The following is a 1,153,433-nucleotide window of genomic DNA, read 5'->3' as shown; positions in this document are numbered from 1 at the left end:
GTGTGAAATAAAGCTAAAGTTGCAGTTTTCATCTGCAGCAGGTCTGCCCTGATATGTTCTTTAAACTCTGAATGAATTTTGAGAAGAAAATGTACTCTACTAGGTATCAGTTCCTTACATTTCAGCTGAATTAAAATAAAAAGGCACCCCAATATTTATCAGTTCCTAAATTTCTTTTCAATTATTGATACTTGCACTTAAAGGTGATCTTTGATCTCAGATGAACAAAGAACTTTAGAAATGCGGCAGAGTTCATCTCTGGAATACCTTTGCAAAACAAAAAGAAAAGGTGTTTTGCCACCTAAATAAACGAAACCAACCCACCCAAACCAACCCAAAAAAATTAAAAAAAACCCTCCAAATATAAATCACAAAAACCCCCCAAACAAACAAAAAACCCAACCAAGCAACAAAAAACCCAACCAAAACCATTCACCAAAAAAAAAATACAAAACTCAAACAACCAAACCAAAAGTAGAAAATACAATGGAAGAATCCCCAAGATTTTGCATAGACGACACATACCACAGATTGGGATCAGAACATAATGAGTTTCTTCCCTTGTTAATTATAGACCAAATGTGTGAACTAATTTTAAATTCTGCTCCATACAGAAATTTTCCAGTACTTTTTCAAAATTTGTCTGCTGTTATTTTAGCCATGGGCTTTGGTCAGATGAAATACCCTCCCTGGTCTCTTGACCCTCACTGTGATCATAGGCCTTTCTGTCCCTGGGTATAGCGACCATGAGATGGTGGAGTTCAGAATCCTCACAGGAATAAGAAGGGCAAAAAGCAAAATCTCAGCCTTAGATTTCAGAGGAACTGCCTTTGTTCCCTTCAGAGATTTGCTTGAAAAAGCTTTGTGTCATAAAGCTCTAGACAGAAAAGGAATACAAGGAAACTGTTTGACATTCAAGGATCCCCTCGTCCAGCTAATGAACGATCCATCCCAACAACCAAGAAGTTAGACAAAAACCACAGAAGACTAACAAAGAAAAAAAAGTATCTTTTGGCAAGACTTAGATTAGAAGGTGGATGAAGGTAAAGGTAACTTGGAATATAGAAACTATCTGAGAATGCAGAGACATGCTTAGGGAAGTCATAACCTACACAGAGTTGAATGTCACAGAGGATGTTCAAGGAAGAAAATTCTTCTGTAAGGATCTAAGTAACAAACTTAGACTAGGGAAAATTTGGTCCACTGCTGAATGAGGCACCCAGTTTAAAATGACAGAAAATACTGAGGTGTCTTTTGCAGTTCATTTTTGTAAGACCCGCTTTCAGAATTCTGAGAACCCAGAGACCAGGGGAAAAATCTGGAGCATGGAAGATATACCCCTGGTGCAAAAGGGTCACTCAAGGTACATGCATAAACCCAGAAGCCATGATGCAATGCACCTGTGAGTGCTGAGGGGTCTGACAGGTGTGTCATGTAAAAATTGTGCATAACCACTATATAAAATAGTGCATAACTACTATTAACAAACTTTCATTGACCAGTGTGACTGGGACAAGTGCCTGAAGACTGGAGGAAAGCAAACGTCACTCCTAAACCTCTGTGATAAATTTTGAATAAATTACTAGCCTACTAGACAAGCAGGATGCAGTGATATTACCTACCCAGTCTTCAGGAAGGGAGATGGTGTCTCCTATAAGAGCATCAGAAGCAAGTATTTGCTGTGTGGGCTGGATGAGAAGAGAGTGAGGTGAACTGGAAGCTGTCTGAATGGCCGGTCCTGGAGAGCGGTGGTCAGAAGTATAAAGTCTGGTTGGAGGTCGGTAACTGCACTTGTACCCCAGGGCCAGTACTAGCTTTAGTCCCATTTAACACCTTCATTAATGATTTGTATGATGATGTGCCTTCAGCAAATTTTCAGGTTGCATGAAGGAGGAGTTACTGATACACCAGAAATTCATGCTATCATCCATAAAGACCTCAGCAGGATCACAGAATCACAGAATGGTTTGGGATGAAAGGGACTTTTAAAAGTCATCTATTTCAACACTGTTGCAATGATCACCGAGAACCTTGACTAGATCAAGTCGCTCAAAATCCTGCCCAACCTGACCTTTCCAGGGATGGGTCATCTACAGCCTCACTGAACAACTGTTACCAGGGTCTCACACCTTCCTTGAACTTTTTTTTCTTATGTCTAGTCTAAATCAACAGTCCTTTATCCCTTTTCCAAACTCTACTTGTCCCTGCTAAATAGTCTGTCTCTACCTTTCTTATAAGCCCCCTTTAAATATTGAAAAACCTCAACAAGGTCTTCCCGGAACCTTCTCTTCTCCAGGCAGAGTAATCCCAGTTCTGTCAGCCTTTTCTCATAGGAGAGGTTCCATTCCTCTGATCATTTTGATGTCTCCTCTGGACCTATACCAAAGGGTCTGTGTCCCCTCTGTACTGGGGACTACAGAGCTGGAGACATCTCTCCTATGAGGAAAGAGCTAAGGGAAAGGACTAAGAGAGCCTGGAGAAGAGAAGGCTCATCTTACCAACATCTATAAATATCTTATGGGAGGCTGCAAAGGAGAGGTGTAAGAGTCTCTGTCCTTGGAGACCTTCAAAAGTTATTTGGACCTAGTCCTGGACAACCAGCTCTAGGTGGTCTTGCTTGAGCATGGGTGTTGAGGACAAGATGACCTCCAAAGTCCTCTTCTAACCTCAACCCTTCTGTGATTCTTTGATTCCTGTGATTCTTTGAAGTGGCAGTAACACTTCTTCTACTGAACCTCTTGATAAAGCAGGGCTGGAAGTCTATGATAAGGTACAAGAATCTATGAAGAGTTTCTGGAACTGCATGATACATACTTGTCATAATTCTTCTCAATGCACTGAAATGCTCTTAATTGCAAAAAATAAAAGGAACCTCACCAGGCAGCTACAGAGAAAAAATATGTAAAAAAATCTCCCGGATACATGCCCCTGCCAAGGAAATTTTGCAGTTGCTGCTGTAGGGGCACTGAGGGCACTACCAGAACTTAGTGGCCCTGGCCCTTGAGTCCCTTGCTCATGGGATCAGGGCCCCCATTTCAGTGTAGGCCTTGGCAGACCTGTCTTGAGCCTTGCTCTAGTTCTCCTCAGCTTTGGTCCTGTCTACTGCTGCACTTAGTGGGCTTCCTGGGTCCATCCTGGCTCCAGTTCCCTTTGATAGATAATTACAGGACAACCAGCATAATGTATTGCTACACAAGCCTTCCTTTGCTGCTGTGCAACTGTGCCCCATCAGTGGGGCCACTGCCCATGCCAGGGTCACTAACAGCTGTTCCTGGCTCTCCCTCACTCATGGGGAACTTCTGCTTCCCGGTTCCCAGATTGCTGGAGAGCCTGTATGACTTCCCTGCTTTCCCTCTTACTGCTGACACTCTCACTCTCTCAAGACAGATTTTTTTCCCTAAACCTTTCTGAATTTTTTGATTTTTAATTAGTTTCCCCTACAGGGAGTAGCTAATTTCAAAATTATTGCCATGTGTGATTGACACCCCAGCCAAGTCCTCATGAAATTTAGAGTACTGTCTTGCCTTCAGAGTAAATTCTCTCTTAGGTGATACTCTTTAAAGAGCTTTTGATCTCCTACTGCAGAGTTCTAAAACCTTGCTGTTGACTTCTCCTTTCACCCAGAATTAAAAATAAAACTGAAATGTTAAATATTTTTTTCCATTAGAAATGAGCAGAAAAGTAAAAAGGATAAAGATGTTGAGAATATATGACATAAAAAAGAAATTATAGATGATGCGTGTGTATAACCCATGCTTGTAATTACATTTTGACATGAAAAAAATCTAAGGGTAAAGCAAGCACTGTTAAAAAAGCCTAGATTCTGAGTCTACAAAGAGGGAGCAGTGTGAGGCATGTGAAGCCTGCCTAGCTTTTTCACATTTAGTATTCATTGAGAATAATAGTAACAAAATAAAACCAAATATATTCACTGTTTGCCATGGAATTTTTCCTCTGTCTTTTTTTTTTTTAGCTTCTCCCTTTTCAAAGTATGTATTCTAAGCCCAAGACTCACTTTCAGAATTAGGGAGTGTGAAATATGAAATTCTGAAAAGCCAAAATTTCAAGAAGATTTTATCCCTAATTATTTCTAGACAATACCAATGTTTTGAACTATACCTAAACTAGATATATTTTAGAAGATAGTGGGAACATGAGCCATCCATGAATCTGATCTCTTCATGCAGAAATCTACAAATAAGGAGCCATTGTGACATAAATAATCATGGCCAGTAATACTTATTATTCCCCTTTGAGCAATTAATTTTCTCTTTCCCATGTCAGAACACTAAACCTATTCTATCTTAGCTTGATGTTTTGAACACATGTCATAGGACCACTGGATTCCCCACAAGCTTCATAGAGACCATTTGCTTTCTTCCTAATTTTTACCTATTTAATCTGGAATACTATTTTCATACTTACATGAAAAGACAGTAAAAAAAATCCTAGAAATTGTCAATAATAAAAGAGACACTTAGATGATTAGAGGAAAATTGGACCTTGTCAAATATATAGCAACAGGTTGTTTAATCTTTTAATGGTAGAAACTGTTGGTTTGCCAGTTATTGATGATGTTTATGCTGCTCAGAAGAACAATTGCATTACCTTGTTCTTTAACTGGTCAATAGGTGGCTTATAACAAAATCCTAAACTTTCCATTAACAATTCCTCATAAAGTGCTTCTGACCATACAGGATACTACCTATGAGAGTAACCATGTTACCATGTCTTTCATATGTTAACAAATTATTTTATCAGTGAAAAGCAGCAGTTTGTTATTACTCATGGCCAATTGCTACAGTGTTGCTTCTTTGCTACAGTTGTTAGCAGAACGAGGGCACTGGAGCAGAATTCAATTCCCCAGTATCATATAGAAAAGCAACTCCTGTGCTTCTAGATTCTAATCCAATAATTACCTCTGCAAGGAACTACATCCATCAATTACATCCATTATACTGCACATGCCTTGGCAGTGCTGGGGGCTTATAACCACTGTAATTCACTTGCAAACTCAGCCCCCAGTGAACTCAGACTGTGCACCCTTATATTCACCTTGGAACTCTAAGGCTATCCTTGGTCATCCAATAACATCTGTGTATTACACCTGCTTTTTTACACACATCTCAAGGCACAGGTTAAGCCTGTCCTGACAGATTGTGTGAACAAGTCTGTAGAACTGAATAATTACAAAATTACTCCTTACCAGAGGCCAGAGTTGTTTTTAACTTCTTAAAAGAAATCTTTACTTAAACTGAAATGTAAAAACAAAAATAGTAGGATAACAACCATAAAATTTTGAAAATCATACTCTTCATGGTTAATGCAAAACTATTTTTTTTAATAAACAGTGAAATTTCTTGTTATTTTCTATCTCTTTTATCTCTTGTAATATGGTAAGAAAGTTTAAATGAATAGAGATGTGAATAAATAGATGATTGTAGTGTGATTATGAGCCATCTTAGAGCAGGACAGTAAATTAAAGGATTTAACATCTGGTAGTATGTCTTTTCATTAAGGATCTTTGTTACCTGGGAATAGAGATATAAGACTGTATTGCTACATATACTGATTGCTATATTGAACTGATTATTAAAGCTGATGTACTGTTATTGCTGTTTTCTTAAATAATTGGTGAATGGTTCAACATAATATTTTTTTCATGCTCTGGAGACTAGTGAAACTAATTTTAGTTGCTAATACAACTGGATTACTATTATCATGTCAATGCAACTCCCTAAATCTGAGTTTCAAGATTATCTTGAAGAGTAGGTACATAATTTGGCTAAATAGCTTTTTCTTTATTGTTAAGATATTTAATGGTTTGAACATCATGCGACAGCAGTTTTCATACTGTAGAACTATTGGTTTAATGTCTGCAACAAAACCAAATTGCTGTGCCTCTTCTGTCAAGATGGCACTGAGAACCTTTCCCAGAAATTGTGCTTTAATAGGGGTGAAGATGCATACTCTGAGTGCTGCTCAGCATCTCATCAGCTCCTTTAAAATTCCAGTGTCAGAAACTCAACAAATGCAGATCAATCTAATTCCCTATCGTCAGCAGAAGATTGAACTTGCAATGTGCTTTCACAAGAACTGCACTGAGTGCTTCAGAACAATTTAATGTTATCTATTAATGAGCCTTTGTTTTCTTTGTTTGCTTGGGATATTTTTGGATGTTGGTTTGTTGGAGTTTTTTTGGTAATTGAATTTCATTACTCTGTTTTTAACATGCACTTTTCCTATTAAGTTATTATTTTCCTCTGTTTGGTCTTAGATTTGCTTGCACTTTTGAGATTAAATGACATGTGCTATTATGGAACACAGGTGACACAAGCATAGAACAAGAACACAAACGTATAAACACAGTGAACAGAAAATCTTTTAATGGATGCTTTAATTTGCACCACATAAATTAGGTACAGAGATCTAAAAGTTAATTAAAAATGTTGATTGGTGAAATTAAGAGTTATAATTAAACTGTCTTTCCTGGGTGGCCTAGTTAAGAAATTTTACTGAAATAGTTTCCACTACTTTTTGTATAAAGAGGTATTGTAGCATGCAAATCACTTGAAACTAAATTTTAGTGGATTGCAAAAATAAGGATTATGTAATTTTAAAGTTACAAAATCCTAATTTTGTAACTTTAAGATTTATAAGCACTCTAGAAAAGCGTGGTAGTTTATGTATATAATCCACTAATATACAGTTATAAAATATTATAAAAAATGTTGTTATGATGGTCTCAACATTTTAAGCAAGAGAATATCTGTGTTCCATAGAACAAAGAGGCCAAATTCTAGAATCTCCTATATCCTATCAAATAGTGATGAAATAAGCCCATGAATTAAAAATATGGCATCTTTCTTCGAAGCCTCTACTCTGCATTGAATAGTCCAGAGCATAAATTGCTCATATTTATAGAAGCTGTTGCCACAAGGTATATAAATATTTCTACTATTTTTTTTTTTAATTTGGGGTCATCCTTAATGCTGTATTTCTCATTCCCGCTTTCAATTGTAACTGTCAGCTTACTAACAGCTATTATGAATAACTTGAAAAATGTGAGAAAGGCATGTGTGAAGACTGATTTTCTCAAAGATGATTTTCGTTCCCCCTTTTACTTCAATTCTTTTCAGAATGATGTGTATTATGGCCAAATTTTTGGATCTGATCCATAAAGTGTTAAATAACCTGGGCATTAGCATGCAACTCCTCTAAAAAAAAATTTTTATAAAAAATTAATAATAAACCCAATCAACAAAATCATAGAAATCTTAAGCCAGCTGAATAATTGCACAATTAAAAAGAGGTATCTAATATAAAAAGTTGTATTCTGTTTCATTGAAATTTCGGGGGTTGCAAAGTTTACTACACATCTTATTTAATGGACCTTCAACCAAACCCCCTAGTCCAGATATCTTTGGAATTTGGAAAAATGCAGATTTCAGATTCTGGTTGGATCCTAGTGATCCAGCTGTGCAGCTTAAAAGTTTTGCATCATTTATCTGAGCATTTCTCCTTTTAAGGGTGCAAAAAGTGCAGTTTCTGCTCGGACAGAGTTAATTCTTTTAGTTTCCTCGGTGGAGGCAGAACCTGAAGCCGCCTGGGTGTGTTTTGGTTGTTATTTTATACCAGGCACATTATCCCTGGGGGGGTATGGCTTCGGGGGAATTATAAAGGAATGTGCAGCAGAACAATGGCTGGTTTTCCTCCTTTTTGCTGGGGAGAAAAGCAGTAAGAAGCGTGGTGGGGTGGGGTGGCACGGATGGTCCAGCTTGGGAGGGTTTGTCTGTCATTGTTTTTCATTGGCTCAGGCTCAGGGAAAAAATGCCAACTCTGGCAGTGCCTGCCATTTTCTCCTTTGTCTTGGGAAGCTGCATGTTACTGGCCATGGTAACACTAGGTCAGTTGGACCTCTGTAAGCATTTTTTTTTATGCCATCACCCTCTTTCATAAACTGCTATCATTAGTATAGTTGCTGTTACTGTTTGTTTTCCTTATTTTATTGCTGTTTTTTTCCAGTGAATTGTTACCTTAAGCCATAATCTCTGCCTTTTTGTCTCTTTTTCACTGGAGAGGGAGAGAGGAAGGTAAGTGGCTGCTTGGAGCTTAATTTCCAGCTGGTTTTAAACAACAACAGAAATTTATTCCTTCTTTAGCTACCTTCTACTTATATGTGCGATGCTTCTCAAAAACTTGTCTCACCATCTTGCCCTGGAGTAAGAGAACATTGTCAAATGTAGTTATTAAAGCATTTACTATGATGACAAATTATCCATGACCACTCTTGTGGAAAATATAAAGTTCTCCAAGTAAATCAGATTTACAGATTTATATGCTCACCCTGCTAATCCTATATTGGCCCAGCAGAATTACTTCACATAATCTACATCTGATATAATTGTCCAAGCTTGAATGAAATGCAGGTTTGGAAGAGTCTGAAGAAAAATGTAGCTCTGAACTTATGTATCTTTGCCTCAGAAAATGACAATGCTTTACTGTTAGGATGAGGATTATAATTTTCCTTTTCTTTACACTTTCTTCCTCCCTCAAGATCTTAGCAAAATAACTCTTATATCACAATCTGCCCAAGAAGATCATTTGTTTTGGAGTAATTTATAGGGGGAGAAAAACATTGATAGGTTGTTATTTCTCCATGGCATGGGAGTTAATTTGTTATTAGTAATATGCAGTGACAGATCCTGTTTAACTGGAGTATAAATGCAGGAATTTAGAGAACTAAAGCATCACTAAGTGCCATCCTTATTCAAAGACATTAATTTGCTTGGGTAATTGTTACAGTATATAAGCAATCATTCATTGAATGAAATGTTTTGGCCTAAGAACAGTGTGATTTACAAATGTGCTTATAATACAGTATTTAAATGGGAAAAGAAAAATTAAACCAATAGGAGGCTAATTAAATCAAGTCTATTAAGAAGAGGTTTCAGAATATGCTCACTAAGTATCTGAAAGAGACCATGAGGAGATTATATTAAAGGGTATTTTTGTCCTTCTGCACAATCATCAAGTATCAGATTGCTAACTGATAGGACAACCCAGCCACTCTATTTTATGACTTTGTACAGATCAGTTATTTAAATTATAGAATCATAAGAACATAGCATGGCTTGGCTTGGAGGGGATATCAAAGATCCTCTAGTTCCAACCCCCCTGCTGTGGGCAGGGACACCTTTCACTAGACCAAGCTGCTCAGAGCCCCATCCAACCTGTCCTTGAACATGTCCTGGGATTTGGTACCACAGCTTCTCTGGGCAACCTCTGCTCAGTGTCTCACCATCCTCCCAGTAAAAAATTTATTTGCTGGCCAAATCAGAGAAAATGTGCCAGCAGACTTTGGTCCCCAAATTTTGCTCAAGAGCATCTGAAAGTAACACACTGCGAACAACCCAATTGTTCTCTCTTACTCTGCTGTTTAACTTTTAACTTTTTAATATTCACAAAGAAACACCAAAATGATAGTCCACGAATCACAGAAAAGTTTTGTGAAAGTGAAAATAGAGAGTGCTGGTTTGCGATTTTCTGCTACATTTTTATCTTTTTTTTCCCCTTGAAATAATTAATTAAAAACTTTCATAGAAACTTTCATAGAAAAACTCATTCAGTGTTTTGAGGCTTGCATAAACATATCAGCTGTGAGGACTGACTGTGAGTGTTCCAGATGTATTTTTCTCTCTGGTTTAGGCAATATTAAAAATTTTGAAGTTGTATATACATGATAAAAGTGGCAAAGTGGATGAATGTTCTGCATTCTTTTAATGGTCAAGCACTAGACCTACCCCTTGTACTAGTGATTTTAGATGACAGCCATTGAGAATATAGTCTTATGGAATTTAGTGAATAGTAAGAAACTATTTATCAAATTATTGCATGTTTTTTTTAAAAAATCTCGTTCTAAATGTCATCTAATCTAAAATACTGGCAACTACAAGGGAAAAAAACCCCTTATTTTTGTCCAAGGTTCACACTGGAACCATATTTCAGTATGGTTTCTTTCCTGTTAAGGGAAAAATAAAAAAGAGCAAAGAAGCCTGGAACTTAGAGTTCTCAAGTAGCTAAGAGTAAATAACACAGAATCAACAACCTCTTATACAAAGAATACATAAATAAATAAGCCACCGAGTCTTCTTTACAAAATATATAGAATCAGTAAATAGCTCAAGCAAAGGAATTTTTCTGCTTTGAAGTTCACATTTAAAGTACCCACTTTTCCAAACTTGTGTATCCCTATTGTATTTAACTATTTGATCTTAAAGAAAAAAATTCTATTCATCACATAGATACTAATCATGCCACAGAAAGTTTCACTAGACTTTGGATGGGTACTACATTGAGTAGTGCACTATCACAAGCTAAATAGACAGAATTTAATTTTGATCTCCATTAACTATCAACAAGAGTTCTGTTTTCTCCAGACTATTCATTGCATAGTGACTTCAATCAAAAGATATTTATCTACAGTTAAAGTCAGTACATGGCTTTGGGACTAACTGCTTGCTGTTTTTTGTTGTCTACAGTGCAATATCTTGTAGTAGATAGTTCAGAATATATGCTAAGACTTCATGTCATAGAGCAACAGAGGTTGCAGATAACCAAGTTGCAGGTTTGGAAAAGGTAAATTAGACAAGACATTGGGTCAGGCTAACTTTGCTCATTTCCATACTAGTTGACCCAGAGCTCTTATGAGCCTCTGTACATGTACAAAGTACCTAGGTAAACCTAACTGTTAGAGTTTATGTTGGCATTAATTATGCATTTGGAACTCTAAAGTTCATTCTGCTCTGGTAGTTTATACCATTGTGTCAAATTTTAGCTAGTCGTGAACAACAATTTATTGTCATTTCTGAAATATTAATTTTGTTCTTTACTTGAATTAATAGTTCTATTTTTCTGTTTTACAGAATTTAAAGCTGATACAATATTAAAGACTTCTCTTTTAAAGTTTGGAAGCTATAGTGAACTTTCACTTCTAAAAGATGAATTTTCTGATCATATATTTCTTCCTCATGTTTATGCATGCAAACAGGTTTTAGTGTATTTGTAACTGAGGAGCACACACTGTTAAGTGCATACCAATGCACATTGCCATTTGGCAAAGTGTTCTGCCTATAAACTGAGGAAAGTTCTAGAAAATGAAAATCTGTGACAATAGTGTGTAAATATATATGAAAGTATGATGGACAGTTTGATTTATCTAGAATGTGTAAGATGGTCTTAGATGGAATAGTTAATAAATGGTGCACTATATAGTAGAGATCCAGCACAATCAATTTTTAATCAAAACTGTGGCCTATATGCTTGTAATCAAAACCCTATTCATTGCTGAATAATTTTAATACAGCTAAAACAAATGTAGTCATTAGGGAACATTTCAAATTTTCTGAAAAATTGCTTCACTCAGAGGTAGTTAATTGAACTAATTAATAGAGTTATTTTCAGATTTAGTCTTTGCTTTTAATCTGCCACTGTGAAAATTTTGTTAGTTTTGTTTTTCTTCATGTCCGTTATCAGCCCTCTCTAACACATATAACCTTGTAAAGCCTTTGAAGACATTGTTACAATCTTCTATACCAAACTGGATTATTGTGACTATATAACACTGTTAAATCCTATTATTTTTAATATTAAAAATTTGGTTTCTGTTTGGCTTTGGTTGTTTTTTTGTTTTGCTGTCATTTTTACAAAAAGATGGAATTTTTTTTTTGACACAAATTTTTTTGTTTGGAAAAGCATCAGATATTACATTGGTCTCTCTGGTGCAACTGGACTTGATGCTCTCACCCACGAACTCAGCCTCAGTTAAGAGGCCGAGAATTCAAATTGTCTCAAGGAAGCCACACATTTCCCCAGGAAAACATAGAGCAAAATTTAGCCATCTGGGCAGGGCTGTATTGGGAATTTTATACTTTCAATTTTCCTTCTGCCCTTCATTGGTAAGCAAAGAGAGAAGTCTAGTTCCCAGCCAAATGACACCTTTATATAACAAAAATATATTTTTTGTGAATACTGCTAGCTAATATTTTAAATACATTTGTCCAATGTAAGCAGTAATGTTTTAGAAACCAATTAATTAATTAAGAAATAAAAGGACATTAAATGCTCAGCTTCAGTTAACAGTAGATCATAACTTATTTGTAAACACTGTAAAGCTAGCAGTTTTTACGGACTCCTCTTTGCTATGAAGTAGTCACAAAGCATTTTCATGTATCTATTTTATGGCTCTCATGCAATAAAGTGAAAAAACAGTTTATTAATACTGTGTTGACATTGGATTCATCATAAAACCTTGAAATGTAGTAACTGGTTTAGTAAAAGTGAAATATGTAACTGCTTAGATGAATCTTAATAAATCATTTTATGTATTATACATTGAGATGAGCTAAATGATTTCATGTTTTGTGACCCATTAAATAAACTGGGTTTTTTTTTGTCATGATAACGATGTTTATAGCATTTTCTTTTACAAGGAAGTGTCATCTTCAAATTTTCCTGTTCATGAAGTTTACTTTGAAGATATTTCCTCATAAAATAATGTCAGACCCAGTCTAAAGATATTTTCTCATTTACTTCCAAAACATTTCAATAGACTGCATTATTGCTTTACATTTTACACATTTTTCACTAGAAAGTTTTCTTAAAAGAAGGATTTAAGAACTTTTTTGATCATGTTATTGCACTTTTTGCTGGTGAATTAAACTGAAGTTAAGGACTTCAGTGTAGGCATAAATTTGTGTCATTGAAGTAGAGAACAATCAATGTACTTATAAAAAAATATATATATGTACAAAGTCCCAACTCTCTGACTAGTATTAAAAATCTATTGTTTACTGAGTTCAGCAGAATACTTGCTCAATACAAATATAAGCAAATATTGTAGCAGTTGGTACAAAAAATAAAATGTGAAAGTGAAGTCTCTGACTCATTATGGAAAGATGGCTATGGGTAAAATTAGAGGAATCTGGGAAGTTATATTCACATCCTTGTCGTGATCGGCGGAAGAATTGCCTCACACAATATGCGTGAACAGCAAATCTCAAAGTTTATTGATAGCTCACACATATTTATATTGGTGTTAATGAAGCTTATACATATTGCAAAAGCTGAGCTCATTATTGGTTAAAGCACACTTAGATCAACCACACCTACTTCTATGCTCTAATGATTATTTTGTTTCTATGTTTGCATTCTTCTAGCTACTCTACCTAGGCTATCTTCATTTTCTGGCAAGCGATTTTCTCCCCCATCTTCCCGTTTCAGCGAAGGTCACTGTGACCTTTGTCAGTGATTGGACACTGGTTGCTTAATCCCCAGCTTGTTTCTCCTATCCTTATCCAACGGTATCACATCGAAGTGGCCTTTCTCAGCTAGCCAATTATCCACAAAGCTCTCCACACATCCTAACAGAAGGTACAACAGTATGGAAATTATAGGGTAAAGTGCAGCTGCTACTCCCTGGTTGGATATGGCTGACATACTCAAAACCTGTTCCACGATGATTCCCTACATCCACAACCTACAACCACAGGGCCTGTTGAGGGGGCTGGAATGGAGGGTGGAGCAGAGTGCAGACGCCACAGCCAGGCTCTGTTGGAATCCCTGCATGGAAGGGAACTTGATGGTACTTTGCAGTTGATAAACTGCATGGCTGCAATCAACCAAGAGAGACAGGGGAAGACTTCCTCTTGCTGAACCAGAATTGTGGAAAAATTGCTCTCCTCAGATTGACTTGGTTCATTATAGCCTAATTGTAATATTAATGCACACCTCCATCCCAAAGGTATCCCCACACTGGAAATGTGCTCTATATTTTCTTTGACTGTATCTGTATAATGAGGTAAGAGAATTTACCATCTGTCAGCAACAAAGGTATCCATGACAAGAATCACTCAAGTTCCACCTAAACATAAAGAAATACTATGAAAGTAAGTTGAGAATGGGGAAAATTTAGTAAAGACTCCACCACAACTGCTGAGGTGAGTTAAAGGGCTGAACTTATGGGTTTTCTCCCCATAGGGACACCTCTTGGGTAAGAACCATTCTATGCATGCTGAAAACTTTTACTAGGGTTTAGAGCTTATCTGTGTATCGGTCTGAATGTAGTTTTATTTTTTGAATTCATTTTATAAAAAGAAGAGCACCGATGAGTCAGGCTGGAGGTCTAGGGTGTGCTGTTACCCCTGTTGCTTTCTGTCAGAGGTCCCAGATGATATGTCACTCACTTCTCTCTTCCAGGCTAGTTTGGATTGTCTATTTAAGTCATTTGACTCTTAAGGACAGGTAAAGGGTGAAAACTAATTGCATAACACAAACCAAGCCATCTGAAATCAGACAGATTGCTGATAGACACATTGTCATTTTTAAAGTTATGTGAATTATTGCAGGTTAAGCCTGAAAAGCCTGTGGGCTTCACAAGTGGATCTTATTGGTCTGGGCATCCTATTTCCCCATGTGGGATAGATGCCTTCACTGTCCTAATGTTGACACATGGATTTACCTATCTCAACTCACACCTTAAAGCACTCTTTTGTGCCAACAAACAGTAGTTAAAGTTGGTAAAGCACCATACAACTGGATAGATGAATGTATAATATTATGAGGACATATTAACTAAAGATATGAACATCCTTTATGTTCTAGCGGTGAATAAATGCAGCTGAATTAGGTTAGGTGAAGAAAGAATGGGATTAAGGGACACAATGGATGGTATGTGAAAATGTCTGAAGGAATAGTTATATCACATAGGCTCAATAAAGATGATATTTTTCATCCCCTCTCTTGTGTATACTTGATTTTCAGTTTTAGATGAAATGAAAGTCCATGTTCACTCATTGTTCCTTCATATAATTTATATATTTATGGCTTCCTTATTTGATACAATATTTATATTCAATTATATAGCATAAGAAATTGTCTTTGTTTGATGTCTTTTAACAGAGAAGTTTTTAATGTTTATGTTCAACTTTTTTTTCCAGTAAGAAACTATTTGTGTGTTAGGCAGCAAGACAGAATAAAATGGATATATTTTTCACATGCAAGAAGACCTGTAAGTTTACTTCTTTGAATTTATGACCTGCCAGGCACTGAAATCACAGATCTGTGACCTGTTTCAGAGACTTGTTTTAAACATGGACATTATATTTCCTTACAAACACCTTTCATTTCTCATTACTGCTAATATCCTGTTAACATAAAAACGTTTCTTCTTCCTACTGTTATTTATTGAAGTCTTCCACAATGCCTCCATAGATAACTTATAAAATTTAATATTATGTTATCAGAGTTTGGGAAGAAGTAATTGACACACATATGATATTATGAAGTTTCAACTTATTGATCTCAACATAGTCTGGCCACAAGTATCTGCAAAACAATTATCAAATACAGAGCTTGCAACTCAGACATCTGTAACCAAGGCTAAAATTCTGTCTACACTACATCTATCAGTCATCTATCTAGAGGAAATAAAAAAAATTAAGGCAATCCACCTATTTACTTTCTCTGCTTTTTCAGGTTTACATATTTTTCACTTTTACTCTTCTTACTAGGAGTTCAAGCTCCATAAATGAGTTGGCCCTAAAATTAGTAAACTATTTGAAATAACTAGCCAAATGCCCATGACATTGAATAGAAGCTCAGAAATGAATGCAGTGCAGGAGAACTTTCTTTCTGAAAATGAGGGTCATTCAAAACAGGTATTTGAATGAACAGGGAACAGGATGAGGCTTGCAATTCTTATTGCATTCCCATCAGTGATTGTAACTTTCATATGTATAAAAAACATTCATATCATTCAGTATTTGTCATAATAAGGATAACATAGCACATGAAACTTGTAGTGACTCTAAAACTTCTTCATGATAAACCAGATCATCAGAATATAACCCAATAAATTGCCAAAAAGCACTGGCAACATCCAAGTGAGACATTCTGAAAAGTCACCAACAGAAGCTGCTAACCAGTACTTGGAAAACTTTTTACTCGCTCTGCCTCAGATTTGTTGCACAGCATTTTTGTCCTAAAAAAACCCCTCTTTTTGAAAAGTCATCTAATTATGACATGTACACATAGAAAGCTGAAAGCAAAATCACTTAGAACCCATGAATAAGGACTGAATGAGAACTATTTTCTGTATGGCTATGGCCAAGTGCACTGGACATTACGCCTACAACCCTATGGAGAATGGCCTTGTGTAATAGGCTATGTCACAAAATGGTGGCTGTACATGTGGATCAGACAACCAGAGAGCTGCAGCACTCAAGATGGTTTGTGCCAGAGCAAATATTCACTCATTCCTCTTTTGGAAGCCTGATCACTTCAGAGAGTCAGAAAATGCCTTTTTCTCCCTTATTTGTCACCTTCCTTAATGCAGGCATTTCTCTGTGTCAATGGGTGTATGTGCAATTACCAAAGTTAAAAGGAATTTATAATGGTAAATAATTATGCTACAAAAATCAAAACAATTAAGACAGCCGCCACTTTCAATAACTTTCATCACTAGTGGCAGTGGAAGTAGCACTGAATAGCCAGCCTCCACATAATATTTATATTGCTAAAAATCGGTCATACACTGCTAGCAATCCTAAACAGAGGGATGAATGTTGTTAAGATGATGATTATTATATTAATGCATGGGAGTGTGGCAACCTGAACATTTCTGGAAATCAAGAATGTTGTATAATGTTTCTTAAAGCCCAAGTCTTATGAGAAGCAGCTGAGGGAGCTGAGGTTGTTTAGCCTGAAGTAAAGGAGGCTGAGGGGAGACATTATTGCTCTTTATGACTGCCTAAAAGAAGGCTGTAGCAAGGTGGGGGTTGATGTTTTCTGTCAGGTAACAAACAATAGAATAAAAGGAATTGATCTCAAGTTGTGCCGGGGAGGTTTAATTGGATATTAGGAAAAATTTATTCACTGACATATGGTCAAGCATATGAACAGACTGCCCAGGGAAGTGTTGGAATTACTGTCCCTGCAACTGTTCAAAAGGAGTGTAGATGTGGTGCTTAGGGACACGGCTTACTGGTGGACCTGGCAGTGCCGGGTTAACAGTTATACTCAATAATCTTGAAGGTACTTTCCAAAGTTAATGATTCTAGTATTCCATGTCCATTCATTTGGTAAATGCCAAATCCATTAAACACGTTCTGCTACATACATTGATTATCTGTCAAGACTATCTAGCTATCAAAATCCAAATTGCAGTTGGCTGAGCACTTGTCAATAAGTAGCCTTAAGATAAATGTGGGAATGCTACTTTGTGAATGGCATATTACACATGATTAGGCAAATGCAGAAGCCTTCTCAGCATGCTGTTTCTGACTGCATTCAACTGTAGCGAGGCTGGTTTCGTATTGTCTGAAATCTTTTGTCTCTGTGGTAAATAAAATTCCCTTTTCCTTAGCACTGTTGGAATCTTCCTCTCACCTCCTGCACCATTAGGCATGAGATGAGGAAGCAGCTGCCTAAACCAGGTTGCCTCTCTTTACCCTCCTGAATGTTTCAGTGTCTCAAGACTGTTTCCCTACCCAACATTTTCTTTGTCTACATTGAACATCTGGCCCCTCCATATGAAAATCAATACTTATATTGGGCAAGTAAAAAATTTAAAAAAAAATACAGAAACATTCACTTTACTTTAGTTTTTCTTCTTAGGGCACAATGTAAATGTATGGGCAGATTTCAGTAAAAAAACCATTTCAGACAAATAGTAGCTGATACGTTTATAAGCTTGTTGCATGCTAGCTCTATTTAACTGCACCTAGAAATACAAGATAAAAATGTTGTGCTGTGCATGCTAATTAGGATCAATTTACATTTGCATAAAGTATAGCATTATCACCTCTTCCTGAATAGTGAGGCAGATGACAGGGAAAAAAAAGGAATTCTGGTGGGCAAGTGTGAACATGAGCAGTCAAGAAAAAACAAATAAACAAACACACAAACACCAAAGGGATTTATCAGGTTTTTTTGTTGTTGTTGTTGTTGTTTTTCTTTTTTTTTTTTTTTAATAGCTGCCCTTGTTAGCACCTGCAAAGTGATACTGTAGAAAGCAAATTATTGCTCATCCCTGGAGCTGAACTCTGAACAGAAGCTTCTTGTTTTAGATATGAGGTGACAATTTTCTTATCCCTTCTGGAGCTGCAAAAGACATAAATGAAATTTTTGGTGAAAGAAAAATGCTCCAAACTACTACACATGACTTCTCTAAAGATTAGGCTCCTGTAACCTAATGCTGACAGGTTAATGATAAAATTCAGATTCTTTGGAGCATTATATATCTTTTATCTATCCCATTGATGTGAATGTCTGGATTTGTGAGCAAAGAGTTAAAAGTTTGTCTTTGGCAGAAAAATAGTATTTTTTAATGTCTCTACACATCTGTTATTCCTCTGGCAAAGACGAACATAAATAACTGAATTCATTTCAATCTCAGCATTAAATTTAATAGGTGTTCGTAGTTATGAGAGGAAACAGGCTTTTGGTAAACCTTATTGTGTGTATTTCTCAGGCAAAAAGAATATAAAGAGCATTTTTATGTATTAATTATTAAGAAAAAAAAATCTTATTTTAACTTTTGAAATTTACCAATAAACATTACAGGAATTCACTCCATTTCAGATTGCACTTTGTGGAGATATTAGCCATTTGAGTGGTGCTTTGAAAGCTCTAAAATTTGTTACACTGCCATGATAATAAAAAAGCTGGAAAAGGTTTTTTAGTATGATGAAATCTTCAGTGAAACACATATCTTTCTTCCTCATCCTCTCCAAACACTCATTTGCTTTTTTCCGTGTTTATTTTCTTAACTTTGATTCGACACTGAGTTGTCTGACTGTGCCTTTTACTGTATACTAGCAAAAGACAAGTATGCAGTTTTTGTTTCCACTTAAAAATGTATTTTTAAAAATTAATTTATGGACTTTTTGGCTTACCAGATAAAAAGTTGATTGAATAAAACAATACTAAATGAAAGTAGTGACCTAAAAATAAGTGTTCTCCTGTGCCCACCTGAGAAGTAGTCACACGGACTCTACAGGAGCAGGACAGTGGAAAAATCAGATGACTAGTGTACTTTTCTTAGCTTTGTCTACATTATGTTTATAAAAGCACAATAAAAAATTACATTGGAAAGAAAATTCAGTTTATTATGTGGTGTGATTCTATTTTCTCTTTCCACTGGATTGATTAGATGTTCATATTTTCTCTAGTTGTCCATCCTTCATCATTTAATGAGGACTTGTTGATGATGTGAGAAAGAACAAGCCTGAAGAGCAATTAGTGAGTTCCAAACCAAAAACCGTACCCACTTCTGAACTTTCTTGCTGTATCTGTCTGTACTAAAAGAGAAAATGGCTTTGGTTCCTGACACAAAATTAGGAAATTTGTTTATATACAAGCTATGAATTCCATGGGTTTGGACCAACCCAGCTTGCGTTAGGGGTTCAGTTCAAAATTAAGTCATCCTGTTTTAAAAGTCTATTTGGAGTTCATACAAGTGAGCTGGTTTTCTAAGCTCCCAGAGTGGTCATTGATGATTAGCCATTACTGGTAATTTGTAAATGAGATTACCGGGCTCTAAGTGTACAAATCATAATTGCCTAACATTGTCCAAAGCATGCAGACACATAGGGAAAAGTATCTGTGATCTTGGAGATTAACTTGGAGATCTGAATCCCAAAAGAAAGCAGTTGGAGGCTGCTGGTTATCCCCCATAGCTTGATATTTGCAATATGGAATATTAAGCACTTTCTCAGTCTTTAATTTAAAATGAACTGGAGCACTCTAAAGGTTCCACTGGTAGTACAGACCAGAAATTAAATTTGTTTCTTTATGCTAACGTTTATTGTCATTTAAGGCAGAATTGTTTGACTTACAACTACAATTTTAGAAGGGCACTGGTCTTCCCTAGGATCTGTGCTGAATCTTGTTGCTCCATGAGGAAGTCTTGGATATTTAGAGCTTTTTTTTTACTGTATTTTAATACCAGCTGCATCCTTTTTACACCAGGAAGCAAAGGAAAGCCATCTATAGAACTACATTAGTAAAAATATTTGAGAAAGGCTATTAACTGCAGAATAAATCTGGAAAGAAGGCTTGGAGAACACTTGTGGGGTATTTGTTGCTGAACAGGGAAGGATAGGTATCATCTGATTTTTTTATTTTTAAATTTTATTGTAGAGAACTAGTGCAAGTGAGTGAAAGAGTGTTCCCAATAAGGAGAGCAAAGCACTTTCTTGTATTGCTACTACAAAACTTAGAATCACAGGCATCTGTAGGAAGGACCAGGGTAAGAGGAGAAATGCACTTTTTGCATCATAGAGGCCTGTGCAACCATAGTTGAGGAAATGAAAAGATTAAAATACATAACTGAGAGAGACAGAAACTTGAGCCACAGAAACTGCTTGTAGGAGAAATTACAGTCTTAGAAGCTTTAAGTTTCAGTCCTTGCAACACCCTGTGTGCACTGAGACAGGGAAAATGTCTATCTTGAGTTATAAAACATTAGATTTTGTATAGATCTATAAGTCTCATTAGCTGATTTGAAAACCAGAAAAAGGTACCTAAAACTCATTGACAGCCTTCTCTATTTATTCATTTTTCACCCTCACAAGGTGTATCCACAACACAGGATGCAGTTAAACGATGGAGGGGTGAGACAGGCATCAGTACCTATTCTGTGGGATGAGGCCACCTGGTTCACATTATCGTATTTCTGTGGCAAAATAGCAAAAGCATATGTGCTGTGAATATGCCAGAGAAACTCCCAGACCAAAGGAATCACAGGAACACCTGTGCAGAGTAGTAAGAGGCAAATACAGCAGCCAACAGAGTGTCCAGATGAGTGAGCAGCAGGGTGGTCTAACAGGACTGTACTAAAACTGCAGTAGTTCTGAAAGGTCTCTTTCAGTGTCTGCATGGATAATTGCTTAACTCATTCCTCCCCTTATCACAGTATAATTTTCTTTGCTATGTGAATCTTTCATCTTTCTTAACAGATAAAATCCATCTGATCTGAAATGAGCTTTTTCTGAGGAAATAAGTTTGGATTTCCTTGGTTAAATTTCAGTGTGGAGTCTACCAAGAACATACTATTTTTATGAACAGTATATATAATCTGTTATCTTGAAGAGTGTGCTATAGTTTTTTTATATGAATATTACAATTTTAATTGCTCTGGAGTCTGACTTGCTTATACAGAAACAGGTAATAATTGTAATTCTGCTACTGAATCTTAATGGACTATATAGCAAAAACCCTGTTGGAAGACTGATACTGACATATCTGCTGAAAAAAATGGATAGAGGTGATCAGTTTAGGGTTTGTGGGAGTCTAGGGTGCCTCTGAAGCTGGTGAAATGACAATCTGTGAAATTCACCAGGGAATTTTCAGTGATCATTACAATGAGACAAATTCAAACATAGCTTGCTTTTCCATCCTATTTCCTTGAAAAATAGAATTCCAGATTTACTGTTTTTTAATAAATTTGCACATACACCTTGAAGCCCAAGAGAAATAATATTATGTATATTGACTATTTGTGTTTTTTTCCCTCTTCCTCTCTGTGAGGTTTTTTGTGGGCTTTTTTTTTTTGGTTGGGTTTTTTTTGGGGGGGGAGATTTTTATTTTTGTTATTGTTGTTGTTATTGTTTTTTGGGGGTTTTTTGTGATCTAGTTGGTTGGTGTTTGGGGTTTTTTTTAGGGACTCATTTGAATAAATTATTCTCTTTCACAGGCTTTTTGCAGACTCCTGAAAAGGCTGCTCCAAGTGATGACAAACTGGGTTCATGCTAGAGCAGAGACAGAGCTGATAAGCTGGTACCTTACAAGTGGGCTGAGAATACAGGACATGAAAGCAAATTGAAGAGCTTCACTTAAGAGGACTCTGGGGACAAAAACTGTCATTTAGAGAGGGTTCCCATAGCATCTCATTGCTATCCCAATGAATGATGCAGGTTAATGAAAGGCAGAGACCAAAGAGCAATCTGAGATCCAATAGCAGATGCTTACAAAAGATGCGTGATGCTGGTGCTTTGAAATGAAGGCATGACAGGTTAGAAGTCACATGAGCAAAAAACCCCACTCCCATTATGAAAAGGTGGGTGGCTGTTGAAGCTGTGAGGCCTGGAACACACTGACACAGCAATACTGGGATGCTTAATCCACCTATCTTTGTGTTCCCTTACTGGAGAGGTAGATAACGTGCCCTACACTCATCCCAAACCCACTGACTCAGACACAGGGTGAACCTGCTTCAGGGTCAGACTAGAGGGTTTGGTTTTGCATCCTGCTCCAGCTGGAACAGGTCTCATGGTTGCCCCCCCCTACACCATCTTCACAGTATTTCCACTCCTAAGGGTCCATTTTCCCTTCTTGACCTTTCTTTCAAACATTCTTCTATCTACCTTCCACCTTCTGTTTTCCCTCAGGTAAACACCTGAACCCATATTTTTTTTTCTTAGTTAGTACAAGTTGTGATAACAAATACATCATTTCTCATCCCACTTGCTCAGCAAACTTGGCATTATATGGTATTGCTGACAGTTACCTGAGAGCTGTTTGCCTTACAATTCTGTACTCCCACAAATGTTCCCAATACTCCCCTCCAATTATCTGCAAAGTTTGGCATTTTTTCACATCCTCCCACTTAACCACCTGTGAGATTCAGGCACCTGTCACAACTCTAACTTTTGCTTGCTTCCTACACAGGTACTTGTTATGTTCAGCAGCTTCTAGTGTCTTGTCCAGCAGATTTTCACTTCCTGCTCCATCACTTATTCTGAGCCAGGTGCCTCTCATCATCCTGAGAGTTCACTTACAGTCTTGACAACATGTCCACAGTGACTGATGTGGGCTGTCCTGGTCCAGTCCATCTCCCATCAGCGAAAGAAGGCACATAGTTATGATGAGCTGGAACGGTGTCTTTCTGAAATCCTCAGAACATTTCTTCCATTTCAGCCCCCAGGTTAAACATATATCCTTTCAAAAGGATTGCTGGTGGGAAAGCCATGTCATCACCTCCTTAGTTTAGGGAAGCAATTGTAAGACAACTTTTAATATCAATGATCTTAGTACTTGACTTTGCAGATTGGTTGTGATGGGTTTGTAACCCTCATCTCTGGAAGGCTGGACTCCCTCATCTTCCACTTATCTGCCTGTGATTGAGGCTCTGAATTTCTGCTATTCCCTGCAGTCATACACGACGTAGAGACAGAAAAGCCACAAAAAATATCTTCCACATATTTATGATGAGACTTTGTATCACTGAAAACCATACTCTCAGGCTGCATTGTGAATGAAAGAGAAGGTGAGTAAAATACAGTAAGTTTAGTTCTATCCCTATTTTATAGCAATAAGTAAAAAGGCAGAAAGTATCTATTTATGACTGATATCAGTGCAGTTTCCAAAACAGGACAGATTTTTCTGAATTTAAGAATCCCCAGACACTGCCCACTCATTGCTTCTGCTTGCACAGGCCTCCTGTGAAATATAAGTAAACAACACATCACTCAGGCCAATATTCTCAGGTGAATACTTTTCAATACCCTGCATGCTCTTGAAACAAACTTTTCCTTAATACTGTAGAAAATTGAGATTGCTGAGTGAACTGTATGTACTCATTAACAATTAGACATGGGCTATATAGTGAAATTAAAATGAGGTGATAAAAGCTATATTTAATGGTGAAAGAGATCCTTCCATGGTACTGTCTTGTACTGGAGCAGTGCTGGTGAGAAGCTGTAGGGCAGGTCTATGACATGCTAAATCATACTGATTTACCTTTACTAACTCAGCTGTCTGATATATTGACATAGTTTGTTGTTTTGTAATTTTGTTTTCTTTTTTATTTTGTCTCAGCAGTTTAATTTTTAAGGAATGATGGCTAAATGAACATTGCTGTGGAATGATGGCTAAATAAACACTGCTGCATCACTTATTCTGTCTTGTTTCTTTCTAGCTTCTTTTAGTGCACTCTTCTGTGCTTTAGAGAAATATTCCAGCATCTCTTGTATCCTTGATGGATAAAACGTAAGCACTCAGTAAAGAGATCTCTGAATCTCCAGAGCATTCAAACATCTGGCACCAGGATGACTCATTCAAGGAGAGCTGTATCCCTAAATCAAATCACACAATCTGTCATTTTTGACATTAAGCAATTAGAGAGTGTCCAAAGGAGGGCCATGAGGATACTGAAGGGTCTGGAGGGAAAGCTGTATAAGGAATGACTGAGGTCACTTGGTGTGTTCAGCCTGGAGAAAAGGAGACTGAGGAGAGACCTCATTGCGGTCTTCAATGTCCTTAAGAGGTGAAGCAGAAGGGCAGGTAAAGATCTCTTCACTCAGATCAGTGACAGGACTCAAAGAAACAGCATGAAGTTGAGTCAGGGGGGGTTCAGGTTGGATGTCAGGAAAAGATTCTTCACCCAGAGGGTGGTTGGGCACTGGAACAGGGTCCCCAGGGAAGTGGCCACAGCACCAAGCCTGACAGAGTTCAAGAAGCATTTGGACAATGCTCTCAGGCACATGGTGTGACTCTTGGGGTGTCCTGTGCAGGGTCAGGAACTGAGTTCATGATCCTGATGGGTGCCTTACAACTCAGCATATTCTGTGATTGCATGATTCAATTAAAATGGCTCGTGATAATTGTGTGAGGAAAACACCAAAATTGCCTAACCCACAGATTTTCACAGAAAATATAAAGTCATCTACCTGTCTCATCTGCCTTACAGTCAACTCCACAAAGAACACGAGACATGAAACCTCCCCTTCACCACTGACAGAGCACTCCACACCCAGCCTTCCTGGAAGGCTTGCTGGCCCTATGGCTTGACTTAATCCTACATTTTCCTCTTCCCAGCTTATTGTTATGTATTGACACACAGTTCCTTGAGAGCAGTCAGACAAATTTACTGCTTAAAACTCTGCATCCTTCTTAGCCTATAAATACATCAGAAGAAGTGGCATAACAGAAATAAATAAATTGCTCCCTGTGCTCACTGAAGATAGGGCAAAAAACCAATGGGCTTATAATGCCGCAAAAGATACTTAGGACTCCGACAGGCTTGTGGCAGAAGATTAAAATCAGACATCTAGTTTTCATTTAGCTTAATATACAGGACTGAATGCTGTGATAAGTCAGCAAGTGATGACTTGTGGTATCAGGCATCCCTGCATTAAAGGGACAGCAGAAGAGACAAACACTTTAGTGCCATAACAGCTTCATCTGCCTGATTTTGTCTGCTAAGACAAATCCACCACAGCCCTTAGTTTAACCATTAAAGTAAGACGTAACATCAAGTACAGCCAAACTTTGGAATAATTTCTAAAAGATATTTGCAGAAAATATGTATTAAACCTCCGTAAGAAACAGCTTAGCCACTTAAAAGACTGATCCTTCATGTGATACTGGCAGAGGAGGACAGGGTTTTACTCAGTGAACTCATAGACACCCTTTCATACTTCTCCCAGTGATTTTGGGAGCAAATAATATAATTCTGGGAAATTATCGTATATCATCTGAGCCATGAAAGATCTGTAGCCCTTTTTGCACTTTGACTTCTTATTTTGAGACATTCAGTTTGAACCACACTGAAAACTGAAATGAAGCATTCAAAATTATTGGATGATATTAAAAAATCTCTGTTTTTTGATGTTTCATTGAAATACTCCAACTTGTTCATACCGATTTTTTTTTGAAAAAGTGGTGTTAGAGATCATCAATCTCTTAAGTCAAGGTATCTTTTTAAATTTTGAAACATTTAAAGAACTAAATTTCAAATTCTTACTGGAATTTTTGGACATCTTTGTGAGAAAACAGCATTTTGTTTTGAATTTTACAAAGTTTTGAGGAATTAATGTTAAGAAGTTAAAGAAATGATACAAAAGTAATTGAAATTTTTCTTTGTATTTAAAATTTGAAGACTTTTTTCTTTATTCCAATTCCATATGTAGTTATTTTCTTATCAGCTTGGAAGGGCAAAATTTATCCAAATTTTGTTCCAGTTTCAGTTGTGAAGAACTACACCTTCCATTTTTTCTTCTCCTTCCAAGATTCTTTATATTAAAGTATGAAAATACTAACTCAAAAATTTTTTACCAAAATTATTGTAAGAGAGTATGAGTTTATATTTTTATTGAACTCCAAAAAGACAAGATGTTGTTTCTAGCGCATCTAACCTTTTCTAATAAAATTTGCAACATCCAGAACTTTGAAGTAAAAGCATTCAAAATTAATTTTTAGTTAAACTTTTTCTAGGATTGTATTTTCTTTCCTGTATAAATAATTACATTAATTTTTCCATTAAAAATTTTGAATCAGAGAGAAAAAAAAGACAGAAATTTTTTTTTCTGATTTTTCTGTCTAGAATTAATATATACATATGTCTTATTGATAAAATAATTATATTTTGTTCAGTGTTATTTGAAGGGCCATATAAATAATGTCATTATTTCAGTGGTTCCAAACAGCTAATCTAGAAGTAAAACAATTGGTGACCAGTGAGACACCATAACAAGTGAAGAATGAAATCTCAAATTGAACAATCAATAACTACAGGGGTGAAAATTGCCACTTCAGACTGTCATTGTAGAACTGCTGTGTGTGAAATACATTTTCCATAAACTGAGGTTGGTTCACTATGCAGTGATATGAAGAATCAGGCCAGATTTGTAAATGGCTTTGCTATTACCAGTTTAACTATCTATATATCTAATGATATAATAATCTTTGTAATGACCTCACATCTAGCAGTAAACAGTAATTTTTAAAAAGAAATATATTATATGGTTGTTGGCTTTTTTTGGTCATTTCATTTGGGCTTTTTTGTTTGATGTTTGTCACACATATGTGTGTGTGTGTGCGTGCATATACATATATATATATATATACACACTGTACATATAAATATATGTATATATGCATATATATACATACATACTGCGCATAGTATGTTTAGTTTTGATTGTAGTCTTGTTTTGGAAAGTGCCAAATTTTATTTTCATAGCTGTTTAAATGAATACCATAGGCAGAAGATAAAGGGCTTGCCAAGCTGATACACTTCAAACCAGTGTATTTATTGCCAACGCTATTAATGCAAATAGTGGAGTACAAGCTAAAAGCAAAACATTAAAAGCAATCTTCATAGACATACCCAAATTCTGTAAAAATATCACATAATTATTAATTATCTAAATGTACAATTTGGTTTGTGACTTATGCAAAGTAGTTCTTCCTGACATTTCAGTTTATTACTTCAGCCTGAATTTCCTTGCTCAAATTTGTGGTTGTATATTTCTATGGTAACCCTAGAGGAGGGAAGGGAAGGGTGCCAGGGAAAAGAAAGCAAGGATGCTACAAGAAGGAAAACAACATGAAACTGAGAAAAACAGCCAAAGGAAAAAAAAAAAGATTAATTGCAACAGCTTTTAGAGGAATTTAGACCTACACAAAAAACCCCCACAAAAACACCAAAAAAACCAAAAAAAGCACCCCGCAACAAAATCCCAAAACCACAACAAAAATCAAACCAAAACAAAAGACATTTAATGGCTAAGTATGAAAAAAGAAAAAAACCCCATATTTAGAATGGAAGCACTGAACGCCCTTATTCTGTGTAAGCTGTGTTTTTTATTATCAATATGCAGTTAATCTGGGGACAGTGGAAGAAGAGGTAGTGAAAGAATCTGGGCATAACAGGTAATTTTAAATAATGTAACTCAATATCTATGCTCCTTGTGTTGTTTGCAGCGAATTGAAAGTTTTATCTGAATTTATATATCAGACTAAACACACCTAGATTTTGAGTATTGTCCTATATGGCTAAGGGAGATACAGTCAGCTCCAAAAGGTGATTTCATCCTATCAGATGTGTCCATCTCACAGTGCTGATTGTTAGCGGTGACTGAGTCTTAATTCAGGTAGGTGGGTCAGGAATTAAAATATTGCCACTTTTTTTTTTTTTTTGTGCTAGTGGGAAAATAGTATTACTGTTGTATCATCTGAGTGAATCAATTTGTCAACTTGCTAGTAACATCTATCTACCACTTTTAAAAAATTTAAGCATCCAAACTTTTTGAATACATGTTGATGTAATTTAGGGTGGGCACAGTGAAGAAAAGAGAAGAATAATCTTTGGAGTGACCTACAGAGTTTTTGATTTAGAACAAGCTGTCCATTCTGAGCCCCTGAGTACTTAGGATAAATGTAGATTCTCGACATGGTACCACATTTTTAAAACTCACTAACTACTAAGAAAGGAATGAGTATCTTCACAAGAGCATGTTTTCTGTTTTCAATCCCCTTGCTACATAGTTAATGTCAGATAGGGGATGAGTTTGACCCATTGTGACACATGGAGTAAAATGGAGTAAAATGAAATTGTGCACTTTCTTATGTATGCCATCACAGCTTATCACCTCCATGTTATTTTACTCCTAAATGTTCATGAGGACTGAGGATAAGAGAAGTCAAGTACTTGTCAATATCTTAAAAGAAAGAGTAAAATTTTTTTAATTATTTATCTTGTATATTATCTACTCTAGTTAATTTTACCCTTTTCTTCCCATGACTATCATGGCAATTTGGGTATTTACATTTTTTTTAGACATAGGAGATCATCAGGGAATGTCATATGTGGTTCCCAGGGAGTGTTAAATAGAAAGACTCCAAACAAGAATTCTAACATTAATGTCACTCATAATTATCAGACAACCCTTTCTTGTCCTCTACCTTTCAGATTTTTCTCCATGAATGATTTAAATGAAGCTGTTTTTGCAATGCTAATTAAGTTGACTAGTGAGGTTTTGCTTTTCAGAAAGAGTGGACTTTGTATTTTGAAAGCAGTTAAGACTCTACCAGAGTCCACATTCTCCTGATACCGAAGTCATTGCTTATGTGAATAAATGCTCTGTTAAAATGTGTGAGAAGTTGGAACCAGGTCTTAAGTCACTGTCTTTCATCAAAATCACTGCCTGACTACTTGTTTTTTTACTATCTTGTGTACAAAATCTCAATAACATAGAAGGTAGGGTGGTAGAGAGGAAGAGTGCATTCAACAGTTCTCTGTATTACCTATCTCATGACAAAGAAAACAGTGGAAAACAGAGACAAATGAGTTCCAAAACTATTTAGGACAGATAATAAATATATATAAAAATAAATAAATAGAATCCTGAAAGTATACATACTTTAAATGCTCATCTTAATTACCTTTTGCTTCTTTATCAGACACAAAAGGGCAGATTCATGTTTTCTGGTTGAATGACTTATTTTGTACTTCTATGAAAAAAATAAAACAAGCCTTTCAAGACAAAAATAAAGTTTGCATATCTCCTTTAAAGAGATTTAAAAAGTGTCTATTGTATATTAATAGAATTCATATCACCCACTACCCCACAAAATCAATATGGGTCATTGTGAAAAGAAGCATTCAGGTATGTTAAGAACACATGGTCACTAGAAATAGAGAATGTACAAAACTATAGATACCATCCTTTCTAATCAAATTCTTAAGTAAAAAAGTAATGTAGCTGCTTCTTTTCATAAGCTTCTACAAGACAAAAACATATACAGAAAAGCTGGTTGCTTATCTATTATCAGCTGGAAAGGAACAGAAAAGTCAAAACCCAAAGCAGACAAAATGAAAACTTAAGGTATCAAATTTTTGAAGTCTTGTTTTATTAAAAAAATGCATCATAATGGTGTCAGGAGTACAACCTGGCTGTTGGTCACATCCCCACCTCTGTGGGGGTGAAGTCCCATGTGCTTTCACGTCCTCTTGCTCCCTTTCCTATTTACACTGGACCTGCTGCAGCCCATGAGTTCCCCAGTAATCAACACTGCCTGCAAGAGGTAAGCAGGAGCATGAGCTGCAGTTTCCCAGCTGATGATCCCTCAGCCACTAAGGGTTTGGTAGGTCAGGCAATTGGACTTTTGCATGATTCAACCTGAGCCTCAAAGGGAGGTCACTGAATGCTACATTCTTCCTACTGCTACCCTGTGTCAGCAGCTCTGCACTTAATTTCTGGTGCTTGATGCATCACAGATGACAGATGACTTCATTAGTGTCTACGAGGCATCAAGAGAATGAAGTGTAGGATGCACTGATAGAGATGGCAGCAGCTTAGGAGTCTGTAGGCTTTTGATTCTCTATTGCTTTGTGGCTTACTAAGATATTGATATGAGGGCTCAGAAAGGAATCTCTGTATGCAGCTTAAAACCCCTTAAACTTTAAAATTAGTATTGTTTTTCATTGTTGTGGTTTTTTGTTTGTATTTTGAGGGGTTTTTTTGGTTGGTTGGTTTTGACACAGTTATGTGTCCATCATAAAAGATGAAAAAAAGTCTATGAAGATCAGAATCAGCTCTTTATTTAAAATTAAAACACTGTTTCATATTCACTTTGTAGATTTTCTTTTCATACAAATATTCTGAGTCATATCATGTGCAAAACTTTCTGTTTTCTGTTGCAAAGAATTGCAACAAAATACAAAGCATTAAGCACTGTTTTTTTTCTAAAAGGCGTATTTTTGAATTCCCAATATCTATAAAGATGAAAGGCCTAATAAGTCTCTGTAGATTTTGTATCTACTCAGCCATTTGTGTCATAAATACTTTCATATGAGTTACCAGAACAGTTTTTAATTAAAGTTCAGTGACAAATCCACCATACATACTTCTCTTATACCTTTCTGCAGTCTGTATACTTATGCTTTTTGAAGTATACCAAATTTAAATGTTATGTTCCTGTCCCTCTAAAAAAATTAGCTAATTTTAGATGCTTTCAGGTTTCAGAACTTCTTGTCTTCATTGATCAAAAACTTACATTTCTGGTGTGAAACACAGGCAACTGTTCAATAAAGCATAACCTATGCTCCATCCTGCACCATTCTACACATTACTCACCAGGGCACAACAACAGTGCACAGAAAATATAAGGCAGAAAGTGAAGGATGCAGTTCTGTTGATAACATTTTGATGGAATACCAGCACTCAAAATAAAATACATACTCAGCTCAACAGTGACTCATACATTTGAAAGTGAATAGGAAATTTGTGTAGGCAGAAAGTAATGATCAATGTGAGAATTTTACAAGAGGAAGGAACTTTACTGTTAAGCCCTGCTTAAAGTCTGAAAAGGCTTTGAAAAGTTGTGTGAATTATGAAGTAAATGATATTCTCCCACTTTTTTTGTTAATAGACAGGAAGGGTAGTTAGCCTCCCGTTGCTTTTATACAGTTGCAGAAATTCACAATTTCATCAGTCAGCAAGATAGATAATCCTAGCAGGAGAAAAAGAAAATAAAAGATTTATTCCCAGACTGCAGTCAGTTCGTGCAATGCTGATAGTCTGTGAAACTACACAAACAGATCACAGAGCACCCAGAATTCCATGATTAAAGAAGGACTTGCAGGTGGCCCATCTGTGTACAGACTGTGATTCATAACAGCCTATAACCAACATTATTAAGGCCAGAGCATATCAGAGGCCACACCCCTGTGCTTTCACTTGGGTCTCGATTTCCCACTTAAGTTCACAGCATGCATTCCTCTTTTCCTCAAAACACAGGAGAGTGATCTGGTCTTCACCATCTTAAGTATAAATTTCTGATACGTATCTACACCACCCCTGTATCCTGGATGAAATTTTGGCAAGGCTGGGTGGGGCTTTGAGCAACCTGGCCTATGGAAAGGTGTCCCTGCCCATTGCAGGGTGGTTGGAACTGGATGATCCCCAGTGTCCCTTCCAGCCCAACCCATTCTATGATTCAAAAAAACACCCTCATGCAAATCCAAAACCAAGCAAACAGGAAACAATAAACAACCAAATCAAAAACCCACAGAACAATGTAATAACCATTTCATAACACTAAAGACTCTGGATTTAGGATTCATATTTCAAGATTTCATAAGAAAATGGATGTCTTGTGAAAAGAGAATATATGGAAGTACACTGCAAATGCAAATGGATATACAAGAAAAAAATTATTGATGTTTGATTCTACTTTTGGATGTCACTTTTTCTGATTTCAATGCACTGAACCATTTTCTAGCCTAATGATAAATTAAGAGAAAAGGGGTAAAAAAATTTTTACTATTTATATGCACTTAGAGAAGTGGAGTCCTTAGCATTTTTTCCCCACGAGATAAAATCCACTTTAAAGAATAAAATTTCCATGTGTATTTTTCATTTTCACTTTCACAGTTTTTCACTGGCAGAAAAAAAATTCAGAGGTTAGAGAAAGAACATGGGGAAGATTTATTCAATGCAGCTGGGTTTAGATTCTGTCAAGCATGAAGGTGTTGTAATAAGATTAGAGGACCCCTTGAAAAATAATGTTTGAATTGGGAAAAGAGACAATGAGACTGCATCTCTCTTCATTCTTTTATCCTGCCATGAAAATACAAATGAGAAAATAAAATAAAACTGTTTCTAGAGCAAATGTCTTCCATAATGTTTCCTGCTCATTTTAGTGGATAATTGCCAGAGAATTGTAACTGGTGGTAGAATATCCACAAAGACAGATCAACCTAGCAAGGAAAGGCTAGAAAGGTTTCTTTGGTTCTTTATGTCTCATTGTGCAAAATGGTAAAAATACAAAGCAAATTTTATCATGAGTTCAATGGTTTAAGTCCCTGCAATAGCAAAAAATTGTGTGTTTTAAAATTTAGCATTTTCTTTGAAACAGAACATCTAAGACAAGACAAAAGCCTATAATGGAGCCTGACAATGTAACTCCTAGGAATCAACCTCCTACTCAGAGCATGGACAGTGTCCAATCTAGATTTTGTTTCAAATTTAAATCACAGTGAAGTATAGAATATCTCTGACGTGTCATCCCAATTTGCTGCAGTCTTTGATTACTCACATTATCAATTTTTTTCCTAAAATCTATTAATAATTTGCCTTGTTGTAGATCACTTACATAGCTGTAATATCTTTATGGCGCACGTCTGAGAAGAATCTGGCTCTACCTTTTCTGCACTTTGCTTCTGAAAATTTGAAACCAGCTTCCTTTCATTTTCTCTTTTCCATATTGATAAAACCAAATCCCTTAGTCTTTCCTTCCTTTTCCTTGAATATCTCATGTTCCAGACCCTTAAACAGCTCAGTGGCCCTTCACTAACTCCTTTATTCCAATATTCCTGGACTACTGGGGAGACCAAAATAGGAATAACACTTTGGATGCTGCATTCTAAGCGCCAAGTGAAGACAAATAACTCTGGCCTATTGGCTACACTCTTTCTCATTAAGCTTATATTCTTCATGTCTGCAAGGACACACTCCTGAATAAGGTTTCACTTGGCCACTGGGACATCTCAAACCCCAAACCCTTTTTGTTCAACAGGTTTCTAGCCAGTGTGACCCCAGCATTTGCAGGATGCTGCATTTAGCTTTGTTAAACTTCATAAACTCTCTGCCAGTTTCTCTCAGTTTGATACCATCTGAATATGGTATTGCACTTCATCCCATTTTACAGGCCAGCAACGAAGGCATTAAACAACATCAGTCTCAATATCAGCCCTTAAAAATTACTAAGATTAATTTATTTTTCCCAACCTGAATGTTACCATACCATACATCAGGACATACTGTGGTTGTGGTGCCTCTTCAAGATGAAAATAAAGACACAGACTGTAAACATATTTTTTCATAAGACATCATTGAATACATGCAGAGGAGTCATTCATTTTGGTCTCTAATTTGTCCCTGCTATGTCAAATAAAGATTTTTTCAGTACTGTTCAACATCCTTCCACCAATAAGGAATTACAAACAACTTTTTAATCACTTGTTTCAGAAGTTTGATGTTTCAGTGTTCCATATGGCTTTTATTGACAGGGTTCAAGGACCTTGGTTAGTTGATATACGCAACCAAATGGAAGAATTATCCTTTCATGAGAATGCTTACTGCATGGGATATGGGAAGACAGTTACTCGTATTGTATTCATATCCTAAGCATAAATAAGCATCCTGAACCTTTAAATGGTGATGAGGAAAAGGCAGCACAATGATAAGTCTGAGCTAATAAATATCAACAAATGGTGTCACAGGGATTTGGGGTATCTCAGTTTGAGGGCAGAGTACTTTTTAAAATTATATATATATATATATATATATATATGATTTATACAGTCAATACTGGTTAAACCACAGTGTTCAACCATGGATGATTTCCATCTTCATGTATTATGTTCTAGACAAGCCAACACTTCAGGCACAGAAGTTCTAATTAGAATTAGGAACACTTCCTCATATGGGAAATTACTGTAGTGTGTGAGAGAACACTCATGGCAAACTTATGTTGCTTTTGGTAAAACAAAATGACTCCTCAGATGCAGAATAAGCTATGAATATGAAAATACACTTTGCGAATATGAATGAAATTTCTGTAGAAAATTCTGTTGTGCAGTGTAGACTTGACCTTAGGATACATTTTAGCTTTACGTATCCTGCTGTTTTTTTGTGTGTGTGAATTTGTATGTATACACACATATACCTGCATGTGCATGCTTTATTCGGAGCAATATTGTATTGTTTAGTACTTGCAAAGTACTAAAAGATTTTGAAAACTACATCGTCAAATTAGAAAGTGCCTTCAGCATGATGTAGCATAGTGATAACAGTTGCAAGTCCAGGTGAAGCGTTCAAAATTCCCATGACTCCAGTATCTAAAATGTTTTTAAAGTGAAGAAATTTTTAAAATTAATTTTAAACGATGCTCAGGTAAGAAACTGTACTATACTTACAAAAGTATTTAGCCTTTTTTTCCCTCTTTCTGTTCAGAAAACTCCACTTTGTTACATTTTGTGGCCTATTTCATTGCTGTGTCTGGTTAATTCAGTCATGTTTCATTACTCTATTGACATGGCAGAACATAATATTACTGGTACAACTGAATGCGTCAGATAAAAATATGGTACAACAGGCTGGGAAATGAAACAATTTCTTTTTTTTTCATGTTAAAAAAAAAGGCAGAGATTTAATAAAGCTCTGAAAACATTTAGTTAAAATTATATTTAAAACTTTAAATTTGTAATCTGTTATGGTTCATGTGCAAAACATTACATCTCCAGGCAAACACAGAGTAAAAGTGCAGTTTCTGCTTTGTTGTTAATAATGAAAGTACTCACACAGACGCCTGGCAGGCTTCCCATGCTTGGGAATATGTGACTTAAATCTGATCCATTCAGTAGGTCCCTACTCAACATCTACCAAGTCATGCAGCTCCATGTGATTGCAAAGGGATGAGGACTGCCACTTCACACAAAAATCTGCTTTATCTGCTCTCACTTTGAGGCAGATGTGCAGAACCAGCTGCAATATTTAAGAATGAGCAATATTTAAGAAAAATAAAGAAATTATGTCGCTGTAGGGATACAATGATTTAAAGATCATGCCCAAAGGTGGTACATCTTTACTGTTACCTATGCTGTGGAAGGTTCTTTGTCCTTTATCTTCAGGAAAAGTTGAAAGGGTGCAGACACATGAGAGATGGTGAATTATGTTCTTGAAGGCAGCATAACAAAGAATAAAACAAAAAATGTTTTATTCAGTACACAGTATTTTGGTTCCATGGAAATTGGCTTTTGGGAACTTTCTGCTTTTTCTTTCTTTCTGGCTATTGTTAGATTTCTGACAGACAAGTAAAAATTATGCTCATGGCAGAAACACTTAATACAATCAATGTATATCCAAGAGGAATAATGTACCAAATGCGGCAGAGTCACAGTTACAACAATGTTGCATTTTCTTGTGTGACTCTAAAGGGATCTTATATATGGAGGACTCTAAGTGGACAGCAATGCTGAAAACCTGCTGTTTCTATTCTTGTTCTGGATAAATCTCTAAACCAAGACACTTTTGTCTCCAAAAATGTGCTTCAGCAATGTTTTTACTGTATTTACTGAGACTATCCTAAAATCAGATCTTCTTAGCTAGCACTTTGGAAGCTAGTTAAACAGTAGAAGTTCAGTCATTCTGAACTTCTTTTTTCATTTCAATTCTACTTATTGTACTGAGTTGATGTTTTGCTCTTTTTCATCAAGACACTCTCTCAATCTTTTCTTTTGGAAGCAAGTAAACAACAATCCTTGAATACTTTACCAAACAGTGAATAAATTCATTTTTCTAGTGAATACTCTTCAACAAGACTTGGCTTTCTTTTACTTCACTATATTGCAACCAGTGTTGGAGTTACAACCAACACTGGGGTTTTGCTGAAAGGGCAGACTCCTCACAAACAAATCTTCCCTAGTTATTAATTTGCATTTGCCAGCAGTCCTACTGATCTAAAGACAACCTCTTGCTTGGGATTCATCCTGTGGAGTTTGTATTGTCAAAATTATGTTTTAATATGGATGCCATAAAAATTAAAACTTTGAAGAATATGATTCTTTCATAAATGCCAAGGTAACTTTGGTTGAAAGCTATTGTATGTAAGACGTAACACCACTCTTGAAGATTTTTGTCTCAATAAGTTAGTAGCATGAGATAAATGCTGTGAAGATAATGGAACAATATATTCCAAAAAACCAGTAAAAATATACCGCAAAGTATGTTGTATAATATTTTCAATAAAACTGTGAAACATGATCCAAGGTTCATACTCATTTATTTGTGTCTCATGGACAGAGATACTAAGTTCACTTTCCAAAAAGTGTGCTTATTGAGAATACAGCAGCCAAAAATATATAGTCACACTATATAAATGCTCTGTGTATCAAGTATAATAAGGAGTTCTACTATAAAAATCACAAGGTTAATTGCATTTTAAGACTGTTATTTTAAAGTGATTTCTTTGTGTCAGGTTGTCTATAATCCAACTGTGTTGTGGAGAAGGTAAAAAAAAAGTAACTAAATTATAAAAAAGGTTCTATATTAGCCAAGAAGTCAAATCTGAACTGTTATTTGGCAACAATCTTCATGCTATTTAAAATGTATTATGAAGATACTGCTCAATAGGAAGATTATATTGCTGACTACCTGTATGTGTCACTGCTTATTTTAAAAGTGGGGATATAATAACCTTTAAAAATCCCAAGTAAACATACCATCCTAGAAAGTCACATAAGGACTGTGGAGCTTTAAGCTGGTTTATGGTAAGCATACAGATGCAAAAAGCCTTTCATGAACTGACAATGACCTTCTGGTGACCAATGAATAATAGAGGAACAAGAAAGAAAACGTATCTACATCTTCCCCAACACATCTAGAACTAGAATATTAAGAAGCAATGGATGGTATCTGTGAAACTAGCTGAGCAAAGTGATACAGGGATTCATATCCAGAAGACAAATTAAGGGTAGGTAGCCTTGTGAAGCAGATCTAGATCCCAAAAGCAATAACACCCTCTGTCTGTCTCTAGGCTCTGCTGCTCTTTTCCATAGAACTTCAAGAACTGAACCACAAAACTGATTTTGAAGTGAAATTTAAAATTTTAGTAGCTGAAGATGAGATTTGGAAAGATTAGATCTAAATTAATTGAGTAACAAAATATTCTTTGGTTTTAAATCTGATAGAAGCCTTTAAAAAATTCACCTTTTGCACTCTTTTGATCTAAAGGATGACTGTGTTTACAGAGTCCAGCTCAATCCACAGTGAATTCATTTCTTATCTCAGTACCCTCCTTCCCCTCTACCTAATATAAAAGGCCACATCAAATACATACAGTGTAAATGCTAGATTAGAACACCCTTTTATTCCCCGTGATTTATAAGAAAGGACAATATTCTGATGTTATGACCTGCTTTTGAAGGTGAGGGTAACTGAGGTTCTTGTTAATAGATCTCTTGGGGTGGAATAGAGTGAAACAGCACTGAATGAATGGTGTTGATTTATATATGGCAGGTTTATTTCAGAACAATTTGGTTGCAATGGAAAGGAGGTATGTAGCCATTTTGGTTATTATCTAAAGAGATATAGCAATCTAAAAATACAAAAATATTGCTTAAGAAAATACATACAGAAAAGAAAGAGAAAAGAGCACATAGTGGAAAGATATTACCATCCATGGATCCAGGGACAAGACACGATTGGCTGTTGGTCACTGATGTGATGACCACAATCTTGACCCATCAGGTTTGGGGGAAGACAACAAAACAAAGTTCAATGGCTTATACATGCTCAGGTTCAGGGGGGAATGCCCAGCAAGAAAATGATACAGGGTAAGGATAAACCATGCAATTACAGGAATGCTGTCCAAATCTTAGTAACTACAAAATGTTATTCTTAAACCATTCACCAAAGGACTCTGCCTCTCTGCCATCTTTTAGATTAATTTTTATACAGCTAATTGGCAGTTATTGCTTTATTATTTGAATTAATTTGTTTCATTATTCTTCAGTTAATTATGTGTTAATTTAAAATCAATTTGGCTGGAAACAAAATACTTTAGTGTACAAAAAATTGGATAATTTTTTATGCTGCTTTAAAAAGTTATAAAAGTTGACCCTTCCCATTACAGGCCAATAAAAGATTTGATGGGTTGGGTTGGATACAAGCTGTTCACACTCTTTCAAAGTTAGTTACAAATTTGGTCAAGACAGCATTTTAAACAGCTGAGAACAACCTTTGAGGATTGTCCACTTTTTTCTACTTTGCTCATCAGAAAATCTTCTTTCTATACTCCTTTCCTCCCTATCAAAAAGGTTTTGAGAATTGACTGGTGACTGGAAAGAATATATAAGTAAAGTTCCTCACTATTCTTCTCCTTATATTTCAGGCTTTCATAATGGTAAAGTCAAATTAGGGAGGTGGGAGCAGAATTCCTGTCTCCTGCTCCCTCACAGGGGTGCTGGAATGAGTAACAGCAGATGTCCAACCTCTTCAGAGCTTCATAGCACCTCCCCCCTGTAAATGTCTCAATCAATTTTGAATAGGTGGTAGGAAGCTCTGAATAAACAAAACTTGACTTTTTCATCCACATATTGGCTATGGCAAAGTATTTGTCAGACATGCCATGCGAAGGATTTTAGGGCTGTGTATTGATTGCACTGTGCTTTTGCTGATCAGTTCTGATAAATTATGATTACCTGTGTGATCTGCTTTTGTCTTTTGACTCTTCTGACATAAATGGTGTTTTTTTATGCTATTAAATACAAAAATTAGTAATACTAAAATTCTAGTCTTCAGAGAAATCTGCAGTAACAATCAATATGTTTAGGAAGAAAAAAGTCCAAAGTGCTGAAATATTTGGAATTACACATCCTGACATTACTCCAAGATATTGTAGATTACAACTCAGATCTTTTACTGGTAGTAGGTAGATCTTATTTGCATAAGTAAGGAATTAATTTTATTTTGTGAAAAAATAAATTATGATATTAATTATTTTTATACCATTACATGTATTTCACCTAGTGTTATTTCCTAACAAAAAATAATTGGATGTTGGAGAATGGCCAGCAATGGGGTGAGAAAAATAGATGTTGTACTGTCAAGGACCTAAAATGAGAAAGTCCAAGTTCCCCTTTCTGAAGCACTAACCCTTTACCTGAGAGCAGATTTTGGGTTCTTAATATTGGAAGAGAAGGAAGTTTAAACTTGTGGTAGTAAAAAAATTACACAACTTTAAAGCTGTCACAGATAGGGTTTGATATTATTTCAGAGATTGAACACCTGCCAATTCAAAATTGTAGTACTAATCTACCTGTCAAAAGTGTATAAAACTATTGAGATCTTCAAAAAAGAAATTTTTTTTCTTGTGTTAAATGCACTGTGAAATTTATGAGGTGTGCAAAATTTTGCATTACAAGCATTATAATCCAACAAAGGCATTTCATGCACAGCTCTATCTGAAGTAGATAATAGCATCTGCCATGATATACACTGCTGAAGAGAAGCATATTCTTTTAAATATCAGGAAGAAAATTAATTTTCCTGTCTACAAGAGCTTTGGGGAAACATAAATGACATTTCATCATGTTGGGTTGTATTTTTAAATGCAATTCAAACATTTTAGCGACTAAAAATCAGGTCTAGTGGTTTTTTATGTACATTTTCTAAGATAATTTTATTCCCATTAGAGATACCTGGCATTCACAAAAGAGTGTTTTCTGTTCAAAATCCTTGTGAAAACATGCATTTAAATTTAAAAATAAAATCAAGATTCTCATGTGATTTCTTTCTAAATATTACAGTATATGATAAGTTTATTATGATAATTGAAAGTTTCAGAAGCCCAAAGGCAAATAGAGATCTCCAAAATTATTATTTTAATATCTATTTTACATGCCTTGCATTTCAGTTTACATTCTTTAGATTTCTGTAGCCTAAAATTTATGCCCTCTTTATGTCATGGGTGTCTGCACAATAGACATCTAAACACAACATGATCTGCTGTTCATATAATCCAAAATAAATTTTAGATATTAACTGGAGTATTTCTTCATACTTGAATCTATTAAGCTCATGTATGGAATAAAGTGAGGGATAATCTCTTTTCTGTTTAGGGACCAATTGATTTTTGATACCTAAATTTTTCCCCTCAGAAAAAGGTATGGAGTTAAATTGAATTAGGAATATCCTGATGAAGACAAGGCCATTTCTAGTTTTAATATGAGTAACAAATCTTATAAAAGCACCTGGAGATTGTCAAACATTATATACTCTTGTGTTAGATGTAGTAACCATTTTAAATAGTGAAACATACAGTCTGGGTAAAATCATCTAATGCCTTAAAAAGAGATTCCATGTCATTAACTTATTCCTTTTTTCCTTGGATACTTTGACCTGACATCCTCTTGTGCTCTGTTTGAGAAGACCAAGTTTGCAAATTTTATTATTTTAAAAAGTCCTTTCACTTTCTTAGTGGTAAAGAGAGGAAAGAGACTGCAATAAAGAGAAAGTTGCAGTCCCTGTGTTTCAGTCTGGCAATTGCAAAACAAAACTAAAAGTGATATTTCAAATGAGTGGTTCTTCTAGCATCTGTAAAGGTACTGATTAACTTCTTTCCATTAACTTGTGATCTCAACATTAAGCATAAATAATACAGGGACAACTGTTGGCAGTGGTTCATTTTTCTTCCTTACCTTCCATTCTCCAAGTTAACGCTTTCATAAAAGATCTGTAATGGATATACACAGCATAGTCTATATGCAAGTTTGCCTGGAGTATGAAGGACGGGGTGTGTTTGTGTGCTTAAAAATAGCAGAAGAAGTGTTGCAGCAGGGTTTACACAAGTGGTGAACGTGCAATTTGTCAAGAGACTGAAAGTGGCCACCAATGGATAACAGCAAGGATCGGCCGAGTATTGAAGATAAGCTGCATAAGAGCTAAATCCACAGCAGAGCTGTGGGGTAATCTCAGAGTGATAAAGCTCAGCATGGCCCTGTGCCTTTGTCAAAAGCCTTAAAGGCTGCAGAGAGCAATGCCACTCAAGATGAACCTAGAAGATATCAAGAAGAATCACAGTGAATAATTTTCTGTCTTCCATTCCATCCTGTGTAATAATGATCAAAATATTAGAACATACCTGTCTCATATTTTTGCATGTGAATATGAAACTGTGAGTGCCAATTTGGTATTTTCTATGATAAAAAGAATCTAATTCCTCTGCACCACCTTTTTTTTTTAATTTTGCACATTATTTAAACATACACACAGCATCAGATTGATAAACATGAGGAATTATGATATAAAAGGGATTTTTTTGCTGTGTTTGTTGAGTTCTGTGTCACATCCTCAGAGGAATTTACTTATACATTGACTGCACCTGCAAAATTAAATCGTTCATTCCTTGCTTCTCTGGACTGTCAAGAGTGGAGAACAATTCCATGACAGGAAGAGGACAATGTTTAAAATGCAGATTCCTACACCAAGTAAAAAGAGTTGTTAGAGTGGATCTTTTTCGCTTGTACTTCCAATTCAACACAGAACTCTCATGCCCATGCACACTGACTAAATAAACTTTTTATAATTACTCTTAAATTCTTGAGTAATTCATTTTTCTATCATTAAAATATATGGCTAAATATTAAATGTTTAAAACTTTGTGAACTGAATTGATTAGGAATGAAAATGAATCAAACTGAAAAGCTGTTCAGCACTTAAAGGCCAAGGGACTTTTCTTTATAACATAACATTGCACAGCTGCTCCAAGCTGCTCCAACAAGCTGCTCCACAGAGAGATTTAAGTGATCTTTTTAAACATCATACGTAGATTATTGTCAAATCAAAAAATACATTATCTGTCAGATCAAAAAATACATTATTAGAAATTATTAGAAAGATCAGCAATCTGCCAGATAAAATGATTTTTATCAGTTCTTCCCGTCTCAATATTTGGCGCTAATTTTCCTCCTAGCAACAGCAGGATCAGTGTTTCTCCCTTTAGTAAAGTTTACCTGTTTCTCACTCAGCAATGATGCACCTTTCTGCCTATGGAATTAATTCTTTAAAATTGCAAACCTACTAAACAATTGTTAAATAAATCCATTAAATGATAGAGGACCCACAGGGAAAAATAAAATACCAAGGAACAATAAAACTCTGATGATATAAAGATGATCAGAAGCAGAAACATACATACTTATGAATGTTCTTATCACTTCAATAGAAACTCATGGTGTGCTATGAATTACAGGATAAGAAAGCAAAGAAATCTCAGTTTACTGCCACAGATAATGCATTAGTAACAAATTCTTATGAAGAAAGTACATAGTTTTTTGTTTTGTTTTTTTACATTTGCCAAATTACCAGTGAAATTCTTACTCCTAAAAGAACATTTTTGACAAGAAAAAATGGCCTGGTCTACTTTAATAACACAGCAGTGAAGCCATTGAATCTGCACCATGTAATAGAGGAAAGAATTTTGTCCAAATGTGTACTTAATTCTTTGCACTTCTAAAAGTTTTAGAGTCTTTTCTTACAAATGTTTGATAATGGTTAGTATATTTATTTCTTTATATTTATGGCAGTCATTTAAAAATGGGCAAGAATATTGTTTCAAGCATTACTGAAATGAATCTTTCACTCAGTCATGCACCTGATATATAACTTTATAAATCTCTCAATACACTCAAGGAAATAAAAGTTCTTCAGAGACCTTTTCTTACACATACTAGGAGATGTTTGATGTGACTCAATAATATTTATATGACAGCTTCCAACAGGAAGTGCAAGAAAACAGTTTCTGTGAATGATGAAGGGGAAAGAGCTTAAGATTTTGTCAGAGCAGCAAGAGAAAAATCCTTTTCCACAAAATTGCATAAGATCAAACTTTGCACTGTCAAAGTGGATCAGAGCCTCTAGTGTATGACACATCTTGATTCAAAGGAATTATTCCAAGTTGGCAGTTTCATGAAATGATGCAGGTATGAATAATGCAGACAGCAAATGAGTAATTAATATGCATTTTATGTTTATTAATCTCTCCTCTGACACATCATTAAGGGCATTCTCAAGATTTTGCCTTTTGATTTTGCAAAGGCTTGCCAGAAAGTATGTTCCTTAGGAAGTTCTCTCTCATCTAGAGAATCTGCTTTGGAACACCTACACAACCCACAGTACAAAATCAGCATCTCCTCCTCAGCCAGCTTTACTTTGTATATTCTTCATAATTGGTGCTTTGGACCTTCTCATATCATGTACCCCAAATCTCCCATTCAAGATTCCACTTTCTGCAGACTGATGCTTCCTCTTAATCCTCTTATTCCCTGCCATTTTCTACCTTAGTCTACCTTCACTCCTACCTTTTAGCTTCAGTCTCTCATCACAGCATTTTTTTTTTACAAGCTTTTTTTGCCTAGCTTCTCATCTGCTTTCTCTTCTGAATTGCTCTCTGCTCACCAGCACACCCACAAAGGCAGTGGACCGCCTTTGATCTGCCTGCTATGTAAAAGCTAATTTCAATATTAAGTGTATTTGTATTTTAAACCACAAACTGAGAGCTTATGAAGTAACTGTATTGATTACAACAGTATTTCTACTAGCGTTTTTTAAGATGCTAGATGCTTCACAATGTTTAAAGTTCTCACAAAAAATCCTGCTGGAGTTATTTAGTTTTGACCTCATTTGACTGTTCTTAAAGAAATTAGAAGGAAGTACTAATCCTGGGGAAAAATATTAAGTATGTATCACATTCTGCAGAATGCATTTATCATTGCACTTCTTTCTGTAAAAATATAAGTATACTGTTAGTTCTTCTGAAGGTCATTAGCATCAGTAATACAAATGTTTCACACTTTTTATACATCTCTAAATTGCCAAGGTGCTTCTGCAATACACAGAAAAATTATTGACCCTCAAAAGGCAAACATTTTGGCAATCAATTTCCAGACATAACCTGTAAATATTGCCAGATAGGTATCTCTTATAATTATGGGAGCTTTAAGACTTAAAAAATTATGCCCAAAGAATAGAGCCAATGCAATAAATCAGTTTGTGCCAGAACTCTGATGGAGGACAGACAAATACAAACCTATCTCAAGAATTACACAAATATTCATACTATCCATCATATTCTTTAACAGGCCAATTCTGACATAACACTTTCAGTTCTTCTGGCCAAGGCACAGGGGTAGGAAGAGTAAAGCAAAAAAAGGTAATGACTGGATAGAAAACTTTGTGGATGCTAGAGGATGCACCACAAGATCCATAAAGAGAAACCAATTGCAAGAAACAGTCCCTCAGCCATAATACTGCACTGGATTGTGTGGTGTGTTCTGTGTCCGTGTCCTGCTCTCTATCGCAGCCCATAATCATCTTAATAAGATCTTTGTTGTGTTCAACACTAGGAGGAGCCTCTCTGATCTGGTAGACTCCTTTTTTTTTCAAGGAGAGCACAATGTGACTCAAGGTGGCTTCAGCAACCTTCTATTTCCCTTCACAAGCATTAACTCCACACACCTCATAAAAAATGAGTTGGTATTTGATATCCACTGTCACTGGAGCTACCTCTTTCTACAATAATATCAGGTTTTGTTGCCTGTCTTCTCTTTCAGTTTTGATTCCAGTATCATTTTCCACCCCTTACATATCTTCACGGCATCTTTAGGAATTATTAGCAACCTGGTCTAGTGAAAGGTACCTTACCCATGGTAGTGGGGTTTGAAAGAGATCATATTTAAGGTCCTTTCCAACCCAAGATTTCTATGGTTCTATGATCTTAATTTTGACAATTCCTCAGAAATCTGGTTTGTTATTTTCAGAAACAAAAAGCTCAGATTTAGTGAAACACCTAACTTTTGTTCAGATTGTTCAGATCATTACTCAAGAGTTCCATCAGAGACCACTGTGTACTTGTACAGATTTCCTGCACTTTATATACTAGCCTTTTATGATCTGGGCTTCTGAGATTGTCATTAAAATAATAATGCTTTATTGATTCCATGATTCCTTTATTAATCTTGCTGTTTCCTGTTTCTAATTACAACAATTGAGAAACTGTCTGAAGTGTTTCATTTTTCAGACTATATTACACCAACCAGCTGTTTGGAATTAAAACATTCAGAAGAGAGGTGAACTAGACTGCAATTACATAAAAGGTGTAGCCTAGTTTTTTCCCACTAAATATTTCCAGTTGATAAAGATTTTATATTGAAAATTACTATTAAAAAACCCCAACAAAACAAACAAAAATCCAAACCAAAACAAAGAAATACAAAAAAAATCCAAAAAACCAAAACAAGAACAAAAACGAAGCTAAAAAACAACTGAAAACCCCAACTAGAACTCTAAATCATGTTAATGGAAGGATAAGTGTAATATAATTTAAGAGGAATCATTTTGGATTGAACCCTATTTGCCAGTGCATAAGATACTTACAAGTGCTACTTATGTAGTCACCTTCTATGTGGCCTCTTGACACTGCAGTTTCTCTTGTTACAGACTCATTTCATGCCCATGCTTCTGCCACTTCTGCATTATAGGTGTTGGTGAGTAAAGCAACAATGCCACTTGAGAGACTGAGAAAAGATGACAAAAGTAAATGAAACAGAGATTTCAGCAGGCACTGGATTACCCTAATTTTTTTTTCAGGCAAGACTTTTTTTGACAGTGGTCGATTATACACAAGAAATTATGGTAAATCTGTCATCTCTTTTCCTTCCATTTCCGCCTTATTCACAATGACAGAAAGCAAGAATCTGCTTGAAACCTCAAGAGGATGCAGCTGGCAGATAGCTGAGCAAGATGTTTCTGAAGAGTTGTTTATTTTCTGAACAATAGTCTCAGGTCAACTGAAATTACTTAAATTAATCTAAAAAAGGAGACTCTTAAAAAATACTAAAATGAATTTGAATAATGAGCAATTTTTACAGTATTGTGTTCTGATAGTTCCCTTTTGAAATGTTCCTGAATTACTTTTGTAAGGGTGGTGAGGGAAGGAAAAAAATCTTGATCTGCATTAAATTTATTTATTTAAACTGCAAGAACATGTCATTCTATTTGTTGGGTACTCTTTGAACAAATAACTGAATGATATTTATCTAGATCCAGGTAGGCAGGCACCAAGAAACAGCTCTGAGCTGTGCTGGTGATCATGAAAATATTCCTTCTGTTTGTTCAGCCTGCTCCAGAACTTCACAGCTCTTTTATGCATTCACCTCATTTAATTGTGATTTCCTCAAAATTACTAAGATGTACCTAATTCCTACTGAAATAGATGCTCAAAAAGGGCTCTTCTCAAACCAGGTTCTTTTCTGAACCTTTTATCTATTAAATATAAAAGGATTGAAGTTTGACAGTCATTTGGGGCAGGGATGAGAAAGCAGTATGCAAATAGCATATAACAAAACTAGGGTTTTTTTTACATATGTAATTATCTGAAATAGTTCAAATATAAGAAAACCTTTCAATTAAACTATGGCGGATCTCTTCAACGTGATTGCATGTTGTTAGTCACAGCATGAATCAGCACTAAAAACTTGAAATTTTTGTGCCTTTATTTCAGCCATTATTACTTTTTTGTGAAAGGTAAACTCTCTCTAGACTCAACCCATTAAAGAGAATTATGCATGGATTTTCTCCATCCCTTTCAATCAACTAAGTATGTTCACATCAGTTTTGAAAGAGAAAATTAGTTTTTTAGCACAAGGGTAATGATATGATAATTGTTTCTTATGAGTATATAACCTTGAAAGATATAATAATAGGGGAATATCTGTGTTATAAAACTAATTTTGTGTCAACTTTTTCTTGGCAAACATTACTGTTATCCAATTTAGCACAATACTTCTTTTGTTTAAACATGTTTTCATATACCATTAGACATAATTTCCTTATTTCCCATGAAGATTTCTGGTATTATGCAAGCTTTAAATTTACAATTCCCTCCAAATATTCAACAAGTTTTTCCTGGAATTATATAAGCAAGCTTTATGCAAAATATTTTTGTGTCCTTTATTTAATTTATCCTTACACATTAAAAAAGACACTGAATGGAAGTTATTTAACAGCAAAGCTGAAAGTTTGAACAACTCATTTATTTACATATATCCTTTTTTCCCCTGACAGGTTGGATTCATGTATTTTTGATCAAATGTTTAATAATCTACACATCTACACATTCATTCTGAATCTTAGACGATATATCTGGGATTTCCAGAAGAAGGTATATAAAACATCCAGCCCTCTTCCACAGAACATCAAGAGAAGAGATTTCATTTTTAGAAGGAGGTGTGAAAAAAGCCTGAGAAATAGCACATGAAATTAATGTGGGTTTTTTAAAATTATATTTTAAAAAATTATATTTTTCACAGTGTACAAAATTAAAATATTCACAATGTTTGGTAGAATTGCTATTCCTGCCTGTGAACAGGAGTGTAGTTCATAAGAGGTAAGGTTTTTTCATATAGGTAAGTTCTATTTGAGTCAGTCAGAATGAACCAACATGAACGTGTTGCAATTTGCATCTGTTTACTTTAGAACTTAATAATCATAAAGATAAAAGCCAACATTGTAGTTCAGAAATTGCAGTTGTCTGGTCTTCAAATCTTCACAGAGTCCTAGTTAATTAAATAACTGTGTCCTCTTATCTTTAGTAGGCTTGTAATTTAACACAATAATTTAGCAGAAAGTTAAGCAAAAGTACAAATATTTGGTGGAATTTAAATATCTCTTTAACCTAAAATTGGCTGTTACAGGTAATCATATTAGATGTTTTTCCTAGTCATATTCCTGCTGTGCTGAGGTACAAAAAGACTAGAGAACTTCTTTGTGAAATGGGGCTTATGAATTTTAACAATGTAGTATGTTGCAGAGAGACATGGTAGATTATTGGCATGAGAAAGATTAGGTTTATTCATATAGTCTCCTTTTTTAAATAGATCAGCCAAAGCTGAATGAAATGCAGCTTACTGTCAACCTCTGCTGTAATCACTGAAGGTATTGAAATGAGCTGAGTCCACAGTCAGTTTCTTTCAGAGCAAGAATAAGCTAATCCATTCTGTCAAAAATAGGGATATTAATTACTTTGACCTCTCAGTATGAAGCAGGTAATGAAAGGAATGGAGGAGTAAAGGAGGATAAAAAAATGATACAGGAACAAAATGTAGAATTGTCGCTGAATTTTGATTTAGGACCCAGGAAGCTCTGAGCTTCGCAATTAGTGTATCTGCAGAACATAAATTGGTTCCCAGAACCATGCCCACTCTTTCCTGGGGCACTTAACATATATGCACGTGTGCAGCTTCATGTGGCATCAGGACAAAGGCCTGAACTTGATGCAGCTCCCAAGCAAAGGTGGTCCATGGTCCACACCCTGACATAAATTACATAAATTATTTGCCATTAAATCTTGATTTTCGTTGTATAAGAAGGCCCTGTATTTTAAGTTTCCAAAAGTAATGTCATTCTGGAATTTTTCTAGCAGAACCTATTGCCTAGACTTATCCTGAAGTACAAGATGTTCCTGAGGAAAAGTTCCATAACTCTCTTTGTATTGTGCTACAAACATTTCTGTTCCTTTGAAAATAACAAGTAGCTGTTTATTTATTCAAATCACAATGGAACACCTAACTTTTTAACTTGTTTTCTATTTCATGTGCAACCAATCTAAGGATGTTAAAAAATACGTCACTAAAATGGAGTTCAGAAGAGCAAAGCTACAATAACGTCTTAGGGCCTTCAAGCCAGATCTCACAATTAACCTATACTTTCTGGGGTTATATACTATCATAACTTGCAACAGCTTCCTGCTGGACTACAGAATGAAAGGAAGCCAAATGGTTCTTGTATTTTATATGCAGCCAGAAAGACACTCATATTAGATTTGGAAGCACTGATAAAATTAAAGTAATATTTGCCTAACTCCCTCATTGTTCAGATTATAAAGAACAAACTTAGTCTTCAAGGTGTAGGTCCAAAGGCAACATTGCCAGCTGGGGATGAAAGAGAAGAAAATTTAATGTTAAAATATATTTTCCAAGAAAGATTTTCAGTCTTACTACAAATATGAGTTGCATAAATATGAGCCCAGAAAGACATTTAGCCTGTGAAAACGGAATTTCTTGCTTCTTCCTGTTGAGAAATATTTTTATCCATAAAGTATACTAACATAAATTAAATACACAATAACTCTACCAAATAAAGATTATTATCAAATATAAACACAGACCATCTATTAAAATACAAAATATTGATACAAGTGGGTTTTTTTCTTTCACTTTTTCTTTTCTCAGTTTTTCTTGAAAAGGTTATTCACATTTCTGCAATTTAATTAGCAGCACCTCAACAGAAGAGTATGTGTCAGTACAATTTAGAAATAAAAGTCAATGAAATACTGAATACCTGGATACTCTGGATCTGTAACAGAAGGTGATTAGAGTGAGCTTGAAGAGAAGCCAGGATGTAAATGACATTGTGAACAAATTTTTAATAACCTTATATTTCAACAGGATAACATATGGTTTCACATGGATTTCAGAAAAAAAAAAGTGGCCTATGTCATTATTGCATGGCAAGATGTCTTTTTGTAATCATTTATCTGGTAAATGTGTGATGCAGGATTCATATCAGTTATTCACCAACATGGAGAATGTAAGCATACAAGTAGTTATTGCTTTAAAGGGTTTATGTGTACTTCATGAATGAATGGCCTGGAATGGCCTGAATCCAGTGAATTTGTCCTGCTTTTTCAGCTTAGAGATGGTAGCTGACACATCACTAGAAGAGATAGATAAGAAATAGATAAGCAAGAGTACTGTTACTAATCTCAATGATTGTGCTAGCAGTTGGGATATTACTCACCAGTGAAAGCCCACGTGTTCTTTTACACATATTTAACAAAACAGCTTCAACTTTAAGACAAAATTGTTTTTCACATGTGTGTTCTTTCCTCATGGAGCACTGTCTCATCAACTGTGATCATATTTTAAAATAACCTTTTATTATTGAAGGTCTTATTAATGTGGGAAATGTTCACTGCATGTTGAGACCACAGCTTGAAATGTTCTAGCTCCAAAATGAAGAGGTGTGTAACTGCAAGTGTTAAACATAGACATGTAGGCAGATGATTTATTAGTTTAATCAGTCTCAAACCAAGAGGTATCAGTTGCTTTATGTCAAATAAGTTAATATATAATGGCATTGTTTTACTCACTGGTTAGTGTCGCTAGTACTATTAGAATAGCATGGTAGTATCTATGTCTCCAGATAAAGAATTCCCAGAAAAAAAAGATGAGTTCTTTCTCAAACACAAAATAAAATGAGATGCTAATGGCACAGTCAACAAGAGTAGCTGATGCACATAGTCCTTATTGCCAGCCACTGCCATTGTATATGGAATAATTTACCAGAAAAACTTGGAGGTTTTTAAGAGCAAAGAGAAAAATGGAACCATTTCAAGTATGCTGTTCTTGATGTGATTTTGTAGTCAAGACCTTGGGCATAGTTTGCAAGAATAGCAGAGTGCTGAACTTTACATTTGAGCTTTAAAAAATCCAGAAGGTGATTTGCTATGAACAGTGAAATATCTAACAGCAAAAAACCCCAACTAAAACCAAACCAAACCAAATCAAACCCCCACAACCCAAAAACTACCCTGCAGTAGCCTTCTCAGATTAAAATTTCCATGAGAGAAAACTAGGAATTAGTTCAGAAATCAGTGAAGACTCATGAGAAAGGGAGACATCTCTGCAGAATAATTAGCTACTTCAAAGTAGTAATTATTTTTTAAAAGTCTTTCTTTACAATTAATTGGAGTTTTAAACAACTTGTTTTTCTTTTGTCCTGTTTGACAGAACTTGAATTCCATTTTTTTTGTGTTATGCTTCTTCATTTAATAGAAAAATATTTTTTGCTGGTAAGTGTTCAACTGAGAAAAAAATACTCAAATGTCTGTTTTTTTAGATGCTTTTTTCATTTGCAGCAAAGCACACATCATATTAAATATTTCTTACAAAAAGTATATGACTGTTTAGTGCACTACAGGAATCTTGATGAAAATTGAAACACATTTACAGAAAAAATATGAAAAAAATATTGAAAACTAACAATGTCATCTGCAAGTATTGATATACCTTACATAACAATACCATTTTGCACTGCAACAGTGCAAACACCAGTTTAAACAACCAGAAGGATTCATATATGCCAGAGAAGCTGACCATCCTGTTTGCCTTTCTGATAGGTAAGGAACATAAATCTGTATCCTAAACAGGGAGTAGGCCCATGATTTTAAAGCCATGAAAGAAAATACTGTGCATCATATACTTTTCTTTTTCTTTAACATTTAATTTAATCACTACAGAGTCCACATAAGCACATAAATGCACATGAAAATATGTGTTACTTTTCTCATTAAAATGAGTGCAAAAGATAAAAAAAAACCCACCTTGCTAAGCTTACAGTGTGTTTGATGAGTACATAAAACTTGAATACAATTTTAGGAAAAATATATCTGAAAGTTACCTAGCCAAATTTGCTGTAAAACAATTTTTAATATCTGCCCTCTTCCCTCAAAAAATTTTTAACTAAAACAAGGTATTAAAATTAAAATACAGAGCACTGGTCTGTATGTCTGGTGTCAGTGTCATGTAAAGTCTTAAATCTGATGTAGAAAAGTTATCAAATATGCTCTATGCCTTCCCTAGAACGTTAGTACAGAATTTTTCAGCAGCTTATTATGTGTGCTAAGATCACAATAATCAGAAAAGGGTAATGAGGAATTCTTTGGCAATATTATTTAAGGCTTAATCTTTTATCTCTAATAAGGAGAAAAGGCTAAAAAACCCAAATATCCACATCCTCTACAGGCTTAGAGGTACTGGATGAGGTAGAAAACTCCAATTATTACTTTCCCGATAGGCATTTGTACTCTGATTGGTGGGAATTTTCATTCATCATTGGGGAGTAATTGATTTTAAATTTAGAGACTCCATTGTCCATCTTCCAACATAAAAGAAAAAAATATTGCTGCAATAAATCACAGTAACAATAACCCTCTGAAAAAAAGTCATTACTGTAGTTAATATTACATTGTTAAATTATAGTTCTTCCTTTACTTAAAATGTGAGTTTTAAAAAAATCAAATAATTAGTAATCAATTTATTTTATTTAGAATGTTATAGGTTAATTTTCTTAAATATACTGAAAGTAATAAAACACTGTATATATATTAATCATATAGAATACTCTAAGAAAATCTGTGGTTTCTGCTGATGGTATCTTGCTGCACCTCTTTATCCTTCAGTTTAATTAGTGATGCACAGATGCAAAGAAAATAAATCCATGTCATTAAAAACTTGTATGCATCCGGATTATTTGCAGCACTATAAATCATTAACCAATAATATGATATAATTTAAAAAACATTTAGGCCAGACTTTCAAAGGAATTTAGGTATTTGAGGTAGGTAGGATTCTACCACAATTTTCAGGAATTTGAGCATCAATTCCACAGAAGAGTCAGTGACACCTGGGATTCTGCATGGTTTTGAAATACCAGTAGGTATTATTTTACATATTCTTCTGCCTAAATGGTTTTTAAAAATCTGATGGTTTATCAATCCCTCTTGAAGTAGAGAAGAGTAGTTTGATTTTATGACCATAGGCCCACAGAAAAATTATTGTAAAATAATTAAGTTGGGCATATATGGTGTTGTAGCTATATCCTGGAAAATACCAATGTGTGACTTTTTGCTCACAGTCAATAATGAGCTGGCCTGCTACAGAGGTACATATGAACCTCTCCACACTCTACAGACACATGAGCATTGGGTAGTAATTTGTGTTAATGATTTTTATTACAATACTGAGTAATGGGAGCATTGATTACAGAGTATGTTAACAAACAGCAGTCAGCTCCACAAACATGAAAAACAGATTCAGGCATTAAATGTAACATAAATGAATAACAAACCTGTCTCATAAATTGCTTCAAGAAATCAAAAATATTAATTTTTAATCTTTTTACACAGATAAACAGAAAATCAAAGTACATACCCTCCCCAAGTGTTCAATTTCTTCCTGTTAAACTTACTTTACCCATTTATCCTTTTTTTTTCTGCCCTGTCTTATCATAAATTTTGGCTGCACAGCATTCAAACAGAATTCCATGCAGACAGGCAAATGAGGTTTTAAATGTAGCCTCAGTATCCTGCTCCTTGCCCATAAGAAAAGTCTATCATTAAACTGGCTGTTTGTTTCACTGCATTACAGACATCTTTTAAAACTTGATGCAATTGCCCTTCTTCCCTGAAGGGATAGATACTATGTGGAGAATCAGATTGGAAAAGAGAACTGATATCTTAAAATTCCTGTTTTCTGACTAGATATCTTAAAATTCTTCTTTTCCAGTAAGCTCAAAGTAATTTTTCTGCAGCAAAATACTCTTGAAGCTGCAGTGAAAATATTCTGTATTCTAGTGGCATTTTGAAGGGGTGATAGTGATGATAGGATGGAAATCAAAGCATAAACTTCAAGGAGAAATAACTGTACAGTTTATTTCCAGGATAATGCTTGTACTAGGATGCTCTAGGAAAAAAACCAAAACATTAATAAGTAGCTCTATTTTCATAAACAATATTCTTATAATATAGTCCATTTGTTTTTGTAAACACACTATGATGCTTTGGATGACAGGTAATTCACAGGTTCAATATCCTTCACTAATTGATTCTGGATGAAATAGGGAGAACACTAATCTGAACTGATTTCAAGTGCTGTTTACTTGAGGGAGGGAAAATGGTATCTTCTCCCAAGAGGAAATGTTGATATTGCATTAAAAAGACAAGCCCTGTGATATCCTGTGTCTCTCAGGAGAAACAGGACTCTAATAAACTGCAAAGTATTTCACAGTTGAGGTGGAACACCAGGAATAAAGAGAAAATTTTAAGGAAACCACTTGACTGAAGATGAGCAGAATAATGGCTCTCTTCCCACAGCACTCAGTTCCATTCTCCCAGCCTTATTTCTGTTCCCACCACAGAGAGGTTGATTGCCCATCTTTACTCAGTTTGATAAAGGCTTGATAAAGGCAGTTTGATAAAGTTAGGTGCTTTGGATCCAAGTCTGTGAAAACTAGTCTCCAACTTTTATTTCAGAGATAATTTTTGAGATCAGATCTTTATTGTCAGATCATCCACTTTATTTGTTAGAAAGCTGTGTCAGAGTCTCTAGGAAAACTTTATCAATACATAAGTATATAAATCATAGATATTTCTATGATGACTGGAAAGGTATATTTATCAAGGAAAATAGTGTATTTGAAAGAGCAGACAGTGATAGTCCAAAGAGAGACCTAAGTGAAGACAGTAGCAAATCTTTGGAGGCAGATGTAATACAGTGACAATAAAGGTGAAGAACAAATCAGAGACCAGTCAAACTGAGGAGGCAGCTTTGGAGCTTTCATTCACATGGCAGAGATGCATTCCACCCCCAAAGAGAGAGAAAACCCTTACAAAAAAAACCCAAGAAATGTAGAGTAGCAATTGTAAAACACACCATTTTTTCACAAATGATGATTAAGATAGAGATGGAATGTGAAGCCCTGAAATTTGTGCAGGAAGTAAAACCAAAAATAATGAACTAACATTATTTAAAAAAATCTTTCTTAAGAGTTTCCTAGCTAAAATGAAGTCATCTCTTTCAGATAATTAGGAACAATCAACATAAAGCAGCAGATAATAAAACAAAATTGCAGTGGATACTTTAGAAATTGAAATTGAACTGGTATTCCATTCAAGATTAAGATACTTAGATTTATTGCTCATTTGAAAGTATTTAAGTGGGACTAAGATACATAAACTTCAAGGGCAGATGCACAGGTGAGAATTTATTTTGTTTTCCTAAGGTATCCAGGACATCTATATGGGGCTAGTATGTAAATGCAGAATAGGATACTGGGCCTATGGAAGACGTGTACATTCTGGAATGTAAAATGGAGATCAGCTACAGAGCTCTTCCTTTATGCCACACTGCAATAGTGTTTGGAGAGACAACTCAACAAATGGTCACATTTTCCATTTTATTCATCTATGTAACAACAAATTCTTTTAAATGGAAAAAAAAAGCAGCATGAAATTCTTTGAGTCAAACTGAAAACTCTTTCAGTGGCCAAAAACAGGTGATCTATAACCTTATAAAACAGTTCCAAGAAAATTAAAAATTATTAAAATTTATTTCTAATTTACCCCTACCTGCACTAGTTGAATTGACATAATCAAAACACCCTGTTCTGTTCTGTACATATTTCTTACACCCCATTAATCATTTATTTGTAAAGACTGGGTTTGCTGTATCCTGAATGTGTCACAGAATTGCTCAGTCCAATATCCTTTTTTCAGAAATCTGACAAACAGTTTAAGAAGAGGTCTTGCATTTCACTCTTCTCTCAACATTGCTACCAATAGTGACTCATTTTCTTTTATTTATTGTTATAAATAGATATTGTTAAGGTCAATAAGTACTAGTTATAATTTCATGATTCTTGGATACTTTAAACTAAACAAGGAACAGATTGTCCTAGGCTAGGTCATTTTTCACGTCACTGACCAGAGGGACAAAATCTCAAAACTGACATTTTAAAAAAAATAAATTTGAGGAAATGTCTTTGCTGAAAATGAACCTGAGAAAAGATGCCAACTTCCTTAGACAGACAGATTACCTAAAACTTTCAAGACCCATTTCAATGAGGTTTCTTTCATTTATTTGTGGTTTCTTTCATATTATTATTTCAATCTCAAATCTTCTAATGGTCGTGATATGCAACAATATTTTTTTGTACAGCAAGGAAGAATCTGTTACTTTAGGATGATTTTAAGATAATTCCTAAACTTCATAGATGATTTTTTTTAAAGTATTAACAAGAAATGACCACAAATGCTACATTACTGTTTTGTATTTAATACTCAGAGATAAATAAGAAATCTGTCATGACGTAGATACCTGAAGCAAAAGGTACACTATTCTACTTTTTCTTTTTTTTTGAGCTGGCTAAAGTACCTGCTGTGTAATAAGTGAAATGAAAGTTTTTCTTTTGTTGCATAACTTTTAATTTTGTTCATTAAAGAGGTAGTTTTGTTCTTGACACGGAATTCATAACATGAAAACAACTCTCTAATTGTTCTCTAATCTCTCAACTGAATGGTCAGTCATTAGAAGGCCTTGGATTATTTTAAAATAAAGTGACTTTCTGAGAAAAAAAAAATCATCTTCATTCTTCAGAAAACTTATTTACCATAAGTCTTTTCTGTTTGGAAACTGATTTTTTTTTAGTTTAGTTAGTTTTAATAGTTTTTCCATTTTGCTAGGTTCTGAAGAGGTTTACAGTTTGAAAATTGCATAAATCTGGGAAGTCTCTGCAGAATATAAACCAAAATAATTTGTGATGCACTAATGTCCTTTTAATTCACATGTGTAGTTTAAAAGGTTCTGATCTACATGCTAGCTATTTGCAGGGAAAGTGCAGTATTTATGCAATTCTTATCAACAGCAGCACTAAAACTATACAAATTCCCTAAACCACACTAAAATCCTTCTGTAGACATTTGGAAATGTACTTCTTGCAGAAAGATAGAGAGGAAGTTAGATAAATGCTGACTAAATAATGGCTGTTCTTCCACATGTAGAGTAAGTAGTGATGTGTGATGACTCATAATAGTTTCAGTTTCCCTTTCTAAAACTTATTTGGATTATAAGGTCTAGAAATCTGCTGTCTGGTGAAATGGGGTAGTAAAGTGAGGGTCCTGCTTAAGCAAGCTCTTGTAAGCAATTCTTTTTCTCACCAATGGGGAGAATATCAGTGTCTGAGCTATGTCTTTGACCCCTAGCTTGTCCTTATAGCCTAGCTATATGTGTGTGTAAAATAATAACTGCATATAGAAATGAAAATTTCCAGTTTGTTATAATCTATCTCTTTGCTGCACCACGCCCTGGTTCTGTCAGCTACAGCTTTCCTTCTATTCATTAAGTCCACTTCATAGATAATCTTCCTAGACTATCACTTTGTGTCATCCTCTACTGGTTCTCATGTCTCTAATGTATATGCAAGTTGCTTGCTGCATTGGTTGAGCATCACCAGCTGCATGTGGTTTGTAGGCTCCCAGGACAGAGACTGACCGTGTTCCATTTCTGTGAAGTTCCTAACATGACATGCTAAAATCATTATTACTTTTTTTATAATTTTAAGAGCGAATTTTTGAATGAAACTTAATAGAAGCTGTGTGCCTAGCACATTCAGGGAAGAGTTAATGATCTCAAAAGCATCGGGAGTGAGCCATCTATCCTCAGGATTGTTGGTTACCTGTTGAAATCATCTCACTGAAAAAATTGCTTCTCATCCTGTTCTATTGCATTCTTGTGTGCTTCTTCCCCTGATGTGAATAGCACATCTAACTAAAGACCATCCCTTCATTTCACTTTCCAGGTTTATCTCAACTTTTATAAATCTGATCTCATCAACAAGGAAGGAAATATAAATAATTTTAAAGCAGCATAAGAAAAAGTAAGAGTTAGTCTTATTTAGAGTAATTTCATGCTACTTCTCAGCTGGTATTCAGTATATTATATGATATTTTTGACTTTTTGTTGGGCTCATTGATATTAAAACCCTACCACACACCCTGGCTACCTAGAGCTTGCTTCATAAAACTGACATGCAGTCACACTTCCCTCTTCAGTTTACTATTCCATCAACTTAAATAGAGGAGGATTTTCAAATATGACATATTTTCTTACTAGCATGAATAAACAGATCAAATCAATAATTCTTGTCAACCACAGAAATAAACCTGTTTGGAAGAGTAAAGGCCAAGTTTCTGCCTCAATTAGAGCTGTTACTCTGTCCCATGAATTCTATTCCTGGATATCTATTCTTAGCTTTCTATTTCTGTATGAACTTGAACAAGTCACTTGTCTTCTCTCTGCTTAGTACTTGACAGAAGTTCTTCTGAGGTTAAAATCATTATTTAGTACATGCTATGATCACTATGTGGAAGGTCACTGCGCAGGAATTGCAATAATTATATTTCACTATGAATTTAAATATGTTTGCATTTTGAAATGAAATAGAATTCATTAATAGTAAATAATACAATGCATAGAAATAGTACGTTATGCATGATTAAGAGAAAATTATCTTAGTATGCTTGGCTGGTGGAGTAAAATTTGATGAAGCATTCCAATTAAATATATGGATACACACATTCACCTGGCACCTGATTCACTGTTTAAAGGAGAAGCTGCTGCCTGAGCATCCATTCAAGAAGTCACACACACACACACCACTTGAAACTTTAGCTGCTGAGACCAGAGTCCCTGTGCAGCAGGAGGCTCCAGTGAGCCAACTCCTTGCTCACACACACACTCACTCATGGACGTGGCTCCTCCTTTGGGTTTGACCTTAGGCTTCCCACAGCAGAGTCTCAGGCATTGGATTTATAAAAATAAATAATAAAGCACTACAGCAGCAGGTCAGCTCAAGCTGGGTGCCTCCAGAGAGTGACACAGCACAAAAACATCCCCAGGCAATTTTACCCTTATGAATTCTGCACCCACCTCTCACTGACTCTTCCCATGCCTTGCGTGCTTTTCTTGTTCTAATGGTGATTTTGGGGTCTTTTAACAACTTGTTGGATTCTTTCAATTTGTCTGTGCAGGCAGGTTGTCCACTGTTCTCATCTTGTGGAGTTACATCTTTTGCTGGCAGTTTTAGTGTTTGCACCACTGCTGCACCTGCTGTTTGGTAGAACACGGGAAATTAAAAAAGCTCTGGATCTGGGCTAAACACTACTTGTCAGCAACCAAACCATCAGTGGGTTTCCAATGTTTTCTCATACTAAAGACAAAGTAAATCACTGTACTGGTACTAGGAAAGTTACTATGAAAATCTATTCCTATTATCTATTCCAGCCAAAAGCATATCTAGGTGTAAGTTCACAGCTTGCAGCCTAAGCTTCACCAAACCAAGTTACTCATGCTCAGGCAAACACCATACTAAACAAACTGTATTTTGATTGTGTAATTCATTCTATATAAAATTTACTTAAGCTAAACAACTAATATTTCTCAATGTTCAACTCAACTCTCAATATTCTCAACTGATCATTGCACCTTCTTCTCAATCACTTCTCAATTAGTACATTGCAGAAAATGAATAAATATCAACTGGCTTCAACAGAAAAGGCTTTTTGCTGTTTTTCTAGCTCATGTTTGTGGTACACAGACCTACAGCATGTCATGGAATCTGCAGAGCAAGAAGGCTAGAACTCTCTGTCTACCTTCTCAGGTACAAAGGAAAGATGGGATATATCTTTGGTTATACCTTATAGTTGTTACAAAATTTGCTTTTTCTCAAAATTAAACCAATGACAAATCAAAACCAGCAATCCAAAACAACAGAGAAACAAAACAAAGCAAAATACATGGATTGTGCTTTATTCAAAGTAGACAATAATATTGTCTACTTTGAATAACAAATTTTCTGAACAGACTTTAATTGTGCTGGTAAGAATTGCAAGAAAGCAGCTTTTTGCACAAACACACTGAAGCAATTCTTATGAAGCACTTTGCATTTCAAAAGAGGAGTCAGGACCAAAGACCCATAAGACAGCTCCCATTTTCTGAGGTAATGTTGCAAATATTGTTTGAAAAAAGAGTATTTCATGTTTACTGCTTTTCATGGACCTGAGGGGTTTTGGTTTATATTTGTCATTAATCCACTTTTACTCAGGCTTTGCTTCTGAGTGATATCCTTCCTATATCCCTGACTTTCCAATTTTATGCTTACCAACATTATCATTTTCCTATTGATAAGAGAGCTCTTGCAAACTTAGTCACTGTGTTCAATGGACGTCTTGTCTGAATGTCACTGACCTCAGTGATTACATCAGAGGCTGAAACAGTTGCTTAGTTTTCTCACGCCTTTGAAAGTACAAAGATCTCCTATAAAATGTTGGATTTTGTTAGCAGAATGAAGAGATACACACTAAAGCCACATCACTTGCAGTATTATACAGTTGATCATCTGGTTGCTGCTCTGCTCCAAATTTAGATTTAGACTGGTGATATTAGAGTTTGAAAAAATACGTTATCAGAAAATGTATCCCCAAAGAGAGATATTTATATACAGGAGATTCCTAATATAAATTCTTTCTTGAGCTTGTATTGATTGCTGTTGGAAGCAAAAAAAATTGGCTGGATTTACCTTCTTACTGTATCATCTGATGGGAAACTGTATGTTTACTTGCACAGATGCTAAAAGGAATGAACAGACAGATGACAGACAGGAAGGCAGTGATTGCACTCAAAATGCAGATAGAAGACAAACTCTATGCATGAAAATACTGTAACACAGTTGTTTACAAAAAGGAGAAAATGAGAGCATGATTAAAAAAGGTCAATTCAAATGTGTGAGGACAACTTACAATTACTCAGAAAAGAATTTGATCAGGCATCATTAGAATTCATCAGCTTTTGCAAAAACTCCTTTGTTAATTAAACATTTGTTTTGGAAAGTATTTTCCTTATTTTTTTTATTACAAAGACAGTGGTAACTTTGGAGAAAACCGACCAAAAGGAATCTTAACTTCACTTAGTATCTGTTCCTCTTCTGGGCCAGAATTTCAGCTGTTGTGTCCTTTACTTGGAGGTCTTCCATTAATGAACTAACCTGTTATTCCACTGGTGAGATCCAGTGTAAGTTGTGCCTGTCCACTTCATTAAAGAAAAATACCTAATTGTTTAATACTACCAGAAAAATTGTGCAAGTCATCTTTTCTTTATCTATGGTATTCATGTGTCAATAAAATATTTTACTAATTTGAAATAAAAACAGGCCTTTTGTGTACCCTGGACTGACAGCCTAAAAACCAAAGTAATATATCATCATCCAAACTTTCTTACTGAATTAATAATGCATTGAAAAATAATTTTATATTAATTCAATCAAAAAAAATCACCTTCAATATTTAATTTGTAGCAATCAGTCTTTTCTACTAATCCATAATGGTGCGGAGGCTCTAAGGCAATATTGTTATGTGCAAATCTCAGTACCCTGAAACCAGAACAGAAGCAGCCTGTTCAATGTTAAGAAGACAGTAACCCTGAGGAAAAACTAATGAAGGTGACATTTGTTTCCATGTCTAATGAAGGTGATATTTATTTTCAGGTACTGGGAGTAGGTATTGAACAGAAACAATGACTCCAGGAAATAAATATGTAAAACTTTCAGTCAGCCAATCACTTAAATGGCTCTACCTTCCAATACAGCAACAGGATGACAGGTGCATGTATTTGGGCTTCCTTCCTGAAACAGTTCTCAGCCAAAATCTTTCTTTTCTTAATGTTAGTCTATACTTTTTTTCTATTCTTAAACAGGATAATTTTGGGAAGGGTTGCTGTTGCATTTCTTGTAATTATCTGTGTCATATATATATTTATTAGAAAAAGATAAATAGAAAATATTACAGTAATCTGGAGTCTGCAGTAGTTTATGAAGTAATTTGTGCTTACAATGTGTGATGTAAAACAGTTGGGTTTTTTTAACATCTCCTGTAAGCGTGTTTTTGAATTTTTGCAAGTGGATTATTCTAACTACCTGACAAAATAGGCATGTAAATACTTATGACCTGAGCTGAACTAATCTACTGTGATTCAATACCAGAACTCAACTGCAACTAATAAAGACTGAAGGCAAAATGAAAGTTTCTTATCCATCTAATGAGCTTATTGATGCATTTAGAACTATTAATGTGGCAAATCTTTTAACATTTATGTTGGGATATATCTATTTGCAAACAGCAAGTCTGATATTTACATTAGCAATTAAAAATGTTTTAGATATACAGGTTCTGTTCTGAAACCTGAGTTGTTTGAAACTTTCCAATAGTTTTTCATGATAATTTTATTTTCTTTTTGCCTGAAATGTTTGGTTTACTTAAAAAGGAGATGATAATGGTAAAACATATATTTAAAGACATAATTATTGAAAAAAAATAATCTGTTCCACTAACATTATGTGAACCATTTTAGTCGGTATTAATTACAGAGAAATTGAGAATGCACACTTTTCATGTTTAGCTAAAGAAAAGGAGTTTCATGCCTGTTGTTTTCCTATGCCTAAGTGTGATTGGAACTGAATTTCCTCAATTTCAGCAGAAATACTCCTGCATATTCTGAACTGCCAGATGTGGTAAAAATCTTTATCAAAGTGATATGTGATAAAATGTCATGTATCTGGCAAAATCTGCATTCTTTTTTTCTGAGCTGCTAATCACACAAAGATTTGGAGTAAAAAATTTTTTAGCAAACCATTAGTTCCAGAAGGACAGATAGAGGAGGAGGAACTACTTATGTAAATGATTGAAGATGGTATGACTGAGGAGAAAGAAGTTGCATGGGGCGGCAGACATTTCAGATGGCAGAGGTTAACACAAAACAGTACAATAGGGATCAAAGCTTTGATTCTTGAAGCAGTAGCTGCCAACGTGCACATGTGCAATCTCCTGTTAAAATCAACAGAGGTAAGACAAGAAGTAGACCTTAATTCAGCTTACCACATGTACAGATTGAATTTCTGTTTTTAAAGGTAGGAAGCAGGCAGTATTCCAGACTTCCATCTGCACAGGGGTGGATGCTGTGACTTAGGAAACTGGGAACACCTGGCTCAAGCCTTTCAGGATGGAAGCTGAAGGCTGGGCATGTAAGGAAGCCTGAGCAACTAAGCTGGTCTGTATTTGTCTAACCCAAACCAATTTTTTCATCCTGTTTGTAAAGTTCACATTCCTTGTATACATTAAAGGCATGATGAATGTTTAAAAGTTTTTTCTTTTATGAAAAGTCTGTGAAGTGGGTGACCTTACATAAGTGTACTGCCCTGTGGGTTGGAGCTGGCCAGATGCCAGGTGCCCACTAAAGCTTCTCCATCATTTCCCTCCCCAGCTGGGCAAAGGAGAAAAAAATAACAAAAAACAAGTCTTTTTCATTGCAGATTCAACAACAGTATATGCAAAGCTGACTATATACTGTAGTTCTCAAAGCTGACAAAATTTGGAATATTACATTTATTTTTGCTTTGTTTTTTTTTTATTTCTGAGGAAATTGGTCAGTGTTTCTTCTGCTTCATTCATGAATCACAGCACGTTTTAGTATATAGAGTTGCATATTTCGATCTTATGTGCACAGACATGATACAGATGTGTAAGTAACTTGTGTGTATTGACGCATTACCTCTGTTGGTTAGTGCGCAGTGCCAATCACACCAGGATTGTGGGTTTGATCCCCATGTAGGCTATTCATTGAAGCATTGGGCTTGAGATATGTGAGTCCCTTCTAACTCATAATATTACGTGATTCTGTGAAATTCCAAAGCCTCGCTCTCATCTCTTTCCTATATTTCTCCTGAGAATCAAACCTTAGAGGTTTCTCTACCCCTGTATCCCACTGCTTTAAGTAATCTCTTCAGCATTTTACCTTGTGCAATGAGAATGAAGAGCCGTGAGCCTGCAGCAATCAGAAGTCTGATTACAGCAGTGGTAAGCTAGATCAAAACTAGCTCAGGCACTAAGTAGAGATTGCATTGGTAACCTAATTGCATTAGGGGTTATGCAGCCTGTAGGGACAGTGTGGCTCTTGCAGGTGACCACAGCTGCTGTGTAGACTGACCAAATGTGGCTTGAGAACTTGTACAAACATACAAAGATACCAGAGCTCACCTGACCAAAAACTCTACATGCCCCCTAGTTTCTTCTCTAATGCAGTGATGTGGAAACAGAGCAACAGGTCCTACATCAAAGACACTGATGCTGCTATTTCTTTCTACTGTTTTTGCTGAAAAATGTACTTTTAAGAAAATATACTGTAATGTATGTGGTGTAGCTTGTCTGTTTTCCTCATTCACTCTCCTTTGTATTAATAGATATTTGCATATAAATTGCTTGGAAGAATGTATTAGCAACCAAGGATGGTTGAAAAATAAGTTTGAATGAATTGTGAATTCACCAGAGGTTTTTTCCCAGACTTAGAAATTTATATATAAAATTAAATGTCTTCACAAAATGCAGTACTTTTAAGTTGACAGTACTCCTGCATTTGAAAATTTTATCACTGTTGTAGAAATAATACATCACTGAAAGAAGCATAATTAATAAAATGGGGAAAAGTTCTTCTCCTCATTCTGACTTGTTTGTTCAGTTTTTATAAACATAGTGGTTATTGAAGGGTAAAGCAGATTGCTGCCATATTGATTCAGTTAAAAAAAGCTTGAGTGGAAAAGCAGCATGCAACACCAAAATGTTGAGAAAAAAATGAAACTGGGTTCAGAGAGAATCTGAGGAGGAATCTAAACTAAGGTAACACAGTTGGACCAAAAAACCCCTGTTGAGGCAAATAATAGAGGCAAAAGCAGAGTTGTGTATGAGCATATATAATGACACACTGTTTTTCAAACAGCTATTTCCAAACTTTTCAGTTTTTTATGTATACCAGTGCAAATCAGATTTTTTAAAAGAGATGTTAGAAGATTTAATTAGAGTGAGACAGAGATAAACAATTCCAGATAATTTCCATAGTCAGATAATCAGTGAAGAAAATAAGAGATACACAGATTAGCAGCATCTAAGAAAAATGTCATGATTTACAAAAAAAAGAGGTTAAAGAGAGGAGGACATGTTTTACAAGGTCTTAATTTCTGTTTCATGTACTACATGAAAGGATTGATAATTTTTTTCAATGATCAGTCTTAAAAATATATATAATATACATAAAATATATTGATAATAAATATTATAATATATGTCTATTAAAAATAAAAAAAAAATACTTCCTAGCTTTCTTTACTGCTTGTTTTCCTTTTTGAGATTTTGGGATGAACTTGAAAATACATAGTTCAGTACTAGTCCATTGAAACACCTGAACCCTTCTCTTTAAATGAAATCCAAGCATCTCCACTAATTATACACGTGTATGTGCTTAAATTTCAAATAGAAAAATAACACTTTTTATTGTAAAACTCTGAATGAAAAGTGGGACTACTGAGTGTGTTGTAGTTAATTAGAAGGAAATAAAGTTGTGTTACCTGGATATTTGCAGTTTTGTTAGTCCGCATTAATCTGAGGTCAATGGCTGACTTGGACTTGACTACTAAAGAAATAAAGTAAAGTAAAATAAAAAAAAACAACTAAAAACAAACCCCAAAAATATATAAAATGGAATGGGACAAGCTAGATTTATCTACTGCTTTCCTCTGCCTGTTTTTTGAAAGATACTGAAGATCATCTGGAAACAGTGTGTAGAGACTTTTGTGGGAACAAGAGGATATTTAGTTTGGGACCACAAAATGTTTTGGTTATATTGTGCATATTTAGACTTGTACTTATACACCAAAATTCATTTTGTAATCTGAAATCCTTAAGCAATAAGATCTTTAATCTGCTGTTTCAGGGCCAGGTTGTGCTTGCCTGACCATTTTTATAAATAACCTGGGAAAATCCCAGTACATGTATCAATACAAAGAAACTTGCCTTACTAAGGAATGCTCCTATATATCTAATGGATAGGAAGAAAACACATGCCTCACTCTCTTGCTTCTCTTCAAGAAGGCTGAAGAGGGACTTTTTATGAGGTCTGTGTCAAGACAATAAGAAATGGCTTTAAACTGAAAGTGGATACTTTTCTATTATATATTCTGAAGACATTTTTTACTGTGATGGTGTTGAGACACTGGCACAGGTTGCCCAGGGAAGCTGTGACTGCCCCATACCTGGAAATGTTCAAGGCCAGGTTGGATGGAGAACTGAGCAACCTGGTCTAGTGGAAGGTGTTGCTGCCTGTGGCAGGGGTGCTTGGAAACAGATGACCTTCAAGGTCCCTTCCAACCCAAACCAATCTATTATTTTGTGATTCACCCCTTGGTCAGTACTTTGGTGCCATCAAGGAAAGTAGGCACAAATTATTTTTGACTAGGGACTTCTCTTGTGTGAATATAATTTTTGGTAATCTGGCTATCACAGGTAGTGGCAGACCATACTATCAAAAATGTGATCCTATTTTACTACCACATTAAACAGACATGTTTATGTTTAATATGATTCATATTTCTGGTTGAGATGGCAAGCATACATGTGCATTTATGAAAGTTTGGAAAATTACAAAGTGTACATGCGTTAGGTAGATCAGACAAAGAAAGTGATCAGAAGGCAGTATTGAGCATGTTGAGATGGCTGTGAAGACCAATAAAATCAAAATATATCAAAATTCTCCCTAGAGGGTGAGGATTTCTGTCATACTTTCTATCATTTTATCAGGTAAGAATATGATAGTTCTGCTACTCAGATTTACCTTTCCTATTTGGCAAGACAGTCAAAGGCAAATTCAAAGAGAAAATGAGGGGCAAAAGGAAATACAGAAGACATAGAAGGATATATGTGTTTATGTTTATATTTTCAGACTATCAAGGCATTGACAACAGATTTTGCCTTTATACTTTGGTTCCTCCTCCATTTTCCTCAATCTGAGATACTCTCTTTGGGCTTGTTTCTTCTTATAGTGAGACAGAATCCACCTACTCCTGTGCTGCTGGTTAAACAGTCAGATTTTTTTTCCTAGTGAAGAAGCAGAAGAATAGAAAGGAATTCGCAAGTGCAGCAAGGGCAAAGTAGATCCCATAGGACTCTCAGCAGGGCTTCAATTAATTCAGCACTACTATGTGCTGCCCATTTTTAGTCCTGTTAGAGCATCAAACTGGTGGTCATGGAGGTCTTTACATCATAAAGATAGAATCTGCAGAGAAATGTAGAAGTTTAATAATCTTCCTCTTCTCAGAAATACTTCCTCAAAATTTTCTCCATTCTCTGGCCATATCTAAGTGCCCTTTTTTCAACCTGTTTAAGAGGTGATGGATGAGACATGAGCCCCAAACTTCTACCGTAGTCGTAGGTCCTTTGTGCCAGTTAATGTAGTCAGTTACCTTTCTTTTGCATCTTCTCTATATCATTGCATTGTCGCATTGTTGTCACAATGAATATTTTATCTGACAAAATTCATAAGCTTTTGTTTACTTTCGTCCTTTGTCCATGTCAAGCTAGTTTTTGGCACAGACTTTTAGGCTCCATTAATAAAAGGCATTTCTGTATTCTGTGCAAGAATAACTCTCTGGGCCTGAGACTTACTCTTCATGTACCTTGCCACCAGGAAGGAAGAGACTTTGTGTGCTGACATGCTGCATGATCTCCTACATAATGAAAATGCAGCAAATGTGCTCAAATTGAAAGGAAATTATTGTGTTGTGTCTGTATAAGTTGGACTGTTCTGTTCCCCCTGTCATGTAATGGTTCTGCCCTGGTTCTCCCTTCCCTACCTTGTGCTGCCAGTTATCCCAATTCCTCCCCAGTTGCCTTGGAGATCAATGTATCCTTTCTCAAATCCCTCCCAGGTGCCCTGTCCGTCACTCGGCGCTCCCACCCTTCTCTCTAGAACTCTCTAGAAACTTCCAGCTAGAGCGTCGAGTGATTGGCTCAGGGGCCAGGGCCCCATACTCAAGTTATCCCCATTGGTGTTCTCCCTAAGTCAATCTTTTGTATCCCACTCCTTTCTGGAACTCTATTTGTCCAAGGAATGACTCCTCCCTTGTGTCCCTCCCTCCTTATAAGCTGTTGCAACCCCTCCCCCGTCCTCTTTAGTTTTCGGCTTCCCCTGGGACCCAATAAACCTGGATTCACCACAGCTGGAGAGCGCTCTCTTATTTCTGCTGACTGTAGCCATAAGCCAAGCACGTCCTACCACAAGGTAGCTCTGCTGTCATAGCACAGAGTGTTTGCCTTAGGTGCTGTCCCGAACCACGGAGATCGGGATAGAGCCCCCGTACTGCTAGCGGTGCTGGATAGCCAGCCGGGACGTCTGAGAAGGACAATCATTCTGGACTGCTTCAGGAAATGAAGAATGACAATAGGGGTCCTGTTATGTAAAATCCTCTTAGCTTTTGAAATGCCACTTTCAGTTGTCATGATGAAACACTGAATAAAGGAGGCAAACAAAAGACCTCTAACAAGGGCATACAGAAAGTATCACACATTGGGAGTGGGTTTCTGTTGTCTTGATGCCAAAGTGCAGTATTAGGAGGGCAGTTGCACTACTGAGAGATGCTATCCTCCAGACAAGATATTAAAATATCTTGTCTGGAGGATATCCCATCTGCTTATTTTTAACATTGCTTTGAGATGATAAAGATCTCATGATACTGGCTCGAGGGACATGATGGTAGTGGTGTTAGGGAGGATGGGGAATAGGGAATAACTTTGCTTCCAGCTGGAAAAATCATCCTTTGTTAAATATTATCATTACAAATTAATTGGCAGTGTAACAAACATTCATGACTATACAGCATGCAAGATGTTATAGAGGACAGACTGGTGACCATTCTGGTCCATGTAATAGAATGCACTAAAGCTGTTTAATTGTGAGGTTACCCATGAAAGTGAAAAAAAACTCAGTGTGCTGATATACTTGCAGAAGCACCTTTGTTTGAGTACACTTCTGCTTGCTTTAACAACAAATTCTTTGTTAAATCAGGTAGAGTTTAGGAAGAACAAAGAAAAGTTTTGAAGATAAGGTGTGTATTTAAATGCCCAATGATGAACTTACTTATATTGCCAGACTATTGGAATTAAATACCAATATAGCCGGATGGAATGTGCCTGGGCTCGTCTGGCCCTTGCTGCTTGACCAAAGGTGGCAGCTGTGGTGGTTTCACCTCAGAGACACCTTTGGCCGGCTGGATGTTGCAGCTGGGCACTTGGGACAAGTCCAGGCATGCAGGAGCTCAGGTTTACCTCTGGCAGAGAGGCTTCAAGGTGAGGTGAAGGAGAAAGAGTCAGGTTCTGCTGGAGGGTTTCAATCCAAAGCTTTATTCCTGGCACACAGGCCTCTGAATCCAGTAACAGCTCTAACAGAACACCAAACCCCATGGCTGCTGGGTCTTTTAACCCTGGAGAGAGGGCGAGGGCAGGGGTAGGGATCCCACCAACCAGGTAAGGGGTGGGGAGTCTCAGGGGACAAATGACACCTGGATGGCCCAATGTCCCCCAAGGTTGAAGGCATCTTTTGAACTTCGCCAATCACACGACGCCCTTTCTGGAATGCCAAGATGACGGACGGCACTCAGCAGGCAGCAAGGGAGAGGAAAGGAGAGGTTATTGGCACACCTGGGGAAAGAACCGGGATAGCTGAGACAGGCTATTACATCACACCGCAACACCAGACAGATGTTTCAGTCATCTGCTTTCTTAATACATTTCAGTAAAAAGATACCAATTCAACATTTGAGCTGTATCTTACAAGTATAACCTATAATAACTGCAACAGAAATATAATTAATCACAGTCCCAAAAGACTATTTCCATGGTCTACCCAGGACTTAATTATGTAGTATGCAAAGCTTCTGAAACTATACCTGCCGCCTGCAGACACAGTCCAATGGGTAGGTGGTAGACAGTGTGTTAGAACTCTGATACTTTGGCACAGGCTCTGAAATACCAAGGGTACACAAATGTTTTCATTATTCTGCCTGGAGAGGCAAGTGATGCCCTTCAACTCCCCAGTTAACAAAGTCCCATTCTCTGTCTCAAAGTTCAGGGCAGAGGATAAGAGAAGGGAGAACATGCAGTAAATATCATGAAAGGGTGCACCAGAATCAGATGATGTGGAAATACAGAGGAGGCCTCTAATATGCAAAGGGAGACAGAAGGTAAGAACCAGTCATCATCATACACTGGAAACAGGAAAGCATACAGAAGTAGCAGCAGGGTACTTTCCACAAAAATATTTTTTAATTCATTATTGTCTTCTGTTGGAATGCAAGAAAGAGTTGCAATTTAGTAGTAATACCCTTTCTAATAAAATTATCTGTGGCATTCACATTCTCTGAAAAATTTCTTCGCCCAGGATTTTTCTCCTGGGAAGCCTCAGAGAAAAAGGAAAACAACTATTGTGTCATTTGCTTCTCCTGAGTTTTGCTCATCTGGAATGTGTTTGGAAATTGTTTATCCAACAGGTGATTGTTTCATTGGATTCAGGTGAGTTGTTTTCACTCATTGGCCAATCAGTGCCAAGCTGTGTTGGGACTCAGGAGACAGTCACGAGTTTTCATTATTATCTTTTTAGCATTCAGTAAGTATTCTTTCCGTATTCTTTAGTATAGTACAGTTTAGTATTCTTTAATATAATATTGTATCATAAAATAATAAATTAGCCCTCTGAGAACATGGAGTCATATTCATTATTCCTTCCTTCATCAGGGCACCCCTCAAATACAATGGTTAACATCTCCACTTTTAGCGTAGTGCTTCTAAGAAAACAGAAAATTAAAGAAAAGGTGCATTGGGCATGTCCAGAGAAGAGAGAGTTGGTTGTTCAATTGTAATTTTTTATACATGTTGATGGTTAAAGCTAGGTTTTTAATCTTTGGTTTTGCATATTTGAGGTGAATCTTAGCAATGCTGCTATTATATATATATGTGTGCTACCTAGATACAATATGACTATACACTTATAGTGAAAACAGTGAAAACTTAATTGCACAATGGTCTAAATATTTATGAAAAAAATCTATGTTTTAAACTGTTGCCTATTATAATTTCAAGTTATTAACTGTACTTACTAAATTTTGAAGAATGTTCACAGTTAATTATATATGAATCATGATCCATAAGTGTATTATTTTTGAACTGTATTAGTTTTAAAGGATAATCCTTGGAAATCAAGTACACAATAAAAAAATCACATTAAATGAATCCTTAAATGCAAAAAATGGGCTTTTTACTTCCATGGATTTGTATGTTGATTAAACTACACCATTACAAAAACTTTCTTTAATACTCTATTATCTTCATGTTGGGAAAGATACATGGGTAAGTTATTGATCTGCAACATGCAAGGTTTTTGAAAGGAGGAATTTAATTGCAGACTGTAAATGTAAATATTGGTTTGTAGGTCCATGAAACAGAATATTTATGAGGCATTTTTTAAACAAGAAAAGCCTCAAAAATATTAATCAAACACAGAACAAAGTCCCAAATTCACTACCTTATATAAATGTTAAGTACCAGTGAAGACTTCAGCTTTAATCTCAGAAACATATAAGATTAAAGATATGATTCTAGAAAATAAGGGACATTTTTAGTTAAGGTAGGCATTTGAAGCAGAAGTTGATCTCCCACTAAACCCCAGCAGAATTGAATCAACATTTGCAAAAATGTATCAAATGAATGAAAGGGTTGATTCTGTCTTTAAATAGAAATACTGAAATACTCAGAGTGATAATTACCAGCATATACATAAAATAATGATCAAAAACCTGAAGAAGTACAATTCTGTACATGCACTAGCAGAGTCTCTATTCAAAATGTCACTGTGGGCCATGAAATATAAATAGCAGCTGAAATGTCAATCTATCCAAATACATGATCATGAAAGATTAGATTAATGGGATCATGGAAAATCCTGAGCTGGAAAGGACACAAGAGTTATAAAGTCCAATTCAAAGCTCCACACAGGGAAATCTAAAAGTCAAACCATGTGTCTGAGAGTGTTGTCCAAAAACATCTTGAGCAGTGAGAGGCTAGGGGTCATGACTACTTACCTGGGGATCTTTTTCTCATTGTTGTTCATACTTTCAGTGAAGAACTTTTTCCTTTGTCCTATTTGAACTCTTCCGGACACAGTTTTCAGCCTTCCCCTTGCGGTCTATCACCCAACACCAGAAAGAGCAGCACCTCCCACTCCACTCATCATCTTGTGATAGTCAGCAAAGAGGCGACCCCTCAGTCTCCTCTCTGGGCTGAACAAACCTGTATCCTAAGCCACCCCTCATATGTCATGCACTTTAGTCCTTTTATCATCACTGTTGCTTTTTTTGGGAGAGAACAATCATATAAAGATTAAGTTTGTGAATTGAGAATTCAGGGTTTATGTGTATTTTTTCTTCATGAATATTTATTTTCTTACACAGTCTTTCTCAGAACCCATCTCACACAATTTAAGCTACTTACTTAGATGAGTACCATATCAGGTCCTGAATCATTCACCTATATTTTTTTTCCTGATCAGTGGATAGGAGAAGGCACTTTGAGGCAAAATTAATCTCACAAAATTAACCTGAGCTTCTGGTCCATGATTTTTTTTTTTTTTTATTAGAAATACTTTTTTCTCTCTTCACTGATTAAAGAGTATTCCGTGTCTAGAAAAGGTATGAATGTCGGTCCTATAGACATATATAGGAAGGTAAGTACCATCCCAACATTATGCTCCAAGCCTATAATTTAATCTCCATAAGATTGTAAATGCCAGTACCAAGGCTACTAAATAAGAGTCCAAATCAATAGTGAATCTACTAGCCCAGCAACATTGGGAAAATGAAGAGCATCACTAATAGGACAGGGAAGGACTTTATTCCCTTGCTATCCAGAAATATTTTAATTCTGTTAATTACTCAACCAGACTATTTTTGCAATTGATTGACTTCATAGCATCATGAGTTCAATGTCTAGCATGAACTTGTTCAGTAAATCAAAACTTAATTTAGTTAAATTAAGTTGTAGGAATCACAGAATTTCATACAGCAACTCCTGCAACAGGCCCATGATTTATATGAACCCTTACCCTCTTGGATATCCCATCCATATCACTTGCAAAATAGAAGCATTTTCTTTTTACCAAATCACATTTAATTTTCAATTATGGTAGTGTTAAATATGTAGCTAAATTCTCTTTTTAGTATGTAGAGGAAAAAAAAAAATATTATGGAGCCAGACTCCACTCAATGCTACACAATCTATAGATGAGAAGGAATGGCTATAAGCCATGGAAATTTTCAGTTGGATATAAGAAAAAATTGCAGAGTAAATGGGTAGGGGCTGGAAGAGGATGCTTAACAAGCCTGAGAAACCTTCACCCTCAGGGGCATTCAAATTTGATTGTTCAAGGCCTTGCTCAAACTGATCTTAATTTAAAGTTAGTACCGCTCTGAGCAGGAAAGCAGTCTAGATAACCTCTAGAGGTCCCTTCCAATCTCAATGATTACATGAATCTATGATTTTAAGAGGTGATTCTTGTTTGTCTTCTGAATTATCTATTTTTCAGTCATAAGCTTTTTAATGCGTTCAAGCTCTGTTTCCTATCAGAATCGATTTTTCCCACATATGAACTCGTAGACAACTCTTATCTTGGTTATATTTTGCTAGTTTCCCAAATCTTGACCTTCCCTTGTAATTTTTCTCTAAATTATTTTAATATATCAATATCCTTTTTAAAAGTGATCACCAAAAAAATGCATGTAGGCATGGTATAAAAAGTCTCTCAAGTATTGTACACAAATACAACCTCCTCACTTCTATTTAGTATTTTTCCAGTAATGCATTTAAAAACATGCTCACCTGCTTAGCTTGAGTGTTACTCAGGGAGATCATGTTCACTTATATATTATTTCCTCTAAGTCCGACAGTTTTCTGAACACCAGGATGCCATTTCTCATCCTGAAAGTGTGAGCTACACACTTTGTTCCTTGCTGCATGCCCTTTCATTTTGCTTTGTTAAATATGTGCTGTCCAAAGAAAAGTAATTTCCTTCAGCAATATAATTTAGTTGAGTTGGTCTTTGCCCATTATTTCTTGCTCACTAATTATCCATGATCAGCAAATTCAATCAGGTAATTGATGAAGAGGTTGAAAAGCAAGAACTAACTTTTCAGAGTCATCTGATTATGCGTCCTGTTGACACTGATACTTCATTTGTAATTACTTTCTAAAACATCTTTCATAGCTGATATTTAAGCTTCATTGATTTTGCCTAGCAGTATCTTCACCAGAAGGAAGAAAGACAAGGAAAACTGCTTTATAGAAGTATAACTGCATTATGTCAATGCAGTTATCTGCTGCCATTATCAACCAAACTTATTTTGCAATAAGAACCCACATTTATTTGACAAGGTACATATTCCATGAGGCCATTTTGATCACTATTTTAATCTTGAAAGACAAAATCCCTTGTCAAAGTGCCACCACTGTAAAAAACCCCATCTTAATCATATTATTTACCCTCCCTGAATATTGTTAGACCAGGTAACAAACTTAAAAAAGAATCCCCACCTCAGTGTCTCACAGAGACAGTTATCAAAGTAAATACTGAAACATTATTGTCATAAACATGGCTTTTCTTGCACTATTTTAATACTATGGATATTTTTAAATGATGAATGAAATGAACATTTTTTGTACCTCCTAAAATGTAGTGGCTTCATGAACATGTAACTATAATGGTGATTTTTTTTTGTGTGGTTGATGTTTTTGTCTCTTTTCCATTCATTCATCTTTTCATTCATTGGGTGTGATACGCAACATATGAAGAAGAAAACATTTTCTATTTTTTGAAAACATGCAGCCACATTGCTTTTATTAAGTAAAATGCAATTAATAGTGATGATTTAAGGGCCTAAAATATTTGCATAGTAAACTCATAAATGTTTATTTGAGATCATAATTCATTTCTAGATTACTAAGACTGAAATGAATGACCTCTTGATTCATGGGGACAAAAGGGACAGCCTATCCTTCCATTGACTTATTAGTAAAACATTTCCATACCTGCTGACGTAAAAATAAAAAATAATATTGCTTCTGTGGCGTAGCGTCCAGTATTTCTGTCTGGGATTTTTTGGGTCTGAGTGAAAATCACATTAGTATAGTGGTACGTGTAGGAATCCACTGCAGAGACTATGACTAGGTCACACCCTTCTCTTGGTCATGAAGTGTAAAATGGATTTGCATGAGTTCAGCAGCCACTTGAATATGGTGAAAAGAAGCTTAGATAAGAATGAAAATTCCAGAAAAAAAAAGACAGACTCACAATAAAAATGACAGACATGAAATTTTCCGTTGTTAGGATTTACAAGATTTTGAAGTTCTTTTTTGTTTTATGTACAACTTTTTTTAAATTTATTTAATATCTGGAGTCACAGACTGATTTTTACAGATATTTTACAGGACCTGTCTAAACTCCCTTTATTCTATGTTTTGCAAGGACCTTTGTTAATTAATATTTCTATATTTAAATAGAATGGCTATGAAAGATATGTATAATATAAATGTACCAGTCAGCCTAATAATCAAAGTATGAGTAAATAAAAAAATAAAAATTTGTTATATTATAATGAATGCTTTTATTAGGTTTCCGGCATTTTTAGACAGGCTTTTAAAAGGTTGTGATGTCAAAAATAAATTAGGAACATAAAACAAAGTATTCTAATTAACTATATGTAAATATGAATGTTAATTTACATCTAATTATTTTATCCCTTTAAGTTCTGTGTAGCTTTTGAGAAAAAAAATTTGCTAAATTAACAGTGTACAATTTCATCCATGCCCTTTTTCCTTAAAAGGATAATTTGAATGAATTGCTGAGCTGGTGTATTAGGACACAACTGAGCTAGAAAGCAGCCAGCTGACATTCTGCGAAGTTCATGTAATAGTATACATTAGGCTAAAACAGCTACCAGATATATTATCCCAAAGCCTCTTGAAGCTCTTAACTCTAGGTCTGCTGGGAATATGCAGCAGACAATCAGACTAGGCCTTTTCAGGAATATACCTGGAATTTCAATTGAAATCTTCCTGAAATTCCCCTGATTTTTTTTTTTTAATTATTGCTTGACCACTCCAGTAAATCAGTCTAATTGTACTGAAAATATCATAGTTAAACTTTCTGGCCAACATAGTAAATAATCATCAAAAGGCAGTTGTTTACTAGTTAAACAGGTAAACCTGATGGCCAAGGAACAAAACAGAACACATTAATTATTTGTTTTATGTGTATTCAGTGCTGTATAAAACATGGTTTTACTCCAGAGATACTCATAATCTTAACAAACTAACAGGGGAATCAAATCTAATGCTCTGTTTCAAATTCGAGAATTTATTGGAGTGACTTCTGTGAATATTACTTGTTTTAAACCAACCACTAACTTACGATCAGTGTCACGGTTTAATTCCACTAGTCAGCTGTCTAGATTTTGGCTGGATGGGCTAGATTTTTTTTTTTCCTGGTAGCTGGTACTGAGCTGTGTTTTGGATTGAGTATGGGAATAATGACGATAACACACTGATGTGTTGGTTGTTGCTGAGTGGTGATTACCATATATCAAGGACTTTTCAGAAATCTGCCAGTGAGATGAGGCACAGGAAGCTGGGAAGGAGCCTGGGAAGGACAGCTGACCCAAACAGGCCAAACTCATATTGCACACTACAGAATGTCATGCTCACCTTATAAACTGGGGACAGTGGGCCAGAAGGCACTGATCACTGCTGGACATGGACAAGGCATCAGTTGGCAGGTGGTGAACTGTGTTGTGCATCATTCAATCTTCTTGTGCTTTACTTCCCCCCCCCCCCCCTCCTTTTCCCTTGCAAATATTATTATTAGTAGTATTAGCATTATACTATTTCACTTTGTTTTAATTATTAAACTGTTGGTATCCCAACCCATGGCTTTTTCTTTCCCCTGATTCTGCTGTACCTGTCACCAGGGGAGGGAAGAAGTGAGTGAGCAGCTGTCTGGTACTTAGTTCCTAGCTGGGGTTAAAACATGGCAGCAATTATTCCCTGCACAACCACTTGCTTGCTCCCCTACAGCAAGATGGGGTAGATTTGGAAGGGTAAAAATGAGAAAATTTGTGGGTCAAAATCATAAAGACAGTTAATAATTAAAATGAATAAATAAATAAAAAAGAGGGGAAGGGAAGGAAACTACAAGGAAAATGGGTGATGCAAAAGAAAATAATTGCTCTGCACCAATCAACAGATGCCCAGCTAGTTCCAGAGCAATACCAGCCTGACAGCCTCCTCTCCCCATAATGTCATACATTATGGGACATTCCTTGGGTCAGTTGGAGTTGTCTGTCCCAGCTGAGTCCCTCCCAATCCCTTGTGCACCCTCAGCCTCTGTGCTGGTGAGGTAGGGTGAGCAGCAGAAAAGGCTTTGACTCTGTGTAAGCCCTGCTCAGCAGTAATGAAAACATCTCTGTGTTATCAACACTGTATTCAGCACAAATCATAGCCCCATGAATATATTTAACTCTGTCCCAGTCAAAAGCAGTACAGTCACTAAGTCCTTTATGAGTAAAATATTATTTAAGTATTCATATTAGGAAGAGACATCACACTGACAGTTTCCAGGAAAGGATCCCACTGACAACAAGATAAGAAAGCTGTACTAAAGTAGGGGGTTTTTTGCTGAGAAAAAACCAAGCCTGTCTTGCCCAAGCAAGAGCAATTTTACCTTTCAATTCCTAATGTGCACACCAGGTATGTGCTGCTCTAGTATTAAAATCCACTCACCAATGCCAGTTTGCAGGAACTGCAGATTTGTAATTAAAAGGAGATTAAGGTAATTTACTACTCTCTTGTCTGCTGCCCACTAATTTTCTTTCAAAAGGAATAGCAGCACACTTCAGGGATCCAAGCACACTAACCACTTGGATGAAATAAGGGCCCAGTGAATAGTATAAGTGGATGTTATCACATCTTTTCATACTAATCGAGTATTTGGATTGATCTGTTTCTTTCTAAAAGTGACCAGGAAGCTAAAGCTTTCTAAGATTAGAGTTTCTCTGGATTACCTTTTCAATCAAGAAGGGGATCTAGATTATCAATGCCTTAATATTTTCAACCGGCACTTTTCATTTATTCATAAGAAAGCCTGGGATTCATCTGACCATGTGTAAATCTGCATCTGAGCTGAGCACTAAACTCCTCATACAGCAAAGAGCAATAAGCATTTTAGCAGGCAGTTCACTGCTCACAGCACAGTAATACAAATCTTGCCTTAATATTTTTTTGTCTTCTTTCTTCCATGAACAGTAAAATAGGATGACTAGGTCAAGGGCAGATATCTATACTGTGGTCGTCTAGATCAACATTCATAAACTGATAGTTCTGTAATGGCATGTAAGGTGCCCTAGTGCACCTAAGGCATTTACACGAGGGTCAAAAGCATGATTCAAGGTCTGTGGGAGATTCATGTTATTCTCTAGTGATGGATGAAGGCTGTAGTGGAAGTACCCTTGACTTTGTATAAAATCCCCAACTGCCTAAGTTAGGTAGTCAAGTTCCACCTTTAGACATAGTGAATCCCATTCAAGTGAGTATATGTGTCATATTTTGAGCAATTATTTTCTCTCTTCAGTATTTCATAGCTTCTGTTACTTGTTAAACCACAAAACTGAAAACCACTGATTCAATAACAGCAGTATGTAAATACTATGGATTGTATGGTGTAGCATACTAACAAGATTATTGTTTCAATTTTCAAAAAATCTAATTTTCCTATTGGAATAAACTGTTGAGCTTTGAAGTTTATCCACTGTGCATTTGCTCAAAACAGTATGACATTGCTACTATTTCTTCATTATGAATGGCATTTGTGATTTTGTGTGACACGGACAGAAATTGTGGGATAAATATTTTACTTTTCCATGGGGATTTATCAGCTACTTAACAACTGAAAAAACAGGAGGTAATGTAGCTTCCACAGTCCATGCTTATTGTTCAGCCTATTGGATAAATGAATGCATCTCTTGAAACCTGTTAAAAATTAATCACTTTTAGGGTGCACAAGACAATACTAGCTCCAGTAATGCATGCATTCCTTTGGCAGAGATTACTGTATAATATTTAAAGACAGCTGTTTCTCCAAAAGCCAGAGATGGTAGGACAGATGGATGAGCAGAGGGGTGGCAAATTCCTCAGAGGGCTTTATCAACTGCTTGCCATATTCAAAAGGTAGAAGACAATAATTTACAGTGTAGCAGAGCTTACATTATATAGTCAGTGTAAATAGTTTGATGTGTTAAGCTGATCAAGTTTTCTAATACTTGCATTAATACACTTGCTGACCTCTTCTGCTGAGGGAACTCATTTCAACATATATGCTTTAACATCTGAAAAATGCTATTTAAAGGGCAGCGATCTCCACCTCTACAATAGAAACCAATCAAATAATCATTAAAAAAGTCCCCATGACAGTACAAGACCCTTTTAATAGCACAAGTACATGTTATATCCTTTCATATAATTTCTCTTTCTGCCCAGGTGGCAAATCTTTTGCAATTTATCAGTTGCTATTTGTGTCATTATAGGAAGTAGAAGAATGAATGATGGGCCAGGCTTTTTTTTGCCAAGAGTTCTCTCACCAAAGACTGGGGTTTCAATATAAAATAATAGTTTATAAGCAAGAAAGCAAGCAAATGTGATACTCTGCAAAACTGCAGAGTATTTATTTGTAACATAAATTTATTATTGTGCAGTACAAAATAGGTACTTTATTCAGTATCTCCTTATTAAAGCAGCTCAGTGTGTTCTCCCTCATACTTAAACTATGATTCATGAAGTCACCCTAGTTACTGCATAGAGGTAAATAAAGCTGTGCACAGAGGATATAAGATACTAAGCACACACAAGAATCCAAACAATAGAGTAAATGCACATTACCACACTAACACAGCGTCCCAGCACTCCATGCACTCGCAAGTGTTTAAAGTGACTGTGGCTTGCTTTAAAAAGCAAGCTATTTAAGACTAAATATAGAGCATACATGGTGTGACACCAATTCAATCTCAAAAAATTGAAATAATTCAGTTTTATTCCAGCTGTCCCTCAAAATTTACACCTGAGAACAGATTTGTATTCCTTAAAACATGGATAATAAACATATATAATACTTTTTTAAATTATTCAGTTGCATTATTTCTTTAGAAATTGTGAAAGTTAAGAAATTTTCCCTTGTCATTTATTGATTCAGTGTTCCAGTCTTCCAGCCCATGTTCATACTGGGCATATTTGTGGCAAAATTTCCACTATATCTTTTCAAACAAAGGATCTGGAAATATGTTTTAAAATAAAAGCTAAGAATTCTCTTGCATTAGATTATTTCAGTGAATAAGGACTAAAAAAAATCCTAACTCTGACAAAAATTCCTTCTTTTTCAAGAGCTGTCAATACTGAGATAGGAAAATCTGTCCTTGGGGTAGAAAAAAGAAACCTACATACATTTTGCAATAGAGGTGAAAGAACAAAGTATAGATGAAGATACCCACCACAAGACTAAAAATAATTTATATTTTGAAGCAATTTCATGCTTTTTGGAGGATGTGAAAAGGAACTCAGTGTTCTCCAGCACTGGCACTTGACAGTAGCAGAGTGTAGCTGAAAGTTCCTAAATACCCTTTGAGACACAGAGCAGTTAATGTAGCCTGGAATGAGGACACAGGGAAAAAGAAACACTGAGAAAGAGGAAAGAAGAACAACAGATGGCATAGCTGAAGTATAGTCAGCAGCATAAACTGCAAGGGAAACAAACAAATCCCAAAGGCTGCGAGTAATAAATTTGCACAGTGGGGAACACACAGTTCTGGAGAAACTTCAGTCAGAAAATAAACTGTGCATCAATCCAAAGCTTTCTGTTTAGTTGTCCTAGTAGATTTTCAACAAGCTTTAGAAATTTTTCCCCCTACAAATCTGTTTTGAGAATTCAAGGACCTACAAGAGGAAAAGACTTTTCCTGAAGCCTGAGGTACCCTTGCAGAACCATGTCAATGCCCTGCAGACTGAAGACCCATCTCCAGGGACTTAAAATGCACTGTTGCCTTTCTCAAACACTGTTGAGGCCACTTTGCCATGAGAAAAGCATAGACTGGAGTGACAGGATGGTGCTAACTCTGGGCTGGGCAGAGGCAATATCTGGCTGGCACATCCTGGGTAATGCATACAGACAAAAATTCCCACTGTGACAAACACTGTGAAGCAATGGCTCATACACATATCAGAGTCAAACAAAGACCAGCCCAAGTTATGAGACAGATCGCATCTGCAGCCACTGCAGTAACCTCAAATATGCTTCCATGGAACTTGGACTGTTCCAAGTCACTGTGACAGGAGCTTGAGATAAGATAAAGGTGGCACTATTGTCCAAATGTTAATAAAGCTGGGGGAGCAAAGGATGCGTTACTGATAATGGACAAAAAGAATGCAGAATTTATGGACCACAAGGAAAGCCAATTCAGAAACTGTGTTGAAATCAACTCCCTCTCAATAAAAGGTAATTCTGGCAGGGGCAGAGTGCAACCATCAACCACAACCCATGGACTGAAGAAATCTGCTGACTCAAAACAAGAGGAAAACTCAGCATGGGACTAATTAGCATTAGAAGTGATGGAATCTTTAACCAACAGAATAAGAGAAATATGTAGGATTAATTTCTTTGTTTGTTAAAATCTATAAATATTGACAAGCCTTGACCAACCTTGGGACCCTCTCCAACAAGAATCACAGAAGCACAGAACAAGCTGAGATGGAAGACACCCACAAGGACCATGAATTCCAGCTACTGGCCCTGCACAGCACCATCCCCAAAGATCACACCATGCCTGAGAGTATTCTCCAAATGCTTCTTGAGCTCTGTGAGGTTAGTGCTGTGACCACTTACCCAGGGAGCCTGTTGCAGTGCCCAACCACCCTTTGGGTGAAGACCCTTTACCTAATATCCAACATAAACCTCCTCTGACACATCTTCAGGTCAATTTCCTTGCATCCTGTCACTGGTCATCACAGAGAAGGGATCCATGTCTGCCCTTCCTCTTCCCCTCCTGAGTCCCACGGTGAAGAAGAACCAGTGACCTTCCACTGTATCCATGGGTATAGTCTGCGTTATCCATCTGCCTCTCCCTCTTTCTCCCCCCACTGTCTTTTCTATTTCTTTCTTTCTTTAAGCCTGGAGAAGCAAAGAAACTTACAGCATGGTCCAGCATCTAACAAGGGACTTTTTACAAGGGCGTGGACAAGGGCTGATGGCTTTAAACTGAAGGAGACTAGACTTAGATTATGTATTTGTAAGAAATTCCTTGCTGTGAGGGTAGTGAGAAACTGACACAGGTTTCCCAGGAAGTTGTGGAAGCCCTATTCCCAGACATGTTCAAGGCTAGGCTGCATGGGGCTCTGAGCAATCTGGCCTAGTGGAAGATACCCCTATCCATGTTGGAAGGGATAGAACTTGATGATTTTTAAGATCACTTCTGACCTAAATAATTCTATGATTCCATGATTTTCAAGAAATATAGTATGATGGAGACAATGTGTTGGTTCAGGCTCAGCTGAGGATAGCTGTGCCTGGCAGCAAATGTCTGTCTTCTGATAAATTCTGAGGCAATGGCCTGGTACCACATAGGGCACAAATGATCAGCCATTTTTTTAAAAGGAATTACAAAGTTTAATCTAATTTAATGATGAGGGGATTCTCATGTGAAATCTGGTTTTCAACAGTGTGAGAAAAGACTCAGAGCAGGAATCTTACTGTACTGGCATATTTTTTTTCATTGTGGTAAGGTCATGTCTCCCATTTGTAGTTTATATTTCAGTGTTAAGTAAAACACAATAATGATGTAAAACTGCAGGTGACAGGGACATACCCACAGACAAAATTTAGGCTGTGATTGTGGAGCTATTTAATGAGATGACTACATCTCAGTCACCTCATGCTCAAAGCACGATTAGGAAATGTGTCCCAGAAATAAAAGATCATTGTTGCTGTGGCTAGCATTATCTCAAGTTTGGGAGCTCACTTCTGAAGGTAACTAAGAGTAAGCCTGGAGCAGGAAATATAGCTCAGCTCAAAAGTAAACTAAGAGCACTCAAAAATCCTGCCTTAATCTGACTGCACTGAGCAGATTAATATAAACAAAGACAAAAGCATATTAAAAGGAAGTAAAAAAAAATAAATGGCCAGACTATTAGGTGACAGAGCATAAAATTATAATCACAATTAATTTTGAGTGCACAAATTAGAGTGGGATTTGTATGTTTTCTTCCAGGAAAAGAATTCACAGAAGAATAGCTTCACTACATTGTCTTCCAGTGATGACAGAGTGCATTTGCTAGACTACCCAGTACACCTGCACAAGAGTGGCAGTTGGGGCACAGGACCTGAAAGATACCAGATATTTCCAGATCAGCTTGCAGTGGTCAAACAAGATTCCCCAACGACTCTCAACTTGCAGTAGATGAATCTGCTGAATCAATTGATTCAAGCCCTAATATCTACTTCAAGATGAGCTGAACATCTACCTCCAACATTTGTCGTGTTAGATAAATTTGACCCCAGTTGATGGCTGCAGTTTAGACTACTTCACGTGGGCACATCTGCATGTAGACACGTAAATATCTCAGCATGGAGCTGGATCCAGCCCTGTAGGAGAGATCTGAGAGAGATGAGAGTAGGAGTATAATTCAGTTATCTAAAATATCCATCTAGGGATCTACAGAGTAGTTGAGCCATTTGTAAGGTGCTGACATATGACAAAGTAAAAGAGATTTTCACCATTCTGGACTGGCAGCTGGAGACCAGGTGAATACCTTGGGACATCCCAGTTGATTCTAAATACCTATTTAGAAAATTGAATTGAGTGTGAGGGTCTATGACATTGATACTTACAACTCACCTAATCTCATGGATTGCTCTAGTGAACAGAGCCTGACACTTCTTAAGTGAAATTTATTCTTCTGAAGCAATGTCTAAATTGCTCACTGGTCTAAATTGGTCACTGCTCTGAGCTATGAATGGTTATACCTTCCTACTGGCTGTAAAGCAAATTAAGATGATTTAAGGTAAAAGTAGATATTGAAAAAGAGTAGCTGAATTGCAATTTTTTAGCCCAGGCTACAAGGGCAGCACTATTAAAGCTTTAGACAAAGTGAGGTACTTAGGGTACAGCTTCTGCACTGTGGAAAACAGTAAGGTTTTGGAGACTTAATTTAATAGGAACAAAATTGGAATCTTATTTTAAATCAACATGAAAACCTTCACCAAAAATGGCAAATAGTAAAACTGTTTTATAAATCCAAGTAAACATATATATATTAAGAAGATTATAACAAATTATTATAACAAATATTATATATTATAAAAAATGTGTAGTAAACAACTTTCAGTGTTCAAGAGCATTTGCAGAAAATCTACACAGTAAAACACAAAAAACCAAGGTCATGTAGTGTCAGGACAAGAAGTGATGGCCTTAAACTGGAAGAGGGTAGTCTTAGATTAGATATTTGGAAGAAATTCTTTACCTTGTGGGTGGTGAGGCTGGAACTGGAACAGATTTCCCAGAGAAGTTCTGGAAGTCCCATGCCTGGACATGTTTAAGACCAGGCTGGATGGGGCTTGGAGAAGTCTGATCTAGTGGAAGGTGTACCAGCTCATGGAGTAGGAGTTGGAACTAGATGACCTTTAAGTCATACTTAATATTATAGGATTCCATGGGTTTACAGTAAATTAGTTTAAATTCAAGACCAACTAATCAAAATTTTAAAATTTATATAAAACAGTGTTTTAGCATAGATTTCATGTGCCATTTAGAGCTAGTCCACAGTTCTCCATCATTTTTTTTTTACTGAAATTAGAGTTTTGACTAAACCAAAATAATTTCTCAAAATTCTTTTTTTCTTGAAAAACTTAGGAAAATAAAGTTTCCAAAAATGTAAGGTGGGAAAGTGGGGTTCACCTCACTTAGCTTTAGAAGTTTAAAGCATATATGTGTTCACCTACACTAATTGCTTTTATCTTCCCTTTTAACAAATTTTAGACATTACTGTAGAAGGAGATGAACTGCATCTCAGAAAACCTGTTTTTCTCTATTATTCAATTAAAGGCAGCATATGTCAGGCTCAGATGCAGAATTACACTACTTATATATGCATCTGATAAAATTAATCCTATTCCAGGCTTCTAAAAGCACCTCAAAAACAACAATGAAAAGATAACTCTGAAACATTTTGTAACTCAGGTGCATGTTCTCCCACACCTGACACTGCCTTACTCATCTTCCTGCTCATCTGTGTCTATGCAATCTCCAGATGCGCTGCTTCACCTTTCCAAAAGGGAAAACAGGACTTGCAATTGGCAGTACAAAGTGACTCTCTAATATCTCCACATTTTTTGCTTGGAAACATATTTTATGTCTCAGTTAGGAGATATGTATAGGACCATATTTTTTGTCTCAGTTTAAGTGACCATCTTTCTGTTCTGAATAGTTCATTTCCCATTTTCATAGCATGATTTTGTATTTCTGTATAATTCCAGTGCTCATTATGAGGAGTGAAAATAAAAAAGAAAAACAACCCCAAATTTTGTTCCTTGCATTCCAAAAATCAGAGGTATACCTATTAGAAATGTCAGTTCTTGGAAATATTAATGCTGCTGCTGAGTTGCTTTTGAACCCGTAGAATAATTTGGTGAGAGAAAATGAGATCTTGAATGACGAGCTGAAGGTAGAGACTTTCTCTTAGTTATGAGAAGCAGAGGAGTCTCTAAGAGACATATATTTAAACTTTTATGGAAGTGTCAGAAATTACTTTTTCTTCAGTCACTGTCATGGAGTGAAAAGAGGAAGTCTGCATAAGACTTAAGCAGAGAGCCAAACATATAAAGCAAACATACCTAACATTTACACTTCTGTTTTGAAGTCAAAATCTGGAGAAGCCTGCACAGCTCATTTCCAAACAAATAGCATCACTGGTAGCTGCTTTCTTACCATTAAATGGAAAGTCTCACAGGAGAGACAAGGTATTTGCAGGAATAAAATTTATGATCAGAAGTTACTTCATGATCATGGTTCTACCATGAGACTTCCATGTACAAGCAGAGGAAAATAACTCTCTAGCTTATCAAAAACACCAGTGCAGTCATGGTAAAAATAAAAGGTTTTTTAGATATGTACTGAAGAAATTTTGATACTTTTTCAAGTGCACTTTTAATTTTTTTTTTTTCTTTTACAAATACATGTTTGAATGTGTTTCAAAGTTTGGAAAGATACTATCACTGAGCATCTATCACAGGTGTTGTTTTTAGTGTCAATCATTTAATGACCTGAAATCTCAAACTGTTCATATGAAACTGTTGCTGACATTACAGAATTGTGCCAAATAAATGATCACACATTTTATTTGTCCATAGAACCTTGCATCTCCCACAATATTCTTGCCGATCCACCTTTGGTAGTTGTGGCTTGATGGTAAAAAGCAGGGACACCAGTATAGCTTAAGAATAATGATTTTGAGGTGCTATATAATTGAGGAGTTATAGCAGTCTATAAAATTTTGCCAATGGTTCAAAATGGCTCAAGAAAGATAAAGTAATGGTCTTGCAACCTATATGCTCTTAAAACACCTGCTAGTAGACTTAGAATAATACCATTTGAGTCTTGTCTTTGTCAGTTTTGCATGTGGTTAAGCTGAATTAATTTCTGTCATTAAAGAAAAAAGCCAGCACCCTCCCTCGCCACCCCCCATCAATCAGTTATTGGATTTCATAGGAAGGAAAACAATGAATAGAAGACGACATAGTTTGTTTTTACACGTCAGACTGAAGTAGTGATATCTTACCACACTGTAGATTCAGACCTTACAAAAACATACAACTAAGTTTGGATTAAGATTTCCTCTTCTTTTAAATTAAACCTTCTTTCAGGAATAGTCCCACAGCAAAGAACTATTCGATAAATCAACATATCTTAGCATTGACTACTATGAGCAAGCTAACATGACTGTAATATGTGCATGATTTTCCACAAAACAATAACATTTTAAATATTGAAAGCTGAAATATACTACCATATTTAAAATGCAGCTTCACAGAAAAGAAATATATTCTTAAGTTAGCAAGAAAAAGAAAAAAAACTCTGTAAATAACCTTTAACACTGAAACTCCTGCTCAGAAACTCTGCTAACCTAGACCCAGGTTCTCTTAAAAGAACATACATGAAGATTGTAGTCACTTTATGCTTCCTCTGCTGCTATATTAAAGAATTTATAACTTATTCATTCAACTATTGGTAAGTAGCTTATACCTTCCAGCAAGATCTTTCTCTTACCATAATATCACCTTACAGGACTATATTTCTAATTTAGCCACCTTGTTTAAATTTTCTTGGGATAAAATCAGTGGTCAAGCAAGAGATTCTGCAGTGGATACTTTGTGCTATGCAGCTCTAAGTTCGCTTTTCAAATAGGGCGAAAAAGAAGTGGTTCTGAGTGTGGCTAAAATCAATGCCTGGACAGAAAGGCTTGGCTTTTTACTCCCAACATGCCCTCTTTAAAATTCTTAGAGCTAAAGGGATCACTCATGGAAACTGATTGTTATTCTTTGCCGCCCCAAAGGTAATAGGAAAGATGAAAGCATGAAGAATGACTCAGGATGACTTTCTCAATCTTACATCTTTCCCATGGAGAAACTGGAAAGTTAGGATGCACTTAAGTGCCATAAATTTGAAAAAAAAAAAGAGTGGACATTTCAAATTCTGTGATATGTTGATGCTCCTTTGAGGCAGAGTGGTGAGTACAGCAGTTCAAGAAGGATGAGGAACTCTGCTTCCCTACGAAAAATAGCTGTGTGCTTATGAACTTATAACTTTGGTTATAATAATACTTCAGTATTATTTTGATATAATGAAGATTAAAATGTTCCTCCACATTTTCCTAGCTGTTGTGTGCAGACTAAAAAAAGGAAGAAAAAGGCTAAATGTTGCCACAATTTGTATGAGTATCTGCAAGTCTTTATATACCTGTAAATATACTGTGTATTTCCAGAAAGAGTTTCTATGATAAAGTAGATAGTAACCCATGTTAATAGGTGACAGAGTGAGACTAATGCAAAAGGAATGTCGGACAAATCGAGTCAATTGCATCCCAAAGGTGGTAGCCACAGTAAGGAATGAGTCCTGAAAGAATTTGGTCATCTGCGTGTCAGTAGTTAAAAGCAAAGCACAGCCTCTAGGCTTAGATGTCTTAGAAACAGCATTTAAAATTATGAAAGATGCTTCGATTTCTTCTGCCACCTTGGATTTGATTTGTAAGAGCAGGAAGCTCAATTAACATTTTAGTCCTTGGTTTACTATTCTGTGATTCTGCATCTTCTCTTTGTATTGAGATTGTACCACACATGCCAATGCAATTAATTTTCTGAAAAAAATTCTTCATATATTTGGCTACTTACCAATAGACTTGGCCTGTGAAGGTAATGAAGGCAAGAGAGCTTTCACAGCTATTTGCAAAAGTATGTCAAGAAGAGCATAATTATTTGAATTTGTTAGATTATAGCTCACCTTCCTTTTCCCCTAGATTCAAGTTAATCTTGTAAAGAATAATTAATTTTCAGCTTCAAGATTTAATAATATGTTCGGGTCAAATTATCATTGGATAATTACATTTCATATTTTGGAAACATGTAAAGTAAATTCCATTATTTGTTGTTTCTGTTTCTTGAAGCACCAATACTCTGAGCCTATTCTTTACTTCCTGCTTGATGGTTGGCTATGGTTTTAAAAGTGCGCTGCATGTTGATTCTGATGGAAGATCCATCTGGATAAAACAAGATTTTTTTTTTTTTTGTCCTCTCAAAGGTTTTACAAACTTTTCATTATGCAGTAATAAGAAAATGAGTTTCTGTCTTGAGGGAAGCTTGGGAAATCTTCAGTTATTACCAATATATTGGTATTACCTGACTGCCTGTAGCTATTACCAATGTTACTGGAACATGACCTGATATTACTGTATTATTTTGGTTAAAGACATCTGAAGTCAAAATACATTTTCCCACTTGAGACACATCCCTACATGGACCCGATTCTGGGCAGAGTCACATTAACATTGACATTTCTCTGAGAGCAGTATTAAAATTCTGAGATATCTGATCATATCTGATTATATCCAAATCTTGATTTGTGGAAATACACCAGCTCCTCAGCGGCTGTAGACACTTCAGCAGTGCCACTGTGCTTCCAGAACAGTCTTCCCATGGTGGAATCACAATGCCCTTAAGTAGCTAGGATGAGTAGCAAGGTAAAGCAAATGTAAAGCTAAAGAAAATGTAGCTCTATGTTTTGAATTAAGAAACCAGCCTTCATGCTATTGCAAGACAAATTCAGAGTGGCCTCAGCAGGAGTACTGAGTAGAAAAAGTAAACACTGCAGACAAAGAATGCTGAAATGCTAGTAAATTCCTGACAGAAAGAAAAACAGCAAAACTGAGAAGTGGATTTACTGTTGCTCATAATCTCAGTGTCTCATCAGATTTTGTGTCTCATCAAGTCCATTGTTCAGAGAAGGTGAAGACTTTTTAAGTGGTGTTTCTGGACAGGAACACATACTGCAGAGGTACACTGGGTAAAGCAGCTAAGCACATGAGTCTGGAAAATACTGACCTTTATCTTTTATTAAATTTAATGCTATGCTGGTTTAAAATTTTCCTCTTAAAAGTTTAATTGGAGATTAAATGTTCACAGTTGGAAATGTTCCCTTATCCAGCAGAACTTCAGTCATTATTTATTTATGATTTATCTGACTCAGGCTGCAAAATCTTGCCTTGAGTTTGGGGAGAATCAGTTATAGACTTGCAAAGCAATTGTTGCTTCATCAGGTTCTCTGGTCTGAAGGATTTTCTTTTCAGGTCTTTTAACTTAGCTATGTTGAAATATCTGACAGTCTTCCATTAGTGTGTGCTGTACTCCTGACAACTTAGACATCATGAAAGTTGTCTTTTATGTTTATCATTGAAAATAGGTTGATATTGCAAACATATTAGGTATTGTTTTTAACCTATTCCACATGACACCACATGAGCAAAAAGACACAGACCTAAAAAACCATGAAACATCGCTTACATGTTAAATAGCACTATCCTGTATTTATTCAAAATTCTCTGGTGTATTGACATTATTAAGCTACTATATGGAGCCTTTAGTGCAGTAGGCCTGAAGCCATGACAAATTCTTAACAAGACTGTAATTTAAACACATATATAAAAAAAAACCCTTAAGAGCTGAAGAAAAAAAGCAAAAATATGTTAACAATGCTCAACTTGATACCACTGAATTTAGATACTTATTTTAAGTATAGATCCTTGCTGTGATTTATAGATGAAAAGCAAAGAGTGAGGCTACTTGCTCAGGACAATTCAAGCTTTTAGTGAATGAGGAGCTTTCTGCACATCACTTTTTCTCTCCACTGTCAGTGAAATGAGCTGCAAGGACCAGATTCTGCTGGATGCTAAAGGTTAAGTGTGGTGAATGGGGTTTAATGTCTCTGTCATTTGGGAGGGGAAAGGGATAAGATGATATGACAACTGAAGAAGTCCTCTGGAGCTTATGTTTTCTTTTTTGTTTCAGCTGATTGCATAGAGCAATCCCATAAATGGATTGTACTTCATCTTAACAATAGCTAATATTCTGTATGCCTACTTATCTTAGCTGCCAGAAAGCTATTCTGGACCTTATTGCTGGCTGGAAAATTTGTCCTCATTTGGAGTCTAAACTCATTCAAGGATGTTTAAACAAGCTTGTTCTTGTGCCAACACTGTCCTTTAGCTTAAACTGTTCTGATTTTTTCCCTTCTTTGGCATTTATCTCCCTCGTATATTTATGGCAAACAATCTTGATTTCTCTTGACCTCTGTTTGGTAGAACAAATAAACCAAATTCTTTTGGGGCCTATCCACATCACAAACTGCAACGCAGTGCAGATCCCTATGCTTCTATCAAACCAAGTAGCTCTGGGCCAAAAGACACAGAGTATAGAATAATACTCAAGGCAATCATTCTGCTTCTTCCAGATCTGACTCAAAAGAATAAAATGCCACTGGAAACCACACAGGTTGTGTCATTTAGAAATGTCAGCTCATGCTATTACAGCACTGAAGCACAGTGCTTCAGATAGATTCACTTTATTTTTGTCATAAAATAGGGTCCCACTTGTCTTACTCATCTTTGCAGACCATGTCATGCTTGCTCTGCTGTGAATAGATCTGCATTGAACAAATATAATTAAAAGTTTTATATGTGGTTTGGGCATGATTAAAAGTTTGATGTCATGTGCATGTGTACTATTGATCTGGAATTATAATATAACCTAATGTTAAAAATATTTTTCTCATGGGAAGAATAAGGAATGCAAAAAAAAAATTTGAAGGGCAATACCAGTTTTTGACTTTCTATTAAGAATTTTAATATCTGTAGTAATAAAAGTCTTCCAGCATCCCTGATTCTTGTTATTTATGTAGTACCAGAAATGTGATAAATTTATGGGTTTTTTTCCTGCCTCAGTTGGTCAAAAAGGTTTAGACCAATTTATCTAGAATTTGAAAATGTCAAGAAAATTGCTCCAACTTTACTACCTTTAGAAAAAGATATGTTCTTTTATATGTATATTCTTGCTAGTTATTGTAGTATATCTTCTCTACTCCATCGTATGGAAGCAACTGCTTATATGTGATACCAACACACATATGCATGCATACACATACTCCAGCCAAACCAGTGATTTTCCCCAAGATATAAAAATGCACCCCAAAACACATCAGTAAAAAGACCATGGGAATATAGCCTTTTAAAGCAACAAAGACTTAGAGGTAGGAAAATGACACATTCTTAGCAGGAAGCACTGGTGACAATCTCAATCATAATGATTAAAATGTTTGATGTGAAGGAAATGACCTCTTCCACTAGTCTCCAGAGGAAGATGATTCTCTCTAGTTAAATGAATTAAGCAAATTTGAATTTGAAAAAGAGTGCATAGTGCTCTGTGGCATTAAAAGATAAATGATTTTCAAACTACAGCAACAGTACATGATCTCTAAGCAGAAGAAGCAAAATTATAAGATCCATAGCTGAGTTACTAAAAAAAAAGAAAGCCACACCAGTCACACGGTATTTTCCACTCTGTTAAAAAGGATAGGTGGCTATTGAACTGCTTTTTGAAAGCATGGTTCCAGGGTTTTGTTTTGTCCACATACTTATTGATCTTAGCAACACAAGATCTTGTTGCACTGTTGGTGCCAGAACTGCAGCTCCCAAGCATGTTGTGTCCAGAAATGCAAAGATGTCACTCAACCTGTCCCCAGCCTTTTAACATTTCTCAAGTAGGACACTACAGCCTGAATTTGAAAATGTTAGCTCAGATTCTTAGGGATATGTTTTTAAATACTTTTGCAGCAAAATTGAGACTGAGTTTGAAAAGGTGATACCAGGTGTCCCACTGTGTGCATAAAATGTGTGCAAAGGGACACCTTCAGCATTTTTCAAGTATGTGTGTAGGAGCAGAACCAAAACAGAGGAAGTGCCAAGAATGCAGCTGGTTTTGTCCCTCCTACTCTCGGACTTTTGCACCACAGTCTTACAGCTTTGTTGTCACAGAATTCAGCCAGGTATACAGTTTTTTTTCTCTCTTGGCACAAATGGACACAATGTGACCTTCACATACAGTAGACATAGGAAGATGCTTATGCCCTCAGAAAGAAATAGGCCTGTAAATTTTTCTACTATATATGACCTCTAACTCAAACAAAGTTGAATTATAACCCTAGACTTGAGAACTTTATTGGCAGCCTAAAAATCTTATAGTTAACAGATATGTGAGGAGCACTAAAATACTGGTAAAGAGAAAAGTTGGAAGGGCAAAATTTAAAACCAAGTATATAATCCAAATGGTTTCAACTAGATACTGGGAATAATCCCCAGAAATTTAAAGAGAAGAAAGGGTCTTCTTGAACAAAAAGCCCTCCACTTGTGAGGTAACAATTCCGTACTGGAGAGCACAAGTTCAGACCTGAGAAGCAGTGATATCTGATATGCTGATACCTGAGCATGGCTACCAGGAGCTGTGCGTGCAGCTTTTTGGCACGAGCAAGAGGCCATCAGACAAGCTATTTCCAAACACTGCAGTGCTTCCTGGAGATAAAAAATTCGGCTCTTTAAATTTCAGACTTCTTGATCCCTCCCTTCTTATTTCCTCCCTATTTAATAAAATTAATGTTTAAACACTATATAAGTGTTTTCGTATTTTCCAGTTTTTTACCCCAAAAACTTTAAACTTAAATATCAAGCAAGGAACTGTTTGAGAATGTGGCACTACTAATTGTTACTATTACATCTTGTTCTTGTATTTGCCTTGTCTAAAGTACTTGCAAAAGTAATAGGTGTGCATTCAGCCACTTAAATTCAATAATATAATTTCTTCTTGAACAACAATTTGATTTTTAAAGAGAACATCTTGTTAATAGCCTTCACCAATACCATTTTGTGAGTGTCATTAAGTTTATTTGGCTAGTGACAATGTGTATTTTTGGCAATCAGGAGCATCTTTAAAACTATATTATCATTACAACTCATCTATGTTTCCTACTTTAATTTCATTCTGCCATAAGAGCAAATTGACAATGCATTAATTTAAGTACCCAATTTAAACCAGCTGAAAATGAATGGATTCGAACTAGTAAAAACAAAGACAACAGCAGGCTAAAAGATTATGGAAATTGAAATACTATAAAGCAGTCTGAACCATTTTGGTGGTACTGCAGCTCTTTCTAAATATTCTGATTGCAACAGTTGATTTATATTTTTAAAGTAAATATTTCCTGTTTTGCTGATCAGTAAAAAGCCGTGTAAACTTTTAAGGACTCAGTTTAGAAGTGCATGTTTTCATCTTTTCACTTTTGAATAAATAGTGTATGTGATTCCAATATCAATGGAATACAATATTAAAAATAAAGATGTAAAAGAATTTGAAAATGTCAAGTTTTAATCCTAATTATGTATATATTTTTCCTGAAAATAATTACCTTATAAAAATGTTTCACTTAAATTTTAGGAACACTCAAGGCAGAACCACTAGAAAGTGCTTTTCACCAAAATGCTTTCTTTATATTAAAAAAAAAAAAACTTTTTTATTTTTCTTTCCTTCTTTTTTAACTGCTTGACTTGAGAGAAAAGTAATGTAAATATTTCATTATATTTTTGTTGCTCTAATTAGGAAATAGGTTTCTGAGAATTAAAACCAAAATTTAAAAAAACCCCAAACAAACAAACAAAGAAAAAAATCACAATCAAAAAACCAATGACAAGTTCTAGAAAAGTTCTCCTGATATCTTCAGCTTTTCAAATAAAGGAAGAAACCAGAACTTCTTTAAAACAAAATAATAACTCTTGTTCAATTTTAACTTAGTTTTTTAGGTAGTAAGTCTAGCATCAATTTTTATCAAAAAGAATCATAGAATTGTTAAGTTAAAAGAAGACTTTTAAGATCACCAAGTCCAACCATCAACACTACACCACCACCATGTTCACCATTTAACCAAGTCCTCAATGCCATATCCACATGTTTTTGAACACTTCCAGGGACCTTGGCTCCACCTTTTGCCTGGGGAGCCTGTTTCAGTGCTTGCAAACTCTTTCAGTGAAGATTTTTTTTCCTAATATTCAATGTAACCTCCAATTTAAACCTCCCCATGTGCAACTTGAGGCCATTTGCTCTTGTTCTGTCACCATTCCTGCAGGCATTTGGGTAACTGTTGGCCTGAAATATTTTTAGGGTCTTTTCTAACCAAAATTGTTTTCTGCTTCTATGTGCAGAGCAAGGTATTGACCTGGCTTTGCCTCCTTTCTTAAGACCTTCTGGAGCAAAGATTGCACAACCTTTTCTCACTTACTAATAGCAGCCTCTCTGCTACCCAGCCATTTATCTATCACTACTTGCTAGTGATAGACAAAAGTCATCTACAAAAACCCTCCCAACCACCCAACCCCTGGCTCAAAGTGGAACAAGGTGCAGTTCCATAAGGGGCTTATGGGCCAAAACCTTTGGTTGTCAACTAGTGTTTGTTTTCATGTGGGTTCATCTTGATAAAAGCAAGTATAAGTAGTAATGTTAAAAAAAATCTGCCCTAACATTTGCTTTCAATGTAATGATAAAAAATGGAACAATGAGCATGTTCATAACCAGTACCATGTTCCTCAGGTTTCAGTCCAAGAGCTTGAGTTAGGCCATGCTCTAATATTTGCTTTTTGTGATATTCTTCTAATTTCTCCAACAGGTTTTTCCTGAAACACACTGTGGTTCATTACTTCATCATCCATGTTCACTTTTTTTTTCTTGCTAGAAGGCTGAAACAGGTGAAGGGAGGAACTAGAAGTGAATTGTTCTGCATGTAGGTGTCATCCTAACACGTGGCCAAGATGGGCAACCACAATTTGGAGTTAGGTAGCACTCCAGGGCCACATGTTTTCCATGTAGCCAGAGAAAATCTAAAAGAAAGTGATGTTCAAGAGATAGCAAAGTTAGACTTTCTGTTAAAATATAAAATCTTTTCATTTGCATTCCACAATCACTTCTCTAATTCTTCTCTCTGAATTCTGACTTCTTAGTTCTGAAGACAAAGTTATAAAAAGATGCTTAGAGAAGAAGAAAGAACTGATATCTTATCTCCTACAGAGGGACAACCTACGAGCAATAATATCATAACAAGAAGGAATCTCTGCTTATTTATCTTGGAAGCATGTGTTGATTTCATAGGTTTATGTGGTTTCAGTCAGAGTATTAATAAAGTTATTATTCAGTCTATAAAATTATTAAAGAAGGGCCAGGAGGATAATTTTTCACAAAGATGGAAATTCAAATAAAACAAGTGCACAGATAGAGAGATAGAGTGGAAGATCAGACGAGGAAATAGCTGTGGTCACCTGGAGACCTGATGAATATGGATGAATTCAGGAACTTTGATAAGCACTGTATGGTGCTTCAAGTGACAACCCTCACAGAAAATTCAGAAAATGCCAAAAATGCAGGGAGAGGGTGGGAGTCAGGAAGTGGATGAGAAATACCTAGAGTTCTCTGCTGGCACAAAAAATGTAAGCAGATGTGCAGAACAGCATATAGTCAAGGGCAGGAAAACAGACACAAGCCTGCTGCCTAGTTTATTTATGCCAGAGTCCTGAAAACTTGGGGTTTCAGAGACTACTGCTAATGAGGCAAGAGCTGGGTCTCTGCACCTGTCATTATGGCAGGCAAGGGAGAGAGGCACGATGAAATTCCAGTACTGTTATTTTAGCTTATTATCCTAGTTAACCTCTCTCATGACTGGGACAAAAATATGCTTTCCCCCTACATTTCTTAGGACATTTAGAGACACCTCTGATAGTCTTACCCTCAAAACATGGTGAAAAACTGATGCTTACCCTACATTAGTACATTTATGATAGCAACATTTTTGGGGGAGGGGGATGGGGAATCCCAAACAAAACTAACAATTAATTCTAATTTCTAATTTCTATTAAAATGCAACTAAAAAGCATTTGCATAAATTTTTGAATATCGGCCCCTTTCTTTTGTACTCATCCTTCTTTTCTGTTTTTATGGAAGATTGTCAAAACACTCCACTGGGAGTAGTATGAATTGAAGATAAAAGGTTCTTTGAGTGCTATTGGTGATTTTTTAAATTTCAAAATGATCTGTTGTTGATGGTTCTTTCCCTAGTGTTCCACACAGTCACAGGAACATTGCAATAGCTCGCATAAGTTTTTAGAGTAAAACTTTGCAATCACAAAACAACCCCTAAAATAATACGAAAAATTCACATATTGATCATGTCACTGGTAAAAAGTTTGCTATTTCAGAGTAGATAGACTAGAATTAACTCCAGACCATACAAGTTCAGACAGGAATCACAGTTTCTGAGATGTGTACTGTTAAATTAATACAAAAACTCTGGCTTCCTGCTAAAATGATAACCACATGGTTTGTGAGTTTAAAGGCTACAGAGGATTAATTTATTTAACATTGTTTAGCAGCAAAATAGTATTTAGCAACATGCAATTCATGAGAATAAAGAAAATAGCTTGCTAAACCAACTCAGAATTGACTAAATTTTGAGTAACCACACAGATAAATCTATAAAATCAGATTTGTAACCATTAAAGATTTTTTAATTATGATAATATTTTTTCAGAGTGGGATGAATGCTGAGAGTAGATAAAAATGTTATTTATGAAGCTCCCACATTGTAAATAGATGTTAACAGCAGAAAGAGTCACAATGAACAGAGTTGAAAGACTAATACCAGGAGGGAGTTATAGAAATTACTTTTTGTGGGATTTTACGTATCTACTACTTCTAATTCACATTATGTATTCAACTTGATCATACAAGGGCTTGGGACAAAAACTGGAAAAACCCTACAGTTGCACTAAGTTGAGTAATTTTTCCATTTTCTTCAATTGGTATAATTGTTCACTCACACTCATATGAACCAAGGATATATTAAAAGGAATAAATAGAAAAGATTTGAAGAAATGGGAAATTTAAATAGTGAAAAAACATAGCCTGCTTAGTATGAAGTACATTATTTGAAAGATATGACTAGTTAGAGATAGTAAGAGTGATCTGTGAGAGTTTTATGTGTGATTACCAGGAATGAAACTGTTATTAAAGAGAGAAAAAATACTATATCTGAGAAAAACTACTTTCCAGTGATATATTTAAATTTATTTAACAAATTTGCAAGGGAAATATTCAAACTCTGTCACTTGAGACATTTATAATGAGAAGAGGAAGCACAAGATATAGTGTAGGCAACAATCCTGTGTTAGTCTCAAGGGTGCGAAGTATTTGAACTGATATATCTTCTCCATTTCTTATTCTTTTAATCTATGGTCAGGGGAGAAGTAAAAGGTGAATGAAACTCAGAAGACTGATATATCTGATTTGGCTGAAAAATAAAGCCCTGGTTACAAAACACTTTTATATGGGTACAAATACACATATACATATTCATGTTAAATCACACACATATATACTACCACATGCAATTATTTAATTATAAATTATACAATTTATTTCTTTTTTTGGAATATTAAGTATGTCTTCAAAAAATTCATAAACAGGAAACTGTATTGTAGCCAATAAAAAGTCAGTACATATAGAGAGATTTAAAAATGAGTCAAAAGAAATTAAAAGTTTTCAGTCATCCCAGAGAAATTGCTAAATGCTTTTATCCTCTGTTGTTGCTCAGAGGAAAGTATAACATAGAAGTTACTAGATGAGCCAAGTCAGAAGCTCCAAGCTTAGTGTATGCATGAAAGATACAATATTAAGCACAATAGCCTAGTTGGTTCATGTCCTAACCCTAACCCTATCCTAAATTCACTTTTAAATGGACTAAGATCCACCCAGCACTAATGAAGTGATTATTTCCCTACATCTCAAATCCTGTGTTCAGTTTTGTGTCTCTCTCTTGAAGAAAGATGTTGAGGTGCTGGAGTGCATCCAGAGAAGGGCAATGGAGCTGGGGAGGGGTCTGGAGCACAAGTCTGGTGAGGAGCAACTGAGAGAGCTAAGGTTGTTTAGTCTGGAGAAAAGAAGACTTGGGGGAACTTTGTTGCTCTCTACATCTGACTGAAAGGAGGTGGTAGCCAGGTGGGTATCTGTCTTTTCTCCAAGGCCATAAGTGACGAGATAAGTGGAAATGGCCTCAAGTTGTGCTGGAGGAGATTTAGCCTGGATATTAGAAATAATTTCTTCACTGAAAGGGTTGTCAAGCACCAGAACAGGCTGCCCAGGGAGTTGATGGAGTCACCATCTCTGAAGGTGTTAAGGAAACTACTTGATATGGCACCTATTGCTGTGGTTTAGTTGATATAGTGGTGTTCATTCAAAAGTTTGTCTTGATGATCTTGGAGGTCTTTTCCAATCTTAATGATTTTATGATGAGACTACTTCAGGATTTTATCTCTGTAGGTGACCATACCCTAGAGCTGTTACTCAATGGTCCAAAAGTAAGTGTTCACAGTGCTCAGGCTGGACATACCCTGCAGACATTCATGTCAGGGGTGGATCCACACAGAAATACTGCCTACAACCTCAGGAGACCAGTTTGCTCTATTGGCCTACTCTGTAGCAGCCTTTAACACCCTTTTGCAGACCAATGTGTACCAAAGTCAACGTCTAGCATCACAGCTCACCATCTCTGGAATGTATTAATTATGCATTTCCTTAATAATTAATATTTTTATTCTGACCTGGTGTTCTTATATTAGGACAAATTGTGTTGCCCAACAGAGACACTTGAAATGAAGAGAGGATGTGTGTGAGGGGAAGCACGCACTTGAACACCTTACTGTCTTTCACTGGACATGGGGGAGACAGTAAGATTGAGAAACTAGGAAAGAAATGGCTCATTGTAAGGTTTGTTTTTCTCACATTAGCTCCTGATTTGTTTCATAAATTTTGTATGTATATTGGGCCTCTTGAGTGCACAGATGAATTTTTTTAAAAAAATAAATTCTGGTTTCTGGAAAGAGACTAAAGAATATTTTTTCATGCAACCTGTGGAACCTGAAAATTCACATATGGTTGTTGTAAACGAGAATGAAAGACAGAGTGAACACATATAAGTCTGAATATAAGTATCCAATATAATTGCAACTTATAACAAGATTACAGCAAAGAGATTGCATCTTGATCTGGCAGTAAGATATTCTTTAGATATTAGAGAACATGAATAGCCTTAGTGCCCAGGTAAAACCCCTGTCTATCAGATGGGAGGTCCTAATGTCTCTGCTGAGTAATGGAGGAAATTGAATTTTGGACATATTGAGTTTGTGGCCCATAAGTTTCACTAGGAAATTTGGAAGCCCTTTTACTGTGAAACATTGGTTCTATTAGGTTTTATCACTTTGGAATGAGTGAATACTTAAAAGAATTTCAGTTCTTGCTTTGGTTTAATTATCCTCATAATATTTGATGTGACCAAGGAACTTGGTTGGCACTCAGAGGATTACATGATTGGAGAGATTAATGAAAAGGAAAATCTTCTTGATGAATACTTGATGATTCTTAATTCAACTTGTTAATTAGGTCAGTAGTATTGGATTTCAGGGTACAAATTAACCCATTCCAGTTTTAGTTTCCTGTGTTTCTGAAATGCACTTCTCATTCCAAAACACATCCTGCTTTTAAAAGTAGGCATTAAAAGAATCCCTTTCAATGTCTTCATGGTAGAGTGAGCATGAAGAAATTAGAGGGCATGGTAAACAAGCTTGTATTATTTTCTTAGTGTATATATTTTTAGATCTATTCATTGAGAGAAAGAGTACATAAAAATCAACAATTGCAATGCTCTTACTTCCCTTTCAATTATTTAAGATTAGAAACCAGGAGAAAAATACAATCCACTAGTCTGTCTATCAAATAGTAGCACATTTTCTTGCCCTCATACCTCCAATCTCCTGTGCTTGATCAAAGATCACATTATTACAAACGTCATTAAAATGTTGTCTAATATATATATATACATATATATATATATATACACACACATATATATTTATATATGTATATGGGATTTAAGAGAGCTTTGTTGACTTATGATGCACAAATTTTCCACTATTAGGTCAATCTTCTTCCTCTTCTAAAACCAAAGATTTGTAAATAAAAATCACAAATACAAATGCAGGTTACTGCCTGAAACAAAATTATTGTGGCTTTATGTAATGGCTGCTTATGTTGTCAGATCACCTCACCGATACAGCAGATGGTTCCCTGTAATACATTTTCAGTAACAGAGTGTTCACCACTTCTCCTAAGAAGTTTTTTCATGGTTTAATATTAGGGGAAATCAGGCTGGACCAAACAGTCTGAGAGAGGTTGAGTATCTCAGCTCCATGCTCTCAGTTCCAAAAAGTCGTGAAGCTGAGCATGGACATCCATCTAGAGTAGCAAGGCTCAGGCAGCCCAGAGCAGAGCTGGCTTTAGGGGTGCCTAACTGCACCCCAGTGCCAATGGGGATGTCACTGAGGAGGCAGTGGACTCTACACAGCTGTGCAGGGAGCCAGAGAGGCAACAGGCACAAGTTGAAAAAAGAGAGGTTCAGCCTGGATAGAAGGCTGTGTTTTCTTGCCCCATAAGGACAGTAGGGCAGTGGTGGAATTGGCCCTGACACTTTGGGCAGTCTCCCTATTTGGAGGTTTCAAAGTTCTCACCAAATGAAACCCTGAGCAATCTGCTATGGTCACTTATGTGACCCTGCTGTGAGCAGGAGATTGGACTTGTCTCAAGTTCCCTGAGATCTCTTCCAAGAGACAATATCCTATGATCTTAAAATTTTCTTTTTATTCAGGGCCTTGATTATTTTCTCTGTTTCATTGTCTTTCTCGTGTCCATGCCCCATGCAATTAATTTGTTTTAATTATAATACGAAGTAAAAATAGACTAGGTATTTCTACTTTAAAAAACAGGAATCTCTTAAAGTTCCAGAAATCTTAGCTGACTCCACTGAAGAAGCTCGTAATATACAGTATTCTTTGTCCTGCCATAAACTGAAGGACACAGGGCTTTCTGCATTTATCTGTGGTTGGTAAGACTAATCTATTTAACCTATACCATATATTGTCAGTAAAAGTGGAAATCCAGTCGAATGAGGATTTGTATGCACTTTCTGAAGCCTACTATCACCCTAATATCTGAAAGTTCCCCTGATTTCATTTTTTTGTTTATGTCTGACTAACAATCTTGACCCTAGTACTGAAGGGTCAAAATTCTGATTCAAGTTTCTAATAAGTAACATCTTTGGGGTAGTTCACAAGATAGCAGTTACTTAAGGATGAGTGTGCTATCAAACAAAATGTCTAAGGACACAGTGCTATCTCAATTTATGAAAATATTTGCATAATATGGGATTACTTTGTTAGAGCAAGAGAAGCAGAATCAAGCTCCATTCCAACACTGGACAAATGTGTTCCCAGTTGACACAGATGTGCCAGTGGAAGTGATTACTTCCAGTTCTTCATGATTTCCAGGGCAACAGCAAGTCTCTTTCATTTGCTTCAGGCAAAAATCAGACAGGCTTCCCTAAACAGTGAATTTTGGTGGTTCCAGCTTGTCTGACTGTTCTTGCCTGAAGCACATTACAGGGAATACTTATGAACTAAGCTCCTGACAGATCAGTGGTGGCAATAATTTCCAGTGGGCACTGGGGGACAGCACTAGAATTGTGATTAATTATCATTGCTTAGTCTAGAAGAAACCATCCTTGGACTGGTTAAATTTTAAGTTAATGGGCTAACAATTCCCTTTTCTGTAAATACTAAAAGTTGCTTTGTGGGGATTTTTTTCTCCATAATCTTCTCCAAGTTATAAGGTAGAATTTGCTTGTTCTTCCGTAGTTTGCTCTACTATTTCAAATGCTATAGGAAAAGATTATCAAATTCATTTTTATTTTTAAACTTCTTCTGGAATTGTTCCACACTGTAAAAAGTGAAAGAAAAACAACCTCCAAAAAGCAACAGAAAACCCTCTTACATCTGCCTGGTTCACCTCACTTGACTCCTAAACCTCAAGTGTGTTACTATCAAGAAAAGTATTTTTTAAAGTTGGAAATTGTCTTCTGATGTTATCACTTGTCTAAATTCCCACACTGATATAACTGTATGAAAATCAATTCATCTGTGTCATCTTGGAATCCATTGTAATTTACTTTCTAAGATTAGATATTGCTTCCAAAATGTCTAATCCTGAGATTGTTTTAATGATTCTTTGCTTATCTATTTGTAACATGGGCGAACTTCATCAAATGTTTTCTATCTCTCAGATGAAGAAAATATGGGTCTTCTTTTTCCCCTTTTAGAAAAGACAAATAGCAAAAGTTCCTGACAGATGTACTCCAAACAGCCTCAGAGAAGGAATTCAGCAGTCTCTAGTTTAGGCTGTTGCTTTGTCAAATACTAAATACAGGTTTATGTCCAAAGGAGCTCTAGCCATTCTTCAAGACAAAGTACTATGAAAGGATATGAGATCCTGGGGGGTAATATAAAACACCCAAAAGATTGGTTCAGTAAAGAGAGAAATCTGCACTGAGGCGGCGGGGGGAGGGATGGTAAATGATCAACTGAGCATGGTGCTCATGTCATCCTGTGACTGCTGAGCGTGCTTGGATGGGTAAAACACAAGACTATTTTCAGTGCAGGTTAAATCACACTAGTCTGAAATGGTGGAACAATATTCTTGGCTGCACAGCAGTGTTAAGTATCATTACTAGGGGAGTTGCATGCACAGTCAGATCTTCAGGCAAAACTGTCATATAGATTAAAACTAACTGTGGATCTGGTTTTAGCTGTTTCAGTGAAAAATGTGACTGCTTGAAAATTCCTGCTGCATGTTGCAAGGGCTAAGTAAAAAAAAAAACCCAAAACCGAAATGGGTGAGAAGCTGAAGAAGTAAAATGCTTCTTTTCAACACAGTGATTATTTCCCCCCCAATTAAAAATAAAAAATTCTATACCTCTGCTGCAACTGTTCAATTGAAAAAATTTGTTGCACTAGAAAGGTCTCTTTTTTTTGCCATCATAATAAGAAAAGCATTCAATTTTGCTTGTTACAAATATTTCCTTTTCACTAGTATTGTTAGTTAAGGAATTGGCAAAATCAGTAGCTACACAGTTTATCCTGGTTTACTTCAACTCTTGGAATTTTGTCTGCTTCACATAATAAAGCACAGGATAGAGCATGCAGTAAAGATGCACACAGCCTTGTGTGTTTCCATCTCCCAGCTATTGGGGACTGAGTTCATCATGAGATGAAAACTTGAAAATAACTATGTCTGGGAAAGGTGACCCAGAGAAAAGTAAACTCAAATCAGGCACCTAATTATTATCCAAAATGGAAATGTAAGCTGTTTCTAAAATGCCTTGTCAGTTGAGATAAAACATATAGCTGTGATTCAAAAGATAAGAGGGAGCTACAGGGCCATGGAATGATATGATCTGAGCACTGACAAAGGAAAATTATTTTAGCGACAGTTGCCAGATGAAGGTGAGGGCTGCAATAACAGAAACAAAAGGTTATAAAGTAAGTTTTTGTAGCAAAGTAAGTCAAGGTAACAAAATTTGACATGCCCAATAATTTACCTATCATACTGAAGCATTGTATTTACCCATAGAAGAGGAAAAAAATAAAAGAAAAAGAGGAAAGAAAGAAAAAGCTGTGTGGTGGAGAAGAAAATAATGACCCAATCATTCATGGTAACCTTCAATGTGTCTATTTAATTAGTGATAAAAGCTTTAGAGCTGGTATGAACCTGGTCAGTCCTATAAAAAGCTTTTTATTCAGTGCTTGGTGAACTATTTCTAAAAGTCTGAATGCTATGAGAATGAATGATTCTTGAAAGAACTGGTTTGGCTCATGCAATAGACAGAAAATCTATTCTGACTAGGCACTTGCATCCAAGTAATCTTCTGTCACAGCTATTAGAGGATTGCCTCAAATTCTCTCCCGTAAATACTCCTGTTATTCCTCAGCACTCTCCAGGCAGCTAATCAGAAGGATAGCCAGAATACCTTTCATAATTAGTCCTCTTAATACCTTTTCTTAAGAATAAAGAACAATTCCCCTTCCTCCATAAGAAAACTGTAAACCAAATGTGGAATTAATTCACTTGGATGACACAGTTAATACACTTTCCATAACAGCAAACCTGCAGTGAATGTCTTTCTGATTAGCAGGATTTGATAACTGTGGTGTACAACTTTTAAATGCTCACGGAAGACTGAGGTTTGGACTAAGGCTATGGGTATCTTTTGAAAATGAGGGACAAGGCAAGCCTAGAAAATGCTTGATCCACTGTGAGATAGTTTTATCTTTTCTTTTCCTGAGCTCATTGATTGCCTAAAGACCCCTCCCCAAGGCTGAGATTACAGGACCCTCCAATAAATTTCTACAGAATAATTTCAGAGTGATTTTAGCTAAGAAAAAACAAAAAAAAGGAAAAATGTTGGCTGTTATTGCTTTTATAATCATTGTTTCTATGACATTGAAAAGACACAGGCTGACATTAGAGCCTAAAAAGAGTTTTTAAAGGCTTTTACTTTTAAGAAGCTTAATTTAAGAAAATTACTTTTCCTTGAATATGCATCAACAGTTCCTACTGATATTTCATATTTCAGTATTCTGCTACCTCAGTTTACAAAAAGCCTTTCCCCATTTTTTAGGTTTTTTCAGTGCTGTAGTTTCTTTCTACACTCACCACATATAGGTCCAATTCTCAATGAAATTCTCAACATTCTCCTGTACATAACCACTGTGATTGTTCCAAAAGGGGATTCTTGTTCTTAATACATTGCTTGCTAATGCAGATATATTCTGTATTGCCATATTCCCTGCAGCATGACTAAGGTGTAATTGAAAAAGAAATTTGTGGCTTATTACTATTTCAACTTATTTATTACCCTTTTGCTGTAAAGACATATGCGGAATTATCAGTTTTATTTGGGTCATTATTCCTTTTAGTTTTCATTTTTATTTTGTAACTTTGATGAGACTAGACGAAATTGGGATTATAAATGAGATAGTAAATCCCTCTGAACTGGAATTATTCATACCAGTACATAGATTTTTGTCTTGCCAACCCACTATCCCCATATTCTCAGAGTAGATGTTTTGGCCTGCTACTTTTATATGTTTTTCTTCCTTTCTTTCTTTTCCATGATTTTTTTTTGATAGTTCCATAATTATTAAAGCTATTACTTCTTATGCCATTGTAATAAAATTATGATTTCTTTAGAATTATGAAAATAAACTCAAAAGAAATTTTGTGTTAAGTATGGATATATTACATGCCTGGGTAGTGCAATTGTAACCACCAAATTCAATATTCAACAGAAAAAATTGTCATCACAAATTTAATTAAAATATGTTTAGTGAATGCAATAATTGACATCATCAGGAACCTAGAGAAAATGTTTACCAACAAACAAATAGAATAAGAAAAAATATGCTGCATTTAAATTGATAATTTTATTTTGTAAAATTGCATGGGTTAGAATTCTCCTTGAAAATAAAGAAAATTATCTGCACTGCATTCATAAAGTTCCTGCAATTTTACCACTACTTTTTTGAAATACCCCATGAACTGAGAGTACTTTTGACTTAAACATACACAAGTCATTAATATGTACTATACAACGCAGAGATATGCCAGTATCAAGAAAACCAGTCTTAATGAACATGTCCAGCAAAGCAATTAAAAACTGCTTTAACACAAAAGGAACAGTCATTAGAAACTTTTACTCATCCAATTGGACATATGAAGTTCTGAAGCAGAGACCAGAAATCTCTGCATGTTCTGCACTGAAAATGAAACAAGACAAAACAGAAATCCTGCAGTCCTGTTCACAGATGAGGAACATTTGAAGTGTATCATTCTCCACATCCAAAGGAGAACACAGATTGTCCAGATACGGCACAGATCTTTAAGACTGTGAAAAACTATTCTTGGTGTGCAGTGGGCATTACCTTAAAAAATCTTTAAACAACTATAATAGGTTTCAGATAGTAAGAATACTCTCTCTATGAATAGATATGTGATTTCTAGATCTGAAGCTTTTTATTTGAATTTGCTCAGGAAATCAGTTTCTTGTGATTACATGAACAGTGATAGTTATTCTTGAGTGATAATGCATTCAGACATAATTTCCATGTTGACATTCACTATTTCAAGCCAGGTGAAATGTAATTTAGATGGGGAAATAACAGGCTATTTAAAGAAATCTAGTAGCTCAAAAAAAAAAAAAAATCATCAATATATGCATTACCCAAAAGCAGAGCTAGAAGTAATGATCTTAATTTGGAATTATAGGAGAATTTTATAACTTTTCCTCAAAATTTAACACTAATTTATTACTACTCATCAAGAACTTGTGAAATACCCCAAAGTCAGCTTGCAATGGTGATCTAATTTCCTGAGGTGCTGGGCCAAGTCCATTATGTACTGTCATCAGTGTAGGTATGACATCTGGTATCTACCCTGTAAGTGCCTCTGCAACTATCACTGCTGTAAAATGTATGTGTGTGGAGAGAAGGGACAAAGACAACAGGCCAAATGACTCATGATTTTTCATTTGTATGGTAAATCACTTGAAGTTAATTTGATATTGTAAATGAAAATCTACTTAGGAATTCTATTCAACCCATTGCTGAACATCCACTGATAGTTAATGTAGAACATTTGGGGTCCAAAATGACTTTTTGGAAAAGCTGCAAAGATCATTCTTGTATTCATGCAGAAGTAATAAGAGATGAATAAAGTCCAAACAACTCTTTTATAAACACCTGCATTTTGATTTTTTGCTCACTCACCTGGTTCATGTTTAGCTTGAATAATACTAGGCTTAAGAACCTATCATTTTAGCCAAGATGACAACTTCTGATATCGGGTTCTGTGAGACCTTATAAGTTAAAGACTCCTCAGTAGTGAACAGACTAGATGGCATAAATGAAGCCTGGAAGTTTTGGAGAAAGACATTGAGAGATTGAGGGCTGTAGAGCAGCTGGCTCTTAAGAATATGCATGTGAAGAGGAAGAAAATAAAATATACCAGATGGCAGTGGAGGCTCCACAGCAAGAGAGACAGAAAATGAATTTTGATGAGACTAGGGTTTATCATTACTCAGTTCTCTCTGTGACTGAAATAGAAACAATGTTTGTTTTCAGACAAATTCAAGATTCATAACTCAGCTTTTATGCAATCCGTAACTCTATAGGAAACATTAGTTACTGCAGACCCATATTATTTCCACAGTTACATATTAAGTACAAGCTCTGCAGAGTACGACCTATCACTCTAAAAGGAACATGCAGGTATATTTCATCTTTACCTTGATGATAGCCCTCAAAAACAGTATCAAGGATATGAACTCAGTTTCCTTAAGTCTCATTTTTTCAGAGTGTGGTGCAGTGCTGTGTTGGGTCACAAAGCACACTGCAGTCCTCTACAAGACACACTTCTAATGAAGAAGATACATGAGGAAGGAAGCAGATTTACGTTTCAAGTTCAGCAAAAAACCTAAAAAAAAAAAAAAAAAGAAAAGAAGAAGTAGAGGAGAAGCAGAGGATAAAAATCCTTAAGATTGTACCTATTTACACAGAATCACAGAATCACTAGGTTGGAATAGACCTTCAAGATCATGGAGTGCAGCCCATGCCCTAGCACCTCAACTAAACCACGGCACTGAGTGGCACATCCAGTCTTTTCTTAAACACATCTAGAGATGGTGACTCCACCACCTCCCCAGGCAAACAATTCCAGCATTTTATCACTCTTTCCATAAAAAACTTTTCCTGATATCCAACCTATATTTCCCTTGGTGCAGCTTCTGTGTCCTTTCATTCTGTCATTTGCTGCCTGGAGAAAGAGACCAACCCCACCTGGCTACAGCCAGCTTTCAGGCAGTTGTAGGGAGTATAAGGTCACCCCTGAGCCTCCTTTTCTCCAGGCTAAACACCCCCAGCTCCCTCAGTCGTTCCTCACAGGGTTTGTGTTCCCAGCCCCTCCCCAGCCTCGTTGCCTCCTCTGGATGTGCTCGAGTGTCTCAAGGTCCTTCCCAAACTGAGGGGCCAGAACTGGACACAGCACTCAAGGTGCTGGGTACAGGGGAAGGGTGCCCTCCCTGCTCCTGCTGGCCACACTGTTCCTGATACAGGCCAGGATGCCCTTGGCCTTCTTGGCCACCAGGGCACTCTGCTGGCTCATGTTCAGCCGGCTGTCACCAGTGCCCCCAGGTCCCTTTCTGCCTGGGCACTGTCCAGCCACACTGTCCCCAGCCTGTAACGCTGGAGGGGGTTATTGTGGCCAAAATGCAGGACTCAGCACTTGGACTTATTAAACTTTATTCTATTGGATTCTGCCCATCCATTCAGCCATTTCAAGTCTCCCTGCAGAGCCCTCCTACCTTCCAACAGATTGACACATGCTCCCATCTTAGTTTGTCTGAAAATTTACTAATGAAATACTCAATCTCCTCATCCTCATCCATGTTATCAGTAAAGATATTGAACAGAACTGGCCCCAGCACAGACCCCTGAGGGACACCCCTGGTGACTGCCCCCAGGTGGATGCAGCACTGCTCACCACCACTCTCTGGGCCTGGCCATCCAGCCAATTCCTAACCCAGCACAGAGTGCTCCTGTCCAAGCCATGGGCTGCCAGCTTTTCCAGGAGTGTGCAGCGAGAGACAGTGTCAAAGGCCTTGCTGAAATTTGAATAAACAACATCTACAGCCTTTCCTGCATCCACCAGGTGAGTGTCCTGGACATAAAAGGAGACCAGGCTGGTCAAACATGACCTACCCCTCCTAAACCCCTGCTGGCTGGGTCTGATACCCTGGCCACCCTGTAAGTGCTGTGTGAGGACACTCAATATAAACTATTCCATTACCTTACCATTTATTAAATAGGTAAGGAGATGAAGCAATTTTGCTACTTATGTTTTAGGCTATATGTTGTGAAAAAGCAATCTTCAGGTGGTGAATTTCTATGAAGACATCACAGAAGTACTCAGGGTTCTTGTCTAAATAATTTTGGTGGTAGTTGGAAACATAAGGATGACATTTTGCCTTACTCTTACCACTAGCAAAGACTCTGTTTAATTTAGAAGAAACTGCATTTCATCTTCAATGCAAGATACTCCCTTAATTATCCATAATTTTACTTGGTAATTCAGCCCCATGTTTTTAAATCAATCTAACATTTTTCAATGAGTACCTTTTCAGTTACATAAAAACACTGTCAGTTGAATAATCAGCAGTTTAGTTCTCTGCTTTTGCAATGAAAGCAGACCTTCTAAAAGTGTTATATTTTTGTCAGTAACAGACACAGACTTCATTTTATTGACAGTAACTGAAAAATGACACTAACAGATGTATTCAAAAACTTTTCTTTTTCTTAATTTCCTAGAAGGTGTGCACTTATCACAGAAATGTCAAAAATGTACTTGCAAAATGTAACCAGAACTCTAAAGCAATGGGAGCAATTCAATGCTTTTCTCATTTATAATACATCAGATAAAACCATGTTAAATGCTTTTGGGTCAAAACATTTAAAAACTGACAACATTCCTTGTTGTTATTATTGTTCTAATTCTTTTTTAAAGAGAGCTGGCTCAGTACAAGATATTGTAAAAAAGCCAGATCCATATGGTTATGTTTTTTGAAGGCAGTTTATAAAAAATTATATTCGTCCCCTGCAAGCTGCTTTATGTATTTAGAAATGTTTTAATTTTAAGAAATGTTGTATAACTCAGGGATAGTTTCCAAATGTGGCACGTAAGAAAAGAAATTAATGTTTGGATCTGCATATTTTATGTATTTATTCCAAATTTCAAAATATCAAATGTCAGTACTAATCTTATTAACCCTTTCAGAATGCAAAATACACAGACTTTGAAATTTTTGCTTTTGATTCTTCTCTCTTTAGTAGAGTATAAACCTATCTAAATCTTCTAATAATAAAAAAAAAGAACCAAATTAAGCTTTTAGAGATCTCCAAACATCAATGAGAAAGGCTTCATTTGGTTTATGAGACATTCACAGGCCATCACTGGAGGCAGGGTGCCCTTGTTAAAGATACACCACTGTTGAAAATACACCACTGCGTCCGGACTTCACTCATACGGCGGCAGAACTCACATTGAGAGAAGGGGTCATGGGATCCTAATTGCAGGTCAGCTTCTACCTGTGTGAGGCAGAATCCACCTCTCTATTCTTGCCAATGGCAGATCCAATTTCATTAGGAGGGTTTTGTAAGAATACCAGGTGGCAGGGGAAGAGCTACCTGCAGTTCTCCGAAAGAGTGACAAAAAAGATCATGGAATCATAGAGCAGATCATGTTGCAAGGGAGAAATATCTTGAAATAACTTCTATTCCAACCTTTTATGAAAAAGGAAGTCTAGATGAGATTATCTATCACTGGCCAGCAGGTTCTTGAAAATCCCAGATAATGGGGACTGTACCACCTTCCTGTAAAGGCTGTTCCAGTAAATGATTGTTCTTACTGTAAAATAAACTCTTTATTATACCAAGATGAGCAAAGGGTAGTGGGGAATATGTCAGGAAGGGATGACAAAATCAACAAAAGATGTTTAAATGAGGTCACCTCCAGCACTTAACATGGCAGCAAGGAAGTGTCTACAAGGATCCACTAGGGAGAAATTTGCCAAACTGTCTCAGAAGCTCCTAATACTAGGGTGCATCTCTAAAGAGCCAGTACATCAATGCACAGGGAAATAAACAGAAGTTATTAACTTGTTAACACAAGTTAAACATGGATTAAGACATACCATGTATTTACAGTGTAACAACCTTGGGGTCATGAAGACGAGGTGGGATGGTTCCCATGACTCAAATCATGCAATGATATGATAAAGACTCACTAGAAAAGACAAAAAAGGAAGTTGAGGAGGGACTGTTGCCTTTTATGTGACAGACCAGCTGGAGTGCATGACAAATGTATACACTTAAACCCAGAGGTGCTGATGGGATCATAGAATGGTTTCTGTTGGAAGAGACATTTTAAAGAACATCTAGTTCAGTCCACTTCCATTGGCAGGAATATTTTCCGCTATATCAGGTTGCTCAAAGACCAAACCAAGCTGACCTTGAATACCTCCAAATATGTGGCATTCCAAGCTTCTATGGGCAGCAAGATCTCCATCTTATATTTTGATTCTCTTTTGGGAAGGCTGCAGCAAGGTCTCCCCAAAGCCTTTTTTCCAGGCTAAACAGCCCCAACAACCTCAGCCATTTTTTCTGGGTGGCCCAGATGTGAAAGGGGGGACAGCAATGTTAGTGCCCTACCATGAGCCCAGAGGCATTCCTTTTGCAGTCCCAGTGTCCCAGAATCTCAATTTCTCTTAGAAGGAACTTCATTCCTGTAGTCCCTTGCCTTGTGGTTAAGAGATGAAGGAGAGTACTTGCCAGTGGTAACTGAGAGAGAACTGAGCCCTTACTACGTTGGCTGTCAGTAGATATCCAGTCCTATTTTTGAGGGGGAGTGCAGTCTCAAGTGCTGAAGGAGCTAGCTGATGTCATTGGGAGGTCGTTCTTAGTAACTTTTGATTGCTTATGGACACTGGGAGAAGTGACTCAAGACCACAGGAAAGTAGCTGTAATTCCTGTAATTACACTCCAGGGAGTGTAATACCCAAGGACCCAAGGAAGTACAAGCTTGTATAATCCTGGAAAGAATTTCTAAGCCCAGTAAGGACAATAAAATAAACAGAAATAGCTCAAATAGATTAAACAAGATGAAGTCATGCTTGACCAGCTTAACAAACGGCTTGGTAGATGAGGGAAGAGCAACGGATATTGTGTGCCTGGAATTCGGGAAGGCCTTTGGCACTGCCTCCTATGAGATCACCACAGTTAAGCTGCTATATATGGCTTGCATGAGCAGACTCTGAGGTAGATGGAAAACTGATTGCATGGTCAGACCCAGAGAGTGGTGACCAGCAGTGCAAAATGTAGTTGGAAGCCACTAATTAGTGGTGTAGCCCAGGGGTCTCTACTGAGCCTAGTCCTGTTCAAGATCTTTAATCATCTAGGTAATGGGGAAGTGTGTATTCTCAGCAAGACTTCATAATGCACCAAACTGAGACGAGTGACTTCTATGCCAGAGGGTCATGCTGGCATCCAGAGGGATCAATTTTCTATTAATTTGAAGGTAGAATGCTATTTCATTTCAGTTTGTAGTTGTAGAAAAGTCTTTCCCTTTAGTACCTTATCTTAAAAATCCATGGTTTGTGACTCTACACCAGATTAGACTAGCTGAGTATCCTCAGAATGGAAACCATCAGTTGAACAGATCTGTGCTCACCAGACTTTTTCCTACTAAATCTCAAAGATTCCTTAATGATTATCAAAGTTTCTTCCCAGATTTAGGCCCTGTCATAGTTAGCAATCTATGAAGTTGTCTGCTGGCACAGGGAAGTGTATAGATTCCAGACATTAGAAGGAACATCTGTTGTTTCAAGACTAAAAATCTGTCTTGAAACAATATAATTTCTCTGAATCATATTTCACAGAATTTCCCCTCATGTTTCTGCTTTTATTTTTCTACATTTTAATCCATATTGGCAATTCAAAAAGGAAACATTTTTTTTCAGGAGTGGACATTCTTGTTTCAATGTTCTGAGCTTATCTGTGAATACAACTGAAAAAACACCAAAAAAACAGAAAATAAATTATTTGAAAGACATTCTATGAGAAGAAATCACTATAATTCAGATTCGCTAAAGAACTTAAACATGTTCTTACAATGGAAGTCTTGGACTTGAATTATTTTTAAGGTTAAATCCTTCTGGGAGCAACACTAAGCCATACCAAGCCAGAAATAATCTATCTTTGTATACTTTAGGATGTTTTTCTAAAGCATAAAGTTTATATGATCACACTACCTGTATCTGTCAATCCTCCTCTACCAGCACTGAAATCATCAACCAGCTTTCAAGTGCATTGAAAATAACAGATGAGTTCTCACAGAGACAAAATTTTTCCAGGTTTCATGAATACCATTAATAATAAATTGTCATTTCTTCCATCAGCACTGTCTGACAAAAGGAGAAAAGCAGTTATAACTGCTCACCTCACCTGCTCCAAGAGTGAGCAGCCACCTGGCCAATCTAAGAGAGTCCTTGTTGTGAGCCTTTAAACCAGCCAGGGCATGTGCTCTCTCTGACCCAGGAAAATGAACAGTGGATTGCAGAAAGCAACAGGTACTTTGAGAATGGAGACATAGAAGGAGGCTGAGAATGGGCAGATGGGGATGAGCACAGGAAGGAACTGGACTAGTCCCAGGTTGCTAGCAACAATTCTGTAGACAAGTGGAGGTCATTGATTCTAATTACTTCAGGATCTTCTTGATTGTGTGGAGGTTTTTAACTGTGTCTGTAATTCTTAATGACCATTCTTAATGGTCATTAAATAATTGTGCACTATTCCATTGTTTTTCTTTGTGCTTATTTTAATGCACTTTATGATTTAATGGCAAGTCGGCTAGTTGCAAAGAATTTCTTGTAAATATAAGTATAGATAAAGACATAAATATAGATACCTATAGATAGATATAAGTACATAAGGTTTGGCTAGAGCAAAAGCAGCAGTTCAAAAGTCTGTTTCTATGCTCTTGGGCAAGAGATGAAAAGAAGGGAAAAGGAAAAAAAAAGAAAAAGCCTGATGTTTTTAAACTATGCTTACCAGATGTATCTCTAAATCACTTAATCTTATTAAGTGCCTTGTTATCCTCATTTTTACCCAAATAAAAATCAGTGTCATGGCACCCCTGGTGCAAACCAGCTCCAAATCAAAGACTAACTGCTGATCTGTGAATGCATGAACAAAGCAGGGTTCTGTTTTCTTTCCTTCTAAAGGGAAAAGGGATGAATAACATTCATTTTAACTTCCTTTTACTATTGGTTACCTCTGAGTTTATACGTGGCACACACAAGCTAAGTCTTCTAAAAGAAACCTAATAGACCTCAGTTGTCTGGTAGAAAACATTCATATTTAATCTTGCAACATCTGAGGGGAGAAAACCTCAATTAGTGTAAATGTGAGGGATCAACTTGGGAAAATAAATCTGCATTTATTACACAGGAGGAAATTTATGGCTGGAAGTCTCTGCCTACAGAGGATTAACATTGCCTACAAAAAATGTTATGATTTCCTTCATCAAGAGGAAAGTTAAACCAATGTTAAGTCCACCAATTTTATATATTTCTCCATTTGGCTTTTAAGATCTCCTATAATAGCCAACATTCACAGAACATCTCTGTGGCTGCTCTTCCTGGGCAACAACTTTGTGTTGTTTATCAGTGTGCTGTATGAGGTCTTTACTGTGGTAATAGCAAAGTCATTAATAGGTGACAAGGTAAAGGCAGTGCATCAAATATTGCAGTGGCCAGTACAGTTTTATATCTATTCTGTGCATCAGTGTGATTTATGCACATCAAGCAAACTGGGTTGGTGCATCCACCACACAGAGGATTACTTTTGAATCTGAATAGAAGAGTGGATTGTTATGTCAAGATAATAATTTCTGATTAGTGGGAAAAGGAAATAATGGGGGAATATGTGTTGTAATTAATCTGTTTGCCATTCCGAGCTACAAAGAACTAAAAGATCTAGAAGTGTTCTCCTGCTCCTTTTCTTGAGCTGGAGAAACAAAAGGAGAAACTATGAAATGAGAATTTATCTAGTGGGCAAGTAATCTACCCCCATTTTTATCAAAATCTTGATGTGAACATATACAACTTCATTTTATTTCAAAATGCTTTTTGTCCAGCAACAACAAAATGTAGGCCTTCATTAGTTACTTTGCTGCTGTTGACAGGCCAGTCTCTTTCTCAATGGTTTTAATGGAAGGAAGAATCAGTAGCACTTTTTTCAACTCTACTTGTGTGTCAGGTATTACTGTCTGTTTCTTACAAAGAGAGACGGGGCAATTTCCACCTCAAAATTTCCTATTATTACATTTAATAAGGATAAAACTTCAACGGTTTTCTTCCTTGTGATATAAAGAATATCTGAGATTTTGTAGCATAACATTGAGATGTGGTCCCAGCTCTGATTCTTTCTTAGTTGTATTTCCAGTAAATATGAAGTGTATAGCAATGAGACTCCTTCAGCCCATCACCTGCTGTGTTTCTTTAATATTTTCAGTACATTTCTTGTCCAAAAATACAGCAAGATAAAAAAAAATATAATTCAGTGCTCCCATAAGGCTTTTTTCAAATAAATGTTAACACGTATCCTTAAACACTTTTGGAGGTTGTGTCCTTACATCTCTTAAATGTTCTGTACAATCTTTTAAATTCTTCTGATTGTTGATAACAGATTGCAACCCAGTTATTAGGAATATAGCAAATAATAATAGCAACAATAAAAATAGCTATTTTTTCTTTATTTTCTTATTACTATTGCAATTATTAAAATATCTCAAACTGTAAAGATGCTTTCTTTTGGACTGTACTTATGATCTATTCCAGCAACATTGTCATTTCACTCACCAGTATTATATCAACATAAGTAGAAGGAAGAATAAAATTCAGTAGTACATACTGAGTATGGCATATATCAGAAATTCACAGGATCAACTTGTAGGCTGGATCAACTACTAAGTGTCACAGGTTATTAATATCTTAACACCTTTAGAGGCCTTTGATCTTAGCTGTCAGATCCTTGTGAACTCATATGCATGAGTGGTTTCAGTCCTCTGGGTCCTAGGCACGTGTTTGAAAACCTTGGCTTCAAAGAACTTTGGCTTGGAATCCACTGTGAGAAGAGCTGCCCTGTCTGGCCATATGCCACAGACAGTAGCACATATTGCTGCCAGCTTTGGTGTTCTTATGGCTGTACTACTACTCTAGGCACAAGCAGTTCTCACTGTGACCTGTGGTTTGCTTGAAATTCAAGCATCTTGGGGTTTGGTTTGATTTAGGTCAAACTTCTCAAGGAGCAAAGTACATAACTACATTGCTGAATGCATCTATGACACCCAGTGGTCTTTGGCCCTCAGTGAACACAAGCAGTTGCACACCCAAACACTCCATAGACCCAGATACCTTTGTGGCAGATGAGCCTCAGCGATACAGCACTTGGCCCCAGATCTGTGTCACATGCAGTGCCCCCACTATTTTAGCCTGAGTGTGTCTCTTGATATAATGAGAAATCTCTGTTTAGTCCCAAGAGGAGAGGCCTTTACAGAATGAAAGTCAGGATGTCTATTGCTTGCTCCAAGGCAAGGAACTTGAAGTTGTGCTAATTGTGAAAGATCAGTGCTCACCAGGTAATGTTGGAGAATGTTACAAAGCAGAAAAGAATTAATTGACTTCAACCTTCATCCACTCACTTAATTGAAACCATTTCTGTAGAAAACTCACTCCTTAAGAACAGATGGATTTTGCGTCATGGGGAACTGATTGATAGTACTCCAAAACAGAGTTCAGTAACAAATTAACATTTATGCAGTGTTAAAGACCAAGGGATCAGGGCTTGCGTTTTAACTCAGAAGCTAGATTATTTGATGAGCCTGACAGATCTCCATTTTCCCACAATCTAGAAGACTGATTTTCAGCCAGGTTTATTTGTCAGACCAATATGTGCTCTTGCCTGGATTTTGGATATTCACTCCAAAATACACTAAATTCATAAAAGGGGAGATTGAAAAGTATTCTACTTTGGCCATTGCAAGTATTCTGTTTGCTCATGGAACATCTCTAGGAGAGATTTTAAGCTTCCTAGGTTTTTTTTCCACACTTTTCTTTCTTTAAAAATATCTCTATTTTCTCCGGATAAGAAGTATTGCATGTCTGTTAGATATTATAATAACTCTTCAGATGAAAGATGTCTGTAGAATTTATCTTTTCAGAAAAATATGCTTTTGATGGGTTTTGGTTTTTGGTTTATTTTTTAATGGTTTTGTTTCTTTGTTTTTTGTTGTTTGTTTTACTTTAATTAAGACATGAAGTTACATAGGGCAGAATAGTGGAGGGATGTGAGGGCAAGATAATGTGAATATATTTACTGGACAAGTACCTTTCAGCAAATCTTTGATCAGTTTAACAATGTTATCAATTAGTGAAGAACATTGACTAGGGAAATCAATACAATTCTTGTTTAACAATCCAAATTTTTTCTCTAGTTACCCCTAGGTGCTACTGTTTTTAACAGGCTACTGATATTTGGTTTTCTTAGAGAATTTGAGCTTTCTAAATTAAATCAAGGGAAACCATGTCTTAGCATTTCTAGTGACTTACATTTTGACTTACACTCATATTTTTTGTTTATGACTCATTCAGATATAGAAAAAAATTATTCTCAGTCTTTCTCTTAACCACCTTTTGCATAATTTGCTTAATTATACAGATTAATATATTTATTAGATCCTTCAAGAATGTTGTCAGGTTTCTAGAGTGTACACTTTATTTCTGTTCTGTTGGAGTTTAAGAATGCAAATAAAAGCAATTTTTACATCACAAACAATGGTAGGTGTTCATCTATATGTATGTGGAAATTATTTGATAACCACTAAATAAATAATGTCATTATCAGTTTATATTGTACAGTTTATATTTATGACTTTTCTGCAAGGTCTTCTCTTTTTCTTTTCCTTCCCCTCCTCCCCCACCAAATAGAGGATTTGATTTTTGAGGATTTTTTTTCAGTCACACACTAATGAGAAAATACATTTTCAAACCAAAGCTAATTTGATTTTCAGTTTTCAGTATTTTATGTTCTGTTTTTATTGTTTGCAACAGGGATTTTTAATGTATTTTCTATCCTCAGCTTATTTGAAGCTTAAATATCAGATGGGACTTTCATCAATGTACCATTTTATTACACATTCTTGACTGCCAGAGAGAGTAAGTTTTGTATTTCACTTCAGAGAGGCCAAAGCTCCATGTAAATTTATTAATGAAAATGTTAAAATAAGCCTCATCAAAGAAGGACCATTCCTCATCAAAACTTGAAATATTGTTATTCATCATTGCTATGTTTTACAGCCTGCAGTTAGATCCTGTCAATATGAAAGAGTAATTTTCCATTTGATTTTAATTAATGTTGAGAGTAAGATCATTTTCTAGCTTTGTAATAACATCAAAAAGCAATCAGACTTGTCTGGCAAGATTTAGTGTTTAAAAAACCTATAGAGAAGGACCTTGAATGTCCTCAGTCCTCCAGGTGACAGGGACAGGCATGTTGCCCTTATTCACAGTAAACAAACACAACTGTTTCACTGGTATGTTATGTGACTTTTCTGAAGGAGTAAAAGGCTTTCTGTGCTGTGTGAGCTCAGGAGGGAAGTAGTGAACACAAGTCTTCAAAGGGCTTTCAGCAGAGTAGCACGGCTTTTCTTTCTGCCTCAAAAGAGGAACAAATTAGATGGTAATGAAGCATGTTGAACCTAAACCACAAACTGCATCTCCACACAGAATCACATCACCCTACCATGAGATAGACTGGAAATCTCAGGGAGCATTGAAAATTGTTAACAAGGTTAAAAAAACAATAATTAATACAGGCTTTTAAAAAAGACATGAAGCAGATATTCTTAACAGGTGTTTTGAAAAAAAAATAGAAACAAGACATTTCTATAAGAAACTTCATTGATTTAGTTAAAGGCAAGTTTATTGCAAGTGTTCCTGGATTAATTTTTATTTCCTACATTCAAGCAGAATATTCTAGCCAAGATATAGACACAAGTCTTTTTTTTTTCAACTGTGCATCCAAAGCAACTAATTCCCATTATTTCAGTCAGAGTTAAAAATCCAAAAGCCTTTGAGGATCTGTACTATAATACATTTAAAAGATTTATCACCTAAGCCAAACACAGTCGTGAACAAAACTCAGTGCGAAGACAGAAAACCAAAGCCAACAAAGCTGATGAAGACCACGAATTATTGGTAAATGTTTAAAAATTATTTATTAGGCTTATTTTAACTATTATCAATTTTTCAGTCACCTAAAAGGCTTCTATTAAAAAATCTGGGTCAAGAGAGACAGTGAAAGTAGCAGTCTTCCTCTCACACTTGCAGTGGAAATTAATTACTTATTTTAAACAAGTATTTGATAAAAAGTTATAAAGCACAGGCAATATAAAAGTATAGAAAATGTATTAATGAAAAACCTCTAGTTAACAGGGAACAGGAAAATGGGACACAATTGTATGACAATATGAAGGACAATTAAAAAAAATTACAGGCTCTATAAAATTGTAAACATTTTTTTTTTCATCATGCAGACAAGAAAAGTAGTATCTTTTTTTATCAGAAGACTTGAATAACTGTGCTCCCCAATATACCAACATACAGTTAGAATAAATAGAAATACTGCATTTATCTACACACACACCTACTTGAAGATGATGCAAAACTGGGAGGAGTAGTCGTACATTGATAGTGACGATGCCATTCAGAGAGAGCTCAAAAGACTGGAGAAATGGGCTGACAGGAGCCTCATGAAGTTCAGCCATCGAAAATACAAAGTCACTCAATTGGGAAGGAACAAAACTTTGTTGGGGACCACTCAGGTGGAAAGCAGCTTGGCAGAAAAGGTTGGAGTGGACACAAAGTTAAACATGACCCAACAACATGTTTTTGCCAAAAAAACCCTAATGGGTTGCACTAACAAACTATTACCTAAAGTTTGATAGAGGTGATCCATCCCCTTAGCCCTGGTGAAGACACAAGTAGAGTTTTGTGTCCAGTTCTGAGCAACTTGGTTCAAGAAAGACATGGATATTAAATATTTTTATGTAGAATATATTCTATTATTGGAGCTAATTTCAATGCTAGGGAAAAAAAAAAAAACACACTCTATATGGAAAAGTGAAATACAGGTCCAGGAAATGCAGGAAATTTCACTTAGATGGAAGAGAAACATTTTTATGGTGAGGTTGGCCAAAGTCTGGATGAGGTTGTACACAAAGGTTGTGGAGTCTTCATCATTGGAGTTATACAGAACTTAACAGTAAATGGTTGTATTTGAACAGGCTCTAACTGATGCTAGATCTCCAAATTCCTTCCACCACCAGCTGTTCTTTTATTATGTGTTTTTGTGACATATTTGCATGGTGACATCCATAGATTATAAAAGAAAATTGTGTACTTCTTGAAAAAATAGAGCTAAAACAGGAATCTTAACTTTCATGTGGAAATTATGGTTTAGTTTCATCCTTGTATTGTGTAAATAAGGCAAATGTTCATCCACCTCTGGGCTGGGTCATTGTCTAAGCAATGGCATTAAATACTATTACAGACTGGGAAGAAATCATTAATGCCATTTGACTAATAATTTCTCCTTTGAAATCTTAAAATAGTAGTTAGTGAGACTCCTAAACATTGAGGATGGGATTATTATGAACAAAGGAGCAAGTCTGCACTTGGTCACCCTGAATTTACTTTACAGTTAACAGAAAAAAACCCAAAAAAACAGTATGAGTCCCAAGATGAATTTTACAAGTTTACTTTAGGACAGGATTAATTGCCTCTTATAAGTGCCTTGAGAGACTCCAGGATGTAAACAATTTACATTTCAAAATCATCTTATTATCAACAGTACCAAGAGCCTCACTTCTCCCTCCACAAATCTGACATTTGGACAGAACAAAAGATTCAGATGCTGATCTCCCAAAGTGTTTAACTTTCATTATCTAATGAATACACAGAGCCAAATACCCAAATCACTAACAAAAATGTAATCAAGATTTTAGAAAACAGAACTAAATCAAATTCTTAGAATTATTGGAAGAAAATTTTAAGAACACCTTGTTCTATTTTATATATATATATATATATATATATATATATATATATATATATATATATATATCCAATCTGGCAATTGTTTATTAGTGTGCAAATTTACATAAAATGTTCCAATGGTAATAATTAACTGCCCATTTTTGTAGACAGAGATCACATCCAGCATTTTCTCTTTTTGACCTTCCAGTGTACCCTTTCCCTTTTGCCTACAGCTAACAAGAGTTGTATAAAAGGAAACAGTTCTCAGAGCTTGGATTTCTGGGTTTTTTTCTCTTTATGGATGACCTTTTTTTTTTTAATTTACTTATTCTTTTTCATTACATTCCTTCAGTAAAAGTCATGGTATCTCTCACTATTACAGTGATTTCTGACTTCCAGTCTTGGCTTTGTATTAGACCACCTCTCCTGAATGTTTTCTGCTACCAGAAGAGTTACACTTTCTGCTGCCAGAAGGAATCCACTGAAGGATTTGTGTATTGCAATGCCTTACTCAGGATCCTGAACTCCTGGGATGGAATTCTCAATTAGGTGACTGGGGGCTCTTAGGGGAAAAAAATAATTATGAGAACCAGTGCAATGAGTGGAGGGCTTAGATCAACAAAGTAATAAAGAATGCTGATGACAAAAATGTGTATTAGATCCTAGGTTTCCCTGAGTCTCAAAATCAAACCTCAGGCTATGGAAAGACATTTGATATCTTTGACTGGAATTTGCATGTCCATAAAAAATGTAATTAGATACTTGAATCTTTCCTTCAGAAATGGAAACATGGATCATCCTTCTCTTTTAAAACACTGGCATGGCTAGAGAAGAAAAACAGCCCTATGTTTTTAACTTAACAGTATTTCCCTCATTGTAAATGTGAGAGACCTCAGTTCATCTCTCTGTGAGGGCTTTACCTCACCTTTCTTTCCTTTTACCAAATAGCCAACTGCAATTCAAAGCTGTATGTGCATGAAGTAGCCACTTCAGAATTAAAGAGAGAATGCATTTCTCTTGCTCCAACTGTAATATTTTGTAGGACATGTTAAAATGTCAAAAATAAAAAGAACAAGCTTGACTTGTTAAGTGTATGTCAAAAAGAAGCAAGAAGGGAAGAAGGTAGCAGAAATATAGAACTGGATACCAACATCTTCTTCCAAAACTGTTTATTTAATCTAATATATTAGTGAAACATTTAATCAATTCCTACAGGATTGTAAATGGACTATGAGGGTGTAGCTATGGTTAAATCTAACCATAAGGATAAATATGACCATGGGTATCAGTAAAGATTATGTTGGTCCTGGAATCAATAGTAGAGAAAAATGAAAAAAAAAAACAAAAACCCCAAACAAAACCTCATGTTACAAAATACTTCCACTCATTTTCAAAATAATAAATCTCTTTTCATAAAATTCAAGAAGCAGAATTTGAGAGGTGTCTCTTCTTGAACATGACTAAAAACCTGCAAACTTTTGTGGAAAGTGAGGTCTCTGAAAGCTTTCACTCTACATGATTGCATCCTCACAATTCTGTCACCAAACTGATCATCCACTCGTGGAGTGACTGGTCTCTTTCTGTGCCAGGGCTGCACATGCTGTCTCTCTTGAGATTTCTCTTTCCCTTTTCAAGCTCCATGATATTTTACAACCGCCAAAATCATCCTCAACAAGAGCAAGAGGCTTCTCTCTCCTGAGCTTTTGGCACTACCTCAGCCTGATACCTAGAGTGCAAGAAAACAGCAATGAACAACTAGGAGTCAGGCAGGAAAGACAGCTTAAACCATTGGCAAAAATAGGATGGAAAGAAGGCAAACTGCTCTAGGCAAAAATCTTCACAAAGTCATTATGTGAAAGAAAAGGAATTCCTAGTGTGCTACTTCTGTTGTCAGCTGATGGTGTTAATGAATAGCACAGTCATAAACACAAAAGACTGATGGCCAAGAGGAGGTCACCTGCTGTGGACTCAGATCAATATAATGCAACCCAAATACAAGATGTATGTTGAAGAGATATACATCTAAGTCAAATAGAATTCAACCTGTGACCTCTGAAGATTTCAACATAATTTTCAACTGGAGAACTGGCACCAACTCCCTGAAAAATTTACGTAGATACCTTGGAAGAATTTGGTCTTATATGAATAGAATCCACATTTGTAAGGAATCCTGCTTGAAGGAAAGACTTTATCTCCATTACGAATGAATGTAGTGTTTTATGCCTTGTGACAATTGGAAAATCACATCCACTGCATACAGGCCACTTATTTAAATCAAAGATGTTAAAGTTAGCACTGCATCATTTAATGAAAAGTGTTAAACAAAAAGGTTAACTAATCCTGAGTAGGTCACAGAGTTAATAACCTAAGAATACTCATTGAATTAGCTTTCCAAATTTATCATGTCATCCCTTGAGTAAAATTTCAAAGTAAAGATAATGAGGCTGTGGGGTAGAATAACAGATGTAGAGTATTAGAAGCTAGTAAATTGCATTTCATGCACACATAGAGTTAAAGTAAAAAGGGAATATGCAATCAAATTTACTGACTTGCACATAGCTCCTTATTACAGCAACAGCCTGAAATGCTGTTCAGATTAACAATCTTGAAATGGTTTTTAAAAAAATCTTGTTTTCTGCCTTACAGAATGCATGCGCTCTTGTAGCAACTTAGATTATTAAAAAGCTTACAAAGTGGCCAACATCAAGTAGAGACCTAATTTTCATTTTTCTCTCTTTAGAAATTGAGTCTTTCTCATAAAAAGTTGGTTAAAAATTCTGTGGGCCTATTTGCAAAGTTTTGAATTTCTGAGCTAATACCTATATCTGACAAAACTATGTACAAAAAACTTGTCTCTGAATTATATCCTACTCTGTATGTCTTCTGCATATGTTCCCACAGATACTTATGGCTGAAAAGCATCTGGCACTCAAATCTTGCAACCAAGGGAAGCTCTTCTATCGTTTTGTAAAATGGCAAATCTTTCATGGCAATAAATGAAACTAGAAGATGTAAAGGAATGTAGAACAGAATTAAAAATGCTAGCATTTATCATACCATGATTGTAAGATTCTATCAGATTTTAAAGATTAAAAACTTTAGGGAAAGATCTGGAAGAAGAAAATGTGTGATTAACATGAAATGTCAAGAGTGCAACCCCAAACATGAGAATATTTTGGATGTCATTGTGGGTTGCCATATAATTCTGAACTCAGCATTAGAGATGTGGTCACAATTGCTGAGCTCATTTTATTCTTTTAATTTTAATGCCACCAAAATGAGGGCAAAATATTCGTCCATTTTGGTCACAGTGATATTTTTGGAATGTGAGACAAACACACTTCCCCATGAAGCATTAACAGAATTTTAAGAGCCATCAGTGAAAACATGGTAACACTGCATCCATTTTTAACCTACAGGAGATATAAGGTCACTCACCACAGATCAACAGTTTCTGCTGTGAGCCTAGCTGAGCGAATTACCTGATATTTGCAAAAGATAGGAGCATACAAAAAGAGAATCATGGCAGCTCTTCAGCCAAGCAGTAAATTGACTGATTTACCGTAACTTGCCTGTCTTCTTTAAATTAGCGTGTGCTTTGAATACAGACAGATATTTTATGGCACTGAATTGGGAGGTAGGAAGGTATGGAGACAAGAGTAAGAAAAGCATATGCCAAGTATCACAGGGCACAAAGAAATATAGCAAGTATATGCAGGTTCAAGAAGGCATAGACAAATACTGCAGTTTAGACTTGATGTGAAAAGCAGATGTCAGGGACAGAACAAGAAGAGCTGGTAAAAACACATCCCCAGTGAAAAAGGGGGACGATGGTTACAAGTAGGCTGATACATAAAAAAAAAAAAAAGTATTGTTTGTCTCTTTTGTTATCTTTGTATCATATGTTGTTTTGTTTTAATCTCTATTTGATATCAACTTTTAACGTTTTTGTTTTCTTTTTTTTTTTTTTTTGGTAAAAGAAGGCATCTGAAACAAACCCATCCTCAGCAGAAACATATTCCCTGAACTGCCGTGTCAAAAGTATAATTTCTATGAGAAAACATTCCAAGAATAAAACTGCAGCATGAAAAATAAACAAATAATACCTTTATCTTGTTTACAGATTTGTTTGCTATTAGCAAATATCTTGCAGTTCTAGCAGTACTTGCATTAAGCTCATTTTCCTTATGCTTCTATTTGTCAAGAAAATTAATTTTTTACATTGATTTCTTTAAAATTTAAGATTATTTGAATACACTTCAAGTCTTATTTAATATGAGTAGAACATATCCTGTAACTTTAAAAGCTTTAATTGAAGTTCCTAACTGCTACCATCTACATTCTGCCTCTGCTGTTTCAACATGTATCTGATTTCTGCTTTTTTTTACTGCATACTAAAACCTGAGCTCTCTGTACAGCCCGTTTCATTCAGAATGTTAAGAGGTGATTATCTCAGGCAGAATTATGCTTAGCAGTAAAAATGTGGAATCTCAGGTAAATTTGTGAACTATATTCTTTAGTAGTTTTTTCCTGTTCCAACTAGAAGATGGACATAAATTTCTATCTGTTTATTCCAAATTTTGAGCTACTAGGCTAAAAATGTTGATGCTGAAGATATTAAGAGAAGCCTGTCATAACTTCTAATTTACTCCAAAAATATCTGAGCTGGATTTTGCTCTAACTTTTCAGTCATTTTATAGTTTCTAAGACTACCCTTGACACAGATTCTCAAAAATTAAAGGTGGTGATAACCTGTGAACAACAAATGGAATGGAAACAGTCATAAGCATAGGAATTAAAGTCAAATCAGTCCACAGGAGAGTGTCTCTGCCCCCAGTATCTAGGCCATTCCCCTAAAATATTTTCCTATCCTGTTCTGAAGCCTTAAATTCTTAAGGTTACAATCACTGTTCTGGTTGTCCCCTGTTACAACGATTCAAAATTTTTCCCTGGAGTCCAGTATTAATTTTTTTAAATATATGATTTCACATTGTATTCACACCAAAAATAATAGAATGAATTATAACCCCCTTCGTTTTTTCCGTGGATTTGAAGACTGCAACTGTAACTTTCATTGCTCTCTTCTGCCTGGAATAAATGCCCTTTATTTTTCAACATTACCATATCTTTTAAACCTCTTTACATTCTTGCAAAACCCTTGATTTTTTCTAACTTGTCCATATCTTTCTTGGCATCCTAAAGAAATAACTCACTTAATGGGTAATTTTCATGTCATTTTACCAACATCAGGGAAAATACCTTGCTATTCTTTCATTGAAACCATTGTAGTAGAAGTTACCATGCATTCTAGGAGAAAGATCAAATGCTGTGTAGTCAAATTTACAAACTGGAATCCATACTATCAATAAGGAAATAGTTATTGGAAAGCTATAAAGCACACAAGAAAACTGACACAGACAACAAAAATCTGTATCACAACACAACATAAAATCATGTATCAGTGGCATGAAGTCCAGATGAAGACTGGTCACTAGTAGTGTACCCCAGAGGTTAATGCTGCAGCCAATACTGTTTAACATCTTCCTTGATGACCTGTAAAATGGGATGGAGAGCACCCTAGGCATGTTTGTGGAGAAAAGCCAAGAGCCCTTACCTCTAGACTAGGTGAGTGGAGCTGGAAAAGTGATCAGAGAGTTATCTCATGAAGTTTAGTGAAGGTAAAGGCCAGTTCCAGCCTGTGGGGGAAAAAAACCCCATAGACTGGTTTAAAGGGACCTTTAAAGGACCTTTTTAGTGAGATTTCCAAGAAACTGAACAGGCTGGGCTTTAGCAGCTGGAAGGGAGGCTGACAGAGAGGAATGAGGCAGACAGCAACCAGAGCAGCTGCCAGCAATGTGTTTTGTGACAAAGAATGCCAAGCAGCCCAGATCTCTGGGCTTCTTGTGCAGAATTGTCATCAATTCAAGTGAGGGGATGCTCCCTCTTTGCTGAGTCCTGGTGAGTCACGTCTGAAGAGCTGTGTCCAGTGATGGACTGTCCAGCATAAGTCAGACATGGACCTATTGGAGCAAGTCTAGCACATGATTACTAAGGTCTTGGAACACTTTCATGTGACAACAGATAAGAGACATAAGAGAGTTGGGAGTGTTCAGCTTTGAGAAGAAGTGGCTTAAGAGATGGCTCATCCATGTGTTGAAGAATCTGATGGGGACAGTGTAGAAGACAGACTCAGCAGCATTTACTCACAGGAGAATAGGCAGTGGGAACACAGTAAAAAAAAAGAAATCCCATCTGAACACTTACTTTTTCATATGAGGGTGATTGAAACACTGACACAGGTTGCCCAGGGAGACTATGAAGTATTTAATAATGAAATATTTAAAACTTGAATAGTCCTGGTTAACCCAATGTGGGTGACCCTGGTATAAAAAATTCTCAAAAGGTCCCTTGTAACAGAATGATTCTGTGATTCTGTGAAATAGGATTCAAAAGAATGAATTTATTCTCTTCAGAGATAGCTGATAAAGGGAAAGGAGTCTGGTGAAGGACACAAGAGAAGCATTAAAAAAGTAGCAATGGAGAAGGGTGGAAAGGGTAAATTAGCCAGAGAGCAAGACTGTTGCCCAGAAGAAGCTCCTTGGAGATTTAGATTTGGCTTGAGAAAATTTATTTTTAGATCATCTACTCCTACAATCTGAAATGCCCCAAAGTAGCAACTATCACCAATGACAATATTGCAAATAACAGTAACATGGAAGATAGATAAAAACTTGATAATTTTTTGCTGTTTACAGCACTTTGTCCTTTTCACCTCCATGATTATATCAGTAAGATAAGATTAAATGCCTCTAAATATTTTTTCAGGTCTCTTCAATGTTTTTAAACCAGAATTATTTCTTTCTATTCAAGATTCAAAGTGAGGCTGGTAAGATACACATATATTCATATTTTTTAAAGGAAAAAAGAAAAAAATTAGTGCAAGTTAAATGCATAATAAAACCTGTAGTTTGAGAAAGAAGACACAATTGCAGAAGTAAATCATACCAAGGCCCCCACTGTCCTCACTTTATTCTCTACAGCAAATGTAGTGTGAGTGGAGAAGAACAAATCTTTGTACAGCCACAACTGCATCAAAAACTGATGAGTTTCTATGAAGTGAATGTTCCACAGCATATTAGAAATGGAAATGGATAATATGCACCTCAAATCTACATGGTGAAAGAAAAAATAAAGAAAGAAAGGAGAAAGGAAAAAATACTGAAGAGAGCATTCTCACTCATGAAATCTCTTTGAAAATGAAAAAAATGTTTAAGTGAACTGCTTGCATTTCTGATGAAAAAATGCAGGCATACTAACCCTTTTCTGACAGTGATGAAAACCACAGCTCGAGTAGCCTAAAATACAATGAACGCTATTTTCACTTTACTTTGTTCACTCTCTATACTGTCCAGTTTTTTGCTTTTAACTAAAACCCTGCAGTATCTTCTTTGAAATGCTGAAGTTGAAGAATGCTCCTCTGTCAGACACAGATTTACTTAAAAAATAAAAACTAAAGAATTAGTATGGTTGTTGGATTTATTCTTCATAACCTGGCATAATTCACCCTACACCCCATTTCCCCCCTCCCCTTGCCCCTGTCCTCTAGTTTCTAAATTAAAGTCCTTAAATTGCCACTTTTATTATGCACATTGTTTACCCTCTTGGAACCTAGAAAGTCAAAACAATGAAATCCAATGTGCAGCTCCAAATAATAAATGTGAACTGCTGCAAAAACCATGCACACTGATAGATATATTTGAGTAAATCTTGGCAAATGTTGCTTTCCTTAGGGGTCCTCCTTTTACCTCTATCAAATACAGACACTGTCCTGAAGTGGAGCCACAACAGGAGAAATGTGAGTGCTCTAATTAGTGGTTAAATGTATTGCCTTCTGCTATCACTAATAAAAGGAGGTTTCTTTGCCTGCTGAAAATTTCCTAGAACAAATCTGTTAGACTGTTAGCCATTTAACAAAACTCATCTATCATATCCACAGAGAATTCCAGAGTTTCATCCTTGTACCTACATCACTGAACACAAGGTTACCAAATCAGGATCTGTTTTGCTTTAGAGTCTGTCAGAGACAAGCAAAAAAGCTCTTGACTACTCAAGAATCATCTGCAGTGAATGTTGGACACTTGAGACTACAAACAGTTATCTTTTGTCTCTCTATTAAACATTGTGAGTGAAAGTCTAAGAAACAAAACATCTTACAGAAATCCATGAAGAAAATAACTGTAAACAAATATTTAATTTTATATTTGGAAACAAAATAATCTATTGAACTCCTTGTAGTGGAGGTATACATATGTCTTGATAACAAAAGCTGCTTTCATGTTAGTATACAAAGGAATCTCTGCAGTTACCTTGTCATTCCTCTAGCCATTCTGTCCAGAGATTTCAGAAACAAACATAATGTGGTATGGTACATGGAGAACAAATGCTTGCAGTCTGCACATAGGCACTGGTTTGTTTGTTTTTTTTTCTTTTTTTTAGTTAGTGAGGATATTTGTATTATTTATTCAGGATAGTTTTTTGTTTTGTTTTTTTTTTTTTTTTTTAAGAAATAACTAGATCAATTGAAACTCTTAGAGGGGAAGTATACTGCAGTTGACATTGTGAACACCAGAGGACATTGGAAAGGGCATTTCCTAGAGTCTACAGGACATTACAGACACAGATGAAAAGAATTGCTAAGAACACAGGTAAGAGCCTGAACTTCATGGAGGGAGACCTAGAGATGACCTGAAAATGAGAGAGCAAGAGCCAGACCACTAGGGAGCAGACAGCACTCCCTGATAACCAAAGATAACTGAGAAGCTATTTCTGATACCAGGTAATCTGGGTCAATTGTAAGAAAAGGCCACAAGCAAGAGTTTGCCTGCAGTGATATAGTGAGCAAAAAGCAAATTTCCAGTTACTTATTTTCAAGTATTATTGGTTTATACTCAAATAAAATCTGGTTCAGTATTGTTTTGAGGTGGGTGTATTTAAAACACTTTCTGGCTGGTGAATGAAAGGAAGGTTTAGAAACTCCTGCCTCAAAAGTACCCTGCTGACTCTGACTCAGAGTCCTATGAAAACAGATCAGGGTTTTTTCCTCTACTCATAACAATCTGGAACATATTAATGATGGCATACGGTCCATTGTTCAGCACCATGACAGATTTTTTTCCAGATTATGACTTTGCATCAAAGCATGACTTACATGCTGAGTATAGTACTTGTTATTAATTCATTAATTTGTATGGGTCTGAAAGTATCTAGTGCTTTTTGTAGCTGTTTAGAAAATCCAGAAATATACTGGCCTTGCATGAAACCATTTATTTCCTTTATTCTGATTTCCAAAAGCACAAGGTAACAATTTCAATATCTGACTCAAAAGAATAAAATCAAATTTGAGAAAAATATTATCCTTCATATCCTTTTTTCTTTTTTCCCCCCTGATTAGGTCTTGCATGAAAGATTTCATGACACACCTCAGAATAACTCTGTTAAAAATTTGAATTAATTGTCATTTCTGCAACACTCACCTCCACATGAAGAGAGACTAGATTTGTGTCTCTGTCACTTTCATTTTTTCCACAAAATGTCTTACTCCAGCAATTTTGGAATTTTTGGAAAAAGAAAACCCAGATCGATTGACAGGTGAAAACATTTGAAGAATTATCATTAAAAATATATTTACAATGAATGAAAGAAGTTTAAGAGAAATTTTATGTCAGTGTTTCTATAATTTTGAAAATAGTCATGTGGAGTAGTAGATGTTTTTACTTAGAGAGGATGCCAATAAGTTTTCTAGGATTGGCAAAACATGATTAATTCAGTTTACAGATAAAAACAAAATTGGTTTTCTCTCCCTTTTTTGTCTAATATCTGACAATTTCCCTCTAGAAAGCCACGAGTGTCACACATTTATGTCAGGGTTTCTTCTAGAAGACAGCTATCCTAATTCCATCTGCTTTGCTGAAAAGTTGGAGACCAAATACAAAAGCCACCAAACTTCAACATATGATTGTATATGATAATTTTTATAGTTAAAATGTTGACAAGTGTTTTTATTTTCATTTAGGCATTCCAGAATGATTGAAATTAATGATGTGAACATTAAAGTCTTTGAAACAAATGTGTCTGGAAACAGATGTATTACTGATGAATACAAATAAAACTATTTTTCTTAGTACTTCCCATCTGGAGAAGACAATTATTATATGTCCTATATTATAACAACATCTACCATAGGCAGAATTTGCAACAAGATAGAGAAACTATTAGCTCTCAAGATTTCTTTGAGTTTGAGTGCATTATGATTTAAGAACCAGTTATGTCCCAATCCAGAAAATTGCTGCACTTACATTACAGCTGCAGAGAGTTACATTGAAATCTATGAGCACCATAAAAATCACTCTCAAAACTGAATCTTTAATTTCTGCCTCTGGACTTGTGAAATTCAAATATCAATTCAGAATATAAAGAAGCTGCATTTTCTAAACACCTTCGTATTTTATCTTGTTCATGTCACTGAATAACAATAGACTCAGTAAAAGCATTCTACTCTAACAGGCAGAGCAGACCAAACTGAGGTACTGCAGAGGATTGAACACAGAAGGCTTACTTTCCCTTAGTTTCATGACCACTGGAAAGCAGACCAGTTATAGACTCATGTATTGCCAGGATTGGTAAATTGCTTTTCATAATAAAATAACCTTTGGCTGGTTTGAATTTTTTATTGATTTTTTCCTTTAAATTTTCTGCAAAGACAGAGAAGAAGGTTTTCTTATTAGCTGAGCTAACTTCTTACAGAGATATTGTCACACTGGTATCAAATTATTGGAGATGGACTGTTATTCATTGCTGAATTATATCTTCTAACTCAGATCAGTGGACTGGATACTCAGGTGATTTTAATTCATGTAGTTTTAGTAAAGATGATGGCTGTTAGAAACAGTTAAAAATGCTTCCTGAATTTTGTATCTTCCTTCCATTGAAACTCACCTTCCCCTCAGTCACCTCAGGATTTGGATCCATGTGTTTCCAGGATCTAAGGGACAGTTCTGATATAACCTCATGGCTTTGCCTCAGTTGCTGACCATGTCCAACCCATGAGACTAAGTCATGTGATAAATAATAAAGTCTGTAGAAAGATATATAATGTAATGACAGAGAGACAAAGACATGCTGAGACAAGTATTGTTAGTAGCTCTGGATTCAAGGTGGTAAACATCAACATGAAAAAGTTTAAAATCCTAAGAGAAAAAAAAAGATTCTAATGAGGATTAGTACAACCATCAGATTGGGTTGATGTTTCAGTGTTGATGAGGGATGAGAAGATGGCTGAGAAATAAGTATAGACAGCTATGGAAGTTAACTGTTCTTTCCACAACAAAAGCCAGCCAAAGTTTTTGGTGTTGTGACCACATGGAGCTCGTTAAATCTCAGCTACCATATCTTTGTTTTAGGCAATATGGAACTGCTATGTGCATTTAAATGGAATATGTCCTGCTGGCAGGTTCTCCTTACACAAAGCTAGAGATTTAAAAAAAATTCTCTTAAAAGAATAACAGCAAAAGATTTTAACATCTTTAACAAACTATTCAATTCTGGGTAATTTTGGAAACAAGCTTCTTTCTTTTCCTCCCTCCCTCCTTCCCTCCCTTCCTTCCTCTTTACTATTTCCTTCCTTCTCCTTCCTTCTCTTTCTTCTCTTCCTTTCTTTGTCTCTTTTTTGGAACACCACATTATCAATATGGTGTTAATTCTGATGTTATTTCAGTGGTATTACATAGTAGTTATTGCATTATAAGGTACTTGTTTTGTGATTTTCCCACATTTTATACATCCGTGATATCTTTTACTTCGTCATCCCAAGCAAAGGTTCTGCATCATTTACTTCATTGTTTGCTGTTTGCATTAATACTGTGTGATGTCTCAGTCAATAGAAAATTATTTTTTAAGTTCCTTACCAATTAAGTGCTTTGAATGTGAAGTACATTTAGACATCTCACCTTCAAATTCAGAATGCAGTCAGAGGCCAAGGTCACTCTGATTATTATAAAGGACGTTACTGCATTAATGGATTAACTCTCTTCTTTTGCTGCTTCCAATACTCCAAAACTGAGGTGGAATAAATCTTTATTTCTAGGGGAAATAAAGAACTAAACAAAAAATGCCTTATCAAGAAATAGCAGGGCTGCCTTAGAAAATGTCTTCTGGCCAATGTTACAACAATGAACATATTGAAATGTACACTGAAGGATACAGGGTGAAAGAATGGTGGGCTTACTACTTTCTCTTAATATTTCCCAGTTAGTAGTTAAACTCTGCATTTAATGAACCTGAAGAGTCACCATAAAGATTCAAATGAGAGATGAGGGACAAATGTTACATAATTAGAAAACCTATCCTCTATTTTATTCACAGATGGGAAATGCAGATTTTAAAAAATTATATATCCTTTTAAAACATAAAGAAGTAATAGAACCCACTATCTGTTCCACTGCCAGCAAAAAGCTACTCAATTAAAAAGGTGAGAAGGTCATGAGAGGAGAAACACAATAACTAACAAATGAGACTAATAAACTAATAATCTAATGAAACTGACTGTTTCTGCACATTAGCAATTTTCCCTTTTTTAATTATTATTTACTTTCTTTCATTTTATCCTATTTTATTTCATTTATTTTCTGAAGTCACAGCCTTTTCTGTCATGAAAGGAGTGGAAAACATGCAGCTGTAGAAAAACTATTTCATTTGGCCTTGGTTTCCTTTGTAGGCTGTAACCTCCTAGGCTAGTGTCTGAGTTAAGACTTAAGTCAGAGAAAATACATCAGAAAATTTTACATATAGCTTCAGGACAGCTTCTATACCAACCACTTCTTCTTGAGATCTGTTCCATTTGGAAGGTACTTATTTTTTGGAAACTAAACTGTGCTTGGATAATGATCTAACTGGTAAACTTGGAAATGAGAGGCATTTAAACCTGCTCTAAATTTTCTGGGGTGGTTCCACAATTTATTCAGATGTGTTCCTTTTACTTTTTCTGAAGTTTGTTCCTCTTCTCTGTCATTCCTTTGTCCTCTTCTCCAAGACATGTAGTGCCCTTCTGATAAAGCATATATGCCTCCACTTTTCCCCATCAAGTAGGAATTTTCACTAATACTTTCCAGAACTCATCTACTTTCCTATTTTTTCAACCACTCCCAAAATTTTCATTCCATCTCTTTTCTCTCCCACTGTAGATACTTCAGTAATGTATTACTATTCCTAAACTCTGAGTCTTTGCTGCCCCTTAGCTTAATCAAATAATGTCTTTCCTTCTTTCATCCTGCACAGGTTTGTGCCCAAGGTTCTCCTTAAACCATATTTTGAGTATCTAATGGAGAAATTATATTAACTCACCCACTGCTTGTGATTACACTTACCTGGTACTTGCATCAGATGATCATGTTTATCCATAAAGGGCAAAGTATGCATGGGAGAAAGTCAATTTGACAAATTGCCTCTATTCACTTCCACTTTGTCTCCTACACCCCCGTTGTATATTGATTCTCTGCTCACAGGTCAATTTCTTCACATGCTTCTTACACTCTAGTAGTTTTATGCCACATCTCCTACCCAGAGGTCTCACTGCCTCACAGTCAGTCTTTCAAATACTAACACCTTTAAAAAAAAATGGAGACATTAAACAATAGATAAACAAGGCACAGCAAGATCTGTTAGAACAGGCTATCATAAGCAGGTAGTGAACTTTTAAATGCCATCCTTGCTCATGACTTAGTTTATTTGTTTTGGCTCATATACTAAATACTCCCAGTACTAATACTCCCATCAAAGTATAGACAATAACAGCAAACACTTCTGACTTGAAATTGGTAGGCTGGATATTCTTCTGGATATCCAGAAGAATATTATCAGCTTTTGAAAGAGATCATGAGCATGTAGACAGCCAAAAGACTGTACTTGGATTTTTCCAAAGTTTTAACAAGATATTCGCCAACACCTTCACCAGAGGCTCCTAAAAAAACCATGAATGACTGAAGGAAGGTATTTTTTAGGTCAGTGAGTAGCTAAAAGCATCATAAATAAAGAATAGATGTTTATGTCCAATTTTCACAGCAGGTGAAGCCTTCTGGTAGGATGCCCAAGGTTCTGGAACTCGGAGCATTTAACAGATATTATAAAATTCTCAGAAAATTATATGGAAAAGGAGGCAAATAATAATCTGATACATTTTACAGATAATATAAATTTGGGTATTTTTTACTAACCATAGGGGGAATTTTTAAGAAACATTTTCCACTGTCATAAGTTGTTTTAATTTAGGCAAACTGCAAAGACGCTTACTGAAAAGGTGAACTTGATAAGAACAGTCAGTTCTTTGGATAAACATAAACCAACCTTAACTTCTAAATCTGTGGGTTTGAAGAACAAATTATGGCTGACACTGGTACAGTAAACTTCAAGATTAAGGAAAAATATGTTCTTCCCAAACTCCTTGTAAAAAAGAGCACTTGAAAATGTACTGGAATTGAGTTTAGAAAAGTGTCAAAAATGGTACAATACCATGAAATGCCCTCTCTCCCATCCACCTTTGGTTTCAACTTTCTTTAATACTCTTGCCATATTCTTTCTTTAAAAAAATTAAATTACTATGATTTCTTGCTATTAATAAGTGCTAAAATGTATCACAAAACTCATAGCTAGGTTTACTTTGTTAAAATATGTCAAAGGCAGCTTTCTGCAGAGCTGCACTATTGCCTAAGTAGCTCTCCTTAGAGTTTCAATTGTTATTCTCTGAATGCCTACACGTTAACATTGTTACTGTGATTTAAGGAACTACAGAGCAGTGTTGCCATGTCTCAGGTAGCTGTCAATTTCAGCTAGCTCAAAAGCAAATCAAGAATTTCTTACACAACACTGTGCTAAACAAAAATGTTTGCAGTCAAACTGAAGAACTAAATAGAAAATGACTGAAAACTAAATAACTGAGATACTTGTGATTAGGTGGCAGTGAAAGCTTATTGTCCATATCATCTCTGGTTTTTGGTGGTTTTTGGTTGAATTAAGTGATACTAATGGAAACGAGGACTTCAATGGTACAAGGACTTGGTGCTGTCCCTCTGCCTGGGAGTGACATGAATGCAGAAAATGCCAAGTGGAGTGGCCCCCACCCTCTCCACTGGAGAGAAAGCTTTGTGAGGCTGACACTGGGCATGGGAGCAGATGGCAGGTTGCAAGCAGAAGATTACAGGTCCTAGAAATGAATGACAGGTTTTTTTCCCAGTACCGCTGTAGTTACAGAGAGTTTTCAAAGTTCAATCAGCACAAGTCACATAACTTGTGACCTAATCTTGCCAATTAGAAAAGCAAACCTATAAGGGTAGTAAGTTTGGCCACAAAAATACAGATTTCCAGGGCTAATGAGGATCATATTGTATAAATTGACAGCATTGCCTTCTTTTACTTCAAAAAGAATAAATATATGGTATGTTTTGTTCCCATTTTTTGTTATGAGACATTTCAGCAACATAACATACAAGCTTACAGTAATGGACAAAGGAAAAAAGCAAAGTTCTTCATTGAGCAGATAGTCTGTCAATGATCTATAGCTGAAAAGTCACGCACAAAACCAATATTCATGTCACACAAAACATCCTTTCAATCAGTTACAAAAAAAAAAAAAAATCAGAAGTGGCTACATTATTTCTCTGAAAGACAAGGAAAATCAGGTCTATGCTGTTTTACTGACAGATCAGTAGCATATTAAAGGCATGGAAGGGTTTCTTCATATGCAGAAATCTATATACTTAGTGAAAAAAAATAATCAGAGTAACAATTAAAGTTTATATAATGTCAACTGTTCATTTTACAGATTTATAATGTATATTCAAAAAAAGATATCCATTAAATATGAATGAATCTTTAACAAACACTGAATTTCATGTATGATTACATGAGGAATTATATGTTGTCTTCAGAATTTGTACCATTAACTTTGAAGAAAAGATCTGTAGTGTAAGGCAAGACATAATCAAGGTAACCTGAACCCCCAACTATGATTCATAAATAAGTTGTTACCTTCCTCCAAGTTCTGTGTAATTTTCAGAATTTTCTCAGTAGCATTTCAGTGTTTATCTTAAGTATAGTTATCAATGAATAATAACATTGTATTCAGTCCTCTGTCTTCACTTTTAGTGATCCATAACACTTCCAATTTATTGATTTAGAAATAAAGCTATACTCCAAATTGCAAGAAATTGGATTTGGTGGTGAAATCAAAGTTAAGAAGATAAAGAATTATGTATGAAAATTTATTAAATTGACTTAATAAATGTACAGTTACATAACTTAAAAATATAAGCACTACATTTGAAGACAACAAAAGAAACTCTAGTAATCTCTAGGACAAAAGAAAAGGAAAATCATAAGCAGGTAAGATGAGATATCAAATAAGAACTATCTTAGGAGGAAAACTGACAACTGATTATACTTTTTAAGTATGAGATTATTATGCAATAATCATAGGAATAAATTTATTATACTGAAGGTGTCAAAAAAAAAAGGAAAAGAGAAGGGGAGGATATGGCAGCAAAATGGTTTGGAGGCTAAGATTTTTCATACTTCACTTGAATGTAATGAAAAATTACTAAAACAAATTACTTGAATAGTTCAGGGTGTCCTAAGATGGAAAACCCAGGCAGCAGCACAGATACAGAAAACTGAGCACCAAATTGGCACTGCAGAGGAATCAGTAAAATGCTGACAAGCCTTCCTTGGAATTTTACAGAAGAAAATGAGAAATGGCAAAGCAGTTTGATGGGTTCATCTTAACACCACTAGAGAGGTCTAATGTACAACTCAAATTCCAGAGAGCAGAGCATGAAAAAGAGGAAGTACATAAAATTGAGAAGCTCCTACTTTTGTCTAAATTTAGTGAATACAAGAATGATGGACCTATTATCCAGGACAAATAATAGCTAGTTGCACAAGTAAAGCAACAATACCTGGAGCAGGTGATTCACCTTTGTTGAAGCCTGCACAAAATTCTTAAGATGCATTAAATATATGAATATGCGGATTCTTTGCTAATGCTAAATGGGTAAAAAAATAAAGCAATTCACCCTGTACAACATCTGCCTCATGAAGTGCTGCAATTATTACTCCCATGCATGTTTAAACCCTTAGCTACTCTCACAGTTTTATTCCACCTGTTCTGTCAAGATTATTATTTCTCTTGTTAAATCTCACACTGAGATTGTTTTATGGTTTCCTTATTATCCTTCTTTGGTTTTTCCTTCTTTTTTCTTCAAAAGACAAATAATTAGTGTACCCTTTTCACTATTATCATGTGTTCTGCCTTCTGATATTGTTGACATATCACAGTGTTTATTTTATTTAAATGTTTGTAGACTTCTCACAATTCCTTATTAGATTTTTTTTTCTTTTTTCTCGTCCTATTATCTGTCACAGTATTTTATTTTCAGAAGTATTTATCTATCTATCTTACTTTCAGTAATAAGATCCCAGAGCTCACATCTATATGAAAAATAACAGGTATAATGACCTGAAATGTAGACTTAAAACACATCCTTCTCACTGAGGAATTCCTGCAGAAGTAAAGCCAGTACTTCTATGTACTGTCAGCTTGGTTTTGTATTAGACAGAAGTAAATGTTTTATCTTTTGAATAATAATTTCCTAACTCATTCAAATAAGAAGAAATCTATCTTTCTCTCTATTTTTTACTATTGTCTCAATTTCTACTAGATGCAATTGTTCACCATCATGATTTTTTTTTCTTTAAACATGCCAAGTTGCTGTCTAAGAGCCATCTAATACATGGCTACTGCCAATCCCCTTCATGCCAGCTATTTGTCTCTCCATCCAAATCTTCAGTTCCTTCTTGAAGTTGGTGAGAGATTGCTCCCAGGTATTCAAACTGAGTATAGAAATACATTCAAACCTGTTAGATGACCAAATCTAATTTTCCTATTTCTTGTTTTATCATTATGAATTTTCTGCACATTTCCAGTTACTAACTCAATTTCTCTGACCATCTTTGTAGCTCTCTGTTTAGTTATTTCAGTAATAAGTCAATCAAGGTGTTTCTCCCTCAGTTATATAACTAATTTCTGTAGATGACTAATTTTTTACTTTAATCCTATATTGACATCATAAACAGCAGAAATTTTACTATATTCATATTAGACTTTGTGAATACAAATAAAACATTGCATCAGCACAAAGATTTAAAAAGGTACTTATAGTGTAGAGATATTATACTGTAATGAACATTCTTGTATCCTGTATCATGTAGGACATGCAAGCTATTTCCTAAAATCTGTAAAAATTTAAAGGTATAAATGAAGCTCATTCCATAATAAGTGCACTATATTACCGATCTTTTTAACTAAAAAATATGATTTTCTCTCATTATAATCTCATCATAAATGGCAATATTTATGTATTAAATAATATATTTTATAGGCTGGAATAACATAGGAGGTACCACACTGTCCTTTATATTTTATTTTCCAAATGGGATATGTGATTTTTGCATTTTGTTGTGTTGTTTTAATTCTTGATAAGAAGCAATTTTGTACAGTGTCTAAGTGAATTGTGAATTCTTTACTAATTCACCACTACAACCTTTCATGCTTTATTGCTTTGAGTTTGCTTCCTGAATCTTTTCAAAATTTGCATCTCCAGACATTTTATGTGGCTGAAAATTGCAAACTTGAACTAGGGTGCTTCTTGTCCATTTAATATCATACAATTATGGAAAGAAAGGGAGTGGGAATGTGTGGAAAATAGAAGTCTTTAGAGAAGAGTAGCACATACTGAACTAAAGGCTACCTGATGACTGGGAGAGAGACAGGAATGTGGTGTGAAGAAAAAGGGGAAACACAAAAACGAGCTCAGTCTTCACAGCTCCAGGGACTGGAGATGCAAGGATAGAGAGCAGAGTGGGGAGACCAGGATTGCTACATGGTTTCACAAACCAATTGCAACTTCAGCAAATAGTTTAATAGCAAACCAGCCTTGATTTCTTGTTTATCCAGCACAGTGTTACCATGGAGTTTCAAAATTACTATTTACAATTACTTTTTTTCTTTTTATTCATTATCACTTTTTTTTTTTTATCCTGTCATAAAACTCACAGAATAACAATTACACCACTTGGATACAGGTTTTCTGACAAGTCAAACAGGAAAATTTCTTTTCACCACAGAATGATTAAAGGTTGTTATTCTTAACTTTTAAATGTTTAAGTCATTCCATATTTTTGGTCAATTACCAAAAATGTGACTATTTAATCATATGACCATTTTTCCAAAATTTATTTGCTAGTTTTAAAAATTATGTCCTTTTTGTATTTTTATTACAGAATCATCAGCTATAAGAGGACACTTGGTCACTCTTCTTCATATTCTCTGAACTATGAGATCCAGAAGTCTGCTAGCTTAACTTCCAAAGGCATGAGAGCTCACAGTTCATCTCATGTGCTGAAATCATTACTCTCACATACTGTCCCTGCATCATCGACTAAAAAAATAATAACAAGAAAGCAAATGAGAAGTGAAATCATTGATTGTCAATTCATTGAAGTCTTTGATTGAATAAAAGGGTAGATTGCAGTTGAAATGCATTAAAATCTTCTCCAGTTCTTGGTGCCAATTGTCCTCGTGCTGTATAAGAAAAAAAACCTACTAACTAACAAATTGTCAAATAAAGAGAAATTAACTGACATAGTAAGAGAGAAAGTGTATTTCATGCCAGAATTGTAACTTGGCCCATGCTATGGGAAAAGATAACACATCCCCACATCTGGCCCACCAGCAGGTAGGTGTAGTTTAAAAATGCTAGTAGGGAATAAAGCTGCAGCAGAAAAAGCAGTGGCAGAGCATACTAACAGACTCTCAGGTTTCAGTGTCAGTCTGGTGTATGGATGCAGGCACAGCATTGTCAGTGCTTTAGGAGATCATGAACACAACTTATTTCTCTGCTAAAACAGAGCCAGAAGACAAAGAAGAGATCCTGTGAGTCTATGGCTGATACAGGATCCGACAGGGTGTGCTGGCAGGTCAGCCATAAGTTGCAGGCTGACTCTTAGAATCTAAAGCTGTGCATACCATGCTCATATCTATATGTTCTAAATAATAAAAAGCCTTATGAAACTTCTGTTCATTTCTGCTGGTGCACTGCCACTGTGTGAAAAGCCTTGGAGACAGATAGAAATTACCTTAGCTGTTTCAACATGCTATCTACATCACCTGTCACCTTCAAATAGTTGGTAAGGAACAGATAAAGATTCATACAAAATAGTTCCCACTAAAGAAGACTTATGCATCTTCCTCAGAAAGGATAACAATAACTTTAGTCATGGTAATTGTTGCTATTAGAAAAAAATATGCCCATACAGAAAATAAGTGTTTGCCATAGTGCTCACATTTATATAGTTTTATCAGCATGCCTAAATTCACAGAGCTGCTTTTGAGGATAGTGCTTTTAGAAATATATTTTATACAACTCCAAAATGCCTTCATTGAATTTGTACTGCTACTGTTTTGATGTGTATACCAAGAAAGGGTTGGAGATAAACATACTTGTCTAAACATAGCATAAAAAATGGCAACTGCACAAAAAGAGAACTTCAACCCAATAGTGGCATGGAGCAAAAGACCCTCAGTCAACTCAGTTATGTTCAATTTTCAAAGCAAGGACCACAAAGGGCCTGAAAATAAATGAAGTAAAAAAAGTTTTCAGCTACTTGTATTCATCATCTTGTCAGTACTTCCAGACAGAAGAAGCTGTACATGACTCTCAAGAACACAGTAATAGCAACTGGAACTTTAAAAGAACCAAAAATAGTGTCAACAAAATAAAAAACTTTCTAAAAACCATTTTGAGGTACTTTGTTTTAGCCAGAAAGCCAGACCTAAAGCCAGAGCTGAATGAATGAAGTGGTTTAACCCTGGTGGGCAGCTCAGGCCCACACAGGTACTTACTCATTCCCCCACAGCTGGATGGAGGGAGAATTGGCAGAGTAAAAGTAAAAAGACTCATGGGCTGGGATAAAGAAAATTTAATAGGTAAAGTAAAATTTGTGCTCACAAGCAAAGCAAAACAAGGAATTCACTCACCACTTCCCACAGGCAGGCACATGTTCAGCTATCAACAGGAAAACTTCATTAACAGTGAAAATAAAGCTCATAATTTCAAATGTCCCAACTTCCTCCTTCTTCCCCCTGCTTTTAATGCTGAGCATTATGTCATATGGTACATGGTATATGGCATATGGTACATGGTATATGGTAGATGGTAGATGGTAGATGGTAGATGGTATGGGACATTCCTAGAGTCAGCTGGGCTCAGATGTTCTGGCTGTGCTCCCCCAACTCCTTGTACATCCCCAGCCTCCTCACTGAGGAGGTAAGAGGCACAAAAGGTCCTTACTGTGCAAGCCCTGCTTTGCAGTAATTAAAACTTCCCTTTGTTATCAACACTCTTTCCAGCACAAATCTGAAATACCAGCTACTATGAAGACAATTAACTCTATCCCAGAAAAAAACAGGTCAATAGGTGGGGATAAAAATAAAGACTGGTAAGCCAATGTCACGTGAAAGACAAAATGCAGACCACACAGCAAAAGATAATGAAGATACTCAGAGTCATTTACAGAGGTTGAAACAAAGATTTTTTTAGAAAGTTTTATTTATATGAAATACAGTTCATATATATTCATATCAGTACAATCACTACAGAAGGAGGATTCTGTGTTCCATCAAATATGCTGCTGTTTGCTGGGATAATTACATCACTGATCCTTACTTTATCTTTAAGGGTCTACATGTGTTTCATCCTGGAGACAGGAGAGCAATTTCATTGCTCTTGTTTTATTACATCCTTCATCCTTCAAAATCAGGATTTTAACAACCTTATTTAAGCTGGAACCCTTAACATCCCATTAGAACTTACACTGTTTCTCTTTTTTCACTAAACATTAATTTTCAGAGCACTTTCAAAGAGCCAAAAGAAATTAGTACAAAAATACAATTGCCATGTTTTTATTAGAAAATATAGTGAGAGCACAAAAATATTGTGATATGCTTTGATTGGGTGATAAAACAAGTTGATAAAAGCAATTACACTCTTCAAATAAATCAAAGTTTTTGACATGATGCTATATAATGCTATATTCTGAGAAGGCATGCAGTGTATATAATCAGTTGGTCATATAGTTGATATTTAGAGGTAGAAAATGCAGATAAGGGTGAAAAAAATCAATGCTAGGGTCCATGAGATTTAAGAGTGCTGAGAATTCTTCCGGATCTGATGCTACTCAATGTTTTAATCAGTAATGATAATGTGTGTATCTGGATGACCAAGTAATATCTTTGATAGAATGTTGTACAGCTCAATGGAAGCATTAAACAATGAGAAGTGGGCACTTTTACATGGTGTTCCAGGTCCCAGGTACAAGGTCATAACTGAGCAAAATAAATTTCAGTGCAGTGTTGAAACTGTTAGTTGTTACATGTGGGAAGCATAGCAGGCTTCAGAAGCAGAATGTGAGATTATTTCCTGGAAAGCAGCAACTTGAGAAAAAATGTTTACAGAGAGAACCGGGTCAGTGTGGAAGCTCAGTATAAAGTTCAGTGAATGTTGGGACTGAATTTCTAAAAGATTATCAGGAAGGGAGCTAGATAACATCTGTATGCAGAATTTGTATGAATTGGAAAATTTCTTCATCCAGTTTGAAGTCTGCTTTTCATGGAAGTTATGAATTTAAGGAAAAGAATACAGAGGACTAAAAAAATGACTCAGTTGTACTTAAACTAATCCCTGAAGAGGGATGCTTATGGAATCCTATCTACTAGTTTATTAAAGAGAAAAAGAAGTTACTATCTACTAGTTTATTAAAGAGAAAAAGAAGTTACTATTGTGCTACATATAGACTTAACCATAGAAATGATATTTGGTAGGAAAAGGTGTCCAAATCTTGCAGAAGAAGGCATAAGAAGATGCACTGCATGGGAACTAAACTTAGACTTATTCAGCCTTGAAATAAGATGCAGTAAAATGCATTGGTGAAGCTAATTAACTATTTGAACAACTTAGCAGAAGCAGCCCATGGACTTACTACTGTTTGGAGTCTTTAAAAACTGATTAGACAGTTCTCTGAGAAACATATTTTAATCCAGTTTCTGGAAGAAATTCTGCAGCTTATAGAGGCAGAGCATAGGGCCAGATGGTCCCTTCAAAAGGGAATGCTGGTCCCTTCTGTTCTCAGTGTCCTTGAGCGAGAAAAATGTATCTTTTATTGCTGTCTTTTTCAGAGAAGCACTCCGAGTAAGCATTTCTAGGATTAGTGAGCTGGAGGATACTCCCATGGCAGAGCTGCATTTCCAGCCTCATGCAGTGTGTAAACAGCAGGCAATAAAGTTGTCTGGTTGCTCCCAGAAGACCATGCTTCGCCTACAGAACCTACATTTTGGGGGATGATTCAAAAAAAAAGAGAAAGAAAGATATGATTTTGTTGCTAAGTCAAGATCTATGCTGGGAGAAAAACAAACAGCTTCTACTTAAAAAAAATAAACCGCAACCTTTTAGATTGGCAGATATTTTATTTAGAACACATCAAGTCTTTGCATTGTGGAAGTCTAACAAAACCATTTTTCCAAGTATAGACATATTTTGATGGGTTGTGTCTATATGTGTTTCAATTTCCAGATAGCTTCATTTGTAATTTATAGTATACCAAAGAAAGCTCAGCAAATATAGAAGTTACAAAACTCAACTAAGCAATGCTCCAACAGTCTATAGACTATTCTTTCAATTATTAATTAATATTAATTGAGATATTTGATTTTCTGCTAAATATTACATTCAAATTCCTTTTTTCCTTTTTTTTTAAATTATTGAATTGCCATGAGCTAAAAGGAACTCCTGCAGTGCTTCTTCCATGATTATGTGTGCTTTTTATCAGACTTTGTTCATCAGCACTGGCAGCATGTTAATTAACTCAGCTGTGAATGACCCCCTGCTATTTTACCGGGTTTTCTATTGTAAAATAAAAGAAGGACCATAAGAACAGAGAAAACACTGCTTTTGAAGCCATCAGGGAATGGGAAAGTTCTTCTTTTCAGTTATGACCTCTCTGTGGATAGTCCCCATACTGTAATTTTTTTTTATGTTAAGCAGTGGCATCAGTTGGAGGAGGATAATATAAAGTAATATCATTTCACATAGACATAAAATATCCTAAATTTTGGAAAGCAACCCATTGGTCTGTAATTACTTTCTTTTCTCTCCTCCTCAAACAAAAATTCCCCTCTGAAGAAGCCTGAAGAACAACTGTTAGTGGAAGTGTGGTAGAAACTCACTAATCTCACCTTTCAATTATTATCATACTACTGAATTTGCCTATATTGCTACACTGACCCATTGTGCAAAATGGAATCAAAACCTTGTCATTGTGGACTAAGGAGACACACAGAATGACCACTGCCATGGTAGTGTTTAGGAAAAAAAATCCAAGGAAGATTTTAGAAAATTTTAAAAAACACCTTCCACTCTGCAATGCATATCATCCCATGTAGTGAATTCTTTCACATGTGAGAGAATTCTAGTCACTATCATCATAATGTGTTGCATTCTATGATGCTACATTTTTCTCATTATTCTACTGAAAACTCCCCTAAACTCTTCTAAGTGATCTTGGTGGGGGTTTTGTTTGTTTCATTTCATCTGTACATGCTAGAAACATGAACTTTTTTTGAGATGCTCTTGGAACTCCCAATTGAAAACTTAGTGAATCCACATGTTTTTCATACTATTAAAAGCTAAAATATCTGCGAATCAAAGATACCAATATAAGTTGATGTAGAAAGGAACTAGAAAAACTTTGTATCAAAAGAAGCTGTATTTATGTTTTTTAATTTTAGTGTGAATTGATACTCTTGAAAGACCTCACAGTCCGCAGGAAAAATTCCAGCACCTTAAAGTTAATAACCATCCTCCTCTCTTGGTTTGAATTGCTTTGGGAAGAATTTCACCAGTAAACCCAATTCATCTCGCATTTACTCTACTTTTAAACTGATACAGAAATGTTCTTGGCAATGCTAGTAATTAATCCTAAAGGGACTTGATGTAATTTCTTTTGGCTTCCTCCCCCCACCCCCTCCCAGTCTTGGGGAGAACAAAAGCGGTTCAGCTCACTTATTTTTCCATTTACAAGTCCTTCACACACCAAAAAATAGCAAAAAGAAGCTGAATGTGAAAAGTAGCAACTAATTCTCACATTGTTGTTCTGAGAACTTGCTAATTGCCTCACAAAACTCAGTTGTCTCACTTTAATTTCAGTGAAGACTTGACAAATGATCACAGGTTTAAGTAAAATAATTGTATTATATTAATTGGGATACTAGGACTAATTAAACTCTGATTTTACATTGTTTTCAACAGTAAAAGGCAAAGAAATTCAGTATCACAGTTTTACATGGTGAGCAAAGACAGTGGACTATGTTTTTAGTGTAATTATTTAGAATCCGTAGTATAATGGGAAGCTGTAAAGATTTAAAGAGGACAAATTCCTTAAACACTATCAAACAAGGATCTTCCCATAAAATAAGCCACCACAACAGAAACTTGACATAAGCACTGTAAGGCAAACAGAAGGTGTCAATTCCAGGCCTAACAGAGGTGAAGGTTTGGAATTAGCATACCAGACAAAAATTCCACTGTGCAAACAATGGGAAAGGAAACAACTGCTTACACACATGCCAGCCCAAGTTGTGGGAATATCTGGGACCACCCTGTGGATACTCAAAACTTAGGCTGTATAAGAATGGTACCTGCAAAAGAATGATTCCAGATCTCTCACCACTGAGAAGACATGAAGAAGGACCAGCAGGATGCCACAGGATCCACTGGGTGGTGATATCTTTCTACTTAATCTGTCTGTCTGTCTGTCTTTCTCTCTCTCTCTCTCTCTCTCTCTTTCTGTCCCCCTCTTTCCTGTTTCTTGCCATCTCTTTATCTCACATTTACTGTTAAATAAAATCCGTACTATTGACTTTGGTGTATAGCCTTTTTTGCATCTTAATTTGGGCATCTTAATATTAAGAGTTACTTAATTTAAGTATCTCTTAATAATCAGAATATAACAAAAGCCTAAGGAGAATATAGTCCTCTGAAGCCATTGCACAAGTATGATAGTAAATGGTCATATCAAATATAGCTTCAGTGTCTTGTAGGTAGTACTGTATGATGTCTCACATGAGGAGTGGCCTTCTAACCCTAACAATGTGATTTTGAGCTTGTTATACAGCAATAGGAGAGAGAGTGCATTTGTTTGAAAAGTATATGGGAATAAGGCATATCTCCTAATTGATCAACTATAACTTGGTTATTCACAATCATTGTAGCCATTAGGCAGAGGGCTTTTAATATATTTAAGATTTTCGTATAAACAATTTACATTAAATAAGTTGTATTTTTTCTCAATGTCTCCCAGACATGGAGAAAGCAGATAGCTATCAAACTAGTGGGAAATTATTTAATGAATTAGGGACTGAAATTATTTTTTCCTGAATTTCTATATTTTCAGCAATCAGAAAAAATGAAAAAGATGTTCCCTCCCTCCCCTCCCCCCACCATGGTTTTGATTTAACTTAGATTTTGACTTGGCACTAAGAGTAGGACATGATGAAGTTATTTTCTTCTCTGTAGTCTCACTTGCTGAGCCTGATGCAGTCCGTGTGCATTCAGACTACCTCAGCCTATACAGAACAAGAATGGGATGTGATCAGTTCATTCACAAAGTATGGAGGGAGAAAAGACTCATCATCTCCTTGAGACTGTTAGAATTTCTGTGTAACAGAGGCTCATTTCTCATTTGCCTGAGACTATTTGAACTTCTTTCTAGTGAACAAACTTAAATTGCTGCTCTTTATGGCATTCTGACATGGACTGATGAGATACTTCTTGGTTTCTCCTGAAGTAGCCAATCAATTTCACATAAAAAGTTTTGAATACTTATTTCTGAGAGACCTGGAAAAGCCATCACTTAAGGCCTTCTGTTTCAAGGAATCAGAGAATAAATGTGCCTTTCATCACCAGTTTAGAAGAATGTAACACTATCAAACACAAAACAGAATTTCTTCATGTTGAAGAGAGACTGAATACTATCATGAGCTGTGACTATCATGATAGTTAGGTTTCTGGCTTCAAATAAATAAGTTGTAGTGTGCACAAATAAAGGAGAAATTTGAAGAAAATTTTATCAGACATTGAGTAAAATAATTTTTTATTAATAATTTTTTATTTTATTTTACCCATTTTAAAACATTTTTTTTCTTTTAATCTCACAGAAGAAATATTGTTTTTTGTAAATGTCAGAATACTGAAGTTTATGTTTTGCCATTTATCTTACAGAGAGGCTGAAGCCTAGATCCAGCCTCTTAAGAAACTATTTTGCAATTATCTTAGCAAAACTAAGTTTCCTGTGAGCCTCAGTTTCTAATTTGTAACTGCGAGAAATCACATTCCTTTTCCAAATTAAACTTTTGTCTTGTTCTAAACAGGAATATTGAACAGAGGTAATGTCACAACTTTTAGAGTAAGTGGCCTATTGTGCATATATGAAACAATAACACTTCTGCTGATGGTTTCTTAAAAATGTGGAAAAACTAGGAGTTTTAGGGCAGCTGACATTAATTTTGCTAACTTTGCTTTAAGTCAAAGGTAGCTATTACTGGTGAAGCCTAAGTATGTATTACTGAGAAGAGTCTTGTCTGAGCTGACAGCCAAAGGACAAATTTCACATACTGCAGAAAGAATTCCTGAGCTGAATCATATCCATATTTTAATGAACCGTAACATTTTCAGAAGAATATGTTTGGAAAAGGAACCTGATGTGCAAAATATCAGTGAGATTATAAGAAGTATATAAATAGAGGGACAGGCAGGAATCACAGATATATATATATATATATATATATATATATATATATATATATATCTTTATTTCCATTTTATTCCTCATTGGCATGAAATAAGTAGTTTAAAAAAATATTGGTTCGTTGGTTTTTTTGCCATGGGAAAAAGGAAAGATCAAAGGATAGGCAATCTGTGATTCCCACTATTTTACAGTATTGAGAAACAGGATATGCTGAGAATATTACATATATCTAACACCACTGTTGGTATTTCTAGTTGGTATTTCTTTCAGAATCCATGGATGTATTTCATCCAATCCATATGCATCACGGTCCTTGTGTTTATTTGTTCACTTGCATCATATAGATGTCTTCCACAACCTGCAGTAGAAATATTATAAAAGTTATGAGAACAAAGGAGAAGAAGGACTATTTTTAGAATGGCAATAATTTTACAGTGGAACTGTGTGTCAGACACCAAACTGGGTGCAGTTAATAACTGAAATTTATGTGGTACAGGGCTGTCACTAATTAGGTTAGTTGTCATGAAGTACAAGGGGTTTTAAAATGATTTTTTTATATGTGTTTGCTTATTATCTATAAATTTTAGCATGGGCTCTTTGTTACTATGAAGGTTTTGTTTCTAGGAAGATAATCTGAATAAAACTAGGCTTTAACAAAGGGAATGCGATGAAACACATAACTGGGAATCAATGATAAATAGTCTGTAATAAAGTCCTGAAGAGAACAACTTCTTGATGCCTTCTGGGTTAATATTTTAATCTTCAACTCAAAAGACATTAAATAGGCACTGATGAAGTTTTTAGAGGGCATCAAAACAGAAGCAAAAATAAGTAATACAAAAGTTAGGTCTTCAAAAGTTCATAGCATGCAGGTTTTGTTAGAGAGGTAAATAGATACACACACCTGAGAATGTAGGGCAAAGACAGAAGACTTTGAGAAACAGATGTCTAGGGAATGGAGGAGGCACAGGGAGGCTTCTGAAGTACCACAGTTGGTAAATTACTGAACATGATATTCCAAGTGGATATTTTGAACAACTAGATTATTATGCCATTGAAATATGCAAAGAGATAAACACTGAGTATCTTTAAACATGACATTTTTTTCTTTATTTGGTCATTCCATTACACTCCAGAAATCCATAGCCAGTTCTGACATACATTTTGAAAGATTACTGAAAAATTGAAAACTTAGAGGAGAACCAAAATACATGAATAAAGGATTATAAAATACATTCCACTGAAACACTCACGTAGATCAGTCAATTATATTATCAGAGAAATGGTTATGATTGTTATGGTCTATGAATGCTTATGCTTGTTAGTAGAGAAAAAATAGGCACTTGCTAATAAAAAACCCTTAAGTTTAGAACCTAATACATTAGAGTCATATGGCAAGAAATTGCAGCTAACTTCAAAATGAAATAAGTTGCTCATTTTTTTTAAAAGTTAACATACTTGACTACTTAAATACCTTATCAAGAGTTGTGATACTCTCTCTTTTCAAATCAGGAAAGGATTTTTTTAAAAGTAAATTAAGCATAGATTTTGAACTGGTAGGATTTAACTCAGGGAATACAGTATATTGGAAAACAGACTAGCATCAAAATCCATCCTTCATTGCATTTCCCCAACTGAAAAGTTAAGCTTTAACAATCAATGAATAGCTCTTCAGTTTTCTTATTCTAGAAACAATTTCAGCCTCACAATCTCCAGATGTCATGAAATAGCCAGTACATTGTCATAGCTGATTCACAGAAATGTGGATTTCTAATAGGTTAAAGCATTTCAAGTTTGCTTAAGTCTAATATTTCACCCTGGTTTCAGAGTGTTTTGTTTGTAAGTAAACTACACCACTCAGCAAGGATTTGTGTATATTATGTATTATATTGTAGAATAAATGTAAATAAGTTTTAAGAACTCTACAACCATTAAATAGTACTACTTCCCAGAAGATTCCTATCTTAGCCAGGATAATTCAGCATGTGATGTCAGAATTAAATAAAAATTCTGAACCTCAAGGGATAAAATCCATCATTCTCCCTACTGGGCACTATTTTATCTCCAAAGTTTACAATCTAGAGACATCCTTGATTGAAAGTTTGCCCTTTTTAACATGCACTGATTCTGAAAAAATAGGGCTTTATATGTAAATATTTTATGTGCATCAGACAATAAATTCTCTTCATGTTTAGCATAGGTTTTTACAGTGTAGCCACTCTCATCACAGTTGAGGATTTTTCTTTTGGTACTCATTCTCATGTATTGGAAAAATTTTGTTTTGACGTTTTTAGTTTCCTAAATACAAGCAAGAAACTGTGATTAGAGGTATCTCTAAAGCTATTAGTGAAGATATATTTATGGGGAAATATAATACACTTTACTCAAGTATGCAGTCAAACTTTAGAAGGACTGAAACATTTTAATCTAGCATGTTTCAAAGAGATCCATTCAACACACAATCACATTCCAATTTACCTGATTGTCTGTGATTTGGTTTCATTTTGTATCTATACAAAGAATCACATTGGTTTTATACAAAATCATTCACCCATCTCAAAATTTCCCTTGGAGATATGTAAATGAGAAAAAGAACATTGTTATTTCAAGACAGCTGAAAAAAACATACTTGATATCCTTCAATATTATTTATTTCACAAATTCTTTTCCTTTTCTACATTTTCAATGTATCTGTCTTCTGTTTTAATATAATATCTAAAAAAAATCCCCCCCAAACTGGACAATTCAATTTGGGAACATCTGTTGTAGGTGTTATTTTTATTATAGCACCACACTTCGCCCATTTTCTAACTTTTTCTAAATTTTCTTTCATGAAATTCAAACATATCCACTCATACTAAGTATCTGCATTCTTTCACCAGCCATCTGTTAATTCACCATCAAACACCAAAAAACCCATCTCATTTGTTTTTTAAATTTACACATTTTCATACTGCTTTGACTTTTTCAGAGAGCTGACAATCTTGAAAATAGCCTTGTATACTGGTGAAATTATCAGCGCAAGTTGTGTTTCCTAAAATATTTCAAGTTTGTCAAAACTTTATAAGGACATAAAAGGTAGTTTTTTGTAACAACTTCAAAGAATGATGGAGTTATACAATGTTAGATTCACAGAAACATATTTAAAGGTCATCTAGTCCAACCACCATGGACAACAATATCTTTCAGTGCAACAGGCAGCTCAGTCTTATCCAGCCTCACCTTGAACACTTCCAATGATGGGACATCCACAAATTGTCTGTGAAACCTGTTCCTGTGACATCATTAAAAAAAATTATTAATTGTATCCAACCTAAATCTACTTTCTTTCAGTTTAAAACTATGACCCTTTGTCCCATCATTCCAAGTCCTGGTAAAAAGGTTTACTTCTTATTTCTTAAAAGTCCTCTTTAAGTATCAAATGGTCTCAATGTCACTCCAACAGTGTTTTGTTAAGGAATGAGAGATCCCTAAAGGCAGGATTTTGTCCTAACAGTAGAAAAGTAGAAGTCTCTTTAGTTTTCTGTAATCCAGGCTGAACAGAGCCAGGTGTCTCTCAATCTAACTTCACAGGAGAAGTATTGATCATTCCTGTGGCCATCCAACAACCCATCGGATGTACTCCAATGAGTTCATGTCTTTCATGTGTTGGAACCTCAGAACTGGATAGAGCACTTCAAGGTCTCCAAGAATGGACTAGAGAGGGAGCATCACATCCCTCATCATGCTGAACACACTTCTCTCATGCAACCCAGGATACAGATACAAGTGCACATTTGCAGCTCATGTACAGCTTTTTACCCACCAGTACCCTTAAGGCTCTTTACAGGGCTGCTTCTCATTTCATCCCTGTCTGTACCAATACAGGAGACTGCCCTGACCCATGTGCAGAACCTTGCACTTGGCTTTGTTGAACTTAATGAGGTTCACACGAGTTCACTCTCCAAGCCTCTCAAGGTTGCTCGGAATGACTCCCCGCCCATCTAGCAAATCAGCTGCATTACTCATCTTGGTGTCAACTGCAAACTTGCTTGTTAGGATCTCTTGCTGGTCAGTGACCCCGAGAAAAGTTAGAAAGTCTCTTTTCCCAGCCTGGAGCTTGAAGAAGGAGTCAGGGCTCTTCATTTCTTGGTCTCAACGTTATTTATTGTATCTTATCTATAAAATTCTTTCTCCTGTCCTGCCAAGGTCCGCTTAGCAAGACAGTCAGAGGCATTCTACCTGCTCCCAGGCGGTGTTATCTTTTTATACTAAAAACTAGGTATACAACGTTTACAATTACTTTCCAATACCTATCACCTATGTTAGACAGTGAGCTTCTACTCTAAACCAATCTAAAAGTGTCAGCATCACAGCAGAAGATGGAGGCCAAGAAGGAGAAAGGCAGGACACACCCAGATCCCTCCATCTTGCCCCCTGAACCTCCCTTCTAGAAACCCCAAAATCTACTTTTTCACCCTGTGATAAATTCACTATCATTCTACTTAATTTGTCATGGCTTGCAGATCTTTATCTAAGGTTGGTAACTTGCTCCACAGGTCATAATCAATACCACAGGCATTTCTGGGCTCTGTGCCAGGGTCTCTGAGACCCCTGGCAGGGGTCTTGGCTGCTCAGGACAGCCAAGTGTCAGGACCCACAGTCCTGGGTCCTGACACTTGCTCAGGGTGCACTTAATCCCACTGTCAGTGCCACTGATGAAGATATTAAATAGTGTTGGCTCCTGTACAGACCCTGGGAGGACAGCATCCATTACTAATTTCCACCTATATATGAGGTTGTTGTCTGCAGCCCTTTGGATGTAGCAATGCAGACAATTCCTAGCCCAGATAACAGTTCATACACATTGTGGTTTAGCCAGAGCCAGTAATTAAGCCCCACGCAGCCACTCACTACCTCCTCCATTACTGGGATGGGGGAGACAGCTGGAATGGTAAAAGTGAGAAAACTCCTAGACTGAGGTAAGGACAGTTCAGTAGGTAAAGCAAAAGCCATGCGCACCAGGAAAGCAAAACAAGAAATTCATTCACCACTTTCCATGGGCAGACAGGTGTTCAGTCATGCCCAATACATCTAGGCTTCATCACACACAATGCTGACTTGGGAAGACAAACACCCCCACTCTGGACATCACCCCTTTCCTCCTCCTTCTCCCTAGCTTTATGTACTGAGCATGATGTCACATGGTTTGAAATACCCCTGTGGTCATTTGGGGTCACCTCTCTCTGCTGTCTCCCCTCCCAACATATTGACCATCCCAGCCTCCTTGCTGCTGAGGCACTACAAGTGCTGCTCAGCACTAATAAAATTATTTCTATATTATCAACAGTGTTTTCAGCCCAAATCCAAAACATTGACCTATACTAGCTACTATGAAGGATAATCAACCAGCACATCCCATCAAAACCTTAAATCTCTAATTTTAAGATAGGTATGTTGTGATAGACTGCATCAAAGTTCTTAGAGAAATCTAGCTAGATGACATCCATAGCTGTTCCCCTCTCAAGGGAAGCAGTGACTCCATCGTAGACCACTAGATTAGTCAGGCACAATTTGCCCTTGGTGGAGTCATTATGGCAGCCTCTAATCACCTCCTGGTCTTCCATATGTTTTGACATCTCTCAGGAGGGATCTGTTCTATGATCTTCCCAGTCAGAGAGGTAAGGCTGACTGGTCACTAATTTTATGGATCTCTCTTTTTATCCTTTTTAAGAATGGGGGCAATAGTGTGCCTTTTCCAGTCACTAGGGTCTTTACTTGAATGCCACAGCTTTTGAAATATTATGGAAAATGATTCAGCACCTACATCATCCCAGTCCCTCAGCATCCTGGGGTGTATCTCATCTGGTCCCATGGACTTATGTACATTCAGATTCCTTAGGTGATCTCAAACCCGACTTTCATTCATGATGGGAAGACTATTTCTAATGGCACATTAGACTAAATCAGGCTGGGCATATAAAAATATTTGGTAATAATATTGAATATTTTATTGTTCTCAGCAGAAAAACATATTACTAATTATGTAAAATAATTTTAGTAACTATTTTTATTTTCATTCCAATTGTTTAAGTGGTTTCATAAACAGAAGGAATAAAAGTAGCCATTTCTGGTAAACTCAATGTTTAATACTTAGTTAATCTAAAAATTTTAAATATTTTAATATATATGATTAAGAGTTCTGACTTGGTTTCATATTGCTTTAAATTAAAAAAAAAAAAGAAAAAGAAAAGAAAGATAAAACAAATGCTTTGGCTATAAATAAATTCTGAATACTAAACCACAAATGCAACTTAATACCAGAGAACATGACCAAGTTATCCTAAGTAAGAGTGCACATTGACTAATCTGCAATAAATATCCATAATACATAAATAATAAATAAAAATTTGTGCTCCTAGTTCATGGCAAATACAGGATAATTGAATTCAGAGTATTCTTTTCCTATTAGTGGCTATGTTAGCTTGAATTACATCATATGGCTTTGGGCTGAGTTGCATCCACCTAATAAGTTACCACAGATCAGAAGATGGATGTCAGGTTTCTACTCACCAATGTGTCATTAATATTCAATGCCCCTCATGTGTTACTAGTTCTAGCAATTGAACAGCTTTTAATTGAAACTGCAATTGTCACTGAAAACCAGTATCCTCAACATATTCATGCTTTTAGTAACTATTTTTGTGCTTTGTCAATATTTAATTTTATCTCTTTTCTTTTTTATCTTTCTACTACATACTGATTTATGTTTCAAAATTCCATCATGCTAATTTACTAATTATTTTCTGGGTGGTCCTCCACTACATCAATTGCCTGCTATGCTAATCAGACTACGGGGAATATCTTTCTTTCTACTCATTGCCAATGTCAAAATATTCTAGAGGGGAGATGATTAGTGATGCAGCTTCATTGGATTTGAAATGTACTGAGGTCTGATCTCCCATTCAGGCACTAAACCTTTGAAATTTTGCTTCATGTCAGAACAGTGCACCTGCTCCTGCTCAGGGGCATTGATTGAATGAAGGATTTACAAACCCCCAGAGAAGATAGTCTACTCTATCAAGCAATCCTGACAGTTTTTCTGCAGAGTCCAACTTCTAGTTATACAATTCCTATGTTTCATCCCTCTGGTTCACCAGTGGGTAAACTAATTTCCCACCTAATGGAAGGATTTGTGACAGCTTAAATTTGACATGAGGCTAATGAATTGGACTAGGCTGATTTCAAAACTCATTCCAACAAGAAAGACTTTATGACCTACGAATTGTTTTCACAGCTACAATTCATTTTTAAAAGCGTATTTAGCTTAGCCCAGAAAAAGTCTTTGAAGTGCCATATCCAAGCTTGAAGTGACTATTTTTATTTTTTTATTCTCTCCCCATCCCTCCATCCTCACTCCCACTGATATCTGGACTGCCTTTCCCTGGTTTCCTTTCACACTTTGCAAATATTGTCTTCTGGTATGCTCCAGCTGGCAGGAATTCAGCAGCTCTCAGTGTTCACATTTGGAATCCTGAGATGATGAGGGATTGAAGGCAAAGAAAGAATTGGACTATTTTCCCTACATGCTTCTGCAGCTGATCCCACACTTCTCAAACTAATTCAGTTACTGATTTCTGAAATTGTCATTGCTAGTGTTATGAGTACAGACATGCAAGGACAGACCATGTGAGCATGTTTCACAATTCCAAGAGATGTCATGGGGGAAGTGTTTGTATGGAGAAAAATAGCTATTAGGAGGAACTTCATATTTGCTCTTACCAAGGTGAGAGTTACTTTGCTGAGCTTAAGCACAGTGCAATAAAAACTGACTGTGAAATCATAATTAGCTAATAAAAATAAAGAACTGTATTAAATATTTCTTGCCAGCTGCTCAGCTAAAGTCATGTTAGCTTATGCTTTTTCTGTAAAATCACTTTCTGTTGAGAACAGACTAAAATAAAATATAATCACTGTTCCTGATAGAAGTTAAACCAAGGATAGGATGAGAAATTGTCTAGATGCATGCAGCCAGATAGTTGCTGTTGATGGCTCTATGTTGCAGTGGAGGCCAGTGATCAGTGGTGTCCCTTGTGGCTCCGACTTGGACTCAGAGCTCTTTAACATCCCTTGATATATCCTTGATTAATATCAATGTCATAGACAACTGGATCAAGTACACAGTGATAGTGAGTGCAGCCTCAGCAAGTTTTTAGATGACACCAAGCTGAGCAGTGCAGTTGACACAGCAGAAGGATGGGATGCCATTCAGAAGAATCTGCACAAACTTGAGAAATGGGCCTGTGGGAACCTCATGAAGCTCAACAAAGCCAAGTGCAAGGTCCTGAACCTGGAAAAATCCCAGAGATGAGCATAGACAGGGAGATGAACTCTCTGAGAGCAGCTCTGAGGAGAAGGATTTGAGGGTTTGGGTCAATGAAAGTCTGGACATGAGCCAGCAGTGTGTGCTCATAGTGCAGGAAGACAGCTCTATTGTGGGCTACATCAAAATAGGAGTGGCCAGCAGGGTGAAGGAAGTGATTCTCCTCTATTCTGCCCACCTGAGAGCCCACCTGGAATACAGTATCCAAGTTTGGGGTCCTCAGCACAAGAATGGGAGTTGGAGTGGGTTCAGAGAAGGGCCAAAAAGATAATCATAGGGCTGAAGCATCTCATGTGGAGACAGAGAGCTGAGGTTGTTCAGCCTGGAGAAGATAATGTTCTGGGCACACCTCATTTCAGCCTTTCAGTACTTAAATGGGCCTTACAAAAAAGGTGAAAAGGAACTTTTTACACAGACAGATAGAGATAGGACAAGCAGGGATGGTTTTAAATTAAAGAGGAGATATTTAGTTTGAATATTAGGAAGAAATTCTTTACTGTGATTGTGGTGAGGCACTGGAACAAGCTGTGCAGGGAAGCTGTTGGATGCCCCACCCCTGGAAGTGTTCAGTGCTAAATTGGGTGGGGCTCTGAGAAACTTGAGCTAGAGGGTTTTATCCCTGGCCATGGAAGGGGGGTTGGAGCTATATGGTCTTTAATGTCCCTTCCAACCCAAACCATTCCATGACTATGACAAGAAGTCTCAAGCTGTAGCAATTTGACCCCATCAGCAGCCAAGCACCCACACAGGCTCTTGTTTGGTTTTGCCTTCTGAAGGACAGTGAGAAAATGGAACAAAGGCAGGAAAACTCATGGACTGAGATAAAGACAATTTAATAGGTGAATAAAAGTTGTGTTCACAGTAAAGCAAAAAAAAAAAAAGTAATAAATTTACTATTCACATCAACGGGCACATAGAAAGTGGGATCTTGGCACAAATAACAATGGTTGGGAAGGCAAACCCCACAATCATAAATGTCTCCCATACCTCTTCCTCTCCCAAATCAATTATTGCTGAGCTCAATGTCACACCACATGGGATATTCCTTTGGTCAGCTCAGGTCAGCTGTTTTGGCCATGCCTCCTTGCAATTTTCTGCTCACTCCCAGCCAATTCATCAGGGAGAAGCAGGAGGAAGGGTGGAGGGAGGAATTAAAAAAGCCTTGATGCTGTGCAAGCACGACAACATTAGCCAAAACACTGTTGAGTTCTCTACACTGTTTTAGGCACAAATCAAAAGCATGGAACTATTGAGGCTGCTATGCAGAAAGTTGACTTCATCCCAGTCAGACCCTGTACTCAAAATACATTTGTTAAGTACAAGATTAAAAAAAACCTGCACTCTCCTGCTCTACTTAAATTCCCCTTGTGATATTAGCAAACTAATCCATTTATTACATACGTTTCTGACAGGTGTAACTATATAAAATTCTGTCACACATTACAAGCTCAGTTCTACTCTTTCGGCTGTAATCTGAAAAAAAGTACATACTTTACAGAAGATTAGCACATTCCCTCTGAGGTGAAATTCTGGCATGGTTCCCACTCAATTTAGTATCTATGTCTGGATTATTTCTGTGTCAGGACTTGAGCACTGTTTACCAACCCTGTGAGTGCATCTTGGACAACACCTAAACTATTAAAACCAAAGGCTACCTCAGATCTCGTGCATTCACATTCTATGCACTTTGACATGGAAGATACCCCATTCCTCACACTGTGAATGTACAACACCACAGGGATGGGATTCAGGCCTAGGTTCAGAAATGTGAAGTAAAATATATTTGAATGCAATGTATCTTAATTCCCAGTATATGCAGTAGAGATCCAGGGATTAGTTAACTTTCCTAGTGTCATATGAGAGAACTACATGTATCTTAAAGGCCCTAGTGGGACCCAGAACATATGAGACCTGCATCCTTTATGAGTAGCAGATAGAGATCAGCATGAAGCACCCAGAATGCTCCTAGGTGCTATATTTAAGCCACTGAATCAATCCCTACCATCTATGAAGACAGAACAGCTATGGTCTGGGAAGTGAGTTATTTTATAAACTCTCATGATCAAAATGCCATTTTTGGTACTCTGGGGTATCTGAAATATCTGAAGTAGGCTGATACTTTTGACCTACAGATTGACAGATGCAGCAGTTGGAATCAAATCTATGAGAAACATAGGTACTTCTTCAAGCACCAAAGACCAGATAAAACACATAATCTCAGGCCATGGCCAGATTGATGTGCCTACACAAGAACTAAATCTAAACTCTACTATTTGTTCATTACATTCAAAATCTTGTAATGTGAGAAAAGAAACACACATGATGATTAATTCAGGACACTGTCAGGGAATACCTGCAGGTGCCCAGGGTGATGGTCAAGGGCTTGGTGGCTCAGATGTTTTTAACTTGTGCTTGTGAGGGTAAAATGCTGGAGATGGAGTAGATGGATTGTGATGGTCAGCATTAGTAGTGAAACAGGTATCAAACCCAAAGATTTGGTTCTTGCAGTCACTGGACCTCCTTTGAGGACTGAGGGTTGTTATGTAACATAAGATTCTCTTGATCAGGAGGGACAAAATCTTCCTTGCAAGTAGGGAGGATTCCTGTGGACAAGAGAAAAGTTGTAATCGATGAAACAAGACCCATCTCAAGCACATGCACAAATATAGAAATGCCAAAAAGCATGGTGGTGCTTTATCCTTTTTGTTCCTGGAAATGTAAATGACTGAGTATCTCTCTGAAATGTGTGTGCTAACACACAGAGTGTGAAGATAGTCAGGAGGAACTAGATGTTTGTGTACATGGAATGCATGGAATTGTGCTAGGGATGAATGCAGAGTCAGAACAGATTTTATAGGTTAAGATTAGCATAATATGGCAACACTAAGGCTGGTTTCCACTACAGTTCACATAATCAGGAAGAAGAATCAAACGACATTTTCTTCAGATAAATGAAAGAAATCTTATGTTCACAGGGACTGGGTTAAATGATCTCCAGAAGTCCTTTCTAATGTCTACATTTCTGTGATTCTGTCATTCTATGGAGGCAAGAATTTATTACTAATGTTGAAAAAGTCTTTACAACTAATCAAAATGTAAAAATCACTTACTGTTGTTCTAAATATTTAGATTCATACTAACAGTTATACTAACAGTCCTACTCAAGACTATTTAATTTAGGAATCAGAATAGGGACTGGTATTATGAAGAGTCAACAACACCCCCAGTCTTTTGCTACCATGTGTATTGTCACCCTACCCTGACAATACACATGGTAGGATGTCGTTTCTTCTCAGTTTACTTGGGGATATTGCTGTCATGCCATGAACAAATAAGAATTATGTGGGAACCTCAGGCAATACTAGAATTCCTGCAATGTTATACATGCATGGAGTCTAAGACTATTATGTGTACTACTGAGAGAAAAAGATAAAATAAGGCACATTTAAGTGTATATGAGAGAAAATGCATCTGTCTTGACTGCTTAGAAGTGTTACTCACAGTGCCAAAATAATGGGGATGTCATTGCTACACAAGACAGAACAATAGCTAAAAAGTATCTTTCCTTGTCCTATCTAGAAGCATAGATAGAAAAATTTAATCTCTCTCATTGTAGAAAAGTTTGTCTTTGAATGGTTTATTTCACTGGACAGACAGTTGTGTCTTCATTATGTCTCTCTCTGCTCCAAACCTTTAACTCCCTGAGGAATCCTGCACATTGTAGGGAGCTATACTTCACCTATATCTCTGTATTCAAACAGATCAGTCCCATTTCTTCCTTAGACTGAGCCTGCCCTAAGAAACTGTCATTCCATGGTGGAAGATTCATTAAAAGTAGCACAGAGTAGCATAAATGTTTTGATTTTTCTGCTTCTCTTGATATAGACAGAAATTCCATTGATTGAAAAAGGAGGAGGGAAAGAAGAATCACTAAGCACTTTTTCATTTACCAATGGTAGGTATAAAAAGGCTATGTAGCCATTTCTAAGCTTGGGTGGACCAATCGAAATAGAGACATTAACCAGAAAATGAGGTACAGGTCTACCATTGAAGCCATTTCCTTGCTTTTGAGCTACTAGCATTTAGGAGGGTTTTATCTACATGAAAGAATTACAATTTTTCCCAAGATATAAAAACATTCCCAATCATTTTTATTTTAGAATATTTCACCTCCCACATATAGCTACTCCTATCTCATTAGTTAAAAGTTTGCAACATGTTCTTCTCCTCACTGTGTGGCAAAGTACTTCTACACCTAAATGTGCAAGCTCTTTAGCTTCCTTCAACATTAACTTGTAAATTTTTCTGTGAGTTACCTTACAAAGAAGCTGTCATCAAGATGTATTTAATGCTGGCCTTAGTTCAATCCCCCAAGAGTCCTGCGACCCTATAAATTCCACTAAAACTTAGGATATAATTTCTGACAACACTTTTACTGAAAGCTAGCCCTTTATTTCCTCCACAAAATATGTAACTATACTTCATGTTAGTCAAATACCTCATAGCTCTTGCTTTGGTTTTTAAGATTGTGGGGGTTTGTGTTTTTTCTTGATTTGGTTTGGGTTTTACCCATTAGATTCTACTTTGCTCCTATTCTGGCACAAGTTAAAAATACAAGAGTTGTGGTAACTGACTTTTATACGAGGAAGACCATTTCTTGCTCCATCAATATTTCAATGTCTTTTTTTTTTCTGTTTTGGCAGAGTTGACATATTCTTCTTCAGAGGGGAAGTTGGGCCTTTGGATTCTTGTGATGAAACTCTGGGTAATTGTTAAGACATGTCACAGTGCAGATTAAACCTTCTGTTTGATAAAAGTCAATCTAAATGTCTTGCCTGCTCAGTTCACTTTGCTCATGAAGTTTTCTTTCATTTTATACTGCCAGGAGGGATGCATTATTCTTCCTCAACTAAGGTCTTGATCAAGGGACCACTAATAGGGTTCATGCAATCTTATAAATTATATCTTATAAATTCTTTGTGGTCCTCTTTATTTACCTGATTTCCTTTAAGAATGAAAGATTTTAAATAAAATTATGAATGAGGAAGGAAAATTCTGAGTATATTTTAAAATCTTTATTCTTACATCAATTGTCAGAAAAGCCAGCTGAAATTATGAAAATGCAAACATAAATTCAGACACATAGGATTTCTTTAAAAAAAACCTAATCCAACTGAAGCCCATTTGCCTTTGACTTTTCCAGTCTAGTTTCTGAAATATTTTGTGTTCTTATAAAATGAAATATATGCTAATTTGTTTATTTTATAAACTTTTGTTACTGTTGGTTGAACAAAACATAGCACTTACACAGATTTTGAACAACCATACATGGAACATGTGGAACAAACAAGAATTGGATGAACAAACACTAGTTTGTACAGGAGTTTAATTCTCTCCAGGATCTACAAGAATGTCCCATTTTTGCCCAACTACCATGAAAGTCAATAATTTTATAAAATAACAATAAAAACTGCAGCTAATGAATAGCCACCATAACGATACATTATTCACAATCATTCACAGTAATTATTCTCACTACTGTAGCTAAACTAAGAGCAGTGTGGGAAAACATTTTCAGAAGGCTTTAGGAAAATGAAATCCACAGAAGTGAATGGGAAGATAAACGCCACTGAGTAAAAAGATAGAACATCAGGGAGGGAAATTCTTTTAGAAGTCTTGTTAAATTTCTTTGTCAAGCATCAATAAGCTAGTTAGTGATCCTACACAACATTAATGTTTTAGAAAAAATTGTTTACTATCCAAACTTCAGTATGCTGTGGGATACAGTGAAGCCATAGAGACACCTGAAGAATCTATCTTGTCATCTCTTTATGACCCGTCCCACAAAAATTATAAAAAATTTGTCCAGTGCAGAAATCTGTCCATCTCTTGAGATTGCCTGGGTGAAACAGATCACACTGCATTGAAGACAGCATTTGCAATGTTTTCATCCTTTCATTATTAGATAAGTATAAAATTTTGCTAATTCAGAGGAAGCTTAAAGCTTCTTTTCAAGGGGTTTCTCCAATCTCCCATTTTGAGCTCATTTCTTATTCAGTTACTGCAGCTAATTACCACAAATTCCTTTGGTATTCATTATAATAACACTAATTATAACAGAATTGTTTGGTATTCATTTTAATAGCACTGATCATAAAGAATTCATTTGACGTTTGGACATCACATGTATTCTCTCAGCATACAATCATAATTTAGCATCTGTAAAGTTAAACTTCAGCTACACTTTGGAAGAATTACAAATGTACCAACTACAACTGAAGAGATGGAGGACTCAATCCAGTTGTTTGAGATGGAATTTTTTCATTATCAACCATATTAAGAAACCAATTTTGATGGGTGTCTTGGTATCTGGTATAAGTTTTTAGCACAAAACTCACACAGATTTTCATTATTCCTTGGTGATCAACACTCTCTGTACTTGCACATAAAGCTATATCTTTAGATGTATAAGTTTCACATATGAATTTTAATGAAGAGTCAGCTTTATGCTACTCACTAAGAATTCAGGTTCAGGCAATGAAATAAGCCTTTCTAAATCTTTGCAGCTGAAGGTTAATTGTGTATACAAAGATAAAACATTCACAGCTTTTATTTAACTAATATATAGTAGTTTCAGTGTAGTTCTAATGATTTCATCAGGCTGAAAATCTCATCATTGAAACTACAAAAAAAAATCTCATCACTATACCAGGGTGGTTGATTGGTGTACAGCAGCTTAGTTATATTACTATATATGGTAAAATAGCAGAACAAGAAAAACATGTAGTAATCAATATCATGATATGGTATGATATGATGTGATATGATATAGTAACAGTGGAAATTGCACTTAAATATAAGAAAAACTTATGACTGTGAGAGGATTTAAACACTGGAACAAGTTTCCTAGAAATACAATGATGTTCCTATTCTTAGTGGTGCTCAAAATCTCACTGGACTTGGCCCTGAGCAGATAGCTTCACTTGAAACAATTTTGGACAGGCGGGTTGAACTTAAGATTCCTGGGATCCCAAGCAACACCAATGATTTTCTCTTTTTTTAATATGTAAGGAATTGGCACCTCCTCTTTCACAAAATAAATTTATTTTTACATGAAAATAAAAAAAAAACAGGCCCATCTTCCAAACCAATTAGTTAAATGAATTACCTGGAACATGCCACATGTTAAGTAATCAGTCACTATTTTCCCTTTTATGAAAGTTCCTGTTGCAAATTTAGAATCAAGCTGCTCAACCCCCCCAGTTTATTTACAGAAAGCAATATTTTGAAGAGTACACTTACAAACACGTGGTAAGGCATATTTTGGAGTGCTTAATTGATCTTGGAGTGTTTTAGAGGTACTCTTCTAAGACTGAAGAGGGAAAGAGAATAACATATTAGCAAAGTGCTCACGTGAACACCCTCTAATTATTTCTTTATTGGATATCATAACTAAATGTATTACCAGTAATCAGTAGCTCTTAAAAGACCTCAATGCAATATTTTTTACATGTATAAACAAGGAAATTACTCAATACTGATGATGTTTATGATGTTGATAATACAGAAAACTCATACAACAATAATATTTTATTGAAAAACCGATTAGAAGATATTGACCTACTGGATGAACTGAATGTTAATCTAAATTTGTTTTGAAAATGAGGGGACATTAATGAGTACAATCACCTCTCTGTTCAAAGAAAAAAGGAAAAAAAGAATATTAAAGGAATCACTTTTTCTATGTTATTTATCTGATGGTCTACCCCAACAAGAAAGGATGGAATCTATGCTGTATCCCTATTAACATCCCAAGAGACCTGTTACACTAAATATAAAATGAGACTCCAAAATAAGTTCTTCACTTTTTCTATATGCCTCTTTACCTTCCCCTAGGGTATAGAAGCATATGGATTTTCAAAATCACCTGCATCAAATATGACTCATTTAAAGCACTCAACTAGTCAATAGTGTCAGTGATGGGACTGTTATTAAAGAGTTGTTCTCTCTTAATAGTCAGCATATGACTACACACAGTGTGATATCCATGTTTTTTATAAAACTATAAACAAGGATTTTCAATTCTGTCTTTTCAACAATCAGCTGCCTTACTGCTGTCATAGGTGAATCATCAGGCTAAGCACAACTCCTGTTTATGAATTTTGAATGTCATAAACTCAAGTGTAACTCACAATTCTAGGAAAAAATGTCATTGTCACACATATACTTGAACATTAGTTATAATTATTCTTTTTGCATGCACAAAGATCCTTGTATTTCTAGAACATATGAAATCTATTATGCACTTAAAGATCAGGTTTGAATATGTAGAGGTTTTCAGAAAACACTAGATCATTCTTACATTTTCAGAAATATTTTTAGGTGTGTCTCAATATTAACTTTAATACTAAAGATGCATATGATGTGGCTTATAGTTTCAATAGTTTGACTACTGCAATGGTCACAAGACCGTAAGGGAGTCACAGTATGTACAAATGTCAGTTCTTTTTAACTGACTGCATCTTCTTATACATACTCTGTTCTTTTCATACTTGTGGGTTGACTTGGCTGGACACTGGCATCCACCAAGCCACTCTCACTCCTCTTCTCAGCAGAACTGGAAAGGGAGAAAATAGGATGAAAAAAGACCCTCACGGAGCAAGATAAAGGCGCTGTAATAAAGCAAAGAAAAAGGTCGCATGTAAAAGCAAAGGAAAACAAAACATTTTATTTGCTACTTCCAAACAGTAGGCAATGTTTGGCCCCTTCCCAGGAAGCAGAGCTTTAGGACATGTAGAAGTTGCCCTAAAAGAGAAACAGTGTAATAACAAATACCCTGTCTTGCTCCTTTTTTGTAGATTTTATTGCTGAGCAGACATCATATGGTATGGAATGTCTCTTTGGTCAGTTTGGGTCCACTATCTTGCCTTTGTCCCTGCTCAACATTTTACCCACCCTCAGCCCCCAATACCTTGGCGCAGCAAGAGCCAAATCAGTGGGGTGTTATCAGCTGTTTCAATGCAAAACACAGCCCTGTGGGGGCAGCTGTGGGGAAAATGAACTCCATCTCAGCCAGACCCAATACAATGCTCTCCGTTATTGATTTCCCCTAGTGTTAGGGAGAAAGTGAAATAATCAAAATATAGGAAAGCGTTGTAGTCAGCTATATAATGCTAAAAACAGCACAGGGAAAACAAGGTGTAATTATAACACAGAATTCCCCTTGCACTGGCAAGTGATTAAGAGCTGTGTTGTGGAAAGAACAAAGATAAAGGTATTCCTAAAACAGAGAACAAAAGATGGTTCTACTTATTACACTAGAGAATTTTTTATCCTTAAGTAAAGACTATCCAGCTAGTAATGCCATGCTGACAGTGTTGCCCGGTTTTTTTTAGGCAGTCCCTAGAAGTGGATATTAGATCTGTGAAAATAAAAAAATATTTATACACCTGCCCAAATTTTTGTACTAAAATGTCAAGGCAGTATTATTTCCTTTTGGAAGGCTTCTGGTTGGCTAGTCAGAAATCAGCACCCTTCATTGAAAAGATATAGTTTTTCATTTGGTATGTAATAATTGGGATCTGCTTTTAGTGCCTGAAATTCAAGTTTGACATTTCAATAAAGAAATCTAAAGTTAGATATCCAAATACACTCAAATATTCTGATCTAATAAATGGTGAGCTGGTATAGAGTTCCCTCTTGGACTTTGTTAAGGTAAAATTCTAGCTTCAAGTTTCCCTTGATCCATTACTATGCAATGGAGTCTGACTGAAAATACTGCTGAGGTGATTAAGGCTTCTAATTACACCTGCCCAACTCTGCTCTGAAATAGAATGTTATCCACCTTCTATGTTTATGATCTTCACTAAATAAAAACCTAAAATTTATACCAATTAGTGAAATTATTCTATTTTTTGCTACTAACTCAACATAAATTCCCCCATGATGTAGATCATAAAAAAATAAATCGCCACAGGAAAATTCAGGGACCAACAGTCTTAACATATCAACTAATTCCTTTGTTGAAGTACAAAGATAAAACCAAACAAATACTTCTATTGGACCACAGAGTATTTAACATTAAACCCAGCACCTGAATTTGCAGGAAAAAAAAATGGAAGCCACCATGTAACACAATCATGGGTGAAATCTACACTTCATCCTTAAATTCCACTAAGCCAGCACAAAGATAGCTACTGTGCATTGGCTACATAATGTGATGTGTTAATTGATGCTGCCTATATTTCAGGAGCACACTCTGAAGTTTCCAAAGGAGGGGATTGCTTTCATAAAATCCACACTTTAAAGAAAGGTCACTTAGATTAGGTCACTTTGTTTCATTTGATGCGAGTTTTGAGGACCTCAGCCTTATATCTCATAGTTTTTCATTCCTGTTGAAGGGTTTGGCATACTTTCTAAAACAGCAAGCTTCCTAAACATGGAGTTGCAAACTAAAAAGTAAATATTATAAAGTAAATAAATATTATAAAGTAAATAAAAATATTTTTAAAAGGATAATATAAAAGAAACAAAATATTAAGAAAGGGCAATAACTCTGTTCAAAATATTATAAGCCTGTTATCTCTAAAAGAATAAATGCCATTTTTCCTCACTGCCTTTCCCTCCATCCAAAGCTTTTTCTCCAGTTAAAGTTTGATTACCCTCAGTTTTACTCCAGGGAAATGAAAACACTTCATCACAAATCAGGTGCACTTGTATGATACAATTTTAGGGTTTTCCAATGACCTTCAATGATTAAAAACAGGTACTATCATCCTTTCAAGATTTTATTTTTAAATGGATTCACACATGGAAGCACTTGACAAAAACCTAACACCTTTGCCTTGAGTGCTCCCAGTAGGCAATCAGAAAACCATACAGTATTGCCACCAGGTCACTTCTCAGCATAAGAACAAGGTTAATTGCACGTGGGTTTATGTGTTTAAACCACAAAAACCCCTAAAGTATAAAAATCTCTGTAATTTCAGTTTGGATTAACCTTGTAAAACCTGTCTTTGCAATCCTCTTCCATTAAAAGGAAAAGGCTTCCAATACAGGCTAATTTCAGATTTCTAGGATGTCTAACACTGAAACTGGATGAAAAAACAGATGTTTGTATCATATTGTATCACAATGTTTGTGTCACATTGCTAATTTTTTTCAAAAAGCTAAACACATCTAACCTTTCCTTCAACTTATTCGTAGGAGCCTTAGTTGATTTAAGATATCAATAGTTTAAACAAATTACATTTGTTTTTTCACAGTTTGTGTTGTGACTTTGTCAGGATCTTCATTTTTACACATGATCACGGAACAGCCTGAACTGGTACACCCATGTCTTGAGATTTCAGAAAATTGTTCTTCCTTTGTAATCCTCATTTGGGAGTAGAGATAAAATAGTGATCATTTTCAAGTTTTGAGGAAAAAAAAAATTCCTTGGCTTGTTCATTGTCTACAGATATAATGTGGAGAAAATCTAACATCCAGAGTCCCCTGTTATGTTAAATAATTTCTCATTTTGATTCAATTGCCTAAACCTGAGCAGTTTATTGCCCTTTACATGTACTTGGACTTACATCTTTATTTTTTGTGATCAGTTCAGAAGGTTGTAGGTCTCCAGAAGATCTTCTGTCGTATTTTCTGTGCCCTTACAGATATTTCTGCTTGATCATATATTTCAAAAGGCAGTATGTGTTTGTATTTAAGTAACTGAACATTACCCCAGGAGTCAGCTCTGAATTCAAACTGAGTTTGCAGATCTAATTCAAATTCTGTAACCCATTTATGTTTTGTTTTGAGAACCTTCTAAATAAACGTGAAGTATAGAAAAATCCTTTTTTCAATCTTAGAGGATATATGAAAATGTAAAACTACACTACTGGTTGTAAACTTCAGTGGTTAAAACACTGTAAACACCTAGGAGGGATTCTTTTCATGTCAGACACCAAAAATAAATCATTGTCTTCACTCAAATTTACATTAGGATTTTGCCCTCATATAAGTGTTTTCAAAAATGGTATTGAAAGCACAAATGCACTATTTATAACAGAATATAGCAAAGGTAAAACAGAGAAAATCAGGTTTCATTTAGTACTGCAAGAAAATAAGGCTCATCAATAGTATTTAGAATTTTCAGTGGCTTTCTGCAATACTTAATGTCTAAGATGGTTAGGTATTGTATCTGTGAGCTTTTGTGCCCATGCTTAACATCAGTGGAATATGCAGAGGGACATCAGGAGACAAATTAAACTCATTCATTCCTGAAAGAAGAAACATATGATTAATAGCACTTGCTAATATTAAAATTACTGGGAAGGGCACTGAGGGAAATTAGGAAGGTAGATGATAATCATGTTAACTATTGAAGGAAAAAGTGCAATTTGTGTGGCAAGGAAATACGAGAACCATTCTCAAAGAAAAGTGGCAGAGTTCCAGGTTTAGTGATACCTTCAGCTTCTGTCTGTGTCTTTTTGAGTATCTTTCCAAGCAACATGTCTGGCACCTGTGTGTCTTGGAATGGTATCATATGTTCCATTCCATTTGCAGAAAGAGTTTTATATTTGTAAAATGTCTCTAAAAATTAGTTTCTTCATCTGTTTGGGTTTGAGTCTCCTGAAAACTGCAAAGACCATGAAAAGCAACACTCATGTTGGTTTTAATTTTTTTTTCTCCACAATGTATTTATTTCACTACTGAAATAAAATAATATCTACAAAATTGATATGAATCATGTACAAATATTATTTGAGCATTATATTTTATATTTCTTTAAAAGAAACAAATAAATAAAGTATGTACTTTCTGGGTATGATCTATTTTATTTCAGTATCTGTAGTTAGATGAACAGAATCTCACATACTCAAAAGTTTGTACTGCCATAAGGTCCCTGATGAGAGCTCCAGACTGCTGGGAAAAGAGCTACACTCCACCACTCCACTTTTTGCAGTTAGTAGCTTACATTACCCTTGTCAATCTTTTGTTTTACCTCTTTGTATCAGCTATTCTGTCTTTTCAGAAAAAAAAAAAACCAAACAAACAAAAAAACCCCCAGAAATAATAAAAAAAAGCCAAAAAACATCCACTAGATAAAGCCCTAAAATTACCTAACTCTTTGATTCAAAGCACCTAACAGATTGCACATGCCAAATAAAGAAATGTACACAGTAGAAACAATTATATCAGGACTATATGGCCATTAAAATAAAGCTTGAAAGTTTTTTTATAATTGACCTCACAAATATTCTTAATGAAGTCAGAGTCTTACAGGGAGCAGAATTAATAAAATGAATGTTCAAGAATGAACAATAAAGTTCCTATAGTCATGCTGGTTTTTTAAACAAAGATCCACCCCCACATGTAGATTTTGAAAGGAATTATTTAAGACTTCTGGATGTTAAATATTTCTGACAACAAGGTTATTTTTTTAGGATGCTATTTAGGAATTACCTTTTGTACTGGTTCCATTTTTAAACAGTTCCTCAAGCAGTAATATTTGCTGTCATTGTCATAGTATTTATAAATGACTGCTTTTTTCAACTTTGTGTCAGATGCATTCCTCATAGGCAACAGCAACATCATCAAAATCTCTGGTGTTCTCCATTTCTCTGCTCAAATAATGGTACAAATGTGTGGAAGTATCTGTGTGAAGAATCTGTGGAAGTACAAATGTGAAGAATGTATCTGCTTTCTGCTCATATCATTGTTAAGATTTCCTTAAGGAGGTGAGAATTCACAAATATATTTTTCATCTAGACGTATACAAAGTTGTTTTGTTTGGTTTTTTTTTGGGGGGGTTATTTTCGAATGCTTTCCATTAAAATGAAAAATGTCAAAATATTACTTATGTTTTAAAAGTTAGATTTAGGCAGATATAGAACAACTCCATAAAGTAGCACACTTAGTTTTAGGACTTCTTGTTGTATATTTAATGCTTTTTCTGAAAGGAAGAGTCACAGTAATCCAATCACAAGTTCCTTGTCCTCAAAACTTCAAACTTTCAGGTTTTCCCTGTCATAAATGCTCCTAAATGGAGCCTGGAACTTCACAGAAATCAGAAGGAATTTAAGCATTTCTGACAGTCCTTTCCTTAGAGATGTTGTTGTCCTACTGCAATTTCCTATGCATTGAAACTAGTACATACACAGAAAATACAGAAAAGATTTAGCAAATATCTGTTTTCCAACTCAGCATATTCTGTGATTCAGTGATTCTGTGATCCAGAGTTTATGCTAGATGTTTTTCAATGTCATGGCCAATGGCTCTGACCTTATAATGAAATCATGAAAGCCTTACTAAGGAAAAAAATGTCAATTTAAAAATCTTAATCTGAATCTTTAAAATATTTCCAAGACGTCTTCTTGGATTCTGAGATTTTCTTAAACACATTTTAGCAGAAAAAATATTGTCACTTATACCACTTTGGATTAAAACTAAGATTCAGTCAACATAAATACTGACTTAGAAAAAAGTTCAAGTGTTTCGGGCCCCATTGTAGAATTTATTTTTTCTTATGCCTGAATAAACACAAAAATGATGCTTAATAATCTGAAATAACATTACACTATCTACACAGACAATGTTTATGCAATATAAAGAAGGGGTGGAAAAGCAAATCCTCTATACTAGCATTCATATCTATATAGTACAAACCAAATTTTGAACTTACTTTTAATTTAACAAAGGAAAAGCCATTAAATTTGACCTGATTATGCCAAATTTATACAAATAAAGCATTTACTGTGTGAAAGCATTGTCTCTTGCTCTATGTAATATAGAAAATAAGTGTCATTTTGAAACAGACAACAAGATATTATTTTGAATTTCCTTCATCTATAGCACAAATCCATTATACACTATGGAAGCAAACTAACTAGACAGCAATGGAGATAAACAAAAATGTCAGTTTTTCTACAATTAGCATCCAAGTTTGAATCATTCACCACTCCAGATTATTCAGTAGGATGTTTTGAAGAGTGGTGAACTTGAATTCAGTAAGAATATTTAATGTACCCTTTCAACACAAGTTCTTAGTTTATATACTGTGCACACAGCCTCACCTTTTCCACAAATTGATGTTATTAACCATTTTAAAATGGCAATAAAATGTACTATGAACATTTGACAAAGCAAAACAAAACAAACCCTTTCTCTTTTTTCTGTATAATTCATGAATGGAGTCATTTTCTAGACTAATTGTGTTTCCAAACCTGGTCCCTTTTTTCTTCTCTTCCTTTTTATTTTCACTTTGGAGTAACTCTTTTTGAATAAGAGCCCTGGGAAGTTGTGCATAATAAGTGATGCTTGGCTCTGAATTTCTTCAATAAAGATAACTGAAACATTTACATCAAATATTTTCCGAGGAATTCTGGGATAAATGAGCAATGTTACACAAAAGTAGCTACAGTGTGAAATCTTCCTTACCTCTCCCATTGATAAGGGCACCTTGCTATGGCATTGTTATTTACAAAACATATTTCTAAGCAAATTCAATTCCAACTTTTTTTCTGTTTCTTGTAAACCAAGGTGTAAAATTTATTACAGGACTATTTATCCAAAGTTCTGAGTGAAAAACTATGTGTGAGTGGATGTGTTTGAAGTTTCAGAAGGCATTGCAATTTCTGTTTTATGGATGGAAACACCACTCAGGGAAACAAAACTGCAGTGCAAAACAGACTAAAAAATATGGATTCTTTAAGTTCAGGAGTGTCTGGGAAAAAAAAAGGAGGCATGAAGATTTCTTTAAAAATATATAATTTATTTTTAAATAAATTAAGATTTTTTAAAAATATATTCCCCAAGTATGAGAATTTACTTTAAAATAAACTGTACAGAATTGCTCTAAAATACACAAATTCAACCTTAATAAAAAGAAGATTTGGACAACTAATTTAAGTTGTCTGCCTTGAGGATGAAATCTCAACCTTTTTAATGATGAATTTTACCACTTTTTTTCCTTTTGGGACTGGAAAAATGTCTTCCAACCCTAAGTCTAGGCTATAATACCAGTAAATCTGACTAAAATAATACACTGTAAATTTAAATACAACATACTGTAGATATGTCTAACATGATTAAATATTAATCATTAAAATAATTAAAAAGTAACCATAATTTTTTCATGGTCTTTTCAAGGTCAAAGGAATATTCTGAATAATTATGTCCTTAATGCAAGCAACAGAAATATTGGATAGAATATTATGATGTATCAGGTACATAGCAAATGAGTTTTGTATTCTTAAAATAATTGTACATCTGAATGTGATTTGTAGGTTTTTTTGGATTTGCTTTGGGTTTTTCTTCTATTTTAAGTAAACCACAGTAATCATCTTCATGTTCATGGTTGAGTGCAAGAAGCATGTCTCACTCTTGGATCTAAAATTTCAGATAGACAACCTCCAGCAACAGTCAGAGCATTTATTCTCTGAATGTTTTTCCATTCAGACTCAGTTAGGTTTTAAATATCTGGAAATGTGTAGGCTATACATGAATCAAAGCTCCCAAGTTCAGATTTAGATCAAGTCCTAAATCTGTACTCATATTTGTAAAGGGTTTTTTGAGATCATTTGATGGAGAAAGCAATAGGATTTTAGTAGAAGTGTAGAATTCTACACAACCTAGGAAGGTGGGTTTCACCCCTTTGCATAAGATGAAAATACAAAGATGTGATATTAATGTAAGAATTTGGCATGTCTCTTTCCTATCTGAAGCAAAAAGAGGTACAGAAAAAATGGTGAATTCCCCATTTTTGGAGAATTTGGAGTATGGAGCCTGCATATTTAACTCTAGCAATATACCTACTAATATACCTTTAGAGCAGGAATGCAAAAAAAGGTCACCTCAGACACAAAGCTGATGCACATGAAGGTTGGTACCATGCAAATTGTAGTTTCCTATGGCTGTTTGCAATTGCCTTATACATCATGAGGATATTTTCGGTTCCCTTCTGAAGACAGATGGTATACAAAATCTTTTCAGTTGGCATCTAATGGAGCTGTTGCTCTAACTTTTTATAATTGCTGAAGGCCACCTAGTTTTAGAAGAGGTGGCAGTGTTTAACCATCCTATGTCTGTGGATCCTGACAACTACATGTTTGTACGTCTGCCCTCAGAAGCTATTTTTATGCAAAAATATAGACCACCTGGCAGATATAAAATCTTAATAAACCACTTTGTACTAAATATTTTCAAGTTTCTACTTCAGCAGAATTTATGCTTGAATAAGAAAAAAAAAAGAAATTAACCCCAAAATAAATTTTTAAAAAATAAATAAAAAAAATAACCAAACAAAATCCCCCCCCCTCCAAAAGACCAACTACAAAATAACTCACAGCAGCCACTAAACAATAACTAGGGGAAACAGTGAATTAAGGAAGAATTTTTGGTGGATTTCTGTTCTTTGTCTATCTGCTATGATATATATCAAGAAGAATATTGCTTTCCCTAAAGTTATTTGCTTTCCAGCTTCCATTTCCTATAAAGGCCATTAAAGAAAGATAAATAATTTGTCTAAATAAAGACTCCCAGTTCTATACTCTACAGGAATAGGAAGCCATAAGCCATTTCAGGAATTACAAGAAAAGGTCAGAGCATTTTCTTGGAAACTCAGTCACAAAGAAGTAGTCCTAATAAGAGTCACACATAAATTACTGCAGAATTATGCCAATGCTAAAATGTATTTGTAAAAGTGCATGCAATAAGTACTGCATATCTAATGAAATAAATGTTATTGCATGCAAGCTCTCTGCTTCTGACAATATATTTATTACTCTGCTGTAGAAAGCTAAGTGTTCTGGGCATTGATCACTGCAGAACTTCATTGTCTTGAACAGCTTTCCTTTAAAAATACTTCTGGGTTTTTTTTAAGTAAGCATTAATGACAAATGCTAAATGCATATATAGTCAATAACTGAGTAAGACAGCATTGCAGACTCCAGAGACAAATATTGGTGCAGCTTCTGACTTAGCACTGCAAACTATTAAGAAATATCCTTTCAAGACTGTTGCTGAAGAATCTTGTGAAAAAAGTTTCTCTGGCAAAACTAAGCTCACCTGGGAAAAACATGATCTCACTTGGGAAAAAATAATGGTATTGAACATAACATTGGGTTTAACACAATTCTGTCAGACTGTGCATCTTCATAAAGAATGGTTTGGGTTGGAAGGGACTTTAATGTTTCTCAAGTTCCATATTGCAGGAACTACTAATAGTCTTAGTATTAGTGTAAAATGATTAGAACTTGGCAAAACTTCTATTAGGAATTTTATTTCTATTAATTATAAACAATAAGAAAAGCCATTTAATCTGTTGCATGCATATGTTGTTACATCATAAAGCTCACAAATATTCCTTTCTGCTTAAATTGTTTTATTAAAATCAGTGTTTTACACCTATATCAGTGAATTTGAACAATTCCCACAACAACAGGCATGACCAAGTTTCAGACAAAGAGAGTAAAATATAGGTCTATAGCCAAAAGGATTTAGTCAATATAGTCACTGGTGCCTTCTTGGCTATTCAACTGCCCATGTACCAGAAGCAAAATGTAATTTCATGTTGAGTAAGTTGAGTAGTGACATGGTATCTGGATGGTCTCCTCATGGCTAGTAAATGCAGTGCAGGAATTATACCTTATATATTAGGAAACTATGGTTAAGTTACTAAATTCTCTCCTAGAAAAAATCTTGATTCAGCTAGCTAAAAACAACCTTTAGAGACATTTTAATTTCTGTGTGGAATCCTATGTGGTCTTCAGCTTGTAGTCTGGAATTGCACAGGACCTTTCAAATTTCTTGTGTGGTATTTAAAATTAAAAATACCTTTGTAAATTCTCTGTAGAAGCACTGGACATGTATGTTAACAAGTCGATATATTCCTAATAATGTGCTTTACCATGAGTTAAATAGTTTCCTATCTCAATTCTAGCTCCAGATGAGAATTAGCTTCATCTCCGCTGCCTACACTATGGGAACTTACACTCCTATTTAGATATGTTGACACTAATATACATATGTTTCTTAGTCTAGAAATAAGTCCCACTTGAACAATAGAATATAATTTAAACCTCATCTCCTATTTTTCCCCTTAGCAATATATATTCTCCTATTTTTCCCCTTAGCAATATATATTCTGATAATTTATAGTATGATAGATATGCTAAGTTCTTTACAATGCATACTCAAAATTCAATTAACTCCTATAACAGTCCATAAATAAGACTGGCATAAATTTTCAACTCATTATATTTTTATTTTTGTTTTTTTAATAGTCTACATGAAATACACAGAACCATAAAGAAATTCATCCTGTCCAAAGGAATAACTATATTTGGAACTTCAGGATGGCAACACATGATTGCAAATGTTAAAAAGATTGCACAAAATCACTCTCTCTCCTTTTGTTACCGGTTTATTTCACACTCAGGATTAGTAGAGTTCCCTCAGTTCATATAAAGTCCTTTCCATTTGTTGTGGTTTGAGAGGAACTGAGATTTTTGGGAAGTTGTGGTCAAACCAATAGGTGCTCAGATTTGAATATTGGCACCTGGTGTGGCCACTGGGGACATGGATACGCCTCTTAGAACACGGGGAGTTAAAAGCAGAGAGCTCCCTGGAAAATCTTCTCTTGGTCCCGGTCAGTGAAAGGTTCAAAAGGTTCAGACCTGCCCTGCCCAGCTGCTGCAGGCTGGGCGGGGGAGAGGAAGCCATGCGGCCGGGTGCGGTATGCCTTGGACAGAGAGGGGAGGTGAAGGCCCCTGCAGGATGGAAGGGTGGAGGAACATTGCAGAGTCATCGGGCAGCCACCCCCCAGAGAGAGAGAGAGAGAGAGAGAGAGAGCCGGTGTCTGTGCCTGTGCCTGTGCCACCTTGAAATTTGATAGCACGGCCGGCCGAGAAGGAGAAGGGGGGGGTGCGGTGAGAAGGTGCCCAGCAAGGCAGCCATGGGAGTTCTGGACAGGCAGAGCCTGAGATTTTTAACCCTTTTCTCGGATGATGGAAGCCTTACAAATGCTGATCCTCCTGGAGTTGAATGAGAAGAGAGACAGAGATGAGATAAGAGGAAATGGGCCATGAGAGAAATTGAGAAGAATCGTGGGTGGGCATAGGTGATGGGGTGGCCTTTGGCTGGACTTTTCTTGTATAGCCATGGACAGAACCATTTTTCCTGTGACACAGAGACTGCATCCAGGGGGAGGCAATGGCTCAGAGCCAAGACAGTTCAGTGTTGGTATGTGAAGGAGTGTGGGGAACAGAGATGACAGGTGAGGAGGGTGGTTGGTACCCTCAATCTTCAATGGAGGAAAAGATCTCTGTTCTTGAAATCCCTCAGCCCCAGGGGGTGAAATTTGGGGAGGACAGGTGTCCTGAAAGTGAGAGACTGTGCTCTTTTTGGAACTGGACAAAGCACCCTTAAAAGGGGAACCCTAGAAGCAGCTCTGGTCCATGTGCAGTGGTGAGAGCACTGGGCATGGAAGGAAGAGGTCACGATGGCAAATGATCTCTGGGCAGTGCCACGAGTGACATGGAAACACACAAGGTCTCAACTGTGTTTGCAGGGGAAGCCCATGGCACAAGAAGGACTCCTCTCCTCTTGATGAACTGAGAATTGATTATCTAAAGTGTGGTGATGCACTGAGAGTTTATGATCTGAGGGGTGGATGCATTGGAAATTTGGTGGGGGGAGGAGGAACATTTTTGGAAGGTTTTCATTCTTTCTGTGTGTTTCTTTTTAAAAATAGTTGTAGCTTAATAAAGTTTTCTCTTCTTTTTTCCTAAGCTGGAGTCTGCTTTGCTCTATTCCTGGTCACATCTCACAGCAGACACCAGGGAGAACGTATTTTCATGGGGGCACTGGCATTGCGCCAGCGTCAAACTGTGATACCATGAAAGAAAATCTATGAACTTCAGTAATTTGTGCAAGCAGAAATAGTCCTCCTTTAAGTCCAAAATGAGTAACAACTACTTTCACCTAATTTCTGCAGTATGTTATGCTAGATTGAAAATATTCTTCACAAAGTTTTCTGGAAGAAGTACAACTTATCAGAAAGATTTAAAGTCACTTCAGATGAAGAATGGTCTTAAACATTGGTTTTTGTTTTCACATTACAGTGAGAATATAAAATTTGTTCGAAGTGCTGCTCTTACATATAATCAACTCTGTTCTTTAAAACGGTGTGAGTAAGCTCTTTAATCAGAATCAATCACAAAGTTCCATGCTTAGAAGTAGACATAAACATCCTGATTTTCACGTGTTGGAATTCCTGAGATCAGTGGATGTTATGAGTGTGTGACACCTCTATGAATCAGGCCTTGAAACACATATTTAAGTACCTAACAAAAGGTGACCTTACTCTCATAGGAAGCTGAGCACCCATATTGAAGCTAATGAAGCAGCAGTACTTATTACATCTTAAAATCAGATTAAATTTAGCTGCATAACTTTAAACTTAAAAGCAAGCCAATTTCTGATTAACAAGGAGAGAATCTTCATCTTCTTTTCTGTCATTACTCTCCTGTCATCCATCTGCTTTTTTCTTTCCTGGGTGTGGATCACAAGAGAGGGTGTGTGTGTCTGTGTGTATGTGTGGATTTTGCTTGTTTGGGGTTTTTTTGGTCTTTTAAACTTTTCCAGCCTTCACAATTTTGGGAGAGCTTGACTTTTAACAATATTTTTTGTTGAGTAATTTAGAAAGACAAGCATATTCCTGGATCACTCAAATGACCTGGCAGCAGATTTAAAATGAAAGTCAGAAAAAGATGGCACATATTCCCTCTGGTGAATGTCTAGTCAAACTCTGCTCAAAGCAGAATCATTAAGAGTAGGTTACTTGAACCCTAGGTTTTGAGTGCCTGCAAGGATGAAAGACCCTCAACCATTCTAGGCAAACTCTTACATTGTTCAATCCTTGTCAAAGTATTTTTTTTTTTTCTGCTTAAGTTTAAATGGAATTTCCTGTGTTTCCATTTGTGCCAACTACCTCTTATTGTGTCACTAGATATTTAATGTAAGTGTGCTTAAAGATCTGTAAATCAAGGGTTCCATGGAATGTGTTACACAATGGGTCAAGCAATAAAAGCAAGTAAAGAAACTCCTGGAAATATTTCTTAAACAAATGTTTCCAGACAGCCCATACAATGGAAAAAAGGTACATTTATTTTGGGCTGCTGCTGTGCCTGAATACATGAAGTCTCACACTGTGTGGCAGCATGCAAGTTTAAAAAAAATTCTTTGATCCTTACCTATTAACAGATACTTCTTTTCCCTTTGATCCTTTCCTATCTGATGATCTGAAGAAACTGTATTTAAAACTCCACAGTTGTCAAAAAACAGTGTCTTACCTAAATCTGTAGCTAGATCTCCTTCATGTACTATAGATTGCTCAATACTCTCTGGATGGAGCTTTCCACAAACATCTAACAGACTTCTGCAGACTTTTTCAGTTCTGTTATATTCACAGTTTGTATTTTTAGTGTACTGGGACACTGTCAAGCACCTAGTGTGTTGGCATCTACTGACTCTTTTCACATGAGATAAAAGATAGCTCTGAGTTCATGCTGATATTCATTCTTAAAAAAATCCATTTTGGGGGAAAAACATTTTTCTTTCCCTGTAACTGCAAAGTTCCCACTTGAAGCTGAAAGGAAGCGCAAAGATTTCATATTTATTGTTCCATGTTCCCCTCTTGAACATCAAAAAGACTATCAAATTCTACTTCACATTTTACAATTAAGAGTGTAATGTAAAATAGTGCCTTACTAGCAAAATTATGCAGAAAATCTCAGTCTATTTATACAGAACCTGATAATGAAACTCAGTGTTACAACTGATGCCATGATTTAAATGGAAATACACTATAAAATGATGTCATACAGTGAAGTCTTACTATATAATAACTATGGAGAAACTAAATTATTTCTATGGTGATCCTGTGCAATTTTGATTTTGGATGGCACCTATCACAGGATTTTGGTCTAAGAACCTCTCTAGACAATCTCTAGGAATGATTTGTGTAAGAATATACAAGTTGATTATGCAAATTACTGACATTAGGATTTTTTTTTCCTCTTCTATAATGCAGAAGAAATAAATGTCTGCTCTGTTCTAAAGTCTTTGAGACAGAGCTCCTAAGGCACTGTTAGAGAGTCAGAATAAAAGCAAACAATCAACAAAAAGAAGCAAAAATAAAAACAAACAAAACCAAAAATAAACAAAAAATCCAATCCCAAAACAAAAAACACCAGGGCAACAAAGCCCCCCAAAATAAATAAACCCCAAACAATTTGTCTTCAAATTCTTTAACACACTCCACTGCTGCAGCCCTCAGACTACCAAAATCTTGCCATGTTACCCAATACATTCCATTTCTCATCTCTATGAATCATATATTTAAGAATTATCATTACAATCCACATTTATTACACTATCATCACAATTTTCACAAACTTCACTTGCAGAAAAAAAAGACAAACAAAATAACTTCCACCCCAAAATCAAAACAGCATTATCACAACACTGATTGAAAGTGGAAAATTTGTGCTCAATCCACTCCTGTCTTCACCATAATTACAACAGCCAAAATTCCCCATCATCATTCCACTGCTCACTCACTGTCTCCCATCTGTGTTTTACCCATTGGCTCTCCCAATTACTATGCTTATCTCAAGCTCCTCATGCCCTGTGTTGTGCCCTGTGAAAAGCTGTGGTGTGATGACCTTGGCTAGACACCAGGTGCCCACCAAGCTGCTCTATCACTTCACCTCCTCAGCAGAAGAGAGGAACAGAATATAAGGGGAAAAGAACCTGGTGGGTCAAGGTAAAGGCAGCTTAATAATGCAAAGCAAAGGCTGTGCACATTCTGGATGTTGACTGTAAAAGTAAAAAACGTTGTGTTGCAATCCTTTTCTATGGAATACAGGAATTATTGTTTTAATTTAAATGTGGATACAACCTCTAACAATGTTAAGTGTTTTGTTTCCCTAGGCCAAAGGGACTATACATGTTAAAAAGTATGAAAGCATCTGAACCAAATATGTTTCTTTGGTCTATTTTATATCCAAAGAAAATATTAATCTCTTGACCTTGCACATGCAGGCCTGAGAAAGTTCCCTGCAAACATATTTCTCTAAATGTATAATTATCTATTTTCAACTGCAGGGAATAATGTGTCCCATTTTAAATTATGCAAGTCTAAATTGCAAGGGACACTGAAAGGTCATATCCTGTCCCTCAAGATAAGATAATTAACAATGTTCTGTACTTGTGGTACAGTCTAAGAAGTATGTTATGCTTCTGTATTGTGATTCCATTTTACGCATTTGCAAGGCAGTTTCCATATTGACCCATATGGTATCTCCCAGCATTGAATACGTTGAAAACAAGTGTGATTTATATGATATCACAGCAGTTCAAGTTCACTGAGCATATCTGGATCATATCTGGTAGTTTTTTTTCTGATGCAGAAGTCTGGCATCACTCACAAGTAGCAGTATTTTCACCCTTTGCTGTTTTTGCCATCCTTGGTAACAGCACTGGAACAGGTTTCCCTGAGATGTTGTGGAGTCTGAATATTCAAAAGTTGTCTGGACACAGTCCTGGACAGCCTACTGTAGGTTCTGTTACTCAGTTGGTGGGGTTGGACTAAAGGAGCTCCACAGGTCCATTCCAACATCAAACATTCAGTGATACTGTGGCTCTCCTCTACTTTTGCATTCCACTTCTATTTGCTCATTCAGTCAAGAATATTGAGAATATGGAGGGCATATCCATTTGCTTGATTCTCAGGTCTTCCATGGACTGAAATGTGAATATTTGCTCAGACATGTTCTTCCATGGGCTTGAAAGCCAACCTCACCACCACAGATTTTCCCCAGAGGCTACAGAAGAATTGCTGCTCTTGCACCTCGAGCATTTCCTCTTTTCCTTCTTCAAAGACCTTGAGATCTGCAGGGCTGTTTTACATATCTTTTCTTACTCCTTTCTCAGTTCCTGCACAGCCTTTTTAATAATTTCTTAAATATGTTGTCACAGAGGAACCACCAGCATCACTGATGGTGTCAGTTTTGGCAAGGTTTTGGTCTGGTTTGGAGCTATCTCAAAGGTGGGGGACAGGGAACACTTCACTCAAAGAAGTGATCCCTGCAGCCTCCTGGCTCCCAAAACCTTGCTGCACAAACCACATAAGAAGGAATTGTTTTAAACCTACATACACTCTTCACTGTACAATCAGTGAGTTTATTTACCTGGATGTCACAAACAGTATCATGGTTTCTGGCATGCTTCTGGATATATTTAAGAACGTATAATGATTTTTTTTTTTTTCCATCTGATTTCAGCTCATGCTATCAGAAAATGCATGTAGAGTCTCTTTGCCTTAGGTCAGATAGATTTTACTCTTTTTGCTATTTAACCTCTAGTTTATGTGCTAAGTAAAAACTATTTTCTACTGGATGGCATCTGACCTTCAGTTGTCTCTTTTCTTTGTTGTGGAGCCTGGGGTAGTAGGATATTCATGCTTTTGTGCAAAGTCTATCTGTTTCTACAGTTTTGCTTTCACTGTGATGTCACCTAATTATTCTTTACCTTCAAATCCTGTGTGGTTTTGTTTTTTTCCTAAACAATTAGGCTCAATGGAGGTTTGCTTCTTTTTTGATTGATGTGAGTATTGTTTTAAGTTAATACCTTGAAAGAATTTTTTGCTCAATGCAAATATTTGGAAAGCGTACAACACAAAAATGTAGATATTTTTTTTTCATATAGAAAGGTTTTACCATATTTCAAATACAGCCATTAAAAAAAAATCTATATATAAAGATCTATATACCCTTACATTATAAAGGTGATAGAGTAAGTGGTTTTGGAAGTAATTTCCAAACACACTAAGGTCAAGAAGGTAGTTGGCCTGGATTTATAAAAGAGAAATTCAAACAAACTGACAGTCTTATTCTAAAATAAAATTATCAGCTCAGTGGAAATCAATGCCTTTACTTCCATAACATTTTCACAGCCAAAATTATGAATTACAGACAAGATAAATGGAGAGTAAAGACCTGGCAGTATGTTGGGCATCTAAAGGTAGAAAACAGTTCACTCTAAGGGTTGTGATCAAACACAAGGTCCAGCTGGAGGCCAGTTACTAATGCTTTGTCCCAAGGGTTAATATTGTAGCCAGCAGTGTTTAACACCTTCACTGATCACCTGGATGCTGGGACAGGCTGCACCCTCAGCATGTTTGTGGATGTTACAGAAGCATGAGGAGTGTCTGATCTATCAGAGCAGTGTGTTGACATTCACTGGAACTCCCAGAGGTTACACACAGGAATCTCATTAAATTCAACAAAGGGAAATACATCAGAGAAGAACAATTCCAAACACCAGGACAGGCTGGGGTCAATCAGCTGAAAAGCAGCTTGGCAGGGGAGGACCTGGAAGTCAGGGCTGCCAGCAAACTGGCCATGAGCCAGCAATGTGCCCTTGGAGCAAAAAAGGCTGACAGCCTCCAGAGCTGCATCAGGCAGAGTGTTGCCAGCCCGTTGAGGGAGATGAACGTCCCCTGCCCTGTTGCTTTATTCAGCCTGGGTGAGAATCACCTGCAGTGAGAAACGTCTATACTTCTGCATCCACTGCTGGATGTGATCTGTGATTCAGCAAGGCACAGAATTCTGTGATTCTGTGTTGCTTACTGAAGCAAGTCTAGCACAACACCAAAAAGATGACTTAGATCTTGAAACCCCTAACACACAAGAGGCTGAGAGAGCTGGGAGTGATCAGCCAGGAGAAGAGAAGGCTCAGGGGGATCTTAACATTGCATACAAATAATTGATGGCAGTGAAGAGTAAAGAAGATAGAATCAGGCATGTTTCATGATGCATAGTGACAAGACCAGAGCCAATGAACATAAACTAAAACACAGGAAATTGCATGAGGAAAAGCTTTTTATTTTTTTCATGAAAGTCTGATTGAGTACTGGGGCAGGTTTCCCGGGCTCTTTGGTGTCTCCGTCCTTGGAGACAATGAAAACCTGACTGGACATGGCCCCAAACAACCTGCTGTAGGTAACCCTGATAGGCCAAGGTGGTTGAACTAGATGGTCTCCAGATGGTCTACCTGACAACCTCAACCACCCTGTGATCCTATACACAAATACTTCTAGTTGCCTAATACTTAGCGTATTGAAAACACTGTGACTGAGGCATTTCCTGTTCCCTTTAAAAAGTTGTAGTTTCCAATGTCTTTGATACAGTAGGACTGTTTTCTTTATGCTATACTTTATACTATAGTTTGTACTATTGCAAAACAAGCTTGCCTTAAGGACCACTGTCTTCCAATTGGAAGACCAAAGATTTGGAAACTCACTTATGTACTGCTATTATGCTATAACTTTGATTTTTTTGTTAGCAAAAATGCCCAAAAAGCATTATCTTTTCACTTAAGTCCCATGTAAGACTACATACTCTAGAGGCAGTTTCTGCAATAGAAGAATCACTCGTAAGCAAATTAGGTGGAAGATAAAAAGAAAAATAATAATAATCAGACCCAAGGACAAACTTAGCTAGGAGAAAAATCGTCTTTGAAACTCTGATTTAGGTTGATTCTCTTCTGAAGCTCTCCACTCAGCATACTAAGCAACAGGTCACAGTTGATGTCACTATTTTTTCTACAAAGATCCAATATTTTTATTGTTATTCTTCTCAGTTCCTTGTTAATAATAATTTCATCCAACTTCTTCAGGCCTAATATCTTCACCCTAATGCTGCAGATGTTGTTGATTCTCAGTCATCTTTCAAGTTTAGCTACTTGTACAACTCATTTGCACAGAAGCAGCAAATTAGTAATGCTCCACTACAGTAGTTTATTGGAGTTTAATGTACTAGTTCCTCTACATTGGCTTACTGAAACTCTTTCAGATAATATTTTGCAAGACCTCTACTTTTGCAAGTATCAGTCACTTTGCATCTGTTGTACTGTTCTGTGTGGTGCTTCAATAGATGTTGTTTACTGAAGTTTCATAATGTTCCACTTAAAATCAACTGAAATGACACTAATTTTCTTTTTTTTTTTTAACTGTGAGAATCAAAGTGCTAAAGTTGAGAGCAGCAGCATTTGTGTTTTTTCTTACAGACTGATATAATTTCTGCTGATTAATCCTGTACTAGAGCTCACAAGGAATGTTGTGATGTCTAATGGCTAGAGAAGGACTGTGAATCAAAATTAAATATATGGATTTAAATTGCTGAATATTCATATAGCATTTTGTCTTGTCCTGCCTTTTGTATCAAAATAATTCAAATAATGGGACACAACTTTATCTCAACTTACTTAGGCTGACATTAAACCATGACATCTTGATTACAATCATGAACTGATCAGCATTATTCCTTCAAATTCCGATTTCCATGTCCATTTCTTTGAAAACATGATAAGCTTTTGCAGTCATGCATGCTGTCAGTGTTGCTTGTTAGGAAATGTATCAAGGTCTGGATTAATGACACGTAACATTAGAATCTATCACAGAAACCTCTTTATCTATGGTTTTCCCCTCTAGGCTCTCTTTATAATCAATTGGAAAAGAGCAGATTTTTTCCGAGTATGACTCATTTGACCTATTTTAGCTGTCTATTTTAGGTCAAGATGAATCATGATCTAGAAGTTCTTATCTCTCATCACTGACCAAATTAAAAATGGAGATATGGATGGTATTGGAATAAAATCCCAAATTACTGGATGGAATGTGCCTGGGCTTGTCTGGCCTTGCTGCTGGACCAAGGGCGGCAGCTGTGGTGGTCTCACCCCAGAGACACCCCTGGCTAGCTGGGTATTGCAGCTGGCACTTGGGACAAGTCCAGGCAAGCAGGAACTCAGGTTTACCTCTGGTGGAAAGGCTTTAGGCGATGGTGAAGGAAAAAGGAGACGGGTCCTGCTGGAGGGTTTGATCCAGAGCTTTATTCCTAAATCACAGACCTCTGAATATTGCAACAGCTCCAACAGAACGAAGAACCGCGTGGTCACCATGTCTTTTAAGCCCAGGGAGAGGGGGAGGGAAGGGGTAGGTGTGCCACCAACCAGGTGGGAGGGGGGAAGTCTCAGGGGACAAGTGACACCTGGATAGCCCAATGTTGCCAGGGCTGAGAGGCATCTTTTGAACTTTGCTAATCAGACAATGCCCTTGCTGGAATGTTAAGGCTGAGGGACAGCACTTAGCAAGGGGGCAAGGGGGAGGGGAAGGGAGAGATTGCTGGCACACCTGAGGGAGGAACTGGGAGAGCTGAAACAGGATATTACATCACACTGCAACAGGATGGGACCAAATTTATCCTTGCAATATGTTTGATGTAAATTTACCTGAGATTACTCCACTTCAAAAAGGCAGGACAGTACAGATTAAAACATTTTTAGTTAAATGGGAAAAATAGTTCACACTGATCATACAACTCCATGCACAAAATCTATATAGAAACCTGAAATTCCTGTTGAATGTTCAAGATATACCAAAGTTCCACATTTCACCATTTTATTGTGTTAAACAAATACATCTTGCATTTTAGGATGGTGGTTTGTTATAGATTTAGGGAAAGTTATGAGTTTGATTTTCTAACCATGAATACTGGACTAAAAACGTGAAATCTTTCTACTATATGAGGAAGATGCTATAAGCAGTGGATATTGCCAGATTCAGAACTAGTTAGCAGGAAGGAGCACATGCAGTTTTATTCAAGATGAGAAACAGACTGAGAATAACATCAGAGAAATGCTGTGAAGAAATATTATATCTTTAAAAAATATCTTCATTAATTAAAGTACTTTCAAGTATTCAATTTTTTTCACACTTTTTTTCTGCTCTATATCTTTGAAAAACATACAATCTGCTTTTCATTTGTGCAAACTCTTTCCCCTCATAATGTGTTTTTTCATGTTAATGATGTGTTTGGGTACAAGAGAACACACACTTGCCGTTCTACAAGATGCAAAGAATTTAAAAACCACTCTCCTATCTTTTTATGTATAATTGAACTAGAATTCATTTTGCTTTCTTTTTCTGTACTTCTATTTGACAGTTCTACTGGCTGCCTGAAATAGTCTAACTACCTCCAAACTAGTAATCCAGTGTTTTACAATTCAAATATCTTTGAGTTCCTGGTATTTACAGAAATAGGTGTCCCTGCTTATCTGCCATATTTGTCCACATGCACGCACACAGACACACATACCCAAACAGGAATTACCCCAAACAGGAAGTCTAGAAGTAATATTTTGTTTATTTGTTTTTCTGTGGAACCTAAACTCTGCACAAATAATGCAATTAAAAGCAGTTGTCAGTCAAAAAAATCTACTTTGAAATAAAATAGAAAAGTGTGAGATGTGTTAAGAAATAGAAGAAATTCTTTCTATTGAGGGGATTTTATCAGAATTAAGAGGCATATTCAGTCTCTTTCCAGAAGAAACAGCATTTTTAAGAAGTGTCTTGACTGTTGCAGTACAGATATAATGACAAAGGTGATCCTTTTCCTTTGCTATAGACACTGATCCACCTTAGCCTCAAAAATCTGCTTGAGTAATGAAATATTGATGAATGTATTGGAATATTGTCAAAAGGAATATGACTGCATAAAATCTTAAAGAATGGGAATGCAACATAGCTTAAAAAATTATTCCTAATGTCTGTGATGTAGGTAGGAGACCACTCTTGTAAAGGGGAAAAAGAAGACAAGATAATCACAACTAATAAAACTAAAGATTAACCCAATTCTAGAGGTTAGAGCGGTCATCTGGGAGATAAAATGTTTATGATCCATTATCCTACATATGGACATTTTCCCAATGAATTTAGGAAAAATAGGGTGCTTGGATAAGCATGTCAGAAGATGGCTTTTGAAATCAGAATGTGTGTTCCTTTCCTCACTAAACTTTCTGTTTCAAGTCTTGATCTTCAGGGCAGTAACTCATGTAAGTGCAACCTTTCATTTAAGGTAAAAGTAAAAATTATCACAAGGACTTGGATAAGTTAGATAATGAAATTTTACTTTTTTTTCTGAGGGATAATGTCCCTTCTCAATCTACACTGTACAGTAGAAAATCTTTCTAAACTACATTAAACATTTTCTCTGTAAGTAAATCTTACTCCTAATCCACCTGTTATTACTAATACATTGCAACTTTTCCTAATTGTTTTATGTAAGATCTTTATCCTGTATTCATTGTTTTTTGAGAGCTTTTTGGGTTTTTATAGGTTTTTCACACTCCTTTCATTTTTCCTGAGGAACAGATTGTTTCAGCTTTACTGTATTCAAAAATTCATTTGTCTTTTACATTAAGTTCAATTATTTGGTCACTTTTAGTTCACTCTACACAGCTTTATCATACTAAACAATAAGATTGTATCCCAAGTTGTTTGAAATTTGGATTATTTCATTTTAGTAGTTCCTATTATCAGTAGTCTTGTGTATTTTGAATTAGGTATTACATTACATAGGTAGGATTAAAAAACCTCTTAGTACAGGTCATAATTTCTTTACCATGCTCTAAATAAGTTTCAACATTGAGGAAAACAGAGAGAACTTGGATCTTTAGGAGAAATATTCAGGTAATGTTTTCTCAGTGCCACAGGCGGAGTCATGCACTTTGCTCCTAAGAGAGAAGAAACAATATATTTTATTATTATAACAAATATATTTTATTATTATAACAAAACTCAATAGTAAATGCAATGGTGGTATAATGAGATTTGATGGCAAGTTACACAAGTATCTACTGCACAGTAGATAAGACAAAACTGTGAGAGATCCACCTGTTGAGTCATGAAGTTCAGAAAGGAGCCCCTTGAATTCTAAACTCCTTCTCAGAGTGCAGCTGGATTCACTTCAAGTTCAAACTTGCAATGTTTTTTTGTGTAAACAACGATATATGTACAATCTGTCCTTTACGCTATTTTTCAAAGATTACAAAATTTTATTTTACTTATTCCCAATTCACTTATTGAGTATCTGACCCTATAAGGAATTTTTCACACTGGAGGAATAACCTTGAGAGGTGTTCCTGCTCCAGGGGAGATCCTGACATGCAGCCCACAGCCATGTAGGAAAGTTAAACAGGCACTGGGCCCTTATTATTTATTGAGTAAGATGATTGCCTAATATTTGCATACAAGCCATATTTTATTTGGCACATGCTCAAATTAGCCCTTGGCTGTTGTATTTCCCATCTCCCCTGAATCCACTTCAAGAGGGATGCAGCCATCACAACGAGTCACATCCATTAGGACTGCCACAGGTACTTATCACTTGAGCAGGGTTATGGGAATTAAAGGTCTGGCTGGGGGACAGGGAGTACACCATCACTCTCAACAGGTGCAGGCTGTGTAGCACAAAGTCTTCCCAGATTCTGAAACTATGCACCAAAGGTGAGACCAGGACATGCAAAGTAAGAATTATTGAAGCCTATTTAATAGTTACTGTAATCCTTTGATTTACAGAATCTACTGTCACAGCACAACTTCTGAAGAAAAAAAGCAAAATTCATTTCACAAGGCATTTCAAAGAAAGAAGAAAGCATTATATTTCATCCTAAGTTTCTGCACTTTTAAATGAAAAATAATATTTGTATTACAAGGAAAGAAAAAATCTGTTTCTTCAGATCTAAAAGGCAAGTAGTAAAGTATGGAAAACAATAGTATTTTTTTTCTACTAAAATAAATATAAAGCAGATCTTCAGTTAAATATGAAAACATTTTTTTTCTGTTATACTGAACCCCACTAATTTTCTCATGCACCTGTTGTTTTTCATGCAATTCATATGTGTTTTGTTATATGATTGATGTCTTCATAAAATTCTCAATAGGAATTAAAAAAAAAAAACCCTAACCAACCAAAGGAAAAAAACCAAACAAACCAAACCTAAACAAAACCCCAAACCCCAGGGCAGTAAGAAACAATTTTCCTAAAAGCTTGCATCTTTCTCATGGGATAAGGGCTAAAGAGAAATGTAGAAAAGGGAGAGAGACATTTATTGGTTCCTCCTCAGCCTTGAGCCTGGAGACAGAGAGCATCAGATCATGATGATTCTAGTTTTGAACTACCATGATTTTTGTCTTGATTTGTCTTGAAATTCTCAGTCAGTTTTGGAATAAGGGTTATAGAAAGGTTTGCTTTGTCTTCTCAATGTCTGGAGCTAGACAGGCTGTGTCCATCTTCACCCAAAGACTCTATACATTACCTTCTATGTAAATTCAAGCATTTCTTAAAATTACGTGACATTTTTCTTGGTTTTCCATTTTCATTCCTAGTATTTTGCCCTCCGAACACATCAAAATAACTCACAGGAGCACAAAAGGGTTGCACAGAGACCAATAGATTTGTCTAAAATACCATTTTTCATTGCCCATAAGTTTCAGTTTTGGAACCAAGACCAATGGATAAATAATCTTTATTTTAACATATTGCTAGATTCTAACTGGAAATTATTCTCCTGTGCTTCTTGAAATGAAGCTTTCAGTGTTCACGCTGAAGGGAGTTTAAAAACAGCAAGCCTATTTCTTTTCAGAACTCTGAAACCATACATCAAGCAACACAGGAATGTAAATGAAAGGGAAATTAAAGACTAATTTCCTGATTTTTAAATTTAACTAGGAAACTGCTTCAGCAAGAAGGAACTAGAGCTACATTAATAAAATATGAAGGAGGACAGCAAGGCGGAAGTGTTAAAACTTTTTTCCTTATATGTGCTTGAAAAATAAGTGATTTTAATGATCTTACACATTTACAGTCATTCTAGCTGCATATTGCTACAGAAGAATATACAGCAAAATTTAGATATAAACTCCAATTTTGAGTGCATTGAGTAGCCTGAAATGTATGATATATCTCAGTTCATTGCCATTGTTTCAGGGCTCCACTGGCAAAACTTACATGGACTGATGACTCTGCTGCTAATGCAGGTAGATGTCTATTGCTGTTTGAGAATGGGGGTTCTACACAGGTGCATACTATCCTCATAAAACAGAAAATATGAAAAGCAGTGAGAAAGAAAGAAGGGAGATTTGGCTAAATCTGACTAATTGACCAAACCATTCCTAATTGTGGTATATTTCTGGACTGGTTAACCTATACACAATGTTCCAGGAGGAAAAAAAAAAAAAAAAAAGAGAGTGGTTAGTATGACATCTATGCATTTACTGATCTACTGATCTCAGGATAAGACACAGAAGGTTTTTCAAGATTACTGGAAACAACATTCTTCTAAGGCAATTAAGAATATAAGAATAAAGATCTTATTGCTAGTTCAGATAGTCCATAGTAGCATATTACCTGGTGTTTTGGGAGGAAAGAAGAAGGGAGCACCTCTGTTTGCTTATCATCTTCAAATTTTTCTCCAGGACATGTGTTAAGCGTTACTGGAAACTATTGGGCCAAGTGGATCTTTAATCTGACCTTTTACAGCCATTCTTAAGTCCCTATGTCTTCAGAAGCCTATAAGAAGGAGAAGATAACAGAAGACAGGAGGGTGCTAATTAATATTTGTAATTAAAGAGCTTGAGAAAAGGGACAGTAAGAAGTGCTACTAACCTCAAAAATATCATGGTACAGTCCTGGATGATGATGTAATATTCCATTGCAAAGAAAAACATCTAGTAGGAAGCAAAGGAGGGTGTTCTGTATAGAAAAAATTAGAGCCTTTACTCAATCTCTTATGCAACACCAGAAAAGGGGAAAGGAGAAAAAACATCCATTAGAAAATAAAAGATAAAGGGGGAAAAAAAGGAAAAACAGTATTAATTTTAAGTTAGGACTGAAATACCTTCAAAGAGAATACAAATGAATGTGATTTGGGGCCTAATCTTAACAAGGTATTTAATTGTTTTCTCTCTTTTTTAACTTCATTCCAGTGCTGAATAATTGTTTTGGTACTCACTGAATTTGCTGTAAAATGAAAATATATTTATATATAATGTAACAGTAAAACTGGTTCCTTGAATGATGATCTAGAGATTCAGCAGTTACCTTATATGGCTGTGACCAGTAAAATCAAACATACTGAGATGCTCTAGTGGGGACATGTCCTGACTAATTGGGCTAATTTCTACTTATGGTTCTGAATCAGAGTCATGAGATCCTGAAAAGGAAAATTAAAAAAAAAAAGTTTTATTTGTACAAATGATAACTACATAACTTCCATAGAATTAACAAAAAAATTTTGAAGGACAAATCTGAGTACAGTATTCATGATGAAAAATGCTTCAGAGGGGGTGAAATGGGAAAAAGAAACAAAGGGATGCTGATGGCCAAGAATATCACAACTATGTTGCTTGCTTTTTCCTTTTCTCACTTACTTCACTTCTGCAAGTTAAACTTCAAAATTTAGTTTAAGGGCTTATTTATTTCTTTTTAGCATTGATTACTCTGACTTCATTGCTCCTAATTTTTTCTGTGGTTCATAAATGGAAGTTTAATAAAGTTCTGTGCTTGTTAAGCACTTGTTGACCATATTGCTATTCACTTAATTGTAAGGAAATGTGAAAAGACAGGTGTACCAGAAGCTTTTATTAAGGTATCAAAAACCAGCAAGCTATCTACACAAGCCAATTAAATGGCACTGCATGTCCCCAAAGTAGAAAGCACACAGTGTTACACGTAAGTTGATATTTTATTCAGCAAATAAATCAACCCTTACCCAACACACTCCATAAAACTAATCAAGCACAATATACTCCATATGGATTAGCAGTCTATTCACCCCAGGTATATTAAAAAACATGTGGAAAGCTGCTTTAGCTCTCTATAAGCTAACACTGAAAGATGTTCCTTGGTATTTCACAATCCAATAAACCGTGTGTATGCTAGTAATCCATCACTCCTTGAAACTACAATATGTATAATGTATTCAAGCACTTCCTACTTTCCAGGCCTTCCTTGACCATGGATTCATGTCAAGGATTTCACAGAACACTTTCTGTCTGCATGAATTGGTAGAGAAGTCCATGAATGTGTAAGAAACTCTGGCGAATGAAATGCTTCAACTCTGTAGAGCACTGAAGAACACACACATATTCCATTTACATATAGAGCTGACAAAAAATACAGTTTCTGTTACACAGTGTATAATTTTTAATTCAGTTTTTGCCCTAGAGGTATTATTTTATATCCAGAATCTTGCTTGTGAATGTAAACTAAAGCCAAATGGCTTTAGGGCGCCCAGATGCATAGGCTCCAAAGAGTCATCAGAACTTGAGGCTGAGTCCTGCCCCCTTGTGGGCTTGGGAAAGCTCTTGAAACACGAGGTGCTTTGAACCATATATAATAGGTATAAAAAGCTAGCATTCTCTTTATTGAACTGTTGCATTCAAGTATTTTGCCCTGTCTTATTATAAGGAAAGTAATTTTGGATGCTAGTCCAATTTCAGCTGTCTAAATAAGCACTCCACCATCACTCTGCAGCTGGAGAGAGGAGAAAACAGTTCTCACTGGGGCCCTTTATATATTTATATTCTATATTAGACAAAGAGAGGAAAGATTCTTCCATATAAAGAGGAAAAGCAATGGTTACAGTACAATTTTGAAAAGGAAAAAGGACCAAGCAGAATAAGCACACTAACTCTCAGAGCATTGTGATGATGTGATCGGTATTGTCAGCAGCTTTCACATTATCATAAAAAAAAATAGGTCTACTGCCCCTTCAAACAAAGGAAGATGCATAAATAAACTATTTCTTCAGATCTGTATTGTCAGCAGTTTTCACATTATCATAAAAAAAATAATGGGTCTACTGCCCCTTCAAACAATGGAAGATGTATAAATAAACTATTTCTTCAGAGGTAGGGTGGTGCAGACAGATAATAGTTAACGCAATGACTCTAGCCCATCTTGGAAATCTCACTCCCTGCAGGACAAAACTGTCAGGACTCTAAGAGCACCAAGGATCCTGACTGTCCTACCCTGCCCTCCTACCACCCTGCCCACTTCAGCCCTGTCCGTGCCACAGCTGCAGTGTGGAATGTCGGTCCCCAGCTCCTCCCAGCCCTGCCCTGCCTGGCTGGCCATGGGCCCCACTGAGCCCATCATCATCACCAGGGAGATGGCCAATGACCAGGGCTGTGGCTGCTTCTGGCACCCTCCCGGCTGCCCTGCTCTTGGCTGGGGAAATGAAGCAAATCCTGGCTGCTAGGCCCTGCCATTATGGGGAGACCCTGGCCCTTCCAGGGAACCCCCAGCAAACAAGGGGCCAGTCTCTCTCTTCTCCCTGTCAAAAATGCTATTCCTCACATATGCTCACAATGACAGGTAAAAATATTCTCAGCAGATCATGACAGTCCTCCAGTACTGCCAGCTAGGGTTGATTTTTCAATGTCAGAATTATTATCACATGTTTGTGACAACAAGAGATGGCCAGTTTCCATGGAAGGAGTGTAGCTTCTTCAGTTGGGAGTGCTGGCATCCCACTCACATTGAAGGCATGAGGGTCAAGGAAACCTAGACTGCATGGAAGTGTCAGCTGATACAGAAGTTCTGGAGCACTGCTTTTCATTGCAAATTTGGGAAATAATATGATTGCATATTAATTATTCTTTTCCATAATCCCTGGAGGTTTTGTCATTTGTTTGATATACATCATTCCAATCAGTATCCTTTGATATTGCAATGACCAGAGGGCCTTCTTCCCCAAAGGTCCACAGACCTCTTCCTGTTCCCTTAGCAGCAATCCTGTAGTTCAATGTATCTGACTACTTTCACAACACAAAATGAACCACAACATGGGCTAGACAAACCTCCTGCACTGGCAGGAGCTGAATATTGAATCTGAGACTCTTCGCTAAATGTCCTTTGTTTCATGTGACATTCAGGAGGCCAATTTGCCTCCCTATATCCTAGCATTAGGGCTTGAATGCCAATAAGGTCTGTGCAGGCACAGGTCAGCCGCACTTGGAAGGTCTAACAGGTAATTTTCGTACTGTGATTTGATGGGCCGAAATCCAGAGCTTAAAGCTCCTTAATGGTACAGAAAATTACTGCCTTCACCAACATTTCTCCAGCCAGATTGCTGCCTTTTACAGAATACCCTACTGCAATGCCAAGTACTTGCCAAATGCCCCAGCAGTGAAAACAAATCAGGTTTAGGATACAATTTCAGGTACTGCCTATGTATTTTTCTAAGACATAGATCTTCCATGGTTTTTTGCACAGAAAACTATCTGAGACACTACAGAATCTTCCCAGAGCCAGAAGCAGGTAAAGTCAATGTAACAGTCAATGGAAGACTTCTGCTCTTGCATTTTTTTATTAGCTTCCCCTATGGTTCCTCCTATTTTTTTAAGTAATACACTTGTAACCTCATCTGACTGACGCAGGTGATCCATTAATTGTTGTATTCATTTATTTAAATGCAATGCCAAGAGGATACAGAGCACAGGAGGCAGCAGAAGATCACTAGGCTGGCAGCTTTCACAAATCATTCTGTGTGGAGTAATAATGGGCTTTGTTTCTTCCAGCTTTTAAAGATTGCAGCTTTTGAGTTCACACAGAAAAAAAGCTGGTCCTTCAGTTTGTGAATAACTACCATCCTTCTACAGAGAGCAGCCAGAACTTACTGGAACATGGAGTTTTACAGCAGAACTTACTTCTGCACTTTGGCAATCTCCGGAACACTAGAAAAGAGCTGCTGGGATTAAAGCTATGAATACAGAAGTAGCAGATGTGAAGAAAATAGCATGTAAATGTATGATGGGTCAAGATGTAAGAACATGCTGCCAGCAATGAAAAGATGCTGTAGGAGAAGAGAAATAGTTTACCCTCTGCATATATTACACACACCATGGTGAATTAATCATTCCGTGAGAGAAATGATGCTTAAGGAAACTTGCTTGGCTCTGAAATCTGGATTCCATTTTGGCACAGAAGTTTGATATGAATATTTGCAAGTTAATTTATATGGACAAGATTGAGTGACTTTTACTTAAAAAAAAAAAAAAGCAAAAAAACCCCAACACCTGCTATATACAGGTTTTACTGTCTGAAAACATGAACAGGAATCAAAAGAATACAAAACTGCATGTTTTTCAGGTTGTAGCTAGATTGGGTATCTCATATGTAACTTGATAAACAAGCAATGGTCATGCTACTTTAGTCACTGAAGGATAATTAACTTTGCTGAAGTGTGTGTTCTTCTGGGTTAATGATGTATTCAACATCATAGCTAAAGACAGCTCTTGCCCAGCTGCTTGGTGTTCAAAACACTTGAATGGCTGAACATGCTCAGTGTAATCTATTTCTAGTAGTTTGCAGTCTGAGCTGAGCACTACAAATGCTGAGCTTTCTTAAACTGCTCAACCTCCTGGATGAATAATTCCTGTCCTCTTGATTCTCTGTGCCATCTCTTCCCCATCATTAAAAAAGGGACAGCTGTCCTGTAGCTAGAAATAAAAGGGTCTGTTCTATTTTATTATTAACAGAAATTAGCAGCAGCCATCAAAAAGAGAAGTTAAATGCTTCTTGAAGCTACAGGGTCTATATTTTATTTTTCTATGTCTTGTCAGTATGCTCTTTCTTATACTGCTATACAAAATGCTGCTTTAAAAGTTGTGAATTTAAGTGTTACTTTACCTTACCCAATCCAATACCCTTTTCAGGGTGAAACAATAATGCCATTAATGAATGGTTTGCAGCTCAGTGCTAATGCTTAACATCTATCTAGTTTTTATTAACTCTCTGAAGACTCTATGAAAGAAAGAGTTGGTTTTACCAGTAAAAATGAAAAAAAAATCATAGATATTCCTCTTAGCTCTATATTTATATGTTTGATTTTCTCAAGTTGGAAGCCTGTCAGTACATATTTTTTTCCTAGAGCATAAAACAAAGTGGTAAAAAAATGTAGAAGAATTAGGTACAAATAGCATATAATTTATTTATGCCTGAATTTTTGAGTACGAAGACCAGCCAAATGGCAACACAGACCTAAGAAAGATTCCAAAAAGTATGGCTTTGTAGAAATGAAAATTTAGATGGGGAAACAAGGAATGTAATTGCAACTAAGAAGCAGACGAGTAGTAGCCATTTACTGCGCTGATCTACCACTTACCTTTTCCCATGACCTGGAGGTTGCACTTACTAAATTCACTGAGAAAACCATCCTCACCTGAGCTTAATGTCTGACATTTGCACTGTTGCAGAGTATTTGAAAGCCAATTATCAATGTAAGTTCTCCTGTTTGGTCTTGATGAATAAAGCATGAATAAATCTCTAAACAGCATCTTGTGCAAAGTGATATCTGCTTGGTTAAAAACTGAAGTAGTTAAATACCTTTTCTACCACACAGACCTTGATCTTAAGTACTGTGTGTGCTGTTTCTTCTGCCGTCAACTGTTTTGCTACAATATCACCATCAATTTAATTAGAGATTTCCAAATTTCCATCAGTGTGAGTGTGCAATAGTGTGAAATTCAATTAGAAGTGAGCTGGAAGTTCATCACTAAATTAATGATATTTATTGAAAATTCATTAATTACCCTTGAGTTGATGTGCTTCAAAGACCTGTTTTTTTCTAATCACTTCCAAATCTGCAGCTTTTACTCAATTGCCACCTGCACAGTTATGGAACACCAAGGAGAGCTTCAGTAGTACTGATGGATTGAATGGATTGCAGCATGATTTTCACATGTCCATCAGCCATGACGAGAATACAAGAAAAGGGCTTGTAGAATCCAGACGAATAATCCCGGGGAAGTTATTGAGAAAACAATTAAAATATCAGTGTATGATGGATCATACTGAGAAACCTGTTGTTTTCAAGAAAACAAGGCAAAATAAGGTTCTCTTGGGGGAAAAAAAAAAAAACCTATAAACCAAACAAAACCAAAAACAACAACAGCAAGGAAGACCCACTGCTATTATTTTTTAAGATTACATAGATACATGGTTAGCTTAATTATGGGAGAGAGAGCAAGATCAAAGCTTTGTTTAAAATACACTGGGTGAGATGAGTTGTAATACAGCAAAAGCTTGGAATTTGAAAGCAAAAACAACTAAGAAAGGAAAAAGCTCTCATACAATTTTTTAAAATAATCTTTTAGTAGCTGCACTATGTTATGCAATCATCAAAAGTCCATGTTTTTGAGTAGGCTTTTAAAGAGGAGTTAAGCAGAAAGTCCTACTAAGTTATCTGTCCAGAACTATTACGTCTGACTTCCTTATTGCAGAAGAGCATCGTGATTGAACCAGCTTTAGGGGTTACACTGAAAATACTGTAGCTTACAGGAATCTATGTTTTAGAAGTTTATGAGTGTAATACTCCAGATAAAGAGAAACATTCTTTAACATACTTGTTTGTATTAAGCTCATACATAAAATTAGTTGCATTCAGATTAAGAGTTTTTACTGGCATTACCATTTTTTGTAACAATAAGCTAATTTATATTACCTTTATATGAATCAATTTTCTATTTTATTTATACTATGAAATTAATTTATTTGTATTTGTTATAAATTTATTTCTTTTTTATATATTATAGCTAAATATATTATATATGAATTTCATATATATATATATTTATTTATATATTTATTTATTTAAAACCTGTTAATTTGTTTATTTTACATTTATAATTGTGGAATAAGGAATGTGTTTTCCAGTCCAGATTAGGGTTTTTTCAATTCAGACAGCATACAAATCCATATACCTATATGTTAACACTAGGAGTTACTCCATACTTCCAAGTCTGGTAGTGTTCATACCTTCTCAAGAGCCTTGTTGTTTGCTGTAGTTGCTTATTTGTAGAAAAGATTTTATTGATTTTTTTTTTCATTGTCAAACATAGTTTTGGTTAAATACAGAACCTAAAAGAAAGACGGAACAATTAATATCACTTTCTACAACCCCTTCTCTTTTCAAGTCATGTTAAATAAATTATGATATACTCCAAGATTTAAAGCCCAGCAAGAATCCAAAGCCTTATATGGTCCTTGTAATGTTGCAGTTTAAAGGCAAACAGTTCTGTCTCCATAGGCAACACTTTTGAAGCTTCTCATCTCAAAGAGAATTTAGCCTTTTAATTGAAAAGGCAAGTTTTATTAAAATATTTTTGATCAAACTGAAGTAAAAGCAGATTTTTACAAATGGGCCTCTTGTAAGTGGACACATGTCTATGTGTATGGTTATGTTTGAATAACTGGAAATAAAAAAGAAGCAGTTTTACAAAAAGCAACTATTGTATTTGAAGCATATAAATACAAATCCTATGACATTGTGATGCTGTCCTGCAGGTTTTCTCTCAGTGGGTAGATCTCTGACTGCTGCATACACCATCTGAGTGTATCCACATGTAACTATTCAAAAAAATGTGTGGATGTTGGCACTTGGGGACATGTTGGCACTTGGGGACACTTACTTAGTGCTGGTAACATGGCAGTGCTGGGGTAACAGTTGGAATTGATCTGGAAAGCCCTTAATGATTCTATGATTCTAACTCTGGATCTGTCATTTAAAGGGAAGTTTTCTCTGTTGCAGTTTGTAATATATAGTTATGATTCAGAACTGCCACTGCTTTCAGAGAACAGCTTCTCAGGCAACAAAGATCTAAATATGTGTTAGGTATTTTAAATGAATCCTATTCTGAATGAAAGCTAAACAAGTCACTTTTGCACCAAGGAATACTGCCTTAACCACAGACTTTTCTTGGCTGGGATCAACATTAGAGATTATTGTGTTTTCCAGGGGAAATTTTCAACTTTTGGCAGAAAGAAGTAAACAGGAATTGATTTGATTGCAGTATTTCAGTCTTGTTCAGTTTGTTACACAGTTGTAGAACAGCTGAGCTTGGCAGGCACTACTGGAGATCAAACAGTCTAACCACCTTGTTCAAGCAGAGTCACCCACAGAAGTTTGTCCAGAGTTGTATCTGACCAGATTTTCAATTTCTCCACATTTGGAGACTCTACAACCTCTCTGTGAAACCTCTCATAAAACTAAAAAATGTTCTTCTTATATTTAATGGAATTCCCTGTTTTTCAGTTTGTGCCCTCTACCTCTTGTTTCGTAATCAGGCACCACTGAGAGGAGTCTGCCTCCATCTTTTTCCCTTCTTTCATAAAGAATTTAAAAGCATTTATAAGATAGCTCTGAGTTGCTCTTCTCCACCTGAATAGTCCCAGCCCTCTCAGCCTCTCCACATATGACAGATGCTCCAAGCTCTTAACCATCTTCATGGCCCTTGAGTGGACTATTTCTTGTATTTCCATGTTTCTTTTATACTGAGGAGCCCAGATCTGGACACAGCATTTTAAATGTTTCTCACTGAGGCTGAGCAGAGGGTGAGGATAATCTCCCAGTGATCCATAAAGTTGCCATCTAGGGTTTTTAAGAATCTTCTCAGCCAGGTTGTACCAGCTGTATGATGCTCCCATGATCTTTAATGTCTCTTCCAGCCAAAACCATTCTATAACTCCTTTATAAAGTACAGTAAATGCAACTGTACTTAAAGTATAGAACTATTGCTTGTCCAATTTCTAAGCCCATGCCATCAGGCATTTATATAAATCTATGTGATTTAGGTGGGTTACCTTTTATTATTCTATTTTAAATCACAAAACATCTTGGAAGTACTCATGGAAAGAAATAAGTTGAAGAACAAATAGAAACTAAATTAAAGGTAGAATCATAGATGATTGAAAGTCTAAAAATGTAAGGGAGATTAAACGTTGAAAAGACCATGAATAGAGAGTAATATGAATACAAGCAGAATCAGAGTTCAGTACATCATCCTTACTATATACCTAAGTGGATTTCAGATTTTTATCTGAATTTTATATGCAAGAGAGAACATAGGGAATTATTGCAGAAATCACCCACTTCCAGAGCAGCTGCAGATTCCTTCTTGCATTATTTATTAATCCCCAAAAATGTGTTTTTATGTTTTTTTATTTCAGTGATTCTTTTCTCCACATGCTTCAGAAGTCAATAAAATAAATTCAATCTCTTCTTCTCCATGGGAGTGACATCACTAGCTGAGTAAGATTTCCTGAGACTAGAAAAATTCTAAAGAAGGTTTGTCTCAATAATCTCTTTTTAACTCAGGTATAACAGAGTTGAGATAGATCCAAGAGAGCCATAAGCATTTTTATTATCATATGAAATGGAGAACCAAAATTGTCAGTGGGGAAAATGAGAGCAATATTATGCACGGGGAGTCAGTTTTTAAAAAGAAACAATTACTTCTAAAGTCACTAATTCGATCTTTGAGTCTTCTTTCAATCCCAATTTAGGCAACCCTTTGACTCTAATGCATATTGGATGAAAATGCCCTTTCCGCAATCCAACAACTCTGAGAATAATTATTTTGCACATACTCTTCTTTATAATTTTAGATATGTCTCTTTTTTCATGTCATTTGTACAAGGATTTATGGGAGGTTATAGAAGAAGTATTTCTCCCTTCTCTGCATATTTTTCTCTGTTGAAGAGTTTGTACCTGAGGAGCTCAAGACTAATTCTTCTTTCTTAGAGTAAAATATATATTCAGAGAGACAGATCTTTTGTGTTTATGACCAGTGAAAAACATTATATGGGTTATGTGTGGGAACAAAGGAATGGAGTTTATAATTTCCAATTGTTCACCCAAGTCTGATGTCCTAATATGACCACTGCATCATTACTGGCACACATTTCCTAATTTAGAACTTCTCTAGTGAATCTTTTAATGACAGAATGAACTTTCTAAATTTCTCTGGGTGTAGTGTCTCAAGGCCCAATCAGTCTTATTTTGATACAGCTAAAAAAAAAGGAGCATCCCACATTCCAATCTTTTAATGGCATACACCTATCTCCATTTTGGTCCTTGTTTCAGTTTACGTGACAGCAGAGATTTACCATGAAATGCTGCAAAAATAACTCACAAACTTCCCAAAGATTCTAAGCACGTAAAAACTCAGACTAACAATATTTTGTATGTACCTGTCCCCCTGGCAAGCTCCATTCAGCTCATTTGCATTCTGTTTTGCCCACTTGCCTCTGGTGCTTTGCAACTTAATCCACTGCATTCTTACTGACACTTGGAGCAATATCAGATCCTTAACATCCTCTTTTATTCCAAACCTGAGTTTTCAGAGCAACGAATTATGCCATAGAAGAGGGAGTGTTACAGTCTTGCCTCTCCCATGTCGATGGTCCAGTCTCTTTGGAGAGCCTTGCGTCTGACAGTTGGTCACATTCCCCTTTAAAAAGTTCACCCTGATTCAATTTTGAAAATCCATCATTTTAACATAAAGCAAATTTGAATTTTTATAAAAAAAAGAAAATTGGGCAGGGGGAAGCAGACAAGAGTCATCTTCAGAAATTATGTTTCAGCTTGGGGTACTAATGTTATGAAGAGTTAGCACAGATTTCTCTGTGAATGCGTCAGGTTTATGATATGTGAAATTCAATGCTTAACTACTAAACTGATGAATATTAACTTACTGATACTGATTACCTAATAGATATTAGAATGATTTATTTTCTAACTGTAGTACAGTATTTTTAATGTGTGTCTCTACAGGTCCCAGTACAGTGAATAACAACTGTGATTGAAATCACAATTTTAATACTACTAATAATGATGCAGATACATTTAATGGACTGTCAAATGGGGATGAGCCTCTTATTTCTGTGGGATGTTATTATCACATTAATGCCTACACCTGAAAAGTTTTAATGGTATGTTAATCCTGAAGATCTGTTTCACTAATATACACAGATCTAAAAATCCTAACTATAGTTCTAAATAATGGGCTTCATAAAATATAACTTCACTTTTATAAACTGAGATCATTCTGGGTTCACTAACGATAGACAACTAACAGACAATACAAAGAGTGTTGGAGTACTCCACTCCAGCACCTCACAAAATAAATCCTTTGCAATTTAATCTCAGGAAAGAGAGGAGGTTGTTGATAAGTTCAAAGGGGATGATTTTGACCTTACAAGAAATAGACCCATAATTTATTAAATAGATGGAAATTCTTTACTGCAAAATGTAGTTTGAATGAATGACTAGATCTAACCCATTTGCAGTCTTGCACCTCTGTGCCTCTATGGAATACAATTCTGGCACCACAAATGGCTGTGAAAGTGGAGTAGCCACAACTCAAATAGTGCTTTATCACTACATTTGCAATAATGTCAAGCAGGTTTTTACTAGGAAATAAGAAAATATGTGGATTATTAAGAATCATATGTTAACTTAAGCAGGCTTTTAAGTATTTAATTTCAAAATTATTTTTTACTTTTTGGACATTCCCTTTGTTTTCCAAAATGTTTTTCAGGTTTTTCAGCTTTGCGGGTTTGTTTTTGTTTTTTAATTTGTATTAAAAAGTAGCTCCTTTGTAAAAAAACTCTCCAAGATTTTCTGAAAAACAATGATTCAAATTGTCAATATACATCCTTATACTTGTGATGAGAATTTTAACCTTTTTTAAAAGTTTTCCATTGAAAAAGAAAAGAAAATACACAGAAATTATAAAAACATCTGAAAGTGGAAATAGAAAATGTACAATAATCTTTTGATTACAATGGACAAAATACTCAATATAGACGTTTCCAAAAAAAAATCCATTTAAAATAATTCCATAGCTAAAATGACTCACTGTGTTCTAATTCTCAGATACTTCTTGGAATTCTTGGGAAAGCTTGCCTTTGTGAGCTCTTGTCTTCTGCAAAAATGTGAACCACTCAGTCCTCATCAGGGACACCCTTGCTCCTGAGACAGAAATATATAAAGCAGGACAGTGTGATGTGCTGTCATATATAATGACTTTCAGGTATAAGTTTATCATACCATAATTTGTGGCATAAATTTTTAGAAGCAGTAGATAAGCATTTCTAATTTAACTGCATATGACTTGTGTGAATTATATTTTTATTTTGTGACAACGTAAAATTAAAGAATTTAAAGTTCATTTGGGGGTTTGTTGGCTTTATTCTGACTCTGTTAACAAATCTGTCACTACTTCAAAAGATGAAATATACAATCCTAAAATCATTTTGGTTGGAAAAGACCTCTGAGACCATTGAACCAAACAACCTAACACTGCCAAGACCATCACTGAACCACTTCTCAAAGTACAACATATATTTTAATATATTTATTTCCAGGGATGCTAACTTCACCATTTCCCTGGGCAGCCTGTTCTAATGTTTGAAAACCCTTTTATAGAAGAATTTTTTTCTAATATGAAATCCAAAGTTCCCCTGGCGCAACTTGAAACCATTTCCTCTTGTCCTGTTGCTGGATATGTGGGAGAAGAGACTAACTCACACCTGACTGCTATCTCCTTTCAAGTAGTTGTAGAGAGAAATAAGGTTCTGTCTAAGCAAGCCTCCTTTTCTCCAGGATGAACAACCTCAGGTCCCTCAGCTGATCCTCATAAGACATGTGCTCCAGACCCTCCTCCAGCTTCATTGTTCCTCTCTGGACAGGCTGTTATGATCCCACTTCTAAAATAATGTTAGGGTCTGATTATTAAAAGATGCCTCTGTCTGAATTAGGTGCAAAGGAGACCATATGCCAAAGTCAAAAGTAAGGATTTTATTTAAGTAAGGAGAGAGTGAGAGAGCAAGAGAGAGAGAGAAATAGGAAGAGATGAGGAGAAGAAAGAGAAAGATAGAAAAAGAGAGACAGATTATAGTCATTATCACATGGATTTCTGCATCACATCCACATCTGGCCCTTCTTCTGGTCTGCTCAGTCATGGGAGTTCCCAGAGTGTTCTTCTGGAGGTATCACTTTTTTACAGTCCAAGTCCTGGGTATCCAGAGGCATAAATGCTGTTTCCACAACTTGTGATGGTATGTGTACAAAGACTTAATCCCTTTCTTACAGTTAGCCATGGTGGGAATTTTTTTCTGAATGGGTTACCCAGTTCTGCCTCACCAGGCCTGTCATCTTCCTGTTGTTACCATCTGTGCTTTTCCCACTCTGCACAGTGTTATGATGTCCAGTGTGCTAATTCCAAACCTTTTACCTTGTTTAGGCCTGAAATAAGCATCTTCCTTTTTTCCATCTGTGCCTGTTGCATTGGCTTATTTTGCATGACCTTCCCTCTTCAAGACATTTTATTGCATTCTTTAGGTCTTGACACAGGCTCCAGTCCCTCAATATCTCTCTTGTAGTGAGAGGCCCAGAACTGAACACAGGATATGAGAGTGTGGCCTCACCTTGTGCTGAGGCACAGGGGGACAGTCACTGCCCTGGTCCTGATGGTCGCACTACTGCTTGTACAAGCCAGGATGTCATTGGCCTTTCATTCTGAATCATATGCAGGCCCTGTCAAACAGCAGCTCCAGGTACCTTTTCCACTGGGCAGCTTTCCAGACCCTCTTTCTCCAGGCCCACAGCATTGCATGGGTTTGTGACTGAAGAGGTGAACCCAACACTCAACTTTATTACACATCACACAGGTGGCCTCAGACCACTGATCCAGCCTGTTCAGATCCCTCTGCAGAACCTTCCTGCCCTCCAGCAGATCAACTCTCCTGCACAGTTTGGTGCTGTCTGCAAACTGTCTGAAGGAACACTCAGTCCCCTTGTGCAAATCATAGATAAAGATATTAGACAGGACTAACCCAATACTGATCCTGGGGAACACCACTATGTATTCTATAACAAGGAAAGATGCACCCTACCTAGCTTTATAGGTGCATCACTTACCTTGCTTTTTCTGTCTGAGGAAGTAAAAAGGTTCCTCTCCTTTCCTTTCAGCAGCTACCACCCAGCAATATGGGACCAGAGAGCTCAAACTGGAGGTCAGCTTATTTCAGGTTTTCCTACTTTTACATGCATATTTACTCAAGTAAATACTCAAGTCCAGATCTGTTCCTTCTTTTCCAAAGTACACTAGCAGAACTGACAGAAGAGCATCCCTTAAAAACCTGCAGCATGTAAGTCTGAGGGGGCTTTGGTTTGGTTTGGATTGGTTTTGCTTTTTTGGTTTTGTTTGTAAAGCATGAATCTTTGTGTGGCGTAGAGGTATTGTGCCAATACCTACCTCTACCTCTGTCAACATACCCATATTGTAATACACAGGGGTGAATATGTAAGTCTGCCATCTCATTTAATTCTCAACAAACCATCAAGTAGGAAGAGCATAAACTGGTTCAACTGTAGCAAAGGAAGTGTTGAAAACTATTAGCACAGATTTCTTTGTTTACCAAGTGAAAAGCACAGTGGAATGATTTTAAATGCCATTTTTATGTCTGAAAGGATAAAAATAAATTTAAGTTGTTTGGCTTTTTTGATCCTTATATTAATTAATTTTTTGACCATTGGGTTATTGCAGTGATTTGTTGCTTTTATATTGCACTGTGTTTTCATTCTAGGACTGCTGAGAAAATATCTCCTGTACACTTATAATGAACAGGCTCAAATTGCCCTGTAATGTGACACATCATTCTTTCCCCCTTTACCAACTGAAGGTGGGAACATTAATTCATTTAAGGTAGGCTGAGGAGAACTACTGGCAACTCAAATGCCTTTAGATCAAACCCTTCCCTGGCACTTCCCGACATCAAATATTACTGCAGCTGAGTAAAATAAAGAACTATTCTTGCACTTATTACATGGCTATCTAGAGGTATTGAGTTCAAGGCCCACTGTGCTACCCCTGTGAGATTTACTGACTAGGAAAGAAACACGTCTCCAGAAACAGTGACTGAAGCTAGATCAATTCAAGCTGGAAATGAGACATTTATTTTTAATCAAAAGCTATCAGAGAAGACAGACTCCGTGTCTTATAGTCTTCCAAGAAAGCTCGGACCTTTTTTTGTCAGAGGTTACTATTTATTGATATGACATTTATTGACATTGATTCAAATGTCGATTATTAGGCTAAAATCAAGATTAATTAATGAATTTTTTTGCATACAAAATTATCAGATATGCTGAACTGTTTGAGCCTCTGGACTTAAAATTTCTGAATGGGAATTTCACTGTGTAGATAGTGGGTGACAGGGTGAGATTATCATTCCTATTTTACAGACAGGGAAAATAAACTAAGCAGGCAATGCATTACACATTTATATTTTAGTCCAAGAAACGAATTTTTTTCTTTTTTATAACATTATTTCAGTTTACCTTTTTAAAATACATCTATGGAGAGAGTACTTGGGTGTACAGAAGTCTCCTGCCGGCACCCTTGTACTTTTTTATCTCTCTGGTATTTGAGCATGACACCTTACATGTAATGTATGAGAAAGGATGTTGAATGACCACATCTGTGATTTAACCCTTGTTCTTTTTCTTCACAGATATTTTGAGATGGGTGCTTACTGTCACATCATTACTGTCTGACTTCTCCTTCCCATAGTGATAGAATCTCTTTTGTTTATGGATTCCACCTGCACTGTAGTCAACAGACTCTGTGTGCTCATTCCTTTTTTAGACGAATTAGTGTCAACATTCCTCCTGAAAAAGAAGCCTAATATTCATGTATAATTGTTCCTGCTGTGTTGAAGATATGTATGCAACATTTTTTGGAAGGTTCAGCTTAGGAGTTTAACAACCACATGTGTGAATTCTGGCCTAATCCCCACAGTCCCTGCCAATACAGCAACTACAAGTCAGCATTTGCAGGCGTACAGCTGTCCAGCAGATAAGATAACACCCTCTGGGTAGCTATTGCCACTAGGGATATTGCAAGTTAAATCAGCATTCCCTCATAGGCCAGGAGGCTGAAGTCAGACTCATGCATTCATTTTTCTTCCCCTGTATATTTTAAATCCATACAAAGACCCAAGGCAGTCCTATTGTTCTTGTTACCACACTCTCTGCTGCTTCTCTGAATCATTTAGTATTTGGCCACCCCTGCTCCCTGCAGGTGTAAAACTGATCTACATTGACCCTAATTGGATTAGAAATTCTGCCAGGATCACAATATAATATCACCTACCTATTTGCTTACTCCATGTTATTATACTAGATTGTAGCACAGAGAGAAAAACTAATCAAGTGTAAGAATTTTCTTTTCAGGTAACGTAAAAAAGAAGCAAAAAAAAAAAAAAAAAGAGTAGCAATGCTAAATCTAATTTAAGAAAAAGTCCCAGATGGATCCTGATTGACCCAATTAACTGAGGACCTAATTTGGGAGCCTGATTGCTGCAGGCACTGGCTGTTGTCAGAGGACAAAGACAAGCCTCTATGATGGGTTGAGATGGTCTTAAATCTGAATTGTTTTCTCCACCTCTGTGGAGGTGCCTTTCTCTCTCCTTAGATGTTGAGTGTGCTTGCATTTCCAATGAAAGAGCCTCTGTTAGGCACAGAAACGTAGGTGAGATTAATCAGGGCTTAAACATAGGTGAAAAATTGAGTAGAAGTAATTGTGTAAAGAGCATGAACAGCAGTAGGACTGGATTCTGTTTCGTGTGTAGCTGATCCTGAAGTTTTTGTTGATGCCTATTGGAGACAAGGATTCCATTAACATCTTCATGGATGTAACTATCCATGCAACTGACCTTCAGGTATTTCAGCGAAACTGAGCCTTCAGTTAGACAGAGATTTTTGAACAATTTGGCTTCTCTTTTTTTTTATTGTCAGAAAATATGAGAGAATGAGATGTTAAATGTTAATGACTCAAGTAATCAGCCATTTGCAAAAACAGCAGGGTAATTTGCTGAGGTCAGATTTGCACCTCCTGTGACTGAAAGGGATAAGGAGAATTTTTGGTTGTGTGGCGATGAAACCACTGATCTGCATAAGAACAGCCCAGGTGCAGAAGGGGTGCTCTCTTATCACTGTAAAATGACCATGATAAATTGACCTTTACTCTGCAATAAGCTGGGTTTTGCGCCAGACAAGGGAAAAGGACTATAATAAGTACACCCTGTAAGGTGAGGTAATGCTTTTCATTATGCTGATACCCTCCCAAAAAGAATCAGGTGCAAAATTCCTCCCTGAAGGAAGCATTGGGAAGAACACCTGAAGGTGTTTATCCCTTCTTATGGGGCATAACTGGTTCCACTACACTGGCATAAGAGGCAGCTCTCATGTCTTAACTCATAAACTACCAAAGACCCCCCCAAGTGTCCCCAGATTCACTTCTGGGGCCTTCCACCGGAGGACTGTGGATGATCCACAGTGCTACATCAGTGTAAAACTCCACAGCTATGGTAGGTACCTGGGCATTCCCACCTGAACCTGAGCCTGTGTCACCCATCCAATTTTGTATTTTGTGGTCTTCCTCCATCCCCAATAGCATCACCTACACCAACAGACATTGAAATTGCAACAATCAAGCCTTGTCACTCTATCCACAGATGGTGATATCTTTCCACTATGTGCTCTTATCCTTTCTTTTTTCTTCTTTCTTTTCCTTATATTCTTAATATTTTATACTTTTATATTGTTATATTTCTATAGATAATAATTAAAATGGCTAAATAGCTCCTTTCAGTTGCAACTAAATTGTTCTAAAATAAACCTGCCATACTTATATAGATAATATAGATATAGATATTAAAACACCAGTCATTCAGTGTAGTTTCACTTTAATCTGCTTTAGATCCACTTTAATGGATCTATTAAAAAGAACCTGAGTTACCCCATTTCAGGGGCAGGTCATAACAGAGAATGTGCATCCGTGTACATCCATTAGAACTGAAAATGCTGGGCTAAAGGTTTTTTTTTGTTATGTGGGTCAGTTCTCTGGTTACCCTCACTGGGAGAACACAGACAGGATTAGGTCTCAAATTTTCTCTCTTAAGTAGGTTTTCAGGCCTCAGAATTTGTGTATGAGACAGATACTTCTGCATAAATGTTTGCTTTGGTGTAGCAAATCAGACAGGATTTGAATCAGAGGCCGCATCACACACCAGAAACTCAGGTGGTAACAGTGGCTAACCCATGCAGAGGCAATCTTCCACAGAGTATTAATCAAGGCACAGATTGATAAAGAGGGTTGTACTTCACTTTACACCCCCACAACCCCCCCCCCCCCCCAGTTTGGGGTCAAATAGGAATCCTTTTAAATAGACAAGACATCAGATCAAAAAAAAGAGAGTAAAGTTTCTAGGTGAGTGGGAAGACTGAAGTTACTTGAAGGGCAGATATCTGTCACATAATATTGATTTTCCACAGGTTGCTCTACTAACCTGGCTTCCATATGCTGTGCTCTCACCTTATATTCATAAATGGAGTAATTTTGTTAAGGTGGCTTATGATCCAAAGATGTGCCGCTTATGCTCCTGCCTGTAAAAACTGCCTTCACTTAATTACAGACTTATGTTACTTAAGCACTGTAATTTTAAGGTTGTTTGAACACTTTGAGGACTGTTTTTACTTAACTGAAAATTACTTTGCATCTCTAAAAGTTGAAATGGGATAAATGACATCTTAAAATAGCTGGAAATTGTTTCATTGGAAAGAGTATTTTCCTGATCCATCAATTACCTAGTCAGAAGTTGGAGAAGTGACTTATTGTCACTTCTACCATGCTGACAGCTGTTTTATGGGCTAACGACATACTGGGGGGAAAAAGCCTTATTTTTAACTCAGTGCTGGGAGAAGATCCAAGATACCTTTATCTCACATTCCCTGCATGTGGAAGAAAACCCAGAACCATGGGGTAGATCAGAAGAAGTAGGATACCTTTGAAAGCCTCCACATAGGTATTCCCTCAGGTTATTCTGGGAGCCTTTCGTAACTTTAGGGAGAAGCTCATCACTGTGCTAGGTGTAAGATGATTCTGGCTCTCTGCTCACTGAATGGCAGCTGCTTAGAAGCAGCCACATCAATACATGTGATATCAGGAATGTGTCTGCATAGGTGCTGTAATCACTCAAATCTTCATAGTAGATTCCTCTGACCTCTCACACTGCAGTTTTCTTTTTTGAGATTTGTATTTTTTGGTAAAGGGAGGAATTTTTTTTTTGAGAGAGCATCTTGGCTGCCATTACCTATAGACATCATTTGCTTTCATTCCATTGCAAGGAAACAAATCTTTTTCTACAGTTTGCAGGTGGTTTGTCAAGTTTATTTATCTATCAGCTAAGAGCAGCTTCAAGAACACATTTAAGAGAAGAAGAATATTATGAGATTATGTGATCAGATACAGCCCAATGATATTCATTTAGCAAATGAGGTAAAAAAAAAAAGAACCCAAACAACTGCAACCAAACCAAACTCATAAAAAGCCAAAACATCTCTAACCTACAGCATTTCAGCACTCCATGGTTTCCAGAGTTGAAATATTTGACTTCATAACTTGAAAGTTCTTTTACTGTTTACTGCGTGTGTGGTAGGAGGAATGCTACATAAATATAGATTATTCTATAAACACACTGAATACAGTAAAACAAATGCAAGATTATGCAAAACTATCTTTAACAGAATGCTTTTGCAGTTCACGCAAAACATAAAACCCTATATTTGGACACAAAGCATCTTCTGCTGCAAGTTACACTGTAATTTAGGAAGAACATAATTTTGTGATTTAGAATTCGGAAATCTATTATAGCCTCAAGTACTGAATCTCAAAAATAAATATTCAGCAATGAAATGCAAGTGATTTAACACCATTGATCATGTGGTACAAAATGCAATCAGTTGGCTTTTAATAGGCAAAAATATAATTAAAGGAAATTATATACAATCTTTCTGTTTAGTATATTTATACATGCACACACACAATAGGCAGACTGATAACTCCTAAACTTACAGCTATCTCTAGAAAATTATAGCACAAATAACTTCTTATTTGTCACACAATGAGAAAACTTTGTGCTTATAAAGTGATTTCATCCAAAACATTTCTAAACTATGCCAGGCAGTGCCTCTATTTTGGATCCTTTAGATGTCAAGGATTTTATAAGGCACAGAAAGGCTCGAGGTAAGAAGCAAGCAAATGAACACCCCAAAGTAATGTCAGAAGCTGTGACAGAGCCAAAGAGAAACAAATCAGTGAAGACATCATCAAGGCACAGGGAGCATCAAACATCTGTCTAGTCACATCCATCCACTGAAATTCAGAAAACCTATCCCAACACACAAGAGTCTAACTCACTTTTAATGCCTCTAAAGACAAAGACTCAACAAACTCCCTAGAAATTCTTCCTTGTGCTATCAATTAATTAATTATGCAACCTATTAATTATTCTAGCACAAGTAGTAGTATAATTCTGGTAGTCATATTCTAATTGGTTTTACATTGTTGTTAATTATATTGGTTAATTTTACTGGAAAATTCTCCCAATCTGATGTTCTACATCAGGCAGTAGCAGAGTTCAGCTTTTCAAACTGTTTTGCACCCTCCATGTGACAATTTCCGCTGGGCTGTGTTTCTCTGGAATTTGTGTATGACAGTGCCAAATGGGACTGTGTGAAAATGCTTACTAATGTCAAGATATATCAAATCTTTAGTTTCTCCCTTGTCCACTAGGCAATTACCCTGCCACAAGAAGAACTTGGATTGATTTGAAATGACTTCTCTTTTTTTTCCTTGACAAATGCATGTCAGCTATTCCCTATCACCTTGTCCACAGGGTGCATCCAAACTAATTAACAAGTTGTTCCAGAATATTTCTGGTATCGAGGCTAAGCTGATGCACCTAGGTTCTACCACCTACCTGATTTTTAAAAATAGGTACGATGTCTGTCCTTCCTCATTCCTTAGGGCATTCACCTCTTTTTCATGTGTTTTTTAATCACTAATGTCTCCTAGATTTTGTCTGCTTCTTTGAGTATATAATATGAATTAATCTAACTTATTTTAATATTAACTGGTTTAAGTCTATGCCTATAATTAGCATTTCTAAACCTTGTAAATTTTGGTATAACTTTAACAGACAGAGGACATAGTATCTTTCATAAACTATTGAATACTCTGAACATTGTATTTAAATGGCATTCAGTTTTATAATTGTTAAAGGAAGTTGAATTTGGAGGACTCCTTTCTTGTCTGTTTGCTCCTGCTCCCACTGTGTGTGTGTGCCAGCACAAGGCTAAGTACATATTGTACAGATGCAGACACACAGTGCACAAGTACACATGCATCCAGCCACACCAATTAACAGAGAGAGCAGTGCCTTTACTGGAAGCCACATATGCACCAGCAGCCATCTCATCACTGTGGACAGTGCTCAGGGCTGACCTTGAAGCTCCTCTTCAGGTGATATGGGTTGGAGCTTGCTAGCAAACCGTCACTTTCACAACTCATGGACATATCTGAAGGTCCCTAGCTCTGTGGGCATGTCCAGGAAAAATGTCTAGACACACATGCATGCCCAAAGGCATCTGTGACGCTCTGGAAAGTCCATGCTGGAGCAGATTTTCTGGCAGGATTTGTGACGCCACTGGGGACAAATGCTGGAGCTGTTTGTCAAGAACTGCAGCCCCTGGGAAGGTCTCACTCACACTGGAGAGTTTCATAGAGGACTGTCTTTTGTGGGAGTGATCAGAAATAAATAAAAAAACCTATATTTGGAAGATATGATAAAAGATAACCTGTTTTTTTATTAAATCTACATATCTACTTAATTTTCTTTATTTACAATTTCTTCTGAAGTTGTCAGAGCTCATTGGTTAGCTACTGCCTTTAAGAGTTTCAAAACACCTTGGTGAACTTGATGTAGGCTACCATTTTATTTCTTTTCTATTTATTTTACACTGAGTCATATTGCTTCAAGAGATATCAGATCTCCATTTTGAATAACTTTGCCAATAGAAATGCAAAATTTTCGAGCACATTAAATGAATAGAATAAATAGAGAAAGCAGCATGTCAGAGCCTATCTGTGAGAAATATGATTCATCATCAGGATATGGTTTATCAGACTAAAGGCACACTAATGATCAGCTCTTAAAAGTGTAACTTTAGCAATCGCAGTCAACTAAACAGACTTGATGCATTTCTTCAGCATCCTGTCCCTTGAGATATGTCAAAATTAATTCCATTATATTAGTTCTATTTGCAGCATATCTTTTTGGTAGTAAAGGCACTTTATGAAGAAATTTTAGGGCATGTGAAGCCCTGCATAGAAGGGACGATCAGTATAAGAGAGTTTAGCACAGCTTTCCACTTACAGACAGACTGAGTCCGCAGTGGAGATGCAGCCCACACTGAACAGAGTTAATGAGGTGCCAGAGAAAGCTATAATCCCTTCCTAGGCTATAATCTTCTTTATCATCTCAATAGATATCTTTGACTCACCATCTCTGGAATTATCTAGGGAAATGGATTCGTTTGGACTTGGCAGAGTTAGGTTAATGGTTGGACTCCATGTACTTAAGGATCTTTGCAAACAAATTTTTTCTGTGATTCTATTCTTCAACTCAGTAAATCCTTTTGAAGCATAGTAGTTTTCTTTTAGATGAAAAATATTTTTCTTCTGTCAAAAACCTATAGTCAATGAGGGTTCACTACAAAGAAAGCATTAAGAGATTTGTGATTTCTGGTGTCTAAACTGCTTTGATTCACTATATACTAAACTCATGAGTGGGCCTGAAATAAAAGACTTATAAATACAGGAATATTAGGAAGTTCTCATGTGTCGCAGACATCTTTTCAGTAAAATCCTTTCATTAGGATTTTTCCTGCTGAGAAGCTACAGCAACAAAATGTAAACAATGGTTATCTGCTGCTGTAGAATGCATCAGGTGGATTTTTGATTGGCCCATCTTGGATGTTTATAATTAATGGCCAATCAAGGCTGAGCTATCTCGGACAGAGTCTGAGACAGCTCCTTTTGTTATCATTCATTCCATTCTATTCTTAGCTAGCCTTCTGAGAGGAAAGCTTTCCTTCTATTCTTTAGTATAGTCATAATGTAACATATATAATAAAATAATAAATCAAGACTTCTGAACATGGAGTCAACATTCTCATCTCTTCCCTCACCTGAAGACCCCTGTGGCCACTGTCACACTCATGTCATGTATAGTTATTCTTTATAAAATTACATTGATTATTTTTAGATATCCATAGTGAGTTACTCACCTTTTCTATCCAACAGAAGTCTGTGTTTAGAGTCAGTACGAAACCTCTGCAGTCCTCTATGGTTGAAAATCCCTTGGGGATCTTAGGGCAGGATACAGCTTACCCAACATTAAACATTCAGACATCAGGAATCACACCTAAGAGATTTGTGCAGGCTTTCTCAATTGCCAAGTATGTCCTAAGGACATCTCATCCTGGGTATCTCAGACAGAATCTTAGCAGTTGATAAATTACTTTCTAGAGGTGTCTCTCAGACCATGCAGGCATGGGCTACAGATGGAGTCTTGTCAACTAGCCCAGAAAAGTAGCTTAACTTTCATAAGGTTACATTTAAGGAAAATCAATCCAGTCTTTGTTACTGGCAGTCCAGTATTTTTTTATTTGCTGAATTACTTAATTAATTTTTTTATGTACTGGATTGCTTAATTCATAAATTTTTTATTTACTGGATTACTTCATTGTGAAGTTTTAGGGAGCAGTGAGGTTAATTTTAAAAAAAGAGAAAAAACTAGTCAAGCAAATTATTTTATTTAACCTTTTAATGGGAATGGTATCCATTTCAGATTTTGGGGATCTAATAACTACTTTTCAAATCTGACAAAATATAAATCCTTAAGATATGGAATCTCTTTTACTCCAGTTTATGCTGTTTTCCAAGTTTGGGTGCATCATGTTATTAATATTAGTGGTGCTTCTGAGAGTGTAAATGAGAGCATAACTAATCATAATTTTATCAGTATCAGAGGCATCCAAAATAATTTTTCTCTTTTATCCTTATGCTGTCAGCTTTGACACCTATTTCCTTATCCTCACTCCTTCCTGCTCTTCAGGTGTCATTCTCATTTGAAGAACTTATAATTTTTCTATCACATCATAAAAAGGAGAAACAAGGAAGGTCGTTGAAGGAAAAGAAGTTCACTGCATTCTATTAAGATTTAATTGGTTGTAATAACTGTGATCTCATACTCTTCCCTATTACCTTCCTGATGCCAAATTTGCTTCAACCTGGCACTCTACTTATATCACATCATCAGCATTGGCATTTATTGAAGAAGCACCTATCAGTCAAAAGTTGCATTCCTCTGTCTGTGTGGGCTTGTTTAAAGTGAGAAAGGCCTCGCCAATATTAATTTAATTTTCATCTCTTTCTCAGCAATCATGAGTTGATTTGAACACATAGAAATTGAAACGATAATTAATAGATTGAAACACTTATTAAAAAGCTTTGTTGTTTCACATCCTTGTATATATTTGGTATAAGCATAATTTCCATGTGTCTATTACCTAGAAAAAAAATGCAGAATGAATTTCACAAGAATTGTATGAATTCACCTGATTAAAAAAAAATAAAATATCACTAGATTATAAATCCATCTAATTTGATAACTCACTGTGGGCTTAAGTTTGGAAATGCCTCCCAACTATCATTTTTATACTTTGAAGAGTATGTTCTCTGTTACCATAGTCATTTTTCCACACAACTTTCCATTCTGCATCACCTGACTTTGCAAATAATGAACCAAATAATCTTAGACTGTAAATGAGAGCAGCTCCACTGAAGTAGAAACCTCATTTATAATCTTTAATAAGCATTTAAAGAGAGTTTATGGACTTACAAGGCTGAAGTGTAGTCTTAGAGTTGACAAGGTGACTTTAAAAATCTGCTAGTTTTCTGTTTCAAGATGGTGCAATGCATGATTTTGATGTCATTAAATGATGGTGAAAGGGGATATTATGTATGGACGGTGGACACATCCAGCCATTGATGGGTACTGGGACATGACTCAGAACTAAACATTACAAATTGTTGAATATTTATTACCAAATGGTCCTTTGGAAATCCTCGTGGGGCTGTCTCACAGCAGTGGTCGCTCTCATCAAAATGAATTATTAATTATTCACCTGCTAGAAAACCTGCATGACTGATAGCCTTGTGAAGCTTTTCTTTGGGAAAAAAACCAGCCACAAATTACAGCCACAAGAAAAAATACAGGAGATCCTAATCAAGGGGAAAAAAACCCAAAAACTGTATTGATTGAGTATCTTGCATAATAGTGTACAATAAAGTGTTGAACTAGATGTTTATTTGTTACTGCAGATGCTCAGAGGATGTTTACTCCTAAAAACCAGCTCCTCACCTCACCTGAATCATGGTAAACCTGAGAAGTTACAGGTCTAATTCATGTTTTTGTCATGTTCCAGTTCATAAGCTAGATTTCTGCCTATGTCACCAGCAGGGCTGGTTTGTATTTGCTTTCTCAGAGAATACTCAGTGTAATTTGATTCCAGAAAAAACAAACCTAGGAACATCCTATCCCTTACTTGGTCAACTTTTATTTAGAGACACATGGAAAACATGTGTGCTATGTGAGTTAGCTGTTCTGATGCTGGAATACATGCATCCTGTGGATGTGTGTTCCTTAATGGCCACACAGAGGTAAAGTCTAGGGAAAGGAAGTGCTTTTTGTTTTTTTGGGTTTTTTTTTTTTTGTTTTTTCCTTAAGCTCCAATCATTCCACTTTACATGGGATCGATGCACATTCATTTGGCACAGAAGACAGAATGAGTGTGATTATAAAATTTGATGGATTCATCTGGGAGGCAAAAATGACCAGGTGCTCCATTTTGTGAATACTTTAATATTCAGTATTGATTAGATTAATGAAGGGCCTCCAGGTCTCTGTTTTCCTTCCCATAGGCTTTAAATGCAAGGCTGTAGAGTGAGGTTCAAGCTTCCAGTTTATAAGTGAAAAAAAAGAAAGCACATTAACCCACATGGAATGAGATGACATCTGCTTCATCCTTCTAAAATCGAAAGTCTCATGATTGACACATGCTGGTCTTCCAACTACTTCCAGCTAATTATTCATATACTGAATGAAATTAAGAACTTTTATGTTGTTTACCTACTCTAAGGAATAAATATTATTTAAGTACATGAGAGAGCCCATAAATAAGTGTGAATCCCAACTGAAAACAAAGTCCTGCTTCCAGATGAAGATGTAGCACTTGTATTTGTATGTGAGATTAGGGACATGCTGCTGTTCTCATTGTGAACCAGTTGACTGATGATGAACCAGTTGGCTTCCCCAGTATTCAGATGATTAATTCACATTATGAGCTCTCTCTGAGCTACAGAGGTAACAAAAACACCTCAAGCTATGCTGTCTCTAGACACTTAGTTTTAAAATTAAGGACAGCAATAATCAGAACTGGCCTTTTGTTGATCCACTCCAATTTGAATTTTGTGAAAAGGGGAAAGGGAACAGTATTCTATATTTTATTACAAGATATTTTTTTTATCTTCTTTTTAAATATTACAGAATTTAATTTATAGAAAATCCCCTGAAGGCTGCTTTCTTATCATCCATATGTTTATAAGGTGCTTTGAGCCGAGGCCTCAAGGAAAAGAGTGACAAAGAAAATCTACCTGACATGAATGGTATGGAAAGCTCTAAGCATATTGTAACCCAGAGCTGTTCTTTCCTGGACAAGACAGAAAAATTTATTCCACTAAAATAAATTTTTCAAATATAAATTTCATCTTTAAAAGCTAGCAAATAGAAAACTGAATGGAAAAGGATAACATCCTTAAAAGTTTTGTTTATACACAAGGAAACAATAACATTCAGCTTGAGCCCTGAAATAATTCACTGCAGCGGTACAAAACAACCACAAGGTGGAGAGAGACAGAGAAGAATTACAAAGATGAGTCCTGATATAAAAGCAAATTTAAAATAATACAGCATTCCCACTGGATTTTTCTTCTGAAGGAGAAGGTATTGGCTTAGTCAACAATTGTTACATGATGGTTATTGATTTGAATGGATGATTTTGTCTTAAGGCCAACCTCTGTCAAAAACAAATGCATGGTCTGCTTAAAGAAACTGCTCCGAGCCTGCAATGGCAGCTAGAAATATGCTAACAGGCAGATTTAGCTAAAGCAATGATTAATGGAGACTGCAAAGACCTTGTAAGAAAATAACTTTTAGTTTTAGAAATACAACAGTTCTTCAAAGAACACACCAAGAGCCTGTCCTTTACCCTTCACTGTATTTATTTTCTCTTTCTCATATTTTTCAGCACAGAAAATATGTCATAGGTCTTTTATTATTAGAGAGAGACCAAAAGGTACAAGTTGTATAGCTGACTCAGGACAATCTAGATCTTCCTTCATTCTGGGAGTCTCAAATTCTGTACGAAAAATAATCATCACTAAAATGCCAAGATGTTTAATGCAAGTACACCAAAGGTTTTTCTGTATTCAGTTCTAACGAAGAAATAAAAGTGCCTAGGGAGTTGTTTCAAATCCTCCAAAGAGTATGCTTACTTGTCATATACTTGTATATAATTTTCCAGATTTCTGTTATGACAATTAATTTGGGATGTTGGATATGTAAAGTTATGTGCATTTATTGCTTTGCAGCATACTGTGTATTCAGATGGTTACCAAAATGAATGTATTATTTAGGCCATGAACAAGCATAAATGGTCCAAGAAAAAGAAGAATCATATAACCTCTATTTTAACAAAATTAGTTAGTAAATTCATGATCTACACGCATTTTAATTTCTAACACATATAGGCTTTCATCTTCCAGAGACAATTGCTATCTCTTTAAAAAAAAAAAAAGTATTTTCTGATTTTGGTTCCTGTGAGAATAAAGATCAGGTATGATCATGCTGTTTCAGTATGTACTGGTGTTAAGTCTTTAGGTTCTCAGCAATTCTCAAACTCATTGTCAATTTCAGATACATCAATATTCAAATGTGTTGGTACCTACAAATCGCATGAAAATGGGTATCTAAATATACAAGTTTTCATGGAAAAAAATGTCTGGCATGAGCACTTGCCATGCAAGACATTGGAGAATCAATATGGTACAGCTCTATTACAAATGACCTATCTTTTGAGAAAAATTCAGGTTGACCTCACACTTTATTAAAAGAGACAATCTATTCCTCAGTCCAGGTTCTACTGTCATGTGCAATCTTTACAGTCAAAAAAAAAAAAAAAAGAAAAAAAAGAAAAAAAGAAAACGACTCCCACCTCTCAGAACTCCTGAAATTTTTTAAAGCCATTGCTTCCCTCCATGCCCCACCATTTCCTGATGCCTAAGAACATGTGGATTACAGTGGAATCCTTAATTTTAGTCATTTATAAATTGAGTCAGACAGAAGATAGAGTTTCATAGGATGCAAGGCTTCCTTAGTTGATGACAGAACCTTTTTTTTAGTGCATGAGTTTGGTTTTCAGTGCATATCACTTTGTCAGGCTATTTCAGCTACCACATTGGAAGAATGGTAAACTATGGTAAAACTGTCATAGATTTTGCTAAAAGCAGTAAAAGCAGATAGAATCAGCAAAATGCAACAAGCCACAAGCAAAATGCAACAAGCAAAATGCAACAAGCAACTCACAGATCAGAAGGGAGGATATTTCAAAGAATATTTTAATATTGAAAAAAAGGAATATACAGAACATCCTAAATATCATCAAAACTTATCTTCACATGATCTGTAGAAAGACAGCCATGCCTGTATCCTGCACTGACTTTGTTATCGTTCCTATTAAGAAGCTCTATTTTCAGCCATTGTTGCAATAATAATTTCTTCCAATGTTTTTCATGCACCTAAAACTCAGAAGAATGGTCTTTCAGTTAGATCCTTGGAAGGACTTAGATCTTAGATTATGTTTTTCCTAATAAGAAATTAACTTTCAATTACTTGCCTACTTAAAAAATAAGATCTTAAATGTTATTTTTATCTGGCAGCAATCTTAATTTTTTTTAAAAAAATTATTAATGAATGCAGTTATTCTGAGACTAGGACTGAGACTAGGATATTTTTTGCATTTTTCTGGACAGTATAAATTATTTGGGGGGTGCTTTCTATGTTTCATTGAATCGTGTCTTTTAGAAATACAAAAAGGTTCTATCACCTTTTCAGCTGACCCTATGACAAGTGAATTGTCAGTGAATATTTCTCACTCCCATTCAGATTACTTTATACATCTCAAGTTTACAAGTTAGTCTTTGATACCTAATACAGTGTTCATTATTTCTGATTTCCGGTCCATTTAATGTTCTTGGAATGTCTTCTGTCTAATCAGATGGTTCTTGGTATCTGTTTCTACCCAAAAGATTTATACAATCATTCCTTTAAAAACACAGTAATATTTGAGCAAGGGGGGAATACGAAAAGTTCTAGGACAGATATTCTCATATGTTTCAGTCCCTCTATCCTTTCTTTTCTCTGCTGATTTCCAGGACCTTCTCATCACTACTCTGACCTCTTTCCTCCCCTCTCCCACGTGTGCAAAGAACTGTCAGGAAAATTGCCTGTGACCTAAACTTTTAAGAGCTTACCTTGTCCCAGAAAGTGAGCCTGGTCTCCTTCAGGGAGAGAAAATGCTGTTGTTACAGATGTTTCCCTACATCCATCTGAATTAGCTCTATACACCTTTTTACAGGGTAGAACTCAAGGGAGAAGACAAGAAGCAAATTCCTCCCAAACATGAGGGCAAGCACAAACCAGATGGATAAACAGACTTTCAAGTTGTCAAAAAATATTCTGCTCTTCACATTATTGTCAGAGAAAAAAGACAAAAGGAAGTAGACAGGCAAGAAAGAGAGAGAAAGAAAAAGATAAAGGACTGATAATATTTTTCTTTTCTTCCTTTTCTGTTACAAAGTATCTGTACTGGGCCCAACACCAAACTAAGTACTGATAGAACAAAATTTGCTAAGAAAAAGAGAGAGCTAGCAACTAGGGAAAAATCCCAGTACTCTTGGCCTATCCAAGTCCAGGCTTAGCTTTTTTGTTGTAGGGATTGACTCTTAAAAGTGTTATGGACTTGCCAAATATTTCCCTATAGGCCAGATTCCTGTTTTTCATATAAACAAGATTCCTTTTTACTAAACAAATGCAAATAAACTTTAATGTCTACAGCTTTCATTCACTCCCCTTCCCAAGTCAAGTTTCAAATAAACATTCCTTTTTCCAAGTGTTAAAAAGTAAGGAGTTACTGCTTAAGTTCAATGTGGTGTTTTTCCTAGGTATATTTATGTTTAACCATTCTCATTTGGAGGTGTTTATTGTACCTTTTATTTGGGCATTATATGTGTCCATCTCATTATACCCTTGGTGTCTGATCTACAGAAACTATAAATTGTGTTCTGCTCTAGAAACAGAGCAAGAGGTTTTGCACCACAGAGGAGATACAGTGCAGAAAAACAATTGCATATAATTACTTGCAGGTATATAACTGCATTGCTGTAGCATTTTAATATATTCAGCACATTTTGAAACTGGCTAGCTTGTGCCCTGGCAGCAAGGAGCTGCTGCAGCAAAGCAGATCAAAGCAGGTTTCTAATGATTTCAAGAGGTAGCACAGATTATTTCACTCTAAGCTTTCAGTTAGAGGCTGCATCTCACTATCTAGTCCTATGATTCTGTAAATCTTCTTGGTGAATTCATTGTTCTTTACCCTATTTTAGATCACATATGTTCGGGATTTAATGGGTGAGCCTGCCTAAAATGAAGCTATGAAAATTACAACAAAAATGAAGCGGATTAGATTTTAATATTTTAATTTTAGTGGTTTGAGAATGAAAACAATCACGTGGACTGTGTGTTTGCATATCTTTTTACCATCATGAAAAAGCCAAATTGCAACAGCATTCAAGGTAGGCTGTTGTAAATTCTCTCTTTTAAAAATTATTTTTAAATGTAAAAGTAAACAACAATTGAACTGACATTTCAGGAAGATGTTTTTAAGGCATTTATTAATCTGTATAGCAGGAAAATTCAATTTCCAATACCCTTTCTCTTGTGTAGCCTTTACAGACATTGAAGACCATAAAGAAGAAATTATAGAGCAAATTGGGAATTCAGCAGCAATAGACCAGCAAAACTGGATGATATTTACCAAAGAGATCAGAAGAAATGCAGTGAAACTGGCACTAACGCAACATAACCTTATAAATCAGAAGTACTCCTAGCTGTTGAAAGGTCTTTCTAGGCTGTCTCTTTTCTAGCAAAGACAGTCCATTGAGGATGGAGAAGCAGAACCTGGGCATTTTAGTGTTGTATTTTCTAGTTTTCTTGTCACTGTAGCTACTATGGGTTGAGTTGTAGCTTGAATTTGAAAGACCCATGTTCCAGCAGCTGTTTCAATCCATGTTCTTTAATATTTTCTCTAAATCTAGAACAAAATCCAAACTAGTTAATCAGACAGAACTAGACATTGAAGTGAAAAAGACAACACGGTAGTTCTCTTCCTGGATCATGAGTCCTCAGTGTTATAAAATTTGATTATTGGACATGGAAGTGGAGGTCTGTGCATAGGATGTGTTTACTCTTTGGCTCTGAACAGACCTATGAAAAATGTGTAACTGAGGTCCCAACAGTATTTTGCAAAAAGTGGACAAATTTAAGAGTAAGTGCATGGCCACAGTAGCAGAAACACACAGAAAGGCTATTCCACATTCCTGATTTGTGTTTTATGGAGGTTTCTCTGATTTGTCTGAAAGTACCTCTGGAAACCCTGGAGTACCCTGGAGTGGAGCAGGCCTGCCTGAGGCAGGTACATTATATCTGCCCCATGAAAAAGTTAGGATATTCAGTATCACCAGGGAAAATACTGAATTTGGGATTTGCATTTTTATTGCATATATCTTCATGTAATTTTAGTGGCAAATAGTTGATAATATTGAGTGAATGACGTTCTTCAAGATGTACTAAATTTTGAAGGCTTTAAAGACACTCGCCTACAGTTTGTGAAGCAGTTCTAATTAGCATCACTGTTGGCACAACTCATCAGTGGGGAAGCCAGAGACAGAGAGCTGGTTCATACGGGAGGCTGCTGTAACAGATCATTTACATATATGCTTAATTTTAACCACCATAATTTTAACCATATATATAAGTTAACACCTATACAAGAAGAAGTTGCCTGGATCAGAAAAGATTAATAGTAGCCTGAAGAACCTGAAAACTCACAGATTTCAGAGGCTTCTCTCTCAAAAATTAACTATATTTACGCCCTGATGAGCCACATACACCTGCAGAACAGCTTAAACATCATGTCTATAATTCTTTTTCTTTTAATTATTATTAGCAATTAGGATAGATACAGACCTTAATATCTCTGCTTTCTTGACTGTAATGGTATCTTGCTTATTTTCTTAAAATTGGTACTCACATTCCAAAAAGCATCTGGTTCATACTGCCACAAGTTTATGAAACTTGTAGAGTAAAGGGAATTTTTTTTCTCTGCCTCCTTGCCATTTAGACCACACAGTGAGGTAATGGTGCATTACACTTTATGGTTGCTGCTGATCTACTTAGACATTCCTGTGTCTGCCATTGCTGTGTAAACTAAGGGCAGAACTGAAGTTTCTGGTTGTTTATTTATAATCTTGTTTTCCCTGTCAAAGGTAAGACTTAAAAATGTAATTTTTTTTTGTTCTATTCAGCAAGTTCCTGTGTAAGAATGTGTAAGTGCAGGCATTTTTGAATATTACAATACTACAAACTTTCAAAAAAAGTTTGATATTGAGAAGTCTAATATTAAAGGTAGTCTATGACCTCCAAGCCCATCTAAATCCTATATTGTCTAGGAAGAAATATGTCTACAATTACAGCCACAATTTTAACCATATTAAATCTGAACTGAAGATCTCATGCCAGGTAATTCTAATTCTTAACACTAAATTCTAGTTTAAATCTAATTCAGACTTTCCTGATTCATCCATTTTATCATAACCTCTAGAAAGTAAAGAAACAATAACCATTAGAGGATTAATATTGAAAGCCTATTAAGAGAGCAGGCTCACACTTAAAAAACAATTTAGTGTTTCATAACTGGAATTGGATTTAGTAATATTTGCCATTGGGAATGAGCATTTGCTTCTACAAATCTAGTTACAGCATACAAAATATGCATCTCTTTTTATCTCAAATGCAAATAAATTGCACAATTTGAGGTCTGAATTTAATGAAAAAATGTTTTGAAGTCTTAATCATAATTACATTCCAGAACTCCAAATAGAGCTTTATGTGTGCAGCTTTGTGCAGAACTTGACTCAGAGACTGATTCAGATTTTTTTCTGGTCATCAACTGTTTTTTCATGGGGGAAGACTTTTTGTTTGTTTGTTTGTTTGTTTGTTTTTGCAGTGTGCCGCTCAATCAAGATTTGATATTTGATGTCCTCTGGCTCTGTACAAATCAGTCTTTCACTTTATGAGCTTGCCCTTCATCCAGATACAACAATTTTGGAAACAAAAGGTAGTTAGTGCTACAAATGCCTAGCTAGATACAGGGATTAGTAACCAGTTCACCACTTTTCTAAAACATTTTTGCTACTGTAATCCCGTGGTCTCACTCATGCAATTCATTCCATAATGCTTTTTAGTAGAGTTGGTATCAGTAAGGTTAAAGCTTTTTTCAGGCACCAAAGAGAGCCCTAGATATCCTGTAGGAAAGCAACCAGGTAACAACTTTTTCTGGTAATTCTGTCCAGAACTTTGTCTAAAAACAAATTCCTGGAGAGAATGTAATGGTTTTTTGTGGAGTTTTTTTGTTGATTTTATTTTGTGGTTCTGTCTATTTTTATTCTTCTCGGGTTCTATTTAATTTGAACCTAACTCTGCAGAAGCATGTACAGGCACTACTCATTTCTACCTGCAAACATTGGCGATTAGGACTTTAGCGAGAGTTTCACTCATTCTTTATCGTTTCTTTCCTACATGCTATGTACTATATTGTGTTCAAGACAAAGGAAAATTAGCCCTTGTATGATTTATGCTTGTGCAGGGACAGATTGTCCTCTGGTGTAGCTCTATGGTTACTGACAGACAGAGAGATGCCAATTTAGCCTGCTGGGGATGTGACTTCCTGCAGTCAGCATGGAGGCAACTGTAAGCAAGATGACTTTCAGGAAGAATTGTAAGCATTCATCATTTAAGAATGTCTTTGTGAGATTAAAACAGGAAGAATGTATCATTTTAATGTTTATGTTTTCTTCAGTCTCTAATATCTGTACTTCTCAAGATTGTCTCTCTGCATATAAACACATATCCATGCATACATATCCAAATACACTTATAAACAAATATCGTATCTGCAGTGATCTAAAAATACTGACATGAGTGACAACCCCAGAGGGAAAATAACAAAGAGACTGAAGAAGTCTGTATCCTGAATCGCTATATAATCTCATTATAGCAAAATAGAAAACACTGAAGGAGAATTCTCTCTGGAGAATAACAGCAGAGTAGGCAATAGGCAGGTTATACAATAAGTTTTTCACTTCTTTAATGTGCTACACTGTCTTTGTATCTACACACTATTTTTCTTGTGTGTTTTCTCAAGCAAGTGATTACTTAAAGAATCTATTTAAAAATAGCAACAAATACTGCAGATGATTATGAACAGTAACACATATAGCAACTCATAATTTTATGTTTTCTTTTACATATGTAAGAAAAGAAGATGACCTTAGAAACCTCTTTTGTAATTGTGATTTCAGTTTTTCTTTTTTTTTTTAATGCAAGTAATATACATGATAGGTAGAGAGAAGCCAAAGCAATTAATCAGAGAACTATCTGATGGCAAAAGATAGATCAATCACTAGAGAAAAAAGGTAAAAGAAGAAAGAGAGTTTGATGAAGAGAGGCCAATTCTTTATCCTTTTCTTTTTATTCTCAATATGAAACAGAAAATAATTTTTCTTTAAAGTTTAAAGGAAGCACTTAGCAACCAAAGGGTATAATGATAGAAAGACTCAAAGTAAATTACATTCATTATAAAGTGTTAAACAGTCACTCTCTTGCCTGGTAAGAAAAAAAAAATACAAAAACCCTGAAAAACCAATTAAAAAAAAAAAAGAAAGTTGTAGCTCTTCAAGGTATATATACAAAATCCCATGCTCAGATTAAAAAACAGGACTGTGCAAAAAACATTTAATAATTTTAAGCAAGTTTAGTAGGCACATGTCCCTTTCACAAAAGACACACAATAGCTGGTATCCCTCAGTGATTCCTGCTCTGCTAAGAACGAGAACAGATTGAATGCAGATGAAGATCAAACCAGCCTCATATCTCTAGAAGTGGTGGGTGAAGGTTAGAAAATGTAGACAGAGCAGTTCAGGAGAGCAACAAAGCTGTTGTACGTGCTGCCAGGCACAGGTTTTGTAAGCTCAGCGTGAGACTTATTGGTATTTATTTCACAAGCGGAGTTGCGAATTGCAAAACAAAGCATGCCCCAGAGATGCTCTAGAGGAAAACTTTCAAACTTGAGTATGCCTGGAAAAGAAAAAGAAGGATGATTCAATAGGGAAAGCACTAAGTTTGATGTATCTGATCACAGTTCTGTGCTCAGCCACAGGCTTTCTGCTTCATCAGGTCAAATATAAGGATTAGATTCTCAAAACAGACATGTTTAGGATGGAGTCTGCATATAAAAGTTGCACTATCCACATTTCTCTTACTGGATGTGCATAATGCTGCCTAAATCCTTAGAACAGGTTCTACATATCTTTGTAGCAGCAACTTTTTCGAAACTTTTGCCCAGCTGGCCTTCATATGTATAAACACTAACAATTATCACAGCCACACTTCTTGTCTTCTTCCTCTTCTACCTCCACCCACTCCAAAACACCACCATAGGACATGTCACTTTCCTTGCCTCCTTGGAGGTCAAAAGTCCAATTACACCCTTCTTCTCTTCATGAAGGGATGTTCTTCTGACTCTCAGCTGAGTGCCTTACCTAACAGCATTCTTATTACACCAGTGACAAGCCAACTCTTATTATGCAGATGATTCTAGAAGTCATAATACTTGTTTTCAAAAGGAGATGGAGGGAAGATATGCAATTCTGGATGTGAGACAGATAGACTTGGGGCCAGTCTTTCCCTTTGCCTGTTGACTCCTTTCCACATTTCACACACCTCCTAAGAACCAGATAAAAACTTAAAATATATTAAATTCATACATTCAGCCTAATCACCTCTGGAAGTATCACTTAGACCCCATCATGCTTGTGATTCAGTTCTATCACATTTTCACTCAGAGCCTTCAAACCTTATGTCTTCTATATATTTTTCCTCTGCTGTACCCAGTAAGAGTGTTGGTGTACAATCAAATGAAAAAGAATAACAGGCTTTTCCACCAATTTTTCTGGGGTTTTTGTTTGGTGTTTTGCTTTTTTTTTTTTTTTTTTCTTTCCAGTAGGTCTACTGCTGAGATCCATGAGAAAATACTTATTGTTATTTACTATATGAATTACTGGAATAAAGTCCTTTTCTGTTTCATTCACTTCCTGAATTTTCTGTGTATCCATCACCAAGTTTTTGTGATTTTAATTGTCTTGGTGATTTTCTGGAATTTTCAAAGCAAGAACATCTTAAAATGACTGTGATAAAGGAGCACTTCAATCTGGTTTTTACACACTATTTCCCTGATAATTGCTTTCCTGGAAATGTCACAGGCAGTGACTTACTGTAACAACTGTATATGAAGAGTTGTTGAAGTAAAGTTCAAATTTAGGGGTACCTAATTGTGGAACTATAATCCAGACTAATACATGTGCACATGTCCTAACTCCAACATCAAAAAATTTGCATGTTAAACTGATACTGTCTACAACTTTCTCACAGGAGAAAGCTGAGGGGCAGGTACTGATCTCTTTTCTCTGGTGACCAGTGACAGGACCCATGGGAATAGCCTGAAGCTGTGTCAGGGGAGGTTTAGGTTGGATATCAGGGAAAGGTTCTTCACCCAGAGGGTGGTTGGGCACTGGAACAGGCTCCCCAGGGAAGTGGTCACAGCCCCAAGCCTGACAGAGTTCAAGAAGCATTTGGACAATGCTCTCAGGCACATGGTGTGACTCTTCAGGCTGTGCTGTGCAGGGCCAGGATTTGGGCTTTGATGATCCTGGTGGTGCCTTTCCAGCTCAGGATATTCTATGATTCTATGTAACAGTGACACTGGAAATCTTTTCCTAAAGCAAATACCTGAACTCTGTGCATATATATAATATTTTAAACCTTGTGTTTCAAAAAATGCCAATATTATGCATTAAATCTACTTCCCTCTGAATGGCTTTTTATTTTTCACAATATGAGGAAGTTTTGGTGTTCTATTGTTGTATTTCTGTTTAATTTTATGCCTTCTTTCCAATCTCAGGATTTTGTTCAGTGTGTCAATCTGTCAGTTCACACATAAAGATGTATTTTGTGAACCTGTAAAATTGCAAACTAAACCTCTAAAGTTTTTCAAATAATTACAGGCACTGTCTCTTTTTTCTGCTTTCTATTAGATCTGTTTTGTTTTTTATTTGACACTTTTTACTTCAGTACTAGGACCCATAATGTTCCAACATACATTCCAGATTTTACTCAGTAATGATGCAGTAATTCTATGCATCAGTTTCTGTATCACAAGAGCTTCAAGCATCCAAAGACTTGCAGTAATTTTCCAAAGAAAGTATGTTTTACTAGAGGTTTTTATTTAATGTGTAACTCTTTGAAATCTAGAGTGCAGGATTTTATATTTCCAAAAAAGGGTTTCCAAATTTGTTTGTTAGAAAAAGTACCACTTTTGGAAAGCACTGACATCCAGGTTCAGTCTAGGAAATTCTCGATTAAGTCTTCATTTTTAGCACATTTCAGAATTTATATGTGCCGAGAAATGATTCAGTGATAACTCTCAGAATATTCTAGCATGACAGGATGGTCTAGCCAGGGCAATATAGCCATATAAGCAACGAGGCAGGCTGATTGCAGATAAGCATTTGCTCTTGACCTGAAGCAGATTAAAACAATTATGGGATATGTTTATCTCAGTTGAGAATTTAATTCTGACTGTTTAAAAAAATGTTTGTTGTAATTGCTTCCATAGCTTTCACCTCCCGTTCAGTGTCTGGATATACTTCGCATTGTTTGATTCAAGAATTTCGACTTGTTGCATTTGGTCTGTGTCACAAAAACAAAGAGTGGTGCTTCTCAACTGGGAGAAACCTTCCCAGAAAAAAATACACCAAGAACTACTTGTTCTGGTATAGTTACCTGGGAGGGAACACCATAATGATCTTATTGTGGCTGGAATCCAAATTCTCAAATGAAGACTCCTTGCAAAGAAAGGCAGAAAAAATTCTGTGAAGGAAAGACAGAGCACAGCCAGCAGCAAGCTGGGTCTGCTGTGGTGCTTTTATGGCAGCATCCAACATGAGATGGATAGGACCCACCTAGAAGCATGGGATGAGGCCATCAGTGCACAGTAACAGCTTGTGAAGTATTGCACAAATAAAAAATTTTACAATAGCTATTTCATGTTAAGGTTCATACACAAAACTTATTTAAAATTGAGATAAGCTGGACAAAAAAATCCTGAGAGCCTTTTCAGTTCTGATATTTAATAAGAGAATGTTGTTTATTTCATTGGGTAAATCTCTACTTCTCTTGTCTCTCACAGGAAAATGGTTGATTTTCTCAGTCTTGGACCAGCTCTTGAATTTTTAAAATTTTCTTGCTTTATGGTGCTCAAATAATTAAACTCAGAATCATATTATCTACAGCCATCTGGGATTCTGGGAGGCAATTAATGAAAAATTGAGCAGTTTTGTGAGTGTCTTCAGTGAGCTTGGTCTCCAAAACAATTGGTCTCTTGTCCATAGGTTTTGAGGATAATATAAATTTTCTTATGCTAAAAGAAGAGATATTTTTACAAGGTTGGCAGTTCCAAAAATTTGATCCACTTGAGCTATCACAAAGGGGTGTTGTTCAGTAATAACATTTGCAGTAAATAATAAAAATGTTATTTCCACTCTTTTTTTTTATTCTTTTTTCTTTCAATATTTGAGACACGAGAATTTAGGACTAGGACATTAAATAATAACATATAATTAGGGTGTTATTGCTTCATCTCCTATCAAAATTATCATGTTGGAAATTCTCAAGGGGTTCCCCCTCTTAAAAACAGATTTCATTGAAAAATACCAAAATTGAAATAGGCTGACCAATTTTAAAAGGCATTGGCCTTTACTTGTACACAAATTCCAGCAGTGGAGGCCAAGAGGTATGAAGAATATTAGAAAGCAGAAAAAAATGGAAAAAAAAAAAGTAGCTGCTGTCACAGAATCAGGATGCATTGTAGTTTGTGAATTCTGAGAGTATGGTTTTAACAGCACTACAGAAATAAAATAAATTATAATTATTTGGGGTAATCCGTGGAGATAGAAATAAAGAAAATTAGAATATATTAATATTGTCCTAGAAACATTGTAAAAATTCCAGAGGAGTGATCTATCTCTAACACCTATTTAATCAAAACCAAATCTACTGTATTTCTGAACAGAAATAGCAATATCTCTAGTTGAAAATAATTAATTGGGAAAAATCTCTGCCAAAGTCCCTGTTTTGGAGCAATTATGTCTAGCAGATCACTCAGCAATACAGGTGTAAACTTGCAATGGTAGGGCATATTTCAGAGTTTTCTTTTTTGTTAGTGGAGCAAAAGCCATCACGCATATTCTAAAGATTTTCATGATCTAAGAGGAAAAATCCTTGTGATGCGAGGCTATCTAAATTAGATGTAATTATCCTCTTTAGTGATTAATTAAGAAAATAGTGTCAAAATACAAATTCCACTAAGAGAAATGTGTTGTTCTTTTTTTAACAGAAACAAGCCAGTAAGACCTTATAATATTTAGTCTCCTTGGAAGCTGTAACAGGGTGTAGTACAGCAAGTTCAGGAGTTGTAAGATTCACCAGCTAAACTGAAAGTAAAGCGTGTTTGCTGGGCTCTAAAAATAGTGTGCTAATGACCAACTTGGGTTTTAAGATACTGATTTTTTTGATGCCAAAGGTTTTAAAAGACAAAACAAAACACAGCATTTGTGAAAACATTTTTTTAGAATGTTACCTCCCTGTAAAGCACAAGAAACAAGCTACTTTGTAGGCATACAATTATATTTATGACCACCAGTTAATAGACAAGCATTGTTTTAAGTTTTCAGGTGTTTTTGCTGCACATGTTGGTAAGTGTTTCACAATATTTTTTGTGATTATCCTGCATCTATTGTACCTAGTGGGACCGCTGTACCTCGTACTCCTAAGCAGCTGTCATGATAAGATCAGTTCAAACACTTCCCAGCTGCTTTGTACTCTGCCTACTCTGCCTGCCTGGACAGGGAGTGCAGCAGAACTGAAATGAATGTCTGCATCAGCATTGTACTAGTCTGACGTGGCTACACCACAAACCATGGATCTCTTTATTATTTTTGTTATGGGCAAAGGTAAAAAGTATTGATTTTAGGTGCCCTGTTGTTACCAAAAAACCTTAAAAAACATAGAAAAGTGTTGATTCTAAAATGCTGCTTTCAAGATAAATTTGTTGGCCATTTGGATTATATTGATTTTTGGGGTTTCTTTTCCTAAGACAAGTCCAGTTTAGGCAAGTATTGAAAAGCACAGACAGAAGTTGTTGTCCCAAGACCCCAAATTTTGAAGCTGCTCAACAACAAATACACAGTTTTCTTAATGTCTTATTTCAAAAAGGGGGAATTTACACTGTGGACTATTTAATGATTAAAAAAATAGATTAACTATCCTGATATACATATTGTTTGTCAAATTATTGCCACTGCCACTTCTTTTCCCTGCTGCAGAAATTACCCATTGCAGAATATAAATAATGGCCTCACAGAGGTATTCTGACCATGGTAGCAATCTCCATACTGAATGTCAAATCAAGAGCAAATAATTAAATTAATGTTAGTGTAAAAATGATGCAACGTGAAATTAACTCAGTCCAATTGTTTACATTTTACACATTCATGAGGGTAAAAAAACCCTTCTCTTCTCTTACTATATCGGCCAAGTCTATCTCTTAGTGTGCTAAAAAGAAGAAAAAGAGAAGACAACCCAAACTTTTTGCAATTTATTTTTATACCACAGGTTGAAAATCAGCCTTTCTGAAAAATAACAACAAAAATTACAAAATGTTGAGAATCTCAAGTTCTTTTGATGAACTTAAATTTTGTTTGCATCATTCCCTTTGATTTGTTTTGTGGGATAGCTTAGACTAAGCATGAAATCAAACAATGAGGACTACGTAACTTCAGCAAACACTAGATGATTAAAACAATATATTTCCTTCATGCATTGTTACAGGTAAAATGATATTTTGTGAGACAATAACTGCCCTCAAGTCATGATAAATTCCAGTATACACCTAATTGCAATGCAAGAATCAAATGGAAATCAAAATTCAGTCTCAGTGTAAATATTTATATTATTTTAACTGAAGAAGACAAAATTCCCTTTCTTTAGGGTTCTATTTCATGAATGTTAAAGCCTGGCAACAAATACCTATTCCTTTTGAAACTTACAATTAATTTTCAAACACATGGATCTTGATATGACAGAAAAGGTCAGGAAATAGGTTGGAAAATTTTCAAGATATGACAAGAACTTTAAATCGCTGATTCTGCTGAAAATAAATATTATCTTAGGTTCTCTGGAGAACACTGGCCATAACTGCATTCCCATGTCTCCACTTTTTAATGTAGAAGAGAGTGGCTTTCTTCCAAGTGGCTTAGTGGCTTATGTTAATTTTTTTTTTAACCAACAACAACAAAAAAAAAAGGACAAAAACCAAAAACAAAACAACAAAAACAAAACCAGATTTTTTTTTTAAAGAAACTTTGGCTATAAGTTTGAGACATTCCAATTAAAGATTTTGAGGGCACAGCACCAATACATTCAGTGTTGTGTACCCAGTATGAGAAAAACATTGATAAACTGGAGGGAGTTCAGGGGACACCATAGAGACTGTGAGGGCTGGAGCACTTTTCGAATGAGGAGAGGGTAGAGGAGCTGGGCTTTGTCAGGCAGGAGCAGAATGAATTTAGACAACATAGCAACAGCCCTCAGTAACTTATTGTGAGTAACCAAGACATCAGATTCATGCTCTTCATAAAAGACAACAGATACAAGTGTACATGTGAGTTGTTCAGAGTGGCTATGCTGAGTAGATTGCTCCCCATGAGAAGTGCCAAGCCATGGCACACATTGCCAAGGGAGGTAGTACAGTATCTCAATAGTTCAAGATTTTCAGGATACAACTGAATTCCAGCTGGTCCAAGCCCATAGCAGACCCTGCTATGAGCAGGACTTTAGACCAGAGACTTCCTGAGAACCCTTCCAGCCTCAGCTATACAGTGAGCCTACTGAGCAAACAGGCATCTTTACAAAGTATAAAGTACCCAGAAGTGCAGGAAAAATACTAAAAATTAAATCAGTCAGGGCAATTCTTGCAAAAAAATGCAAATAAGTTATGTAGAGATTTGCTGTCTTTCTTAATCAAGTCCACATCCTCTGAAAGTCTTTTGTCTTAACAGATTTCAAAGCAAGGCGAGTCTCTGTCTCCAGTAAGAGAGAAGAGGTGGCTCCTTTCAAAGGAGTATGCAATAGCCCTGGACATGAACCTTACTCTATTCACATTAATAGCTCTCTGGAGCTATTCCTTTGCACAAGCATTTCCTGATCTCATTAGCCATTATGTCTGTGGAACTAATTGAACAAGACTTATGGCCTTGCTTAAAGCTGAATTTATTTTTTTTTCCTCATAAAATGGTATGGTATCAATATCAAGAGTAATGTAATGCCAGTTGATTGATCTTTTCTGCAGAAGAAGGAATTATGTGGGAATCTAAGGAAAAAAAACCCTCTCTCCAGTTCTTATTCAATAAAGCTTGAAATGGAGCCTGAGGAAGAGCAGATGAAGTTATGCTGCTGCTGCTATCTGAAAGCAATGACTTCTATAAAGCTTGCCATGAATAAAAGGTGTTACTTGAAAGAGTAAACAGGAGGTGAAGTTTGATACAAGAATTCTAATTACTCTCAACAGTGTTCAAATATAAACATTTTTAGTCTCCCTCTTCATCATGACTATAAAGGATTTGATAAATGTCTTAAACATGTTACTCAGATAAGTTTTCTATTTAGACTCTAATCTCTCCACATTTTTTTTCCATTCATCTTTCCATTTAGTTCAGAAAACCTTTCATTATGTCATTGAATATGCTGGGACCAACCAAGAACATTGGGTTGATGCTCTCTGATTCCACTTAGGACAACCTAAAAGTTAAGCTACATATCTAAGAACATTGTCTAAATTCTTCTCAAACACTGACAGGTATGGACAGGGCCAAGAACCACTACCCTGGGGAATTTCTTCCTGTGCTAGTCCACCTTCTCATGGAAGATATTTTCCAAATATCCAATCTGGACTACCCCTTACACAGACTTAAGACATCCCTCACCTACTATCATGGGACAGCAGGGAAGCTCTCTTCTCTCCCTGTTATTAGCAAATTGTAGGCAGCAAAGACATGATCCCTCAGTTTCCTCTAAGCTGAACAAACTTTTATCCTCAACCTCTACTCGTAAATTACATCTTCTAGTCCTTTCTCCATCTTCCTTGACATCTTTTGAGCACAATATTTTTATATCCTTATATCATGGAGCCCAAAAGAGCACACTCCCACTAGAGGTGAGGCTGCACCAGTGTTGTGTATAGTGGGGCAGTCACACCTTTCCACCAGGGAGCTGTGCTGTGCCAAATGCACCCCAGGATTCTGGTAGCTCGTTTGGCTGCCAGGGCACATTGTTGACTCATTTTGAGCTCACCATCAACCTCATCCCCCAGATTTCTTCCCACAGGGCTGCACTCCAGCCACTCGTCCCCCAGTCTACATATCACATCCAGGGTTACACTTTCCCAGGTGCAGAGTCTGATATTTGTCCCTAATTCATGAAGGCGTAGATATATTCACATATAACCTCAAACACCTGTGTAAACAGTTTGTAGTGCCATGTACCAAAGAACTTTATATCTCTTCCATCAAAACCTTTTTTTTTAGAAAACAGATCTAACCCATCATCTTTTCCAACAGCTCACCCCATTAATTTTTCCCCATTTTACAGATCTAGCTTTCCCCCATTTTACAGATCTAGCTTTTGGTAGCAGCTGAAAGACAAACAAAACACTATAAAAATAAAGGAATAAGGTTAGGAAATTATACCAAAATTATTCCATTTTTTATACAAATGAATGATAGACGAGGATTACCATTTTCTGTTATACCATTCTACTTCAAACAGGAACGTGCGAAAAGCATTAGAGCTTCTGCAGGGAGGAGTCTTGGACTATTTCCTTAAAGGAAGGCAAAAAATGCAGGAGGATATGATGTATGCATGAAAAAACTACAGGTAGGCTAGCAAAAGTGATATAAATATTTCTAATTACTCTTTCAGATGATGAAAAATAAACATTGCACTTAGTGCAGCCCTCTGGGTTTTCCTCCTTGTCTTAATCTAGCCTATAATTAACAGGAAGAATATTTTCTGCCATCCAGAGATCTTTGTAGCAACAAAAATAAAATGTTAATGTTTATAAATTATTTAAAAAACACTGTTTCTACCAGATACTGGTAACTGACAAGAATCAGGAAAAAAATTTAAATTTTCCAAATATGATAACATCAGATACCATTCTAGATAAAATCTGTGGTTTTATGTTTTCCATTAGTTTCCTGTGCCACTAAGCAATTTCAGAAAATCCCTATTATAGACAATTAGAGGCTAATCATCACCTGGAAGAGTCTCCTTTCTAACTCCTGCTCCATTTTAACTCCTGAAGGATCATAATTCAAAAGCATTGAAATCCTTTCAAAAGCATTAATTCCTGATAGAATTCTTCTTCTAATTCACATACATTCCCCACCTTTGTTTGATTTCCATCTATCTCTTATCCTGTTTGTATCTTGTGGTAATGAGCTCCACAGACATTTCTTAGTTTGTTGAAAATACTTTGTTCTTTTTGGATTTTTTTTTTCTATTTTATTGTCTGCCTCCTTATTTCTGATCTGTCGTGTAGGGCACCTTTTATTTCTTTAACAGGATATAGCTGCTCATATCTGCCTCACTTATTTGTGCTCAATTGACTAGCTTCAGAAAGCTAGCTATGAAAAGTCTTTAAATTTCAAATTTCAATCCTTATATTTCAACAGCTTTCATACTTGTGTACAACTTTACATTTTTCTAAACAATGGGAAGGCAGTTTTTATGGGGTCAAATATGTTTGATTAGAACAGTATCTCAGCTTTTGGCTAAAAATAACTACAGTATTATTCTAAAACAAGTTAACATTGTTTTATATGTATGTGTATGCATATATGTGTATAAATTTATCAGTCTTGCATAGTTTCATTCTTTGGATGATTATCTCTCATTTTCAAATGCAACTTCATCAGAAACTTATCAGTACCTATTCAAGTTTCAGCACAATGGGCCTATGTACTATTTAAAGTTCCCAAACACTGAAAATATTAATTACCTGTTGCTGTTATTGGTTCCAAAATTTCACATAGTAAAACTAAAAATCTTAGAATGTAATAAGATAATATAATCTATCACAAATTTGATATATTGTAACAGAAGACATGAAGAATTCTATTGTTTAAAAAGTGTGGCGTTTTCTTGTAAAATCTTCAAGAAACAGTAATTAAAAAAAACAAGCAAGGGAAGTGTATGGGAAAAATGTAGTTGATATTGATATTGCTTATTTCTGCACACAGAATTGTAAAAAAATGTTGAAGAACTGTTCCTCTTTGAAAAAAATATGACCTCCTGTAATACTGCCACAGTCAGATAGACCTTTAGTGAACTTCTGAGCAAATAATCATCATGTGAGTTGAAAGTGCCTAAGGTCAGTTTTAACTGAAGCACCAAATTTCTGTAGAATTTCAAGTGAGGTTAGAAGAATAAACTCAGAATACAAATACTGTAACTGACACCTCTCAGCTAGTTCTTCTCTTTTTCTCCTTCCCCCCTCCTGCCCTTCTATCTTTCTCTTTATTCTTTTCCCTATTTCAGATATACATATTTAGGTTGCACAGTGGCAGGTTTCCAGGCAAAGAAGAAACTCAAGGGGGAAAATTTATTCATCAATTAATTGCAGTAGGAATACCATATAGTATCTGTTCTTAAATTCAAAGTCAAGAAAGTCTTTATCTGTGAGGAGAAAAAGTAAAAATATGCTGAGCATGCCTCTCCATGTTAATTATCTTGGTTATGTCTACAAGCTTGCATATTTGTATGCTCACCTTGTCATTCTGTAGCATCTGAACCCCTGATATTGAACAGCAGGTGAAGGGGGAAAGTATAAAAGAAAGTTAAATCAAAGATAGGATTGAGGGTCTTGTAGTGATGGCACTAGCAAAACAGGAGATCTAAAGTCAGCTCTTGATTTCACTGTATATGCACTGAAGAGCAAGTCTCATTTCCTTCTGCTAGTCTTTCTCCTTACCCATAAAACAATGATGATATTTTATTCAAACTTTTTTTTTCTTTTTTCAATATTTTTTTTTTCTTTTAGTCAGTTTTTCATTTAGTCTATGAACTTTTGGGGAGGAGAGATGTGTCTTACTGGAGGCTTATATGGAACTGAGCACAAAGGGACTTGTCAGCTGAGAATTCTCAGCTCTAGCAGAATACTGAAAAGCAATAACAGGCAAAGCACAATAAAGATGTTCTCACTTCAAGTATCAAGTACAGACAGGTATCATATCACTGAATTTAAATGGGCAACTGAAGGCAGATAGCAATCAACACAACAGTAACCATTTATCTTTCAGAGAGCTTTAAAACAGAGAAAATGATAGAAAGATCTTACAGCTATTACATATTTCTGGTTTTATTTCCTAAGCCTGAATGTCAGTGGTTAATGAATTGCATTTTGATTGTAGTTATGTGATGAACTTCATATTTCCAAGTTTCTGTTTTTCCCTTTCCTATATGTATTGCTGTGTGTGTATATATGCATACATAAAAATCCATATAATATATACATAGTGTATCTGCATTCATGTGTAACACTGAAGTATGTTTCTGTCTAGAACAAGAGGCATTTCCTCTTAATTTCTTAATGAGGACACATTAGATGTGATGGGATTAAAGTGGTCGATCTGATTAGTCTGCCTGCAGTTGCTGAATGTGTTGAAAGGTCAGCAAATTCATAACTGCATTTGAGCTTTACTTTTGAGGTCTATCAAATAATTTCAGTGGGACAAAGCTTTAGACTGACTCATTGTGAAAGAAAGACATGGTGCATTAGGAGTAGCCTGAAAAATGCCAAATGCTGGTTTCTTTTATAGCTGATAAAAGTTAAAAGACAGAAACAAATTATCCAGGCCTTCTAGAAAAAGGAGAAAATATGCCAGCACAGTACTGCTGCATGACAAATTGTTATTCAATAGGCATCTTGATGAGGACAGCTTCATAGGCAGCATAGGGTTAATAAAGTTCAAGTGTTATATGGCTACAGCTGCTCTTAAATTTTGTAAGGCACCCACAAGGTAATTTCAGCATAAAAACAAATAGGTCTTATAAAAATTATCTGTTAAAAATTTAATTGTGTTAAACTTAATGAATCAGGAATATGAAACTTTCATATGAAAAGTGCTTTTAAACTTTGATTTTTCTGTAATTCAGCATTTGGTAGTAAAGGAATGACCCTATTAATAAAATTAATTCTGCTTTGGCGGATTTTTCTAGTTTTATGAACCTAGGAGTATAGACCCAAAACTGAACACAAAGAACTATTTCTAATAAGAAGTCAGCTCTAGTATTGAGACTGAGTTTGCAGTTTCCAGTTGTGAATTTTGTTTAATTTTGGTTTGTCCCTTCAACAAATGCAGCTGATTATATGCTCATGCTGTGAACAGTGGCCTACATGCTTAACATGGTACATGAAAATTCCCTTTCATATCAAGTTCAGCCCGTTCAGATCTGTGTGAATAAACACATGACTAGCACTTACAGGAGAAAAAAATACAAATCATAAAGCACTGAAAAGTTAATTAATTTTCACATCATTTTGTCTAAAGAAAAAATATTATTATAGTATTCATTCTGCTAAAGCCTCTATTGGGGTTTAAACAGGGTTCACAGTTTTTGTGCTGTACCTTGTTATCCTGAACAAGATATCCTGAATGTCTGAATTGCTGACAGAAAATGAACTGCATGACCCCAAAGGTCACCTGCCAATTGCTGTGCTGTTTTTTAAAAAATCCTTCTCAGTTTGGTCTCCATTTTTTGAGCAGATCTTGGGAAATGTCAGTTCAGACCTGCTTTATGTACAATCCCCAGTACTGGGTTGGGAATAATTCCCAATGCTCTGCACAGGCAGGCCTGTAAAAACATGTCTTGAGCAAGTAAATCATCCAGGTTAATCCAAAACAAAATATTCCATTTTTCCAAATACTTTTTGCTTTTTTTTTAAATTGAAGGACAACGTGAATCAGTCTCCTTGATATTTTTGCAATTTCTTTTATTTTTTCAAGTTTTTGGTGGTTTCTTCCCCCTAATTTAATCAGTCCAGTAAATAGACATATTTGTAATGCTGTTGTTGTTTACAAATAATTGATTTTCACTAGAGCTTTTCTTCATCTCCAAAACTCTTCTTTTTTTTTATTTATTTTTTATTTTATTTTACCAGAATGCAAATTTTTTCCTTAACCAACTTGAAATATTCCTTCTGCTTCTCCTTTCACTTGCCTAGAGTGTTTTTATACTAAAACTTTATTAAATTTACTTTGTGATTAACATTTTAATGGAAATATAAATATATTTACCCCCATAGTACTTTGATTTGAAAGCTATTTCCAAAAGCATCCATTTTACTGTTTAAAAGCTGAAACCTAGGTTCCCAGTTGAAGTAGATTTTGCACCCTGATGAAACAAAAGTTACAGTACTCACCCCAGATCAGCTGGTATTCTAGACTCTCCCATTGCAGTCCCAGGTCCCCATTAACACTTTCTTCTTTGCTTCTTTTCTCCTGAATTATGGGATTATGCTCCTGGAGAGTCTGTAAGTTCCTGGAAAGAACATTAGCCTACTTCAACAGAGCAAGAGAGAGACATAGAAGAATTGCAGCAAAGAACTGATTTATGAAAAAACTTGTGTAACAAACTTAGAGAAACAACACACTTGGTGGTGCCGAAGTTTTAATAAACTTCTCCTCCTGCAAACTGGGTAGCACCAGGCAGAAAAGTGGAGAAGTACTTGATGTGGGTCTATTCAGATGTTACCCAGACATCTCCAGGATTGCAGAATCTGGCATTGTCAATGAGACTTTTAAATTGTGGGCTTTGGCAAGGTTACAATATGAGATCCTGCTGTTACACAAACAAGATTGCATTGAGCTCTAGAAAGCTTTTTCTTTTTCCAAAAATGTTGATCAGCTCTTCCTGTCTCACACAAAGAGCATTGGGTTGAAAAAGGATGATAGAAAGCCTAAAGAAGGATGACAGTTTAACAGAAGCCTTGGAAAGAAGTCACTGGATAATTTAATAGGTGTTTCCTTTAATGGGTTTTGTAGAAAATATCTGTTATTTTATTTATATTTTAAACACTGAATAAGCTTTTTTTTCCATCTTGAAAAGCTGTGTCTGAGAACTTCCAAGGTTGAAATATTTTAAGGAGAAAAAGAATGCAGTTTATAATAAACCTCAAAACTCCAGTAGGTATCAAGGATACTCAGTCTGGAAGATAAGACTAAAGTCCAAATATTATAATCTGTTGAACAGTTAAATCTATCAATCCTAAAAGATTTTTCCCTTCATCTGAAATCACTATAGACAGAAGATATGTGGCCATTGTGCAGTGGGCAGGGCAGGGGGAGGATAGAGAATTGCAGGGAGGTGAGGAGGGGAAAAGGAGGACGACACTGTCCAATGACCCAAGAATCACCTGTAACATGGGAGACACATGTGGGCAAGTTCAGAATAGAGGACTGAAGCAAGAAGTATCCATATCCTAACTTCATGGTTCAAGCTCTCAAATGCCTGCAACTGTAAGGCCAGCTTGTCTTTTCCAAATGACCTCCCGTCTCTATACATTCCAAGACTCCGAGTCTGGAAATACTGTAAAACAATGGTTATTGGGTTTTAGTGTGGGGGTGAGTTTGTTTGCTTTTTTAATTTGATTTTTCAAAAATAGAGCAAAGCCACTTCTCTGCTAATAATGTGAATAAGGAAACTCCAGAAATCTCCAAGTACCCACTGTAAAAATGGAAGTCATAAACCAGGAAAAAATTAAGCCTAACTGCTTAGGGTAATTACAATGGGTAGAAATCATAGATACAGACAAGTTGTCTCAGCTACAGACACACTTTATGTAGTACTGCTTTGCTTAGGCACAACTGGTTTGTGCTGGGTTGAAAATGGAGCTTTTGTCCCAGCTGTGGCAGTGCTGCAGAAGGGAGGGAGCAGCAGAGAGATGCAAGAAGCAGGAGCAGGCTGAAGAGTGGAATGGAACAGAGCCAGAGCTGAGTGTGAGGTAGCAAATGTTAAACAAAACCCAAAAATCTTAATAAAGTTTCACTCCAGCAATCAATTCAGGGCACTGTCAGGAAATTGAAGGGACAGGGGATAGAGTGGGAGGGAGGAAGGAAGGATCAAAGGAAGGAAAAAATAAAATCTTCCTCTGTCTTTTCTGGGACCTTAGTGGAGTCCTTTCAGGGACATGTCATTTACATACCAGACCAAGGATCAGTCCAACATCCTATACTAGAAAAGAACCAATTCTAAATGCTTTGTAGAAAGTCAATAGCAGAATAGATTGTATCTCCAAAGGTCTCATTTACTCTCCACACATCTCTGTGGCAAAGCTATTTTCACCACTTGAAGCCAACATCTTCCCGAAAAATAAAGAAGTTAGAAACAAAGATGGCAAAATAAATTGGATTTTAATACTGAGATTACAAAATGCTTTTGAATCATTAGAAGCTTTTTTAAAAGAAAGGTGATAATTTTAAGAAATCATGCAATTATATGAGCAGTGTCAAGAAAAAGAAATCATTACAAAGTTTATAATATGACTGGTGACAGGACCTAATTTACAGAATAGATCTATCATTCTAAAAAAGGGGCATGTATTTCTTTGCAACACCCAGTCCTCAGAGCAAGTGAAGTGGTCAACAATGTCCATGTCAGATCAAGCTTTTCAAACTCACTTTAATTTTTCGCCATCCCGTGGAGAGTTTACAGTGATGTCTTGGATGCTGGCTAAGGCCTAGGACACTGCTGCTTTACACAAGCAGCATGTGAAGAATCTCTCTAAAGCTCCACTGTTGTTTCTCATTATATATTTTCCTCTGGATGTAGTCTTATGTCTTTTAGAGTAGAAAACATGGGCATTTTCAGGTCCTGAAAAACCTGATTTTAGAAAGCCAAAATCAGAGACATAGTCCAAAAACCTGTTAATAAAAGCCCCTGTCCAATCTACAAGGATACAAAACCTGCTGGGCATTTTGACAACTAGAGGAATCCTGCTAAAATCCTGTTTAGGATTTTAACTAATACGTTTTCCAAGGAAAGGATGCTCAGAGAAGCTCATTGACATTAATGCAATGCCTGATGCCTTTAAAACAAAGGTGCTATGTATAAAGCATTTTTTTCAGCATAAAGTGTCACTATTAATGTTTAATATTCTTTAGCTTCAGTGATGGAAGGGGACAGAACAAAGGGTCCTTTGTACAGTTATCCCCTGGGAGATATTAATCACAGATGTCCTTCAGATTTACACCATGTATCCATGAGCACACACTCCTTAAGACCTCACAGAGCACATTTTACTCATAGGTACAAGTGACATCATGGCCTTGAAAACAACTCATAGGGAAAGGATATTTCCTTCTGATAAAAATGTTCCCCTGCTGAAAAAAATACCATGATTGTCTCGGTCCCTCTGGGAGCCTCTCAGGAGCCCTGGGCCAGTCCCGAGTCGGCAGACACCGGGGGGCAGCCCCGACACGGCCGACGGCGGGGAGACACTGTCTGTGTGTGCCCCGAGGGTACTGAGGGCACCTGGGCTGGCAGGGAGACACTGTCTGTGTGTGCCCCGAGGGTGCTGAGGCACCTGGGCTGGCAGCAGGGAGACACTGTCTGTGTGTGCCCCGAGGGTGCTGAGGGCACCTGGGCTGGCAGGGAGACACTCTCTGTGTGTGCCCCGAGGGTACTGAGGGCACCTGGGCTGGGGGGAGACACTGTGTGTGTGTGCCCCGAGGGTGCTGAGGGCACCTGGGCTGACAGGGAGACACTGTCTGTGTGTGCCCCGAGGGTACTGAGGGCACCTGGGCTGACAGCAGGGAGACACTGTGTGTGTGTGCCCCGAGGGTGCTGAGGGCACCTGGGCTGGCAGGGAGACACTGTCTGTGTGTGCCCCGAGGGTACTGAGGGCACCTGGGCTGGGCGCCTTTGCAGCACAAGAGACACCAGAGACATCGGTAGAAGAGAAAGGGCCGACTCTTAGCAGGGGTTAATCCAAGGTTTTATTAGGATCCCAAAGGAGCTCCTGCACCTCAGGGGCCTCCTGCCCAGAGCCCCAGGAGCTGTGGCAAGGGTACATTTAAAGGGAGGTGAAAACCCAAAGTAGATAACATTTTACCAACCAATGAGTGACCCTAAGGGATGGGTACTGGGGGATAGACATTTAGGACAGCGTATGGGGCAAGGCTTGGGGGGCTGACCCCTGGCCTCTGGCTCATCACTCCATGACCTGGACCGAAACTTCTGGATGGAGGGGATGGGATGCTGAGTGATTGACAGAGAGCCAGGGTGGGGGTTTGGGGATGATCTCATCCCGGGAAAGGGATAACACAGGTAAAGGGAGGGGGGTACAGTCTGGGATAAACCATTTGGGAAAAACATGGGGATACAAAACAAAACTACTTCAAAGTATTACAAAATATAAAAACGGACTAAAACACATGATAAAAAGCTGCAGGCCTATTTCCCAATTGTCTCCTAAGGCTGGCTTCCACATAAATATGGGAAAGAGAGTAAAATTTCAGATTCTGAATATTTTAAATAGCTGCTTTTTGACTTTTCTGTTCAGCTTTATCTGAGAACTTCTTTATGGGTATTATCAGTCTGGAAAAGAAACATGGGGAGAAAGGAAGGATATCTTAAACATTTTTCCCAGAAATTTCATACTTTAAATATATTGTTTCATAAGAAAATGTGAGGGTTTTTTCTAATTTTTTTCTTTTTCGTGATACGATGCCATTTTCTCATGAAAATTAAAATGCTGTGTCTGCCTGCAATATCCTAGATTCGCTGTTTTGGACCATTGCATCAAGTTTGTAGTACCAAATTTCTAGTTTCAAGTATTCTACAAGTCATAATGCATCTGGTTCTGCCCTATATATTTGTATTTCTCCCTTTTTTACTGTATGTTAGAACCTTAAATTCTGCACTAACTGGGGACTGGAACAGAAAAAATATTGTTTAATACCTGATTTTTAACTCAGCTTGATAAATAAATCAAATATTACAGATTATATTTGACTGGTTGAAAAACATGTAAGTTCACTGATAATAGTCCAAGACTATAGTTTTTACAACCATGAAGGTTTGGAAACATTTTTTACCTGACCTTCCTTCAAATGAGAAGACCCACAGGCTCCTGGTTTGGCCCTCGGACTGATCCACCTATCTGCAATCTCTTTTTTATTGATACACTTTTTGAGATATTTTGTGTGCATGCAATGTTGCCTTTTTAACAAAATAAATCAAAGCCTATCATAATTAATGTCTCTGTCCTTACTCACTTGGCACATAGAGATGATAAAATGTCACATGTTCTGTTAATGCTGAGGGTGCTAAAGAACCTCTGAGACTATGCTATTGAGTTAAGCAGGAGTGGGTAAAGGTTTTCCCTCCACTGGAAAATACTGAAATGTCAAAGCCTTAAATAGTATGAAGTGGAATGACCCACATTTTTCACAAAGTTTTCATGAAAAATAAAAACTCAGAATAAATCTGTAAGCCCAGTATTTGGCTTAAATAGTATGAAGTGGAATGACCCACATTTTTCACAAAGTTTTCATGAAAAATAAAAACTCAGAATAAATCTGTAAGCCCAGAATTTGGCTTATTTATATGTGCACAAGCATATATTCCGGTGTGGATTCTACAGAACTGCTGAGATGAAAGAGAAGAATCCTTAAATAATTGTTTCTTTCCAATCCAATTTTGTTTGGTTTTGTTTGGTTTTTTTTTGTGTTGAAAACTGTCAGATTGAGACTAGCCAAAAAATACTAAACAAATTTAAAAAACCAAGATTAAACCCAAAACCAAATTTGGGCAAAAAGGGCTGCATTGTAAAACAAGCAGGTTTTCTTTGTTTGTTTCTTTGTTTCTTTGAGACACAAAATGTACTTTTAATGCTTTAAGCTCTAATAAAAGAAGCCATGCTGTAAGACACTTGATTTAGAGCATAAATCTCTCTGAAAAAGGCTTATATTGCAGGTGAAACAATGTTCTACTGATTCATATTTTAAGGGCAAACTGTAGGTGACCTCTGGAGTCTTAGTCAGCACCAGAACTCTCAACACAGCAAGAACAAACCAGCACCTGCAGTCCTCTCAGTCAGCTGCTCCCTTTGGACACTTCCAAACCGACCTGCAGCTGTAGGCTGGAGACTTCTTTACCAAAGCATAGGGGTACAAGATTTGATAAACACCTATCTGACCTATACGCCTGAATCTTCCTTTCTATGAAAATCACAATATGGGAGGAAGGGAGGACAACTACTGACAGGGCACTCCTGGAGCCCTGGTTTATTATGTACTGTTCCTGTACTCCTGGAAAGAACTGTTTACATCTGGTGCCATAAATGCAGGCAGTGAGTGCACACGCACATAAACGCAGAGAACAAAAAGGATTTTTCTCCTAAATCAAATCTCATACCTTTGGTCTGAGGGTCAATACTAAATTAGTGTATTAAGTCTTTAATTTAGCAGGAATCATACAAGGAAAAAAAATCCAAACAAACAAAACAAAAGAGCAAACAGATCCTATTTTACCGTGAGGGTAGTCGTACAATAGGACAGGTGTCCAGAGATGTTGTGTGAAGCCTTCATCCCTGGACTTTTTCAAAGCCTATCTGGATATAGCCCTGGGCAGCCTGCAGTAGAAGACCCTGCTTTGCACAAAGGTATGCATTCATTACCTGGAGCAGAAGCTTCATGTACTCATTGTCTTTTAGGATGGGTCCTTCTGATCTTTATTTTACAGTTGTGTTTCTTAATATAAATTCAGAAGATGCATAGACTTATTTTCTTCCTCTACTTTCTTTGCTGATCACAGTAACTTCTTAGAAAGAAGCCCTTCTGGCAAACCTGAGGGAAAATATATATGTTGCATACAAGAAACTACTATCAGTAAATTAAACATATTTTTTGGTGGAAATCAGGATAATTTCAGAACCAATAATGGTTTCCCTTGGTCAAGAAGGGGGAAAAAAGCCAAATGTTCTGACAGATGACTGACTAAAGGATTCTGGTTTTAAGCCATCTTTGGAACCCATGATAGTCTTTCATAGAAGCAGGAGTCGAATAAGAGAATGCAGTTAAATGAGAGACTGACCCAAAGTGCATAATAAGGGGACCATTTACAACTAACTCCACCTACCTGATTAGGATTAATTTAGTAGACTTTGTGCTTGATTTTTTTCTTGGGTTTTTTGGTTTTGTTTTTTTTTTTCTGCTCTGTTTTTCTCTTACTCATTAGGATAGTGAACAGTCCTCCTCCCAGAGATCCCTCCTGAATCATGTTGCTGATTTTTCACCAAATATTTAATAAAACCAAACCAGAGAAAACAGAATGCACCAAATGTACATATTTTCTGTTGTTTATTCCAGAGGAAGAGTGGTACTGACATATGAGCATCAAACTCCTTTCTGTAATGTACATTCCAAGTTTTCCCATGAGAACATGCAACTCTTGGAAAGACATTGGGCACATATACAAGTACCTACAGATGCATTCTCTCTGCAGTGTTTTCCTCATGTCATTCTTAAGAACCATTTGCTTTCACTACATTTCAGATAATTCCTCACAAGCTTAGTCTCTTCCACAGCTCTCTCTCTAATTTGGAACAGTGAAAGACTTGTTATTCTTTCAGTTTTCCATATAATTCCTTAAAAACTGCATGAAGTACCTTAATCTGAGAAGATGGAAAATGATCCCAGTAATAATTACATGTTTTGTCTCCATATTAGGTACAATGGACAAACCAGTGACCTTCAACATTTTTCATATCTTTGATCATCAAGCAAGCAGTAAGGTCTGTCTCTTTTTACATCTATAATGCTAGACACCTTACTGCTACACGAATGAAACCTGAAGTAATATTGAGTCCTGTAGAAAGCTAGAGATTTTTTGGAAGTGCTGTAGAAATTATTTGCAATCGAAGTCTAGGGAAAAATAAGAAAAACTAATCAAATATAGGTTTCCCAGATCTTTTTACTAGCTATGAGTGGGACCTTGGCAACAGCCTCTGGTGCTAAAATCAGCAGTCTTTCAGTCAAACCATGCAGAGTTCTGCAATGGTTTAAAGACTTCAGATTAGTAGCAGGATCTATTCCAGCTAAAACACAGACTTTTAGAATGTCCATAGACTTAGTTTAAAGTACTTGGATGTGTTGAGCCTGGAAAACAGTTTTTCTCAGAGGGGACAATTCTGCTCTGAAGGATTTTGTCTTATTGGTTGGAAACAGAGAGAGAAAGAACAAGACTCATTCCAGAAGTTTTCACTTGCTATACTGACCTTTTAACTGAAAATAAAAGATGAATAGCTGAATTATTCCTGACTTTTTCAACCAAGTAACAGATATTTTCAGTGTTTCAGAAGAGATGAGAACACCCAAGAGGGACCATTTCACAGGTTTAGTAAGTTTGATATTATGCATGCTTCACAGTGGTGACAGATCTATTCTTGCTTTATTGTGCATATCAACTTTGTAAGAAGATCCTTTTACCTCAGAAAACAGTGGTGGATGATGTTCATAATCTCTCTGTACAATTACTGCAGAAAGAAGGAGGTGTCCAGGGCATGTTGCCATATGGTGGAATTTCTCATTACCTATCTAATATGTAGAGACCTTAAGAAGATATGAAATTTAATTAAACTCACAAATTTGGAGAACTGATTGAAATAGATTCCTCTCCACACATTTATTATATATACTTTGTGAGTAATCAAAGACCAGCTAAAATATGTACACTAGTAAAGCTCTAAGGTGTGGAGTTACAGAATCACACATTCATAGAATAAGCTGAGATGGATCATCCTCAAGGATCATCAAGCCCAATTCCTTGCCCTGCACAGCACCATCCCCAAGTGGTGCCTGAGAGTGTTGTCCAAATGCCTCTTGAACTCTGTCTGGCTTCCCTGGGGAGCCTGTTCCAGTGCCCAACCATCCTCTGGGTGAAGAACCTTTTCCTGACATCCAGCCTAAACGTTCCCTGACACAGATTCAGGCCATTCCCTTGAGTCCTGTCACTAGGCACCATGGGGAAGAGATCAATGCCTGCCCCTCCTCTTCCCCTCAGGAGGAATTTGTAACTGCAATGAGGTCTCCCCTCACTCTCCTCTTCTCCAAGCTGAACAGACCAAATGACCTCAGCCACTCCTCATATAGCTTCCCCTCAAGGCCCTTCATCATCTTCATTGCCCTCGTTTGGACACACTTTAATAGCTTTATATCTTTCTTATATTATTGAGGCACCCAGAACTGCCCCCAGCACTGGAGGTGAGGCCGCCCCAGAGCAGAGCAGAGCAGGACAATCCCCTCCCTTGCCCAGCTGGCCATGCTGTGCTTGATGCCCCCCAGCTCAGGGTTGGCCCTCCTGGCTGCCAGGGCACTGCTGGCTCATGTTCAGCTTGCCACAGACCAGGACCCCCAGGTCCCTTTCCATGGTGCTTCTTTCCAGCATCACATTCCTCAGGTTGTATACCCATGCTTGTCCCATCCCAGATGCAGAATTAGGCACCCTTTTCACCTTGTCACCCTGTTTCCACTGGGCATATTCCTTCTTTTTTCACCTATTTCCTAGAGAAGATTCCTGTTCAGCCAAAATAGCCTTCTACCTCACCATCTTGACTTCCAACATTTGGGAATTGCCTGCTCCTGTGCCCTTAGGAGGTGATTAAGATGTGACCAGCACTAATGGATCCTGGTACCTGCAAAATCGTTTTCCAAAGAGACCTTACTCCATTATTTTCCAAGCAGAGTGAAGTCTGTTCTCCTCATGTCCAGAGCTGAGATTTTCCTGGCACTTTAGTCAGCAGAGATTTTAAACTCAATTGCTCCACCATGTCTGTGGCCAAGACGGCCACCAATCTCCACTTTGCCTATGTGGTCCTCTGTGCTGACAAGCACCAGATCAAAGTGGACCTCTTCCTGAAGTCAACTCCCTTAAAATCTGTACCATAAAGTTGTAATCCAGGTTTTTTAGGAATTTTCTGTCGCAGGCTGTGCCATCTGAGTGATGTCCTAGGTAATTTCTGACAAGTTGAAGTCCCCCATAAGGACAAGGGCAGGTACCATGGAAGTGTCCCTTAGTACCTCAAAACATAGTTTGTCAGGGTCATTGTCCTTGCTAGGCAGTCTATAGAAGATTCTCATGGTGATCATCCACACTATTTGTTTACCCCCTGATTCTGATCCAGAGACTCTCAACTGTGTCATTGCCACACGTGAGCCCCATACATTCTAACCTTCTATTCCACACAGTGCCTCCCCTCCACCTTTTCTGCCCATCCTATCTCTCCTGAAGAGTGTGTAACTGCCCCACAGGGCACTCCACTCACAGGACTCATTCCACCAGGTTCACATATGCCAATGATGTCAAATCTCTGGAACTGGGCCACAGCTTCGGGCACCCTCTTGTTTGTTCCTCATGCTGCAGGCATTAGTGTAGAAATATTGCAGGTGTTCTATATCATAGCCAACACCTCCTGAGCCATATTGAGGAAGTGCTGGTTTCCTCAAGTTTTGATACACTGTCCCCTTGCTCATCACTGGCCAGCCTGATTTTGTCCCTTTCCCCCTTCCAAGCTAGTTTAAAGCTCTATCAACAGGTCCCACTAGCACTCCTGTTCTAGAACTCTTTTTCCCCTCTTCAATAGGTGCAACCTATCAGGTGCCAGTAGACCACATGTTGAATAGATCATCCCATGGTCAACAAATCCAAAATTTTTTTGCTGATAGCAACCTCAGAGCCATGCATTGACCTGGTTAGTGGATCTCCCTATTCCAATAAATATCATTTCTTGCTACAGGAAGAATCAAGGAAATTGCTTCCTGTGCCCTTGATCCCTCTACCAATTGTTCCAGAGCCCTAAAGTCTCTTTTGATTGCCTTTGGACTTCTCTTTGTTATTTTAACAACAAATAGTAATCAGTTTCCTGTGGGAAAGAAAAAAAATCTTTAGGAAAGGCAGGCCATTTCCAGCAGCAAAACAATATCACAGACACACCACCATACTTCTCCTATAAGAGAATGAGGAGCCAGGATGCCATGAGTAATAATGGGAAAAGCTATCCATATGATAGCTACCCAGTAAACTGGGTATTTTCAAGTGTTCTGTCATTCTGAAATTGCAATCTTACCAAATATACAGAAATAAAAATACAAATTAAAAGCATTCACAGTCATTTCAAAGGAATAAGTAAATCACTGTGAGAGCTTTATTTGAAAATTGATACCTTGCACGGTTTGGCAGAAACCTGTCAGTACATGTTGCCTCACGTCCATATATATCTGATTTTTAGAAGAGTTAATCATTACATCCCCCACCAAAGTCATAATCCTTCATTTGTGATTGTACGATTATTTAACATCGTAACAAATCATATTATTACAGTGTATTACAAATCTAAGTGAGAAATAAGTGGCAAGAGATGGGATTTCTTAAAGGAAGAAAACAGTCTTTAAAGACCAGTGGCAAGGAGGAAGAGGTATGAAAGACGGCTGAGAAAGTGTAGTTAGAATTGTCACCTTTTTTCCTCCAAGTGTCACTGATTCATTTTCCTTGTACATTTCTCTGGAATTTACCTGTTTGTCTTGTTTCTAATCCCACAAAAGGCTGAGAGTCCTACTGATTTTCCAGTTTTACCTTTTTTTCCAATGATCTGCAAGTGAGGGCAGCTAGTTTGACAGAAAAAAAAGGCTCCTGCAGAACTGTTTGTTCGATGTTGTTTGCATACATTTCTTTATTTTGTGAATATTTTACTTCTGAGAGTACTAATAAGCAGGCATCAAACACAGTTCCCACTAAGTAACTGGTAAAACTCACACTGACTTCAGTGAAGTCATACCTTCCTAACTGTGGATTACAGTCTTTCATCCATGCAGAAAGAATAGTCTGAGAACACCATGTGAGCATCAAACCTTTTCTTTCCCTGTCAGGATCCAACCTATTGATGTGAACAGAGGGCTGAACAATGCCCTCTCAGACCTTTTTTTGGTTGGATGACTTAAAGAGCCAGAGGCTGTCCATCCACAAATAGCAATACTGCTGTGTGCAAATCTGAAGAATTTCTGTCCATTTCATATAGGCCAGCACAGAGCTTTAGAATCATAATATCGTATGCAGAGTCCCTTGTATACATATTTATTTGATTACTCAGGTGGTCCCACATAACATTCTGACACCATTACTGCCTCATTAATATAAATCTAGAGGGCAAAACAGATCCTCAACTTATTTAACACATGACAGATTTTTTTACCAGTTGGAATAAAGTCTAAGAGTTGAAAATTTTAGAAATTAACTGTAGAGATCAACGTACCAAAGAGAATGGTCCTGTGTTAGGTACTTTCCTGCATCTGGCCCTTTCCATGTGTGTCTCTTCAATTGTGTTGTGACTCTCATGCTCATTGTGAGTTCTTTGTTGAGGAAATTGCATTCTGCAGGTCCATTATTCTCAGGGTTTTGTTTTGGTTTAGTTTTAATTTTATGAGAGTAGGACATTACCAAAAAGAATGTTTTTGAAAACCGCTAAGTGTGAGTTGTTTTGTGTACTGAATCAAAAAACAATGTTAAAAAATCAAACCAAAACAAAACAAAAGAAACTCCAACCAAAACAGAAGGACAGAAATCTGTTTAAAAAGATGACAAGTCAAATCTAGAAGGGAGAAAATGGGGAATCAACTCAGCGCAACATCTGCTTCAGGATAAACCAGTAAAATTTAATTCATTTTCATACTGCATCTTTCAAACAAACCTCTCAAAACATTTTATACTGAAAGATAAAATGACAAGATAACTTCTTACAGAAGAGGTTATTGCAACTGTCTCACAGACAGTAAATGAAGGAAACTGGGTGCAGCAACAGGCTGGTCCATGGAAAAAAGAATGCAGATTTAAAGAGGGGAAAAGTATTATCCTTGTACAATATAACAGAAAAAAAAGATGAATAATAATAACATGAAGGAAGATGATGTTCAGTTCAATGATGGGGATGGGGATGAGGATGAGGATAAGAAATTTTCTCCTGGTGTAAAAACTTGCATCTGTTATATATATGTAGCAACTAAATTTCCTGGCCTTGAAGAACAAGTAAATTCATTTTGCAAATGAAAAAACCTAGACTAAAAAAATACTCTAATAGGACTGCTCTAGGAACAGAGGCAGCCTCCTACTCCCAGCAGCTGGAGGATGAGATATGAGACTGCCAGTACATGCCAGGCCAAGAATAAAAAACCTTCTCTGTTACTTTTGGCATATCCAGTACTTTCCCATTTTTTAGTGTAATAGTGTATGGTACTTTTCAGCAGGTCCATGAGCTAGAATTTCAGTTTGAGTGCTTGAATTATTTATTAGAAGTACAATTTTTGCCTTAGTCTGTCATCTCTGAAGATCACAAAACAAGTCAGCATCAGGGACATGGATGTGACTCAGGAGCTGTCCCCAGTGCTGAGCTCCAGGTGCCTGGCAGATGACATCAGTTCAGAGAAGAAAGGGACAAGAAGAGGGCCTGGGAAAGCCAATCCCCATTCCAATTTTGATCACACAATAGCATACAAGGACTATTTAATGATTTGACAGTAGAAGATAGAAGTACTCATGTTCTCTGGGAATGAAAGCAAAGGAAAGGAATGCTAGTTTTAGAAGACTGTATTTTCATAGGGAAGGGAAACAATGGAGAATTAAGCTATGGAAAAGAAGATGAATGCAAAATGTTAGAGTAAAGCATGATTTTTTTTAAATTGTTTATGTGCTAAATTATATTTGACAGACAATTGGACACCCAATATCTGTGCAAGCAGACAAGACATTAGCACTGTGCCTATGTATTGTCTGCCTTTGGAGGACTAGGAGAGTACAAATTCTTCATTTTTAATCAGTGTATTTTCTCTAGAATTCAGCTTCCATGGTTTTACTCTATTTCCTCACGCATTCATCTTGCTTTGTACCATAAATAATGCATTCATGGCTTGCCATCTAGCAATTTGTTGGCATCAGAGACATTCTTGCAGAGGTGTGAACTTCCACACATAGTTGTACATTTTGAAGAATATGGATATTTTCTTGTGATTGAGAAATATGGCAGTGCTGACAGGATATTCCCAGAACAGCATATACATGGCAGGGTGCTTGGATCACACCTGCCAAGGAAGCAGGCTCAGTGCCAGCACACTATATGCACTCCCAACTTACTGAACTAATATAAACCAGCATCCCCATGCTGCAGTTGGCAGCCCTGGGACAGTCTGATGCATCCAGTTACAACTCAGCTGCTTGCCCATATGCCACCTGTTATGTGACAGACCTATGGTGGCAGGAATGAGACTGAAGAGAAGAGAGTTGCATTGATATCCAAATATTGTCCTCAAATATATTAATCTAGGAACACAAAAACATTGATTATAAAGATTTCTTACTTACTTTATTATAGATGTTCTCACTCTTTATTAAATATGTTCTTACTTTGTAGTATATATGCTTATTAGTAAACATAGATTATATAAAAATTAAATTTATTATTTGATTTGTTTTATAGCTGTATTTAGTGTTCTTTTTATATTTAAAAAACTCCAACAGTAGATACTGTAAAATTTCACATTTTTTTACACCATAATATTTTTGGATACCAGAACAGATTGCAGCTATGTAGAATTCAAGGTAACATATTTTAGACTTTGTCATATAAAGCTACTACATTGCTTGTTAGAATTGTATCATTAATTTACATAATTATGGATTAAAGTGGTAAAAATATTTTGGGATTCTACTTTATTTTTTATGTAGTTTCCACTTGTAAGAATTCCATTACTCAATTTTAGAAGCTGTATTCTTTCTTCAGAAGGTGTGTTTTAGACAGGCAGTAATTATTTTGATCCCTTCTCTCTATAAAACAGTGATAGATTAGTGAGGTTGTTTTATTAATCTGCTATGTTTGTTTTATTTTTCAATTAACTCCAAGGTGACTTTAAATACCCTGTTTAAACTTCCTTGTAGGCTACAAATTAGGGTCCATAATGCCTTATGATTTCATAGAATTTGTATATTCAGTAGTAATTTAATTGAAATGTCCTCTAGAAATGCCCACTACACCATGTGGTTTGTGTTACTAATCTGTGAGAACAGTAATAAAATAAACTGTAGGTCAATGTGAATGAGAGTGACAGTAAGTATCTCTCAATAGGGCCTAAAGGCACTAATAGCAGGTATCACACAGGTTCTATTCCAGCACTATTCCAGATCTTGGAATTATAGGCAATATCATGGCTAACCCCCTCATTCCTCACAAAAAGACTGGGGAAAGGAAGCCTTGGGCAAAATACATTCAGATTCCCCAAAAGAAGGAACATTTAATCTCCCAGACCCAGTAAGAATGTTTACTGGGCCTCATGATGCTCTGTGCAATATAATCTTTGTTGGTTGTCTGTACAGGACAATTTCTGCTATATTTTCTCATGTTCTCAGACACTCTGTGAGAAGCCTTGCACCTCAGTTGAAACTGAACATTTCTGCTCAAATTCTTAGGTTAATTTTCCTTTCCTGGATGTAGAAGTGAGGATTTTTGAATATTTGTGGTTGCTTAGTCTGGAGAAAAGGAGGCTCAGGGGAGACTTTATCATTCTCTACAACTGCCTGAAAGGAAGTTGTAGACAGGTGGTGGCCAGTCTCTTCTCTCAAATAACAAGAGACAGAGCAAGAGAAAACAACTTCTGTTTGCACCAGGGGACGTTCAGACTTTATATTACGAGAAATTTCTTTCCTTAAAGAGTTGTTAAAAACTGGAACAATTTGCCCAGAGAAGTGGTGGAGTCACCATCCCTGGAGGAATTTAAAAGATGTATAGATGTAGCACTTGGGGACATGGTTTAGTGGCAGACTTTGCAGAGCTGGGTTAATGGTTGAACTCAATGATCTTAAAAATCTTTTCCAAACTAAATGATTCTATGATTCTAAGCACTGGCCTCTAGGAAGGATATTAGCTCTTAAAAGGAAGCATGTGCCTAAGCCATTCTTCCCCAGCTAAGAGGTTTTTGAAATGACTGACTGGATGTCCGCGGCATCCATTGCCAGTAAGTCATGAAGATGGCGTGTGAAGAGGTGAAAAAGGGAAATAACCTAAAGTCTGTACATTGCATATAAAACTTAGAGATAATTACCATCTGGCTTTATATTTCTTGAAGTTTAAACTCTTATTTCAGTTCACTTCATATTCTCTGTGTATCACGTTTTCTTTCATTCCCTGCATGTTTTGTTGTGGGCCTGGAATCTTATGAGAGCTGAATGCCCTTGCAGAACATTTTGATAACATATATACAGAGCAGAATCCTCTGCAAGCCCCAGTACTGCCAGATGCTTCTCCAACCACCATCAAGGTGTGCAACATTTAGCTGTCCTAAGTGCATGCTTGTCAAGTTTCACCTTTTAAAATTAAATGTAAAGACTTGTCAGCATCTTTCAATGTCCTTCCAGAAGTGCAACAGTCAGGCATATAAAGTCATATTGATAATATATAAATACCAGTAATTCAATATTAATTCTACTTTTCTCTTTGTGTTAGCACAAACCCTGCCTAACGTTGACTTCCATCAGTCAACTTGCTCTATCAGTACAAGGTGACCATTCGTGTAATGTAATGTCATGTTTAGCTTCCCTAATCACACACACCTAATTTTCCTGACATTGATTTTTACTACAGTTTTATCCATAGAAGGATTTATACAGCAAATATCTCTTACATCTTTCTGCCCACAGAGATGATAACAAATACAGTTCAACTTAATTGAAATAATAGCACACTATTTACATTAATAAAAAGAAGTATCTAAATTTCAAGGCGTCTTTTGGATTTGAGGTCTGAATGCAGGAATTGGCAGTCAGGGTTTCTAAATTGTAAATTCTCTCACATGGAGTGTAATGCTTCTGGGGAAACCTTTTAGTTCTTCTGTCATGGCATTTCCCTCCATAAATTTATTTACTGTATCTGTCTCACAGAAGTATAAGGAGAATCAATCCCTGTAAAACTGCAGTTGGGATATTACTAAAAGATAAAGATTTGGAATTCCAAGGGTTTTGGTGTGATTGCACTGTACTCTGGGTGGATAGGATGGTGGGTTATACAATCTCCCAATGTACACCACAGAGTACCTTAGAAGCACTTACAGCCATTGAAGCCCTAGTTCCTTCCCCAGTACAGAAGGGGCAGAGCAGGACTATAAAACTAAATTTATTTATTGTTGGCTTTACTTGATTTTCTGAAAAGCAAAAAGTGTTTTTCCCCACTTGTCTATTCTTGCCATCATTTCTAGCACCCAGACAAGACATTAAAATGGTAAATTGCATACAATAACTCAAATAGTGTCTGTGAAGGCAACAAAAAACAATCAGATCTTCCTCAGACCTCCCCACACACACCCCCTCTCCTTTGCTGTATCTGATGGACAATTTAATTTGTCCTAAAATAAGAATGCTAGGTGGGCATTACAGGTGGAGCTGTCTGGATACTCACATAACGAATGCATCCCAAAGAAGGGGAAGCTGTGATGATTGCGATTGACTTTGGTACAAATGGGCCTTGAAAAGGGTCTTAAATGCTGCTGAGGACTGGGCCAACAGGGTAAACTGCTCTCCCAAGGTTGTAGGCAGTTCCCAGGTGGATCCATTGGCAGGGATGCCTGCAGAATATATCTAGACTGAAGACAGGGAACGCTCACTTCGGCATGGGTGAGTAAATCGCTAAGATCGCTAAAATTGCTAATTTAGGAGCAAAATCCTAAATTAGCACTACACAGGTTCTGTTGCTTTGTCACCTAGTATCCTGCAAGGTCAAAAACTGTAAACTTGGACATTTCTGCACTGACCTACTTATATTATAAAAGTTTAGACCTGCTCATATTATGTACTAAACTGGCAATATTTAGATATTGTAATAGCAGTAAATCTTACATGATAATTCACAACACCAAAATTTAATTTCTGAGAAAATAGCTGTGAACCTTTAGACGAACATATATATTTACACAGCTGACACTTAATAAGAAAACAAGTGTTTCAAAAGCACCTGAAAAGCAACACACTTCCACATACATTAATTAGTTTCTGTGATGCAAAATAGAGTCAGGTCCTGACAGCCATATGAAAATGCCCAGTTCTATTGACAGTCATACACAATTAAAAAGAAAATAAAAAAGTGTCATTCCTATAAAGTCCCCAGTCATTAAATCTGTTTAGTGTTTCTAAAGTGGTGCTATATTGATTTAATGATGCTATTAGTGATATCTACGGAGAATATATGAATATAAGCAATTACTCTTAGGGATATTCCTTTCTGGCAGCGAAAACACCTAATTTCACTAATTGTCTCTATTTCTGTTTCTGTTAACTGTACGCTGTATACATGTTAATAATGTTATTATCAGTAGAAGCGAATTTTAATTAACATTCATGTGTAGAAATTTAATTAAAACTAAACATATTCCAATAAGTTTTTTTTTTATTAAATCAATTGCATAGTTATTTCCAGAGTTAAAGCATTATTCCTAGGTATCAATTAACAAAGAGATCTGCAGCTTACTGTGAAAGAAAGTTAAAAAACCTGTACATGAAACGGACATCTAGAGACTCTATCTCTAACTAATACCCCAAATCAGACTGTTACATGAAACCCTACTATGAATACATAATAGGAATTATTACTACATAGTCTTCCAGCTCAGAAAATATACTGTGTATTTTTATAAATTCAGGAAAAGGAAGTTTGAAGAACTGAAAAACCAAATCACACCCACCCAAGGGGTTTACAACAAGAAATTTAATCCAGATCTCACGAAAACTGGCTCAGTGCTTTAACTACAAGATGTTAGAGATACAACAGATCAGTCATTGAGATTTTATAGACCTGAAATGAGAAACAATTTCAGAGTGCAATTTCAGCTTCTTCCCTGCATAAAACCACAAAAATTGGAAGAGATGTTTTATGGAATTTGGGAAATTCAGGTTATTCTGAAAATCCGCAGTTTGTCTTACTTGTTTTAATGCTCTCACCACCATGCGGATATGAATAACACTGATATAAGGATAAAAATATAAAATTAACTATTCCTTTTACCATGTCGCAACTATAAATGTTTGACAATATACCTAAATTTTACTAATTGACTTATAGAAAGATTATAGGGGATTTTTTTTCAAAAGCTAGTAAAAATGAATATGAGTGTTGACTCTGAAGAAATTCTGATAAGGTCCTTGATAGGTGGATCAACTATGGCTGCGTACTTGGCTAATTTACACAATTCCTTACATGATTTCAGAAGTTTTTCAGAACTATAAACACTCTTCTTTGCAGGTTCTGGAGGAAATCATCCCTGGAAGTTCTAGGTAATTTTCAAAACCCAATGCAAAAGGCTAAAATGAATCCTCTTCTGATTTGAATCACTAGTGATATTATACAAATTTAAGACTATGTTTCTTGTGATTCATTTCACAATATAATCAAACTAGATTCAGCACCACTATTTAAAAAAGGACTACAAGTCTCAGGTATGACTAATTTCTCACTGTCTGGCACAGGTTTGCTTTTATTGGCACCTTAGTAATCCTGATCAATGCCATTTAACTCCTGGCATGCATACAGCAAACACAATGAACAATCCCATACAATCCACTGCTCCTGCTACACATGTGCAGACACGTGTGCACATGTGGAACTTCAGCTACAGTGACACAGAAAGTTGTCATGAACAGACATATGGAGAAAATATGACTCTTCTTAAGGTACAGGAGATGACAGAAAACGGCATGCTGCTATTAAACACACTTAACAGCCAAGACACACGCCTTTCAGTCACTGTCAGTGCTCCAAGTGGGCAATGGCAGCTCTCACACATCATCAAGGAAATTGTCAGCAATCCCTGGAGACCATCTCTGTCAAAATTGGCACCGGTAGGGGGGAAGGATGTCAGGGAGAAAGATATTAACACACCATCCTGAGATGGCAATAGTGGCAGTTAGCACTCCTTCAGACTTTCAAAACTCCTGTGAAGTCATAGCATAAATATGAAGCACCAAGATGACATTTTTTACAGCTGCTTCTCATAGTATCATGACATTTAAAGTGCATGCTAAAATCTATCAAGTACATTTAAAGCACAATTATGCCATAACATGCATTGTATACCTAATATGAGCAGGATTAGTCTGTCAGTGTTTTGAATTTGTAATCCAGACAATAGAATAAAATGCTTTCAAAATGCTATTCTTAAGTTTATTATTCAATTAACATGTATACTCTCCCTAAGAAAATAAAACATTTTGAGGGGCATAAAACATTTTTACTGTATATGTGGAATATGCAAATTAATCCTTAACAAATTGCTTCTGCCTTTAAATTATGTTATTAGTATGCTAAAAAAATTCTTACATGTTGTCATCACTCTTTAAATCTCACTACAAGGTACTGGGCTATACATCTGCCAAATGGTTTTGCTTTCAGTCTGTTCAATTAAAATCAGAAATATATTTGTCCAGACCTTAATCCTATGCTAAATATTCTATAGAGAAGATTTGAGTTAATTTTATAATACTATTTCCAATTTTTCTAATGTAAAAGGTTCTTTACACTAATTGGTTGTTGTTTCAGAACAATAACTGGAATCTTATTAAATACTTAACACATCCTTTACCTAATTGTTCTAATGAAGTTTGTTATTGGGAAAGAGTATTCTTTTAAAATAAATTCTTTAAGATAGAACATAAAAATAAAGTTCTGAGGGGGATTTTTTTCCTCCGTTCCTTACATGCACTCTAAAGCTCAAAAGTTTTTGGGTTTTTTTAATGGAAATGGAAACTAGAAAGCAGACTTTTTAAAGTAATGGAAATTGAAAACAAGATTTAAAAAAAGCAACAAAAATCTCCCCATTTCCTTTAATGTCCTTAGGGAATGCTGATTTTCAATGACAAATCCCAGGCTGGCTATAAAAACTGGTTTCTCTGTGCCTGAGCCCCTTTGTGACTTGCTCTCTACCACTGCAGTTTATATGCTAGCTGTCTCTCTCTGTCCCTCTTTCTACTTTTGCTTTAGTGAGACAATTGAAACTTTTCACAATCCTCCCTTCTCTGCCATTTCAACAGCCCCTAGAGACTGGAAGTTCCCCCCTCCAGATGATCCCATCTAACTGAGCCTCTGGGGACCAGCGGCAAGGCAGCCATCCATCTGGCTGGGTGGCAATTCCTGGGTAAAGGAATGTGTGCATGAAAAAATTAAATAGTTACCCAGCCTGTCACATCTTTTACAAATAAGACTAAAATAAGACAGATATTTTTAAAGCCCTTATATTACATCCTTTATGTTAACACTTTGAAAGGAAAACAGACAGATGCTTAATACTCCCTTTCACGGGTAATAACATAGCTGATAATTTAATACAAAAAAAGATTTTATTATAGATGGAGTTCATAGTGTCTTTGGAGTTGTTCTTCCTTGATATTTCTTATTGGACGTTTCCAAGTGAAGCTCTTTTTAACTTTGCCAAAACTGTATATTTGGATTGAAATTTTCTCCACTGGGTGTATGTCAGGTAGAAGATTTATTTAATTTTTACAAACATTTCTGCAAAAAAATATTCAGGCATTTCTATATAAAGCTAACAGAAAAATGCTCTTTTATTGATGTTAAACTATAAAAAATTCAGTAGTTACTTTATGAACATTTTAAAGGAAAATCTTGACCTTTTAGCAGAATTTGGTTTTAAGACAGCAGTGTTTCTGATGTCACCCCAATGATAAAACTGCTTTTTCTCCATTCTGGAAACCACTGAAAAATATCCTTTCACAGCAGCTTGGAAAGTTCTAAAGATTTGACAGACACATTCCTTGCAGATTCTAACTCAGAACTTTGACTTTTCTGAACAAGTTCCAACCTGGAAAGTTACTATGGTCCAGAACACAGTTACAGAGATCAAGGAAGACTATTCCTGAATTTCAATGCCAGTTAATGCGGTCCATAGGATGTGAACCTGTAAACTAATTAATAACTTATTTTCCTAGAGATATAGGTTACTTCTTCATTGCTGCTCAAGTGACATGGAAGCACAGGAAATATGGAAAAAAAAGCATCACAACATCTGAGTCAAGGACAAAAAACAGATGGCAAGAGACAACTGTTGAGGGGAGGAGCAGATTGGGACAAGGAACCTGAGGGAGTACGAGAAGGTTGAAGATGGGGAAGAGAGTGTAATTAATAAACAAGGAAATGGACTCTGGGAAGAGGAACATAAAGAACACAGAGCTGTGAAAGCTACACAAGTCATAAATTGTGAGCAAAAGACAAGAAAAGTATGAAAGAACAAAATGAGGAAACAAGGCAGGGAGATAATAATGGTAAAGTAGAATTTGTACTGAAAATTTGAAGGAATGATAGAGACAGAGAGTTCTCAAATGTGTAAGGATGTAACTTAAACATTGCAGCGACAGATTGTAATACTAGTAAAACTACTGGCTGTCAATATTCAAAGAAGCAAATAGAATGGATTAAGTTCACATACCAAACCAAGGCCTGAAGGAGAACCAGATGCTGAAATCAACTGCTGTACATGTTAAACGGAATAACACCTTTCAGGGGTACGATTTTATGCCTGCTGTCACCTATTAATTGCTTGTATTAGAATAGTTTGTGAAGCAGATTTAAAAATCTAGTAAATTTTCTTTAATGTCTGTATGATTCTCTATATGATGGGATTTCTGGGAGGTTTGGGGTTTTTGGATTTTTTTTGTTGTTGTTTTGTTTTTCTTTTTTGTTTCGTGCATATGGGTTTCCTTTTTTCTTTTTAAAGCTGGAAGTGTAACTTCGAAATATGGGTTAAAATTACAGAATTTTTATGTCAAAACATTGAGAAATGATAGCAGAAAAGTTTCCTATATTAATTCAGTCCGCCCATTTTTGCTCCAAAGTTGAATTTTGCTTGTTTGGACACAAGAGAAATTAATGTTTGAGGACATAAGAATTGGGAAGAAGCCACTTAGAACTTCTGGTTTTGACTTTCTAGCCACCACAATTGTGTTTAGGAAATTGTCGTGCAGTTCGGCTCATAACCCTTGAAATTCCCTTGAAACAGATCAATTCGCTTTAGTAGCATGTGTAAGCATATTGTGATAGCTGTGATCACAATACTAGTAAGACATCATCTGCTTTAAAACCCAATAGTTTTGAATGTTGCAGATGGTATCAAGACATTAACAAAGTAGGCTATGTTCCTTGGTATTGGTTATTGGTGCAGCTGTTAAGTTAATAAAGTCAGTATATATTCAGTTTTAATTGTAGACACATTTTATTTGAGCTTTCACAGAACAGCTGTGAAATAAGTGCTATAATTAATGTTCTGTAGGTTACACTAAAACCTGTATATATGCATGTTATTAATTATATTTTATAACCTTAGTTCAATTTATTTAGTATTTTGTTCCTAAGATAAAAGATCACTGGGTAATTGCACTTTCTTCAGAAAACATTTAAAGGTTTCAAAGTCATCTTCATTTGTGCTTTCACCTGCCAAGTCACCACCAATAAAATTTGTTATTAGATGAGATCAATTTATTTTATTAAGTTAATGCCATCTTCACATACCTAGATTTATCAGGTACTCAGCATATTAATAAAGGAGTCAAGCAGGCTATTCCAGACATACTTGAAGGAATAACTTGAAGAAATAATTCAAGCTTTCTTTTGTATTATTTTCATAGGGTGCTCCAGATACACTATTCCCAGTAAACTGTCATATGAAAGATAAAACATCAAAATCAAAGTCAAATGATTAATCTAATCTTCTTGTGGTGGGGGTGGGGAGGGTAAAGGGCATTGCAGGTAGGGTAACTAGGCAAACTGGGGAATGTTTATTTGTGCTATTTTAATCACAGCTACCAGAAACTCTCAATTTCAGATATTCCTGGTCAAATCCTTTCTTCTATGAGAAACACAGCAAAGTAGAATTGTCAGCCCTTCTGGGACACTGACACTAACACTATAATCTGAGATTTTCTCAGACTCAAGGACATGATTTCTAAAGTTTTACTTCTCTCCTGCCCTTTTTCTGTTTTTGTTTGTAAAACGGCTTGTTTGGTATGTTGGGTTTTTATTTTCAGATGAGTTCACAAATTCAGTTTTACATGCTTCACCAAATAAAGACTTGATAATAGTGTCACTCAGGTTTCTTGGGGATAGGGTTATTCAGCTTTACTTATGCATTACATTATTTATTGTATGGTCTTGTACATTGTGTAACAATCCACATTTCCCCTTTTCCCTTGTGTCACTCTGAAATGCTCGAGTGACTGTCCAGGAAGCACTGAAGGTCTGAAAACGACAGGAACTTTTATTCTTCCTGGTACTTCTTTCACAGAGTTGCAAATCTTCTGAAACAGAAGATAATGTCATATACTTTTGGATACATAAGTTGCCTATGTCACAAATTCTAGATTTCCATTACATCTGGAAACAAGAAAATAACTGAGGACTGAAGGTTCATTTAAAAAGAATGAAAAGCTTAATTCACTACTAGTGTATTTATAACTGCACTATACTCCAAAGAAGGTTTGCAATGACAAGGATGTTTCCCACATTAAGTCTTTCTTCTAGTGTATTTCCATTGAACTTAATGTGGGAGGGAGAGAAAAAAAACCAAATATTTGCTACTGCACACTTCGGGCCATGGGAATTCTGCTCTTCATTTCCTTCATTAGTAGGAAAACACAGAATAAATATTTTCTTTTGCAGCTCTATCCATCTTTGGAAGGCACAATGGCATCCAATTATTTTACAAAGTAGGCTGCAAACCTCTGGTCTGTAAGGGCAGAATTCTGCGTCCTATTGTTAGATATTTAAACAAAAAATTCTTTTCTTTCTCTAAGTAGCAACATAAATCAGAGGAATCTGGAACTGTTCAACATCCTTGAAAAAAAAATCAGGCCATTTGTATTTAGGTATTGAAATAGAAGTTAGGAACCTAAATTTAGTATCTAGTCCTGTTCTGCATTCAGCATTCATGTACTCTGACCATTCGGTAATTCAGTAGAGGGCAGTTTTTTCATCCTTTGTGCTCATGGCTCTTTGGAGATATGGGTTAGAGAGATAGGAGGTTTTATCTTTGTTGCTATTGAGTTTTCATTGCTGCTGGAATATTCAGCTTTAATTATGGGTTGTTATTTTTTAAAACTTTCTGTGGTGCTCAGAGAACATCTCATTTCCCTTGTCTTTTTTCCTCTGCTTTGAGTATTATGGATCAGCACACCACCCAGCTAGTTCCCTATCACAACAGCTCATGTTACCATGGGATAGCTATAGTTGTAAACAGATCTGTTCTTTCTCCACTCTTTACTCTTTTGTGCATTCTGCTCCCATGTGCAGTAAGAACTTTGCTCCATCTTTGTAGAAGGTAAAATCAGTCTCCAGGGGACACTGGATCCTTCCTGTGCATATGTTGAAGATCAAGCTGGAAGGAATGAGGAAAATTATGGTTTTGCTTTTCTCAGCATATTAACTAGTAGGTGTATCACCACATCAAAAGCAATGCATTGTATTCCATAACAGCTTACCTAGGCATGTCCCTCATAAGGTTAGGAAAACCAGGAGAAAAAAAGAATCTGAAAATCCCTTCTCATCTGTATTCTGACTCTGGAAATACAAAACTGTACTGCACTTGCACAAAGCATGCACAGAAAAGAGGAATCCCCTCTGATGATCAGTTCATCCTTGCTTCTGGCAGTAGCCAGGAGACTGATTTTTAAGAACCTGCTCCTCTGCTTTCATTTTGAATCAGTTCCTCACAAAACCAGTAACACTCAGTGGAACATCAGTGTATGAACAAGTTTGATATAGGGTTAAGACACACACCTGTCACTTCCCTATGTCTCTTCCAGAGTTTGTGGCTTCTGCAGAAACAAGGGAGCACTCAGTATGTCCCCTCCTGTCAATAATTGAATACCACAGCATTGCTATTTGGCTCTTTGATGGTCATTATTTCAGTAGCAACACACTGCCCATACCTGGATGTATCAAAATGTATTGGACCCAGATCATTTTCTCTTCAACCAGGCAGCAGGGGAAATTTATAATGGTGTTGCTCACCAAGTAACAGAATGGCCTCATCATCCTTAAGGGGTTGGACCAACTGCAGTGCAGTTCTGTCATCCTCTCAGGCCATTGCTCAATGAAACAATACATTCAGTTTACAAGTTTCTCTTACAAAATCAAAACTACCATTGTGGCATGCTATAAAGCTGTGGTACAAAACATGTTTCATTCTGCTGCTTCAAAACTTTTTCAAAGAGGTTAACTTTATCCCAGTATTTATGTTGGACCAGATGTCATCTGTTTGCACTTCTGAAAATTTAAGAGGCTTAAGTCCCTAGAGCTTGGGGTTTTATTTTTAATTTTATGCAGCAACTTCTTTCCATTGCTAACGTCTCCAGTTTGTTAATTATCTGCTATAACTGAAAGCTTTCATGATAGGCTCTGAATCTTCTGCCGTTTGCCGAAGGCCTGAAGAATTATGCGTCAAATTTACACACAATTCTGCTTATCCCCCTAGAAAATTTTCTTATAACTCTAATTATAAAGCCATGAGTCTATCCAGATGTTCTAGGGGAGGACAAAATATAGTGGTTGCCACTAAAATTATACAGCTGCATACTAAAAGAGGGCCAACATACACCTTTCAAAAACTACTATTTCCAAATACTGTCCTCCAGGTGTCTGAAAGATCTTCTCATAAATGGAAGGGGAAGAGCAAGAGTAGCCTTCATTAAATATACACCTCCAGTGCTGTTGCAGACCCAGATGCAGGGGAGAAATTTGTGCAGCTAATTCTCTTCTTCAAAATTCACTCCCTATCTTATATTCTGCAACTGGTCAAGAAAGTACAGTGAAATATCCCAATAGTAATGGTACTGCTCAGATAGTGGAGCAGTTCCCATGTGGGAAAGAAAAAGAAAACATGTTCTGCTTAAAAGAAGAGATTGAATGAAAAGTACAAAACAAATAAGAAAAGAGCTCATAAATTACTCAGACTGCATATGTGCTGCATCCACTGTTTGCTTGTCCACTGCAGACACTAAGATAGAGAGATTAAGGTGTTAATTGACAGATAGTCAGACAACTAGACCAGATATGCAAAATGCAGCTAGGTTGACTTAAAGTGTATTGCAATAACAATACTGTAACAAAGTACTATTTATGCTGATCATAACTCACTGTTCATGCACTAAGCACTGAGCATACTTGGCATAAAACATCTCGCAATCTTGTGAGTAGATTGTGGTGGACTAGAGCAGGAACTGACCTTGCAAATGATAAACACAATCAAATGAAACTTTAACCTGTTTAAAATCTGTGTGCAACTTTCCTTTTAAAGAAAGATGAAACTGGTGCTCATACAAATCCATTTAATTCCTGATTACATTAAAGGAAAAGATACAAATACCTCCTTGTAGAAATATTGCTGATGTGAAGCTAAAACAAAAAGAAGCAAACATTAAAATTTGCCATTCATAAGAAAGATGTACTTTGACAAGAACTTTGAGTTAAAGTAGTGTGTAGCCCAATGTGTATGGAATGGGTGCCGTAAAGTTGTTTTTCAAAATAACCCTATAAACTTCATAAAGGATGATAAAGACCATAAATCAAGTCTTTATGACTTAAAAAAAAACAACAAAAAATGAAAAAACAACTGCATTGATTTTAATTTCATCTCTACCTGTAAAAAAGTAACCAATGAAAATCACCTCTTCACAAGTAATTCCTCACTATCGTCATAAATAGGTACAGTATGCACCAAAAAAAAAAAGGCAAAAATGCTTCTGGCTTCAATGTTCGCTTTGAAAATATTGAGAAATGGAGCCTCATAAGTTATTCATAAGATCAGAATTAATGCAGTCACTATTCCTGGCTTCTGATTAAATGCTGTCTTGTAACCTAGTAACACTGGAAATAATGACCAGATGATAATTTTCTGTGAATTGAGTCAATGAAGGGAAGCTTTGATATGTCAAGTCGCAACATTACTTGCCCAACAGAAATATGTCTGGAGACCCAGTTGTGGAGACAATTGTCTTCTGTGTTTGTATGGAATAGTGTTTCCAGACCAAGTCATCCAGACAAGTCCATTTCTAATGATGGATTCATTCTCTCTCTTCCACTATGACAGTTAATACAGTGGGAGATGGTGATGAAGGACCAGAAATTTTCAATCTTAGAATAATAAAAAAAAGAATTGAAAGTGGGGGGTTTTTTTCAACTCATCTTCACTGACAGTAGTGCACAGAATTCACTGAACATGATGTTGAGCTGTAAATCCTCTGATAGACTTCCATATATTATACAGGACCACAAAAGTGTATAAAACTGTCCTACTCATCACTAGTATCTTATCTAGCTAGACGCTTCAATATAAGAGACAAGCAAAAGACACAGAGAAAAAACTTATTTTAGTATTGCCAATTTAAGACCCGAGTTGTGTAAGAACCCCCATCAAATTCCAAAATGAATCCAAAATCTTTGTTCTCCTGAATCTAAAGCACAAAAAGGTCAGGTTTTAAAAATTAGCCAGAAACTACCTGGGATATAAAAAAAATAAATATAAAGAAAAGTTAGTAAAGAAAAATGCAAACACACACATGCACTCACACACATATTTGTAGACCACAGAGGTTCAGAAAGCATAAACCATTGAAATGGAATCACTGAAGCAGAGAAAATTCTCAGAGAATAGGAATTATACAATAATTACTCAGATAGCGTGTAAGTTAAAAGAGTCTTAAATACTTGTGGAAGGCAAAGAGGGAAAAAAGGCAATGAAAGAAAAGAACAGAAGGCCAGAAAAGTATCACATTTTATAGCACAAGTTGCCATTGCCACAGGGGGAAAAACACAAAAAAAAAAAAAAAAAAAACCAAAAAAAAAAAAAAAAGAAAGGAAGGATTAGAATCAGCCTCGATCCTGAGGACAGCCATTAGGGAGAGGCAGAAGAGTGGGAACCCACTGGATGTGTGGATGGCTGCGAGGCGGCCGGGGAGGACCCGCCAGGGGCTGATGTGGCGGCGCGGCGCCGCCAGCCTTGCCCGGGGCTGCGCGGGGCGGGGGCGGCGGGCGGGGAGGGCGCGGGGCGCTCGGCGGGGCCGGGGCGAGGCGGGCGCTGCCGGCTGCGGGGCGGGGATGCAGCTACGCGCGGGCGGATGATGGGGAAGGGAGCAGCGAGAGAAGCGGCTGCCGGAGCAGCGGCGCTCTGGGTGCTGGCCGAGCGCTGGCCGCCCCGGGTGTGCCTCCAGACGGAGCAGCCGCGGTGTAAAGGAGGAGAGGGTGCGCTGCGCTGCGCTGCGATGCGCTGCGGTGCGCGGCGGGCAGCAGCCGCGGCTCTCGGGCTCCCGGCTCCAGCTGCAGAGCGCGGGGGGAGGGAGGGTCATAACCGCAGGAGAGAAATAAAACGCGTTAAAAAAAAAAATAAAAGAAAGAAAAAAAAAATAATAAAAATCAATCCACCTGGAAGGAGAATGGGGAAGGGGATGAGAAGGAGGGAGGAGAGGATGGGGTCAGAAAGTGGTGGATGGAAGAGGCTGGTATCTTGGGTTAGAGGAGCAGGAGATCAGAGGACAGCGCTCGCCAACTTGCCCTCTTGCCTTCACGCTCCGGGGCAGAGGAGTGAAGAGGAGAATCGGGGAGGAAGGTGGAGAGGAGCAGGAGGAGGAGGAGAGCGGGAGGAGGGGGGTCCTTGCGCGCTTAGGGGTAGGGGCGAGCGGCGGGCGGCGGTGCGAGATGGCACTCACATAAACGCACATCCACATCATCTATACATCCGCACGCGTCCAGGCAGGGGCGGGCAGAGCCTCCGCCGCCCCCCGGGAGCAGCCGGGGGAGGCGCCTCGGTCTCCCCGCCGGGAGGGGGCACGGCGGGGCCGGGAGGGGCTCGCGGGAGCTGCCGGCGCGGATGCCTTCACCTGGGGCTTTCCATCACTGAGCGAGCCGAGGAGGAGAAGCGGTCGGGTCTGGAGAACTACCTCTGGATGGTTAAAAAAAAAGAGAGAAAAAAAAGGGAAAAAACCCAACTCTGCAATCCTCTGCTCCCCCAGGCTCAGCAACATAAGGGACTGCTATATTTGAGGCTGTCAGGAGGATGGGAGAGAGAGACTGAGAGTCAGGGCGAGAGAGACGGTGCCACAGCAGCGGTAAGTGTCTTTGCCGTTCCTCCAGCCAGGCACTGATTTCTCTGGTTAGACTTTGGAGTCTGTGCAGATTATCTGTTGTAATATCTATCGCAGCATCTCTGTGAGCAGTCTACTGTGAAGCCGGCAATGGTGAGAGATCCCGTTTTTGGGCTGCAGGTTTATGTGTTTTGCTTTTTTGTTTTGAATCTTATGTTGAAATTGTCATAATTGAGCAGAAAAGTTGAAGTAGAAATACTATGATCTGCTATATGCTTCCTGTCATTTAACTGGGGAGCAAACTACTGCAGTGAATGAGTTGTGAAGAGAGATGTGAGGCTTTTAGTACAAATACATACTCCAGAGAAGGAATGCCTATTCAAATGTGCTAATTTTTTATATTTGGGAGAGCTACCATGCTAATGCTTGAGGTTGAATCAGGAAGTAACCCAGCATATCGAGTTTATAGCGATGCACTGAAAGTTGTGTTGTTTTGGAGTTTTGAATGATACTTGACTTTGGGATAAACAGTTATCTCTGGAATTAGAAAAGTGCAGCACTCCTTTCCTTTGCGGACAGGCAGAGGAGATGGAATTACATAAAGATGCACTGATTTTTTGTCTCTGATGTGAGGACAGTTAATAAGACTATGTGAAATGTCTCTGAACTGGCTAGAAGATGAACTGAGAGTTATTGTGACATAGAGCATGAAACTGTCTTTTTAAGATTTTTAAATTAGAAAAAAAAAAATTCCATGACTGTATATGTACTTCAGATGTTCAGTTGCACATCTATTAAGCTCAGAAACTTCATGAAACAGAAGTTAGACAAGATAGTGTAATGTGAGTACTTAGGACTTAATTTTTCTGTGTTGCAATATTTCAGAAATGCAGCTTAAAGTTTTTTCAAAGTTTTGGGGTTTTTTTGTTTAAAAAGTAATGCTTCCTTGGAATGACACAATTTTAGTTTCTTTTGGTTTTTTAAATGAAGGAACTGGTGCCAGATTTTTTTTTGAGGTGTTCCAGCGTTCCCCTAGACTTCAGTGAGCTGTTGACGAGACCCTGAAGTTTGAAACTATAAATAAATTATACACTAACTATTAGCTAAAAGCTATGGGGGGATTCCTGATAATTAAAATTTGAATGAAATTTTCCAATTAATAAAACTACCTTTAATTCTTGCTGAGTTATAGTACCACTCCTTCAGAAGTACTTTATGACAATCAATAGCACAAGATCGGTTCATTCTGATTAATATTATTACAGGAGTTATTGAAAGAATTAGCAATAACTGGACCATTACTTAAAAAAGCTATCAAATGTTCTAGTAGAATTTCTAAAAATATATTTTATAAATTGACTTCAGTTACTATAACACTTACCTACAAAGTTTCAAGTAAAACAAAAAGGAAACAAGAAAAACCCCAAAACCTAACCTTCTCCCTGAAACCCCTTGTTTACCTTGTTGTGAGGGAAAACACAAACACTTGTTTACTAGTTTGAGGTATGCTGAAAGGAAGACAGAAAACTGAGATGTGAACTATTGTAACTGAGGAGTGTTATATGTACAGTGGCCTTCAGCAGAGATTTACTGTTGATACGCTATGGGAATATTTAAAAGATGTGGTTAAGAAGACAAAGTTTCAGAAGCCAACAAATATATTAAGGAGGGTGAAGTGTTAAGCACTCTTGAAGGGGATAACAGCTAAGTAGTTTTATAAGTGGACTATTGAACATGCAGCACTTCTGTTTCATACACTTACAAAGCAAATGCCCATGCAAAAGAAGTCAGAACTTGCAGAGCATAACATGAAAGTGGGAAGATAGCTAGGGAGATAAAAAGTGTAGGTTTTAGTTTTTTGGTCCATATGAAGCTGAAGGTCATATTTTGAATTCTAGGTAAAAATATCAGGAGAAGGGGTCTTGATTTCATTTTATAACGAGGGCAGATGTACTAAGAATGAAAAGAGAAAATAAAAATATCTCACTGCCTGAGTTCTACTTGAGAATTTGAAAGAAAGCAACTTTGAAAAGAGGTCTTGAGGAAAAATATCATAGCAGTTAAGATAAAGGTGTGATTAAGAGCTCTGCTGTTAGAAAATAATAAAAGGTAACTTTAAGAAATGCATATCTTGAAGGACTACTAGCACAGATTCAATACAGGAAGGTCATGACTGGCAAATTTGCTTGAGTCCCCTAAATAAGTTGCTGACATGGTGAACTATTGGGGAACCAGTGATATGATTTATGGGAGTTTCAGAAAATGTCCAGTTCTGTGCTCCACATAATATTGATTTGGAGAGTAAATTTTTGAAGGAGTGCTGGAATGAATTCAAACCTGACTTAGGCATAGGGACCAGAGGGTGTCAGTAAAGGTAAAGAGCTCTGTATGGAAAGAGGAGGTTAAAAGCATGATGCTTTAAGTGACAGTCTGAGATCCAGGTTTCTTTCCTGCTTCTTGCAAATCTGGTATGTTCAAAAGGCTTAATCTGATTTGTTAAAAATATAGAAAAATTTGTTCCACTGAACAGATTCAAAACACTGGAAATTATCTGATTAAGTTAATGATAGAAATATTTATTTTAAATAATTAATGCAAGTCTTTACAAAAGACATCATAGAAATCTGTATATTAAGAATATGCATACCAAGGTATTGAGCCATCTGAGGTGATTGGTTCAGTGGCATTGAGAAAACAACAGTTCTTCTGACTGATTTTGTCTTTCTGCTTGTAGCCTGCAACACAGATTTTAGTTCCTACAAATGTACTGCAAAATTTGCCACTGTGGGTCTGCTCCCTCCTTATGCTCCTGCTAAAGCTTCTGCATTGCACTTTCTCTCATTTTCAGAACAACATCAATCATTTGAACAATTTGTTGTGCTCTAAAATGCTAAATAAAATCCACCACAGTTTATACTGCATCCTTAATTCCCTGAGAATCAATGTGAAATAGACATTTGGTTACTAATACTATTTTGGTAGGTCCTTCACAGTATATTTTCTTCCTTCTGTGATGCTTTTTTCAGGGTCTGTTACACCCTGGATTACCAACTTTTTAGCTCTTTACAAGGGAAAAGTACTCTTTCTGGAAGTGATGGGGTCCCTACAGATTCTTATCTCCTGAGTGATTTTGATCAATAACACTCTATTAGGAGATGGGTTTGCAAATTATGAAATTGTTAAAACTTTATAAGATAAATACATTCTTATTTTGCTTAAAGATTTGAAAGCCTCATAATGTGTGTGTATGTATGTATAGATGTGTTTATACACACACACATATATTGAAGAGCAATGATTCTGTGTCTTTGCAAGCTGGAATAGCAGCAAGAGTAACATTTTCTAGATAGTGGAAGGAAATGTAATCTGTTTGTTTTTATAATTAATTTCTTGGCTGATTTATGAAAATATCCCTAAGTGTGTGAGCCATAAGAAAATTTGATCTTTGCTCATGTGCTGGTTTCAAAAAGGAAGTTCAAGATGATTTCTCACTGTATTTCGTAAAGGCAACAAATCAATTTGAAGATGTTGCAAGTGGATATGTAATAAGGAAAAGCTATGTCAGATTCTGTATGTTGTGAATGTAATAAAACATTAGAATTTCTATCCGTGCTACAGCTGATGTTCCTGATCACAACATGTTCATACTTATTCTGTGTAGTCATCCACTCAGACTAACTCTCAAGCTTACAGAGCCATGAGGTTACATCAGAATGATGCATGCTGTCATGTACTAGTTACACCACCATAGCTCACCTCTTTACATCTCCTTCAGGACCGAACTCACACATCAGTCTTGGGAAAAATTGATGACTCTTCTCCATTCCCATACCTAGAAATAGAAAATACATCAAACTCTTTCCATCCATCAGAAAGCTCTTTTGGGAATTTCCTTTTTCAGCATGCTCTTAAAGATTTTCTTGTAAATGGTGTTAAAACATGATGCTGTCTTTGGAGAACCTTCAGCTTCTGAAACTAAAAGCAGACAAACTTTGCAGGTAGTTCACTGCAGTTCCAGAGAGGGGTAAAGAATGACAACTTTTCACTCAACATATAGAGACTTTGTCTTCAGCCTCCTTCTGAGTGAAAATTGTTCCATTTTTAATAGTTAAAGAGTTACTATATTTTTGGGACTCCTAGCCTTCAAATCATTTTGATCAAGGCTAAATATACTGCTTTGTAATTGATGTAGGCATAGTATTAGACCAGTCTTTTGGGCGTCTTCCCTTAGCAAATAGCATCACTTTGCAAGAATTCACAAATCCCATTTTAGTTTTGTTGGGTTTATAGTCTTGATTGAGTACATGATGGCCGTGATGGGCGTTGCCCTGTGGCTGTGACATTCCTGCTATAGGTAGTAACCGCCCTGCTATGCATTCAACCAGGAGTAGTGGCTGCACAGATGAGCAGGTAAATGAAGAAGATTGTTCGGTCATAGTAACAGAAGAAGCTGATCTAAAAGCATAACGTCCTTATAGTAATATTTTGGGAAGATATTCAGGCACTGAACTTGAAAAGTTGTAATTCTTGCTCAGCCATGACGAGACATATTCAGAAGATGTTTGCTGCAACATTCTCCCCACAAATGTGCCCTCAAAACTAAATGGTAAATGGGAAGGATATTAACAGAAATTTACTTTTGGGAAAGGTGATTAATTATTAACTGTTTAAGAACACATATGTATCATATGTTGTGAAAGATGACCCACTGTTCCCTTTAGCTTACTCCATAGACTTTCATATGCCATTTACTCTTGGTTATTCACAGGTTTCTGCATAGACTTGAAGTGTAATGAGCAAAACCACACCAAAATGAGTCAACAAAGTCACAGTGTATGCTTTACCTCTTCTTCTGAGGTGGTTCTCACAGAGTACATTTTCCAAAAGCTAAGTCTTATAGACACTCCAAGAAATTGCTCTGGACAGGCTGGAACACTTGGTGATATTCAGCACTGTTGGTCTGATGAAGTCATTCAACTTCATGATGCTCATGTTGATGTGATGTAATTATGACTATTATTTATCTTTACATTTATACTTGTGATGGCTTGGATGGGGGACAAGCTATACAGAATGGAGGAAACAGAAAATACTGACAACTTCGGGAACTGTCTTGTTCCTATATAGGAATTTCAGTATGGCTAGAACAAAAATGCCTTTGAAGTTCTGGACATAGAAATCAATTAAAATTCCATTACTTTTGTTTTCCCTATGCTTGCTAATTTCTTTCCTATAAGCATCCATTGCTTGGTATATTGTACTACAACCCTCTTTCTGGACCAAATTAATGATATTAAACTTTGTATATATAGTGGCACTTTAAAAACCCACCCCCCTCCCCCCCAGGTGTCTTTCTTTACCTACTGTATAGGTTACTTTGATGTGTAGTTCAACAATTGTATATATAAATTTTAGATTTTTCTTTTTTACTTTAATTTGTAGGTGCATCTTTTCACATATATTTAAAAAAAATGTAGATGTCACTTTAAAATGTAGTTGCCTCAACCATCTAATTCACATCACAAGTCTATACTAAATATTATTTAGATTAGAACTCTGATTGCCCTAGATGATTTTTTATTATCAAGGTCCTTTATTCCATTCCATAAACCTTATCATCATTGTGACAAGTAGGCATGATAATCATAAATCAAGATTGTGTTGCACTGAGGGCTGTAAACAAAAAATGGACCCTGAATCAAAGAACGTATGGCTTAACTCAAAGACTTCCTTTTTTTTTTTTGCTGCTCTGTATGACCTTTGAAGAGCTTATAGCTAAGGAAAGACTTCTGTGTTTCACAGCCATGCTACCATGATCACATACAGACCTCTCCAAGATCACCTCCCACCCGAGAAGAAAAGCCAAAGATACTATCTGCAACACTGTGACATGTGTAATGATCACATATAAATGCTATAAAATGTAGCATTGAATATTTGTCTGAAAACTGTAGCAGCAGTCCACAATTGCCTCTGAAATGTGTACTTCTTAGACCCCTTTTCTAAATTAATTTATTCTTGAGGTTACCAAAACCTCATGCAGATCAAAACTTATTAAAAACAAGCATATGGACTTTCACATGATATTATTTTAATAGATAAGTTCTCTCAATTAAAAATTTTTATTTTCTTTGTCATTCCAAAAAATAAAAAATAATTAAATAAAATAAATTATTTTTTCGCTCTTGTATTATGACCTTATTCTTTGTTTGGCTTTTGACTTTTGCACAACTGAGGTGATACAAGGTCCTGATTTCTCAGTCTCATGCTGTGCAAGATGCTCAAAATGTTCTTATTCATTCCCCTTTAACATATGCAGTGTCATGTATTGTTGCTGCTTACATAAAACTCAGGGAATCTGGGAATAAAGCCATGACTTCTCTGATGTCATAAAGTCTCTCTAATGTGTGTGTGTACAGATTTTCAACTCAAAACCAGCTGTGTAGTATCTCCTCTGTTTGGACTTTGGAAGATATTTCTTGGACATTGAAACAGCTTCAGACTGAGGAAGACTGTCACATGTTTGTGAAGAGGCATAATTGAAAACGTATTGCAGATCAGATAACCAGGGAGAACAATTTATTAAGAGGGACATTGGAATATAAAGATAATTTAGAAAACATATATATATATATATATATATATATGTTTGAAATACAGCCAAAATGTCTGCAGTTTTGTTTTCCCTCTTGCATATCACAACTGACTGATTGCTAAGATGTAAGCATTTATTTGTCTTATCAATCACTTTGTGGCTGAGTCATTTACTGATGGGCATAATCCTCTGTTTGTGACTTCAGAAGGCATCTCTGGAGGAAATTTGAATGTCATCAGCAACGAATTGAGACATTACTGAAGGCATCAGGTAGGAGGAAGACGTTTGCACAAGGGGCATATTAATCAACAACTGGAGAAAATAAGCAGCATCAAAGCAGAGCAATTCAGTTGAATTTGGATTAAATTCTTGCATATTTTCTACAAAGTAGAAGCAAGACAGACTGATTGATTCAAATCATGCAAAACCCACAGTTCTTCCCTAGAAAATAAATACAGGTTGAGAAAATTGGGAAGCATTAAGTGTATAGAAGCACTAAAGAATCTACACTTGAAAGGTCATTACTTAATGTCTGTTATCTCTGTAAGTTTTCATTAAGTATCCATAAATTACTATCAAGATTCTTTCTCTGTCAATCTTTGCAAAATAGTTCCTTTGAAGCAGCATGACTTTAATTGTAAAGGAATGTAAAAGAATTTGTCAAGGATTTTTTCAAAGCTTACAAAAATATGTTGAAATTATAAACAATATGTGCATGATTATATAGGATTATAGGATTTGTGAATGAGAATAATGTGTGAGAGAAAGAAAAATTTATCATAGGTTTCTGTTATGTTGCTTCAACAGAAAATGATTAGTAGTTTCATATGTCACATTCGGCATCAAAGAAAAGCTGGCATATGAGAAAATACAACCAGTTGAACACTTGCAATGTTTATTGAAGATAATGTCTATAGAAAAAATGGCATGCTAGTTTCATGTATTATTTAAGATTTCAAAAAAAAATAGCAGGCTTTTTTTCTGAGGATTGCTTTAAAGTCAAAGCAGTGTGGGTTATGAGAAACTTCTCTAAAATCTATAATGGACATGCTTGTTCTTTGAAACCTACAGTAGAGTAACTGAGAAGCTTAGGGGATCCCAAGAGTTTATCTAAAAACTACCTGTAGGTGGTATAATAAGATCTGGAATATTTTGCAGTGGAAAAAAACAGACTGTAAATAGCCATATGCAATACAGTGATTTTGGACTTTTTGTTATTATTTCTGGGTTTATTATAGAATTGTAATGATGTAACAGCAAAGCAAATACAAAGGTTTGCCTTCTATTGAGGCTTTCTTTGAATTATCTGAGAAAAACTTCATGTGTTAACTTGAAAATAAAACTTAAACAGAACAGAATCAGCTTCCAGCATCAAGCACACTAAACACAGAGTTGTTTTACTCTATATTATAGGCCAGATTTTAAGAAAACTAAGAGATATAGGAATTATTTTCATTCTTTAAGACAGACACTTTGTCAGATTATTAACAGTAGGTCCTATTGCAGGAGATTTTTATTACTCTCTACTAATTTTTCCTTTATTAATTACTGTGTATAAAGATATTATTGGATTTGCATCTTGAGTTATAATTATTACTTCTTAGGGTAGTCTGTTTTATTGCCATTTTCCTTTGATTTCCTCATCACCTGAGGTTTTCCCACATGTTGGCTGGCATGAAATTAGTTTTTTAATTTTTATTCTTGGTTTGCCTTTTCTGTAATTTGTATTTTATTGCTAATGTCAGACAAAGAAGGAGATGAGGGAAGTATTGAGAACACAATCCTTCATCAGTTCCCATTGCCACTTATAAAGGCAGCAAATAAATGTATTCTGTTATTGCAGTAAAGTCAGAGTCCTTGTGCCTTGAGATACATGAAAGAGACTCTCTAGCACTCCAAGAACTGCCAAATTAGATGATGCCAAAGGAAAAGAAAGAAAAAAGGAATAAGAAAAAACCACTTCCACGTAAAATTCACACTGCATTTAACAAGCATAAGAGAAAAACACTTATCCAAAGCTGAAAGTACAGGTCACTACAGTTGAGTTGAAGAGCAAAGCTTTCCACTGAGTGGCTGCAAACACAGGCTGGGGAGTGCAGAAATTGTGAGAACCACGCAGTGTTGGATCCCCTTTTCTCTGCTTGGTGCTAAGTGAGGGGAAGAAGGAAGAAGTCCACATAAATTATTCACCTTTTGTGTTACAGACCTGCACCTGCAAATGGATAATCCCTCTATCAGTTTTGTGGAGGTTCACACAGCGCACACACAAAGCGCTGTTCTAGGTTACTGAGGTTTTTTGATATACTGGGTAAAAGCTCTTACCTGAGCACCATTGGGAATCATGTATTGTGCCTATCAGCCTGTCAAGTCATATTTCTCCTAAAAATACTTTAGTTACTCATGTGAAATGTTTGGGGCATGGAGTAGTTTTTTAAATAAGTATATTTCTTCTCGCTCAAAGCATGCATTTAAAGTGTCTATTTGAATATAATGAAAGCAAGCAGTTAAAATCTACTGGCCACTAGCAGCTTCTTACTGTTTTCATTAACAATTTGTGCATCTCTTTAATACCTCTTCTAGATCTCTTTCCTCATTGCCTCAATAGGGTCAGATCCTCACATTTTGCCTTGTAATTGTCATCAGGCTTTTGTGGCTAGCCTTTACTCAGAAGGAATCAAAACCATCAAGAGAGAAATTCTCTGCTAGCATAAGCAACTGCAGCAATGCTAAATTTGGTGGAATGCTGACTGCTCATTTTAGGACCACTTCCCCACCCTGAATTTTCCTGCAACCCTCAACCAGTGCTACTCTATGAAGCATACTTTGCCACTGGCATTGACTGAGGAATTCTAGGTTGGATTTTAAATCTGTTACCGAATGTATTCTGGCTATGCTAGTGACAAGCAGAGCTGCACAAAAATTACCCATTTTTGTTCTGTAAGTGTCCATCTGCAGAAATGATGATTTTATGCCTAAATATTCTATTCTTCTGTGAATGTGCAAAAATATTATTTTTTCCGCTCCTGCTGGTTCTGCTGACAAGCAGAACTTTTTCATACAGCTCTATAATTAGGCTCCAGAGTCCTGTGGAGACACACAGCAGAGTGGTAGGCTTTATATTCTGCAGCACTCAAAGTTTCAGTTCACAGACCTGTGTGCTTATATCTATCCCACCTCTTTACAAGGTATAACTAGACTCTTCCATTTTCTTTGGATCTCCCCCTGTGTCTAACAAAAATGAGAATTTTGAGTGTTTCTAGTCCTAAACTGCAAATGAACACTCAACCACTGTGTGAAACTTTTGACAGAATGGAATGGAGTTTCAGGTCATCATGGTAAATACCAGCTGAGAGGTCTTGCATTACTTCAAGTACTGCAATGAAATTATAAAACTTATATAAAAACATATAATGTTAATTGAATTTTCACACAATTCTTTTCAGCATGAAAAGAATTTTTGTTGTGGCTTCCATCCCATTACAGTGTTCCTGATCACAAAAACCAATGATGATTTTCCTATAGCAAAAATATAGCTGTAGAGAAATAGATCACTGGTATAAGTTGCATGTAGAATATTATATATTGCTATTGTATGGCCCTTCAGTAAACCTTCCATTTTCCTTTAAGAAAACCTTCAAGCTCTTTAGTGTTTAAACATGCTACTTTAGAGAACATGAATCTTTGCTACTTCAGGCCAAAGATAGCCACAAACACCAGTAAACTAGTAACATTACTTTTACTTCCTAAAAATAGTTAACATCTGAGATTTCCCATTTACTAATCTTCTCTCCAAACCATTCAGAAATATGAACTGATATGATTTTTTTAGCTTCATATTGGTGCAGTTTGGAGGAAAGGTTTTCATGTTACAGCTAATGTGAGCTGCTGCCTAATCTTAGCACTGCTAACAGCAAGAACATTTCCTGTCCTTAGCTCATTTTAACAGGTTTAATTAATAATGTAGACAGTTGAGTCTGCCTGCTTGAACTAAAATAATTAGCAGAGAGCAAACAAACACTTTAGGTTTCACTTTATCAATGATGTGGTGTCACTTTAAATATTTAGCATTTTGATCTGAGTGATCATTTATTGAAAAGTGCCTGGTTACCCTGACAATTCAAGCAAGAACGCTGAGCTGTGAGAAAAAAGTAGGATCCTGTAACTGCTTCTGACCAGTAAGGGCTACAAGAAATAATGTGTTAAAATGAATGTTAAAAATGAGGGTATGAAAAGGTAGGACCTGTCAGAAAAGGAATGGTAAAAAAAATCAGAGAGGAGGGCAAGAGGATAGAAAGGTGTGTAATGCAGCTCAAAGACTAACTGATTAGTTAGATCTCCATTTGAGGTCTTACAGGAGAAAAGTGTCTCATGTACATTTAAATCTCAGGTAGTGATTTTACCTTTGTTTATTGAGGGCAAGAAAAGAAAAAAAGTCTCTCTTAGTCAAACTTATTGGCTTTTTCTTCTAAGTATTGTTATTCTGGGGAAGAGGAGACCCAGACCCTGCCAGGAAAGCAGTCAGAGATTGTATGTGGAGCATGCTGAAACCAGTAGTGATTGCAGCTTTGAGCCAGGGAAACATTACACATGTTCTGAGAAACTTCATACACAGTCTTAAGCTAAGCCTACACTTAACAAACCTTGACTGAATTTCAGTAAAGCAATCTTAGATGCAGCCCTGAACAAGTACCTTGAAAAAAGGAATGCTAATTTCACCTTATCTTTACTTCATGGTGTGGAATAGTACTTTTGGATTATAGTTATAGACATTTTGTACTTCTAGCAGAAAAATTCAAAACCACATTCCTTAATCTTAAAAATGTCCTTATTTTTGTAGATTATGTCTTGTATACCCCAATATCTCTTTTCTATCAGGTTTTATATTTCCTACTATAAAAATCACAAAAACATTGAATATCTGATATACTCATCATAAATTTTTTAAAGAATCTCTTTGATTCAGTCAAATGTAGTTCCCTTTCAATGGCATAAAATATTCAGAAAAACAGGTCTCCATTTTGTTTTATTCAGGAGAATAGATAAAGGTGCAACCAGTGCCATGTGAGGCTAGTGAATAATATTATTTTCTGGCTGGTGCAAACTTAAAAAAATATCTTCAAAATTGTTACTGCCCACTTTGATAAATTAGTTCTATTACTGCAGCCCATGATGAGGCTTCTGAGCTGTAACTCACAAGAGTTTTCCCTCCAACTCTTTCAGTTAATCATGATCATACTTAGACCCTTAACTGCTTTTTGTAGTTCACACTGTATTTGCAGGATTGACAGAAAAACCACAAAAATATTTGCTTACCTGTAGTGTTTGGTACAAAACCCACTGCACAACGTTTAATATGACTCCCTTGTGTGCCATTTGTGTAAGGTTACTTTCTAGAGAAAGATCAAGCTTTGGTTATCTTTTTCAGTGGGGCATGCTGCCTTCAACAATTTAAAGACAGTGCTGCAGGTTCCTTTCCATTTCAGTGGTAGAAGTTTCCTGAAAGTGTGCTCTGACATGGCAGGAGGTTTTGATTGGGTTTAGCTACAGCCTCTGTGGGAAACTGGCTCCATCTCACCCTTGTGCTGGGTGGGAGATTTTCATCTCTCAGTGACACCAATACAACAGCGCTGAAGCATTAGCTGTCTGAATCACTGTCACTAATTTTCCCCCTTTGGAAACAAGCAACAAATAATCACAGTCATTTAAGAAAAAGGGAGACTTAAGGAAGCTTCCAAATGAAGTGATTCTATTTTTTATTTATTCATTTGTAGTAATCTTTGATGACCACATTTGGGTGCTTATTTGTTAATGAAAGTCCAAGTATGGATGTGAAAAAATAAACACTTAATTTTGTTAAAATATTTTCTGTTTTTTTCTTTATGCTGTTTTCCTTTTCCAGATTAAAAAAGTTCTTTTGATATATTAAAAATAAAATTCCATTCCTGACTGAGATTTTGCTGGTGATTGTCATAAAACTGAAAAAAACCTTATTTTTAATCCAGTTCATCTATTAACTACAATTGGTTCTAAGCAACCAAGGACCTCATTTTCACACTGTATCTATTCTTCCATCTGTAGAAACTGATAATGCAAGCATAAGGGAAGGAGTCAGTTAACTGTTCCTCCTCTCCTCATGGCTTTTTCTGTGACACAGAAAACTCTAAAACTGACAGCAAGAAGCAGTTAGAACAGATCACTTTGTTGCCAAGGTAATAAAATCCATGAGCTTTCAGAATAAGCAGATTTATTGCATGATATTTAATGTTCATGGCTGACTAAGGAAAAAATGGTAACAGCTTTTCATGGGAGATAAGGTGTACATCTTTTGGAATAGCAGTTTAAAATTTTTTGGGTAGTTTGTAGAGCCTATACTAGATGGGGTGTGCACCTAGGAGAGGGGAAAGGGATCATTAATTATCCAAGACTGCTAAGCCAAACGTCTCTGCATCCCAAGCTGTTATTTTAAATGCATGCATGCATGAGTGCACAGGAAAAGGCAATGTTGGATTTTTTTTCAGAATTGCAAGTAAAATTCAAAAGATTTTGAGTTGTGATTGTCACCTGTGATTTCTGAGACATGACTGTCCTCAGTAAGGGAGAGTGACCAGGAAACAATCACTTTTTCAAGCATTCAGGCTCAACTGGGACTTTGTTTGTCTTATTTGTAACCTCTGCTACCAATATGACTTGAAATTTTGATTAATATGTTTTTTACTGCACCATTAAGCTTGTCTAGTTTACTAGCAGCATGGGGAAATTCACAAATACAACATTTTTTTCTACTCTCCAAATACAAATAAACAAGCTTGTGCAGGCATCCTCAAGGACTTGCGTCCTGAAATACATTTATAGAAGTTAATGTTCAGAGGATATTTATGGAAAAATTGAAGCAAATCATGTCAAGACTCATATTACCAAGGTGCTGAATTGGGGGAAAGAATTTATTTTAGTGGAGATAAAATACCCCTCCAGCTAGAGAAAGAAGATACTCCAGAGCACTGGACAGAACACAGGTGCCCTGTCATTGAAACCTCCATGGTTTTCAGCCTGTCCACTGTGGCTCTGTGAGCGAGTGCTCCCCTTGGAACTGAGGTTTTAGGAGAGGAATTCAGAGCTCAGAAAATACTGATGATCTTTCTCAACTCCCATCTACCTCATTTGTCAATATGATGAATCTGTGTATGCTCAAGGTTTTATTTAAAAGATAATGTGGCTTGCTATTGGCTCTAATGGGGACTTTTTATTTTTTTAACATAGCATGGAATGTTGCGGTTCAGAGTAATTTTATTCCAATATGCTCATTTTTCGTGTAAACAGTGGTCTGCTGCCATTTGGTCACATACACGCCGTTTTACTACAGAAGCTGTTCATCAAAGTGTTGACATTTCATTTTAGTGCACATTTAGAAAACAGATATCATTGACGGTGGCAATGTTGCTTTGCTTTGACTTGGGAAATGCCATATAGTGTATGTGAAAGCTCTGTGCACTTCAAGGAGTTTGTTCCCAGACAAAAATTCCCAAACATTTCAGAAGGAAAATTAGCCGCTTCAGCCGCACCTTCTCTCACAGCAAAGTGCATCCTGCAATAATGCAGGCAGAGTTAAAACAAATTAAAGGAAGCACTTCCTCACACAACATGAAGTCACCCTGAGGAGTACAGTCACATAGTTCATGGATTTGATTTTTGAAAGGGCTGGATAATTTTATGACCAATAATAATATTTTAGTTATGCATGCTAAGTGAGGTATAATTGGATTTCCTGCTTCATAGCATCAGATACAGGATCACTACATCACTACAGGGGCCAGGAAGGGATTTATATATTTACATTCACACCCATGCACACTTCTGCATGCAACAATAAATTTCAGTGATGCATATCAAGGAATTCTCTGAATCATTGTGCATAAGCCAGTAGCTCTGAACAGCTCAGGCAAGCATCTACATGTCAACAGGAGCCATGCAGGGGAACTGTAGTTATTGCAGTACATGTGGAGCATGTGAAAACTGTGGGCACTTTGTCCATTTTTGAATGGACAATGGCAAGTCTGGACCTCATCACAGGAGGAAAAGAATTTGTGTAAAGTCCAGCTTTTAATGTTTAAAAGGCTTCTGGCAATATGAAAGCCTCAGTCGATACCAGAGTGGCAGCTGCTGGTTGTAGACACAGTCACTAAAATGTGATTGTGAGTTTCATTAACACATCCTTAATTCTCCTATCATGGTAATTTCAGAAATCACCAGAAATGAAAAAATATGGGAGCATATTATGGATGCAACTTTTAAAGACTACTTCTTTAGTAATTCTCTCAGTGAAAATTAAAAATTTATTTGAAAATTTGGAGGATAGTTGCTGAAGAGAAAGTCCAGGCTATAAGTATGACAAAGCAGCATATGAAGCCTCTTTTTTTTTTCCTAACATGTTATCTACACTAGCACATGAACCTATGAAAGAATAGGCTAATTAGTAAGATTATTAAAGGTATCATATATCATGATCAGCTCTTTTGGCTATCAGAATAAGATCTTGAAACCTCTTCTATCACTGAGACTCTCTGTAGAATAGAAGGGACACCAGAAAGAAACCAATGAAGATCTGTATGTTCAGCATGCAGATACCTAGAGCATGCCAGAGGCAAAAAGCGATGACTGGGACAAGCGCTATGTCCTGCTGAGGCCACCACAGTTTGACCCAGCCATTAATAGTTCATTTCACTGAATCTCTTCTTTTGAGAGTTATGTCTTTAAAATAAAAGCACAACACTCATTCTGTTGAAATGCAAGAGGATAAATTTCATTACTGGACTATCTGTAGTTTGAGCCATCCCCCAACCAAGTGTGGGTCATGGGTTCAGTTTCCTGAGGAGCCAGGGAATGGGCAAATGCACAGGTACCTTGCCATAGCATGGTTAGTGGTCCCTGATTATGCAGGAAGGAATTAGCTAGTTGCTGCTGAATGGAGACAGAGGAAGCTTCCAGCTGAATGCTGGAGGAAGCTTCATTGCTCCTAAGAATTGAATCATTGGGAGGTAGTCCTCAGTTCTGCTGCCAGAAATGTATCTGCTAAATAGAAAATAATGAAACAGTCAGCAGTACATCCCAGCCCTCCATGAACCTTAAGTTTCCATGGTCTCAGAAGGTTTTATTTATTTTATCTCCAATTGCTGTTTCATTCACTTTGGAACTAATAAGGAAAGATGTGAACTGTAGTTTATACCTCCAACAAATCAGCCTCTTGCAGATTGCCCCCTCCCTAGCCAGCCTGCCTACTCTGTATTGTAAAGTGTGATTGTAGGTAGCACACTCAGAACTGGAAAACTACAGCTAGAAGCATCCTCTTTTACTTCCAGTCTATCCCACTGACACAATGGACAATCTGTTCAGACTTTTACAATAAACTCTAACTATACCAGGAAGCTCAAACTAATAAAGTGTATGTGATCTCACATATCATAGAATGGTATAGTTGTAAGGGACCACAGTTGATAATCTGGTACAGCCTCAAGCAAATGTAAATTATGAACTGGATGATGCAGGTGATATTTAAATTTTCTGAAGAGTGGTAGACAAGAAAAAAGCAGAAGAAGGATAATTACAGAAGAGCCAAAGAGAATTTTATTGCCTTAATAATAGCCTTGATATGAAGAATTATTTGACTATGATGAAACTATCAAAAGTATGTTAAACAGAAAGATGTCGGCCAGCATATTATTATAGCAAGGTGAGTCCAGAGGGCAGAGAAAAAAATAAAAGGATAAAAAATATCTGTTTAATTTTATCTGGGAAAATTTCTGATTAGTCACCTAGAGAGTATTGGAAAGTCAAGGGAAAAGCCCTCCCTGTTCTGTGAAAGGATTGGGCAAAATTGGTCATTATGTAGATACTTTTTCTCAAAGACAACAATTCATGTCAAAGAGCATCAAAAAGCAGTATATTTGTAGGCTAATACATAAGAAATACATCAGTAATTGGTAGAAAATTTAATTTATACAGAGATAATAATTTTGTTTGTTTTGTTGAATCCTTTTGTAGGATTCTGCATCAGGAAGAATGTTGAGGAAAGCCGTCACCATAGTCAAAACCCAAACAGATTGGAATACATGTCAGGAGAACCACTACAAGAAGACAAAAGGATTAGATGGCATTTTTTTATGACAGAAAAACAAGGGAATTGTGTATGATACTTCAGGCTACATGGTCTGAATTCCATTGAATTCTATTTTGTGTAATCCAGGACTCTCTATTCTTCTTAAAAAATTGGGCCTCCAAATTAATTTCTATGTTTTGCCTAATTGTTACTGAAGGCCAAAGATAAAGTAGAGCATCTGGAATGGTATTATGCAGCTTCAAACAAGCCCATGAGCTGTCATTCTAATTCCTGGAAAGGCATCATTTTAAAAGGAAGGATGAGAGTGAAAAAGGCAACAACATGAAAAAGCAACAGAGTAACATAATTACTTTATGTTCCTTCAATTATAAATATATACTAGTTTATGCCATACAACATTTTCATTTAAGAGAACTATCAACAGGGAAATGGGTTTTATGTGTGTTTGTACTCACTGTCACTGTAGCAGTGTCATTTTGTGTGTGATGGTGGTCTAGAAGACCATGGCAAATGTGTTTTGGAAAGGTTCTGCAACTCATCCCAAATAAAAGAGGAACTGTACTTCCTTTGCAGACTTTCCTGAATGCTTTTACCCTTCCTTCCTTGTTTTATTGTTATAGAACTCCAAACCAAAAGTAATTTCCAGTAAAAAATATAAATTTGTCCTTTGTGCATGGAAAGCATAATTAAATTACTGGTGCTTTAAAAGATGGAGTTTAGATCCTGTTAAGCAGATTTCTATTTGTATTGATGAATTCATTTGACATCTGCTTACTACATAAAATATTGCTGCTATCATCTAATGACCAGACATTCTGGCTCCATTCACTGGAAGTGTCATTCAATAGCTGCTCTTTAGCACTAAATGTTGCATTACACAGAACGATGGAGTATTACAAATTTAATATATTTTAATTATTTTTTTTCCTAATGTCACGATTGAGCATTATGAAGCAGCCGTTCTGTAAGAGTCAAACTCGGTGCATTATCTACAAAGCAATTTTATTAAAATTGTTAGAAATGTTTGTGTCTGAAGTGTCTGAAAGCTTTAAAATTCATGTAAGCATATTATTCTCTGCCCAGTCATTTCCCTGGAATACAAATGCATGCAAATTTTCATTTCCTTACATACAAGAATTTTTCAAGAGAAGATGAGTGTTCCTTACATTTTTCCATTTAATTTTCAAACTCTCTACTTTAGTATTCTCTCTGCCATTTCTGAATGCTAAAAAAAAAAAAAAAATTCCTATAAATCAATGGAAACACTGCCAGGAGTTGGACTGGCACAAAACGCCACATCTTTCTGGACTCTACATTATTTTTATGAGGTGCTGTATGCATTCACTATGCCTTGATTCCACAGCAAATTAATTGGACTGCAAATAAACTTGCAGTTTTGGATTAAGAAGATGCTCAACAGGAGTAACACCAATAAATTACTCCTTTAATATGTGGTACACTAACTGAGTTACTCAATAAGTAACACTATTTGATTTGGGAGATTTAGTCATTTTTTGCAGTAGTGTGAGAACATTCCTCTTGGACTTGCTCCGAAAAGACTGACCTTATGTTTCAGGGAAGAAGGAGAGAAAGTTACAACAGCCCTGCCCTTGAATCAAGATTAAAGGCCTTCTTCTCTAGTGTGCACAAGCAGAGTGAATAGTTGGGTGGGAGGGAAGGAGGAGCTTGGACTGGGCAAGAAAGTGGGTGGTGATTCTCTAATAATGATGCTGTCAGAGAGCTGTGGGAAAAGAAAAGAGGCCTAAGGAGGGACTTGAAGGCTTGTTTGCATATGCTTTTGTGTTAGGTAGGTGGTTTCAAAGATTTAGCTTCAGCATTGACGTCACAAAATCTCTAGGCAGACCATGGGACATAGCACCACATTTTGAACAATTATTGTGATGAGGAAAGGACAGCAAACAAACTAACAATATCCATTTGTTATAAATAATATAGTAACATTAAGGTAAATTATATAAATTATTGCAGGAAATGAGGAGCATGTTTATTTTTTATTGAATTTACCTGGGATTATATTATCAAAAAAAAAAAAGAAAAAGAAAAAAGAAAAAAAAAAGAGAATTCTGAAAAGTTTAAGGGTATTTGCTGAGAACACAGAGGTGTCCAAAACCCAAATGCATAAATTGAATACAAGTGGCTTTTACAAAGGCTAAGCTGCCAGTGGCTCTCTTTGTCTCCCTTCAGTGTCAGATGATGTCTCTTTGCTTTCTGTTTTAAATTGGTTTAGCTGACACAGCATAAAATAATATACTTCTGAAAATCTAACTTAATTTATTACATCTTTACTACAGTATTTTATTTGACCTACAGCATGAGAGGGGATGTTATGTCCCAGCATGTGTCCTTTCTCTAAATTTTATTTATAAAAGTACAGGCAGGAAAGATACTGAAGGAAAGTTAATGGTCAATTATGCTGGGGAAGATCAGGGAAATATTTACTTACCCCAATGTAGGCAATTACTATGTGGGTTTTGATATTTCAGCACATCACCTATAGTAACTTTCAAAGGAATGCAGTCCATTCTAGATGTATCGTTTTCATCTCTTTTCTGTTGGTGTTTCCCTTTAAAACTTCAAACACGCCTAGAAACTCCCAGCATCTGTATGTACTTCACTGCTGTCTCCATCTTATTTGATCCTACCTTCAGAAAGATCTCATTCTTTATGCTAATTATTAATTAATTAGGGGTAGAATTTATACTTGCATAACAGATCATTTCCCAGCAGCCCTGGCTAACTGGAAAGGTCCCAGGTGAGTGGAGGCTAGCTAGTCTGACGCCCATCTATAAGAGTGGCAGGAGGAGGATTTGGGGAACCATAGCCCTGCCAGTCTGCCTTTGGTTCTGGGGAACGACATGGAGCAGACATCTTGAATGCAATCATGTAGAACATGTGGGACAACCAGGGGATCAGGCCCAGCCAGCATGGGTTTATGGAAGGCATGTCCTGCTTAACCAACCTGATCTCCTTCCATGACAAAGTGACCTACTTGGTAGATGAAGGGAACGCTTTGCTTGTTTTCTGCATGGACTTTATAAAGCCTTTGACACCATTTCCCACAGTGTTCTCCTGAAGAAACTGGCTGTGCATGGCTTGGACAGGAGTACCCTTTGGTGGGTAAAAAACTGTCTGGAGAGCCAGGCTCAGAGTGACTGGAGTTACATCCAGCTGGGGGCCAGTAACAGCTGGTGTTTTCCAGGGTTCAGTACTGGAGCCCACCCTGTTTAATGTCTTTATCAACAACTTGAATGAGGAGATGGAGTGCACCCTTAGTTTGTGAATGACACCAAGTTCAGTGGAAATATTGATCTTCTGGAGGGCAGGGAGCTTCTACCGAGGGATGTGGACAGGCTGGATTGATGGCCCAAAGCCAATGAGATGACATTCAGCAAGGTCAAGTGCTGCATCCTGCACTTGGGTCACAACACCTCCAGTGCTATGGGCTGGATGCAGGGACTGGGAAGCTACCCAGTGGAAGGGGACCTGGGGATGCTGGTCAACAGCAGCTGAACATGATCCAGGGTGTGCCCAGGTGGCCAAGAAGGCCGATGCAATCCTGGCCTGGATCAGCCAGGGTGTGGCCAGCAGGATCAGGGCTGTGATGTCCCTTTATACACAGCACTGGTGAGGCCACACCTCAAATCCTGTGCTCAGTTCTGGGTCCCTCACTGCAAGAGAGACATTGAGGGGCTGGAGCATGTCCAGAGGGGAAGGGTCTGGAGCACAAGTCCTATGAGGAGTAGCTGAGGGAGCTGGGGATGTTTAGCATGGAGAAAAGGAGGCTCAGGGGCCCCCTATCTCTACAACAGCCTGAAGGAGGGTGTAGTCAGGTGGGGTTGGTCTCTTCTCCCAGGTATCAAAAGGCAGAACAAGGAAAAAAGGCCTCAGGTGGAACTAGGGCATATTTAGATTGGATATTACAAAAAAATTTCTTCCCTAAAAGGATTATCAAACATTGAACCAGGCTGTCCAGGGAAATGGTGGAATGATCATCCCTGGAGGTATTTAAAAGACTTGTGGACATGGTTCTTAGGAACATGATTTAGTGATGGACTTGGCAGTGCTGGGATAATGGTTGGACTTAAGGACCTTAGGGTCTTTTCCAGCCTAATCAATTGTATGAGTCTATGATCTGTGGAAAGAAATTGGACAGGTCTTTTTCACTATTTGTCCTTGTCTCCAAGGAGGTTTTGCTAACAAAAGAAAATACATGAAATGCTTTGCTCTTAATGGCAGGATAAATACTTTCTAAGAATTCTGTGGACATTCCTTGTGCTCTCAAACAGAGATTTTTTTGGTTTTAATTTTCCAAGGTTATAGTAGAAGTTCTGTAGCATAGGAAGATGGAATACTCTACACTGACCAAGGAGAGATAAAGTGTAGGAGGCAGTTGCAGTGGGAATTGTAAAGCCTCTGAGCCTTAGCCTCACTGTCTGTGAAACAGATATGATAGTTATCTATCTTTAAAATCTCCAGTGACTACATATAGAGGAATATTTGTATTAGTGAGGCTGAGCTGGTGATGTTTAAATGCAGGTAGAGTCACATCACCTGCTTTCTCTGACAAACCTAGTGAGATGCACACTAAGATGGACACCACAGCTTCACTGAACTCAGTAGAAACACTCCCAATGTGTTAATTAGCTATCATTTAAAATATTAGCATGTGCTACATTTTTAAAATTGGCAGTAACACTGCTTTCTATTAATGAATTCATGTCAAGTGTTGCTTTGTTTGTCAAGGCAGTGCAGTGTTTTATTTACAGATCAATTTTCTCAAAAGCAGTAAAAAGTGTTTGACAAAATAAGAGAATGTTCTGGTTAAAGGTGGTAAACCTTTTCCAATATGTTGTTCATTGTATTTCTTTTGAAATTTTATTACATGAATTTCTGTGTTGACTACAAAGTGTTGAAATCACTATTTGAAATGAAAACATGACTGATTTTTTTTTCTCTCCTGTTATATTTGATTTTGTATTTTACATTTTTGAGTGATTACTTCGACAGTTTAAATCTTCCTAACAGAAAGATGTTCTGAGATATTTGCAGAGAAAGTACCCCTGCAAGCAAACAAAAGACAAATGAAAGATTTCATGTCTTACTAAATGAAGTGAAAGCTTTTTTTTACCTTAAAAATATTTTTAGTTTCCATTAGTAATCACCCAGTGATTTATTGCTTAAAAGTAAATTAAAATGTTTAGGAAAATGAAATAATCACTTTAAAACACTCAAATAGCAGATCTCAATTCCCAACTTACTTGTCATATCGAGCTAATGAAATCAGCATTGAATTTAAAATTTCAGATTTAGATTTTTAAAAGGTGTATTTAGGAAGAAATTCTGTCACATTTGAATTGTGTGTCTATACATGCATATACACATGGTGATTTAGTTTACATACACATGTAAAAACCTATTCCTTATTTTTGCTTACAGTGACAGGCTCATGAATGACATAGGAATGAACTGCCCTATCTATAATTCAGTAGCATAATAAAATCATCCATGTAAAGTAATTTCCAGAATAACCCTTTTCAAGTCTTTCATTTTGCCCAAAGCATTTTACAGTCAATGCACAGCTACAGCTTGTACTTCCTAAGATGTCATCATACTGTTTATACTGGTTCAGAGATTGAATGGAATATGACCTAAACTACAAGAGGGACCAGATGCTACATTGTGTTCTACATATATCATTTCTATTGCAGTCATATGTATTCAGATCTATTATCTAGATCTGGATTTCAGAATCATGACTGTGGCTCTGATATTTAGATAAAATCTTAATTCAGCGTCTGAGACATCAGCTGGAGTAAGTCTCCAATTAATGTTGAATCTTGCATAGTGTTGACAATCAGACATTATTTTTTGCAACTTTATAACATCTCTTATTTCTTCAAATACCTCAATAAATCACAATTCCAATTACATTTTCTCAGATTTTGAACTGAGAAATGGGATATTGCATCTTGAAAATAATTTGCATTAAAGAAAAAATTTTGAGTTTTAATATTTTCCTTTGTTGACTAAAGAAGTAAACAACATATTTCTCAAACAGCAATACTAAATCTTTGAAGTCTTTTAGTAGATCAACTTCTTTAATGAGAGAACATAAAGTTGCTCATGCTTAGAAACATCTTTTCCTTTGTTAAATAATAATCAGCTATTTTCAATACTTCCATAATGTACCAGTGCTTTTAGTTACTGAGAGTTCTCTGCAGTACAATTTGTCTTTCAGACTGTTCCATTTACATAGCACATTTGTTATTTGCATTTAAGAAGAGGAGGAGAGATGATCACATAACTTACACCAAAAGTATCAAAATAATCATGCTTAACATATATAGCAAAACTTACCGTAATAGATAAATATTTCTAAGGGTTCAACAGTACAGAATTCTAAAAGAGAGAAATAAAATACACTCCAGAATTAATTAATCACTTTTTCCTTGTAAAACTCTGTGAATTCTGTAGCTTAATTTAGAGTAACAATCGAGAGAAGCAATTAAAGAAATCTGTACGAAAAAACATGTATAGTATGGAAAAAACCTTCTAACTATATTAAACCCTTCCATCATGAGCTGTGCAACAAAACCACACTGACTTCAACTAAGGACTCAAATACTATTAGGGTGAACAGCACCAACTTTGAGAAACACTGACAGTTTTGTAATTCAGAAGTCTTCGCCTGTGTGCGGTGTTTTCCACTTGTGTTTCTCTTTCAGCATTGCAGCTGTATCCATACAGATGGACCAAATGAATGCTACCAATCTTTCAACACTAGTAGTTTCCCTTTAAAAGCTCTAATATCTTTTCCTATAATCTAGCTGTAGTATTTATGCTTATTTTATCATGGCAAATGTTGATAAAAACGAAGAACAAAGCAAGTAAAATTTGAAGAACATCTCTTTTTTGCCTATATTTAGGTTTTGTTGTTTAAAGTACTCTATGCATTGTAGGCTATGCATAGCCATCTTCAACTGAGAATCTTTTTCTATTTCAATGTTTAGCCCAGTGTTTCTAAACAGTCTCCACTGTCTCTCTCCCCTTAAATCAGAGAAAACACTGCAAGCCTGAAAAAACACCAGGTAGATGATGGTTCCCTTCCTAGAAGGATTTTCTTTCTCCGGTAGGTTGTTTGTATTGCCTGTTCTGCTTACAACCAATGTGGTAATACTCCAAAGAGCAAAAAGCAGATCTTAACTTTTCTGAAGAATAAAGATACTCAATTTTTTGATACTTTAAAGATATTCAAATTTTTCTTGTACTAAGAAGTAGCATTGATTAAATGTATGTTAAAGGATATTTATTGACTGCTATGTTACAGAGCAAGCAATATAATTCAGTCTTATTTTCCCTTAAATGCTGAAGGCAGTGCTGAATAAATGGTGTAAATTAAACCAGTAGGGAATGAAATCTACATTAAAGAAAAAATTATATTTTTGGTGCTTAAAGCTCTTGTCCTCAGTTTCTCCCACTTTGTCTTTTTCCTAATCAATTTCAGAAGGCAAACACATTCTTTAAAGTCTTTTAAATGGCATGGTGATGAGTCTTTGCAGAAAGTGGCTTAGGTAATCTAAATGTTACCTTATATCTTGACAGATATATGCTTATTGTAATTGCTTACTTTGTGTCCTGTACATGGAAAGACTGTGAATCTCAGAAATAAAGTACTAGGTAATGAATTAGCTCCAGTGATAACTACCCTTTTTATTGTACGGCAGAGTAAACAGCTATTAATTTAAAACACGTAAATTGGAAATCTGAGAACCATATCACTCGCTGTAGTGGGATGTATTTCTACAGAACGTGATTACTTCCATAATTCTTGAATATATATAAGAATTGCTGTGAAGCAGAACAGTCAGACATTCCCATTAAGAGGCCTCAACTGCTACCTCATTAAAGGACGAAAGACTCCGTGGCCATGAGAAGAATCTACAAGTCATTCCATTTCTAAATTAAAACTTGAAATAGTTTGAGGATAATGAGAATAAAGATAAAGGTTTGAAATCTTATTATTTCCTATGAAGAAATAGCATATTCAGCATAGGTTTGCAAGAGTTGAAATAATATGACAAACCCCTGTATAGCTTAAAAACTGTTGCAAGTGGCCTCTGAAAAGTGGGCATGCTTTCAATTGAGAGTACTTTTCCGGAAAGGAAAGAAAACACCAAAGAAACTGAAACCTGATTCAGTATGTCATAGAAGGATATATGCATTAAAAGTTATTATACATTCAAAGAGATATTATTTTTTCAGTTCTTTAGGGTTATTCCAGAGCTTATGGTTTGGTTAACAGTAGCTACTAGGGTGTTTATGGCATTAGATGCTACTTGGCTGAACACAGGGGAATTCCAGGGAGTACAACTCTAAAAATCTCCTTTCTTTAACTGTCTTCAGAACAGCTGTCCACTATTGGGGTTCTGAATTACCCTCAGGAGATCTCTGGGATGCTTCTTCACTCAGCTGCTTTATGAATGAGTTTTAGGATCGTGATTTAGGAAGTCAGAATTCTGAAATTGGAAAGAAACATGTCTCTTTCATGTACCAGGGTGTCTAACTTAGGCAGTTTGTGTATGATCCTGAAAATCTTAATGTATAGAGTTCATTTTTTAGAAAGGAAGAACAATTGCAAAGATTAATTAAGATTTTTTTCCTTTGCAAAACTACACCTTCACAAAACTCTTTTCCATATTACTAGTTAATATTTTTTTTTCCTTTAAATTTACAGATCACCACATAGCGTATACTAGTAAGACAAAATAAAGCAAAAGAAGTTATATAGCCCGTGTATAGTGAAGAGAAAGTCACCTTTGTCAAATTTTACTGTAGAGTTTTAAATATCCTGAAAAAATGATAATGCCATTTGATGAGACATAATACACATTAGGCAAGCTCTTCGAGCAGTCAGTTTTGTGGATGTAACTGGATAGCTTGGATTTACACTGAAGGAGGCAGCTTAAGCCTTGGACTACCTTTGATGCCTCTCCTGGATTTTCTTTTACTCTACTCTTTTAGTATGCAGTTCCGTGCATTAATTTAAATTCAGTATTTGGTGATGGCCAGAGCATAACAGAGGTTCAGTGAAGCTCATTCTCAGAGACTTCAGGATCCACATAGTCCCCTGCTAACCCCTTACTTTTCCAGTCCCAGGTCCTGACTAAGGGTTGTCCTGAAGATCTCTGCATCCCAGCTCATTGTTAAGGCCTGTGCAATTCCTGCCCTAAAGCTCTCTTCTTTCAAATTTGCTGCAAGGGTCTGAATGTTTTTTGTCCTCAGGCTCGATTCTTTCAGACGGATCATCAGAGTTTGAATGAATGTTGCCTCTGGGTTGTCTCTTTTCAGTTGCAATTTCTGACTGGATCTCTCCCTGCACTCAGATTTTCACCTTTCAGCTTCAGTATTTGGGTTTAAAGACCTACTGGCTATAAAAGACTTTCTATTTTAATATTTTACTGTGTCATGCTTCAGTTAGATGTTGTTGAATTGCTCTTATTGATAATGTACTTTTAACATTTCTCAATATTCACTGAGTTGCTTTGCACAGGGTTATCTCTATTATTATCTCCACTTCTACTTTTACTCTGTGCTGCAATATAGTGAGAATCTCAACTGATTATTTATTTAAGAATTTTTTTAAATCACTTGCAAATTTTGCTTGTATTTGAACATGAAAACTGTCATCAATTTATCTCAGTGATAAGCTAGTGTAAAAGTGAATATGGACACATGCAGCCTTTCCAGGATAAATATTTTTGTCTGTTTCTTTTTCCCCCAGAAGTAATTTACATGAATACTTGAAGCTCTAATTGCAAAGATATTTGTCTTTGCTCCCCTTAACAAAGATTCTTGAAATCAGATATTTAACATCAGACGCTATTTAGCTCAGACCCTGACACCTCTTACAAGAAGCTCACTGAAAATGTTGAATGAATTTCAGTGGGACAGGAGCTTCTGAAGGGACAGATTTATCTAGTCAGTGAAAATGTTAATAGGATTCTAAATTGATTTATAGAAATATTCACTTATGATGTGCATAACTTTGTTTATTCAAGCAAGGTTCATTAGCTGTAAGGACTGTGCGAATCAGCATGGTTCAGAGCATGAGCTTTGATTATTATTATTCAAGATAGTGTCTTGGTTTAAGAATTGGAAGGAAACTTCTGAATGGTTTAAGAATTTGGGAGGAAACTTCTGAATGGGATTTCTCTAGAAAAGCAAATTGAAGTGGTGCCTCCCTGCACTAGTCTGGGAAAAGATTTCTTTGGAGAAAAGTGGAAAAAAAGTGTTTATTTAACAAGCAAAGTATTCAAAGAATAAAAAATGAATAACGTTAAATAATAGAACTTCTCATTGTTCTGAAGAGATGGCAAATTCACAAAGTTCTTGTTGTGAGGTGCAGCTCAGTCTCTTATCAGTCCTGCTGGCACTGGAATGCAGTGTCCCAGGCCCCAGTGGGCCACAGGCATGTGGTTTTTTGGGTTTTCAGTCCAGAGCATGTTTGAACAGTTCCAAAAAAAAGAAAAACCAGAGTCTGGGAAACTTCTCTGCCTCAGCTAGGTAAAAACTAACTAAAAGCAAAAGAAGAGTTCTCTCCTGCTGTCTGTTGGTGCTGCAGAGAACACAGTCCAGGAGCCAGAACACGGAGGGGTGAGTGCAGTTTCTGAAAACAAACTGCACACTTCTTTTCCTCTCCCTTTCTCTCTCATAACTAATCATAATGGTGCAGAACTTAATATCCAGCATAAACAGAACAGACAATTGGGGATACAAGCATCATAGAGTCACCCTAGGACAGATGGGAAATCCATACTGTGTGTGCCAAACACAAAAGCTCTTTTGGACTGTTTCTTTTTCAGTGGGTTGCTGTTTGTTTGTTGTTTTTTTTTTTTTTAATCTAGTGATAATTTCCTACAGGAGGCAACCTCTGGGGTGTGCTTAGCCATGTCCAGAACGTTTCATTCTGTTTCCCTCTACGTGTTTGACATAGTGAAAAACCAAACTCTTTAAATCTAGAACTACATTCACATCTACCTTACAATACCAGAAGTGTTGTTTCTTATGGGTTTAAGACCACTTGCAATAGCCCCTTGGGGTATTAATGATTGATTGGAGTCTGTTGCTTTTATTTCCCTTTATTGCAATCACTGTCATATTTCATTAAAGTAAGGAAGAGATAGGATTTTAACTTCTTGACCTGTTTTAAAAAATAAACAATAAACCTAGACTTGCTAAATTTATTATTTATATTTGTCAAATTTTACTGCAGGTAGTTTAAAAGGGTCATGGATTGTGGGCATTTAAGAACCTAAGAGTTTTGACAAATAAGTAGCTCCCAGACAGTAAGTAGTTATTATACATGATGTATTTCACAGCAGGTTTCCATGGAAATATAATTTGTATTGCCCATTAAAAGTTCAATGTCATTGCTCTTTTTTCAAGGTAAGTTACATTACCTCACATATTGTATGGGATGCTGTAGGAGAGGAAAGACTTGGGAAATAAATTAGGTAGCTGAAATGCAGTTATTTATCACCTTACAATAATCTGCAAAAGTATCTTTTAATTCTTAAAAATGGAATTTAGACTCCAAGTCATATATGTGTAGAAGGAAGTCCCAATGTCTTGTTTAACCCCATTTTCAACAGAAGTGAATGATACAAGTCTATGGGGGAAAAACACCCAACAAATCTGAAGTATTCCTAAAATAAATAAATAAAGTAGGGGTTTTGCTGATATATATTAAGCATGTGATGTGATTTTCCTGATTGAGTACTCAGCAAAATGTGAAGTTATTTTTTCCAAAAATATGTTCTGTGAGACATCTTGTGCAATGAGGTTGTATGAATCACTTCCTAATTAAAGTAAGACTTCGCTTTTACACAATTATTAATTCCATTTAGAAGAACAAGTAGTGTGAGTTCAGCAGCATGGTCTAACATTATTATTAAATTATAAATGTGGAGGTTTTTTCTATTTATTTTGTAGGTAAGCTAATTTTACAAAAAATGTTTCGAAAAGGAGTGTGTCTGAAATGCTAATAGGGCTTTGAAAATTCTATTTGGTCTTATTCAGGATTTGCAATTTGATAATTCAGAGTGTCTAACCTTTATTTCTTTTTTCCCACACCAGAGTGTTTGTTAGGTTTATGTATGTTGGACTAAGCTGTGTCTTTATAGACCGCTCTTTTTTATATTCTTTGAAAATCCCTAAATAACTGATACCTCCAGGCTTTGACCTCTCATTAAAACCTCAGACCATTGTGCTTGTTTGTCATATTTTCTGTTTTACAGACAATTTTTTTCCTAATGACCTCTATTCTGTCTTTTTATCCAACCTTTTGAATTCAAACACCTTCTTTTATTTATGTTCAGTCATTGCTAATAAAAAAATGCTATTTCAAAATGTTCTCTTGGCCTCATTGTAATTTTGAGCATCTGATATAGATTATCATTATAGATTATTATTATTATTTGTCTATTTGTCATAATTTAAGAATGATGTTGTCCAATTTAGTACAACCACTAAGAAAGCCATGTGCCACTTTGTCTTCCTGCCCCCTCCAACTGCAGCCAAAAAAGGCAAAGATTACAGTTTTGGATAAGAAAAAAAGTACTGGAAACAGCAATAAGGTAAGCAAACAAAGAATAGCAGCAACAATATTAATAATAAAATATGTCAGAAAAAAGAAACTATTTACACAGAAAGCCCCTGAAATAAACTAATACTGGACCACTCCATCTGCCAGGTTTTATCAATTGGAAGGAACCCCATCTCCTCAGAAGAGAGTCCAGCCCGTTCCTACCCATCCTGGCAATGACATGAGGTGGTACAGAACAACAGCCAGGCACTGGACATGGCCCCTCCTGGCCACTGCAGAAAAATTAACCCTGCCCTGCCTGGAACCAGGACACTGTCACAGAACAGATACAATGGACCAAGCTACTCTGACATAATATACATTCATTTACAAACAAGATCTGACTTTATTTTACCTGTCCCTATTATACTAAGGAAATATAATGTTAGGATATACCAGGATATTATTTGAAGTTACTTTCTCAAGATAAGTACTTTGTGTTATGGTGCAACTGTCTCATTTTGTGGGCAGGTCTTTCTGGATGAAAACCAACAAAATTCTACTGAAGACAGCTAAAATAAATTTTGCTAAGAATTAGACAAAATTTTCTACATCTGCCTTTCTTTAATGAATAAGAAGGAGCAGCTAGACAAAAGAACTAATGAAGAAATCCATCATAGAAAACACACAAAATCTGAGTAACCAAATAAAAAATTTTAAACTTGCTCTTGGTAGTGTCCCTTACTACTGCTAAATCTACTGCTAAAATTTGTGCATATGACTGCATAGAACTCACATTACTCTGTATGGAAGCAATATATTCAGTTTTTGACACACCCAATTATAATTAAGGCATGCAATTATGTTTTTTTTTTTAATAGTCATAGCTACAACAGTAATTTAATCTTTAATATTTTATTGCTATTTAGATACAGTGTATTTAAGGGTATCCTCTTAGGAAGTCATATGAGATTCAATGTGTGGAGAAAAAAGGTGATAATATAACTTTATTTATTTTCTAATATACATTAATACATTAATATATATGCTCCTATAAGAATTCATCAAATAGTTGTTTTCTTGGTGCATAAACTTACAAAGATGACAATCAAAGCCAGTCAATAGCAACAATGTGCTCTCTTGTAATCTATTATTTACTGTTACTTTACACTTCTGAAAAATGATCTTTTTGATGCTTTTTGTCAGTTAGTTTCGTTCTTACAATAAAGTAGAACAACTTTGAAAATGCTGCCTTTGTAGATTTCTTTGAATCACATGGGCCTGTTCATCCATTGTGATGAATTACAAAGTCTCAAACAGAAATATGGCTATACAAACCAATAAAGATATGGGTAGATATTTTATATGTACTTCAGAAAGATGATTTTTCTTTTTTAATTTTAAATTTTCTTATTAGGAATGCCAGATGATTTCACCCTACTTCATTCTTCTCAAATAGATGAGATTTTACACGTCTAAATTTAGTTTAAACTATAACAGAACACTACCTTTTGTAGTCAGAATCAGGATAGTATGTTTACTTGTTTACTTCTGCACCATCTCTAGGCATAAACATCAATTTTATTCTCCACATAATTGACCTTTCTTAAGGAACAGGCACTGGAACAAAACATAGACTCTTCTATAGTAAAGGGAGCTGGAGTAAAAAATATTAGATTTTGGTTACACCTGGCATAATGAATGAGACATGGGAGTGACCTTCTGCATTTTAAGTAAGTGACATAATAAATGCATTCTTTTCTCAATACCTTCTAAGGAAGCAGCAGTTTTTCAAAGGTTTAGTACAACACTTCTGTCTCTTTAAAAGGTGTCTAAAACTTTTTCCACTGCCATGACATCATCAACTGCAAGACAGAGGTTTTTTTGTCATTTGCCTCCTTCTACCATAGCAGTTTATGTTGTAGTGCCTTGGGAGAAAAGCTTTGCCTCCCTAATCTTACCACACTGTAATTTATCCTTTGAGGTGGTGGTCTCTATAAAATTAAAACCTATATTGAATTAGATTTAAAAAATTATTGTCCTCTGAAAATATTGAGGACTAAAGAAACTACTTGAGTGCAAACCTGAAATGATTAATCATATCAAAATACATGAAAAAAAAAATAGTTACTTTAAATAATCATAATTTCAACACATTCCTTTTTTCATTCAAATTTAATGAAAATATTATAGCCTAATCTTTTAGAATGTGTTTTACTAAACATGGGGTTTAAAACAAGAACAATTTCTGAACCAAGAAAACAAAATATTATCAGTAAAATTATAAAACATGTTCTGTTGGGACAGTTAGTTTTTTTAAATTAATTTTCCAAGGCATTTTATTAATGCCTCGTGACAAAGGTAGGATTTCTTTTTTTCATTTTATAACTGTTCTTCAGAAAACAAATAATTAAATTAAATTTTAAATGGAAAAAGTAATTAAATAGTTGATCATAGCAGGATTACCTAGGATATCACTGGATATTGATATTAAATTGATATTATTATTGATTGACCTTTTGCTATATCATCTTGTCTATCTTGCTATGAAGTCTCACCCCAAGATTTCCTTTCTATGACTGTCTTCATGAACTTTTATCTATGAAAGTGACAGAAACACCACTTTTTCCCTCTTATTCCAGTTAAACCTTTTCTTCAGGAGAAACACTTCCAGATTCTCCTACACCAAATATAGTACCATAGACAATTTACAATTCAAAACTATGATTCTTGGTAATGTCATTCTGAAGTGTGCACACCCCAAAACTATCTGCTTTGAGAAGATGTCCCTTCAGGTATTTGTAGCTGTCCTCTGACCACTCTGGGTTATAAATAATTCAAATTCTTATCAGCATCTCTGGTAATATATCTATAAACTGAAGAGATTTGTTTTAATTTCTCTTAATTTTTTTCTAAAATCCTTCTTTCTTTGTAGCAATTAAGCCATCTCTACAATATGTATATTTATATAGTTACATTTTTTAATTGCATTTATGCATATATATTGATAATAAAGTGAAGAAAATTATGGTTGACTTTACCAGATGGTGAAGACTTTGCAAAGATATTTGTACAACATTCTTAAAATTATGTGTATATTTTAAAATGCTAATATGCACTCTCTACAGACCAGGAAAAAAATCTACATTTAACTACCCATCTCCTCTGAAACAAGTTTTCAGTGAATGATCTGCAAGTTTTCAATACCTGTTGATACAATTGGAAAGAAATACACTAAATTTTCATATGGACTGTTGAAGTTTTAATGAGTCAGGCAGCATGAAAACACCAAAACATTAAGATCTGTCATGAGGAAAAAAATGCTACCATTTATTTTTTACTTAACACAACCAAGCTTTTTAATATTTTATATACTTGCTGTAAATAAGCTTAAAGTTTTTCTTTATTTCACATCTATCTGGTTTAGACAGCAGAAGCAACTGAGCAAATGCTCTCATCCCAGTGTGCTGTGACAGATACACCTCATGGCTATTCCTAAAATCCTAGAATTGTTGGAATTCAGCCAGTTCACTGCTCCATCAATTGCTGATAGATATTCTGTCATTGTCATGCCTTATCTCACCATGCTCAATGATGCTGAGCTCTCAGAAACATATTTCAGCAGTAAATGATTCAGCAAGCAGAGAGAAATATAGAAAGCTTTTTATAGGCCTGGAACTGGGCATTAGATATGCAGGAAAGCTGATATGGTTTTTTCTCTGGTAGCATTTGAACTTAACTCCCCATTGGTACGCAGTCCTCTCTCTGTGTATGTGCTGAGAGACAAAAGACCTGACCATACCCTTAACTTTGTTGTAAATCGCTGCTGAGCTTTGTCTGGATTGTACCTGTCCCAGAAGTAGAGGATGTGTTTACAGCAGCATTTTAATTCAAAAAAAGAGTCCATGTTTTAACTGAATCTCCTCGTCATTCCCCTTCACTCTGCTTCAAGTAACACCCCAGAGCAGGCTTGGAGAATATGAAGGGGCTCCTGTTGGAGGAACTACACTTGTATTTCAGTAGCACACTTAAGGTAGCGTAGCAGTTGGTAGGCATTCATGAATACAAACTTTCTTACATAGGTAGAAACATAATTTGTTAGAAGCTCTTAACATTTTTCTCAAGCTGTGATTTGTCATGTAGAGGGCAGTGCAAGAGCTGCACCAATACTAGTAAGTGACGCTGCTGCTGCCTGGTAGCCCAGCTCTGTTTTCTTTCCTGATATATTTGTTTCCACTAAAAGCCAAAAAAAAGCTCCAAGAATTTCAAGTCTTTTCCAGTCTCAACAATTCAATTATTGTATTTCTGAAGATAAGCATCTTCACCAGTTATTTTAAAAACATTGGTATTGTGTTTTCTTTGGGTCCTAATCCTTGACTGTTTGTAATCTCACTTATTAGTATCTTAAGATCATGTCAGTTAATTCAAGAATAGCACAATGTTTTATTTTGTCAAATCCTTTGCATTATTTTACACTTAATCACAAAAACCATGCTGTGAACTCAGTCACATAATGAATTTCATGAAAGCTCTACCAAGACTGGTGGCATTTGGAATTTTTATTTAATGGAAGAATGTGATGTTTTCATACAAGATGAAGTTCTTAGCAGATTTCTCTGCAATTTTTTTCCACTATGAGACTTTTGAATTTTTTTTCTTTTCACTTCAATAAAGTCAATTATTCTGGTTTGGTATCAGACTACATTATAGTAGTAATCTGTAATCTATATAATATTGTATATATATAGTTGCAAAAAAAGGTCAAATATTGCTGTAAAGGCTGAAATGCAACTAAGTAATAAAAATTAGATGTGAATAATGAGATGCTTCTGCTGGAATTAAAGTGCAAATGAGATGATATGCCGAAGTCAATAATACAGATTTTATTTAGCAATGAATCTTATGGAGAGAGAGAGAAAGAAATACAAAAGATAGAGGAGAGAAAAAGAAAGATAAAGCAGAAGATACCCATAGTCTATGGATACAGCAGTGTCCTTTTTGTCTTTCTTCACCCTGGGCTTCTCGATGATGGGGGTCCTGAGGTCATTCAAAATTTTTCCCTATTTATACATTTCAGCAAACAAAGCTGATTTCAACACAGTTGCTGAGTTAACTGTCCTCATGACTCTTAAATTCTGCATTCTTTGTGTCCATGATCAGCAATACATTCTTCTCCCCCAGGTTTGTTCCCCTCCCTCTAGGTCTGAGGTAACATCCAGACAATAGTGCCAGGATTATCTTATCTCTAGTGTGGGGGCTTACCCACAGAGGCATACTGCAGGGGCAAAGTAGTTTGGTGATGGGCTGGTGGCCACAGGTGCCCTCTGTGATATGTGTATGTGATATGTGTATGACTTTGACTGTGATATGTGTATGGGCAGTTTCCTCCTTACATAGTTTGCCAGTGGAAATTTTTGTCTGGATCATTACCAGGATGTGCCAGACCTCACGTCTACTGGGCCTGGAATTAACACCATCCTGTTCCTTCATTGTGTGCTTATCTCATGGCAAAGTCCATCTGTGGCCTATACAATGTTTGAGACAGGCTGCTGTGCTCTCTAAGTCATTACAGTACTTTAATAACAAAACAGAAAAGCTTAAATGATTCTTCTTAACTTTCCTCAGATTAAAATTTTATCTAGTCAAAATTAGTCAGTTTCATTTTTAACAGATTTGACTTTGATACAAAGCTGATTCACCAAAGATTTTTCAACCAACTGTATTTGAGAGCAAAGCTAACAACATTGAGAAAGTTTTTTCTAATTGATGACATAGAATTGAATTAATTAATTTACCTGTAAACAATTCCTACATTTTTAACATAACCATGGAAATTCTGTAAGATACGTTACCTTGACTATTTCTTGATTCTAGAGTACATCAGGAATAACTTTATACATTATTATGTAATCTCAAGGTATTGGGAAGCTCACAAATGACACAAAGGAGGAGTGTTTCTTCATCCTCATTTTTAAGAACTAATTTAGTTGTAATATCTTAATTACAGCTATCTGATAGTAATACAGATATCTTGTAAACTAAAACAAAGATCTGTTCTACATGCACAGTTGCAGTGCAACCAACTGTGCATTTTAGAAGCTCAAGAAGATTTTATCCTCTAATAGAGTTCCCTACCTGTATAAACATTTATCTTTTGTGTTATTTTCTAGTAGTATTTTCTCTGTATTTTTAAAAGAGAGCTATTTTTTTCACTCTATTTCACAGATTCAGGTTTTTTTAAATTTTTTACAAATGTTACAACTAAGAATTGAGTGATAACTCAGCAGTTACAAAGCTACTTACTTACTTACTTTTCTTTCTTACAAACTTGCTTTTTTGTTTCATACTCAGGAGACCTGAACATGAATGTCAGTAGTTTTTATTGTATGAAACTGGATTTTACTCTGTTTAGAGCAGCTGTTGGGTACCTAAAGGTATTTGTTAACATTTGTAGAGAGACAAAGATGGAGACTTTACCGCAGTTTTCACTTTTGTAAATCATGTATTTGAACTTAACAAAGAGTATGGAATTATAATAAATGTTTCATGACATGATGCACTGTGGACATGATCCATATACCACTGAAGCTAGAAGGAGATTTGTAATTGATTTAATTGGAAACTGGAACTGTTCTTATCAGTCATCTGTTAGTAGGAGAATAGTACAAGCTTTTAGATAACAATGCTGATACATTTGATGCTGAAGTGTTCTGCATGTTAATAAAAATTTGCTGATGGTGCCCTGTCTGTAAATAGTTTTTTAGTATCTTTTCATTAATATAGAGGACTATGTTTCTGAAACTTCCAAACCTTCCCTTTGTGCTGCCAGCCTGAAGAAATAAGGTCCAGTAGTTTTATATAAATTCCTGCATTCATTGGGATGTACACAGTAACCTGTTCTGAAGATCTCAACTCCTACAAGTAGAAGTGCATTTTGATTGGATAGACAACCTCCTTTTTTTTTTTGGTTGAAAGGAGAGAATCAATTTCTGATAACACCTTGGCTCTGGTATCACATGGCACCAGTGCTGATAGATTCAGGAGCAGTCCAACCTGCCCTTTGTTAGACTAGTTGTATGTGTGTAAATGCAAAGAAAACACATTGGATTTTCCAGGTTCCAGGAAAATCAGAATCACTACTAAACAGAGTTTTAGCTGTACAGTATACAGACAGAAAACAGCACCAAATTCTTATGCCATTAACAATAAATACCAATGTCTGAATCACAAAAAAGAAAAGTATGATGCCACCTACTTTTTTAGTGCTTTGATAATATTAGTGAATGGACTTGAAACTTCTGTATTCTTATTGAATGGAAGAACAAAAAAGCTATCCTGTCAAGAAAATTAGAGAAAATAAATCCCTCTGCAGAACACAATTTTATCAATCTCTTTCATGTTTTGTATGAAGTATAACACTTCATAATTAACTGGGAAGCAATAAACACACCATTAGTGTAGTGTAAACTAATGGGAATCCTAGTTCAACAAAAGGTACTGCTATAGTAAAGAGAATTTCTTCTTTCATGGCACAGATCTCAGAACATGTTGCTCTTCTCCTTAATAAATGAGAGAAAAATGTCATCAAGGAAAGTGATGTATTTTGAAGGAGTTTTATTGGTGATATTTTGAGATAGAAGGTACAGTCCCATAAGATACTGGGCATTTCTAGAAATAAGTAAAAAAGCATCCAGTGGAAGCAAATGTTTGCAATGTGACACAGTATCTCTGCATGTTCTTATATTAAAAAAAAAAAATTAAGTTCATAGGAAGGTGGGAAAGGGCCTCAGGAGACCATGTATTTCAACTTTCATTTAGATATATATGTATGTTTCAAGACCATAACTGTCACTTACACGTTATTATCAGTTTCTGTATAAGTAATAAATAAATAAATAAATAAAGTAATAAATAAGTCTGTTGACTCCATATGATAAGAAGAATCTTCCCTAAGATCTGTTATAGCCAGGATCACTTGAATATATTAGGGGCTTGGAGTACACGATCACTTGTGGGTTTTTATGCTGCACTGAGAAGAAAAACATTTGAATATTTGGTTCAGATTTGGAATCAGAGAAAAATCAGAACATGACTGTAAATTGAAATAATCTGACCATATTTTCTTCTAGGTTGTCAAAATAAAACCAACCTAAAAAATGTATTTAGGAAAAGCCAAACAGTTTGGTGCAACTTGAATTCTCTATTAGAAAACTCTCCTCAAAAGAGAAGGGGAATCAGGAAATATAGAAGAGGTAAAAATTCCAGATATACTCTAAAAGAATAATAGAATCATAAAATAGTTTGATTTGGAAGAGATCTTGAAGATCATCTAGCTTCAACCCCACTGCCATGGGCAGTGAACATTCCACTAGGCCAGATTACCCGAAACCCCATCCTGCCTGGCCTTGAACACTTCCAGGGATGGGGACATGGAACTGTTTACAGATTACCAGTGATTATTACACTTCTCCTGGATCAGGGGTGTCTATTTCAAAGGCAAGGAGATGTTTGTAACCAAATGTAAGTAATTTGAAAATCCTTGCCCTTTAGTAAAAATATTTCCAGTTAAACATTGTTAGCTTTCTCAATTTTCTCTCATTCCCCAGTTAACACAATTCCCTTCACTATTCAAAATTATGTAGCTGTCATGGGTCATGTCAATGTTAACCTTCATTATACATTTTCAGTTATGGGTTTTCATGAATGGAACTGAAAACAAAAGAGGGAGAAAATCTCTGAGCAAGTGTAATAAAAGCCTTGTTATTAAATTGTTCCTTCTCATTCTGGTGAAGTCACAGTTTATTGTATTTTTCTCTTTCCGTATTACACTCTGTATCTGTGCTCTTTAATAGCATTTTACAGAAGACAGGTTTTCACTTCTAAAATTTTAGCTTGCACTGAGGGAATTTTAAATGAGGCTTTCTATTTTTTTCTTCCTTTTTTTTCCTCAGGAGTATGTCTTCATGGTCATGATCTGGAATATTAAAGCTGTGTGACTGTAGGCTGTAGCACTACTGACATTTATTATGAATTTTCAACAAGGAAATGCAGGTGAAACAATGCCACTTTTTACGTGCCAGTCCTTTTGACACGTGTCTTATAACCACAGATGTAAATTATTCAGACAAAACTACCTGCATTTGGCACACCTATGAGTACAGATCTTACAACCCTACATTTTCATGGGTAAAAAAAGCTTTTAGTAATTCTGATGGATTAGAAATCTTGGGCTTTTGTAAATTTTGTTAGAGATAACTAATCTGTCTCTGATGGATGTTGACAATATCCTCACATCTGATTAACTGATATATTTCTTGACTCACAGTTGTTTAATAAAATAGTTTTATTTAAAGAGAAATGCAGCTATTTCTGAAAGGAGACAAAGTTCTATCTATGAGCTTTAGCAGTAAAAATCATGGTAAAAGGAAATCAATATGTGTTACATTTCAGTTTTATTTCTCAGGTTAATTAAACTTGGAAAAAGTTGATCATAAATTAGTTGCTTTTCTGTTGTCCTGAAAATATAAGGTGGCTTTTTTGTGATTATGTTAAAGAACTGGAATTAAAATAAAATATCACAGTGGTTCCCTGAATTCAATGAACTTTTAACTCCAGAAAATCTGCTCTCAATTTCTGCCTTTTTCCATATCCGAAAATAATTCCAAAATTCACTCTTGATCTCCAGTACATGAGGAAAGGCCATCCTGTAATATCAGTGAATTAATTTTGCAGTTAATGACAGCATCTGTCTAAATTAAAAATATTTTTAAAGTAGGAATGGCAGCAAGAAATGCACTGAAGATTTTAATTCCCTTTTAAATAAATCTGGGTATGCTAAATGTCACAAAATGGTGCTAGAAGAGAAAGACTTGCTACCCACCAAAAATAACCCTCAACAAACAAAACCCAAAAAACTAACAGAAACTAATGGCTGGAAACTGAAACTTAACTGATAAAAGTAAAATAAAACACTTTTCTTTTTCTTCTGTGTCCTGTGTTATCTCAGAATCTGCCTCACATAAGTAGTTCAAGACTGTCTTCAGAAGCAAGCAGCATATTTCTGTAGTAGCAGCTATTGCTGCTGGTGAAAAACTGACTGTGATAACTAACTGGCGTCCTCACTACAGCTGTTCTGGAGAATTTTACTTTGTAACAAATGCCGGGCAGGCCTGAACAGGGCAGGCATGGGTACCTGCCATTCTAAGCCTCCTTATCTGTAGCAAAAGCATCTGCTTGATGCAAATGTCTGTGGACAAGATAAGGTATTCAGCCTGTATAAAGCAAGAGGTCAGGTGGTGGCAAAATTGCTTTTTGGCTCTGAAAACTGGAAATCTCACTCACATTAACAGCTCATGTGCATAAAAATCAGACTACTCAGGGTAAGCTACTGTCATGCTGAAGTGTTTGCAGAATCAAGACATAGATAATAATTGACAAGGATAATGTCTTCACTGTAGCCAAAGATGTTTAAAATACTGTTCATCATCATTGTAATTATAATATCTATAAAGGGAAATGTCAGAAAAACATGGAAAGTTATATTTGAGTCATCACTTGGTGAATTGGTTAAGAAAAGCAGACTAATGTGAAAATAATTTAAATATCTGCAGATATTAAGTGATTGTATAATCTCTTCCACCTTGAGATATCCCTGTAAGATAAATCTCACTTTAATATCTCTACTAATTTTCAGTTTAGTTCTGTTTTCATATATAAAGTAGGTCTGTAATGCGCTTCAGGAATGTAATTGCATTGACAGCCTACCATATAACATATGAATTTAAAATCCAGACATATAAATTTAAAATCCAGAGATGCAAGAGAACAATACAAGGACAGCTTGGAAAGACAGTTATGACCAGCAGATAACTGATTAGAAATATGAATATATTTTTATTTTCACAGTTTGAAGAAGGTAGCTAAAAGGTGTGAATAGAATTAGAATTAGAATTAAGATCAATTAGAATTAGAATCAGAATTAGAATAGAGTACATAAGGAGCCTACAGCAGTCTACTACTTCAACTGTTTACAGGAAAAAATAAGAAAATTATAAATTATAAGGAGTAAGGACAGGTATTTTTGAGGGTAGAAACATCAAAGTCATAGGAAGATTGCAATACTTGAATGCCAAATATACATCTTATTGAATGCAAAATATACATCTATAAAATTTAAAACACAGAGAGGAAATCAAACAATGGCAGTTCCTTAGTTTAGCAATAGTGATGCTAGTAATAATCTTACGAAGGTGTGCAAAGGAGTAGAGATTGATTTTATATTACCTTCCTCATCTTCAGCTAAATACAACAGACCAAATAGGCATATATTAAAAATGTCACTGGAAAAAATAAAGCAAAATTTTATACCAGCTGTGACAAATATAGCTACAAAAGAGGTGCTGCAGAGAACAAAATGTGAGACTGGTTGGAGCAGAAATGTAAAAATCTGAAGACTAAGAAACATTGTCAGAGTAGATATGGGATTTCAGCAGGAAAGGAAAACAGTAGGATCCTCTTGTGACATTTTGCAAAGCAAAATAGGGGAACACATTAAAAACAATTGAGGAGGAGGTCAGAGAGAGGAAAGAAGAACGGATGATCATATTAAAGCTGAGGAAAGACAAATATTTCAGCAATGTAAAAACAAGCACTGAGATTAAAAAGATATGTTAACAATGAATTATCTTTGTGTGGTCAAACGTCAATCTGTATGTCAATCAAAAAACCTGAGTAAATGAGCTGAATGAGTAGTGTATAAGCACTCCTTTTATTTATCTAAATCCTCCAGGCATTAAATAAAGTTGTTTTCCTTTTTTCTAAATTTTCCTCATCTCTTGCCCAGAAAGCTCTTTATATAATTTTGGCTGGTTTAAAGCTATTGCTTGTAGAAGCCACATATATTCAGTGTTCCAGCTTTGCATCTGAATCTGTGCAATATGGAAAGTGGGTGAGCTTCTTGCAGGCTTTGTTAGGAGAGTGAGAGCAGAGAATCAAGCCAAAATTAGAGGTTTGGAGCACTTGCCCTGTGAGGAGAGGCTTGGAGGAAGCAGAATTTTTCAGTCTGGAGCAGTGATGCCTCAAGATAGACATAATAGCTCCTAAACAAACATCACTGATCATTGAGGAGATGAAGCTGGACTCTTCTCAGCTGTGCAGACCAGGAGGATAAAGGACAATGGACATAAACAGACGTGTGAGAGGCACTCTGAGCCTATAAGGAGAACCTTTTCCCCACGAGGGAAGCTTAGCAGTCACACATGTTGGCCAGTCAAGCAGTGGTGTCTTCGTTCTTGCAGGTGTTTCAAAACAAAGCCCAGAGAAATCTCATCAGATCTCATGGGACACCCTGTACTGAGCAAGAAGTCAGACTCCATCCAGGCTGGAGACCTTCAGAAGACCCTTTGGATCTGAATTCTCTTGTACCATTAGTCTGTGATTTAGAAAACAACATGCTCAGACTACTGCCAGCAGTAACCAAGTAGCTGCTTGGAAAATTGCTGCCTCTCCCTCAGTGTGAGCTGAATGATGCTTATTACCTGCTTATTTTAATGGCCAATTTCAACAATTCTACAATTAAAAGGGAAAAATACGAAATAATCTTTCATTGTTTTGGGTTTTTTGGGATTTTTTTGTTATTAAATAGGATAGTTCTTTCCCATTCCACTCTTCAGTGTATGTTTTTAAGCACTATAAATATGGCTATTACAACTAGTAAATATGGGTTCATTTAAATGACTTAAGGTCTTCTGAAAATAAGGTAACTCTAAGACAGATAAAACTTCATCTGACTTTTTTAACTTAAGGATTTTGCTAAAAGGAACTCAGTAAATTTAACTTTCAGTGGTTTTGATGTGAAATTATTTATTTCTACACATGATATCTAGTTTAGTTGAATATATTAGACTGAAAAATTTATAACATGATAAAAAGAATCCTGATATAAATTGGAGTGCATTGGTTTTGAAAAATAATTGGGACTGGATAAAAGCTATTGGAATTACCAAAAATATGCTGCTTTAAATAAAAAATCTGTTAATTTCCTTGCAAATATGTTGTTTACAATACAAATGGTCTGATTTCAGTAGCAGGGATATGTGTTTATTGAAAGTATGTGAAGTGTCTATTTCAGGCAAAAAATGATCCCCAAATATTTCGATTTTTAGTAAAAAGTTAACTAAAATGTTTAAAACTTAAAAAATTTACTACTTCAGTTAATTGAAGTTGAATAGTGTTCTGTTTTAAAATAGAGTTTATGAGAAATAAAAATGCTTTGTGCAAATGTATCACTTTAACAGAAAGTTCAAAAATTAAAAAAAAATAATTTCACTCATTGCAACATTCTTGTTCATTTCCATTTTTTGCTCATTTGTATGCAATTTTTCCTGAAAAAAAAAAGTATTCTGGATGCATAGTTTGGTAGTTACAAAATATTTACATAATAGCAATTAGATAAATAAACTAAATAGAAATAATGAAGTCAAAATAGAAGTTTTAGTTCCTTAAAGCAGTTGATTGTTTTCACATATATTCTGAATTCTTGTCATATTAAATGAGGATTAAATTCTCTAAAGACTATATTTGAACAGGTATAAACTATTAGAGTATCAAAAAAGATGGATTGATATCATTCCCAAAACAGATGATTCATAGGCCAACTGGCAAACCCCAGATCCTATAAACCAGATGTCTTTATTTTCCTTCTCATTTTCTAGTAACACAAAGAAGTTCTCTGGGGATATGTGATGTACAGCTTCAGATTGGAAAAGACAAAAGCTACTATACCTCCTGTGGAGGAATTCTCAAAGAATCATGGGTATGGCAATAAGCAAAAACTCATTTTTAATTATGGGGACATGGTTACTATTTAATGTACTCAGATTACTTTAACATATTCCAAAATAAGACTTTTCCACAGGTGAAAGAAAAGGTGAATTTGTTCCTTCTTATTAGATGTCCCTCATGGAATCTGAATGAACATCAGTGGTTGAGGCCATGATACTTAAGATGTACAGATAATTCCAATAATTATAACTGGTTTTAAGGCACATAATGAAAGAAGATTCAGAGCACTGTTTGCAAAGAACTACTAGTTCTATAAAAAAGAAGCATTTATAACAAAAATTAGAAACAGCATGTTTATTGCTCCAACCTCGCAGTATTATAATGACAGAAAGGCTCATAGTTCTTAAACATAAAATGGGAGCTGGATATAATATAGTTATTGGTGTGGTGATGTGTCCTGAAACATCAGAAAATGAGATTGGAATGCTTAGCTCTGTGGATGAAGTCATGTGATAATTGCTGGAAGAAAAGTGGGTAGTGCAGTATGGAAACACCAAGTCCAGATTTTCCAGGAATGTTGACACTGCTGCAGTCAGTCAAATCCAGCTTGTAGGATACACTTCCTTCAAATTGTTCTAGATATTGATCTGTGACTGCAGTTCAAAAATTTCAAAGATACTGGTGTCATAGAATCATTGATTAGAATCAATAGAACAAGTAGAACACTTCATGTTGGAAGAGTGTTTTTCAAAATATCTGATCCAAATCCAGATCAAAGTTCAGACATCTCCCTACTGTGCTGTGAAAAAAACTTGTTCCTCCTTTTCTTTTGTCAGCACTTTGTATCTACTCTGTCAATGCACAGCTGCACAACGGGGAAAGAGCTTTTCCTTTTGTCACCAAAGTTTCAAGCTTCTGGCTTTCTGCTTCCTGGCATCCTGTATCCTCTACTTGCTCAGGACCAGCTTCTACCTGTTGCTCCTCACACACAATATGGGGTTCAGGTTCTGCCAAAGGACTCCTCAGTTCCCTGTCCATCCCTTCTTGATGGTGGACAGTTTGCTCACCACCTCCTACACCCCCTTCAGCTGGTGACTTGGTGTCTCTCCCACAGGCAAGGTGGCTCATGTCCCAGCTTATGTCAGGGAGTTGCACCAGGCATTGGAGACTGGGAGGATGTGTCAGGAGCTCTCATTCAAACTGGCCCTGCAAATTTGTTCCTGCAGTGTCCAACACTAGCGTGGTATTTTCTGAGACTTCCATTGAAAGGAGGAATGATGAATATGACTCCATGTTCTTAGAAGGCTAATTTATTATTTTATGATGTATATTATATTCAAGAATGCTATACTAAACTGTGCAAAAGAATACAGAAAGGATACAGACAGAAGGCTAAAAGACACTAATGAAAAACTCGTGACTCTCTCCAGAGCCTCAACACAGCTGCGCTGTAATTAGCCAATAAGTAAAAACAATCCAAAAAAAAATGAACAATCACCTGTTGGTAAACAATGTCCAAACCACATTCCAAAGCAGCAAAACACAGGAGAAGCAAGTGAGATAATATTGTTTTCTTTTTCTCTGAGTCTTCTCAGCTTCCCAGGAGAAGAATCCTGGGCAAGGGGATTTTTCCAGGAAATATGACGGTGATACACTAGTGTCTCACTAGCTGTGGCAGTGCCACACACAATCTCTGGGCATCAGACCTTCTCTTCTGGTCCCACCTTGCCATCTCTGTTCACTGTGTTCTCTGGTTGTTGGTACTCCAGATAATAAGGTGAAGGGTCAAAGGTGAAAATACTGAAATGCAGTCAGAAAATACTGCTGGTCACAAAAAGAGTGTGTGTCCAGGGAGCCACAGAGATGCAGGAGACCAGTTCTGCAAAAATAGGAGCTGCTACTATTGATGCTTCAGACAGCAGTAAATCTATATCAGCCACCTAGGATGCTGGCACCTAAACAATTTTAAATTAAAAGGTTTGAAAAGCTGACAAATTGCTAGAGATGGTAATTAAGTCTGTGAGGAGGTGTTCTACGTAAACCCAAGCTAGTGCCAGAAATACCAAATTCGCATTTTCATTCATATATATCTATGGATAAGTATATATATATATGTCTATATTTAGAACAGTAGACTGAACCAGAGATCAAATTATTTGACTAGCACACACACTTTCTTGAAATAATTTAACTACCAAAATCTCATATTGTCTATCTTACCCTTTCTTGTAAAAGGTTTAAGCCTATCAGCATTTCTGAATATGGAAACATGTTTGATTTTAAATTACTGCATACAATAAATAGGAACTCTGTGTAACACTTTTAAAAACCTCATAAAAACAAACAAACAAACAAAAACAAGATTAAGAAGAGAGAGAGGACTTTCCTGTTTTGGTAGGTCCTGCAAACTGTGAATATAGTATTCAAAAATAATTAAACTTGTGTGTTAAGATCAGCATTTTTATCCTTTCTTTGATGTTGGGGTTCTTTTTTTTTTTTTCTGCTTCTGCTTAAAAAAAATCTAGCATAAGGCATTAGTTTGTGTTTGATATGTAACTCATTTTGGAATTTCAATCTCTCCTTAGGGTAATGTTTCTGCTTACTAAATTTAATGCTTATTCTCCTTGATAGAAATGGAATTTCTACCTTTTTTAACTCTCATTCTCAACATTAAACTACAACATACAGAAGTTGACTTTTTAATATATTTTTTTTAGTATTTGTGTCACCCTTTGCACAGAAACCAAATAACTATTTTATTAATTATCTTCTCAGCACTAAGAATATACCCACCTACATTTTTCTTTTCTCAGATCTTACTGGTGCATATTTTTCTATTGGACTTTCCCAGAAAGTATTTGCAATGTTGTGTACTGTGCTCTGTTCATACCTGCCAAAGCTGGTGTTCCAGTTTTTCTGGATCTAAGTGAGAGTAGAAGGAAAAGAAATGATAAGGTTTTTTTATTCTTTGCTAATTTCTATAAAGAAAGTTATGCACTAACCTCAAAGTTTAAAATGCTATTCTAATGACATGCTAATGACATTGTTAATTGGAGCATAGAATGGTCTATAGGAACTTTTTCATGTGAATTTAACAGTGGATTTCATCTACTTCTCAAAGGAGATCCTAGCTGATGTCTCTCTTTACCACAATTTTCAGAAAGACACAGCAATTTTGACTAAAGGAAGAGAAAAGGTCTGGAAGTAGCACCCTCAGATCCAGAGCTACTATCTCTTCTAAATGCCTGAATCTGAAGAAATGGTCTGCAGTACAAGATAGGACTAGAAACCCTAGGGGCAAGGCTCTTCTCTTAAAATGCCACACAGAAGATAAAAGAACTCCTGAACCCTTGTGGTGATGGGGGAAAATGTAAAAGAGGAAATGCCCTCTTTAATTTAAATTAAAAGAATGCCATACATCAGTTCAAATATTTTTGAAAACAAGCTTAAAACAGAGTAATGACTGCAAATATCTGAACAGAATTTCAGTTAGATATGGGTAGAACAAACAGTGTGTTTTATTACCAGACCAGGTAAAATGAAACTCCAAGTAATACATTCATTGTGTTCCTCTAAAGACCTTTAAATTTACTACTCCTTCTCAATCTATGTATCACAGTTTATTAATCAAGTAATAGTAAGATCTTGCTTTTCCATGATTTCTTTTCTTTACTAAAATTTTATTTGGGTTTACATTTTCCTGGCTTCAGAAGTCCCCACAGTATAAGAACTGAGGATGGGGAGAAAAAACTACATTTCTGGAAGTTCTTTGTGAAGAGGTTTTTTTCTTCTTTTTTCACAGGGCAATGTGTAAGCCACAGTGGAAGCTCTGAAACTCATATTTCCTCTCCCAGCCTCTATCAGTTTAGTTTCTGATTTTTCTCCAGTACCTTTTCCTCAAAGGTGGATTGCTGTTTCTCTTTGACTGAATGAACCAGGGTGAGCTGCTGGCTTTGATTAAAACCTTTTAGGAAGACCACATAACACTGAACAACTCCTTTGAAACTCTGAGTTATAAGCACAGAAACACAGCAATCTGTTAAATGGTCAATAGAAATAAAACTTATTGAACATTGAGCTTTACCCAGTTCTTGGCAGAAAGCAGAAGAGCATCACTTCAGTGAACTCAGTATTGGTACACGCTTACTGTGGCTTTCTGGGCTCGTTTCTCAGTGACTGATCATTATGAAGAGCCCAAACAGTAAACCAGTCATGTTTTTAATAGGTCAGCTCAAATGAATTCTTCTACCAGAAAGAAAATTACCTTGCTAATACACCAAATCTGCTGCTTGTTTGTTTTTTGTTATTTTTTCCATGAAGAACCCTCCCCAAAAAAATTGCCAACAATTAAGTTAGAACCAGAATAAACACAATGATAATTGTTATATTAGAACTTGAAAATCTTGTAAATCCCAAAACAGATGCTGCTATTCTCAAATAAAACTTGAGCAAAGCTAATCTAAACTCATTTAAACACTGTCAGTGCTGCAGTCACTTTTTAGAAAGCCTAGATTTAGCTTGGGAATTGCCTGGTATTGTCTCATTACTTCTGAACCTTTATCATGGTACTGTACCTTTCTAAAAGATCATGAAAAGGAAGGGAAAGGTAAATGCTGTCCTTTCTGATTCAATTCTTTTCTACAGCTCTAACACAGATAGAGTTTTGGCCAAGTTCACCTTTTAATGCTTTCTCTGTAAAGTATCCCTACAGTGAACAGAAATAATCCTTTCAGTCTAAATTTTAGGGCAAAAATGACCTTATCTGTGCTGATGGCTATCAGCTGATTCTCATGGTCATCCTGTGTAAGAAAAATGTGATGCAATTCCTAAACTGTAGCATAAGCATAATAGCATTCATATTTTTATGTTGAAATAAAAATCTTTAACACATTACTGCAATCACACTTCGGTCAAATGACATACTGGGCATGATGCAGGTTCATCCATCCCATTTCTGTGCTTGACTGCTAATTTGAAATTTCTAATTACATTCTTATGATCTGGCTTCCTGTCAGACTGACAGCTACATAACATGTAGGAGGAAAGTTAGATGAGAAGGCTAATTATGAACTAAGGCAGTCAGGAGGGTTAGAGAGAGAGGAGGATTATTTTATTTTTTAATCAATATTATATTTTCTCTTGCACCACCCCCAGTAGATTGTGTCTTAATGAGATTCAGTCCTAATCAATGCACATCTAGCCAAATTAAAGGTCAGATACTGCCTGTGTAGGGCATGTAAATCACATGAAAGTCTTTGAGATGCCTTCCCTTCCTTTATTCCTTTTCTAAAGAGTAGCAAAAGGCAGAAAAAGCATAAGTTCCTTTATTAGAAGAGAGGAGGGTGTGTCTTTTTTTCCTATTTCCTGCAATGCATGTAACTCAAAGCAGCAGAAAGAAGGCCAGCTGTGTTCCCTGTTCTGTTTTTACTAAGGTTTGCTGACTACTGCTTTTTTGTTTTCTAAGGAATTATTCCATATGTTTCTGCTCTTAGACATGCTCGATGCATTGATCTTCCAACACACTTAAATGCTACTCACACTGCACACATATTTTCATATATTTTTGCATAACCTCCTATCTTGTTCTAGGGTACAAAATACATATTTAGCATCATGCTATAGAAGAAATATTCTTGTGGGTCACAATACATCTTTTGCTGTTTCTCAGACACTTTGAAAACATACACATGCAAAAAAACCCTGATGTTTACATCAACAAGGCTCCAGAAAAACCATATGTGAGAGCAGAGTTTACCCAGGTCAGATTCTATGCTACGTAGATAGACCATCTGTTCTATAAATACAATCCTTAAGAAAATAATACACACATTTTCCATGGAAACTGGATTGATCTTAGAAAGGGCCTAATGATACCTTACTTTAAGTTCTGTATCAACCACTACATAGTAATAGTTCATGAGGGCTTTTTTTCCAATTTAAAATTTCAGGAATTCTGAGTTTACAAGCATAAAATATTTCAATTGTTAGTATATAATATATTTCTGGAATTGAAATCTCTTGGGTTTTTTTTTGTTGCTTTTCTTTGTTTTTTTGTTTTTATTTTTAGGGGTTTTTTGTTTGTTTGTTTGGTTTTGGTTTTTTGTTTGTTTGTTTTGTTGTTGTTGTTGTTGTTGATGTTGTTGATCTGGTTTCTTCTCCTGATTTAAAATTGTACACCACAACCTGTTTATATCAGGTTCATCATGCTAGAAACCTGTATGACTAGTCCTGATGGTTATAAGGCTAAAAGCAGAGCTGGAGACAGGGATTCACAGTCATGGGACAGAGAAGTTCAAGAGTTTTCCCAGGCTAAGAATCTGTGTAGAAATGTGATCAGAAGCTAGAGAGATTTATAGCAGAAATCAAATTATAACAGGAACAAGAAATCAGAAGCAGGTGCCTGCAGTCACAGCTAAGCATGCAAGAGAGAAAACCAAGGAGAAAGCCACAGCGGCACACAAAGTAGCCAGTAATGATCTGTGCAAGGAGCTGTCACACTCTGCTAAGGGACACTGCCCATTCCTCCTGATCAACAGAGCACCATCTCTGTTGGCTCTAGCAGCACTGCAGGACTTTGAGTAAGAGCAGGTGGTCCACTGCAGAGCCCCATTACTGAACCTGCACCTGAAAAAGAAGAATTTTTTCATTACTTACAAGAATTTTATAAATTCAATGATCGTTCATGCTGCATTTTTAAATCAGTAGTGGCTGATATCAATAAGGGTAAGTTCAGATCCCAAAACATCAAGGTAAATCTATAACAATATAAACCAGTTTTCTTATTTGGGTCACTCAGAAAGTGGCAGCATTTTTATATCAGAAAAGACTTAATCAAAATGAGCTAGAGTCAAACTTTTCCCTTCACAATATCAAATAGTGGGTAGAAAATTGAAAATAATTCTACTGTCAGTTTAAATTAAGAACAGTGTGAATGTGGGTTTTCTTGAACTTTTACTAATGAAACAGCTAATGACTACTGCTAGAAAGTGTGCTGAGCTTGCTTACTGTAATTTTGCCTAAAGATCAAGTTCAGGTCTTGCTCAGGAAGAAGCACGTTAGCTGTGTATAGCGTGTGTAGTTCCAAGCACCGACTTCTATTTTTGTCTCCTGAGTTTAACTCATCCATTTGTTCACACTCGACTTATCTTCATTGCCACCTTCTCATCTCCTAAGAACATTCAGCATCACAGTTTTGGTGAGACTACAGGGATCAAACAAGGCATTGTTTGAGCAAAAGAAAAGGATACTACTCCCTAGCCTGCTATGCTTGATTCTCAGTGGCCTCTGTTTTCACCTGCCAGATAGCCATCTGCCTGGACAGGAGAAAATGTACTGGGATCTAAAGTAGAAAGCAATCATCATTATTTCAGATTTCTATTTAGGAACTACAACAGTAATGATAAGGGAGTGTTACTCCAAATTGGGCAGTGTTACAGATCTCTTCTGAGCAGATGGGCTGCAAAACAGCAAACTTTGCACGGACCAGCTGCAGGCTTTCATAACAAATACAAGCTGCTGATAGCAGTCTAGACAGGCACAACAGCTAGAAAACACATTTCCACTATATAATAGCCTGTTGAAGAAATGAAGACTGCTCCTTGGCATTCCTACTTACATTTATGTGCTTATTAATAGATCTAGATTGTTATATACTCACATACACTCCTCCACCAGCCTGTGCTAGTTAACACAAAATGGATGTAAAATGCTACCAAGGTAACTAGCTAGGAATTGAATATCACAAACAGATTTTTATTTTCTTTCTGCTTGTTTGTTTACCCAAAGGAAGCTGTAGTTTTTTCAAATTCAGATTGTTAATGATGAAGAAAGTCCAAGAATGATCAAAATGTCATCTGCTGCTCAGTTAAGCCTAAGAACATTTCATTTTTTAACTCATGTAAAGTGTTCAATTTTGGAACATCAAAAATTTTAAGATGGAATTTTCTTATCAGTACTCTGCCTTATAAAAAACTGTGAATCACTTGTAGTTTTGGGGTGTTTTCAAATATTTCTATGTTGTTTTGTTTTATTCCATATGGCCAGCAGAAATTCTGTATCTCTCAAGAGCATGTTGTAGAGCTCCTGCTGACAGAAATACAACTTCAATACCATTTCATGAGAAATAAAACTCTGTATGTATTAGAAAAGATGAAAAGTAGGATATCAGAAACATCAGAAGAGATATTTTTTTTTAGCAGTGTGATACTCAAAATATAGCTTAATATTAAACCTGATCTTAAATGAAACTTAGCAGGACAATTCCTTCATTTTGATTCAGAGGACTGTGAAATGCTTAAAAGTATCTTATCAAAATTTCTTCTGAAGAAAATTTATTTAGAATTACAATTTCAGGAAAAAACCCAAAGTGTTAGAATTTTACAGAGCTGGGATGAAAACTAACCTTAAGATCTGGAGTCTCATTTTCTCAGATGAAAACTAACTCACATCTGGAAGTTTACAATCTTGCTACATTAGTCTGATTTAGCAGGTGTTTTTACCCTCTGCAAACCTCTTATCACATATAACCTATAGCTAAAGGGACAACACTCAAGGATTTTGTAGCTCTCTTACAAGGGATTTTTAATTCAGAGGAAAAGTCAACAGAGCTAACTCCTGTCCTGAACACTCTTCAGATCTTCCAGTGCAGAAAAGATATGCCATAGCTGAAAGAAATAATTCCATGGGTTAATTGCTATGTAAGGAACATGGTTTCTATTTTCTCCAATGAGTTTGTGATATTTGGCGATATTTCAGTTGACTGAGTTAATTATTGAAGTAATGCTGAATAAGTGAATCATAAATTCCACAGACTCTGTGTTTCTTGCATGTGGAAGCTTCTCCCACAGCTGCTTATACTTTTAACTGTGTGCAGTGTGGTGGTTGTGTCTTGTGTGCCCAAGTGCTGCCAACGCTTTGCTGTGAGTGCCGTGAGGCCAGGCATTTTGGCTGGCCCTCCACTACATCTCACACCCTGTGCTCTGTGTCCTGCCATCCCTCAGAAGGCTACCACAATGGTCTAGACCAAAATGCCAGTGTATTGTCTAGACTTTCTTCATGCTAACGTGCTATCTGTGTGTAGTAGGCATGGTATTTTTTTAATGCAGCTGACCTTTAGTCCAAACACTATGAAATAAATAAAAAATGCAAGCCTTTATACCAAGCCCTTAATCCCTGTTTTTAAACTTCAGAGAATTAGCTATTGAGAGTTGAAAAGGCTTGTATATATATATATATACATATATATATTTTTTTTTTTTATGATAATATGTTCTTGCAATAATGAAATAGTTAGCTTTTTGGCAAAGTTTTCAGTCAGGTTTCAGTGAGTTTTAGCATATTCAGTATTGAAGAACACATGATATATTTTTGTGGATTAAATTGAGAAAGGGAAATGATAAGCAAACGACTTCACTAGAGTCTAGATTTTCTGCAGGTCTTATAACGCTGGGACTTAGGATATTTATTAAGTGGATTATACAAATATATTCAAACTTTTGCTCCAGATGTCTCCTCAAACTAGAAGAGAGGAAAGACTGCTGAGAAAAATACAGTGTGAAACACAGCTTTAATAATGACAGATGAGAATAATCACATTCAGCAATCAAAATTACTTTGGATTTTTGTAAAAAGAGAATAAAGAAAAGTGACCAAAACCTTAAACTACATTTAAAACCAACAGGAAAAAAAATAATCACGAAAAAACTCATAAATATATCAGTCCTTCATTCTCCTTTGTTCAGTACATGATAGTTCTAAACAATTCTGCTTTTAAGATTTTCTTTTTGATTGTCTTTATTTATATTGTTTTGCATATAATATTGGACATCTGTGTTGGAGATCTGTGACCAATTCTGTGACTAACAGAGAGGAATGAAAAAAAGTACCTTATTTAATAAAAACAAGAAGGAAAAAGTTGTACTCTTTTAATGTCTTTGAAAAAAATATTGCTACAAAATCACACAAACAGTTTTACATATAAAGAACACAGCAGTGTCCTAGGAAGGTATAATGAGCTTTCCCTGCTTTTCTGTTTTGTTTTATTTGAAGATATTCTTCCATTCAGACTAATGATTGAGACTAAAAATTATTTGCTGTATGAGTTCCACAATATTTTTATTGGGTTTTCCTGTGACACAGCAAGTGTAGTCTTCTGGCACTTTCTAGTTACATAACCAGGGATGAAGAGTTAATTAGGATCTAAGTACATACAATCATTCAGATTTGTATAAGCAAATCTAATAACTCAGTGTTATTAAATATGCTTCTGCAGTGTTCTTGAGCATCAATCACAGAGAAATAAAAGGGGAGAATATTACTTATTTAAATTTTTCAGATTAGTATGAATAATGTAGTAAGAAGAGTGCAGATGGAAAGCATCACATGTTCCCTGCCTCTTCCCTCTCTCTCCTGTGTTGTTTTTTAATTCCTCCATAGAGGAAACTGCCACAGAGAGGAAGTTTCTTACTTGTTTGGAAGATTGCTGAAGCCAAAGGGGAGACTCCACTGTGCCTCAGGGAGTCAGTAACTTACATGCTATGAGACTGATTTCAAACTTGCAGGAGTTGGCATCCATGTACCTGTGAGAAAGGAAAAAAAATATTGTAAAAGAAAGGAGAATGAAAATCTGAGCAGTGAATTTCCTACCACCAACGTGGGAGTTTCAAAGCATGAGTTGAACTTTATAATTCTCTCAGTTAGATGTACTGTGATACTGCAGTTCTTTTCCTGTTTTAGATGAAAGAACTCTTAGCAAAAAAAAAAAGGCAGCAGGATTCAGGGGAAATATGACTTTTTCCTATTCTGATCTCAGCTTCTGTGATAAAAACTCAGGAATAACCACAGCTGGCTCTCCAGGAAGGACTTAAATGCCTTTGTTTCAAGGCATTCTCTATTTAAGTGCCCCATAGATGCCTTGCTATTATCAAAGCATGGATAAATGCCTGGGAGTTACACAACAAACACAGTTAACCTGCCTGAAGTGAATGATTCCTAAAACTCAGCATAAAACCAAATGCTTTTTCAGTTGCTTTGTTTTCTAACAGACGTTGTTGTTTGAATTGCGTGCTTGACTCTACTCATGTTAATTAGGCATAACTCTGCATCTGAGTCCCCCAGGTCAGTGTTTTATATCCAACATTTTTTCTGTCATATTGTTGGTTTTCAGCCACTGTTGTACCACAGTCAGTTTATTCACATGCAAGGCTTATTTGCCATAAGCAAGCAATTCAGTTTCATTAACAGACCTTGCCCCTGACAGACTAACAGCTGTGGCACTCCCAGTCCTCAGAGCACCTGTGACTGGGTTTCTACATGCCTGGAAATCACTGTACATGTTTTTCCCATTTGGCACTATAAATACAGATCTGGCTGGCTATGAGAGTAGCAGCACTGACACATGCATGAATTCACTTGTTTGTAGCACAAATGCACCATTCTAGGAATGTTTTTCCTGGAAATACAGTAAAGTGACTGTGCATAACTTTATATCTTCCTACTCTGAAACATTGCCTGAACACTTACAACTGAACATTAATTTATCAGCTTTGGTACCTAACAAGCAAAAAGACCCCTTTAATTTGCACAGTTTCCTGATTAATTATGTGTGAGATCATTACATTACAGAAATCATAGTATCATAGAATGGTTTGGGTTGGAAGGGACCTTAAAAATCATCTGGTTCCAACCCCTTTGCCATGGGCAGGGGCACCTTTCAGTAGACCAGGTTTATCATCCAGCCTGGTCTTGAGCACTTCCAGAAATGGGTAAGCTTTTCTGGGAAACCTGTGCAAGTGCCTCACTGCTGTCACAGTAAAGATTTTTTTTCCTACCATCTAATCTCAACTTGCCATCTTTCAGTTTAAAGCCATTCCCCCTTCTCTTATCACTGCATACTCTTGTCAGAAGTCCTTCTCCAGTCCTCTTGTAGCTCCCTTTAGGTACTGGAAAGTGCCATAAGGTCTCTCTTGAGCCTTCTCTTCCCCAGGCTGGACAAATAGGGTCTCACAAGAATAGTCACCTTCTTTGATCTGCTGGTCACGCTGATTTTGATGCAGCTTCTTTCAACACAAATATTTGTGACAGAGTGATAGCAGAGTAAATCAGAGGATATGAGTCAAGGTGTTATGAGAATAGGAAGAGGTATCTCAGGACCTTGGTCTTTTGGGGGTAGGCTCAAGACTAAGTATCTTCTTGACAAAGCTGGTGAGAAGAATAGTGTGGGAAAAGGGAAGGACATATCTGTGATACAAGGAATGAAAATTATTAGCACTGGAAAGACTCTTGTCTCAGAAAATATGAAAGAGAATAAAAGTAAGAGAAAAGTTTCTGGAAGTTACCTAAGAAAAAAAGAGATTTTGTGGCTTTTGTCTGATTTTCATTTAACTGATAAATTCAGATTTTAGATGAGTCAATACTGGGTATTTAAAATGCAACTTTTGTGGTAGCATATGACATTAATGGGTTTACTATAATTAAAAAAAAAAAACACAAAAAAACCCAGAAAACCCAGTATTGCACTCAGAAAGGATGTGAAGATCTCAGTGACAATTGAACTGAAGCTATTCTGAGATCTGTGGATACTAGTTTGTGATCTATCATAGTTAATAACTTTGTAGTTTCTGATGCTTGTCTGATGCTTGTTCTGGAAAGAAAAGTCAATATCTTTCACCAGCAATTGTGTGAGTCATACTCTTTATTGGAGGAGTCAGTTCTGTGTGGGAGTAGGACCTAAATAAATGTTTATATGTGGAAAAACAATTTTGTTGTTCAAACCTGAAATATATGTTCTTTCAGAAGCCAGTTAGTGATGGCATTTTAAAGCATTTTTCTTTTCTATACAAATCCTCTATGAAACAACAGTTATGTGTCAGAGATCATAAAATGGTACCATTTCATTGCAAAGTTGTTTTTTTTTCCCTTAACCTTAAAATCAAAGATCTTTTAGATCAAAGCTTTTAAGAGACTCTATGACAGATAGAGAGTAATCTTTCTCTCTAATGTTCTATGTTTAAAGATACTCACTGTATAATTTCTTAGAAAGTGGAGATTTTTTGAGAAAACTAATTAACTTTATATTGATTCTATCAGTTTCTAAAATTATAAAGTTGAAGCTGTAAAGCTTACGTAATTTATGTAAACCAAGTGAAGTATGCTGACAAAGTGGTGACCCTGTTCACTACCTTTCACTATCCAAATCCTACATATCAAGCTGCCTTGATCATCCAAGCACAGTTAGGATAACTACTTTTGTGAACCATAAATTAAGGATAACTTCATGTGATTTAAAGCCTTGTTAATTTTACCCTTCTTTTACTAGTCACACGCTGGGCTTCTGTACAATAGTTTTAAAAAGTAAAAGAAAACTTCTGAAATATTTATCTATGTAGTGGAAAGGTTGTAATTACTAGTTTGAAGCAAGAGAGTGCTTTATTGATTGAAAAGCTAGATCTTCAAGCAGATATACTTCTATACAAAGAATGGATGACTGAAATGAGACTCTTGAATAAAGATCTCTACTAGAGTCATTCTGTCTATGGAATGAATTGTAAATGGTGCATATTTGACACTCAAGAGTTTGTAACACTGAGAAAAGTACTCAAACCTTGAGGCTGGTGCTTCTCTGAGTGGAAGGGTTGGATCAGGAGATGACCAGAGATCCCTTTCATATATGAATCTAAATTATCAGATCTGAGGTATTAGAGACAACTTTCACCAGACATATTGCTAGTCTTCTCACTGCTAGAGAGGATTCACTGTTACATGATCTGATTCAGCCAACAAGCCACACTTGATTCCTCACTTTTGCAACACACTGTGCAGATTTCCAGACTCATAGCAACCAGGACAACCTCTGCTTAGGTCAGCCTTTTCCATCCAAGGAATCTGAGTGTGAAGCAGGAACTGGGGAAGCTGCTATTGCAATCAGATGACCACTTCCAGGCACGTTTACAAGCATCTTTGGCCATGACTCCTGACATCAGCCCTGGAGTGTTCTGCTGTTTCATCTCTTGGGTGGCATGAGCTGAGGGGCTGGGCAGCCACTGGGCAGGAGGCAGACAGCAAGTGCCACAGTCATTTACTGCACCAGCACCAGTCTGTGACTCCACCTCACTCTTAAAAAACAGTGATTGTCCTGATTCCAGAAATCACTGTAGATTATGTGTCCCTTTTTTCTATTTTGGGTGTTGAATTGTTCAAGAAAAACAGAAAAGCTTGGTATCACACACACACAGAGGCATTATCTCTCTCTCTCTCTCTCTCTCTCTCTCTCTATATATATATATATAATATGCAATTTTTAGGCAGAAACCATTATCTGACTTCCAGTGAGACCACTTTTATAAAAATGTAAAGGCATCCTGAAAGGCTTCACATCAAGCTGAGGTTTGGCTTTAGACAAAGGAATTTGTGTTGCAGTATAGCTATAGCTGTATCCATCCATCTTTCTTTGGAATTCTGTTACTGCACTAGTTAAATAATGGACAAGGAGAAGAACTCTGTCTTGGCATTTTAGAGTTCACCATAGAGTTAGTCTTAATTGTTCATGAGATTTACTATTCCTTGCAAATCTAACCTTCCATGGCCCCTTGCAGGCTTAGTACAGAGAAAAGTGCCTATTTTGACATCCTCCGGAGGAGCTTCTCCTTCTACTGATTACAGTAAAAACTTGAGGAGATTATCCAACCTTGGTTAAACACAGCCTTGACAAACACCTTCATTTATATTCACAAATTAAATTATTCACAGCCATACCTCTAAAGAACAAAAAAGCCAATATGCTTTAAAATCTCTTGTGACACAGAATTACACAGAATCTGCTAAGCATAAGGAGTTGGCCCATACATGTTTAGCACAGAATTTGCTTATGAATGAAATTGAGAATCTTGGCAAATGCTGGACATGGTCTGGACTGGATTAAAGAAATGTTTGTTTAGAAGATGTCCAGCAAGTGGCGTCAAGTCCTTGACTGAGTCTGTGAAGGTCAAATTCAATTCTCTGTCCCAGGCTTCCTGTGAAGGAATGGTATGACACAGAATATGAAGCTAATTATATATGATTCTGCTCTTACAATACTGAACTACTTCAGCTCCTAAGACTTGCTTTCTTTGATGGCTCAGATACTTAGAAGTTTATGTCTCGTTAAATCATTTTTAATACAGTTTAAAGTGCTCTATAAAGTTTCAGGGCTATCAAAACAGTAAAATTATCTGAAAAAATCCTGAGAAGATTATGCTTGCCCACTTAGTCATAGTATGAGGAAATTCATATTTCTGTGATTAATGATGACTTACACTGTTAAGGATGGCAGTCTGAATTAGAACAACTATATTAAGAACAGAGAAAACTCATGAATTTATCAGGAAGGAATATTTGGCTGTTCAGTTCTGTACACAAACATCACAGTCTTGAAAAGTGCTTATGGTTCCTATGGGGAATGCTGTTTGCAGAATTAGGTTTGTCCCTGGTATTCTGAGGTGGAACTGACCCTAGCTGTGAAGTTAATATAGTGCAATTAATAAAGCAAGAGAGAAAACTAATACAAAGAAACATAGGGAGGATCAGACTCAATAAACAAGACAAGCAAGTTATAGAGTAGAAAGCAAAAGGAGAGTTGGGGAGGAAGAAATGACTGGTTTTGGAAGTGAAAAATCCTTCTCCATTTCCTAGGTCATTGCACTTGCCTATAAAAACATTCAATTAACAGTGTAAATCTAAAATTTTCTTTAATTTGTAATTAACTATTTTATCCTGAGAGAATGCAGGGAGAAATTAAAATACTACATAATCAAATCAAATAAAAGTAACCACCTCCCAGTGATATTTCTCCTTCCTATTAAAACTGCTGTACACATGTAACTGTTGGCAATGAAATGTCAAGAATGAGAGAGAAACCTGAAAGATCCTTGCTACAGTAGGAAAAAAGTTGATTAAAAAAAAAGACAGTGCTCTGCACTGTTATAGGTCCTAATTATGAACAAACCAGACTTTGACTGAAAGCTGAGACTTTCATCTCCTGTTTTCAGAAACCATGAGACTACATTTGTTTTGAGAGATAATGAGTTTGACACAGAAAGCTCAGCCTGGCTACCTTTGAGCTCAGCAGCATATGGTCTAAAACTCCACTAATGATGTGAAAGCTTGAATTTCCCATGTTGTGAAAGTATATGTTCCACTCTTGCAAGAGGCTTGCTTGTCCAGCTGTCCACAAACACCACTCAATACTTTTGCATGTTTCATGTCATTAACAGAGAGTGGTAGAATAAATAAATTGAATTTTGAATAAAAGACAACTGCCCGTATATTGCCTGTGTAGGAGAGATGTGCACATTCAGGTATAAAGGTTTTTGGCCTCACAAATCAGTTTTGGTTTGCTGTCTTCCTTACATATAACTTAAATATCTGTCCTTTATGTGTCTACTTAAAAATCACTGACAAATGTGATGCTTAATGGACTCAACCCCAAAACTGGCGTATTCTGAATCTTAATCATACCAATGGATAAAATATGTTGTAATCAAGTATAATGTTTGTGGGTATAAAATAACTTTTTTTGTTTTGTCATTTCAAGATAGCACTTCATTAATTACTCAACATTACAACAGCACGTCATGAGGAGAGTCATGGGCTTTTTCTATGCCATAGTTAGGATAATAAATTATCTTCAAGAGTAACATTATTGATTTAAATTGAAGCATAACAACAACAACTACAAAATAATTAAAACTTGGCATAATTTGTTTTATAGTTCCTTTCAGTCCTTTGGAGTCTGCACAGGGACATTCTGTGATCTATACTGTAGTCTCATAGATTTCCAACATATGGTAGCAATGTGACTACTTTAGTGAAATCAAAAAAATTAAGATTACCTCATTATCCAATAAAAAGGATTTACTAGTGATTGATTTCTGTCATAGTGGGATAATTAAGCTTACCACTTACAATATGTAGTTATTCATTAAGAGCATCTCACACCTCTCACACCAATTGCCAGAAATTATTAAGCTAAACCTCATGATACTTGCAAAGAAAGAATAATTATGCCCACTTTGCAGGTGGAAAAGCTGATTACATACAGATGCTCACAAATACCTTACACCCATGACATACAGACACCATTATACAAAAAGAGATAAGGATATATTTTCCTAATTGATTATCTAATATTTGATATTATATACATGCTGAAATGTATAGCTTAATTTTCTGAGGTGCTGAAAATCTTTTATCTCACAGTCCAATAAATATGGAGATGAAGCTTAAACACTTCCTTAAATCAGGAAGAAACTACTTCTGAGCAGCTTCAGAAATTCAGGTTTGCTTTTAAAAGCATGGGAACGTGTAAAAAAACACACAAGAAAGTTCAATAGAACTCTGAATCAAATATTAGTCTTCTTTATTTGAATATTTTTGTTGTGAGTATTAGTTTCTATGTGTCAGAGATATAGTTAAGGGACTTTGATTATGCACAGATTGCAATGAGAGTACACTGCTTAACTTTGAATTCTGTCAACTTTATCTTGATTTTTATTAATTTTTGTTGATTAAAATATGACATATTTTACTTCATTAAAGAAAACTCTCTGCTAGCTAATTTTACATCTGTTAATTTGTACAGGGACAGGGTGATGCTTTACATTACCATTATAAAGCAGAAGTCATAGCTGTGTTGCCCACTAGCAGCACTCTGTGTTCTCCAGATCCTGACTGGGAGAGGAGAAAAACTATTACCAACACAGAAAATACATATTTAGCTTAATAATAATGAACAGTTCTCTTTCAGTTTGCTAAACCTTTGTAAAGCCCTTGTGTTTGAAAAACATAATCAATCTTAAATAAGCTAAGCATGACAGAGTTGCCTCACAGGGAGTGCTACTCTTCTGGTTTATATAGATTTAGACAGGGGAAAGGCAGTGAATCTAACTTAACCCCGTCTTCATTGGCTCTACATTTTAATCAGAATTTAATCCCCCAGTATTTGCAGGGATGCTTTGGTAAACTAAAGTAACAGACAAAGAAAAAATAACCAAGGAAAAGTGAGTGAGTTAGGACAAGCATGCATATGAGGTTTCTTTCTAGCAAAAAATAGGTTTCAATTAACTTTTCAATACTTTTCAATAATTTCCTTTTCAGCATTTTTTTTCTTCCATTACATTTATTTATTGTCTCATCCAATTATTTGATTTAGAAAGGTACAGTATACAAAGTATGGCTAAAAATGCTTCAATCATTAGGTGGGCTTAAGAGCTGAAGACAAGGAACTTGTGAAGAAAATATGTCTTGAGAAAATGCCCATTAGACAACAGTCTACCTGATTTAATGATGTGTCAAATGGGATAAAAACCTTATTGAGTCCCAGGGCTTAAGTATTTTTTCAAGTTTTGTTTGAGATAGTGAGGTATAGTGTGAAAGCAAAATGCTGTGAAGGTGATAGACCATAAAACTGGTGATGTGATGGAATGAAAATGGTCGAACACAGCCATCCTTGCTTTTGCAGAGTAAATAGGAGCTTACTTGTCCTGCTGGGATTATTTGCAGAGCACAGTTTGCCAGTAAATAGGTGTGAAAATCAGCTGTACTGTGAGTGAAAAATGTCCTGAATGTGTCTGTGGAAACCAAATTGTATTTTTCTTGTCCAATCATTCCCTAAAACCTGCAAAGTTAGGATCTTTTATTTTATTTGGGGGCATCTTTGTAAAATATCTGATGAACAACAGGAACATCAGAATCATTGATTTGCTTCTCCATAAGGTAATTAACAAAGCCATTACTAATCCAGCTGTCTGCCGTACCTTAAAGGTACAGAAAGTCAGAGGTGAGACTGTATAGTCCCACCACAGTTAATTGGTATCACACTTCCTTGTAAGACCTTGCTTCTTTTTTTGCTTCTCTCCTACCCCAGCAGAGATATGGCTAGGAGCAAGTGAGTACATGAACCTCTTCTTCTCTCACTGCTGGTCTGAGTGCACTGAGTGCTGCAGCCAGGGCTAGCCTTGGTTAGCCTTGGACTCAGTGTCAGGATCAGGAGCAGGACTGCAGCTCACCCAAGCCTGCAAGCAGGATGATTTCCCATATGGACTCAGGCTTGACTCAGTCCTTATTTTATCAATACCTGTTTGTTCCCATCCTGAAACATTAGCTCTTTCTCTGTGACTGCAATAAAGTCAGTGTTACCCTAGTGATTTCAGAGAGAAAGAGCAAAGCCATCAGAGGAGAGAAATGGTTTTGTTAATTGAGTCTGCTACCTCCTAGTTCTTGTGTCAATAGGAATTCAGTGGTTTGCCAAATTTTTCTAAGGAGATTAATGATTTTGGCTGCCTAATTTAGGAAACCTTTAAAGCTTCTTGGGCTTTAGGAAGTGAAAGTGATGTTCCACTGAAGTGCTTCAGGCTGGCTCTGTAAAAGCCACATCTCTGAAGATGCACCCACCCAAATATATGCATATATATTTGTACATGTTCTTTGCTACAGTTGTGCATTTGGCAGAACATGAGCTTGCTGCTTCCTCTCTTTGCTTTGCTAAAATTGACAGTCTGAATTGCTAGAAAAATGTATATCCACTCACAGCTCTAGCTTTTTTGATAGAAATTAACTAACTTCATATTTTCCCTGTGATAGAAAGATCCAAGAAGCACTGCTCATGGTGAAACAAATGAATCAAAAATAATCTACCTCTGTGATTTGATTTGGGAAACAAAAATGTACTGCAGTTCATACTGGCCCACATAATTTCACAGCTCTGGAAATTCATACAATTTTTAGAATTTTCCTTCCATGACAGGTTTCTATGCTGAGAAGAATTCAGCTTTGAGATTTTTACTTGCTCTGAAAGCTTCAGCCTATTAAAAAAGTTTATCACCATTTTTATTAGTTTCTTTTCCCCCAAATATTTATAAAAATTAAGGTGTTTTAATTAAAATCTCATATGAGAAAATATGTTTCATAATTACTTCCCAAAGCACTAAATACATTTCCTCCTAGATGTTAGTGTGTGTATATGTATACTTATGTATTACATAAGACTATGTATACTTATAAGACCGTGTATACTAATAAGACTGAAAAATAAGTTCTGCTCAATAATTAATATTTATAACTAGAATTTTTATTAGTACCATGCTATTTGCAAACACATGAGTAAGTCTTCAAAGTCATTCAAAATTGCAGTTTAAATTCTATTGAGTTGTTTGTAGATCACAAAAAATCGACCATTTTTTGGGTCAAGTATTTTTAATTAAAATAATCTTACTTTAGATATTCTGCCTGCTTTTTCTCATAAATTATTGTCAAAGGAAAATTATTGCATTTTGATTCTGTAAACACTTCACATTTAATTCTAAGTTTATGTTAAGTCCAATTTATTGTGACAGAACTATTTATGTGCTGCTATCTAAGCAGTGAAATAAATGGTTGCAAATCAGTTAGATAAATATATTAATTAGTTAGAAGACAGTCCATAAGAGAGAAAAATCAATAGTGTGTGGAAGGTAACAAAGTATCAGCTTTCAGCCATATGACTGACTGTGCAAGCTGAAATTTTTCACATCCAGAATTCGAACTTTGGACAGGAGCACCATCTTTCTGTTAATGTCTGTCCATAAAAAAAGGTAAACGTCTGAATAGCAGTAGAACACAAATTCTAAATGGTATAAACCCTGTAAAATCAAAATACATTTTAAAATATACTTGTATCATTTCCATATAGACTCTCAGTTCTAATTATTACTGTCTGAGCTTGCCATGATGATAATATCCCACTCACTGGGTTCAACAGACTGACATGACCAGAAGTATACCTATGTCTGTAAGTCAGTATTTGGACTTAGTCCTATGCAGAATTGGAATTCTGGGATAGATTAATGCACATTTATTCTAATACTATGATTCTTCTAATCTGGTATGCAAGTGTTTGCCTGAATATTACTTTGTACTTTTTGAGGGATAACTTTTGAGACAGTGAGTCCTTCTGGTTTTTAAACTCTTTCTTGATGAATTATTTTTAATCCATTTTGTTTCTCCTTCTCAATCTTATTTACTTCTTAATTGGCAACCACTTTAATTTCATGACTTGCATTAATGTTACAATTTCTTCTTTCAAACACTGGTTATGCAATTTGTCTAACATTTCATCTAGCACGTGGTTTTAATGTTGGAGTGGAAGTCAGAGTCAGGTCTCACCCATCAAGTTGCACAGTTTTTGACCTCTTATATAGAATGGCCTCAAAAGAATAAGAACATGATGATGGGAGATTAACAAATCTTCTGGGAGTTCAGAGATACAAGCTTTATCAGCAGAGGGGCTGAGAGGATGATTGTTTGAGTGTCCTACTCTAGCCAGAAAAATTACCTTTTTCTTGTGAAGATAAGCTTATTCAGAAAATCTCCAAACTTTCTACTCATCCCACCTGCATCTGAGGCAAAAAATTATAAATATTGGAGGAGGGATCAAAAGAAAACCAAACCCCACTTTTTCTGAAAACAAATGCTTTTTTCTTTGAAAGAAATAAAGAAATCATGGATAAAAGTAGTGAGAACATATACTTTACCTGGTATTTCCACCTCTGTATCCACCTTCAGCCTCCCAAACCTCTTTTTTTTTTTTTTCTTAATTCTGTAACAAAATGGCTAAAGACAAAGTAAATTGGGGTCTTGCTCTTTTTTAAACCTTATTATCTAGGAAACTGTCCAAGATCCTTCCATTCATATGTAGCTTGATTAATTTCTGTAAAATGGTGTCTCCATTGAAAGTAGGAATGACTGTTCTCTGCCTCTGTTAAAGAAGGATTTAGCTTTCATCTTTCAGTGGCTTAGACATATCTTGGCTTCTGGTACTTATATTTTATTATGGAGACAGGATGGTGGGATGGCCCATATGGATGGGTGCTTGGGCAATGTTTATGTTATATTGTGTTAATGTGATAAAACAGATATGTATACAAATATATAAACTTATGTATATAGGTATGTGTGTGTATAAAGGATTGACAGACTTGATGAGTTCTGTGAAGAAAGGATTAAATTTAGTATCAATATACAGACATCTATTTGCAGATGTCTAAATTGCAAAGATATCTTAGAGTACCATGATGAACAAATAATTTTAACTAAATACTTTCCTCAGTAATATCACACTGATTTTAAGGGGTTTTGCCCTAAATGTCTTGAAAATCAAGCAAATAGTTGTACAAGAATTATCGATAAATTTATAATTATTTTCCATGTTTTCAGTCAGGACTTTGTAGTCTTATATGGGTTTATGTATTATATGAATTCTTATATGGGTTATTTCAGCATTCGCGTAATTTTGCGTATGAGCAGAAATCCAGTGGACAGAAAAACAGTGGATTGCTCTGCTGAAGATGGCTAGGTTTAAAACTTAAGTATGTGCCTTAGTACTTCATGAATGAATTCTGTTATCTTAGGAGATGCAAACCTCTCAAGAATTTGATCAAAAGTCAATTAAACTCTGCTGAAAACTCAAACCTGTGTAAGTAACTGGAGATCTGGACATCAGAAATTGAATAAGACCTACCCAATCTGTTTTCCTCTGACATAATTCAGCATAGATTTGCTGTCAAAACTGAATTCAGCTCTTGCTTAGAGTTAAATAGTTAAAAACTATTTTTAACAATACTGTAAGTACCCTCTACACAAAAGGTGAAAATAGAATTCAGAATATCCATTAACTGGGTGGCACTCACAGCATTGGACTTTGCTCATAACATGAACTTGCTTTTCAACAGAGTGGATGTGATTACTTGCTACTTTTGTCCCATGTGCAAAATGTGGCTGAAAACATGATAGTGCAGAAGAAAGGGAAAATTTTAAATAGTTTGCAACTCAACTGGAGAGAAATGTATCAGCCAAGAGAACCACTTTCTGTAGCTTAAGGGCCAGCTTTCAGTATTCAGTTATTAAGCAAGTTGGAACTGAAGAAAAAGATTGCACAGAGTTCTTGTAGCTACAAAATTTGCTTCTCATCTTTCTCTGCAATGATTGTAGCCCTAGCCTCTATTCCCACAGCAATTAACACATTAGCTCATTTTGACTATTTTTATTTGATTGTTTTTTAAAGTCGTTGAAGGAATCTCAGCAGACAAAGCACAATTGACAGGTGGTTACACCTTTAGGGGAATGGTACAATTTGGCTTTCTGTCTCGGCAGGTTTTAACTCCTTAGTCATTCTTAGCTCTGTGCACATTTGGCTTCTTCTGTCTTCCATGTTTCATGCTCTGCTGAGCTGCTGGCTCTGTGCAGATCATCCTTTGATCACATGCCTCACAGAGCCAATACACATATATTTCCACTGCTGATTCGCTCTGCGCATGTCTGATTTCATGCATTTTATGGTTACTTTATTCAGAAGACTGCAGTGATTATTTTCATATTAATGTTCTCATGCAGATAGTAATACAGCAGGTGACTACTGGTAATTAATCATCAACCCCTTTATTCTTTTTATAACAGAGAAGCTCTTTAATGTTGTGCAAGTCATAACCTGCACATCCATATGTGTTGTGAGAATCTGTCAGAAATAGCCAAGCTCTTCTAGAAAATGATGTCAAATGTTGAAAGTCTTACCTTAAGAATTTATGGGTTCTGAGTGTCCTATCACACTCAGTTTTATAGATGTCATTCCCATTAAAAACATAGAAAATTTTATGTCAAAGCCCCCAGTCTAACCATGGTATATGTTACTTTTGATAACTGCTATTCTCCCTTGCAGATAAATTGCAGTCTTTCAGCTCCATAGATACATATTTGCTGTTGAAAAAATGGTGTAAAAACAGCCATTTTTTTAGAATTTGAGTCTTTTTGAAGGCCATTAATGCCTATTCAGCCAACCTCTCATAGCACTTAATAAGAGTATTAATGACACACAGCTGACAGTAATGTCAGTCAATGTTTGGACATTACTAATATTTCCCATTACGCACTGTATGGTAAATTTACTATGACTGCAGCTAGGAGAATGAGCAGAGCAATGTCACATTTACAATTTAATTTTAAACTTTATGTAGTACAAAACAATTTTAAAATGGCATTGTGTTGTGAGAAATGATGATGGCTGCATATTAGAATCAATAGAGACATCTGGAGTAGCCCTTCCTGTGCCTTCCAATCAGCATGCTGGTTGATTAATATTGGTAAAGGAGTCTCAAAGTCTACAGCATCTAAGGAGCTTCCAGAGGACCCAGCATCAGGAAAAGTGCAGGGTAGTCACTTGACTCCTCTATCTGCTTTTTTGCCAGATGTACTAAGGAAATGAGGCATCTTTCAGTCATACTATGGATATTTTCCTGGCAAGACTACAAGAAATTTCAGTCTTTAAAAACAAAACAAAGAAGCACTCCCCCCCACAACCCACAAAGGTATTTTAATTGCTTTCAAAACATGTTTAGGACTGATTATACAACATGCATATGCTGCTATTCAAACAAGTATTGATATGGGCTTGCAAGGCAATATTTTTATCATCTGAAACATATTTTTTGGAATAAAAAACATATTTATTATGCAACTAAAATAGATATTGTTTTGTTTGTTTGCACTTCTGGGCTATATCAGCAAATGCAAATATGTTATCACCTGAAATACATAATATTGCCTTTGTCCCACTTCTTACAGATTTTGGAGGACTGTTGGTTAGCTTTAGGATTGGAAAACTGTAGGAACAAAAAAGAAAATTTATCATGGAGCACATTTCTCAGTTTGTTTTAGAGAGGATTGCAATCAGAAAGAAATTCAAAGCTTTTGGATTTTTGGATAACCCTTTGATCCTAAAAGACTATGAACATCTTGTGATATGGCTAGGAATGGAAGCACAGCTCTTCAGACTCTTACATTTTTTTGTGTGTGTGGTAGGATTTTTCCTTTACTTTGGTTTTAAGGATAAGGAACTTCATTTGACCTTTCTGGGAGGATATTTGCATGGGAAATTTCTATGAGAAACTTGGTAGAAATATTTAAGTACCAAAGCTTGTAGATAGACAGACGGTGAGGTTTTCAAAAGTGCCAGGGCACTTAAATACATTGGAAAGTCATGCTATGGTCCCTGACTACATTGTAAACCACTTTTATACTATAAAAGCTAATCTTTAACCTCCATGTCTGAGATTAATCTCACCTAACTTGAAACATCCTTCCTTAATATGGATGTATTTGTCTGAGCTAGACAGCAGGGTGAATTTTATAGTCAGGGAAGAGAAACAGACACTTGTGGGGCACAATTCATCTAAACATGACTTAGAAATCTAAACCAGTTCAGATGAATTGAACTCTCAAAATGCCTATTTGTCACCACTCTCTGTAGCAGAATTCTAGGGTGACAGCCTGTGATATCCTTGGTTATATTACTCACCTATGAAGTCAGACAGCTAAATGTCTTAACTACCTTGTTTTGGATCAAATTCTAATAGCCAAATAGCTTAAGCAAGCTGTGTCCAAGCTTTTTTTTTATTTTTTTGTAAAAAAAAAAGGTCCAAGGTTTTTTTTTTTGTAAAAAAAGAAAAACCAAGATGGCATTAGTAGCTAATTGATAGATGATAATTTTCAAAGTTTTGTGCAATATAGAATCGTTGATTTGTTTGGAAAAAATAAAATGTGGGTGAAAGTTTTGTTTGTTTGTTTGTTTTTTAAATAGGGTGATAATTTTTCTATCTTTTTATTGAGTGTTGTGAAACCATTTGCAGAAATTGTTGCCAAAAATCCTAGTGGTGACTTGGTCAGTCCCACAAGACAGCCTGATCTTGGGCCATTTAATTTTAATGCAGTTGTCAGGACAAACCTGATCCAAAATGCTTCTCTGGCTAAAGCAGAAAAAAAATAGAGATGTTTACCAAAAGAATGACTTGGGAGCAGGGGGCTGAGGGAGCAGATGAGGACACTGTATATCCAACCACATAGAAAAATAAGTGAGGTCTTAGAGATGCAAAAATCTGCTCTGTACCAAAGCCTTACAATATCACCTTAAGGCAAATTCCAGGCCATAGGCATTTCACTCTGCTTATTATCTTCCCTGAATGTAGGCTGTGTGTTCTGTGTTTAAAAGCATTAAAGCAAGGTTTTGTGAAAAAGTGGCCCTGCAATTTAAGGTTGATTAATGGCATATAGGAAAAACAAACAACTCAACTTTTATTTTTCAGTCTCTCATCCTTTCTGAACTCTTGTAATGTTTTTTACATACATTTGCAAAGGCTTTTACTTCCAGCTCACTCCTTGCCTACAGGCCATGCCACAGTGCAAACAACTGCTGCTTGTGTTACTGTCCTTGAAGAAACCATATCCAACTTCCTTCATAATATTAGGTCTGTAAAAAACACAGATTTTTTTGGCTACCTATCTTCCAGTAGATCTGTCTGATGGACAGTGTGGTGTCAGGTGGTATAGTCAGCAACAGCAATTCCTACTCTTTGCTAGGATGTCTTCTGAGATGCAACAATCAGTTTAGGATATTAAAACAGCTGGAAGATCCCAGCCTATAATAATGCCTGAACAAGCTACAGTACTGTCTTTCTCCTACATTATTTCAAATATACCTTCCCAGCTGTTTCCTCTATTTAGAAGGATCTTGCTCAAATTGTCAAAGACCTGTAAATTCTGGCCAAATTTCTAATCATCTGGCTTATTTTTACTTCCCAGTCTTTCTGGGCCCATAAGTACTTTTACCTCAATGCTCTGCTCTTCCCTGACTTTCATTAGGTTGCCCTCCCTGGTTTGTCTTTTTTTCTTTGGGCGAGGACATTTTTATATCTCCTAGGTTATTGATCTTTTCCTCTAAATACTTTGTTATCTCTATTTTCCACATACAGTATTTCCATTCCCTTGTTGCTATGTTCTCAATTTTACTTTTTTCATTTGTTTCTTTCTTATCTCCTGTTATCCAAACTGTGGTAATATTCTGATATTTTTTTCCTCTCAATATCTTTCTATTCAGAACTATTTCACTTTTCTCAGCTCAAATCAGGTCAAGATTTTATTTCTGCAATCGGAGTCTTGCAAAGTCTAAAATTTGATGACAAGTCTTGTACCATTTAATCTTTTACTTAAAGCTTCAGTTCCCGAAGGCAACTGAGAACAAGAAACTCTAAGCTTTTATCAAAATTACTAAAACTTAGCCTTCAGGATTACTCAAAAAACCTGAACACACAAAAGAGCATATTAAGGACTCATACAAAAAGGCAAATAAAAACCCAGGCTATCTCTCTGTTAACATTTTACCACTTTTTCTATTAAAATGCCAACCAGCCTCACTTTTGAGAAAATAGGAGAAATACTTTCTCAGTAATATTTCAAAATGAAAATTTAAGGTATATTTTCTAATAAAAAAAACCCCAAACCAAAAAATAATAAAAGCTCACACTGATACGAGAAACCCTTTGCAAACACTGCCACTACAAACACAGACTACAACAATAAAATGAAGCTCTTTTCATATGGATCAGAGACCATTGTGAGTATGCAGTTTAATTCAAATTCAAATTAAGATCATTTTTTATTGAAGATGAGCATCTTTATCACATGGAGCAATTTTAGAGAAGTGTGTGAAGCTGCTCAGGAAGTCACCTCTAACTCTATACAACAACCTGGGCTGTTGTCAGGCACCATGAAGTTAACAGTATTTCTGCAGATTTTTAAGAGCTTTGTAAATTGGAATCAATTTGAGTATTTACCTTTATTGATCCTACAAGCTTTTGAACGCTGCTACATATTTTGTTCTGCCAGTAGATGGTGATGTTTATATTAACTATTTAAGTAAATGGGAAAATATATACAATTATTTATTTCAGTATAGATTCCTTATATACCAGATATGTTTGAACTACACAAGCTAATTTCAAGAACTTTGGGTGTTTTTAGTAAGTGCAATGCATTGTGAAAACATAATTACATGGCTGGCTTTGACATCATTGTGCCCACTTTGGGCTTTAATGCCCAAACTTTTATCATATTTTGAGCCAGCAGCATTTAACTAGTTTATATCTTTGGATTGGCTGAATATTTCTTAGAGCTGTGTGTGAAACTGAAAGGAGAAAGCAGGATTTTGAGAGGCCATTTTCTGTACCACAGTCAATTGCAAGTGGAAGCTAACTCCTCACATATTCAGTAGAATTAATCAGGTTTTCCCCCTTGCTACTGCACCTGCCTGTTTGCTGATAATGAAATTCTAAAAGCATTCTTGAAAGTGTTGCAGTTAGAGTTCAAGGATAATTTAAAGTATATTAATGTATGCTTAAATTAAATTGCCCTTGGTCAGCTCTAGCACTTCCCAAAGACAAACTATACATAATTCACTTCAATACTTGCAAGCTTATCACAGAATATTTCAAAACTTAGGATGTCAATTTTTTTTCTCAATTAATTACATCAGGATGGTTGCAAGTTGCTAAAGGTGGTACAGTATAAACATTTTTAATACACTAAAAATGCCTTACGTATATATAAGCCTTCATTTAACAAGATACTTTAGTACATATCTAAATTGTAGCATTTATGTCTCACTGACTTGAGGGGAAATGTCCAGATGATAGCAGTTTAGCATAGTGTTGTGTCTCTTGATTGGCTATGATTTGGGACAAACATTAAATTCAGTCGCTCTTATTTTTAAGGTTTTGTTCCTTGCTGGCTAGATGATAGTGGTAGACATAATATACTCACAACTAAAATTGCAGTAATTTGAGTCTCCCAAGATGAATCTGTATTGAAGGAACTGAACCCTCCACAGTTTTGACTAAAATTTAAGCCTGGAACTTGTTTTTGGAAGCAAAAATAACAAAATTCAGAACGTGAGAAATAATTATCTTGGGTATCTCTTCCCTAAAAATATGATAGGACTGAAAGCAGCAACAAAAACCCCCTACTTCCATTTCTGTCTCAGCAAGCTGTATTTCACTTAAATATAAAAAAGGAAATAAGGGTTCTTTTTCCTTGAACTTCTCTTTATTGTTGATGTGCATTTTGTTGAAATACACAGTGTTAATGAAAAAATGCAATTAATAAAGCTTAGTTTATTAAAGTATAGTTACTTAAAGTATAAATAAAAATACTGTTACAGCATTCAATTCCATGAAAACTTAGTTGTTCCAAGTAAGTGAGAAGCAAAAACTATTGATTCAATTCAGCATCAGATTTGAGTTTTTAAAAATGTTTATAACAGAATTAAATAAGTCTTTAACGCTTTGGCTTTGGATTTTTTCTGAAATTATCTTTTTTTTTAAGAGCAATCCTTACACTGTCTTTAATCAAGCTTATGGAGTTGGGACTGCATGGAAGAGAAAAGAGATGTGTCTCTGTAGGAAAAAACAAAAAGGATCTTTTATGCGGATTTGCAGAATAAGGAGCCACAAATTATTAACTTAAATATATAAATTCTGAAGGATTAAAAGATTTTGCGCTAATTTGTCTTCCATCTAGCAAGCACCTCTGTTTTGCTTGTGGAATCACCAACCAAGTTGGAAATATAAAATATCATGTTAGTACTAAAACATATGATAAAACTGTAGACAGAAGTATCAAATTATTTCCATAGGTATTTAGCTTTCCACATGGGCTTCATTAAAAATGTTACTCATCTAAAATGTATGCATCAAATGTACAGCCATCATCTGGTTGTAGAGAGAGAGAGGGGCTCCTGTTCTTTGACAATTATTTTAGGAGAGGAGCTCTTTACCTTCCCTTTGGATACAAGTGCTGAACTCACTCCCATTATCTCGGGGTAAGCTCAGGACAGCACTTGTAGAAGTGTCCTTATGGAGCAGAGGTCAGGATCTGCCCAGCAGACAGTACCTGCACAGCAACTATACTTTGGAGTATGTAAAAAAGGTTATTACGGTACAGCACATGGTTTATTGTTGCCAAAACCATTATTTTTTGACTGATTTCACCTTGATGCCCTAAGATACCAATGTTCCATAATTCCTACCAGCTTTCTATTGATTTGGGTTGTTACTTAGCATTGTTCAGTAACTCTAAAAAGGGAGACTAAAGCTATCTGACTTGGAACCATAGGAAAACCAGTAAGATAAGCCATCAAATAACAGGCCTTAGAAAGCAAATGTGTTGCTTCGTCAAGCTTATCGTTTTAGAGGAATGAGGAAATTGTGGAAAAGATCAGTAAAAAAAATACCAATGTGTCCAATTTGCCAAGAAGGGAACATTTATTTTGATATTGAAAAGAAGGTAGGATGGTTATGGGAAGAGTATTAGAAAAAAAACTGGGCCTTTTTCTTTTCACTTTTGGGCAGCAAAATTTGCTCAGTATTCCTCTCAGTGTTGTAATTTCTTTCTTAAAGAGCAGTAGGAAGAAATTTTAAGATCTGTGAACAACCAGAAATTTTAGGTAACATTTAGAAGTCAAAACTGTCTTAGATGTTCCCTCCAGATACAGAAAGAAACCTAAACTTGGAGAAGGATATAAACAGGCACCAGTCAAGCAGACCTAAGAAAGAAGTGTACTTCAGGATAACCCAGACTGGATTAGCAAAGCTGTAGAGACAGGGGGGATCTCAAGACCCTGGGAAGTAGAAGCAGCTCTTTCTGTTGCTTTAAATCATAATTTTAAAAGCAGAAATAAAAGTTCTGAGCATAAATGAATGAGTTGATGGTCAGCTGAAGAAGGTTTGTTATACTCAATAAATCATCCTATGAATTTAAACCCTAAAAACACACTAACCTAGTTTGGAAGAAAACAGGGCAAAATAAAACAATACTAACTCAGCAGGTTAGGGAGTTTGGGAAACAAGGCAAAAGATATAGCTGAAATACAATAAGGGAAGATTCTACATCCTTAAACTTATAGTATGTTATTAAATTGCTCTAAATTATTCAATATTTTTAAGTTTGAGAAAAAAAGTAAAGATATTTTGTAATTTTTTTAATAAACAAAGAGTTATAACAATATGGAAGTATCCAACTGTACTTGAATCTTGTCTCTGTGAAACAGCTCTGAATTCCTCACAGTGGTTGCTGGCTCTTATTGATCAGTGTTATTTGGCTAAACATAAAAAAATGGGCGGAGTAATGTAGATCTACTGATGTAGATTTGAGTGTGTGGCATATTATCTACACTTAACAATTGTAATTACACATATTCAGAGATGAGATAGTGATTTTACATTAAAGGATAAATGAAGAAAGCAAATGGTGTAAAACAGATTCAATCCCAATTACTGAGGTGATAATCTGTTCGGAGACCAATGGTGATAGAGGAGGGAAACTTTAGGTGACTGACTGAAACTTGATTTTCTTATGTAGGCTCAGCAAAGGACTGCAGTTTTGGTTTACCAACTTATTGGCTGGGACAAGAATGATGTTCTTAGATGTTACAAAGCTTTAAAGGCAGATGAAGACAAAGACTTTCAAAATGAAAAGGATTTATTTCTTTGTATTTTAAAGGAAGCTTAGTGTATGTTTTATGATATTACTGATACAATATTACTGATATTACTATTACTTGCATCATAAGAGTACTTATGATGCAAGTAATAGTAATATCAGTAATATTGTATCAGTAATATCTATTAAAATGCCATAAAGAACTTTGTGAGGATAATTGGAGAAATTTGAAGTTGTTTAAAAGAAGTGTAATCATCAGAAAACACTTTGAAAAACTTTTCTTAATATACATAAATAGACACAAAGTATTCACATGATGTCTCTGTTTTTTGCGGAGGTTACATATGCTACAATGTAGTATACATATATACTACAGTGTTACATATACTGATATAGCACTAAGGTATACTAAGGGAGGTCAGGATCCTCCTCTGTCACAATGAATCAAAAATATTCCCTGCCCCTGGAGAACCTGAATTCCAATTAGTTAAGATAAATACTAATGAGAATACAAGATAATAAAGTAACTCTTTAAAGTACTATGTAATTTTGCTCATGAGGCACTGAATTTCTTTGGAGAGGATCCAGTTCTCTTCCCTTCCACTTAGATTTCTTGCTTACTGTACAGTCATATAACTATACAAAAAGAGGAAGTGAAAACATTGATTTTTGCTGAGAGGTCTATTAAAAAGGGAGAGTATTACAATTTTAGTTTATATTTCCATACAAAAAAAAAAAAAGTGCCACTGGGGAAGACTCTGAATGCCAAGTCTATTAAATAATAAAACTACTAGACAAGTTAATATTCCTCAGAGAGGTTCACTACACAAAACAGTTCCAGAAGTTGGATTTGCAAATTTCTTTCATCAGTGAGGCTCTTCAGTTTCAGAAGTGAAAGCATATTTTCTCAGCTTTGTATATATTAGTGGAAAAAGCAAATAATATGAATGTACCTGATTTCGGGTCTGAAGTTAAGCTAAAGCATGTCACCTGCTCTGTGTGAACAATGTTATCCACACATAAAAATATTCTGCATTTGCGGCTTAATCAGAAAAAACTAGCTTAAGGCTGCCCTAATTTATAGACAACCAGTTTTTTCAGCTGGTTCTATTTACAATTATAATACCATAATGCAGAACCTTTCCCCAACATTTTAAAAGCAGTACCTGGCAGTCACTGTTTAAAAACTAACCTGAGTGAGGTGGATGATGTATCAGTTACATCCATCTTTAAATGCCTTCATCTATCTTGTAAGTCTCTGCTTTATTTTTTCTTAAGTTAGAAATCCCTCTGTGGGAAGGTGCAAGAATGTCTTCCTGGCTCAACCTTTCCCCATTCCTAATGAGGATTTCAGACCACTGGCATTAGAATTAGTCATATTTATTTTCATTCAAGATGTAGTCTGCATAAGATTTTGCATTATAGACATAGAGAACGTGTATCTTAAACAGTAAGGTAATCTTAATTTTATCTGTGTAATTTAAGCAAAATGCATGAAATATTGTAAAATAATATTACAGGCACAACTACCCAACTATTAATGTCAATATAAACAAAATTCTGATCTTAATATTGTTAAAAATAATTTACAGAAATTTTCTTTCTGAGTATGAAAATGTTGAAATACTTTATATAAAAACCCATATTATTTGGTAATCATACATAAAATAAATAGTGGACAAAATATAGACTGAACAAAATAAATAGCAAACAAAATAGTTTGAATTATTTGTAATTTTATGTTTTACTTTCATATAATATGACACACTGAGCAGGCCTGACTTGCAATAATTTTTGAGATATTAGTCCATGTTAGTCTTGCTTTTTGTGGGATGCTGCTACCATAAATGTCAAATGGTAGTTTGCATAGATAAATTAGCTTGGACAAAGAAAAGCAGGAAGGGGATATAACTATCCCATTTCACAGAAAAACGAGGCAAACAAATCTCAAATTAGAATTAATCTCTTATTACTTTATAGTTATAAAGTAGACATCTATACCATGGTTAATACTATATATAATTTTAATTCTTGATAGAAAAAAACTGACTGTAGAAAAGTGAAAGGCATGATTCAACCCCATGTATTTAACATGCTATACTAGAATGAGATTAACTTATTACTATAAGTGTCTATTCACATTTATTAACTGTAGTACCAGGCTAAAGGAAGTCTTTCTACATCTGGTATAATGAAATGTATTATGAGAAAACTGGTAGATGTGGCATATGTGAAAAAAAAAAAACACCCTGGTCTTTTAATTTCTAGTCCAATATTTCTGCTGCTGGGACCTGCTTTTCCAAAAAAGATATTACGAAGTTCTGCTCCTCATGAATCAGAACCCTTGTGATGCACAATAAAAACTGAGCTAAACCACTGAGTATACAAATCTAAGATTTTGAGAGCACAGAGAGGTCCCATTGACTTAGGCTGCATTTCATATCTCCTGGTCCTGCGGAAGCTAACAGGTCCTGGAAGATCCCCTTGCATCCTGTGGTAAGGAATGTCTTGAAGAGAGATAAAATAAGGTGAATGATTTACATACAGAGTGTGTGAATCATCATGTCTAAGTACCCAGGTAGAAGAGTCTCATAAATGATTGCTTCAAAACACTGAACACATTCTAATTTTCCTTATTTTATCCATAGATTTCTCTGCCATGGCAATCATTATGTTGATTTTGAGCACTACTATGTATTAATTGGTAGCTTTATCATCATAAGCTTGTTTTAGTGCACATTTATATTACAAAGATTAAAAAAATATATATTTTTTTTAAACATATTGAAACATCTTACAAAAACCCAGGCATTATTCATTTTATCATAATTGAACTTTTCATCACACAATGTAAATACACTCTGGCTTTCCTGCTCTCTTTCTCTGGCTCAGTGTTTCTCTTTTTGAAAATAAATGTGTGGGTACACATGCCATATGTATAAATGTATTGATATCATTTTACATGTGTAACAATTAAAATACAGTACTAATATGCACATATAGAAATATCTATTTCTGTATATAGGAGGACTGTAAAAAACAGCATTGGAGATGACCACAAGAGTATCAATATATTAACATTTTTGATATTAAGAAACTTTTATGACAGTAGTACAAATTTTTTGAATGCTTATCAATTTCTTTTTTTTCCCAATTTCATATCTGAAAGGTCACATAAAGTAAAAGTACTATTCTGCCAGTATTTCTTGAAAAAGCAGCAGAAAGAATTAGAAGTATTTGATAAAACCTTACCTACTTTCATTTTGTACTGATTTTTTAAACAAAGATGTACATGTGAAATATGAGTAAATTCTTTAAACTGTTTACCATATTTATACATCTGAATGTTCAGAATTTACACTAATATATTCATCAGATAATCACAGGAATTAGTACCTCAGATTCATTCAGAAAATATATTGGTGTTACCTGTAGTATACTTCCAAGTAGGGATATTCTGTAGTGATAGATGTATTTACTTAACATGTCTTAAAAAAGGTATTATTTTATTCTTTACCATCTATATTTCAGGACTTCATGAAAGGCATGACCATGTTATAAGGCACACACTAGTACATTTTTTGCCCTTTTGATATGCCAAAATTGCTTATCAAATTATTAAAATAGTTAAAGGAGGATGCAAAAACGAACCCCTGAATCTACATGTCCTTCAAATCTGACTTAGGCTGTAGTGCTAAAACTACTAAATTAGTTAAATTAATTTCCTGTGCAATTTTTCTTCACATCCCCATTAAAAGTAAAGTGGTTTCATTACATAATGATGGAAAATGTCAGGAAATGTGAATAGAATTCTGACAGATGTGGCAAATGTGAGAAGCATAGAAATGTGATGGAGTAGCACAAGATAAATATATTTTCAGACTAAAACTGAACTAAAAAAATGTTTTCATAATAATAATGATTATTAAGATGGAATAAGCATCAGTATAGACACTGGATTCTACCACACTTCCCTCTTTGCATTTAATAAATTCTTTACTTAGTATGTTACACTCCATAAGTGTATAGTTTAGAGCACTCATGATGTAGCCTGCAGAGCATGAGGCACTGAGCAGGAGTACCATTACTCTTCCCTCTCCACAGCACTTGAAAGGAAAGGTATGGGAGTACTCACAATATCATTTCAGGGATGGGAGAAGAGAAACTGGGAGATAGCAAGATGTACTGTGAAATATTCTAAAGGCAACACCTGTAGCATGCGCTTCTAAGAACTTTGATACCCTTAATTCATGAAAATATCACAAGGATTTCAAGAGTGTTACCAAATAAAAACTGTCAGTCCTTGAAGGTGAAGTGTTTCATAGGCCCAAGTACCCTTTGGACTCTGGAGGACAATGCTAAATAATCACTAGAAGTCACTATGAGCACACAGAATTTTCCACATCCTACCATTTATTCTGGAGATAGCTGTGGTACCTTCACATGTCAGGCATGGATGCACTACTCCTGCAGTACAGACTTCCTGTAAAAATTTCACTGCTGTGAATGAGATGGAACCTTAAAAACATTTTATTCAGGTCTTATGAGGAAACTAGAATCCAACAGAACTTTTAAGGGGTTTCCTGCTTACTGTTTCATTATATACTTTCTCTCTTCATCCTCAGCAATTTTTTCAAACTCATTATTTCCTGATGCAGTTCTTTCTTTTTTTAGTAATATGTCTGTCTTTTTTTTTGTCCTAGGGCAAACAGAGAGCTCTCCTGATCACATTTCATCTTCTTCCTTACTTTTTTAACTCAAGCTTCATAACAATTTAATATTCTTAATGGCAATTCACATAAATATTTGTTATTATGTATTTATTTGTTAATTTCAAGTCCTGGGATAATCATTCTTATTTTGCAAACTCCTTCAGTTGTTCATTCTTAAAGACTTAAGATGAATAAAGTCTAGGACTAGAAATAATTTCTAGAGAGTCATAGGAGTTTAGGGTGGGGGATATTGGTGGATAAGTTTTGGGGGAGGTTTGAGATTTTCTTCCGGTAGGAAGCTCTCTTCCAGCAGAAAATTGTACAGGGATAGCAATTATGAGCTATAGATTCCAATTCCAGGGTGACCATCAATGAACTCTACTACATCTGGTAGGCTTTTAACCTTTCTGATCTCCACTCTTTCCACCTTTAAGATGTGAATTTCAATCACTTCCTTGTAGAAATACTACTGAAATTTTCAAAGAAAAATATTGAAAACATTATAGTAGTTTTTAAAGATTCACTTAGCTAAGCTATTTTCAATTAATCTTGCATACGGATTTTAATTTTTAGTTAAATAGGTGAAAGTAAAGATCAAGAGAGATTATTAAGCATCACAGTTTACACACACCCAGCCCTATTTGTATGTGGAGTTTTTAAACATGATGTTATATTTTTGGTGTATTTAGTCTTTCACCAAAGGGAAAGTTACCATAATAATTCCACTGATACTGGCTTCCAGATGTCAGTGGAATTATTTTTCTATCCCAATATCATTATTCATGATAGTGGTACCATTTAAATTATTTATACTGATTTGGAGTTTGTGTGAATATTCCTAATACAAAAATAAGGAGAAAGTATAGTGAAAATGAAAGAACCCACATGGTGTTATTAATTTCCAGGGAGGTAAAAATAGCAAGTATTCCTCCCAATATTCAAAGTATTTTCTGCTGCTTCACAATTGAAAGCAAGAGTGAGAATCTATGGAATGTGTAGAAGAAAACATAAAAATTCATACAACACACCAATAAAAAGGTAGATGTCAACACTGTGTTTCAATTATTTTGACTGCAAGTAATAATACAAAAGTGACAGAACAACCTGGATGCTGGGATTTTAAACAACCTTCTTCCTTCATACTGGAACACATTTCCAAGTAGTTCTGCACTGTAGTTATGTTTTGAAAATTAAAAGGAACTTACTGGAAAAATGAGCTCTAACATGACAGGATGTCAGGACTAGAGTAAGACAGTCTGGTCTTGTAGAAGAAATCAGCTTGTGGGTGAGTGAGAGGCTATCCTGAAGAGGAACCAAAGTGCCTGAAAAACCTGCACACTGTGCTGGTGGCAACACTGATGCACATCCTCAGCATCACTAGTATTCAAGGTGTACTGTTTATTTATTTAAAAGCTGAAGCAAACGCAGTCATGATTTCATAGAACTATGAAAAGAGGTATGTAAAAATAAGTAAAAGTACCCCAATTGTGTCTATTATTTCCTGTGATATAACTGCAAAGGAAACAATAGAATGTTTATTCACTTGACATATTTTAACCATTCAGGGAAAATAAGCAGCTATAAGCACTGTCAACTTGAATATAATAGAAGCAGGGCTGAAAAGTTATTCTCCATATAAATAAGGGCAGGATTAAGCCAGTTTTTCTGATTAAGCCACAGATACAGAATCTTGTAATGTACAGGTAACACTGTCCACACAGAACGTGTGACATGGTTTAGCTTGAGACAGAAAATCAGGTACACTAGTATTGTTTGCTTTTTCCACTAATATATACAAAGCAGAGACATTATGCTTGCACTTCTGAAACAGAAGAGCCTTACTGATGAAAGAATTGTAAAATCCAACTTCTGTTTTTTGTAGTGAAACTCTCTGAGGGATGTTAACTTGTCTAGTAGTTTTATTATTTAATAGCCTTGGCATATTTAGTCTCCCCAAGACGCACTTTTTTTTGTATGGAAATATAAACTAAAATTGTAATACTCTCCCTTTTTAATGGACCTCTCAGTAAAAATCAATATTTTCACTGCCTCTGTTCATTCCTGACAACCAGGAGGGTATTAAAATTTCTATGTTGACTTTTTTTTGTAGTCTGAAATACTCAGCATTTAGCTTTTGTCTCATTTTGGTATCCTCTTCAATGGATTAATCTCTGTAGATTACCTTGGAAACAACCAGGGATTTGGTTAGCAAACTAAGAACTGGAAAATCTACATAGTCACTCAAAGTTAGACTAATAAAATGCAATTTTTAATAATTATTTTGCATTCAAAAAGCTCTACTGTTGTCTAATTCTTTAGCTTTCCAAGACTGGAACTTCTGTGTTTGTGTTTCCTCTATTGGTGAGGTTCCCAAATTTTTCTGTTTTGGCTGACACCCCCACCCCCCAAAAAAATCTCCATAAAACTGGTAGCTTCTCTGTTTTAAATACTAGGCTTTCCCTATTCCTGGTAGGACCTCACTTTGAAACTGAGTTTCTGAAGGAAAGTGGAGTTAGCTGTATCTTCCTCATTCCTTTAACCATATGATTACATTCTCACTGGAGTTAAATGAAATTTAAATCCCAACCCTTGTTTGAATTCAAAGATGCCCAGTTGGAATCCAGTCTCCCATGACAGTTCCTCAGCCACTGTCAAATATTCTGACTTCTTCAAGGCTGCAGAATTTAGTTGGTTTCATTGAATATATCAAGGCAATGGTAACATTGTCTTCTCAGAAACTGGATTTCAATGTATAATCAGTAAATGTCATTCCTTCATTAGCTACTCATGCTGACTAACATAATGGCTTTTGTGAATTTCTTTTTCAGCTCTTAATTTTTACAAAATCCTCTAGAAGAATGTTTGGCATGTAAGACTCAAGTATGACTTCTTCCAAATGAGCAAGACATGCATTTACCTTTACTTCATCTCTACACTGTCTTCGCTCTACAACAGAATTAATGCTATTCCCTAAGAGATATATTCAAGATGATGAGGTTCTCAGACACTTCAATGGTGAAGCTATATAAGTTTTTTTTAATTAGATAATATGTTCTTTCACCAATTTGAAATATATATGAATGAAGCAACTTAAAATTAAGGCTGAATTGCAGCCACAGCTGTTAAACACCACACTGGTTGTACCATTTAGTTCTTGTTTTCATAGAATATTTATCATGGACCTAAATTTAAGTCTTAATGAATTAGATTAAATCTCTTTGGTGCTTAGGCACATTCTTGACTTCTTTGCTGAGCAGAGACTTGAAACTGAACAACAAACAAGTTAAATACACCCAGCAGAATCATTGGGCTGTTGTTCCATAAGACTGGAAAGCTGACTTTGGCATGAAGACCTGTTTACTTAATTAAATCTCTTAATAAGTAGACCTCCTTTATGACTTTTACATAACTAACAAGCTTAAGTACTACAGATGATTTTTTCCTCAATATTATTGAGTAATTAACATTTAATTCTAATTAAATCCCATCATTTCCTGTTATGGTTAGCACAGAGACCCAGTTCCAGAATGCTCAGTACAAGCTGCCTTGCTTCACTAAACAGGTACTGCAGAGAAGTAATGCTGCCCCAGAAGACTTCTCAGTGTATTCAATTAGAACAAAAAGTTGCTGACTAATTTACACAAGTAGATGTGTTTCATATGGAATAAATGGGTTTGTTTTGGATTAGCACCTATTTCAACACTTGTATTAAAATACAGAAGGACTAAATCAAGCCAGAAATGTATTGCTCTTCCCCCCTTACTTCACTGGCAGTTTAAAGTGAATCCAAAATGCAGTATTTAAACATAGCAAAACCTAAATCTGGCATAGAATATTACATACACAAAAATAAACAGAATGTCTATTTCGTTCTATGTACAGTCTTTCATGTCAAAAATGCAGATAATTTTTTGTAACCTATATTTCTATAGCTATTGCTGTGTAAAATATAACATAAACAGATCAGTTCAGTGATTAGCTGAACCCTCAGTAACCTGAAATTAATGGATGCTTTAAAGAATATTTATCCTAACTCAACGGGCATTGGACAAGATCTTCTTTTTCTTACATTTTCAATTTCTGTGCAAAATAGATGTTACTTTGATGTTTCTGATATGCTGACAAGTTTTTGTGATCTTGGATAGATGTAAACAAGTGTTCAATTAGAAGTTGGCAGGATTTGTTAGAAAGACTTGGGTTCAGCATGCCTGTATGCTCTGTGCCTGTAGAATCAGAGAAAATCTTCCCAGTGAAAGTGCTACCAGAATATTTAAATCCTCAGCCTGGTCCTTCTTACAAGTGTGCCTAAAATATGGAAATGTGTCTGCAGTGGTAATTTCCCAGGGCTGCTGTGCAGCAGCTCCAGAGCAACCAACTCTAGAGCATATTTTACTTCTTGCCATGAAGAGATAAACTTTGATGCCATCATTAATAGAGGTTCAAAATACATCCAAGTTCTTATTTCCACAGCAGGAAATCCAGGTGCTTTAAAGAAGCTGCAATCTTGGAGCTTCCAGATTCATACAGGCAATTTCTGGCAGGAGCCATAGGGATTTGTGTTTAGAGTCAGTTATCAGTGCAGGGCTGCTGGAAATCTTTGCCCCAGTGATTTTGAAGCTGCAATTAATGGTTGAAGAATTGAAACCAGTGGCAATGGCACAGCACAGCTGTGCTGTCTAGAGGCTGCATTTCATTTCAGAATAGTCTCCTCTGTTATTTCATGACTGGGCATAGGGAAAAGGTATGAGATACCTGCAGGTGTCCATCCACCCTGCTAGCCACAGGAGCTGCTCATCACAGAGCACCACAGTGAAGCACAGCTCCCAGGTCAGACATGATTGCTTCTGCCTCAGCAAAGCTTTACACAATACTACTGGTGATACTCTACCACAACTCATTAGCAAATATTTATTTGCCTATCTGTCTTATATTTTCTCTTTTTCTATTTTTTTCTTTGTCTTTAAGTTTACTCCATCTATTTTCTGAACAGTTGTTTTGCACATCTCTTTTAAATCCATTGCAAATTCTTTGAGGCATGCATTAGTCACTCAGCGTGTTTTGCAAAGTGATGTGTACACTCACAGTCCTCCCTAAGCAAAAAAACAAAAAACATCTTGAAAGATTTATTGAATAGGGCAATTTTTTCAAATAGGATAAAATAGTTAGCAGCAAAATTCTCATTTAATCTTACTAGATCAGGAGATAATTCCCATAACTGTGAGATTACTGACACCACTGTGAATATTGCTGTTTTAATTGTTTGCTAATTAGCAGTTCATGGGGAAGACCAAATTGCTGCTTGGCATGCTGCATTGTGGCACAGTTTTGGCCCCCCTGTCTCCTACACCCCATCTGTTCTTCCCATCTCCACTTCCACTAACTGTGAGCAGGGGACTATGCTTGCTCATGGACTCAGATGAGAAAGCAAATTTTGCCAAGAAGAAGTCTGATTTGGCTATTCTGGACATTTAAAGCATAGCTGAAGAAGGCTTTCCTCTCCTTCCTTCCCTAAAATAACATTGCACTAATATAATAAAACCCCTCTAGTGCCAGCTTTCAAGGCTTCAGTCCAGAGATTCAAGGAAAGAAGCAACATCACAGGGGAAATAAAAACAATGAAAAAAAGAAAAAGAATAAAATATCTGAATAACAGGTTTCAAACTAACAGAGCAGTTTTCTTTGCTGTTTCTATAGTCACAAAGTGCTATGCACATGAGAAAACTAAAAATGGCAAAATGCAAGCAGCAACAACTTCTTTGAATAAACATGAAATATCACTGACATGAAGCAGGTCCCTATTCCCATTTCATGTCATTTATGTCATTGTTTGAAATGCAAGAATTTTGATTTGAGCTCACAGATCCAATTGTTATTCTCCAAAATCATAAAAAACCTGGCCTAAATATGTGTACATATTTAGCGTGACCTTTAACCAGTATTTCTTTAAAAGCTGTAAATAGCATGGTCTGTCTGAGGTGAATCTGTATAATGAATGAATAATAATGAAACATGCAAAAATAAAAAAATTAACTCCATCCCATTTAAAACCAGGACAGTCTCTAATTCAAATCAGTGGCCTTCACATTAGTCTGACAAGAATGTCCTGTTTTGTGAAGGATCATAGAGGAAAAGCTGTATAGAGACACTTTTCAGAGGCATTGCTTTTATGAGCCATGGAAATTTCAGATGAAGCTCCAGACAAGGCAAGAAAATGTCTCAGGAAGAAAACAAACATAATTCTGAGTGTCTCTCTGATGAGCTCTTAAGTTCATTAGATGTAGAATATGACTATTGAATGATTATAGTGAAATATTACCAAAAAAATTCAAAGATGCTTGATAGTTGCACCCCTGTCCTCCATTTTCTCATTATTATTATTTTGTCATGAGATGTAACACTGGGTTACAGATGGTTACAGATATGAAGCAGTGGAGATGACACATGTCAAAAAGAGGAGTTTAGCATTTATTTCTGGTGTTGCCTGACACCAGTCATGAATTCCCAGTTGGGGAATTAATGCTTTGCATAAAATAGAATACTCTTTAGACAGTCAAGTGACTGGGACACCATCACTAATAAATTCAGACTGCTGGGTGACAAATGCATAATTTAGGAAGATTTGCTCTTTTTGTTAGGGGGCAGTGGGTTGTTTTAGTTTGGATTACAATTTTTTTGAGAATGCCTTTACTTGGTCAGGAAACTGTAAACAAATAAGCAGAAAAGATATTTTAGTACACTCTGAACAGCAGCACAGACATTCTGCACTTACTGGAACTGATGCTTAAGTATTCTGTCTTTCATTCACTGGTCATGCCTAAGTGTCTTGATAATAGTTTCTACCTATCTCCTTCAGCATTTGCCTTATGCCATTTCAGACATTGAGAAATTTTAATACAGAGAGAGAGACATTCTTCCTCAGAGATTATCTCTTCCTAGCCAAAGACAGAGCAAAGGCATTCATACTGGTCCTGCTGTATCTATTCACTTTGTGTAACACTGTCTTCCATGGGGCACTGCAATATTATATCCACTATTCAGAAGGAATTGAAAGAACGGATCACTCAGGATTATATTCCTTTCTTTTAGATAAATCCCAGGTGTGACAATACTCAACAAGCAGAAGTCTTTTTATCTTCTACAGGTTCAAAAAGGTAGAGTTTTTTCTCCTCCCTGTCCAACATATGTGCTAAACCAGCCAGTGGTATTATAAAATGCTACAGGCTTAAATGCCTGACATATGCTGGTGATGCACAGCTGTACCTATTGTTTTATCAGGAAACAGAAAACACTGCCATCCAGATTCTTGTTGCCTGTAGAAACAAAGCATCAACCAAATATTAGTGACATAAACATAAAGAGGAGCTAGATAAAGATAAAATGAATAGGAAGTTTCTGCAGTATCCATAGATGTAATATCCCTCAAAGTCATGAATATTTTGCATGGGGTAACAATTGAAAACAAAAAAAAAGCATCAGCAGTTGGGTGAAAGATGACATGTGAGCACTTCTACCTCACAGGAAACACTAAGTGACACAGGTGTGATATATAAAGAAATACCTAGCACTTCTTCTCCACCTCTTTGATCACTTAACTCTTTTGCTGAGGTGAGGGGGAGAATGGGAAAGCCAGACAGATGCAAAATGCCATTATGATCAGAATTTTAATAATCTCCTCTCTAGTTTGACCACTAACAGGGTGGAATGACAATCAAACACCTCCTTCTGGGGTTTAATTTCCACCAGAGTGCTGATGCTTGGTGTTGCAAGTGGTAGCAAAATCAGTAGACTTGGGCTGTTCCAAGTAAAAATGAGCCACAAAGCTTCAAAAACTGAATAAATTTTTTGTTTTTTGTGTTTTATATAAAAGGTATTCAGATTCTATACAGGATATGGCTTAGTATGGGTTGGCAGAATTATACATGCAATTTTCACTAAAGCCACGTTTACAGTGCTGAGAACCGGGTATGGATTTAGTCAAACAGAAATCCAACAAAGGTTCTGCAGTTTCCCTGAGAGTATACAGATCTTTTATTCACATTAACCTTTTTATGTGAGAAGACAAACATGCTTCATGGAACTCAAATAAGACCTTTACATCGATCAGAGAATTTAATTCTAACCATTTACCACAGATTAAGAATCGGATTAAGAATGTATTACTGACAATATCCATCTGGAAGGATCTACATGCAAAACTGGGTCATATCAACAGCTTTGGCCAGCGATTATGTAGATAAATGTGATAATCTAAATTGAATACCAGAGTATGGATCTTTCCCTAAAAGCCATATTTGGAATTATTTTAATATTGCTGCCTATTTAATCAACTGTTGTAGCTGCCCTACTAACCATCTGTCTTAAACACATGGTGGATATCTGGTGCTTGGATTACAGAATCTTTGAAGGTTCCAGATTTTACTAGTCTGGAAATAATTTGGGTAGATGAAGGCTTTATTAGCAACCAAAAGCTAGAAACTTGAGTTTTCCTTAGTTTTTGAAGTTTGTGAGATTCAGGTATGTAGCTCAAAACAAAATGGTAATTCAGTATAGATTTGGCTATGTTGTTGCTCACAGTAAAAAATAGTCCTGTCAAAAGCAACTGGTTTTGTTCCAAATAATCTACTATGTAACCAATGTGGTTTAAATTCATTTGGAATTGGTCATTTTTCTCAGTAATATTTTTCCTTTTTAATAACAGGTTTCTGATTGAAGACCAGCTTTGTCTGAATACTAAGAGATATAGAATAGATGTTAATCCTGCCTCAAAACAAAGTTGGTGGCTGAGTAGCTATCCAGAATACAAAAATATAGAGCAGTTTTTTCTGCCTGAGTTCTGAGTACAATGTAGTCAGGAGAGGCAAAATAATATCTTGATTTCATAAACGAAGTTCAAGTGTTGAATGTGGAAAGAAAAAGTCACATGGTCAAATGAAAATCACCAAGCAATATGTCAACATCTATAATACTGTAATAATGACCGTTTATCTGAAAGGGTTTAAAAAATTCTAATAATAGTCATGGTTTTCATAGAATCAGCCAAACATAGTAGAAGGAAGACAAGATTGGTGATACCATAGGAAATTAAATATTGTTTAACAGTGAAAAATTTCTTCTTACAAATCAATTTTAAGACATTTACTGTAGGTGCTAATAATTCAGTCTTTCAGAGAACCATTTAAACTAGTCTTTTCCATGTTTGTCTTACAGAATTCATTGCTAAACAGAATCTAAAGAGTTTACTGACTTCACAATGGAAGATAATGTCTAAAAAATCAATTATTGGATTCCAGTTGCAGTCAGTTGCGAAGATCATTTAAGAAATAAAAAATAAAAAGAAATATCATAATGACTTATTCAAGGATTTTAAATACTTCATCAAGAGTTCTAGTTTTATTACCATAAATCAGAAGATAAATTCCAATGCAAATGAAGAAAAATCACGCATTTTCTGAAAGTGGAAAAGTAGAGTGGCAGAACAAAGGATGTCTTTAGCAATGATTAAATAGTCAGTGAATCCATTTTCATCATTTTGCTCATCTCTGCAGACTTTTCTTTAAATTTTCCTGAGTCTTTCCTAGTTCTAGTCAGGACAGCTTCTTCACTTTTTACAAAGTGACTGTCTAAGTGTTTGTGTTTTAGATGTCTTCACTCTTTCTTTCATAAAAATTCTTAACTGCCTGGCTCCATTTTCAGTGCCATATGGAGCAGACACACAGAGGTTTGCAGCCCTCAGCTTTGCTTCCTGGATGTGGGAACATAGAACTCTTTCTGAGCTGGCCCTGCTACCATTAAAAGAGGGTAAAACAGTTTCAGATGGACCAGGGAGTGTTCCCAATGACCAAATTTTTTTCTCTTTCTTTCTTTTCTTTCTTTCTTTCTTTCTTTCTTTCTTTCTTTCTTTCTTTCTTTCTTTCTTTCTTTCTTTCTTTCTTTCTTTCTTTCTTTCTTTCTTTCCTTCTCTTTCTTTCTTTCTTTCTTTCTTTCTTTCTTTCTTTCTTTCTTTCTTTCTTTCTTTCTTTCTTTCTTCTTTCTTTCTTTCTCTCTTTCTTTCTTTCTCTCTTTCTTTCTCTCTTTCTTTTTCTTTCTTTCTTTTTCTTTCTTTCTTTCTTTCTCTTTCTTCTTCTCTTCTCTTCTCTTCTCTTCTCTTCTCTTCTCTTCTCTTCTCTTCTCTTCTCTTCTCTTCTCTTCTCTTCTCTTCTCTCTTCTTTCTTGTAGACCTTGGACAAACAAGGTCTTATCACAAAGGCATCTGAATTTAGTCAGTGGAATGTTGGAGGCATAAAATCAGTTGGGTTTAGTAGCAAGTGTCCAGGCTGAGTTCAGACTGCCCAGAAGACCAAACGTTCACCTTGTTCACAACATGACCAACTTGTAGACTCAGGGCATCCTGAAAAAGGACCATATTCAGTGCAATGATATTAATAGTGTGGACATAATTTGGACATCTCTCTTGGATTGTTGAGGAATACGTTTGGTATACACAGCTCAGTGGGGAAACTTAGATGAGCTATGTGAGGTGAGAGCCTGAGCCAAGAGGCCAGAACTGCCAACCCATTGCACAGCCAAGGGCTGGGGGACCCGTGGCCCGGCCAGGTGACCGGACACTCCGAGACACGGCAGGAGCCAATGACCCCAGACCTTCCTGCATTTACACTGGCAGGGTATAAGAGCCCAGGGCTTCCTTCGTTTGGGGTCCCTCCTCAGAGGCACCAGCTTGAGCTGCTATTTTGTTATTTAGTTACTGCACTAAGATTAAGTTGTTTTAAGGATCCAGTCATCTGAGACCCTGCTGTGGGAAATCCAGGGTCAAGATGGTAACACAACTCAAACTAAGCATGACTTGTTGATGTGGCTCCTGGAAGGTCAGACAGGGAACTTTCCTAGACATGGAAATGTGCATGAATTGGATCAAAATCAAATCAGTTTTAGCTCTACTAAAAAGAAAATGAGAAAGCCAGGAAGATTGTATAGTAAATCTGTAATTACCTGTCTATGAGGCTCCTGATAGTTTCCTGTCTTTGGAAATGAGCAACAGAATCTTAATCACTCTGATGTTATTGTCTTGTCTCTTTTTAAGGGGGACTAAATTAATCTGAAATTCATCCACCCTATATAATTACTTGAATTTTCTATCTGAGGATCTGGACAGAGTAGGATTATCTCATTCTCTTAGCAGACACAAACATATACATCTGATTTCTTCACTGAATGTTTAACATCTATACCTGGTATAAAAATTGATTGTCCTCTTATAAGAAATAAGTATTTGTAAATCCCAACTAATTTCACAGAATCACAGAATATTCTGAGTTGTAAGGGGCCCACAAGGATCATGTATTCTAACTCTTAAGTGAATGGTGCTAGATGTGGGGATCTCAATCTAGAATAAGATAAATTATATCCAAAAGGGATAGTTTCCCTTGCTTGACTATAAGAGGAACCCAGCTGAGTAACTGCTGTACACAACGAACCTGTATATACAGGGGTGTATATCTAGGATAGGCTAATATAAATTTATCCCACTACCATCAAAATAGGCTCAATATCTAATGCTAGTAGAAACTCCAACACCTTTCACAGTTATATTGTGGTGATTAAATTGTGGTGATTTCCATTTCCTTAAATCATCCTCTGGTGAGGGAGCAGTAGCTGAACAGGGTGAAAAATGTGGGGATTTTGAAATATCTGGGGGTTAGTATTGACTGCTCTGAATAAATCAGGAGAAAAAGTGATAGGGGAAATTAGTTAGAGGTCATGATGCAGAAGTGGCAGCATTGTAGCCCAGACAACTGAGTAGTCATCTATAGCAATCATTCATCATTTCTGTTTAATCACAGAACCTGAAGCATAAAAGTAAATATCAAAGCAAATTTCAAAACTGAGTTAAATGCAGATGACTGTGTGACCTGCCCCATCACACAGCCTGTGAGGCCAATTAGCACAGATGTAAGTTTAATAGATACATTTACTTAAATATCTCTATTTAACATAATTCACTGAAAATAAAAAAGGAAACACTAAAATTACATATTTTTTTATTTTACCTATCAAAGTCCTTGATATCACTGATTTCTGTGCAGTATTAACATGAGATACATTCAAGTAAACAGAAGAAATATATTCTATAAAAGATAGGACAGAAGCCTTTCTGTATGCCACTGTTTACTTTTGATGGATAAGGCATTCAAGACAGTAGCCTTCATTTCCCTAATTTTCTGTTCAAGTGTTGAAATTCATAGGTGGGCACTTAGTCAAACAGTTCTGTTGTTCATCACCATTACATTCATTATATTTAAAGTAACTGCAAGTGCAAAGATGGAAATGGGAAGCAGAAGGGATAATTAAGCTCCTCATATGGAAGCAGCTATGCAGGGGATTAGCACAGGGAAAGTGGAAAACTTGTCTATATGATACAGGGCAGTCTGCCAGCATTTTAGGTTATCTGATAATCAACTCCAGACATTTAAAACTCACAAATTTATATTCAAAACAAAATAGGGCTTGGCAATGATATTTTGTTCATTGAAATGTTGTGCCATACTGGAATCAGCTTGTGAAATAACTTGTTAACCACTATCCTGAAGCAATAAACATGAAATTAAAAAATGTTCAATAGTCTACATCAATCATAGGCTAACATTTCCAAAAGAGCTGTCCTGTAAATGAGTTTAATAACCATAGTCTAGAATACAGATAGGAAGTGCAAACATGAGCAAAAAGTAACCTTTAAGAGACAAAACATGAAGGAATGAGACAAGAAAACTTCAGACTATACTTATAACACATGATATCAAGTGAAAATCAATGGCTTACGTATTCAGGTCTGTTAAACTTATTAAAAAGAGAAAAAATATACAATGCCCTTCCAAAGGACTGAATTGCAAAATATATCTATTTTATATATTGAGACAGCAAAGTAAGATATTTAAAGCAAGTCAAATTAGAAAAGCTGAATGTGATTACCTACTCCATTATTCTTGGTGGGAAAGCTTCAGCATGCCTGTGCACTCACCATGCGTATGCTGACTCACCTTCTCACAAGTCATCTCAATGCAGTTACACCTCCAGCTAGAGAGGTTCTATATGTACTAATCTTGAATGACTCTAGGGTTTATAAGTCCTTTCCCCTCCAGCTCCCAAGAAAAGGTGGACAAGAGAGAGGCAATGAGTGCTAGGACTTCCTTTAGCTGTTTCCACTTGTAGTGGGTGACCCTGGCTGGATGCCTAGAACCTACCAAAACCTCTTTATCACTCTTCTCCCCTGCTAGGCAGGGGATAGAAAATATAATGAAGGGTTTATGAGTTGAGATAAGAACAGAGAGAGATCATTCATCAAATACCATCACAGTCAAAAACTAGACTCAAATTAGACATATTAAATAAATTTACTGGTAACGAAATCAAAGCAGGGTAATAAAAAGTTAAGACAGACCTTAAAAACACCTTCCCCCTCCACCTTCCCTCCTTCTCAGATATTGCTCCTTCCTCCCCAGCAGTGCAGGAAGGTGAAGAAGGAAGGCTACAGTCAGCTCATAAGTCGCGTAATTTCTCCTGCTGTTCAGGGAGATGAGTCCTTCCCCTGCTCCAGTGTGGAGTCCCACCCACAGGAGACAATTCTCTATGAACTTCTCCAGCTTGAGTCCATCCCAGAGCAACAGTTTTCTATGAACTGCTGCAATGGATCACTCTTGCACAGGGAGCAGTCATTTAGGCACAGCCTGTTTCTCTGTGGGTCCCCCACAGGGTCACAAGTCCTACCAGCTCCAGTGAGGGCTCCTCTTTCCTTGAGTCTGCAGATCCCTACCAGGACCCTGCCCCAGCAGGGGCCTCCCATGGGCTCACAGCCTCCTTTCAGGCATGTGCCTCCTCCATTGTGGGTTCCAGCTCCTCCAGGGGCGACAGGTGGATCTTTGCTCCCCCATGGACCTCCATGTGCTGCAGGGGCACAGCTGCCTCACCATGGGCTGCACCATGGGCTGCAGGGGCATACCAGCTCCAGTGCCTGGAGCACCTCCTTCTCTCCTTTTCTGCTGACCTTGGTGTCTGTAGGGCTGTTTCACATATTCTCACTTCACTCTTCCCTGGTCACCCTTACATCTGTGCAATAACCTTTTATTTTTCTTCTTCTTCTTAAATCTGTTATCACAGAGTGTTACCATAATTTCTGATTTGCCCAGCCTTGGCCAGGAGTGCATCCATCTTGCACCTGGCTGGCATTGACTCTACTGGACACAGAGAAGTCTTTCAGCATCTTCTCACAGAAGCCACCCCTGTAGCCCCCTCCACTACCAAAACCTGGCCATAGAAACCCAATATACTAATGCACAAAAATTCATAATATAATTACACATGCTGAGATTACTGAGCTGGTTCTAATTGCAATTTTTGGTTTGCAATTTGGTTTTTGTTGTAAACAGATTCTTCACCCGAAGTCTCACCTTTTTAATGGTGACATGAGTAAACTAGTATGTGGTTATCAGAAATGTGCTAGATCAGAGGTCAAAGGTAGTCATCTCCCTGCTACTGGGCATGATCTCATCTCTGCTGGAAAAAATCACACTTCAGGTGAAGGAATTCTATCACATGATCAAAAATGTAGTAACTCTTGTGGTTATGGACCACAATTTATTTTGATTTTCATTCCAAAACCACTTATGATCATAATAGTAATTCTGTCTGCAGTTCTTTGATTGCCCCAAGTGAGCACGTCCCCTTTAATATCACTTCAGCTAAAACACTCTGTATCTTACCCAACACAGAATAGGAGGAATACAGTGTAGTCTTATATATGTCAAATAAACCTTTACTTTTTTTTTTATCTTGTAAGTTCACTAACAAGTCTTAAACTATAATATCAGTTGAAGTTTCTTGTATCATTGACATTAAGACTTTTACCATTAAACTTGCTCATTAATAAATTATAGAGGTCCTTGGTGACATTCAAACTGTTCATAAAATAGTTGTAATATTAATAATTCACGGCAGAAATTAATGGTTTTTTTATCTTTAATAATTCTGCAATCTATCACAAAGAATTTATTTTTAAATTAGTGAAAAAATAAGACCAAAAGCAGAATTAATTAATTTATTCCAAATACTGGGATCTCACAGCATAGGTGAAATAATACCTAAATCCAGCATATTATTACTTTTCCTTTTATAACTGAATCAATTTTTTTAAGGAAATAAATTACTTTTAATTCTAAGATAACAACGTTGAATGACATTTCTTTTTCAAAAGGGCAATCCAACCTAAAGCTGATCTTCTGCCACCTGGGAGATAACCTCTAAGGAGCTGCTATGTCTATAAGAAGAATATTTTTTAATACAGTCGTGTCTTTTTAGCTTATCTCACAGCGGATATTAAAAGGAAGAAAGAAAAAGGCTTTCTCATAACTATATAACAAAAAAAAACAAACAAAGACCCCCAGACAGTAAGTTCTCTTTCTTTGCTTGATTCCCAAGGATTTATTAAGGTTTTATCCCCATCATTTCCAATATTAGTGCACATGCTTAACTGTAGACAAGTTTTCCCTGTGGTAGGGTAACCAGGACAATATGAAAAGAGCCCTCAGTAGATTTCTTATTGTTAAGAAAATGTTCTTAGTAAACATCTTTCTTTTTCAAAGTGCTTTGCATTTAAACAATTTTTTGGATATGTCAAAAAGTGATAGTTGGTTCTCCTCACAGATAAAAAGCAAACAAAAGAAAACAAAACTATATTGCTTTCCTTTTAGCTAGGTACTTTCATCTGCCCCAGAATAACTATGACATTTAGAATATGTGGAGACTCTAAAGAAGAATTTTCATTATTTATTTTTTGAGAATAAAGGCTATAATAAATTTCACATGGCAATTTTTTTTTCAGCATGCCTTTTTTGGATGATCATAGCTTTGCCTTCTGGCCTCAAAATATATGATCATCTGAGTTTTCTCTTCATCCTCTGTCTCCTGGGGCTAGAGAGAGAACAGATAGCTTATAATGATATTGTGCTCTTTCAACTTTATTTCAATGCAGCCAAACACATCCTTCAAAGCTTAAGGAAAGAGCTTTCTGATTGTTTATTTACTTTTTTTTTAATGGATGCAAATTTACTGTCTTCTATTCCTTATCTACTCTTTCTTCAAATATCAGAAGACCCTCTCTCCTATAGTTTAAGGATATAACAAAAGATGAATGAAAATTTGATAGTCAGAGAAAAGCATGCCTCTTGGATGCTTGTTTGCCAGAATATAGATATATATTGTCTACTCAGTTTAGGTTAAAATTTGCCTAGGTTAAAAATCATCTGGGTTTATACAATCTAATCACCTCACTGCTTAAAACTTCTAAGTTGCTTTCATTTCTTTAGACTTCATAAAGATGCATCAGTGTGAACCATAGTGGCTGTGTAAACACTGGGTAAACTTGAGATCTCAGCTTTCTGCTCTTAAAATCTTGGACAGCCTTATCAGTTGCTCATTTTGGAGGATAAGGAGCAAAATGGATGCAGTTTCAAATGGGAAAGATCTTCTAGAAGACATTATTAAAGCAAATGAGTTAATGATACCTCAAAATAAAGACTCTAATATAAAGGTCTTGCAGAATAATTAGCTTTGCGAAGGAAGTCCAGGAGTACTTGTTGCTTCTTATTTATTTATTATATTTTTTAATAAATATTCAAATATACTGTGTTTAACATATACTTTTTTGTGCTCAGAACTATCAGTTTATTTAGGCACCAGTAAGTTTATGAGTATTGGAATGGATTAGAGAAGTCAATGAGTGAACTTTATGGGATTCAACATGTAGGATTGGTGCAGATTCGGAGGCCAGACCAGGCCTCTCAAAATCTGGCATCCCATATATTGGCTCTGAAAGAGTGTATGGTATATATACCTCCAGATCTAACTATGGTCAGCCATGCATCCATTAAACAGGAACATTTGTTCTTCACAGCACATATTCTCTATTTTAGCCTAAGAAAAGATGGTTGCATTATCCTTGCTAAAAGCATACTCTGTGTATGCTTTGCAATTGAGATTTCCTGAGCTTCCCAGAATGGAAGCCATGGATTTATCATTCATGAAGATTGGAAAAAAAAATTGCATTTTTAATAAAAGTAAAAAAACCCAATCTATTTTAAGTCTTTTTTTTTTTTTTAATAGCATCGAGTGCTCTTGTACTAGAATGAGTTTCTGCCAGAATTTGAAAATACTATTGGTGACTATTAAACCTCAGAAAGAATGTTGTCCCTGGTTATCATAGAGTTTTGAAAGGTGAATCATACTTATGTATAGTCAACATTTGTATGGCAGGGCTGAAATATTTGTGTAAAAGCATTTTGAGGTCGTTTCACAATAGCCTGAGAAAACATATGGTCTAAATATTTCCTGGCTTTGTTTCTTCTGCCTGCTTCTGTCTGGCTGGCTGTAGGTTAGGGAATAAAGGAACCACTGGATATGTAACACTTTTTCTTCCTTTAAGTAGCTGAATAGTATTTTGTTGAGGTTTTGGGGTTATTTTGGTTATTTTTAGTGAATTGAAAGTAAATTAAAAAAGAGATTACTAAAATGCAGGTATATACATGTAAACAGTCAGCTTTGTAGAATACAATTTTACTTTTAAAAGTTGTTGAAGAAAACATCTGCTTTTAAAATTTGCATTAGCACATATGGTATTAATATTTGTATTTTGTACTTTGTATCAGGAAAGTTACTTATATGATCAATGTTTGTCACAGCATTGTGCCTTACAATATGCATTTTAAAAAATTACACTGTGGAAAGAAAATCCCTTTGATGCTATGAAATATGAAAAGGGGCAGTTTTGCTTATTGGCTCTTCCATCTACAGGCACACAGTACAGAATTTAGTTAAAGGCAGTATTACAGTGCATCTGTTTTAAGCAGATGTATGGTTTTTGTCATCAGCACAAAAAAGCAAACACCAACACAAATGACCAAATCCACATGCTACTGATGCATGTCTTTGTCAGTTGTGTAGCACAAATTATACTGAGTGAAGTTAGCATATTTTAAAAATAAATGGGTTTTGTTCATATTTTTTCCTCAGTGTTATTTTTTGTTTCATCTTCTACTAATGGGAGTTCATTGCTCTCAAGTGGCAACAGAATTGGAAAAGCATAGTAAGCTTTTAAAAATGGTGCAGTCTTGCAGAAAGTTACATTTCTGTGTCCCTTTTAGGAGGCTTGGTTTGCAGGGTAGCCTATACCAGCCAATTACACACACAGCCTGGCCAGTCTGCCAACTCACTATGAGTCCTGTCTGTTGTAATGAGCTTGATCAGACTCTAAATTAGGTTTCTACATTTTTATGCTGATTAAATTATTCCCTTGTATGTGATTTATGATATAGCGAAATAAGGATTGAGGAAAATATGCCAATAATTTTTGCTATCAAACATTTCTAAAGTACCAATTGCATAAAAAATAACATCAGAAGTTGCTGATAGCAACATTTCCTCCATTCCATGTCTCTGTTTTACCTCACTTGGCTTCAGATACTGTCATAGAGGCTGTTTCTGTAGGCATTGATACATACTCTGGTTTAAAAGCATGAACTTAAGACTGGCTTGCATAAGGAGCTTGCAGGATTCAGATTGCTGGAGGACTTTAGGAAGAGTTTAGATAAACTATTGATTGAAAGCACACAACTGAAGTTAGTTCTTCTGTCAGGAAAAAAATCAGTTACCTTCCAGTGCTAGTTTTCTCTGGTCCTGTGATTCTATGTTTTCTAGGTTGTTAGTAGAAACAAAGTTGTGGACATCCAACAAATTCACGCAGACCTCATGAACTTCAACATCCAGGCCCTAACTCTTCCTCCCTTTGCTTAAGCACAAAATGAGTTTCCATAGCTTCCTTGGGTCACTGTTTTCAGCATTTAACTATCTACATAATTATACCTATTTTCCTTTTATCAAACATATTTTTCTCTTTTAAGCTCATTTGTTCTTGTCCTGTCCCGAGTGAACATGGAAAATAATTGTTCACCAATGAAAGATTCCTTATATTGGCATAAGATGAAATAATAAAATACAATGACTAACAGAGTCCACCTGATGCCCTCAGAGTTCTTTCCAGTGGAACTTGCCTTGCAGAAGATTTCATATATCTGGACAAATACTGCTATTATTATCAGAGGCTGAAATTACTGTAGCGATTACTTTGAGTGGAATTAGTCATCTTTCCTTGGGTGGAATGAGTCATCTTCTAGGGTTTTGAGGTTGTTTTGCAATTTGCTTTTGCGCCCATAGAAGTCATGCTAATAAGATGTAGGTATGTATCTTATATAGAGATTTATAAAAAATATATGTAATAATTCCCAGCTTGCTAAAATTTATTAGTTTATTTTTATCACATCTTTATGTATATGGGTTCTCTTGCTAAAACAGGGAAAGAATGTATTATTCAACATATATATTCCCATCTTAAAAAATCTCAGAATTTATGATATATGTACATATATCTCTTACATATCATATTTATGATATATGCAAGAGTCTTATTAAAGCACTCAAGTCAATGTAGAATTTTCTCACATACATCCATTGTTAATCTTTGCTTTTCTTACATAATGCGCTCACTGCAGGTAAAATGGAAAATTCTTATTATTATCCTTTCCTTGGCAGTGTTTCGTAAGTTGGAATACTGTCTTTGTATTGATGCCTTTTTGGGGGCTACCTATAAACAGAGGCCAGACAAAATTAAGAGAATAAAAAATAGGTATATCTATTGAAGGACCTTCAGGTACATTTATAGCAGACAAATCCCACACAGGGGCTACACCCAAAAACGGGTCACAGGTTTTTACCCTTTTATAAATTTGGCTCATTTGTATATTGGGGCTTAATCTTCCAATTACAACTTCAGGTAATGAAATAATTTTACCCCAAGTTTTCTCCCCCCAGATCACTTTTGTCTCCATCTCTCAGGGCCTGAGACAGTAAGGTGTCCTTTATTCCTACGCCTAGAGAGGAATTGCTTTGTCTCACCAAAAGTAGCTAACACTCTATATGGAGTTTAGAGTTATATACTAAAGATGTGCAGGATTGCAAATATATGAAAAGTATGAAAGCTAAAATCCTAAGGCATTAATATCTTCTTGAACATCCCCTTTAAAAAAATCAGTTTCTTCAAGGTTTTCTAGTAGACATATTCCCTAAGCCTTCATTTAACCTGTTTGTTTTTCTCTGCCCTTCTCTCCATTTTTTGCATCTTATTTAAGTGCAGCTTCCCCAGAATCTAAAAAAGTCCTAAATTTAAAACCTCAGAAGAATCAATTAAAATTTAAATTATCTCCTTGTCTTATTCTATAAGTAATTTCTTTTAGGACCAACTGGATTGAGTTGCTTTTTTTTCTGCAACTGTGGGGCTTACTGACTCATTCAATTAATGATCCATCACAACTGCCTCATCCTTTTGCATCATATAACTGCTTCACTTTTTATCTGTGCATTTTTTTCTTCTTTCTTTGCATGTTTCCTTATTGAACTTTTTATTTTTGTTTTTGAGATTTTTCTTCAATTTATCAAAATTATGTTTAAATCTTATACTGTTCTACAGAGTGTTTATAAACTATTATAGCTCACATAATCTAAAAATGCTTTTAGTGTACTTCAGTCCTTGTGGTCAATATTGTTTTTATCAGGTGTCTAGAGCAGACAGATAACGGTTTCTCTATATAACCTGGATAATAATTCTTTGAAAAAACCCAGCCTTTGAAGACAAATAATCTTTATGAGCCCCAAAATGGGATGGGCATTAAATAATAGAATATCTGGTGTTATCAAAGTTGTCTGCACAGACTTGTGAAGAATTTATACTGTCATAGTTCCAGATTTCACCTGATTTCTAGTTACACCAGCTCACAACAAGAGCTGTAGTGTTACACTATTGCCTTTCAAAGTCAAGAGTTTTTTCACTTTCTAAAGCATTTACTCCTCTGTGCTGCTGAAGGAGTCATTATACTTGATGACACTTCTAGCTGATCTAGTACTACAAAATCTAATAGTGCTGCAGGATTATAGAGATCTAGCCATGTGCAAATCCTGCTTGATATCAAGTAAGTTTTTAGGGAGTTCTGAGCTTTTTTTTTGCATTTGTTTGTTGGTTTTTGGGGTTTTTTTGTTTGTTTGTTGGGTTAATTTTTATTTTTATTTTATTTTCAGAGAGGGGTTATTTTGCTTCTAAATGGAGCAGAGCTGATTTGTACATCATCAAGGGACAAGGGTGAACTACTGAGATGCATTTTCCTGGAGTTACTTTTCACAGAAAAAATGGTCTTCAAAGCTTTTAGACATTTTGCTATTGCAGAATATAGATAGTTTTGGAAGGCAAAAGAATAAAGCATACTGAAAGTACAATAGCTAATGCACATGTGTGCTGAAATTGTGTCAAGAGAAGTCATGTTGTGGAGGGAGACAAAATCCCAAAACTACAGGCAATGCAACCACTCAATGAATTCCTGCAGGACATTCATGTAACTTGGAATTCAAGAAGCAGTTCTTTCTCTTCTCAAGTAAATTTTCAATTTTTCAACTGCTAGTTTGCTCCTTTTTGCCTCATTTAAGCTGTTGCAGGTAAAAGCTGCCCTCACATCCCTGGCCACATGAAAGTAGAAAGAGGAATCTGTTTTCAAGCTGTAGAAATGGTCTGAGAAACTAATGAGCAAATTGCTTCTACCACTGAGATTCATTTGGTTTTTTATGTGGTAAAAAGATGAGGGAAAGGTGGAAACTAATTCCTTTTCAGCCCATTGCCCATTCTAAAGAAGCCCTATTGCAAAAATTGGAGCAGGTGTCCTCAATCCAATTATACTAGAGATGGCAGAAGCATTTGGACTAGGAAGCAGAGACCATGACTCCACTGCAGAGAAAACATTGCAGAAAATATATTTTTTAGCTTTTACTTTAGTTTTTGTTAAGACCACACCAAGTTTGCTTGTCAAGCTGCTGCACTATTTTCCCTAGACTTAGGAACGACAAATTACTATCAGTACAGTAATTTAAGTAAAAATGTAGATGTAATTTACCCAGTATTTCAAACTAACAAAATGTTATATGATGTTTCTAGTTAAGTTCCCAGATTGTCACATGTTGTTAATTACTGAGATGTGTCAGGGTGTATTTTCTGGCACCCCGTGATTTTCTGTATGGAGCTGACTCACGACCAGCATAAGACACAAGCAGAGCGATGGTACCTTAGTACAGATGTAGTGTAATTACTGTGATTCCAGGTTGAGCACTGAAGCAAGTTTCCTTTGTTAAACTCTTCTGGTCACTATAGCCATTAGTAGTTGCAACTCACCCAAGTGAAGTATTCGACACTACTTTTTTTGGTTGGTTTTTTTTTTTCCCCCCCCAACAAAATGAGGACTAGTGACCTGGCAGTAATTCCAATCTTGGCAAAATTAACCTGTAAAAGTTATATATAAATAGATAGACACAAGCAGTCTGCATAAAGTGATCTTTGGAAAAGTGACAAAACCAGTATAATAGAAAATATCGGTACATACACTTCACAGTCACACATAGCAGTAACTGCCTGCACTGTATATGCTGTCTAGCAAATTTGTCCAGAATGTGTAGACATTAGAAGACTAAGACTAAAGATGGAATAGGAAAAAACTGGTTTGAACACTTTTTCTTTCTTACCAAGTAACATATATTTAAAAATATTTGTCATGAACAAATTTTAGATCAGAGTAGGGTTCAAAACCTGTAAAAAATTATTTCTTTTTTTCCCAAGAATTCCAATATTTTCTTCACCTGCTGTGCTTGTATATCTATGATTCTGTTCCCCTCAGGCTTGAAATATATAGTTAAATGATCAGTAGTTTTTAATTTAAAAGAAATTGCCTAAAATGCTTTAAATTTTCAGAAGTGTTTGAGGTTTTGCATGTAGGAAATTATATTGAAATTCTTATAAATGGTTTTCATATTCTTTACAGTCTCCTATGGGCCATTCTTTCATGCTTATCTTTCTTATTCCACTCACTGTAGTGAATTCATGCACAGATTTGGACAATCTGTACCTGGCATTCTGATGGGAAGCATACTTAGACCTCCATCAAAACAGTTAAGAATAGGCCACCCTGTGTAAATAAAAACTTGTTACGAGGCATGCTTGTAGTTCAGATTGTTCTGAAAATCCTTTTAGAAATAGACAAAGGTGCTCACTTCTGACCAGGTAATTTTTTTGTCAATACCAAAATATTCTAGTGCAACACATTTATTTTTTTGCAATTCCAAAGAAGTCAAGTGACTGAAGTGAACATGACAAGACACAATAGCAGTTGACTCATGTATTATGAAATATTTGCCCAATATGAATCAATATAAGCTTGCTTGTGTATTGTGGTAAAGATAATTCATTCTCATTCTCAAAGAATCAGCTGTATATTAATTTCTTTCATGGACTTGAAGCAAAGTAACACTTTAAACTTTTAGAGTGTGATAAACATAAGAATACTTTGTTCACTTTGGAAAGATGTATATTTTCTCCCATAGTGAAGGTGTACTTATTATTATTGGAGTCAGGTCAATAAACAGCTAGAAACTCTAAAATTGATGTTGCCAAGAGGAGTAAACTTCAGTTTGCCTTTTTAGTCCTTTATTTTTCTTCTCTAAAATTCTGTGCAGGCAAGCATATGTCACTAGGATGATGCATTTCTGAATCTCATTGAAATAAGTGCCTGCCACTGTAGAATGCCTTAAAACTGAAAATGTATGAACAAACAAGAACAAAATCTTATAAAGAGGAAGACATGGAAGAAGACCTCATGATCAGAACAAAAAACAATTTTCAGAAACTTGATCAATTCTACTCTGTTTTTATCATCAGTCATCTATTATTCTGTTTTGGACCATAAGCACATGAGCTCCTCAAAAGAGTTAGGGTCATTTGCTTCACACCTGACACCAAAGCTTTTACTGAATTTGGAGAGCTGTATTTTATGTTAGAAGGACTCAATTCTTGGTAAAGCTGTTGTCAAAACAACATCAAAGACATTGTATACAAAAAAAGAGCAAGGTGGAGAATAATGGACAAATGGATTTGAAAATGAGGAAGGTCAGACTGTATCACAATACCATTCGGCCTTAGAAGTCAAGAGTGGACATAAGGTTAGTGTATTATTGACTGAAAAAGAAAGATGAGAAGTTTTTTTTTCCTTTCTCATCACATAGGAACATGGTGATATTTTTTAATTAAATGACAGTATTTGTTCATTGAAGGTCTCTTGGTTAATTCGTGGCCTTTGAGTAATTTGTGAATCATGTAAGTCTCAGAAACACACTGCTATGGAGTATCATTGAGAACAAAAATGAAAGATGATTCAAAAGAGAAGTGAGGAATTTTATAAATATAAAAATATCTAGCAGAATAATCATAATTATCTTAACCTGGGAAGGTATTTTTAATTTTTCATTTCAAAGTTTAAGGCAAGCTCTTACAGAGGAAGATAATTTCCCACTAAGGAACATTTTCTATCATACTCTGATAGTTTTTGCATATGGTCCTTCCTTCAGCTAATGTTGCATCCTAGATAATGGAATTTGCCAAATTGTGAATCTGGATATTTGTTTCCCTGTGAAACTAAAAATAATATTTTCATTTCTCTTTTTATCATCTGAGAATCTCCCAAATCTTTGGAATATGCAGCATTCCTGAGTGTTCCTGAAAGTTCTAAAGGTACATTTATATCCACATATATCTATTAATAAAAGCTATATTAATATCTGTTGAGACTTCAATTTTTCATGAACAAAGAGAATATTACAAACAAAATATTGCTTATGCTGAAGAAAAGTTTCTAAATTAGAGTAATGAATCAATTCATTTTCTAGATGTATCCTAGATATTACCATATCTGGATATGGTGTGTTCTATAGATTTATGCTTGTGCATCTGGAACAAAAGTGTTTGAATTTGTTTTATTTTGCTCCAGAACACAAAGTCTGTTTCAATTTGCCATGTAACATATAGGGTATTTGATGAATGGTCAGCTTTTTTCTTTTCTAAAGAGTGCATTCATTTATTTTAAACTGAGTTTGAAAATTACTGATCCAACATTCAATTACATTTGCAGCTAGGTAGATGACTGACATACCACAGTGTATTTAAATGTTTAGCATATTTTACGATGGATTTATTTGAATGGAATAATCACATAGTTTTCATTATCACTTTGCTTTTAAATTGTGCATCAAATTTTGCTAAGTTCAGCATGCCTTGAGCGTTAGAAATTCAGTTTTCAATCATAGCTTAAAGGCATTAAGAACCCTCCTTTTTCTTTTGAAGCACTTCAAGGGCAATTGCAGCAAAGCAATGTCACTCAGGCATGAAAATGTTTTTATGATTACTAAAGCTTCACCTTAACGTCTTGTGAGAGAGAGCTCATGGCTGACCAGGCAACCCTGTATTGTTTTTATCATGTAAGAGATCAGAATTTGAATTTGGTAGTCATTTTATTCAGTGGATATTGAGAGGAAACTATTTTGATACCCTAGGGTCAAAGTTGCTTTTTAGGAGCTTCTTAAGCCATTGCTTGACATGCTAGTCATGTGAAATTCACGGAGGAATATCAAGGTGTTTGAATATTTCCAAAGGTGCAGGTGGTGCATTGCTATGATACTCAAATGAATGAGCCCTGAGGTGAAAGGCAAGCAGAAACCAGGGATTTGCCTCCCTTCATCTTAGACATGTGCAGTGTAGATATCAATGTCTGAGCCAAGCAGACCTTGCTGATCAGATTGCCTTTATAGTCAAGGGAGAGAAACAGCTGCTTTTATAGCTGGATGCATTTGATGGAATTTGGATGTCTTGTTTAGGATGATATAATTCCCACCTAAGTGTCTTTTTCTTTTCATTGATGACAAAGGAATACAAAAATGACTAGCTTAGATGCAGACATGTAGATAGCTGTGTTTGGTTAAATAAATGCCACTATGGAACACCATTAATAGTGGCAAGAGCAAATTGCTTTGCAGAACCATTTATGACTTTTTTTTATAACAGTCCAGTGTTATTGAAAATGCACAATAAGAATGTTAAAGTGCATCTGTAAATTCTATTAAAAACTAAAATTGGGAGAGATTATTTCTCTAAAGTAATGTTTTGCTTTTAAAGAAGAAAATTTCAAAAACTAAATCACTAGTTGTCTGCTATGTAGTCTTTTACTGCCTGTTTGAAAAAATGCTCATGGATCAAAGAGGCTTCTTACATTCATCAACACAACAATGTTCTGATGTATAAAAGTAAGGAATAGCTCAGATGAGCCATAAGGAACAAACAAGCAGCATTATCAAAAGCTTGTCAGCAGTAGGTAAATCTGAAGGAGATAGTTTGCATTCTGAAAAGAAAGCAGCACAAATCTTTCAAAGAGGTCAGACAAGAAGCTGTGAAATTCCATCCATGCTTATATATGTATAAACATGAAGTGACTTACACAAATTCCATTCAATGTTAATAACAGTAATATGCACAGCTGTGTAATTCAAACAATGCAGTAATATATAGATGCTATATTTTTAATTGCAATGTGAGTTTAATTGCAATAACCCTATGTGATCACAGTTCTTATTATATTGATCCTTCTTCTCCTTCTGAAAGCATTTTATGTCTTTAGCTAGCCTCATTCTCACTCCCCTGTGTTCCTCTCCTACTTCTTTAGGAGAGTCTTACTGCTACTTCTGCTAACATAACCAAATGAGTCCACAGCACTGGTTCCTACAGAGGCATTAACATTTGCTCTGGATTGCTCATCATGGTGTGGCTCTTGGTGATGGTTCTGTGCAGGACCAAGAGCTGCAATTGATAATTCTTTCCTATCACTTCCAACTCAGCATATTCTGTGATTTTGTGATTCTGTGATCATCTTGTTTATTTCCAAACATCTGATTTATTTCCAAACATCTTATTTCAGTGTTTTTATTACCACTATTCATAATTTGCAAAGAGATCTTAACTGCCTTTTTAAAATTGATGCTGAGGTTAATTTCTTCAGTTAAGCATTTAGTCTGAAACATATAGTTTACCCCTTTGTTAATTTTGTGGAGATGTGAAATTGTTACCAGTTCTCTCAAAAGCTAAGTAATGCTGTCTCACTGCAAAAATTTCCATCTTAGCTCTCGTTTAAGAGAATATAAAAACAATCACTTAATGTACTCTTTCTCAGACTTTAAGATGGGTAATTTTATAGCAGGAAAAAATGATTTTTCAATAGTAAACTTTGAGATTTAACTCATAGACAGTTATGACACCACCTTATCTCTCAAGCTTAATTAGATAATTACAACTTTCTCAGAAGGATCTTCACAAAGACCACCTGAAAATATTTCTTCTCCGTTCTTTGTTTTCCCCTTACACACAAAGAAATGTAGCATTGAAATAAAACACTGTAAGAGTGAAGAAAATATGTCAAATTCAAGGTTTACTTCATAGCCACTACAAATCATCCCTGCTTTGGAGTTTCCAGCTTTGGAAACTGAATTAATGTTGATTGTTTTTAAATCTAATTCATAGTTAGTTTTCTTACAACTGAATCCAAGTAGGTATCAACTGTTACAAGAAACTCTGACAGTAGATATAAAAATGTGGTGAAATAAGTAGACTTTATTTACCAAAGTGTCATTTTTTTTCTTTTCAATTTTAGTTTAAAAAATATTATTAGAGCGTTCAGATTTGTGGAGATAGGCTGCTTCAGGATTTTTGTCCAAATGTTTTGAATTTTTTTTTCCACAATACATGTTGTTTAAACACTTCCTAAATCTGTACATATAAAACCAGAATTGTGTTTGAACTTATATACAATAGAATATTTTAGAACTTTCTTTCAGGAAGACTTTTTGAAATAATGAAGAGTCTTCCTAATTGAAATATAGCAAGGCTTTGAAAGAATGAAATTCTTCTCAAAGTAGGACCACTATATTTTGCAGTACTTGAAAGGCTTTGAAAGAATGAAATTCTTCTCAAAGTAGGACCACTATATTTTGCAGTACTTGAAAGCAATATAAATTTCATACTTAGCTGATTGACTTGAAAATAACCTAAAATCTGTTTACTTGGAGAGATGAACAGGGAGATTTTACTGGTGATGCCATATGGAACAATTACAGTGACAAACCTCAAAAGGGTAAAGCACTAGGATCTGTTTTGTACAGTCAGAGCAGTAAATTAATACCCCAAGGATTAACTCACCAAAGTCTGAAGTAATCAGCAGTGCAATAATTGTATCATAGACACTGATTTTGATTCAGCTAAGCTGTGACAGTCCTTCTGCCACAGCGGATTGCAAATGGAAATGCTGTCTGCTCAGGAGGAGCTGGGACAGGTCTAACATTTGATTGTGTTCCAAGCGACCACAGTGACACAGGTATCTGCTCATGATATCAGGACAGTGTTTTGTATGTTTATTCATTGCTTTGTATCAGTCCTTTCGTGGACCTATTGATGAAAGGCCACACAAGTCTGTGAATGCTTGGTAACAGGTAATTATAAAATGAGCTTGTTTGTTGTGTAATAGTTGACATATAAACACTAGCATTTTTAACTATACATTCAGTATTTCATGGCAATTTCAGGCAAAGTTCCCAGTGAGTCTGAGGAAAGTAAGACAACTTTGATAACCCTATATATTCTATATATACTTTGCAACACAGCATTGTAAATCCTCACTTTCTCAGGAAATGAAATGTGTTGAAACATATTTAAACAAGGACAGTGTCATGCTCTGCTAAATTCAAGACTAAAAATGAATTTGTTTTAGTGAGTGTGGCTAGTTATTTTTTAAAATCTATTTTTAAAACTTGAAATGGTCTTTTAAAAGTCAGAATAATTTTAATTAAAGCTTAAAAATGTTTTTAGTTATTTAAGGAGATAGCTTTTTGAAATTTACTATGCTGTATAAAAATATATGTTTTATCAGGATATTTGATTTCAATTTTTAAAAGACTGAGCATTAGAGACCATTTTAATATGAAAGTGAACTTGTTATATGTACACAGAAATCTTGGACATGCACAAATAAATAGCAGACCTGAAGAGCCGGTACACTTCAAATGATGCAGATGATTCACTTTATGTATTAAATATACATTCTCATGCTGTGTATTGAAATGATTGCAATAACCACTCTATTTACTTTTGCACCAACTAAGCTGTAGTGCTTTCAAAGATATTTTGGTTTTAGAGGCCTTAACTTTGATAGATTATTAAATACAGTGAAACGAATACAGGCATTCTGTCTGCTCTGTGATAAAACTAAATTAATACTCAAAGGATTAACCTTCAGTGTGCAGTGTACTGACTACTATTTTAGAAACTACAATTACTTGCTTTTTAAAATATGGTTCCACCAAAGGCATTGCTCGTGATGGGGGCAGGGGAAGGAGGGGCAGGGGTTGCAGGAGAGGAGAAAAGCAGTTCTAGTCCAACATAAGTCAAATATTCAAACTCGCATCTTTTTGCCGCTGTTATAATAATTTCATTTAAGAGCTGGGGTCTTTTTGATTGTTGATTTGTTGTTTTTATCCTCATTTTCTGAAAGGATTTAGTAGCTATTCCGTAACATTTATATTCTTCATCAGTGCTATGATAATGAAAGCAAAACTCAAACTCTGGTGCCAACTGTATACACACAAATTAGCCTTCTGTAAAACATTTCATGTACCATAAAAATCTACAGTGTTTCAAAATAACCTTTAGTTAATTTAAGTTTTTTCTTCCTTGTGAATTTTCATAGGAGGTGCTTTGTTATGAGTATGAGCCTCTTGAATTCAAGGACATGACACTGACACTTGCTACATTTAAACAAAAAACGACTATTGGCTTCAAATAGTTACCATTGTAAACATATGGCATGCACTCTGAAGATAAGACCTCATTATACATAAAAGGTCTTCAGCAAATCACAGAGCAACCTCATGAACTCTGTTGCAGCTCTAGAAAGTATTTTTTGATCCAGCACTGAGAAAGTTGCCTAAAATATACACAAACAATGGTTTTAGTGACAAAAGATTAACTGAAATTAAAAAACAAATTCTAAAACAGTCCAATCACCTCTAGACTTGCAGAGAAAAATATCATAATCATATGCCTTCAAACGTACTGCTTAACATGTGCAGCAAAAATAATTAAATTTATTATTCTCATTACTTAAAAAGAGGAATATTGCTAGATTTTTCATGCATCAGTGAAAAAGGCAAAGATGGCTATTTCCACCAAGGAATATTATTTTTATTGCGGGCCTGTACGCCAATTTGAAACACCTGTTTGAAGCCCTGTTATATACAATCTGACTCAAAACAAGCACTTGGCTTCCAAGTGGATACATAATAAACTCAGGAAATAATTAAAATACATTTCCACACAGAAGATGAGAGGTTGAAAATACTTGGTCATCTACACTGCATCAGACTTCAGAAGACTAAGAAATGCCATCTGTTAGTTACAGATCTTGCTCATATTGCAAAGACTTAAGACCTTAGGCTTGTGGTCTCAAATAAATCTGATGTCATTTCACCCTCCTATTTTGGCCTAATCTTTTTCCCATCATAAAAAGATCTACCTGTATTTTAAAGCAACTATCATACTTTGATAATGACAACCTAAATTTAACATAGCCTATAGGTTGGTCTGTATTTTATTTAAGTATTTGTACATCTTTTTATGGAATAATTTTTCTTGTCTTCAATACTCAAATCCATCATAATTTTTTTAGCTGTAGCTCCTGTTCTTTGAAAAATTTTGAACTTTAGAAAAAACTTATTTCTACTTCTTGATCAAGTTCTTCTATAAGGAAAAGGTACTTTTGAAATTCAGGTTTGCTGTCTACATATAGTTCAGTATTTTAGATTATATTATGAGCATTTTCCTCTATTTACAGGACATATTAGTTGTACAAAGATATATTGTGGAATCATTGTGGGGAGAGGTGTTTGGTTCTAATGTTGTAAAGCATCATAAAAATTCTGACACTATATATATATGCATATAAATGAATTTTTTTTTTCTTAATTTAGTAAATCATGCTGACTTTGATACTTCTGGCAGACAAACCAGTGCCTGGCCCCTCTGGGCACAGCCAGCCTGTGCCAGCCATGGAGCTGCTGGTGGCACTGATCTTTGCTCTCTTTTGCCTGCACAAAGTAACTATGCACACACTGACTAGATAACTTTGCCCTGACCCTCCCTAGAACTAATTTAAGAATGTATCTCAAAGGCAGAATATGCAGAAGATTTTGCACGTGTGCAAAGCCAAGCATGTGATTGCATTCTTTACTGGCTCGGCTCCAGAGCGCCTTTGAAATGCAGGCAAGTTATGGGAATTAAAAATAGAGAGAAAATCACTTAATAAAGCTCACAAAGCTGTGTAAGTATGTAATGGTGTGAGTGTTTTCCCAAAGTACAGAATCAAAGTAGGAATTATCTTTCATTTTACCCCTTTCCCCTGAGAACTTTTTAAAAGGGGACAAAATCTACATATTGTAGTAGAAGATTTGCAGAATAATTTTTAATCTCAAGGGTAGGATAAGTATCATGTAGCAGTACCTAAATAGTGGAGAAAATCTTTGTGCAGTGAATTTTCTGTACAACATACGTAAATTGTTTGCAAATTGAACTTGGTACCTGGAGACTAAAGTAATTTATATAATATGTACCCATTTTTCTCACATACACTTTTTGCAAGTATTGCTGAGTCTTTTCAAAACATGAATTCATACTAAGTTTATAGTGAAATGCCTTCTACTTAATTTTTCAAGTTGCATTTTTCTATGTAGATGAAAATTGTCAAAATGCAAATAGAGACACTTGAATGACAATAAATCAGGAAACCTTTCAAAAATGAATTTACCTTAGTCCATTCCATCACATTCACACAGAGATTCTCTAGAATAGTCCAGATTTCTTGCTAATCACTGTTGTGACTATGTAGAGGATTTCACAGAAAAATAGAACCTACAAACACAGATTTGCCAGAGTAGTGATGGAGAGACAGACAGGGAACTAATGTGCCATCACTTCTGTGAGTATAATTTGGTTTTTTACATGTTTTTCAAACTTGACTCACCTGATGCATACTTGCATATGCATCAATTAATTTTTGATTAACTGGCATGCATCAAAACTTTGTGAAAAAAGAGTAACCTTCATTAAAAACAAAATGAGAATGCTAAGAAATGCTATCACAGAGGGTAGCCACTTTTAAAACAAAATAAAAAGAAAGATAGGAATGAAAATATAGCAGAAGGTTCAAACCAATAAGGTGATTATCTTCTATAAGTTTTATAGCTTCACTGGACACAAAAAATCACTAAAAATCAATAATATTCCAAAAGAAACTAGGCAATAATTGCACATTATATTGGATCATTCTACTGAATCATACACGTTTATTTCTGTGTATTACCTTGAAATTTTATGAAGGCTGAAAATTGCAGTGCTCAGGTATGAGGAAGTTGAACACAAAAGATTTTATAGGGAAACAAATATCATATAATTAATTACTACCATAATATTTAGCAGAAAGGGATCCCATAAACCTCTTTGATAAAAGTAACATTCAAGAAATATTCTTCATATGTTTCTTCTCTCTGTAATTAATACTCTGAATCTCTTTATATGTACACAGCCCTACTGCTGGATGGCTGTTACGGAGTGCCCCAAAAGCCCCAGAACTTTACAGTTTAAATGAAAGAGGATTTTGTAACTTATTAAAAAAAAAAAAAAAGAGACAGCTAAAATATTTATGCTAGGTTTGGTCCTTAGGCATGAAAAAACTGAGTATTTGGAATGGTTTGTGAAGAAATTGCATATTGATAAAGGTTTGAACAAGAGAAGTCACAGGTTGGAACTGTGTCAATGAAAAAAAACCCAGAATTTCTTGCTTGAAAGGTTTAACATCACATTACTTATGAAGTTTAAATGAAATCATGCCATACTGAAATAATTTGTGGGACCTATTGAGGACCTACATAATTTTACAAAGTGTAAATGAATTAGAGCCTGTACATTTGGCTTTCACATGTAAGCTGATGAGAGCTTTCAAAGCTATTCTAAAAGTTTTCTGGAAGAGCTGTGTTATTTGAAGTAAGTAATTAGGGCACTTAACAACTATGGATGAGATAATGTTTTTTTTTCCTGCCACTTATGAGCGAAGCATAAAAATTTGGTGCAATGGATAAAAATAAAAGTGCTTCAGCACTGCAGTCACAGAAATGGCATCAGTATACTATAGATGCACTCCAACTTGCTCTGACATGACCTATTTCAGGTGTTACAGCCAACCTCCAAGGCCAGGACTGCAGCTTAAGCTCTAAAATCCACAGGTAAATTTGCCCACCAACAGCTCTGTCACTTCGGGACTTCCTTAGCCCAATGCAGTGCAAAAGCAGAGGTTGCTGTTGAACTTCCATTCTCTTGGGAGTCTCACAGGCATCAACATGCTGCTCTTGGTGCTCATTCTTCTCTTGGACCTGACATCCAGCCAGCGCTGTGTTACTGAGCTCTTTTCTTTAGGACACACACACACTTTCCCAAGAGCTGGAGCAAAGGAATTTTTAATGTTCTGTAGGTGCTTCCGTGCAAGTGTTCCCAAATTATCAAGCAGGTATTTCTGTAGGCATTTGGTTTTCAAAATTTTAGCTAAATGCCTGGTTAAGAACCTTCAGGATCTCTAATTTTGTTTTCATGTATTAGAATGTGAAAGTGATATTCTATGATTTCTAAGTTTTCTATTAAACTTTATTTCAATAAAACGACAGTGATGCTGGGTGGGGCTTTTTATGTAACATAATAAAAAGATTTTAGCAATTCTCAGTAAATATCTAGTTTGTCTAAGAGAAAATTCAAAGCTTCTCAAATGAAAAATGTATGTGGATGACCTAAAGAGACTGAAAAACCACTCTTTATCATCAAAATAAGTCTCACAAGTATGGTGTATAGTGTCTATCTTCAGAGAAAATGGCCCAGGTGTAAGTAATTACTGCTCTTGCTATTTTTCTATGTGAGCTTGAATGGGGAAATATTTCAATACTTCCTTATCTTCTTGTTAATGTCTTTGTGTTGCACACCCCGTATCAGTATCTGAGTAGTTGATCTATTATATTACCTACAAAAAAAAAGAAAAATTTTAAATATCTATGCCCAGTAAGCAAAAGCAAACAGGATAAGTTGACCAAAATCTCTTTTGATTTTCTGGATAAAGAAATTCCCCACTGCAGCAGAATGCCTTGCAATCCAAATTTTCCAGGATATCTGTATTTTGAAGCTACTCTATCAGAATACTCTACAGTTCATTTGTAATATCTTGTATGTAATATCTCATGTACCCTGTGTAGCGTTGCCAACCTTTACAGCAGACTGTACATGTCTCTAACAGCTAATGTCAGGGGGTATGCTTTAGAATGTCTATCATCTTTTTTTTTTTTTTTGTCACTAAGAGCTTTTAATCTCAATGAAAAAAATTTTTTTGAAAATTAACAGTACCCCATTTTTCTCTCCATGGTGCAGCTGCAATTATTGCCACAATTTTTCCTGATTTGCACAAATATTAACTTATGAAATAATTAAAACCTGTAGTAAATTATCTCAGTTGGTCAGAGCATGATGCTAATAACACCAAGATTGTGGATTCAATTCCTATACAGGCCATTTACTTAAGAGCTGGACTTGATGATACTTGTGGGTCCCTTCCAACTCAGAGTATTCTGTGAATCTGTGAAATAAAAGGAAGGTGAAGGACAGTTCAGCTCCCTGGAAGAGCACATTGAGGTTTAAAGTACAAAGGTGTCAAAGAACCACTGGAAGGACAGCAGCATTTTTTACCTGGCAAATGAATGTATAATCTCCATTAAATATTAAGCTGAAACTAATTTGGATATGGCAGACGCTGAAAGCTGCAAACAAAATTTACTACCTAGCACTAGTCATTGTAGAGGCTGTACTAAAACTTTATAACCTTCTTTTAAAGCTGAATAAAGACATTTTACATTCTGCTTATTTATTAGATATTTGCATCAGCACAAGGTGAGTAGTTCAGTAGTTTGAAGGGGGATATGCAGGTGATTCAATAATTCATGGCTCTGAATGATAGAACTAATATAGCAACCTTCTGAAATGTCAGTATGCAGTGTGAAGCCTATTAGTCAAAGGTCCTCTTTTTCACAGAGAGGCAAAATAATTATTACTCAGAACAGAGTTCAAATCTAAACATTTAGAGACAGTCAAGAATTCTTGAAGACTTTTCTCTTGGTACATTTTAGATAAATTTATATTTGCAGTGTAGCAACTCTTTATCTTTACTCCAGAATGAGGGGGTGAAATGTGAATCACGATGTCTCTTGTTTGTGATGCCATATGGAAACCAAAGAGAGTTGCTGACCATGGATTCTCCATTTCCACTTGGATTATTAACTAGGACTTGGCAGACTTGGTTATTATCTCATATTTTCCAATTATCCATGGCCAGGCATGACAAAGCAAAGTCAATTCTAATGCCCATATGCTAGATACAGTTTTAAAGAACACATTTAGTTTTGAAAGGACCATAAACCAGCATATTCACATACATAATGTATACATTTTTGTTATAGAGAGACAAGCTAAACATCATCATTTAGATTTTTTGCAGGTGAAAGATGAAAGTAAGCAAGTGGTTGACTACAACACCCTTTAGAAAGCAATAATGGCCACATGTAGAGTAATTATAATAGACTTGCAAAATGAATAAGAGCAATTGTGAAGAAGTGGAAGAAATGCCAGAAAGGCATCTAGTTCCAGTCTCTTGCTTCATAGTCTCTCTGGAGTGCTTCAGTTGTGAAATGGAGAAAAAATTCTTTATTGGAAAAAAAATCATCTACATAAAAAAAAAAAAATCCCAGTAAATGTTTAAAATTTTTTATAAATCAGTCTAAATAGCAAGGAGACTGTAACTGGCAACAGCTTCATACTCAAAAAGGTCAGATTCCCTAGAATGTTCAGGTTAAGGAATCCATATGTGAAGTTTATGGCTGCTTTGAGTCATCTAAGTAGCACTTTAGCCATAAAAACACCTCAGTACCCCTTCCTTGATGCATGGGAAGTGCTGCTTATTCCATTATTTTATTACTTGCATCTAATCAGAAGCATTTTTTCCCACATAGCTCATGCATCCATTTGGATCACAGCTGCTTTTAGCATACAGAATACCTTCAGATATGCAATTATTTCAGTCTGTTTGACTGAATAATGTTATTCCTAAGCTTCCTGAGAAAATTTAGGGTTTTTTTTTATCCTGATATTCATGCCTTTTTAATTTAAAATCTGTTGTCTTGGGTTTGATTTTTTCCCTAAATAAATGACACTACACTACCTTTATATAATGGCCTTACCTCATATCTTAAATTCTATGGTAACCAATATAAAACATCTGGATTTGAAGCAACGGGGTGTAATTCTGCAGATACACAACACAAGACTGTGTCAGAAGCACTTCCTAATAGCTGCTTAAGTTGTAGGAATACAGAAATTATGTAGGCAGAATAAGATACTTGGTACTTGAAGCACAGCAATAATTCCTTAAATTGCTATCCATTAACTCCCTGCAAAGTCTAAATCATAATTTAATTGATGTCTCATAAAGCATTAAAAAAAATCACTGTATGAACAAAATGGCAACTTCTTGAGTTGGAAAAATGAAAGTAAATGAAAAAGAAGCATCAATAAAAAAAAGGTTACATAATTTTAAATGCATGTATTTTGTTAAACTTTAAGAATAATTTTATAATTTTATGTTCTTCTCATGTAGTTCTCTGCAAATCCTGGGTATATTTGGAGAATATGGATAGCTGGATGTTCCTACTCAAAAGACACTGTAGAATAATGTATAAATGTATAAAATAGAAGTTATATATTTTCCATTGTTAATATTTTCTAAGTAATTGTCAGTGTTACTGGAGTATTTTCCTACCTCAAATTGGTTATTTCAGCCTTATTTTATAATTTCAGGTTTCACACTACTTAAAATTGACATTTTGCTTGTGCTCCCAAAGAGTTCTGGGTTATTCCTAGCCTAATAAATCTAGTGGCCAAGACACATTGCCACTAACACCTGTGATTTAAATCTCCACCCCCCAGTACAGGTTAGCCTGTTGAGAATGGACCTTGGAACTGGGTTTTATGGCATAGAATACTAACTGTCACAGGCCAAAGTTGTCTCAGGAGGATGCTCAGAAACAGTACCTGCAAGTGTGTAGCCCCAAACTTATGCTTCAGTAGTACACACATATATTCCATGTGGCTATAAATACAACTTGTGTCTAGAAAATGGATATATAAGTCAACTTCACCAGCCATAGGAGTGTGCTTGATATGGGTGAGAGTTATGACAAGGGAATCCATCCCTTCTGGCTCACTCACTTTGATACTGTGTGCTTGGCTAAAGATCTCAAAGACTACTCAGGAAAATTAAGTAGAGTAAGGAAGAAAAAATTCCACCGAATGTGTAAAATTACATACTTTCCAGAATTTTTCCTGATCTCCATCCTGAAGATCAACAAAAGTGTACTGGAAAGTAAATTCATCCTCTCAAAGGCTTCTTAAAGATACATGGGCTTTCTGAACTGTCTGTAAAGACTCAGACTCACATCCAGGAAGCCATGAAAAGCATATAAGTGAGTTTTCCAACTTGATTTTGAAAGTGATGATGCTGTCAGTACATTAACATTTTGAAGACTTGAATATATTTTTAAATAGGATTACATAACATATAATATTCTGTCATCCAGACATCTCTAAACTGGCAAGATCTCCTCAAATGCTTTTTTTTTTTGAGAATTTAAGAAAATGATTGAGAGTAGCACTTCCAGGAGGCAACTCACCTGGCTCATTTTAGACTTTGAAATAATGATTAAATGTATCACTAGAGGTGTAAAAAGAAAAGAAATATAAAACTCAGTTAAGATCTCAAGAACCTTAATTGTTCATTATACTTTGACTATCATTCTCTGCTGATTATAAATAATCATTCTCTGCTGATTATAAATATTCTTTCTCTGATAGAAGGGAAAAGGAGAGAGAGGGAAGGGAAGGGAAGGGAAGGGAAGGGAAGGGAAGGGAAGGGAAGGGAAGGGAAGGGAAGGGAAGGGAAGGGAAGGGAAGGGAAGGGAAGGGAAGGGAAGGGACAAACATAATTATGGAGGAGATTTTGAATTATTTTTTTTAGTATTGAACTACTTTTTTATTCAGTCAAAAAGTTTTGACTGACTTGACCCATATTACTTTCACAGTAATAACTGTGAAATCAATTTTCACTGAAAATCTCCATAAAGTAGAAAGTTCTATATTTTTCCAAATGTTCCTTTTATGTGCTTAGAATTTTGATACAATAAAAATTATTCTTGTTTCTATCAGAAAATTTCAATATTGCACTTGGGTTACTTTGACATAAAATAAGGCCAAGAGTATAGTTCAATCATGTAGTTATACTCTGTGATATTATGGATTTGTAGTCTTGCTTTTGATCAAGCTTGATTAAATGGTTTGTATATGAAGAAGAATGAACCAAACCCCAATCTAGCACTATGTAGTGAAGCAGTTAAACAGTTGATAAGAGTTCCTCAATTGCAGTGAATTATGAATTCTTCTGATTTCTAAACAAAGTTTCTTCTAAATCATAAACAGAAACTATAATTAACATTAGTATTTCCATGGGAAAAAAAAACCCCTCAACAATACACGAATGATCTTGTAACATTGGCCTAATACATATATGAATTTTGTTTTTCTGGACTTACAAAATGAAAATTTCACTGCAAGAAAACTTACATTTTCATTTATTCATTGCATTGGATTTTCCAAAAATGCTGTGATGCACAATATTTTGTGGCATACAGAATTTAAGAATGAATGGTTTTCAGCAAAGAAGTTCCTTAAACAAAGCTATTCTGTGATTCACAAATAGGTATATAGGGTGCTAATACTTTAGTCTATCTGGTACTATTCAGTCTACAGTATGGGGCCAAAAAAATACTTTGCTTACAATGCAAATTTAACAATGATTTTAAGTAAGAGAGAGCAATATCTGTTATGTGTTATTAACCACCAGAGCCACAAATCATTATTAATGACATACTTCCGACAGGAAACCTGAGAAAATTTAAATAGTTGCAACTGCAAAGCTTCTGGGTTTCATGGTTGGCAGTTTTGTGGCTTTTTTGTTTCTTTGTTTTTCTTTACTGCTATCTGTTTATTTAAAGCTTATATTACAGGAGAACAAATTTTGCTTATCAGTTTATCATGGAGTAAAACATTAGGGTTACAATTTCATAAACTAAAAACAGGCAGTGTCCTGTGTAAGAGCAACTATACTTCAGACAAAACTAATCAAAATACAAGACAGGACTAATTTGGCAGTAATTTTTTAAGACCTTAGAAAGTTTTTGCCAAGACAAGAGCATTAAAACAACTGCATATATTTTTAAAGCAATTTTTATCTGCCTAGTAGCTACATAAAAGAAACTAGTGTCATGGCCCTATATTTTTTTTTACAAAAGTAAAATCTACTTATTTCACAGTATTACAGAAAAGATACGATGTCACCTGAAAAACACTTTCTTTTTGCCTTTTAGTCTGTTTTTTGCTGTAAAGTCTTTATGAAAGTGAGACTTTAAATTTTAAACTTGACTCCATGAGGTAAGATATCTGAATTCATCTCAAAGGTTGACTTGATATGGTTTAACATCTTCTGCCCAACTTATACTGGAAAAAAGCCACCCCATGGCTTCCTGCAGTGAAATCTGCCAGCTTTAATGATCAAGGTTAAGTATAAAAGATATGTTGCAGTTGAGATAACAGGTCTATACTTAAAGCTTACTTCAGAAAGTTAACAATTTGTGACAAAAATGGTAAATGCCTGTAATGCCGGATGGCTATTTGTTGTTTTAATCCACACCACTCAGATCTGGGAACTGTTCCTGAGTGGAATCACACAGAACAGCTGTTGCTTTTGTTTTTATAATTGTAGTTAGAGTATGAACCCTGTTTCAACCAGAATGAAGTGACACTGATCTAAGCTAGTAGCAGTCTTTTGAAGTAATGAAATTAATTGAATTAATTTAAAAAATCTCTGATTTCAAATCAGATCCCTGCTTGAATTTAATGATGTGGGGTTTTTTTTTCAGAGGTAGCAGCAGTAATTTGATAGATGGAAACAAAAAATAAATAGGCTGCAGTGTGTGATAGAGTTTGAGAAAGGAAGGGAATCGCCTTTGCTCAGGCATTGTTTACTTTCCACCCAGGTGAACACAGTGAAAAGCACTCAGTTTTGACATTGTCAGGTTCAGCTGTTTCTGTCCAAATATTAGTGATGAAAGAACAAGAAACTTCTAAATTATAGAAAAGGTTAGATAATTGGTGACTTAGCTGATATACCAGTGTATAATGATCTTGCCTATTCTCAAAAATGTAACATATAATTTTGTTATCTAGACAATAAATCTCATTTTAGTAACTATGGTTGTTGTAACATTATTACAATTTTTATTTTTATAAAATTATTATAAATGTTTAAGCCAGTGCCTTTTCCAGTGCTTATTTTAGACATTCCAAAAGTTGGATGGGAGGGGCCTGTGTAAATCCCAATTGTACAACTGCCAAATCTGGGGGTACATAATATGTGTCAAAGCCTAGTTTGTGACTTTAATGCAGTGCTGAGTATTCCATGAGCAAAATTATCTTTGAACTCACCACAAGACAGTCTTGTAGAATACTATATTCATATTTAGTATGAAAGCAAACAGAGACCTGTTCTAAACTCCATCCATCACTGGTGTCCCCAGGCTACTGCAAAGGCTGGCAAGGACTCAGGCTTTAGTAGGAAATCCTTGTGACATTATCCACCTAGTTTCAGAAGTGCCACCACCATTAGCAGCAAGGAATGTGTGTAGTGTCATGGAGCTTATGGCCTGATGTATGACATCAGAGAGTGACACAGAAGTTATGTTGCTTATATTTCATACAGGCACTATACAGTAGTCAGGTGTGGCAAAAGAACTGGTTTGTATAAAGCACTGGAGCATCTCTTTTGCATTTAATTGCATCAGAAGGTCACTTTCTCTTTCCTAAACTACGTATTTCAGTGCCATTGAGAAAATTTCAAGCAGAAATACCAGGTTACTCTAAGGCTCTCCTTTCATTTAAAGATGTTGGTACTTTGTCTAATAGACACAGTCTGACTTGTGGTTTTTCCTATCAGTCACAAAGTCATACAAAAATGAAGAAATAAAGCCAGGACTTTCCTTTAAATTTTATTCTTGCCTCTTATAGGCAATAGATGTTAATTGATTTTTTTCTGGACTACTAGGAAAACTCACAGTCTATAATGATTAAAAAGCTATTGCAAATAACCCAGAAACATTGTTTGCAATTTTTTCCAAACTCAAAATTTTACTACACAACAAATACCAGTGTTGCAAAATTATCGAAATGAATAAAATTTGTTAAAGGTGCATTCAACAGAAATCCTTTCTGCAGAAAATTTAATTATCTTATATCTTGGTTATTTTGGACCTCAGAAGACATGAATGGAATTCTTTGTGGATAGAGAACTAAGAAAAAACCCCATTTTTTTCAATAGTACAGCTTGTGTGGCTTTTTGCATTTTTATTCCCAAAAATATATTATCCCATATATATATATGTGTGTGTGTGTGTGTGGCTTCATAATTGTCACTGATGACTGTACCTAGAATTCCGTGACTTTTAAAGGAATATTTGATTTACATAATATCAAGGAAAAATTGACTATTTCCAAAAATGTAAGTGGCTGACAGACACTATTTGCAGAGGTTACACATGATGCTCCTTCTTCACATCACCATAACAGAGGAATAACTGTTCCTGGAACTGACTGAGTTTCATAAAGTTAAGAATGTGAAGGAGACAGAGAGAAGCCAGCCATACTTAGACAAAGAACTTTGTCGCATGCTGAATGAATAAATCTTTTAATATGCTTGTTTGGTGATCCACAGAAATTATTTTAGCTGATGTTTTCTTCGAGTGCTGCTATAAACTGTTTATTCCCTGTTTCCTAGAAGAACTGGAAGATATCTATATGTGCCAAGTGAAAACTGCACATTTGTAACACTAAAAAAAATCATGGTGCTTGTTTGACTACTGATTTACTTTAAAAATTCAGAAAAGAAATTTCAAATAATATCTGTAGTCAATAAAAATAACAAAGAATGCAATTTCAGAGAAAAAGTCTCTTTTAATATAAATAAAAAAGCATATTGAGTGAAGACTTTTGTACTAACTGGTATATTCCTGATACATTCAAAGGAAGATAAGTAGACCACTGTGCAGAATTTATCACATTAGGATTAAATATTGAATTGTTTGGCTAATAGAGCCAAAAATATTTTCCTTTATGTTAAAAATTATTGATACTGTAAAACTGGGAAAAGCAGTTTGGCATATATACTTGCTGATAAATTAGCCAGTGGTCACTTTACCTAAGAGAGTTCTAATATAATGGTTATTTCATCTTTAGATGATCAGAAGGAGTCAAAAGGTATACAAAACATGAACTTTTCCATTTTTATTACCTTCTTATTTTGTACATGTTGAAGCTGAAACAGCAAGGAAACCAAACTGAAACTGATGCAGCACTTTGTGTTGGGCTGTCTGTCCCTGGTTGGATGCCAGGTGCCCACCAAAGCTGCTCTATCCCCCACTCCTCAGCTTGGCAGAGACATTATGTAGTGGAAAGCTCATGGGTTGAGATTAGGAGAGGGAGACATCACTCACCAATTATCTTCATTGGCAAAACACACTCGCCTTGGGGAAATTAGTTTAATTTATTACCAATGAAATCAAAGGAGAGGAATGAGAAATAAAAACAAATCTTAAAAACACTTTTCCTCACTTCTTCCTTCTTCCCAGGCTCAACCACACTATTGTATTTGCAGGGCACCCCCAACAAAGGAACGATGCCTCTGACTCCATATTCTCAGAAGGCCAATTTATTACTTTATAATGCTCTATTATATTAAAGAATACTATACTATACTATACTATACTATACTATACTATACTATACTATACTAAAGAATACAGAAAGGATACTTACTGAAAGCTAAAAAGATAATAATAAAAACTCGTGACTCTTTTCAAAGTCCCAACACATCTTGGCCCCAATTGGCCAATGAGTCAAAACAACTCACACCAGAATCCGAAGAAACAATCACCTGTGGGCAGACAATCTCCAAACACATTCCAGATGAGCACAACACAGGAGAAGCAAATGAGATAAGAATTATTTTCCTTTTCTCTGAGGCCTCTCAGCTTCCTAGGAGAAAAACCCTGGGTGAATGTTTCTTTTCAGAGAATGTGAATGCCACACCACACTTCTGATTTCTCTACATCCTCCCCCACAGTGGCACAGGGGGACAGGAAATGGAGGCTGCAGTCAGTTCATCACATGCTGTCTCTGCTGCTCCTTCCTCCTCACAGGCAGGACAGGACTCCTCACATCCTTTCCCTGTTCTAGTGAGTCCCTCCCATGGGAGACAGGCCTCTGAACTTTTCCATCACGAGTCCTTTCCAGAGGCTGCTGTTCTTCACAAACTGCTCTAGTTTGGGTCCCTTCCATAGGGCACAGTCCTTCAGGAACAGGCTGCCCCAGTGTGGGTCCCCCATGGGGTCTTACCAGCAAACCTTCTCCAGCATGGACTCCTCTCTCCAGGGGACCTCAGATCCTGTCAGGTGCCTGTTCTGGTGCAGATTCCCATGGGATCACAGCCTCATTCATGAGCAACATTCATGCACCTGTTCTGGTGTGGGGGCTTCCACAGGCTGCAGGTGGACCTCTGCTCCACCATGGAGATCCATGGGCTCCAGGGGCACAGCTGCCTCACCATTGTCTGCACCATGGGCTGCAAGGGGATCTCAGCTCTGGTGCCTGGAACACCTCCTCTCCCTTCTTCACTAATGTCATTGTCTTCAGAGTTGATCCTGTCAAATATTCCTACTTCTCTCTCTGGCATCTTTTGTTCTGAAGAAGATTTTTCCCCTCTCCTTAAATCTTTTATCCCAGACATGCCAACACTGTCTCTGATGGGTTTGGTCTTCTCCAGCAGTGGGTCTGCCTTGGAGCCAGTTGGCATTGGCCCTATTGGACATGGAGGAAGCTTCTTGCATTTTCTCGCAGAAGCCACCCTTATAGCCCTGCCACACCAAAATCCAGACATGCCAATCCAAAACACCCTTGAGCAATCCTTTGTTGTAACCATGCTGGTTTTAGCAGATTCTTAGATAAATATTTGTAGAATGAAGTAATATTTTTGCTACATAGAATTATAGAACAGTAGAATGGTTTGATTTGGAAAAGACCTTGACAATCACCTAGTTCTATCCCCCTGCCATGGGGTGGGATACCTTCCACTAGACAGCTGGCTCAAAGCGTCACCAAACATGGCCTTGAAGACTTATCCCTAACCTTCCTTTTATCACTGACATACGTACAGAAGCTTTTCTTGTTGCCCTTGATGTGTTTGGACAGATGTAATTCTATCAGGGCTTTAGCTTTCTTAAACTGATCCAAGAAAAGCATTTGGAGATGCACTTGAGACAGCTATCAAAATTTATTTATGAAATTAAGAGTGAAGGGCCATTATAGACTGAGGTTATAGCTTTGTAGGTTAAATAGCTCTATGAATGTTATGTAGGAGGTCATCTTGCCACAGATGGCAATTGGACTGTGAAACGATGGAACATTTAAAAAAAAAACATTGAAGTGTGCTGAGTGGTATTAATGGAAATTTAACTACCCAAGCAAAGAGTAGAAAATAAAAATGAGAGGAAATAAGACTGAGGGTATGTTTGCGGATGTGGCACACAATTGATTTTTAACTGAATATGTGCATCAGCTTAAAGGGAAGGAAATAATAATGGCTCTGGCATTAAGTAATTCTGTCAAAGACATACAGTTAAATAAGCTTGCACTGCAAATGAATAAAGGCACAGAAACCCAAAGAGAATATTTATTCCTAAATTTTGTAACTTGAAGGGTAAAAAAATCATCACACTTTTATCAAAAAATGGCAAAAATTCATTATTTGTATGAGTAAATATCAAGTGTTGGCAAGAGAGACTCTAGAGGCAAAGGGAAGGGAGGAACCATAGTGATACTTATCCCAAAATGCATTTTTACAAAAATGTCTGCAGAGTAGAAAACTTTTTTAAAGCCCACATCCTCTAGTGTGCTTGGGAATTATGGATTTGTGGGGACTAAGATCCCCTTTTTGAGATTAACAACTCAGCCTTTTCAAGTCTCCATGGTTGTCACTCTCTTGTCTCCAAGTTTGTTACTGTCTTCCTAAGGTAACAAAAAGGAGAGTTCCCTTACTGCCAGCAGCTTATTTGCCCGTTGTGTGGGAATTAACAGTGACCAGGGAAGGCCAATCACTGTAGAAATTTATATTGAGTGATTTGTTTAATCACTGTCTTGTATGTGTTAGTGTGCTTTATTTTGTTCTATTAAGAAAGGGGTGTCTGTGGAGAGGAAGGCAGCCTGCTACCAGGATCAAATGAAACCCAACTTCTTCCTGAAAACATTTGGAAATTCATAAGTTGCTTCAGGGACTTCTCGAGTGCAAGGTGAATTGTGCAGGAAGAAGAAAAGAGTACAGTGAAAATTCAGAGAGAGCAGAGACATGGCCTGGGCAGGCACATGTAACCCTAGAGAGGACCAGAGGGCAGATGCATACTAAGGTCTTAGTGAGGAAGAAATAAAAAAGAATTCTAGGAATCTGGATGAGTCCAGTGGGAATATTTGTTTATCCCCTTTTTTTTTTATTATTGTGTCGCTCTGTTGATCTCATTTTTTCTCTTCAGGAACTTTGCACTCCAGTTGTGTCACCATTACTCAGTGGTAATGTGCAGACAAACCTCAACATTTTTTCAACTGAAATTCCTGTTGTAGAGCTCCTTGTGGCATTACAGAATGAGATTCTAAAGAGTATGGCATATGAACTGAGCTACTGATGTTGCATCAGAGGATTTTACTTGTGTCCACATCTTCAAAGGCTACATAATATTATTTGTCTAAAATGTATGAAACAAAAGTCTATGGAGAGAACCTGACCTGAGTCAATCAGAAGCTGAAAGTCCCTTCTTGGTCTGCCTGTAATTTCTGATTCTATAAAGGCAACATAAAATTTTTGCTTCTGTTCCAAAACTCTGCTCTAGATGACCATGGCAGATTGTATTATTGTGGAAAATGAACTCCCAGATATAGCAGACTACCCAAAAGTTGACCAGTACTCTTTTCTGACTTTTGACCTTAAAAATAGGCTGGATTCATACCTTTACATTAGTTATTAATGCCTCTGAGAAGAGTGCAGAACTGTCTTGATAAAGGATCCAAAATTTTTTTTCCTTTTTTTTGCTTCTACAGAAAGATTATATTCATTCTCTCTCATCTAGCTGGAAAAAATGCACCAACTATTTTATCTATTAAGTCCTGGATAATCAAATTAGGTGTACCTTAGTCCAAATTGATTCACAAAACCTTGAGGACCAATGCGAGTTTAGATGGCCTGTGACATCTATGACACAGATATACATTTCCCTTTAATGCCTGATAACCACAGTAGTGGTGAAAGTGGTCCAAACACATTCATGTAGCTATAAATTTATTCCTGGCATATACTTTCCTAACCAAAGCTAATCAGATTTCACAAGTACTAAGTTTTTCATAAAAACATATAGAATAAGGCTGAGACTTACAGGAAAAAAAATGGAAGCAAAATGTGATATTTAATTATTTAAGATTTTTTTTTCAAATGTAGTGAAAGACATGAAATTCACAGAAGGTTTGTATAAGTATCTGAGATTCTATAGCTCACCTACTTCTGCTATAACATTCACTTGCTCACTTAAAGTTCTGCTGCTGTTCTGCTGTTTGATAATTTTTATATGCTTATCTTCTACTGGACTAATTAAGTTCACTATCTGATACAGTATCACCATAATTTTTATTTTAAAGTACCAGAAAAGAAGGAGGCATGGACTGTTCACTAAACTCCAAAGACAAAATCTTTAAACTACAAAGTAAGAGACTTGACACTTCAGGGTTGTTTTAGCCTGAAAGGCTAAATAAAGAAAGAAAATAACTTCTGGAAGTTTAGTACTCCTAGGACTAAGCATCTGCTTCATCTTTTCTTCAGTCTGAACCTCTGTGTGAGAGGCAACAGAAGAGCCTGGAGGACAAAAGGAGGACAAACAGCTGGAAACTTGACTCGCTAGCTAAGTGGCTAACAGAGCCAGCTAGCGGACAGCAGACCAAAACATTGGTCACATCATCAGCTTTTTTTTACCCAGTAATTTAATATAAAAAGAGTCCAGGGAAATGAGGCCAGACCTCAGGTTGGCGTCTATCAGATGCAAACTCTATTTAATAGAGTCAGGAACTATAGGCAGACAGACAGCTCATATGGGTTTTGGTGTTTCATTTTCATGTGCTTCCTTGTCTGTTTAGAGAGACACACAAGCAATAGAGAAAACCAAAGTCAGAAGATAACACTGACAAAAACTGCATACCAACATGAGTTTCTGCAGTCTGTGGCAAAACAGCAAAACTGAATAGTGAATTTTCCGCTTTCCAATCTTGTACAGTATTAGTCAAATAAGCTTCTTGCATCAATAGAAGACTAAAAAAACACACAGAACAGACAATTCTAAATTGAAAGTGTTCTATGAAGTTCACTGAATGCAAACTAGCATCACTATATGATACTTATCTGTGCCAGTTCTTACTATCCTTACCAAAGTTTCACAGAAAATGTGGAACTAATCATTTGCTTTGAACAATTACTAAGCTTGGGTTTTCTGCTTACTCATACTTACTGCCTAGGTAGTCCTTAATATGTCCTGCTTAGAGATAGGACTCAAATGACTGAAGCCTAAGGTCAAGGCTCAACCGTATCAGTTTACAAAGGCCTACTGTCCAGAATAAGGCAAGAGAATTTTGGCCTTTGTATTGTAGCCATGTTAACTGTATGAAAGCAACACAGGGAGATGTTTATTGGTGGGGTCTTGACAGGGGACCTGCATGAATTGACAAAATGTTTATTTTTAATACTTATTTCTTCCATTTGGAGGAGCCCTGTTTACAAGTCTTGTAAGTTGTGGCATTTAGGATTTTAAAATTATTGATAGATGTTTTTTCTCCATGGTGGATACTTATAAGTAAGAAAAATAGCCTGTGTTATAATAGGTATGTTCTGAATTATATAGGCAAAGAAAACCTGAGATAGTGTCACTGGCTAAATGGAAGCTTCAGACGAGGTTAATCAGGGAGATGCGTCTGTTGAGTCACAAAGTTCAGAAAGGATACCCTTATTTTCTAATGTGCTTCTCAGAGGGGATTCAGGAGCAGCTGCATCCAATCCAAGTACCAGGCTTGGTCAGCAGCTCATGTCTAAAGGATTACATAGGTGTAGTGAGCCACTATATGTCTTTGTCCTGCAAAATTAGGGAGAGGAATCCAAATATATTCATATGAATCAAACACAGTATTTCTTTATATTGATGATGCCAATGATAATAGACTAAAATATTTTAATTGGAATTACTTACTACACAGTAAAGGTAGTTCTAACTACTAGTACAATGGAATATTTATTAAATCAATAATTTCAAAACTAGCTTAGTAACTATTAAGTAGAGATTGATGTTACTCACCCATAGCAACAACTGTGGGCAAGTCTCTTTCTCTAAGCCTTGAGGATTAACCTTGAATAGCATCTCCCACTCATGGGAGGACTCCCCCTAACACACTTCTGGAAGGATTGTGTTAGAAGTCCCCTGCATTAAAAAGTGGGACTTGGTTTTTATAGTACAAAGTGACTGAGTGCAATCTCTGTCAGCTCAGCAGCCCTTAGATCCTTTAGCAGTATTATTGCTTCTTAGTTCCTATATCAGAAATGTTGTTTGCTTTGTACTCCCCAGTGCCAGATTCTTTCAGGAAACATTGTTCTTCACATCCTCAGAATGTTTAACTTCAGGATTAATGAGTCAACCTGGTCTCAGCATTCTTCAACACCAAATGCAGCATGACCCATCTTCCCCAACCATCAAATAGTGTCAAATTTGAGATAGTTTACCCCCACTTAGGCAGACTATCTTGCTCCAAATAGCTCTATAAATGGAAAAAAGTTTATTATGGTATTTAAGAAGATATTCAATCAGGTGACCATATCAGTGTTATCAAGCATCAGCCAAACAAAAACCCAAATTGGACCCATGCAAACCCATGCTCTCTATATTAGATTGGCTTTGGAAATAGGCATGCCTGGTCTTCTGTCCTCACTTATTATGAGGATCAACCTTCAAAGGTTGATGCTGGCTGTCCTCTTCATCCATGGTACAGCCAAACTGTAATACAGACAAAGTAGTTGTGGACAACCTGGAGTCAAATATTTTTGAGGGCACGATGAGGCATACAACTCCATTAAGTCCTTCTTCCTATAACTCACATTCTAGTGTTCTTTATTCTTTCATCTTCTCATTCTAGTGTTCGCTATTTTTTCATCCTACCCCCCCAGTTTTCATTTCACATCCCTTATTTTCACATTACATTTCCTTTATTTCTTTATGTCCTTGCCTCTACATTCCAGAATCCATACTGCCACATGCCCTATGACACCATGTCCCCTCCTTTTTCTTGCTTTCTTTTTCTTCTTCCTTGGGAGCAATTTTAACAGGGTAGGAATTCTGACAGATCTCTTCTACTTCTAACCTGCAAGTTTTGCTGTTCTGCCTCCGGGACGTAGGTTAGCTCATTCCCTGGGCCAGATCTAGGCTGCTGCTTGGCCAGATACACTCTGTAGTCAGGTTGCATGAGTAGAGCTTGGCTGAATGAGCAGAACAAAATTATTAGGTTTGACGCCCCAGGAATTGTAATTTCTACTTCTGCCTTTTACTGCAGCACTAAAGATTCAGCCTAACTGCTGTGATATTCAAGCTAACATAAATTGCAGCTATTATGGAATTCAAGCTAGCATTTTGGGGTGTGTTTGGGAGCCAGATTAAGGGCCCTCTTGAGCAAAACTTTTAGTTGAAACTGCAGAAACAAGAATTTGAAAAAGAACAAATAGATGGTAGAAAACAAAAGAAGTTACAAGTAAACAAGGAGGACTATTCACAGTTAACCACACCTTATTCATACAAAGATGCTGGTATATTTATTGGACTGTATATAATCTCCATGCCTTTAAAGGGAATTCTGTGTCATCATAAAATTGAATATTCCATTTCATAATTATATTTCAAATATCTTGGCTGAGACTTTTAAATCCAGTGTCCATAAGAGATATTGAAAAAAATGAAGACTGTTTACAGAATTCAGATACTTATTCTTGTCCTTTATCCTATGGCACGTAGGAATGTTGAGAGCTAATTAAATAAGAAGCAGAGCAGTGCCTGACAGTCTTAAACAGAAACTGAATTGTGTTCAAGGTCATTAGTTGTAATGAGATCATCAACCCACTGCCCTCTGCAGACCCCGTTTTCTGTTTAGCAATTGTGTTTTACATGTAGTCTGTGATGGTCACCAGTGTACAAATAATAAGAAATTTATTTTTTTCATTAAATATGCTTTTCATGATGGCATCAATAGGGTCAAACAAGCCCTTTTCAAGTGATATTTTTATCTCTAAGTTGGGTGGGTAAAATAGTTCTGCCATTCTCTTGATGTTTTGCACTACAATGCCCAGACACAAGGTTTCATTTTTTCAAAATGTGCTGCTTAATGTTTTGTTGTGCTGTTCTCAGGGCCAAGTGGTGGTGATGGAACTTGAAATTAGTTGGATTACTAATATTGACTTAAGTTAATTCTGGCTAGAAAGTCTTTAATTTTTCTCCTTCTGGAGGGTGTGTGGAGAGGAAACAATATGGAAGTAGTAGAGCAGAAGTAACAGATGATATAAATTGCACAGAAACGATTCTCTTCCTCAGGAAACAGCTGTCTCAGGTTGTTGACAAAGTTCTTACTACATTTGTATCTATTATTTTAATCCTAACCTGTGAAATAGTGTTCAACACTAAACTGCCTGATGGGAATATTTGTGGCTTTTTTCTGTCCTTGATTGTTCCTACACAATGTAAAGCACATTCTCAACAGAAATTCCACTGAGGCATGGAGTATTGTACATATAATTGCTAAATATTGCAATTACCCTCTAGCCATTGGTACCTTATCTAAATATTCACTACTATTCAGTCAAATATATTCACCTCATAGACAGGTTTGTCTATGGGGAAAGAATTATAATCAAATGAAATAAAGAAGAGCATAGGTGAAATGTCTGTGTAAGCAGCAGTAATGTACTGGCACAAAAAGTAATTATTCAGTCAAATCAAACAAACTTTACTATTTTTAATTCACTAACTTTTATTTTCACAGGGACTGAGTTACTGGAGTTTTTCTTCCAGCCAAAAGGCCATAGATTCAATTTTGGTTGATAATATTAAAAATTTTGGCTCATGTCAAAGAATGCATTTACAGGACATTCATGTCACAATTTGAAATGTAGGTACAATAACTCTTTTCTCCTTGTGGCATATGATTAAGCCTGTATAATCGTACTCTACAATGTATTTCCAACAGGGTTTATTGTAGAAATTCCTTTCTTAAAGGACCAGAGAGTTTAAAGAAAAACAAAACAAAACAAACAAAACCAAAAAACCAACAACCAAACAAAAAAAATACAACAAAACCCCACAACAACAAAACCCAACAAACAAACAAAAAACAAAACAAAACAAAAAAAAACCCAAAAACCAACCAACCAGACAAACAGGTCTGTCAGTAGATTTATTTTGGACTATCCTATGTCTTGAGAGTTGACAGGTAAAAAATGACACTTTCAATAGAAGTTGTACAGGCAAATTCTGGATGTGGAAATCTGTACAATTTATAAGCAAATGCCAAATAAAATCAGGAAATTATCTAATTATGAGCTCTGAACACACAACCCTAATTCACTGTTTTCTAACTGCATTAACCCAATTTGAACTATCCCCCACAGTTTGGTTATAGCTTCAATTAAATTTTCATTTTAAAGACTATAATGCAGTTTGAACCCTTTGGCCCTTGAGAGTCAAACCAACATCTGCAGCCCTGCAATTTAGCATAGAAACCTGACTGCAGATCTTGCAGATATCTCTATGAATATAGAGATATCTGCAAGATATCTCTATAGATAAGATAATCAGTTGTTACTCAATTCAAAATGAAAAATAGCATTTCATAAATATTTAAGCTGGCCTTTTTAAAGTTAGGGAACTAGCACTGAGTGTTAAGCTTGTGCATTAAAACCCATATTGTTTTCCCATGGCTCAAGGCATCCATTACCACTAATGCAAATACCCAGAAATTGTGAATATAGGCTGCTTTCACTAAGACATTACACTTTGAACATTGATAGTAGAAATGTTTCAGCCAGAAGTAAAATAAAAAAATAAAATCAGAGCAGTTTGCTAAATCATCAGATGTTATCATAGTAACTTGCCCGGGGCATATACGTAATCAACCGATTAAAAGCGCATCATCGTGCAAACTAGCAAGCTATCAAACTCAGTGCTAATGATGGGGAAAATCATATGTTCTATGTTATCTGAGAAAAAGGGGAGACCATGTGAAATTTTTGCTTGAACAGAGAGCAATGGGGTGAGAAGATTACACTGTAGCTGTTGGGGAGAAGAAATTACAGGGTTTGGGGTTTTTGTTGTTAGATTGTTATTTTAATTTGAATATGCTATGCTTCAATGGTCTTTTCCTAACTGAAGATCTGTAGATAACCTTGCTAGCCCCAGCAATTATACTCCACAAACTGGTTAATAAAGGCGGTATCTAGAAAAATGCAGTAACAGATTCTTTTGTGGTATTAGTTAGGACAGAAAATTCTACTGCTTATCAGGAAGCACTGAAAAATACACCAAGTTTTTAGAAACAGAAAACTGAAACCCCCCACAATCTTCAAAAAATAGCCTCAAAAATGTCATAAATGTCTCACTAGCTGAATTTCATGTAACACTTAAAACCTTTTTTTCCCCATGTCTAAAAGACTCAATCCATCAACTGTGATGGAGCATCACTCTGTGGTCTTACTTAACCTCTAATCTAAAGGAACTTCAGCTGATTCTATAGCCTCCAATCTCAGAAAAGGAACTGATGTTTTCTTCAACCTTATTAAACATGCTAATTGTTCTAGAAGCTTTGTAGACATCTGTCAAAGTTATTCAATTATGACAAAATGATTGATAAACTGGGGAACAGAACTCAGAAGACACAAATGAGAGGTGACCCACTCTAGACACTGCCACCATCGAGTGACAATAGGCTTCTTCTAAATAAGGTTGTTTCTTCACTTCTATGTCTATACTTGAAAAATGCCTGCAAGTGGCAAGACTGTGCACCAGTCTCTAGGGGGCTGTGTTGGACAGAAACACACATACACAGAGAGTTTGTGCAAAGGCCTGATAGTACTAATCTGCTTGACAAGTAATACAACCTTCACAGTTCCCTAGTTCTCTGAGTTCTCTCCCATGCAGTCCTTGATAATTGTGATGTCATTCTTGCCCTGATAACACCTCTATGGCTAGCTCTGCCTGACATGTCTGACAATCTATTTAAATGTGAGTTATTGAAATGGAAGTAGCAGTCAAATAAAAGCCTGAAATCTTGATCCCCCAACCACTATAATAAACTATGACTGCTCTAGAATAAATGTAAGGTCTTGCTAATTAAGTGCAATGTCACAGAGCATTTATTAGTCAAACAGGTCCTTTTCTTTGTGCTAGAACTCCTGTTAATAAGCAGATGAATAAAGAAAAAACCAAAATTGTTCTTACCTGTACTGGCTCTGACAAGGGCCCTTGGCCTTCAAAAATAGCTGCGACTTGTGGATCTGATTTTGTTGCTTGCTTATTTCCTCCTTTTCAAAGAAAGTGTCAGAGAGAAAAACTACTCAGAACACCAGAACCCAGAACTGTCCATATAACTGTTATGTGTTGCATAACAGAGTGGCAGGGAAGAAACTGTCCTTCAACACATGAGCCTAAGGACCAGGAGCTGGATATTGAAAGTGTATTGCTGGGGAGTGAAGAAGCAAAACACAAGGATTCTCTTACCAATTTTGCATAACAGGAAACCAAGGTTTCTTTTTTAATGACTGACATCTTGATGACATCACTTAGGAAAAAGGAGAATGTTTATGTAACTGTTATGCAAAAATATAAGACTTCCAAAATATTTTATTTTTCAACATAAGTAAAAATTTCTATAGGAAGGAAGAAATTTTAAGATGTTTAAGGAATTAAGAAATATTTAAGGAATGAAGAAATGTTGGAACATGGGTTGTTAATAATGAGAAAATAGGTACAGATCTGAAATGTTTTTTTCTGAGATAGCACTCAAATACAATTCTTATCTTTCAGCAAAACTATGAAAAACATATTTTGCAAGATGGTCAAAGGAGTAAGTGTTTTAAATAGAACTAAAAGATTTACTTGTTTGTTCAGTTTTTAATTTGTAAAGAGATACCTATATGTTTAAAACGATTTCCTTCAAAAAGAAAAAAGAAGTCAAAAAATGTAGAAAAACAGCTTCTTCAGTAACTTTTAGATCCTTTGTTGACATTTAGTTGAAGTTGAGTTGGTTTTATGCAACATTTTCAGTTTGAATAATTCAGGATTTCAGTTAAAAGATATTCTCTCCTGTAGCATGATCTGTATGATACCTGCTTTCCAACTCCTCTTTTTAGCCCATTATGTATGAAATAGTGTAGAACACAGAGAGACACAGAACACTGAGGGTGCTGCTGGCATGGACATTTTGATGCGTTTGTGCACTCCTGGGAAAAGGAACAAGGTACTAAAAAGCAGTTCAGTTCTGCATAAATCCTAAAATGCCTTGTTTTCCCAAACAGCTCATGATCTATGTACAGCAAATTATTAATAATATCAGAAAATCTTTCAAAAGGTGCCATAGAAACTGCTTCCTAGCTATCAGCACTAAAGGCGCTGTAGACAGAAGTGTCTCATCCTGGCTGTTATGCACTGCTTGGCAAAGCAACTGGCAAGTTATTAATTCAAAAGTAGGCATTCAGAGTTGGACTAGACTTTGACTAAATCTTCTCAGGTCATGGCAGGTCATTCTTGCTGAAAATATATTACAGATTAGTTTATATAATGACTTCTTCTGGGTCAAAACCCATGCTATGGCTATTATGATAAGTAACAAAGTATTTAACTCTCTGTAAGAAAGTCAATAGCTCAATAGGATCTATGCAGGACTTAATAAACATTTTGTGGATCACGGCCCCTCATAACACTGTGTTTTAGCAGCAGTTTTAACTTGCCCACCAATTGGAAGAAGTAGGCAACATGAGCTCTATTCTTATGTCATATGCAGACAGCTGTAGAAAGACAAGAAGAGACTTATTATTTACAAATTTCATTAAAACCTGTATCAAAACTTCTGATAGAGAACATTTATTTTTCAGAGCCTTAGAAAAAATTCAGTGGTGCATGCAAATTTAAAACTGATTTTGACAGAGAATTTCATAAGTTTAACATTACCATACAGTATGAATACTGGATGCAGTCCCATAGTTGTTACATTGCTCTAACATTTTGAACAGAGCTGAGGTAAGCATGAGGCTTATGTTTTGCAAGCTTTGGGGGTTTATTTAGTTATTTAGCTATCTATTTTATTTAAATTCTGCCTTTACATTGTTCCAGAAGTTTTTTGTTGTTTTGAGAATAGAAGGATTATACCTTGTCCATAAATACCACCATAATTTTAACAATTACCCACAGCTGCTGCAATCACTTAAAAATATTCAGTAAATGTCATTTGTCTGTTGGAAATTCCAATACTTCAGAATCTGTAGATGCTGTGTAACAGAATAAAAAGCAAAATCTTCAACTCAACTATGAAACAAACAAAAAATCATGTTCATCAAATTTTTCATTCAGTTTGTATAATTTGCCTATATTAAATACTTTCTTGTATATAGTAAGATAATATAAAATATTAAATGTAATAGACACATATATATGGTTGTTTTTATGCAAACTATAAGTTAACTATTAATTAATAATTTTGAAAAAAAAAAGCTGTTTATAAGCAGAAAACACGGTTTTGTTAGAAAACGCTGTGCTAGTTAATGCTGAGGACTGTAATTGCCATCACACTGTAAAGAACTTTTTTTAAGAAAAGTCTCCTTAAAACAAAAAGGATCTCTTTTTTTTTGTGCTAATTTGTCCACCACATTAAGAATAATCCACCAATCTTTGAAAACTTTTTGTCTAAAGAGAAAGCTTGCCATCACACGTTGGGGACACAAGTTGGAGACCCTCACTGACATAGGAACTTCTGTAGGTGAAACATATGTGGACTAAACCAATGGGCAATTAAAAAGAATATTTAACCAGAGGAACCTTATGATCACTTATTATGCTATTTAATTTGCACAAAAATTGCATATTTTAGAGCAAGGGTGATGAAAATGATTTTTACTAAATCATTTCTTTTAGTAGCTGTTTTGCAGGCAGGTATATAGATTTACCAATGTTTTAGCCACTAGCAACAAGATGATAATATTGGAAGTTAATTTGGGACTCTGGATCTATTATTTGCTACTCTAATTACTTGCTTTAGTGAGCAAAGCAGCCTGAGGAAAATAAGCTGGAATAGTATCACATCAGAGGACTGAAATGATAGAACCTCCAGGCTAAGTGATCTGAGGTGTCGCCACTTGCAGAAAGACTTTGTATTTTAGGTCTTTTGCTTAAAGTGTATTTTCTCTCTGAAGATATTTTATACCAAAGCCTGTTTGATTTCATGACATCATTTCCAATAATTTCCTAGGAAGTAAGCTTTTTTTCCATCTTTTTGGCCTCCCTTCTCACCCAGTGATTCAGATTTGAAGAGGTAATAAGAAAAAAGGAAAACTCCCTTTGAAAATATCATTTGAAATGCTTTAATAACTTCTTTGCCCCAGAGTGAATATTGAGTTGTGCTGCTGATAGGCAGGGGGAAGGGTTGTACCAATTAAATGGAGCCTGTTGTTATTCTGCAGTGTCTCATTTTTGTGTAGTGATCTTCTAAAGAAATAAGCAAAGAGAGACTGTTTAGTACTAATGATGCTTTCTGAGGAAATAGGAGGATGCCCTTGTACATACTTATATTCACTGTAATAAATAAAGGATCATGCACAGCATTCAGTTTTCTGCTAATTCAGAATAAAAGTATGTGCTGTAATAGATGAGGCCACTGTCTGTGGCTTCATTTTGATATGTAGCACGATATAAAGTGTTAATATATCCGAAGTTTAATTTATGATTTGTTCCTAAAACCATGCTTCCAATATACTCAGTAAATTCAAAGTAGCCTTTGTGTTCTCCTTGTCTTCCAGTGCCTTGCTTAAACTATAGAATGGAATTTAATTAAAGCCCCTACTTACCTCAATAAGAGAAGCCTTGTCAGTTTAATTGATTTTTGGTCAAAGTAATATTGATTGGATAAAAGCAAATCCATTTCTCTTCCAACAATTAAAACATTTAAATAGGCTCTGTCTCCCTTTTGATGAAAGGACGTGAAACCACTGACATCTGTTCCTGTGGCTGATGTTGATCATTAGCAAATGAGTTAATGTACATTTATATTACTACTCGTCTTGTTTTATTATAATATTCTACTACATTAAGGTTTCTAATATCCATCTATTAAAACCTAGAGAGTCCTATAAAAAGTCCTTACTATATTCTGCTGTAAAAACTGTTTCAAATAAGTGTTTTTATTCCTGGATTTGAGTCTGTACTGAGTGCTTTTAGTTCTCATAGTGAATATGAAACCGTGAAGGATGTTGAGCACTTCAGAGTTACTGATTACTTAAATATCTTTTAAATTATCTAAACACCATCTTCCAGAAATCAAATCTAATTTACTTGCAGAGGAATATTTTAGCAGTTCTAAAGTCCAAAAATCTTCTCTCCAGACCTACCCCACAGTGTATCCCAATGAAACTTGAATGGAAATTTCTACCTTTAACTTATCATTTCTGTTTGAAGCCTACTATGCTTTCCTAAAACTTCTGAAGACACTAAGACTTCTAAGATTTCTGAGATCTCACTTTCCTTAGCAGAATAAGATAAAAGTGAACACAGTTTTACACCTAAGGTCCATGTAGGTCTCTATTCTGTCTCCAGCACTAGCCAATGTTCAAAAGAGCAATGCAAGAAATAGCACTTGTAGAGTGATACTTCCCACTGTGATGCTTTCTCACTGGTCTCTGATGTGGTCCTCCATGGCCTTGTAGGGGCACAAACTGCTTCCCCTTGGTCTTCTCCACAGGCTGCAGGGGAATCTCTGCTCTGCTGCCTGGACCGCCTCCTTCCCACTCTTCCCTGCTGACTGCTCATATTTTCCCCCTCATGTTTCACAGCTGCTGCACAGTATTTTTTACCCTTTCTTAAGTGAGTTGTCACAGAGGCAGCACTGGGGTCACTTGTGGAATCGGCTCTGACCAGGGCTGGATCCACTGGAACCAGCTGTGTCTGACAGGGGCAACTCCTGGTGTCTTCTCATGGAGAGCATCCCTGCAACTTCTCCACTACCAAAACATTGCCATGTAAACCTAAGTCAGAAAAATAAATAACACCTATAGTTTTGTAAAATCCACATATATTTGCAAAAACCTTTCAAGGTAATGGCACTGAAAGGGAGATGCACTTCTGAAAATGCGTTTGGTCCTTGGGCTTAATAATTCTGGGCATGAAAACAAAAAGAACATATAATGAAGAACAAATCTGGGAGAAACAATATGAGAAGCTTTGTAAAGTTTGAGCCTTGTCAGAAGCTTCAGACCTGAGACTGGAAGCTCTGCCAGACTGGAGTGCTCTTTTTGCTATCAGCTATGTATCTTGCAATTTGCTTCTACATCTGTCTGCAATGAAGTCAGTTTTTAAAACCATTCCAGGCAGATAGTGCAGTAAGAAAATATTCTAATAAGATATAAAAAAGTATTTCAATAAATTTTCTGTCATAGCTGAGAACTTGTGACATATTTGTTCCCTGCTGAAGTACACTGCAGTAAGTGTATTCTGGACTGCTGGGGAAAATGCACTTTTTTTTAAGCACATTCTGTAACAGGAAAGAACCTCCAAACTGAACATCTGTTTTCGTGGCATTGTTTGCTTTGATCTATGTTTATCCTCCTTTAATCATGTGCAATCCCAAGAAAGTGACTGGTAATGGGCATAGCTGTGTAGTTACATTTCTAGATGTGAGTATTACATTGGCAATACTGTAGAAACTAATTCTAACTTTTGGTGCTGTTGTTCGCTTGTCATTTTGTTTTGTGAATTTTTTTTTCCATTTAGTATTATCTTAGGATGCTAAAGAAGCTAGTCTTATTTCTGGTCATCTACCTCATTGTTATTATATAATATCACAGTCATAGTGTTTGTGCAAAATAATGCTACAAGCTATGTGGGAAATCATGGGCTTATACTTTTAAATTTACTGTGTATGGTCTTGCTACAATTCGCAGGGGTAGAAAATATGTATTATGCTTTGATAAAAGGGATCAGACATTATTTTCAATGTTAACACTGCTATGTTAAATGTCCAGGCTTTTAAAAATTGCAACATTTTCAGCTAGTAAATTATTTGCTCTCTACAAGTAGCTGTCTCATCCTGTTTGCCTGATTGGTAGTATTGACCTTATAGCTCCATTTAGAATTCTAGAAAAGAAAAAGGCTTTTTTTTTTTTTTCTGTTTCTGATCTGTCCACTACTCAAGATGATTATGGAAAGCAAAAAATAAAATTTCTTAGTTCAAATTTTGTTTATGACATAAAAGTTCTTCCTTTTCATCTGTGTTGGTAAGAACTACACCTTTTCAAATATTCCACAAATCCTGACTGCAATCAGTCAGTTGGGATCTTTCTCAGCAAAAATGATGACATTTTCAGAAGCCTGGATAAGATGGACTTTTGTTTTCCATTGCCCTCCTGAGTTAGAGCAGACAAGTCACAAGAAGGCAGTTATGTAAAACTATTTTTTCTTAGAATAATTCTATGAATCCCTCCTACATACCCTTAATTTTTTATATTTTGCCTTTAAACCCCATTCTACCCCATAAAATCATTCTTCACCATCCAAGGATTCTTGCTGAAATCAACAGAATGGAGTAACCTCGAGAGAGCTCCTTCAAACATAACAAACCTTTACCAGCCTTTAACCATATGAAGAGTTGTTTTGGGTTTTTTTGGGTTTTTTTTGGAGGGGGGAATTCTCTTTAGTATCTGATAACTTTATCCTTCCAGAACTTCTACTTCTGCTTTGTACCAAATGGCCTACAGAAACAATAATTTTGCCAATGAAAAGTAACTTCTCCTCCAGATCTTCTCTTCCCACCCCTAGCTCAACAGTGATATCTCCACAGCAGAAACATGTTTATCTCTGTTGGCACCATGAAGACAAGACAATTTTTCTGAGGAGATGCAGGCGAGACCATGATGGCAATATTGTCACTGGAGTAGCAGAACTCTACCACTGACCTGAATAGAATCTTTTGGACACAATGAAATACCTGATCCAAATACCTGATCATTAACAACACTGATAGTACCAAAGGATATTTAAAGCCTGGGAGAGCAACATTATTTTATTTCTGTGTCACTGCTCCCCTGAGAGTTTATTTCTTATTTCCCATGCACTGTGAGGGGACTGGTGTGTATGGCTGTCTCCTGGGAGCATCTGTGCACCCATCTAAAGGTGTTTGTGACTGAGACTGCTTTCTGAGAACTCCAGGCACACAGCAGCCCATGCTGATGTGAGAGGAGGTGGCAGGCTGCATTTCCTCCGTTTTTTGTTAGTGTCAGATTAAAGACAAGGATAAAAGGTTACAGCATGTTCTTTCTTTTCCTACCATTTAAAACTGTATTAACCTTCTTATGGAGGAAATAAAAGCTGAGCTGTACCATTACAGTCTGACCTGCCCTTTTAAAATTAGACCTGCTGACACTTCCTGAAAAATATCTAGAAGTGCTCTATCTACTCACTTTGCACTGTATAGCATGTATTCGATTGCAGACACGTTCCTTAAAGGAAGTACTTGTTTGTGACGGTGTTCACAGGGATCTTATGTTGAGGGAAGAGATGAGGATCTGACTCCATGTTACAGAAGGCTTGATTTATTATTTTACGATATATATTACATTAAAACTATACTAAAAGAATAGAAGAAAAAAATTCATCAGAAGGCTAGCTAAGCTAAGAATAGAAAAGAATGATAACAAAGGCTTGTGGCTCGGACATAGAGCCTGAGCCAGCTGGGCTGTGATTGGCCATTAATTACAAATACCTCTATGAGCCCAATCCCAGATGCACCTGATGCATTCCACAGCAGCAGATAACCATTGTTTACATTTTGTTCCTGAGGCCTCTCAGCTTCTCAGGAGGAAAAATCCTAAGGAAAGGATTTTTCATTAAAAGATGTCTGCGACACTAGTTGAAGATTTAAGCTATCCCTTGTCTTTATTCCTTATTTTCTCTTTCTGTTAGCATCAGTTGGACTTCAACTTTACTTGACTTCAGATGTGACTAGAATCAAAATGGGGGTTTGGTCAATGATCAAGAAACTTAAACTGCTACCTTCAACTCTATTTCATGCTTGCCTTGTGTTACAAACCATGCAAATCTAGAGCATGACTGCCCACACAGATGTGTTTACTGTCATTTGACACACTCAGGCTGGATATCCCAGATATCCAGTGCAGACATCTGTAGGGCTGTCAGATCTGATGTAGAAGCTGCACTCAAATGCCTGCTGGGAGAGGTGTCTGGAAGCCTGGTGGGATTCTCTGGAGAGTCTCAGATAAAACTAGGTGCCCTAGGGTGAGCAGCAAAAACATGCTCCAGGCAACAAAGCCAGTGCTTAGATGATACTCAGGCACTTGGCTGGCAAGTGCAGGCACCTGTTTGCAGGGGAGCTAAACCACTTTCATTTTCATGCTGGCTGGTATTAGGGACACAGACATCTACTGAGCATGCAGATAAACACCTAAAGCTAGACCTGAACTGAATTGCCAGAGATGTAGAAAGCAGTATGTGTCAGCACAGTGGAGATGTTTTAGGCATGGTAGGAAATCTCAAATAGCTGTAGATACTTTTGAGTACTGAACTGATGCTGAAAATATATAAGGTAAGAACACTGCATGTGGGTGCTGTTTTATAGTGAGATTCACCAAGGTAGGAGAAGCACAGTGAAAAGGCTCCCCTCTCTCTCTGTAGACCCACAAAAAAGTCCAACACTGCAACACAAATGAATGGAAAAAGTGTGTGTCTTCATGTGATAGTGTAGTGGGAATCAGCTGAGGGAGATTTCTGATAGATGTGTGTGACAGTATATTAGAAGACTCTCAATCAGGCATGAGAGGTATGACACTGATAATATGTATGATTACAATTAGATTTATTGCTAATACAGTATCAAAATATGACCAATGCATCACAGGTCCCCCATGTCTGGAATACTTTAATTACATGAGCATTCAGACAGTTCTTCCTGCAATATCCACCCAGCATTCTTATCTTAGGACAAATTGCACAGCTTATCAGAGGTATGGAGGTGTGGAGGGATGACTGACTGGACCAGACAATCCTTGTCGAAGTCACAATGTGTCCTCACTCCCACAGATGCTCATGGTCCATAGAACAACCAAGGTTCAGTTTTTGTCTTCAGCTCCTCAGTGCTGTGGTTTAACTCCAGCCAGGCCCACACTGCCTGCTCATCCCTGCAGTGGAAGTCCAAAATCCAAAAGATTGCCTTATACTAGATACTATGAAGAAATTATTAACTCTATCCTGGCCAAAACCACCACAATCGGCAAAATTCTGTGATGCCTACCTTGGTCTAAAAGGAATGTTCAGTGTTTTACTGAGTGATTTATGGGTGGTTGTTCATAACAGAGAAATCAAACAGGATTTTTGACCTTAAATTGAAGTGTAAATTCAAGTAGAAATAGTTGAACTGTCAAAACAAATTCAAGTGTAAGTAGACTTGTCTTTATATTAGAGATAAGACCTCAGAAATGATGCAGTCATTGGTGGTGCATCCTGCTGCAGACCTAATAATTTAGTGAAGGATCATTTTCTAAATTCTTCTGTCACAGTGGTTCCTATAATCTGGACCTGTTTCAGACAGAAATATTTTTTGAAAATTCTCAGTGACTTTCAGTCTTTTTTTGCTGTTGTAAATCTGACAGTTTTTCCTAAACACCCTTTTCAATATAGCCTGATTAGCCCTGTTTACATTTTCTCATGTTTCTGGCACCCTGTCTCACAATAATTAGGGTGGTTGCAGCTGGCAGTAGACATTTCTCCCATGAGCATCCCTAATTCCTGCCATCACCTAACATCTGCTCACTGATATCCTGCTCTTCAGTGTCTTAATCTCGAGCTCCATTTATCCTAGGGGTAAACATCTTCAAGAAGGTTTTTTTGTCTGTTCTGTTCATATCAGAAAAGTGAATGCTCTTATTAACTATGATTTGATCTGACACATGCAACCAAATCCAACTGTTGTTCTGTGTAGCAGGCAGCACATTTCTTATTCAAGTGTGTTAATTCACTGTGGTGGTCTGTATTATTCCTTACTGAAGACATTTTGATAATGTCATTATAAATTGTGTGTGTCTAATGAGTTTCAAGGCAATAACTATATTTAAATAATACATTTTAAACTATAATACTTGCTCCCTATATGCAAATTTTAAAGGAAAAACAGAGCACTGATGCTTCAGTTGGACTCTGCTGTGTTTTCTAATTCAGTGATTATCATTGAGATTTTGCATCTGATATGAAATTATGCAAGTCCAGTGAAGCAACTAAAGTTACACCAGTTCATTTTGAGCATACACCCCTGACTTTTAATTGCAGTGTGTCACTGGGCGTTGCAGTAAAATTTAAAAGAAATGCATTTGACCATAAAAACTAAGGAATAGAGTAGAAAACAAAAGAGAAAACAAAAACCTCTAGTAGATTTGTGTTTCTTTGGCTTTCAGAAGATTGAATGAAAGTTGTCACTGAAGTTTGTTAGTGTAAGAAGTGCAGTTTATTAAAACGAAACCCCAGTAATTTCATATCTATACCCTAATGATAATGATTGAAATGGCTGAAAGCACTTTTGGCTTTGGGGACCCTTGGCCAGATGATTACAGTTTGAAAACTTAAACAGACTGAAATAAAAAACTGATCTGTAAAAAAAATTTCAAAGTCCCAAACAAAGAAAATTTGAAGAGCAGCTTTTGTAACCTAAACCAAATCCTTACAGAAACCATTAAGATTAATCCAATCCTGAATCCTACAATTGAACAAATGAAAATTGTAGGGAAAAAATTGACCTGTGCATCTGGAATAGAATACTTCAAAAGGGGAATTTATTTTATTCTCACATAGGTTTCAATTAATGACAACAATCTTCTTGAAATTGTGCAAAGGCATTATCTTGTGAAATTTGGATATGAAGGACTGGGAATGCAAGCTTGACTCCTGGATGATGCTCAATATTAAAACATAAAATTATATACATATACATACACAGTTTATAGTTGTTTTTTTTATTCAAAACCTGACACCTACATAAATTTGAATGATGAGTTTTTCATTCCAAAGTCCAGTTCAGCTGTGAAAATTAGTTTGGTCTAAGGAAGGGATGAGACAGTCACATGGTCACTGGTGTCCTTGCTTGCCGTGTAAAAGTTACTCACTTTCCTTCAAAAAATTAGCAGCTCCAAAACAGCATATGTTTGGGCAGCCAAATAACTTTCTTAGCAAGTGCCTCCTCAGAGATACAGGCCAAATGATATATGCTGATCCTTTTAGTGCTAATGGATTTGCAAGAGCAGCATAACATCAGGACTATGGAATGATGGAGATGTAGCAGAAGTGATAGTTTGCCTTTACAAATCAATATGATCAGTGAGGGACAGACTGAAACCATATATTTCCTCTCATAACCTCTCTCTGAAATCTGCTTCACTGCCAAACTGTGTATCATAGAGATATAATCCAGAAGTATTTTATTCTTGTGGGGTCTGAGATTTTTTCTTTTTTCTCCCCCATTTTTCTGGTAGGTTATACTGTAGACAGCTGACTTTGGCAAGCTGCCAGACCCCCACCCAGCCACTCCAACTTCTCGTCCTTAATGGGATTGGAGGAAGAAAATAAGATAAAACATCTTGTAAAGTGAGACTAAGACAGGGAAATCCCTTATCAAACACTATCAGGGGAAAAACAGTCTAGACTTAGAGAAAATTTAATTTACTGTCTGTTAAAATAGATTTGGATTGTGAGAATCAAAGACAAATTAATATAAAATTGTCTTCCTTTCCTTTCCCAGAGTTGAACCACTCCTGCATCTCAGACTCTATCTACCCGCTCTGTGCAATGCAGGCTGGTGGTGTAATACAGTCAGTCCATAAGAGTTCCTTCTCCTTACACTATTCCCCTGCTCCTCCATGGGCTACAGTTCATTCAGTGACTATGCCCTTGCTCTGGTGTGGAGTTCTCCACAGGCTGCAGTGAGGGTATCTGCTCCACAAGTGAATCTCTGTTCTGGTGCTTCGAGCACCTCCTCTTCCTCTCTTCCTTCCCTCACCCTGATCTCTCCAGAAGTTTCTGTTACTTCTTTTCTCATTTTCCCCTCATACTGATCTGTGGTGGTTTTGCCCTCTCTTAATCTAATTTTCCCAGAAGAACTGCCAGCTTGACTAAGGGGCTCAGTTGTGTCTCCTCAGTGATGGGTTCATTGGAACCAGCACCTCACAGAGAAGGTCGTTCCATTAGAACCTCTCCTTAAAGAGGCTGCCCCTGCATTATCCCCAACGCCAGCACCTTGGCAGGGGCATGCTTAAATCCAGTGGAAAAAGATAAAATTCAGATTAGTCTAGAAAGGAGAAAGACTGAAGCAAGGCAGAATAGGAGCTTTCAAATACAGGTCAGACAAACATTTCTCTGTAAGGGTTCACATCGGGTAATTTTGGCCCCAGGTGGAAGAATTGTGAGTGCAGCACTGTGTTGATTTTGAACCATAGCCATCATGGACATGCTGAAATTGTGTATTAATGTAATTTCTATGAAGATTTGTGATTTTTGTGTCTTTTTAGGTGAGTCATAAAATACATATTTGATATCAAGAAGTATACACTTCAAGTCAGAACAGATCTGTTTTTGTAACTTAGGATTTTTTATATATGTATTATAGCTATGATTATGTGAAGTTGGTGAGGCATGGGAACAGATTGCCCAAAGAGGTTGTGGATTCCCCATCCCTGGAGTTGTTCTGAACCACGGAGCTCTGGATAAGCTGGTCAGCTGGTCTAATGGAACCATGCTCCTCATGGCAGCGGGGATGGAACTCTTTTTTTTCCAGAGCAAGATCTCAAAGAACAAACTTCATGTTGTTTATTCAGGAGTCTTACTTTGACAGGATTTGCTGTCAAAATACTGTCTCATGAGGCTTGTTGTAGAACTGAATGACATTATATCCTCCCTTTTCTGTCTCTATCATTTATCCTTTTCCAAGAATGCTGCCAGTTTCAATAGGAAACAGCTCATATACCATTTGATATAGAAAATTAAGACTATATCAATTTAAAACAGTTATGGAAAACAGCGTTCAGTTATGATGTAAAAGACACCTTTTCCTTATCATTCAAAATATGATCAGCCCTTTCAGTCTAGTATCTGAAAGTATTTCCATCTGCCTTACTTTCTACCTATCTTTCCATCACTATCTGCTTATTTATGACATGTCATTGAATTGTCAGTTTTGCTTTTCCCTACTATAGCAAATCATATGGCAAACTCTACCCAAAGTCAGCATCCTATTAGTTATACTATCATGTGCATCCATAGCAATAGTGATGACTTGTTTGAATACTGGCTAAGTAGGCCAAATAAAAAAGAGAAAAAAGGCACTCTTTTTTTTTTTTTTTAATTTTCATCTTTGTAATAAACAGTACTACTTAAAAATGTAGATATTTACCCAAGCTGTCACTCTTCTCTAAAACAAAGCCATAAATTGTAAATTATAAAACACTATTCTAAGTTATGAACATTCAGTAGCTGGCTCATCCACAATCTAAAGTTCTCTTTATTTGCATCTCTTCACTAGATACCTGGTCAGGTTTAAAAAGACATGAGCAACCTTAAAATTCAGTTGTAATCTAAATTTTCTGTAGTCTTCTGGGGTATTTCCTGTAAGTAATCTACGACCTATTTACTTTAGTTTGCTGGGTGAGTTATTTTAATTTTTAATTTCTCAACAGATTTTGACCAATGAGAAAGACATTAGGTCTGCACATGATACTTAAATTCTATATTTAAAAAGTTGCAATGAATTAAACTACTTGTAAATATACCCAAAACCCTGAGAGATGTGTCAGAGATGTCCTTATCATGGTATTAGAAGTTTTATTTCTTGAATGAGACTATTTTTTATGGATATTAAAATTAGAGATTCATATTTTTTATTATTTTGCTCCTGTCCATGTGGCTGTTACTTGTCAAAGTGGAAAAAGATCACAATAATAAAATCAAACCTTTCACTGGGAGTGGTTTAGGAATGGTGGTTCAGCCTCACCACTGAGACTCTCCAAACCATAGGCCACTCCCTTGATCCCCTGCTTTTCCCCTCCCTTTTTCCCATGCGGGGGGGATGGAGAGAAGAACTGGAGGCACAAAAGGAAAAGATCACAGGTTGAGATAAGAAGAATTTACTGGAGATGGCAAAGAGATAACAAAACAAACAGTAACAGCAACAGTTCTAATGACAGAAGCTACAAGGAAAGGGATCAATTCATGTGGAAAACCCCCAACAATAGACAATGTCCCTTGCCAGATTTGCTGGACTAGAAGGAACCCCTTCTCCCTGGGAATCCCTTAACCCTACCCCAGTAATAATGTAGGGTGATATTAATTAACTTCTGTCTCCTGGCCATGACCTCTCCTGGCTACTGCAAAAGATTAACCCCATCCTGGCTGGAACCAGGACACACTGTAGTATGCCAATACACTAAAATGTTTGAAACCCCACACATCTGCATTTTGGTCTCTACTTAATGTACCACTTGATTTTTCTGCTTTTTCTCCCCCCACTCTGTGAGGGGAAGGGAAGGTGCATTTTCTTGTAGTTATTTCCATAAATATCATGCAGTTGTTGGTGTCACAGCAGAGCAGCTATTCTAAACCAGAAATGAATACTTACACAGCATAATTCCCAGACTTATAAGCAAACCTTCAAGTGTGCAACAGAGATAATAGTCACCTATTGTGATGTATTTTTTCTTTGAACTTTTCTTAGGCTCTTCAGAAATAAATAATAACAGTGAGACACACATGGACTTTCAATCCCTTCTTTCATACAGAAATATTTTTGGTACATTTTTTCCCCCCTTTTGTTTGCAGTTACAGCCACCAGATCTGTCTTGCCCTGAACACCTTCCCTCTTCTCCTTCCTCAAAGTCCCAGAGACACACACAAAGCAATTCGAGTCACTGTGTTAATCATATATAAATGATTAATTCTTGAATAGTCAATACTTTGCACAATGTCTACTTCAGCTCCTACTCTAATAGCCTCAGGGTTTTGGGTGGGATTTTTTTTTGGTACAAATTGTATAGTAATTCATTGATTCAGTATATCAGTCACCTCTCTAATCCTCTCTCCCTTCTAATGGTGTATCTAAACTCTGCTTACCATCTACATTTCCAATGCCTGAAAATGTTACATTTTTCAATAAATCTTCAGAAATCTGATGTTCTTCAGCTTGACACAGGAGCTGCTTCTTTGGCTGCTTCTCTTTTGAGAAATCACACAGAGTCCATCACTCTTTTGTTTCTATTGTTTCCACGTGTTGTCTCCTCTAGATCTCTACCTGGTATCTCAGCAGTTCGGCCAGAGATTTGGCTAACTCTCCTCCTAACTGTTTCAATAGCCTGTCTTCTTTCTCTTATGTGTCTATTGGTCTTGAAAAAAGGAATAATCTGAATTCAAAACTGCAAAAAAATGCCAGGTAACATATTTAAAGCAAATAAATTTCTGCTAACAATCCAAAGAGTTGTATCTTGCATACTCTTTGATTCTTTGGCACTAATAAGTCAAGTGCTCACAGCATGGCCTGTCTGGAGACCAAGCTCTGTCAGTTTCAACATTTGAATTTGTAGTAAGGAGCCTTGGGTTTTTTTCTCCTTTTTTCCCCTGCCCTTCCCAAGTTGACAAGTTCTTTAGATATTCTGTGGGTAAATAACATAGACTTACAATGTTCTGTGTTTAAAAAGGAAAGTTTTAAAAAGAGAATTCTTTGCCTGTGAAGGTCAACTTTACAGGGTTCACTAATTTGTTAATTAAAGTCTGCATGCTTAGAATAGCTGATCTCTAAAACAGAATATCTGTTTTAGAGATATAATACAGGCAGATAGCTAGACAAAGATCATTATAGTTCATACTAGACAAGAAAATGTGTTTTTGACTAAAAATAATGAAAATTTCTCTCCCTGCCTGTGATTCTTTCAGGATGAGGTTACCAAGATATTGCCAATCCTGATTGACTAGATTCAAGAGTCTAAAACGACGTACTTTTGGTTTACATCCTGTTTCACGGACCAGCTAGAAAACCTTTTAAATCATGCATAGGCTTTTAAATTAGCTGGGAGTGAGGGGAAAAATGCAATGCCCAAAATAATTTTAGAGATTCTCAGGTTAGCATTTTATTTGATTCTCATCTGAAGATGAGAAGACGTTCAGCTGCTATTTACAGATGGAGCTGATTGAAAATCTGCAAAAAAAAAAAAAGAAGGTAAAAAGATTTATGTATTATTTTTCCATATGTCTATGTTGCAGGATCTTAATATATTAATATCTTCCTTCACAGAGAGAAAAGAGAGGCATAGCCATACCCATAACTACTAACACCCACTTGAAGTCTGCAATACATAAGCCATAGAAAAAGGACACTGTAAAGGCTGGGGATATTTTCTCCTACTTCTAAAAAAATCTGATAAAATAATCTAAATACATATCTTGGGTCCACAGAACTATTTTATCCAATCTTCATTCTTTCCTCTGCATTCTTTATTCCCTGTACTCCACAGGAACAAAATGTTCTGAGAAGCTTCTATAGGAGTAAACAATTCTTGATAGCTCAGTTTTAATGATATTTTCACACAGCAAGGAGTCAAACTAACTATGTGGCACAGGCTAGTGCAAGCTGTAGGGTATATAGCTCTGGTAACTACCTCATTGAGGAAGAGTTTCTGGTGGTTAAAATTAGTTAAATATTTTCCTGGGCAAGAAATCAATAAGCAGAATCCTTCAACTTGAAGGGTTCAAGTGGATTTTATACCGAACCCTAAATAACATGCTGGACAAGCTCTCTTTATGAGCAGGATCTAAGTGCAGGTCAAGAAGGAAGAAGTTGATCACTGTTTGAGAGGAGCATTCATTACCATACTTAGGGGGTCTAATAATAGGCAGTGTGCCTGAATTACTAGCTGCTATAATATTCCAAATTCTTTTTATTGAAATAGGCACTTAGAAGCAGTGAGTAATAGTCTGTAGCATCTCTTGTGAAGAGAGGTTTTCCTTTGTTCAAAGAATCTGTTTATGCACTCCTCCTCCGGTCTTGTCCTCAGAAGTAAGAGACTGCAAAGATAGGCCTTGAACCCCTGCAAGAATTGCTCTTTCAAAATTTCATTTGTGTCCTTTTCTTCTTTTTCATGTTTGTATTATTCACTATTCCTAATGTTTCCTTTTCATTTTAACAAGAGTATATTTCTTTTTCTTGGTAAAAGCAAATGAATGTTCAGTGAATGCACAAGAGTCATTATAGGAAAAAAGTGGATTAAAAAAACTCCATCAAACCCTTTTACTTGATTTTAGAGACACTTAAAATAACAGTATACACTCTGCAGTCATTTTCTAGGCATTCTGCCTTGGGTTATAATTTTCTTAAAATACTGAATTGAAACTGATCACATCCTGATATCTTTGTTACATTTGTTGCTTTTGTTTCCTTTTTTTCTTTACCATAGGCATATTTCAAATATAGTATACAGCACACCATCATCATTAACTTTTTTCTGAAGGAATATATTTGGCATGGAATACAATAGAGCACAGGGGTTTTTTTTATTTTATTAATAATATTTTTGTTGCTTCTTTAGTCATTTACTTGTTAACATTTGACATTAACTTCTTTTTGAGGAATATAAATTATTCAGGTTTCTTCTAAAGTCAGAAGACCAAAGTAAGAATTTCCATGGGGTTATTCAGAGATGATCCAAAGAGGGTAATCTTATTGTAGATTGCTTACATGTTGATCATGGTATGGGTAAGTTTCTAAGTTGTATCACATATATAACATTCTTTCATAAATATTCTATTAAGATATAAAAAAAAAAAAAATCAAGTGTAATTTAAAATCCCTTAATAAAAGCATGATTGGTGGAAATTTTACCTTTATATTTGAAATCCCACACTAGACATGACTTTTTTATTTAAAGATTTAATGCAAAATGATGCAAATATTTGAACTGTGCTTTGCTGAAAAGCTGAAGTGTATTTCTGCGGACACAGTGTGAAAGCATGGAATCTGGTAAATTTTTGCTTTCCTGCTTTAATTTCAACATTTCAAAAGCTGGGAAATAAAACAGAACGGAAGCTATTACAAATAAAGGAATGTAGTGAACAAATTGTATGGGCCTGTTCAGTGTTCAGTCTTATGTCTCTGAATCCTTCACAAATATTTTTATTTGAAAACCAATACTGCCATGATACAGCTCATTTTAGACAAAGAAGAGTCTTTTAAAGACTTTAGTCTGCAGAAAATTAGGCTCCATACCTATTCTTAAAGTCATGGTAACTATCAGTTTTCCACCACAAGAAATTAAAGAAGGTATAAAGGAAGACTACAATAGTGTCAAACAATTCAAAGGAAATGTTCAGCATGGCATTATCAGCATGGAAACATTTTAAATACAAGTTGTCAAGGTGTTCCTCAAAATTATACTCAGTGATAGAGTAGAATTAGAAAATCTGTTTTACTCTTCCACATTCTTATGCTTCAGGTTTTCCAGTGAAGTGAAAATCCATATGACTGATTGCTTTTATCTCCACTTTAGTTCTCATTTTCCTTTCTTTCTAGGTGATATTATACCCTTCTTGCATGTGTTTTGAATATATTAATATCTGTGCTGTTGTTGTCTTTTATTAGTGTGTACTAACATAAGAGAAAGCAAAGTTGGTGCTCTTCTTACATGCTAATAAGTTAAAAAAGCAAATTTGAAAAATTATACCTCTTTTGTAAAAGACATGTTGAAGTAAGTAGGGACTAGGAACAATAAGGAAATGCAATATTTTTAGTGGACAAAAGACTAAAGAGCATATATAGAACGCTGTATTTTAACAACTATGTTTAGCTGAACTGACCTGGGCAGTGCTGAGATGGGGTGCTCTCCTTCCCAAGATCCATCATGATTAATGTCTATGTACCTTCCCTAAACACATAGCAAGCTTATTTAAAAACAAAATCCCACTACTTTCCATTAAGTAACTAAAACACTGGCTCTTCCTGATATCCCCTCCCCATCTAGCAGATAAAAATTTAACCTCAAATTAATAAAGTAACTCTGCACATAGAGTTCAGTAATGTGCAAGGGCTACAGAATGTAATAATTGTAAAATATCTATGTTTGAATACCTACTTATCAATTCACAAATGGAGTGAATTTCTGAACCTTTAATTCTGGATATATGAAAGTATGTGTTCATGCTTGAAAGTCCTGTGGTCATACTTGTGATAACAGAATCGAGCACTTCTTTCATTTTTACATTTTTATGCTAAGATTAAAGCTTTGAAGATATGATTTTGTGAATGTAAGTGTTCCTCCCAACTAAAATTCCAGATGAAATTTAATAAATTCCCAGTTGTTTGTGATAACTGAAATCTTAAGGAACTGTGCTAAAACAAAGAAATTGAACAAAGTATTTCAAGTACATGTGACATGTCCAAACCCCTTGGGCAAGACTTCAGATGGGTTAATCAGGAAAAAATAAAATTCTTAAACTCATTGGTGCTCTGCTAAATAATGACCCTTTACTACAAAACCTTTTATGTTTGTTCATTCACTTGAACTTGCCAAAAAATGTGCAAAAGTAATAGTCATATAGATTGCCTCTGGTCTATTTTGAAGCAGATCTGACTTCTCAGTCATTATCAATCACAATATGTCATTCTATTCCTGGTTAGAAGTCAAATGTTCAGTTTCATGAAAAATGATGAGCTTTTGTCTTTTTTTTTTTCTGCATGGAACAAACCTTGTCATTTTGTTGGTGCTTTGGTTTGTTTTCCTCCAAACTGAATTTAGGAACATTTGCTTATTGCTGCCTGGACTTTCAGCCAATGCCATAAATGATGGCAGTTGACATTCACCATATTAGTCTCAGTATCCTAATCTCACATCTATTGACCCTTCTGAAGTACGAATCTTTATCTTTCATGAAAATACAATGACATGACACTGTAAAGCACACACACACACGGCTAGTTAAACTCTCAGTTAATATCAAAAATTACCCTTTAATGAAACAATTTAATATATACCGCTTGCTTTTATCAGGAATCGTTATTTTAAAGAAATCATGTCAGGACATCTGTTTTATTATTTCTTGTTACCTAGGATGGGCTTTTTGTCTGTGCCTGCCTAAGAGTTTTAAACACTTATCAAGTCAACAAACAAAGTAAAATAGAAAGGGACTTGACAGATATAAAAGGTTTCAAAATTGTGTTCCCTCCTACTTCAATTCACTTTAATTGAACCAAATTGAAATTAAATCCACTTATGCATGAATATGCTATTCATTTCAGTGTAATTTTCATATTTTTAATACAAAGTTTTAAATATAAAGTTTTCTTGTATTCCCACAAAATTGAAGAAAATCCCTTTTGTAGCTGTTAATGGGTGAAAGTGCCCCTAAACACTATATATCCCTATCTGGAAAATTATTATGGCATGTTTTATATGGTGAAATATTGTAGTTCATATTAATCATTGTTCTTAGTGAAAAAATGTTCTTATGAAGGACTAAGTAATATAATAAATCACGTAATAAAAATAATTACAAACTAATATCAAATAGCACTCATAAATTAAATTAAAACATAGAATAACATTTTGTATATATTAAATCCATGTTTTAACAAAAATACTTTGCATTATGTGGTAAACTCAGATCAAAAACCATGAGAAGTCTACATTTTTATCACTGCTGCACTGCTGTTCTGAGTGATAAAATCTCTGCCCCTCTTTCAAAAGGACTTAAACAAGCTCATGAAAAGTCTTTTCAGAGATATTAATAGAGCATTGTTTAACAGTTAACTTCTGCTGATATTTTAGCAAGAAGAATAATTTTCAAAAATTATATGCCTTAGATATAAAACTTCCACTGATAAATTAAGTCTTCCGAAGAAACACACAAGCTTATTTTGCACTTGCCGTGTTTTTGCATTGGATAATACACTGTCAATATTACTTTCATTTATTTAAGTCTTGGAGATGTGGGTTGACCGAAAAAAAAAAAAAATTGGCATAGTAAATATGACAATGAATAACAGGAAACAGCTTGGCCGGAAGCTCAGAGCAGGCATAAGTTAGATAGAAGGACTTGAGAGAAGCATAAACAAATTGCAAAGCAAAAGCTGTAATGGAATAAAACCCTATCAGAAAAGGAAAATCTGTGATAAGTGACTTTTCATTTTCTTTTTCTGCAGTTATATGTACTTTAAAAAACTACATTTTTAATGAAATGGGGTCCAAAGATACACCTTAATAGATGCAGAAAAAGTTTAAAAAATTATAAAAAAAATGTTCAGAGTCTTTGATTTGAATAAACAGGAAAAAAATTATTGAAACCTTTCTTTCTCATCTATAGAAGTTTAAGCCATCAAAGAAAAGGTAACCTATACAGGAAGAGACTGAAATAAAGGAGAACACCTTTGACAGTGTTTCTGAAATGCATTTCCATTAGAACAGGACATTTATAAATTTCATTAATGTGTAAGCTAATCTTCCAGTGTTCTGATCTATTTCTTTTTGAAAGTATGATGTCAGATACTTTTATTGGCAGTGGGTTCTTTCATGATATCTAGGTAACACACAGACTCTAAATGTCCTGCTGATAGGGTACTGACTGAAAAAAGAAAAGCCTCTTTTATCCTAGATTTCAAATACAAAGGAGAACATGAAACATACAGCACTGTTTGAAAGGTTTTTCCTATTAGTTCTTCTCTCTGTGTTGTTGCACAAATCTATCCCTAAGAACATAGCAGACATTTGATGGTACAAACAGAAATCTCAGGGGTTTTTTTCAGAAGCCGGTAAAGGTAATTCTCTAAAAGGATTCATGACAATAGCCCTCCCCAAAAAGCCCAAACCAACCAACCAACCAACCAACCAACCAACCAAAAAAAAAAAAAAAAAACTAAAAAACTCCAAACAAAAAAACAAGCAAACAAACAAACAAACAAAAACCAATAAGAAAAACCACCAAAAAAAAAACCCCAAAACCCAAATAGTAACCCCCCTGCAAACTACCAAAATTTCATTACTGTTTTTCTTCTTCCATATTTGTATTCTTTTTATATCCAGACTATTGTAAGCAGAAGATTTGAAGCTTCCTTTTAGATTTCTCCTACCAATATGAAAGTTACTTTGTCCTTTATCAGTCAGGGCTGTTCTTTCCTCAAAAACATAATTCGTTTGGTTTTTTTTTTAATATTGATATTATATGAAAAGTTTTCTCTGAACCTATTTATCAAACCACATATTTCATCATGTGTGAAATTCTCCCTCTGCCTTCCCCTCTTATTAGTGAACTTTCTACATCAGACAGACTATAGCAAATAGAGAAATCTACTGAAACTTATTTTTTCCATCTCCTACATAGCTATCATGTCTTTTAAATAAGTTCCTTGAATAACTGTTTTGAATTGTATCTGTCATGTCCTCATCTTTGGATTCAAAAGCTGAAAAAGCTCCACAGTTTTACATACAGAAGAAGCAAGCAATTTGAAAAGATTGAGCTCATTGTAATGCTTTCGAATACATTTTTGTTTATGTAATAGAATGAAAAAAAAGATTTATGCAATGTATTCACATATATGGAAAAGGAGTATTAAAATAACTATTCAAAATAGGAAAATTAAACAGCTTGCAATATGTAACATATATAATCATATTGTACACATAACTAAAATGTAAAAGTGAAAGGCAGGAAATGGGAAGATAGGAATGGGTACAGAAAGAAATCATGACAGGATATGGCTCAGAATAATAGGCAATCTTTATATTCCACTTTCATTTTGTCTTCTGGATTGTACTTCAGTATCTACATCAGTGAACAGCATGTTCCAATTCAAAAGTAATGATTAAATAAAAATAAAGTCAGTTGCTTTTGTTGTATGGCTCTTGGACTGCTTGAAAAGCACAAGTATTGATTGGTTGAAAATGCCAATAAAAGACTTACAGTGAGACAAATGATAAAAAACTCATTCTTATCAAAATTTGTAAAGCACAATAACAATAGCCTAAAGTAAAAATATGTATGTACTTCTGTCTCAGGTATTTTTTGCCAAATCATTTCCTGGATCAGGGAGTGAACTGTCAAGAGGTGTTTCTGTGACCTTGGTAGTAATTTTATGGCTAGCTGGATGAAAGTACTTGAATCCTTTGGCTTTCTTCCTTCAATCAGCTGAACAAATCACTTCTGTTATTCACAGTCAGCTTGGGGTCTCTTAATCAAAATCTACCATCAATATTTCCTCATTATGTGTAGGACACAGAACTGTGTGGTTGCTGATTTGGGCTAATTCTAAAATGTCTGGTTTGTAAACATGAAACCATTCCAGAGAGTGTTGTTTGGTTATGAATAATTCAGTACACCATGGTTTAGCCTGTACATTATCTAGAAATTTTCATAAAGAGAACTTAATCAATCCTAGTAGTCAGTAGTCATTTGTAGAGAGAAGCAGCATTTTTGTCTGAAAAACCTTATCTGGGATCAAAATCGCAAGCTCTTTAAATAAGATGATCAGTTTCAATATGTGTAGAGTCAGGTTAAAAACCATCCACAACAAAAAGAAGCATTTAAGCAAACTCTAATGAAAGCATATTTATTCATCTGAATTCCACAATCAATAATTCTTTACTCTGCTGTACAACAATGTAGTATGGCACATTTTTCTCCATCAGTATATTTTTCTCCAAGGTGAGTATGAGAGTTTAATCCAAAGTCTTGTAAGTGCAGGAGGTATGAGATATAGCCCTTATGTCACTTATATCTATGTCAGAGTCAATCAGGAACCAGAAGCTGCATCTTTGCAATACAAATGTGGACTAAAATGATGTGTTCTACAGCGCAACTGTTTGTAAGAGAACTAGGGGTGAGAGTACCAAAAGGAGATTTCTTGTGCAACAGCTGTAGCCTCCAGAACCTTCTCATTTCTATCTCAGTTTTTGCTGCCTTGAAAAGAAAAAAAAAAAAAAAAGAAAAAAGAAAAAAAGAAAAAGCAAAAAAAGGCCACTTTTGTTCTAAAATGTAGTGGCTAAAGTATAAAGCAGTTCAACTTGCAAACTTTATCCTATCATAATAAGTGCTGTCTCCACATAACCAATCCCTAAGAATTTGAATTCAGACCAGAAGCGAAAAGAAATTCCAAAGAAAAAGTAGCAATCCTTTTAGCAGCAGAAGTCTATTTTCTCACAGATTTGACTTCTGTACAAACTTAAACATGTCTGTAAATGTATTAACTGAGACAGATAACACTTCTCAGTGCTGAAACATTTGTAACACTTTTGCACATATTGCAATATATGAAGTCCAGTCCAGAAAAATCTGTGTGACGTTTCCCCCATGTTTTCTCTTATTAGATTCACTGACAAAGCCATTCTCTTCACCTAAGGAATATCAATTTTGACAAAATTTTTGAGTTCTTAGTAACACTGAGATTTTCACTTATTTGTTTTATTTGAGAGATATTGACCATGGGATGGGCAGAAGAGGAAACAGGCATACAAATATGAACTAAAGAGCCACTCACAGAAACACACACTCTTGAAAAATGATCATATCTCTGCAACTTTTATTAAGAGAACCATACTCAGAGTTTCCTCCCTATGATGCTCACAGTTACAGTTAGGTTGTAACTTGCTATAACACATCAGAAAATTAGTCTGCGGCCAGCTGAAGCTTCCAATGAACAGCTTCTCCAGTTCTTCTCCTCTGTGTGAATCTGATTATTTGAACTAAAATTCAGAATATTTTGCACTCAAATTGTTTCAACTGCAGTATTTAGTTTGTGTGGCCAGGTTTTGGAAGAGGGGGCTACAGGGGTGGTTTCCATGAGAACCTTCTGGAACACATCCAGCAGAGCCAATGCCAGACAGCTCTGGGATGGACATGCCACTGTCCAAGGCTCAGTCTATCCAAAATGATAGTAACTTGTCTGTGATAACATGTTCAAGAAGGAAGGAAATTTATTGCATGAATTAATTGCAGCCAGAGAGGACCAGGGCAAGAATATGTGAGAGAAGCAGCTCTGCAGACACCAAAGGCAGTGGAATAGGAAGGGCAGGAGGTGCTCCAGCCACTAGAGCTGAGATTTATTCCCCTGCACCCAATGGTGCAGATAATGGTTAGGCAGCTATGCTCCAAGACCATGCAGATCCATGGGGAGGCAGAGATCCATCTGCAGCACCTGGAAGAGACTCACAGTGGAGCAAGCACATGCCTTACAGGAGGCTGTGACCCCAAGGGAGGCCCCTGCTGGAGCAGGGTTCTGGCAGGGATCTGCAGACCTGTGGAGAGAGGAGTCCATACTGGAGCAGGTTTCCTGGTAGGACTTGTGATCCAATGGGGAATCCACATTGGCATAGGCTGTGCCTGAATGACTGCTCCCTGTGGAAGAGGGACCCACATTGCAGCAGTTCTCAGATCTGTTGCCCATAGACTCATGTTGTAGAAGTTCATGGAGAACTGTCTTTCATGGGAGAGACCCTGCACTGGAGCATGGGAACTCCTTTCCCTGAGCAGTGGGAGAAACCATGGGTAATGAAGTGACCATAACCCCCATTCCCTGTCTTCCTGCACCACTGCAGGAGGAGGTGGATCTGAGAAAGGAGGGAGGAGGGGAGGGAAGGTGTTTCTAGGATTTCGGGTTACTTCCCATTATACTTCTCTTGTTTTGTTAGTTAGATTAAATTCTGTTACTGTCCCCAAGCTGAGTTTGTTTTGACTGTGAAGATATTTGGCAAGTTGTCTGTGCCACTCTTTATCTCAACTCATGAACTTTCTGCCATATTTTCTCTCCCATGTCCACTTGTGGAGAGGAGAGATGCAGTGGTTGTGGTGGGTGCCTGGCATTTAACTAGGGTCAGCCCACTAGAATCACTAATTTAATAAATTTCTAAGTATGGATATAGACTTATAACTCATGTTCTGATGATGACAAAAATTATGATTATAAAACATATATTGATTTTGATGCATACTCATTATACTGTTTTAACTTCACTTAGAGATTCTGAAACCAAATTTTCTTTTATTATTTTTAACCTGATTCCAATTTCTGTTTTGCAAATCCTCATTTTTTTTGTGCGTAGAATTCCATCCCAAAATCTTCTATGCAGGTAAAGGGGAATATTTGAATGGTTAGAAGAAGTGAATTTATATTTTCTCTTTTGTTATTTTGCTTAAAATATAAGTGCTGTTATATATGTAAATGAGCCAAGTATATATGGGAAATTAAGTGGTCAAGTATCTGCAAGTAATTGTTCAGTACTCATAAGCAATTTTTCAAGATTATACTAGCATTTAACCACATTTATAGTATATTAAATGTCTTAGTGCAATTTAGCCAAGCACATTCTTCAACATTTCCCGTAGTCATGCTTTTATGGAGAAAAAATAATGAATATTAAAAGACATTAATTTATCTAAGAAAAGTGTAATGAGAGACAATATCTGGAATGTAAATTCAGAGTAATTCTAAATTTGACATAACGCTTTAATAATTGATCAGTTATTTGGAGTGATAGATTCTTCACTTCTTGAAAGTAAGTCTTGCCTCATAACAACACAGGCCATTGCATTTACTGCAAGAGTAACTGGGTTAAATTAGAGTGCCTGTGTTATAGATGTGGTCACAATTTATAATTTAATGGTCCTTAGTGGATTTAAGATGGAAAGTTTTCTAGCATGCAGCTATTTTAAAATGCTTTGAAATACAAAGTAATACAGTGGCATAATGTCTGTAGATATAATAAATGCCAAATACTCATTTAGTGTATTAATAAAATATTTGTGTACACTGTTTTGCTTAGATATTTTCCTCATCAGTGTTTGCTCTGCACAGGTAATACTTATCTCATTCATATGCTTTTACCTCCCACAAGTGCATCAATGTCATTTCAGTTAGCAGGATAATAACACTGGCTCTGTGGAAGCACAGCTCCTCAGTCAGTGATTAATGCAACATGCTCATTAGGATTCTTCCCTTTTTTTAAATTTGGGCTCTAGGACTGTCAAATCTCTCGCTTTGATCTTCACTAAATTCACTTCAAAAGCTTTCTAAAAGTTCTATTAAAACATTTTTAACTTATAAGAAGGATTTTTTTTCAGTAATGTCATTAATCTTAATCAGAATTTATTTACACTATTTAAAATTTCAGGAATGTGTTACTTGAAGAAAATTAAATAACTCACATAATCTAGGTTGTGAGATATCTGAATGGTTAACCCTTAATGGGTGCACTGAGGTTTCATAGAATATATTAATTAGCAAATCACAAAGCTCAAATGTTTGACCTCTGGGCAAATTCACAATATATCAGATCTAAAAAGATCCTGAAAACAAGCTATAAGAATTTTTTATTCCTTTAACTTTATAGCAAGTTTAGATAAGGATTCATGCCCAAGCCTTTTTACTCATGAGCTATTCTTATGGTGCCTTCTCACAAGTTGTTTGTTAGTATTATAAAAAAGTGCATGTTGTCAGTATAAAACAAGGTCTGTACTGCTTCACTAACATGCCATGATTTCTGGATGATATTCAGCTGGTGACTTGAATGGGGTGTAGGAGAACTTAAATGTAAACAGAAATTTGATTCTAAATAAAAAATACATTTTTCAAGCTAGAGTCTTAATATAATCTGAGAAAAACAGCAATCATAAAAAAGAATGCAGAGTTTGGAAATGAAATCTTACACTTCAGGTATATTACAGATAAAGCAAAGACTAGTATTCCAGCCTTTACTTTTGTATCTTCAAATTATTAAGTTTTTATATCTACATTTTTATACTGAATGGATGGTTACAGTGTGAGTGCTAGTAAGAAAATTCAGTGAAAAAATTATTATTACTTAGATCAATGATGAAGATACACCATTCATATTATATGTAGAAAGAAAGGATTGCAGAAAATACCTTAGTTCATTCTTTGCTTTGTTGTGCTAATGGGACATAGCACAACATTGTTTTAACAATCGCAAGTTTGTCAGCCTGAGCTGCAGCTGAACATGTCCATAAGCAATCATACATGAGTAAGATCTTTGACTAATAATCTCACTGCATTTCAATAATGTTTCCTCTTCAAGATCTGGCTGCTTTACAATGCATCCTGTTTTCTGACCATAGGACACGTTATTCTAGTTGTGTTATTTGTGTGTGTATAGCCTTCAAAAAAGTGAACATAATCAGCATAAGCCATCTGTAATTAACTAAAGATTGCAATGAAAGGATCTAGTTCTATGGATTGAATGAATAGTTTTCTTTTTGGTAAATTGTTTTAATAATATGATCAGGGATTCTAATAGAAAACGTTCCCAGAATGTGCTCCTTTTCTTTAGCAAAGAGATGTGGTTTGAGTGTGGTGGGCTAACACTGAGAGTAAGAGTGACTTTTATTGGTAAGGTTTTGCCATCTGTTCTAATGATTTATTCATACTAAGAAAGAAGCAGGTGAAACTACAGAATGGAGATAAATAGCAGTGGATATGCACTGAATTGGGCTGTGATTGTGCAAATGAGTTCAGTGTTAACACTAATGTTCAGCCAATTGCTATCATTCAAGTGACATCTTCATATGCTATTATGTGGTCTTGAGATGCAAAATATTAAAGATAAAATTCAGAAGGCCTATTTCTAGGCAACTAATTATTTCTATCCTGTATTCAGATATCCTTCCCTTTCACAGGTAGCAAAAAATTTAAGGAAATGTTTTGATGAAAAATCTCTGCATCAAAGATTTCTGGAAGATGTAAAGATTTTGCAAGATGTTTGCCCTGTTTCTAAGTCTGTTTTATTGAGTAATTTTCCTCCAGCTTATGCCTCAACCCATATAATGTTTCCTTTATGGAGCTAAATATCCAAAACCCAAGAGTGTGGAATTTTTACATAAAAATTAGTGTAATCAACTTCATGAATTTTATTTTATTATGTAGAGGCTTGGGCTGGAATAGAGCTCATATGGGGCTGTGTTTTGGATTTGTGCTGGAAACAGTGTTGGTAACACGGGGATGTTTTAGTCTCCCTGACCATGGGAAAGGGTCACTGAATTTGTTGTTTTCATGGATAGGAGTGTCACCACATATATGTAACAAAGGTTTTAACAAAAAAGTAAAAAAAAAAAAAGAAACACACATGCAAAACAAGTAATCCCTCAGTAAACATTCAGAAAATGTAATAATCATATACGTTGAGACTTAAAAAAACCTTCCATATTGATTTGAGACTTGAAAACTTTCCATACTGATTCTCTGTCTCCAATTATAACATGTAAAAAGTTATGCTTATTTCTGTGGTAAGGAGATTAAACTAGAGATTGACATGTTAACTATACTTTTTCATAGCTGTCATGCTATTAAAATAATCAGCTTTCTTGATAAGTTCTAGGAATCAGACTCCATTTAAAAATAATGGTTTTTGTAAGTTCATGCCTTTTGCTTAGCACCTGTGGGAGCTAGAAATATGTACTGACACTGGTTCTTTAAAATTTTGATAGACTTTGGTGGTCCCATGAGCTGATTCAGAATTCTGTATATTGGTTTGACATGATGTAGAAATCAAATTTATCTCTTCACAGGAAAGGTTACATTTTAGCAAGTATATTGCAATCAAAACTGCTGTACAGCTGGGAAGGGAACACTCCTTATGAACGAACACTCCTTGTTCATGTATTTAAAATTGTAATGGTTAATCATAATACAGAAATTATTTTCATTATTATTATTTATTCATTTGAAGTGATGAACACTTGTATTTAGTAGTATAATTAAGAAAAATGCATAGAAACTTCCTAGTACCTATTCCCATTCTCTGGTATAATGTTCAACCTTCCTATTTTCCTCTGCATTTTGACAGGTTCGGATTTCCTTCAAAAGAAACTTATAACAGCTCATCAGCATTTTGAATTTCCGAGTAAAAGACTCTGATACTCTGATAAGAATATCTTCTTACACTATGTTGAGTCCACCTAGATATCTTGCTTTTTGCTTTTTTTTCTTCTTTTGTTGATTATCTATTTTCTTTCTTTTTAAATGTTCTTAAAACAAATTGCTTGGCTTGATCTCCATCTATTTCAATCTTAAGTATGGCTGTCTTCAGCCATTACCTACTGAAGTTACACAATAGGCTTCCCCAGCACTGATTAACAACAATGCAATTATATTTACCTGGACTAATGTTCATTATTCATTCACAACATGGATTTGTTTTAGCTTTACAGCATGTAATCTTCACAATTAAATAAATTGGACAATAATAACCTGACTACTTGAAAGTTTTTGCCATAGCTAATACAAAGTAAAATGAACTTAGCCAAAACCAAAATAGAAAGCTCCAGACTGCCAAGTCACTACAAAATATGTAGACTTCTATTGGTTGCAATGAAATGGTATTTGATGGGATACAGATGACTTTGCTAAATAAATAATCAATATTTTGAAGACTAATTATTACCCACTACAAAAGTAATGGTGATTAAATCTGGTTTAACTTTCCCAGGAATTTTCTTAAGTTGAGCTTCACCTATTAACATTAAGCAGTATTTCAGAATGTGTTTATTACTGTATATTAGCTGATAAATTTGTAAGATATCCTCTATTTTTCTTTCTGGTGTTTGGAGCATTCAGAATGTCATGTTTAAGGTCACAAGAATAAGTATTAATTTTTAGAGTTTTTGACTGACTAAACCATAACTGTATCAAAATTTTCTACAGTTTTGCAGCTTTGCATCTCTTCCCAGGCAAATGTAAATCCTTCAAAGAAGCAGAATCTTTACCTTTTCAGTAGATGCTGATAATTTAATAATGGAAAATATTTAATTCTTGGAAAAATGTCTTCTCTAATATTTAAGGTGAATTTTTCTTTTCCTAATTTCATCTCTTCGTCCTAGTTTTATCTTCTCCCATAACATATCTAATTAATTACTTCTGAACATATATCATCCTTGAGTATTATTAATTGTAATTTAGCCACAGTATTTAAGTCACATGACTTCTTATTAATCTGTCCATGCTGCTAGTAATGAATGAGATACAATGGGTTGTGAAAGGAAAATCAAGATTCAAATGTTTGCTCTGTAGTTATAGCCTTATTTTTTTCTTCACTTTAACAGCCACATTGTATCTTCTTACTTGATGCTGAAGTGAGTTATTAATTTCTCAAGGAAAATCCATATTTTACTTGTCCTTCTTTTTCATAATGAGCAGAACGATGTAACAGGCAGAGAGGCAAATCTTTTGGCTAAAGTGAGAGCTAAGCAATTAAAAAAAAGTGAGAGCTAATAGAAAAAGTCACAGGCGCCTGACTTACAAAGGGAGGTATCCTCTGGAACATAGACAATTGGCTAACAAAGAAATGGACAGCAGTGTCAAAGCAACAAATCTTTGCCACTTACCTTGAAATATGTGCAGGATGACTAGAACTAAAAAGAGGAAAGCTAACTTTGGGTTTAAATTGCAGAGAGAAATAAGTTCTATCAAACAAAACCCGAACACAATCTGCATGTTCCTAATCATGTTGTTTCACGCACAAGAGAGGAAATAGATGCTCGGGGTAGAATTTTCTTCCCTGTTTCCTTTGCCTTATCTTCAAATTTGTAGAGTCAGTAGAAGTGGCAGAAGATCATTCCATACTTGATGGAATGGCTACAGGTTTTTTGAGCTAGGGCTGGTCTTTAGTTTGCCCAGTACATGCACTGGCAATGTCCAAGTGATCAAAATTGAGCCCTGGGTGAGCTTCTAAGGGGTGTGGCAGAGGAGGAACAGGGGAATGCAGAGCTGTTTATGTCAGCAGTTCTATTAAATAAATTGTTAATCAAGCAGCATCCTTAATGGATTGAATAATGCTCAATATAAGAAGGTTTGATGGCTGTTTCGCCCTCCAGGTGCACCAGGCAAGATTAATACGTCTTAAAGGAGTAATATACATAGAACACAGAGAGAGGGGTAAGTGAAGACCTTGAATTGACAGCCTCATGTAGGAAAGCAAGAAGTAAATTCCACTAGAAGATAATTGATTCTTCAGGGACCTTTACCTGTCAGATTCAATAGTAGGCTGGAAAATGCTGCTGCTTTTTTTAAGGTGCAACTGAAAGAAACAGAGTGAATGACAGATACCTACATTTGTCCTTTCATTATGCAGTAGATTTTCTTTTCAGTAAGATTAAGCTGTGCTGAACCAGATGTCCCAGTGGTATTCCAATACTCTGTGGCTAAACTAAAACCCAAATAGCTGCTTATAACATATAGAACTCTGAGTTCCTTATGAATACAGCTTAATAAACAAAACAAGTGCTAGAATAATCTAAACAGTCAAAAGCCATACAACTGTATTCTTGTATCTTTTCAGCATACTAAAACAATGGCATAATAAAAAATAGACGAGCCAAAACTAGCTCCAGCATGAAGTTGAAAGTGTAAAGAGGCTGCTTCTAAACTATTAACAGTATGAGCACTTTGAGAGTAAGAGTTCCCTGTGGGTGTCTCCTGATGCCTTAAGTTTTAGCTTTCATATTTTCCAGATTCTGTACTGCATCAGTAGATAACTCTTCATATAAAGTGTTAACAAGTTCTCCTCACAGTTTAGTCAGACAAAACAATCCTTTTCCAGCCTGAGAACCAAGGACACCATTGCAGCTTTAGGCTTGAGAAGTATAAACAACAGCGAATTGAGGAAAGAAATCTGAAAGGATGGGACTTCATAACCTAAAGATGTAATTGGGCAATTAACCCCAATATGTAAATAGACCAAAACTTATTAAAGTGTGAAAACTCATGACCTGGGGTCCATCTTTGGTGAAGTCATGGCCAGGCTCTTGTACTGCCCAAAATGAATCCTTTGATGGCCTTTTTAATAAATACCTACTTTATTTCTTTAGCTCTGACTACCCTCTGTTCTGGGTAGCCTCTCCAGGCATCACTCCCAGCATTGGTCCTAGTCCACACTTGTGATTAGAGTGTTGAAGAACTTGGAAGAACTTTCTTCTACTGATTTCAGTCTGCATGTTAGGGACTGACAGGACTATACAACATGTATTCCTCTGCCCCTCTGGGCCTTAATTCTGATGCTCTCAATGTTTCACCTCTGCAGGAGATGAGGGGAAATGCATCTCTCTTCTGCTCCTGTCATTATCTCTTTTTTGGTGCAGAATTTTTCATGTGTTATAGCAGGTCTCCATAAAATATTACTTTCATTGGATTATAACAAAATTTATGCTTTATTTTCAATTATTAAAATTGCAGTAATAAAGTATTACTTATATTAATCACTTTAAAATATTAGCAAAGTACTTACAAACCTTTAAAAAGTATGATTTATCATAGTATGAAGGAAATTAGGCTGGAAGAAAATTGCTTGCTGATTTTAAGTAATTCCTCTTAAACTAGTGTAATAAAACTAGTGTAATAGTTTTAAAATAAAATACCTAAAAAATAAATTCCAAATGAAAATAGATCTTAAGAGACATTTCTGTTTTCTGTGAGGTTCTCTCTGACCCATGGGCAAATTTTTTTTCCAAACTCTTTTTGAAGTACGAAAAGTAAAAGAAGAGCTCAGGTCTTTCTTTTGTCATTTACCAAAGGTTCAAAAATAGTAGTTTAAATTTCCTGGTGAGTAGTAGTAAATGACAGGGGTTTATTTGTTTAACACCACAACTTTGGAATGGTATCTGACTTTTTCAATTTGAGGAGAAGACATTACAAGATTGCTGAGATAAATAAGGGCATTTTCAAAATATATCTCCATTTAACTAATTACATTTCTTTGAGGATAAATATGTGGAAGGGAACTACCTTCACAACAAAAACACCTTAAGGTAGTCCTAAGAAGAACTAGAGGGCTTTGTCCAGGCTGAAAAAATGAGGTTTGCTTCCTTAATGAAATGTAAAAATCCTTTCCTGGAATCAGTTTCAGCCATTTACATTCTTTCAAACATGAATTCAATTTAGTATTCCTGAAAATTCTTCCATGTGACCACCACAAGTACCAGAGGATTCCACCTTGGAATCTCTGTATCAAGTCTTCCTACAGTGTCTAAGTTAATTGTGTTTTTGTGTTATTCTACTACCTCTACTGAAATCAATGAGAGAAGATTCTGTGTGTTGGCCAACAGCCGTAATGTCATTATTAATTTCTCTGCAGTACCCTATTTGAATCGATAAGGGGCCAAGAGGTCTTGACAAGACATATTTTTTCTAATATTGATCTTGATGACCAAGCTAGTGCCCTCAAGTCTAACCATTGATTCTAAGAGACAGAACTCTCAAGCTGGAGACCAACTTTGTGCTATTAAACACATCAGAATTTGCAATTAAAGAAAATGTCACACTGTCATATTTTTCATCACAAGCAAAAGGAATCTTTCCACACACATTAAGAATAGCATGAGATGCAGCGATACACTAGAGATATGTACTCTGAACTTAATTACTTGTTTTATAGACTACATTCAAATTTGAATCAGATTCACTAACATTCCACTACATGGAATGTTATATATATCCTTCTATTTTTCCTCAATTAAAAAGCTTAAGAAAGCATTTTATTGGCTTGTTTTCACTTTCATTCCCTGACCATATTTTCAATTAAATTTTTGGGAGTCTCAATCTGAATACATTTTTGAACAAACACACCCATTTCATCTGGCCTTTCTTTTATTGGTCAATGACCAGGTATTGTTTATATTTCTCTATTCACTTCATTTTAAACTAACATGAATCAAAACATGCAAAAGATATTCAGAGCTGTTGACTAAATGTGAATAACTGAGAAATCAAACAGTCAAGAAAAAATGTTTCTTACATATCTTGGAACACAACAGCATTTGATCCCTAAACATGCAATATGAATGTCTGGGTGCAAAGATATCTGCTGGCTTATAGGAAGATCATAGCTACATGCAGCTTAAGGTATATGTAATATAGCTAGCATAATTTTTAGAAAAAAAAAAATTATGACAAAAGGCTGATTTATAGTTAAATTCCAAAGACATAAACAGATTTCTGGTCATTTGATAACGTGATAGTAATGAAGATTCCTGCTTCTGTGATAGTGTATGTTAGGGATTAGGTTATAAATTATGGCTGATGTATTATATGCTCTAAAAAACCCAGCAAAAGAGAGCTGTTGTCTCAGAAAACTTGTTGCTCAAATTAAGGGAGAACACAGAATCAGGGAAAAGATCCGCAGGGATTTTTAGGAAAGGCTTATATTAAAAATTAAGATTAAAGAGAGGTCATTTCTGCGCATCCCCTGCTTAAATAAGGACTAACCAGCTTCTCAATACTATACAGTGCCAACTTAAAAATTAATGGAAATCACCAAATTTTGATACAATAGGTCTTGAAGTCTGAAGATACTTATATGCCAGTGCCACACATGAGTACTGCACTTTGTAATTCACTAGTCCAGCTGGAGATGACAGGCTCATAGATGTCAGCCCTGTCTTGATTTGCCTGAGGTCACACAGGTTCTCCTTTACAAAACCAGAAATTTAAGAAGTAATTCTTACCCCAAAGGCTTTACTTTCCAAAACTCATTATCTGCATTTCAAATTTCAGCTTTACTTGGTTTAGGTTTCATAGGAATTATACTGAAGTACTTTTGTTTCATAATTTAGTAGAATGCTTTATTTAAAATATTTTTAAGTATTATTTTCATCACATTGTTTTACCAACTATTATTCAGTTTATGAGAATATCCTCAAGATTTTCCTCAGCAGAATTTCTGTCTGAAAACACATATTATAGTAGAATTCTAGGTTCTTTCTGGAAATATTAAAAGGAATTAATTCATTAGCTAACTCTGCAAAAATTTTACAGTAAATTAATTTTATTATATAATGAATACTTGAGTCTATATGACAAAGAAAAAGAGGAGAAAATAATAGGTATATGAATAGATAGAAGCCTATATAAAAATGTGCAAGGAGTATACCTGGTTTGCCACAAGGATTTACCATTGCTATAGAAATGCACTGGGACTGTATTTAGGCTTTCAAAGTTTCCAGTTTTAAACACTGTTACTTTCTGCTTTTACTTGCATTTTCTTTGTCTTTGCAAAACTTTGCCTATGGCAGCTAATGTGACAGTTTTTAGGTCAAAAGAATTTGCAAAGTTTCAAGAAAATTGAAGGAAAAAAAGCATTATAAGCTATTAGGATTTTACCTAACTGAAAAACTAAGCTTAGTTAAAGTTTCTATAATTTCTTGAAACTCAGAAGTGATTTTTTAATTTAAATTTTATGTTTTCCATTGACTTAAACCTCAATACTTACATTCCAGATAACTGACAGCATATATACATTGGATCTTCTCTAATTAATTGTATATCCCTTTAGACACTAAAAATTATCATACAATCAGTTTTTTGGGGTGATAATCTGTCAGGGCTGTCACCATTTCTAAGTGTAAATTAATTTCTAAAAGCTCTCAAAAAAATAATCGAGTCTGTTTCTTTTGGATAAATGGAAAATGAATTTTTGAAGACTTACCTCTTTTTTCCTGAAATGTTTTGAGACTGCAGTGAAAAAGTACATTGCACATATTACAAACCATGATGCAATATGGCTTAGCTAATGACAGAAAAGAGGAATTCAGTGTTAACCATGATTGACTGTGACCGACGGATCAAAATTTAGATTTTAGTTTATTGTTTTCTAGCCTTGACTTTAAAAAGAAAAAATAGATAAAAGGTAGGAAACTGAATGCAATGTTAAAAATGTCTGTCTAAATATACAAGAGGTTTTATTCAAAATGTACAGCCATGTAAAATTGCATCTCATATTCTTAAATTTCTGCCATTAATTATGAAAACTACTTCCACCTAACAATCAAATAATCTGAAGGCATTCTGAAAGAGAAAAAAACCACAAGATTGGATATAAGGTACCTATTTCAAATCTGAAACAAGTAGTTTTATGCTGCTATAGGTATTTAACATCTCTTTGCACAGTGAATCTAAGGAAGGAGAAGATGAATTCAGAGAATCTCAAGTGGCAATTGACAGAGTGAAAGATGGTGGATATATGTGACAAGACAAAACAAGCCTGCTTTCAGACTGGAAACAGCTTCATCAAGACAAGGCCCATACTTCAAAACTTGTTTTTTTGATTCAATTCACAGTTACATATCCAATGCTGAAAATAAATTATATCCTAATTAGTTAGTCCTATTTATACAGATACATATGATGCTAACTCTACAGTAAGTAGAGAAAAAAAATTCTTCAAACATTAAAAAGGTCACAGTAATCTTATTATAGATTTATGGAGGTAATTTTTAGAAAGTCATATTTTCATCTGTTTGGGTTATGTTCCACCCAAAGACAGTCCTTACACAGCTTCAACTCCAGTCTAATTAAAAGATCCTAATTCAGGCAGGATTGATAGAAGAGAGCAGTACAAAATTTAGATTGCTTTTAAAGGAATAATATAATCACTTCTCTGTTTAGGATGCATTTGAAATTCTTAACTGCTTCCATTTAACTTCATATGTGCATACTAAATTTCTGTTATTTTCTAAAATCCTTAAATGTTTTCTCAAGACAAGAAAAAGGTCACCCCTTTGTGAGCACAGGATCATTCACTGAGTCAGCTCCCAACTGATGTTAGCTACCTGGGAACCTGTGTGGTATTGTGGTTTATGTACCACTTGTTGCAATACTGAGAATTCATATAATACCATGGGGGGATTTTGTGATGATAAATAGCATAGTTATTTAAACAATAGTGATTTTAGAGTAATGCTCATTAATACAAAGAGTCATGGCTACATTTGCTTAGATGAAAATTGTTCACAAAATAAAGTTCATTTTTTCTGGTGATTAATGGAATTTATAGAGAGACCTGCAGAGAAAATCCTTTATTATGATTTTTTCTTTTTTTTTTTAATTATTAATTTTCACTTGAAGGCCAGATATATATTTTTTTTATAGTTTTGTACCAGCATGAGCATACACCTAAACAAACTTCTATATCTGCTGCCTTTGTAACTGATATGTTGTATACTTAAATCCAAAATATTTTAATTTTGTTGACAAATTGCTTTCTCATTTATAGAGGAGAAACAGAGATACGTGCTCATTACATGAAACAATGAGAGATTAATATTTTTTTAAAATTAAGAACAAGCATGTATACATGGAACAATAATTTGCAAAGGCCGCTTCCGACAACTTTGTCTAAGGATAGATGCATTACAGTTTTTCATGCTGAAATTAAGATATGGCAAATTTTTATATTACTTCTACAAATGTTTTAATTGTTGCATCTTTTAGAGTATTTCCATAAAATTGTCTTGTCTTTTTGCAGTATTTTCTTTAATGTTCTTGTGCCAAACTTTAGTAGAAAGTTCCCCAAGAATAATCAAATATATGGAAAATCATTTTCCCCACCCTCAAATATATTCAAAACAATATCTGATTTATTTCTCCATTTGTCTTCTTTATCAAAGTAAAAATTTTGACTTTTTTGTACTTGCCTATCTAGAGTAAGAGGATGACATTTTTAAAAGCCAGTCAACCTGTCATTCAAAAAGAAGAAACTGGTTAAAGACGCCAGTCCTTTTAAGAGGGATATAACATGAATTTTGAGCAGATGACCTGCTATTGCTGCTGCTTTAATTCTTTTAAGGAATACACACACTCTTCACACCTGTCTGATAATGTGACTCAACTCATTGTACAAGAAATGTTATAAACATTGATAATTGTTAAACATTATACAATGTTCCATGGCAGCACCTCAACTACTCAGGAGATAATTCTCTTTTTTGTGAAATGTCAAGCAATTATGAGACATTTCCTGTTCAGGAGAGGAAAAGGGAAGGGAAAAGTGGGAGGGGAAAGGAAGGAAGGAAGGAAGGAAGGAAGGAAGGAAGGAAGGAAGGAAGGAAGGAAGGAAGGAAGGAAGGAAGGAAGGAAGGAAGGAAGGAAGGAAGGAAGGAAGGAAGGAAGGAAGGAAGGCATTTTGATTCAAAGGATAGTGCAGTTTTGATGTTAGTACCTTGACCTTCCTTCTTCTCTGTGTTTATACTAGATCTAGTGTGGTTTTGGTATATACTAAACATAGTTCAAGGACAGTGCAACACAGGCTCTCCAGCTCCTGAAACTGATTTTAAACTGAAGGAAGGCAGGTTTAGATTAGATGTTAGGAAGAAACTCTTAACTCAGAAGGTGTAAAGCCCTGGAACAGGTTGTCCAAAGAGGTGATGGATGCAATAAATAGGGCCAGGAGACCAGCTCCTTCAAAAGGCCTTTATTAAAGACAGCTCTAGGTGGGGGAACCCGTGGGGTCACGCACACTGCCACTGCTCCCACCAGACAACGCTGTCTCTTGGCAGAGCTGGGGCTTCTGACCACTGAAAGTCCTTAGGAAAGCAATGTTTGCTCATAGCCTAGGGGTATCCTCCAAGCTGGGTACTATCTAAGTTATGGTGACAGGACGGAATCCGGCTCTGGTCAAGAGTGGGTGATTTAGTGTGGTTCTGGTGGGTTAAAGTCAAAGTTTATGTGCTGGTTTGTTGTTTTGAGAGGGTTCATATAGTTCCCACAGCCTCTCATTTGAATTTGATCTGGGTGCAAGGCCTGCTGGGAGCAGGGGAGCAGGGGAAGTGGTTCCTCACGGGAATGGATACAAATCCGGGGTGAGACGGAAAGGGGTACAAATACAGAGTGTGACGGGGAGAGATACAAATACAAGGTAAAATAATAGCATCTAACAGCGGCAACTAAAGGCAAGTCTTAGAATTCTAACATTCAATGTTTAACAACAGACTGACACGGGGTACAAATACGGAGTATGATGAGGAGAGATACAAATATAGAGTAAAATAGTAACATTTAACAACGGCAACTAAAGGCAAGTCCTAGAACTCTAACATTCAATGTTTAACAACAGACCAACACTTCAAATTAAGACCTTATCAACTCATTAACATCAACTACCAATTACTACTCTGAAAAAGAGCTCTCATCTCCAGGACTTCATTCTTCACAATGGATGCCTGATTCTTGGAATTGTTCAAGGTCAGGCTTGACAGAGCTCTGGGCAACCTGATCTAGTGAGTTGCATCCCTGCCTATGGCAGATGGGTTGGAATTAAGTGGTCTTTAAGGTCCCTTACAACTCAAACCATTCTGTGATTCTATGAATGCTCAGTACAGACTACCCCATGGGCCATATGTATCTTGTAGGGAACTGATCTAACACTTAGATATACTGATCTTATCATACTGTGCTGAATGATTTCCTGCTGTAAATTTCTCCTCACTCCTTTTCTAATCCTAGGGAAGACTGAAAAAAACATTCTGGGCTAACTGTACTGTTTTTTTGTCAGGATATAATTAATTTCTTCACTGTAGCCAGCGTTGGGCTGTGTTTTGAACCTGTGGTGAAAACAGTGTTGATAACACAGGTTTTAGTTATTGCTGAGCAGAGCTAAGGATTCTTCTATTTCTTGTACTGCTTTGGTTCAAGGATTCTTCTATTTCTTGTACTGCTTTGGCAGTGAGGCAGTGAGGGCACTGGGCATGCACGAAGTCTCGGGAGGGGACACATCCAGGAGAGCTGACAACAACTGACACAAAGGATATTCCGTGTCATATGGCACCATGCTCAGCATGTAGAGCTGGGGGAAGAAGGAGGGAGGGGAGGGCACTGAGAGTGATGGATTTTTTCTTCCTGAGTCACTGTTAAGCACAGTGGAACCCTGGTTGTCCTGGAGGTGTCTGCCCACCTGTTCATGAGATGTGGTGAATGAGTTCCTTTTTTTGCTTTTCTTGCATGCACAATTTTTTTTTTTAAACCTATTAAACTGTTTTTATCTCAACACATTATTTTTCTCATTTTTACCCTTTGGACTGATTATTTAGGATTTAAGAAAAAAAGCCTGAATACAGCCTGAATAAAGGATGGTAATAATAAAAACAATAATAATAATAATTATTTGTTTTGAATTGCATTTTTGTATACCACACATTTGTTCCATGCATGAAAGTGCAAACCCAGTATAATTTTATATTTAATTTGCTAATGCAGCAATGTAAACTAATTTAAAAACAGACATGACACATAATTGACAAGGAGTGCTATTACAGCTCATTTATCAAACAGGTTAAGCTTATGAACACAGTTTTAAATTGAAAATTCATAGTTTTTACCTCTGCTGGATTTTTAATCCCTCATGTGTAAGGTGATTTCAGGATGATATCACAATCAGTGTTTTCTTTTCTCCAAAATAATCTCAGGGCAAAATGATATCTGGTTTATGGCCAGTTCTGGCCTGAAATCCTTTTTTAGGCATAAATGGGCCAAAAAATATGCCTATGTGCTTTGTCCTGTAACTCAGGTAAATTGCTGGTGCATACCTCAGTATACTGGCACGAACAGGATCATGCAATTTGCTTTATTTCACTCACTTCTTGAGTAGGATAGATGCTACTACAATCTCTTCTTCATAATGTTTCTAACTTATCAGATAATTTTTAAAGATATTTATTTCTCCAGGCCTTTTCAAGGAATACTAGGAGCGACAGTGCAAAAATTCTGTGCAAAATCCAAAAAGAAGTCACAAGTTGAATCTTTTACTGCCTTGATTGTTGTCTGCTCTCCTGGACATGTCCCCTCCCAAGACTTCATGCATGCCCAGTGCCCTCGCTGCCAAGGAAGTACAATTTGAAAGTAATATTTTTCTGGTGCATGGTAGTTTTCTTTGTTTAAAAGAAAAATACTACTCCTTCAGAATAAAGAAATATCCACTTATTTCTGAAAATAATCTTATATGCATTTTCATGAAGAGAAGAGGAGTTTGAGAGGAGATTTCACCACAGTCTGCACCTTCCTCGAGAGGGGAAGTGGAGAGGCAGGCACTGATCTGTTCTCTGGTGTTCAGTGATAGGATCTAAGGGAACAGCATGAAATTGTGTCTCTGGGGAGGTTGTTTGGATATTAGAAAAAGATTCTTCCTCACCCAGAGGGTGGTTGGGCACTAGAGATGGTTCCCAAGGAATGAGGTCACATCATCAAGACTGACAGAGATCAAAAAGTGTTTGGACAATACTCTCAGGCACATGCTGTGATTCTTAGGGTGTCCAGTGCAGGGTGCAGAATTGGATTTTGATGATCCTTATGGGTTCCTTCCAACTCAGGATATTCTATGACCCTGTGGTGTAACAGCCACTCTTCCTGTGTCACTTGCAAACTTGATGAGAATATTTTCATACAATCATGAATTAAAGTATTAAAATAGACTGGACACAGTATTGACCCCTGGAGTACACCACCAGTCTCTGGCCTCCAATTAAATATTGCACCAGAGATCACCACCACAATGGTCTGGCCATTCTGTCAGTTTTTATTTCATCCCAAAGTCTTTTCATCCAGCCCATACATAAGCAGCTTATCTATGAGGCTGTGAATGTGTTACTGAAGTACAGGCAGAAAATTGCCATTGCTCTCCTCACTTCTGCAAGGTCAGTCATTTCATCGTACAAGTTTATCAAGCTGGTCGAGCATGACCTCCCTTTCGGGAAGCTATGCTGACTGTTCCTGATGATTTTCTTGTCTTCGTGTGTCTGGAAATAGTATCCAGCATTAGCTAATCCATAACCTTCCCAGGGACTAAGGTAAGGCTGAATGGTCTGTAGTTCCCTGAGTAGGCTGTATGTTGTTAGAAGATTAATATTAGAAATATGGCTAGGACTTGTGTAACAAGATGAGCTGGAGAGATCTTTACTTGATAATATTTCTCCATGCACCAATAACCTGATGGCTTTTTCAATAACACATCAAAGCAACTCTGAATATTTAAGAATTCCAACACTAAGAGGAAGAGCAATATTTATTTGGAAACCATTGGGAGAATGAAAAAGAAAATGAGTAAAGCACGAGAAACACATTAAGCTGTTGGTATGTGATTCACTAAGTCAGGCACCTTCCTCTGAATCTATAATTTTTCCAGATGTAGCCATGTCCTGCTCCCTCCATTTTATTTAACCTCTAACATAGATGAATTTCTAAGGTTGATGGAGAGAAGCAAGGGGAAGGGGAAATGGAGGAAGAGAAGGAAGGCAAAAAAGAAGGTGTTCAGAGCCCCTGGGAATGAGGATAAACAAAGATCTAGTGGGTTCACTGGGACAGAGTGTTGCACTAGCTGAAAACTAACTGTGATTTGAGACACAGGGCAATGTGGGAAAGAGAGCAAGAGGACAGTTGTGGGCATTTAATAGTCTTGGGTTGATGGAGAGACCTTCAGTCTTTAGCCCAGCCAGGACTCACATTATGGGAGCAATGAAAGCAATGTTGGCAGGAGGACACTTATGCATGTTGGAATAATGTTTTCAGTGAAAATTAATGCCTTTAGTATTCATCCCGTGTAGTTCTAAATCTGGCATCTGTTCCAAATCACACTTTTTCTATCACAGTTTCAACTTGGGTTTAACTGAATTGATATATTTAGAAAGGAATTTTCCTATGTTTAAAATATTCAAAGTATGTATCTGCCCCCTGGTCATACACTTAGTAAACAAAGAAATATACCCTTCATTAAATTCTTGTATGACTAGCCCTAAAATGCATCTCTGATTTTTATCTCATTTGCTCCACCTATACTTAATTTGCACAGAATTGTGGCATCTATGTGTCATTTCCCAGTGTAATTTACTTTCACCCTGGCTTGGGTAGAAAATGCCCTGCATGACATGGCAAAGCCACTGAGGCCAGTGTTCAGCCACTGAGCCCTCCTCACTCTCCATTTATCATGGTGCTGCCTCTCAGTACCTTTGTCTGCATGAGAGAATAGTTCAGTCATCTTTTGTCCTTAGTGTTTTTTAGTTACAGGTACTGTGTATTGTCCGATCTTTACTCCTGCATTACCTGTTCTCTTGTATTGACTTATTAAGTAATGCCATTTTCCTTGCTGCTTTAATAGACCACTCTTTTTTAATTAAAGGAGAATGAGAGAAAGAGAAGCAGCATGTTTCCAGAGTAAAGTGACAGGCAGGAGACCTAATTTCTTTTACTGTTTAGACAGAGGCTCAGTGTTTGACTTTGAGAAAATCACTTAGAAGGTCCAAATTTGCAAGCAGCTGCACAAAGTTTGGGTGTCTTCCTTTTGTTACCTACCATGGAGTTTTGTTCTGATTGGTGTTTGACAGAGAGAACAGCAGTTAAAGGTGATGAGACATGCAGGTACTTGACAGATACAACAATTAGGATAGTATTAGAGCATTTCAAAGTCAATATCTTAAAACCCTAGAAGATTTCAAGCTTTTTCTTTTTTCTTTTTTAATGCTGACTTGAAAAATACTGTTCCTTGATTTCCTATCTGCAAATAGGAAATAATAGCCTTCACAAGGTCTGTTGATTGAAAATGTTTATAAAACTTTTAGGATTGCTTGTCTTTTAAAATAAGAGATTTATGTTAGTATTATTATGTTATACATACCGGAAGCATTACAAACAAGACCAGAGGGAAACTGACTCACTTTGCTAGACTATGGCTATTCACCAGGTCTTCTGAAAAACAAGACTTGAGTCAGTCTTCACTGCACACTGATCCACATTATTGTGTGCATTATGAGTCAAAAAGAAGAGGAACACAATTAGTCATAATTCTGTCTTTCCTCTTAGAAAGTGATAAATATCCAAGAAAAATCATCTGTAGCTACAAAGTTGAAAGAAAACATCCTGTTGGTTAGATTTGAAAATAAGTATCTTTCCACAACTAAAAAGAATCTGAGCAAACAGATGCATCAGAAGTTGAGTTCAGAGGAGTTCACCATGAGTTGAGTACTTGCACTGACAACCAGTGAGCTTGTTTCTAAAGGGTATTATTTTACTAACAATGATGCAGCAGCAGTGCCAGCAGAAACATTATGCCTGGTAGAAAGGTGGCCCTATATATAAACATGAAGATCCTGTTGGAGTGGAGTTGGAAAACAGGTTTGGGCAAGGAACTCTCTCACAGTTTCCTTCTCCCATCAATATACTTGTGTTTTACTGTGTTGGAAGAAGCTTAGTTGCATGACAGATCCCTTGGAGGAGACTGCACTATGACAAGACAATATGCATGAAAAAAAGGTGTGATTAAACTCAATAGCAGTGCCAGGGTTACACAGCTTGTGCATGCACAGAAATTGCCAAAGGGGTTTGTAGGATTCTGTAATAAACAAGAAGATGGAAGCTTTTAATTCCTTAAAATTTCTCTACATTATTACAGAGTATCAAAAATACTACAAAAATCAACACCAGCAAGAATCCCACCACAGATATCATCACTAGCAAATGTAAAAAGGATCAATAAAGTGAAGCAATTAAAAATCACTATCAGCTATCAATAATAAATTAACAAGCAATACTATAGCAACACTCAATAGCATCAGCAATCAATCATATAGCAAAAATTTCCAATGATTAATATAGGTTACTGTGAGTTTTTCATTAGTGAAGCAACTTCTCACCAATATAAGATGACAAACTTAAAATATATTACTTATATGGATGTAAATTACCAGTTTTGAGTGAATTAGGTTTCAGAAATGGGCCAAATCATGTTGAAGTGTAGGACAAACCAGTCACCAAGAGAGATCCAGCCATCCCAGAGCTGTTAAGGACAAAATGAAATCACTCCAAAAGTGGGCCCAAACTAGCAACCAACAACTTATACGAGTCTGACTTCAAAAATGATTGACATCATGGGCTCTGGAGTTAGCCAGGTGTCCTCAATGAGAGTCTAAGATCTTGCAGAAAGTTTGTGTAGATTTCAACTTGTTCAGAAAATTAAAAACACGTGCAGCATGGGAAGTTCTCAGGGAGATAGAAGCTCTATTTTGGATAAAAATTAAGTTCTTTGTCTATTGTAGAGATATAAAAGGGCATAGAACACACCATTTTGAGCAGCCAGTAGATGCTGTTGATGTCTATTTTTCATCCAGACCACCGAAAAAGTTGTGATGTTTCTGTTCGTTCAGCCCAATTTTGTTTTCCAGGACTGCTTCCACTTTTTCAGAGACGAAGTTGCAGTTTCTTGAGGTTCGCACTCACTGATGGTATCACAGGAGGTCACCACTTTCCAGGCTCCTCGCCTGTCCTTTTAAAGAGATCAGCTGCACTTTTTCAGTATGTTTCTTGTTCCAGGACCCAGTTCCCAGGCTCATGGCATCCATACCAGCAGGAATTTTCTATGTTAGTACTTTTCCTCTTTCTAAACTTTTTGGCTGCTTGCATCACAAAGTCATATTAGTATTAGTTGTGACTCAGAGTAAAATCCCTATGTAAATCATGCAGCACTGTGTTGCAAACCTTCTACATCTCCTGATGTTAGAGAAACAGGAAACAGAAGTCAAATATTACACCACTTACAATATTTGTAAATGATCTTTAGGAGCTGAGTGTGTGTCCTCGAAGTTTCATCTACACAGCTAAGAATTATCTTCTGCCATATAATTTTGTTCTTTCAAAATCTGCATCTAAGCAATTGAGTTCTTCCAATACTGAGCTCTATAGTTTAACGGAAATGACCATTAAAAACCTCATATTTATTGGCATCAGCTCTTGGCGACCTTTAACTTAATAATTCATGTCTCCATGGTTTTCCTTCTGAAAAATGGACTTTAACTTCTATTGTGAAAAAAATCATGGTACACTGCAGACAGCACCAGTTGTGGGTGTTACAGATATTACAGACACCATTATTATTGTTATTATAATGCAAGTGAGGGAAGAAGGACTATTCTGGGATACCATCTTACTGTTCATGAAGTTTGTAGATGGAAGTAGTCAGTACAAAATTACTTGTGGATATCAATATATCATTTAAATGTAAAGATTGACATGTTGCTACATATTTAAGAACTTCAATAATGATCTCTACTTCTGTCTACCAGATTTAAAATGTATTATGAAATTATTGTTTTGAAATTACTGAGATATGTGCATGTATTTAAAATAAATTCCTAGATTCACAGGCTTTCTGAAAATTTTCCTACTGGAGAAGTCCATGAAAGACAGGGATGAGGACTGTATGGTTCCTATCATTCCCTTGTGCGAGTAAATAATTTCTCATCACTTCAGGATTTGACGTTTGTTTTCTAAGTGGAATATTTTTATTCTAAATTTAAGTTCAGAATTAGACACAGCTTCCCTTGGGCTGACCCGACTGCTGCCCATCACACAAGGACAGAAATGCTTTCACACTTCCAACTAAACCAGCAAAAACCCTATCCTGTGTTACATTTGATTTCTCTATGGGTTGATTCAAAGCAGGCATTCAAGGATAATGTGAGATAAGAGAAATAGCTAACTCGTGGAGTAGTTTTATGTGCTTAAACTCTATTTTAAAATGTATTTTAAAAAGGCTTGGGCTGAAATATGACCAGCAATGGACAGTATATTTAATAAGGAATCTGAGGAAGAATTTCTTGCCATTAAGATATATCTGGTATATCTACACCATCTATAATCTTCACCTGTCAAGACTGTACAGTACCATAAATAGATTGAGGAAAATAGCAGAAGAAAAAGACTCTAAATGGGAAACATTGCACTAAGATTCCAAAAGCAGGATTGAAACTCAAATACATAGTAGAAATACTACGGGGGGGAGGTTTATAGCAAGCTTATTCTTCAGTGTAACCTACAGTACAAGGCCTCCCAGAGGACATTTAGGAACGCAGTAGTCTTTGATCTTATCAAAACTGTGTTTGCTGAGGATGGTGCCGTCTGCCTTGCAGTCACCAGGTAGTCTGGTTGCACAGCAAGAACCTCTTTCCTGTAATACAGACACAGATAGTGAAAGCTGCTTCATCTGTCTGAGGGAGCCTGGAGTTTCCCCTAATTCAATGTGGGAGGTATTGCATTTCTTAGAAAAGCTTCTTTTTTCCATGCAGCCGATGATGCCGTGACACGTTTCCAAAGTAGCTAGGGGCTGTGGGCCCATTTGACAGTAGGAAAAAGGCTAAACTAAGTGGGAGAAAGATCTGATTTGGCCACTTCAAGAAAAAAGGTAGAATTATTGAATAGACATGTGAGAAGAAAGTAACTATTTTTCTGAACTGTGCTACATCAGAAATAGTAGATTTTTTAAATAAATTCTGAAGGGCAAGTCAATTGAAAGGATATTTTAATGAAAAATAAAGGATTTACCCTTCAATGTAGAATGAAATTTTAAAAGGGCATAACTTTCCTGTGTGAGGTCAAAAGCAGGAGAAAGATCTATACAACTCTCAAGCTATTTTTTTTCCAACTACAGCAGGTCTCAACGAAATTTCTTGCTGAATCTATTGCCTCTCTATTTGCCTCTCCTACCTTGCCCTTCCACAATATTTAATAGCTTTATAACTGCTTTTCCTTTCTAACATATAAAAATCCACTGATTCTTAAACGGTCATTAATGAGAATGTAATCTGTCTTGTCTGAGGATCACTGGGAGACAGCATAGCCCTACAGTGAGCTATTCTTCACATCCCTCCTGCACAGCCTTTCTAAGGATACTGATTTTACACCTCTCTCCACTCTAATTTCCTGTTCATTCTACAGTATAACATCTATTAGTCACAGAAAGTTGGAAAGTTAAAGACTCTGCAGCTGGAGTACTCTGAGGCTTGCAAATAGAAAGGTTTTAGACCTTTGTGTGTAATGGGCTGTAAAAGTAAAAGCTGTGATTTATTGTTTCTTTCAGTTGCTGAAACCTAATGGGTAGCCCACCTTCTGTGGAATTCAGTGATCTGCAGATATTTATATCTAATAAAATGTTTGAATAAATTGTGATTATTTTCCTTTTAATGCATCATTCATCCATGTAACTGTGGAACATTTCTTTCAAAATTATATTTTTAACATTCAGTTCACAGCTGAAAGTAATACAGATTTATATTTATTTTCATAACAAAAGAAATTTTTTAAAATGAAATCTGTGACCATTAGTAGTTTAAAAATCATTATTCCTATTAATTCATGTTAAATCAGTCTAAATATAAAAAAAAAAAAAGATTGGCATATGGATATGGATGGACACAAAATGCTAGCTTATATTATAGACACACACTCAAACCAGGTCATGGATATATACCTCTATAGCTTATAATAGAGAAAGTAATACAAGGAAACAAAAAAGTTAATTTTGAACTGTACAAAGAGGAGGGATTTGTCATTATTATTGTCAAAAAACAGTTTGTATATTTGCTTTTAATTTCCATTACAAAATAAAAAATATAAAATGATCAGAATGGAATTAAATGAGTCTTAAGGACAATGTCTTTCTTTCCCAGGTGTAGCCATAAGCTTTGCAGGCAAATGACTGATCAGCTTAATAGTATCTAGGAATTAGTTTCAAAATGTGCTGTGAAAAAGCATAATTTTTATGGCCAAAAAAGAAACACATCTTTTATGTAGATTCAATAGTTTATTGTTAGTGTAATTTAAATCCTGTCTCTTGAAGATTCCTTTTTAGTTCAGTACCTATTTTTGCAGATAAATTGAAAAAAAAAAGAAAGAAATTGAAAATAACAAAAATTATAACATCACAGATGAAGTTGAAATTTCCTTATACACATTCTTGATAACATTTTTATCCTATTAAGTTTGATTTCCCAACACATGGAACTAAATGTCTTCAGCATGGGAAGAGGCTGCAGCTGTTTAATGTTACTTTGTGGGTGTTTTCTTCCTCATCTTAGACTCACATAAGGAGTTTTTCTATGTTTGCCAACTTTTTCATAACTTGCTATTTGTCACTATTTTTCATCTGTGATTTTATTCTTCTGTAATTATTAATTATGGCGTACTTTCACTCACTATGTGAGTATATTTTCACTACATATGTTAGTTATGTGCTTTTTTTCTCTTTGCTGCATTTAAAAGTGATTTCTCCAGGTCTGTACTACCTTAGCTGGTCATTAGTAGGGTGCTTATAGCCATTGGGTCTGGAACATCAGCTCGTATCCTATTTCTTATGACTCTCTCTGCATTGCATCCTGTGTCCCACCATTCAAGGTCTGTTTCTCTGTACCACAACCATATTCCTCTATGCTATGTTGCTATGTTACAGTCATAAACATCAGATTCTATACAGAAAATCTACCTGCTACTACCCCATATATGAAAATTTTACCATAGGAAGATAAGCAAAAGCAAAATTAAATAGACCTAGTTTCTTTTCAATTTCAAAAATTGCTGTTACAGCTCTAGCATAGAGCTCATAACAAACTTTAGCTAGGTAAGAGAAGTTCAGACAAAGTAAACATGGCTGTCTTATAGCCTTGAAAATTTGTACAAAGATCATGGCATGCTGGTAGCTGTAGCAACATCTTATTCACTGGGCTACAGGATCCATTCCACTCAGAGAAGTATCTAGGGCTTTTTCTAACTTTTAGGTAAATGCTTCAGGGCTGAGGTCGTCAATATCCAGGTGCTGATTGGAGAAGCTCACGGTGTAGTCAAATGAAATAAATCGTGGTTGTGCAGAAGTGCTTCTGTCAGAGATGGCAATTGATGGGAATAAATCTTTGTCTTCATAATCTTTATAAAATTATGAAGTTTTCTGCAAGGTGAACCAACTCTAAAAGAAGGATGAGCAGATTGCCTTCCTTTGCTTCATAGATCTAAATGTTTTCTGGACTGAAGATGCAGCTTTGAATCATTCAAGCCAGTACAAGGCAGAGCTGTAATATCACCTAAGTAAATTCTTATCCTCTAGGCTGGGCTTCAAAAATAATAATAGGAACAGCAGCAGATTTTCTCCCTTATACTGTTTGTTTGTTTGTTTGTTTGTTTCAAAATATGCAATATAAGTCAAATCTATTCTCCAGCCCCTGAATTCAGTGCCTTTCCAAAGGCAAGGTCTAGGTAAAATTTTTAATTCAAACTCCAAAGCTAATAGAATAAGGGAAGATTGTTCATAATTCTTAAGTGAATTAGCTATGAAACTGGTAGTCAGGTCTACCACGGTGTTTTGGTAGAAGAAACTTGGACATCTAGTACATTTCCTGCCAGTCACATAAAGAGGTATAACTAGGACCCTTAGTTGGCTATTTATTTGGTTGCTTTGGTTTGAGGAGGGCAAAAACTATTTAATAGATGTACTTGCCGCTGCTGCTGGTTTCCCAGGACAACCAGTGAAGTAGACAGTTAAACGGAACATAAAGACATTCCCTATGATTCCTTCAGACAGGATGAAATCATGAAAAAGTCAAGGGAAGAAGCATTAAAAAACTTAAATCAGATTAAATACAAGAAAATGAAAAAAGGAAAAGCTTTAACATGATACAACTGTGTTAATTGTTAGTTAATAAACAGTTTTTCACAGAAAATAATGAGTTTTAGCCGTTATGTGAAAATTAATCTAAATGCCCATCAACACCACAACAGTGGTTTTTTTGTTTGAGTTTTAGGGGTTTTTTTGTTTTGGTTTTTGGGGAAGTTTTTTTTTTGGGGTTTTGCAGGTTTTTTGCTTAGTTGGTTTTTGAGGGGGCGAGGTAAGGTTTTTTTTGCTTTTTTAATGGAGGTTGCTTACAATTGTTCAAATTTATTAAAAGTGTTGTGATTTCTCTATTGTCAATTTAACTTAATGATTGAATAGTTCAAACAATAATTATTTTAAGAAAGTCATGCTCTATTTTTTTAGGATAATAAGCTAAATGGAGACACATGCCTCTAGCGTAATTTCAAATGAGTACCTTGAAAATGAAATAATCAACAAAGTCATAATTGCATGCTATCTGGAAAAGGTCACTCTAAAAAAATTCCTGTGAGAAAACATCTTTACCAGAATGCTCATAAGCTGGTTTAAATTCAAACAACAGAAATTATTTTATATTCCTTCCATTATAGATGAGTCTACCTGAATATAGGAGGCTAATAACATGAACCTGTACATTTTCCATACTTCCCAGCACTATCTTTTCTTAAAGGGCAGCAAATAAAGAAGAACTCTTTAATTTCTCTTAATTCTCTTATTTTTTTTTTGTTCTTGTTGCAAGAAATAGGGGTTTTTTTTTTCCCACCAAACAGCATAAAACAAACACTTTTACATTCTGTATCCACTCTGAAGCAAGACAGCTCAGATTAAACTCATACAGCCAACCAGCACTGTCATGTCATGCAATATGCAAGTAATGAAACATAAAGAGCCAAATGAACATATGTCCACATAGAAGAAGGTTTGAGACATCTAACACTTCAACAACAGCTCTACACACATGTAACTTTTTTTTCCCCCCCACAGATTATGAAAAGGGAGTCCTAATACTATTGGATCCAGCACAGCTCCTGAGCATTGTCGGCTTTCACTCATACAGGACCTAACCTCTGTGGAGATCAGTTCTGTTTTGAAGAACAACTTCTGGACAGCCAATTGGAAAGTTGAGGTACTGGATATTTAGACAAAACTGCTTTTGGGATATGTTTATTGTCCTTAATTTTTGCCTTTATTAGTTTATAAAGTTCAATTCAAATACAGATGCTCTCACGAGCAATTTAAACTGAATAAGGTCACAAATGGAACAGGGATTAAAAAAAACAATCTATATTTATGGATGATATTGTTATATTTTTCACCTGGGTTTGCAAAAGGTTCTGTTTTAAAAGTGTTTAGCATTTCTTGAAAGTGTTTAAAATAGTCACTGCAGTATACTCTTGACCTGAATGCACTGAATAAGTTTTGAAATCTAATTTTTCTGTCATGTTTAATTCCATATAATTGTTTCTAGAAATCTCTGTAGATGAGTCACAAAGTCTATACTGCATGTCTAATCTCTCAAGTATTTCAGTGGGGCTTGATCTAGGTCTAGAATAGGTGTGTTTGCTGCAAGACTCTGATATGACAAGTGAGTTCCACAAAGGTAAACCTCTTGGAGGTCAAGAATAATGCCCCTTTTAGGAGTTACGGTTTTTCCAGCTCATATTAAGTGGTTTGTATAATAGCGTACTTGCTAGAGTACTGAATAAACACAAATTTGTATTAATGAAGCAGGTGAATATGGAAAGTGCTTTGCTCAAGAGCCTGTGGTGATGCAAACCATTGTGATGCAGCACTGCAGATTTGAGTAATTTGAATCTGATATTCACTACACAGATGAACGATGGTTATTCATTTTCAATTTATCATGAGTATAGCCACAGATTGAAATAAGATGGAGTAAATGTCTGTGGTTATCTGTTAACTGGTGTGCTTTATCATTTCATGGCTGAATGACTCGTGAACATGTAGTTCAGAACACCTCTAATTAATTTTTGAGTTGAGTCTTTATTCTTAACCTCAAACTATGGTTTATTAATGGGTTAAGGTAAAGAGCTTGCTAAAGTGTAATGTGTGGCTGTGCAAACATATTTGGAAACTCATAGTTCACTGTTGGATGTCAGATGTTTTACCTGCCTACCCACCTAATTGAGAATCATATCAAAGAACCAGAAAGCCATTGTAATGAATGAGAGAGACAGTGACCTCCAAAAGACATAACTGAATTAGAACTGGTGAACTTGATATGAGTAGATTCACAGTGTCATTTTAAAAATAACACAGTTTAATTCTTTTTCCTGCCCTTGGAAATGTATTGCACTAAAAGCATAGGAAAGATTGGCAAGTGAATTTTAACTTGTTGATTTTCAAAATTTTTTTTTCTACAAGTGTTACAAGATTAGATTTATTGAAGGATATTTGTTATATAAAAATATTTTGGTTCTGAATGCACGCAAAGCAGGCTTTCTGGAATCTAAGAGGTGTTTTTAATAGTGTTGAGGAACAGAAAGTGATAGGGGAAGAGAAAGGGGAAGAAGGTTTTTTTCCCAAGAGGTAAATGAAAAATCATTCTCTTATCTTTCTTGTTAAAGAACAGAAAAGATAAGTTGAAGACATAATTGTTTATGATATATGAAAGACATAATTTCCCACAGATTTTTGTTTCTCAAAATAATTTCTTATAGCCTAAATAATTGTGTATATTATTCCAGAATTCTGTTAGTCTTTAGACTGGACGTTTATGGTAGTCACGTTTTGACAAATATTTCAGGATCATTTATGTAGATATTCTTTCTACGTTAATCTATAATATCAAGTGACAGAACCAACTTCTGGCCTGTCAGCCTTTGTGTGAGATGTTAATTTCATCCTCTGTTACAACAGAATAGAACTGAGTCTTGTGTCTGTTTCTTAAATCCATGTCATAATCATTTGTCATAAATGATAAAGTGTTCAAATATAGAAATTCCTTCTGAAAAAATAAGATAAATTTCCAGTGAATTTGTTACGTTTCTATAAAGAGGAAAGATTTGGTATAATTTTATGCCTAAGCAGGAGCTGCTTATTTACTGGTGAAGAATATGCAGTCAAAATCATATATTTGGCAGTCCATGTCCTCAGCCTCTCTGTAAGTATATAGTGTGAAACAAAGCAGATTTAGGGAAAACCCTGAGCTTCCCTGCCTACAGTCCCTTGAATTTTTTTCTCACCTTTGAGGTCAGGGCATATGTTCATCTCCCCTTTTCCAAAATGCAAAAGATTTCTTTTATTTTGCCTAAGATTCTGATGATTCCCTGTTTATTTTCTTTCATTGATGTGGATATAACTTTAGTTGGATTTCCCAGGAATAAGTTTTGCATATAAAACTGTAAAATCAGAAGAGCTGATGCACATCAAAGTTGCATTCTTGGTTTAAAGTTAACCACTCAAATAAATGGAAAACAGCAACAAAGTTTATATAAACAATAGAAACATCTCTGATACATATTTTTGAATCAGCTGTCATTCTTTTAATAGTATTTATCTTGACCATTTGGATCTTGGCATAGTGATTAGATTTAATAGAGCTGTTAAGAACTGCTCTTTCTTTCAAGTTTTGCTGGAAAAAATTACACTGGTTAAAAAAACCAGTTGCTAAAATGGGCTGTATAGGGGGGTTGTACATTGTTATTTTGCATGATCTTAAATTCTGACACTTGTAACAGTGATGGTCAGGAACAAAAGTAGCAGTGATTTTTAAAACACAAATCTGCAATGTCTTCCAAATGTGAAGATTTCAATAGACTAACACACCAAGAGAGCAGAAGGACCTGACAGAAAATAGTCATTTTCTGAATGTGTAGAATTTAACAGTCCCTAAATGGTTCAGGCTGGATGAAAGAGAAACTGAAAAATGACCTTTATCTTTGTCACCACTGCAAATCTTGCTGTTCCACTGTTCCAGTGATGCATAGAGGTGGAAATAAAGGAGATGAGTACAATAGACTTTTCCATAGACTGAGTTTTCCAGGTCATTTAATTCTCTCTAGTGTGTTCAGAATCTTTCCAACAGAGCTAATGATAACAGATTGCCACATTATCCTACTCATGGTGACCTGTTTGGGTACCTGCCAGAAATTCTACTTGCTCAAAACTGTGGGTGAAAAAGAGTGTTTACTGAATTCACTTCTAATGGTTATTATAATTTATTCAGGGAAAAAAAAATTGTATTATTGAGTACTCCATGTGTTAAATAATGACTCAATTATTTTGAAAATTGATACTTTAGGTTGCTGCTCTGCTGCAACTGATTTTGAATTTTCCTTACTGACTCTGGCCTTCTGCCAGTTCATGTTCCATGGGGACAGTTCTCCCTATCAAACAAGGCTGTTTTCTTGACATATAGCCAGGTAAAGCTACAGGAACTCTCTCCTTACCAAAAAACAAATGGCTGTGGCTCTAAAAGGGACAAATGTAGCATTTTTAGTGAGATTTTTTTCTTTTTGTGATTACTTTTGGGCTGCACAAGCTTCCAGAGTGCTAAGGAAAAATCTTACTACCAGTGAATATCATGGTGTTCAGACTCTTGATCATTTATTAATTTAATTAATAAATATGATTTCTTTGAGCATAAAATTGATGATTCTAAATTGTATCCTGATTGTTTGAATTTCTATCTTTCACGTAATTTTTTGAGAACAAATAAACTTTAAATTACATACACTATGTGAATTTTACCATGAAAAAAGGAGTTTGTGTTTAAATATTATAAAAGAAATTTTGACTCCTTGAACATGTATTGTTTCACCAATCAAATTGGAGAAAAATTATTTTTAAAAGAGATTCTGTCTGGGAATCCTGCTTTTGAGATAACTTGCTCTTGCATGTTACCTACTTATCTTTGAGGAACTAAAGGGATCTATTTATTCCCACCAATTCCTAATCTAGTGTGTTCAAAAAGGATTTTTGAGATTACATCTAATACTTTGGGTTGGGGTTTTTAAAGTACATTTAAGTTCCTGTAGAAATCATACTTTTTCCATATAAATGCAAAGATCATGTTAGGAGTAATACTAAAGTTTACTTACTATATTCCAGTGGCTTAGTTAGGCTTTCCATGTAGAGCTATTGGTTCTCTAACTTAGGGCCATTCAAGCCTGCATTGGGCATATAAATTGCCCGAATAGCTTTCCCTTGATTATAGAATTAAAAACACTAGAGGTAGAAAATGCCATCAAATCTATTTCAGACATAATTATTCTCATCAGAAAAGGTTTCCTTTGGTTTCATACATTAAGGGCTCGAATTTCAATCTTACAGAAAATGTTTTGCCTGCTGGATGCAAAGTATAGCAGTTTAGCACCTGCTTTGCTAGCAGCTGAATCATCTCACATGAGTAACAACTTTCTTTTCAAGGTGGATAGAGCAATACAGACAGGAGAACCATAGGTAGCAGTGTTGATAGGAACGCACTAATTTAAAAATAGGATTTAAGAGGTTTATATGACTGATATCTTGTTGGAAACAAGCATGCCCGTGTTCTGAGGAAATTAATGTTTTTATGGCCTGAAATGAGTAGTGATTCTTCCCTTTCCTACTTAGAAATAGAAAGAACTAAAATAGAAATAACTAGAATATTCAAGGCTTTTGATCTTGAACCCATTTGCTTTGTCTTCAATTTTATGTTCTGACAGTTTGCTTTATTTTAATTTTGTAATGAAAGATTATATTTTGCCTTTCTGTAAATTTACAAAGGTTAAAGCACTTCAAAATTAAGACTTTATGTTAATATATTTTTTTAAAAAGTCTTTCGAGTAATGTCTGAAGTCCTATTAGACTATAGTTCTGAATTATTCAGCTATTAGTACAGTTTTCATTAATACTGAGCACATAATTTGATGGATTAAATTGTGATATATATGTTTACAGCTTACTCCAGGCTAATGAGAATCTAAAATGCAACATATAATAGTGGTTCACTGACTTCTGTTGACACACAATAGGGAAAATAGAAATACTAGTCTAGCAAATTGCATGTATGCAGGTTTCAGATCTCCTATAAATCTGTCTCCATACAAGAAACCTTTTATGCATCCCAATGTGATCCAAAGAAGAAAAACATTTATCCTAAGATAGTTAGGCTCAGTCTGGCATTACAGTGAAGCCTTACCAATGACAAATCACTGCAAAAGATGTGGTTGAGTTCTCTCCTTGTGACCCTGTGGCTTATCTACAGATCATATATTTAATGCTTAATTGGTTGATGCAGTAGAAAACATTCTGGTTTTGGTTTGTTTAATTCCATTCTGGTTTAGGGCTAAACTGATATACTAGATTTAAGGGAAATTTCAAGGCAGTAAGACTTCTACTTTCCAAGGGGTCTTGCTATCAGACTGGCTTTGCAATCAGAGTAAGCTACAAAGCATGCCTAAATTTTTCAAGCAGGTGAATTCTTGTGCTGATACAGCATCAGAAATCCTGGTGAGAACAGGAGTGAACTACACACAGAGCCACTCCACTGAGGGTGCCACCTCCCACTGCTGAAGGATGAACTAATACAAAAATACAAAATACAAAATTAAGTGTGCTAGGGCCTCAGCCCCACTTTTGGTCGGATCTGGGGAGGCACCATATTTTTCATGAAAGCAGTAATGAGTCAAGCCTGTCGAGCCATTAAAGTCCAAGTAGCCTTCAATGTTTGTTAAAAACAGCTCTAAAATTTCCATCAAGACCAAAATATGTATACTTTCCACATAGTGAATATGTGAGTCCAGTCTCAAACCTGGCTGAGACTGTGCCCATTGCTCTGCTGTCTCCTACCAGCCAGGCTGAAATTAGCTACAAGGTAGCCACTCATTCGCATTGGGAATGGATACAGATTCTACACAGACACACACCCTTTCCTAAGAAATGAGGAGGAGAAAGCCTTGTATTTTTAGCCACACACACTTTGTGAGTAGTGAATGCTCAAAATGTTCAAAGTCAGAAGCACTGAAGCACTTTGAAGAGAGCTCATTGACCATGCCTTTCCAGATATGACATAATTATCACCATTTCAGGTGGAATTAATGTAATTGGATGGTAGATGTAGCAATCCCTGAGCTAGTGGTAATTTTTGGAAGATTTCCATATTTTTCCTTAATTTTTTTCAGTACAGAAAACTCAGAAAACTGATGATTCGAAATTGATAATGAAAAACCATTGAGAGAGCTAAGGTCTTGTGTCAAATTTTCATTATGCAGTTTATACAGACACAATGTTTCAGAGCAACTTCATATGCCATTCATGTTTCTCATTTTGTATTACACTCATTTAAATTTCAAGTTTTCACAAGTATTTGCAAAGCATATGTTTATTAATGTTGTTTTATCTTCTTAGACTTGCAAAGACCCCAAATAAAGTGCCATAAAAATGCTTATACCATGCTGCCTTACAAGGAGAGAGGGAGAAAGGGGCTGTCAACAGATCTTGATCTTGTCTCAGTGTTGAAACCTGAATTCAAATTCATAGCTCAAGTGTTGCAGAGACATGTAGAGAACAGCTCTTAGCAAATGAGATATATTTCCATCATTTGGAATGCTTTTAAAAGTAGTAGAAAATCCACAGCCTCACACAAAAATTGAAGCTGTACATTCTATAACAGAGACTCTGATAATAAGCATTAAACATCCCTAATATGCAGCACAACTCCTTTAGTAGCAGTTTTGTGAGGAAAAATAATTACTTCTGCTTTGACAGGATGAGAAAAACCAAATATCGGTACTATATATTGTCATTATACTAATTATTGTTATTTGTTTATTAGAGCAGGAGTACTTTTCCTGTTTAAAGTCCTCAGAATTAAAGCTATTTTTATCCTTTTTTTCACATATGCAGTGGGGTTTCTAAACAGGATTTCTAATTAATTCTTTCAAATTCATATGAACATTATTATTGTCTTAATCTAATATTTGATACTGATAGAAATGAGCTGCAAACTATTTAATGACATTCTGCAGGTACTGTCTTATCAAGTTTTTCATTGCCACCTGACACAAACAATTTTAGAAGTCAACAGTCTCATTAGTTAATATTAATGAATTTGGCAGACTCACATAATTGGCTTTTACCTTGGTTTTCATGTCTTTTAATGGGATTCCACAGGGAGAGTATAGACTTTGTATTTATTGGTTGTGCAACTTTAAAATAACTTCTTGTAACTGATGTCTGCCTGGATTTTCTCACATGAAATAAACTAGGTAACTCCCAAATCTGGTAAACTGAAATAGCTCCGTATAAAATGCAATTCATACAATTGTATTGTTTAGGTAGAAAAAGGGCCTTGGACAGTCTCCAGTCTAATCTTCTGCTCATGGCCAGTCAGCTCTAAGGAAGTCAGGCCAGACTGCTGAGTTCTTCATCCAGCTGGGTCAGACCAAGATGCTTAGGTCTTCATTCAGTCGGGTCTTGAAATCATCCAAGGATGGGAAGTGAACAACCTCTCTCAGCTTGTGCGACTGCATCTCTGTCCTTATGGTGAAAAACTTCTCCTTATATTCAGATGAACCTCTCTTATTTAAATTTATACTTCTTGTTTCTCATCTTTCCAGCTTGCATTGTTTTGCAGAGTCTGGCCATGTTTTCTCAATGACTTCCCCATAGCACTGGGGTCTGCTGGTAGTTCCCTCCAAGGCCAATTCTGTTCCAAAGTAAACAAGCCCAGCTCCTTCAGATTCTTGTCAAAGAGCAATTTCTTCAGCCCCACCATCTCTGTGACCTCCTTGTATTCTCTTCAGTTGGTCACTGTCTTTCTTTTACAGAGTGGCCCGGAACTGGATGCAGTATTCTAGATATGAAGGTTCTTGGAAAAGCGGGAAATTAAGCAGCCTTTATCTTCATAAGACAATATTTAGAAACATGATTGCATTGGTATTATTTTTTTTGAGCTGAGACCAACTTTAATTTACAGGAGCATGAATCAGACTCTTGCTGATGTACCAAAAGCAGAATTTGATCTTCAGACATTTGCATCCAAAGGGATGATTTTTTTTTCTTGAAAGAGGATATTATGTAATATCCTCTTAAAATTCCTGAAATCAGAAACATGAGAGCAAGATAAAAGTTAAGGTAAGAACAACATTGGTATAATTTATTTCCGTAGGAGAATTCTCTGGTTGCATTTTTTGGTGATGTTTCCATAGCTACAGTTTTGTGTAAATATTGCATTCTCTATCAGAATGAAAGAGAAAAAAGAAGAAGCTTTTAACTGATGCAAAAGAAATTCCTGTTTACTTGCTTTAAAATTAGTCTTAACTGTCCCAGTTTGTGCTCCAAAATGAAATAGCTCAATGAGACTGTTCCATTACGCTGGTTGACACCAGGTTCTCATGCACGCCTTTGCTTTCCCAGGAAACCAAACTGAGAATGTGATGACCATCAAAGCAGCAGCTTTCAAGGCAGGGAACATACTGAAGAACTCCTTAAGAAATTGATACAAATTACAAAGCTTCTATCAGCGATTTGGCAAAAGGAAGACATAGCTTTACATATCATTCCCAAGCTTATTATCCTTTATTTTCCTTTTACACCTTCTGGTTTCGTCCCTTGTCTCTTATGAGACACAGTTCTTAGTAAATAATCATTTTTTGTTGTTGTTGTTTTTGCACAACTTTCCCCATTAGTTCATGGCTTTATCTCTTGCTTGCTCATTGCATGTGGTTGGAGTGTTTTCTCGTGGTTTGAGATTCCAAAATGGATAGACGTGGGCTGCTAACTGTGTTCCTTCTAGAGGCAAGAATGAAAAGGTGGTATGTTCAGAAGAAAAATGTGTATCATCCTAATGCAAATATCTCAGAAGGGAAAATATTTATAGGGTGATTCTCTCAGTTTTATTTCTAGCCAGAAAGGGAGAAGAGTGGTTCTATATGAGACACAAGAGTTACAGTCAATAGATCTTGTGAATAAGTGACTGCACTATTTTTATTGGCTTTTTTAAAGGAACTTTAAAAGCTTAAACTGTCTCTTTTATGTTAAAAGCATAGTATGTAGTCTTTGTGATTTAAAGTTGAAAGTCATATTACAATATTTTAAATGAAAGTTGTAGTTCGTCACTTATTGTAGAACAAAAGAGGGAAAATGTAGCTTCTTTAGTGCTTCTTTTCTTTTACTTCAAGCTCCTTTCAATTAAATCAAAAATGAAAGAGGGCCACAGCTTTCTTAAAATATCATTAGGTATTCTGGGGCTTAGGTTCTTGATACACAAAAATTAAAATTAAATTTTAATCCTATTACCTCAAGCGTATTGTAATTGAATATCCATTTAAATATCATCCCAGTTCAGATGCTACATTTAGAGATTTGTTTATCTGTAAATGGCAAGTAAAATTTTAAGCCTACATTTATTTAAGAAAAAACAAGTAAATTAGCTATTACTAAAAATAGTCTGCCATAACTATGTAATAAAGAAGTCACATCTATGTGGATGAAAAAAAAAACTCTTTGACCAGAAAATCTCAACATTACTGGTGAAAGAAATAACTAATTTATTTACAAAACAATAAAATATGGAAGGAAACATGTCTATTAATGAATAGCCTGGATGGAAATGTTACCTGATAGGCTGAATATGTGTGGATTTCAGGGAAAAGCTTCTGTGATTGCATGCAATAAAGGAAGTGGTGCTCCTGAATATTGTAAAACAAGGCTTTTGATATTCTGTTCCCATTTTTGCCAGACTTTGAAAGCCTCTCCTTCAAGAAAAGTCTTCCCTGAATGGAAAATGAAAATAAACATCAGCATAACTTTTTCATACAGTAAGCAAATAAAAGTGATATGTTAACTTATTTAAAGTGCAAGGAATTTTTTACAGAATTTATAATTGAATTGTTTATGAAGACTAGGCAGTATAAAAACAAATTTAGGCAAATGACTATTTCTACCAAGTAAAACGTAACACCTAAATTTTGTAACAGTAATCCTAGTTAGTGTTTCAGATGTTTTATGCAGCAAAATTCCACTTCCAAAATTTGATATTGAAAATACTTCAATCCAAATTAGTTTAAACTGAAATCCTTGGTTTTCAGAAACACTAAGAAGTCAAGACATCCTAAGAACAGGTAGAAGGGAAGCAGAAAGGCACTGGCAAGTGGCAGCCATTCCCTAGCAAAACTCACTTCAAACAGAGAAATCTTTGTTTATCTTTCCATAGTAAATGTGAGGTAAATACTTGTTTTATTTTTTCAAACAGAAAGAATTTTTTTTAATTTTAAAATTTAGGAAAAGGCAACGGAATATCACAGTTTCTGTAGGCAGACTGGATGCATCTTCAGTTACATGATTGGCTGGACTCTGAAGCATAGGAAAATACATTATTTTCATCCAAATTCCCTTGCCTACTTCCCTATAGAGATAATAGCCTATACTGGAGGATTTGCTAGGGATATAAATGTGGTGGATAAAGCTCTTTCTTCTTTAGGTAGATCTTCAGTTTTTGCTGGTAGTTATTCTGGAGTTTCAGCAAAGGTGACATTGGCTATGCAAACTTCTGCAAACGGTCTGTGAGCTCACATTCAGGGCTACTCTCTGAGCATTTCTATTGTATCTGCAGTACTTTGATGTATCCATACTGGTCATCGAGAATTCATATGTATTTCTATACAAGTTCATTTAAAAAATCAATTACTGCTCTCCTTTTCTTTTAATATGTCACTTTTTTTGTAATTAATGTGTACTTAAAGAGATGTGTTCAGTTTCCAAGATATACTGATCCGTAGATCTTTTTTAACTACTTTTATTATGCAAATCTTCAAGCAGAGCTTTCTCCTATGGAGAGATAGGAGATATCCATAGATTAGTAAAAATATAATTGCCTCATTGCCTTCCTGAGTTCAAAATTGGAAAGTAAGTGGATATGTGGGGTAGAGAAACAGTGCTATTTATTTGGTTCAGTTTGCCCCTCACTGAACATTGCCATTTTTACAGGAATTATTTATTTCACAAATGTGATGAAAACTAATTAATAGTATTTATTAAGGTAAATGCAACAAGTCATAAAAAAATGAAATGGATTTTGGCTCATTAAAAATATCCTTTACTCTGTAAATCATGCACTAATGAAAATTAGATAACTTTGAAAGGAGATGGGAAAGGAACTCCATTTGATGAGGACAAGAATCCCTGTACAGAAACTATGGAAGTACAAAAGCTATTATCTTAATTTAGGGACTCAGGAACATTTCCTGCTGGGTTCAAGTCCCAGCCAGCATATACAGTTGCGTGAAAATCTGTTTGCTATGTCCCATGAGCAATACTGCTTGCAGGAAACATATAGCTACTGCTGAGAAGGAACTCAAGAGACTGCAAGTAATATAGTAAAGTAGCAGTATGTTTTTCCCATTATAGTGTAGCTATAAACCATAGGCTTCAAATTTCTCTGTTTCTCTTTCAGTTGGTAAATCAACTGATCTAACTCTTCCATTTCAATGACCCATCTAATAAAAATACTTATGAAGAATCTTAAACATTTACAGGCTAATTATATCATTATTTGTAGAAACAGAATCTTTGATCCAAATTGTTATAATAGGAGGAAAGGTGGAACAGGCAATTTAGCTGAAAATCTGAATTGCTAGTTTGCTTGCTATAAAAGACCTTGAAAGTAGAAAGTCAATAAAACCACCAACTTAAAACCTAGTTCAAATTCCACTGTAGTTAATAGCAAAGCTTTCAGTAGTGCCAAGGGTTGCCTATGTCCATGACATTTCTACAAAGTTGAAGAGCAGCATACAGTCTGTCTGAGAAGTAGAGTCTTATAAAAATTCTAGATGTGTATTCTTTTCAAAGACAAAATGTCTATTGCTACTACAGGGAATTTGGACTGAGCACATTAGCTTTCAGTAAAAAAGTAAAAATTACTTCAAAGTTAATTTGAACTGAGTAGCAATATGGATTAAAGAAAAGCTAGAAAATGTGAGATTGCATGGAAATAGAAGGTACAGAATATTCCTTCTTGTGTTTCTGTAGAAAATATATTACCAAAAAAACCCCAACCAAACCCAAACCTCACCAACCAACCAAACAATCCAAAAAACCAAGCACAACAAATGAGCAAGATAAACTTTTTAAAACTCTAGAGTGACTAATGAGTTTGCTAGTTCTTGGGGAATTTTCATGGCATGCCTTGAAGCAAATTAAACACATTTGTGCTCAAATATATATATTAAAAAAGTAATAAACAATTCGATGTGCTGAGTCCTACTGTAATATGCAACTCTACATGGAGTCTGCAGAGAGGCATCACAAACAGAATCCTTATATACCTTTGCACCAGCAGCAGTCCCAAGAACAGTGGTATGGGGCACTCCAGGCCACCCTTGGGTCCATCCTCCAGTCCACATTTGCTGTGAAACATGGCTCCTAAGTGCCCTCATCCCAGGATGGCTACAGGATAATGCTGAGGCTGTTCCTTATCTCAGCACTCAGAAATGCTTCACTCCCTTGCAAAGCAGGCTTCTGTCTCAGGCATCCCTGTTTTCAAACAGCTTAACTCCTTCTTGTAGTTGAGCCTTCTTGCCCTCCATGAGAGCTCATTCATCAGTCAGAAATTACCACTGTAATTGGAATTTTCCCTTCATAGCTAAAATCCATTTTAGGATCTGAGAGTGGAGTAAGAAAGGAAGGGTGGCAGAAAACCCTCAGACAAGGATCTAATTAAAGCAATATCAGTCGATAAATGAACATTCATTATCTGTAGACAAATGCAAGAAAGCTCACAGAATGACTGGGAACATCATGTTAATTGAAAAGCAAGTGACTCACTATAAATTGTGAAAATAAACTGTAAAACTATACACAGTGGTGCTAGTCAAATAATCTACCGAAGTAATGAACAAATAGAAGTCATAGCCACATATTGCAAACTTTTAACTCACTAGAATGATCAGGGAGCCAGAGCACAAAAGATAAATAGGAATAGGACAAACAAATAGGGTAATTTCTTAAAATTTCATATATATATATTAGAAGGGGATTGTGCGAGAATTATATTTTATTGTCAGGAACTAAAACTTGAACTGCCACTTCTGCCTTTATTTTTCCTATCAAATATATATTTAAACAATAGAAGAGTAAGAGATTTTTGAATATTTTTTATTGCTTATTTTTATTTTTTTATTTTGTAAAAGAAAAATGAGCATATACCATTATCCTACTGAGTTTATACCAAGTCATCAGCATTATTAAAACTCCCATATGTAGATCATAATTTGTACAAGAAGCTTGTTTTTCAACACAGCAAAAGAGTAATAATTCAGCTGAGGATGAAGAATTGCTTCATTTTAAACCCAAATGTTTGTCTTTAATATTTTTGTTCTTGTATGAAATCTACCAGCATACATTCTTTTTTGTCTGTATAGATTTTCCTGATAAACACAAATTAAATTATTATAATTCTTAAGACTTCTGTATAAGTAACTATAAAATTACCCTATTTTAAAACATGGTAATTGTCATACATAAGTAATCAGTCATGCTGCTAAATTTAAAATTAATTTGGTTTATATAGAAGAAATGTGTGTTTTTCTTGCATAGTGCATTCATTATCCATAACAAATTAGTGCCCACATAAATTCAGTCTTCCAGACAAATGAATGTTCAGCTACAAGAAAATCTGGAATTTGCACATTAAAATAAATGCAACTGTACCTATCTTACAAATGAAATTACCAGATCCATATGCAGTAGTGTCTATTTAGCTGATAACATATACATTTTACATGGTATAAAAATACACTTTTCACAAAAAATGAGTTTGCATATTTCAAATCCAGTGGTTGAAGGTTAGAAATGCATGCATGAATTAGAGAGCATGATTTATTTATTGTTAACTTTCCTTATAAAAACTTGCCATTTTTGAAACAGCCAGTCCAAGATACTAATTTTTTAAAAGAAAGTCTTGAAAAAGAAGTCGTTCTTCTTCCATACACTTCACTGCATGCCTAAGGCATTTGGCTTTGAGCCTCATCACTGAGTCTCTGTTTATAATGAATAAAAAGAAATAGCAGAAGTTAATTCAGTTCAACCAACATCTAAATCATCCTCAGGGTATCTGTCAATAAAAGGAACCTGGAATTCCTAGTTGGGATGAGTTGGCCAAATATTGCACATTAAACTTCATTTGGCAACACTACAGCATCATGTTGTAGAAGTCATCTTGCTAAGGTTTTGCAAAATGGGGTACTGCAGAGAATGTATAACAGCATTCCATGTTGTAACTCTGTCAAACTTAATAAATATAACTTGGGGTTTGTGTGAAATAATATTATTTAGAGTATGTGCTCTTTGTATTATGCATTTAACCCTTATCGTGTAAATATTTTAATGTGATGTACTGAAGAAATTGCATCCTTATACCTAACAAAGCAGAGCTTCACTTTTCTCATTATAACAACATTTTCTCATCACTTGGATTTTCTTCAAAGAGCTGTTATTCCAACCTGACGTAACTCAATAATAAACTGCTGAAATTTGAGTCCTGTTTAACTGTTAAAGCCTTCACCTACTATACCTGTATCGTCAAGGCTGTAGTCAGCTTCTGACCCTGCCATACTATATATCTACCAATACACTTATATTTGTCACTTCTATTGCATTATTCTGATTTTAACAACCTTTAGCCTCTTTCAATTGTCACTATTGAAAACTTCTGTTTAACGTTGGGTTATAGAATGTTCTCCCTTTTCCAACTCCTGAACATTCCTTCTCTGCTATATGTTTAGAACTTGTTCAAAGACACATTTTTTGAGCATGAAGTCAATAACAATGTTGGACATAAAAACTGCTCAGCTCATGGTGGTTTATATCAAATCTGATTCCAAGTTGTTTATTGAATTATTAATGACTTCTAATTAACCAACAATCAATGGACCATATATTCAAAATCAATATCCACAATACAGAAGATAAACCACAATGCTGGATATGCATAAAAGTGTAAGAAACCTTTTCAAATTCTTGAACAACTTTTTTATAACTAATTCCTGGAAGTGGGAATTTAACACACTGAGACAGCTGCCTGCGTTCTTTGGCTTTGCCCACACCCATATCAGCCCATCCACTGGTGAGGCAGCTTCCATGGGTGCACACACGAGGTGTGGGTCCTGTGTTGCAGTCTGTATCACCACTGCCCTGACTGCATCCCTGTGGCCACAATGTTGAGGACACTCAGCCAGCCCTAGACAGAGATTGCAATGGTGGCAGGGCAGTTCTGGAATTCTAAAACTGCCATGGTCTTTCAGTCCTTCCTTTCAAGCTCACCTCCTTGGTAAGTCCCTTTTTACAATTTAATCTAGCAGTTGCTGGCATCTTCCCCTCTAAGTCTGTCAACGTTTGGACAAACAGGCTCTTGGACTGTGCTGTTCAGTCCCATTGCCACTTTCCCAGCCACTGTTTACTCTGGTAGGTGGAACACACGAGCACCCGAACACAGAGCAATCCCACTTGCCTGGTATTCTCTTCTGCTGCTTCTGTACTATTTTAATTGGTAAAAATTAACCTTCTATCAGTGATTTGGCAAAAGGAAGACATAGCTTTACGCATCACTCCCAAGCTTATTATCCTTTATTTTCCTTTTACACCTTCTGGTTTTGTCCCTTTTGTCTCCTATGAGACAGAGTTCTTAGTACATAATCATTTTTTGTTAGGGTCTAAAATTGGTAGGGAGAGAAGAGCCTAAAAAGGCAGTGAGCTGAAGGGTGTAGGCAGTTTTTCTGGAAGGCTCTGAATCTGCTGGAATTGGGGTAATCACAACATTGTAGACGAGAAAGAAGAAGCTGTGCATATTGATTTGGGTGGTACAGTCATTAGGGTCTAGCAGGAGGAGTTTAAAAGTCTGGTTTGTAAATATTTTGACTTAAAGTCTGTCTTAAGCATCTATGTGACTAGGTTCACTGGTTTAAGATCAAAGTAAAGTGATGGGGATAAAGTTGCTTACATAGGATAGAGAATTCATTAGAGTCTATTTACCTTGTGATAACCAATTTGCATTTGTTTATCTTTCCTCTAATTTCTGTGTTCTTTATGCAATTCAGCTAGAGTGATTACCAATATGTGAATAAATGGAAGATTTACTGCGTTTTGCAAAACAAATCATTACTTTAAGTCATTGTGTTAATCAAATATATTTACTCTGGAATGGAACTGTTATTTAATGTCATTTGAGATGTGAGAAAGCATTTATTTATTTTTTGTTTCTTTGTCAGCAATTTTTTTTTCCTGTCAAATACTGAAACATGCCATACATTGTAAATGTAATTGGATTTATCTCAAGAATAGAGTAATAAATATTTACCCAGTGATTATTATTATTATTATTATTGTTATTAGTCCTGAGTTCAGTTTAGTGCATTTTTTCTTTAATAAATGTGAATAGTTTGTTTGAAAAGAAATGTATAGATTTGAATCCAACAAGAAATTAAATAGAGCTACTGACATACATTTTAAAATTTAAATCCTTATGTTTTCAAAGGAAGATTTCAATTTATTTTTAAAAAAACCTAACAGAAAGCAACAAAACAACAGACAACAGTCAATCCAAACCAAATGACTGCACTTAATTTAAACCCAATGTTTGTACACATCTATACATTTTTCAGTTTCTGAAATTTATTGTTTTTTAAAAATTCTTTAGCAATTACAGACTTACAGCACCTTTAAAACACTGCAGACTATTTTAAAATTACTGTACATAACTAATATCAACATCCTTATGTCTAAAAGTTCCTTTTAAAAATGAATAAAATATTAATTAAGTTAATCTAATTCTGTTTTGAACTGCAAATTAAAATTGTAATACTTTAATGTCACTAAGAGCAAGTAGTGTGTCCAGATTTTTCTATATTAGTAGAGTTATGTAAGAGCTTTTAATTTGACAGCTTTTGAAAAAGCAAATGCTTACACACTTTACTTAGTTTTAACAGTCTTTTCCCTTTAGGAAATTTAGAGTATACTTGGACTCGTGGAAAGTATCTTCATTTCATCCCTAGTGATACGTTTCTCATCCACCAGCACCCTCAAGTCCTTCATAGGGTTGCTCTCTCATCAATTCTCCTTTCCACTTCCACTCAATCATAGAGCTAATTTAACTTGTTTTATTTAGCTAATGTTTCTTTTTTTTTGTCTAGCATTCTAATTTTAGACAAACACACCACTGTTGCTTCACTCTTCTACACCTCAAAATCCACTCAGAATTTGGAAGTTGCCCAATAGGGAAGACAAATTTAGATCAGTAACAAATTTATGGTTGGATGTAATGCAGTTGTGCCTCCTTTAGAACCCTAACATTAGGGGCAAAATTTGAGATTTTGACAGGCTATATGAATGCCTTATCTATTAAAAAAGGAACTAACTCTCTTTACCATGGTTGCATTAGTTTAAGTAACCCTTAAAGAGTCTTGCTTCTGGCCAGAAATTGCTAAAGATGTGGCTGTTTTCTTCTCATGTAACACGCAAAAGTTCCTAGCTTCAGAGCTTTAGCACTATGAAAAGTTTGATAAGTGTCATGCATTTAAGTTACACTCATTGCTGTTTTAGTGCAAAAACTAAAATATATGCCTGAGTTCATGAAAGCTTATTCTTGGGAATGATTCCTGAAGACTCTTTCTGTTGTACCTTTCTCTTCCTAAAGTAGTCCATACCCTTATTTCACTCCTAGAATAACATGTTCCTTGATTTATAATTCACCTTAGAAGAGTTTAAAAGATAGAACTTACCAGGTGTCAGTTTATAGAGGTGGAAAAGGGAATTCACTGTCTTACATTAGTTCTGGTTGACAGGTTTCCTTTTCCTGTATTACTGTCTGTGCTGAACAGCTTTGTAACCCCACAACAAGAGTTTGTCTACCCTGGAATTCATGACCACTATTGATTATCCTAGGTGAGAAATAAAATTACTCTTTATGTCTTGGCATTTGTCACCACAGCTGAGTTAGAGACACAATAGGTATTTCTTCTGGAAACATTATTTTTAACAAAACTAATTAAAAAATCATGATACTTTCATTTAAGTTCTAGTACCTAGTGCCTTTGGGGCATTTGTTAGAAGTTTAAATTGAAAGAAGCCTATTTGATATAGCTTTCCAATTGGTTAGCATTGGGAAAATAGTTGTTCTTGGAATAGCTTAAGATTTTAATAATGTAATAACTGTGGGTTTTTTAAATGAAACGTCTTGTAACTCAGTTGAATTGCTTGTTTTCAAAGATTAGAAAAATCAATGCAAAGCATTTACACTCATAAACCAGAATCATTGTCGTGAGATAATAAAACTGTATTTTTACTCTGAAGTTATTTTCACTGCTGTTTCCACCATTCATGGTTACTGAATGTTGTTTGTTCATAACTGTTGTCAGCACAGGTTTTTCTTTTATATATTCATCAGATATATGTCATATGGGTAGACTGATCAGTGTTTGCGAAATATTTTTTCTAGTACTAGGAGCCTCCCTGGACTGATTTAGCTCTCTGATTTTTACCAAGTTCTGGTCATCCAGGTCAGCAGTGAGAAGATTGAGAAGTCCTAGGGCAATCAAAATAATTTCATGGCGCTGGGATGAGTGGTAGAAGAGACAGGAGAGCAGGTGATGTTTTCTTCAATCACTACAATAGGAAGGAAGAATATGAAGGAGGAGAACCCATGGGATCAACACTTAAGACAGGTCCATCAGTGGAATTTTGACTTTTTGAATCATGGGGATGTTTACATGGCAGCAGGCCTGCTGGTGATATAGGACTCTCCTATTTAAAAGGAAAAAAAGGACTGTAGCCCATGAGTTTGCAGGGATGATTGAGAGGGCTTTAAACTACATTTGAAGGGGAAAGGAGACAAGATCAGGCTGTCTAGAGATGAGCCACGAGCAACAGGTCAGTGTTGGGAGTGAAATCACCAGCTGAGCAGAAGTTCATCTACACACAGTGGGTAATAGTAAAGAGAAGGAGCTGGAAGCCACTGTAGGAAAGTGTCTGACACAGTCACCATCACACAAACATGGGGGAATGACTCCTGTGCCTGGAGTGCTGCTATGGATGGCTACAAGCTCTTCAGACTGGACAGATGAGCAAGGAGAGGCAGCGGGGTGGCTCTGTGCACCAGGCTGTGGATGTTGTCTACCTGGGCTTCAGTAAAGCCTTTGATATTGTTTCCCACAGCATTCTCCTGGAAAAACTGGCAGACCATGGCTTGGACAAGTCCACTCTTCACTGGGTTCAAAACTGGCTGGATGGCTGGCTGCAGAGAATGATGGTGAAGGGTTCTACACCCAGTTAGTGGCAGGTCAGCAGTGGGGCTCTCCACTGTACTGCTGCCAGTTGTGTTTAATCTTTATCAATGACCTGGATAAGAGGATTGAGTTCCTCTCAAACAGTTCCCAGCTGACAATAAACTGAGTGGTAATGTTGATCTGCTCAACCACTCTATAGGTGACTGTTCAGCAAGGACACACACCTACAATGCAGAACGTCAACTCTTTCTTTGCCTAAGGAAAGGTCTGTGGAAGGAATGTAATAAAACTGCAGAATACTAATTTAAAAACACACAAACAAAACACAACCCCTGTATTACATGAAGTTGTCCCCAATATACAAGTTGGCTGTAGCGTCCAAGCTGTTGTTCCATAGCACATAAGTGCCATGTATGTTATGTTCTATTAAATAGTGAGTCTGATATTCATCTGGTAAGTGAGGTTTATATGATAAGTCAGATATTTCAGAGTATTTATGTATATATATGCATTATTAAAAAACCCCAAGTATTTTTGTACAATAAAACGGCCCTTGTTCAGTGCTATTTCCAAAAACATTATCATTCATGTAACAGATTCAATATATTTTGTGCATTTTAGTTTGATTTTCTTGTTGGTCCAGTAATATTTAGAAAGAGTTTGGAATCACAGGGATTAAAAATGAGATTCTTCAATAGACGTTTGATTTTTTCCCACTTGTTTTTTCCTTTCAGGGTTATGCCTTCATAGCCTTTGGAACAAGTTTTCCCAAGGAAAGGGACCCATAAGGATCATTGAGCCTAAGCTCAAGTCCTTCAGGGATTCTCTTACTGCCATACATAGAATTTTCATCAAAATTATATATTAATTGTTGTGATGTACAGGAAATTTCACTGTTCAGTGAAAAAAAAAAAACAAACAAAACGACAAAAAAACCCACAAAGCTCTACAATCTATTAGAAATCATTCTTAACCTTAGGTTTTGATGCAATTGAGAAAAAAAAAAAAACAACTAAAAACCAAACAAATGTAAACTAGAATCAAGATAGAAACTTTAATATTACTACCTTGATGAAAAGCTCCTTTCAGCCCTTTTTATTAAATTCCATTTAAAAAATGACTGATGCTTTTGATTTTTGAAAGCAAAGTATTTTGTACACATGTGCATACTCTGGAATAAAGTGTTTGTATCTCATGCCCTCCTTGAGAAAAGTCTCTAACATTAAAGATGACCATCTCCTGGGGAGTTTCCAATTGGACACAAGAAGAACATTTTTTTAAAAATAAGAACTGTAAGAGGTTCCTAGGGAACTGATGGATTCCCTAACACTGGAGAATTTTGAGATACAGCTGGACAGAGTGCCAGGGCAGTATGATTTTTCCAAGAAAGGTTGAACCAGATGATCCTTGAGGTTGGTTCCAACAGGTATTCCATGACTCTAGGATTCTATGAAAATATTATAAACCATAGGTCATTTAAACATGCTCCATATTTGTGCTGAGTTCATTCATAAGTTGAAGATTGGACAATAACTTCGTAGCTGGATTTCTTAATTACCAGGTCTTGAAATTGCCAAGAATGCTTAGTGGACAATTATGTCAAGAGTGAGAAAATTCTTGTTGCTGTAGTTATCTTGACAGCTGTAAATAATTCCTAATAAGATGTAAAATAAATCTCTAGCTTTGACTCATACAAGTATTTTCTATTACTTTCAGAAAATTAATAAGAGACTTTATGTTAAGTAAAACTAATCAGGGGGATTTATTTATCTCTTTTTCTGATTTATGCTAATATGGCTTCATCATTAGTCTGAATTAGACTCTCTAATGCTGTTTTGGCCAGGATTAGAATTTCTCTGAGGCTTTACATTCTCACATGGTTGCCACTTCCATTCTGGTATTTCCCCACTGGTAGTTTTAGCCTGGATGTTAACACTAATTGGAGAACACTAAATAGTTCATTTTAATCTTTAATAAGTTTACATCTATTCAAATTAATTCTTGGACTGTGAAATCTCTGTTGTCATTGCAGTTTAATGTCTTGGCATCTCAGAATAGGAATATGCAATGAAGCTTTCTCCATTGTTTTAGATGATTCAGCAGCTATTAATATCAGAAAGTATAATGCAGTTTCCTTGACTTTAAACACAATTAACGTTCATAATTTTAAATTCCCTTTATCAGTGTATATCAGTGCTGACACTGACTGATTTTGGCAAAGACTGAGAGGAGACAAAGTCCAATGTAGTTTTGCAAATGTCAGTGTATGACATCACCACAGGGAGTTGGTGCCTTTCCGTAATGACAGAACGAAGGCTGTAATTAGAAATGAATGACAAGGTGCTTTTCATCTTTGACGAGAAAAGATTTTTGTGTCAAAATATCTCAGTGCATGAACAATTTTTCTACAAGCATTTCTTGTTCTGCACATATTTTGCATAATAATGAAGGGGGGAGCAAAGAGGGGAAAAATTGTTTAGTGTTGTTGCTAAGTGCCAAAATAGCAGATGTTCTGCATTTGCGGATAACAAATGTTTGAATGCTATCATATTGTGATATTGACAGATACCATTCCTTAGGAGGCAATATATTCAATACTTGAAAGAAAATTTAAAATAAATCAAAGGTATTGAGGTTTTTAAGGCCTTATGCAGAAAGCATTTTAAAATTTACTTGACACAAGTAAAACATCAAGTTCAAAAATGTGTTTTAAGGATTTAATCCCATGATACGTAACAATTTAGGAAGATAAGTGACTTATGTGTTCCTGTTCTTTTAAATAGCCTGACCTTCCTGGTCAGTCAGTGGAAGTGGTATCAGATGTGATCAGAATTTATAATGTTTGATAATTCACCCTGTAAATGGATTTATAGTGCTTAAATTAAAATTAGTATCTAAAGAAACGGCTTTTTTTTTTTTGCATTATTCTGAGTTAAATATGATCTTTGAAGCAGTATAGAAACGCTGCAGAATGGTGTATGATGCTTTCTGAGAAGTTTATAAGTTCCAGTGTGGTATGATCTGAAATTATGACATGTAGGAAAGTAAGCTTAACTTTGCTAGATTATGAATTCCTTAAATGTATATTAAGTCCTGCAGATTTGCAAGACAACTTGATTGGTTTCCCAAAGCTTAGAAAACTCTTTCAATCTTCTTAGCAAATATATCTGTTGAAAATTATATAACATACAGGTTAAAACTTGAGCTTTCAGGGTTGTAGCTTATTTCTCCTGATATTTACTTAAAATTTGCAATTAGATGAATGCACAGACAATATATACCTTTACTAATCTTGTCCTCTCTACTTCAATTCTTCACAAAACCTAAAAATATTAAAAAAAAATTCCAGTTCAAGGTATAATCTCTGTGCAATTAAATTTTTTCTTTGTATTGAGAAGTATCCAAATTTAGGACTCAAATTGACTCTTAAAATAACAAAAAAAAAAAAAAAACCCAACCCTATGGGCAAATTAAGTGCTTCTTACAAATATTTAGGTCTTTTTAGAGAGAAAGACTGAGTTGAATATGTGTGCAAATAAATATATAATTTACTACAAGCAAGAAAAAATAATTGGTTCCTCCATATGTCTTGAAGCTTTAGTGTGCTGCCACTGTGAATTTTGACATTGTCTTGAATGAAAACATATGAATTTGCCATGTGAAAACATTTTCCAGATGATCGTCACCTAACTTCTCTTTTTGTATCGACTGCACTGTTTTTGCTTTTTCTCTGAAATGGTTAAAATTTCAGAAAAATGCATGGAAGATAATGGAACTGCATTGACATATAGGTGATGCAAGTGCAGTTTGAAATTAGGGTATCACCTTTCTGAACAGATAAAATGTAGTTTTAATTTATTTGATAATTCTTTCACTGTTGGAATTTAAATAGACAGTCTTCAATTTGTGTTTATAAAGAATAAGTAGGTTAATGCAATGAGTTTAGAATTCTAAGACACATTTCAAAATTTTATATTACCTTGGTACAAAGATGGAGTTCATAGTTATGATCTATTGTGTAAAATCCAAATTATCATTTAAGAATCCCACAAATAACTTTAAATTCTGTGCTAAGCTGAAAAGAATAAATGAAATTTATTGCCATTGTTTGAAAAATATTTGAACTGGTTTTGGCTGCGTAAACAATATCTGCCTGGAAGCTGCAGGGAGGTTGTAGATCAGCTGTTATCACCATTCTGCCCACTTTAACAGATGGTGGGAATGACCAAGTTACAGATAGAGAATGGTGAGAAAAGAAGAGAGAGAAAATCAAGGGGAGGTCACTCCATAGCATTGAGTCTTTCTGTCCCTGTTGCCAGATGGAGAAGGATACCTGCTCTGTACATTCACCTTTCTTCTCCATTATAATGCTTGCCAAAACCTTTACAGAGCTCATTGTCACTAACTCATCCTCCCTCCCTCTACTGCATTTGTAGGTGTTTTTGGAAGTGCTAAAAGTCACAGGCTGTTTGAGGATCATGAAATTATTTATTCTTTCCTTCTGGGACCAAACTGTCAGAGGACCGGAGGAATTTTTTGCCATTTTTTCCTCTATCTTAGACCATCAAATAGTCAAAATTAATTTGAGAAGAAGTCGAACAATGGATGTTAATGTTCAGGAGTGTAAGGAAATTTTTAGGTCATTTAAAGTTAGTGTTGCCCTTTCTATGAATAGACAAAGATAAATAAGCGTATCTTATAGCTTATAGAACAAACATCCTGCAGCCCTTGCGTTAGATGTGCCAGGAAAAAATTGATAAGTTGTGGATTACCTTTTCAAATCAGTCTGATGTCTGTTCTATTGCCTATTCTAAACAAAACTGGAGATTTCTCTTTGTACGTATTTGCATAGATCTGCTTTGCAAAAAATGGCACTGAAACAAGGTCTTTAACACCTCTAGAATTCTTGCTGGCTTTGTTGTAAAATTGGATGATTTATTTTGTATTAAGAGCACATATAAATTGAAAACAATTTTCATTTCCCCAGAAACAAAACACAGACATTTGAATTTCATATTAGTATCAATGAATGACTGTGCTTGCGCAAGATTAGAAATAGAAGGATTGTACTTTAATGCTTTTATCTTCATGTCTGAGCTACTAATTGGTACTGACAGGAAAATTTGGTACATTGATTTTCTAATTTCCAAGTTAAAACTTACAGATGTAGTCCCAAAGGCAAAAAGCGATGTCTATTGTAGATAGTGCCACACTGGTAAACAACACTCCAGAAGACTGACTCAACTCAGACTACAAGGATGATAACTCAGGAGATCAGCATGGCAGAGAAAGAACCTCTGGGTCCAATTGAAATACAAGATGGAAAAGTTTATGATGTGGAAGCAGGGATGTGCATGCTGGGAGGAACATAACAAAACTGCCTGAAAGTGTAGGGTTGGATCAGGAAAGCTGTGGCAGAGTTGGAAATAAATTGAGAGAAGTGAGGAATTAGAAGAAGACAATCTGAAGTTGCATCAGTCAGAAAAGAAAAAGAAAATAAATTGTACTGCCTCAACAAATAAAACAGGATATCTGGTGAAAAGTGATATGGAGAAGATTGAGGTACTCCACTTTTTTTTCTTTAGCAATCTCTTGTTCTTCCCCACTCTTCTGAGTTCCTGAATCTAAAGGCAGGGAATGGAGAATCTCCCCTCTTGACCTGCTTGTCACACTTCATTTGAATGAATGGGCTTTCTGGGCTGCAAGCATACATTGTTGTCTCATGTCCAATTTTGTATCCACCAGTATCCCCAAGTTCATCTCCAGAGTCCTGCCATCAATTAATTCATCACCCAATTCATATTGATCCTGCGGACTGCCCCAGTCAAGATGCAGGACCTTGCATACAGCCTTGTTGGACTCCATGGAGTTCATGTGCATCCACTTCTGAAGCCTGCCAAGGTCTCTCTGGATGCCACCCCTTCCCTGAAGCTTGTCAACTGCACCACCCAGCTTCATGTCACTTGAAAACCTGCTGAGGGTGCACTCAGTCCCAAGGCCCATGTCATTAATACAGATATGGAACAACACCACTGCCAGTATGGGAAGTGGAAGGTGTGTCTGTCCACAGCAGGGGCATTGGACTAGATGACCTTTAAAAGTCCCTTCAGCGCAAACAATCCTACAATTCTATGTTTCTGTTAATTTTTTATCAAGTTCTTGAACAGTCAATATTACATCTATGGAGAAAAATTCCTACTGTGAGGGACATATGCTTAGCACTAAATGCATGGTAACTATGTATCATAAATAGAAAACAACAAATTAAATTGCTTCTATCTCTAGGCAGAATGGTTGGCTGCAGTCATTTCTACATGATGCTGAAAGAGATCCATTACACATTTTTTGTGGCTTTTCTGTTTGTTTGTTTTTAATTATTATTATTTATTTTCAATATTTGTGGGGTCTTATTTGACCTACCTGTTCCATACCTGTCCTATCTAATCCTGTCAGTTCTAGCAGTTCCTAGCAAGCAAATCTTTAGCAAAAAAAAAAAAAAAAATCATAAGAGTTTGACTCTGGAGTCTTCATTCAGAGTATTTTTCCTCTTCCAGGCTGTCAGCAAATCCTTACAATGATTTTCTGAGATGATGCTGTAGTATCCTTACTTTACTACAGAACTTGGTCACCAGTGTTAGGCAGCGTGTACAAAAGTGCTGACCAGTTTTTATGTGCTATGTAAGAAGCTAAGAATACAACTATTTTTTTCCAGTTTTCTTAACACTTTCCCAGAAGTTTAACTTAAAGCAAAGTTTCCAATAATTTCAATTTTGACTATCAACACTTTGGAGCACTGCAAATTGAACTTTAACCATTTGGAACACATAATTCTGTATTTTTCCAGTACACAGTACCTAAATGAGATAGAGATCTTGCGGGGAAAACTACGTGATCATGTAAATAAGAACTGTCTCTGAAAAGCTATATATGCCAGGGTAATTTTAGGTTACATATTTTCTGGTACATTGTACCTTTTCTTTCATTTTTTTACACCCTACCATACTCATGATGCATTTTTGTTTGATTAGATGTAGGCAGGGTCTGACATAGGGTAGAGGGTGCTGTCATTATTTGGAGATTTTATTTGATTTTTTTGACAGTAATTTACTGTTATCGATTAATTTTTTGGCCATGTTCTGAGTAAGATTTTCAAAAATACTTAAGCAAGAAATGACTGTAAGTGATAGACACTGGAAAGCAGTCATTTGTTTGCTGCTTCCTCCTAGGAAAGCTTTGTATTCACTCTGTTTTCCAGGAAATTATGACAGACTGAAAGACACCTTTTATTTTTCTTCTTTCTGTTGTTCATATTTCCCACTTTGCTTTATCTTCTGGAGTAAAAGGTTTTTTCTGTCTTTTTATTTTTCTTTCTATATTTCAGAAAATTGTTTCTTCTTTCTTTCTTATTGACTATAGGCAAATACAGAAGTCTTCCTTATTTGTTTCATGCAAAGTTCCTTGATGGTACTTTACCTTGAAAGGAGCATTTGGAGAAAAAATGTTTTGGTTTCTCCACAAAGACAATATTCAATAAGAATAGTGGATATAGGCTGTGCAAAGTGAAACATGCTGAATCCCCAGAGTATTTGCCTGATGGTACCTAAGACATCTGAATATATGTGAACTTAAAATGCAGAGTTTTATAAAAGGCAGTTTGTAGATGTTTTCAGAAGAATGAGCAAAAAGTACGTATAGTATCTGGTTATCACATTTGGCAAAAATGAAGTCTAAGGTATATGAGATAGATGTACTAATACTTCTTGTTTTTATGACTGCAACAGTTTGAGCTTCAGCACAAGCAGAGCAATCCTTTCTTTAATTTCAACAACAATGTCTTAAAGTTTACTTGAGGTAAACTTTAAAATACCCCAAAAACATAACAACATCACAAATATAAAATTGTAAAGTGAATGGTCACTATGAGCAACTGCAACAAAGGAGTGTTTATTCAAAATAATCAAACATTTTAGTATGAAGTGGCACATGAGATATCTATACAGTAATTTCAATTCTCATAAGAGGAAATATTTTCTTTTGAATAGAATTTTATTCTTTAGAAAAAGAAAGGTTGGTTTTTTCCATACAAAAAAAATATTTTGGAATTTAGTAGAATTTGCTTTTTGTTTTTCAATGACTCAGTCAATAGTGATGTCAAATTTAATTTATCTCATCATTCATGTGCCACTTGGGGTTAGCAGAATTAAATCAACAAAAGTGGAAGAGTTGGTGAAGGTTATTCTATCATATCAAATAAACAAAAAAAAACAGTTATACTCCAGAAACATGTGTGAAATCATTGCTTTTTTTTTTTCTGTAGATGAAACTATAAAGACAGAGAGAGGGTCTGCACAGTTACTTAATTAGGATTTGTCTGAAATAGTCTAGAAATTGATCATAACCTCAGTCATAAAAGATTGCTCTGGAAGAGATATTCTGTGCATTTTGGAAGATTAAATCATTGAGGTTTATGTCCTGCAGAGTCAAAGAGCCCTGTATTGATTGCCTTGGACTACCACTGCTGCTACAAGAAGTCAAATCTTTTGTATAAACCAAATTAGCATTGATATTGAACTTCATTTAAATTTTTAATGTGTTACAGAATAAGCAAGATTGGTGTTTAGATGATGCTGGCTTGACCATTTGGAAATTACATAGTTTTGAAGAGACCTGGATACATTGCCGAGGAAATATTGGGAAGAAAAGGAGTATTTTCTCTATTCTCTGATCATTAATAGAAGAACTGAGTGTATTTCAGTAAATACTGATTCACCCGTGCTTTTGTGAATTCAAAATCTGTTCTTTTCTTCTGATTCAAAAAATACTGTGCAAAGCATTTGCAGTTTGGCTCAATTAAGAGCCAGGAGAAATCATTAGATTCTCTACATTTCATATAGGTTTCATTTTGATACTCTTACATGGAAGCTAGCATCTAATTAGGGCAAAATATTTTTTCCATATGTGTGTTCCGGAGATAGAACAAAACAAGGCTGCATTACCCAACCATCATGCTACTCCTTAGTACTTGGTAACATTTAATTTAAAGGAAAAAATTGAGTTTGAAATTAATATGCAAATTTTTTGCAAGTGAAATAATACAAAAATAACACTTTTTTCTGATTTTTTTGTCCAGAATAACTCTGCTTTTAGGAGGAAAAAAAAAAGCCAGAATTATTTTTTGGGAATTAGAGCTTCCCGATTTAGTCCAAAAAATATACATATAGAAAGCATTCAGATTTTAAACGGATTTGTAGTTAATTGTAATTAGATTGAGTATAATAAATACTAAAAGGCATATCATTCATCATTTCCATGTACCTCAGAATTTTCCAGTGTGATAAAGAGTATTTATATCTGTAGTTCCAGAGCACTATTACTGGCCTCAAATTCATCTCATCTTATCTGATATGCGGCCTTGAAAAACTATATTCCACCACATTTCATTACCATGTTGTTTCTTTTTTTCCCCCACCGAATTATGTGCACTCGTGTTCCTGACCAATAATCTCAGTGAACTAAGTAAAAATGTGCTATAAATATGGTTAGTTTACATTATTTTACATTAATTACTTTATCAAATTATGAATAATTTTACCTATTTTGTGAAGATGAAAATACAGATTTTCAGAGATAATACTGCACTGCAGGTAAGAAGGGATAGAAAGAAATTTGATGATCATAGCTCAGGGGATATCAGCAAGACATGCTCACCCTCAAAGGATTATGAAAGTAGAAATCAGGTCAAGATGTTGCAGCTTGCTGTGAAGGTTCGTGTACCTTTCTCTTAAGACATATTCAAAAATGATCTTGAACTGTTCCATGCAATAATTTCTTAGTGTAACTGGCAATTTAATGTTTCCTTTAAGAAACTGGGGCAATTCATACACTCCAAATAGGAGCCTGCAGGGTTTTATTTCTGTGTTAGTGATTTTGGAGATGACAAACATATATCATGGGTCAGATCCTAAAATATATGTCTGGTTGAAGTAACTGTCTTCCTGGAGCAGCAGAACTGCAGAGAAAGTTTAGTGTTGCCTGTACATTGAATGACTGGGATATATTGGCCATAAACAATGTGTTCCTGAACATAATAATTTCTTGGATCTTTATATTTTCTCAATAATATTGTTCTCAAGCATCCATAATATTAAACAAATACAGATTACATTCTAACATGTGTGTAGCCCACAGTTTTTTTTAATTTGGATATTTTTTAAAAGGGAAAAAATGGTGCAGGGCTCTTAAGTGATTGCAATTTCTTAAACTTGCACTTCTTCCTGATGCCTATGGATTAGCAGCTGTAAAAACACCTAAAGGCAGTTGGCTGGGGAGTTTCCATAGCAGAATTTAATACTGTTAATCAGAATAGATAAGTCTTTTTCTTTGTCTCAGTGCAATGAGTGATAAGAACAGATGAAATTTTGATGAGAACGTAAACTGAAAACAGAATTAATGTTACCTGCAGATAAACTGTTCTGTTTAGCCCCCAAAATATTAGTATTCCATATTGTAGAATATAATCAGGGACACTTGTGACTTTTATGTGCACCTTTCCCCCTTTCAGAGAAATTATCAATAAGAATGGCATTTAAATAATACAGTGATCTAGTATTCTTAAGTAACACCAAAGAAACTATTGTGATTACTTGGCTTGATCTCTCTAAATTGAGCAATGGATGTTATAAAATCTCTGTAAATACAGCAAATATTAAATGACAAAGAAATCATATATTAAAACATGTTTGTCAACATAGATACTGCAAAAGACTGTCATAAAGTTGATCCTGTGCTTAATCTCTTGGTGTATAAAATGTGTAATTATGTCAGCCTAAAAATCTATTAATTATGATTTTGTGACTTCATGCCCTTAATATATGAGATGCTCCATTGGCTAGTCTGTATTCTATATGTAGTTTACTCATGTCCAGGACAACTTTGATGCTCCCATTAGTATAAGGACTTGAATTTTTCACTGGAAGGTGTAATTTCCACAGTTTTAAATCAATAAGAAAGTTTCTCTGAACTGCCTCCAGCTCCTTGACAACCTCTATGAACTATAAAGAGTATACAATATATACAGTATTTGAGTAGGAGTTTTGTAAAAGAACTGATATGTACACACAATATTCATTATTTTAACCATCAGAGATTTTTATTACTATTGTTATTTGTGACATTGGCTTGTAGTGATTTGATTTTGAAGTTGTTCAGATCATTTAATTCAAAAATAGGGTCCATGGTTTTGGTACTTAGCAACACTCTTTTGACTTTAGTGACATTGAAAAACAAACTGTGGGTGTGAGGTGGTGTTGCAGTTTCTTCTGACTCCTCAGGTAATCCAGGATTAGTGGTTTGATTATTGTGTCATTTAAATATCTAATTTCCTACGACTAGAATTTTTTTAAGGTCACTTTTAGATAATGTGAAATAGGCATTTGGCATGACTAAGTCCCTGGGATCCCAAAAGATAACCATCAGAGTAATATACAATCCTTATTCTTAATCACATTATCAATTAACCACTCTTTCATTGATTTCAGTGTTCACAATGCATTTTGAAAAAGAAATGAAAGCTATTTAATTTTAATAGTGTTGCCTTTTTAAAACTTAAGTATACTGTATCAGCATTATTGTTTTCATCAACCAATCTCATGACTGCATTAAAAAAATCCTTTTAAGATATCTAAGTTAAGATCTACTTTCCCTAATTCCATGCTGATTTGGATTAATTTCCTTCCTTTAATTATTAAGTACATTATCAGCACTTTTGTATAATTCATGCCAGTTAACATGGCCTCATCTTTTTTTAGTACTTGAGTCCTGCTTGCTATTTTTCAAAAGATTGACATGTGGTTGATGGATCGGTAATTACTTGGCTGAAACTTTTACTTTTCATTGACACAGCATCAACTTTGTTCCATGGCCTTCAAATTTCTAGTACTTCAAGGCTTGAAGCAGTGCATCAACAGACTGGACTGCCATGGATAATTTTTTTAAAACTGCTGATTTAAATTTGTCATCATGATTACTTTTATCAGTCTCCTTAGTTTATATCCTCCATGGCAAATATTTATTTATAATCTAGAAATGTGAAATTCTCATCTAGTTTCTGGGAACTAAATTAAATTAATTTTAATCCTTCAAGTTTCTGAAATCACAATTATTTTAAAGAAACTTGTATTCCTAATCAATTTGTACAGAATCTCTCCATAGATAACTTTTGCTGTCTGTAATGCCTTCCATGATTCCCTTCTAGGATTTTCTTTTAATATTATGCCAGCTGTAACTGGAAATGTACTTCCATTTTTTTCTGTAGACACTATTCTCTAATATCTTGGTAACCAGCATGATATTTAAACTTGATCAAGATACAGATGTTGGAAAACTTACTTCAAAATGTACAGGGAAAAACTCCCTATTTATTAGGTGGAAATATTTTATTTCCTGATTCCTGTCTGTTGGTTTTTTATGGGTTTTCTTTTGCCAGCCTGGGTTTGTCTACATATTGCACTTACAGCTTAATGTTATTCATACAAATAGTACCCTGTACTCAGGTTCTCAATTCAGAAATAATAATCCACTTATAAGATTATGAAAGCACAGAAGTCAGCATAGTGTCATTGTACATGACTTCATAGGTATAGAGGACTGTGAAGAGTCACAGGAGAGTCTTCAGAAATCAAATTAAAAATCTGCAAAGTAATGACAATGTTCCTACTCTGCTTGCTGCTGAGCACTATGTAAGACAATACAAAGATCCTGCTCAAAAAATTGTAACATACTTATGTCATCATCCTCTGAAATAGAATCTGAAAAATAAAAAGCTTACGTGCAGCTTTCTGAGTGGGTGTATCCTTATTCTGTCATCACTGGTGTGACACTTAATGGAATTTTTTTCAAAGGAAACCTTCCTTTAAAAAGATTTCAGCCTCTGCTGCCAAAGGGGGTAAGTTTTATTATCTGAATCTGCTCTTGAACAAGACTGTCAGGCAGTTTGGAAAGTGATCTGATCCTCCCTCTATTCTTCCATAGCTTTCTCTCAAATAGAAACATCTTCAGCAGCATCTTTTGACAGGTCATTTTCAGAGCATCAAGAGACTAATCAATGGAGCATTTTCCAGAAGGGAAGCTGTTCCTATGGAAGCCTACTTAAATTACTGTGCTCACGAATTACCAATTCAGTCCAATAAGTTAAAAATGCACTGACCATTTCTCTGGTTTTTTTAAAATTTTTATTTTAGGTATTTCTTAAACATTAATGGAATTGTTAGGCTACAAAATCAATAAAAAATGTTCATTCTTGAAACTATGATGTTTCTTAGCAGTATAAATTAATTGGATCATGTAGTCCATTTCTAAACCTGGAGGAATTGCACCACAAGAAATGTCTTAGCTAGTGCTGTTTGTCATGGTTAATATGTTTAAGAAGTAACCCTTCCATCCTGTTATTTTCATGTCAGTCAATCCATCCTGGACTGGAATTGGTAATGCTCCTCCATTCACTGCTAATGCCAAAGTGACTGTCCATGCACCAATGGCAATGAAAAAATGATAGTACACTTACCCTTGCCAGGAAATCACTGCATGTAAGCCTTTCTTAAAGGAAAAAAGAGTCTTTAAGAGCACTGTGTTTAATGTTGTATGCTTGTGAAACAGTATTTTCTTCAAACATTATTTTAATTATCTTTACTTGCTCAAATATTTAAGTCAGGTTGTTTTAAAACACTAATTTTATTCAGGCAAGGTTTTTCAAAGAATTTATTGTCTTCAAGGCTGCATCTCCAGGGGTGGTAAGTCTGGAGACATTGGAGACCAGCCTCAGTAACACAGTTCCCAAGTGCTGGCACTGACCCTTTATCATATATGTTAATTCCTTACATTAAAAAGTGAGATACTTAGATTAATTCCTCAGGGAACAAGTTTAAAAGAATGAGGACGAACATGGCTTTTTTCTACCAAATTAATAGGCTATTGCTGGATCAAGGTTCCAGTCTTTCAGTTCCCTTGGCTGAGAAAAAGATTAGATATATAGATTAAACTGAGACAATCTGTCCTTCCCACTCCTTCTTGGAACATTTTAGTATTTTCTTCTTTATTTTAACATTGTTAGGCAAAATTAGGGTGGAGATAATTCATGCTGAGGCTGAAACCATTCACAGTATAGTGTTGTAACCTACATGGTTTAGTTCTGGCTAAGTTTAGCATCAGGATGTAGAGAAACATGTTCTGCCACCAATAGCAACTGCAGTTTGAAGCATTTCAAGGGAGACTAGCCAAGGGTTATCGATCTGATTGTCATTTATCTTTCTGAAGAGGCAAGTATTTTTTGTGTGTTTCCCTATTTTGGAACTGTTGAAAATCAAAAAAGGAGTTTTACTGAGTGGGAGTAAGGAAGACTTCATTACTAGAGAATGCCACTTCAAATCATTCCATTGTTGATATCACCTTGACCTAGACATTCACAGAAATTGCAGAAAATGGAAGCTGCGTTTAGCTCCTTGAACATAGCCAGGACTTCAATCAAACATCAAAGGATCCCTGAAGTTAGGGGCTGGCTATTTAGGGATAAATCTGAAAAGGTATTTAAGTACTCATTTATGCAGAGATGAAAGTCTTATGAAGAATTTGAATGTCATAACCTTGAATTTAAGTGGTAAAAGAGAAAAAGTAACCAGTGATAGTATTTTTAGTGTTTTTTTGTTTTTTTGTTTTTTTTTTTTTGGTGGGTTTTTTTTGTTTGGTTGGTTGGTTTTTGGGTTTTTTGTTTTGTTTTGGTTTTTGTGGCTTTTCACAATTATGGTTTTGGGTTTTTTTGGTTTATTTCCTGCAGAATATTGGTTTGTTCTATCATTTAAACATAAATTAAATGACACTAGGTGATGAGGTGATGATGATTGTAAGTAAGTCATGGTAATAGATGTTTGTCCACTGTCAGTGTTTGTAGAATAGCTGGTGGAAACAAAAGGCTATTTTGCTGACTTTATACCTTCAAACCTGTGATAAGTTTGGTACAGGAAAGCTGAAATTCCATAACTGAATGCTATTATTTTCATTTTATTTCATCATATTAACATTCTCTTTACACTTCAGGATTATCTATCATTGCTCCTTATATTTGTGCTGATGGGTTTAGGGCAGCCAGTACCAGTTCACCTCTAAGTATGAGGATAGTATTTCTTTTTAAATCAGGAATACTTAAATCACACAAATGTGAGACTGGAAAGAATAACACAAGATCACCGCAAAGTCCAGCCAACAGACTGAAAGCTTAGTTCAGAGATCTACCAAAAAATGAATGATTAATTCTTTCCTAAATAATAATGGACTAAATATAAAATTGTATAAAGAATAGGGAGATAAAGACCTTTTTTATTTGTGCTTACAGAAAATTTGTTAGATAAAGTCATATATTGCATCTCCGTGGAAGTGATGAAAGTGGTCTGAAAAAATCCAACATATAATGCTCACAGAAATATTTCACTTTAATTTTTGAGTTTCTTGCCTGAGCAGTGGAGCCAACATCATCAGGAATTTCCCAGCCATACACTGGTCACAATATGTAAGGAAGGATGCTGAGAAAAGCCATATTTTGAGATCTTGCCAGTCATAAACTGAAACTAGTGGGTTTTATCCTTGCCAGACTTTCCTAATTTGAAATGTATGGCTATATAAATTGCTTGCTGCCTTTTGTGACAATATTGCTCAATGAAAACAAAAAATTTCTACACATCCATGACTCTCCTTTTTCCTTTTGTAAGAAGCAACCATAACTTTCTGTGGAACACTTGAAAATATCTACAGAAAAAAAAGATCTCTGTGTCAGTGATATGAAGACATACCATAATCACTTGCTTGAAAAAAAGAGCAATATGGTCTCAAATCACTTGTAATTCATTATGTATTTATGGACAAAAAATCAGCTAAAAGAGATTCTCAAAACAAAAAAAAAAAAATTGTTTCAATATTTTGTTAAGTATTTTAGCATTTTTGGCTAACTCTAATGCTGATATAGATTAAATAATATTTCTAAAGAATTGCACATCCTCATATAATTTTCATTAGTCATATACCAGTACATAATAATCCTTTAAGAACCTAGGTAAGTTTGGTTGACCTACCCAGGAATTTCCCCAACTTTCACTGCTTATTTTCTGCCTACAATTATAAAAACTTATTGAATTATCTATCCAATTTATTAACAACTTTGCCTAGTCCCTCAAATTCTTCAGAGGGATAAATTTAGTAAAAATAATTATTAAACAGGTCCATCCTTCTCTAATTGAAATTGAATTAATATTCTCCTGGAAAGATCTGAAAAGTCACAAATAGAACATATTTAAAAGAAGCTTACAGAAATGGAATGTTCTTCAATGATGTTAAAATGCAAGAAAATATAAATCACAAACTGCATTTTGCCCCTAGGAATTTCAAAAGATTATGATTAGAAACTGCAATGACTTTTCCCACTCAGGGTTCCATTTGGCAATTCTTTCATGATTGCTTAATTAATAAAATCACATTTATAAGAATAGTGCAACTCCTTAATCCAGTCCAAAAGTCTGATTACTTTTGAAATCAAATTGCAGTTTAATTTCAGAAATAGTTGGTATAATGCTGCTTAACCCCTACTGAGTCAAGTTCAATTGATTATTTTTAATTTCAAAAGGCCTCTGAGCAAAGCTCCCTCTCAATAATTTAGCAGGTAAGAAAAAGCCTGCAGCCAGTAATGCCAAGGATACATGAAAATCATGAGAAAAAGAAAGTAGCAAGTTTGACACATTCTGACAATTATTTTTACAAAATAAGAATCTTTATAATTATAAATTTTCATTATACTTGCAAAAGCTTGAACCCGCTCTCAAGTCTTGACCTGAGGCTAACACCCATTAATAGAAATTTCAGTACAATGCTTTATTTAACTTTTGTTGGGATACATTTTGAACACTACATAAATCTCAAAAAAAGGTGGCTTTTTTTAGGTTCATGATTGCATTTGGCTAAGTGTTGAATAGTCCACCAAACTGCTAAAAGCTGTAGAATTTCCCAGCAAATCTTTTGAAACTAGTACATTATGAGAGTTGGGTTTTTTCCCAGTACCAGAGAGCTCACATGAAGAGGTGGTGATACATTGATTATTCACAGGAACTCAAAATTCTTTGAATTTGCAGGAAGAAAATTTTAAAAAATCCACAGAATTCTCAAAAAGCTAAGCTAGTTATTCTCCTGCAGGTCTTGTTGAGTTGTAAATCGTTCTTTACAGTGTGTAATAAAGACAGAAGATTTGTACCTAGTAAAAATGGCTGAATTTTTTTTTCTCAACTATGGTCAATGGGTGTAAACTCTCAATGCACTATAAAATAAAGAAAGGGGTAAAGCCATTTTGTGACCAGTGTTTCTGAGTTGTGTTATCTTTCAATAAGGTAGCCAGAAATTACTTTCTGTCACACACCTTTTACCACATATCTGAAATCTATCACTGGTGTGTTTGTTTTTCTTTCATTTTTGTTAGTCTACTGCAAAATCTTTTCCTAAAGATGTTTCTTAAGCTGGGAATGTCACATATCAAATTAACAACTAGATAACTGAGAGATTCTATAGGTTTAACTTTTGAACACATTCTGATGACAATTAGATGGTATAAACAGTCATTTGCATCACTTCTATGTGAGCAGGCTTCTATCCTGAAAGACAGGACAACTGAAAGAGTACATTTTAGATGAATAATTTCAATTGAGAAGTTATTTTTGTATCACAGGGTCTAAATGGAACATTCAGGATTATTTTTACATTATTAGAAAGACTGGTGTCAATTAAAGGCTACCAAAAAGAGCTGAAAATATTTAAAATTATCTAAAATGACATTTTTAATGTCTTTTGCAGTAAATTATTTGATTTTCCAATTTATAACATCTCCCTGATTTTTATAATATTTTATTAATTTCAATTCCTTGTTTTTGTGCTGGAAACACTAAGTAGATAGACAATAAATAGTACCTTGGGGTGACTTTGGTTTGGTTGTGAATTTGTATTTTATTTAATTTGGATTCCTTTAATTGGACATACTTAACTGACCCTGGAAACAGAGAGATTTTATTTCTTTGTTCCTTTGTTTTCTTCATAAATTCTTACAAAAATATTTTTATGAGAGTTAAGTTTTTAGGCATCTAATTTCCCAGATGAGCATTTCCCACCTATGAACACACAAAGACATAGAATATGCAAAGAAATATAAAGAATAATAGAAAGTTGAACAAAAAAAATTGTAATAAAATGAGAATCTGATTATACTATAATTGATGTTACTTTCGTTAAACTCTTTAACTGAATTTGCAATTAAGTGCCATGGGACACATAAAAACCTCCAAACAACTTTCAGGATGTGCATCTTGAAGATTAGAGCACCTTTGAATAGATTTTATTTTCAGAATTATATTTTGTAAGAGCATCAGCTGGGCTTCTTTGTCTATTGTTCTTCCAATTTTTCCTCTTGATTTTGACCACCTTTCCTCTCTTCCACCTCTACAATTTGCTGCAAAATCTTAATTTTAATCTTCTCTTTATTTTTATTTATTCAGTTTAAGAAGACAGGCAATTTTTCCCTTATTTCACTTAGGGATGACATCTCCTGTAAAATTCAAAACCATGAAAGTGTGGACTGGTGATGCCTTGTAGTCAAACAGTTCAGACATCATATTTGTTTAGCCATTTTAATTTCTGAAATATTCAAAGATGATAATGGACAGCAACCTGCCCCAAGCTCTCAGTGCCTTTGGGCTAGAATATTGCAACAAGCTCTGTCTCTTTAGCAGTGTCCTTGAAAACCCTCAAAGATTTTGTCTGGTGGGGAGTGATAAGGCATAACTCCTCGAGGGTACATCACTAAAAGAACTGGAAACATCCATAATCCTCAGGCTTTGGTTGTCTTTCAGAATGACTAAACTTTAATGTAAGTAAGAGAAGTAAGGAGTTTGTCTCCCAGAACATGGAATCAAGTATTCTGATTCTGGTTCAGCTTTGATTTTTATTATTTTTTTAATTATACTATGAACTTTTTTAATGATGGTGAAAGATTTTCTTTACAGAGATGATCAGAATTCTGTGCTGTGTTGAAAACTCAGGCTGTTATTTATTTTCTTTATACTGGTGTGAGGGATACATTTTTTGCATTCTGATAGAAAATGTTGTAAAATCACTAATTTCTGAATCTCTATCTATTGTGCACTACAAACAATAATAACAAAACAGGGCCCTGTGAAAATCTTGACATTATTCAAAGATGTTATATATGGTTAAAAAGAAAAGGAAAGTGACATTTTCATATTTGTTAAAGTCTATTATTTGTTTTGTAGAGACCTGGTGGAGCTTAAATCCTTCTATACCAGAGACAGTAAGAGAGGGGGGAGCCTTAATATAGGAAATTGAAATGATGAAATTAAGTAGAGCAGCTGATGAGTAGAGCAGTATCAGCAAGGCCAAAGGCCAAGGTTGCAGAGAGAAGTTCAACCATCCTCTGTAGCCATGTTCTTTAGTACTGGGGTTTTGCTTTGGTTTAGTTTGATTTCTCTTGGTGAGGCAGTAGCAGCAGCAGGTCATGGTCCAGGACTCCACTATACCAGGTACTTCACAAGTGAACAAAAAGATGGGTTTTGTAATTGTTCTTTATAATTAATAAGTCATTGTAATAATAAATGGTTGAAAACAATGAAAGATTGTTCCTGTTCTTTGCTGTAATGAGAAATATCAGTAAGAAAATATTTTAATCGCCAAGAAGAGTCTAAAAGAGAGTGTTACAGGTCTGCCATGTTTAAATCTTTAGGGTGATTTTTAAGGGTAGCTCTTTGTAAGTTTAAAAATAATCCAGATACTAAGATTACAGTCCTGCACAATGAGACTGTTTTTGTTTTGAGACTGATAAATGGCAATTGTCATAAACCCTTAATTAAGATGCTTCTATGTTTGGAAAAAAAGGTATTTTAAGGATATATGGATGGTAAAAAGATATGTGGACACCTGAAATGTAAGGACATCTGAGTTGTGATGATATCTGGTTATTGGCAATTCAACTTTAAAAACAGTGATATGAATCAGGAGAAGAGTTAAACATCTAGATACAAAAACCTAAGTGATGAGGAAGTTACAGAAACACTACCATAGATGAAGAGCTCACAGAACACTGAAAGGATCAGTGGAGCATGGCCTTGGAGAGATTTACCCAGAGCTTCATAATCAAAAGAATGGAGGAAACACAATCAGCATGGGTCTCAAGGGTAAGAGCAAATTTATGAGGGGATATTTAAGAGGCTTTTCAGATGCATAAGTCTTGTTATGGGATGTTATAAGGAGATTGTAAAGAGAAGGATGAACAAGTTTGGCAAACTACAGAGGAGTGGGGCAAAATTGGCCAGTCTAATGTAAGCTTACTGCTGGACCTTACTCTGACCATGCCAGAAAAAAATCCTTTCTGTTTGAAGTTCTCCACGTATTCTCTGGAGATGTTTCACTTAACAGGGTTCTCTCTTTTCTCTCTCATCCTAATGCACTCTTGTTTATGATAAACAGTTGTAGTGCAGATAGATGGTGTTTGTTTTCTTCTCTTTTCTCGCCAAGAAGAAGAGTAACAGTCTCATATTTCTCTTCCAAAATGTAATTGAAGGGTGGAGACCGCAAATAAACTTCATTATAGGGTGGAAATTTATGACAGTAATATAAAATACATAGGATAATATGTATAAAGACAAAATTATTGTTGAGTTTTCACAGAATTATTTGGAGAATTTCAGCAAGACATAAGGTTTATGCAATTAAGTTATTTGTCTGTAAGGAAATTCTTTCTTTTCCACACTAGTAATAGCAGAACTCATTAGACAGCTCCAGAGAACATTGAAGGAATACTCAGTGTTGCTGCTCAACACAATTTAGTGAAAAATCTAAGCAGACAAAAAAAATATCTCCAAATGGAGATGGGATAAATTTAGGTAGAACGTGGATGTTCTACATTCTGTTCAGTACATCTGGTGAGCAAACTACGATGTAGAGTGATAAATTGAGCACAGACTACGCTTTCTCTTAACCCACACCAATATGGTTGGAATGCTGCAAGAACTGGATGGTACAATATCTATGGACACATAATTTTGAAGACAAAGAACTGTAGATAAATAGGCTTTATTCAATTTCCTTCATAGAGAACAAAATTATTTTTGGAGATTGTTTTCCTGGTTGTCTTTTTTTTATTTTTTATTTTTTAACAGAATATATTAATGTGTTGTTTATAAATACTCTTTTGGGTAATGTTACCTAATTGATTTTATAATTGAATTCAATCTAGGACATGTATTTTTTATTTTTCTGTGTTGTTATGACTACAACTGAAACTCTTTAAACTATTTGTTATACAAGAAATGGGCATCAAAAAAGTATTTTTGAGTTTGCACACAATTCTGCAGCTACACTACTCTATTTTTAATCCTGCCTGATAGAATATTTAATTTATTCACCACATCAAATAAGCAGATATTTGGACAGAGTGGACATGATGTTTATTCTCAATGCAGTTTCCATGCATGTGGATTCAAATATGATGTGGATATTTTGTTAATTTTTACAAGGTTGTTTCATCACTGTACTGTAGATCATCCACTTTCCCCAAGAAATTTCTGTCCACAGAAATCACATAATGATTAAGGAGAACTTTTACTTCAAGATTTTGAATTGCACACAGATGGAACAGAATTTTAGGTGTGGCAGTTTTGTACTTATTGTTGATTTCTACTATCTTCTCCATGGAGAAATTCAAATTAATATATGTGAGTAAAACCTTTGTGATAGGAGATGACATCCAGACATTTGTCTTAGGGGTATTAAATATATTTTCTCCATCTTATTGTAAAATATGAGAACTATCATGCCCTGATGCTGCTTTTTCTGAGGCTGCATGTCCCTCAGTGTGGGTCACCCTGTGCTCCAGGCTTGCTGAGTTTTCTAATATAATAACCTATCTGCCTCTGCTGCTGACATCTAGCATTACCCTGTATCCATACTTTTGGTGACTGCTGTTGCTACACTAAGGTTATGTGGCAGGAAGTAGTTTTGGGAACACTGCATATTTATCACTTCTTGTTGCCAGAGACAAGATCCCACAGAAAGCACATTTGGGTGTTATAAGGGGGAGAAATCCTGGGCAATATTAGCATGCATGAGACTCATCAGTTCATTAGTCATCCAGGTCTCTGTAGCTGCCTCACCCTTGAGTTCATCTTCAGCAGGGCTGAAAAAAGAAAAAGTAAAATCCATTATGTCCTACTTGTGTCCTCGCCTCTGCAGAAGTGCAGCACTGAAGCCTGGGGCTCCCCTGCAGCCTCGACTCAGCTTCAAGCTACCTGTGATCCCTCCTCCCTGTGTGCTTGTGTGCAGTCCTGCCACAACCCTTTCAAATCCTCAGCCCTTACCCCAAGGAATTGTAGATCATTAACCAGGCAGACACTGTACAGTATCAGGTGTCTTTTCTCCAAGGTTAGCACAAGAAATGAAATTACAAGAATCACATCAATACCAGAATTAATGCAACTGGAGAGGGCTCAAACTCTGTTAAGTCATTCTGTCTGCATAATGTGGGCAGGAATAAGCTTTTTTTTTTCCTTAATCAGCACAAAAATTGGAGGTTACATAATTTTTTTAAACAGCGTTCAGGAAAATATTCGCTTTGTAAATTGGATCAAAGAGTAGGTGTTTAGAGACAGGTAGAGGACCATACAGATGAAGATGAGGCAGGAGAGGAGCTTGGCAGGTCATGGTCAGGGGGGCTGCAGGCTGCAGACTGCTCTGCAGTTAAAGTCAGGCTTCACTACCATTCTTAGCTGGCTTCAGAGCAAATGAAAACAGATTAGTTTAATGATGATTGCTATAAACCAGTGAGTTATATCTGGTAGTCAAATTCTGACTCCCTCCTTCCATTTAGCACTCACTGCCTGTATTAGCCTCTTCAGATTTAAGCTGAGACTGAACATGAAGATTAATCTCCTTCTACAGATGGTCTGCCTAGCAAGGAAATAGTTTGTTTCTAAGAAGCATGTTTCTTGTACTGTGCTCCTCAATAATTTTATAAAGGTTATCAGTTTCTAATGTCGGAAATAAAGCTCAAAAAATAAATGGGTGTTGCTCTTTTGCTTTTTCAAAAAGAACTGCTTGAAATCTCCTCCCTGGGTAACAATCAGGACATTTCTTAATACTGGGAACTTTAAAATGCCTGTTGATCTACAAAACAGAGCATGAGTGATGTAGGCATTACTTATATAATTGGTTTTTTGTATACTTACAATCACATACTGGTTTTAAGATATATTCCCTTGGTGTGTTCATTATATCCATCTCTCACCCACTTCTGCAATAGATATTTGCAGCCATTCATTATTGTTTATTATTAGAAAAGCAATAAAGAGGGAACAGCATCATGACTCAAATTATAGTCCCAAAAGAACATACATATAAAGTGTGGTATAAAGTCCACATTTGCCCCATAATAATATTGACTTCTACAAACTCTATACATCTGAGGTAGAATGTTTTCCTTTTGTTTGTTTGTTTCTTTCAATTTCTCTCATCTTGCTTAGTAAGGGTCAGAAACAAAAACTCTTAAGGGCTCAAAATGTTAGTTTGGGCTTTGCCTACTGCTAAGGTGATTTATAACTAATTTTTGCTTGTTCTCATTTTAAACTACTTATAAGCTTTGATGAGTTCCAAATGTATGTCTTTTAAAGTAGACTACATTTTTTAGAGGTCTTTAAAGGAATATTTAAATGTATAGACCTTTAAAGATTCAGATAAATCTCTTGTAAGACATATTCAATGAGAGTGGCAACTCTGTAATTTAAAGCTGTATATCACAGTATGCCATAAAATTTTCTCATCAGCAGTTCCTGGCAATATAAAACTGACAAGTTTGGCGCCACTAGGTCATGTACTCTTTCCCGGAAGTCACCTTATTCTGATTTACCCTTTAACTAGTCTCTGCATGGAGGGTGCTCTGTTCAGGACTTATTAATAAACATTGGTGAATCAAAAGCTGTTCATCCATAAGCATAACTAGTTGAGGATGACCATTACTAATTTAGTTGCTCAGGTTACCCAAGACACCTTGATTACTGTTTGGCAGCAACAAATGGAATATTCAGCTTTTGAATTGATGCAGCAACAGGTGTCTCCAGAGGCCTGGGCACAATTTGTCTGTTTGCTCCAAATTGATAACTTCTTACTGCACTATTCCTTAAAGACATAATCTGCTACTGCAGCTATTTCTATCACTTTTCTGATTGTACACTAGCTTGCCTCAGTGTTCTAGGATCAATAAGGAAAGAGGAGCTCCTCAGAGGCAAACTGCAAGAGGTTAATAGGGATTTGAATAAAAAGGCTATGTGTCATAATATCCTCCTAGGATATTATCCTGGAGGGATGTTTGGACTGGTGTTTGATATTCCCAATCCCATTGTCATGTCAGAAAGGCTAATTTCACTCATGTCTGTCTCTTTATGAAGAAGCAGTTACAAACCATATATCCCATTTAGTTATTTGTTTTCCCTATATTCACCATTGTGGACATGCAAGATTCCATGAATCCTAGGTATGTTCCCTGTCACTTAGATATGATGTCAGGAAAGCAGAGGGAAGAAGCAACTGTACTGCCACCATCAGTAATGGGCCTGAGCTCTACTGTAATTTGTGTAACACAAAAAGCCACCCTGAGTCGCTCAACCAGAAAGAGACAGTGGAGTTTATACCTACACTGAGTCAAAGAATGGGTAATTTGCCTGTCAGGTATTAGAACTGATCTGGTCCAAGAAAAAAATATGAGTTTCTAAGGAAGTGAAAGAAAGCTTATTTGGATTCAGCTGGATGGTCAGACTATCACTCGAATGAAAGAGAAGTAAACTGATTTGGAGAAAAACAAATGAAATCTCTCTAGATACACTGGAAAGCTCCAGAAAAGAAATTAATTTTAACCCCAAGTCTGTCTTACCACGGCAAGACTTTCTTCCAGGGGTAACCCCTAGGGTATAAAGCAGGAGGAAAAATAAAATCTACAGATGCCAAAGTTCACAATTGCTAAAGATAAAGGGATTTTTTCATTTAATCATAGGGTAAGCAGATTAAATTCTGATCACCACTACCTTTTTTTTTTTGGTAAAGCTATTTTGGATGTTTTGAATATTTTCTTTTCATTTTTCTTTAAGCTAGCCTGAAAAAAGGATGATTTAAAGATAATTCACCAAGAACAAGTTACTAACTGAAGACTAAGGCAAATCCGGAAACCTTGCCACTTGACCTCTTTAAGCAGATAATTCCTCCATGTTCCCTGAATATCCAAAAAGTCATTGGAGAAGTTTTGGGTACAAATACTGCATGGCCCTGACAAGGAGTTTGCATCACATGGATCAAGACCAAATAAAAAAGTGTCTCTCAGGAGCCTATCTGATATCAAGTTAAGATAGGGAAACAGGCTTCAATTACTAGGATGACCAGTATATCACAATGTCTGGAACCAGTTTGTCCATAGATAAATCAGAAATTGACAATAATTTAAAAATGTATGGGCTAACGGTTATGTAACAACCAGCAAAATTTAATTACAGCAATTATGAACCTAAAGATGATTTGAATAACATTTGTCCATACAGAAGTTACCCAGGAAGCAAGGTAGTTTTGTGTTTTCTCTTATCCCTATCTGTTGCACACAAACTTTTAATAAAGCACTCTACAATACATTTCTGCTATTCTCTTCACAGAGAAAGAAAAGTTATTTTATGTGTGAACTGACATTGATGACTGAGAATTTTGAGATAGGAACCACCACACAGCTCTAAGTAGTGGTAAAGAAAAAAAGTGAAGCCTAACCAGGACTTGTATGTTTAGTCATCTGTGCAAAAAGGCTTTAGGAAGTGAACTCTGACTGCACTTTCAACTTTTTGTAACATACAAAGAACCAAAAAAAAAGAAGAACATGTGTTGCAAGAGCAAAGCCAGTTTAACTGAGCAGCTATCGTTTTGCAGGCTGGAAACTCAGCTGTGTCTTTTACTTCAAAAAGTGAAAAAGAATTTTGCAATAGGCAGGGCAAATGCTTGTCCCCTTCTGTTCTCACGGGTTTTTTTATAACTCTGTACTCCCTCTTTCTCTCCCTTCTTTTCTCATATTTTGGTGAACTACAAAAAGATGACAGAGATGATGGTGAAAAGTTGAAAATGCTGAAAAAATATTTGATGCTTTCAGACTACAAGTTAAGAGTGAGTGTTGTGTGATACACTTTCAAAATAACAATAATACATATATAATAATTATTGACTTTAGTGTCTCAAAAGAAGAGTATAGAAAGAGGGGTAAATTTAAGACTTCATACCCTATTTCTATGAAGGAGTGTAAGATTACAATAAAAAATTCCTTATTTCTAAATTAAATATGCCATGTATGTACCTAATTAGCACAATATTGTGTGACCTTACTGCCAAGAATTATGACAATCTATTAGCATTAGAACAGCAACTTTTATATATTCTGCTGGCATTAAAATGCAAGATTTACAATTGTAGCCTATGCAGAAAAATAACCTTTAATAAGATGTAACAACAGTTTTTTTGGTTGATTTTCTGTTAAAATGCCTTATAATTCAGCAGTGAGAGAGTAAAATGCTTTCTGATTCAGCCTTCTGTGCTTTTTACCTTTCAGGAGGCAAGCATTGGTAAGGGAAATGGCTCTTTTAATCCTTTTAAATTTAATGAATTTTGATATCAAAAATAATTACCAGTCTTATAATTCTACCTAAGGAAGGCAGTATTTTAGCATGTGTAATGATTACAGTGATTAGAACCCTTACCCAAAATTTCTAGACAAAGCTTATTACTTACAATATACCTTATAAATCTGAGGACTTATGAGTCCTCAAGAGTCTGAGAGCAGGTATCTTGCCAACCTCTCTTAAAAATAGGATGTTGTAAATATTGATATATAAATCTTTCATGATAACTTACAGATTTTTCCATTTTTTCTCTCCTAGTATTAAACATTTTCCCATTGAGCATTGAAGATAAATAAGGTGATTAAATTTATTTTCTTACTGGGCCTTCCTGTTTTTCTTTTCTATACATATATAAAATATATATTGCCCCTATACTGCTGCCCCTACAGCAGGATCTTAGCAAGATTGGGTTGAAGTATCCATGCTTTTGGCTCTGTCTGGAGTTATATAATGTATATCTATTTGGAGCTTCAATTCCCTTTCCTGATTTTATGTCATTTACTTCTGAGCAGATGGTTGCATGCTGACAGTTGTCACTTATATATTAAAGTAACTTACAATTGACTGTTGCTCTTGCCTTAAAGTGAATGTTGGATGAAATGGGAAAAGTAGTTGTCTTGCAAACAAATCAAGTTTTTATCATAAATTTGACATGCATCACAAATTAATGGAGGCAGTTTCTATAGTAATAATGTAATCCCTGGAAGAACTGCAGCTGTCTATTCAGGTGCATTCAATCTCTCCTTGATGGGAATAATTACCTTCCATCCTTGCTGGATAATTGCCTTTTGATTGAGGTCATCAGAGCAATCAAGATTGTGAGAGGCAGAAATCATTGCTAGGGTGAAGAAAGAAGGGGGAGGAAGATAGAGACCAGAAAAGATATTTTAGAAGGGTGAATTGATAGAGAATTTACATGTATTTTACTGCTTCTTTCTTGGAAATGATATTTCAAATGATGTGATTATAGGAAATCAGATGGCTGTTAAATATGCTAAAGCCCATGTCTACTTGCTATATTTTACTCCAAAAGAGGGTTGTTATTGTGTCAGTCCTTGAACACAGAATTTTCTAATTCCAAGCTTTGAAAACATTTTCCCTTTGTGTATGTTTGCAACTTTATTTATTTATTTATTTATTTATTTATTTATTTATTTATTTATTCATTTATGTTACCTCATATCTGATAATTGTTAAACCAAATAATATGGTAACTTGAATTTTTTGCCTGAGTCTTCCAATCCTAGTGTTGGTTGGTATTGGGAATTGCTTTCACCTGGTTAATGATTGGATGGCAAAACAGCTGAGAATGCCTTTTATGCTCTATTACACAACTTTCTAGTTGTTCTATCAATCTGATATGGTCTGCAATGAGGGAAACAATTGTCTAGCCTGTTAGCAGGCAGTTTTAGCATTATATCCCTTAGGTGTACTGAAAAGGGATGTTTTGCTTTATTTTTACTAATTATGAGGAAAGATCATAAGGTACTTATAAGCAAAATTTTTTTCTTCCTTTTATAACAATATTATAGCAGATAGGGATGCACTCTGTTGCTTTAAAATATTTTTTCTTTTCATTATTAATAAAAAGACTAATTATTTCCATACAAAAAAAAGAGTTGCTTCTGTTTTTCTTTCTTTTTTTTTTTAATCCAGGTGTACATGAATAAGTTTAGCAAAAGAGAAAAATCAGCAGGGTTATCCATATTAGTTGATTATGGAGAGGACACTGCTGCATTATGTGGTATATGAAATGTATGTATTTTAAATTATAACCTTTCCTTTAATTTTTAAGTAAATCATGAAACAGAAAAATAGAATACTTTATCCTGACGGCATATTTAAAATGCCATCTACTCCAATTCCCCTGCAATAAACAAGGATATGCTCAACTAGAGCAGGTAGCTTAGAGCCCCATCCAACCTGGACTTGAAGTGTTCAGGGATGTGACATCTAACAGATCTCTGGACATCTTGTTCCAGTGTTTTACCACTCTCATTGTTATAGATTTATTCCTTATATTTAGTCCTAAAGACATTGATTTATGCTGAGGTGGTAAGAAAACTGATCTTCTCCTACAGTGGGAAGGACTTTGCTTCCCCAGTTCCTGCCTTGCCGTCCATCCACTCAAGAGGTGCAGGAAGGGTGATTGCCATGGGAGACTGAGGAAAAAACTATTGAGTACCTCAGCCTTCTCCTTGTCCATAGCTACCTGTTTGCCAGCCTCATTTATCATGGGACCTACACTTTCTTTGACTTTCTTCTGTAGGAAGTCTTCTTATTCTTTGCATCCTTTAACAAGTTCAACTCCAGCTGTGCCATGGCTCACCTGAACCCATCCCTACACAACTAGGTGATGTCCCTAGACTCTTACCAGGACCTCTGTCTCTGATTCCTTTATCTGTGCGTTTCATTCTTGCCCTTTAGTTTGGCCAGTAGGTCTTGACTCATCCATGTTGTTGTCTTGCCTTCTCAGCCTGATATTTTGTACCTGATGATTAAAAGCTCTTGCACTGTGTGGAAAGTAATCGTAAAGATTTGCCAGCTCTGTTCTACTCCCTTTTCCCTGAGGGCAGCTTCCCAGGGGGTCTTATTGACTAACTCCTTAAATGACTGGAGCTCTGGTTTCCTAAAATTCAAGGTCCCGACTTTAGTCTTCACAAACACAAATGAGAGATTTACATCTTGTGTAACTGATGCCTTTATTTCTTACAGCTCTAAAGAGAAACAAAAATTCTGACTGTGTTGTTATTTCCCTTATACATTTAACATGAATTTGTCCCACAAACTGTAAATGACATCCATTCCTTGGAAAGTAAGTCTCTGGATATCTCAATTGCCATGTAGAACCAACTCAGATAATTCATGCTCAGGCTGGTAAATTTGCTGTTCAGTGAAAGTTCAGGAATTTAGGGTTTTTTTGTACCTAAGTGTACTACATCACATTTTACATTGCAAATAAAACTAAGAAATATGTAATGGAGACGAACTTGTAGTAAATATGGAAAAAGTTTATGAAAGTCTTTCTTACATTGTTTCAGTATAAGACTGAAGTATTTACACGATAAATTTTCATGAGCCGGTCTAGTGGTTAAAACCTAGTCAGAAACCAAGCCCCATGCAGCTGCCTGCTCACTCTCCCACAGTAGGTCTGGGGAGAAAATAAAAAAGGTAGAAAAGATAGAAAACACTTGGATTGAGATAAAAAAAATTTAATGGGGAAAGCAAGAGCCACAGACACAAGCAAAACAAAACAAGGAATCAATTCACTGCCTCCCACGGGCAGGCAGATGTTCAGCCATCTCCAGGACAGCAGAGCTCCACAACTCGTAACAATAACTTGGGAAGAAAAACACCATTACTTCAAAAGTTCCCCCTTCCTTCTCCTTCCTCCCACTTTATGTACTGACCATGATGCCATATGGTCTGGATATGTCCCTTTAGTTGGTTTGGGTCACCTGTCCCATCCATGTCTCCTCTCAACCTCACATGGAACCCCAGCTTCCTCACCAGCCTGGCAGCATAAAAGTGGAAGAAGCTTTGGCTTTGTGTAATCCCTGCTCAGCAACAAAAAAACACCTCTATATTATAATTTTGTGTTCATGACAAATCCAAAAGACATACTATCCAAAGTGAAAAAAAAATAGCTCTAGCCCAACCAAAACCAGCACAGCCTGTTTCAGAGACATACCATGAAGCTTCTGATGACAGTGTCCCTGAACCAGCACTGAATTAATTGTGAGCAGATGATTTAACATTTTCAGGCACTTATCAAAAATTTTTAACTATCAAAACCCATTTTTTGGAGTGTCATAAAGAAAAACTTGTGCAGTAGCATTTCCTTTTATTTTTAAACATGTTTATATAAAATGGGTGCCTTAAAACTGAAAGGATACAGTATTGGAAATAGTGTTGTGAGTGGCTATGTATTTTCCTCATTAAATTGCTCTGTTATTTGTAGTGACTACAATACAACCTTTTCCTTCTCTAATTGGAAAATTTATGACTCAGAAATTTCTATTAGTCTTACTAAAGAGATAATCTAAAATTGAGTCTAAACCTGCAATCTAACATGTAGAACCTGTTCGAAATATGCTTTTTTTCACAGAAGAGATTAGCAAAAGCTGTGTTACTTTTCATCAGAAAATAGAGCTAAAAGGAACATCACAAAAATGTACTGGTTTGCTGATAATCCTGCTCTGTGAAACTAGAATACATATTTTCATTTGCTAATCCTATTTACAGAAGATAAAGTCCCATGCTTCAGAGCACTGCCAACCATGAACTGCTTGGTGTTTAGCACATAATATTGCTGCCTGGGCAAGTGAAACATTGTGTCTTGCTCCTGTAAGTAACCCAGTTAAATTGCCTCTACTTACCCCACCTGGGATTATGGGACACTTCATACTTTTTGGATAACATAGAATAATGATGAGAAGCAATTTTCAAGGTATTTCCCCAACTACTCAGAAAAACAGATGTAAATGAGAGAAAAGCTGTTTAGAGGAAACAAGGTCTGGATTTGCTTTGAGATAGAGTAAGACTGCTGGAGAAGCTATTGGATTTGACAGAAAAACACAGAAGTGATCATGGTGAGTGACAGTGGGAAGAAAAAAATGTTTGGAAGTTAATGGTGTGGAAATAAGGTAGGTTCACCAAAGCTCTGCATGTAACTGAAAGGAAATTGTTGCTGCTAAACACTAACTGTGGCTGAGTGTGCAGGATGCACAGCTGGCTTTTATAAGAGGTTTCTTGCTGCTCCTTCTAGGCAGCTAGTGTTAGTCTGTTCTCATTCAAGTGGATGAGCAACTATTATAAGACCATCACAGTGTGTACATGGCTCTGTCATTTACAAGTGGGAAAAATAAAGGTTTTAGAAAGGAAACGTGTATTGATAGCTGCTTCCACAGGAAAAAAATAAATTTTGTTTATTAGCTTCCTAAGGAAGTTATTACTCCATGTCTCACTCTTACTTTTTGCCTTGTCTTCAAGAGTTGTCTGAGCTTAATTTATTGGTCTCCATCAGTCTTTTTGCCATTCAATTTCCTTGCTTGCAATTAAAATCTTTGGAACAGGAATGTGTGAGTCTGAACAATGCCTAGTACAATTGGTGTGAGGTTTATCTCTAAATTCTGCTGGAATATTTTTCAGAGGCTGTACAGTTTTTGAGAAAACTTGGACACAAGGGCCTTAGATTATTGCTAAAATTACTGTAAACTCTATTCCATTTTTCTTTTTGATTAGTAAAGGATTAGAGTCAAAATTATATGTGTGAAGAGGCATTCATCTTAACTTGTAGAAAAGCAGTTTTGATCATGAGATGAAAATAGGTATGTGAAAACTGTGTTGTCAGCTCTTAATCACCAAAAGAGATTGAAAATTTAAGACATGAAACTCCTTGCCTCATAGTCCCTCACAGGCCAAGGTGAATTACTCAAAAGTCAGAGTGGCAGAAAATGTTGTTATTACTTTCTCTTGAGTTCAGATAGAATGTGATTAGGTAAAAAGGTTAACACTGGGCATCTTACTCTTCATTCTGACTGCTTTCTAACAAGATGGTTAGTGACTGACAGGAATGAAATCTCAGAAATATAAAACAAATGTAAATAAAAGAGAATTCCTATTTTTAAGGTACTGAGATTTATGATCCTATATATTTAATATATAACATATATATTTAAATATATGTAAATATACAATAATTTATATTTGCTATTTAATAAGCATAAATCAAATAAAAACTGTTTTTAAACTCCATTTTTTAAAGAGTTTAAAGGGTCAGTCAGCTAAAAGAAAAAAATTAGAATGGTAGATGAAAATTGCTATGAGTTTAAGGTTGAAAATTTTGCATGCAGGATACTGTCCAAAGTACTTTCTTGTTGATCTGTATTTCCTGGTCTTGTTAGAAACACTGCATATTTGTGACACTTACCATTATCTCAATAGAATTATTGAACTTTTAAATACTTTCCACCTTCTTTTGTGTCACTAAAAGACTGAAATAGATTTTTTTTTTCCTTATTTGGAATATGTGGTAAAATTGGATATGAGCAGCAGAGAACATAGGCATGCTGAAAATAACTCTGTTAATGAGAAATGTAAAAGGATTCCTTATATGTTTGCATCAAACAGGATATGTAACAGAGTGCGTAATGGAAAAACTTTTTTTTTCCTTAATTTAACATAAAAATAATGAGGGAATTGTATTTTTAAAGGCCATTCTAGTTCTATTAAGCAGAAGAAATTATCTCATTGATGTTTTCTGATAAGAACTACATAAGGGAAGAACTATATCTCATCCATAACTTTTCTTATCTCAAGGATAGGACATTCAGAGAAGCCCAGGTTTTGTGTAATTCCCTCTGAGACTGGGAGGATGGAGATAGGATGAGAAGAGTACTTGAAGCAAATGCTGCTCTGAAAGGGGTTCTGTTTCTACCTCAGAGTCTAGCATGGCCAGAGGTGTTCTTCTGTGCATTTTGTATGCTCTTGAACTGAGTCACTCATTAACTACCTCCTTAGGGAGAGTATAGTGCAGCTCATTCAGATAAATTCTGCAATATAGGCCAAAATATGGGGACTCCACTGTTCTTTCTACATAGTGGTTTTTGGAAGTTTAATACATATCACCATCCAATTAAACAGTTCAGGATTTTTTCCCACTGGAAAGAGTTGTGAGAATAATAAAAAATACCAAGTAGAACTTCCATTCTTTGTTAGAGTACTTTTCTATCTCTTACCAGACATGTAACAATAGAACCAGAGAGGTACAACTGGGGTGGTAAAAGTGTAAAACAAAGAAACCTACTATGCTTCCTAAAATGATATTTGGGAAAACACACTTGAGCTAGCTCTCATGAATCACAGTTGGATATCTAAACCTTTGAACTCCGGAGGTGTCAATTTTTAGTTCTGTAAAAGAGGTTATTTAATCTAGCTTGATTTGGGAGGTATTTTTAGAAACTATGCACTCTTCAGGACTTTAAATCAGCTTCCTGTTGAGATACAGATCTCAAAGTGGGTGATGTCTGTTAACCTCACACATAGCTGACACACAGCTGGCCAGACTCTACTTGGAGGAAGTGCCATCTGAATTTGTATGAAACTGGATATTGAGATGAAGTTCAGCATCCAGAGAAAGTTTTTGAGGATTACAAAATTATCAAGAGTCTGTTTCATTTTAATGCCTCCTGCAGAAATGTAATTTCTGGATACTCCTCACTAAACCAGAGTATTCCTCTGTGAGGATTTTCATCCAGGATGATAGACTTTAATCCAGAGGTCTGCATCAGTTGAAAAATGCTCCTTTCCATGGTACAGTCTGAAAGGCCAGTAACAGTATTTGATTTACTTAGGACCTCCAGTAGTGAACCATTTTGCTAAGAAGCTAAAAAAATCCCTTAATTGAGACAGCTCTTGCAGATTTATCCAAAACCTCAGACAATTCCCTCTGCCAATCCCTATTACCTCCCACTTTGTCTAGCTTCCACACATGCCAACTGCCTTTCAGTCTGAAGCCTTGCTAGACATTTAGAAATCAGGGAAAAAATACTGTATCACTGTGCTGAAAAGCATATGTACAGTAAAAAAAAATATAAACTTCTTATTTGTTTGTTTGTTACTTCAGAAGGCTCTTTCCTCCAGCAGTATGTCAAGAACACAGGGTATACTGAAATTTAGAATTTCCATGGTGCAACAGTCTCATGATTTCTTAATAACACTGATCTTTAATCATGGAGAGATTTTCAATTGTTGTGACAGTAATATGGGACATTATGTTAATATGAGTAGTACCAAAGTCTACAGAGGAAAAAAAGCTCATTGCTATAACTTCAAGTTATTTGGTTGATTTTAGTTTTTTTCCAGATTTTCATTTGCATGCAATAGAAGTCTTTTTCTCCTTTGGGTCAATAACTGTAGAGTTCTTATTCAGTAAGTTAAAAAAAATCCTAAATCCAGTGTTTGACAAAATCTAATAATTCACTAAATGACTTTACATTTCAAAAACACATGTCCTTATCTTCACTTCTAGCAGTGGTTTGCAATTTTATTGGAGTGAGAAAAGACCAAGCATGCTGGTTCATGAAATATTCCTCTATACATTGCCCCCAACACTGACCAAAGGCCATGCCTAGAGAAGGACTGGGACATTTTCCCAAAGCTCTTTCAACCAGCAATCACTTTTGGCACAGAAGTAACATTTATCTCTGGATCTTTTTTTCTAATTTAGCAACCCTTTGCTCTCAATTCTCTGTACTACTGCCCCATATAAACTCAGATTCACAAAATCCTGTGGAAAGCATATGTATGCTGCCTGGATAAAACATTTTCCTTTATTTTCTTTTTTACCTTGCTCCTGCTGATTATATTTCATAACTTCTGGCAATTTTTTTACATGTGCCTTTTTGTGGCCTTAATAATTTTACATAATCTTCTCTCAGTCTTCCCTTTCTCAGACTAAATAGTCTTAGTTACTTAGCCATTGCTCACACAAAAGAGATTTCATAACATCTTTGCTGATTTCCTTTGGACCATTATCCAAATACAGCATTTTTGAGTAAAGAATTCATTCACAGAATGAATCTTAGGCATGGGAAAACCATGGGCTTCTATGGTAGCTTTGTGATGTTCTTGGTTCTGTTCTTCACACAGTTTCTATTACCCAATGTTTCTTTTCCCTTTTGACTTCTGAGTATGGAGCAAATATCTTCAGTGATTGTCTTGGCCCCAAGATTGCTTCTGAGTCACAATGAGACCATAATTTTATGTTTTATAAATAAATCTTAGGATTTATTTTGTGGCTGGGGATTTTTTTTTTTAATTATGTAAGGAAAAATTCTATCCTAAAAATATGGAAAATTTTTGCTGATTCAGATCCTGTCTCTATTGATGGCAATAGAAAGTAGTGTCTGAGAAAAGCACAGGAGCCTGTCCATTTTGCGAAGTACTTTGTATTCCTATGTAGTAGGTAATTTCTGTAATCCTTTTTTTTCTGCCTCAGCATCTATAGTCAGTGCTTTACAGGTATTAAACATGTCTAAACATACATTTTTGGTATCTATTGCTGGAGATACTGTCCTTTTTCTTTTATTGCTATTTGAACCTGCTAGGCATTTTCAGCCCTTGGGAATGCCACTGCTGACTCTTTTCCCCACTGAGAATTGAACATTAATCTTTACTTTCATACCTTTTAATGAGATTTCAGTATGAAAAAAAAATAACCTTCTGCCTAATTCTGTCACAATTTAGATTCTTGAAAGCCTCAATTTTCAAATGGCCCAACAGACTGAGGATTAAGTAATACTTTATTTGTCAATATATTTAAAGTAAAGAATCCCCTAGACTTATTTTACCCAGGCTGTAAAATCTCTGGGATAAAGGCAACATTGTATGAAGAATGAAATTAGAAAAAGTGAATCTTCATGACAAGAAAATATGCTGGAATAAATACATTATTTTAAGCCCCTGTCAGGTAAGGAGGCCATGAATGGCTGCCAGTGGGATCAGTAAGAATAAGCTTTGTCATACAAATCTAACAGTGGACTTTATACTCTTTGTACAGCATGGTTAAGTGTTAAGTGTTATATGTTAAGTGTAATAGAGAGGGAGTATTTAGTACTGCTTTTGATTTTTCTGCTTTGGTCTGGACTTTCTAAAGGAATCTAAAAAAGATCCAGATTGGACTAGGTGGCAAATGTAAAAATAGCTAGAAAAGTACATTCTAAGAATACCTGGTGGCAGTTATTAATTAGGTAGGAAGAGAGCACTGACCCTGTATTGTTAAACTCTAAAATGTTTATTCTAGGCCTATTTCTAGTTGCTACTTTCAGTAAGAATCTAATGATGTGTAGTGGGTTGTCCCTGCTGGATGTCAGGCACCCACCAAAGCTGTTCTCTCACTCTCCTCAGCAGTTGGACTGGGGAGAGAAAACATGGAGAGGGTTCATGAGTTGAGGACTGGGAGAGACCACTCATCAAATACCATCGTGGACAAAACAAGCTCAAATTAGAGATATTGACTGAATTTATTACTATAATATCACAGCAGGATAATAAGTAAAATAACACCTTTAAAAACACCTAAAAAACCCTCTCCCTCCTTTCCAGCTCTATCTTCCCTCCCAGTGGTGCAAAGAGATGGGGAATGGGGGTTATGGTCAGTTCATCACCTGAGGTTTTCTCCTGCTGCTCCCGGAGAGCACTCCTTCTCCTGCCCCAGCATGGACTCCTCCCATGGGAGACAGTTCTCTGTGAACTTCAACGTGAGTCCATCCCCAAACTGCTGAAGTGTGGATCACTCTTCCACAGGGTGCAGTCCTTCAAGGAAAGGCTGCTCCAGCATGGGCTTCTCTCTCTGTCTCAGTTCTGGTGCCTGGATCGCCTCTTCCCTCTCCTTCACTGACCTTGGTGTCTGCAGAGTTATTCCTCTCACATATTCTCACACCAATCTTCTCTGGCCACAATTACATCTGTGCAATAACTTTTCTTATCCTTCTGAAATCTGTTATCACAGAGCCTTTACTAATGTTTCTAATTGGGCCAGCCTCAATCAGCTGTACATCCAGTGATTGGCTCTGCTGGACCTGGAGGAAGCTTCTGGCAGCTTCTCACAGAAACCCTTCACTGGAGCCCCCCACTACCAAAGCCTGGCCATGCAAACCCAATGCATGATGGAATAGGGAGCTTCACATTAAATTGCAGATCACAGCTACCTCACTGTGAATATTGGAAGGTTCAGATTTTGAAATTATCATGACAAACTGGAGCAGTCATGTAGAGGAGAAAAATATGTAAACCAACATGTATAACCTGAAAATACTATCTTACATAAGAACAAACTGCACTGGTAAGAGATGCCAAGAAAGAGCTCATGAGATCACAAGGTGAAAATGAAATGTAAAAGCCATGTTGCTGCTGGTTGCTCATCCAAGGGAATATCCTTGGATGAACAACCTTGCCCCGTTTTGGACAGGGCAAACATACAGAAAACAAAATATTTTTTAAGTAAGCTGCACAATAGTAGTTCTCAGTTGGAAAAAATACCTAACACTTCATGTGTGACTTGTTTAGAAATATGTGCAGCTACTGGCAAGTCCAGAGAGAAACAATGAGAACAATCACTGGCAGCGAATTTATTTGTGAAAACAGATTGACCAACTTAAGACTGTCTGCCTTGAAGAATATAGAATTCATATGAAATATAGAAACCTCCTAAACCATAAAAAGCTATAGCAGACATGTAACCACCATTTTTCCAATATAGAAACCTTCTAAAGTAAAAGAAGCAGGGAAGTTACCATCATTTTTTCAGTATGCAAAGTGGATGAGATAAGATTTGCAGCTCAGGTTCCAGAGATAAAGATACAGATATTCTGATGCTGATAGGGAATAATATCTAATTGCAGATTGAGTAAAATTCATAAAGCAATTGCACAGTTTCTATTACCGATGACAGTGATAACAAAAGATTGGCCAAATTCTAGTCAAAAATGAGGTCAGTAAAATTGATGCCATATAGGGACAGGGTAATCTGCTCTAGAGAGTCACTCAAATTTTTTGATATTTTGATCAGAATCTTTAGCTCTTAACGCAAGGTAAATTGATATTATTAGTAAGTAGATAATAATAAACAGATTAGAGAATTGAAAAAGAAATACTAGATAGGTTTCCTGAGGAAAATGAGATATTTAAATTTAGACTAAGTGAGAAATTTTGCAATTTTCTTTCTCTTAGTTCAAGTTTAGACAGCTTAAAACCAATTGCTCTCTAAGATAGAATGCAAAGGAATAGAAATATGTATGTAATATTCCTGATAATCTTGCTGCCTCACTGCAACAGCTACAAATCAGCTTAAATGTTGGGTAATTACTTCTTATGATTATTTATCTTATTAAACAGCAATTCAGATTGAGGTTGAAACAGTACTTAATGTACCAGGAATGAAAATGAACCTACTTAAGGATGAGAAATGATCTATGACAATCGATACCAAATGGTTGCAACGGGAATGGTCGTGGAGCAGCACAAAAAAAGCAGACTGCCCTAGGAGTCATGCCAGGTCTAAGGTGTTTGCTCTGTACAGAGACTTTTTGCAATTTGGAACTGAATTGTCTAAAGAGTGCCTCAGTTGAATTAAAATGCAGTCTCCTTTTTAAGTATCCTTGAATTTTCTGATGATCTGGAGAGCTCTGACAGACAATACAATCTTTTCTCCTTCAGGATGATGAGAAATTATGGGTGCAGCAGAAAAATACATATTTTCTAAAAAATTAGTATTGTTTATTAACCTGCTCATCTTTGGTCACGGTCTCTGTTTGGTTTCAATAATGAAACACCATAGCTTTCAAGTTAGTATACTTTCTACAGATGTAAGAGTTAGTAGAGTATTATTTTATATAAAAACATGTATTTCTGCATTTAAATAATTGAGGTTGGTTTGTTTGGCTTTTTAGGGATTAATACCCTATTTCAGTAAGGTAAATCTTGCATGCAATCACTATTCAATTCATACACTACTGACCTTGGAGGTTTTTTTCTGCCTGTTCATAATTTTTAATCTTTAACCTGAATTTATGACTATCAGTGTACTTTATACAGATTTCAACAGGCCTCCTGAAATAATTTAATTTGCATTCTTTTTGTTAAAAATGGAATTTTTATGTATAAAGCAAATTATTCTAAATGTTTGGAGAATTTTTGCTTTTTGGAGACTTTTATAATTTTAGTCTATATTCTTTTTAAAAAACCAGATCATTTGATATAAAACTGACAGGTTCCTGCAAGCATTCCTGAATGTTAAAATGTTAATGTTTTAGAAGCATTTTGTTTGATGACTCTTTTTACTTTAAAGCTACATAAAGTAAACAAAAGGGGTGGAAAAGTTCAAAAAATAAGTATTTAATCTGGTTTAAAACAAATTTCTCAATTACTACTCAGAACTCTTATGTTTGTAGCTGCTAACAATGAAGTGTGCTATCAGGGTTTTGATGTGAATCACCTTTTTGCTCATTTTTGCTTTTATCTTTGTTTTAGTCATTGCAGCATTTTGAGTCAAATAACTAGTGAAAAATAATATTGCTATGATTTAAACTAAGGAATACTTTTACAACCTTTTAAGAAACTATACTGGTCTTGCTTTCTGCTGTCTTATCCCATTTTTGGGAAAGTTTAACTTGCAGCATATGAGGAGGTGTGCCAATTGGCATCCATATGTCAGTCTTATTTTAAAGTTAGAAGTGAGCATTCTGTACTTATCTGTTTTCAGCAAATCAAAAAAATTGCTGAAAATCTCCTGAACCAGCCAATTCCTTGAGCACAGAAAATCTAGAGTACAAAACATAGTAAATCTATTACTTAATGAGGGCTTGTACTTATATTTTCATATCCCGAAGATTCCGTAAAGAATGCATTTCAATAATAAGATTCATTTCTCTAACGTCTTGCTGAAGAGGTGATAATGGAATTGTTAACTTTTGTCGTGTTCTGGTTATTTTAAAGTATTTCATAGCAATATTCTCGATTTTTGTTAATATCTGTTTTGAAGCTCTACTCCTCTGAAGCAAGTAGTTGGCAATTTGGGTTACTTCATGCAAAATCTGAATATTGGATATTCACAGACTGAGATGACTCAGAGATGATTCATGGTTGTATTATTGGTGGATATTTTCAGTTGTTTTTTATTATTTGCTTTTTTTTGATGTCCACAAAGTACAAAACTTGCACTTGTTTACATGCTCTAATGGTTGAAATAGGATCTCTGCTGGTTTAAAACTTACAGACTGCTTTAAATTGAACTGAAAAAGAGTCTTTATATCATGGGCTAGTAAAATCAGAAGGATCTGAAATATATTTTAAGACAATGAATGTTCTTATTAACTGTTTAGCATTTTTGAATGGTGGTCAAAAGTCCAGTTGTGCTTTGAACTTAAGGGAAAGTTTTGTTTGAGTAAATCACTATGACTTTCAAGTTCCTTATACTGTTTTATTTCAAAAAAGAGAAAACGCTGAAGGAAAATACTAAAAATAAGAGAATCCTAAAAAAGCTTGTGTTGGAAGGGACCTCAAAGTTCATCTAGTTCCAACCCTGCCATGGGCAAGACACCTTCCACTGGGCTATTTTGCTCCAAGCCCATCCAGCCTGGCCCTGAACGCTTCCAGGAATGGGGCAGCCACAACTTTTCTGGGCAACCTGTGGCAATGTCTCACCACCCTCACAGTAAAGAATTACTTTGTAAAATCTAATATAAACCTACTCTCAGTTTAAAACCACTTACCCTTGTCCTGTCACTACATGCCCTTGTAAACAGTGTTCTTAGAGCTCCCTTCAGGTGCTGGAAGGCAGCAAATAGGTCACATCGAAACCATCTCTTTTCCAGATTGAAAAAAGCCAACTCTCTCATCCTTCCCTAATAGGAGAGGTGCTCCATCCCTCTAATCATCCTGGTGGCTCCTCTTTGAACTCACTCCAACAACTGTCCTTCCTGTGCTCATCTAAATTCAGATCTCAGCTCTTGGGAACTAAGGAGGAAATTATCTGTGCCCACTGACTGGCTGTGACTTGCATGATTTTATGTATTAAGCAAAAAATTTTCAGTAGTAATGATGAAATGATGAAACGTGAATGCCATATTGTCAGATACTGTCAAAACCTTTTGTGTAACTCTGTGTATGAATGCATATTTCTGTTCAGTAAAGGAAGCACTTACAAAGTGCACTTACAGAGAAAGAAATATTTAATAAGGTCTCAAATTAAAAAAAAAAAATATATATAGAGTAAAGCAACAAATGAAATGCAATTGTCCTTAAATGTTAAGGAATGGCAAGTCTTTCCAATAAGAAAAGTGTGAACAAAAGATGGTCTTTGAGAATTGGGCCTGTAAAGTTCAGGAAAATGATACCTACATATGCTTCCCGATAATATTGGGGTTTTCAAATAGAATTCCTTTTCACTCTCACACATCACGATTTCTACACAGAAGATATAATTCATTCACTGAAATGGAAATTAAATTGAAATTGCTTTCTTAAGAGCTATTTAAAGAACAGATGGGTAATAAAGCAGTTCGAATAAAAAGAAAAATCTTTTAAAAAAAAGGTACCTGCTAAAGTCTTTAATTAATCTGATGCAGACAAAATGAATTCAGAAAGCATGAATACCCCTAAACATATGAGTTTATGACATTTGAAGTGCTGCATTTAGTGCAGCAGATATATGTTTACAATATTAAATGTTTGTATTGAATCTTAACAATCAATATTAAAAATTCATTTTACTTGCAACAATTGTCTTTTAGGGGTTAAAAGAGAAAAGAAGATTATTTTATCAACTGATTACTTATTTACAGAATTTTTGCAATGTATACTATGAAACCTTTTCTGTAATCATTCTAAGCATGGGTTTCAAAGGTCTTAGAATGACACATTTCATTCAACATTGTGACAAAGATCCTCTCTCAGAAATGCAGCCAGTTGCTATCCTTAAAACTGACCAATTTTAATCTGCTGTTTAATGAATTTCCATTTATGAATACAGAGAAAATTGGAGAACCAAGAACTATCATATAAATATTCTGTTGTAAGAAGTTTGTAGTTCCATAAGATATACTTATTTTCATATTAGCTCTTCTCTACAGTCAGGGTTTGATAAGGATGGCTAATTTTGGTCTGAACAGAGACAGCTGAGGTTACTGAAGCAATCCATCAGGATGGTTGTGCATGGTGTGCCCTCAATCAACTCTCATGGTCAAAAATGTGACAATGCAATGTTTTATTTTCTGTTTCTTTATTCCCTTGAGTACTCTAATAGTGATATTATTTGCTATTCTTGATAGTGAAATGTAATTTTTTGCTAAATTTTCCTAAATGTCACTTTTTTTTGGAAATTACTTTCCTAGAGCTTCTGTGTCTTGACTTGAAAAAAGGTTTAGTCTAGCCATTGAAGGAGTAAAAAGAATACTCACGTGAGAATGCTTGTGCTGGCACAGACCTCTGAAAGCATGAGAGATGAAGCATCAGGCAGGATTTCAGTTCTAGTGCTAAATACATTTATTGACACAAAAGAAAATTTTTTCAATTTAATTATTCCCCTGACAATATCTTTTCTCCATTTATATTCAGTCAACCTTTTCTGGGTTAAAATGATTCTAAAAGTTGTTTAATTTCAGTCACTTGACCTTAAAAAATCAACCACTTTTAAAGATTTTTGAAACATATGCATGGCTTTCATAAAACTTATGAAATGCATTTAAAAATCACATGGTACTCCAAAGTTAAAATTAAAGTCTGTATTAGACCAAAAGGTATGTTTATCTCCAGGGGTTTTGGAGAAAAACCACCATAACAGCCACTCAATGAAAATTTTATTAGTTAATGCTACTGAAAAGCTGTTACTTTTTTTTCCCAAGAGTTTCTAATGTCTGAAATTATGCATTTTTCTTAGTGCACTGGATTAATTACTTCTGTTTTGAATCTTTGTTTATTCTTCATGTCATCTCTGTGTGTATTGAACCATGTACTTTAATCATTCTAGTGTATTTCTATACATTGTTTATACCAGAATCTTTCACAATAATGACAATAATATTCTCTCAGTCTTCTGTAAAAAAGTAGTTTCAAGTAAATATCATATAGTTATGATGTTCTAGTATTATCAATAAATATTCTTCTATTCATTTTGCAATTTTGACAAAATGTGCTAGTCCTTTTTCTTGTTAAAGTGCAAAACATTCTGAAAAAGCATACTGTTTGAAGAGAGATATTTATAAGGTATTTGATTTTCTGAGAATCAGATGACAAATATATATATGCCAAAAGTCAAGGACCACATTTAGTTTATGTATTTCACTTCAATACAGCCAGGATTTATTCTGAAGCTTCTTTTGGAAGATTTCTTTGGCAAAACTGTTCAGTCTACATATTTCTCTACAAGGATGATAAAAGAAGAAATTAATTATGTTCATTTTTTATGAGGAAAATAAGTAGTCTAGGAATTATAACTGGCTTTCAGCAGGACTAACTTAATAGAAGAGAAACAAGTGTTTATTAAATACACAGAATTTTTTATAGTTCAGTAGCCTCAGAATTACATCAATATTAGGGAAAATTACATGATTAATGCCTACATTAACAAATTATTTAAATGTTTTCCAACATTAAATTATTGAAAACTTAGTAGATAAATATATATATATATGCAGGGATGTGAAGTACACTTCAGGAGTGGTGCCAGAGTACACACCACCTACATGGACAAAATGTTTTCTATGGGAAATGCCTTCCATGAAAGTGAAATGTGATAATTTCTCAGACTCCAAAGTGTCTTTTGGTTTGGGCTTTTTTTCAAATGTACTAGCACATTGGTCTTTATCTTCGTCATCCAGAAAACAGTGTACATTTTTTGCCATCTTTGCTAAGTAGATTAAAAATTTATTTCCTTTCTTTCTCCTTATCAGTGCTGGCCACCCTTGTAAAACCAAATGCTTTGGGTTTTGATGCACATCCTCTAGTGAATCTTGCTAGGCTGATGTGACACATCTATCTCCAGCTCTCCCAGCCCTTTTTGAAGCAAAGTTTACTGCCCCCGTGGAGGAGGTGATGAAAAGGAAATATGCTCTAGCATTTTTAGTTTGTGTTCTGAAGCAATAATTTAAAATCCTAATGAAAAGATGAGGTTTATGTGGTTTGGTTAGACCAGAATATGCTGTTCTTTCTTAAAAAACTGAAAGCTTCTGGCATTAGGCAGTACATCCTCTTTGGTGCAGTAATTTGCTGAAACACCCCTACAAGAGGACATTGATCAGAGCCCTTTGATTTTACCCTGCATCATTTCTTATGCATTAGCATAGATTCTGCAACTTGGCTAAGCTTGACAGAGTGTGATAGTACTTCTTCCATGGAAATAGAACTTCATTATTCAAGCAATATGTCAGGCATAATCCTCAGTCCTTCTAAGCCATGTTCCCCTCCTACCAAGCTATTTTAAGGTTTAGCCTATTTACTTAGTTTTTCAATTTCAGAAGTGCCAAAATTGGTATCATAATGAAAAAACCATTGCATGAAATCAGGAGAAATTAAACCTTTTTGTGCCCACTTCCAAGTATGTGGAATCTGAACACTTATTTTATTGGATTCCACAGTTCATTTGAAGTGATGATGCATGTCATTGATAGACCCCTAATTTCCCACAAGCCTCTAAAATATGCCATCTCAGCAGCAGTTTTGCTTAGAATATGCCTTTCCAATTCCAGCTATAAGGCTAAAGTATTCTGAGCAGCAGATGCCATTTATATTTATTGTGCAGAAATTATTTTGCTACAGGTGCTGGTCATTTGCAGGTTTTTATAACTCTGTGGAAGCAGGATGATACCATCTTCATGTTGATCAAAGTGCTGAGACTAGGAAGTCCTAACATTTCTAAGTGCTGTATCATCATATATTTAACTATAAGAGAAAGGTTTCTGTTGGCAGATGTAACAGCTTTTTGCTATGTCATCAGTGTGAGGATAGATAGTAATTCAATTTTTCTTCTATAGTCTAGGTTGATTCAATGTAAAATATATTCAAAATTAAAGGAAAAAGAAATACTATTAGCATAATATTTGGGAGTCATCCTCATTGTTGGGGAACTCAACATGCTAGAAAGATAAATAGGTCATATCCAAATAAGACCTTTACTTTTTGTTGGCAATAAAATTTGATTAATCGATCAACCTATTTTAAAAGTTTTAAATAAAGCCATCTGTGAAATATTATGCTCCCAGTGCATGGATTTGGTTTGTGTAAAAAGTGTAAGCTTAGAACAGCTGAATGCATGCTATTGCCTGCTTGTCTTGACTTTTAGCTGATACTTCTACATTTAACCATGATAAAGAAGGATTATCTCTTTTTCTCTCTCACACGCACACTTGTCCATGTCCAAACACACACACATACACACACAAATGCATATATTTATACACACTCAAATGCATATATTTATAGTCTCTGGTTCATACACTGTGTTTGACAAAGAGCTGTTGTGTCTCTCCTTCATTCATTTAGCTGTGGTATTGGCTAAAAATGTTAAGAATACAAATGAAATCCAGAAAAGTAGGCTTCTAATTATAACAAGACTATAAAGTATTCAAATCTTATCTTAATATCTAATCTTACATGTCAAGAGTGAAGAAAGACATTTTAATTTATTTGAAAGAATTTAAGAACAGATTTTATTATCAAATCATACTTTTAATTATATATGAGCTTGTCTGCTACAATTTTAGCATAAAAAAATAATAATATTAAAAATGTGCTCTTTATTGTGAGAGTTCACTTGCTGTTTACAACTAAGATTACTGTACAAGAGTAAAGAGATTTCAGCTGCATTCTTAGTTCCAATAGACATCTAATTCTTTGGTATTGGCATTCTCCTCTGGAAATTTATGTAATGTGACAGGTCATATTTTTTTAGCAGAAAATTTCAACCATGAATATTCTTGTATATGGTCACAGGAGAAGGTTGATTTTGCTTGTTTGTTTGTTTGTTTGATTGTTTGTTTTTAAAATGAAATGCTGATTTTTCAAACATATTTCAAAAGTTGATTCGATACTATTAAAATTTTTGTTGATCTTCCAATACCATAAGGTTCACCCTTGTAAAATTGCTACATGGAAATGGCATCCAAATTAGAAAAATGCATGTCATAAAATATCACTATCAGTTATGGTTAGTAAATCATAACCATGGGCAGAACAGATGACTTGACAGTTCATTAGGAAAGACAGGAGTCAGGAAGCAAGACATTTTAATATCCAAAATGTCTGATGTTCTAGACAACTAGACTTAATATACCAAGGAGGAGAGAGGAAAATCAGAGTTTGCTGAAATTAATTTCTGTCCAATCCTCTTGTAAAAGTTCCTACACTAGGAAGTTAATTTGGTACAAAGATAGCTATTGGAAAACTTGAATTTATCAGATTTTTTTCCTGTTTATATTCATATTGCTAGCATTTAGGAGTACTAAAGATACTAAGTGTAAGAAGTCAGAATAATAAGATCATTTTATTCTGAGATAGAAAGTTGTGAATAAGACAAGACACATTGGAGGAATGGATGAAAGGGATTAGTCCTTTCAGCCCCACAAAAACCTAACTGTTGCCATGTTTTCAGTAACTGATTATTTAAGAAGCTTGAGAAGCATTTTGGAAGAAAAAGGTACGGGGTAGTTGTCCATCTGCCAAGCCTTTGTCCAAAAAATGAGAAACAACTTGAGATAAGGATACAAGCATTTAGGAAGCAGATTCAAGTATCTGCTTCCTAAAATTGTGAGCCACAGATTTGTTCTTGTACTCCAGTTTTGGGCCCATCTTTACAACTAAAACACTGAGGGGCTGGAGCGTGTCCAGGGAAGGGCAACGGAGCTGGGGAAGGCTCTGGAGCACAAGTGCTGTGAGGAGCAGCTGAGGGAGCTGGGGGTGTTCAGCCTGGAGAAAAGGAGGCTCAGGGGGACCTCATCACTCTCTGCAGCTGCCCGACAGGAGGGTGCAGCCAGGTGGGATTTGTCCCTTCTCCCATGTAACAAGTGACAGGAGGAAACAGCCTCAAGCTGTGCCAGGGAAGGTTTAGTATGGATATTAGGGAAAAATTCTTCACTCTAAGGGTGATCAGGCACTGGAACAGGATTCCCAGGGAGGTAGTGAAGTCAGCATCCCTGAAACTGTTCCAAAAATGTATGGATGTGGCGCTTGGGGATGCAGTTTAATAGTGAATAGTGTCGTCCTTAATTCAGAGTTCAATGTTATGATCTTAGACAGCTTTTCCAACTTAAAATACACAATGATTCTATGATTGTACTATTCATCAGGAATGGATGTTTTCATTATTGAAACATATTGCATGGAATAAGAGTCACTTGATTCTTGTACTAAAGAGAAAGACACAGAAATCAATAAAATTGCAACTTTGAGCTTGAAAAGGAAAAAAAAATGCAGTAACATTACCTAACCCTTAAGAAAAACCAACAAAAAACCAAAAACAAACAAAGAGGTAGTCTAGGGATAGCAATACTTAGTCTTTTTCAGAAAATAAACTTCAGATCTTTTTTGAGACACTTGCTATACACAAAGCAATTTTTCTTGATTTTGACAAATTATCTTCAGGTCTGTTTCTTTAATTTTTTTTTAGGAACTGGCATTCCATATGAGTAAGTGAAGTTGTACTTCTAAAGTAGGCATTATCTTGCAATTGTAATCAGTATATCTCATCTGCTTTCTTCAGCTGAAAATTAGATCATGAAAATAGGTTTTGTCTAAAATTTAGTTTTAAATCAACACACATACAGCAGGTGACATAGATATAGATAGTTATAGGTTAGATATATAGATTATATAGATATAGATGATATAGATATAGATAAATATAAATATTCTGCTTATCATTAAGCTGTCTACTAGTCTACTAGTATCACTGAACAATGAAAAACAAACTGATAACTTGTGATCTTTTTGCAGAACTTCAAGACGAAAATTGCAAAGCACGTTGTTATTTGCTGTGGGTTCTCAGTACATTTCACCAAGTCTTTCTCATTTTTGTACTGGAGACTATAAAGCTTTAATCTAGGCTGTAAAAATCCAAATCAGATTTGAAAGGTGAGCTTGAAGGAAATCATGGTATTTAGTGCAATTTCAGGTTTATTTTTTAATAAAGAATCCCTTCCAATTTGAATAGATATTCTTTTGTTGACAATGTGGATTTAACTGAAAATAAGTAATTTTGCATTCAGTGAGTACTGCAAGCTTTATGTTAGTTTACATATTCATTAAAATGTAGGGATTAAAGAAAAAATATCACTGGATTCTAAAATTATGCTATTTTAGTTGCAAGAGTCTTCCTTTCATGTAAACTGAAGCCTCCATCATTCTTTGAAAGGAAAGGACTAGCCCATGCTGTGTGGTGTCCTTAGACTGACCACAGGGCATATCTTCACTTTAGTGGAAAATTTCCCATTTTATTAATACTTGTAGTTGTTTTATAATTGTATCAAAGACAAGATGTCTGATTTTTAAAGAAGTTTAATGAGATGTCTTCTTTCAAGAATATATGTAGATGACACCTTAATATCTTTTACTAGCCTTCTCTCAGCAAGAGAGAATCTCTCAGCAAGATTTTTTTTTTCTCTACCCAAATTTGGTAGGTGTCTATCTTACTAATATTTCCCACAGAAGAAGAAATACCCTGAAGCCTCATCTTTGTGGCTTCACTTTGATGGAGGGTCTCCCTGTCTGTCTGTCCTGACAGCCTGAGTCAAATACATTAAACACCAAGAGTAATCTAGCAGTCATTTTCTTCAGTGTTTCAGGATTAGCATTCCTCGTGTCAGACTAGTCTGAGTAAAATTTAATGGGAGAGTAAACCCTTCTTTATTCTAACAAGATAAAAAGTGGAAACTCATTACTAATACTGAGAAGAGATGCAAGGAATTGAAATTATTCAGGAAGTGTTTGTTTCAGCATTACTAGCAGTGTTTATTACCAACAGAGTTGATAACAAGCATTGTCTCCTGGGCAGTCTCCTCCCCTCATTGACAGTCACTGTTATTCCCATGGACTGCTACTGCTCACCAGGGGGGTTCCTAAAATTTTTAGCCTTCATAATTAATCAAATCAAATTATCATCTTGGAAGAACTTGCTAATGAAATACTGTCAGTGACAATACTGACTTTGGATAGTAGTAGATTATAAACCCTCTCACAAGGCATCCACAAACAGTTTTGGCAACTTGTTGATAAGTAAACAGGTGACAATGAATGCCTGTGTAAGTGGAAGATATGTTTTCCATTAAATATATCTGCAATGCATCTAAGAAAACAAACATTTTTTTTGTAATAAGGAATACAGTATGTTAATTAGCACTTGAAAAATATTAAGAGAATTATTTATAGCCTAGATATGTCTGGATATCAGTTGACTGTCAGTACAACAAAGCAAAGCTGAATAAGCCCCCTTACATATAGGACAATAAATGGTCTTTTAGGACAATAGAAGATACCCTGAGACAAGGATTAGAGAAAGAGAAGGGGGAAAGACTGTAGGGTAGAGGAAAAATTTTAGAATTGAAGGAGAACTGGATAAAGGAAAATTAGGCAAAGACTGGAAAAAGCAAAATGTTAGTGCATGGGAGAGATTTCCCTGAACTGCAGTGACAGACTTTCTCATATCATTATGGGTTATGACACCATGTAGTTGTCCAGCATCTGCTCTCCTAAAACTCAGCTTAGTCTATTATTTCACCAGGATTTTCACACACTTCCAGATGGAGATAATTTGATGAAGCTCTTGACTGGATTTGGCCCCCTGTGCAGAGAGCTCCTTGGCTGTTGCTGCATCCTCCACTGTACAAATTTATTCTTGTCTAGAGGGATTAGCTTTACCATGAAAATGTATGATTTGTAAAGCAGTGTTCCAGAATGGCAGACAGGGAAGACACACAGTTTTTGAGCAGTGATGGCTGAGGGAGAGATTTTCAGGCAAAAGTGGTTTATCACCTTGTAAGCTAGCAAAAGTACAGTAAAGCTCTGAGGACAGAAAGAAGCATGTTACCAACTAAAGAATCCAACAGCAGAAGTAATAATCTCTTTTACACACTAGGCTCACTTTCTCTTCTGCTGATCTCTAAGTGTGGGTCATGCAACTTTCTGTCTCTACAAAGAGAGATTATAATGATCCAATTCATGAAAGTCAGGGCAAAAAGGAAAACTAAGATCGGGGGTCACAGGATAGAACCTTTGAGAATGACTGAGACTTGCATGAGCCCGAAACAGATAGGAAAAACAAGATTTAAGCCAGAAATTAAAGCAGTAAATGAGATTGGGCAGCAAGCCAGTGCCAATTCTTTTAAAATTTTAAAAAGAATTTCTGCTTTTATTGGAAAATTAATGAGCTAAAAATGTTATTACCTTTAAAACATGGTCTATAAGTAATGTAATATCTTTTTTATCTCCAAGCCTTTTATTGTAATTTATAGTGTAGGGTAAAAGTAATTGCATTTCTTCACAAAAACAAGGAAAAACAAAGGGGGAGAAAACCTCACAAAACAAAAGAAAAAACTGCCACCCAATTCTCTCTATCCAAAGATATTCCAATATCCATTTATTCATTGTACAAAAACTTTGGCAGTTTGGCTAAATTTCTGTACAAAAGGACATGATTTAGTTTTTACTAAAGGTAATAGAGGCAATAAAATTCACGGAATTTTCCCAAAGAGAAGTAAAATAGGCTTTCACAAAGCCTATTTTACAAAAAAGAAGTGCTAAAAAGTGCAGCACTGAAACAGGTTTCATTTTTTGGTAGTACAATGTGAAATACATGTTCTACCACATCAAATGGTTGATAGAATGCATATAACAAAACTAGTTTCTTGTAAGGAATGCTAGGAAAAAGAACTTAATTTGCACCATTGCTTTTTGTGAAAAGGTAAATATATTAAAAAGAAATTAAAGAAATATCTGGATTGGTATTGGAAAATCATGAAAATGAGTTCATACTTAGGAAGCTTTATTTTAGCTATATAATCTGAGAGAAGAGAGAAAAAGCAGACTGATCTGTATTTTGAGAACAGACTGCCTGCTCTAGTTCCTATGTGAGGCTTGCAGGATATGAACAAAAATTTAGGTGCTTATATTCAAGAGCAGGTCAGAAAGCTTATAAGAAATGAAGAGGCATCACATACTGGACTTTGATGTTCCTTTAGCCTTTATCTTTCCATTTCTATAGAAAATTATTTAAGAAAGGATTTCTGTGTTCTAAAACATCATCAAAGACCTGGTTGCTATGTATGCACCAAATATTCCAAAGCTCAAGGCCACAATCCTTTTCAAAACAGCCTTCAAGACCATAGTAACATCTTTTAAATGTATGGATGTTTTTGTTTGTTTTTATGCTGCAATTTTCCTCCTTTCTCCTCAGACCAACGTCATTCATGGCAACTCAGGATTGGTTATTGCTCTGTTAGCATCTTGGTATACTCCCATTCTGACAATAAATGCAGAGCTGAACAGAATAGCTTTTGTTATACCTTTTGGCAGTGAGAAGACTTAATTCCCCATTGCTTCACTGCAGATTACTACAAGGTTTTTGTACTAAACATCCATTGAGTTCAACCCTGAAGCAATTCACAGAAAAGAAATAGACTGGAATGAAGGTCTGCCAATCATGGAAGACACTGATTCCTCCTATCAATTTTCTTTCTGCCCAGTCTGATAATTTTGTGTTTGAAAACTGACTTCAACATGAGGAATGGAATCATGTAGGCTATTTTGTGTGTCAACACTTTAGGAACTGGAAACTGGGAAACATAGCCCTGAGTTTTTGTAACTGGATTGAGATAGGAAAGAATAAAAATTTTTTTTCTGCTGGTGTTTTAGCAAGAAATGTAAACTCCAGACACTTTCACACCTCAGTGTTCCTAAACAGAGACAGGCTTTACAAGGTGCCACTTTGGATTCTTTCATTGGGAAAATAGTCAGTATCCTAAATTTGCACAGGCAGGCATAATCTTGAGTGTTATGAATAAATATCAAAGAAAATGAGAATTCAAAGGTACCTCTCTGTTTGCTATACCCTTTTGGTTAGCTGTGGGTGACTGTGTTTTGAACAATCCTGAGACTGTTTCTCCTGCAGGACACTAACTTTCTATGAAACCCTGATACACAGGAGTGCCCTATCTCAACAGGATATCCAATGAAGGCATTTTGAATAGCAGCTGCTATTTGCTGCATGATAGCTAATACAGAGAGTCAACAGAATAATTCCATTCCTTAAATATAAATTTATATATTGATAGTCATGAAAAAATTATGTGCCTTCTTCAAATTGGACTGAAATATTTCTTTGCTGGTTGGTTGCTCTTTAAATATGTTTAAGAGCAACCTCTCAGCCTTCCTTAGTACCTTCCTAAAAGAATGACTTGATTCAGGGCTCCTAAAGTATAAGATAAAACTCATTTTTACTCACATCTTTCCTAAATTGGTTTGCTTAAGATAGCAATGAATATAAACACAAGAAGATAAAGTGAGTTATACCTAAATGCAGAAAGTTGTAATTTCCAAATGTCTTTTAAAAAGCAGTAGAGTCAGATGACATTTTGAAATCCTATTTTAATGATATTTGTCTTTTGCATATTATACAACAACAATAATAAACAGTTTCTTAAATCAAGGCTTTTATTTAGAACTTTTAAATTATTTATTAATTACTGTATTCTTATTTAGTTGCCATTTACCTGTTCCATCTTTATCTGTTTCCTTTCCTTTTGCCTCATTTCTTTCCAGAGGTTGATACTGCCTCGGAGGAGAATGATAATCAGGCTATATCACTTTGTTGCTCTCTGAAGTTGGGCTGCATGGAAATCATAAATGATGCAGTGACTGCAGCACTACAGTAGGAAACAATAAGAATACCAACAAACTCATGGTCAGAGACTGAGTTTGGCAATATTATGGAAGTGACAGTAGGCAAACTGTCCAAAAAAGATAAACATAGAAATAAAAATTAACTGCATTCAGAATTCTTGTTTTAGAAGAAAATAAATGTGGATGAGGAAAACAAATGGTAAGAGGAGAAAGAACGAATTCATGCCACATTTGTTTTTTTTTTTTCCTGAAGGAATATAAATTTATCATGTCACAGTTAAAATAACTAATTTCCACCATGGAAACAGAGCCATACTTTCTGAAGAAAAGAGAGGCAATTTCTAGTGATACATTTAGATATTGATACAGGCACTAGGAGTGGGCGAACTGTTCATTGACAGATGTAGTGTAAATGAATTGGAAGATCCATTTAAAAGATGAGATGTATAAAGCTTTCAACAGGTTCATTTCAAGGATAATTTTCCTTCTGTTTAAGGGCAGATGGAGAGATGTCATTATTCTGTTGATAGTTATGCAGTTCCAGTGCCTTCAGTTTGGAAATTAAGATTGCAAATGAACATGGGACAGAAGCTGACCATATTGTTAAGCCTGGAGAAAACTCTTGTAACATGTGATGAAGTTGTGTAGATTTTGAGCCTCTGAGATATGAGTGAGAGCTCTGAAGAAAGAGTAAGAAAGATGGTAAAACAAACTGCTGAATGTGAATGCATCTTGACTTTTTAATAGCAAATCAGAATAGAACTGAATTAAAAAATCCCCTTAAATATGATTTCCAAATTGACTGCACAATCCGTTTAGGACATGCACACCTGTGTGCAAACAATATATTGATTAATCGCTACACATTATATAAATGTAAAAACACTCAAGAGAAATCAGATCTTCTGCCTGAAAATCAAGTCCCTGGTAAATTAGTGCTGGACAGGCTAAAAATTTTGCAGGCAGTAAGCAGACCAAGTTGATAGTAGGAGAAGTTCATACCCATATATTTCTTTGGCTCTTGGGACTGATTTATTGTAGTGAAGTAAATACTCATTATTTTCACAGGGGTAAATTTGTGACCTCAAAGCACATCACTTGAAGTGGGGAACTGCAGGGTGTAGGGTGTAGGGTGACATATAACAAGTTTATTTTCTCCTCCGTGTAGCCAGTGCACTGTAACACTTCTGAAGCCTCATACACGCATTGCTACTTTAAAGTACATGCCTCCTACATGTAAAGGCTATTTCAAGTATATTAACCAAGAGTTTGCAAGCTAAATCCGACTGTGAAAAGTGCGCTAAAATTCTGTATCATTTTTGGGAGGGATTAGACTGAAAATATGAGTTGAGCTGAGCTGTCTCTAGATGCCTATTTGTATCATAGACCTGAGATGTGGGGGATTTCAGTGATGTCAATTTGGGGTTTTTTTTGATAGAATTAATTTTAGTCTGCAAGGCCAAGCCAGAAATTCTGGTGATTCCTTTATTTCTGTCATGTTACTTTGATACCTCAGGAGAAAAGCATACATTTATTTTATTCTAGACAGTTAGACTTTTAGACTTCATGTACATTAAAGCAAGTGGATTTTTGGGTACTGAAACCTCATATATATTTTAAAAACAAAATATGGGAGTTTCCATTGATACTAGGGATGTCCACACCACAGAATGAGTACCTAGAAAGGTACATCTAGAAAAGGTCAATTAATGGTATATGTGTAAGCTTCTACAAGCACTTCAGAAATCAGTGGAGATTAATTTTTTTTTAACTTTAAAATATTCTCCTACTTCTGATACATTGTGTCATCAATTTTGGTTTTCACCTGTGCCATGTTCAAATTAAATATATTTTAGAGATTCTCCTTAGTCAACTAGTCTAGTGCTTGGAAACATTAGCACTGTTTGTTGTTTGCAGAAAACCAACATTACCTTGATTGCTCATCCCAGGTTAAAGACCAGTCATTCCTGGTCTTATGTCCTGTTCATATGCCCTCCTTAAGTTTCCATTGTTGATTACTCTTTGAGAAAAGAAATAAGAAAACTTTTGGGTGATACAGTAGTACCTAACTTTTAGGGTTTTTATGCCATGAATTTCTGCCCTGGTTTTGTCAAGTCTCAGTTAATATATGCTTGGATTTATTTTTTACTTACTTAATTTGCAGCCTCACCATGGACTGCATCATGGGCTGCAGGGAAATCTCTGCTCTGGTGTCTGTAGCACCTCCTTCTGCAATGACCTGGGGGTCTGCAAACTCTTGCTCTCACCTATTCTCACTCCAGTCTCCCAAATGCTGTTGCACAACTTTATATCTCCATTCTCAAATACGATATTGCAGAGGTGCCAGCTTTGGGCAGTGGTGGGTCATTCTTGGAGCTGTCTGGAACTTTCTCTGTTCAATGTGCAGACAACATCAGGATCTTCTCTCAGAAGCCATGCTTGCAGCTCCTCTACTCCTCGAAAAAAAACCCCTTTCCATGTAAATCCTATACAGCTGGCATTCTGAAATGTCAGTACCCATCACTGCATATTGCTGCCCACCCCATGTGGCTGCTGTTTCAAGAACTGCAGTGCATTGCTTGAGCATTTCTTTAAGCAGCAATGCACCAGTTTAATATGAGCTAAATTCAAAAGCTTTTAGACACAGTCCATAGCAGAAGACTTTCTCTAGTTTCACTAATGCAAAATCACCACACCCATGGAAGCAGATAAGCCACAGTGGTTCCAACATGAACGTGTTGAAAATAGATCAGAATATCCCCCTTTTGTCACAGCCTTTAGTAAATCCTTGGTAGGATAAACATGTTTCCAAAAGTTATAGATTAATAGTTACTTTCAGATTATGTGCTGTAACAATTTAATATTTATTTGCTTTCCTTGATTTTTTTTTCCATAAATGAAGCAGCAAGACTTGCATATCCATGTACAGTTAGATCTGAGTTCTAGAGCACTTCGTGTAGTACAATTCGGGAATTGAAAAAACTTAAATTACAGTTAAAAAAACCAAAAAGCAACTAAGGCCTTGGTAAGTAAAATACAAACAGGAATAGGAAGAACAATACTGCAGATGTAATTTGTTTTATTGATTCTGTTTTGGTATTGATTTTGTCTTTTTCTTTCTCTTCCAAAGCTCTGTCTCTGCAAATAAACTTCTTTGTTTATATTGATAGCATAATGTGGTATGCAGTATAAAAGATAGGTTTGTGAGGCAAGTGGCAAGCTTTAACATCTGGATATGGAGACACTTATGTGACACTTCCTGTCTGAGAAGTGATTTTAGGATCAGTTCATGTTGTATAGTATGCTTCTCAGACACCCTAGATTACAGTTTTCCTGTTTATATTTTGCTATTTAGTGACTCAAGAGCTAAGATTACAATTTCCATAACTATTTTTCCTTGTTGTGATGTTTTTCATAAACATATTGCACAGTTTTATACATCTTGCCAACATCTGTAGTGAGAAAAAAATTTTAGAAATGAAAACTTTAAAAATAGACCAATACAATAAAATAAATATAAAGCCAATAGAATAACCTGCAGAGCCTTGAGCTCATTCATAGATTTCCAACATAGTAATTTAGGCTCCACAGAGCCTATCAACACTGTTTTTACATGGCTAGCTATGCTACCAGTAAAACAGAAATACCTACTCAGATATCAGATGTGTAGTTGACACCTGTAATCACACTTGTAATATATCTGTGAGTACATTTAGATAAACACAAACTCATGAATTGACCTTAACCTAGAAGCCATAACTTCATGCTGGTTTTCTGCTTGGTATAGATTAAATTCCTGTCTATCATCACCTGTCTGTGTAGTCATATTTCATGTAGAAGAAGTGATGCTGTGTTTCTAGATAGATCTCAAGCCAAGACACATTCCTTTAGCTTATCCTTCTACCACATATTTCAAGGGAATTATTGGACAATGGAGACTTTTAGTTTAGCACAGTAATAATGTCTTAGGCTTAATAATAATAATAATAATCTAATTTTTAGCCACATTGAGAAAAAACTGATTTCACTACAAAGTATGTCTTTATTAACAAGCCAATATTATTTTCTTTTGTTTTAATAATATTTGTATTTGTATTTATTTAAAAGGAAGGTGATTTTTTCCCCTTTCTTTTAGTGATTCAAAATCTGAGAAATGCCTTAGAATTAGGTCCTATTTAAAAATGACCATTTACCAAGCGTTAGTTGCCAAGTGCTTTTTATCCTGCAATAAAAGAAAGACACATCTTGAACTTTTAGATATAACTGTATTTTAAAACATTTATTACAAGATTCTGTCCTGATTTTGACTGGGGTAGAATTAATTTTTCTTCCTAGTAGCTAGATCAATAGTCTGTTTTTTTTTTTTTTCATTTAGTATGTGAATAATGTTATTTCACTGATGTTTTAATTATTGCTGAGCAGTGCTTATCCTGAGTCAAGGAGTTTTCAGTGTCTCATGTTCTTCCAGTGAGGAGGGGCACAAGAAGCTGTGAAAGAGTATAGCAGGGACAGGTGACCCAAAGTGACCAAAGGGATATTCCATACCTCAGAAGGTCACGCCCTGTACAGAAACTGGGTCAAGTTGGCAGGTAGGAGCCCATCACTGCTGGGGGACCAGCTGGGCATCGGTCAGCAGATGGTAAGCAATTGCATTGTACATCACTTGTGGGTTTTAGTTTTTTCCCCATCTCTCTTTTTTTATCTCCTATTTAATTGTATTATTAATAATAATAATAATATTTTCTGTTCTTATCTAAGCCTGTGGAGTTTGCCTTTTTTCCCATTCCCTTCTCCATCCCATCTTGGTGAATGGGGAAGTGAGCAAGCAGGTGCATGGTACTTTGCTTCTGTTTGGGGTTAAACCATGATAGTTCTCATATTTTATCCTTTAATATATATCTTTTTGAGATTTTCACTGTCTAACAGACAGAAATTACTCACCTTAAATATTGCTTCTTTTGTAATTCATAACAATGCCTTGTTTTATTCTTGTTAGGAGAATGTCTGCTAGATAATTTGAAGGTTTTATTCATATGCAGAGTGTAAAATTTCTGTGTTGCATAAACCAAACTTTATCTTACTATGTTCTTCAACACTGAAAATTCTATAATAATAGAACCAAAATTCTTAGTTAACAGTTTAGTGATCCTTTGTTTTAACATTAGTTTTCAGGTATGTAATTGAAAAGGTTATGTTCATTTGGTTGTAAAAGAATGCACACACTTCCTCATGTTCCTCTTATAGCACTGATCTAAGTTTGTGGCTCAAAGAAATCCTGAACCTTTTTCATAGAGAATGTATACCTTAGTTTCTAGAGTTGTCATCTATATTTAAGAAAAGATTTATTCTCTGAAGCACTGTTCTGCAAGAGTAAGGAGAGAAAATTAATTTTAAGTACTTAAATAACAAGCTGTCATGTAGGTGGGCAGATCTTTTTGGCAGGTACTTGATTCCAAAAGCTGTCAAGGTTGATGTCATTTTTGTAGTCCTAACAGTAATTTTCCTTTCGCACAATGCAAGTATGCAGATTCTAAAACACTGCATATAAAATGAACTTTGTATTATACTTTATTTCTTTCATTTATGAAACAAATACAACATAATTCCTTTCAGGTTACTGAAAATGTTAATATTGATTTTCTTTCAGGTGCTTATTATAAAAATTGCTGTGAGTGATTGTTCTTTATTAGTAATCAAATGTTTTGGTGAGGTTGTCTATCAGCCTATATTTTATGAAAGGAAATCAGTTCAATTTTCAGAAAGATGCTTTGGAAAAAAAAAAACATGACAAAACCAGTAAGTTTTTTTTCATTTCCCTGTTGAATTGTGTTCGTTCATCATGAGAAAACACATTATGTTCCTTTGAAAAATAAGTTTTGACTAGTAGGAAGATTTTCAAACCACTGTCAACTTCTTAGAAAACCTAAAGATATTTAAGGACCAAAGTCACACTTAGAAGAGCAGTAATATGCATACATTAGTGTACTTGTAAATTTAGCACTGTCAACTTTCATTTCAGCTTGTAAAAATAAAACTGAAGTCTGCAGGAGACAGATGTGTAAGAGTAGCAGTTCTTTTATCTTTAGAGATGAAAGAATTAGCAGTGTAGTATTAAATTTTCTGAGGTTTGGTTAATTACTTTTGTTCTTGAAAATGTTTCAGTGATTTACTCTTTAGCTTTAGTATTACAAGGACTTAATATATATAACATTAACCCATTTTCCAAGGCTTTTAATTTCAGTAGGTCAGTACCTACAACTGACTTAGCAAGAGGCAGTAAACTTTTAGATTAACTAAGCAAGTGAAATAATTTCCTTCCCTTTTTGCATTTCAGTTGTCGAGATTGTAAAGTGCAACTGAAGAGTAAGCATTTGTAGCTCCTAAATCATATAGGTTTGCATTAATAATCTAATAGTGATGGAATATATTCTGAATTGTTTACCCTTTTGCTTAATTGAAAGAAATTGCTTCAATATAAATAAACCTCTGAATTCTAGGTTCTAATACTGCAAAGTCACTTAAAGAAACATTAGGTTGAGAAGAGACTGGTAGTTTAGTACTTGAAAAATAAGTTTTTGGATGTACAGAAATTGCAGTGAGCTGTATTGCTGAAAAATGTTGCTGCTTTTGCTTGATGATGCCTAAAATCATCTTGAAAAAAGGCTTCTTCATGCTAAATTCAAGGATTTGGAGAACTGCAAGTGATAAAAAATTTAGGTAGTCAAGACTAAAATGCTGAGACTTTAACCTTTTATTAGTTTCTGATGTGGAAGTCTAATATTTAAAATGACTCCTCAGGTAATTTTACTGTTATCACTATACAGTAGCTTTTTAAAAGGATAATCTCATTATTCTACCCACAGTTTTGCCTCTAACAGACAGTCACCTAAGTACATGACAGAGCAATCTCAAGTGTTAGCCATTCATCCCTAGGAAGTGCTGATGCTGGACATATACATGACTCCTTAAGGCCATAGGCAAAAATTCCCACCTAACATGGATAAAAAAATGTCAAGCCAAGTCAAGCAAAGATCAATGGAAAATGGCTCAGTAAAACTACTTTAGTAACTATATAAACATCAAATTAAAAGGTGAAAAGTTTGGAGGATTTATGATCTCTAGCTTAAAGGCATGAACTAGCTCAGTTTAGTGTGTGTGTGCCTCTATGTGTGTCTGTAAAAATGACATTCTTGGTTTTGACTGTACAATGTTTGGTTTAGTGATTTCCTGTGACAGCAAGTTTCACTTCATGCTTGATAGATTGTTCAATATTGGCTTAGGAAGAAATAGCAAGCATCATAAATGATTATGCTCTCAATTCATCTTAAGACATAAGAAAGGGTAGTGTTAAAATTGGCAATGTAGTTTAATTATATAAGAATTCTTTTTTTCTATGTACAAGATAAAACCAGAATGCAAGATAGAAACAGGATGGAATGAAAATGAGCTTCTGTATCTCTTTCACTAATTTTTATCCCAGTACCCCTCTCTCTCCCAAAATCGTAAACTGCAAGAAAGGTTTTACATATTGAACCCATCACAAGCATGAAGTTATTTTCTGGAAGTGATAAGTGAGAAGGAATACTGTTTTCCATGGCCTTCCATGTAGAAGAAAGACATTTGTGCTCCCACTTTGTAAGAACACTTGCTAACCATGTGCAACTTTGAAAAACCTCTTGAATGCAGCAGTGCCAGTTTAATTTAGGCATAGTTCTTATCAATGCTTTTGCAGCTGCTGAAGGCAACAAGCCATGTAAGTCACTTACAGAACTTTCCAAATTACTTTCCATGTCTCAGTGATGAGAGTGAAGCCATTGTTCACGGTCATGGCCCCTCCAAAGCCCTTTGCTAAGTACAAATAGTTTTTAAAGCAGGCCTACAATACTAATATTTATAAACCTCCCAAAAAATGATGGAGGACTCAAAGTAATTTGCTTCCCACTGCAGTCTGATGGGTGTGTAATAAAGACCAGATCTTTATTGCAAGACCAAGATACAGAAATTTTGCCTCTGTTCCAATGCACAGATTCAGGAAAAAGCAATGTTTGAAACTGGATCACTCCCTGCGTTGCAGGTTGGATTTTGCTGTCTAAGACCCTGAAGAAAAGAAGCATGACTGAATGCTACTTTCTAGTCACTGGGCTTTTCTTGAGTTAGCTATTGCCACACCATTTTGCTGCAACTGCTTTCAGTGTCACTGCCACCAGCGTTCCTTTACAAGAGGAGGGTGTTTCTGCACAACCTCACATTAGCTTCACCTCCACTCTATTGGCCCAGCTCACCTCCAGCCTTCCCTGAGCTCCTGAAGAAAGGCAATTGAGATTGATAACCCTAAATTGTAGAGAGATCCAAAAACTACAGGAAGAAATATCCCACATCCATTTTTTGACTGCTGTCTGGTCTAAGCAGTTTGATTTGGAGGTCTCACTTTGGACAGCAAATTACAAGTAAAGAATACAATTTCATCCAGTTTGAGGAAAGTTAGTACAATACTGGACCTCATTTAAGAACTGGATCAATTGTATCTCTGAAATTTTCACAGTCTAGACAGAAGAGGAGTATTTTTAACACAACATAAAGGTCTTCATACTTCTCTGGTACTTGTAGAAAAATGGAAAGGTAGAAAAATGGAAGGTAGAAAAAAGGAATCCTTGCAGCAAAAAAAATGACTAGTGCAACCTTCAAAGAAGCTCATTGTTTGAAGTGCTACAAATTATTATAGAATCTTAAAGGTATGTTTACAGCTAGACACTTAAACAAACCATGAAATAGTAGCAAGGCAAAAAGGAGTTACCAGCACCACCACAGAATTCAGACTGGATGGCTGCTTTGACCTAGGGGCATTTATTCAAGATCAAACCTAGTTATCAAGTTCTTGCTGTAATATTATACAGCTATCAGGGTTTGCTTGTCTTTATCACTAGATCACAACTGCAAATGCAAAATTATGAGGAGGCTATACAATCATCCATGAGAAGCAATTAAAAGCTTAAAATATCAAGACAGAAGTAGTAATTTCTGTAATTTTTTGAAAGTAATAAATTTCTTCTTTAATTTCTCATAATGTTTTCCTACATTCTTTAAAAAAACACATAGAAATATTTCTTTATAGAAAGATTAGGTTTTAACATGAAAGTACAATTGGTTTAGGTTTTTACAATTGCATTAGACAAAAGACCTGCAAATCGGACTCTATAATATTTAGGTCATTTATATTCTGACTTTTGACTTGTCAGCTTCTTTGTTGTTTCATCATACCATTGCCTGAATTTTCAGCATGTATAGGAAATATCAAGAACACCTGCTTTTCCTGGATTCTTTATAATTTGGTATCTTCTCTTTTTTGAAACCTGAAATGCAAAATTTATATATACCTAGTAAGGTATTAGTTCATGGTGTTCACTCCCTTAAAGTAGAACATGTAGTTTTAGAAATGAGCACATACCTTATTCTCCTTAAAATGAATACACATTTTTCTTTTTTCCAAAGAGTTTAACAGAGGAGAGGACCTGATGACAGTACATGGAAAGACAAGACCTACCTAATTTTCAAGTTCATCCATTTTGAGTTTCAGAAAATAGATTGAGAATTGAAGAAGAATCAGCTAGGGATTTTTTTTTTAGATAATATTACTGACCATATATTAAACTGAGAACACATGAAATTATACTGGAACTCTGAAACCAACTATAAGGAAAAAAAAAGAAAGAAAAAATGCTATTTATTTGCAACCTGTCTGATTTGTCATAAGAATTAGGTGTCAAGGTGCCTCATCAAATTAATTCAGTATTCTAAAAGCATTGCTATAATTTCAGTGAAATCTTTCATTTTCTACCTTTATTCCTCTTAGAGTCAAAACATATTATAGCTTAATCTGAATGCCTGCCCAAGGGATAGTACAAAATAAAAGTACTGAAAAGCAGTAGTACTTTTTATTTTCTTGGCAGAGCTGTTTTTACTGCTATTCACAGTCACTCTGTATATGTCTTCTGAAAAATACAAATATGTATGTATCAGAATGCACCTTCCACTTGAAAACCCAATTCATCATTCTTGGCAAGAAAAGAGAAAATGAAAGGGTGAAGACTTTAATTATATTTTACTTCAGTCTTTTCCTAATGTATAAAAAATGTTTCAGAGGATTTTATAGTCTGCATGGAGCAGAACACAGGTAAAATATTAGCCAGTGTCACACAGCATCCCAAATATATGTTTAAAAAAAAACCACCTGACAATTCTGGTGACAATTCCATGGAGGGACGAGCATGTAGTTAAACCACAGCTGGGACTACAGCCTTGACTGCCCAGCACTAGCATTCAGAAAAACAACTTCTCAGCATCTGGCTGCCTCTAATTCACCCAGAGCCTTTCCAATTCCACTTCTTTCAAAGTCTGACTTCACCTAGATTTAGAGGTTGGCTCCACAGTTCCTGGTATTCAAAGTGATAAAACACAGCAGCAAATTAAACTGTCTACTCAGGTGATGGGTGACACACAGTGGGATCTCACCTTGAAGCAGGTGGAGTCCATGGGCACAAATTATGATTTGTGTTTATGCTCTTTGTGTCCTTTAATACTTATACATCCTATGTTCCTTAGAAAGTGGCATATCTTATCATGCATTGCAAATTAGATAATCATGTTATTCCTTTGCTAAGCACACAGGCAAGCCCTAATCACGGGCTGCAATCCACTTAGTGCACATTATGCACCTTGATAGGCCATGTCTGAAAATGTCTACACCCCAGGGATATAATACAGGCCTTGCTGAGCCACTGGTCAGTCTCCTGCTGTACACCAGGCATCCCGCTCCTTGCTGTAACATAAAGTGCTTGTCAGTTGCAGCCTACAGCTTCCTGTGGTTCCAAGTGCTTCATGGCTTCAGTACTTAAATTTGATGTTCCCTCATCTGTGAAACATCATAATTGCCTATTTCTGAAATAATCTCAAATGGCATTAAACTTATGATTCAGACAATTCATTTTATTGCTTGAAATGCCTTTGATATCAGTCTACCTGAAATTTTAAATTCACTCCTTTCTCAGGGAACAATATGACTTTTTTGCCACATAAAAGCAGTGTGAAGGAACATAAATTACATCTTTGTAAAATTATTTTATATTTTAAAAAAATTGAAATAATTTAGTAACCATTAAAAAAAACAATCAAAATTGGTTTAGAATGCAGTAATAAAATATTTAATTTTACTCTAAACAGGTCTTTTTTTGTTTTAGTTATTATTATTAATTTTCAAATAAATTTAAAATATTAATTTTAATTTTCTGTTCAACTGATCTTTTTAGCTGACAGTCATTCCAAAACTAAGTTCTCCACCGTCAAACTCTCTTTTGACAATTCACAATCTTAACATTTGCTGCTGATAATTGTTGGCAATGAATATTTTTATTAGTAATATGCAAGAAGTATTTCTTTTCCATAACATTTTACTCTCAGCAACAACAAAACAGCTACTTAGCACTCTCTCTGGGGATTTCCACATTTCAAGTAATACTGAAAAGCACATAGACCTGTTGGAGTGAGTCCACAAGAGGATTACAATGATCTGGATTACAGATAAAGAAGCTGCAGCACCTCTTCTATGAAGACAGGCTGGGAGAGCTGGTCTTGCTGATCCTGGGGAAGGCTCTGGGAGACCTTAAAACAGCTTTCAATACCTAAAGGGCTAAAACTGGAGAGGGACTTTCTACAAGGGCACCTAGTGATAGAACATGAGGTAAGGGTTTTAAACTGAAAGGGGCTGGTTTTAGACAGGATGCCAGGAAGAAATTCATTCCTGTGAGACTGGAGAAGCACTGGGACAGGTTGCCCAGACAGGATGCCCCATCCCTGGAAGTGCTCAAGGCGAGGTTGGATGGGCTCTGACAACCTGGCATAGTGGAAGGTGTCCATGCTCACTGCAGGAGGGTTGGAATGAGATGAGCTTAACAGTCCTTTCCCAGCTCAAGCTATGCTGCCATTTATGATTAACTGGGAGAAGATATGTAAAGCCCCAAACTTTTTAAATTGCAACATCCTTATTACAATAACCTTCAACAATGACATTCTGCAGGGTTTTAATTGTCTGAAGTTTCGATTTTATTTCAAACTGTCGGTAACTGTGAACTAATTTTCTTTAAGGAAAAGTAATATGAAAACATCATTGATCTAAATGTAAATATAAATAAAAATTATTGTAAATGAAAATAAAAATAAGTCCTTCTCTTGGTGACTGTTTACTGTAGCAGGCTATTTTATATACCTTATTTTTATCTCCAGTGGGTTTTTGCTATTTGTATGGAGAAGATCTCATAAAAACTTTTCAGCTTGCAGATTTTTTGGGATTTTTAGTTGGAGATTTTTCATTTTGATCTACAAACCTTTAGTACCATTTTGCTGTTTTGTCAGTTGTCAGTAATATATCCATGCCAGCTGTATTCATAAAGAAAGTTGCTTCACAAATATCTTTATAAATCTCTCATACTCTATTGTAAAAACGCATGGCTGGCAGTACATTTTCTGAGATTGGACAGAACTCCAGTGCTCTGAGGATTGTATCAATTCTTCTTCCAGCATCACAATCTGGGTGTTTCCTATGGCTGATAGAAATTTTATTGGTATATTTCTTACTGGCTCAAAAACAAATACAAGAAAAATTTTATTTAAACTGTCATTCATTTAAACTCTTTATCTCTTAGAAATGAAAATAGTGCCCTCCAAGGCAATCTAGAATTATGGTTTAGAAGCTCTATAATTCACATATTCTAGAATTCACTTTTTTTTTTTTTACATAATAGTCATATTTAAAAAATATATTGATATTTTAAAATGAAAATATTCTTTCTGCATCCTGAATAGCAATTTATCTTGTTCTCTGATAATGTAATCTAGCCCTTTGGAAAAGTGTTGATTAGAACATATTCTATCTTCACCTTCTTTTGTTTTAGTGATGCATGGATAGTCCTGTGTGAAGTCTTGTCCTGTACATTCATTTTTCCCACAGCTTTAATATTTTCGTTTGTTTGTTTAAAAATAATTTTAACTCTTTTTGCACATTTTACTTTGAAAAACTGGAGTATCTTAATTTAAGACAGCAGAAGATTCATGTCTGTGAGTTCTGCTGTAGAAATCTGTTTACAATGATGACAATGTTAAGTGAACAAGGCTTCCTTGATTAATAAAGAATGTTCATGAAAATGCACTATGAACTTTTTACACCTTTTTTTTTACCCCCTGAATTGCACTTCGTGCCTTTACGTCAGTCTCTGTACACGTATTCATATTGATTATGAAAAAGAAAATATTCTCTCCTATAAAGTGCTGATACATTTTTAACACCTAGGACAGGAGAAAACAAAAGTTGTCTCAGTCTTCTAGCATCTACCTGCAGAAAAATGCTGGTACATGAAAAGTTAATCCACCTATTCCTACTTCTTTGAAGAGCAACTAATTTCTGTAATGTATAAGGATGGCTGTTCAGTTCTCTCTCCTCATAATCAGACTGAAAGCAATTAAATTCCTCCAGAATGCTCTAATAACAGCTTATTTTTCTCAGACCGAGCTGTTGACTGGTCTGGCTTCCCAAATTCTCTATTGTTCATTCATAGATCAAATAGAAACCAACTGCAGGGACCTGTAACAAATTGAAGGCAGTAATTTGTCATATATCTTATTTATTTAAGATGTCTTTTGAATAGATCTATAGGATCTATATATATACATATATTTATCTATTTGATCTTGTATTTAAAAAATATCCCAACACATATTAGTGTCACATGCATTAACACAGTAATTTTTGAAAAAAAATCAAACTGCTTAGCTTTTTTAGTTTATAAAGTTCTCCATTTAAGACAGCTTTGCAAGTGATGTTTTCCAGTATGTTATCTGCACCAAGTTATGATTACAGTAAATATCTAGTCCTGGTTACAGCTGGCTTCTTTACTTGCAGCAGACATTTTGGCATTTGGAAATTACCCTCATCTGGCAATCTGCATTCAGAGCAAAATTTAATTTCTTTGGATGAATACATCAATTAAGGATTAAGTAGTTTGTGTAGGCTCTGGATCTGTGCTTTGTATCTCCTATCACAAAGATGCAATTTTCTCTAGATTTTCTATTGTTCCCTCTCCAAGGCTGCTGAGCAATATTTTTTGTTTCATGTTTTTCAGTAGATTTTAATTTCCCCTTAAACTGATATTGAACTGTAGCTTCTCAATCTTGCTATCAGAGAAATATATGTATAGCTCAATGAAAATTCATACAGCTATTTTTGATCCTTCAAAGAGAAAAGAATGTGACAAATGAGTGACAATGAGTTTTCAATGTGTTAGAGATGTCCAGTTAAAGTATAACCCTGTAAGATGTTCCTGAGTGCACTTCTGAAATGCTAATTGTGCTAGTCTGGTCCATTTAGGGAGATGTTTGCTCAGTGATTGTTCCCAGAAATGGTTTGTAAAATAATAATAAATAAATCATAATAAATAAATAAATAAATAATCAGAATATTGATGCTGTCATGCAGCAAATAAATTGTTTTTCTTGTCCCTCTAATATATAATATGTCCTTTGAGGTAAAGCCCCACACATAGAGGATTTGCTCAAGTTAAACATCAGCCCTCCCCTGGGGTTGTGTGAACCAAAGACAAATTATCAGCAGTTCTGGTAAGAAGCAGTTAATGCAGCGGGATCAGAAGGTTTCCCAGAGTGGGTGTACAGCTCATGCTGGCTGCTGTTGTGGCTGTTTGAAGTCGTGCACTGGAAGGTGTGTAGAGGTGTCCATTCACAGATGGTGCTGTGTGTGCAGAGTTATGTCAACCCTTGCTGTCTGTGACTAAACAGTGGCAGCCAAAATAGCTCTAGATTCATCATGTTAGGGCTTGTTTCCTCCCAGAGGCTATGTTTGCAGCTGGTATCCTTATGATTTTTAGTGAAAAAAGCCCATATATAACTGCAGTCCAAAATAACATTGAAAGGTGTGTTATTTTCTCTTAATACAGGGTTTTCAGTTCAGATTTTCATGCTTTTATCATCCATCTATGTGATTTTCATTGTCATAATTTATTGCTAAAGGATTAGTAGAGGGAAAAAATCCAGAACAGCAGTTACAAAATCTGTCTTAAAAACTGCATGACTACACTCAATTATTAAAAAAAAATAATGTGCTAATAAGAACAGAAGATAGGACATTATGATTTCATTTTGATGGTTCATCTTATTTGTTTCTCTTTAGCTGATCATGGTGATGCACATGGCTTATGAAATGTTTTTCAAAGTAAGAGTTTGCATATCAGTATCAATTTTCAAATAGTCAGAAAGAGTTCATTATGGATAAAAAAGGGGAGGTGCCCAAATTAGACCTGTTTCTGGTTAAGTATGAGAAGATGTAGCCAGAAAAACAGTAATGCTTTTTGATTCTCTATAATAATCCCTACTGAGAGCAAAAATAAAGCTTGAATATTTGATAAAATTGAGACAATCTTAGAATTTGTAGGAAGGAAGTGAGAAACTTAGCAATCTGCCTAAGGAAAAATGCATCCTAGAAAACAAAAATAATAATTTTTTTGAAAGTCTGGGCCATCTTTAAGCAAGAAGTTTTTTTGACCAATACAAAGAAAGTGCCCGATATTCTTAATACAAAAGACTTTCAGACATGGTGATGTGAGTGAGTGGGTAAGGTTGTTTAAAAAATTAGTCCCTGTATCTCACTCTCACATACTTTTAAACATGTTTTAATGGCAGTGTGTCATCACAGGGTGTTAGTGAAGATAATCAATGCAATATGTTCTTCAAGATTATTATGACAGCTAATTCATGGCTAAATAGATTATCTGATGTGTAAGAAGGAAAGAGCAGTTTTGGAGCTGGCACCCAACAAAATATTTCATCCATGCTGTCATCTGTTTTTTTTTTTATTTTTTTTCCTCTTCTTTTTCTCTACTAAAGAAGAATCTTTGTGTGATTTTTACATAAAGCTGGATTGATTGATGAAGTTACTTAGGTCATAATTAATTTTATTTAGAACAACTTTTTTTAACCTTTGTTTATAACATCTCCAGTAGTTTTATAGTCACTTTTAAGGAGGAATCAATAGAACCTAAAACATAACAAAGAAATAAATAATTGGAAGTACACTAAGTAGTTACAGTCTCTTCATGTTTTATGATAGGAAGAGCAAACACAGTTCAGCTTCTGGAAAGGCTAAACACCTTGAATTTTAAATGTTAATTGTGTGAGTTTGAATAAGAACATTCAAAATTCTGATGATCATCTCACTGATCAGGAAACGTGACCATGATGTGGACAAATGCCCACATAGTCACCAATTAAATTTAGACTGTATATATCCTTGATTTCCCTAATTATTAGAGCTGCATTATACATTTTACTGGGTAAATTAAGTTGATTTTTTAACAAGGCAGTTTAAACTACTTTATATTGCTTTGAGGAGGCTTTTAAATTGTCAGCTTTACTTGAATTATGTTGGATTCATTTCACAGCAAGTGAACAAGCAAAACCAATATTTTATTTTAAAAGAAAGAAATTTATATGTGCACACACAAGTTTGTATTAGCTGAATAATGATCTTTCTAAAGAAAAAAGAAGATAAGACTTTTTGTGAGACTTTTGAGCAAGCTTAATTTCTCTATCTGCAGATCACTTAATTTATTATTAAACAGATCTTTTTATAGCCTGCCCATAATCCCAGGAACTCCAACATAAAAACACTTGCTCAAAGAAAATCTGAGCTGGAAAGGCTGTCTTTATTCTCAAAGTGGAAATATAAGACCAGTAATATTGGTGGATTTCATAGAAATGTCTTTACATTGCAATGAGGGTGGAAAATAAAAATGTTGTTTGAATGTCAGTGATAACAGGTTTACAGCTGTCATAGGATATACCCACAGATTAATAAGTATGTCCAGGGACGTTTTATGGACAGTCTTCTGTAGCCAAAATTGTTCCTCAAAAAGCAAGATGAATGATATAATCTCTTTAACTCATTCTGTGTCATTAATTTTCATAAAGGCCAAGCAGGTAGACAGAATTTACTTAGCAGAAAGTCGTGACTACCCAGTGGAACCTCTATCAAAGACATGACAGTCAAAATCAAGTAATTGCATTTTCTTTTATATCCACATATTTCTTGTTTTCTTGCTTCTTATGGTTGTGTTCCCATACTCTCTGCTGTTTACTTGTAATTCCATATGCCAAAGCACTGATTTAAAGCTAAATGCTCAAATATATCATTCCCTTCAAAGCTTGTCTCAATCTCTCAAATAATTGAAGTTCACATATCCATGTGATAAGTTTGTTTGTTTGTGTAAAAAAGTAAAATGTTTGAGTAACTGAACATAGGGGAAAACAAATATTTTTATTTGTACATCTGTTCTTTAATAAACAAACAATTTTTGCTGTTCTGGGTTGTAGGTTGAATGCTTTGCCTTAAATATTAGCAGTTCTTTTTTACTACAGTAATTTCCAGAACATCTTTTTGTTATAGAATTTGGAGAAATTAAATGTAATTTTTTTAACTTTAAAGTGAGATTTAAGTCTCAAAATTATTCTTGATTTACCATGTAAAAAAACTTTATCAGCAAGATTATTATCCATAAAAACCTTAAAAATTTGGGAAAAAAACCCAAAAAACAACAAAGAAGAACAAAACTGAATGAATTTTGCAATCTTAATTGTTTAGGTAAAGCTAAAAAAAGACAAACAAAAAACCCCCTTTTTTTAAACACTATTAAAAACCCCCTAAATTTTGTATAGACTATATTAGATGGATGTACATCTGGGCATTAATTGAAATGTTTAGGTTTAATAAAAGTCTTACCAATTTAACTTTGTCAGTGTGTAAGACAAAGTAAGGTTTAAATTAATGTGTGTATATATATATATATATATATATATATATATATACACACCTACATTCATGTACATCTGCATGTACATGTCTTCATTCTTCTAACTTGCTCAGACCAAGCCAGCTGGGAGCTGGGACTGTTGTGACCCTACATAATGATTTATGTCTCGGAATCAAAACTTGACCTAAATGCTCTTGAATTAGGAAAACCAAATAGCTAAGTAATGGTGGAGGGTGAAAGAGCCATGGATTTTATCTTCATGAGAAGGGGCGGGCAGAGGAATGGGATGAGCATTGCCTGTAGGAGAGAGAGCCTGGTGCCAAAAATCCCTTGTGATCTGTGGATTTTCTTAATTCATTCTCAATTATTTTAAACTACTCTATACATACCAAGGTGTAAAAAATGGCACATAAGGCACATTTGTTGTGACGTTGCATTATAAATCTGGTTGATTTCTCCAAATATTATGCTTTCTTTGTGGAAGAGATCTAGTAAACAGTGAGGCAACAAATAATGCATAACTTTCTAGTGTATTGCATGCAAATAATCAAGGGCAAAGATTGGCCTACAGAGGCCAACAAACAAGGACAAGGGGTAAGACAGGCTACAAAAGTGTACATAGGAATAGGAGATGCAGCAGATTTATTTTTGGATGTGTAGCTGTCTTGTAAAATTTAATCTGCTTGTTCTATGAAAACAGAAAATACTTGGGGGCAGAATGTTATGATCTGACTGTAATCATTCATCTCAGTCACTGATGGTCACATAAAATTTACATTGTAAGAGAACAGCTGAGGAGATTGGTAAATTAAAATAAAAAAGAATGAAATTGAGCCAGCTAGTTCAAACCTGAGGCTTATGAGTAAGGAATGGTACATTGCCTCTTCTCTTGTCCTTAGATTGCTATTCCTTCATTACTCCCTCCCTTCACCAAACTGAGATCACAGATTTGTTTTGTTTTCCTTATGCCCCACTTCCTCTGCAACTCTGAAAATTATCTTCTTTAAAACTGTGGCACTTCTGATATGTTCAGCGAATACTACAATCACTGAGAGAAGGGTGAAATTCTTTCCCTCTGTCCCCTGTATGTCATAATAATCAAAGTAAATTTTAGACATATAGCAGATGGATGTGAAGGAACATCCATCTTCTGCCTTCTCAAGGAGAAATCAGTCTCTAAGTTTCTCATCAGCTGCTACCATCTCTTGATTATCCAAGGCCCCCCTTCACCCCAGTTTGTTTGGGAAAAGGAATTTAGTGAGGAAATAAGTAATTATATTAAATTGATTAATTGTATAATAATTTATTTACTCACAATATCAGTACATCCTTTTCTGAAGGTGGTGAGTTTTCTATGGTTCTGAAAATATTTCCCAGCCTATATCTTTTGAAAATAAGATCAAAACAGATGATAATATCCACTTGCAGCCATAATATTTGTACTAACTAATTTTCTCTTTTTATCTCTCCATAAACATTGTAAGCACTTCGAATGACTTTGTTTGATTTCTTAATGTCTTTCTCCTTAGTGAATAAATTGTCAGAAGATGTCCACTCATAATCATGAAGTTGAAACTGAAATTGTTTTTAGTTGTTCTTCTGGAAGTTTATTTTTCTGAACTACTTCCAAGGTGTAAATGTAGGTGTGGTAAAACTAGTGGCAAAATTTTCAAATTAGAGGTTTTACTGCTGGATGTGTTATGAGTCTTCTTTACTGGAAATTTAAAATAGTGATATAAGTAAAATATTTCCCACACCTGTGGTTAGTGTTCAATCATGTGGTTTTAGTTTTGGATTTTCCTTAGGTGGGAGGTTATAATTCATTATATACTTTCAATGCTGAAGGGTCTACAATTAGAGACTTTGTCTTTTAATTTACCCGAATTAGGCCAAGCTAACACATGACTTCTTTCCTGTATAATTATCTATGAAGGATTATCAGATTTCTAAAGTCCCTTTGTCCTTGATTAAATCTGGTTAAATTTTTTTAATTAGTTAGACTTAAAATCTGATTAGTTAATTTATTCATTATATTTAGTGAATTAATTTATTGATTGTTTAATTAATATAAATTTTCATCCTATCATAGATTGCTGGATGGGGCCAACGAGTCATATAAATATAAATACAAAGACTACGAATAATACACTTAAAAAGCAATCTTCAAAATACACTTACACTTAAAAAATATTCAAAACAGACAATACCTCCCTCTCCATTTTCAGTAGTAATCTACATAATCATACTTAATTACATCCTTATCCTTTTATTTTGAATAATTTTAAAATATTCTGACATAATATGGATAGCATAAAGAAAAGAAGTGAACATGTTGGGGGTTATTTTCTCTTTCCAATTGCTCAGACACCTATTTTTAAGAACTTGTCACAGTACTAAGTTGCATAGATAAATCATGTTAATTTTATGGATAAACTATTATAATTAGAGTCTAAGAGAACACTCAAGATAAGAAGAATAGAAAATATAACATCACATTTAACAAAAGGTATTATCAGACTAATTTTGAGAGCTTATTTTACTAAGCTCTCAAAAAGATACATTTTTGTTATCTTCCTTCTTTGCTGCTGTGCATGAAATCTGTAGGGAAGAGCAGGGGGGTGACAAGGCATCCTTAGACAGCATTCATTTTCATATATAAGTGGCACTCTATCTATTAGCCATCCTGCTATTCCTCTTTGGCAGCACAGGTTAGAAATTGAATTGTAAAACACTTATGATTCCAACTAATTATCAGGGAGGGAAGAGAAGCACACATACAATTCCAATCTCAATTCCACCTTGGTTCCCTTATAACCAATAATCAGGACTGTGCCAAGGGGGTCTTGTCTCTTGGAAGAGGATGGCTGAACTTTTAATAAAGGCAGGCATCATTCCACATATCTTCCCGAAGCAAAAAAACCAAAAAATCATCTTAAGTAGGTGCAGTGATGGGCCTGACACTTCACTTCCTGTCAAACAAGTCAGTGAAAACTCTGTCCCAACAGAGCCTTCTCTGGGTAATTACTAGGATTTGTCAGCACTTGTCCAGCATGCACCAGTAGCCCCAGGCTTGTATTTTTGCATGATGCACTGGCAGAATTTCAGCACTCCAACAGCACAAGGTACATAGTTTCTTCACTATATTTCACTGTATTTTGCTGAATTGGTGTTTTTAGATTGTGTTTCATAGACAGTATGAATTTACCAAAGTAAAGCATCTTCTACAGCGAGGAAAGTGCCACACTGTAAACTTTAATCTGGACATAGTTTGTGTTCTTGCTTGTAAATTCTAAATTCTCTTCCTTCATAAATGGGAATAAAGAAAAAATTTAAAAAATAAATTTTCATCTCAGTGAACACAACCTACAACCTACAATTGCTGTTCCAGCAATTGGAACTAACTGGATTTTAAAAAAGGACAAGATTTTTGCAAGAAATGTTCTGATAGAATGAAAAAAAACTGCAAGATGAATTCAAATGAGTGTTGTCAACACAATCAATGACAATACTCTCTGTAACCAGTAAGAGACTCATGTCTTCTTTTAATCAAGGAGGGTATTCTCTCCCAAGAAAAAAGCCTTAAATTAATCATTTCAGAAATAAAACCTAAAAAATGGAAAAAACCTCAGGGCACATACTTCCACATCTCTTGACAGAACTCTGACCACTTATTGAAATAATTAGGGAATATTGGCTCTCTGTAGGGAGTGCTAAAGCAGTTCATCTTCATGACAGTAAATTCCACTTTAGCATATCAACAATACAAAATTGTAATAAAACCCCTCATCCAATTGACAGAGAATGTAGAAATGGTAGAAATGGTAGGGAAAAAAGTGGGAAATAACTGGATCATTGCTGACTTTCATGTCGATCAGATAGTGCCAGTTTATGCAAAATTTACATTATGCTGAGTGTATTTTGTGGGCAGGACAATTAACCAGAAATATGCTCCTATTTGGGTGAGTTATATTTGTGTACAAATATTGAATCACACAGAGATCTGATATTTGCTACATAGTACTCTGTGGCTGGAGCCTCTGGGCCTGATTCTGAACTGGTAATTTCACAGCTGAATTCATGGCTGTTGCAATATGAAAGCTTAGAGGGAAAAGAAACTATCCACGAGGTTTTGGTTTGGTTTGTTTTTTTGTTTTTGGTTTTTTTTGGTTGTTTTTTTTTTTTTTTTTTGAACTTTTGGGATAAGTTTGTTTTTGTTGCATTTGTTTATTTCTTGGTTGGGGGAGGGGGAGTAATATGTCATGGTAACTTCCAAGGTGATGCTTAACCCAGAAATCCTGGCTAAATTCCATTCGCATGTGCACCAAACCAGGCTTCGAACTTTCAGATTGTGACATTCTTAATTTTTTCACCTAAAACTTCCTGTTCTGTCAAGGAAAGAAAAATTCCGGCTGCTTCTTGAAAATATTGCATTTCAATACTCTAAATTGTATTAAAGAAAGGCCAACTTACACAGAAATCTTTGCAAGAAATTAAACTTCACCAATAAAGGGCTTGTAACTACTATTAGCACATTTTCTTGCAATGTTAAATTAAATTATCTTCTAAAGAATAAACAAATGAGGAAATGTTGGCACCACCACCTACTAAGAGCTTTGCTAAGGTGTCCTCTAATTGTTTCTAAACTCAAAAATGACAAGGTGTCTGAACAGTATGCATGGGTAGATTTTATATTAGATCACGTATTTGAATCTCTGAAGAAACCTGAAATGCTCTAGTTGTGAGCTGCTGTGATTCTAAATATTTACCGTGATTTTCCTTTCAATATCAGGAAAATAATCTCCATGGAAAATAATGAAGACAATAGTCACATGGAGAGGACTATTTAAAAAGCCCAGGCGGGAGGTATGCCCTCATGCTTTATCACTAATACTGCAGAAGGTTTTACATTATGGTATCCTGGGCTTCAAATTAAATGTCAAATTCAATTTGCCACTCAAAACATGAAGTGTGTGACTGCCCTTAGAGGGGTAACCTGACAGCACAATTTCATAATTGGTGTATGCCCTAATGCTGAGTTAAAATACAAGAAGAAATGTTATTTGACTGCAGTCATCTCTTACTATTTAAAAATAAACAATCCATCTCTAGATAGGCTGAAATATATTTGGTTTAAATTTGAGTCCTTAGTAAATTTTGCTGGCTTTGCTTAAAATCTGTGGAAAAAGAATGTTGAATACCATATGATAGCAGATAGAAACCTCCCTGATGGGATCATGCCAGCAGTTATGTCTTTATGTCTCTGACATTTAGCTTGCAATAAAATTAGATTTGTGAAAGAAAATGAAGAGGTACTTATTCCACTTAGAGTACTTTATTTTTTTTCTTTCTATTCAGACAAGCTTGTGTTCTAATAATGAGATTTCTAATCCACTTTAATATCCTATCATTATATCTTAGCGAACTATCTGCCATATAAGTAATAATAATGAAGGATGTTTAAATATAAAAATGCATCCTTAAGCATCTAGACACTTTTAGTACTAGTTGTAATTAGAAACATAAGAATCATGTGCAATTAAATATGCTTGTAAAAAAACCAGATACACCTCTGTAGTACCAATCTATTTGTTGCATCATTAATATTCTTCAGTATGCCAATTTAAAAATGCATTTTACTGTTCCAAATAGAAAATAGCTAAGAACAAAATGATTAACATTTAAACAACCACAATCAATACAGAAAAACAACTGAGTGTTTTAGGTGTTTTCTCCTAATTAATTTTGTTTTTACAGATGCATCTTCAAATTCTGCATCTTTATTTGCTCCTCTAACATCTACGTTCCAAAGATAATGTCATTTTATTGTATATTCTACTCTTTGCTGTCATGTGATGTGGCAACTATTAATTGTAATGAGATCGTTTATTTCAACAATTTAAGTCAAAAATAGTATTTTTTTATTTTTATCTGTCTGAATAGATTGAATTTAATTAGATGTATTGTTTAAAAAACATGCTCAGTTTTTTTTAAAATGCACTGAGTGTTAAGACTTCCAAAAGTGTCTAAAGTGACTTCTGTCTCTTAAGTTTAGGAAATATCTAGCCGGCCTTGAATTGAAGATGTAGTGGCAGTTTTATGGTTGGATTCAATGAACTTGAAGGCCTTTCCATGGAATCATAGAGTCATAGAAAAGTTTGGGTTGGAAGGGATGCTAAAGATTTCCAACCTTCCTGCCATGAACCTTTCACTTGACCAGGTTGGTCACAGTCCCACCCAACCTGGCCTTGAACATTTCCAGGGATGGAGCATCCACAACTTCTCTGGGAACCAAAATGATTTCCAGCTTAAATGATTCTGTGATTCTGTGATTAGATGGAACTTTCAGCTATTTCATTATAGATCACGATAAGATAGAATATTTGACTAAAAATGGTCTTTTTACTAAACCTGGGGGCTGAACTAGTGTGAAATCTGCAACAGTGACTACACAGGTAATAACTCAGAAGTAACAAATACCATGTCAAGTTCTTTTTTTAATACAACTGTTATTTTTCTAATTTATGGACTGGCATTGAGGCAGACTTGTACCACACTGACAGTTTGCTCACGCACACTCGTTTTGCACACAAACCTCTCTGGGTCTCCCATTCTCTCTACACATGAAACAGCCTCTTGCACTCAGCACATGTAGCCTACATCCTTCTCAGACAAGTGTCCTTCTGACAGCCTGACAGCATCACATAAAGCCCGGGGGCAGGAGCCAAGCAGAGTATTGAAGGATCTTACTTTTCCTTAACATGTTTTTGGGACCCTGCCTAGCACCTTCCTCATACAGTGCATAGGATCTCACATCTTCAGCACAGAAAGTGTACTTATCCTTTACATGCATAGTATTAAGCACCCTGGTGCACAATATGCTGTTATGGCACAGCTGATTTGGTGATTTGATGTCTGGAAGAGAGCACAGAGATGAGTTGAATTTACAGGTCCATGGAGAGATTGTGGCCACTACTTCAGAGCAGTACACACAATGTCCAGGGCTTTATCCTTGTAGAGAAATGAGTGAGGATCCTGTTATGTGTTATTAAAATGCATAATATCATTAGTCTGGCAGCCGCATTAAGTGGAAGGCTTATGCTGGGCCCATTTATGCTGGTTGATGTGCTAGATGCAGTAGTAGTTAAGAATATTTGTTTAACTGCAGGCATCTTCCCTCTTGGTAGTAGTTGGCTGCTGCAGAAAAAAGGTCAAGATAAGCTGCTCTTTATATGTTAGAGGTGGTTCTACCAAGTGCAGCAGAGAGACAAAATAACAGCAGTGTCCTGCTGGTCCGCTCATTGTCCTTAATCCCTTGCTTGGCAGAGAAAGAACATTTCCAGATGTGATTACACTGGCACATATTATGATCTCCCAGAGGAATTTGGAAATAAACAAGTGGGCCTGAAAAACATAGCATAAGAATATGCCTTTTTCCTTGCAATTTTTCATTGCAAATAAATCAAGTCTAATACAAAGAGTGCAGATTAAGAGCAGGTTACTAACACGACCTACAATTCTATAGTTTTTCCCTGAACTTCTCAATTTCTCGGAGGCATCTGTTACTCTTAATATTAAGAGCTTACATAGCTTTCCTTATAATTAAAGTAAAATACCAAGAAAGGATTATCATAGATGAAGAGTGATTTTATTGTAATTCAACTGAGATTGGGAGTTAAATGACCAGTTGAGTTTTTCACATGGAGATGAAACTTCCATACACAGTGGAAAAAAGACAAGTTAAGACTGCTATCACTCAGCTTTAGCCATCTGAAAGTTAATTGAATAATTTAAGATAGCTGTCTAGATTTCTGCTGCAATCAGGTTTCCATCAGAGTTAGCAAAAAGAATGAGGTTGTTCATCTCACTTCAAAATAACTGTCAAAAGACTTTGAATTAATTTCTCTTCTGGTTTTCTATTCCTCTTCATTTACTAACAAGAGAGCTTATAGACTTCATTTCCAAAGTGTCAAATTATACACAATCTTCTTCTTTATTCTTTTTTTCCTATTAGATATGAATAATATTGGCAGAACTAAGAAAAAAAAAAAAATTGAAGAGTGTGTAATGACAGCTTGAGAGACTTTGAGAAATGACTGGTCATAAAGTTCGTACAAGAAACCAAACAGCTTAACTGTGGTGTTTGTGACAAAAGTTTTGTTATTTCCAGCCCGGTCTTTAAGAAATTTCAAAATCATGCTGCTGAGTGAATCCATGTTGCTTTCAAAATCCTAAGAGAGAGCAAGGCTTTTTAAACTGCTTTATCCCCACCAGCTGCTTGTTCTCTGAAATGTGAGCTGAATTTTAGAAGCTGTCAGTCTGATTGGCAAATAGAGGGAAAAATCCACAACAGATCTAATTCCACTCCTTCACTTCTCAGGAGGCCTCTTCCAACAGGTATTTTATTCACCACAAGAGCATGTCTTGTGGTGGGAGCAGCTTCTTGAAGCTGCCTCAACGCCTGAAAGTAGACAGGAGTTCATGGTTTTAACTCTACTCAGCACCCTGTACTTCAAGGTATATCCTGAGTCATTTGACTGCCTGAGCAGTATTCCAGCTTTTTCAAGCTTTACTCAAATGAATGTTGCCAAATAGAGCACCTCAGTACTGCTCGTTTAGAGAAGCTGAGGACTCTTTCTGCCATCTTTGCTTCAGCAAAGGCATTTTATGTCTGATTTGCAGTAAGAATGTCAAAGAGGATCTAGTTTCTATAAAAATAGCACTGAACAATCCCTCATAATTCTGCATAAACCAGTTCTTGGTCAAGTGATGTTAAAAATCTCCTCTAGACATATTAATGGTTGATTTGGTAAAAAAAAAATTAGACCCAATGCAAATGCAGTCAACCAGTTGAAATGTTGGAAAGGGACACATTCTGCATCTTACATACAAACATTCTATTTTAAATATGTATGTGCAAATTTATTCAAATACTATAAAATAATCAACATTTAATACAATATTAGTACAATGTTAACTTTTATTGTATAGGTGTTGTGCACAGCATTCCAAACAGGTTGATTCATCTGAATAATTTAGATGGACTAATAGGTATTTTGAGATACTTATTCAGGGCTAACAATCAAATATTTTGGTTTGTTTTTTTAGAGCAGTAGTTCAGATATTCATTCACCAATATAGAAATTGTGATTGATCGTTATTTCAGAAAAAGTTATTTGATTCTTTTGTAGAATAGCATTATCTGCTTCTTCCTAGACCTGGACTGGTGTCTTTGAAAACTTATTAGTGTCATGAATAAAACAACAACAACAACAAAACACCAAAAAAAAAAAGAAAAAACCCACTAAAAAAGAAAAACTTATAAAAAATTAATTTTGATGTTGAAAGTCTTGGTTGCTTGCCAAAAGGAACCTGACAAGGAAAGTTTCTACTATAGAATAAACTTTTAATATTCTTAGCAGTAGAGTGTTCATAAACAACTCTGAAATTTTTTTATTTAACTGCTAAATCTTGATCTCTATTAAATTTTCTTTACAATAGTTTGAACAATTACTAAAGCTTGCAAATAAATGATCTTCCATTGGGGTAATAATCAATCTTACAAGATGCCTTGCTGTTTACATTAGCTTAGAATCATTTCTTTTTCATTTGTCCTCTAACAAATTTCAGTGATGTTTCATTGTATAAGTGTCTATAGTATGCCTTTTATCAAATATTAACTTAATATGGTTTTAGTAAACTTAAACCAATATAAAAATAGTATTGTCAAAAAGACTTTGGACTGAACAAATAAAAATTTTATTGAAAGCAAGCAGGGCCATGAACTCAGTTGAGGTTATTTATATTCTGTATAACCACTGTCTGTAATAATTGTGGCCTGACTTTATATCTAATTATTCATTAGGGAGATCTTTACAGACCAGCTCTTTTTAAAAATTTCCAGCCAAGCTACTTCCTCTGTTCATTATGAGCTTTTTAATATTGGAGCCTTTGGTCTTCTAAGGCCTCTAATTCTCCGTGGACTCAGCATTAGAGGTCTGATACTCATGGGAACGAGGAAGATAGGCTGAATTGTTGTCTGCAACAATTCCATTCATATCTTGCAAGCCCTGATTGGAAGGGCTTGGAAGAAGGGGTTGTGCTGGGAAGCAGAGTTTGGTGCAGCTCAGAAGGCTTTAAAGTCTAGAAGTATTTTAACCTCTATCTTCAGCTAGACCTCTGTCTTCTTCCAAGCCTTTTAACAGAAAGCCTAGTCACTGGTACTTAGCTTATTGCATTTGTTGATTTCATAGCTTTGCCACCCTAAGTAAGGAATATTATTAGCAGTTTCATTGCACCTTATGCCAACATCCTCCACTTACTAAATGTGATGAAAGGATTTCCTAATAATACTACCTAAAGCAATGCAAGTATATTTGTTCTGCACAGCATATGCTCTTCTTTTTCTATTTGGATGTATGGGTGGGAATGGCTCAATTTCTAATTCTTTTTAGTTCCTGCTTTTGCAACTCTATCTAGAATACCAGAATTGCATATCACTGGTGTTATTTCTTCATTACCTGTGAGTATGTTCCTTTTTTGAAAGGAAAGGGAAAATGAAATAATTTGAACTTTCTTCTAATATATATTGATATAGGAAAAAATATTACAGAGAAAACTTTTATTTTTTTTTTTTGAGACAAGTCACAGCATTTCCTCTGAGAAGTATAGTCACTGTAGACACAAAGATTTGCTCCACTGCTTTGAGAGCAGATGTGGATTTAAGCAATCATCTCTTTCATGTTGCTACAAATAAATGGATAGATATGCATATGATGGAAAAGGGAAATTAGGTAGTGATAATGAAAGAAAGCATTTTGATATCAGTATCACATTATCTATACTAAAGGCTTTGTTTTAAAAGTATTTTAATTTAAAGAAAGAGCAGATGCTTGAAGTTGCATTTAAATTTATCCTACGTGTCAGAAAACAAACATTAATGATAGTAGATGCTATTATTACCTTTAGAAAAAGCACGATTTCACTGGATCTGGTTCAAGCCTCTTGCACATTAGGGTTGACAACAGTGAATTAGTACTCTGTATTCACAAAGTCTGCTAGGAGTCAGAACCACAAAAAAATATCCACCCTGTCACTACCAGCCAAAGCAATTCATTAAAACATACTGAATGATGAGGGCTTTAATAAGTTTTCTACAATTATTACACAGAATTAAAATAAATTGCAAAAGTAATTTGGCAGAAATCCTGGGGGAAACAAAGGACTGGGGTAGTACCATGTGGAAATTGAAAACGGTTTCTAATTTTTGTGCTGGAAAAGAAGTTAGATGAATTACTTGTTGCACATTATATACATCTGTATTTTAGATCACCTTTTTATACAAATTTCCTTCAGGGAAAATTCATGTCCATGGTATTAAGAAAAAAATAATTTACTGAAACTCTATTGCAAAGAAACGAGAATAAGAACAGGACAGAATTTTAAAAATCAAGAAATGGTAGAGAGTTCATCTTTAAATAAAAAATCTGACTGTAGTGCTTTGTCAATTCATGCTATTATGCCAAAGACATCTGTAAAAATAGTATATTCCAGACAACTTAATTTTCTTTTCTTGAAGAATGAAGCCAAGAAACCATTCTAAACAAGTGAGTTGGATTTTTGTTAGGTCCTAATTTGTAACTGAGGAAAAAAACAGATACTGTTCAGCTGAAATTGTTTTAAAGTCCTTTTAAGCAGCACCTTCAGAGCTGTGTTCTTTTGCATAAATTACTGTATATTCTGGTTTACAGTCATAAGATTAAAATGAGAATGCTTTTTTTTTTTTTGCTTTAAAGTTTTCCTCATTTTGGGATAGTCAGGGTTGGGAAAGAAACAAAACAAAACAGGAAATTAACAAAATTTTCAAACCAAGAACAACTGAATACTGCTGGTATATGTGCTCTTAAACTACTTTTAGAATAAGGCAATTTTAAGTGGAAGATTCTTCTTATAACAGAATATTCATTTGGTTTTTTTCGGCAATAAGACCCTTTTTTTTTCCTTCTTTTTCTTTAGTAAGAAAGAAGATGCTCCTCTTAATGGATTTAGTTCAGCTTTGATCTTTTTCTATAAGCATAAAGGAATTCTTCAATCACATGTGTCTAAGGGTTAGAGCTCAGTTTTTGGAAAGATAGGTGGCAACCACTGACAGTAAAGCCAGGAGTCCATGCCTTCATTAAATCTAGAACAGAAATTTGACTATCTGTACATCTTTATTAAATACAGCATTTTCTTCCTCCTGCCCATGTCATTTCCTACAAAGCACCTTTGTCATTATCCCACATGCCCCACAGCAGCCATACACATGCAGTATCAATGTCTTTGTCTGCATGATCAGTACTTCCCAATCCTAGATGGTCAACAACCCTACTATGTTGGTATGCATTTCATTCATCCATATGCCAAGTACATTTTTAGCCAATTATACTTCAAGCAATAAGAAATACAGAAAAATAGTTAAAGATGCAAAATCCTTTCCTTATGAAAATAATCAGGATTTCTATGTAGATTTTTTAAAAACTATGCAGTGGCATATTTTGCTTTTGCTTGTTTGCTGGCAATTCTTCTACAGAGATCAGCCAATGTATTTATACAACAAATATCCAAATAGGAAGGCCAGTGTCCAACATCCATGACTTAAATTAGATTATCTCTCTGTCATAGTGCTCTGGTTTTACATTTTTGTACTCCTGTGTAAAAGGTCTGAAGTATGTATTACATTGATAGGTACAGGTTACATAAGGTTGTCACATAAAAGTTATTATAGCTATTCAGCTATAGGCTCCTTATCCCACTCAGCTTGTGATAACTCTGATTTCTTCAATGACACATTCATTAAAAAAACTTATTTTTCACAGAAAGTTTAAAATCATTCTGTTTCAAAATTTCTGAGGGAATTGAAAATCATTGTCTTTCAAGAATGCAAAGAAAAATGTGTATAAATCTGTCTTTTATTTTGAAATTCCCACTGTTTTGCTCCAGTTATTCTTCATCCTGTTTCTGTTCTACCAATCACAACCTTTATTATTATTATTTTAACAGTATAATCCAATAGGTACGGTAATACCTAGTAATAAAACCAGCAACAGTCTCACACTGTAATGTTTGAAAATTTGGTATATGTTTCTCTGTTGATGCTAGAGACAAATCACCAACTTAAAATAATTTCTGTGTTTCACTGTTATAAAAGTAGCTGAAAAGATTTTAGGAAAATAGGAAGAAGAAAAAGTAATAAAGTTGGGGGCAGGGGGAGAAATCTCTGCTTTACTCTTTTTAACGGATATGGCCATGAGGGAAAAATTTAAATTTTAATGAAAATACTTATTTCCCAAAGGCCTGGCCAACAAAGAATGCTGAATGAGATAATTCACTAACCAAAGGAACACAATGACTGAAAAGCAGATTATCACTGAAGTGAAAAACAAAGGCAGAAGACATTAATAATTAATTGAGGAGGTTTCCTGTGGAGGTTTACATGAGTTACAAGCTCTATGTGGAAAGTCTTGTCTACCAGATTGTTGTGCTCTCTTTCAGGGTTGCTTATACCTATATGTATGTCCAATATTAAGTTTCCCTGGTCTGAGTTACCTGAAAGGAAGTACAAATCCAAAATGGGATTTTTTTATCTGTGTCGAAAAGCATATCTGCTGTGCTGTTTAAATGAAAGCTGACAAGCTACACCTTTATATTGTTGCAGGAATAACTGCCAGCAACATAAAGAGATGTCATCTTGTGCTCACACAGTGTGTCTCTCTATATATGATGGAAAGACTGTCAAAACTTGTTACAACTAGAGATGCTCAGAGAACAGTTGAAATGGAATAATCCAGCGGGAAACTATTTTTACATTATGATTTATATTTTTATTTTTAGCAAGTGTGCAGAGCTTTGCCTGTGTTCTCTTACTGTCAGGGTTCTAACAGAGAATAGGACACACAAAGCAGCAAATATGGCATCTAACTCAGCTGCTTATAATCTGAAGGAGTCCTATTATGCCCAAAAGGGGTTGGATAGGGGAACAAATGAAATTCTCCCTTGTCTCATAATTATGTCACATGTCATTGCTCTTTTAGTCATAAATCACAGCCTCTACTGATTGAAGATTCCTTGGGCTCCAATAAGAGGATCTCAGAATCCTCCTGAATAGATGTGACTAATTAAATATAGGAAATTAACTTTATGTTTGCAACTTGATGCTCTTCAAGTCAAAGACCAGAAGTACACATATTTCGATACAAAAACAGCTGAACTTTCTCATATTTTGGACTGACTTTTCAGATATTTGAATGCAAAATTTCTTGAGTTCCAATGTGCTAAAATTGCCGACATTGTTAAAGTGATAGCTAAGAAGACAGTGATCAAAGACGAAGTCAAAATTTATGTTCATGTCATGGGACAGATAGGAATCACAAATATGGGGAAGAGTAGGAGTTGAGTATGAACAACATATTTGGTAAAAGTGCTGATTTTTTCAAAGGTATTCGTAGATTACGAATACCTTTGAAAAAATACACAAAAAAAATATACACTAAGTTGAATCTGGAATCTATTTCTATCTAGTTTGCAACTAGTAAAAACACCTGGATTTTCCTAAAACATTTTAAAAATTGTTTATACTAAATATACCAACATATTACTTTCAGGAAAAAAAATCACATAATGGTTTGAGTTGAAAGGGAAGTATGCAGGTACCTACTTCAAAGCTTCTTCCAAAGCAGATTCACCTGCACAGGATTGTGTCCAGGAGGGTCTTGAATATCTCCAGAGAAGGAGACTCTATGACCTCTCAGAGCAGCCTGTTCCAGTGCTCTGCCACCACTCTCAGTCTTCCCTCACAAGAGAGATGCTTCAATCCCCTCATCACCTTCATTGCCTTCAGATGAACCCTCTTCAGTACTTGCTTGTCTTTCCTGTACTGAGGAGCCCAGACTTGGACACTACTCCAGATGTGCCTCACCAGGGCTGAGTAGAGGGACAGTATCACCCCCCTCTACCTGCTGGTTCTTTCTAATGCACCCCAGGATCCCTCTGGTCTTCTTGACCACAAGGACACACTCCCGATTCATGGACTGCTTGTTGTCCACCAGGGCCCCCAGGTCCTTCTCTGCAGAGCTGCTTTCCAGCAGGTCAGATCCCAGCCTGTGCTGGGGTTATTCCTCCACAGGTGCAACACCCTGTATTTGCCCTTGTTAACCTTCAGACAGTTCCACTCTGCTCATCTCTCCAACATGTTGAGGCCCTTCTGGAGGGCTGTACAGACCTTTGGGGTATCAGCCACTCCTCCCAGTTCTGTATCATCAGCAAACTTCCTGAGGGTTGCCTTCAGCCAGGGTCACTGATTAATAAGCTGAAGACAACTGGACCCAGTACCGATCACTGGGGAGCACTGTGAGCCACAGGCTCTAACGAGACCCTGCACCACTGCTCACAACACTCTGATCTCTGCCCTCCAGCCGAGTCTCAATCCACCTCACTGCCCACCCATCTAACCCACACTTCGACATAAGCTCTTTGAAACACTATATCAGAAATCAACATACTTCCAGGAAAATAAGAACACGTCAGGCCATGTGCTTTGAATATATTTGCTGTGAAAGATATGTGTACTATCTTCTAATCTTGGCTTTTTGGAAATTCAAAGCTTCAAAGCACATGTAGTTTTAACGTGATATCCATGTAGCATATATACACATATGCAGAGCACTGCCACAGACAGTCGAGCTATTAACACTGTTAACTACCAGAGTAAGATCCCTCTGAGTCTGAGAGTCAGAGGGATAGAGAGTCCTTTAGAACTAGATTTTTAATTGCATTAGAAGAAGCTTTGTCTCTTTAATTGTTTGTCATATTATTGAGAGATATTTTTAATTTTCCTAACAGAGATCTGTCTTTCTCCCAATAGGCTAAGCTTTAATTAAGAAACGTCAACGTTGCAAACAACTGCACAAAGAGGGACGGAAAGACCTTTGTGACCAAGGATGTGGTTGTCATGGAAACTCTTGCTGTTTCTGTCATTCACTGGCTGTCTTTCAGGTAAATCAAAACAAAAAACAAGAAAATTTTGCTTATCGTTTTAAGGCTCTTAACTGCAAACAGAAATAGGAAGATGTAAAAGCATGCTGGAGAAGATCAACATCATTATGAAAACTATTTGCCTGAGCGTGATGATCCACCCTTAAGGGAAGGAAGCCCATAAGATCCATTAATGCTCATTGGTCGAAAAAAATTACAGAAGTGAGAGAGTCTGCAAAGAAGCATAGAGTATTATTGGTAAATTATGCAACTGGCATGAAAATTGGTATGTTAGCCCCTGACCTGCTGTGTAGGCACATGGCAGTGGGGTTCAGACAAAAGGGTAGGGTAAAGGGAAAAGAGTGATTAAGCACAATGCAATGGGTCTTGGATCAAGGGACAGAATGGGATGGAAAACAGAAATTAAAGAGGTTCATTAAAAAGGGGGAAATTAATTAAAGAAAGGAAAAGAGAAAAAGGGAGGACAAGAAAGAGGAAAAAGAAAAGTAAAAATGTGTACACCAACCCTCACTTCAGCATCACTCCAGATGATGGGGATGCCCATCCCAGTCTCAGTGCCAACCCAGTTGAGGGGATGCCCATCCTGTTTTCAGTGTCAAGCCAGGTGATGAGCAGCAATCCAGCTGCATCAGTGTGGCTGATGAGATGTCCAGGGTCTGAGGGTAACTACCTGGACTTGGAGCTGGGTACTTTTTTGTGAAAAATCTTGTTTAGGTCCCAGTCTCACCTTATAGTATATTTCCTCTTTCTGCCATTCATTCCTGCACTGAGATTGTGGTTCTTTCTCACAGAAAAGTGCTGCCCTGTCTCCACCTGGCCCCTCTTCTTCAGTCAAAACTTGTTCTTTCTCAGAGGTTGCTAGTCCAAATAGTCCTTGGTTATTACCAAAATTTCGTGTCAGTTATTACTAAAAGTTCTTGCTTGGCTTCACAGCCATATTGGTGTTTGAGGCACATTAGCCAAGTATTTTCTGGAAATTGAGAGCTCAAAAAAACTTCACTCTGGACCGCTGTTTATAAGGTCAATAGACAGTGGTCTTTAGTACTCATCAGCTCCTCATAACTAAGAGCTCCAAAGGGTCTCACTTAAGATCACTTTTTATAAGATTGCAGGACAGTGGATTTTAGTCATAGTAGTATTCTATCCTGGATGCAATTCAAGTTGGTAACTTTCTTTGAAGGTTCAGCAACAGAAATATTATTTCATTTGGGTTTTTCAGGCAAGAAAAATAGGTTTTAAAGGCTGCTTTTTAAAAAAAAATCTGGTGATCTTCTACTTCCTGTGAATAGACAGTGTTTCTGACAAGCTGGAGAGGGGCTTAGTCCAGGTGCAGTTCTTCAAGGCCAAAGCCTAAGGAGCATTTCTCAAACCAAAGTGGGACCTAAGGGTGGGTGGGAATGTAACTAAAGTCACCTTCTCTGGCCTCTACACTGAGTGGTGAAACTGTAAAGATTTAGATTAAGATATTGACAAATGCTGTCCTTGTATTAAGATGTGATTATTGAATCTCAGCAGTTACTAAGCTACTCTTTTCCCAAATTGTTCCAAAATTTATTGGGTTTGTGTCATCACAAGATGAAATTTAAAAGTCAGTGAAATAAAACATCTGATTAGTAACAACAAAGTTATATTTGACACAGGAATTTGATAATGGAAAGTGCCTATGGATGTCAACATACATGCTTTGCATGCATACATGGGAGTCTAATTTACTCTGGTTTCTTTCTTGTAGCTTCATTTTGTTATCTAAGTCTGTTGATTTTGGACAGGGAATTTCTGTTTTCTTTGTGCTGGACTATCAGCCACATTGTTAATATTAGTTTGTATTGTAAATGTTTGTATTTTGGTGATTCTAATAGTAGTAGTACCTTACAACCACCACCTATTAATGTAATTTATTTTTTTTAATTGATATTTATATTTTTATTGCTACAAATTGCAAGGAATTTGATGCAAAATTCAGAAGGATGTCAGAAATTTAAATATAGGATTTCTTTCTAAGACTTATTTATTTTATCTTGAAATCTTTGATTTAAATGTTAACATCTGGCAGAAGGTATTTATCTGTGAAACTAATGTACCTGAGCCTGTAGTTGGTTTCACATAGATAATATCTCCTTACTCTCAACTGCTGTTAGAGAAAATACCTGTCGAGTTTGCTCCAGATAGATTTGCCTAACTCTGTATAACACAACAATATGTTTCAAAATTTGTGAGACACATGTCATATGCTGACAATTCTGTATCCTAAAATTGGATACACAGAACAAGCTTCAGATGTTTGCCACAGGCATTGCTTAGGCACGTACATTCAAGCAACACCTTGCAAAGACTTAAAAGCATTAGCAGTGACTAATTCTAATATAGCATGAGGGTGTGTAACTACTTGGGAATTTAAACTGAAAGTCAATATTTACAGAAGAATTTTATTTTAATAACATTATACCCTGAAAACTCTTGCCAGTCATTCAGCATCATATTTAAAATTGACTGTTCCTCTTATCTGTTAATTTGTTACTTATATCTGATGGTTTCTAAAACATTCGTTTTTTTAAATTTCATTCTGATTTGTGATTCTTTAGGGTTTTTAAATCTTTATTCCATATTAATCCAGGAGATTTAACTTCTGTAAGAAATATTTTTTAACTGCAGTGCTTGTTTTCACATATTGTTGAATACAATGTGATAACATACATTTTTCACATGCACAAGATGACATTTTAATCAATTCATGTGCAGTAATAATTAATTATTCATTGTTTAATTTATTGTTATAAGAGCTGAAATTAACAAAATTTTTAAAAAATTAGATTTGAAGTTATTTTAATAAGATTATCTGTACAACTAGCAATTTACTGTCTCCATAACTATAATATTTGATTACATCATCCTGCATTTGGAGATGTTTTTATATTGCGGCGCTCATTAAAACGTGTTTACAACTGCAAATAGTTCATTCCTACAGCTGATGAAATTCAAGGCAGCCTAGTAAGTTTGATGCCTGAATGCACTGTTAACAACAGAGCAACAGATATTGATGGTGCTCCATGAAGATGGTTCATTCAATTTCTGTTCTTCTAGACTGTTAAAATTCAGCACTTATCCATTTAACCATCATATCATGGGATCACTCCTAGCATCAGGCAGTGTTTGGAAGAGAGTTCTGCACTGTTGTATTGATTTTGCAGTGGTGAGGGAAAGAATCCAAGAGAAGGGATGACCTCTCTAGTTTGTGTTGATTCCATTTTTATATCATTTTTATCTTAAAACTGACTCTGTTATTTTGGGTTTTTTTAAGCATGAATGTATAGAAGTGTGCTTAGGCTATATGGAAAATAATACTTGAATAGAGAAAAACGTATTTTTCTGAATATAAGAATGAGGACTAAATTATGTCTCTTACTCTGGTTTAAAGCAAAGGTAATCAGGGAGTAGAGCTCACAGTTATACATTTAAATTGTCAAAAATTTAACTTTTATGAAATATTGATAATTAACAGATAAAAAGAAGATCTCAAGATTGATATGTTCTTTCTTATCTGTAATACTGCCCTTCAAGCCAAAATGGAATTGAAGAAGAATTAAGCTGTTGTTTTTGACCTAGGGACTGCCTCACAACTGAATTGACAGTTGGAATAAAAATTTTGACTTTTGGAGGGTTTTGGGGAGATTTTTTTTCTTTTCTGTTTCTTCCTCTTATAAAGATTTCTTTTAGAGAAAGACAGCATGCTACAAAAGAATAGTTTACTATGGGGGAAACTGTAAATATGAAATTCGGAGTAACTTAAAAATTTGATTTGGTTACAGGAATAAATAAAGTACAGGGATGCTCAGTTTAAATTTAATCTAAATTCATCAGAATTAGTCTCTGTGTGTACTCCCAGGGTCCTCGTGTCCTGGTTCCCCATGATCACCTTAGAGTCGGCCTTTATGTTTGTAGTAAAGGCTATTTATTTTTTGTTCACACTAGGAACAGAGTGTGTGAGAAAGCAGAGAACCTGTTTTTTGTGTAGACTTGTTAAAGTTTTCTTGAACGGAATTCTCAGAGAAGTTGGAAATGTATATTACTGAAAGATTTCTCTTTTAAACAGAACCCCTGACCATTTAATGAGACAAGTAGATATGTCTCTTCATGTTTCAGAAAGGGAAGTATTTTTATAACAGAAAAAAATGACGTCAGATTATCATCTCATGATTTATAGAAAAATTAAGATAGTGGGTTTTATTTGCAGATGTAAGACACTTGAAAAAGCTAGCTTGAGAATAGGACTCCTGTCATTCCTTTCAATAATTATTGCTGCCTGTTACAAGATGTTTCAAATTTAAATATATGCTAAAAGTTGCATAATAGAGTGAAAAGTATTTATAGAGTTCTAATTCTATTTTAATCTAACACATATTCTGTATGCCTTTTTGTTCCCCTGCCCATTTATCTACTTCTGTAATATTACCTTCTGCATGTTAATTGGGTCAAAGTGAGACTCATTTTCTCTGTAAGACTGCATAATTCATGGCATCAATAATATTATGGGTATAATGAAAGTAGCAAGACTTCACAAGATAGAGGCAGTACCTCTGAGACCCTGCGGTCACTGTTCATAGCATTGAGTGGGTAAACATCGTCCTTAAAACTCATCTCTATGTACCATTCATTCCTTTCCACATAAAACATTCTTACTACTAAGCAATGTAGGGGTTTTTTTCCTGTATCCCTTGTTATGGTGTTCAAAGTTAGAATCAGCATAACTTTTTCTGAGCTGTTGTTTGCTAGAATATAATATGAACGGAGACTTACAAAAAATGCTCTTAAGTAAAAGAGCACAAACAAACACAAATGTCCTGTAATAGTTTTGACCTGCAGCTGGCATAGATCTGAGGTGCTTCCTGTCTTTTATCGTGCCCATCCCTCTCCATCTGGCTACTTGGGGGCTTTTAGGAATTGTCTCTATCATTTGCACTTATCAGCTTCCAAAACGCATCACAAACCTGCTCAATATGTAACTTTCAGAACTACAGCAGCCACAACCAGGATTAAAATTCATAGCCTAAGGTTCACAAATTCATTAACCAAAGCATATAAATATGCATACCGCTCTGAGTTCCAGGACTATTTCTCATTTTTATTCTTCCATTTTTTAGACAATGTCCTTCCCAATTCAGTGGACAGCATGTGAAAAGCTGCTACTGTGTCACATGAATGATGAACACATGAATGACCAGTGTTTATCACTGATAAATTTATACAGTTACCCACGGTTCCCTGCTCCCAGCTCCTGGCCCTGCACTGATGGCAGTATAGGAAATACCACGCAACTTTGGCACCTTCAATAGCTGAGGATAAAATCCTGGAGACAGAGCTCTAGATAAGTATTAGTGCCTGGGGACTTTCCTGTTCACAGGCTTCTGAGTAAAAATGGAGAAGATAACACACTTAAACCTTCTACTGATCATCCTGAAGTACTGCATTTGCAAAGGGTGCAAGGCAAGAAAACAGCCACAGTGCTGAAAACTAAGGCAGATTGCTGTCCACATCCTCTCTCCTGGATCCAGTGCTTATTTGGATCAGGGAGCAAAGCACTTATCTGCTAAATATTGCAATTTCCTTAAGTTGAATTAAAAAGAAGAATGCAAAGGTAAAAAAATATTTACTGCCTCCAGAATCCTGATGTTGTTTAATGTTAAATAATCAGGAGTGTTAAGGACAGGAAAAATTGCAGGCATGAAAAAAGATACTGAGTATGGATTTAAGAAAATATTTTTAGGATAAATTCTTCTGCTTGTATGCATGTCTGGGTTGTTCTGTATTTTTTACAATTTTCTATGTTCAATTTATAAAGCCAGTTTCCTACTGCTGGCCAACAAGGTGTTGAAAATGTTCTTGAAGATGTTGTTTTTACGACTTTTCCCAGATATTCCATGTCATACTTTTCCAAATACTGCAGTGTTTGACCCTTCACCAGAAGTCCTTATCCCCAGGAATCTCTTATACTTTCACTCATACTACAGGGAATTCAGCTGTTATTATTATCACTACACATTGCAACAGTGATATAATTTTTGTAGGAATATTTGTAATTGGTTTGCTGGCAAAAGTAATTCATTCTATGAAGTGTTTATCATTTTCTTCAAGTGTGCTTCTAGATGACCACTTCTCATGATCCGAAGTAATGAAAAGAGCAATACTTGGTCTTAACAAGCAACTAAGTCTGTTTTCTCTTACTTCCAGTGCCAGACATGTACAAGGAGTAGTTAGATCATAATAGATAATAATTTAGAGTTTTCAAGCAGCAGTAACAATATCACAAATACATAATAAGTTATTAACTTCATTTCAAAAAGTCATTAGCAGTTAGCACAACGTTTTTTAAGCATTGACCTGGCCTTTTCTATTAGGAGTGCCATAAAAAGGCAGTGAAACCTTGAAAATTATGACAAATTCAGCTTTGAAATGAGATACTAGTTTTTCAGTAATGAGGTTAAACCAATATTGCAAGAGGTCTGCTAGGAGGCTGGCAGATGTGACAATGCTTTAAGTTGGAAAGCAAAATTAAATAACTTTAAAAATTAAGTGTTTTCTTAAGATTCTAATAGAAATTCTGTGGTGGATGCAAGTGAATATGTGAGTTTGTGTGTGTGTATGCATGTGCCTGCGCTGTAAGAGAGTAAGGCTGGGTTGCCTTCAAAATAATTTTGAGCTGCACTAATCCCTGTTTCCCCTTCATACATGTTCTACATCCCCCTGGGTGTTCATTCAGAGCACAGCAAGCTCTCTATTGCTTACTTTCATAGAGCTGCTCACAAGTTTCTCAATATGCTATCAAATTATCAGGTTAGGTGTGTTCAGGAATTTTTGTTACATTACTGCCCTACAACCACATGAGCAAGATTGAATGCAAACCAAATTGTTGGTTCATGTCCAGCCTTATTCCAAGAAATAGCACCTGGTGCTTTTAACCAGCTTGGTAAGGAATACCAAGCTCAAACCTTCTGACAAAATCTAGTTTAAAGGTTGCCTCCTACCTATAAAGAACAATCTTAAGAAAGAAGGAAATATTTAAGAAAAATCTTAAAGTGCTGATAATTTTTGCAGTAAATAACTGAGAAAAATACCATACTCTGCTAGGGAAGATGTTAGGGGAAAAAAACCACAACAATAACCAAAAACACCTGCAAGGGTGTTTTCTGTATTTATTTCTCACTGCTCAATTCCAGCACTAGGTAGCAAACATATTATTGCAAAAGTTCTCTGTGTCCTTGAGACTTCCAGAGTTTACTTTTCTTTCGTTAAAAGTTTCAGTCAGGACTCTTCAAGTGATATGTTGCCAAGTGTGTATGGTGGTCTCTTCTGGTTTTACCTAGCATGGTAAATTATACTTAATGACAACACAAGTCTGAACTGACAAACGACAGACCACACTTTTGGGGTAAATGCTCTTTCAAATGCAAAAGATTTTTATTGCAAATAACATCAGAGAAAGTAATTGCTACCATGGGGTGAATAAATTTAGAGCATAAAAGATGGAATGTGTATAAAACACCATCAGAAAAGATCCAGGAAGGTAAACTCGTTGCTGTGTTTGAATAAAAAGTCAACTTTTTAAGGCTATAAACTTTCAGCAATGATATGATTTTCTTCCCACAGCTAATGTCCATAGCTATTCTATATATGATAACTATCTGTGTTAGAAGGCAAAACATAAGATAATCTGCCTCCTTGCAAGTATTCTCCTTTGCTCCCTAGGTGGTGGTGCTCCCTTTTTCTCTCAGGTTTTCCCCTTGGAGTAATGGCAGTAGGTTAAACTCAGAGCAATTTTACCCAATATGAAGTTATTACTTGTTGCCTGTATCATACCTGAAGTCTTCATATTTAAAAAATCCACTTATGTGGTTTTGTTTCTATTTTTTTTTTAATCAGTTGATTATGTAAAAAGTTTTCTTACCACTTGAAAACACTTTTTGGAGTCACCCTAAAATAGTAATCATCAACATGTGTTGAAAACCTTATTGTTATTTGGAAAAATTACTAGATAAGGTAAGAGTAAAATCTGCCAGTTTCTCTACATGGGAGACAAGCTGGCTGATGTGGAGAGGTCACATCACTAATGGTGAATAAACACTTCATAGCTGTGTGAGCTGATGAATGTAGGTAGCTATGGGGAAACTTCTCGCTGCTCCAGACTTGATGCACTAGTCAACTCTATAGTGCCTTTGTTTAAATTGGTGCTAGCAGTTCAGTGACAGCAATTTCTTAACTGTACTGTAACTAAATCTCTTCCCCAAACTGAATGAAAATAGTGTGAAAAATAAATCTCACTCCTGTCAGAAAATGGAATATATGCATATACTGCTCCATGATAGGACTGTGGGAGGCAGTTTATCAAGCTCCATGCAGCACTGAGACTGGTAACTGCTTTGCTCAGTGGACTGCTTTGATAGGGAGGCTTTTCCCTATTAAGTGCAGTAGTGTGAGAATGTTATAATAGTGAAGAACATATCCTGCAATTTTGGCTTTTATTCAACATGCCTAGATGTGCTATGTACTGAGACCACTTCAGCAGTGGGTTTAGTTTACTTCTTTGAATTTATCTACCTTAATGTTGGGTATTCAAGTAGAAAGGCTTTTCCTAGAATTCTGTTAAACACTCCATCAGAGCTGGTTCTGATTGAAATTTTTCTGTGGTTGTGTGTTGGGGGAGTGAGGAGGTTGTGTAGTTTTTTATGTTTTAATCTTAGCATCCCTACAGCTGATACAGTGAGCTCAGTGGTTAAACTGTTCCTGTACCATTGATGTCCACTGGGGTGTGACCCTGTCTTGAGAGCACCATGGCCTGTGTTTGCCCTTAGTATGGTGTGCAACTGTGAAAAGGGAGTGTTGCAGTCATGGCATTACACGAAGTGTCAATTTAGCTCAGCATAAAGCTGTAGGTGGTTTGCTATGGCTCACCACACAGCCATTAAGAGTATCATCTCTGCTCAGCATAGAATTGCAAGTGATAGTATTTAAACCCCCTATAACACTGTGAATGATAGTGCTCTCATTTTGTCCAGGAAGAAAGGTGAAGACAGGCATTCTGACTAAGCCTGTGATTTAAGTGAGTTAGGTAAAAAAAGAATGTAATTTTATCATCTGCAAGGGGATGTGGCATCATTGAAATTTACTATTGATTTTAAAGTGATTAAAAAAAGAACAATGGATGACAGACTCAGCCATTTTAGAAGAAAAAGATGAGCATGTTCATAAATATTTCCTGACAGTGTAACTTAGCAATTCTGAAAGTTCTCTCTAAAGATGCTGCAGTTCTCTCTAAAGATGCTGTTTTTCTCTAAGCCCTGTGGAAACTACTCTTAAATGAGTTGCTTGGTCTAGATTATTCTCCAACTGTTTTTTACTTGTCATTGAAGCCCTACCCTGTTCAAAAAGTAAAAAATGAGAAGCCTCTCAAAAATTATTTTAGAATGCAAGACACACAAAAAAAACATAGAATGAAAATATGCTGAGATGGTAGGATACAGAAATGAATGCCTTTTGTCTCATAGCTAATTTTTTGCTAGGATATTGTAAAGTCATGTTTGTGATGATTTGTTCTAAAAGTACATATGTCCAAGATGGGCAGAAAGTGAGGAGTGAAATGATTACATCTGCAGGAAAATAAATGCACTCTGATTTGGTGACCTTACCCACCAGGAGTAACATGAAACATTACAATTCTGTAGAGTTTACACTTGTACCTATCATTTATTTGTAACTCAAAGTAGCATATTTTTCTGTTTGTAATATATTTTTTCTTTGCTTAACTCATATTGTTTGATGACCATTTCAGATAGAATTTTTAAAAGAGTAGAATTTGTATTTTCTATTCACTGGGCAGTTCTTAAAATTTTGTAGCAGTGTTTGATGTGTCACTTTAATGAGTTTAACATTCATATCTCTGGAAAATAATCATAAATAATGTACAAATTGGGCAACTCAAACAGGAATGGACATAGTGAAATAAAAAGAAACCATTGAAGATCTCTTGTTACATTAATTTCACCATTGATTTGACTTATTGGGTGAAATGGGGCCTAGTGATGGACTTAGTCACTTTAACACAATTTAGTTTGTATAACTCCTTATATAGATTGTTTACAATTGGATTACCTTGTTTAATAGGAAAGAGTGCAAGGCAAACAAAAATCTAAAAGTTGACCAGTATGTACTTCTAGACTTCTACTGTGCTCTATAGTTTGATGTTTGCATCATAATTGTTTAATATTTAAGAACTTTTGAACTGCATCTTTAAGGATGTCAAAGCAAATATCAGAGAAAGGGTTTAGCAAGATATGCAATGTGTCCTCCTTTGCATTTCAGAATTTCCCATTAGATTAGATTTAGCAATGAAAAAAATAAGTTTGTTAAAAACTGAAAGAAAAGAAATTCCTCTAAAACTGTCTCAGTCTTCTCTGTTGTGTTAGTATGCTCTTAAACAATGTCTATAATTTATACTCTATTCTATATAGTTAATGCTGTAAGTTTGCATGTCTCCCAACTTGCACAGAACAGCAAGTCCTGTAGTGCAGAGAGAGAGAGTATAGTAGACATGGCAAACTACTATAAGAGTATAGTAGAGAGTATAGTAGACATGGCAAACTACTATAAGAAAAATGAAGTAGATCTAAAGCAAAAAATTAACCTGTTGATTGTGTGATATGGGAAAAAAAAAATAAAAAGGTGATTCAATTAAATACCATTTCCAAGGAAAATACCACCAGGTATTTTTCACTTTTTTGTTTCTTTTGGTCAGTTGCCCTTACATTTGTTGGCAAGGTTTTAAAATACCTCTGATAAGAATTTTATGACAAGCAAAATTCTTTTAAAATTATGTTTGTTTTTTTTTTTTTATGTAAGACTTGAGAAAATTATGGCTTAAAACATTTCTAATTCTTAGCAACACTTAAAAAGGAGAAATTACTGAGTTTCCACTTTGATAAGGTATATTTTATCATAAATTAGAGAGTTCTGTAATGAACTTTTCTTAATTAACCTCATTTTTACATTACTCATTTCAGTGAAAAAGTTCATTTTAAAATACTAATTAATCTTCCAAATAGAGTGAAAACACATGCCTTTCTAGAAAGGCTTCCAGTTTACAACCTGAGTCTTCCTGGAACATTTTTTCATATCTGTTCTCATGAACACTTAAATTTCTTCTTTCCCTCTTATACTCACACATTTCCATCAGTTTTCTTTCTACAAAAGCTGATATAGGGAAGTCTTATATTATTTCATTCCACTGTGTAAACAGTGCTGAATAATAATTATTTACCTGTATAAACAATATAAAGATTTCAGTGATTTATGAGACTGGTTCATGGGAGAAGATTCTTACTGAAGATAGATTTAATTACAGTGGTTTTGGTATTTTCTTGATGCTTAAGAAATGAGAAATTGTAAAATAAAAAACCTAGCTCAAGTCACAGCATGCTTTAATGAAGATTTTTTTGGCATGAAATAAAAGTAAAGGATTAAAAATAGATCTATGTCCTGGTTCTAAATCCACAAAGAATATTAATGTATCTGCAGAGAAATTCATCAAAACTGGTTTCCAAGGCTCTGATCACAATATTCTTATAATTAATTTCAGAGTAAATTTGTCTAGCATTTGCTTAATTTGTCTAGGAGTAACCAGTACAAATAAATTAGCAATTGGTGAGTTCCTTTCAGGTTGGGAGCCTTGAAACTTGCCTTTGCTCTGGTTTCAAAGGCATATTTGCAGCACGTTATGTTGTCTGCCCAAGTTACTGCAACACTGTAGAAGGATTGGCAGGTCTTTAAGAGTATGTGTTCTGGGAAATTCTTGGATATAATTTTAGAAGTTCTTTTAGTTGAACCCAGAGAATGTGTTTTATTCCTTGCAGAAATATTTTTGTTAGTGTGAAAGTTGTTTTGTTCTTGTGTTCAGTGAAACATTATCATAGCTGGCAGTGATACCAGTAGTTTTCCGCTTTCTTAAATTTAAATTGCAAATAGATAAATACTTAAATTTGCTTTTAAGCTTTTATTATGAATTCCAAGGACTACACACTCAGAGACGATTAATCCTAAAGGCCGCATATTACCTAAGTAAATAACCCCCTATGTTCTTGATGTAATAATACAGCAAAATCATAAACCTGATTTTGCATTACATCATATTTTTTTACCATAAGGAAAAGATTGCTATTAATTAGCTCACAATTATTCCCTCTTATTTGCAATCTCAGAGTATTAAATATTGATGGAATTAATAGATTACCAGTTTCATCTTAATAATGTCAAACAGGCCAAAATTCAAATAGGGACTGGTTTAATGGGATTTATTGATTTATGTATATATGCATTTTAATAATTTCTGTGCTTGACCTATACAATTCCTTTATATTTTAGTTCATAGAGAAAATTCAGGGACCACCTGGGCATATTAGTTGCTTGATAAAAATGTCTCTAGCGTGCAATTTTTATGATTTGCAAATAGAGTTATTTCTGTATGTCCCACACATACTGCATCACATTCTTCTAACAGCAAGTCAATATTCTGTTAATTCTTGCTTCCAACTGAAAAAGGAAATTTCAGGGACTGTGTTGAAGTATTAAGTACCAAGACTCAGAAAATGAGGCATTGTGCTGCTTAGACTACTTAGAGATGTTTGTATAACCTTTTTCAAGATATCTCCATGTATTTCTTAGGAAACATTGAAATGTCACAGATAATAAATGTCAGAAAGGGTTTTATTTGGACTTCTAAAAAACAAGTTAGATAATTTTGACCAGTGGCTCTTTCAACTGACATGCTAATCAAATAATCCGAGATAAGGCAATAACTACCCTGGTCTCTGTATTCCCTCAACCAGGCCCAAAAAGCATTTCTGTAATTGAGAAGTAGATCTACCCAGGGATATTTTCCTCTGAGATGATGTAGAGACAAGAGCATTCTTGTAGCAGCATGTATGGCACCATGGCTTTGATCTTCAATTTGCAGGAATATGAATTTCAGGTAATCCTCTTGCCTTTAAAAAAGAAAGAAAAGGGGAAAAAAAGGAAAAAGCAAAAGAAAAACAATTGTTAAATGGATGCTGGTCCTTTAGTAGAGTCTTCATTGTACCTTAGATGAGTTGATTAACTTCATAAAAATGACTCACTGTCATTCTATTGGTGATAAAGTGAGTTTAGTCTCATCTGGTGTGTGTAATTTAGTGTTCTTTTTTTTGGCAAGATTAAATCAAATCCATCAGTCTTATACAAATGCACTAGTGTGGATTTCTATTAGATAGATTTGTGCCAAATCACAGCTCAAATCTAATTTCTACTGCCTTTTCCTGAGGCTTTTAAAACTCTGACTAAATTTACTCTCCTGCTGCCGTACCCTGCCACCCCTTCTGCTGCCCCAATTGGTGAGGGAGATTCACCAAGTAAACCTTACAACCCCAAGGATGAGAAATTTTTTCTTGTTAATTTTGTTGGATCACACATTCCAAATGGTTAAAATAAAATTTAAATTTACAATACCCAGCTGTCTAACAGTAAACTAGCTTTCCTTAATGAAACTAAATCCATACAGTATGACTGGAGAGTAAATCCTTTGGTACTTGCCTGAATTCATAATGGATAGAAGTGTAAAAACCTAAATGAATCATGTGCAAATGTAGATTTTTCAGACTGATAAGGAAAGATTTAGAATAGTATGTTCTCATTTAATCAGCCAACTACAGAATTCTAATTATCTCATCTGTGGATATAAAGATGAGATATACACATAGACATAGAGATTTCATTTCTAAAATAAGTTCTGGAGATACATTGCAAAACTGTACCTCTGCTATGTTTAACTGTAGACAACCAAACAAATCATTCAATCTTCCAAACAGAAGCCCTATGCAGAAATCATTTTGCCATCCATAGGATAGGTTTGTGCTTGTTTTTAAATTAAGATGAAGAGCTGCTAAAATATGTGTTGCTTTGTAAATCTGGTATATATATACTTGCCTTACATATCATCCTTCTATTAAAGACTTTTGGAATTAAGTGGACATAATTTTGCTTCCTATGTATGTAATTTGCTTCCTAGGTATGTAATTCAGGCACATTAAATTAGGAGTCTGTCCTCCAGGTATCATCAGCAAAGACAAGAATAACACTCCTGAGAGATTATTTTAGGATACAGGCTGAAAGCCTTATTAATCATTCTCATTAGTATCATTACAATGCAGTGTAGTTATCACATTGTATGCTTTTTTACTTATTTCTCTTTTTTCTACATAAAATCAAACATATAGAAACAATTACGCAAAATCAGCCAATTTTTAGTTATGAAATTCAAAATTTCTCATGTAATGAAAGTATTAAATCTCTGAGAGAAGTTTTCTAAGTTTTCCAACCTATTTCAATATGAGAGTGACATATTACTTAAATTAGTACAAATTTGGATATCTGGAAGTACGTAACAATGAATTATTAGTGAACAATTAGTTCAGTAATACTTTTATTTTACTTCACTGTCATGGTTAGATAAATATTGTTCTCCTTGGCTGTCACGTCTTTTCTAGATGAAAAAATGGAAGTATTTCTTGTGCTTAATTTGAAATTATTAAGAAAAAAAGGCATCAGAAGATAATTAGTTCAACATGTTTCTGTCACAAAGAATTTAGATAATGTTTAAAAAAACTAAAATTACTATTAACATGTTGAAAAGACATACACTAAAGAATATTTGTCTATATTTCCACTTGGTACTTTTTTATCAGATATTGTATTCACCTTCCCTTATTCAAGAATAATGATGGTATTTACAGTGTTTTATGAGATAAGGCAATAACACCATCTCAGAGTTCTGTGGCTGGTTTCACAAGAGAAGGTCAGTTTGGGTAGATCAAGGATGGAAGTGACTATTCTTTGATAAAGCAGCAAATCAAATTATCTATCCAGTGTGTTACAACAGACACTGCCACTCCCACTGTTATTTCACAGTTATTGGGAGTATTTAGGGAAAACAGAGTACAGGATTTTGGTAGATGTATAGTTTCCAACTGATGTTTCACCTTGTTTCCTAGGTTTATTGCTTCTTGTCATTTAGCTAATTTTTGCATTCCTTTTTCACATCATCTCTGTAAGTGTGAATTCTCAAAGTGAGCAGCCCAACTATGTGACAACAGAATAAACAAAATATGTTAAATTGTTATATTTATAGGAATTAACTGAAGAGTTTAAAAGCAAAAGGGTATTCTTCCTTCATCAACACATTATAATAAAATCATAAAATCATAGAACCATAGAATCATAGAATGGTTTGGGTTGAATGGACCTTAAAGGTCATTTCATACCAACTCTCCTGACATGGACAGAGGCACTTCCCACGAGACCAGGTTGCTTAGGGTCCCATCCAGCCTGCCCTTGAACACTTCCAAGGATTGGGCATCCACAGCTTCTCTACCAGCCCTGGTGAGGTGACACTTGGAGTGCTCTGTCCAGTGGACTCCACACCACAAGAGAGACATGGACACACTGAAGGCAGTCCAGTGAAGGGCCATGAAGTGAATTATGTCTCCAATGCAAAAGGCGAAGAGACCTGGGCTTCTTCAGTGTGGAGAAGGCTCGGGCCAATGTGATCAATAGCACAAGAACCTGAAAGGAGGGTGCAAAGAAGATAGAGCCAGGCTCTTTTATTTACTGGTGCCCACTGGCAGAAGAGCCAATTAGTACAAACTGAAACATCAAGAAACAGTTTTTTACTTTGAGGGTGACTGAGCACAGGTTGTGCAGAGAGGTTGTGGAGTCTCTCCTTTTATCTATGCAACAACTTCTTGCACATGATCCTGTGCAACCAGTTCTATCTGTCTTTTCTGTAGTATGAGGGTTGAGCTAGATGATGTCTGGAAGTCCCCTCCAACCTTAGTTGATCTGTGAATTAGTTAATCAGTACTGAAACAGGTTGAGACAGTCAAGGCTTAAAAAAATCAATGTAGGTACTACATTGGGAGTTTGCTAAGAAGCAGGATTTTTTTTGGTCAGAATTGTTTTCCTTAACAGTAGTGTGCATGCCATAGACTTGTCCTACAGTTTATTGTTCCTTGTGCATCAGGTCCTCTGCTCCAAGAGAAGTCAGCACACCTTGGCATTAAGTTTGCTAGTTAGAGAGGCACCAAGCAAAAAGCAAAAGCATTTCTTCATTTTGTGGGTTGACCTTTACATATGTGGTAGATTAAGTTAGCAACATTTTACCATTTCCTTCTCTCTCTCACACTTCTTTTCTGTCTTCTTCTGCATTCATTTTCTTATCATCTCATTACTACACAAAACATGCTCTGAAAACTGCTGTATTAACATTACATCAGTCTACCCATTTGACTTGTTGGCTTTAATACGTGTAAAATACCTTGTACTGACAGTCAAGTAGAATAGTAAAAAGCATAGTAATTCTACAGACTAGGGCTTTGTAGTTATGAATTTTCTAATATATGCAGTGGTTATTTTTCCCTGGCTTGCTTTGGGGTCTCTAGGTGCTTAGCTTGAGAAAGCAGAAAGGAACCATGTATGAATTTAGAAGTACTATTATGCAGAGCACATTAACTGAGGTTTGCAGCAGTTTGGTGTTTTGAAAAAAAAATTTCTTTGGAGATTTGTTGGCACTAAACACAACAGCAGAAATATCACTAGCAACATGTTCTTTACATTCCCAGTGGAACTCTGAGGAACTCTCGTTGCTTTCCTTCCTCATTTACATTTATTTTCTACTTGTTCAGCAGAGCTCAAAAAGAAGACAAAAATTCAACTTACACATGGATCTACATTGTTCCTAGCTATTCCTGTAAAGAAGTCATGATGGTTTGAACCTTTCTTTTAAGCAAAAGGAAAAAGAGGGGAAATAAATTATGTATACATAGATAGAAAACATTAATCACTGAATACAAATGTTTAAAATTCAGCCTTTTTTCTGCAATCTTTTTCACAAGAAAAAAATGCAATATCACTCAGTAATTATTTTTGGCTAGAATTTGAATGTGTTTCTGTATGTGTATTTGTGTCATATGATTTAGCTTTGTTTTTTTAAGGGTATTGTGGTATATATTTTCTGCATGTTTTCTAATTTTGGTAAGGTTCAAATCAAATGCATATTTTTTTCCTCCATGTTTTACAGAGAGGTAAGAATTTCAAGTAGTACATTAAAATAAGAATTGAGCTGTCTCAATTGTTGTGGAGCAATTGTACCCTCAGCATGACAAGTTACTGCAAAACAAATAGTGTCGTGAATTTATCATGAGTTACATAGATTTATGTGGATGATTTCCGGTGATGTTGTGTTTCACATCCTTTGTAATGACACGATCACGCATCAAAAAGAGATGAAAGTATGAGTATGGTGACATTACAATGTCACTATTCTGGTAGGTGTTATACACTGTCATAATCCATGACACAGTAATTTCTTGTTGACAAAGAAATACAGATGGTTTGGCCTCTAATTAATCCATTATTCCTAGTCAAAAGGACAGCTTGAATTTTTAATTCAATCTCTCTCTACTTAATAATTCCTGGTTGTCCTTTAAAAACCCCACAACAGGAGGTTTAAAAGCTTTCTTTGACAGTGCTTGAACCAAAAAAAAACACCATAGTCTGTACTGTCCTCAGTAGTTTATAAGGTATTTCTAAAATTAAGGTTCATCAAAGTGCAAATATTTTCTTGGGGACCTAGATAAATAAGCAATAAGTTTGCTTTGAGTTCCACTTCTGATACATTTCTTTTCCTCTTAGAGTACATGAAAAAACATAAATTAATATAACTGTTATATTACTGCTGTACTGATTCATAATACATATTCAAAATTTTCCCATGTTTTAGCACAGTAGCAGAAGACCATGTGAAGTTTCATCTTACAGTCCTTAGCATTTTCTAGCTCTACTGCCAAAGAAATTTTACCAGGTTAAGCAGACACATTTGTTTAAATCTCTGTATAAATCCTCTGAATATAATCAGCTAAGGCACAGAAGCTTTTATTACCAAATGCTGTTCGATTTTAAATGGCAATGATTGAAAAACCTCTTTATTATCTCCTTGACCTTGTACAGTTTCTTAGAAGAAGAGAAAGAGAGGGATTTGGGGTCAAAATTCAGATCTGTTGTAACCATGTTTTTTCCTCTGTATTTCTTCCTTTCCAAAGAACAGTTTTACAGAAGCAAGTTCCCCTCACTAGGTAATTGCCACGGGTCACTGCTGAACATGTTCCATGGAGCTGTGACTTCTTAGAGAACTGACAGCATAAAGAAGGGTGGTTTTCAAAGTATGAACCTTATGTGCTGTGCATTTTTCTGTGGCTTGATTATTTGAGTATTGGCATTGTTAGACCAAGAGTGCCACTACCAAGAGTGCCAAAGATGTTTAGTTATTTTGCCATTATGGTTTTTTTTTTTCTTATTATAGCATATGTTCTTTTCTGGTTGGTTGGTTTCTTTTAAATTTTTTTAAAAGCTTGACAGTGAAAATGAAGACAGAAGAAAATAGTAGAATCATGGAAAAATTGAGATTGGAAGGGACATCTGGAGATCAATTAATCCAGCCATCAGCTCAGAGCAGGGGTAATTATATCACAATACCCAGTCCAGATTATGTCCAATAGAGTCCTGAAGAATTCCAATAATAGACATCCCCCAGTCTCCCTGGGAAACCTATTGCTATATTCAACCACTCTTATGTTTGTTTTTTTCCTTGGTATCCAACAAAAATTTCTTATGTTTAAGCTTGTTTATTACCTCTACTCCTATCAAGTTATAAGGTCAATGTAAAGTTTGTTAATTATTGGCTTTATTTATAATTTACATAAAGATGCTTGTGGGTGTAAAGAGTTGTAACATGAGTGTAATGGTTAATGAAAAATTGAAAAAATTGAAAACAAACATTGGCTGGAATGGGTGGAGTCATAAGATTATTTTGAGGTTTCACTTTGATATAGGTGAACCTAGTAGATCTGATTCTACTCTGTTTATTTTAATTTTTGGAATGAATCAAAATCTTATTTTGCATTTACAATGGAGGGTAAATGACATTTTGAAAATCTGTTACTGATCTTCCCTAATACATTTTACCTTATTTTTTAATGGCATGATTTTCATTGATTTGGGGGTTTTTATTCCCTTAAAATATTGATTACCCTCAAAAAAATAAGTGGAGTCTGGGGAACAGTATTGGCATTTTATATGAAGGACTTGATTCTTTCTTTTGCTTTTGCAGTTGGGAGAAAGACTTATTTGACTAAGCTGGGGCAACACAGGTCTTGAACTATGAAAAATAGAGGTGGTTTTAATGAAAATCATCATAGTGGTTTGGGAATCTAAATCACTCTTTCTCAGGAGTTGAAGTTCAGTGGAACAAAAATATTTCTGTGTGGGCCTGCTGTCTTTAAAATTTAATCAAATAAAGGGTAAATGTTCATTATTTGTTAGAGAGTAGCTTATAGAATACCTAATGATCATTTGTAATTTTATCTTTTATGGCTTAATTGGTCAATTTAAGAGGTTCTTTCCATATACATGACCTATTGCTGTGCTTTTTTTTTTAGATTATTACACTGTTGGTTTTTCTAGTTGAATTTATTGCTTGAACTATTAAGATGTATAAGTCCCCATGATACAGAGCCAAATTAGATGATGATGATGTAAAGTTCTTTTTTTTTTGGTGCTTTCTGTTACTTAATATTTAATATTTAATGCTGTTGCATTGGACCTGGCACTTGAGTCATTTCCTGTGTTACTCTACATTTCCTTTTCTGCAGGAGTACCCTTGAGATCTTGTAATTTGCAGGCAATGGGGAGTTTCTATCAAGATTTTGACCAGTCTTTAATTATTTACCATGTCAAAGATTCTCTAATGTTTTTATTGGACCCTCATGAGCCATTTACTATAAAGCAATTTGCTTCTTTGGAGATAAATTAGCTTTATTTTTGCTTGTTGTAATACACAGCAAAAGAGCTGTAAATGGGCTTTTTTTTTCTAGGTCAGCAGAGATCCTATTAAATTCTACTGCCCTCATTTTTCTCATTCTCAAAAGATCTATTTTTGGCCTTGTTAATAACAGCAACCATCCTGACATTTTAATACTGCAGTTGCCTTTTCCTAAAGACAATAGATTAAAGAGGAAGTGAGCTATTGTAATTTGTTGTTTTGTTTATTAGTCCTACAGAGAGCCAGGTGGCAGCTGGACAGTGCTGACTGCTGGCTGCACATGGCCAACGTGTTCTTTATGTCCCTGGCTTGGTCCTATCACATGGGACACGTGTTGTGCCACAAAGGAGAAGGGCTTTTGTCTCGGCTAAATCCACAGGTGTGGGAGGGAAACAGCTGGGAAAGCCTTGGACCCATGGGTCTTGTCTTGACCTGCCCAATGCAGTTCCTTGCTAAAATGAGGTGGTGAGCTGTCTCATCACACAACTGGCCATCTAATGGGGTATAACTCCCAATTTTCATCTCTCCCTGAAATCTGTAATACGAATCCTGTGACCACTATGAAGATTTTCATATGAAGGATCAGGTTTGGTTGTCATGGACTAAGACTTATTAAGTAAAGCTGCTCTCTAGAGTGTTCTTTTCTTTCCCATGAATTTATGTAGTTAGCACATTTCTAAAGTCCCATCAAGTAGCTGAAATAAGGCAAGGTGGATCTGGAGGACAGGAACAGACTTGAGAGCAAAAGCAAGCTGGTTCCAGAAAGTTTGTTTAAATAGTTTTCTCTGCATTCACAAATCAAAAACATAGTGTTTCTGTCAGTTTGGCTTCCCTTTATAGCCACCAGAATTAGCTGCTTGAAAATCAGCTGGAGATTTACAAAACAAGGCTAGCCTATTCTATAGGATTGTGCCTCTTCACCTCATTTTAAATCAATAAGGCATTTCATGTGTAAATGAATGGGGCTGGCAGATAGTTTACTTCTTCAGTCATTTCCAATATGCATCTGTTTCTGTGTCACTGTTTGAGGTATGTGCAAATATGTGTCCCTATTTATGCATACAAACCAAATCTTCCTTGGAATGACACGTATTATGTAAAACAAACTACTTGTATGCAAGGAGCTTTTTCTGTGATACACAGCTATTAATTTCTAACTCTACTATGCATGTCACTCTGCAGTTTATGGAATAACTTGCATACTGTCTAGATATTAGTGTAAATTTACATTTATAGGGGGCATTTCATGTTGGAGCACTCTGAGTGTGCACAGAGACTCATGCATGTATGAAAAGTACTTAGAGGAAACAATTCACTGCTGGAATTTAGCAGCTCTTCATGTATATTTGGAATTTCAGTATCTAAGTAATTCTAATGGTCCTATCTTTGGATTATGACATCCTCCACAAACATTACAAAACTATATAATAAGAAGGGTGGAATTCTACCTCCTTCTTCTAGTTTTATCTCATTGAAGAAGATAGTTAAACTTTAATGTTTCAAAATCTGTTTTCTGACCAAAAGAAAAATGTTGTAAAAAAAGAAGAGTTTGGAATCAAACCCTGCCTGATAAATTTTCTCTTGTAATCCAGTCATCAGTTCCCATGGACATTAATTGACAGCCACCTCAATATTGAAATGTTGGCCAAAATGTTGTGGTATACTTGTAAAAACCAATATGGGCAAATAGCAATTGCAACAGCAAAGCATTGGCTATCACTGCTCTGAAGTATTTTGGAGAGATTTAGGCAGAAACTAAATAGACACAGGATGTTTTGTTTTAGGAAACTAATTAAATTTTTGATATTTGTATGAAATGTGACAATTCTCTCCTTAGACCCAGTCCTGAATGTGATGTGGAATTACATTTAATTTAAACTATTGATAACATAAATTTATATATGCAATAAAATACTTAAAAGAAAGTCTCTATGTGTATCTTTGTCTCTTTAAGAACTAAGAACTTTCAGGAGTTTCACCAATTTTCATGGTGATATATGTAAAACTTTGCAAAATATAATTCTGCAACTAGTCCCAGCCACTCTACATGCCCAATTTCCCCTTTAAAATCTATTTATAAAATCAGCATTCTAATTCTCATCCATGTCATAATTATTGTGGCTTTTCATCTCAAAAATCAAGAATTATTGTCTAATACAAAGACACCAGAGGAATATATGATTTTCAACTGAATTTTTCACCATAATTTTTTGTCAGATTTTTGTTGGGTTTTTTTTTCCACCTAATTGCAACAGATGTACATCCTTCTGTATTAGTTATACGTCTAGATCTGTAGATCCTTTTTTTTTAGCTGTAAAACCCTCATTTCTCTTGCATTCATTTCCAAACACTAAGCTGTTATTAAAATGCTGTTTGGAAGACATTGGCAGATGATTAGAATGCCTAGAAAAAACAGGGGAAAATAGGCAAATATCATCTAGACAATAATGGGAAGCAGTTGGAGCTGCCATGCTTCAGCTGTGTATTGCAATGGTAGAAGTGGGTATTCAAGGGAGAGGTGATTTTACAGATGTACCTTACAGTCCAGGACTGGCACACTACAGAAAGAAAAGACTGAGAAGAAAACTCTTAGGTATCCTAAGCTCCACAGTCTGATTCCACTGTGATAGGTATAACAAAAATATGTATTTTCTGGATTTTTTCCCTGTGATTTTGGATATTCACAGAAGCACAGAATATTCTGAGTTGGAAGGGATCCGCAAGGATCATCAGACTCCAGCTCCTGGCCCTGCACAGGACAGTCCAAAGAATCATACCATTAGCTTAAAAATTTCTGGGAGAGATTTGTACCTATGGAAAGTGCAGGTTCACACTGAGGTTCTGAGTAGTGAGAAACAGAAAAAAAAAAGATCCCAGACTTTGCAGATCTTAAAATTGGTGTAAGGAAGTAGACAATAAGGTACTAATTCTTAGGAAAATATGCATTTTCCCCTCAGTTGGGATTTTGAATGCATAACAGCTATAATAAGGGCATGATTATGCCTGATGGTGTTTTTTAGAGGGTGTTTATAATTAGAGATTCTTCTAGTGTTTTGTCCCATCCAATTTGTTCATTTTGATGGAAGAATCAATACTGCTAACCAAAATAATTGGGAAAATTAGTTACAACTAATGTAACACAATATGCATGTCCTCCTTGTTAAAATTGGCATTTAGGCATGGCCTTGGCAGAGTGGCAGCACATATGCAGAGGCTGGAGAATCTGCAAACTGACAGCTGGTTAGATTTTGATCATTCTTTAATTTCAAACACATTCTTTGTAGCAGTGAAAACAGATGAGGAGGCAGGGAAGCTTTACAAAAGAGAGTGTCCCTGATAAGGACAAATATCTCATTACTAATTGAAGGAATATGTGCATTATTTCTGCAAATGCCAGTTTTGTTGTTCCTCCCTAGCTGTTACTTGCAGGCTAGAAGATTTCGCTTAACTGCAAAATTGTACTGAGGGTTTAGAAGCATAAAACCTACAGATAAAAACATATCTCAAATGAAAGCCAGAAACCCAAAAACAATCTCTTTGTGAGTGTGTGTATTTTGTTTTATTTTTGAGAAGAAAGTTTTATTTTACTAAAGAATATGTAAAGGGAGAAATATCCTTAAAAATACAAATAATTTAAATTAAAAATTATTTTTTCTTCTTTCTACTTGCTTCTAATTTCAGAAAATGAATAAATGTTGTGTTGATAGTGAAACAGGGAGGCATTTGTCTAAGTCGGGAATCTAGACATGAGAGAACACAAACACAAAAACATACCTAATCCATTAATCATCCAACTGCACAAAATGAGAGGAAGATCTGTGAAGATTTTGCCATGTTATTCTTGTAATATGAATTAGTTTTTTTGAAGTCATGTATTTCAGTACCTCTTAATTCATGTGACCGTGCTTTGTTCCTAGCCTATCTAACCAGTGAAGGATTTTGTCTTTTCCAGTGGCCAGTGTAAAAGGACTGAATGGCTTATCTTAAGTACAACTTTTACTATGTTTCCAAAAGTTTGTTTTGGTTTGGGGTTTTTTGTTTTGCTTTTTTTTTGTTTTGTTTTGTTTTGTTGGTTGGTTGTTTTTTTGTTATAAAACTGTATCAAAGAACAGACAATTTATCGTTTCACGATCAGAGTTATCCTGGCATTTGGAGAGATGGTATGAGAAAGCAAACAAGAGAGAGGGGACACAAAGATTAAAGATATATTCTTGTAATTCTTAGCCTGTTCCCTCAAAGAAAAGAAGAAAAGAATACACCAACACAATAAATGGAATTAGATGGCATATTTTCATAGTGTATTTCTCTAAAAAATCATGTCTGATATCTCTACAAAGGCTATAAATCAACAGCATGAATTAGAAAAGCCCTTGAAGCTGCAATCTAGTTTGGTTAGAAAAGTCCTTAGAATTGAAAGCAAATTCTTGGTAGGTAACCTCACTCTAAGCTACATTTCTAGACATTAACTGGGAATTAAATGGTGTATGGAATCCTTCTAGAATGGATTGGTTGAACTCCATCATAAAAATAATAACAGGTACATAGAATCATAAAATTATAAAATGGTTTGGGTTCACATATCATCTAGTTCCAGCATCCTTGCCTTAGGCAGGGACAATTTCCACCAGGCCAGGTTGCTCAAAGCCCCATCCAATCTGGCCTTGAACATTTCCAGGGATGGGACATCCACAGTTTCTCTGGGCAAGTTGTTCCAGTGCCTGTCTGCGCTCACACTAAAGGATTTCTTCTAGTATATTCTCTAAATCTATGGTCTTTCAGTTTAAAGCCACTTCAGTTTAAAGCCTTTGTTCTATTTCTGCATGCTCTTGTAAAAAGTCTTACTCCAGATTTCCTGTTGCCTCCTTTAGGTACTGGAAGGTGTTATATATTCTCCCTAGAACCTTTTCTATTCCAGACTGAGCAAGTCCAGTTCTCTCAGTCTGTCTTCATAGAAGAGGTGCTCCAGCCCTCTGATCATATTTGTGACCCTCCCTTGGACGTGCTCCATCAGTGCCATGTAGTTCTTATATCTTATTTTGTGGCTCCAGAGCTGAATGGAACACCCCAGGTGGTGTCTCAGAAGGGCAGAGCAGAGGGGCAGAATCCCTTCCCCTGCTCTGCTGCCTTACACTGCTTTGGGTGAAGCCCAGGACACAGCTGTCTTTCGGGGCTGCAAGTGCACATAGCCGGGTTGTGTTGAGCTTCTTGTCCACCAACATCCCCAAGTCCTTCTTGGCAGGGCTGCTCTTGATCCAGTCTCCATCCAGCCTGCATTTTTGATTGTGATTTTCCCATCCCATATGCCAGACCATGTGCCTGACCTTGTTGAGCTTCATGAGATTTGCATGGGCCCACCTCTCAAGCCTGTTGAGATCTCTTCCCTCCAGCACATCAATGAATCTTGTGATGTGGTTCTGCTGAGGAGAAGATTTTGGAAAGGAAATATATTGTATTTTTGTAAGGTTTATATGAATAAATATAAATATTTCTTGATGTAATAGAGAGCACTTAATGACACCTAGTTAATGGTATTATCTATTTATCTTCAATTTTTAATGTTAAAACTAGTACTGTTATTTTTATCCTCAATTGTCATTACTGCTATAACCATTTTGGTGATGTATTCTGCTGTTTTTACAAAGGATAAAATTCTCCCATCCATAGTGAATGAAGGAAGGAAAAAGGTGTCCTTGAAAGTAAAGGGAATTTTAAATCCCTTCTATCCCACAACACAATTTAGACTTAAAAATAATGTGAATAAAAATTACATCTACACTTGTGGCCAGCCAGGCTGGCATATGTGTAAAAATTTTGAAGGAAAAGAAGTCAGCTGAGGTGTCAGTCAGAAGCTGTTTAAAAGCTGAAATGATAAAGAGGATGAAAGAGTCTGTTCTAATTTTAATTAATGCTAAAGGGATAGAAAGCAAAATTTACATTAACATTCTGAGTAATCTTGAACATTCTTTGTTTTTTGGCAGTCTTAGTCAGAAGTCTATTTGAATCAGTCAGTCTTAGAAAATTGCATTATTATATATTGGTTTGATCACTTTCCTAAATCTGTTTGGCATGTAGCCATCAATTTAGTAAATTGCAGAACAAAAGCATCAAAATTACTTCATAGGGGAAAAAAAAAAAGAAAGTGAGAGCGAGAGAAGGAGAAGAAAAAGTAGATAAAATGTACTAAGAATTTAAATTTCATATTTATATTCTAGGAATATGGAGCCATTAGTGAGTGATCAAATGTGATATTGTTAACATTCGAAAAAAGTCCTAAAAGCACCTTATATTCTTTAATCTATCTTTGAACGAAAGCATCTTTCATGATAACAATCAGAATGCACTTGGAAAACTTTATGAAATTCATCTTGAAAATTGTGCTATCAAATTGAGTTGAAATATCTAAATAAGCAAAACACGACTGCATTTCCTCCTTTATGTAGCGGTGATCTGATATCTTAAAGGGTTAAAAACAGCAGAACAAAAGTTTGCAGAGCAAGTCCAAGTCACTTGCTGAGTGAATTTGTTTTTGCTGAGTCCATTTCTCAGTATTGATTTTTAATCTGTGCAAGACATTGCAAGGAACTGGATTTTTTTGATCTAAAAGCAGTTGCTTTACTTAGTTTATTCCAGCGTGCACAGTGCATACCTCCTTACAATTATAATTTGTGGTTTATTTTCAAAAAGAGGAAGGAGTGTGAAGTACTTCAGGGCTTATTTCATAGTAGTTTGTGGGTACCCAGTACAAAAAAAAACAAAGCTCACAATCCCAGGTCAGTCTTTACTCAGACTTAGACTCTGGGTGAATGTAAGTTCTGTATTACTTTCATGCCTGAGTTTGAGGCAGTAGATATAAACACAGCTACCCCATTGTGAAACAGAGCAGTGAAATTATTCACTGACATCACAGCCTCTTAAAGATGCCCCAGTGAGGCATTTCCTGTCTGCAGAGCCTGATTTGGAAGAATTCAAACTTGCCTCAGGCAGATACATAAACCAGGAAAATAAATATAACTAAAATCGTTATAAGATAGAACTGAACTGAATTTTTTCATGCACTCCTCCCTCTCTACAGGGACTCCTCTGTGACAGTGGAACTCCTCTCCACTGACTAAACAATTCATTCACTATTCTTCCTGCCATAGGGGAATATCACATGGCAGCTGAAGCATCTTTAACCGCACAAATTGAGATAGCTTCTTTCAGAATGTTTCTGCTACTCTGTTTAGGGGACCTCTGTCAGAGGTGATAGATAGAAGTCCTTGTGCTCCCAAAGTAAAAAAAAAAAGAAGTTTAAATCTTTCCCAATGAATAAAAGGTTGGAATCTATTTCTTGCTTATTGTCTCATTTCAGAGCAGGGAGCTGATTCAGCACTGCTCAGGAGATGACAATTTATGGCTCCATCCTTAGCCAGAGTCAGAAACCTATATCCTGATATCTGTATTGAGGTGCACCAGTGAATCTCTCACACTGAAATAAGGGCCCATTTCTCTGTCTGGACTTTCTTACTTATGTTAAAAGCCTCTCAGCAGGCTTTTATAGTTCTTGTTTTATACAAGTATGCTTCCACTCTGTTTATTAAAAGTTCAGTTAAAAGGTAGTTTCCTTGCAGTCAGTAAAAAAATTTATAGAAAACCTTTAGTCCCATTTCATCTAAATAAATTATTAAAATTACATTTTATTATTCTATTCTGCTTCACAGAATGGAAGTCTCAAATTTCAAAGAAATTAAAACTTCCTTCAAAGCAACCCCCTTTTTGGGACAAGAAACTAAAAATTTCAGGTAGCATACAATAACAAAGTTATGCAATTAAAAGTATGGATCAGAATAAAAAATAATTTTAAATGCAAAATCCAGACAATAATAAAATATTAGATAAAACACTGTTAAAACATTGAAATGATCTGTGGGAGAAAAAATTAATATGCTTGATATCAAGTTTCACAAAATTTGTAAAGTAATCTATGCAATATTATTAATTCTGGAATATGTCCCTCTCATGCCATGGTGTAATCAGATTTATCCTTTGGCAGGATAAACTGTCAGATATTGACAATATTTATCTTATAATCTAACAGGTGTGATGCTTCCCTGAAGATGAGGTACTTGTGTTCATAATCTTCCTCTAAATAAATTAGATCAGAAATCTGAAAGCAGATAAACCTTGTCTACATATCATGTGTGTAGCAAAGGCCATGACTGTCTGATCTTAAAGTAAAACCAAACAGAAACAGCTTTAAGCTGAAAGAGTGTAGATTTAGATTAGATATTATGAAGAAATTATTTACTCTGAGGTTGTTGAGACACTGAAACAGGCTGCCCAGAGAAGTTGTGGATGTCCTACCCCTGAAAATGTTCACAGTCAGATTGTACAGGGCTATGTGGGCTAGTGGAAGGTTCCCTGCCCACAGCCAGGGGTTGGAACTAGATGATCTTTAAGGTCCCTTCCAACCCAAACCTTTATCTAATTCTATTTAACCATAACGTTTGTTAGTTTTCAGGTAGGCAAACAATATCCTGCAATATTTTCAAAAGCCATGCTGAAATTGTAGACCATTGTATAAACTGTCCAGCACTGATTCAAACAGCACCTACTGCTGATATTTAACATTATCCAGTTAAAAGAAGTATCACGATAAAGAGGAATACAGTAAAATTTGCCCACTTCTTAAACTTACTGCCTTATTTCTTTGGAGCACTTTTTCATACAAATGCTGCACTGAAAAAATCAGATTTGGGGATAAAAAACCGAAAAAAACTTAAATTGTATAGAATTAACTGTTTGGCTATACAGAAGGGTAAACTGGAGTTGTCAGGAGCTGATGACAATTATAAAGCAATTTGTGGGAGAAAGGATGTAGTATATTGCTTTCCTTTTAAAAAGTTATCCACATAAAGAGCTGGCTAGTTCAGCCTTATCAAAATGCCATTCTTTAGGATGCCAGTAACATATCATCTATCAGTACAAAATGTGCAAAAAACTATGCTACCACTTTTTGACTGAGACATTCCCTAATACAGGTGAGCACTATGTTATATCTATATCTTAAGTTGTCTGGGGATCCTTGCTCAGGCAGAATTTAATACTGTTTGTGTGCAGACAAGGAAAAGAAGTTTATGCTGAAGATGGAGATGGATTACCATACTTCATATTGTTTCTCTCTTGCTTTCTCTCACCAGGATGAGATGCATGAATGAATATTTAGTAGAAACAAAAAGCAAAATTATAGGAACACACATATTTTGCATATGTTCACAGTATTTCTCTCTGTAGTAGTCCCTTTGTTATGTGCAGTGAGTTGAGACCATTTCTCCTGTGGTTATGTAAGTAAAACAGCTAGAATCACTATTCTACTTCTAAAAATATAAACTCTGTTCATAAATTAGATTGCATAGTTCATTATTTTTTCTTCTAGTCTCAAGAATAGAGAAATTTTGATGTTTATATCTGATAAGCTATTTACTAGAATAAGGTGAAAGATTTTGACATCTTTATCATTCTAAGAGCCATGCTATTGGAAGGAAAAAATCAACCTTTTAATGTAATGTATAGTTATGACACAGTGGGATTTCTTGCTGGTAATGATCTAGCAAGATTGTGTGAATGAAGCACAAAATATGCTTTACTTTGGTTACCACTGACTGATTTGAGTACTGTATTCTTCCGCTGCACAAATGGCCACTAATTATTATTATATAAATATAAAGCACATTTACACCTTAGAGATAACTTGTTGCAATACATGAATCTCTGCAGTGAATGTTCTCTACAAGCCAAAATTAATTTCCACAGCCTATTTCTTTGTTACTGGTAGAGTGAGTGTATATAATAAGTGCTCCCTTTTTATATAGCTTCACTTGAGAGGAGAGGTCCTGAATATTTGGTTTATGACTGCAGGTAAATGTTGTATAAACTACAGAGAAGACTGCTCTGCTGGCCCCTTGCAGTATCTAGATCTTCTGTGCACAACACTCTATAAATGTCAGTAAAAAACCAAACTGTTTTCAGTACATAAGAACTGCTTCATGCTGCTAAGAGAAGTTTGGCTTGTTTTGGGTTTTGCCATACTAACATAGTTTAGATGAAATTGTACTGTCCTGTCTTTTTTAAATGAACTCTAAAGAGTGATTAATATTTAATGCACGTTTCAAGATATGTTTCTTTATTATAGTTGGAACTTCCAGAAAGAAGGTAAGAGAAGTTTCTAGATGTCATGGTGTCCTTTGTCAGGATACAATTTTGGAAGTACATGGAACATTTTCCAAATTATTAAGTCCCTAGATATAAACTCCTTATCTCACAGCCAGACTCTTTAGGATGTCCTGATCTTTGACAACCAATAGTAGTGAAATCAAGAACACCAGGAGTTCTGGTTACAAGTCTCTAATGCACAGCAGATATGGGTGAGACCAAGTCCAAGCTGTTACTAAAAGTTTACTTTGGCTTTTTGTACACCCTGGCCAATACTCCATGATTCTCGTGTACAGAGGTGCTATAGATGTATTTAGAGTTGGATCCTCAAGGCACAGATAGCATTATTGTCACTTTTACTTGCTGAAGGTCAAGGCTTTAGAAGAAACAGGGATATCCTGAAGACTAAGGCATAGCTGTGATGGTGGTTTTTCCAAAGTGGCCTTCTACACTACAGGGTGAAGTTCCACAAGCTTTCTGAGTTATAGTAACTAATGAAGAATAGAACCAAACATAAAATTCCATACTGACTTGCTAACTGAGAACTTAAAATTTGATCATAGGATCAAAGGTGAGAGGATTACTCATATCACAAAGAGAGAGAAAACAAAGTGCATAGTAAATCAAGTTGATAAACATCTTATATAAATATTTATTAATGCAAGAAATATAAAAAAGCAGCATCTTATGATTATGATAATGATTAAATATACAACTTAGTTATCATAACAGAAATTGCTGAAGTCACTGTTCCAATTCTGGTTGGAACAGAGTCATAAATTGTATATCTTGCCTAGGATGTGCTGCCTAGTGAAAAAGGAGACATGACATAGCCTATGAGCAATATAAGCCCTTTCTTTGAGTTATCAGAGAAATTGTATTTGCTGAAAGTCTGCATGATAACAAAACAGGAGATGAACATGGGTACTGTGACTGAGGTTGCAGCTCAGTGAGAGCATTCACATGAATGAGGATTCTGCACACATGATTAGTGCAGTTTCCCAAAGCACAGGTCTTAGATATAGTAAAAGGTTGAAACCACCTGTCTGCCACTTGGAACCAAGCACAGTAAAATCCAGATTGACAAGCAAGTTTGGGGGTATGTTAAACATATAGTTTTTCCAAAAACAGTTAAAAGGAGGACAAAATGGCATCCATAACCTCATGGTTTTCTCTAAATTGAATGAAAAAGGGAAATTATCATGCTATTTAGGTAAACATTAGTAAAGAAAATTCATGAAGCTTAAAAAAGGGGATAAAGATATGAGAAGAATGGAAACATGAACGAGGCGTACATGTACCTTCATACATCTACTTTAAAAATCTGACCCATAAAATAAACTTGTTATAACTGTCTTAGTGCCTTTGTTAATGCCACAGGAGCAGACAGCCTACTGTAATTCCACTAAACAAGGTTGTTTCTCAGAGAGTTAATGTGCCCTTCCTTCAAATAATGAAGAAAGGTGACATTGGTTGCTCAAAAAAAAAAAAAAAATTAAAAAATCAGCCTATTTGTAAATGACCAGCTGAGAGGCAGCATGAAGTAAGTTTCAGTCACAGCCTGTAAAACAGAACTTATAGCCAAATATTTTATTTAAATTACAAGATTTCTTAGCAAAAATAGTGAATATTGCAAGTATTTTGAGAAAGAAAATTATACTTTCTATGCAACTGTGGACAATTTCATAGAAATCTGAGAAAGCATTTCCAAAACATTTAGTATGTGTCATTTTTAAGTAATGGTGCAAAAATCTATCACCATTTTTTAAAAAAAAGAAATGGAAAAAAATCCTGGCATCCTAAAAGCTTTCCAACTGCAGGGCACTGGAAAAGGCCAAACCAGAAACCCAGAACTCACATCTGTTTTTGCCAAACTTGTGAGAATAGGTATTGTTCATATTATAAAACAGATTACTTTAATGGTGTGTTTAGCTGCAGCACAGCCTGCAGAATGAGACTAATTATCTCACATAACTTTAAGAAACTCATTTCCCAAAGGAATGGTGACAATAAAACTTTGTCCTTACAGCACTTTGCACCTGTGAGTCTTGAAAAGATTTATAAAATTTACCAATTAAGTCTCACAAACCTCAAGAGAACAAGGAAAGCAATAATTTACTAATTTTTATGGATGCTGCACATCCAACTAATGTGACTTGTGAAAGGTCACACAAAGTCAGAGTTAGAAAGAGATCAAAAGATATTCTTCTTTCATGAAGGCCAGTGGCAGAGTAGTGCCCAGCAAAAGGCACTGTTCTATTGCAGTTCAGAATGCTGTATGCCTGTGTCCATTAAAGCGTCATTGACAAGACTCTTGCTATAGTTTTCACCCTCTTTTTGTTCTACTTTTTTTACAGTAAAACATAAATAGTAAATTTCTGTATATTAGGTATAATAAATTAGCCTTTTTGTAGGGAAGTTAGAACAAGTGTGAAATTCTTCAAATAGTTGTCCAATATGTTTTCATAGTGTTGTGAGAGAATTTGTAGCTTATTAGTCATGAGAATGAAATAAAGGAAGACTCTGTAAAGGGGAAATTATGAACTTAAAATGTGTGCTATAATAAGACAGACTCTTTTAAATAATAAGCATGTATGATACTCTAGTAAATGTTTACATCCCATGTCTACAGTCAGGGAAATTTATATTTTTGTATAGCTGCTGTAAAAATTTGGGGCACCTGTCTGTGTATCACTGAAGAATGCTCATTAACTCCTAAAATTGCCTTGTTACTGAATGCCTCAAGGGGTATTAAGTCCATCACAAAGTGACAAATTCTCGAACAGAAATCATCTTCTTGTCTGATTGAAGCTGCAAACAAACAGTATCAGCCATTAATCTGGCAGACTGGCTTGTGGCCAAAAAAAATTTATTAAGCTAAGAAGGCCACATGAATTGGGAGAAACTTTCTAGGTTAAAAGAGAGAGAGAGAGATATCTGGAATGGAATATCCTTCAGAAAAAGCATGGTTTTCAAGTTTCTGGTTTCCATTTATACCTATAATAAATACAGATGGAGGAAAAAAATTAAGGGTTCTGTTTGCTAAAGAGAGGCTCATCTCAAGAGGAGAGGAGACAGGAGGGGAGGGGAGGGGAGAGGAGAGGGGAGAGGAGAGGAGATGCACTGTGCATTTTTCAACAACTGCTTTTAAGAATGGGCCAAATTCCTCAGCTTTTTCTCACAACTTAGTTAAAAATGCATTAAATCATAAGACCATCTTTCCTGAAGTCAAGAGTTACTCATCTCAAGGACTATAGAAACAGGATTCTAAACTAGATATTGACCTTTTAGCCTGATATTGAGAAGACACGTTATTTAGTGATAGCGGGAAAATGAAAGCAATTTCCCAGTCTCAATCCCTCATTCCCCTCTGTAGTGAATACATTGTCATACAGAGAAAGGCAAACCAAAATGCTGTAAAGTGACTGCAAAGTAATTAATCCTAGAGTGAAAGGATGAAAACATGAAGTACTATCAGTAATTTACTTTGCTGTAAGTAGGTTAGACACTTCCAAATCTGAAATGCTAACTCAAAGGAAGAGAAGGCGGGTAGTCAGCCACTGTCTGTCAACATCAGACTCTGGCTTTGCTGTCTGCCACTGCATTTCTCTGCTCCGGCCAAATTAACTTGACATTTGTCCATAGACCAGTCATAAATTATGAATATCAGAGATTATTTATAAATTTTAGGGTAAAGATTTTTTGTTTGTAGTTAGACTTAAATCTTTGATAAGATATTAACTATAAGCTCTGTTGTGTTTTATTCAGCAAGCCTCTTGATTTCTAGAGACAAACGGTTTTATAATAATTTATCTAGCCTACTCTTCTAAGGCCTTGACTTGCCTTCTAAATCACAGGTGCACATTGCCATTATCTTGTAACATCAGCTTGTTTTTCACATGTGTTAGTGATTTGCATGTCCTCTAGATGATAGAACAGATACACCTGCATGCTGAAAGGGCTGAGTTAAAGCATTAGTCAAGGCTTATGTCAGGCTGCTTTGGGCCTCAATGCAGTATTTGATTGTAAGCACCTTGTTCTTCTGTTGCGTGAGTTATTCTGCCTCTTTCAGCAGAGCACCTTCCCTGGGGGAAGCAGACATGTGCAGTTTGCTAGGTCACCATCGAGTCAGACAGGAGTCATAAAGACCTCTAGAGAAATGAGTATTTGTTCAATAACAGAGGCTTCTTCAGGAAATTAACTTGTCTTGAGGATTTAAGTTCATTTACAATCTGGTGTTCTCCTACATATCATGATTCTTCACTGGTGTGGGATAATAATATGTATTTAGTATACAGTGAATAGGTATTATAATAGGTAACATATATTACATATTAATATATTATAAATTTATATTATATATATTCAAATAATAACACATATTGATACTATTATTTATATATAAACATTACTCATAAACATTATTTGATATAATATATATTTTATATACACATATACATATGCTGGTTTTAGTAAACTGCATTCTGGTGAATCTTTGTAGTTAATACATCTGCATTCCAAAAGAAAGGTTCAGAAGAAATACTGCACATAGGTAGGATGTGTCATGGTTTAACACTGGCACAATGCCAGTGCCCCCATGAAGATACCTTCTCCCTGGTTTCTGCTGTGAGATGTGACCAGGAACAAGCAAAGCAGGCTCCTACTTAGGAAAAAAAGAAAACAAAACTTTATTAACTACACTACAACTACAAAGAAAAAAGGAACACACATACACAGGGAAAATGAAAACTTCACAAATGCATTTCCTCCTCCCCCCACCAAATTTCCAACACAATACATTTGTTTCTCAAATCACCAACTCTCGGTCCAGCAGCACCCTTCAAACAATCAATCCTCAGTTCATCAAGAGGAGAGGAGTCCTTCTTGTGCCATGGGCTTCCCCTGGAAACACAATCGAAGCCTCGTGTGTTTCTGTGTCACTCGTGGCACTGCCCGGAGAACATCTGCCGTCGTGACTTCTTCCTTTTCATGTCCAGTGCTCTCACCACTGAACACGGACCAGAACTGCTTCTAGGGTTGTCTTTTAAGGATGCTCTGTCCCGATCCAAAAAGGCACAGTCTCTCCTTTGGGACACCTGTCCCCACAATCTCTCCTTTGGGACACCTGTCCCCCCCATATTTTTTCACCCCCTGGGGCCGAGGGGCATCAACACTGAACCCTCTTGGCTCTGAGGCCATTGCCTCCCCCTAGAATGCAGTCTCTGTATCACAAGGAACATGGTTCTGTCCATGGCTATACAAAAAGAGTCCAGCAAAAGCTACTCCATCATCTCTTCCCACTAGGATTCTTCTCTACTCTTCTACTATCTCTCACTCGCCCAGACCTCTCTCACACTGGCCCATTTTCTTCCTCATCTTCCACTCTATCTTCTAGGAAAGGTCAATGATCTGTAAAGTTCTCATTCTCCAAAAAAGGGTTAAAAGCTCCTACAAGCAGCCGGCTGAACCCCCCCTTCTTCTCCGTCCCAGCCGTGCTGCCGGCACAGGCCCATGTTTATCAAGCTTCAAGGTTACAGTCTCAGGCAGTGGCTCTTTCTCTCTCTCTCTCTGTATCTCAGGGGGGGCTGCCCGATGGCTCCCGGTGTCTCTCTCTCTCTTTCTCTCTCCCACCCTTCCACCCCGGGGCTCAGGCCTACCTCTCCCGGCCTCATGGCTTTCCCCTCCCCCTGCCCAGCCAGCAGCTGGGCCGGGGGAGAGACCCGAACTCTTTCCCGCCGGAAACCCAAGAGGGCCCTCATAGGGGAGAGCTCTGCTTTTAACCCCGTGTTCTCAGAGGCGTGTCCATGTCCTAATGGCCAGGTTAAATGCCAATATTAAAGCCTGAATATCCATTGGCCAAAAACACAGCATCCCAAAAAACACATTTCCTGTCAAACCACCACAGGATGCCAATAAAAGTATGTCTACCTCTGTCTGTTGTTTACAAAGGAAACTAAGAGTATGAGAGAAGAAATATTAAATGCAGAATTATGTCTGTGATAATATTATGATTAGCACCTGGGAATTCAACCAGATATTTTGAGTTTAAGTCAACTGCTGATCCATAAAATCATCCTTAATAGCTCTGCTATACTAATATCATTCTTTGTAGAAAAGAAAGTGTTTCTGTGTATGCCTAAATTTCATATTAGGAAAACATTAATCCACTATAACCTTTGTTACTCATGCTGATCATCCATGTGGAAAAGAAGAGTAATTTATTATAAAACAACTTAGTTCAACATTTTTTTAATTAAAAAAAAAAAAGTTGATGAACTGGCAGGAAAAGAGTAGTCTCTCACTCCATTTATTTTTGGGGGCGTTTTTTGTCATTGTGTTTTATTGTTTATTTGTTTGGTTTGGGTTTTTTTTAATCTGTTCCAGAAACTGGGTTTTCTGTGATGTAAAAATATTCTCTTCACCTGAATTAGTTTCTGTTTCAAGATCTGGATTCTAAAAATGCACAAGGTCATTCCTATGGGTTCAGCAGTGACTCCACACTAGTTGTGCTAGTAATCCTTCCATATCCAGAGCACATGTCTCAAGCTGAGGTTACATACTGACCTATACACTAACATTAAAACCAGGAGAAACGAAATTTTAAAGCTGGAGTGAACTTTTTAACACTGACTCAATTAGGGGGTGGTAATTCTGGACTGATGATTACTCAAATGGACACAGCAGTACTGATGAATACAGTAAAATGCATTGTGTGGAAAAACAGTGATCCAGCCAAGTGGGACATAACTCTAGAAATTCCTATTTAGAAGAAAGTTACAACATATTTAAAGAGAAATTCTCTGCAGAAGATGTTCAAAACCAATCAATCTTTTTGTTGTTAGTTCATCCAGGATATAATTTTTGAGGTGTAAACGTGAATAACTTGATTTATGTTTATTGCTTATGCATAAAACATACTGAACTTATTTGAAAAATTACCCTATTATGTTTTCAAATCCAATAGAATTAAGTAAAAAAAACCAGAATTAGAGGTTTCTCTAATATGTTCTTAGTCACCACAAAGAGGTTGATTAGACAGCATAATTACTGAGGTTTTATGCAACATGCATGTGTGTGTGAGAGTGCATATATGTACATATACAAACACAGAGAAAGCTAGATAAATTGATCAAAAGGAAAGTCTTGGTCAACAAATGATAAAGAACTGTTGTGAACTAAGTGTAATGATTTCTATAGGATTTCTGATCTTTGTTTGAGACTAGCAGGTATGAAATGTCCTTGTGTCTCTTCTTGTGATTTCTAGAGAAATACATCTAGTATTGAATGGTTAGTTTATGGTCCATTGTGGGGGAGGAACTACTGACCAGAAAAGCTTTGTGCAGGCTAACAGGAAGAAAGCTAAACTTTGCTTATCCAAAAGGATACCTTTTGGAGCAGGCTGTAAAAGTATATTATTTATCCTAGGACAAAATATAACAGGGAAGTAAATCTGAGACTCCTTACTGTCGCATGCTTGTTCAATCAATCCCAGTTTATTGCGAGAATGAATAATGTGAAGGAAATCTCTGTTTGATGGTGGGCAGGCTGTCTGCTCTGTCACCTGTAGCAATTGTCCCCTCCAGGCTGAAGAATCTCAGATGTTAAGAGAAGTTTAAATATTTCAGTCCTGCACCAGCAGTTTTGAAAGAAAGGGACACAAATGAACATTTTCTGGCTATTTTGATATAAATCATAGCTACCAAAATCCTTAAGTAACTTAGATTGTTTCTGACATCACAAGATTTTATATACACATAAATAAGATGATTCAAGAACCATACCTAAGGCAAGCATTCCAGATCACAAACAGTGTATGGCTACATTGTTACATGGAATTTCAAGGAGTATTTCTGACTGGCCACATAGAGAACAGAGAAGCACTGAAAAATATGAAAACTTGAGGACTTTATACTTGACTCTATCTTGGAATGTATTTCAAACAGCTCAATGAATGGATGAAAAGACTAAAAGATTAAAGAAGATTGGTTTTTTTACTGACAGAATTCACTGTTATTGTGGAAAATATTGCTTTTTTCTCTCTGCTCTGTAAGGAGAGAGAGAAATGTCTTACCTCCTCAGCAGGTCAGTATGTAACTACAGAAATCTTGCTTAGCTGTAATAGAGCTTCAACTTCAGGTAGTGGTTTTTTGCTTTGAGTAATATCTAAAACTGATGCAACTTTTTTTCTTTTTTAATTTATATCTGTGCTTTCAAATATAGCACAAGTTATAATGCCGTAAGTAGTCATCCAATGCTCACCATACATTTTGCTCAGGAAGTGATGATCTTTCTTGGGGAACTCTATTCCTTTTGACTTATTTTGATGTCTGTAGGACTAATAATCTGGATCTTGTAGCTGGGTTAGTATTTAATAGTTTAAAATCAGATCACAGCAAGCTGATTTGTTTGTCATACTAACACTCACTCTATATGTAGGATTTCCATGAATTACCCAAGTACATAATACAACTGCTTACTCTGCACTCCAAGGATTCAAGCATTGCTTTCAAGTGTGGGCAGGATTCGGAAAACATTTTACACATCAAATTTTCCCTGAAAAGCACTTAGTCATCTCCGTTTCACAGCTTTATCTGTATAGATGTGAAGCGAATGACACAAATATCATTTCATTTGCTCATGTGAGCCCTCAATAAGACCTCAGAGGTACAGTTCATTTTTATTAAGTGTTGTTCCAAATAATATGGAAGGGAAATATCTCTTATTATGATCAGAATATATATTAATAGTCCCGATTGTCAAACATGAGCAGCTTCTTAGCATTTGATGTATATCCTCTGGATTCTTGTCTTCTTGCCTTACCTCAAGGAATGCTGTGGGGCCAAGTTTTATATCTTTGCTTCTGCTTAAATCCTGGTTACTTGTGAAACATATGCTTATGATAGGACTCAGACATGATGCTTTTACTGAACCTGTAGCCCTTTTAAATGCCAAGTCTGTAGGAGAATAAAAAATGGTTTTCTAATATTTTTGCGTTATGACCATCATAAAAGAGCACATAGTTTGGTGGTAATTTATGACACTACATCTGCTGAGCTACAGGAGCTTGGAAAAACTATCCTGCTAATGGTGTCCTAAACTAAAATTGTTATGCATTCATCAAGATGCAATAAATAGAAGAAGAGCTAATGCATTAAAGTTAATAGGGCTGCTGGAGATATTTATAGTGAATAACAGTACGGATAGCACTCAGATAGCTATTAATCTCACTGGGAAATCCATTTTAGTGGAAAGTTTGTAAAAAGGGAGGAGTGAGAAAGCAATACTTTGATGCTTATGGCAGGTTAATATAAAAATATGTCACTTGACAATGAAGTCATTTCAGGGTACATTCACTACATCTTAAAGATATTTCTAGATATATAATTATAATATATAATTGTGGCATATATTTCTCTTATTCCTTAGACTTTGCTATTTTCATCACATTTGAAAAATCAAGCTAAATCCAGTATGCCTACTACCAAAAAGAATGTTCTGGTGACCTCAAAAAAATGGACTTGAAATTAAAGTAGTTATGATTGTCTGTAATTTTGTAACAAAACTGTACAGTGCAATTGTAGTAAGTAATTAACTTACTGGTTAATTACTTACTAAAATGGTAACAAGAAGCCCAAATAATATTAAATGTTTTCTAAATTCTCTTTTGTATGTGATATTGAATGAGCCTTTAACACTTAAATATCCCATCAGTCTAAACTAGAATTTATTGACAGCACTAAGTTTTCAGTTGTTATACAGAAAGGGTTCACTAGGGACATCTAGTCCCTTAATTAATGTTTGCACATATATCTTATTGGCCTGGCCAGACCACTGCATTAAGAAATAGCTGCTTGTATGTATATCTCAGTTTTGGCTCTGTTAATTATTCTCTCTTGCTCTCTAAATATTATTAATATGGCCCTTATGTTTTCGGTACAAAGCAATGCTCAATAAATAAAGAATGCACCTTTCCCCCATTCTTAAGTCCCTTTGATTTACAGTGCTAGGTTTGCCTAAACTCAACATTTGGGATTTAAGGCAAGAATTCTCTTTTAATTTTCAAGGTTGAAGTAGGATATATAATGCATGTAATTGCTAATGCAGTGGTCCAAAGTACTGATCTAGCAGATAGCAATAGTGATTGTAGGGAGAAAATTGATATGCAAGGGGAATAAAACTGAAAAGAACAATTATCTTTGCCAACATGGAAAGTTGGATTGAATGCACTCTCACTAGTTTGATGATGACTCCAAGCTCTGTGGTTCAATTGATGTGCTGGAGGGAAGGAATGGCATCCAGAGGGACCTGGATAGGTTTGAGAATGTGGGGTGTATGTGAATCTCATGGAGCTCAACAGGGTCAAGATCTAGGTCCTGGACATGGGTAGGGAAATCCCAAACACAAATACGGATTGGGTGGAGAACGGATTGAGGGAAGGCCTGGGGAGAAGTACTTGAGCTTAATGGTGGACATGGAGCTTGGCATAACCTAACAATGTGTACTCACAGCCCAAAAAGCCAACTGTATCTGGGGCTGCATCAAAAGACATGTGACCAGCAATTCAAGGGAGGTGTCTTTGCCCCTCTACTCCACTCTTGTGAGACTTCATCTGGAGTGCTGCATCCAGCTCTGGGGCTCCCAAGATGAGAAAGATATATGTCTGTTGGAGTGAGTCCAAAGGAAGGCTGTGAAGATGATCAGAGGGCTGGAGCACCTCTCCTACGAAGACAGGCTGAGAGAGTGGGGTTGTTCACCCTGGAGAAGAGAAAGCTCATGGCACATCACCCAGCAGTCTTCCTTTACCCAAAGGGGACCACAAGATGGAGAAGGTCATTTACAACAGCATGCAGTGATCGGACAAGGGATAATGGCTTTAAACTGAAAGATTGTTGTAGTGCGTTTTTATATTTTGTAATACTTTGAAGTAGTTTTGTTTTGTATTCCCATATTTTTCCCAAATGGTTTATCCCAGACTGTCGCCCCCTCCCTTTACCTGTGTAATTCCTCTCCCGGGATGAGATCATCCCCAAACCCCCACCCTGGCTCTCTGTCAATCACTCAGCATCCCATCCCTCCATCCAGAAGTTTCAGTCCAGGTCGTCGAGTGATGAGCCAGAGGCCAGGAGTCAGCCCCCCAAGCCTTGCCCCATACGCTGTCCTAAATGTCTATCCCCCAGCATCCATCCCTTATGGTCACTCATTGGTTGGTAAAATGTTATCTACTTTGGGTTTCCACCTCCCTTTAAATGTGACCTTGGCACATCTCCCGGGGCTCTCGGCAGGAGGCCCCTGAGATGCAGGAGCTCCTTTGGGATCCTAATAAACCCTTGGATTAACCCCTGCTAAGAGTCGGCCCTTTCTCTTCTACCGATGTCTCTGGTGTCTCTTGTGCTGCAAAGGCGCCCAGCCCAGGTGCCCTCAGCACCCTCGGGGCACACACAGACAGTGTCTCCCTGCCAGCCCAGGTGCCCTCAGCACCCTCGGGGCACACACAGAGAGTGTCTCCCTGCCAGCCCAGGTGCCCTCAGCACCCTCGGGGCACACACAGACAGTGTCTCCCCCCAGCCCAGGTGCCCTCAGCACCCTCAGGGCACACACAGACAGTGTCTCCCTGCCAGCCCAGGTGCCCTCAGTACCCTCGGGGCACACACAGACAGTGTCTCCCCCCAGCCCAGGTGCCCTCAGCACCCTCGGGGCACACACAGACAGTGTCTCCCTGCCAGCCCAGGTGCCCTCAGCACCCTCGGGGCACACACAGACAGTGTCTCCCCCCAGCCCAGGTGCCCTCAGCACCCTCAGGGCACACACAGACAGTGTCTCCCCCCAGCCCAGGTGCCCTCAGTACCCTCGGGGCACACACAGACAGTGTCTCCCCACTGTCGGCCGTGTTGGGGCTGCTCCCCCCGGTGTCTGCCGACTCGGGACTGGCCCAGGGTTCCTGAGAGGCTCGCAGAGAAACAGAGACATTTTGGTGACCAACGTCGGGCTCTGAGACCATCCCCGGACCTCACAGACGGCGCTCGGACATTCTTTCAGACTGTTCGCAAAGCCTTTGGCCGGCAAGCTACCTCAGAAGAACACACTCTGTTTTAATGAGTTGCTCTTCCTTGCACTAAACTAGCAACTTTTTAAGTGCTCTCAAGAGTCAGTTTCAGGGAGAAGTCACCATCCCAGGACCTCCTGTTTTCCTGTCCCACAGCTGGATTCGTAAGTTTACCTTTTTCCCGTTTCTCCCCTCTTCGGGAGGGGGGGGTGTTTCCCTGCCTTTATCTTCAGGCTCGCTGCGGACAGCCGAAGTTTTTTTTCTCTATTTTTGGCAGGCTGCCAGCTTCAGGATTTTCTTCTCCCCCCCCCCAACCTGGGTTGGTGAAATTTGAGATACAAAATTTAAGATCACAGGTACAATGGGTGCAAAGCTTTCTGTATCTCACAAAGGTGTCTATTACCATTTTTTGAACTGTCTTAAGAGTGAAGAAATCCAATTTTCAAAAACAGATGTTAAACAATTTGTTAGATGGTTGTTCCTTCATTTCCCCGATGTATCAACTGAAAATATCCATGATTTGGCTTTCTGGGACAAAATTGGCAATGAGTTATTGAGAGCAGGGAAGTCAGGCGACAAATCTTTGTCAAAGTTTGCTTTTCTAGCTATGCCGATAAGAAATGTTGTAAAACCCAAATTAAAAAGGCAGGAATAGCCATCCAGGAACAGTTTCAACACCTCTGTTTCCCAGAAACCCGATTTATCCCCGTCTAAGTTATGTTTTCCCTCTCCTAGCCCTCTTTCCTCATCCTCAGCCCCAACACAGGACATTCTGAAGAAAGCTACACTCCCTAGCTTCCCTCAGAAGCTCCCTGTCTCCAACCCAGACAGTTCTGGTCAAATTCCCCGGGACCCTACCCTTTCCCCTATTTCCCCAAGCTGTGATACCCTGTCCCGGAATTCTCGTGCCCGCTTTTGTACCCCCGATCCGCTTCAGGTAACTTCCCCAGACCATGATGGTAGATACCACATGGCCATGCCTGCTCCTTCTTCTTTCCACAATCCTTTACGCTCTCCCAACAACCCATTCTGGTCGGAAAACCCCACCCCTGAAACTCTTCCTCCCAGCACCCTCCCGCTGCTCCCCTCCACCCCAAGATAAATGTAGATCATACATATAGGCATGGAACCTTCCCCTAGACTAAATTGCTCAGGGCCCCATCCAGCCTGGCCTTGAACACATCCAGTGATGAGACATCCACAGTTTATCAGGGCAAACTGTTCCAGTGCCTTGCACACTCATCATAAGAAAATTCTTCCTTATACATATTCTGAATCTAAACTCCTTCCATTTAAAACCATTGTACCTGACCTTGGCAGTGTCAAATTGCTGATGATTTGTTGCCCTGGAATTTCAGGCACTTATACCAGTTTTGTTTGACCAAATTTCTTTTTCTTTTTTCCTCTTTAAGTCAGATGTCTTATTGTGACGTTTACCTGTGTGTTTTTTCATTACACCACCTACATTTATATCAGACATTTTTGCAGTTCAAGAATTTCCAACAAGCCGACAAAATACACATGTTCACTCAAACTTCAAATGAAAAAACAGTTGTATTACAGACCATAGTAGTATGCAGTTCATGAAGCTCAAAACATCAACAGAAGTTATTTCAGTTACTTATAAACCTTAATTATAATTAGATCACCTTGCTTTGATTAATATCTAATCAAGGTCCATGAACACTTTTCCAAAACTCATTTATTTAGTGAATAATTAAAATTATTTTCTGGTTAAACATTGTTCTTTCCCTTTTTTTTTTCTCCTTACCAAAGAAACCAAAACCTTTATAGAGTGAAAATTATCCTTAAGAAACAGACATATTTAATTAAAGTGCATCATCGTTAAACCATTTCAACACTTCGCTGTCAAGCAGCCCAGGCAAATAATTATCTCCCAAATGATCTCATTTATAATAGGTAGGATACCTCTCAATTGTGCATTAGTCTTCTTTTAAACTGAGTTCATGTAATCTGTTTTAAAAATACTGTAAAGTAGAAAATATTAAAATCTAGATCAATCCCTTTAACACTTTAGTTCTCTATAAAGCTGCTATCTGAGGAAGTGGAAGAATCTATAGAAATCCCCGAATCTGTCCCCTAAATCTTTCCTTATTTGTTTCTCCTCTATGACACCTCAAAATCCACAATTTGTGGAGTCCCAAAAATGTCCTGCTCTTGGGGAAAAGTCAATTGTCATTTTTTTTCTTTGATCCCAGCCAGGTCCATCAATTTCTTTGTGAGGCTGAACTGACATTTGCTGAATGGAAAGGAGCTCATGATTCCCTGCACTGCATGTCTGTGGGAGCTTCCTTAGGCACTCCCAGGGACATGCAGTGCAGGAAATGAGCAAAGTCTCTCTGTCCTTCCTGCCACATGACAGTCCATTGTGTCATTAACCCTTGATTTAGATGATTGACACCCAGCAGAAATGAGCTTACTGCAGCACTTTGTCCCTCTCCCTTTAGCAGAAGTCTGCATCAGGGGGTGCTGCTTTGCTGCTGTGCTGGAGACAGCTGATCAAGGTGAGGGCTGCAGGACTGCGCACACCTAGGACATGAGTTCTTCATGGTTTTTTTCTCTAAGTTCCGCTGCTAATAATATATAAATAAACCTATAAATCTATGTATAAATATATAAATATATGCATTTTCAGAAAATGGTTCTGACAGAATACAGTGACAAGTTCTTCAATCACTGAAATTATAACCTCTATCAGCAACCAGCAGGAAATCAAATTCCAGTGATGTGACCTGTATACTTTTATTTCTGTTTCTAGTTTAATTTAGCTTCCTTATAAAAGTTGTATTAGCCAAGGACCAAGTGTTTTATGTGCAGTAACTTTGACTTTTGCCTTCTGCAGGTTTGTTTCACAAAGCTAACTGAGGCACAAGTTAAAATTATTTAATTTCTAAGTCTTGTACGTTCAAGTTGCATGCAGAACATCCTCGTTAATTTATTTCTCTTCCTGTTTTTCATCCACATCTTCACTGATTCTATTAAGAGTTTTTTATTAAGCTTTAAATTTTCACTAGTATGTAAGACCACATTTTCTTTTCAGCCTTATTATTTTGTGCTATAAGAAGCACCTGAAGAAAGTACTATATATTCATTGAACCCTCAGGATCAAAGCATATTTCAAATTATGACACCTGCAGTGTCATAATTTTCTATAGCTTCTTGCTTTAATTCAAATATTTCCCCCTCTTTTAACCAGAAAGCTCAAAACTTCCCATAATTTTTAAGGAAATTTCAGCCACTGCACACACAGGGTTTGGAAGAAGCTGTGTGCATGTGTGCAAGTGTATGTGCATCTGTTGTAAATGCAGAGAATAAACCAGAAACTGATAGTCTTAATATAGTAATGTAACAAGCTTAATTGTGACTTGATTGGCAAAACAGAGACTTGTGATAATTCTCATGCCAGTATTATTGACACAGATTTATTGTTTTCTGTAGAGACACGTAGAGAAAATGGAGATAAAGTGTTGCCCTACATGTCAAAACTGCATGCTGATGTTCTCAGGTCTATAAAGTGTTCAGGGAAACATATATGCTGAATGATCTATCAAAATTAAAATAGGTATAAGCAAGCATTTAATTTAAATGGACCTTTATTAGCGAGATCTACCAGGAAGCTTAATGAGGGTTTTTTTATGACTAGATGTAGTGCTGTTAGAATCAAGAGACAATGATTATTATGGAAAAAAAGAGGAAGAGCAACAAAGTAATGACACTGAACATCACTGTGGCATCCTTCAATAAATCCAGAGTCCAGATTTAAGAGAAGAAAGTCTGAAGGACTTAGGCAATGAACCAAAACCACAAAGATGAAATTATCCTTATGCAGGCAACTCATAGGACGTGCAGTAAAAGCAGCTTGCTGGCCCATGAGCTTTTCTTCATTGATCTCAAACACAAAGACTTCAGAATGTGGAAATAGGCATACTACTTTAGAATAAGTATAAAACTGTATACATCAGGAGAATTAATAAGAATATCCCTTTATTAAGAAAATAATTAAAAACTAGCAAGGAATAGCAAGTGCAAAAAGTAATTCCATATGTATATAAGCATTAAGAGAAGAAGCAAAGAAAATGGAACATTTCAGTTCAGCAGACAGGAAAAGCAATAACAAATTGGTATGTAAAATCTTAAATATTTAATGTATTTATTCATTCAAATGAAAGAGATTTCTGGGTACAGCAACTGAAAATCTGAAAATAATGAGGTTGGGAGTGAAAATAATCTGAAAGGGAAGCAGCATGCATGTTTGTCTCAATTTTATTCATCCCTACATTTTGGAACATTCATCCATATCCATTTAGGGCCAGAATTGAATTGCCCTGTCCCAGTGCAGCCATTCCTCTAGTAAAGTAGATGGGTGTGGAGGTGCAGCAGTCCTCCAGAAATTCTTTCAGAATGACCAAAATCCAGTCATAATAGTGTGAGTCACTGTGGCAGACTGTCTCTAAACTACCATGTATGAGTACTAACACTGTTTTCTAGGTGGGAACTAAACCTTTGTTTCCAGAATAATGGTTCAGCCTGGGAAAATTACTGTGAAACATTGTGGAATATGTGTTAGTTCCAAATGCTCCCAAGAGCTCTCAGGAATGGTTAGGAGAAGATGAACTGGCTGCAGGGGTGGAGGGCTAGCCTAGATAGATGATAAAGGTTCCCTATAGCTCTTATTTCTGGTTTTCTAAACGTCTTCTTTTGATGTACACACATATGTTGTTGGCAATCTAAAAGGAGGCTTCACATTGTATATAATTCTCTTACAAGAGAAATGCAAGCAGCAAACTTCTCAGATTGAATGAAGGTATGATCCATTGAACTATTGAATGAAGGTATGACTAATAATGAACTATTATTGCTTTTATACATTCCATCACTCATGGTATTCTAGCCCTGACCAGCTGTCCATCAGTTCTTTACACAGTTGTCTAAATAACACTTGGAGTGTTATAACTGTGTCAAGGTTTCAGTGTACTTACTGCTAAAAAAAATGCAAGTCACAGGGTTGTTCTGAATAATCTTTAAGACTGGTTCCACTCCACATGCAGTGTATTTTAATAATATTTGGTATTAATTTATTGTTTTACTAGAGAATGTACATGAACACAAAAGGTTCATTAAGGAATGCTTAGCAGCATCATTTTTCTGCTATTAACAATGCAGTTAGAGTTCTAGCTTTTATGTCTTCTTTTATTTTTAAGCATACTGAAGAATCAAATGGTCAAGCAAAAATTTTCTCCATATAAGTCAAAATGAACCCATTCTAGGAATAAAAGAGTCCAAAGTTAATAAAGAGCAAGTCTTTCTTATTCCATACCTATTATATTAAAAGTATGTTTTAATTAATCTCATCATATAATTAAATATTTGGGTCCATTAATTAAATTCTAATTACATGTAAGATAAAGCATAACTTACATATAATTGCTTTATAAACTCTGTGTGCCTTGTTCAGAATTATTGTCAAGGTACCATAAAGAACATAAGAATATCAAATAAATATATCTCAAAGCATTTAAAAGATTATTCTTTCAAGGCATATTAAACATCAAATTTCACCTCTATTTAAAACAATTATATTATTTTCAGTATACTTTCTCTAAAATTTAAAATGTCTGTGTTCATATATATGTTCTTGTGATGATGCACTTTTGTATATTATGTAGTTGTAAGGATTTTTTTTCTGTCATTAAATTTTTCTCTTATCCTAGAGAGACTAGAACTTGTACTTTAATACAACTTTAAAATGGGTGGGAGAAAAGGTTTGATTTATATATAAAAGAAAAATCAACCAGACATTTTTGTTTGCTACTATTTCATCATTATTTGATGCAAAATTTTTATGGTAGCAGTATCAAAAGCCATAATTGGGAAGTCCCCCTTATCATGCTTCTAGGAATGTTACTTAATGGGCAACATCAACTTCATTATTCAAATCACAAAGTGGTTGTATTTGCATGGGCTTATTTTTACTTTGTAAACTGGTTTTATGTTCAGATAGTTTCAAAGATAGCAGTTTTGTCATAGGCATCCCTGAGAGCAAAAGATTTAGATTTGATATACATGGAAAAAATACAAATAAGCAAAAGACTCACGGGAGTGTTGTCATACATGAGAATATTTCTGAATTTCCTTTTTGAAAATTTATGCAGACATCTGCATACATTTTATCTGCATGGAAAGAAGAAATATAATTTTTAAAAAGCATTATTAGGGAGGAAAATATTTAATTATTTATTTCTAAGGAGTTTATCTCTTATTATTGCAGTCGCCTGGCATCATTTATCACATACTAAGTACTGGAGGTACTAAGTACCAGGGTACTATTGAGGAGTTTCTAATGTTTCTTTAGATCAGTGTCTGTGATAATGGAAAATAAAATTCCTAACTAGGCTATCCAGAATACATAATTTGTTTAATTAATTTTGTGTTTCTTTATAAGTAAATTATTTTCTAACATAGCATCCATCGTTCTACTGCAGCAAATAACTTGAAAACACAGACACAATACAAATTCAATTTCCCTCAAGATATAAAACACTGGGTGTTTTCTGCTGCAGCAGGGCCAACTGGATCTGCTTGCCTGGGACCATATACTGGAGGCTTTGAATATTCCACATCTGGGAGACTCTACCATGTCCCTGGTTTACCTGTGCAAGTGTTCAGCCACTCTCACAGTAAAAAAAGTGTTTCCTGATGCTCAAAAGGAAACTTCTCTATTGCAATTTGTATGCATCGCCTCTGTCACTAGGCACCAGTAGAGTGACTCTCTTTAAAGGCTTCATCCTCTTTGCACCCCCTTTTAATTTATTAATACAGGTCTCTCAGCCTTTTATTAATGGGACAGATGCCCCAGAAAATTCCTTATTTTTCATAGTCCCTTGCAGAATTATCTCCAGTCTGTCCATGTCTCTCTTGAGAAACCCAGAGCTGTGCACAGTCCTTCAGCCGTGGCATGCCTAGTGCTGAGCAGAGGGGAAGGATCACTTTCCTCTACATGCTGGCTCAGCTTTGCCTAGTGCAGCCCAGGATATCACTGTCCCTCTTCATGGCAAGGGCTGCTGCTGGCTCATGTTCAACCAGGTGTCCACCTGCATGCCCAGGTCCTTTTCTTCCAAGCTGCTTTTCAGCTGGCTACCCACCAGCATATGGAGTATGGTATCATAATTGAAAGTCTATAGTTCCCAGACCTTTTGCAAATTCACTAAGAACATGCAGATAGATATTAAAATTTAATCATGCACATGTATACAGAATACTTTGCTTTCAAAGATCAAAAGCATCAGTGTTTTGTGTAATGGGATTTAATATAGGGCTGAAAGGAGTATTGCACTTAGTATTAATATTAAAGTGTCGCAGACATCTTTTTGTGAAAATCTTTTCTTAGGATTTTCTCTCTTCTGAGAAGCTGAGGCCTCAGAAACAAAATGTAAACAATGGTTATCTGCTGCTGTGGAATGCATCAGGTGTGTCTGTGATTGGGCCATTTTGAATGTTTACAATTAATGGCCAACCACAGACCAGATAGCTTGGACTCTCTGTCTGAGCCAGCTGCCTTTGTTATCATTCTTTGCTATTCTATTCTTAGCTAGCCTTCTGAGAGACAAAACTTTTCCTTCTATTTCTTTTTAGTGTAGTTATAATGTATCATAAAATAATAAATCAAGCCTTCTGAACATGGAGTCAACATTCTTGTCTCTTGCCTCATCCAAGAACCCCTGTGAACACTGTCACATTAACGTTTCTACCCTAATTCTACTGCACATATCTACTTTTTTTCTAATTTTCATCAAAACCCACAGACAATATATATTTCTAATATATTCTAGAGCACTTTTATTCTCCCTGAACAGTGCAAATTCCTGTATATCACAAAAGCTAATAAACACTTCTGCTGAAAAATCCATGGCAGTAAGAGAATCCCTGAAGGATGTTGTACTTGATAATTCTTATGGGTCCCTTCCACCCTGAGAGATTCTATTATTCTATGGTGTAGTATATTGTGACTACTAAAACCTTACCAAAACTCTTATAGTCTAATCCTATTTGACTGGGATGTCCTTCTACATTATGTGTTAGTGTAGAATCCTTTCTGGGTGTTCCAGATTTTTGGTTTTTATTCCTAGTGGCTATTCATCAACTGAAAATCAAGCAGGGCTGATATTGAATCATTCTCCTTAATCATTTCCCCAGCATTATCTGTGGCTATTGCTTCTCTTGTTTTGCTTATATCAGCTTCCTTAGTGAACTTTAGAGAGGAGAAAGCATCCTGGAGAGTTTCAGTAGACATAGCTCAAGCAAGGCAAGACCAATACAGTGGCACTGGAACCAGTGCTATAGCACTGAATGTCAGACTGTGACAGGGAGAGGATTGCTAAATCTGCAGCCAGTGTGATATGGTTGATGAGCCAGAGTAAAAGTGAATTCAGTGTTCATTTAGTCTGCATTATACTGCTCTAGTGTTTCCCTGGGACATGTACATACACACATACAAGTCTTTCATTCCAGAAAATCCTCTAGTAGCAAAGTTATTGACTGATCTTCACTGTACTAAAAGCTGAGCATTTTTACATTTAAGATATACTAGTAAGTGCAAAGTGTTCCTATTAATAATTTAAGCTAAACCATACTTGTCAAAATAAATGAATGAAGTACAATTCACACTGCCTTACTCTGGTATTATTGTGTGTGTTTAATTCATTTCTGTTTTAGAAGCATGACTAATCTCTCTGTGGTTTAAGGGAATGAGCAAAAATGTCTGTTACATGATTCCAGAAGTTACTAGTTTTGCAGCCAGCAACTTATGTATCAATTCTAAAAATAAAAAAATCATGAAGAGAAAATCTACAGTTTTGCATATATTATTGTAAGTGTTTGGTACAGGACTTTGGTCATCTAAAATAATTACCGGATGTAAGAAAGGTTTTTCCTGAAGGCATTCTCATCATTTGGTACTCATATGGGTTTAAAAGTAAAACAATAGGTCTCAATATCCATCAGTATCTCTGTTGGCTAATAATGTGTTCACAGACATGAAAAATGAGGCAAGGAGTGAGTGGGCAAATTATCCAAATAATTAACAGCCTGTAGAAAAAAAAGAATTGAGTCCAGGTTGCACTGATTTCTGCAGGTACCTCCCTTACTGCTTCTCCGTTAAAAACTGGTGTTCAGCAATGCAGGAAGTTGGAAGATATGTTTATTATGGAACTGTATTAAATGGCACTGTCTTAAAACTACTTAAAGTTTTCATCACAATGTCATTCTGAAGTTATGTAATCCTTCAAACTGGTATCTGATGTGTTGGTGATCTTGATGCAATTTTAGACTCAACTATAAACTAAAAAGAAAATTACCATTCACAAACAGTCCACTCTTGAATGAGTATTGCCATGTTTAATAGTAAAATAGTAAATTTCATACCATCAATTTAAAATGATGATGATAGCAGACATTTAAAATCTCATTCCATATGTATGTGTTTTGTTCTGTTTCAACCACATGGGATATTTTTTGCTCCTGGAGTTATTTTTTTCTACTTAAAAAGTATCCTAATATTTTACTTTGATGATCTGTTCATTGTGCTCACTGACTTAAACAGTCTCCATTCTGACGCTCTTGTCATAGTAGAGTCTGTGATTTATCTGTTTTCATATCCCTAAAGATACAGCCTTAACTGAGTGGTCTCTTGCATAATCAGACTGGCTTGGAGTTCACTAAACGTAATCTTACACTGTGTATCTCAATTAATCTTGCAGACTGTGGCTAATCACATCCCCACCGGGCAGGCTCACATATCTCACCAAGCTGGATTATTAAAATCCATATTTCACGTTAACAGCCATGTGTGTGAGATTAGTTTCTAAGTAGTAATGCACCTGCCATAAATACCTCATATCTGGTATCTTCTGAAATACTGCTGCTGTCATCGATGAAAAAGCATGATGTGCATTCAAAACTAGTTTATGTTTCTTTTTTATGGCAAGTGATTTTTTTCTTGATTCCTTTGCTTTGTTCTGATATAACTAAAAATCTATACAACACAGACTGTAATGAAGACAGAACCTGGGAAAAGATATATTCTGGAAGGTCAGATAGAAGAATATTATTATATTACCTTTATTCATTTTTTGTCTTTTCAAGTAAAAGCTTAACTGAGAAAACCTGAATTAATTTAGGTTCATACCATTAGACATACATTAAGAGCTAAATTCCATTTTACAGCAGAACTTTTTAAATCTGGAGTAACTCCAGTAAGCTCAGTTGGCCTAGAAATTGCCTTAGCATTGTCATTTTGCTAATTACATCCTGGGATAAAACACTTTCCATCCGATCAGTAGACTGTTAGCAGATGATCCAGACACTGAATCTTGGAGTTTCAAGTCTCTTGGGTCTGTAAAGGCAACTGATGCTCTACTTCAAGCTCAATACTTTTAAAGGAAGAATTTCTGTTTAACTCCCTGTATTCCTCAGTACAATTACTGCACTAATGCCTGGGATTTGCAGAAAAGACCAAGCAGACTTTTCTTTTCTCCAAACATTGCTTAAAATATATCTTTGGTTTAAGGGGACATAAGAAGAGTTAAAGCTACAAGTAAATAGGCTTTGCACAGAATTGCTGAATGTGATGATGCTTTACTTAAAGGAAATAAAATAAATTAGCATGTTTATTATTTTCCTAATGTATTGCTCCTTAATTTAACTTCTCATTCCTATGGGAGTGTGTCAAGGTCTCTCTGCATTCAGGCAAGTAGTGTTTGTCTCACAGCTGTCTGGCAGAGACATCTCTGGCTGACTCTTGGGATTGATGGGCACCATCCCTGCCCTTTCACAACTTTCCAGGCTTCCTGTCAGGTGAATGCTTGAAAAGCCTCTGCTTGAAGCTCACAGATTCTTGACAGACAAAACTGCTGTTCTGGTGATTTACAGCCTGATAGCTCCATTTTTTCTAATGAGCAAAAGCTGGTTTAGAGCAGCTACATTTCACTGGCGTGTTCATTGATCAGTGTTGATGTATAGTCCTTGGAATTTTAATGCCTGGAGGAGGTAGGGAGGAAGTGGAGAAGGAGAGGAGCTAGATACTCCAATCATAATCTGGGGTCTTCCTCAGGACCATATAATAAAATTGTAAGTTAACCAAAATATGGCAGGCTGTATCAGTAGACTCTTCAAACCAAATTTATGCAGTATTTTCCTGTAAGAATCTCTCATTCAAATGTAGATGTAAACTGACAAAAAACATAGTCTAAAGGTTTCTGTTTACAGGGCTTTCAAATGTCCTTCACGTCTATCTGTTACTAAATAACCATGCTAAAATAATTTTATGTTAAAATTTTAAAATTACAATGAGAATGAGATTATTGTAAGACAGCGGAAAAATAAATGATTGTTTAAAAATTCAGTACCAGTTGATGATCATGCATAAATTCAGCAGCATAATTTCAAAGGTATAGTTCAAATATGGTGGACATAAGAAAAATGGTGGATGTAAAGGAAAAGTGATTGGAAAATGACAGTCTCTTATGAATTATACATGCACAAGTCGGAAAAAGCAGCTGATTGTGCCATATATTACATATGTCACAGTTACAATTTTGAAGTTTCATTTCATAGTGTGTGTTCCCTGTTTTACTGAATTTTGTGTAAGAGTCGTGGTCCATTTTTAAACTTTGCTAAACACTGTTTTATTTTTAAATTACAAGTCCATAACAAGCTGAAAGAATTATTTGGATTTATTGTTGCTTATCTTTTGAAAACCTTCATATGAAGTCATATCAGTCACAAATTGCTGCTAATGTTTTGAAGCACATGACAGAAAGTGGCAAAATGCTCCAAGACAAATCAGACACCATGCTTCTGGGTGACTGCTGAACACCCTCCAGAGATGCACAAATAAGAATAAGAAATATGCTTCAAGGTTAAATGCTTTACCTAAGAAGTGCATTAATCCCCTGGAGAAGTGCTGCTTTGAGAGTTTAATTTCTTGTAGGCAATAGAAGTAAGTAAGTAAGAAGAAGTAAGGAAAACTAAAACCAGTAAAAGCAATACAATCTTATGCATCCACTGACGTAAAATACCAGAAGGGTATAATATTGTCAATAATACAGCAGTTCCTAGGAGCCTGTTGTGCTGGGCATTTTACAAATTCAGAGCAAGTAACTCCTGCAAAGAATTTATCACCGCAAAGTCTGTAGTCAGCAGGAGAGCAGACCAACTGCCTAATGCAACTGAGAATGATAACAGCATAGGGTTTTCAGATCTGGACATAAGTAACCACATATTTATAATTTTTACACAAATTATTCTGAAATACAGATTTTATGTGCCTCCTATCCAGCTACTCAGGTTTTTCCATTTCTTTATAATATATCTGTCAAGTTACTATTTGATTACTTTTCGGTATTTAAAACCTGAAATACACAGTGGTGGTGTTACTAGCTGTTAGGTCTCTGATCAATGCTGGATTTCAGATGGAATAGGTCACAGCAAAGCTACTGACCACCCCAACAAAACGGGTGCATGTGGTGACATTTGCATAAAGAGCTGGACTGGTATTGGGACTAAACATGTTTTTAATCTTAACTGTCATCAATGACTATATTCAATTGCACATAAAGGTGATCTTGTTTCTTTCTCTACAGTTTTTGGCTGTTTGGTTGCAGAGAGCTGACCATGAAATTCTTTCTCTGGGTTTGACACCTTTCTACCTGCAGAGCATGAAAATTATGTTATTAGTGTAAAATCAGTGTTAACCACTGTTTGAAGCAGGGAAAAATAGCACTTTAAAGTTTCAAATTTTGAAACATTTTAATTATTAAAAGTCTTTTTCATACATTGACTGCTTTAATTTGCATTAAATATGTGAAGACTTCTAGCATTTTCTTCAATGTACTGCATACATTTGCTTCAAATTACATATAAGGCAGCTTAACAGAACTAAACAATCTGCAGAACAGTGTATATTTCTAAATATATACTATTTAATTGTTAAGAAAGTAGTGTTCGGCATAAGAGGAGATACTAGTGCCTGAGGAAGAAAGAGGTAAATTCGAAGACTGTTTCTTTACCAGCAAAATATTTTTACCCACAATACCTTCTGAATGCCTTATAAGCCACTTTCAAGTAAGTTTCTCCTTGCACTTTCAAAATATAGATTGTCTAGCTTTAGCTGGAGATAGAGGAAAGAGGATTAGATGTGCTAAAGGTTTGTAGCAAGGGAGCAGAAAGAAATGTTAGGGTAAACCCCAAAACCACCTACAGCATTCTCAAAAACTGCCACTCAAATCTGTACAGAATAATAGACTTCCCATCATCAGGGAGCTTGGAGAGAGAATACAGGAGTGCTACATTTTGCTCTTAACTGTTAATTTCTGTGAAGAAAATTAAGTGAATGTGAGAAAACACAAATAAATTCAGTTTCTTGAATAAGTGAATAAGCTGGTTTTGAAAAGAATCTAGACTTCTGCAATTCCACATTAATGCCATTACCAAGAAGTTTTCTTATTTTCTCTCCTCTGCCTGAAGAATTCTCAATTAATTAGCTAAAGAAGATTTGATCAGAAAACTTGAGGGAGCCAGTACTGAGAACAATGTGTGCTTCATGTATAGGTGGTCTGGCCAAACAGGAGGATCAATATCCGTACTTGAATATGAATCAGAAATTTGAAACTATTCATCTTATTCACAGGTAGCTTTGTCTTCTCTTCAAATCCAGAATACTGCCTGCCTAAAATTTTTTATCAAAGCATGCCAGCAGCTCTATCTTTTTCTTTACATCACCACTTCATAAAAGATAATGCAGAATTTTCTGGAAACAGGCTATCTGTTGTTTCTTTTCTATGTCAGCCTGCTAACCACTAGTACTGTTCAAAAAGCTGAGTCCACAGAACACACACCTGCATGATTTCTGATCTTGATTTGCTGTGCCAGTTGTTCTCTTGTCTTGGGATTAAAATATCCAATAGTATGTTATTTTAATAAAAGCTGAGGTGACAAAGTGAGCACCTGTGTTTTTGTTCACTCCACCAGCTTGCTCTGGGACTCTGCTGTCTTATCTCACTGCAGCAGCAAAACCCATGTGGCCACCATTAGTGAAAGTACTGTCTACTCCATACAGGTTTAAATGTTATTCTTTACTTGAGAAGAAAAAATATTCAAAAACATTGAATCCAGACATCTGCTTTTACAAATTATTTTTGTATTCTAAACAATTTTGTACTTGATCTTCCTGTGTCAGGTCAAGAAAGGATAACCTACTGACGTAAATGAGGATAAATCCTGGTAATACCAGAAGAAATATCCGAGTATCTTTAAGAAAAAAAAAAATTACCCCCTCCCAGTCTCCTTATAGAAAATAGAATAATTATTTTCTCCAGCACCCTTAAGAACTTGATTATTTGAAATAAAGGTTAGAACAACCGCTTAAGAAATGTCCATGTGTAATTTTGTCAATGGCTGTAAATGAATGTGAGCAGAAAGCAGCTTTAGTTAAAAGCATGACTGGTGCTGAAAACAGTAGAGTTAAATATCATAAAAGAATCACAGGATCATGCCATTATCAAGACATCCTGAGGGAGAACTCAGGAAGTGTCCATTCCAACCACCTGCTCAGAGCAGTGTCAGCTTGAGGGACAAACCAAATTACATTTTATCTAGTCAGGTCTTCACAACCTTCAGTGACCGTGACTCCACAGGATTTTTGTTCAAACTGTCTCACTGCTGGACCTTCCTTACTGGGTAGAAATTGCTCCCTGTATCCAGTCTGAACTTCTATCTTATCCATCTCTGCCCACTTTATTTCACCCTCCCACCCAACCCTCTATGAAAAGTGCAGGCTCCATCTCCCTAGAACCTCCCACAGCCACTTGAGTTCCTGTTGGGTCATCCCAAAGCCGTCTTTGCTCCAGGCTGTACAAGCCCAGCTATCCCAGTTTTAGCTGGTTAATGTCTTTCTTATAGATGAGGCTACAAAACCAGACACAATTTCTAGATGGATTGCTACAAATGCCAAGTAGAGGGGGAAAATCACTTTCCTGGGTCTTCTGGCTCTGCCCCTTATATTACAGCCCATTCTCCTTCAGTCATTTTTGCTGCCAAGGCTCTGTGAGGGCTCGTGGTTACCTGAAAGCTGCTCCCCAGCCTGCAGCTCTTTTGTAACCAAGATACATCAGTAAAAAGAAAAATCCAAAAGCTGACTATTTTTGTCTTCACTTTGAATAAGTAAAGACAAGCAAGTTCAAAAAGTAGATTTCTAGGATAGCTTTAATTTAAAAAGGCAAAAAACACAATGGATTTTTGTAAGAATTGCAATAAAAAATATATTGTCTTGCTATTTGTGGTGCAGTTGTAATCCCTGACTCTTCTCTAACACCATTAAACTTAAATGTTAGTCTTGCAATTATGCACACTAAGCGTAAGAGAGCCTGCAGACACGGACTTACGTGACTCAATTTAATACATGATTGCTGAGGCATGGAAAAGTGTGTGTGGATTTAGCCCGATAGGACCTAAATATCTCAGACACATGGGAAGGGAAAAAATAGTTAATTTTAGGAAGCTTTTAGAGAGCTAAACACACAGAGGCGTCATCCATGTCCATGCCACCCTGCATCATCCTTCCTGCACTCCAACTTCACAGGCTTCTGTCATTTCTGCTGTCAGAAGTGAAACAGAGTTGACATCTTTTCTCTCCATGTTACCATTGCTATTCAGAACAATATTAATCCCTCAACTGATCTTTGAATTTTGTATACTTGAAGTATAAGCTGCTCCAGAAAAGTACACCAATAGGATGCACGTGACCTGTGATTCAGTGGGACCTCTCAGGACACCTTGTCTGTGGCCAAGTGTACCACAGCTGTTTAGCAACATCATTACTTCAGAGGGATTGCAGTTTCAGTTAATTAAAGGATGTGGGGACCCAGGGCACTGGGGATATTTCTCTGCCTGTTCTGGGGTGGCCTGGCCCCCAGGGTAGCACTGACTTTGACCCTCATTCATGGAGAAAGTTTCCTAGACTTCAAGATAGACTAGAATCCACAAAAGTGTGAAATAGATGATAGAGAGTGGTGTAGGTGTATCACTTGGTGGGAAATTTAAGGTTTGGGATTTTTAGTATGTTGTGGATGGAAGCAAGATGGAGGGCACAGTGTGTCGCCCTGGGTTTCTTCTTCATGCTTCTTCTTCCTTCTTCTTCATGAGTTTGGATGGCATTTTGTAATTGGGCAGAAAAGTCCACATTGAGGACTCTTTGGGATCAGTTATTGGGTTAAAAGGGAAAATAATCTAGGTGTCAGTTCTTAATTGGATAGTTTAGTCTTAAAAGGCCTTGTAACAAGAGATAGCCATTTTGTGCCTTCTAATGAAAAGCTGCTGAACTCACAGTGATGAGACTGTTTTACTGATAAGAAATAAAAACACTTGAGTCCGAACACAAATTACTGTCTCAAGTGCCATCAGTCCAGACCCAGAGAAACCAACACCTGGTACCACCACAAAAGGAGAGCTCTTGCCTTCACTGACGGCATTATAGCATTATAAACATTATAAGTAGTTTCTCTTATTTCATCTGGCTTGGTACCATCTCAGTTTTCCCATTTCTTTTAGGTTTGCATCTCCTACTGGTCCTGTTCATTGTTTGTCTTCACAAATTGTCCTCTTCTGCCATGCAAAGGTCCTTGACTGGATGATCTTAATGAAGATCTCAACTCCCTCATAACCATAGACCCTGCATTTTACTATAAATATTAAATAAACTATTTGGGTTTATGTATATGAAGTGTAAATTAAACAGAGTAATATGAGGTAACATGGTTTATGGATTTGGTACTGAGTTAAAAATGAGATCTGCTGTGTGTTTCAAGGAACTACACTTTCAAAGTGTAATGCTACAGATACTTCTGAATCCCCACAGACCATCTTTAAATATTTTTCTGTTTAGATTTTTCTGGGTCTTACAAGACCTGTCAAAATGATGTAGTATGTATTAGTCTTGCTGTTCCATAGACTTTAATACAATTCACATTACACACTATGTTCTGCTTTTGCTTTTAAAAAGAAGAAAAAGTTCATGAAAAATACTTTAACAAGATACTCCAATACTAATTTTAATTTTTTTTCTGTTATTATAGGCATTACATCACTTAATGGTTTATATTAACATCCTAATGCTATATTCTCTGGAAATATAAAAAAAAGAGAATATATTTTTCTCTAAAATAGTCTGGTCTGATGGATACTACAAAAGGATTTTTTCATTTATTGGAGAGGCAATTTCTGAACTGGTTTCCTCTTATTATCATGGCTAGAAGCACATAAACATTACTGGCATAAATGCTTTATTAAATTAGAGATATGTATGCTATTTTATAAGGAATTAAAAACTAAAAATATTTTTTAAGTCATATGATAAACAGTCTTAAATACACAATAAATGCAAAAAAACCCAAAAAATGACAACAAAACCAGCCAACCAAACACAACCCAAACCAAAACTAAAATACACAAAAAATCTCTCATGTTTTACTTCTGATTTTAGAATTAGATACATTATGTGTAGTTTATTTTACCCATCTTGAGGTTTCCACTTCTGAAGTAGTCATATTAATAATTTGGAAAAAAAATAATTTTAAGAATAAAATTCATCCACTTCAGTGGGAGATTAATTATGCTCTTCACCTCAGATGTATTTATTTTCTTTCACTTTGAGTCACTTGCTTGATGTAGACGCCTGCACTTGACTGTGTGGATCCCATCCTATGCCTTTATACTTTAGGAGTGATGTGTTGTCAGTCCAAGTGTTTCTAATATTTTAATGTTACAGGGTATTCACTGTTTATCATGAAATGCAGTTTTAAAATGTCAACACTTATCTATAATTCCCACATTGCAAGTAGCATTTACAGTCCTGTCAAAAAGCAAACAGAGATCTGAAGATGCTTTTAATGGTAGAATTTTGATCAAAGAAAATCATAATGGAGAAAAGTTAGTAATTTCTCCTTTTGGAGTTTTTTAATAGTTTTAAAATAAAAATAGAGAATTAACAATTTGATTTTTTCAGTTTATAATTTAATTTTAGCCATCTATTTTCTAACCATCTACTTTCTAACCCTGACTGTAAGAAATCCTTAGTCATTCTTCGATGATTTTTTTTCTTATTTCCCCCCTAAAGTATTTGTGAGGTGAAATACAAGAATTTTGTATATTTCTCAGGTATTCATATAAGAGAGACAAGATTTGCCAATATGAGATCTGCCATTATCCATAGGAAATTCACTGTGCATTGTATGATAGCACATTTCTGATTTGGAAACATCGTATTTCTGTTCAAACTATTGTGTGCCAACTTGTTAGACTGTCTCAGTAATAGAACCTGTAACAAAAGACTTAGTCTATAGGTTGATTTCTGAATATCATTGCTAACATTTCATTTATACATTTGTATCTGAAATTATTAATGGACTTCACAAATAAAAGTATTTGAATTTAATATTTCTGTTATCCATTCAGTTCATAGTTACTAGGAAAAGTATATGAAATAAGCTGTAGGACACTGGGATATTTTTTCCCTATTTGGTGTTTTTTTAAATGCTTTATAAACTGGAAATTAGCTACAGTTCATTGTTATTTGAAAGTGATTAATTTGAAGGCGAAATCTGGGCCATATATAAGTTGGGGGGAGACTGAAGTGAAGAGTATGAAGTGTATTTTCAATCTACACTGGAAGAAAAAATTACTTTTAGAAAAGTGGCAATATGCCAGCTTCACTGATAATGATTGGTAATTAACTTCAACAGCAGGCTGCACACCTGCTTCAGAAAGTCTAAGGGTGTAAATCATTATTCCTTAACTCCCAAGATTTTAATTTTAATTTTCTTATTTGGGACCCCAAACTCAGCATCACAGGCATAGATGGCTGAGCAGTACTATACTTTAATGGACTAGACTTCTACCATTTCTTTGAGAGAGGAAAACATCCCACTGTGGGATGAGGCCAGACTTTTCCCATAGGCCATAAGTTATTCTAGTGTTTATAATAATTTTGCTGATCAGGTTTTTAAACTGATGAAGTGAAAGTAAATGCACTTCTACAAAACCCACTGCAACTCTTAGATATCTAGGGAATATACACAGTGGGTCAAAAGTGATAAAAATGACACCCTTAGCAGCCTCATGTAGTGTTGTCTGTCATTTTAATGTAAAGATCTGTGAAGCTAAAAATGGAAAAAATTGGTTTTTAAAAACTGCTGGGTTTATGGTTGAAATGAAAAGACTCAGTATTTAAACTGGTCTCATGAGAGCCCAAAACACACTACACTGGCCTTTTTGTGATATTTGTCATGAAGATTAAGCATGCATTTATTCTCAGTATGGAAGATATATTTTTTTTTCCATGGAGACTAATGGAGTTTAACACATTTTCTTGTGAAAAATTTCAAGATTGTCCCAATATTACAAATTATGAAGCTGAAGCAGAGAGAGATTAATGGATCTTCCTGTTATTGGAATTAGCAATGAATGCTAGTCCTTATTTCAGTGTTCAATGCAGATCTTAGACCATATTTAAACTTTTTTTTAAAAAGAACCATTGATTTTGAAAACTGAAAAAAAAGCATGAAAATTTCTAAAAGGCAAACCTAGGAAAATATTGGTAGTAGTAGTAGTGGGTAATTTTAAAGAAAATTTAAAAACTACAATGGAGTTTATTGCACTTTATTTTTTTTAATTCCTGCAGTAAATAAATTTGCTGTCTTTCATGCTGTTTCTTACCCATACAAAAACAGTTTAGCAGCACTGAGCTGGCATCTTTCCTCCCAAAAATGGAAAAGTAGAGCAGAAAGACTTCAGTGTGGTGTGACTAATATTAGAAACTTGGAAAAAATTATTCTTTCTTACTCGTAGAGCTGAGTTATGTCTCCCTTGTTGTATTGGTTTTGTTCATTTTTCAAGCTGCTAAATCAAAAGTCACTAAAAGTATGGTTATTTATCACTAACAGTGACCTTTGTTCTCCTTAAGGTCCTTGGATTTTCAAATAATTGAATATCAAGATGTTCATTAATATTTTAATGACAATTTATGCTGCTTCATCTCTAAAATTAGCTAAGTAAGGTTTACCCATCTTGAAAAATGTCTAGAGTTTGAGGAAAAAGTGGTGTATACTTAGATAAGAAAACAGTATATATGGAGTTAAACATATTTTATTTTTTATTAAGCAGTCCAGGTTATTTTGTCTTTGTAAACCAGCAATGTTATTTCACTATGACATTAAGAAAGTGCAACACATAGCGATGCTAATTTAATACGACTTAAATACTTGAATTATTCAATAAAATACTTCATTATTAAATAAAAACTTGTACTGAAAAATTGAAAGCCAGCTGTAAGGGTAATTTCAAATCGTCAGCACCTAGTGTACACGTATTTAAAATTAATAAAATATAGGAGAATATTTGTTGACTGAATAAAATTTCAGACAGTACTTTATTGATGCCCGTAAGTATTGATAATAGACATCTCAATAAATATTTAATCACATTTGTAGTCAGTGTAACATTTGTAATAATTAAGATGATGTTAGCCTGATAAGAAAGGCTTTCTCACAGCAATTCTACTTTTGAAAAAGTAAATGGATTTAAAACAAAAATTACGTGACTTAAATATGTAGTTGCTTCCTCTAGAGTAAAAAATTGCTGCTTTTGTTTTGTAATTGATAGTGGCAGAAAAAAATTCATGACATAATAGAGTTTGGTCTTGTTTACTGTATGAGCTCAATTTTAATTACATTTTCACTTCTTTTCTCCAATTTTTTTTATTAGAACTTTAAATTCAAATTGGTTACTTGCAGGGAGATCGTTTGAAAAACACGCGTCTCTGGAAAAGCACTTTCTGAACTGCATTCTTCCACAACTTTCTACAGCATTTATCATTGAATCACACACCAAACACACTTATTCTACACAGTTAGAAATTTAATGAAATGTTCTAGACTTTAAAATACCAATTTTTCACTCTATATTGCATAATTCACAAATAAAAGTAATCAATAAGCTTCTTACAAAGCACTGAATTCCTGAGAATGGTTATGGATCTTTAGGTTTCAGTCATAATAAAATGATAGGAAAAAACAGCTTTTTTAGAAATGCTTCTATACAGCGTCACATGCACTTTTTGCATAATTCATAATAGAAACTCTACTCCAACTTTTCAGTGCAAATATAATGGTAATTATTTTAGTGGTTTCTTAAAAAAAACTTTGTTTTTTAAAACATGACATAATTCAATATGTAATACTTGAACTAAGCAAAACCTCTTATTATCTAAATGAATACTTAAGTGTCGTCCTGGATTCCTTGAGCTATCTGTTCTAAGTAGCCTTGAAAAAACAGGTTTTCTTACACTCTTCATTTGACCTGTCCCCCACACAGGAAAGAATGCATAATTAACTTAAAGTTATTACTTCTGTACTGTATAAAATGCGCAGCCTAAAGACTCACATAGTCCTGAGGTCTGCTTTTGAGCTTGTGAATACCAGTAGGGACATTCTCACGTTTTCTCAGGTGAGACATCTTCTTTCTCTTCCATCTGAAGTTCTTTTGACTTCTGCAATATGCCTTCATTGAGATATGCCACACAAGGAACACTCACTTCTTTTTAAAGGGAGGTGTATTTCTTTTTCACTCACTTCCATGGGGTATCATGGGTTATACTAGAAGTTATCTTTACTCCTACTGCTGTATCAATAAGCTTCAGTTTCTGAAGTTCAAGCTCTGTAACAATACAAAAGTCCTTTCTGTACTCCTTCCCAGAAATCATCCTACCTTGAGATATGAACCTCTCATTGTACAGCAAGTTCCTTCCAAGATAAGGATGATGTTTTAACACAGGGGTCACTTCTTCAAGAGATCTCTTAGAGATCTTAAATCAGAAAATTTACACTGAAAATTTGCTGTGTTTCTGATATAATTTTACAGGGAGCGGAAAGGTGAGACAGATTTTATGCTTGTATTATTTTTTTTTTAATAGCTATAAGATTAAATCTTTTTTCCCAGATTTTCCATTTTACCTACAACCAATATTGTAGTGCAGCTCAAGCATAAGTGCTAGGTAATACAAATACACCAGGCATACAATTAGGTGATAATGTCTCTTGAAGCACCTCTTTGATCTTTATTTGTTCTTATTTCTATAATTTATACGAGGAAGTTTAACAAAGATTCCTAAAATACTGTGTGTTATTGCTAAGCATATGACCTTCACAAGAATATATAGTTTCTCATTTTATCTATTTCCTCTCAATTTTGAGAACATTTTACATTTATGCAAATTGCTTTGCACTTGGTTTATTTATTTTGTCTAATATTAAGATTTTCACTCATCTCATACATGTTTTGACCAAGTAATACAAAAACTTAAGAGGCGCAAGCACAGGAAAGGTTCCCCTTAAAACAGATTTGAACATTTTTTAAAAACCATCTTTAGCAAAGTCATTATCAGAGTATTTTCTACTGTTTAAAAAAATACAGTTACCTCTTCTTGGGTTAGGTGTAGAGAAACTGCAGTATGCCCCTGCAGGAAGTAAAAATCCTGTGGAGATTTAAGGCACAGCCCTCAAAGGAACAAAGCAGAGAAATAATTTGGCCATTATTTCTGGGTTTATTATTTATTTTATCACCATTTTAGCTCTTTCTGCCAGGATGGACAGAGAAAGAGAAGTCTCAGAGACTGCTGAGCTCCTCCAAGCTCTGTGACAGTAGATGTCCACACAGAAGACCAATAAAGCCTGCAAACATGTACTGACAGGAAACAAAAAAAAAAGAAACTGAAGTCAAACACTGCTTGTTTTCTCCTCTGTGCTTTTGTCATAAACTTTGTCAGATAATTCCTTCTCACTACACAGGAAGGTGTTTGAAGCAAAACAACACAGAATGCCCAGGCCGGTGTGAAGGAGTCACTTTATTGCAGAAACCTGGTCTTTGTAAGCAGTTAGCCAATTATCAGTTACACAGTTTTAAAATATGACAAACGTAATCCAACCAACCACTATAAACCACAATGTGAACACATAATCCTTATATAATTTGTTTTTTCTACCTCCAATTCAGCTGAGTCACTTTCCTATAGTTCTTTTCTGCTGAGTCAAAGTAGCAGGTCTGAGCCATGATTCTACAAGGGTAACAAGGCCCTTATTCTATAAGGCTTTACAGGAAGGAACCATATTGATTCCTATTTTTTCATTGTCTTGTTATTAATTATGTTCTTTATGAAAAAAAAAAGAATTTTTTGTGATGAAAACAGTGTGATTTCCAAAAGATTGTGGATACTCACAAGCTGCAGTAACACTGTCTTTTTCTGCATCTTTCTGGTGAATGGTTAAGTGTCTGACTGCTACTAGCCTGCAAACTTGGCCCTGGGAACATTCTAAATGCTACAGTGCTGAATAGTCCAAAAAGGAAAATTCTAGCTCTATACAGCACTGTTGAACTTCTGAAATCATCGATTTCTGAATCTAGCCAAGGAAAAGAAATATGTATGCATGTGATCAGGCCCAAATGAATTGTGGCACTTAGCTTTCCAACCCCAGGACCAAACATGAAAAATTGTCTTGTCTTCTTTTAATCATATTTGAAGAATAAAAACCCTGAAAAATATACATAAGAAAAACAGTATTTGTTTGCAGAAGTATTCCAAGACAAAAAGAGAAGTTGCATTGCTGAAAGAAACCTTTTGCTGAGCACTAACTGCAGATGGTGTACAGTATGCCACTCCTTCATTTAATAACCAGGAATTTCTGACAGTGACATTTTTCAGTGAAAACTGATTATAAAATACTTATAATTATTTCAGAGCAGATTTGTATGAAAAAGAAATTGAATGTTTTAAAAGCAGTTTTGAACACAACATACTGCAATAAGCTATAATTTTAAAATATAGAACTTTGAAGAATTAAGACATCATCTCTTTCTAATCATGTGCATTTTGTATGCATACAGTATGACTGATTGTTTAAAGCGTACCAGAGTTCAGTCAAAAATATCTCAAACCTTTTTTCTTTGACCCTTGTGCTTTAGAACTGACCTGAACAGCTCAAGTTTTTTTTCTTTTGCTGGTCATGTCCTATATCTGCTATCTGATCTTCAACCACAGTTTGTCTGCTTTCACTAAGTTAAGTTTAGCAGTGATTTGGGTAAATTTCTATACCGACCTATAATATTAGATATGACATCAAGTGCAGCCAGGTTTCATGAAGACCAACCCAACTTTCTCTATTCTACCTGCTGGTAAATCCTTGTAAACCTAGTGCAGGAATATTGACCCATGAAGAAACTACAAATTAATTAAATTTCCCACTTATATAAGATTTATTTTGCAGATTCTTAGTCAAAATATAAAGTTAAGGTTTTGAACACAGGCTAGTAGCAGTAAAAAGACACTAGTCTAGAGGAGTTATTAGAGAATAACACATCTTTCTTTGGAATAAATTATTTTTTGGAACTTTACCTGCATAAAAAATTTAGAATTTAACTTGAAAGAGAAACATAGCTCCTCAGTATTGAATATCCAGTCTGCTTGCATGCAATTTCATAGAATTATAGAACAATTTGGGTTGCAAGGGAACTTAAAGGTCATCTAATTTCAGCCTTTCTGCTTGGCACCGTCTGATAGACTGGTTTGATCAGAGCTCCATCCAACCCAGCCTTGAACATTTCCAGGGATGGGGCATCCATGACTTCTCTGGGTCACTTGTTTCAGTGTCCCACCACCCTCACAGTGAAGAATTTCTTCCTAACAGCTACTTTCCAGTTTAAAACTCTTCCCCATTTTTCATTTTTATTCACTGCAAAATTTATAAAAATATTATTACATAAAGAAGAATTTCAAATAAAACACAAATGCTCAAAATATTTTCTTGGTAGATTACTAGCAGATTAATTTCTTATTTTTAAAATAACTGCTGATCAGTTTTAAACTGTCAGTGAGGAAACTATCACTTTATGAACAGCTGTAATTGTTTTAAAATCATGATATTTTAAACTTCCATATCCCTTTACTTTCCTGCCTAGCCATAATATGCTTTTTGACATAATCAGTGCTCTGAAAATAGTTATGAAATATTTTATTTTATGGAAAGTTTCTACTCTGAAGTGCCAGTCTTTTGTCAAATTTACATGAGGAATATCCTTTCAGGCTGATAAAACCTCTCTGCAAGGCTGCCCATCTCTGTGTGATGTTTCCAATATAGAAGGCTATACTTAGACAAAAAACCAATACATCTTTTTCTTCCTGCCCTAACATTTTGACATTAGTCCTGGCTTATGCTGCTCAGCTGTCATCACATTGTGCTTCAGAGACAATCTCCATTCAGCACTTTCAAAATGTGATTTTCATTTCATTTTTCAGAAATGCTACAGAATATTCTTATATGAAGGAAATTATTTCTTTAAAAGGTAAAATATTTCTAACACGGAGACAGACCACCTGAATCATGACCTAAAAATCAAACATGACATAAATCCACCAATGGACAACTGCTTTGTATTGTGAGCTGGCATACAGAGCCAGGGGTTTATATTGCCTCTTATATTGCTTCTTTTAGTAAGACTTACAATACAGAAATTCCCATTTCAGTGTGACCAGAGTAGCTGGTTGAGATAAACAAGTGTTCAGACTGTTCACTGCATTTGGGTTCTCCTCAGTGTGCATGTATGAACATGAGAGCTGCTACTCTTGGGAGCATAATTCTCCTTTCTCAGAGAGCTTAGACTGTGCCCCACAGTACTGGCCAATTTACAGCTCCATTTGAGCTTTGGACACACAAATTCCCCCCCTCACAGCAGCAAGCAAGCCGTATATCTGTAAATAATACTCCTAAAAGTGAGTAAAAAAATACAAAATGAAATGATTGAAAGTCACAAAAGCTAGAAGAAATATATTTTCCTTAAGTGTGAATAAATGTTATTGATTGCAATGGATTACTCTCTCTATATACCCTTAAAAGATTCGCCCCATCATACATTTTTCTATTTAATGTCATACCTTACGATTTGTATCTATGAAATAATGAGTCATCTGCCTGAGATATTCTTTTCTTAAAATTAAACAAAATTTTAAATATGGGTGTGTCTTTAAAATGAACCATATTACAGAATTTTATTTTGAAGTAACTGTGGGGTGCCTATTGTAAGGTTAGAGTTAGTGGGAGATATTAGTTATAATGCTAATTCAGCTGATGTTAGAAGGACCATTTCAGTGTAGGAGGATCCCTACAGAGGGCAGAAAATGACTGTGTGGCTGGATCTGTGCAACAGATACAAAGATACTAGGAGATTATAAAGCAGTAAAATGGCTGAAGACTGGTGTCCTTTTAAATAACAGAGGGTAGAGTCACCCAAAGAGTTTTATCAAAAATCATTCAGGGACAACCAAGCTTTGTTTCACTGACTTAAAAAAGGATTTGCATTTGCATCAGCAAACACTATTACTTGGCCTTCTAATTACAAAATCTATTTTCAGTTTACACAATGGGATTACTGCTTGCTAGTGAAAGGTCAATTTCTGTCCTTTGGATGAGAAATTGGAACCTCTTTGAAAAAGTTGGATGTATTTCATTGTTTCAATAGCATCATGGTATCTAATGTTTTATCAAGCAAATGACATATTAAAACTTCAAAACTCTTATGCATCCAGCAAAAGAAATGTAATTTTTTTTAATTCTGTGTGTGACATCAAGATCTCATAATTGTACTACGGAAACAGGGCTGCTATGCAGCAGATCTCTCAGAAAGTTTTCTGAGTAGTTTGTCTACTTATGACAGTTAAAATAGTCTGCAATGACTTCAGTACTATTTGTTTGACTTTATACTGCAGAGGTGAATGAGTCATAAGGTGCCTCTGGTTCTGATTTTGGAAGCTAAGAGAAGTAAATTGCTTCCCTTCTCTTTTCCTAGAACTGTAAAAAAATTGTGCTCAAAAATACACATGACTAATCTTTATTTTAGTGGGGGTTTTTTGTTTGTTTATTTTGAAGGTAGTTGATTAAAAAACACTAGAGACAAGTGCAACTACTATTGATGCCTCAGGTTTTAACTTTTATATTTTTAGTATGTAGTTCTGAGCTTCATATTAGGGGATAGAAAGTTCCTTTCACAGAGTAGGTAGACAAAACAATTCCTTCTCTAGCTGGGGACCAAGGACAAATGATTCAAATTTCAGGCCCAAGAGCATAACAGTGGACTGAAGAGAGAAAAATAAGAAGGGTGGGACTTCATGGGCTAAAACTATCATTGGAAAATTAGCTCCAATATTTTTATGGACCAGAACTTTCAAAAGTGTGAGACCTTGTCATCCATTTTTGTGACCATTTTGGGTTCATCTTGGGTGTAGCCCTGGCTGGGCTCTTGTACTGCTCAAGGTGTATCCATTGAAGCCTCCTAATAAATACCTACTTTATTCTTTAACTCTGTCTAGTCCCTGTTCTAGGTCAGCCTTCACAAGGCATCAAGATGTGAAAATTGCATTGTATGGGCATATGGAATAATGTAGCAATGTGTGGCTACAATGATGGGATCATATCTCAAAATCAGATTGCAGCCTCCTCAGAAGAGGAAAGCTCCACAGAATAATAAGTTTTGTTAATTGGGAAATATACTGTTGTCTGAGACATTGAGCAAAATACTGTTTTATAAAGTGGGCTAGCGAAGAAAAAGTGCAAAAAACTCTTCATAAACTGTAGATTTTTGCAGTTACTAGAGGGCACTTTAGAGGCTTCATGTGATTAGTTAGGTGTTATAATGTACATGCTCTTACACTGTCATTATCTCACAAAACCATATATTTATATTACTTATATATAAGATGGAAATTTAGAAAAATATAGTCAGTAGTGTTCTTTATGTCAGATAAATATTTGCTTATTTATATTTTCATTTATTTATGTTGCTAAAATAAAATACCACCAGTACACAATTAGGGTTCTCAAAGTGTTCCTTGAAGAAGGCATGTTTCAAATTTCTTCAGCTTATCTTTAAGGGTATGAAAGCTTTCTACTCCTTGGTGGCTGTAGATTCTTCTTTGCCATGCAGAGAATCTTATGAGCCCATGAGAGTCAGAAACACATTGACATGAATCAGACTCTTGCAAATCAGTGCCATAACCCTGCAGTCTCTTACATGACCTACCGGCAGAATAAAAATTTCTACTTTTGGAAAGCTCTGAAGATGTTTAGAAATCCACAGCACATACACATGATTTCCACCAGGTGGAAGCCACTTCATCAAAAAGAAGGTTGTGTTTGTGTAAACACTCAATTGGTACTCACTGGATGTGGATTTAATATACTCCACCACCCTCTATAAAATCCTGCACCATGGATTTTTGTATTAACATATAAAGCAGTTATTTGAGATTTGATTATTTTGATCTTTTCATCAAGTAGGTGTCTGAGTGTAGTAAATGGTTTTATAGGTTCTCATTTCAGAAAGAGCAGATTTAAGCATTTCTTGAAAATTTTATTATTAAGATGAGGTTCCTGACCCTATCTGTGAAAAACAATCTGACATTAAATCCAAGCTGTAAGTTCACAATGGTAATATTCAGACACTTAGTGTTTAAAATGCATATTGAGTATTTGTTGATTAGATTCAGTTTATGCTTTTCCGGAGTTTGAACCTCAATCTTCCCAATCACAGAGGAGCTTCCTAAACACCAAAATAGATTATAAGTGAACTCTCACTCAGGAGTCTAGATGCTCCCATTACTTCTTCCACCTCTGTAAATAACAAAATATTAATTGGAGCAGGGTCTTTAACCTATAATTTTTATAGCACAAGGGAATGCTCTCTATGCTGAATTCTAGAATCAGTCTTTCTTTTATGTTTAGTAAAGATTGATCTGAAAATTAAAAAGAACAGGGGAATGAACAGGTATCTCTCACATATTATGTGAATGCCAAGTATAGCTAAGCTTCTGGGTATTCTAGGATGCTTTTCACTCCAATTGTATCAGTATTTAAGAAGTTATTTCAGAAAAAACTTTCCCAACTGACATGTCAATGTATTTTTTTTCACTTTGGTAAATAGGTCTCCTAATTAGGCAATACTTAAAAGAAAATTATTTAAAAACTCCAGAATAAACAGGTGAACTGTGGGTGAAATCTGAGCAGTATGACACTAAAGGACACACTTTTTCTTCTAGATGGAAACTGTTATATCCTTAGGAACATTTTCTGCAGAAAAATTGACCTCAGGTTTTTATGAACAGCTCCTTACATGATGACAGCCCTACCTGCTACAATTCATATACTGAAAGGGAGAGTTTTCCAATTTATTTACTTCAGACTATTTTTTTTTTTACTTTATCTTTTCAAACTTGGGCCTTTGTTGCCACAGCAAGTTCATAAGCATCCAAAACCTGACTTGCAGGAACAGTCCAGAGGAAATTAAAAAACATGTCCTGTAATCTATTGGGTTATTACTCTTCATGACCATTGGTATTATTGGCAAACACACAATTTACTAAATCATGAGAAATCTGGATTACTATAGAGAGAATTGAAGACCTACATGATAACTGTAAAAGATAGTCTCTGATTGCATTTGAACAGTGTAAAAAAAAAAAAAAAAAGAGGAAAAAATTATTTCTACTACCCTTTTAGCAGGAAGTTTTTCCTTTAGCCCATGCACTCTTGAGGAGATACCAATGGACTGTTTCAGAGCAATTAATGATGCTTTCATATGGCCTATAAAAATTGGACAGCTTTCCATAAATATCTTCCATGTCATCATGGCCCTCAATTTTTGTCTGGGATCAGTGTGTTTTCTAGAACCCACTAATAAATACACCAAAATCTCAAGCAAAATTAGCACTGATGCTTGGTTCTTCTGGAAGTCTGAGTTAGTTAATCATGTTGTGCATGATTCTTCTTTGGGATCTGCCCATCTAGTCAGAAATCTTTGAATCTTTGACCATCTTCTCTTTCTAGAATCACAGAATTATTTTTGTTGAGAAGCACTTTTAAAGATCATCTAGTTCCAATGCTCCTGCCTCAGGGTTTTGCTAGTAGAGATTTGGTCTGGAAAAAGGAGATAGCAAAGTTGGAAGAAGGACAGAGTGGGCTTTTGTAAGCTCTACAGAAGTCAGTTCACAGTAAAGGTCATTGTTGGACATTTCTGCTCTCAATCAACTCTGTAGCTGTGCTGGATGAAAGCTCAGCTGTCTCAGTGTAATTGTAACAATAACCTGGTGCAGACATCTTTGCAAAGAGAGATTTTTTGAAGAAAAACTGGTGGAAAATCTTACTACAAATATAGCAATGTATACAGGGAAGAGACCTTTCTTTTCTTCTGCAATGTCTATATGGAAACATTGGTGTTGTCTTCCAAAGAGACAGAGATTTCTGTTTTGGGACCTTTGAACATTTACACAGCCCATAGGTAAATTTCAGAATTGTCACCATCGCCTTGTGTATTCAGATTTCAAAATTTTGCAAACTCCCTTAGAAAAAGGTTCTCATTCAAAGGTCAAGCAATGATTTAAATTACTAAGCACAAGAGAGCTGGTGTTATTTTTTTAGTCTGAACCATGTATTTTTAGAGGTTAAAGTAAGAGCAGCAGCTGATATTTATTTTTTGCTGTATTAGTGAGTGCTCATCAATAACCTAATGGTGATATCTGATTCTACAAAAAAAAAGCAGGTGTTTTTGCCAAGTACAATACAGTATATCTGCTGGTGTAGAATTTTGATACTTTTTAGAATTATTTGCTCACCTGTATTCATGGTCTGGGTGCAATCTTGTCTATATAATTATTTATTAACTCTAGGGATACTATGCTGGTGACTGCGTATTTTGTTCCTGTTTCTGTTGTTGCCAGTTATAGGACAGTTACAAATGTATCCAGACAGATTTTAATCTTTATTGCAACTCTCATCAATATACTGTGATTCTTTTAACTTCTCTGCTTTCACTATATCAGATTTTCTGATTCTCTTCATGTGTTCAATATTCCCTTCTGCTCTACTCTGTTGGCAAGAATAAAGTGATTTTTGTGAATTTCAGAGTGGAGACACAACTAAGCCACTATGTTTTTCTTCTTAAGTCTATGTATCTTCCATAACCTAAAATTTGACAGTTTCTCTCCTCTACTTATTTATTCTCTTTCTTTTCTTGGTTCCAATGCTGTTTGGTGTCAGTCATCTATGGGGAATGTGAGAGGATAAAAAAAATAAAAGTAATATTGAAGTTTAAAATCCTGCAGAGATTTGCCTTCATATATGGTTCCACTGGCTAATAATGAGCATAAACATAAGACACTCTCCCATTTTAAAAAGTTGTATTTTCAAGTCTCCAAGCTTAGGCAGAGTGAACAAGAATTTTCAGTTTCAGAGGGCCTCCTCGCTTCTTCCTTTGAAGAAATAATGGAGATTGAAACAGTTGGATAAATGCAAATCTAGTTAAACAGCACAAGAAATGAATGAACCTCTTTGATTCTGCTGCCCACAGGATCAGACCATAATGTTTATTCCCACCAACTTTCTGCATCCCAAAAGTTCCCTGACAGAAGACAAAGGATGGAGGATGAAGAAATCCGCCATCAGTTGTTCTTAAATGACACTTGAAAGAAACAGTCCTTCCCTGCTGCCACCTACCAAGGCTTTCAGAAATTCAGTTTGCATTCTATGTTGACAGCTAAAAAGCACAGGCATAGAAATATCTGACCTACACAGATTCCATGTAGCAGCAAGGATAAGAGCTTTTACTCTCTTTGAGAGAGCCTCTCAAAAGCATTAAATTGTAAGAAAGGAAGCAAAAAGGTTCAGGCTTGGGAAAATTAGAGAGCCAGTTGCATGCTCTAAAATTTCTCTGCTTAAGTTTCCTCCCTCTAGAGGAAGTTACAAAAATGTAAACAAATGAATAATAAAATATCAATTTTTTTTTGTTTGTCCTCATGGAAGGCCTTAGGGAGATAATACTTAGGACCTAGTTCTACTCATTTATACACAAGGGATATAAAATTAATTAAAAGGCATGAGGAAAAATATATATTTGAATCTTCCAGATGTGCCTTTATGATATTTTCCTGTAGAACAAGAGGGCCAGCAGCTCAAATAAAGTTTAAGAATTAAATATTAAAACAGTAACTGTCAAAAATGCATACCTTTTTCACATAAGAATAAAATTTTAAAAGTATGTCTAGGAACTGTCTGTATTTCTGATGCAAGACACATTAGTAATTTAAAACATTGTTTGACCACTGAGTGAAGACCTTTTTCAAAGGGAGTTTGCAAAATTTTGAAATCTGAATACACAGGGTGATGGTGACAATTCTGAAATTTACCTATGGGCTGTGTAAATGTTCAAAGATCCCAAAACAGAAATCTCTGTCTGCTTAGCAGAAAACACAAATTCTAAATTACCCATATGTAAGAAGCAAATACTAGAAATATAGGTTTTCCTTGTTAAAATTAGGAGACCAAAGTGTCAGAATTATGCCATAGGTGACCCGTGTGTACACTGTGGTGGAGGTTCTATCGTCATAGATCTGTGGACTCCAGTCTGAAAACAAATAAAAGAGAGTTACATGAAGTTGACTTTCTTGAGTAATTAGGTCCACAAATTCAACCTGCTTTAGAGATAAATAGAGATTGGAACTAAGCTAAGAAATATTTTATTATGCTATTGCACAGTTGAATTTCCCTTATGCTTCATTAGAAGTTATTGTACCTTTGTCCCCTCAAGCTACTTTGCATCAAAACTGGGTAGAAATACTTTGGCTCTAGAAATCATGTGTCTGGAAATGTGTCCCAAAATATGCCCTCCCTACAAGACTGATTGGTCTTGTCTGACTCTGTGCTACACTAGCTGAAACCTCTCAGAATAATGGTTCTTTAAACTTAATAGTTTCAAAGAAAGAGAAATTTCAGGTAAGCAGAGATTTTTCTCTGTGATGATTGACTTTCATTGTCGTTTAGGTATGCAAAACCATAGATGGGAACATAAAACCCTCAGAATGCAAATTCCCTTGAAATGACAAGGCTTACTGATTCACTATCTTTTCTTTATAGAGAGGATTTTGAAATGAAAGCTATAACCTCAGGCTTCAAAACAGGCACACTAACTGTGTTTACAGTAAAGTTCCATATACCAAATAGATGATTTAGAATAAATCTTTCTGTTCAATGTTACTCATACTTAAAAATTTACTTATATGAGAGCAGTAAATTTGGTTGTACTGGAAAGAACTATTATAAATTCTCTTTGAAAGATATCTACATTTTAGTCAAACTTGATTGATTTCAAAATTTTCTTTATTTAAAAATTCCAGCTATATTCCATGTCTGCATATTTGAAACTACTTTTGAAATGGAAATCAGCAATAAATCCAAAACAATTCAAGACATGACAAGTCTTTTCTTACTGTTTCCTATGTGTACTCCTCTAAGTCCTTGACCAAATAATGCTACTTTGAAATGTAGTTCTGATTGCTTTAGAAAATCCTCTGTGTTGACTTCTAAAATCAACTGTGCTCATTTTTTTCTGCTGTATTTTGCATTTTCATTGCTTATTCACTTGATGTACATATAGAGGCCAAGTGTGTCTGTCGTGCTTTTTTAGTGCTGGCCCAACTGCAGTAAAATTGCATGTGCTACAGTGCCAATGCTTACAGATTATTTGTTTTTCACTTAGCTTTTTCTAATACATTTATATATTTTATTAAAATTCTGCATAAAAATTTATAATGATTTTGTTTGCCAGGTAAATTTTATTTTTAGACCTTTTGTTGCTGTCAGTAATAAGAAAACATGCTTTTGTTCCAATTTCATGAATATCTTATCATGTATTTCTTCTTTTTAATTCCTAATTGTAATTCTTCAGGATGACTTTATTGAAACACGAGGCAAAGAACTCATGATAATTTCTTTGGAGCTGTAACAAGTCATTGACTAGCCTAAAAAGAGGTGTGTGGCTGCCACTGCTGGATGGAATGATGTTACAGGATATTTTCTTGGGCTGCATTATGGTATTGTCATATCATCTTGAATGTGGCTCTTCGTTTAAGAATGCAGACCTCCATTCTCCTTCAAACACCCCGTGGAATAAAATTGTGAGGTTTCTCTGTAATGCTGAGATCTTTTACTTGTATGTATAATATGTAAAGCAGTTACAATCTGCCTACATTTTACATGTAACACATAATAATTTCCCTCTTCCATGTTAAGCATTATTCTTAGCCACTGGAAATTTATGTAATACCTTTTCCATTTTCCTCAAATAGGCTAAACTTTTTATAATCTGTATATATAAGAACAATAATTGCAAATTACCATAAACATATATGGCACCTATAGGTTATGAACGTTTTTGACACCTCTAAAATAGATCCCTCAATTTTCTAAAAGTTATTGAAAAAGCAACATTATTCCAAATAGCCTCACATCCCTAAAACCTGTTGCTGAACTTGAAAATTAAAGTCTTCATTTCTAAACTTTAGGAAACCACCGGCTAGCTAATTATTAAACTACACTTATCACTTTTTGTGTGACAAAACATTTGTGTTTGGAAATTATATTAGTGCTCCTATTACTATCTTGAAATTATTCACTCTTTGTTGGAGATCACTTGTACAGCCTCTCTTTTTCTCATTGTAAAGGACTGTAGAAACAGCTCAAGTCTGTGTCCTTCAAGGAGCTGCTTGTCTCTCTCAGTGCCTGCATCCTTTTGATGGCTTTCCTTTGAATTTGCAAACACTTCACTGAGGGGGCCAGGGTCACCACCAGAACAGGCTTGCAGTAGGAAATGCACACAAGCAGGCACCAGGTCCAGTGGTTAAAACCAACCAGTATGAATAAAGAGGAATGAAGAATCATATGAAGAGACTGTGGGATGTTCATAGTGTGCAGATGTGCCTGTGTTACAGATTTACCCTGTGAGAATACAAATGCCTGCACAGTGCACTCTATTTCATTGCAAATCCTGGAGTTTTTGATGCTTTGAAGGTTTTATGTCTTTCATCTCTATTTCATCTCTGACAAGAAAACGAGACACGTTTTGGCATGTACATTTGTATGGCACAGCTGTGTCCATGCAGGAGGATGGTGGAATAATGTCCATCATAACAGGGTGAGGATTTTTTAGATTTTTATTTTCTTTATTGTTTTTAAAAACAGTTCAGAAGTGACATAAAACACTACCTCCTTAACAATCTGTAGATCTAGGTGCCACTTTAAATGTTAAAAAGTACTTAAGAAACGTTTTGCAAGACTATTTGTCCGGAGCATGAGAATGAATTTCACTCTATGTGTGTAAGAGTTGTTTAATTGCTAGCAATAGCTGTTTACACTGACAGTACATGCAGTGATTAATTCACAGGATTCCTAAGGGAAGACTGAGCCACAAAAAGGTCTCAAAGATGCAAGCCAGGGTAAAGAGTGTGTTGTAAAATATTTAGCAAACATTAAAGCAAACCACAAAGAACTACAGGAGGAGCCAAGGGTAGGGAAGAATATATTATCTGCCTCAAAAAAAAGAGCTTTTAACTTGGAGATAGATTTTTTAAAGGGGATTAAAGACTGTGTTTCCAATGGACACACAAACACACCAAATTGGGCTAATATGTAACAATGTGTATGACAGGGAAAAGAAAAACTTGCATTACATTGTTTCCTTTTTAATTGATTGATTGATTGATTGATTAATTAATTATTAGGATTTTGACTGCCTGATGATGGTATTAATAAATCAGACAAATTATTTTATATTTACATTTTATATTAAAATAGTCAGTTACAAATTTCTTCTTTGCTGCGGATTGATCTATTATTTTTCCCCCCTAACATTGATATGCATATCATTGCAGGGAGGAAGAGATATAAATAAGGATTTCTCTCCATCTAATTAGTTTAATTGATTTGTGCTGAAATAGTTGACCTTTAGCACTAGGTTCTCCCTTCACATTCAAAATTGACAGCTCACTCTGATGATCATCAGCCATGGGGAAAATAAGTTAAAGTTTCAATTAAAAGCATGCAGTGTAGGCTAATCTATGGATCTCACATTAGTAATGCTCCGTGCTTCCCTGCTAGAGAATATGTATCATGTTTGGGCTGAAATATATCATATGGAAAGCACCTGAAGAAGTACTACAGTGAAGTATATCTTAAAGTTGACAAACCAAACCTACATGGGTGTCTTAAAGCACATGTTCATACATGTCAACAAATTACATCTAGTCAATAGCACCCCTCTTTCATGTCAAAGATCACAAGGTATTTAAAATACGCTAATTCTTACATTGCATTTCTTGAGTCCCCTCAGCTATCTTCACTGTTTGCTTTAAGTCTTATTTTTCAGGAAAAACTGACCTAAAACTCCTTTTTATTAGACAAACAGGCAGAAACAATCCACGCAGGGGTAAAATGTCAGACCCACCTGTGGTCTTCACGAGTGCAAAAGCCAGAAGTAAAAAATGTTTAACTAGATGGAATATACTAAATAATAAGGGTCTGTTGCTATTCTTTGGAGTAAAATTTTTCTTCAATAATACCATTAGAAGAGTCTTCAAAATGTTTTATATTTTTTACTTCTAAAAAGCAGTTTTCATTAGATGACTTCAGTGAATTTCAAAAAAAGGTGCAAAACACTCACTGAACATAACAACTGTGTTTGAAGCCTATGCTATGGCAGAAACACACCCTAGCTCATTTTATTCAGTATATTACATTAGCATGATTTAAACAAGACAAAAAATATGACAATAAACTCAAAGCACTTTTCTCAGTTCTAAACCACTTTACTTCGGACAAATTCTGTTCCATAATTGGAATATATTATTACTTTTATTATTTGTACTACTGCAGTTGGAAGCATTCCCTAGCAGAAGGTGTTCAGTATTAAAGTGCATTTTGTTTGCTCTGGTGTATGTCATATGTTGGATGCAAAGTGGGAATAATTGGGCATATATTGAGTAATCTATTTGCTGAATTATGAGGATGAAGTGGAAGTAAGAGGAAAATTAGATTGTTTTTCGAGTTGGAAAGGAAGCAATGAATAACTCTACAAAAGCATCTTTATATTATTCAAAATAATTCCTCATAAAAATTCATGACATTTAAATTAGCTCTAACAGTACAATATTCCAATGATGTTGATTCAATTGCTAATTGCCGCTGGAAATATTCTTTACCGTCTCTGAGTCAATGTTTTAAGTCTTCAAATCATTTCCTCTTTGTTATTTTAAAGGAAAATAACATATATCCCTAATTATTTTTCCCGTGTCTGTCTACAATATCCTATGTTCTTAAATTTGATGCCTTGTATGGCCAGATTTCTAAGAAAAAGACAAATTCTATAAAGTGAGAAGCTATTGCAGATTTTCAAGTTAAATTTTCATGCATCTTCCTTGAATAGCGGACTACTGAAAAGCTCAACAGAACAATTTTTGGATTGAAGGTTTACTTATTTTTGCAAAAGACCTGGCAAAAAATATATTTTTCCCCAATGAAAGACCACCTTGCATACATAACTTTTCTCCCTTTCTCACACTATCATATCTGTGGTTAAAAGGGCTGATGAGGATCACCAAGATATTATCCTTGAGAACTTCCCGCTTCTAAGTCATCCCCCACTGCTTCTTTGGAAAGCAATTAAAATGTCTTGATTTTTCACTCCTTTGCAGAAGAACCCAATAATCTGAGCAGAAAAGACACAAATGAAGCTTGTTTGATTTGTAATGAGAGAACTGGAGAAAAGGAGGCTCTGGGTGTACCTTATCACTCTCTGCAGCTACCTGAAAGGAGGTTGCAACAAAATCAGGGTCAGCCACTTCTCCCAGGAAACGAGTGACGGGACAAGAGGACATAACCACAAGCTGCATCAGAGAGTGTTCAGATTGGACATCAAAAAGAATTTCTTTGCTGGAAAGGTGTTTAAGCATTGGCATGCATTGCCCAAGGAGGCAGTGGAAGCACTGTCTCTGGAGGTGTTCAAGAAATTACTCGATACAGGCCTTAGTGCAATGGTCTAGTTGTTCTGTGATAGGTCAAATGTTGGACTCAGTGGTCTTGGAGGTCTTTTCCAACATTTATGGGTCTATAATTCTATGACTAAGACAACTGAGATCTGAAAACTTGAAATTTTGACATCTTAGCTATTCGTTTTACTTTCCTTTACATTCTGTGGCAAAAAGTAGCCATTTATTGAGACTGCCTACCATATCACATGCCCTTTTCCTCCTCCTTTCGACTGCCTGTAAAGTGAGCCCAGCCTCACTACCTTATGGGCTGACATCCAGAATCCAAATATTCAAAATGAGGTCTCCAGTGAAAGTTTCCATCGCATGATTCATTTGATTTTGTTGATTTTGACAATGCAATGTCAATAGACAATGTCAATAGAAAATGCAATGATATTGCATTGACTATTGCTTTCAGTGATAAGTGGGATAGAGTAGCAACTTTAGAATAAAATCTCTCTCAGATAAACTAAAGCACCACAGGAGGAAATACACAGAGGAGGATCAGATGAACTAACGAGTTCTTGAGAAATCTACTGGCTTCCCCTTAGTTCTGGGGGATTTTTTGTGTGTGTGTTTGGTTTGTTGGGTTTTGGTTGAAATTTTTTTGTGCATGTTTTTGTTTGGTTTTGGTGTTTTGCTGGGTCTGCTTTGGGTTCTTTTTTGTTATAGTTATTACAATTTCATCAGAAAAGTATTATTTATTCACATTTTGCTGTGTTTTAGCAGTGATCCTAGTTCTCATAGGAGATGACCTGTATGGACACCTTATCAACAACAGATTTCTGCTATTATTGCATCTCCTCCCAAGTTATTGCCAAGCTACATGTCATTGAGCAGTCTAAGGGGAAACCAATGTGCATGCACAGAGCAGAGCAGAAAGTATATGTCTGTTTAAAAACTTGAGGAGCAACACTGATACAATCCACTGTACAGAATGAATGCACATATTTCCATAAACTGAGAAGACTGAAAGCTTTCACTGAAACAATGTAATTAAAAGTTACAATGAAAAAAATGGGTTATCATTCTTAGTGACATTTGATTAAACATGCTAGCTCGCAAAAATACACAAATGAAGGTCACATTTGCAAGTATTATAAGACAGTCTACATTTTAATTAGATAGTTGAGAAATGTCAATGAGTTAGTAACTGACCAGGAGTCACATATAGAAAAAAAGGAATAAAAGAAAACAAAACATCACACCAAAAGTCAGAATCCTTTACTCTCTATAAATTCAAACATTACAAAGACAGTTTTCAAAGAAATTTTGGGGTTGATTCAATGAATTTGCCTTGTCACTTCTCTAAAGAAAGAATGCATTTTGATCAAATTTCTGTGTACCATTATTTGAACTCTATTGATCTATGCTGTGCCTTTAAAAACAAACTATAAAATATAACAGGGTAGTATTTGTGGCTTATATTTGCACCTATGGACTGTACCCAAGGAACTTGTGTAAAATTTGCTGTCTTGTGATCCCCTTTCCCTCAGAGTAAGCCTTGTTCTCCCACAACAGCATACATGAAATAAAGTTGAATTTAATCTGACATAGATATTACAAACTACAGGAATAAAATTCTTTCAAATTATCTTAAAATTCATATTTTTGTTTTTTTCTAAGACCAAAAAAACCCCCTTGGTAATCAGTGGAAGACAGGCTCTCTATTACCTATGGCACTGTTTTTTTCCTTGTTGTCTTGAATCTGATCAATCTGACTGAAGAGAGGCATGTGCTGGAAATAATAAGAGATTAACTAATTTATTGATACAGATTCATTAAAAAATTACCAAAACTATATCAGTTTGCTGATAAGTTGGAAGTTGCTGATAAGTGTTGGAAATCCATTAAGAAAATTAAAAAGAAATAGTCTATCTTAAAAGTGTCATACCACTGTTAAAATTACTATAAATCTGATAGTTGTAGTTCAAAGAAATATGAAGGCTAACCCAAACGACTAATTTTATTGTGGCTGGTTTCTAGCCACTTTATATCCTTACCATTTGGGCCTATATCTTCCTTATCTGTATCATGCAGCAGAAGGAATTTTTGGATGTTTCATCCCAAATACTTAACTATTTTCTCAGAATGAGACTATGAAAAACATAATTTCATAATGAAGCTCAAGTACAGCAGCATTTTGAGAACTACCCATAGTATTTTTGATGAAATTTCTCAAGGATTTTTAGGGTAGACTGGTAAAGTAAAAAAGTACATTAGAGAGTAATATCTATTCTCCAGCAGTTTAACTACTATGTACTTAAATAATGGAATATATAAATTTATACTCCCAAATCTCAGAAGTCTAATCCAAACCAAATTAAAGGAATAATTTTACTGTAAATAGTACTCCAATAATAATATATTCTAATTAAGGCACTGTAACTAGGCAGTTCAGAAGTCTAAATCTCTGAAGGTGAATGCTCAAATTAGGAAGTAAGTTTTGTTTTCAGGTGAGCGTGTTTTCTGCTGTAGTTGTCAGTAATGATCACAGGCTACAGACTTTCAGTAAACAAAACAAGAAATATTTCCTTATGTATAATTTATTAACCATTTCCAGTTATGTTTTACAAGGGAAACTTTACTCAGATACAGCATCCCCGTGAGCATGACAGAGCAACTGGAGTCAGGGTGAAATTTCACACTGATCGCCTATCGCAGCCAAACAAAGCAATTATACCATAGAAGGTCAGAAAACAGATTCTGTAACACCATCATTACTGCAGGACCTTTTCACCAAGTCGCGTGACTTTTGTACCCTTTCCTTCTCTTTCTTCCCATTCTACTTTGCATTCATACTATCTGAGATCTCGTAGATTCTTTTTTTCTTTCAAACCCTGAGACTACCACTGCGGAAGTAGTGTTCCACACTCTGCTAGATAACAAAGAATTATAGAATAATTTTTTATTTTTAAGCAGAAGAAGAACTGCAGTCTTCTTAACTTGATGAGGCAGCACAGAACAACTTCATTTCATGAAACTGACTACACAAATATTTCAGCAAAAAGAAGTTGTCAGGACTATTTAAGTGTTGTTGAATCCTATTTACTAGAGTGGCTTTTTGTGTTACATATGCAAACAAAAAGGAGAGTCACAGCCTAAAAATGACAAATGTTACATACTATGCCAATGTGAAAAGGATGTCTGGTTTTTAAATATTTATCACCAGCAGAGATGACAGAACAGAGATCTTTTTTTCTTCATGACACTTCCAATTGCTCTCTAAAAGATCTGTTCCTTCATAGGCACTGGATATGTAGTCTGGATCCCTTTGCTCACCTCTGAATTATATTTTTGAATGTTATTCTAACCTCCTTAATATTGTTGCATACTTCTGCCTACTTTGTTCCTGCAGGTCCTGAGTTATAGTTTTTAATCTATTGTAATGTAATTTATTTTCTTTATATTTGACGTCATAAAGGGACTGAAAACTTGGGCACTATTCTTATTTGTAAACGCTGAAATTTTAAATAGAGTCAGAAAAGGCAAAAAAAAGGAAGTTGAAGAGACAGCAGAGGAGGTGACTTTAGCATATGTATGTTTTTGGGAAAGGCATTTGTGCATACAGGTACTTTTGGCCCATTTAGCTTGCCTGCTTGATTTGCAGAGTAGTGTTGAATTGAGAAGCACATTTATTTTCAGTCAGTGTTTCTGCATTTCACATACAAACGGAAGGAAGGCTGTGAAGGAAAGATGGTGGCCTGGCAGACACTTTTCCACTATGAAATAGAAATATAAGGTCATATAAAGAGAATTAAAAACATTGAAAACTCATGTTTCCATAAGAAATTTAGTGAATACCAGATTTGTATATTGTGGTGAAGCTGCAGGGAAATTTTCTCAGAGCTCCATGCTCATACCCAATTCTTTTCAGAAGCTGAGTCTCTCATCAAGCCTGGTATGTTTCTGTCACTCCTTTTATAGATAAAACTTTTCTGCTTTTCGACTGCTTAACTAAACATTCTTTTGCAAAGTGACAGACTTAGTCTCTACCCAGTGTTCACATCTTGTTGGTTTTTTGGATTTTTTTCCAGATTATTCAGAAGCTGTTCCTGGTCTCCCCACATCATATGCTGCTATCCTAAGAATCAAATCCGGTAGTTCATCTTTAGCCTCATTTAATACAAAGAACAGACCACGATTAAGCAGTCCTTCATTAGGAAGTGTATCTTCACCAGGCTGGAGAGGATCCACACAACATTATCACTCCCCAACAAACCTCTACCACTTCTCAGAGACCTTCAAACATGATGGTAAGTGTAGCTTCCCCCCCTTAAAACTTGGAAACATTTTTCAAAATCAGTGTATTTTTGTCAGCTTATTTCAGTATTTCTCAGACACAATTTTGAATTTTATTAAATGTCACAAGGAGGAAATGAGCTGCTTTCCTTTAGGCTCTTCAGAACAGCCTTAAAGTCACCAGTTAAAATATCCTTTCTTAAAGATTCCTATGCAGAATTGTTTTATGCAGGTGTTGCTACAGGAAAATAGCAAACCAGTGATTTGAAACTCCATTACAGCACAATTTCATCTAGTAGTAAAATCTAAGCAAATTTTTCTCCTTGGAATCTTTTAATTTAATCATGAATGCCAGTAATATAAATTAAACACGAAGGATAAACCTTATAAAACTACTTTTTCTCTAAATTATCTCTTCTGTGTAGTCAACTGTGTCATGCATGTACTGATGTGCATGCTTGGATAGAGTTTCTGGTATGATATGACGTCGTTCACCTCTAAATGCAATAATTCATAGAAACAATACATATTTTCTCATGTTTGGTTACATTTTAAGAAGCCACATTTCTAGTACCATTTCTTTAGTGACAATAATTACCTGAATTGCAGTCAAAAAAGATAGAAAGCCAGAAAGAAAAAAAGGAAGGAAGGAGAGGAGGTGGGGAGGGAGGGAGAGATTAGAGGAGACATAAGCATATTATAAGTATATTCCTCATTTACATCTAAGGGTGTAAAATAGGAAAGAATTATGATTAATAGTGTGCAGTTCAATGAAATTCACACAATATCATGAGTGTGATAACAGGTTACTTTTTGACTCAACAAAGTCTTATTTTTTTTCCCCAGAAAATGTCTTGCATTTATTGAAAATTAATGGCGTATGCAAGTGGTTTGTGTAGAAAAATGGGTAATATACAAGCATAAATATGTTCCCTGAATAAAGTTTGATCTAGAAAAGAAACAATTTAATCCTGTCAGCAGATAAATTCTGTTTGATACCACTTTTGGGATAGGGGCATTTTTCTACATTTGTCCTTCCACTGTAATATTTGTTTAAGCAGTGACTAGAGTCAGACACCAGACACTGATAACTCCCCCCGACAACCTTTTAAGAACAGGTTAAAATTAATGTCCATTATTAGAACTATAGTCTATTATCCTGATCTTTTACAAAATGAATGTCTAAAGACTGAAGGAGAAAGCAAAAAAATACAGATTATTTGAATAATATGGTGCAAGCTAGAACTAGAAATCCTGGACATCTCCAGAATGTGCAGTGAGATCATAGCTCAGGGATGATCACTGTACCATAGATATGATCTATGATTTAGGTCAGCAGTCTTGACTCTCCTCAAAACACTGGGGCCACATTGCAGCTCAGCAGTTGAGATTGATCAGTTTCTCAGGAGCAAGTGGAAAACCACTGACTGTAGACAAAATTGTAAAAGGGCCTCATAAGGCCTAAATACCTTAAATGCCTCATAAGCCTAAAGAACAGAGTATTTGACCTAGAAGAGAGGAACACCATTCTTCTAAACACTACACAAAATAGCCCTGGGAAATTTATTTCACTTACAGATCTTGGTATATCCAGCTGTGTAGACACTTGTAAAAATAGGTAAATCTGAGTCACCTGATGATATTTAAAAGCCCTTGATTAACTGAAGTGCCTGCATAGCACAAGCATAGGTATGAGACAGTATTTAGAAAAGATCAGCATGTCACCAAGTAGGATGATCTGCATCATCTAAGAGGACTTGAACACATCAGTCATGGCAGCTGAATGTAACTTGTTTTCTAAATCTCTCTCACTTCTGTTAATAGCTTGATCCTGAATAAATAACTTTGATATTTAGAAGCTGAGAATTTTATATAGAATATTATGAGAATAAGTGACTATTTCAATTATCAGTCATTACACTTGTATTTCTAAATTTCTTGATTTTGATTTAGTCTAAAGGTACTTTTTTGGTTTGGTTTTTTTTTTTTTTTTTAATTTTAGTTTTACAGGTCTTGAAGTAAGGATATTCTAGTTATGATCCTAAAACTGCTATGTGATGATAGAGTTAAGCCATGTTTACCAGCCAAGACTTCCTAAATGAGGAAATGTTAGAGCAAGCTGTGGTAAAAAGACACCACTGCTTCAAGTAAGAGGACATTTTTAGGAAGAGATAAAACATGTTTTAGATTATTATAATGTAGAATTTGCATAATTCAAATGTCTAATATATGGCATAAATTCAGGAGTGAAGTTTGTCATAAAAAACACCCAAGAATACTTTTATTAGCTGCTGAATTATACCAGTTCTCAAGTGACTTCTCAAATTATTTCCCAGCAGACATGTTCAAACACCTGACATGGCCTATAATAAAGATCCTTTTATACTGACTTGATGCTATTTCATTTGCACTATCAATTCAACACATGTTTCCTGATATCTTAAATTAAAAGAGCTGTGCTCTACCTCACTGCTGACTTTAAATTATCTGGAATTATTTAGCGTAAACATGCAGCTAAGGCAATGTGGTCTTTCTCTTCAAACTATGTATCAATGTGTAAAGTCATGACTAAAAAATGTGAATAAAAAGTATGAATTATTCATTAAATATTCTTGAAGAATCATAAAACTGCAAACTCTTATATTTTCTTACTGTTCCAAAAACTTTTGGAATTGCTGTAGTAAAGATAATTGAACTTAACCTTGAATAAGGACTCTCTTTGTCCTTTCATCTTTGGTTTGACACATTTTGCAAGAAAATGAAAAACAGTCTGTCACAACTGAGAGTGTTTGAATCAATGGACCCCAAGATATGCAAGACCTGAATGTAATTTCTGTAAAATGAGAATTCCTGTTTCCCCACCATCTGCTAGACTCAGCACATACCAGTCTGAATTATAGACACAAACTACTAATTTTTTTTCTGTTACTAAAAATATTTTACAGCATTGATTCATATGGCATGCAGTTTAGATATTATAAGCTAAATTTAGAACAGATTTATTTGTTTCAGAATAGAGAAAGCATTTTCAAGAAAGAGTAAAATCTTTTATCATCTTGCTTATTAAGCAAATAAACATGTTTCAGAAAAGGTAAATGTGAAAATGTGAGAAAATAAGTTAATCTTTGCAGTATAAACTTAATAATGCGTGTACTGTACAATGTTCCACCATGCAGCATACTAGAATCAATAAATATACCTTGAGGCATGTGTATCAGCCTCAGTTTACCTCAAAAGGAGTCTCGAAGTTTCTCAGCTTTTAAGTTGACAGTTTAAAGATTAAAATTTATTTTTAGAAATGCATATGTTGAAATATACATGAGTGTATATGTGTGTGTGTATATATATATAATGTCTCTGCTTCTATATATGCAAAATAATTATTGTTAATTTCAGCAACTATTGTTAATTTCAAAATATTTTACACAGAGATTTAATCACTCATATTTTGCCTTGATGAATTTGTGGGCTTCTTTTTTATTTTATTGAAATTTTGAAATATGTAATATTTTGACATATGATAGTGATATTAGAATTAATAGTATTTTTTTATTTCTTAGGTGTAAAGGTGAAAGATTATATCATAGGATCTACCTGTAAAATAAGTATTGCTGCTGAAGTTAATACAGTTTTTCAGTGTTTAAACAAAAACCAAAATAGCTTCTAGCTTTTATCTGGGGAAAGCAATAGGTTTCCATTTAAATCAGTGTGAATATATATCAAAAATATTTCTGAATATACTGAACAGGTTTCCTGTCTGGTTCCACGATAACAAAGGTAATCAGATGATCCATTCGAGTCATCAATTGACTGAAGTTCATACAAGCATAAGCTGAAAATCAAGAATGGGAAGAGAGAAATTCAAAAACAAAGTTGATAGTGAGTAGCATCATAGTGTGATCCACCTATACCAAAAAGAATCTTTCAATTTGTAGGACCAAACTGGAATGAAATGTCTTTGCCTAATTTTAATTACTTCTTCTTAGATATAGATTTCAGCAACACGTATAGCCTTATCAACAATAATTTCTTCAAACTCATTAGTGTGTCCTGAACACATTAATACCTAGGTCATTCAGCTGTAGTTTGGTCTGCATTGTGTCAAGAAGGTACTTTTCTGGATAGGCCCTGTATGCAGAGGAACATCATCTATATTTTAGGATGGAAGGTCTCTTAGTGATCTCTCATTTTAGGCTGCTTTAGAAGTTCTATATTTTACATTCCCTGCGTAGCTTTTCTTTAGAAAATTCTTCCACTCTACAGGGGCTCAAGAAATCTTTGAAACATGGGAGTGAAAAATAGAGCAATAGGGAAACATTCTTCCTGGTCTTGTAAAAAGTGCTTCTAAAGGGACATGAGCAGAAGAAGGCGAGACGACCTGAAGGAATATTTCCTTCCCCCATATACAAAGGCTGCCTGAGCAGATCCTCTCACATAATGTGTCTGTTGTTCCTTCCCACCAGGAGTTCAGACTGAGAAGATGGCTCCATGACTGATTAAGCCAGTCATGTATCTTGGAGGGTACTTATTTAAGAAAACATTTATAATAACTTCATTTCTTTTCCTCTTTAGAAGTACAGCACTTAGAATTATCCAACTAAAAGTAATACTGTCAGTGCAGCTTCAATGCAGGAGTTTGAACAGGGTCATATTTTTTTCCTGTCCACTCTGTGTTCCCAGGGTTCCAGGAATTAATTAATTTTCTCAGTATATTAATTGACATGTATTTTTATCAATGGTGGCAAGAAAGCAACTGTTGAGGAATTACACTATTTCAATTGCTACAGGATTCAAAGTACAGGAAACTTTGCTCTCATCTGAAGTTTGTTGTTATGATATCTGCATTGCTCAGAAAGAAGAACTAAAGAACATCTGATTTTTTTTTCTTCATCAGTAACTGAGGGAGTGAATAAAAATAGGAAAGAAGGAAAGAATGCCTGTAGATAAGAGAGAGAGAAACCACACTTTGACTACTGTCTGAGTTGCAGGATACTGATTCTAGTTTACATTCCCATGAGGATTTAAATACTTGGTACTAAGGAGTTGCATGTTCCAGAAATTTTATGTGCACAAGTGCTGTTAGGAAAACACTGGCACTCAAAGAAAATTGAAGAACTACTCTGAAGAATATTCAAGAATTTAAAAGAGGGATTTTTCTTATATCTTGAACGTTTTCCATATCCTTGCCTTTCTTAAAAGTTGTGAGGGGACCACAAAGTAGCTGCTGCACTACTGGTTGCAGAGCACACCTGTATTCCCAAGACTCTGTGGTAAATCCCTGTTCTTAAATAATATAGCACTTAAAACAACTAGTTTTCTGTATCTTGTTTAGTAAAAACATCTATGAGGAATGGAAATATTTCCCTTGAGAAATTATAATAGTAAATTGAAATATATGCATGTTAACATGCATATTGAATATTCATTTAATTTTGTGTTCTTGATAAGTTAGAAAGAAAAAAATGAGGTGTGGAGCTCAAATACTGCCATGCATACTCATGAAGGACTACCCTGTTAAAGAGTATGGGTCACAGTTAGCAGTGACCAATAGGTGCAAAAAAAACATGGGTGCAAAAACCCTGATGTTTTTGGATCTCTGAAGGCATCAGAAAACATACATGAGCTTATATATCCATATGTACAAAGATATATACATAACCACAATAAGAAAATGAGGGCAATAATGATGAGGCCAGGGATATTTCCCCAAAAATCCACATAAAGTAGAAGAGCCAAGCAATGGTTCGTGAATCAAAAAGTTTTATTCCAAAGTCACACAGAGGAGTTGGGTTGCTCCCCTCTCTGTGGTTTGAGGGGAGTTTCCAGCTGTCTGTGGGACCATGGTGTGCTGCAGACTGGGGCTGGAGGTATTTCCTTGTCCTAAGATCGATGGCTGAGTCAAAAGCTGCAGAAATCTCTGTCTGAGTGTGGTAGTGTTCACAGGGGTTCTTTGATGAGGCAAGAGACGAGAATGTTGACTCCATGTTCAGAAGGCTTGATTTATTATTTTATTATATATATATATTACATTATAACTATACTATAAAGAAATAGAAGGAAAGGTTTCCTCAGAAGACTAGCTAAGAATAGAATAGAAAAGAATGATAACAAAAATAGCTCTCTCAGACTCTGGCCGAGATAGCTCGGCCTTGATTGGCCATTAATTATAAGCATCCAAGATGGGCCAATCAAAAATTCACCTGATGCCTTCCACAGCAGCAGATAACCATTGTTTACATTTTGTTTCTGAGGCCTCAGTTCCTGGGAAGGGAAAAAATCCTAGGATTTTGGCAAAAAGATGTCTGCAACATCTGAGTGTCTTAGGGAGAGGACAAGAGTGTGCCATGGTCTGGTCCTGCACCTAGCCTTGCATCTTTTTATTTTCTTTCCAACAGTCCTAGACTGTGATATCATATTTTATCTCCAGAGTCTCTCCTAGGGAAAAGATAAAATCGTTTATCTTCATTAATATTCACCCTATCCATATGCCTACTAATCTGCATGAAATAACACCTAAATCTAAAGACATTATTTAGATTTGTTATCCCTAATTAATTTTTGGTTTTGCTAAACACTAGTTCAATATCAGTTCTGTATATTTTCACCTACATACATTAGTGTTTTCTTTTGTGCAATGCAAGAAGTGACCAAATGATAAAAAATCCACACACTGTTTGTACCAATATTTTCCTTCATCAAAATAAGTTTTGCCAGCTGAATCCATTTGCCCCATGGCATTTTAAGATGTACTTTTCCAAATTCATTACTGGAGTTATTTTGTCTTCAATAATATCAGTACATATCAGAAGTCACTTATTGTGATTGATTTGTTTGTGGGTTGTTTTTGGTTTTATTTTAATATGCAGATATTTGTTCCAGAACACACATTTCTGCCAATAAACCCAAGCAAAGCAATATACCTACACATTAATATAAATATGCAAAACACCAATCCATACTCCTTTACAAAGTCCTACAAGTAGGGCTAAAAAGCTGGAAAATTATGGGAAAGAGATACTACTAATTGCTTCTGCTCTTATTTGCTGCCTTTACAAATCAACAGGCTAATTATTTGAATCTATTCCAGCAGAAGCATACACACCTGAAAATACAGGTATTTTCAAAATCTACATTTGAATAGTAGTGTAAAAAGACAAAACTGAAGTCTATAATAAGTGTGTAGTCACTAAAAAGAAAGCTTGAAAAGCATAATGGGTTCTCATGTCATTTTTTTACTGTATAATAAGAGAGTTGAGAAACCCCAAATGGAAGAATTTAAAGACATGGAAATTTGCATCTCAAAACTAACATGCTATGACCCATGTCTCCCACAATCCTCATCCTTTTCAGACTCCAAGTCTTTCTTTTCTGGACCAAGACTTGTAGCCCCACATACCTTTTCCTGTCTACTCAGATTTTCTGAGGCTGTTAATCACAGATAACATGATAAAGGTTATTATTAGTATGATAAAGTATTAAATTGGTATGATAAAGGTCTCAGTTCCCAAAACTGTGAAACCCTAATGTGTTTGAAGCTGTGTGGAGTTGGTAAAACAATGTAGTAAATCATTTTCAGGTGAGTGACCAAACCCCAAGTCTTCAGGTATACCTCTTTTCACTTTAAGCTGCTGTTGGTAAGACAAATACAGCAGGATGTTGTAAAATGCTTAATGTGGTCTGCTGTCCTCAGTAAGAACTGGAGGACATCTATCCCATGAACATATGAAACCCTAAAACCAACAGAAAAAACCCTGCTCCCATATGTTTCATTGCAAGTAGCAGGACAATGCCACTACCTCTCTGCAGACAGGCTAGTGCTTTAAAGACAAAGAGCACCATGTGATTAAATAATCCATGAGTCTGGAGTAAGCCTAAAAATATTAAAATTCCAGAGACTTCTGGTACACAGTGAGAATTTTATTCATTCAGACCAACATGACAGGAATACTCAGCTTGTGACCTTTTACTTTTCTGAAGGCTTACACTTCTCACTTCATAATATGAATGACCTGGAATCACAGATGTGTTCTATGGGTCTGTACAGCTTTTTTTAGTTCAGAAATGTAAATTCTTATCAAGATAAAGGTACATGCCAAAATTAGACAAGACAGTGGAGGAAAATGAAATGCAAGATTTAGCTATATATTATTTAATAACAGACACCATTTGCTGCCATTAATTTTCCAAGTGATTTTTCTTAGCACTCCTTGACATAAGGAAGGGGAATTGTGTATTATTTTTCTGTGGAAAGGGGAGGGAATATTATGTATCAGTTTTCTGTGACATAAGCTGCTGCAAGCAGTAGGAAATTTTTTGTTTACCTTGCTCTCTATAAGCAGAGTTAATTTCTCTTAAGTCTCTTGAGGTTCTCACTAGACTTCAGGCCAAAATATATCTGATGAGAAATCCATTCTTAGGCATAATAAACACTTAAATCATACTATATGTTTTATGCTTCACTTAGTGATATATTTTATATGTCTTCTCTTTCTTTTTTTTTCCTTTTAATAATTGCTTTTTAATACAACATCTAAAGTAATGCAGCATGAAACTTCGTAAAACAAATATAATTATGCGTACTTTAATCTCACATTATAAAATCTATAATACATTTACATTTTTTGAACTTTCCTAAACAGTAGCACTTTTTGTTTTTGACAGAAAGTGTTGATTATGGGCCGGTGTTTGTACAAGAGCCAGATGATATGATTTTTCCAACTGATTCTGAGGAAAAGAAAGTGTCTCTGAATTGTCAAGCACGTGGAAATCCTACTCCTACATACAGGTACCTGTTTTAGAATTTTATTTTTTTAGCTTTCAGAATATTAGCCACTGCAATCCTACTCTGAGAATCAATGTGTTTTGGTGAGAAACAACAGAAACAGCTCTCTGACACTAGTAGTTTTCCTAATTGAATGCTTTTTGTGATTCTGAATAAGCAAGAAGCAGAAATGGCAGTGATTGGGGCAAAGGAATATTTTAAGTTTCAAATTATATACTCTCTGCATCATTTCTATCCATGTGGAGAGACTCCTTTTGTCCAGTTCATTGAATTGTGTCTGCGACAACTGACAAAAATAATATCTAATTCTTTGGGTTTCTTTTTTATTTCTAAGCATCTATAAAACTACAAAATACTATCCCAATATATAGGGAAGGCAGCAAAGTATATGTACAGTAAATGACATGACTTGGCACTACAAGATACCATGGTTGCATCAAATCTGGTTGTTTTTCACTCACAAGCCTACCATTTTATTTCTCTGCAACCATCACCTGTTGCTTATTTTTCCATACAGACTTGTAGGCCACGGTTATCCATTATTCAGGCCTGTGATGACACATCTGTGAGCCTCAGAGTGCAGTTTATTGATGGTGCTCACTTACAGGTGGTAGCAGTATGTTGCAGTCACCTTACCCATTTGCTATATCTGTCTCTGCTCATATTTTATGTAAATTACTAGTGATGTAAGAGGGCTGGGGGAACATATGGTTGGTTATTTTTTCCCACATACCTTTCATCTTTTCTCATAGAATCATTCTTCAATTACAAAGGGAACATAAGGACTCCTATTGTTTTTTATCATAGATGGCAATCATCAGTTCTGCCTTTTGTCTTTTGCCTTTTACCCTTATTTAACTTGTGGGTTCTTCAGAATTCTGGTTGAATTTTCCTTAGAGCTGTATGAATCAGAGCTCTTGCATTTCTATAACTTGAAGAAATCCAGAAGCAGTACCATCCTTAAACATTACAACCATACAATCTGCCTTTTTGCAACATATGGACTCATTAAATGGACCTGATGCATGACACAAGCCACCTCCTCCCCCAACAGCACAGGCATGACTAAAACATGTAACACGGGATTAGGAATGAATATCCAGAAATTCTCCAAACTAGAATAGCATGAATTCCTTGCTATGTAGTATGAAAGCTATGTTGCATTCTTCTTTACTGACATTCCATGTGTAAAGTCTGTTACCTACTGGTGATTTTTGATCGTAAAAAAAAAGGAGAAAAAAAGGGGATTAGTGCCACACATTGTGAAAATGTGGTCGGTCCATTAAACATAGGCTGGGACTATGGGGAAAAGGCACAAATTCACCCCCAAAAGAGGAGAGTCCTATATTCAAGTCTCCCCGAAAACCTCATTTTTCTTGTAGAAATTTTGTCTGTGGAGAATTTATGCCATCTCCTTTCTTTCTTCATCCAACCATTTTTTTGCTTTTTCCCAGTGGAATGCAATCAACAAATACAGACTTTCAGCAAGTTTTAAAGAGTGACTACAAAGATGATAAGGACTCTTTCTTCACAGGGAGCTACATGGAGAAGGCAAGAGGCAAGAAGGTTTCATGCTCCTCAGTAATCACTGAAGCCTTTTAAGATGCAAACAAAAACCATCTCGTCTAGGCTCCATTTTCCATATAATGCTGGACAAAATGATCTTCTAAAATCTTTTCCCACCTGGGATGCTTTATGGTTTTTTGATATCCATTTCTTCAATTCTCCAGAGATTAATTGGTGTCAGCAGCCTCATAAGCATACTTTCCCAACTGTTTCTCATGGAAGGAGAGATTAAACTCAAAAGGCCTAACTCAAACAGCACAGTTTAACTTCTCCTGCTGCCACTTATCTGCATACCATATGCAATGCACCCTACCATTAAAAGGGAGGGAAAAGAAGTAAAAATTACTCTCTGAGGAAGATATTATTCTTCAGGACAATTGTAGAGGGAATTTAGCCTCAAAAGATCTACAGATATACAAAGTTTTTTGAGTATGCTACTACCTAACCACATTACCAAAGGCCCTGGCCAGCTGCACTGGACCTTTATCTACATGTGCTCTGAGGCATGTGCTGCTAAGAATTATTTTTGGCCAAAACCAAAGCACAGTATGTATTTATTCAAATTTATATTAAAAGAACACTTAAAGCACTCAAAAATTTCAATGTTATCTCTGCCTTTTTTAAAATTCATTTCTTTAGTCTGTGTAATTTGTGTCCCAATGTTCATAACCTCTTTACAATTTTTTCTTTTTGTTCTTGGAAATTACTTTGTTTTAATGGAATGGAGAATGTTCACACCATTTCAGATGTTCCTCCTTTCAAAAAACTTTGTTTCTCCTTATCCAAACTCTTCCCTGAAATAACAGGTTTTAATTTAGTGACTTTCAGTCATTAAGGTATTTTGATACATAGTTTTAGGGAATAACTCCCTGAGATAAACTGATTCTGTTTGTTTAGCATTTCAGCAAATCATACCTTAGCATCACAAGTTGGGGTAGTACAATGCAGATGATAACTGCAATTCCTTTGATGATAAATACAGACATTCACAAACTTCCTGTGGGATCTCACAGGTCAGTAGAGTTACTGAGCTACAAGCAGATGTTGAATTCCCCAAGAAGCCACTTAACTACATGGCTTTCACTGATTGTGAAACCCTCCATGGACTCTTTTACTTAGGCCACACATAAGCTGGGTAGTAATTGTTTTGTCAGTTTCATTTACTGCAATTGAAAAAGTTTTCTAATTTTTTTTTTCTGCTTAAACCAGATTATAGTAATTTGAAATATTATCTGTCACTTTTCTTCAAGAAAAAAATGCATCTGAGTTTTCCTAACAGTCTGTAACCTTGGAAGTGTTGTATTTTGGACAATTTAGTTGTCCTTCCAGATCAGTCAGGCTACCTAGGAAAAAAGTCACCTAATTCAGTGTTTCTTTTCCTATAATGTGCATAGATTACATGAGGGGAATACAATCCCTCAGGATTGACCGCAATATATGGAGGCAGGTAACTATCAAGATCCAAAGCTTTGAGGTAGAATTCAAAGAACATATTTTTTAATTGAACTTAGCTGAAAATGAAACTAAAGGAAAAAAGCTAATTTAACTGAATTTTGGGCAGTTCTCATTTGGAAATGGCAAAACATGATATTTTTTTTTCCTTTTCCCTATCTAAACTTCCATTCAAGATCAATTACTTCTGCATTTTTTTCCACATATATAGACAAGGATATATGTAGAAAATGTTAACTTTTTGTTATGATTTCATTCAAAATATAAACTAATAATCAAATGTTCAAATTAAAACTTCCCTTCCTATTTACTTCATCTTTGTATGTTATCTATTTAAAACATAGTTAATCCTACCAAACTTCCCCTGCTATCCTTTAAAATATAAATAAATTTTCAATGCTGTTTCATTTCTAACATTCAGTGAATCACAGGTGCTCTGCAGTCAAAAGTCCAATTGTGAAAAGAAGGGACAAATAGGAGATTCGCAGTTCATCAAAATTCTGACAATTCTGACCTTTGGATTAAGAAATATTCACCACTACTGCATCTGAATTCTGCTCTCTGTACCCTATTCACCATGAATGCTAACAAGATAGGGTGAATTAATAATTATTTTGCTTTGTTAAAGTTGTCTCTGGAGTCTAAATGTTGCCAAGTTCTTCCTGTCTTTGCTGATCTCTGGCACAGCTTGCAAGTTCCTGGAAATTTCCCAAGCCAACTTAGAAGCTGCAGAACGACAGCAAAAGAGTAATGAAAGAAATATCTGGGCATTATAATAATTGTTCCCTATCTATTTACACTGCTTATCTCTTCTTTGCATTCTTCTTACAATTTCATGTAATTACACTTACACATATGTAAAAGTCTTCATATGTGGATGTTTTTCTTTTATTCAGAAACTGCAAACACACACATATAAGAGATTATTCCAGAGTGCTGAAGTCTGTTAATCTACCACACAAAATATTTTCTCTTGCAGACAGTGGTCTATTACAGGGTTTGTTGCTTCAGTCTTTTGAGAAGTATGGGAGGCTGAGGCTTTTTGGCAGACAATATCTGGGACAGGCAGGAAACACAACCCATAAAACCACTTGCACAACTGAAAAATTATGAGACACTCAGGTTACTTCTGAAACCTCATAAAAATAAGTGTTTATTCAGGAATTATTCAAAACTTTGCCTCAGTTGGGATACTTTCGATGTTTCCTACAGCCTGGCTGTTTCCATCTTATCTTCACTCCCGTCCTTGAATTTACTGCTCAGGCTTATTATTTCACTCCCAAACACCTCCCTAACTTAGCATTCTTTATTCAGACTGTTTATTTGTTCTTAGTTTTCATGTACCTAGTGGCTGCCAGGAACTGCCCTTGGCCACCCAGCAGTTAATTCCAGTCTTCTGTTCCAGCCTTTGAATTCTGTGTATACTGATTCAGATGATATTATTTTGCCTTTGTCTGTTGCCAAAATCCTATAGTGTATAGCAGCCTATGTACATCAATCTACCTCCCCGCTCTTCACAGGTCTTGCTCTTGTTTTTTTCTGTATTTTAATGAGGTGTCTCTGTTTCTTGGGCTGAGAAGATCAAATGCTGAAAGATTGGAAAAATCTTTCCTTGTTTGTATGCAGTGCAGCACCTGTAAGCTCAGCTGGGCCTAAGGCTTTAATGATAGATGATAGAATATGAGTTATAACTTTGATTATCATAAACACAGTAAAATTCCCATTTTTGACATAAAGGATGCATCTGCTATGCAGTTTTCAATTCTTAAACCTTTGTGAACATTAGTTTTTTGGCGGGGGGGGGGGGGGAAAAGAAGAAAAAAAGAAGAGATCATTATTTTCATTCAGCATAGGCAAAACAAAGAATATCCCTTTTCTTCAGAGGCTAAAGATCAGGTTTTGCTTGTATTTTTTGCTTTCAAGTTTTGCCAGATTAATATATTGCTGCACAGGATATCTTTGAATAGCTGTAATTACAACTGAAGCTGTCAGATTCTGTGTCCTAAGCTTGATACCTTCACTTGGCTATTAAATGCTCAAGGAGTCTTTCAGTGGGGATTTTTTGTTTTTGTTTTTTTTTCCCTAAGATGGCTTCGAAATGGAACTGAAATTGACATCGAAAGTGATTATCGCTTCAGTTTAATAGAAGGAAGTTTGATCATCAGCAACCCCAGTGAAATGAAAGATTCTGGACAGTACCAATGTTTAACCACCAACATGTTTGGCAGTATTTTAAGCAGAGAGGCTGTTCTTCAGTTTGCATGTGAGTAACATTTTTTTAAATATTGATAAATCAGACCTTTACATTGCTTGATAAGGCACTAAATTGTAATTTGAATATGTTATACAAAAAAAACCAAAACACTAACATTGTTGAGCTAGAATCTCAAAATTAGACATAAAATACTTAGTGGAAGATAGTGATTTTCTGTAGACTTGTTACTTTTAAAATAGAATCATCAGGGAAAAAAGCTCTAGTGCATGGTCCCAAATGCTGTACTTTAATGGCATACTTCAATACTCTGCAGTGATGTATTTCACTCATTGCTAGTTTCCTGAAACATCTATCATTTTGCCACACTCTCTGAGCAGGAAAGAAAGAACTGTAAACTTAGGAATAGAATGAGATAAAGTGCCTATATATCTATTGAATAGTATGCACCTTAACTGCTTTTTTTCATATATATATGTATATAAATATATATGGCTTATGTCCTTGTTTTTGCATACATATCCTTTCATACATATACATATCCTTTCATACAATATAAAACTGAAGGGGTTTTTATAGTCATTAATGGAAACCAAAAATGTGTTAGATTTTGTAATCATTCACTACAATAAACTTTTCAGAAGCTATCAATAGTTCATGATCCCAAGTAAACACTATGGTCTATCAATAGGATGCTCTATAGTCAAACATACTAGCAGGAAAAACAGGGCCAGGATTTCTCTTCAACCCTAACTTCCCCTCAGCACTTTACAAGAAGAAATCCACCAAAATTTTATTAGTTTATCTAGATAAATCCTACCATGAGTGGTTTTTAAGAGGAGGAGTGCAAAAAGAACTCCATCCTAGTTTCTCAGATCCCGCTGAAAATAAGAAAATCCCATTAAATATGAGGCAGATCTTCATATAGCCACAGCTGGAAGAATGAGTTTAGGGAGAAGTTGCCATCTGCATGTCTACTAGCACATCTGGTGTTGTCAAGAACTCAGCAGTGAGGTCTGATTTTCCCTTGATCCACCCCTCCTTGGTCAGGTCAGACTTCTTATAATTTATTGCTTAATTCTTATCTGCTACCTATTCCATCAAGGTATTTGTTAGGAGATCATGGTACTATCCACCTACTTCTGAGCTGGGAAGAATAATGACATTTGTGAAAATTTGCTCATGCCAGGGCAGCATGTTTAAAACTCTAAGCACCACAAGAGTATCATGGTATTATTGGACTTCAGTCTTGAATGTAGCTTCTGAGAAAATCCTGCTGCATTTTATCTTTTAGACAAGAAAACTATCCTACAGCAAATCTCTTGGTTAGAGAACCCAACCACTGGCAAAAATACGTGGTTCCACAATCTGAAACTCAGATTTCTGTTCCCAGGTCAAGAGTAGGGCTACAAGGTGGCTATTTAAACTAAATTGAAAATAAAATAAAATAGAGGGAAAGTGAGAGCTGAAGCTCAAACAATTGAAGAACTTTGAGTTTCAACAATTGAAGACCTATGAGTTTCAACAGCTACATCTAAATCAAATAGTTAATTCAGGCCCCTATATTATTACCTTCTCCATTAAAATCAATTTAGATAAAGTAAGTGACCGAAAAAAAAAAAAAAAGAAAGAAGAGATTCTGTTTCGAGAGTTTATTTTCATTGGATTTTTAAGTTTGTATTATCTTACACATCTACTTTTACAGGTATCAAAATTATTACATTTTAATGTCTGGAATGTGATTTCTGTCCATTAAAGTATTTGGAAATTCTTATGTACGTTTCTTAGGAAAGTTTAATGGCAGAATGCTTTTTGGAAGTGCTGAGGTGTAGTAAATAATGCTGCAGGACTTGCATCAGAGAAAAGGCTCTTATTAGTATATAAAAATATTTTTAAAACGTTAGAGTAATAACTGATTGAAGCTCTTTTAGAAGAGTTTGTGAGAAACTTGTTCACAAGAGCAATTTCAACTTCAATGTGTATTTGTAGTTTAATTTCTATGTAGCATGATACTTTCTCTTCTGATCCTGTTTTAATGCTTCTTCAATTCCCTGTTCTTAAATAGTTGGTGTTCGTGTTGAAATAATATTTGCATTATGCAGCATCTCAGATTTTAGTATTGTTTAAATTAATTCAAGTTTAATGATGTCACTGCACTGTAAGCTCATACTAATATACCAGAAGCTTGTATCACTGAAAAGTTGTTTAAAGTCAGATCCAAGGGCCACCTCTTCCAGTGCCCTATATAGGGAAGTATTTCTTGGTAACAGCTGGCCTGCATGTGTCCAGTTGATTTCAGTAAGACAGAAAGTAAAGCATCGGAATAGATTTTTTAAGGAAATGTCCTAATCTTAAAGTAATTAAAGTAATTGGTGCTCTACAGTCTTACTGGGAACTAATGGCTTGAAGGGTTATCTATAATACCAAGGAAAAGCAAAGCCATTTCTGACTATGAGATACAGAGATACACATAATGGCCTTCATTTTCCTTTTCATTGCTGAAAACCATGGATATTGATTCCAAAAGCTTAGAAACTTACCACTTTGACAGAAAAAAAAAAAAATTAAGTTCATGTAATTGTTTGAATGTAATTCAACCAATTGGTTGTACCTCTGTGGAAAATAGCTGCCTCTTTGCAACTTGAAAGTCGTTCTTCTCATTAAAAAGAGAAATGGCGTGCAGCTCAAAATGGAGCAGCAATCATTAACCAAGGCCTTTGACACCATCTTAAGGACAAAGTGTGTACTCTAAGGTGCCTATGTAAAAATACCATGAAACCTGAAAAAGGAGAGCATGTTTATTACACTGGCCCTTAGTTCTCTCCCAATTCCATGGCCAAAAGCCCTGTTGCTATGGTTATTATCATGTAATTCAGCACTGGTGATGCCTTGCAAATATCAATGTTTATGTGCTATATCATTTGCATATGTGTGCACAGTTAAAATAGGAAATACTTTGAGAAACTTATATCATGTCTTTGGATTTCAAAAAGAGATATAAAGTGAACATTACTCTGTATATGTTTAGAGATATAATACTTGAAATAGCCCACTCTATCACTGGTTATTTTTATGGAGCAAAATTGGAAGACCAGTTATGTGCAGTTAAAGGTCTGCCTAAAATTTTAAACTACCACAGCAAATACTTAGGAAGATTTAAACTCAATGAAAGTTCACTTTTCTCTTTTTCTTTGCATTTCCTATCATGTCTCATGCCCAAGGTCATGCTGGTTTATGCTATTTTTAGAGAGCAAGCAAAAAAAAAATAAAACTATCGCATGCTGTAAATGAAATTAGAAGTATATTTTTTCAATAAAAACAAAACCTGATGCATAATTGAAAAAAAGATATATATTTCAGCTTGACTAAGTCTATCTGCCTTACTGCAAAACAACTGCATATTTTTGCATGTGGATCCACAGCTTCTCTTTGGAGCAGTGTCCTAATAACTTTGGCTACAACAGCAGATTTATTTTGTGCTTACCTTTGCCACATGTACAATCTCTATATTCCATTAGGTCACAAAACAAAATTGCTTTCTTTTATCTACCGTCTCAGTGATATTTACAGTCTGAACTAAAAACCTAAAGTGCTAGGGGAAAATGTTCTCACCCGTCATTTATTGAACACCTCACTGCAATTTTATTAATTCAATTGTCACTGGCTTCTTTGCATCATTTCCTTTTTTCTTTTACTAAATCTGTTTTATTCCCTTTAATCTGCAGCGAAGGGTATTGATTAGATTTAATTTAAATGTCCTTTTCCAATGGATGATCTATGATGACTGACCAATGATGTAGATGTACAGAATAAGAAGTCACCCATGCTGCAGACATATAAATCAATAGTTTCCTGAGGAGACAGCCTGCACATTGCCCATTCTATCATAGCACACTTTTGTCAACCTTTTAATTGACTTCTCCTACTAAGAAATTAATTTAATCACCTATGTTTCTTTCCTGCCATCATGCTCTGTGGACACCTTATTGGGTATATATCATAATTTCCTAGCAATAATTTGTAAAGTGTTGATTTATCTAAACCCTCTAGACTTGAGAAAAGCCTTTGTTTCTCATGTTTACTCCAGAAGATGCAGAATTACAAAATGGCATTACAATAGCAGCATTTACTTCAAAATCATATCAATCTAAACAGTCTTAGGTATAAATGAAAGGTGAAAACTGAAGTGAGAAAAGAAATCGAAATGTAGGTTGTTATACTTTCAGTTTCAAAACTGTCCCTGATCATCCTGTAATAAACTTTTAAGTTTGTGACTGCTTCGTTCTGAAAGCATCACAGCTGTGTGAAGAATGTTACTGTATCAGTTAAGAGTAGCTACACATACAACAGTGACTTGCACTACAATATTTTTGGATTGTTTTCTTCACTATCTCAATATACTCTCTTTGGAAAATATATGCTTAAAAGGCAGCTGAAAACCATGTGTAAATGCCATAAAAAGTAAATTTTGTGTAGAACTGTTTGCATTTTATTCATAAATAATTTATTAATTTAAGAGTATCATTCAGTGAATTTGAAATGAATGTGGATTTGTCAAACTCTACCAACAGTTTCACCTGTTCTTTCCAGCCACAGTTTCCTACATAAATGTTCAAACCACTCCCACGTATCTACTTTAAAATTCTGCAATCTAGCCCTTTCTTTTCTTATGAGGACCAGGAAATAAATTAACTGAAATATATATTTTTTTCATATAAAAATGTTGAAAAAATATGTTTTCAATCAGAGTAGAAGTTTGGAAAATGAAATTGTTTGAATTTTAGCTGTGATGATACTTTGTTGTTTAGTGAAATATTCGGCTTATATAACTAAGTTCAGTGATGCAAAATGCTAAGAACTTTGGCTCCAGTCTAAAAAGGCATTTCATCTTAAAGTATCTGCATAATCCTTTTGAAGCTGGTGGGGTGATGTACGTCCTTAAAATTCAGCACATGCTTAAACTGTTGTTGTTAAACATAAGACTTCCTGAAGCAAGATTTGAAACAATCTGTATGGATTTGTTGCCAGTGTCATTATGACAGACACATAATGGGTTTAATTAAGCCTTCTGTCATTCATTTATTGATTTTTTTAAGTGAATAAATACCTTAGAATAATAAACTTTAGGAATAAAAAATAGCGGAACTCATTACAACTCATTTTAAGCAGCATTTCTCAAAGCTCTCCTGTTGGAAATTACATATCTATCTTGGTTCTCTGTTGTGGCTATGGTGATTCTTCAATCAAAATTTGCCTCCAACCTCACTTTACATAGTGAGAATCACTTTCAGAATCCAAGTCTGAAAACAAGTATGGTGAAATCAGTAAAATAAGCAGGTCATCTAAAACTGTGAAGACAGCACCCACTCTTTTGGAAAGAATGGCAAAATTAATGAATTTTATGTTGTTCAAATTTCCAAACAAATCATTGAGTATTGCCAAAAGATAAATCCTGTGGGAGTCCAACTGTGTTCAGGAGTGGTGTCCAGTCAAAGCTTTGGAAAAAAAATAAGCAACTCATTTCCTGGAGGTCCCCTTCCACAGTATGCCTTTGGAAATGGTCTCCTGACCCTATCAACAGCAGCCTGTCTGTACCAGCATAAGATCAACTCTGATAGACTGCCTCTATGTTTCTGTCCTTTCAGTTCTGCTTTTGAAGCTGTCTGAAAATTGCAGTCAATTTCCATTTCGCCATTGCTACATCAGCATTTAAAAATCTTGCCTCTCCATTAAACTCTTTAAAGAGCAAACGAAGCCCAATCTTTTCCTATTTACAAAAGCAGGTGCTTTCTTTCACAAAGACAAGAGTGGAGAAATTCTTTCATCTTCTGTCTGTTGTCTTAAAACAGTATCCTGTCATTTCCAAAAGGGGTTCTTTGTGCTAGTAAAGTAAGCACTCCCTAGCATGGAGAGCAAATCATATGTAAAGTTCCACATCCATAATTCTAAACTGATTTACCTTCCAAGACACAGAGTACTACTAAATTCTCTTTTGAGAACAGCCCCTAGTCAATTCTGCTAACACCAAAAAGTCACAAAAATTACCTTGGAGAAGGCTGTGGTCCTACCAAAGTACTCTTCCAATCCCAGGTACTCTTCCAATACAGTGACACTATCTGTGATGAAAATCCAGTGCAGGAGATTATTTGTTTATACCTTTCACTACATTAGTTTAGACAAAATCTTTGTCTAAAAGGCAAAGATATAAGACTTTCCTTGTTCTCCAAAAAGAACTTGGTTTCTCTTTGACCTTAGAAACAACTCACTCATTCCTTAGCTTCATCCTCTTGAATTTTCTGTGGTGAAATCATACATCACCTCGGCTTGAAAGGGACGTTTTGACAACACTGAGAAAGAAAACTCAGGAAGATCTAATACAGCAAATCTTTTATTCGTAATTAAAATTAACATTTATTCTTTTGGATGATAGCACTAGAATGCAGGCAGTGTAAAAAGTTGAGGTCAGATCCCTGATTAGGGATTATACATCAATACAGCACACATTTGATACTTATTAGGATAACCTACTGGCTTCAGAAAGGGGCATCAGTTCTGGATGTACTCCATTGAGCAACATTTATTATCTCATTCCATTTGAATTGCACATAGGGATAACTTCAATCTCACTGATCCTCATATCCATCAAACACCAAAAAACTTATGATTATTTCCAACTATTTAAGTAGAAATGAGATTTATTAATCTTGTCAAATTTATTTATTGCTACAAAAGTTTTGATGCCAAAAAAGTACTCTGAGGTGTAAGTTCTGCTTAGTCTTTTAATCTGAAAATGTACTTTACACAATATATTTTATATTTCTTGTTCTATGGAAGAATTAATAGAAGTCAGTCATGTAGAGAGACACAGTTTGAAATGTAATTACAGCAATCATTTAAAGATGCATCTACTGACTTCTCATTTTAGCATTGTGCATTTCTCTGCAGGACTGGATGGCTGGTGTTTAACCTGCCCATAACCTATCTCACCTATCCTTCACAATCTAATCTATCATGCTAATGAATCATTAGACTTGACATTTAAATATAAATGACAGTAATTAAGAGCAGCATTACTAAACAGGAGAAATTTTAAAAGGTTGAAGGAGAATTTTGTGCCAAGACCAGACAACATTTGTAAATTTCCCTCACAAGTTCTATCTTAGACTGACTTTTGGAAATTACTGTGTCATCTCTCTACTTAGATCCTTCCAGGTATGGCATATAGTGGTGACCACTATTGTAAATTCTTTCAAATGAAAAGTTTTACTTGAAATTTCTTGCATGGTATTTGTAGTGCTACCATGACATTCCTGGTCTCATTTTTCTCCCTCCTTTATCCTGACACAGATGTATTACGGCTTTCCTGAGAAACAAATCAGGCTCCTGGTCTCATTGAAAAGTAAACTGACTGGTTACTCTTCTGTTTATAAGTGCAGGGGCACAAGTACTTTTGATAGTACAAAGAAAAGAGCAGCACAAGCCTGGAATGGAAGAAGAGAGAAGTAGACAGGACATCTAAGCTGATTTAGGAACTGTACTCTTTATATATGCAGTGGAGTCACTTTTGATGATACTTTAGAATTCAGGGAGGAAAGCTTCTAGGAAAGAGTTGAGTTCTGTCTGAGTTAATAACACAGAAGAAATGTTACTACTGTTATAGGTGTTATTATGAATAGAAGCCTACAATGAATAAAAGAGATTGATCATCAAAGAAAATATCTGGAAGGTTGTGAAACACATGGATAAATGAGAATTAGGAGAAGTCAAGTTGAGTTTGCCTGGCAAAGGAAATAAAAGAGAATACATATAAGTTTTTTAGTTAGATTACTAAAAATCAAAAATAAGAGATAGTGGGATAAAATTAAAGTTAATCTACATATGACCCCAACTTCAGTGGTCGCCTTTGTTCAGTTTTCTATAAGGACTGATCAGCTTGAAGTATGAGATAATAGTAACAGAAAATTGCATTTACTTTGGGAATGGGAGAAGACAAGAATGTAAGAGTAAATCCAGACTTAAACTAAGTCTTAACAACATCCATGAAATTTAGTACTTCAGTGACTACTTTACAACAACGTGTAATTCCAAGACCAATTTGTCTTTTGTCCTACTTGATATTTTCAGTACTGTTCACAGCAGAACTCTAATTAAATCACCTAAAGAAGCCAAGATGGGAAGTTTTGTCAACATGGAAGTTGTATTCTCAACTGAATAATTATATATTTTATTTTTAGCGTTTTGCATTTAAAATCATGAACATGGTAATATAACTGTTGATTTGTTTGTTATTTCTTGTAATTATTTTGAAAACAAAATCAAAATAATTTCCAATTGTCAGCTGACCAGTGACAATGATAACATCAAAAGCCTTTGCAGATAACCACCATATGATGATAATGTCAAATTCTGTAACATTATAGTCTTAAATTCTGTGAGATTGGGTAGTTTTTTTCATGTCTGCCATCAGCATCTAGCAGCTTACAGTTTCTTCTACACTGGTTTTAGACGTCACATGTTAGAAGTTGTTTTCATAGGACACAGTGTATATATATATATAAAGAAGCACATTCTTGCTATAAAATGTACTGTAGTCTGTCTCCATATACAAACACACACATGCACATACAGAACTAAACAAAAAAAATCCCCCAAACAAACCTTTTAATTAGGTTTTAGCCCTATATCTCATCAAGCATGGAAACATGTAAAAATGTCCTCAGGATTCTATAAATATGTAAATGTTGAGCCCACCCACATACCTACTGCACTAATTAAAACAAAATGCATTAAGTCAGAAATTTATATACTGTGTGTCTAGCTACACAATAAATCTTACAGTAAATTTTTTTAGAGTTGCAAGGTCAAACATCAAGCTACAGGATGAGGGATCCATCATTGTCTATACAGTCTGAGTTTTTCCTTGAATGCTGGAGTTCTGATATAGAGAATTCTCACAAAATTTTCTTCTTCTTTTTTTTTTTTTTTTTTTCTTTTTTTTATATTAGACACACTAGACTCAGGTCACAGAAGAATTACTGTGCACTTACTGAACAGTGTTCTATTTTCTATTGTTCAGTGCACAGCCCCCTGCCTTCATTAATTCAGACTATTCAAAACCTACTCTGAGGATGAAATTAATTTCCTCAGAAGCCTTTTATGGTGCTCATCATTACAGCATCTAAATGCTTCATGAACATTAATACGTTTATTTTTACAGCGTTCCCGTGAACTGAGTAGATATTACTATCTCCTTTTTATAAATGGAAAACTAAGACATGAGAGATTAATGTAAAATATCCAGTAATTTGGGAAACTGTATATGAGCTCAATGGGTGCTGCTTTTCCCAAATGCTTAGAGGAGCCAGAACTGATCAGTCTCCTATTCATCACTCTGATTAATCTTTTTCTCAGCCTTTGTATCTGTCATATCTCAACCCTGCATCTGGGTTCTGATCTCTCTCCTATTATCGATAAGGCTACTGATCCCATTTCCACTCTCCTTATTTACTGAAAGCATCTATTTGATCAAAAAGGATAGCATTATCTTTCTAGCTCCATTTAAGTCTCCATGTACACATTCTGCTTAATTGCCTGCAGTTCCTCTGTCTCAAATTTCCCACTTCCAGGCTCCTAAACTCTCTTTCCTTGTCCTTATTCAATACCTTCTATAACATGCTTTTTATTTCCATATCCTGCTGCATCCTCAACAGACTGAATGGACACTTAGTTACATTTACTGAGAATAACTAAAACAGAATCTTCCAATGGAAAGATGTTGACGTCTTAATCACTGTACTTGCTATCTGTGTATTTATAATAATGGATAGATTTCCTGACAGTATGAATATCCATTGACAGAACTGATTTTTTTAGTTAGAATTTTTTATATATCTTCAGGCTAAATAACTTAAATTGCCCTTCCATTAGCTCTCATAAGTGGGCCAAATATTTGAATGGCAATCTTAACAATTAATTCAGTAAGGACTTCCACTGATAATTCAGTGTTTTCTCTTCTAAATTATTAAATTATTATTACAGATGACACTATAATGAAACAGGTGCCTCTTGGATAAATTTCTGCCTGGAATGACACTTCTACTTAAATACTTTTCATTTATAAACTTTTTTTTTTTACTATGAGATTTCAACCATCATCACTCATTAACAGAGATTAACTCTGTGTTTTGGCTAGTGACTCCAAGACTGTCAATTTAAGTCAACTTTTATCAGTCACCTTCTGAATTGCATTTTCTTTCTGCTCTTGCCTCCTTTATGGCTCACAAATGAAAGACTATTCCTCCACTGAAATTCAAGTGTGAGAAATAGATAAAATCTTAGTGTATGATCATTACTAGCCATGATGTGCCACAAATTTGAAAAAGAACTCTTTTAAAATTTTTCTTAGTTTCAGAGCTGGTTATATAAGGTCTGACAACATGTAATACTCTGATATTGGAAAGTGGAATAGCCATTAATTTTTAATTGAATCTTAAAATTGTCGTTACTTCATTAAAATCAGATCTGCTAAAAAAAGTGAAATTATCATGGATAAAATATTTCAGTGAATGTAAAAGTTGAGTAGAAATATTGGTAAGAAAATCATAGCTAGTGGAATGAAAGAAATTATTTTCAATTCAAGATTGCCTTGCGGCAATCTCAATAGAAAAGCCAATCCTTTAAGTACTTTATCCTGCCAAACACAGTTGCCAGTAGTTCACTCTAAGTCACCAGGTTAGCATTCCGGAGAAAGATCTTTGCTGTATATTTTGGTCAAAGTTCTCCAAAAGGTAGAGTTTTGTACTATGTGAACGAAGGATGTTTAATACTGGGATACTAGTTCCACAGGAGATTTAGGCATTTCTTTTCTTCTTAGTCTAAAATTCACTCTTTTTTTATTTCTGTCATGGTAAGATTCCAAAGCAATATATTTTGGAGTCAATGAAATATGTTTTTTTAATAAAATCGATTTTTTATACATTGGTTAAGAATATCCTATTATATTGAAATAAAGTAGTTTTTAGAGCAGTTTGAATACTGCAAATTTGACATTGTACCATGTTATACTACAAATATAAGAAATTTATATCTATAGGTTATGTGTTAGACATGGCAAAACTTGACCCAGTACTGTCAAAACTAAAAGCCTAAATAACTATTTTTATGTATAAGAATGGTAAAAAAAATACTGAGACAGAAATGCCATTATAATAATCTTATTTTTTTTTCTGAAAAGTGTGACACTAAGTCTCAAAATTCTGTTCTAGTTATTTAATTGCTGGAGTGAAGTTATAAGAAGGTAATCTAATAAGAAGGAAAGGCTGCATATGAAGTCGTAGTGAAACTGACACTGTTAATCTAAACTCCCTCCCTCTCTTCCACCCAGCTCTTCCATACATCTTGTCCTTAAATAGATCCACAGCCTCTAAACCTTTCTTGTTCACTTCACCTACCTGTTGAGAAAGGTGTGCACATTGAAAGACCTACAGTGAAACTTGCAGCCTAGAAGCTTACCTTTATTTCTTGTTATTTTGTATATACTGCTAAATCTGTGGCCATAATGCATATCCAAACCTTTCCCTGGGGTAAAGATTTACATAAAAGAGTGTAGAGTAAAAAATACTAGAAACAGAGGAGACAAAGAAAAACTATCCAAATACAGATGTGAATTCTCTGACTGCTTTAAATGAACTTTTTATCAGACCAAAAACATGAAAAGAAGCATGCTTTACGAAGATCATTTAAGAAAGACAGTAAACTACCATATAAAATTATTCCCACATTATTTGAGACCAAATTAAACAGAGTATCTTTTGGAGACATAGATCTAAATTCTATATAAAATTTCTTGAACCTTGAAGGAAAAGGAATGAAATTCAAATGTTTACTTTCACAGCATCACAGTTACCTTATTAAATTTAAATAAAATATTTTCTCAGATAAATTTAAATAAATCATGTGAGTTGGACTCTATGATCCTTATGGTTATGTTCTGACTTGAAATGCTCGATGATTAATTGAATAGAGGTAAAAACTACTGAATTGAATTAATGAGCATTTTGAAAATAGTGTATTTTAGGGACTTGTTACAGTCATATCACAGAAACTAAGACTGGCTGGATTTGAAGGGACCAACCCCTCTGCCATTGTCAGGGACACCTTACACTGGACAAGGTTGCTCAAAGGCCCCATCTGATCTGACCTTAAATACTTCCAGAAATGGGGCATCTACAGTTTCTCTGGGCAATCTGTTACAGCGCCTTAACATCCTCACAGTAATGAATTTCTTCCTACTCCTTTTCACAGTTTAAAGCCATTTCCCCTCGTGCTGTCGCTAGGTTTCCTGATAATGAGTCTCTTCCCATCTTTCCTGTAGGCCTCTTGTGATTCATTTTTAAAACAATCATATATTATCTTCTAAAGTAACCTACCACAGAATCACAGAATACCAGTTGGAAGGAAAGGGCCCTCAAGGATCCTCAAGTCCAGCTCTTGGCTCTATGCAGGACCATCCTCAAGAGTCACACCATGAGCCCAAGAGCATTGTCCAAATCCTTCTTGAACTCTGTCAGGCTGGTGCTGTGACCACTGCTCTAGGGCCCAACCACCCTCTGGGTGAAGAACATTTTCTCATAGCTAACCTAAACCTCCCCTGACTCAGCTGCAGGCCATTCCCTCAGGTCCTTTCACTGGTCAGCATAAAGAAGAGATCAGTGCCTGCCCAGACTCTTCCCCTCCCAAAGAAGCTGCAGAATGCAGTGAGGTCTCCCATTAGTCTCCTCTTCGCCAGGCTGAACAGACCAAGTGACCTCTTAATGCAGAATAAAATGGAGATATCCTCACCAGAGAGAATTTTTTTTGAGTACATCTGTTTTTTTAAGTATTACATTTAGACACATATCAGGGCATAAAATTGTTCATTTCATCTTTCTAGGAGCAATACTATTTGAAAACAATAATTCCCGAGATCAGTTGTTTTCTACATCCAGTGGCTTGCAACCCTATCTAATAAGCTTGTTTTGCAGTTCTTTCACTTTCTACAAAAACATTTGAAGATCTGTAAAATATATAATGGTTTGGGGTTTTTTTTAGACAATCAAGATTTTCAGATCAGTTACAAAGATTTTTATCTTCAGACTTTATCAATTCAGAGCCTAGCACTCTAGCAGTGCATCGAAATGAAGACAGCATTCATCAGTCTACTTCAGTTAGTCAGGGCTGCCAAGTTTTATTCCTTCTTTTTATTTTAATCTTATTGAGTATCCTGAAGTACAATGAGTTTTCTAGGATATTGCTTATATTTTCTTGTTTATTCTTATCTCAGTTGATAAAAACCAGTCAAGGCAAGGGAATCAGTCACTGATGCATAAAACCCAAACAAAATATTTTCTAAAAGCAAGAAAGACTGTGGCTTAGCAGCTGAAAAATCTGTAAATTATGTTTGTCATAGAGTTCTATGCTTTCAGTATTGATGGTCTTAAAATGTTTTCATCCACTTTAACTGATCCTTTTTTCCTGATAGTAATTATGACTGATGCTTTTTAAGCAAAGACTGCAGATATGTCTGTTGTTGCTATGAAAATGCAAGTGAACTAGGTCATTCCTGCAATATGCTGCAATGTGAGTCTTCATTTTGTAAATGTTTTAGATTCCAGAGGATTTACTTCTGGGTTTGCTCAAATCTACCTTAATACTGAAATGAAATATTTATACTGGACTTAATACAATCAGGTGGTCATTTTGTTTGACAAATTGGGTCACCTTTAAGGGAATTAAGAGTTTGTGAGCTGCAAAATGGTTTGGGGTTTTGATACACTGCTCATTGTGGGCACCATGATATTGGCACACATGGGCCAATATTGTAATAATGACACAAAGCACCTGGAAAGCACATTCTCCTCAACCAGCCAGGGTGAAATATCAGACTTTGGTCCTGAACGGAAAAAAGAGATTTATTTAGAACTCTAGAAAGGGAAAGCAAATATAATGAAAACCATTTTCCATCAGTAATGTGGCATTTTGAAAAAGCTTTTCGAAATGTCTTCTTTCTGTGGTTAACTGCACATCCTTTTTTTTTTTTTACTTTAAGTAACTTGTTCATACAATTTCCTGGGAATGTTCTGGTAAAAATAAATATGTGGACAGAGATTTAAATGCAAGTAATTTATATATTAAAGACATTTTACTTTCTTCACTCTTAGTAATTATTTTCTCTGTGCAAAGGCAACAGCTGAAATCAGTGACATTGATTTTCAAGATGGGAACCAACAGGCAACGTCTTGAAACCAGTTCCCAAACTAAATCATTAGTAAGCATCTCACATCTCTGTCTATTCTGCGTTATCACATCAATGGAACCTACAATCTGGAATTTGTATCCACGGCTTGTTTTGCCATTAGAAGGGTCTTCTTTGCTGTTTTCATGTAATTTATCTGAGGTGCAAACGCCAAGGCTGTGAAAGATTAATGTGATATGATACCTAAAATTAAGTTGGAAGCAATTACAAAAAGGGTGGATTTTATATATCTTACTGACATTGCCTACAAGTAAAATACCTACAGGAGCAACTTGACATTCATGGTTTGTACCTGTCTGATAGAAAAAGTTGCAAAAAGTATAAAAACCCTTTGTACTTAAACATAGGCACTTTGAAAAAAGACTATAATAAAAAGTTTACAAGTTTCAGTGTTTGAATTATAATGCCTGCAAAGATGATGTTTCCGCTTCAGCTCTTTAAAATACTGCTTGAAATGGGAATGCATTTATGCACTTAAGGTTTGATTTATAAAACTTCTATTTACTTTTATGCAGGTTCTTTGCATAATTTACTTGGTAAAAGTAGAACAGTTTTAGTTTACATAAATCATATTATTCTTTACTTTTTTCATGGAAACTCTTGTGGATGCTATGTCATCATTCTTATTTCAAGAATGTGCATTAAGACAAAAAGGGTTGAAGGTGTGAAAGAATTGTGGTAATCTCAGACTCCATAAACAGATTGCACTGCAATATATTTTATTTAAAGAAAAATAGTGGAAACATTTTACAGTAATGTGCAGAAACTAGAGTTGCCTGGAGAAAGGTAAGACAGCAAAAAAAATCCACTTCGAAACAGTGTTTTTGGTCTGGTTTGGCACTTCCAGGATATTCATCTGAACTTTGTTAGATGATTTCTTCCTTTTCTGAAGATACATCATTAAACAAAGTAGGGTTAAGTACTACACAGGACAGCTTAGCTGTCATCTCGTTTCTCAGTGAATGTTACCCATGAGACCTGTGAGTAAATGACTAGAGTATAGGCAGAAAACTAATTACCACTTCTGTAAATGTTCCCAAATTCTATCAAATTCTAGATTTGGGTCAGAGGGGAGAATATTATTTTCCATTACTGTCTTTTCTGTAAGAAAAGGCCAAACATAACAAACTGAACAAATTGTTTGAGATAACATATAAACATGGAAAAGGAGACAATTGATCTGATGACAGTTGGCATGAAAAAAAATGATGTATCCAAAAACTTTTTTGCCTTGGTTTAACACTGGAAATTTCTTCTCATGTCTTTTGAGTCCCAGAATCTCCAGGCAGGAACTGTTGAAATTAAGTCCCACCCATCACAGGAGTATAGAATTAAATTAATAGAATAGAATAGAATAGAATAGAACAGTCCATATATCAAGGGGGCTTATAGAAAAAATAAAATGGACTTTTTACCAGGATCCATAATGGTAGGACAAGAGAAAACAGGAAGAGGGTAGATTTAGATTAGCTATTAGGAAGAAATTCTTTACTGTGAGGTTTGCAAGGCACTAGAACATGTTGTCCAAAGTGGTACTTGTTCGGGTTCCCCTGGTTTACAATCTTACAGTGCTGCAAACTCCAGGTTGATCTCATTGGAATTTCTACCTGTGTTTTCTTGATAGTCCATCAATTAGTGTAACTGCTAAGGTTTGTTTCCTCTCATTTCCTCCACATTTATTTGTTCAGGTGTGTGGGTGTGTGTCTCCTTAGATTTTTTTTTTTTTTTGTTTCCCTCTTTCTGTTTAGTTTCCTTCCTAGTTGGCAAGGTCTGCTGACAGATAACTTTGCTGGAATAAATGCTCTTACAATCTCACTTGCCTTCATCAATTAGTGTGGTCAACCAAGTTTTGTTCTTATGACTGCTTTGTATGTTTTGTTTATGACTTATTCCTCTTCTCGTTAAGTTTAGTCTTCTCGTGTTTTTTGCATTGAGAAAGGACCTTAACCAGATATTCTTAAAAAAGGATTCCCTCTTCTTCCACATACTATTACAAAGATGACTAGAGAGGAAAAGTTGCATCATTTCTTCACCAAGTTATGAGTCTTTCACACCTCTTCTATCCCTCTTTCTGCTCATATGCAGAAGCACCCAAAAATATTAAAGGAAGCTTAAGGCAAAAAGGTTTCAAATAACCCCAATAACAACTAAAGCATTGTACTTTTATACTTTCTCAGCTGTTTATTCTTTCAAGCAATGTCTGTTCAAACTGTGCTTTCCCCTAAGTATTAAATAAATGTAGAAGCATTTGGAGCATTAAAGTAACACTAGGCAGTCTCTTAATGTACTTTGCAGTAATTTTCCTTTCATCCTGAACTGCTATGCGTTGTTGTCATAACTATCATAAGAAAGAAATCTCTCCTGCTCATAAGGACTGTGAACCCACATTCCATTTGCATGAATTTGCACGACATAATGTTTCCTGGGTTTATACCAGAGGATTTTTTTCCTGATCTTGAGCTCCATATCTCACAAATTCTTTTCTAAAAGAAAGCAAGTAGGTAGTAACCCACCTTTTTGCAGTAAGCACAGCACTCATCTTTTAATTTTTTTATTCTCTTCCCTCCAGCATCTTAATATCTGAACTCAGATTTTTCAATCTACCTGTAGCAGATACTATATAATGGCATAACATCACTTTTTGAGCTCTGTTATAATTTATCAGCTCACCTAAAATTGGCAGTTTGCAGCTTTTCTACATCTCACAGTAAGCACATGGGTCTGGATTTTAAAGTGTGAGCTAACTTTAGTGTGAACTAATAATAACTAATTAACCCTGTTAAAATTGTTGCTAATCAACTAGTGAAATGTCACAGAAGCAATGCGTAAGCATCTATGTGTATTCAAAATGCAATATATGCTTTATATTTTTATATTTACCTAGATGATAAATATGAATATAGAAATGTGTGTATATATATATGTATATACACATATGCATATACATATACTTATAAATTTTGAATTTCTGAGCCAGTCATTATTCCCAGACTTCTATACCTAATGTCACTCTATATAAGACTGATTTATTTGACATTTTTTTAATGTTTTTGACTCTCTCTCTCTCTGTGTTCATTGGGCCATATTTGTACAAGGTTTTACAAGATAGCAGCTGAGCCAGATAATAGTGGGGGATTCCAAAGCTGAGAAGTACATCGAGATCTTCGGATAAAGGAACATGTAATGTGAAGGAGATGTGAACCACAGAATGTGCAAAGTATTGTAATGGTCATTGCCTGCTGTTTTCCTCCTAATTTCCCTCTGTTAAATTAAATCATAAATTATTTTTCTTTCTCTAGAGATGCTTGAGATAGCATCTTGAGGTTACTCTGAACTTTCAAGGGACTGGCTCCTCCTGCACTAATTTGACCATGAATCTCTTTGCCATCAGAAGACGAAGCATTGATTCTTTCAGAATATAGACTGAAGAAATGTAAAATTTTGTATTTAGTAGACTGTCTCCTGACAGGTTCAGTTAGGTAAGTTAAAAGGTCCAATTCTTATGAAGATTTTCATGAAAACAATATAAAAATTGTCCCAATAATTAATGATTGTAAGATCTCTTTTCTAGTCCTGTGAGAGGAATATCATGAAAAATGCACCTAGTCTTCCTACACAGCAATCTACTTACTCTGTATCTGTCATCACAACTTCTTTAAGTCTGAAGGTAAAACTACAGAAATTGCTAAGGAACTGTATTGACATATGGCTTTTGCCATCCTGCATGAAGTCCAGAGGACAGATCTTCCCATGAAGTTCAACTTCTCACAGAAAGCCATTTTGGATTAAAAAAAACCCCAAAAGTTCATGAGAAAAAAATAGTTGTAAGTTTTCAACAGAAGTTTATTTTCTCTTCTGCATCTCTCTGTAGTATTTCCCATCTGAGACTTAGAAGGGTCAAGATCTTTGAGCTCTCTTGTCTGAAAGAATTTAGGAGGTCTTGTAATATTGGCACCTATAAGCTTTAGGATGTGGTACAATATTTCCTAGGGTGCTGTTCTTTGCTGCTCTTTCATGAGTCACATTACCATATGGATCAGCCCTTGGTGGCAGTCTGTGTCTCCATGGTACTTCTATTCTAAGGGAATGATTACTTTGAATTATTCCAGCTTCTGTTTTATTGGAACTCTTGATCAAAAGTCAAGGTTATTCTTCCATACTGACAGTATGAAGATTCCTGATCTTCCTTTCCATCCTGGAGAGCATACCCTGGGGTGTACAACTTAAAAAGCATCTTGACGGATAGGGGAAGATTTGTAGTAGTAGAAAAACAGACTTTGTTTTCAAAAATGACTATTTTTTAGCACTACATTGAAAAGATACTGGCACACTGATATATAAGCAATAAGACGGCAAACTAGCTGAAGAAGGAGCAAAAAAATTCAAGCATTTGAAACTTAAAAGTACTGGTTTTTATTGGTTTTTATTTATAAATGTCAACCTCACAGAGAGGAAAAAGAATCATTGGAGGAACTTGTCTAGAGAAGGAGTCCAAATTTTTCTTCTTTTTTTTAATATTTTTTATGACATATCTATTTCAAAACATTAATTTTGAGAATTTCTGTGGTTCATGTTACACTGGAGTTATAGTAGATGACTGGGATGGTAATTCCTTATTTATCACATCTAAATATACCTGAAGATGTTTAAAAATGCCTTCTATAATTTTGACTTTTACGTTGTCTGTTGGGAACAATATGGCAGCTATTCATTTGCTGAATGCTGGCTAAAAACAGTAAAGGTAAAACTTTCACAAATGATCCTTTATTAGGAGCACTTATGACAGCTTGATTTATTGATATACCTTAGGGTATGTAGTCTGATTAGCTGCTTGACTTTTACATACCATCTTTTTACTCACAGGATCTCTGAAATTTGCCTTTTCACATTTTCTCTTCTCCAGTCAACTGCATACAAGGTACCTGATTTATTCTCTGTGACAATCCTAGTACTAACATTGCCATGTCTAACCATATAAAAGAGATTCTGACATTTAGACATAAAGTAAGTGGCCACTAATGTTACCAAAAATTTTAGTAATTCATTTTTATTTTCCCTATATTTTAGTCCTAAATTTTCCAGCACCAAGAGAGAGTTTGCTATCTTTACTCTTCTGGCAGTTTCCTTGGAGAGATTCTAAACTTGATCTGACAGGCCAAGTTGTTCAAGGCTGATCCTGCTTTTTGCAGACAATTGTACATGATCTACAGTCGTCCCTTCCAACCTGAATCATTATGAAACAGTTTTATGGAAGAGAAAGGAAAAGTTTCTTAACAAAAGTCAGACTCCAGTTCCAAGCCTAAATTAAAGTTAACTTGCTGTAGGCTGGATACCTGCGACTCAAATTTGGCCATCCACACCTACTGTCCTCCAAACAGAAAAAGAACAATGCAAGATATCTTGTTGTTGCATTAGACATGAGCATTAAACAACATAACATAGAATTGGCTTGAACTGCTGATAGCTGTGTACAGACATGCAGTGGTTTGGAAGGTGGTGACACAGGCAAGGGAAGCTGGAGCCATGAAGCCATGTCTCTGCACAAAGCTCTTCTGCATTTCCAGTTTCAAGGGTGCACAAAACCCAGCATTGCTGTGTTCTGCTGTTGCATACTGTGAAGAGCAGCATCTCCTAAACTGGTTTCTTCTGCAGTGCTAATGCTGATAACTTTCCATACCCACAAATGTTAAGTGCTGGTCTCAATGCTCTTTCACTGGAAAGAGTTCAATGCCCAGAAATTATTTAGACAAAAATGTAATAAAATAAGTGTGTGACTCACAGCTTGATTTTTGAGGAGATTAAATCAATAAAATTCTTGCTGATGTAAATGAGAGAAAAAATTAAGCTTACAAAGATAGTGTCTTCCTGCCTCTGAGAGGGACCACATAGTGATTAGATTACGTAATTTGTCTGATAAAAGTGAAATTTGTTGGGTGTGTTGAATGTCACAACTGTCCCCTGAGATCCTTGTATTTGTCAACATCACAGGATGCCCATTTACCCATGGAGAGGTTCATGATTTTCACATTAAGAGATTCTGACTGACTATGTCACAGTACCTAAATTGCAGTCTTTTGTTAACATTGAGGCAAGGAATTACTTCTTTTTCATTATTTCAATAATAATTTCAAAATATTTTAAAGGCTTTAAATATAATTATTTATATGGTAATATGGCAATGTTTAAGAGATTAAAATTAAGGACTTTGACACTTAGCAGATAACAGTGAGATCTATGTATTCGATGAAAGGACAAATTGATATTTTGTCCACTTTCAGGCCCACCAGTAAAGAAATTAGGAAGCTCAGGAGAATTCAGGAGAATCCACCAAGTGGTGACGGCTGGAGCTCTTGCCACCTGACAAGAACGTGGGGGCATTGGGTTTTTCATCCTGGAGCAGAGATGGGACCTAGCAGTATTTTCCCAGTACCTACCAGGTGGTTCACAACCCTTTTCAAAGTGGTGATTACCAGGAAGAAAAGAGAAAACAGGCAAAAACTGGAGTGAAAAATCATGAGAACAAACATTTTCTCTATGAGGACAGCTATGCAGTAGCACAGGTTCCCCAGAGTTTGTGCAGTATCTGTCCTTGGAGATTTTCCAACTAGATGAAGCTCCAAGCAACCTGGTCTAACATTCGGGATGACCTTACTTAAACAGGGAATGTGATCAGGGACCTTCTGAGCCCACTCCACTCTGAATTATTCTCTCATCCTTTGATTTTTCTGACTTCCATATTCTGTGTGTCCCTCCTTCTGCTAAATAAATGTGACTGTGGTATTGCAAGAAGTATCACATCTCTATTGTTAAACTTAAGTGAAATATACTTCAGGGTAGGGCTGTGAAGAGCAATATTTTCAGTTTATTCAGAAGACAAACAAAGACATGTATTTTCATTTTCTGCAAGATAGGCAGAAAGCACTTTGACACCAATTTGGATTACACAGAGAAGCTGGAATAAAGAAACCAGCTCTTCTGTGTATTGAATTAAATATAGAAAATACATTTAAGGGTGGCTTGAGTCCTTCACTGTAAGAATAACCTAAAATAGAACATTAATCACCTAGCTTCAGATTTTTGAACTTATTGTTGGGAGAGGAGTTACTGTTAGTTTAGGAGTTTCAGCAACTGATGCTTGTTTAGGGGAGAAAGTCAAAATAAAGAGTTAGTACAGTAAGAGATTTTTTCCCCCAGTCCTGTGAGCTTGCTGATATGACAGAATATCTAAATGACAAACTGTCTCTTCAGGTTTTAAAAATTTGGCTGAATGTATAGTTAAGGGGTAGAAGACATAAAGTATCCTCAAGAAATATCAGCTTTAGTTTTAAAATACTGAGTTTACATGTGCCCTGAAAAGAAAAATCTGAAAGACAGATTTTTAAACTTAGAGGAAAGAGACATCTACACAGGGTCATCTGCTCCTGTGGCACTGTGGCATTTGAAGGTCAAATTGCAATGAAAGCTCTGGCTCCATTGGTCACAATTCCTTACAGGGGGACAAAAGATGAAAGCAGCTCTGTTTCTCCATCTGTGATTTGCTGCAAACGTACTTCTTACTAATGGAGATGTTGAAGGACATCCAGTCTCAAGCAAAAAGCATCCAAGTTCTCCCTGATTTTCCCCTTCTACCTTGATGCAGACAAACCTTGATGCAGACAAACCTTCTACCTTGATGTCTGTCACAAGGGAGAGCATGTTCTTCCCTGCTTAGCACCTGACCATCATTTCTACAAATCATCTGAATCGTAATATATAGATCTATGTCCTGCACCTGCCATCCTTCCCTTATGAAACTACAGATTCATGTCCCAGGATTTATGGGATTAAAGAACATACAGAAAAACATAAAAATATTATTTGTCTACTGCACTTGTTCTTTCAGAAATTAATTACATTAAAAATTGCAAAGGAATTGCAAATTACCCCCTTTTAATACTGTTTTTATGCTGTGACCAGTAGGCATATTTTTTGGAAACATTGCATATTGCAATGTAAGTGTAGGCAAATTTCTTTGCTTTAAGATAGAGTAGGGAGAAAATGGTAATTATTCTAGCCCACTGTAGTGAAATGGCTTTTCAAATTTGTATTTGTATACTAAGCACAAGATTATGATTCCACTTACAGCAGATGTCCTGCTCTTCCTTCTTGAGAGAAATGTTCTACATTATTTTTTCTGAGCTACAGCTGAAAATTTTCTCTCAGGTCAGAAGACATACTAAGCTTGACCTTCCATGTCCAGCTAAGCAATTCGAGTCCATATATAGGCTAGAATTAATCTGTAGAACGCTTAATTTTGGGAGAGTCTTATGAAAGCTTTTGGAATCAGATGCCACATAAAAAAAATCATGTTGCACAAGCAAATGAAAAAGAACCTAGTTTCAGAATCAGTCTGAATGACAGTCTCTGAAAGGTTTTTTGGCTATATGTTTTCTGAATGACAAGTCATCATTCCAGAGTAAATATATGTGCCTACCACAAATGCACTGGAAGAGTACCAGAAAGCTTTTCAGAATGCTTGCAAAAGTTTTATGCATTTTTTTGTCATTGATATAATTGACTAGTGTAGACCCTCAGTGTGAAACAACCTTGGAATATATTCTCAGATGCATGAGTACATATATCCTTGAATAAATCACATTTTGCCTTCTCTTATTTACACAAGAACACAAAAAACAAGGACACGGTAAAGTCTGTGAAGCTGCCCTGGGACTTTTTAACCTGAGATACATTAAGGTGAATGCTTAGGATGATGCTAGCTAAGCAATAGACACTTATTTGCCTTTACCAAAATATATTCAAATGTTCAAACTTTTTTTTTCTTATATTACACTTCATGAAAGATTACTTAAGTTAATGATTCTGGAAATTACATTTTACATTATATAAGAAAAAGGCCGGACAGGAGCTATTTAATCACAAAGATATTGAGCAGTCTGCTGGAGGTAAACAGAATTTTTATTGGCCTCATCACCAAAGTATTTGACGTGCCTCCTCTACAGGCATTGTGCCATGAGCATCTGTGCCAGCTCTACTGAAAGGCAGTGTCTATAAGATCTAACACGACTGACCAGTCATTGTGTTTGCCTACAAAATGCTTCAGGAAATGACAAGTCTTCTGGAGAAATTCACTGCAGTAATACAAGAAGACAAAATGACACTTCAGAAAAACTGTAAAGAAAATAAAAGTGGAATTACATTTGTTTTTCCAGTAATCCCAGTGACCAGGAACACAGCCATTCCATTAACTAGAAAATAAAAAACCCAAATAAAGTGGGGGATAAACAAAAGTATTATCAAACTAATGAAAAAATTGTCATAAAAGGGTGTAGTTTGTTGAAGAGTTTAGCCCTATTTTTGTTGTAGTAAAATTAATATTTTTCAAGGTAAACTTATTTTGAAAGAACTCATTTCTGTTCTTCTATGAGATTTCGCCGTATTATTTTAATTTCCATTATCATATTGTTTTACCTTGTGTCTGTTTTTTTTGCCATTGGCCTCTTGAGTCTGCTATTTGGGCAGGGCTGTGTGTGTGTGTATTTTTTTACAATAGTTCTTTTCAAACTTCAGAACATTGGTTTGTGCTGTCTCTCAGAAATTGTTATGGCTCACATTGCATCTCCAGCTTCGAGTGTTTAGTTCAAATCCTCATAAAAGCTCTAGGCTTTTATTGACCAGCAACACATTTTTGCAACACCTCCTCTGACCCACTGAGGATTCCAGGACTGTTGGATAGAAATCAGTGTTTACAGCTTTGCTTGACAAACATGTTTGGTATTTGTTAAACAGTTTGGGTATTCCTTATCATAATGATTATACCATAGTCCGATTCACCTATTATTTTGAAAGGATAGAATTGCAGACTGGGGAATTGAAATTATTTTTTTCTAACAGAGCAGCATTGAGAGTATATTCATAGTAGTAGAGATATAAAACTGCCTAACAAGATATTGAGAACTTAAACAATGATGCAGTGCAACCTCTGGTAGTAAATAATAAGATAATTGAGTGAAGTGATGAAACACAAATTGTATCTTTTCACATACAACAGATTTAACATTATTTATTAATGATAGTCATGTACACCAAGCTGCTATTTGTGCAGTTTGATTGTAGATACTAAAATATATGAGTGCATTTTAATTTTCTAGGGTTTGCCAAAAAAACTACTGATCAGATTGTAATTTAATAGAGTGTGACTGTGGAAAATACTTTGAGAATTTAAGACTAGCTTATTTCTTCCATCACCTGCACTTACATTAGAAATCATTGTTAGGAAAAAAAAACAACAATCCTTCCCCTTCTAATTAGAAAACATTTTTAGCATTTGTACATATATCCCATTATATGCATCTAATAGGTTTGTATTCAATTCTAACTTAAGAAAATGAAGCACTCAAATAACTTGGAAATGTTTAATAGTGCTGGCATTTAAAAGGAAGGATTTAACAGGTAGAAATACTCAAGCTGAATTTGTGAGGATGAGGAGCAGGTTTACACAATAAGCAAACATCTTTTCTGCAGTCTACTTAAAATCAATAGTTATCCAAGGGCATCGCTTCTCTGACATTACGAGTGTTTCTAAGAGAGGGAGATAGTTTCCTACACTCTTTATAAAGTCAATGCCATAAAGTATATATAACAATATATCTTCCTTATTTTGAAAGTCTTTTGCTTCCACTGGAACTAAAAGCAATAAGTAGAAAATGCTGGCTGATTTTGTGCATGCTGGATGAAATCTCTGAGTCATCTTAAGATGCACATTTATTGCAGCATTAAGGTGGTGCTAATTCTTTTATCCTCTTTTCCCCAGTGTCTTCCCAAGGTGCAGTAGATAAGGTTTTCTGAGTATCAATCAGGTTTAGCAAATTGAGCTGGAAGTTTTCCTCTATATGTACATTAATCACCAAACAGGTAGCCAGAAGATGGTGTTCCTCACCTTGTAAAGTTCTTCTAAAAGTCAGTGTAAAGTCCTTTAAAACATGTAACATTTAGATTTTCTATACCGCACAACAATATGAAACACATTAAGTGTATACAGAAGTTGCTTTAAATTTAGACCTATCATCTTTATTACTCAGGAGCAGTTTCTTAGCATACAATTAATGCCACAATAAGAAAGACTATGAGGTTAAGGGCTGAATTTACCTTTATTTGACATTATTTCAAAACTACTATGCTCATATCTTAATCTCCTATATAGCTTTAAAAAAATTGGTTAGATCACTACTTTACTTATGAGAGTAAGAAACTGTTTACTTACAAAGGTCCAACACATCTTAAAAAAATATATTTGCCTTTTGTTACTTTTCTGATATATATATGAGAGGAATCCTTTACCATCTTCTACATAGTTTTATCGAGGCACAGTAGGCAAAATAATTATGTTGAGAAAACAATCTGAAGATCAAGGAAATAGTAAATTGCCTCTAAATACACTTTATTCATTCTCCTTTAATGTCAGACTGTCAACACCATAGGCAGCTGCAACTGATCTAATTGTTTTGATTTCCTACTTAATCTGTTGCACTACTGGGATGCAATTCATTCATGTCAAGTTGACATCTAAAATAGGTCAAATGAATCAGGCCTTTGAAGTGTCTATTTCCCTGCATTGCCTTGAAAGGAAGACTAGGATAGCTGGTTCAGATATAGCTATAAAGCAACTGTGCTTTTGTGGTAAAATGTAAGAAGGGAAATAACTCCTTCCAATAAAAAAAATTAGGTCAAATAATAGGGACAACAATTTAAGATTATATTTAATTACATTCAAAATAATTTGTGTAAAAGTCAATCTTTAAATAAAGTCTTTTTCAGCATTAACACGAAATTGTTACCTATAAGTATAATCACATATGAACCTCCTCAATTACTAGTCACCATGATATAGTCACTATAGTATTCATTTTAGGTTTGCTTACATTTTATTAAAATTTGGTAGACCATAGATATTTATGATATGACTATCTGAACCAGTAAGTCTAAATACTCTAACATGATGGTTTTACTCATAGCAAACTTAATTACAGTTAATTTTAATCTAAAATCCATGCTTGTATTGTTAATTGGAAATGTATAATATCCAGTTGTAATTGACTTGGATAAAATTAATGTACACTACCACTGAGGTTATTCTTGTCAATTATTTACAATTACACTGATAAAAGTCCCATTCATATTCTCACAGTGTGAAACATGTAGAGTGGGTTACAATAAATTAAACAAAATAGTTCATATTAAATTACACTGATAGTATGGATGCTATTCTCCCCAGGTATTTAGGTACCATTTCCTTACATTTCATTCCTTCAAAAAAAATTTCATCAAGGATTATTAAAGTAATAACACTGCAATAATCTGGTACGATTTTCCTGTGATATCCTACACATCACTGAGAAGCCTTCAAATTTCTATTATTTTTATATTTTTAAGAGTATGTCTTAGTTTACTATTACTTTTCATGTAAAATTTTTATGCATGGATATTTATATTAGAAATTATATTCCATACTATGGAAAATATTATGCACATATTTAAATCACTATACCAACTGAGGGAACCATTTCTAGCATGGAATTTCAAGAATCACATGAACCTGACTTGTACATCACATAAACTCACTAGGAGACTAATTCAGAAAATAGGACATTGATTCAGAAACTAGAATATTTTCTTTTAAGAAGAAGCAATTATGGAAAACTCTTTTTATTTTTCTCACCTTTAACTCCGTCAGGTTAGGTTTTTTTATGTTTAAGCATTTATCACTATAAAATGTTTTCTGTAATGCAAATTAATCTCATAACTTTTCTCTAAAGTCTTTCAGATTTATCAACCTCTTTTTACAAGTATGGCATCAGAAAAACACATCATACTTATCTGACAGAGAAGTTTTCAAAGGACCTGATTTTCAGACAGCAAAATCCCAGCAATTTTTGCTGAAAACAACTACCATTCTCACTGGAGCTGGGAAAACAAATTACTTTTATAACATAAAATGTTAACTTATCTAGAAGCTGACAGGTATGAGTAAGATTTTACCCCTGAAATATTTCAGACACACATATGCAAAATTTCACCAATTATATTTTTGTTATCTGTATTAGGTCCTTTGTAAATTAATACCACATTCAGAACCAATCCTTTCAGCACATCTGAGGTTACAGATCTATTTGCTCTAATGATCATCTCCCAACACTTCTGCAAAAACTATTGATCTGTAACTACTTAATCCCTAGATTTTGTTTCCCAGATTTTCTTTTTGATATTCATTACTATCTAATTCATTCTTTACATAAATTCATAATATTAAAATCTGGAGATTCCCCTTCACAGTCTTCATTTCACAGTCTCCAATTATTTGGTCTACTTCAGTATAAAATCCAGACTATTTTTTCAACACATTGCCTCTTTTGTTTTCCTGAATTGAATTTTTGCTTTCTGTATGCTGTCTATTCAAGACAGAACCTTGGATTCTTTTCCTGATGGTGTATTTACTCTGTTCTACCAAAAGCACATCATATATTTAAAACAGCTAGACCCTTTCAGCAAGTTCCCCCATATCCTCTTTAATGTCTGACTCTCTCTGAATACCTGTTATAACTCCTTTATGGTACCTTCCTACTAGGCTAGTACTACAGGTCTCATTACTGTGACAGAAGTTTTCCTATTCCATGGAGAATTAATGTATTCAGGGCCCAAATCTTCTCCAGCCAGAAATTTTTTCTCTTTTTTTTTCTTTTCTTTTTTTTTTTTTTTTAACATCTCAATGATTGATTTCACCCACACTACACAATAGCTGTACTGCACCAGTGCTTACATGTGGCAAAGCTTTGTCTAAATATAGGACTGTGATTATGGTCAATCAAGTCTTACAAATGCTGTGTAATTCATTTTTATTAATTAGGAGGAAGTATGGTTTGTTGGTAGGATGCCCAGACCTGTCCTGTTTGCAAGGTCAGTTGGCTTCTCCAGAAATATCTCTCCAGGATTTTTTTGTTTTGGTTTTTTTGGTTTTTTTAAATATTGTACATTACTGTGGTTAGGAATAGCTGCATGATTAGACACCGTGGTCTAGTATTTGATACTCTTGAACATCGTGTTGTCAGCAGTCCATATGAGAAGAGAAGCTGTCCTGCTGTCCTGCTGTTCTTCCCCATTGCATTAGAAATTAGAAATTTTTCCCCACTGCATTAGAAATACTAACAGATTGCCCATAACTTCAAAATCAACAACCTTACAGCTTTGCTTGAATTTCGTTTCAGTACCAAAAGTCATTAAAAAAACCTTACAGCTGGGACATACTTGGTAGCAATTGCTCTAGGAAGATCAGTTAAAAAGAGACGGAATTATTAGATTGCTTAAAGAAGTCAATCAGTATTGTGGAGCACCTAACCAACATAGCTCAGGAAACATATTTTAGTTTTATTTCTATTGATCTGTTGGTGATAATATATAATTGTGACAGACGGCAAAGTGGTTAAAAGATCAGATGAACTGCTGAGAGATTGCTGCCTGATATACATTCCTAAAGAAAAGACTGTGATTATATCTTTGAGGATACTCAAAGGAGTATCTCCTCAAAAGAGGAGAGGAGAGGAGAGGAGAGGAGAGGAGAGGAGAGGAGAGGAGAGGAGAGGAGAGGAGAGGAGAGGAGAGGAGAGGAGAGGAGAGGAGAGGAGAGGAGAGGAGAGGAGACGTGCTTCATCTTATGCAAGCTCTCTGACACTAATATGTGCAGAATTAGAAAATAAATGACATAGGGAAATAACATTAGAATGGAAAGAGAGAGGTGGGAGAAGTAAATGCCTTTTAGAAAGCATTTGAAACTGCTTTAGCCAAGACTTTATGAAATTATGAAACCTTCTAAGAATGTTTATCTTTTCTGATAATAAAAATGAATAAATATTGTGCCATTCATTTGCAACACATTAGATCATTAAAGGAATGCTCAGACCACCTTCACAGGGTTATTAATTAATGTGGTACAGATTACAGAATAAAAAAAATCATAGTATGTAGATGGTAATTTATAGTTGTTCAGCTGATTGGTGACAATTTATTTATCTTTGATGACTCTTACTTGTAAAATGACATGCTCATATCCTAAACTCTGATTTTCAGTGGCTGATACTGCCCTGATATTAAGCAGAATAACATGCTTCAATGCAAACTGTTTTATCAAAAGCATCACCTAGCATCATATGTAACAAGAAGCTGCTACCTAGGCAACTCTCTATGTTTGCAAGGTCTTCATTTCCAGCTGAGCTATTCAGCTAAGACCAAGGTCTTCTAGATTTACTCCTTGGATGTGTCCAAGCACTTAGTAATCTTGTCACAATTGACTTGCAGGTCATGCTGGGCACTACAACTCTTATAGAAGATCAAATAAATAATTTCTGAGAGATTATGACCTTCTTCTTTTCTTTATGACAAAGCAGAAGTGAAGTATGGAGGCATTTATACACATTAGTCTGCTGAAAAGTTAGTGCAGCAAAATGACCTGTCTAGAGTGGAGTCAGAATTTGATATGTCATGTCTCGTGGAAATGGTGACTAAAAGCCTCCAGCTATTACTGAAACCTGAACAATCATGCCACTCCTCAAACCTTAGATCTGAACAGTGGTTCTCAGATATTTGTCTCAGATCATGCATATAATCGCATTCTGAAACAAATTATGAAGAATTCAGGGGAGAAAAAAAAAAAGACTAGTGACTGAAACACTATCAAACATCTTACATATTATCTTCATAACAGGGACCCTGGGAGGTCAGGCTTTTCTTTCATTTCCTGCAGATTCTTTGTCTGTATCATGCCAGCAAGATAGTCTCAAATACAGATACTGTGGAAGTTGTAAAGTTTTTAATTTAGATGAGCTCAGTGCCATCGCTTCTGAACTTGGGAAAGCTTATTTCCTTTGCCACCATTATATTATTTTAGGAGTAGAATCCGTGAACTAAAAGTAATAAATACATACAATAAATGTTTTAGTGTAATTTCTATATAAATTAGCTCAATGAAATACAGAACATGTTATCTTTAATGACTTGTTCACCCAGATGGTAGGAAAAAGTTTTTTTTCTGTGTACTACTGTTACAGTTTCTTGTGAACCACACCTACACGGGAATTTTCCAATAAGCTGTATGGAGATTAGTCACTGTCCATTTCATATCACATCATATGATAAGAAACTATACTATGATAGTCATTCTATGTTAAATCTTCCAAAATCCCAACTGGCTGTGGTCTTTAATTACTAATTAAAAGAAGGAAAAGTCACATCCAGCTGAAGAAACTCACAACAAAATGAAAGATTGTTTGCAATATATCCTTGAATGTTTGTAATTAACTTAATTGGAAAAAAGTTACTAAAAGAGAAATCAACAAAAAGGGAAGGAAGACTCATAAGAAGAAAGGAAAAAAAATAGAAAGGTAGAATCATGTGCACAGGATTTATACAGAATATAAATAGTAGTATACCACTCAGTGTCAGGAACTCCTATGGAAAAGGTTAGAAATACAAATGTGTGTTTCTCAAGATGCAGATAACATTATGTAAAACAATGTGTTTAAAAAAATATATTGCATATATTACTCAAGTGAAAAAATCTGTTTGCTGAGAAGCTCTGCAAGCAGTAATATTTATTGTACCACTTTCCTTTTGTGGTATAATGTTGGAATCTGCATTTGAAAATTTTTCATTTGTCGCATAAGATTGCTTGCTTATTTGTTTGGTTTTAGTTGTTGCTTCTAAATGACAGAATGAAAGGGTGAAAAATGCTTAACTATAACATGTCCTCTTGATTCAATGTTTTCCCTGGAAATTGCATTTTGCAGTCATGAAAGACAGCTGAGAAGCACGCTGAAATAATTCATGTGAGAAGAGATGAAACCTGATGGACACAGAATGATTATAACTAATTAATCATAACCATCAGCAACTGTAACCACAAACATCCTAATTATTGTGAACTTAACATGCCAAGTTGAATCATACAGTAACTCTGTAGTTTTCAACATGATCTTGCTATTTTATTCTGTATGTAAATATTTCTTCTAATTCACTTTGGTCCAGTACTTCAGGATTATGAATGCAGAAATCCTACAGAATTTCAGGGAGATTTTGGTACCTACGAATTCCCTTTTTTTCTCAAGGCTCGGAGTAGAATTAAGCTTTATTGATGATACTGATGGTATTAATTGATGTTATTGAAATTAGGCTTCACAAAAGGAAAAATTCATCAACACTATGAATTTCCTCAACCTTCCTGGGGTATCTCTTCATGCAAATTAGATTATAGAAAAAATAAGTAGTTAGACAAGACAAAACAGTGGAAGAAGCATATCAATTCATAATTTATACAAAATCTGTGTAGGATCACAAGTAGTGAATATTTTAATTGAAATGTAGTATTCTCTTTTAAAAAGTATGGCATAGTAAATAGTGAACTAGTCTATTTTTGCATCATAAAATTTAAAGTTTTTTTAATTAATAATAATAATTAATAAATAGAAACCACCCGTTTTGGGAAAAAAATTAAAAAGAAAAATAATTGTACTAGATTTAACACACAATTCTATAAATCAATTTAGGGAATAGTTATATATATTAACAACTGAAATACAGTACAATATAATAATAACAATAAAAAGAATACTTATAATGCTAACAATAGTAATACCAATTGTAATTAAAAAAGAGAAAACAGAAAGTGAAAGAAACAAAACTCCAGAGAGACAAGAGATGCCCAGTGCAGTTATTTACCACCCCCTGACTGCTGCCCAGCCCGTCCCCCAGCAGCGATCGGTGCCTCCCGACCAGCTCTCCCCAGTTCATGCACTGAGCAGGATGCTCTGTGCTACGGAATATCCCTCTGGCCAGTTCGGGTCAGCTGCCCCAGCCATGCTGCCTCCCTGCTTCTTGTGCCCTCCTCACTGGCAGAGCATGAAGCACTCAAAAGTCCATGATTTCAGATAATCACTGCTCAGCAACAATGAGCACATCAATGTTTTGTCAACATTATTCACATAAATCCAAAACACAGCACGGCACCAGCTACTAAGAAGAAAATTAACTCTATTTCAGACAAAACCAGGACACTAGGTTAGTTAATTATCTCTCTAATATATTGTATTATGATAGAATGAATTTGCCACATTTATGGATTCATGACTTCACTGTGATAGGAAATGTAGAAAGCATTAAAAAATGTTTCTACTTACAAGGTAAAACAGTTAGACATAGCCATGACATACAACTAAATGAAGAACAATAAACAGTAAACCAGGTATTTTTAAATTTTTATCATTTATTAAAAAATATATAAATAGAAATATGTCATTAAGGATAGAAAATGTTTGTTTATTTGACTATTTATCTTCCTTTCATAGTGAAAATTTATTTCAGGGGTAATGAATCAATAGCGTATACCTTAAATTTCATGCTGATACATATACATAAAAAAGTGCTTTGTTTTTGCAAGAACACATCTGTGGAGCACCATTACTCAAAGATCCTTCTTTATTTTTTTTCTGAGAAAAAAAATCTTGTAATATCTGAGAAAGATTCTGAAGATGCTAGTTTAAATATAAGTACAGTATCCTGTCTGTCCTTTCTCTGCTTTTCACATTTTCAGAGAGGAATCTTTAAAAATTCTCCTGAGTTCCTTGTCACCTTTTGTCAGCACTCCCTGAAAAAATCTGTGTATCGACCCCCTTTCCTTAAAACACTTTAATGGCTCTGCAGATGTACAGAGAGAGAGGGTTGTTGTCATGCAGACTTGGACTGCTTCATTGTTTTTCTATGCTCTCTCTATTTCTGTTTTTGCATAGTAACTTCTCTGAGAAAAAAAATAACCTTTTTCACATCATGTCAGTTTGATGATCCATGAAGAATTAAAACCTTTCTGATGATAAATAATAACAGCAGCAATGATAATAAGCATGATACATTCTAAAGTGTTTGACAGTTGCCCGTATTTTGTCACCTAAAAGTCATATGGTAATGTGATTTTTGAAAGTTCAAGATGTATGCTTCTCCCATTATCAATGGTGAGATGATGTTTCTGTGATGGTAGAAATCTTTTTTCCCAAAATTCCTTTCATACTTTTTTCTAATTAATAATTTCAGTATTAAAAGTTACACTTAGGTCAAATGAGTGATCCTACTAATACAGCTCTATTTACTTAATCTGGTATTCCTACAAAATAAGTGTATGTCAATATAAAATAAACTATTAATTTTCTTGGACTGTTGGATATTCTGGGTATTGTGTTTAATTCATCCAATGTAAAACTTTCCTATACAATCACACATTATATCTTTTCAATACCTACCTCTCATTCTTCTATAGCTTGTGGGTTATTAAACAGAACATTTATATTTTCCATTGTTTAGAGTGTACAGTCAAACCATGTTTTTGATTTAGGTTATAATGGGATTTTGAAAAACATGTTTTGATGGAATTCTTTTCCCTGTAAATCTTACCTTTTTTAAAGAGCTACAATTCCAGCTCAAGGTCTATTTCTTAGTCCTGTCTTTCAAATCCAAGGAGAGGAAGGCTACCCTCTCTTTGTGACAATGCAATAAATAAGTTTGTCCTTGGCCTGACAGAAGAATCTCTCCTTGTGTAGAGCTATTTTTACCTTATTGGAAAGAATATTGCCTGCTTTATACTTGTCTTCAGGTATCTTCAGGATATGTCTTTAAACATTTTAATACATATCATATTATGTCCATTTTAAACTCCATAATAAATTTGCATATAAAACAGTTTAAACTTAGAGAACCGAGCTGGCAGAGGACACAGTTCTGCACCAATCTAATTTCTACTTTAAAGCTAAATTGACTGGTTTAAGTCACTGATAATGAAGTACAGAGACTTTTACAGCTTCCATGCTAGGTTACCAAGCAATAATTGCCTACAATAAAAACAAGATCTGTTTTTCATCTTTAATTTGATCCTAATTTCATAGCAGTTACCCCTTGACTGTTGACTGGGTCACAAAAACCTGTTGCCCCCATTAGCTGCAGCAAGCTGATGAGCACAGTGAATCAATGATGCCTCCTACAATGCAAACAGCAGTGAAGGTGACTTGGAAGGCCATTAAGTGCTAAAAACTGATCCAACTATTGTAAAAGTCCTTCTGTCAATGGCAGAACTTTCCCCCTTTTATTTAAATGTTTATTTTGTTGTTAGACCTTCAAAGGTTTTTTGTTGCTTCAACTGCCTTGAGGTTTTCCTCATTTATTTCTATTTACTCCTTTCACTTTCTGTGGAAGTGTTTCCTTTTCTACTGAGTCTTTTTAAAACTGATAGTCTTGTGGTGGTGTCATTGTTCCACAATGCATATCAATACATAGATATATGTGCTGAGAGAAACCCATGATTTAGCTCATTTCCAAAAAATGGGAATAGTCACTGTGGAGAGAGCAGCACTACCTGGCAGCTCCTTTGGATCAGATAGATAAATGGTTTTCCAAAGGTCATAACTTTTCTCAAAGACCAAATACTACACTGAGCTAATGTAAATACAATTGCAGTGTAAATTTGACATCCAGAAAGTACTACACCAAAAATCATTGGATTTAATGTCTGGCATCATCAGTAGCTCTGGAATTTCTTTACTATTTTCCTTTTACAGTGGAGACCACTCCTGTCTCACAGGTAGTACACTAGTGACACTATATAATTTTTTTTTAATTGAATAATTTCTCAGCAGTGAAGGAAATTTGGTTACTCCTGCCACGCCCTCCATCTAAATGTGTGGTTTGCATATATATTGTTAATAGTAAGTTACACTAGACATGGTGGCTGGCACTTAAATACATTTTTTCAAAGCGGTCAGTGCTGTTTCTTATGTTAAAAAGTATGGGAGTTATGTAGCTGAACCTCAGGAAATGCTTTGAAAATAACATAGTATATGTTATCATCTTTGCCACTAGCCCTGAGATATGAGTAAATTAATCTTTCAGGGAACAAGATGAACACCTATGGAGCATGAGAAGGCATTTTCTTATCAATCAGCTATAGACATCATAATAAGATGAAGGACAGACTCATTCTGCGTGGGGCATTCTGACATGTCACACGTGTTGCAGGTTTATACTGCAGCAAGAGCAGTGAACCAAAGGCTGGTGTCACTGTGTGAGAAGTTACAGTTCTCACCTCTAAAGCTGGGTTCTGTCCACCATTTCTTTTATTATCTACCTCTTTAGAGTTTTAAAGTGAAATAAAAGGTGGTTGTACAAATTTTCTGTAGCTGCTTTTTTTTTTCCAGTGTGCATAGATATAAAATGGCTGAGATTTACAAGAAAGTAATTAAATTTTCCATTAATTTGATTTTTCCTTATTGTGTTTATTACTTTAATGTGGGGGAACTGCAAGCATGATCCTTTGCCTTTCCTTCCTTTTAAGCTTCTCTACATTTATTTGTTTTAGAGCTAAATCCCTTCTTTTGTACCTGCTAATCCTGTTTCTGTCATATGGTAACAAGAAATCCAGTTCAGAACCAACAGATAGCCAAAAAAAGCTGAAATTCAAAGCTCTTTGATATTCTCCTCCTTTAATTTGAAAAGAATTGTTTTGAACAAATAGAAACTTGAGTCATATGTAGTACTTTTATTTTAAAATAAGAAAGAATATCTTTGATTTTCATTTGGTGAAAAAAAAAGTATATTTTTCCATCCCAATACACATTCAAAGCAGGAAATGGAAGAAAATATATTTAAAGGTTGCTATAACTAATAGAAAATAACATTTAATCACCTGAGGACTTAACTAAGAAAATTTCAATTACAAGATGTTCTCCCATCCACTCTTTTCATGCAGGGATGTACCAGCCCACTATTTTGTGGACACAAAATAATAATTACTTTTCTGCAGAATATGCTGTCAGGTAATATGCATTAGGAGACACTTTTATGAGAGATTATACCAGAATGTATTATAACCCATGGCGTGCTTGTTTTAATGTGCAATACAATATTTAAATTTTTAATTATCTATTGACTAGCAAAAGTTTTCAAAGTTTCAAACATAAATTTAATTTAACAAAAATCTACTGGATCCTACATACCTTTTTTCTATTCAAGTACAATACCTATTATTGAAATCAAAACACTAACTTATTTTGGCAAATGATAGCACAAATCTTAATGCACTTAAATTTTAAACTACTGCCTGTGCCCAAAACATATTTTAGAAATGTGAAAAAAAATCAACTCAAATTACTTTTGAAAATCATTGGACTTAATTTTTATGCTCTACCAGGTCTGAAACAAGATGAGGAATTTCAGCATCTGATAGAGAAATACCAACTAAATGCAGTTAAGATAGAAACAATTCTGCTCCACCTGTTTAAACTGGTGTTGTCTGGCTCATCCCGGCACTCTGGGCTGTATGCAGAAATTAGGAAGTAGGGCTACAAGTCACTCATTGTCAGTGAGAGAAGCTCCCACTAGCCCAATCTATTAATATTTCTGATCCTCCTTTAATGCTTGCTGAAGCTTCTGTATCCTTTTCAAAGATCTCTTGTTGTTGCTCTCTTCACCTTGATCCACATAACATGGAAAATTCTCTAGAACACCCCTGAGAAAACAGAGGTTTTAAACACCATAACTGGCTCTGAGGAATGGATGAAGACACCAGCAGTCTGATGGCAGAACTGAACTCTCATATCTCTTTACTACAGATATAAATGCTAGAGCATTATTATCCACAACAAAATGAATCCATGTTGAGTGTTCTGTGTGGTAAATGGAATAACAGGATCTTCTGGTTGAGAGGCTTTAAATAATCACAATGAACCGTTCATAGCAGTGCCCTGCAACTTTATTCAAAATTTTTATTCCAATAGTGAAATGCTTCTTATTGCCCTGATGGAGGGAAACTTTTGGGGGAAAACACGTTTATTCACAACTGGTTTGGACCTATAGCATCAGAGAAATCAGAAGATAATTATTTGAAAGAGTAAATATGCTATAGAGTAGCAATGATCTATAGTTTTAGAAACAATGTGTTGATTTTCCTTTCTGTCATCACCATGTCCTGTGTGCAATGTCCAAGTGGGTTCTGCAGCATCATCAGTCTGGATGTTAGCTGGGGTACTCCCTCCAGTTTTATTTCTTCTTTTTCACTGTGTATGAATCCCTTCTACCAAGAGAGAAAATCAAACAGGAGATATATATATAGTCTGCTGCTTTTTTTTTTTCATACTGTATGCAAGTGCACTAAAAAAGGAATAAAGTGCTGATGCAACATGGAATTTTTTGTAAAGGAAATAGATTTATTTTTCAGGCCCTCCTATTATAGATCAAGGTATGAAAAAAGAACAGCCAGCTTTAAAAGAGGAAATAAAATGGAAGTCACGGTAGCCAAAAAATTTAAAATCTTTGGTATGTAACTATAATGTTCTGTTCTTTTGATAGATCTGGGGAATTTTAGTGGTCGGACAAGAAGTGCTGTATCTGTACGTGAAGGCCAAGGAGTTGTTCTGATGTGCTCCCCTCCACTTCATTCTCCAGGTATAGTAGGCTGCAGCCTGTATTCATGCTCCTCCTTTACAGTTTCCTCATTTTTGGGTGCCCAGGATTTTAGATCCAGTATATATTTGATTGTGGAACTTCAAAGATGAGATATCCACCATCCTTCTGACGGTTTTTGGAATACCAAGGACTAATTTAAGCTCACATATTGCAAATGACAATGAATAACAGCAGAGTTTCTGTTAGAAAGTGTCTAATTCCTGGTACAAAACATGAATGTAACAATAGTCTCCATGCCATCAACAGTGAATATGGCTGCCTTGAGGTCACAAAAGATTGCTTATAGTGTTTAGAAGCCTTCAGAAATTGCTCCAAATTCCAATGTCATGATACTTTTGTTGAATATAAATTTTGTTTTCTTTTCAGTAGTACAGACATGATTTGGTTACTTCCTTTCACTGTATAACTTAGTTTCATAAAACTGCATCATTACTAAAAGTCAGAATTACCATAACTTCTATGAAATGCCTGTGGATTCCCACATGAAAACATAGGTATTCCAGAGAGGTTACTTTTTTGCTTTTCAAATTGACGTTCCTGCAAAAATCTGTAGACAGCTGGGTACATCCTTATATTTCCATGCCATACAACACCTGGAGACAACATGCTAGACAGAATAACTTGTTTTTCAGCAGATGCAGTATAGCCTATCCTTTTCTTCTGTGGGAAATGAGGTCTGTACTGAGGGGATTTTTCTACTCCAAATTTTAGGTCTGAAGAAAAGTAACATTGCAGATGGCAGATCTGCAGAAAATAAAGTCTCCTCTGAGTTTCTGTTAGAGAAATGTGTTCAGTATCTATTTATACTGCAAGGATTGTTATTACTGTATTACAGTTATCAATGCCATCTCTCTGCTTTTCTCTCTTCTGAGCAGATTGTCTTGTGGTTGCCTCAACAATCTCCTTCTGAGTTTGAAACTGCAGTCTATATGATGCAATTGAGTACATGATGTTAAAGCTTGATAGTGATAAGTAAACTGAGAGGGAAAAGATGTAGACAGAAAAAGTGAGTGGTGGTTTCAGGAGAGCAGCTGAATTTCATTTCCCCAAACAAGCTGAGATTGAAAAGATAGATGGACATTATTCAAGAGTGAAACTGTCATACACCTTTTAACAGCTGCCATTCCACAAAATACACCTTAATACATCATCAAAGTACTTAGAATTGTTTTCCTGAAATTATGCTGCTGAGTTTTATTTAGTCAGATTTTAACACTACTGTTACACAGATATTGCCTTTGATGGTGAAAACCAGTATCTTTCATTTTCATCACTGGGACAGCAAAACTCCTTCTGTGCAAACTACAGCGCTCAGAAACAGCATTCAGTCGTTTTAATTCATATTGTTTGAGTACCAGTAGGCTATGCCAAGAGGAAAATTACTTCTAGAAAAATATTTTTTTCCTCTGTTGGCATAATTTTTTCACCATTGCTAAGCCAGAAAAGGTTCTACAGAGTGATGAAGTAATCAGCAAAAGCTGAAAAATTGCACTGATATGCACATGTAAACACAAGCTCCTATCAATGGGAAGGAGTCTTGGCTTCCCTTCCTTTTGTTTATTACATAATGCAAGTAATTCAGTTCTTCATCCAAAGGGTTGTCAAGCCCTGGAATAGGCTGCTCAGGGAAGTGGTAGAGTCACAATTCCTGGAGGTATTTAAAAAGTGTGCAGATGTGGCTATTAAGGACATGGTTTATTGTGGAACTAGTGCTGGTTTACTGCTTGGACTTAATGATATTAGGGGTCTTTTCCAACCTAAATAAATCTGTGATTCTATCACAGGAAATTTGCTTTAGCTTCTTCTTTGCAAAGTACTGGGGACCAGTAAGTTCTTGTGGTACAGCAGTGGGACTGCAAGTGGCATTAATACAATGGCTGGAGTCATCCTGAAAGGGGGACAGCTACCTCTACAGGCCTGGTGAAGTTTCAAAAATAAATCATTTTACAAAGCACTGGCAATAAAATACAAGACATTAATGAAAGTTGACTGCCAGATCAGAGTCCAGTTGTAAAAAATAATTCTGGACGAAACCTGAAATTTCAGAGTGAAGTGTATGAATTTAATTCTGACATTAACAACAAATATGAAATGTCCAGGTAAAAAGGTCTTTTGCCAAGCAGAGGTACTTCAAGTATTTGTGTGCAGGAACATCTAAAATTTTTTTTAAGTATTCAATTTTTCAATACTCCATTTTAGTTTCTGTGTCTGATTTGCAAAGGTGGTATTATCTTCTAAATAGCCCTAAGAAATTTTGAACAATGAAATCACCCAGAAGACAAACTTTCAAGTGGATCCTAAGATGTTATAGTGGATACATCTAATCTAAAGACTATTCAGAGCATGTTTTCAATGTGTGAACATCTCAAATTAACAAGACCATGAGTTATGGGAGTGTTTTTGATGATAGAGAATTTTTTGTGGATGAACACTGCAAGCTTTGCAATATTGACTTGTTCACATTGATCAGCACCTTTAGAAATAATTTTCAATTACTTATCACAGGAGATAAATCCATGATACAATATCAAGCCTAATAATTCTCCACAACCCCATAAGCAATTTGTCCTTCAACAGAATCCCATTCCTCAATCTCTCCAGTCAATAGCTGCATATGAGCTTGCCCAAGAACTTCAGCTTGAGCACTTTTAGACACTGCGAGAAAAGAAAGATGACATAGCAAAAGAACACTGTATTGAGAGAGATATAGTTTTATTAATATGTTTTCAAATGGAAGATAAAGTAAATACTTTTGATTAAATAGTACCTACATTCTATTCTTACAGAACACAATTTTAGAAAAAAAGTCTGAAAGCCTTTACAAAGCATCACTGACTGAAAAAAATACTACCCTAATTTCTTTTGACAAGATTTTAATCAGAGAGGCAGTTTCACATGCATATAGATTTGATTTCTGTTTATTTATGCTGTGATATATTATCAAGAGGTAATGCATTAAACATACAAACACACACAAACTTGTGATGTATTTATATTATTCATATAGGCTTTCATTAGTTTGTTGTCCAAATATTTTACAGAGAAAACATGGGGGAATGTGGGGTGGCAAGCGCACCTGAAATAGATTCTAAATCCTGCCATGCAGATTCAGATGAGAGAATTATCTCTTTAGTTTAATAAATGAGTTTTTTAAGTTATTGTCATCTTTGCTGCGTAATAGCAAGGCAACAAACTAAGGGGGACTTTTTGGAGAGACATTATCCACTCCTTCAAAATGGGGAAGGAAAATATTTTCAATTATAAGATTTTTCTGCCGATTCTTTATGTCAAACAGCCACCAAGAGATTGTCACCTCCTGCTTTGCCTGGACCATTGCTCATAAAAAATGCTGCCTCTTTCTTCCTTGGGAGTTCTGTATCATTTTGATGTGCCTACTCCAGAAGCTTTCCCACTAGCACTGTTTTTGTTGCTAATCCTTAACTTGTCCCCTGTGAAATATATTAAATGTGGATAACTTGATCATTCATAAACATAACAATTTATCTTTTTTTCTTCTTCCATAAACACAATATCTGATTCTTCCCAATTATTTCTTTTCTCCAAGAGGCATTTCCTAGTCAGTTAACTCTTAGTTGTCCTTGCTAAGCAAGAGTTACATTAATTACTGACTGCTTAAATAACAAGTTTTGTTTGATGTTTCTGATTTAAAATGCCTCCACTGCTTTCTTTCCATAAACAGGATTATGGTTTTTCATTGTGGTATTCTAAATGATGTAAATATAGGGTTTTATTCAGCCATTTAATCATCTTAATTACAAGGTTTACCATAGCAAGATTAAAAATGAATGGAAGTTTTCATCCAGATTTACATGTTTCCCTCAGAATTAATACTTTCAGCTGAGCTTTTTAAGGCTTTTATTCAAGGCTTTCAGTATGAGCTTAATGGAGAATGACGATTCCCATTGTTAGAATGAGTAGAGCTCTGATGCACACAGGGAAGGCAGATGTGTGCTCCATCCTGCCTCAGAGGGATGCTGCTGTCTGGAGGGAGCTCTGCTATATAATCTATCTGCAGCATGTGACATCTGTACAGATGTTAAACTCTAACTTTTTTTTTAATCTCTTTCTAAAGGGTAAAGCTGATCTTAAAAAGTTTGGAAACTGTGCTGTAGGCTGCATCTTTTATACCTCCCCTTCACTGTTATAAAACTGTACTTTTCATGAGAAAAGTTTCATCAAAGGTGATTAGTGCCATGGGGACCACAGTCCTTCCCATCCTTGTCTGGATGTCTGCATACTGTGCTGCTAAACAGGCAAGCCGCTAAAAAATTCCTGCTCCTGTGCACTAGAAACTTTTGTCCTGTTCTTCTGTTGCCTACACAGTTTTCTTGGTCCTCATATTAATTGGAGAAACTCACACAAAATAAAGTTTCTTTAAGTCATTCTAAGCTTCTATTTATGCGTACTTCAGACATATTTGGACATCCACCTTGGAAGTAAACACAAGCCTATCACTTCTTACTATTCAGGGTCTACTAAAGGAACATGAAAGCTGCATTTGCATTAAATCTGAAGTTCTGGATTGCAGCTTCACTACTGGTTGGAAACCAAGTCCAACTGAAGTGAAACATAGCCTTAGAACTCCCCTGGTTTGAACACAGCACAAATTATATATAAAAATAATAAGACAGGCTGTAAATCACCTAATTCAGGTAGAGAATGGTTAGTAAATTTCTCCAGGCAAATTAGTTATGATTACAAGATGGTTATATTTGGGCTGGACTGCTCTTAGTGTGCTCATTACCTTGTTTATAGGCAATTGGCTCAGGTAGCTACATGCAGGACACAGCAAATTCTGTTCTGAAGGGGCCCATGCACCCTCTGGATCTCAATTTACTAAGCTGATTTTGGGAATGCAATTCTCAGATGTCTGTTTATATGTAGCTGAAGGTCGCAAGGTTTTTTAAGGTTGTGTTGTTATTTTAAAATTAAGTCCCAGGATCCAGACACCCAAGAGTGGCATTTCAGTCCACAGCATCAGAAAACTTCTGTCCTATATGTAAATCTAGCTATTACCAGTTTCTTCAAAATCACAGGAAGCCTTCAATATCTTAGATTTCTGATGCTCCAGCCCTCTGTAGGCATGAGTGGATGCACTTCATCACATAACCTGTCAGTAGAGGCGAGGTTTCTTCCTGACCATGGCTTATACTGTATTAAACAATGTTATGCATTAAGCAGTAAAGTAACATCCAGATTCCTTTCTACTGTATGGTTGTTTTTTTTTTTTTTCAAATCTGAATTTTCAAATCAGCTTTAGTGTAGAAAGCTAAATAATTTGCTTCCAGGAGACATCAGTATGCTGGTGAAAGTGATATCTATCCTTTTGCCTTGAGACCAAGGCAGAATTGCTTTGCTGGCACTTATCAAAGCACTAGAAACTCACAGTTTACCAAAACAGCTGGACAGGGCATGCCTCTAACCATGACTCTCCCATAAGCTAAACAGAACTTATTAATCACTCAGTACCTTCTCTTAGTTTATAGAAGTCAATAAGTATGAAGCTGGTGTTGGCAAGTTGAACATTTCAGATTCACTGTAGACAATTATCATATCTTCCTAACTGCTAGACTTGCTGAGAAGGTGGAACTGTCCAATGCTCCAGTATACTTCCTCTTCTACTAACAAAACTGAGGTTGAGAGGAACACTGATGTTTGAGGGTTGGGGGTTTTTGTTGTTGTTGTTATTGTTTCTTCTCCTTAAAATCTTATATTCCTGTTAAAATGGAAGCCAAATCCTAGTCTCCTAGACTTCAGCAGCTGTTGAACTGCACTAAGGGGATCTATATGGACACTACAGAATACTCAGTTCTGGTTTGTTTTTCTCATAATTGCATGCCATAGTCTGTTCTGCACTTGTTTTGATTCCTAGTAGGAACCTAGTGCTGGGAATCAGAAATAGGCCACTTAAGTAACAATAGTAGAAAATAATTTCTTACTACACAGGATGGAAAGGCTTATTTAATAAACACTTATTATGTTACATAGAATACAAGATGAAAACTTTCTCATCTCTACTTTCCATGTCTATAACTTATAAATTATCTAGACAGAATATTTTAAAACCTCTGAGAGTTCTGTGTACCAGACTAATGAGTTAGATCATGAGTTGAAGGGCTCCTGAATTTGCCTCTTAGACTTTATTATCATCTTGTGATGATTTGTCTTCTACGGATATCTTGAATAAACCTTACATTTTGCTTTTCAGTAATGGGAGAATAAAAAGCATTAGAGGACAGGTTTAGAGTATCTTAACCTTTATTTTCCTGTCCTAATTCTGTGTTAACTTCACCTAATTCTATGTTAACTTCATAGGGTCATCTTATCTCTTCACACATCACATATTTGCTTGGAAGTATTATAAAGGTGTTTGACTCTTGCATCATCTACTTTGTCACTTTTACTAGACTGCTTTTGAAGCTTTCATATCTAGTAATAATAATTCACATGGGTGTTATCATTAAATAGAATGTCCGTAGCCCCTGACATTGTTCAGCATAGGAATCTGTGTTCTGTATTTGTGCAACTGATGGATGACCATGCCTGTAGATTTCATTATGGAATGAAAAAATGCAATTAACTTTCTTTTCTTCTATGGTCTTTTCATTACTCAATACATGACCAGTAATTTTGCTGCTGACTTCCCTGAAGCACATTTTAAGGTTTCCTTCCTCAGTCTTCTTGAAGATATTCATCTGAGGATATGAAATTTAAGAGTTTGGGGATTACAAAATTTTCTCTAGGGCTGCATTTTAACAAGCTGTATTTGCCAGAGTGGAGTTACTCCCAGTCTGTTGACGATGTGTTGTTATTAGATTTTAATTGCATTTTAATGATTGCACGTTCCCCAAATTCTAGACAATGTCTGTATAGTAGGTGTATGGATAAATAAGTCTAGATTTTCTCTCATTTTTTGTTTGGTTGGGTTTCTTGTGTTGTTGATGCTGGAGTTTTGGTGAGTTTTTCTGGGTTTTGGATTTTTTTTGTTGGTTGGTTGGTTGGTTGGTTGGTTGGGATTTTTGTAATTTGAAATGTCATAAAGGACCAAAAATACATTACTGGTCCAACTGTAGTAAATTCTTCCAAGGAACTCGTAAGTATTAAAAAAACCCACAAAATTTTTCAGATATTACTGCTGTTGAAAAATCTTCCCCACCCTCTCAAAAATCCTAGTAATTCTTTCAATAATACACTAACTTACAGTAGAAACTACAAGTTACATGTCCCTACACCCACAACACGGGCTGTTTGTCCCCTCAGGGACTATGAAAACGTAGTGAGAAGAAGATGGTTGACCTTGCCCAATTAAGACAGCACACAACAATGGATGATGGGGTCAGCCCTGACAGGGCTCTGCTTAAGGGATGTGTGCTGTAGTTTCACAGCCACAGTATTGTCTACATATATTACCCCAGCTGACAGCTCAGGAGAAACAAAGTGAAAGGAGATACCAAGAAAAGAGGGAGAAGCATGAGAGATTAATTAATTTTAAAAATATGTGGAGTGAGTTGGCCCTCAGGCTCATGCACTATTGCCTCTCAGGCACCAGCTGTACATGACTATTTGTCTACAGCCTGACAAATAGGACAATGATGAAAAGTTTCTGTAGTGGGCAAGCTCCTCTTCCCTCAAGACAAGTTACTAGCCTGTTACTGATATGTCCCAACCAATTAGGCATAGCTAGCAGAAACCTCTTAGTTTAGGGGTTAAACTAGACAGCATTGTCCTGCCAGGTTTAACAGAAATGGATGCTCAGGGTATCACATCCAATTTTCCTCAGCTTGTGTTGGAAAGTACCAACTAAAGTGTTGCACAAATGCTTTCTGTGGCAATGGTTACACAATTTGTAAAACAGCAGCAGCCCAAGGTTCACAGATTTAAGACTGATGTCACATACAGCAGTTACCAACTCAGAGGTGCAGGCCTCTCCCAGAACTGACTTGCTCATATTAACCTTCCCATTAGAATCCATTAACTGTTTAGATCCAATGTTTTACTAAGCTGATGCCTGGAAAAATACTATTTCACTAACATTTCACTAACTAGCTAGCTAAATATCAGAAGGCCCATTTTGTTTAAGTTAGAAAATTCCTAATTAATCCTAATTACCTCTCCATATCACAGAAAATAATAGAGTGAGAATGCACACATTAATCTGTGCAACTAAGGAGAAGAAGCCAGAAATACAATGCTGATCAGAAAGCTGAAACAAGAGGAAACAGAAGGAGAAAGGAAGGAAAAATTATCTATTTCTAAGGTTCTGGATTCTAGCTTTTTATCTCCAAGACCATTGTGATGAAATCTTAAAGGGTGTAAAAAAACCAGGATGAAAACAGGGGAGTTTTCAGAAAATGCAATTCTCCCCACACTAGGCATAATTAGCTGAATTCAATGGCAATTCTGGTAGAGAAGACTACTGCAAATGTTAGGAGATCAGTTTTGGTTCAGGGGCAGAAGGCTTTGGACAGAACTGATCTGAGTTCTGCCAGATTCCATTAATAAGTTTCTCTATATAATAAAGTCACTTATTCCTTAAGTATGAAAGTGAACTTACAACCATTTGAGGTGATTCAAAGCTTAATGAGACATAGATTTTCATAAAGCCCAATTTAATCAGTTCAGGAAGATTGTTCCAAATAAATTTAGTGGTGTGAATGGTTAGGATATCTCGTTTGCATTTTTCTTTTTCAAAGGGAAAACTAGAAATTGTTTAGAAATACATATGGATGTATTACGGGGTTTTTTCCTATACTATAAAGTTATAACTGTCATGAAGGCAGCTATAATTTAACATTAAATATGTTAAAGGCAATTGCTTGGATTTTTCAAGGAGAAAATGACTGGATAGGTATAAGCATAATAATGTAACAGTTCAGACAGCAATCTGATTATAACCAGATCTGAATCACTGCACCACAGCACATGTACATTCTATATCTTCTAACAACAAATTATGTTTTCCAGAGCAGTAGTAGTGAAAAGGTGACTTTTTATGACCAAAATGCCATCATTTTAACTATTTAATAATTAATATCACACTTAATTCTGATAATTTGGTTACCCATTCTATCTCCCATGTTGTTATGCTCTGTTTCAATACTGTTAAAATCATTGTGATGACTTCTTTAGCCAGTTGATACAGTTCCTGTTGTTTTGATCCTGCTGCCCCAGAGTGGAGAACCTGCAACAAGAAAATTTTACTTAATTTATAAGTTTATTGAAGCAATAAAGTTTATTGAAGTAATTTGCATGCTAATTTTCCTCTTTCAATAAGTGAGAAAATGTCCTATAGGAGACTGCAGGGATAAAAATTCAGGAGTAGGAAAAGAGAATGAAAAGAAGGATGTAGGTATTACTGATAAAGTATTTTACAGCTTGGCTTTTCCTGAAGAACCACAAAGTCCTTTAGGAGTTTAGCAGGCTAGTTTCAATCCTGAAGAGTCTATTTTCACCTCTATCAAATGCAAGAAGAAAGAAGCAATACATATTTTCCAGAGTATAACAGTGGATGATCTATAAAGAAAACATCAAAGAAAGACTAAAATTGCACTGATTTACAATCCAGATCTCATGACTTTACAAGATCCAGATCTTTTGTTGCCAAGAATCAGAAGGAAAACTTTCCAAATAATATTAAAATTGATAACAAAAATGGCAGTTTTTAAATTAAAGCTTTCAGGTACACAAAATATGCTTATATGCACACACAGAATTGAATTTTCCCAGTTTTTGTAAGTTTAACTTATTAGTATATCTGGCAAGTACATCCAAAGGGAGAAGGGCTGTCTTGGTAACCCACCCTTCGACCTGCTCCATTGGGGTTCTTAGCCCTGTATCTTGTAATGTCTCCCAACTGCTGGTGCAAAAGAGGATGTTCTTGTTAGAAATTGTTCCCCTTGAAAATAAAATCAAACAGAATTTCAAGAGTGTGGCATAATGTGTGAGAAAGGATAACTACCATTCTAAAGTGTCATAAAGTGCTACAAGCTATACAGCTATATATTAAAAATCTGCAAAGCTACAAATATATGAAAAAGCTAAAAATCTTCAGGCATCATGTCACAATTCTTTCCTACTCCGAAATGAAAATGGATTTCAAAAAACAGAATAGGACTTCTTAAAATTATGTACATAGTCAGCAGAAGAGAGTGACGGACTGCCGGCTGTTTGCATTATTTTATTAATGATATTTCCTTTAGAATAAACAAAAAGAATAGGAGAGTTGGACAAATACCTTCTTCCATTTGATACCTATATGCAATGGGACACATGTATTTAAAATGTTTCACTTTGCTATTGCTGAGGGTTTGAGGATGGGATACATAATCCTTTGATACTGGTCTAGGCTAAAATAAGACAATAGTCTACATATTATGTCTCAATAACAATTATGTGACAAGTAGAAGATGGGTGGAAGCAGTTCACGGGGTTTCCAGCAGTGCAGAACAGTGTGCACAGGGATGTAACAGTGTAATGTCTGTATGTAGAAACAGGTAGGAGTTGCATTCTCAAGACTGTTACACTTTAAATGATTTATTGTTGCTGACGTTATTTGCGGTGATTTATTTGTACAACATGGTTGAACAGCAATATCAGCATTCTGGGGCAATTTGCTAATGTGATATGTTTCTTCCTCTGTCTGCACTTTATTTTTTTAATTACGGCGGAAAAAAATCATCTGTCACCATCATTCTTAGTATGTAAAAAATTTCTTTTGAACTATAAAATTGGTTTTATGCTATTCTCTGAGGCATATGTTCCCCAGTTCCATTATGTTCAGAAAAATGTAATGGCCAATCCATTCCTTGGTACATTTAAGACTAGAAAATACATCAAGAAGGAGCTGAGCACTAGATCTTTAACATGTGGGGGATTATGAGATTTACACTGTTATTTTGTTGTTTGGGTTTTTTACATATTTGAAAATCATATTCAGAGGGAAGATGAGAGAATAGCTACCTGTCCCTTATGATCATCCACAAAGGTCCTAAGGATTCATTGGCTATAAAGTTTTGTGTGTGTCTTTTGGCATTTCTTATAGATATAAAAAGAACTGGTGTGAAGAGGAAAAATATTAGAAATTAAAAGAATTATGTGTTAGTGGAGATATCCATTTGACTATGGCTTGATTCAGGACTGCTGGAAAGTCACTTCCTTTTATTACCTTAGGGTAAGAAATACTATAGGACCAAAGAAGCAGGCCCGAGAAAGATTCATCAATCACATTGTGTTATGCTCATGGTGGAATTCACCAAGCACTGACCTGCAAATAGACCCAGCAAAAGCCTTTACATTTATATTAAAACACTTAATATCAAGAGAATATAAACCAGAGAGGCAGTGGGCTATGTCTTAAGTTCAGTGTGTACAGTCATGCAAGGGTAACTCTACAGACTCCAAGAACCCACGTTTTGACAGTACAATTCCTATGACAACAACTACATGTATAGACTGGTGAATTCTGCTAAAAAAGAGTGTTTTGAAGTATAAACTAGAGCTCTACTTGCCTTTTATTTCCATTTCAATACCCAGAAGCCTGAATTTAAATCTTGTTAAAGAAATCTTTCTGCTACTATTAATCCTTCCTGACATTAGGAATGAAGGTGACTGAGGTGTAAAGGGACAAATTTAAATTGCTTCTTTCTTGTAAGAACAAGAAACTGAACTGAAACATATATATAAGCTCCTTGAGAGACTGATACTATTATAACTGAAGTACTACTGAGTATTTGTAGCCAAATTACAGAATTTGCTTTTCAGAGTTTCTTCTGCTGAATAAGGAAAATTAAGCATTTTGCATCTCTCAGCTGAAAAAGAGTTAAGACAGAGTAATATTCTATAAATCTGGATAATCATCATCCAAACATTACTTCTGTTTTATTGTTTTGAAAAATGTCCTAGTTATGCCTTCAAAATGCATTATCTATTAGCATAATTGAAGTAGTCATAAAATGAAATTTCCACGTAAAGCAGTTGTCCCCTTGGGTGTGGGACTCTGGGTTCCCTACAAGTCACAAAGCTCTGGAGTAGGATTTTTAATCATACTCACCACTGCATCAAACTTAGAGGAGAGCAGAGAGTGCTGAAGTAAGTATCACCAGTGCCATTCAATTATAGAGAAAATGTGTCTTAGCACAATCAGAGAACAAGAGAAACCTAAAGTGTGAATGAAAATAAAAATTTAAAAATCCCATTAAATTCTGTCAAATGTTTTGCCAGAGAAAATAATTTCCACACATATTCTACACAGTAATGATTTCCTAGCATTAAACAAAATATTCATTATTTTCCAGTGCCACAATTTTCATATGAATGCAATTGTTAGTTAAGCATTACCACAGAATTCTTGTTCATTCAAATTATTAAGAAACAATCAACTTGTAGATTCAACACATTTCCATCATTAAGAAGGTTCTAATAAAAATAAGCTATCTATATCAGAGTTTATCAGTGATGTTTTCTGCATATTTGCCTTTGACAAATCTTATATTTACTGAAAATCAGTGATTACAAATGCATAGGTTTCTTTTAATTATTAAAATGGTCAGCAGCAGAGGACAAAGAATTCCACATCTGGTCCTCTTGATCATGCTGTGTCACCAGCTTTTATTCCCTTCAATGCACAGCAAGTTAATTTTGAGGTTATTGTAAATATTTTAGTCAACATGTTCTTTTATAAAATATGAATTTGAATTCTGGACCCATTACAGAAACTTTGCTCTCTTGGTCAATAAAAAGAATTGTAAAAATGGGTTAGTTTGACTAGATACACTTTCTTCGAATGTTGTTAATTATATCTCACTTTTTAAATTAGATATTAATCAAATCTCATATCACCCATTGAACTATTTCATCTAAGATTGAAACAGATAAATTTTTAGTGATGTGTATCATCTTGATTACCCTTTTTAATGATAGACCAAATTTAGTTCTTCTCTTTGGAAATTACTAATCATAGAATCATTTAGATTGGAGAAGACACTTAAGATCATCAAATCCAGCAACACTAAGTGCCATGGCTATATATCCTCTAAATACCTGCAGGGTTTGTGAATTCATCACTTCCCTGGAAATCTTTTTCCAATGTCCCACAACATTTTTAGTGAAGATTTCCTAATATCCAATTAAAATTTCCCCTGGCACAACCTGCTGCCATTTCTTCTTATCATTTCCGCTTTTGCTTGAGGGTAGAGACTGATCCCTACCTGGCTACAATCTCCTTTCAGGTAGTTTTAGAGACTGAGATCTTCCCAAACCTCTCTTTCTTCAGGCTAAACACTCCCAGGCAGTTTCCTCATGGGATTTCTGTTGCAGACCCTTCCCCAGCTCCGTTGCCCTTCCCTGGACACGCTCCAGCCCCTCAATGTCTCTCTTGCACTGAGGGGCCCAGAACTGAGCACAGCATTGGAGCTGTGGCCTCAGCAGTGCTGGGTACAGGGGGACGGTCACTGCCCTGCTCCTGCTGGCTGTGGATTTTTCATTTGTTTCAATAGTGATTCTCTAGTATTAATTATTTACATTATTTACTTTATTGCTCTTTATCACCTATTTTTTTCCTACTTTTCACAGCAAATTGCAATATACAGTGGTATTTTTATTACCTGCTGTGTTATAAACCATAGAACATCAACTTATATGGAGCATTCAGGAATTTTCTATATAAGTATTCATTTCCATTCCTACCTAAAAAATAGAAGAATATAAATAACAGAGTTGTTGTTTAAAATCCCTTAATTGCTTCAAAAAAATAATTTTCAAAAATTTTGTGTAGTTTTTTTCTGCCTTTTGTTGAGAATTTTCTGTTTCCAGCGTTTGTCTTCCTCAAAAAATACTTTCAAATATTATCACAAATTTATTTGTTTCTCCCATCAGGCTCTTCTCCCATAAATTTCTGTCATTTAAATATCTTCTATATTTACATAAAAGAACAATGTATATTGATAAAATGACCTTAAAGTATGTCTAAACATTTCTTTACATGAGAAGGTTGCTGAGAATATATATTAAATTAAATTTTATTTTTCGGAAGTGTGTGTGACCTAGACGAAAGAAAGGCATATTTAGCCTTTCCCTGAAAGAGGTTACAATTACTGCAGAACACAGAATGAAAATCAAAAATGATCAGTGTATTGGATAAATGGCTCACAAGGAATAACACTAAATTCAGCAAAGTTCAGACTGCTGTACTTATCAAAGATCAAATATACAAAGAGAATAAAAAGGAATAAGTGATTAAATGGCATTTTTCCTTAGAAAAATGCAATTTAAAAAAATAACAGAAGACTTAGTTGAATGGATAATTCAGTAGTAGAATTCTAGTAGAATCCTAAGAGAGCTGCTACCTGTGGAGTATGAGTGACTCTTGTTCCACTGCTCAGTAGTGTTGATGTCCAACTTTGGGTCCTACATTATAAGATGTAGAAAAGCAGTGGAGATGAAAACAATAAAATTAAATAAAGGATTAAAAATCAGGACTTCTGAAGAAAAGTTGAAGAGATTTGGCTGATCCAGCCTTGCAAACAAAAGTTTGATATGCACAGGGGTAATGGTATTCCACTGTAGCTGCAAAAATTTAATATTGCTTTCCAGTAATGTGTTTTCAGTACTTCCAATATGGTATTTGTTAAAGGCAATAAACAGTATTAAAAAATAATATAGATAAATATTAAAGAAAACTGTCCAATTATCCAATAAAAAAATAGGTTATTGTGAAGATCTAAATTTAGGAATATAAATCACTGAACATTCTTTTAGAGTGTGCTGAGAATATTTGGTCTTGCCTGAGGGCAGAAGAAGGGCCTGAATAATGTGTGGTTTTGATAACAGTATTTTGACACATTCTGGAACAGGTTTCTTTTTTATTATGAGAATCATACCAATGACAATCAAATACATGTGATAATCCAATATCTTTTCAAAGCTGTATTTTTTGTCGCATGCTATGTGGTCTCTTTAAAGAGTGCATGTATGAGAAATACATTTCATCAGTCTTTATATGTTTCAGTGACTGGCTACATTTCATGAATATTAAAGTACAAATGAGACTACATTGTCTGTCTACACTGGTAACAACAATATAATATTTGCATCCTCCAGAACAAGATGAATCCTGACAGTATATTTACCTTTTCTAGAATATTTTTAGCTATTAGCTGTGTGAGTGTTTATAAGAAAGAAAATATTTGGAGATTTATCACTGTAATTGAATCTGAAGAAAGACAAACATGTGATTGGTAGAATTGTGTTTCAGATAAGTGAGCAGTAGATACAAAGCCCCCAGAGAAGGAAATAACCAATTTAATTGCTAACTGATAAATCGACAATATCTGTTTGCTCCATGTGGGTGTGTTACAATGCAACAAATAAATTATGTTCATTAAATATTTTCTTAGAAGATTATTGAGCACTGATAATAAACCATAGCAGCACAGAGAAATGCACCACAATTATTTATCTGGTTGCAGTGGGAGGATGGAGGATCAACCCATTGTTTTCATTCATTTTAGCTAAAAAGAAGCCTCTTTTCCCTCTTAATGTGAAGTGCAATATGCTCACCTTAGCATATTGCACCCTTATTCTTTGGATAGTGTACTGAATATTGTGAGGCAAAAGTTCAAAGCTGGGCTTAGCATAAAATTAGGCTTTATATTTTCAGAAGAGGAGATGTAGGCCTATATATTTCCTTACAGTTTATTTCATTCAAAGAGTATAGTTCTAAATGCTAAGGAAATCCATCTTGAAAATTTCATTGAATAGATATATACATTTCAATATATTTCATATATATATATTTAATAATATATTTGAAATTTATATATATATTTAATATAATATATAGTAAATGCAGCCTGTAATCTTGAGTGTACTTTTTGCTGTTTTGCTTATCAATTAAAATATAGCAATAAAAACTTCTTCAGATTTGCAAAAACTTCTAGATTATCTCAGATTTTGGCTGTCATCAGACATCAATACCATTTATTCATCAAGTACTGCCATCTTGTGGAATTAGAGCAATCAAAGCAAATTCTAAGTGGACAAAGAGAAATATATTTTTCCAATGGGATCTCCCACTACTCAACAAAATGAAGTCTAGAACTGGAATTATTTCTTGTACAAACATTATAACTCCACAGAAGTGCAATTATGGCATGGGTATTTTGCATGCTTTGCCCTTGAATAGGCAAAATTTAGCCATGTTATGGACACTTAGGTTTTCAGTGACCTTAATAGAGTTTATATAACAACCTTCTTGTTATGTCTTCACGTGGACCCAAAATACCACTTAGCTAACAGGACTGCTGAAATGGTTGTCCAGAAACCTCATGTTAAAAGAATGAATGGAGCAATTTCTTAAGAGAAAATCCCTGAAGCAAATCTGTGAAACATTCAGGCAGTAACAAACACAGGAGTGAATATTTGGTGTTATCTGAATGCTTCAGCACAGCTCTCTTTACAATACTTCAGGCATTATTTCATACTGACCCACAGTGACAGAAACACTTTTACATTGCCATATTACCGACATTTTCTGCATCAGAATATCTCCAAAAGCACTAGGAAAAATGCTGATATGTAAGTATTCCAGCTTCATCCATTATGGGAAGTACATCACGTTGTGACAGTTTAGGAATTAGTGTTGTTTAGTAGAGAAAATAGAACTACAAAAATCATTTAAGAAATTATAGTAAGCAAGATTTCACACTATAAATTAATTCTGTCAGGAAATAGATGAGCTCTTCTTACTACTTCATCACAAAATGACCCAGATTTTGACCTATATAGCCTAGTAAAAAGTGTTTAATAAAATACAGAAACAAATCAGAGAGAGGAAGGCTGTATTAGGAAGGCTTTCCAAATCATCTTCAGAAAAAAAGATAAATATTTCCTTAGAGTCATCCTCCTGTAAACAAGGTTGGTTATTCAAAAAGGAACTATCAGTTTTGCAGTTACCAAAATGACTTATATCATTTTTACACCAAGACGTTATATATAAGAGAATATAGCAGCAGAAGACTTTTTCAGCCCAACACATATCAATTTACAACTGTTCTACAATACATAATTTCTCCAACTTTTTATTCTCTTTTTCTGTTTGTGTTGATGTAAAGTATCTGTGGAATACTTTCTTTTATGTTGGCAGACAACTGTAATTTCCAGGAAGGGCTCTGCATCCTCTTTGTCATTTTGTCATTGATGTCACATTAAAAATAAAAAGGTGGGCATAAAAATAAAAAAAAAAAACCTCAGCACATGGTCTGAAAAGAACTCCAAACTTGTGTAAAATGCAGTGTTTAGTTTTCTCTTTTGTCTTAAACTTATTTTCCGTATTGAAAGCAAATTGTGTACAGCATGGAAAAACCATTTACTAAAGTTTTTCTGAAAAGCAGATGACTTCATAAGGCGTCCATATCTAAAGTAATTACTTTCTGATTTTAAAGATCTGGTTTGGTTTATTTAGATTTTGGTAGCTCTGACTTTTAGCTTAAAAATTTCTTGAAGGTCAACATTATTTATCTGTCAGGCTTGAGATGCACCTCTGGAGTTCAATATCCCATTGAAAAATAATGCAGTGACAGTTGTATTTGTGCTTGGCCAAATGATACTGGTTCTAAAATCTTGTAACATAAACCATTATAGGAAAATTCAGGCTTGAAGTTCAGTAAAAACTGCAGTGAACTGTGCACAAATAGAGCTAGTGTCATCCATTTGGTCTTCGGCTTCTTGCTCTGTAATCCTGAAAGTTCACTCAGCAGTTTACCATTTTGTATGGGTAGGATTTCAGACAATTCAATACCTTTCTTCTTGCAGTTTACATGTGATCCTGTGCTGAACTCTTGTGGGACTTGTGACATGTAACTTCATCCACTGTTTCAGAATATTTTATTGTGCCTGTACAGTATGGATTACACATTTGTCTACAGAGAGACGGATATGTTTTAAATGTTGATTCTCCATTATTGTCTTTTTATTAGTTTGTTTTTGTTTTTTTTAATATGTCTTTGCAATGAGTATTAGCTTATGCTAAAAACTGACAGTAGATAAACAAACCAGCAAAACAAAACAGACGCCCAGGTTTTGTACTTGGCCAGCCTTTGCTAGCAATTTTGTTTTTTACAAACTCTAACTTGTAATTTTGCTGGCAGACAAAGTAGAAACAGTCAGAGTCCAAGAATGTGAACAGCAATGCATGATTCATCTTCTTCTTGGGCTGCAAATTTAGAAATGTGAGATATTTGCACAATGGATCAATGTCAAGGTACACCCATTTTCCCTTAATTGCAGTCATTCTGTGAACACCCTTTTGTGAAATCACTTCTGCAAGATCATCCATCTACTTCTGTCAGCTAAAAACTGTGGGGTCCCCAGATCCCAAGCCAGCTGTGGTTGTTTCTGACTGGTCTGCAGCATTTTCCTGTGATATTTCCACTGAAACCTATGCATAGTGTATGGACATGACCCTCAAAATTTTATTTAAGAATCTGCTGAACTCATTAACCAGGTTTAACAGGAGAAAAAAAATTCATGAAGTGTCTAAGGGGCTTTTCACCTGCAAAGGAGACCAAGAATTCCAGCTGCATTCCAGATCTGAGCATTCAGATGCATTCTTCAGGTATTTTAAAGGGTATTCTTCGGCTTTTGCTTTTTAGAAATGAAAAATAGGAGCAATTCTTTCAATGTCAATGGGCTGACAAGAATCAAGAAGTAAACTCCTAACACTTTCTTCTGGACTTAAGAGTTTGGCTCCTGGATGGAATACTGTTCTAGGTGTGCATTAAAAAAAAAAAAAAAAAAAACCTTAACCACAGCTCTGTAGCATAAATGCTTTGAGTTTCAGGTTTGGCAGGAGTTCTGTTACGTTTTTTTGTCACAGTATACTATGCCAGTACACATTCATCCATCACGCCATATTTAACAGCAAAAATAATTAAGAAAGTGACAAAATGACAGTATCCCCCTGGATTCAGCACCGGCAAAAACTAAGTATTTTATTTCCTTAGAGGCACAAAAATTTATTGCCTGAAATCTGTTCTTTAGTATTAATTCTAATTAATAAATGAAGAATTAATGGTAAGTGGTTTTAGGCTATGAATGGAGAAAATTCTCTTCTGTGTGAACTGCCAGTGAACCCACACTGATGACTGTTTTGGATTTTCTTTGAACTACTTTTAAACCAGAGCAATTAGTGAGACTGATTACTTTCCATTTGAATTGGTAACAGGTCTTCGGTTAAAGCCTGTGTATCTTCCTTGAACTTGTGTATTCATCATCATTTTGTAGAATTTTGTACTGCCATGAATCATTTTTTGCCCAATAAAGCATTATGGCAAAATGTGGTAATAAAATTTTCCAAGACATATTTGGGGCATAATTAGTATTTTGCCTGAAACATAACAGAAGAGGAAGGAAAATCTGAACACTTAGAGAACTCTCTGAGAGCTCTTAATTCCTTAGAGTCCTATGTAGCCACCAGAATTACTCATAAATCTAAAAAAGATTTCAGTAAAAGTCAATGTGTGCAGTTTAAGTCCCCATTCTGAGATTTTGAAGCAGTCTTCCGCTCCTGTCAGCTAAGTATGTTCAGTCCTTTAACACAGCACTTTTACATTGATACCACCAGGGGTTTTTTTAGGAGAATTTTCATCTAATTTCAAAATTAGAGTAACCTTCCTAAAAATTGATTCAGAAGATACTGCATCTTATTAGCACTGTATGCACTGTTTGCTTATATTGGTTGAAAAAGCAGTCATTGTGCTTCTTTGCTCCTTTCTCGCCACAGCATCAGGGGACAGTACAACACAAGGATAGAAAGGACAAATCAGTTGGAATTTCTAATTCTCTCCATATTCTTATAGTCAAAATGCATGCCTGGTTAAGATGTAATAAGTTTTACACTTATACCAGTTCCTCTCCTATCATTAAAAGAAAACCAAACAGCAAAATTTAAATATTGAGGTGTTTCCTCTCACCCCTTTGACTCTTTTATTTTTGACTAGCTTTATATCAAAAAAACATTTTGACTTCATGGGGATGAGAGTATGAGAAAACCAGACTGACATGCTTGAAATTACTGTCTTCCTGTTGCTGCTGAAGATGAGTAGTCACACAAGAAATTTTGGTCTAAAAACTTGAAATTTGTTATACCAGTGGAGCAGTTAGCATCTTGGAGCAGTAGTGGGGACTTTACATTCCTGGACTAACTTCAGCTTTTCTCATTTTGAAGCCAGGTTTCTGAAGGCTACAGGAGGGAGATTAGGGAACAAATAACCTTTCATCAGATGTGCCAGTTTAAGTAGTGAGCAATATTTTTTTCAAGTGTGAAGAAAGAATTAAACAATGTAAAATAAGCTCAAAAGGAGAACAACGTGTAAAGTGTACATAGGGTTAAGGCTTTAAAGCACAGTTGGTGAAACTCCACATGAATAGCAGGATATTCCCTGCAAAGAATATCCTGCTAAATCAGAATCTCATTAACTTTACTGATACTTCTAATTCTGAGGCATAAATGAATCTAGGTTTTTATTAAATCATGATATAATCTCATACAGAATAATAGGAAATAACTTTTTTTTCCCTCAACAAATTATTATGAGTATAAAGGGAAAAGTATACAATGTTCAGGTAAATAGAATAGATGATTCATGGGATAAAAATAAGAACCAAGGGAATGGATTTAACTGCTATTTTTAAAAGTCGATGATTTGTTGGTAGTTTTGGTTTAAGAAATTATTCATTGATCATAGGGATTTAAGCTGCATAAAGGAAAGGTTAAGAAATTCTTCAATGAAGCAGATGTAAAAGATAGAACTATAAAGCAGTAATATTGCCAACAAGGTATGTAGAGCAGTTACTACAATCTAGTGACTTTAAAAACAAACATTCAGAATGAAACCTGTTTATACACATACATTTGCAGAAGTCATCCATAGCTCTGCAGGAATCATCTTGATATATTTCCCTGCAAATCTGACCTAGTAGAGAAAATAATTCTTTGGATATTATTATTATTGGTTTGGCCCAAAAGGCTACAAAAGGGATTTATTTAATATCTTATTGCTGTTTTCTGAGTCTGATGAATAAATTAATTATTTCACCTGAACTCATTCTGCCTTCACAAGGAACTTGTGGATTCAACATTTATGCAATTTTCAAATTCCCAAGGGGAGAAAAAAATATCCTCTTGAATTCTAAACCAAACAAATTAAAAGTTTTTAACATCTTTAACTTTTTCTCCCCATAGATTATTGAAATAAAGCTAATGAACATTAATTTAGTGTATCTATTAACATGACACAGTATTGTTTCTGCAATTACTTTATCTCATTTTCTTTCTGTGTTCTTTTAGAGATCATCTATAGCTGGGTATTTAATGAATTCCCATCTTTTGTGGCAGAAGACAGCAGGCGTTTCATCTCTCAGGAGACAGGCAATCTCTACATATCCAAGGTGCAAACATCCGATGTTGGCAGCTACATCTGCCTGGTGAAAAACACAGTGACAAACGCCAGAGTTTTGAGTCCTCCTACGCCTCTAACACTGAGAAATGATGGTAAGAAAGCATTGTTTCTGGCTACTACGTGGAAAAAAAAACTAAATGAAAATACTCTAATTAATTTAAGAAACATGATTTTATTATTTTTCAGTATATGCATGCATTTTCCATAGAAAATGGCAAAGGGAAGTTGTTCAGGGAGTCAATATCTTTTAGAACATCCAGACCTTGTGAGAGTATTTAGATCTGCAAAGGCTGAAGTGCAAACTGACACCTCTTGGTGTATTTTGTTTAGTACAGTTACTCCACCTTGCTCCTTTGATGTTCTGTCACTGAGAGAAGCACATCTCCTTTATAGGCAATGTCTGTTTCCTTAGGGCTCAGTTGAGTTGCCTCAACCCAGGTGGCTACTGCCACACTGATGCTCTCAGGCACCTGAGACATCCACAGGGGACTGGCAAATGTCCCACGGGGCATACAGACCGGCTGCAAGATGCCAGGAGATTATTAATGTGTTGGCCTCTGTGGTTAAAGACAATACAAAAAAGTTTCCCTAAATACCCTGGCAGCAAAAGGAGGAGAATCTTCATCCTTTTCTGGGTGCAGAATATGCCATAGTGTCAGAGGATGACAAAAAGTCTGAGACAGTGCCTTCTTTGCCTCAATCTTAACACCAAAAGCAGTAGTACTCAAGATATCCAACTCCTAGAGCTGGAAGTTAGGGATGGGGATCTGAGTGATACCTCCATAATCCAGGAGGGAATGGTTTGTGATCTGCTGTGCCAATTAGATACCCACAAGTCTATGGGCTGGGATGGGATGCACCCAACAGGGAGATGGTGAAAGAGTCCACCAAGCCTCTCTCAATTATTTACCAACAGTCCTGATTATCTAGAAAAGTCCCAGTTGACTGGAAAATAACAAATATGAGGCCCATCTACAAGAAGGATCAGAAGGATGATCCAAGTTCTGGATTCCGCATTTGGGCCACAACAGTCCCAGGCAGTGCTATAAGCTGGGAGCAGAGCGACTGCAAAGCTGACCAGCAGAAAAGGACCTGGGGGACCTGCAAACAGCAGCTGAACATGATCCAGTGTGCACCCAGGTGGCCAAGAAGGCCAATGGCATCCTGGCCTGGATCAGCAATGGTGTGGCCAGCAGGAGCAGGGCAGGGACTGATTGTCCTGCTGTACTCGGCACTGGTGAGGCCACATCTCAAGTATGTGTCCTGTTCTGGGCCTCTCTGTTGAAAAGAGGGTATTGAGGGGCTGGAGTGAGTCCAGAGAAGGGCAGTCAAACTGCTAGAGGTGTAGAAAACACATCTGATGAGGGGTGGCTGAGGGAGCAGGGGTTGTTTAGCCTGGAGAAAAGGAGGCTTGGGGGAGGCTTTATCACTCTCTACAACTGCCCTAAAGGAGCTTGCAGAGAGGTGGTGTCAATCTCTGCCATGTCTCAAAGTAACAGAGAAAATGGCTGATATTTTCCTTCTTTCCAAGATGTTCTACTTTTGATTATGCTTTCTAGTTCCTCACAACAATTCAGCTCATGTAAATCCACACATGCAGGAATCAAAGAGAGAAAGAGAGAGAAACTTTTGAGAGCTTTCTTTTATCTTGCTTATAACTTTTTCTCGAACAAATATTAGTCCTATGCTACAAACACGTTACAAAATCTGGATTTAAACACAGATGACTTAGTTTAATAGAGTAAATTTAAAATATGTTCACCAATTAGAATGGAATGAAGTTAATGTTTTTTCATTATAGCAAATTTAAATTTCCTTCTGCATAGCACGTAGCCTCTGCAGCAAAAAGCTGCTCTTTTAATTTATCACTTCCTATTTTCTTTTGCTGGTTTAGTACCTATGTTAATTATTGAGTTTCAGGTGTTTGTTTAATTTTACTGACTTAACATTTTGAATCTGTGTATCTTTTTGGTATTCATTTTTTCAAAATTAAAATGCCCAAACATTGACTGCCTTTTTAATCTGTTTGGACTCCGAAAAAAAATAGAATTTCATTGTCATATTTATTATTCATATCTTACTCTATTTATTCTTATGATATTTCTTCATGCTTTTATTTGGTTCTGTCTTCTGCAGAAATTCAGCAGATTAATTATCTATTTTGTACTGACAGTACATAGGTAGACAACACACTGAAAGAAATTGAGAGAGTAAATAAGGATAAAGGCAGCAGTCTACATCACTGAGCTAAGAAAAAAATCTATGAAGGAAAACTCTGCAGATTTTTTTTAAATGTCAAGTGGGTAGTAAATACCAGCCTCCAGCAAATTTTTTGTTTCACGGCTGGCTGTCACACCACTGTGATAATCCAACCTTCTGAACTGTGCTAGAGTATTGGGGAAGTGTTTGCACATAGATGAACAGCTCCTCAGCAATTTCCCAGTCTCCTGACTCATTTTTTCACACACATGAATTTCTACTAGGCTTCCACGCCTTAATTTTAATCTGTTGGTATTTAGGAAAAGCTCCTTTCTTGTTATGGAATTCTTCAGTACTTCTCAGTAAATTGGTTGCTTTCCTGTATGACTGAGCAAGTTTCTCAGTGAAGAAACCTCAACTTTCTACCTAACCTTACAGTCTCCATAAACATATCTTGAAAAAAAATTTTAAGGAAATTACTGGTTGCTAAATCATAATATTTGGGACATCTGTCTGGTTCCACCTCCCCCACATAATGCAATAATATGGGCCTTTTGAAAAAAACTGGGAATATAATAAAAAATTTCCATAAATCATACTGTACTTTTTCATTTTCATACAAATGGCCTTAGGTAATACTGCCTCGTCCATTGACAAATATTAAAGGGTCACGACAACCTTTTTAAAGTATGCGTTCATTATGTGCAAAAATACAGAATAACTGTTGAAAAGTAGTGCTGACTAGTTAAAGAAAATTAAAGTAATTTATGAAGAAAGAAACTGCTGTGAATAGACTCCAAGAGGGAAGTGAGAATTTAATAATGGCATTAAAACAAACATTAAATTACCTGAAAATATACTCAATTCTATGTTTGCTGAGTTGTGTTATATATTTTTAAATATGGCTTTTTAATTTTTTCTTTGTCATAAAATTACTTGAATTACTTTTCAAATACTCCCTTAGGTTTAAAAATAATACATCTTTCTGAGTTCCAATGGTTGGCATCACAACTGACATTACCCTAAGCAGTCAGCACATTTGCTAGAAGCCACAGGAAGAGCTTGTAGTTTTAAACAGTTTTTACAAATAGCTCTATATAAATAAAACAATTTTTATAGCCTGTATTCTCCAAACATATATATCATTAACTCCAAAGTACTCTAATTGATTTATTTATCATCATTCTTAGATTTTGATGAATACAGAGTACCTATGCCCAGGGGACTAGAGAGCTTGTGACAAAGAGCACTTCAATGAAAACACTGGTCTCTATTTATCTATAAGAACGAAATGGAATAATACCAAGGCATTCTGTCAAACTCTGAAAGATTGTAAGAACTTACTGGGATTTTATTAATCTTTTATTTCTTCTGCGATGTGTCTCAAAGGAGAGCTTAGCTGCTTGATATGAAGCAAATTAAATAAAAACATCAAGAAATCCTTCAATGGATTCTGAATAAAATGAATACCTCATTTGTTCAGATATCCTTGACAATAAGTCATTTCATATAATTCAATTTCACTTCAAGCTGGGTTATAAAAACACCCTAAAATTTTGAGGAGAGAAAAAGTTTTAGGAGGAAATAAAAGAATATGCATCATTTCATTAACTGCCTCTTAATGCATTACAAACTTTGAGGAAATATTTGATAACTGTTTATGAATAATAAACAGCTTTGTTAAATTGTATCTTCACAGGCTTGGATGCTGATTGGGAGCAGTAAATTATCTTCACTCATAAAAACATCTGAAAGTTTTTTCAAATTAAGGAAATAGAAATCTAGGGAGTATAAACATTTGATTTTCAGCACATAAGAGTTATTTCAAGTTCACACATTTTTATTCCAGTTTTTCTTACATTTTTATCCTTCTTATTCTTTGGAAAATATGGTAACTTTAACATTATTACTGTACAGTAGTAAATGACGTAATTCTTCATTTTAGCTCTGTGCAGAAACTGCATATTAGCTTTGCTATGGTGAAATTTCCAAAGTTAAAAAAAAAACCAAACCAAAAAACAAAAAAACCAACAAACATGGACAATTTCAGACACCAGAGAATACTTTCTACTATGTTTCATTAGAGCAAATTAGTTTAACCTCCAGATGTTGGTATGTCTGGCCAGACATCTTTTCATGGAACTGACTTTCAGATTTTTTCCATGTCTTCATAATCTGCGAAGCAGTGAACTGAATTTTGTCTCTCCTCACTCTATTGATTAATGCAATGTGATTAATAGTCTCACATAATGATAGAACATATAGATATCAAGGTATTAAGGATGCTAATTTCTAATTTTCCCTGATGAAATATGGTCTGCATCTGCTTTTTGAGGTTAAACTCTGGGATATGTTGCTTGAACAACAAGAAACAGTTGGTTATCTAAAGATCTTGTTATCTAAAGATCTCTTTACCAACATGATGTAAAATTTGGAAGAAATCATACCAATTCCCCAACAATAGAAATCAAGCAATAAAAAATGCCCAGTGTAGCATAATAAGGTAATAAATAAAGATAGAACAAAATTTGCAGTTTCACAGAAATAGCTGTACCCATCCCAGAAGAATGCTGACAGTTGTTAATTAACTGATACCTAGAATTTTTTTAAATTACCTAAAGATGAACTGTAATGATTTTGACCTATCATTCTTTGCCTTTCTCTGTTTTTTATTTTTAATTTTTTTTTCAACTTTTATTAGTGGTTTTTGTCCTCTAATGGGGTTATTCATATGGAGCTGAATTCTAGAAAACTACAATGTGCACCTGAATTTTAACAAGGGTTCAAAATACATATTCAGCTGTGACGTAATTCTGCTATGTTTTGTGGATTTTCCAGTCATATAGACTTCCTCTTTCACGTGGGTTATATTGCAAGGTTTTGCAGTAACTTTTTGTATTTTAATTGTGTCCATAAAAACTGTATAGTGACTGTAAGAATTTTTCTTACTCAGTACTCCAGGGCACGAATCAAACCTGATGTAATCCTGCTTTGATTTTTTTTTTTTTTTTTTTTTTTTTTTTAAGCAGAGACAAACTGTCTGGGCAAAAATCAAGTTTGTCCTTTAGTGGTATACAGAGATTGATAGCACTGACAGACACATGAATGTATGCAAGGTTTGCTCCAGGGGAAGGTTGATAAAATGGCAATGTCCCTGGACAGCCATTACCTGGTGGTAAATATATTTCTCCTGTAAAACTGTAGTGAGGTATTTTAATGATGGGTCACTCTGGAAACTGAAAATAAAAGTCTTCCTACAATCTCTGCTTTACTCTACTGAAAGTGTATCCTGCATGGGTTACAGGTATTCTGTACTTGTTTTCTCTTTTGTTCTGCTCTTGTGCCCAGGTCCTCCTGCAATGTTGTCAAAATAATAGGACGAAAATCAGGATTAAGAAATGTCAGTGTAGTCTTATTTTAATTTTTAAAAAGATAAAAGAAGACCATAGATATAATAGGATGAGGGAAGGTTGTTGGTTTTTTTTTTGAGGTTTTCTTATTTCCAAAATATCAACTTTTTCTTTTTATTTATTTATTTATTTATTTAGAAAGTCTGTTCCAGTTAGCAGGAATGGTTCTTAACCTATAGGCAAGAAAATCTATAGGTAGGCAGAGAATTTTATAGAGGGCTTCTATACAATAAACCTCCTACAGAGTGGTTTATAGGAATTGTAGAATAGTTGAAGAACACTCTCAAACAGAACACAACAGTTCAAAGACACTATTTGTAAAATATTTAATCTAAAAGAGTAGAGAGACAAAATAACTTGGGATGGTCTTTTGACAATGTAAAAGGGCTGAGCCCAGGGATCTATGGGGCTATTGCAGGAGGAAAACAGGAAAAGGCTGGGAAAAGATTATGTCCCAGGATTCAGTGTAGAGCAAGAACTCTTTCACTGCAAAAGTTTGAATGGAGTTTAGTCTGCTTTTGAGTTCAGTTAAGGTAACTTTACAGGACTCGTAATAGCTAAGTCTTCCCATTGGTATATAGAAACACTGTATGCTGGAAATTCAGTGGTTGCTTTTCTAAATTAGCTAAAAACCTCAAGATTCTAGACATGTAGAGTCTTGCACATCTTCTGCACTTATGTTTTCTTGTTTCACTCCTTCTCCTTAGGATTTTTGAAACTTCCACAAAGAGTTAACTGATCCATATACAGAATATACAAAGTCTAAAATTACTGAACTTGAAAAAAATGTTCCTCTAAATTTGTCAGGATTAGGAATGGTGTTGCATTGAACTATAACTATTAAGATTTCAGACAGAAGTATGTTGTTAATATTTTAATTCTTGGTGACTAAATTCAAATTTGTGCAAATTGATAATGGAAGTAACCTTTATATCTGTAGATGGTTTCAGAGTATGAAGAATGGTCCTGAATGTTATGTAACTCAGTGTCTCAGGATCTTAGATAGAAATTCACCAGTGACTGCTGCTTTGCAGTCAGAGACTATGGCATAATATTCAAATTGAAATTACTTGTCAGTTTGGAATTCTCTTCAGAGTAGCAAAATAATTTGATTATGAACAGCAGGAGTTTTACTCGAAGTCAAAACTGCAGGAAGTAGGTAACAGGATGATTTGTTTCTATTGGGTCTAAAACAATGGGTATTTTAATACTTGCTTTTGAGGATATTGAGGAAATAATAGGTTCTTTGTTTTACATGGTTATATGAGCAGTCTTAATTGAAAAAAAATTGAGAAAAAAATTTAAAAAATTGAGAAAAAAATTTAAAAAAAATAAATATTCCTTATTTAGGAAGCTTTTCTCAGTTTATTGAGATACAATGAATATTAGAGCAACGCTATTATGTGCAGTAGTTTTCTAATTGGTCAGAAGAGAGGGAAATACTCTGCACATCACAATAGTTTTGACACTTCTGGCACCTAGTTGGAAAGGGAATATTTTGTTTTCATTCTGTAAAGCAACTTTGCAGGTTGCAGGAAAAAAGAATTAAACTTAAGGTCATATTTGAAGTACAAACAATTATGTCATTTCCTATAGGAAAAATGAGATTCCTAGAGAACTTTCATCAGGAAGATAATTACAAACCTCATAGAAATTAGATATTTCTCCTAATCACTCAGATTAAATAAGATTTCCCAGATTTCTGAATACCTTTTGTGAACCTGTCCTGGATGAATATCAGGCAATTGGAAAGGAGAAACAATAAACATTGGCCAGTGATGCCTAAAAGAAATCTGCCATATATTTATTGTGCCAAATTCAATGTAATCTCATTCCCTGTAAAAACAAAATGGAACAAAATCCCCTATGATTTGGTTTTCATTGAGCTAGGCCTCCCAGGCAAGATGTTGACTATGTAGTGAGTCCATTTTTTTTCTTGATGTGTATGGCTGATAGGAAAAATTATCTAATGATAATTCAGGTACCTAATGAGTGAAAATAATCAGCTTTTCGTGTTTAGATACAATCTGCACATGCACAAATCTTCATATTGGAGTGTTGTGTGCAAGCCACTCACATGTCCTCACTCATCTCTGAATGTCCAAAGCATGAAGCTTGGTTTCATCCAATACCAGATGTGCTGGATTTAGAAGGAGAACTTAGATGCCATTTTAAAAATATGTGGGAAACTGGTGAAGTCTAGCTTATTCCTCACTAAAGACTTTTCTACACAGAAAAAGACTGCAGACTTAGTCATAGTCTGCTCAACATCTTCAAACACAGGTGAACAGAAGTCTCTGTAGCCCAATCTGTACACTAGAAATTTTGGTCTCTCATTTGAAGAATTAAATAACATACCAATATTTCCCTCATTGCTTGTTCTGAGACTATCTCATTGCTTTTGTGTTTTTAGAGTTTGGACTCAGTTCCTTTTATTTCATTCATAAAACATATGTTTTCAACTGAAAATTAAGTGCTTTTGGTTGTTTTTGATGTTTAAGAGAGGCAGAAAGTTTTGGATGTATGACATACATACATTTAAGAGTTGTTAATAATAATATATTTCAAGATAGTAATACAATTTCTAGAAAGGGCTTTCCAGAGTTCAGAGTACTGTGTAACTGATAAACTAGTGAAATCAAGTATGAGTAAAATAGGGAAGATAAAGTGGTGAGAGTAAACTTATGTTTAAACTTTAAACACTTTTTTCTGCTAAATGTGACTTTCTTTCACATTTATTCCTCTAAAATTAGGAATACATGAACATCTTATCCCTTAATTTCAAGCTAGAGTTTATACCCTTCTTGTGTTGTATTCATTATATTTTCTCCAGACACTGAATTACCAATTTTTCTTTCATATTAGGATATATACCAGTAAAGACCCCTTTGCATCCAGTGACATGCAATAGGATTTGCTCTCTAACATGCAAAACAATGATGGCACTTTAGTATTAACTCAGTTTAGTGCTTAGTTCAGTGCATTGCAGAATGCAATTTCACATGAGCATTTTCAGGGCTTCTCAAATGATAAATTTATAGCTCAAACCTGGCTGAGAAACATTTAAATGGAAGGAATGCCGTGGACTGTTACCTTAAAACAACAATTCCACAGTAAAGTTCTAGGGATTTACAGTAGGCATTGGTCCTTTAGAATGAGATTTATAGCAGGTGAGTCAATAAATTCTTCCCAGTTCATTTAAAATCTCTGCTGCAGACCAGAGACAATGGTGGGTATCATTATTATACTTGAATGAATTCAGTTTGTGCTGTCAATTTTCTGTCATTGTAAATGTGTGTACTCAAGGCTCTCCCAAACAAATTTCTGGAGACATTTAACAGTACAGGTCTTCAGGGAAAGTGCTAAATATTCATTTGCTACAAAGGGACCCATACCTTAGACAACCTTAATTTTCATCCCAGGTTTAGATACAAAAAGAAATTATGCATGAACATTCTGTAAGCAAGTTCTTAGGCAAAATTTTCTTGGGTTTAGATATATATTCACGCAACAGGTCATCATTACAATGTGGTAAGATGCTCAACTTTTGATCTGTAAAATTATTAAAAAATTCTTATGCAGCAGGATGAGTTTATTACGCCTCAAGAGGTTTCCCAGAAACTGAGAGGAAGATGCAAACTAGTAAGAATCCCAGTTAAATTTGTCTTTAGAGCTTTATTCAGAATATTAGAAAACCATGTTAACATTCCTGCACCACCTGATTAAGACTGGGGACTTCTTTGTGCAAACCTCTCAGATGAGCATTCTTGGTCACAGAGCTGGGAGGGTTTTACCATTTGTTAACAAAATAATGGCAAGTATCAATCCATGCCTAATTTTTCTCCTGGGTACAGGAAAGATTTGGCTTTCATTTTCTCCTGAGCATTCTGATGATGTTTAGCCAGCAATCTTAGAATATTTTCTATCTACTGTCTTAAATGTTTATCAGCCACTTATTTAAGTACTGCCTGTAACCTGTTCCATTCAAAATTAGGCCCAATTGGAAGTTAAAGAGCTATTAGTGAAAGAGTATGCAATAAACACAAATCACTTTAGCTGAAAGGATTTAAGGAGCCTTCATGTTTTGGGACATGCAAGAGGGTAGTTAATATCTGGAAGATTAATGAAAGAAGCATCAGCCTCTACACATCTGAATAAGAAGATGGGTCATGGTTGCTCAGCAGTCAGGTTCTTTTTGGCCCCATAAAGGAAAAAAATTCTTATTGTATGAATACTGTGGTTTTTCCACACTCTTCCTCTGAGGTTGTATAAGGCATGGATTGGCAGGATAAATGAAGAGGTTGAGCAGTCCTTTGCAAAGCAATAATGTCTGATATCCTGTCTGTAGCTCTTTCTCTTGCTCTTAGCTGAAAGGACTGAAAATCAGAAAGTGATCTTTCTTCTTTATTCCATTCTCCATTCCATTAAATGGCCCCTAGTGGATAAAGTAAAGAATTTTAGCTGCAGTAATATCTTTAAACCTCTGAAATTTTATTACTTCTATTCCTGTAATATGTAAGTGCCTCAAAATCAATATTTATCACATTTTTATGTCATCTCTTTTTTTTAATACAAAAATGAAATGCAGACATTATAGCTTAGTGTTCGTAAGACATTGAGTAGCAGAGTGTAGAACTCAAGTCACAGATTTACAGTAAAGTTGAAAGAAAAAACTTGTTAAATAAAACCTCTTATAAAAATTAAACCTGATTTTCTGAATACTTTTTTTCTGTATTTAGGTTGGAGAATAATTACTTTGTGATAACTGTATCATTGTAAAAAAAATCTGAAGGAAAGATCTCTTCTATAAATATTGAGGTCCCTTTCTGGCTGGGTGACTAACAAGGCATTGATTCTATCAAATCTGTGCCTGTGTTAACTCCAAGGTTAAACTTTGTCCTGTGACATGCTTAATCCTTTAAATCAGTGTCTTCTTTGTAGTCAGAGGCAGAACAAAGGGGTTATTAGTTTTTAAATCTCCCCCAGCCAAGAAGACCCTTCCTGAGAGGGCAGAGACCCAAACACTGGAAAATTTAAGGCGGAATGACATATTTCAGAGTGAAGGCCAGGGATAAGATTTACTTTAAGAAATAAAGTTTGCCTTTTAAACCCAATTCTAATCCCAGACCAAATTTCAAGATATGGTGAACTAGATTTATTTTGAAGAGGTATGTTTGATATCAGTCACAAATTCAGTACTTTTATACCCCGATCCAAACTCAGCTGAACAAGTTTAGGAAATAGGGAATCTAGCAAACTAAATAATTAGCATAAAAAATAATGAATGATTAGGGTCAGACCTTGAAAGGTAAAGGATTTTCAGAAAGTATTTTTTTTCATGGGAAGGCAGAGGCCAGCAGCATTGAGTGCCCAAACCATGTGAGCTCTGTGATTTGTTAGCCACTTGAAAATCATATATTATGTTTTTATTCTCTGCTGATCAATTTTATTTATTGTTAAATTTCATGTTTGATAACTGGGTATAAAAAATGACTGAGGATTTTTTATAGCCCTGGCCAAACCTCTGTAAGAGAGTCATGTATATAAGTCTGAGAGAGATTGATTCCAGTACACATAGCTCAAAACCTGAATATTTCTTAAAAGTTCATCTTCCTTTTAGCATCTAACGCAAATGAACAAAAATCTTTATGAAAATGCAGGTGATGATTGTTTTGCCATCCCTGACTCATTGTGACCAAAACAAAAGCTAGAAAGCTAAAGAGCCTAGAGGCACCACAGCCATAGCAGAGCAATTATAGTGTAATATGGGAAGGTAAGGCCTTAACAATTCCCTTAATATCTATGCAACTGTAATGGCCTTCATGGTCTCAAAGATCATAAATAATAAGGATGAAAAATATCCCTCTGCAATAATAGACTTTTGTTTCCTAATTTTCATAGGGACACCAAGCAATTGCTCAGTAATTTTTATACATTTCCTGCCGATTGCTGCAGGCATGTCTCTTGCTAGGGTAGCAATAACCCAGAAGAACAGGATGTGGTGCAAAGCATCAGTCAATCAGCATTTCATTAAGAGGATGAAATGATGGCATGACATGTAAAGAGCATGCAGTACGTGTACAGATTGCACTCACTAAAGGGATTTAATATAAGTTAAAAACATAAGATCTGAATGATAATATTGTCCCTCAGATGGGAACAGATGTACTGTATTATTTTAAAGGCAAGAATAATTTAATCCTATTGTAAGTTCTGTTTTTATTCAGGGCTAAAAAAGCAAGTGTTGAATACTATGTAACAACTCAACACAATTAGTTTCCAGAACAAAGCCTTACCCAAAAGCAAAACCACACCATATTTAATTTCATTGAAGCACAAAACCTGTCAGTGAGCATGAACAGTCAGCAGGCGTCAGAGATTTAAAAGAAACACCTTGGGAATATAAGGCTCCATCATAAAACCTAAAGGAGCTATTTTCACCAGTATTCTCTACAAGGGAAGATAGTAGATTCCTCTATCAGGACTGATGCTCTTGTAATTGAAGTTTATATAGAAGAAATTTTAGAGGAAATATTGACACTACAAATAATAACAAGGTCCCAAGGCCCAACTTCTGTATGGGAGGAAGCAGGATGTACTATTTTCCTTCACTGATGCTTAGGACTAGAAGGAAGATAGGTAGAAAAGGTGGGGATTTTTTTCAAAAAAAGGGACTCGTAAGAACATCTGAGGCATGACAGACCACTAGGTCTGACTTCTGTGTCAAGTGTGTTGATAGAAGATACATAAAGGGTATGATCATTAGGATTGCATTCAGCACATTGTCATACAGTAGTCCTACCACACAGTCGTGTACCAGCAACACAGATTTTGACCAGGGAAATTGTGCTTCAGTCTGTAAACAGCTTTCCTAAAGAGTCTGAGAGAATATGAACAGAAATGGCCAAGATGCTTGCATTTCACATAGTTCTTTACAGGGTCACCCATCAAAGGCTGTTGAGGAAACTAAATTCTTAGAGGGACTGAAGTACAGCCCTATTTTCAATTAAAAATATATTAGAAAAAAATCTATTGTGTAGTACCTAAACTGTTTGGAGAACTGAAAGATTGTCAGTAAGGACTTATCTGGGACTTCACTATTCAACACATAAACTATCTGAAAGCAAAATGAACAGAGAAGTAATAATACTTTATTAGATATTATCAGTAAAGACATTACGATGCCACAGTGTACGAGCATCAGTTCAAGTACAAAAAAGCAAATAGAACTGAATTTTGTAAAAAAACCCAAAAAACTCCAAGGAAATAAATAGTGTGATAGAAAGATCTACATTTTCATTATTGTTGTGCAGTTCTCACCTTCACATCTCCAAGTGAGAGAATGGAATTTGAAGAGGTGCCACATGGGCACTAAGAATGTTTATTAAAGATTCTTTTTAAGGAAGGTTTAATGGTCTGGGGTTTTTCAGTCTGATAAAGACATATTTGAAAGGAGATATGGTAGATATCCTGTAAAACCATGTAATTGGTTAACTGAGATAAATCAGAAACTAGTATTTATAGTCACAAAAAAATCAGAAAACAGTAAACAAAGTTACAAGGAGTGTAACTAAATTATAAATTTATTGATGTCTTACAGTCCAGTGGGAATGCATTTTTATGATATATTATACTAGCAATCACTTCAGTCTATGCTAAGGAAAATTTTAATTGACTACCATTTTTTGATGGCCTGGCTTTATTTTAATACCCAGGACACATATGGGGGTTTTTTCTATTAAAAAAAGAGGGTTCATAAAGCCATGTCAAAACACTGATTTAGTCCTCTCTTGGAGGAAATGGGTCAGTATTGCTAGCCCACATAATACTTGCAGGATAATTTTTTTACGAAGAAATCTGCTACCTATAGAATTATTTATAGAAATACATTATTTGAAATAAGAGCATTTAATGCTTTCTTTTTCTGTCATTTGATTCACTTATGAGACACATTTAGATTTTCTAATTAGACTTAAGCCCCTGATGAAACATTCAAATGTATATATGTTCAGACTTCCTCCAGAACCAAGGTTCTTCAGGGGCCTGAGTGACAGTGGGAAAATGAGAGCACAGCCTCACTGGAAACTCCTGAGCCCCACAAGGAACATTTGAAGGCTAGGAATATATGTTTTACAATTTCAGTCTTATGTACTGTGTTTTGCTCTAGCAGGTTGTGGGTTGTTTTTTCATCCATCTCTGCCAACTGTTATTCTCTCAGCTGTAAATCTTGTACTCCTCTACTTCCATGTTTCTTCTTGCACTCATTTCTTTTCTTTCTCACATATGAGATCTCTTTTCTCTCTGGCATTTTCATCTCTTGTTCCTATTTGCTTGCTTTAGAGTTTTTTCCAGAATCTTGACTGATTTTATAGATTTAGATTTGTCTTGTTGCTATTTTTTCAACAAGTCAGATTTTATTCCATTTTCCTCATCTAAAAATCTGAACCACTCTTACTTTTTTAAATACAGCCTTTTGCTCCTGAGTATTTCTTTCCCCAATAGCCCAAATTCCATCTAAACAAATACAGCTGTTAGGGTCATATTCTTCTCCTTCCACGCTGATTATATTTTCTCCGAGTGGCATTAAACACAAATTTCTCATCACACCTTAAAAAACATAGCTCCATTTCCTTACTGATTTCTCATTTCCTAAGCTGTTGTGATTCTCCAAAGCTGTCAATCACTCTACACCAAATCTGAGATAACTTTATTGATTTCCATTTTTATATTTTCCCATCCCTGAATGTTTTCCCATTTCCTAGAATTCTATCTTACAGTACTTAAAGCGTTGTCCTGAAAAGAAATCTTCTTCCAAATTAAAAGTTTCACTGAAAATCACATAACTGAAATTTTCATGTCTACATATCTGTGTTTGTATCTGTGTACACAAATGCTCCTACACAATTTGAGGGTTTTTCCCTCAGCTTAGAAGGTCCTCAGTCAAACACAATGTGATACGTTGATTTATTTGTCTAATTGTGAATGTGCTGGTAAACAAAGATTTGGTCCATGAAAAGTCTCACTCTTCTATTGATTCGCCATTTTAATCTTTGAACATTTAAATATTAACACAAGTTTCAAAAAATAAATCTTTTTTTAAAGCTCAGTGTTGTGCTGCTGGTAAACTGAAGAGCATTTTAGTATATATATACTGCACCTGGGCACAGCACATCAGGTCAAGAGAGGCTATCTCCATCACTTACCAACTTTATTGCTGGGCAGATTCAAAAAGCAAGCCACGGGTCTTTCTGTGATAATGGAAAACTGATGATATTTCATATTGTAAACATTCGCTATTTTCCAGGTGTGATGGGGGAATATGAACCAAAAATTGAAGTCCATTTTCCTTACACAGTTACAGCTGCAAGGGGAACTACTGTTAAGATGGAGTGTTTTGCACTTGGAAAGTAAGTAAAGATTCTTTCTAATTAGATATCATTTTTTTAAGATGAGACATGCCTGAATTGTGGTTTCACTACTTTGCTGGATTTTTTTTACAGACAGTGCTTACCGCATTCTCAAAATAACCAATTGACTAAGCAGCTAATTATGAACTCCCTGCCCAGCCATTTCTGTGGTCAGGAATTCAGTCAAGTTAACAGTGTCTCTGTCAAAATGAAAAGTACCAATCAAATAAACAAAAAGCAGAAAGGCTTTTTAATTGAAAGTTTTACCAGACTCACACCCATTTATTCACAGGGATACTATAAACCAGTAAATTAGGATTTGTCCTGCAAAAATGTTGTATTTGGAGAATAAACAAACATTTGTAGAGTTTTCTTCCCTCCCCCATATTAATGATTCATACACAAAGGTATAAACCCTAACCCTAACCCTAACCCATGCACAATGTCTTGATCATGTCCTAGCAGATTTTGTGGCAGCGCCCACTCTAGAGTTTCTACCTGACCTAATAGTACTAGTACAAAATGGGTGTTTGCTATTCATGTCAAGGGGTTTTTAGATGTTTTTAGATAAAAGAGTTTAGGGAGAGAAAGGTAAGAGAAACTGAAACTAAAATTTCTTCTTTACAGTATTGAGATTACAGAATATAGGATGAAAATGATAACATTTCAGTTTTGTGGTGGTAGTTACTATTAGTTCCTCAATGTTAGTATACAGACAGACAGAACTAAGAGTAATTTCTAGTGATTTTATTTCTAGTGATTTTATATTAGTTCCTCAATGTTAGTATACAGACAGACAGAACTAAGAGTAATTTCTAGTGATTTAAAGAGATTCTTTCTTCTTCACATATATGCTGCTAAAAACAAATGTTCCTTCAATGATATTTCTCTAGAGACGTTTAAAAAATTATAATGGTTAGGGCTCATTCTAAATACCTCATCAAATTCTGTGCGGTGTGTTGAAAAAAAATCTCACTGTATTGAATTCTTTTCAGCTCATAATGGTGTTCTTTTGGACATCTTCCCCTTAGTCTCCGAAGTTATGCTGGTAAATATCATATACCCTGCTTGCTTTTATAGTTCATGGCTTATCAAAAAACAGGCAAGTTTCTTACAGCATGGTCTTGATTAAAAAATAAGGGAAGCATTTGTCTTTGTAACTCCTTTGGAGGAATTGCACAAAACAGTTAGTCTGAGAAATACTATATCTTGCATACCAATACTTCTTATTTACCTAATGAGGAACAAAACATAGGAAGATAGGATTTTTAAGACAATAGTCTGTTTTGCTGAGGATCATTCCTCCAGCTTGTTCAGCAGGTCTGGTTTTCCAGAGTTACTTTTCAAAGCCTGTCTCTACTACCTGGGAGGACTTTTAAAATGTTTTATAGCCCTTTTGATCTTCATGTGTCACTGGTCACTGGATTTTTCTGTTCAGATTTTTCTCTTAACAGTTCCTCATTACTGACTGGATGATATATGCCTGAAAATTACTCCCTTCTTGTTGTTTTTTCGTGTTTGACAAATACCGAATTGCTCTCTGTGGGCAGGTCAACAGAAATTATACACAAATAATTAAAGAAAAATTCTGACAAAGTTTTTCAGTTGTATCTATTTAGGTTCAGTGAAGTTGATAAAGAAACAGGACATAGTCAAACCAGTCCAAACAAAAGCAGGGAGACCACAGCCCGCATAGGAGGGAACCTATTGCGACAGCAGCTTCCTCAAATTCAGTCCCAACATAAACGTAAGCAGTAGTTTAGAAAAAAATGTGAGACGAGAACTTTTGTAGGGTAGAACACAAGTCTTATGTTTTACATAGTAAAAACGAGAAAAGAGGTACGTGACGGAGGACAGGAAAGCAATAAATGGAGAGATTCCCTGAGATGCTGAAATAAATGAGGAAAAAAGGCTGATGGCTCTAGGCTCTCTCCTGTCAGAAGCACTGCCAAGTCAATAGTTGGCAATGAGACCCTTTTAGACTCTAGGCTATGGCTGAAGAAGTAACCAACATTTTACTTCTTATTTTCTTCATTTTGCTGGAATTAGGTTACAGTTGCTGACAGATTACAAGTCAACTTTCCAGTGAAAAGGAGGTATGACGTACATTGTCCTCTGCAGCCATCACTGAAAGGCAACAAACAGACCTACTGATACATTCCACCTTCAGCACTGTGAGATTTAGTAAAATCTCTCAAAAAGATCCAATCACTATTCAAAAAGTAAGGTGAAGATGACAGGAAGGACTTTGATTAGGTTATTTAATCTTTTTTTACTTGGTGCTAATCTTCAATAAAAAAAAAATCAAGACCACCTGAGTGACCAAGGAATTTAAGGTTACCTAATAAGACCCCATTTGCTGCTAGAGTAATGGGCAGATATTTTTACCATGCACATTCCTTATCTTCTTTTCCCAGCCATTAATGCACAATCAAATCAGCTGAGCTGAAATTGCTTTCAATTTGATATGGTAATAATTACATTTATGACATTTCAGGCACCATTTGAAACCTGGAGGCTGAGGTGAGAAGTACAAATGCATCAAATTTCCTATTCATTTTCATAATTTTCTTTTTTTGTCCCCATTTCTTGTTCCTAATTCCCTGTAGATGTTGTTGCTTGTTACCTTGCCATGGATCCCATTTGCTAAACTGAAGCAACAACTAATTTGTCCCTTTTTTGTTTAGTATTCAAACTTGATATTTTGAATTCTTATTGAAAATAACCCTGGGTTTATTACAGTCTTAAAACCAATATGCTGCTGGTTTTCTCATGCTTTAATTTAGCTGTCTGAAATACTCTGCTCTCTCCACTGTAATTGTGAGAATGACAAATGTTCCAGTGAGATTTCCTGAAGTAGGCATTTGGCAAAAATTCCAGGAAGATCCTCATCTTCAGTTACAGATTAATGATTTATTAATAATGTTTATTTAGCACTGTCAGTCACTATGGCTGAAAGAATTAAATAAATTGAAGCTCTGAAGCTTTTGTCTTCAAACTAAAGTCAAATATCTTAATTGCTTCACAGAGAGAAATTTTCTGCGAAGGATTTTATTCTGACCCAAGCAATATGTAGCTGATTCAGTTACAAGTGAAAATATTATGTTATTGATGCCACTTACAAACAGACTTTGTAGCTGCTAAAAAATTCAAAGCAATGAAGGAGTGAAATGTCTCAAGATTATCTAATTTGCACTAGATAGAGATTCTTATCATGAGCATCAGTCATTGTCTAAGAAATCACTGCATAAATCAGTGACTTACTGCTGAGGTTTAACAAGACATGAAAAACAGAGGAGCCAAATAAAATTTACTGCATATATATCAGAGTGTGCATATTGCAATTAGCAACCTTTTGTGCTGGATATATATGCTGGCCCAAGGCTGCTTTTTATAGACATATTCACTGCCACATCTACACAACAACTTATGTTTCAGTGACATCTATATTTCATATATGTACCTATATATAGTATACAGACATGTTTTCTGCCACCCATTTAAGTATGTAATTTCTATTATAATACTTGAATTTTCTTTGTTCCCTAACATATCAGGGGATCATGTTTTTTAAAAAACATGCTGAAAAACCACTGGCAATAACAAGGTATTAACATTTTCCATTTATTTTTAACTTTCCACCATAACAAAAATACTTCTTTTTAATTTACAGAATTGCTACATCCTGGTTAGTATTTACAGAAAATGTTGTTAAAATAAATAATTGAAAAGAAAAAGAAAAAAATCTGAATGGAAGAATTCAAAATATCTAAATTAATAAAACTAATTCTAAACAGCAATACGTTAATGTTTGCTTTTGAGTAACAGCTTTCACAGCTTGTGACTTCTCTTATTCAAAAAAACAAGCTATTTTTTGTAAAACTAATAAATGAGCTAGTGGATAATGAGGTTTCTGTTCGTAGTCCACATAATCCTGATTTTTTATGTCCATTTCAGTATCAGACCTTAGATTTCTGATGTAAATCAGGAAGACAGATGACCATGTTGTTCAGAGAAGTTCTGGTGGAGAAGATATCACTTTCCTAGCTGACATTTTTGCACAAGTTACAGCATTCTTGGCTTTTCCTGCTCCAGAAATGCAACTTTTCAGACACTGCCTTCTGTGACAGCCGGTTGCCATTTTAATTTTCTCACGTGTTACTGACTTTGCTTCCAGGAGCATCTAGAGGCTACTGGTCCATTCTTTAATTTCTTTTTTCATGTATTTTATTCAAAGAAATAATTCTGGTGCCTTCGTTTAGCTGCTCACTAAAACGAGATGAAATTAATGCTGTTGATATGCAAAAGACATCTAAATTCCATCCCCACTATATGACACATTCATTAATGAAGCATTTCGGTGACAGCCATCCAAGCATCCTTCAGATCTTCCTTACTTATGTCATAAACAATTTTAATACTATTATGTTAAATACAAGACTTAAAGGCAGGCATAGATAGAAATATGCTTTTTGTTTTGAAGCCTCAAAATGAACAAGTTTTCATAGTTTGAGAATGAAACAGGATTTTTTTGTCCAAGTTGGCATGAAAAACTGTAAGTTCCTGCCCTCTTCAATGGGCCCAGACCCTTGGCCGCAGAGGAAAGCAAGAAAAGTGCAAGTGTCAAAACATCTTTATTTTTTTTCCCTCTGTTATTCTTTCTGGCATATAAACCTAAGTTGTCTTCTTGCTTCTATATGAATAATTCTACTCAAACTCTTTCACACAGATTTTTCAATTTTAAGCTGTGTATTATACACACACCCTACCTGACCCTCACACTTCAGTTTTTTCCTCAATGCATTTTTGTTTGTGCACTACACCAGACTTCTACATTATTTTCCATATAAAAGTCACATTTCATTGGTTTTCTGGCTCTGTCAGAAAAAAAAATTGAATTTGTATTATGATAGTGCCAGCAGCCAATTTTGAGTGAGTAATCATATTTTATTTCTCATTAAAACAAATTACAAGATCTGGGGTATTGCAGTACTTGTAGATTACCAGAGTTTTCAATCTTTGCTCTTAAAATAAGGGCTGTATAGACTGCCAAAAGGATTTTTTTGCTAAAAAACAACAACAAAAAAAAAAGCTTTATGCATCCCTTTATTTATACTATGGTTATTTTTAAACCATACAGATCAACACAGAGATATTTGAATAAAAAGCATCAATAAACAATAGTGCTGACAGACAATTTTTCTTATGACTCATTGGCTTGTTTTTCTGTATTTTTGAGAGACTATTTTATGCTTATGCTATTTCTGCACAATGGTAACACGCACATAATATACCAATATTAGTTTTAAATGTTAGGTTATTTCACTTTGGCAATGTCAACATTATGGGTTTTTTTTTTGAAATATAGTTAGTTAATGATAAGAATAAATTAATAATATTTATTTATTTTTGTTACTGAAGTAAAACGCAGTTTTGATAGACGTGTTGTTCATTTTGTCATATTTAATATTGCCTTAATAATTCTATTGTTAACTTTGTTAGCTCAGTTGTAAACAATCATCCCATATGTAGTAGGACTTGCAAGAACTCAGCTGAAAGTCCTTTTAAAAATCTTCCTTTCTAAATGAAATTAAATAAAAAGAAGATGAAGCTACATATATTTAAGTCATACAAATTAATGAAATTTATGACTTTTAATTTAAGAAGCATTCAAAATTTTTCTATTGAAATCATGAACTCTGAATCAATTCAAATTAATAAATGTCTCAAAGTTTTAAATCCATTAAATATAGTAGTTTTGTTTCCTTCTGTTCCTGTTTTCCTTTTACCAGACTTTTCTAATTTTTCCAATTGATCTTCAAGCTTTTATTAGAAATGATATTATTTGTTTCATGTCACTATCAATACTTTCATTACAGACTATATACCTGTTGTGGATGCACCATCCTTGAAGTGTTTAAGACAAGGTTGGATGGGGGTCTGAGCAACCTGGTCTGGAGGAAGGTGTCCCTGCCCATGTCAGTGGGGTTGGAACTCACTAATCTTTGCTTCCTTCCAACTCAAACCATTCTATTAAGTTATGCAGAGAGAGCTCAGTACATACTTTTCAATATGCAGAAATAAAGGCAAAGTGTTTGGATAAATCAGTATAATACCTAAGCAAAGATCAGAGCAGCCAAATAAAAAGTCTTTATGGTCTGGCGAAGAGCATTTGAATGTAACTGTGGAGAATTGCATGAAGTTTCTGAAGTTATTTTTTGCTGGTGTGGTTCATTAAGCCAATGATACAGGGTAATGGCGATGAAGCAGTTTTCAAGATATTGCAAACATTTTTGCAGGTACAAAAAGATAGGCTTTGCAAGTCCACATTTTATAGGGCTCTTTCAGTGAGATCTGGAAAATAATGTAATGATGAAGAGAACAACTTCAGAAAAGAGGGTTAAAGGCAGCCAGGAATGAATCTTTGGTCAGAGGTTTCATAGTACCTGATTCCTTTTTTTCTCCATCTGCCACATAATTATATGAGATTTTTGGAGGAACAAGAAGCTGATAAACAGTAATATTATAATGAGTCACAGATCCAGGTTGCACACTTCTCCATCTAGCATGTGCAGTTATCCATCTGGTCTCTACACACAAGGGAATATAAGATTCCAGCATTGCACCATTGTTTCCTAACTTCAAGAGACTGACTTTAACCCTCTCTGTTCTTCAAATCTGTAAAATAAGGCTTTTTACATTCAGATCACCAGTTAAAACTGTCAGCCAATCTTCCACATATTTCTCCTTGTCTTCTCTCCTCTAGTTGGCTTATCTTGGCAAATCCAATATTACCTACTGGTCTTGAATGTTTCCAAACAGGTCTTCCAAGATTCTTCTCCCAGACCTGCCAGAAGGCATCTCCTTTTATGAACTGTCAAGAGAACCAGATAAAATGTTCCTATAGCCAGACCCCTTCCCAGTAATCTAGAAATCCTCTCATGAGGATTTCTATTCTGGGATCAGACTATTTTCTAACCTAAGTCTCCTTGTTATCAACATGAATCCACATCTTGCTTCAGCTCTGGTGTGGTGCTAAAAAGTAGCAGAGCTAATGTGCTGGTGATACTCAAAATTAGCCTCTGTTAACTGCACTACACGGAAACCCAGGGGCATTGACATGAGTGAGCAGTCAATGCAGCAAGCAGCAGATGAGTATTAGTGGAATCCTGGGATTCAGATAATCCTGGGATAATCCTGGGAACAGAGCACACTTCAGTGGTGTGTATATATATATACACACATTCATGCGTACAAAATAAAAAAGAGCAACATCTGGGATATAAATCAGGCTTCATTGTTTTTAGAGCTAAGTATGACAGTTCTGTTGTCAATGTATTTGGGATATGTCAGCAGATCTGTGGTTTTTTCTCTGAAGATAAGCTGTCTTTTCCTTGGACAACAGTATGAAGCTTCTCAGGGAGTTAGTGTCTCTTTGCTAAGGATTCTGATAGCTCATGGAATAGCCATTCAGCCCTGGAAGTTGCTTAATTATTGTCTTTTGGAAAATATTAAGCTACTTGTGCTTTTCCATCAGCACTAAACAGTCCTTTCCTCTTCCAACAATAATGGTGGCACACAGAAACATCTTTGATATTAAAGGTAACCTGGCATTAAATAAGTCATTCTAGGTGCTATACATCCAATTCATTGCTGGAACTTGGATTGAAATATTTAGTCATTTTCCTACATGTAGCAGAATTACTGTGGGAACAAGGCAGGCTAATAATTTAACACTTTTCAAGCCTCAAGCTAATTCACAGCGTAGAAGTCCACAGGTAGTAATTTTCCTCTATCATCAAAACCAAGGTTTAACATGATGCTCTATTTTTCATCTACAGGCCACAGAGACATGAATTGTTTGTTTTCTCTTTTTAGAACAGAGAAACCATGCCATAGCGTATTAATCTGATTTATTTGCCCAAAATGAAACTGCACAATAGATACAAAAATTGATATAGAAATACCTGTTTCTAAGTTCCATAGGACAAAAAATTGTGTTACTCCATGTCCCTTCACACCAGTTCTCTCTACTGGAAAACATTTTATTAATCCTATCAGATTCCAGATCTGGAAGCTGTGGAAGCCACTTTTAAATTTTATTGATAACAAAATACTTGCAAGAAGGAAATAAATACTCTCTGCAGAACATTTGTCAATGTTATAAAGAGGGGTGTCTTTTCCCCTCAAGATAAGGTTGTGATGAGAGGACCATCTCATCTTTTTAAATGCAGACATGACATCTTCAAGTTGAGTTTGTTTATATGACAAAAATAGATCCAGGATTCTCTTTATTTTTTTTTTCCCTTTGATAGCACATATTTTTTATATCAGATAAATATTTCTAAGACTTTCATCAATTTCAAGTTCATTTTCAGCTCGTGCTGAATAAGTATCTATGTTATAAGGTGCTAGAGCCAGACTGGATTTTGTTCCTGGTTTTCAGGCTGGATTTGTTTCTGTTTTCTTCTAGGTGGAATTGTTCTTAAATAGACTTTGTAATACTGTTACAGATATTACAATCATTCTTAGCAATGTAATAAAGATTTTTCAGTAAATCTCAAGTAGCACTCCCAGGCCTCATTCTACCTCACTCTAAACCTAAAATTTAAATTTGATTGCTTTTACTGTATGGCATAATGGAAGTGGGAGAAAAACCTACCAAACTAAGTTCCTGTCAGCAGAATTTCATTCTTGAAGAAGCAATATTACCAATCTCTTTTCTTTCTCTCTCAGAACCCTTGAAGAAAATTTATAAATGTTACTAAAAACTGTTCAGTAACTTGTGCAGCTTTGCAGTTTTACTGTAGATTTAAAGATGGATGAGCTTTTTTATTTTTATTGTTATTCCAAAATTACTTTCCAGAAGCATATGTGTAGACTTTCTCTCTGTGTCAGAGTCTGAGAGGATCAGAAGGAAAAAAATTCTAGCATTTCTCAGGAGAAGGTCACCAGAGTTACCACTGTTATGTTTCTCTTAAGGATTTGCCACAAAGAAATAAATGTATATATGGTACTATGGCACAAGAGCCTTAAATGCAGCTCTTCTGGAAATCATCACACTCATTGTCTTCAAACTCTGTGTCTGATCAGCAGGTTCAAAGCCATCTTGCACTCTTCAGACATGCTAGATTTTTGTTTACATTTGCATCCTCATTGATGGTATGTCATGATCTCTGGGATTTTTGGACTCATTGTAACTAGTCTTCCTGATCTTCTGGATCTGCACACATACGCTGGTCACACCTGTACAGCAGAGTCAGGACATCCTAGACCAATGTGCTAGCTAAAGAAAATCTGCCTGGGCAAAATTTAGAAGAGAGAAAAATGATGCAAAAATTCAGTTATAAAATAACACAAGGCAAATAAACACAGTTCTATTGCAGTACTGTGGCCTTGAAGATCTGTATGAACACCTGCCAAATATGTGTCATCTTTTCAAAGAAATTTTCTGCTTCGAAGCACTGTCTCTTAAAATCATGGATTCTTCAGGTATTATCACCTTTAGTAAGACAGCAGGTATCATATATGTCTTTGGCTTTTCAAGTTGTTTCAGATTCCTCTTCTCAACAGCCTTGATCAAGTCACAGGCTGGTGATAATTTACCTGTTAGGTCTTTAATATTTTTTAGAATAATGTCCACTTCAGAATGCCCCCAGACACATGCTGAGGTAGGGTGTGATACAGAGACTAGAAAAAATGGTTACTGAATGGCTGAGGGAAAACTAGAGCTTATTTCCATCATTTTTAACAGACATGATCGCTCATTACCTCCTCAATCCCACCATATAAATAACATCCACAATCCTGTGATGGCAGTAATATAATATGGAGTTTTGCAATGAGGACGACAACACTGAATGCATAGAAGATATTCAGCTCTTTCTTATTAAATTTTTACTTGTGCTGTTGCTATTTCATCAAGAGTAAACACCATTACCTAACTTCTAAATGCAAACCCAAAAGGTTGTGGAATAGCTTTTCCACTCTCTTCACTATTTGTCAAACCAATACCTTTGCCTGTTGTGGTCTTCTTTGATTACACCTTCATTAGGTGACTCATTTGTTCATGACTAACTCAAATTTATGAATTTGGAAAAACATTTAAATCATCAAAACTGTTGATTATATCACCTAACTTAGGGTATGGACAGCTACATTATCTAAATTTAGCTGTTGAATAGTTAAGCGTGAAGATTGAGACATCAGTTTAGTCTCTGATCAACCAGTAAAGAGGAACTCTGGAGTATAATTCACTGCAAATAATGAACCATTATAGAAAATGAATCATCTTTATATATGGCACTATTTTAGATGCTAGAGATGCTCCAACATGCCATAATTTAAAGTGTGCAGAAAATGCTGTGGAGCTGGATATGCAGCCAAGCAGGCACTGTCCTTGCTCTGTACCATAAAGAACAAGCTAATAGTGGTGATAAGTGGTGGCATGCCCACATTAATACATGACACTCATATATGCAATAGATATTCTTAGCACAGTCGTGGGCATCTGTTGAAGAGACTTGCAGACCTGGACTTGTTCCTGTACACTGTCTTCAAGATCATCATCATTTGCTTCTATTCTCTTTTAATTTTTAAATCACCATATTCACGGCTGCTGTATTTCATGCATTTCATTACTAACTAGATTTTAAAAACCAAATGAAAGGAAAAGTGGTTATTGTGTCTCATAAAACTCTGAACAGATTTATATGGGACATTCTAAAGGTAGATGTCCATGGTTGATAGGCATTTCTGAAAACCATCTGACAGAGAGAATTTCATTATAGTCCTCCACATTTTACCCCTCATAATTATATAATAATTAAAGATATTTAATACAGTTGCAAGATAGGAAGGTGTAAGAAAAAAAAGGGTTTTTTTGTAGTCCCCATAGGCATGCAGAGGTTTTCAAGATATATTATGGTGTGCACCTGTGGGTTTGAAGACACAGCTCAGAACAGTGATACATGGTAAAGAGAAATCTTGTGGAGCGGAATTGAAATTACTTTAGTAGATAAAATATTACAAAATATCACATCAATCTGTACCAACCAAGTACAGAAAAAGTAATCTGTGCATTCCTATTTAAAATATTCTTGAAATCCTAAGAGCTCAGCTCCAAGGAAAGGGTATTTTAAATTTCAGACATTATTCCTATTTCTACCTCTCCCCTTTCCCAAAATAAACATGGACTTTAGGTATGTCATAAAATTCTTTCACATATGAAATTGACAGGAAGAAGAACAGCTTCCAATAGTTTTTTAAAACATTTTTATTTCTATGTTTTATTGAAACTTGTGAAGCATTCCAACTAATTCAACAGCACTCATCCCAAATAATATACTGCTGAAAACCAACTCTCATAATCTCTTGTAAATGTAAAGGTAAAATTATTACTCATATTTTCTTCAAACTCAAAGTGTACAAGCCCACAGTAATGTCTATCACAGTCACCAGGGACCACTTAGGTTTTTTATTTCAATCTAGGGTATTGGCAAGTTTAAAGATGGTATTTCTGAAATCAAGTAGGGTTTTTCTTGGTGGTACTAAGATTTCCCAGTAGTATTCAGATGATTTTTTTTCCAAAAGTGAGGAGAAATCTTGTCTTTGAAATCAACTGAAGCTCAAATAAATTTATTCACAGGAGTTGAATGTGGATGTTGTAACAATAAACAAGGAAACTATTCTCATAAATATCTGCTGAGACCAAAATAAAAATGGGTTATATTGGTTATAAGATTCAGTAATTATGCATATTGCATTAAACTCATATTAACACTAGAAATACTTCTGCAGTTACTCTGTTTTTCAAAAAGCTGTGGATCATTTGAAAAGATTAAAAATGTGCATATGTTAGTTAGCTTTTATGGTGAACTTCAGGAGTTTTCTAGAACAGTCACACAATTCTATTCTTTCATATTCTCACTCATATGTTTCATTTCATTCTCACAGAAGTCACAGAGGAGAAATAGGTATGGATATATTTTTATTTCAGATGTAAAATTCAAATGTCACTTGTGAGTTATGCAAGGAAAATAAGCTTCATTAAATGGAACTACAAGTTGTCTGCAAATACTAATTTGCAATATGGGAGTACTTTCCTTTGAAATCATTAAATCTGCACAGCTAAAGTAACTTTATCTCCTTGAAAATTTCCACTTACTACCTCATACTGATGAAGAAATAACTGATTTGTTTTAAAATATGCTTCATTATGAACCAGACAACCAGTTTCCTCTGCATTTGCCATGTTATACACATTTACTTGCTGCAGGAAACACGAAAGCAAATTTTAAAAAAAATTGTTAAATGCAATTTAAAGGAAACTTTCCAAATACATGAATTTCAGAATAATCTCATAGCAGCTAAATGAGACAATTTTCATTGTTTATAAACTCTTGACTTTTTCTCAGAAATATACACTACCAAAAAAAAATCCTTTCACTAATGCTACTCAGCAGAACTCATTTTCCTCCATGACAATAGAGAAAAAGCATTTTTGTCACTGATTTTACTGGAAGCAAGGCTGAAGGCCAAATAACTATCAAAAGGCAGCAAGCATGACACCCTTAAGGTCCCAAATAAAATATATCTGCACACTCATTTCAGTCATAAAGCAGCAGTGAGTCCTATTACACTGTACCAACATAGAGAATTCCTATTCCTACTGTGGACTTGTGTTGGGATAAATAATGATCAGTTAAACTCTTATCTGTCCATGGTGAATGTTTTGCAGCCAGAAATCATGACACAATTATATTCCATATAAAAAGAGGACAAGCAAAAAAAGGAGTTAACTCTTTAACCTGAGTGTAAAACAGAAGACTTGCACAATCTCCGCAAGTCACTCAAGACAGACTCTAAATTTGAATATCAGAATGAAGTGTGCCATAAGAAATTAAATATGAGAGCTAAAGAAGGGAGAAAAAGAAACTAAGATTGTTATTTGTACAACGTCTGATATATACATACAGGTATTAAAGTATAGAAAATGAAATGTGTAGTTAAGGATGTGAAAGGGATAACATAACTGGTGGGACTAAGACAGGAAGTTTTACTAGTGCATCAGAAAAAATACCAGAACCATACAATCTGTGGAAGAGCCCTCAAACCAAACCCACAAGACACCAAAATTTGAAATCAGTCATCAAGAAATTAATTTACGGTTCAAAATGAGAAAGCTGCAAAGTTCCTATGGTGATAGAGCGAAAAAAAAAAAGAGGTCTTATGATCCACACCTATCACATGATCCAAAAACATCTATAAAAAGAAAAATATATACATAACTGGAGTGCTGGAGAGAAAAGAGACCAGCCTGTTTTGTCTAGCAAGGAGAAACAAAAACTATTCCATACAGGTATTTCTTCTGTGGCGGACAGTGATAAAATATCATTTTGCAATAATAAAAAGATATTGCAGGAACCACGTGCCAGAGATGAATACATACATATTCATAGTAAAGTTCATTTTTTCAGGTTAATTAATCAGTGCAGCAAACTGATAAAAGAAATAATTCTTTTCTCTTTCTGGTATATTAAAATGAATTCCATATTGGACTATATGTTTGTTTTGTAAGGTAATGATGTTAATAGGCTCAATAAAATTCAGTGATCTGTGGCACTCAGGAGTTAAAATTAGACAAATCTTCTGATAATCAGGTACAAGTTTGGGAATTTTCTTAATCTCTATAAAATACTAGAATTTGGAACATCTTGTCTGCAAGTTTGAGTACAACTGCAGTAATTCACATTACTGCATGTGATTCTAACTGCTTTAAGAATAACCAGAATTTGCTTCACACGCTTATTTTTTGTGCCCGAAACTGGATACCCTGAAATATTACGAGAAAGGTGATATTCTTAATGAAACTCCATACATTTATAGCAAGTGTAAGTCAGCAAATCATGACAGAAATTCATAGCAATTTTGAATTCAAACTAAATAAATTTGAGCTATTATGAAGTGCTTTTCCTCATCTAAACTGCCACAAGGCCCTGTGTTTATATCTAAGCTTAGAGTTGAAATAAATACAAAATATGTTTTTCAAAAAGTTCCATTTTGTTATGGTGTCCTCCAAGCTTCTTGTGGAGTACCTGAAGCAGCCCAGTTTTCAGCTCACAATCAAATATTTTTTATTGACATATCTTAAATACCTGACATATTTTGAAAAATGTATGTCTGTACCATAAGGCCCATTGGATGCACAATGGCTGATGAGTTTTTGAGCTAAAGAGAAAATTTTATGAGTACAAACACTATATAAGGCATTTTTCCCCCAAGTATGAATGTAAATGACCCAAGGTCCTCACAGACCTCTGTGGAACAGCAAGTTGCAGTGAAAAACCCTTCTGCTGCCACAAGCAAATTGTAATGCTGTGAGACAGGAACAGCAGTGCCATTAATATGTCTTGTCACACAACCAGTTTTGCAATTTGAATAATATTGTAAGAAAAATGTCTCCAAAACTGTAGTCACTTAAATTTACCCAAAAAAGAAATTCCCCACCTAGACAGATATTTTTATTGATTGACCTGAACTGCAGTTTCATTACAGGAAAATTGGGATGTTTTGGAATTTTCTAAGTTCCTCCAAGTTTTGAAGTTATTTTTGTTGACCTAAAACAAAAATGCTGCCACTACTGCTGGAGTGGCAGCATTCAGGAGTAAAGCATATAGTCCTAAAGAAACTCTAGAGAGAGTGATTTCAAGTGATTTATTTGATCTTGGTAAAAACAGCCTCCCCTGTGGATGAAAGAGACACATTCCATGTAACAATCCATTTATTAAGGATTCCCTACAGAAAGTGAACTAGATCAACCATTATATGAACCTCAATTGTGATTATGCTTTATTGCTACTTAGATTATTAAGTGTTTAAACTACCAGATAACAGAATCTATATTCTCAATAGTGGAAGAGTGTTAACATTAATTTTACTAAATATTTCAGCCCTGTTCCAACAATCTCTTGGAGGAAAGTTAATGGTCATAATCCAAGTAAAGCCCGCCTGAGAAAATCCCAAGCTGTGCTTGAAATACCTAATGTGCAGCTAGAGGACTCAGGAATGTATGAATGTAAGGCTGAAAACTCTCGTGGAAGAAATGTCTTCAGAGGACAGCTACAAGTATACAGTAAGTGTAACTGCACACAGAATTGTTCTGAAATGCTTTGTCCACACTTAAAGCTTTAGTCACACATGAAGCAGAAACAAGAGACCTTGATATATAGAGTATGCACCTTATACCAACAATAGTTTTGAATTAAGGTATATATTATTATTCCTTAACATTGCATTAAGGTCTGAAACATAAATAATGTTGACTTCTTTGAGGAATTTACTTAAATATAATTTCATATGGGATTTGTTTTGGGTTTTTTTTAAATTAAAGCATAGAGCTATAATTTTGAAAGTCTATTTCTTTTCGTTAGGATATAACAATGACAAGCAACATAAACATGAATTATCTGTCAGAAAAAAATGCTGTAAATGTTTTAAAATTATTAACATGCTTTTATTAACATTTTACCTGTGCCATGCTTGGGTGCTGAGCTTTGTCAAGTTCATTGTACTGGAATGAGAACTTAAGGATTTGTTTCTTCCAGAAAATTTTCAGTCTAGGCATGCACAATTTCCAAAAGTTCTGATCTTCACAAAGTGAAGCAGAAAAAAAAAATTTGAATATTCATAAATGATTAAGTCATGCATCAGATTGAAAATAAAAAAGGAACCCTGAAAATAAAAATATTTGACTAACCCCGTGAATTCTATATTATACTGTTGCTGCATTCTAGGGTCCAGAAACAAAAACCTATGTAATACATACCATAAATACTTACAAGTTAAAGTCTGGCATATATAACATGTAAGCTTGAGTCCCACTACTTTTAATCAATTTAAGCCACGCTACTTTCTATCCTTCCATGAACCCTACAACCTTAAATACTTAGCAGAAAATGTCCTCTGTGTGAGGTTAAGCAACAGATCTTTCAAACTGAATTGCTTTCTGTCTTCAAAGATCCCAGCCAGTAGAATGCCAAATGCTGCAGTTTAGATAGGTCCTCAAGTTAATGGATATGTCTATGAAGTTTCTCCTCTTAATCAATTTTCTTTTTCTTTTCCTGATTTCAGCCCATGGCTCCTAATGCCATCTCCCCATTAGTAACTGTAAAGAGTTCTCTGTCTTTGTTACACATTTTCATCAAATAACTCTAGACCAGGACAGTATATTTCGTTTATTTTCCACATATGTCAATATTTTCAGGACCCTAATAAATTTTCTGTCTCCTCTGGCTTTCTAATGTCTTTATCTCAACTCAGTTGATTTTAGTGAGTTTCAGCAATCTCTGAATCATGCTTCCTTCCTTGCTTTTGATTCTCCTCCACCTAGAGACCAGGGCATGTTTTTTTCCTCAAATTTTTGTATATGCTGGAAAAATTGTGCGATGGTTAAGACAGTCTGTGCATTTAATTTCAGATTTTCCATCTTGCACTTGCAGCAAAGTTTTTATGACTTTTGCTGAAAACAGCAGTCAAAAAAAGCCCAGCACCTACTCTATGCCTCTTACTATGACAATAGTCCACTGATATTTCTCAAATTCTTGCTAAAAATTACTTCCATGAAAGTATAGCAGCTCCTGCCAGGCATCTGAGGGCCAGGGGAATTTAGCAACTGGTATTTCTCTGCAATGTTTCTTAAAATATAAGAAATTCAGAAAATTTCATTTGAGTTATAAGATGTATCCCATACATCTCATACACTTCCTACCTGTTTTTTAGAGCTGTGAAACTACTAGATGCCAAAGCAGCATATAAAAGTGTTATAATTATCACTGCTTCCCTCTTTCACAGTTAAATGAATATAAAATTTGCTCTTCAAGAGAGAAAGATGCTATAAAATGAAATTATTTCTTCAAGAGCACCATGCAAATCTGTGGCATAAAATGACAACAAACATGACATAGTGTTCTACACAACTTTCATCTCTCATTAGCCTTTTGCTCTGAGCAGAAATAAAGCTGGTACTCAAATCCATGGAATACATTTACAATGTTAGTTTTGTTGTATTCTGTGTAGATAGAAATATTAATTTTTCATTCTCCACCTTTGTCTAAATAATATTTTAGAGTCTCTGCCTTTAAGGGATAAAGCACAAATTTATCTCATTGGGGGTTTTTTGCCATAATTTAGTACAACTTTAACACTTTAGGAAGAGAGATCACTTCATACTTTCTCATTCTTCTATTAACAGATATGTGAGACTAGTACATTAAGTTTCACCTATCTGCATCAGCAGGCAGCAAGGTCAGAACAGGTTACAAGGGGCTCTCAGATGGACAATACCAGCAGTGATCTCCAATAGGGCAGGACAAGAAGCACAGGCTTTATTAGCCCCCCACAGGTGCCTTTCCTCGGCCCCAAGATAAAATATTCCCCTCAGAGGCACTCTCAGCCTTCAGTGCTCATGGAGAGAGCATCAGTGTCTCACTGGCCTACAAACCTTGGCTACTCTTTCCAGAGGTGTGAGAGGGTTTGTGTGAGAAGGCTTCTATACAGGATTGAGCCAAATGTTACTTCACAAAACTCTCAGCTTCCTCGGCTGACAGCTGGTGTTGCAGGATTTGGGGGCATTATCTGAAACGGCCTTTTCTGCTGTACATTTTGTTCATAACAACAGTCAACATGAATTATTTACCTGTAAGCTCACTGTCTTTTCACTGACATCTTATTCCTCCAGGTGGCAATGATTACTTTGGCTCAGAAATTCACATGTAGGCCGTCATTTCTTTACCAGGGGTTTCTTGTAAAATTTCTGAGCAGTCTGTAGGACCAGCTGTGTCATACCGCAGTCTCACAATTTACATATCTCTGTAGGAACTCGCTCGCTGTCTGTTTGAATCTTCTTTATCCTGTCAGTTGCATCTGATCTGGGTCACCACAGAGCATTTTGGAGAATGCCCAGGACACCCAGTCTGCCTGTCTAGTCACATTTAATCACAAATTGGTGATTTCTCGCTTCTTACCTGCTGCTGCAATCCAGATACACCATGGCTGCCTGATGCAGCTGACAATTTGGATGTTGTTCAGAAAGCACTGTTTCAGATGCTGACAACTTCAGATTATTGTAGTCTCAGCACTTAGTGGAAATTCAGCTGTAGGCATTAATAACATAATTTTTACAATGCCAGGAATACTCTTATGCATTGCAACCTATTTTGAGAGGTGTGATTTTCCCCCAAGTGATCTGCTCATCCTGTGAGTTTCTGTGAAATTTTATTCAAGCTCAAATTGATTAATAGAAGAGAGCACAAAAACTAAAACATGAGTGGATAGATTTGCCATTAGCCTTTTTGTTTCTACTCTAATTCTTGCTAACAGCATTTTCCCAATGGTAAGCACTGGTATGACCAATTCCTGCTCCCCTCTCACTCTTAAATTTTTGAGTTTTTTTCTATGTTTCCTACTCACTACTGCCAGGATCAGCAGGGGATGGTGATGTGAAGTGATTATAAAAACACATTTTTGGCTGTTTTTCTTTTGGCTGTACCAGTTCCCTCATTCTGCACATAGCAGTGCCTTCCTGGCAGCTGGAGGGAAGGCTCGCCATAACACAAGAGTGGAACACGCATCTGACAGCAGGAATATTCTGTAATGCAGTGTAACTGACCATACTGATTTTAAAATCTATTTTAATTACTTCCCTATAAAAACTGAAGGGGAAAAAAGTCCACCCCTGCCACTACAGGTTAGTCCTACACAGTTAAACTGGCAAGAGAAGAGATTTTTGTAGTAAAAAAAGGAAATTAGTTTAAAATTTTCTTTCTTGATTTTCTCACTTATCTTTCTTAATATGCTTCTTCTGCTTAACTCTTCCCAATTAATCTCATATACAGGAAAATAAATTTTTTTCTTCCCAAACTCTGTATTTATTCACATTTTAGAACATTATTTTAAATTATTTGTCTATGTAAAATTTTGTGTTTATTTTGTCTCAGACAAAAAGTGCTTAAAATTTTGAGAAATAATCTAAATTTTCTTCACCTTAATTTCATTTTGCATAGACAATTTAAAAATTTGCCTGTAAGCTTGCAGATTTATTTCAAATTTATGTTTACAAAACATAAACATTCTGATATCCTTGAATAAACAAGTGAAGAAATGCAGCATAAAATAAATCACGGATTGGATGGTGACTTAAAAATCTCAGAAATACTGTATAGAGCTCTGGCACAGCACTCATAAAGACTACTGAACACTAAAATGCAAAATCCTTCTCACATTCAACCCAAAGCTCTTCATTGGACAGATTAAAAAACAAGCAGACACCTGCTTTTTCCCAAGAAGAGTGTTTCATTTATAAGAAAAAAAGGACTTATTACTTTTGAAATCTGGCCAAATTTTCTAATTAAAATAAAGTGTGATTATGGAATGAAGTTTTTTTTTTCATACACATATATCAGGGTTATGTTAAAAAAAAAAGGCCCAAAAATGTTACATTGAGTAAGAGGTTGTACATTCAGTTAAATTCTTCAAGTTTAAAAGTACTGATGAGATTTTAGAACAAGGGTTAAGATTTTATGGGGAGTGACCCTTGCTAACAAGCAGAGAGGGAATTCTCTGTGATAAAGTAAGGAGTACATAGAGACAAATAGAAGCCAAAAAGTGATGAACAGTATTTCTCTCAATCATGCTTTTAGCTCTATTTCAGCTACATCAACCTATTACTTTATTCTCAAAGGGGTGGGAATCTTGCCTTCACTGATGGCAAGTCAACAGCTTGAAAAACGTGACTCCAAAGGCCACTTAGGCTACAAGGAGAAAATTTAGAGTAGAAATACCTCTACTAATGGAAAAAGGTTGTTCTGACCAATCAGTCATGCCACTGTGATTTGCAAGTTTGTAGTTTCAGAAGAAAACCTGTGGCACAACTTTTTTAGCAAGACAGCCACAGAAAAAGGATAGGGAACAGCGGTTCTGAAGAGGACAAGTCTGCAGCCATGCTTAGGCAGCTTTGTTTCAGTTTAAAAATGTGCATATCCTTTCCAGGACACTCAAATTCATGATGAGCTCAAATTCCACATAGAAATGTGAGACTATATATGTTTTGGGTCAAATAGTAAAATTTACAGAAAAGCAAATAATGAAAATAAGTAAATATAAATAGGAACAGCTTAGTTCCTCTTTGAAACTGCATGATTTTATGGTACCACAGGCTGTCTTTTATTACTTTTTTGCTATACATTTAACTGTCTCATCTTCCAGAATCATATTAATGTCGTTTTTTCAAAGGAAGCAATTCATTCTCAGCATGCTTCCTTTGCATATTGAAGCACTAAAAATGAGAACATCAACTATAAAATGCAATTAAATTATATTTTTAGGACAACAGAGAACAAATAAACAGGGACTCCCAAAACCTGTTTGTTTCTGCAGATTTTTGTGGGACACTTTATTATAACTTCAGAAAGAAGAAATTCAGCACAGCAGAGCACATGTAGATGATTTCATGCATTGCCTTGACTGTAATAAGAGGAATAAGAAAGCAGAAGTTTTTTGTCTTGGGTTTGGGAGTGGGGCTGGGTCAATCTCTCTGTTTTCCTCTATCAAAAAGGAAGTGTGTGATACTTCTTCTAATGTTTCCAGCTTCTGACAGATGTCTGGTCTGGGACTCTGAAGTAGACTATTACCTGCTTAGGAATGATAGACACCTCGTTCACTTTCTTTATCATCCATGCACAGGATGTAAGCTAGAAGCAGTTAGGCACCTGTCGTGCCTTTTCATATCTTCTCACGTCTTTGATTGATGACCAGTCAAATGCCAGCTAGAATCAAAGATTTATTTTTAAACTCAATTCCACATGTTTAAGTACATTATCAATTATCTGTCATTTGAAGCAGAGACTTTGTTATGACAGATCTGGACTTCTGTTCATACCATGCAGAATTTTACATCCTTTTGGCTATGCCTTTTAGCTATTTATTCTTTATGATTTGGAAAAACAGCAGCAACAACAACAACAACAACAACAAAGCTAAACAAAAAAATCCCTTACCAGCATTTGATATCCTTAAGTTAATTATTGTCATCTATCACCCTCTGTGTTATACAAAGTGTTATGGCTACAGTATGAAACCCAAAAGCTGGCTTTTAAGCATACATTTTTATTTCTGTATATCAGTTCTCAGTTTCTCACTGATTCATATAATGTTTTCCAAATTATAAGATCCTACAAATAGCTAATTGACTGCCACATTAAAGTTCTACTTCTCTGAAAAGCATATTCTTTGTTTTTTGATGAATTATTTAATGAAAGTTAGGTACTAGTGATCACATATACAGCTATCAACTGTCTGCCTTTAAAAAAATGATTGATTTCTGTGTAACTTAGGCTCCTGATGGATGACAGAAATCTCATGGGTTTTGTGCTTAAATATGTTAAAAGCATTTTCTCCCTTGAAACATGAGTTAAACTTAAGACACTTACGCAAAAATATATGCAAATACCTTACTAAATTCCTAATCACTCCTATATAAATAAATACTGATTTCCTTGTAAACTGAGAAAAGTACATGAAACACAGCCTATGGCAATTAACCTCCTTACCACAATTCAACTATCCTAAGTCTTGTGAATCATTAAATGTTCTATTGTGACTACCAAACATTTGTCTTAAATTCAGGAATAATGAACCCAATAATACATAGTACTACAATTTAATCCATTGGACTTTATTAAATCAGGCAGGTTTCTATTGTTGGTTATGTTACTGCTTACTACCTGATACCATTACAGCTCTTCCTTTAAAGTTTGGAGTTTGTTAATTTTGTTACTGTCTCTTTTGATCTGGGCCTTTTTTTTTTTAGTTTATTTTTTTTCTGAGAGTAATATAAGTCTTGTAAAGATCATTAATTTAAGCTTTTTAATTGATTTGGTCTTTGCACATCCCCTAGAGAACTTACTGTTTTATTTATAATCTTTGAGTCTAACATGGCAATTTTTCCTTGCAGCCTACCCTCACTGGGTGGAGAAGCTCAATGATACCCAACTAGACAGTGGAGAGCAGCTCCGATGGGAGTGCAAAGCCACTGGAAAGCCAAGGCCCACTTATCGCTGGCTGAAAAATGGAGTTCCTCTCTGGCCACAGGTACACTAGACAAGGAGTCACCTCTATGTTGGGTGCTTCTCTTTTCATTCAGATAAAGTCACTTAAAGTATAGAAATGTTCTTCAGAAATTACTATTTGGCTAACACAAAAAGTGTAATGACCATTACATTTTCAACTCAATCTGTTCTCTGAAAGTAACAGAATTTATCATGAAGATCATTGAAATGGTTTGTGTAAGACCCCTAGAATGTAAAGTGTTTTACTACAATCACCTGATATATTTTGGAATTAGACATAATTTTTTTTTTTTTTTTTTTTTAAAGACCACTGATGGCACGGTCTGTCTTTTATTTCACATTTTTCTGTTTCTCTCACTGCATCATCAAAGAATCATCTCACATGTGGGTTCTTTTGCCTAATACCTTTTAATTTTATAGTCTCAAATTTTTTGGAGTAATGAAAATTTTTGCAAATTTACTTAATCTATTTTCCCAGATTAAAATAAAGCTAGCTTCTTAATTCTGGGAGAAAATGTCTATATTTGCAAATGAACTAACAAAATGGATTTATGAATATAAAAGATGTAATGTCTTCCTTTCCAGCAAATGTCCCTTCTATCTATCTGGGAACATCAACCAATTATGCAAACAACCAGAAAAGAAACATATAAACAGTTTACTTTTGAAGCTGTGAGGAATTGAAAATAAGGCTACTCTATTCATTTCTGCCTTTTTATATGGAGCTATTAGTGCTGAAATTGAAGCAATTTAAATGTCTCTACTTTTTGGTTCTCTGATTTTCCAAACCATTAGTTTCTCCAGGCTCTGAAATTTAAAATTGAATTTTACTTTGAGATGGGTGAGGGCTTACAACAAAGTGAATTTTTTATCACAGTTTCCTCTGCATTCCCAAACAATTTATGCCTTATCAATTTTAACTTACAACAACTGTTATAATGAAACTTAGAGTTGTTTTAAAGTAGTTCAAATTATTCATACTATAGCTTCATTACATACTCCCTTCCATAAACTGTTATTGATGTCCCTTCTCTTCCAGTTGTGGTAATTATTTTCTACTAGGTGGCCTTTCAAATTAGAAATTTGTACTAATGATGAGAGTAATTGGACCCTTTAGTTCTTACTTATGCAAGCAATCTTTCATAGATCTCCTTTTATGAAAATAGCACCATTACTGAGACCAAAAAATTTGCTATGTACTTGAAGATCATCAGACACATTACATCCACAAATTATTTCTTGCCTCCTTAAAGTTCCCAGGATGAGCTGCTTTTAAAAATTATGTAAGGCTAACAGCAAACAAACAAACAAACAGAATAAAGGAAACTTTGAATATAGTGAATTTATCTGAAAATATTTACTGTCAAATATTTTTTGACTTTTTATTCTTGTAATTTCTTGTATAACAAGATAAAGGTAAGCCCAAGGAAGCTTGTTTTCTCTTGCTTCACCTTAAACTAATAACAGCAATTTTCCAGTTCCTTTTTGCTTTTATAGAATAATTTTTAATGGTTTTTTAAATTCCATTACAGAGCAGGATTGAGATGATTAATGGTGTTCTGATGATCCATAGTGTGAATGTCTCAGATGCTGGAATGTATCAGTGCTTAGCAGAAAATAAGTATGGTACGATTTATGCCAGTGCTGAGCTGAAGGTTTTAGGTGAGTATTTGGAAAAGAATAAGTTGTTCCTTTTTCCCCTTTTGAGAATTCATTCTTTTCTTAGATTGTTGTGACAAGAAACAGCTTCTGCCAGTCCAAACAGCAGAGAAGATAAAAGTGGTTTCTTTTTATTCTAGTTACTTATGTGTGGGTGAGTCCTTTATTGCCCCAGAGAGCATTGGGCCTTCTGTTAACCAAAAATTGTCATTCATGCATAACTGACTCCATAGAATTTTGTGAATATTTCTCTCATAAAGCTATTACAGTTCAAATAAATGGAAAAATATTTTTCACTCCCTCAAACATATGTGCCAGAGACAAAATTTAGAGGAAGTAAATGTATTTTAATCTCTGTTAGAATTAACTTAATATTTCTACTTTGGCCATTATTCAAAGATAATTATGCAAGATCTTATTTTCAAAAACTTCTTATGAAATCACCAAACCAAATTAAATAATATCAGTTACATATTTGGCTGAATATCCTCCAAAGAAAAGCAAATACACTACATAGTGTTACCTGGAAATATGATAAAAATGTCATAATCCAAAAGCTGAAGCAAGCAGTTAATGAAGAAAAAACTGAAGAACTTTTGAACACTCTAATTTTCCTTAAACCAAACTGTAGCAACATGCAATGGAACAATAGTGATAAGTGCCCTTCCAGAGGATTAAGACAGACTTGTAAGATCATTTCTATCAGGGTATGATGTAGCAGGAAGAAAGTTGTCCACCAAAGTTGTTTAATGGCCCTATCAGAGATTAGACCTGCACATGAGAATCATTCCTTTAAACTCCCAGTCAAATGAGTAACGAAGCTAAAATTGCAGAAATATACTGTGTTTCAGCTAACATTTGGCTCTTTTGGTAAATAACCTTTCTAGTACATTTCAGCTATTTCCTAGCTGACCAACATTAGAATTTCACTGATAAGTTATGAAATCATTTCTTTATAGCCATAAAGTTAAAAACCAAGGCCAGTGATTGTTTTCTTTTCATCACATTTTTTGGTCATTTGTGATTCAGTCAGCAAACCTACAGGTTACAGCATTCTTTGGCTTTGTTTTTTGTATCTGTTATAAAATAGGTATACCTAGTATGTCAGGTACTTGCAGACTTTCTTTGATGTTCTATAATATCAGAAATAGACCCTGTATATTGCTGCAGTAAAATTAGTTTTTCATTTTCTCACTTGTAAGATTGTACCCATGTTAAATTTTAACCATAATATTGAATTAAAGAAACAGTTGTGTTTAATTTGCTGCCTTACCAAAGGGAAAAGAACAGAATAAATTGTGCATATAAATATCTCTGGTATGTGAGTTAACCAAAATAATGCTAGGAAAATCCTACATATTTGAGGCTACAAAGTGTAATGTCCCTGTGTATCTGAGATGTACCTGAGGTGAGGGATAGCTGAGGTAGAGACCTTTGACATTACAAAGGTAGTTCAAGGAAAATGCAGTCAAACACCTGAGAACTAATGTAGTTTCTTGGTGTGAAATTGCAGTAATTAATGACATTTTTTAATGCATTTATTATCTTAGCTTTTGTTTGTAAAATGGGAATTCTGAAAAAGTGAAATACTAAGAACAAGACATGGTTAAATGTCTTCTATTAAGAAGTTCTCATATTGAAATTCCCAGTATTCAGACAAATATAAGTGAAAACAATCAAATTTCTCTAACACTAATATTCTTTGCAAGCATTAACTCTAGAGAGTATATTTTGGATTGGTGTGGAATTAAAACTTTGTTTCATTTTGAACTATTTACCTCTAACAAGTTCTTGATTTAAAAGAAAAGATGGGAAAAGTGTAGCTAAAACATTTGCATTATTTAATTTCTAAAGTTGCTTGAATTCACAAGTAGTTTAATCTGCTCATGTGAAAGATTTCTCATTAATCTGTAGCTGGATTAAGTTATAAATTTACCATGTAATCCTGGCTGCTGATTTCAAATGTTTTGTAAATTTTTTACTTTGACATAATAACTTCAAAGAGAGAAAGTGAGATTCTATTCCCAAACCCAAATGTATTTTTCTAATCTTCTCTTAGAACACAATGAAACAGAAGGCTCTGATTGTTCTCTGTAGAGTTAACTTACTTCTTTTTAACAGCTTCAGCTCCCACTTTCCCACTCAATCAAATGAGGAAAACAATAATTGTTACCAAAGGCCAAGAAGTTGTCATTGAGTGCAAGCCGGAAGCCTCTCCAAAGCCAACTATCACCTGGAAGAAAGGCGACAAAGTGTTAAGGGAGAATAAGAGGTCAGAAGTTTGTTCAGTAAACTAAAATTGTGTTTGCGTGTTGGATTCTGTGATATGATATGAAAATGCAGCAAGTGACAAGAACATGCTGAACGTTAGCCTGGGTAGGGCATAATTATTTTGTCAAGCTGATTTGTTTGACAGTAGTGACTTTATAGTTTCCACAATATTGAAATGAAAAATCTTAACATTGTTCAGAGATGTAGAGAGATGAAAAGGTGTTGTTTGTGGAGTTTTGTCTCTATTTTCTGTTACTAATTTCAAAAACCTTTCAATTATTTTGTAGAGGTACTTCAAATCTAGTGTATGAAAGTATCAAAAGCATAAAGGTCAAACTATTCAGGAAGACATAAAATGTGCTTATTCATTTGAAATAATTTTAATAAGGCAGATTTACAGCTTGATCACAATGGAAGTCTATGTAAGAATAGCTTTAAAATTATTCAGAGAAGGAAAATATAATTCCATTATAGGATTTAATTATACTGGTAGTTTCTGTACTCAGCGGTACATCTGTTTAACAGATTATGCTTGATTAAATAAGTTCTGTCCAGCTTTGTATGGTAAAAGTAGTTTAAGCACTGCAGGTTAAATGCCAGATGTAATTGCACTTTACAAGATTACTTATCTGTACACTGGAATAGTTTTGCTACTCTGCACATGGTCTTTAAGCACAAAGAGCAATCTTTTCCTCTTTCTGGTAACGTGGTATGTGAATGAAGTAATTTAAAATGACTTGTGTAGTATAATCAGAAAGATTAAATCAAGCCCCCCCTTTTTTTGAATTTTTACAACACTGAGGGAAGCAGTAGAGTGCATCTGTCCTCATTAGCTGCCAAAGCTATTTTGTTCAAGTGTGCTGTATTTTCATCTCATGAAATTTGTTTTGTTCTGAGAAGGAAAAATGGGTAACTTCTTGTACCATATTGATTTTTTTTTTTGTTGAAGGGGAGAGAGCATAACAGTATTACATACAACATTTTACTAACAGGAGTTGTATCATTTGTATTGACAATATGACAGATTTATATTACTAAGGAGCTGAAAATATCAAATATTGTGACACTGATGTCTCTATGCTCTACCTACACAGTTGATACTTTTCACTACATGACCTTTTCCTCCCATCTCCACAAAACTCACTATGGTTTCTCTGATCACCACGTGTAAATCACATTTTAATCAAAGACCAGTAAAGCATTTTAGTAAGTACTTTATGTCTGTCCAAACATAGCCTAACTCCGAAGTTAAAATGTTACGACAATAGATCTGAAGTTTCTTTTTTTGGTACTTGTAGATTTTGATACTTGCTTGTTTAAACAGAGGCTGGAACAAAAAATGATGAAATGTGGAAAATGAAATGCTGGTTGAACTATATCAGATATTTGAAAAAAGAGGGTTGCATTCAACTTAATTTTTAGTCAGCTGTTCAAGGATTATCATGTGTTATTTACATGAGCCTCCCTGCATCTACTGTTTTTAGAGGGGTGGGCATGAGAGGAATATCAGTTTCAAGGGAATTTAGTTCTGTCTCTATACAGTATACTCTAAACAAAAATAATAGAGTCTCTTTAAGAGAAGGTGAGGAAGCCTACTGTGATTTGTGAAAGGAAGTGTAAATAAATGAAGATAATATGTGTGTTTCCATGCTTTGGAGGCTCTGAGAAGGAAGGAACGCTGTTAAACATTTAAAAAAGGAATAAACTAACATTGTAAACATATCAGTACACTTTAAAAATGGGCTTTCTTCATAGTCTGTTGATAAAAATCCTAGGAAAAAAAAACTAATTAGGTACGGTCATCTGATGAGTTCTCATTGACTACTAAGTCCTTAGAGAAAACAAAATAATAATCAATTTTAAAAATAGCAAAAAATAGCAACATTCTGGTTAAGTAAGAAGGAAGGACAAGAACAGAACAGCATAATATATTTTCTTCTTTTCTGTCACATTTTTTTTCTCTTCTAAATTGTGGCTATCAAGTGTACATTGTGTTTAAGTTTTGTGAAGTCTGTGAGCCCAGCAAAGGAATCTGATCCTTTTGGCAAGATCAATAAAAAAGAGACCTTCCCCTCCACAGCAAAGAAAAAATTTCACTTGAACAGTGGGTATGCTCTTATCTATTCCATGTCTTCCAAACTCTGTTGCTCCTTAGGTATTTTTTATACAACAAAAGCTGGTTGACAGAAATACGTCTAGTGACATTTCCATAGATAACTGAAGAGAAGGCTGATTGTTCCTGTGGGACTCATGGCTGGCTACAGTCCTCACTGCAGTCAGACCTTGGCTTAAGCTCCTGGAATTTAGTGCAGTCTGAAAGCCTCAGAGTCATTGGAAAGCCATACACTTGGGAACATAACTGTGGAATGCCTTCATTAGCTTCATTTCTCGGTCTCTTTTACCTTCAAACAAATTATCCAGGTCAAGCCCTTCGAATTCATAGTATAGCTATGATAGGCTTGATCCCCAGAAATCATTTTGAGTAGCCAGGTAATTTGATTTCTTTAGGAAAGGGTATGCATATTGTAACAGGGTTTTTCAATTGAGTTCCAAATGAGTGTCAAGTCTATGAGATAGATCTAAAAGAATCAGGATATTCAGTTATGTCAGTTATTATACATCAGTCATTTGCTGATAAAAACACAGCTCCAAGTTTTACAATCTCAAAATATATTAAAATATGATGAAATTATTCCTATAAAAAGATAGTTATTTAATAAGGTTTCCAAAGTGTTTACAATTCATTCTATTAACCAGAGATAAAGATCTAGAACTGATGCAAAAGAAATTAAATAAAATATATTATATTGGAGATCTTTTATGCAGAAGACTAGAACTTCCAAAGATCAAGGCATAGTCTGTGAAGCTTACTGGTACAAGACATTTAATGATCAGCATTTGAACAGAGTTCAAGTCTCTTTCATATATCATTATCTCAGTGAGTCATTAATACATTCAAACAAAGATAATTTCATCTGCAATTTCACCTAACAGTTTAAGGAAGGGAGTTGTTATACTTCTATTTTGGAATTAAAATACAGCTGAGCACAATACCAATATCAGTGGTCTGGATATAGAACATATTTAAGCTGCATATTTTCATTCATCATCTCACAATATTTAAAATTCATAGCTATCTTTCCTAACAACTTGTCTCAGTACTTGATTCTCATAGGCTGGTAGATGGTTGTGTCTCATTTATGGCAGGCTATGATAAGGTATGCTCTGGTTATTGACTTGAACAATATTTTCATCCACAAAAATTTGTAAAGAACTTTGGAATCTTTTTGTTCATAAGTAGCTTTGGTTTTATAGGAAAGCGGATTATATTGGGACCAAAGTCTGAAAAAAAAGTTCTTGCTTTTATTTTTAGTAAACAGTTTGATTGGAACTTTGCTTTAGAACCTAAATAGGAGGAATTAGACCCTTGGGCAAGAGTTCAGCGACCAAAATATATTTTTGTGAAGTTTCTAAAATATTTCAATCAGATACTTCCTAAAGTGGAATCAAACCATCACTTACTACTTTAGTGTCAGCTTCTAAACAAGACCAAGACCCAGCCCTTCCAGACCACGAAGCCATCCAGAAGCCTGTTCATAATTAAACATTTTTTAACTTACATATCAAACTAAAAAAAAGCAACAAAAGTGATGTTTTGTAGACGTAAATGTTATCATGTACACTAGAATAGACCAGAATTCAGTGTCAGTTGCACCAATATAAATCATGAGTTCTAGTAACAGAGTTAACAATTAAATTCAGAGCAAACACTTTTAAATTTTTTTTTAAGTTCCTGTGTTCAGGCATCAGGTGTTTTATAATGATTTACAACTGCATAAATTTTTGTGAGCCATTACTACCTGAGCTGTAATCACTTTTTCTTCATTTTCTTAAAGAAAATTTTGTTTATTTTCTAGATTGCCTTGTAGTGGTGATTACAGTTGATATTTAAACAGATACACCTGAGGAGTCAAAAGTGTTGAAGTCTAATAAGTCCTTGTTTATCTGTTTTTTGTGCTTTCTCATATAACTAAAATATTCTCCTAATTAAACTTATATTAAATTTTTAGTCTAGCTCATTATTTCCATTACATATCCATTAAATTTAGTCAAAATGAAATCATTTGAAAGCACTCTAGAAGTGAAAATGTTGTCCTTATTCCCTATTTTTGCCTTCTTTATTAAGACTACCAAGTAATAAAAATATTAATAATCATTTTAAAAAACACAGTTTAACCAACAAATCAGTAACTGAGGGAGCAGGACTTTCCTATTCCCAATTCTGTGCTGCTTTATTTTGCCTTTTTTCTTCTCCTTTTGAAGTTTCTCAAATTATAATTCTTTGTTTTACACCGTAATTTGTGTGCAGATAAATATTTAATCTAAAAAACAAAAAACAAAATATGGGGATGACCTAATACCTATGTATTCATTGGTAATGTAGTTCTGTGTTTATGGATTTTTGTGCTTCCCATATGGCACAGAGGCGCAGTCTAAGCTTTCTCCTTCACCTCACAGAATGAGCTGTGCAGAAAAGCATTAACAGTCCCTGAAGGTCAGACTCACCACAGATCACCAAGAGCAGCATAGTGCCAGTCTCTCTGTGGCCACTGTGTAATTGCTCATATTGATCCACCTGTGTCCCAGATTAATTCTTGCTGAAGACCTAAATACACTAAGTCTTTCTCTGGGGAAAATAAATGGTAGCAAAACTCCACCTGCCATTTCAAATCAGTCACTTTTTCTATGGTGCAATTAGCTTCCTTTTTTCCCCTTCTGTTTGAAGGAGTTCTTACATAAGATGAGAAAACTTGGTATGTTAAGCAGCAGAGGGAATTTCAGATATTTTGAAAGTAATAGACTGGGTTTTGCCAGGACAAAACTTCAACATCTCTATTATTGCAATACACAATCACAATGGTAATTTCATTGATTGCAAATGGGAAAAAACTCTTTCCTTTTTTTCTGAATGATAAAAAAAAATTACAGAGCAGCACTGAGTGCCATGGAGCTCTGGATAGCACCTGGTCCACTCCCAGGGTCAGAGCAGTGTCAGCTAGAGCAGATTGCTTAAAGTCATGTCTAGTCAGGTTTTGAGTAACTCCAAGGAGGAAAACACTGCAGCCTATCTGGGAAATTTGCTCCTACTAGAGTTAAGCACCCCTACAGTAAAACAAAACGAAACAAAACACCAAAAAAATTTCAAACACAAACAAAGAAAACCATTTTAATATTTAAACAGCATTGATGTTTACATGGAATTGCACGTGTTTTAGTTTGTGCCCATTGTCTCAGTCCTGTCACAGGGCACCACTGAGAACATATCTGCTTGCATCATCCCTTCAGAGTGTGTGCATCAGTTGATCAGTGCCTTTAACAGCTGGGAGGCTCTGATCTGTAAAAAAATATGGCCATATAATGAGTTTCTATCAATGTTCCATGACACCTGAAATTCTCCATTCGGGTCTGTGCCAAACCTGCCTGGCCACCAAAACTCATAAAATGGAGATGTCACTTCCCCATACGAAACCTTCCCAGAGTGTATTGCCATGTTGCAAAGTTACTCTCTGCTTGCCATATTCTTCATTTACTGTGTGCCTGCCCTGAGGTAGTTGGGATGGATTTGCAGCCATGGTGAAGCCTGTAGAAGCTATAAATTGAACAACAAAGTACTAGATATTAATAATAAGTGCTCTGACAGTTGTTCCCTTACTACAAATAATATTCCTGGATACAGAAAATAGGGAGATATGGATATTTGTGAAGGTACTGGACATTAAAAATATGGACAATTTTTTATGAGAAAACTTTTTTTTCTGTGGGTAAATTGCAAGCAGTACATTGACCTGTGAAGAACAGGAGAACACTAAACAGTGCTCATTAGGTGAGAAGTATTGTCTATAGGTACTAAATTTAGAATAAAGACACTGGAGGGGACAAAGTGTTCAAGCTGCATGTAACAATACATGAGGGAGTGAATTGAGGCTGCTAAAGTTCTGCCTTGAACTAAGCTTGCTTTGTTTTGCTTTCTTTCAGTAATGTTTCCCTAACATTCAGCAGCTGTAAAAGAAGTCAGAGAAAAGAAAAAGAAAGTGATCTTTTACAGGGACATTAAATTCCAAATGCGAATATTATACAAAGACACAGGGAAATCTGATGCTATTGCTTTTTACCTACCTTCAAGTCAATACTGAAATCTTTGAACTATAGAAATATCTGTGCTGTATGCCTAGATATTTCATCTGTCCCACTTTGCTATGTAATTAGCAGAAACACATAGAGCACTTAAATCTAAAAATATCATCATTCAAAACCTTAGAAATAGACATGTTTTTACAGTCTTCTGGTCTCTCAAACTCCTTCCTTTTCAGTTTTGACAGGTTCTTATTACAGTTTTTCTCTTCATTCTACTGTATTTAAGGATCTTTCAGTGTTTCCATTTGAAGTTCCTATTTTAATAGCTGTTAAGCTTAATTATGATGGAAAAATCAAAAAAGGAAAATATAGGTGTTTCAGAGCAGCAGCAAGAAAAAGATTGAGTTTATAGGCAAAATCTGTATTCAGTTTTGTAAAGTGCTTTGGTTTGTACATGTTCTGTTATGCTTTTGAATATGAACACGTAGCTTAGATATATATTATATGTTTTCTTCATAATCATGGTGGTAGCTTTCCAAAAGTATTTCAGTTCTATATAACTGTGGTTGGTATCATTTGTTTGAACTGAAAATATGGACTGTGAAGGCAAAGAAGGTGAATATATAAAACGGATGGAAAATTATTCTGAATCACATTTTCTGGTTTGTCTGTTGGTCCCTGAATTGCACCAGGCTCAACTTGTTCTTGGCACAAGCTTTCTTGCATTTGTGCTATCAGCCACACAGACAGCAGAGTAGTTCAGCCTTCTACCATTCCAGTTTTTCATAAGAACACCCTTTATTTCCTCATAGTAATGAAATATCTCTAGGGTTAATACAACAACAGGGGCAATTTGTTAAGCAGTTTGAAGACTTTACTCTGTGCCCCCAGTTAAATATCCTAAGAAAATTACTATTTGCAAGTTCTAATTAGTTAAACAAGTAACATTTCCCACAGAAACCAAAAAAATTATCTTTTTGTATCCGAGTAAAGTATTCGCTATGAGATTCCACATGACTTCTCTGAACTGTCTTTCTTTCCAGGAATAAGATTCAAGACAATATGTTTTATTATTTGTCCTTAATATAGTACTATCTACAGTACTTCATATACAGCTGTGTAGGCACTTGCTGACTCTTTTTAGGGAAATAAGTCTTGATTCAAATCAGAATTATATGCTTAGGTAACAGTGCATTGAAGTCTACATTTTAGAAATACATTCTCTTCTTCACACATTGGCTTGATGTTTGAAGAAGTGTTCCACCACATCTTACCAATTTTCAATTCAAGCAGGATTTATTTGTGTGGAAATAGCTACACAGCTCCCTACAATAACCCTACTGCCACCCAGCTGCTTCGGCAGCTTACGAAATTACTCTTTCATATCCATCAGGCACATGTGGGTGTTTTGCACCTCTTCAGGAGCCTACAGACTAGACACTAATATTTGAGGAGGTGAGTCCCACCCTGTAGGATCTTGCTTTTTAGTATTTCCATGAAACTGCATTTCCCCTTTTTTTGACTCAGTTACTGAACTGTAACTATCCCCTATATAGTCCATAGCCCTAATTAAAAGTAAAACCTCAGATCAGCCATTTTAAGTTGCTGAGAACGCAAGATATTTGATCTTCTGTCTCTGTCTTGAATATCTGCTGACAACTAATTATCATTTGAGCAAAAGGTTAATGAATTTTGATTTTAACTATGATTCATTTCTCTGTTGTTGTTATAAATGGCTGCCTGTTTGTTCATCACACAGGTAAAATATGACAAATCTCAGTGGCCTAAAGGTTTTTCTTGGCTTAAGACTCTTCAAACTCTGACTTTCAGCATCATTTGCCCTTAAAAGAAACATCATCTAAAAATCTTGGGAATATAAACACTTAAATTCATGCTACCACTCATCCACAGATTCCCAAGGGGAAATTTAATGATCGAAAAGTAGTGAAGAAAGAAAATACCGAGGACATTAAGAAAGGGAAGGTTCATGACAGAAACTCTAATCTTCCTGAGAGAGTTCTGCAAGTCATTTCTTTTCAATTTTTGCATAAATCATGGTCTAATTTATCTGTGGCAGGCTCATAATGGGATTTAGAGAGCTGATTATAAAGTAGAAAAGGGAAACAATGATAACCTTGACTAAACAGTAAAAACAAATAGTAAGATCATCCCTTGACAAAAGGAGTCTGTTCCAAAGCAGAATTGTTTTACTAACTGAGCATATTGCATGAGTTTTTGGAACATGATGATGTGGCCACACACCTAAACAACTCTCAATCTTCACTCATGTTTGCTTACAGAGAACAGGATTAAGGAAACAGTCCAGAACCCAGAAATATTAAATGATATGTACTTTGTGGACTTTGGGCAAGAGACTTGCTTTTCTGTGTCTATGTGTGCAGTTAGGTGTGGTTTCGGTGGCAAACTGCCAAAATTTCTATCCCTCGTCTCAGGCCTCTTGCTTTACAGTGAAATGGTTCAGGAATCCAATTCAGGTGAAAAATAGCCCCATTATTTCACCTAAACTTTGTTGTCTGGATTTTTATTTTTTTAGATCATTCCCTTGTCAGCAGGTCATACAGATGCAGTCATGACATACCAGAGCATCCAGGAAGGACTGGAGTGATGAGCCAGGGACTGGGAGAGGAGCTCACAGCAGAGTGTCCAGGACAGCACACACACCCAGTCTCTCATTTTTCTGCCTGTACATGCTTTGCACCAGTTAGGGCAGATGATTTACCCACACAAGTAAATGAAAAGCTGCCTTGTAATCCCAGCTGGGATTCCACTGGGATGCAATCAGATTAGCTATTCAGCAGTTAGTCCCTGGCTAGATTTTAGTTTCCCTCAAGCAGCTGTCCCAAGCAGTCCCTAAGCATCTTAGGAGTTTCAGCAAGTCCTGCTACACTGTCTGCATGCTGCCACCCTGTTTTAAAGGCTATCATCGATTGGATGAAGGCATTTCTGTGATAGCTGACTTCACTGTGGTGGGTGGAATACACCTATTTATCTTGCTGATGGAGAAATAATCCTTGTAGAGCATGGCACAGCACATGGGAGTCACCTCAGCCAGAGTCTCTGGGCATTATCACTGAATTAGCCACAAGAAAAGTAATAATTTCTATGGCTCAGTGACATGTAACCATACAGCAACAAACTGTTTCAAGGCTTTAGGAACCAAGTAAATTTTTAAATTAGAAAAAAATAGAATGTGAAAGGAGCTCCCGAGGCATTGTGGGAAAGTTGTAATATGAGCCCAGATATTTTGGATTGAAAAATTTTTTCAGACTTTAGAATATGAGCATGTATTTCAATAATATATTTTAACTCATAGCACATATTGCATTTTGAGTGATGCTTAATATTTTTTAAATCTACCAGTCAGCATCCATGATCTGTGTAGAGGCTACAAAGATCTTCTACAGATGGGTTGTCAGAATTCATTTGGAATTGGAAAATCTCCTTTACAGGGAATATTCTTCCTTGTCTGTCATAAATCTAAAATAATTAGGGTGGTTTTTCAACAGATTATCATCTATTGCATCTAGATTTAATGATCTTTGATCTTCTATTGTGAAATTTATTATGAAATTTCAAAATTAAAGAGGAATTTTTAATGCTTTTGACATCTTCTCTCACATTATGTTCTAACACTCTCCAGTCTGTCAGTCTCAGAAATCAATGGACTCTTAGTATTTATGTGCTAATTGGTCCCAAAGAAGGAGAATGTCTATGCATATTTTTAAAAAGTAGATATATTTTGCAGAAAATTAAATTTTGTGCAGAAACTTTAACAAATGATTCATTATTTGAAAAAAAAATATGGTGGAAACTGGCTTTCTAATTACATTAGTAAAAAAATTAGTTACAGTAATCTAGAAAACAACGTTACAATTAATCCATATGGTCATGACAGAAGATAATGACTCTCTCAAGATCATTGATCTTCAGGTCTCTGCCTAACTTTATGAACACACTTCAATCTGTAAATGACCATAAAGTTGCTATCCAATCAGCAGTCTCACTGGTGTATTTGTAAGCAATATCTGGCAATGAAACTATATATTATTCAGCAAAAAAACACTCTAGGTCAGAACAAGGGATATCTGTCCTGTTTGCATTTTACATAATTTCAAATACTGAAGAACCTCAGTCACCGCTGTTGTCAAGGCTCAGATTTGCTTCACTGTGAAAAATAGACACCATATTTCCTCATGAAAATTTTATGCCATTTTATCTGTAAAGAAAGCCCAAATATTCATTTTTTTAATAATATGAAAATTAGTATCACAAATCAGTATCACACTATTGCTGATCATGGGTTACATTCCTTGTATTTCAACAGTATCAGTCGCATGCTCTCATTTAGACAAGAGGTTAATTTAAAAGAATTTTAAATGTAATGTTTCTCCCTTGTAAATCGTAGCGAGTAGGCAAGAAATTGACAATATTTATGAAAAACAACATGAGTGATCTACCACTGCTTTTAAATTGCAAATTCACTTACCATTGGGAAAGACACTATCTCTAATAAGATCTAGTTGTGTATAGCATGAATTTCACAATGGCATATTATCAGTATCAGTGAAAATCAAATTACTCTGATATTAGTGACTTCCATGCAAGTAGATTTTCTACATTTATATCTGAGATTCCTGCATTTCTCATTTTTCTTTTCAATGGCTGTATACAGCTACTCTCTGTACAGTAAATAAATGAAAGTCAGAGGGAAAAAAATCATAAAAGTAATGGACACAGGAAGCTTAAAAATATACCGAGGCTTCTTTTTAGTAGACTAGCCTTGAAAAAGAAAAATGTTCTAGCAAAGCAAGAAGTTGAGTCATTTGATATTTGTGAAGGCTTTTAATGAGCATTCTTCAACCTTGCCCTTCCCTTCCACTTTCCTCTAGCTAAATCCTTTTAAAAAATAATTTCTCCAGTTTCTGTTTTTCAAATTTAACAAGTAAGAGCTTCTAAGTTAATGAATATGGCATTTAAATCCAATTATTAAAAAATATTTAGTAAAATTAGCACCAACATTAATATCTGTAGCACTTCACTGGACCTAATATATCTAGTAGGCTTCTTTTTCTCCTGCCACAGAGGCCTGGCATTTCTGTCCAGTCACTAACATGATTTTGTAGATGTGCTCACTGACTATTAGCTCTCCACCTATGTTCACAGCAGATATAATAAAGCTAGAGGTGGGAAATGTATCATTCAAATTTTACCAAAGTATCATTAAATTAACTGTGCCAAAATAGTTGAAACATATTTAAAGTATTATAAATTTGGAGGTTTTGGATAAAAACTCAAGAAGCTGTATGAGAAAAGTTTGTTATTTTAATATGTGTGTGTGTGACTTAAGGTCATATTGAACTAATTTCTCTGATTACATAGTCTGAAAAGTGATGATATGGTATTGTACCAATGTAAAAAGGTGATTTTGTGTGATTGAAGTATGGTTATGCTGGTATCAGAACAGGCATATTCTGAAGCTGCTAAGTGTTTGATGTGGCTTCCATAAACTTTCCAGTTTTGCAAAGTTCTCAAACCATTGAGCAGAAGGATATTTCATGACCCCTTTTTTTGGTTTTTTTTGTAAGAGTGACCTCTTTCAATCTTCTCAGATCTATGCATTACTTACTCTTTGACAAGAACAACAATAATTCTTCAAAGGAATCTCTCAGACTTTTGTCTGTGACTGTTTATTAATCTCATATTTTTACCCTGGTATTTTTGCAATTTCATGCACTTTTCACTTTCATCCTCAAAAATTTTCTCAGCTCTTCAATATGTACTGCAACTACATAACCCCAAGAACATCCGCTGGTATAGTTCATTTGTCACTACTAAGCCAAGTGACATATACTAAGTGGTATTTTTTTCTTCTTTTTTTTAAGAAACCCTTCTTCCCATGGAACATTAAGTCTTCATTTTTTTTTTTATTTTAGAACTGAAAAGTTTTGCTGTAGCTTTTCTGTAGATCTGTAGGTTTTCTGCAAAGTTATCATTATCTAAAATTAAATCTAAAAATTAATCAGTACTTTTTTTGTCTGGCAAAATTCAAGACAGCTCTCCTCACACTAAAAATTGCAAAAAATAAGTTCCATATTAGAAAGAGCCCAAATAAGCCTACAAATAGTTTCAGCTTATTTTGATAATTCTTTATCCCTCCTATCTACAGAAATTAACATGTCAACCAGCAGCCCCATGGAGCCACTTGCTCACTCCCCCACTAGCAGGATCAGGGAGAGAATCAGAGGAGTAAAAGCCAGAGAACTGATGGATTGAGGTAAAGACAGTTTAACAGGGAAAGCAAATCCTGTTAAACATAGCCCCATACTACCCATAATAAAGAAAATTATCTCTACTCCAGTCAAAACCAGCACAATATCCACAAATTTCTTGGACTCATTGACAACTTCTATTTTTTTGATGTATTACTACACAACTTTGAAACACTTGTACTTTTTACTCTTTTATTGTCAGCAATTTTTTAAAGCTTCCTTTCTCTGACTCTGTTACTTCTTTGCTCTGAATGGCTCCTGATATCCTTCAGTAATAATCCAAAGTCCAAATCATTCACAGTCATCAGTTCAAAGCAAAATGATTTGAGCTAGGCAGTAAAAACATCATTCAAACAAACAAACAAAAAAACCCCACAAAACCGTCCTTTTTTTTTTTAATTGATCTTTATTTTCTTTTTCTTTCTTTTATTTTGTATTGCTCTGTCACATTGCACTGCTCTGGGAAAGCATGATGGTTAAAGAATAATTGAGACTGGATGCAGTTTCTGGAAGCCATCTAGCCCAACATTCCAGGACTAACTGCATCATGTTTCTCAGGAGTTTGTCCAGGCCAGTCTTGAATATCTCCATGAATGGAGATTCTATAACCTGTCTTGTCAACTCATTACAGTATTTGAACCCTTTCAGAGTATATTTGCTACTTGATATGTTGCCATGTATTCTAATTTGTATCTTTCATCTCTTAAATTTTGTATCTTCAATTCCAGCTCTGTCTTCCCTATGCTCTCCAATAGATAGATATACTCAAAAGAAATTAAAAAAAAAAAATCCTTAACCTTCTTTTCTCCAAGCTGAAGAAGAAAGCCTCAATTTTCCCCCAGGCTCTACTCATTTGTTGTGTACTTTTACCCCATGAACATCTTTATTTATTTCTTCTGGACTGACTAGGATGTCAATGCAATCAGTGTGTCAGATACAATCCCAAGAGAAAAAGTGCCAAATAGAGGGAAACAATTGCTGCTGTGAACCTGCCAGCTGCCTTTTACTAATGCTGAAAGGGATTGGCCTTTTTTCTGCAGGGACTCATTGCTGACTCATGTTCAGCTTGGTGTCAACCAAGATCCTAGGTCTTTCTCTGCAGACCTGCTTTTAGCTAGTCATGCTATAGCTCTTCTTTACAGATTTAGAACTTTATAAGAATACCAAGGTTTGTCTCAGTCCATTTCTCCAGCTGCTGAAGTCCATCTGAATGACAATCATGCTCTACAACATATCTATCACCCTCTCCATTCGGTATCCATTTGTGAACCTACTGCATGCAGTCCTTGCCATTGCACATGACATTTATAGGACCAGTAAACAGCAGCAGCCCCTCTATAGGACTGTAAGAAATGTCAGCTAGTAACCAGCCACCAGCTGGATTTTATATCACTGAGGTCAAGTTTTTGAAATAGAGTGTAACCTATTCATTCCACACACCCACACAAAGCAGGCCCCATTACACAAATGCTTGGCCCAGGATCAGCTGGCCTTGATCCCTTCTCTGACGAGTATTCCTCATCCTCAGCTGCTCCCAGGGCACTCTGCCTGGCCTGAAGCTACAGATCTACAGGAGTAAATTACCTGCAAGTCAAGATTTAGGAAGATTGCTGCTCCCTAAAATCACGTGTTTCAAATCTTCCCCATCTTGAGAGTTTCCTTGTACCATTCCTTCAAGGGCAGTTTCTAGCTGACCTTAATTTCTTGTTTCTCATAGACTGGGTTTTGTCTCTTCAGGGTCTCTGAGAACAGCCTGTCAATCACCTGTCTGCCCTCTCTGATGTCCCACAGTCCACATGCACTGCTGCACTAACAACTCCTGGGTCTGTGGCAGTGGCTCTCCAGCCTGACAGGTACATGGGTGCCTCTCAGCACCAGCCAAAGAGGTGCTCAGGTCAGTTCTTGACAGCAGTCGGCTGAAGACAGAAACACGGGCTCTCCCTAAGAGAAAACAACCGAGAGAAGCCTCCTCTTTGCTGAAGGAAGCAAAAGTTTAGAAGACAACCTTCACCAATAGCAGCCCACCAGTAAATGTCAGAAAAAGCCCTGAAAAGAAGAGGGGAACTGTATCAGTAACAGCTAGTTCCCATTTGCTGTGCTTTGGGAACTCTCTTTGCCCTATAGATGATTTTTGATTGCCCATTTGTATTTTCTCAGCTGGGATGGGAACATTTTCTCAACTTATTTTTTTTCTCATAACTTTCCTGGTCACTTCATTTTATGCCTACCTCATATTTATAAAGAAAAGATAAGCTAAAAAAATCAACTTTTCTAATTACCCCATACTATAAATCCAGGATAAACTAAGATCCTGCAATTATTTAATTAGAGGAGAAAAGAAAGAATTCATTATACTGTATGTGAGTTACAGCTCAGTTCTAGGGAGGCTTAGTAGGAGGATAAATGGATCACCTGAAGCTTGAATCTGCATCAGACAGGTTTGTGCAAGGTAGTGGTCACTCTACAGCAGCCTAAGGGAAGAGCCAAACATGATTCTGGGACATAAAGACCCTGTACTGATGCAAGGCAGCATCAGTGCCTTGCATCATCTTGGCTTTCTGTCTTCATAAATGGCATAATATTCAGTGACTGGCTTCTAGTTGAGATATGGATCCACTTCAACTCTGAAATTGCTTATATTGTAAGCAAATTTTCTAATAAATAAAGTTTTAAAAGTCTCAACATTGATATACTTTTAATTTACCTTAGACCTCAAGTGCATTCAGGAGAAATTATGCTAAACAGTTCAGACTTCATGACTGACATCTCTGTAGCTTCAGACTAATCTTTGACAACCTATCTCCTTGTTTAAGGATTTCTCCTTATTCTCTTTTTTTCTGATTTCATGCATCACTAAGCTCTGAAAAATCCCTGTCTCAGAGCAAAATATGCACTAATTTTGCTCTGACAACCTTGTAATGGGAATTCTAATACTTATTAAATTTTTTTTTCTAGGGAAGAAAGAAGGGAAGTAAAAGACCTCCTGTGATAACATTACCTGAGTTATATCACAAGAGGTGCTGTTTTTCACTATTATGTGTTTAATGCTAATTAGGAATAAACTGTACTATGTACTTTATCTCTGCACTGAATACTTTTCAGATGAAAAGCAGTGTTTCTGGGGACTTAAAATTCCTAGTACTTCAGGAGCTAAGTTCAGCATTCAAAAGACACATCAACTACAGTTTTTATCACCAGATTCCCCTTAGTAGTGAATTTATCTTGAATCAGGTTTTGAACACTTCCTCACTTTCGCATTCAAGGCACAGTGTATTGTAATTGTGTTGTTGTGTTTTGTTTGGCATTTTGATTCTGGGCCCCTTCTCAGGATCAAGACCCATACAATAGTTCTTTGTTGTCCACTGATTACCCACTCAGGGATATCTTACATCCTCTTTGATATTCCATTAATACACAGCGTTTCCAAATTCTAATGTCAGCTTAAAAGACTCATACAATTCAGGCTCTTGAATTTAAGCACACGTGCTTTTTCCTTTAAGACATTATTTCTGCTTGATGCTTGACTTCTGCATTATGCCTCAACTGCACTTTCAAGTGGCACAGAGATAAAAGCATATACTAGAAAGTATAATCCAGATTTCATACTGAAGAGAATCCCCTGTGTCTAATACAAAGTCCTATAAAAGGAAATACTTGCAACCACAGCAGTAAGTGGATCCTTATTTATTAAAATTCATTTATTTCTTAGCAATGGATTTCCTGTTCAGCTGAATAAAATTTGCTCTAATATTAATGAAAAAAATTGTCACTGTAAAAACATAATACTGAAACGAACTAATTCAGACACTTCCAACAGGACCCCAGAGTGTAGGAAACTGTGTAATAAAATTGACTGTACACTGGTTGAATAATAAAACCAGGGGCACCATTCATTTGCAGATTATATCCTCAATTTTTTTTAACTTTTAATTCTGCAGTTAATAAATTTTAATTTAACCCTGTCTACTATTTTTTTCCTTATGTGTGTGTTGATTTCTGTATGCATGTGCTTTTTGGGTTTTTTTGTTTGTTTGTTTGTTTGTTTTTTTGTTGTTGTTGGTTTTTTTGTTGTTTTTTTTTTTTAATGTAGGTCATTTTCTTCCATGAATAAGGTATGATTTAAGGAAATAAGACATAAAAAATTGAAAAATGAGTTCTACCAAATCATTGGAGCTAAACTCACACATGGGAATTTGTTTATGACTTTTACATGGCATTTCCTTTACTGCCATTCACACAGGTTTCTGAACAGATAAAAAGCAGATTGCCTATATTCATAAGTTTTGAACTAGCAGCACCATGTTTTTTGCCCTGTCATTCATTTGGGCTGAAAATTGATTGCACAAATGGCATAGCATTAGATAGCTCTACCTTGCTGGTAGCTTCTCTCCAGATTACTGCAGAAGGACTCCTATTACCCTTTTCAGCTCATCAGTTATGTAAAGGAACAAAATCTATGTTTCTATTTACCTTGAGACATCGCTTGAATTTATTTCAGATGACCAATCTTCAGTTGCACTTCTTCCCATGGACAACTTGTTTCTACTCAGAGCCCAAACACATTCCTTAGTAGTACATAAGGCAAATGTTTCTCAGTGATATGAGGTCAGCTGAGTAAAGCCAAAGGATAACTTTGGGTATTATCTCCAGGTGGTTATTCACAATAACCTGCTTTTTTATAAATTTATTTATTCTGTTCATCATTACTTTAAGAACATTAAGTGAGAAAGTACTGAAGTTTAGAGACTTCATCTTGTTTCCTTTCAAATGATCCAAATAGCTGTTCTTTCTCCCTGATTTAAGTCCCTATGTAATGCATCCTTTATTTCAGTGTGTAAAAAAGTGTAGTTTACCTTTCTGTATATTACCTTCCCTACATCATAGCCCCTTTTCCAATTTCTGTAATAATTTTCAAGCTGTTTGTTTACCTAGCTTAGTTATGGTACCCTTTCCCAGAACTATTTTTTGGCCTTTATTTGAGAAACAAATTTCTTACAATTTTTGTATTTTTAACTTAATAAAAAAAATCTCATTCTACATTCCAGTCCTTTGTCTAGTGAGTAGCTTCCCCAGGTTTCATCTATAATCTAGTCACTGAGCTTCTACCTTTTTTTCTCAGGTCCAGTATCCAGCAATAATGTTGGAAAAAAAGAGTCAATTTTCTATCATGTTCAGGAATGCCTCCATTAACCATTTAGTATTTATTATTCAATCCATGCCATAGTCTCCAACATCGACCTGATTTTAGGAGGCATTTTCTTGTTTGCTAATATTTCAGAGATATCTTCCCAAACCCAAATCTGAGACTTCATGCAGTTCTTTCAGACTTACAGACTTCCTTAACTGATCAAACTGAAAGAAATCATCTCCTAGGAGCTGATTAATTTTAAATATCATTTCTAATATTTTCAGAGCCTAAGTATTATCAGATCACAGCATTCAAAGTAAAATGAATCTCTATTTTGGGCTTCTCAGCAGTTCTTAAAGTATCAACCTGAAACATGGTGTGAGCAGAGTAACAAAGGTTCCAGTGAGGAGGCTGCAGGCAGACACTGCCCATCAGCCCCATCTGGGAAGTGCTTGGTTAAGAGAAGGACTGGAGAAGAATTTGAAGGGAAGGTACTCTGAACACAGACAATTATGTTAAAATTCTGTTTAACTCGTATGTAAAAGCCAGAAGAAAATCAGGCAAATACCTTCCTAATGTAGAAGAAAGTATAAAAATCATCGAATTTATTGTGCCTTAAAAGCATATGAAAAAGGAAATGGCAAAACTGCTTCACATATTGAACTAGATGAACCTTTGCTTTATTATAAAATTAACAATTTAATTACAGAAGCAAGTGAAGGATTTCACTTGTAATATTACAAACATCAACGTTTACATTGATATTTCCACAATACACACTTCAAGCAAAAAAATGAACAAAAGGTAAAAAAACTGTAGGAATTGATCAAGAACAGCTCTGCCAACAAAAGAAGTGGTTCTTAAGTGAACACAAAGTGCACAAAAATGCACTCAGCTTTAAATCTTGATTCAGGACTTCAAAAGCATTTTCCTTTCTCCTTAAATATAGAGGACAGGAACTTCTTATTGTAGACTGTGGCTTAATGCTCTTTAGTATGATGCTGAAACCTTGCTAGAAAAAAAGAAACATCTGCCATGCTTTTAATGCACATTCTGGAAGCCTAGAAATTTCTCTGCAGCTGCTTTCATACTCATAGCAGGGTGATTGAAAAAATGAGCATCAGTGCCCCAGGTTCTTAACAGCACTCTGTGGATCTCTGCGGTAGATTTCTCTGCAGCACTATTATCCATGTACTGTTAACTTAGATTTTGCACTTAGCAAGTGGAGAATTTTGATCAATAGGAGGGATTCTACTCAAGGGACTCTGGATAGGCATTAAAATTACTGAAGCAACTAAATGAAGTCTCAAGGAGTCTTGACAAATTACCAGCTGCTGCTCTTGTCACATTCTTAGCAGTAAACTGGCTGTGAGCAGAGAACTGCATCAGAAATTGATAAAACATGAAACAGTTAAAGCACTGCAAGGTGGCACCTTTCTCATTTTGTAAGATATATCAATTTTCCATTAAAAGATTCATAAGCTGAGCCCAGAACATGATGAAGAGCCTTAAATGTCTCACTGAATATTATGTAAGTTGATTATTTTTAGCATTTAGAACTATCACAGAGGATTTTTATCCCAGGTCTATACAGAGAAAAAAAATCTTATATTTAAATGAATGTAAATTATTCACAGGTATCAGACAAAGAAAAAATAAGGTGAAATTTGAATTCAGGTAAAGTCAGAGGATCACAAATGTTAAAGAGCCACCTTGCTTGTCATAACATGAGTTTGCTAACTTTTAACCAAAAAGTATTGAACAAAACCCAATTGAACTATTTATAGTCCTTTCACTTCATCTTCTAGCAACTGAATTAGGACCAACAATTTCATAATTCAAACAGAGGTAGAAAATTGGATGGAAAGGAACAAATAACATAGCATTTGTTCTTTCCCAAGAAATTATTTTTAGATATAATAATTCAGCTTTCAAAATGTGCAAATAATATGTTTGCTATCAACGTTGTCTTTGCATCCATTGTGCTAGGCATTGCTCAAGCACAGGCAGCTCCCACATGAGGATGCAGGATGGTAGAACGAATGCTGTTTATGTAAGCAGGTTTCGTTCTTTGTGGAAGAAAGGCAATTTATTATTTAAAATCCAGAAGTCAAGATGAAAAGCTTATGCTTTCTGTGTAGAAAAGTTGGCACTGTGAGTTTGTCCCAGGATACGTTGCTAGTCATGAGACACAAATACTGCATAGAGCAATATTAGTGAGATTGATAGTCAATATGACACATGAAAACAATAGAAATATTTTCTCTGATGTATGCCAAAGCTCTCATCAGATCCTTGTTAAATGATAAACACTCTTCATAAAACAGGACAGGAGTTGATATGCTTGTTTTTAAGTAAGAGGATATAAATACGTTTCTTAGTTAAATGTACAATTCAGAAAAATTACATCTAAATCATTGTAAGCTATACTCTAATTTTCTACTGCAGGAAAAGAATTAATTCCCCTTATTTATAAATAGCAGCTTGAAAAACTGCATTTAATGAAATTTCCACTGACTGATTTGATCACCATGGAATATCTTCATAGCTTGTGATTTATAGACAGGCAAAGGGTCATGAAAACCGTTTACCACATTAATGGTGATATATGAGAAACTCTGATTTTGTGGACAAGATCTGAGGCCAAATTATGCCCTGAGAAACAGATGGGGTGTGAATGAGAGCTGTGTGAACCAAACTAGCAGAAAAATGAGGCTGTAACCTGGACTGTGCAGTACCCAGGACTGAGTTCTATAATGTTTCCTCTTTCAAACTAGAAACCTAGAAGCAAGTGAAACTCATAGATGTTTTACAATACACAAACCGCTATATTGGCCAGTCATGTCCCTGGTCATAAGGTTTCTAGTATTTTCTGTCTCCACTAAATCATTTCAGGGATATTACTCACTAACTGGTGTGTTTTAATGTTGAGTTGTCATTCTTCCCTTCCTCATCTCATTTACAGATTTCTCACATTTTCAGCTGTCATCCCCTTGTTTTACAAGTGTATGTGGTTTTCCCTGAGTTGCTTGAAAAGCCAGGCCTTGATTTGCAGTAGAGGCAACTAAAGAAGTTCATTGCTAATAGCTTCCTGAGTAATTGCTCTCAGTAGAAGTTTTACAAGGCTTTATTTTCACCTCTTTTCCCATTCAAGAGAACATGGGTAATTAAATTTGACACTTCTGTCATGACACTGCATGTCTAATGTATCATGCAGGAAAAGCCAGAGGGAGTCTGCAGACCTGTGTCGTTCCTACATTCAGAAACACAATTCAGAAACACATCAGGTTTTCACACTGTTTTGATATGATTCTGTGAGCATTGTGCATGTCGCAGTTAAAGCCATCTCATTTTCATTGCCTCCAGTGTCCTTTTCTCTCTTCCTCTCCTTCTGCAAACACCACAAATTTCCCTCCTCTTCATCAAATTCTTTTGGAATTGATTTGGAATTATACCAGTTTTGGAAACTGGTATATTTCACCATTTTTTATTGGGTAAGTCTCCCATTACAGTCAAAACGACATTGCTGGGACTTCTGTCATGTACACTGCAACATCATTGTCCTTGGTACTTCATGGATGTAAAAGTTGATTTTGCCCAATCCTTTTGCTAAAATTTAGGAAAGCACACAGTATTGTTTTCACTATTTGACTTCTATGGTTTTGTAGAGAATTTTATCAGACAGTAATTTTTCTGACCCTCAAACTATTTGATATGGTTTCGCTTATCAATATTTTTTAATGACAAGCAAAAGTAACATTGAAAAATGTTTATACATATTTATATAGTATCAGTTTTATATAAACCGTTTCTAACATTAAGGATCCTTAAATATTTGTTCATAGAATTTCTTTTTCTAGGTACTTGCAAGTATAAGTCAATATTTATTTACCTGCACTGAAGCTTCTGTCTGTGTAACACAGATCTCAGTTTATTGAAATGTCGGCAAGCTGTATTATTTGGTCTTAAACACAGAAAGCATAAACATCAGATTCAACAAAGTCATTTGGTATAAATCCCTTTCTAATAATGAAGCACACTTTACTATGAGAAGAGACCTTCATAGACTTTTGATTTTAGAATAAAAACTCTGCCAACTAATATAAACAATTATTTCTTATTCATTTTCTGATCTTTTTCAACATTTCTATAAAAGAAATACATTTATTTTAACTTCCTTTTCTGCTTTTCTTCGCACATGACAGATGGCTAATGTCAGATTTATGGCAATTTATTTTAATTAATTCTGGACACCTGCAACCTGTAATTGATTTGGCACTGATATAAATTTCCTGACTCCAATCCATCTATTACACTGCCTTCAATGGTATTCAACATTTCCTTTAGATATGGTGGCTTGCCTTAGTATGGAATTAATTGATTATATTGTCGCTATTTAAATTCTTTTCATTTGTAGTTGCTTCCTTCTATTGGTTCAAAAGACTGATGATAACAACAACACAAAATTATGATACAATTTGCACAACCACCATCCCAGTTAAGTGGGAATTGGATATCTGGGGACTCAAATGGGTATGTTTATTTAAGGGTTCACACTACTTCTAGGCACTGAGCCAACTTCATCACCAAAGAATCACAGCCTCCTGGGAATTAAAGAAAAATAAATCTTTCAGCTTATAATATATTTGATTTTAATTGGTTTTTTATAAAAGTCGAATATTTTGATAGTGCTGATACCCCCTTCCAGTTATCTTCAATTTTTTTCCTATGTCCTGCCAGTTTCAGGCTCAATATATTTCTTCAATATTCTAATTAGAACAGGATAGAAGTATTTCTAAGATGTTGAGCTGTGCAGTTCTGATCTTTAGTGTAGAAAACCAGTGATGTGATCCCCATTTGGAGTAATGAGGATAAGGTTTTTCAAAGATCCCTGACCTCAACAATTACTGAGGATACCTCTGTCAACTACATTCAGGAGAATGAAAAAAAAAATAGAACTAATTAAAAGTGCCACAAAACCATTTTCTAAGGAGATGAAGTTTTAACTACAGAGAAAAGCCCTACAGGAATATAAGTGGAAAAATAAAAATTTACATTAAAAACTTTAGGAGATAAATGACACTCATCCACCTGTACTACAGCATAAATACCCACAATAAATGTATATTAATCATTTAGAATATAATTAATCACTAAGAATATTTTCTGTATGCTCTTGAGCAGGGTTTTTCTTATGGGGAACACATTAAATAGATATAGTAAGTATAAAATGTACTGTATGTATTTATAAATAATAAAAATTTATATCAAATCTAAGTATTAAAATTTGCACATTACATTATTTATTATATATATGCATATTTTATGCTATGCATCTGATCATGGGCTTTTATTTCTTGCTACTATAATAGAGGAGATGCATGTACTGTTTTTAGTAAATGCCACCAAGTTCTTCCTATTTTTTTTTTCCTGGGTAATTGAATGAGCAGTACACTGAGGTTACAGAATAGCTACCTGTTTCTGGCAATTCCACGCTCCTTTGCTTGTCTTTATGGTTTATTTTATACTGATCATAACAGCTCTTAAACTGAAACCAAAAAAATTTAATACAACATGTATACACTAGATTAGATATTGATGAAATGCTCTATGCCAGTAAGAAATAATCTTTGCCTGGTAAGACCTGCTGAGATTGCTTGACAATCTCATTAGGGAGGGGAGGAGATACGTGCCTTTCTACTACTTCCAGGGATTCTGCCACAGAAATTAAGCCTAAATTTGAGAATAGAACTCCAGAAAATGAATTATATCAAATCACTCTTTCCATGTCTCAGTATTTTCATGTTGGGCACTTTTGTTTGCTTTTTCATCTAATCCTGGAAAAGACTTCAGACATTGCTCCTTGTTAAATACATATAATATTCCAAAGTTCAGTGCAGTGGAGATAAAGACTTCTGGATAATCATCTGAAAGCCTTAATTTCTTTGAGTTTTCTGGAAAACTTTCCTAAACTGTCAGTGTTTGCCATTGTTTCTCTGAAAGCACAGAGATGAGCTTTAGGGACTGGAACATGACTTTGATGAGGATTGCCATCACCCTAAATCACTGAATTCTTTGGATTCCTCATCTTGAGTAGTGGGATGGGATTTTCTAATTTGTTCTGCAGAGGCTTGCAGGGTTAATTAGTCACATTATCAGATCACCAGTAGGTTAGAAGGGACCCAGCAAGATCACTAGTGGTAGTCCTGATCAAAGTTGAATAAACAGTGAATCAGATCTGGCTGTCATAGTACTTTGATGTACTTATGATAATTATTTTTAAATAAGTAACAAAATTATTAGCAATCATTTTGGGGGAAAAAAATAATGTGTGGCTTCAAATTGTGACTATGAAATAAACTGAGTTTGGGAGGAAGCATCATCACAAGAAAACTTAGCCTTGAGTTTATATTTTCAGAATTTGGCCAGTTTCTACACATAGTTCAAGCAATAACTTATAGCTACCTAGCAGAGAACACATTTGTTTTAGTTAACATTGGACAAAATATGCTGAAAAAGACCATGGCATTATGGTACTTTGGGCTGAACTAAAACTATTCATACTTCATATTTTTTTATTAATTCAATCTAAGGGAAAAAGTTTTAGAGCAATTTTGTTTCAACTAAAAGGTATTTGCTTACAAGTGATTCAAGTATTTCTAGTGCAACCTTATACCAGAATACATGGCAGAAAATACCTATTTTCCTGTACTATAAGTTCTCTTTACAATTTTTTCAACTGTTGTAGTAAAAAAAAAACAAACAAACCTATTTGAGAATACTTAAAAACTAGCAGTCTTGAAATTATGTGGGATACTAAGAAAAAGGAGAACCATATTCTGAGAACTCATTGATTGTGTCATTTGCCTTAATGTATGAGTAAATATGCTGGTATTGTTCCTGACTGATTTTATCTTTGTTCAAAGCTACAATAGGAACAGTAAATGCACTAAATAAATTTACAATCTGGTAACTTATTAGACAAAAATCTGATCAGTCATTTGTCTTCTAAAAAGGACAGAATATTTTTCTGTATCTTGAGGACCCTGAGCTGTTATGAATTAATATATGTGTCTTATTAAAAAATTATCTTATTAAAAAAAAATTGGGGACTCTAAGTAGCAGCATTCCTAAGGGAATAATCCTTACATTTTCTCTTTTGTATATTGATGGGAAACCACTGGCATTGCCTTGCAAGTGTGATTTTTATTATGAATGCAAGCTGATTTTTTTTCCCAACTATTTTTTCCTGTAATTCCTACACTGGAAATAGCACAACCAAAACTTCTTGTTTTTCCTCTGACCAGCTTCTAAAAAGGCCACCACACAATGTTTCAGAGTGACTCACTTGTGTTCCTTCAGCACATTTCTGAGGGTAAATGGGCAAGTTATATCTTAATTTTTGTTTGGATGGATTCTTTGCATGCTTCATTATCTCCCCTGGTGCCTTTGACTGACAGTGGACTTTCCATACATGGTAAGCCTGTGGGTAGCTCTTACTTTTACAAACACAGGAAACTGTGCTGATTTTCATGCATTTGATGCTTCACTTCAAATTATACCAATAAAAGCCAAATAAGCTTGTGAACCTTGAGTTCACTTTCTTATAGTGTGCAGATATCTTAATAATCTCTGCCAAAAAAATGCTTCCATGTGTCAAGAAAATCACTTTCTTCCTGTATGGCACAGCTCTGCAACAGAGGATATGTAATGCCCAGTGTCATCGGAGCCCATCATGGCCTGTCATGTATGATCAAGAGAAAATTTTAGCTTTGTGAATAAGTTTTGTCAGAAATGGCATGGATGGAAAATACACATTAAGGCAACAGAGTTTTCAATAGCTGTCAGTGCTTGCAAAGAAGCGACAGTATTGCAGTGACTGCTGTAAAGAGCCTCTGATCTCAATTACCTTTAAAGCAAAAATATGTCATAGAATACCCAGTTGGAAGAGACATCAAGGATGATCTGGTTCAATCTTTCTTGGCAAAAGCTCAATCAAGACAAGACAGCCCAGAAACCTGTTCATCTGGATCTTAAATGTGGCCAACATTAGGAGAAGCCACCAATTCCGTTTCGACATTATTCCAATGGCTGATTGTTCTTATTGTGAAATGTTTTCCTCTTCTGATCAATTGGAATCTCCCCAGGACTAACTTGCATCCATTACCCCTTGTCTCTTTGATGTATCTCCTCATAAAATTGAAGGTTCCCCTCTTCTTTAAAGAGTGGAGAATGCTGATAAGGTGTCTGCTGAGCCTTCTTTTCTCAAGGCTGAATAAATCCACTTCCTAAGCAGTTCTTCATCTGTCAGGCTTCCCAGCCCTTTGACCATCTTTGTGGCTCTTCTCTGGACTTTCTCCAGCCTTTCCACATTTTTTTTGGTATAGCAGAGACCAAAACTGAATGCAGTACACCAGATGTAGCCTGAAAAGCGCTGATTAGAGTAGGATTATGGCTTCTTCAACTCTGCTGTTTGTGACCTTCTTGAGGTAGCCCAGCATCCTGATGGCTTTCCTTGCTGCAGCAGCACTCTGCTCACATTGAGCTTGTCCACTAGGACCCCCAAGCCCCCTTCCACAGAGCTGCTCCCCAGCCAGGTAGATCCCAACCTGTGCTACATTCCTGGACTATGAGCTCCCAGTCACAAGACCTTGCACTTGTCCTTGTTGAACTTCATAAGTTTCTTGTTATTCTACTCTTCCAGACTATCCAGATCTTCCTGCAGAGGGTTCTCCTTTCTGTAGAATCGACTTTCCCACTCAGTTTAGTATCATTGGAAAACAAGTTTGATCACAGTTATAGATAAAATATGACCCAAACTGATGCTTTGATGCTAAATGGAAACTATACCACGAATGTTGGAAACATCCTATCATGCTAATACTGGTCATACTGTAGTTTCTACAGAACTCATCTCTCAAAAGAGATAATGCCACAATATTATATACTAACTTTATCCTATTTATCTGCTCTACAATTAAGTTGAAATAGCATAGCAAGACAAGTGTTAATTTTATTTCATTTACATACTCAGTTTATCTAAAGTTCTGTGTACAAATGGTGCTTCACTTCATGTTTATTACCTCAAAAGAATATAATGCTTAGTGTCTTCTTAGTGTTGCAAGTATTTTCCTTCTAAATATCCTCTAAAGGTATTTCCAAGTCAACAACTAAGAACACTGTATCCTATACATTATAACTTTTCCTTCCTTCTTTTCACTTTCTTCCTTTCCTCTTTCATCAGTAACGATTTGTGCCCACAATAGCAGTGATATACATATATATATATATATATTCTTAGAAAAGGTATATATTGCACATGATGGATACTACCAGACAATGGATATAATCAAACTACATACAATACATACAGATAACTGGAAAAGAGAACATACAAATTTCTTAATAGATAAGGTTCCTTGTTGAGGAAAACCAGAAATGCTACCTACTGTTTTTTTTTTTTTTTTTAATGGCATCCTTCTTGTCAGATAAATATAGTACTTTTATATAGTACTTTTTAAAGGGCGTTTGAGTGGTTGGAGTTTTTGTTGATTTTTTTTAACATCAGTAACTTGCAATAGTATTTATTAGCTTCTTGTTTGGATTGTCAACAAGGTTAGGGTCTTTTTTAAATCCGTTTTACTCACAAACCATTGAAGTCCCTTTGAAAGACAGAGGAAACATTCAGTTAAATAGATTTCTAGCAGTGTGTCTTCTGCCTATACACTTTTGTATTTCAGATAGAAGATAAACAGTTTATTCCACTGAAGTAAGAAGAAAATAACTGTTATGAATACATGAATGCATCTTACACAACAATATAATTGTTATAAATGTTCTTACTATCTGAACGTAAGAATCCTCCACATCTATAACAGGAGTAAGCACAGCTTTATTATCCTTCTATCAATCAGAAAACCAGCAACTTATTATCCATGTAGTATCAGACATTAATGTCCATGTCCAGATTTGTTATGAATACAGCTCCAATGTCTTCAGCTACCACATTCCATTTAGCCTTCTGCTTTGTTGGTGATGTTGTACTGAAATGGCTCTGTTAGCTGTCAAATGTGATTTTCCTTTTGTATTTTTTTTTCTAGACAATCAATTATTACATAGACCAAATTATCATGTTCAGCAAATTTTGGCATACTATAGGTTTATGAAAGAAGGCAAAACATGCTGACATCAAATAGAGTTGCTATGTTGAGTATTGAATAGTGATTTACTGAAAAGATAAAAACAAAGAACATTTCTCAGCTCAGTCCAAATCTGATTTTTTGGTAATTCAAAAGAGTGAACAAGTCTTGCTTTACTCTACTTTGTAATATATCAAAGGAACTATTTACTGTACAGATAGACAACTATCAAATCCAAGGAATTATAACTTGCAGATTATGACCTCCACTTTGCTACAATCTCCTTTCATGTTGTCCATTCAAAAATATTTAATGGTCAAGCTTTATTGTTCATGATCAATTGTGCCCTCTTAGAAAAAACAAGAACAAAAATCAAACCAAAGAAACAAAAACAGACAATCAACCAAACAAAAAACCCCAAACAGATCACCAACAAATAACCCTAAAACTGAACAAAAACTTGTAAAAACCACAGAGCTTATTTTCAAGCTCGGTATCGTGTTCATAAGTCACTGTGTTTGTCTTAACCCCTGTCAGCTAAGGTTGGAAAAGGATACCAAAAAAATGCATTATCCATGCTCAGCCTCTATACTGAGTGATGGATCTCCACTATCAATCAGAAGTAGCAGGAAAATCTTTCCACTCAGGCTCTGAAACACAACAGATGCTGCTCTGGCAGTTTTCCTTATGCTAAAGTAGTGTTGCAACAAGAGTGTTTCTGGATTTTTGAATTTGATATTATCAGTTTTCTTAGGAATAGTACCCATTTCAGATTTCTCTTTTGACATTGAAGTACAACACTTCTTAGCAGCCAGCATCTCTGCTGTTCTTACATTTAACAGCAAAGCAAACTCAGAAAAACAATCTAAATTAAAATTTTAGGAGATTTAAGGACATTAGGATCTATCCTGCAAGTTGATAGGAAAGAATTTTTTACAAAACATTCAGTAGGAGGGACTTGAATGAAATGTAAGCAGTTCCTCAGACTTTTATCTGGTGTCCTCAGCTGTGCAGTGTTAATGAATGCTTTTAATTACAATGAATTTTAACTACTACTCAGCTTTATTTATAATTGATTTGTTTACAAAATGCATGCATTAATCATATTAATGTCATATTTTATAATTTTCAAAATTACCTGATGGCAGCTGAGGAACTCTAGACAAAACAACTTGTTTCTGTCCTTTTCAAATGCATTATGAGAGGTGATACAATGAAAAATTGAAGGTATTACTAATTTATTCTTCTGAAGAAAGTTTATAGCAGATTTTAACATATCCTCTCAGACATATTTCATTTCACTATCTTTGACTATGATTGAAGTTATAACCCTGTAAACCCTTTACATAAATGTTCCTTAATAGCAAATTTTAGGCAGCAAGCAAATAAGTGTGTTAGAAAAAGTTAAATCTTGGCTCTAGGTATATTAATGGTAATTAAACTACTAATTTCCATGACTACAGCAGGCTAATCTTGAGTTCTGTATAGTAAAATGTATACTAATTATACCAATATATACTAAAAAATCTGTTACATTTATATATTATAATAATATTGTAATCATACATTATAATAATATAACTATGCATAAAAATATAAAATTTATATATTCATTAATATAAATATACTATGTTATTAATTATAATAATATTGATATTGTTATAAGGCTATTTCTAATTGCTACTCCTACATAATTATTTTTATATAATTGATACTGTTTTGATTGACAGCCCTCTGACACAGTGTAGATAAGGTAAATATTGGTACCTTACAAAGCTGCAATACTGTAGCAATGTGGAAAGAAGAGCAAGATCAGGCAGAGCCCTCCAATTTTCATCTTTTTTGATCCTTGCATGCAAAGCCAAAAATGCACACTTATTTTCAAGAGCATGTGCTTGTGCAGTAATGGCATTTGTTTTCAGAATTTAGTGACTGACACAGAACCCACCAACAGAGCATGATAATATGAGATGCTGATTCTGCCCCACAGTGAGTGCAGCAACTTGGTGTCACAGGGGCAGGCTGAGCTCAGGCTGCCTTCATGGGCACAGTGGGCATCAGGTTGGCACTGACACTAGATAAAGAATTAGTCTAAGAAACAACCAGAGATTCAGAGCATCTTCAAAACATATGGTTCTTTAGTACCTGATTCAGCCAGCGCCAGAGGAAAACTAACACCAAGAGGGACAGAAGTGGAGTGTACTACCTAGCTCTGGTACCTCCAGTTGCAATTGTTCCCTTTTGTTTTCATTGAACTCACCTGGTTTCAAACACCAAAGTCTATAACTGAGTTCCATTTGAATATGATTATATTAATCCTTTTACAGGTTTGCCCCTTTGTACCTCTTTGAGAAGCTGAATTAGTTTTGATAAAGCAAAAATGGAGCTGCTAGACACACAGCATAGACTATAAAGGAACCAGAGCTCCTCTTCCCATAACCTGCCTTACTTTTAACCAGGAGGTACTTAAGCAAAGGCCCTGTTCAATTTTCTCCTTTGTAGTCTGGAAGGGAGAAAGCAGTCAAGTGTTGCATGATTTTTGTCAATTACTGCGGGTATGGACGAGCTGGAGTGGAGCGGCTGTTTCAGACAGCAAGACAGCACTGAAGCATGCTGCTTTTAAGTCCTCTCAATTCTTTGCTTTGGATCAAAGACAAATTCTGCTGCAGTCATCTGAGCCTTGGGAGTAGCTGATATCCTTACTTAATGAAGTACATACACCTTTCCAAAGGTCTAACTCCATGTGCCTGTCAGTCTTCAGATTTTATTCATTAGGCAATCTCCGTATTCCTGGAGCATGATAAACAGCAGGAAAACCCATCCATGACTTTGATAATGGAAGTGGGGAAGCAGAGAATCCTTGAAAAATACTGGGTTTAGACATCAGTCTGTTTTAGCAATTTAATAATACGATGACTGAAAAAAACTAAATATGTTTCTTTTTAAAGTTCTTGCCAAAAAATTAGGGAAAAACTTACACTCTCAAGGAAAAAGTGCTTCTTGCCACTGCTTTAATTTTCTTTTGCTTTACTCATGCATATGTCTTGGATGAAAATGGATTCTTTCCCTCATTGACTTATAGAACCATTCTTAATATTTTATGTTGAAGGAGGAATCAAATTCATAAATAATAAATCTAAACCTTGTAGGTGGAATACACAGGAATATAATGAGTTTCCGTGAGAAATCACAGATTTAATGCAATAATGCAGTATTTTAATGTCAGCTATACTCATTTGCTACTGCATGAGAATAAATTATCAGTCATTAGTGTATGCATTCAAATGAAGGTAATTACTATATTCTTCAGTGATTTTTGCTACATCACTTAACAGAAATGCGAATCTTAGAGATTAAAAAATGAAACATTGTACTGCAGACAGTGGGATCAAAATGAACAATGTGTGAGAAACAATTTTATATTATTTCATAAAATCCATTAGATTATGTTTGAAAGCCTAAGCCATTGCCACAGTTAAATAAAACAAGGAGAGCAATTTGATAAGCAACTGAAAAATGGTCTCAGAAAAACATTTTGTTGAGAAATTAAAAAAATAAAAGAATATAAACAAACAAACAAAAAACAATGCAGTCATAAAAGAACTAATCTCAGTAGAAGGGTCTAAAAAGGTGATATAGATATATATATATATATATATATATGACTAAAAATAGATGCTAGCCAGCACTTTTAGAGTTTCAGGAGACCTAAACACTCATGTCATGTGTTAAAGTGGGACAAACAGAACAAAAGCATGAATTTATCTATGTTCTATGTAACAGGCAGAAGACACTGTGTTCTCCTTGTCTTCCAGACCTTTCAAGCACTATGGACTTGAGTTATGGTAGCCCTGAAGTTCATACTGACATTATAAGTTCTGTGCCTCACTGATCTGTCTGTAAGAAACTATAAGAATTTCAGTAAGGCAACTGAAAGCCTAGACTGTTTGAGCTGGAGAAATCTCATTATGCTCTTCTGAGTGTGGGAAGAATACTGTTGTGCCCCAGAAGTTGGGCATATATTTGCAGCTGCTAAATTGGAGGCACCTCTTTTGACACTTCAGTTCTCACCTTCCTTCCTTGAGATGCTGGATGATCTACTCACTTTCCTCACATGGAAACAACTGTATTCTGGCAAAGTTTAAGCAACAAGCAGATGCATTCAATAGCTTTGACCTTAGAGTTGCTGGGCAAAGATTTCTTGGCTGAATTAAATAAGTAGGTACTCAAGAATTCACTAAATATTTAGCTCAACATTGATCATTTTGCACTTCAGCTGCCCAGTTGACTGACTCCTATTGGGAAGTTGATTTTCCTGGCATGAAATGTCTTCCCAACAATGAATGTGCACTAAACTGCCAGTCAAGAAAGGTTTAGGATTAAATGATCACCTGGCTAAAGCTCTTTTCTTTGGTTTTTTATCTAAATCACAATGATTTGATTTAACTTTTCTTCAAGAGGCAGTTTTATAAGATATATTGAACCATGCACACAAATATGCCTAGATAAACAAATACAAATTAATTTGCCAGCAATGTAATTTTTGAGATTTCTACATATTTAACATTTTGATTTCTAATTGTACTTAGAAAAGTGGAGTCAAAATGTTCTGGTTCAAGATGTTCAGCTCTGTTCAGAGTGCAATCTGTTTTAGTTAATTTTTGTGATGAAAAATCAGTTTTCGTGTCCATTGTCATTTGTTATACTCCAGATATTCTGCTTGTAGAGTTTATCATAATAGAAAATTATCACAGAAAATTATGGTTTTGAAAGATTCGGTGCAGGATTAGACATTTAATTGTAGAATAATATCTGAATTTCAAAAACATACTAATTTATTAACTTTTAATAGAACTTCAGGAATAAATCCTTATTGTAGATTGAAGTATTGGTCTAGACACCCTGTTGTGTCATTTCCCCTTCTCTAACTTCTTAAAGCAAAGTCTTCGACACTGTTCTGCATGTGCCAAGCCCCCTCCTTCAACTCTTCTCACTGGAATGACAAGGAACTATTATTTACAGTCAAAGAGAATTGAACATCTTGTGATATTATTCATTGCTCATCAATGATTTAGACATGATAGAAGTAATTTTTTGTGAATTGGATTTAGCAGTGTATGGGCACTAAGGTAGGGTAGTTATTACTGATACTGCCAAATTTTCTGGATTATCCAGGTTTTTCTGTAAGGAGTGTTAATTATTCAAAAAGACCATTAAATAAAAAAACTTACCTTAAATATATATTGTCCTAAATACATATCTAATTCTAGACCAAATACAGATGCTATTTTTTAAAGTTATAGCAAATAAAGTAAGCTGAAACTACTTTTTCCCCCTTTTTTGATAATATTCTATATACACAGCTCAAATCTAGCTTCAAAATTTTACAGGCTGAGGTGCTGATCTATTCATCTTGGAGCCTGAGGATATGCACTTTTTAATGTTTTGTTGATTTGTCATTGGAAAAAGGTTCCATAAACCTCGCTGAAACTCATCAAAAGAAGAGACATCCTCCAAGTCTCAGGTCAAATATTAAGTTATTCCTAGTTTTTGTTTGCACAACATGTGCTGTTTCCAGCACCATACTACTTCCAGCACTAATGATAATTTTGAATTTCTATAATGAAGAAAATTTTAATGCTTTAATAGGTTTAATAACTTTGCTATTAATGGTAGCAAAGTTGGTGACTTCTGTAATAGATAAACATACTGTGAAATGAAAAAGATCTGCATTGTTTTATGCAATTTTTACTTTTTTGATTGTGGTGAGGAGCAGAAAGTCCAAGACAGGGGTTTAGATCAGCATAAAATTTTTCTTCTTTTTTTCTTTTTTTTCCTTTTTTTCTTTGTTAATGGAGAGAATTCCCATCTATATGAGTACAACACTCATATAAACATCTCTGGATGTGAGGCAGGTAATAACACAGTGATTTTTCTTTATCATTTTTAGTATCAGAAGTCAGAGCAAGTGTCAAGACATGCCAGGACTGAGGCAATCATCTAAGTTGCATGACTGAGTATTGAGTTTGAGCATCTGTTCTCAAACTTCTCAAACTCAATCTTTTTTTTCCTTCTTCATATTTACAGATACATACAGTTTAGTATAAATGCCAGTCTGCCCATCCATCTGCCTAGCTGTATGTGAACTGTCTTTGGCATGCTCCAAAGCTCCTCATTTTAGCCACTCACTCTTTCCTGAGCATCAAACTGTCCTTTTCTTTCCCTTATTAAATGCTCTTCCAGGTATCCCTTATTTTTAGGAAATGGATAGTCATGGATTCAGAAGAGGAGTTGCATCCCTCTAATGGCAGTCTAAGATGAAATGTTTCAAAAGAGAAAGAAGCAGGTGAACAAGGAAGCAGTCAGAAGAAAAACACAGATTTAACTGAGGCTTAAATACATGTCTAGATGTAGAAATTACAGAAAGAGAGGAAGAGAAAATGCACATATCCTCAGGAATGTTTTGTAAATATCTAATCTATAAGCAATAGGTACGTATTCCAGATGTTTCTGCACCCTTTGTTTCCACAGCATGGTGTAATTTGGCTTCAAACTTTTGAATGCGTGGTCATTTGTCTGGGTTTAGTTCAAATATGTCTAACATAATAGCACCTCATTCACTTTGTTGGATAGGTTACTTAATGTGCTATAAGATTTAGTTCATTGTTCATTACTGTTCAAGATTTATTTCATTTCGTATATGAATTATTTGTCACCATTATCTATGCAGTTACAAGTACACTGTTCTGTGCCCACAGATTTCTCTTTTATTGAGTTAACTTTAGAAAAAATTTATTTGGTTTACTCAGCTGGGTCTGGCAAAATCATGTATGTACCACAGCTGGGAATTTGAATTAGATTTCTCAGTCTTTGAATATTAGTTATTTTTTAGTTGAAAATATTAAATGAAGATGACACTTCTATTTCCATGTTTGAGCATACATACATTTTATCAATTTCTCAGAGTGACTTTTTTTTTTTTCTCATGCAATGGTACAGAACTTTTTATGTCACTGCAGACATTAAAATTCTGGATTCTTTTCTTTTGAGCTTGAACTAGACAGCTGCTTTCGAACAAAAATGTTTCTGTTCTTTATAAAGATAAAATGTATATTTAATAAATGGAGAAAATTCTATTTATATAGTCAGACCCTACATATCTGCCTTAATGACAGATATTGAAATCTAGGAAGGAAAGGAATCTCTCTCTCTATCGTTCCTCTCCTTTTTATAAAAATGCACAAAAGACTTTTTGTTGTGTTTAAAGAAAAAACAGATGACTTTGTCTGTTACCCTAAATACATTAATTAGAATGAAACTAAGAAGAAAAAACAACACATTTTTAGAAAATAATTATGAAAGGATTGTGGGACATCCTTAGTTATTGCATGACTGAATTTTTAATCCAGAATTACTGCACAGTGAAGGTCTAAGGATAGAAATAGTGCAAGGGAAAGGAAAAGAAAATTACTTTGCTAGCCAAATAATACAGTTGAAAATAAAATAAAGTTTTGGGATTACTTTCTGTAGATATTCTAAATCTATAGGGAGCTACTGGGTTTTTTGTCTTCTAGATTGATGGGTCTGTGCAAATAGATCAGTTGTGTTGTTTCAAATTAATACTTATTGCAAGAAACCATGGTTAAATAGAAGCAGTTGCTGCCATAGTTACCACATGATGGATTACAAAAAATATGCGAACTTCATTCACAGGATTCTCTATTTGGTAGAAAGACAGTAATGAACACAAAGGTGAAAATGTTGTTCCATCCATAACTTATTCTGGGCATATGTGTTGAATTCAGGCTCTAATATCAAGGTGTTAAGTGGCATGCATGTGGTCTGCTGATTGCAAGATTTAATTGCACCTGTTTTGAGGGAATAAACAGGCTGAAGGGGAAGTATTTTATATTTCCTTCCAAAAGTATCACAAAGGTGTTTTCTTATATAAATTTAAGAACAAATACTATGAAGGTGGGAAGAAGGGCTTTTCCTCTTTGAAACAGAGGAAGTTTCTCTGACAAAGGCAGGAAGGTGAAAGAAAAATTTGAAGCAGTTATTACATTCATTAAATAAGATATTTTAGCTATTACTGAGAAGACTTTTATATCAAATTTGAAAAGCATTCATTAGGGGAAAATTTCATTAGTATGTTAAAATGAAATCTTTTTTTTCTATTACATTAACATATCGATTTTAAATATGTGTATACATCCAAACTCCTGTAATGTGGCAAAAGTCAGATATCACTCTCTACATACACTGAGTTCAAATCTATTCTATTAAAATTAGAAAGTCTGTCAAATAGGAGCACTGTGCTCCACACTGGGGAAATTTTGCTGCTTTTCAGAAGCTCCTCCTATGGCTGTGACTCACAAAACAGTAAATCAACTTTCAGACTGCTTGTTCTGATACCAACAGCTGCTTGGTATCAGAAGCTAAGTTAGAAAACATTTTCTAACATAGCTGAGGCTATGTTAGAAAACACCGAAGCACAAAAGCAACCTACTGATTCAGAATTGTTAGGGTTTTTAAACAAAAATCAAGTCTCAGTAAACTTTGCTTGAATTAAGTAGTCTGTCCTCCCATGCCACTGGAAAGCAAAATAAAAACATAAGAATGTCATAAACCCTTAATAATGAGTTTTGGATAATTGGATGGAAACACCTATTGTTGTTCTGTCTCAAATTTATGATGGAAAGTGTGTTGTTCTGTCTCAAATTTATGATCCAGAGTGAAATTGTGAAATGGGAAAGTAAGATCCAGACATACTTAGAATTAGGATATACACAATTTTTCCATAAGTTTCAGAGCTGAATATAGCAAATGCTAATTAAATATGCCTCTGCTTTGCAAGATATTTTTAACAATCAGCCCTGTTTCCATTTTAAGCAGATGTTTTCCAGTGCATTTGTCTACGTCTTTGTTTCTTTGATCAGGCGTATGAACCTTTAAATTGAATTTCTGCATTTGTGGGTTTAATTTTAACAGTTTCTTATTAATTAGATCAAATGAAATTAAATCTTATGGCTAGTGTCCCAACATGAAGACTAAGAACTAGTGTAGCTCCATACAATGAAACACAAGTCATTATTTAATTGCCAAGACATTAGTTGTATAAACATGGTGATTAATTCATTTGGCATTCACAAAGATGAAAATGGTAATTCTGTAATTAATTAGAAAGAGGCATATTGCCTTAAATGAATCAAGCCTTAATCTGTAAATCTCAACTAACACAGGCCTAATTTAAATGGAAACATTTTAAATTTCTTTTATTTAATATTTTCTGATAAAGATGGTAACTTTTTCCCAACAGGCAACATTTTGCACATGAAAATATTCCTCCAGTAACAATTCAGGGTTTCTGTTCAAGCACCAATGATTTATTTAAACAAATTTCCATACATAAGAATATTGTTGTATAAAATGAGTTACAAAGAGGAGGAAGTAAGGCTTGGCGCTATTTCTTTGGAAGTCAGTTTTTGTACTTGCTATAAAGCTTAGTTAGACAAAAACCTATGAAATTAATTTTTGAAGTCCCTGTCTTTGATCTTAAATTTTATTCTTTTCTTTCATTCCATCTCATAGAAACGATTTCAACTTAGTGGCCAAACTGGAAATATTTCACACTTTTTATATGACTAGTGATGCAGAATGTTGAAAACTAAAAATATTTTTCAAAATATTCCTTTTAAAATGTGTTATTTTTTGTTCAAAGCTCAAGGAATTCCAGAAATCTGGGACAAAGAAAAATAACATCCTGCAGTAAATTTGCACCTTCCACAACCATGGCTAATTCTATGGAGTTAGATATCAGAATAGTATCCCTAGAATACTTGAATATCCTCTAAACATTAATTATCTGGTACTAAAATATTTTCCATTTTTCCATCATACATATTTTCACACATATGGGTAGGAAACCAGTATAATTTGTGCTTCAAACACACATTTGTACCATCACAGCTAAGAATGTGGTTCAAAACCTGTGTTGCATCCAAAAATTTCTTGATGGTCTACATTTTTCTCTTGATTATAAACAAGTAACTAGTGGACTACTGAATTCTGATTGAGTTTGAAATTCAGGCCAAACATCAGCCAAAAATTTATTTCAGAATGTTCCTATTCCCAGAAGTTGAACTTGGACACAAATGTCTCTAAGGGTTTGTTAGGCTTATGTGCTGCCTACAACCCGGTTAAATTTCTATACGAAAGCAAAAGCAAAACAGAAGGGAAGGTTTTGTCATTTTTGTGGTACAGGAAAGACTACTTGCCTTCTGCAAGTATTCTTAGAACTACAAAATTTTATCTTTAAATGAACAATTATAATTGGATCAAAGACAAACTAGGGGAAAAAAAAAGAGAAAATAAAAAACTTGCATGATAATGCAGCTGTAAGAATTAAAGCATAGCTGAGCTTAAGCAAGATCTCAAACCCTATATCTTCAAACACTCAGATGTGAAACCAGATCAGAAAAGTATCTGATGGGATTAAACCTATATCTTATCCCAAAGCCCCTTGCTTTGTGGTGAACTTAGAGCTTTGAGGTTAAAATTATGTATAATATCAACAACATAAACATTCTCATTTTGAGATGAAAATAGCTGTAGAAGACATGATATTAGCTTGCAGCTATAATGTTTCTTTATAGTCACTGTGAACAAAAATCTTTCATCTCACCCTTTGGTTTTTGTTTTATTTTTTTTTTATGGCAGCATTGCCTAAGGGCTTCAGTGTGTAGTGTTTTATTCTTTGATTATTTTACACTACCTTGCCTTCTTTACTAATTGTAACTTTTGAATCAGAATATCCATATTCTAGAGGAGTTCAGGAAAGAGCTAGAATTCATTCTAAGGGTGCACAGGCAGCAAAAGAATGTCCAACATTTTCTTCATCCCAATTTGTCCCTCACCATTCTTCTCATATCTGCTGTCCTTCCTAGGTGAAACCCAGGAAAGTGCTTGGTCCTTGCAGGAAATTGGTTAGAAAGTAATAACAAAGTTTTCTTGTACCTTCACTGTGTGTGCAGGGATAAGAATAATAACCCTCTTAATAATTTCCTTTGCTTAACCATGAAGCCTAAGGTAAGACATTCTTAGTATTGTAGACAGTCATTACTTTGTTCATTAAATAAATACCAAATGTGGAGAAACAAAGTATAAATACATTTAATTCCATAGTGACCAAGAAAAGCTTTTAGATACAAATCACAATTAGGTAGAAAGAGTAGTCTGTGAAAGAGCAGTCAATGGACCATGGTTCATAAAAGACTCAGAGATCTCAAACTCTTCACACAGGTATAGTGATCACTAATGACCTCTTTGCAATGATAATTACTGCAAATCCATACTTATTTCATGTTTGGCAGTAGGACCAACTGATTAGCCAGCTGATTTATCTGCTGCTCATGTCATTGCTGAGCAGCTGAAGAATTAGGCTGTTCATTTGTTCCAATACAGACTACAAGTGTAGAATGTGTCTTCCCTTCTTGGATCACAGGAGCAGCTAAACTCAAATTGCTGAGCACTGGTTATGCATTCATTGCATCTTCTTTCATATGAGGCAAAACCCTTTACATTGTCATTTATTTTAAGACTATTTTCTTCTTTTCCACCTACTATTTTCCTATTTCCATAGAATCATAGAAGAGATCAGATCAAAATTGACCCCCTAGTGTCCTTTGCAATGAGCAGGTACACCTTCAGCTAAATCAGGCTGCCCAGGGCTCCATCAAACCTGACCTTGAATGTTTCCAGGGACTGGTTATCTACCAACTCTCTGAGCAGCCTTTTCCAGTCGTTCACCACCCTCATCATGAAAAATTTCTTCCTTATATACAGTTCTAACCTCCCGTCTTCCCCTCTTTTTATTTAAAGTCATTGCACATTGTCCTATCACTACAGGGCCCATTAAAAATGTGTTCCCACCTTTCCTCTAAGTTTAAGGATTGGAACATGTTCCAAGTGGAAAATTGGTGGTACAGGACTCATAAAGGTAATGTTACTGCATTATAAACATATACTAATTGAGCTAATTTCATTTAGCTCAGATATTTCACAATTCATACTATCAGTCTGTATTTGAATATGAATCTCCTTAGATTCTATATTTGAAGACATAGATCAAAGTGTTTCCACAGTAAAGATAAACCCATAAGTTGGAGTGCTTTATAAATGTCCATAAATAAAAGTCGATCTATGAGCCTGGAACCTGTCAAACAGCACCATGAATATACATATATTTCTGTGTATCACTAAGCCTTATCAAGGTCAATACTCACCCTACTTTTGAAGTTTTTGAACTATAGCCCACTCTCAAAGGGATGTTTTTGTCTGATCCTTGTAGCAAAGACGCCACCTCACTGTGTTCCCTTCCACAGCTCCACTGCTAAATGGCAGCTTAGGTTTCCACTCTCAATAAAAACAATAAATAATTTTTTTTTTTATAAAAAAGCAATTTGTTTTTGCTGACTATTCATGGAAGAAGCTGTGAAATCTTGATTTAAAAGGCCAATTGCTCTTTACATACTACTTTTGCAAAATCCATAAACAATCCTATAATCATATCCAAGCAACTACGTGAAGAGCAGTGCAAAGGGTCTGAGTTCAAACACTCAAAAATAAGGGAAAAAAATTATGGATGAGGTTATAAGCGTAATCTCAGTTCAGCAGGAATTCAAGTGTGATAGGAGCATGAGTCAAACTGAGTTCTGAGGATTTTACTGCAATTTTCATCAAAGTGAGCATGCTTAAATCACCAAAAATCTTTGAACCACAGGAGCTATGTTTTCTTAGAAATGAAGCAAAATCAAGGGTCATTTTTTAAATGGAGAAAACTTGGCAGCAGAGAGGTGAAACTATAAACAGGTTATCCTCATTCACTGTGCCCTTGGAAGACTCATCCTTCCCTTCAGGTTGGCTCTTAGTTCAGCAATCTTTCATCAGGTTTCAATAAACCTGTATGCAGACCTCTCTGCATCCCTAGGAAAAATATCTTTCTTTTCATTGCCTCTGATCCCTGACTGTGTCTTTTCCCAGACCTCTGAAGACAGGGAAAGAGAGATACCAACACAGTGAACTGCAAAATGATGGGCAAAACTTGTGCCATCTGTCAGTACCTGCTCTAAGGACACATTCACACTACTGCCTTTAGATACTTAGCTTACCCTTGCCAGGTCCCTGGCAAGTAGTTACCTGGTCTAATAGATTCAGAGTACACAAGTAAAGTTATTAAAAATAGATTAAAATTCTTTTTAATTTCTGGAAAATAATTCTGTGTGCAAAAGTGAGATGTGAATATAGAGTAGGCAGTGAGGTCTCTGTTGATTCAGTACTCCTCCCTGTCATCCTGAGAAGGGAGCTTGCTACAGTAAACTTTATAAAATTATAAAGTAGGGAGTGTTTTCTGATTAGTCTAGCTGTTTAATTACAGGACACAACTGCATATCTGGCAGCAGGTTATCCCCAGTGAGTCAGTAACTTTTTCATCCTACTTTCTGTGTGCCCAGCTCTATGCCAACGTCATCAATAATGCACTTCATAAGGTAAGGTTAGGGAAGAAGTGAGATGTGGCAGCATCTTAAGAATACCATAACATACCATTTTGTGCAGAAAAGAAGAGTTAGGGAAGAAAGAATGAGAAGCAAGTAAGTTTTAGAAGGCAAGTAGAATTTAGGCAAACAAGGAAATTATGTCACTAAAGAAGTATCATGTTCTTGTCTCCATGTTGATGAGAGAAGATGCCTATTTATTGAGACTGTTGGTGTGAAGACAGTAAGCTTGGAGTTGTGTGCCATGTGTGCCATGCTCTAATGCTGCTTTGACCTTCTCAAACAGGAAACAAGCGCCAGATTTTAGCATTAGAATGATTGCACAGCTACCATGTCACCAGTCTGTAGGTGTGACATAGCTAATGCCACACAAAAATTTACTTCTGGCTCTAGACCAATATGGATCAATAGGAGATCCTCTCCAATATGGTAGGCATTGCAACCATGACAACTTATATCTTGACATTAGCAACCCATAACTGATAACCTGTATCATGTGGGAGTATGTGGTCTGACCAGTGGGATGTAATGATGTGTACCCAAACTTACCATGATAAATAAATATTGGGGGCCATTAAGTCTCATCCATCAGAGAACCTGTGGCTGGCAGAAGCAAGAGAAATCCAAGAGTCATTCAAATCCTTCAATTGATGTAGGCATTCAACACCACAAAATTAGCATTTGCATCTTCTCTCTAAGCATTTTCATTGATTCTTGCTGGCTCCCTAGTCCTCTCTGTGGGGCCTGTTACCACCACAAATTTCCATCCATGCACAAGAAATAAATGCACTAACAGACAGGATGTAGAGGTTGTGTGTGGGTAGTTTGTACATAAAGCAAAACAGACTTGGCCTGAGGACGCCCTTTTTTTTTTTCACATAGAGTGTTTCCCCCAAAGAAGTCTATGACCTTCTCACTGTGCATGATGGGACACCTGGTTCTAAAACAAGAACCATCTTTGGCAGCAGCCTGGTGGACTAGCACAGATAGAGTCACTGACTTTTTTTTCTTGTTCCATTATTTTTGTCACGTGTTTTATTGCACATAACTTATATCACTGCAGGTATTCCATCTGTTATCTTCCATGCACAGCAATACAGCTGTAGAGAGATACAGTTTTAAACTGAAGTTTTAAACAGAAGCACATCCTACTGAACTGTTATTTCAACCTGTAATCAAAATTTTTGAGTTGTGGCTGAAGTGCAAGATATTCCAGAGTAAACTAAAGCTTCTAAGGTTCAAATAACTCTAATCAATAAATTGTTTGTCAGTAAGAACTTTGTACCCTTTTCACCCTTAGTGGCAATGTGGTTCTCTGGAGGGAACATGTGTCTTTTTAACTGCCTTTTCCAGTTAATAGACTGTATTTCACCTTGTGACATGAGAATAAAATAAATCTTGTTTTACCTAGTTTTCCAGCCATGGTACCCGTTTCCCCACAGAATGCAAAATGAACTCATCTGACCTAAAAAGTGGAGTCAATAAGATCCTAGTTCATTTTAGTCAAAATCCCATTTACCACTCCTACAGTCTGGAAGTATTTTTGTGCTGAGCCAATGCTTTTAAACTGTCTCTCTGCTGAACTGATTGTCTCTCCTTCCTGCAAGATGTCTAGATCCACAGGTCAGATTTGTTCTTTCACAAAATGTAAGAAAATTAATGTAGATCTGTCAGATTTACAGCTTAATTAGATATATTTTTTTACTTCTCATAAAGGTTTAAACACTGTATGACCTTCTAAGTAGGATCATTAACCTATGGGTTTACTATTAAAACAGAAAACTAATTAGAGAGAAATGTCCATTATTAGGAGGAAAGGTAGAATTCCAGCAAAGCTGTCTTCCAGAACAAATTTTCCTCTGGTAATTTTGTATGTGCTGCAGAAACAGCATGGCCTTTGCTCTGCATTGCTATTTATAATCAAGGTTTCTGAAACCTATTCTTGCACCAATATCTTAATAAACAACAAGGTGTTGTTGGTAGAGGTATGGCCTTTTGAGCACACCCCTTATCAAGGATGCAGTGAGGAAGTGAGTGTAAATTATGTAGAAATCCAGAGATGTATCACAGAAATAGGTTAGAGATACATTATGGAACTAGAGATGGATGGAAGGTTGTTTATCAGGTGTGCTTTCACTCCACGTTTTTTTGTGAAGTCTGTTCTATCCCCTAGATTTCTCCACTGAAAAGCTCCTGTCTAAAGGTGTGAAGTAGTATGGAGTAATGGAGCCATGAGATAGCTTTTTGTCTCTATCCTTTGCTTTCTTTCTGGATGTAGCAAGAGATTATTGAGATCTTTCACATTAGATCTAATTGTCAGTGAAGATAGAAAAAAGAAGTGCTGGAATTTCCAAGGGTAAACTCAGAAATATGACAGAACTAAGCAAACAAGTAATGACTGCTCCTTATTGTACACAGCATGTTAATCTCTGATATGAATAACCAGAGAGCCAGCAGGGAAATCTTACTGCAAAGCAGGACCAATTATTCTATTCTATCCCATTATTGCTATACCAATGCATGCCATTTTTATTGTCTACAATCTACCAAGCATATAAATGCTCAAAATTATCTAAACATCTCAGCAAATGTATTTTAGGAGGTAATCTATGTTCAAATTATTCTTTTCCCATTTTCAGAAGTTGATTTTGTACTGAAAAATTATTTGACTGTGTCCCCTCTAGATTGTGTATCTTTCATGAAAACAGTGTGTCAAACTCATTGGTAGTCTAACTGAGACCTTATGGTTATTAGATAGGGAGAAAATAGAGGCTATTTCACAACAGCAATGGTTGGAAGGCCAGCATTTCTGTGGAGCGCTGAATCTTATATTGACATCTCTAAACAACTAGTGAAGAACTTGTAGCTATTGATCCAAGTACAACATACATCATGCTAATGGAATCTCCTCTCCAAAGAGTTTCTACCTGGACCAACATGCAGTAAGGGCAGACTTTGCACAATTTTCCAGAGGCAGCGTAATGGTGAAAGCAATCAGTCTTCATCTTCCAGAGTCCAGCAGTACCTACCATATGATAGAAATATAATTGGAGCTTCTCCAGTTGACAATGGAGTCAGTTTGATGTGAGGATAAGGCAGACATTGCCACATTCATCTGTCCTGTCTTTGTACTACAACTGAAATTAGACATATGAGATGGTTGAAACCACAATTTTGCAAAATTCATTCAAAAGTAACAAATTAACAGAATGCTACATTAATAGCATTTATCAGCAGACCATTAAAGCTATCTCAGCCCTCCCATACCATGACCATATAAATCTCATTATCCTGTCTATTTCTGAAAATGTTGGGAAAGAATATGCTTTCTTTGGTGTGTTTTGATGCATTATATGAATGGGACACAGAAAGTTCTTATCCTTTTCAAACCTCCATGCTGGCTATTTCACAAGGATTGACAACCCTCTTGCTGATTTGATTCTCACCAGTCAGCTTCCTTCTCAAGCATCCAGCCATCAGTTTGACTGCTGGTCCTTTACCTCCTTGCTTGGGATTAGGGCATTCAGCTCCCAGTGGCATTTCAATACTGACTGTCTTTGAATGCCAGCGAGAGAGCTCTACCAAGTAGAAAACACCTCCATCAGTGAGGGGATCTTAAACAATGCATATTAATTAACTACAAACTGCAATGATCTGTTGGGGTTTTTTTGGGGGGGAGGGGGTGGGGGACAACAACTGTTTGTCTTTATTTTTCTTGATAGCAAGGTTTTAATACAGAACAATCATTTATTCTCTTCTATCCAGTTCTTCTATTCACATGAAAGCAGTAACATTATATCTAAGAAAAGAATTTTTCAGAGAGGTGGGAAATATTCAATTTCATTGCTGTGTTACATAAAAGCATCACTTGCAGTTAATATTCTAGTAGTGCTGTAGAATCAACACTGGAAAGCAGGTTCCATCTGGCTGGACATCATTACACAGCTTACAACAATAGTGCTTTAGCTAGATGACTGCTAGATGACTTTCATATGATGAGCAAACAAACACTTCCCATGTAAGCATCTAATTAGCAGTCTTCAATTTACAAGAATATAATTTGAGTGAAATTTAAGTTTCTGCTCTTCATATTATATTGCTGAAGCTAATGTTAACTCTTCAAGCATAGCATAGTTTGGCTGTTTTGAGATGTGTTTTTATCTAGTATGATCCATAATAGAACCATGTAGTTGAATTAAATTATCTTATTTTACACTGGCTGAAGATCTGCTTCCTTGAGCACCTGGTCTATTTGAATTTTACCTCTTGCATATAAGGTCTGCCTTTGAGTATTAATGTTACTTTTCTAACTAACAAGTGAAACACAGACATATCTTAGACTAACTAAAGTTTCCTGTGTATTTTTCTTTTCCTGGAGCGATCATGCAGTTCTTGAAGAAGTTATTATTTCTTAAGCTTCTGAGTAAAAGAGAGTAAGTTAATAATTCATTGCTCTCACTTAGAAACATGGAGAAAATTATTGTGATAAAGCTTTTCCTGAAAAGAAGGAACCTTTTTGCAGCAGGAGAAAATTTCTGACATTGAAACAGTGTGCAAAAAAAGAGGAACACATTTAATTATTTAAAATATTTAAATATTAAAATATATACATAAAATTTAAATGGGTCAAAAGTATGATATGGATTTTAAAAGTATGAAAGAACATTTTAATAATTTTATAGTATTTTCAGCATGTTTAGAGATAAATTTTTTTAAACCAATTGTATTTTATAAGAGCTTGTAAAGGAAGTCTTGGACTTCAATGCAGGGCAGAAAAGACCTTAAATGGCCTTTCCTAACAATTTCTTGAACAAGTGTTTCTAGAACACTTATCCTCGTATGTCTTCTGAGTAATATTCCCAGCTCTTTCTTTGCACAAGATGAAACACATTTGAGGGTAAAATATTTGAGCAGCACAACAAAGTACCAATTAGGAAGGGATATTAAATTTTCAATATGTACCAACACTTCCTTGAACATACCAGTAAAAATGTAGAATAATTGAAATATTTGCTTGGTGTATAATTTCTCTAGCTAATAGATTACTGATCTGAATTTCTGTTACCTTTACAGTTAGTGTCTATTTCAGCTTATTGCCTCAGTTATCTTGTAAATTGCCTTAGAAATTCAATTTTAGCACCTTTCTATCATCCTTGGCATTGGTGCTGTTAATAGAGTCTTTAAAGCAAACTATGTGCTTAAGTTTTGGTTTGAATAAATTCATTAATGCAAAGCATGATTTAAAATAATAATGACCAGCTGATTCATACAAAGAAAAGAGCACTCCCAAAGACCCTTCTGATTCTGACATATCAGTGTTTTCCAGACTTTACTGCACAGAAACACTGCAGAGACCATATTTATTCCCCATGCTTAGAACAGAAGCTACATTTCTTAGCAAAAAATAACTTCAGTGCCATCCACATGAAATTATATTTACATACATGGACAACATTTGCACCAGGGAGAGCTATGTATTTTCTTGCACAAATGTTCCTGTGCAGCAAACAGCAAGGACAAATGAGAGGCCTGGCTATGGCACTTTGAAAGAAACTGCCCTAAGACAGTTTGCATATATTAGCTTAAATAGAGCTGGAAGTAGTTTGTGGGACATTAATAATAAGGTTTAGCATATTCCAATGACCTAAGATATCACACACAGGAATTGCACCATTATAAATGTTTGAAAACATAGCGTGAAGAAAATCCAAATAATTTCATGCTTTGCCAAGGGACTATGCCAAATATAGGGGTTTTTTCCTAACTGAGTCAAGAATATTAAAATAAAAATTGCTCTATCTAGGGTGATATTATTACAAAATTAATATAAAGTAGATTGTCTTTTGCTTATCTAAGTGGCTTTACTATAGCAATGACTCACATCCCTTTTCTGGGACCATTAGACGTTGTGGATCTATTATGAAGGAGCAAGAGAAAGCAAAGGGGAATGAGATAGCCCAAAGCCATTCAGGGAGAAATAAAGGTTTCAACTATTTACAAATACTTGTTCTGATTCTTTGTAGTCTACATTAAAGGAAACTGACAGATCCCAAATCCAAACTAATGTCAAATGACAGATTGTTCAGATCAAAACACTGTGAGGGGCCACAGGCTAAATGAGTCAGTGCAGCTTCTCTCCATTTGCATCTTTAAAATTCTTATTTCCAACATTCAGACAAACCAATTTCATACTCCTGATTTTAGATCCAAATGAAAAATTCAGGGGATGATTTTCTGACCACCAATAACTTTCTTTTTAATTCCAGTTACTAGGTGTTAAAGTTTGTAAAGGTTTTAACTAAAAGTTATGCTTCCTTTATTGCTGTGGTTATATCTCTAATGTGTAAAAAAATTTTCTTTGGTTTGAAAGCCAAAAGAACTAGTTGAAAACAGAGAAAGATAATAGTATCTACAGCCTAACCAAGCTACCATTGCTAACTCTTCCTCCCCACCAAAAACGGCCACATATCTGACTTCCATTTTTTCTTACTCTGTAATTGTTATTTAAAGAATATAGAGCTCCAAGTATAAGCTGCCTGACATTAATTTCTATTAAGATCCAGACACTGTGTCCCTGTCTGAAGCACTGTGTAAGAAGTGCTTAGTTAAATCCCGAATTGCTGTGTAGCAATTCTAATGTTTGCTGCCTCAACTGCTTCAGCATCCAGAAACAATTTCTACCACAGCATCAAGACATCTGCTTGTGAGAATCTGCTATGAATGATGCAAGAGAATGAAAATTAGAGTTTCCATTTCTCATTATCTTAATCTTGATGGAAATCTCTGCTCATTGATCTAACGTGATACAGAGAACAAATGCACATCCTGGCCCCAGTGGGTCAAGGTAAAACTGTCCCTGGTGATAAAGAAGGCTGAAAATTTCCAGCATCAGTTTTCAACATAAAATAGTATGTCCTGTACTAGCTGTAAATAGTATCTGAGAATTTCTGTGATAGGTTATACCAGATGTTAATGAACTAATATTGTTTTATTAAGACAGGGAAACAGTAAAAGTATCTGCACTACTAATACATTTCATTTATACTAAAGAATCAATCAAAGGAAAAATTATATGGCAGGCAGAATAGATCTCCTTTTTTTATATTAAAAAAATGATGTCTGTATTTCCCATGTCTTACTCCTTCCCCTCAACATAAGACTGCAGTTTACAGTCAAAACTCTCAGAAGTTTTCTGTAAATAGAGCAGCAGGAAGGAAAAAAATTGCTAACTTTTAATCAAAATACTGTAAAAAAATGCAAAACTTCCCATAAAAGCAACTCTTACATATCATATCCTACTCCCATTCTTTAAATCATGTGAAACCCACAGGAAGATGAGCTTTGCCATTTACATTTGTGGGGACCTTACACTCTGTTCACTTCCATCAGCATGTTCCTTACCTCCTGTCAGTCAGAAGATTAAGAGAAGGCATTTCAGACTGCCAAATAAAGGATGCCCAAACACCATCCATAAGAAAAGATCCAGCATTTCTTATGAGTCTGATTTCCATCCATCAGCTTCTTCGTAAACACTTGGCCTCAGAGAACACCTTTCTATTCATGTCAACATCCCATATGCAAACGGTGTTGAATTTCATCCTTCCAGATATAGCAACACATTCTTTATCAAAAATTTATTCTTCCTGATGCATACTTCATTGCTGAAAGGAGAAAAAAATTGACAAAATTCCTGATCTGAGTGAGCTAATGCATTTTTGTTTAAACAAATGTACTGAGTGTGTTTTCAATCTAAAGTGTTACTGAAAAGTATAAACTTTGAATAGACTGCAATATTTTTACAGTTAAAATAATAATTTGAAAATATTTTTTGAAAAGTATAGTTGCTGAGAATTTTCCAATGTTAATCTTAGTCCAATTCTGAAGCCTTAGAGAGGAAAATTTACACTCTCATTCATATTTCTATGGCTTTGTAGCAGTTCTCAAACTAGTTTAGCAGATTATGCAGTCATTAGCAAAACTGACGTTATAGAAATGCTACTAATATGTATGTCCAAATTTGCTGATGTTCTTGGCAAGCTGGGCATCCAACAGCTGCACTACTTCTGATACAATCAGAGTGGAAAATTATAATATGCAGATATATAAGACAGACTTTAAAATCACATTCAATTTCAATTTAGGTCTTTTAATTATTAATTTGTTGGGGGGTTTCAGCTTCATTGGCAGTGAAGCTTGTGGCTAATTGATTTCTGTGTCTGTGCTTTAAGAACTTACATCCTCTCACAGGTCTTCTGTCATGTGTCTCAGCCCAGTGCAGGTGTCTAATGGCTATTTCTGCATGAGCAGGTAGCATGGATCAATAGGAGAAGCAAAAAGTTGATATTATCCACACTGTCCACTGTCCCAGGTTTCTCTTTGGAATAGTTCTAGTTCCATTCCACAGATGGATTCCCATTTTTATCTGAAAAGCAATTGACTCCTCAAGCATCCCTTCTAATTTGGTATCAACTGAAGTTCAGGTGCTCAGACAGCTTCATTTCAGAAACAAGATCACAGCAAGTGGGGACAATGAGGAAATAAATTTCCATGTCTTGCAGCAGGTGGGATTTTGTCCCAGAAATTGTGCCAGATCATGAAATGTACTTATATCTGGGGAACTAAATTAAGATTTGAGGGTGAGATTCCAGGTTGAGATCCAAAGTGTGGAAATCTGCAATGTGAATTAGACATCTGCATTTTTTTACCTTTAATAGAAGTTCAACTTTCTGCTTACAAGATCCATGAATTAACATGTAAAATAGAAACTCATCTCACGTGCAGTTTTAATTTTACAAACAACCTCCAGAACAAAAGGTTTTCTTTCCTCCCTGGTCATCATGTTGATCTTTCCAAATGTCAGCTTGATTAGAATTAATCTTTCTGAATACTGATGATCAAAATTAGCCTAATTATATTTCCTCAGCACTTTGTGTATTAATACTTCCATAAAGAGATGCACATTGGTATCTGATATATTCTAGGGTTGCATTTTCCTTTACTGCATGGCCTCTTAGTTCAGAGTCACAACTACTGTTTTTCTACCAACCTGGTGCTCAGTTGCTGTCTCAAAGAACCATTTATTTAATCAAAATTTTAACAGCCTTTTTGTATCTTGGTAACTTTGAAAAATAATATCATAGTATAAAAAACAATTTCTCTCTCTGAAAAAAAGAAGTCTTTTCTTCAACCACTTTCTAAAAAATCCTTAATTTTTGTATTAAATGTATTTAACCAACCATGGGAATTTCAGCATGAAAATCATTCTTGAAACCTGTGGAAGATTAAATCTGCACTTATTTTCTCTAGAAAATATTTTTTCTTATGGAATATTATAATAGTTTAATCTCTTTCAGTGTACTTAAGTTAACCCATGTTCAATTATATCTCAAGTCCATTTGCTGTTATACCTTACTTCCACTTTCCTAGCAAGTGCTGTTAAAATCTCTGTTGCAGTTGATCTCAAGACAACACATTTTTTGACATGAGATGAGACATTAACTCTCATATCATTTTCTTCATCTTATTAGACAGATGAAAACTCCTTTTTACAAAGACACTGGTTTTGTGCCATTTTTTTTTCAGAAACCTTTTATGGACAACTTCCATGTCCTTGTATGTGATTACAATAATTTTTCTTATACTTAAATACAATAATTTCCAAACTCTCACCATGATCTCTCAACCATCTTTTTTCTATTTGTTAATCTATCATCATCTGTCCCTCAGTTTAGTTCATCATTTAGGGTTGCTTCTTTTCCTGAATAATCCTTAATTCTACCCCAGCCCCATTTTCCTCCCTGTACTTACCTTCTATTTATGAAGTGAAAAAAACTTTTTGCTATGCAACTTTTTTTGTTAAAATATGTAGACATGCTACACAAGTGGTCTCCCTGTGACTGAGAGATATTGGCAGGGAAGGAGGAGAAGTCTATGATCCTGCTGTGTGCAGCAGGTATTGTATGCATAAATAAAGCATTTCAGTTTCCATCATAACCAGGCCTCTGGCTTTTTTCTCAAACACATACAAAAAAAAAAATTAATATTTTCTTTAATTGCTAGGAACCTTAAAGAAAATATTAATTTCTGAGCCAAATAATTCACCAGCAAATGTGTTTGCAATTCCTTTGGTTAAGTGATTACTCTTTCCATCATGGATAACAGGAGCTTTTAACTACAGAGTAATGTAGTTGATAATATCCATAAGATTCATTAGATAATCTTCTATATGCATTTAAATTTCTTTTCCTCCAAGGTCAGAATTTCAAAACTGTTTTATATCAGGACTTAAACTGTGTATAAGCTTCTATAATTTGCAAACATTAAAGGAATATCCTGGGTTTTTTCCTGATCCTGTCAGTACACTGATGAGAACTACCACTGTTTGCAAAAACTATTGCCATACAAATGATGTCATCAGAGCATTGAAAACTGAGCATGCTGCTAGAAATTTTGATTTTAAATTACACCAAGAGAAAATGAAGGAACCTTGCATCCCTGTCAGTTTCTAAAGCAGAGTGTTTCTTCTGTATACTGTTACAAAGTTTCAAGACTTCTTATTTGTTAGAAAAAAATCCAAACCTTCAAAACTCTAATACAGAATCATTTGCTTAATACAATAATGTTTTCTATAAAATTACCTTTACACAAATAATGTTACTCAAATACTGGTGTATATTTTTTTAGAGCAGAATGGGAGATGCATCCTCAGGTTGTACTGGGGAACCCTTGAGTTGACATGTCCTTCCTCTGCCCCATTCACTTTTGAAGCTATTTTTTTCTTCTGCTGTCTGCTGAGAGCAGTGAGTGGTTTCACATCTGAAGTGAACAGAAGCACATTTTTCACTGGAATGAAATTCTGTTTTCTCCACTGTAATGTTTATGAACCTTGGATAATAAACCACCATTTCTCACAGAGTTAGAAAATAGGGGATATTATTCTTTGGAAGGAAGGAAGGAAGGAAGGAAGGAAGGAAGGAAGGAAGGAAGGAAGGAAGGAAGGAAGGAAGGAAGGAGAATAATGCAGTCTCGTATTAATGATTTCATTTGAGCACATTATTGAATTTTACGCCGATGTAAATCACTTCTAGTATAAATCAAAGATAACAGCTGTGAAGTTTAACACATACAGTCCATAAATGTAATTCCTTTCCGCTTTTGCTGCTGAAGAGCCCAACCCAGTCCTGTCAAAAGTGCCATACTCCTGATTAAATACTTTTCAAGAGTAAAACACAACATTGTACAGTCCCTTCCATGATTTCCAATAATAGACTCCACACAGGATTCCCAGCAGGAGTGTCAGTCTATACTGCATTTCCCAGAAAGTCCCTTCTGGACAGGTATACCTAAAAATCCACCCATTCCTGGGAAAGAGCCACCCACCTACTTATTTAGATTCTCCAGCACAGAGGTCTTACCTTGGTTTTCAAATACAGGAGAAGGAAGCATCCCATGTCCTCCCCCAATTCTGTGGGATACCTGAAAGCATTTGCTGAGGATAATCTGCTTCCAGTGTCCATGCTCCCAGCCTACATCTCCCAAGACCTTTGAGAGAGTTGTAACCACTACTCAAACTGGGAAAGGATCCACAACACCTGCAAGCAGGGCTTGGATTAAATACCATCTAAGAGTTGTCATATTCCTTTTAGGCTCCTAGCTCTCTGTCAGAAAAAGAGCCATGATTATTTACTGCTCTTTCAGACTGCACCTCCAAGATAGAATAAATTCAGTGTTTTTGTCATTTTAGAAGAGCAAAACGAGTTTTATTTACATACTACTTCATGGATTTTATGATTAATATTGTGCAAGCAAAACCAAAATTTGAAACTCCTAAATGTGAGCAGCTAAACATTTCTCATGAATATGCTTTAGCAGGGTCACATACCAAGAGGTATAGTGGAGCTGCAATAATAGACTTGTAAAAAAAAAAAAGCCCACCTACAAAAAGCAAAGATTATTTAAGTCCCTTTGCTACACTGTGCTGTGATGCCATAAATCCTCTTTTGACCAGATACAATTATAGGGTTTTTTTCCTTGTCTTTTGAATTTTGCTTCCCATTCTTCTCAGATCTGATTTCTAAGGTAATTTTTTTTCTAGATGGAATAGCCTGTGCTTGATATTGAAATGTGATTTGACAAAAATATAGAGGTGAAACTTTGAAGACAAATTATGAAGGATTACCTTTTTTACTGTTCTACAAAAGTTTCATTACAATTCACTCTTAATAAGTGTCAAAGGATACTAATCCACTGATGCTTCCATGAAAATTTTGAATTAAGGAAGGACTAGTAAAACGGATTTATTAAAACCTTTTTGAAACAGAAGATAATTCAGTTATCATCTTCATCATCCCTTGCTACAGAGGCAGCAGTCCTTAATCCTATTTATTATCTCTGAAAGATATCATCATGGAATTTGGCTGGTAGGATGGGAGAGATATTTATATATTTATGGACTTATCCTTTCCAGGATAACTATTTTTCCACATGGGAGTCTGCGAATCCTGAATGCTTCCAAGTCTGACGAAGGGCGGTATTTATGCCAAGGTGTAAATGTATTTGGATCTGCAGAAATCATTGTATCACTATCTGTTAAAGGTATGAAAAAAATGCTTTGATGGTAATGATGATTTATTTTAACAAATATTTCAATATTATCCCCAGCCAACAATAAGGCAGCATTCTCCAGGCAGAATAAAAAAGCATTTCCAAGAAGCTAAGGGGACTAAACTCCATCTGGTCAAACATTGAATCAGATTGCATACTCCAGCTGTTTTATTGTAGATGTGTCATAAGAATTAATATATATATTAAATCACTCAAACTATAAATAATTCTATAAGTAAAGGAATCAATATTGGTTTTAACATATTTTATCTTTGGGAACTCACTTACCCCTAACTTTTTCTGCATGAGAAAAAACCTTTAAATTAAAGTAATAATTGTATGTATATAAAATGCAGAGAAAGGTAATAACTTAGAAGATTAATAATAATACTAACACTACTGAGTAGCAATCCATTTCTGAACCTTTTTTTCTTTTTCAGTTTTCAGCTGAATTAATGGATTTTCTTTGCAGGTGTTCAAGCCTTTTGACTTCATTTTTCAAGCTTCTTCCTGTATTTAGTAATCCAGGAAACATCCTGTATTATTTTATGTGACAAAACTGAAATTTTCATACAATCACAAGATTCCAGGTGCTGCAGCCTCAAAAAAAAAAAAAAAAAAAAAAGCTTTTCCTGAAACTTTTAAAATTAATAAAATTAATTAATTAATTAATTAATTAATTAATCCATCTCAAATGTCCCATAGATTGCTGTTTAGGATTCTGCCTTATTGACTCCATGAAACTGTCTGTACCTTCTGATCGCCAGTGTCATACTTCAGTGTGTATTATGAATATCTTTCAGTATTTGACTGTCTGCAATTCATACTAACAAATGTAAGCTCTGGGTAGACTCAGCATCAGTCAATCCTATTATTTCGGTCTGGCACTATAGGTTAATTTCCATCTAAATGTTCCTAACACTTCTCTGTTTCCAGAACCTACAAGAATAGAGCTGACTCCCAAGAAGATTGAGCTAACGGTTGGAGAGAGCATCGTCCTCAGCTGCAAAGCCCTTCATGACAGCACCATGGATGTCACCTTCTACTGGACACTCAATGGGCAGCCAATTGACTTTGAGAAAGAAGGTGGACACTTTGAAAGCATCAAGGCAGTAAGTGACCATGCATTTGTCATCTCTGTGCTGGGATTTGATAAAAATTTGCATGCTTTTATATGTCTCCCATTTACCAAATTTTGCCCAAACTTTGCCCAAATTTTGCCCAAAGAGATAAATGGTTTCGGTAACATTGGAAAGAAATGTTAGATAGAGGAGGTGCAAACTGCAGATCACTAGAACTACTCCAAGTAGTACTCTTCAAGAAGATATTAAATTTCAACTTGTATATCCTATTATTAGTGATGTATCAGATAATCTTTGTGAGGGAACAGAAAGGAGTTTTCATCAAATCCTACTTACATTCTTCTGCTGATTTTAATATAGAAAGGATGCTGCTATAAGCATTGATGTCACTCTCACAGATAATATGGCTGTTGAAATGCCTTCACCTCCCAATGCTTTACTTGCCTAGAAAATATTTTAATATTTGAATAACAAGGACTATATTTACTAACTTCCCTGCATGAGGTACTTCCTAACCATGTAACCACTATGTAAGTCAATAAGAATCATATGGATAAAAATATGCATACCAATTTAAAATATTGCTACTTGAGTCAAAAAGAGTTTCATGTGATCAAATGATAAATAATTTCAAACCTGTCTCGTAAAATGATTTGAACATTTCTTAGTAGAAAGAAGTCTTTTAGTGTGAACAAGCTTGGAAATGGAACCTACAGTAATTTAACTGAATCTTGTGACTAATGAAATGGAAATCAAATGTCCATGCTATGTTGACAGAGAAAAATTAAGTTCATAAAGGTCAGGAAATTTTAAAACTTAATATATCTCATTTGAGTACAATGTAGCAAAGTTAACTTTGCATTAAAAACCTTGTCAGCTGCAATCAATTTATTCTTCTGCTTGCCTATATGGAAATCATACTCTTTATGGAAGTCATGTCCTCTTGGTGGGGGGTTCATATTTTTAAAATTTGAGTTTACTTCAATAAACCTTTTAATTGAACAACATTACCTAGGTATATTTTAGTTGGAAGGTTCTTAGCATAGTTATCTTCATCTGAGGAATATAACACTCAAAACAACTCTATGTAAGAAAGAAAACTTTCACTCCTCTTTAACTTCAAGATCATTCTTTGATTCAAGAAAAAACCTTATTATTACAATTTAACTTCAAGTTATTCCCAAAAAAATGAAATCCAAAGCATGCTACATGATTCTTTCCTTGTATTTCAGCATCTCTCTTCAAGGGAAATTTTTAATCAATGGGAAAAATCCACAGGCTAGGAAATTTTCAAAATAATTTCATATCTCATGTCAAAATAAAGCTAATTTAATATAATTTAGCATATGAAGAAAGATGATTTTGTACATCTCACTCAAGAAATCTTCATTAATTTCATTTCTACAAGAGAAAACCCTCAAACTGATAAAAATAAGGCTTATTCAAACCAATCAAGGACAACATCCTATTTTCAGACAAATGTTCATGCAAGTCTCACTAAAATTACTGATTGATTTAACTGTCTTGACACGATTAAAATTTGGCCAAAACTTGATAGATTTAACCAAATATTTGAGTTTATGACCTTCTCCTAACTGTGCTGCTAGTGTTACTGCTACTTTACTAAGTGAAAATAGTACTACTCACAGAATAAGCTGGGTTGGAAGGGGCACACAAGGATCATTGAGTCCAACTCCTGGCCCTGCACAGGACACCCCAAGAGTCACACCATGTGCCTGAGAGTGTTGTTCAAGAAGTGTTGCTCACTTCTTGAGCTCTGTCAGGCTCTGACACAACTCCAGGCCATTGCCTTGGGTCTTGTCACAAATGGGAAGAGATCTGCACCTACCCCTTCTGCTTCCCCTAATAAGGAAGTAGATGGCAACTTGGTCTCACCTCAGTCTCCTCCAGGCTGAACAAGTCTCTCGTAAAGTAGTGGCTAAAATATATTGAGTTTTGCATTGTCCTGAAATGAAGCTGGATCAGTTGAGAGACACAAATCTTGAAAGTGGTAATAAAAACTGTGGTAATACAGGAATTTTTCTGTGTTTTGACACAATTCCCATATCTACTCATTTGTGGAATGTTGTCAATTGCATCTCATTATCATTTCTGTTAATGACATGAGAATGAGAAATTAATCAAAAGGTTAAAAATGTATTTCTTTACCTCATTAAAATCTAAAGCATGACCAGGTACTGGGCACAAAGGACAAAAAACCTCCTTTTTTGCTGTCATGAAATCTCCTTTAACCTCTCCAGTTTCAAAGCTGAGATACACAATGAGTTAAAGCCATAGGTTTGTGAATGGAGAAAAGAGGAACTTGAAGTCTGATAGTTCTATCTATATCCCTTATATTGCTCTTCTGAATGAAACACTTCAAAATTGCATGAGTTGGTCCTGAACAAAATGCTTTTTAATGGAGTACATTTAAGAAAAATAATATCTTTTGTGTGCATGAAGTCACAGAATTACATGTCCATTTTTTGTCCATACACTGATGCTTCATCAGATAAAAATATTTTCAGGCTTGCCTGCAGTTTGGTTATTCGTTTTAAAGCCTGACAAATTAAACAGTATTTAAATGGCTTTTTCTAATAATAAAACCCCTTTAAACTTCTCATCACTGGTTGCAGTGCTCATACTTTCACTGTGGCAGACCCAAGAGTTAAGTATGATGAGCATCTTGATGCTTAATGCAGTATTGTAAAAGCTATCACCAAAGTAACAGCTATTTCTGCTGCAGATAAATTTTTACTTACTAAAATTCTGTGATTCCTAGCAATTACAATGAAAAAGAAAATTTTCTCTTACTAATAAATATTACTTTTTTTTTTTGAAATTACATCAGTAGCTTTTGTACCAGAAAAAAAAGCTGTTATAATTTTTCATATTGAGAAGTAATTTTTCATAAAAATCGAAGGTATTTTTGCTGTTCTTTACTGAGCTATCAATGACTTAGTGCCCATACCAATTTAGGTACTTCAGGAACTTCCCTGGCAAATAGATAAGTGTGATAAGGATGTCAAGTTGTGCATGAAGTGAATATTAAGGACAATGGACCAGCTGATTTCCACTGCAGATAGAAGTCTAGGGAAAGAAAACATCCCAAATAATGTGTATATGTAACTTCACAGTACATTTGGTGGAAGAACAATAATGCCAAGGGTTATATCAAACTACAATCCTCCGGCATTGGTGAAGTCTTATTTCGTCTAGCAAAATACTTGATAACATTTTAAGTTCTATGAGGGACAATCTGTGTAATAAAAAAAGAATTGCATAGAAGTCTGAATTTCCAAAATTTTCTTGTAGCAACACAGTATGTAATGAACTCATAAAGTATAGACTTGCTTGTTTTTATTAGGATAACTTTGATTTTCTATCCCTTGTGCCAAATGTAGAAGTCCTAGTCAAAACGCTATTCAAAATGTTTTCTCCTAAAATCTCTACTGACCATAATTTTCTCTTAGACATATCCCTTTTTCATCTAAAAATATCTGATTTTTTCTGTAGATTTTCATCCAACTGTCATAATTCCAACTCTGTGCTTGAAGGCTGATACTGTTTTTATAGCAGCCAAACAAAATGATTTACTGTAGTTATCCACAGACTGGTAAGCCAACAGCATTGCTCTTAATGTCCCTCACCTTGACTTTTCAGACTCAGGAAAGTGATTTGGTCTGAATATGTTCTTGGTCTTTGATCTTAGCTAAAACTGCCACCAGGGGAAGCAAGAAGTACAACTTGTCATGTTATATTTTACAATGGTTATTTGTTCACATGGAAGTGAATGGAAATCTACTGTTTTACTTCAAAAAGGACAGCAGATACAGATTGGACAATGCATTTTATTCTTGCCTATTACTGGAGACTCCAATTAGATAACCTAGAATTTTGGACAATGCATAAATTTACATCTTTCCTTGTATTTTCAAGTCACTCCCTAATTTCTTCTAGTACTTTTATCATATTCAAGAAATTAGCATTAAAATTTCCTAAGCTTTTTTAAATAGGAAGAGGGAAGTTCTACGCTACATGAAATAAATTAAAACAGCAGGCTGTTAGTAATAATGTCTTTCCTCTTTATTGGATGTAAACACAAACAAGGTTAATTAAACAGGGATTTTACAGAACACCCTGACTGCCCCCCCACATGAGGAAAACAGCAATAGTTGTCAGAAGCCTTGCAGAACACAGCAAGCTCTTTGCATAGTGGATTTCTGTTCAGGGTAAAGCTGCCATATCAGCGTCATTGCTACCAATTTGTTTCACTGTCTGTTGCAATCCTTTCCTGCTGATGGAAGAGGCTGAACACAGCCATTAGTGTCCACTCTAATCTCTAGATATTTCAGCCCTGTGCTCATTACCAGGTTATGCTCACTTGTCATGCTACAGCAGTTACCTATTTGAGCAATCAGGAGCAGTTTAAACAAAATAAAGATTAAATCTTGTTTCTTGGTAATAAATAGCTATTGTAAATTAGGTAGTGTACTAAATAAAATGAGAATTTCTAGACTTTGAGTTCTATGACTCGTAACTACGAACCAAAATCCAAGCACAAAGACCACAGTGTAATACTGCATTTTACCATGTGTTTCTTCCAGGATATAAACATTTCTAGTGAACAGATTGAATTTATTTGATGCTGTGCTAGAAAGAGACACTCCAAACTTTTCCTAGAATCAAAAAAGTGTGTAAATTGCTGCATGCAAGTACTTGTGGCTTTGGCTGTTATTAGAGAGTAAGGGACAGAGATGATAAGCAGCATCGAATCTCAATTAGCCTGGAGAAAAGGAAGCTGAGGAGAATCTTACTGCCCTCTTCAGCTACTTCAAAGGAGGATCTAGTGAGGTGGGGATCAGGTCTCCTGTCCCAGGAAACAAGTGACAGAGTGAGAGGATGTGACCAGGTTGCATCAGAGGAGATTTAGAGATTTAGAGATTTAAAAGAGATTTCTTCACTGCAATTGGTCAGGCATTGGAACAGGCTCTCGAAGGAAGTGGTGATATCACTAATCCCGGAAATGTTCAAAAGGAGTGTGGATGTGGCACTTGGGAATATGGTTTGAGGGTGAACACAGCAGTGCTGAGTTAACGGTGGGACTTGATGATTTTAGAGGTCTTTTCCAATCTTAACAATTCTCTGAACTCTTCTATTTAATTTTATTTTAGACAGGAGAGATAACCAATAATTTTGGAAAATGTGAGCCTCTTAACATTCCTGACCAATTTCTATTAAAAATTATTGTAATAAGTAAGGAAATACATTCAGATAATTTTTACTGATTTGTTCCATTGTGGTATTTTGTACCATTCCTTGTTTACAAGAAGCATTCTAAAGCAAACAACTTTGGGATAAATAAAAGACATTTCATGACAGTCCATTCCTCCCTCTGTTTACTTGGAGCTGATGCATCATTTAACTGCTTGGCACAGTGTTAATCTGGGCTATAACAGCAGAGTCGATTGTTTGAACAACTGATCGATATCAGCTCCGAAAGAAGCCTCCATTTAAAGCTCTGCTGGCTATTTTACACTTGCAGCTCTGCAGCCCTTCTCCCCAGCTGCTGTGGCAGTGCTTTCCAAAGCCTTCCTGGCAGTACTTCTCTATTTCAGTTCCTACACTCACAATGTTTTGGTTTTATTCTAGAGGCCTTGCACCTGCAAACCTCAATTGTGTTGTTACAGAAAAGTCTCATGGGAAGAAGCTTTCACTGTCCTGAAGCTCTCCTCAACTTCCTGCCCCCTTTTTTTTCTCTTGTTTGGTAAACCAAGACACAGTATGCAGTACGGTAGATAATGTTCGCATAAATACTTTATAAATGTTATCCAACAATATACATACTAAGAATCTTAACAATCAATCATTGTCTAACAACTGCTCTTAATAAACATATTCCAATGAATATTTACAAATAGGAAGTGTAAGGTTCCAAAGAAAATTATTAACTAGGGGGAAAGAAAAAAAACAGCAAAACATAATCATCATTTTCATTGTCACCTATTGCACTGGAGGGAGCCTCTAGAAGTCTTTTCTTCATTCTTTCTCGTGGTAATAAAATTGCAAATACAGAACATGAATTTAGCATCAGAAGTGTAGTGGGCATCTCTGTCCTGAAGCTTGCCATATCATATCCCATCTCTTTTCTCATTCCTTCCCATTCTCACTGCTTTTTCCATGGTTTTGTTAATCCCTTGATTCCACAAAACTACCCCAGTACATGACAGACCACCTGACAGCTGATATTCTTTTATCTTCATCTCTTTTTCTACCTTTATTCAATAAAATTAAGCAAACTCATTTGCAGCAATTCATGATGCACTTGAAATGCATTTGAAGCATTTCAAGTTCATTCAAGTTCTCCCTCTCCATTCTCAGCACTCCATCACTCTGGCATCCACTCAAAGCCACCAGTACTCACCAATACAACTCTTTTCATAATTCTTGCCATGTCTATGCAAACTGTTCATAAATACTGCCACACAAAGAATCTACACACCCCCCACATGATTCTTAAGGATTCACAAACCTAAAAACATCCTTTTAACTTCCTATAGACAGGGGAAATGCAAGTTATGTTTTATCAGGTATGCCTGAGTCAATCTGCATCAGCCTGGATACTGATATATTGCCATTATTTTCCTGTCTCGTACCACTGATCACAACAAAACTGATAACAATGATTTCATCTTCTTCATTCCAAATGTGCCTATATGATTAAAAAGCAGAGCTCAGAATATAATTTTCCATTACCAATACATCAACTAAGAAATCTGCTGCTTCTCAGATTAAATATTTGCAATTTTAAATCATCACAAGTAGTAGACAGATGTAGTTGATATGTTCAAACCTGAGAATTTGCATGAAATGATACTTAAATTTTCCTAAACAGAATATGGACATAATTTGGCTTGAAGACAACAATTCGTCCTAATGTACATATAGACTGTCATCATTATTTAAAAGAACTTTATTGTATTGCTGGTCCTCACCATTGATGGTACAAAGATAACACTGCCAGAACGTTATTCTGTAAAATCATTTGTTTGCTTCAGATAAACTCACCAAAAAAAACTCTATTGCCATTCAAATATAGCAAAAATAAACTGTGAAATAATTTTTCAATTAAATCTAACTTAATTTCATTACTAAAGGCTATTTTTATAAATGAAATAATATATGAGTCAGGAATTCACCTAATGTGTATGTTATATGCAAAAGCACCCATATATTTTAAATGATCATTTATATTGAAAAAGCTATCATTAACAACCCAGGTCATTCTTGTTTAGGATCAAATCTCAGTCCTTTTTACTCGACACAGCATTGTTTTATTGCTCTCAATTTAAAGAGAATAGAATCTTTTTAGGCTTTTAGTACCTCACAAGCACTCTCTTCTGTATAAAAACCTCTTTGTAGGAAAGCATCCTCACCTCTCACTGTCAAGAGATCTAGATGACAGGCAGCAAACCTTGATAAACCCCTGTAGTCATAGTAAAAAAGTGGCCCAAACTCCACTTTGGCTTTCATCATAAAAGTTTTCCTGCAATGGCAGTCAGTGTTTGCCCATTCTTTTCTTCCCTTTGATTTAAGCTTTTGTTGAATCATGGTCATTTGTAATATTCTCATTACCCATTTTAGACACATTCTTCCCAGGCAAAGAGACAGTTTCACCACATGTTGTCCAGGCTGAGTTCACAGCCTGAATCCTCTGCACAGTACTAGGCAGTCCTCAAGCCCTTGCAGTGCAGAAGTTGAGAGCTGTGGGTCAACACATCATCTCTACTGACTACCCAGTCCTATGAACTTCTTTGGCTTTTTGTCCCTCTTTCCAAGATAAATCAGAGCTACATTCAAAGAACTGCAGTTGGAGTGCTGACGGGAAGTATGACAATGAATGTGGAAAATGAGCAGCATTAGAAGCAGATTAAATGAAAGCTGGGTTTGATACAATGACAAAATAATGATATTTCATATAGAATTTCCACATATGATTCTGTATTTTAGGCATATGTTATAAATGATGTAGTAATCAACCCAGGTGTAATTCTTTCATGGAAGAGATAGGGAGAAGGGAACAAAAGACTTACTAGATGTTAAGAAAGTGCTCTAGAGTGTAACTGTGAGCTCCATTTCAAATGCAGACAGATTAGGAATTGTGCAAAGTCTTCAGAAATTCATTAGAAATTAGAATTTGCAAAGTCTTCAGAAGAAAAAGTCGGATACACTGAATGGACCACTTTGGTTTAGAGATAAAAACTCAGCAAATGAATGGACAGATTAACAGAGAGGTTTCCTAGCAACTGGCTCAGGACAATGAACTCACTCTCACAGGAAGAATAAGTTTAATTCTCTTCATTTGAGGGAAGAAACATATGTAAAAGTTGTTTATTGCAAAGCAACTCACAACTGTTAATATCTGGTTATTAAAATGAGAGAGATGTCTTGGCCCAAATTAAGGTGCAAACGAGACCATATGTCAAAGTCATTAGTATCAATTTTTATTTAACAGTAAATGTGAGGGAGAAAGGGGGAGAGAGAGAAAGAAATAGGAAAAGAGAGTGGGAGCAGGGAAAGAAAGAGAATGACAGAGAGACATGGAATATGTCATCACTGCATGGATTCTGTTGGTTCTCTTCTTCTGGTCTTCTCAGTGGTGAGCATCCCAGTCTAGTCAAAGTGATTGTCACTGTCTTGGGCCATGAGGGGTGGGAGAAACTCAAAATCCACTGGGTTTATATTTACTCAGGTTTGGGTGGGCATGCCCAAGTACCTCCCCTGGGGCAGGGAATTTTACACTGGATGATGTAATACTTTGAATCATGGGACACTTCATCAGTCTGATGGTTTATGACACATTCTAAGAATAAGACATCACAGCTGCCTCTTATATCAGTAAAACTGAGCCAATTCTGGCCCACCAGAAGGGGTGAATTCCTTCAGGCTGTGTGTGAATGTCCTGCCACTTCTCTGGAAGGGAATTTCCGCAGCTAGCCAATGCTGTAAGGACTTTGGTATGATGTAAAGTAGGACCCCAACTTACAAGATCTGCCTCTTGTCAGCCTCTTTCCTTATCTTATCCAACACGCAGCTGTAGCCTCTGGTGATGGTGTGCACACCTTCTGCACCTGGGCAGTTAAGTGATTGATTGGGTAATTAACTAGTATCAGTCCAGGCTCCCACAACTACCTCTTAAGATTTATGAGGTGGAAAGAGAAAAAAAATCCACACGCAAGTTCCTCTCTGTGGGTATTTGAGATGGATGAAGAAGTATTAATTCCCCAACAGAAAATTCTCTGAAAATTGTCTTTTTTTCTGTTTGCTTGTTTGGGTTTTTTTTTTTGTTTCTGCAAACCCCACAAATATTAGGACAATGAGTACAAAAGACAAACGCAATGATGTTATTACTATTGAGCAAAGAATGCATGCTATATGTTCTTGGAGCCTTTTTTAATTTGGGCAAGTATTTCCACATCTGAAGCAAATGCAATTGCATCGATGGCACCAATTTTTGAAAAAAAAGTAGCTTCAAGCAATATGTACAACTAATGTACAGCTAATTAGATACACTGCAGACATGACTATGACCTCAGACAACATACCATGCTGAAGCAGACAGAGCCATAACTTGACATATCATTCAGCATTGGAGCTGCCCAGATCTGAATGAATGGGATGGTTGGGAATGAGCATAAAATGAGCGGTACAATAAATTGTAGTCCTGGAGAGAAACATTAGTCATGACAGATAGGATTCTGAGCTCTATTATTATTTATTTGCTGCTTAATGAAGATCAGCAGTGTACAGCAGGTCTGTAGCTGATGCTGACCTTGAAGGTTACTCTTAGCTTTCCTGAAAATCAGTAAAAGTTGGTTGTTGAACCAATCAGTTTTGGTTTGTTTTCTTTTAAGTTTTAGCTTCAGTAAAATATGAGCTACATTTCACACAGTAGAAGTTTATACTGAATTGAGGTACTGATACTTGGTTAAGTGATAATTCATGATGCAACACCAAGGAATATGGATTTTTCTAATAAAATGCTACTTTGAAATAACCCACTTCTTGCAAAATATTCCTTGTCAAGAAAGAGCATAAAATCAGTAAAATAAAAGGCAGCTTTTAAAAACATATACTTGATAGAATCAAAATTTAGACCTAGACAAAGAAATTTAAATATTTAAATGCCACTATCTTTGACTTTAAATAAAATTGAGACCACAAAGTTGCTGATACACCAGGCTGCCCTAAATCATGTTATACCAGGTGAGAGAGACCTTCCTACATTGTTGGCATTTATATCACCCAGTTTTTGTCTTCCCCCAAGGGGAAGTGAATGTCTCTGCTTTGCTGAAGCATGACGTCTTTTTCCACTGGCAGAAGTCTAAAAGCACGAGAAAGTTTCTGACCTTAGATACTTTTCTAAATGGAGTCTCTGCTGCATTCCCACTTAGTAGGTGGTTTTTTTAAAACTGGATTGTAATTGTTCAAGTTTAAGTAGCAACTACAGTGATAAGGTGCAGAATTTTTCTTGAGACATAGAAAGTCAGCACATAAGTTTAACCTTCCCCAGACCTTTTTGTGGCCTAGAGCCTCTCATTACAGAATAAACTAATCAACAAACAATTTGTCTTCCAAGACTTGGGAGAGTCTGTAAAATTTTTGAAGTCCATTTATGCATGCCACAGAATAGCACTAATGCAGTATAATTTTAGAGTCCCTGGTCAAACATATCTCCTACTTATCTAAATGGAAGCTAAAATGTATCATTATTTTCTTGATTATGATCAAGAATCCAGTGTCTGAGCATATACCTATCTGTATTAAACACAGTCAGTGTTTAATCCACTCACACATCCTCAGGAATGCTGGCTGTGCATCCTGTTATGTTGTAATAAAGCATTTCATAGAGATCTATTGCACTGCACTGCTCTCCATTTACAGCAATGATTCTTTCAATTGATGCTTGTCTGCCCAGTTACACAGGTGTGCAGATGAAATACATATATTTTTCCTGATAAAAATATTAGGTTTTACACATTCATGAGCCCTCTGGAAGTCAGAGTGACAGTCAAGGTTTTTAACAGCTCCTGAACAATGTAACCAGACAGTTGCTATCCATTATGCTCTTTCTCACACTTAACACTAAAACACACATTAGATGTGTGTCCTCAATGATGTTTGTCCTCAAGAGAGGACAAATGTGGACTGATTCTGGTCTTTTCCTTTATGTAACCAAAGCTTTGTACCAAAATCACAAGAGATCTTGAGAAACCCATTTCAATAGCTAGTAAATACTATGTTATGCAACTTAAAAAAAAATATATCCTGAATTTGACTCCTGATAGGAGTGTGTGCTCTTCTTTTGCATTTTGAGCTGTAGACTACTGGGATATCCATTTCCCCTGCTGTGATTTCTCATATGCCAGAGCAAGAATATAGGAATTGCATTATGGCCTGACTGGTCTATCTTCCCTTCAGCAACATCATTACCTAGGCCACTTCAGAAGGCAAAACACTCCCGTGGTAATCATGCTCTTAGATCTACAGGATTATTAAGCTATAGATCATGCCCACATTCACTTTGGCCCCAGAGGCAGCCTTAATGTCCCCACCTTCCTTTTCCTTCTTTGCATTTGAATATCCTTTGGTAAAGATTTTGCCTTGATGCTACATGGGATATTACAACAAGTTAGTTCAAAAAATGCAAATGAAGAGAAGATTGACTGAAGAATTGTGCCAAGATGTGCTGCAAAGGAACTCTTCTGCCTAAAAAGAAAAAACTACATTATAGAAGATTGGATCTTGAAATGAATCCTATTTCATCTTGTCATTAATGACCTTGGCATAAAAGAAAGAAGTATGCAAATGACGATTGTATGGTACAAATTGGACATCTTACCAATGCAGCAGATAATGAAAATAACAGATGGGAACAGACAAGAAATTCAATCCCATGAAGAACAAGGTCATGCACATATGAATGACTGGTTATAAAGAGGGAGCTCATAACTTGCTAATGAATAAGGATAAAGATCTGTGTGTCTGCATGAGCACAGAATAAGTATAAGCCAAGAAACAAGCAAATATGAATCTAGGTGAATTCAGTGACAGATTTCCAACACAGCTAGAGAAGTATTGATATTTACACCCCTAGTAAGATTTTATTTTGAATGCAGGGTACAATTCTATTCACTCATGATCAAAATGACTCAAATTAGAACCACTGAATGGGATAGAAACATATAGTTCAAGGAAAGACTGTCAGTGTTGCTTGGTTAGCAAAGTAGGCAAAATCTGAGAAAGGAAATGCCTATACTCAATTAATGTTTCTTAAAGTGAACCTTGGGGAATTGTAATGACTGTTGGCTAAAATTCTAAAAAACAGAAATTTGAACTGGTTCTCTCTTTATATTCTCTATATATTTTTTGCTCTTTTCAGCATTAAATACATACATATTTCATCAGGAAGGATGAGAATCATATAATATGTCCTCATTCACATTTAGCATTAACTTCCTCTCTATTAATAAAAAAAAAATCAATCAATATTGTCTTTCAAGTAATCTTAATTTTAGCACAGTAGTAAGACATATTCCAAATGTCACTGCATTACAGTAAAGAGGGAGAGGAAGAAAGTTCTTAATTTTTAAGAGGACTTTTTTTTTAATACCATGGATAGCATCCAAAATATTTCTGTTCATCTCCTTAATGAATTTCTTTGTGCTAGTTGGAATAATTCGCTTTGAACATGCAAATATACGCAATGTGCTTTAAGCAAAGTCAAAGTTATTAAAAACCTGAAATGCTCTTCTTTAATCCCTACTAATAATTGTATAAATGCACTGTTCTGATAATCCCCACAAGAGGGTATTAGGACACATACGTTTTGTAAGATGAAAGCTGCATTCAAGAGTTGACTGTACAAAAAACACCCTTGTGAACTACCTTGAACACAGATTTACTGAGTTTTAAACTGGCTCTTCATCCCTGTTTCAGCAAGCATCCTCTGCAGATTTAATGATCAGGAACATCCTCCTGATGCACGCTGGCAGATATGGTTGCAGGGTCCAGACCGCAGCGGACACCGTGTCGGATGAGACAGAGCTGCTTGTTAGGGGTGAGTATGCTTGTGGTTCTCCCTTGAAAACACAATCACCACACACAGCTCTACCAGGGACTTTTAAATAAGTGAGCTTCAGGGACATCTCTGCCATGCAGTAGTCCTCAGATTTTATGTAATTGAAGCCATTTGTGATTAACCTGCTGTCTTTGAAAGGAGTTTCAACATAAACTGACCTGCAGACACTGCAGAGAGAAACAAAAGACAGTGGGTTAATAGACAGTTTTAAGAGAGGTAACAGCACAAAAGGTATACCAGATTAGCTAAAATGCAGACAATTAGCCTTCACAGACCTGTGTAAGGTAGGTATAATGAGTTTTTGCTATTCTATTTGGTGCTTTGCATTTCATCTTATGGTCAAGCCATTCTTTCAGCTTTAGCAGTTTAGGAACATTCATTCATTTCCTAAGAGGGGTGATGCAGCCTTTTGTAAAATTATAGATATGAACTATGATACAGAAGCCCCATAATACGACAAGAATTTGAGTTTTTTCACACATGGAATTGTTAGCATTTGTTTACTGCATCTTTATGCCCCAGTCCTATAATCTGTTAAATTGTTTCACCTTTCATTGAACCTTCCTGATTATGCACAGGAACTCAGAGTCCTTTTCCTGAAGGATCCCAGATCATACTGAGGATGCCAACTCCATTGAGCAGAGTGTTTCTGCATTCTGCAGTAGGGGTGTGCTGAGGAGATCTGAGGATCTGAAGTTCACTTACTGGCATAACAACTGGTGGGTCCTGCAATCCCAAGAGAGATGGATCCCTGCTAGGTAGCACAGCTGGGTAATCTTACTGTGGATGATACATTGTTAAAATAATAAATCAAGGTAGATATTTTATTAACATTTTAAAAACTCTAGATTTAAAAAAAAATCAAAATTATTTGGGTATTACAATTCAAAAATACTTATTTTACTACATTCCACAATATCTTTAAATTTGATGTGTTCCTATCCACCATTTTTAGGGTAAATATATGTTTTAAATGATAAAAAATATTTCTGGCTGACTATAGGGCTCTTCATTTTTTCATGAAAGTAATAGTTAAATATTTCCATAAAGCCACTTTGAGGACCGTCAGATTTCCATGAGTTATGGCACTTTTGGGATGGTTGTATTCAGCTGACTCGCCGTGTAATACCATTTTAGCTGCCTTATGAAATCTGATTCATCCTTCTGGGTTATGCAAGGCCTTTTGTGCCCCCTTTGTCTCAAACGGGAGCAGGAGGCTCTATGGATAGACAAGGCAATCTCAAGTTTAAATTGAACTTTTGTGACAAAAAGGCTTAGTTATTATCTAGGATAGACTGATTACAAAATTATTTTTTAAGAATCCTGGTTATATAAATTAGTTTATTGAATTTCCTGTAGAAATTAAATTCTTCTCTGAGGAAGAGGTCTGAAATTAAATTTTAAGAAAGGCATTGTAAGAAGTATCAGGATTCATTTACATGAGTCTCATCACCATGTCACTTTGCTGTTGAAGTAAAAGCTATAACTGCTTTGTAGTGGAATTTGAATTCAAATACACTTTGCTTACAATTTTCTCCTTTTCTTGTTTCTAAAATTGGATCATTTTAAGATAGAGCAAGAAATTTTGTTTTGTATTGCAGAAAATGTTTAAAGCACCTTCAGCGTAGAATTGTGAATGACTAGTCCTTACAGACATCAACAGTGCAAAAATCAAAAATATTTATAAGAATCTAATCTATCTCTCCTTATACTTTTACAGGAACTTCATTTTCATTTCAGTATCTCTAATTTTTTTTTTCTCCCCTATCTCAGCCTGTAGAGTGCACTTAATGGTGTGCAATTTGACTGCGATGATCCCAAATTGTAGCACCTTTCAAACTTCTTTATGTTTAGCTTCTGGTGATACTGGACATTGTTTAGAGGATACCAGCAGAAACAGATGTATCAGTAAATATTTCAGTTAACCCTGAAGAATTCCACTTGACAAAGGAAGTCATCCTCTAGGAAGAAAACTCATGCAGTAAAGTTTGCTATCCAAAGCCATATTATTCTTTATTTCCAGAACAGTTTATAGTCAAAATAATTTCATTTTATGCATATTACAAAATGTTCTTTTCTTTTAAATGTTACAGCTCAAAGCCAAACTGAGATAGCAGAAGGTTTGTTAGGAACTCTTATATGTATTGGTATAAGCAAACCTACAGCACACCCTTGCTCTGACCTTTCTTTCTCTCCTTTTGTCTCTGTAGAAAACACCAGTGATAATACTGATAATATCATACCAGCATATAACTCCATTTCAATCATTACTTTTATTGTAGGGTTCATATGGTATTTTAATAAATTATTGTAATTTTTTCTTGAAAAATCGTCCTTCTTACAATGTTTCTACATGAAATAAATTGTACATAGAGAATAAATTAAGTTAAAATAATCTCATTCCCCCTCTAGATATTAATGAATATCAGAATCACTGCCACTAGCAAATTGATTAAATTTAAACTGAAGTATGCATTCAACTGGTTCTCTATTTTTAAGTCAAAGGACTTTTTGTCAGCACTTAATTACAAGTGACTTGCAACAGTATTGTACCTCACTGCAGCCTCCTCAGATGGAGGAAGCAGAAACAAAGTTTGCAGACTTCTGTTGCTCAAAATTAACATCCTGATCTTTAACAGACAGACATTCACCGCTGTGTTTTCAAGTGCAATGTCTCAGTATCATTTATAGTGTGGAAAACATAGAGTATCCTTAAATAATATTTATCTATTTTGAAACCATTTTTACTACTTGCTCTACTGGAAGTTCCCTTGATTATATTCCAGGGAATGTCACTATTTTTGCCCTTGCTTTTCTTTGCTCTGCATTATACAATGAAAGCTGTATTTCGAAAATATCACCAATGAAAGACAACACAAAGAACAGAGAATGTACAGTACCAAGTAAATCTCAATTTCTTTGAGTGTAATTACTCATAAGAAGGTAATTAATGGTGCAAGAAGATTCCTGAATTTACTGCATATATACTTGCGTGTGTACGAGTCTGTGTGTGTGTGTGTGTGTGTGTGTGTGTGTGTGTGTGTGTGTGTCTGAAAAACAAAGGAAATAAAGACAGCAGCAAGTTTCTATTCTGCAACTTTCTATAATGTGTTATACATTTTTTAAATTCAAAATTTAAATTTTTAAATTCACTACCTCACAAGTCTTGAATTTAGGTAATTTACAGTGAAAAACATATCTAATGTTTTTTCAATAATGATTGTGACCTAGGGAATCTCTTTCACGAACATTTCAAAAGTATACATAAACAGATATTCTATGTCATGTTTGAACAAAATCAAGATTCAAGTCCTATCAGCACTAAATACTCAAAAAAAACCCTCCAAATACATCTCTAAGTTCTCTAAAATGTGATTAAACTATGTATATTAAAGTAAGAAAAACTTTTTAGTGATCCCTAGCATTTTTTTTGTAATGCTGCTAGTAATGTGGATTTCATTAGGAAGAGATGCTCTGCCAGTGACAAGTATTTCCTCTCCAGAATACAGCTCTACAAAATTTTTTGCAATTCATCATCACAGGTTTTTTTATTATTATTATGTTCCTAAAAAAAACCCTCATGATCTTTCATTCATCTGAGATCCACCATCCCCTCTAGATACATACATTGATTCTGTAGAGGTCCCCAGAGAGTCCTTTACTCTCTGAATACGGGGAGGATGAGAGAAGATTCAGATCAAAGGCCAGAACTGATTTAAGGCACAAGAAGCAATATCAATCACTTTTAACTTAGCTCAGCTACTGCAGTGCTCATCTATGAAGTAGGATAACTCTTTTTATCTGTCTCAGACCACGACTCAAAATCACACTTTCTCCTTAAAAGCATGCTATACCTACAGATGGCTTTTAGGTGGGATCAAGATATGTTCAAGCCTCTTTCTAATGCAGAGGAGCCAAGAGCACAGAAATCAGGTGACAAACAAATGAGCACCTGGATGTGTAAGACACAATTTAGGGCACTTCCAGTAACCAAAATATTTTCTTCTTTCTACAGACTCCTTCTGTAGAAATGAACAGAGGTTCCCTCAGTGTCAATGGCTTAAGCCAATACACTGAACTGTTTATTGGAAAGGGAAAAGCTAAATAGCTTTATAAAAGCTAATTAACAGGCATTCCACCCTCTGAACCAGATTGCCCTCCACTGGGGCAAAGATAGTGGTAAATTTTCTGCAATATTTTCTGCAAGAGAGTCATCAGAGCCCATAACAGCAGAAGATATATATGCTGATGCATCTCAAGGACATCTAGAAGAGAAAACAGCTTTTCACAGAAGCTGGTAACTTTTCTAGCACCAAGCCTGCGGAAATGTGGTACCTCAAGTGCAATCCCAGGACAGAAATTATGTATGTCTGATGATCAAAGAAATAGTTTTAGAGGAGTGAAAGACTGCAACAAAAATCACCTTTAAGGACACCCAAGTCATTACCTGATTTAATTTCATTTATGTCTTCTGTTGTTTGCTCACCTGAGGAAATGCAGAATACCTGTTTGCCATGCAAACAAGAATGTTTACAGGAGAATACAGACACTCACTGCACAGTCAACAAATGTTTTCCTCTGCACATGAAGACAAGAGTCATTTAAGAAGAAGTGATTTATGATTTTTGTGAATGCCAATCTTGTCCTTCACATCAGTCCAAGAATACTTGTCCCATGTCGTGTGCATTTTCTGGCTACCAGCCTTTACTTATCCACCCAGCTCTTCAACTTGCAGTGAATATTAAGTAGCAGAGGAGCAGAACTGCAGAATGCTACAGCCTGGCTGATTTTCCACCGAATATTGGCACACCACTAGTTGAGTTGTCTCTGTACTAATTTTTCACAAAGAAGTGGTTATCTAAGCAGAAGGCTCTAATACAGGATAAATATGCATGTCATGTTCTGACACTAATGATATCATCACAAACATGGGTGCCAAACACCCAAGTACCAGCCAAGAGACCTGCCTCTCACAGATGTCTCAGGTGATCTTGTAGCCAGCAATGTGTCAGCTTTTCTTGAGACAATGCCTGCTTGGTGAATTAATTTTTTGTTTTAAAGCACAACTTCCAAAAAGGGCTTATTACATTCCTATTTTCCATTATGTTCTTGAAATCTGAAGCTATCTGTGTTTTCATGTTTTCACTTCAGAGGATATCTAAATGATCCCATGCTTCAACTATGTTTTGCTGTGAAGATGTTTAGAACAAGAAATACTTTTATCATAAAGAGGTTGACACCATGAAAGGGCTGACCCTTACTACTGTACATTGGTTCAATTAGCTACAGTATTTTGTTTACAGTTTGTGTTTATTTAACCCATTAGTACAAAATATATTATACAGTGACTGGGAGGTTTTGAAGAAGACCAGCAGAAGTCAGAGATAAGAGCAAAAGGATACTTCTTACATTTACTTTACCAAAAAGTATCTCTTTTCTCTTAAAACACACAATTTCTAATGAATTCATTTGAAGCACTGCTTTGCCATAGGCAGCAAGAAAGAAAAGCTTGAGTAGAAACATGTCCTTCCAAAGCTGTTTACTGTATATTTCTTTCTCTTTCTCCTGCTAGCTTGAAGGGCTGGCTGGAGAAAAAACATCTGTAGTTCAGCAAAGAAAAATAGTGGAAGTTGGGAACACCACACAAGAGTCTAACTTGCTTTCACAGAAGTAATCATGAGGCTTCCTATAGTCAATTACAGGTACACTTTTGCATACACTGAGATGTGCAGTAGTCCTGGTTCAGCAGCAGTTTCCAAGAATAAGAGTCTCTTGCAGACTAGAGGATCAGTGCAAAACCTGCTGTAATACTTATCTCATATGGATGGGGACAGTGCTTCAAACATTTAGAACAGAGTGAGTGATTTTTGCTATCTAAACCTCCATATTGGTAGAGATGATAGTGACGCCACAGACACCAGAATAGTTATTTTTCACAGTTATCCATTTCATACATGACATTTAGAAGTATCATGACTGAATTAGAAATACAAAGTTGTGAATCAAAAAGATTGATTTACATCTGTGAAAGCTTCAGTGCCAAATCAATGCTACCAAGTTTCCAGAATGTTAATGTTTATTTAATAAATAAAAGCTTTTTATCATAATAAATTACTGGTTTCGGTAACATTAAATTTTCAAATTAATTCCATCAACTCTTACTCACAAATTAGTCTTGCAAAGCTGCTTTACAGTTAATTATAACCAAAAGAGTAAGTTTGTATAGGTTTCAAACTACTCAGACAGATGCTGGATGCTGCATTATGCACTGCCAGTCTATGAAGCAGCGAGGTCATCCCCAAACTTTCTTTCCTTAAAATTTCTCCGCCTACTCACAAAGGAGCAAAGACTAACGGTCCCAAAATTACTTACTCAGTGTTTGAATTTCTGCAGTGAACAGTGTAAACAAAGGTAGTGAGGGTTGACAGCACAAGGTAACTAAGCCAGGGAGAGTGTAGCTAAGATGACCATGAGGTCTCTGCCAGGAAAGTACAGCAATACAGCAGCCAGGCAAGTTTGCTAAAGATTTGAGTTTGAGGTGCTAACTAACGACATGTGCCATTTTCTAAAGAGAAAATATTTCAAATGAAAGAAATGCATAGAAATTATTTATTCATATTTCCTTTTATTTATTAATGAGCATATAAAAGATAATTTCAGCACATTTAGTCCCCTTAATAATTTATATATTTTTAGATAGATAGATAGATAGATAGATAGATAGATAAATAGATACATACATACATACATACATACATACATACATACATACATACATATCACTCTCTACAACTACATGAAAGCAGGCAGTAGGGAGGCAGGGGTCAGTCCCTTCTCTCATCTAACAAGCATCAGGATAAGAGAAAATGGACTCAAGTTGCACCTGGAGAGCTTTAGATTGGATATTAGGAAAAAATTTCTTCCCTGAAAGGGTAGTATTGGAATATGCTGCCCAGGGAATTGATAGAATCACCAATTGTGAAAGTCTTCAAAAGGTGCATGGTTGAGGAATGGGTGATGGACACAAGGGGCCAATTTAATGATTGGACTTGATAATCTTAGGCCTCTTTTCCAAACTTAATGTCTCCATGATTTCATAATTTAATAAAAGTACTTGATAAAATATTTTTATATTACATATTTACTATCAAATATACTTTAGGAGAAATAATGTATTGGTGTCAGTTACACTACAAACAGACCTGTGTTCTCTAAGCATACAGTTTAATTTGTTCACAGTACTATCTCATTCATCTACACTTAAGGATTTTAGTTGATTTAGATGCCGGTTATTTTCTGGGTATTTTAGTAATTGTTTATTCACTGTGCTTGCTTTTATTATCCTTTTCACTCCTACTGCTCAAATTGTGTTTTCTATTGTTATGGATGTCAAGAGGCACTGCAGTTTTTTAAAAGTAAAAAAAATAAGGCCCAGTCCTCTTAATTCTCTGCATAAATGCTATATATCCTTGGAAAATTTTGAACATATACAGAGCTAATTGAAATCCTTTGACCAGTGCAAATATTAGTTAAAAAACAAGAAAAAACAAAACAAAACAAAACAAAACAAAACAAAAAAAAAATCGAAGGCAGCTTCTTTAAAATTGGGATGAAAATCATCTTCCTCCTACAACATAACACATGTATTTTAAGACTATGCCCTGAGAGCTAACCAAATGCACTGTGCGTGCCTACTGTAAGTTATGTGAGCACTGAGATCAAACAATCAAACATCTACCTGCAAGCTGTAAGATGTTAAAATGAAGCAGAGCACAATCCGGTAGTGTGAAGGGATGAAAGTCTTTGTGGCTACAATGTGTGGTTTGAGTACACATTTTGTGGTCTAAAAATAAAATAAAAAGGTTAGAGCTATTCATCTTATAGACTGGCAAAACTAGCAATCTAAGCAACAAATCCACTCTTATCCTTTATTTTTTGAAAAGTAATGTTTCCTCAGAACTCCAGTGACCCAGAGCAAATATAACGCAGGAACTGCTGGTTAGGTTGACCACCCTGCTCCTTGCTGTTGTGATATTGCCAATAAAACTTAAAGACAAGTACTTGGGCTTAAAGGCCTTCAAACACATTATTAAATGGAACATAAACAAGGTCAGCAGATTCTTGCTGGTCCTTGAAATTACATTTGAGCTGTAGCAAAGGCCAGGAAGATGCCCTGAGCACAAACCCTATTATTTGGACTCATAGAATATGTCCATAATACAGAACTGTTCCCTGAGGCCAGAGGGTACAGCAGAGTTCCAGTTCACACACCTTCATTCCCAGTCCCCCTCCCTCAGGATAGGCATGTCAAATCACCTGTAAGGATTTGCCCCAGCACACAGTAATCCAAAGCACTGGTTGGAAAAGTCATAATTTCACAGGGCTTGTGGAATTGTGATAGGTCTGTCTGCCAATATAAGAGCAGGTAGGATCAGGGCTAGAGTTCAGATCTGTACTTTGGCCCTCTTCAGTGTAGCATCTTATTACATTGGAAGAGAGTATATACTGTAGATGGAGAATCAGCCCTTTAACCCACCAAAGGCTAAAGATTTTTTAGGCACAAAGATGTTTTTGACTTCACCAAAACGTTTCCAGCAATTCAATCTTGTAATAAGACCTCTAATTTAAAAAAAAAAAAAAAATTAATTATATATATATAATTAAATATATATATATATATATATATATATATATATATCCACATCTTTTAAAAGCTGGTTTTTTTCAAGAGTTTAAAAATGATCCTTTGTTCTAAGAAGCTTTTTTTACAAGCATCAACTTATAGGTATGAACTTATTTGAATCAAAAAGTGTCTAGAAACAAATACTAAATTAAAGATCAGATGTGATGATGTTTATTAACTCAGTGCCTGAAAAAGACACATGTAGTCCTGGAAGTTGTCGGGTCCGGCTGTCTGTCTCTGCCCCGACACGGGTAGGGTGGTTCTTGGGTGGCACGCGATGCAAAGGACGAGTCTGGACTCTTCAGCTTTTCGATCTTCAGGTTGTTTATTATTTCTTATCTACAAAATTTTCTGTCTGCCCAACAGAGGTCTGATCTGCAAGCAGTCACAGGCACTCTCTGACCACCCACAGGGCGGTCATGTCTTTTTATACTAAAATCTACATACACAATATTTACCTTTATTTCCCAATGCTTTTCACCCATGTTAGCAAGTGCACCTTCACCATAAACCAATCTCTAAGTGCCAACATCATCACAGGAGATGGAGGACAAGAAGAAGAAAGAAGAAGGACGAGACATGCCCTGATCCCTCCATCTTGTCTCCATAACCCCCCTGTACCAAAAACCTTAAAGTCTATATCTCACCCTCTAAATGTGTCTCTTTTACACCTTGTACTCTAAAGTGATTCTCTTGTCCTCAAACTCTTGTCACTTCTGTGGATGGATCAAAATCAAGCCACCAAACACTCTTGGCAACATTCCAGGATTTTCGAGACCCCCCCAAGGGTTCTCCTGGCATCTCTGGACATCAGGAACGATGTGCTGAGATCCCACAGGAAGTGCTGGTGCTCACAGTAGGACTGCAGAGAGTGAAATAAACAGCATGAACCAGGGTTGGGACAGCTGGCAGGGGATGCCCTGCAGCACTAAAGGTAGTCATCAGGCCATGCCAAAGAGACACTGACAAAACTCAGTCTCTTATTCTACTTGGGAACTGCTAGCAATGTCATCCAGGATCAATTCCTAGGCTAGTAGTGCTTTTACACCTTAGATGAAATTCAAGTTCCCTGTGCTCTCGGTACATTTGTGTCAACAACTACTGCTACAGAGAAGTCCAGCTCAGAGGTTCTGGACTGCAATATGCAATGTGAGCTCAGAAAAATCAGCAGCACTCAAGGTTGCCTCATCCAAATTCACTATTTTTAGGTTTGCACAAGGCAGAGAAGTCATCAGGGCAAAGGGGCAATATGACAGGTACCACTAAGGGACTTCTCAGGCAGTACACCAGGGATTTATCTTGACCCTCATCCCTGAAATGAATTGAGACTATCCAGGCTGAAATAATCAATGTCTTCTTTTACTTACATTCCAACCCTAAGCCTAACCTTCCTGTCTATCCTGACACTGGCTGGGTTATAATCTCTCCATCAGCCCACAGCCCTTATGCACCTTACGGAAACCACACATGGAGAGACTGGCATTATGGATGTATCCACTAAAACCAGAGTGTCTCTAGCATCTACTATACCTCCAAATTTCTCTCCATCACCTTCTCCACCACATGTGAACACACAGTCTATTATAGCTGAGTACAGCAAAAGGGATTTATGCGGCAGCAGTCAAGCTCCTGTTTTATGCTGCAGTTCTATGTGCCTTTCCCAGTATTCCGTAGTTTCTGCCTCTTTCTTATCCTCTTTTTCTCAACCTCTCACATTCTTGAGGACAAGCCAGTGCACCTTGTCATTCAAAAAGCAAAAATCTTCAGGTAAAAAAATCTGTGTTTGTTAATTGCTACATATCAGGCTTCTTAGCTGTTTGGTAAAAGTAAGAATTCTCCTGGTCAGGCAGCAGTGAAGTAAATCAGTGCTTATTCTGGGATACATAGGAAAGGGCACTGCCTTGCTGAATGACTACAGCTATTTTTGGTAATTGTTTTTCAAGAACTCTCACATTAACTTTGTATCATGGCAAGCAATCTAACAACCTCTCAGGATGATCATTCCAACAATAAAAAGATACATAAAACAAATTTGCCAAAATGCAGTCATGCATGTCCTGAAATGAAATATCAATCTATGGAATTGCTCTGAAAGGAGATAACTGACTCACATCCTTGACAGTGGGTTCCCAGTGCCCCTAGAGTTGTGTAAGAGACTATCAGAGCCCCAAATGTCTTCTTCATGAAGGTCGACTGCACTATAGTGCATTTATGACCAGTCATTTTCTGTCTAGTTTCCAGATAAGCATTTGAACAGACCATGCATTTTTTCCTCAATTGGCTATTCTCAGCTAAAAAATTGTTTTAGAGATCCTGAGCAATAACACAGCCCTTGGGAGAAGAACCTTTCTGCCTTAGCCATCTGACTGACACCATGAATGATAACACCCAAGCATCAAATTTAATGAGATTTCTACAAAAATGAGTGACATCTGCATAGCACTCATGTCCTGGCTAACTGTCATACATTTGTCATCACTGAGGCCTTTGTCCTTTATAAATCCACTTTCAAGAATGCCTGCTGTTGGAATTTGAAATGCTTTTTAGCAGTCACCCTGCAGACTGTGTAAGAGCACTCATCTCCGAAAGCATAATGACAGACTCTCATGCCTAGGAATGCATCTAAAACATTTAAAAAACAGAAGAGAACTCTGACAAAAAATATATTGAGAATTTAGCAGGGGATGTCTGCATAAATATTATTTTACATCCTTTAATATCAGCAAGGTGCATATCCTTTTGTTATAATATAGTGGCTAGAAACACTTTAACAATATTCAGAGTGCATGGGAGAAATATTGTTATAAAGGAAGTGTACTAAAATATTTCCCTTTAATCTTGTTTGTGCTTGGGACCATTGTATAATTCTGGGCCTAGGGCTCCAACCCAGTAAAAGCATATGATTGTATCAAAATCCCAACTTTCCTCTAAACTTTCCCTCATGGCTACAAATAAAAATTTCACTAATATCTTCCTAGATCAACAGATAGCCTGAAACAGTAGAGGATGGAGATTGAAGAATCACCCTATTTTATTAAATTAGCCCCAGGACTTTCTCTTTTGAGACAAAGATCTGACCTGGTGCTTCCCAGCAAAGAGCAGCAAACACTTGGCAGGAAGGCAGGAGCGCAGAGAGCACATCTTTCTGCAATGTTTTCTCCAAGGAAGAAAAGCAAGCCATTTCCATTGCAAATGGAATGGGATTCTGGAGGGCCAGGAGCTGCAAGGTGTCCAATGGGAGGCATCATTTTCTTCCACCTATTGCTTGTGGCACAATCAAAGGCACTGACAGCAACAAAGACAAGCCTGATGAGCATGCAGAGCAAGGGAAAAGGAGAGATTCCCAGCATTGAAGATGTTCATTGCCCATGGAAGTGGAAAACCTTGTTCCTTGTTCTTCCTACGGCCCAGAGCCATATCCTGAGCTCCTGTGAAGACTGTAGTGTGTTGTGAAGACAACATTCTTCCATCATACATCCATAGTGCTAAAATTTAATGCATTGAACCTCCTGAATTTCAAACATTTTTTCTCTTTCTTTTTGCTATTATTTCTAAATGCCATGTATTTCTAATATTTTATTGTCAATTATTTGCTTGTAAATCATGGCCAAGTAAATAGAGGCAAGTGAATAGCACAATTTGCTCTCTCATTTATAGGATGCAATGTTTCTTTCACTCTGAAGATATTGAGTCCAATTGTTACAAAATTCTGATCCTACTGCTGTAACAGTTCATGTACCCATGTTTTAGTTGAAGGCATATCAGAGGAAACATAAAGCTGTTTGCAGCTGCAAATGACAAAAAATCACGTTATATACAAATACTTCAATTAATGGGGGTTTTAGCCTTTGATGTTCAGATGAACTTGTTTCTAATCATGCACTAAGAAACCCAGCCAGAAAATATTTGATTGCATGAAATAGTACTAAAATATAAAAATTATTAACTCTGCAGTGCTGAAATATTGGCTGCAACTTTCTCTTCAAAGGGAGCCACTAAATCCCTGCATTGCCACCTTGATCTGCAGGTGCTGAGCTCTGACACTTCAGCAAGTGCCACTACAGCACTCACTAGAGCTCAGAGGAATGGAGGTTTCCAAATGTCCTACTCCACTACAGCTCATGATATGCTCAAACAACATTGGCTCCTTCAAAAGTGAACCAGCAATGGCTTTCTATTAATGAAGTTTTGGTCCCTTCCTGCAGTTCCATTTTTGGAGAAGGTATCTGTTAGTGTATTTCTGATTTCACAGTCCTCCATCTTTTTAGAAGCACAAGCAAAACATCAGCCTTTCATAGCAAGAAGATGGAAAACAATTAGAAGGGCCTTGGATGCAAAAATAAAATTATATTTTTCATAAATCACTATAGCTATGAATATAATATGAATATTTTATGGAAGTATCATGTTCTGTCCTCCAGGACTAATATAAGCTTTTAAGTATAAGAAACCACAAGAAAGAGCTTTGTTTTGCATTTACACATGACAGAGATACACATTTTCCCCAAAACATCTGGTTATAAACAACTCTGGAGGAGGATCCTGAATCAGGACAAACTTGCCTCTAATGTAGTTCAGCAAGTGTTAATGGACAATGTTTTCAAAACACCAGCCATATCAATAATCAAGAAGAATTAAATAAGAAAATTATGGATGGGAGTGGAATGGTACAGCCACATTTTTCTTTGCAAAGTCTTTTATGTCACCAGAGACCTCACTTTTTGCAGCAGTCACATGACCTATACAAAGAGTGATTAGCATATTCTCATTTAGAGAAGCTAAATGGAAAACAATAATCCTTTACTTTTCAAATTAAGGAGTTCTCATGTGATTTTTTGGTGTTTTAATGGCCCCTAAGTAATTTTCAGCTTTTAAAATATTTGGGTTTGGGTTTTTATTTTAGTTTTAGAAGGTTTCAAGCAAACAGTTAACGGACTTCCAGCAGGAATTTATGCAGCTATCCTGTGTGAGTGAATTTGAGAAAAAGGATGAATGCTGTATTCTTGATTCAGGTATTAGTGATATTATTGTTCTTCATGAAGAACATTCTCCTGTGCTTCATTTTTCTTGCCATCTGTCTTTCTCACAGACAAGTCTCACACAAAGAGATGACTGTGACTGTTCAGTCTAACCTGGATGCTTCTTAAAGTTCCTCTTTTTTTCCTCTAATTTTAGGTTCAGAACAATTATAATGGAGTTTTGGGGGTGTTTTTTAATCCATTTCTATTTTTAGTTCTTCAGCTGTCACTCTGACAAGTTAATGGATGTTCATTCATGCAGCATCTAAAGAATAGCAACAATCACAGTTTACCATCAGAAATCGTGGAAATGAGGTATTTCCATGATGTAGCACTGTGTATCTTAGCTCTCGTATTACATGGATATTGAACTCCACTGGGTCCCTACAGAATGCATCTCCTATATTAATGCTGCACATCCACGATCATGGTGTAGTCTGTTTGATTATTCCACTTTATTTCTAGGTCCTCCTGGTCCCCCAGGGGTTGTAATAGTGGAGGAAATTACAGACACAACAGCAACACTCTCCTGGAGTCCTGGGGCAGACAATCACAGCCCTATCTCCCTCTACAACCTGCAAGCACGCAGTCCATTTTCTCTTGGCTGGCAGACCGTAAAAACAGGTGAGAAAAATTTTCAAACAGCACAAGTAGACTATTCAAAACTCCTGAACATAACAGTAATAATCACTGGCAACTACAGGAACAGATACTCTTCAGAAAACAATGACAAATTAAAATCACTGATTTTTTTTTTTCTTTTTTTTATTCCTTTTGTGTTACTTAGCAACAGCTCTGAAAGGACAGCACAAAGACACCTGCCACGATGCATCTGTGAATAAGCAGAAAGCTCTCCCCTAAATCCTTCAATCTGTGTCTTTTCAGGAATACTACAGTGCCAAAAACCTAGCTGCGATTTCTGACATATTAGATCCTTGATGTCGATCATTTCTAATGGCCATGTTGTACCACAAAGTCTGCTTTCTGTTGAGATACTGCACACCAGCTTCAGATTTCTGAGTGACTTAAAATTTCTTTATTGTCTCCAGTTCCAGATCTGATAAGTGGTGACATGGAGTCTGCTATGGCTGTGGAACTGAACCCCTGGGTGGAGTACGAGTTCAGAGTAGTAGCAACCAATAAAATTGGGACTGGAGACCCAAGTGCACCATCGCGAGTGATCAGAACCAATGAAGCAGGTAAGGAAAGAATAAAAAGATTTTTTTTACAGCACTATCAGAAACAAGACCCGCTTAAATATAATAATAGACCTAATCTCTTTTCACTGGTACGCATCTGTGTGTCCAGTAACCAGGTGATATTCTTTGTAGTGGGGAGACAGTTTGTTCCAATTACAGGAATAGTGCTTAACTTGCAGAAATTTCAAATAAAACTATTCCCTGCTCTTCTACCCCATCTGAGCTACTTTACTTTTTATCTTACACATAAGCTATTGCTGTCTTCCCTCTGATAAACTACTACTGCTCTTAAATTAGGCTGTTTTGCGGTCTCTTCAAACAATGGCTACTGAGCAGCCTCTTCCCCCAAATTTTTCACAACTTCTCTCACTGACAGAGCATGGAATTTTTTTCAGCAAGATAGGGAAGTCATAAAAGACTTCTTAATTTAAAATACCTTGTATTCTAAGTGTTTCTTTGTCTTGCACACTCTACTGTGAACAGTTACTACATTTTAATAAATTTCATTGTATTTCTAATTAGGATTATACTTTGGGAGACCAGAAAAACAAAATATCCTATTTGCATCTCCTGAAAGTACAATGGACTCAAAAGATTTGGAATCATTGACAATATCTTCTTTATCTTCCTTCATTCTGCCCAAGTCAAAGAAGATAAAGAAGGACTGGGAACCTGAGAAAAATACCTAGGCACTTAGAAAGGCATGTTTTAAGAAGCAGAAAGAGGTAGAGATAGGATTTGGACCAAGCCTCAGATGAGAACTACATGTCAGAACACTTTCACATTATTCTCCATTCTTTTTTTTTTTGTTGTTATTTAAGATGCCTAGACAGATTATTTTGTGGTTTAATTCTTCATCAGTTGAATAATTTTTAAGTAACCTGTTGCACCACTGTGAAGACCTCATGCCTGCCTTCTCAGTGACCTCTCCACAGGCACTGGGAGCTGCTGTTAGGTCCCCCAAGACCCTCTCTGCTCCAGACTGAACAAGGCCAGCTTCCCCAACACCTCCTCACAAGGCCACTGCTCCAGCCCCCCTCCACCCCAGTGGCCTCCCCTGAATTTGTACTAATTGACCAATGTCTTCCACATTGTGGCACCCGAAATTGGATACCCTATTTCAGATGAAGTCTAACAAACCTATCTGCAGTTGTAATAAGACATATTTATGTTTTCCTGCTTTAAATAACAGTGTAGTTGCCGGTTGATATTAAATTTCACTGTGCAGTCACGGAACAGCACTGAAGTGATTTGATTCCCATTCACGTATGTTGAAAGATGCTTCCTTTCAAACTCCCTCACCTCCTTCAAGCTCCCCACAGTGTGAAGCTCAACAACTTGATAGCAGAAGCTTCAGATGCTCCATACATCATTCCATTAAGAAAAAGATGATATGAAAATTAAATAAAAAGCACAAGTTTTTATTTTTTTAAAAACTCCCTTTTTTCACCACCATGATTCTTTCCTTAATTTTGTACCATATTTTCATTGGCAATACAAATTCTTCTGGACCCCAGTGTTTGAACAGCTTTTCTATTTGTTCAGATTATACATATCAGAGAGGAGAAAAACATTCCAGAAAAAGTTTTTCCTGAAATAGGCTGCACCCCTGGTATTATGCTCTTTCAGCCTGAGGAATATTTTCGCTGTTTTCAAAAGGATGGTTCAGTATCTCAATTGACCAGGTGCAATTAAATTGTAGGCTTAAGTTTTTCTGACAAACAAGTTTGAAAATGTTAAATTTCATCCAGCTGGCGTGTTTTTAGGGTCCTTCTCCTTCTTGCCCAATGTTTAACAAACTAAGCCTCTATTTGCTAAAACATATTCTTATAACTCAAGTGAAACTCTTCTTAATGCATATTCATTTTCAACATTCTTTGCAACTTTACCTCTGTAAAAATGAATGATAAATCATAATATTGATCAGCAAAAACAAAATTATGGGAAAGAAGAAGCATGCAGTGTGTGATGAATTTTTACCTGGTGCTTGGTATTCATTTCTGGGTAACATTCCATTATTTTTGACATCAGAAAGAACAGAGTCTAACTCAAGAAAAAAGCTAGAATCTGCACAAGGTTGTTAATTGGAACAATAAAACAATGGATTCTGCTTTAAATAAAGAACCAAATAAATAAAAAAAAAGCCCAAACTGTTACACATATGGTTCTTTGAAAAATGGCACAATGCACATAATACGTATGGCACTCTTGAAAGGTCAGAGCCCTCATGATCAGCTTCATTCAGGCAGCCAGCTTTTCCTTAACTTCAGATATTCCTGAAATTCAGAGTCTGTTGCCTCTGTATTCTGAAATACCTTTCACTGATTTTGGGAATTATCACCCCTGGTATAGTTTTTAGATGCCGAAGAGAAAAGAAACCAGTAATAGTTTTCATTGTCTTAGAATAGTTTTCATATGGGTTTTCAAATTAGCACATAATTGCCTATCTTAGTGAACTCATTGAGCCATTATTTTTCACAATCTCTTTATTATGAATTATTTTTATCTGAAAGCTTCAAGGGAAACTGTCTATTAGCATGATGCCCAGTTCTAATATCATAGTTCTCAAGTCTTAAAGGACATTAATGTGATAGGTCATATTTCAGAAAGAACATGGCATGAACCTCTCTACTCATGACCCAGGCAGAGCAACCAGAATAATCAGTGCTATTTGCACTGATGGTAGATGTGGCCCACAAGTGCAAATGGGCAGGTTGCCCCTGCACTGAGTGGAAATCCAGAAATATTCATCTCCCAGCTGAGAAAGTGAATGTGACTCATGTTCAAATAAGAGTTGAGACCCTTCAGGCTGAATGGTAGCTATGTAGACAATCCACAGAGGCAGCAAATGTGTGATTCTGGTTCCATTATTTTACACTTAAATGGAAATCTGCATCTGTAGTTTAATGGCACAAGAAAATTTGATTGAAGACTAAAGTCTCTTTTTATCCCCACACCTCACTTATTTTGTCACTCCTTATCCAAGATAGTAATAACACCATATATTACTTCATTATCTAAAAATACCTATAAAAGTAATAATTCAGATGGTATAATGAAACCCACAGAATAATAAACAGGTTTTTACTTGCTTTAATTTTTTTAATTAAACTCTAATCTTGTTACTTAGCTCATATTTAGTTAACATGATTGCTTTTCATTGCTACTTCCATTGGAACAGAAAATACCACAATTTTCTGGCACATCTAACTTATAGCCAGCTGCTGCATTTTTGTCAGTTCTAGCGTTGATACATATTTTACAGGTCCACAAGTTGCAAAGAGCCAATAACATGAATTTAAACATGTCTGGCATTCCACTAAGACAGTTGGGGCATTTGAAGCCTGGGGGCAAAGCATCAGTTACATTATCTATTCATGAGGAAACATGGAGTGAGAGAAATTGAGTGGAATCTAAGTTTAACCTGTTAATCATGCATGCAAACTTGATTTTAGGAGGAAACAATGTAATGCACTCTTTTAGTAGCAGACTGTACACTGGTTATATTTTTGATAAATCCCTATACTGCATTAAGTTGTCCTTATTCTCAGCTAGAATTCCTTCACGGCATAACAAGAAGTGTCTCTGTCCCAGGAAAAAAGTTGACCATTTTAGACCAGCTTTATCTTCAGGGTTTTTTTGTTGTTGGGGGTACTGTTTTATTTGTGATTTGTATAAAAGAATTTCCAGCTTTTCCCATTATCAAAACTATTTTTATACTATAAAAAAATTAAAGATTGATAACCTGCTGCATCTGGGACATTTGCAGATGAAGGCATGGTCTACTAAAGCCTTTGTAAAAAATCTGCTTTTTCCATGAAGAAAAACAAAAGGAGAAAGTAGGCTGTAATCACTGACTGGAGGCTACTTAGGCTTTGGATTGCAGGCTCAAGCTAATACTGACAGGAAATCCAAATGTGTGTGTGACAGAAAATGGAGCAGAAATGACCTGCATTTGTTCCATAGTATACACCTATGCCATAGCATTCAGGCAGGATTTCAGCTCTGTAGGTGGTGATTTGGAGACTATTCAGGCAGAGTCTTGCAGTCACACACGACCCTCTTGTCAGTGAATAGAACCAAATTTGAGCTCATAATTAATTACAAATATTAATAAAACAGAGGAAATGAGAACATTTCAGATTCTGAGACCAGTAGGGCCATCCTTATTTTCCAGTAGTTGAATATGTGTGCTGTCCACTTCTGAGATGCTGGCATGTTGTACATTTCATTCCTGAACAGATGGGTTGTGCCTTGTTATTCTGGGAGGGTGACAGCTGGAGGACTGGTCTTCCACAGAATGAAAGCATTTTCACTTAACACATCCTCCTGTTTCCCAGATGTGTACTGCAGGAGATATACAGAGATACACACACAGGTACATACATGCATATAGAGGGAGAATGGAAGGCAACTGGGAAGAAAAAACTGAATGTGTTATATCTTTGGTCTCATTTTAAACAGTTCTGCCAAGCTGGTGACAAGCCCTCTTTCCCTCGCCTGTATCTTTTCTACAGCTAAAAAACATAGCTTTTCAAGCTGCATCTGTATCTTAGGTTATAAAAAGCTTTAAAATAAATAAGTAACAGCAACTGTACCTTGAGAAAAGGTACAAGTCATTTCTTAAGGACTAAAGCCAAATTCATTAATCTCCAAAAAAAAAAATGTAGCAATATAAACATTTTTCTTAATTTTTCTTTATTTGACAAAAATTTCAGAACTTATATAAAAAGTAAATAATACCAAGTAATTTGAATTACAAATAAATTAAGAAATACAGGATTCAAGTAGAGTGAGAAAGACCTTGTGAACTAAGTATTGAATTGGGATTTGAGAAATCTGGACTCATTTGGTTATGAGAAAACTATAAATTTGGGCTGCTCAGCTCAGCATCTCTTAGTCTAAAAACAGGAGTTTAATAAGACTATTACTTCTCTTTGTCTTCCCTTTAGGTGATATATTCCCTATCAAAGGGTAAGGATCAAATCTCGGTACAGGTTTCTACTGCAATGTTACAATCAATTATACTCAGTTACAATAAATTATAATTTTGGCTGCTAAATAATTTTGTTCTTCTCAAAAAATTAAGAGAGACTACAAAATTAAGATTCTGTATTTTTCTCTTCATAATAGACAAAACACATTGAAATAAGCCACTAGACATTTCCTTGGGGGGAAAAAAGGTAAACAAACAAAAACAAAGAACAGAAATATTGTTAAAGTATTAATTCTTTATAAAATAACATTTTTAAATTTTATTTGCAAGACTGACTGGAATGTTAAAAAGAGCATAAACTGCCCTACAAGTACTTTCAACTTTTCCAGGTTCAGTGTGATATTTTCTTATTTATTGGTTGCTTATTTATTTTTCTTTAGCAAATTAGAACTAAAATAATAATTTTGGATTAAAATTAAAAATCTCTGTCAATTCAAGCCAAAATACTCTCATCTGTCTCTCTAGTTTTATTTCTTTATTTTTAAAAACTGAATCAAAATACAAATTATATTTTTAAGGTCAAATTGCTATGCTTCATTTTTTATAATGTGAAAATGAAATATTTAGTGAGTTATAATATTTTTCCCAAAACTGATTACCAAGAATCTTTGAATCAGCTCATCTTTGCAGTCCACCAATTTCATTCAAAAATAAACAAAAAACCTAAACTAAAAAACCACAACAGATAATCCATCAGCCTTGCAGACTGAAGAAAAAGGAATTTTTAAAATCTAATTAAATGAACATAAAGCACAGAGCAATTTTCAAAATTTTGGACACAGTGAAAGTGAAGGAATGTGAGTATCTACCCCATATGTTTGTGGTTTCGTAGCTATGGTATTACCCACCATTTCAAAAGCTTCCCCATTTAAATGTTTTACATTTAAATATAGGTTAAAATATATACATGACACTGTCAGCATTTTTCAGCACTTTATAACCACTTTTCCTATGCATAAAACCCTCAGCAATAGCAATTCTGTGCACATTTTTGTTTGAAATTAAAACTCTGGTTTTCATCCATATTTAGCTTGTAATGATAAGATTCACATGAATTATTAAACAATTGTCATGGCTTCCTGTATAAGCTTTATCTTTCCATATCACCTTTTCTTCATTGATATCTTAAGTATCTTGTCAAATGTTTTGTAGGACTGCTGAGAGCTACATTCTCCATGTCTGCTCCTAGAAAAAATGTTAATGGCTTTTTTGTTTGGTTTAGAGGAGATAAGTTTTAATAGATTTTAATTTGACTTTCATTTCCAGCATATCACAGTAATTTCTTGCAAATGGTAAACAGTAAGAAAAAAATCCTGCTATTTGCATTCGAATCAAACTCCTGGCACATTCAGTTCAAGATTTTTATTTGTTTGCACTAAGTAGGGGGTGTATTTATTCAGAAGAAAAATACCAAACTTCTGAGCTTTGATAAACCTTAAACAAAAAAGATCCTGATGTCCTCGTTCTCCAGGTGCATGTATCTTTTTTCCAGGAGCCAAGTGTAGGCATCATATTTGTGTATTTGGTGCAAGTGCATCTCCACTGCTGAGAATTAACAGCATAATGATTGGGAAGTCATTAATTGCATAGCAACAAACTCAGGCCATGAGTGAGTAAATTCAGATATAACATTGATATAAAGGGGATGGTGCTGAAAGCAAGGCTGATGTACAGGCTTGGTGTATGGCAAAAAATGTTTCCTTTTAATAGTTTTCTTCACTTAATAGTTACTCATTTCAAACTGTCTCACTCTAACTGTGCATGCTCTACTTTGCTGCAGTGCAGAGGAAATTTATTCTTTTGACACATTTATTCTTTTAATGGTTATTCATTTGAAAGAGTTTCACTGTGTGAGTGTACATTTTAGTGTCGTGCAAAAGAAATTCATCGTTTTGACAGTTTTATTCTTTTAACGTTTATTCATTTAAATAGGGCCACAGTCTGCAACATTATTAACAAGAAAACTCCAGAAAGAGGGTGCTGCAGGTTAAATAAGTTCATCATGTTGGATGCTTCAAAGGACTACAGCATACTCTCTCATTTCTAATGTGGCAGGCACCTACATAAAAACTTCATTTGTCTCTATAATTTACCCAAAAATACCTTAGAGAGGCAAGAGAAAAATGGGTGCTAAACAAGGTTTAAATATGCTTCATTAGAGATGGCATCATCATTTTCGGATGTTAATTAACTGTCAGATGAGGCTTCACCTGCATCTTTTCATGCTAGACCATTTGTCACACTGTTGCACATTGATTGTATTCTTTCTACTCATTTTTTAAAGGGAGGGAGGGAGGAAGGGAGGAAGGGAGGAAGGGAGGAAGGGAGGAAGGGAGGAAGGGAGGAAGGAAGGAAGGAAGGAAGGAAGGAAGGAAGGAAGGAAGGAAGGAAGGAAGGAAGGAAGGAAGGAAGGAAGGAAGGAAGGAAGGAAGGAAGGAAGGAAGGAAGGAAGTCAAAGGCACCATATTTGCCAGATGAACATAGGTTTATTGGAGGGAAACACAATAGAAATCTCCCCTATCAGTCTGCTAAGAGCCAAAGATAAAATAACACCTGCTTCAATTCCAGAAGTATGAATCAGAATCAGTCCCTAGACCTTGTTGGGTTGCATCTTTTATGAGGAAAAGCAGAATCAGGCTTCTGGTCTTTATCGGGGAGTTGAGGGTTCAAAAAGTGACTATCCAAATGAATTCTGAAGTCTTAGGTGGACAGACAGGAGCTAATAAAAATTGCATTTTCATTGAACTCAAGCTTTCAATGGCACAGGAAACAGAGAGGACTGTGTACATTTATTTAAATGCATCTTATTTTGTATAGTTCAAAGGCCGAGTGCTACTCACTAAATAAGTTAAACATGCAATAAGGCCTAAACACTTAAAGGCTCACAGTAGATCTCTACCAGTGACCTATGTACTGCTGTAAAGAAGAAAATAAAAAGTTTGTATCTTATGACAAATTTAATCAAATAGAGAATGCAGGCATTGCCTCCTCACAGTAAATAAACTCAAGACTTGGGCCATTGTAGGAGTTTCATTAGAGGCACTAAACAAGGTAAAAGAAATTATACAATTCCAATGGAATAACCGATATTTCTGTTTTTGCAAAATGTGATAATTCAAATAAAAATGGTGATGATAGTTATAATTTACTTTAAAGAATTTCATTCACTGCTCTTGTTCTTTAAAACTGCAACAATGAGCTCAATTTTTCAAGAACTGTGGGTAGTACTGTTTCCAGCATTTTGCAAGAAATCATGACGGATATTTGCAGTTGGCTGCTTTAAAATTTCTGAAAGTTGGCTCCCCAGTAGAGCAAAAATAGATTTACAATAATTAAAACATTCTAAATCAATAACTACCTGAAAAATAATAGAGACATTAATAATTATGTTGTAAGATTTTACCTGAAATCTGAAATATGTCAGATTTCTTGGCATTTCAAGTTTCTTGTTAAAAAATGACAAACATTAACAAGGTAATTCCTGTTTTATCTCTTAAGTGATCTGTACATTGAAATTTTTACCAATCTGCAAAAGACCTAGTGCTTAAACATTTTTTTTATTGCAAAATTATTTCCATTCTCTGCTTATGTTTTGTTTGATTTTTCTAGCTAGTGTGTGCAATTCTCTCAAATGAGGCTTGAGCAAATTTTCTTTACCACAGAGTGCTATGTTTTTATTCCTGTTCTGATTTAACAGTCTCATGTCTTCTGCAGCAACTTATTGCAATGGGGAAAACTTCAATAACTTGGATATTCTGGTTTGTTTTGTTTTGTTTTGTTTTTCCTTTTTGTACACAGTGCCAAAGACACCTCCAGCTAACGTGAGTGGCAGAAGTGGAAGGCGACATGAATTAGTAATAGCATGGGAGGTAAGGGATTTTTCTGTTTAAAGGTTTTGTTTCATGTTAACTTCTTTGAGGCCAAAGTAAGGAGTACTCTACTGAGGTTTCCTTACAACAAATCTTGGCAACGCGTGAACACAAAATACTACTCTTAAATATGTTCTAAAATTTCAAAGTACTGTGGATTTTCATGAGTTTTGAGTAGAAGACATTATGGTATCAGCTCTGAAACAATTATTTTTTTAATTGCTGAATAAAAATAAAGTAAAGAGAATCTTGTGAACATATTTGGAATGTAAGCTGCAACACAGATGTACGGTCATGCCAGTGGGAGAGTTGCTTTCTCTGCTAATTATGAAAAATAGAATAGAGACTTTTCTTAAGGAGTTTTCAAAACTTCTAGATTCATCCCGAAAAGTTTCAGATTCATAAAAATTCATATATACATATATATATATATGTATACATACTCAAGGAAAATTCCATCAAATAAAGATATGGGTTTATAATGAAAAAATTTTAAGCTTAGCCAATTTGAGGAGTGATTCAGATGGTAAGAGACACACCAAATTCTAATTGTTTAAATGGGCAAATTTTAGGACATCTAAAGAGACTGCCTTCTGTTGGCACTTCTGCCTTTTTTGACATCAGCTACCAAGGACAGCTGAGACAGAGGTGATTTCATTTTGCTTCATATTCTGTAAGGGTAAATATCAACATCTCTCTTATTAGGAATTTGCTGAATCCTGAACAAAAGTACCTGGTGGCTAGAACTGTTTCTGATGTGAATGGACCTAATCCCAGTCCCTAAGAAGAGATATTAATATGCAATATTCATATTAAGTGTCTTTATAGCACCTGCGAGGTGACTGGGTTGGGGGACTACTGCAGAGTCTTATAAATCCCATTCTATCAAGGACCAGAGTTTTGTTCTCAAAAAAATCAGAGACCCATGGTTCAGACTAAGTTACAAAGTCTGTCTTAGATTTTCATCCTCTGCCCATGGAGTCATGATTATTTTTTTTTCTGGGATATGCAGTGCACAGCTTCAGAAGGATGGGTAGAAAATTTTGTCTGCAAGTGAAGTGCCAGGTGATGAAATATTCACTTAAAACATGGAGGGGAGAGGATTCAGTGTCACCTGTGCCCCAGCTCTGATTCATTTGTCCATTAGCTGCATCTCTAGGATGGACATTTCAAGAGAGAGAGTTTAGATACCCATTTTTTGGACATTTCACATAGGTTTAATATGCAGACAACTGTTAAATATAACCTAGTTCCTAAACTAGCCCATTGACTTCATAATAAATGTAAGCTACTGCTAATGTACTAATAAGCATGAAAAGTTCCATTCATTGAGTAGGACATGTAAGTTTTAGGTTTTGCAGTGTTCAGACTCTAAAGCAGAAAAATCCCTTTTCTAACAGGCAGATGTGTCCCAATTTAAGTGGCTAATTTCACAGGTCCTCTGAGGAGAGAAAGAGAGAAAAGAAAATGTGTTATTTTCCACCAAAAAAAAAAAAAAACCAACAACTTTTTCAGACTTAGAACAACTTAGATTTATTACAATGTATCCTAAGTATTAAGCTGAACCCTGGAATTGAATCTCTAAGACCTAACACCCCACTTGGAACAGAATTTAGACAGTCTGGCACCTAAAACCCAAAAGTCTCACCACAGTAGGTATCACAATATATTGGTCTATATTTTTAACAATATATTGGCCTTATATTTAAGGCCACTGTTAGGGCTATTCCACCCACAAACAACTGGTCAAAATATCCCAATAAAAAGTGGGATATATAAAAGAAAACACTTTTCTGAGCATGAGACCCCATTCAGTCCAAGGACAATGACTTGGCTATGGTGATTAGGTGAGGAAACTCTCTTAGAAGGTACCTCTTTGGAAGCAATTGTCCTTATGAGGACAGGTATGTTAAGTAAAATGCTATCATGGAACTGTGATATTTTTTAAATTAGTAAAACTATTTCTAATCATAATTAAGTTTCTGAACTTAATTTTTCAGCCAGTGTCAGAAGAGTTTCAGAGTGGAGAAGGATTTGGATATATTGTAGCCTTCAGACCCAATGGGACGCGTGGGTGGAAGGAAAAAATGGTGACATCTTCAGATGCCTCAAAATTCATCTACAGAGATGAAAGTGTGCCACCTCTGACTCCTTTTGAGGTGAAAGTTGGTGTTTACAACAACAAAGGAGATGGTCCCTTCAGCCCTATTGTGGTCATCTGCTCAGCTGAAGGAGGTCAGTTCAACATGAAGTTAAATTGCGTATCGTGAACTATATTAAGACTTTTATATTTAATGCATTCTCTTGCAACACACTTGTTAAACCTTAAATTACAAATTTCTTTGCAGATGTGCTAAATAACATTAAACGGGTTTTGCAGAGAAGGAAGGAACTTGCCAAGCTTACCTAGAAAGAAATTACAAAGTTTAGGAATAGACTTCCAGCCACATTAGTCATAATCAAAAAAAACACCCAAAAAACACACAAAAAAACCCCAAAACCATGAAAGCTCATCCTTTATATGAAATCATTATCCTTTATTTTAGACAGGTCTTTCTGTAACACTGAGCAAAGAAAGGATGCCATTTTCTAATGTTCCTGAGATTCATGATCCTTTTTTTAATGTGTTAATCAGACAACAGCTCAAAGAATAAATAAATTCACTTATGAATGTTTATTTCCTAGTTAATGCATTCTAAAAGTACACAGAAATAAATTTTGTTTTAATTTTTATTTCATTAGTAAAAAGTTCTGACACTGCATTAATGTCCCAGTCTTCAATGCAAATTATAGGAATAGCTCCCAAGAACAAATGAAATATATTTCTTGAAAATTTCTATTGAGAATTGCTATAAGTTCTAAACAGTATTTTGTTGGGCAGAAAAGAACCAAACAGAAACAACCAACAAACACTAATCAGTACTAGTAAAAGAAGTTGTTCTGTTTTGACAGGACCCAGTGTATGGAAATTCCCACGCACAAAAAAGACAAATAAATGTTATCCACAAGAATATTTTCAGAAGCTCCATTACTGAAATTTATAAATATCAGTTTTTCTTTGCTATACTATTTTGAGTTATTCCACTGTCTCCTATTAAAAGAGTAAAATTAGCAGTCCCAATGCAGATGAGAGGAATTTCATACTCTGTCTTTGAAACAGTAATGCAAAGACAATAATATTTCTTGTGAAGCTGGAAAACATTAAATGTTACTTCATACTAACCCACAATAAATCTATAACTTTGGAACCATGACATAGCAGACCCTGTCTGCTACTATTCTCTCACAGCAATTACAGAGATTGGAGCTGCTGTTTTTACAAAAATTAGTCCCAGTAATTTGGGGTTTTTGCAATTTTTGAATCAGGATTACCAAGTAGTCATATTTTTATAAAAACAATTACATTTTAAAATGTAAAAATTGCACAGTACAAGTTGAAAATTGTACAGCTGACTTTCCTGTTCATCAATGAAAATGGATACTGTGAGCTCAATGGTGATGTTTATATTTTTAATAATTTCTTACTCTAAGCAGAAAGTTCTTTGCAAATAAAGTTTTGCAAAGGAAGGGAGACAAACACTTTATTTTTTTTTTTAGTAGCAAAAGCTATTTTAACAGAAGCTGAATGCTGAATTGTAATAATGATTCCTTACACCTTTGCTTGTTATTTGGACAAGACTGGAAATAGAATAATTAGTAATAGACAAACAATTTTTTCTATCAGTTCTTTTAAAATATGAGCTTTAAAAATGGTCTTAATAGAATATTAAAATTAACTTTGTCTAGAAACCAGCTTTTCTGATTTGAATTCAGTAACTTATAAGTATCTATCCATTTTAGCTTTGCTAATTCAGTCTCTGTATGTGTCTGCACATGAGGAATTCTATGGGCCTAAATATTTTTCAAGACATATTTCAGGAAAGATATGGGATGCTGTGAAATTACAGCACAAAATTAATTTATAAAAATCTTTCCTCCAGAAAAAAACAAGGTAATTTACTGAGAATTTAAAGGAGCAATGAAACAGATTTTTACAGCTAAATTCGGGGCAATATGAAGGTTGAGGACAATAGACATTGTAGTTTGCTATGAAAATGGGGAACTGGCTTTGAAAGAGGTATGGACTGTCATGCCTAGGGCGCTAAACAACTGAAGGCACAATTTTTCAAGGATTTCTATTGAACAGTAGATATTAAATAACAATAGATAGTATTATGGTCCTAGGGGTGATCCAGCAAAGCCTTAGCTTACATGCTTTTCATTACACATCCAATTCACTCAGTAAATATCTAGAGAAAGCAATAGTACAAAATTATTAAAAATTAAGGCTTTATGTTACATATTACAAGTTTTCCCACATCTACAAATGGATCTACAATTGTTTAATGATGTAACAAATTTGCCTTAGGAAGTCTAAATCATGTTGCTTTTCTTTAGCACACTGGAAAATAAAAACAGTTTTCACGGGACAGATTCTGAGCCATAAAGAAATCTCACATTTATTAAGAATTAATGCATCTCCATTTTCTGTATGACTGTGACATCATATTGTGTGATTCACATTCAGAGCCCTTTGGTGATAGTTCTGAGTTGCTCTTAAGCAAGCAGCTTGGTAGGTGGTGTTGAGTAAGGTGTTCCCTCACTGAACACAATAGACACACAATGCCCTCTGATTGCATAGTGACTCTGCCTCGGGCAAGAGGTTTAAAACATTGCCTTCTAAGTAAAAGAACTCAGAAATTTGACAAAAACACTGAGCACTTTTTCAGAAGTAAATAGAATGGTTAATGTTTTTCTGTCTATTAAGTCAGACCATATAATAGAATCATAGAATGAATTGGGTTGGAAGGGACCTTAAATATCATCAATTTTAACACACTGCTGCTGGCAGAGAACCTTCCACTAACCAAGTTGCTCAAAGTCCCATTCAACCTGGCCTTGAACACTTTCAGGGATTGGGCATTCACATCTTCTCTGGGCATCTTGTTTCAGGGTCTCACTAACCTCACAGTAATTCATTTCTTTCTAACAACTAATCTAAATCTCTCCTCCTTTAGTTTAAATCCATTCCCCCTTATCCTGTTACTATGTGCCAGTATAAATTATCTCTGCCTTTTATATAAGCCTCCTTTAAGTACTGGAAGATCACCAGACATTCTCACTGGGACCTTCTCTTCTCCAGGCTGAACAACCCCAACTCTCTCAGCCTGTCTGGAGAGGCTCTCCAGCCCTCTGATCAACTTCATGTCCTCCTCTGGATCTGCTAAAGCAGGTCCAGGTCTTTCTTGTGATGAAGACTCCAGAGCTGATGCAGCACTGCAGGAGGGGTCTCAGCAGAGCAGAGCAGAGCAGAACAAAAGGCAAACAGTTCAGCAGAACAAAGCAAAGCAGAGCAGAACAGAAGGGCAGAGACCCCTCCCTCTCTCTGCTGCCCACACTGCTTTGGACGCAGCCCAGGTTATGATTGGCTTTATGGGCTGTGAGTGCACACTGAGAGCTCATGTTCAGCTTTTCATCCATGACAACTCACAAGGTCCTCTCTTTATGGCTGCTCTCAATTAGTTCTTTTCCCACTCAGTGTTTAAGACTGTCCCAGCTGAGGTGCAGAACCTTGTACTCGGCCTTGTTAAACCTCATAAGGTTCCTACAGACCCTCTTCTACAGCTTGCCCAGGTCCTGGATGGCATCCTGTCCTTCAGGTGTGTCAGCTGCAGCACTCAGCTTGTTGTCATCTGCAAACTTGCTGAGGGTGCCCTTGATCTCACTGTCCATGTCATTGATAAAGAAGGACACTGGTCCCAAGGCAGAGCCCTGATAGACACCACTTGTCACCAGCCTCCACCTGGACATTGACCCAACAGGTACTTAGAAGACAGAATTACACCAACGGTCACTAAAACATCAACAACAGTGGTGACCCAAAGTTGAAGAGGCAAGAAATTCTACCTGGTCATAGATACTTTAAGATCTTTTCCCTCCTTCACCAGTCTTTTGACTTTATAAAAATCATCAGAATATAGTTCATGAGAAAGACTGCCCAGGACCTAAAATTGCAGATGAATGTAATGGAAGAGTAGAGAATAGAATGGAGAATCAGTTAAAAAGGTTGTACAAAACTAGACATATAACCCGTGGAGAAAAGCAAATCAAATATATGTGTGATTCTCTGGAAAAGGTATCTTTATTCAGTAGGGAAGTTTGAAGGAAGAGCCTTTCCTGGAAAACATAGGAAAGGAAATAAAGCAAGTAATCACAGAGAAAAGAAGGAAATAGAGATCACATGTAGTGATGTTAAAAGGGATGATGGGAATCAGGAAGCAGTTCTGAAGAGGGAATGAGGATGATGCTCAGAAGAGGCAGGATAGAAAAAAGATGCACAATTACCTCAATAAGAAGGCAGAACAAAAGGAGACAGTAGGCATTTCCACCAGCTGGAAAGGATGAGCCTGAACTTTACATAAAGGAAAACCTTAGTAAGAGAAAGAGACATGAGGGCACAGCAAATTAGGCTACCTGCCAGGAGAAAGGTTGCCATGTGCAGCCCTGAGGCTGAAAAGGATCATGAACAAAACAGAGAGAAATCTTCTGTCCATACTTTCTGTCAGGAAAATAAGGTATCAGAGTCTTGCTAGGAAATACTAAAACAGCACTGAAATTCAGTGCAGGTACAGATGAATTTCATCCACAGAAGAAAAAATACATTGTAAAGGCACTAGACACTGAAAATAAAGCAATGAACAAAAATAATGTTAGCACTTTTTGTTACAACATAAACATTTATGCATCCTCTTTTTATTGATGACTACATTTCACCTAAATACCAAGGTGCTAAGAATTCCAAAATTACTAATACAAGCTTTCAGTACCAGAGAAAACTATCTGCAACCTCTGTGTGTGGCTTTAATTCACTGGAAAATGAAAACTGGGGAAATCACAAATATAGCAATGAAGAAGGAAATACAAGTTTGAAAGTATGATGGTAAGAACACGGAAAAGGCTGTGCTGATAACAGTGATGGCCAGGCTGGCTTTCTTTAGACAAAGTATGAGCTACACAAGAAAGACAAAATAAAAGTAAGAAGTTGGATGTCATAACATGCTGATGATGTGATAATGTATCAGCAAATAAAAAATCAGTGTTTGGATAAAGCAGAATAACCTTGGGTTTGGGTTCCATGTGATTTTGGAAAAGGGCAATTACAAAAGCTGGAAGTCAAGCTAGAGGTCAATTACTGATTACCCTGATCAATTTGGATGCTGAAAAAGACATTTCTAATTGTTGAAAAATACTAAAGAAAGTTGTTATTTATCAGCAAGTTTAGCTGTTCAGAGTAGTTTGGATAGTAAAAACTAATTAGTAAAGACTAATGACCTTGTGTTCTGGCTGTGCTAATTAGCAGATTCTTTATCCAGTACTGACTAAGTGAGAAGAAATAACAGTACAATAGCCTTGTTCTGATGAATAATTAAGACACCATAGAAAAGCTGATCATAACAAATAACAGTGGTACACATCATCATTAAAAAGCAGGAAATTATTTTATTAACTAGAATTAACTGATGAAACTAAAAATAGAAGTGTTTGGGAATGTCTCTAAGTGAAACGTTTAACAGATATTTGAAGTTTATACTGCAAGAAATGGTATATGTCTGACAGGACATTACATCTGAGGATCTATAGATGTACCCCCTAAAAGATAATCAGAATAAGTAAAAAACATACATAATGCAATCCAAGTAATGAAAAAGATAAAAATAACACAAGTATAGATAAAAAATTAAGGTTCATAGGTTCTTTTTTTTTTTTTTTTTAATTGGGAAGTATATAAGGCATGAATAATTGAAGTAAGGAATTTATATTAAATATAATCAAGAAATTGTAAACAATAAAAACTTTATCACTTATTTTAAATAAATAAGATTATATAGACAGGATAGTTAAGAAGAACATGAAAGTGAAAATTTTTATATCTGTAGTGAAATTTTCTGGTATTGCCAATTGACTCTTTCTAAATTCAACAATGCAGAATTTGCTATTCAAATGTACCATAAATAAAAATTAATGTGTTCTTCTACTCATGGAGATGGGGTAGAAATTACACATAAGAAAGACTCAAACGTTTTAATTTGCATGAAGGCCTTACTCTGATAAAACTATCACGTCCTGAGGCAGCACAAATTGCCCAGAGTCAATATGGATAATGCCAACAGTATAATGCCACAGATAGCTGTTTGTCCCCATTTAGTTTACAAGTACAGATGTAGCCTAAAAGCACAAGGATAAATATGAATTAGAGTACTCTACAGTATGGAAATAGATGAGAATATAAAAGGAAATAGAAACAAGTTTCTGGGAACCCAACTGGTTTCAAGATGAGTTAGGCCTTTTATAAAGGATTTTTTGCTTAATGGTTGTCATAATGGGTGATACAGGATCAATTCTGTTCATTTCAGTATCTAATTTCTCCTTCAGGCATTGACAGAATTATCTTCACAACAATTGAAAGATCTATAGTTTTGATAAAGGGAGTAATGAATACTACTAAAAACTTCTAAATAGGAAATAGAAAGCCCTGAGTGATACAGGTTGAAGCCTGAAGACTCTCACACTTAATGTTTAAAACCTCCTGAGGGACCCCAGATGCACTTCTGTTATACATACAAGATGCAATGATACTGCACAGAGATTTTGTTCTTGCTTTGTATGGATTTGGGGTAATTCATCAAGCCAATGGAGACCCAAAACTCTCAGTTATCCAAAAGGCAAAGGACCATACAAAAGCTACTGCAGTTTTGTGTCTCCATATTTAGACAAATAAGTTGCTATTTTCTTTTCATTGAGAGGAAATAATATGCAATTACACACCTTTGAATACAGCCTCAACGTCTTTAATTAAAATTTTAAATTCTTTAAGTCCTGTGATTCATTTCATAGCTAAAGCTGAGCTGCTTGGGGTTTAGGTGAACCTGAAAACTAATTGGCAGATTAGCTGTAAACTACAGAGGGTTATTTCCTGATTCTGCCAGATGATCTGTCTGGAGAGATCCTGTGAAAGCTAAGCTAGAGCTGTCTCCAATGACTTTTTAAGGAATGAAATCACAACCTTGACATGCAGGAGTTTATTATCACTCCTCTGATCAATGGCACTAGCCCCCTGGGAAGCAGATGTGCAATAGATATAATGGGCACATCCCCCCCTCACATCCTGAGGGTAACTCTTTTTGCCATGTCACTTGATGGAAACAAACCTTTTATGATCATAAAGATGGCAACACTCCTCTGGCAAATTCTTTGTGGAATTAGGCAGCTCCTTATTCCCAGGTGACATTCTGCTGTGTAATAAATCTGGGTTATTCCACAGGGAATGGAGAGTCACAGCAGGATGTGCACTGTGAGAAAGTGTGCAGGAGAAGGCTTCAGAAGATCTACCCAACAAGAAAGAGTATTTCAGCACTACATCAAAAATATTCAGGGCAGAGGTCTTCACTTGTAGCTCATTCCAATACTCTTCTAATTTTTCCTCTGTTTTGTCTTCTGCAAAGAGGATGGTCAGAGAGAAGGTGAAAATAGAAAGGACTTGTGGAAAAGTGATAATTCCAAAGGTCTGTCCTGGAAACAGTAATCTTATTTCTGCTATTGTGGAAATTGGATATTTTTCCCCTTTTAAGCACAAGATTCTGGAGAAAGTTCTATATCCTACAGACAGACATTTCACTGCAGATCTGGTGGAGTCCCCCATTTCTCAGAATGGAAAAGGTTCACTAAAGGTTCTCTGATTTGCAAGATAGTCTATGTGGCTATTTCTAGCAAGGAAGCAAATACTACCACTTTCTTTACTTATAGGTTAACACAAGAGGGATGACTTTTCCTGATTTTCCTTCTGATGTATCTCTTGTGGATTTTTCCACAGAGAGGCATTATCACAGAAATAGATCCTGGCTGAAATCCCAAAATCTCAACTATGAAGAACTGCCTGCAGTCATAATGCAATTGCTCAGACTGAGGTTCTTATCTTCAAATAAGGGCTTGAATTTTGAATAAGACTGCTTTGTAAAAATTCTTTTTGGAATCAAAATAAGAACTGAACAGATATGAAGTGATTGGTTGAGTAGTCCTGACTGAGGCTCTGTTCCACAGAAGAATGAAAACAACATAAATTTGAGTAGGCTTTTGGACTTCATGTGGAAATCCTTAAGGATGAATATTTCAGGAAAACAGATCAGCTTACAGTCATAAACAGGTACTACACACTGAGGGCTACTAACTGATTCTTTTCTTTACTTCCTAGTGTCAAAATTCAGGATTCCCTCTCTGAACATTAGAAATGAAATTAGTGCAAATGTATGTCCTGCCATTTTACAGCCATCCCAAAAAACCTACATATTGATCATGTTTCTTTAAAGTGTCATTGCAGCACAGGGAAAGACAGTGTTTCATGGATATCAAACACAGCCTTATGAGAATTTGTTGTACTGCATCTTTAATTCAAAGAAAGGACTATTAAAGAGACTCTTAAAAATGGACATTTTTTCTTTTTTCAGGAAGTATGACCTTAGGTAGACACCTATAGGTTTAATATAGGTGAAGAAAATAATATGATTATAACATCAGTGACCATAATAGAAAAAGCTAATGAACCTATCAAACTTATCATTAGTTTTAGACACAGAGACTGAAGCATGACATTGGAGTGAACCACAGACTGTATTATATCACCAGAAATTATATGGTCCTCATCATATCTGAATCAATAAAAAATGCTATTTAGGCTCCAAAAATTTTCAGACAGTCATACTATATCTTATTCCTAAATAGATAATTTCTGTTGTTTTGCTGAACACAATTCTCAGTGCCTAATATCAATGAAACTGCAGTGAATTATTTCTGAATATGTGAGAAATACATTTTCTTCACATAAAAAATCCAAACTATTTCTGCTCCATTTGTTGAAAACATTTTTAAAACTATCAGAAAATATTCTATGTTTCTATTCAAGCAATGTATAAACCACTCCTCATGAATGCTGTGAAGAGAAAATGATTCCTGCATTTATAGAAAATGTAAAGTCTGCCAACCAACATTTTGTGTACATCTCAAATTATTTATACCACTGCAATCTTTTCTGACAACAAGGTAATTGCTTCAATAATACAAAAACTAGAAAATAGCTTTTGCCACACAAATCTTAGTAGTACATAAAATGGAAAGCAGGATGTAACTGTTGAACAGAAAATGATATTACGAGCAATATATTTCTTCATAATGCAATTCTTTCAGTATTGAATTCAAAAGATCATTTCTCCTATTCCTGAACATATTTTTTTTATTCTTTATTACCTAAAAAGTTCCAAACATATTTTATACTTCTTAGTGATACTCATTGCTGGCAAACAGCAAACACCACTTCATATCACATCAGATTGACTTTTTTTCTTCGGACATAAATTAAAAAAAGAGATCAAAAAAGTGTAACAAGCATTAAAAGCCTGACATCAAAAAGGATGAAAAATTTGTATGAGCCGTGTCAAAAATATTTGTTGGGCAGCAGTGCCAGAGCAACAGCTGCAGAGAAAGGAGAGTAGTTAATGAGTCAACATTGATATTAGATATCTTACATATTAGGTGGTTTGATCACTGAGAAAAACATGTAATTTTATCTCAGGCTGTTCTGTAAGGAGACTGCTTTTCTGCAACCCTTTTAAACAAGTTCCCAAAACCCCGTTTTTCAGAAAGCTCTTTGATCTGTCTCCCTGCGACATAAAACCAAGACCTCTGCCTGCCCTTCAGGAACAGATCAACACATTAGAAATGTAATGAGGAACATTAGGCCAAGGAAGAAATCATAGGTTCTGTAACTAGAGGGGAATGTGAATTCACATTTTTGCTATGTGAACTACACCAGAAAGGTGGAGAAATCCCCTATTGTGTGCTGCACAGTATATGTAGAAGCCTTGCCTCCCCAGCTTGTCTTCAAGAAAGTTTTCAGTTGTATTTAGGTAATAAAGCAAAATACTCACAAGATTACTCACAAGATTTCCTTGAGTCATGTTCCAGTTTCATACGAGACAATTTTTGGACACTTGTCACTACTGTAACAGGTGATACAACTGAGCGGTGGGGTGCTCAGTAGCCTGTCATAGCAAATATCTGGGGACATTTACTCAACTTCCCAACCACTGAAAGAAGCTGGGCCTCTATAAAGCATTCATTGATGTGAAAGTACAAAGGCAAACACGCCTGTGACAACACTGCTGGGCAAGCGTGGTGTGTAAAGCATCCCACAGCCTTCTGTGAGCAACCTGGCCATGCCCCAGCACCACCAAGGGGCACCCAGCCAGGCTGGAGGACTGGAAGGATCCTCTGTTCCAGATAATCAGGAGGTCAGGACTGCAGAGTGTTACATGGATAGCATGGAGATAGAAGCACAGACAGAAGGCCAATGCAAACAAACACAGGTAATCAGAGGGACAGACATTAGGTCTTGGTGTCTTTATAAAAATGTGCACCCAAGGCCTAAAACAGTAAATGCTGCACAGCAGAGAGAAGGTGGTACATCCCAAACACTGGTGCCTGTGACTTCAAGGATATAATAACATAGTCTTAAAAAAAGTATCTTTCACATAGCATTTCACTACAGTGCAGGGTAACACTTCCTGCTCAGTATTGCCCCAGGGCAGGACTGACTGAGCACCCCAGCAATGCATTGCTCATCCTGAGCTGACAGAATGGCACTAGAAAACCACAAATAGAATGAATGCTCCGTTTGCTGCTGCAGTTCAGAGGGCTATGAAAGGGGTGTGTGGAGGAAGGGGATACATATACAAATATTAAAGCTTTTTTAAAGAATTGCAGACAAGAGATTCTTTCGCAGTTTGCTGCACCCATCATCAGTGATGAGATATTGATGTAGCATGACACAAATAAAGAAATACAACAATAATAATCTCTTCATCTTGTTCAGTTTTTCATGTTCCCCTTAAGTGTCATAACTTCTTGAGAGTATTAAGGTAGAATAAAGGAAGTAAATGACAGTTTCAGGCAGAGTGTTTTTGATAAATACAAGCTGTTACAGTGGAGGTTTATTGTTTCAATTTTTCTTAATACAGAACCCACTGCTGCTCCCATCGATGTCAAAGCTACGAGTTTGTCTGTATCAGAGATTCTTGTTGCGTGGAAACATATTAAAGAAAGTCTAGGAAGACCACAGGGATTCGAGGTATGAACACAGAATATCATAATGAGAAGTCTTGTTGCTTTTGAGAGTGTTGCATTCTGTTAACATGTGCAGTAGTGAAACTTCAATAGGAATTAGTCTTGTTTTAGCATACGTACCCCTGGCTGTGGAACAATGGTCACAGCTGTAGCACCAGAACATTTTTTATTTATTTGTGCTTGAAAACTGTTCAACACCAGTTCTTATAACATCTCTTTGTCACTTCAGAAATAGCTGAAAGAACTGCAAGTGACCCAGCATGCATCATTCACAGGCTGGGGAAAATTAGGTATTGACTGTTTCCAGCTCTAAGCGACCAGTTCAAACTTGTTATTTACTGACAGTAATCAGCACAGAGAAAGGAGAGAGCCTCTGCATCCATGTGCTCTCATCCCACAGTGGCCGAGGGACATCTGCTGGGCAGACAGTAACAACAGGATGTCAGGAGGGAAGCAGCAGCTTCACAGTCCTTAAATAAAACACTGCTTAGAGACAGCCCTTCCAGACTTGGGGGAGTGAACCAGCCCTGGCAAGGGACCTCCTTGCACTTTTGGATGCAGTTTACAATCCAAACCTCCAGGAACAGATCATATCTAGCAGTACACCTGTCTATTCTTTTGGGCCACCACAACAACCCACCCTGACCTTGTGGATCAGGCTGGTCCTCATTAAATAGTCTAGCTAAACCAAATTAACTGATTTTGGGATGCAGGCTTTTTGTCCTGCTTTAGACCTTTAGACAGTGCTGACTCATTCCTGATTTTTCTCCAGTAACATGGAAAAGAGGGTAAATGTGTAGGTCTGAGGTAGACACCAATCATGTGGGTGTCAAAGGATAGCAGAGGGTGTCTCCCTGGTAGCATGTCTGGGCAACCACAGGAGCTGGTGACAGTCACCAATAGCCTTAGGAAGGAAATGTAGGTGTCTGGGCAGCACCAGAGCCAGCACTTTCTCCAGCTCAGCCTCTGGCTGGCCAGCCACAACGAGGACAGCACATTTACCTCATAGCTCAGATGCAGCCAGTAAATATTTTTTTAATCTGTTTCTGTAGCCTATCCTGATGTATTGGATAGCAATATCTCTATTAATATCTAGCATTGGGCAAATGGGCTGTGACTTTGGTGTGTCCCCTCAGGTCTAGCATTTGTTCAGGTCTTTTTCTCTCCTACATCTGCATGCTGAACTCTGCTAACCCTCTGTCAGTTTTCTTTCATTGTTCTTTTCTCCTTCTTCCTTACATTAAATATGTTTCTATTCCTTTGCACATAGCTTGCTTCATGCAGCAAAAGTTATATTTGACCATTTTACCTTTAACTATACCATTTATAAAGAGAACAAAACTGTATCTGATAGAGATGATATTCATCTTCCAAATACTATTCCTCTCAATGTTGAAGTGTTCCACTTGTTACTAAGCTGACTTCAATCTTGAGACCAGTCTTTTATCATTTGTAATAACTTACTTGCTGCACCCTGTCTTTTTTCTTTTCAGAAAGGTGTCTGGTTTGTTTTTTTTCCTCAGCTATCTTAACATCTTTTAAATTATATCTACTGTTTTCACTCTTATCCTCATTCCATCGATCAAAATGATTCTCAAAATGTTCTATTAACTTTGCATTACATATTTTAAAATAAAAAATAGATTTTCTCTCTAAAATTGAAATTTATTTCCCTAGAAGCTTATCCTTTCATAATGTGAATGGATTTTGCATTTACTTGCTTGTCACATAACACTTCCCTTAGCTCTACAGATGTGTCCTAGCAATAGATGGCTTTTACAGGTAGGGCAGTGGGCTTGCTTTGTGTCAGAGGTGGTCTTCTGCACCTGGTAAGTGCAAAACCTTTGGAGTTTGGCATACTCTGACCCAAACAGCAATACTGTTTGGTATAATATCTCTATGTCTCTACAACCTCTATGTCTCTCACAGATTCCTCAGGTACAAATCTGAAAATACCAATTAATACAGGAGAAGTTACTGTACAGGAGAAGTGAACCTTATTAATAATTTGGCTCCTCGCTCTGTTGTGTACCAATTTTAAGATTATAGCATGAAGATTACAGAGTAAATATTTCAAGCCAAGGACCTGCAATTGACCTAAAAATAAAATTAAGTATAAAAAAAATTCACTGCTCCCTTTTACCTCCTCCCACGGAGAAATTAGAGGAGCCTCCTAGGTAGTAATACCTTTTAAGGTACTACTTTATCTGGGGAGATGAGGGTATTTTTTTCCTCCCCATCCTACCCAAACCCATCCTGCTCTTTCCATATTTGCTCATTTAGCCAGAATTCCTCTGCCCACTTTCTGGCAGACAAATCTTCCATGGAGTAATTTACTCTCCTCCATCCTCACAGGAATGATAACAATCAGAGCAGCACTTACTCAGTAAACATGAAAGTAAATGCACAATTCAGCAGGAGAGAATAACTTCTAAGGATGGTGTTGCTAGATCTTTTCAATTCCATTTTTGGGAAGGATTTCATCAAAAAGGAGGTAATGATTTATAGGATCAGTACAGTGAGTCAGTGCATTATTATATTCACTTTAGTACACTAGGTGCACGCTATCAGCCCAATTTTCCTAACATATTGACAGTCTGTCTTTAAGGCACCCCACAGTGCACAAAGCAAAGGAGTCCATGTAGGGCTAAAATCCACCCCCCAAAAATCACCCAGAAATACAGAATAGCTTTATGTTACCCATATTATCTTTTTTCTTAAGAGTTTCTTTCACTTGTGGGAAAACCCTTCATTTCAAAACCAATTCTGAAAGTTCATCATTTGTTCACTGCAGTGGAAAGCAAAGCCTGTAGTACTCCTTTAATCCACTAACAGCAAATAGATATTGCACAGAAATACTGTAATTTTGATAAAAGGATGAATTATCTTTTTTTTCAGTTTTTTATTTGTTTCTTAATGTAGAATTATTGTGAGACACAAGTAAAGGGTTGCCTTTGGTTCAATCTGAATGCAAAACAATCTGACTAGCCACTCTGCTTTCATGTCTCAATTTGTATTCTGGCTGCGGTCATCATAGCAGTGACAACCTCCTACACAGTCTTCACATTTCTGGCCTTTTGGCAACAGCACTATAAAAGAAGCAGCTATTTTCTTAACACTTGAATGTTTGGGCTTTAATCAACCAAAGTGACAGAATATTTACTAAATGTGGACAAGTTCACAGTGACCCACTTTCACTGTGGCCCTGCTTGCACTTTGTACTAAGGAGTAATGAAAGGCAAAGGAACTTGTCCAGTTTCACATTGTCGTCCTTGAAAGGCAGTGTTAACTGTTATGTCACGTGAGTTTTGTGCAAGGTTTGCTGCCCTCATTTGCATTTTCCAAAGCACATATTATTCCTGCCTTCAGTACAGGTTTGTCAGCTGTCCACCCGACCGTACTAAATATATGCCAGCTGCACTCTGATAAAGTAGAAGCAGCTCGAAAATTTTGTCAGAATTGTGGAAAAATATAGTGTGTTGTTCATACTTATTGTTTGGAATCTATAAGCTGAAGGTTATAAAATCTATTTGAGCCCAAGGCAATGTTTTCTTTTTTGTTCACTACTGGTAAGAAAGGAAAACAGAAAGAATTACTGACTGGAAGAAGAGATATTTTGGGTTTCTTTTCACTTTTCCAGAAAGACAAGGCTAATACCTAAGTATAAATGAAAAATCTCATGTCTTTTTTGCTGGAGTTCCTCTAAGGGATAGGAGTTTGGTTAATGCAATCAAAAGATCAACATGAAGAAAACAAATAAACAAAATCCAAAAATAACAAAAATATAAAAGATGAAAAAAATATATTGAGTGCCATTTTCAGAGAGGATTACTTGGCATAATAACCTGGTTTATTATATTATTTATTTCATAAAACCATATTATGGCATTTCAAGGAGAAATACTCCATATTTTGCTGCTTCTTAGTTGCACTTTATCTGTTTTTATAATGGAACAGATAATTTCATCTGTATGGTACTTGATTTTTTTTTGTTTGTTTTATTTAGTGAAGTATACCTGGAGGTAATTTAAAAAGAGCATATGGATATTTTAACCATAGCCTGGAAAAGCAAGACAGAAATTCTACTTAATTTACACTCTTACTTGATATGCTTAATTTGTAGCTTTATTTTTCTGTGGTCAGCAGAAAGAATATCCAGCCAGTAACTCTAATTTTACTGCATTTAGTGAAGATCACCTGCAATTAGATCCAATTAAGTTATGACAAAGACTGTATAACCTAGAAACCAACTTAGGGAAAAGAGTGGTATCATTTAAGATGCTTTTTAATTTAAAACTTCAAGGAAGTGGTCTGCAACTATCAGAGGTAGAAGAATTTTAGACAGATTTTTTTTTAAACCAAGATTTGCTTTTAACTATTGCTCAACCCATGAAAAGAGCAAAGCAGGTTGCTCCTCTCCAGCTCAAAGGGATGGGTCTCTGGAAATTAGGTATCAAAGTTTACTATTCTTTGGCTAAAAACAACAGGAGGTCCAGAAAAAATGTAAAACTTTGCAAACTAGAATGCATTAAACAGATTAAAATGCTTTCTTCTCTCCTTTTTCTTTCAGTTTTCAAATATGGGCTACTTTTTTATGATTTATGCTTCATGCTATTATCAATATTCAATGTTATCATTAATGAAAACCTGTTCTGTGTTATAGATCCCTTCTGAGAAGTTTAAACTAAGGTTACAGAAAATAAGATTTAAAAAGAACCAGCAAATGCAGAGAAGTGTAAATAAGAAAACCCTCTATTTTAAGATATATGTCTCTCACTTTTAAACATCAGAAGTATCTTCATTTCAGTTCAAATCAGTGTAAATCCCCACACCATCTACCTCAGTCAACAATTATTGGAATTTTTTTGCTTTATAGCTACTTCTTTTATTTCTTTTGGTCATCAACAGATAGATGCATGTGGTACCCCCTCCCCCCCAAAGAAAAAAGAAAAAGAGATCAAAGTTAATCCATTAACATTTCATTAACATGAGACATGATGTGTCCTGTGAATAAATGCAGCTACTTGTAATTTTGCTCCTGGCCTTCTAGAAAAAGGAGAAAAACTTCAGCTGCATTTCCACCCCTGCTACTGTTCACCTGTATAAGCTTAGTCATCCCACTTTTCCTTTCTGACCCTTTTCTTGTTGGATCCTCAGCAGACTGCAGTGTCTGGATGATAGGGTCTCCAGGACACATGTTCCCCCTCACTGCCTGTTCATACAGTGCTCAATATTGTGCAGTTCTCACCATCGTAGCACCAAATTTGTAAAGATGCATCACAAGTAAAAAGAAAGGAATCTGACTGCCCAAGAGATAATAAGCGTTGGAGATTGAATAATAGGATGCAAAAAAATGCTTATTGATTCCATTTTCTTTTGAAGAAAAGAAAACTGACTCTGAATAGGTGTTATTTCAGATATCAGTAGCTTTGGTCAAGTATTCATCAAGCAAAATACCTCAGTGAATCACACTTATTTCAGAACAAGTGGTGACTGCAGCTAGATTTGTGAACTGAGCTGTCACTGATCTAAGAATTAAAGCAACAGCATTTTAACATGAGATAATGCAGACATACACACAAAAGACAAACACTTGAATTTTACAGTTGAAAAAGTGGACTGTGAGCTGACACAAACCAATATACGCTCAATCAAAGTTAACAGAGACACTTTTGTCAAGTGAAGATAGGACCTCAAATGTATATTTTTGCAACCAGATCTTTTTTTTATGGCAGTCCTAATGCAATTATAAAAGGTCAGCATTGTGCTCATTGGTCTTATTTTCCTGTGACACCCTTGGGTTTTTTTGGTTCACCATTTCCTGGGAGACATTCTCAAGAGTTCTGTCTTGTCTCTGACCTTTTTTTCTCAGAAGAAATGTTATCTTGATACAATGTAAATAACTTATTAAGAAATAACCAGCTTCACACAAAAGGTCAAAATGTGCAAGAAAAGCAAGTAGGTCTCAGCATGAATAACAGTAAGCCAAGTATAGGTCTTTGAATGGCATTTTAGTGACATCTCCCGTTAGGCAAAATAGGGACCCATGAGAATTGCCTTACTTGTGTAGCTCAACTAGATACATTATCTTTAGTTACACCCTGGAAGTGCTTGGTCCCTTAGGACAAAGACTAGCCAAATTCTCAGCTCATCTTTATAACCTCTTTGAGATGATGATAAATTCAAAGATGCTAGAGAATAACCACCAAAGGTCATTTAGAGCTTCATTTTATGTCTGAAAATGAAGAGCATGAACATATTATCAAAACTTCATTTACCAGAAACCTGTTTATATCCAAGAACTAAAACTGAATCCATTTCCTTCTTTTTCTTCTGTTTTTATTTTTCAAATGATTGAAATATTTCCATCATTCTTCTGTCATTGCCTATTCATTGGACTGATAAGAAATCCCCTGGATCTCAGTTGCACCAGGCCAGGAAGAGAATATTGCTCACAACACTTAACTGATGCAGTCAGAGTTTTCCAGGGTGAACGCAGATATTCTGGTGACCTACCAGAGGATGAGTTCTCCTTCAATGGTGTCCTTCAATGATGAATTCTCCTGGACAAAGTTCACCCTCTCCTCTTCTGTCTTATAGTAACCTGCTCTTGTGCCAGTACACAGCTATTCCATGTGCTCCAGGTCACACCACAATATTCCATGTCTTGCCATTTTGGAGAAGAGAGCACTGAATGGCTTGAGGTCAAGCTGCAAATCCCATATGCTTAAAGGGGTCTGATGATCAGAAAAAAACATAAATGGCAGAAATACCTTCCACAGGGTAATAAGCACAAGCATCAGGCAGCATGAGCTTGCCAGGTGCCTATATTAATCCTTCGTTTGGTTGCTTGTTGGCAGGTTGGTTACTGGAAGGACATGCAGCAGGAAGAAGCAGCAGAAAAGGTCAAAACAGAGGGAAATGAGTCATCCATCCTCCTGACAGGATTAGAAGGAAACACATTATATCACCTAACAGTGAGGGCTTACAATGCTGCAGGGTATGGACCACCTAGCACTGCTGTGCATGCAGCAACCAAAAAATCCCGTAAGTAATCTCAGTACCTTTGCTAAAAGGAAGAAATCAGGGAGCAACCTCTGTTCACTTAGGTTCTTATTTATTAAGAGTGTATAATAATCAGGAATCATGTATAGCTTTGATTCATGGCTTTGCTTTGATGTTTAGAAATTAATTCATATGACTTTGCCTTCATAACAAAGGTTAATTTCCTAGAAAACAAGGCATTTTGTACAAAGGGGGAGAAAAGAGTTCAAGTCCATAAGCTTTGTGGAATTTATGGGGTGGGTGGAATAAATACACTATAATCTACCAAATTACACTACTGATGAAAAAAAATCTTAAATGTTCCATCTAGAGTGGGAAGGCTGGTAACATTACCAGTTTTAAATAGAATGAAAAATTAAAATACTTTTGTTTTTAAAGAAACTACCTATAAAAATACATATATGTACATGTTATTTTTTTTTCTCAGCTCCCAGCCAAGCACCAGGCAATATTATGTGGATACAGGATGGCTCACATGTGTCTCTTGGGTGGGAGCCAGTCAGACCTCTAGCTAATGAATCTGATGTAATGGGATACAAGGTTAGTGTTTCCCTTTCCTGGCTCACCTTTCTCTCGTCCAAGCAATTGCTCCTCTTCTTTGTTGTCTTTTTTCCCTTTCTTGTTTCTCTGTGCAAATGAAGCATTCTCTACAGACTGTCTCCAAACAGCTTTCACTGTGAGAAGCAATAAATAAAATTAAAATCAGAGAAATGTCCCAACATATTTTTGTGTTGTGATTTTCAAATGCCAAACTCTATCTGACTCCCCTCTATCTCAGGGGGTCAGTCCATCCTCTCTGAGTCAGCAGTGGCTATTAATAATATCACACTGCATTGAAATTCCTAATACTTCTTCATTTCAACTGTGTTTACAGTAGGATTTAGAAAAATGCAGAATAATGAGATATCTTCAATTTACATTAAAATTAATATTTTTTTAGCAGAAACACAAGTAATTCAGTTTTTTTGTGATCATGTTAGTGATGCTTAACAGCAGTGATGGTAATATCTGGAATTTAAAGTTTTGAAGTTTTAAAGAATAAAATCCAGATTAACACTTAAATAACAAGTCATAAAATCAGACTTCACTGCAATACCTTAAATAAAAGTAGAATGATTTAAGTGTTTTTGAAGAAGTGTGGAGTCTGGGTTTTTTTGGAGCCCATATCAAATCATTTCTATAGACAACATTCTCATATCTCCTCTGATACATCAGGCAATATCACCGAGAAAGTGTAAAATGGTTCAAATAAACCAGAAACTGTCCTAACCTTTATCAAAATAGTTGATATTCTGAAATAGTAGAGTTGACTTCTTTGGTTTTTCACACCTCTCTGACCTTTTCAATTTTCTCTGAGAACAGAAACGCTTATGCAGAAATACCAAAAAGACAGCTACGTGCTGACTTGCTTTCCTCCCACATGCCATAAATTTGTATAGAGTTTCACAGGAAATGCAGGGACATATCTGAGCTGTTGTCAGTTGATTTAGCCAGCTAAGGTAAACACAGTAAATACATTATTCAGGCTATTTTCCTTATATTGGAAGTTGGGTTCTTGAGCCAAAAATGTGAATATCAACAGGAACATTGGGATAAGAATTTGAATCAAATGGAACTCAAAATAAACTTTGAAATTTTGGGGATAAAGTTGTACAACACCTATATGCTAAAGAGGGCAAGTCCTCTGTCTTTGCTCTAGGTCACAATCTATGTCCTTTCACATTCATGAATCTCTATAATATTTTGCTATTACTGTTTTGAAGCCACTGCAGAAAGGGAAGAGTAAAAGCAAAGTCTGTTCAATTGCCATGTCAAGAAATCCCCAATGAAAGCATGAAACAGTTAGCACTGCAATGACTGTGTAATCTACACAAAATGTCTGGTACAGAGCTTGAATGACCACTGTGACCACTCTCTACTTTATCCACCACAGGTGTTATTTCGGCAAGAGGGCCAGAGCAATAGCCAAGTTATAGAAACACAAAAAACCTCTGCAGTGGTACTTCTTCCTGATGTTGGGGTCTACATCATTGAGGTCTGTGCTGTCAGTGAAGGAGGGGATGGGACTGCAAGTCCCCAGATCAGAGTTCCATCTTTTTCAGGTAAGGTTACACTTTTATTTGAAAGTGTGGTGATTATAGCAATGCTCATTAACTCTGCTATTCTCTACCAGAAAAACAATGTTCTCACAATTCTTTAGCTATTAAATCAAACCATTGATCTGAGTCTTTAGTTCTTTAGAAACAAAGGTATCTAGTGACACATGGGATGTTTAAGATCTTCTGAGGCAACCATGTGAGGTTGATGAACAAAGAGATGATTTATAGGAAATCTCTCCCATTTGAGGATAACACCTAAAACCCTACCTGAGCTGTAGATGTTTATATGTGCACTAGTGTCTCAAAGAGCAATAAAGTCAGCTGGGATGCAATTCACAGAGACCAGCAGTGGAGCCCTGACAGCAATTCAGGTCTGAATTTTAGTATTAAGACATGAGCACCTAAGGACATTTGCAATGTCCTAAGGCATGCCAAACACAGCTGGCAGATCTGTTGTGGGACTTAGGGGATACACACACCATTCTGTGGGTCTTAGGGGATACACACACCATTCTGTACCATTCTATACCACCAGAGGTGGAACACAGCTAAAGTGGCATAGATTTAGGTACCTGACACCTCTGTATGTACCTCCTTGAGAATAAGCTGAATTTCTCTGTAAGTTCCAGTCACTCCCTTGCATAATTATTACTATTTAATTATTAACTTAGAGCAGTATTAAAATGTTTTCATTAGGTAAATTTTGATGTCTAGCTGCTCTCTCCTCAGTTACTGTGAGGTGTTGAAAGAATGTAAAGTATCAATATCACAAAGGTAAGTAAGGCATGGGAGGATAAGTGACTAGAACAACAAAGAAATAACATAATCTTTGCCTGAGCACAACAAGGCATTTTAATTATAACCTTCTGATAACACTTTAAAATTTTATTAAATATTGCTCTTTGGTCCTTCAGGAACACTAACCAAAAGTATGACCCTGAAAGTTCAGTCTAGAACTACAATTTCAGCTCTAGTCTGGTCACAAACTGCAGTGCTATATCAGAATGCAGAAGACACTAGTCCCTACCTCATGGAATATTCCTTTCATATATCATAATTCTAGGCCACAAAGTCCTCCATCTAATTAGACTATGCATATCATATTTGTTTCATTTAGGACAATTGTTGTCCAAAGAAATCCAGTCTGGTTCCTTTCCCATCTTGTTGCCACTACTACCCCAGAGCACATTTCTCCTTAGCATGGCCATATAAGACTGTGATGTGATCAAAAATGAACACTGCACCAATGTGCCAAAGACCACTTTTTCCTCTGGACAAGGCTAGGGAAGAAGGGCTAGCTTTCATTCCTTGTTCTGGGACAAAAATTTGTGACTCAGGGCAGCCTAATGCTTTTTTGAAGATTAAGACACAAAACCATATATCCTTTTGGAACTTCCTATTAATTTGCAGACTGAATATGAGGATTCAGAATGCGAGTTGCTGTAGGTATCATCACAAAATCCCATCTGTGTATGGAGCCCATTTTGCATCTGCAGTTCTCACACGGTAATCCATTGCCCAAAAATTAGTCTTGCTGAGGGTAAAGAATATAAATTTGGGCAAAATCTAATATCTAAATGTACTGAGAACCATTTGCATCATTTGTTCGTTAATTATTTTGCTTTTCATTTCAGGAGGGAAAGTAACAAGTGCTCAGTCCACCCTACATGTGTTGTCTACTTCCTCATCCTCTATAACACTGCTTTTGGCACTGATGGTACCTTCAACCTCATGGTGAAGGCTGCAGACTTTGTTGTTGTTGTTATTTGTTTGCTTTAACTTGATGACACCAAGGGATGGAGTTTTATGTCCGTGGAGAAACCGAAAACCCAAGCTAATGCTTAAAGACCCATCAAAATGCCTGTGGTGCACTTAGAGAAGTGTCGGAGACACAGTCAATAATTCATCAGGTTTTTATCTCTTTTATTTGAAAAAGTCCTCTGGGGAGGACACCCTTCTTGGCCCAAAAATATGCAGATTGTACGTAATAAACTTTTGTAAGCAAAGGTAATTTCTGTCACATGTATTTTCCTTTTTTAATATGTTCAAATTTGGTCAACCCAGTCATGTATTATTACAGGGTGGTGTCTAGTACAGTACACCTGTATGGTTTGGAGAAAATATATCCTTTTTAAATATAGAAAAAAGTTTGATACAGCTGGTATCCTACTGACCAGGAAGAAAAACAGAGTTTATATGCAAAGACCTCTGGAAAAGTAAAGAACTTGTTCTGAAAATATATACTATGTATTCATTTAGCAAAAAGAATTGTCAATGAAATACTAGACAGCTTACCCCAGAACATAGCAAAATGGAGCAGAAAATCCATTTATTTTATTACCAGGTAAATGAAAAATTATTAAACACAAGCTTAGGAGGAAACCAGTCATTTTTTATCAAATACCACAAGCTTTTATGTCCAATTGAATTTTCAGTAGAAAATAAGAAATCAATTCCTACTGCATATGACTATGAAAATTCCACTGGGCATTTAAACATTATATACATTAAGCTACTAAGAGGACAAATAAAGCAATGCAAGGAGATAAACCAACTTTTCTCAATCGCTTCTCAGTTGTAACTTTCTTTTTCCTCTGAGTCCAATTTTTGATAGCATTCTATGCTTTTCAGAATGGCATTATCCAAGTATCTAAAGACTGCAGTAGGATATATTTGGGAGAATTTTGTTTCTGAGAAAAAAATACTTGGAAAAGTGTTCCAGAGCACCCTTCCAATTATTTATCTAATTGGCTCTATTTCTATAGCTCATGGGAGATTATTCTTCTAGGTACTGCGTGAAATCAGTTCTAATCCCCATTTTTTGCTGTATCAGACAATTTTTTACTCAATAGACAATTTGGACAATTTTTCTACATTGGAAGGCTTTCCCACCTACTGGAACCTGAGGAAAAATGACTCCCAGGGAAGATGGTGCGCATGTTTGTACAATCATGGTGGGCACAGTGTTATGAAGGGCAGCATTTTGCTAACACATCTGAGGACCGTGCCTAGGAAAAATATTGCACTGCCTGAGAAGAATCAAGCCAAAAATGCTTAACATGAAAGTCCTAACAGCATGTTCTTCTAGTTGTCTATACCTCTAAAAGTTTTGATGAAAACCTATTTTAGCTGAATTGGGTTCCCAATTCAAAATGCTATTATTTTGCCAGTACTAGCAAAATAACTTTTGGCATTCAGATAATACACTGCAACTGTGCTCCTTCTCAGTTGCTTCAAAACAGTAACCAAGAAAGCACAACAGAGACAAGAAGGTAAAAACTGACGATGACTAAATATTTTTCCTTTTGAATATTTTATCAGTAAAATTTTTCAGAGGAGGTTCAACTTAAATCTTTGCTACCCACTAATATTTTAAATAATTTTCTAAAAAAAATGGTTTTCAAAATCATTTAAGTCACCATGTTGCTCAGAAAATGAAGGCAGAATAGCTAGCTAAGAATTGACTGCAGAAAGATATATCTCTGTTTCTGGAAAAGCCTTTGAAATCAAAGACATGAAGGTGTAAAGTACATTGCTGATGGAGCAAACTCATAGAGAATAACTACCTGCTGTCCCTTGTAAAACAGCAGCACTGCTACTGTGCAGAGAGCCTACATCTGCAATCCATCATCTGCCAAAACGTTAAAATAAATAAGAATAAAGTGATGAACAAAAAAGTCAAATGGCTATTTTATAAATTAGTTATGCATAATTTCCTCTATTTTTTTATACAGTTGCTTGCCAATGCAGTTCATTTCAGAGTATTCAAAAAGGCTACATTCACTGCTGGTGGCATTTGGTTAAACTTTCTGATAACAAAAAATGGATATGCTTTATAGGAAGAAAAAAAGTCTGATAAGGAGACAGCTCCATCTAGACACGTCTCCCTCCCTAGTATGAAGATACAAATAGAAATATTGAACATACCATCAGGTAATGTAGTTGTATTGCAGGGACAAAAGGAGGTATGTTTTATATTCAACATGAACAGAATATGTATTTTGCATCTTAAATATATTAATAAACATGTTTTAAATGTTTAAGTACCTATGTATTACCTATTTGTTACTTTGTAGAAGATGTTTCCTTATCATGACATTTTTAGTTGCGAGAGAAAGCTTTTTCCTTTTTCATGTAAAAGATTGTAATAGTGCAGTCTGGCGTCACTGAGGAGACTGTATTTTTGTATAATGTCACAGGATCTGTTCAGAAAAATTAATTATTAGAAAGAAACCTTGTTACACAGACCAAAAGAAAGTTGCTGTCATGGCCCATATCAAAATGTTAGATATATTGTATACAATCTGTATATATGCTATATATAATGGTATATACAATGTGGAAGACACAGTAATATAATAGTTTCTGTGTACTGTTCTTGTAACATTAGATCTTTTTAATAAATTATTCTCTTTTTATTGACTTTTATCTTATCTCCTGTCATCTCCTCAGTTATATTAGTACAGTTCAAGGTGACAAAATTATTTGGTTTGCAGCTGCAAGAACCTTTAAATTACATTATTTTCAAGAAAAAGTGATGAATCTGAAATGGTGAATGTGGAAAAGGTGGCCCTTAAAATCAAATATTTTTTGACATCATTTCAATTTCATCTAAATCTCGGATTTCCTAGGTAAATATTTTTTTTTTACAGCTAAATATCTGAAAGGTAAAGAAGGCCTGAATTCTCAAAATGAAACTACACCTAATGAAAATTGCAATGTAAATCTGCAATTTAGCATCAGAGATAAAGGTTCTCTGCCTTAAAAAAATCATGAACAGAAGAGAGATGTATATTAGCTTTTAGGGGAATCTAATCTTTCCTGGGAAGGTGGTGAGACTCTGACACATGTTTCCCACAGAAGCTGTGGATGCCCCACCCCTGAAAGTGTTCAAGGCCAGGTTGGATGAGGCTTTGAGCAAGCTGGGATAGTGGAAGGTGTCCCTGCCATGGCAGGGGTTTGGAACTGGATGGTCTCTAAAGTCCCTTCCAACTTAAACCTTTCTATGATTTCCATGAAAAGAAAAGCTTTATAAGGAGTTCATCAAGGTCAATCCTCAATGTACTGAATAATTACATAGTTTCTGGGACCTCTCCGTAACATTCTGTCAAGTATCACTTGTACCCCATGTCTGTGGAGGCACAAAAGCACAGTGTGGTCATGTCATGTTCAATTGAAAAGTTTAGTTGCTTTGTCTTATCCTTGAAATATTTTATGTGGAGAACCACAATAAAATATCTTTCAAAAATACATATAACCTTTTGAGGAAAAAAATGGAACAAAGGATAACCCAATTAGAGCAAATATTTTTTGTTAGTTTGATTTGAGTTCTTAATAATCCCCAATCAGTCCTTTATGAAATGTATATTTATGGTAAATGACTTTGTAACACAGTACGAAGTCAAAAAGCCCCTACTGAAAATAAAAATACATTGCCACAGTCATTTGAACTGAGACTTCAATTAAAAAATTATTATGGCCTAAATGGCATATTATATCAGGACTTCCATTAAAATAGTTATGAATGTCACAGAAAACTGTAATGATCTGATTTTGCTGACATGGAGAACTATGCATATTGAAAATCCCTATCAGAACTACTACCAAACTGCAACCCATTCTTGCCCTGTTATGGCCATCATCCCAGTTCCTCTGAAGATGAAAGACGTTTTACTTCTTAATTATTTTTTGTACTTTTGAGCAAAATAATGTCAAGGATAAGAGAAAATGAACAGCATCTTCTTACAAGAGGTTAGTTGGCTTTAGGGTATTACAAACAGCCTTACTAAGCATGCTGGCAGACAGGCTGCTTCCAAAAATACAGGTCCTGAGTTTGCTCTAATACTTTTTTCTCAGTTCCAGTAAAGAGAGACCTGACTTTGTCTTTACTGTGGTTCATATTTTTAATACTTTAAACAAGATAATGATATTGTATGTAAATTAAAGCCTCACAAGGCTGAAAGAGAAATGTATGGATAATTGTACAATTTCAATCTTCACATTACTTCTTACAGCTGTCAAGTCAATTGTAAGGTTCTTACGGGTCAGCTGTTTGTGCAAACTGGGAAAAATATTTAGATATGCAGCTATTAATGCTTCCTGTGCTACTTTTCTGCTGTCAGATTATTAGCTAAGCACCTCAGCGTGTATAAGAAACCTCTGTCATCAGAAGAAACTGATAAAGAAGTGTGGGATGCTTTCGTTCATCTTTTATTATGATGAAATAAATATGTCAGGCTAGAGGAAAATACCCTCCCTTTTGATATGGTTTGGTGTTGAGAGTTTTTTCACTTTTATGCTCAAACTCATGAATTCTAAAAACAACCTATAAAATAAGAACAGGAGAGTGCTCCTGAAAAATACAGTTAGCAAGATAAATAGCAAAGGCAGGCAAATATGTGTTAATCACAAATAAAGTTATTCAGCATATTTTGATTTTTGTACAGAAAATAAGGTGGAAAAATATATCAATTTCCTTTCCATAACAGAAAACAACTGAATAAAAAGATACTGAAAGCAATTGAGGCATATCTGGATCAAAGCTTAAGCAAAAACAATTTTACTTAAAGCTGTATTGCTCTGCTCCTTGGCTGAACAAGCATTTCCATTTCATAATGACACCATCTCTAATCTTCTACAAAAAGGACTTTTTAGGGTAGTAAAATGAGATAATTCTCTTGATATTTCTTTAAAAATTTGTCATGTGGAGTGACTGAATAACTTGGAAAAGAAGCCCCAGGTCAATTGCCTACTTTGTATAACTCAGTCCCTTACTCTTGAGTAGGATGTACACCCAAATCTATCATTTTGGAGAGCATCATTCTAGATGATGATGTTTTAGATGTATGTTTGCTCTAATTACAAACAAGTTTCACATATGCTTTAGGCAAAATACCTCAATATCTGTCCTGCTCTGATCTCCAGGCTGTAGGGCGTGGGCTGCTCAAGCCTGGTATTTGTACTTGGACAAGGCTCAAAAGCAAATTGTTGATTTTTTTTCAGGATACACTACCTTTATTTCAAGTCATATTGGTAAAAGTTGAATTGTCCATGGTGAACTGAGTGTCCCTTTTGCTCCAGTTACAGAAATGAAAAAGCAATACTTCACCCTGTCCTACAAATTTCTGGGCAGCCCGTCCTTCCTTCCCCTTCCCTGTCCTGTAACAAAATGAAAAAGGGATTGCATGTGTATGGAGAGGGATGGGAGGGAGGAGAAACAGAAGGAGGAGGGAGTCCATGGGCACTGTCTCCCACAAGGACGACATGAAATGAAGCCTGCCTCTTGACCTAGCAGTGCTTGCCTTCCAACCAGCCATCTGAAATGGTGAGCCTTTTACCTTCCAAACAAGAGGAAGCATTTTTACCTGAGAATGGCTGCACTAGATTATCCAAAACACTAGGCTAGATTTCCACTGCATTGTGTCAATATTTTCTGACTTTCCACTGGAAATAGAAGCAAATCCCACAGCTTTTGAATGGGAAGTTAAAGGAATTTCATCACTACAAATTTTTCCTATTAAAAAAATCCTCTTGGATGGCCAGGGTACATACAATAGGAAACAGCAGTCTTTAATGGTCTTAACAAAGCTTTGTCCATTTAATGCATGAGATAACTTTAGCAGGTTGCAGGCTGAATGTATTATTGCATCATGAGAAACAGGCTTGCAGTGGCAAAAATTTTGTCAGATTTCTACTTTCTACACTTGAATGTCGCTGGATCTCTGCAACTTTGCTTTCCGGAAGAGTAGTTCTTCATTTTGGGCCATTTTTTATTACACTCAAACATCTCTTGAAAGTTTCTGATGTACGAAGATCTACGACACTGAAAGTCCTCTGGCATAAGACACCTGCAGCACCTTAAACTTTGGTGTGACATCATATTGGCAAACATAATCTTTGCTCAAGGCATAGCTACTTCCACAGTTCTTCCCTCCACTAAGAAAATATTTACCTTCATAAACAACAGTGATTTATCTTCATAAACTACAGTGAGGTATTTCTGTTCTTATATGACTGCTGAACCCTTTCTTACTTTTCATCAAAGAGTACATCCTGTTAAGATATTGTAAACTGTAAGCATCTAAAAAGGATGTTAAAAACACACACAAATCCAGTAGGTCTATTTTTATAGGCCAGCAAACAAGCAAAACAACCCAAAATAAAACTATCTTCTATCCAGATTAATGGTGGGGGAGGGAGTGGAGGCCTATCACCCTGCAAACCCAAGTTCTATTGTTGAATGTCAGTTGGTATGGCACTTCAGAAAGATCTGAAGTGCCATACTAACTTTTCACAAGGTTCCTGGTAGGATGCTATAGAGGAGAAATGGCAGCCAGGAGAAAGGACAAACAAGATTTCTGTCCCTTTTGTGGCTGATGCTGCATTTTACAAAGCTCAGTGGCAAGGTGAGAGATGTCTGGCCACCTTTGAAAACCTATATCTCAACATTATGAGGGCTATACAAAGCCCTTTCAGGTAATTAAGTGGTAGATAATGTTGAAGCACTCATGGACTGCTCAAAACTGATTGAGGGGGGAAAAGGCAGTAGCTACCTTTCAATGCCAACAAAAGTGAGATGAAGAAAACCTAAACTGTGTGAACCTAATGCTGAGTGTGGAACTGACAAGTGAAACTCAGGAAAGGCAACCTGAAATAATCTCAAAGGAAGTCAAAAACTCATGGGTCACCATACAGTATCTTCTAGAATGTTTAAATTGAATGCCATTGGGAAGGTTATTAAAACAAAGATTAAAAATCAAATTTCCTGCAAAAGAAAATTTTGGTTTTATCACAGTACTGGTAGTGTGTGCACTCCAGGTCTTAGCAGCTCAGAAAGGCACATAATAGAAATAGCAAAGAGAAAGCTAACTCAAGTGACCAAGGGTATAATCTAGAACATCTGCCACCTGGGGAAAGGCTGAAAGGACTAGGGCTCCTCAGTTTGGAGACAGCAGGGCAGTGAATAAGCTATCATGCACTCAAGTACTAAAAAGACCTGTGAAAGATTGACTCCCAAACCTCCTCTACTTCCTATCAGGAAAATATGCTTTAAATTCAAAGATTCTGCTTTATCTGTCCAGTGAATGCTGAACTATTCGCAAAGAAAACTCCAACACTGAACAGATGCTTTTTCAGAATACTCCCTATTCCCAAGACCAGAGTAATCAAATATACTCTCAATTGTGATACAAGTTAGAAAGAAAAGGCTTTTGAGATCTGTGAAATCCTCAGCTGGATCTTTAAACAATTTGCAGCAGACAGAAGAAGGAAATGTGTCTTCCTTTGTTTTACAAAGGAACACTTACAAGTATTCATAGAAGCTTATGAAGGTACCCAGGCTGATGAAACCATCCCTCCCACAAGGACATAAAATGTAGGAGCAGAAACTGGGTCTCCAGAATCACAGTCTAGCATTTCCATCAGTGATTGGATGTAAGACTTTATTGTTATTGCTCTAATTATTGCTGTTTGGGTTATATCCTCATGGTAGCTCTTGCAGACCATCTGTGTTACCTGCTAATAGCTAATAAACTCAAGACTGTAAAAAAACAAGCTTTAGGATCTTCTTATCTTTGCACCACTTTTTAAGCTATATACAAAGCCTGGGAGAGTTTTAGGTAAGACAGCAGAGGAAAAGGCAATATCTATTCCTACTCTTTTATGACTAACAACATCACATTTACTGCCAGACCATCAGAGACTAGAGGAAATGAAAATGCAGCATTTTTACTCCCTGTTTTGTACCAAATACACTAAGTGGAATGAATTTGATATAATGTAGTAAAGAGGCCTGATTGATGTAGGTTATAATTTTAAAACTTAGTTTTCTGCTTCTCAATAAACACATACTCACTAATTAACTTGAACAGCAGTTTATAAGACCAGTTTTGACTCTGCCCATTTAATGAACAAAATCCAATCAACAACCCTGTTAGCGTAAATGGAAAATACATGTCTGCAAGAATGATAAATAACTGATTGCCACAGTGATTAGCATAACAGGCCTTGTGGAAAGCTATTTGGCATTCAGCTCTCACTAGCACATTTTAAGGATTGATACAAGCCTTGGTGTACTTTGCATTGGACGTGCAGCTGATTTAAATAGGAATACATCTTTCTAGATCTGGTGACTGAAATTTTCATTTTAAACTTTTACATTTCTGTTTACAAGAAAATGAATCATATTTTTCAAACTGCTGTGGATGCTTTCACATAAAACATATGTTTCTGAAAAAAACCCCAACCACTCTTAGTGGTGCCAGATGCTCCAAGCATTATTGCTGAACTGAACTAACTTCAGGAAAGCTGTGCTGACTCATGCTTAAGTGACCTGTTAATTTTGGACACTGTGTGCTCTACTCTGGAAGTTTTTAGACCCTCGTAAGCTTCAACTACCTGGACTGTAGAAACATCCAGAAATTGAATACATCAGATGATCCCCTTAACCAAAAAAAAAAAAAAATAGATGACATTTTGAATACACTTGAGGTGATTTGAAATGCTGCTAATAGAGAATAGGATATCTATATTTGAAAAATGGTCAATTCAGCTACTTTCCCTAGTTATTTATCTTTCATTGCAATTAGGATGTGCTTTAACATGTGGATGTGCATATTTTTAGCATATTAGATTGTTGAAAATCCCCTTCAGATATAAAATAAATTTGGGAAGCTTTGCAGGACTGCCATACCTGTCACAGAATTGGGTTAATTTTGGGCCAAAGCTCCTCCTGGACTTCACGGTCCTGAGTCACTATATCAGACTGGGTCAATAGAGTTGCACTGAGTGTTTCTCCCATCTTGCAAATGGATGGGTTCACTTAAGCCAAAAAGAGTTGAGTTGAAAATAAATTCTATTTAAATTCCACAAGTTAACATGAAGAGCTTGAAGTAACTGATTACTACAAGCACCTCATATTTTCAAATTACTCTGCAAACTAAAGGGAGGCACACCTTCAAGGAGGACACAGTGAAATCCAAGAGGAAGGGAAATAACCTCTCAAGATACCATAGATGGAAAATGGATGAAATAAAAAGTCTTGAACTGTTCCTTGAGCTCCTAAGGACAGGAACTGAGCTATCATTCCCAGGGAACACACAATGTAAATGAAAATATTGCACTCAGTGTTTTCAAAATCTTGGTTAACTCCATAGTAGCACCTAAATACACAGGGAAATTGTCAATTCAAGGAACACAGATATGTATGGGATCTCACTGATCATACATCTGGTGCAAATAAGAGTGGGAAATGAATGCAGAGAAGTATAATAAAAGAAACTTTAAAATATCCAGTATTCCAAAGTACATAATTTTAAATCTTAGAAATTGCGTTATACTAGCTGGAAGAAAAGAAAAAATCCAGCAAAACAGGAATTAAATTAAATATCTTTCTGGGAAATGTGAAATGCCTCTTGGACATCCTTCCCTTATTAAATATTCATGGAAGAACCACCAGATAATGAGAGGATACTGCGTGCAAACTCTCCTGCCCTTCTTGCCTGTGCATCTCACTCTAAATTGTCAGTCATAGGAAGGAAAGGTCAATAAAAGGTTCCCTCTGTTCATGGCCTCTTTCATGCCTGAAGGGTGAAGACAGCTTCACCCACCAGTAATTCTGAACTGACTGAAGACAAAACCCTGACCTTCCTTCTGTCCCTCAATACCAGCACCAACCTGAGCAGCTGCTGAGAAGCAGTGCTTCCATTTCCTGTATTGCTCCTGCAAAGCCTGGCATGATCTGTTTTGGGAAGGAAAACACCCACACCACCCTAAAGCACACTGTGGAGGTGGGCTTCAAAGGCTTGTGAATATGGAACTTGCTTTGAAGGGTTTCATTTTCATAGTTTCTAATACCTTGTAAGGTTTTGCTTTCATCACAACCCTGGTAAACAGCTCCAGATGTGGTGCTGGAACAGCAGCTTCCCTGACTCTCCACTCAGAATATCTCAGAATAGCCCATGTGCAGAATAAATAAATTCTTGTTTATATCATGCATACATACAAAAGAGAGATGTGTTACGCTACTCCCCATTTAGCGAGTATTTATAAAAGTGTCCAAAACAGTGAAAAACAAAAACACCTAAAAAACCCCACCTTTCTGTATATTTAAAAATGCATCCATTAGAACTGAAATGATAGTATATTATAAAGAGCTGATTAAAAAAAAAAAAAAAGAATAAAAGAACCCTCAAAAGTACTGTATTTTCCAATGCAAAAAGACCATCTCTCTTCAGGGTTTCCAAAATTATTCTGTGCAGTTTTCTGAATAATTTGGCATTTCCAAAGCAAAGTTGCAGAATGGAGACTAAATGCTTGTGACTTCTTTTGTTATTAGTTTTTTTGAACCTGTAATTTTTATGACACTCATTGATTGAAATGTAAACTGAAATAATTTCTTTGCTGTGAAACACACTAATAATATCTGCCTGTCTCACATCTTCAGACTGGTGCTTCTCTCTGGCACTCATGTTCAAACTGGGAATATTTGCTATTGTATTTGTCAGTCAAGATGGGCAGACTGTAGCTAAAAGCAGTTTTCCATCTATTTCAGCCTAAGGTTTCCCCCATATACTCCAGGAGCAAAGCAGGAGTCTAAAACTTCTTTTTCTGTGATGTAGTGGTTGTATCTACAATTCACACTGGTTGTCAAGCACACATGCAGACTTCTGCACATCTCATGTACCTAAATAAATATCAACTGACACTGTCATCATGGTTTCTTATCTCTTCTGGAATTCATTTATAATAGCATTGCTAAATGTGTGTCATTGCTAAATGCCTAATTAAGTAAGAAGTGACTAGGATAGATGGTGACCTTTTCCAAGTGATTTTCTATACATAACAAATGGCATGAAATGTGAAACTCTGGCACCTGAATGAAAGCCATCAAAAAGAAGACTGTTCTCTTTTATACTACCATTGTAGAGCACTGTGCAAATGACTAGAATCTTTAAGGCAAGAGCAAAATCCTAGCATGAGACATTTCATTTTCATAAGCTTTTCATTCCATGAAAGTATGTTTTTAATGGTACAATCCCCATAAATTATTGATGATTTTGCTGAATGTGACAAATTCATAAGGCAATATTCTCAGCATCATTTATAAGAATACCTATTAGGCATGCTGCAGGTATGGGGAGACAATTGTAGCAGAAAAGTGAAATAGTCAAAAAAGATATGTAAAATAACCTGTGATTTGTGTATCACTGCATTGTGTTATTAACTTGAAAAATAGTTCTACTTCAAAGGAAATGTCAGTGAGCTTTGTACAGTTTTCAAGTAAGGCTCAATTTGGAGTAATAATGAACGTAACTTAGGTTTTTCTGTGTGGTGATTTTTCACACAGAAAAAAATTTTAAATTATCTCTCTTATACTTTGAGCATCTTTCACATAGACCTTGTAAAGATTCTAAATATATATCCTTTAATTGGATGAAAAGGCTTCTGATGCATAGGTAATGACAAACAGGTTTCTAGCATATCAAGTCAGTTCAAGAGGACATTTTCTGGTTTTGCATAAAATGGTACAGTTCATCCCCATTTAAAAAAATCATCTTTCTTTTCCTAATTATTCAAGCTCTACTGCTTTTTTTTTTTTCTTATTGCTGGGAGGTTTAAGAGAGTGAGGGGCATTATCAGTGATGATAAGCAAAAAATTATCCTGCTTAAGGCAGAAGCCTAGAAATTCACCACACAGGGATTTATTTTCTGCTCTTTTTGTACCTTTCCACTCCTCTAAAATCTTGAGGCACATGGAGAAGGTACAGAGTATAGAAATTATATTAGTCTATAATTCCCACATGAAATTGAAAATTTGTGAAAAATGACAAGAAATTCACACCGGAATGTCCTTAATTGGTATAGTTCTCTATTTCTGAATGGGTAGCATAGGAAAAAGAACTTACTTGTTCTCCTTGAGTGAAGTGACCATCTCAATGTTGGCCAGGCTGTTTCTTATAAGGAGATGAACAGTTATGGTAATATTCTCCACAAGAATAGACATAAGAGTAGAGGAACAGGGAAGGAAATGCTTTCAGGCTGTCACAGCAAGATGTAAAAATGCTCCTCAAGAGCTCTGTCATTAAAATGGGGACAAAAACCCAGCTTAAATGTGAACTAGCCGAATAGTACTGTAATATAGTCTGTGTAAAAGACAGCATTTTACATTCTAAGACTCTAAGGCGTTGGAATCACAATCCAAGGAATCTCAGAGACAGTATTGACTGAATTAATAATGGTCTGCTTAAAAATAGACATCGTTTTCTGTGTATCACTTTTACAAAAAAGGAAATATTTATTTCTAATGCAGATCAAGAATTTTCAATTGCAAGTCTAATGTACATTTATACATCTCCACAGGTATTGCTGAATTGTTAATATTCACATCAGAACCTGATGCTCATTAGATCTTAGATGCCTTGAAATTAGTTCTTCCAGTCTCATGCTCTTTAATTTAGATGTACAGGCATTTCTTCAATTTTTATTTCCATAGTTTTATGCTTATTCAAATATTTTATTAAATTTTTGCTGCAATTACATTACAAGTTTAAAAATAGTTCAATTTAATCCAGAGACAAGGGTTTTTTTGAAAAATATGTGTCTTTAAAACTTACAGATGTATTATAGTCCTTAAGAAAATCGTTAAGAAAATGTAGCATTTTTAGACCAAGGCAAGGTGACAATAGTGACTGAGCCTTGTCTTGGGTTAGCAGTAGGAGCTCTGAAAGCCAACAACTCAATTAAAATAATTGTTTGCTCAGGGTGTGGACAGAGAGCAGGTGACAAAAATAAGACTAAAAACTAAGAGATTAAATTTTCATTCAACTTAAAATCATTATAAATTTTGACTGAACATCAAGATTGTTCTATTCTTTCACATCAGCACCATCACTAAAGTGGAAAAGAAGATTATTTTGTTTCAGTTATAATACCAGCAGCAGGTTACTAAGACTTTTGTGGTCAGTGATCCTTTTCCAAGATGTGCTCTCATTATGTGGTAAATTTCTTCCTGTAATTAAACTCTGCCTTAAGTAGAGGGCTTCTACTCTCCTCTCTGATCTGGAGCTGTAGTACTATGATATTAGAGAATATAGACTTTATCATGATATTCTTCCTCAGAAAGCTGGATCCTGCCATTTGTCTTGATATGAATGGACACCTTCAAGAAATTTATTCTATTGATTTCACCTGCCTTCATGCACACACTCTGATTCTTCTATTTCTACCCTTTACTTGTAAATTTCCTCATCTTTGTAAAGTTAACAAATTAATATTATGACGAGATCTAATTTTTGCACAGACTTTTTTCCCTTCTGATCATCTAGCCAGAATAGGCTGGCATTTGCTTAAAAAGACCCTCTGCATAAAGTGTACTATCTCTGAGCTATTTTTAGAAGGGAAGTAAGCTACTGGTGCATGACTCTCAATTCTGATTACTCGGATAGGAAGAATTAAGCGCTGATATTAAGCAAATAGTCAGCAATCTATTGAATCAAGTATTAGCAATAGCAGGAACTGAAACTGATACCCCAGATAGTCTAAGCATTTCAGCTCACAGTCATTCCTGCTCCCTGGCAATTAGGTCACTTCTCTTTGACCTAATCAAATTTGGTGTAACCACTAGAACAGAAGAGCACATCCTCGACAGTAAGTTATGTCTTAAGAACAATGAGGTACAAATTGGTAGTCTCCTCATTGGTGCTGTAGTAAGTGAAGTACAAGGGGCCCTGAGAGGAAATCCAATCTGTAATATTAGATAAAACAGGCAAGAACATAGAAATACGCAACTTTTGGAAAGTGGAGTTGAACAAAATCAGTGCATTTCTAACTGCAAGCATAAACACCAGATCTATTGCTGTCTCATAGACTCTCTACCAGACAGAAGCAGCTTGCTTAGAAGCCTACTATTAGGTACTCAGGTACAGCCAGAGATTAAAGTTTCTATGCAGAAAATTCCTTTCTTCAGAGAAAATTAAGGTTGAGTGGCCAGAGTATTCCTATCTGTTATGACAACCCACAATCTGTGTAAACCAAGAAGAGCTGCAACCTCTTATTTCCATGTGCAGAGCTCTGGGGTGAAAGAGAAGCCCTGTAGGTCTCACCACAGACCTGCAGGAACAACAGAGCTGTACTGCACTAGGCAGAGCTTTTGAAAGTAGCAGCTTCAACTATTTCAGCATTTCAGACTGACTTTAAATGTTTTCCAATTTTACGTCATAAACAGTAGAAATGTTCCAGTTTTTAGAAGCACTATGTGCTAATTATGTGAAGGTGTTTCCCCAAATACTAAAGTATACATTATGTCCAAGATTCACTATTTAAGGGATGAAAAAGAGAATTCTCACTAATTAAAACAACAAGAGAATAACAAAAACTTTATCACAGAACAGAAAGCAGGAGAAAAATAGCCAGGCGTTTTACCCTTCAGAAAGATTTGCTGAAGTATTTCAAGCCATTTCAGTGCTAACAGGTCTCATTTCCCTGAAATAATTAGCAAAGGAAACAACAATTACCTGCAGGTTTATTAAATAAATCAGCACTGTTGCTCATTGTGAAGTTAATGATCAGTAGTGCAGATGATTGTCATGGACATGGTTAGTGCAGTTGATATTCAGCAGTCGTTTTACTAAAGAATCTATTACTACTACTACTACTACTCCTAAATTTTGGCATTCAAACATGTTTTCTGCTTCTTCTTTTGATGACTGAAAATTATTCTAACTGGGACTGAGTTTTGCAGCCTAATTAAGAAAAAGATTTTTCAGAGTGAAATAAATTAAGTGTCTTATAGCTGTTTCTATGAAATAGTTTTGCTTACATTCATGTCATGTAACTCAGACCCACCAGCAGCATAGTGCTGGCAATTATTGTTATGAAATTGTCATTTTAATAACACTTAAGGACCCATCAGAATATTAGCTATCTTTGCCAGGAGACAGCTTCTCATGCAGCAATTTCCATTCTAAGCTGGCAGGGAATCTCTGTCTCATCTCTGGTTTCCACCTGGACTGCCACAAAGCAATATAAACAGGCATGAAATCCTCAGCCCTTTGAGGAACACATATGAACTGCTCTTACTTCTATATAAGGTTTCCCCAGAATCTCAGGTTCACTTTAAGGCTTTTGGTCTTTATCTTCAAGATGAACGATTACCCAGGTTTACTGTGTGCATAAATATATGTTTGTATTAAAATAGTAATCTAACAGCTCCTGAGGAAAAATAGAGGTGAACAGCTTTATTTCTCAGAATAAAAAAAAAAAAAAAAAAAAAAAAAAAAAACCAAATCAAACCTTTCTACCATAAAAGCAGAGCTTGTTGATCATAACAGATGTCCTGTGAGAATTTCTTGAGACAGGGACTGCACTTCTCCAAGAACTAGCCAAAACATAGCTTCATCATCTCTGTTCTGATTTCACATTTCTTATCTGTTTCCACAAGAATAAACTCAGGGCAGCTTCTTTTATATTAACTTTTATCATGTATACCACCTTCAATCACTCTAAGGTATCAGCATGCAATATTTTCCTTAATATTCTATTCCAAGGGAATGTGACATTTTGATGTATAATAACTACTGACCTGAGTTTTATAGAATAGTATTACTGCTCTTTCAGCAGTCTTTCTGCTATCCAAGAAAGATGCCCCAAGAGGTTCCATCTATAAGTGTACTTTTAAGCATTTTGCAGCTCTCTGCAAAAGGTTATATGTTATTTAATATTAAAAAATACTTAGTGGCAGTTACTGCATTGAATCATGAATTTTTGATTTTTTTTTTCCTCCAGCCAGAATTTACCAGGATTTTGTAACCAAATGTGCTCCCCATTGCCTTGGCTGCTTTAAATAGGATGCAACAGATGGAATTTGTCTTGCCCTTCCAGGAGACAGAAAGGCAAGCAACATCCAGCTGACCAGCAGTCTGGGAGTCAGAAGAAGCCTCTCCCCTAAACTGACACATTTCCTATTAATTTATCTTTGTTCACAAGTGCCAAAGAGCAATCAAACCCAAGGTTTTATTGTACAAAACCTTAGTGTGAACAGTAGAGTAAGATTCACCACATGCCCAAAGTGCTTGGAAGCCAAATAAAAGTTTGCTGTCCCAATTACCATGCTTCAAAAGATGGAAGAATTTTCTTTTAGACCTGGCCTACAAGTAATGTAAATACCATTTTCATGTAAACTAACAGAAAGTGAGGAAAGAGAATAAAGCTATTGTATCCATGTAATATCAGTAGTTACCTCTGAAGTGAATAGCTTCAGATATAAAGATCTGTTTAAAAATCAAACATAAATCACAAATAAGTAAGAGAAAAAATTTAATTTGCTTGCAGAATTTCTCGCAGTATACTCAACTACAAACTGGCAGAGCACCTCAATCCAAGTAAAAAAATTACAATGCACATCAAAATAATAATAGATAATTTTAAAACCCACTTTTATTCACAGAAGACCACTTGCTAAATTTATGTATAAGAATATTTCACAAACCCCAGACATTCAGCAAATATTAGTTACTCTATTTATTTCCATTGCAGTTTAAGGTTATTCAGCTGGCAGTTTCTAAGGGAACAGCCTTCAATTACAGAAAGTGTTATCAGAACTAGAATACCCCTCTACAAGAGATAAGTTCACAAAAAATTAACATTAGATCTAAATAAATAAGCAAAATATGTATGTATTTATGTATGTATGTATGTTCTTACACAAGCTCAGAGGTGAGGGGTAGATGGCATTAGATCAAATGAGATTAAACTGCTTAAATTTTGTTTAATTACCAAAATTTCTCATCTGTTTCTTACAGAAACGGTACGAGACTAATCTCAAAGAGTTCTCAAACTTTGCTATAAATATCACTATCTGCAGCCAGTTACACATTAGGCCATTGCTGGAATACAGGTTTGTTTTTGTTAAAGAAAGTGCTTCAAGTTTTGCAGATCAGGAGGTGTTAATGATGTGGCACACACTCAAAAGGTGGCCCAGGCTAAGAGGAAAGCTAAGCTTTTGAAGGATGAACTTGCCAACATCAGCAAGAGAGACTCAAACCTCCTATGTGTCTCACTGTTGCTAAAAAATGTTATGCCTCAAGTCAGAAAAAAATAAACTTCAAAACATGTTCAGACAATGTGCTTTCTTTTCCTTCCCTAGCAGCTTGGAAGTCTTGAAATAAATTGATGTACTTGAAATCTCTCCTCTGGATCTTTTACATTTTTTCCTAGGACCTGGCATCCCAGGAGGCAGTGAGGATTACCCCTCAAAGTAGATCCTATAAGCACTTGTTCTGATGAGTAGACTGAGTAAAAGCATGATTCCTAAGGCCTAAATCATTGTAGGGGAAAATTTCCCTCTTGAAAAACTGGCTGCCCTTACCTGCCAGGAAGAACAAGAGCCCAGAAAAACCATGTGGATAAAATAAACCCAGCAGGATAAGTGTTAGGACTGGGCTATTCTGCAGCGCACTGGTGACTTCTAGTCATTTTATTTCAGGGAAAAGTTGTCAAAAGCAGAGATGACAGCCATTGCTCTTCTCCCCAGTGTGCAGCATATAAAAATGCTGAAGCTGATACAAAGCAGCCAGTTCTACCCATTTGTCCTCTAAATCCCTCTGTCCTTTCCTAAGCTCCAAAAAGAGCAATTTTGCAGCCAGCCCAAGACAACCTAGCAGCTAAATGCTGCCAATATACCCAAAGGTAAGCTGTGTTCTCAGAAACATTTCCCTCAGGTGAATTGCACAGGACTGCAAGGTTTCTTTTAGACTGTGGCCCAAATCCCAAGATTTTTACTCACAGGTTCTCTGCTTCTGCTAAAATTACATTGCAGCTCTGTACAGGTTTCCTGGGGCAAGAGTTTGTGTAACAATGGAAAATACATAGCATATACAAAAATACTCCATTATTATTTGTCTTTCAGGAAAAATGTAAGGATGGAAGTTTTAGTATCCAAAATGCACTTGTAAGAAGTACCTCCAACAACAATATCCCATCAGAACCAATCTTATTCTACTCATTTGGGACTTAAAGTTGTTTTTTTAATAAAATTAATTGCTGAGTTTCAAATCTTATCCACACATTTCAGTGCAATTAGTAATTGTGCCTCTTCACTTTCAAAGGACATAAAAGACTAAAGAAAAAACACCCCTGCACATCAGTCAGAGGAGAGTGCTGTGGAATTGACAGAAAGAAAAATGATTGCAGCTTCCCCATGCCATGCTTTGCTTGCACTGTGCAGAAAACTCCATCAATTTTAGAAAATTCTTTCAATTTCACTGAAAGATAGGAATGCCATAGTTAGTCCCCAGCTGACATACTGGAAATGGGCTTCCTTTCGTTTTATAAATCCTGCCAGGAATTTTAAGACCTTTGCCTCCATACCTAAGACATCAGGAGGAGCATTATGCAAGTACCTTCATATTTATAGTTTATTTTGAGGTATTTCCATGCAGTAGGTTGGAGTGAGGAAAACAACACCAAAAAAATCCTCTGTAAAAGTCACAAAAAGCAAAATAAGGGAAATAATCTCTGTATACATAAATATATCAAGTTTAAGGATTGGAGAAGAAATAATTTCATGAAGTCCGTTATGTATAAACCATATCAGCCTGTAGCAATTTGCTTGACACTGCAGCAGAATTTACAGTGTTTTGTACAATACCACTACATTACTCATTAAATGGCAGCATTAAATTAACAGTTTGAAGCATCATGGGGCCTTTGCATGCACATGGAATTACTGAATTAGTGGCAGCAGAATAAAAGACCTTAATTCTCTACTTTTAAATCAAGCTACTTTCTTGCCTTTTATGAGTGTGATTTATTGAAAGTGCATCAGTGCACAGAAGCTTTGCTTGTATTGCCTTCCATGCTTCATTAGGAAATCCTCTATAGGCAAGACAGGTTTTATTATCACTGACAAGGAACATGATAGCACAAAGATTGCCAGATAAATTCTAGAGGCACAGAAGAGGCTGTATACCTGAAACACACCATCAAGAGAGCTGGGAGGGTTACCCACGAGGGCATCTGCCCCACCACATCACAGATGTTGTCTATAAGTTAAGGCTGTCCATGGCCTTCTCACGAAAAGAGAGGACTTTATTGTCCTCTATCAGTCACTCTGTTGCTGAAACTTCTAGGAACAGTGTGAGAGGGCCACAGCTCCAATGACAGGATCTGGTTTCAGGTGCTTTACATACCCTGCACTAGACCAGGATGAGAGAAAGGCATGAACACAAGCACAGTCACAAAGACTTGAGCACAATGAAAAATGGCTGTTGTGCCACTGGAATTGGTTTGGGGGTGGTTAATTTTCTGCATTGTACCTGGTATGAGGCTGCATTTTGGATTTGTGCTGAACACAGAGTTGATCACACAGGAATTATTTTGTCTCTTCTGAACAGTGCTAACACAGTCAAGACCTCTTCTGTTCCTTGTCCCACCCCCCGTGACGAGGCTGAGGGGACACAGCTGGGCTGGCTGTCCCGAACTATGGCACTGTGCTTGGCATATAATGCTTGGGGAAGGAGAAGGAGGGAAGCAGGGGACATTCAGAGTGATGGCATTTCTCTTCTGAAGCCACAGTTATGCATGATGGAACCCTGCTGTCCTGGGGATGGCTGCCTGCCCATGGGAAGGGGTGAATGACTTCCCAGTTTTCTTTTGCTTGGATGTACAATTTCTTATTCACCTATTAAACTGCCTTCATCTCAACCTACATGTTTTTCTTTCGTTCTTCCAGTTCTCTTCTCCATCCCTCTGGGAGACAGTGAGCAAGAGGAAGGATAGGGCTGAGCTGCCAACTGGGATTAAACCACACCTACAAAGACTTCACAGACTGAGCAAAATAGACATACACAACAAAGAATTAAGTCATTTAATTCCAGCCCTCTTAAAAGATATTTTTATTGCAAGATTTTGAAATCACTTTAAAATTAATATTTATGGATTTAGGAAAAAATGAAATTAGTTTATTTTTCACCCAAAGCGAAACACTTCAATCTCATCAGGAAGATAAAGAAATTAATTTTGCACAGGCCCCAAAATATTTTTTATTCTGATAAAAAATACAAAAAACAGTTATTGGCATAGCATTCTCCTTTCTTTGCAATATTAAACATTTATAGTCTTACTGAATATTGTTAAACAGCTTCAGAATGTCATGCCAGAGGCTTTAATTTTAGCGCAGTTGAAATCACATGCCAAGAGTCACTTTTGAAGTATGACATTTTTAGTGAATTCTATAAATCCTGTTAGTGACACTGCATACTCTAAATTGCCCCTTGTTGACACAGTTATTTATACCTACAAAAATGCAATTCTTCTTTTAGTGTCATCTCCTTAGAGAATAGGCATATTGTTTCTATACACAGATTACAGATACACCTAAATAATAATTGGAAAATATGAAAGCATAAAAGACAAATAAGAATTAACAAAGAGGTGTTAAATGTTTAATTATTGGTAATTTAAAATGCTAAAACAGATTGAAATGCTCCTGTTATGGGGACATTATTACACTTATTTTACACATGAAAAAATTCTAGGAAAGATTTTATTCAAGAAATAGAGGCAAAATCTGTCATTGTAGTTGATGTTTTGCAGCACCTTTCATGAGAGAAAATATGTTTTCTTAAAAAATGTTTGCAGCAAAAATAGTCCCTAGATTTGAGGTTAGAAAGGCTACTAAGCAATATTGACCAGGCAGTAGTCTCTTCCCTAGAGAATTAATTTAAATTTTATATAAAGTTAAATTGAGGAGATTCCATCTGGAAGAGAGTCATATATATTTTTAAATAATGGTAAATAATTTGGTTCCTGTTTCTTTACCTGTGGCTAACTGTAATTAAAAATTTGCCTGTGAGTCACCATGAATCAAGTAAAATTCTGCAGCACTATTCTAACTGAGTTTTACACTGCTTTGTCTGATTCCACTTTTAAATTACATTGTCATTACTATAGGTTCTATTTCTCAAGTTAAAATGTCTGCCAACTTACCTTTTGCTCAGTGGACACCCCAGCTGCGAGTCCCTGTAGGGAGTTCAGCAAAGGAAGCTGAGGGTGTAGAATAAAAATTAAAGGGAAGAATTAGAGAATGCTATTATGACTCTGTTTCACAGCATTAAGAGCTGGCTTGGGAAATAAATTGTTCTTGTCCCCAGTAATAAGCTATGTTCTAGTTGTGTTCAACTTTTTATATACACTGTAAATTGTTTTGGTGTCAGATATTAGCTAGGTCTACTATCCAACCAGAAAATCATCTTAAATCACTCATACAAGACAAATATTGTCCCCTGCAGTAGTAAAGAGTGAGCAAACTAGGAAAAAATCCCATCATTACAAATATAGACTAAACCTTTCCCACAAGAGCCAACACTATATTGATTATGTCAAATATGGTCATAATAGCAGACAATGCACTTGCAGCTTACACTGCTGATGTTTCTCATGTCAATGAGATGGAGTTCCCAGAGAGTAATAATTCTGTAAATAGATGAGTTCACAGCATTCACGTGCTTTGCTGCAGTAGGTGTTGTACTTGTATTCACCTATGCACTGTAAAATGTAATTCATTTGTCTTCTAGATCTATTTCAATTGCTTCAGATTAATATGTTTTTTTCCAGAGCTTTCAGGGCAGAACTGTGTAAAAATGTAAAATATTGAAAAAACATGAAAACATGATTACAACAGTTCACGATATGGAAACAGCCTTTGAGAGCCAGTCATGTGGGTTTGTGTGGATTCCTGAGATTCCCACATCTGAGATTCCCACATCTTACCCATACAAATAAAAAATGGTGAATCCAAAAATTCTTTAAGCTAATTCTTTGCCACTAAAAAATTATGAACTGAGCAAATGAGTGGCATTAAAGTAGAACTAAAATTGAAGTTTTGTGCCATTTCAAAAGCTAAAATAGAAAGTGCACATTTCCTTACTATTGAAATCAACTTGTGTTAAGCTCTATGGTATGACTAACATCTTGCCCCGTTTTTATTGCTGTTCTTTGAGTGGCAGACCTTTATTCACTCTTAAAAAGACTTTTATTCATTATTAAAAAGATTGAAAACAGAAATTTGAATTCTTCAGGAAAGTGAATAAGCAGCATAAGCATACAGAAATATGGTGAAATGTATCATGTTTTGTTTGCAAGGCTGCAGGGACAATAGTTAATCCATGCTTTGTAACTACTAGCTGCTGCTTTGAAGGGGTATTTAAGTCTGTATGTAAGGGAAAACAAGGAAAAGAGATATGTCACAAGACTGCTGCTGAACTTATAATTAAAGAGAGACAATCTAATTCATATATCTCTGAACAATATACGTAGTATACATAGAGTCACTTTTCAGTCACTCTTTCCAAAACTGTGAATTCAGATATAAAATTCAGCTGGTTTTATGGGTTTTTTTTCTGATAATCTTCTACTATGGTTTCCTGTTTTCTATATTAATATTTTCACAGAAAACAACATGAAGCCAAATGCTGTCATTGTAAAGAACATTAAACTTTCAGCTTCATCATTGTGTTTTGTGAAGATTCATTTCCAAATCCCGCACAACAGCTCCATGGAAATAATGCCTTATCAGATGTAGCAAATGTCACAGGGACTAGATCTGATGATTATAAAAATATTGAGAAAGAGAAAAGAATCTAAGACTCTGTGGGGAGTGGAAAAAGATGAAACAAGAACTGAAACAGTAAATCCTAAAATAAAGTCAAGAGGGCATGAAAAAGCACCCATGGGGAAGAGCTAGCACACAGGAATGTAAAATGAAAGACACTGACTTAGCAGGTTTTGGAAGAAAGTATCCAAAAAGAAACAGGTACAGCTTCATGTGTCTGAAACACCAAAGAGTTGACACAGATCAGCTAGACAAAGATAAATATGTGACAGTGAAAAGAAATTCATACTCACAGACACATGCAGACACAGAGACACAAAAAAGCAAAAAGGTATTGTTTCATATTTAAAGCCAGGATGTCCTTATAACACAATGATGTTTGCAAAGTCCTGATGTGAATCCTTTGAAAGTGTGATCCCCATGGCATACCACCACCTTACAGATAAGGTGGCTTTTGTTCTAATAATTGAACCTGCCATTTTGAACTGAAGGTCTAGGTTAAGTCCTAATAAATAACGGTCACATGAATGCTTCAGCTACTTATGGGTAAAATAATGGAATCTTTAACCTTAGTTCTACATCACAGATGTATGTTGATCACAGTTGTTCTGATATCAAAGGTCATAAAAATAGCAACATTTTTTCATAAGATTTTTAGCACAGCATTTACATAATAATTATCCGTTCTCAAACACAAACCACATACAGAGTAACAAAAAGTTAAAAGTACAGGAGAGGTGGAAATCAGAACAAAAGTGTCCTTTTAACAAAGCACCAAAATCCTTTTAACAGAGCACCAAATGTAACTATGCCTAAAGCAGAAATTAAAAATTACCACTCAACCATGCTGTACCCAAAAATTCATGTGAATCTCATGCCCAGAATTAGCAAACATGACAAAACATTTAAGAAACATTTAGATTTATATAGCATATTGTATTGAAAAGAATTGTAAGTACATTATCTTCTTCCTGTCTTTATCTCCAGGAGGGACAAAATATAGACTTTAGCAGAGATTAAATGCTTTTGTACTCATGATGTTATGTATAATTGTAGCATACTTTCATAGCTCCTGATGGAGTCTGTAAAGAGATATAACATAAAGAAACTTTAGATCCATCACATTTATGCTCAACTCCCCAGCTGTGGAGCATAGGACTCCAATCTGTTCTTTGCTCAGGAAACCTTTAGTAATTGTTGCAGATAAGACAATCACACATCCAATTTTGTTCTAATTTTTTTCAGGCACATGGAAAAGATGAGTAAACCTTTTATGGGGTCATCTGCTAAAAGCAATCCCAGCATGTGATGTCTGCTCTCACACTCAAATTATCAGAAAAGTCTACCAGGGATTTCATCCTTTCTCTGTCTCTCAAATGCAATTTGGATCAAAGAAAACAACTTCTTGTTTAGTTCTGACATCAGACAGAGGCCTGATTTTGGTAATATCACCAGGGCAAACCTAAAAGCAGCAACCTTGAAACTAAAATGCAATTGATACTTTCAAAATTTCAAAATTGATCTTTCAAAAAATCATCTTACTGAGGACTCAGCAGGACAATTCCTCTGGTGAATGGATAATGCACCCTGTGTGAGTGTTACAAGCAAGGTGGAGCTCACTGGAGAATCGCCCAAACCCAGCTATTTAACACTATGTTACTGTTTCTTTCAGATTTGAGTTTCTAACTGTATTAATCTGTATTCTCTTCTGCAAGGTGGCGCATGCTCAGCATTGTATAACAATATAAACAACTATCAGACACAATTAGTTATATAATAATGAAAAAAATCATAGAGAGGGGAGCATGTGCATGTGTGGACACAAGTGGAAGACACAAATGTGGGAGAAAACAATGTGAAGACAAAAAGAGGTAATTGAGCTTAAAGGAGACTAGAGGAAAAACAATGATTTTACTATACAAAGAAACTACAGTGGCTCTACGAGGACATTACTATGGCATCAGATAAGCTGGAAACAAGAGACATTAACCACTGAGAGAGAATTAATCACAGGAGGTCTCTTGCTTAGTATTGTTCAGAAGCCCTGCCAGAGAGCTTGTGCATAAATGAAAGGGACTTCTGTAACCATAGGTCATATGGTTCTCTGTGGTAAAACAATGCACAAAAGGAGTCAATTTCTAATGTCTAATGCTGTATCTGTTCAACAGCTTAACTTTCAGCAGCTCCTTACTGCCACCAGAATTTCAGAGGTTGCAGTCTATTTTATTTATTAGTTTCAGAATCAAATGCATGCCCCTGGCAGGTTAGAAATCCTACAATAACATGACATTGAGTTATGTCAAATAGACATTCCCAGATTGATTTGAATCACTAGTGATGGCAAATACAGTACCTCTATTTCATTCATCTGAAAACCATTTCTCTCCCTGTTTTTCCTCATGCATAAACATATAGGCACTCCAACTTCTGAGAAATAAATCACTCCATAAGTAAATCCAGTAGCAAGTATAGTGATATCACCCCAGCATAATTTTATTCCTTCATTTAAATGTATACAAGTCCCTCAATTCCCCTATCCTTAATATTAGGGGATTCATCCCCCATTTGACATTTGCAAAATGAGTCAAGGTGTCTCCTCCTCATTCATTATTGTCATTAGAAAATTAAATGAAATTGTATCTTTCTGCAACTTGTAAATGGTCATTTGACAGCACTTTACATCAGGAGAGCAATTTCCTACTTATCACTTGTAACCAGGCTAATCACTTTCACAAACTGAACAGTAAATCTATAAAATACACTTTTAGGCTTCACAGTGTTTGCACTAAGTAACTAGCAGTTAAAATTATCAACAGAGAAATAAATTTGCACAAGTCAGACTGCAGAAAATGGCAAATAGCCAATAAAGACATTAACAATCATAAAACAATTCCACAAAATAAAATGTCAAGGGTTTGATGGGCATTAAAAATTGGAAGCTTCACCATAGAAATACTTGTGACTTGACTTTCATCTTCTTTATCCTAATTTCTCATCTGATGAAATTTTACAGAAGTAAGTTCTGTGTACAGGGTTTGTGTCAAGGTACTGGTAGTGGGGGTCTGCAGGGATGGCCTCTGTGAGAAGGCGTTGGCCTCTGCCTCCATGTCAGGAACAGGCTGCCCACAGAAGCTGTGCATCCCTGGAAGTGGTCAGCCTGATCTCGTGGGGAGCATCCCTGCCCACTGCAAGAGAGTGAGGACTACACAATCTCCAAAACCCCTTCCAGCCCAAGCCTTTCTATGGTTCTACGCTGCTGTGTCTGACAGAGCCAGCTCCAGCCAGCTCCAAGATGGACCTGCCACTGCCCAAGGCTGAGCCCATCAGCAGTAGTGATGGCTCCTCTGTTGAAACACATTTAAGAAAGGAAAGAAAGACTTTTAAGAAAGTTGCTCAGCAGTTGCTGAGCAACTGCTAGGAGACAAGAGGGAGAATATGTGTGAGCCCTGTAGACACCAATGTCAGGGAAGAATGAGGGGGAGGAGGTGCTCCAGCTGCTGGAGCAGTTTCCCTTGCAGTAGGGAGAGGACCATATCATGGAGCAGATATCCACACTGGAGCAGATATCCACACTGCAGTCCATGGAGGATCCCATCCTGGATCAGGTGGATATACCATGAAGAATTTTCAGCCTGTGTAGTCCCAGGCCACGAAAGGGTTTTCTGTCAGGAAATGTGGCCCATGGAGAGGAACCCTCATAGGAACGATCCACTGCTGAAGGACTGTACCCCATGGAAAGAACCCACTGCTGGAGCATTCTTTGCAGCTCATGAAATGGACCCTTTTTTAAGAAGTTCATGAAAGACTTTTTACTGTGGGAGACACTCTGCCTGGCTGAGGAGCAGGAGACAGGAGCAGAAAAACTGATGACAAACCCCATTCCACATCCCCCTGCAGCACTCAGGGAGGAGGTAGAAGAGTTGGAAGTGAAGTTGAGCCTGCAAAGAAGTTAGAGGGATGGTGGGAAGGTGTTCTTAGTTTTGTTGTATTTTCAATATCCTACTCTGTTTGAGGCAATAAATATAATTAATTTCAAAAGTATCCTCTGTTTTGCTCCTAACTGTAACTGGTTTCCTCATTACTTCTTCAACTTCTGAGCTTTTTCATCACATTTTTTTTTCCTTGTGCTATTGAGGAGAGGGAATAGATATGCTTGGTGGACATCTAGCAGCCAGCCAAGTGTGGATATACCAGCACAAAATCAGGGTAAGTAAAAAAAAAATTTGTATTTTTCATGGAAAATAAAACATTTGAAGATAGATATAGCTCATCTTTTTATATAGACACTCTATGATTTGAACACCAGCACTTGTAAGCTCTAAACTCTGCTAACAAGGCATACACTCCGAAACACTTCAGTATTTCTGAGGCTGAATGTTTTTTCTTATTTTTCTTATGTGTGCTTGATCAGGACACAGAAAAAAACTCTTAATCTGAACAATCTCTAGAGGAACCTGTACTAATGATGTTCCAAAGTTAAAAATATACTGCTAAAAATGGAAAGTTGATGCCATCTGCATTATTTGAGTGACTCAGCTCTGTAGAAGAGGCAGACTTATTACATTCCAGTGAGAACAACAGGGGGAACAGAGTTCTGTGGTTTCAGGTCCAGAATATTGCCAGGGTAGGAAGGATTTCATATTTTTTTCCACCAAATATAGCAAATTCACTGATGAAAATCAGAATTTTCATAATTTTCTCCCAGAGACCACTAATGCTGTGGCTTTAATTTGTTGCTTCTGAGAGGAAAGAACTTGCACCACAATTTTGCTATGCTGCAGGTGACTGCAACAGCCACTGAGCACTGAGTCCTGCAGAGGATGTGAGTGACTGCACTGCATTAGGTGCTTAAAACTAGAATACAAAAGTCGTTGTCACACACTTGCCCTCAGCTTTTCTTTTATTGTTTGCTTTGATTAAGCTCCATCCCACTCATTACAATGATTTTAAAGTAGTTCCCTTAATCTCCTCCACACCTGACTTTAAACCTGTTTTCCGTAGAAAGTCCATTTACACATTACTAATAAGTGCTATCTGCTTACAGTTACATATCTCTAAACAGAGAACTGAAAAGCTGAAGTCCTTTGAAATTTCAAAGTCCTTTCAAATTTAAATCCAAGGAAGGATTGCCAGTGAGACTGATGCCCTAATTACGATCACATTTTGTAGCACTGTAGCTTTGCTATTACTCCTGCTTCCATTTATGAGGTTCCACTTATGTCTGGTCAACTTAAAATACTTTCTTCCTCCCTTTTTATCCTCATGGTGATACACATATCTTAGCATTTTTTTACATGTCTTGATAAAAAATTATTCCCATTCATTTTAAAGTAATTCTAACAAGAGTTACACTTTACGGCCCTAAACAGCTTATGGGCATTCAAAAAATAGAATTAAATATGCCACGTTCACAGCATACCACACTCACATTATATGAAGATTTCTCAGGGTTACTTTCAGACAAGAAAGAAGGCTTTTCTGAGTAAACCCAGAAATCCAGTGAGATAACCACATCACACCTGCCGTGTGCCTCTGAACATGTTTTGAGAATTTTCCACAAATCGAAATTCAGCCTTGATGAAAATGCCTTAAGCTCGGCCTCCTTTAGTCTGTTAACACTAAGGTGAATTTGTTCAGTGTTTTAAAAACTAAACCAACAAAAATCAGCTTCTTCATCCTCAAAAAAATACTGTGGTTTTTAGACAGTAACTGGCATGAAGGTGCAGTAAACCTCCAGTGCCTCAGGGGCTGAAAGAGATTGCATTGCAGGGGAGCATGCTTTTTCTTCAAACTTGTCTGCAAAAGAGGAAAAAGTGATCTCTGGTATTCTCTACAGGCACTGGAGCTTCCAAGCTTTTCTGCCTCCTGAGGAACAGCCTCATAGACATAAAAGGAATGGCCTCTCCACCCCACTGAACAAAGTATGAAGATTGTAACAGGTTTTCCCATGAGATCCTCTTCCATATTCTGCACTTCTTAAAAACATGTGAGTGCAAATAAAACCTTCCGTGAGTCATGTCCAGATATATACCCAGGCAGGCAGCTCAGTCTCAGTGATTTACATTGATATGTATTGCTTCAACTCTAAAAAAACTTCTGCAGCAGAAAAATTACTGCCAGAAAAGCACCATCTTCCAGAAGAAGCTATTTTCTAAAAGTCATAAACATAGGGCAAAGCAGCCCACAGATTTCCAAATAAAATGCAATACGCAGCTCTCATAGCTCTGACATCCTCCCAGATACACAGACTGTTATCTCAAGGAAACAACATGACCTTTTGGGCATTACCAAACTGCCTCATTTTGCAAAAGTCAAAAATCAAGAGGAAATTTTTGCTTCTTTTCCTGTTGTGTTAGTATATAATGAAATGATGAGGCAGGATTGTTATTTTCTGCAGAGAGAGTTGTTTTATGTTAAGGTCTAGGGAGTGTGACATTTTTGTGTGGTGCTGTGAAAGGCACAGATGCTCACAAAGAAGTGTGCACACTGGCAGGCCCTGCATTTTTTATTCTGGTAGATGGAGAAATGTAAGTATAGAAGGAATAATGAAGTATGCCTTAGAGCTATTCACTCAGTCTCTCTTGTACAAAATTCTTCTGCTGTTGAAATTAAAAGTGAGAAAGTAGTATTTTCTCTTTCTGACCCTGATAAAATCTCTGTATTCCAGAGAACAACCTTTAGCCTGAACACATCACTCACAGGCTTTTTCAGATGAAAAGAAAGTACAAGATACAAAAATGTGGTCAGGATTCACATTAGGTTTAACACCTGCAAACAAGTTGGGTTTATTAGGATTCTGGTTTCTAGGTCAGTTCACCACATTCCTGAGAAGTCTAAGAACTTGGCTATAAACTGCTCTGAGTCATCTGCCACATGATAGAAAGTATTCCAAAATACCCTCCCATATTAGTGTTGTATTTTCCAAAAAAATATTATAGTAAAATAGAAGTTCCATGGCATAAAGTTACTACAATTAAAATTGAAAACTTGTTATTTAAGGAACAAATTCCTTAGCAATAATCCTATTTTAAGTTTAACTTGTGACTTGCAGTAGTGCATATTGAATCAAAGCCATAATACATATTGAATGCACCATTAATGAAATTACACTATGCATGCCCTGAAATAAAATATATATTTCCATGAGAAAAATAAACATAGACCTCAAACTTCAACAATCCAACAATAGCAACAAAGATTTTTCCACTGTAAGAAATGTGATGATTTTCAGGGAAGCCATATAAAGAATGAATTGCAAAGTATTATTTTTTAAGTTTATCTATTAGAATTTTTAAAAAGAGTTTAGGTCACATAAATGCAAGAATATGACATAAAAGTTTCTATTCTTGAATCTTTAAATATAAATGTCTCCAAAGTATCAATAATTAAGCAACACACTCAGAGATGTTCAAGTTAAAAATACTTAGTTAAACAAAGACTTACTAAATATGCATGTTGTACTAGGCTTCCTCCCTTAATTCCTAATTAAAAGTTAACCACAGCAAATGAGAATTAGAGACCAGGAAAATCACAGGCATGGAGATTATGAATAAGGACACTCCAGAATTAACTTTGTCTTAAAATGTCTTGGCATACAAAGATGTTGCTGCTGAATGACAAGTCTTTTTATTATTAACTTGCATACATGTGAAATATGTGATAACACTTCCTTTACTTTAAAAAATGATGGCATGGTGTGAGAAGTGATGTTGTGAAAAAGAAATGAAAAATAGATAGCTTTCAGGCAGCAGGATGACATCATGTCTGCCACAGTGTACTACTACAGATGACATGCTGAAGTGGATCAGTGACTCCTCAAGTTTGTTCTCAAAGTTAACTTTGTGTTTTAAACAGGAGTTCATTTTTCTAATCCAGAGCCTTTTCAAAGAAACTGAGGACCACTCAACAGGTTTGATGCCATGAGATGGCAAATACATCAATTTTCACAGATTTTTGCAACATAAGAGAGAAAATCAGTAAAGTATGTCAATCAGCAAGTCATGTCAATAGCTGCTTTGCCACCAAAGCCAGAAAAATTTCACAATTTGGCCACATTTGATAGCTTAGAGATACTTCTCTGTATTGCAAGAAGGCTTTTGGTAACCAATCCTGTCCATGTAGTTGATCATCTTTCTGAATAATCTCCTTGTATTAAGTAAATCAGCCTGATTAATTGAGCATGCCTGTGACTATAGCTTCAAGTAAAGACAACAAAACAAGCATAATATAACTGCTTGTTGCAGACCTGCCTATGAGCCTATGTCTGCCAGTCCATTCATTTTAGATTTTATTGTTTGAAAATTATGGATCAATCATACTGTAAGAAAAGTTAGAGTATCCAGAGTATACTCTGAGAGATACTGAAAGATCATTTGTCTGTACTTGACTTTGGAGGCACTGGCAGAAGAAAATGAAATCATTTGTCTTAATTTCATTGCCCAGAAATAAGAGGATTTAGTACCACATTGCAGTGTTTTTAAAGTTCATTGTAAGCACAATCATATTACTGCATGAAATCAAAGATATGATTTCTTTTTTTTTTACTGTAAGTAATTGTTTTACAATGAATGACTAATTATCAGATTAGGGTGGTTCAGCTATAGTGCTTAGTTTATCTTAGGTACTTAAGATAATGGTCCTTTCTTGTTTGTGATCACTGATCATGTGACTTCCACTTTTTCACAAAGCCAAGCTGATGTTGATTTTTCTCCTGGCACTTGAGGCAAAATTCTCATGCTCTGAGTCATAAAGTCTCGCACACTTCAGCAGGTGAAGCTAGTTAGTGTTAAGATACTAAGAACATGAATTGGAAAACCTGAATAAATTCAGTTTTATGCCCTGCTCTGTAGATAGTCTCCTCTGGCAGAAAAACAAGATGGACTGTAGTGACAACATCTTAAATCACCACATGTTCAAAATCAGATATCAGAGATTGCATTACTGCCTTGAAAAAATTGTTCATGCAAGCAAGATCTGTGATTTTCTAGAAAATTGTTTATGTCTTAAAAATATTATAATTCAATTTTTGTATGAAGGCAGTCACTCTTTCTTTCATAGCTCTGTTTTTGTACCCACTAGATGTTCAAGAAAATATTGTTTTCTCTTTTATACACAGAATAAAAGAGAGAACAACATATTTATACTGTATAACACAGTATCCAAAAGTAACAGTTTAATTGGGGAGCTGTAGACTTCTTGGCAGACCTTCTTTCCTCTGGAGAGCAGAGAATGTCATGGGTTGGGGTGAAAGGATTAGACCCAACACACCCTTTGGACCTCTGGAGTGGTCTGGCCAACATCTTTACCTGTTGCAGAGTGCTAAAACCTCTCTTGCAGTGAAAAAGGAGACCCAAAGGAAATTATAATGGACAATTCCTACCTAAAAAACAGGCTGCAAAGCAAAGAGGAGATATTGTTGACCAAAGAGGTAAAGACAAGAGGCTATTTTAAAGGCTGTTATAGGAACACCTTAATTGCCATGGCTCAATGGCAGCAGTGTGGGAACATATGGGAACATACAGGGCTGTAAAAGTGAAAGTGCAAAATCTTGATGATCTCAGGGATGGACCTTTCATCCTGTATTCAAAGTCAAATCCAGCCATGCTTTCTTATATGTTGGACTGCATAATATTCAAGATACAAGCCCAAACACCAAGGAGAAAGAGGAAGCCTGTTGTTGGTTGCTACAGCAGAAAAGGAATCATACACCAGAATAAAATAATTACTTTATCATTCCTGGAAAATCAGCTATATGTAATTAAAAAGAATAAGAATTTCACTAAGAACCAAGGGGTGATGAGGCTGTGAACTGGTGTTCACATCAACCAAGGCATTTACCAGAGAGTAGCTTAATAAAATAACATTGTCATTTGGCTTGGAGAACTGCAGCAAATATTTCCTTTAATAAAAACAGTGAAATATACTTTGCATCAGAAAGTCATGTAGGTGCACATTATGGTCCCACTTAAATGGGATAATTCTATGCATGATCAGAACTATATTTTGGATTCATTGCACATTTTGGGTCACTTCATTGTGCAGAGTCCTTTGATGAGTTTTAATGGATGTAAACTGGTAGATAACCTAAAACTACAAAATCCAAGATTGCTTTTAGAATAATGGACAGCTTTTCATCAGAGCAGTAAAGTTGATCAGTCCTATTCTAGTGTTACTCCATTATTTTGCTCAAGAGGCTGTTCTAGAAAAGGCAACCATGACCAAGGAGGCGAGATAACCAGGACCAAGCCAGTGGGACAGGCCAGTAACCAGCACTGGGGCAATGGGATAGGTATGATTTGTAGGATATGGCTCTATGTTTACCTCTTTTTATATATCTGTTCTGTATGATTCAAAACAGCTTAGAAATATTACTGAAAATAGACCTCATGTTTATATTGTGTTATAAGCATTACTATTACTGCTGTTATCACTATCATTATTATTTTTCAGCTAATCAAAGTGAAACACAAAGATGTAAAGGTAATAATTTGAAAGTGACACACATATAAATATTCAGGAATCATTTTAGTCTTTTCATTTGTATTACAAATCTGCCACTGAGGCTGGGAGCAACAAACTCATCTCAAGGTCAGCCTTTTATTTAGCTACCTACACCTAACAATTTGGATTAAAAGCTAGTTATAAACTAAGGTCACCAGGAAAATTCACAGTGGGGCAAAAAGTAAACCCATGTTTCCAAGTGCTGCTCTCTAAATAGAGGATCTAGTCTGCTGCAGCCCACAAGGTAAATATCTAGGTCCAGCAAATAATGTCACTGCATAGCCAGCTTTCCATCCAAGCACAGAAATATATGCAGATGCATTGGCAGTGTAGACACTTGACTTTTTCTGCTTCTTTGTATTTAACACAGAAGCAGTGGACACAATACATTGTTTCCTTTATTTATAACCCTCAAGAACAGCCAAAGGCCAAAACTCTCATGCTCATGCCCTATCAATCTTGTTGAAAGGTACATAGTGTATGCAAGATATAAGAAAGCAATGTTGCAGTGTATTGACTAATTTGAGATTGTGTGTCTCAAGAGACTTATACCAGTCTTTTAGAAACTAAAGATGGAAGAATAATGGGAATGAGAAGACAAGTTGAACAACCTCCTGCCAGTTCACTGATTAGAAAGAGATAATTAAAATGCTTTTTGCCCGGATTGGCCTTGTAGGAATGAGCAGACCAAATGCCAAATTGATCTCAAATCAATGAAGGAAAACTACATTGTGAAGGATGAGGAAACAACTTGAAATTAAGTTCCTGTGATACACTGACAGAAATCAGGTAGTATCCATAGTTTAGAGGACAGACACACAGGACTGCTCAGAATTGCTGCTCATATTCAACAAATTCTCTGATAGAAAAAAATTGTTTTAGCTGGTTTAAGCAAACAATCACATTTGCAGCATGGTATTCTTTTCATCAGAGACTGTTCTTTTCTGTTCAATTCAGTGCAGGTTTACACTTGGGGATTTTTTTCCTGGCTGTATCTTTTCTTCCTTTTTTTGCTAGCAACATCTTCCTATCCAATGTCTCATCTTTGACATAACAATAGGAGTAATCTTCTTTTCTGTCACAATCAATATTTTTCTTTACTCTCACTGAATTTCGAACACACTCAAAGTCTAACACAAACTCTGTGTCTTCTATACCCAGAATGCAACATGAACCTTGCACCAAATGAGTTGTTTCCTTTGGCTTAGCCACAAAATCTCACGTGTTAATTGTTATATCATTTTCAAAGATATAATCATATTTCTTCTGTGAAGAGATATTTCCTATGATTCAGGTTTAAATCTTTAATCAATATAGAGGTATTTAGCTATTAGTTAGCTCACTGTCACTGGCTTCTTAACTGCCCAACTGAGACACTGTGCCCTCTTCTTTCTGTATTCTTAAAAGTAATGTTATGCATCTTACTACATTGCTCTCCTAAGTGCTCAATTCTCATTACTCAGAAAAATTAGCAAGGGCATATCTAAGAGCTAGAACAATAAAAGATGATATTTAAACCAAAATAACACAAAATAGGGTGAGGATTAGCTCAGTTGTTAGACCATGAGGCCAATAACACCAAGGCCATAGGTTCAATCCCTGTACAAGCCATTCACTTAAGAGTTGGACACAATGGTCCCTGTGGATCCCTTCCAACTCAGAATATTCTGTGATTATTCTGTAGTATGTAATAACACAGAAAACAACCGAAGAACATTCATATTTTATTTTATTCAGAACACTATTAAACAATATTATTTCTAAAAAGATCTGGTTTTAAACTGCTTTCTGCAAGAAAATATATGCATGTGAAAGTATCATTTGTCACATGCAATGATCAAAGTTCATGTCACCAAACTCTGCACTTTTATATTGTTTACATTTAAAGATCTGAGAATTTTCTAGACCTCACTTTGTGTCAATGGAGAAAAATGGAGAATACAATCATAAAATTGTTTTTGTTGAAATGGACCTTAATGATCATCTAGTTCCAATCCCTGTGCCATGGGAAGGGACACCTTTCACTACAACAGGTTGCTACAGACTGGTTGTTATGGATATGAACAAAGCCAAACTTTCTCTGGAGAAAGAGGTTCTTGTTTATTAAGATAGCTGTAAGGAACAGAGTACCCAGGATAAGCCCAGGCACCCACACAGCGAGCCAAAACCAGAACAGTGCACTAACCCCAAGTGCACTGGGTTCTCCCCACAAAACAAGTATCCAAAAAGAAAAACCCCGACCCAACCGAACTTCCCCCATTTATAGCCCCCTTTGAGTCCAGGATTGGTCCATTTTGGATCCGCATGGTGATTGGTCCATTTCCAGGCTTCTCATTGGTCTTAAATGCCGTTCATTCTGGACCAACCATTTCTGCAGGGCTTTGAACGATTGGTCAGATCTTCCATCCAATCCCTCTTCAACCTCACCTTGCCTCATCAGACCACTGTTCCACCAAACCCTGGACCCTTCTCCTAGCACATTCTAATAAGCCCCCCCCTTAACATAATACAATTAATATAACATAATTAATACAATATAATTGAACTATACCCTAATTTAACTTAACTTTTACCTATAACATTGGTCATGAATACTTTCGGCGTGAGACACCCACATCTTCTCTGGGCAATCTGTTCCAGTGCCCTGCCACTCTCAGTAAAGAATTTCTCTAAATATCTAACCTAAACCCACCATCTTTCAGTTTAAAGCCACTCCCCCTTGTCCTGTCACTACATCCTCCAAAATGTTCCTCTCCAGCTTTCTTGTAGACTCCTTTCAAGTACTGGAAGGCTGCTATCTCCTGCTACAGTAGACAAGTGAAATTATTCAGGTGTTTTATCTCTTTAGAGATGTTTATAACTTTCTTTTCAATATAGTATATTGACAACTAATTCAGATGCAGATGTTTAGACTTTAGATGTCTAAATGTTTTTGGTGAGCTTACTGGCATGAACTTCACTGATTCTTCCTCCACAAAGTGATACCTTCGTTTCAGACTTCACTAAGCATTTGTTGAAATTACAATTCAAGGGAAAGCTAATACATTTTGCTCTGCAAGGAACCGAACAAACCATTTGTGATTAAATAACAAAAGAATAAGTTAAAGGTGAAAAGAAGGTGATGATCTGATGTTTGACATTCAGATAAAATTAGAGAAACCAGTAATGTATAGTGTAGCTTCCTAAAGGAAGCTAATTCATGTTAGCTTCTAAGGGACCCTTAGTTTGAGAGTTACTACAGCTGAAATAAATGGGCCATGCAAGCTCTCACTCCCTTAAAATTAGGCTGGTTCCTTGGGTCAGGTATGAGTGATAAATTCCTAACACTGAACCTGAATGTTCCCAGTTACAAGAAAAGATTTTCACAGTTCACAGGCTAACCAAGAATAACACACTTTCACATTCTCAAATAATTTTAAGTGACTTGGGAATATTTATGATGCTTCCACTGTATTTATTATAGAAAATATATAATGTTACAGAAAGTCTCTGAATGTGACCTAGGGCTATCTAAATATGCCTTTCATCAAAGGGAATTCTCTTTTTACATCAAGGGAACGTCTTTCTGTTGTGTCTGTTGTATTGTGAAGCTCAGGCTAGCAACATGCATATACCTTTAGAATGGAACTTGTTTGTATAAGTTAAGGTAAAGCTATTTTCTAATCAGTCTTAGCACCAGAAAAGTAGGATAGGTGAAAGTAAACATTAAATCATCAGCATGGTCAAAGTATTGCCTTTTTTTTTTTTCTACCCAAAGAACTTCAAGTGCAGCTACAATTCACATTATAAACAAAATTATTTTGTGTAAATTTGTCCTCTGTATTTCTAAAATATCCTTTACATTATAATTTCACACTGTTTAGCAATAAAAGTATGACTTGCTAGAACTGTAATTTCATGAATATCACAAACAAAAGGCCGTACTTCAAGCATCCCCATTCAGTTGTTTAGAAGCTTATATAAAATTAAATTGTTAATAAATTACTAGCTAAATTTTGCAATGAACTGAAATTAAAAGAATTAAAAGAATAGAAAAGTTACAGTGTTTTAAAATGCCCAAATTAATATTTTATATATGTTTAGTAACTTTCACTGTAAAAAAAGGAAAAAGCCCTGCAACAGCTGATGATCTACAGAGATCATCCAAAGCAACTTGTTTCTTCCTTGGAGTATTTCAGTGCCTGAATTCTGTCATCAAACTGTCACTATGATGGTTCAGAGCTGAAGTCCAAAGGCAGCTGTGCACCCAGGCACATCCCATTAAAGTCACTTACACACTGTGCATCCTCTGACTCTGAGTGCACATGCCCACACAATAAGAGTCTACCCATTTATCTGACACACATTATTGCTACATCTGAGCATGTACCTGACTTTCATGTATCAATGTTCAGTTTATCAGCTTGGATAATTCTGTTACTTTATTTTACATATGGCAAATTTAACAGGCAAATGTATAAAGTAGAGCTCAAGTCAAAGTATCTAACTAAGTCAACCATACTGATTCCAGAGCAGCTTTTGGAGATGTCTTTTTGTTTTGCCTTTGTCTTGACATTGACATAAAGATGGAGATGCTCTAAGATTGAAAACAAGAAATCTTCCTGCGATGAATGCCATTACAAAATTTTTGTAAACATCATGCAGGTTATTAAATAGCAAAAAATTACTCCTATATCAAGGCAATACTGTAAAAATATTTTCAATGAAAGATGGAAGCATAATTCTATGTTTAATATTATATTGAAGAAGATATTAGATTAGATGCTCAGAATAATATATATGGAATAAAGTGATATCATATTGATAGGTATTTCCCATTTCCAAGTGTCTCATTTACTACCTAATTTTGCTGTCAGTGTCTCATTTATTTTCTTTTTTTTTTTTCCCAGATTCCTCTCTTTTTTCTATTACTGTTTCTTAGTAACTTCAGTTATGTCTTTCTGCACCCATCATTCAATTTGATCATAAAACCATTGTACCTGTGTTTCCCTCCTAAAGCTCTGGATTATGAGGGAAAGGTCTGTGTTTATAATAAATGAAAAGCAAGTATTGCTGACTTTGAAAATAGTGTCATTAGCATAATAGATAAGAACACACAAACATTGCAGATCCTGTTATCTTGCAAGTGTTTAAGGCCAGGTTGTATGGGGTCCTGAGCAAACTGATCTAATTCAGTGGCATCCCTGCCTGTGGCAGGAGAGTAGGAATTTGAAAGTCCCTTTCAACCCAAACTATTCTATGATTCTATGACAAGGGCAAGAAGCTCATACAAATGGCAACATTTCTTTATTTTAATGTCTGTTTGAACCCAAGATCACAGAATATTCTGAGCTGGAAGGGACCCACAGAGATCATTGAGTCCAACTCTTCAGTGAACAACCCATATGGGAATCAAGCCTATGACCTTGGTGTTATTAGCACTATTCTCTACCCAACTGAGATAATCTTCAATTAATGTAATTCAATAATCTATCTCATCCTATGAAATATTAGAGATATGCCAGTTACTGGGAACACTAAAATAAGCAAGGACAAAGGCATGGCCAGTTACTAGCGACACTGATATAAGGAGAAAGGCATGTTTCTATTCTTTGCTATTACCCATACTGCTGTCTTTTGTCTACCTTTGTGACCTCCTGGAGACATCCGAAGTGTTGGATGTACAAAAGAACTTCACACAGTCTGTCCTATAATTCTCAGAAACACTGTATTTTTTCTTTCATGCTATCTCAGCCCTTAACATAACCCATTTTACTGTTTGTGCCACATGCCCAAATGCTGTTAAGACCCAGTGGCTAAGAAGATTGCTTTGTAGCTGTTAACCTGAGCCATGGCTATGTTAGCTTGCAAGATTATACAGCAGTCATGTAGAACAGCAATTTGACAGCCCATGTGTGTAGATAGCTAATTGCTCCTCCACAGAATGTGTGAGAGTGTAGGTACATTACCATTATTATCCTACTATACCACCTATTATCAGAAAACTGAGTGTGCAATCAAGGACACAGCACGCAAAACATATATTTATTCTAACTGTGAGTTACAATGCAGAAAAAAAGCAAATACTAGCAACAACAAAAAGCAATTCACAAGATGCATGTAAACTCAGGAGCTTGTCTTTCCAAAAGGAAGTTATTTCTTATTTCTGCTTTAATAGGCAGATATGTTACACTACTATATGCTAATAGCTACTTAAAATATTGGATTTGGTTAGAAAAAGATCATTTGTATAGCTTTCATTCTAACTTAAGTACTCTTCCAAATTAAAACTTTAATAGCTTTGCCCCAGTGGGACAATTCAGTCTACTGAGAACAGCTTCACTAATAATGCACAGAATTGTAAAGGTTTTTTCTGAAAACCAGTAGAAGGTAATCCAGTCTGCCTTAAGTGTTTCTCTCTATTTGCCATCTATTTCTAGACCAAGTTCAACATCTGCTTTCATCTGTGAAAAGCCTAAGGCCCAGGTGCAGGCAATGACAGTAACAGTCCCAGGAAATGCAAGGAAAGCAGCCCAACTGCAGTAATTGTGTCTTGGAAACAATGCTATACCTGAGCAATTTGATCAGCAGACAAACAATAGGCCACCAAGCAGAACTTCCTTTACCATCAAAGGACTAATGGAGGTCCACACCAATGGAGGACATCTGAAACATTAAAGACATGGAAATATCCAGTCATGAGTTCATCAGAATTTATGACAATTAAAATTTAAGGTAATTTTGGAATTTGAAGGCAGTTAGCATACAGGTAAAGCAAGAATTTCCTAAAGGCAAGAAGTAAAGATGTGACAGAAGATAATAATGAAGAGAAAAAATATAAACAGATTATATATGTCTTGAATTTGGAGTGTTTTAATCTGGGCTACTAAGCACATAACCTCCCCAATATGACAGTGCTAGTACAGCAGTTTTACATTAACTGTTTGCCATTTACACCCATTATGAAGCTGATCTTGAATTCCATGGTTGAAGTTCAGTGAGCACATTTCTAACTTTGGAGCAATCAACACATTATTGAATCGTAGATAAACCATTCTAGGGCCAGCCCTGGAAAAAATAACTGAAAGTGCCTATATCCAAATATTAGTGACTTCTTTCAGTGCACCAGTTCAAGGTGTCTGTGTTTGGAGAAAAAGCAGGAGAAGCATATTCATTCTATTGTCCAAACATAAGGACATCAGATCACAAGAGGTGATGAAACACCAGAAATTTCACACAGATGATGAAATTGTAAAGAAACTGTTATGTCTGATGAATTAGCCAGAAGTTCAGTGAGGTGCTTATTGAACACCAAGCTTTTCCCCCTACTCCCTCAGCACTCAGCATATAGCCAGACCAGTCAATAAACTGTTATATGGAATAGGAAAACTGGCAGCCTCTTTCCTACACAGAGACCTAGGTGTGGTCATTTTTTATCTAGCTGTTATCTAACAGAAAGTTCCCTAGACTAAATTTGTCTATACCAGAGTCTGTGAACTGCTGTGCATTCAAAGAGAGGGTTAATCCCATAGAAGATACCACATAATTGTGTCCAAACATTTTTAGCTTGGGCTATTTTTAGGTGACAGGCTGAGAAACATTCTCTTAAATTTTATTCCTGGAAAGATAATCTGAATACTGATTGTTTTCATTTTCACCTCTTCCTTGAGCACTCTCTATGCAAAATAATTTTTGAACTATGTAATAGAAAAGAATCAAAGTCTGCCTCAATGTTAAATTATTTCTAACTAAGAAAACTCTTTTATTATGATTTACATATATTTTTAGAGATTTAAGACTTAATGATGTCATCTCATATTTGAGTACAGTGGATACCCTGGATGTATAGTTATGAAACTCTGATATGTAAAATGCATAATCAAGGCCTTCCAAGTGAATAATGCAACAAAGGTTCATGAATATAATTATCCTGCTTTTAAAAGGCAGAGAAATTAGGATTAGATATGTAAAAGAATAACTTCAGTCATTTAGTTACAGATTTACAGGAAATATGATTTTAAAATAAAACTTTAATCTTAATGTTGACAGTAGATAAAATTAAACAGGTGATTCATTTTTATCTCATACATGTTTCTAACACCTATAAAATATATGCACTCTTGAACTGCTCTATAAATCCAATCCCATTCTTATAGCTCACACATAGTAATACTTGTTTCAGATTTTTACTACTACCTTCAGATAAGAGAACTAATGTCACAGCACCTACATTTCAGAGTCTATTCATGGCATCTCATAGTCAACAATAACTGAGTAGGTTCTATTCTTTTGCATATAAAAGTCATCATCAGTACTGATTACTCCAGCCTTTATTTCGACTAGTATAGGACTATCTTTCTTTTGAAGTACAGTCTAATAAGTTTCATGAGTTGAGGTATGCACACTCAATGCAATTTATATGATGTTTCCTCTACACTGAGCCTGAGCAATAAAAAAAAAATAAAAATACTGTGGAAAAATACCCTTGCTGCTCTCCAACAAAAGTAGAAGGCACCTATTTTTTATGTTCTCAAAACTACATTTCTGAACGTTACATTGATTAACAATCTATATTTTAAAATTTGGATATTACATCATTAACATTGTTTTTAGCAGGTCACTCATGTACATGTATTATTTTGGCTCAGAATTCCATATAGAACTTTTTTTTCCCAGCCTTATTATTATTTAATGAATTTTTCTTGAATAATTTGGGTACTTAGACTGCCTTGACATATTACTTACTGTAGGTAACTAAAGCCTTATGGGAAAATTATTTTCAAATGCTTCTACAGTTTTTAATAATAGAATTTTTTATTAATAAATCTACATTTTTCATCATGTTATTTGAAGACAGTAAAAGGTATTACTCTGTTTTATAGTAGAGATATGGGGCAAAAGCAATGGAGAAGGCCCTGCTTTCAGAATTTTATCACATTACTTATCTATTAAACACATTAAATAATACATTAGACTGAGTTTAAGATGCTCGAGGAACAGCTGTAGCTATGAGTTTTTGGTCAAGTAGTCCTTAAGTACAACATCTGTGCAGCCAGAAAACAGGTAATTCAAGTAATACAAGGAGTGGATTAAGTACCTTCTAATATAATTAGTACTTCTAATATAATTAAGTACTTCTAATATAATGTAGAAAAGACTGGGGAAATAGCCAAAATCAGATGTAAAAGACTGTCAGGGACTGATCTCTGACCTGCCAATGGCACAGTCCAGCTAATCACATTTGTCTCCAGGTCCCCTCTGAACCTTTTGTGGAGTTCCTGCAACCAGATGACATTTTTGTAGTGGATGACCAGGTGGGAGCGTGTCAATTCATAGTGTCTGAAATTATGTGAAGGCTGTGTGTGCCAAGAGATCAAATTATTGTTTTTATAAGGTGCAAGTGAGGCTATGCACTGATTAAAATGGAGTGTGTCATGAGGGCAGCCAAGTCTAGGAGCATAGAGCCTGGTGGCATTGAGGATTACACGGAGTAGAAGGGGCTACACCTGGCTCAGACATGCCCATGATGCCTTCCCAGAATGGTCCCTGGCACATACACAGTGTCAATTACTAAGCATTCTATCAGTTGTTTTGTCTGCTCAGGTTTTTATTGCTCAGGTTAAGAGTCCAATCTCCATCACCAGGTAGCATCACTGAGCTCAGGTGCCTGATGGGCAACCTGTTCCAATGTTCTATAAATGCCCTTGAAAATTTTTTCCTCTAAAGTTATTATGAACTTCATAAACCAGAATTCATATCTGGTTTAGTTTTTATCATCTGGAATTATCAAGTGAAGTTTGTCAGCATTGTAACTATAATTCCAATAGTTACAATGCTATTGGAATTATAGCATTGTAACTATTGGAATTAGTTACAGCAGCTATTAAATTACTTTTAATAGCTATTAAATTACTTTTGAGCCTCCTTTTCAACCCCTGTAAGAAGCACAGATCCTGCAACCTCTTTTCACAGGAGATGTCCTAGGCCCATGTCATCTTGATAGCTGTCAGCTGAACCTCTCCAGTTTCTCCACATCCCTTTTGAAACACAAGACAAGAAGTGGACTTGGAATTGCGGATAACTGTATGTGGGATATTTTTCAGTTGGCCAAACTTGTTTTTTTTCTAAGGCAGCCCAGTAAATTTGCATTATTTGCCAGGAGTGTGCCATGCAATTGTGCATTAATCTATTGCAGTGTGTGTCTACAATTTGGACTGGCCTCATGTCAAGAAAAATCATCTCAGAGAGGGCTAGTCTGAGTAGATTAACATGGTTAACTCACTATTTGATGTCCCTTGGGAGATAACTCCAAAGAAAAGATATCTATAAAATTGAACGTTTCCCTACTGACAAGAAAAGAAATAGTTTCTAAGACCTTTGATCTTATTAATATGACTTAAGAACAGAATTATTTTTAATAGGATCTAGCAGCTTTCTTATTTTCAAAGGGGAATGTTGAGTAGACATGTAGTTCCTTCCAGCCATAGTTTATTTACTCCAACTGTATTTGTTCTGAGCATTTCTGAATTTCTGAGTTATTCATAAATCTATTTGCCAGCCCTTTGCAAATTGTAGGCTTAAGTCATGAGATTAAATCACATATTTCTGAGTTTTAAATCCAACTACTCAATATTTTTTAGAATATGACACCACATGCTGATTTTAAAAAATCCCATTGATTATTAATTTTTCAGTGTTCTCCTCTGGTGTTTGTCTGAGTGTTTATTACCAGTATATAAATGCAACAGGTTGCTGTTTTGAAAGTTTAAAGTAAAGTAGAAAAGGCTTAGCTTTTACTTTTCATTATTTTCACTATTCTAAAAAGGGGGTTTTGCCTTTGTACCATCATAAAAAAAAAGAAAAAGTATCTTTTTAGATTAAAACTTACTCTCACACTGTGCTTAATAGAACAGTATATCTATTTGTTTCTAGTACCATGAATACATTTTTATGTGCAATGCTGTTATGCATGAAAAATGCTACAACTTCAGACCAGAAAATAGTGCTTATCTCACTGTGTTTTATGTTATATAATTGATCCAAACACATAAGCACTATGGTTTTTGTTAGTTTTGTTTCCCACAGAAATAGACAAATGATTTAACTTTTTAATTAAACTTTAAAGCTTTTAATTAAATACCTAAATTGCAAAGAACTATTTCAGAGTAAACTGTCTTTAGATTGTTGGACATGTATTTTCCTATTGAATCTGCTCTGACCTGGAAAGTAACAAAGAGCAATAACTCACATTCTCACTTGTTAATTGGTACAATTAACACTACTTTTATTATCCAGGCAGGCAAGCAGTGATTGTGCAAGTGCTGCAGGTAAAACAGAAATTGATGCTTTTAACCAAATTCTGTCACCAATTAATTTCAAATGCTTTTAAAGTAGCATTTTAGCTGAATAATTTTATTTTCTTGTTTCTCACACTATTGTTGTACTATTTTTCCAATGCATTTCCAAAGTAAAATCGTGACCCAGCAGATAAAGCACAGCTTTTACAAATTCTGTAGTCCTTCCATCTGACTTCAATTTGAGGTGACATCAAGCAAGGAGCTTTCAGTCTTCATATTTTGGATACTTCTGTACCTGCTATATAAGGATAGAAGAAATCAATCCTGTAGAAATCAAATTATCAATAATCAAAAATCAAAGATAATCACCCAGTTTCTGCTCTGTTTTGAATCTCAGCTATGAAGGACACTATCTTTTCATGTAATATAAATTGTCTTTTTGTTCCTTATGATGTTGCTGTACACTGCAGACTGCCAGGTCTCTGTTAAAAATGCGATTGGCATAAGCACTATGCCACGGTACCAGATGTCAGCCCCCAGTGAGGGACTGGGGCGATGGTGGTGGCAAGGGGAAGCAGTAGCAGGGTTGCTCCCTGAAGGAGAGCCAAGGGTCAGAGCTGTGCTCTCAGTGGCCACCACACAGTCCCACAAGACTGAGCAGGGCCATGTAGTGATAATAAGAAGTTTTTTCACCAATGCAGTTCACTTCAGACATGATCAAGAGTAAATGTGGTCCAGGGTTCATCCGAAAAGTCCATCATACAAAGCAGCTGACTGGGAAGGTGGGCAGAAGGACAAGGCTGTGACATTGGACCAAGCTCCCAAGAACAAACAGGGCTGCAGACAGATTGCCTGTGCCACAGAGACATGCTAATAAATGCAATTAAAATTGGTTTGTTTCCTTTACATGCAAAAAAATGTAGCTATAGAGCTAAAAGGGATTTGGTCAATTATTTTTGATGTACAGCACCTGATATAATGTAAACTTTCCCTGCTTCAAGTACATCCTTGAGGAAGCTGTCAGGAGGTGCTACTTGTCAGATTAAGAGCAAAGCAAAAGAAATTATTAGTTTCTTATTCTCTTTCTCTGCTATTTACCTATGGAGACTTAAAAAGTTCCATCTTTTATCCCCAAACACAAAACATCAGCTAAGTATAAAAGATGCCAACTTGGTACAGGTCTTACTCCATATTTATTAAATCGAAGAAGCTATTTAACCAAAACTTGCCATTAAATCTTGGTAGGTGATAGCCTAAAATCTTGAAAAATAATGAATCTTAAAATTCAAGCTTCTTTTACTGTACCAAAATAATTACCATACCTTTCTTATCACGCTCTCAAGTTTGCATTTTTATTGTGATAACAGCCACTTTATGCTATTCTACTATTTGTCTGAAAAATAAGAGCAGAATAAAGCTCATTATAAAGTAAAATAAAATCATTCAGATGAGGTAAAAGTAAATCGAAGACAAAACTTAGCTTTTTATTCTAGTATTTTAGGGGTGGTTTGTATTTCCCTAACAATTTGATGTTATATTAAGTCTGCTGAATAATGCCATCACATAACACTGGTGCAAATCACTCAGTGTAAAGGAGGAAAAGGCCATGGCATGTTTTTCATGGAAACTAGATGATCTTTAAAATCTACTTAAAATCAAACCATGTAATGAACATTTACACTTCACTGGTGTTTACTTCCTGATGAAGAGTACCATTTATTCAGACTTGAATTTATAGATTCAAAAATTGCATTTTTGCTTTAGCCTAGAAAATGGCAGGCCTTATGTAATAACAGAACTATAATCAGCTTAAGTGATTGATCAGAAATAAAATCAAGGTTTCATGTAACTTTAATTTTATACTTCTGACTTGATTTGCATAAAGTCTGACAAGGAAAGAGTGTTGGCCATTGTAATATCCCTGATAAATGTATTAAACTCAAGAAGTTAAAATCTTTACTGAACAAGTTTAAAATAACAGTCCATAATACCTTGAGAAAAATATTTAGATAGCTATTGCTTTTCTGCAGATGCTTCACAAAGCAATGAAAACTTGAATTGCCGCAAATTTAAACAAATTAAGGGAAAAAAAAGAAACATAAAGGTATGGTTTGTGGGAAGAGAAAAAATTTTAAGTAGTTATTTAATGTGAAATTCTAATTATAGAATATAACCATTATTACATTTGACTGTACTCTCAACAAATTTCTGTGATGCAGTCAACTGCAGTCAACACTCTGGAGGGAAGGGATGCCATCCAGAGGGACTTTGACAGACTTGAGATGAGGGCTTGTGTGAAACTTGTAAAGTACAGCAAGGCTGCAAGGTCCTGTCCATGGCTGGGAGCAATTCCCAATATCAAAACAGTCTGGAGAATGAATGGATTGACAGCAGCCCTGCAGAGAAGGACTGGAGGCTTTTGCTGGATGAAAAATTGGACATAAGCCAGCAATCTGCTCCTACAGTACAGAAATTAAACAAACCACATCCTGGGCTGCATCAGAAGAAATGTGACCAGCAGATCACACAAGGGAGGAGATTCTGCTCTGCTGGTCTGCCCTCATAAAACCCCATCTGAGTGCTGCTCTTGGCCCCCCAATATGAGAAGGGCATGGAGCTACGGGAGAGTGTGCAGAGAAGGGACATGAAGATGATCAGAGGGCTGGAGCACCCCTCCTATGAAGACAGGCTCAGAGAATTGATTTTGTCAGCCTGGAGAGGAGAAGGCTCCAGGGAAACACAAGTAAGGCCTTTCAGTACCCAAAGGGACTACAAGAGAGCTGGAAGGAGATTTTTTACCAAAGCCAGAAGCAACAAGATAATGTCTCTGAAGGGAAACTCTGAAGTTTTCACTGAAAGAGGATAGTTTAAATTGGACCTAAAGATTCATTAGGAACTGAGAGGCACACAGAGGTTGCCCAGAGAATTTGTGGCTGCCCCATATCTGGAAGTGTTCAAGGCCATGTTGGATGGGGCTCTGAACATTCTCATTTAGTAAAAAATGTCCCTGTTGATGATGGGAGAGGGTTGGAACTAGAGGATCTTTAAATGTCCAACTCAAACCACTGTATGCATCTTCATGAAGATAATAAAAAAGTAAATAATAGCACAAAAATAACATTCAGATTCAGCCCAAGAATATTTATTGTTAGATGCATACATTAGGAATAATCACTTTTTAATCAGCTGTTTTCTGATATTTGTCTTAATATACATCATAATTGTTCAAGTAGATGTCTGGAAAGTACTGAAAACACTGTGTTTTATTAAACCAATGAATTCTTGGCATGTTTAAAAATAAAAATCTCTGATGTTAATAAAGAAACAGCTAATTGAAGAAGGTGAACAGCATAACCTAAATAGCAAAGGCCAAGATCTTCTTCCAAGCCTAGCAACTTGGAAGTCAGATTTAGAAGTCACTGTAGATCAAAGATGTCTCTAATGCCAATCAGCAAGATTTCCTGGAAGAAAGAACTCATAAAGCAAAACTGATTTAATTCATAGGTGTGATTACAAGGGTGATTCATAAATATGGTTTTATAGGACATAACAGACATTTAGAAACTATTTGACTTAGTATATTCTATCCTGATTAAAAACCAAAAAAAATCAGAATATTTACAGCCTTGATAAACACAATGTTATTTAAACACGGATTATATATATATATATATATACATATGCATATTGAAAAGTGTTATGTTTAAAAAACTATTTGAAATGCTAATTGAAAGAAGATTGAGATTTTTTTTGGTAGAGCACAAGATAGATTGTGTTTATCCAAATTCTATAAAATATTTTCAGTAATCATTTTGAAATAAATCACTCTTACCTACATAGCTAGGTAGCACATAGTTCACTGAAATCATAATGACAAGGCCATGTTCTCACATATCTATGTGCAATCAATTATTACTCACAAGAGATCTCAGTTCTCAAGCCCAAACAAAATCATGAGTGCCATTTATCCATAGTATAAATTCAGCTCCATCTCAGCCTGTGGAAACAGACTTCCAAAACAGTGGAGACCAGACTTAGGGGCAGAAGAGCTGGGTTACACCTCAGCAGGTAACACAGGCATGACCTTGAAGCAGCTCTTTACCTTTTTTTCTCCTGGATTACCTCTCTAGGCCCCAAGTCTGTTTTCCAGAAATTTCTCTGCATCATGTAAAGTCTTTCTTTTCCTAGGATTAAAAACAAAACAAACCAAACCAAACCAAACCAAACCAAACAAACAAACAAACAAACAAACAAACAAAAAAAAACCAACCACTTAGAAACAATCCATTTGCTAATCAAATTCCTGATATTTTTTATTTTTTAAAGAATACCAAGTCTAAAAAAGGGCAGGGATGGAAAGCAGGTGGAAAAAATTTGCAGTATTTCTGGGAATATTGCCTGTAACTATTACTACTCTCATTTTCTAATGGAGCAAAAAGAGGTTCAAAAGGTCAGTCCTGTCTAGAAGGAAGTCAGTTCGACTGTCATAGTTTCTTCATGGATTTTAATCATCATTCTATACATGGAAGAAGCAAGAAGTAGGACTATAGTTACAAATCTATGTAATCTTAGAACAGTAAATATATTCAGATTTTTGAAAACAATTATTTACAAGCTAGTCAAAAAGCACATTTACTTTAAATACAAGGAAACACACACTTGCAAGCAGGTCTGGCACGCACTGGCACTCTTCCTGGAACATGTAAATCTAAAGTACATGGCAAAGATATTTGGCTAAGCTGATGTTTATCAGATTAGAATTCACCCTGAAGGAATATCTAAACCACAGTTTAAAGGATGTTTCAACGCTATAATATTTGGGGGGAAAAAGTAATTGTTAATTAATTAAACACAGGAAAATAACACTAACCAAGCCAGGTAAACCACTCATTCTGATTAGTATTGAAAAGGCAGGAAATAAATATTTTCTGCAAAGGATGTACTAATTTTTAGAGTTCAGAAGCTGGTAGGCTACTAGGGAAAAGAATAAAGAGAGTTTATAAAGGGAAAAAGGCAAGTGATTCATTCTGTAATATCTTTGTGTTGTAGGGAATTAGACCATAATATTGGAACTCTCCTATAACGCAATCATGATCATCCACGTTCCTGCTGTGAATGTTTTGAAACGTTACCCCTGACAATGTTAATAAAAAGGTCAGTTCTATTTCTGCTTTGTTGTGCCTCTGTGCACTGCGGGTATTTTCATTGTGAGAGTAAATATCTTGGAAGTAATCTTTCCATGGGTTCTGAATCCCTTAACCTTTAATGTAACATGACTGCAGATTGAGAACAATGATTTGCTCTTTACAGATTTTGCTAACTTAATCAAAATAACAGACTGAATCTCAACTACTGTATGAATAACATTAGGTCCAGGCAAGCCACCATGAAATCATTCCATCCACTAGGACACAAACCACAAAATTAGGTCATAGCATAATGGCAAAATTTAGAGGAAGATCAGATGCTGATTTCAATGAATTTGCTGATTTACTCCATCTCAGGATAATTATGTTAATCAGAGCCAAATTAGACCTTAGTAATATTGGCAATCCTTGGTCTTGTCTCTGAATATTATAATGTTAAATGTGATAGAACTGTTTCTTCAACCATACAGCAGGCGGTATATGCATAGCAGGGCAAGATTTAGTAACCCATTCTGTCTGTAGGCTATGCTTAGAGATATCTAAGGCTTATCTGCCTTTGAGGAAGACATTTTTGAAAGGAAAAAGATCAAATAGGCTTGTTGTTCAGTTGTTGGCAGTAATTAGTAGAGCTTTTTAATTACGAGCACTAGTTGGGGATTTTGCATGAATTCTTCCCATTTCACCTACAATTAGTATTTTTCTCTTAAAAACCAATTATGTAAACTAAATCTATATTTTTGTTAGTTGTAATTAGAATTCCATCCAAGAAATCTGACTATTGGAGACTGCTGTGCCATGTCTTGGCAATCTAGTCGTTAAAATTTGTTTCTTCAAGGGTATCAGGGTAGGTAAACAGAAAAAAAAGGATTCAGATCAGTCAGTAATTAAGCAAAGCTTAATTTTAAAGCCCTGTAAACAAGCTTTAAAACCATGGCCTTGATGAGGACCTTGTATCTCTTCAAGGATGTCTGATGAGAGCTGTCTTTCTAATTTGTCTTGTCATGAGGACTGGTACTGTAACCTCAGAATTGTTTTCTTGACATCCAGTATGAATCAATCAGAAACACCAGACACAGTACAGAGAATCTTTCCAACACTCTTCCATCATGGGTAGATATGAGAAGCCTACCTAGAAGCAGCACATTTGCAACACATCCAGTTATGGCTCCTCACTCCACACTGTCCTACCTTTTCATAAGCAAGAACGTTTGTTTGGAATGCACACAGATTGTTATTTTTTTCAAATTTAAATACAATCCACTTTTACATCTCTAGATAATTCTCAAGGCAATTAAGTCTTCAAGACAGTCACACACATTAGACACTGTATATGTTCGATTCCTAAAGTAAAGTTCAGCTAGCTACTTCAGCAAGTAATTAGAGTACTTAATACTATGCAAAATAGAATCAGGGAAACAAACTACAAATGGATTAAAAATGGTAAACATCCTAAGTCAACACAACTCAGAATGTATACACTTATTCATGGTATCTTTTCTAGCACTGCTAGCAGAGTTAAATAAATTATGTCAGTAGATGCCCCAAGATAAGAAATGATTAACCCATTTAATTGCTGCAGATAAAAAAGTTTTTGAGGAAGGATATAATTTATTATAGCATAGATGGACTGCTCTCTTCCCTACAAGTTTGTCTACTTTTATCTCTTTGTGTTCAAATGCAAATGCTACATGCTTAGTGTTTTTGAGTTATATTTCTTCTTAAAAAATTGTTAAATAGGTAATGCTTATTTCCATTCTCCACACAGTCATTAACCTAAAATAGCAAACAAGAAGATGAGTGCAATGGGTATTTTCAAAATAATTTAAACTAACAAAAACTGTAAAAAGTTTATAATTAAATAAATAAAATGTCAAAACTAGCTATCCACCATTTTATGATCTTACTTACTTTGAAGGGCTTTTATAAGTGCTCTCCTTATTGATTCATTTGTCTGCAAGAACAGAGCAATAAAACTACCTAGTGAGTATGAACCTTTTTGCATCAAAAAATATAAACCTATGTATCTCATAAGGACTCAGTCTTGTAAAATGTTGACATTTTCATTTCTGTTTCACCATTGTCTAATCTGAAACAGGAACAAGTAAAATGGAAAATACTTGTGAAATGGGGTTTTAAAATACTGATGGTCAACAGGAAAAAAGCCTTTATTTAACTCACATTTTACATTATTCTCAAACTGCCAGGGTATGATTTTGCTCCAATTCAGATATTATAACAAACTGGTAAATCAAATAAAATTAATATATTCAAGATGCACACTTCCATTCTACACCCTTTTTTTCTGCTGCTCAAATCAGGACCTGATTACTTGAGGTTCCCAATGCGATGTGAGGAATTAAAGAAGCAGGATTTTTATTGCAAGGAGTGTGAGCTTTGTCTTGGATCAGGTTACACATACATGAGCTTGCAGGTACATGCATCTCATTTTATAAATCCAAATAGCTCATATGTTAAAGAGAGGCCTGTTTCAGGTTACCATGCTCAGCATACAGATCCAGCAGGCAAAGTGGGATATTAACGTCGCACAAAATGTGATCTATCTTTTATATTCAGCATCCATAACAAAATGTTATCTATTATATACATTGGTGATATATTAAATCAAAGGGGAAATGTGAGCCCTGGTTACCAAGGACAGAAGGCTGAGGTACTCAATGCCTTTTTTGCCCTAGTCTCCACCAGCAAGTGTTCCAGCCCCACTGCCCAGGTTGCAGAAGGCAAAGGCAGGCATCAGGACAGTCAAGAATCATCTGCTGTAGGAGAAGATCATGTCTGAGAACATCTAAGGAACCCAAAGGCACACAAGTTCATGGCACATGATGAGATGCATGTGCAGGTCTTAAGGTAACTGGCAGAGGATGTGGCCAAGTCACTTTTCAATCGCATTTGAGAAGTCAGGGAAGTTTAGTGAAGTTCCCACTGACTGGAAAAGGGGAAATGTAGCCCCCATTTTCAAAAAATGGAAAAAAAAAGACCCAGTGAATTATAGGCCAGTCAGTCTCACCATGGTTCCCAGTAAGGTCATGGAGCAGATCTTCCTGGAAACTATTCAAAGGCACATGGAAAATAAAATGGATTGGTGACAGCCAACACAACTTCTCTATGGGCATATTGTGTTTGACAAATCTGTTGTCCTTTTACAATGGGATTACAGCATTTGTGGATGAGGAAAGAACAAGTGATATCCTCCAGCTGGACTCCAGCCAAGAGCCCACAAAGCTAACCATATCCTGGGCAGCAAAAGCAACATGGCCAGCAGGACAAGGGCAGGGATTGTCTGAAGCAGAGTTGCACTACAGCCCATAAGAAGAAAAAAAATACACGTATATAAAAGGAAGTTTCAGAAACGTAACAAGGTACTCCTTACAAATAATTCATAGCAAGCAATGTACTCTTCTTGGCAAGAGTTGCTGATTGGAATTCCAGGGCTCTAAAAAGCTCTTTATTAAGGTGTAACAAACTGTGAAAGTCAATTTCTGGAACAGCAACTGTAACTGCAACAATAAGAAGTTGCTATAAGAATTGGATGAACGTGAATGCTGTAATAAGCACATGTCAGTGGCCAAGAGCAGACAAAAAGCAATTTAAGAATAAAAACAATCATAAAATATTCAAGGAGGCCAGAGGATTAGCACTGAAAGCAAGTAGCATTAATTATGAGTTCTAAAGCAGAAAAAATTGCTGATAGACCAAACGTCAATTAATAGTAATTGCTCTGAGCCAGACTTTAAACACATTACATGAAAATGGTAGTTATATAAGGCTATGCAGTAAGAGGTGACACAAAGTTGAGATCAAAGGTTAATTTCACTATTGCCTACAAACTTATACTGAAAAAAATCCAAGAATATTAAGGTCAGCAATGGGTTACTTTTGTCAAGATAGATAAAGACAAAGGGACAAACATTTTCAGAAATAAAAATAGTAGATTATTCATGAAATTGTGTCTACCATCAGGCTCACAGAACAGCATTCTTCTGACACAGTCACACCAAAATGTTCAGGAGTCTCAAAAAAGCAGTATTTTTCTAGACATTTGAAAGGAAATTAAATCTGTCCCTCAGAATATCTGAAGATGTTAATTTATGTGCAATATGATCAAATGTCTAATTTAAAAAAATACATTTTTTACTGTGATAAAAATGTATAGAAAGCAAGAATAGTTTGCAAGGAAACTAAAGCATCATTCAGAGAGCTATAGCATATGGATTCAAAGAACTCACCATTAACATGATATTTTCTGATATTATTATTACATATCACAACAGTTGTAAATGGTGTTCTGAACAAGAAGATCTAAAACTTACATTAGAGAAGACAACCAAGAATCTTTTACGTTTTTCCTTTTTAACTTATGTTTCAACATAATGCCAAGTGGTGTCAAGAATATATCTTTCCTGACTGATATTACCACTCATTTAATTTTAAGAAAAAAACTACTTAGACACAACCACAGCATTGGTTGCTACACAGGAAGTGTGCAGAAGATGTAATTGTAGGTAATAAATCTTGGAAGTAAAAGCTCAACTAATATGCAAGAAAGGAACAAAGGTAAGTAGACCATCCCAAAACAAAATTAAATGAGAATTTCTTCAAGTCACCACATATCCTTAGAAGACAGGGAACATGAAAATTAAGTTAATTTACCTATTTTGACTGTAACATGCAATCATTTAGGGACATCAGGAAGGAAATGATATTAAATCTATAAAATAGAATTTTGGCATTAATATTAATATCAATTTTGCTTAAAAAATCTCGAAGACCAGACTCTGCATCTTCAATTCCAATTCTGTTTTTGCTACTGGAATGTAGATTTGAAAGCTGAAAATCTTCCAGAAGAATAAAAAATTACTTAAAAGCCTCTTAAACAAAATACTTGATAAATCTGTGCATATAAATCTAAAAAATTAAGAACTTTCCTAGACAACTTCCCCTCATTCTAAAATTCAAAGAAAACAAAAACATGAGAAGGCTGAAAACAGCAAAAACAAAATGATCTTTTGTGACATACTGAAGTGTTGGAAATTTCAGGCAGAGTGACTTGAACAGCATTAATAACCACAAAAGTCATTCAAGGATATTACAGTTTTCCTTCTGCCCCTGTGACTTCTGGCGTTCTGGCAAAAAAACTACTTGTATGTTGTTCTGCAGTTAGTTAATAGGATACACAGATTTTTCTCCTTGCAGCTCATTAAGTTCACCATAACTTTAACTTTTTCAGCATTGCTACTCCAGAATTTAATATTAAGCAATTGATTTTTTAGTTAGCACGTGTTTGTTAAACTAAGGGGAGTCATTATCTCCTTCCCCTTCTGTATCTATTAAAAAGTCAAGCTCTGTTTCTTAATAGAGTGTGAACTACATAGAAAGCATCAACAGCATGCTCAAGCAGTGACAGGTAATGTGGAAAGAGATCCATTCATTTTGACATCAAGGTTTAAATCTCAACTAGTCTTGGCAGGCTCCTTCTGCAGGTCACTGAAAGAAACAGGCACTTCCAGAGGGTGATTGACAGCAGAGTGTAAGTCACTTCTCTCCACTCTCCACAGGCCACATGAGACATTCTTTCAAAGCATCTATTAATTTTCACTGACTTCAAAAGCAACTAGGGTGACAAGTACAGACTTAAACATAATCTTTCACATATTTAAGGCTGGCTGAGGTAGATCTCTGCACTGCTAGCATTGAAGCCCTCTAAATATTATGATTGGAATTGGATGGATTAATGGATATTTGAAGCTGTCTCAACACAAATATAGAAATCCAAATCAAGTCTAATTGAACAAAACTCTCAGACTGTACAGATTTAAAGTCTAAATATATTTTCAGCTTATGCCTTTTTCATTCCTCTATTTTTTTATTTGATCTTGAACCTTATCAGCTCTTTTTTCCCATGAAGCCAAGTATAAGCATAGAAGACCTTTTAACATCTTCTGCTCTTTGTGGTGGCACTCTGTCTTCAACTACATTTTAGTAGTACTCATGCCTCCTAGAAAGTATTCATGCAAAATAATTAGTATTAGTTACGAAAGGTTTTTTTCTCCCATCCTGTACCCAGGAAATCTCTATAAGGCATGCACAATTATTTCATTTGGGTATGTTTTCTCATGCTGTAATGTAGCATCACTACAATACAGCAATTTTCTATAGGAGAAAAAATAAAACTATTCAGTCCCATTTTCAGTATATAGAGCTTTTAGAAATATTCTTTTTTATTGATCAGGAGTCAAATATATAAAGAGTACTTCAGAAATGAAAAGGAAAAATAATTATTTGTTTATGTACTATATAGAGCATAAAGGGGAGAAAAAAGAAAGCATTCACTCTTTCCACAACAAATGTAGAGAAACCTTTGGACTACTTACTAGTGGCCTTTTTTTTTTCTTTGGGTTTATGCAGCACAATACAGAACTCTGTGCAGAATAAATCACAGGTTGATGAAATTTAGTTGCAGTGAGTAGTATGGAAAATATGAAAGCATTAATGCCCTGCACTGACCTCTTGCTTCTGCATGAGTGAAACAGTGGAGAGAGAGAGAACATGATATGAGTTATTTCTATACAATAAAGAACAACATCTTGTGCCCACACAAATTTTGATGAGAATTTAGAAAATACAGTTTAGAAGGAGCCTCACAGTATTAGAAGGCCTGGTGAGAGGTTCTCATCATAGTACACACTGTGATAGATAGATAGATAGATAGATAGATAGATAGATAGATAGATAGATAGATAGATGATAGAAAGAAAAACTATGTGTTTTTATTAGAGAAGAAACAGCTAATGGAATTTACTTCACAAATTGAAGTGCATCTTCATAGCGTTCAGCCACACTCTGAAATAGGAAATGTTCACTGAACTGTCACTTTTGCTTTAGACTGCTTATTTATTAAATACCCCATTAACTCTCCATTATATGTTTGTGCACACTGTTTTTCATTAATTATCATAATTTTATTTCTGATGCTTTTCTATTGGAGGGCAAAGGAGTCCCCAGTGTTAAAAACCAGGAAAAAATGATGCAATAAGCAGCTCTAAGTACATTTTCCCCCTGCATTTTAGCTGTTCCCTCTGACTTGTTCCTTCTCTCTGTATTTGCTTTCGAAATGTAAAATAATGTAAAATAATGTCACAGGAGCTATACGAGAATTGGTGATATATGATGTGTTTTACCAGCTCTGCAATACCAATTTATTAGCAGTCTTTAACTTTACAAATCACCCTGTATTTGAATAGATGATTTAAGAACACTTACTTAGGTTTATTTACGCAACAAATTGCTTGTGGACTTAATAAGGAATTCAAGCAGTTTCCCTGGGGTTTCGTGTTGAGAACTTGTTTTCTCCTGTTGTCCCTGAAACAGAGGAAAGGAAAACTCTCTTGAAGTTCAGAGGTATCAACATATACACACTCAATTCCACCATGTAACTTACCCAACAAAATACGATTAGGGAGTGGTGCAGTGGCCCTGACTGTTCCACCACTGCACATAGAAGGAACGATCAAGTAAATGCAGGACCAGCCCTCAGGCCAGTGCTGCACAGAATTTGGCTGCAGGACAAACAAAACCAGCTGGTTTTATCAGAGGAGCCTGTGGCAGCTCCTACTTCATATTGGCAGTTCCACTCCCTGCCTGGCCTTGCTTCCATCCAACTGTGCAGCTGCAAGCCCCACACAAACATCTCTCCTGTCTGAGAGCAGGAATTATGAATAGAGCTCCTTCCATGTAAGAAAACAAGTAGCTCCAAGGATCCAAAAGGGAGGGTGTGTTCTATGGATGGGGTCTGCTCAGGGGCTGAAGAGCTATTCAGTGCTACACCACCTAAAGCGACATAAAGATTGCCTACACTCTGCTCTTCTTGTAGTGCTGACTCTGACAAATACAAATTTTTTCTTGATACCTTACAGAGCATCATTGGCTTTCTAATTGTGGTTATAATGGGCTGGCAAGCATCTGTCGGTACAAATAATTTATCTTGATTTGAGGATATACTTCCTGATCTCCATATGAGAAACTTACTTTGCTAAATGCAAAGGTTAAAATTAATACAGATGCCTTATTTGCTAGTTAAATATCCATCATAAAATTTCACCTTGAAATAAATGAAAATTATATTAAATTGAGGGGATCAAGGTCATAATTGGACCAAATTTTCTCTTGTCTGTTTTTTAAGGATTAAATAAAGAAACGTGTAATAGTATGATCCAGAACCAAGGGAAATAAAGATGACATACCAAATCCTCCTAGAACTCCAAGTTTAACCCCATGTTTATTTAAATCAGTGGACTTAAATACAAGTCTTCAAAGCTTATCTTTACTTAGAATGAAAACAGCACAAAAAAAGCATTCCAGTAAAGGACAACATATAATCTTCCTGATTATTATCAAGTGCAAATCTTTGAGAAGGGACAGCCTCTAAACCCACATCCATAAATTTGAAAGCTACATCCATAAAATCAAAGAATTACATTTTTCATCTTCAAATGACATAATTAGCATAATTAGTCCTAATTACCATAATTAGTGAGTGCAATAATTTATAGGTGGAAAAAACTCCCCGTTTGACAGGGAGCAAGGGAGGAACAATAAGACACCACAAAAAAGTTTCTATTGGCAGTTTTATTTTCTAAGTGTTCAGTGTAATTTTGCATGTTGAGATCTTTAAAGAACAATAGAACACAGTGAAAGTGGCCCACAGAAATGCTTCTAAATTTATTTTTGGTACAGGCAGTGTGTCCTTTCGGTAACCTGTGGTAGAGGAATGAACAATCTAGAGATCTGCTTTGTTTTTTTCTTTTGCCTGTTTGCATAGTGTGTAGAGTATCCCTTAGCAGAAGAAAGACTTGCCATTAGTTTTACAATTGAAGCAAGGGATGTATTCCTGATGAAAGAAAACCATTACAAAGCAAAGATCATGAAGGGGAGGGTGGAACAACTGAGGTAAGCCTCCTGCTGTCTCTCTTTTCTAACCTGCTAAGGGATATTTCTAGCTGAGGCTGGATGGACTTTAAGCACAAAGAACCATGCAGAGGAAAGACGAGGAAAGTTCATCTTTTCTGTTAAAAGGAGTAATACAATTGTAACTAGCTGCTTATACTGGCTCAGTGCCCAGCATGATTAATGATGCTTTCAAAACGGTTTTAAAGAACCACTTAAACTTGCTCTTATGAATTTCAAGTGTGTCAGTTTTCCAGTGCTTGGCCTGTTTATTTGACTGCCCTGTTGCGCTGAGCAAACCATCAGGCTAAGACAGAGGAATTTTCATTTTATTGGCTCATATGCTGTTAGATGGAGAAAAAATCTGCAAAAACTCATAGAGAAAGGGAAAATATGAACCTTGGACTGTGAAATTAGTGTCAGTAGTGATAAAATATAGGTTTTATTTGGTGTCTGATTATTAGCTATGTTGATCAACATGTTCCTGGTGTACACAAAGTCTGTGAGCAAAACTTTGCCTTCCTCACATACAGGAAGAACTGGAAATTGTGGAAAGGTGGGTCAACCAGAAATTAAGTCAGTGCATGTGCTATTGTTTCAGTGTGAATTGATCCGTGCTTTTAAAAAAGTAGACTGTAGTGCTTAGCTTAATTCAGACTCCTCTGTAACTGATGTAGTGCACAGCATTGACAGTCCCTACAATAATTACCATTTGAAAGAAGGCAAAACTGTTTGAAATTATTAATTCTGCACACAAAGAGGAGGCAGATAAAAGCATGTTATACATTTTAATGTACATCTTTCAAAAGACAACTTGCTCTGTGCCTAGGAGGATGTTAGCATCAGAGGAACTTTCCACTTCTACCTCTATCCAGCTTTGCCCAATATACAGGATACTGATTAGAACACTGCTAGAAGCCCCAGAGGGAAATAATTTTTTTTTGTAAACTCTTTTAGTTTCTGTGTTTTGAAAAAGTTCCCAAATATATCTGAGATGCACAAATTTTATTTTAAATTGAGAAGCAATCTTGTTCTTGGTCTGTATTTACACAGTTCTTGATCATTGCAATAGCAATTTTCCTATCAGTTCTTTTAATTATATAGGAGAGAGACCTAATAAATTCTTAGTTATTTCAGACTGGGATGCAGAGATCATGCCATGCAATAAGTATATTTCAAAGAGAAAAAGAAAGGAAAAAAGAAAATAATAAAATAATTGCAATTAAATTTCCCCATAAAATTTCCTGACTTTAATTTGGTAAAATAATTTTCTAGCAGGAAAATGAAAATATTTTATCACCAATATTTCATACACATAATTCAAGAAATTAAATAATTTCAAATGAAAAACCAAAATATTATTGAGCTATAATGTTCTTAGTGGACACCTCCACTTTTTTTTCTTCATATTTCAAAATTTTCACTTCTAACAAAAAATTCTAATCTTCATAAGACCCAGGTACATTATTACAGGAAAATAATTACCTAGAAATATTCAACAAGTTTTGCTGCATTAGAAGTACTATTTAGCAGTGACACAGTTTAGTTTGAACAACTTGTTCCATTGAGCTCCCTAAACTATCAAAACAGGGAATATATATGCTGGCAGAGAACATTTATTACTCATTAACAGCTAATTAGCAAATTCCTTAATTTGCTCCAGTTCTACTTTGATTTATCTAGAGAATTCATATTGAAAGAAAATCTTGTTTGGCTGATTTGTGTTCCGAAGTTTTGGAAGCAATAACTTGATGTTTCTGAGGGGAAAAAAGAAAAGAAAAGAAAAGAAAAGAAAAGAAAAGAAAAGAAAAGAAAAGAAAAGAAAAGAAAAGAAAAGAAAAGAAAAGAAAAGAAAAGAAAAGAAAAGAAAAGAAAGAAAAAGAAAAAAATAGATGAGAGATACTCTTTAACTGACAGTGAAATATCCACTAATATACTGACATATTTACATCAAATATTCCAGCATTGGAGAGAGGAAAACATCAACTCTAGCCTCTCCATGCACCAAAAAAAGGATTACAAATGGACAGCATTAAGCCCAGCATTTTATTAGCAAATTGGTGTATAAAAATGAGGTCATAAACCAGGAAAGCAAACAAAAGCTTGGCTTCATCACAAAAAAAAAAAGTAAATTAAAAGATAATTTTAAGAGAGAAAAATGCAGTACTAATAATAGACCCATGGAAAAAATAAATCAGAGATCTTTCATATGTAAGGTCTTTCCTCAGGCATAAGAATTGAGAGGAAAAGTGCAGAAACATAAAAAAGTAAAACAACATATCAAAGTATTGATCTCTTGTACTTTCACTGAGAGCACAAGATGAATTTCTCCCTAAAGATCTTGCTTTGGGAAGGAAACGTTAACTTTTTTTTTGCAACATGAAGGATTTGGGAAAAAAGGGCACTATTTCTGAAAATGTGAACTTTGCAAGATGAATCCAAGAATACATTGTCAAAAAGCAGTAATGACCATAAATTCACTACCAGCTGCACAGCTTATAAATCAAGTTGAAAATTAGATGTCTAGGTCTCCAAACTGGCAAAAGACAGATGCAATTGAAGAACTATATATTGCTTTTAGGCTTCCACTGGAGAATGTCTATCCAACGGAAGAGAACCAATTCTGAAAGCAAAAAAAATAAGCAGTAACAAAAACATTTTATCAGATGTGTCGCGTAAGGATGAGGCAGGATTCCAATGTATAAAGCAAAAATATATAAGCTCCATTTAAAAACTAAAGAACATTCAGAAAATAAATCAGCTGCCAGTAATAGATGAAATCCATTAAAGGAAAAAAAGTGGGTTTCCCTTTACACAGACAAACACTACTGAAATAATGAGGACTTCCTACCTTTACAGTACTTGTTTTTTGAAGTTCAAACATGCAAAGAAAGTTGTTAAAAATATTAACAGATCTTTTTATAAAAGGACAGAGACTTGCTAAACAAGTCCATGTGGCAGACATTAATATGAAAGCTTTCAGCTATAAATAAAGAAAGCAAAAGATCATGACAGCTATGGGTTGGAGCTTTTCCTATGCAGCACAAGAGGCTGTGGCCATCACACACACAGGGATTTTATGCATCACAGTAAGGCATGTCTTCTTTATGAAATATCCCCTGATGATGTATTGACAGGGCAATATTTTAGACCAAAATCTGTTATTGAAATACAGAAAAGTTTCTAAAGTCATTTAAACAGGGGGAATTGGGTCTGCAAGCACAGAGTACTTCTTCTGTTGGCCTGGATTGGAGTCCTAGTTAAGGAAGGTTCCAAAACATTCCCCATTTCAAGTGAAAACTGAACTTTAACTCAACTTTGAAAAAATAATGTATATATATATATATGAGAGGAGATATGAAAAACATAATTTTAATGTGGGAGATAAAGTGGTAAAATCAATTCTTTTTCGCCACACCAAAAATTGTTCTTAGACTTATCATTATTTATGTGATGCATATGCTTCCTTCAGTGAAAACAGGCAATATTATCTTCATTAGAAAGAGTATTTCTGAGGATAAAATACTAACATCTTCTTAAAACAATACAAATTGAAGAAGTATGACATGGCTCTGTATAAACATTTCGAAGGAATTTCAGTATTCCCTTTCCTTTAGAGAAGGTACAAGATGTCCTGGGTTTACAGCAAGGTTTTGGTAGTGGGGGAAAAGCAGGGGTGGCATCTGTGAAAAGACAGAAGGAGATGCCCAAATCTGAGAGAACTGGTTCCAGCCAACTCAACATCCTTCCAGTGACATTGGTGGCACCTTTGTGACAACATGTTTAAGAAAGGGTAAAAACAGCTGTGCAGGAGCTGGGATAACAGCTGTGAGAGGAACATCCTGCAGATACCAAGGTCAGTGGAGGAGCAGAGGCAGGAGATGCTGGACCTGAGATTCCCCTGCAGCCCATGGTGCTGACCATGGTGAGTTAGCTGTGGCCAGCAGTCCAAGGAGGTCCACAATGGAGCAGAGATCCACCTGCAGCCCCAGGAAAACCACATGCCAGAGAACACTGATGTACCTGAAGAAAGTTGCAGCCTGTGGAGAGAAGCCCACAGAGGAGCAGTTTTTCGGGCAGGAGCCATGGGTCGTGGTGGACCCCAACTGAAGCAGTCCACTTGTGAAGAACTGCACCCAGAAACAGGACTCATGACAGAGCAGTTGTTGAAGAACTCCAGTCCATGTGAAGCACCCAGGCTGACGAAACTTCTGAAGGACTGTACCCTATGGACCTGACCCACTGCCACAGCAGAGGAAGATTGTGAGGAGGAATGAGCAGTAATGATGAAGTGTTAGAAGCTGACCACAATCCCATTTTCCACCCCTCTTGCTGCTCAGAGAAGAGGAGCTGAAAAATTGCAAGTGAAGTAAAGTTGAAGCTTGGGAGGAGGGAAGGGTGAGGAGGTGTTCTTAGCTTTGTCTTTTATTCCCACTATCCTACCTAAATTTTAACTGGCAATGATTTAAAGATGAACAAAAAATGTCCTGGCAGGCACTGTAATATTACCGTAAATATCACAACATCAGATGTTTTCTAAATCTCAGACATCAGGCCAAAAAGTATATTCCTTATTCAGAATGGCCATGGGGTTTTGGGGTTTTTTCCTAATTATTGCTTACAAGACAACTGAATTCACTATCATCCTGCCAAAATGCCAGATATTACCTCTCATAAGTTTACCAGTTCATAACATAAGTTTTCCAGTTCTTACTTTCTTATCAGAAGAAAAACAGTCATTAGGAGGTATAGGGTAGACTGAGGGCTGGTATAAAAATATTAAAAGGAGAAAAAAAATACCAAAAATAACCTTAAGGGATTTAAAAACTGTTTCTGTCACATAAATTTGACACGTGCTTTTGCATGTTTCTTCCCTGCAGGTTGTTCTGTTTCAGCTGTGGAGAAAGATTTAATTTTCCTCCTTGCTTGCTTTATAAAAATGATTATTTTTCTTTTATTTTTCTAACATGAAGTAGCATATTGTAACAAACGAGACAACAAATGGTATCGTGTAACATGATGACAAAACAACCATATTTTTTAACACAGATTTCAAAATTTAGGAAAAGACAAGACAAGTACTTTGGACAGGAAAGTCCTGCTAGTTTCACAAAAGCCCTAGTACATCAGTAGGTCTGGCTTGTTTAATGAGTGTAACTTGGACAGCACTCTTTGTTCAGTTGTGCTGTTATTTTTCCATTAAATTCTAGCAGTTTATTGTGACTACTTTTACGTGGAATAGATTGAAACTTTCAGATGGATTATGAACATATGTTGCACAATTGCAATTAAACTAACAAAGTGCAGTACACTACAATTTTAACTCCATTTAATTAAAATGCCTTTTTTACTAATCCATGTCCATCTGGACAAAAAAATTGTTTCTGCCCCTATGAGAGATAAGAGTCAGAAGCCAAGACGTAAAACTCTGTGAGTCAGTTAATTTGCTGCACAGAGAAAACACGCATTTAATACATACAGAACTTCTAATATATTTCATTTTAATCATAAAGAATTAATAGCTCCAAATTACAAACCTATTTTCATGTACCCACAGGCCAAACTCTTGGTTGCTTTTTTCCCCATTAAAAATACATATATTTATGCTCCAGAAAAAGGAAAAATCCCAGGTTCCAAGCAAGTACACAGCAGTCTAGGACTTGCATCTGAAGAGATGTGAGATAAGATATTTGATCTTAAAGAAAGACAATATAAATAGTAACAATATTTCTTGCAGAATCCTGTTAAGAATTTTTCAATCAGATTTCACACGCCAACTTATACAAAACCCAGAGTTCCAATTTTGATTAGTACATCGAGGCAATATAAAAACAGTAATGTGTGGAAGCTCATGTATGCTGACAGCACTGGACAAGGTTACCACAAAACATACCAGTGACAAGCTGACATTATTAGACAACCAGTTCAATAACATCATAAGGATTTACAGTCAGTCAAAATATTTTACAGCTGTCAATGCAAAGTTAAAGCCCAAGTAAGATAACTCCTTGTTTACCTTTCACTAAGCAGATACCATCCCTATAGGTATGTTCCAGAGCCACAATTAACTGACCTGATCAAATTATTGTCCTTTAATCTCTGGGGCCATTTATCCATCAGATTATGTTTAACAACAGAAAGTAGTTGAGATCTCCCCCTCCTACTTTTACATTATCATCACATTGAGTAGGGAAAAGAAGCTCTGACAGAGCAGTGAACACCAGTGATGAAACTCTCTACTCTCTGTTAGCTCCAATTTTATGTAACAAATGTGGCTTCTCCTGGCTCCACAATTTTGGAATATCAATATGTTAGATTTTATCATTTTTTCCCCAAATACCTATTAGTTTCTGTAACATAATGCTGTTTGTATCCAGAAGTGGAGAAAAAAAGAGATGATGTCAAGAAAACGTGGTTTAATCCCAGTACGAGACTATTTTTTTTAGAAACATACCTAACTAGAAGTAGTTAATTTTTTCCCTTTTAAATTGTTCCATATTACACACACTTAAGCTTTAAATAACTTTAATAAGACATTCCTTCAAAATTTAGATGCTCTGCTGGATGATGTAAGTCATATGATATCAGTTTGCCAACCTTAAACACTCTTGCTTCCCTGGCTGCTGCCAGTGCCCAGCAGAGGGCATTTTAGGACTGAGCTATGTGAATACAAAATGAAGAGACCGAAATTTCTATCCCACCACTTTGTTCACGCTGCACAAGTACAGGTTTGAGAAGATTAATAAATATTTGAGTATAAACTGCAGTGTTTTCCACATAAATATCAGACCCCTAATATTTAAACAAACTGCCACATGTGACATTTATTTTATTAAGAGCTATGTTTTCAAACTTGCACTTTTTCATACTGCATACGCTTAAGTACTGTAAAACTGACATTTAGACAGTTAACTGTACAGGCACATTAAAACTTTAGGAATAATACACTTAAAAAGAAGGAGGAAAACCTGCACAGAAGTCAACAGCTGAAAATTTTCATTTTAGAGAACAAAATTCCTCTTGCAGCAATACCACTATTTAACTGCATGTTTAATTACATTATATAAATAAACTCACGATTTAAGTATCAGTTTAAAACTAGCTTTATGTATTGGCTGATTAAAACCACATCATAAGTTTATAACACAGTTCTTCAATAAAACTTTCACTTTCAGATGTGGTTCTTCGAAATCACCTGAAAATCTGAATTGAAAATTATAATGTATAATCACCAAGTTCCTACAAGTTAGCACAAATTGGAACGAGTGCTAAAAGTGCAGCCTGACTGGATGGTTTCAAAAGATGCACACACAAATCTGCTTGCCTAAATACATGCTCAGTTACACCAGCTGGGTTTTTCAGACATGGATATTCAGTTACGAACCTTGATTTCAGGGGATAGTTCCACTTACAGCGCTCGTGCAGCTCCATACAGCCTGGCTGGAGTTTCAGGCTACAGCCTCAGCAGAGTCAGCCACAACCATGCCCTAATTAACATTTTCCTAAGGTTACAGAGCTTCAGTTTGCAAGGCTGAATGACAGAGCTTCCACTGCAGCTTCCACAAGCTCAGACTGATGACAAAGGAGGGACATAGTGCTAATATGACACATGTTCTCTCAGTGTCCAAAAATGTTGTCTACTAGGCCATTGGACAAGGTTTGGGCATGGAAGAAGGGATCCAATGCATCTCTTCTTCAGCCTTCTCAAGATGTGGAAATTATAATGTGACCTACATCTCTGAAACAGCCACTTTCTCCTGCATGACAAGCCTCCCTGTCAGAAGCATGTATTCAGGATCATTCACAGTTTAAGCGCTGGTACTGAACACAAATTCCCACACACAAAGTATTAATTTGGGGCAGAACAGAATTCAGATTGCAAACCTTTGTAGTTGCAATAAAACTGCTGGGTTTTCCCCCCACTCTCCATCTATTTTTTGAAAATGACAAAGTGTTTCAAGTGACAATCATAGCAGTAAATTAAGCAGTTATTTAATATCAGATGTGCAGTGCTGTATTAAAAGGGTAAAAGGCTCTGGAACCACAAGGACTACATGTTGGCTACAATCCTTGGTTGCACTGCTGACTGGCAATTATTCGGGGGGCTGAAAGAAGATATAGAAAACAAGAAAAGTTTGTGACCTTGATGAGGCTTTCTACAGAAAAGTGCAGTTTTCCAGTCTACATATTTCCAAATGGTTTACCTCCAAGAACCTGAAAAACCTGCTCTCATGTAAATCTGTCATAAAATAATACCACTTTTGGCAAGGCAGACTCCTGGGGGAAATTCCCAGTCAAATGAGCAGAGTGATAATGATCTAATGAAAAGAAAATTACAATAATGACAGAGAGGAAAAAAAAAATAGGATGGCTACTCAAAGGCATATGAGCCTAACTTTGGGGGAGAAGTGAAAAAAGGGGGGTAACCCCCACAAACACACAAAAAAATCCATCAGGCTTTTCTCCTACTGTGATCTGATTAAATGAGGAGCCTGCTTAGGGTTAGCTCCAAACTCCACCTAAATATTTGCCAACATTTTCAAAGCTATGCTTAAACCATGCCCTTAAATCACTAGCACAGGAGCTCTTAGTCACTTCAGGTGACAAAACTCTGGATGGAATACTGGTTTTTAAAAAAAGTTAAACCCTAGAAAAGTTGTTATGGATGGTGAAAGTTCTCAGGTGTAAATGCACCTCACATCTGATGCAGCTCAATCCCTGGCTGCCAGTGAGAAGGACTGTCTCAATCTTCTGCCCACACTTGGCCATTCTTCCTTTAGATCTGCTGGTGATGAAGCCAGGGGGATGATCACCCCTGTGGCCACCCCTCCCTAGCATGGAGCAGCAGGAAGACACTGTCCCATGAAGGAGGGTAAGCAAGAGCCAAACATGACTGTAGTAGATACAGTACAAAGTTTATTACTTCTCTCAAGTCACTGCCATTCGTATCATGGAAAAATAAAGTACTAAGGAAGCCTGCACTACCACCAGGAACATTTGAAGATAGGTTACTTGAGTTTCATCTCTTCAGTGTAAGTACCAAATACACTTCTGATTTATAAATTAAAATATCATTAAAAGAACTAAATCAATGAGCTTTTCCAAGCCTTCCATTGTGGAAAACAGTAGCTAGTGCTGGTACCTTGACTTCCTCCCACTCAGGCTTTAGGCAATGACATCTTAGTGGAAAAATGGCAATATGCACTGATTTATATCCTCTTATCTGCTGACAGATCTTGCCAACTGGAATTGTGCACTAGTGTCTCACATCAGTAGTTAGAAAACATGATGAGGCATTTAGAGCTGACCTTTATCCCATGGTTAGTAAAAGAATAACAGATGCCTGCTTTGTTAAACCTGAAGAATATGAGACTGTTGGAGAGGATCTGAGTAACTGCCATAAAGTCAGGAGTTCAAAACAATGCAGGCAGGGGACTTCATGGCATAAAGCTCTTCTGGGAGGGGGAATGTGTGTGCCTGCCTGTGTGTGTTGAGGGGAAGTTTTTCTAAACTGAGAATGGGACAGTAACATTTTCAAGGAAGACAGTAAAGGTAGAAGATAGAGGGTTTGCAAAATCATATCCAGGATAATGATCTGGAATTTCACTTCTTCCTAATTTTCAGCCAAACAGTTCCAGGAAGGAGACTGGGATCCATGAATCACCAAGAAAAAAATGAGTCAAAACAATTTCCACAGGGATGAAAAAGGAGGTATAAAGAGTTCAAGGTCTGTCATGGGCACAACTTAAAGTGACTGCTTGAAATGGCAGCAACTATTCCAAGTTGGATGTCTAATTCTCTCCAGGTAATGGATAGGACATGCTTTTGAAGGGCATTCACAGTAATCTGTATTCTGGCTATAGCAGGCCAAGCCAGGAATTAATACAAGAATTTAATCAAAAATCTGTTTTCTTACTTCTTTTCCTCCAGCATTTCATCATAGAGAGGGAGAAGGGCTGAAACTTGAGAATAAAGCAAGCAGGCACTTTCTGTCCCTGCTGGACACTGGCACCTACCCAGCTGCTGAGTCTTTAACTACCACACAGGCATGCAAAGGATTGCAATTATTTTTTTTTAAGCTGTGGGACCAAAAGGATGCTGAGGTCACCAAGTCCTACCAAGCCCAAGTGATGCAGGATAGATTTGTTACTATTGCTAGTGTAAATTCTTTATTACCAGGAGGTACCAGTTCTGCCAGCAAGCATCTGCTTTCCTTGGAAATTTGGATCAGGGTATCTACCCACAGTGTATGTCCTCAGGGAAATCAGACCATCATTTCCCATTTCCTGTGAGATATCCAGCACAGCACACTTTCTTTACCTACATCTGGATGGAAAAGATTGAGTTACCGCCCTTTAGATCACATCTGCATTTTGTTCCAAAAGTCTCATAGCTCACAGCTCTAATAATATATCAGGTCTCTCCACAGACTACCTACTGTTAGTCAGAGTCATCCTTCCTGGCTTTGTAATTACAGACTGTGGGAGAACTTGGACTTCATAGCAGCCTTCAGAGTGCTTTGGTGTGAGAGGAGAGGTATATCTTCCCATCAGCTCAAAGGTCAGGGGATGTGAGGAAGTTGTACACCAAGCTCTTGCTTTGACTATATATAAGAAAGAAGGAAAGCAGCCATTAGGGACATGTGGCAAAAATAATTGGAGCTGGAGGTATAAGATTCAGCAAGGAATGTGGCTGCCTGACACTGCAGGGAATGTTGGGAGATGTAGGATGAACTCTGGACTTTGGAGGGGTGTCAGGACACTTCAGTACAGTTGTACATTGAAATACTTCGGGAACTGAGCTGCAGAAGATACTTAATTGTTATGTAAAATGTATCTAATAAAACAAAACACAATACAAGGGGAAAACTTAAAATCATCCAAGATGCCAATAATAAGGTGCAAAGTTTGTCTACCCTAAGAGGGTTCATTCAGATAAATCAGTGAGATCTTATTTCTAAGGAATAAATGATAAAGGTTTCTTACCACAAGGTTCTAAGTTCTAACACTTTCAGCAGAGAATGAATTCACCATCTATTTCATGAGGAAATTCAAACCATCTTATTTTGATCTACCAACATTTTGTCTACCAGACCACAAAGACAAATGAGCAAAGCAAAAGAGGAACATTCACTCCTTGTTTGTTGTGAGGAAATACATAAATTGAAAAATTAAAACTAGTAAGTCGGAAGATATTACAGTAATAGAGGTCATAAGTAAACAATCTAAAAAAAGTCTTGCATTTCTTAAATGAGTAAGACTTCTTGGCAGCCTCCCATGTGAGTGGTGAGGCCCAAGACTGTTTACCTCATAAGATAGCAAGCAGATAAGACTGTGTAAGTGATGATTAAAGATATAAAATATCCAACATGAGGTGGGAACAAGGGAGAGTCAAAAGCAGCCTGTCTCAGTTTAAAGAAAATATATAGCAAATAGCCTATGCAGACACTGAATACACAGAGGTTCAAGGACTGAGTGTCCCCAGACTGGCAATGATACTTCAGGTCTGCACAAATGCAGAGAAGTCTGACTGGAATCCGTTTCTCTATGTGTAGAAACACTTTATATTAAACATAGCATTGAGATACCAAAGAAAACAGAAAATGTTAAGCCTGTAAACCAAGAGCAGCAAAATCATGCCAGCACAGCAGCAATTTCATATACAATTGCTGTAGCATATTACAGGTTTGGTAGCTGAATCAGCAGAGCCTTCAGAATGGAAGCCCATGAAATGCAAATCTGTGTAAGGCTTATTTGCTATCCCACATCCCTTATTTTCTAGAACTACAAAAATCTGTTAGTGAAGACATCTGAAAGAGATGTAGTTAGACACAGGATTTGGATTCACCATGTGCTTCAATTTTATGGTTCTAAGTTTTTGGTTTTCCATGGTAAATATGACAAGAACTGTACACTAAGAAAACTTTCTTTGTTGTCATGGACTATTTTTCCTGAATCATCCGATATTTTTCAGAAAATGAGAAAAACATGAGAATTTTTCTGACAGGTGGTATCAACTTCCATGGAAAAATCATGTTGTTCACATCCCAGGAAGGTATGAAATTCACTATACTAATGTAGCTTTTGTAATATTCCAAAAAAATTTACAAATAACCATTAAAAAATCTAACAAATACAGTAATTTCTTATTATAAAGACCGGAGGATGCTTACCAGCACACATAGAGTTTTCTACTCAATATAAACTATTATTTGTTCATAGACTTTCTTTGAATAAGCCAAAGAATACTTGTTCAAACTAATTAATATGCAATTGCATGGGCTGTAATATAAAAAGAAATCAATCACAATCCATCAGAAACAGAATCTGAAAATTTCTTACTGAAATAAAGTATACAAAAAAAAAACCTCTACAACAAAACACCGGAAGTATTAAAACAAACATGAATTTAACTTTAGCTAAGCAGCTTCAGGTGTTATGGTTTTGTGTTCATTCCAATAGAAATAATATATCATTGCAGCTGGTACAGGTAAGGCTCAAATGAACAAGGTTCCTTAAGGCAGCAGTGGAAGCAGTCATGTTCATCGTTTATCTTGGCCAAGGGTCATTTTTGATATTTTCTTGTGTCAAAAAATTTCCTTCCATGTAGTATGAACTGTTGACTGCATTCACCTGCTACATTTTTCTGCTGGTGCTCACTGGTTTGATACCTGCCAGTTCACTTTTAGGACTATCTCATTTGATTTAAGGAAATTGAGAAAATACCAACCACTGTAAGAAAGGGATTACCTGAAACACTGAATCTAATTTAACAGAATTGTTTGCACCCTGAATTTCATAGATAACTGTCAAAATAGCAATGGCACTAAAACTATTTTCAGACATGAAAGTTATTTATAGTTATGCTTGATTTTTATGCCAAAAAAGAAGCAAACTTCCCCAGAGTTTTAAAAGCACATGATTCTTCAAGAGCAGCCTCCAGTTTTTACAAAAGTAATATTTTTCACTTAATATAAACCTAAACCAACTTTAGTTTTCCATGTAATCTATCCTTGGTCTATATTATTAATATTTTTCATTTTCGTTTTTGTTTGTGGCTTTGTTCATTATTTTGCTGGGCTTTTTTCTATAGCAAAAGCAATATAGAATCTGACATCAATTTCATGGGTTTAGGATACATTATATGAATTACAAACAGTAAAACCATAAATATATTTTAAGTAAGCTTTCTTAAAACTGCCTAAAAATGAGAGCAAATGATTGCAGTCACTGCAAAAGACAACACTTCCCCAGCAAAGTGGTGGAATCACCATCCCTACAAGAGTTCACAAGGCACATAGATTTGGCATTTGGGGGTATGATCTAGTGGTGAACACTGTGATGCCAGGTAAATTATTTGACTTGATGATCTTACAGGTTTTTTTCAAGTAAGTCTATGATTTGACCATGAAAGGAGAGCTCCCTACCATAGCCTAGTTTCCAGAAGTTGCAATTAGCAGGATAAAAATTGAGATACATATAGAAGACAGTTTAGGAAACCTGAACCAAAAGCTTTAATGATTCCTAATGCAAGAAGAACACAACTTTTACTAGTGAAGTTCCTAATGCTCCTAAACTACAAGACACCAAACCCAGTATTCAGACGTACAAATCCAGTAACAGAGTCCTCAAGTCTTTTGCTTAAATAATCAGTAAAGTTTCTTCCGATAAAATTTCCCACATCACTCTGGATTGGTTTCTGCACAGATCCAGACTATTGATTGGCATGGTGCCATGGTTTAACCCTGGTTAACTGTGGTTCTTCACTTGCCACTGAAGAAGAAAAATAATTCTACCCTGTCCAAAACAAGCACACATGGCAGTGCAGGCCTGTAGCTGCTTTTGTGCTCACGCTGTGGAAATAACCACTCGCATGCTTTTCAACAGCACAGGTCCATGGTTCCAATAAGCCAGTGCAATAGAGTAGGAGGGTTACTGCTGCACTGGTATGGCTGATGCCCTGGGGTCAGACAAAGGTAAGGGCAAAGGAAAGGGCAGAATCATGCAGCTGTGAGCAGGGAAGAGCACTGAACCACTCACTGAACTGCATTTCAGCTTAGAAAAGATATACATTGCACTCTGGAGTTGTGTAACAGCTACAGACCAAAACAAGTGCTGTACCAACACACTAAAACAAATACTTTCATTAATGAAATTAAACTATAGTTTGGATTTGTTGGGGGTTTTTTTTGCATTTCTAAGACAATGTCAAACCAGACTGACAGAGTATTTTCTGAAAAATAAAGGTATCCAGACTTTTAAGCCCTTCTGAGCTCAAAAGAGCTTTAAACTTTTAACCTCCTCTCTTCCTAATGCAATTCTCTCACCTTCCTGAATTTGTATTACGACCCCACAGCACACACAGAGAGATTCAGACATCCTGAACAAGGGGATTTGAGTTTGACTTATGCTCCATTGTGTATGCTACCTTCAGGGCCATTTTCTTTTCTTTTTTTTTTTTTGGTTTGCTTTTAATATGTGATGCATGAAGCAGTCTGAAGAATAGCCTGTAAACTTCATATAGGAAAAATACTTAAATTACTCAGTCATTCACTTAAACCCAGGGATGTCTGAGGGGTTTTCTTCAGTATGAAGATTTTAGAAAAATTATTTAGGGACATTTGTGTTCATTTACTCTTCAGAATTTTTATATAAAATGCTACACAAGTAGGCATTTTTAAATTTTAAATGCTAATTGCAGTTCAAATCTGAATAAAATTTATCCTTCATGGGATGAACTAGCATGATTAAAGCAGCTCCAGGAGTTGTTTTGTAAATATATGATAAAGGAGATTAGTTAGACCCAGGATTGTTGCTTGTATTGTTGTAGTTTTTACAACCAGTTTCTTGTAACAGACATCCCACACATGTTTTGCAACAAGAATAAAACCCTTGACTGAAACAGTTTACAGCAATTGTTAAATTGGAGAAATGAGAATAAAAAGATTACAGGCAAGTGACATAAAGACATTTGGAAACAGAAGTCTATGTTGTTTACTCCAAAGTAAAAGTAGATACCAAATGTTCTGGATGTAAATGAGACCTCTCTTATAGCACAAATCCACCTGGAATAAGAATATCCTGATGTTAAAGACCCAGTTAAATATCCTAAATTTAAAGACCCAGTTGTGAAATTAAGTCAGTAGTAGAGAAGAAGTGGGATAAGATGGGAAAGGCTTGAAAGTAAGAGATCTGCAGGTGTAAAAAGATACTGCTGACTCAGCATCCTGTTCCTGTCATTCTTAAGGCCTCCTATCCAGAGTGAATCCTAACAAAATCTATGACATGTTAGAGATCACCTCAAGCAAGAATGTATATGTATAATAAAAACAGCTGTTTGTGGGAGGGGAGAAAAATTTCCATCAGGAAGTAACTCACCTTTATTTTCTAGTGACTTTCTTGCATAAAAGTCGGCAATGTGACCTATGCCTGCTTACAAAGTTCCCAATCAACATTTTCTGTTCCACATCACATAGCACCAGAGACCAAATTCAGTGCCTCTCAAGACTGTAAGAAAACCCCCAGACAGGCCTTCTCTTTAGATTAAGTGAGGAAGATAGTTGGTTGCCAAAAGCACTGCAGATTGGCACATTTGCTCTTGATCTTTGGATGAGAAATACTGTTCCTTTGGCATATGTCCATCTCTTGTTCTGTTTAGACTCTGTTTTGTCTCTCTGCCTCAGCCATCTGAAGCCATAAGGCTAGCCTTGCCTTTGGAAAGACCTAAATTATATGGTTGGAAGGTTCTGCTATTGCCTGGAGGATGTTGTTTCATTATGGGCACTACTGTTTCACTTAGCCCACAAACTGGTTTTCCATGTTTCTGTTATCACAATACTGTATTATTACAGTTCTTTTAATTGGCTTCAAGCAATCATATTTTCTTATAAAATAGAACCTCTTCTCCATTAAAAGGGGATTACATCTGTTTATTTCAGCAGAAGAGTGAGAATTGAACAAATTATCCCTAATACTAATCTCTTGACACAGAATCATGTTCACACAATCACTGTCTTTACTGAAATGCCCATCAAAGCAAGAGAAAATCAGGATCGTAAAGCTGTGACTCTAATTCTGAGCTCAACAGACATGAATTAGCTTCATGCTCTGTCACAGGCATCCAATGAGACCATGAACAAGTCATTTAAGTCACCTGCTCAGGTTTCTCTCAGAATGGTACCCTACTTCCTCATAGCACTGATGAGGCAAAATGGTGTCTGTGTAGCCTGACTGTCTACGGCAGTAACTCTGCTTTTTTTCTAATATCCTGCATGATAGATATTATAAAGGCACAGCCATCCAAAATAGTCTTTCAAAATAAAATCTCTAAAATTGTGCAATCTTCATAAAAGACATCTGAACTTATTACCCAGTAGCTGCATTGAAATTTCCAGACATAAGTCTAGGATAGAAGAACCATTAAAAATATTTGTGTTGTGAAAGTTAAAGACACAGTGCTAATTAAACTACAAGTTTGTGAGTGCTCAGGGTAAAAAATTAAATTATTAAATTTATTTAAAATCTCTACTGCTAGATACATGCACAAAAGAGTACACTTACATATGTGATTATAGCTTTAAAATTTCCCAACCTTTCAAATATGTAGATATTGTTATTGCTTCAAAATGTTTTTTTGAAAAGACAGACTAATTCTCCATTGTGAAATTCCCTGGCTGCATGAAATCTTCACTCTTCTCATGAACTGTGAACACAACTCTAAACTCAGCAGGATTTCTTCTAAATCTGGGATCCCTCTCCTTTGCATCAGATTGAGATGTAGAAATCGAGAAAAACTCAACAGCATTTTTTTTCCAAGCACAAAGTGAGACCTCACTTTGAAGTGGCAAGGGTGTAGGAAGTGGAAACATACTTGTTTGTTCTGAAGACAGATGGGTGAATGCTCATTTTGAGAAGTCAGTGAAAAGCTCCCTTCTGCCACAGCAAGGAACCTTGCAGAGTTGCAAGAAAATTCTTTATCTACAGCAACTTAAATACTGGGATGAAAGTGTTTGAGGTATTGGCTCAACAGAAACTTAACTGCTTGAAGGAAATGTTGGAACAATCTTAATATGTGGGGGAAAATGCACCTTTTATTCCAGTAAATCAGTAACTTCAGAAAAAAAGGACAAACTAAAGCAAACTAAATCTTTGGACAAGGACAGGTTACTCAATGAGTATGTGGGGTTAGAATGACAAAACCAAAGACATGTTTAATAAAGCTAGTTTTTTCAGACTAAAAGCCCATGAAAATAGTCTGAACTTCTCTTGATTTCAATAAGCTTTCAATAAGGTCTAATTAGGCTTAGTCTTTGAAAAGATAGAATAAAATGTGAATGGCCAACACAAATGTTGGGATTTCAGTAATGTTTTCAGTGAATCTGATTAATTCCCCATGAGTGGGAGCTATAAGTAGTAGACAAAATAGGGCAATTCAGAGAGATGCTAAAATCTAGAGATGTCATAACCTGAAAATCAGGAGATAAGAAGAACCTTGAGAGATTTTCTGTCTTATGGGAAAATAGTACTACTTAGGGACAAGGATGAACTAGAAAATTTTCAATGAAAAAAATGCATTTCCATTATGATTTATAGCTTTTATGTATAAATGGGACTATTCCAAAATTTAAGTATCCTTATCACCAGCCATTTTTCCTTGTATAACCCAAATCTCTCATGCTGTAATTGGAACCAAATACCTTTTGACTGAGCATGTAAACCAAATACCCCCTTTTCTCTGAAGCAGTCTTGTATCACTTAGTATACTGTGAGTATTCTGTCTGCATAAAACACACATTACATTCTTTCAGCATTTCCTCTTGTTTCCTGGCCCTCTGATCACTATCACTGCTCCCTGCTTATCCCTCTCCACCTAGTCCACATCCTTGAACTACCAAGAAGACAAAATTGTCTAGCCCAGAGCTTATTTCCTAGTGAAGTTGATAGAAAATATGCCTTCTTTTAATGATATAATACTGATAATTCAATTTCAGCTTGTTCATCTGCTATAACCTCAACATATATAAAACATATAAAAATTGAAGCAGTTGCTCAAGGAATCATCAGGATCAACTGCTATTTAAACTTTTTATTTAGAGAGCAGTCTCTTCTTTCATAGCAGTATTTCTTTTAGATATGGTTCTGACTCCTGGGAAAGCATAAAGAATTATGTGTAGGGAATTATAATTAAAGGAAAAATGTTATTGCTCTACTGATACAAGACTGCAAAAGTAGTTGGATAGGGCAAAAGTTTTCAGAAAAGAATATTTCAGAAAACAGGAAGATGGTAAATGAAGACATTTTCTGAAAGAATTTGAAGAAGTACAGGTAGAACTACAGAAAGGTTATTTTGTAAGCCAAACTATTAAACAGGAGAGGCCACACAGTAGGAGTAGCAGAGACAATTCTGTCTGTACTGAGAGCTCTTCAGTAACTTGGACCAGTGAAGAATGGTACATACAAAAACTGAAAGCAAGGATGACATAAACCAAGGACACATCAATGAAAGCAAAGATGTGAGTGGATGTAATGTGACATAAAGAGTTAGGCAAAAAAAGGAAAAAAGTTCTGGGAGTAAGAAGTAACTGGAAGACAAAGGGAATAGTGAGCATATTTTTGAGAAACAAAAGATGCTGAGGAAGTGAAAATACCTAGTAGTGCCCTATCCTGCTGAGTGCCCTGTCCTGCTGAGAGCTCCCAAAGAGATTTAAGTTCAAATTTTCATTTATCAAAATTAGTCATGATGAAATAGAAAATACTGTTGGTGAAAGGATCAGAATTAAAAAAAGATTTGACAAATCAGTAAGACAACTAGCTTTATCTTTCCAGGTTTGGAACAAATAACAAAAAAAGTGCAATGGTGAAAAGAGAAAATAAAATTCAGAACACAAAATATGGAATAAGAAATGTTTATTTAGATGGTGAGGACAGAATTGTCCTAGGGTTACAATGATTTATATAGAGTGATATCCTTCCAAAGAGCCATGTCTTTATAGAATGAAATAATGAGAACGATAACCAATCCTACAAATTCAGCTTTTGTGAGTTCTCACAGGTAATTCTGTGTCTGGTTTAGGAGCTTCATGTCTAGCAAGAAACTGGACAGAATTCTGATTTCTTTTTTTCTTTTTTTTTTTTAAATTTTTTTCAAGTGCAAGAGTTTTTAAGAAGAGGATGAGGTTTTTTTAGGAAAAAAGAAAAAGAATAAAATGCAGTGAGTTTGGTTGGTCTAGAAAGCAAGATGAAGGAAACATGGTAAAAATGTCAGAAGAAGACAATCATTGTTCTTCCATGCATAAGGGAGAAGAAAAAGAAAAAATACTATTGATAGCAAAGGTTAGAGCTGGATAAAGTTTTCAGCAGGGTGGTGAAACAGAGGATACTATTTGAACAAACTAAAAAAATATCATATAAAAAAAAAAAAGACAATCAAGTTCTTTCTCAGGGATGATTCAAGAGAGGAAATTCATACTGTATGTCTCCTTTGATCCTCTCTTAAATTTCTATATTTTCAGAAACAGAGGGAAGAGGTGGGAGAGTCATTACAATAAACACATTGCAAAATATTCTTTTTCCAGTGCAAGGAGGAGAGAGATACAAAATGTATATTTTTTGAATTCCAGATTAGGAGCATCTGCTTTCTAAGGTATCTGTCCTCAGCCAGTATCATTTGCATAATTATAGTGCTAGACAAGGACCACACAGAAGCAACTCTATATTGAATACCAAAACAGACTAACAGCAATTTGAATCACAGCTTGATTTCCCATGGCTCTGAGAAATATCAGATAGTTTTGTTGGCCACGTGTAAAATAGACTGAGGACAATCTCTTCCTCTTCTCCCAAATATGGGCTCATCATTAGGCAATATTCAAATGTTTAAGTTACTGATACAACAAATGAAATCTGAATTGCTTTACATCATAGGAAACATAATTTCAACATTTGAGACCATCTTCTATTCGAGTCTTTGCAATTACATGAAAAATTACCCGGCCTAATTTAATAGCTTTTTAGATTTGTGATTTGTTTATTTTTAAACACATTTGTAATATATCTGACATGACTATCAATACGTTTCTGGTTATACACTCTATGAAACTCAAAACCAAGAGGGCTTTAACTCAAACAAAAAAAGTTACCCTGAGGACTAAAGTATAAGGACAGATAACTATTCCACTATCTACAGGAGGGATACCCTGTTGTTCCCTTAATGTAATGAAAACATTATGAATTAAACAAAAAATGAAACACTGATGAGAAGAGAACAGAGTTCAAAGAAAGAGTATATTTCCCTTGTTCACATGAAGATCTGTTGAGCATTCATAGATGAAGCCATGAAAAACAGACTTCACTTTCTATTTGATTTGGTTTCTTACTAAAACAAGAAGCACTTTTTTACTTTTGCCAGTAAACACTTCAATGTCTTGGAAATTACAATGTAAGTCACATATTTTAGAGGATGAAGAGAAAAATCTACATCATAGCAGTTATCAATTACAAAGTAAATGGGAAAAAACCCCCACAAACAGAGTTCCCATATAAAGAAAGAATAAGAACATGCTTAGCTAAAAATATTCTTGAGGAACTTAATGTTGCACTATATTTCTTTTATGCATTTTGAGATTTACTGAGATAGTTATCCCTAATTTATTTTAGGATGATCATTTTGCTGTAAATCCTCAAGGGGACACTGCTTTTCTATAATAGGTATTTAGCAAACTTCCAAGTGTAGACAAATTTATGGAAGTAACTTTCTCCTGCATTATTAATGTCTCCATTTCCCTACCTGTAAAAAGAAATATATATTTCACTGCATGTGTTCTGTTCTAAATCTGATCCAAACACCCAGAATCATAGCCTGTGTCTTCCACTCTAGGACTGCTACTCTGTGATTCTCACATAAATTACTTGATTAGTTTTCAGAGAAGGACAGGATTAGAAAACATCCTTGTAGGCTTTAATGAGTAGGCACATAAATTATTCTTTCCTTATATGCCATAAAAAAGAATAAAGAATACCTTTTTTCTGGATTCAGCCAGAACTCAGAAGCTCAGAACTACTTATTTCTGTCAAGACCTAGGCACTTCTGACCATGCACAAAAGCAGAGATTTAGGTTACACAGGGAATTAGAGAAATGTTCAAATGAACAAATTATTGATTTATTTTCTGGCTTATGTGCCTCTGTAAACACATAATTAGATTAGTGAAAAAAAATACTTCAAGATTAACTTCAAAATGGCATTTGTTCAGTATTTTCTCTGGAATTTCATTACTTTCTGGGTAAAATTTTCTGCAATTAAGTTTAGTTTTCAGGGTAGGTCTTGCTTTTGAGAAACCGGTAATTCATGTGTCATCCAAAATTTCTATCGCTGTGTTTAACTTGGCCTAATCCAGATTTATCTTTCCAAACTGAATCCAGCCTTTTACTTGGCAAAATGCTTTCACTGCTTTATGGCTGCCAAGAGGCTTGCAAGATTTGCCCTTTGGATGGGCATTTAAACTGTGTTCTTTCTGCACAGGGAAGTACTAGCAAGAGGCTGACAGTGGGCTCGTTACTGGTACCCACTGTCCAGAGTTGCTAATGAAGCCCTTCAATTCCCACAGGTGCTCTGCTAGGACAGACCTAGTAGATATCAACACACCCAAAAATGATGACATTGTATCATAAAAAGCCTTCCCAGTTATCTGCTGAGTCAACATAAATGCAAATTATGTGCTAAAGAGTACTGACTGCTTAGGACTTCAGTCTTCTGGTGAAGAGTAACTAATGTGAGCATGCAAGAGCTCCTGGCCCTACTGATATTTGTGTCATAACTTACAAACAGACAGCCAAGATAAACAAGTATCTTCTTCCACTGAGTGCACAGGATGTAGTTTACAATTACTACTTCAAATTTACAGAGCAAAGTATGAAGTCAGAAACTAATAATGATCCTTATTTTAAAGACCTTACATACTTGCAAATCAAACTATTAAACTACTAGCTGGAGAAAATGATGCCATCTCACTGCCCTGAGATAGATCTGATTTGGCTCCTGAAAACCCAAGAAGCACAGCAAAGACTTCATGTGTGACACCAATTGCTGTCTCCTGAGGTCTGTTTCCCCTACACAGCATGGCTGCAATTGGCATCCATCTAGGTTCCATGCAGTAGAGGTACACATGATAAAGCAGACAGCAGAGCTGTCTGTCCACTTTCCTTCTCTTGCTAAGCTTTCTGTGGCATCCTTTCTAGCACAATCATCCAAAGTGACTGAGCTTCCTTCGGGTACCTTCTGTAATTCCTGTTTCGTGATATCTATACAGGCTGCAGTCACCACAGACATCCACTTTGACCCAAACACTGTGCAAAGGTGTAGCACAGGGCTGAGCTGAATATACCCTTCCTTTTAGCTGCTCATCAAGATCATGTAATCACGCAGTGCTTATCTGGCACTAACTTGCAGTCTGTTGACTAAGGGCAGGACAAGAATTTACATCTGCTATGGACTGTTTCTTCTTTCATGTTCAAAGCGATACAAGTGACAAGGCTAGTAAGGAAGGCATCCACTTAGGAAACCAGATCCTGGATATGAAAGAATAATTGTGGATAATGATGTGAAAATTTAACTTGGTGCTCACCTTGATGATGTTTTTCACAGTCCCATTGTTTACTTAGTGAAATAAACTATAATCAATAATGTGAAAAAGTTACTTTCAGAAAAATACAGGCAAGTAAAGAATCTCACCAAAGAGTAAATGAATCAAATTTCAATTAAGATGATACATCTACTACCTCTCAGATGCTTTGCTTCCAAAGTGAAAACTAAAGAATGGAGGTACTTCTCTACTGTATATAGACATGGAGAATGATCCAAAGATTTTTTCATGCTGAGTGGAACTCCCAAAAGATTCAAAAAGAAAAATGCAAGGCAAAGTGTGATCTGAGGTTTCCCCCTTCTAGAGATAGCACTGTGAACCAAGACTGCAGGTACCTAACATTCAGCTTTCCTACTCTATACTTTAGGTACAAGGATACATAAAGCAGTCCTCATTACCTTGCTGTGATTTTTAAGCTGCCACACCTACTATTTCCCATAGAATGCTGACTAGCCTTCATTTGCTCAGTCACGGGTACTGTATCCATCCCATCTGGAAGCTGAGCTGCTTATTCCAAGTGCTTGTAACTCACATGGTGTCAGGCACCTACTTCTTGAAGTAAATGCTATTTTGAGCATACCAGAAGGCAGAACCACAGCCTTCTGAACCACAGAACACAGTTAGGGAATATTCAGATTCAACCCAGAAGTACCCAGGAGGCTTAAGCAAACACAGCATGAGAGTTACTAAACATGATTTTTAATTCCAGCTTTGAACTTCACTGTTTGAAGCTTCTCCAAACCACTTTGAGCTAGCTCAAGTATTAAAAACACTACTTTTTTTTTTTTTTTGAGAAGGTTTACCAATCTGTAATTATTAATGACAATCTGAAACACTGATAGGAATGCACATGAGTTGACCTTTGTGCACAGAGACCAATATTTCAGGATAATATGGTCTGTACATACTAAATTACAAGGCGTGGTTTCCAAAGTATGATTTCATCTAGCTACTCTCCTCCTCTGACAATGTTAACTTGCAGTGAAAATATCCAAACCAACAAAACAAACAGAACACATTGGCAGCTATGTCATTTAGCAGTCAGTTAACAACATGAGACTCTATTCCAGACAGAGTAGAATTACTTTCAGTTTATATATGCAAGGAAATAAAAAACTTAGACCTACTTTCCTCATGAATTTTCAGGTTTTTTTTATTTAACACTGTTCACCAATATAAGCTTAGCATGTAGTATCTTAATAAGGTGAAACTGAAAACTTTTAATAGAATTTATCCGAGCAAGTTCCTGGGAATCTTGGCAATTCCCAAGATGAAACCTATGGGAAACTTGAGTAAAACAAGCTCTTTAGAGAGCTAAAACAAATTCAAATACTCTGTAAAAAACTGCTTGAGCAGGGTTTTCTATTCTATTAATATTTTCTATGCTAGTTATGTACAGAGTTAATCTTGTACACTTGAGCAGTTCAAGAGGACTTACAAGCATCAGTGTCCTTGTATTTTTCTGCCTATAGTCCCACAGTCTCTCAAGGGAAAACAGCAATTTTCAGAAGACAGAGCAATGCCACAGAGCTCTATAAGTAATTTTCCCATAATTGTGTACATTAAGGCAGAAAAAATAACAAGGAAGCTGGCAGAGTCTCTATCCTAAAATATTCCCCAGTAGATAAGAGACATTCACAGTCCTTCTCTGCATTAACTGCCTAGATTAATAGCATCTAACAAAGGAGGATAGAGCCACAAATGTTGGGGATTGCATGTGCAGCCCTCTCCTCACACTACGAGTAGGGAACAGGTGCTGCTGTAGACAATAGTGAGACACACCTCTCCTTTCCTCTTTCCAGGCTGCCTAGAAATAGGACTGAGGTATCCTCTCAAGTCAGACTAGGGCCACTGTCTGGAAATTACAGTTCAATGTTTACATTTAAGATGAAGGAGAAATCCACAGTAATTGATCTGACCTCATAATCATGTAAGATATCAGAATAAACTTAGAGTAACAAACATAGAGGTCGATAAAACAGGGCAAAGCTCCCTAGGGCTCAGAAAACAAAGGTGTCCCATTTTCAATTAGTCTTTTCGCAGCTAGTAATTACACCAGGCTAACTCATTTACTAGAGCCTTCTATTTGAAGGACAGGTGCTTCTACTATTTAGGTGTTTAAATTGTATTTCAATACGGTTCACTCTCTTCTAGCATACTATTAATTTACAAGAAATATGCTGGTTTTGAAAGTTTAGGCTTCTCCCCATCTTTTCAAGTTATGAAACCAACTGTTTCTACCAGGGCACTGTGAAAGAATTTTCTAAGGGAAAGAAAAGCAAACCAAACACAGTTCTATCCTACTCGCTATAAAGTTTGGGCCTCTACATTTCCCAAGTACATCTTCAAATACCTTGTTTTCTTAAGAAAGCAGCAAACTCCAAGGTCCCACCTAACTCCAACACAAAACACAACCTAGGACTTATCTTTCCATCAAGACTTTTCTTGTTAGTTGAACTCTGCAAGTGTGCCAGAGCCCTCATTTACCAGATCCTCCTCTAGATGCAGCCATAAATGCTTATTAAGCTCACAGGTTAACTATAAGACTTTTCACTGCTGGTGGAAGATAATGCAGGACTGGGTGTTCATTTGGCCACATATTGCCTTATGAAACAAGGACAATTCTTAACAAATCTACTTTCTTAAAAAGAAAGGGTTTTGCTGAGAAAAGGGAACAGAACAGTAGTACATGTGAACTAGTAGAATTTTTATATGAACTTTGATACACTGTAGGCTGAGAAATTCTCAGTTTCGCTGAGAACGATACGGATTATTCTGAGAAACATGGAACTAGTTAAATGGATAATGGTAAGTTACTTGGAGGGGCTATGCTATTAATATTGTCTCATTAATATTTTCACTCATGATCTTGATACCAAAATCAGCAATGTGCTTATGTAACTTAAGATGATAGCATTATATAGTAAAAAACCAGTCACCCTGATTATTAGTGTAGCTACTTTGAACTAAAATGCTTAGTACATGGTTTTGGGACTAACAAATGTCTCTGTTTTCACTTTGGAATCTGCTAGTTGAAGACGGGAAACAAAAGATCTTGAAGGACAGTAGTAATTCTGCTGTGAAACAGACAAATGCAATCTTCATCAGAGACGAAGTTCAGCAACATATTCATTAATGTGACTGAACAAGGTCTTGCATACAATTTCAGAACTGTGATGAAGTAAGATCAAATCAAACTTAGAGACCTAGACAAGAACAACAAGAATAAAGAAGGAAATTAATATTTTATTATATGACAGAAAGCTTTTTTTCAGGTATTGTATGGAAGAGTTAAGAGATGACATTATTGTATTCTAAAACTACATCAAAGAATAAACATGATAGAAGACAAAGAATGTTTTCAGTTCCAGATGTTGTTGAAGAGAACAACTGTGCTTAAAATGACCCTGTAGACCATATGTAGACTGAAAATTTGGTTTTTAGTAGTCAGAAAAAAGATCCACTTGGAACATCCTTCCAGTAGTTCAACTGGATTCTAAACAAAATTTGTTAGTTTATAAGTGAAATTACATGCTATTGCCTGCAAAAGCATGGAAATAAGCAGCCCTTTTCAGTCTAATTCCTTCTATTTTTAGAAAAATAGGGATCATGTTAATGAGCAGAGTTCTGTGATCACTGCGAATTAAGAGACTTCAATGGGTCTATTAGTATCAACACTGACATCTAACTGATACTGTCCTGAGGAAGTCTCAGTCTAGTGAAAAAAGAGAATTATTAGTTTTTCACTTGAAGAAATTTGGCAGGCTGTATTAGCTGAAATGGCAGCATCTGTTCTGCATTTTTGACACTCACAAAAATGTATTGTGAATACAAAGAGGTAAGTTTTGATGAACAGTTAAGAAGCGTGAAAAACACAAATTCTATCAAGGAATTACAGCATGTAGGAGCATTGAACCTTCCCGCACTTCCATATTCTACTGTGTAGACATGGTGACAATTATTTGGTAGGAGTGTGTGCATGGCTGTCTTCTTGAAAGCCATTTTTGGCAAGTGGTGGGCTGTCTTGAAGTACAATTACTTTCATGGCCAGGCCTTGATGGTTGCTTGCAATTGAGTTGTTGCCGACTTGAAGGTGGGTTTACAGAGAGCTCTCCTTAAATCCAGTATGTATGTTTGTATACATACTTACATGGTATGTCTGGATAAACCACTCCAGATAAACAAACATACAAGAATCAATCAAAGTGTTTCTGTTTACTGTGAAAAGCCCACTCCCATACTTGTAAAAACCAACTTTTCTACAGAAGCCAGGCTTGATGCTCATCTTTAGGATGGATTTGGCTCAGCTGTATCCCCTTCATGGCAACCAGGTGCTATGGCAGAACAAGGACGTTCCCACCCTTGTGTGTCTGCCCGTCCCTGGGGCGCTGCCCGGCCACAGGCTGGACGCGCACACGGGGCAGGCTGGCCAGGGTGCCAGCGGGATCCCCTGCCAGAGCAGGCCCGCTCGGGCTGGCTGCCTCCGGCCCCGGCTGCCGCGGCTGCTCCGGCCGAGGCAGGAGCCCCCGGGCCGGCATCGCTCCTGTCCGAGCAGCGCGGCTGCTCACCGCTTCACCCCACACAAACCGGCCTCCTCCACGCGCACTCTTTGCAATGCCCCAGTGCCTCCGTGCCCCGGTGGGGGATCCTCCCTCCCGACTTTGCTCGGGCCGTCCCAAAGCCCCTGGTAAAGGAGGCGGCGAGCGCCGGACCCCGCTGAGCCGCGCAGACCCTCCGCCTCGCCCCGGGCCGCAGCGGCCCGAGGCCGCGCCGCCGCTGGAGGGCAGAGCGCGGAGGGGCGGCGAGCGAGGGGCGGGCACTGCCGGGCCGCGTCCCCGGCGTGTGAGCATGCCGCGCCGGGAGGAGGAGGAATTCCTCGGCCGGGCCGGAGGAGGTTCGCACTGGAGTTAGCGCCGGGCAGGGAGGAAGAGCGAGCGCTGCCGGAAGCGGCGGAGCGGCGGCGGCGCTGGGAGCCCGCGGTGTCCCGCGGACAGCGATGTAGCTGGGTGACAGCGGCCGGAGCGCGCCGCCTCCGCTGCCAGCGGGCCGGTGCGGCGGGTCGGGAGCTTCTCCGGGGAGGCGGCGGCCGCGCCTCGTCTCGCCGCTCCCCCGCTTTCCCCTCTGCCCTCGGCACCGTCTCTCGGCGCGGCCCTCCCTCCGTTCCTGCCTCCCTCCGCCGCCGGCCGGGGGGCTGCGGCCGCCACCGCTGCCATGGGGCTGCCCACGCTGGAGTTCAGCGACTCCTACTTGGACAGCCCGGATTTCAGGGAGCGTCTCAAGTGTCACGAGATCGAGCTGGAGAGGACGAACAAGTTCATCAAGGAGCTGATTAAGGACGGAAGCCTCCTCATCGGGGCCCTGCGAAGTGAGTCGGGCGGTGGGACCGGCGGTGGCTGGCAGGAGAAGGGGCTTCTTTTGTTTGAATGGGCGCCGGGCGCGGGCTCCCCTGCCGGCAGCCGCCGAAAGGCGCCTCCTCAACTTTCTCTGCCCCGCTCCCTCCCTTCCTCGCTCCCCGCCGCCTCGCCTCGCCTCGCCTCGCCCGCGGCGGGGCCGGGTGGGTGTCCCGGGGGAGCGGGGGCGGCGCGGGCCCTGCCTCGGCCCGGGGGCCCGGCCGCGCCCTCCCCGCCGGGGCCGCGGGCAGAGCGTGGGCGCCGCCGGGGCGCGGATCGGCCAGGTGGTCCCGCCTGGGGATGCGGGCAGAGCCCGGGGTCGGGGCTGGGGCGGAAAGTCGCCGTGTAGATCGCTGTACCCCACGAACCAGGCGTGGAGTGTTGGGGTGGGGTCTCTTTTTGGCACGCTGGCTACTAGTTGAGTGTCTGCATATAACGAAGATATTCGTAATAAGTGGGCAAAGTGACATAATGAAGTGGATTTATAGCGAGAGTTTATATCTTTCCCCCCATCCTGTCGAGTCTTCATGTTGTAGATGAACTTTTATGTATTTTGAAAGTTCTGAGAGCAGAGAAACACGAATAGTGCAGTGCTTTTAAAGGTCTGTGAGTTGAGCAGTGACAGCTTTCTGGGGCATGAAAACAGCAGTCATGCTCTGAAGATCATGAAGTAAAAGCTGGGAATCGCCCAGGAGCGCCACTAGACTCGGTTTGTCCTCCCGTCCTGTAAACCTTGCCACCCACTTCTTGTCTTTAACTCACTTTGGATGTCTCACCTGTTGCCCAAAGTTTTCCTTCACGGAGAGCAGAGAAGTAACTCTCTTTTTGCAACATGAGATAGTAAAAAGAAAAAATCGCTTTAATCCTTAAAAATATCTGCCACATTGTCACGGTATGTCAGTTTTTGTCGAGTAGCAGTACTGTTTGTTATGTGGATGGGGAACAGGTGTTACTCTGAGCTCTGTAGCTCTTAAGAACTGTTTCTGACCCGCAGTCCAAAGCCAAAGTTTATGTCCTTACCTAGGAGGTAAAAATTGTGAGGATTTTGTTTGCCCAGCAGTAGGGTTGAATTGTACTTGTTCATGCATCAATTGTATATTTACAGCATTGTGTTTACATAAAGCAGCTACTGCCTTTTTCAGAGTTTTTTCATATAGATGCATGTGTTTCTGGACACATCTAAGTTTTAGTGAGTAGCTGGGTACAAGCTAACATCTTATGTGAATTTATATTAAATTTAATAAATTCCTGAACCCATGCCCATAGGATGTGAGATGACCAATTACACAGAAATAGCACTAGTGTGTGTGTGTGTGTGTGTGTGTCAGTCTATCTGTATCTCTGAAAACATATTTTTTTCTTTATAGGCAAAAAAGTTTATTTATACTTTAAGCCTTTCTTGTTGCTTAAAAGCTTTCTCTGTGTAACAGAAAGTTTGACCTTGTTTTTAGTAGTAAAAGCTTACTATTAAAAACCTGGTCCAAAAAATAGTAATGACAGATTAGGATACCACATGTGTACTTTTTTGACCTAGACTAGCACTGAGAGCTGACTGCTTTTGGGTCCAGATCAAATATGAACAAGCACAACTTTCTTCTTAGGCTGTCTGAAGACAGGCTGAGAGGTTGAGGCTGTTCAGCCTGGAGAAGAGAAGGCTCTGGGAAAACCTTCCTTCAGCTCTCCAGCAACTAAAGAGAGAAATACAAGAGCTGGAGAGGGACTTTTTACAAGGGTTTGCAGTGAATTGGCCAAGGGGTAATGCAGTGGATAGGTTTAGATTGGATATTAGGGAGAAATTCTTCATTGTGAGGCTACTGAGACTCTGTAACAGGTTGCCCAGAGAAACTGTGGATGCCCCTTTGTGGAAAAGTTCAAGGCCAGGTTGGGTGGGCCTTGAGCAACCTGGTCTAGTGGGAGGTGTTCCTGCCCATGGGAGGAGGTTTGGAACTTGATGATCTTTAAGGTCCCTTCCACCACAAGCCAGCTTATGATTGTCAAACACAGATTGCAGTAGAACAAATATTGTATTTGAGAAGTAATTTAAGCCCTGATTCTGAAGTGAGTAATCCCATTAGTTTTGGGGAGAGCACTTATGAGTCCTTGCAGGATTTAGAATAATATTCTGTCTCAAGTAATGACTTCTTAATTTGTAAGTTCTCATGATTTTTCAAACCTTTTAGTTCAAATGTTATTCTATTTGACACAAATTGTATCCTATATATATAGATCTAGAATGTATCCTATATACAGATCTAGAATGTTGTGTCTTTTAGCCTTAGAAAAGTAAAGTTTGTTTTGGTATAGTAAGAAATCTTTGTCCTCTTGTTCATTTCAAATCCCTTGATTTCATGGCTGTGTCATTCTTCTGTAGAATATTGCCTTAATTCCTGTGTTAGGACTGCTGAGAAAAAGTTTGGATTTTTTCTCAACAATTTAGAAATCCTAGACTTATGCTCTAAAGACTCTGTTGTAGATGCTGCAAGGTCAGTGTACCTGTTATAGCAAGTAGCACTATTGTATATTTCTAGAGCACAAAAATTTGACTTGTTTAAGCAAATTAGTGGCTCCTACTCACCTTTAAAATCAGTGAAGTGTAAAATACTTACACAAGCCTTTTATTTTTTTCAAATTTCTTAAAATGTGTTTGAAAATCAAATTGTGAAGTAGTTAACTTCAGTGATAACTCTATTATTTGATTTTTGAATATTTAATAACCTTAAAACCCAGAAACAAAACAGGCATTATTTACCAAGTTTTATCTCTAGGTGATCTAGCATTTTTATTTACACATCATTTTGTAGGATCAGTTCTGATGGGGTAAAAAAAAAATGGACTGTGCTGTAGAGCTTCAATGGAAATGAGTTTTGGAATATGTCACCCTGACCATGCTTAGAGAAGAGACAGTGAAACTGACTTAATACAGTTAGAAAACACAATATTATTCTAAAGGTTGCTATGTGTAAGTTTTATTATATGAAATATAATAAGCATGTCCATGGTTTTTCAGGAAAAATTAAACTTCTGTATTACAAATGTTACAAAATTTTAATATTTTCACAATCAAATATTCAAGTTACTGTAACAATGCAATGTTTATAAATACCTGGCAGATTCCACATAAATTGAAGATAGAACAAATATGCTCAAGGTAGTATGCAAATATTTTGCATTTTATTTGGAGTGGTCCCAAAATGAGTCAGACTTTATTTTAATGTGGTTTTGCTACGTTAATTCTGGAGAGTGCTGCTTTCCAAGGTGGCATGCAGAGCTGTAGTACTGTGTTCCATGAAGCAGCAGTTGACTATTGTGAATACAGTAGGAACTGATAAAACCAGAATTGATGTAAAATCCTCAGCAGCTTTTTCCTAGCATTTTTTACACTGTTTCATTGTCTTTCTAAATAAGCAGGATTCTGTGAGTAGCCCAGGGCAACACAGATGATATGTTTCAGTTTAGCTAGATGTTAGCATCCCATCTGCATGGCCACTGTGCCAACTTCAGCCTTGCCCTACAATTAGTATTTATACTGATGGACTACACTTCTTTTTTCAAATCAGCTGAGCTACTAAATGCATTACTATCTCTTGAAAGATTTAGTTTATGCATGTAAGATGTAATGCCTATTATATTAAAAATTTATCTTTTGACAGAGCTTTAGCCCTGTGTATAGGCACATTTAAGTAGAAGCATATAATCTTTTAGTGCTCCCAGAAGAGGGGTTTTTTGTTGTTAACTTAGGAATTAAGCGGGTAAAAAACTTTATAGAACAAATGGTTTCCTGTTACAACTGACCTTCTTGATTATTAGGTAACTGGTGAGTTCATAATTTCTTCAGCTACCTAATTTAGTAGATCTTTCAGGTGCATGTTGAAAGTGTATATGCCTAAATGATTCACATTGTGAGGTCCAGCTGTAGAAAGACTCTTAAGGCAGAATTGATATTTTTCCTTTGTGTTCATTCTAGGTTGTTTTCAATTAAAACATCAAGTCTGTTTTCCCCTGTACTTACTCCAGTCATGTGCTTCGTAATTTCTTTGTAGTTATCTTCTGAAAATGCAACTTAGTCTAGGGTGTTGTCCTATAGATTATATAGAAAATTCCATTACAGACTTACTTGTATACTTTTTATTTCCATAATAGGCCTACTGACTTGCCAAAGTTAATGAATATTGTATTTAACAATCCAGAAAAGTGACATTCATCTTGTACAGGTGACCTTACAGCTCAGTGTGTGCAGAAGCCTTTGTTTCTCCCTCTGATTTTTGCGGCCCTCTTCATCTTAAGTCTTGTCAAATTCACATATTTGAAGATGAGAGATGCCTAAGTTTTGGGTTAAGTGGTTGAAAGTTAAGTATATTTACAACTGTTTTAAGTAATACTATACTTTTTCAAGTGTCTTAGAATGATGCAAATAGCAATGCAGAGATGTGGTGTTATATATATGTGTAATATAAATAAGATTTAGCAGATATCTTTAGGATTTTGTAATTTAGTAGCAGTCATTAGTTTTATTTTATTACTTGACACAAGGAGAAACAGACACAAGATGGAAATACTGCCTTATGCAAGGGGATGTTATTTACCAGGGTTTTATTGAAATTTCTCATATAAAAAGACTCTTAAGTTGTTTGGCATATTTCAGGGTTTTCAGGAATGATTCACTTCTCTACTAAACCTAATAATAAAAATACAGTGATGAACCTGTTTATACACAAGGAAATTTTGGGGATTAGCTCCCTGGAAAAAAAAAGGACAAAATTACAGCATAAGAATTTATGATCTTTTTATCTCTTTGGGAATTCATTTTTTTCATGAAAAAACAAAGCGTTTGTATCTTTCCAGAGAGATGCATTTTCCCAGATATCTTTGCCTCACATATTTTCATAAGATTATGTCTTTGCAATGTCTTTTCCAGATCTAAGTGAAGCAAGACTGAGTTCATTGAATACTGACTGCTGAAGTTTGATAGCAGTCACTCTCCTTTATTTATGTAGCTGTAGCTTATATTTTTTAGTCCCTAAGTACATTATTCCCAATTAAAAAAAAAAATATTTCCCTCGTAGTATTGCTATACATAAAGATATGATGCTAAATAAACTGAACCATATGATCTGTGTTGTTCTGGGGTATTCCCGGAGTCACACGTACTTAGTCAGTAAGCATTCATGACAGTCAGCAGCAGCTTTGTGGAGTGCACATGGTCATCATGCCTACCTTTGCCCTGTCCTACAGCTAGTATTTACAGGGAGAAACTACATTTTCTTTTATCCCACTTAAAGGAAATTGAAACTTACTCATTGCCATTAGGTTTTGTTTTTGAAGTTATCTGTTCCATTGCTGTCCTGTTACTTCTGATAGGCATTTGTAGGGTCCTGTGCAACCTCACATGGTGTCTGCAATATCTGTGGATTATGGATGTAACTGTCAAAAACATTTCTAACAGTGTTCTGCCTTTTATGCAGAGATACCAACAGTAAGCTGGTTGGTGGCCAGAGAAGGATCTTAATTGCTTCCTCTAGTGCTTAAAGCAGCTGCAGTCTGTATCATATTATCTTTAGCCAAATATATGTGAAGAAAACAAATATCAGGATGTAGCAGACTGTTACAGAGCATTATTTTCTGGCCATCATATGATGTTTAATTTGGAACCAGTAGTACCTGCAAGTGAATTTCCATACTGTCAGTAATGATTACTGTATTAACAAAGACCTTGAATGACTCAACATGGGTGTTCTTAAGCCTTAATATTGAAACTGGTATTCTTTAGAGAAACTTGGTAATTGGATTATGTCAGGCTACCAAAGGAGCAGTTTCAAGTTTCATATGAAATGATATCTCTGCTTGAAAAAAATATTGTGGATTTTTTTTTTAATTAGGATTTTTAAACTGATTTCTTTAAAAGGTCAAATTTAATCTGTTTCTGAATGGGCCAGTTGGCTCGTTGTCTACTGTGTGCTTCATTTGCTATGAATAAGATAAATGAATTCTATTAATAAGAGACCAGCTGCTTCAGGAATATTGTCTTTACTACAATGGAAAATATGATGCTGTGGTCACTGAACTTGTCCAGATCTCTTGGGTTTTTTGTGGGCAGAAGTGCTACAGCAATTTGCAGTTTCCTGTAATAGTAAATAACTTCATATTCATCCTCTCAAAAAAAAAAAATACAGAGGACAATACAGTCCTTCTTCCTACTGAATAAGTAAGCCAGTGCTATATCTTTGCCTTTTCTGTTTTCCTTTTCTCAAAACTGTAATTATAAATAAATCTGGAATATAGAGAAATTTGGTACCATGGATTTACTTAATTACATCCAGTCTTCTGCTAGTATTACATAATGTAATCCCTACTTGTCAAGCTCTATTTTAAAAACAATTTTTATTCTTTCTATTTCTGCTAGAAGGCTGTTCTAGAACCTTGTTACTCTGAGAGTTGGATAACTCATTAAAATTTAATTTAATCTGGAATTTCAAACTTGTTTATGCTAATTTTCCTTTCACTCAGCATTGTTGTTTACTTGGATTTGCTTGGTGAATAATCACATCCTTTTGCTGGACTGAACAGGCTGTTCACATCCTCTCTTCTAAGAGGTTCTCTGGTTTCTTGGTCATTTTGGTAGCTCTTTTCTATGCCTTTTTAAATTGACTTTTAAGTTTTCAAGAGCTCTAAAAGTAGGGAAAACAAAGCTAGTATAATAGTTTTCATAAGTTTTATCTTTCCATATTCTGTGAGAACATCAATCATTAAATCAAATCAATGCTTATGGTCTTTTGACTGTGTAGTGCTATGGATTCCTCAAGTGTATGATTAAAGGTGAAAAAGTCTCAGGATCTTACAGGCAGTAGCAATGAAGTACATATTTAAACTGATGAAAAATAACTTGACCTTCTTCCGTATTAATATTGAATTGAAGTACTGTTGGGCAGTAATGTAACCTCCCATTGGCACCCTGTGAAGTGCAAATAGCTTTCATTAGAAAGGTATATTTCACAGCAGGTTATAAACTCCAGGCCACGTTACAGTGTAGTTTTTCAGATTAGTTAGAAGTTATCAATTTAAATCACTTCCCTCTTCTGAATTATGCAAACTTGTATTTCACAGGATACAAAAGCTTAAACATGTTACTGCACTCTGGTGTTTTGATTAATATCATTCAGACATGGCAAAACAGTATGGAAATGCTGTATGTCTTAAGAAGTCTTGCCTTCTTTTAGCTCAATATTAAAGCAGGATACAAGGTGCTGCAATGCCTCGGTCATATGATTTGTTCTCATGTTGCTCATGTTAGTTGATTTGCAAGTTGATTAAAGAGAGGTTTGCATGCCAGATGTGGGTAATAGTGTCTGTTTACAAAGGTACTCTTGGTCTCAGAAAGATATTATGTAAATCAAAGTAGGTATCACCATTAGGATTAATTTTCTACTATAAAAGCTTGTAAGTAAAATAAACATCATGAAAAATAAAATAGGTAACAATAAGAAGAATCTATTTGTGATTTTGCCAAGAGGTTGGACCGGATGACTCTTGAGGTCCTTTCCAGCCTGGTATTCTGTGATTCTGTGATTTGATTCTGTAGAACCATCTGTCTGAGATAGCTTCTGATGTCTCCTCGCTTCTGCTGCCCTCCTCCATCTCTACCTTGTCATGTAAACCCAGTAAAGCTCTTCTCCAAGTGCTTTCAGTGCTTCTGCCTTTGGAAGAGAAACATTTTGGTTCCTCTTCTAACAAGCAGCTGCAGTCTAGGCATTTGATGACTGAGACTTGTTTTGTTGTTCATGGGGACAGGTGAACTTAGGAAAAGAATAGGGGAATTAATCATTAAAAAGTTGCAAAAGCTTTTAATTCTTTTACAGTATATCTTAGATGAAGTGGTCATTCAGCTGACCTGTTTAGACTTCTGTTAAGGATATAATTTTTTTGTGATTACCCCTTCATGCTGCTTTCTGCACAAAAATGCCTGGGTAAGAACCTGGTTCCTTCTAGAAAATTATCAAATATAAAAATCATCTTTGTTCTTTTTCTCCAAGTTCTCACCTTTGCCACTGTCTCACCACCATGCACAGAAAAACCCCACAATACAGGAAGTAGGGTTTCCTAGTAAAGACATTTCCTTTTGAGTTAAGTTCTTTGTTTGCTAATTGAAAATGCACAAGAAGAGAGAACTGGATTTTTTTTTTCTTCTGCTGTAAAAATTAGATTAATTTCAAGAAGTGGCCAAATGTCAGTGTAAATATGGGCAGATCAGTTCTTAAAAGCCACAGTTCTTAAAAGTGCAGGTCATATTTAAATAGAAGAGCAGAGAGATTTGCAATGTTGTGGTAGTACATGTTGATGTTCAAAAACCTGCCTAGATTATCAGTAATGTCAAAGCCTTTGGAGCTCTGGGACCATGCTATTCAGAAAGTTTGCAGTCCATTCCTTCCATCTTCTCACCCTTTTCTGGCTTATTTACCTTTAACCTTTGTTTACAAAGGATGAGGAGGAGTTGAGAGAGGTAGAAGTAGAGAGAACACAAGAACTCATCTTCTGTGGAATTTACTATTTGTATAAACTGTTACTTTAAATCCATGAATATTTTAGAGGGGTGATTTTCCTCTAAGCCTGAAATTATTTATAAGTTGCAGGGAGCATGCAGAAGAAACTTACTGCTTTGAAAAAGCTTGCTCTGAGCCTGAGGTTATCAATTAAAAAAAAGTTCCCTTTTTGAACCTTTTCATGTCTAGAAATACCACTGCCATTAAAACAAGCTGTATAATGATACTTCAAGAAGAAAAAACTAAATACCTTTCCATGCTCCTCTTGTGAGTTACCAGTTAGCCTACATACACAGGGGAGCTGTGGAGCCATGTCGCTTACCTTCCAGGAAACCTTGAAATGAGTAAGACTTGAGCTTTACTCTAGGAGTGGTAAAATCCCCTTATTCTGAGGATAAACAGAAGTTATGAGAATTTGAGAGTATTTGAGAGACTGATCCTGCTAAAACATATATGTGTAAAAATACATCTGTTCATTTGTAAAGTGTTGTCAATTATTTTACCTTTTAGGGTAAATAAAAAGTATTTATAAAATATTTTACCTTGGATATTAGGAAAACTTTTTTCAGCCAGAGGGTGGTTGTGCACTGGAGCAGACTCCCCAGTGAAGCAATTATGGTAGCAAGCCTCCAAGAGTTCAAGAAGTGCTTGGGTGATGTTCTCAGGCACACGTTGGGATTCTTGGGCTTGTCCTATGTAGGGCCAGGAGTTGGACTTGATGACCCTTGTGGGTCTCTTCCAGCTCAGGAAGATGTCTATGAAGCTGCACTGATTTCCATATTTCTATGAAGAATCTGTTTTAATACAGAAAAAGAAAAATTAACTAATTGCTTCTTAATGGAAAGTAATAGTTGGCTTATAATAAAAAATTTATTTTGTTCTGAGTACTCAGAGATGCTTTTGTGAATCTTATCTCATGGTATGTGTTATTTGCATACAAGTCAGTGCCATCAAGAGTTGGGCTTTGGCATTCTCAGCACTTAAAGGGTTGGTTTCTCCATCTGAGTTGTGCTTTGAAGAGGCAGAGAGTAGGAACCAGGCAGAGGTCCAATAGTACAAAACAGACCTGAGGAAAATAATCGCCGCTTTCAGTTGGCGTCAGATCTGGTTAAGCAGGAGTTGGTTTAAGCTGCAAGTAGGTGGGGTTAAAATCTTTGGGAATATTAATTTTTGATTAACTATTTGCAGATACTGAAATGAAATATGTCTAGTACTACTTCTTCCCCTCTCCTGGTTTTTTGTTTCCTCTCCCAGTTTCAGCATATTATTGACCAAGCCTGTTCGTTAAAACTAAGGAAAAACAGTGCAAATTGGAAAAACTAACAGTAATTTGGTAAGCATCATGAATGCTTGATGAGATGTTTTTTTTACTCATAGGTCTTTGCCTAGGAATTACTGACTGGTTACTTTTGTAGAGGTTGGATATGAGAACTTGTTACCTTAATTTGATAAATTTATTAATATAAGTTAGTTCATCTGAAGTAGCAAGGAAATACATGCACTGCAGGTTCTCAATATATTTTCTTCTTGATAATGGCCAGTGCTTCACTCTGGCTTTTAGAGGGAATTCCCTTGCTTCTTGTTTTTAAGTGTGGTGAGACTTCTGTGGGAAACATGCTTTTCTTTTTTGAGAGTTGAAAATTGTTAGAATCACAGCAAATCATTCTTTGTTGTCCTTGCATAATCTTTTTGGGAACATTTTCAGCAAGTCAAGAAACAGCAAATGTGGCATGCCTACAGGGCAGCTAACACTGACTGTGGAAAGTAACTGGCTGGTGGAGAGGAAGATGAGTACATTTAATAAGGTGAACATGGGCTTGCAGGCTGACAGATGCCAGAAGTATGTCTGCAAGTATCAGTTAAAGGATTTTATGGATAGTTTTTGTATTTATGGATGTTGAGTCTGGTCCTGCTGCTTGTTTTCTGGAGAATGCTGAAAAATTGTGAAGGCACAAAGAAGACCCTTTTGAACATTTGAAGAGCATATCAACATGCCTCAGCTTCTTGAAGACCACAAACACCATGTAGCACCATTTTTCACCATTACTTAATCTGAAAGTTAAAGATTTATTTATATTTATATATTTTTGTGTTTATATTTTTACTTATATCAAAGGAAAAATTATTGATGGGAGGTTTTGCTAAGAGATCAAGGTGAATGAAGATCCAAGTGTTGGCAGAAGCTATACAAATTGAGATTATAAACCTGCAACTGCAGAGCTAGTAAGATGCTTCCTTAAGACTATAATGGACTCTTCATTGCTGGAAAATCTTAAATTGTTTGGATTTTTTTTTCCCTAAATTGAAGTCTTGTTCACTTATACCCGTTGGACTTGAAGTACTAAATCCTGAAACTCCTGGTCAGGATAGCAGGGCTTGTTGATCACAGTTTTTTTCCTTGCCTGAAAAAGAAATGTTTTCAGTCTACTTGCAAGTAATGAAGTTACATTCCTTGAATGTACATGTGTGAGTGAAACTTTGAAATCTGTGAAGAATACATCCTTAAGACATTTTACTTTAGTTTAATGTTTTTTGTGTTTAAAATACTTGCAAGTAAGGCCTCAGATGTTTCCTTCTGGTACTCTTTACTTTGGTATCAGTGTTGTGATTCAAAACAGAGGTGCTATGCTGTAGTGACTGTCTTGGGGGGATGGTTTTGGTGTCTAGTTTTGTTTTGTCTTTTTTTTTCTTTCCTCTTTCTTAGTTTTGAACACTAGACTGTATTATTTTAGTGTATGTACATGCCTGTGGAAATATACATTGAAACAAAACCAAATAGTTGAAGATAGTAATACTATCTTTCTTTTCATTTATACAGGCACTAAATAGGTTCAGCTAAAGTTGCTGTCTTACAGGTACGTAAAGGCAGCAAACTTAACATTTTTCAAAGATCCTTAATGTCAGGAAAATGCGTTTAATAGCTTAGCTTTGTTATCCTGTTGAGATAGAGATGGTCTGAACTACTTAAAAAAACCTTAAAATTCTCACAGTTCCTGTGTATATGGTGTTTTGTTGTCTACTACCATGACTGGTTTAATTGGAAACTGACATATGAATACAGAGATGTGTCTCAGCTGATTCTTGTAGGCATAAATGTAAGCTTGGCAATAGACTTAACAAAGATTTCTCAAAAATACAGTCAGTATGGTTGGATTTTTGCTACGTGAGCTTAGAGCTGCTGCGTCTTTGTACTGTTTGGGAGCCTAAGGTCAAATGAGAAATCCAAAATATTTCATTTTATGAAGAGGCGTTTAGACACAGCAGGATATTTCCTGTTTACATAGCCAAATCTTCTTTGTATGCTGAGAGATTTCCTGATTCACTCATACAGAATTTTCAGTTTGCCCTTTAAGCTATAGCTTCTGTTGCTTAGCTGGTTGAAGATGCCATCTTCTGCACCCCAGCCAGCATGATGCAACTCATTTTCCCATGAACTGCTGGGATGTTCGTCTCTTACCATCTTTTGTTTATCCCCAGATTGCAGGATGAAAGATAAAAATGTTAAGGTCATGTTCAATAAATTTTTTCAGGTCTAATTGAGAAGTGAAAAATTACAAGTTTTGTAAAAGTACATTTTTTTGCCATTCTTTTTTCTCTGTAATCCTAGAGACACATTGGTCTCTGGTCTAAATAAATTAAACTCACAAATTCACAGGATCTGCTGATTTCCTTTAGTTCCACACAACCTAGGAACTTCCATTTTTTATATTCTCATACAATATTGATAGCTTTACATAGTGCTACTTTTTCTGTTTCGTGCCTTCTCTGTGTTGTTGAAATACAGCAGGTTAAAATGTTTATTCTTATTCTGTTTGCACTGCTACAGCACAGCAATAATGCAATTCTTTATTTTGTTGGTTCATTTAGTTTTACTCTTGTCTCTTAATGCAGCATATCCCAAATCTCCCTGGGAATGGTAATCATCTTAAATTTACTAAAATGGCATTGCAGATCATGTGGATTTTTTTTCTCCAACAGCTTTCTGACAGCTTCCAAATAGTTTGTCAGTGAAATATGCATTATGCTGTCACAACTCCTCACTGATGCTCCAGAGCCTCTCTGATGCTCTTTATGAGAAGCCAGAGTTGTCAATGCACCTTGAGGCTTCAAGACTGTTTTACAATAAAAACTCCCTTGCATGCCTACTTTTGTCACTTCTCTTGACGAGTCATTATGGAGCTCTGAGTACTGTGTTGCTGGGTTGAACATCAGTTTTGCAATGTTTTCTTAATGTTCCCAAAGGAATCCATGATATTTTGACAAACACTTCTCTTGTTCCTTTGTAAATCAAAATGGCACTTGAACAGCAATGCATTTCTACAGATGGAATAAAACACAAGACAGCAGTGTTACTCTTACTAGTGAATGGGTTGGGGGGGATGATGTTTTAATGGCTTGGTATTTTCTTGGTTGGTTGGTTGGTTGGTTGGTCTGGATATCTTTTTAAAGCTTATTAAGTGATATAAATCTTGATCCCACTTCCCCTTTGTGGGATATGCAAAAGAGGCTGAGTGCAGTGAAGATGGGCAGAGACTATGAGGTTCTGCACCAGTGGGAGTTGAAGTTTCTGTGTATCATTCCCATGTCTGGATTCTGGGCAGATATCAAAGTTAAACCAGTTGTATGCCAAGTTCTTGCCTTTCTTCTTGTCACCGTTATCCCACGGTAAAATATAACCTGTGATTTTGAGAGATTTATCTTTAACTTGTATATTTTTCTGTAAATAGTACTTTAGTTTTTTTCTGTATATAAACAGGTGTTGAGTAATTTAAATGTCTGTTAAGTGTTACGGGGCATTTCACTTCCATCTCAGTTTCTACATATGCCTTTAGGTTGAAATTTTTTAAAAAAGTTGTTATCTATAAAAGCATTAAATACCACTTTAAACATTTGAATTACAATTTTACTTTGTTTGATTTGGATACTTATAAAACAGACACTTTTTAGTATAGGAGTGGGATCTTAAAACAGTTGATTAGTATATTTTATTAAAAGTGGCGTTTATTTTTTTCTGAAGCTAAACAGATTGTTCAGGTAATCCCTACTGTCAGTGCAGTAGAATTTTTATGCTGCTGTACATCATACTGCCAGCAGACATTTTGTCATACTGTTTTGTTAAACTTTATTGAAAGTATGTTGGCTCTTTAAATATGAAGTCTAATACTTCTGTAACTCCTCATTCATTCCAGTGAGGATTGTATTTGTGCTTCTCAGAGAAATTTAGGAGGGAGGATTTATGGTGAGATCCAGATCTGCAGCATGGAATTTGGTCTCTCAGAAGTCTGCTTCTGCTTGAATGCCAAGTATATGGAAAGTTTGGTTGTTTTTTTTTTAACAAACAAAACCCCATAAATTGATAAGCACTTCTGCAAAACCTGATTATTTCCCCATGAAACAAATTAATGTAGTCAGTAGTTAAGTCCTATTATTACTGAAGTGCAAGTTTCAGGTTTTGTGAGGATACTTAAGTTTAGATTTGTGTCAGCATCTGTGAAATCTCACAGAGCTATGCACTGTGCCTTCAGACCTCCAGAATAAAACTGGCCAGTCATTTACCCTCACAGAAGTGCTGAGCTTCTATAAGTCAGACAAGGAGAACCTCTAAATTGTGTAGCCTTCTGCTTAAAATTTCCCCAAGTGTCATCAAATAACTCCTTTTCAGAAAGAGCTTTATCTTACCTGGATTGAAATCCAGGTGTCCTGTTAGGCTCCACACCAGTCTGTGAGAGCAGGTGAGGAGTTCCATGATTTAAGTGTGCACTGCAGGAGCAAAAATGTTTCCTTTGTTGTATGCCTGCTGCTTATTTTTTTTATCTGACAGTGGCAATTTTTGTTCTATGAGAAGTAGTAACTGTTGTCTGTATATATTGCCTGTGCTGTTCATCTGGGTTTGCTATATATATTTTTTAAGGTGTTTTCTTTCTTTGTTCTTTCAGGTTTTGCTCCCCAGCTGCTTTGAAAAGTTCCAGTCTAGTTAAGTTTCTACTTTTAAGTTAGCAAATCTGTCCTCTGGTTGTCCTTTGTACCTTCTTTCTGCCCTACAATGCCCATTCTGAGTTAGATTGAGTTAGATTGTAAGAAATGGAACTTGCAACTTCGTGGAATACTCAAGGCAAGAATGCATCAAATAGTGATAGTTTCTGCTTTTGGCATTCTTTCCCTACTAGGCCTTAATATTTGTGACTGTCGCTGATTGTTGCATTGATATTATAAAATAACTGCCTGCATTGACTCCCAAGATCTTTCAAGGAGTATTAAATCTAATGTAAATAGCGTCTTTATGTGGATATAATTTTTTTTTGCCATGTGCATTAATGTGTGCTTCCTAAATATTATTTTCCCATATCACCTTGCCTTCTTGGTACTTAAGATTCTGAAACCCTTCTGCTTTTCAAGAAAGGAAAAAATGAAAGTTGATTGTGAATACATGTATCAGCAGCAAAATATGTTACTCAGTGTTAACACCCTTTTTCCAATTTGATCTCCAGATTTTATGATGGGTTTGATGAATAGTAAGACTCCTTGGAGATTCAGAAAGGAATTATTTGGCAGGAAAAAGAAGTGTTAGTACAGAAAATCTACTAAAGTTTGATTCCGTTACGAGAAGCTGTGGCAACTAAGTTAAGTACTTGCTGCCTTCGTGCCCTGGCAGTTGTGAAACCAGTTTGGTTGGTCTGTCCTGTAATATTCCAGATGATTGAGTATTTTACTGGCTGAAAGCCCACATCCTCTTGTGTTTCTTTCAAGATAAATACTTTACACAGCTGGAATATGCACTTTGCTGAGTTCAGTACTTAGCAAAACTGAAGCTAAAAGAAGAGCCTTCTGCTATCCTTACAGCTCTACCACTGCCCTACCTTGATCTTTAAATGAAAATATTTGTTTAGACTGTAAAATATTATAAGGATTATGTAGGTTGCTTATGATATTTTCAGAAGTATAAAAGAGCAAGAGCTAAATGCTCTTGAATTCTCAATGGAATGTGATTTTTTCAGAAATACATCTCTCTTCACTCAAAAAGCTGTTGTGCTAGCACCTCGTGGTATTGCTTATCTGTGGTGAGATGATAAAAACCAGAACCTGACTATTATGTGCATCCAGAAACATGTTCTGTTTTTTCATGCAGTAGGACAAACCCACAAATTATGAAGTGATTTTTTAGGTGTATTTATTGGGAAGCTATATACCGAGTAGTGAAGTTAACAGCTGCATAATCTTTTAGCCACTTGAGTAATTTGGTTCAAGGAGACTTCTTAAGCTGAAACCTTTACTAAATTTTCTTGCCAAGACTGAACTTTTGAGAGTTATTATTGGATTTTGTTTTTCTTTGAGTGAAGAGAAGTTTCATTTTTCATGTTAGAAACAGGAGAAGGAAGGATTAGCACAAAAAAAAATCAGCACCTTGAGTGTCATCACTGAAAAACTGGCACTGTAAGTCGTTTTTGTTTGACTTAGTGGGTGTTCTAATTCTAAGTAACTGTGTGCATATTTTGGTGACCTCCAAATCCAATAGGAAAATAATTCTCAGTGAGGCTATTTATGTCAAACTTCATGTTGATTCTCTCATCCATATTTATAGTTACTGTTTCCCACAATAATTTTGAGAGCAGTCTTTGCTTGTCTTTACCCAGTTTATAATTATTATTCCACAGTGATTTTTTTAAATTTTATTTTCAGACATTGTGGGAATTAACAGCAGAATGCACAGGATTAATTTATAAGTTTAGCTTGAGGGTATGATATCAAAGTTAAATTTGCTAGCTCTTTGGCCACTAAGTAATGAATGTGACCAGCTAGCATAGAGGTAGCTCAGATTATTTCAGTGTTCTGGGCTCTTGTCTGTGCAGAGTAGATCTCAGGAGTATTGTTTTGTGTTGCAAGGTGCTTGTAAAAGGATTTAGCAAGCCTGTCTTTATGAATAATTGGCTTGATAAGAGATGCTCTTGTATATTTAGGGAGCCAGAGGATCAGAATCCTTAGTAGTTGAGCTATTGCAACACTCAGCAGTAGTCATTATGATACCTCTTAAGGAGGTATAGATTGGGCATCCTTAATTCAGATACAATTCACAAAATAGGATTGACTTTGGAGAAACTGTCTTGCCCTGCATGTTAGACTCAAAGATATTTGCAAAACCATCTACTTATTGGTAGCTGTAATTTTAAATAAAATAATTAAAAATAACAAACACCATCCCTACCCCCTCCCCCAGCTAGTTAGTGCCATGTTTTCCTCCTCTTGCAGCCAATATTTTAATGTGCTCTGTTTGCTTATGTCAAGGAAGCTAACATGAATATTTTGGGAAGGTGTTTTGCTTGGCTGTTAAATTAATTCTCCCAGGTAATTCAGAGACTCTTCATTGATTTGTGTTTATGAACTTGTTCAACTGCAGAGGAAAAATGATTACAGTCAATAGACATGGACCTCTGAAAGGAGTATCCATTGCAGTTAAGCATTTTACATGCTCACAGAAAAAAAAATATCTGCGTTTGGGAGGCAGTGTCCAAAATCCAGACTACCATGTTTGTACTCTGTTTGTTTGGTTCGTATTACTCATTGTAGATAGCAAATGTTGTCTAGACTGAAACTTTTTACAGAGAATTCCAGTTCCATTTTAAAAGGAATCAATGATTTCAGAATTGTGTCCAGTTACAGAACTTGTTTGGTTTTAAGCTTGCTAAGTATTCTCATGGTTTTTGAAAAGTATACTTTCATGGAAAAGTTCCCACTTGTGTTAAATTGAGTCTACGGAAGTCATAGTGCTGCTGGGCATTTAAAATAAGTCTTTAAGCCACTTTTAATTGAGAAAAGGGAGAGGGGGAGGCTGTAATGGAATGGAAATCCAGCTAGCCAACAAACTGTGAGGCATGCAAGGCTGCTCCTCCAAGTGCAAGTTCTTGCAGCAAACTTGAGGGAAAATAATGTTATGGTGAGGTCAGGGATATTCTGCAGTCAGGCTTTGGATAAAAATACAGTTCTAGGTTTAAACACCAAATTTTCCTTCATGAATAAATAACTAGTTCAGGCTCAAAGTGTTTCTGTTGTTTTTTTTTTTCTTCCTTCTCTCGGTGAATTATTGATTCATTGACTTGTTATTGACTTTTCCATTGTGTGTGGAAACAAAATGGATGGGTATTTTCTAAAAGCTTTGTTATCAGCTATTTCAGCGTTGTTTTTTATCTTTAAAGAAGGAATTTTTTTTCCATTTTTCTTAGTGAAAACCTCTGTAGATTTCTACTAGAACTTCTATGCAAAGAAACACTTTCTTCAATATTTCTTCAGATACTGATTCTTGAGATGGAGCTGTGATGAAGTTGGATTGAAATCTTAGTTAGAATTAATCTTAGTTGGTGGAAATTTATGTTTTTTGAGAAAGAGAAATAACATCCTGCAGCACCTGAAAATTTATGGAAATGTATATGCAAAAATCCTATATTAAACTTAAACGTAAAATATTCTAGAAATATCTTTTAGAAACATTAGAATTTAATTGTGCAAACCTTAATACTTGTGTCACATTTTTGTTTCTTCTTTTTTAATTTTTTTTAAAAATGCTTGAACTAAAGTTTGGCAAATGACTGTTAAGCAAGTAGGCATATTTGTGTGTCTGGTGTTTTACATTTTCATGGAGACTGAGTTGAAACAGAGAGCACTAACTGCTGCAACTGGAGTAACCAGGCCTTCTGTAGGGGCTACATTAAATGGATCAAAATAATGTTGTGCTTCTTATTTTTTTTCCTATTATTTATTTCAATGAAATTAGGGTCTTCACTCCTTTTAATACAAATCTGTTTTTCAAAATTGTGCCCCCTTGGAAGAAGGAAGTTGCAGATTTTGTGGTGACAGGGAAGTGTGAGAAGTTGTGTGGTTGCAGCTCTGGTTAACATCTCCTGGTTTGACAGAATGGCATCTGGATATAATGGGCAAGGACCTAGGGAACTAGAAGGGCCTGCCTAATCACCAGTTTAGGGTGTGTGGCCTTAGGCAGTCTTGCTTTCAGCATTTCCTTCTGTAAATAGGATAATAGAGCTGCATATCACGTAAAAATTTACTTCTTTTATTTTTTCTAGATTTGGCATGCTTGAAGGCTGAGATAATTCCTTGTTTATTCCTGGACTTGGATGCTAGGCAGTGAGCAATAATGGGAGGAGGAAGGAGCAATACTGAACCCTGAGGAAAAAAAAAAGTCATGTAATAGTTGTCGACGTAGTGACTGCCCTCATGCTAAGAATAAGTTAGGAACATGTTTGAAGGAGAAGGGTGAAGATAATTTACATTTGCAAGGAATTCAGCTTTATAATCAGTCTTCATTGTAGCCATTTGTGCTTGGTAGTCCAAATAAACTTTTTGTCAGCTATTTATTTATTAATGCAGTTATTTTTACTGTGAAAAGTTATACTTAGTTTACCTCATATTACAAATAACTGAAAAAGTCCTTGTTGGAAGAATTACAGCCTTGTGATATAACTAAAGGTGTAATGGCCCACATCCTCTGGCTCTGGAGCTGTTGGAGATAATACAGCTTTCATCTACCTGCCATTGCCCATACACTGGAGAATGTCTCCTTGTAGTTCAGCCAGGAAGACACATCATTTTCATGATCCTTGCTTTTTCAGTGTGAACTCAGCTCCTTGTCCTATTGTTGCCTGTTTCTCAGACAGATGGCCCTGGATAGGTGGCTAAAGAGGGCTTACCCCATGGATTGGCTCATCTATGATAGTGATAACCTCCTACTAGCAGGTGCTGGTCATCAGCTAATAGTGTCTTGAGGCATTGAAGCAGTTACATAATATGTGTCCAAATCTTTCTACAAAGAGCATAAGCACAACTGTGCAGGGTTGGACATGAAGCTTATCTGGTGTTACATCCTGTCTCTAGATACAGGTGAGTGCTGTGCTGTGGGTTCTGTTTTTCTCTCACGCACGGCACTGACTGTCTAAGGCAGAGAAAAACAGCAGGCAGAGTGCAGTGAGGCTTCCACTGCCTCCAGTGGTTTGGGGCTTGAAGATTTCCTGAGCAAGGGGTTACTTATGTCTTTAATAGCTCTCAGTGGATTTTTCTTCTGAGAACTTGTCCTTTTTTGAGCCCACATAAATTTTTAATATCCAAAGTATCTGGTTATAGTGAGATTCATTATTTAACTACAAATGTTAAGAAAAAGCATCTTCTTGCTTTGTTTTGAGCTTGCTTCTTGCTCTGTTAGACAGCCTTTTGTTTCCATTTGGGAAACAGCCATCATTTGTGTACTGCTTGTCATTTTGTAGAACTCTGGTGTTCCCCAGTTACCCCTTTCAGGCAGATTGCTGTGTGCGCATTTCTTGAAACAAGGGGTTCTTGCCATTTGCTTACCACGTACCACCTTTGCCTCCATTCCCTGTACCTTTGATATCAAGAGACAGTGTCAAGGAGTGAGACAAAATCTCTGTATAGTTTTTAAGTGCATGTCTCTTGTGGTTTCACGGATTGGCATTAATGATGTGTGTCTTTTCCCCCAATTTCAAATAATTACTAGAATTTAATATGTTTCTTGACCATGCCTGAGTGTAGAGTAATAAAGCAACCCAGTTATTATATATCTGTTTTTATGAAAAGGTCTCATTTGCTCGTGATAGTAGTTAGTTCAGAACTCATTACACATGCCCTAATATAAACACTGCTAGTACTAATGGATGGTAAGATTATTAATTAAAGGATATCACTCTGTCAGGAAGATAACAAGAGGATGTTTTCATATGTTCCTACATATTTTTTTGACAGGGAAGTAGAACAAAATTCCAAAGAATTAAAATTTGAAAAAAATAATACATGAACTATGTAGAGAGCTAGTTGGTCCTTCTTACAAATTAATTGACTTAAGAGAAACTAGACAGGCTTCTGCTGAAAGTCACTCAAATTCCTTATTTTTGTCTGAGAAGTTAAGTAAAAAATCCAGTAAAATGAGTATGAGCAATATTTCTCTCTCTCTCTCTCTCTCTCTCTCTCTCTTTTTTAATATAAAGATCCTGTTCTTTGAAGTGGCTTTATACATAGAAAGAAACATCCTATGAATACTGGATTTTACAGGGGTTATTTATAATTCTCTCTAACTAAATGCAATAAATCTGGAAAGTAAAATGTAAAAACTATAAGTGTTAAGGGAATAGCCTCATGTATGTAAATTTGAGTTAACCCCAAACTCCTTGGGAACACTTAATTCTGACTTGTTTAAGCAGGAGCTCACCTGGTGAAACTGATTTGTAGTCGAGGATTTCATTAGTTAATGAAGCATATTTCATTTTGCTGTTATTTTTTTCCACCCATTTTTAGAATATGGGTATTTTGGTAACAGTTTTTTGAATTTATGATACTGCAAGTGATTTAATTTAAGCCCTCAGAAATGTATCTTTAAAAGACTTTTAAGTGCTTTCATTGTGACATCAGACTTTAAACTGCTCTCATATCTGTATTTTGTGAATTGCTTTCCTATTTTAAAGGGAGAAGACAGTTTAAACTAGCATGTTAAGCTTGTTTACTGTATGAAACTGATGTGTTTAGTATCCATTCTCTAAGTAGTGAAAAGTAGCTAAGCAGTGTGTAATAGTGCACTGGCTGTATGGTAGGCTGAATGGAAAAAATTTACTTTAGGCCAAGTTTGGTCAACACATTTAGTGACATTTAATGTCACTGAACAAAATTCTGCTTGATTAGGAATCTTAGTTCTGCCCTCCATATGTGGAAGTGCATATCTGACTCTCTAAACAAATGTAACATCTGTTTGTGTATGTGTGTTAGAACTCTCACACCCCCACCCCTATTAAGTGCAGTACTGAAGTACATCTGACTGTGGTATTACTTGTCTGATCAAAAGAATCTAATCAAGCATTGTATTCCTGAGCTTTAAGAGCCTGAAAGAATTTCATATGGAAAGTGTTTCATTTCCTTTAAAGCCAAGTGGTAATATTTTCTTCTTTTTTAAATAAACTAAATATACACATTTTAATTTTTTTCCCTCTCCTCCTCCTTCTGGTCTTACAACACATTTTACTTTGTTGCCCAAGCACAGAAAACTTGCCAGGAAGAAGGGTGAGCAATGCTTCTGTTTCCCATGACCCTCAACTCTAATGTTGTTCCAAGAGCTCACTACTTACAAATGCCTTGATAACTGCTTTCATTCCTTTCATCCCTCCCCCGCCATCCAGCACAGGCCAGTGGGACTGATCCTCCTTTGAGCAGCTCTCTTCACAGAACAGGAGAATCTACTTAATGTAAAAATCATGGAACATAAAAGCATTGAAAGATATATTGCAGATTTTTTTACAGCTGAGGATCTGCATGATAATTGCTGCAGTGATTTATTCTTAATTTCATAGAAGCAGCTTCTTAGAGCTCCCTGTTCATACCAGGAATAATCCTCTATTTTATTTTTTTCTCTGGAAAGATATTTGGGCAGGGATATTAGTGAGGACATTGGATCTCATTCTACATGTGCACAGCACTGAGCTGGCAGAACTGATCTTGGTCAGATAGTCTGAACTCTGGCTCCTTAAGAATGTGTTGCAGCATAGGCTTTAATTATAGTCTTGTATCATATATTTCATTGTCTGCAAATAGACACATGTATTTTTAACATTTCTTTGGGTGCATAGTAAGATTAAGAACAAACAGAGAAAAATGTCTTTTCAAGTCTTACTGTAAGATCATCTGATGCACCAATACCTTACATTTCACTAAAAATCTGGGAATTCCCATATTTTTTCTGGCAACTCCCTAGCTGCCAGACAGGAAATCGCTCTCTGCTTTTTCAACCTCTGGCAGCATCTGCTCTTAGTTTCTTTGTCCTTTTTGTGGTGCTTCTCTGCCTGCTCAGTGTTGCTGGGATGTGCCAGGAGGAGTGAGAAATAACGTAGCATGCCTGATAAACCGTGTTTCATTGCAAGAGTCTGGGGGGAGAATATTGGAATGTGGACCCTACTCCCTGGAAAAGTCTGACACTGTTCTGGGAAATAAACATCCTTGGGGTGGGGGAAGAATGTGGAAGATCATGAAAGAGCATTTAAAATCCCCACAAGGAGCAAGAGAATGTATGTTGAGGGTCAAAGCAAGTTTCAGGAACAAAAGTTTAGGAATCTTTGAGACCTTTCTGATAGAGAACAATGGAGTAGTTTTACCAACAGACAGGGAAAATACTGAGAATGCAGATGAGTTAGTAATGATATTTATTTGAGAATGGAAATAAAAGTAGGGAAATGTACTTGTTTTCTAAGATTTATTTTTCTCCAGGACAGAAGAAATGTAGGAATATTTCAGGCCTTTACAGTGGATCTTGGTCAAAAAGTATACAGGATGACAATAAGCAAACTCTCATTGTATAGAAATGTTTTGGTTGAATGTAATTTAGAAAAATATAATAATATGCTAGAAATAGTACTAGGTTACACCCTACAGCCAATCTTTACAATTTCAGAAGTAAAAGGAAACCAAATGCTTTCTGAAAGTTGTAGCCATATTTGTGGGGAAAGACTGTAAAAAATTGCAGTGGTGGCAAAGGAAAATTTTCTGTTCTGCCTTGTACCATGTGATTAGTCACTTGTAAAGTGTAATTCTGTGACTATGATTTGATGATTGAAAGGTCTAAACCATGGTAATTCCCTGCAAAGTCAGTTTGTTTTCTAATCAAATGCAGCAGTAAACAGTTAAACAATCTTATAAACTAAAATATTGAGAAAAGATTTTGTAAGAATGAGGTAATGAGAAATAAAATACAAGAATGTGGGAGTATTGAAACAAAATGACATCACTTAATAAGAGAAAGAGCTATGAAGTTACATACATGCTTTAACTTCAGAGAAACAGATGAGCAGTATGTACTGTGTTGTGTCCTCCACATTAAAGGTTACAGGACATAGATTTTTAGGTGCATTTTTATTATTTCATATATTTATAATTAGGCAAAGTCAAAACAAGATAGTAGTTTTATAGACTTCACAGATTTTGCATACTGAACTAAAGTTCATTTCTTTCTGTTCTGATTATGTGAATAAGGTTAGGTTCACACAAAGTGAGTGGGGTAAGGAGAGGAATAGTGAAAAGAGGGATGGAATATGATCAATATTGTCTGTTGTCTGTATAATATTACTAGGTTCAATAGTTATTTTCATGGAAGTTTTAGTATGTTTTTTTTATCAAGTAAGCATGCAAATGTGGCATAAAAATCCCCTTCTCATTAAACATCAGTGTTGTGTTCTTGAAGTGTCCTCAAGACTGTGTTAGTCTTGAGAAGTAGAGAAGTTCTAAGAATATCTAAAGTATTGCACAAGTGTCTAACATAAGAAGTTGTGACTGAACAGTGTTGGTATGAATAGCTATGAAGTTTATAGAACATACAGACTTTTCAGTAGCTCTTGCCTCATAGTTAAAAAAGTGGGGATTTTGTTGCATTTGATCAAGGGGATTTCTCAGTGCTTTCTAGAATGGGAAAGCAAATTGTGCATTTTTCTCATGGAAATATTCATGAGTAAGAGAACGACACTGAAAAATTTCAGTGCCTTATGTAACCGCGGAGGAATGCGGCAATGCATGGGCTACATGTTGACATATTCTCCTGATGTCCTGTCCCTGGAGACTGTAGGAAGAAGTTAGCTTCCCTGAAATTAAGAGCAAAGTATAGAGCCTAAGGTAAAAAAGTAATGTGGGATTGTAGGGGTAGGGAGTTGGTAGAGAGCTGTTTGTTTTAGTTGCTTATTATTGTTCTGTGAATAGCAAGTTGGCAAAGAATATGCACTCATGAAGCTGGGAAATAAAGGGGATAAAGAGTTTATTGAGAGCAACAATGAAAGACTGTATCAATACAGAGCAGTGGCCCTAGAGCTGCAAAATCTCTGGCACTGGGCACTGGATTCTCTATTCCCTTGTGGTGTTTTCTTGTGGATTCTTTAAAAAAGCATTGTGGCATGTGGCCAGCATTAGCTCGATCAGCCCTTGCAGATAGTCTTTACTCTGTGCCAGCCTGCCCTATGTTTTGCCAAATTAAATTCTGCTGAATTTGGATAAAATGTGGTCACTCATAAGAGGAGAGGATTTTTTTTTCTCCCTTTTGTGATTTTTTTTTCTTATGATAATCAGAAAAGTTTATATGATCCGGAAATTAACTCAGCTGAGAAGTAAAGAATAATAAGTGTGTGTAAATAATTTCATCAAATAGACTTCTAAAAATAGAAATACCATGGAAAATATTCCATTCAAAGGAAGGATTCCAGCATTGAAGCCATGAAACCAAAGACATCAGAAGCTGCATCAGCTGACTATACAGATCTTTTTGTCAGTGTTTAGAAGGCATGTTAACGTGCACTGTAAATTGCTCTCTAACTATAGGTGATCTGGACATGTTATGGCAGTGATGTTTTATTAAATTGGGATTACCTGTTCTGGCAGCAAAACCCAGAATTCTTTTCATATGCAGTTGAAGAAATTAATTGCATTACTGGCATATATGCCAACATTCCTAGGCTCAGGATTGCTGCTTTGGGCTGATTTGTAAGACATTTTCAGGTCCCTTTATTTGTGCTAACCTTCAGGTCCCTTTGTATGTGCTGCTATATATGTTATGAACAAAAAGATTTTTCTAAATGTGATAATTACCTAAAACCATTGATAATAATTTATTTTTAATTTTAAATTATTAGTGAGCAATGAAGAGTGGAAAGGCAGAAATTGCAAAGAAAATGCATTTTGGTGCTTTTCTCTGAATTAGGAACTACTACTTTGAAACTGGAAGTTTTAATGAGAAAGCCCTTAAGCCAGGAAGAAATTTGAAATATACTAGTGACATACACAGCCTTGTCTGATCACTGCTTTTAGCTGCTTAATCATTCATATTGCCTAAACATAATTGTACTGCCAGCTTCTGTGTTTACAGTCTATGGTGTGGAAAAAGATATCCCACTGTGACATGTTCTACTTACAATCAAATTGACTGTAGCAAACACAGAAGCTGTTGAAGTTCAGTGCTTCTCAGTGGGGTGTTCTTGTTCCTCCAGCTTATTTCTGGCTGTTGATATAGCTCAAATCCTTGAAGCTCATTCCCTCATAAAATAACAAAGCCAAGGATGTTCTCTGTTCATCTTCAGTGTAGAAGAGCATGAAATGAACTATTTAGGGAGACATGTATCTCACAAGCATTTTCCAGAATAAATAGTGTTTTACGGATTTATATTTGTAATACTGAAAGCCCTTTTTTCACTTTTATGAATTTTTAAATGCTTCCTTGCTTCTGTCATTTAGTGTGGTAAGAATACTGCAAATCATGCTCATAGCTGCTATTTCATAATAATAATAATGTCTCTCATATAAAAACTACTTTTTTAAAGTGTTTAGATAACTTAGCCTGAACAATTGTTTATAGAATGAGAGTTGCTTAAGAAATAAATTAAGAAAATAAATCTATTTGTAAAGCAATTAAAAATAACCATAATGATGATTCATTTTCAGGTATTGAGGAGTAGAACTCAACAAACTAGATAAGTATTTTTCTGTGTTTTAGCATGCTGTTTTATCAAGTACTTTGGCAATACTGTTCAATTTCTACTGTGCTTTATTCACATATTACAATATCTTAATGCTGAGTTTTGCTGACTAGCTTGGGTTTTAATAAACCTGTATGTCAGTGCATGACCAAATGAAGTATCTCATCAAGCAGAGCACCACAATGCATCTAGTCATGTCTGGTGGTGGACTCATACTGCCCCAAAGGTTTGAAACACCAAAGGTGACTGTGCTGTACTGTGAGTCTCCTTTCCAGTCTTCAGCTGTCCTGAAATTCAGCTGACTGAAGGATTGCCTCTAATATCCTGCTAGGTCAACCCCTTTGCTTCTGCTGTCTTTGAAGCCATGGAATAATAACTAGCTTTGTGTCAGATAGCCAGATATATTGCTGTTACTGTATTAGCCAGAGTGTCTGTTGTTTGAAGTCCCATTTACTGCATTCCAGCTGGTACTCAGGAGTTCATTTAGGCATGTTTAATCTTCTCATGAGTTTTAACTACTGTTTTTCTTTATTAACCCAGTGAATGATACCAAGCTTTCCCAGGATGATTGACATCAGTCAGGAAGAACATTGGTTATTGGATCTCCATTAGCTAATGAAGTCATCTTTGTAAGCAAACAAGTGGAAAGACTTGGGCTTTGATGTGTTTGCTGAGAACACTTTCTTGCAGGCTGCTACTAGGGTAGAGATATGAGTCCTCTGCAAGTGTTCCAAAGTTTCTGCTTTTGGAGATTGATTGATCCCTATCCAAAGTTTGGACTTTCTGCTGTTCTTCCAGACACCAGACTGGCAAAACCAAACAAATGACAACCATCACAGCCCAATAAAAAATTCATTGTGCTTACCAACTTGTGGAAATCTTTTCAGATGTCCTTATCTGTAGGACTTTGTCCTTGTTGTGACAGGCTGTGCCATGCCAAAGCATATACTTGTTTTTTCATTCTTCGGGAAATAGCATCCGTCATTTCATCACATTGTTGCAATGTATTGTTCTCTCCTCCTCTTCAAGACTCTAAATAAGAAATTATCTTACAATCTGTTTAACAAATCTAGGACAAGAAGGTGGAAGAACAGTTCTTGTGATGCAAAGGGTCTGGATCGTCCCAGCTTTATTGTCCCATATTCAGCTGTTAGGCCCTGATACCTAAAATAAGTTAATGTATTACAGTTCATATTACATACTTCTCTTTGGCAATTTCAAAGAAAGTGAGTCTTAAATAAACCTGCCTTCCAGAATAATCCAGAAGATTTATTTGTTTGTTTGGTTTTTTTTAATTGAAAAATATGTGTTAAATAGATTAATCAAATATATAAAACTTCAGGGAGAAGTACAATAGAGTAGTGCATTTCATGATTCCTCTGTGACTGTCCTGAATGGATGATGACTTTTATTATTCTTTGATTGGCATTATGGTACTGATGGTTGGTATTGTATGTATCCATATGCAATACTGGTGTTATATTACTTTGTTGTGGTTAAGCTTTGTTGTAGTTATGCTTTTATTATTTCCGGTCACAGTGTGGTAACTTCTTTAGTACTTCCTCTGTCAGCTCCACAAAAAAAAAAAAAATCTTGTTGGCCCATTGACTTGCTGAAGCCCTGACTAAACCAGGCAACTCTGTCACAGTTACCTCCTTGCACTGACAGTATGTAGTGTATAGATGGCTACTCTTGACTATGTTCCTCACTGCAAAATGGAACTGAATCCTTCTTTGGAATCAGAGATAGCAGGGAACAAGTGGTAGAGGTACAGTGAGTACTCTCAGAAAATGCATATTAACAGAACTGCCCCTCTGGCAAATGAGAGTTATCAGGTTGCATTTTCCTTCTTTTGCTGACACCGAGATTACTTCGAGTGCCTGCAGAGGAGCAGGGGCAACAGCATTTGTGAGCTCATTGAGACTTAAGAGCAGCCATCCTTTCCTGGTTGATAGACTTGTACTGCCAGTCAGTAAAGCTGGTGAGATTTTTATAGCAACTTAGAAGATCAGTTGTCTCTGCTTGAAGGAAAATTTCTGCCCTGAACTAAGTGAATGTTCTAGTTCATGCGGATTCAATGAAAGGAGGGACAGGTCTTTACAATGCTGAGTAAGAGCAACTCTGAATAATGCCACAGACTCTAAAAAGGTGATTTGTGTGGTGATTACCTTCCTTCTGGAAGCAGCAGCATGCATTGAGGACTCTCAGTGACATTAAGAATTTGGGATATGCAGGGCTAAATGACATCCTGTAAAACTGGGCGAGGTCTCTGCTCTATCTGCTCTTTTCTTTTTTTTATCCATCATTTGCCTCTTCTTGATTGGAGACAGTTGCTCTTAAATCCATTTTAATTCAGTTTTGAATCTTGGTATCTTTTAGAAAAGATATGCCTACTGCACAGCTGCTCCTTTCTGTGACTGGGTTTATAATTTTATAATCATTTAAAGTGATGATGCTCCTAAGAAAGTGATAAATACAACCAAGTAGCACTGCTTGGTCCAGTGGACAACTGCAGTGTCAGAGTCTTAGAGAGTAACTCCTATCTCAGCCTTTAGGAAAGCTGTCCAAGTCAGCTGGAATTTTCAGTAGAATAATATTTTTTTATCTTTTCAGGTTAGATTAACCTTGTACAGAACTTGTAAATGAGTGTTACAGGAAATATCTGACCTTGGAACTTCATTTTATTCTTTGCTACATTGAACAGCTTTAAACTCATTATGGTATTGTCTAATACTCTCAAGGTATGAGGAAAGGCCTCATATAGAGGCAGATATCTCCAAATGGTATCTTGCTGCATGAGTTTATCAAGTTATCTCATAAGCTCCTTAATTCTTCATTCCCACTATTCTGAACTAGGTTAAAAATACCTCCTTCAGGTTCAAAATGTATAAGCTGTGTCTGATTTGCTGATACAATTGGCATCATATATCAATAATCCAGGATATGAAGTAGAGACTCCACCTTTGTTATTTTTAACATTTACTTTCCTTTACTTTGACATTTATTCCACCAAATCCTGCATATGTGGAAGAATTACAGGGGAGAGCCATGCTCTCTCATTTCCATCATCTTCGCAGAGATGCTGTTCATCATGGACAGTTATTTGATTGTCCAAAGGAAATAAACCTCCATTCCTATTAGCAAGAGTTAATTTTTGCAATGGAAATGTTTCCATTCAATTACATTAAGGCCATGTAATTCCTTTTGCATCAGTTGCCATATAGCAATTTTGTAGGAGGGTTTAGGACTCAGTATAGTAACCTGGTGAAAGAGTGAATAATAAAACTGTGTTTCTTCCCTTAAAACTTAAAATATACTAATGTGACAAGTTCAAGTTTAGATCTTTCTAACAAATGTAAAGCAATTGTTTGCTTAGCTATGAAAGAAGCTGTATTTGCATAAAACGCAGTCCATTTTATAAAGATTGTTTTCATGTATACAAACAGTAGGAAGCAGTTTTTGTTTAGCATTCAATTTGTTAATGCACTTAATAATATCATCTTCATGTACAGCACAGTAGGAAATGTACAGTAAGGATGCAATAAATCTGAGTAGCATTCTTTCCTGTTTCCCATGTGCTTTATCAAAAGATACAGAATTTGTTTACCCAGCTCTTTACATCTTCACTATTTATCGGATATGCATACAGAATTCCCTACTAATAGAAGAAAAAAAATCTGTTCATGTCTGTATTGTCTAAAGATGATGGGTCTCTTTTTGGACTGATGTACTCTATAGCTACCTATAAAAATACAAGAGGAACCGTCACTGAGTAAATTCTGGCCAGTGCAAAATCCAGGAAGGGATTTTCTTTCTTGATCGTCATTACCTTTAATTAAAATAAAATTTAAAAAAAATCATCTTATTTTGTGGATTGTTGTTTGGAGGTGTTTAAAATCTTTATTTCAATCATTTTTCAATTCTTATTTCATTTAGGATAGTGGAATGGTTCTTACTGTTGGAGATCATTCAAATTTAATCATACTTCATGTGTATGGGAGTTGTTTGTGTGTTGATTTAGGATATTAGGCCAATTTGTATATTTATATGTTAGGTTTTATTCCTGCCTGGAAGAAGCCCTCTTAATTTTGTGTCCAGCACTGATTGAATGAGTATTTATGGCTTTACGGTAACAGAGCATAAAGAAATCACAGAATCACAAAATGACTGAGGCTGGAAGGGACCCATAGCAGTCATCTCATCCAGCTGCCTTGCTTAAGCAGGGCCAATTACCCAGGACCAGGTCTAGACAGCTTTTCACCATTCCCAAGGGTGGAGACAGATACGCGATGCTTTTGAAACAGAATTTATTATGACTTGACTTTCATTCATAGCTTACCCCTACCATGAATTTCCCTTAGATTTAGTAGATGTCAGATGTTTAATTGTCAATTTTCCTAGCATCAAAATAGATGCCATAGATACAGCCTCCAGGATGCAGAAAATTGTTCTTGGTTTTCTGAGCTCATCTGGACTGGTGGTGTTTTTAAGTCTTGACCAAATCTATTCATTATCACATTTATCTCTCCATTTGCCATTAGTATTTCTAATAAAAGAAAAGAAGATAACAGATTTATGTGGTTGATACTCTGTGGGTTTTTTGTGTAAAATTATTATGAAATTCTGCTCTATAACGTTTGGATTGCTTTGTGAAATTCACTGAAAATAGTAATCATAATCTGTGGATTACCATGTTGATTGGCAAGCACTTTTGTTTTTTTTTTCCTCTTCAATTTCTTTTTACAAAGGTTTTTCACTAAAACATTTTACAGTGTGGTATATCAGAATAATTATAATGTAATTATTTTGATAATGGTAATGAAAAACACTATCATGAGCTTTATTTTTATCTGCGAACTAATATTGCAATACTTTAAAGAGTGGTATACTTACATACGCAATTTATCACTAGACATCAATTTCTTACACTAATTTATTGTTTTTCAAGATGTATAAAAGTTCTTTAGTTGTCAATGTGATACATGTATCAATGTTTGAAATCTTGCATCAGCCTGTTTCATAGGTGTCTAGGATATCTCAGACATTTGATTTTGAAAATGTGATAGTGATTTTAAAATGAGTTTAATGTCCAAAAATATACTAGAAAGAAAACTTTGTAAGCAGAAAAAATATTCAGTGCAGAAATGCATGATGCCTTGCTCCAGTAAAGTTCTAGTGGAGTAATTCTGATTTGTTTTTTTTTCCTTGAATTCTAGATTTATCCATGGCAGTACAAAAATTTTCACAGTCTTTACAAGATTTTCAGTTTGAGTGTATTGGAGATGCTGAAACTGATGATGAAATTAATATTGGTAAGTATTCTCTTTACTTTGCTGGCAAAGCATTTTTATAGTTTCTTATAGCATGTTATCAGAAATACGGTGGGGGAATTCACATTTGTTTTTTAATGGTTCATGTCACAAAAATAGAAAAATTTCAATAAATAGAAACCATGCAACACTTTAAAAATACATGTCAAAAAACTGCGTCTTCATGGCATAGCTTGATTTATTACAGCAGAAGGTATTCAACAGTACTTTTGTCAGCTCAGTCAACTGTGAATATTCTAAATTCTGCTGCTACTTTTATGTTTCAGTCAGTTTTCAGTGGGTTACTAAAAGGTACACAAGTTTTCTATGATGTAACATAAATCTGCAAAAAAACACCAAAGTGCATACTGATACACAGGAAGTATTTAAAGGTCTAAAAAGAGGAATATATTCATTACAACTTGTGCATTGCTAAATATATGGTTGTCTGAACTTTTGCCAGGATAATTTGCTAGCTGCTTATTCTTCTGTCTCTGTACACACCAGAAATTCTGCATTTGCAGAACTGAACAGCTCAACATGTCTTGAATGTAAGCCTCTTTAAAGTCATCAAAATACTCCTCCCTCAGCAGACTAATCCTGGAAATGTTTCCAAGGTTCAGAAATTGAGCCACTCTTTACTACAAGACATTGCTGCAGTTGTAGTGATGCTTTTACACAGTAGCACAGCAGCTGGAGTGCTAACCCCCACTGGTAAGAAATTTGGATTACAATCCATCTTCAGAAAGGCTAAATTCAGTATCATGAGTCTTACATACCACATGGCCCCCATGTGTCTCCTAAAACATCTGAGAGGAAGTAAGATGGTTCTTAAAGAGTAGTGACTTCTAAAAATAAATAATTTGGCAGTACAAGAGGGAACATAGGACTTGTTGGTATTTTTTGAATAAGTTCTATGTAACACAGAGGGGAAACTCAGATTTAGTCTTTTCCAAGTGTATCTATTAGTATGGTCTATTTTCAAGTCTCCTCTCCCTTCAATTTTTTCCTTTTCCTGGCTGAGTCATTGGACAGAAGGTCTGAAGTGCTTGTTTTCACTTGCAAGGTTTGCCTCATCCTCACCCTACAACATTGTGGTAGTCAGAAGACTGTCATCAAAGATGACTGGTATTTGGTCACGGTCTTCCACTAACTCTTGGCAGGGCGTGGGAGGGGAGGTTTAATTTTACTGGCAATTAAAAGTAGGGGAGTGAAATCACTGAGCTGCTGCTGTTCAGGTGTAAAACTGCAGGCATTCTTCAGGTGTGTTCACCATGGAAAGAGAAATGGTGTGCATGTACTTTTGTATGTCATGTTGCATATTATTTCTTGGCTGTTAAGATTATACTGTATATGTATATTTTTAAACCAAATCTGCAGTATCTCAGCTATATGTCTTAGATTGGGTCAATAAATGTCTTAGATTGGGTCAATAACTTTTTTTAAAGACATACGGTTTTGCATTTAAAATCAGGTGACTGAGAACAAAGACAACATTTTACTTGTAACGTAAACGTAGCAAAGAAAAGACATTTTATTGTTTGGACATTAAACAGGCATTTAAAACTGTTCAGGAAAAAAACCCAGTTCATGATGCTTGACAGCTGATTTATTTCACTTGAAGCTTCAAAGAAGGGATTTCTAGCTTGCAAAGGACCAATTGCCTGATGGATTGTCATGTACATCAAAGAAGCTTGTAAGAGTAAAAGGTAAACTGACAGGAATCAAATTCAAGTCTAACAGAGCTTGAATGATACTGTGTGCTTTTATGGGGTAAGGCTCAATTTTTGTTCTCCCTAGAGCAGTGACCTAGAATTTATCCATATCTTTAACATGCCCCAACAAGATAGATGTTTGCTTATCATCAAAGACAGCTTTGTATAGATGAATCCTACTCTGTACCTCCTTCTGCCTTCACCTCCTTTTTCTAAAAATGTCTACAGCTGTGCAGGCCAGGGAGTTCTACTTCAGTCTGCAGTGATGTTCTGACTTGATAACATCTGTAAAACCCTATGGATAAATGCATAGGGGCTTATTGTAAGGACTACATTTCTATTTCAAGCTTAGCATTGAAAATCTACCCTAATACACCTTAGCACTGGGAATTCACCTCTGACTTGTTCTGTCAGCATGTATTTGAGTATTTTTTTAAAGGTTCAGAGTCTTTCAGCATTAAATATAAGTGATTTAGGTGATTTTTTTTTACCAATAAAAAAATATTTGGAATTTAATTGATAGCTCCATTAACATTTTTGAGGCGATACTGGAGTTGAGGGTCTCTCTTTAGTAACTAAAGTTGAGGATCTCTCTTTAGTAACTTTGTTTTGGCTTCTTTCTGCTTTCCAGTCTGAGATCTAATAAGAGCAGTTCTATTTGCATTTCCTATAAACTGTGCATTTTAGTTGTTTTTTTAATATAACTTATTTATTCCAGTAAGCCCATTACATTAAATACGTAAGAAGTAATTTTAGTTAAGCTTTATGACACACTCCACATAAACAGAATTATGGTGGTGTTCTTCATCCTTATTTTAATCCATCTTCTATTTAATCCAGTGGTTTATTTGTTTGGGTTGCTTTGTTTTTTTTAATTCCTATCTTTGATTTCTAATTTTGATGATTTATTATCTTTTATTTACAAGGATTTAATTTTTGCATAGAAGAGCTGTTCTTCTTTGACAAAAAAATCTTATCTCTGTCTGTGTCTGTATAATGCATTTTAGGTAGTTTTTTCATGTTGCTGGAAGTTAGGCAAATTTATCTTCATAGTCACTTTCAGATATACCATGCCTAGTTTAGAGTCATGTTATGCATGAGTTGTAAGGAATTTCTGTGACTGTCTTGGATAAGTAGACTGCCTTGTTCCTCAAATCAGCTACAGTGCTTATGGTTTTGGTTGGTTTCTTAACTGAACATCAAAGGACTCAAGCTATAAAACCTTTTTCAGTTTTTAATCTTTTTGCCAGAAAATTTGGTTTGAGAAACAGTGGTCCCCATCTTTACTAGTTTTTCTCATTAAAAAATAAAACAAGCCAGCAACAATTGCTGGTTTTGTCTCTTCCTCTGGTTTGGAATGCTTGTGGAAGCATGTGATATGCAACAATGTATGACTATTCGATGGCAGAACATGGTTATTAGCTCCAGTTGCATGTGATTCAGTGAAGCTATAACTGTGTCTTGTGCAACTGAAAAGTTTTGCAGAAGATAGCATTTTCAATGCAAAAATAACAAGATGAGTGACAGCGAATTAATACCACTAAAAAGCCATAGTAATGAAAGTTTTATGCGACTTGCCCATCCTCTGAGAAGAGGGTGTGGCTTTCCTAATCTAACAACTGTGTTTTCCTCAGAAATAACAACAGTTGATAACACTTTGCCATTTGCTTTTTAGACATATCACCCTGTTCCCAGCCCTCTTCGTAAATATTTTGCACAAAAATTAAATACTTAAGATTGACAGTAAAGGAGTTTAGTCATTTGTCTTGCCCAGTGGGAGTTTTGTGTAAAATGGGTGCATGATTTTTATGTTTCAAACCTTATAGGTAACATAGAACTTTACATGGGTGGGACAGCTGCAAAAACAATGTTTTTAATGATCATTTATCTTTTTCCTCAGTATACACTGCAGGCATAAATTTTGCAAGAAGAAGGTTTCCTGAGCTCCTCCTAGTATTATCCAACTTGTATCACCTGGATCTCTCCCTAGGAATATCCCTGTTTTGATCCTCTTTTATTGTTTGTGTTATCTGATTTATGGCTGCTAGAGAGGAAAATAATAAACATTAATAACTCAATGGAATTCTGTCATGTGCCTTTAACAAGTTTGTGTCTATTTTGTATAATGGCTAATTATATATCTGTGAGATCTAATATCTGCAGTATAAGACCATGCTCTTCAGAATGTAAAAAAAAACAAAGCAAAGAAATACATTCTGAAATTCTAGCATTTTATTTTAGTATCTGTGTTTTATTATCAAGTGCTGTTTAGGAAAGTGCACTGAAAAGCATATGTCTTTCACTCTGTGACTGCTGGTTTTGAAGTCTGGGGCTTTCTTCCCTGCAGAGAATTATATTATGACAGATGTTTCAGGTAGCATCAGATGCTTAATTTAAGAATGTAATAGGATTATGATTTATGATATATGATGATTTATGAAATCATTATTAATTGAGCCACAAAGAATAGGTCAGAAGTTCTAAAATGTGGTATCTTTTCTTGTGGGCACTGAATTCTTCTCTGGCCGCTAGTGGCTGGGGCTTGTGATCTTTGCTGACTCATACCTCAAGTCATTCATGGGATTATTAAATTGCTTGCAACTAACCATCTACAGAACTGTTAGCTCATACCTGGCAGTTATATTGTTTACAGCAGTTAGTTTCAAGTTGAACTTTGAAAAATCGACTCAAACATACTGGAGAGAAAGAACTCAAAACCAAACAAACAAATTCAGAATGCTAATAGTAGTTGTTTGTTAGAGTCCACTACTGTGTTTTCCTTCTTGTTTTAGTTGAGCAGTGATGCCAGAAGCTCAGTCTTCTTTCTTTCTTTCTCATACTGGGCATCCAGGTATACAATGCTTTTCAGTTAGAATTTGCTCTACCCTCTTGGAGAGCTCATCAGAGGAAAAGCATCCTGTAATTCAAAGCAGCAAATAAATCTGTACCAGGAAATTTGTATAGAAAACTACAGAAAAAAAAAGGAAAAAAATAATGATGTTTCCTTTTCCCCCCATCTTTTGTAACAGTGTAAAAGTTTAATTGACTTTAAGAGGTACCAAATTACATTTTTAATGGCGCATGCTGTGGATACAATGTTCTATTCAAATAAATAAATTTAAAACAACAACAAAAAATTGCATAGGAGCTTTATACATGCCTACAGTGTGTAGAGAGAAATCTTGACAATCAGTCTGTGGACTTGGCAGTCTCCAGGTTAGGACACTGCCTTTTGGAGGTTCATCAGGAATCTGAGGTTACTCATGATTTCAAGCCACTGTGGCTTGTGGTGTGTAATGGCTTCTTGAATTTGCTTGGCTCTTCTTGAATTATTTATTAAATTCAGTTGAGCCACCTACAGTGTGAATCACTTGGATATCTTACAGGTCATCTCCTTAATTACTTGTGGTTAAGCTTTCATGTTCAAGAATGTTCTTTTTGGGGTTAATATTCAACATACTTTGCACTGAATTCCCATTTGCAACCAAGCTTCTGAATGGAATTACCAAATTCCAAATGAGTTTAAAATTGCTTCTGGCATCTCCGGTCTACTACTCCCTTATCCAAAGCAAAGAAAGAACAGGATCTTGCCACCACCTTGAGGGCAGAGTTCTGGGGATGGATGTTTTTTAGTGTAGGCATCATCCCAACAACTTTTCTAGTGCTTGAGTTTGTTGACCCTGTGGAATACATTAGGGACAAGTGTATTTGCAAAAGGTGGTTTTATTTTAGATGGGTGGGGAAGGGTTGAGTCCTGAATTAGACTAGAAAGCTATTTACAATGGAGAGTGAATCTGCATAGAAAGATTGTATGCTGCTTTTCCACAGTAATTATCTGCTTAGATTTGCCAGCTCTTTCCCTCTGGCTGAAGGAATGAATTTTAAGATTTAACTTTTTAGATTACTTTCAAAGCAACTTTAAGGTTTAAGGTACTTGTAAGATCACAGGACAGGGTTCTTTGCTACTTGTATAGGATTATTTTTATCCTATACAACTACCCTAGAGAATTTCAATGGTAACAATTTGTGGGAGGAACTCAGCACAATCAGGGTGTGAAATGCCTAAAGTGTTTGTTTCAAATCTGTTGATTCTGTTCCTACCATTATTTTTTTAAAATCCCTGTTGCATATTTGACAATTTAAACAAATGCCACCTGTTTCCGGAACTCTATTGTTTCTTGACTTCAAGAAATGAATGATTTTATGATAGTGCTGGGATTCTATCAAGGCTTCAAAACAACATCTGCCCCAGAAAGTGAAGGTTGCATTCTGTTGGTCGAGCCCAGAGCTCTTGTCCTTGCTTTGGAAGGGCAAATGGGGCTGACAAATCCGGAAACAAAATAATGGTGCAGTACATTTTTATCTCTTCAGGAGGAAAAGGTAATATAAGATCAACAACAGAGTCCTTGTTGTTTCTTTTTCTCTTGGATACCTATCAGAAGGTTGTTGGAATTTGCATGCTCCATTCTCTGTTGACCTTAAGATGAGTGTTCAAATGAAAAAACTGAATTGGGGTGGCTGATGCAGTTAGTGCCGTTTCTGTTTGTCCTACCTTTCTTCTGTGTCAGCAGTAGCTGACAGAAGGAGCTCTCCTGAGTCCCTGCAGTACTGGTGTACTAGCATACTGGTGTACTAACAGAAGGTAAAATTCATGTTAGTTCATTTTACTGTATTGGACTGCAGACTGTGGTGTCTCAGTTACAGCTCTCACTGTGCACAGAAAGAGGTTGAGGCAGGCAATGGACAACAACAGCTTTGTTGTCCTGGTGCATTCTGCTAAGGAGTTAAGATGAGTCAAAATTTGATCTGAACATCTGAGCAGATGAATGGACAAGTCCATGCCACTCACAGAGCAATATGAAATAGCTTTTGTGTCTCTCTGATATTTCAATCTCCTGGATGCTTGAAGGTGTATTCTACTTTATTGTCCTCATTCCATGCCTTCAACATACCTCTTTTCCTCTCCTTTGTCACTTAACTTTGTTATTTCTAGATTTGGACATCCCAGTGGAAGCATCAATGCCCATAGGGAGACAATCTGAGGACTAGAGTGTTATTTTATAGAATTGTTCAGAAAATAATGAGTATGTACTGTTGATGCATATAATACACTTCTAGTAAAATGGCATAACATTTAGAGTTGTCAGGCTAGAATACCTCTTGAAAAATAGGAACTCATTTTCAAAACAGATAGTGGTTTGATCAGCTCAGCTTTGAGATATTAATCTTCAGGTTTGAGCAAGTAAGATAAAAGATTTGTACTTTCTGAAATCAAAATGCTTAGTAGAATTTAGAGTTTTAAGCACGGAAACTTTTTGATCCTTTGTAGGTGTAAATTGAATTAAGTGATTATAGCAAACCTAACATCTGTTAAAGTATTTGGTGATATTTTTTCTAAACTCTTCCACTATTCAAGAATAAATGCAAAAACTTTAAAAATCAGAAAAAACAGTATTAATGATTCTCAGTTGCATTCTGAATATATTGCTTTTGCTTTTACTTCCCCTATTTCAGCACTGATAAAGAGCCATACACAAATAAGGCTTGTACAGCTGGGAAGACTAAAATATCAGGATTTTTTCCTTCACCTAAAGTATGGATGGGCCTCTGAAGAATTGGGGATTGGCAAGCCTGAAATATAGTCATAATTACTTCTAATTCCTTTATTTATGGAATGCTACGATTTAATATTACTTTTGCAGCTTAACATTGCTGCACACAGTGTTGTACAGTGCACAGTGGCTGTTTCCTATGTTGTCTTGTTATTCAGCTGTTAAAAAACTTGGGGTTGAAGCAGCAATTCTTATCTTGGAACGGAAAATTTGTACTCAGTACATTTATATCACAACTCTTTCTACTGGGATGGGGGAGGGAGAGCAAGAGAGGACTGTAGTCTGATTGCATCATAATCCATCTTTGAACTTAACTATTTCTGAATATTCCATGGTTTTAGAGCTGTTCTTCCTCTGACATGTGATAGGATATCAGTCAATTCAGACAAAGCCAGATCTGTTCAAGTCAAAGGTTAATGGTCAATTTAGTTGAGGTAAAGATTAATTGAATGAAATGAACTTCTCTGGATTGCTGTTAGTTTTCAATAGGGGCCAATTCAAGCTGCTTTTTTTACAAAGTAGGTCTCCAGCAGCACTTTAAGATCACGTTGTACCTGTTAGACAGAATTTGAAGTATTGAATATTGTTCCCCACACCCTGCTGAGTTTGGCAGCTGTGGAGCTCAGCCCCGCTGCTGTGCCTGTGGCTCCATCAGGTGAAAAGAGAGGCTGATTTCTCTTTGACAGATACAATAATGTAAAACCCCATTTTGTAGTGTGGCATAGAGATGCAGTGTTATTTAATGATTACTTATCTAAACCCTTATCTATTTATTTTATAAGAACACGGCAGAAATTGTGTATTTGTTGTGATTCATCCCAAAAGCCTCCACCCCTTCACAGAAGGGAAGAGACAAGAAAAGAGTTAGTCATTTGTAGGCAGGTTTTGATATAGTGCTCTGTGTCAGCACATGACTGCTTGAGAGATCCTTCTCATGTTGCTAAGAAAATGGAAGAAATTATTTAGATGATTTAAAATGTTTTTGCTGGCACTCCAAGATGCCATGTTTGAGAAGAGGTGCTGTAGATTAGTAGAGTATAGAATGAAGTTTTTCTACAACATCTCTGCCATGTTGAAAAATTCATGCTACACAAGATAGGTAAATTTTCCAAATTGAATGATGTATTTTCAATACCTGTAGTGCTTTTATAAATAGAGTAGAACACTAACACAGGGTAGATATGCAGATGTATTTTTAATAAAGTGTTAACAGTGAAATGGTGGGAGTGGAATTATTCTTTGGTGTGGGTTTGTTTTTGTTTTGTTTTTACAAACATGCTGAGGGATAGACAGCCATTATGAGCTTTAAAAAAATTTCAGGACTCTCTGAAGTGCTTTGGCCTTGCTTGATCTATTTCGAATCTTCTACTTGCATTTGTTTTGTGAGCTTCTGCATGAGTAGGGCATGGCAATTTACTGATATTAAGTCAAGTAATTGGATTTATTTAAAATGTGTAACATTGCATGTCTTCAGGTTATCTCTCCAAGTATTGTGTTTGACAAGTGCTGACAGTAAATCTGGGAATTCTAGATAACCTGACTTTCTTGCAAGTCTTAGTTTGTATATGAACGTGTAGCTTTCTGCATAGGCCTCTGTTGAAAAGTAGTGGAGTGGAAAGTGTAAATGTATTGGCTCAAAGAATTGTTTTAACTTTTGTGCAAGGCTTGCATTTGTATGTTTAAATATTTGTGAGATGATAGCTTATTTTTATAGCAAAGAATTCTCAGATATGACACTGTTTGTTACTGAATTTAGATGGTTACCCTGATGGAGGTTTGTTTCTGTAAAGGGGAAAGGATTTTTACTTCTAATAGCTGCCCTGTACTTTATGCTTTGCATGTGTTTAGGAAAAAACTTCAGAAAATACCTTGCTATATTTGCTCATTAAGTTTTGCAAAGTGAAAATACTCTTGAGTTAAAATTGCCTCATATGGTATGTACATGTTATACTGTCCTGCCAAACACATCTTGCAGAGCTTTGGGCTTCAGTTAAGCTCAGATCTTGATTTGGTGCCTTTTATGGTTCTCATATTGGCCTGCAGTGTGAGGCACATGTGTGTGATGCTCAGGCAGGAGGTTCCATTCTTGCTGTGGAATCACTGGCCTCTTCTGCTGGTTTGTCTCACCTTTATAGTGTGACAAAACCCAAATGCTTGTGCCTGGTATATGGCCTACAATTGAAGGGCTTTGAAACTTTGTGGGAAACACTGCCTAGAAACATACAGGGATCAAATGCTATAAACCAGGGCAGATCAAATGGGAAGCTGCAGCTGAGTATCTGATAGTTTCATTGTTGGTCTTGTTTTCATGGGGAATTTGCAGCACTTATTATCATCTCTCTGTTCTAATACTAGTGGAGTATTCTATATACTAGTGGAGTATTCTACATACTTCTAATTATGATGTGGAGAAAAAATTACCACTGAATTTACTCTTGAGTTTGCAATGCCTTAACTCAAATGAAATAGAGAGAACCCTTGAGGTTTCTTTACTTTTAGTTACATGTATTTGAGTAGCTGTGCCCTGATGAAATTCTCTGCTTGCCAGCATGTAGTGGAACATGTGATCATATTTGGAGAACAATACATAGACCTTGAAGCATAAATTTGGGAATAAAATGCTTAATTTTGTAATTTTTCTTGTTTATTTATTTGTGTAATTTCTGGGCAGAAGCTTTAAAACAAGCATTTTTCATCTCTGTCTCTTTGCTGTTATCATACTTTTTGTTCCTGATCTATAATTAATTTTCTAGAAAATTTGGATTTCCTTATTTGAGGTAGCACACTTATTTTCAATAATTTAAAAAATTGGCAAAATACCTTTCCTCACAGTTCAAGGATGGAATTTCCACAGGAAATAAAGTTACCACTGAAACTTGTGCTCCCTGGGAGATGCTTCAAAATCTGAAAAAGCACTGGATTAAGTCCTTGCAGACTAATTATGGAGAAAATAGTAAGAATGTTCACTTATTGTGTCTGAAATAGCTTCACATTGACTGCTCTAAGAATGTCTTGATTCTATCACAAGAACAGTACAGACCAGACAGGGTTGCCTGTACCTTAGTGTGCCTTGCCATGATGGAAGTCTTCAAGGAAATTTGTAGTTATTTGGATTGTAAATTTAAACCACTGTCTTCTGGCAGAAATCATTGTCACTTTGAGAGTGTATTTCCATACTACAGTATGTTGATGTAATCTTTAAACCTCTACACTTGAATTTTTGTTTCATCCTATGTCTTTTACTACTAGAAGTGCATTTCATGGTATTATAGGAAGGTCAAATAGCTTTTTTTACTATTCTTGTGGAGGCTGTGGTAAATGTAAACACAGACAACAGGAATGCATAAGGTCCTTATTGCAGATCCATAAAATCTGATACCCAGATTAGGAAGGTAAGAGGAACCAAACGGAGAGGGTATAAGACAGCACATACAATAATAATTTCCCAAATTTAAAAAGAGATTGAAACCCCATAAAGAAATGAACCATTATCTTGTTATTCTAACTTCTTTTTGCACAATGGAATCTTCTAACATAATTCATCTCTTGACACCAATACTCAGCTTAAAGCGTATCTGACATGCTGCAAGCTTGCAAACTGGAATTTACATAAATACTTTAATGATTTTTCTTAAACCTTAGCAAAAGAAAGCAGTTGCTGCATCTCCTCTGTTATCTTGGGAATGATACTCAGAAAAGGACAAAATAACTAAGATAAACATTGATTTCAAATTCTGTACTCCTCTCCTATTCTGTGGTGTTTTCTGCTTTCCCAGTAAATATTATTTACAGTACAAAGCTCAGTCTTCCAAGCTCAAGTTTCTCCAAAAATGTTACCATTTGGAAATTGAGGGAAGACGACCTAGGGTAGAAATAGTGGAAGAAATAACAGTAGGTAAAGAAAATAGAAAACCTGAGCAATAATTGGGAATCAGACATATCAGACATATGTCTTATTGTCCAAATATAGTTTTTCTGAAAATGTGTTTTAAAAATAAAACCAACAGCTGTTTTCTGTAGGAAAATGTTGCAGTCATCGTGCACTACTGTTTTTTAAATTATGTTACGAAGGTGCTCCAGCCTAGTCTACATTAGTTATAAAATGCTTTGACACTGATACTCTGCTTAAAGTTCAAAAACATTTAATGTTTTTTGTGTTTTGCATAAATTATTCATTATTTCTGTTTGTAGACTTAGGTGTTGATCTTTCAGCTTGTTCCCATTGGGCTCAGCTGTAATTCCCTTTAAAGCTCTAGGTAATTCTACACTTTTTATGTTTTATAGGTTAAATTCAGTAGGAAAGTACAGGGAAGAAAGGATCATTAACAAACCAGTCCAGGTCATGACAGTGGTAAAGGAAACCTCTGTTGTATAAAATAAGGCTCCATTTAAATTCATAGCCAACATACTGAAAGACCAAGATACAGGCTTTGGGAGTCTTTCTGGGAGTCTGCATTCCATTTTGTAATGTGAAAACTTGCCATAGTGGTCATATTTTGAGACATCCAATTTAGTTACCTACTGATAGACATTACAGATCCTCTGTGGCTTTAACATCCACAACTCTTGTTAAGTAGAAATTACTGAGAAAGCAGATGATTGTCTCTTCATACCTGTTGTAGCCTGTCAGTGTTACTCTGAAATGTTTGTTTTTTCTATCTAAAAGGAAGCCTTCTGTGGCCACTCTTGTCCTACCTACTGTAACCTCCCCATCACCACCACCTCACATACTTTTTCAATATGCCTTAAAGCCATAGAAAGACGGATGAAAATTTTATTTGCTGTTGTGATTTGTTGAGAAACTGCTTGTCATGGCTGCAGTTAATACTAATCATTAAAAGCTCTGGAAATACAATTGTTAATTAATAACTATTTAGTAATATATTTACTGTAATTTTAGATTTGGAAAAGAAAACTTCTTCTCTCAGCCTTCATGGATCTTATATTTATTCTGCTTACTCACAGAAGTCTAGTAAACAAGTGCTAATCCTTAGAAAATTTCCTTATGGGCCATTGGTCTATCTTGAATTCTGTTTCAGTGATGTATTATTTACAGGAAAAAACTCCCCTCTAGACTTTAGCTACAGTTCGTGCTCAAGCATGAATTCAGGCCAGCTATAGCAAGTCTGTGCTAGGTATGACCGGTTCTGGAGGATGTACTTGACTGACCTTCCTGCCAAAGAGTATTGGGAGCAATGTACAGCACAGTCACAGCAGTTCCTCATTCAGATTAGGAGGACATAAGGAAATCTCTGACAGTCTTGCTTATTTTTGCTTTTTATACAGCAAGGTGTCATAAGAACATGTGACATATATCTGTACGTATTATTTTTTCCATGCTGGCATTCACATATCTGAAGATGGTAGTGATATCTGCTCATAATGCAAAAAATTCTTGTTTTGTGTACTTTAGAGTAATTAAAAATTGTCTGTGCATCATTTAAGACTGAATGTATAAATGGAAATTAAAGCCACAGTCCACAAAAAAGAACATTCAGTTATATTGTCTTCCACAGTAGCTTTTAATTTCTGTCTTGGGTTGGGCATTACCTTCCAAACTTGGCTTTATGTCTTTCAGTTCAGTATTGGTCATGCAAAGCTATTATATGTGTCATACACTTTGTCCGCCTTTTGTCATTAAATGTAGATGATGCCATATCTATTGCATGTGACATTTAGTGGTACAGTGTAGCACTGTACTCTTAAATAGTAAGCTAAGGTTGATAGATTAGCTTCAGTAATTTCCACAGACATGCTATTTTAAGGTGATACATTCTCTACACAAGTATATAGGAAAAGCTTCATAAGATTTATTATGTGCATTTTTTTTCCTCTGAACAACTGGGTTGATTTCAATGCAGTAAACCAGATTCTATATTAAACTTCAGTTCCTTTTTAATTATGTGAATGTAGTTCTTTGTAGAGCTGTACCATGTGTTTGAAATGATAGGGATATTGGAAAAAAAAGAACGTTATTGATTTTTTTTTTGGTAAATAAAATAATGGGAGCGCTTTCTCCTGAACAAGGGAAATTTTGCAGCTCATTGTTGTTGAGCTGGGAACACTCCAGAGAGAGCAGCTGGCAACCTGTTGTGTTTGTGATGAATGAGATCACAAGTGTATATCTGGGTATGTATTCAATTGTTTCTACTTATTGGGCATTGCTTTTCACAGGCATTATTTCCATCATGATACCAAATGTATCTTACAAATCCTTTTGAGTAGCCCTTAAAGAAAAAGCATACTGTAACACTGTTGGGATTTTTAATATCACCTAATAACTTAGAATAAAATGTTGAGTCAGCACTTCATTTCCTTTAAATAGTCCACCAGTAACAATAATTATTTATGAAAATAACTAAAAATGTCTTTATATTTAATATGTTAGGCTGCATATTGTACTTCATATTATTGGTGTTTTCAGAATTTATTTCTTATCAGCACATTCCCATGACATTTCCTCTCGCAAAATACTTGACTCTTCTTTCTCCCACCCCCTTTTGTATTTACAAAGTTCACTTCAATTCTTCTGTGTCTATTCTGATTAAAAAGAAGTAGATTTAAAAAACTGTTTTAGCATTACTAAGAAAAGATTGTGAATCTGGTGTGTAATGCCTGAGTGTCCTGACAGACAGTGGGCTGCATCTGACACAGAGGAGTCTGATTTCTAAATCTTCTGGTTTTCAACTGCACAAAAGGACCTCAAATTATTATTGTTGAAATATCTGTTTGTTTCCTGTTGAGAGCTGTGAATCCAGAGTTAGATGTCTGTGCCTTGTGCCCAGGCTTTGTGCTGAGATCCTGATGAGGGTAGTAGTAGGGAAAGGGAAGGACGCCCCTGCCCAGATCTCCAAGTGTAGATCTGTAGGTGAATTGCCTGGGAGGCCTCACCCCCCTCAGTGACCTCTGCCCTCAGCATCCCTCTGTCTACTCAGCCCCAAACTGAGGTGAGGCAGAGCTGCTGCCTCTCTGCAACCAGAGGGCTCTGTGGGAGAAGGGGGGAGAAAGAAGGAAAAGGGTACACTGGGAAAAGGGGAGCAAGGACTCTCTTTCCTTCCCTTCCCCCTCCCAGTGCAGCTTCCAGCACAGCCAGAGTTCTCTAGGGACAGACCCTGGATTTTAATGAGGCTACACTGAGTGAGGGCTGTATGGAAAGAAGGGTGTAGTAGCATGAAGGATCAGTGCTGCAGTAGTGAGGGCTGTTGTAGGAGAGCTGGCATGGGTAAAGCCTTTCTCAATGAATGTGGTGGCATTACAAGAACAGAAGAACCATGGGAGTCACCAGAGATGTCCATGTTGCAGAACTCTACTGGGTGTGCATCCTTCACTATGCTCTGAATAACACAATGCACAAGTTCTCCCTGTGCAACTCCTGAGCTGGGGAAGGACATTCCATGGCTGGATGTAGGGAAGGATGTGGATGTTGGGCAGCAAGCATCAGGGCTGTAGTCAGTTTTGATGCAAAGGAGTCTCTGCAATCAAAGTCTCATAAGATCAGAGGGATGGTTTGTCTTAGAGCTGCTGAAGAGCGTAGATTCTGTGTTCTTAGGGAAACTGACCTTTGTAATTCCCCCAAAGGTGAGCCAATGGGTAGAAAAGATGGAGACAGTTTCTCAGTCCTTAGCTGAGGCACTGTACAGGTGACAGACTAGTACCTTTGTATTAGTGTTAAATATTGAGGAAAATATTGATTTGCACACTTACGGAACATATTTTATATGTTTTTTTCCTGTGTCTGACCTGAATTTATTTAAATTCTAAGCAAATGTTTCAACTCTTAAACTAAAAATCTCTCTGGTTCAGCCTTGAAATTCGAAAGATGAATCAAAAGCTTCTCGTACTAGTTTTTGTTTCAGGTTTCTTTTACACTCCCCTTCTTCCTGCCCCCCACTCCTCATATCCTCATAGTTTAGCCATGTCTGTCTGGCTAATTGTTTATTTAGATTTTAGCATTTCATATTGGCTACATAGGTATTCTTGAGCGTAACACTCTATATATTCCTAGTCAGGTATAACCAACCAGTTTATAATCCTATTTCTTTACCTGTTGGTTTTTGTTTTGTTTTGTTCTGTTTTCCATGGGATATTATGAGCTGACTAAGAGATTGGGTTAATTCAGTGGATATCAAACTGAAAATCTTGATATCAACATAACTGGCAAAATCTTCTGACACTTACGTTCTAAGGGAAAAATATTAAAGGAAAGGACTCAAGTTCCAAGTAGATGTATGGATCACTTACAGTGTATTTGGACTAAACCAAGAACTCATAATGGGAAAAAAAGAATTTGTCAGCAAACAATGACTTAGAGGTCAAGATATGCAAGTGTAACATCATAGTTACAAAAAAAATTAGCTATGTAATTTCTTGCAGAAGAAATTGGAGCAAACAGCAAAGTGTTCTTCAACTGTAAAAGTTAGGAGAGAGAAAGGAGAATGCAAGGGTGACCTCTGCAAGGTCCAGATGGTATAAAGAATATAAATTATTTTGGAATGGTCCAAAAACTAAGTAACATTTCATGAATGCAGACAAGGCAGCTAAGGCAAGCCAGATAATAGTTCCTTCTTAAAGGATCTATTCCAGTACTTTCTAGAAAATGTGCTTATTTCCTTAAATCTTTTAGAGATGTTGAGAAGGTATAAAACCATATTATTGGAGACTAACACAAAAAAACATTTAAGAAGATGAAAAAATAACAGAGGTGGAGTTCCACTAGCATACTGTCAACGTTATATGTTCATTAACTGTGAAGAATTTTTCATCCTGTTCTTTTGAGAAAATCTGAGTTTTGTTTCCATGTTTGTTTTTTACCTCTTTCAAAATGATTGTGATTGCCTCAAGTTTATTGTGAGAAACTGTATTTAGCAATTTGTATTCTGAGTTCAGAGCTTTAAACCACAACATGTAGCATCCTGTCACTGGTAGCAATTACTGCTAGTTGCATCAGGAGAAAGTAAAAACAGATACTTAGCTCTCTTCACATGATTGTTCTCTGGGATTGTCACTGATGGGATTGTGATACTGAATCTAAGTAACCCCTATGCCCTTGAGAAAGTAATACAAATGGAAAGAAATATTTTTCTAGACAGGTTTGCTTACATGAGAATGAAGTCTTAAGAGTTTTCAGAATGTTTTCCTCTTTCTTGCCCTCTTAGGGTTAATTCTTGTATTATGTTTCCATTGATTCTGATTCAGCTCTTTGACTTCTATTTGAAAACAATTTTGAGCAAAGACTCTGTCACAGTTGTAACAGAATTCAAAGCTTATAAATCAATCATATGTTTGAGTCACCTGAAACCTTGTCCTTGTAAAACATAAAGCCAAAGAGCAGGTAAATCTAAACGCTTGGCATTTCTTCTAAAATGTTGAGTGTCAAATATTTACCCAAATATTTTTAATAGTTCTTTCAAATACTTGTTCTCCCACCTTAGTGGGAGAAACTCAGTTATTTTCTTTCTGCTCCTGGTATGCTAAAGTGAATTTTGTGGCTGAAAGCAGAATTCTTCTATTTTGAGACTGATCTTTCCATGTTTCAGGAAATTCAGTTTGCCATATTCCATTAAAAAACTATGTTTAAAATACAGATGACTCTTAAGACTCATGTTCTTTTTCTTTGCTCTTGACCTGCTGCCTGCTTCAGTCTATCTCGTTTAAGGCTACTGATTGCATTGCAATATAAGAGAAATATTTTATCAATGTAGCTTCAATCCAGATAATGGACTCACCTGGTCTTAAAATCTCATTTTTAGCAGAACATTATTTTTCTTTGTTTTCCTTTCAGCCCAGTCATTGAAGGAGTTTGCTCGGCTCCTGATTGCTGTTGAAGAGGAGAGAAGACGACTGGTAAGTTTGCTGGCAGTAATCTTCCATTGGACATCTCCTTGAGTAAAATAGTACACTTTTTTCTATTCTCCCTGAAGTGGTTTTTTAAAAATTTTATTTCTGTAGTAGAGGTTAAGTACATCATAAGAATTATTTGGAATTCTTACACAAAGGCAGAAATGTACTAGCACAAACTACAGCAGTTTTTATTAAACAGTTCAACCAAAGATGTTTGCATCAATTTAAAAATTGTTTTCTCTCTGTTTCCTACCTTCCTACTCCCTGACCCAAAATAAGCTTTGAATCCTGGTGTACCTTTCCCTTCCTGCAAAAAGCTTATACTGGAAAGGGAGATCTGTATTTGTATTTAATGAAATACTCTTGAGTGTTGTGCAGTGAGTGTATGCTAGTAATGCAAGAATTTGAGAAGTGATAAGAAAAGAAAGTAAATTCATTACCTGAGAGAAACTCCTGTAGAATACATTGTGGATCAGTCTGGCTAGAGTCATCCATTGATACAATGTCCTTATGCCATTTGAATCTATTGTTTGCTTTAATTTTTGTATTTCTATTCAAATATAGCTTTGTTAAAGAAGTTTTAAGTGTATTTTTATGGAACTATTTAAAAAAAAAATCCAGGTGAGCAGTGAAGCTATTTTTGTCCTTCCTTGGGAGTCAGTCATGAATAAAGGAGTGAGCTAAGAATTAACATCAGTAGGGGGATTTTTAAATATTGTGAAAGTTTAACTCACTCTAATCCATCCAAAGATTATGTCTGTCCCAGTTTTCCTTTCTCTTATGGGTACTTAGAACACTGAGGTAAGGCTTTTGTGACTCAGTTCAGAATCAGTTTACTAATTCAGAAAAAAGTTTATATAAATTTGTCTTAACCTAGAAGTAAATAGCCATAGAATTGCTCTCCCACTATTTCTGTTTATATAAATATTTTAAATTAGCAAAGTCATAGCATTTATTTAGTACAATTGCATTGCTAATATTATTTAAATGTATAAAAGTATAATTATTTTTTTACTTCATGCAAAACATTTTTTCCTGGGTAGCTGGGATAGTGAAGTGACTGTTCTTTACTTACCACCTTAAAAGTAGGTTAGCAGAACACTTAGTAGTTCCTTAGTTAAACAATGTTTCAAAATTGATAGCTCTCCAGTTTAAGTTAAAGATTGTCATGAGCTAACTATTAGGGAAAAAAAAAGCAATGAATAGATGAGGGTTTTATTTTTCAAACTCATTAGTCTTTCATACTATGTAAAAAAAATCCTATTATTTTCTCTCATTTCTTTACCCTCTTTTTTTTTCCCTCAGAGGAGTCACTACAGTTTTCAGTTTTAGAAGTTTATGGCCTCTCTTTGGTTTATAATTTGATCTTGCCATATAATGTTTTTGTGAAAGATGTAAGAAGGCCTTTAGCATAAAAGAAGGAAAAAAAATTAATATTATTGAGTGAAAAAAGACTAGTCAGATGGAATAATATGTTTTGTTCTGTATCAATATGGATTCCATGGGAATGCATGGATTGTGTAGCTGAGTGTGGTAGGTTGACCCTGGTTGGATTAGCAGTGCCCACCAAAGCTGCTGTGTCACTGCCCTCCTCATCTGGGCAGGGAAGAGATAATTTAAGGGAAGGCTCATGGGCTGAGATAAGGGCAGGGGGAGATCACTTGGCAATCACTGTCATGAGCAAAGCAGACTCAACTTGGGGAAATCTGTTTAATTTAATGGCAAATCAGAGTAGGGTAATAAGAAGCAAAACCCAAATCTTCAAGAAACTTCTTCTGCCCTTCCCTTCTTTTGAGGTTTTACTTTATCCCAGTTCTCTACCTCCTCCCTGCCAATGGCAGAGAAGGGCAGGGGATGAGGGCTGCACCTCCTTCCTCCCCATGGGCAGGACTCCTCACACTCTTGCTCCAGTTTTGGTCCCTCCCTTGGGGGACAGTCTCCACAAACTTCTCCAACATGAGTCTTTCCCATGGCTGCAGTTCTTCGTGACCTGCTCCAGTGTGGGTCCTTTCCACAGGATTGAGTCCTCCAGGAATAGGCTGCTCCAGTGTGGGTTCATGCAGGGTTTTCATGTATGGAGAATCTGCTCTGGATAGGAAATTATTTGTATCCACCTTTTTGCTCAGGTTGAAATAACCTCATTCACTTCCCATTCTCTGTCCAGAATGAGAACATTGAGGACACACAGTTTTCATGGTAGTTATATTTGCATAAGAAAATTTATCAGATTTCTCTACGTTTAAAATGTTTGAGCTGCCTGTTAGTGGAATTTGTTTAATTATTACTGGAGTAAAAGTATCACCTTTGTCAAAGATGTGGATTTTTTATTCCTCAGTTTCTTACTGCAGTTTTCTACATGTCATCATAGAATCCAGAGGTCCCTGTGAGGATCAGTGTGCCAAATAGATTCCTAGTATAAGGTTTTTCCTTGAGAAACTTGTAATTTAACTGTGGAATCTTGAGAGCACTTTTGCTTGCTTCTGAGGAAGTTTGGAGCATTATGCATATGTGATGGTGGTCACAGGGGTCTTAGGATGAGGGAAGAGACGTAGATCTGACTCTATGTTACAGAAGGCTTGATTTATTATTTTATGATATATATTACATTAAAACTAAGTAAAAGAATAGAAGGAAAAGTTTCATCTCAGAAGGCTAGTTAAGCTAAGAATAGAAAAAGAAAGAATGATAACAAAGGCAGCTGCCTCAGACTCTCTGTCCGAGTCAGCTCTGCTGCAATTGGCCATTAATTACAAACAAGCAGATGAGACCAATCCCAGATGCACCTGTTGCATTCCACAGCAGCAGATAACCATTGTTTACATTTTGTTCCTGAGGCCTCTCAGCTTCTCAGAAGGAAAAATCCTAAGAAAGGATTTTTAATGAAAAGATGTCTGTGACATGCATACACTAAGATTTTTCTGCTGGAAGCACTTAAAGTCAGCCAATTTGCAGCTTAGTGATGATACTAAAGAAGGTTCTCAGCTGATGGGAAAGCTTGAGACATGGCATGCAGGTCTTTAAGAATTTAATTTCCTTCTGCGTAAAGAGAGAAAACATGCAAAAGTTATTTTTAAAAAGCTTGTTCTTTCTGACATTTTGTGGAAGGCTTGGAGAAAAACATCTAGGCAATGTTGTGGCTATTTTTGGATGCACTTCATCATACTACTTTCAACTTTCTTTTAATTCTTGTACCATGTGATAGTAAAAGACACTATTGTCTCAGTGAATGCAGGATGTATGAGAATATGGAGTGACAGATATTAATTTTGCATATCAGCTAATGGCCTTGTTTCCCTGCCTTGAACTTTATTTTGTTAAATTATGAGCATACATATAAGTGCATTGATCAGGTTAGAATATGAAAAGTATAAAAAAGTATATATTCATGTGACCAATTTATTTCCAATCTGATGCCTATTAAATTCTTCATAAGTCAAATTATATTTTTGTCTTACCGAACACAATATTGGAGTGCTTGTCCACTGATTGTATAAATGAAGTGTTTCCAGTGGTCAAGGAAATAGTTTGAGAAGGTGTTTAACAAGGCTTCTCTCCTTCCAGCATAAAGACCCAGAAGAACCAGAAGTTTTTTTTCATTCAGAAGAAGCTAATGAAACAAGACATTATGAATGGTATTATTAGGAAAAACACTGAAGTATAAAGTTAAATGAAACTTCATGTCACATAAATATTCTGTTTTGTAAGGCCTTGTGGCCATTATTACTGGCAGCAGTAATAATATGGTGATTATTGCAAGTCAGCTTCTTTTATCCTTGTCTTTTATTTCTTGATGCTAGAAAATTGAAGAGTAGTCAGAAAAAACAGAAGCCATGCACCACACATTTCCCCTTAAAAAGAAAATAAAGGAAAAAATAACTCATAAGATAGCTTCTTTTATGATGTCCAGCCTTAAGTTTTGATGAGGTCTGTCATATTGTGGTGGTATTAATTTAGTGATGCTGTTGGTAAATGGTGCATTAAAAAGTTCCAACTAAACAGCACTACTCTTGAGCTTCACATGTACTATAAATTGGATAAAAAGTCAGATTCATCCCCACTGCATTTCCAGTGACTTCAGCAGCAAGCCATCAGGGATGTAGAGTAATGACCTCTATTTCCTAGTGTTTATTTGGGAACAATAGAGATGCTGTAATTTAATCCCATGTGAATGTTTGAATCTTTATCAAGGGAACTTACTTAAAATAATTTCTGTCCTCTTTCACTGAATTTGCATTCTTTCTGTTAAATAAGTGATATATTTTATTTTACAGATTCATATTTTATTTATGCTTCCTATTAATTTTATATTGTTATTAAAATTAATAACAAACAGAAATTATCTGGGAGTAAAATAAAATGCTACTTCCTTTTCCTCTTGAAGGATTATTCTGTGTTGTCATCACTATAGATGAACTGGTTCATGCTACTGGTCCTAGAGATCCACTATGAGTTTGAAGCATTGAATGAGTTCTTTTGAGTGTCAATGTTATCTTGCTGGAACTGCCTGATTATTTCTGAGAGCTTACTGAATCCAAGACTGAAATAGGCTCTTAATTCTTAAATTCCTTGCTATTTATCCAAGTTTTTTTTTTGGTTGCTGGCAGGTGATGAATGGCCCCAGAGCTTTTTCTCTCTGGCATCATGAATCAGTGAGATTCCTGACCAATATTAAATACTCCAGGGGATATATAAAAATTCTGTAGTGGATAGTTTTGGACTATGCTCGATGAATATTTTCTTTATAAAGTCTGCTTTTTTTGTATCTAATAATCTTCATGCTTCAGACAGTATCTCATTTTTGTGGACTTTTTTTGTATTAACTGGATGTTCTCATTGTGGTTCTGTATTTGCCCTCACACAAGGGGTCTGATGCTATCTGCTTTCAGGGAAAGCATCAAAATATTCAGTTTCAAAAGCTGCACTTGAAGAAAAATAAATGAGTTGTTAAAACCAACTATCCATGGAATGGTACATAAAATCAGATACTGAAGGGCACAGCATGTTGTTGAGCAGAATTAACCTTTTCCCTATAATGCAAAGTGCATTACAGATTCCATCAGAAGAGTAAGGAGTCTCCTATCCACAGGGGCAGCATATTTCCCAGTTTATACAGGGGAAAAATAGCATTGCATGTACTTGCACCCTGAGACTGCAGAACAAACACCTGGCACTTTGTTTTGCATGGTGTCTCTCAAATTTCAAAAAAATAGTATTTGATGGTGTTTGGATATACTTGGTAACTGATTTCAGTGTTTTTCACCTCTCGTGCAAGATTTGGCATTTAAATTAATCTCCTTGGTAGGAGTCTGCTGGGAAGAACACTGAAAGCGTATTACTCTAAGTGAAAGAACATGCCACAGATAAAAGGACTTCTTTGAAGTTACGACTGTTTTTTTGGTTCTTTATTTTTGTTGTTCCTTCTACTCCCTCTCCTCCCACCATGTTTGCTGTTTAAAATTAATTAAAAGCACCTGGGTTTAGAGAGTTTGAGTTTTTTCCTTATACTTAAGATGGCTGTACATCCTATTGAGTCATTAAGGTAGCATGGACTGTTTTGTTAACTAACTTCTTTGGAAAGACTTTCTGAATTTCTGCATCAAATTACTAATTTAGAAGTACCTCTTTGAGATTTCTCTTGAAGAAGGATCAGTAAATCAGTACTGAATTTTCAAATTTCTTATAAACATAATTTTTACCTACATTTATCTATTTATTTTTTCACCTTTTCTTCCTCCTATTTCATCCCAGATATAGCAGAGAGCATATTTGATATTAATTACAGAAAAATCCATGTCTTTAAGGTAAGGAAGTTCTGCAAGATAGGAAAATACTGGTTTCAATGGTTTTGGGGTTGGTTTGTTGTTTTGTTTTGTTTTGTTTTTTTTAACTATCAGCTTACTGTCCTCTGACAGGCTAAGTCTTAGAAATCATTAGGAAAATTACTGGAAACAAATGGCATGCTTTCACAAACCTTTCTGGGGAGGCCCCATTTTGAATACTTGCTATATGCACTTCTGGCCAGAAAGTATGATGTAGACTACAAAAGATACAGGGGAAGGCAACAAGGAAAGCTTAACACCCAGAAGGTGAGAATGAGAAGAGACTGCAAGGAGGTCTCTTTGATTAGCTTTAATTAAAACAAATTAGATCAACATTATTTGGAGGCCTGTGATTCATTAATTGAAATTACACCTTTCAGCACCCTTGAACTAGTCCTCAGCAATAGGTTAACACTTCAGCCATTGACATCAGATTTTTCTTCCCTTTTTTTTTCCTTGCTGAGTCAGTCTTAATCTGTAAGGATAAACAAGAAAAAACATTGCAAAATTACTTGGAGACTATTGCAGAAGCAAGAGTGTGCTCAGTAGCATTGCATGGTTTTCTCCTGTGTTTTAACTCTGGAATAACTGGAGGAAATGTGCTACAGAGAATTTTATCTAATTAGCAGTTTGCAGAACCAGCTTTGCCTTAAATTTCAGTCAGCCTTGTGTTACCTCTTCATATTAATTGCATGTCTGTCAAGTACAGACCTTTTGAGAAAAGGTCTTCCTGTTGTGCTGGTACAAATGTTTGTGTGTCTGTGTGGTGAACATAATTGGAGATGTGATCCAGCTGGAAAAATAATTTCTCTCACACTAACTTTCTACTACTTCCTTCCCATAACTGCAGTGCACACAGGGAAAATGAAGACCTTCGATCCAGAAGATAGTAATTACTTCAATATAATTGCTATCAAAAATATCCTAGAACTATACCTTCATTTCCCTGCAGATGTTATCTCTGATCATTATAACTCCTATATGAAATCAGGAAGCGATAGGCATATTTCTGTTGCGCAGACTTCCTAGAGAGCATGATTGTTTGGTGAGTTCTTGTTGAGCAAAAACTCTCAATGCATCTTTCCCCCTTGCCCTGTCTTGGGCTTGAAGGAATCCTGTTTGCTGTCTTTCTCTGCACCACTTAAGTATGAAAATACACGTGTTCAGTGGATGTTTCTTAGCATTTGTGCTCGGTTTAAAAAAAAACATAAAAACCCAGTAATAAAAGTAAACAGTTCATGTTCTGTTATCATTAAGGTAGTTTAACATATAACGTATGTATTTCTGAACTTTTCTCAGATAAAGAATACATACTAGGCCAGACAATTTGGAGATCAAATTATGGGTGCTATCAGTACAGAGCATTAGCTGGCTTATCCAGATAACACTGCATCAGCTTCCATAATTGTACACTTGGTACGTTCCTAATTTGTTTAAATCTAGTTCTAATTTCTTCAATAACATTCATGATTTAAAATAATTTCTTCCATTTTTCTGTGGAAATGAAGAAAAAACAGTCATCCTGGGACATTTGAGTATGATAATTTTTAAAAGATCAAGCTGGTCTCAATAGAAAAAAATTGCAACTAGTCCCTCTCACATCCCTGTAATTGCCATCCTCAGGAACTGAAAATACAGGTCCTTATTTTCATTAACTTTGCAGAAGGTACTTCCAGAATCACTACATTGTGACAGAACAGTACTATTAATTCAGAATATGTTCAGAATTTTATGATCATGAAGTCAACAGAGAACCTACTGTTCATGTTTTGCTCTCTATTTCTTAGCAGCTTTCTCTCTATGCTTTTCTTTTTCTTTTGAAAATGTGAGTTATTTCCTGTTGATATGAGTGTCCAGAGTGCAGAACCATACCATCTGTGGTGCCTTTTGTACCCTGTGCTCCTCATCTTGTGCCTAGATAATTTCATTGCCTTTAAACCAACCTGTTGAGGAGGAAAGCAATTTGACTGGTTTTAGAGACAGTCTTTGCTGTTTTCCAAGATAGTTGTCATAGAGTTGATTTGTGATATAAAGTTATTTTCTTGTAGTAAGCAACTTTGTAAAAGGTCTGAAAACATAGATCTCCCATGTTGGTCTCTATTGTTGTTTTGACTGGATAGTTGGCATCAAAGAGTGATCACTTGTCTGTCTTGATAGGGCTAAGAGGCTGTGAGTAAGACAGGAGAGTGGGAATAGGATAATTGTTCAAAAGGAAAGGAAAGGGGAACAGAGATAAGATTCATGTACATTCTTTACCATCTTATGTAGTGTTCCAAGCCTTAGTAAGAAGGCTTTGGTAATTCAGTGTCCATATACTATTTGCTTTTCAGTCTTCTGCAGAGAATGCAAATTAAGAAAATCTTTTTTAGAAAATATTTTTAAGAAACAAAGTGTGCTGCAGGAGATTAGTGTAATTAGCTGTTAGCAATTACAGTTTCTCCTGCTTTCTATATTCAAGGTCTGTGTATTTGTATTTGCCTCCATATGGATATACAATTAGAGAATGGTTTGGGTTGGAAGGGATCTTAAAGACCATACTCCAACTCCCTCTGCTATGGCAGGGAGGCCACCCACAAGACCAGGTTGCTCAAAGCCCCATCCAGCTTTTGACACTTCTGGGGGTAGGGCATCAGCAATTTATCTGGGCAACCTATGCCAAGGTCTCACCACCCTCAAATGAAAGAATTTCTTCCCTATATTTAATCTAAGCCTACCCTCTTTCAGTTTAAAGACATTCCCCCTTGTGCTGTCACTACCTGTCCTTTTAAAAGGTCTCTCTCCAGCTTTACCTTGCAGCATTTTTCAGTGAGAACATTCACAAAATGAGATTGCTTGCTATTTCCAGTTTTGAAGAGTATCATGGAGAGAGATATGAAATGCTGTCTTCATTAAAAGTGCAGAATGAAAGGTTAGTTGGAAAGCTTCTCGCTACTTGTCATTTTATAAATCTAATTTGTTCTCAATTCATATGTTTACTCCATGCAGGCATTTCACTGCATGTGATATTGCATTGCATAACAGCACTTCCCAAAGTTTTGAGAAGCATTCTGTGAGTAGCGTGGCTGGAAGGAATTTATTTTAATGGCATTTTAGTCTTCACAGAAATGTGGTAGTTGCAATTTTAGTTTGTAGATTCTTTTGCTTCCACCAGAGTCACTAAGTATCTTTTCAGATGACTGTTGACATAGAAAAAAGGTAGAAAGGTGTTTGCACTTTTAAATTACTATTTTAAGGGAGCATGAGTTCTAGATCAGCCAACCTTATAGCCTTTAAGTTTATGCATTTATTTTCTGACTACAGAGGGAGGGAATGGAGCTGGTCATAGAAGAGGATATGTGCGGTACCCATTACTAGCTTGTAATAATTTTGATGCTGCTATCTGACATGCTATCTGACATGCTACTTTCTTAATTTTTTTAATGGATTCTAACTTTATCTTCAATTCTCCTGGAGATATGAAGAAAGGTGCTTCATTCCCACAAACTTAATTTTGAATTTTCCTTCATTTAGTCTGATCTCTGGAATGAAACCGCTGTATTTGTTGTTCTTATGTAATGTCCTGGGAAATGTGATTAAAAACAGAAAACAGCACAAGCACTTTATGTACCAAAGGGTGTGTAGAAACAAATGTGCCTTTATTTAAACCAAACAAACACCAGCCAAACAAAGCCCCCACCTTTTCATAAGGAAGCAAAATATTCTCCCTTGAGCAATCTGTGTAATCTGAATGGGCTCATAGCTGTGTTACATACAAAGGTGTTTTATATAAGTATTCTCTTTTAGGATGTAGTGTTAGTATTTTCAGAATACTTAGGTTGCCTTTATTATACCTTTCAAATGTCTGCAGAGGCTTCAGTTACAGTTATCTTGAGAAGCTTTCTTACATGTATCTCCCAGAGCAAGTGCTTTTGCTTTGTGCTAAGACTGAAACAGATTAACAGTTTTGTCTGTTTTTTTGGCAGCCATGCCAGTTTATTATGTACCCACTTCACAAAACTGACCTGGCTAAAAGCAAAACAAACAAGATATTTACTGGTTATTTTTCAACCATGTTGCAACAGACTGTTTCAGTGTAACAGCCACAGAGGACAGAAGAAGAAGTCAAAAATTGGATGAAGGAGCATTTCAAGATCAGCAAACTGCTTAAGCTAGCGTGACCACCAAAATAAATGACTATAAATCTACTTCATGGTGCAATATTTGTTGCAGCCCTGCTATTACAAGTAGTTGTAGTCAGAGAAAGAGATTATTTTTCTAGTGTTTAAAGGAAATTAGAGTTGAAATCTGGAAGCCATGGTCACATGGTCCTGAGGAAAGTTTTGAAGTATGGGGCCACAGAGTCTGGTAGCCTTAAGGATTAAAATATTGTGAGAGTTACTTCTTTGGATAGCTGTTCTTTAGTAAAAGCTACTTTTCAAACAATATTGAGTTCTGTTTCCTTTCTGGGTTAAGTGGAGGTGGCCCATCCACCTTGGCCAAAATCATTGACATTTTGGCCCAGTTTGTTGTCATGTGACATGTCATGATGTGATCTCCGGCAGTTGATGTGAAATTCCCCCTGGAGTCCAGTGTCACAGTCAGTACAGAGTGGGCTATGGCACGCCAAAGCCTGCAGGGGGGTCTGGCATTGCCCTGAGCCTCCACCTGTCCCAGGGCCCTGGGCTGGGGCCAGCGTGGAGCTGTGAGGTGGCTGCAGGCAGGGCCAGCCCAGGCCTGCCCCTCCGGCACCGCTCCAGTGCACGTCCAGTCAGTCCTGACAGCGCTGCCCTGCAGACTGCCCCAGCATCCCCCCACCGTGGCTAAAGGCCATTTTTCACCAGGGATACTATTGAGGGGCCAGGGGAGCTGCTTGATAGGGCGAGACCATCCATAATTCCCACACTGAGGCAAAGGGTGACTCGGTTTCCCTGATGGGCATCCAGCAGGATCACAGGGAGGTGCAGCTGAGCCCATGTAGCAACACACAATCTTAGTAGAGTCACAGGTGAGGAAGCCAGACTAGCCCTATGTCTCTCCTAGGCTGCCTCTTACACTATATTGAGACCTTTCTACAAGCTACATGAGAGCTTTCTAAATTGACTTATTTTGTTAGTTGTATTTGCATGAGAGCAGAAAAAAGGCTAAAAAGTCTGAATCTGATACTATTTTTGGACCTTTTGCTCTAAATATCTTGTCATGGCATGTGTCATGACATGTCTTGTGCTCCTTTCTTAATTCTGTCTGCTGTTCCCAACCTACTCATTTTGAATTTTCACGACTGACAACTTCCATAACCTTTTAATTTTATAATTATTCAGCATTTGAGCCTTTAATAACATATGAACATTCTTCAGTGTGTCAGCTACCAGTAAAACTTAGTATGCCAATAGCAAGGAGAAATGCAAAGGTTTTCTATGGATCCTGTATCTAAAGCTCCCTTACCTCTTAGTAGTTTGTAGCTGTGGCTAACCTACGGTTTTGCAGAATATATCTTAAATTTTCATGCACGTGCTTTTGTTTCCTGAAAGGATACATACTTCCAGTTTCAACATTAACAGTTCCTGGGCATAGTACCATTACAAACAGCTAAGCTGATTTTGGCTTTATGCCTGGCTGTGTCCATTCACAAAGTAGTTGTTAAAGCAAAATACAACTTCTAATTACATTCATCTCTGAGTAGATAATTTCCTCAGCACCAACTTCTTCTTCTTGTTTTTTTTTGTTTGATTTTTTTTTAACAATGCTTTTTGGGGTTTGGTTTTGTTGGTACTGAAGAGATAACAAATAGTAGATAGAAGAACCATGGCAGTATCCAAACTATCAAGAATGTGTCACAGAAGCAAAGCATTGAACTGTCAGACCGCCTTTCTCAGTGTTTTATTTCACAGCAGCTGTGCAATATAATGCAAAGTGATTCCTAATAGTAACAGATCGTAGACCTATTAACCCCACTTGTGCAGTTAGTGGCATTGACCTGTGAAGACCTACAGTGTCTGTGAAAGTGCAAATTAATTTTCATACTGGAAGGCAGCACATGATGATCACAAATAGTGCAGGGCCTGCTGTAATCCAGCACAACTTCGCTTGGCTGCTTGAATTCTCACCTTCACTAAGAGCAGCGGACAGGTATTATGTGACTGCTTACATAGCTGCTCAGTCCCCATAGCCATCACTTAGTCACAGATAAGGCATTTTTTCTTCATGTAAAAGTGATTGCATTGATTGCTAAAAGAGTAAGTAGGTAGATCTGTACATAAGACCCCTTTCAGTTTGAACTGTTCATCTTCTCAAGCTCTCACTCTGATTTGAAATTTTTATTTCTTTATCTTGGAAGTGTGAGTGCTGCTTACATCATCTAGCTAAGAAGAGACAGTCATCTGACAGGAAGAATTTGGGAGAGAATTTAGGCTCAATGACAGGAAAACTTCCTCACGATGAGCTGCATTGTGAAATACTTTACCAAAGAAAATAGACTTTACCATGGAAAATGTCTAATGCAAACTGAGATTAGGCCAAGTGTTGGAAAATGTACTGTAGAAACAGAGTAAGTATTTTATATTACTCAGTGACCACGCTCCCTCAGCCTGGAGCATCATTAATCAGATTGTCATCAAGTATCTTTCAGTAAGTTATTTCAAAGGTGCCCATCATGGTAATGGGCTGAGAGTATGGTGTATTTCTTAAAAAGACTTCCATACTCTTTTTTGAGGTAAAGGTTATGGGAAAAATGGGAAACAGGCAGAAGTTGGACAACATCTAACTAACCTGCTTTTCTAATTGAATTTAAGAGTAGCTTCCTCACCCGTGACGTTTGTCCCAAGAGCATTTTGCATGAGGCTCTAAATCAATTAATTTCAGTATTTTGGAGCCTAAATTTCTATGCACAGTTCTGTAGCTGGCCAACTTTATTGCTTGTTTGTTTGAAGAAAATTAGAGCCACTATGTCAAATAGAACCATTACTGGCAATTTAAAAAATTTATTGATATTCTCTGACAGATTCTGCAGGATGAAATATTTAAAAGAAAACCCTAGCTGCGGTAAACATTCCTGCCAACATCTTGGCTTTCACATTGGGTTAGCCATTTGGTTATTTTTATGTCTGTTAAACTTCCATTTTGTTTATTTATTTGTTTCAAACTTTAAATGTTGAGGTGTTTGTTCTTACTTCATACTCAGAAGCTGTTGCTTATGACATCCAGGCAATCAAACTCTTGATCTCTTAAGTCTGTTGCTAAAGAACAGCTTGTCTATGTGCTTTAATGTGTCCAGCTTCAGTCTAGGAAGAAGGAACCTGCACTCTGACTCTGTTTTTTTTAAGGAAAGAATATTTAAAGGCAGTTTCAGGAATTCTGACAAATAAAGCTTGTCAAAATAAATGTTGTGATGATGGCTGCTCAACATCCCTTAAGGAATAATCTGCACTAATTAAATAACATTGGTTTTACTTTTCATGGCAAGTTAGAAAGTTCTTACTTTGATAAGTGAAATGTTTATTTATTCTTTTATTGATTTCCAGCTTTCCCTTCACATCCTAATGGACCTCACAAGGAGGCCTGTTCAGGGTACATTCACTCCACTCTGGAGAGGTTTTGTTGACATCTGCACAGTGAGGGAAACAGGCCTGGCTGCAAAATTTACAGATCAGGATTTGGAAAAGCAAAGAGACAAAATAATAAACATACGGAACTGATTTGGGGTAACTGTTAAGTAGGTCTACAGCCAGATTAAAAATCTCTTGGAAAGTTTAAAATAAGCTTTTTGTAGAGTAAAGCTTTTTGCTTATTTGCTAGGATTGATTTTAATCAGATAATTTCTGTAAATGTTAATGTATTGAACAAAAAAGTTTAAAAAGCCACACAACTCTCCACAAAAGCAGAGCTTCCTTCACTTCTGCACTTCTTAAGTTGAAGATTTTCCCCTATAGAAAAAGATTTGGTTTTGTTTTGTTTACTCATTGTTTATGGGAAAAATTGTACCATGTGATAAATGTTTAAGAAGGTCAGGATACTTGTAATATCCTAAAATATCTATATTTAACAGAGTACTCACTAGAATAACATACTGTTAAAAATGCTGTGAAGTGTGGTATACTTAAATTCTGGATCAGTTTTTTTCTTAATTAGTTCTGTGCTCCAATTATGCTGTTTCCTTTGTTTATGTAGCCATTTCCCACTTGATAATATGTAATGTAAACGTTCAAGCTGAGAAATTTTTTGGTTTGTTTGGACAGCCATAAAGGGGGGTAAAACCAGAAAAATTTTCTTCTGCTGCCTATCTGAAACTACATTCTCAAGCTCTTTTCCTTTCTGTATGATTTGAACTCTCAGCCTAGTCAAGAGACATGCACTGTTTGTATTAATGGTAGTGATAAAAAGATAAATGCCTAGACTTGTAAGTACACTACCGAACTGTTTTTACTTCAGTGTAGTGGTGTTTGTGGCTGCTTTATCTTTTCCTCAGTTTTTGCTGAGTTACAGTCCATGGAGTAAGCTGTAAAAAGAAGTGGTATCTCTTACTGGATGATTAGCTACCTACCATGACCATATCCACTGCTAATTTATGTCTTCTAAATATTTTCAGGGGGTTGCTGAAGAAAAAAGGGACAAACAAGCCCAACTGTTGTTTTGGTGTGTTTTTGTGGGTTTTTATTTGTTTGTTCTTGGTTGGTTATTTTGTTGGTTTTTTTTTTCCTTTTCATTTATCACCAGGTAGGTTTTTTTCCTCCAAAAGGAGGAAACCTCTAGCTTCAGTCATCTTTGTAATTGTGCCTATATCAGAAAAAGTTAAATGCATTCTTTAACACTTTATAAAATGTTCCTATCTATGTAGAAAATTATTTTGCTGTTGCAACTAAGCAGCAAGTCTAAGAGACAGGAGAGGCTGCAAGTGAGAGGAGGCAGAATGGGTACATTACAGTTTCCCGCTCAAGTTGTTAGTGCCAGAAGTGACAGAAACCCCACTGAGCTCTTGCCCACTGAAGGAAAAACAGGAAGATGGTACACAGAGAAATTAGGTCTTTGAAGGTCATTGTTCCTTGTACAATGAAAGAGTAGGTGGCATGCATGGTCTTTGTTATGTGAAAGGATTTTAAGGCAAAAGAAAGAAATGAAAGCACAGGAGGAGATAAAAAATGGAACCGAGGTACAGCAAATTTATCCCAATATATTATCTTCTACTGGGCTTTTGCAATAAATTGCAAGGTATAAAAGTCAGTAGGGTCTTTCCCCTTTCCTTTTTAACTTACTGGCCTCTGTTTTCTCTTAATCCATCAAAAACTCCTGTAGGGGCAAGATGTGAGTATTTTTTCACATAAATGAAAAATACTGGAGCACATGCCTTGATGTACAATGCTTCTGCATTTGAATTTTACCTTACAGTGGTCAATGCATGTAGTGTGTGGGTACTGGTAGGTAACCAGGCTCACTGTAGCATCTACCCCTGCTCCTGCTCTTTTGGGAAGTTGCTGGGTGTCGTTGTGCTCGGTGCCTGCCCAGGAAAATATGTTTGGTTATGGCTAACATTGCATTAGACTAAGTCAGTCTGCTTAAACCCACACATCGAGGAAATGAGTGAAGAAGAACCAATTGATGCCATTTGGCTTCTAATTTCTGAACACACTGAAGATGAGGCACTTCTTATGACATTGTCTTAGGACTTTTATTGTCAATACCTAGAACAGGAATTTTTCTAAATATATTCATGTGAGACTTCTAGTGGATCAAAGCATCTAAGAGTCTGATTATAAATGTATTTTACCTTCAGGTTGGCCAAGGTTTTTCTGTTTTCAATGATTTAATGTATTTAATGTAACAGTATTGTTACATAAATATATTAAATCATTCTGTTTTCAATGTATTTAATGTATTTAATGTAACAGTATTGGGGTCCCTCATCCCAATTGATCAAATTTAAACATCTTCCCCTTCAAATTTGTGACACTGACTCCTTGTAGCTGAGCTGAAGGAATGATGGCAAGTCAGTCCTTCAGTAGGCACTGCTTGGGCACATTTTGTATTTTCATAATGAATTCAGGTGTCCCAGTTTTGGTATTCGTTTTGAATGCTAGGAATCTTGAATTCTACTTTTTACCTTTAGCATACAGCAGGAGTTATGTTATTTACAAGAAGGGTAGCCCATGCTGTATGAACCCTCCAGCTGTATAAGATTACTAAATCATGGAGCTAGGACTGTAGCTTGTCATGTTTGTTCAAAACTCAGTGTTTAGAACTGTGCTATTAAAATTGATCTAGGTACCCTATTTTAGATGTGCAACTGTGGCCTGAAATATGAATTAAAGATGGCTTAATTCATGGCTTAATGTTACAGGAATTTAGTTTACAACTCTGTTGATCTATAAGTTGCTTGAGATATGACATTCTTTGTTTTCAGATTGGTTCAGTGGTGCTATCAGTAGTAAAACTTAAATATTTTATGCTGTCACTGAGGTAGTAATCCTCTCAATACCTGCAGAGATTTCTGAGCAACCCTAAATAATTCTGATACTTTCCTGCACATAACCACTACATTTAAGAATCACCAGCACCTTAAATTTTGCTCAGAAGCTAACAGTGTAAAAAGGATTTGAGCATTAATACTCCTTGCATAATTCTGTCAGCTTTCACATACTATCTCCCAGAGCATATTGCAGAACCTTGCTAGGAGTTGAGAAGGTCTGCGAGCTCCACAGTTGGTAGAGAAGGACATCTAGGCTTCACTATCAGGATGATACATGCATGGATGTTACAAGTTTATTCCTCTGTTGCTGTTGAAGTATCCTGCTGTTGAGCAGCAGCTGAGACAGTAGGACCAGCAGGCTGGGACTGGCTTGTGCAGACTCTGCTAGCAAAGTACTTTTCCTTGCATGCACTTCAGCAAAGCAAATTTCAAGCAGCACTTACCTCCAAACTTTTATTGCTAATGAGGGCCCTTTATTCAAATCCATTTCTTGGCAAGGTACATTGTGAGAGGAATGAAGTCAATTTTGTTAAAAGTTACTGTGGGAGGGCAAGAGCAGTATTGTTAAACCCATGTCTGGACAATTCCCTTGGTATTGCTCTTTGCATCTTAATTTCCCCATGAAGCCTAATTTACAACATGCCAGTATTTACATCTTTATTCAGTACTTGTAATACTTGATACAGAGTTTGACATTTGGAATAGTCTTGACACATGAGAAGAGCTGTGGAATTACTTTTGTTATTTTATTCAGGCTAGCAAAGGGAAGGACTGAAATTAAAATTTAAAATCAATAATTTTTGTATGATATTAATGTTTGAATTTTTACCCTTACCACTTCAACTACATTATAAAGAATAACTTTTCTGAGTTTGTTTGGGCCCCTTTTGTACACAGATGTTTCTTCTGGGGACTATCCAATGTTCCAACAAACACAGGACTCCTTTGCCATTTTGTGTGCTGTGAGAGGGAGATGACAGACAAGTTACGTGCTTGCTCTGAATGCTTTAAAATCTGATTTCCTTAAATTTAAAACATGCAAGTAGTGTGTGTTTATTAATGGTCATAAAACTAGCTAAGCCCTTTAATAATTCAGGTGGATTTTTTTGTCTTGATACTGACCTTTGGCATTCAATTTCTTGAGATTATTATGAAATACTAGCACACTCTCCTTTTTATTTCTCTTATCAACTGCTGTTATTCATTTGTCCATTTCCATGTTTGTCTTCTGAATACTCTGTGTTGCTTTTACAGAAGGCTGTTTGCATTTACATTGGTATTATTTGTGGATCATAGCATCTAAAAGTATTTATGCAATTTTTTATTTAATCTTTTATTTTAACAGATGCTATAAATGTAAACTTTTTGTATGATTATTTTATTAAGAAATGAATAAATTTTGAGTGTCGGGTAACAATTTAAAGACATTTTTGAAGGTTACCATCACATGGTTTTCCTATTGTAATCTAAGTTTATATGAGTCTGTTAAATATGATGGTAACAGGAAAAGATCCAGTTTGGTCTTATTTGGGTCAAATAATTGAGGTATTTAACTTGTTTCTTCATTCACCTACCTAAAGAAAATTAAATCTAGCAGTCTTTTGAGATTTGAAGTAAAATAATGAATTATGAGAAAAGAGAATATCTGACTTTTTACATGGAACGTATATGTGGAATGTGACTGTTTTCAGTAATCCATGTTTGCTTAAGACTTTGTTTTGTGCATCTTGAAGATGTAAACCAGAATTAACATAAAGGTATATGTAGCAATTTCACTTCAGCAGTTCCCAATGCTTGAAAGGCGTCTAATATTCCCCCTCAAACAAATCTGCTTTCTGTAGGCAGATGACATGACATACTATATGCTGTAAATAATTTTTAAGGCTGTCCATAAAAAGTATTAGACATCTCATTGCCTCTGTGTGTTATCAGAGGCAGTTTGCTCACTGGGAAAGTGACAGGTTTGTAGCCTCTGACTTTACTCCTACTTGAAGTGATTGATAATATAGGTATACTGCACTTTCTTAACTCAGAAGGAAAATTTGAGCATCAGCTTTTAAAATGTAAAGTAGATTTGGTTTGTCAAACTAAAACATTTAGTGGAGGATGATTAAAAATGCAATGTCTGTTCACATACAAATGGTAGGAATTGAGTAGTTTCTTCTTGGTGCTGTTTAAAGTCATGCTTGAAGTATTTGTGGTCCAACAATGCCCAAGAATCTTGTGTTTATGACCAAAACAGATTAGCATACAAACATTAAAATTTAACTGCTGTAAAATAACAACAGTTCTGGGAGTTTAAATATAATGATATTTTCTCTTCATAAGGCAAGAAAGATGTATTAAGCTTACTGCAAATTCTCAAATGCGGAATTTAAAACAGATGGAATGAATATTTAGCTTTTCCCTCCAGAGAAATCACAGACAATGAATAAATTAGGTGAACAAGATAATTAAAAGGAAGTAACATTAAAAAGAAGTATTAAATGAATGTGTTGGTAATATACTTCATCTAAACATGCCAAACACCATTTTTGCATCTTTAAAAACTTCTAATGTATGGAAATCTTGTTGCAACCTTTACTTTCTTTTGCCTGCAATGATAAGTTCAGTCATAGATAACCTACCTTATTATGCAAATCAGGAACTATTGAGATGCATTTGAATCTTGCTGCTATAAATTCATGGTGCAAGTATTCTCATCTAAGTTCATTTTTACCCTTCTTTCCATGTCTTGTCACTCAATGAGCAATATCTGCAGAGTCCAGTCTTGCAGTCATTGAGAATTGTTTCTTATAGCTGTCATTCATAAAGAGATTACCAAACCACTAAGAAAAATTGTAAGATGCTAGAATTCATTTGGAAGATATGTTTCATCTTGTATACTTCTGTTAAATATTTGTTCCCTTGGGAATTTCTGGTGTGCTTCTATAAGATATTGCCAGTGGGTAGCATAAAATGGTTCTGGAGCAGCACTGAGTGACTAGGGTCAGATGGTAGGAACTTTTGGGTTCTGATGATCCAATTTTTTCTGTTGATTTCCATGCTCAGCTTCAGTGAGCTCCCTGTGTGAGCCCTGTCTTGGTCAGGCTCCAATTAGCTGCCACATTCCAGAGTCAGCTGGTGAATCTGGCATCTTTATACCCATGAATGACAGAAAATGTGAGCAGTGGAGGCAGCATCCTGCCAGAAGATGGAGGGCAGAATGGTTATTTCTGAGGCTGAATGATGTGCTGTCTCTAGGAGAAGTGATATGCAATGACCAATTTGGATTTTTACAGAAAAAAAATAGCCTAGATCAGGTGTGAAGTTCTGATTATGTACCTGTTCCAGCACTGCACATGTAATCAGTTGGTGATAAATGCAATAACTATGCTAGAAATTAATTAAATAAAAGGAAATCAGAAGGCGTAAAAATATTGCTTCATGTTGGAATTAGACTAAGCCATATTTTGTATGGCCTAGGATAATAAAATCTAACTAATGTGATTCCTATGTAGCATGATGATAGAGTTAAAATTTGACTATTTTTTCTTTTAACTCTGAAGCAAGTGATTTGTACACTGTTTCATTGGTGCTAAGTTAATTTATTCTTTATCTGTTTGGGTTTGTGGCTACACTTGTAGTTCATCTGTTTGGTTATATTAGAAGTGCCATATACCTTTGTAAGTATAACTTCAGACTGTGAAGTTAATGTGACAGTAACCTTTACTGAATCCTGTAATGTCTATAATGTTTTTGCTGTCTTGTTGAATCCAGCTGCTTCTGCTGAATGAAAAGCAAATCTTGCCCAGTCTGATATTTCTTCAGTTTATCACAGAAAACTTTAAATGGGTTTGCAATATCTCTGAGGGAAAGCAGACTTCAAGCCCAGTAGCCCAGATGTTCATTTGCTTTCTTTTGGAAACTTCTAAATACTGTTGTATTAAGCCTTTATACATCTACACAGAATTACCTTTATGTAAGCAGATTAGCAAACTTGAATTTGATTGCAAACAGCCTCACAATTTCATGATGTGATGTATCTTGTCTGAATGGATCACAGGCATCCTATGCTTATTTCTCCTCATTATTTGGGAAGGGAAGCTTATGTGGCTGTATCCACAGAGACAATGGGTATCTAATGTTGAGTGACTGAGTTAATTGCTCAGTAAGTCCTTGACCTTTTTGTGTTGGTATTGGTAATGTCCTCTGTCAGATCTTGCTGTTGGCAGTGCATGAACTGATTTATTAGGAGAACACCTGAAGTTCCAGATTTTGTGTGATAGCTGTTACTTAAACTCAAAAATACATTTTCTCTTTCTCTATTTTCTTAATGCTAAGCCTTAGAGTTAATACTTCTCTCTTGTTCCTTGGCCCTAAAGCAAGTTAACCAGTGCTAGTATAGCATGGTCTTAAAGACCGAGGCTTTCAGGGTCATTCATAAGGCTTGGCTTCCTGGGAGGAAGAAGGGAACTTCTGCTCCACAGCCATTGCAGACATGAAGAATATTGGTGCCTCCTTCCAAGAGAATCAAGTTACTGTTTTAATGAAAGGTTGTACTGGACCTTGGGATCTCTGAGTGCTAAAGTACCATAGATATTGTCTTTTGCCTTAAAGATTGAGCTACTACAAAAAAGGTAAGATGCTTGAGGGTGATTGCCATAGGTACATGCTATGTTGTACCCTCATCTAAGATAGCAGAGGTCATCATAACCCTGTTTAGGAGCATGTGGAAACAGCCCAGAAAGCATACGCCTCAACTATGAGACTGCTGGGGTATGAAGTTAATGAAATGTGGCTTATATAAACACTTCATTCATGTGCCGATGTAATGAAAGCATTTTAAACTTCATTCTTTTTAATTACATACTGTGCTAAGTAGGATAGTGGGTTGTTAAAAATAGCAAAGAAAAAGAAGACAGTACAAGGGAGTATTTCTAAAATAATGTCGATTCACTCATTTCTGCCACTGAGTTCCCAAAATATATTGCTTAGAAACTGTAACTATTTTCTTCTTTGGCTGATACTTAGGAGGAACAGAGGAAACTGTTGGGACAGAGAGAGAGCCTGAGAGGACCTCCTGGTATTTGATATTCTCCCCAACTTACAAGACAAAGTTGCATCTGGTTAATGATCACAAAGATAGTCACAGTACTCACTAGTACTTCCAAATCTAGTTTGTCCACTCACCCATAATTAGATGTTGTGATAGCAGAATGTATCAGGAGGCCTTCATTTACCAAGACCTTTACCAAGTAATTGCAAAGTCAAGATACACAAGACCCTGCAGATTGGCTGAGTTGGTCAGAGCTTGGTGCTTATACCACCAAGGTTGTGGATTCAGTCCCTGGATGGGCCATTCTCTTAAGATTTGGACTTGATAATCGTTGTGACTCCCTTCTGACTCAGAATATCAGTGATCTGAAATTATGTTTGCAATGTTAATTTTGAAATGTTATATCTATATAACATCATTTTCTATGTACATTTACACTTCATATCAATGTGTACTTTTTAGAATATCAATGTTATGTGTAAAAAGAAGATGGTAGATCTGAGTCAGATTCTTCATGAAGACTAACTTTTTTGAAGATTGACTGCTTTTTTTATCTACTTGGTCTGTAATCAGTCAAAAGGAGAAAGCTTCTGAAGGCACCTAACATCTGAAATTCTTCAGTTGTTCTTCAGATGAGTTCTGTTCTTCCTCTAATGTTTTGTGAGGAGTCCATAAGGAGACTGGCCTTTCAGTGCTAAAGGCAGCCTTTCTCATGTGTAATTTTTTAATATATTAACAAACAATCACTTCAGGTTTGACACTGCAGTAATGTATTTTTAAACATAAACTATGCAATATAGGAAATCAAAGTTCACTTGAAAACACTGAGAAAAAATCTGATCTAGTGGAAAGGATTCCTGCCTGTGACAGGGGGTGGAACCTGATGATCTTTAAGGTCCCTTCCAACCCAAACCATTCTTTGATTCATGTGTATAACTACTCCCAGCCTTGACTAGTATGTGATTAATAAGCATCCCCGTGTGGCAATGTATTAATACCACTTGATACAGCTTTAGGTTTTGGTAAGAAGCTGAATGTTGCATTACACATTGAATATGGAAGTGTTATTAATTGTCTGTAGTTAAAACTTCGTAGTCTTCTCAATCTCCTTTATCATCAGCTTTACTTTAAATAAGTGGCAGTGGTAGTGATACTTCTAGGAAATTAACATAAGCTTAGATATTGTTTGATGTCATCTTTGTTTTTTGTAAAGGTGAGAGGTATTAAGATGAACTTTGAGTATATTATTTGTTTTTAAGTATGTGATTTGTCTGTGTAGAGTTTTCTGTACAAAGCTGTAAAAATATTTGTCTTGCTAAGGTCAAGTAGTTACAGGCATTGAAATTCACAATATTAACTTTGTGTAATATTTACATTTTTTAACTTCTAAAACAGAAATTGTGCACTTAAATACATGACCAGTATTTTATCATGGCATGTTTATGTTCTTTGTAGCATTCAATTTGATGCATAAGTTATTCAAAAGCCTGTTGTCTGTATTTGGTCGCAAGTGTTGTATTTGAAGATGTATTGATTAGCAGCTGCTGATGCTGTCCTCAGACTGAAAGAAGAGATATTTTGATCAGATGTTAGGAATTGTTAGTTATTGGGGAAAAGATTTAAAATTAAATTATGTATTTTTGTCTACTAGATTAATATTTTTCTAAATTAGAAATGCATTACTGTGTATATATTACCTATGAGATTTGTTGCCCCCTTTGAATTAATTTAATTTGTGTTTTCTAAAAGTCTTATACTGACATGAAAAAAGTTAATATTTGTCAGCATTCAGAATTTGAGAGCCATTCAGTATTTCAGGGAAATGAGTTCTATATACTATGTGCTAGTGTGGTCGTTCTGTGTTGCCATGAAAAGTAGTTGTAGCAGATTTTGGAACAAAAAAATGTTTTTCAAAGATACACTATATAAACACTAAAGTTTTTCATAGTTAAATTGTTTTGCTGTCATCCAGGTAAGTTTAATATAATTCTGTTACTGCAAATATTCCTCACTTGAATTGTTGCTGTCTTCTTCTGGCAATTGGTGAATCTGTTAACTCAGTTCTTTCTGTGACTTACCTAGCCCTTATCCCTACAAATGAAAATACCAAGCTCAAAAGGTATTGACTGTCCTCGATACTGCAGTTCAGCCCTGTAGACACGAAGGTGATGATGAAAGCCTATAAAGCAATTCAGGGCTTAAAATTTCTGTATTGTTAGTATGTAAAAATTAATTAGCAGCCGCATTGATGTTTTTTAGGTAAATTTCTGTTTATATCCACTGTTTATATACCACTAGTTTGGTATACTTTGGTATACCAAAGTGGAATTACAGATTGCCTTGGGTTGGAAGGGACCTTAAAGGTCATCCAACTCCAACTGTCTACCATGTGCAGGAACACCTTCCACTAGACTAAGCTGCTCAAAGCCCCATCCAACCTGGCCTTGAACACTTCCAGGGATGGGACATGCACAACTTCTCTGGGCAGCCTGTCCCAATAAAGGATTTCCTTCTAATATCTAACCTAAACCTGCCCTCTTTCCATGTAAATCTTTATCCACCCTCTTTCATTTTAAGTAAAGGAAGAAGAATGCTGCATGTACAGGCTGTATATCATTCACTCTCCTAAATTCAGAAAAATCAGAAAACTGATTAGAAAACTCATTCAAAACATTAATGTTGACTTGAATTTAAGAAAAATCTAGAAATGGAAATGTTCAGATATGTTTGCAAGAAATTTATTCCTCCCTAACACTGTATAATAATTATGATTCTCTTAATGCTCTTCATTCTAATGATTGAAAGTTTTGATAAAAAAGAAAAGTTAAAAAAATTGCTAGCGCAATAAATCTTCAATGTATAGATGTGGAGTTTCTCTCCACATCTGCAATCTGGGCAAACCACAATATTATGCACCAATCTCAGTATTGGTGCATAAATTCAATTTCACAGCTAACTCCTGGAGGGAAAGAGGGTAGGTTGGAAAAGTGGATGATCATGAATCAGAAAAGAAAACTTAAGTGGTTTCACCGTGTTGTCTCAAAGGCTGCCAGGGTATATTGAAATATTGCAGCTATGCAACCAATGACCAACCTCATAAGCTGTCAAACTGCCTTAGAAAAAGTACTTTGAATTTTTAAATGCTTCTTTTTCAAATATATTTTAAACTTCTGTGTGGTTTTAGTGGTACTTATTTCAATGGTGCTTTTACCAACAAGTAGAATTAACTAGAACTAAGTGGAACTATATATACCAAAGATGAAAATCTGAGCAAGCTTTTTAGTCTGGAAAAATCTGTTTCTTTATTACTGTATCTAATATAGCTCTCTGAAATGTCAAAGTAATATTCTTGTATTATGTCTGCTAATACTTGTCTAGCATCTTAATTAAAAAAAGACTGATGAACTGTCAGTAAACTAAGTTGTGGTATTCTTTTTCTTGAGAAAGACCATTGCTTTTGCCAAACAAGAGAAACAATCACGTAATTTGATTGACTGCCACATATTAACCATGCTGAACACTGGAACTGTGTCACATTCAATAACTTTTAGATCAACAAAATGTAACTTCTCTAAAGGTGTGACTAATCTGAATAACCATGGAAGGGTAAGATCCAAATTTTAGACAACATGGATATCTGAAGTTGCTGTTAACAAAAACTGTAAGTCTTTTTGGCATTGTTTGCCTGTTCCCAATGTCCCTGATTTCAACCTAGCATAATAACTGAGTAGGAGAGGGATTATCATTTTGGCAGGAAAAAAGGTACTCTATTAGGACCACACAGTGAAAATTTGAGATTATTTAAAGCAATCAGATTTCCACATAAATGGTTGTGGGAGTATTGGATTGCTGCTTTAAAAGAAGACTTGCGGGGGGGGGGGGGGGGGGGGGGGGGGGGGGGGCGGGCTGTATGCAGATTTATAACCCTTAAGAAAGAAACTGTGAGGTAGTTTCAGTAATAGTAATTTACAAAGAAAGGAAATTAATAAGTGAATATGTAAGGCAAATTGATGGAAGTCTTTACACAGTGGAGCATTCTGCATCTTGTAATAGTGGCTGTTGAAATGCATCTGCTGGGATTTTTCTTAGTTCCTTTGCTGTCACATTCTCCCTCCCCAAATCCAAAGCCTATTTCTTGCCTAGCTCCTAATTTTGCTGGGAGGTGAATTGTCACAATAGGGTTCTTGCCAGTAGAACCTTTCAGCCCAAGGATGAGCTTGCAGTGTGTTCTGTTGTTGTGGCTTAGCAGATCTATTCAGAGGCACAGACCCTGTCTAGATGAAAGCCTAGCAATGCCTGCTGTCCATTCCCACTTCATGTGTAACTGTGGGAGTATAACAGTGTGGTTCAGCTCAGCAAAGCCACTTACTTCTCAGCCAAATCCTCTCAGTTCTATATACTTCGTGTATGTATATTCTTCCATGGTGTTTGAAGCAGGATTCTCTTTTTCCAAGTATCGTATCATTTGCTTTGCAGCATCTTTGAATGAGATGGGTAGGAGTTGTGTTTCAGTCACTTTAACACTGCCAAGGGGACAATATATAGGAGTGGACTCTTGGTGTGGCATGGAGGCTGCATGACCATGGTAGCATTGAGTCAAGGGAGGGGCCATTCAGCTCCACATGGGATTAGTTTGACTGTCAATGACATGCTAATCAAACTGGTTAGTTTGACTGGCCAACAAGACTAGTAGTGATTGCTGGTATCAGAAGTAACTACTTAATAATATATATCTGTCTCCCTTAATTGAACTGTGACATATTTAGCAATGAATCTAAAGGGTAGAGAAGAACTTAGCTTGGGATGTGAAAAAAAAAAAAAAAATTGCATCCGCATTTCCATACCAGTGACTCCAGCAATCATTTGTGGTTTCTGTATATGTTGCTAAAAGCCATGTACATGCTCTGTAAGCTATCAAAACTTCCAGCTGCTACTTCCAGGCAAATTTTGCTTGGTAGTAGGCAAGTCATTCAAGCTTTGCACTGCTGTTAATCTGCTTTAGTGATCCTTGGGATTGAAATTATCTTTTGCTAAGTGCATGCACTTTACCTTGTAAAAGGTGTTGAGTCCCAGTTAGACTGCTGGATAATGGCTAAAAATCTATTTTTTATTGGGAATCATCCACTTGGAGAGTTAGGTAGTGTTGTAGTCTGGTCCAGTGGAACTGATGGAAGATGTTGGATGCAATGAAAACATTTCTCCTCATCCTCTGTGCCTTATTTTTTTTTTTAATGTAGCACATTTTGATCATGATATCACTGAGCATTCTAGTGTTGCCATTGCTGTCTTGGACTTCACTTCATAAGGGTGGCAAAGAGAGTCTCAACTTCTCCTCTTTGCCCTGCTAAGAGATGTGGTGATTCTGTGGTCTTTTGAATTGTAATGTTAGGTTTGGGAAGAAAGAAAGTATGTTTGTATTTCAATAGGTTTATTCTATATGGTTTTTATTACAGCCTTTTGGGAAGTTTAGTTTTCGTGCTCAACTGACAATGTAACTTATCAATTACTGTTATGGAAGAACCACAAGAACTGTATTCATTCACATTTGGCTTAGGTACATGTTAGCTTTGCCCAGACCACTAAACCTGCCAAAGCCCAAATTATGAGTGTTGGTAAAGACTGTACTGGTGAGGAGAAAAAAGCTATTTGTGCAGAAAACCCAGAGTTTTGCCTGTTGTCAGTATAATAGAATATTGTAATATGTTTTATTGTACTTTATTTCTGATATGTTGACAGGTTTTAGTTTTTCTGATTTTCATCAGCAAAGTCAATTTAATTGGTTATTTTTCCTGTACCTAAAAGGCACATGGGGAAATTATGCTTCCTTTCCTTGGAGAGTGGCATGATAGCTTGGCTGCCATTTGTATTCTGCTGCTTGTGTGTTTCCAGTCCCAAATGACTACAGATGCTTTGGGTGATTGCTGCTGGGAATGGGTTTCAGGGAGGAGTTCCCAGGACTGGATTTACACTAAATAAACAGAGGCCAGAGGGGAAAACTGTGTTTCATTAAGAACTCTGGTTTAGGTTAAAGGGATAAAAATAGCTGCAGGACATCTCAAATTAGTTTAAAAACTAGAAAAGTGAAGGAACCCAATCTAGAGTATTTCTTTTAAGTACCCACATATCTTTTTAGAGTTCTCTGCCTCACTGTCTTCTGCTCAGTGTACCTAGGTCTATAATCCAAAATGATAGCTGAAAATATTCAGCTGTCAAAGTTTCAGATTCCGTAAACACAGACTTTTTTTAGTCAGTGCTGTCAGTATTCACATGTTTGTCTTCTTTGTTCTGCCAAAATATATTCCTGAAAGTTTTTGTTTTCTATTCTGGTTTTAGGCAAGATACAAGAAATGGAAGTAAAGCACCAGAAAACCTTCTGCATATTGGAGAGAAAATTACTGCATCTTCCATTGAAATTTCCTTAGTTATTCATAAAAATGTTCCGTAGTAGACTAGTGTCCATGTGTTTTGTATGCTTTGTGTAAAGAAAACATAATTACTTGCCTTCTACTCTTACCAGAATGTTTCAGACATGCATTTTTCAGTCTTGCACTTTGGCAGAGTTACAGTGACTCCACTTTCTGCAAATACTCTGTATTAAGACAACATCCTTTATGTTTAATATTGCAGATCCAGAATGCTAATGATGTGCTAATAGCACCGCTGGAGAAGTTTCGAAAAGAGCAAATAGGAGCAGCAAAAGTAAGTGGCTGGGGTTGTTTTTCATTTAATGTTTATTTGAGTTTATCAGTGTGTTTTGAAAGCTGGACTGAAAACAAGCATTTTGTATTCAAACAGACTTGATGCCATGCTCATTAATATGTTAGTAAATTATACTTAATTCTTTGCTTCAGAGGAGGAGACAATTTAGAGATGGAGTTTAAAGACTGATAATCTGCATAGAAGATAGCTCTTGCTACTGTTGCACATTCCTACCATCTGGCATTGTGTTCATCTTCTGATGTCTGCATTTCTGCATCTACATTATGCTGTGTCTTGGGTTAACCCAGAACCACAGGGAGGATTCAAACAGCTGCTATGAGTCCCTCAAACAGGCATTGTATAAAGACAGAAGACAGTTTCAGCATGATCTCTACCTCTGCTTTCCCTCTCCTCTTTACATGGCTGATGCAGTGCAATGGCTCATGTTCGTTTTGCCAGAGTATTCATCTTAATATTCTTCAGAGTTTTTCCCATGGTGGAAGTGCTCCAGTTAGTAATTTTATCTGGTTCTTTTGTGTTAAGTATTATATCTGTGTGAGAGAGACAATGCAGGTTGTCTCTACCAGGGTTCACTAGTCAGCTCAGGAAATCAGATATATTGGGGAAAAGTATGTTGGAATTAACTGTTAGTCTAGAATAGCTGTTTTCAGTCTGATCCTGAATTTTTGAGTGGTTGTCAGTATCTGCTTTCATTACAGTCTCTGGGCTATGCAAAAATGCTGTGGTAGTCAATTAGAGGTTATGGTTCTTCCGTCTGCATGAATACACTAGTTCTGAAGCATTTTGCATCTTATATTAGTGCTCATAAAATTTTTTGGGAAACATTCATTTGTAAGGTTAAATGAGTACAAAAAAAAAGCTCTCTGATGTTGCAGGTGAGGTTGGGCATGTGCTGTACTCAAAGAAACTCAGAAGAAGAACAGAGCTATTGGAAAGAGACACCAAAGGTTTATACTTCTTGTACTGCTGTTGTGCATGTGTGGCAAACACATGGGGCTGCTTCCGCACAGGAACTAAGTAGATGTTTGTGAAGAATGTGTACTGCGAACTTGAGGTCAGATTTCTCTGAAGTGGGTGCTCTTTACCCTTTCACTTGATATGTTTTTGTGTACAACAACATTCTTCTCTTGTCCCACCCCTGTGCTGCTGTGAGATGCAGGACTGGGAGATTATTTACCATGCTGCATGAATCAGAACTTAATCCCAGCACAAAATTATTTTTAGTTTTCAGTAGGTTTTAATAGCATCATCCAGTTCTTTGTAGTAGTGTTTCATTTCTTATTCTCATAGTTCAAGGGATATCATTCTTCAGAGCACCCTATTTGAAAGCTTAACCCACCATTCTACTGACTGTCTTGCTGCATGACAGAGACAATCCATAAGTGGTTCACAGGACTCTCTGCAGAACTCTCTATGACACTCAGGTTTCCTTTGAATAAATATATCACTCAGTAGATGTCAACACATGCATAATGATCTAATTGAAGATGACTCCTTTGTTTTTTGTATCATCAAGAATATTAAAGGAAGGGCACTGCAGAACAGGTTGAGTCCTCTCTGTTCGGTATATCACAATGGTTGGTTTCTTTTCCATATCTCTTCCATGTAAAATATGAGCATCTGCTCCTCTTAGAGTTGTTTTGACTTATCTGTGGTCATACTACACTGTACAGAATGAGTTCAGGAGGGAGCCTGGCTCTGCTAACTCTTATTCCAGTGTCTAATGCACTTTATTATGCAGTGCTGTGTGTTTTGGAGAGTCCAGAATATTTGGCTTGACACATGGATACCCTAAAGAGAGCTCTCCCAGGTCATTGTTTTATAAAATGTCAAACAAACATATTTTCTAGCACTGCACATGGAGTTCAACTGTCAAACTCAGAAATGAGAGATTCAGAAAGCCGTCATAACCAAGTGTGATACATTTGCCTTTGAGTTGATTTTTATCAGTGGAAGCAATTACAGTTAGCCTCTAACTAAATGTAACTAAATGGTATCAACACAAACAAGTCAGAGCTTAATTACATTCAGTATTGTTTTTCTAGTAATTACAAAATAGCAGCGTATGATCTAGGAATAATGAGACCCATATGAAGTAGAGTAGAAATTTGGGCTTTGTGAAACCCATTATTGGTAAAGTGGAAAACATGGTCAGATTGTTTACCCTACTTCTGTTCACTGGGATCAGCCCTTGAGCATTTATGAGCTCTTATAAATGTAGAATGAGTTGAGCTTGCTGGTTATTTATCCGCAGTTAAGGAAGGTTTGCACAGATATTTGGCTCTTTGAACTCCTCTGGGATGATCTGTGCTGCTAGTCAAACAGAAGATATAGATATTTTCTTGTTGTTTGGATTTTAGGAGCAAGTTTCACAGAACACTGAGAATGTCACTTTATTTGTGGTGTTTTCTAGACACATCAGTTGAGTGGACCTTACCAGGTCCACAGCAGGTGTGAGCTGTTTTTTTTTTTCCCTGTAGTGTTAGTCTAAAACAGTGTGTAGAATGCTATTTGTATCAAATCCAAACTTGCTTCTGTTTTTCTGTCATCCCTCTCCTACCCAAAACCCCAAAACATTTCTGTGTACATGTTGCTCTCTGAAGAGAAACTGGAGATGTCCCAGCTGACTAGAAGCTGGAGAAAGCTGTCCCAGTTTTCAAGAAGTACAGGAAGGAGGACCCTAGAAAACACAGGCCTGTTAGTCTGACTTCAGTGCCTGGTACAGTTATGGAGAAGATTATTCCGGGAGGTATTGAAAAACACCTGAAAGACAGTGCAGTCATTGGTGACAGCCAGCATGGCTTCATGAGGGGAAACTCCTGCTTGTCAAATCCGATTTCTTTTAATGACAAGCTAACCTACCTAGCTGATCAAGGGAAGCCAGCTGATGTAATCTTTCCATGCTGTCACAGGATCCTTCTGGACAAAATGTCCAGCATTCAGCTGAATAAATACATCATGCTGTGGGTGAGAATAGGCTCATGGGTCAGGCACAAAGGGTTTTAATGAGGGGGGTGGCATCAGACTGGTGACCTGTCACTAGTAGGGTTCCACAGGGTTCCATCCTCTGCCCTATGCTCTTCAACATCTTCATAAATAACTTGGACACAGGACTGGAAGGGATACTGGGCAAGTTTGCAGATGAAGCAAAACTGGGAGCAGCTGTTGACTCCCTCAAAGATAGGGGACCCTACAGAGGGACCTTGACAGATTAGAGGACTGTCTTGCCCTCACCAACCAGATGAAATTCAACAGGAAAAAGTGCTGGATTCTGCACCTGGGATGGTTCAACCCTGGATATACAGACAGACTGAGGAATGAGATGCTGCAGAGCAGTGTTTCAGAGAGGGACCTGAGGGTCCTGGTCTGTGGCAAGCTGAACATGAGCCAGCAGTGCCCTGGCAGCCAGGAGGGCCAACCCTGAGCTGGGGGGCATCAGGCACAGCAGGGCCAGCTGGGCAAGGGAGGGGATTGTCCTGCTCTGCTCTGCTCTGGGGTGGGCTCACCCCCAGTGCTGGGTACAGTTTTGGGTGCCACAATATAAGACAGGAAGCTATTAGAGAGTCTCCAAAGAGGGGCTATGAATGTGGTGAAGGGTCTGGAAAGGACGCCATACAAGGAGACACTGAGATTGCTTGCTCTGTTCAGCCTGGAGAAAAGGAAACAGGGAAAACTTCATTACAGTCTGCAGGGGAGGCAGAGGGGCAGGCACTGATCTCTTCTCTGTAGTGACCAGTGACAGGACCTGAGGGAATGGTCTGAAGCTGAATCAGGGGAGGTTTAGACTGGCTATTTATAAAAGGTTTCACTAGAGGGTGGTTGGGCACTGGAACCAGCTCCCCAGGGAAGAGGTCATAGCACCAGCCTGTGTGAGATCAAGAAGCGTTTGGACAATGCTCTCGGGCACATGGTGTGACTCTTGGGGATGGTCTTGCGCAGAGCCAGGAGCTGGACTTGATGATCCTTTTGGGTCCCTTCCAACTTAGCATATTCTGTGATTTTGTGATTCTGTGGATAGTGCAAACTCCACAGGATAGCTCATAGTAATGTCACATTTCTAGAGCTGTCACTTCACAATTAATTTGCATCATAATATCTTATGGACAAACATTTAAAGGGATTGGGTGTAGAAGCACAAGATTGGTATGCCTTTAGTATTAGCAATATTAGCAGTAACTAGAGATCCAAGCAGCTGTTAGGTGTTGGACTCTGTCTTCTCATTGGACTTTATATATTTTAGTACCCTATTAAGCTGTGTTTCCAAATTTTATGGAAGAAAAATATTATTAGATAGTTGTGTTACCAACATACAAAACAGGAAATTATATTAGGTACCACTGTCAGATTTTGCTGGGGGTAAAGATTATGTGAGAGAGCACTTAAAAGTGATGTCTGGGCTTTTTTTCTTTTTTTTTAATGAAACACCAGATAAAATTCAGTTGCAGATAAATACAACCAAACCCCACGCTCCCAAGGGAAAAAAGGGGAAAATGGCATAAATTGTGAGAATCACCATTTTATTTTAATAATAAAACCTTGTAAACTAATTTGTGTAATAAAGAAGTTTACAAGATTTTTTGCTACCATGATGAATATTCTCTAAATGTTTTTACATAGAGAATGCAAATATTTAATTTTTTCTTCAAAACTATAATGAGTTTAGGCAAAAATATAGTCTCAGAAATCAAAAAGAATATGGAAGATAAAATATATCCTGTTGACGTTACAAAGCTATATTTTAAATACAAGGACCGTATAAACCCAAGAGTGCAAAGTTCAAGTGTTTTTGGAATAACACAAGAATAACATTAAAGACCACTTCTTCACATGCACTTCAAAAACCTGAAGGTACCCAACAAATTTGAGAAACATTCCCCATAAAACATTAGTGTTTGTAATCTAACCAGCAATATACAAATCTACATCACTTGCTCTTCTTGATTTATACTACTTGCTCTTCTGTTTTTATTGCACATATTTCAGTTATTCCTTTTCTGTACACACTCAGTTTAAATAAAGCTGAGTTCTCTCCAGAGACTACACAAACCCAACTTTGCATTGGACAGCCTGTTGATTTACTCCATCTGAGTTTAAAAAAATGACCTCTCCAATTATTGTAGCAAGGCGAGCAGAAGCCGGGTGAGGTAACTGGGAAAGGATTCCAGGCACGAAGCCTTTTGCCTTATTTGGTCAATGTGGTTTGCGAGGCCCCAGCTGGTAACGCTGGTGAGCTCATTGTGTGATGTGTTATGGACAATAAAGCCAAACCTTCCTCTTTCTTTTTATCCATTGAGTACAGTATTTGGCAATATTTGTTCCAATGTTCATTGACCTTTAATTAAACTTAGATCAAAGACAACAGAAGCAATTTTGGTTTTAAAACTTAAAAGGAGAGGTTTGTGTCCTCCTTACAATTCCATCTGTTTGTTTCATAAAATAATTTGTTTTGGCCAGGAGGATTAGTTTTTATCATTATTTAATTTCATTCATTTATTCAAAGCAGTGAATTCCTTTCTACTTGGGAAACAAATCCATATTCACTGCTGGGATTAATTTTCCCACATCTTTGCTCACATCTATCTTCACATGTAGGCATGCAGGAGGTAGCACGTTCTCTCTGTGTTTAATTTGGATTGTCTAGAAATTGAGGAGCGTGAAACAAACAAAACTCCCATTTTTTAAGGTCTGTCAGAAAGCTGTCAAAGCAGCATTTTAGATAAGTATCTAAGATGGTTAGAAATACCAGAATGCCCATTTGGTGAATCAGTTTCCTCGGTATCCGCTGAAATCATAGCACTTGTTGTCCTTTAACTGAGAAAAATAAGTGACCTTGCTGTAGTAGGTACTGCAGGAGGTGTTTCATTACAAGTGGTGTCTGTCACTCAAAGTTTGGTATTTGCATCCACTAGATTTGGTGTGTTTTAATGTCAGTCTGAACCATGGAGGGAGGGGGCCAGGAGAAGGAAGCACAAAGAGAGGACAGGCAAGGGGTGTTATTGATGGCCAAATGTTTTGAGTTAAAATGCAACAGTTTCTCAAAAAGGGTTTTTTGAGAGTACCAGTTACCTGATGTCTTCCTTGATAACTTATTCTGTCGGCAAGGAAATACAGGGGATCAAACCTATTTCTATTTCAGCCAGTCTTTTATAACACTCTACATGAGTCATTGTAATGTAGTTTAGATGGGGCTTAGTATGAGAAACCCAGTCTGTCAGAGGAACTAGCTCAATGCAAAAGGGCAGTGAGTTTTGTTTATGGGAGGGGTTGTGGTTAGAGAGAAGTCACCAGTTAGAAGATCCCGTGGGGCAATTTGAGATCAGTCTTGTTTTATTTTTGGTAATGACCAGGTAAAAAAAAACTGATGGTATTGCCATACGTTGCTGCAATAGAGGAGGAGGGCTGGAGGATTTGGTATAAAGTGTAAGAATAAATAATTGATCATGAGGAACTGAGGCTACTCAGTGGTCATGAGACAGCTGCATACCAAAAGATCTGCTGTACTGATGAATAACTCATGGCAATCTCTTTAGGTATTATAGGTTAATAGGCATCTATCTCTGGTAGATAGAGAAGCACAAATTTTCTCTAGCTTTTTGTTTACTTACATAAATCCCCAAGTTTTGGTTAAAGTTTCTGAACTGTGAAAGTTGTAAATTGCACTAGTAAATACATTTCATTCCAAGATTTTGGTCCTAGAACACTTTCATTTGAGAAATAATCCCATATATGTTGTCTAATCTGATATTTTTCTTGCATTATCAAATGCAAGAAATGAGAAATCAGAACTTGCATTTAATGAAAATGTTTAATATTAAATTATTTTTTAAATAGATCAAATGTATTTCCCTTATTTATTCAAATAAAGGTAGGGAAATATCAAGCAGTGAAAGACCTATTTTTTGACATGCATAAAATAATTGTCATGCCAGTATGATTAGCCGTTGCTTCTTCTACACTTGTGTATGTGAAATATTTGGGAAGTTTCAAAAACATTGATGAAGAGCCCTCTATGCATACATTTCATCTAAGCAAGTCTTACTTTCTCCTGTGCAGAGCCAAACTATTAAACTGGAAGACAACACTGGCTGAGCAGCTGGACCCAGAGTCTTTTTGAAGTGACTGGTCTTCTTGGGACAGCTCATGCAAATGAAACAAAATTATTTTCTCACTGCAGTTTGCTTCAATTCAATTACTGTTTCATTCAAAGTTGACAAGTTTTTAGGAAGTTAACAGAAAGACAAACAAAAGAAAGACAATAATCCTAAAAGCTTATTTCAATTTTAGTGTATTCTTTTAAAAGATGAGAGTGAAAATTCAAATTTCGTACCTATAAGATTGTGGACACAGTGATTAAAAACTGTTGGTTCAGTGTGTTGACTGCAGGTGTTTGGGAGGAAAACAGTTAATGTTATGTGCATAATCAGTTTTAATAAATTCTGTTAAATGCAGCCTTTCTGTTATGAGTGTGATTAACTGGCTCACTGACTAAAAACAGTTTTTGAAGCTTCGTTTTTTTTTCCTGCAGTTTAATAAGATTCTAATTTGCATCATAAAGAAAACAGATATAAATTAAGGATAAATAAATTAGTCCCCTGTAGTAAATTGGAAAATAATTTACTATTCTGCCATAGCATTTAAGAATTAAGGCTTAGGATAAATGTGTAAATTGGTGGAATTGTTTAAGTGAGCATGCAGTGTACCTTTCTTAGCAAAAAGAACCATTTATTTTTTAAAATCTACAGCTAGTAAAGCAAAAAAAAATAAAAACTTAGGTAGTGTTAGCCTTTTTACTGAAAAAGGACAAAAGAATATAAAAATGCAAGAAAACTTTGACATCTTCTAAATGAATAAAGGCTTTTTTTCTTGCTAATCTGCTGCAGCCTACTGTGGTGTGTGACACAGGAAAGACTCGGGAAGGTTGCATCCTGACCCTGCACAGCTGCTAGAATCCTGCTGGACTCCTGAGCTGTGATCAAAAGTATGAACAAAGACATTGACTTTTAAACTTAATTTCCAGCTCACAGGGGAACTAAACTTCTTAGTGGGTGTTTGAGGGAATGGAGGATTTGGCAAAGTGCAGTAGCTCTACTCACCTGTTAAGTTCTTTCTAGCCTTGCTCTTGGCCGTAGCGTGGACAAGATCATGTTCCCACACCTGAAAAGCAGTCTCAAGGTTGTTGATGAGACTTTAAAAGTCTCAAGAAGGATTATGAGAAATACAGGAAGTAGCCAATTGCCCAGGCACAGAGCAGGACAGGACTTAAAAAAGCAGAGTTTGGTGTTCTGCTCCCTGCACAAGGTGTCAATCTTCATTCACCAGCTCAAAGGCACCTAGTCCCCTGCTCTTCCTCCCCTTGTTCAAAATTAGACTCCATCCTGAGTTTTAACATCCTTTATCAAACCAAATTCATTATGTTTTGACTAAGGCAGCTGCCTTCTCTTAGCCTACAGGGATTACTTCAGAATTGTGCTTGTGGGTGTTGTATAGTGCCACAGATGTACTGAAATGCTTAAGTCATGAGGTCTTATACATGGGTATGAATTAATCTGTTAATCTTACTCTGTTACATGTTGGGGTTTTTCTTTAGCAGTTTGGGGGAAAATAAGGGTCTCTTTCTGCATTGCTTTCCTTTGTTTTGTGGTATTGTTAAGTTAACAGCATAAAAATAGATAGAGTTACAATTTGGGCATTGTTTGGACATTTCTCAGATGATGTGGGTCTGTGGGTCTTTATTCCATATGAATGGTGGAGTTGCCTTTTTCCATTCTAAGTAGAAAATCATTTGATCAGCTGTATTGCCATAGATTTCCCTTCATCCAGTATCTTGTCCTATCTATGCAGCAGATTCTGCAGGGGCCTGGGAATATACAAATTTGAATCTCCTACTAATATAGCAACTTAGTTTTTGGTAAAGCAAACTCTGAAATAGCTCTGTTCCAAAGTGAAGTGGATGACTGTATCTGCAAAGTATCCTTTCTGTGCTGTAACAAAAATGGACATCATTACTTTAAACTTTATTGTGTCTTGGTAGATATGGGAGCATCAAGAGATCCATCTCTCCACCAAATAAAGCAGTTTTGTTATTTCAGGACCTGTCAGGTTATAGTAGCTACCACAGAACTATTTGTTCCTGTGGAGTTTGCCAAGAAGGGGTGGTCTCAGATTCTTGTCTTGATGAGAAGATTAAACACCCACCCTCAAGAAGTAATCTGAGAGCAATCGGTGAGCTTAGCAATGCCACTGGGGAGGCTTAACTTTTCACCCCAAAGTGATAGTTTGTGTTCTTTTATCAGTGTTGTAAAAAGGACTCTGAAAATAGATGCTTTCAAAACAAAACAAAATCAATTCTGACATTGACCTCAGACTGTTTCCTTTTTTTTTTTTCCCCAAAATATCTGTAAACAGCACAGTTTCCAGTTGTGTGTATTAATCTAAAATATTTCTCAAAGCACGCCTCAAGTTCTTCCTCAGGTCAGCACTGCAGTCCTGTTGCGATGACGTCGGAGCTGCCCTGGGACCATGAGCAGTGCTGAATGTGCTGCTGGCACATCACTGGGATCAGTGATGTTGGCTGATTGGTTGGCATAGTTGGGAGATTCCCAAAGAGGGTTTAAAAAAAGAAATTACTAGTTAAGAAAAAGTTATTTTTATCTGCAGCTTTTGAAATCAAGCAGTGAGTATGCGAAGTTTTAAGCTATTCTGTTGGAATTGCTTTGTTTGAATGACATTATGTTCTTTGCAGCTTTTTTCTTTATCTTTGCTCTCAGTGCAAAGATGTAACAAGATGTAACTCTTTTCTTTATCTTTGCAACAAAGCAAAGATGTTGCTAACTATGCAGATAAAGTGGCCTCTTCAAGAGCTCCTAAACAGCGTGGCTAGCTTTGTTTTTGAAATCATTTGAAGTCACAAGCTTTTGTACAGGAACAAACCTCTTCCTGTTATGATAAAATATTTTAAACTTCAGAAAGCTATCCTAAAACTGATGCAGAGAAAAGAAAGTCACTTTCTGATGTTCTAGGGGGCTTCTCCATTTTATTTAAGCAGTAACTTGATAATATCCTAAGTAAGCTATTCCAGCAAAAATACTTCATATTTAGTAGACAGTAAAGCAATAAAATGAGATTATGTGTGTAGACTTACCAGTCCTGCTTCTTGGGCAGGGATTTTGAAGATTCCCAGACACAGAGCAGCTACTCCTGGAATCAGCAAATGCCAAATAAACTCAAGACAGCTCTGCAGTTGACTAACAGGGAGTCTAATATGTCCTGCTTTGTGACCTGACAGTACTGGCAGGTTTGCATGCATTTTCACAGCAATGCTGGGAACTTCTAATATTTTTGTTTCCATCTCAAGAGAGAATTTTTTGGAGAAAAACAAGTGACATCCTACAAACACATTTTCTCATTTAATAGTATCTGCTTTTTAATTTGAAAACATCTGATAGAATTACATAGGGAATTATTAGGAAATTGATTCTCCTCTTCTAGGATACACTTTTGAAAGTACCTGATACTTGGATCTCTAAAGGCATTACAGAGGGAAAAGAACATTTTCTTCAGAAGTTTATGAACCTGAAAGTAAATTATCTCTTGCAAGGTTATTCAGTATTTTACACAGATGTGAACTCCAGTTAAACTTAAATTAGTTTTGGCTTGTTTCAAGTATATTTCAGTTTTATGTATTCCTTACCTGATTTTAATTGAGGTTATTTTTTTAACTGCCAGTTTCTAATATCTGTCTTCATAGCTTTAATGCTGTTAAACAGTCTTGTATTCCCAGTTTATTGCCTTGTTATACTTCATAGTTGCAATATGTTCTTTTTATTATAATTATTTGTGTCTTATACTATATTGTTTTCTGGATCATCATGGTTTGCATATGGTTGTTCTTTTTTAGTAAAGAAATGGTTTTAAGATTTATAGTCATTTGGACATTTAATTTTCTACATGATGCATTCTGCTTCAATTTGGAAGTGTTTTCACTAGCAGTTATGAGGAACATAAGACATAATTTATGAATATATTGACCCTATTTTATGTCAATCAACAAGGATTTCTTTATGAACTATGGTACAAATTTGCTTCACTTCATATTACTTGCTAATGATATATAAACTATGTCCTTTAACTTTTCTGACTTTCTTATGGATTTGGGGAAACCCTGTAGCCTAACAGTACATTAAATTCTGTTTTGGAGGAGTAAGAGGAGGGAAGGAGTTTTATATCACCTTTTCACTTTTTCTTCTGGAAAAAAAGGCTTGTCACATCTTTCAACCTGATCTTGAACCCTTTGCATTCACATACCAAATCAAAATTTCTACCAAAGAGAAGTTCTTCCTATCCAGACATCTATTAAAATGCACCCTGTGGTCTCAGATGCCAGTGATAATTTCAATACTATCAAAGCAACCAAAACCCAGCAACTCACTAACTGCTTCCATGAGAAAGCTCAACAAAACCTTAGGCAATATAAAATGGAAGGTGAATTCACTATTTTCTCCTCAAAGGAGTTGTGAGACTCTGAGATTTTAAATTTTCCAAGAAGTCCATAGGATCTTAGCTCAAATCAATCTTTCCAAAACTAAGTTTAGTTTATTTTCTAGACTACTATTCTATTTTTGTTTGTCCTGCTACTTAGTAAGACATGGTCCCCAAACTCATATCTCCAAACAAAATCCCACTAAGTTTGTAAAAATAAATTTTTTTTTTTTTTGTTTCGGAGGTAATGAAAAAGATAGCTTTGAGAAAATATATTTGAAGTCTAACATTCTAGCAATGAACCTCTCCAGTCTGTTGTTGCAAAAATCAACATTTTTGCAGTTGTCGTCAAAGAGAAAGAAAAGGGATATGGCTTTATTGATCTCCACAGAGTTCACTGTTACCTTCCAGTTCTTCAACTGGCAAATGTGTCTGACTTGATCTATATTCAAGTCTTACTGTTGTATTTATGTGCCAGTTTCTACAGTTTCTAAACCTCAGTTTGAGTTGGTGAATAAAATATGTACTAACTCTGGGTGATGGGAAGAAAGAAATCATCATGGCCAGGTTTCACAATGTTTACTTGCTTTCTAATGAAGGTATTCTCCTCTTTTCAAGGTACTGACTTCTTTTTTACAAGTAGTTTCTTTGCAATGATTTCTGGTTTAATTTCTTTTCATGATCCTTTTAAAATAATTTCTTGCAAAACATGTTTATTTTATGGTTTCAACAGGGATAATGTTTTTGTGGGATTTTTTACGAATTAGCTTCTTAAAGTGTTAAATATTAATTTTGCAACAAACAAAGAGTTAAAAAATTTCTTTATGGACAGATACAAGATGTAGCTAATAGATAAATATAACACTAAAATGTTATATTGGCAGATACGGGACTAAAAAAAGGGAAGTGAATGAGAAGGACAGCAGAGGCTCTTTTCTGGAAAAATAAAGAGGAATAATTTATGTAATTATTCTGAAGATGCATATAACAGTTTTGACATTAAATACTACACACGAAGTAGTGGTAGACCATTATAAAAATACTAGATTTCTTGATATTTCCTGTGGAAAAGGAAAGTCAACTTTAAAATATAACAATGATTTATGCTTTATATCTAAAAATACAGCTAGTGGGTAAAATTTGTAGGAATCATGCCAATGATTTGTAGCATGTATATGGTTAGTTACGGCATGCAATCAAAATCTTTCTGAACAGGAGAAAAACTGTCTGACTCACTTGAGTCAACTTTTTAATAAACTTCTCAGCAATTGATCTCTGGACTTCTCACAGCCATAAATATTTGTAAAACAAGAGGAATACAAGAACACCTTTTGACTTAAACTTCTAACTGGCATGCCTATAATTAGAAGTATCTCAAGCAAAATTTATTTCTGAAAGGATAATTTTTTGCAGGTTTTCTAATTAGTTTTGAAATAAAACTATGCAGGAAATCTGAGTGGAGAGAATAAAATCAGGAATTAAACCCGGATCCAGTATTACATGACTTAAGTCTCTCAAGAGGGTACTGGTAGTTAGTAAGGTTCCACTAAATGCTGTAAGGTGAGTGTGTGGTTAAGGGCTTTCCTAATGGGGTTCCTAGAAATCTGAACCATTTCAAACTGTAAATATTTTTGAACTGATATAAGGCTTGACACACCTGAGAATGGTTAAACAACTATACAGAGACATTTACAGTGTTTAAAATCTGCAGGACTTAGTCTAGACAAAAGGTGTTGATGACTTATATGACTGACTTATATCAGTGTAAAACACACCAAGGATTAATATTATGTAATTTCTCTTTTTCTGTGCTTAGTTTTTTTATTGCACCCTCCCAGTTATCTCACATGGATTTGGGAGTTTTTATCATATGTTCTATCTGATATTTTGAAAGAAAAGGTTGATGCTTTTCCAGGGCAAAGAGAAAGGATGATTTTATGTTTTAAAACTATGTAACTTTTACTGCAGGAAAGATGTGCAAGGATGAAAGAAAGCTGGAGTCTGAGGGGAATAAGAGACAGTACAGAGATCAGGAATTAGCATCTTCCTTATGGCCACATGCCTTAAGCTTTGTGTCATGGCTGGTGCAGTCTGTTCTGGTAACAGTGCAGCACAAGCTTTCTTATCCAACCACATTTCTTCTCCTTGGGGTTTGATCCAATGTGGAATCTAGACAAAAGCAATCACATCTCCTAAACTTTGAGGAGATGTTTTTGCACGGAAACTTCCTTTGAAAGCCACTGAGTAGGTGGAAAAGTAGATTTCTCAGTCTTATGGGCACAGATTGATGGGACCAGGATTCAGATAGTTTATTTGGGCAGGTGCTCTGTGTAAAGTGTTTTGAGGGCTGCAAAAGAACAGGCTAAAGCAGGAATAAGCTGAGTCTTTGACTCCTCTTACGATGAGCCTGTGTACTGTGAGTCACTGACTGAGTGTGTGAGACAAGAGCTATTTTGGCATAAACTGTTTATTCTCATCCAGAACATGAATCACCTGCTTCTGAGTGTATCTTTTTTTTGCTAATTTGTATTAAGTAAACAGTTTTCAGAGGCTTCAGTACATCCAAATATGTGGGTTTTACTGGCACAGTGGAGGACCTTCCAAGCAAAGGAAACTCACTCACCTGTTGGGGCCAGTATTTTTTATATTTTTCCCAGAAACATGTCTGAGTAATCACAGCAATGCCAGAAACACTGTCCTGCTGCAAACTTAGTCCCAGGAGTATGACTAGGTAAAGACACTAGTGCAGTCCAAATTGCCAAGAGATCTTTACTCACATTTTATTTCTGTTAGTCTTTTTACTTTGTCAACTTCTACCTTTGAAGGAAGAAGGTCTTGTTTAAGTTAAAATCTGAAAAAGGAGGAAGAAGTTGATCTGATGTACTGTCTCTGAAAACACTGCACTTGGGCCAGAAGTTGTCCTGGTGACAGACAAGCTCCAATTTGTAGTTTTCTCTTTAACATAACTGGTATAAAAAACTGTGGAGGCTGAGCAGATCTGTGGCAGTGTAGAGGTGCAGTCTGGGAGAGAGCTGGCAGAAGACCATGAGAGCCTTCAAATTCCTTGTTTCCTTATGGATGGTGCCATGGAGATCTTTATGAAGCTTCACATGAGATACAATATGTCTTAAAACCACAATTAGTTTATTTGAACTTGTTTTTTTCTTGTTCTTGGCAGGCAGGGGGGACTAATCTGTTTATATGTGATAATTTAATTTTCTGTTTTTCTTTTATACGTATAAAGAGAGGATGTGATGCATTAATTCACAGGTTTTGGTATAGATCATAGCAGAAAATAAAAGCAATGGGAGCCACATTAGGTATATCAATAGTCCACTCTAGGCATTGACATGTATTTGGTGTGCTGTATTTCAGATGGCAAAGTCCTGTTCTCACCCCTTTTTCTTTGACTCTCACTGGGCAGCTTCACACTCTTTTCAAGCTCTTGTTAGTAAAAGTTATGTTAGTGTCACTATGAGCTCAAGTGGCTGGCCAGACTTAGGGTTTCTCATTACTTATTGATCACCTTGGTTCTGAGACAAACAGCTCACAAGGCAAGATGAATACCTATGGTTCTTACCATAAATCTGTTAGGGGAGGAAGGAAGGATGGATGTAAGAGCAGTCTGGGCTGGGTGATCCCAGTCTGAAATAAGTAATGCTGTAGGAGCTTTGCCCATGGCTCCTTGGCTCATTCCTTTGATCTGACATCTGAGACAGCAAACACAATATCGATTCCAAATGTACACTATCAGCACCCAGGCCTCATTGTCCAAGGCTGTGTCAAGTTACCTTCTGAGGTAGGTGGTCTAGTGGACAGGCTATCCACCACTGGACTCCAGTAGCTTGTGACCAAAGGCTTAAATACTGCAATCAGGCAGACTCCTTTCCCACTTTACAATTACATGGGGAAAAAAACACCTAAAAAGTAATTCTCTTGACATTTTTCATTGCATCAAGTTTGCCTTTAACTTGAGTATTTCCTGAAGTTGATTACTTTGACAGCTTTGTCACTTGAATTTTAAAATAATCTGATTCATATTTCTAGTCCAGCACATATCATTATCTCAGAAGATAAGACAGTATATAACTAACTGCACCTTTCTTTCAGTGTTCAACTGAACTGAATTTCTGTTTGTGACCAAAGGTGCTGTTGAGATACACAGCACCTTTGATCATGCTGTTGAGATACACAAGTTGCTCTTGCTTCATCATGAAGACCTGGCACTTGAGTATTCCACCCTAAAACTGTGGCTGTGGAACTGACCTATGATTTCAGCCCCACAGAAGTTGATTTCTTGACTTACAAGTTATTTGCCACAACTCTGACCTTCTTCCTTCTCTCTTTTTAGAATGTGTTTGGGAAAGATTCTGGAAGATAATTCTTATAGCTTTTTTTCACTTGCTAAACAAAATACAAACTTTTATTTTTTCCTTTTTTGCCTTTTTGTCCTGATATCTGCTTATCTGTAATTAAATATAAAAGGCATTAGTAGCTATTCTGTATTGTTATTTAATCTTTTGTTGGGTCAAATCCTTTATTTTCCTTCTGGTGTCTTTTGAAGATATCTCTGTTGTGAAGTAGTGTGAATATTAAATTGTGCATATTTTTCATACTAAATATATGTGAACTTTTTGCAGGATAGAAAATATATGATGTGTTTAACAATCTACTATAATTACTGTTGTAAGCTTTAGTCACTGGAGCTAATCATTAAGTGGTTTGTTGTTGCAGCTGGTTGATAAGCTTTAATTCATGTTGTTAAAATCTTCCTCCTATTTCTTATTTCTCTGACTGACCTGACTTTCCCATAATATGACTAAGGAAAACAGGGTGGTGCTACAATGTGAGCCAATTATTTGTTTTTGTATAAAAAAATTTCTAGAGAGAAGGAGGTTAGGGAGAGAAACACTATGGTTCTTAAAATGACCTGATGTTACTGCATGATGTCCAGTAATTGGTTTTTTTATCATTAATAGCTTTTGCACATGGGTAAGTAGGACTGCTTGTCTTGAAGCTTTTTTTGTTTTCTCAAAATATTCAAATTATTAATCATTAGGACTTAACTAAGATTATAAAAATCACTGGCAGAAAGTTGCTTTTTTTTAGGGAATAAATAATTTTTAAATTAAAAATTATAGATTAATCATTGATAATACCCTGATGGGATATCAACTTCAATCAGTTCTCTTTTTTCTTGAAATTTGACACTCCTTGAAGAATGGAAATGCTTTTGAGAAACCTATCTTTTTCTTAAATTTCAGATTTAAATTTCAGAACAGCAGGTTTTAAAAGATTTGAAGTATGAATTATGATTTTGTTTGCCAAAACTAAGATGTTTCTTAATTTACTCAAAGTAGTAGCTCTTTTGTATTATGTATCAAAACAGTTTTACGGTAGAAATGTGAGGATTGGCTGCACATGATTGGAAAAACAAAGAGGAGTGGGAAAGGAAAAAGGCAGGATAACTTTTAAATGAGACAAGCTGAAACATTCAGACACATCAAAATATTATTGGAAACAGATTTTTGGACCAATTTCATTTTGCAACCACACATATGCTTTTCCATCATTTTAGGAGAGTGGGTGGAAAATAAGCGTATTAGTCTTAAATGCAAAGAATAGGACTATGTCTTTATCACATATTTTGTACTCATCTGTGTCCTCCACAGTGAGGGGTTTTTTTAGGGTTTTTTTGCTTGTTGGGTGTGGGTGAGGTGTTTGGAGTTTTTTGTTGTTTGTTTGTTAGGGTTTTTTTTGTGATTTTGGTTGAGGTTTTTTGTTTGTTTGCTTGTTTTTTAAAACAGTGTGGCAGTTAGGTAGACTTAAAAAACTTGGGGAAGATTATTTTGTATTAATTGTCTGCTTAAAAATATACCACTTACATAAAATCTCATGTATGTCTACTATGGGAAACCATGCAAGTCTGTTGTATGGATTTGTTATTTATGGGAAAAATCCTGCTTACCATTGCTTTTAATAATTGAAGCAGTTCTCCTACTATTTTTAGTTCCACTTAAGAAGTCAACGCTAAAAATACTGGAACTAACAAAAGTGGTTTAATAGTGAGGCATATCTTGGCACCTGTTATTTCTTTTAATTTAAGTTAGCTGTGATATTTAGTCAAATATTTCACTTGGGAATGCTTTGTTTTTCAGGATGGGAAGAAGAAGTTTGACAAGGAAAGTGAGAAATATTATTCCATCTTAGAGAAGCACTTAAATTTGTCAGCCAAGAAGAAAGAATCTCATTTGCAAGATGTAAGAACTGAATACACTCTTACCTAATTTCACATTTGCATAGAAATCATGATAACAAGCTGGTTCTCTTCAAGACATGCTGTATTTTATTTAACGTGAAATTGTGATGGTTTCTGGTCACGCTTGTGACTATAAATTCTTGACTGGGATGAAAACGACCCAAATAGGAGTTAAATATTTGAACAAAGCAATATTCTATGTTTGCAACTTTATGTATTTCAAGTACAGCTAATGTTTATTGGTTGCAAGAATAGAATTATATTAGTACAATAAAAGTGTGAGTTTTATAAGCTATATGTGGAATACTGGAAAGCCAATTAATTTCTTCTCGGTTTGCTAGTTAATCTATTAACTGATAAAATTGCTCTTCTATTTCACATAAATTCTAATCCAGAAGACTGAACTGAGATCACTTTAATAATTCTCTTTTCTGCTTCTTTTTTTTCTTCTTTTCATCTTATTCTGAAATTGAGGCTCCTGAAATTTCCCTGAAATTGTATCTATAACTTCAGCTTTGAAGAGTCTGTATGGCTGATTCTTTCCTGTTTAAAAAAAAAACAAAAACAAAACACGAAGACTTCTGGTTTAACAGAAAGATTCCAGGGCTTTTTAGTATGCTGATAGAAATTAATATAACTTGTCTCTGAAGCAAATTACAATAAACCCAGCAATATTATATCAATGACACTTTGGGAATTGTGCCAAAAGTAGTTAAAAATCACTTTGATAAGATTACTGTTGTCATGGTGAATCTTAAATCATGGGGGTTAGTTTGCAGATGGAATTTTCAGCAAAGGTGTGACCATTACTCAATCATATGTTGTAGGATTTTTTTTCATGTTTACCAATAATATTATAATTCAAATAAAATAAGGCTTAGAAATTAAAAATTTCTAATAATGTCTATATGGCTGAATTTCTGTTGCTGTCTATATAATAATCAGTCTAGATAAGAAGCTAGTTATGTAGGATTGGTTTATTGTTCCACTTGTATGTTAGAGCTTTCACTTTTCCCAAATATCTTAGGTATTGATAAAGAACCGGTTCTTGATGAAGAACCAGTTAGAGGCTAAACCCTAGCTTAAAAAAAGAGAAATTCTTACCAAACTGGGGAAAGTAAGCTTAAACACTAATTTGTTCTAGAATAGAAGCTAAATAAAATAAATAAAATATTTTCCTCTTGAGACATGAGAATAATTACAGTCTAAAAGCAGCGACTGAAGTGCAAAGTACCAACTGTGAATCTAGTAAACTATGGTACAATAATAGTGGATTTGGCTCACAAGTATAAACTAATGGAAAACCAGAATAATTTTTTCCAGTGTGTCCTTAAGTGGCATATCCGGATTTAAAATCTTGTAGCTGAAGCTGAGGTTTCTGATTTCTAGATGCCTCCCTTGTAAAGAATAAAGAGCATAACTTGGCATTTCTGTCTTTAGCCGTTTTCTGCCACTGTAGATGTGCTGAATCAGCAGCATAGACCCACTGTAAGAGAAGGTACAATAGCAAATCAGTACCAAAATTGTCAACCTTGGAAGCTTTTGGCCTCTGTCTATATTGGAAGTAAAAGTAGGCCAAGCCCTATTCCTGACCTGAAATTGCTTTGCATCCCGAGCGGTTTGGATGAGCCCCATTTCTAGCCCAGATGTCCAGGATGGAGTTTGTTGGAGCAGCCCACAGCAGAGCAGGGTACGAGCAAAGAACCAAGCAGTGCTGGCAGCTGGGGCTTTGGTGCCCAGGGCAGGAGATGGGAAGTCCATGCCTCAAGCCAACATCATGTATTCAGGGAGGTGGAAATACCATTTTTTGACTGCTACATGGGAAAAATACTGTTTCCTTGAATTGATGAGGTTTCTTAATACCTCATCACATTATGTGGGTTAAAGAGTACTGGGGTGAGCAAAGATCTTGTACTCTGTTGGGTTCTTCTACATATCTCACTTGAGTCCAGTTGAGATCACTTAATTAGGTATCTGAAGTTTGATGGTTGAAACATATTCTGTAGAGAGTAGTTTGCATATATTCACCTAACTGAAATATGTTGGATATTTTAAGAGCCTGCAAGACTGCTGGTGCAGTTTACACAGGTGACTGGCTTTTTTCCTTTAGCATCAAAAAGCAGCTTCACAGTAGCATCTTTTCACTGCCTACAGAAGCCTACAATGGAGGAGAAAATGGGCATAATTGAGTGATGTGAGAAATCTAATGAACTTCTGATTTTATTTTTCTGAAATCTGTTCCAGAATCAGTCCCCAAGCTTATGTGAAGCTCTGGTATATATATTGAGGTGATAGCCTACATCAATGAAAATATTACTCACTATAACTATACATCATACAGGTAGAGACTCAAAATCATATCCATCAGATCTCCTTATTTTTTACATGCAGTTTGAACTCACAGAAAAGCATTAAACTTTCACCTTTGGAAATTTTAAGATCACTTTCGAAGCAGTTCTTACAAATCTGAATCCTTTGGTGTTAACACAAATTCATAAGCTTCTACAGAATATATGTTTGGGGAAATCTGATTTAGTCCCTTTCCCTGGTGGTGATTATGGCCCTAAACCATATTTGAGATGGCACTTGGTTGTTGTAAGTATCATTACAACTGCAACCTGCTTAAATGCTGTTCAGAGTAGGGATGGATTTAATTAGGCGTTTAAATACTTTTTCTGAGGCAAAGCCTAAAAGAGACAATTTCTAAAACTATGTTTCATTATTTATGTACAATTAAATGAGAGAACTGAGATCTGTTTCAAGTGCTTATTGATGGCATTTGTGTGAGCAAGGCGTTGCTGGATCGCATCCCACAGTGGTTGCAACTGCTTCTGTTCAGTTATGTAGCACTGTCTTTGTGATAATTATTGTGAAATAAAGCTATTAACAGACTACCAGGGAAAACACTAGCCAAACACACTATATGAATGGCAAATGGCAGAGTTAATTTTAAGGTAGAGCAGTTCATTATTGGAATTTTGAGTGCTTGATTTCAGCTTCATATTATTAGTTTACTGATTTTTTTTTTAATAGACATAGGAAGGAGATGCTGGTACCGAATGATTTGAAACATATCCTTGAGGCCCATGTGTTGAAGCAGAGTTAGAACACTGGGCTAGGAAGGTGAATCAATATTGTTAAAATCCTGTACAGCCAAATCACAAGAGTAGCTTGTCCTTGAGTAGAGAAGCAATCTTAATTATATATGGTGCTATTGATGGCCAAATCCTGCCTGAAGGAAAACACTGACTTTTTGCTTTTTTACTGTTAAAAGTACTAAATCTCTTTTATGATGTGTTTGCTGGTTGATAGTTTGTTGTCAAGGGAAGACAACATCACGCTTTCCCACTTTCCCTGCATTTGTTACTTTTAATGCCAGAATTAAACTAGAGAACATGCAGAAGTATCCTTCTGTATTTCAACTGACGTACATCAAAAACAGGTGATCTTATTCGTGTTGTTAATCTGCTGTAGTATTTTGACCAAAGAGCAAAGTCTAACTAATACAGCCCAAAAGGGATTTGCATGAGAAAATGATTTGTTATGAGGAAGAATTAATTAGAATGGAATCTTCATGTCTTCTTTAAACATCATCTATGCGCTACACTGCTTGTCTGTTAGTTCCCTCTCCTGTGGCTTGTTCAAATTGAAGATAAAAGCCTATGACTCTTTATCAGCTGATAAGAGTTAATTCTTTAGCTGTTTAGGCAGAAGACACTGTTCTGATACTGGATCTCCATGTTGGGTGGTATTAGTCAGGCATTTCTGACAAGTATTGCCTTGCAGTGCTGTCACTTGAAAATTAAAACTTGAAATATATTTGATTTATGAGGTTAGAGATTTAAATATGTTTACATTCCAAGAACGTGTGACTCATACTATAAAAAAATAAGTTGCAAGATGTCATTGTTAAAGACAGCCTATTTAAGAAAGAAAATATGTTTTTGTGAAGGTATTTGAACCTGAGAAGTAGATACAATTTCAGTGCATATGATACCTAAATATTTCAATAGAAGTAATTATCTTTGTCCTTGATTCCTACAGTGCTCATTTCTATTTCCTTTTCTAAATTTACATATTCCAAGTACCTGCTGCCACCTTTCTTTCTTTCCAGGCTCTCCTAAAAACTAGAATATTAAAGAGCAAAAAGAAAGAAGAAGCCAAAAAAGAGGAGTAAAAGGCATAGGCTGAAATGTGTAATGTTAGCTTTTTAAACTTGCATTTAGCTTTTTTGAGTAGGTATTCTAATTTTCAGACAGAAAACTGAACTCTATGAAACTTTTAAAATAATCTTATGGAAGATCTGTTTCTTAATGACATAACCCGTTTTTAAAGCAATAACAAGACCAAACTAATGTTGTTCATATTTAATCTTGTCTTTTAGGCAGATACACAGATTGACAGAGAACATCAGAACTTTTATGAAGCCTCATTAGAATATGTTTTTAAAATACAAGAAGTACAAGAGAAAAAGAAATTTGAATTTGTAGAACCTGTAAGTTTTATGTTTTATTTTCTTTAGAATGCATGTGTATAAAGCTGAAAATTGAATTTAAAATACCAATTTTTTTGCTCCCTTTTTAAGTTTTGAATGCAGGTTCTTTGTATACAGACAGACATTAAGATCTTGGCTTGGGCACTTTCCATGTTTATTGAAGGATTATGTAAGAGTTTAGTATCTACTGTGAAGTGAAATGTCTGATGACTTGAAGTGTGTGTAACATTTTAATGGGACATCATGTAATGTTGTGTCTGTGCAACACATAATCGATGTTTTCTAATACCATGATTTAATGGCTTAAATTTTGAGCCAGTTTTTAATTTAAATATTCTGGGTAGGCAGTATACACAGACATTGTTCTGAGTTACACATGAAGTAAAGTGAAAAATCATTTTTTCTGTGGATAGGTAAGTTCATCTTATTGTTGGCAGAGTCATTTGCCTTTAGTTTACTTTGCCCATAAAGGAATGCATGTGTTGACGTGCCATTAAAAAGATAAAGTTGTGTTTCAGTGTCCATATTTAAGTCTGGGATTTCCTTCTGGACTGTGTTTCCGTCCCCCACTCCTAACTCCCTATTGTGTCAGTCAGGTCCAAAAGCAGCTTCATGACATGCTAGCATAATTCTGTGGCCTGGTAGCAGTGTTACTACTGTTCATGTCATACAGACAGGGCTGGCTTGCCAGTTGCCTGATGTAGTTTGTACCTCTAGCCCCTGACAGAAAACTTCCAGTGCCATGTGTCCCTTCCCATTAAGCACACTAGGCACACTGAGCACAGCAGAGTCCTGGTTGTCAGAGAGGAGCATAACAAGTGTAACTTTTCTCCACACCATCTCCCAGCTTCCTTGTAACTACTCTTCACTGCATGCAAGCAGCACTCTTCACTGTGAAATGGGTTGAATTACATCTCTAACACCCTGTGTCACCAAGGAGAGCTTCTCAGATGCCTTCTTTCCATGAGATGAGAGTATTGTATACTGAATGTTTGACATTGATGCAAACTAATGAACCTGGATTCAGCAAGCAGTACTTTCAGAAATCCTATCTTTATAGCATACAGCTGCCAAATCTTAGAGACTAAAACTTTGCTCGGATTCCTAAATAAGGACATTTTTCTACCTGTCACAGATTAATCCAGAGTGTGTGTCTCTGTCTCCTTCTGCAAAACTCTCACATCCTGGAAAAATCTAGCAATCTTGACCTAGCTCTGACCCTAGTGTAGAAGACTTTATGCTCCTTTAATGTAATAGAAACTTTCTGTATTGAAAAGACCTTGTACATTGGAAAATATTGTGCAACTGCACAATAGTTAAAATAGGTAAAATTTACTTTTAAATGTATCTATTTCCATACTGTCTCAGATCAGTAGGCATTCCAGCCCAGTATGGCATACTTAATTGTCCAGGGGAAGGTACAGAAAATACTCTGGTGACTGGGTAATGATAGGCCTTGCAGGTAATGTCTTCTGACTTTGTGTGTGAATTTATTTACAATCAATCTGGATATAGACTGAGCTTACATTAAAATATCAGTTATAAAATTTTGAATCCTCAAAACTGAATTCTTTTTTGTAGTCTCTTGCATACAACGTGCTGAATTAAGAACATTTTCTAAAACCCATAAGGCATGTGCCTTATGTGAAAAAGTAAATTAAAATACAGATCAGCAATACCATGGTTATAGAAAAAAACAAACAAAACAAATCAAAAACACCCAAAGACTTCAAAATAGGCTTTCTAAAATTCATGCTTATGTAAGAAATGTTGGAAATATGAGCATGTGCTCCTAGATGAAAGGTCTAGATAAGGAGAAAGCCTAACACTTTAAAATCAGGTATCAAAAGAATTGTCATATTATTAATTTTCCTCTGTGTGCTCTATGAATGTGCATATGGCAGATGATGCCTGGTGGTGTGTCCATATGGACATTCCTCCTCAGGAGCTCTGATGGTCGTGAGACATTCTCGTGTACGTGCTGCCTGTGCCTCTGAGTTATCAGCACGGTGTCACGTCCTCAAATAATTCTCAGTCTGACATCTTGCTAACAGACTCGCTGAAGGAAAGTTTAACAAAATAAATCTGTTAGTGCAATGAAGGAGGAAATTGTGATGCCCATGCAAAAGAAGGATAAGTTTGGGATGTGGGAGTAGAACTTGAAAATCAAATGATCTGGTAAACATCCTTTCAAGACCTTTAGTTTTTCTATGCCAAAGGATGAAGACAGTCTGAGAACCAGAGTGGGAGAAGTAACCTAGCAAAAATTGCCAGGTGGGTTACAGCTAGGACAGTGGGAGTCCGTAAAAGCAGAGTGTGTTATCTCCTGGAGGAGACTCAGGAAAGATTTTAAGGTACAAATGCTACTGACTCATACAGTGAATAGAAGATTATAATATTTAGAGTAGATTTTTGCAGCTGCTTCTCAGGCCCTGGATTTCTCTTTGTTCTCTGCATCTTGATCTAAGTGGTTGTTAATGTGTACGAGTGTGAGTAACTGGCATATTCCTATTTGCAATCCTCCTAAATCTTGATTTTTCCAAGAAAAAAAAACCTCAGGTTTTCATACAGATAATGAATTTAAACTTTTTCTGAAGGACAAATTAGTGTTCAAATTTACAGCTGGATAAACAATAAAGCAAATTAAGTGACAATAATCTGTCTTGCTAGCTTTTCTCTTGTGATCCCTAGGAAGCTAGTCCAAGCCAGCAGTGCTTTCTGAGGATGTTATGCTTGTAAAACAATTCAAACACCTTCCTAAAGTTCTGCTTTGTCCTTTGGTGATGCCAGGACTTCCTTGTCCTGTAGAAATCAGGGCACAAAGTTCATAAGCAGTAACCTATCTGAAATGTGAGGGGTGGTCAGTTAAATGTTTATTTAAAGAGAAGAAAAAAAGAACAGCCAACTGGAAAAAACTGCCTGTAATTGCATGCATTTCTATGAGACTTCATAGTGGACATTAAATTTAAGTTTCCCTTTCTTGCATTTTCTACATTATTAACTACGTTCACTTTAATCTGAAGAATAAGTGCTATCTTCTTATAAATAAAATGAAAACAGGGAGACAGGGACTTCTGGCTGATGTGCTGCAGGCCAAAGGTTAAATTCCTCCCCTATCCGAAACCTAAGTACAATCTTCTTCCTGTGAGAATGAAACGACCAGGCAGTCTTGAGGTCAGCAGCTCTACATAAAAATAAATAGAGTCTCAAGAAGTAGTTGGATTTTGTTTCGGGTTCTCTGTTGAAATCCTTGTGGCACTGCTGTGATGAGTAGCTTTGTGTTATGGAGTTCAGACCTCAGTCTTTACTGATGTGAATGATTAGGCACTCAGAATGAGATAACCATAAAACACTTATTAAAATAAAAAATTGTTGATATGAAAGCATCAGACATTGTTTGTGATGTTTGATGAAATAACCTACCTCTTAATGTGTGAATACCACCTCAAAATACATTCTGGAAATTTTCTTAGAAAAGAAAAGGGGCTGATTTTCTATTCTTGTTTTTAATATTTTTTGCTCTATTTAATATTAATATCTTTAAAGTTATGAGCCTGCCTTTAGCAGCAGTGCTTCTTCAAATGCCAGCAAAAAGAAAATCCCGCTATAAGTATGAGCCTAGGGCAAAAGACCATGGCCTTTAAATCTCTTCCATACAATGCTATGGCTGTACCTGTTCTAATGGAAGTGATTTTGAAGATGCCCTAGCAGCACAGGCCCATTGGGCACAGGGCATATTCTGCATTCCTGTTTTTCCATTGCTAGTGACATGTACATTGAAGTGAATGCCATCCTCAGTGTCACATATCAGCACACAGCTTAAAAATGCTGATCTAGGACTTGCATAATACTTTTATTCCTGTTTTTCTGAGTTCTCAAAGAGTGTTTAACCAGGAAAGCCTCAAGGCCAGATCCTCTGCAATGCACAACTGCCAGAATACCTGTGAACTACTTTAACTAAAATTAATTCAGATTTTTGTCCGACTTTTGGGTTGGTTTTTTTGGGTTGGGTTTTTGGGGTTTTTTTGGTTGGTTTTTTTTTTTTTTTTGCTACTGTTGTATTTTTGCTTTCAGATAAATTCAGCTTTGCTGCCATCTTGTGTTAAATATTTTCCTTGGTATTTCTCAGTGTACTCTGCAAAAGTGTTTCATGTGATGTAAAATGTTTTCCTTCAAGTATTAAAGCTGAAATTTATACAATTTATTCTCCTGAAATGTTCTTTAAACTGAGCTCTAAAAGTCAGGCATAAGCTGACGTACTGAAACTTTGTTCCACAAAGTTTCTTTTTTGTAATTTTGGTGTGCATTAGTGTGGTGATTTGGCTACAGTTTTGCCAAGTGTGACTCCTGCACTAGGGGTGGGTTTAGCAGCAGGCTCCTGCTCGCAGGCTGTGTTAATTCTCACATTCTTTTGACTGGACCAAGTCAAAGTAAGCACAGGAGTAGTTGCCCTGTGACATCTGAAGGAATTGTAGCTGGGGGCACTGATGAGTAACTGAGTCTAGAGTGTAAGAACAGGCTTCACATAACTGGAGCCAAAGCAGAGCTTTAGTTATAATTTGCATATTTTGTACTTTATTCATAAAAAGGAAGATTAATTTTCTTTCTTTTCCTATAAGTAGTTATTTCCAGAATTACAGAATTAGAATTATAGTCAAGAATTACAGAAAATTATAGAGCTCTTTCTGTCTGTTTGCACAATTGGAGGTTTTTAATATAAACTATTGTACTTGGACCTTCCTCAGAAACACTTGAATAATCAGTTTAATAATAATAATTTCAGGGTCCAGTCCTTAGCTGAGATAATAATTTCGGCTGGACAGATGAATCATGTTAAGGTGAGATTGATTTACACAAGATATGGAGCCCTCTTCTTGAGATTGCATTGCCTTCATTGTTTGATGGTGGAATATGGTTCAGGAATTCACACCCAGCATAGAGGCCCACACAAAAACTTGCTTTTTGTGTCCAAAGATCATCTCAGTTCTTCAGGCTCCATGACTGGCTTACTGGGCAGCTGTGGGCTTGCACCATCTCTGCCTGAGGCCAGGCTTTCCTCTGCTCCTGCAATAGCAGTAAAAACCAAGGGCAGAGTCCTTCTCCCAGCCATACCTTATATTTGTGTCTGAACTGATGGTCTGTTCACCTCCAACTGCTTTAACTTACTAATGCAGCAAAAGAGCAGGCAGGTAAATGGGCTCTCAGTAGTCTCCTAGAGAGTAATGGGAGAGAGGAGGCAGAACAATTTTGCTACAATTCTTCAAGTAGGGCTGAGAGTAAATTTAAAGAAAATATATGCACAGTAAAAACTACATCTTTACACTATTCCACTTAGAGTAATCTATGGTACTGGTAGCACAAAGCAAACACTTTAAATATGAACGATGGCATTTCTGTTGCCTGAGTCTAGACTACTTCAGTAGTCAATGAAGAGAGATATATGTTTCAATTGGATCATTCATTCCATCCTGAGAGAGAAGTCTGAAAAAGGGAAAAGAATTATGCTCTGGAATACCTGTGGTTCTCTACTGAGTCAGACAGCCTGGAGAGCCAGTTAGTTAGCCCAGATGATAATGGTGTAATATACTAATGCAAATATTTTTTATTGTTAAAAATTTCTGTTATTGTAAATCCAAATTAATTTCTCTCTTTTTTTTTTCTGTTTTCTTTAACTTTTTTTGGTAAGCTAAATTATATAGACCAAGAAAGCAGTCTATGATAAGAAATTAAATGCTTGTAATTTAACAGCAGGTAGGGTGACTTATAGCAATGTCAAAACTCTTAAAATTTAAAGCAGAATCAGTTATAGAAGGCTTTTAAAACTAAGAGATGGCAGGAATGCATTAATTCAAGAGCTGAAATCTAGTGGCCCCTTTTACTACTTGAGCATTGTTTCAAAGCAAACTTTAAAAGAATTCTTCAGCTGGGTACATGCAGACTGTGGTGGTTCTGTTGGAGTTAATCACAGACATACCAGATAGAGTTTGCATTTTTTTCAGAGCAGGAAGAAATAATCTGGGTTTCTTGTGTTGTGCTAACCTATCCAAAACATATTTTCTAGAGTCTCATTTGTGGAAAATAGGTTGTAGACCAAGCAATTACTGTGAAGAAAGTGAAAGAATATTTTGAAGTAAAAACACTTGAATTTTGACATTTTAAACTTGGAAAATGCACACCAGCAAAGACTCCAGCTGAAATACTGGACAAAATTACTAAGATAGTGAATTAAATTATTATGGAAATTAAAACTTCATGACACAAAAGCAGGTGTAGCATTTCCTTTTTCTTAAGATCTCATCATGGATTTCTTCTCAGCAAAACTTTGCTTTTGCATGTAAAAGCACACAGTGTTCCCGGAGTTAAAAATGTATAATGCTTCTCAATTTTACCTTTTCAGCTCTTGGCCTTTCTTCAAGGATTATTTACATTTTACCATGAAGGATATGAACTGGCTCAGGAGTTTGCACCATACAAGCAGCAACTGCAGTTCAATTTGCAAAATGTAAGGATGATTTGTATTTACATAATTTAACTTTTTAATTTGCTAACTTCGGTTTAGGATATTAAAGTAGATTTATAGCACTTTATTGAAATTCTAAATCTTGCAATGTTTTAGTAAGCTGAAATCAAATTCATATACAGATAGGTAAAATTGTTTTTATAAGGCTAATGTAATTAAGATTCCTGACAACAACTTTGGATAGTAAATTTGTGATTTCCAAATCAAAACTTTGGGAGCAAGAACAAGAAAAACAGGACCACAGCCAAGTTTTTATTAGAAAACATAGCGGTCCAGATAGGTTTAAACTTGTATAAAGCTTTCTTGAGAATGAGGCCTGTCTTCTGGACTAATTGGAGATACCAAAAATGCTCCAGCTGATATAGAATTGTACAGTTTGTCCTGCTGTCTGCTAACTTCCCGCTAACTTCTCTATACCATTGCAGAATAGGTGAGACCCTCCTCCATGGTGAGCAGCTCTCATGAGCATTAATTTTCACCAGAAGAGAGAATCTCTTTTTTGTGTAGAAAGTTGCACTCAACTGAGCAGATGAATCTTTTTCTGTAAATTGGTCTGGATTTGGTAGTCAGAGCCATACAGGATCCCATTTTGGGCACAAACTGCCCAAAAAATTTTATAGCTATCAGAGATAACTAAAATGTGTTTAATCAACATACTTTTCCACTCATCATAACTGCTTTATACAAGTGTATACTTGTTTCAGTGTGTAATTCAGATAATACACTTCCAAGGATATACAAATAAGTAGGTACAAAATATACTTACAAATAAGTAAGTACACACTTTGCTTTTAAGGAAAGTTTAAACACTCTGCTTTTGAGGCAAAAAGTGAACTTCAACATGTCAGTACTGGAAAAACCCCACATATTTCCTGAAAAGTAACATCAAAGTCCAGAATTTCTTTTAAAGTTAAGTCCACTTCATTCTTTCAAGAAAAGACACATACCACAAATTTTTGTAGTTCCATCTTCCCTTTTGCATCTCTTGTTCCTATATATAGATCCCATTTTAAATACTGCTTGAGGAAATAAGGCTAAACTTCCTAGATGATTATTCTTTTCCTTTTGGATCAAAGTGCAAATGGTCTCTGTAGAGCATCCCAGTCACTTGTCCTTACCAATTTTGTGTTTTTCACATTTTTTGCTACTAAAATGCTTTCAGATAAAGACACAAGGGGTCAGTGTTGTTGCACAGCAGTTTCACTGAAAGAGTGAAAAATGTGCTTCAGTCCAGAGATTTACTTTACTTATTTTAATATGGCAAGGTCTGAGTGGAGCAGGAGCTCACAGCACAGATCAAAACTGGCATTGTAAGTAATCATATGTTTCCTCTACACTTGTCTACAGAGGCAAAATTATTAAAAGACTTTTTTCAATTTCAATGTTAATTAGGAAATATTTATATTTAATGTTTTCTAACTATTATATCAGCACAACTTGAAGTTGTAAATAGATTACAGAAGTAGAGGGAGATGTGAAGTTAGGTAGAAGGATGAATTTTTTTTTTTTTTAATTATATATCAGAAAACATACACATGAAGATACAGTGGGCATCAGTACATCACTCTCTCCTGTTACACAGCAGTATAAATTCTGGCTCCAGATCTAGATCCACAGTTTCACACAGCCAGCTGTGTTCTCTACGTACTTGTCATTGAGAGTATCATCCAAAATCAGATTGAAGTGAAATAATTTATACGGGTAAAGACAAACAGAGGACAGGAAGAAGTGCATTCAGCCTCTCTATAGCTGTCAAAAGTACTCCTCTCCATTGCATTGTGTATTCAGGTTTTGAAGAATAGTTTATCTGAACTGCTGTTGCTGTTCTTAAAAATGTTCTACAGGTTAGAGCAGGAGCAGTAACAGCTGTAGAAGAGTAGTAGCAGACCAGCAGCTCTTAACAGGTCACCATGTTCTAACATGACCTGTTGTCATTTTAACTGTCTCAGCTGGCCAGTGGCATACTTGGTGTGTCTGTTTGGCTTTGGTTTCTGTGATTTATTCAAAGACCTGGCTGCTTAAAAGTAGTAATTAAAAACTTAATAGATGGAGACAAGGTCTTAAAATGAGGACATTCCTTCAATGGCTTGTCCTTCTTGAAGGCCTCAAAATGACCTCTCTTAAATTTGATCTGAACTGATACTTCTTCTGAAGGGCATAATCAGAAAAGTACGGATTAGAATTTTACCTCCCTCTCTAATAACAGTGTTTGTCTTCAAAACCAAGATTGAGCATGTATACTTTTATACTATTGTGCAACTGCCTACACAAATGGCCCATGTAAAAGGGGAAGTACTCACTGGTGTATAAAGTCCTAAGAGTATCTTTCTGACTGCTGTGGATTTGAGTCCATAGATGACTCTATAGAAACGTTACAAAAATCTTTATTCTTTTTTTTGGCCTATAGGAGCAGAGTATTCAATATCTGATATTTAATCAATCAAAGCTCTGGCATCTCTCAGTAATTCTCTTCTGTTATCCCATGCTAGGTACATGGAGGGAAACCCTAGCCTCACTGAATTCACTAAGAGCAAGTAGCCATTTATATGCATAGAGATATAAGAAAATATAGAAACAACCCACCCTAATACCATAATTGTTTGCTTTGTTACATGCCTGTTTACACATGTGATATTAAAGACAGGCACACTTCTTCCATGCTTTTAGCATAGTTCTGCCACTTTTGAGTGTTTCTTACCTCCCATTTTTTTTATATTGAACTGTGGTGTTTGCCAAGTCAGAACTTGTTCATGGCAGTGCCAGTAACCTGACTATTCTAAGCAGCAGCACCTGTGGTATCACTGCAGATATGGATACGCAGACAATTTATCTCTTCCATGTGTGTAGAAACTGCAGCTGTCTGGGCTCATTAACCTGGCTGTAACCCAAACTAGTGTTTTCTGCACTGTACTTAAAGTGCTTCAGTGGGTCTTAATACTTCAGGTTTAGGGCTAACCTGTTAGCAGCTTCTGGTTTAGCCAAAAATCTGTCTGAGAATCCTGGAGTGTACAGAGGGAAAGCCTGTATCTGTCTGCAAAATACTATGTAAGCATACTTGAAGATATGAGATGACCTCCTGTCTGAGATTAGTGACCTGCAGAAAGAGCAATGGTGCTATTCTTAGCTATGTTTTCCCTACATTTGTGTGCCTAAGTTGCATTCTTCATTACTAGGTTATTCCCAAGCTTCTAGCAGTGAAAAGTATCATTCTTTATTGCATTTTTTTTTCCTTTTCCTCCCTTTTATGTCTCTGGCAAATGCTTTTGTTGGTCTCCAATAGAGTCTCCTTGGCATTACTTGTAATTAGTTGTTCATTGTTATTTTAGTACTTGCATGAGGTGATGTGGGGTTTTGTTTGTTTCCTTTCCTGGGTATTAGACTCGCAATAACTTCGAAAGCACTAGACAGGAAGTCGAGAGGCTCATGCAGAGAATGAAATCAGCTAACCAAGATTACAGACCACCAAGTCAGTGGACAATGGAAGGCTATCTCTATGTGCAGGAGAAACGTAAGTACAGCCAGGAAGGTCCGTGCTGTTGTTTGCCCCAGTGGCTGACTGGTAGCAAGCTCAGCTCTGGCTGGCTGCCCTGCACCTTGCAAACTCCCAGCACCCTGCTTTGCCTCTCTTCTGTTTCCTGTACTTTCTCTGCCTGAACAGGACCTTTAGTTCAGCCATCAGGAGCACCTTGTACCAGAGACCTCCACTGACCCAGCCATCTTAAATGAACATGTGCTTAATGGAAATCAGAGATGTAAGAAAAGGTCATCTAAGTACCATCTTACCACAGTTAACCACAGCCAGTTTTATCCTCAGTAGTGCTGCAAGTTTTAAGAACACAGTCTATTTTTTTAATTGATCAATAATCATAAAAGAAATCTGTGTTAAGTGGAAATTACACTGAGCTGTGCTAATGGGGGAGGGAGAAAAGGAGTGAAGTACCTGGCACATGCTGTTCTTCATTAAATAGTGAAAGGCCAGCTTGACATCTTACTGAAAAGAAATGTTTATTCTGGAGTAATAGGGTCTGTACTCACTGTGTAGTAGGAAAGGTACTAGTTGTATAATTCCTTATCATGCAAGTTTACTTGCCTACAACCCTTATCCTATAGGTCCTTGTCTAATTGTGAGCAACTGGGTTAAATGTCTGCTCTCCTTGAGAGTAAATTTTGTATATATTTATTACTGATATGCATGGTGGTAAATATAGGTGTTTTTAAAAAATGGCATTAGGCCATAAATTGTCTTCTTGGATGGCCAAGAGTAACAAGTGTAAAGTTGCAACACAGGTGTCTGGTTAAATTTTCTAATGAAAATAGGTGACTTCTTAACTCATCTAAACTGCTTTGAGAGTGCTCATCCATCTTATAATGTGCTAAAAGAGATAATGAATTGCCATCAGAGGAAAAATTTATTCCAAATAATTACAGATTTTGTTATGCTATGTGAAAATAATTTAAAATATAGGAGCAGAACAGCTAACTTCTGAGGGTACATAACCATTTGAATTTTTGATTCATGACTTTACTTTCTTCCAGAACACAAGCAATAGGAGAGCTTTCTCAGTCAGCGTAACAGACCATATAAATTTCCACAGTTAGGTTTCTGGATTGACAGACATCCAACTTACATGACTGATTCAGTCTCTCATATAACCACCACCTTTGTGGGTACATTGAGAAGGCAAAACCTGTGTATCTATAGTAAAACTACAAGGGTTTTTTTCAAACATTTTTATTTAATTCTTCACATTAACAAAGAAAAACACACACAAAAAAAAAACCACAATTAAAATTCAAAATACCATTTTTTAAAGTCAAGGTTCCTTATTTTTGTCTTCGTTCTAGACAGGACAGAGTTAATTTTTGCAAGTAGCCAGGAGCTGGGCATGACTAGGTCCTTACTCAATACCACCTCATCATTTTCTGGGGGTAGGGGAAGGGATCGTTTCTGGGTCCCAAATGTGGCAGAGGGAGCGCTCAGGTATTGTCAGGTGTCCCTATATGGTGAATACTCACATGTGAATCATTTGCCTCTTGTGCACTCTATTGTTAATATTGTTGAAAACTCCTCAGGTCTGTTCTTGCCTTTTTCCTGCCTTGTTACTATAATAGAATGCTGTCACCCATCCAGTTGCCAAAGAAAGTCAGTCTGCTGAAACTTTATTGGGCAATATTATCAAGCTGCAATATTTGGAAATTATACTGGAACAACATGTTCAGATTAAAAAACAAGGAGTAGGCTGCATGTAGATGCTACTTTATTTCATTTTTCTACTCTAATTCCAAGTATAATAGTGGTAAAATGACAATTACTTTTGATACTATCTCTCTTTACTCTAGGACCCCTTGGATTTACATGGGTTAAACATTACTGCACTTACGACAAAGGAACAAAAACTTTTACAATGAGTATAGCTGAAACAAAATCTGGTGGAAAAGTGGTGAGTTGCTTGTACATGAACAAATACATGACCTGTATGTTCCATCTTTTTTATTAAGCATTAAGGAACTACTAAAAGAAAAAATGCAAAGAGATAAGGCTGTTCTCGTAGATGAAACAGTGCATGTATCATATAGCATGGATAAATATTCAATTAATATTTCATTAGAAACATATTTAAATCACTTATTAAATAACTTCTCTAATGTGGTTGTTGTAAGTGCATATTAAATTTATCACATTTGCACAGAATCATTCAATAGATTAGGTTTGGAAGGGGGCTCTGGAGTCTCTAATATAAACTCAATTCAGGGTCAACCAGAAGAGGTTGGTGAGGTGTGTGTCCAGCCAGGTTTTAGATATCTCCAAGGATGGAGCTGTCTATGAACAACCTGTTCCAGTGTTCAACCACCATAAAAAACTTTTTCTAAAGTTCAAATACTTTCTCTAAGTTCAAATACAGATTACTTGTATTTGAGTTTGTGCCCGTCGCCTCTCACCCTTCCACTGGGCACCACTGGGAAGAATCTGACTCAGCCTACTTTCCTTCCCATTAGGTATTTGTAGATTAGTCACTGATGTGATCCCTCTTCCCCAGACCAAACAGTCTCAGGTCTCTCAGCATCTCCTCATATGACAAATCACAGGATCTTTGAGGTTGGAGGAGACCTTCAAGATCATCTGTCCAACCATCAGTGTAGCATCACCACAATCACCCCTAAATCGTATCCCCATGTGCCACATCCAGGCTCTTCTTGTACACTTTCAGAGATGGTGACTCCACCTGGTTAATTATTTCAATGCCAAACCACTCTTCCAGTGAAAATTTTATTTTTAATATCTAACCTGGACCTCCCCTGGCACAACTTAAGGCTTCTCCCTCATGTTCTTTCACTGAAGACATGGTAGAAGACACTGAGCCCCACCTCACAAAGCCTCCTTGCAGATAGTTGTGCTCCAAGTCCCTAATCACCTTGGTAGCCTTTAGCTGGACTTGTTCTAGCACATCACTGCCTCTCTTTTACCAGGGAGCCCAGCACTGGGCATAGCATTCCAGGTGTCCCTCACCAGTGCTGGATGGAAGGTGAGGATCTCTTTCTTCCACTTGCAGGCAGTACCCTGCCTGATGTATCCCAGGAGGCTGGTGGCCTTCTTTGCAGCAATATCACATTGCTGGCTCATGGTCATCTTGTTGCCCACCAGAACCTGAAATTCCTTTTCTACCAAGCTGCTCTCTATCCTGTCAGTCTCATCCTGACCTGGTGCCTGGGCTAACTGCTATTCATGCTGAACAGAATTGACCTCATGAGCATACCACTAGTGCTTGGCTGCAGCTGGACTTCTGTTGTGAGTTCAGTAGTTCAGGCAGTGTTCAGCCCAGGATGTAGTGTTGAAAGCATGGCTGAAGTTGAGATAAACAATATTCATTGCTCTTCCATCATACAGTCAGCCATCCAACACACATTGTAGAGGGCTATCAGGTTGATCCTATGTGATTTTTCCTTTATTAAATTCATGCTGACTGCTTCCAGTCACCTTTCCGTTCTTAATATGTTTGGAAATGCTTTCCATGATTATTTACTTCATCACCTTCCCAGGGATAAAGGTGATGCAGACTAGCCTATAGTTCCCCATAAGTTGTGAGGCCTCAGGTTGCATCAGGGGAGGTAGGTATTACAGAAAATTACTTCACCAAAAGGGTTGTCAAGTATTGAAATTGTCTGCCAGGGAAGTAGCTGAGTCACCAACCCTGAAAATTTTTAAAAGATATGTAGATGATTTAGTTGTGACCTTCTCCAGCCTGAATGGTTCTATGATTCTAATCCTTCTCCTTGCTCATTTTGAAGACAGGAGTGACATTTGCTTCCTCCCATTCCTCAGAATCCCCAGTTGTGTCAGCCTTGCCAATATTATAGCAAGGTCTCACAATCATGGCCAGAGTTGAGAGTTAGTCAGCTTTATTCTTCAGAAATCTGTTTATCTGCATGTGAGAGTTGGCAGAACTATGTAATTTTCATCCTTACATGCATGTAATCAAGTTATATACACAGGTGTTTGTAAGATTTGAATTTAGGGAATTTTTTGAAATACAATGATTAAGTAACAAATATAAGACAGAAAGCTATTAAATGTAGTCTTAATATATCGAAAAATACTGTAAATATGCCTAAAGAATTTTAATCCCTATGTTAAGACATGTTCTTTGGACTGTTCATTCAGTTAAATTTAGGATGAAGCCAAGGTGTATAAGTGTATTGCCTGTGCTAATTCCATTTTGTTGTTTTATAGAACGGCCTTGTCACAAGCTCACCAGAAATGTTCAAGCTAAAATCTTGCATCAGGAGAAAGACAGATTCAATTGACAAACGTTTCTGTTTCGATATTGAAGTGTTTGAGAGGTTTGTTTCCATTTTGTTAACGATTTGAAAATAATTGCAACCAATAGATAATAATTACTCCTGTAGTAGGAACACATGTTTACCAATATATTTGTAAACAGACAAACTAGGCTTTCAAGACTTAGTACTTCTTTTTTCAAACCCGGTTTTCTAATTAAATTCACTACACAGAATATGTGTTGTCTTCACTACATTATGTTTGCATGCAGATACAGCATGGATTCTTATGGAACTTGTAGCAAAACTGACTATCCTCTTTTAGAAACAGATCATAAATATTTTTATTAATATTTTATAAATACTTGTTAATAAGTATATTCTGTAAAAAACTCTATTACTTTCAGAAATGTATAGTAGTACTTTTTTTTTTCTTGAAAATTATGTCCACAATTTTTTTCCACTTACTCCTGGATATTATAATTATATCAGATACCTGAGAATAGATTTCCTGTATTTAAGATACAGGTATGCAGTATTTGTAGAAGTATTTTTTTCCAATCTTGGGAATAAAGAGAAATCTTGAATTAATTTTTGTGTTAAAATATGATAAATTGACTCAATTTTGTAGTAGTTCTCCTAAAAAATGTTTTATGACTGTTAGCAAACTTTAAAAAAAAAGATGTATTTTATACCTAAAATTATTCTGTTATATCAGAAGCTCTGATATAACTTCCTCTAACTTCTGTCTGTCTTTTCTATATTCACATCACTATATATGTGGATTCTGACTTTGGATACTGTTAGAGAAAAACAGTAACTTCAATGAATGTGTGTTTTTGACAGACCTGGAATCATCACACTACAAGCTTTTTCAGAATCCAACCGAAAACTTTGGCTTGAAGCTATGGATGGAAAGGAACCAGTAAGGATATTTTTTAATTTTCATTTTACAGTTTTCTAGATCACATATTACAGAAAGAAGCTAGTATACATTTCAGATACTCAGTCACAATACCAACAAATAGAGTTGTTTTCTTTGTGAAACACTAATGCAAGTACATAGTGAAGATAACTACAAAGCAGAAAAGTAGATCTATTAGTTTAAGCCTACATTTATATATATCATTATTTTATGTTAGGGTATTTAAATTAATACTATTTTAAGTAACACAATAGCATATTGTCTAATAGGGTTCATGGTTCAGATAATATATGTGAAATGATTGTTATTACAGTGGTAAACAACATCCATCTTTTGGGCATTTTCATAGAGTAAACAATTAGTACCATCTCAAATGGCATTGCAGAGAGCAGAAACACATGTTGAAAGCTACTGAGAGACAGGCTTGTCTGAGTTTTCTTCCCACTATTTGTATGCTCTTAAAGTAGTCACTGAATGAGGCTGATGTCAGACCTGTATCTGATGGGAAAAGAGCGGCTGATCCATTTTATGAACTTCATGAGTGTTTTTACATGCTCCTTGTTGGCCTGAACGAGTACAGGAATTATAATCACAAGCTGGTTTGAAATCTAACTCATCTGGTCTCAGTAAATCTGATTTCCAATGTATTAGTTGCATTGTGGTAGCACAGAGCTGTTAACCCAGCTGTGTGCTGGAGCAGTAAATGTCAAGAGATCATGAAAGGCAAGCTTGGAATTTCCCTAGCAGCAATCTAGTACATAGCATGTTGCAACTCCTCACAAACCTGGCAATAAAGGATTTAAAGCACAAACATTGTTCTATTGCATTGTTGTTGTTTGATTGGTTTTTGTGTTTTTGCTCTTTTTTTTTTTTTACAGATCTACACACTGCCAGCCATTATTAGCAAAAAGGAAGAAAGTAAGCTTTTTTGAGTTGTCATATCTTGCTAGATTTCTGTAATGTTACAGTTCCTTGATATGTGTGGGAGAAAGATTTTTTTTTATTTTAGTTCTGTTGCTGTGGAGTAACTTTGTTGGTTATCTAAACTTTCCCTGGCACAACTGGAGGCCATTTCCTCTTGTCCTATTGCTTGTTACTTAAGAGAAGAGGCTGACCCCACCTGGCTGCACCCTCCTTTCAGATGGACATAGAGAGTGATGAGGCTCCTTTTCTCCAGGCTGAACACCCCCAGCTCCGTTGCCCTTCCCTGGACACGCTCCAGCCCCTCAATGTCTCTCTTGCACTGAGGGGCCCAGAACTGAGCACAGCATTGGAGCTGTGGCCTCAGCAGTGCTGGGTACAGGGGGACGGTCACTGCCCTGCTCCTGCTGGCCACACCTGGCTGATCCAGGCCAGGATGCCATCGGCCTTCTTGGCCACCTGGGCACACTCTGGATCATGTTCAGCAGCTGTTTGCCAGCACTCCCAGTCCTTATCTTTTAGACATCTTTCCAGCCACAACTGCCTGGGGTTGTTGTGACCCAAGCGCAGGACCCAGCACTTGGCCTTGTTGGACCTCATACAACTTGCCTTGGTCCATCACATCTTTTTAGTTTAAGGTGTATATGCACCTATTAGACATACACTGAGTAACAAAATTAGTGTGTTTAAAGGTACCATGAGATTTGTGTGCATAATTGTATTAACCCTGTGTTAACACATTAGTTGTTATCGTATGTTAACACAAATATATAAAACTAATTCAAATAATATATCTCAGAGAAATAGATTGGTAAAATTTGGACATACATCTTCATTGGAGGTATATTTGAGACTCAGAAAATCTGAAATTTAAGCCACTATCTGTTATTTTTTATGATGGTGTTTATTTTAATGGTGACAAATATGCTGTTTTAAGATCAGATCATTATTTAGGTAGTTAGAGCAGTGGGTATTGAAGATGCAACATTAATGAGAAGTACATTCACTTGAAATAGGATGACTGATTAAACTCAGTAACAAGGATTGGTCTTCTACATTACCATTTTATGAGTGATTATGTGCATAGGCAAGGAAGAAAGAACATTGTTATATTAAAAGCAATGAATCTGTTCATAATATAGGTCCTGGACTCTTAAAAGCATTTTGCTCAGCAGCTTTCAACTGTATCTTTAGAGAGGCTACTGATTGCTGAGAAAGACAGTTGAATATTGAGTTTCTAATGGTACAGAACCCAAAGATGGGTTGTGAATGCTATGGATGTATCTACAAAGAACATATTACTGAACAAGTCTTATAATGTAATGGAAACCATGTATTAGCCCTCCTTGATTAGTGCAGGAGTGTAGCTAAACAGAATATTTTGTATATTGATGTTGGAGAGTAATTACCCTTTTTTTTTATAGTGTTCTTAAATGAAGCGGGTTTCAACTTTGTGAGGAAATGTATTCATGCTGTAGAAACAAGAGGTGTGTATTAAACCATAAATAATGTCTTAGATTGTTGTGACTTTTTCTAAAATCTGGCTTTTTTTAATTCTACATGTTTTACATCTGTGCTTTGAAGTGTATCCATTATTTGGTTTGGATTTATCATATCTGGGTGCTTTCCACTCCAAAATGTTGTCTTCATTTCCAGCAACAGTTCTTAACATATTTGAGATTTTTAAACTTTTTCTGTAGTTTCTTGTTGATTAGACAGTTTAATACACAATTGCACACATCTTTAGTCGTTCCTTTGTGTGCAGTGACTTGACTTTTGTTTTGATACAACTGTAGGGAGTCTCAGTTCCCAACCTGGTTTTCAGGTGTGAAATCAGAAGACCTAAAAGTGACGTTAACATTCTTTGCTGGTACATCTGGTTTTTTGTAGAGTGTAACCCCTATAATTTTATTCAGTAATGTTGTACATTTTAATTTTTTTTTTTATGTTTAGCAGCATTTAATGTTTAGCAACACTCTTTTTTGTTAGTGGGAATGTAAAAAATGGAAGTAATGATCACTTTACCAATGAGGTGGTATCTAACAACTCACAGTAAGTTTTAAATGGAGAGTTATGGCTGTATCATCACCTATAAAATGAGATAGCCTTTTCTTGAGTTGTCAGTGTGCAGATCTCTTCTATCCAAATGTGATCTCTGTGCAACTTTAAGCTCAACTTGAATTCAGTTTCTCAGCCAGCAATGTTATCATTGTTAAGTCACTGCTGACTCAGAGCTTGCATTATTTTCTGGGCCAGGGAGGGTGAAAGAGGGTTTCAAAACAAAACACCTAGGTTATCTAAAATCAGATTTAGAAATGTTGTTTTCAAAGGAAAAGTAGGCAATTTTAAAATGTTAAGGCTTGAAGTGGGGAGAATAGAAGACATTTAAACCCTGCTGATTTTAAAAGGCAGTTAAAAATAATAAAATAATCGTGACTGAGATAATCAAGTATGTCTTAAGCTGTGGATATTAGAAAAAAGTTTTTTACAGAAAAATTGATAAAGTGTTGAAATGGTCTGCCTGGGGAGATGGTGGAGCCACCATCCCTGGATGTGTTTAAAAGAAGATTGGATGTGGCACTCAGTGCCATGGTTTAGTTGAGGTTTTAGGGCATGGGTTGGACTCAATGATCTTTAAGGTGTCTTCCAGCCTAGTGATTCTATGTTCTAAATACTGTATTCTGAATATCACTCTTTAACATTATTTGTTATTATTAACTGTGCTGTGCTTAAAAACTGTGCTGTGCTTAAAAAAGGGCCTGGCAATTTTAACTGGCAGCATAAATTCTCAATTTGTATGTTAGAACAGTATACAGTATATATATATTTTTTTCATATAAATGTCAATCACATCTTATTTGAAAGGATGGTGGTCTAAGCAAATACAGTTGCATAGTAATTCCACTGACATTTAGGCAATATAAACTTGTTCATGTGCAATGTGTTTTTAGACTGCTTTTGGGTCTTGATTTTCACTTTTCCTAGCCATCACCTTATTGTTAATATGGGTCATTTCTATGCAGAAGGGTTCTGTTAATGTAAAATTATGCTTAGTGTATACTATGGTGTGGACTCAGTGGAATGAATTTAATATCCCACAAGAGGTTGCAGTAGGGTAAAGCAGTACTTAAGAATGTAATGGTACAGTTTTCCATAAATACATTTAGATGTTTTGAAAACGTACACCAAGAATGCATTGGCATCTATTGAAATCACCATATTTTAATTTTTTTAATTTTTTCATCTACTTGTTTTCCCAATGTAGGTATTACAATACTTGGACTGTACAGAATAGGTGGTGTAAATTCCAAGGTGCAAAAGCTAATGAATACCATATTTTGTAAGTATCTGAAGTGAACTTTTGTCATTGTGCAGTGTGTTTGCTGTGATTCCTTTTGCCTCAACTGCTGTGCTCAGAAGAGTGTGTCACAATATTCACAATTTTGTATGTGCGCTGGCTGCCACTGAATTGAGTTTGGACTCTTAAAATGAGTAACTCATCTGTAGTTCCTTGTGTGCATTAGTATTCACTTCTGCATGTTACACATGAGTAAATTACAAATAAAAATGCTTTTCTTCTTCTGGCTTTAAAGTTCTATTTATTGATAGATATTTGGCTTGTTCCACAAGTTCTCCAAAGCTTAGTTTCATAACACATCATGGCTCATCTTAATAGGCACTTGTTCCAGTCTTTCACTTTTCTTGCTAATTGATCTCTCTGATGCTTGTGTTTGCATGTTTAAGACAACTGAATTCGTAATTCTCTGTGGACTCGGGCTTACTTAACACTTTGATAAAGTGCATAGTTAATGTTTATGATTACTAACTATGAGCACTGAATTTACTTTTATTTATAATTTGGCAGAGATGAAAAGATTTAAATTGATCAGATTGGTGGTTAGTCTAGCTAATAAATAGTTAGTTGAGCTAAATGGCTGATCTAGTAGCTTCTGTTTTGCTACCTTTCTAGTTAATGTGTAAGTGAAACTAACAAAATCCTAATTCAAATTCCTAACAGCCCCTAAATCACCTCCTGATATGGATATTGATATGGAAATTTGGGACAATAAAACAATAACAAGTGGACTAAAAAACTACCTCAGGTAAGTATGATGCCACACAGTTTCAGTATTGGTTTCTGGCCCATTAATCTTTGGCGTGTTAATATTTCTTGGATACATTTCTTATATCCATTGCCATGGTAATAAATGAGTATTTTATTATCCTGCTTAATATTCCTGTGATTATGTACAATAATACACACCTTCAGCCTTTTTAAGATATCCTGCCTTATATAGCCTTAAATTCAATTGCATGTTTTTTATTTAAATTTTTTTATGTTAACCACAAAGCATGTTGTGCTCAGTCTTTTCTTTGTGAATCCCTTAAGCTGTGTACCATAAAATTTCATGACATTTTGGTTGAATGAAACTCCCAGCAAAAGCATAGTTTTTTTATCCTATGTTCTTAATATCTTCACAAATAAAATACCCCTCCTGTCATTTTTGCTGATAAGAGACAGAATATGGTGGGTGTACTATGCCTTCTACAAATCTATATTTCCTATAAAAGTCATCTCAGAAAGGGCGGCATCAGAAATCCCTATTAACCTGGAAAAACATGCCTAAGATTTGTAGCAGTATGGTCATGTACATTTCATTGAAAAGACTGGCTTTTGTTGAAGAAATTTATAATACATCTTCAGAAGCCCAAGTCATTGTTGCTACTGTATTTGTCAAATTTGGACATGAATGAGCAAGCAGTAATTGTGTGTGTCTGTAAGGGAACTCACAGTCTGCCTTTCAAATGATGACTCTTTTAAGATCTCTCACATCAGAATTTCAGTCCCAAATTTCATCATATTTTTGCCTTTTCTTGGGCAAAAGGTTGCTTCTGTAGCCTGTTATACCTTGCTGCAGCTGTGTTTATTCCTGTCCTACAATATGGAAGACAGGAAACATTGAGGCTCTGTGATGAAGTAACATTTTCCTTGTTAACTTACATGGTGACACCAGATTCAATTCAAATTGATTTTCAGACAGTGTACATGACTGAGTTTTATACTACCTGTAATCCGTCATCACTGAATTGGATTTCCGAGGACCAATAGAGCATCGTGCTTGAGATGCTGAGGGCTATCATAATCACACTCATAAAACTTAGATTATGAGTCTGTTTTAAATTTAAAATCTGCTTTTTTTCACAACCAGGTGTCTTTCAGAACCACTGATGACTTTCAAGCTGCACAAAGATTTCATTGTTGCTGTTAGTAAGTAAAAAGTAAAATGATAAATATGATTTCATGAAAATAGTATTGTTTCTAACCCTAATCTCCTCAGTTTTATCTTTACTTTTCTTCTTGCTCTAATATTCAGTGATCCAGCCCTCAAAACAGAGAAGTCACACTAGATGAAGCTGTTCAGTGGTTTGTTCTGATCTTTTTAGTGGTTCTGTGTGACTGCCTTCTGCATGAAGTTTTGAACCCTCATTTCGATGTTTGCTTGTTTGTTTTATATAGGCTGATAATTATTTTGTAACATTCATCCCTCTCGTCTAGGGACCTCTATTTTCCTAGCTTGCCTTGAGAAATTAGAAAGAACAAAAGTGAACTCATTTTCAAAAATGGAGTAGTTGGATACAGAGATAGCAAAGATAATTTTTCTAATTACTTCAGTTTAGAATTTGAAGATATTTCTCCATTTTCTCTTGTCTTTAGAAGAATAAAAGACAAAAAATAGTTTTAGCTATTTTAATCTATATTTCTTAGATTAAATCTTAGGCTTCACTGAAATGGCACATCAAGTCAATATTGCCATTAATTTGTTGGTTCCAATATTGATAGTAATTGCTTTAGGCGAGTTCCTTGAAATACAGATTTCACAGTGTAATAAATATAATCAAATTTTCCTCAGCATTTGAAAGCTAATTTTGTTTGGCTTCTCTTAATGCATGTTTGTGTTAGCATACAGACACTGATGCCATTTGTAGTCACTTCTTAGCACATGTTATGATTTATCAAAATTTTGTTTTCTGTTTAATAGAGTCAGATGATCAGAACTACAGAGTTGAGGCAGTTCATGCACTTGTGCATAAATTACCAGAGAAGAACAGAGAGATGCTGGACATCCTTATTAAGCACTTGGTCAAGTAATTATTTTTTATTTTTCTCTTTGATATTATTGTAAGATGTTATCATTTCTGCTTTAAATTTGTCAGTGTTGCTTAATCCGTTCTCTGTGTTGAAACAATGACACTCAAAATTACATTTGATTTCTAAAATGCTGTTCTCAACTTAACTGGAATAATACTCTCTGTAGAAACAGAATAAAAACATTAAGTGTTACCAAGATTGCAAACTATGCTTATGAAATAAACCTAGTCAATGTTTTCATTCATGCTTTCACTACAGGGCCTATAACCAATTAAATAGAAGAAACATATAACACTATGCTGAGGTTGACGGAAAACTGGTTTGAATCTGTCTCAAAGTCCCAGAGTATTTTAGAAATGAGATAGCTTAGCAAGGAGATAGAATGAGATAGATGATATGATAATTCCTGTTCTTCATGTTTGATCTTATTTTTCTCTCTAGCAAGTCTGAAGTGTAGTATCACTTGAAAGCACTAATTTGAAGTATTTTCATTTATATTTTTGATATCTACATAGATGTCCAACTTTTCAATCTCCATTAATATTCCCTTCATTTTTAATTGTCAGATAGAAAACATTTTGCATTTCTTTAAATTGGTGACCTTTTGTTTTCACAGAATTACACTTGGCATGACTGTGAGATAAAAAAAAAGACAAGTATTTATTCTCTTAAGTTTCTGTACATCTTTGGTTAGTTTTTGCTGGTATTTGTTCAGTACTTTTGAATATGTATTTTTCTTTCTGATTTAGGATGCTGTATCAGTACATTTATGAGTCATCTGGGAATGTGAATAGTGAAACAGTAGTTGTTCAGATAAGGTTCACATGACTCAGACATTTAGAAGACATGAGAAGAGTCCATGTTGTGTTCATTCAATTCACTACAACCCAGATGTTTTGCTTTTTTGATCACAGCTTGAGCTACAGGCTGCAGTAAGCTAGAGGCTGTCTACAGTGGAACCTAATGCAATTTTGCTTCCTGCTATAGAAATGAGAACTTTGAACATTTCTTTGACAGGAAATCATTTAGCCCTAAAAAAATTGTTTTAGCCCATTATGTCCTTAGCCCCTGGAGAACTAGCATTATAGCAAGCTGCTGTAAATGCATTCATTGCAAAACCTGATTATGCAGACCTTGCCTCTCCTTATACTTGGGCTGACATAGAGAGCCAGATTGGAAAAAAGTTTCTTTACTCACAGAATTGTTTAATTAACTTAAAAATACAGTATCTACTCCCTCAGAACCCTCAAAAATGTGAAAGTATTTAATGAAAGATTAACAATTTCGTAAAAGCTGCTGGTCTGGAAGCTTCAAAATTAGAGGAATATATAAGCATAGGAACAGACTTATTTGTCAGTGCAATTACTGTTAGGCAAGGATTGCTTTCTTCTTTTCATTGCTTTTCTCTTTATTCTTAGTGTGACCTCAGATGCAATTCCAAAGAAAAGCATACCTGTAGTATTCCCTTATTTAATTGTTCTCTTTAACTTTCACTTTTCTCATCTTTGTTGAGATTCTTATTTCATAGAGATGTAATCTTAAGTTTACACTGAATGCCTTCAGTACTTTTCTTTCCAACATAAAATTCACCCCTTCTAATTTCCATATAATTTGCCAACTGTTGTTTATGCTAGCAATTCTAATGAGACTGAATTTAAAATTAGTCTCCTGAGTGCATTAGCCATCTTTTTCCTACCACTGTGTGGAAATTTTTCAAAGAATGGATAAATGGCAGGTAAAGTGCCTAATTTTATTGAAATGGGAAAACTTGGGGAAAAAATCCGACCTCCTGTTTTCATCATTCTTTTGTTGAAAATCCAATTTCAAAGTGCATAATTACTTTCCTATATTTCTTTTAGCTGTTCAGTTCCTTTATAAATGCTTTTGCAGCAAAGTTAAAATACTGTAGCTCTGGGTTATAAAATAAGGATAATGTTATTTTTTTCTTGGTTTAAGTCTTTACATCTTTGCCTAGCTTGACTTTTGTGTTACCATGCAAATTTAAATAGGATCAGATGTGGGATGTAGATCATACTAGAAACAAACAAGCAAAACTGACAAAAAAGCACCTAAGCATCCTAAAAAGCACCCCAGAGAGTCATGATACTGCATGGATACATAGTCAGTAGCTAGGCAAACATGACAAGTTTGGGGTTACTTTCACATGGGTAGCTCATTTTTTGGTTTTTAAACCTATCTAGTCAAATTATGTCTACTGTAAAGAATGAATCATTCTTTGGTATGATTTAACAACATAATGCTTTTCTGTGGTAGGCAGCTGGGAGTCGGCAGTCTGGCAGTATCACAGATTTGCTGGTGATACATCAAATTAAGAGATTCTGAGGAGAAAGCAATGGCATTTCCATGAATGCCCTTCAGCTACCTGAAATGCATGATTACCTCAGCTTGTGTCTGTGCTGTAGCTCAGCACCAGTAGGTGTGGGTCAGGGAAAAGTGGCTATCAAAATGATCCATTTACAGCCCTGGGTTCTTTCTCTTTTGCAAGAAATTGAGCCTTTGAAATGCGTTGTAGAAAGCCCTTTCGTGCTGCAGTGTTATTGAATTCGCCATTTCTTTTATTAACCAAGCTCCCAAATTTGTAACCAAGGAAACCCAAACACCAGACAAACACTACCTTCTCTCTTATGCTATAAGATTGTAGTATTTGTGTAACAGGCCTCTACAGTTACTGTGCAGCACACAGCAGAGTAACATTGCAAAGGGAGGGTTTTTTAAAGTTTTTTTATAGCATATCTAGAGCTGAGTTATTCAGCATTCCAGTTTCATTAAAATACTAGTGGACTTCCCAGAAGATCCTTAGTCATCTAAGATAAACCTAAGATCTGTTTCAGAGAAAGTTAGATTAAGCTAAAAATGTGCTTTAACAGTGGAATCATTTTCATGATATGGCTTCCAAATAATAATCTCTGCCAGTGTGTTTGTCTGAGGTAACATTTTGGAAAGTTTTGAGATAACTTACTGAAGCAATATAAGAAATATGTAAGAATATATGCATTTGTTTTCCTGCAGTTTATAATCATGCTGCATCCTATACAAAACCTTTTCACATATTTCTCCTACTTCTTGATGTAAATGGGTTGCTAAAATCTTCCTGCCCCAAATTGAAGGGAATGTTTTATAGATTTTACTATTTCTTAATTTTAAAAGTTGAAAGAGTTATTTTAATTGTGTAGGAAATGGCAAAAAATGCTCAGCTTGATGATAGTAGCAGATGGCAGTGAGAAGGAAGAGGAAAATGGGACCCAGTGCCTCATTAATAAGTTCCATTTGGTAACAGATTCAATAAGATTAGGCATTAAAGTGATTTTAAAATCCTGACTTGGCATAATATTCCTCAGAAATGAGGCAATAGGGCAGCTGTGACTGGGGAATCACTGGCAGTTTTTTCAAAGGATCTATGATGATACAGTTTTTAATTGGCAAATCTTAGTAGTGAATAGAGAAATGGGGCATTGACTATTACTAATTGAGATTTAACTATGTGATAAATTATTGGGAAAACTAAGCTTTTAAATTCTACATTAAAAAGAAAAAAAAACCTGAAAAGGTAAAGTATATGATAACAGAATATACAGAAGTTCAAGGTTAATATATTTTAAAGCCAGATGTCATTATGATCATCTAATGTTATCTATCACACAGAAACAATAATTTCACTTAATCCATTGATCCCATGTCTTCATCAAATTGATAAAGAGATCCTATTGCAAATTAAGTGTTTTCAGTAACTAAGCTTCTTTCCTTTACATGAACACTAAGGTTTATGATAGATCTCTGTTACCACACAGCACCAATTGAAAGTATGTGAGGACCTATATAATCATTGGAGAGAGATAGTGCTTGCCCTAAGACTTCTAAACTGTAGATTTTCTCAATCTCTCTGTGTAGAACTCCAAATACAGTTGCCTCTCCCTGTCAGGTGTATCAGGAATTGAAATGCCCTCCTACTACTCTAGGAGGGCATACTCATATCCATTAAATTATCGAATGATAGGAGCCTTAATGGAAACATAGGAGTTGTACTACATTGTATTTTGATTCTAGTGTAAGTGGATGTTTTAAAAATGTATTTTAAAGAGAGACATGAACTTGGAATCTTGTAAAAATAGTAGTCTTAGCAAGTTTTTGCCTGTTAAAATTGTAGTTTAGCACACTAATTAAATCACATACTATTTGTGTTCATTTAAAGGGTATCATTGCACAGTCAGCAAAATCTAATGACTGTATCCAACCTTGGTGTTATCTTTGGACCAACTCTGATGAGAGCACAAGAAGAAACCGTGGCTGCTATGATGAACATTAAGTTTCAGAATATCGTCGTTGAAATTCTGATAGAACATTATGAAAAGGTAGAAAGAAATCATCTGTTGTGTTATGGAGTGGAACTAAGTTCTCATTTTCATTGCCATCATTAAGTCTTTAAGAATAGAGTCCAAAATGTGTAGAAGGTCATTAATAGAAATAATAGCTTCTTCCCACTCCATGCTATGAATCTATATTCCTAGCAAATGTTTCATGGCTGTGCAAGGTACAGATCCAAGGCATAATTTTCCATGCTTTGAAGGCATTGCTCTGAATCTTCAGTTGCTTTCTGAAGATTGCTTCCTGAGTCTAGGAACAGAAGGTCATAACTTTGCTCCTGGCTGTTCCAGCTCTTTCTTGCTACCATTGTATGAAGGTTCACTCTGGGTGAATGCAGGGATTCCTCTCTGAGTGCATCAGGTCAGGGTGTTTCTGGCCATTGCTGTCTTTAGGGGACATGTCAGCTGTATAGTGGTGATTAGTCACTATAAGGGTTGAGAAGGACTTGAGCAGGAAATCTTACACACTTTCTTTCAGTCACTACCATTGCTGGTATCAGCTTCACTGAAAGCTCCCCAGATTTTTTGTTTTAATTTTAAACTATTGGATTTCAGAATTCAGCCGAACATTCAAGACCTCCTTTACTTAGTACTCAAAAGGAATTTTATTCTGGGGATCTTAGTTGAGCTATGTCATCTCCTCTGATGACTGACAAAACAAAGTGAAAAAAAATTTAATTTCTTTCATCACATACTAATCAGCTAAGGGGCAGTTCCCAGTCAATACCAGGATCCCCTGGTTGATCAGTAGGTGCTGACAGTACAGCTTGGTATCATATTTCATAGGGACTCCTCAAAATGGCTATGAACCTGATAGACTTCTTGGCTCTGATTGCAAAACATATATATTGCATTTTTCCAATACTGAATTTCTTCTCCAGAAAATCAGAGTTCATTCATCACAAAGACTATGACTGTACAACCAAAGCCACTCCTGCTCTATTTCACTGTCTACAGAAATGTTTTTATATTGATTTGCTACTCACTAGTGTTTTAATGTACTCTGAGAGCATCTCAAGATGTCCATCCAAGTATTTTCTACTATAGAAGTATATTTGCTTTCTTCCACTTCTATGAATGGCACAAAGGTGTCTTTTCATGGTTTGCTTCATCTTCTTTTGGGAATGCCCTATAGCTAGAGGACCCAGAAATCCTTTCTGAGATGCCTTCTGGCATAGCATGGTAAAAAATTGAGTTTTTTCTGCAGCAATGAAGTGCAAAATTGACCAGTGGCAGCACTGGTATGGAAGAGATAAGAAGCAGGAGATGCCATAAACGTAAAGTTGTTCCTCATTAAACTTGACTTGTTTGGTCAAATAAAGCTTTCTGAAATCCAAATTTGATTGTAATAAGTTACGACTGTGACATATTTCTGTGATGTATAAAAACTTTCTCTGGAACACAGAGCAAAAAAAAATCAACTTTGTCATAATATTTAAAAAATATGTTACTTCTTGGATAAGAGTCATTAGTAGGCACCTATTTTGTTTTACAATTTTAACTGTTAAGCCCTTCTTAACAAGAGATAGAAAATAAATCTATTTCAACAAATTAATACAAATATTAAGTACAGCTCAGTATTGTGGTTCTTGAGTTGTAAAATGAGATCAAAGCAAAGCTTATATTCTATGCCTTTACTCTTTTGTAATGTATGAGATTATGTTAGTGTTAATTTCAAGCATAGTGGGGAGGAAAACAAATGGATTAATAATGAAAGTGTAAGAGTATCTCTGTTGTTTAATGTCATTTTTTCTCTTTTTCTAATCATGCAGATATTTCACACGGCACCAGACCCCAATATTCCTCTTCCCCAGCCTCAGTCCCGATCGAGTTCAAGAAGAACAAGAGCAATTTGTCTCTCCACAGGCTCACGTAAACCCAAAGGAAGGTACACACCATGTCTAGCAGATCCTGACAGTAAGTTTGTCATTCCATACTGGTTATCTTGCTTTTTATGTGATCTTTTAACTTTGCCTGAATAATATCCTATAGATACTGTATTCCAATGATCATCAGCTTTTTAACCTCTGTGAGTCACGGCAGCACTCTTGACTGGCTGCATTCCTCACTTCTGAGTGAGGAAAGATGTTTGGTTATAGGCAAGTCTTATGTTGCATACTGTGTTCAATTTAAACATTATATCCTCCTATAACAAATGTAATTCAGTAAAGGATAGGAGATCAAAACCATCACTTGGCTTTTTTCACATGCATGAAACTGTGGTCGTTCCTTCAAAGTCAGCCACTGCCTCAGCTGCCAAAACCACTGAAACTTTCTTAGGTTTTCTGGAATGGAAACCAACTCTAATATTCCTGGGAGAAGCAGTATACTCATCACATGGCTTACTGTTTAACAGCAGGGAGTTTTATCTATAATCAACTGCTTGTTTAGAATGCTTACTTAATTTTTTATAGATGTAATTAAAAATTTTTACTTCATTCATTCTCATCCATTTGGGTCACCACTTTTTTACTTACTGGCTGGACTTTTAAGGAGTATTGAAATTTTATAAAAGCTTAAGTCACTACTGCAACAGACTTCCTAAAGAATTTCTGTGTCCCTTGGTTCCTCAAAAAGATTTAGATGAGACTGGATCAGTAAGTTAATCCACAGCTAAAGTGCATCTGTTCTGGAGCATCTGTAGTAATTCTGAAGTCAGTAATGTTTAGAAATCTATCCTCAGAATATTCTTGCACAGCTGCTGCACTTTCCATAGGCCTATGTTACTTGTTTCCAGCCAGGCAGAGTTTAAATACTAAATAACAATAGCTCCATGCACATGGATTGCCAGTGTGAACGACATGGAGTCCCAAGTAAGAAGTTACAAAGGAGAAGTCAGTTACACTCACAAGAGGATAAACTGGGCAAGTTTCAGGTGTTTTTCACTGTGTGGCTGCAATGAATGAATATCAGTTTAAAAACGGGATATTTCTATGCAAGTATTTCACATAGTGCGTACAAGCTTCTTCAGGCTATGCCAGGAAAGATTCAGGTTGGACATCAGGAAGAATTTCTTCACTGAAGGGCTTGTCAAGCATTGAAATGGACTTACCGGGGAAGTGGTGGAGTCTCCACCCCTCAAAATATTCAAGAAATGACATGACATTTAGTACCATGCTTCAGTTGACATTGGGGTGTTCAGTGAAAGGTTAGATTCAATGATCTTGGGGGTCTTTTGCAACCCAAATGATTGTATGACTTCTGTGATGGTGGCAGTTTGATTGCCACTAGTTCTGATCCAGCAGCTCTCCATTAGTGTTTTGCTTATTAGCTGAAACTCAGCACTTATGTAAACAAGTTCCAATTAGTATCTCACTTGGGCCCTGAAACACTGAGGTAGAAGCAGAAGTACTCTTCTTACCAAATATCTCTCAGTGTGGCAGGTATGAGGGAGCCAAGGCTTCTGGCAATAACATTTTCAGAGTACAAGATGGTTTAAAGTCATCATTTAAATGAAGCATGGACACAATTATATTGCAGGAAATAAGGGAAATCTGTATGGGGTGAGAAAAGAGCTGCAAGTTTCATATGGTAGGGAATGATAAAAAATTACAGAAAATGCATCTGACAAAAAATACATTAGCCAATCTTGTGACTTTCAAAGGACTAATGCTCTGTAAATGGGCAAGATGAGTATTCAAGTCGTAAATAAAAAAAAAGAGTTGTGTTCTTCGTGCAGGAAACCACAAATTAATGAATTTGATAACAAGGTACAAAAGAGCTAAAAGTGGCATGAAAGAAATGTACATGATTAGAAAATGCAGATTTTTCACTCTCTCTCCCTTCCCCTGTCTCCTCCCAAGGTGACTCGTACAGCAGTAGCCCTGACAGCACTCCCATGGGCAGCATCGAATCTCTGTCTTCTCACTCCTCCGAGCAGAACAGCACCACCAAGTGCACGCCCTCACAGCCAAGGGAGAAATCAGGAGGGATTCCATGGATTGCCTCTCCCTCTTCTTCTAATGGCCAGAAAAGTTCAGGCCTGTGGACTACAAGTCCAGAGTCCTCATCAAAGGAGGATGCAACCAAAACAGATGTGGAATCAGACTGCCAAAGTGTAGCTTCCGTCACTGGACCAGAAAATGCCTCTCCACCAACAGACCTGACCAAAAAGAGTTCCTACAGTCTGTCTGGGCTGAAAAGGTCTTCAGCATCTTCCCTTAGATCAATTCCATCAGCTGAAGGTACTTTTCAAGGTCTTTTATCACATCAGTGTTATCTTATGCATCAGAAAACAAGAGCTGGATCTGAAAGCTAATGATACTCATTAGTCTTGTTTGTTTGCTTGTTTTTAATTTTTGTGGTATGTTGTTTCAGTTTTCAAACTGCTTCTGACATATTTCCATTGCTTATAACCTGCACAGTTCACACAGCTTAAAAAAAATATTTTTCAAATTTAGATCACTTTCTATCCTCCTACAATTCATCTATAATTTGATATAGAATAATACTATAGATTATAAATATCAATATTAGAGGTATTGTGCTTGTATTTTTGGATCTCTGTATTATGACAGTGTGTAAAGCATTATTAAGCATTGGTTGGTCTTTGGCATAAGGAGAGAAGCAGATGCTGTTTTCATCTTGCAGAACATCCATGGAAACAAGGTCCCTGGAAGAACACATGTGGACATGGCTTATATTCATTAAAAGGACATCTTTTGTGTGCTATACAGTCTATAAACATATAGATTTCCTTTATCAAGTTGCAGTGGCAATTGTTTAAGGCAAATCATGATCATTTACTCCTAAGTATATTTCTTAAACTGCATGAAGCTTTTGTGGATATCGAAATGTTAATTCATACAAATTATTGTGGTCTGATTTCCCACTGCTTTGATCAGTTGACTTTCTGAGAACCATTTCCCTGTGAATTTTTTTCAATTTTATGCAAAGTACTACTTTGTAAATGCTTTTATTGTCACTTTTTAGTCATTGTACTATCTAGCCATGTAATTGCAATGTAATTTTTTAGCCTTCTCAATTTTAGTGTCATTTCCTCATTCTTTCTGTTGAGTCTATTCTCCTGGCTTTTCACCTGAAAGATGGTTTTTCTCACTCTTAGTAAGTAGTTTCTCTTCCTGTTTTGACTCCTAAAAAAAAGAAAAAAAAACCTCAACAACAACAGCACGACCTTTGCTTTGCACAATTATACATGTGTTGTAACAAATTCAAATCAGCTTTAATGTTCCCTATAATTTGATGTTTTCTTTAGGTAACAAAAGCTGCAGCGGATCTATACAGAGCTTATCTTCAACAGATACCAAAGATACACTAAAGGCTCCACCAAACCCTGATTTGCCTCCCAAAATGTGCAGGAGATTAAGATTAGATACTGCATCCAGTAATGGCTATCAAAGACCGGGATCTGTGTAAGTCATTAAGGCCCTTTGGAGATTTGTGTTGTTACAGTATTGTGTATTAGAAAGTGATTCCAGAAACGTTCATAAGTAATTGAAAAAGTCTGCATGAATACTTGATTTTAATATTTCTGTATTTGTTATTTATTTATCTAGTTTTGTTAAAATTGTAAACAAAGGAGATGGCACAAAGTCTGTTTAAGTCAGTGGAAAGACTACCATTGACTTTATTAGACTGGAGACAAGGTAGAAATGTTTCCTAGGAAAATGATTAGTATTACTATCTCTGGTTCTTCTGGAATTTAAGATTTCAGAAAATAGCAGAAATGCTATTTACTGTCTGTGCTGTTATCTCAGAAAAACCATCAGATTTTATTTGTGGAAGTCCAAAATTGGAGGAAGGGAAAAGAAAAGAAAAGAAAAGAAAAGAAAAGAAAAGAAAAGAAAAGAAAAGAAAAGAAAAGAAAAGAAAAGAAAAGAAAAGAAAAGAAAAGAAAAGAAAAGGAAAGGAAAGGAAAGGAAAGGAAAGAAAAGGAAAGGAAAGAAAAGAAAAGAAAAGAGAAAAGAGAAAAGAAACCTTCAGCTCTGAAGTGTCTTCATTTGCTGCATGATAAATAGTTGATTTTTAACAGCTGGGGTTTGGTTTGGTTTAGTTTTATTTCTTCAATGCTGAAAGGGAGATAGTTCTAAGCGATAGAGATTGTGATTTAGCCTATTGAGATTGGGATTAATAATGTTTCTCAGTGCTTTCAGAACATTGAAAAGTACAATCTCTCCTGATCTGACTTTGACCCAGAATATCTCTGTCCCAATGAACAAGTATTTCCAGATCTGCAGAGCATCAAGAAGTTTTTCAAATACTGCAGGATATCATTCAGCCTCTCCGATTTGTATCTGGAAGGGATCACCATAGTCATTTCACAGACTCCTGTGTCTTACTTAAACAGAGAATTCTGCACAGCTCAGAGTTCCAGCATGATAGTGGTAGACTTTCAGTAAAAGCAATTCCAATATATCTGTTGTCCATCCATGAATACAGTTTTAAACACAAGAGGTTGAGGTTTCCATTGGTAACTCAGCATGGCACTGGAGCATGTGGAAGTCTGTTGCCCCAGTTAGGTTACACCCTTAAAAAGTCTGGTAAATAGGTATGTAAATGAATAATTAAAAAGAAAGAAAATTCAAATGTGTCCATGTCTTTAAATGATTAGAAGTGAAACTAGTATGTGCAGTGTAAAGCAAGGCTTTGCATTTATTTTCAGAGTGGCTGCAAGAGCGCAGTTGTTCGAAAGTGCTGGTTCACTTAAACAAGTCTCTTCAGGACGGTAAGTGCTACAAACTGTTTGACATCCTGTAAACTCCTTTCTGTTTTGCTGGCCTCAGGGATTGAAAAGAAGTGTTGGAGCTTTGTTCTGTGTCTTTTGGACAGTATCCAGTGGCATGTGAAAATTTTTTGGTTTACTAAGCTCATCCTTTCTTCAAAAGAAAGCTAAATTTCACAGATAATAGCAGCCAGTCTGGTTATTCTCTCACCTGGGGGAATAGTGAGAGAGGCTCAGGTCAGCTGTCTGCTTAAGGACACAGATACAAGAGAAAATTACCAGTATTTAAATTAGGATGAGGGTGCTGTATTTTCTCCATACAGCTGTTTGTATGGAACAGCTTCAGCAGAGTAGCAAACCTGCTGGTTTATGGTAATTTGCTCATATAGGCAGGTCTGGAATAACATCTACTTTAGAAAGTTCAAGATTAACTTGATCAGGATTTCTGTCTTTACCATCACACCTTCCATGCCTCAGTGTCTGTCTGGAGAAACTGTTGACCTTTCTTCTTGGTAGTGTGCAGCAGAAAGTATTGGCATTTCCTTCACAATTGTTTGCATTTACTTCATTAATTTGATTCATTTTTATATTAAATTAATTTAGAATTTTCTAGTAAGTGTTTGTCTAGGAAGCAGTATCTTCTGTACATTACTACTTTCCTTACAATTAATAGACAAAGCAGCTAAGTAAATAGTTGTATGAAAACATGTCTCTCTTCTCACTGTCCCAACTTTTAAAATTCTTTGAGACAGAACAGAGATTTAGAGCAGATCACTGCTTTACTCACTGATAAACCCATAACTGTTTATTAACCATAATCAGAACTGTTGACCCATGAAAAAAAGATGTCAATCCATGAATCCAGAAGTAGTAGCCTAAAGGAGCACAGATGTAAAGGAAGATGCCAACATGCTGAAAAATGTGTGGCCGTGGAATGTGTCTGTCCTCTCTGGCAGATCTAGCAGGAGGGGGAAAGAAAAAGCTCTCTTGCAAAGGCCTACTGATTTTGTGAGAGAAGCAGCTTTCAGGAATCAAGGCTCTTGTTTTGTGTAGTACCATGAACTGTAAGATGAACAAAAAGGAGGGTGGCAGGAGAGGAAAGGGGTGTGAAAAGATCAGGGCAATAATTTAAGGGAAAAAAGTATAAAAGAAGAATGTTCTTAAGCCAGTGCCCTAAGTTCAAAGCAATGACTGCTTCACCAGTCCTTCCTCATTTCATTTTCAACACTGTTCCTTTTCTTATTTTGTATTACTTCCTTCTTTCAAACTCTCTCCTGTTGTTCCTTCAGAGCCTATGCCATCTGTATATAAAAAGCATGTAAGAAGCAAAAATCTGACAAAGGAAAAAGTAGCAGTTTGGTAATGGATGTGGAGAGGAGATAAAGCTGAAAACATTGAAAGGCTGAATAGCTCCTCTACTTCAGCCTTCATAAGAAGGTAGAAGAGCAACAGGAGCAAGGAAAATGGAAAATGGGAGGTCAGCAGGCAGAATGAGGAAGAAATCAGTAACAGCTCAGCTGTTCTTATAGTGCTGCTTAAGTTGGAGTATGATTTTTAAATTTGGAACCAGCTATTATTTAGCTGCATTTTATGAACATGAAGGCTGATTTAAAACTGTAGATTAGACTTTGTTGTTTTGGGGGTTTTTTTGGCTCTGAAGTAGATAGGAATCATGGTAATTACAACTTGATCATGCAGAAGAAATACCTCCTGTGTTCATAACTCTGCTAACCAATGAATGTATGCAGGACTGAGTGTAAGGCAGAAAAACTATTTTTAAGCTGCCTGTTTTGATACCAGAAATACTCAAGTCAAGAGTCTTGGACTCTCTGCATGGGTAATTTACCCTGCTAAGATAAATTTCAAGCTACTGCTTACCTCTGCATTATAGAATGTAAGTAACTTCATCCCTGCTTGAGGCACCTGTTGCCTGCTGTGGTCTTTTGCACAGATGGCAGATCAAAAATACCTGTATGGTTTTGCAGTCTCACATTGTTTTCTGTATTGCAGCAGGTAATGCTGCACTTGAGATTTTACTGCCACAGTGGTCTGGTCCTACTTAGTTTCTTCTTATATTCAGTGTTTGCACCCCTGCTTCCTCACTTTGTATGATGCAACAGGTCTCTAATGAGTTGTATGTCCTCTTTTTTAATGCATTATTTGACCTGTTTTCTCTCCTTGTATAGATGAGTATATGCTCCTGTAACCCTAAGGGGCTTTTCTAGTCAGAAAGACAACAAAGAGACCACAGTATGTGTGTTAGGATTGAACAAGGAAGACCAAAATTTGATGCCCTGCCCAGCCTGTGCTCTCTTTTTCCAATTACAGAGTTACTTTGACTTCTGTCTTCCTATTTCCTGATTTGAAGTTTATTATTCATCAGTCTCCCTTACTGTAGTATTAAGCTACTGCATACAGTGAGACCAGTCTCTGTCACTAGTCTAGCATGCACTTGAAAAGGGTGAAGGAGCTTTTTTTCCTATTTTCACAAATGCTGCAGTTAGATAAGTCAGTCAGGCCTGAGGTCTGTTTATTTCAGCTTCTGTACAGAAATGCACCAACACATAATCCCTGACTCTACATATTCTTGACTTTGATTTAGACGTACACAGAAAGTTTAAGTCTCCTGAAGTGAGAAACTGCATTAGAAGAAGAATTTTCATTAGAAAAATGGGAAGGAGTAGGTGACAGCAAAAGGCTCAACCTTTCAGCAGGATCTCTAGGTGCCAGGCTGGGACTTCAATAGGAGCAGACTGATGTTTTGAAGCCCTCTAGACCCACGCTCTCTTCCCAAATATATGATTAAATATTCTTTTCCAGTCATTTTTCTTTTTTTTTATTTCCATGCTATATTTTGCATCCCAAACCACCTGGAATGTCTTGCTCAGACCAGACCAGTATGTTTTACACAGGCTTGGTTTTGAGTCTTCTATCTCCAGGGCTCTATAAACCTTTCTTCTTCCTGTAGGATAATATTAACTGGTGAGTCATCCTAGAGAGATTCATATGTTTTTCCTCATTCATTCCTCTTCTGGCTTTGTCTTGCTAGACTGAAAAGTCATTAGGGCAGGAGCATACTTTTAAAGTTTGTTTATCTTTCAAAACAGTTATTATTTCTATTATTATTATTAGAGCCTTAGGTATTGTTGACTGTGTGTAGTCAAGCAAAAGAATTTATGATCTGATGTGTACTGATGTGACTGCTAGTACATTTACCAGTATGGGCTTAAAACAACCATAATAGGAAGTAAGGAAATGGAAAATGCATTTTTCTCATCTGGAATCTAACCAATAAGGTCATGGAAAGAAGGAATTTCTAGGAAATGTGGATAACATTTTCTGAAGATTCTGGTTTTTTTTCCTCTGCCCTAAACAACATGAACCACACTCCTCTCAGGTTGTTAGCATCATCTTAAAAGAACTGTAATAGATGATGGTGATGTTATCACGTGCTTTTTAACAGCCTTGTTTCTAGGGAGAACACCATTAACACCATCAGTAACAACGTCCATTTTTGTAATCACAAACAAAATGCCCAAGAACCTGCAAGCTCATTTCATGAGCAGTGCCTCCAGATGGATAGGGTTGAAGTGAGTAATAACAAATATGAGAACCTAAATAATAAAATCAAGTGTGGAAGCAATAACCAGGTGCTTGAAAATTGCTCCAGAATTATGAGTAAATATTCTTAAATCTGTCTCTCATTATACCATCACAGATGATTTGTAGATAACTTAGGAGTGTAATTGCACTGCCTCAGGAGCAGGGTAGTGTGAAGAATCCTATCATTCATTAGCTTTTGAGAAACTGACTTCTTGTGTTTCTTTATCTGTGTAAATGTCAAGTGCTGAGAACCTTTCTCTTTCTATAGGAGATGATTTTAGATATCTTTTCCAATGTTAGAAATTCTGTTATTGTATAATTCTAAGACAGAGTCTGTTTTCTTGTCTTCTTTTATTTTTGAGCTAAATATCCTTGGATCAGATATAATTGGAGGTTGAAAACAGAATAGCTTATTAGACATTAGAGAAGAGAGGAGAAAATTGCATTAATTTCTTAACTTTTTCTAAGGGCAATAAAAACAACATATCATATTTCAATAATGACTTAAGAAATTCTGCCTCACATTTAAATATTGCCTTAAATGTCTTTTGTCACAGTATTACTCAGGTGTCCCATTATTAACATGGGGACCTGGCTTGATAGTAAAATTATTCAGATTTGAAATAATCCCTGTGATTTAGTAAATTCATTACCTACTACTTTATTACAGCTACAGCAATCTTTAACAGTTACTCTACTGTTTCAGATGTGTAAAATCCATGATTATGCCACACAGGTGTATTGGGTTTGCATAACAAGGAGTCATGCACGGGTCAACCCATCCCAACAGGCTGTTTTGTCATAGTGTTACTGATTTGGGTCAGGATAATTAGAACATCTGTAGTGCTCTCCATAGCTTTGAGGAAAAAGAAGATCAAATAATTTTAGTTTATGTGTGACCTTCAGTAATGTTATCTAAACTGCCTCTGTATATACATCATTATGTGTAAGCTTGTACAGATTAAATAGAATAATGAATCAAGACATCTATCTTGTCAAGTGTAGGTGGCAAACTCTTCACAACAGGAAGCACCAAGGAGTTCTTTTGGGAAAACTCTACTCAGAGCAGTCTACACCAGCCAGAGAGCAAGCTAACATTTAAGCAAAGTGAACAAACAGGGATCCAGTGCTCATCTTGTTTTAGTTAGCTGATGAGATGAAACCAGGATGACAGTACTAAAAATCAGAAATATTTCCCTGAAAATAAACTGCCCCTTGGATATTGTACAATTCAAAATTCCTGATCTCCTCTGAAAATCTCATCCTGAGAATGTAACCCTTGAGGAGCTATTAGTTCTCTTGAGATGAAGACAAAACATGCCATTTAGTCCAGTCACAAGTCAAAGAACCAACAGCAAAGCTTTTTATTCAGAGGGAGAAATCATCTCTGGAAAGCTCTCACATAAAAATTTCAGAATATGTCCATCCACTCTCATACCCTTTTAAAGGTTCAAATGAATGATGATAATGCTTATGATGTGGCACTCTTAATTAATCTATCATGCACCTCTTATATCTCACTATTTTGGGAGAAAGACACGATAGATTACATGCCACTTGCATATAGACACTCTCAAAAAGTATGCAAAAAATTTTAAACTTTGCCACGGGTCACATATTGGGTCACTGAGATAAATCCTGGCTAGAATGAAACCTCAGCTGGCAATTCCCCATCATATCACACAAAGGTGAAGTAATCAACAAGTTCATCTTCACTTAACGTAGTGTGGGTTTAAAGAAATTCTGAAAAATTGGTAGCTCATGTAAAATTGTTCTGAGTGTGTAAGTTAACATCAAGGTATTAGGTGAAGTGCAGGAATCTAAAGAGAACTAATTTCAATCTTCATGTTCAAACCTTCATTTTGTACTTTGCAGAATCATAGTGCCAGACCCCAAGAGGTTACTTTTCCTGTCCTCCTTCTCTGGCACAGAATCATTACTCCTTTTTGTCTCATGTTTACTTTCTAAGTATTATTTTCCTCTGTAGACCGATTAACAATAGTTTCTCACAGGTCAAGTTTGTAGACCTTTAATGACTTGATGATCACTTTTGAATTTGTCTCCAGGCAATCCATGGCTTGCTTCAAAAAGTATGCTCATTTCAGTACTTATTTGCATGAACAACTTCATTTTAAAAGTTCCAAATTATATTCCTGTTTAAATATCTAAGTGGGATGGAGTGCTTTTTTCTGCAATAACATGCTTGTTAACTCCAGTAAGCTTGAAGTTATTATCTACTATAATTCTACTCCTCTGAATTGCTGTGTAACCAGTCATTATCATATAGCATTTGTACATCTGCTTATTCCCAGGTTTTAATTTCCTTTATGCCCTTTTCCTTGTTATCTCATTAATTGCAAGCCTGTATTTTTTTCTTTCAGACAAGCAAAAGCCATGTATTCCTGTAAGGCTGAGCATAGTCATGAGCTGTCTTTCCCACAGGGGGCAATATTTTCTAATGGTAAGATTTGTTCTACATTGCCTTACATATTAAAAAGAACCTATAAAAAACTGAACTGTATTACAAAATGGGGGCATAATTCCCTTTTTAGCTCTCAGGTTTTGCCCTGATTTTTCAATTGCTCTTGAATAAATACCATCTAAATAAATATATATAGCATGTATGGGATTTTTAACAGTGTTTAAAGTTGTGTATATGTTTTCTTGCAGTGTATCCATCAGTGGAACCAGGCTGGTTAAAGGCAACTTATGAAGGCAAAACAGGACTAGTTCCTGAGAATTATGTTGTCTTCCTCTAGTAATCTTTACTGGACAGCAATATCTTCATGGTATCCATGGTAACAAATAATAAGCACTATGATTTTTATCTGACACAGATATGGGATCAGCCCCTTAGCTGAGTGGTAGATTTCCTTCAGATGCTGCAGCTGCAGGTTACAGAGCTCCCTGCCAATGGAACAGAATGTGATGAAACAGTTAACAGTTTCTGTGCTGAGGACGGTACTCTGTTTAAATAACTTCCATTGTTTGAAAAGGGTTGTTCTGTTCTTCCTTTATGGGTAAGGAACTCTAGAGCAATAAAATAAAATAAAAAAAAATGCTATTTAGCTGCAGACTTTCAGGTCCGAGGATGTTGCTCACAGAAATGTGAAATTTAGAGGCAGTGCACTCTATGACATTTCTTGTAATCTATGGTTTTTAATATGGAAAATCGTGGACTTTTTCATAATGTAAGTACTACTTCTATTGTGATCTGAATTCTTCCTTAGAAAACTTGATTCTAAAATTGATCCTAATCATTTCACATAAGCAATTACTTTACTGTAAATCAGAAGTTGGGACTTCTGTTAGTCATTGAGTTACAATATGGTATAGAATTTATACAGCTGATAATATCAGTTTATACACTGCCTGCACAGTGAATGCTCATTCAAAATGTGATATGTTTAATGAATGTTTCATTCAAATACTTAGTAGATTTCTTTCCTGCTTTCTGTATCAGCATAGATAATATTAACAGCTTTTATTTCAATGACAACCATCATCTGGAAGATATTCTCTCTGTGTCCCAGAACATCTGTAGAAAACAAGGAGATGTTAAATCTGGACTGATTGGGAGTCATGTGAAGTGAGCAGTGAAAAACAGCAGTATGTTTTGAAACCTGAGATAAATTGTAACTCATTCTTTTTTCATTGCAAATAAGACAAATGACCTGTGAACTAGCCAATTTTAAAAGCTATGAATGCTAAAAGCTCCATGTAGCAATAAAACTACTTAGTGTTATTTCTCCTGACTTCTGCTAAAATATTTGACAAAGATTCTCTCCTTCCACAGAATAAAAAATCCTTACTTTTCAAAGGTGTTGAAAAGACCTATTGATTGCTCCTGGTAGGACCAAAAACAAAACAAAAAAAAAAGCAAATAAAACCAAGTCAAAGAAAACCCCAGAAACACTAAGTAGCTTTCTCAGTCTGAGCAGTTTTCTTGTACACCTTGAGGGAAAACATGCACTGCTTGCTTGGCTACTTGCCATTCCTGATTGAAAACCGTGACTTTTAACCTCCATCTTAGTATTTCTTCAACACCAGTGCTTCCAAAACTATTCACTGGTTCATAGAACTATCTAGGCTTAGTTTCATAGATATGTCAAAGCTCAGCTCTTTCTTCAGTAGCAGAAATCAACATACAAATCATCTGTTGATTTCTAAGTCCTACACTGCTTGAAGAAAGTTTAAAGAAGAACTGCTGTTAGGGCTAAAAACATCAGTAATTTTTGACCTGCTTTTTTTTCTTTCCATAGCCTTTTTCTTATTTAAATTGAAAAGTAAGATTCATCACCAACACAAAGTAGCACATCAGAACTTTCTTTACTTACATGTAGTGCATGAATTCTTCAGAGCAGTTGCTGGATTTCAGGCTGGTGGCAGAATCCTGCAGGATCTTTCTCCTCATTAATTCAGTTATTGAGTGATGATCAGAGAAAGAGAGAGGCTCAAAGAACATTTTTCCAAAAATTGTTTTTTCAGAGGGGGAGTCTGAGCAAGACTGGCTGCAGGCAGTTGAGTATAGACCCCAGGCGTTAGTGACTGAATGACCTGGGTTCTTTCTTGACCCTAAACAGTTTTATTAATCCCAAAACACATTTCACTTCATCTTAAATCCAGACTGTGCCCAGTGCATGGTGATGAAGGGTTGTTCCAGATGGCACTGGCAGTGAAGGCAGACTTGTGTGTGCTCATCATTTGCCCAGAGCAGATGTGAAAGGAAGTGAAGGTCTTTCCTCAGCCAGTTGAATCTTTCTTCATTTTAAGGCAAGCCAAGTTTTTTTAGTCTAAGCTATGCCTGAGACTGCCATTGCCCTGAGAAGACCAACATGGTTTTGGTTGTGTTTTGCTGTATTTCGCAATCAAAAAGCTGTAGGATATCAAAAGGTTTGCCTCTGGTGACCTTCCCAGGAAAGTGCTGCTGCAGGCCAAAAGGAGCAGAAAGGGAAGCAGAACTTTGAACAGAGGCTGGGAGCCCAGCACATCTCATAGGGGCAGAAAAATGCAGTGATCAGGGGGAAGGATCCCAGCTTGTGTCTCTTGCATGGAGTCAGTAGAAAACCTGTACTGAACATCCTTGGATGACTCCTCATACTTCTTAAGGGCAATTTAATTGTTGTGAAATTCTTGAGGAATTGTGAAATAGAAAATGTAAAAATTGTTTGCTCTTACTTGCTTTGTTCTAGCATGATTTAAAAATAAGTGGGAAAAAACCCCTAAGCTTAGGTAATTTCACATCCCCTGCATGTGTCTCACAATTCTCCAGTACTGTGTTTTGAAAGCAGCTGATCTGAGTGCAAGCTAGAGAAGTCAAAGATGCCAAGTTCATTAAAAATTTTGTAGAACTTCCAAGTTCAATTACAGATTAAGCAAGTAGAGCCTGCAAGGGCTGAGGGGAAGGTTGTAGAAAGACCTGGAGGAATCCCTGTGGAGGAGAGGTGTTCATGTGTTCCCACACATTCATCTCACATTAGACCAAAACTAGGATTGGAGAAGACAAGTTCATAAGAAACTGGATTCCATTAATGTGCTGCTCACAGAACAAATCTGTGTTTTCCTCTGCAATGCTCTGCAGCTTTGTCAGGCCCTTCTCCTGAACTAGCCATAAATGACTTTTAAGTCATTTAGCTTTAAAATGGCATTTCAATCTGAAAAATGTTATCCCCATTCTTACTTACAGTTAGCCACTCACTCTCCAGGAGCAGGGGTTTTCATTTTTGGAACTCTATGGTTTTTCTTGTACTCTCCTCTGCAGCAGATAGTAGCATTTTCTGTAGGGTCTCACTGCTGAGTGGTGGGTGCCCAGCCCTTCCCTACCTTTAAAGAGGGAGTTTGTCTCTACAAGAAGCTGAACAGGGAACCAGAAAGCTGAGTAAGTAGGGCTGCAAAGACTGAAGTGGGGAAGGGGGCAGCACCAAAGCTTCTCTAATGATGATACTCTCAGGCCTGACCAAAAATCTTTTCTGAAAATAGCAAAGAATCAGAAATCTATATAACATTTAAATGGAGATAAAGTATTTTGATAATGCCTTACCAGAAAATTAGGCAATCGGAATTAAATTAGCTCATAGTAGTGATTTACTATTCTTCATGGAAATCAGACTCACTCTACAAGCAAAGGTTAAACACTTCTTAAAATTATTATTATTATTATTGTTGTTGTTGTTATTACTTTCCTTCCTAAAAGGATGCAGCAGGTTTGTTCCAAATATCACTGTCGAACTCAAGGTAGACGATACGTTGTTGTTGTTGTTGTTGTTGTTTGTCTTGTAGAAATAATGTCTGTACCCACAACATATAATTAGCCATGTTTTTTCTTTGTTAAACTTTTTGATACATGTTGCTGCACAACATGAATCAGATTAATAGTGTGAAGGATATATTGTATGATAGATATGTAAAGTATATTAATATTCTATATTCACACTTTTTGTTAATGATGATAAAGATTACGGTTTTAGTGTGTAATTCCTTTGAGTTCAGTATTAAAATGTCTTTGCCATATTTTGGCATTTAGAGTTATATGTAACAAAACTGTTAAATTAAACCATCATTATTACTTATGTCCCTAACTAATCTATAATGTTCATTGTACAATTATTTCTAGAAAAAAAAGATGCACAGATTTGCTGACCAGCACTATTCTATGATAGTAATAGTAACTTATTTTCCTTTTACATATTTTCTGGTGCTAATCTCTATTCGTTGCCTGTAATTGGATTGAATTGTAATGTGCCTTTAGGAAAGACATGTTAGGAGAGGAAAGGCTGTAAAATTCTGCAGTTCAAAACAGTAATTACAACAACAAAAAAAGCACTGTATGGTAGTAACTGGATTTTTTTTGTTGTTAACTTTTCTCCCCTGGCCTATTTTCTACTAAATAAGATTGCATCAGAATAAATAATGAAACTAAAAAGCACATTGTTCTTGATATTTCTTTTCCTAAGGCAGAAGGTTGTGCAATTTTGGCTTGAGCAGCAAGAAGAGAAATCCCAGTTGAGGAGCACATCCTCCAGACTGGGATGGATCTTCTCCACTGATGGAAACTCTCAAAGTTCTAGTGAAGTCAAAGACAGACCTTTGGCAATTGATAGTGAAGGTTTGCTGGCCAGAAGCCCCTAGAAAGGAGGTAGAATATTCTGCTAATGTGATAATCTTTGATCCAGCTTGGCGTTGTCCTTTCTTCAGCAGAGGGGCCTGGATGAATTGTTCAGTGGCCAGAGATGAAAGCCATAGGCAGCCTTAGTCTCTCTCTGGCTGGTCACAGAGCCTTGAAGATGGTGCTGCTGCTGCAGCAGCATCCAGACCATCCAGCTCCTGCTCCTGGTTAAGTCCACTGTCAGTCAGGCTTTGTCTGTACCCATTGGGAGGTCTCTTCTTTTTTTGCTTAAGATTTTGCATGGGCTTTGGGAGTTTGCTCTGTTTTGTTTTAGTAACATGCTTGGCATCCGAATTCAGTCGCTGAGGATCATATCCATTCTTTATTTGCCCTGTGTGTGGCAGTGTTTAATAAGCCATCACATTATTCTTGTTGTTTTAAGTGTAGAGCACAGTGCTCCAACCCTTGGACACCCCTGCTGAAAGCTGTTTTGCCTCTGAACTTTCTGCAAGTGTTTTATTGGGAATTGTCACCAAAGCTCTGGCACTAAAGATAGCACCATTATCTCTGCAAGAGTTTCTGTTGGAGCAAAGGGCAGAACAGCTGAACAGGGCACATGGATAGTTTCAATTTTCAATCATATTTATGGCAATTTTGGAGGTATTAGAGTTTATAAGAGTTACTTTAGATACTATATGATATTTTAATAGGAAAATATATACAATCAATAACTATATCTATTTAATAAAGTCCTAAATTATCTTATTGAACTCTCTGTTTATTTTGTAGTGTGGTTTCAATAATTATCTGCACTCTGTATATATCTACATGTAAATAACTAGCATGACATGCATAAGCTGACTTCGCAGACATAATTCTATGTTGTACTTTACACTGTATTTCAAAAATTTGAAAAAATGTTTTTCAAAATAAAAATCCTTTATTCACAAACTGGTTTTTTTATTTGTTTTCAATTTGGGTTCAGCTTTTTCTTTTTTCCAAGTAATACCACTTTGGTTCTACTTCTATTAATACATGCATTTTAGAGTAGCATTGCTACTCTACATAGTTGATGGGCATGTGAATACCAGACAATAGTCTGTCATACACTGTCCTGATCATGCAGAAGTCTCCAAAGATGTGGCTTTTGTAGAAAAGAAGACGACAGCTTTGGATGCTAGGTAGCAAGAAGCAGAGCCCTGGCGAGGCAGAATCTCGCTGATGAGGTCTTTGCCTCTGGAATTCAGCAGGTGGATGGGCTCAAGGGAGGGCCTTCCATGGCTCCATTCCAGCAGCACTGCCAGGTGGGGGAAGCAAGGCAGTGCAATGGCCTCTGCAAGTTCCCTTGTATGCCCTCCCCAGCATCTCTCCATGACTTTTTGCCTCAGTTTTTACAGCCCATGGGCTGGAGTTGCAGCTGTGCCCCAGGCACAGGAGCTGTGAGGTGGCCTGCTTTGCCTTTTCTCTGAAGGAACTCACCAGAAACTCAGGAGACTTTAATATCCCTGAAACAATCAGGCTTTATTATGATACAGACTAAAAAACCTGTGCTTCTTAAACAAGATCAAACCAGCCAGCTGATAAACTCTTTCCCTGTTCACTGTGCTTGGGCTGGGTCAGTGCAGAAAACTGCAGGAGGCCAGGGAGGATGGATACTGCTCCTGCATCCATGGCTGCCAGCTGCCAGCTCCTGTCCCTGGCACGCTCAGGCTGCTGTGCCTCCTGCCTGCCAGCCTCCTCCTGTGTGGGCACTGTGCCCTCAGCTCTGCCCAGGGGCACATCAGAGACAGAAACAAAACACCAGTACCCTGGCTGTAAGTAAAAATGAGACTGTTGAGAAGCCAAGCAGCACGGACCAGATGGAAAAAGAATCTTTCCCTTCTGGTACTTTCTAACAACTGCTCTGAGGTGAAGCCTGTATTTCACAGCTCTCCTTGCTTGAGGATTTGAGAGATGTGGACTCTCCTTTCAGGAATCAAAACATCACCTGCAGCCTGCAGTCACCAAACTGTCTTGCACGTTGCTGAGATCCTGGTGTCCCCAGCAGGATGGGGCCAGTGAGAAGGCAAGGTTCCCCTTGGGACCAGGGGATGCAGTTGAGCTGGCAAAGCCCCTTCTGGGTGTATTAGTTCAGCTGGAAAAGCCTGACAAGTAGAGGGGCTGCAGCAAGGGGTTAGAGCTGAGCTGAAGCTTAGTGCCCTGACTTCAAGTGTAGAGAACCACCCCTGAGTGAACCCTTCCTGTGGAACAATAGCAATGGAAGCTGTCACCATCACTCCCTGCAACACTCCCAGGTGCCAAGGGGACTTTTGGGAAGAAGAGAAGAGCAAGGACAGATGTCCTGAGGCACCTGCCCTTCTCTGCTGCCCTTTGTGCCTGGTGAGCTGGGCTGTGCCAGTGCCTGCATCAGCACTGCCACAGCTCCCTCTGGAACCAGCACTTGGGACTGGATCCCCCTCCACTCCTGCTGGGGCCCATGAAAGCAGCAGTGTTAGGAGCTGGAAATGCCACAGATACCCTGCTCTGCACTGTGAATAGGCACAAGAGGAAATGGAGAGTATCTGCATGTTGACAGTTCATCAAAAAATGACAGTTCATTATTGATTTTGTGTTAAAAATCTGGAAAAAAAAGGTGTTTTCTATTAGAGTTTTCTGCTCTTTTCCATGGGAATGGAGGCTTCTCAGCTTCAGAGCCCCTGATCTGCAGGAGTGAGTGAATGAACATTACTTTGGAGTCTAGACTAAGCTCTAAAATAGTTCTCATACTCATTTTTACAATGTCCCATTTTATTTGACATCAGGGAATAACTACAATTTTTTTTTTTTTATTTCTGGGAAGCCCATGTTCTGTCTGACATGCTATATTTTGACATTTCATTGAACATTTAAATGTAAAAAGATTTAAATTGCTGTTGAATCAACACAACTGTGTTGAATTACCACACTAACACCTAATTTAAAACTCTCAAGGAGTAAGACATCTCTGCTTCTTACCAGAAAGGATGAAGACACATCTCATTACTTGGTTGCATTAAAGCACCTTACCGGGAATGATTCTCATGTGTTTGGAAAAATTAGTATTTTTGGCTTTATTATTGATAAGGCTTCAATGTCAGCTATGGAGAAAGTGATGTGTGGAATTGCTTTGGTATAGAATGTGTGCTGAGATGAGCCAGGCTGGCCACAGCCTCCTGCCTAAAGAGGAGAAACTTCAGTGATCCAAGGAAACAGCATAGGCATAAACTGAGCAGGTGGCAAAGTCAGTTCAGGTCCTGGTTCAGAACATTTTCTCATTAGTTTAGCATGATGCATTCCTTCAAAATTAACCTTTCTAACACAAACACTGCTCATTAAACATGAAACCTTATTTACCTAAGGTATCTGCACTTTCATCTTTTAAAATTTTATTTCATGTTTATAAAACTTTTCCTGTGTCATTTGGATTAATCACTGATACAGAAACAAAGTATTGAAAGATATTCTTGGCTTCTTTTGCAATGCTTGGCTTCTTTTCTATTGTATTTATGGCAACAAGCTCAAAAGCTGAACTAACCTAGAGCAAGTGCCTTTGCCAAAGATCATGGTGTGCTTTTTTAATGTAAACATGCAGGGATTCATGGGAACATTGAGTGACCTCCACAGCCGGTACAGAAAGGAATCTTAATTCACTTGAAAGTACTTTGGTAATTGGAATACATCTCTCTGCCAGTATAATTGAGGAACTGATTAGTTAGACCCAGCACGGGTGTATTTCATTTAAAATTACTGTTAATGGTTCTTGGGTGCCCTTAGAAGGGATCACAGTTCCATCTGAACGAAAAACATTAGTGATTTAGTTTTGTTGGTGGTCATTGCTTTTGTATTCCTACAAAAAACCCCACACATGCAAAGGGAAGCATGCAGCACATCTGGATTTGGGGTATTTTCAAAACAAGGTTTGCAATGCTGTGCTTTGGCTATGGCAGCAGGTGGGGGGGCTGAGAGGGTGGGGGCTCAGCCCTGGGTGGGCTTGGGGCAGGGTGGGGCGTGGATGGTGCCCAACATGTCACAGCACACAGAGCTCAGGGCAATGGGCTCCAGCCAAGCTCGTTTGGGGTCTCCATGTTCCAGAGATGACCACACACTCAGGACAGCTCTGGGGAAACACCAGCACAGTGCACAAGCAGGTGAGACAGCTGCACACTGGGAAGCCCCGTGAGAAGCCTTTCAGAGGACAATTCCCAAACCAGGCAGAAGGGGTAAGAAACCTGAACTTGATCCGTGGAGTGTTCCTCCAAATAAATTAACTGGCATGCAGGACACAACTGGTTCCTAGAATAGAGCACGTGCTGTTTGCAAGAGCCTCACCAGAAGGTAACAAGGGTTAGGGTTTCAGTGCACCTGAGCTGGGAGGCTGAACACAAAGTGCTGGAAACAGAGACTGTGTAAGCAGTGACAGCTGTGAGCCCTAAATTACCATAAAACAAGCAGGATGCCTCTCAGCAGGGAAAATCCACAAGAAGAAAAGACAAAAACCACACTGCTGGGCCTTGGTGCACCCTTCAGGGGCATCTAAAGAAATCTAGTAGATAGCAGAGACCTCAGAGACATTTAGGTCCAAATAAATTTTGCTGGGCAGCTGTGATGCAAATATATCTTTACATAAAACATCATCTTAAATTGTCATTTTAAGTTTGTTATTTCCTGCTATTGCTGTTGCTCAAGGGATGCTTTTGTTTGGTCTTGTGAAGGGCTGTTTCTTTTCTGTAATTAGGACAAACTGCCTGCCTTTGATGGGAAATATGGCCATTCTGCACAATGTCCTTCTCCCTAGACCTTCCCTGAGGAACCTGCAGTGAATGCCATAGGAGTGTGTCACCCTCTTCCAGCTGTGATTTGTAACATTCCCAGATGGGCCTTTCTCCCTGCCCTCCCCATCCCCCTGAAGTTCAGACAATACAAAACAAACCAGCACAATTATTTTTACCCTCAGAGCAACACAGAACTAAGTCTGCCCCTGCCAAACCCTTGCCTTAATATTTTTTCTCATCTTTGTTCAAAGGATGCCTTGAAATATTTCTGAAATGAACTGGGACCAAACGTAAGCATGATCATAATAATGATATCTGTAAGCACATCAGCATGAGAAACTCAGGTGAATATTGTGGCTTTTTAGCTAATTAGCTTGGCTGGATAGTTTGTATCCAGAGGGACAATCAAGACAGAGTGTTTATCATGGTGTTATTTGTGTGAATCTCTCACAAATAGCTCCTCACCTGAAGGCAAAAGAAACAAGCATGGCTCCTTCCCTGGCACACGTTTAGGTCAGCCTTCCCTGCAGGAACATCTGAGTGAAACAGTGGTAACACCAAAGCCAGGGCAGCTCACAGGGGGTGATTTAGGATACTGGACCTCCTCAGAGCATCACCTCAGCCTTGGCTCAGTTTGGTGCCTTCTCCAGTACTGCAGCACCTTCATTACTGACACACAGGAAAGGAAATAATGGTTTCATCTGAATTCCCACAGGGCAGCATCTCTGACACCGCTCATTTCTTTCATTTAGAAAATCACAGAATGCCAGCGCTGCCTTCCCTGTAGGCAGGCAGTGATTATTGCTTCACTTGTTAGTATGTTTAAGAGGAAGCTCACTGTGCTGTGCAGAGATGAGTCAGGCTTGAGAGCATCTGCATCATTGTTGAGTCTGAGATGTCACAATAAAAATCCCATCTCATTTAGGGAGACTCTCATCTGCTAAAGGTTAAAGCAAAACCTTCTACCTCAAAGGGTTTAGACATCCTATGTCAAATAAGGAGTCATCTTATTTTATTCTTTATACCCTTCTATTACCATGTCTGTTAAAAAGAATAAAACCCCAAACTATCCTTGAGCAAAAGAGGTATGCATTGAGGCTGATTTGGGACAGAGCAGATATATATAGAGATATATAGATATATATATATAGATATATATATATATATATACATATATAGAGATGTATAGAGATACATACATATAGATATATATATATGGACACACAAAGCTCTTCCACCCAATCCTGAGGAACATTATTGTGTAAATAAATAATGGGGGCCTAAATAAAGGTACCAATGAAGATGTGCTCCACTGCATATTTAAGTAAGACCATATTCTTTCACTTTGACATCTTGAAGTTCAAGTGTCCCAGAGACTTTAAGATTATTTTCTTCTGTGTGCTAGCTGTTAATAGAACTTCCACGTAGAAGAAATTCATGTGGTTTTGTACCGACTAAATGCCTTCCCCAGTTGTTTTATACTGCATGGAATGCTTAAAACTAAATTAATTTGGAAAATGAATCATTTGTGTGGTAAGTCCCAGAGCTGTCAACCTGTGATGTGTACATGGAGCACTGGTTACATCCAAGATATCAATTGACAAGAATGAGGACATTCAGAAATTAAACTGCAACATCACTTTCAAGATGTTCTGTATCATATGGAAATTATGTCCATGAGTATTGGTGTTGTTGGCATGACTAATCCTTCTCTGAGGGCACACTAACACTGCAGCACACCCTTAGAAAGGGGTGACATCTACACCAGCAGTCCAGCTTTTTGCCAGTATTTCCTTGGAACAGAAAAGGAGGGGGGTGGTCTCTCCTGTTGATGGAGGAGCACCTGGCATTTCCCAGCCATTCTGCCTGTGCCCCTGACCAGGCTGCAGCTCCCACTCCTTGCCTGTTGCACACCATGTCACAAGGCATTGGGGTGGGAAGCAGAACACATTAAGGATGAGGGAAGGATCACCTGAGCACTGGAGTCAGTTCCTTATAAGCCAGGGGTGATGTTGGTGCAGCCCTGTTGGTGCAGCCAAGGAAAGGTTGCACCAGTCCAGGTCCATGACCAGCAACAAGAAAAGTTCTTCTTCCCCATGACTGAGGATCCCAGGGTGGGTGGATGGCAGATGGATGCATCCTGCAGTGTGCTGCATCTTGCACCTCAGAGGACAGATCTGGCACTGACCAATTCTGGCAGCAGAAAGCTCCAGCTCTAGGTGTGGACTGGCTCTGTAAAGTCCAGGGACAATTTATTCTGAAACCCTGGCTTTTAAATAGTTACAAATTAATGATTACCCAATGTGTAGGCTGCTGTGCTAATGGTGTCTCTACTCAGGTGTATTTTTGCTGATCTGGACCAGCAGTGCCATGGCAGCACCTCTTCTCCCACAGTGCCACAGTCTGTGCTCTCACATTAGCACCTCTTGCTAGTGCTGCTGTGCTTGGACCTTCTGCACTGCAGGGCAGGCTTTTAAATAAACTTTCCCTTTGTATGTGTTTATGCCAGGAGATCAGGAATGCATTGTAATTTATTTTGATTTTTGATGCTTCTACCAGCTGGCAGTTTGCTTCAGTTTTGATTAAAGTCACAACCTTCCATGTAAGAATAAAGAAAGATATAAATAAGTAATTAAAATAGGTTTTATTGTATCCTGTCTTGTAGAGGGTTTGAATGGCAAAAACTGTGAAAGACAATTCTGCCCCCCCCCCTCCCCCCCACTGTTTCCCAGCCATACAGGTTTGAACTCAGTGACTAATCAATGTGCATTGTCTCTAACCTGGAGCTGCCAAGTATTCCCCCAAAATCAGCTCCCCAGCAGCTGCTCTGGAGGACTGCAGCACAGGTGTCTCCACCAGCCTGGTTCTGGCAGCTGCAGCCCTGTGTCCAGTGACAGCAGTGTCATTCTGCAGCTTTAGCTTCCACTCAGTCTAGAGGATTTTTGTACATCTACTGAAGAGTTAAACACTTCTCATACTACTACAAAGCAAGCACATCCCCAGTTTATTGGACATGACACAATGTAGCAAGACAACACCTTTGCAAAAATATTTGAAGCTATTATTTCAGTTGTACAAATATAGAGATGAAAGCTCCTCAAGAGGAAAATACAGAAATCTTATACAAGTCTTTTTTTCCAAAAATAAAAATAGCAGCAAAGCATAAATTGTATCTATCATGATCCTGAATGTCAAATACAGAGAAATATGAAGATCAGTCTAAAGATGTCTCAGAATTAAGGATTATTTGTCTTTCTACATATTTTTTCCATTAAGGATTAGAAAGACTCTACAAAGTGTTAATGTATTACATACCCAAGAAACCCATTGGGAAAAGCAGGTGTGTTGAAGGCACAGGAAGGAGGGGAGAATAAATGTTTCACAAATATTTGAAACGGGGATTTAGACGCTGTAAGAAATTCAGAAACTTCAACAGATCATGCATTCCAGGAGTGCCCAGCTTTGGTTTGTGCTTTTCTCTATCATGTAGTTTTTCTTAAAATTAATGTTTGTCTTCAGAGAATGCTTAAAGGGTACTTCAAGTGCAAAACTTCATTAAGTAATATTTTCAAAATTTCAGATGTTTGGAGTTCTTTTTGGTTTTTTGTTTGTTTGTTTTTTTTTAATGTCAGATTTGTGGAACCTTTTGGCTGTGGGCAGCCAAGTAGACACATGACCTGTATTTTGAAGCTTGAGAAAGGGAAGCAGTTTCTGTCTCCCAGTAAAACCTAAGCTGGCTGTAGCCATCACTAGGAAATGCTTCTAACAGCAACTGGGGATGTGAGTGTGTAAAATTATTGTAAGAAATGAACTGGCCGGTGCAGTGTGACTGTACTGTAAGCTGAGCTTTAGGATACAAAACATCCAAATTTTCAAATGAAAAGCCTTGACATCCTCAGCTGACCAATGCTTGATGTGTGGTGGTGACAGTGCCAAAAGATGATTATTCCCATCCATTGTGTGTAATGCCCCATAGGTGATCTGAGAACCTGTCCTGACAGCATCATGTCACAGTTTTTCCTATTTAACAGTGGTAAATTTTTGTCAAGTGTGTTGCTCTTTTTCTGCAACAGAATATGCCTCCATGGGCCATCAAAATCCATGTTTTACACTTAGGAATGTTGCTGGAATCTAGGGAAATGGTTGGGAACATATTAACTGCAGGTGGCCAGGTATTTATCTTTCAAATACTCTCAGTAAGATCACATCCACACCTTTGTGATTCATACTGCCATGCACATGTTGGTTTGGTGTTTTCCCTATTCATGCTCCACATAGCCAAGACAGGCCTGCCAGAATAAATCAATTTCTTTGAGCAGCACCATGATGAGAACATTGTTCTCAACTGGAGATATCGCAGATTAGAGTCCCACACTGGACATCACTCAACAATACAGGGTATGAAGTGTAACAGCATTCCTATATTCCCATCCAGCATATGGAAAATAGGCCTCTGAGAGAACTGTACATCCCTGGAATGAGCAGCTTATGGTGATGCTCATATAAATCTCACCTGTATAGCACAAAGGTCTGTGTACTTCTCTGCCCAGTTATTTCTGATGCGATGTCACAGGTGATTATTATGCTCCCTACCTGCTTTCCATTCAATCTAGCCCCTTGTTTGAAGATCAGTGATGCAGTGTTCTGATTTCCTGACAATGATTTATTTCTTTTTTTTCCTCCACAAATGAAAAGGAGATTTTAGTCATGAACTGGCTGGGTAGGTATTTGAATTGAGTGTGGGAAAATGCACTAGAGTGAGACTATTTAAATGACACTGTGAGAACTTCCTCACTGATATGCTTGAATGTTAAATCGGTGGAACTATTGTACCCATAGACATGAAAAGATAACATAGTTTTCATGGTCAGAAAAACATGATCTATGACTAAAAGGCTCATGATGGTATTTTTATTATTTATAATAAGCCCACCCTACACCAGCAAGAAATTGAAGTGTTGCCAGTTTTAAAGGATATACTAGAATTAAATGAAAACTCACCACTATCTGATGTCCTCTATATATGCTTAAATGCCCCATACAGAGCACTGTGGGCTCAACCCAGGGAAAACAATTCCTAAATGTGAACAAAAAAATCATCAAAGGAGCAGCACTGTTCATGTATTTGAAGTTATGCAACTGCTGCGTAGTTCCAAGAGCACTTAAGGACTATTTTCTGTGTGTTATTTATTTTCTCTTTAAGGTAAACAGACAGATAAATTTTAACTTAGTTATTAATATCTGTGCAGTCACCTTTTACTGCATGTTCCTGTCCCAGCATCTGAGAAGCTACAGTACCATTCTGCATGCAAATAACATCAATCTAATAAATTAATAGCATTCATTGAAAAAAAAAAATTTAAACCAAAAAATACCTAAAATATTAGAGTTTTTTTTCCTTTTCATCTTCCAAGGGAAAAAGAGAACTAAACTAAAAGCAAATCTCTGTTCAAGTCAGGTCACCATGACACAAAGCAGTACAAACTAATAAATCCAGCAATGCTGACAGTCCAGCCTGGCAATATGCTCACAGGCTTCTGAGCTGTGGAAAGTTGGGAGGGCTTTGGATATAAGCTCTGTGGCTGCAAGCTGACTTCTTGGAATGAAAGAAAGGTCAGCCTGCCACAAACAGCATGTAAGGCAAGAAATGTGTGCTCAGAGTTGCACTGCATGGGGGGGAGGGCAGCCCCATCCTCTCCTGCTCTGCAGATAAACCAACCTTAATTTTGGGCAGGGAGGAGAGGACAGGAAGGAAGGATTTCTGTAGGATCCCTGCTGTTCATGCTACTGACACATCACTGGTACTGAGATGAATATTTGGGTGTAGGTAGGAACACAGGAAAGCAGCTCACCTTCCCAGCAAAGGTAATGGAGAGAGAAATACTTGAAAAGAAAGAAAAAACCCAGCTAAGGTACAAACAAGGCATTGACTGTCAGAAAACACAAATTTAGGTCTCACTTTCAATGAGAAAGTTTATACATTGCACATATAGCATGAGAAAGCATAACCTCAGTGCAGCTGAAGAAACAGCTGCAGATCAGAAATTATTATGTATATTTATTATGCACACAAATAACCAGGACATTTCAAAGTGCCATGAAATCAACTGAAAACTTTTCAGAACACATTTGCCTCTGTCATGGACTAGGTATTAAGGAACCCACATTCCTCCACCCCTAAAGGCTGGTCCCAACTGTGGATACAGTTGAGACCTTTGAAAACATGAGCCAAGTGTTTGATCTTTTGTGTTTCTTGGACCACAGCAAGCACAACTGCGGAGCAGCTCACAGACTAAGAGAACAGCTTGCAGGGGCTGGAGGTCTCACCTCTCCAAACACAGGTGAGCTGCCATGGCCAGGCACCTCAACCTCCAAAACATTGTTTAAAAGCCATAAATATGATACCTGTACAGAGCTGAAAGGAAGCTGATGACTTCATGGGTTGGTTTGGTTGCTTCACTCAAGCACCAGCAGAAGGTAAGGCAGAAGGGCTTTGGTCAAAAGTACTCAACTGCACAGAACAGGAGAGGCTTAGCTTCAGACACAGCCTGCATTATTCAGTGCATGAAGAACTTTTAGTCATAGCTTGAAACAAAAGCCTGTAGAAGATGGCTGGCAAGCTTTCTAATTAATACAACAGGTTTCACACTTTTAAAATGTAGTCAGGCACATCCTAAATGTCAGAAAAGAAGAAAAGTCCATCTGCTGAAACCTGTTATTCCTAGTGTATAAACACACCATAAGAAGATCCAACATTCTGCCTTGCCCAATATATTGAGAAGCACTACAAGATGTCCATTTAGACATATTTGTAAAGCTCAGGTCCAAAATACTTTGCTCTTTAAAAAACTATTAAAGGACATAAGCACATACAACTATAAAACCTTGTACTCAGTAAAAAAAATCACGTAATTCCTCTCTGAACATTGCTGCAGGGTTGAAAAGTCATAGTACACAAGATTTCTGTAGGGAAGGAAGAAATCAGGTGTATTGATCAATGTTCACAGAATCAGAATTATTTAGTTTGGAAAAGATCTGCCAAAATCATTGAGACCAAGCTTTGACTGATCTCCACCTTGTCAACTAAACCACAGAAGTAAGTTCAGTCATCTCTTGAACACTTCCAGGGATGGTGACTTCAACACTTCCCTGGGCAGCCCCTTCCAACACTTAACCACCCTTTCAATGAAGAAGTTCTTCCTGATATCCAACCTGAACTTCCTCTAGAACAGCTTGAGGTCACGTCCTCTCCTGCTGTCAGTTGTTACCCAGGAGCAGAGGTCGACTTCTGACCCCCACCTGGCTGCACCCTCCTGTCAGGCAGCTGCAGAGAGTGATGAGGTCCCCCTGAGCCTCCTTTTCTCCAGGCTGAACACCCCCAGCTCCCTCAGCTGCTCCTCACAGCACTTGTGCTCCAGAGCCTTCCCCAGCTCCGTTGCCCTTCCCTGGACACGCTCCAGCCCCTCAATGTCTCTCTTGCACTGAGGGGCCCAGAACTGAGCACAGCATTGGAGCTGTGGCCTCAGCAGTGCTGGGTACAGGGGGACGGTCACTGCCCTGCTCCTGCTGGCCACACCTGGCTGATCCAGGCCAGGATGCCATCGGCCTTCTTGGCCACCTGGGCACACTCTGGATCATGCTCAGGCACTGTCAACCAGCACCCCCAGGTCCCTTTCCACTACTCATAGTCTCTACATAACCCAGAGCAAATGACAATATCAAAATGGACATTAAAGGCCATTTTATAATCTGGGCTTATCGCTGGATATTTTTCCCAACTTCATACAATCACATAATGATCACAGGACTTTCAGACTTATAGCAGACACAATTACCCAATCATTCTATCTTGTGTAGTGAATTCATCATGGCCATGAACTTTTGGGAATTTTTTTCTGTGAGTTAGAGGTCTTTCAGAAATACAATTTGAGAATGTTTTTAAGCTTTGTTATCTATTCCCTAAAGGTATCTTTTTTTCCTTTTTGATTATGCCTTTGAGGCAAATATAGTGCATTTCAGACTAATCTGCCAAGTTTATGGGACACGGTGACATGTCAGCCACTTAGGGATTGAGTAAAACGCAGATGTAGGCAGATTCATGCATTCCTAAGGCAAACACACTGCCTGATCTGTTGTCTAATTTCAAAATTAGCATGATGAGGAGTAATTTTTAGTGTGGGAAGTTTCTGTTATCAGTTTAATCTAAACAGCAACATAGACGGTCTGCTTATTTAGTGGTAAATCATGTGGCAACACTTCAATTCCAAAAGAATGCATGGAAATACAGTTGTTACATGAAAGTGGAATGATTTAAATGGATTTTTTTACTGAAAATCACATTTACTGAATGAAAACACAAAATAAAGAAAAAAACCTTCAGGATGTAGAAATAAAGAATTTTGTGCTATTTATTAAAACATAATTGCTTTAAGGATCACAGTTAAAAGTCAGACTGTATGGAATATCAAAGACATTGCTTTCCTGGGCAGTTAGAAATTACAAACCTTGTCAACTAACACAGAAGTCTGTCTATACCACTTTATCTAGGGTCACACATTTGCACCAGCTCTAGTGGGTTTTGTATTGATATGTGGGGATCTCAAAAATGCTCTTATGCCCAGTTGTAATGTGGATTCTTCTTCATTGGCTTTAGGAAATTATGACCAGTAAGGACACCTTGAGACATTCCTGTACTTGTCAGTTGTCCACAGTTTTTTCAAGAACCAAGATGTAATTTTTACCAACAAGCAACATCACTTATACTTTTAATGAGGGGCACCCTGATTTAGGTGGGGATACTGAACTTGTATTCCAGGGGCCTTTGTTCATGTGAAAAGGATATGTCTGTACAGACCAAGCTACACATCACCAGCAGGACAGAGTCACACAATGGGGACATCTAACAAGCCATGGGCAAAAGCAAAAGCATAAGGCCAGAAGTATCCAAACAAGACTCACAATTTCCTATGTTTACATATAATTTGTAATGACTGGAAAAATTTGTCATATTTTAATAGACTCATAAATTCTTCTTAAGGTTTATCTGTTCCTCTGTTGTTTGAATATATCTACAATTTACTGCCTTAAATGTATGAGTTGCTTCATAACTGTATCAAAGGAGCAAACACCACCACATTATAATTTTTCAGTTGAATATTCATTTCTATGGTAAAACATGAATATAAAGGTAATTGAGTCCAATTCCTTTTTTACAATTACCCCATTTATAATGGTGTGCTTTTAAAATAGAAAATATGTAGCTCCAGTAAATCATACTGAAATAAGTCTGATGTGTATCAAAATGTTTGCAGTCATATTTTCCATTTCTTTTTGCATCTGATCTCACTATAATTTGATGCTAATGGCTGATTGAGTGTTCAGCATTGGAATGCAAAACATTAAGATTATTAAGAGTTGCAGTCAGTGAAAACATCTCTATTTAAAGCTTCTGAAATACAGAATGTAAGAGTTGATGAATTTAGGATTACAGCTAAGTGATTTAGCTTTAGTAAGTGCTGAACTTTTAAGGAAAAATAACACAAACCAAAGCTGAATGGGTTTGCATACACATTACTTCTGGTGTAACACACACTGAAATTTTCCTAAACTTTCTGATTTTTGAAGAAGAGCTCCACTGAATGATGCAGAAAACAGTATGCTGGATTAAGAGTTTCAATGCAACATGACCACAGGTGCAAATATGAATATATACTGTGTGCCTAGCACATTATTTATTTCTGATGGCCTTGCAGTAATAAAAAGTGAAATATCTGTAAAAAAATGTGGGCGATATTTATTTTAATTCCTCCAAAATCTTACATTATGCACGTGCCCACATGTACCCATGCACACAATGTGCTAAAGTAAAAATTTTGCACCATGTCATACCAGAAATTCAAGAGTGTGCAATGTGTAAGAAAAAGGTATAACTGTTGTTAGAAATCTGGAAAGTCTATTCACTGTCATTCATATGCATATCTAAAAAGCAGCTTAGACAAGTTTACAAAACATTTCTTATGACTGTTGTGATTTTTGCAGTTAAGGAATCAGGAACTCACAATATGTACATCAAGCTTGAATGGCTTGTGTATGTTACAGGTATAAAGCAGTCGGCAGGGTAAGTATGTCAAATATGCTGAAGTCCTGACATTGCAAAATCTTGACCAAAATAAACAAACAAAAAATGACCCAGGTATCATCTCTGTGATAAGAGAAAAGACATTTCACTTCTTATGAAAGAGAAGGGGTTTCACCATCCCTGCTAGAATCTTGGGTAGCTGTGCAGCAATCACTTCTGACATCATCTCAGGGAATTCAACGCTCAGTGCACGGGACTGGAGAAATGTGTTCAAACAGAAGAGATGGAGCTGTTTCACCAGCTGGATTTGATAAAATACAAACATGATCAATCAGGCTAACAGTAATGCAGCCACATAAACATGCTGTCAATCACTTATACATTCATCAGCTCACATCATTCTATACCTTACCCTGTCCTTTCTTGAATCAGTAATGAGGGTACTTGTCAGACCCTATTAATGGCAAAAACCATACATATAGTTATGGCAAGTCATATAAAACCACTGCTCCACTAATATTACAAAGTATCACCCTCACTCAAGATATATGTGACAAACCATGGCAAATACTTAACAAGCTTTCAACCTTACATCTTGTTCTCACATTCATGTGTGTGCTTTGGTCACTACCTGCTATTTAAACACTGCTCTGAGAGGCAGCATTTACTACTTACCTGTGAGCTTTGACATGGTTTTTCATTATGATCATATCCGTGTATGCTGCAAACACTGAACTCCACAGACCCTAATCCCTTGAAAGCAACTGCTCAACACATGATTATTATATGTCTTCTAGCCTCTCTGAGAGATTCCAATTTTTATTTCAGACCAGTGACCATTATGTTGTTAAATATTGGACTATTTCTGCTACCTTAGGCTTTAACATCACACAATCTCTCCAGTGTGATGATTTTTCTTTTCCTTGTATCTCTCACCACTTTATCAGCCTGAGCTGAAACAGGACTTGAATGAAAATACTCCATGGATCAAATACTACTTTGTTACTTTGCAGCAAGCCTCTCTCCCTCTTTCCCTTCCTTACAGGTTATTTTACTGTATGCATTTAAAAGGAAGAGATTGAATTAAAATAAAATGCAGATTTGCTGAGTTCTGGAGAATACAAAGATGCAAAGGTCCTGTCCACCTTGAACTCCTTAGGAGTTCCTCACAACCAACATTGAGTTCAAGTGTCCAGGGCATGATATCTAGAATTGTCAAAGATTACTCAATTTCTAAACCTAGACAGATACTGAAAAAGTGGTACAGAATATCCACATAAAACCAGTTGAACTAAGGCTGGAAATCCAATCTTGGTTGCCTTTCACTAAACTTCTTAGTAGTCTGACTTTGCAACTTGAATTGCCTCTACCTCACACTATTTTCCTGAACAAGTATACACGTGCTCACACACACATACACCAACCCTACCGAAGCCCACAGTTGTATTGGTTAAAATACACTAAAAGTTAAACAAAATGGTAGCACTCTAATGCATGTTTCACAAATACTTTGATGTGGTATACCATAAAATATGTGCACAATACAAATACTGATGTTGAATATAGAGCTATCTATTCACACAAATATACACAATAAAGGAGTTTTTTGTTTGTTCTTCTGTTGTTTAGCAATGCTGATGACTCCCTTCCATAGAATTACTTTTAGGAAATTCCTTCTTACATAAAGAGCAGAAAGCATTAACAAATCAACTTACATCATGCATGGAATCCATCAGTTTTGTAAGTTGATAAAAACGCTGTGAGTTGGCCACAACGCCTTTCTGGCGCAAACCAATTGCCTTCACCAGTTCTCTGATGTAGCTTGTTCTCATCTCATCAAATTGGCTTTGACTCCTTAGACCTTCCAAAGGAACTAAAAAAAAAAATCAAATCAGTTGGGCTACAATTTACTCTGAAGGCGATGAAATTTCAAGTACAGGAAAAATTTACAGTATTTCATGCTGTACAGTGCAATTCATTATGATGTGCCAGGTACTTGTTCCCCTTCAGGAGTTACTCCAAAACCAGTGATACAATTAGTTAAAAGGATATACCAGGAGCAATCAGTTCATTTTGCCAATTGCCTTATGTCTAGAAATATCCCTAAGCTTCAGTTACATGTGTTAGCTGGGGAAATAAAAATATGGCTTAAAGAACCACTCCTGTCTTTGAGGAAACACGTTATGGACTGATCTGTGCTTACCCTGCTGAGGGTCTGCCCTCTTCACAGCAAATCTGTGGAAGAGACATCTAGCTGGAGTGCTTCAAAATGGAGTCAAGGAATGAACTAACAGCTCTAAAGTAGTGCAGACATTAAAGCTGCCAGGGCTCAGACCTCCTGTTTGAACGTCCTTCACTTAATAGAACCGATCAGAGACTTAAAGGTGAACAGCTTTTTAGAAAAATGAGCAAGGAGAAGAAACTGGTTGAACTCCCTCTTCTCTTAAAGGTCAGGTGTGAGAATCAAAATGAGGCCATGGAGAGAACACTGAGATAAGAACCTGTTAGTGGCTGCTACTGATAAGTGTCATGGAAAAAGAATACCTTAATTTTCAAAGCCTGGATGATTCTAGACATTTCTTTTATAGAGAACTAAGGAATGTTTTCATATAACGTGGCTCTGATGGAGTTTAGGGTTAGATGGAAGTTATCCTTGACTTACATCTCTAAACCAGCAATTAAGTCTTTATATTTCCCCTGCAAATTAATTTTGAAGGTATCTTCCATCAATGAATCACCTTTTTCCTCTGAATTCTGCAAAAAGACAGTCACATTCCCACCTAACGACCAAAAGTTCCTTGTAGCTATCTATGTGAGCTGCTCCCTTCCCCAAACATGTGTCAAGAATGAGGATACTTCTATTCAGTGGCATGAACCGAGCCAAAATCTTATGTAACAAGATTTAGAAATTCCTTTAAATCAGAAGTCTGGAAAGCATTACATTTAAGCCTCAGCCAACTCAAAGAAAAAACTGTAAAATCAAATATAATGTTAAAACTTAGGCTGAGGGTCCATTCAAAATTAGAAATGTATCGAGACTGACACTCAGTTTATTTCAAATTATTGCTACTTTGGAATAATCTAAAAATGTCAAAAACAGTTCATCTAAATAATAAATTGAACAGAAGACACAATGAGAGACTAAAGGATTAGACTTGATTTACTGTTAGTACACAAAAGATTGAAATGGCTGTACTTTCACAATTGAAGTGGATTAAGATGAACATCATGACTAAAATAAAAGTAGTCTTAAAACACCTTAAAACAACAACAAGGTTATATGGCTCTTTAAAAATACTTTTGTGGAATTATATTTATACAGTACCAAATGTTTACTAAATGTCTCAGCAACAACTGTTAGGTGTGTTCCTTTTCCCAAAGATCTGACAAATTGTTTTTTCCTATAAGACAATAAGTGCAGGAGAGAACAAAAAGCAAAACTCATCAGAACAGGTAGAAATACTTTTTTTTTTAAGTGATTTCTTGTATATACAAAACATATCATCTTAAAAAAATAGCTTCTAAATACAATGCAGTTGATAAAGCAAGGTAACTGGATGAATTCTATTAAACTGATGCACTCAAAAATTAGAGGGATTGGACCGACACTGTCATGCTTTTTTGAATTTGATATGAACTTGCTGGAACAGAGATAGCTGAAATTTATCACAAATTTGTCAGAAATTTATCTAAATTTAACTGAAATTTTAGAAGATAGACAAGAAAGTTTATTTGGGATGAAAACAAGGTGGAAAGCATTTAAAATAGGAATGCATTAATATTCTAACAAAGCAGCTGGAGTTATACCAGGATTTTTATCCACATTACCTTTACTGCTTTAGCACTGTGTATGGAATTTTGCTATTCTTTTAGTAATTTCCATGTTCATATCTTTTTAAACTTACTCTCTACTGAGACGAGTTTTTTGGTTTTTTTTAAATGAATGGGTTTATGCAAATACCAGCCATGAACAGATTGAGAGGGACTAAATTTTAATTCCTTATCAATTAACTAAACTTTGTAAAACCAAGAAGCAGGTCATGCCGGATTTGCACATCTCTCCCCTGACCCCTTTGTGTGTTGAGAACCAAACTTTTACATTCTTTCCACTATATTTTTCAAAAGTGCTTATTCTCATTTCTAACAGCACCTGTATAACTTTAAAAATTTTCTATTTGGGGATTCATAATTAACAATTATGGTCTTAGGAGATGCAAATTTTAGTATTTCAGAGAAGATTTTGGAAGATAAGTTCACCAGCAATCACATTTCCTATGTAATGGGGAATGCAGCTGTATGCTGCATTCTTTAAAAGATGCGTATAATTAAGTGACCATGGATTTTGTTTCCAGAGAAACAAACCAAAGAAAAACATTTCCATTTGTTTGTATCTGTGCTAAACTTCACCTATTTATAACTATAAAAAGTTGAATAAATGCTTGTATTGTTTGTCATGGCCACTTCCCTAATTCTTTTCAGCAAACATGCTTTAAGATCTTGGTCAAGATAAAGCCCTCAGTCCTGATAATTTATTAAATATTTTTAAATATATTCTAATACTTTTAAGATTGCTTTGATTTGGTTGGAGATTTTTAAATCTGTGTAGAGTCATTTGAACCAATGTTTCCATGCAGAAATACTGCACAGTTGTTTTGAAAATGTGTAACACAATATAGCCATATGTCAAAAGGGATCCAACATTTCCCCAGTATCTTTATACACAATAAAACCAACAATGAATCACAAATTCTTTGTTCTTTATAAACATTAGAAAAAATATTTTTTAGTCTTACAATACTAACATTCCATCTAGGACAGTTCCATTTGTTAAGCCATAGAGCTTAGTGATTGTCAAGTTTTCAAGTTAAACAACATGGTTCAAAACCCTTTTAGTAGTAATATGTTAGAAAGAAATAAAAGAACCTACTTGTGTTGAGAAGTAACAGTGCTTTCATACACAGGAACTCTTCTTGGCTTACTTGAAGTCTGACAAATTCCTGTGGGAGTTGCCACATGGATAGACACAGGGAATAGAACGATGATTCTTTCATCCTCTGTCTTACACCCAGAAAAGTTTAAAAAAATAAATTAACAAACATGAAAACAAAGACAAAGAATTACTCCAGTACTAACTGCTTGAAAGAAAGGTCTTATTAGCCATTTATCACATTACAAAAATTAAAGATAAGCTTATACACATAAACAATTTTCTGATTATTTTTGTTCCTATGCCAGTTTTTTATTGCAATGAATGTGCTATTATTTTGGATGTTAAATCTGTTACTGCTGTCCAGAAAAAAAACCAAAAATTATCAAAGCTGAACTCTAACCACTAAAAATAAGGGGAGTTTACTAATTAAAATACCCTAATGAATAATGTGAAGTACTCTCTTACTTTAGAAGTTGATAGATTCTTGTATCTCTGTAAAGATTTCAAAGCATAGAACAGAAGACAAATCTGAAAGTCTATAGAAAACTTGTTCTTAGGTTTTCCAAAAATATCTGCATCAAGATACTTTGTAGCAACTCTAGCCTGGTACCTCTAGCAGCAATGATATTACTCTGTAGCATGCTATGCCATTAAAGAAACAGTTAAAAATGTTACATGCTAAGTAAATGGAGACATTAATACAACCTTTCCTAAACTCCCACAGAAGTCACCAGAACAAATCACACAGGAAATACATAAAACTGTGGGGTCTTTGCAGCACTTTGATACCACTTTTCTCTTTGTGATTTTGGTATATTGAGTATATATTATTGCATATACTTAGTAGAAGAAATTTTCAACTACAATGACTGCAATGGTAGCGTTACAAAGTTTCTAATCTAGACTGAATTCATTGCATATTAACCTGATGATCCAGTAACTTGGACTGATTTTAAAAGGTGGCATCCCAATCCAGATGAATTAGGTACAATAACAGGAAGATTAAATTTTGCTTGCCCACCTGCTAGTGAGTTCAGATCAGCATTCCAACCTGACTGCAGGTTGTGACCTCAGCAAACAAAACAGGATATTTTCCATTTAAAAAAGACTTTTTCAATGCATTGAATTTTTTTCTTGTCAAAGTGTTACTGTCAGCTTGAATGAAAATTATTTCAATGTTGTTCAACATCTGGTATCTTGTACCAGCTCTTAAATGACATAACCATAGAAATTTAATCTTTTAGACCTGAAGAGACTTGTTTCTTCATCTACTTTAAATCTCCTTTTCTATTACTTTTTGGTAGCATCTCAATTATTATCTATGAAGAGCAATAGCAGCTTTTAGGGTTTAGCAGCTTAAATGTTGTTCTTACTCAAATTTTCAGACCCTGCAAAATACAAGAACAGTAAGTCCTTGCAGGGTGTTAATACAAAGAAATCTTTGTCAAACCAGCACTACTGGCTTTCTTGGTCTGAAATTGATGCTACCAAACACATCCTTCCCCAGAAGCATTACAACTCAGTTCACTAAATGATAGAATGGCTGTGACACAAGCTTTGGATTTTGGTTTCATGGTAATTATGAAACAACTACGGTGTGTGTTGCCCCTGCAAAAGGACTTTCTATTATCTCCTTCTACCTCTAGGCACACACTCCTGTGATTCTGGCATTAGTGCCTGCACTCCTACATGGTGAGTCATGTCAGGGATCATCTCTATCTGCTAATGAATGGCTTTTTCTGGGGCACCTCTCAGGCATATAAACTCCTCATCTGTTTGACAGTGCAGCCACAGAGTGTTTGGTCCAGCTCAGCTAAAGTCATGGGGATGCATGACCAGGACAGCTAACTTTTTTGGCAGTGTTCAGCACTTACTCTTGCTTAAGGTGAACATGAAAGTACAAACTTAAACATCATCGTAGATAAAGTCGTTTACATTTTACTGATCTAAAAGCTAACTTGTTTCCAATAAATAGTTGCAGATATGATTCAGTGCATCAGTCACTTTTTATATCTCCTTGTTTATAACATCTCTAGTATGACCCTGATGAGATGTTCTACAACCAAGAGAGGAATATGTTGTCAGCACCCAGCATAGATGATCTTGAGTTGATAATAAGAATCTGTCTCTGGTGGATTACTATCAGGGTTCATAAATCTTAACACCATTCCCAAAGAAAGTACTTAAAGTCTTCTTCACAAGCTGTCAGCAGTGGTGCACAAGCGGGGTGATACTCCAAGACACGACATTACTGCTTAAAGCTGTCATCTCACTCTGTGTTTCTTCTGAAGGTAACCATAAGATGTATAAGACTATGCTGGGACAACAATACAGCCAGAAATTCATTCAACCCCATCACTTCTAAGTATTTCAATTTGTACATCACAATTAATAAAAATGGAACAGGAAAGAATTCGTTACTCAACAACCTCACAGTGATTTACAGTCATTTGAAAGAGAAAATAGTCAGGAGCTATAGGGTCGGTTCTACTGAATATCTCCTACAAAGAACTTCACTGGGAGGATCTTGCACATCTATAGATTTTAAAATCAGGTGTCTAGATCTTCTGCAAATCCACCCCTTAATCCTTAAACAACATGTCTTGCTTGCTTCATAGCAGTTTTTTTAGTATTTTAAGAAAAAAAAAAAAAGAGAAAAATTTATTAAGGAAAAATAAATATAGGGATTAAATTATGTTTTAATGTTCCTGGCAACCTCCCATGTACTATAACAAAAGAATATAAAATTACAAGTCTGACAATATTGATTTGTGGAGCTGGAAAACTGACAAAGACTGAAATGATGATTATCTAAATTAAATAGCATAGTGAAGGAAAATCCAAGCCAAAAAGCCCCTGCCATCCCCCAGCAGAAAAGAGCAGTCTCTTATAATTTTTCCTTGATATTAAAATTCCTACTTGATAAGTAGTTTTTTTACTGAGCATTTAGATTTTAGGCAAACTATTTGCGAAAACCACCCAAACAAAAAAACCCAAAAAAACCCACACTCAGTTCCATTTAGTAAACATTAACTCATGACTTATTCATACAAATTGAAGTAAATCTTCTGACAGCATGATTTTTTTTTCCTTAGATAATTAAAATTCTATTTGAACTGCTTTTGCTTGACCATGTACACAGAATAGTTGAGGTTCCCACAAAACCACTCCCAAAGATACTAAACTTTGATATGGTCAGAGGACTTGGCCATTAATTTTGAAACAGAACAAGTAATGAATGAAATCTTGGCCTCAATGGAGTCACATTCCCATTGGCACATAAAAGTTCAACATGTTATTCATGGGAGCATTCTACTTACTCATTTAGAATCAGATCTGGTGCAAAATACAACATCTGACCACTGACGTGTTTGTACGATCTCCATCCCATGGCAAAAACCATTAGACTCATCCAGGAATATTGGATGAGGGTTATCTGATCGTCAATATGCAAATTCCGAAAACCTGGAAATGAAATTCAAGATAAAATATTTCATCATTCTCATTTAGACAGCAGCTAAGTAGGTGTTTTGAGATTACAAATCTGAGCTATCAAACTGAGAACACCTAGAAAGACAAGCAGTTTTGGGGATGTAGCTCTCCAATGCTTGGGTAATAACTGCCTATCTTACTTTGACAGTTAACCTCTTGTCTTTTTGTTCTCATCCAGTATTTTGAAATGTTCACAACAAAATTTATTTTACCAAAAATGACTGTTTCAGAGGACAGGAATGTATCTCTTTTTCCTTTGGTAAAAATATGAGTTTGTAACATCATCACTGTAGCCAACTCTCATTGAATGTCAATAGCTTGATCACACAAAAACATCCAGTATGAGCATCTTTCTTGCATTCAACTTAAGAGAACCATATTCAGTTGTGAGCTTGTGTTTGATCACTTTTGCTATTTGAAAAATTTAAAGATTGCCACAAATTATCTGAGTGAAACTAACAGCTTCCTGCCACTGAAAGGAGCACTCCTGTTCTTCATTGTGTGGTCCTGTAACCTCCTTCAAGCAAGCTTTGGCAGTCATGCTCCTCCTCAGTGAACTGGTTCAGTTCATGAAGACATCAAGAAACACAGAGGACTAAAACAAAGGTTTCTTTTCTTCTCATTTAGTGAGATGAATCAATTAATTCAAGAGGTCTGTTAAGTGCCAAATGCAATGGGAAGAGCAGTGATTGAGACTACTGCTTCTGGCAGCAGCAAAGTGTCAAATTGAGCTCACATGAAACTATTTTCCAGACTTTCTCCTCAATATATTGATTTCTATATATCCCAGGATGACCATGATGATCCCTATCACCAAACAGCACACATAAATACATAACATGGATCTTTTTTTTTCAATCCAGTTGTGGATCTTCATAAATTCAATTACTTCTCATTACCAATCTGTGAGCAGCTTACTTCTAATTGGTATTATTTATAAAAATTTTACTTTTTGGTGCTTTCAAAAATTCATTTTAGTAATAAGAAGAATAAAGAATAAGCAGATATACAACCTTTTTTATATCAAATGAATAAATAGAAGAAAGGCTGTAATAAAAATCACATACAGGAACTGTCTGAGCTCCTGTGCTTACTTGGAGTGAATCTAAATATTTAGATGGATTCTTTCAAATGTGCTTCCCTATTAAAATATATTTGATTAGTTAAATTATCTGATAAGGGAAAGCTTAATCATTTCGGAATTTGTAAAGAACTGACAGGTAGTCAATAGTATTATCTTTAGACTGCTCCTCTCATGAAATATTTGCTTAAATACAATTCACTACATATAAGAATTTATACTACCTGGTAGTAATTTAGACCACTTGACTACACAAAGAAGTTGCCTCTCACAAAGATGATTCAGACTGGTCAGCAAGGAACTTGGTGTTTCGGGTTTTGTATTGTCATAACCAGCATAGACAACTTCTGGCTCAATGCCTCGTAAAACACTTATCATTGGGGGAACAAACTGTATTTCTTGATTTGGAGAAAAGGACAGCCTTTGGGTTAGAGACTGGCTTTCATCTTGAAGGACTGCTGGCTGCTGGAGTGCAACATCTAATGTTCTCACAACCTTTATTTTGTTAAACTTCTTCAATTTTCGACCTGAAAAAAAAATGTGTTGATCTGTTAGAAAGAGTTAACCAAGAACATTAGTATTTTCCAGTAGTGTTGGATTACACTTTTAATCTATACAAGGAAACTAGAACTGTCTTCAGAATAAATTTTTTACTTTTTGACTATTTATGTAATTGAATAATGATGATGGAAAATTCTTTAGAGCTTCTCCCTCTGTATCCTGCTCCTTTCACTAAGGGATGAACAGCACCCACCCATTAAAATTATTGCCATGAATTCTAGGTTACAGTAACCTCGTAAAGTGTTTTCTGGTTCAATTCCCACTCTTCTGTCATATGCCAACAGCTGAGCCAGCTCTCTCTACAATTCAGTTTCTATTTAATGTCAGTTAAAGATACTGCTTCTTTTACTCCCTAACATTCAAAACCAAAAATGTTAGTAATTAATTACTACACACAGAAACTCCTCTCCTCCAGTTCCCTAAGAGCATTTCAGTGTCATGGCTGAATCTTATTTTAGTGCCCAGGGGGATGAGTGAAAGACTGACAAATACTGTAAACTCTTAGAAGATATTTCACTTCCTAAAGCATAATTTCCCTGTCTCAGTATTTTTAATTGTTAATTCCATACTGCAGTGGTATGAACAACACTAACTGAAACAAATTAATAGCTGAACTGCCTTCCCAAAATAAGCACAGATACATGCAGTATGGCTATTTGCTTTAAATAGATCCTCAAAGATGATGAAAACCCTGCTAGATCTTTAGTTCTGCCAAACAAGTTTTTCTTAGGGAAAAAGGTCAAAAAATGCAATAAAAATACTGATACTTATGGTCTGATTTACATGACAGGGGGATAGAAATAGACACAGGGGTGATGGCAAAAACAGTAACACTCATCATGCAACGACATTCAGGGGTCATATTCCCACTAACTTAACTGCAGGTTTAATTAGATTAGTATCAAGTGCCACAACAATCATATGCTCATTTTATCACTTGTGGTAAAAATAAAAATATTTCTAATTGGAGATTTCTTAGTAGAACCAAACACGAAGTTGCATCTTATGTTACAGCTGAACCAAGGAAAAAAAAGCAAAACAAAAACCCACAAAAGAATAGACAATTTATTATGCTGAAAGACCTAGAGCCAATTTTTATCATAACAAACCTATACATAGTCATAAACTTGCTGGGAATTTCCCACTAAGTATTGTGAAGGCATGAAGGAAAACAGAAGTAACAATGCATTTGATAGTTCATAAATAATGATTTCAGGTATTTTCAGAAATAATGGCTTCAGATACTTTTACAGTTCAGAGAACAAGTAAAAAAAGAAACCAAACAGAATAGTTATCACAAGGAAATGTTAGTAGTTAATAAGTACCCATGTTTCCAAGTGACTAAATGTATCAGAATTAATGTCACACTGGTTTGCAGAACTGCTCATGTGTTTATTGCTAATTATGTTGCTTAACAGCAATCAGTAAAACAACTCCACTTGTTACCTATCTACAAGAGAGGTGACGATTAATAACTCGCAGCAAACTTTCCCATCTACAACAAAGGAGACCATGTCAAATTAATAAAAACTCTAAAGATAATAAGGAAAACAATGGAGATTTGACAATAGCTTAGTTTTTCATTTGCTGTTTACAAAGCAGGTAAGTTTTGCTGTAAAATAAGTAAATGTCTCCCCTTAGTCCCATAATGGGTAAATAATACCAATCCACTCTGACAACTACTTTTCTTAATACTATAATATATATTTCTTAATACTATATGTCTGTGCATATTTAGATAGCACAAAATTTTTGGTAACATTTTCATTACCCCACTTTAAGACAGCTAACCACTCAAGCTGTTTCTTCATACTCACTGTTCCCTACCCTTGATTACTACGAATAGCATGTTTATGGTGTTTGTGTTCTACATGTACCTATTAAACATTAAAAAAAAAAATCTGTTTAATCCCACTATCAAATGTATTATGATTTTCTCCTTACTACCTAATTCTGTATTTTAATATTTTTTTAACTAGGTATACAGAATCATACAGACAATTAGACAATACTGATCATAGACAACTCACAATAAAAGGGCTGGGTTTCTAGTGGAAGTTTAACATCTCACTACCCTTCTCCTTACCCTGTAATGAGGTGAAAAGCATCAATGATGTATTATTCCTGACAGAACACAATGGCCCTTACTTTAAGGTCACTATGCTCTTGCTTTTTGTGTAGAAAAAGAAGCCATGTACACCTTAGGAGGGTGTATACAATATAGAGAAAGCAGCAAAGCAGAAGGAACACATCTTGGTTTTAATAAACCCTTTGATCCTACCTCAGAAAATATTACCTGGAAAATTAATTCACCTTTTTCTGCATGTAATCACTGCACTGCGGACCGAAAGCTGATTGAAACAATGAAGGACACAGTAATTTAGCAATACAACTGAACAAGGAATCTGTGATAATCAGCCTGAAAAAATTACAGATTCACTCATAATAAATAAAAGAGTTGAGTACTTGTTTATTCCAGGACCTGATCCAGCTACCTGCTATCCTATTAGGTTTAAGATTAGAAAGGGGATGGATTAATGTCTCAAGTTATGAGGTTATAAATCCCAAAGACAATTAACACTTTCAAAGAAAATAACAAATACAATACTGTGAAATGAATGTTTTTATTGATACTTTCCTTCTATAGATTAAGAAAGGCAAAACAGTCTATATAGGGAAATAAATTATTGAAGCTACTGGTTTCTATTCTATAATTTACTTACAACTGACTTTAAATTTCTTTCAAAATATTTCAGGGGTTTGAAATTACTTTGAATTTAGGGTTGAAAAATGGAACTGTTGTCCATAAAATACTACACTTTTATCTATATGGTTGCCACTCAGTGACATTCAATGGAAGATAGGTGTACTTTCCTAAGTAAGTTTAATTTAATTAATATAGTAATTTTTGGAAGCTTATCATTAATATACTGTAAAATTTCAGTGTTTCTCATGTTAATTAAGTAATATAGCAAGTCTGCATTTAACTCAAGGCCAGCATTAAGAAACTAAGTATCAGGGGTAAAAGAACAAAAATATCTCTATGTAAGTTCTAAATGGCAGAAATCACAAAATGCACAAAAAATCTTGACCTATATAGGTTGTAAACACAAGAAGAGATTTAAAGTATTGCCAATTCCAATTAATTTTAAATACTCAAGGATGTCTCTAAGCATGTACTTTATTCCAATAATTGCAAATTTGTGTATGGGCTTTTATCACAGAATCACAGAATTTCAGGATGGGAAGAACCTCAAGGACTACCCAGTCCAACCTTCCTTGGCAAAAGCACAGTTAGACAAGATGACCCAGCACCTTGTCCAGATGAATCTTAAAAGTGTTCCACAGTGAGAAGTTCACCACTTATCTGGGGTGATAATGCCAATGGCTGATTTTTCTCATGAAGTATTTCCCTCTTGTGTCTAATCAGAATCTCCCTAGGAGTAACTTGTACTCATTATGCCTTGCCTTTTCCATGTGACTGCTTCTAAGAAGGGAATTTCCATCTTCTTTGCAGTCACCCTTAAATACTGGAAACCAGTCATAAGGTGTTCCCTAGGCCTTCTTTTCTCAAGACTGAACAAACTCAGTTCACAGAATCGGAGAATCACAGAATCTTTTAGCTTGGAAAAGACCTCCAAGACCATCAAGTCCAAACTTCTATGCATCACCACCTTGTCAACTACAGCACTAAGTGCCATGTCCAGCCTCTCTTCAAACACTTCCAGGGACGGTGACACCACCACCTCTCTGGGCAGCCCATTTCAAAGTTTAACAACCCTGTCTGTGAAAAATTTGCTCCTGATGTCCAACCTGAATCTCCCTTGGCACAGCTTGAGGCCATGTCCTCTCACACTGTCACATGATTCCTGGGAGAAGATGCTGACCTCCATCTTGCTACAACCTCCTTTCAGGGAGTTGTAAAGAGTAAGAAGGTCCCTCCTGAACCTCCTTTTCTCCCAGCTAAACAACCCTGGCTCCTTCAGCTGCTCATCATAGGATTTATGCTCCAGACCCTTCCACAGCTCCGTTGCCCTTCCCTGGACACACTCCTCAATGTCTTTCTTGTAGTGAGGGGCCCAGAGTGGGACACAGCACTCAAGGTATGGCCTCAGCAATGCTGAGTACAGAGGGACAATCAATCACTGCCCTAATCCTGGTTGTAACACTATTCTTGATACAGGCCAGGGTGCCATTGGCCTTCTTGGCCACCTGGGCACACTGCTGGCTCATGTTTACCCTTTCCTTGTATGGCAGGCTTCCCAGCCCTTTGATCACTGATGTCTTTGGGAAAATTATCTAAGCCCTGTAACACTCCATATATGAATCATATTGTGCTGATCAGCACATCGAGTCATGGTAGGAAATTTTGCTCATGTGATACAACAAAGGAATTGTAAGAAATGGCAGATGAGCAAAAGGAAGAAAGGCAACAATATAAACATAGAAATAGTATTATGGTTAACAGTCTATCTTGAGATTTTGTTTGCAGTTTGATTTTAAACCCCCATTTACAAATAGTATAATTTCACTCCAGTTTTCCTCATTTTTGGTCTACATTTGTCTTTTATTCTTCTTTTCAGTACTAAGCACTCTATTTCAGCCTGCATAAAACAATTAGCTTCCTAATCTCCCTAGAACTGTTCACATCACTAAGAGTACCTGAGGCATTTAACCTGAAGCAGCTAACAAAAAAATAGAGGTGCCACAGTCACAGCTCCACTCAGTATTTCCTTTTTTCCATTGCCCAACTATTCTCTTCTGCTTTCTATTTGCTGCCAGATTACTCCTTTCCAGAAGATGGTGTAGGTGGGGATATCAGGGCAGAGATCTGATGAAATGCAATGTCTCTCTAAGAACCAGAGAAACTAGACTGCACAGGCTTCTCAAAAAATGGGAGACAGCTTTGATTAGGTACACTTAGGAGAAGACTAAGCAACACAACAAACCAGCTAGGTACAAAAATCTAGTATTAAATACAAAGAAAATATTTATGCTTGCTTTGTAATAGCTGAGAAAAAAAAAAAGGTGATCCGAAAAGGTGATGAGAAAGATGAAGATTTTACTCTCTTCATACGTGATAGTAATGAAATAAAAGTCAGAGTATCTTTATCCTCAGGTTTTGTAGGAGGATGGAACATTTTACTATGAGAACACACTAATGAGGACATACCATCTAATCAATATTGCTGGCAAAAGTGTCCAACTTTTTCTGTTCCTAGCACCTACCCCCAGAGAAAAATGCATATATTAAAAAACACTAGGGAAACTAGCATCCATAACGGCACACAAAGTGTAGAATGAAGTCAAGCCTGCTGGCGACTTTTCCTATTACTATGCAGAACAATGCTGAAGCAAAAGGACTGGACAATGATAGTGAGTCATCTCACACTCTTCTGCTTGTTGAAACTGCTACCTGTGATGTTGAAACACACAAAGTTTAGTTATTGGTGTTATCCAGGGTATCATAAATGAAAATTTAGGTTAGATCATCATCAAACTCCTAGCTGTGCAAAATTCACAGTAAGGAATGAATTTTTATCTGTATTAATTTACACCTATTAGAATCATAAAATAGTTTGGATTGGAAGGGACCTAAAGATCATCTAGTCTAAGACACCTGCCTTAGGCAGGTATATATTTTAGAGGTCAAATTGATCAAATCTTGCATATTGTCCCAAATTTTAAAAGGCAGTTACTACATCTGCCAACTCCTCTTCCTCTTACTCTGCATTTTCCACAGCCTACTCAGGACCTCTGCCTCCCTGGCTTTCTCCTCTTCCAAAGCTGGGCAAACAAGGCTTTAGACTCTGCCTTTGTATTAATAATGTTTCCCTACTGCACTGCTATTCCAGTTTTAAAACACTACCTCAATCTGAGAAGGATCCAAAGGACATGTTCCTTTCGTCCCTCTCCCCTCAGCCCAGTGTGCTTGTCAGCTCCATTTATTTTTTTTAACTGAGAGAGAGATGGCACTGACTGATCATGTAAGAATGACACAAGGGCCATGTGTGCAGAATACCCCTGCTCCATGGGGCTGGCATTCAGCTTACAGGGGCTGGAAACACAGAGCTGTGCAAACTATCAGTCTGAAAACTATATGCATGTTTTACATTATCAGGAATGCTGATCAGCAAGATAATGATATAAGGTATGATATGATAATGATATCAGCAAGATAAGGATATAGTGCCAGCTCTTCCTTCAGGGATAAAAAACAATACTTAAATGTGGGGGAGGGAATGTAGGTTGAGCAGGGGAGAGAGAGAGACAGACAGAGGGTTTTGATGGGCTAAAACAGATTAAATTGGAAATAAAGCAGGTTTTTGTCCTTCCCCCCCCCCCCTTTTTTTTTTTAACTCCCTTTAGGAACATATTCTTTCTATCACTTTAACATGTCCATTTTCTTATAGCCTTAGCCACATATTTCCAAGCTTTGTGCTGATACAAAATAGGGGAAAAAAAACAGCAAAAATAAGCATCATTCCTGCCTTTAAACACATCAAAACTTGCCATGTGACTACCTAATCATATACCATTTTCTCTCTGTGGTTTTTCAAAGGCACAGTGCTCAATTACATTTAATGATACATAAAAAAACCCCCACATCTGTTACAGAAAGAACTAATACAAAGATGGGATTTCCCAGCACCTGATATGCAAAGCCTGCATTATTGGGGCAACCACTGCCTGTTCTCTGGTGGAACAGAAGGATACAATTTTGTTGACATGTACTCAAAGCAATGATGAAGAGTATAACACAAATTAGATGAGCACAGTACTGATTCCTGATTCTAGTGTCAATTTCAATCTACTTTTTTTTACATATACCAAACTACCTGATCCAAAATTATCCACAAATACACCTAAGACATAATTCCTTTCCCTTCAAGAAAATGAATGTAAGGATCACAGTACAGAAAAGTGTTTTGTCAGGGTTTCCAGATTCACTAAAGAAAAATTCTAAGAAAGTATAAAGCATTAGGTAATTTTTCCAAAAATAATATTTGAATGTGGTTTTTCTTTTACAGTATCAAAGTACTGTTGTTCAACCTCAACAGACTGAAGGTAGTGTACTTGACTGCCTATTTTTATAAATCCACTTGAAAAACAGCTCACCTCCCAGGACCATACCAGCCTGACAGCACTTCCTCAAGCGACATGCTGGGCAGTTCTTCCTACGGATTTTATCGACTATGCAGTCATTTCTTCCAGCACACAAATAGTTGTGCTGCCCTGCAGGAAAAAGAAAAACTGTGTGAACAATATGTTTTCTAACACGAAAAAATTATTTCTGTGTATAAATGTTGCAAAAATAACCGAAGATTCAAAAATGTATACTTGAACCAATAAAGAACTCCTTCATTTTATGCTAACCTTTGACCAATCATGTTACTATTTGAATATAATGCTTTATTTGGTCTGTTTAAGGGCAAAACTCCTCATCTATGAAATTCCAAAATAATTAGCAGTCAGCATGAACTGCTTAAATTATTGTACTAACAGTAATTCTTAAGTAAATCAAGCACGAAGACAGACCAGTTGTTTCTTTAAAGCTTATTTTTCTGTGAAGTTATCAATCCTATTTTCAAAGAACTTAAGTACATTTTGCTTGGATTGATGTGGAGCTTCTGACAGCAAACAGAAAGAAGAAGTTGGGCTAGTGTAAAAAAAAAAAGCCCTTTAAGCAAAGCAAATGACTTCTGATGGGCAAGCAGTCTGTAATAAACTTGCTGAAATACCAGCTGACCAGGTGCAGCCAACACAGCCAAAAAGGACAAACAGAAGGGGATAGCAACTCTGTGGTTTAGATTAGCTTAGTTTATTGCTTAATTTTGCACTTGTTTCTGTGCTACCATTTTAAAAGATAAACAGCTTACTTCTTAATTTTAGTGAAAGAAACCCAATTGTCTGAAATTCCTTTTCATAACAATTTCTTTTTTTTTTTTTGAAACTACAGGTAAACAAAAACCATTTCCACACACATTGCCTGGCAACAAAAATGACCTTACTAATGTTTTAATCAGAAGAAATTTTCATTTACTTTGTCTCATTAATTCTAATTCTGGACTCCTCCTTACAGGAAACATTACCAAAAGCAGACAAATGAATAAAAATCCATCTTGCTATTGGCAGCAGACCAGTAAGCAAAACACTTACTTGGAACAATTCTTCCATGGGATTACTTGCAGTTTTTCCTTGTATTTCTTTGTCTTTATTAGCTACAAAAAGCATTGAGTCTTTTGATAAGCAACAACAATTTTAAAACTCCATTAGTTTAATTAAAATCCATGAGTATTATCTCAGCTCCATGGCATTCTAGTGCTTTAATGCACAGCTAATTTACCAAAGAATGCTTAAGCATAGTTAAAGTTTTCTTTGTCCTTTTCTTGTTTTGGGGGTTTTCTTTGGTCTCCTGAAAAGAGATTTCTTCTGGACCTCTTTTCTAGGGAATTTGTTAATTCTTCACAAGATGGTCTGACTCCATATAAACCTTGTCCTTCTTATTATAAATCTAAGGCTGAACAACATTTTTCACATTTACAAAACAAATCATAATTGAATCACAGTTTTTAAACGTACACTTCCATGCTCATATGTTCTGAAGTTTCAGATTAGACAGGATTAAACAGTGTCTCTGCCCAGTGTATACCAGGCCAGAAATTAAATCTGTTACTAGAATTTAGGCACAGTAAAATTTGCTTAAAAGCCAAAATGCTGTTAACCCAATTCTATCAAGGGATTATGGTCACAAAAACTCAGGCACCTTTTGATGCTTACTGTTAACATCTTCCTTGTTTTCAGGACTTTTAAGAAACCGCAGTCATATTCTCTACCTGACTTAACACCTTTGTGTGACATCTCTACCCCACCTCTCCCTGACACCTTCTGTCCCAAAGTGTATTCCACTCTTTTTGATTCAGCTACAACTTATTTGGAAAACATAAAAGTTTCAATTGTTTGGCAGTTTTCAGTTTCATCAGTAAAGAATTTTGTTTTTAATTGCAGTGATCTGTGTGGATTTCATCTCAATAGATAAATCTGAGTAAATGTTCACATTTGAAATCACTTCTACCATTGTGCAAAGCTGGGTTCTGAGAAACTGTTACTTGCTTGACATTTTTTATTAATATTTCAGGGACAGCAGCCATCTAAAGGAGAGATTGTGTAAGAAATGAACACATCCCAGATATTTGCCTAATTTCAAAATTACTGGACAATATTTAGTTAGATGACGATGTTTGGAAGGTTTTCCTGGGATGATAAAATATGTATTTGAAAATGTACTTGCAACAGTTCAGTCTTCAGGATCATCTAGATTTGAATTGTCTTCCATACTTGAGCATTGCAGTTATACCAAATGCATGTACTAATGAAGTACCCAAAACCTCCATCAAGATACAATCACCATTCAATTGGTGGCTTGATAGTCAGTATCTTGTCTATGACTACTGTCATTATAACCAAAAAAACAAAAAACAAAACAAACAAGCAAACAAAATACTCAGAAAAAAAACAAGATAGTATTATAGTCACTAGTGCACAAGTTTGAAGGAAAAGTTTTCTATTAGCACTTCTCACAAAAATATGAACCTGGGGACTTTCTGGCAATTGCCACACCTTCAAACACTTCACCTAATGTTAAGTTTCCTATGCATGTTTACTTTGCACTGTTTATTGAAAATGTGCATTGAGGATCGCTCTCAATGTATTCACCCCATGACCAGCTTGATGAAGAAAACACAGAGATGATTTTATCTGTCACTTAAATGTTCCTGATTTTTGTAGGATAGTATTTTCTTAAACTTCCATCAAAATCCATTAATATTAGCAAAGCTGCAAGTTCTAATGTAAGCAGGCAAACACAATTTTAAGTCCTGTAATGACTATTGCTATTCTGGGAGGTTTTTAGTCCAGTGGTGAACGTAGCACATACAGCGTCTTTACAAACTGCACTATTAACTTAGCTCACTGACATGCTGTAAGTCACTTACAATCACCCCAGTAAACTCAAGAGTTGCAGAGACTTTGTAAATGTACAAAATATGGAAAAAATAAAGCTTTATCTGCACCTGGAGTATCAGACAGAGCAATCAGTTATTTGGGTAAATACATCTGTGCTGAACTGCTGCCACCCTGCACAGAAGCAAAACGCTTGCAAACTCTCAGTTCCTCTTAGCTGCAAGAAGAGTACTATCTCACTTTTTTTTTCTCTCTCCCAGATGGGATTTTACCTCCCTGTATTTCTATTAACTGCCAATGGTTTTGTATAAAACCATCAACCTTGGCAGAACACATCGTTGTGTTTTACTTAGTTTTAGGTTTCTGTCTAAAACTTGCAGACATCTATTGCATCTCTTTGCAAATTATTTTACTGCCAAATGTCTCCCAACATCGACTCTGCTTCCTGAAGGCTCACCTCAAGGTTTTGCTCAATAATTTTCTAAAAGTATGTTTTACATCTTATAAACTTCTGAAAAAGTACCAATTAAATCAATAGGTAAAAAACCAAACCAAACCAAAACAAAAACCACAATGGAATTGTGGAAGCTGAAAATAAACATGGGTTTAAAATTTAAAGAATGGAAAATAAGTTCACCTGTGCACCTAAACAAAAGATAATGGTGCAGATGTAGCTTTTGAGTAAAAATCTGACTTCTGGAAGCTAAGACAACAGACAAGGCTAGTCCCTAGCTTGTGGAAAACCTGACTTGTCAGAGTAAATACAGGGTAATCCTTATGCTGAACACGCTCTGACACGACAGGTTTTCCACAGCTAGGCAGTCTGGCCTAGCTCGTCCCTGGTAAAATGGGAAGTAAAATTATATGAATTTAGCCCAGATCTAAATATAACACTCTTCTATTTGCACTGTTTCAAAGTGCAAAACAGCAAATGCAGATTGAATTTACCTCTCATCATGTGGTTTTAAGTTGTGAAGAACTAGGAATCTACACTACACAGTCTCCACATCCCTGTATGCCATCCCATGCTATTAGTCTCCAAGATTCCACACGCTTCAGATAATGCTATTGGGGTTTTAATTTATAATTGATTTTATTTCTGTGTGTTTTCTATAAAAATAGAAAAAGTCTCTGAAGTGAGACTTCTGACTCCAACTACTTAAGCAAAACCCACATCCATCATGGACTTTACCATGCATAATCTTTTGATAAAGATTTGATTTCCCTCTTGGCCCATTGAAGTAAAATTCTCACTTCCAGTTCTTAAGTAGGTGTTTCAACTTCCACTCTCTGGCCTATATTGGTATATAAATATACCAATATATCTATATTGGTATAGATATATTGGTATATCTGCTCCTCAGCAAAGAATTAAGGATTTAGTAGACCAAAGGGGTCAAAGAGTGGAAAACAGAAGAACTTGTAAATATGTTTCATCCTGGAATCTAACTGAAATAATGAAGAATTTCTTTCTTCATAATAATATATTTCATAGTGAAAGCAATAAAAATAATTGTTTATAACATCATTGACTGACTCTTTCCTCCTCTTGTATAGTGATCTCAAAATCTTCCTGCCTTTTGCTGTGAATCCTGCAATACTATTGTTTGTCCTTTCAAAATCACTTCTCCAAAGAGCAACCTCCAAAGAGAGTAAAATTTTTAAATAATATCTACAAAAAACAATTAAATGTAGCTATCTTGAGTTTTTGCTCACTTCTATAGTCAAAAGCTACAATCCTGTTTTTTAATCTTTTTTACATTTCCCTGTTTCATATTGATTTTCAATATGAAACAATTGGTTTGCCTAGGCTGTTTACCACTGCAACACCTTGAAATGTACAAAGTTTTGGAATCTAAATTTTTTACTGACAACAGTAAAAACTTTCCATAGCTAATACCCTTTCAGGAGAATATGGTAGCATCTACAAATCATTATTTCCAGTTCTTTTTATGACATTGTGTCACAATCGTTCCTTGGTCATAATTTTTAAATAATTAACTACATCAGGGGTATAAATATGTAAAATAATGGAAGTGTCAGCATATTTGTCAATGGGGGGTTTGTTTCTTACAAATACAAAACATGGGATTTGAACACCAAACCTACTTTATAAACACACCAACTATTTCAGAGGTATGGAGCACTTAAGTATCAGTTGTTGTCCTTTTGATCCCTGTTATATTCTTCTATCAAGATAAGACTCCATATTTGCATTTCAGTCATCCTATCATTCTTATTTTAGTGGAATTATCATAGCACATTGCCATGATACATTTTTTCATGTATATTTTCTTATATTCCTTGACTTGTCCTACAACTGAACCAGTGGGACAGGGTCATCCACTATATGAGCAATAAAAGTGGAAAAACCCAGAAATATTAGCAGCAGAAAAATGTAATATTCCAAACACCCAGATATTGCTGCCTCTTGATTGAAACACCTTAGATTAATTTGATTCTATTTGATTAATTAGATTCTAAAATGTAGATATCTATCAAAACACTGCTAGTTTGTACTTCATGAATACTGTGGAACAAATGCACAATTTAAGGCAATGGACATCATTAATCCCAAATCTACTTTTAGCATATACCTATGTCATACAATTTATAAATACTCCAGTACTTAAAATAAGTATGATTGGTATATGTGAAATAATCTAACGATATCTATAATACCTTATATATAATACTTAAGCAATATGAAATTATTATTTTGTATGCTTATTATATTTCTTTTATATACTACAGAACTATACTAGCTACCTTGATGATGTGGGTAGGTTTTATATCACCAAATGCAGACAGTGTGCATGGTCACCTGACACTCCTTTATACTCAGTGCTGAGAAACAGTTACTGTCAGAGCACTGCTATTTTCATCACAAGTACATATTAGAAATGTCAGTGTATTTCTTCCTAAATTTCTTGTTTCTCTCCATACACCATAAAATGAACTTAAGATGGTTGCTCACATAGTGCACATGGGAAGTTGGAACAGCAAATTAGCAAGGCTGAGCAGCCACTTGCTGATGCTCTTTAAAGCAGGGAGTCTTACACAACCTGAATTAGCTTCTAATCTACCTCAAAAGATGTTTAAGATAATAAATGATACTGTTTCTAAAATACTACATAAAAGTTAAACTAAAAATTATAGTAACTGACATTTCTGCAGGTGATTATGTACTAAGCCATGTCTATTAGTAAAACAGTGGTAAAGTCACAGTTAGAGGAGTAGGAAGCCCAGCATTAGCTCAAGACTCAAAGCACCAGAACAGATGACACCTCAGCTCACTTCACCCTCGTGCTTCATATAAATCAATTCATCAAATTGCTGTTTGTCAAACTGCTGGATAACAAATTCTTTTGAAGTCAGAAGTATGATGAAGATATATCATTATGTATCAATGCAGATTTTCTTTTCGTTTTCATGATGCTAATTTTTTGAACTCACAAAAGTGACATTCTCCATCTGTATTTTAGGGTCCTCAATAAAGCAATTTTATACATTTGGATTTGAAAATACACTTAGCTTACTGTACTTTAATACATTTTGTCCATGTGCAAAATAAATGAACTTCAATAACATCAAATCCATTATTGAGTGAAAAGAATTTCTATCTCTCAACTTGCCATTTGTCTGCTTTGTGTGTTTGCATGTTTTCTAATTCATGAACATTTCATCGCCATCAGGTTTACAGTACATGCTGTACCAAATTCTGATCCCAAGATCCAGACTGGAAAGTTGGATTAAGAATTAGAAAACCCTTCAGAGTTGGGAGAAAAAGGAACTTTTAACACCTGCTTCATCAAGTTTACAGATAAAAGGGTCTCTACACTATTATTTCTCTCTTTTCAAAGATTTTCTACTAGTGGTTGGCATTTTTTTTCATACTTGGCATGCTGTACCATTTTAGATTCTTTAGCTATGGAAAAGCATAACTGTTTAGACAAACACTTTTCCTTTTGCACAGTATTGCACTATGAATATAGTGAATCACACTGCCATCACAAAACTGCTTATCATAACACTGAGAAGGTCAGATAAACTTTATCAGAAAGTTTGGTTGAAGTCATGATCAACCTTCTTACTGTGTAGGTGTAGCTCATCATCAGACACTCCACAGAACCTCTCCATGTACAGACAGTGAAAACTCTCATGGAAATCTTACTTTCTGCCAGCATACCAAATTCAGATCTCAGAAAGAAGGAAAGTTCACACTTGGTCAGTTAAATGTTATCTGCTACATGTGCTTGAGCTTGTTCTCTGATGCCATTGATGCAACAGAGTTTAAGGTCAGAGTTACCCTGACCTTAAAGCATATATTAAAACTAGACAAATGTTTTACAATCACTTGATCAAGTTTGTAACACATTCCCAGGTATTTAAACAAACCAAGAGTCAGTTTCTGACAGATATGCTGCAATATCATGTATTCATGTTGGTCTCAGACTCTGGGTTTGGGCAACTACTTTTCCTTAGATATCAACAATACAAGCAAAGTGCAAATATAAATAGAGAAGTAAGAAGAGGCTTTATTATAGGAAAAACAGCACTTGAATTTTTTTGCAGGATTTAGGTAATTCAAAATTCTCATTAGTAAAACTACTGCAAAAGAGACACTTTCAACAAGAAGGCAATAATGCAGGCTACCAAGAAACTCTGTGTTAGCAACAGTTCCAGAATCCCAAAATTTTGAACACTGGGCTCCTCTCAAGGGAAAAACATCTCATTGTGGTGGTCCACAAGCATTTTGATCATAGCTGCCCTGCATCATTTCACATTATGGAATCTTTATAAGACATCACAAATGACTGTTTGGCACTTTAGTCATTGAAAAGTAAAAGTTTGTCTCTTAATCTTCCTTCTCCTAATGCCTGTTAGAAATATTCTCCTCTACTTTTTATTACCATGAATGAGATATACTGGTAGCAGTTAAATAACAGCTGGTCATCAAGAGCAAATTATTTTACAAATATAGTAATTCTACATATTTGAAAACATTTTGAATATTATTTCTGGTGGTTTTTTTTTTTTTTTCCAATCTCCAAAATCCTCATCACACTCATCTCACTGACAGGAACAGCACTACCCCATCAGCACAATGAATTCAATTTTGTCTCTTCAAATTTCTTTACTGAGTATGAATAGCTGTAACTTTCTTTGGTTTCATTATACTCAAAGGAGATCTTTAAAGTATTTTTTAAAAGCCTTCTCATTTCTTTGTACATTAAGTGAATCTACAGACTAATAGTTATTTGTAGAAGTCCAGCAGAAAATGTACAACCTCTAAATGCAGATAAATATTTCCTAAGTAAAACCAACCCAGTATCTTTGTCTCCTTTCTCCTCCTCACTTGCAGTACTAACTTTTTTACATATCTGCTATACTACAGGTTCCCAAAGAAAGGACTTGCATTTTTGTTTAACCTGCTTCAAGATTTTGCCTTGAGAACTATATGTTTATTACATTAACTCCAGCCTTTTTTTCATATATACAGCCATCTATGGGGAACCAGGAACCCAAAAGACAGAAAGCATCTACAATGCATACATATTCTAGAATTCAGTGCCAAGAAACATTCTAAGTAATCTTCGTGATTCTCACATAACTCTGACCCCTCATTAAGTTGTATGTGTATGTATTAGTTACATTCAAATGTGTTACTAAATCATAATTAGTAAATACAGTTTTAAATCATTGATAAGTCATAATAATTTAAATAATCTGGTTTTATTTCAAAAAAACTAGATATGGAAAAAAATGAATTTTCTGGATAACAGAGCAGTTCATTTTATTCAAATGGATGTATTTAACCAATAAAGTATTGTCCTCACACCAGGGAAGGTAAAATAAATGGTGTATTAATAGAACAGTTTCTGTGAAAAAAACTACAAAAAAAATAGGCTGTTTGATTGGAAACAGCAAATGCATCTCAGATTACATAAATAATTAAAATAGAAAATAAGCCTTTTCCAACAAATGTAAAGCTACTATATTAAGTACTTTTTTACCTATGCACAAAACCTCATAACATACAAAAAACCCTCTCAAGATAGAGAAAAACCATGAAATAGCAAAAGCCAGCTATTTCCAATCCTGTTTTAATTTCTCATAAAGATCAGTACTACATGGAAATTACATGAAAAGTAGAGTTTTGACCAGGATTTTTTACTCACAAAATTTAACATTTTATTTGAATGAATTATTAAAAATTCCACGTCTGTAGTAGCACTAAAAATTTTAAAAAATAAATAATGCATTTATGCTCAGAGAAATTATGGGCAGGGGACATTTCATGGAAGAACTATGTTTCAAACTTATATGATTGCCAGTGGGAATTTTAAACACTATTTTCTATTGCATTTAAAATACAAATACTTTGTGTCTTTTTACAGAGGAGCAATTTTCCACCATTATTTCTGATATTAAGTTTTTTTTAAGTATTTAAAGTCCACAGAAAATCAACTAACTGTCAATAAATAGGATTGGTTAGTGCTGATAATTACATAGTATGCTGCAATGAAAATAAGAAATCCATCAGTCTATCTCTAAGGAGCCCCCTGTAGTCTTGCACTTTCTACACAAAAACAGGTACAACTGTATTTGTTAATTTTGCCAATGCCTACACTGCTCATTGTCTGACATTGCTTCCCATTAAACTCAATAACCTATATATTTTCTGATTACAGTCAGGTTTCTGATGCACATTCTTGAACATTCTTTGAAAATCCTTACTAGAAAACCCAAACCCACTTCCTCAACAGACTCTCAGTCTGTGGATTCATTTAAAAATTAAAATGATGAAGCTGCTACATAAAACCTAAGACTTTTGTTTGTGTAACTGCATTGACCTCTCATTTGTCTCTAAATAACTCTATATTCTTAACCTGGTAAGACTCTGCCCATATAGACTTTGAACAGTCTGTGAAAACAACTTTAAGATGTTCCTTGTATCAAGTTCTTCCTTCTTAATATTTTTTGTTAAAATAATTCTGCTGAACAATCATGTAACAAATTATGTTTTTGAGCAGGTACATCTACTGCAAACAGAACTGGGTACTAAATTAGAAAAGAGATGAAATCTAAAATTGACAGAATAAAATTCAAAGAAATTATTACATTATAGGTAAAAAGCAAAAATAAAATTTATTTTAAAATACAGTACTCATAAATGACACTACACTTAGTATTAAAACTTCAGCTCCCTGACTTTTAAAAAAAATATTTGGCTGATTTAGAAAAACATAGCAAAAATGCAAAGGCAAACCAGGAGACCAACTAGCAGATGCAGTGAAACTTAAATGTATTCCTGTAAGTGACTTGAGAGCTTTGCAGCCTAACACAAATATTTCTAGTAATTTTCTCATGAAACCCATTGAATGCATTGGAGAAATGTGGCATGGGCTCAAAAGTCCACTGAGACCACCAAGACCACTTTGCAAATATTTAATGTTAAGGAAGAATATTTAATGTTAAGGAAGAACATGGGCATATGCTTAAAGTAGAAAGTAACAGCACAGTGAAACAAAAAATCTAATTATATTATTATGCTAAGCTTTTACCTTTCCAAAATTCCCTTTTTCATTTGGAGAGAGACAAACTCTCTAAAGCAGAAAAAACTACGTATCACAACAACAAAATACAGGATGCAGAGTTTTTATTTTAAGGAATCCTATCCATTAGAACAATGGTTTTGTTAAATACACGGAACAGAAATTTGAATATCCTAGTCTGGCAGGATCAGATAAAAATCAAAACAGGAGACAAAGCCTAAAAAGTAGAAGGATTTGTTCTACTGCTTTATCTGAACAGTCTGCACTTGTATTCGTATTCAAAATCTCCGTGGACAAGGCATATAAAAGAATCCAAAATGAAAAAATAAACCTAGATATTGCTACTGTTTCATTAAACTTGCAGTTTGACTTTGCAATTTAACAACTATTTGGAACAAATCAAATACATTTATTGTTATTATGACTTGAAAAGGCTCAGTGAAATTTTAAATACTTCCATAACTTCCAGGAAGCCAAAACTCTGCAACTTGAAAGCAAGAAAAATTTCATATTTTCAAAAAGAGAACAAAGGCAAAACCAATTCTTATTTGCCTATCATAAGTTCATACCCAGAATATTTTCCTTGGAACACCATTTATACTTTTTAAAACAAGTTGTATAATGCACAAAATTTTTATTGAACTCTGCCTACCTGGAAAGATTAACTGATAAATAGTAAATAATAAATAGCAAAAAAGAAATTAAAGCAAATAATACTAGAAAAAAAACAATTAAGGGAGAACTTTGCCAATATCCACTGTTGATAAAACAGCAAAAAAATTCACTGCAGTGACAATATTTATAAAAATGAGCAATAAATAAACAGTATGCCCTAGTGTCTAGAAGACATATTTCAGATAATTAGGAACAATGGCATCTTATAGTACCTTCCATTGCCCTTTTAAAGAAGACTTTACAACTTCCACAGGTGAGTACTCCATAGTGGCAACCTGAAGCCTCATCACCACAGATGAGACAAATCTTCTGGGGTAGTGATTCGAAACTGAACTGAGAACATTGGCTGGTTTCCGTATCTGGCCTTGAGAAGAAAAAGAATTAAAAGAAATGAAAGATCTAGCTTTGTGCAGTTAACTACTTACCTGTATTAAGGAGTTTTATATTAAAAACTTCTTTTTAAAATTTGTAGTCAAGATACAGAAGGACATGAAAAAAATAAAGTATGATTGCCTTTCTGCTTAATGGTTTGTCTCTACTATGGTAATACAGGAAAGCATTGTAAAAAAAAAAGCAGAAAGTTATATTTTAAACCATTTAGCAAAAAAGGTACCATCTAGGACACTCTGTTAAAATGTTCATCTTCCTCAGATCAACAACTCTTGTGAGTGGATTCATACTGATGATTTTTTTTTCCTGTACAGAGACAGAATCACATATATGTCAATTGAATTTCAAAGGTTTCTTTCACATGGGAAACATAAAATTTCATTTCAACTAAAAAAATCTTTAATAATCAGTTTTTCACCCCCCATTCAGCTGCAGTATTCTCAGCAGTAACTAAGTCTGATGGGGATATCAATGATATTTCAATTTGTCTCCAAGGCAGACTAATCTAGGTAACCACTGCATTTACTAAAAAAAAGGATACCCATACCTGCAACATTGCATGCACCTTTTGTTGCATCTACTTGTAGGTAATACAGATCTCAGCAGGATAGTACACCATTTCATTCAAGCAAATCAATATACAAGTATTTCAGTTTTTCTTTTTTGTGTGAAATCAAATGCTTTTTGTGGTGTTGGATTTTTTGGGTTGGTTTTTTGGTTTTGGTGTTGTTATTGTTGTTTGCTTTTTGGTTTCTTTGGGTTTTTGGGTTTGTTTGGTTGGGTTTTTTTTTTTTTTGGTTCTTTTTCAAATTGGGAAGTATTTTGGAAAATATTTAGGTATTGATGAATACGGTATCGCTGAGAGGGAGGACATGCTAGAAAACCTGCACGCTGTGTCCCGGGGCCGGGCACTGGCTCGGACATGGGGCGGCCCTGAAGTCCCGCTGCGATAACAAACCAACATCCCTGGGGCATCACCGTGCCCAAAGCCTTGAGGCGCCAGCTGCGGAGCCGGGGCACCGCGGCGTGCTCAGGCAGCGCGGGGAATGCGAACGGGGCTGCGGCCACTACCTAGAGCCCAAAAAGGCCCTGGCCGAGAGAAACTTTATCCTTCCTTCAGCATCCCCTTAACATCTCCCCGAGGCGCCCACCGCGCGGCACGCCCGCCCGCCCGCCCCTGCGGAGAAGGACGAAGAGGAGGATGAGGATGAGGCGCGGAGCTCTCCCGCCGCGCAGCGCGACCCCCCCGGTCCCGTCCCTCAGCGAGCGCCCCGCCGCCGCCGCCTTACCGCGCGTAGCCGAGGTAGGGCGGGCAGAGCTGGGGCAGGCCCTCCTTGAGCACGGCGGCCGGGAAGCCCAGCGGCTGGTGCCCGTTCAGCCCCAGGGGCGGGTAGAGCCCCGGCGGCGCGGCCGAGGTGGAGGGCAGGCTGTCGGGCGGCGCCGCCGGCCCGTAGGCGCCGGCCAACAGGGTGGGCTCCGCCTTGTAGAGGACGCACTCCAGCGAGGGCTCCTGCCCGGCCCGCGGAGCCTGCGGGTAGTCGTGGCAGCCCGCCGCGGGGGTGGCCCTGCCGCCCGGATAGCGGGCGGCGAAGCCGAGTCCCTCCTCCTTGATCTTCATGACGGGCTGGATGTCGCCGTAGGCGAAGGGCCCGTCCTTGGCGTCGGGCGGCGGGAAGCCGTAGGCCGGCAGCTCCGGGGCGGGGGGCGAGCAGCGCGGCACCGCGCCGCCCTCGTACTCCGCCCCGTCCAGCAGCTGCCGCGTGCGCGAGGCCAGGAAGGCCGAGTTGAGCGGCAGCAGCGGCACGTGCAGGTATTCCTGCCCCGGGTCTCCCGCCCGGGACCCGCCGGGCAGCGCCCCGACACCGGGGACATCGCCCTTGGACGCCGTGGTGGGACAATCCGCGCCGGAGCCCGGCCCCGCCGGCCGCGGTTTAGCGGCGGGGACCAGGGCGTCGCCGGGCGGCCAGAGCGCGGCGGGCCGCGGCGGGGGCTGCGAGGGGCCCGGCGCTCCCGGGGCGGCTTCGGCCGCCTTCTGCGAGGCGCCGCTGCTCATCGGGCCGTCGGGCGCCTCCTCCGCCTCGAAGAAGGACCAGGGCGCCGCGGCCACGGTGGAGCTGGCATGAGCCGCAGGCGCCAGGAAGGTGTCCAGGACGGTGTCCAGGGAGTCCTTGACCGAGAGGGAGCCGCTCCCTGGCTGGTAGCAGAGGGAGTCCCGGCCGTCTTCCCGCCCCAGATGGTGCTGTTGCTGCTGCGCCTCTTCCTCCTCCTCCTCCTCCCCTTCCTCCTCCTCCTCCTCCTCCTCTTCGTCCTCCTCCTCGTCGCTGCTCTTGGGGTAAAGCAGTCCGTCCAGGGAGATGTCGACGGACTCCGCTTCCTCGCGGAAGGGATCACAGCCAGGCTGACCCTGCAGCAGGACCGCCCCGTCTGTGGCAGGCGGAGGCGCTCTGGGCTCCTTGGCTTTCACCTCGGTCATGCTGGCCCGGGGCAGCGATGGACACCGGCGAGTCTCCGGCAGCGACAGAGCGCGGGCAGCCGGGCAGCGGCGGGGTGCGAGCAGCCGGGCTGCTCCTTACATCCTGGACGTGCCCGCAGGGGCGGTGGCGCGGCTCCTGCTCACATGGCGCTGCCCTCGGGGGGACGGCTCTGCCCCGGCCCCTGCCGCCGGGACGGGGGTGACTCGGAGCCGGGGGCGGTGCAGCCTGTAGAGGGGAAACGATGGGAGCGTGTGCGGGAGGCGTGCAGGAAAGGTGGGTGCCTGCAAGGCTCCGGCGGCGACGGCGGACAGGCTGACTCCGCGCTCCGCTCGTCCCCCGAGTGTTTCCCACCGCCCGGGCGGGCTGGCCGCGGGCTCCACGCCCCTCGCCCGTCCCTCCCTCCCCGCCCCTCCTCGCCTCCAGCCCCGTCCCTTAACGAGGGTCTGCGCTGCGGGGCGCGGGCTGCCGCCTCCCGGTCCCAGCGGTGCGCGCCGCCTCTGGGAACCGCTGCTCCTCCAGCGGCCCTTCCATCGGCTCCTCCTCCGCTCCGCCTGTCCCCCTCCCA

General features: G+C 36.0%; 3 protein-coding genes and 1 long non-coding RNA gene across 11 annotated transcripts; 2 read left to right on the top strand and 2 right to left on the bottom strand.

Moving 5' to 3' along the window:
• Positions 1 to 186,601: 186,601 nt before the first annotated feature.
• Positions 186,602 to 270,936, bottom strand: LOC139593357 (uncharacterized). 3 transcript variants are annotated; one of them, XR_011680265.1, is made up of 7 exons: positions 270,804 to 270,936; positions 241,438 to 241,556; positions 204,275 to 204,387; positions 199,392 to 199,493; positions 192,237 to 192,323; positions 191,979 to 192,140; positions 186,602 to 189,303 (listed from the first exon to the last, which is right to left on the bottom strand). It is a non-coding gene; the product is annotated as an uncharacterized lncRNA (long non-coding RNA). The 3 variants fall into 3 exon arrangements; XR_011680264.1 differs by having other exon boundaries at positions 191,979 to 192,323; XR_011680266.1 differs by lacking the exon at positions 204,275 to 204,387 and having other exon boundaries at positions 191,979 to 192,323.
• CNTN5 (contactin 5) lies at positions 270,883 to 879,964 on the top strand. Of its 6 annotated transcripts, none has more exons than XM_071434208.1 (26): positions 270,885 to 271,202; positions 456,193 to 456,334; positions 551,249 to 551,322; positions 562,358 to 562,488; positions 646,728 to 646,946; positions 655,594 to 655,717; positions 660,820 to 660,995; positions 698,662 to 698,757; positions 720,143 to 720,346; positions 735,168 to 735,270; positions 750,222 to 750,403; positions 757,280 to 757,416; positions 758,927 to 759,056; positions 761,175 to 761,325; positions 815,036 to 815,163; positions 816,109 to 816,284; positions 829,254 to 829,374; positions 843,562 to 843,720; positions 844,146 to 844,295; positions 853,090 to 853,160; positions 855,161 to 855,395; positions 866,267 to 866,376; positions 873,233 to 873,419; positions 873,865 to 873,977; positions 875,371 to 875,539; positions 877,171 to 879,964. In XM_071434208.1, exons 4-26 carry the CDS (start codon positions 562,434 to 562,436, stop codon positions 877,272 to 877,274), a joined length of 3,300 nt encoding a protein of 1,099 aa, XP_071290309.1. In that variant the 5' UTR covers positions 270,885 to 271,202; positions 456,193 to 456,334; positions 551,249 to 551,322; positions 562,358 to 562,433; the 3' UTR covers positions 877,275 to 879,964. The 6 variants fall into 6 exon arrangements, with proteins under 6 accessions (XP_071290314.1, XP_071290309.1, XP_071290308.1 ...); XM_071434207.1 differs by lacking the exon at positions 551,249 to 551,322 and adding an exon at positions 277,979 to 278,043; XM_071434206.1 differs by lacking the exon at positions 551,249 to 551,322.
• Positions 879,965 to 963,523: 83,559 nt separating this feature from the next.
• On the top strand, positions 963,524 to 1,107,826 carry ARHGAP42 (Rho GTPase activating protein 42). Its single transcript, XM_071434214.1, has 24 exons — positions 963,524 to 964,030; positions 995,307 to 995,402; positions 1,012,508 to 1,012,569; positions 1,040,486 to 1,040,557; positions 1,058,215 to 1,058,316; positions 1,062,700 to 1,062,810; positions 1,069,208 to 1,069,312; positions 1,072,709 to 1,072,838; positions 1,074,671 to 1,074,771; positions 1,077,060 to 1,077,169; positions 1,077,953 to 1,078,031; positions 1,078,910 to 1,078,949; positions 1,080,377 to 1,080,439; positions 1,082,218 to 1,082,292; positions 1,082,971 to 1,083,055; positions 1,084,163 to 1,084,221; positions 1,084,994 to 1,085,099; positions 1,089,314 to 1,089,473; positions 1,091,258 to 1,091,402; positions 1,093,289 to 1,093,669; positions 1,094,701 to 1,094,857; positions 1,096,108 to 1,096,170; positions 1,102,152 to 1,102,231; positions 1,102,441 to 1,107,826. Exons 1-24 carry the CDS (start codon positions 963,877 to 963,879, stop codon positions 1,102,527 to 1,102,529), a joined length of 2,625 nt encoding a protein of 874 aa, XP_071290315.1. The 5' UTR covers positions 963,524 to 963,876; the 3' UTR covers positions 1,102,530 to 1,107,826.
• Positions 1,107,827 to 1,114,653: 6,827 nt separating this feature from the next.
• PGR (progesterone receptor) lies at positions 1,114,654 to 1,153,211 on the bottom strand. The gene is made up of 8 exons (XM_071434205.1): positions 1,151,684 to 1,153,211; positions 1,150,217 to 1,150,368; positions 1,138,927 to 1,139,043; positions 1,131,471 to 1,131,773; positions 1,129,994 to 1,130,138; positions 1,126,671 to 1,126,801; positions 1,123,459 to 1,123,616; positions 1,114,654 to 1,122,044 (listed from the first exon to the last, which is right to left on the bottom strand). The coding sequence occupies exons 1-8, from the start codon at positions 1,152,865 to 1,152,867 to the stop codon at positions 1,121,889 to 1,121,891; spliced, it is 2,346 nt and encodes a 781-aa protein (XP_071290306.1). The 5' UTR covers positions 1,152,868 to 1,153,211; the 3' UTR covers positions 1,114,654 to 1,121,888.
• Between the last annotated feature and the right edge of the window lie 222 nt (positions 1,153,212 to 1,153,433).

This window comes from Agelaius tricolor, unplaced genomic scaffold, assembly GCF_023055355.1.
Source record: "Agelaius tricolor isolate 1412-34295 unplaced genomic scaffold, bAgeTri1.0.p SCAF_9, whole genome shotgun sequence".
Taxonomy (NCBI): Eukaryota; Metazoa; Chordata; class Aves; order Passeriformes; family Icteridae; genus Agelaius; species Agelaius tricolor.
This window is presented reverse-complemented; position numbering and strand designations above follow the sequence as displayed.

Excerpts from the sequence above, each read along its gene's own strand:
- CNTN5 (XM_071434212.1), top strand. The coding sequence starts at position 562,434 with ATGTGGTTGTCATGGAAACTCTTGCTGTTTCTGTCATTCACTGGCTGT. Across the intron at positions 698,758-720,142 it reads CCCTCCACTTCATTCTCCAG|AGATCATCTATAGCTGGGTA; the intron begins GTATAGTAGGCT and ends GTGTTCTTTTAG. Across the intron at positions 875,540-877,170 it reads CAGAGTTCCATCTTTTTCAG|GAGGGAAAGTAACAAGTGCT; the intron begins GTAAGGTTACAC and ends TTTTCATTTCAG.
- ARHGAP42 (XM_071434214.1), top strand. The coding sequence starts at position 963,877 with ATGGGGCTGCCCACGCTGGAGTTCAGCGACTCCTACTTGGACAGCCCG. Across the intron at positions 1,080,440-1,082,217 it reads TCATGCTGTAGAAACAAGAG|GTATTACAATACTTGGACTG; the intron begins GTGTGTATTAAA and ends TTCCCAATGTAG. Across the intron at positions 1,091,403-1,093,288 it reads ATGTCTAGCAGATCCTGACA|GTGACTCGTACAGCAGTAGC; the intron begins GTAAGTTTGTCA and ends TCTCCTCCCAAG.
- PGR (XM_071434205.1), bottom strand. The coding sequence starts at position 1,152,867 with ATGACCGAGGTGAAAGCCAAGGAGCCCAGAGCGCCTCCGCCTGCCACA. Across the intron at positions 1,150,369-1,151,683 it reads CCCTACCTCGGCTACGCGCG|GCCAGATACGGAAACCAGCC; the intron begins GTAAGGCGGCGG and ends TTTCTTCTCAAG. Across the intron at positions 1,123,617-1,126,670 it reads ACTGTTACTTCTCAACACAA|TTCCTTTGGAAGGTCTAAGG; the intron begins GTAGGTTCTTTT and ends TTTTTTTTTTAG.